The sequence below is a fragment of the Lepus europaeus genome, chromosome X, assembly GCF_033115175.1.
Source record: "Lepus europaeus isolate LE1 chromosome X, mLepTim1.pri, whole genome shotgun sequence".
Taxonomy (NCBI): domain Eukaryota; kingdom Metazoa; phylum Chordata; class Mammalia; order Lagomorpha; family Leporidae; genus Lepus; species Lepus europaeus.
In genome coordinates, this window is record NC_084850.1 from 5287945 (window position 1) to 6441377 (window position 1153433).

The following is a 1153433-nucleotide window of genomic DNA, read 5'->3' on the forward strand; positions in this document are numbered from 1 at the left end:
TATCTTGGATAGGTATCTATGAGTCCCTACTTCTGGTCTACTTCTTCTTTTACACCACCTATATTTTGCTCCTCTAGTTTCTGCATAGGCTTCCTGCACTCAGAAAATGGGTAGTCCTTGTTTTCCTCATGACAGAGAGGGAGGGAAAGCTCATAATGAATGTCTCCAAGTCAAGCAGAACGTTCTTTGATTGATATTTACCAGGATTTATGAAACAATTCCAGTGTCATTTTGAATCCATGGTCTTCATCCCTTTCCTGGGACTTACCACAGGGTTCTTATGCAAGGGAGCTGTGAATGGGAGAAGTTCTGCTTTCTGCCATATGCAAGTCATGCAACCTACTGAATGCTTTCAATTATTCATCTTGTTTGTTAGGGCATACATCGGGGCCTAATGTCTCCAAAAGTGCTGGATTATATTTATGATGCTTCTTGGTAACAATAAAATCATATCTCGATGACATTGTTTCAGCTTCCTTTTCATGCTGATGTGACAAGTTTTACACTTGTATGCCATTTCTGTAGTTTCTTGGCTCTCATTCTTTCTTCTTGGATTACTTTTCACACCACTGAAGTATATCCTTTAGTAATGGTGACAAATCACTCAGTATTGTTTGAGAAACATGTTTTTATGTTACGTTTAACTCTGAATATTATACCAAGTATTTTTAAAAGACTATTTGAGAAGCACACAAAGAGAAATGAGAGAGAGAGAGAGAGAGAGAGAGAGAGAGAGAGAGAGAGAGAGATATCCCATTCATTAGTTTACTTCCCAAATGCCATCAAGGACCAGGACTGGGCCAGACCAAATCCAGGAGTTGGAAACTCAATCCAGGTATCCCATGTGAGTGGCAGGAATCTAATTAGTTGAACCATCACTGCTGTTGCCCAAGATTTGCATTGGCAGGAAACTGAAGTCAGGAGGCAAATCTGGGAATCAAACGTATGTGCTCTTGTATGGGATACTAGTGCCTTAACCACTAGGCCAAGCACTCACCACCCCCCAAATTATCTGAGAGTAGAATTCTTGGTATTTTAAATGAGTTTTCTTACTGTCAAGAAACTATATTTTAAATTTTTAAATGTTTTCTTTATTTTTTTCTGGTTTAGCTTGGAATAATGGAATAAAATTCTAAGTTGCTGGCTGTTTTCCTTCAGTATTTGCTAGAAGTCTAATTTTACTTCCTTTTAAGTAATTTGCCAGTGGTAATACACCTGTATAATTAATGGCACATTACAATCTCAACCCGCTGTCCTTGTGTAGTCACCTGCTCTTGCATGTGGGCTAGGCCTAGTTTCTTTCTTTCAATGAATAGAATATGGCAAATATGAAGTTACTGGAAACCTTGGATGCCTTCTGTTCTTCTCCCTCTTAGTTGCTCTGATGAAGTCAGACACCCCATTGTGAGTTTCCCCATGGAGCATTGTCCATAGAAAGGAACTGAGGGAGACATTTAGCCAACAGTTAAAGAACTAAAGTCCTCAGTCCATCTTGAGTATAAAAGCAGAACCTCTCCCAATTGAGCCTTCAAATGTCACTGGTGTCCCAGTTGATGCCTTGATTATAGTCTTCTAAGTGACACTAAAGCTCAGTCAGCCAGTTAAGCTGCACTCAAACTCCTGATCCATCACAACTTTAAGATTATAGATGTTTGTTATTTTAAGACACTAAGCTTTAGGGCAATTTGTTATACAGCAGTGGATAAGCAATAACACTTTCTTTACAGCAGTGCTTAATATTTTCTTTGATTCATTCATATCAGAACATGAGGTTTATTACAATGTGTTTAGGAGTGGATGATGAGGATTTTGTTTTATTATCCTACTTGGAATTTTAAACACATGTTAAAATACTTTTAGCATAGAATATTTCACAGCTAAAATGACAAAATTCCTTAATATCATTAAATATTCAGTCATTGTACAAATTTATTTTCAAATAGTCATAATTTGTTTCACTTAATTTATTCATGAGGATCCCCAAATATTATCAACTTATGCTAATATTTCCAATTAAAAATTGTATACTTTACAGTTAAATTATTTTTGTTTCCATTTTTCTCTTGTGTAGAGAAAAACCCGATTGCACAATACCACTTTTTTTTGTTAGTAATGATTACTAAAAATTGTTTGAGACTATTTTGCAGTTTTCTTTTGATTATTCATTTTATTTTGTTTTTGTGAGATTTTGACTTTGGTTTGGTTTAGTCATTTTTTTTTTTTTTTTTTGGTGCTGGTGATGGTGGTGATTAGTACTTTTATTTTTACCCTGGATTTTATCATACTAGGGGCTGGTAATTGAAATAATTCTTTGTTTTGTGGCTCTGCCACTAACTCAGTACACAGATTCACTTTGTTTCTGCTTCAGGAGAATGTATTTTGTTTTCATTTTCATTTAGTTTTGCTTTATAATTACATGAAACATAAGTCTACCAAAGAATCCCAAGATAAAAATATCAGAAAGATACTGCTTTTAGCTCTATTCTTGCAAATTGTGTCCTCCGTTTTCTTGTGAGCTGTCATTTTAACAAAATGTTATGGATGTCTAAGCATATTCATTTTTTGGGGGGGCAAAGGTATAGCAAAGATTCAGATATGTGTGTGATCATGTGTACATTTATATATATACATATGTGTGCATTCATATCCTCCCCATTTTGAGATAAATGAGAACACACCACATTTTTTCTACCTTTGCTTTTTTTTCAATTGTGAATGTATTCTAGGGATTTTATATGGTTTTTGTCCATTTTAAGTTTTTATACACATGAAAGTACACAAATCCTAAGGGATATAGTTTGAAGAATTTCCACAAAGTGAATTCATCAGTACAAGCACCATCTAGATCGAAATATGCATTGGCAGTATCCAGAAGTCCTCTTGCAATAGCCTCATCACTTCCTGTACCACCTTCTCAAGGGTAATCATGATTCTGTTACTGCCTTATAGTAATCTGTCTTTTAAATTTCATATATGCACACAGGATCATATGTTTACTGCTGATTTGGGAATGGATGCTTCTTTTCAACCCTGTTTGTGAAATATGTCCACATTATTACTTGTATAAGGAGACCAGTTTTCCTTATTGCTATGTAGTGTTCTATTCCATCATTATAACATAATCGATTCATCTGTACCATTGATAGACATTTGAGATTTTTTTCATTGGGGGCTTTCAAAAATAGTGCTGCGATGTGGTGCATGTCTTTTGGTGTACTATATGTATTTTTCTGTTGACTTAATCTATGAGTGTAAGTGTTGGATCATGAGGTATGCATACACTCAGCATTAGTAGATATTGACATTTTTACAGTATAGTTGTATTAATTTATATGCTTTCCACTAGTGTTTGCGAGTACCGGTTGTTGTATCTCCCCACCAACACATGATATTCTTGTCAATCTTTTCTCTAAACTAGCTTGGAAGGTATGTGGTGTTATCTTACTATGGTTTTAATTTGCATTTCCCTGATGATTAATGAGGTTGGGCACCTTTCATATGACTGCTGGCCATCTGGGTAACTTCTCTCACCAAATGTCTACTTAAGTGTTTTTCTCATTCTTCTGAAAATGTCTTTTTCTTTTTGGATTCCAGGGATTCTTTAAATATTCTGAATGCAAGTTCTTTAGCACATTTATTGCAATTATATTTTCTACTTTGTTTCTCGCTTTTTGCAATTGTAATGTATTCCAGGTTTCAATCTTTCTTTTTATAGTTAATGATTTTTTCCCTTCTCTTTAGGACATCTTTGACTACCCCAAGAGTATGAGGACATTCTTTTATGTTATCTAAAGTTTTATTTTCTATAGGTTTTATGATTTTTCTGTAATATTTAAAACAATAATCTGTATGAAATTGATAATCATGCTTTTGCATCCTTAGTTAGATCTGGAAAATTCTCAGCCACTAACTCTTCAAACATTTCTACTGTTTCTTCTTTATAACTCTTAAGACTTGTATGTTAACATCTCTAAAGCCATTTTTATGCTTATTAGCTGTTTGTCTTAACTTTTTGCATATATGTTTAAAATGTACCTTAGTCTCTTTAAATGGATTGTAACATCTTTTAATCTTTGAGCTAATATTTAGATGAATTCTTCAGTATTACCCTTCAATTTACTTATTTGCTGATTTGTTTTTGTCTATCACATTTATTGGTTGTTATTTCAAACTTTGTGTGTGTTATGGTATTTATAGTTTCTAATTGCTTCACTTATTCATATTTTTTTCATAATTCGTGATTCATTGTATGGGTTACTCCTTACTTCATCTCTTCTAGAATTATAAATATACTTATTTGAAGGTCCCTGTCTAGTGATTTTGCATTTACCTTCATGCCACATCTCACACTCCCAAGTCCAGCATCGAATCCTCCTCCCCTCAATTATACTGTGAATACCAAAAATCCAACCATAGAAACTTCAGCAGCTTGGCCCAAGACCTAGAGGTGCAGTTTTGTATGCTTTCTGCCATGTAGCTAGATGTACAGGGCGGCTTTTGGTAAGCTGTAACCTTCAGTGCAGCCAAACACAGCTGGTTTCAACTTCCTTTCACAGTGAGGGAGCCCTATGCTACCCCTTCATTTCAAGCAACAAGCCATATCCCTTTCCCCCTACTGTGTAGTGTCTTTCCACATCCCGTTAACCCTCAGACACTTCTAAACACTTTTGATTATTCTTAAAACCAATGCCCTGCAGAAACTCTTGGGCATTTCACCTTGTATATGTTGCTTCATTTTCTGTGTCATTTTAAGTCCAGAGATACTATTCTGTTTATGAACATGGCTATATATATTATTTTTAGTGTTGTTTTCTAACATTTCTCTAACATGTTTTCTCTAAAATTTGTCTAACATTGTTTCATCTAACGGTGATATGTGTTGGCAGAATGAGAAGGGGAGAAACAAAGAAAATGGGTGATATGGCAGGACACAGGTAAAATTATGACTCGCCAATGCTATCTTGATTAGAAGCCTCCAGCTTTTTTTCATTGCAAGACTATTCTTGAATTATCACTTTTTGTGTAACACTTCTTGTGTAATAACTTCTTGGAAAACAGCATTATCTATTTTCTATTGTAATCTGCTATATCTTGAACAGCTTTGCATATTATTCTACATGAGTGTACTTCCATCTATACTGATGATGATGTTTTTCATGCTGGCTCTCTCTGTCTTGCTCATATAACTCCATTTGTTAGCTGCACAGTGTTTCTTGTGGTCTCTGATAGATGGATAATAACAGAAGAAGAGTTAAGACTTACTGGAAACTCCTAAGATTGGAATAAAGCCACGACATTTCCTATTGGGTTGAGGTCCTGTATTAAAACAGCTAAAAATGAACTGTAGTTTCTGCTGTTTTCTGTGGCCTGATTGCTGTGTCTAAAAATCCCAGAGTTAATACTTGGGGTCCTCTGACAGCTACTTTCTGACTATAAGTTTATAGTTCTTGAAGATTCCCAATTTAATTTAGAAATTTTAATAATTGTCATTGTCTTTTTTTGTTCCATTACAAGGCTTCATCCTGAAAATCTGGAAACTGCTCAGCATGGATACTGTCAAGCACTAAAAATGTCAATATGTAATAGAATTAGTTTCCTACCTTGAGGAGAATAGAGAAATGAAAGAACAAGTTGGGCTTAGAATAGAGAAAAGAGGGAGCAAGTCCTAGATCGCTTGCCTACAATAGCAATATTACATGAATACTTAGCAAACAGTTTCAACCATTAGATAACAATTTAAAAAAAACATTTATCAGAAGGTCCAATGCCTTCTATAAATTTTAAGAATCATGTATTTGGAAACACCTCTTAAATATCTAACATGGTATAGTTTATTTAACCAGTAAACTTAAGCACAACCATATAAAATGTTTTTAGTTTCTTTCTACCAACAAGTATAAAACATATGATGCAGAGATTCAGGTCATACGAATTAAAATGTATCTTTGATTGATTTTAGCAGCTTAAATTTATGGACAATCTTATCTATAAGCCATTTAAAATAAAACTCTTAATAAAATTCCCCATGTGGACATACAATATGTACACACATATAACATAGCATAGTAGACCAATATAGCAATTTTAATAATAGCTTTTAAAATCTTTAACTCTTTTTGTAGATTGCCAATTGATTTGAATTGCTTTTTCTTTTTAGTATCCTCAGTTAACCATACTTTCTCTCAGTTGGTACTGTTAATACATTATTGGCTTCATCTGTTTACAGAGCCATCCCAAAGTACTGAATACAATAGAAGTGGCTGGAAAAAGTCCATAGGAACCTATAGGAGGACAGCTAAACACAGAACCAACAACGCTTTAGTTTTATGAGCAGCACATCATATATAACTGTGGATGACAAAAGACTTTAAGTGGCCATGTTTAAAATTATAAACTCATCAACCAAGAAGAGGCACTTGCTTACTTCACAGTATTTTTGAAAGCACCTGTAGGATTTTACAAGTATTTAACCCTTTAGGCCTCTGGGGCTTTCCCATCAAGATAAATATCATTTCTAGTAACACAAGATCATTAGACTTTTTAATTCTCAAACCTTTGCATTAATAGCATTTTCCATTATAGAAACTTATAATTTAGTACCACGTCACAAATAGCCTGATTAGTTGGTGTCTCTATAAGATGAGAGACATAGGTCCTTTGATTTTTTCAGTTGGGCCCAAACTGGAAAAACCAAAGTCCAAGATTTACTGGAAATTTTAGAGTCCAGATTGTTAGAAACTTTGATTTTTTGAATGCCTGTCAAGAATGCCAAGAAGGCTCAAAATCCAAAATATCTGGTTGAAATAAGATTCCTTAAAATCATGACATAACATAGACCAAATTTGATCATTGTTACAAGGTGATTATTCAAATCTTTGAAAATAAGCACATATTTAAATAACACATAGCTCTTAATAAAAATTCAGCTGTTTTTGAACAATTAGAATTTAACACACATCAACAGAACATAATAGATTACTTTAACACATTGCTTTAACAGAGCATCAAAGTTTAATTCTATGTCAAAGAGAAATTGTGCTTCCTGTGATCTTTTGCTGTGAGGTTTCCTTCCTTTACCTTCTTTCATATTGATGGCCATGTTTCTGTGTTTCTATATGTAACACATCTTTAAGCATCTTTTGCAGGGCAGGACGAGTGGTGACAAATTCTTTCAATTTCTGTTTGCTATGAAAAGTCTTAATTTCACCTTCATTCACAAATGAGAGCTTTGCAGGATATAGTATTCTGGGCTGGCAGTTTTTCTCTCTTAGTACCTGGGCTATGTCTCGCCATTCCCTTCTAGCTTGTAGGGTTTCTGCTGAGAAGTCTGCTGTGAGTCTAATTGGGGATCCTCTGAGAGTAATCTGACGTTTCTCTCTTGCACCTTTTAGAATCTTTTCTTTCTGTTTCACTGTGGTGAGTTTGATTACAATGTGTCGTGGTGAGGATCTCTTTTGGTCATGTTTATTAGGGGTTCTATAAGCTTCCTGTACTAAGATGCCTCTTTCCTTCTCCAAACCTGGGACATTTTCTGCTAGTATCTCACTGAAAATGCCTTCTAATCCTTTCTCCCTCTCCATGCCTTCAGGAACTCCTAGAACTCGAATGTTAGGTTTTTTAATAGTATCCTGCAGATTCCCGACAATATTTTTTAGATTTCTAATTTCCTCTTATTTTCTATTATAATGGAATCTGTAGGATGCACAATTTAATCTTTAGACCTTATAAAAGAGATAGCTAACATTTTTCTGTAATAGCATATCCAAAATAAGAACTTAAATAATAATCTCATAGCTAGATTTACTTCGCCACAAGCGAAGTAAACAGTAAGTAGAAAAAACCTCCCTTTCAGACAAAAGGGATAGAAAGTTTTAAAGTGAGAATATAATTTTCCTCATGGGCATTGTCTACCTTAGAAAAACTACTGTAGAACATACCTGTGACTATAGACTTGTAGTTCATGCCACCGAAGATTAGAGATGGGACATGGGCACTCCCTTGACTTGCATCCTCTGGTCTGCTTTAACACAAACCAGGAGGAAAAGAAAGCTAGGCATCAGAAGCAATGGGTGGCAGGCCTATTAATGGCTGATCTGTAGAGTGATCTGCCCTCAAGGAGACCCAACAGGCCAGTCCACTGCAGTGGCTTTCAATGTGGTAAGCCTGGGCTTCAGCAGAAGTCAACTTGTGAAGAGCCCTGGCAGCTCTGCCAAGAGTTGGATCATGGGAAATGGACGTGCCCTGGAGTCGAAGGATGCCCAGGTCAGAGTCACAGATCTTATTGGCTCTAAGCTGAAAAGCCCTTCACTCAGCCCAACTTCCAAAGTGACCACTGCAGCTGAGGGGACAGCCAAGTAGGGTCAGCAACATTGCAGGCAGAACTGTAAATTTCTTGTTAGAGATGCCACCTGCCTTTACCTGGGCAGCTCTCCTCCCAGGCCAGCCAAGTAATGAAAGTCAACAGAGTGCCTTCCCCTAGGAGGTTCACACCTCCCTTAGGATATACCCCATGTGAAGAGATAGATAGGTCTGGGCCTCTTAACTTATAAGGCCTAAAGCCCACCAGATTATTACCAGGCCCCTTCTGTCAGGTTCTATTTTCCTCTAAATCAGAAAACTTAATTGTAGCTTAGACAGCGCCTTTCTTAGCTCCTCTAATAATGACTCTGTCCTTTTTCTAGACCCTGTCTAGTGCACTTGGGCCTCATTCCTTCGTAAGCATAACCTCTACTCTACCACCAATGGCTCTACTCCCAACCTGTGTTACTGATGGTCCTCTTCCCCACTTAATGCTGTATAATTGTTCAAACCTGGTAAATGCCACTCTTAGGATCATTGGTTACCATCCTCACTCTGTCTTTTATGACCTTGTCTAAATATGATCAGAGTCGGCAAACTTGGAAGGCTTCCATAGCCTTGGCAACTCATGACGACAGCCTAGGGTGGTTACTGGCGCCATAAACTAGAGTGTCAATTTGTTGGGTCAACAACAGGAGTCACTGTGCACTTGCTCCTCATGTGGGATCTCTGTCCTTAATGTGCTGTACATTTTGATTTAATGCTATAACTAGTTCTCAAACAGTATGTTTCACTTTGTGTTTCTATGTGGGTGCAAACTGTTGAAATCTTTATACTAAATTGATCTTCTGTATATAAAGAGAATTGAAAATGAATCTTGATGTGAATGGAAGTGGAGAGGGAGCGGGAGAGGGGAGGGTTGTGGGTGGGATGGAATTATGGGAGGGGGAAGCCATAGTAATCCATAAGCTGTGCACTGGAAATTTATATTCATTAAATAAAAGTTAAAAAAAAACAAAAAAAGTCAATATGTTTCAAATAAGTACCGTTACATCACATAAAAATCTGTTCCTCACGAAAATCTCCCATTAAATCAATATCATCCATTATTAGTGCTCTATATACTGTATTTCATAGAACAATGAAGACTCTGAAGAGCTAAGAAATCATGTAGTCAATCAAAGCTCTGCCTAATAAATTCAGGGAACACAAATCAAGCACAATACCTCTCTTTATACTTTTTTAGTCTCAGAGTTAACCACTACTGTCTTAAACTCTCTATTTCGAAGATGGCTCCTGAACTTTGGTGGAGGAGTTGTTTGTGGAGAGCTCAGACTCAGCACTCAGAGCCTCAGAGGGAAGAATCATTTTCACGGAGCACAGCTAGAAAGACGGGCTCACACCTCTTGCTAATCCTTCTTTCCTGTGCTGTGACCTCCAGGCATTTGAATCTTCACCTGCTGCAGTATCATTGAATCAAAAGCTGTGTCAGCCTTAAGGAGGTTGCTGACAACTGAATGCTTGCAGACACAATTGGAGAGCTTGAACACTGTCTCATGCTCACTTTTTAATGTAAGCCCTGTGTAAACTCGGGCTGTGCATTCTGGGCAAAATTGTTCCCTAAAAGTAGGCCTCACAAATGCTAGTAGTTTAACAGAATCAGAGTTTGTTTCTTACTCAGAGGGCAACTGTTATGGAACATTTTGGTATCCTTTCCACCTCATGGTAATGCAAGTTCCCTAGTTCCTTCAATCTTGTGGGTGTGTCACAACTTAGGACCTCAGGGAATTTTGCCAGCAGCTGACAGGAGTGGAAATACAACGTAGAAAAGTTGTATCTGCTTTTCAGCTGCTGTAGCCTGGAGTGCACACACATTACTTCTACTAGTTTTCCTTTGGTGAACATTAGTCTCATACTCTACCTACATGCAGGCAGAGTTTGGAAATATAGTCTGTGGCTGCATTTTTGACCTCAGAGTCAAACATGTGTGTCTTCTGTCACAGTCTCTGTTCTTCTGAGAGCTCCCTACCATGAAATAAATGTCCTCTAACGTCTTATAAGAACTTATCTGATTCCTGTAGCTTGCCAGGACCAGTATTGCCATTCAGGCTTGGGGTTCAAAACCTAGACTGGGCATTTTGTAGGTTCTAAGCACAAGAAATGCCTTCCTCAAACCTCACTAAGTATTTTTCTAGTGCTGGGGACTAACCATATTGTTGGTACCATCAGAACTCAATGCCCTGAGTCTAGACAAGGACACTCATGGGGCCCTGTCCCCTCTCTGGGTACTTTCTTGTTATTTCCCAATGGTACCCTCACTCCTGATTGTGAGGTTAACCAGATGTCATGATGAGCTCCCATACTCATACCTACAATTTGCTCTGGTGTATTGTGTGGTCTTTCTTTAGTAGCATTGTGTGAGACTGCACTGCCACCAGCACTGAAGTTTAACTTGCATGTTTGGATTATGTCCACCTGTGGGATGACTGCAGAAAACCTCCATTGCTGGAGGTATACCTCCAGTGGTAGTGTCAAGAGTGTTTTGTCTGGTATGTCCGCCTGGCACTAGTACCCAGGCCACCACTCTGTCTATGAGTTCTGTACCACTTGTCAAGTAACCATAGAGAAATGACTATTCTTCCATGCTTTGAGGGCTGCTTTTTTGCTTATTTTTGTTTTTGTTTTTTGCTTGCTTGTTTTTTAGTGGTAAGCATACTAGCAAAGTTTAATGAAGATAAATAATGAAAAGTATACCTGACAGACAAGGCGAGCATCTCAGTAAAAAACTGAGAGGCAAGTTTGCAGTAAGACTGAAGATTTTATGGATGTTTTGTGTGGGCCTCCTTTATTCTCCCATACACCCTATCTGGAATGGTGAAGTTCTTTCTAGGTGTGGAATACCTCGCAGAACTCATAGTAGTCCCCTTAGTGAAGAGAAGATGAATTTCTCCTGACTCTAGCAAAAGGGATAAGACTCCTCCACCAGGTTTTTGAACAATGGCAAAATTTTGATAAATAAATGCTGGTTTGTTTCCAAGCCTTGCTTCCTTGTTCCATCAGACAGAAATTACCATTTTTTTCTTCAGCCCGTCACACACACATAGACTCATATCTACTTAGCTACCTTAATGTTCCCCCTTGAAGAGAAGTAATCCATAATCTTAGGAGGTCAACATGGATGAAGGTCCATCTTCTGTGTTTTCTTCAGAGCTCACATATGGGCATAGAACTGGTCATGTGTATTCTTCTCTTGCTATCTGTTTTATTATGTTCAGAGGTAGCCTGGGAAAAGGTTGTTTTGCATGGTCCAGAGGTCATATCATCCAAAGAGATAAGCTAGAAGATCTGTTTCATGAGCATCTGGAGCGGATAGCTTATACTCTGTTAGAGACAAAATGTACGACAGCATTAAAGACATGTGGTCCAAATAAAAGTAGCAACAGTATATAAGGATCTGTAGGTACAAGGAAAGACAATAGCCAGGATTTCCATGACTAGATGTCAGACTTTTTCAGCCTGGTCCTAGAGTTGCTTGGTCTTAGTCAAGAACAGATCATTATGGTTTTGTACCTATCCAGTTTAATTGACCTCTCTCCCCCCAAAAAATATTTTTAAACCATGATCCAGATGAACCTTTGGGCAGCAGTTGGCATATCTAACTGCCTGCCTGTTTTGAAGGACTGGATTTAGCAATTTTAATGCATGGGCCCCCCAATTATGTCTATTGTTAACTGGGCAAAAGCTGTGTATTGTTCTTTCCCAAAGTAGGGGGCCCTGCCTTGACTTGTTCTTGAGAGTCTGATACCTAGCCTGCTACAGGAGCTTAGCTATTTCCCTTACCTAGAGATCCGTAACCTGTTAGTTGGACCTGTATTAAGGTTGTAGGAACAGGAATCTACTCCATTGATTGTATTCTCTCTGTTGGCTAGTCTCTGCTCCCCAGAGTTGAGAATGAGCCAAGATAGTTTATTTCCTGATAGATCGGTTGTGCTTTTGCCTGAATATCCAGAAGCCACACTCTGCTTGGAAGTTAAGAGTGATAGTCAAATGCCCACAATTGGAATCTCAGATGGGAAATAGACTAGCAAACCATCTTCATTTTAAATCATCTCTCCACCTTCCCTCAGGATATTGATCTTTTAGGTCCTCCATAAAGGACCTTTCTAAATAAGAAGGAACTGTCTATAAAATTTTGTATGGCAGTTCTGTCTAGGTTAGCTGTCCAACTCCAGTCAATGGATTTTGAAACTCAAAAAGGGACTGGCTTTCTGGGTCTAGAGATATGCAGAAAAAAGTGTCCTTAAGGACTGCATGGAAAAGAAATTGTCAATTTGGGGTGTTTGGGTCAGGAGGTTATAAGGATTGGGAACTACTGGATGGAGCAGAACCACTGTCTCATTAATAAGCCTCGGGTCTTGAACAATTCTCCATTTATCTGACCCCTTTTAGATACCAATAATGGGTGAATTGTAGGGGTTGACACATACTTTAAGTAATTTCTTTTTTTAGGAGGCCCTTAATGTTAGGTTCCAACCCTCTTTTTATGTCTGGATAGAAAGGATATTACTTTTGATGGGGAAAATGGGCAGGACCATAAAGTCAGACTTTTATGGGAGTTGCTGTCTTTGTCCATCCCACAGTTGTCTTATCCATCCATACCTGAGAGTCTACCATTAGCTCAAGGAGGGCAAAATAGCCTGTGACTCCTGGTAGTAATGGGAGCTATACATGGATCTGGGAATGGATTTTGTGGCCTGATAGGGGAGTGGGTGTTTTTAAGATTAACGTAAAAGAGTGAAGTGGAGGTCTCTAAGAACAAGTGACACGTTGAGAGAAATATCTTTCTATGGGCTGTCCAGAAACTCCATGCATGGAACCTTATTATGAGATCTTGGTCCAGGGAGAAAGGGAATGGTAGAAAAATGGGCTCCTGTACCGACCAGGAAGTTTACCAGCAGACTCCATACTGTAAGTGTCATCAGACCTCCTTGGGTTGTACTGTAGAGTATGTCCCAGGGACCATCACTGGTTGGTCCTTGGCCCCAGTCTTCTAGGGGCCTGGGACAAATTATTTTTCTCAGTGGTCCCCTTTACATATGGTACAGCGTCCATAGGTGAGTGTCTCCTCTGGGGAAATTCCCTTTTGAAGTATCCTGTTTTCTGACAATCAAAACAGATTGGCGCCGGCACACCGGGTTCTAGTCCAGGTCGGGGCACCGATCCTGTCCCGGTTTCCCCTCTTCCAGGCCAGCTCTCTGCTGTGGCCAGGGAGTGCAGTGGAGGATGGCCCAAGTGCTTGGGCCCTGCACCCCATGGGAGACCAGGAGAAGCACCTGGCTCCTGCCATCAGATCAGTGCGGTGCGCCGGCCGCAGCGCGCCTACCGCGGCGGCCATTGGAGGGTGAACCAACAGCAAAAGGAAGACCTTTCTCTCTGTCTCTCTCTCTCACTGTCCACTCTGCCTGTCAAAAATAAAATTAAAAAAAAAACAGATTGGCTTTTCTCCTTCCACTATTTAGCCTATCACAGAGGTGCCTGGCAAAACTGCTATCATTTCATAATGTCTCCTCTCTCTTTTCTTATCTATCACCAGGTCTCAGTTATAATAAATCTTTGTGGCTTCAGATACCAGATCATGCAGTGTTGTGTTAGCCTCTGTCACCATATTTTGGAGCTTAAGGCATATGTCTGGAACAGATTGAGGAGCTTGTCCTTGAGAAGCACCTCCCTCTGAAGGCTTATGACATTGTTGTCTCCATTCTACCATGGGACTTTTTTGATAAATATCCTCTTTTGCTTTGCATCATAAAATTAAGTAGTAGTCATTCTGTACATGACAGAGACCAATCTTCATGCTCCACTGATATGCACATTGCTCATGCTCCTGTGGGTGACAGTATGTGGAGTGCAAGGTTGCCATCAAAATGTAAAGATACCCCATTCTAAGAATGCAAGGAGTTCAAGAAAGAACATTGTTCAAATGTGTATAATTCTACATTTATGCTATAAAGCTCCAAACATTACATTGCACCTAACAACGAAATGAATTATTCACATTTTTCTGGATACTCTGGGGAAAGTGCACATTTATGACCATCATCAAAAAAGTGCAGTGACAAAATCTGAGAGAGTCCATTGGAAATCAGTGTCCACAGGCAGCCTGATGGGTAGTAGCATCATCATGACTGATGATGTAACCAGCATGAAGTTAATGGCATCAGGGATCTGCAGAAGCAAGCAGATCTATATACCAATACAAGCTGGTGCTGAAAAATCATGGTGCTGTGAGTAGCAACAGCAATCCTTCCTTTTCTTCTCATGGGTGATATCAAATCAGCCATACTTAGTAGATATCTATATTTAATGCATACAAGCTTCATGCATATTTCATAAATACAACTTTAGGAACATAGTGATTCTTTCCACCATACCCCCCTCCCACCCACTCTCCCACCCTTCTTCTTTCTCCCTCTCCTATTCCAATTTTTTTACTAAAACCTGCTTTCAATTAATTTTATACGCAAAAGATTAACTCTATACTAAGTAAAGAGTTCAACAAAGAGTATGAAAAAAAAAAAAACTGTTCCTCAACAGCTTTTTGATTTCTCTTTTGACCCACTGTTCATTTTAGAGCATGTTGTTCAGTCTCCATGTGTTTAGATTCCTAAATTGTTGATTCCCAGCTTCCTTCCATTGTAGTCAGAGAAGATGTATGGTATGATTTTAATTTTTTTGAATTTGCTGAGACTTGCTTTATGGCCTAGTATGTGGTCAATCCTAGAGAAAGTTCCATGCACTGGTGAGAATAATGTGTATTCTACAAATGTAGGATGAAAAGTTCTAGATATCCATTAGGTCCATTTGGTCTATAGTGTAGATTAACTGTTGTTGTTTCTTTGTTGATTTTTTTCTCTAGTTGAGTTGTCTGTTGCTGAAAGTGGGGTATTGAAGTCCCCCATTACTATTGTATGGGGTCTATGTCTCCCTTTAGATCCATTAATATTTCTTTTTAATAACCAGGTGCTCCATAATTAGGTGTGTATACATTTATTTTAGTCACAACTTCCTGATGAATTGATCCCTTAATAATTGCATAGCACCCTTCTTTGTCTCTTTTAACAGTTTTCATGTTAAAGTCTATTTTGTTTCATATTAGGATGGCTACATCAGTTCTCTTTTGGTTTCTGTTAGCATGGAATATCTTTTTACATCCTTTCACTTTCAGTCTGTATCCATCTTTGTTGGGGAGATGTGTTTCTTGCAGGAAAAATATAGTTGGATTTTGTTTTTTAATCCATTCAGCTGGTCTCTATCTTTTAACTGGAGAGTTGAGGCCATTTACATTTAAGGTAACCATTGATAAGTAGTGACATGGACTTGCCATTTTTCCATAAATATTCCTATCTTTTACTTTGGATTTCCTTTGCACTTTTAAACTTGGAGATTTTTTCCTTCACCTTCTTTCATAGTGATGACCATGCTTCCATGTGTAGCACATCTTTAAATATCTTTTGTCAGGCTAGATGAGTGGTGACTAATTCAATTTCTGTTTGTTATGGAATGTTTTTATTTCACCATCATTCATAGATGAAAGCATTGCATGGTACAGCGTTCTGGTTGACATTCCCTTAGAACATGGAATATATTTCGTCATTCTCTTCCAGTCAATAAGGTTTCTGATGAGAAGCCAACTGTGGGTCTAATTGGAGATCCTCTGAAAGTAATCCGGAGTTTCTCTAATGCACATTTTAGAATGTCCTGGTGAAGATTATTTGTGGTCAAGTCTATTAGGATTTCTATGTGCTTCCTGTACTCAGACGTCCCTTTCTTTCTCCAGATTAGAGATGTTTTCTGTAATTATTTCACTAAAATGCCTTCTAATCCATTCTCTTTTCCCATGCCTTCAGGAAATCCTCAGACCATTTGATAGCATTGCATAAATCTCCAACACTGTTTTTTAGTTTTCTAATATCTTCTTTTTTTGTTCTGACAATAAAATTTCCAGAGATTTGTCTTCTTTTTTTTTTTTTTTTTTTTTGACAGGCAGAGTGGAGAGTGAGAGAGAGAGACAGAGAGAAAGGTCTTCCTTTTCCGTTGGTTCACCTCACAATGGCCGCTGCGACCGGCGCTATGTGGTTGGCGCACCGTGCTCATCCGAAGCCAGGATCTGGGTGCTTCTCCTGGTCTCCCATGCAGGTGCAGGGCCCAAGGACTTGGGCCATCCTCCACTGCACTCCCGAGCCACAGCAGAGAGCTGGACAGGAAGAGGAGTGACCAGGACTGAATCTGGCGCCCCGACTGGGACTAGAACCCAGTGTGCCGGTGCCGCAGGCGGAGGATTAGCCTATTGAGCAGTGGCACCAGCCGAGATTTGTCTTTTAATTTGGATTATCCTTTCTTCTGCCTCACTGAGTCTGTCGTTAAGGTGTTTCACTACACTTTCATTTGATCTGTTGAATTATACATTTTCAATATTTCATTTTGAGTTCTCTTTAAAATCTCAATTTCATTGGAGAAATTTTCATTTATGTTCATGTATGGATTTTTTTCAATTCATGTATTTGCTTCCGATTACTTCTAAGTAATCCTATGATCAATTTTTTGAATTCCATTTCTGGCATTTCTTCAATCTCTTCATTCTCAGATTCTAGTATTGAAGCATTGCTGTGTTTCTTTGGAGGAGTCATGTTGTCTTCATTACACTTGTTTCTTGAATTTCTGCATTTATTTATGGACTCTGTGGAGATTCTTGTTAGTTTTTGTTTTTTCCCCTATGATGGCTTTTATCTTTGGACTATACCTCTGTGACTTAGTGGATTGACTGCTCTTTCAGTGACTACTCTGAGCGTGTGCTGGGTGAGGCCAGGGAGCTCTGTTCAGTGCTCCAGGTGATGGGAGTGTCCAAGGTGATACCCAACTTGGGAGAGTTAAATCTTTTTTTTTTTTTTTATCAGAGGGGTAGCTTAATCTGCTCTGTTGGTGTAGTCTCACACTCACCTCCTCTCTTCAAAGGAAACCAATGCCTGTTCACTAGCCCCAGTGGGTGCAATACTCGTTCGTGCTGCCACAAAAATCACACAAAGGATCCATGCAGTCCTCGGTGTGAGCATGGATCCTGTAGCAATGACCCTCACCAGGGATTCAGGGAGCCCTGAGTGTGTGGAGCCACCCACAGCAACTGTCCAATGACCCAACCACACCCTGTGCCCTCATGTGCAGCCAGAGTGTTTTCACAGTTTCAGCATACAGGGATCCCAGAGTTGCAAATACACAGCTCCTGAACATTCTCCCAGCCAGACTCAGCTGTCTCCTCTCTGCTGATTGCTGGGCATACAGACACGAGCTGGCACAGCTGTGAAGAATGTCCAAAATGGCACACACTACCGCTTGGCTAGTTACAGGATGCTAGAGCTGGTTGGTCAGTGAGAGAGAAACGTGTACCCTTTTTTCCCCATTAGGTTGTAAGGTATACCATCCCCCACAGGGCTCAAAGCTGGACTCACGCCAGTCTCTTCCTGAAGCTTTATCTCCACTGGTTTGGGATGCTGCAGTCTGGTTTCTTCTTGTTCTCCAAAGCTGGTGCTGAGGCTCTTGGCTGCTGGGGTCCTGTGTTGTGTGCATCCACACCCTCTGTGTATATCCACAGTGTCCCCCTAATTTGCATGGAGTTTCCTTTCCTGTTTTCTCCCTAACTCTTCTCTGAGATTTCACTCTATCCACATTTTTAAAACTATCTTCCCCTAGACTACAGCAGTAAGCTCCCTCCATATTCAAACATCTTGATTTTTCCGAAGACATGGTTTCTTCTCCTGGTCATGAAGATATGGATTCCAAACCCTATGAGGAAACTTTGTGTGCAGTAACAACATAAAAATCAAACACCTAAATACCTCTTCTTCTCCCTGCTGTATCAGATCTTCATTGGCAAACCACTTTACCTCATACAGACCCATGAATTTTGTAATATATGTTATCATTACATCGTTCAAACTTTTTTTTTAAAGATTTGTTTCAAAGGCAGAACAACAGAGAGAAAAGAAGAGAAGAGAGAGAGAGAGAGAGAGCGAGCATGAGTGCTAGTGCTCCATTACTAGTTCATTCCCCAAATAACAGCCAGGTCTGGGCCAGACCAAAGCCAGGAGGCAGGAACTGTATCCTGGCCTCCAACATGGGTGATAGGGGCCCAAATACTTTAACCATCATCCTCTGCCTTCCTGGGGACATTAGCAGGACACTAGATCAAGTGAAGCAGCAAGGACTTGAATAAGTCAGCAGTCTGATATACGATGATGACATCACAAGTGGCGGATTAACTCAGTGTGTCACAAAACTGGGCTGGATTAAATTGTTTCTATAGGCAGAATCCCATAAAATATTTGCCTGTATAGCCTAGAGGCAGCTCTAACCATCCCAGGAGCCCCTTCCTAGCATTATTCTACACTATAGAATGAGGAGAATAAATTACTTTTGTGTTCTCATTTAAGGTCAATTCTCCCATGGCAGCAGTGTCAGGGCCTGAATAAGGTAAGGGTAGCATTCACATAGCAGGGAGGCCTGGCATAGGTAGTCCAGGATGAGGCAGGTGAGAATGTACATAAAGAAGATCATTTTGTGCTATGGAAGCCAGACCCCAAGCAAGTAAGGAGAATGTTTATAAACAGGGGTGACCTGATGTAAGAACATGCACTTTTTCTGGGGTGTGCTACAACTTTCTTGTAGATTATAAAAGGTCCATGAAAATCATGTGGTCTGGCCCTTCCAAGGCAACTGCAGGAGGGACTTGAAATTCAATAGAACTATGGCAGGCTAACTTCTTAGTTGAAAATTTTGTGTAGTCCGTGAGTGGTGTTATAAATATCCAAATGGTGGGCTGGCACTGTGGCATAGTGGGTAAAACCACCGCCTGCAGTGCCAGCATCCCATATGGGCACCAGTTCGAGACCCAGCTGCTCCACTTCTGATCGAGCTCTCTGCTATGGCCTGGGAAAGCAGTAGAAGATGGCCTAAATCATGGGAGGCCTGGAAGAAGCTCCTGGCTCCTGGCTTCAGATCGGCGCAGGTCCAGCCATTGTGGCCAACTGGGGAATGAACCAGTGGATGGAAAACCACTCTCTCTCTCTCTCTGCCTCTCCTTCTCTCTGTATAACTCTGACTTTCAAATAAATAAATAAAATAATTAATAAATAAATAAATATCCAAATGGATCTTAGCAGAAAAAATATTTGCCATCCCTATCGTTCTCAACATCCGTCCCTCCATCAATCCAGTTGAGCTCCTGCTATTAGCCACATACTGGGTTAGGCCACAGTGGGTGCAACACAAAGGTCTTATTCTACAGCAATTGCTACTTTCATGCATATAAAGCTCACTTCCCTGTTGCCTGCCATCCTTCTTACACAAAGTTCCTGCATCTTCTCTAATCTCAGCGATCTTCCTTTCAAATGTGGCAATTGTTTTTATTTTTTATTTTTTTTAATATTTTATTTAAAGAACATAAATTTCCAAAGTACAGCTTATGGATTATAATGGCTTCCCCCCCTATAACTTCCCTCCCACCCGCAACCCACCCAATCCCCACTCGCTCTCCCCTTCCATTCACATCAAGATTCATTTTCAATTCTCTTTATATACAGAAAATCAGTTTAGTATATATAAAGTAAAAGATTTCAACAGTTTTCCCTCACATAGCAACACAAAGTGAAAAATACTGTTGGAGTATTAGTTATAGCATTAAATAACAGAGTACAGCACATTAAAGACAGAGATACTACATGATATTTTTTTAAAAAATTGATAAATTTTCTATGCAATTGCCAATTTAACCCCAAGTATATATCGATTCAGTATATACTAAGTAATGATTTCATCAGTTTGCACCCACACAGAAACACAAAGTGTAAAAATACTGATTCAGTACTACTATATCATTACTTCACATTGGACAACCCATTAAGGACAGATCCCACATGGGACGTAAGTACACAGAGACTCTTGATGTTGATTTAACAATTTAACACTCTTGTTTATGGTGTCAGATATCTCCCTAGGTTCTAGTCCTGAGTTGCTGAGGCTATGGAAGCCTTTAGGATTCGCCGACTTTGATCTTATTCCGACAGGGTCATAGTCAAAGTGGAAGTTCTCTCCTCCCTTCAGAGAAAGGTACCTCCTTCTTTGATGGCCCGTTCTTTCCACTGGGATCACACTCGCTGAGATCTTTCATTTAGGTCTTCCTTTTTTTCCAGAGTGTCTTGGCTTTCCATGCCTAAAACACTCTTATAGGCTCTTCAGCCAGATCCGGATGCCTTAAGGGCTGATTCTGAGGCCAGAGTGCTGTTTAGGACATATGCCATTCTATGAGTCTGTTGTGTCTCCCGCTTCCCGTATTGGATCATTCTCTCCCTTTTTGATTTTATCAGTTAGTATTAGCAGACACTAGTCTTGTTTGTATGATCCCTTTGACTCTTAGATCTATCAGTGTGATCAACTGTAAACTGAAATTGATCACATGGACTACTGAGATGGCATTGGTACATGCCACCTTGATGGGATTGTATTGGAATCCCCTGGCACGTTTCTAACTCCACCATTTGGGGCAAGTCTGATTGAGCATGTCCCCAATTGTACATCTCCTCCCTCTCTTTTTCTCATTCTTATATTTAACGGGAATCACTTTTCAGTTAAAATTTAAACACCTAAGAATGATTGTGTGTTAATTACAGAGTTCAACTACTTGAACTAAACAAAGAAATACTAAAATGCGTAAAGTATTACATTGTAAAACAACAGTCAGGACAAGAGCTGATCAAGTTACAGTTTCTCATAGTGTCCATTTCACTTCCACAGTTTTCCCCTTTGGTGCTCAGTTAGTTGTCACCGATCAGGGAAAACAAATGATATTTTTATCTTTGGGACTGGCTTAATTCACTCAGCATGATGTTTTCCAGATTCCTCCATCTTGTTGCAAATGACCGGGTTTCATTGTTTCTTACTGCTGTATAGTATTCTATAGAGTACATGTCCCATAATTTCTTTATCCAGTCTACTGTTGATGGGCATTTGGCTTGGTTCCAGGTCTTAGCTATTGTGAATTGAGCTGCAATAAACATTAATGTGCAGATGGCTTTTTTATTTGCCAACTTAATTTCCTTTGGGTAAATTCCAAGGAGTGGGATGGCTGGGTTGAATGGTAGGGTTATATTCAGGTTTCTGAGGAATCTCCAGACTGACTTCCATACTGACTTACCACCAACAGCGCGTTAGTGTCCCTCTTTCCCCACATCCTCTCCAGCATCTATTGTTGGTAGATGTCTGAATGTGAGCCATTCTAACTGGGATTTTGATTGGCATTTCCCTGATTGCAAGTGATCTTCAACATTTTTTCATGTGCCTGTTGGCCATTTTGATTTCCTCTTTGGAAAGATGTCTGTTGAGGTCTTTGGCCCATCTCTTAAGTGGGTTGTTCCTTTGGATGCTGTGGAGTTTCTTGATTTCTTTGTAGATTCTGGTTATCAACCCTTTATCTGTTGCGTAGTTTGCAAATATTTTTTTCCCATTCTGTTGGTTTCCTATTCACTTTCCTGACTGTTTCTTTATAAGTACAGAAACTTCTCAATTTGATGCAATCCCAAATGTTAATTTTGGTTTTGACTGCCTGTGCTTCTGGGGTCTTTTCCAAGAAGTCTTTACCTGTGCCTATATCTTGCAGGGTTTCTCCAATGCTCTCTAATAATTTGATGGTGTCGGGTCATAGATTTAAGTCTTTAATCCATATTGAGTGAATTTTTGTGTAAGGTGAAAGGTAGAGATCTTGCTTCATGATTCTGCATGTGGAAATCCAGTTTTTCCAGGACCATTTATTGAATAGACAGTCGTTACTCCAGCGATTGGTTTTGGATCCTTGATCAAATATGAGTTGGCTGTAGATGTTTGGATTGATTTCTTGTGTTTCTATTCTGTGCCAGTGGTCTGTCCATCTGTTTCTGTACCAGTACCATGCTGTTTTGATAACTACTGCCCTGTAGTATGTCCTGAAATCTGGTATTGTGATGCCTCCGGCTTTGATTTTGTTGTACAAGATTGCTTTAGCTTTTCGAGGTCTTCTGTATCTCCATATGAATTTCAGCATCATTTTTTCCAGATCTGAGAATGCCTTTGGTATTTTGATTGGTATTGCATTTAATCTGTAAATTGCTTTTGGGATAATGGACATTTTTTGATGATGTTGATTCTTCCAATCCATTAGCATGGAAGATTTTTCAAGTTTTTGGTATCCCCTTCTATTTCTTTCTTTAAGGTTTTGTAATTTTCATCGTACAGATCTTTAATGTCCTTGGTTAAGTTTATTCCAAGGTATTTGATTGTTTTTGTAGCTATTGTGAATGGGATTGAATTTAGAAGTTCTTCCTCAGCCGTGGCATTTCCTGTGTATACAAAGGCTGTTGATTTTTGTGCATTGATTTTATATCCTGCTACTATGCCAAACTCTTCTATGAGTTCCAATAGTCTCTTAGTAGAGTTCTTTGGGTCCCCTAAATAAAGAATCATATCATCTGCAAAGAGGGATAGTTTGAGTTCTTCTTTCCCAATGTGTATCCCTTTAATTTCTTTTTCTTGCCTAATAGCTCTGGCTAAGACTTCCAGAACTATATTGAATAGCAGTGGTGAGAGTGGGCATCCCTGTCTGGTACCAGATCTCAGCGGAAATGCTTCTAACTTTTCCCCATTCAATAGGATACTGGCCGTGGGTTTTTCATCAATTGCTTTGATTGTATTGAGGAATGTTCCTTCCATACCCAGTTTGCTTAGAGTTTTCATCATGAAAGGGTGTTGTATTTTATCAAATGCTTTCTCTGTGTCTATTGAGAGAATCATATGGTTTTTCTTCTGCAGTCTGTTAATGTGGTGTATCCCGTTTGTTTTGCGAAGATTGAACTATCCCAGGGATAAATCCCACTTGGTCTGAGTGGATGATCTTTCTAATGTGATGTTGCATTCTATTGGCCAGAATTTTATTGAGGATTTTTGCATCTATGTTCACTAGGGATATTGGTGTGTAATTCTCTTACAATGTTGCATCTTTTTCTGCCTTAGGAATTAAGGTGATGCTGGCTTCATAGAGTGAATTTGGGAGGATTCCCTCTTTTTCGATTGTTCTGAATAGTTTGAGAAGAATTGTAGTTAGTTCTTCTCTAAATGTCTGGTAGAACTCAGCAGTGAATCCATCTGGCCCTGGGCTTTACTTTGTTGGGAGGGCCTTTATTACTGTTTCAATTTCTGTCTCAGTTATGGGTCTGTTTAAGTTTTCTATGTCTTCCTGGTTCAATTTAGGGAGGTTGTATGTGTCCAGGAATCTGTCCATTTCTGATGGATTTCCCTGTTTGTTGGCGTACAAGTCCTTGTAGTAATTTCTCATGATTCTTTTTATTTCTGTGGTGTCTGTTGTTGTGATTCCTTTTTCATCTCTGATTTTATTGATTTGGGTCTTTTCTCTTCTTTTTTTAGTTAATTGGGCCAATGTGGTGTCAATTTTGTTTATTTTTTCAAAAAAGCAGCTCCTCGTTTGGCTGATTTTTTGTAATTTTTTTTTTGATTCAATGCTGTTGATTTCTTCTTTGATTTTCTCCTACTGGGTTTGGGTTTGGTTTACTGCAGATTTTCTAGATCATTGAGATGCCTTGAAAGCTCATCTATTTGGTGCCTTTCCAATTTCTTGATGTAGGCACCCAGTGCTATAAGCTTTCCTCTTAACACTGCTTTTGTTGTATCCCAGAGGTTTTGGTATGTTGTGCTTTTATCCTCATTTACTTCCAGAAAATTTTTGATTTCTCTTTTAATTTCATCTATGACCCATTGTTCGTTCAGGAGCATGTTGTTCAATCTCCATGTGTTTGCACGTGCTCTAGGGATTCCCGAGTTGCTAATTTCCAATTTCATTCCTTTGTGGTCTGAGAAGCTGCATGGTATGATTCTAATTCTTTTGAATTTGCTGAGACTTGCTTTATGGCCTAGTATGTGGTCAATCCTAGAGAAGGTTCCATGTACTGCTGAGAAGAATGTAAAGTCCTTAGATGCAGGATGAAATGTTCTGTAGATATCTGTTAGATCCATTTGGGCTATAGTGTCATTTAAATCTACTGTCTCCTTGTTGATCTTCTGTCCTGCTGATCTGTCTATCTCTGAGAGTGGAGTATTGAAGTCCCCCAGTACTATTGTATTGGTGTCTAAGTCTCCCTTTAAGTCCCTTAACAAGTCTTTTAAATAAGCTGGTGCCCTGTAATTAGGTGCATATACATTGATAATCTTTATATCTTCCTGTTGAGTGGATCCCTTAATCATTATATAGTGCCCCTCTTTGTCTCTCCTAACAGTTTTTGTGGTAAAGTTTATGTTGTCTGATATTAAGATGGCTACGCCCACTCTTTTTTCATTTCTGTTGGCATGGTATATCTTTTTCCAGCCTTTCACTTTCAGTCTGTGTGCACCTTTGTTAGAAAGATGAGTTTCTTGTAAGCAACAAATAGATGGGTTTTGTTCCTTAACTCCATCAGCCAATCAGTGTCTTAACTGGATTGTTCAGTCCTTTAACATTTAATGTGACTATGGATAAGTAGTAACTTTGCCCTACCGTTTTTGGGTTTACTATGATCTTTTGCTCTGAGTTTTCCTTCCTTTACCTTCTTTCATATTGGTGACCGTGTTTCTGTGTTTCTGTATGTAACACATCTTTAAGCATCTTTTGCGGGGCTGAACGAGTGGCGACGAATTCTTTCAATTTTTGCTTGCTGTGAAAGGTCTTTATTTCACCTTCATTCACAAATGAGAGCTTTGCAGGATATAATATTCTGGGCTGGCAGTTTTTCTCTGTTAGTACCTTGGCTATATCTCGCCATTCCCTTCTAGCTTGTAGGGTTTCTGCTGAGAAGTCTGCTGTGAGTCTAATTGGAGATCCTCTGAGAGTAATCTGGCGTTTCTTTCTTGCACATTTTAAGATCTTTTATTTATGTTTCACTGTGGTGAGTTTGATTATGACGTGTCATGGTGAGGATCTCTTTTGGTCATGTTTATTAGGGGTTCTATGAGCTTCCTGCACTAGGATGTCTCTGTCCTTCTCCAAACCTGGGAAATTTTCTGCTAGTATCTCACTAAAAAGGCCTTCTAATCCTTTCTCCCTCTCCATGCTTTCAGGAACTCCTAGAAACCGAATGTTAGGTTTTCTAATAATATCCTGTAGATTCCCAACAATATTTTTTAGATTTCTGATTTCTTCTTCTTTTCTTTGGTTTGCCTGTTTCCTTTCCTGTTCTCTGTCTTCTAAGTCCGATATTCTCTCTTCTGCTTCGCCCATTCTGTTTTTACTGTTCTAAATGTGTTTTTCATTTGATCTATTGAGTTCTTCATTTCATTATGGTTTCTCATCACTATCACAGTTTCTTTTTCTACTAGTTGTTTCATTTCATTTTGATTCCTCCTTAATATTTCATTTTCATGACAGAGATTTTCTATATTGTCCATTAAGGATTTCTGTAGTTCAAGAATTTGTTTTTGAGAACTTCTTAATGATCTTAGCAATTTCTTGAGATCCACTTCTTGCATTTCTTCTATCTCATCATCTTCATAATCTTGAATTGGGGTGTCTTTTCCATTTGGGGCATCATAGTGTCTTCCTTGCTCTTGTTACCTCGGTTTCTACGTTTGTTTGTCATCTTGGAGGTGTTCTTTGTTTCTTTCGCTGTGGTGTTTTTTCTCATTATACTATGCCTCTAGATTATGTGGACTGTCTGTTTTTGATGTATCCTTAGAGGTTTTTGATGGTTGTGGCCAGAGAGCTCTGTTTTGTTCTTCAGGGTTAAGGGTGTGCCCAAGGTGGCTCACCCAGATTGTTCTCTGACTTGCTCTCTTGCTCTCTCTCTCTCTTTTTTTAGACCCAGTTGGGAAGAAATTCCACACATCTCACCGGGTTGCCTAGGTTACGGAGTTTGTTTTACATATATAAAATGGTGCGTGCTCTTTGTCTTGCTCGGCTTTGTAAGGTGAGTGGAGAAGGAGGCTATTGACCCTGCCGGTTCCCCCTATTTATTCACTTTTTTTTTCTCTCCACCATTCAGCCTGCTGCACTTTCCCCAGTGGGATCTCAGACCACGTTCTGACCTTTCCTGCCAATGTCTCAGGTTACCTCTCCTTCCAGCACTGGGGTTCAGATTCTGTGGCTGGGCTTCTGTGGCTGGGCTCCCTCGGTTCCCCGCTCTCGCGGTGCCACGAGGCATGGCAATGGGCGACCTTGCTCTCCCCGTAGATCTTCTCGTGGCATTTGTTTTTAAATGTGCCACTCATGTCTAAGAGGAGCTCAGAGGAGCTTTTTGCTGTGCCATTGTAGTTCACTCCAACCTGTCCTCAGCATAACTTTCTTCTCTAAGGGGCCTCCTGGTGCATACTCACCCAATTTAGAGGGAGTGGCATGAAAATGAGTAGAAAAATGACTTTTGAAATGTGATTCATGAACTCTTGGGCATGCCAATACCCTTTGGAAGAATGGTTAGGGTTAAAAAAATTTGTGTTATTTGTTTTTTTTTTCTTCTGAGTTGATCTCTGAACTGATGATGCAGAAACCATTGTGGGCAAAACTGCTAGCACCTGAGCACAAATCAAGCCAGTGCCACTGTATAGTAGTCTTCATATTCTTTACTGCTACACACTTGCAATTTTAAAAAAGCCAGCTTCACTTACAAATGCCTTTGATGAAGTAGAAAAACAATTATTAATTTTGTTAAAGCTCAAACCTTCAGTAAATGTCCTTTTAATATTCTGTGTAATGAGAGTGGGAGTTATATATAAAGCATTTGTTATAAAATGTAGCATGATGTTTGACTCAAAGAAAGCCGCTTGTATGATTGAGCTGTGAGCTGACTGGCTGATCTTTTCTTTTACACAAAAATCCATTTTGATTTGCAAGAATAAAAGACAAACTATGGTGCTTATTTAGTAGACATTTTCTTTAAAATGAACAAAGTGAGCCTGCCTCTTCAAGGTAAACAACTGACAGTAATTTGTTTCCAGTGATTAAATTTGAGCTCTCAAGCTAAAATTTGAATTTTGGAAAACTTGGCTTTACCACTGTAATCCTGATAGCTATACAGTACTTATAGACTTTTGCGATCAGATCAGTGTATATGTTAGCAATAGGGCTTTGGAGTATTGATTAGTGAAAGGTATCATAATCTAGAGAACTGGTACAACTCAGGGCACCAATGTTTTCCAAATGACCAATGCATGGTGTTACAAAATCATGGCTGTTGAAGAGTCATTCAAGCTGCAAGAAAGACCAAATGTGTTACTATAGCAGAGTACAAAAATCTCATTGATGTGTCTTCAGATCTTTACTGTCACAAACTTTCAAAAACTTCTCTTGCTTATACGCTAAAATTATATCAAAGAAAAATATCCACAACTGTGACAAGTCTATTACAATACTTTTCACTTTTCCAAATGCATGTCTATTACATTTTCCTTGTATTACAATATTTTCAATGCAGTATGTATGACAATGCAGCTAGATTCCATTAATAGAAATGTAGTTTTGCAAAACTACAAAACAATGCAATTTTCCTCATTAATTGTTTTTGCTTAAAAATGTATACTTATTAAAAATATGAAACTTATGTCACTTAACACTGGATTTATTTTCTCTTTTTTAAAAAAAGTTTTATCTATTTAATCTGAAAGGCAGAGCCAGAGAGAGAGAGAAAGAGAGAGAGAGAGATCCTCCATCTACTGGTTCACATCCAAAATGGCTACAATGAGCAGAGCTGGGCCAGACTGAAGCTAGGATCTGAGAACTGCATCCAATCTCCCACATGGGTGACAGGGCCCCAAGTACCTGGGTCATGCTTCATTGCTTTCTCAGGTGCATTAACAGGAAGCTGGACTGGAAATGGATCAGCTGGGACTTCAACTAGCACCATATGGGATGTTGACAGTGCAGATGAATTAACCCACTGTGCCACAATGCTGGCCCCATGTCCAGCAATTGTTAAATTCATGAGGTCATGAATGAATGAGACACTGAATAGCTTCAGAGAATACGGTGACTGGGAAACCAGGTAGAGCAGTTCAATTCAGTGTGAAGCCAAACCTAGATGGATATCAATGATGACATGGTTCCAGAAGATCCAGTTTAGTTTCTTCAAATGTGCTGCCTTTGGTCATGCATCTGCTGTCAGGTTTTGTGCCCATGGCTTTTCTCAGGCTGATACAATTGACCAACCTAAGGCATGGACATCCTGGGGAGGATTGCTACAGGAAGAAAACTCACATGATATTTGTTGCTTGGCACTGTAGTAACAACCTCATTCAATGGGAAATGTGCATCATCCTGGCTGCTGCCACCATAGCAAGCAGGTTGGGGAAGGTAATAGGAAACCAGCAGAGTCTGCATGGACAGATGGCAGAGAGTAAAACCCACTCAGCTACAGGGAGGGCTGCACATGGTGCACAGTCTGACCTATTTCATCATTTCTGGCTGGCTTCAATTTCCATGAGTCATGCTCATTCTCCAATGGTCATTATAGCATGTACAAAGGCAATCTGCTTAGACACGCCACAGAATCTGATTACTCCTTCCATGCAGGTACAGATAGACCACTACAATACAAATGTCTTTTAGTGGCTCAGTCAGACCAGAAGCTTGAAATCCCTGACAATGGGAATTTTCTAATGAGAGGGTCACAGATGTCCCACTGGACTTTAACATATTAATTTGTAGCCATAAAGGCTTTGGTGCATTTGGAATTTGGGCTACAGTTTGATGGGCAGGACTAGAAACATGCCTGACACCCTTAGGAACTTGATCAATTGAGAAATATGCCCCCAGCTCTCTGTACAAGAAAGCACTGCCAGATCAGTCTCATTCCTGCACATTTTTCCAAGTGACTGTTTCCAAATTAGCATAAGTGTGTGCTTTTTAATATCCTCCCCACTATGAACTTCCTGCTTTATAATCTTAACGTCTTCCATATGACGGAGAACTTCATTTCGCAATCCCTCACTTTGGACTAACTGGGTCCTAACAAGCTCCCAAAAATCTTCACAGGGGATCAACTTTCTGTCTTGCCCTTCTATGGTCTCCAAATTTCTCTCTCCTGGCATGAACCAGGCTTTTATTAGCTATTGTCTACTTTGCCTGAGGAAAGGCCCTGATTGTTTTCACATGCCACTTTGTAGTAACCCATGAATCAGAGGAAAAGGCCAGAGCTAGTTTTGGCTGGGCCTTCATTCTCAGAATTCATAGAAGGCAGGGGGCAGAGCAACTCTGAGCTTTTCATACTTCAAACAGGGCTTCCTCTGAGGTCAATTTGGAGGACCATGAGGCCAGAGGCCATAACATATTTTGTGTTCAAATGGAACATGACAACCTATTGGATTGGGTGGCCTTCTAGGGAGGCTCAGCTTTCAGCTTGGAAAATTATGGGAGTGGTTTTGCTTTGGGAAGGCATGGGTTCACTAAGCAAAGGGAAAGGTAGAGCAGTTCAAGTTGCCAGTTACTTTCAGAGCTCCAAGCAAGGCCTTATGTTAACTGAGAAGGACATGAAGATCCCAAAAACCAACCTTTGTTACACAAAGAAAGGGAAAAATAGCCTGTCACTTAAAGAAAGCAGTGTAGGAAAATGAAGCTACAAGTTATTTGGGGGTAAAACGGAAAGTAACTGGGTATTGCAGGATTAAAGAGGTGTATGGGTATGTGTTAGAGGGGTAGACAAGCAACGGACAAAGTACAGTGAGAAATTCAGCTGGAGTGAGGAGTTTCTTGAGGTAGGAATGTATTCTCTAGATAGCATTTTCTGAACAATGCTTCTTGGAACAATGTTTCTAGAACATTTTATTCTAAGATGTCTGTGCCAATGTGCCTTGACTTCTTCTATCACAATTGGAGGACTGTATACTCCTGTGTGAAGTCTCCCTTTTGCTTTTTCATTTGATCCCTTCCTCAGCTCTTGCCTTACTTTAGCAGCACTTATCACCTGATGTTTTATATGAGTTTACTTTGCATTTTGCCTGTCTTCCTCAGTGGACCTTAAGCTCAATAAAAGCAAGAATTTTTTTTTTTTGCTTGCAATGGTGTATTATCAACACCTACACAATTCATAGCACAACCAAAGCACTGCATGAATGGTAGTAGTAGTTCAATAAAAACCTTTATCAAATATATTTGGGAACCTGAGTATTTGTGAAAATTGAAGAGGGTTTATTTTTTTCCAGGAGACTTCTTTAAAAAATTATTTATGTATTTGCCCCACAACCTCACCAGCATCCGTTGTTGGTAGATTTCTTTTTTTTTTATTAAACCTTTATTTAATGAATATAAATTTCCAAAGTATAGCTTATGGGTTACAATGGCTTCCCCCCTCCCATAACTTCCCTCCCGCCCGCAACCCTCCCCTTTCCTGCTCCCTTTCCCCTTCCATTCATGTAAAGATTCATTTTCAATTCTCTTTGTATACAGAAGACCAGTTTAGTATATATTAGGTAAAGATTTCAACATTTTGCCCATATAGCAACATAAAGTGAAAAAACTACCATTGGATTACTAATTATAGCATTAAATAGCAATGTACAGCACATTAAAGACAGAGATGCTACATAATTTTTTTTTCAAATTAATTAATTTTCTATGCCATTTCCATTTTAACCCAGGTTGTTTTTTTTTTTTTCATTTCCAATTCTCTTTATATACAGAAGATCACTTCAGTATATAATTAGTAAAGACCTCATCAGTTTGTGCCCACACAGAAACGCAAAGTATAAAAATACTGTTTCAGTACTAGTTATAGCATCACTTGGCTTTAGACGACACATTAGGGACAGATCCCACATGGGGTGTAAGTACACAGTGACTCCTGTTGCTGATTTAACAATTTGACACTCCTGTTCATGGCGTCAGTAATCTCCCTAGGCTCTAGTCATGAGTTGCCAGGGCTATGGAAGCCTTTAGAGTTCGCTGACTTTGATCTTATTCCGATAGGGTCATAGTCAAAGTGGAAGTTCTCTCCTCCCTTCGGAGAAGGGTACCTCCTTCTTTGATGGCCCCGTTCTTTCCACTGGGATCTCACTCACAGAGATCATTCATTTAGGTCTTTTTTTTTTCCATGATATCTTGGCTTTCCATGCCTGCTATACTCTCATGGGCTCTTCAGCCAGGTCTGAATGCCTTGAGGGCTGATTCTGAGGCCAGAGTGTTGTTTAGGACATCTGCCATCCTATGAGTCTGCTGTGTATCCCACTTCCCATGTTGGATCTTTCTCTCCATTTTTGATTCTATCAGTTAGTATTAGCAGATACTTGTCTTGTTTGTGTGATCTCTTTGACTCTTAGACCTATCAGAGCTATCAATTGTGAGCTGAAATTGATCACTTGGACTAGTGCGATGGCATTGGTACATGTCATCTTGATGGGATTGTGTTGGAATCCCCTGGCACATTTCTAAGTCCACCATTTGCGGCCAGTCCGATTGAGCATGTTCCAAATTGTTCATCTCCTCCCTCTCTTTTTCCACTCTTAAATTTAACAGGGATCACTTTTCAGTTAAAATTTAAACACCTAAGAATAATTGTGTGTTAATTACTGAGTTCAACCATTAGTACTAGAACAACAACAACAACAACAACAACAAATACTAAAATGGATAAAGTATTACATTGTACATCTAAAGTCAGGACAGGAGCGGATCAGTTCATTGTTGCTTATAGTGTCCATTTCACTTAACAGGTTTCCCCTTTGGCGCTCAGTTGTCACCGATCAGGGAAAACAAATGATATTTTTCTCTTTGGGACTGGCTTAATTCACTCAGCATGATGTTTTCCAGATTGCTCCATCTTGTTGCAAATGACTGGGTTTCGTTGTTTCTTACTGCTGTATAGTATTCTATGGAGTACATGTCCCATAATTTCTTTATCCAGTCTACTGTTGATGGGCATTTGGGTTGGTTCCAGGTCTTAGCTATTGTGAATTGAGCTGCAATAAACATTAATGTGCAGATGGCTTTTTTATTTGCCAAATTAATTTCCTTTGGGTAAATTCCAAGGAGTGGGATGGCTGGGTTGTATGGTAGGGTTATGTTCAGGTTTCTGAGGAATCTCCAGACAGACTTCCATAGTGGCTTAACCAGTTTGCATTCCCACCAACAGTGGGTTAGTGTCCCTTTTTCCCCACATCCTCTCCAGCATCTGTTGTTGGTAGATTTCTGAATGTGAGCCATTCTCACCGGGGTGAGATGGAACCTCATTGTGGTTTTGATTTGCATTTCTCTGATTGCTAGTGATCTTGAACATTTTTTCATGTGTCTGTTGGCCATTTGGATTTCCTCTTTCGAAAAATGTCTATTGAGGTCCTTGGCCCATCTCTTCAGTGGGTTGTTTGTTTTGTTGTTGTGGATTTTCTTGATTTCTTTGTAGATTCTGGTTATCAATCCTTTATCTGTAGTATAGTTTGCGAATATTTTTTCCCATTCTGTTGGTTGCCTCTTCACTTTCCTGACTGTTTCTTTATAAGTACAGAAACTTCTCAATTTGATGCAATCCCAAATGTTAATTTTGGTTTTGACTGCCTGTGCTGTTGGAGTATTTTCCAGGAAGTCTTTGCCTGTGCCTATATCTTGCAGGGTTTCTCCAATGCTCTCTAATAATTTGATGGTTTCGGGTCGTAGATTTAAGTCTTTAATCCATGTTGAGTGAATTTTTGTGTAAGGTGATAGGTATGGGTCTTGCTTCAAGCTTCTGCATGTGGAAATCCAATTTTCCCAAGGTAGATTTCTGTATGTGAGCCATTCTCACCGGGGTGAGTTGAAACCTCATTGTGGTTTTGATTGGCATTTCCCTGATTGCTAGTGATCTTGAACATTTTTTCATGTGCCTGTTGGCCATTTGGATTTCCTCTTTTGAAAAATGTCTATTGAGGTCCTTGGCCCATCTCTTAAGTGGGTTGTTTGTTTTGTTGTTGTGGAGTTTCTTGATCTCTTTGTAGATTCTGGTTATTCATCCTTTATCTGTTGCATAGTTTGCAAATATCTTTTCCCATTCTGTTGGTTGCCTCTTCACTTTCCTGACTGTTTCTTTTGCAGTACAGAAACTTCTCAATTTGATGCAATCCCAATAGTTAATTTTGGCTTTGACTGCCTGTGCCTCCAGGGTCTTTTCCAACAACAGATGCTGGCGAGTGGGAACGCTAACTGGTTAAGTCAGTCTGGAGATTCCTCAGAAACCTGAATATAACCCTACCATACAACCCAGCCATCCCACTCCTTGGAATTTAACCAAAGGAAATTAAATTGGCAAACAAAAAAGCCGTCTGCACCTTAATGTTTATTGCAGCTCAATTCACAATAGCTAAGACCTGGAATCAACCTAAATGCCCATCAACAGCAGACTGGATAAAGAAATTATGGGACATGTACTCCATAGAATACTATACAGCAGTCAAAAACAATGAAATCTGGTCATTTGCAACAAAATGGAGGAATCTGGAAAACATCATGCTGAGTGAAATAAGCCAGTCCCAAAGGGACAAATATCCTATGATCTCCCTGATTGGTGACAACTAACCGAGCACCAAAAAGGCAACCTGTTAAAGTGAAATGGACACTATGAGAAACAGTGACTTGATCAGCCCTTGCCCTTACTGTTGATGAACAATTTAATACTTTATCCCTTTTAGTATTTGTTTTTGGTTGTTCTACTTAATATATTGGTTGAATTCTGTAATTAATACACAGTTATTCTTAAGTGTTGAAACTTAACTGAAAAGTGATCCCTGTTAAATATAAGAGTAGGAATAAAAGAGGGAAGAGATGAACAATTTGGGACATGCTCAATCGGATTTGCCCCAAATGGTAGAGTTAGGGACATACCAGGGTATTCCAATTCAGTCCCATCAAGGTGGCATGTACCAATGCCATCTCACTAGTCCAAGTGATCAATTTCTGTTCGCTATTGATCACACTGATAGGACTGTGTCAAAGGGATCACATGAACAAGACTAGTATCTGAAAATACTAATTGATAGAATTTAAAAAATGGAGATAATGATCCAACATGGGAAGCAGGTTACACAGCAGACTCATAGAATGGCGGATGTCCTAAACAGCACTCTGGCCTCAAAATCAGTCCTTAAGGCATTTGGATCCAGTTGAAAATCCCATGAGAGTATTTCAGGCATGGAAATCCAAGACACTCTGGCAAAAAAAAAAAAATAAATGACCTAAATGAAAGATCTCTGTGAGTGAGATCCCAATGGAAAGAACAGGTCATCAAAGAAGGAGGTACCTTTCTCTGAAGGGAGGAGAGAACTTCCACTTTGACTATGACCATTGTCTAAATACGTTCGAAGTTGGCGAACTCAAAAGGGTTCCATAGCCTTGGCAACCCATGACAAGAGCCTAGGGTGATTACTGACACCATAAACAAGAGTGTCAAATTGTTAAATCAACAACAGGAGTCACTGTGCACTTACTCCTCATGTAGGATCCCTGTCCTTAATATGCTGTACATTGTGTTTTAATGCTATAACTAGTACTCCAACAGTATTTTTCACTTTGTGTTTCTGTGTGGGTGCAAACTGTTGAAATCTTTACTTAATATATGCTAAATTGATCTTCTGTATATAAAGATAATTGAAAATGAATGTTGATGTGAATGGAAGGGGAGAGGGAGCGGGGGAGAGGACAGTTGCGGGTGGGAGGGAAGTTATGGGGGGGGCATTGTAATCCATAAGCTGTACGTTGGAAATTTATATTCATTAAATAAAAGTTTAAAAAATATTAAAAAATATTTATTTATTTTGAAAATCAGAATTATGCAGTGATGGAGAGACATAGAGAGAAATCTTCTATCTGCTCTTTCACTTCCAAGATGGCTGCAATGGGCATCATTGCTACAGGCCAAAGCCAGGAGAGGAGCAAGCAGCTTCTTCTGGTTCTCCCACAAGGTTGGCAGGGGCCCACATACTTGGGCCATCCTCCACTGCTTTCCCAGATCATTAGCCGGTAGCTTGATTGGAAGTGGAATAGCTGGGCCTCAAACCGGTGCCCACATGGGATACTGGCATCACAGGCAACGGCTTAACCTGCTAAACACTTGCCCCTCCAGGAGACTTCTAACAGTCTTCCCTGTGATAACTGGGAGTGAGGGGAGAGAAGATGGTGCCTTGTCTTAGCATGGAGGCAGAGGACTTGGAGGGAAGCATATAGATGGCTTTTGGATCTGATCTGGAAGCAGAGCTGACGGGACAGGACTGCCTGATGGATGATACAAATGATTATGGAAAGGAGAAATGCAAGGATAATTCTGTGAATCTGTGTGTATGTATGTGTGTGGGGGGGTAGGTGTGTGAGTCAACATGAGCCTCTGACTTGATTATTGGCCCAATTCACTAAAGCTCTCAAGAAGTGAGTGATTGGTTGGAAGAGAAGGGAGAGGACAGCTTCAGAGTAAAAGTAGGAACCAGGTCATTCAGTCCCTTTCATGTTGCGTGAAAGGCTTCTGGATGTTTTCTCAGAAGTGATGAAAAATGTATTCTAAGGATTTCAAATAGAAGAATCACACAATCAGATTTGCATGATAAAATGATGACCCTGGGATGTGGCATGGAGGGGTTAAACAGATACCTTGTGATGCTGGTATCACATATCAGATCTCTGGTTGCAGTACTGGCTCTGGGTTGTGTTCCAGAATCCTGCTGATTTGCCTGGAAAGGTAGCAGCAGATGCCCAAGTACTTGAGCCCCCACCACCAATGTGAGAGACCTGGATGGATTTACACACTCGTGGCTTTAGCCTGGCCCATTCCTGACTGTTGTAGCCATTTGAGAGTGAACAAGCAGATAGGAGATTCTCTCTCTCTCTCTCTCTTTCTCTCTCCCCTCTTGCTCCCTTTCTCCCTCTCTCCCTCTCTCCTTCTCTGCTACTCTCCTCCTCCTCCTCCTTCTTCTTCTCTGACACTCTGATAAAGAAATAAATATTTTAAAAATATCCCTGAGGAGTAAAGAAAAAAATGCCCTTGGCCGCTATGTAGGCAGAGTATTGGAGGGAGCGAGGCAGAGAGAATGTGTAAGAGTCTTACTACATTGTCAGGAGAGGGCACCATGAATCTTAAAGTTTCGCCAGGCAGGTGCCAATCAGTACACCTGAACCAGCTACAGGTCTGATCCACTCAGTTCCCACGTGGCCCCTCATTTTTCCCACTCCCTCTTGCATAGGGACCTGCTTAAAATGGACTCTTCACACATTTGTATGTAGTGAATGAATGTGCCCACATACACATAGACCCTGAGCCTACTAACAGGTCCTGGTGCTGAGCCTCAAAAACACTGTCATGGACGTCCTGGCATCACATTGATTTCTACTCTACAATTAGCAATGGTAGAGCAAAGGACCTGCATGTTCAGCTGGACTCACCATTTAATATTGGTTCAAATTTCCTTTGCTGCCTCTTTAGTCAAATTCTAATTTCACTTTTATGTAGATCTGCAAATCCTAACCTATGCACTATGCAAAGCCCAGACCATGGGAAGAGCATATGCTTCACATGGCAGTGGCTGGCATGGGTCTGGCTTATTAGAACATGTCGGTCTTGGATCCATGATATCTAGCAGTTCAGGGGAGAATGATTCAGTGTTAATGCCCAAGGTGTAGGGATGAGACTGGCTAGACATGCACATGTCCTAAAGCCACAGATACGGTTGGGCAAGCTAGCAAGTATCTTCTCCAACCCCTGCCATCTGTAAAGAGAGAAGATGGAGTATGGAAGGGGAGGGGAAGATGAGATACACAAGTCAATGGACTCTGGCAGTGAATAATTTGAAGGTGGCAGCACAGGTTGAAAAATATTGAGATGATCTGCCCTGAGTGTCTGCAGACCTACTTTTAGGCAGAACTCTGCTTTTAACTCCTTGGACCTCACTTTCCCCATCTGAGCAACGAGAGGGCTAAGGATGCAGTTTAAATAAGCTCAAAGTATTTAAACTGCAACATCATTCAAATGTATCTGAAAGTCCCAAAGTTCATTCCAAGTTGTCCCCCATCTCTACTATGGACAACAATGAGATTTTAAGGGCTTGAATTTCAAACCAGCTCCTGCATGGCCCTGTGTTGTACAAAGAGCTTCTGAGATTACATCAGACCCTGGCCTCTGGACTTCAATACAGTGAAAAAAACCAGCCCTACCTGCTCCAAAAGTTTACACCTGAGCAAAAATAAAATTTTTATCCAAACAGCAAGCCTGCTAAACTGCAAGTTTAATAAGCCATTAAACGGCACTGTCTGAAACCTGCAATCAAAGCAAAAACACTGTAAAATAAATCAAGAGAGATAAGAAAAGATTGCACATTGTTAAAACTTTATGCTATTTCTGACTTCCCAAAATGTTACCATTAACCTGGGAGTTAATCAGACTTTTTCATTTACTCGTTGTTGGAAGCCATAATGAGCACTTTAACAGGGTAAATAAAAAGATCTAAAGAAGCAATAAACGTGAATGTCACAAGTGGCAATCATCTACCTTGTGAGGCTCACGCAGTACAAAGCATCGCACAGCTGGAAACAAATGATTCCACAGAACACTGTAAATAACCTCCAAGCCCACTCCTAATTAAAGTGAAGCCCCACTTTCTCATGGGCATTGAATATATGAACCAATTAAGGAAATATAATTTCTTTCCTGGAACTATGTGTTTCTCTCTCTCTCTCTCTCTCTCTCTCTCTCCCCTCCTTTTCCCCTCCTTCATCCTCTAAAGAATTTCCACCAAAGACCTGGCCCCCAATGTTCCCAAGCCACAGTAATAAGACATCCCTGCTTTAAGCAAATTTTGCACCTGTAACCTGCAGAAATATAGCCGTAGCATTTGAAAAATTACCTCCATGCTGCATAGTGCCATGAAAATTTATCTTTGAGATGATTTTATTGCATGGTTACCCTAGGCAATTAAATCAATAAATCTTAACTGTCAGGAAGGTTGGCCCAGTGCCAGAAATAAATGAAATGCGCAAAATCAGTAAATAAAAGGTTCTTGACAACTCATTCCAGAAATTATTTAGCAGTTGGGGTTGTGGGGGTTTTGTGTTTCACTCCCCAGTCTTTATTGACATCCTTTCTGAGAAATGGTTATGCTAACAAACACAATGGCTCTACTACAAAGAAGTCAGAGTTGGCCAAGCCATAAATTACAGTCCCTGGAAATCAGGAAAGAAATATAGCCACATGACCAGAGGTGATTACCGGTACCAGTTTGGGTTGCAGACAGGTCTAGGGAGCAGGTCCCTGAGACCCTGGGGACAGACCCTGGCCATGCCTCCTCCTCTTGTCTCATACATCTTCATTTCCCTGGCTTTTGCCCTGATGCTTCCTTAAGGGATCCAACTTGATTTGCCTTGTCATCCTATACCACATGTCATCTGCTCATGGCCTAAGGCCTATTCTTATGGGTATGGTTGGTCTGCCCTTCTGCATTTACAGAAATGATACTAATGCCATATATAAGTGTATAGGAGTGGAGTAGAGATCCCTATGTTGATAGGATCCCTATGTTGATATTTGCTGCATATTTCTCCTGTGCTATAGACTTTAGATTGGCACAATACTGGGGAGCATCTTATTTACCCCAATTTTCCAAATGACAAAATTGAGACTCAGAAAGGTTAAGTGATGTGTTTGAAATGACTGGCAAGTGGTAGAGTAGAGATTGAAGCCAAGGCTAGCCTCTTTGTGGCTCCACCATACAACATCTATGCTGTCTTTTAGTATGTTTCCCATCAACTCCAGGAGTAGAAAATTCAAGCCAGTGTTAGGGTATGTTTCTTCTTGTTTTAATACCTAGGCTATTTCTCTTATGAATTCTTCCTTCCTTTGATGGTCAGTACCTTCCAGTGATGGTCCTTTGGAGCTGTCCCTACAGAGCTGATGATGATAATGGTATTGATGCATGAACCATAAGGACCACAAGCATGTTTGAGGGCTGTTTGAGTGTCTACCACAAGGCTCATGGCAAGACCTATCAAAGTGGCAGTGCTCCTTAGGCCTAAGCTGATCTTCATTCTCTTCCTAGTTTATTTGAGGTTTGTTCAGTTTCCAGATTTCAGCTCAGTTAACACCTCCTCTAGGAAGCTTTCCTTGACTTGTCATACCTCCAGTTATAGGCTCTTATAGCACCAGGTCATTTTTTATTCCAGTATTCACCTTAGTTGCAATTTCACATTTATTTGTGTGATTTTTTTTACTGACTAACTCTCTCTTCCACTGGAGTACAAGTTACATGAGGGCACAGGACATCTGGTTTTGCTCTCCCATTACCTCGTATTGTGCACATAATGATTATTTACAGTAGAGGCATACCAATAGACTAGGGCTGCTGTAATGAAACAACATAGACTGGGTGAAATAACAGACTGGGTATCTTAAAACAATAGAAATATTTTGTGGCAAAGTAATAGAGATTGGAAGTCCAAGGCCTAAGATTCACCAGAGTTGGTTCTTTCTGAGCGCTGTAACAGAAGGATGTGTTCCAGGCCTTTCTTCTTAACTTATAGATGTCATCTTCATGTTCACTTGGCATTTCTTCTATATGTGAGTCCATCTCCAAGTGTCTCCTTCTTGTGAGGACGCCACTCATATTGGATTAAGAACCACCTAATCACCCCCATTTTAACTTGATAATTTCTGTAAAGATCCTATATCCAAATAAGGTCACATTCTGAGGTATTGAGGATTAGGGCTCCAACATATAAATTTTAGGGTTAGGAGTGGGATATAACTCAAGGCATATGACCCAGTCACAGAAATTCCTTATACTTCTCCATGGGAAACATTTAGAATAGTTTTCTAGCTCCAGGCTAAAGAGCATGGCTGGTTTATCCTCTGCTGCTCCCACAATCATACATATTCAAAACTGGTCACTCTCTTCTGGCAGAATTATGGCTTCATAGGGTCTGTTACAGTTGTTGAGGAAGTCTTATCAAATCCAAAACTACAGAACATCCATTGGCCAGTACGTCAAGTGAGAGGCATGGCAGTAGCCATGGATATGAGGCTCCAGACTTCAGTGTCTCTGGATCAAGGCCCATTTTCTTTGGCCTTTCACCTATTCAATCCTGTCTCCTGCAGTGGAGACTGTCCTTCCCCACAGCAGCTCCCACAGCAGGCCCAGAGAGTTTGAAGCTAGACTGAGCCTGAGATTGCACTTGGGAGGTCTCTCTGAGGATCTGAGCTTCTGGAGAGAAAAGGATGTGTGTGGAACAGATATTCCTCAGGACCAATAGAGTGGGGGTAATACAAGGAAACAGCTTGGAAGAGCATTTACAGCCCAAGAGGAAGGAGTACACATGGATAGAGACTAGAGAGGGAGGAATAAGTTTCCTTGGAAACTCTGATGCTTTCTGGAGAGCAAAGCTAAGATCTTCTGGGTGGGGGCATCCTGAGAAACAGAGACAGAAATGAATTTTATCCAGGCATGATTTTGCAGTATGAAACCCCAAGTCATGTTGAAGAAGCTGAAGGCTGTAGTCAGAGGAAATGAGACATTGCTTTGCACCCTGCCCATCAGGTCTCTTAGGGATTGGGGAGATGCTGGAAGCCTAGACCATGGCCATTCTTGGGGTTAAGAGAAGTGAATGGTGGCAAGATTTTCCTCTTGCTTTGTCATCAGTTCTCTTTGAATTTCAGCTAGTGCAGATTTTTTTTAATAATTCTTGCTGGCAAGTTCCCAGGGCAGATAATTCCCTATCCACACATCATGAGCACCAAGGGGGTTATTTTCAATTTAATGGTTTGAAGCAAAATACTAGCATTGTTTTTTGAACTGGGGGCTAATACATGGCAAAGTGCAAACTTTTTAATGACAGCCACAAGATTCAAAATAACAATAATTTGCAATTCTACAGCTCTTTCCATCTGACTAATGAGCCTAGTACAATTAATTCATTAATTTATTATGCTCCCTTAAGCACCACAGAAGTGATGTTTGCATGATATTTTTAAAAACTAGTACTCCAACAGTATTTTTTCGCTTTGTGTTGCTATGTGGGGGCAAACTGTTGAAATCTTTACTTAATATATACTAAACTGATCTTCTGTATATAAAGAGAATTGAAAATGAATCTTGATGTGAATGGAAGGGGAGAGGGAGCGGGGAAGGGGAGGGTTGCGGGTGGGAGGGAAGTTATGGTGGGGGGGAAGCCATTGTAATCCATAAGTTGTACTTTGGAAATTTATATTCATTAAATAAAAGTTAAAAAAAAAAGAAGTGATGCTTGAATAATTTTTCACTTAGAGAAACTAAGCCAAGGAGAAAAGGATTATGTTGGTGGCAGGGATATAGTTAAAGAAGCTCTAGGCCCTTGCTGCTAGGATCACAGGGCAGGGGAAGATTCTTCTGTGTAGGATGGGAAGTCTTCTTATGCTTAGAAGGCACAGAGTAAGCAGAAATGGAAAGTAGCTCGAAAGACTCCTGTCCCCAGTGTACACATTCTACATAAGCACCTCCACCCCCCACAGAGTATGGGCAGGACTCGTGAATGAAACAAATGCCACTGGTATCATTAGGATTTAAGTAATTAAGGCACCTAATTATAATGAAGAGGTCATCAAATGGAGATTATGTTAAGTGGGCCTAACCTCATCAGGTGAGTACTTTGAAAGCAAGACTCTATCTCCCACTGGCTTTGAGGAAGCAGGATAACCTGAATCCTAAGGCTGCAAGGTAATGAATTCTGCATCAACCAGAGGATGTGTGGAAGAGGATGAGGCCACAGCTCTGGCTAGCACCTTGATTGCAAGCTTGTTAAGATCCTGAGCATAGGACCCTCCTCAAGGGCACCAACACCTGACTCATGGCAACAATGAGTTCATAAGTGGATGCATCATTACTCTGGAAGAGAAAACTAATATAAGACATTACCTATACTTTTTTAAAAGATTAATTTTTATTCATTTGAAAGACAGGGTTACAGAGATGAGACAGACATAGAGAGAAAGGTCTTACATCCACTGGTTCATTCCCTAAATGGCTGTAATAGCCAGAACTGAGCCCACTCAATGGCAGGAGCCAGGAGATTCATCTGGGTCTCTCACACGGGCGTAGGGGTCCAAGGACTTGAGACATCCTCTGCTGCTTTCCAAGGTGCATTATCAGGGATCTGGATCAGAAGTGGAGTGACCAGGACTCAAACCAGTGCCCATATGGGATGCTGACACTGCAGGCCAGGGCTTTAATCTGCTGCACCACAGAGCTGGCCACATGCATTACCTATGCTTTTATATTTTGTTTTCTGAGATGATTAAGACTCTGGATTCTACTGAAATTAAAATGTAAAGTCCCAAATGGAGGAAATATTTTCTCCAGTTTATTGCCACCAGATATGCCCCAAATTGTGGTTTCTCTCTTGAAGAGCCATTCCTTCACTCAAAGACTAGTTAGGATTGGTGGGATCTGAGTGCAAGTCTCATTTCTTCTACATATGCTTTTGGAAAGACCTGCCAGTCAGAGCAGATACATAAAATAACTCGGGATGGGCTCTTAGCAGTGGAGAGGGATACTTTGCCTCTGCTGAATATTGCTCAGTCTTCCCATAGCTTTGGTTATAAAACTCCCACTTGGCCAGACTCAAAAGGGCATCATGCTCTGCTCCATGCCCAGGCCCTCCTCAGAATCTTTACAATACTGCAACTCTACCCAATGATTTGTCCTCACCAAGGATTTGGAGCTTTCGGCTCTCTCAATGCTCCATGCCTTTGTACCCCTGCTTGCCCCACTTCATCGAGTGTCCTTCTTCTCTTTAAAATTGTTGTAACTGCTGCAAACACCACCTCTTTCAAGAAGTCTTCCCTGACCCCAAGCTTTCAGTCACTTAGTACTCTGAGCTCCTTGTTCAGCCTTCTATTATCATTTAGCTCAAGGAATAACAGCTGTTTAGATCTTGGCTTGGTGCCATTCCAGACACCTTTTAGTCACACACAAATTCACACTGAGTGGTGATGGCTTTTGAGCAAGGCCTTGAGTGGAAAGTGGGGACCAGAGGGCATAGTGGCCATGAAGGACAGAGGGGAGCATGAGCAAATGATGGAGGCAGTAGAGGACATTAGGAGTGAATAGTCTCCTGAGGCAGAAATGCAGGATATGTGTCCTAGAAGGAGATGATTCTGGGAGAATTTACTGGTTTGAAACTCATGAGTTTAGCCAATATATGACAAGGACCTGATAGAAAATTGCAAATTAAAGAGTGACAATGACCAGCGCTATGTTTGCAAAAGATTAGCACTGTCTCAACAACAGGGAATGGATTGGATTCTAGTGAGGCTAGAGGAAGGAGGTAATAGTTGAAAGACTGTTTAGGTTGTCCACAAAATGATGAGCACTTCAACTGAAGTAGGGGCCAGGATGATGAACTGAAAGGTCCAAGTTCGAGAGCCACCTTCAGATGTCAATTCATAGTGGGTTTAAACTGGAAAGGACCTTAGAACACATCCAAACCATGGTGATAGATTCAAAGAAGGATGTACTTTTCTCTGAAGTGAGGAGAGAACTTCCACTTTGCTTATGGCCGTGTCCAAATGCTGATGGAGTCTGTGTTTACAAAAGGCTTCCATTGCCTTGGCAGCTCACGGCAAGAGCCTCGGGTAATCACTGACCTCATAAATAAGAGTGCTAATTTTTTTTAAAAGATTTTATTTATTTATTTGTAAGGCAGAGTTACAGAGAGGCAGAGGCAGAGAGAAAGAGAGGTCTTCCATCCGCTGGTTCAGTCTCCAGATGGCCACAACCGTCAGAGGTGCGCTGGTCATAAGCCAGGAGCCAGGAGCCTCGAGCCTCCTCTGGGTTTCCCACACGGGTCCAGGGGCCCAAGGACTTGGGCCATCCTCTACTGTGTTCCCAAGCCATAACAGAGAGCTGGATTGGAAGTGGAACAGCTGGGACTTGAACCAGCACCCATATGGGATGCTTGCACCGCAGGTGGCAGCTTTACACGCTATGCCACAGCGCCGGTCCCTACGAGTGTTTATTGTTAAATTAGCAACAAAAGTCACTGTGCACTTACTCCCCATGTAGGACCTCTGTCCGTAATGAATTGTACTATGAGAATTAACTTCAGTTCTCAAACAGTACTTTGTAATTTGTGTGTGTGTGCAAACTGTTGAACTCTTTACTTAGTATAGAGTTGATCTTCTGTATATTAAGTTAAATTAAAAATGAATCTTAATGAAGAATGGGAGGGGAGAGGGAGTAGGAGGTATAATGGGAGTTGGGGTGGGAGGGTGGCTATAGGGGGAAGAACTGCTATATCCCTAAAGTTGCACTTATGAAATTTGCACTCATTAAATGAAAGCTTTTAAAAAAAGTTTTCTGAGTTATAAAATATGCAAACAGCATCTTTCTGGACCATCAGTTTGGAGATTTTGGGGATGAAAAAAGTGATTTTTATATCAGAAGTATGGAAGTCTTATGGAGTATAATGCAAATGCAAACTACACAAAAGCTTTAGGATGAAACAGATTTAAATTGTTTGCTTTGAGAGGGTACTTTGGGTGATTCTTTAGATTGTGGGGGAGGATGGGCAGAGGAGAGGTACATTTTGGTTCAGCTCCGTCCTTAGTGAGAACAGTCAGTCTCGGCCCCATATCAGACCATCTGTCAAGGATTGTATGTCATGCCCTGATCCTTGTTCTCACCGGGCATCAAGAAAATCTGCTGTCATTCTCATAGTACCAATGGGACACTGAGGTCCAGAAATGGAACAATATCAGGAAGTACATGTGGAGTCAGATACAAGCCTAGGGCTCTTGTTTACCCTCAATTAGCGATTATACTCTACGTAGGCAGTGGTATGTCTTGATTCATAATGAGGTACAATTTACAGTTGACAGTTGTGTTAGTAAAGGCTATAATTATTTTGCCGATGATTTTTTAACTCTAGAGCTATGTTAAGGATATTCAGGGATCCAAGGAGTAAGTATCATGTGGGGTTTGGATATGGGCTCCCAAGTCTAAAAGTGTATGGGCCTAGAAATTCTGTACCAAAGCCAGATATGGTTTGGGGTGGAGGTGTGGGATGCAGCCTCATTTTCAGGAACTTTGGCCATATTCTTTGAAAAATTTGCTTTAAAGAATTTTGTTATTTATTTGAAAGGCAGAGCTATAGAAAGAAAGGAAGGGAGAGACAGGGATGAAGAGAGAGGAAGAGAGAGAGAGAGAGAGAGAGAGAGAGAGAATCTTTCATTTTCAGATTCACTCCCCAAATGGCCACAACAATCTGGGCGGGGCCTGGCCAAAGCCAGAAGCCTGGAACTCCATCCTGGTCTCTTATGCTGCTTTCTCAGTCATATTAGCATGGAGCTGTCTCAGAAGTGGATCAGCCAAAACTCTAACTGATGCTCACATGGGATGCCTGTATTGCAAGTAGAAGCTTAATCTGCTACACCACAGCCCTACCACAGTGTTAGTAGATGTTGGACACAGTTTCATGAGGTATTCAAAGAAGGCAGGCTGTAAATGGTTAAAATGCTGCCTATTGGAACTATATTTAGGACAGGTGTGAAAATAAACACCATAGGCAGGGGCCAACATGCATAAGCTATGTGTGCCCTGCCTCTAAAACACCAAGAGACATTCAGGAAGCCTCATCCCCTCTACTCCACTTACTCTGCTGTTTTCAGTCCCGAGAATATTCCAGCCCAATAAAGATGTAGGAAAGGCTTTTCAAACAAACCCGTGTGGGAGATGCTTCCTTCCTGCTCTTATGATCATCTCTGTGTTCTCAGAATGGTGTATTCTTGGAAAATCTCATATTGCCACCATCCCCCACCTCTCAAACCCACCCACATACAAGAAAATCCTTCCAGATAGGTGGGTCCCTCCTGGTGAGATTTCCCTTCACAACTCTGGTCTCTGGATCTTATTTGGGACATGGGAATGTGTGTGTTCAGTTGAGTTGTGATTTCAGCTACCTCAGAATTCTTAGAGTGACAAACGCACAAAAGGTAACTCCTTCTGTGGCGAAGAACACCAAGAGCTTGGATTCCTGTGGGAGGTTTTCTCTAAACTGCTGGTAGCATCATTGGCTCCTGTTCCCATAGGAAGGTGGGGGTGGGCAGGAACAAGCAACTGGGCTGTTTCTCTAATAAACTTGTAGCAATGATTTTTCATACTGGTTTCACCTAAGAATCAACAACGTATCTGGTGTCACGGATCTCACACATGCTTATGAAGTCAGAACCTCTGGGGGTGGAATTTGCACTTGTATTTTTAAATGTCCCCACCCCCACCAGGTATTTCCTCAAGACAGAGCATTATAGACCTAGAAAGATCTGAATTAATGTCATTTCTTGCCCCTCACTGATCTCCTGAACATACACTAGGTTTTGAGACTATCAATCACAATAGATGCCAAGTTAATAACTTGCACAGTTGCAAATGACCCTGACCACATATGCCAGTTTCAAATGACTATACCAAAGATGTGTTGGCAAAATGTTCTTTGCTAAATTACATGGGTCGCTCTTATACTACAGCTAAAGTTTTGAATATTTTCATTGATTTTCTCAAAAAAGATGAGTGAGGCAAACCATCCCACCTAAGCCCATAATACTTTCTAGAGAAGATCATGAAGCTGAATATGTTCTCCCTCCAAGACACAAGACTCGGTGGACTACTAGCTCTCAGTCATGGCCTGCCCACTTGTGGCATATTCTCTGCTAAAAATACAACACTGAAGTTGCCCTAACTACTCTTATACCCTCAGAGGATTAAGACTGTTGGCCTTGATAATGACCTTGTGTCGGAGGGAATTATTTGAGGCAACAAAATTCTCGGAGTTACGAAGAGGGAATGTAGGATGAGAAATTCCAGTCTATATGATATCTTACCTCTGGTGGCAGGGGCCAGGGGCGGGCTGGGGGTGGTGGTGTTGACAGCAACTCTGTTTTGCAGAGGAAGAAAGTAGGGCACAGAAAGGCTACATGTCATGCTTATGTGAGGCAGTATGCACAGACCCTAAAAATCCTGCCTCCAAGCCCAGGGCACCGCCCCTGCTACAATGTTCCTGTTCCTTCTCTCAGCAACTACAGTTAGGATCCTAAACTTTGCAAGCTTTCTGTGCTGTGTATTAGGAATCCAGATAACTAAACACTGCAATTTTCTCTCAAATTGGCTTTGAATGATGGTCAGTGGTCTCTCTTATAAAATGAATTGGGTTGTGTGAGTTATTTTCTTTATGGCCCTCAGCTATATAGCTGTTGAGTTAAGTGGAGGCAGTGGTTTTCTACTATAACATGAAAGAATTGGGAACAAGGTACTTATGCCTGGGAAAGTCTGTAAGCAGAATAATCTACATGTCTAAAATGATAATTTTCATAAAAATTTTATTTTGCATTTTTAAATAATTCAATGCATTGGCAGTATAGTTAATGCCTCCATGAGAGAAACCAAAGCACCAGCTCAGTCAATATCATTTTTACAGAGACATCTTGTTGGAAAACAATAAAAACCACATTAAAATGTTTGTACACAGAGTTACTGTACTGAGAACAAACCACCAACAAAATGCTTGTGCCCCACACATTTGAAATGCAAAGCCACAAAGGCAGATACAGTTTTTGACATATAAAGCACGGTTTTTAGCAACCAGATGACATTTCATTAATTGATGTTAGGACAGTTACCTGGTCTATACAGAACATCGGAACTTACTGAAATTCTGACGAGACGAGCATGCTTGTTAAGAACAGTGACAGTTGGTGGATCTGCAATGAATGTGAATATTGGAAAGCTGCACCCAACAAAAAGTGGTTCTAAAGACTAATTGGGTTGTTAGACCAATGGGGTACTTTCTGAATAGTCATCACATTTTAATGGCCAGCTAGGGCACCATCAGTGTGGGAGAGGGTCTTTCCCTTGGAGAATGACCAGGAGATTTCCTTCTTTAGGAGCCAGGCAAGGCTATTCCTGCTGATTCTCTTCCTTAACTCACTTGGAGGGTGCCCAGACCAGCCATCAGCCCCAAGTATTTGTACAACATCTCAGAGGAGGTCCACTCCAATCCAGAGGGCTGAATACAGCTCAGGTTGCTCCAGTTCACGTGGCCTACATCTCCCCTCCCATACATATTGACCTGAAATTTTCTCTTGGAAACTCAGTGGTATTTGGACAGAAACTTTTCTCTGACCAAAGCCAGTGGAATTTCTTTGATTGAAAACTATATTATGATGAAAGCTTCCAAGAGAAAAGAAGTTTCCGCCTCAAATTTTGCCTGCATGCAGTAATATAGCCGTGGCGTCTTGGAAGTAGAAACCAATGTTTTACAGGAAGGGAAAGCTATCTAGATGTCAAACACACACACACACACACACACAAGTGATATGTTCTATTTGTGTAGTTATGGCTTGCCACAGTGGTCCAGTGATGTGGTATTGGCAAGCACCCCCCAATACACATACATACATACACACACATACACACACACACAGAGCATATGATGATAATGAAATTCCCATTGTATCCAATAGATATTTTCTATGATACTTAAATATATAAAGTTTCTGTTTATGTTATGCATGAAAATGTCTGTTTCCAAGGACAGAGAAAAGTTATAGAATCACCTCTTCATCTACAACGTGATGAGATAATCTTTCTGGGTATTACATACAGGCTAATTTGAATGTTAGGAAATACTTCAGATGACCATACAAGAAATGAATGTGCCTCTTAGATACAAAGCAAACACATGTACTACAGACTAAGCAGAAGACACCCCTGGCAACTATCAGGGAGTATTTTACAAGTCTCAGTCAAATTACAGGAGATATAGGTGGAGTCATTTGTTAAGCTGCATTAGGTCTCAGAGGATATTATGAAAATGTTCTGCAAAAACCACCGCTGTCCTTCAGACCATTTGTCAGGGTAGGGTGCGGAAAGGCCCCATGAACGTTAAGTGTTCTTTCAAAACTCATCAATGTTCACCTAAATTTCATTCCTGGTCTATAAACTGATCTAATGCAGATTTACCAAAGACTCCCAAGTTCACAGTATTTTAATGAATAAGGGATGAAGTGAGGAAAGGGAGGAAGACAGGTAAAAAAAGAGAGCGCAAGAGAGAGAAGCAATCAAAATATTTCTTCAAAAACAACAGACCCTCTCCAAACAAAAACAAATAAATGAAATACAAAAGAATAGAAAAGGAAAAAGGATAAAAGAAAAAAAAGAATCTAAAAAGTCTTGAATGAAGTGCTCTACGGTATTTCTTGAATACAGATGTGTTGTTCACATTTATAATGGTTAAAGCAGCATCTGAAGATGTTTGCTTTGCCAGACTTCCAACTAAAGTTCATTGAAAAATCCTGGAATGAACATTGTCTCATCTGCCTGCACACACTCCACTTGTGCCAAAATCATGTAACAAAGATCAAAATGCTGTTCCACAAAGTTATACAATTGGACAAATGAGTTCCACAGACTAATATTTGTACTGCCACATAATGATGTAGTTACTATAGTATTATGATTTCATAACATAGTATGCCTTTGTAGGTGGTATGTTTTAATTCAGGACACATATTTTTATTAATCTGTTATGTCTGAAAAGCATGAATAAGTACAACTTCAGAAGCTCACATTTAATTGAACTATTCATTTGTTTAGAGAGAAAGGACACTAACAGGAAAGCAAAAGCTGAAGCAAGAGCAAGAATGCAAGAGAGAGAGGGAGAAGTAACAACAACCACAGCTACAGGCACAACTACCACCACCACAACAGAAAGGAAACTAGGCTTTTCTTTGAAGGATCTAAACAAGTGTGCAAGGGGGGAATTTTAGGCATCTTCTGATACCAAAGATCATTTCTGAACATGGTATGTCCACAAGATTCATTTTTGACATATTCATTTTATTGAAGACAACACCACATCAACCAATCTTTAATAGCACTATTCTGATGAAAATAGAAATACAACAGTGATTTGTACAAAGGAATAAATGTGAGGGATTTCATAGCAGATACTTCTCTTTATAAAATATCCAGAGAGTAGCATCAAACAGGAGGGGAACTATTTGACAAATTCTCTGGAGACAGAATCAACTTCATTTGTAATATCTGTGGTGAATATGCTTGATTGGTGAGTATGGTTTTGCAATAAGGGATGCATGGGATGATGCTAAACACATTTCTAGCTCTTTCCGGCCATGAAAACCTGCCCATTGCCTAGGGATACTCAAGAGTCCTGGTGTAGGTGTAATGCCAATAAAACAGACCCAATGTCACCATTCTCCAGTTAGGACAAATGTTTCACGAATTGCAGAGGGCATGAAATTCCAAACTCAGCTATTGAGCTGGCCACAGAAAGAACTGCAGATACAAAAGATAAGAAGTCCAGAAAGAAGGAGCAGGCAGGGATGTCTTCAAGGACTAACATACAAACAGGGACACAGGCCTGGTCAGGACACAGACATGTTTAAAGAGAAACAGGATTTTATGAAAACTTCTTCAACCTTTGCACGTACAAACCTCTCATTAACTGCAGAAGATGCAGAGGACCAGGGGAATGGATTCTTGGAAATTTTTCTATTCTATTCTCAGGATGATTTATGACGAGGCGCTCTAATAAGCAAAGGTATGTGTGGTTGTGTGTGTATGTGCTTAGCATCATTCTCTTAGAAAAAATATACTGCACTCTAAGCCTTCTTGTTAGTGACCTTAGTTTTCTCCATTCTGGTTGGAAAAGATAATTATTTTGGTTTGGACAATCCTTTCTGAATATCAGTGAAGTAATTGATACAGGAAACATTCTGGTTTAAATTCAGAGCTAAGACAGTAAGCAGATTGGTTTAATTAAAAACAAATGTTAAGAAAAGACTTAGATTCCTAGTAATATAATATTGCTAGAATAGAGTAGAATAGAATAGAATAGAATAGAATAGGATAGGATAGAATCGAATCGAATCTCCCGAATAGCAATGTGGAGATGTGGGAACTACTGTGTTTCCATGTTATGAGGAAACATCTAAATAAATTGTAGATTGTAGTACTCTCCACAGAGGCTCTGAAACTACTTTAGCGAAGTTGGATTTAAAAGTTTGGAATCCTACTTGGGAATCAAAATACTGATAATAGTAATAATAATGGTAAAACACTCACTTATCCTTTAAAACCAATCATGAGCGTTTTCTAAGTGCTTATTTCACATTTAGTTAACCTATGAGATGTAGAGATGAGGAAATCATCGCCACTGCCTCATCTGTCCTTTCAGCTCAAAAGGACTTCATCTTTTTAGCTTTCTGCTGCTGAAAACCTGGGCCTCCAGAGTGGCTGGTATGTCTCAGGGCCTCATTATGAATCACCCATTCATAAAATACAGATTGATGTTTTAAAACAAAGTAGCAGTTTTAGTCATTGCAATGTGTGTATGTGTTTGTGGGTGTGTGTCTTTGTGTGTGTGGTGGGGTGTACATAGGCATGTCCCCAGGGACAGATGTGGGAAACCTGAACCCTCTTTGCCTGGCTGCATCCAGTAGTGTGGTGGAGCTGGCTCATTCAGGCTCACAGGAGATGATTATGTGAAACTTTTCCCAAATCTGTGTGTCACAGTTTGTGGCTTGAAGCCCATCATGGTGGCAGTATGTACATGGAGGAAATTGGCCATTACAACAAATCAAGTGTTTTGTCTTTTCAAAGAGCTGACTGATAAACATTTTACCAGGACACCACTGGCTGCACATCAGACTGACTGAAGGAGATGTTAGCTCTTAGGCTGGACTACATGGCAGCAACCCAGCATCTCGGAGGTTTCAGAAATCTGGTTTCCTGCCCACAAGCTCCTTCTGCCCTGGTTTCACAAGCACTGCAGAACCACAGAAGGACATGAACACCTGGGATGCATTTGGTGACTCATCGTCCCGACTCTGGACTCTACTATCAGAGACCCTTTTGGTGTTTTGTGGGCATACAAGTGATGCAGGAATAAACCAAATAGGGGAAGCAGCTGAAATTCTCTCTGGATATATAAGCTGGCTTCCTGCTGCAGAGACTGGAGAATAGTGAGTCCTGGGGGAAACAAGCTATCCCCAGCTGAAAGCGTCTGCTGGGCGTTTGTCAGGAAGTCCCCCAGCTGCTCTGCATGCAGTTGCTCACCAGCAACTGCTGCTGGGCAGGTGGGCTTGGGCTTGTCGCTGCAACGTCCTGTCGGGGGCCTTGTAGCAGTTTTCCTTTGCTGTCCCCTTCCCTCCTCAGAGCTGGATACAAATCAAAGAGCCAACAAAATGGAGGTCACTGGCAAAAGAGTTTGAAATTTTGAATGATTTTTATTAAACACCATTAGTCTATACTGCACAGTTAATGAAACAGCAAAGCTCCAAACTCTTAGAAGAATGATGATCGATCATGGATCTGAAGAGCAGTTCAGAGTCCCCTAATCCAATGTGAATGCTATGAATGATTCTTTAACATCTCATGTCAGAAGCAGAAAGGGAAAGAACTGCAGGCTGGCCTCCCAGGGGCTTCCCTACCCTCCACCCCCAACCCCTACCCACACCCCCTCTCCACCTTCCTCACTATGTAATCTTCTAGTAAACAGATTACAGAGAAAAATTTGATACTCTTGGTAAAGAGGGCATCTAGATTTGTGGGGAGGAGAATGGAAAGGGAGTGAATACTTTTTCTTTCACCAAAAGTATCAGACGGTAGGATTAATGTCTGAGATCAGCCTATGTGATTAATCTCCTGCCAGGGTAAATGCTGATTATCAATACACAGATGCCATTTCTGTTGTTGGAGTTTGCTAACACCAAAGAGAAAATGAATCATAGTTTAATTATAAGAATAAGGCTGTGAGTGGAAATGAGAAACAACAACAACAACTACGATAACAACGACAACAAAGAATTTAGTCTGCCAGTCGCATAACAGAACACTAACAACTGGCTCAATATTTTTCCCCACAGAATTGAATTTGGGGGCACTGAATCAACCCATTCATTTGATATTGTGTAGCTATATCATCTTGCCACACATTTTTCTCAATGGGGATAGTGATGCTTTTCTAAGCAAACAATTCATTGCTTTACTGAGTAGTCCTACCCAGTGATCCAGTTTGGCTTTCCCACCTGCCAACTCATGCAGGTGAATTTTATCATGTGTGTTGAGAAGTTTATGAGGGTTTTACCCTCACAGCTCAGTCAATTCTGCCTTCAGAATGCTTTGTGACTCCAAAGTCCAACTTCAATCTCTGGGATACAAATTGGAATAACACAAAACTTTGAAATTGATAGCTTAGGGAAAGACATGGTAGAAAAATATCTTTCCATTGCAGACCAAATCCAATGTCTTTCTTGATGGTTCATCCAAATGAAAACCCATGCATTTGGAAACTCAAAAAAAACATGTTTTAGTCAATGGTATCTAATTTAGAAGCTTGGTCATTGACTAAACATTCAGATCTTTTTATTTCAATACACAGGTAAAAGGGGTCTCAGTTCCAACTCTTTTAAAAGTAGCAACAGCTAATCTGCTTTTCCAATTATGTCATCCAAATATAAAATGACTGGCATTTTCCCAATGAGATTATTAAGTAATTAACAGTCTACAGGCTGGCTAACAACATGCTTATAGCTAAATTCTACCCCAAGAACCACACTAGTAAACTCTTTTCAAATCAATCCTACCTACCAAACTCAGACTGTAATATGACAAAACCACTAAAAAATCCAAAGCTAATTAAAAATACAAGCCAAGCCAACGTTCTAATACAAACTTGTCAAATTCTCTGTGGTTGGAGCTTGGGTGACAAATGAAGGCATAGTGGTGGCCTTATCTGGGTCACCCTGCAGAGCTGAGAGTGGGCCATGTATCTGCTGAGATGCAGCTGCTCCTTACTCTGCTTGTTACTTTACCTCAATGTGATTATTTAGATGTGTCTCACCAAGTCTTTGTCTAGGTCTAGAGGCAGTTTCTCTCACTGCCATCCACAAGTCTTGTAACCATCCCACAAACTGGTATGCTGAAAAGATTAACTTGACAACATATTTCAATCCCTTAATCCCTCAAATAGCTGCACACAAACAACACACATTGCCATTTACACTATGATGAATAGAGTGCCCAGAAAACAGCAACAATCCTTAATTATGACACCAAAAGACCTCTCATCTCTAGGGATAGGAAAGTAATTTATCTTCCATGTTTAATTGGCTTCTAAGCTGCTCTAAAAGTGGATCTACTAGATAATCAGGTGGTGATCCAGAGCTCAACTGTCAGATTGATAACTGTGCTGATGACTTGGCACATACTTCACACTCAGCTACCAGAGATGACATAGAATCCCCTTACAACCCTGTTGTATGTATGTAGATATAACAAGTCACTGAAACTAGAGCTGGAAGTCTTTCACACATGAGGCAATATGTTTATTTTCTTGGGAACTGCCCCCTAACAGTCTAATATCTAGTTTCTGGAGACTGAATTTAAGAAGAATCTACTTCTAAATCCACGATGGTTTAGGATTGTGGTATAGGTTGAACTTACAAGTCAAGCAAGTAGGCTTCATTATGCAGTAGTAGCCAGGCACTCTACCTGGTAGGCTATGGAAAACCAATAATTTGAGTTAATGCAAAGTCATCAGGTTAATTTTTATATGTGATACCCATCTTGGGTGTTCAGTGTCTTTCATATTACCATTCTCCTCACTGAAGAGGCTCAGAAAAGATTCTTTCAAGTTTCGTGTGTGTGTGCATGTGTGTGCATATATATGTGAGTGTTGTTGTTGAGACGGTAAACATAAGGCTCAACCACAATGGGAGCGTAAAAAGTGCTGGGTTCAGCTGCTTGGATGCTCCCATCAGTCATATTAAAAACATGCTTCATCATTAGAGTATAACTTCCACAACCTTATTATACAACAAAGGGCCTTAAAATCAAAGAGGACCAGAGCAGAGCTCAAGTCTGGCTGTTTGTAACTTGGGATATACCTAACCTTGACAATGAGAGTGCAAAATATTGATCTACTGCTTCTTTCACAGACTGCATGGCTTTCTTTAAAAATAATACAAGTATGTATCTTTCATGTGCATATCTATTATTTACTTGGTCCTAATTCAGTGAACAGATTTCGATAGCTCAATAGAATAAAGGTTACATGGAATTATATATCACCAGGTAATTACAAGTAACTAATACATGGATAGTGTTTACTAAAAGTGGGGATTCTTCTGGTGAGTTGGAACACCAAAAAGGATATTTACATTGTGGTGTTTAGGGACAGAAAATGAATGAATAGGATCATAAGGAATAGGGAAATGTCTCCAAATTAGATGAATTCTTCCCATTAGTTAGGGCTTGTTCAGAGAACTGCAGTGTGAAGCACTACCACAATACTCATTTTTCTTTATAAAAATGTGGCTACTACTTAGAGAGTTTGGGGTTTTCTTTGGAATTTTCATGTAAATGATTCATGTTAATGTCAACTTTAGTGAAATTAGTGACTTAATTTTAATCACAATCTAATGTGCCCCCCCAATAAAAAGAAAAGGAAAGGAAATAAAGATAAAAGAAAATAGAAAATAGATAAAAGAAATACTGAAGAATGGATAATGTAGATAATAATTGGAGAAGTCTAGATTTCAAAGCCAGTAGGAAGCAAACTGTATATTATTACTTCTAGGTAATGATAACTTGACTTTTGTTTCCATAGATTTGAGCAAAATGCAAATTAAAAATCCTGCCAGTTAAGGAGGCAGAGGTGTGAATTTCTTGTGAGACATTTTTCAGAACTAACTTATCTCCCAATTCTAAGACTGGAGTGCAGCAATTTGGTTACCAAACTGCTCTTCAAAAGAGCTTTGCACAAAGAGAATCCCAGGTGATCATTTATGCTTCAATTCATGGAGTTCAAAAATATTTATGCCAGCTGACACCTTAAAGCTGGCAAAATAAATGTTGCCTCTCCTTATCATCATTAATATTTTGAAAAATAGGGAATCAGGTAAGGGATAACAAAAAAGTCCTATGCTCAAACATGGCATAGCATCGTTTTACAAGTGGGATTGCTATGCTCATTTATTTTCTCATTACTGTTGATTTTGCGGTGTTGCTACAACATCTAAGCCATGGGTTTGACAATGAAAATTCTCATGTGAAGATTGAGTCTGTGGGAATCACCAGAGTTTATCAGTGGATTCTGAAATATGTTCTTTTCTGGACCTAACAGCTGAAAATATTTGCAGGTCCCTATGTGTAAGTTCTCATCCATATTTCATTTCTCAGGAACCTATCATCATCACAAATACCTCCCATTATTTGTTTTTGATAGTGTGGACTTAACACAATCTTGAAGGGATGGTCATTCTATAAAGCACAAAATAAATGGTGGGATCTGGGAAATGCATATCAAACACTGAAAAATGACTAAGTAAAAAAACATATACTGCTATCAAGTTGTAGTGTCCACTTAAAATGATTTCAGTTTTTTTACAGATATCAAAAGAAGCATAAAAACAAACAGAACCAAAGAGAATTTTCCCAAATGAGTGGAGTTCCACCAGTGATCATTGCTGTGCTGGCAGAGGTAGAGTAATGGGTGGTGATGCTAGAGATGGGAGGGCACCAACTACAACAAATGAGCATCGATGCGCAGCCAACACAGTCCCTGGCGAACGTAGCGGACAAGATTGGTCATGCTGCTGTGCTGCGTCAGAGGCCCCATCAACGTGTCCAGGTCGCCAAAGAATTCTGAAAATCAAAGCAGTTCTTTGTCAGGACTTTAAATGCTATCATGGAAATATGTGCCAGACTAAAAAAATGGCCTTCACATAACACCACAACAATTAATCATTTCTTCATTCATTCATTCATTCATTTAGCAATAATTTACAGAGTAACCACTAGGACACCAGAACATCATATGGACATGAAGTACTGCTATTTTAATCTTTAGTGAACTCCAAAAACTCTGTATCACAAATGATGTTTGTAAGTGTTATTATGATTAATAAAACACAATTCACTTAAATCTGTATCTGAATTCATACTAAATTTTTAAAAAACAGTACATATTTTCTCAGACATCAGATTTCTAAGAGCAAAAAAAACTTTCCATGAAAGTTTGTTATACACACCTATACACATGCACACACACGAAGGTACTTCAAAAAGTTCTGTGGATAGTGCAGGTGTTGTAGTGCAGTGGGTTAAGTCACAGCTTAGGACACTCATATCCCATATCAAAGTGCTGGTTCACATCCTGGCTACTCTATCTCTGATCTATCTTCTTGCTGATGCACACCCTGGGAAACAGCAGGTGATGGCTCAAGTAGTTTGATCCCTGCCACCCATGTGGAAAATCTGAACTGAGTTCTGGGCTCCTAGCTTCAGCATGACCTAGCACTGGCTACTGAAGTCATTTGGAGAGTAAACCAGGAGATGAAAGATATCTCTCTCTCTCTCTCTCTCTCTTCCTCCTCCCCTCCCTTCTCCCTCCCCTTCTCTCTCTCTCTCCAATATTCTGCTTTTCAAATAAATTAATATATAAATGAATATTTTTAAAAATTTGCGAATAAATGGAATTTAAAAGTAAGTTTACTTTGGTACAACAAATTTTCAAAATCCAGGCACACTTTTTTCATAATATTCATTTTCCACAAACTTTTTCAAGACTCCTTGTGTGTATATGTGTATGTGTATGTGTGTGTGAGTGTATCTGTATATACACACATCTATTACTATGTATTATATATAAACATATATTTGCTTATATTTTTATATGGAAATTCATATATAATATGTAATATTATATATGTTTAAAACATACACATAAAATACATGTAAAAGTGTATGTCCTATAAGGGGACTGCAAAAAGTTTATAGGAGATTCATATTATCTCTTTTTTAAGACTTATTTATTTATTTGAAAGGCAGAGTTACAGGTAGTCAGAGGAAGAGAGAGAGAGAGAGAGAGAGAGACCTTCCATCCACTGGTTCACTCCCCAACTGACCACAACAGTTGGAGCTGCGCTGACCCGAAGGCAGGAGCTGGGAGCTTTTTCCATGTCTCTCACTTGGGTTCAGGCCCCAAGGACTTGGGCTATCTTCTACTGCTATCCCAGGGCATAGCAGAGAGCTGGATTGAAAGTGGAGCAGCTGGGACTCGAACCAGCACCCATATGGGATGCCAGTACTGCAAGTAGTGGCATTACCTGCTAAGCCAGAGAGATGGCCCCTCATATTATCCTTTAATTCCATTTCCATGAAGTGTTTGAAGTTCCTTTGTTTACAATAAAATTGTTGTGAGAAATGTGTATTCATAAAAGTGTCCTTATCCAAAACATTTCAAGAAGCTCAAAATTCTCTCTTTTGTTTTTGTCTAAATGAATTGTGGTTACTTATTTTTCTTGGCATTTTATAGACAAAGCTGGAGAATATGGACAGCAATTATAGTCATCAGCATCCAGAGCCACATGACAGCTAGGATGCATCTGATTAGTAAGTTTTCTTACCAAATACTTTAGAATGTAAAGCGAGCTGTGGATTTATGTCACATCAGGACATGGTTGGTAAGAAGGTGTGGCTGATTCCCATTAAGTTGCTGTAAGAAAGGGACATCCCTGAGACTACTCTACTAACTCATGCAGCAAGAGGTTTAGAGTATCTGTCTTGGGTGGAGAAGCATGTGAGAAAAACAATATGATATCTAAAAACTAGCCAGATGTCCTCTTTGCACATTTGAACTGATTTTCTAGCACTTGGTTCTGAGAGGGTTCTATGGTGTCCTCTTTGTTAGCTTCTGATAGAGCAGGCAGCCTCAGTGGTGAGTAAATCACACCTGTGCTGGCTGGAGTGAGGAACTGGTGGGGTGGGGGAGCTGGTGAAGACTGTCCTAAACTGGTGGGGATGTTCTCCTGCCTTCTTGGAAAGCAATTTTTGTGCTTGATTGCTCAGCAGATGGTATTTCACTAAACAGTGCATTTACTCTTCATGTTATGTATAACATGTTGGTTGCTTCTTCAGGCATCAACTTCATTTGATTACATGATAGATATTGTTTTAACTTGTACTATGAAATAACAATAATTTTTTCTGATAAGGGAGCAAGTTATCTTTGGCATCTAAAATTCTTAAGGAAAATGTTAAAGTACCCAGTCATTGTGGAATGAATGTGAAAAGCTTATATGAACCAGGACGTCCCCTGAGTGTTTTATAAAGATCTCTCTATGGCATTCTTAACTAGACACCCAGGTCATTATTTTAATAACTGTTTCAAGTGAGCAGTGTAAATAGTTTGGCAGGTAGGCAACAGGACTTCTAGACTAAAGGTCAGAGGGCACCATGAACTCCATTGACCCATTTCAACACCAGAATTGTCTTCAATAAGCCACCTGCATCTGCATGGGTTGGAAGGTATGGGCCGGAGTGGAGAACTTCCACTGAGACGGCCAACCTTAGTTGTCTATATTGCATCATTGGATGGAAAACTGTGAAAGCATAGCTGTCTCCAGTGAGATGCAGAGCTCCAACTAAATGGAAACCCTCACTTCCTCCATTTCCATACTGACAAGCCAGATGAGAGAAGAATCCCCAAATCTTAGCAAATCAAATATTACAAGTGCATTAAACTCAAGCTTTGAGTTAATGAATCCAAACTACGTCCTCACCATAGTGCACTGAAGGACCCAATGCACAGCATTATCAGGACACATTTTCTCTCTGCAATTGGGGTGAGGGAGCTGTTCTGACTCAATATTAGAGAATTTAGCAATTCTTTGACATGCTGAGCTAATGACAAGATTAGCATCATTTCACTCTAACATCAGCATATTTCACCATGTCACTCCTGGAAAGTTCTGTAGCTAATTTAGAAGGAATTACTTTGACAGGGGTACATTTGTAGAGAAAATCCATAAATATTGAACTGCCCTCCAGATACCAAAACAAAAGAAGAGAAAAGGTGGAGGCAGACAAGCTTGGCAAATTTAAGATGCCCATATCTTTGCTTGCATTCTAGAACCCTTGGATGGTTCTGGTTTTGGGAGCCAGTCATCTCTGTATTTCCAGAAATCTGGAAAAGTAGAAAATTTATGAATTTCCCATTGCTCAGACAACTGAGTTCAGGATCTCACTGAAAGTCTTTGGGGATCCATTGTTAATCTTCCTTGCTATATGGGCAGTGTAGTCTATTGGTTATGAATTCAGACTCTGGAATCAGACACTTCTAGCTATAATAGCTGCCTCTAATAAGCATTAAGAGCTGTGATATCATGGGTGAGTTTGTTAATCTCACTGAGTCTCAGCTTCCTTTTCTATAAAATAGGGATAAATGAAGCAACAAATGATCAAAGTAAATAGTATAGTGTCTGGCATACAGAACTGCACAAAGAAATGTAACCAATACATGCACAAATTTCCAGGAGTCTGCCTAAGTTTGTGCTTGGGCTGAGATTTGAAGTCTCAAATTATGTAATGCGTTTTGATGTCCAAAGAATCTTTGTGTATATAGATATATAATAATATGGATTAAAGAAAGAAAACTAGGTGCTTTACACATATGATTAAATTCAGCCTGTGGCCCCAATCTAATTTCTGAAATGCCATATAACTGTTCAGACCTGGCATCACCTATGCCCATCTCATGTACCTTAGATTGTGAAGAATGCTAATGCCTCCCTGTTACTGGACATAGGTTTCTACTATTCAAGACTGCTGGTTATATCATTGTAGTCTGATTCTGAATGGCCCAAATCTGTCCCCACCAGTGACTGCTTGGCTCGAGTCAACCAAGCCAAGTGAATGGCCAGGGCAAAAGTGTAGCTAATTTTTTCCCCCATCTTCATTAGGATGGTGACACTTTGTTGCACACCTAAATGACACTTTGTTGTGCACCCCTTTCAAAGTAATTCCTTCTAAATTAGCTACAGAACTTTCCAGGAGTGACATGGTGAAATGTGTTGATGTTAGAGTGAAATAATGCTAATGTTTGTAATGGCAGTTTAAATAATGTTCATGGATGGCAGTTTGAGTCACCAAAGATGACTGACTCACTCTCTGGTGAAGTGGAGTTCTCTTTGCATTTGTTTTGTAGCAAACATCATGCATCACCATGTACAGGAATGACGCTGATTCTTCAATCTGTCAGTGTGTGAAAGATGCCAGCTTAGCTTTGGCCTTTGCTTCCAAATGCAAGCCACAATATCATGTATCAACTAGAGCTGATAATTTTGATGAAGGTAGCAGCCCTTAGCTCTACTTTACCTCTCAAAAAAAAAATTAACAGAAGCCAGCAGGGTCTTAATTTGCAAATCATTATTTTTGCTTTTGCCTCTGTTTCTCTGTATTGATCTTTATGGCTGTGTAAAATTCTAAAATAGATATTTGCCAACATCTCACAGTTCAGACTTGTTTAAGTTTTAAAAGAGAACACAATCTTTTGGCGAAAGTAGGTCACTGTGTCAGCTCTGATATAACTCCCTCTTCCCTCACCTAAGCCCTGGAAGTAAGAAATGCAGGAAGATATAAAGCCACCAAAATTCAAGTCCTTCAAAGCACAATTGACTCCATCAGTATGTGAGCAATGGGTATAGCAGATGATCATACCTTTGTTCTCTCTTGTCAGTTTGTCAGCCATGTCCCAGTGTTCATAGCCCCGTAATACATTGCTAGTGATGTTGACATGACTGGCAGCCATGTGATGAATACGCTGGGGGATAGTGACAGGGCCGTTGTTACAATTTCCCATGGCATTGATAGGAGAGACATTGTTGAGAGACACTGGGGAAGGAGTGTTCCTGGGAAATGGAAAGAGAGGCCTTGTTATAGGCTGACAGGGAAGAATAACAGTGAGCCTCCAATTGACCCTCATCACTCTGGGATCTCCTCAGTATATCATTTGCCAGTGTGAAGTTTAGCATGGTGCACACAGATGATGCCCTCAGTGGAGTGCAGCCTTCCAGCATCTCTTCTTAGATAACATTCCATAGTTGTTTCCAACATAATACACAAGGTCTTCAAAAATTCTTGGAAGTATGTATAATGAAAAATCTATGCATCTATTTCAAAACAATTTTTGTACCAAAATAAACTTATCATTTAATTTAATTTTCCATATTTTTGAGGTATGCTGATAGATTTTTCCAGAGGCACCAGCATAGAGAGAACTTATCACCACAGTATACCTGCGCCCATAGGGCTACAGTGCCAGGCTGTAGAAGCAGCCCCTTCTCCTTTTCTAGCACAAGGCACCCAATACTTACTGACTTTGACAACCACTGAGGGCCCTGTGCACACTGCTGCTTTTGTTTGAAAATGCAAAAGAGTTGAGTGAATCTTTCTCTGGAATGACTCTACCCACAAATGTAGCTCTTACTTTGAATATATATGACAAGTTTTGCAATGTTTCAGAGAAAGAAATAGCTCAGAGCTATGATGATTTCTCTACCTGCTGCCAGAAAAGCTACTGGCAGTTAGAAAACACTTGATGTGCAATATCAGTCCATCATCAAAATGTTTTGTGGAAACCACAATGACAGTTTGCTCCAAATACAGTTACCACAATAAACCAAGTGCAATTGTAAAAACCCCCCAGGGAGCAGTATTAGGAAAGCTGAAAAAGTGGGATTCTGAATATCTCTTTAGGATTCTTTAAGGCATGTTGCAGGGATGGGCTGTTAATTGCTGACTGTTCACCTGCATGCTGGTTTATAAAAAGAAATCTTCAGAGTTCCTACATTGGGCTGTACCAGTGTTGGGACACAGATTATCATTGCAATCTTTAACATCAGCATCAAGAAATGACCTGCTGTCTGAAATCACTTTTTATTATCTCTCTGTGGCATTGTACAATGTGGTCCAGCTCCTTTAAAGTCTCCAAAATGATAACTCTACATCAGGAGTTGGTAAATCTGACCCACCTACTGTTTTGTATGGCCTGTGAGCCACAAATGATTTGAAAAGATCAACAGTTGAATCAATTTCATGAGAGAAGACATTCATTTTTATGATGACTTAATATTTCTTATTTTTTTTCGGTAAACTAAGTAAAAGTTTATTTCATACTTTCCATTTACAGTAAGAGGAATCAAAGTGAAAGGAAGCATAAAGTTTTAAAAGAAAAAATGCTTTAATGGGACCATTACATACACATTTACATATACAGATAATAAACATTTTTTTTTTGACAGGCAGAGTGGACAGTGAGAGAGAGAGACAGAGAGAAAGGTCTTCCTTTTGCCGTTGGTTCACCCTCCAATGGCCGCCGCGGCTGGCACGCTGGGGCCGGAGCACCGCGCTGATCCGATGGCAGGAGCCAGGTGCTTATCCTGGTCTCCCATGGGGTGCAGGGCCCAAGCACTTGGGCCATCTTCCACTGCACTCCCTGGCCACAGCAGAGGGCTGGCCTGGAAGAGGGGCAACCGGGACAGAATCTGGTGCCCCGACCGGGACTAGAACCTGGTGTGTCGGCGCCGCAAGGCGGAGGATTAGCCTAGTGAGCCGTGGCGCCGGCCTCAGATAATAAACATTTTAAAGATTGATTGTGATGGTATTGTTAAACAGAGAAAAGATAATGGGAGACTGAAAAAACCAAAGGTTTCTGAGGATATGTGAGGAAACACTCTCCAAGGACATGTATTTAAACAAAGGGATTGGACAAAAACACAGGCAGGTGTAGATAGTTTTGTATGGGTGAAAGGGGAAATTGAAGATCTTGTCATATTTTCTCTGATAATCAGAAGAGATAATGCTCTTCAGTAGGTGGTTGGAGACTTTGCTGGGCTAGAGATCTGAAATATGTGAGGAAGATCTGACATTTTAAATGTAGTAGTGGGAAATGTTTTGACGAGAAACCCAGAATAAGATTTACTCTGAATGTTTATGACTGGCACGGAATACTAATACCATAAATGCAATTGTACGAGATACTTAAAGACCCTAGGAATCTGGAAAGACAATGAACAGGAATTCTCACTGAGGTTCATGAAAGACTATAGCTAACTGCTAGCATTTGATTGTGAGGATCCAGGTGTTGGAAGCTTTGTCTCTGATGCTAGAAGTTCAAGACCAAGTGATTACATCATTTTGGAGTGAAGGCCTCGTGCTGATGCCATCCTATAGGGTGCTTACAAGAGGGAGACATTAAATGGTGAGACAGGAATCCAGGAATCTTTTCTAACAACTCTTCAAAGAACAAACAAGAGTCCCATGAGGGACTGGTTTCCCCCCTATGGTAGTACCTCTGTGATCTGAAGCCCCCTCTCCTCTCAGGCCCTAGCTCTTTAAGATATTATCATTGCAATATTTCTTATTTTTTTAAAAAAATAATTATAAAAAGGGAACAAATTTCATGTATTTGCGATATACAGTTGTTTTTTGTTTTTTTTTTTTTTTGACAGGCAGAGTTAGACAGTGGGAGAGAGAGACAGAGAGAAAGGTCTTCCTTACATTGGTTCACCCCCCAAATGGCCAGTACAGCTGGCGTGCTGCACCAATATGAAGCCAGGAGTCAGGTACTTCCTCCTGGTCTCCCATGCGGTTACAGGGCCCAAGCACTTGGGCCATCCTCCACTGCCTTCCCGGGTCACAGCAGAGAGCTGGACTGGAAGAGAAGCAATCAGGACAGAACCGGTGCCCCAACCGAGATTAGAACCCGGGGTGCTAGCACCGCAGGCAGAGGATCAGCCTAGTGAGCTGCAGTGCCAGCCTTCAGATATACAGTTTTAAGAACATAACCCTTCCTCTCTCCCTTACTTCCACCCTCCCTCCTTTTCTTATTTTTCCTTTAATTTTTTTAAATGGCATTCTTTCAATTGTCTTTATAATCACAAGCTTAGTAAATGAGTGAATTTGACATTTTGAAATCTGATTATTGTTTATAGCCTTTATCTATACTATTGAGAAATAGTGTTTTTTCTACTTACTACTTGTTGAATTCTTTATTTAGTTGAGATTTAAGCTTGGGAACATTCACTTTGAACCTCAGTGAGGTAAAATGTTATTTAAAAGATAATCCCAGGGCCGGCGCGGTGGCTCACTTGGTTAATCCTCCGCCTACGGCGCCAGCATCCCATATGGGTGCCAGGTTCTAGTCCTGGTTGCTCCTCTTCCAGTCCAGCTCTCTGCTGTGGCCCAGAAAGGCAGTGGAGGATGGCCCAAGTGCTTGGGTCCCTGCACCCACATGGGAGACCAGGAGGAAGCACCTGGCTCCTGGCTTCGGATCAGTGTAGCTCCGGCAGTAGCGGCCATTTGGGGGGTGAACCAACGGAAGGAAGACATTTCTCTCTGTCTCTCTCACTGTCTAACTCTATCTGTCAAATAAAAAAAAAAGATAATTCCATTCTTATTACTAGATTTATATTTTAAAAGTTACACTAGTTACTATATCTCAATTTCATTAGTAAAAATGTAGAAATTGTTTTCCTCTCTTCTATTCTCCTATTCTCCTTAGTTTTGCTCTTGACCTGTAAAGTCCAGAATATGTAGTACATAGCCCTTTATATAAAATGTTTGCTCTGATGAAATCTTTACTTAGTATATATTGAATCGATATTCTGTATATAAAGATAATTGAAAATGAAAAAAAAAACCTGGTGTTAAATTGGAAATTGCATAGAAAATTAATCAATTTTTTAAAAATATCATGTAGGATCTCTGTCTTTAATGTGCTATACACTGTTATTTAATGCTATAACTAGTACTCCAACAGTATTTTTTTCACTTTGTGTTGCTATGTGGGGGCAAACTGTTGAAATCTTTACTTAATATATACTAAACTGATCTTCTGTATATAAAGAGAATTGAAAATGAATCTTGATGTGAATGGAAGGGGAGAGGGAGCGGGAAAGGGGAGGGTTGCGGGTGGGAGGGAAGTTATGGTGGGGGGAAGCCATTGTAATCCATAAGCTGTACTTTGGAAATTTATATTCATTAAATAAAAGTTAAAAATGAATAAAAAATAAAAAAGAAAATGTTTGCTGACATCTGCTCTATAGTAAGGAGATTTTTCTCTTCCTTCAAATTGCTTCTCCACACTTTCTCCCCTAGTCCCATAGATGCTAGATCCTAAAGGTCTGTTCTCAACCTTCTGTTGTGTCCCTATATACTTTTCCATGGAACTCTCATGGGCAATTGACTTCCCAATCACTAGCCAGCTTAGCTGGGTTTGAAGTCAGAGAGTGTTGCTCCAGAGAGGTGCCACTGAGAGGCCCTTTGCTGTGACTGTCATCCTTATTTACTTGGAAACCTGGCCATAGTATTTCTTGCAGATAGGATGCCCTTGCTGGCCATACAGGAAGGCACAAACTCTCTCTCTCCTGATCTTCCACAGCACTTGGTTCACACCTGTCACCTTCTTCTACTAACCTCTGTGCTTCTGGAGTACAGGGTCCACATATAATTCAGCTCTGTGTCCCCCGCCCCTCCTACAGGGCCTGATATGGAAGAGATGTGCCCAAAGGGCTTCCTGAATGAATGGGATTTAACCACTGGATGGCTGTTTAGAGCTGCCTCATTCAAAAGCTCTATGGCTTACCAAAGGGAGTGTGCTTTGTTCAGACAGAAGCTGCTTAAAAATCGTTTCAGGAAGCTTTTAATGTGACTTCACAAGCTTAGGATGTATTCGAGTTTTTTGGTTCTGAATTTTTTTAAATGTGTTTCTCCCAGTGATCCTTTAATACCTGCTTACCTGACCTTGCCCTTGCTTCACTCTGTGCTCAGATAAAACAGCTTTCTCTGGCCTTTCAATAGTTATTTTTATTTCTGAACTTCCAGAGAGAAGTGCTCTTTCCCTTTTGTTCATCAATCTAAGAGTAAGACTTAATTCAACCATCTAAACACTGCTTCCTTTCAATACAGTAATTGAGTTAATGTGCGGGTTTTTTTTTTAAATGGATCTGTTCCCTCACTCTGAATGTTTTATGATCTCAAAGTAGAGTTCATTGTCCCGCTGCTTTTGGAGTATGCTTTATAGATATTTATAAGTGGCAGTGGAAACTATTTTACTCTTAAAGTATTTTGATCAGTGACACAAGAATTTGAAATGATGAGAAATTGTAAAAGCAGCTTGGAGTGATAAAGCAAGCTCCTTGTGAAAACATACAAGGGATTTTTAAAAAGTTCATGGGAAATGTATATTATGAAAAACTATGCATGAATTTAAAAAAAGTTCTGCACTACAATAAACTCATCTTTTAATTATATTTTTCCATGAACTATATTTTTTTTAATTTGTAGGTCTTCGTTTTATCTTTTGCCAGACAGAGTTAAACAGTGTGAGAGAGATAGAGAGAGAGAGTTATAGACAGTGAGAGAGAGACAGAGAGAAAGGTCTTCCTTCTGTTGGTTCACTCCCCTAATGGCCACCATGGCCGGTGCTGTGCCGATCCGAAGCCAGGAGCCGGGTACTTCCTCCGGGTCTCCCATGCGGGTGCAGGGACCCAAGCACTTGGGCCATCCTCCTCTGCCCTCCCGGGCCACAGCAGAGAGCTGAACTGGAAGAGGAGCAATTGGGACTAGTACCTGGCACCACAACCAGGACTAGAACTCAGGGTGCCGGCACCGTAGGTGGAGGATTAGCCAAGTGAGCCAAGGTGCCGGCCTCCATGAACTTTTAAAAGTATTCTTGCTTGGCCGGCGCCGTGGCTTAACAGGCTAATCCTCTGCCTTGCGGCGCCGACACACCAGGTTCTAGTCCTGGTTGGGGCGCCAGATTCTGTCCTGGTTGCCCCTCTTCTAGGCCAGCTCTCTGCTGTGGCCAGGGAGTGCAGTGGAGGATGGCCAAGTCCTTGGGCCCTGCACCTGCATGGTAGACCAGGATAAGCACCTGGCTCCTGGCTTCGGATCAGCGAGATGCGCCTGCCGTAGCGGCCATTGGAGGGTGAACCAGCGGCAAAAAAGAAGACCTTTTTCTCTGTCTCTCGCTCTCACTATCCACTCTGCCTGTCAAAAAAAATAATAAAATTTAAAAAAAAGTACTCTTGCTTGTCCACAGTTACCTAGATTCTCTTCCCACTACTGGTGGGAGGTGGGTACATGGTGGTGAGGAAGGTTTTGGAATCAGAGGAGACAGTGATGCTCAGACAAGTTAGCAAAACCCCGTTGCTAACTTGGTCACTTTGTGGATAATATAAAATCGGGATTCAAAATCAATCCCTCTAAGAAGCTTCTCTTCAGTGCACCACAGAGGGTCTTGGGGGAAAGTCCCTTCATTTTAGAGATGAAAAAACCATGAGAAAAGAACAGGCTCACTTGACTTAGCCTCTGAGGTAAGGGCAGCTTTAGGACCAGGTCAGTGGTTTCTGGACTCTCCTGGTACTGCTGCTTGGACTGAGCTCCTCCAGGGGAGATGCAATTCTAAATGAGGCCACAGTCATTGGGGAGTTTATGCAGCCTCGCATCGGCATTACAGTAAATGCTTTTGTACTTTAGACGATGGTCCTTTAGTATTAAATATAGAAATCCTCACGAAGGCTGGGATAATTGGCTGTCTTCACATTTTCAGCCCTACAATGCCTCTGGTTTTATTAAACAGCATTTATTATATATCAATGAATATTTCATTGGTCTTTCATTAGTGAGTGAATCATTGACAAATCACTATAGCAAAGTTCATTTTACCATGCCTCCCTGAAATGGCATGTTGTTTTGCCATCTTGTTAGACTACATTTTGGCTGGCGCCGCGGCTCAATAGGTTAATCCTCCGCCGGCACAAGGGGTTCTAGTCCCAGTTGGGGCACCGGATTCTATCCCAGTTGCCCCTCTTCCAGGCCAGCTCTCTGCTGTGGCCAAGGCAGTGGAGGATGGCCCATGTGCTTGGGCCCTGCACCACATGGGAGACCAGGAGAAGCACCTGGCTTCTGCTTTCGGATCAGCGTGGTGCACCAGCCACAGCGTGCCGGCCACGGTGGCCAATGGAGGGTAAACCAATGGCAAAGGAAGACCTTTCTCTCTGTCTCTCATTGTCCTCTCTGCCTGTCAAAAAATAGACTATATTTTATGGTTATAATTTGGCTTAAAGAAAAAATAGAATTTGGAATAAGATTGTTTTAAACTTTTCTTTCTGTTAGCTGAAGCCTTGATAAAATTTTGTGTGTGCACAAAAATGACTGTGGCCCTTAATCCTGTATTGTCAATGCAAAACATTTGGGGTCTATTCAATCACTCACTTTCATGAAAAAGCAATTTTCATAAAATACTTACTTTCCATTGCCTACCCATGGAGATGGTATCTGAGCGACTTTTGAAGCATTTTGCTAAAAGAGAGAGAGAGAGGGAAATAAGGACATCTATTTTGTGTTTTATTAATTCAGAAACAGATGGAAGTGTGATTTAGAGTACATTAATATTGATTGCAGCATTTCGGGATGCAGAGCTAGGATGTATGTGCACGTCAGCACACCACAACGCAAACTCGATGAAAATAGCTGGGTAGGATAATTAGTGGGCTCCAATCAGGACCATGAAAGTCACTTGATGAAAAATCTTATATACTAAAAGGCCCAGTGAAATCAGACACGGTTCTCCAAGAAGTGGTTTAATTATCCTCATCTGAAATTTATTCTGCAAAACAAGCTCTTCAGAGTACAAGTAAGGTTTTCACCTTTAACTCCAGTTGCAAACATTTTCCCTGGGATGTAGGGTGGGCTGCAAACATTTTCCCTGGGATGTAGGGTGGGATGTACAGTGGAATGTAGGGTGATATCTCAGGAATGTACCAGAATCAAGCAGTGTCTTTGTTGCTATGGTTGGTTGTTTGCAAGAACCACTAATATGCTATCTTTACCTGATCTTTCCTATCATAGCTGAGGTTTTCTCTGGTCAGCAATGCAACTGGTCCAGGGGTTCATTGCATTCGGAAATAGAACTGTAAACATTTTGTTTCGTGTCTCCAATGGAACTGGCTGGCTGAAAAATGGGCCCCCTGTATTGTTGTGGCCATTTACTTGTGGATCAGTAGGAAACCTGACATAAGTATCACTCCAACAGGACAGGAATTGGGTCATATATGGCCTGGCCAGGCTGGAGCTTGAGCAGCACAGATGGTCAGGACACCTGTGGCACACAGTCTGTCTTTGCTCTTGGTAGTCATGGCCCTGGTGATGTTTTTCCCTTGTTTCTTGGAATCTAGCCCAGCCCCTTTTGCAAAGGGGGTATTAGAGAGATAGCATTTCCATGAGTCCAATAAGAAAGCAAGGCTTCTCTGAAGCTTGGAAACTCACAATTAAGGTGCATTCTGCATATTCCAATTTTTAACCTTGAAGAAGCTCAACACACTCCTGGATGAATGAGTTACTGAATATCTATTTGGTTATTTTGCAATACTCTGAAAGATACAGAGGACAGGCAAAGGAGGACAAATGCTAGAGCAGTGGGTCTCAAAGTGTGATCACAAGACCAGCAGCATTAGCATCATGCAGGCACTCATTAAAAAGGCACATTTTGCAAATATGTCCCAGATTTACAGAATCAGATGTTGTTTGGATGCAGCCCAACATTCTGTGTTCTCACAAACCCTCCAGGGGACTCTGATTTCCAATGAAGTTCAAGAACTGCCTTCCAGAGCACAGATTAAGAGGGTAGATATGAATGGATGGGGAACTGTTGTAATGTGGCCTCCTTTCACCTACATGAGCACTAGCTTTATGGCATTATGACCATATCACAGAATAGCTAGGGATACTGGTCTTTTTCCCAATTGAGTCACAATGTCCCCATACACTGGATGTTTGATGTAAGGTTGTGATCTGATTTATTTCAAAAAATAGCTTTGACAATTTAGCCAAAAGTTCTCAAGTACTTAGCCAAAAAAATCATCCTTTATTTTAGAGACCAGCCCAACTAAAGGAGATTCCTGCATCCCCAAGGAGGACAGCAGCAGTATTGTGGAGTATGGTAGTCAGCTCCTTAGATGATGGCTTCATTTGTGTTTGTTTGTTTTGGTAGCCAGGGCAATGGGTTATCTTAAATTGCACTCCAACAGTTTCCATGACCACAAGGCTTCAGAGGGTGTGGATGTCCACCCAGAGCCACGGTGACCACAATGACTTGTCTGGCTACTGGGAGAATCCTGGGATGACCTCTCATTTAACAAGAGATTGGCCATACCTATAGCCACAATCTGTACCCACCTTAGAGGGTGGAGCACACAACAACATCCCTCTGACTGCAACTAGGAGGTCACCAGGGGCCATTTGGTCAGTCAGAAAAAGATAGTTAGGCTTTGTACTAATGTATCTTCTCTCCTTGGAATCAAACCAGGTGTTAAATTCCCTGCTTATCCCCAGAGGATGTATGAGAGGTTCTGGCCTGCTGGGATGAGAAAGGTTAAGCCTTTGGCCTCAACAACCTTGTTTTTGTCATTTGACATCTAATAACATTCCTTTCATGTCCCATTAGTGCTTTTATCACCTTGTACCTATAAACTACAGAAAATAAGGATTACCTTAAAGTATTCCATCAGTGATCTAGAGTACTTCATAGCATGGTCCTTCTTCAGTTTAAACATCCTCAAGTAGAGAAGTGATAAGCATCGGTAGCTATGGTGACAAATGAAATGATTATATTAAAGCCAGTGTTTAACCTATAAAATGTAAAAAAAATGCTCATTCATATTTTATAGTTACTCTTTTATGGTTAAATTGAGGAATAGAAGTAAATAAGGAAAACTTTAATACAGGAAGGGGGAAACATTAAAACCACATATTGGTAAGTGTATAAATTAGGAGAGTAAATGTTGAGTCAGTAACTAAAGAAATCCACAAGTTGTCTTTTAATAGTTTAATGGAAAACAAAAATAATGATCTGAGGTAAGCAGCTTAAGTTGATATGGAGTCTTCAAATCCTTCTGGGACATTTCAGTGGTATCCTTGTGGCCTCTATGTGACTCACCATAATACTGCAAGTTTTTTGTCCCCATCTGAAGCCAAGGGGCTTGCAAAGTTCTTCAGCCTCATTGCATACCTTTGAAGAGAAAGAAAAAGCTCAAGTGCAGTCTGGATGACTCTTCTAAGAAAACTACCCAGTCATTGATATTCTGATGGACTAACTAGTTGAGCCTAGATTTGCTCTAGAGATGGAGTAGTGCTTTCCTGAAAACATCTACAAAATGATGATCAAACAGAATAACAGGACTTGTGTGGCATTCAGAACTGAGCTCCAGACATCAGCTCAACCCTGAGCCCATGTCCTAGGACAATGCTATGGAATTATTGTGAGTTTGTATCTATGTAGAAATGCTGGCAAAACACTGTTTATAGCAATACTCTACTTCAACAACATTATTGGTTTTTCCATGAGAGGTGGGCAAAAATGTCAGTCTCAGCTCAGTTTTTGATAGATGAGGTAAATAATACACAGCTGTGTCTGACATGAGCCTGGGGATACCTCAATCACACAGTTAAAACATCTTTTCTAATGTCTCAGGTTTTGAATATATTCCTATAGACAGTGGCTTGGCTTTTTTTTTTTTTTTCATTAAAAGGAGGTCCATTTCACAGCATTTTAAGGCCTCTATGCTCTTAATTTATGATGCTTGTATATTTTGTCTTCCTATTCTCTTTACTTGTTACTGTTCCACACCAGTGATAAAAGGTTGAGCAGTTTCCACCTTTTTTTTTCTTCTAGCCAAGCACATTCCATTCTGGGCATTTAGACTCTTGAAAAATCAATTCATTGCATAAAATCATTGTCTGAGCTTTAGTGCAATTTCACAGGTACTTGTAGGAGAATAAGTAATGGAATCCAGTGTGGTGGAAGGACGTTTAAAGTGTGTGCACAGGCAGCTCAGATGAGTTCTCATTTACGAGAAGGCGATAGAGACTCTGCAGGACACGGTGCTTCCACACTTGATGCTTCATTTCAGCAGCCTCCTCAGAACACCAGGGTGCTCAAGGTCACTCCCCCAAGACTCTGAGCCTCCTAATCATTCCACCCTTCTGGTTACTGCTTCAGTTCTTTTGAACGCTTGATATGGGTTCCATTGTTCTTACAGTATTAACCAAAATGATTTTTATTTTATAATAAATCTAACTTTGACAGTTGGATAACTGAAATGTCAAGTCTTTGTGATGCCCCACTTGTTTTCACAAATACATTTCTATTGCAGATTCCCAGGGCACAGAGCAACTATAATAACTTGAATGAGGAAAATGGGGCTCTCTCTCTCTCTCTCTCTCTCTGTAGCCAGCATACTGTCAGGGAGTAATAAAAAACTCGTCAACATAATATTGCACTACTAAAACTATGTTCATATTACAGTCACCCTCTAATTGTATCCACATTTGAAGAGACTTGGTAGTGGAGTTTCCATTGCTTAAATGGACCAGAAAGTCTAGTTGCTTTAATTCACTTTATTCCCGACTGAAATTTCTCTCATTAAAATAATTATACACATATGCATGCAAATGAAAATAAAAAATACAGAGAAGACACACAAATAAGTGCATATAAAACTGGTGAAATCTGAATTATGTCATAGATTATATCAATGTCAATGTCCTGGTTGCAATATTGTACTATAGTCATGCAAGATGTTACTATGGGGAAAACTAGATGAAGGGCACATAGGAACTCTGTTGTAGTTCTCAAACTGCATGTGAATGTGAAATAATCTCAAAATAAATTTTAAAATATTGATTTAATGTCCATAATTTTTCCATTGACTTCCATAAGGTACCACTGAAATATATTTCTGTGACCTATTGAAAAATAAGTGATGGAGCTGGCGCCGTGGTATACTGGGTTAATCCTCTACCTGCGGCACCGGCATCCCATTTGGGCTCCAGTTCTAGACTCAGCTGCTCCACTTCTGATCCAGATCTCTGCTATGGGCTGGAAAAGCAGTAGAATATGGTCCAAGTCCTTGCGCTCCTGCACGCACATGGGAGGCCAGGAAGAGGCACCTGGATCCTAGCTTCGGATCGGCACAGCTCCCACCATTGCAGCCATTTGGGGAGTGAACCAACGAAGGGAAGAAGGGAAGACCTTTCTCTCTGTCTCTCTCTCTCTCACTGTCTGTAACTCTACCTCTCAAATAAATACATAAAATCTTTTTAAAAAAAACAAAAATAAGTGATGCTTACAAGAAAATAACATTTTTGGAGATAAATAACTAAGGGAAAATGTCTTCTAATGGAAACAAATATTATTTAATATCTCAGTATGCATTTTTACCATAAAATTTATTTTGCTTTTTATGTGTTTAAGAAAGAATGTGTTTCCCTAAAGGAAAAAATAACAAAATATATATAGAGAGAGAAAATACTCATAATCTAACTCTTCTATTACAGCTATGATCTCTTTCCCTTCCAGTTTCATCCAGATGCATATAGAAGCTTTTCATGGTCATACTTGTAGTGTGAATGTAATTTTGCAGCTATATTTTACTTGAACATAATATTATAAGCATTTTGTGCAACTGTACAATCTCTACCTTTGCTTCATTTCAATGGTTATAAAGTATTCTGTTGAGTGCACTATGATGTAATTAATTACTCTCCCATTACTGATTATTAGGTTTGTAATTGTGTGCTATTATACATAATGCAAAACAACACCATATGGATAACCTGTTTTCTTATAATTATTTTATTCAATAGAGGAAATTCAAATCTCCAGAATTTGAAATACTGGATTTAAATGTATAAATGTTCACTTCTGGAACCTTTTCTACACAATGCCAAGTTTCTCTCAATTCACAATGACCAATTCCACTCTTCTCAGTAGCTTACAAGAAGTTTAATTTGCAGGGATTTTTTCTTCCATTTTTCTTTTGTTAACTCCAGGCATTAATAATGTAACATTTTCTTGTTAATTTAAAAATACCATTTAAAAAACTTGCATTTTTGAATGAATATAGAACATGAATTTTCTCCATGTTTGATCACTAATATTTTCCTTCAATTTTGAATACTGGTAATTTTTGCCAGAATGCTCATCTTGCACATCTTTGAAAATCACTGGTAGCCTTGACTGAACACTAAGGCATCAAATTTCACTTGAAAGCTACTGAATGGTGATGATGCATAAAGTAAGTCAAAGTGAAATACTATACATTCTTCTCTGATACCTATGCCTTGGAGCAGCACTAAGAGAAAGATGCTTTGACTGATTGGGCAGGCAGAGCTGGGATTTGCTCAGAATCTCCTTGCTTTTGTCACTCTGACAAAACTTCTGATTCTATGTGAGCAGAAGCTTTGTTTTCTTTTAATAATTCCTTATTTTGATCTCTTGAAATTTTTCACTGGGAAAATCTATATACTAAATGTGTCCAATGTTTATCTGAAAGTTTAAGGACCAATGCCCTCAGATTTATAACAGTTTACTTTTTTATTATTATTATTTTTTTAGTGGGAGGCAAAATAGCAAGGTTTATTAGGGAAGGGACATCTGTAAGGCGGATGGGCACCTCTCCAGACAGAGCCTGAGTGGGGGGCAAGTAGTGAGGTTACATGTTTGAGTGGAGAGATTACACCTGACCAGGCCAGGCCGGCTGCTCAGCAGAAAGACAGAGGGCTGAGCAGGCAGTCCCTTTGAGGCTGGGGGTTTTTAAGGAGATGGGTCTTGCTTCCCCACCTCTGCTCCTCTTGGAACAAAGGGGTTTTTGTATGTAAATAGAAAAACTTCTCTCTTGAAGGTCTGCAACAAAGGACTTTATGGATGCAAATGTTATCAGACAGGAGGAAGGGGGCAGGGTGTTTGAGATGTAGATACTGGGCTGCACCTGGGAAATTGTGGAAGCTTGTCAGGCAGAAGGGGTGGGCAGGTTATCAGGTAGAAGGGGATAGGGCAGGATGAGAGGGCCAGGCTGCCCCTGAAACATTATCGGGATGACTTTGAGATGCAGATGCATATGCTGGACATAGATGTCTTCTCTTTAGGCCTGTTACACACACATAAGCTCACAACTGTCTTCCTAACAGTTTAAGTATATACAAGCAATATTGGAAAAATCAGTCTTGGAATTATTGATTAATTGAGCTTGAGAAGCCTGAGACATAAGGGCCTATCAAGTAAAGAACTGCTCACTCAATCAAAAGGGATTATTTAGTTCATTCAGCAAAGGATGCTGCTTATTCACTATTAAAGGACGGCTTGAATTATTTTACAAATATCTGCAAGTCACTAGAAAACACTAGAATGCACATTTCTTCTCTTTCCAATTCTTCCTCTTCTTGTAGGATTTTTAAAAGCTATTTGTTTATTTATTTGAGAGGCAGAGCTAGAGAGTTGAAGGTGGGGAGAGACAGTGAGCTCTCATCTGCTCGTTTATTGACCAAATGCCTAACTGAAACCAGGAGCTTGGAACTCATTCCAGATCTCCCACATGGGTATCAGGGACCCAAAAATTTGAGTTACCACCTGCTGCCTCCCAGGATATGTATCAGGAGGAAACTGGAATGAGGAGTTGAAACTCAAACTGAGGCATTCCAATATGGGATGCAGGTAACAACCTGCAGCTTAAGCACTAGGTTATATAATTGCCTTTACAATTTTTTTAATAACCCACTAACTCCACTCCACTATGACTAACAGGCCACAAAATTTCATTTAAAATTCAGGTGAAACCAACAATGTAGGCACTTATTACATTTTCTCCTATTCTCATGCTCTTCCTCTCTAGCATCACCACACCCCACCACCTTGACTGTTTCCCTTATTCCAGAATCATGGAAAGTCTACTCTATACCTGTGACCTTAAATAGTGACTTTAATTTGGAACAGTATCATTTCCCTTTTTAATAACCAAGATAGAAATTCTTAGAAAATGTGTTTTTTAATAGAAATCTTGAGAGAACAACTTTTTTTGAATTATGAAATTGCATTTTTAAAAAGGCAATCCAATGCCAAATGGTAAAATTATATTTTATTTTTACCTACCACATTTCCATTTTAATTTTATGAATATTGCAAATTATAATGCTCTCATTATAACCTCTGAAGGGAATCATTTATAAAAGCAGTGCCCATCAATTATAAATTTCCCATGGCATTAATGAAATGGCAAGAACTAATTATGATGATTTCTAAGAAGAAGATGCCTTGGACAAATCATTAACATGTGGAAATTATACTTTTTTAAAATATAGCAGCTTCTAATTCTGGCTGAAATGAGTTTAGGAAGATGACATCAGAAAGACCATTCACCTGAGGAGCTCCACAGTCTCGGAGTACATGGTGTATGGGGACTTTGCCTCCAGAGGGTCACGTTCCATGGCATTACCACATTCGGTGAAGGAGAGGGCGGCATCGGCATAATTCACAGCTTTGCCAAATTTCTCGAACTGAAATAGGAAGATGACTTGTCAACATGCTACTCTCCCTTTTCCCCTTCATATAGAGGAGTGGTTTTCACATGAGGATAATTTTGTATGCTTCTCTGAAGGAACATCTGGCAGTCTGGCACATGTTTGGTTGTCACCATTGGCAGAAGGACATCTAGTGTGTGTGTGTTGGGGGGGGGGGAGGCAGAGATGCTACTAAACATCCTGCAATGCATAGGACAGTTCCCACAGTGAAGAATTACTGACCCAATATCTCAACAGTGCCTTGCCTCAGAAACTCCAATATGCAGATAGGACAATGTATGAATTGGTATTAACAGTGACCAGTTAGTTAAGAATAGAAAAATGCAGCCAAATTCTCATACAGTTCACGGTATTACTATCATCATCTTTTTTAGTGGGCCAAAACCCAAATCAATGCCTCAACCAGGTTCCATTTCACTAAATTTACTAAACTGACTAGTCACACAGGCAGTGCTTGCAACTAAGCTCTTTAAAAAAATGATTTATTTATCTACATGAGAGGTACAGATACAGAGAGAGAGAGAGAGAGAGAGAGAGAGGTTTTTCATCCACTGGTTCACTCCACAAATGCCCCAACAGCTAGAGCTGGGCTGATCTGAAGCCAGGAGCCAGGAGATTCCTCTGGGTCTCCCATGTGGGTGCAGGGGCCCAAGGACTTGGGCCATACTCCACTGCCTTCCCAGGCCCTTAGTAGAGAGCTGGATCAGAAGCAGAGCAGCCAGGACTCGAACCTGCACTCACATGAGATGCTGGTACATCAGGTGGAGGCTCAACCTACTACATTACAGTACCAGCCCAGTTCTGCTTTCTATAAGCCTCACAAACAAGGAACACATAGAGCATTTTATTTAGAATTCTTTGTGAGCACATCAACTCATCCCCAGGAGAAGAGTAACAAATTGATGCTATTGTCATGAAAAATGTGAAGCTGTAATATGACTGTTGACAATAATCAAATCACTTTCATTGTAAATGATGATCTGAAATAGTGTATCAAAAACCCCAAAAATATAGCACTACTAAATATTTTAGTTGAGTAAAATTTTATTGCAAAAGGTTTTAGTCCTGATAATGGTCACGATTAAAGTGACTTAGACATACTGATTTCTTTTTTATGTGTAATGAATATTATATATGACACTTTTATAGTGAGTATTTTATAGCAGGATTTAACATTTTCAATTTTTGATAGCTGGATGTAAGACTTTCAGTAATATGGTGTTTTATCCAAAAGAACAAATATAATATAGACTTAGCTATTTTAATTTTCTTGTATACCTTCTATCAAAATATTTTCCATGCAACTCTGAATGTTTCAACTCTCAAAGTGAAAGAGTAGCTGTGTCTAGCAAAGGATTAAGTACAACTATGAAATTACTAGTTATATGTCCTACAAAATCTCTTATTGTAAATGACTCTCTTTACAATAAATGTTTTGCAGCTTTTATGCATTGAAGGAGTTCCGTGGTTTACTTTCTGTAAGCTATTGTGGAGAAACATTAGTTTCAACAAAATTCAAAGTGATTTGATAAGAACCTGAATGTATGAATGAAAACTACCTTCTTTCACGCTTGCCTTACAAGATGATTTCCTTAGGTCATTGGACTCTGAATGACTTTTCCATTGGGAAATTATTTACATCCTAGTTTTTGAATGTGACTTTTCATTCCCAACTCCAGAGCTGGAATGACCATTATCTATCACATAGCCCCAATCTCTCCTTGAAAAGGAGGAGACATTGAAGTCCAGAGAAAAAATTACATGGCTACAGTGCTCACCTGCCTTGTTTTCCTCATTTATTAAATGAGGGGCTTGGGGGGCCGGTGCTGTGGCATAGCAGGTAAAGCCACCACCTGCATTGCTGGCATCCCATATGGGTGCCGATTTGAGTCCTAGCTACTCCACTTCTGATCCAGCTCCCTGCTAATGTGCCTGGGAAAGCTGCAGAGGATAGCCAAGTCCTTGGGCCCCTGCACCCACAAGAGAGACTCAGAAGAAGCTTCAGGTTCCTGGCTTTGGATCAGCCAAGCTCTGGCTGTTGCGGCCATCTGGGGAGTGAATCAGCTGATGGAAGGCCTTTCTCTCTCTCTCCCCTCCTGCCTCTGCCTCTGCCTCTGGCTGTGCCTCTCTTTAACTCTGCTTTTCAAATAAATAAATAAATCTTTAAAATTAATGAGGGGCTTGGACCACCAGGGTGCTTTTAGGGCCAGTATAGACATATGTTCAACAAAAATATCATTAATCTGTTTCTCAACATTTTTTTTGCACTATCATCACCCAAAAGGAGCTTTTTAGATTTTTTTTTCATTCATTCCAGTGAAATTTTAATATAAAAATACAGTGAGTGTCTATTTATATTTTGGAGGGTCACAAACTACTGTAATATCTAAGACTTTTCTATCTCACCCCTAGACCTGATTTTTTTCCCCATTGGGGCAGTATCTCTGCAGATAAGCATAAATCCTCTAAATAAATTAGACCCAAAGTGATTAAGGACCACATATAAATACAACCCTGGAAAGTAGACTGATGTTAATCCTTACTCATAGATCTGTATCTCAGCCGGCGCTGTGGCTCAGTAGGCTAATCCTCTGCCTTGCAGCGCCGGCACACCAGGTTCTAGTCCCGGTCAGGGCACCAATCCTGTCCCGGTTGCCCCTCTTCCAGGCCAGCTCTCTGCTGTGGCCAGGGAGTGCAGTGGAGGATGGCCCAAGTGCTTGGGCCCTGCACCCCATGGGAGACCAGGAGAAGCACCTGGCTCCTGCCATCGGAACAGCACGGTGCGCCGGCTGCAGCACGCCTACCGCGGCGGCCATTGGAGGGTGAACCAACGGCAAAAAGGAAGACCTTTCTCTCTGTCTCCCTCTACTGTCCACTCTGCCTGTCCAAAAAAAAAAAAAAAGATATGTATCTCTATGACTCTGAATTATCTCAGAGTTTCAAACATTTCACCCACATGGCCTCATATGTGTATCCTGGCCTGCACTGGTTCATGTAACCAGCTTGTCAAAGGGACATGTATATGCTCCTTGACCTGATTTTGACAGAGTACAATCAGAGCATTTCTGCAGTGCTGTAGAGTTGAGGACATTTAGAGGAAACCTTTTATCTTTGAGCCAGCAACATTGCCCCCAATGCCTTCCAAATATCTCACTACCATGCAGTAGTCACAGGCTCAGTCTGCCTGGCATCTCTAAGGGAAATGGCAGTCATCCTGCCTTGTCAATTTTGTGTGCAGGAAGATTTTGTGTACAAATTATTTCCAAGAAGCAATTCATACCAGAGAAAGGTTAGTTGTGGACAGAATCTGAGAGATTTGGCCCATGAGGGGGATGACAAAAAGCAGAGAAGTGGCAGGTACAAGAGCCATGGGTAATTGATGTTGGCTACACACTGGTCATGTTGAAGACTATCATGATATTCCACGGCAGTGTTCTCAGCGTCAAACACCTTGGTTTAATTAAGTCCTGGCTGTACAGAATACAATGATGAGAGATGCTATTTTTTTTTTCACACAGTGGGGTTGAACTGATGGTTCCAATTGTTATGAGATTTAGTCAAATCTGAGGAACCTGACTTTAGTGAATTATCTTGGAACCGTGCTCTCAAATGGCAGCATATGGAAATCACCTGGGGAGCATTCATACGCTTGCCTGGGTTCCAGTCCCAGAAATACTGATTTCAATAGTTTTGGGTATAGCCTGGGAATCAAGGTAATTTTAAGACTCTCCAAGTGACTGTAACATGTGTTTGAGATCCACTGTTAGGAGAATAAATCAAGTTAAATAACTCAACATGCTGGGCTGGTCACTGGCCTAGGTGGCTAATAACCTTCGAGGCACTTGGCAAAGTGTCATGGCGAATCCAGATGGTACCACTTCCTCTGCTTAGGGTCCCAGCCTTGCTATGGATCTCACCCTGGGAACATGTAATCAAATGCAGCAAAGAGATGAGATTTTTCTACAGATCCCAGTTTCCTAGAGCCAAATTTTGGGTCACTTAACCAGCTTTCAACCACCCTACTATTTCCCAGACTAGTTCTGATTTACCAGAGCTAATGGAAACTCCCATCATCTCAAGAGAAGTTTCAAAAGCATTTCAGATTCACTTTAAGGATAACGACAGTAGTATATGCTGTTGGACATTTGAAGTGGGTGCAAGAGGAAGAAGAGTGGGAAAACAATTAATGACAGGGTAGCCTATCTCAAAGAACTTTGGGAATTATGGGGCCAAGGAGTTAACCAGTTCCAATCTCCCAGTGTCAGAGCCTTAATCCATTGCAAGGTAAGTTTGCATTGTGCTACCAAAACTTTGATTTGTTTGTAAAATGTCTTATCTATTTTCTTTCAAAGCATAATACCTCAATGGGAGCAAAGCTGTGAGAGGAAGGAAACCTACCAGTGCATCAGCTTTGTGCTTCAGCTTCTTAGCCTCTTGCATATAATAATCAGCATTGTGAACCCTAAACAAACAAAACAAGCTCTCAGAAACCACTGGGTCATGTTCTCGTTAGAAGATTGAATAGTCAAAAAAAATTCTTTTCCTGTAAGTTCATTCGTCTACAATGTCTTGGAAAAGGTAGACTAAGCTATCATTCACATCATAACCAACCTTGACATAGTACCACAAATGAAAGCCGAAGTATATAATGGCCCATTAGGATAAATAGCCACATCCTTCAAACCCCATCTTTACAGTTGCCCAAGTAGATCAAACAAAACTAGCTCTAAATAAGCCCTTGAAAACAGTAACAAAGTTCCATTATTAAAATAAGGCAAAGACATTTCTTGCTGAGCACAGAGATGTGTGAGTGAGGGGAGCAAGGGATATACTTTCACGGAGATAGGAATGGATGCTAAGGTCTTACTGGGGGTGACATATTCATGACACCAGAAAAGCCATAATACCTCTACCCCCCACCCCCCTTCACCACTTCCACATTATGTCAGCGATAATCTGGGGACAACATACGAGTCATCAAAAGTGAGCTTGGGTCTCCGGACGTTAGTGCTGCTGCTGGACAGAAGGGGCAGTGCCGCCCAGGATGTCATCTCCAGGTGACTGCTATCCATGAGGCCAGTAGTGATGGTAGAGGTGATGGTGGAAATGGTAGTGGTAGTGGTTGTGGTGGTGGCTGTGGCAGTGGTGGTAGCTGTGACAGTGGCAGTGACAATGGAAGTAGCAGTGACAGTGGCAGTAGCAATAGCAGTGTTGGTGACAGTGATGGTGGCAGAGGCTGCCTTTTTTGGAGTGTCTCCCTCCTGGGAAAAAGGAGGACAGATTAACTTCCATTAGGTCCAGCTTTTCAGAATATCTTTTTGTAAATGCTTTGAGTATCAAGCATACGAGGAAACAAAATAAGAAAAAGAAAGCAATGCACACAGCTTGCTATATTTTACAAATGCCATGAAACACTAGCATTTATTCCATGATGATACCGTGCTAATCAGATGCTATCATTACAGAGATACATCATCCTATTAAGACAACCATGTTGAGGTCTAAATCCAGTGGGATATATGAGAGAGAAGGGAAAGGCAAAATATAGAGAGAGGAGGAGAGAGGGAGACATAGGGAGAAGGCAGGAAGGAGGGAAGGAAAGAGGGAAAGAGGGAAGAGGAATAAGATGGGGAGAGGAGAAAAGGGGATTAAATAGAGTACTTGATGCAAATGTGGATATTTTTTGAAAAGGGAAAAAGTCACCCAAATTTCTGTAGGATAAATAAAGTCTTCAGATCACTCTACAAAATACCAGATATAGTTCACAAAATACCAGGACATCAGCCATCATACTGCAAAAATGAGTGCCCTGGCTGACCTGAGGCTGAAGCAGCCCCTTTGTTCATGTGAGGCCCTTGACCAGTTTCTAGATAAGTAAATGTCAAGTTGAGTATGTCTTCTCATCTTGAAGTCTTGAGATGGTGAAACCTCGTTTTAACCAGGTCAACAAGCAAAGGAAAGACTTAGACTTAGCTGAGCTTCAACTTGATCTGTTACTGCTACAGGCAGAATAGGATCCAAATGAAGAAAGTAGGTGGTAAGATTTGTAATTATGTGACAGTGTGTCACAAAATCATCTGCAGTGCCCCTCTAGGAGACTATGCTCTCCCCACCTGGCAAACATAAGCAATTCCAACAATTTTACCTCTGACCATACTTCCCATTGATGCCTCTTCCTCTTTATGCCATTCTGAGTTCATTCCTCAGCTCTATTCTCTCTTAATCACATTTGTCAGTCTTGTAAGTGTTAGCAAAGATTCAGCAACAAGCCAATAACTCCAAAATGAAGACTTCAGTCTTCTTCTCCAAAGCTCTATATCTGTAATGACCCTTTCTGGACACTTCAACTTTCTCTCAAATAAATTGATAAGTGATCTAGTCCCCTATTTCTATGAATGGCAGAAGGTCTTCCCTGTCATTAAGGCTGGATTTATCCATGTCAATGAGGAGTTTCCAGTTGAGTTTGGCACATTTCCCTAGGGAATTGTGGTAGCATGTGGAATTGGAGCATTAGAACTGTCAGGATGGGAACTGTCCAGCTTGCTTTCCATATGATCTGCTCTGCTTTTAAAATATTTTAAAATATTTTAAATATTTTAAAAATATTGAAGTTCTAGAAATGATTTCATTTTGAAAAATGATAATGCTCCTAAAACTGTTTTTGAAAGCCACCACTATATCTTATATTTAAAGTCTTCCTCCTCATTACTCTTATCAGATTAGTTGCAAACCCCCATTCTTTGTATCTCTCCAACATATATAAAATTTGTCTCTCCCTCCTTTGAAGCTTCAAAGTACAGACCATCATGGTTTCACACTGACAGTAGCACATATTCTCCTGGCCAGACTACCAGTCTCCCCCAAGCTAGCTTCTCTATCCACCCTCAATCCACTGTCTGCCAGCTGAAGCTTCCTAAACAAAGTTTGAACATTTCAGTGCCCTGCATTCAAATGCAAACTCAAGACTGAGCTTCTGTGGTAGTTTTAAAGGTCTTCCCTGATCTGGTTTCATCTTTCTTCCTAATCCCTTCTTGTTCTTTTCCATGTACCTCAGTTTCAATGAGACTGCACACATCATTGTATTTTTTTACTTTCCTGATTCATGAAGTGTCTTAGATTTCAAGACTTGGATTTCAAGAAATTTCATTTCTGTCTTTCTTAAGCTTGTCATAATTTACTCTGTTTATTATTTTGACTTGATTTTTTTAATTTTTAAATTGTGGTAAGATATACATATCATAACATTTTCCATCTCAACCATTATCAAGTATACAGTTCAGAAGTGTTAAATGCATTCACATTGTTGTGCAACTAATCTCGAATTGTTTTCCTCTTGCAAAACCAAAACTTTGTATCCATTAAAAGAAATTACTCATTTCATGCTCACCACAGTCTTTGGCAACTAACATTATACTTCCTGTCTTTATGAGTATGGCTATTCTAAGGATCTCATGGAATTGGGACCCTGCAGTTTTGTCCTTCAGCAGCTGATTTATTTCTCTTCGCATGCTGTCATCAAAGTTTATCCATTTTGCAGCATATGACAGAATTTCCTTTCTTTTCAAAGTTATTCTATTGTATGGATGAGTCACAGTTTGTTTATCTACTTTCACTCACTTTTATACTCTAATCATCTACTAAGGTTAAACTCAATAAATACTGGCCCCACCAGGAAAATTGCCTTATTTCTAGGGCCAGGGACACTTCATCCTCTTTGGATTTCACATAGGCCTGTCTCTCTCCCTTCTCTAAGATATCAATCACTAATTTATATTCTAGTCCTTACAGCGCAAGTCTCACTGTTCACCTTAGGTTGAGAGCTTTGTGAGCACTGTAGCCATCTCTGATTTATGACATAGCCCTTCCACCTCACAGCCTAGTGCTCTCAACTTGCACTGAATGCATATGTGCACATATGCATGCATGTAAAGTTAAAAGCCTAATGCAATCTGATCTTCGCCACTTGATTGTCAAACTTCCATTTCTCAAATAATTTTTACCACCTATATTTCACTGAGATAAATGTGCTTAGAGGCAACACATCTACAAATTGTTATGTTTTGGATATGCAGAAAATATTTTAAAGATCACTATGGATTTTATTCAGCACAATCATATAAAGGAGGCAGAGCTCTTAAGACAGCCCCATGCCTCCATTGCCAGAGCCTGACTGGCCCAGACCAAGCAGAGGGATAAGTCACAACAATAGTACTTGACTCTGTGGCCATGATAAGTGACAAGAGACCTGAAACACCATGTCCAAAACCACACAGCACTGGTGTCAGCTGTGGCACATCTGATTGGAAATGGTTGAATTCAGTCATGATTATGTCAATTATGTAAACATGTCATCTGTCCACATTCATTCACCTATTGAGTCAGTAGCACTTTGTGCCTAAATGGAAAAGAGAAGACTCTGAGAACACAAAATTGAAAACACTCGTGGGGCTAGAAGAAGGCTTATAGACAACCCAGTCAAATCCAATCATTTTATGAACTAAGATATGTTTAATGACTTACTCAGGGTAACAGAGCAAATTCATTGCAACGATAGCACCGTATCAGCTAAGAGTCAAGTCGCTTAATACTTAGACTCAGACAAAAAGTATCAAAAATGTAATGTTCAGGAGTGAAATGGATATTTTGAGATTTGATAATTGTTTACAGCCCTTGTCTCTACTGTTGAGGAAAAGTGTTTGTTTCTTCTTACTATTTGTTGAACTTTTTACTTAGTGTATGGTTAATCTTATGAGTATAAAGTAAACTGAAAGTAGATCGTTGTAAAAATCAAGTGAAGAAATAAGAGAAGAAGGAGGGGAAAGGGTGGGGGCATGGGTGGGAGAGGAGTATGGTGGGAAGTACCACTATGTTTCTAAATCTGTATATATGGAATACATGACATTTGTTTACCTTAAATAAAATAAAATATAAAAACGAAATGATCTGTTATCCTCATATGTTATGATATATACATGCAATAAAATATTATATAATATGTAAAACAAGCAAAAAAGTATACCTGAAATTCTCTCAGATTTCAAACTATTAACAGAGAGAAGGCATGGCCTTAGAGGCACTCCTTGCTCATTCCTATCAAATGGATTCCTAGCAATTTCCTTAAGAAGTTCTAGGAGTAGATGTAAACATATTTCCACATTTCCCTAGTAGTTCTTATGTTGCATGGAAATGGATTTGCAGATTCTTATAATCATTATTATTGTCATTATAACATCTAATTATTTATGACAATATATTAGGTAGTACCCATAGAGAATTAATTGGATATGTTGCATGTGCTCTAAAACCTTGCAACTAAAAACAGTATCAGTTGGACTTTATAATATAATTACACTCAATATGAAAAATAGATTGGAGAGTATAATTACCTTGTAGAATAGAGGGTTTAACCTTCAGCATTACAGAGTCAGCATATTTAAAGTTGTATGGCAGTATCATGTGTGCACACATATGAATTTCACATAGAAAATGGAAACTTAATATTAGTACAATTGCTTCATATCAATGATGAGACTTACCAAGATATATATATGTCATCTCATATGATGGAGTACTATAAATTGGGGTGCTTGAAGCTTAGAGGCCTCATGGCCTTTAATGTAGTATAAAAGTGTATTTTGGAGACCCAACAAGTTGGCATCAGACATTTAAAAACATGTTGACTTTCACTCATTTGCTTTGTATTTATTTTGCTCTTAAAGGAAACTAAAAACATATGGATGCTGCATCAGCATGCACATGTATTTACATGGAAAGGTAGATACATTTATTATTAACATGCATCAGCAACACGTTGTTGGTGGTTTCCACAGTTTATGTACCTATACTGAACCTCTGTGTGGGGATATGAGAGTGACACATCTTCTCAATTATTCATGCTGAAAGTTTATCCAGCAGCAGGAAAAGTTCAAAGGGCTGGATAATTCTTTAGTTGGGCTTAGAACCATTATGGTGTGATTTCAGCAACAGATTCACCTTTTAAATTCCATCCTATTTAGTCACTGTAAGAACAATTTACATTTGCAAAGCTGATATTTGGAAAGATTCTACTGGGAGCTCCAGTTCTGTGACCCTGGGAAATTGCATTCTATCCATTTTTTTTTTAATTCACTAATTGGTGTCTACTATGTGCCAGGTGTTGTGGTTATTTTTAAGGAAGTGTCCTCCCTATCCCCAAGACACAAAGATATTGGACCAAAGGCTGTTCATGGACCCTACATGTATAATAAGTTTAGGAAAGCAAGATGGAAAATTGATCTGGAACAAAAAAAATATCTTGAGTTGAAATAACAAATTTGAATAATGGAGATTTTGTTTATTTGTATAAACACACATAAGCTACCCTATATATTTTTTTCTGCATCTTCTTTCCTTTCTCCTGCATCATCCCCATCTGGTCAAGTCAAATTAGATGAGTTGGGTTAATTTGTTTCTTTTTTTTTTTTTTGACAGGCAAAGTTAGACAAAGAGAGAGAGAGAGAGAAAGGTCTTTCTTCCATTGGCTCACCCACTAAATGGCCTCTTCGGCCCGTGTGTTGTGCTGATCTGAAGCCAGGAGCCAGGTGCTTCCTCCTGGTCTCCCATGTGGGTGCAGGGCCCAACCACTTGGGCCATCCTCCATTGCCCTCGCAGGCCACAGCAGAGAGCTGGACTGGAAGAGGAGCAACCACCAGGACAGAACCAGAGCCCCAACCGGGACTAGAACCCGGGGTGTTGCCGCCGCAGGCAGAGGATTAGCCTACTGAGCCACGGTGCTGGCCAATTTGTTTCTATCTGCCAGTTATAATATTTCTTTCAAAATGCTTACATTTACAGATATTCCTTTGAAGGTAGCACAGAATTTGCCATCACTTCTCTTAGGTTTAGTACAGGTGATCTGCCCACTCATGGAGATGTTTTTATCTTGATTGAAGAGACCGTTATTGCCACTGATGTTTCTGCGACGTGGAGGGTCTTCTGGCAGTGGGGAAAGTGGGGGAGGGAATAGCTTTTCTTCCTTTCTTCGATTTGCTCTCCTGGATGAATTATTTCTGTGCAAACAGAAAGTGTAGGATGTCATAAAATCTCCTCTGCCTTTATTCTTATTTTCCTCATGAGTTTGGTACTTTCTTTTTTTTTTAACTTTTATTTAATGAATATAAATTTCCAAAGTACAGCTTATGGATTACAATGGCTTCCCCCACCCCATAACTTCCATCCCACCTGCAACCCTCTCCTTTCCTGCTCCCTCTCCCCTTCCATTCACATCAAGATTCATTTTCAATTCTCTTTATATACAGAAGATCAACTTAGTATACATTAAGTAAAGATTTCAACAGTTTGCCCCCACATAGTTTCATGAGTTTGGTACGTTCAACTAAAGTAATATTTTAATTGATGATCCTCTACCTATGATGAAGATTTTATATATATATATATATATATATATATATATATATATATGTGTGTGTGTGTGTGTGTGTGTGTGTGTGTGTATGGCATAGATATAGATATCTCTATATAGAAATATAGAGATGCATACATATGTGTCCAAGAATAAACATAGGTCTTTGAAGCAGAAGAGTATGATGAATGTAAATATGCAATGGAGTATGTTACAAGGTGATAGTTGCAACATTTCAAGACAATTGTTAATTAGATTTTTATGGAAAATACAATTCAGACTTTAATCCCACCATTTTCAGGATAGTTCCTACCAATTTTGCCCTAGGATTTAATGTCACAATCATGAAATAAATAGTAGAATAAGCGATCAATGGAAGAGTATTTTCTTAAGAAATACTATGCTTATACATAGAAATTAATAACACATTAATACTATTGAAACACTACAAATTGTATGAAAAAATATTCTATCCAATGCAAAGGTATTACGATCCCCTGACCTTAAATTACTATATTGAGGTATGAACATACTCCACTTTATAAAAATCCACTTTAGAAATTCTTTGGTTATAGTGACATGAGGCATCTGCAATTTCAAAATATTTCCATGCTTTCAAACTGATTTATCTACCCATTAAATGGGTACCATCAAATAGACTGAGAGTTCAAATAAAACAGAAAAACTAACATCTTACACTAGCTGCTTAACATAGTAATTGGGTCATGGATTTTCATTTTAGTTACTGTCTTAGACTAATCAATGAAGATTACTTGAATTTTAATCTTTTCTTAGACAACTAATATTGCACTGTGCAGCCATTTGCTTTTCATGATTATTGACTACAATTTTCAATAGCAAATTAAGTCAACAAGAATTTATGTTCTCTTCTTGGTCAATTTCAGTCAGTGTCTGGAAATATCGATTTACAATATCTCAAAGCCACAATTCAAAGATGAACAAGTATTCAAGTGGTTTGGTTTCCTGAAATAGAAGAAGTCAATGCAGTCTCCTTGTTACACTTCCACTATGTTGCACAGATTTGACAAATGTAATATGTGTCTTCTTCTCTGATTTTTGTCTCATAAATGTGGCCCTATATTAATTTCTGTCATGCAGTGAAATTTTAAAAATATATTAACTGCTTCTGGCATTACATTAATAGGTTAAAATTAATTATAAAATACTTACCAAGGGATTTTTAGAATTGCTTTGACATGTAAAACTATTTTAAGGTTGTTGGGATACCTGATTAAAATAATTCTTGTCCATGAGGAAGTTCCATCAACAACAGACCACATTAACTGTAATAATTACAAAAGCACTGGATCTTTGGAAATTTATATACATAGATACCAAGTACTGCTGTGAAATCTAACAGAGGCAAATGTTTCATTAGTTGTAACCACTCCCTGAATACTTGAGCTGGTTAAGAAGGTAGTAGGGACTGGAAAGAGAAGAGCTGTTTCAGGGAAAGAGTTTATTTGTCATTGCTTACTATAGTCATATAAATCCTCCCCATTTGCCACTAAATTGACTAGTGAGGACTCAGTGCAGTGTGTGCCTTGAGTATCAGTGACCTGGTCTCCTTTTCATCTGTCTCTTAGAAACCTAGAACCATGGGGCATTTAATGAATTCCTTGGCAAAGGATACCCAGGGTATATTTTCTGGAGACCACTTTGTCATTGTTATGGCTTCCAAATTACAAAAATAGCCTTCTTTCTTTGGGTTCCTTTTTCAATAGGCCAGAAGAGGACATCAAAGAAGAGAAGTACATCATCACCATAACGCATTGCAGCAGCAGAGCATCTGATGGCTCAAGTGCAAAAGTGAGATGGAGATTGCTCAGCAGGGTCCTTTGGTTGGATTATGAGAAACATTAGCTATCAGACTCTGATGTGGTATCTTTGCTAATTTTAGGATATTCATTTATAAAAGTGAATCTTGTCTCATAAACATTTCTAAGGATTTGGTTTAAAAGGTCAACAAGGTACAAAGGAGTAAAGAAGCTTAAGGAGAGGGTTCTGAGGAGAAGACACCCAAGATGTCAGTGCTTAGATTGTCCCAGAGACTTGAATTTGTTTGATGAGCATAATAATCTGCTTTTGGCCCTTCTGGAATGATAAATGCTACTATAGTAAGACTACTTTCCTATCTACTAGAAAGGCAGAGAGTTGGTAAGTACTGTGTGTTATAAATGCCATTTTAAGAGAACAAATTCAAATTATTAGACATGCACTTAATCCTTTGTTATCTGTCTTCTATAAGATGGAGAAAGTGGATCACCTTTTCACTTAGGGATACTAGTAGTGGAGACTGATGATCTCTGTGCCTCTTCTTTATGCATTTTGGTGTTGTGCATGGGTCAAAGCCTGGGAACCTAGGATGTGTTGCCACCACAGCTATGGTACTTCAGCCTTCCTCCTGTCCAAGACCGTGGAATGCCTGTGTTTGACCACTGGGGCAGCACACTTCCTCACTTGTCTGGAAGGAATGTAAGCTGATCCCCTTCACCTCAGTGGACCCTGATACAAAGAGGGGATCACCTTGCTTCATTGAATGGGTGTCCAGTTCTGAGAACTCCAAGTATGTGAAGGGATGTTTCAGAACAGTTGTACCAGGGAATACAGTTACTGATCCTCAGGAACAAGAGCATCCCAGGACCCACCATCTCCTCTTTATATAGAGTACAATTAATCATGATTGGTCTTTTTCTACCATTAAATTGAAAACGAGAAGGATCTAGACCAATGCAAGCTGATAACTTATTTCCGACATCTGATGTGTGGCAGATTGATGCCATATCACTGATGTTAAACAGTAATCTGTGAAATCAATTGTTAGCAGCAGTTAGCCAGATTGCCTCTTTGCTCTGGGCTCCTAATAGGCTCCCAAACTGGGCTTTGATGGAAGCAATCTCTAATGTTGAATGAATTTATGACAATAATTACCCAGACAGAATGGTTCAAGTAGCTGACATGATTGTTAGTTAAATGATATTTATAACACAGAAAGAACTAATTCACAGTACTCTGTAGAATCAGAGGGCAGAACTTCTCCAGGGAAGGCTGATGCTGTCTGAATGAGGAGGGAAGAAGGAGGCCTTTTGTCTAACTCTGGAACTTTCCACACAGTGAGAGAAGGGAAATGAGGGGCTAGCTGGTTGGAATGAACATATCCTGCCCTACCTAGCAATCCTGGGGAGGACAATTCCTAGACAGCTTTTATCACTGGCCTCTGGAGTTCAAAATGTAGCTATAGGTCCTCCAGCTTCATATTAATGTGCAGTAATGTCATTCAAGAAGCAGCAGCTGCATCATCATCCTGTCAACATCAAGTGGCTGCTTTTCTAGGGTAATTGTTTAAACACCATCAGGACTCAATGCTGGCCAGAAGCAGGCGATCTGGTTAAAGTGATAGGTGTCCCTTAATGCTTCCTCTTCAATTTGTCTATTCCGCGCCTTCACTTAGGGCTAAAAGTTTAGTTTTGGCTGATTTCAGTGATTGATCTGAGAGTGAAGAAAATTTGTTAACTAATTCATAGATTCACTCCAAATCTGGCAGCATATATTCCAATCTTTATCCTACGCTTGTTGGACCAGCGACCTGGGACAGCTGTCATAATTGACTAACTTCTGCTTTTTACCTAACATTCCTCTGAGACAGGATCTCCTTAAATGGGTTTAATTTGGATTTCTTAAAAGTCTGAACATTCACACAAAGACATCATACATGGACAGTTCAAACTCACTCTCTAATGTTGTGAGGCTTGTGGGGTGGGGCTGGTGAGATGCAAGGGGGGAGCAAGCAGATAGTTGTGGCCTCCTCCATGCGTTGCTTCTTCTCAGGGATTTTGTCTGAAACTTCTGTTGGCTTTAGTAGGAAAAAAAATGCACACGGCTTAAAATACATGACACTTTCAGACAAGCACATTTCACATATTTAAAACAAGCAAGACAGTTTGCTTATACTTTAACTTCTAGAATAGGTAATGGAGTTAAATGTGCACCTTCAATAAGACAGAAAGCAATCAGCCTTGCCTAGCTTAGTGCTACTAAGAATTTGTCATTTGAGAACACTGAACTGTGATGTGAGCCTCTGATTAAAGATTGGGTGACATAGGAATCTCGAAACAAAAATAAATCAAATCTATGCTTTTTAGGCACTTCTCCCACCAACACCACCCCTACTGATGAGTAGTTTAGAACATAAAATTGTAACCCCAACTTGGCATAAACCCTGTGCAAGCAGCATGGGAATTGTGGTTGATATATAAAAGCTGCTTATGCAATCAATAACACAAAAGGAAATGAACCATGGCATGTCTTTGGAACTTGGCATGTGCTGGTTCTGAAGGTATATTTTCCACCCCTGGTTGTACTGTTGTCATCACTAAGAGTGAAAAAATCAGTGGTATGGGTAGGGCCCCACATTTCTTGGTCCCTATTTGGACTGTAACTCAGAGATAATGACCTCTTCTTGTTAATCACTGGAGTAAGGCTAAATGAAGATGTAAACCATTCTTGCAGTATCCTATTTTGTAACACAGCCTGGCCATGGGTAGAGCTGCTCCTTAGTGAGGAATCTGAGCCATTTCTGGCCAAACTTAAGTATTTCTGGAAAGGGACAGAAGAAAAGGGGAGATGACTAGAAGCCTCTTCTCTATCCACTATCGTAGTCATTAGAAATATGGCTATCTGAATATTATCATGAGACAATGTACTCTAAAAAATACCTTCAGATCCAGAAATATATCACAGTGAGGTTATTGGCCACAAATTCATCTCTCTAGACATATTTGAAATGGAAATGGCTGGGGATTTCATTGTGTTGCAGTCAGTTAAGCCGCCACCCAAAATCCTGACATCCCATATGAGCACCAGTTTGAGTTCCAGCTGTTCCACTTCTGGTCCAGCTCCTTGTTTATGTTCCTGAGAAAGCAGCAGAAGATGGCCCAAGTGCTTGGACCCCTGCCATCCACATGGGAGACTCAGATGCAGTTCTAGGCTCCTGGCTTCTGCCTGACCCAGCCTTGGCCATTATGGCCATTTAGGGAGTGAACCTACAATTGGAAGATCTCTCTCCCTCTCTTTCTCCCTCTCTCTCCCCCTCTCTCTGTCACTTTCCATTTCAAATAAATAAATGTATCTTTTAAAAATGTAAAGAGTAATTCTGGATCCACTCCTGTGATGATACTTTGTAGTTCTGCAATTCAGCCTGTACCTGCTACAGGTGAAATGTTCACAAGTCAAGCTTGCCACATGGGCCAGTAATCCTAGCATGCCGGGAAGAACATGAATCCGGAGTCTGGTAAAATCAAGGATAGAAAAAGATAACTGGATGGTGGGGGTGCTAACATTTATCCAGAGAAATTAACGAGATCCTGAGAAAGCTTTTGGAAATTGAGGGCACATAAGCACCCTGCTGATCCAGGGGCAGCAATTTAAGGAAAAATGACCTGAGTCTGAAAACAAGAGGAGCTTAAGGAGCTGATGCCATGGACTGGCTGCCTGGGAACAGAGACTCTTTACTTATTCTTCTTTATGGCACATCATAAATCCCTCAAGTGCCACAGTGGACTTTCTTGTCACTAGATGCCAAACTTTGATAATTTCTAGCACTTCCTCCCTAGTCATGTATCATACTGCACTTCTCATGGAAAGCATTATTGTTTTCACCAAACTGTGCAACCCACTGCCATTGGCTTCATTGAAAACAAGACTGAAGACCAATTTGGACAACAGATAGCCACTGCTAATGATCACGTGGCAGACCACATTGGACAGCTTACCTTGTGCTTACGCTTGCCCTTAGGGGGCAGTTTTTCCACAGCTGAAGGAATAGTCTGACGCTTAGGTTTTGAAGCAGTCTCCTTGTATTCTGCCTTGGATTGTGCTGTTTGGAGTGAGTTGTGGCCAGGTACCCTAGAGAGCAAGTCCAAATCAATTTTCACCCAAAGGTTTTTCAGATTCTCCTGATCTTGTAGAGGGGACAGCAGCTCAGTTTGCGTGACAGGAATTGGTGAAAAAGTTGGCTCTTCATTATTGATTGTTAAGTTGTTGTTGCTGCTGCTGATTAAGGTGCTCAGGGCCAGGTTGGCACCACAGGGTTCCTTGGATTTAGCAGTATTACCTCCAGGAACAATGCAAGGAGGCAGGACTTTGATCTGCAGGGTCTCTTCCTGATCTGTGTTGGAGTCAGACGTAGATGAATCTGTTTCAATGAATTCCCGGGACTTTGGGATGATCTTTCCAGGCCCTCTATACTTTTTCTTCTCAGCAGTCAAAGGGATGTTAGGCCTTGGTTCTTTCCTAGGAACTGGTTTGTGGGCAGCGGCTTTGTTACGGCCTCTTGGTGGATCAGGAAGCTCCATGCTCTCTTTTTCTTTGGGAGTACTGCTAGTAATGTTTGGTTTGGGCCAGGTAAACTCCTCAATACTGGTGTTCTTCTCCATCTTTCTGGGTTGCTTTTTCCCAGTTGTCCTTTGAGAAGCTGTTTCAATTGGTACCGACAGCTTATGTTTCACAGCCTTTGCTTCTGGAGTTCTCTGGGTAGGCCGTGAACGGGCCTTCTCCCTGATGAGACTTAGGAGAGGCCGTTCCTTAGGTTCAGCCAGAAGCTGGCTGGGGTTTGGCTTCACTTTGAGCTGTACTTCCATTGGTTGGATGATAGGAGGAGGCAGAGAAATGGTCTCCATAGGTGTTTCATTTTGACCACAAATAAACGACTTGTTCTGTGATGTTACCTTGTTGAGCCATTTATCCAACTGCCACTTGTTGGTTGAAGGTGGGTCAGGCTGCAGATTGAGAAATAGCAGGAAGAATGCAGTTCACATTTGGGGAACGCACTTCACATTCAGGGGGACTCTCAGCACAGCGACATAATAAAACATTTGGACATTAAGTGACCAGTTACCCATACCCCCGCAACATACATACTCATACACACATGTGCACACATACTATACCCACAATAATCAGATTACCTAAGCTATCCAGAACCAAACCAGCTGCACTCTACATATTTAAACTAATTTTCACACTTCCTCTGAAAACATTCTCCACTCTGATTAGGAAGGAAAGAATTATTCACAGGGAGTTGTTCCAGAAGGTGTGTAGGCATCTCTGGGAGGGAAACCTATTCACAAAACCTTTTGTTGGGAATCATCATTCACTCTATCACCAGGAGGAAGAGGCGATGGTCTCTGATCCTTAAAAGAAATATGAAGGCACCTTAAATGTAATTGAAAAGGAAAGGCTTTCCATCCACCAGGTCTTGCAGTACTTTGTATATGATGCTGAAATTCATGGCAAATAGAACAAGTCATGTATTGTTACAGAAGGATGAAAATATTTCACTTACACAAAATCTACTGCACTTACCTCGGTGTATGAGCAATGACCAATTTATGGGGACATGGATGCAGACATTAATGTCTACTGGTAAGCCATAGAAATGATATGTACAATTTAGTTTCTTGATTCACAGCTCTGAATTCTGCCAGTTGATGACAGAATTCAAAACATTTGAGTAGCTGCAATGCCAACCTGCACAGGACAATGGCAGGTAAGAATTAAGAAAACTGTATTGGCTGCCTCTATCAGTGGCATAGCTCTGTGGTTAAAAGCACAAGCTTTGGCAACACACTGACTTGGGTTTCAGTCTTGGCTCTATCACTCTCTTATCTGTGCAAGCTTGGGAAAGTTTTTCTTAGCTTTCAAAACCTTATTCTCTCATCCATAAAAGGGATTTCATAATAGAAAGGGTTGTTATGAGGATGGAATGAGAAAATTCAGATCACCATCTTAGCACAGTGTCTGATACAAGGTCCATGTTCAGTAAATATTTTTTGTTGTTAACAGTAGTAATATTACTACTGCCTTGTTCTATTATTATTTTCTGATTACTGAACACCAAGTGTTTGAAGAGCCATGGGGTGCTGGGATTCAGTTGCTGTATCAGGTATAGTCTCAACAGAACTGGGAAGCTATCCTGAACTCAGAGAAAGGAAAAGCCAATTTTTCTTCTTATTGTTATATTAATAAAACAATATTATTATTTTCTTATTTTACAGGGCTGAGTTAAATGTTTTATTACATTATTATCATTTAAAACATGTGACTTCTCGATCATTATAGGGAAAGCATTCATTATTCTAATGGAGAGTAAGGTTGGTGTCCCAAGAAGTAGATTGGATTGGCTTCATTGGTGCTCTCAAAAGAGAAGTTGCTAGCCCAGTCATTACTATTCTCATTTTACACATGAGGAAGTTTGCAATTCAGAGTAGCTAAGTGAGTCACACTGCAAATCAGTCACACAGCAAGAAAAGTACATATTTTGGGATTCTGTAAATATATGCTTTAGAGAAAAACAATTCTATCAAGCACCTGGATACTTTTCTGCTGAAGTAGTTATTGTACTAAAGTAATTTATATGCTGAAAGTGTGTGTGTTGTGTGCATGGATATGTATGTATGCATGTCAGGATGCTGTCTGGGGAAAAGTCAGATGGTGATTTGGCCCTGACAACTTCACTCACCTCTGGAGTAGCCACACGAGGTGCCTCATTGGATTCACTGTCAGTGGTGCTGCTTTCGCTGTCTGAGTCTGACTCAGAGCTGCTCTCTGACTCGCTGGAGCTGCCAGACCCTCCGCTGGGTTGTGCTACAGGTAGAGGCTGGGATGTGGCCAAGGGTGGGCTGAAAGAAAAATGACACCACTTATTGCCTCATATTTCAGTTCCTCGTAAAAGGCCTATGATCTGTGTGCTACAGGCAGAGTGACATGGACTATTTCCATTTTACAGATGTGAAAAGTGAGGCTCAAGAGGTACAGTGACTGGCTCAAGGTCCAATGTTTGATTAGAACTAGATCTGCGTATATCTAAGTTATTTGGGTTCCCAACAAACTGTCTCCCTTCCCAGCAAAGTCATGCCAAGGTTTCATGCTTTCCAGATGCAGTAGAAACTTAGATAATGGTCTCATTTCTTTTATAGTAAGATAGTGTTTCATTTTCTGTTACCGTCTAATAGGTTTGTTGAGAGGCTCTGATCTTAGCTAAACACAAACTATAGTCCTATTACAAAGAAAGATGAGTTCAATCTTCCTTTTAGTTGGAGGAAATTGAGACCCACAGAGAAGGAAGGGCTTGCCTCTACCTCCCAGCTGGTTGGACAACCATGACTAACTCTTCTCACATTGTCCTCCCAGCTCCCTCCGTGGGCAGTGGCTGTGCCAAACATATTCATTGATGAGCGCCCAGCACTCAGCACCAACCTGACTGAAGTTAGCCCTCGATTGCTGTCTGTTGGGTGCATGAATAAGAGAATGAGAGAATACTCTTCTTTGTTTGCTCCACCACAATTTTAGTAAACTTTTTGTAAAAATTTTACCAAGAAGTATGATCCTAGGGGACAAATCATCTCTAATGATTGATTTTAAATTTGTAAAGCTGACCAAGCAAAGCATTTGCAAAGTGACACCATTTACTACTCTGCTTTTATTGAGAATCGATATTCCTTTCCTACCAATCGTTTGCTCTCTGTGCCCTGTCACAAATCAACCTCAGATGTCTCTTAGCATACTGGGGTATGCCATTGCTTTGCTTTTGCTGGTCTGATTGTCTTTTTGACTGAGGTTTTTTTTTTTTTTTTTTTTTTTTTTTCTCTCAGAAATTTGGCTCCTAATTTGCGGGAGGGTTCTACTTGCCCTCTGGTTCTTCCACCTAAGCCCCTTTGGAGATAAGCTGAGCTCAAGTTAATGGGTGGGCTGAGGGCCAGTGCAACTTTCCTGTGTGTGGGATCTAGTCCACTAATCTGCCTAGCTGTCTTCTGGCCCTCCTTTCCTCTCACACAGGGCAGCAACTCATCTGGCTTTCCTGCCTCCCATTCCCAAATCTGAGGCAGCAGCTCAGTCAAGAGAGACAAATCCTGGCTTTGGATATCATTTGGTTCTGTTGTTCCACCTTCAGACCTCAAAGGGTCCAAAAGGATTCTTGTGCCTAAGATTATGCAAGCATAGCCCTTTATTCTTTGCCTAAAGCCAAGCAAGGTTATATCTCCACTGCATATCCTTACTAGAGTCTCTTCCCAACATTACAGCCCTCACCTATTGGGCTGGAGTCATAGTCAGCTGCTGCTTGGGGGAAAAAAAGGATCCCTTTGAAGCCATCATGGGCTCCTCATCAGTCACTACACAGCCCCAGCATTGAGACCTTTGCATTACTTGTGCCTTCCATCACTAAAGACTGGCCTTTTAATCTCCCCGGTAGGAATTTTCTTTCATAGAATAAAATGAAACTCATTTAAAAATGCTGTCTCCTAAGTAAATACTATCTGCAAGTACACTGCTCTGCTAAATATGCCAAGAGATTAAGGAAGCACAAGAAATTGGGGACTATATCCCCTGGAGACCTGTGTGTGCTGCCCCAACCGTGGGGGTGCTCCTATTTCCCAGCATTCCCCTGCAGCTCTCACTTTAATGTAAGTAATGACTTCGTATTTATGCAAAGTCCCTCTTAAATCTAATCAATTCTTACCTTTGGTTACTAAATAAAGATTGAGAAAATATATCCAAGTGAGACTAATCCAGAGATTACGCTAACTTGGTCTCAATTACCCCCAGGTGAAATTTTGAATATAACAGTGCATCTACAATACAGAGAATATTGGGTGGTAGATGGAGGGATAAAATCTAATTTGTATCCACATATGATTTTCAAGTGGAAAGGCTCTTCTTAGTAGTCTTTCACATTTATGCATTAATTTCTGGCTCCTCATAAAAAGCTGTTCATCCTGCTGTTACCAAATCAAAATAGACTCTTTGGAATATGATTGGATAAAATTCCCATTTAAAGAGTTATTTTTGAGCAACTTCTATAAGAAAAAAACAATCCCAGGAATTGTTCCCTCAAAACCAAATGCTCTGAAGTGTTACATGTAAAACAAGAGGCTGGATTTACACAAATCAACTTATTCTTCAGCTAAATCAAAATAAAAGCTTTATGGCTTTAGTAAAAAATGTGCGTGTGCATGTGTGTGTGTGTGTGTGTTCATGTTCATATACCAGTGTCCTTATCCAAATTCCTTCTAAGGACAGATGCATTTTGCTATTTGGACTTTTTTATTTTAAATAGTAGTAAGGTGAATATACTATATATATATAAAACACCCAGTTGAGACCTTAGGGAGCCCTCTTTAGCAAAACTTATTAAAATGGCTTGAGTAATGTTCAGAATAAAAGGAATAAATAAATACTTGAAATAAATATCCGCATTTCACTTTAGGTCATGTTTTGTCAACAAATGAGTTTGTCTCAGTAAAATAACAACTCTCAGAACTTTTTGAGTTTCAAAATTCCAATTAAGAGGTTATGGACATGATAGAGGCCATATATGAAAATGATTATAATCTTATAACTAAGTAGACATATTGAAATTATTTCTCCTAAGAATTCTTATAGTTACATCTTTTGTTGTGTTCTTAGAGAGGACCCAATGGCTAGTCAGCATTGACAATGACCACTTAGGGGAAATGAGTATAAGAATTGGCCACTCTTCACAATCAAGCTGTGTGGGCATCAAAAAGGAAAAGTTCCAGAATGGGTAATGATTTTGTAGAGGGAAATATACATGGGAAGATTTGACAAACAAGTTCATAGGGTACTGACCTTGGCAGCACATTTAAAAGACCCAGAACTTGCCAAAGGCATGTAGCATGAGATGTTTGATGGAGTAATCCTGTATTAAAATATTTTTCTTTTTTTGACAGGCAGAGTTAGTGAGAGAAAGAAAGACAGAGAGAAAGGTCTTCCTTTTTCCATTGGTTCACTCCCCCAATGGCGGATCCAAAGCCAGGAGCCAGGTGCTTCTCCTGGTCTCCCACACGGGTGCAGGGCCCAAGCACTTGGGCCATTCTCCACTGCCTTCCCGGGTCACAGCAGAGAGCTGGCCTGGAAGAGGAGCAATCAGGGACAGAATCCGACACCCCAACCGGTACTAGAACCAGGGATGCCAGCGCCGCAGGTGGAGGATTAGCCTAGTGAGTCACAGTGCCAGCCGAAATTTTGAGTTTAGTTTAGACTTGTATGAATTTCATCAGCATTATTGTGAGTTTTATAAGGCTCCAATGTAAGTCTACCCAATAATATGGAATGGTTTCATAATTCAGTTCATCATTAAGTTGTAAAAGGATAGGCCTGGGGCAATGGAATCAACATCAAGTAAAAAGTGGGAATATAGGAAGGACTATAAGCAATAATCAAGTGTAAAGATGTCCATGTCACTCATATAATATAATTTTAAAATAATCACAGATCATTAAAACTATAGCAGTATAGCAGTCTTAGTCACTGGTTTGACCAAGATGACCCTATCAGAATAAGATCAAAGTCGGCGAACCCTAAAGGCTTCCATAGCCTTGGCAACTCATGACTAGAGCCTAGGGAGATTACTGACGCTATAAACAAGAGTTTCAATTGTTAAATCAACAACAGGAGTCACTGTGTACTTACTTCTCATCTGGGATCTGTCCTTAATGTGTTGTCCAATGTGAAGTGATGCTATAACTAGTACTAAAACAGTATTTTTACACTTTGTGCTTCTGTGTGGGTGCAAACTGATGAAATCTTTATTTAGTATATACTGAATCGATCTTCTGTATATAAAGATAATTGAAAATGAACAAAAAAAACCCTGGTGTTAACTTGGAAATTATATAGAAAATTAATTTTTAAAATATATGTAGGAGCCGGCGCCGTGGCTCAACAGGCTAATCCTCCGCCTTGCGGCGCCGGCACACCGGGTTCTAGTCCCGGTCGGGGCACCGATCCTGTCCCGGTTGCCCCTCTTCCAGGCCAGCTCTCTGCTGTGGCCAGGGAGTGCAGTGGAGGATGGCCCAAGTGTTTGGGCTCTGCACCCCATGGGAGACCAGGATAAGCACCTGGCTCCTGCCATCGGAACAGTGCGGTGCACCGGCCGCAGCGCGCTACCGCGGCGGCCATTGGAGGGTGAATCAACGGCAAAAGGAAGACCTTTCTCTCTGTCTCTCTCTCTCTCTCACTGTCCACTCTGCCTGTCAAAAAAAAAAAATATCATGTAGGATCTCTGTCTTTAATGTGCTGTACACTGTTATTTAATGCTATAACTAGTACTCCAACAGTATTTTTTTCACTTTGTGTTGCTATGTGGGGGCAAACTGTTGAAATCTTTACTTAATATATACTAAACTGATCTTCTGTATATAAAGAGAATTGAAAATGAATCTTGATAGGAAGGGAGCACACTATTAGTCCGGGGGTTGAGTCAGGTTAATAAAAGTGGAGATACCATAGGGTCAAGGAAGAGTAGGGGAAGAAACAGCAGAGGAAACTCTTCTGGAACTAGTGATTCACAGTGGACCTGCCTGGAGAGCGTGGGAGCCTAAGTTCGGGACACCAGCGGCGGACTCAACGCACCAGCGCTGGAACGCGAGGTGAGCCGAACCTCAATAGCCCGAGACACCAGCGGGCAAGCAGAAAGAGGAGACTAGAGGGAACGAGGCTTGAAACTCTGTGGGGAAAAGTTCACCAGGCTAACTAGAAGAGAGAGAGGAAAAAAAAAAAGTGACCGATACGGACACGAGTTTCTCTCCCTCCACTCACCCCTCAAAGGCGACCAAGACAAAGAGCAGGCGCCATTTTGGACATACGTCATAAGCAGGGCGACCTCAGGTCTGCACTGGCCCTGAGCCTAGCAGAAAAACCTGACTCTGGGGAGAGGGGTGAAATAACAGGAGATTAGCATCTAAGTTGACAACCCAGTGGGAGACTGCAGGAGAATTGGAGCTCACACTGAGGGCAGCAGAGATTCCCTGTGTGGTCCTTGGGAAAGAGCTTCCAATCTCTGGCTCCTGTGGGTATATCATTTGCCTGCTAACTACCTCCAATTACTTCAGCTGTGCGGAATTACTTCCCTTTTGAATCAAAAAAAGAAAGAAAGAGATTTACCACACCTAACCTGGGAGTGTCATCTTTGACACACCCTCAGCCCTGAGGAACCAAACAGAGCTCTCAGTCCACACTCATCTCAAGCCTCTAAGGCTCCACTGAAAGCAGACAGTCCACTTAATATAGAGCCATAGTGTAACAAGAAAAAACACCACAGTGAAGAAACCAAATATCTCCAACATGCCAAACAACAAACGCAAAACCCGAGGTAACAAGAACAAGGAAGACACTATGATGCCCCCAAATGAAAAAGACACCCCAATTCAAGATTATGAAGATGATGAGATAGAGGAAATGCAAGAAGCGGATCTCAAAAAATTGATAAGAACATTAAGAAGTTCTCAAAAACAAATTCTTGAACTACAGAAATCCTTAATTTACAAGATAGAAAATCTCTCTCGTGAAAATGAAATATTAAGGAGGAATCAAAATGAAATGACACAACTAGTAGAACAAGAAACGGTGATAGTGACGAGAAATCATAATGAAATGAAGAATTCAATAGATCAAATGACAAACACATTAGAGAGCTTTAAAAACAGAATGGGCGAAGCACAAGAGAGAATATCAGACTTAGAAGACAGAGAACAGGAAAGGAAACAGTCAAACCAAAGAAAAGAAGAAGAAATTAGAAATCTAAAAAATATTGTCGGGAATCTACAGGATACTATTAAAAACCCAACATTCGGGTTCTAGGAGTTCCTGAAGGCATGGAGAGGGAGAAAGGATTAGAAGGCATTTTCAGTGAGATACTAGCAGAAAATTTCCCAGGTTTGGAGAAGGACAGAGGCATCTTAGTACAGGAAGCTTATAGAACCCCTAATAAACATGACCCAAAGAGATTCTCACCACGACATGATGTAATCAAACTCACCACAGTGAAACATAAAGAAAAGATCCTAAAATGTGCAAGAGAGAAACGCCAGATTACTCTCAGAGGATCTCCAATTAGACTCACAGCAGACTTCTCATCAGAAACCCTACAAGCTAGAAGGGAATGGCGAGACATTGCCCAGGTACTAAGAGAGAAAAACTGCCAGCCCAGAATATTATATCCTGCAAAGTTCTCATTTGTGAATGGAGGTGAAATTAAGACTTTTCATAGCAAACAGAAACTGAAAGAATTTGTTGCCACTCACCCTGCCCTGCAAAATATGCTTAAAGATGTGCTACACACAGAAACACAGAAACATGGTCACCAATATGAAAGAAGGTAAAGGAAGGAAACCACACAGCAAAAGTTCACAGGAAGCTCAATTTCTCTTTGACATAGATTTAAACTCTGATGCTCTGTTAAAGCAATGTGTTAAAGTAATCTATTATGGGTTATTTAAATATGTGCTTATTTTCAAAGATCTGAATAATCACCTTGTAACAATGATCAGATTTGTTCTATGTTATGTCATGATTTTAAGGAATCTTATTTCAACCAGATATTCTGGATTTTGAGCTTTCTTGGCATTCTTGACAGGCATTCAAAAAATCAAAGTTTCTAACAATCTGGACTCTAAAATTTCCAGTAAATCCTGGACTTTGGTTTTTCCAGCTTGGGCCCAACTGAAAAAATCGAAGGACCTATGTCTCTCATCTTATAGAGACACCAACTAATCAGGCTATTTGGATTATATTAGAAGTACTGTCAAGATGTGATGTGGTACCAAACTTTAAGTTTCTATAATGGAAAATGCTATTAATACAAATGTTTGAGAATTAAAAAGTCTAATGATCTTGTGTTACTAGACATGATAGTTATCTTAATGAGAAAGCCCCAGAGGCCTAAAGGGTTAAATACTTGTAAAATCCTACAGGTGCTTTCAAAAATACTGTGAAGTAAGCAAGTGCCTCTTGTTGGTTGATGAGTTTATAATTTTAAACATAGCGACTTAAAGTCTTTTGTCATCCACAGTTATATATGATGTGCTGCTCATAAAACTAAAGCGTTGTTGGTTCTGTGTTTAGCTGTCCTCCTATAGGTTCCTATGGACTTTTTCCAGCCACTTCTATTGTATTCAGTACTTTGGGATGGCTCTGTAAACAGATGAAGCCAATAATGTATTAACAGTACCAACTGAGAGAAAGTATGGTTAACTGAGGATACTAAAAAGAAAAAGCAATTCAAATCAATTGGCAATCTACAAAAAGAGTTAAAGATTTTAAAAGCTATTATTAAAATTGCTATATTGGTCTATTATGCTATGTTATATGTGTGTACATATTGTATGTCCACATGGGGAAATTTTATTAAGAGTTTTATTTTAAATGGCTTATAGATAAGATTGTCCATAAATTTAAGCTGCTAAAATCAATCAAAGATACATTTTAATTTGTGGGACCTGAATCTGTGTATCATATGTTTTAAACTTGTTGGTAGAAAGAAACTAAAAACATTTTATATGGTTGTGCTTAAGTTTACTGGTTAAACAAACTACACCATGTTAGATATTTAAGAGGTGTTTTCAAATACATGATTCTTAAAATTTAGAGAAGGCATTGGACCTTCTGGTAAATGTTTTCTTAAGTTGTTATCTAGTGGTTGAAACTGTTTGCTAAGTATTCATGTGATATTGCTCTTGTCAGCAAGCGATCTAGGACTTGCTCCCTCATTTCTCTATTCTAAGCCCAACTTGTTCTTTCATTTCTCTATTCTCTTCAAGGTAGGAAACTAATTCTATTATGAAGGAATCTGTAGGACGCACAATTTAATCTTTAGACCTTATAAAAGAGATGGCTAACATTTTTCTGTAATAGCATAGCCAAAATAAGAACTTAAATAATAATCTCATAGCTAGATTCACTTTGCCATCAGCGAAGTAAACAGTAAGTAGAAAAAACCTCCCTTTCAGACCAAAGGGAAAGAAAGTTTTAAAGTGAGAATATAATTTTCCTCATGGGCATTGTCTACCTTAGAAAAACGACTACAGAACATGCCTGTGACTATAGACTTGTAGTTCAGGCCACCGAAGATTAGAGATGGGACACGGGCACTCCCTTGACTTGCATCCTCTGGTCTGCTTTAACACAAACCAGGAGGAAAAGAAAGCTCGGCATCAGAAGCAATGGGTGGCAGGCCTATTAATGGCTGATCTGTACAGTGATCTGCCCTCAAGGAGACCCAGCAGGCCAGTCCACTGCAGTGGCTTTCAATGTGGTAAGCCTGGGCTTCAGCAGAAGTCAGCTTATGAAGAGCCCTGGCAGCTCTGCCAAGAGTTGGATCACTGCAAATGGACCTGCCCTGGAGTCGAAGGATGCCCAGGTCAGAGCCACAGATCTTATTGGCTCTAAGCTGAAAAGCCCTTCACTCAGCCCAACTTCCAAAGTGACCACTGCAGCTGAGGGGATAGTCAAGTAGGGTCAGCAACATTGCAGGCAGAACTGTAAATTTCTTGTTAGAGATGCCCCTTGCCTTTACCTGGGCAGCTCTCCTCCCAGGCCAGCCAAGTAATGAAAGTCAACAGAGTGCCTTCCCCTAGGAGGTTCACACCTCCCTTAGGATATACCCCATGTGAAGAGATAGATAGGTCTGGGCCTCTTAACTTACAAGGCCTAAAGCCCACCAGATTATTATCAAGCCCCTTCTGTGAGGTTCTATTTGCCTCTCAATCAGAAAACTTAATTGTAGCTTAGCACCTTTCTTAGCTCCTCTAATAATGACTCTGTCCTTTGTTCTAGACCCTGTCTAGTGTACTTGGGCCTCATTCCTTCGTAATTATAACCTCTACCACCAATGGCTCTACTCCCAACCTGTGTGTACTGATGGTCCTCTTCCCCACTTAATGCTGTATAATTGTTCAAACCTGGTAAATGCCACTCTTAGGATCATTGGTTACTATCCTCACTCTGTCTTTTATGACCTTGTCTAAATATGATCAGAGTCGGCAAACTTGGAAGGCTTCCATAGCCTTGGCAACTCATGACAACAGCCTAGGGTGGTTACTGGCACCATAAACTAGAGTGTCAATTTGTTGGGTCAACAACAGGAGCCACTGTGCACTTGCTCCTCATGTGGGATCTCTGTCCTTAATGTGCTGTACATTGTGACTTAATGCTACAACTAGTACTCCAACAGTATGTTTCACTTTGTGTTTCTATGTGGGTGCAAACTGTTGAAATCTTTATACTAAATTGATATTCTGTATATAAAGAGAATTGACAATGAATCTTGATGTGAATGGAAGTGGAGAGGGAGCGGGAGAGGGGAGGGTTGCGGGTGGGAGGGAAGTTATGGGAGAGGGAAGCCATTGTAATCTATAAGCTGTACACTGGAAATTTATATTCATTAAATAAAATTTAAAAAAAAGAATTTACACATTAAAAAAATAAATTAGTTAAGAGGAAAAAAAAAAGAAAATGAATCTTGATGTGAATGGAAGGGGAGAGGGAGCGGGAAAGGGGAGGGTTGCGGGTGGAAGGGAAGTTATGGGGGGGGGAGCCACTGTAATCCATAAGCTGTACTTTGGAAATTTATATTCATTAAATAAAAGTTAAAAAAAAGATAGAAAATGAAGTTTGACAAAACTAGTAGCAATACTGATATACACAGCCATTAGTGTATTCTTTTGTTTTTTTTTTTCTTTTTAATTTTAGCTCCCACATATAAGTGAGAACATGTGGTATTTGACTTTGTGTGTCTAGCTTATTCCATTCAATATGATGCCCTCTGGTTGTATTCATTTTGATGCAAATGGTAGAATCTTCTTTTTTCATATGTGAATAATATCCCATTGTGTATATAAAATATATACACACATATACATTACATTTTCTTTATCTATTCATTAGATGATGGACACTTTGCTTGATTCCATATTTTGATGATTGAGAAAAGTGCTTCTATAAACACCATGGTGCATGTATCTCTTTGATAAAATGTGGCCATGTCTTTTGGGTATATACCCAATAGTGGGATTGTTGGATCATGTGGCAAGTATATTTCTAGGTTTTTTTTTTTTTTTTTTGACAGGCATAGTGGACAGTGAGAGAGAGACAGAGAGAAAGGTCTTCCTTTTGCCGTTGGTTCACCCTCCAATGGCCGCCGCGGTAGCGCGCTGTGCACCGCGCTGATCCGATGGCAGGAGCCAGGTGCTTCTCCTGGTCTCCCATGGGGTGCAGGGCCCAAGGACTTGGGCCATCCTCCACTGCACTCCCTGGCCACAGCAGAGAGCTGGCCTGGAAGAGGGGCAACCAGGACAGGATCGGTGCCCCGACCGGGACTAGAACCTGATGTGCTGGCGCCGCAAGGCGGAGGATTAGCCTAGTGAGCCGTGGCGCCGGCCTATTTCTAGGTTTTTAAAAAATCTACATACTGTGCCCCACAATGGCTGCACTAATTTACATTCCTACCAACAGTGTATAAAAGTTCCCCTTTCTCCATATCCTAGCCAGCATTTGTTACTTTCTGCTTTTTGGATAATAGACATTCTGACAGGGGTGAGGTGTTATCTCATTGTGTTTTTAATTTGCATTTTCCTTATGGCTAGTGCAGTATTAAACCTTTGACTATAATGTAAATTTAAAATATGTTATTTGAAAAATTAAAAAAAGAAAAAAAGAAAAAAGAGGGAGGGAATTATTTGAACTGTATCCACAAAATACATTGAATTTATTCTCTTTGTATTAATATCCCATTAACATGAGAATTGATGAGGATTGTGTTATAATTATCACATATTTATCGTGACCCTAAGGATCAAATGTATCAATAAATTCATTAAAAATAAATAGAAACAACTATCATTAAAAATATTTAAAAAAAAAACCAGGAATCAACAACCACAGCTGATTTTCTGTATCTTCCTCCCTCATTTTGCTCTCTGAATTCCAAGTTCCAGACATAGAGAAAAAATGTATCTGGTTCATCCCACTAGACTACTAGAGGCAGATCCTCTGAATCTTGAATTTATTCCAACAGGGGGGTGGGATGAATCCATTTTTGTCTGTGTCAGTTCTTTTGAAATATACCCCACCTCTTCTACCTCCCAACAATGCCTTTATTCTATTTGTTCAATAAAAAACATACTGAGAAATAGAAAGCAATAAAAAGTGTTTACAGAAGCATATTATAGTGTAAAACAGACAAAAGCTGTGTTGCTGTGGTGGAAATAATGTGTGTAGGAACAGTGAAGGGCCAGTGGTTTCAGTAGCTTTCCTGCCTCCGTGATATGGGTCCTGAAAATAAAATACTGCAAATCCCAATATTACCACAAGAAACTTCAAATCAAGTCTAGTCTGTCCACATACTCTTCTGCCAGTGATGAGCAGATATTTCATCATTTTCTAGTCATGATGGGGGCCACAGTCTGATACAGAAATTTTATAAGGCGATATATAAATTAAGATAAATTTCTGATAAAGATAAATTTTGGCTAACATACATACAATGGGTATTTATCTTGTTTTCTATCCTGGTGTTTAAGATGTAATCTGCTTTATTTATTTGCAAATAACAATGAGATCGACATCTATCCACTCATATGCAGGTTCTTGGACAAGTTAATGCACATGACAGTGTTCAAAGGCCTGGATAACTAAAGTGATCTCCGGTTAGCGCAATAATGACTCACCCAAAGATGCCCACATCCTCATCCCTAGAACCTGTGAGTGTTTTACCTTACATAGGAAATAAGATTTTGATTATATGAATATTGTGATCTTGAGCAGATTATCCTGGATTACCCAGGTGGGACCGAGATAATCACAGGGGTCCTTAAAAGTGAAATAAGAAGGCACAACTGGAGGTCAGAGTGATGCAATTCGAGAAGGACTTGCCCTTCTGGCGTTGAAGATGGAGGAAGGAGGGCAAAAGGCAAAGCATGTAGCTTTTTGTGTGGCTTGCCACTCTCCTAACCCAGGGTCAGTGTCAGCAGTATCTAGTATATGTTGACAAGTGGTCAGTGCTGGCTAAAGGCCAGGATGTCTTGAGAGTATTGAAATTTACACATGAGAGAATAAACTGACATTTCATTTCTCTGGAAAGTCTTCTAGAAGTTGGGGCTGGCCCTCAATTTACAACCAGGAAGAAAATGGAGCATTTTGCTCTGTAATCACAAAGAACTGAAATCTGCCAATAGGTCCAAGGAGCAGGAAACTGCCTCTTCCTTAGTGCTTTCAGAATGCAGCTTTGCTGACACCTTGCCATGTTAGCCTTGTGGGACCGAAATCTGACTTCTGACCTCCAGAACTCAATAATAACAAACTTGTGTTGTTTTAAACCACTAAGTTTGAGGTAATTTGTTATGTCAGAAACCACACTAAATTTGAGGTAATTCGCTATGGCAGCAATAGAAAGCTAATACAAGATCCAAAAAATTAAAATTCTGAGCACAACACATTATCTCTTGTTTATAAAATTTAGTTTCTATTCAGAGAAGTCCAAAAATATAAGTCCACTCTGGGATGGGAAACTTGTTTGCCAACTCATGTGTTGGGAAATAGAGCTTGCAGTCAGATAGAAGCCACTAGATTATGTCACAATGAGATCACAGAAGCTGCAAACTGGCTTCCAGGATACTTTCATGACAGATGAAAATGATTGACTCTTCACATTTTTCAATCACCAGCTGTTAGTGCCAATTTCTTCTAACTTACCTGATACTTCCTTTCTGAGGTGATAATAATGAGTGATTTTAGCAATGGTTTTTCATAATTACATTTGACTTACAATCAGTCAGGGCTTGGTTGTACTTTTTGTGGACTGATCAGACCCAGGTCCTTGGCTACTTTTCCCTTCTACTCCCTGTCTCCCATTTTCAGTCCATTTCACACATAGAAATAGCTACCTTTCCCCTACTTGTCTTAAAGAGACAGTTTTAGCTCAATATCAGAAGCATGAGATTGGAAGTCAGATGTTATGATCTGCTTTTGACTGTCACTTCGGATACTTTATCATTGTGTAGTGTTATGTTAGGCATTTAACAGAGAGATCTCAATGTCCTTATCTTTAAAATGGGCATGATACATCTCAAATGTTTTTAAGAGGACTGGATGAGGTAATTTAGGTGAAAGAACTCAAACCTTACTGTGTATAGGAATCACCTGGAGATCTTATTAAAGTATAGATTCTAATTCTGTAGTCCTGAGAAAGGATCTGAAGTCTGCATTTCTAATACAAGCCCATGTGATACAGATGCTCCTGGTGGATGAAACTGAGATTAACAAGGCTAAATTCTACACTTGGCTATGTAGATGCAAGCTGTTGGAAGCAAAAAGAAGTTGGTGAGGTATGACTTTGAAGTTAAGGGTTAAAACACAAATTTGAGTCAACTGTAGATTTAAGTTTTCCGTAATTATTCTGTCTTTCTTTGTCAAACAGAGAAAGCTGATTCCTTGTGTCATTTTTAATCTGACCTGATCAAGTTTAAGCTTTCTTTAAACAATTGTACCTGAATAGTTCTTATCATATTCCATCTGATACTTGGGCTTCAGTTTACAACTTCTGAGGCCATGTGCCTGTAACAGTGGTTCAACAAACACATTTTTTTCCTTGAAATGAAATGTGTCCTGTGGATAGCTAATGAGGTTCAAAGTGGCTTGCCACTCTCTTAGCTCAGGGTCAGGGCAGTAGCAGATGTATCCAGTACATGTTGACATGGCACTGGTCAATGTTGGCTAATGAACCATTGTGTCTTGAGCACACCCAGATTTGTGCAGGGGAGAATCAACTGATAGTTTAATTTCTCTGGAAATAATTAACATCCTGCATTGACTTTTCTGCCATCAGAAAGAGCTGTTCCAATCAAAGAGCCAAACATGTGAGAAAAAAAATCATACAGCAAAGTATCTATGTACCTTTTTCCTTTGAATTTCATTTTTATAAATGGGAGCCAGGGAGAGAAGGAAGGCAAGCAAGTATTATGTGAATTCTGATCCCATGAGCCCTGGCCTCTGCCAAAACACAGAACGAATTTGATTGGCAGCTTACATTCATAAGGTACCCAGAGAGGGCCAACTGCCAGGAAGCTATAAGAAGGTCAAAGTCTTCCAATAAAGAATTACATATGTCACAAATCCTAGGTGGAGCTGGCTATGTATTTCAACTGGGTTCCTTAAACTTAACTAATTATTTTTTTAATTTTAATAACTTTTTATTTTGGATTAATTGTAGATTTACAGAAAACTTGCAAAGAGTCACAAGAGTTCCCACGTAGCCCTCTCCCAGATTCTCATTTATCTACTGAACATTTGTTAGTGCACTGGTGCTCGTGCTCCTTGATACATTATTTTTTTAAAACTTTTATTTAGTAAATATAAATTTCCAAAGTACAGCTTATGGATTACAATGGCTCTTCCCCCCCCATAACTACCCTCCGAACCGCAACCCTCCCATCTCCCGCTCCCTCTCCCCTTCCATTCACATCAAGATTCATTTTCAATTATATTTACATACAGAAGATCGATTTGGTATATATTAAGTAAAGATTTCATCAGTTTGCACCCACACAGAACATAAAGTGTAAAATACTGTTTCAGTACTAGTTATAGTATTAATTCACATTGGACAACACATTAAGGACAGATCCCACATGAGAAGTAAGTACATAGTGACTCCTGTTGTTGACTTAATAAATTGATACTCTTGTTTATGGCATCAGTAATCTCCCTAGGCTCTAGTCATGAGTTGCCAAGGCTATGGAAGCCTTTCGAGTTTGCCAACTTCGATCTTATTTAGACAAGGTCATACCGGGAAGAGACAGTTTAATGAAAGTGGAGATACTGCAGGTTCAAGGAAGAGTTGGGGAAGAAACAGCATAGGAAACTCTTCTGGAACTAGTGAGCAAGACAAAACTAATTCTATGCTGGGATTTCCCCACTGTCTTTCAAGAACTGGTCTGGAGATGGTATCCACTTATCAGGAGAGGGCAGCCAGTCATCAGGCTGGATGTCCTAAGAAAGTACAAAGCACACTGTGGCAGGTTCAGGTATTCCTGGAGATATGCTCAGAGCAAGCCTCTGCCTTCCCCCCTGCTTGTTTCCTGTTGCCCAACATGCTTAGACCTGCTAGTCCATTTGGCAAGTGGGTGTACCTCTTCCAATTTCTCCCTAGACAACACCTATTCTGTAATATTTCTCAGTGCCAATCTCAATCTCATTATCAGTATTGCCTACTCTCCTTCATGTCCAATCTGTTGTCTGGTGTATTGGAGTCACCTGATCTAGAAGGTAAATCTCTAAGGCCAGAGGATTTATCAACCATATATGCTGTAAAGCCCTTGATACATTTAAGACACCTTAGAGTAAAGACATAAAGAAATCTTCTCCATAGATTTTAGAGAGAATTCTCCCCAGACATATCCTCTACCGGTAGGTAGACACTTAACATCCCTGTTGCCCTGTGCCCCTATGGTCTCAACAGGATATCAACATCATTGAATCAAAAAGACCAGAATACTTTCTTAGGACAGAACACTTGATACTTTTCAAGCAATTTCACCTCCATGACCTTGCCATTTGTGGCAAAGAATTTGATTGCCACAAGAACATGGGGAAATAGAAGGAGCAGCTATCGATCTTCTTTACTGACAAAGCTGCAGGGTCTCTTAGCTACTCTGACAGTTGCCTAAGTACCGAGTCTAGTCTGAGGAAATGAAATGATTAGGAATTCACTATGAAATCTCTCCTTTTAATCATATCAAAAGGAAAAGGAATTCAGATAAGTTGTAAAAATTTGGTGTTGAAAATACTGAAGGACATCAGCACTTTATGCTAGTAAAACTTGGAGCTGTTGGCTCATTCAAAGTCATAAATACAATATCTAAATTAAACAGTTTCCTTAACTGCATGCGTCTTACTTCATAATTGTGTCTGATATATAGTGTATGTATTCAAGTTAAAAATCTAAGTAAACTGCAAGAGATGAAACTTGCAAGCTTGCTGTGTCAAATCCTAACAAGAAACAATAAAACAACACATTGCCAGTAGAGATAGATGCTTCACAAGAAGCCCTACTTGGAGGACACCCAGACCAGAAGGCACTTTTCTAATCAGAAGAAGTCTCCAACTGTACTCCTCCATGAAACTTCTTAAAGAAGTGGTCAGAACTTGCTAATTTCACATCCTCACCACTAGAAGCTTCTTTAGATCTAGTATTCAGGCTTTGGAAATCTTTGGTCCACTAAAACTGCTTCTTTTTTTTTTTTAACAGGCAGAGTGGACAGTGAGAGAGACACAGAGAAAGGTCTTCCTTTTGCCGTTGGTTCACCCTCCAATGGCCGCTGCGGCTGGCGTGCTGCGGCCTGCGCACCGCGCTGATCCGGAGGCTGGAGCTAGGTGCTTCTCCTGGTCTCCCATGGGGTGCAGGGCCCAAGCACATGGGCCATCCTCCACTGCACTCCCGGGCCATAGCAGAGAGCTGGCCTGGAAGAGGGGCAACCGGGACAGAATCCGGTGCCCCGACCAGGATTAGAACCTGGTGTGCCGGCACCGCTAGGTGGAGGATTAGTCTATTGAGCCATGGCGCCGGCCCTAAAACTGATTCTTAATTGCCACCAGCAACCCTTCTTCCTGACCACTGTCCATTGCAAATAGAATATTCCTTCCTTACTCTCCTAAAAGATTAAAATATTTAACTGATTTCTACTGGGCTTGTGGCAGCATGTTGTGTCATGAGATCTCTTGGTTGTAGAATTCATAATGTCCTCCTGGCAGATGGATGTACTCTTCTCTATTAGATTTTCTGTGATCTAGCTCCATTACTGCTCTGCCTTAGCTTCAGTCTTATTTCCCACTATTCTCAGCATGCTGGCTACTTTTGTCTCCTATGTTCACACATTATCTCCATACCTTGCTTCTCCTATTGGCTCTGTTTAAATTGATGCTTTTTCTCTCTCTTCCACTTGACTAAAGATCTTTCAAGCTCTAATTCAAATAACAATAGGTCTTCTCCAGTGATTTTCATTCATACATTTCTCCCTGTTTTGATATATTTTCATTAACTAAACCACAGTTTATCATTTAATTATTTTCAAGTTAATTTATTTCATTGCACTAACCTGCATGCTAAATTATAACTTCCTTAATGGCAGCTACTATACTATAAAGGCATTTTGTGCATCCAATGGAGACTGGTGTGATAACTTGTATGTAATTTTCTTATAACGAAAAAAAGTTCTAATTGCCTTATATTGCCTAGAAATGCAACACAGATAAATTCTCAACGGAAATCAATACTTAGGCCAGACTACTGAATGCCAAAGCATGCTGATGTCTAAGTTCATTTGATGAAAATAATTAGGCAAATAGGTTGACTGATAATGAATTTGTAAACTTTCAACCGACTGTATGGATGCTGGCCTGTCACAATAGCAAACCCTTTTTTTTAGCTTCATTTCCGCTCACAAATGCAACCTATTTGAATGGATATTTTCAATGTAATTGATATTTAGAGCAATGGCTGTTGATGAGACAAAGAATGTATACACATGCATGAATATCAGAAATAAATTGCATGACTCATACAGAAAATGAGTGCTACACTCCAACAGACCTTCATATTTTTAATTAAAATGATGATTCCATTATTTCGATTTGTGTGACACAAGCAATTTTCGTCATATCATTTTGATACATTAACTAGCCCAGTCTGCTTTGTGCCTGATATTAACTCCCTCTCTAGTTGATGATTTTTCCAGTGGCATAATTAATGTCCTCATGGAGGAAAAAATATTCAATAAATTTGGGATTAAATATGATGTTGAAGGACTTTCACAGAAGACAGAACTAAATCTCATAGCCCACATGCATTGCTAATTATGATACACTCATATTAAGAACAAGAAGGTGTTCCCTTCCCGTGATAAATGGGCCTGAAAATCCTCCCCAGCGTTTACTATAAATCACAAAATCCATTAATAAATAGGCAGAGAAATGACAGTTTCTACTAGAATTCACTCCCCATCCTTTGCCTAAGACTATCAATGTCATATTTAAAGCCGATGTCTTAAATCTTCAACAAAAAAGCCCTTTAAGTCAAAAACCCTGGCTATTTTAAACAGAATTTCCTACATCTATTATTTTGAATGACAGGAAAGGAAATACTTACTCTTTAGTCCCTTAACATTATCTTCCTGAAAATCCTACCTTCCAGCTAACAGTCTCCCTTTTCATCAATGCTAAATTGAAGGAGGTTAGTACAGGTGGGAGAAGGGGGACCATGTTTTGTTCTTATACCCAACTTGCCTTTGCATCAGGAGTAAAAGTCTATTCATAGCCACCAGTAATAAGATAGCTAAGTACGAGCAGCCTTATTCAAGACTGACTCCTGTATGGGAACGGCAGGGTGTAAAAGTGAATCTAGATCAGTAACAACAGGAACGGCAATCTCGTGTAACAAATGAACACAGAGTCATTAAAGGCTGAGCTAGAAAGAAATGCAAACAAATTCTGGTGTTTCACCAGCAACTGGTAGGACCTGTGATAATGAAAAACAGCTAGTCGTAATAATTTCAGGGTGGTTGAATTTGTTATTAACAGGAATTTTTATGCAGAGGAATTTGGGAAATTTAGTAGTTCCAAAGAAGGCAGAATTTATAATAAAAAGGATTAAGAAACTGGCAATTAAAAATACCTTCTGGGGTTAAGTAAATTACATTTGGAGTTGTCTCCATCAGAAAAACATGGGGATCTATATTCTGAGGGTTAGGTCACATATTCTTTTACGAGATTAACAGTAAATCATAATGCTACAGAGTCCCCATCAGCTAAGCCCAAAGAAATGCACATTTTAGAGATTATAGAGTAGACAAGGCCTTCAAAACTTGGGGTTGTGGTTAAAATGTCCCAAAGGAGAAAAATATGCCATTTTCAAACCATGCAAGACATGGTTTAGTGAGATATGAGTATGTTTCTAGCCTGATGGTATCAATATCTCAAGTCTCAAGGCTGTTTCTATGAACCTGACACTACTCTAGATTCCTAATGATAAAATCTGGCCACATTATTCTGCCAGTTAGAAACTTAGGCAAGAAACTGGTAGAGAAATATTTTCCAGAAAGGTTAAATGTCAAAAACGTTCCTTTTGACTATAATTATACTTCAATATGTATTTCAGACAACTATGCCTAATTTCCAGATGTTTGAATGAGAGACAATGTGAGTGCATGCATATATGTACCTGTGCCTATTAATGTATGTGAATGTGTGTGAAAGTGTGTGTGTGTGTGCATGCATGTATGCGTATCTGTATTTGGCTAAAATTCAAGATAGCTAATACCAAGAGAAATAAAATAATTTTAGCATTAAGATGTCTATGCAAGAATAAACATATTTGGAGGAGCATCATCATTCAAATGAGGTACATAATATTAGTTTTAAAATAATGTTGCTATTAGTAGACTAAAGACAAAAATGTTGACTTCTGTAGCACATTACATGGCCATTATTCATTTAATAAAGATGATATTGTTGTCAGCCAGTGCTTACATTAACCTTTACTTCTGTTCTAGCCATGTCTTAATTGCACACACATATTTACTTTTATATGTGTGACAGTCATATGTTACCATTTTGCTTGCATACGCAAAATTTAGTATTTAAATAAAAATATGTGAGGCCAAAAAGTCTCAAAGAACTGAAATGACGGCAATTTTTTTTCTGTATCTGTTGGACATGACTCATCAAATATCCAAGGGAAATTTCCACTCTTTCAGTCAGCCATGGAACTCAGGAAAACTGGTAGACTTCCAGTGGTTTGGAAGAACAATGAGAAATTCTCAAGGTAGGTGTCATGTTTTTGTAGATCTAACCTACTCTTCTGGTAGTACAGACTATCTAGTATACATCTAAGATAGATGATCTATTTGATATTGTCAATTAACCTTTTTATCTTGTCAAGAAAAATTTAAAAAACACAGAATTCTTTTCATTTCTTCCTTCTTCTTCCTCCTGTACCTATTCCTCCTCTTTTCCCTTCTTCTCTTCCACCTCTTTCTAGGATCTTCCTTGCAAAAGGCTCATTCCTCAATACAATACTGTCCACTGGCTCTTTATTTATTAATTATATTATAAAATGACTCAGGAAACTCTGTTTTTAGAGATGTGTCCAGTATATGTTCTCTCTGGATTATTTCAATCACTCTAAATGTAGAAGACTTCTTTCTCCAAATCCCTTCTAAATATCTTGTATGAGCATATTGGAATAATGCTATGAAAAAGAACATTACATGTCAAATACTTAAAAGTTTTTAGTATCTGTATTTGAAATATTTCACTGACAACTCCATTCTAGAATAAATAGGGAGAAAGACCTATCTATCTTTTCACATGGGGTATATCCTAAGGGAGGTGTGAACCTCCTAGGGGAAGGCACTCTGTTGACTTTCATTACTTGGCTGGCCTGGGAGGAGAGCTGGCCAGGTAAAGGCAGCTGGCTTCTCTAACAAGAAGTTTACAGTTCTGCCTGCAATGTTGCTGACCCTACTTGGCCATCCCCTCAGCTGCAGTGGTCACTTTGAAAGTTGGGCTGAGTGAAGGGCTTTTCAGCTTAGAGCCAATAAGATCTGTGGGTCTGACCTGGGCATCCTTCGACTCCAGGGCAGGTCCATTTCCAGTGATCTAACTCTTGGCAGAGCTGCCAGGGCTCTTCACAAGCTGACTTCTGCTGAAGCCCAGGCTTACCACATTGAAAGCCACTGCAGTGGACTGGCCTGTTGGGTCTCCTTGAGGGCAGATCACTGTACAGATCAGCCATTAATAGGCCTGCCACCCATTGCTTCTGATGCCGAGCTTTCTTTTCCTCCTGGTTTGTGTTAAAGCAGACCAGAGGATGCAAGTCAAGGGAGTGCCCAAGTCCCATCTCTAATCTTCAGTGGCCTGAACTACAAGTCTACAGTCACAGGCATGTTCTGTAGTAGTTTTTCTAAGGTAGACAATGCCCATGAGGAAAATTATATTCTCACTTTAAAACTTTCTTTCCCTTTGGTCTGAAAAGGAGGTTTTTTCTACTTACTGTTTACTTCGCTGATGGCGAAGTGAATCTAGCTATGAGATTATTATTTACGTTCTTATTTTGGCTATGCTATTACAGAAAAATGTTAGCCATCTCTTTTATAAGGTCTAAAGATTAAATTGTGCGTCCTACAGATTCCTTCACAATAGAATTAGTTTCCTATCTTGAAGAGAATAGAGAAATGAAAGAACATGTTGGGCTTAGAATAGAGAAATGAGGGAGCAAGTCCTAGATCGCTTGCTGACAATAGCAATATTACATGAATACTTAGCAAACAGTTTCAACCATTAGATAAGAACTTAAGAAAACATTTACCAGAAGGTCCAATGCCTTCTAGAAATATAAAGTTAAGAGGTCTGGGCCTCTTAACTTACAAGGCCTAAAGCCCACCAGATTATTATCAAGCCCCTTCTGTCAGGTTCTATTTGCCTCTCAATCAGAAAACTTAATTGTAGCTTAGACAGCACCTTTCTTAGCTCCTCTAATAATGACTCTGTCCTTTGTTCTAGGCCCTGTCTAGCGCACTTGGGCCTCATTCCTTTGTAATCATAACCTCTACTCTACCACCAATGGCTCTACTCCCAACCTGTGTGTACTGATGGTCCTCTTCCCCACTTAATGCTATATAATTGTTCAAACCTGGTAAATGCTACTCTTAGGATCATTGGTTACTATCCTCACTCTGTCTTTTATGACCTTGTCTAAATATGATCAGAGTCGGCAAACTTGGAAGGCATCCATAGCCTTGGCAACTCATGATGACAGCCCAGGGTGGTTACTGGCGCCATAAACTAGAGTGTCAATTTGTTGGGTCAACAACAGGAGCCACTGTGCACTTGCTCCTCATGTGGGATCTCTGTCCTTAATGTGCTGTACATTTTGATTTAATGCTATAACTAGTACTCAAACAGTATGTTTCACTTTGTGTTTCTATGTGGGTGCAAACTGTTGCAATCTTTATACTAAATTGATCTTCTGTATATAAAGAGAATTGAAAATGAATCTTGATGTGAATGGAAGGGGAGAGGGAGCAGGAGAGGGGAGTGTTGCAGGTGGGAGTGAAGTTATGGGAGGGGGAAGCCATTGTAATCCATAAGCTGTACACTGGAAATTTATATTCATTAAATAAAAGTTAAAAAAATTAGGGAGAAAGAAGTTAACCTATATATAACTTTCATGTTATCAACATTACTATAGAAGGGCAAGAAAGGGCAAGACAGATACTGAAACATAAAGAGATTTTAATCAATGCTTTCGTTGCTGTGCTCTCTTTAGAGATTGCATCTTTGGGAGCCCAATCTGTGTTAAATGTGTTTTCAAACTGTGCATGAATCTGCAAGAGAAATCCAAAGCAACTTTTGCTCTGTGATTTTACTTTCCTTTAATATAATCATTTATACACTAAGGTTAATTCATTTATTGGTCTAATGGCTTTTATGAGTTGTGATTCAACATAGGTTCTTTTCCAGTATCATGTTTTATAAAGATATGGGGAATGTAATATGAGTCTGATACAATTATGATTATGTGCCATGCATGACAATACTGTAAATATAAAGAGAGTCTGAAAAGCTGCTTAGTAAAATGATCTTAATATACCAGGCAGTGTGAAAATGTAAGAGGCATCTATAATGACAACGAAGATTAGCCATTTGCTCTCTAACCTTATTTACAGAAGCAATCAGAGGTATTCAGGTCGAGTTAATGACCCTGTCTCCAATTAATTCAATTGTCTACAAACAACACTGGTGCAGTGGCTGTCTCAAAGTCTGCCACACAGTCTCAGAGGGAATACATAAGACTCCATTAAAAGTGACAATAATAATGCATTTATTACTGAAACACTATTGTATTATAAATAAATTCCTCATGTTAAATTATGCTCCACGCTTTAACAGAAATTCAATTACTGAAATAATAAAAAGACAGTGTATTTGCCAAGTGCTTGGACTATAATTTGGCTGCTTAGTTACCAGCGGTTGGCAGTTTTGCAATTTTTTTCTTCATAGACTATTTCTTTTGAATAAATGCCAGACTTTTTCGTACAAATTTTATGAACAAGTTGCAAAATGAAATTTTGAGCTTTTGAATCCAATTATGAAAGACATAACTAAATCTATTATTGAAAAAAAATTCTAGTAAGCCCTTTCTGCCGTTGTTCAGAACTGTCTGGTAATTGAGGTAAGCACAGGTGCTGCTCATTATGGACCATTGTGCACCATCTGAATTCTGGGAACTGTGAATTCAGATGGTTTAAACTCTGTTTGTGTGAATAACAAACAGGCCTGATTCTGCACTTGTTTGTACAAGCTTGTACACAGCTCATTTGGGACTTCAAAGACACCTGCTTACCCTTTTGAAGCCAAAACAGTATCATTTATGTTCTGGCTATCCTTTCGATGACAATTTTGCAAAAGCAACATATTTTGTGCTCTCTCTTCATTCCACCATCTCATCCTCCGTGCAGTTATTCCAACATACCCTTGTCTTTGATTATAGAAAAATTAGTTGGGTAAAACTATTGCAATTATCCAATGACAGGAGAAGACTAGAAGCTGTAGGATGTTTCCCATGGAAAGATGTCTTTGACAAACCAATGGTTTAAGTTTCAATGGGATTATTTTTTTTTCCTACATTTACGACCAAGAGATTTTCTTTCTTTTTCCTTTCCATCTTTGGGGTTCTTGCATTTTTCTTTCTAATGCCAAGTCTTATGATCTTTAGAGAGGTCATTTGGAAGAAAAGAACCTAATATCACAAAAACTTTGTTCTAGCTTTCAGAAGATAAAGAAAAAACTATTTTTTTTAATTTTATTTAATGAATATAAATTTCCAGTGTACAGCTTATGGATTACAATGGCTTCCTAACTTGGATCTTTTTTCCTCTTCCACCAGCAACCATCCATTGAGCTAGCTTGCTGGAGGAGGCTGGAACCTGCACTGTATTCCTGAGCTTTTGAGTAATGGCATACAATAACCTGAACATTCCAGATCTGCAGTGGCTTCTCAGTGCTCCTATTAATTATTCAATGATGTTGTATTTTCTCTTGTTTTGCTGAATTTTTACCCTCTTTAAGGTAATATCTACATATGTTAAAGCAGTGAAATTTTAGTTCATGTCACAGAACAAAAAGGGGGGGGGGGCGGCGCTGTGGCGTAGTCTGTAAAACCACCGCCTGCAGTGCTGGCATCCCATGTGGTCACTGGTTCGAGACTCGGCTGCTCCACTTCCGATCCAGCTCTCTGCTGTGGCCTGGGAAAGCAGTGGAAGATGGCTCAAGTCCTTGGGCCCCTGTACCCGTGTAGGAGACCCGGAACAAACTCCTGGCTCCTGGCTTTGGATTGGTGCAACTCCGACTGTTGCAGCCATTTGGATCATCAGTGGATAGAAGACCTCTCTCTCTCTCTCTCTCTCTCTCTCTCTCCCCCTCTGCTTCTCTCTCTGTATAACTCTGACTTTCAAATAAATTAAATAAATCTTAAAAACAAAACCTAGGTATTCCTACCTGCAATTCCAACTCTGTGTCCCCCCAACTGCAGCCCTACTCCCATAGTAATCAACCATAAAAGGTGCATTCTAAAATCTTACATTTGTGAATCTTTATGGCAGTGGTTTACTTTCATATGAATGAAGGAAAATAGTTGAAGATAAATATCATAATAAATAAAAGCAACAGAAGAAATTATGAATGCAATTTTATAGGCGTGAAAGTTCTGCTAGGAGACATCTCAAGTCACCCACAGTGTTACAGAACCTGGAATAGAATTCTTCCAATTTAGCAAAGACTTGTACTTCAAAGTTATAGGAATGTCTCGTTGTGAAGCAAAGTGGTCAAGCCATGTCCATCTGAAAAGGCATAATTGAATATTAACTGGTACACTGCTAACTTGATGCTTGGTTACACCTATTTACTTTGTCCATCAGGCAAAGTTATGGTCTTGACAATGCCTAATAAAGACAAAGTGGAGATCATCCAAAGTAAGTTACTGGATATCAGACCTTAAATATATCTAATGTTGTTTGACAGTGCTACACAGAAGCCATATTGAAATCTTACCTTTCCCTGTGATATTATCACAGAAAGTACAAGGTAAAGCTCTGCAGGAATATAAATAATTTGGAAACCCTTATAGACAATATTCTGCTGTGTGTCTCATTTGCATTTTAAAAAAGCTGGCCTACAGACCTATGTACTTTTAAGATTTATTTGAAAGATACATGAAGAAGACTTCCAGCCAAAAAAGTACATATTTAATGGAATTAGATCTCTAGGCAAGAAAATGTCAAAAAAAGGAAGAAATATTAAAGTGAATGCGAAGTGCTCCTTTCTACAGTTTTCCTGCTTTGATAAATATCTTCTGGGATGCCATTTACTAGAAAATCATGATTTAACAAAACGAGAAGAGAAAGAGAGTATAAAATATACTCTCTATTGCTGAAGTTGATATTTTCACATTTCTCTCTGAATTCTGCTTCTGTTACCCAGGATCTTGATATTTGACTTAATATCTGCTTTTTAAATACTGTTATTGAAAACATGGTAATTATTGTGAATTACTCAAATTTTAGGCAGGGCAGAGGTAGGATCTCTGCTTACTCGAAGTCCTCATATCTCTTCTGGTCTCTAGGAGGATGTGATTTCACATGAGACCAAACATTACAAAGTTAGGGTGACTGCCCAGAGCTATGTAAGGTCTTAGAATGTAGTGATATGGACCTAAAGTGTCCAGGAGAACAAAAAGCACAGATAGCATTACACATGAAAATATAGGAGGATTAAAAAAAACTTGAAATTTGGGTTTGGAATTGTATAAGGCATATACAGTTTTTTCCATGATATGCATTTTCTATGAACTTTTAGGGGATCCCTCAGGTGTGTGGATTTCAAAAACTTTTTCACCACAATGAATTTATTTTTTCACTCCATTTTCAGTAAACTTTTTTTTTATCTGTTTAAATTTATTTTCATTTTATATCAAAGGCAGAGAGAGAGAGAGGCAGACAGACAAAATTCTTCCATTTGCTGGTTTCTTTCCCAAATGCACTCATCAGCCAGCAGTGGACCAGGCCATAGCCAGGAATCCAGAACTCAATATAGATCTCTCATGTTGGTGATAAGGACATAAGTACTTGAGCCATCATCTGCTGCCTCTTAGGGTGTGCATTAGCACTAAACTGAATCACAAGCAGAGGGGCTAAGACTCGAAACAGGCACTCTGATATGGGATGTGTGGTGTTCCAAGCAGCAACTTAACAGCTGTGCTAAATGCCTACCCCTCCATTAACTTGAAGTTCAATTGTATATCACTTTATATATATATATATATATATATATACATATAATTTCAAATAACAAAAATGTTAAGCTTGTTGCCATCCTACCAATAATCCACAGCTTAAAAAGTCTTACATAAATCTAATTTTAAATTAGTTTATGTTCTCCCTTTTCAGTTTGATGCATGAGAGAAATACCTAATAAGTTATTAGGATATCAGTCATATAAATCATCTTCCATATAAATCATCTTTCATCCAACATGGGTCTTTTACCACTATTGTGATTCACATTACATGTAGTAATGGTAATACTATTAAGACTTAATTTTGCTGAGTTCTTAATATAGGCCATTACTTTGTTCAATCTTTCAAAGCCAGTAAGTGGCTAGAAAGAAACAATTATGCTTTTTGGTTGTGTTTGTTTGTTTTGCCCAAACATACTCTGAAAAGTTCTAATTCATCCAAATGACTGTCCATCCATATGTGTATTTTCTGACAGATCTATTGAAGAACAAGTGTTAAAACCCTTAAACATATGCTTTCAAAAATTATTTGTAGCCTTTTCTATGCCTTTCAATGACAAATTTACGATGTACCAATTATGGTAATGATGATGACAATGGGTCATACTGTGTGCCAGTACAGTTCTGACCATTTTTCTTAAAATAGGTCTGAGATGCACATACTGTTTTTAATGCACTTTGCAGTTGAAAAAACAGGTTAAAAAGTTTATGCAGCTTGGTTGAATATTTTAATGAACATTGTTTTGTTTTGTTAGTTGTAAGCATGCTAGCCAAGTTTAATGAAGAGAGTACACCTGACAGACCAGGTGGGCATCTCGGCAAAGAACGAAGAGTGCCCAGTCTGCAATCAGACTGTGTATGGGTCCCCTCCTTCCCTGGAATATAGATGGGTAGAGAGCTCCTCAGTGTGGAATTCCTGAAATTTCTCCCAGAACTTCATAATGGACCTAATAGCCCCTTTCTGGTAACAAAAACTATGGTCTTTTACTACTATGCTATACTGACTGACTAGGAATTAATTCTGATATGCAATTTAAATAAAACATACATCATCATCATTTTGATTTCTGGTTCTATAAATACTCAGTTTTAAGAAGCAAATGGCTTCCTAACAGTACTTTCATAGCTACATAGAAGAATCATAGTATCAACAAATCATATGGAAATAGAGGACCTTGGGGATTTATTAACCCATCTCCCTAAATTGTCAGAAGATGAACTGAGGCCAGTCAAATGAATGCACACACAACTAAAGAGCACATGAGTGAGTTCATCAACCTCTTAACCCCCATATTGATGAGATCAGTTGCTTTGGTGGTAAACAGGAGCTGATGATTACAGACAATCTGGAGAGGGAAAATACTTTGTTTAAAACAACCAGCCATTTTACTTTGAAAGCTGTTTACTGACCACCCACAAACAAAATATTTGAGCTTCAGTGGCCTGAAAATATAAGTCAACTTGCAGTAGGTGTTTGTGTATGTGCGTATATGCTTCACACATAGGGTCAGATTCCATGGGTTTGGGAGGGTGAATTCACATCTAGATTTCTTAACAAGTTCCATAGGAATTCTGTTGAAAGTTTCAGAGACACAGGCTTTGGTTATGGAACTTCATCCTAGGCTTATGAGAACACATCAGAGAAATGGCCAGGAGGGAAGAGAAGGGGGAAGCATAGACCAGTATGAGAAGAAATGTGCTCATGTATTTTGGACATATCTCCCTCAATATTGGTAATGGAAACATAAGAAGCAACTAACATTCTCCCAGCCAATTTGTTGGGGAAAATGATTTAAATATTTCTATGTTCTTTCACTGTTATCAAGCTGCCTGTTAATAATAATTCTGATAAATTGTTCATTTAATAGCAAATAACTTCTTTCTTAATGCTTGAGCTAGTTTTTTTTTTTTTTTACTATTCTTGATTTCTCTATTTTTTTTTTTTTGCATTTCCCCATTCAATCAACCTGGCAGCAATTCTTCTCTGTTCTCCACTCAAAACATATTCCCAATCCATCCACTCTTCACCACTCTCCCAAGCACTCCTCTGTTACAAGTCATCATCCTTTTCAGTTGGATTATAGTGGTAGCCTCTTACTCTTCCTTCTGCATGCAACCCCACCTGCTCCTATAGTTTTTTTTATAGGTATCCTATGGCTATATTATAAATCATATAATTTCTCTTGTCTGCTCAAAATTCTCCAATTATCTCCAACTCAGTCAAAGCCAAAATCTTTCAAAAAGCCAACTAACTCTTGCACAATCTGACTCCCAGTGAATGCTCTGAGCTCCTCTCCCACATTCTCAACCTTCCTTATCACTCTGTGGCAGCTAAACCATCTTCTTTATTATTCCTAGGGTATACAATGTATATTCTTGCCTCAGTATCTTTTCATGTGCTGTTCCTCTTGCTGGAATGTTCTCCCTCTAAGTCTCAGTAGGGTTCATTCTCTCTCTTCCTTTAAGTCTTTTACTCAAATATCAGCTCTTAGACTTCCCTTGAATACTTCATTTAAAATGATAACTCCAGCCCATTCCTGTCTAGCATTCTCCCCCTATTTATCTTAGTCTATAATCATGATCAGCTTCCAATATATTTTATTATCATGTATTTATATTTCTTATTATCTGTTTCCATCCAAGAGTATACAAACTTCACTAGGGCAGACTTTTCTACTGCATAGCTTCTTGCTGTATCTATAGCTCCTAGAACAGTGCCTGATACTTAGTAGGTATTTGATAAATATTTGACATATGCACTAATAAATGTGAATAAATGTAAAATTATGGTAAGGTTGGTGGATTCAAAATAAACTACTAATAACAAATAATAAGAATAAGAGCACCCATATATTGAGCAACTACTCTGTGGTAGGGGCTAAGTACTTGATGCAGGTTACCTCAGTCTATATAGTAATTCTCTGAAGAAAGGAGAATAGTACTAGAACCCAATTGAACATAACTGAGGAGACAGTATAAGTGTGTGTATATGTGAGTTTGATGCTAGAGGATGGGCAAGAAAGGCTCCTAAGCTAGGTCAACATTCCCTGAAACTGAGGTTCAGGTAGAATAAATAGGTCTGCCTAAGAATGCAGAGCTAACAGTGAGAAGAACCAATCAGTCATATCCAGGTCTGTCTACCTCTTTTGTATGCAGAAAGGAACAACAAAAAGACTGGTAGGTGCTCAAATGACTCAATCTTTCCAAACCTAAAGAGGAATTGGGTCCTCTCAGCAGGCTTGAAGTTCAATGTGAAACCACAAGAAATTAAAAGTAGATCTCACTTCCAATCTGAAAAATATTTGGGAGATAAAGTTGCCACAACCATAACCAATCTTATACAAGTGGTACCTTCAGTTACATGATTCATTCTCAGGAACAGATCCAACACATAAAATTCCACATAGAAATTTTTAGAACTAGAACTGGAGAGTAACTCACTCATTCATCCCTCTACTTGAAAAAAAGAATACAGTGAGGCTCAGAAAGAAGGAACTTGACAACAGTGACATGCCAAGTTGAAGGCAGTTTTGGTAGGAGAGTACTAGTATCTTGCCTTCCAATGGAGTCTACTACATACATGTTTCCATACTGAAGATGACAAGATGACACTGGCCTAAGACACGTTTCCTGGTGCTAGCATTAGTAGCAATAGCAGCAAAGGCTATAGAAATAAAGACTCCATGGCACAGATTAGCAAATTAACAGTACAAATAAGTGGGCTTAAGGCTGAACCAACAGTGATCACCATGCCTTTCTTTTTGGAGTGGATCCTTCCCACTAGAGTATTCTGAGCTGATCCTCCAACACTCAGTCAAACAAAAGGCAGAAATTCCAATGTTTTTCATAAAGAGAAACCAACTGCTTTCTGAGGCTAATGCAATACCTGGAACAGGACAAAACCAATCATGAGGGAAGATAAGATAGTTACTTGCCTTTGTCTTTCTGAATCACATTAATAAATTTTCTTAACAACATAAGTCTTACAGATGATAAAAATAGTGAAAAGAACACAAATTAGAAGATGCTAGGTGGTGTGATTTGTGATTATGCAATAGGTAAGGTTATAAATTAATTAAAGAAGTACTATCTATAACTGCACTACTCTGATAAATGGGTTATAATGGCTATTATAACCATCACATTTTTTCCTTTTATTCTAAGAAGCAGAGATAGTATTTAAAATATCAATACACTGCAATGGGCAGATACTGTGAAACAACTCAGTGTTCAGAATGCAAATCACAAACATGTCTTGCATTTGAATTCTTAAATGCTCATCTTTGGATAACCACTTGCAAAATGTATACAGTCTTTGATGAAATGAGTGAGACCCATTACACCGAGGCATTTGCATCTTTCAAAAATATCACTTGTCCCAAGACTCTCTATATAAAGTTAGCTGGCAGCAACTGCCAAAATAGCACTGTTGTGGCCATGAAACCAGCAGCCCTGTGTTATTTAACCCTCCATCAGCTGCAGGTTAATAATGAGCAAGATGACAGACATGTTTCCAGGTCTGGTAGCCAGAGGCCTCAAAAGATCCTTGCATTATTTGTGAGGTACATACAGGGTTTGGGACAAATGCAATTCAAATTAGCAGGTTAGAATTCCAATGGTAAATGGGGAAACAGGACAAAGCATTTGGAGACATAGTGGGTTATAGGTGAGTCACTGGTGCTAATTGGCCCTGGCCATTTGATATGAACACTAGTTTTCAAGCTGGGGAAGGAATATTGGGACAGAGTATGCCACCGGTTCTCAGTAGTCCGTGCTCTGGGACACATAAGTCTCTTGAGAGCCCATGAGAAAAGCCATTTCTGCATAGAAATAGCAAGTGCTGTATATAACTCCAGTCCCTACCAAAACCACCAATTTGGTCCTTTTCCCCCTTAAATAAGAGGAGCTAATGTGGTTCGGGGTGAAAAGTCTTCCAGATACATAGCACATTCTCTAGTGCCACATAAGATACTTCCTATTGTTTACTGCAGGTTAAAGTGTGTGGAGAGCTGATGTTTTATCTACCTCTACAGCTAATTTACGGTGATAATGCATACTTGCATGTTAGTTTACAGCTTCTTATAGTTTACAAATTATTTGAACCAAGAACATTCTCTCTGTTCCTGGAAGGAACCTTTTGAGGAAGTAGTTGCAGAGAGTATAAACCCACTTTACTAATAACCATTTGTCCATGAAGAAACTGATGCCCCTGGAGGGAACTCGACTAGCTCAAAATCAGAGAACTTGAATACAGCAGTGTCAGAAAGACTCCTGTATGACACCTGGCTTTTCACGTCACAGTTCTACATGAAGTTATGATGCAACACGACCCTTCACCCCCAGGCAAAGTGTGCTACTTTGTGTCATTTAGCCTTCTATGTTGTGGATATCCACCCACTCTTATGCACTGGGGCTTAACTCATTTTGTAGGGTCTTTCAGAAGCTGGTTGTGAAGCCTGGGGACTTTCAAAACTATTCTGGACTACATATGAATCTAGGTTTCTTTTTCATCTTTGGTTTTGTAGGTCAGGAAGGGGATAACACACACTGGGCCCAAGGTTCTTGGCCAGTCTCCCTTTATGCTAAGAGTAGTGAGACATCATCAGAAAGTATCATTCAGGTATGGATTCCTGGGGTGAGCAGGGCTTCTGCAAAACACAGAGATATTTCTATCCGGAATCAGAAAGGCTACTTAGATGACAAGAACACCCAGTGCAATCTATTTTGTCATTTGAAGAAAGTACTTCAGTGAATCACAATATGGTGTAAAAATACTTGGATCCTTGTATCAGCTACACTAATACCTAAAGATAATTGCGAGATGTCAGGTTTTCTAATGATATTACAAGAGGTAGTATTACTGTTCATTTGTTTGCAGAAATCAGATTGAGTACAACTGTGATGGAATTTCACTACGTATATCTTTATTAATGTAATGTTGCTCTTTAAAGGAAAATGTTAATTGCAGAAACCAGAAACTAATTTTAATTGCTCAGAAGGAGACAAAGGCCTGGGCATATTGGCTGTTCATTAGTTTGTAATCAAAAGTGAATCATAAAGATTCATGCTAAAAGATTGGCAATTGTAATATAATTGATTTCCTGACTCTTTGGCAAGATTAATTTAAAACTAGAGCAAGAAGTGCAGAATTATAGGTAGGAAGGAGATCTGTCAATTCTTTTCCCCAGTTTGGAAGAACATAAAGATTATATCTCAATTTGGTAATGCCAACGGGAGCCCAAATAGATAAATGTGTGTGATGTGTGCCTCAGATCATAACTGACTCATCAACTGACTCATCCCAAGTAGGGGAACCAAGCAAACACAGGTTTGATTCATAACTACTATTAACATCTTGGGGCCTCAGTTTCCTTCTCACTAAAAAGACAGTAAGTGCTTGCACAGAGGCTGAACTGATTTGAGATGATGTATATAGAATTTACAGTTCCTAGAAGCTTCCAGTATAGACAGAAATTATTACTGTGATTGCTTTCAAAAGGCTGTTTCCACATGCCATTTTGGAGTCTGCATCAGCTCCAAAATCCAGAGTCACTGTGTTATCTACTGAACTTCACAAATATTCATTCATCATTTGCTAAAGGATTTTGAAAGATCTAAATGTAACATACAGGGATAACTCCCAAACTTGTTAGTGACAAATGGTTTTGGGTGGCACCTTTCCATTCTGTGGTTAAATAAATCCAAGAAGCACTAAGTGCTTTAAGTTAGTAAAGACTTTATTGGTTTCAAATAATTGGTGTTTGTTTGGCTGCTATGATGATAGTTACCACATTGTCTCTATATAATGTAAGCTGGCAGAAGTTTCTACCTTTTACAAGTTTTAAATCCCAATAGAATTAACAAAAAAGCTATAACCACAAATTGGTTTGCAATTTTCCTCTTTCTTCCCAGCAAGTCTTGTACAGTTATATTATGAACTCTGCTTTGCACAAACAGCTTGTGACTTTTATGGCCCTTTTGTGATCTATGTCATAAGATATTCCATTGCAGCTTCTTTTTCAGTTGTTTTCATTGTGAAATGCCCTGGTGGAGAGAACTGGGGACCACTTCACACTCTTACGGTATTGATTTGCTAAAGCTGATGATAGGTTTATATTTAAGATAAAGAATTCTAAATGAAAAAGAGTGGGAAGCTTATGAAAAACAGAACCAAAGCTTCCATTGTGGAGATCTTGGATGCATGTTTAAGAATACAAGAAGAAGCCCTAATCACCATTGCTTTCATATTAGAAATGCAGCACATGGAAATACCATCTGAAAAATTACAGTTGGATCTACTGAGTAATTCTTTCCTCAATAATGCTAATTCAGACATAGTGCAATTCAGTAGTGAGTATATGAACACATAATAACATCATTTGTTGGGTCTCCAAAAGTAGAGACTTTTGCAGTGCTTTTGTCATAAACATTTTTCCTCACCCTTCATGAGAGAAGTCAACATCTGGTTATAATGAGGATTATTGGACATCTCTTTGTGGACTGAATTGTAACTTAGTGCTTGAAATAATGACCAAGTCCAAGAGGTTGTTTGGAAACCTCTTATTTCTAGTTCAGCCCCTACTTATCTTTGCTTTTGTTCTATAATCTACAATCTTATCAGAACCAAGCTGAATTTGAATCTAGTGAGTAGAGTATTTGAATGTAAGACAGAGAAGGAAATGAAAGAGAGGACAGGGAGGAAATATAAAAGAGATAAGGAGCAGGAACAGAACAAAAAAGGAAATAGATGATAAAATTAAAGAATGAAATGGAGTGAAGGAAGTAGAATGGAAAGAATGATCTGTGGTTAAAAATTTGGGGGGGGGTGTTTAAACAGAAAAATTATGAAGCAGATTGGTTTCACTGTTGTAAGGTTTCTGCTGAGACATATTCCTTCTTAAACCTTGTCTCAGCCACATTGTCTCTATCTCTAAATAGAATTTGCTAACCATAGAACTAGTAGTCATTAATAAATATTCGTGTTCAAGGTCCCAATTTGTCTTCTTTCCAGAGCTGATTAGTTTATGGATAAACTGAAAAGTAAAAGTCTCAGGCATACTATTAAGAAAAATCCTAACAACACTCAAAGTGGAACCAAAAAGTAAACCAATGATTAGAATTCACCACCACCAACAACAAAAAAACCTCAAATACAATCAATAAAAAATGAGGTCTTACGTCTTAAGGTGAAATGACCTTAAAATATTTGGTAATAAACAGAGCTATTCAATCGGACTTGCCCCAAACGGTAGAGTTAGAAACATGCCAGGGGATTCCAATTCAATCCCATCAAGGTGGCATGTACCAATGCCATCTCACTAGTCAAAGTGATCAGTTTCAGTTCATAATTGATCATAATGATAGGATTAAGAGTCAAAGGGATCACACAAACAAGACTAGTGTCTGCTAATACTAACTGATAGAATTAAAAAGGAGAGAAGGATCCAACATGGGAAGTGGGATACACAGCAGACTCATAGAATGGCAGATGTCCTAAACAGCACTCTGGCCTCAGAATCAACCCTGAAGGCATTCGGATCTGGCTGAAGAGCCCATGAGAATATTTCAGGCATGGAAAGCCAAGACACTCTGGCAAAAATAAAGACCTAAATGAAAGATCTCTGTGAGTGAGATCCCAGTGGAAAGAACGGGACATCAAAGAAGGAGGTACCTTTCTCTGAAGGGAGGAGAGAACTTCCACTTTGACTATGGCCTTGTCTAAATAAGATTGGAGTTGGTGAACTCAAAAGGCTTCCATAGTGTTGGCAACTCATGACAAGAGCCTAGGGTGATTACTGACGCCATAAACAAGAGTTTCAATTGTTAAGTCAAAAACAGGAGTCACTGTGCACTTACTCCTCATGTAGGATCTCTGCCCTTAATGTGTTGTACAATGTGAATTAATGCTATAACTAGTAGTTAAACAGTACTTTACACTTTGTGTTTCTGTGTGGGTGCAAACTGTTGAAATCTTTACTTAATATATACTAAATTGACCTTCTGTATATAAAGATAATTGAAAATGAATCTTGATGTGAATGGAATGGGAGAGGGAGTGGGAGATGAGAGGGTTATGGGTGGGAGGGAAGTTATGGGGGGGGGAATCCACTGTAATCCAAAAGCTGTACTTTGGAAATTTATATTTATTAAATAAAAGTTAAAAAAAAAACAGAACTATGAGGAAGGCATCAACTGAATACATCATATAGTTCTTAATTTGAGTGTTGAGGGAACATTCATAGGCTATACTTTCCATGTGACTTTGAGGCTTTCACTCTAAGAGGTAATCGAAAGAGATCCACCAATAAATAAAAATCAATGATCTTGAATTGAAGTGGTGTGCAAGGTTCAATCACTAGGAAAATGGTGAAGAGGTCCCCGCAATTTGGCAATACTCTGATGTGGGAAGGAGTGGATTGTTGTGAACACTAGCAAGATGGACTTTACTGCATATCCTCTATAATTATGAGCAATAAATTCCACTCTGTAGTCTCCATAAGCTACCTCTTCGTTTAGAAACCATGACGGCTGGTGCCACAGCTCACTTGGCTAATCCTCCGCTTTCGGCGCTGGTACCCCCGGGTTCTAGTCCTGGTTGAGGCGCTGGATTCTGTCCCTGGTTGCTCCTCTTCCAGTCCAGCTCTCTGCTGTGGCCCAGGAAGGCAGTGGAGGATGGCCCAAGTGCTTGGGCCCTGCACCTGCATGGGAGACCAGGAGGAAGCACCTGGCTCCTGGCTTTGGATTGGCGCAGCGCACCGGTCGTAGTGGCCATTTTGGGGGTGAACCAACGGAAGGAAGACCTTTCTCTCTCTCTCTCTCTCTCTCTCTCACTGTCTAACTCTGCCTGTCAAAAAAAGAAAAGAAAAAAAAAACATGGCATTCATGGCTGCTTTAATCTCAGCTGTGAAATGAAATGATTTCTCATAGATCCTCAACAAGAGTGACAACTTTCTTGCTTGCATTAGATTGATAACATGATTTGGGTGAGGGAGGGTTCTTTCTCCTAAATTGTACCATCAGTTGGCCACTGTCACTGCTAGGGAGTTCACACAACCAGTGTGAGGTGGAGTACAAGAATTTCCATTCACCGTTTTTAACTCAGAAGACACAAAGTAAATAGAACTGTCAGGCTTTTATGTGGTACGGTTGCTTTTGGCAAAAGACTCCAACAACTACTTTGTTATTTTCTTTTATGACTGAAATGGAACGAGTATGGCCTTGATGCTTCTCCACCCCTGAACTTCCTGTCTACATAATGAACAGGATATGTGAAGCAGTAGAACTGTAGGATCAGGCAAGGAAAATGCCAGGAATATCAGATCATTTGAAATATGCCTGGGTTTTCTGGTGTTGCTCTATGGACCTGCATCCAGCAGATTCAGTAGAAGTTTATTCAGCATTTACCACATGCTAGAGATTTTTCATATATAGAATCTCATTTAATTCTCTTTTGTCAACCTCACATCTATTATAGGATGTATTATCCCATTTTAGAAATAAGGAAACCAAGGTCATGAAAAGCATTTTAAAAAAAGAAGGAAGAAGAAGAAGAAGGACAAGAAGATGGAGAAGGAGAAGAAGAAGAAGAAGAAGAAGAAGAAGAAGAAGAAGAAGAAGAAGAAGAAGAAGAAGAAGAAGGAGGAGGAGGAGGTGGTGGTGCTGGTGGTGCTGGTGGTGCTGGTGGTGCTGGTGGTAGTTGTTTAAGGACACAAAGCTAACCAGATTTCAAATCCAGGTCTTCATATATTAGATATGGAGCTCTTACCATTGACCTCAGATGGCAGGCTATTCAGTACAGGGATGAACATGACTGCAAATGCTCATATAGCTATACCACTACAAGTACCTCACATATATCAATTGATTTAATTTCTATCACAAGCCCATGAAGTATGTTCTATCACTATCCCCAATCACAGATGATGAAGGGAAGGAAAAACGAGAAGAAGCAATTTGCTTAAAGCTACCCACTGAGGACATGTCAGAGCTGAGAACTGAACTGAGACATTGGAGACTGTGCTCATCACTACTCTAGCCTCTGCCTCACTGTAGAAATGCTGTCCTAAATTCTGAGGCAATTTTTAATAGTTCTTATATTCATTTAATTTAAGCATATATTAATTTATTGCTGTGTGTGAGAGACTCTTTATAAACTGGTTAGACATTCAAATTATTTTTTCAATCTGTAAAATTTATTCTAAAATGAAAAGACAACATCATGTCCTTATGATTATTTCTTTGAGATCTCAGTGCGGAGGACAACTGTATATTCTCAAATTTCTCCCTATAGCTGTTCATTGAGAGGAAGCTAGACATTAGTAGATAATAGATTAGGATGCATAGATTAGGCAAGATTTTTTTTTTGGTTTCCAGAGTTTATTAAAATCAAAGAATAGAAAAACTTTACATAAAATATGTCGATTTTAGCTTCCACATTGTTGTCCACACACACAAAAAATCGAAACATGATATCTGTTTGTTAAACCTGTAGCGCGACCACAGTGGCAGCCAGGCCAATTCATCTGGTTCACCATGACGGACACGAACATGGAACCGGTGTCTATGAACGGAGCTTTAAAATGTGCACCCCAGGGGACACTCGCCGCTGTCCCCACAGTGGTTTCCTTAATGTGGGTTACACTCAATATTGCTAACGTGTAGATTAGTACAGGTTAGGCAAGATTTTAATCACTTGGAGCCATAGAGTTGATGCACCTTCCAGCCCCCCACACACTTCTTTTGATTCAGGAAGAGATGGAAGCAAACTGGACAGCTTCTCTGAAAAGAAAATCATTATAATAATTCAACTCAATATCATGTAGATCTACTTTTCTTCACTGTATAATAGAATGTTAGATTTGATATGTGTACAAGTGTCTTATGCATTTATTTATTGAGGAGATGTGGCTTGGTGGTTTGATGATAGTCAGACTACAAAGTGCCTTCTGGAAAATCTGAGATAGATGAAGAGCACAGAAACTAGAATTCCACAGAAGTGGTGTAAGCCCATGTTACCCAAAGGTTGTTGGAATCAGCAGGATTTGTGGAAAGTGTTGGACTGACTCTAACATTTTAAGAATGATTCTGTTATCACACTTGGTTTGGCATTTATCTGAAAGTAGGAGCATCTGTGTATCTGAACCCACCTCCTTGCCTGCATAAACTCTAATGCTCCTGTGGGTGGATGTTGGCATTCTCATTTTGGCATCCCCTAAAGTGTCTAGCTGAGTAGACACGTAAAATATTCCCATTCAAATGCATCAACTCATGCAGAATGCTTTCCTTGGAAGAGATACTAATTGGCTAAGTTATATCCAATTTCATAATCCCGTAAAATCAAGCATTGTTCATCTAGATGGAAGTCGTGGGGTGCAGATAAGAACCTTGAAGCTAAACAAATTTGCCTTCAGTGACAGAAAACCAATGTTTGTTAAAAGTGTATACAAACACAAACATGCACATAATAGATTTTCAACAAGTTTCACGATCTCACTAGTTTTTTTTCATTAGCTGTTAGGTTTAATCACTATGTGTGAGCATTAATTATGTTCCTGAAGCAAATCAAAATGCACACAAAGAATTTTATAATTCGAGTTCCTGTATTCACCCTGTTATTCTAAGAGTTGTTGAGGCTCCTCCAAGATATACAAACCTGAGACTCAATTCACTTTTTATAGAAAGAAATGTAAAATCTAGTGATCATTTCTAATGTCGTTATCTATGTCAACAGGACTGAAGTTTTAAATATAATTAGGCCTCATTTATCTTTAGGAATTGCCAGAATCTATGCTGTGGCTCCAATTGGACATATTCTACATTTACACAAAAGTTAAAGAGAGCCAGACAAACCCGTATGGCTTCCCTTTTCTGTAACAAATACACTCAAACAGTTCTCCTAAGGTCTAATACTCACCAGCCTCATAAACATATGCAATCAAAAAAGCTTTTTGTTGGATTTAGAAAGTGATTTGGGATCCCGTGGGAAGAAGTATTTGGTACACTGTGGATTCCCTCACAGAGAATAAAACCCTTACAGGCAAAGAATATATACATCCCACAAAGTAAATAGTCATGTGTTTTCTTAGGAGTTGAAATATTTTTCAATTCCCTATGCTGTATCGGTGGGACCTCGTTCTACTCTGCGAATACACACTGTGATTTTTAACATATGTCCATATTTTATCGATCACACATGCTTTATTTTTTACTTAATAGTGAGTTAGATATTGTTTGGTAGTTTTCTGTTTCTGACTCCACAACAGTAGTAGAGTTTAGTAATCATTCACTTAGACCAACATATAATACTGATCTTAGAGGCACTACTGAGGAACAGCTTTATTAGGGAATCCAGCTTTTAACAAGGGCTTTCCCATTTCAAGGCCAAACCTGCTTGTGCCACACATATGAAGTACAAAGGTAAACCATCTTAATCCTCAAACTACAGTCTTATAAAAAAATCTAAATGTATTAAAATATAATTCACCCTATTACATATGGGCCATCATGGTATAGATTCCACCCATTTCAGATTCGTTATTTGGTTTATTACTGTAAAAAAATGACTATGTACTTTATAAGAGGCACCTGTATAACAAAGAACATGGCATGGGCCAAAGAACATTAATGCCCAAAGATTGCCAGCCAGTAGCATGCTCCAGCTTCAGAATCTGTCAGTGAAATTTGGCAGAATCATGTGCTTCCAATAATAAACATGTTCCTGCGCCAATGGCTATTGAATCTCCTCCACAAGTCAATGAGCTGTTTTGAGTTTGAAGCAAGAGAACACACTTTGGCAAAGAGGAAACATTGCTATGAATAAAGAATGCCATCTCCCCTTTGCTTAGGGAAATGAGAGAGATGGAAGGGGCTTTTCATAGGTGACTGACTTTTAGTGTCAAGAAGAAGGTTGGAAAAAGGGATGGAAAGTGAGAAACAGAATCAGGTGTTGGCATTTTGCTAGAAACACACTAACAACTGGGAAGAGATGAGGAATGGGTGAGTACCCATTAATAGATAGTAACAACTTAATCTAAAATCCTTTAGCAAAGTCATTCCATTATCTAATAAGATGGGTATGGAAAAAAGGTCTTTAGATGAACTAATTTCTAATTTTTCTTATTTTAACAGAAAATATAAGACAGCAGGAGGATAGATTCACTGAATTCCAAAAAATCAAAACCACACTCCATGGGGACCAAATGGTGCTGCATTTGAATTATTCTTTAGCCACAAATTAGCACCTCTTAAGAGCTTCACGTTTTTGAGCCATTGATTTTTGATAAATCCTGATTGGCAAATGTGAGAACAGATGTAGGTATGCCAGATGGTTTTTCCAGACTTACTCAGGTCTAACTGCCAGACTTTGGGCCAACTAAAACTGAGGGAATTAAAGAAATAATTTATTCTCTTTTTACTGACTCTGGGGACAGTGGTCTCTGTGCCCACTAGTTCAGGCACTGTGTGCAACAGCATGTATTCGGAAGAGTTTCACTTATTCATCTTCTAGGCCAAAAGAAATATGCCATGGGCAGAGGGACCAGAAAGTAGTTTTAAAAAATTAAAATATGCTGGGAAATAGGGAAAAAACCAATTATCAGTTATCCAAGATTTTATGAGAAATGCTTGAATCCTTTGAGTCAACAGTGTTTACAGTTGCAGCAATGAAAATTCTAATTTTGTGCTCTAATGAACACAAAACGATCCATACTCAACCTTGGCAAAACTTATAATGACTGTGTAATTGAAGTGACTTTGCCATATTAAAATATTTCATAAAATTATAGGAAACTGCCAAGATGTAAGAACACGGATGAGAAAATTTTAGGCATATGATATAATAGCCACACTGCCTCTTTGTTTTGCAAGTAGGATGAACAGCTTACAGAATCAAAGCACAGTGTACATACTTAACATCAGCTTACTAAAAACCAATCCACACGATGTTAAATGCTTTTGAGTAGGCTCCACATAATACGGCCATTTTATTTTAAGCATCAGAATGTATCATGTTATAAACCACTTCTGTTTCAGTATCTTTCAACATACATAGAATACTATCCAATTCCCCCTTGCTATAAATTTGCAATGTAGAAAAAGAAAGACCGTTTTCCCCTCTAGGACATTCCCCAATTAGAGTCAACTACTTGTTCTCACCCATGTTAAAATATGAAGGAAACTTGAGAGCATGCTAAGTGAAAGAAGCCAGACACCAAGGTCACATATTGTATAATTTCACTTATATGAAATATGCAGGATAGGCAAATTCAAAGAGATAGAAAGATTAATAGCCAGGGCTTGTGGGAGGTAGAAATGGGAAGTGGTCTTTAGGAGTGGTGGAAATGTTCTGAAACTGTTGTGATAGTTGTAAAAGTAAGTAAATATAATATAAGCCAATTAATTGTACATTTTAATTTTTTTTGAGATTTACAACGATGTATTAGAATGAAAGACCTCCAGCCAGAGCGGCATGGAGAGGGGCTTCCAAGAGAGGAAGAAACCCAAATAACCTCATAGCACTGGGGTTTTGAAGTACAATTTTGAAGGCCAAAAAAATTTATGAATTTCATGGTATGTGAATATATGCCAATAAAGCTGTTTAGAAATTATGTAACCCTGCCAGCACCGCAGCTCAACAGGCTAATCCTCCACCTAGCGGCGCCGGCACACCAGGTTCTAGTCCCGGTCGGGGTGCCGGATTCTGTCCCGGTTGCCCCTCTTCCAGGCCAGCTCTCTGCTGTGGCCAGGGAGTGCAGTGGAGGATGGCCCAAGTGCTTGGGCCCTGCACCCCATGGGAGACCAGGAGAAGCACCTGGCTCCTGCCTTCGGATCAGCGCGGTGCGCCAGCCACAGCGTGCCGGCCACGGCGGCCATTGGAGGGTGAACCAACGGCAAAGGAAGACCTTTCTCTCTGTCTCTCTCACTGTCCACTCTGCCTGTCAAAAAAAAAAAAAAAAAAGAAATTATGTAACCCTTTCAAGAAGTCTACTTTATATGTTTACAGTGGAAAAAGCTGTAACAGAGAATTAGACATTATAGGAGATGCTGACCTACACAATATGGGCATTTGTATTCATCTAATTCATTTAGTCATAACTCTCAAGTTTTATAGTTCATATTTCCTGCTTGCAGTGAGTCTGTGGCTTGAAGACTGCTCAGGACCACTGTCCAATTTGGTTGTTCCTGTGGTAGACTGGTGAACCTTCCAGAAATGTGCCCCAGTTGCTACAAATACCAACAACATGTTAGCAAAAGATTTTTTTTTTTTAAATTTCTAACTCAGCAAGGTAGGCTCACAAAAGAATTGCTTTGCTTAACCCATTGATGAATTAAATTTACTAATGCAACCCAGCTCTACTCATCCCGGTGTGTATCAAAGTAGATTCTGGTATTCCATAGAAATAAAGCTGCTGGGGTCAAACAGGCATGAGAAACACTGAAGTAAACTATATTCTCCTTGTAAGAGATGCACAGTGTACACTAGAACATTAAGGTCTCAAATTTCACTTAGAAGAAAACTTTTTTTTTATTTATTTGACAGGCAGAGTTAGATAGTGAGAGAGAGAGAGAGAGAGACAGAGAGAGAGAGAGAGACAGAGACAGAGATAAAGGTCTTCCTTTTTCTGTTGGTTCACCCCCAAATGGCTGCTACGGCCGGCGCGCTGCGCCGATCCAAAGCCAGGAGCCAGGTGCTTCCTCCTGGTCTCCCATGCAGGTGCAGGGCCCAAGCACTTGAGCCATCCTCCACTACCTTCCCGGGCCACAGCAGAGAGCTGGCCTGGAAGAGGGGCAACCGGGACAGAATCTGGCGCCCCAACCGGGACTAGAACCCGGTGTGCCACCGCCACAGGCAGAGGATTAGCCTAGTGAGCTGTGGCACCGGCCAGAAGAAAACTTTTTAAAATATTTATTTTATTCATTCATTCATTCCTTTGAGAGGCAAGGAGATAATAGACAGAGATAGAGATAGTCCCACCCCAGCATCATAACTGCTACATCAAATGCCTGCCCCAAGAAAACTTTTAACCCACCATACCACATAGTTATTTGAAAACTCTCCACCAAAACATATTTGCATGCCCACACACATGTGTTTTGTCTCCTGCACAATATATATTAACATCCTTCAAAACAGTACTTAATGGAAGATACCTTGGGAAATGCTGACTTAGCCCATAAAATGGGCTGATGGAATAGAAACAAGACATTATATCTTTTACTACCTGAGTACCTTATTTTATAAAATTTTAATCTTTTAAAAAATTAACATGAATGCACAACATCAAAACCCCAGGATACTATTCCATAACCTTTTACACATATTGGTCCACATAGGGAAGGATTGCAATAGTATGCCAGGATAAACTAAGAAGTCAAGAGGCTTTAGTGCTCCTAGGCCTGTCATACCAAGAGTTACTGAATTTCTGTGGTCTGTACCATTAAAAAACTTTGGGGAAGTTCTTTTCTAAATAACCTATCACAAAACATCCCAAATCAACTGTCTTCACATAGATTTTTTTAAAGAGCATTTGTCTAGGTAAATCTTGTATAGACAAAAGAGACACTGCCACAAGGTTTTTCCCATCACTGTGTGATTGACTATCGTTTTTGTTGCGGTAGTAGAAAATGCATAGTAAAAAAAAAGTGATTCTACACTGAACTACCAAACCCAGGAGCAGGACTGGAAACAAGTGAGAATGAGACTGAGCATGATTGCATATAAGTATCTACAAATTTTGAGTAACCAGCATTTCTGAACAAATGACACAATGAGAACTATTTGCAGTGATAGTCTTGTATGGTCTTTCTAAATCATCAGAGATTAGGTTATGTAGTACACTGTTTCCTGTTAAGGGTATTCATTGTCTTCTAATTCCTTGAAAAACATTCTCTCTACATGTGGTAGGTCTGTTAAAATTATTTTGATTAAATAGAGAACCTCTTTTCCTAGACCAGTCAAATATCAAAGTCAGAACTATAATTTTCTTTTTCAAATATAAAAATTAAATTTTTATTATATGTTTGCTATATTATTCTCACTTTGGTGAAAAACATAAAATATACGATTTTTGTAGCAGTAAAAATTATTTCAAGGATAAGACTTCAGAAGGCTTCACATTATGTTTTCACTTGAAAGACAAATCCAATTTGACATGAAATTTCATTATAAAGAAACTGTTACATGTGATGACACTGGTTATTGAAAATTGAAATGAAGTGAAAGGAAGCTAACACCAAAGTGTATGAGATTCTTCTTTCTTTGAATAACACAAAGAACTCAATATATCTAATCATCTCTGTTATGCCCATTGGGAACTGAGTTACAGTGCTATTCCACAAGGTTGATTGTTGATTGCTTGAAACCCAAGTATTAAGCCATGTGCCACTTAAATAATAATTAAAAAGCTTTGTGTGTCTGTCAGGTCCTGAGAATTGTTTTATTTTTGCTTTCTTGGTTAAAGAAAATAATAGTAATAATCTGGGCAGAAAATTCATAAAAGAAGGGGACCAGCCAGTTAGCATAGGCCAACACTTTAGTGTTTACATAAATGTCTGAATTATTACAAATCTAGAAGAATGCACAAGGCACATCATTTCTAAACAAAGTTTTTTTTTCGACAGGCAGAGTGGATAGTTGGTTCACCCTCCAATGGCCCCTGTGGCCGGCGCATCTCACTGATCCGAAGCCAGGAGCCAGGTGCTTCTCCTGGTCTCCCATGCGGGTGCAGGGCCCAAGGACTTGGGCCATCCTCCACTGCCTTCCCGGGCCATAGCAGAGAGCTGTCCTGGAAGAGGGGCAACCGGGATAGAATCCGGTGCCCCAACCGGGACTAGAACCCGGTGTGCCGGCAGCGCCGCAAGGTGGAGGATTAGCCTGTTAAGCCACGGCGCTGGCCTAAGCAGAGATTTTTAACAGCAACACAGCAAGGTTAACTTTTGAATCTTCTCCTTGTAGGTTTTACCAAGAAGTTAAAGGGCTAGATGTATTATAGGGGCACTTCAAATGGTTCATGGAAAAATGAAATTCAAAGAAATTAATTTCGGTGCAAAAATTTAGAAATCATGCACATTTTTCATAATATGCATTTTCTGTGAAATTTTTAAGACCTCTTATATGCATGAATTTCAGAAATTTTGTGCATTAAAATAAATTTAACCTTTAATGCTATTTTTCCATGAAATTTTTGAAGTATCTTTAAATGTAGTTCGATGAGCTTTGCTGTTTCCTGCTCTTATTCTGGTGTTTTTTCCAACTCTCCCATCATTGTGAATCAACTCAGCTTTTGAGTAACTGTCCTCCAGCCTGCAGAGTTAATGTCATCTGAAAGTTACCAGAGGTCTCTGTTTCCTCTTCCCCTCCCTCCCTCCTAAATGGCTTAATGTATTCCATTTATAATATTTAGTTTACACTTGGTGGAATTTGGGAGCTGGAATACACTTCTGAATTTGGGTCTCCTCATCTCATGGTTAGCTGTGCTGCACTGTACTGCCAAGATAACCTCGGATTCTTTTTATAATTAAAAAAGCCAATAAGCAGGAAATGATTGATGGATGAGTCCTAGCAACCAATGCAGAATGAGGGCTTCACTACTCCATACTGCCATCTTCTTTTCGTCATCCTATTCTCCATAATTCTGCCCTGCCCATCAGCATCTCTGAGTGTCTCAGTCCATTATTTAAAATAGCATTACATTAAGTATTTGAAGTAAAAACCACATAGTCCTACCAATACTAATAAAACATAGAATGTGCATGTAAACAGCTACAAATTTATTACAGACTTGTTAGTCAATAAGTCTCCAAAACAATTCTCTAATATGCCTAGTAATTCTACCCCATCTGAAGAGTTGCTAATGAATGTGTAGCCTGAATGGACAGAAAGGTTGGAAATTCAAATTGTGCCATCATGAATAATGTGCCACTTCCACCAGAAGCCAGCTTGTCTGATGCAAGGTTTCATCCAGAGTATGTGCCTTATCTAGATGTGATTTTTCAATAAAATCAGTCTCAGTTATTGTAAGCATAGGCGAAATCTCCAAGTGAGGAGATCACACAACTCACTTCTAGAAAATGCTGTATGAAGCAAAACTAACCTTGTAGCACTGCTATTTCCTGATACATTGCCTTACTTTTTAGTTTCTTTTGTACTTATCAATATGAAGTGAGAGGTTTTTTTTTTTTTTTTTTTTACTGTATCACTGACATGTAACTAAGGATTTTAATCATACATTTATTAGTCAGGCGCTGCGGCTCACTAGGCTAATCCTCCGCCTGCGGTGCCAGCACACCAGGTTCTACTCCCGGTTGGGGTGCCGGATTCTGTCCCTGATTGCTCCTCTTCCAGTCCAGCTCTCTGCTGTGGCCCGCAAGGGCAGTGGAGGATGGCCCAAGTGCTTGGGCCCTGCACCTGCATGGGAGACCAGGAGAAGCACCTGCCTCCTGGCTTTGGATCGGCACAACGCACCGGCCATAGCAACCACTTAGGGGAGTAACCCAATGGAAAAAGGAAGACCTTTCTCTCTGTCTCTCTCTCTCTCACTAACTCTGCCTGTCAAAAAAATATATACATTTATTAAAAGAGCATGAATTGAAAGAAAGCTTTTTTTGTTTTGCCTCTCTGCAGTTATTCTGGGTACTCTTCTGGATAGAAACATCTGCAACTGTTCTGTGTCAAGCCTTGTTGCTGAAGGACAACTCCCTTAGAGCTCTCCACTTTGTAGGCATCTAAGTTATGTAGCTATTGGCCAATGGGCAAAGCTACCAAATGCTTCTTCATCCTGTGGTAGTGAAGTGTAGCAGGAAGGAGAAATGGGAGATCAGATGCATCTCAGATTCCACTCACAGAAGAGGGCAAATGTGAATGTGTTGGCGCTGGTTGCCATGTGTCTAATCCTGCTTATCCCTGAGCATTAAGATGGTCTTTCAAAACTGGGAAACAGTATGTGTTATCAGCTGTTAAGTTAATGACCTTTTTTTCAGGTTGGTAAAATTATTATATTTTCTTTTTAAAATGTTATTTAAGTTATACAAGTTTTATGTATTTATCATATATACAGATTTAGGAACATAGTGACATTTGTGGCAAAGATTTACCTTATGTCATTATTATCAACACCTAATGACTTCAAACACAGCTGCCCATGTATAATTGCCACCCATAGGAAGGTTGACCTCTTTATCCTTGTACCTATTCTTCAAAATCAACAGTGGAAATATAAGGGTATTTCCAAAATGTTCATGAAAAATGGAATTAAAAGATAAATTTATTTTGGTGTAAAAACATTTTAATCCCATGCATAGTTTCTTCATAACATGTGTTTCCCTTGAACTTTTTGAGGTTCTCTGGTTACCTGAGGAGGAAGGTGGGAATAGATCTGAATAATTACCTGTGGGATAACATTGAAGTTCTAGAAAGACTATAAGACTAACTGAATAACTTTATAAAAATGTCTCATAGTAAAACCAATATGGAGCATAGTCTGTTTAAGAAAAGCCTGATTCTTTTCCAGGAAAAGTCAGTAATTCACATAATGAGGAATAATTAGTTCAGCAATTGGCTGTCCAAAGGGAGTACAATTTAAGACTAAAATCATACTGAAGTCGGATGGTTGAACTTCAAATCATAGATACCTACACTCACTCATGCAAGCTATTGAGATCCTGCTACCAAAGAGCTATCATTAGAGATGCTAGGCTTCCAGAAGTGACTAAAACAAAGTTTTCACTCATATGGCCTCTACATTCTTGTGGGAGGTGACACTTCAAACTGTAGACAGATAGGTAGATACATTATGATGATTATTGCTGAAGAGGAAAAAGTAAAGTAAGGAGAAGGGTAGTGGAGTGTCTATGTTGAAGAGGTTGCTTAAAGCCCTTATAAAACTTATCTTCAGGTCAAACACTATCCAAAAGAGAACAATCACTCTTATTTTGAATCATTGTCCACATTACTCACCTTAACTGACCACTTTTGTCAATCTCCAAGGCTCTGGGTCATTGTCTTAAGACTAGTTTACAAAAGTTGAAACCACATTCCAAGGTGTCCCACCCATCACTAAAGAACAGCAGAAGAATCTCACATCTGTTTTGACTGTACTCTCCACAGGGCTGTCTCAGCAGGCTTTGCACTTACCATAGTGCCACTGCAAGAAGGGAACAGCTGCACTCTGCTCTGTCCCTACAGGACAGCCTACATGTGGGCATTAATTTAAGAACACACAGCATTTTCTGGTGATATCACATATGTAAACAAATATTTATGTTGTGCTTATAAATAGTAGGCTCCTTATTTTATTTAAACATTATCCTCTACATTCTTATTTCAATCATGTCAAATTCCTATTGGGAATCCTTGCATCATGGTTTGAGTGAAGTTAAACTGTTACTCATTTAGTGTTGGAAGTTAGTGAGAGAGAGATGACTAAATTTGTATTTCTATGTGAAGATGTCATTACTAGCAGATTCCCAGCAATGCATGCAGCAGTGTTTTATAATGCAAAAATGAATGAGTATGAATGAGCTATTTGGATGCCTGGGGTTTTCCCTGCCAGGCTTCTTTGGAGAAATACAATTGTGTATTTCATAAGGCTGCTCAAACAAAAGTAAAAATCAACAAGACTTTTCTGAAATGTTTACCTACATATGTGAAACACACTTGTGAGAATATGGTGCTGAGAGGAGATGGAAGGCAATCAAAACATTGATAGGAGGATGAGAGCTGAGAAAAAGATGTGAGAACTTCTCTACGGCTGTCTCAGCCTGCTTCATCATCAGCAAAAATTCTGCCTTGGATTTCATTACTATGGTGGATGAGTATAAAAATACATTGTGCATATAGAATCTGTATTATAATGACATGTAAATCTATCTGTACATTCTAAATTCTACAAATGGAATGCTTTCCTGCAGAAAAATGATTTACTTTTAAAAATGTAGGCTCTCTAGAAAACTGACATTGGTTTAGGCAAAAACCTAAGAACGAAGAAACTATGTGGTTCCTATTTCAGTCCCTGGTCAAAATGGGCCATGTCTACAATTCGCAGTCCCACTCTGCCAAACTGAGAGTCCCCCAAATAAAAATTTATTTCCTCTGGCTCTTGACTTTGGATACATTATGAAATCAACAGTAGGGTGATTTACTATTTGGAACCCAGTGTGTAGTTACAATTGGAGCATGTATCATTTTGCTAGATATATTCATAGCCCTACTGTGCTTACATATTACGCTGATAAAAAGTACATTCAGAAAGAAATGTTAGTTTTTTGACATAAATTCCAAACAATGAAGCTAAAATAATAGTGTTATATGTCATACCTAAAATACTGTATCAGAGTGTAGCCTAGACATCTGAATAATGTGAAAAGCACTGAGTGAAAAAAAAATGTAAGAAAAAATCAAGGATCTAAGAAACCACAGGGGAACAGCTGGATGCTTAGAAGAACTCTACATAAGCTAAGATTTACATAAAAAGGTTCACAGAGAAGGATTAGCCAGATATAATCAGAAAGGATTTGATATGTCTATTTCTTTGCAAACAGTTTTAAAAGACTACCTCATGATCCTTACCCAACTCTAACCTATAACTTTCTAGAATAAAACAATCATTTCCAGCATTTTCTTAGTTTTGCTCACTTTGTACTCTCGCCTCTAAATGCTAAATTGGGGGTACAAATCTTTGGCAGTGTGATGCTTTAGGTAACCTGGTACATCCAACTACTCTTTCCTTTCTTTTCTAGAATACAGCTCACAAAATTGGTATTCTCTAATACTGTGAAACATGTTCCCTCTCCTAAGCTACCTCCAAGTATGAGACATTGTTGCTTTTGTCTCTTTGGGCTTTTGAAAGTGTTTTTTCAGTGCTCTTCAATGGGCTCAGCCCTGCTGTTCACTGGGAAACTTCTGCTGAGATAGGGAAGACCTGCTCCAAACAGTTGATTAGTGCTTCATATGTGCCCCCACATGATGTGGTACATGTTCAATCACAGAACCTGTCTATGCTGCAGCAGAATGACTCGTTTGTTTCCCTATTAAAGTGTGAGGACTTTGCAGGCAAAGATCTCACTTTACTCAGCTCTCTATCACCTGAGCCTGTCATGTTATAGGTACACAATTAATGTTAGTTAAAAGAACAAATGTATACATTGTTCCTGAACCTCTAGTAGATTAGCTACATGCTTCTGAGGTTTTCACAGTTTTCTGAAAGTCACTAAACGCTAATGTTAAAGTAAGAATATTGGTGTCATTCCTATGTACTAAAAACTGAGCTTCTTTATGTGAACAAATGAAACAGAATTGTCCATTTTTGTCTAAGCAGCAAACATTAAGAAGTACAGAGTTAGCAATAACACTGGGATCAGGTTGCATTTTATAAATGTTGTTGCTTAGAAAATGTGGCTTAATTTCCTTTGAAAACGTTTGTACATTTGCCAGTTTACTTCAGACTCCTCAGATTCAACAATAAATGAATGCTTCTGTTTCATTCTCATGATTATTAGGCATTCATTTACCACTGAAAGAGATAACACTCTCATCAAACTCTTGCAAAGATGAGTTATGATAGCTAGGCAACTAATGTGATCAAACGTTTGAAGAAACCCTTTCTTACAGATAAAAAGTTAATATAATTGAAGTTGGCATAATTGCTAGTTTCTGCAAATTTGATGATCCATTAACTTTTGATACACTTGGTGCTGTGCTTTGAGACAATAAACCATTACATAAAGTTGGATAATATGTCTTTAAATAGAAACAACAAGTTTGAAAATGAGAGTATGTGTCCCTTAGAAGCAATGAGTGCAAAGTAGAGTTTCTGGAAATAGAGGGGTCTAGGCAGTCTGCTCTTTGAGTCCCAGTTGTCTCATCTGAGGTCACGTGGATGATACAATCCCAAATGACAATGAAAAGGCGGGTATCTGGAAATTTGTGCAACTTTCATTAGCTGTGAGGATGATTTTTGCCAATTCAGGCATCCAAGTGTAGCTATCTGAATAATATAAAGAGCTCAAATCATGTTATGAAGCTGTTTAGAAAGAGATATTATGGCTATATTTGCATTCACTACCCTTAAAATGGCTAGAGCTGATAAGGGATTGACTAGAGGCCTGGCAAGATGGTAAGGAGCACATTGGTGTGGGTGCCTTGTTGTCATGAAATGAGTGGACCAGGCATTTCATCTGCTGCTCTGATGAGGCTCACGAGTCTGTTGGACTTTACCTATGCCACTCAGATGTATCCATGTTCAAATTTTCCTGTCATTGAGGACTGAGCCTCTGACATTCTCAATTCATAAAAATCATTAGAGATGCAGGAGATATTATATGATAATATCTTGGAGGATTTTTTGCTTTCTATGGTTACCTCTTTTTTAAAGATTTATTTATTTACTTATTTTTATTTAATTTATTTATTTGAAAGTCAGAGTTACACAGAGAGAAGAGAGGCAGAGGCAGAGGCAGAGAGAGAGAGAGAGAGAGAGAGAGAGGTATTCCATCTGCTGGTTCACTCCCCAATTGGCTGCTATAGCCAGAGCTGTGCCGATCCGAAGCCAGGAGCCAGGAGCTTCTTCGGGGTCTCCCACATGGGTGGGACTTGGGCCATCTTCTATTGTTTTCTCAGGCCATAGCAGATAGCTGGATAGGAAGTGGAGCAGCCGAGTCTTGAACCAGCGCCCATATGTGATGCTGGCACTTAAGGCCAGGACGTCAACCCACTGCACCACAGTGCTAGTCCCTATGGTTACCTTTTAAAATAATGTGTTTATTTCAAATACCTTGTTAAAGACTGAATGTGACTTATTGGAGCACTAGGTTTCTAAAACTACCTACAGAGTCAAAGACTCCATGCGGTCATTTTATTTCATATGGAGTTGAGCATCTAATTTTGCATTTGATGACACATTTACTCTGCTGGTTAAAGATGCTCTTTGGTTAAATACATTTGGGAAACCTTGGGTAAGACAAAACTAAATTGAATTCTTTCCACAGACTTTCTTTTAGCCTGAACAAATATGTGAATGTGCACAATGATGCTCCAGGCAAAGGATGTGAGGGTGTATGCCAAGCCTCCTCAGTGCTGAAGCCTTCTCTAAAGCACATAATCCCGCAAGACTAATGTTTGGCAAAACACAGCTCGGAATCAACTGCATTCTCGTTCTAAATCAATGTGGTGACTGCTGACATTCTTCATATGCTGTACATGTGTCGAAGAGGATCACAAGAGATAGAGACTCCTACCACAAAGTTACATTTGGTCAGAAGGGACCATTTCAAAGGCTTTGGCCAACATCCATGGAGATATACTTTTATTCTACCAAACATATCTCTTTAAAACTCTAATGATACAACTTCTTGTCCTTCATTCACAGATGTACCAGACAGAAATGAAGGAGAAAGCCATTATTTGTGATTGTGTGCACATGTGTGTAAGAAAAAACACAGATGTACTATATGTGCAACGCTTATAATATATATGCATGTATGAATCTATAACAAGTGATTGAAATATTTTTCCAAAATAAGCATAGTATTAAAATAGGCTTTAAAGCTTTGGCTATTTTTAAGATGTGGAAAGATCATTTCAGCAATATGGCTGAGACCTGTCACAAGGAAGGGGTATGTCCGATTTCATACTGCCACATAATATTAGACTCAAGACTAGAACTCAGGTCTATCAAGTCTTTAATGGTTAATAATTAGTAGACTAATTGATTATTCACATTCAGCAACAAGAGCTCTTCAATGCTATTTAACGCCAGCAAGTGAATCTCTTGCATTTGGATAAGCCTTGAGTGCTCTAAGCCACCATTTCTTCTCTGCCATAGTTCCAACATGACATTTTACATCTTGCATAACATTAGGCAGCCTGGGTTCCTCACATTCCCCTACTATCCCTCAGTATCAGTATCTCAAACCAAAGGTCCTATAGTGCTGATGCAAAGTCTCTTCTTATTGTCCCTCTTGACCTCTGAATCTCTGATAGTGTTAACTAGAAGCACTTTTTCTCCATAGAGCTTCCTAGTAACCTATCTGTTACCTACTTAACAAATATCTTTCTATCTTGTATTTAGTTTTTATAAATCAGTTTTTTTTTCTCCTACTGGACTCTGAACTCCTTGAATTTAAGGTCTATGTCAAATTTGTTTTTAATTACCTCAGCATCTATCACAGTTCCCTGAATGTTGTATATCCTAAACAAATATCCTTTGGAGGAATATATGAATAATGTCCAAACATCAGGGTTAGGAAAATCTTCGTGGCTGTTTTTCATTTTAAGTAATGAAACCATCATAGCTGTAAGATAGATCAGTTCCTAAATAAACCTGTAATTTCCTAAGCAGAGTGGATTCTGGTCTTGATTTGTGAAAGACAACCTCCATGTTGTTTATTGTTAAATGGCATAAACAGGGAAGAATTTTATGCTTAATTTTTTTTTTCTTTATCATAGTCTCTTCCCTTCTCTCTCTCTCTCTCTGTGTTCACTCTCCCTGCTGCTGTTTCTTGTAACTTTCATTCCCTCTCTTTGCTAACAGACTTCAACCTTGGTTAGATTCAACTCAACTTATTAGTGCATGGCTTTTAGCCAAAAACAATTCATATTTTCAGAAGTGTACTATCACATATGTCTTAATAACAGAAATGTGTTTTTAAAAATGTATGTGATAAATCACATATGGTAAAAGAAATCTGTACATATCTCAGGCCTTGCTGTCACAATGAAATCTTGGAGGTGACTTCTGTGGAGTATTTAACACATGAGTTGAATGTCTCTCTGACACATTAAAGAGCCACAGTTTTAACATACTTATAAGGCTTTGATACTGAAAGGCTTGCAACATATTGAGAAATATACCAGACACCTCTTGTCCTGATAATAGACCATAAGAAAATTCAGTTTGGAGTCTTATCTTCAGAAGTAATACTTAATGTTTCAAGGTAAATTCATTAGTGTATTGAGGAGAATTATGTGTTACATTCATGAGGCAAATATTTGGTATCTCCTTTATATATAGTGTAATTAATGTGTACCATAGTTTTCCTATGATGATGAATGAAGCTTACAACCATGAATGTATTAAAAATAAACTGAAAAAGTAGTTGAGAAATGAGGGCTAGAAGTGAACTTTTTAAAATGGAAAATATTCAAATTAAATGAATATCATAAATTGTTTATCATCACCCTAACTGAGAGCACAGATAGCCTTAGTTAGATGTGTAAACAACAGAGCTTTAAGAAATGCAAATGTTCTTTGCAACATGCTAATCTGTATACAACCTGGCAAGTTTAGAATGTGCTCTAGATATGAGTGCACTGAGTTCTGTGGCATCACTGCCCTGTTCATGGATCTCATAGCCATATACTTTTCAAATGTAATGAATGAAGAATGAATCTATTTGCTGTGAATTTAATTAGGTGGTACCACAGCTCCAGAAGGTCCTGAACATGTGTTAAAGGCTCAGTAATTATCTACTTATTGTATCTAAGACCAAAAGGAAAAAGTGTTAATAGTTTAATCTTCAGTTTCATGAAAAAGCTTGGTATCTTTTTTTACTTGATCAATAAGTGCAGGGGTCAACAAGCTTGTTCCATGAAGAGTCAGATGCTAAATGAGTATGTTTGGCTTTGTGTGTTATACCCAGTCTCTGTTGCAACTATTCTACTCTGCCACTGAATGGACAAAAGCAGCCACTGACAATATGAAAATATTCCAACGCACTTTAGTATAGGTACTGAAATGTAAATTTCATATAGTTTCCATATGCCATTAAATCATCTTCTTTTGACTTGTTTCCACTATTTGTCAAACTCCACACCAAAGTACTATATAAAAGTGCTATGGATGATCTTCACCAATCAGTATTCATTCTTCAGTTGCCACAAGACCTTGATTTTCCAAAAAACTGTACACACTCCCATTTTTATTTGCTCAAAAGCAATCAAATGTTAATTATAACATACAAGATCAAACAAAGAACTAGTCAGAGGTAAAGAAGCTGAAATAAATGAGAGCAATGTCAGGATATTTTTACACATGGTATGAGTCCAGAACAATAGGACTGGATGAGCTGGGCAGTTACAATAACAGGGGTCCTCCTAACCAAACAGTGGATCCAAATTGAGCTTTTAGGCCAAGTTAATGAAAGGGGTGTTTTTTTTTTAGATTTGTCCAGGTTGTTTATCTGTTCATTCATTAAGAAAACATGGATTAAACATTTACTATGTTTGGGGTCTCAGTAAACTGTGCAACTGAAATTTTCTAACAGACACCAGATATAGCCATTATTAATCATTTTAAAAAACAAACAAACACAAAACCCCCGACTCTGTTCTTCTGTCAACAATGTGCTCTGGAGTTACCATCCCTAAGCTGAGGTCTTGGAGAAGAGTTCATCTTAAAGTGTCTACATAGCTGTGGCTGGCCAAGTGAGTTTGGTATCATAAGCCCCAATGCAACAGGATACCCAAACTCATACTGAGAAACCATCTTATTTTAATTAGTAGACAACTGTAAACATGTTCCAGTCATCATGACTTAGGTTTATTACTAGATAAATTTTCTAATATATTTAAAAGTAAAACAATTCCTTAATCTTTTAACTCCTTCAGTTTTCCTTTGTAACACTCTATAAAGTTCTAGAGGCTAGAGTCTGCACTGTGCATTAACAAGAACCCATGAAAATGTCTGTGGGGGCAAATTCTCAGAGCAAAGAAAAAACTGGCCCCATCTCCAGGTCATTTGAATACCATTTAACACAGCCCCACACACTGCCAACTGGTTGTCCTTTGCACACAAAGATGGAGCTCTGGATTCACTTCTGATGATGGGCTTGGGGATGTTTGCTCCATCAAAAGCCTGGATTTATACTTCTCCAGCCCTTGCCCCATCCCCTGTGACCTAGGACACACATCTCTACACAGGCAGACTAGAGGAAGAAATGCAGGAAAACTGTAGGAAAATCACTAATGGTCCACCCAGGGACTAAAGTTCTGGCCCTGTCCTCATTAGCAGTATCTTCTAATTTGTGAGCCTTGTCAGCCACAGGCTTGCAGTAGAGGAGCCTTTAGGGCATTCAGACAAAAAAGAAATCAGGCTGCAGAAAAGATTTCAATCCCAAATGAACAATGACAGGACAGCTACAACAAAATACATCTCCAGATTAGAGATGCCACTCTGGAGGCTACCAGAGCCTGATAGGGAATATGCTGTGGCCTAAGAGAAACAAAATTTAAAAACAATGTGTACAGCACATTTTAGAAAAATGTATGAAAACTTGGATTTAATGGTATGCTAACACTACCCTGGGGCCCTGGAAAAGTTAATTCTTTTACAAAACATAAGTGACCTTCTTATCATTGGCATTAGGTGATTTGTTATCTCAAAAACTATTAAAAGTCAATGCACTCCTCATTTCTGTATCTGATATGAACAATAATGGAAGTTGGTGGACATAAGTCAACAGGTAATTTCAAGAGATGTGTTATTTCAAGAACTATAGTAACTCAGATAGAGCAAGTCCTCCCTTGGCCACATGACTCACAGGACCAGTATGTATCATAACACTACAAAAAAAGTCACAACCCAAATGACAAGACAGCTATCCTTCTTAATTTGAAACTCTCTCTTCTGGAAGAGGCAAGATGTCTAAGAACTACTATATTTAAAAGAGTGCTGTGTAGGTTGTTTATAATTTGAGTGTCTTGTAAAATGCCTTGGAAATAGCTCTCTGTTAGCTAGGAAACTTTTAGTTAAATATATTTTTATGAGCTTTTCATTAACAGAGCAATGAGGCCTTGATGCCAAGGTGCCAAACCTTCCCACGTGGCTAAAAATCACTTGGCACACTTTCAGCCATTTACATCTCTGTCATAGGTCCAAGGTTTGCAATTAAAATGTAATATTTTTAGCATGTGCAAAACCCAAAGGTTTGAAATACTATTCACTAAATACAGTTATAATAGTATTTGGCAGCTATTCATAGACAGCACATATTAATTTATGTAAACTGGGTACAACTTGGGGCATTTCCTCACTAGGGACACGGAAAAATATAACCTGGTCCCTGCTCATTGAACGGTTTTGTTATTGTTGTTGCTTGTTTTGTTTTTGTCTATAAATTATCATAAACACAGATTAACTCAAAATCCAAGTTCTCTTTTATGACCTTATTTTTTCACATGCATAAAGTCCATTAAAATTAGCATTTCCTACTAATAAAAATAATAACTTACTTCACGGGATTATTCTTAGGTTTTGCCTTTTCAACAGCCTGTAAACACAAGGAGAAAATGCAATTAGACAACATTAGGAAGCATAATCTTTCAACTAGTTACCAAAACAGTAAGTAAAATAAAATGCTCTTCAGAGACATAAGGAGCTAACTGAAGCAGGCTGCAGCAGATAAGCAGACTGGAGACTCAAAAAGCAATTTTTGCCGGCGCCACGGCTCAATAGGCTAATCCTCCGCATTGTGGTGCAGGCACACGGGGTTCTAATCCCAGTCGGGGCACCGGATTCTGTCCCAGTTGCCCCTCTTCCAGGCCAGCTCTCTGCTGTGGCCCGGGAGTGCAGTGGAGGATGGCCCAAGTGCTTGGGCCCTGCACCCCATAGGAGACCAGGAGAAGCACCTGGCTCCTGGCTTCGGATCAGCGAGGTGCACCGGCTGCAGCAGCCATTGGAGGGTGAACCAACGACAAAGGAAGACCTTTCTCTCTGTGTCTCTCTCTGACTGTCCACTCTGCCTTGTCAAAAAAAAAAAAAAAAAAAAAAAAAAAAAGCAAATTTTCCTCTCCTTGGGAAAGTGTTTACCTGTCTAAATGCAGCCTTCAAATACAGGTGGATATTGACTGAGCTGCTTGGAAAGTTCACCAGAGGCCATAGAAGTGGCTTTTAAGAGCAGAACTAGGTCCTCTTCTCCAACTTTGATTTAATTTTACCCCATGTAGACCCGATAACGTTATAGCGAGAAAGTAGAGAGGTAGGTCTGGGGGGAATGCTTGCAGCAACATCCTGGATTTTGAGGTCTGTAATAAGGAACTGTTCATGCTGGCATTACTACTGACACCTGGTCATGCTTGTGCTGTGAAAGAAAAGCTGAAGTGTCCATTTCCAAAATCATTTTTATCAGCAGAAACCACGAAGGTGCAAGAAACGACCCAATGCTGAGACCAATTTCCTCCCACGGAACCTTTAAGAAAATACCCAACAAATCATCAAAATGAGGAAATCTCTGGGTCTCTCGGCCTGTATCACCTTAGACATGGAGCCTGGTTCCAGTTTATTGCTGAACCCATTGATCTGTGTACAGTCCATTTATCATTCATGAAAAGAGCTAGTGATCTTCACAGTATATTAGAAGAAACAACTCAGATCATCTGTCAACAGCCCTCTTATTTCTGTTTCCCTCTCCACAGGGATTTCATCTCCTTCGATTCTTCTGGAATTAAAATGTTGCTAAGCAACACAGCTGGGGGTGCTGATGGCAGAATGGCTATAGTCTATCAAACTGTTTAAGCACCTGGAGGGTTTTAGTGATGATTTTTTTCATATTTCTGTAGCATAATTATGTAATCAGAACCAAACTTGTACTCTCCTAGACTGTTTGAGTCTATAGGAATAACATTATTGTGAATAAAATTGAAGCAGCCCTTTGACAACTTTGGGGTTGACCAGACCCTTTTGAAAAGTATCCGTTAGGGGCTCTTTATATTTGTGAATTCTGGAGGTGGGTAATGGCTAAAGAGAAGAAAACATTGTCATAAATTGCAATGTCCTTTTAACAGAGAGAATATACTGTCAAGCACTGAACTTTATATTCTGGGTGACAAGCAGTATTCAGAATACTGAACCTCTCTGTGCATATCAACTCAATTGACTAAAAGCAATAAAATAAGCAAAACTTCCCAAGTTTAGATATTAGTGTTGGAAACTCAAGTCCTCCTCATTTATTAACTCTTAGGTTCTGCTGCAAGATATATCCATTAATAGTTAGGCACTTTCTTTGGCTTGATAGGCAAAAATCATTTTCTCACCATCTGCCTGAGGTTGAATTTTGGCAAGTGCTAGGATAGGAAGAAAGCTAGGAAATGAGGCAATGGGTGAAAATTAGAAAACAAATGTGTGGCTGGCTCAATTCACTTCTCACAGATATCTAGGATATGAAATCCTGTCCGTGGGTAGCCCATGTAGAGGATGTTAGCACCACTCATTATGCAGATTCTGCCAGGTCAGATGAACAAAGGAAGAGGAAATAACTGGCAAAATCACTAGAAGCACTTAGTCTGCACACACACACACACACACACCAATCCCTGCAGTTTATCTCTATAGCCTTTATCCCTCAAACCTGGCTAGTTTGGTAAATGGTATGGTAGTGAAATGAAGATATGTCAATGTGGAATTCACATGCATCCACTTTTTTCAATCACTTAAAATCCAAACAAGTCTGTCCTAGAAGACCTGAGTTACCATAAAGTAATGGGTGCTGTGTTCAAGTGGTTTCCTTTTAAAGTATGTTGGAAGTGATAGGATGAGTATGCCACTGGTGAAAGATGGGGAGCTGTGACATTGCTTAACCTAGCTTTAATTCAGGGATGTGCCTTTTGAAAATGTCCTCTCTACTCCATGCTTTGGAACTGTCAGTTAGACCTAGTCCTTTCTTTCTCTGACCAGGAAAATATAATCATGTTTGAGACCAGTTGCTTTGAAAAAAGTTCTTTTTATAAAGCCATCATAGGAAAATAACTCCTTCAAATTAATTTTTCTGGGTTGCTTGGCTATTGATTGAAAATATTTATGCTGAAACGGCCTCTTTTCTTTGGAAATTTTTTTAATTTTTTTTTTTTATTTTTGGACAGGCAGAGTGGATAATGAGAGAGAGAGACAGAGAGAAAGGTCTTCCTTTTTGCCATTGGTTCACCCTCCAATGGCTGCTGCGGCCGGCGCATCTCACTGATCCGAAGCCAGGAGCCAGGTGCTTCTCCTGGTCTCCCATGCGGGTGCAGGGCCCAAGGATTTGGGCCATCCTCCACTGCCTTCCCAGGCCATAGCAGAGAGCTGTCCTGGAAGAGGGACAACCGGGATAGAATCCGGAGCCCCAACCAGGACTAGAACCCGGTGTGCCAGCGCCGCAAGGTGGAGGATTAGCCTGTTAAGCCACAGCGCCGGCCTTCTTTAGAAATTAACTTATGATCATTCCAACATCCTCACAGCACTAGTCAGATATATGTATGTCATCTTCCTGTGTGCTCATCACCTTGAATTTCTAAACCAAATGGTGGCAGGGAGCGGCTGCCAGGTGAGGCTCAGCTCACAGATTGTGTTTTTAATTTTCACTGTAATTTGACTTTGTTTTAGGAATGCTATAAGAAATTATTACATGAAGAGGCTCTGAAGAAAAGCTTTTAAGTGAATTATTTGTGTGCCAATGATATACACCTTTAAGGAATAAGGGTTATTCTACAAAATTTACAAGGAGAAAATTCCTCTTTTGAAGTGATGAGATATGAGAAGACAATCTCAGGTTCCAGAAACATGTGCTGTAATGTAAGACATGCCGCAAAGTGGGCTAATTAAAAGGAAAGGAAATGACATAGTGCAATTCACCAAGCATTACTGCAGTCACATGTTGGGATTACAGCTATATTTGAATTTAAAAATATGCATTAAAGTATTTAAACTGATTGTAAAATGGAGCCTAGAGGGGCTGGCACTATGGCATAGTAGGTAAAACTACCAATGCTTGCATCCCATATTGGTGACAGTTCCAGTACTGGCTGCTCCACTTCTGATCCAGCTCTCTGCTATGGCCTGGGAAAGCAGTAGAAGATGGCTCAAGTCCTTGGGCTCCTGCACCTGCATGAGAGACCTGGAAGAAGTGCCAGGCTTCTGACTTCAGATCAGCCCAGCTCCAGTCATTGTGAATCTGGGGCATGAACCAGTGGATGGAAGAAGACCTCTCTCTCTTTTTTAAAAAACAGATTATAAATTAAAGAAAAATAATGTAACTGTCTAGCTTCCATGTTTTTTTAAAAAGATTTATTTATCTCTCTGTGTATCAGAGTTACACAGAGAGAGAAGTAGAGGCAGAGAGAGAGAGAGGGAGAGAGGTCTTCCATCCACTGGTTCATTAAGATTCATTATTAAGATTCTTCATTAAGATTCATTTTTAATTATCTTTATATATGGAAGATCAACTCAATATAAATTTTTAAAATCAAATAGAGGGGCCGGCATTGTGGTGTAGCAGGTAAAGCTGCTGGCTGCAATGCCAGCATCCTATATGGGCACTGGTTCGAGCCCCAGATGCTTCACTTGCAATCCAGCTCTCTGCTATGGCCCGAGAAAGCAGTGGAGGATGGCCCAAGTCCTTGTTCCCTGCACCCACGTGGAAGCCCCAGAAGAGGCTCCTGGCTCCTGGCTTCGGATCGGCACAGCTCCTGCCATTGCGGCCGATTGGGGAGTGAATCAGCAGATTGAAGACCCCTCTCTCTCTCTCTCTGTCTCTCTCTCTCTCTCTTTCTGCCTCTGCATTTTCCTCTCTGTAACACTGCCTTTCAAATAAATAAATAAATCTTTTTTTAAAAAAATGACCTGGTTGTAGTATCAAACCTACGTAGTTATTCCAACAAGGGTTATTCCATACCAGTAGTTGTGGAGTGAACAGAATACTTCTGTCTTCCAAAGTCCTACCTGTGGAAGACTTCAGTATGTTTAGATACTATTGACATGCCTATAGCGCAGCAGGTGGTAGAACCTTGGGGGTTTATGGTAGAAAGGATAGGGCACCTGAGGTGAAAGTGGTCCATTTGCATACAATCAACTCACCCCTCCTCCTTTCTCTCAGCCTGGGATGATACATTCCTGTTTTCAGGTTCTCCCTCCTTTAGCAGCTCTCCTTCCACACCTCACTCCATCATGGAGGCTCTTTACTTTTTCGCTGATATTTCCAAAAGGGTGGGGAAGCCATGAGAATCCTATTGCAGGTAAGCCACCCATGTGTGTGGCATCTTGAGAGTTTATATGTCAAGTAGAAGGCATTTCTCTGATTCCAAGTAGTGTTTATAAGCTGATTCCTCTCTCATTACCAGCATTGTACTGTTTGAGGTATCCATCTAAGCAGTAAATTCATTTCCTCAGGAGGGATGATGTGGCTAAGATAGCCTCAGAGTTGATCTTTCATTAATCTGTTTTCCTAAAATTAAGAACTTTTGCTTTTATGGGGTGAAACTTTGTGCTGCACTGAAGGTAAAGTGACTCAGAGATCATACTGGATTACAAGATCCATATAATGTAGAGCTAGTGCCAGAAAATGTAGAAAGGAAGAAGGATGCAAATAAAGTAGCTGGCATGCAGCAGGTTAAGTCATTCCTTATGATGCTGGTATCCCATATGGGAATGCTGGTTTGAGTTCTGTCTGTTCCACTTCAAATCCAGCTTAATGGTAACGCATCCAGGGAGGCAGCAGAAGATCGCCCAAGTACTGGGGCAATTGCCGCCCATGTGGGACACTTGGATGGAGTTTCAGGCTCTTGACTTTGACCTGGCATCTGGACCTGGCTATTATGGCTATTTGAGGAGTGAACCAGAGACATAGATCTCTCTTTCCCTCTCTATCTGTCTGATACTCTGCCTTTTAATTAGCTAACTAAATAACCAAATAAATAAATAAGGCATTTAAAAATAACTTGTTGTCTATTGAGACCCATCCAGGGTAGCATACATGACATCATATGTATTTATTTTAAGATGTAATTTCATTCACTTCTTCTATAATATATATTTATGTATTTGAGAGAGGAAGGGAGGGAGGAAGGAAGAGAGAGATAGAGAGAGGGACATTCCCCAAATACCTAGAATGGCTGGGCCTGGGCCAGGCCAAAGCCAGAAGCCAGCAACTTGGTCCACATATCCCACATGAGTGGCGGGGACCAGTTACTTGACCCATCACCCCTGTCTTTCAGGGTCTGCATTAGTAGTAAGCTGAAGTCAGGAGCCAGAGACTTGAGTCAAACCCAGGTACTGTAATATAGGAGACAAACATCTTAAGCAGCCTCTTAACCACTAGGCTAAATGACATACTTCTTTAGAGTAAAAATGTCACATATAAGGCACTTAGAAATTTTCATGAATTATATATGTTATCTTCTATGATGATTGATAGCTTCAATAAATTTTTGAGGGGCCAGCACTGTGGCATAGTAGGCTAAGCCTCCACTTGCAGCGCCAGCATCTCACACGGGTGCTTGTTCATGTTCCGACTGCTCCTTTTCCGATCCAGCTCTCTGCTATGGCCTGGGAAAGCAGTGGAAGATGGCCCAACTGCTTGGACCCCTGCACCCACGTGGGAGACCCAGAAGAATCTCCTGGCTCCTGGCTTCAGATGGGCCAGCTCCAGCCATTGTGGCCACTTGGGGAGTGATCCAGCAGATGGAAGGCCTTTCTCTCTGTCTCTCCCTCTGTCTGTCTATAGCTCTACTTCTCAAATAAATAAATAAAAATATTTAAAATTTTTTGATAAGGTAAACCCGTCTCGGTACTATTAATTGCTATTCTAATCCAATGAACACATATATTTATAGAAAATTTAGAGAAACATTTTGGGTTTTAAAGAAGTATGCTATGAACATTTATATCTAGATTTATGACATTACTCCCATCCTGAAAAATACAGAGGACAAACTCAATGTGATATGTTTCCTCTATGCTGAGAATGTCTAAGTGAGCATTCAGATGCCCTAGAGATATTGTAGCTATGGTCTCATTTTACAAGGCTATGCATTCAGGTCCTGCTTTTTTTCTGTAATCAGTAATGCTGTAAGTCAAGGCTAAAAAGTGATTTTATTAATATTATTCTATATGGATTTTACATTTCCCATTTATATGTTTTCCCTGGCATTCTACTACCAGATACACCCAAGTTGGGTGTTTACATTTCTTAATACAAAGGGGAAAGTCAATCATTCAGATAAATTAGAGGAAAACAAGACAGAATAAAAACCAATTCATCAAGAACAATTCATCACTTTGGCCTTTTTTTTTTTTTTTTAGCTTTTCACATGATTATTCTGAGACACAGCTACACTCTACCCTAGTGGCATGTATTGGTAAATTGCATTGATTGCTTAAGTTCAGAAGAGAAACTCCTTTATTAACAAATGAACTCATCATTAGGGTATTTGGATGGTATAAAATCAATACCGATGGAATTGGTAAAATCAATTAAATAGACATATACTGAGAGTACTTGCCCAAATATAAAAATGATTGTTTAATTACATCATTTAAATAGATTTCACTTGAATGAGTAAAACAATAAGAGGCATTGTATCATATAATAGCCTGAGTTCACATAGTCAGAATGGCAGATTAAGAAGAGAAAATGTCACTCAACACGTTGCAACACCTGGATGTTTTGAATTTCTCACACACAACCAAGGACAGCAATCTTTAAGAAAATGTCATCTGTACGTTTTAATCCTCTGGATAGGTCCCTGGAATGGTATGTAGAGATATCCTGTGTTCAATCCTTGATCCTCTAGGAAACAAAAACCTATTGCCAGTCTTTACAGCACTAGTATTTTCCCAGTTTTGTTTAATTCATTTTTATATGCATCAATGAAATATGCTTGTGCTAGACATAACAGGGCAGGGATAGACTTTTGATAAGCAGTGATTAGGAAAAATTTCCTCGAGGTTGAGAGAACTGTATCTTGCACTCAATAGTCACTTAATAAATATAGACTACTTAATGATCCAAGGATGATTGGGCAGTCTGAGAGGCCTGCACACTGTGCTGTGGGTCTGAAAGAATGCTGGGGGACTTTAAGCTGCAAATTGAAGAAAAGAGAGGACACCAGTGGAAGAGATGAGCTCCATGCCTGTGTGTCTCTGGATCTATTAGGCACCTAACACAAAGTTCTTGTTCGTGTACCAAAGAGGAGGGTGTCTGGAACAGCATTCCTAAAATGAATTTCTCATCCCACTTGCTGACAGAAGGGCTGTAGCTATCTGCTTTCCTCACTTTTGCTGTAGCTACTACATATCTCTGTCCTTATTACCTCTCACTCGGACTATAATCTTCCCCTCCTCACTACTCCACTGGTCTCTCTAGTCTTGCTCTATTTTATGCTGTACATCAGAATGAATTCCCCAAGGATCCACTTTGGTCATGTTTCTCTCTTTCTCAGAATCCTTCATGACTTCCTCTTGTTCATTGAATTACATTTCAATTCACCCATCCTGCTATTCAAGACTCTGCCATGGCCAGTTAAATATGCACTGCATAGCAGGCCCTACTTGTCCCTACAGGTGTGTTTCACTAATATAGCAATCAGTCAAGAACTTTTTGAGTGTCTGGGCCAAAGATCAAGTGATAACAGGATTCAGAAGTACATGGATTTTATCTTGTTTCCTATACACTGGCTATTTTGCTGGAACATAAACCCTTTAGGGACCAGTGTTTGGCATAGTAGGTAAAGCTGCCACCCCTGATGCCAGCATCCAATATGGGTATCAGCTCGAGTCTCAGCTGCTTGACTTCTAATTCAACTCCCTGTTAATGGCTTGGGAAGAGCAGGGGAAGATGACCCAAGTGCATGGACTCCTGCCACCCACAGAGGAGATCCAGATGAAGCTCCTGGCTCTTGGCTTCAGCCTGGTCCAGCCCCGGCCATTGCGGCCATCTAAAGAGTGAACTGGAAGGTGGAAGATCTCTGTTTTCTCTCTGTCTCTCCCTCTCTCTGTAACTCTGCCTTTCAAATAAATAAATAAATCTTAGAAACATAGAAAGCCCTTTAGCAAGATATATTTTTCAGCTGCAGATTTCCTTTATAGCTAAACTTTTGGTTCATAGTAACTTAATGAAAAATGGACTGTCTTTCATGAAGAAGCATGTTCATCCATAAAACTCATGTGTCAACACCAATCATTCTCTAAGTGAAGTAAATATGAAGATACTAGGCAGGGCATCCCAGTATTGGCTTGAGGTGTTTATATTCCACATTAGAAGGGCCAATGTAAGTGGCACTCTGTCACTCTGTTCCCCTGGGGGTTGTGGATTTGAAAATTCAATTTTCTTTCCCCAACCAATCTGAGCCCTCTTGCCCCTCATGCTGGGGGAGGGGGACACACATCACAAAATGACACGTGTCATTTGGTGTGAGACAATCAATATGTAAACGAGGCTTTCCCTCTACCATATGTAGCCAGAAAAAAAAATGAGAATAATATTCTTAGTACACAGTAGATACTCAATGATGTAAAACCTATGTGGGAACAAATAGTGGCACTATGCCTTAATTATTAGCATAAAAATGTGTTCAGGTTTTCTGTTCCTTTAGAGCATGTCATATTTTGGATGATGAGCTATATCCATATTTATTCATATACTAAATGCTAACTGATTTCTTTGTACCTCAGTTTCTATATTAGCAGAATTAGAAAGCTGTAGTTAAAGACTCTAGAGTTCTTTTTAGGTCTGTGGCATTCTATATTTTAATACACACATAAGAACACTTTGTATGTACACATGTATGTACACATATATGATTGAGGGCTAAATATGAAATATGAGTCCATATCCTTAACAGTAAATAAGCTCTGACAAGCTTATGAATTTTTAGTAAAGTGTTCCAAAGACTCCTATGATATATTTACTATGTGAAATATGGATTAATTGATCCCATACATTTTGGAAAATTTTACTCCTTTTTTATGCCCATCCACTTCTATTTTGAATGGTTAATCTTGTATAGATAGCTAATCTCAAATTTGGGGAGCTCTTCTGCGCACTCACAATGCTTATTTATTTACTTTTTTTGCTTTTGAGGAATAAGGTACATTCCATTTTCAGAACCAAGCCTTTGGCATTTGCAGCCTGCCTATTGGCTTTTCTAGCAGAGGATACATATTTGGGGGCAGAGTAAAGCATGCTTGAGCTCTAAACCAAAGTCCTCATAAATGTTTCAAAGCCAGCATATAAATTTCAAAATCTTACATTTTCAGTTTGGCAAAATGTTTTATTACACAGCTGTAACTGGACATGTCCATACTGCTCTAGGTAAATTCTAGAACCCTGATTAAACTCAACACATGGAAACTTCCAATAAACTTAGGCACATGTGGTATATTTCCTGAGGCTTGCTTACTAATGACTCCAAGATGCAATCTCCAGCCTTCAACCATGAATGGGACCAAATAAGGATGGTGAAGGTACCTGAGACAAAGGAAGTTCTTGGAACAAATGGATTGGGTTAACAGTAGAGAGAGGGCCATGATTGTCTAGCAACATCTTTCAGTCCAGTGGCAGTGACAAGGGCAACATGATGATGCTTCTTACTTCTAGTACTTCAAAGCAAATTTGTATTTAGAGGTCCTTAGCTTTCTGGAGGTGGCTGTTATTTTCACTGCATATATATATATATATATATATATATATAGTATGTGCTCTTTGTGAATGAAAGGCCTGTAGTCATTCTTTTCTTATATTAAAGCTGTCCTCTGCAAAATGACTGATAAGAACCATTTATATTTCTGTTTCAATCTTAGGGAAAGTAGGACATCCTTGGCAGTGTCAGATTTAAGTTCGCTGCAAGGAAAGTGCTAAGTTTAGGTAAAAATACCATTAAATTTGCAACTGAAATATCCATGAACAGATAATTCATAAAGCACAGTGGGTATTAGCCAGTATTTGGTCATTATTGATCATGGGACAAGCAGAACATGTAAAACCATTGCCTTTCTATGCACCTCTGTATGCTCAAGGCATTCTATTCTATGGATATTACATGTCAAAATATTTAGTAAGAAAAGTAGAAAACCTAATTACAATGAAAAAATTCAAGACTCAGGTTTCCAGACAGTCATAGACTTGCCTCAAGCATATTAAAAATCACATCATACAAGCCCTAAGCAGTTTCTTATTAATCTAGTCTCTGTGCTAATACAGCCAAATGGGAAAAACAATCTTGGGAATATGAAGGCCAATGTTATTCTATTAACCTTATATGTTATCCTATTTACTTTCTTGTTTTTAATGAACAAATTAAAATGTCCTCTCATCCTCTAATTGCTGGAGACTTTGAGTATGACAACGTGTGCATTTTATTCAGCTACATTTGGTAGCCTAAACTTTATCATTTTGCTGAGGTGAGGATTTCAATGAAAGGCAATGGCAGATAAACTGTTTACATTAAAAGACTCTATCAAAGTTATTTTGCACCACCTGGTTTTATCCTAATCCATCTGCTGTTTCTCTAGCTCTGACAGGCTGACCTCTCTTGCTGTGTGCTGTCTATTGATGTCATTACCAGAAGAGGCCTTCCCCAGTCTTTCTGTTGATAACAAAGTAAATGGAAATGTGGAGAAACCTTGGGGAAGTAACAACTTGTTCAGCATGATGAGGGAGCACTGTAGCAGCAAAATAGGAATGATTACAGCAGGGAAGACTATCTGTTGTCACAACTAATGTATTCACTACAGCACACCAACTTTAAAAGACCCAGCTGATAGGAGGAGTAACTTTCATTGCATACTTTTCATTAGCAAAGTTTAAGCATTAAACTGGTCCTTTGATTTAATCAGCTTGCTATGTTCTAAAAATCCAACACAGATCACGGGTATAAGGAATACATCCTAAAGCTGCCTGATGTTCAGGTTTTCAACTGCTATATAATTAGTTTCATTTAAGATTACCAAATAGCAACCTAGCCAGTAAGCTTGTGCAACAACAACAAAAGCAAACACACCAGCAAAAAACAACTAAACAAAAAAGGAACAAATATATAACCAAACTCAAGAATCTAGAATAAAAGCATGCTTTCTTTTGTGTGATTAATTGGAGATCTTTAGACAAGAAAATAAAATTATGATGTGGGGTGAAATGGCTACGAAGACAATTTTGTTTTTCCTTGGAGTGTAGCTCTTCTGTAAGATATAGGAGAAACAGCCACATTTCTTCAGGAACATGTTTCCAATTAAGTACATATTTCAAAGAGCACCAGGGAAATTTTCAGGTAACTACATACAATAGGGTGCACTGGAGCCACTTACAATAATGTACCCGGACACATGCACATTAGAATTTATTTGTGCTCAAAGAAAAATTTCACTAGTTCAGCTCTGCTTACAGAACATCAGCATACCACTTCAAGCTTTATCTCCAGTGCCCTACCAGAGCCTGGTTACTAACCAAACAGTTCCAGTTAGATTAAACATTTTCTAAACTTCTAACTGCGTTGCATGAAATCATCTAAGATTTTTGTCCAATTCACACTAATAACAGGATGGTGTTCATATTAAAACATGCTAAAGGCAATTTCTAACAATATCTATTTTATGGTCATTCTATTTTTAAATACTGCTGATTCTAATTCCAGTCTGAGATGATCGGGTCATGAGAGAGCCATGCAAAGATCTAACCAGTCTTCTGAATCCAAGCATCTCAAACAATCCTGCCACTAGAGGATAACAAACTGTGCTTAGAGCTGTGTAAATTAAACATCACAGCAGCATTGGATGAAACATTAAGTGGACATTTACCTGGTTCTATGAGTATGTGCTGGAGGGAACTCAGCAGTTTGGCCACTACACATTCTAGAAGCCTTTGGAATAGGTCAAATTGTGGCTTGTTTAAACTTTAAAGACAGTGACTTTAATAAACGTGTCAATAAAATTTATTTGTTAAAAAAACATTTGAGACTGATTAGGCTGTTTATATTGAAAAAGAAGCACAAGGTCTATATCTTTAGATCTTTTATTGAACTGCAAGCACAGCATCAATAACTGCTTCTCAGCTGTAAATGAAAATTGATTCCAGGTTGAACTCCTCATTTTCAGGGGTTCCTTTAATCCCAAGAAACATAAGAAGAAAAATTTGACAAAAAGGAAAACAAAAGCTACAATGCCATGAGGTTGGAGAATGCAGGGAACACAACACATCCTGCCTTCCAAGAAGCCTGTCCTCCTGGATCAGGACACTCCCTAGCCATACCCCACTGGGCTCATCACAGCATCACTGCTTGCCCTGGATGACTGGCTTGAAAATGGCAATTCAATAGGTGTTACATGGGCAAGGTCATGTAGGATATTACATCAGATGACAACAGTTACATCTGAGAAATAAAAATGCAGTCAGCTGGGCAATGGACATCATGCAGTCCCTAGGTCCCAACCATGTCATTGATATCTAATTTTTTTCTAAAAGAACATACTGCAACATGTATACTTATGTAGACATTAACTATAAAGCACTGCATCCAATTATAACAATTGTGGGATATTGCAATGTTCAATGTCAATGTAAAATGGTTATTTATGTCCTGTTCAAGGATAATTCATGACAGACTACCAACATGAATACAGCATCACCACAGAACGTTTGAAGTGTTTCTTTAGGGCAGAGTAGGAGCTCAGAAAGAGGAGGTAGGAACTGTAATCAAACGGTATGATTCAACTCTCCACACACATTGATTCTTTGAGGAAAAACCTTTCACATAATTTCCTGGAGGAGTTGGAGTAGCATTCACTACCTGGGCTTTCTTACTGAAACTTCTAGTTTAAAAGTTGTCAGAGAGGTTTAGAGAGGAGCTGAGGTTATTTGTGTCTGATGGATGCCTTTGGGGGCTACTTAGGACAATCAACCCAGTTCTTAGCAGATCCCTATAGATACCTCAGCCAAAACTGAGGCAAATGTATTTCCCTACAGATCCTAAAGAGAGGGCTTTAGTTAGTTTTTAAAACAATCACAAGGGGGAGCGGGAAAGGGGAGGGTTGTGGGTGGGAGGGAAGTTTTGGGAGGGGGAAGCCATTGTAACCCATAAGCTGTACTTTGGAAATTTAGATTCATTAAATAAAAGTTTAATAAGAAAAAAACAATCACAAGGAAGAATAATCACTTATTCGTGTAGTATTTGTGGTTTTCAAAGCATTTTTTCATACATTGTCTTCATTCAATCTTTACAATATTCCTAGGAGTTAGACAAGACTGTTTTATCTTAGTTTATTGGTGAAAGATATGAAACAGAGTGATGATAAAGGTGATTTTCATGAAGCAATGCAGTTAGTATGCAAGAGCTGGTATTGAATCCCAGGCTTCTCTATTCCACAAACCAATGCTGCTGAAAACTACACTTAAAATTCCTCCTGGCAAGACACACACAGTAAATAAGTGTTAGTATAAGAGGGAACTTTTCATTTAAGTTTGTCACATGTATATAATACAACTGCTCTTTAATAACCCAATTTTAGAAGAAAAGGTAAAGTAGGTCTATCAAGCATCTTTAAGAATATGAGACTTTTTATGCTATTGCTATTATTAGTAATGATGATGATTATGCTCATAGAAAGTAGTAAGTACTTACTACGTGCTTAGCATAGCAAGCATAGTGTCAAGTGACCTTTTTTTTTTACATTGATTCACCTAATCGTTGAACTCACACTATGACCCAATGAAGTAGGTGCTATTAGTACCTCCACTTTATAACCAATCTTTGGCCCAACATCATCCAATTTGAAACTAGAACAGTTAGGATTCAAACCCATGTCTGTCTGACAACAGAGCTATACTTTACTCACTTTTAGACACTGTCCCAATTTTTCCCAAAATACCTCACAACATATCATGAGTGTGCCTAGTTCTTAAATTGCCCCAACCAAGAAAGCAAAAATGTACTCGGATGTGAAAAGAAAAACTTTTAACAAATGTTTTCAGAGTACAATTACTTTTTGAAATCACATGCATATGTTATTGTGTATCATATCTCTGACTTCAAAGGGTCATTAGACGGTGCAATTTTCTTTTAAAAATACTTTTCTGTGACCCTAAGTCTCCATGGATGACAATTTGGCATCTTAAATTTGTGTATTATAATGTCCCATTCTGGCTGCTTACTCCATTTTCCCATCTGAGGAAAAGATTTTTAGTATTTAATCACATCCTAGTTGTTCTACTGGTGTTTATGCACAGGGCCTGTCAGCAAGTTCTGCATGGCTTATGCTTCTGTGGAAAGGCGCAATGGTGGGGCAAGAAAGGGAAGGTTGTTTTGAATATAAAATACATGGTACCAAAATGACAAGTTAGAGAATGACATGTCTAAATCCTGTGTTTAATTTTGATACTTGCATTTGAAATGCATTCTCTTGAGATTCTTTATGCTCCAAGCCACAACATAAGATCTTAGAAACTTTTTAAAAATTTTTGGGGGAATTTGAGTTTTTTCACAGTCAGGGTGCGATGATTACAGATGAGATGATTTGAAGATGCCTCCAGAAAGCAAATGGCTTTTATACTGGACAATTGTGTACATGATTGCAGTCACTGGTTTCAGAGAAAGTTTCTAACTACAATGTTGGCTCAAATAAATCATATGGTCCAGATCTTGGGCACATTTTTATTGGCTATTGCATTTGTTTGTTTTACCCCAAATATTTTGTCAAAAATAGAAATATCCAGCAATTCTATTGCTCAGGCAAGAGGCCCAAACCTACCTCTGTGGTTTTGTATGAAGTCTGAAAGATATGGGGCATCTAACTTGTACTTTGCACAGAGCAAGAATGACTCTAAAAATTGAAGTTTCAATAGTCCTCCTCCTGTTGCTGCAGGTACAATTGTTTCAATTATAGGGGAATAATATTATGTTATCAAAAAGAAAGTGATTTAGGTAGTTCATCAATAAGCTAAACATAGAATTACCATATGACCCAGCAAATTCAATTCTAGGTACGCACCCAAAGAATTGAAAACATATGTTCATGTAAAAACATTAACACAAATGTTTTGGCAGCATTAGTTGCAATAGTCAAAATATGGGAACAACTGTAATGTTCATGTAATTATGAAAGATTAAACAAAATGCATTTGACCATATGATGGGGGTATTATTCAGTTATGAAACAAAACAAAGTACTGACACATCTACAACAGGGAAGAACCTAGACAACATTGTGGTAAATGAAAGAAGCCAGACACACGGATCATATGTTATAGGATTCTGTTTTATGATGTAGGAAAATCCATAGAGAAAGAAGGCAAGTTAGTAGTTGTCAGGGCCTGGAGGAGGGTCAATGGAGAGGAACCCCTTAATGGATATGGGGTTTCCTTTTGTGATGATGCAAATGTTATGGAACTGGTGATGGATGCACAGCCTTCTGAATGTACTAAATGTCATTGAACTATCCCTTTTAAAATGATGAATTTTATGTTATATGAATTTCACAATAAAAGTAAATTATTTTAACCTACATATAAGAGTAGTTCAAAATTTTCAGGGAAAAGGAATTAAAAGATAAATTTATATTGCTGCAAGCATGTTTTGAAATCTATGTATATTTTTCATAAAATTCATTTCCATGAACTTTTTGCAAACCCTTTTTATCTCTAAAATAGAATTTTAGGCTTCATGAAGCCAGAACTCACCAAACATTGTGGTCATCACTACTATACAAGCATTCTAATTTGATCTATAGCCTTATGAGTCTTTTAACTAGTTCTTAAACCGTAGAATTGGGGACATGCTCAATTGGACTTGCCCCAAATGATGGAGTTAGAAAAGTGCCAGGGGACTCCAATACTATCCCATCAAGGTGGCATGTACCAATGCCATCTCACCAGTCCAGGTGATCAATGTCAGTTCACAACTGATCACACTGATAGATCTAAGAGTCAAAGGGATCACAAAAACAAGATTAACGTCTGCTAATACTAACTGATAAAACCAAAAAAAGGGAGAGAAGGATCCAACGTGGGAAGGGGGAGACACAGCAGACTCATAGAATGATGGATGTCCTAAACAGCACTCTGGCCTCAGAATCAGCCCTTAAGGCATTTGGATCTGGCTGAAGAGCCTACGAGAGTATTTTAGGCATGGAAAACCAACACGCTCTGGGAAAAAAAAAAAAAAAGATGAAGAAGAAAAAGAAGACCTAAATGAAGGATCTCAGCAAGTGTGATCCCAGTGGAAAGAACGGGGCCATCAAAGTAGGAGGTACCTTTCTCTGAAGGGAGGAGAGAACTTCCACTTTGACTATGGCCCTGTCAGAATAGGATCTAAGTCGGCGAACCCTAAAGGCTTCCATAGCCTCGGCAACTCATGGCTAGAGCCTAGGGAGATTACTGACGCCATAAACAAGAGTGTTAAATTGTTAAATCAACATCAGGAGTCACTGTGTACTTACGTCCCATGTGGGATCTGTCCTTAATAGGTTGTCCAAGGTGAAGTAATGATATAGCTAGTAATGAAACAGTATTTTTACACTTTGTGTTTCTGTGTGGGTGCAAACTGATGAAATCTTTACTTAGTATATACTGAATCAATCTTCTGTATATAAAGATAATTGAAAATGAAAAAAAAAAAAAAACAACCCTAGGTGTTAAATTGGAAATTACATAGAAAAGTAATCAATCTTTTTTAAAAAATATCATGCAGGATCTCTGTCATTAATGTGATGTACACTGTTATTTAATGCTATAACTAGTACTCCAACAGTATTTTTTCACTTTGTGTTGCTACATGAGGGAAAACTGTTGAAATCTTTATTTATACTAAACTGATTTTCTGTATATAAAGATAATTGAAAATGAATCTTGATGGGAATGGAAGGGGAGAGCGAGTGGGAAAGGGGAGGGTTGCGGGTGGGGGGAAGTTGTGGTGGGGGAAGCCTTTGTAATTCATAAGCTGTACTTTGGAATTTTATATTCATTAAATAAAAAAAAGGAGGGTTGTTTTACAAGAGGTTATAACCTTGTACACACTTCTTGCATCCTGATTTCAGACAGGGGAAATGAGTTGTTACTTGACCTTAACCTTTGACCCACCAGTTCAATCAGTCAATCTCTATCAAATTTTAAGTGAGAACCTTAGGCTTGTTGAGGAAGGCATGATTGGTCATGTAAAAATTTCAATGCACCAATCCTAATGAACTGAGGGTATCAGTACTTACAGAAAATCAGTACATATATCCTAAAAATATAGGTGATTCAGGCAAACAGACCCGATGCCATTTTAGGTCAATACAGATAATAATTCCATAAGTTAAAAAACAGGTTGCCTGTATGTAACCATGTAAATATTAAGTCAATGTACAAAATCTACTTCTACTTATTGTTCAATTGTGCATTAAATATTTTATTAAAAACTAAAATTATATCTGTCAAAATAAAAGTTCATAACTCAAGTAGGAAGGGAGTTTCTTGCACTCAATAAATGTATAGTTACATTTATTGAGTGTATAGCAAACAATTGCAAAACTGACTCCAGCACCATATAGCCTTCACTCACTCTGTGTTCTTGATAACGCACCAAAGTTGCAAAGATGTAATTCTTTACATATGATCAAAATGCATTTGAGACAGTTCTCTCTCACTGGGAAAATGCACATACATCATTGACACCACCAAATAACTGTTTTTCTCATGAGTCATAAATGCCACTTGGCTTTTTTGAATCAAGAAGTACAGTCTCATAGAAATGCTGAAAACACACATCCCTGCCATCTCATGTAATGGGAAAGTACTGGAAATACTTAAAATGCAGAATGGAAAAATACAAGGGCAGTAGCAAGGTTTTGCCAAATGCCTTTTGCCTAAAGGTTCATGTAAGTTGCAAGATGCAGTGTTTTGTTTCTTAGCGGCATTCTGCAGTGCTGCATCTGGGAATGGTGAATGGAGCAGTCACACTTATCCCTAAATTAATGAATATGGTCTATAAGTCTCACATTAGAGTCACCAACGAAAAGTACTTATAAGTAGCTCAAGAGAGGGGAAGAAATTCTCCATTGCATCCTGATGACCAGTATCTGTATGGACAGGAGACAGAAGTGGGGGTGTGTATGAAAACACTTTTAAAGGACTCATCCTCTCTCCTTACTGTAGCTCAAATGAAAGCATGAGCTGATTTGACTTATCCCAGAACACTATGCCTATCTTAGCTTCCTTCCCTTTCTCCAAAGCCCAGGTATGAAGGAGAGAAGTAGAGTGATGTAAGATTTTTGTTTGTCAAAACCACTGCAGGGGCCAGTGCTGTGGCTTAGTACATAAAGCTGTTGCCTATGATGCCAGCATCCCATATAGGCACTGGTTCATGTCTTGGCTGCTCCATTTCTGATCCAGCTTCCTACTTATGTTCTGAGAAGGCAGGAGAAGATGGTCCAAGTTCCTGGGCCCTTGCTACCTATGTGGAAGACTGAGATGAAGCTCCTGGCTTCTGGCTATGGCCTGGTTCAGCCCTGGCAGATGCAGCCATTTGGAGAATGAACCAGCAGATGGAAGGCCTCTCTCTCTCTCTCTCTCTCTCTCTCTCTCTCTCTCTCTGTGTGTGTGTGTGTGTGTGTGTATAACTCTGACTTTCAAATAAATAAATGAATTTTAAAAAACACCTTCCTTATAGTGACCCAAAAAGCCTAGTGCAGAATGGCCCAGACACTTCCCCTTTTTCCTCCTTCACTCTGTTCTGACACCCTTCCTTTAAAAAAAATATTCATTTGTTTTACTACCTCCCCTTGGGCCCCAAATCACAGCTTATCCTCTTCCTACCTGGTACAGCTCAGTAGCAGTGCACTGAGTGGCCAAGGTCTTCACAGGCTCAAGGTCATCTTCATCACTACTCAGCTTCAGGTCATCCTCAAGCATCCTGCAACGATGTCAGAATAGAATTCACATTACAAAGTATATTTCCTAAATCATCCTCAGATACATCTTGCAAGAAGAATAAAATGTTGGAGCTACAATTCTGTCAAAGGTGCAGTGGGAACCAAAATTCTTTTAGCCAATTAGATTTTTGGGCTCTTATATTTATGTCATATTCTGTACACATATTCCCTCTCTATCTTCCCCCAAATAAATGGAAAAAAAGTCTATTTCAGCATCTCCACAGACTGAAGCCTATATATTTTGACTACTAAAAGTGCAATCAATGTACTGTGTGGGTGACATGGGATCTCTACAAGACAAAGTGCTCTGTTCTCCCTGGAAAGAATAGGGGTATGATAAAAGACCCTAAGTCCTAGAGTCTGTTGGTAAAGTCTGTTGGGACTCTCTGGATAACAAAAGTAAATGACCCAGTGAACTTCCAGTGCCCTCTGAGGCTGGGCAGTTCAGTGGCACAAAAAAGCAGTGTGAGAAATGGCTCGTAATTAACATTTTGATATATGGCCCATGTCTTCCTGTAAAATTTGTTCTAAGAGATAGAATCCCATAATGTGGATAAGAAATCTTTCTCTTCCTAAGGCAGGGTACCTAAAAAATATGAGTTCTCTGGATTTTGGTGATGAACTAACATTTTCAAAATTGTTTATGGAGCACAGAGTCTTTTGTTTCTATAGGGGTATTAATTTCAGTGTCATCCATTTCCCCAACTTCAAATTTGGGTTACAGCAGAAAGGGTGGCTTGATACCTTAGAATTCCAGTAGTTCAGGCTTCAAAGATCATTAATGTCCATATTTTCATTTATTAAATACAAACTTTAGACCTCACTGCTAGGCTCCAGTTGGGGGCAGTATCAAACTCCCTGGACGAATCACCAATTCTCAAGCATTTTCTTCTCTTTCTTGCTTCTAGGCTCAGTACCAAACACAGCTTCAGGACTAGAATTCCCTTTCCCAATTCCAGAAATCCTATTTTTTCTCTACAGCTCCACTAAAGCTTTCTAGGGAGAATTCCCATTTCAGAAAATACACCTTTCTCCTCTTGTCCTTAAGCTCTGGCTAGATCACAACACTCTTTTTCACTGAATCTCTCCCCAACCATTCACAAATTCCTTTATGGCAATGAGTGCAAATTATTCACCACCATGCTCTTCAGAGCATCTTCCCAGAAATGAGAGAGTCCACCAGCATCATTTTGCATACAAGGAAGGAAATATTCAGAGAGGTGAAATGTTTTGCTCAGCATCACACAGCTGGTTTGCACAATAGACAGTCCTAAATTTCCCATCTCTACATTCCCACCTATGTGCTTCTTCCTGAATGGAAAAGGCAGATTCTCATTTGACAAATAGGGGGGAACATTATTTTGAAAGTTGTATTAAAATGTTACAAAGAGATATAGGTTATAGAACGTATCGAATAACTCTCCAGAGAAAGCACATCTCCCTCACTTTCACACTTAGCCACATAGGGCCAGAATGTTTTCACTGAGGTCTGAAAATGGAAACTGATAAAAAGGATGATTGGTGGGAAGGGCAACTGTTACACTTCATTTCAGATAAACTAAATTTGAAGGATTTATGACTGTCCTTCAAAAGACTAATGGATGTGTTGAAGATCTTAGAGAAGGAGGAAAAATGCATCTTGGTATTTATTTTGCAGTTACGGGCTTATGACTCTGAACAAATAATTCTTACAACACATTGTGGGAAGAATGTATCACTTTCATAAGCTCTATGCAGAACTCAAGTACTTAAAAACTATCTATGCTTGTCATTATAAAGGGTTCATTTTTCACGTGTATGTATCTCACTAATGGAGGGAATATGTACGCATTATTTTATTTTCTATTTAAGTGTTCAGCCAGTAAGTGATAAATTATATGCACATTTTGAAATTTCATTTTTTGTGTCGTAGAAAGTGCTAAGTATCTGGCCAGCAACATGGAATTTGGTCTTCATGGTGATCCTGTGAAGGAGGTGCTGTTATTATCCTTTATTTCCAGATAGGAATTCTGAGACTTAGAGAGGTTATGGAACTTGCTCGTGACCAACTAGGAATCATAGAGGCAAATATGGAACCCAGATCATCTTCAGCCAGAATTTGAGAGTACATAATATTTTCTTATAGGGTATAACTTATAAAGGATGGTGTATCAAAATCAACAGCAATAGCAAAAAAAAAAAAAAAAAACAACAACAACAAAAAAAAAACAAAACAACAACAAAAAAAAAAACCACCAGAAACCATATTAACACAGAGTCAAGATATGTGGATTCAACTATAGGATAACCATAAACTCTGATATCTTGGACAAGTCATTTACAACTGTGGGCCTCATATTTGTCCCTCATTTGTTCAGTGGGAACCTGGTGGTGAGCATCATAACAGCTATTACACATGACAGTGTTTTATGACAGCACAATATTAATGCAGGATGTCATCCATTTAGAAATGTATAATCTTGGGGCCAGTGCTGTGGCATAGCCAGTAAAGCCGCCATCTGCAGTATCAGCATACCATTTGGGCACCAGTTCGAGTCCTGGCTGCTCCAGTTCTGATCCAGTTCTCTGCTATGGCCTGGGAAAGCAGTGGAACATGGCCCAAGTCTTTGCGACCTTGAACCCACATGGGAGACCTAGAAGAGGCTCCTGGCTTCAGATTGACGCAGCTCCCGCCATTACGGCCATCTGAGGAGTGAACCAGCAGATAGAAGACCTCTCTCTCTCTCTCTGCCTCTTCTCTCTCTCTCTCTCTCTCTCTCTCTCTGCCTTTGCCTCTCTGTAACTCTTCCTTTCGAATAAATAAATAAATCTTAAAAAAGAAATATAAATCTCCTTTGGAAATAAAGAACATCACTAATACTATCAACAAGTAGTCATAAATGGACATCTTTGATCTTCTCATTTTTATTTGCTGAGCAATCCAAAGGTAAGACAAAATGACTCAGAAAATGTCCATGGCAGACTCAAGGCTAGAGCCAGAAAGAGGCTCTTTTTTTAAACTTTTATTTAATGAATACAAATTTCCAAAGTACAGCTTATGCATTACAATGGCTTCCCCCCTCCCATAACTTCCCTTCCACCCGCAACCCTCCCCTTTCCCGCTCCCTCTCCCCTTCCATTCACATCAAGATTAATTTTCAATTCTCTTTATATACAGATGATCAATTTAATATATATTAAGTAAAGATTTCAACAGTTTGCACCCACATAGAAACACAAAGTGAAAAATACTGTTGGAGTACTAGTTATAGCATTAAATCACAATGTATAGCACATTAAGGGCAGAGATCCTACATGAGGAGTAAGTGCACAGTGACTCCTGTTCTTGACTTAACAAATTGACACTCTTGTTTATGGCATCAGTAATAACCCTAGGCTCTTGTCATGAGTTGCCAAGGCTTTGGAAGCCATTTGAGTTCACTGACTCTGATCATATTTAGACAAGGTTGTAGTCAAAGTGGAAGTTCTCTCCTCCCTTCAGAGAAATGTACCTCCTTCTTTGATGACCTGTTCTTTCCACTGGGATCTCACTCATGGAGATCTTTCATTTAGGTCATTTTTTTTTTTTTTTGCCAGAGTGTCTTGGCTTTCCATGAGAAAGAGACTCTTGATAATCAGATTACTCTCCTTCAGGTAGAACTTGCACATCCAGAGCCACAGCATGGGATCTCAAACTCAGCATTTAATTTACTCTCCAATGAAGTCTATATGATTTTAACATGAAAATGAAATGCCCTCCAATGTAGTCTATATAGTGATTGCTATTATCATGTCCATATAACAAGTTTGGTATGGATTTGATTACTAATAAAGGATAATATGATGCATACATTCAAGTCCAGGTAAGAACAAGTCAAGGAAGTAACTAGGAAGGCAAAAACTACCTAGTTATCTCTGGAAGTGTTAAGCCTCCATTTCATTCCATTCCTTCTCTGACCTATTAAGCTTTATTATTGAATATACATGTAATTGTTTGCGTTTTCTTCCTTGGCTAATACTGAACATTACTCTAGGGAAAGCACATACAGCAATAGAATTATGAAATTAGAATTATGAAATATTTTGGATTTAATTATTATAGCAGTATTATTCAGAATCATTGTAGTTAAGGTTGTCTCAGCAGAAAATGGTAATCTCTTTTCATGAGGTTATAATTCTGTAGGCAAATTCATACACAATGGATAGCACAAATTGTGAAAAAAGCATGCTCATGTAAATGTATGCTTGTGTGTATAATCTTTCCAAAGCAACAGTTAGGATCTTAACAGTTCTGAGAGTTAAAAATCAACAACCAAGAATGATCCTGTTATCTGGATCCTTATACCTGTGGTGCTACTTATAGAATAAGGTAAAGTAGCCAAGGATATGGCCATACCCCCAGGGAATTGTGTTCAATTTGGGCAACTTGTCTCTCAGGAAGAAGTTCCCACATACACCTAGCTCTAACCTTTGTATGTAATACTTAGCTTAATATACTATTAGTTGACCTAGAATCTTTGCTCATCAGGACCTTGAGTTGTTCTCAGGGCTTGCAAGCCTACCCAGTACCTTTATTTGGACTAAAATTCATTCTTTTTCTGAACAGACAGCACCACTCGGTATTCACTGGTTTCCAGATTACAGGTGTCTACAGCAGTAGCTGCAGTGTTGGTGGTGGATACTCAGATAAACCCTGACTCATGATTGCAAGTACCTATAAGTGCTATCTGCTTCACTGTGTCGCTGTCACTAGTCACCTAATAGAGATGTTTACAACATTTTCAACATATCTCCACACAGCCTTTGTTTAAGGGGTAGTTGGGAATACCATACAATTGTTAACAGTAGCTAAGACATAGAATCAACCAAGATGCCAACTTGATGGCTACTGATGACTGGATAAAGAAATTATATATATATAAATGATGGAAAACTACTAAGTCAAAAAAAGAATGAAATCATTTCTTTTGCAACAAAATGGATGCAAACTGGGGAACATTATATTTAGTGAAATAAGCCAATCCCAAGGAGACAAATATCATGTTATCTCTGACTTGCAGTAACTAATATACATGGTACAAAAAATGTAACGAATATGAGTAAAATTGACATTTTCAGATTTGATTTTTATTTATAGCACTTGTCTATGAGCCTAAGGAACAGTGGTTTTTCTTGTTACTATTTGTTGAATTCTTTACTTAGTGGAGGATTAAGCTGGTGATTACAAAGTAAATTGAAAGTATGTCATTGCAAATAATGGAAGAAAAATGAGAAAAGAAGAAGGAGGATGGGTGAGAGAGAGGAATGAAGGGAAGGTGGAGGAAGTATCATTATGTTCTTAAAACTTTATAAATGAAGTATGTGAAATGTGTTCCCTTTATATAAAAAAATCTGCACATAAGGGTTGTTATGTACTTTTCCTATACCGCCTACCTGTTCTCTATAATAAACGCTTTGGGATTGGACTTCCAATGCTGCTGGAGATGGAGTTGGTACTGTTGTGTCTGTTGCATAGGAGAGGGAGGAGGCTGTTTTGATTGAGTTTTAGGCTCTCAACAAAAATAAAGAACCATATCTTCTGGACCACCTACATTGAGGTCTTCTAATTACCAGTCTAAATTATCAGTATCTTTCTGAGTACCCAGAACTGATGGAAATCAGATTACTTTTCTGATGGCTCCAAGTGAATAACACAACTGACTTTGGGGATAGCAATACAGTCCAGCGAATCTGGCTGATTCCTGCGGATTTCTCATCAAGCAGAGTCTTTCTGTGGATCCTATTCTAGAACAGTAATTTAGCTCACTCGACTCCTTAAAGGGCACTTTCTCTTCATAAAATCATAAAGTTGGGTGGAAGGAATGAAACATGATTGATTTCGAGTAACTTAGGGATTTGCATATTTGCCTATCCAGAATTTTTTAGTTTTTTTTTTTTTTTTAAGATTTCATTTATTTATTTGAGAGGTAGCGTGACAGACATAGCAAGGAAGAGACACAGAGAAAGGTCTTCCATCCACTGGTTCACTCCCCACATGGCCTCAATGAACAGGAGCTGGGCCGTTCCAAATCCAGGAACCAGGGGCTTCTTCTGGGTCTCCCATGTGGGTGCAGGGGCACAAACACTTGGACCATCTTCTATTGCTTTCTCAAGCCATAGTAGAGTGCTGGATCGGAAGAGGAGCAGCCAGGACATGAATGGAGCTCATATGTGTTGCCAGCGCCTTAGGCAGAGGTTTAGTCTTCTATGCCACAGCACCAGCCCGAATGTTGCATAGTTTCTGCAGTATTGAATCATTATTGGTAGTAAGGCAGGTGATAAGGATGAGGTGGTGACATATTCCAGAGCATTCATTCTGTTTCCTTGAGGTAAATGTCCTTGGGCTTTTATTTTTACCCTGGGGAGAGCTGCATTTAATTTCCCCAAGGTTTTAACTTAAAATTTTTTGATTTAATGACTACCTCATGGGGTATCATGGAAAACCCCAGCTGGAGGGCCATGACAGAGACAACCCATTTGAATATCTGTACCATATTATATAGGAATAATTTCCAAGATCTGTCAGCTCAGAACCCCTAGCACAAGGTCCCCTATTGGGCTTACAGCCTGGGTAGAAACTTGATCATACACTCTACTCTGGGCATGCAGATCAGGAAAAGACTATCTTCTATAGCTGATGGTACCCTAGGGGATTCAGAAAATAGACATCTCCTATGATTACTTTGTTTTCAAGTGTGCAGACCAAGAGTTTTCACAGGGACTATATAGTCTAGGAATTGGCAAACGGCAACCCTCAACTGAAAGCAGCTCTCCCCCTGTTTCCATACTGCCTAGGAATTAAGAATGGTTTTTACACTTTTAAGTGGTTAAAAAATTCAAAAGAAAATTATTTCATGATTCATTAAAATAATGTGGAACTCAGAGTTCATTACCCATAAATAAAAGTTTATTGGAATATAGCCACACCTATTCATTATGTATCAGCTCTGATTGCTTTTGTGTTACAATGACCAGACTGAGTAGCTGCAAGAGATCAAAGCTTAAAATATTTATTATTTGGGCCTTTAGAGAAAAAAAAATGCCAACCTCTTCTTTAAGCCATTGATTTACCAGCTCTTAAACATAAGCATCCATTCCCATGCCAAATGAAATCTTATAAGGAACCCAAATAAAAAATAGATGAAAGCAACAATGCTTTGGAGAGCCCCAGGGACTGGAGGAACATAATGTGAAAACAATTCATCTAGTAAAGTCTCCTCATGTTATGGAGATAATTGTGGCTTTTTGGATATTCCATAAGATTCAGTTAGTGAACTTGGGCTTAAATTACTTAACCTCTCTGAATCTCAGTTTACTCTGTTGTGTAATGGGAATAAAAACAATACCTATTTCAGAGATTCAGAAAATGCTGAATACTCTGCTGGGCCAGATCTCTAAGTTCACTAAAAGCAATATTAGGAAAAAGAATATAATTATTCTTTTTCAAGGTGTATATGTTGCAGTATGAATTTACATCTATATTGAATATCTAAGCCAAAGCTAATAGTATGAACCCTAAAATATATGACTAAATTGACTTGTATCAAGTCACCAGCTCTTCATCTTTGGATTTCTTAAAAGTGACCACATAAATTCTATGCAATTCTAATGCTCGACTCTTTGATCATTATTTTGAACTCGATTTCATTATCTTGGTATATCTTGATGTCATTTTCTCCCAATGTGGGAACTCAAGTTATTATGGAAGTGAAAAATTACATAATAGAATTCAGATGGCTTTCAAGAATATGTTACACACAGAAAATACTATGTTATAATTTTTCAAGTGTGTGTGTGTGTGTGTGTGTGAAAACATCTAAGAGTGAATTTCCTCAGAGAAGACCATAATCCAGTGGACCAACTTGGACTTTAAAACAAATGCTGGGATAATTCCAAAGGAGAAAATATAATCTCCTGTCTTAAAAGTTTCCTAAGCACAAATCATGATGACTGACATACCATTCTTCAGTAAGATTGTACAAGTCATCTTGAAAGAATTTCCTGATTCATATTAGGCAATATGGAAAGTCATCCAAGTGCAATAATAAGGATTTATTACAGACCACTTACTAGGACTGATATTTACTGGTGGGATTTCTGGAAATGAAGGATATACATTGACTAGAAGGAGGAGGCTACAAGGAAACTAGTTAAACCATCATTGTTACAGTAGTCCAGGTAACAAGGGATGGTGTCCTGTGTTAGGGTATGGTATGCACAGTGAAGATGGGGAATAGAAGAGACCAGATTCTAGAGACATTTCAAAATTAGAATCAATTGAATTTAGACGTTGATAATCTTGACATCCAAAGTCATTGTAGCCACTTCAAGCATACTGAATTTCTATCAGAGATTCTGCCAACCACTAAAGCAGTCCTTCACACTAGGCTGCCTCTTTATTTTCATAGCTGTGCTAAAAGGCAAAGGAGTGTTTACAGTACTCAACATCTCTCTTTGGAAATAAACCCATTTAATTCCATTCTTGATGAAGAAAGACAGGTTTCTGGCCAAGAAGCCTTCATTTTGGGGCTGTCCCTCTTAGTCTTCCTTCAACTTCCTAGAGCAACCATAGCTGATTAGAAAGAAGAAATCCTTATGGTTATGTCTAAAGTACCTCACAGTCACAGAGAGCACTTAATTACTCATATCTCCAGATGACCTCCTAATTGTTAAAGGATTAAGTATAGAACTCCTTTATATAGCTGGTCCGTTAATCTCCAGGAAACTCTTCAGAACAATTGAAATATTAAGTTGGTGTTAAGTGCACTGCAAGTCCTGTCTGCTGGAAGCTACCGTGCTTTTCATTAAACTCAAGTGGGGCAAGCACCCATTATTAGCTACACTCACATGAGAGGTACTGAAAATTCCCAGCCATTGATAGCAAAGCCTTTTTTTAGTTTGCAGTGACTCAAATTATTACTCAGACCCAGAGAAAGGTTTTTGAAAAGGTTTTATCTGAATTGGCATAGCAGATATGATTTCTTTTACACTGATGCATAAAAAATTCACATTTTATTTCAGGTTGTTTAAGTAAAATATTCAAACCTGACAATTTTTGCCTAAAATGTCTATAGCAATGTTGCTCAGTTGTTTATAATTTGTATGCTCAGCTCTTTCTGTTGCATCAAAATGACTCTTGACACTTTAGGGTAGAAAAAGATAGTTTGCTTCATAATCTATATCGATACTATCTCAAATGTATAAAATCTAGAGCTGGCACATGTTGCCCAGGATCCCTCAGAACATTCCAGCAGGTGAGCATGGCATGACCTGTCACCTACACACATACAAAACAGTAAAAGTCAAGGCCAAAGCCTGGCTGATTTGACTGGTAAAGATAAATAGATATACTTTTAGATTTAGACATTTTAATACATATGTAAAGTAAAGGAGGAAGAATTGCCAAAGGTATCAGATCATTCCCAATCCTTATCTCACACACTAAGAAGGAAGACAGCAAAACCAAAGGGGCTAGATGTCTGAGGTCAGTTGTAGGATTCTCTGTAGTTGAAGAGCTCATTGTAGATTTCAGCTTTGTAGTTTTATAGGCTGCAGGGATGATGAAGAAAGACAGGTTTCTGTGGGAGGTGGGACAGGACTTCATCAGAACCTGGAAGGTGATAGGAAACAATTTCATAACAGCTTCCCAAAAGACACAGGGAAGTAATTGGGAAATTGCACTGAAAAACAATTCAGAATCTTCCTGTCCTTTTGTGCCCAGAGAGGATCACTAGGTATTCCAGCAAGACTCAGGTTAGCTGTGGTTCAAGCCTCTGTTTATGTGATCTTTTTGGATACTTGCATGGTCTCTGTGGTGCCAAAGTAGAGTTTATCTCTTATAGCATCAGGCATTCTAGTCAATTGCTAACTATACATTACAGGACCTGGCTTCCAGGTCCAGATCCCTGAAGAATATTCATTTACTAATATTTCATGTCAAATGTTCTACCCATAGTTAAGTTCTTTTTTTAACAAATATTTTTTTTGACAGGCAGATTGGACAGTGAGAGAGAGAGACAGACAGATAGACAGACAGAGACAAAGGTCTTCCTTTACCATTGGTTCACCCTCCAATGGCCACTGCAGCCGGCGCACCACACTGATCCAAAGCCAGGAGCCAGGTGTTTCTCCTGGTCTCCCATGCAGGTGCAGGGCCCAAGGACTTGGGCCATCCTCCACTGCACTCCCAGGCCACAGCAGAGAGCTGGACTGGAAGAGGGGCAACCGGGACAGAATCCGGTGCCCCGACCGGGACTAGAACCCAGTGTGCCAGCGCTGCAGGCAGAGGATTAGCCTATTGAACCGCGGCGCTGGCCCCATAGTTAAGTTCTAACAAAGACTTGTTTCTCCTCTACAGGTGATATTTGTGAGCTAAGTTAGTCATAGCTCATCATGAAACACTATGTTTGAGTTCAAGGGCACACATCCACAAGAACTAGCTAATGTCCAGAGTATTTGGAGACAAGCATCTTTTCTCTTTGCAAAGCTATCTGACTTGCATGTGGCTACTGAGCATGGTGAAAGGCTCAGTGTAGGGTGTGAACCTGCTCTGCAGCCAAATAAGCTCAGTTCGAAACCCTCACTAGTGGTGTCATCTTGAATTAAATACTTTGAACTTCTGAGCGCCTTCATAAAATGAGGATCATAATAAGCACCATCTTATAAAGTTGCTGTAACTATTACATGAGATATCCTACTTCAATCCCCTAGCAAACAGGATCATCCAACATTTATTGTCTATTAGCTTAGAATAGTTAAGTCTAAGTTATCCTGAATACATCAGATGTTTTCTTTGGAAACAAGGAAAATTGGAGAAATATGTTCTCATGTAAAAGCAAAAACTGAAGGAAGAAAAAGTACTGTAGGTTTACCACAAAAAGCTTTTACATGCCAGCATCAGAAGCAGATTATTTTCTTTGGTACAAAGCGAATCTATATTAATATTATTTTTGATGTGTTATTTATGTATTTTCACCTATTTGTAAGGGAGAGAAAGTCTTCAATCCACTAGTTCATTCATCAAATACCTGCAACAGCCAGGGCTGGAAGAGACCAAACACAGGAGAATGGAACTCCATCCAGATCTCCCATGTGGAGTGGCAGGAGCCCAGACACTTTAAGCCATCATCTGCTGCCTCCCAGAATGTATTAGCAGGAGGCTGCATTGCAAGTGGAGTAACCAGGAATGTAACTGGCACTCCAATATGGGACGCAGGTGTCCCAAGTAGCTGCTTAACTGCTGCATCACAAATCCCACCCCTATATTGATATTACTATATTAACTTTCAAATCTGGAAAATTTTTTGTTGTTGTTGTTTTTTTGTTTTTTAACTTTTATTTAATGAATATAAATTTCCAGTGTACAGCTTATGGATTACAATGGCTTCCCCCTCCCATAAATTCCCTCCCACCCGCAACCCTCCCCTCTCCCGCTCCCTCTCCCCTTCCATTTGCATCAAGATTCATTTTCAATTCTCTTTATATACAGAAGATCAATTTAGTATAAAGATTTCAACAGTTTGAGTACTAGTTATAGCTTTAAATCACAATGTACAGCACATTAAGGACAGAGATCCCACATGAGGAGCAAGTGTACAGTGGCTCCTGTTGTTGACCCAACAAATTGACACTCTAGTTTATGGCGCCAGTAACCATCCTAGGCTTTCGTCATGAATTGCCAAGGCTATGGAAGCCTTCCAAGTTTACCGACTCTGATCATATTTAGACAAGGTCATAAAAGACAGAGTGAGGATAGTAACCAATGATCCTAAGAGTGGCATTTACCAGGTTTGAACAATTATACAGCATTAAGTGGGGAAGAGGACCATCAGTGCACACAGGTTGGGAGTAGAGCCATTGGTGGTAGATGTGAGGGCGATCTGGCTGCGACATCTGTCACCCCATTGATCGCCAGGGTTGATTCGGCTGATCTGGCTGGCTAGGCGGGTGTCCCCTTCCTCCCTCACCGCTCCATGTGTGTCCCTCCCGAAGCTAGAGGAGGACCGGTCTTCGGTCAAGGGTATACGAGTAGCTGCGCTCCCCTGCTAGAACCTCCAAACAAGCTCTCAAATCTGGAAAATTTAAATCTATATAAAATGCAGCTAAACTATGTATCATAAAGTATTAATCTACCAGATTATAGGAGTGAAAAAAAGTTTGATAAAATGAAAAGTCTATTCATAAATCACATTATCAACAAATAAAATAATGATAATCATATGATCACCTCAATTGATACAAAAAACATAGTTGGTAAAATGACATATCCATTCCTAATTGAAATTCATTAAAAACTAGGTAGAGGGGCCTGCACTGTGGCGTGGTGAGTAAAGCCACCGCCTGCGGTACCAGCATCCCATATGGGCACCAGTTCGAGTCCTGGCTGCTCCACTTCTGATCCAGCTCTCTGCTATTGCCTGGGAAAGCAGTAGAAGATGGCCCAAGTCCTTGGGCCCCTGCGCCCATGTGAAAGACCTGGAAGAAGCTCCTGCCTCCTGGCTTCAGATCAGCATATATCTGGCCATTGCAACCAATTGGAGAGTAAACCAGCAGATGGAAGACTTCTCTCTCTGCCTCTCTTTCTTTCTCTTTGTAACTCTGATTTTCAAAAATAAATCTTTAAAAAAAACTAGATAGATACATCCTGGGGCCAGTGCTGTGGTGCAGTGGGTTAAAGCCCTGACTGAAGCGCCAGCATCCCATATGGGCGCCAGTTCTAGTCCTAGCTGCTCCACTTCTAATCCAGCTCTCTGCTGTGGCCTGGGAAAGCAGTAGAAGATGGCCCAAGTCCTTGGGCCCCTGCACCCATGTGAGAGACCAGAGGAGGCTCCTGGCTTCAAATGGGTGCAGTTCTGGCCATTGTGGCCATCTGGGGAGTGAACCAGCAGATGGAAGGCCTCTCTCTCTCTCTCTGTATCTACCTCTCTCTGTAACTCTGTTTTTCAAATAAGTTATAAAATAAATCTTTAAAAAAAGATATGTCCTTTCTAGATAAAGAATATGTAACAGTAAATAGTCAAACTAAGATATGTTTTAGTAAGTATAGAAGGTTAGATCAATTTTTTGAAGATGAATTTAAAAACAAAAATGGAATCACAGATGACTATGTTTCAAGTGTTTTAAAAAAATCCGTATTAATGCTGATTTGTTGGGTAGACAGAAGGAATACAAACAGACTAATATCATCCAATGATACCATTTGTTCTGACAATTACTCCAATTTATACAGTTTTGAGGAATCACATATGGCTTCCACAAGGAATACTTGTCATGTAGGTAAAGATTAAATTAGTAAAATGAAAAGTCTCGATTTTCATTTATTAATCTTTTAAAAACATCACCATTTTATTGCCATTCATGATAGCCAGCAAGCTTTATAAATGTGGAGATGTTTGGTAACTTGATTGAAAATGTGATTCTATTGTTTTAGCAAAATGAGAATTGTTTTAGAAGGGGCTCCACAATGTCTGGGCATATATTTTCCGTAATGTAACAGTATGATGCATGCATTTCTCCTGAAACTTCAACATTTATGTTGATGCACTTGGCTGCAAAGCCAAACCTGCACTGGCTCTAAAACAGAGGAATTTTTCTGAACATTTTGAGTAATGGGACTGAAACAATTTAACTGCTTCTTCTGTGCATGTTAAATGAGTTGCATGATATATTTAGCTTTTGCAGAAAACTTGTTTACATTATAAATTGTAGAACATGGCACAATCACACTGATGTAGAAAGACAGCCATGTTGAGTCATTTTGGTCATCTCTATACAAATTTCAACTTAGTGCACATGAATTCTCTATAGCTCACAATATCCCAGCTCCATCCATAGTTGCATTTGATGTAGATTTAAGGATCCTGGTATCTCTTCCTTTGATTGCAATTGCTTTTCTTGCAGTTCCTCTGTAAAGCTGAAATCATTAATTTAAGGGAGTAGGGAGTAGTACAATTGTCTGTATCACATAGTTAACAGTCCAATGCTAGCCTCTTTTCTGAGAGCTCTTGAAACAACTCTTAGGCAGAACTGAAGATTACAGAACTTGAAATTCATTAATCACCACTAGAACTAACATCCTCCTGTTAGACTTAAATTGAAATGTTTTTCAGGAACTTCAAGCCTTGGTCCAACATAGTTAGACTGATTCTACCCCTAGACAGAAACAGATGGGAGCTCACATTTTACCATTCCAAAAGCATGTTGGCCCCTCCTACCATCTTATCAAAGGAAGACCATGTACACTGTGGAGGGCTACACATGAACTGATCATGCACTGCTTGTCTCAAACTTTGGACTATAAGATTCAATGCCTTTACTGCTTCAGGGATTCCAAAAGTTGAATGATAGCTGCACAGTTCCGGTTGTTGTAGCCAATTGGGGAGTGAACCCATTGGATGGAAGACTTCTCTCTCTTTCTCTCTGTCTCTCCTCTCTCTGTGTAACTTTGGCTTTCAAATAAATAAATAAATCTTTAAAAAATAAATAAATAAGAGTGTTAGTTTTTAAAGGAACAACAGGAGTCACTCTGCACTTACTCCCCATTAGGACCTCTGTACTTAATGAGTTGTACTATAAGAATTAACTGCAAATCTTGTTCTCAAACTGTACTCTATATGTTGTATGTGTGTGGGGGGTGCAAACTGTTGAAATTTGTGCTTAACATGGAGTTATTCCTCTGTATATCAAATCAAACTAAAAATGAACCATAATGAAGAAGGGGATGGGAGAGGGAGTAGGAGGTGGGATGGGAGTTGGGCAGGTGGGTATGGGGAAAGAACCACTATATTCCTAAAGTTGTACCTATGAAAAAATGTATTCATTAAATAAAAACTTTAACAAAAATCACTGAGGTGGGTATTTGGGATAGTAGTTAAGCTACCACTTGGGACACCCATATCTCATATCCACGTGCTTGGGTTCCAGGTCTGGTTCCATTCTCGATCTCAGATTCCTGCTATTGTGCATATGTGAGGCTGCAGGTGATCACTCAAGTAGTTGTCATCCATGCGGGAGAGCTGGATGGAATTCTGAACTTGTGGCTTTGTCCTGGTTCAGCTTAGCTGCTGTGGGCATTTAGAGAATGAACCAGTGGATGGGAGCTCTCTTTTTCACTGTATCTCAGCCTCTCAAATGAAAAAAGAATCACTGAAGAAGACATCATCAGATCTATGGTTGAAGAAAGCAGTTTAAGCAACAACAGACATCAGAGGAGATTTTACAAATGGTAGGTTAACATTTTATGAAATTGAAGATCTAGTCTTTCATGATTCACTTTCAGGTATGAAGATGACAATTATAAATTCTTTCCCTAGCACTAGGCTATTTCTATACTGTTATTCATAGATTTGTATTCTTGATAAATAGGTAACTAACTATCTAGGAAGAGAAACACAGAGAGATATAATTTTAGATATATAGGGAATGAAAGTTCCTGATACTGGCCAATAGTGATCATATATCTTATAACTATAAAATCTAATCATAATAAAAATGACATTATCCCAAATAAAGTCGCTCCAGTCATTCTGGGAAGAACAACGTGTTAGTAAAATTAAAGTACTCTGCACATTTCATGTCACACCCATTAAATGTATATTATGACTTGAGGGTTTACACCTTGCCTCTGTCACACACTGAAGCTAAGGCAGCCAATACTAGCTAATGATAACTAAGGTTTATTGAGGTAAGCTTAATGGTGTCAGACTTTCTTTTTTAAAAAATATTTATTTATTTATTTGAGAGGAAGAGTTACAGAACAAGGAAACAGAGAGACAGAGAGAGGTCTTCCATATGCTGGATCACTCCCCAAATGGCTGCAATGGCCAGAGCTGTGCCAATCTGAAGCCAGGAACCAAGAGCTTCTTCCAGGTCTCCCACGTGGGTGCAGGGGCCCAAAGACTTGGGCCATCTTGTACTGCTTTCTCAGGCCATAACAGAAAGCTGGATTGGAAATGGAGCAGCCAAGTCTCAAACTGGCGCCCATATGGGATGCAGGCACTGCAGGCAGAGGCTTTACCTGCTACGCCACAGCGCTGGCCTGTGGTGTCAGGCTTTCATTTCTTCAATAATTCTGATGAGTTACCTCATTGACTTTTCCCAAGAAATATTGGAGGTTATACTTGTTTTTTTCTGTTTTCAAGCAAGGAAACAGGGACATGTACTCTATAGAATACTACACAGCAGTCGAAAACAATGAAACCCTGTCATTTGCAACAAGATGGAGGAATCTGAAAAATATAATGCTGAGTGAATTAAGCCAGTCCCAAAGAGACAAATATCATTTGTTTTCCCTGATCGGCGACAACTAACTGAGCACCAAAGGGAAAACCTGTTGAAGTGAAATGGACACTATAAGAAACAATGACCTGATCAGCTCTTGTCCTGACTGTTGATGTACAATGTAATACTTTATCCTTTTTAGTATTTTTTTTGTTGTTGTTCTAGTACTAGTGGTTGAACTCTGTAATTAACACACAATTATTCTTAGGTGTTTAAATTTTAACTGAAAAGTGATCCCTGTTAAATATAAGAGTGGGAAAAAGAGAGGGGGGAGATGTACAATTTTGGACATGCTCAATCGGACTTGCCCCAAATGGTGGAGTTAGAAACGTACCAATGCCATCTCACTAGTCCAAGTGATCAATCTCAGTTCACAATTGATCACTCTGATAGGTCTAAGAGTCAAAGGGATCACACAAACAAGACAAGTGTCTGCTAATATTAACTGATAGAATCATAAAGGGAAAAAAACGATCCAACATAGGAAGTGGGATACACAGCAGACTCATAGAATGGCAGATGTCCTTAATAGCACTCTGGCCTCAGAATCAGCCCTTAAGGCATTCGGATCTGGTTGAAGAGCCTATGAGAGTATTGTAGGCATGGAAAGCCAAGACACTCTGGAAAAAAAAAAGACCTAAATGAAAGATCTCTGCATGTTAGATCCCAGTGGAAAGAAAGGGGCCATCAAAGAAGGAGGTACTTTTCTCTGAAGGGAGGAGAGAACTTCCACTTTGACTATGACCCTATTGGAATAAGATCAAAGTCGGTGAACCCTAAAGGCTTCCATAGCCTTGGCAACTCATGACTAGAGCCTAGGGAGATCACTGACGCCATAAACAAGAGTGTCAAATTGTTAAATCAACAACAGGAGTCACTGTGTACTTATGTCTCATGTGGGATCTGTCCTTAATGTGTTGTCCAATGTGAAGTGATGCTATAACTAGTACTAAAACAGTATTTTTACACTTTGTGTTTCTGTGTGGGTGCAAACTGATGAAATCTTTATTTAGCATATACTGAATTGATCTTCTGTATATAAAGATAATTGAAAATGAAAAAAAAACCCCGGTGTTGAAGTGGAAATTGCATAGAAAATTAATCAATTTTTAAAAAATATCATGTAGGATCTCTGTCTTTAATGTGTTGTACACTGTTATTTAATGTTATAACTAGTACTCCAACAGTATTTTTTCACTTTGTGTTGCTATGTGGGGGCAAACTGTTGAAATTTTTACTTAATATATACTAAACTGATCTTCTGTATATAAAGAGAATTGAAAATGAATCTTGATGTGAATGGAAGGGGAGAGGTAGCAGGAAAGGGGAGGGTTGTAGGTGGGAGGGAAGTTATGGGGGGGGAGCCATTGTAATTCATAAGCTGTACTTTGAAAATTTATATTCATTAAATAAAAGTTAAAAAAAAAGCTAAGACAATTCATGGAATGGGGAAAAACTATTTGTAGCTCATATATTACAGAATGGATACAGGCTTGAATAGACATTTTTCCATACAAGAACTTCTTAAAGGCTGAATGCATGTTTCCTCAATTCATGTATTTAATTTCTAACCCCCATATGACATTATTTGAAGATGCTGCCTTTGGGAAGTAATTATGAGGGTGCAGCCCTCATGATGGGATTAGTGCCTTTGTTTAAAAAAATCCATTTATTTGAAAGGCAGAGTGACAGACTGAGCAAGTGTGAGAGAGAGAGAGAGAGAGAGAGAGAGAGAGAGAGAATATCTTTCACCCATTGGCTCACCCCCCAAATGCCCACAACAGCAAAGCTGGGCCAAGCTGAAACCAGGAGCAAGGAGCTCCATCCAGGATCTCCTATATGGCTGGTAGAGGCCCAAGCACTTAGACAATTTTATTCTGCCTTTGCAGGCACATTAGAAGAAATTCTGTATCAGAAGAGCTGCAGCCAGGAATTGAACTGGCATGCTGTTATGAGATGCCAGCGTCAAAAGCAGAGGCTTAAACCAACTGTATCACTACTTTCCCAGTATCCTTAACCAAACTTTGCTTCTGACCATCTTGTCTTGCTATGGCAGTTCATTCTCTGGCTTTGTGGTTGGACATTATGCAGAGAACCCACTGGAGGCCAAGAGACAGATCAGGCTGTTGACCCACATTTTTTCTCTTCACTAAATCACAGTTTTCTTTGCAGGAAAGGTGTAGAATTGTGAAACTGTCAAAATGAGGCAGATTAAATGGGCTGAAGTGTAGGCTCCTATTAACAATAGCAGCTATCTGTGTCAGATTCAAGCTCTTCAGACAGTTAAAAGGCAATTTGGTCCTGATAGGTAGGCAATTAAAAATAACAGCAGGCAAGAAGAATGAGAGAGGAACACCCCTATTACTTCATGGTCTGAAAACCAAAGGGGAAATTGAGTATTCCACACTTGGCCCCTAGCCTGCAGTTAGTGTGGCCTTTATAGTTTCATGTAAAGCAGGCCCAGAGAAATTTCATCCTCCCTAGAAGCAACCCTGGATGTTTTCCTTGGTCTAGTCCGCGACTAGAAAATGGGGATAGGGGAGATGGCAGCAAGGCTTGTGTGAAGTTCAATGTAGCTGAAGAGTTCTTAATGCTGATAATGATTGGTATCAGAGTGTTACTGGTGGTGGGAGTGTGTGTAGGGTGGATGCCCTTTCCAAGGAAAAGAGCACTGTGGTTATTTTGTAGTGTCATATCTGAGATTGTGAAGGTTAGACAACAGACAACTAGAAGAGGATTGAAGGAAAATTATCTTTCAGTTCAAGCAAACTCCAATTTAAATTGGATTTGTGATCTAACCTTTGCATTATTTTAGGAGCTTCACTCCAGTGCTGGTCCCTGATACAGGAGCCTGACTACCTAATCCCATGCGTCATGGTCTTCAAAATCAATGAGCTGGTGGAACACCAGGCCTGCTGTGGACTCAGCCAAACAGCAAACTCCTGCAGCCTGGGCAGCTTCACATCAGACCAGCAAGAGCTAACACCTTTTCCCTCTCTTGAAATACATATTGAGACCCATTTTCCTGATGCTTAATAAATCCCTGTATAGAAAGATGAGTAGAGTACCAAATCTGCATCCTCATCCCAGATTCTCCTTTAACTGCTAAAATGTGAGCCTCCCTACATCAGAGCTGATGGCTAATTGGAGCAAATCATCCCAATGGTCAGCCCACATTAGACAGGTGCCTGCCTGTAGGGTTAACTGGGGGTGAGGCAGGTGATTTGGATGGTGGAGAGGAGGCCACTGCACAGATATACTTCTTTCTGTACTAGCCTCAGGTTGGGAAACTGGGAAGTAAGGGAGGGCAAAGGAGTCTTTATAGACAGGATCTTGGCTTGGTCCCCACTCCATCCAGACAGCTGTCCCTTTAATGTAATATTTTGTCTCTCCTGGAAAAGACAAAGCCATTTTCCCTTGGTGGGGGTTCTGCTGGCTATATCAATTGCAGTTTTAATGTAGAAAAAAAAAAGGAAAGAGAAAGGGATTGTGTGGGGAAAATAGCTTTTTTTCTTGTGACTTTTCACCATAGATGTGAGTAGGAATGCATCTGAGACCTTCTTCCAATCTCTGTCATGCAGGGCAGTAAGCATGAGTGATTAGGGACATAGGCTTTGGCATCAGGCAGATGCAGGTTGCCATCCTCGCTCCCTCTCCCCATCTTGGCCAGCTGTGAGACATTTTTTAACAACAGTCTTATTGAGATGCAGATGTCATAAAATTCACTGTTAGAGAGCACAATTCAATGCTTTTTATTATAGTCTAAGAGTTGTGCAACCATTCCCACTAATTCCAGAACAATGTGATCACTCCAAAAGAATCCCTGTCACATTAACAGTTACTCCCCATTCCATCTCTCTATCCCAACAAATCTCTATCTCTCTATATTTGCTTATTGTAACCATTTCACATCAATGGATTAATACAAAATGTGGTCTTTAGTGAGTGGCTTTTTCCAATGAGTATGATGTTTTTGAGGTTCATTCATGCTACAGCATGTGTCAGTACCTCATTTCTGTTTATAACTGAATAATATTTTACTACATGGATAGATCACATCATGTTTAATCATTCATCAATTCATTGATGTTCGTGTTGTTTTCCACCATCTATTCCCTGATGACTAATGATATGCAGCATCTTTTGATCTGCTTATCGGTTGTTTATCTTTCTCTCAATCAATTTGGTCTGCTATAGCAAGAATATTATACTCTGGATGACTTAAACAATGAACACTTATTTCTCACAGTTCTAGCAGCTGAAAAGTCTAAAACCAGAGCACAATACCATTGGATTCTGGTAAGTGCCTTCTTATTGGTTTCCCCATATGATAGTTACAGGGCAACAGGAAGCAAGCTGTTGCTTCTCTCTTATTAGAAGGGCACTAGAGGGTCAGTGTTCTGGCAAAGAGTGGTTAAGCTGCCATCAAAGGGTAAGCTGATGATTGTGATATAGGCACCCCTTACTGGAGTGCAAGTTCGAATCCCACCAGCTCGGTTTTCAGTCCTGCTTCCAGCTAATTCTCCAGGGAAGGCAGTGGATGATTGCTCAAGTACGTGGACCTGTACCACCCATGTGAGAGACCAGGATGGAATCCCTAGCTGCTGGCATTGTCATGGCCCAGATCTGGCTGTTGCAGTGATTTAGGGAGTGAAACAGCAGATGGAAGATCTTTTTCTCTCTCTTGTTTGGTGTGTTCATGCACTTGCTTAAATTTTTTATTAATATAAAGAGATCAGATTTTATTTATCCCATAGGCACAGTTCCATGAAGACAACCACAGTTCCCTCACTCCCCTGCTCTCGTCCACTCCCCTCCCTCTTTCCCTTCTCTTCGTCGGTTTTTTAAAGCCATAATTTTAATCCACTCTAATAATCACAGGCTTAATTTGACAGTAACCATAATATTCAACAGGTAAAAAGTTGGAAGACCACTGTTCCATAGGAGTATAAACAAGGGCTAAAAATTACAATCATATCCCAAAATGACCATTTCATTCTTATACTTTTTTGGTATTCTGTATTAACTATGATATATCAGAGAAAACATATGATTTTTTTAAGACTGGCTTATTTCACTAAGCATCATGGTTTTCAGTTGCATCCATTTTGTTGTAGAAGGCAGGACTTCATTATTTTTTATGGCTGAATAGTATTCCATAGCATTTTCTTTATCCAGTCATCAGTTGATGGACATGTGAGTTGATTCCATAGCTTAGCTATTGTGAATTGAGCTGAAATAAACATGAGGGTACAGATAATGCTTTCATTATACGGATTTCATTTCATTTGAGTAAATTCCCAGAGGGATTGCTATGTCACATGGTAGATCTATTTTCAGATTTCTGAGGAATCTCCATACTGTCTTCCATAATGGTTACACTAGTTTACATTCCCACCAACAGTGTTTTAGGGTACCTTTTTCTCAGTCTTCTCCAGCATTTACTGTTTTTTTTTTTTTAAATTTTTGGATCATGGCCATTCTAACTGAAGTGAGGTGAAAAACCACTGTGGATTTTACTTGCATTTTCTTTTTTTAAAGATTTATTTATTTATTTGAAAGGCAGAGTTACAGAGAGGCAGAGAGAGAGAGAGAGCAAGAGCGAGAGAGAAAGAGAGAGAGAGAGAGAGAATGTTCCATCCACTGGGTCACTCCCCAAATGACTGCAATGGCCAAAGCTGCACCCATCCGAAGCCAGGAACCAGGAGCTTCTTCCAAAGTTTCCCACATAAGTGCAGGGGCTCAAGGACTTGGCCATGTTCTACTGCTTTCCCAGGCCATAGCAGAGACCTCGACCAGAAGTGGAGGAGCTGGGACCTGAACCAGCATCCATATGAGATGCTGGCACTGTAGGCAGCAGCCCTACCCATTATGCCACAGCACTGGCCCTGAGATCAACTTTCTAAAGTAGAAAATACTGAAACATGGATCATCTGAAACACTTGAGTCTTAATAGCACAGTCAAAGCTAAAACTCAACCTAATCCCATCATACTCATCCTATTTGAGAGATTGCTTATTTAATTAAAAAAAAACCCTTTTAGTCACATTTGTTTGAGAGGCAGAAAGAGGCAGAGAGAGAAATAAATGGATATATATATATATATATACCCACATATATTTGAGAGAATGAGAGCACTTAGTTCTCATCTATGAATTCACTTTCCAAATATCCACCATGGCTGGAAGTCAGGTGCTCAGAACTCATTCATGTCCCATATGGGTGAAAAGATTGCAGTTACTTCAACCATTACCACTGCCTTCCTGAGTCTGCATTATCAGGAAGCTGGAGTCAGGAGATGGAGTCAGGTATAAAACCCCGGTACTCAAATGTGGGTTGCAGATGTCTTAACCAATAGGCTAAATGCCTACCTTGAGATTTCATATTTTATGAAATACGATGAATTATTAGTTTGCCCTGATAAACCTCATTTATTTTATTTTTATTCTAAGCAACTAAAAAGTTGAATTTTTCTCCCAGTTAATTCTGACAATATCACCTGAGGGAAACTCATAATAAACTTGTGGTATTTTAGAATTTAAACACTCCTTGCCATAATTTTTGTATCTGAGTGAGCTTAAAGTGTCACCCTTTTCACACATTCTCAACAGAAGATCTTAGCAAGAGATCTCAAGAGATCTTAACAAGTAGGTAAGTCACACAGCAAGAGGGATCAAATAGCTGAGAGAACAAAAAAAGGAAAAAGTTCAAAATGCAGGGTTATCACTGATGCTGGAGACATGACCAGTAATTGGGTTTTCTCCTAAGGAGTTGGGAGAGAAAAAAAAAAAAAAAGGATGCAGATCCTGTTCTGGCTTCGACTTCTCTAACTGCTCCATGTAAGCCATCTTCCTGTTTATTTCTCTTCTGCCCAGCGGGCCTTCCTCTTAATATACTTGCTTTTCCACTCTCTCTGGGTGGTATCATCCACTACTCTGATACATACAGCTACATCTTCATCCTAGAACTGTTTACTGAGCTTCAGGACCCTAAATCCAGTTTCACCACAATTTCTCACAAATGCCTCAAGCCAAAGAAAGCCAAAACTGAATGCACCATCTCTCACATGCTCCTCTAACTGGTGTGTTTTATTTACATATGTATACAAGTATTCATTCACTCATTCATTTATGCTTTGTTTTTATCTATCAATCCATCCATCTACTTATTCATTTTGGTAGAAATACATATAACATAAAATATAAGTAACAAAATTTACCAGTGGGGCTGTTTAACACTAAAGAAAATATTCTTTATTCCATCTATGTATATATACTGTTGCTAACTGCTATTCAAAGATGTGCCATTCAAAGATGTGTTTTATCCTGCTCAATAAATATCTTGCTCTTCTGAAAGTTGCTGAGGTACCTAAGAGTCTTGCTTGAATAGAGAGCAACTTGCTTTCATCATCTTTAGGCCTCTCACCAGGCTGGAACATCAATACTCTAGCTGTTGTGAGTCATTCTCTAGAGAGCCTTTCTCCAGAGATATTCCCTTGCTCTTGGATAGAAAGCCTGCACCTACCGACTGGAATATGACTAGCCATTAACCAAAGACAGATTCCCTTTCCTCAGAGTAGGGCAATTCCTTGGTGCAGTTATACTCCTGGACTTCCCACTGGATCAGGCTAAACCCGGACTCTAGATGAGACCACCATCCTGCTCAACCTATCCAACTCTCTTCAATTTCTTCAAGGCTTCTTTTTCTTTAGAGTATATTTGCTGTATTAGTCTCTGTCTTCTGAGGAACTCAGAATCCAACCTCACCCCCACACAGAATTTCTTACACCTGTAGGCCTCGACGACACTTTGGGTATATTTAATTTTGGCAATCTAATGACTTTGCCTTCCTGGAAAGAAATAAAAGGGCTTAATCCAGATTTAAGACCATTTCTTGCTCTTCAGAAATGTATACCATAATGCTACAGCATAAGAGAATCTTTCATCTTACTAAAAATGACTTTAATCCATTTTAGTTCCTTATTAGCACTTAATTGAATAAATGCAAAAGTAACTACTTTTGCATAATTCCCTAGCTTGTACTTATGGAGGAACATTTGCAGAAACCTATGACACATTTCTACATAGCTTTGCTTAACACTTAACTAGACTATACCCACAGGCTTCTCCATCATATATATATATATATATGTATATGTATATGTATATATGTATATGTATATATGTATATGTATATATGTATATGTATATATATATATGTATATGTATATATGTATATATATATATATATATATATATACACTGTTTGGCACCACTCATTTTAGAGATAACTTGTAATCATAAGACATCTTTCAGGAAATATGAGGCCAGTAGTATTTCCCCATTTCACAGATGAAGGTGATTACAAAGAGAGCATTGAAAGTTGTGTCGCACAGAAGATTGCAGGGTTTCTGCCAGTGCAAAACATTGCACTAGGGTTAACATCTAGAATGTGCTGAGATTGTTTTTCTCACCCGTAATACAGCTTCGTTTTTATCCTTCTTCTTCTGCTTCTTTAAGCAAGGACAAACAAACCAACATAAAAGTGCCTGTCAATCTACCGTATTGTTTCCTACTAATTACATTTTATTTAATTAAAAATAAAAGGCAATGTATATCCTAGGCAAAGAATCTTACTAAATTGACAGCTTAGAAATTTGAGGACTCTCTTTGTTTGGGGGCATAAATAATCCTTGAAGGCCAAGAGCATAAGTTTACCTACATTGCTCTCCCCTTGTCCTGGAAAGAACAGCTCCAGGAGTCAGCAGGGGCAGTGCCATAGAAATAACCTTGTCAATCCTTCCCTGTCAACAAGGGTGCTAATTAGTGCCAATTAAAAACCTCAGTTTTTTTTTTTTTTGTCTGTGGAACATCTGTCCTTAGGCATTGAACTCAAACCCCCAACTCATTTTATCAAGGCCAAAAATATAAGGCAATTATTCAATTTGGTACCTGCTCATTGAGCTTGATTTTAAATTTGCAAGAAGTTCTCATTCTTACTTTTCCTAGTCAGGGTCAGCTACACTATCTCTGCATACTCTAATTGCATTCATATTTACTTTATTTTGACAAAGATACTCTTTTGTGAGATCTACATGTAGTAGCTGTGAAAAGAAGTAGCAAAGATAAAATCAGAGAGACTCGGGCTTCTTGCTTATCCCATATGCTGCACTTTGCCTCATTTTTTTAACGTAATGTTTTGTTACCCAGATAAATGGTCTTTGTTTTGTCTTTTTAAAAAAATCCTTGTGGGGGAAAGGCCAGTATGAAATGGCTTCTCTTTAATTGAACCTCTTCTGTGTACATAGTGTGTCCATAAAAGCCTCTGCATCATTAGCGTTTGGTGATGCAAATGAAGGTGGCCCTGCTGTTTCTTTCTCCCTTTATAAAATGCCCTTTCAGTCAATGTTTGGTACAGGACAAGACCCTTGTGGCTTGAAGCTTGTTTTATTCTGTGTGGCCAGGAGAGAGGACTTTCATTCATTCCAGGGCAGCTTTATAAGGACATGTTATCATATACAGTACCTAGACTATTCTTTCTACTGGAAAGTACATGGTACATTTTCTGAATTCATCACAGATGAGGAAAGCCATTTTATCTGGCAAAGATTCCTTCAATTTGGGTATTTCTCTGGATTCCATTATGAAGCCTTTGTCCTTTCACTTCAAAGTAAACAAACACACTCATTGATCTTTAGAGGGCTATCGAATTTTACTGTAAAACACATTATTGCCATATCATTTTTTTCAGTTTGCTAATAAAGTTATTTCACATTATTCAATTTGTGACCTGCTTTGTGCTGTGAAATGTCATGAGTCTTCTCAGAGTGAGTTAGTCTCAAAAGAAGTAGAGAAATAAATTTATTTAAAATATGATGGAATTCAGGCTGCTAACACATTATAAATTGCTCTCTTTTAAATTCTGAACCAGGCACACTTAAAATACAAGGGCATATTTCATTAGCATTTATTCAATTTTTCAGTCGACTTTTACCAACATTTCACTCATCATCAGATGAGAAGAGAGAGCTTGTCAGGAAAAATTACAGTTAATGGTAGTTAATGGTGGCTAAATTCAATGGACTTGTTTCTGTTTTGTTTTCTTATTGCTGAAAATAATGAAAGTATTACATGAACAATCCTTATGTTGCTTGCAAAAACATGTTCAATTCCAATGGTAGGTAATATAAGGCTTTATCTCCTTTATAAAACAATCTATATAAACCAATTTTTATGTTTTACTTGATTCTAGCCATTAGCTAGGGCTACAAAGTCATTCTAAAATACATCTAATGGCAGAAATTTGCTGTACTATGCCAAATTTATCTGCATAAATCTATACCTGTTTCTAGAATACTGGAGTGAATATGTTCATGAAAAAGAAATTCATTCATACTGTTATATTTGCGGAATTTTGGGTAAAGTCAAGCCATTTGGCTTCACTTAAAACAGCAATGATCATCTCCTCACAGGAACAATCCATCATCTATGTTAACCATACCATCAATAAGACTGCAAATTCCCAATTAATAAAATAGAAGTTATAAAAGCATAGAAGTCTTTCCATAGATTGACTGACCTGAAATCATTGAGTTGGGACCTCAATCAGATAGAACTGGATATCCTTTTCAAAAACCACATCAATTACCCATTTGAAGCAAGTTCTGTAAGAACACTGGGCCTGAATCTCCAGGCCTGATGAAACTGGATGCAGATATTTAATCTAAAGGCTACTGGAAAGCTTATTGCCCCAGAAAGCCCTGCGCTAGGGATATTCTAATCTGCTAAGACAATGCACTAAAAGTGCCTTTCTGCACGCCCACCAGGTACCTTTTCAGGGTCCATGTGGTGCTCTGCACCTCCCCCAACAAGCAGCCTGGCTTCAAACCCCTGCCCTCTCTTGGGCAGGCTCTACCCCCTCTCTCTTAATACCCCTCTCTGTCCCCCTTAAAATAAAGTCTTCACTACTTTAAGTAGTTGCCTCCTTTCCTTCTTTGAACCCTTAAGGCTACTAGTCCATGCTGACTTCTCTCCTTTACTGTCATTTCTGACTAAGTGCCTCTTCCCTGAGTACCCTCCTTAGAGTGACTCGGAAAGGTTTGGGAGACACCTCTCCAGAACTCCCCAGATGAGTCAAGAATTGCCTTGACCTCTTACCTCCTCACTCCTTGCTCATGTTCTCTCTTCTCTCTAGAAGCTAACAGCCAGAGACCTTCTGCCAGATTTCTCCTCTAAATGCAACATCTGACCTAATTTTCAGCCTGTCACACTGGTAAGAGGACGGCCCCTGACTCCCCAAAATGTGCTGGGGCAAACCGACCATTTTCCCCTGCCTCTGGGAGGTCTGTGGTAGACTTTGGCCCCATTCCCATTTCTGTTTTATTCTGGGAACAAGAGGAGGCCTCCAAGAGGTCTAAAGTGGGAGGAACTTGTCCCACTTTCAAGCAGGGATGCCTGTCTTGAAAAGTCAGGATCACTCTTACTCTTCTCTGGGAGAAGAGTCCCATTGTGTGAGGGCTCCTTAGGGAATGCTCTAACTGCATGACCCTCCAATCTCTGGACTCATTCTACCTGATCCATGGGTTCTGAAATTTCTCAGATTGTGCCTGACTCTACCGACTCCTGTCCCACCTATCTATATTCAAAAACGTGTGCATGCTGGGTCTAAGAGGGGAGATAAGGCCAAAATGGTTAATTTCCTTCTACATTAAAACTTGGTCAGAATTTGTCACTTTTGTCCTCCAAATTCTCCATGATCTTGACGGCTTTATAAAGATAAATGACAAATGTTCTAAGGTTACCTATATCTAAGCATATTTCTCCATAACCACCCTTCATTCTACCACCTATCAGATTCTCCTCCTTAGGAATCTCTCTCTCTATCCAGAGGGATGGCTATCTGCTCTGATGGATGCCCTCCCCATTAAACCTTGTCTCTTGCACTGCTACTCTGCATCACATCTAAATTCTCTCTTGTGAAAATACAAAACTTCTGTTCCTGCCATCTCCAGTAATATATTTGGCAGAGCTAGCCAAGAAAAAACACAAGAACACTGGTAAGTTCTGAGCAACTTCACTCCGAAGAATGCTCTATGCCTAGCCTTCTTCTTTCTTTCCCTCTGTCTTATCTAGTGGCAGTGAAAATATCTTTGCCAATATTTCATGGAAATAAAGCCTTGCCCACTCTCTTTTAACCTGTCCATGTTGGCATTTCCCTGCTCTGTTCTCTCTTTCAGACGAAGTCTCTTTGCCATACTCATGTAGGAGGAATATGATACAAAGTGACTGACATGGTTGATCCTATCTGAAAGGATTAATAGCTGTTTTATGTGTTGATCTGCCATCAAGGAGACCCAACTAGGCCAGTTCATCCCCAAAATAACACCTGGTTTTGATGCAAAAAGCTAGGGCATCAAAAATACAGCTGCCATGACAGAGGCTGGCTTCCAAGAAAGCCCAATCCACTCTGCCAAAAACCTGACCACTGGAAGCGAGACTACTCTCAGCATTGCAGGACCCCTGGATCAGAATAACAAGCCTATTGGCCCTTCACTGAAGAAGTTCTTCACTCAACCTGACAACCTTATTTAGCAGATTGCCCAAGGTCCTTGTTGGCATTATAAGTAGGACCACAAATTTCTGTACCCTCCTATTACTAGCTAGGTTTACACTAGCTAATGTGTACAAAAGTGGCTGAAGGAATAATGGGAATTCTGTGCGGCTATATGATCAAGAGTCTTGCTCTTGCTCATAATCTTGTCAAGGTGGGTTCTAGCACTCTCCCTGGGAGCATCCCAAGAAAATCTCCCAACCCTGAACCAAAGGAGTTATTAGAACCAACAATTATAACTCATGTCCAACAATCTGATTGGATGAGTCCCAAATTTCTCCCTGGAGCAGTTTAGCAAGTTTCCCCACCCTATGTGAAGGGGGCTACTGAGTCCACAGTAAAGTCCTGGGAGAAATTTGAGGGATTCCTTGTCTAGGAAGCCATCCATCCAGCAATATTCCAGACAGGGAAAGGAAAGAGAAATGAAGGGCCTGTATACCCCAATAGAAATATCGCTAAAAGACCTTCCTCCATTAAAACCTGAATTCAAAGCCACTCCCATCTAGTAGGAGTGGACCTTTAAATGGGCCACTTTAACTACCATAGCTACTAAACTGTCAGTCTTTCCAGCCTTCATTCATTTCTACAGGTTAAAACTTACCCTGTCACAGGAAGATAAGTGGGGCAAGGCTCTGAAGAGGTGGTAATCACACACCCTGATACCCACATCTCTTTGCTTCACTGCTATTCTGGAAGACTCTGAAGAGAGGATTGCTCACAAAACTGTGAGACTCCTCATCCTCCATTTCTGATCTTGGACACTTCCATGATCTTGTCCTAACCACTCTCAAAGCTACCACACCCATATCCAATCCAAACAAAATATTTCAATTTCCTGTGGGATTATCTCCTTGAGGGTGATTTTATCAAGTGAGTGCCTTTATCCCTAGTCCTACTCTTCTACTTTTCTGAGCCCTAACACCCAAAGATGATTTTAATGCTGCTTCTACTGACCACTGACCTGCCTCCCTCCTCTCCATGCCCCATGCAGCATTTTTTGCTGCACATCCCTGAGAACATACACTCAATTTCACATTTTCACTTTTAAATAACACAAAGACCAATCTCACAAAGGATTGCTGGTTATGTCTCTCTCTGTCCTTCTCTGCTTACACCACAGTCCTTGCCCCACAGCCTGCTAAAGTTAACACCACAGCAAAAGAGCAGAATTTTCAAATGTAGCAAAAACTCTTTTCAAAAATTATCTTACAGCCCAACCAGACCAGGCCATCAGGCTTTTGAAGGACTATATGTGCAGTAATGATCAAGACTACTGGCCCTTCAAACCAGCAGGCTCACTGGATTAATTACTGTCTCTCCCACCCATCCCAGGCTAAGGGCAAATTCACATAACCTGTCTTGTTCTCAAAGTACTCCACCCTCCTTGTGCCTGACTCCGTGCCTAACTCAAGTTCTGTATAGGCCATCCTTCTATAAGTTATCAGGAGCAACCCAAATTAACCACAACAATTCATTAAAACCTTTTACAGGTGCCACAATCAACATTTGGGAGAACAAACCAAAGGAAGAAAGCTGCTGTTACGTAAGTAAATCCACTCTTTGCTGCTTACAAGTTGGCAGAGCGTCTAGAATTCAACAATAAATGTCTGACTCTGGAGACAACTGCTTCCAAAGCCCTCCTGGTTATCTTGGCATGTGTCCCTTCTCACCTCTCATAACAATTCTTCCCTCTTGTTTATCTAAGACCATATACCCTTCAGCTATTGAAATGGTTCATTCATTCAATGGTCCAGGACATCACTCAAACCCTTGTATAATATCCTTCTAGAAGGTACTCAATTCCAGCCAGTGATCCAGTAATGCCAGCACTGAGAAAATGTGAAACCACTCTGGTAACTATGCCCCCTCTCAGCAGGACGTAGCCGTGGAAACTGTCAGCATCCCCATTCCCTGTTTCTCCTTCCCCCAGGGCTCTTGTCTATGAAACATCATTTTATTTTTCTTTCTTTCTACATATGTATTAAAATGCTGGATTTGTGAGAACACTGAGCCTGAACCCCCAGGCCTGATGAAACTGGGCACCGATAGATAATCTAAAGACTACTGGAATATTTTTAAAGACTTATTTATGTATTTGAAAGGCAGAGATACATAAAGAAGGAGAGGCATAGATCTTCCATCTGCTGGTCCATTCTGCAAATGGTCACAATGGCTGGGGTTGCACCAGTCCAAAACAAGGAGCTCCTTTTGGGTCTCCCACATGGATGCAGGGACCTAAGGACTTGGGCCATCTTCCACTTCTTTTCCAGGCGCATTAGCAGGAAGCTGGATTGGAAGTGGAACAACCGGGACTTGAACTGGTGCCCATATGGGATGCTGACACTGCAAGTGGAGGCTTAACCTTCTATGCCACAGAACCAGCCCCCTACTGGAATATTTATTGCTCCAGAAAGCCCCTTTCCTCAGGACATTCCAAATTGCTAAGACTATTCATTGTAAGAGCCTTTCTGCAAGCACCCCATCCACCTTGTCAGGGTCCATGTGGTGCTCTGCGTCCCCCACAATGAACAGCTTAAGAAGAGACTGTCTGCTGGTTAAGCTGAATGAAGCCTAGTTTCAAATCCCCTGCCCTCTGTCCAGGCCAGCTTAACCTCACTTTCTCTTTATCCCTTTCTTTATTTTGTCCTCCCTAAATAAAGTTCTCTAACTAGCCACCTCCTCTCCTTCTTTGAACCCTAAAATCCTAAAACCTAACAAGTTCACTCTGGGCTTTCAAGGTAAGCCAACTGGCAGAGTCAAATTAAACAATTATTTTGCTTGTTTCGCTTTGAGTTAAATATCCCTCATTGACCGTGCATTTACCAAGTGATACAGTCTTGTTCACAGGACACACAGTGCAGCATCACCACATCTTTGAGCCTTTGATTCTGGTCAATTTATCTTTCTTTTGGCTTTCATCAGAACTCGATTGCAATGAAAAATGAAAGGAAAATAAGGACTTTCCACCCTGAGGACAGATTCCCCAAGGGTTGGTTTGCTAGCAGAAATTTATCTTAGGGCAAACAAGAATCTACTGAATGCAAAAAAAATCAAACTTCTACTCTGTGTGTAGATGGTAATACATATCCTTCTCTCACATTGATATCAAGATTTCTAGCATCATTCACATCCATCGCACTTTCTCCATGTGGCAAAGAAAAATCCAACAGCAAGAGAAACTTCAACTCACAGTGAGAAGCATCCATACAATATGACGACTTCTACTTTAAAAACTAAGTTTGGTATCTATATTTATACTTTCTCAAACAATAATCATGAATCTGGACTTGGAACACTCATTGGAAGTTTATTGGTGTTCATTTAAATAGTCTTGAAACAGTAACCATTGCTACTGCCTGGCTAATGTTTCAATTTGAGACTCACAAATTCCAGTCAATAGGCAATCAATCAACCAGAGTTTGCAAACACTAAGTACAATTGGATGGCTACTTTCTAGTCCAGGTAACTAAGATAAAAGAAAAAATATTCCTATTATTTACTTTGGATTTCTTTTGTACTTCTACTGGGGGATTTTCTGCCTTCTCATTCTTTCATAGTGATGCTGTAATTCAGGAGAATGTATCTCCCCCTGTTGAATTCATACATAGATCACTTCAATATAAAATAAACAATGCTATGCATATTATGGATTTGGGGAAGCTGCTTCAAGGTTAGAAAGGCAGTGGGGGGTGGGTAACTGGTCCAGCTGTTAAGAAGCCAGTTAAGATTCCCACATCTTATATGTGGGAAATACCAGGCTGGATTCCCAACTCTGGTTGGGAATTCTAGCTTCACACCAATGCAGACTTTGGGAGCTAGCAGATGATGAATGAAGTAGTTGAGTAACTGCCACTCACCTGAATGTGGGAAACCTGAATTGAGTTTCAGTTCCTGGTTCCAACCTGAACCCATTCCCACAACCATCCATTGTGGGCATTTAGGGGGTAAACCAGTGAGTAAGTGTGCACCCTCATATCTTTCTTTTTCACCCACTCTTTCTGATCTCCCATATATCTCTACCTCTACAGTAAATTAAAAATATATACATAAAAAAGAAGCACATTGGAACATGAGATAGCCCTGTAGACTGTGCTTTATTAAACATTTAGAAACTGTGGAACTTCACTATTTTTTTTTCTGAGTTCATTTTTGCTATTCAAAGGGAATCATTGCCACTTTTTGAATTACAGACCACAGGAATACATTTTTTCTTGTTAAAACACACTCCTGGAGGCAGCAAGTGATGATTCTAGTGGTTGGGTCCCTGTTACCACATGGGCGATCCAGATTGAGTTTTTTGATTCTGGCTATGGTCTGGTCTAACCTTAGCTGTGGCAGACCTGTGTATCTCTTCCTGTTTTTCAAGTTTAAAAAGGAAGAAAAAATGGAAAATGGAAAAAAAAGATATATTTACTTTAATAGGAAATTTACAAGTGTGTTTATTTCCATTAAAATACCATTTTACATTTTAAAAAAAGACAAATGAGATTAAATCAAGCTAAGCAGCTTCTGCACAGCAAAGGAAACAATTCACAAACCTAAGAGGCAACCACAGAATGGGAAAAACATTTATAAACTATGCATCTGATAAAAGATTAATATACAGAAAATATAAGGACCTCAAGAAACTCAACAACAACCCATTAAACAATCCAGTTAAGAAATGGGCAAAGGATATAAGTAGGAATTTTTCAAAGGATGAAATTAAAATAGCCAACAGACACATGAAAAAATTCTCTGGATAACTAGTCATTTGGAAAATGCAAATCAATACCACAATGAGCTATCACATCACTCTAGTTAGAATGGCTATAATCCAAAAATCAAAAATCAATCAATCCTGGAGAGGACGTGGGGGGGAAAGTTACTGTAATCCTCTGTTGGTGGGAATGTAAAGTAGTATAGCCGTTGTGGAAACAGTATGGAGATTCCTCAGAAAACTAAAAATAGATCTACCATATGACCTAGCTATCCCACTCCTGGGAATATATCCAAAGGAAATGAAATCAGCATATGAAAGAAATACCTGTACTACCATGTTTACATCAACTCTATTCACAATAGCTAAGCTATGAAATCAATCCACAAGTCCATCAACTGATGATTAGATAAAGAAAATGTGGTATATATACACAATGAAATATTACTCAGCCATAAAAAAGATTGAAATCCTGACATTTGGTACAAAATATATGAAATTGGAGATCATTATGCTAAGTGAAATAAGCCAGACCAAGAAAGACAAATATCACATGTTTTCTCTTATTTGTGGTACATATATAGAGTATACAAATTGGGTGGATATCATGTCATTTAGCATTAAGTTATAAATATTACTTCACTGAATCATACTAAAAAAATGGAGAGGGAGGTTAGTGAGGATTCTTAGGGTACTTGCAATGCATTTATTCTTTAATTTAGGTGTTGGTTATACGTGTGCTCAGGAGAAAAATCCTCATTTAATCTGTGCATTGTTGTGCAATTCTTAGTATGTATACTGTATTTCAATAAAATGTTTTTAAAAAGAATCACTTTATGTATAGATAGTGAATTTAGCTAGATTAGGTTTGTGACTGTCAGCCACCATTCCTCAGGAACTTCCAACCTTGACAGTATGGTGTTATAAACCTTCCTATCAAATTTTCAATATTTTGCAGTTTCATGTTTTGTTATTTTTTGTGGATCATTCTTCTATCCCCAAGTTTGCTAATTTAACCCTACCAGTATACTGAGAAAACTGTTTGAAAAAATAGCTCTTACATGAAAATAAGTGGTGATGATGAATAATGAAAGTGTCAATATTTGTATTTCCCATATTATAAGGTAATTGTTATGGTAAAGTCCAAATACTATCATTGAACCATCTCTCTACAAATTTCAGGAATGCTAATATGGAGTATATACCAGGAATAAATATAAAGAAAAATATGTAATAGGTGGAAAAAGAAAGAGCCAACTTATCAGAACTCATCTCTGATCCCCATTAATGTTTTGGATACTTTCATATCCAATCAACTAATTATCTATCATCAATCTTAGGATAATGAAAATTATAAATTGCTTGCATGTTATATTAATTATTATAAAATATGTTCAATACTAATGTTTAAGTCAATAAAGTAATTTAAAATGATAATAAATGGAGTACTGTGTCCACAGAAACATTTTTATTTTACGTGTGTAGTTCAGAAAACCAGAATCCCAGTTCCTCCAGCTTAACTACTTAGTAAATGCTTCTCACAAAAGGAGATTGGTTATCAAGAAAGTGCTTTAATAAAGGACATATTATTGGCCTCCTTAATAATATGATTTGGCTGTTTAAGAGGGGCTATATCAGCTCCGGGTTACTGGTGCTGATGGAGTCAAGCAACATAACAAACCCGGGCAAAACGGGGTATCGTTTCTCTGAATTTTATATGATGCATCATGCTCTCCCAACATTTCCTTAAAAAATTATCTTAATTGTGTTTTTTCTCAGTCTAATATTTAGTGAGTTTGCACTCCAAAAGCACATTCCCACAGAGCAGAGGTGGGGAGGGAAGCTTGGATCTGGGCTGGGTAGTTGCAGCAAGCCAGCTGGGGAAGACACAGTTTGAAGTGGACAATCCATATGCTTAGATTTGAGAGTTGACTTCATTACTGCATTTTCAATAATACCAGCATTCCGTATGGTCTCAAAAGTCACCAGGATAATAGGACTATTATCTCTCTCAGCAATATCTAATAAAAAGCTCTTAAGCACATCCAGTCCCTGGTTTTATAAAACATGGCAGCAAATTATCTCCCAAGAATGTTCAGTGAGTATGCAGGCTTTCTTCCTCTATTCAGCTAGCTTTTCATGCCACAGTGCAGGAAGATGATCAGAGCCAGCCACCCAGGAGACAATTTACAGTTGCAGGTGGCCTGGGAAAAAAAAAAAAAAAACAGGCTCCACACAAAAGAAATCTTCTGGGTGAAAAAGTTGGTGGATTTCAGAACACCTTCAATGTTATCAATACAAAAATAAAGCCTCCTGAGTTTTGAATGTTAATTATCTGTGATTTCACTAGACTGCCTCAAAAATGGACATTTAATTTCAAACTCAATTTCTCACTGGGTGGGGCAACTGCATAAAAGGTGGAATGAAGGTGGCAAGATAAAAAATAATGAGCATCTACATGCCAGGTGGATATTAAAGTTGAGTTTACATATGCACGCAGAACTCTGAAATGATGTAGTTATCTAGATTTGCACGGCACAAATGAGTCCACAGGATGATGGTAAGTATTCTGGGGAAAAAATTCTGTGACCAGAGCCAGTTTGGAAAACACTTCACATTCTACATCCCTTTGGTAGAAACATAGTAAACATTAGCATATTAAAGGCTCACAGAATTCCTGCAGTGAAAGGACTTGTTAGTTTTTTTAACCCAGTCTTTCCCAAAATAAAATTCCTTTTTTAATTTTTAATCTTTTTTTTGCTGAATACCAACTAATGTTTCATGGTAACTATTTCATGTAATCATTTAGGAAAGGTAGATCTAGATATTTCATATTTCAAATAATTTTGCCTATGTCTCCACATAATTGATAGGAAAGCAAGATTATATTCTTCCCCCCTGATTTTATTTGTCTTAAATCTTCACATCATTTTTATGGCATAAATAAGACCACACAGCCTAAAGCTTTCAAGCAAAGTTGTTTGGTAATAACAAGGAAATTTTTAAAAAGCTCAGTAAAAATCAGATTTTCTATTGAGGTGAGCTAATATACTCAAATTCCCTACATAATCACCCAGTGACACATACATAAAACACTACCACTGACCTGTCTGGTGACCCCAAATGAACACAGAAAGGGACCTTTCCTTTTTTAAATTAAGAAGCTCAATTTGTTCTCCAAAATTATCTGAGACAATTACATTTTAAGAAGTCTGAAATTAGTGTTCTATAAATAAAAGAATCAGGATTAACCCTGCGTAATCGATTCAGAAATACCTTTTTAAAACATTTAGAGCTAAATTTCATATGAACATTCAAAAAATGTGTTTAGCCAAGTTACTAGGTGAGGGCCTCAATGCTTGGTTTTATTTTAAGAGCTTATTATTTTCATGCAGAAAGGGACAAGTTTCCAAAACAAAGCTTCTTATTAGAGTGGAGAATCCACATAATATCTCCCTATTACTATGAATATTCCTGTGTTGTTTGACCCTTCCTCCATAAAAGATTAAACAAATTTGTTTTAAAAAATAAAGTTATTATACATGTTACTTAAAATATTATGGTGAGAGCAGGAAAGTGTGTCTTCTGCATTTGAAATGTGTTTGTAAGTTCTTAGGAACACAGAACTCAAATAATGCTGATTGGCATAGCTCTTGACCCTTTTTACTGGCATTTTGAACTGTCCAAAATGACGATTCCAGGTAAGCTTTCCATGTGGGTTGCTCAGTGTTCCTTAGAAAATTCATGTTCTAATAGATACTATACCACTCTTCTAGTTATTGATCTGTCCATTGCATGCTGAAGGTGTTATTATGCATATCAAAGACTATATTTCATTTCTTTTTTATTACATTCCATTACAAATCTTAGTCATGAAAACATAATTTTCTCACTAAATTATTGTTTGATTTTAAGCTCATAGAATTTGTCCATGAAGCAAGCAAACTTAAGGGGAAAGAAGGGACTGGAGGATTAAGTTCCCACGAGAACAAAAAAGCTGTGTTTGATAGACTGCTGCAGAAATACAGCATTTCGCTAATTATGAATGAGCATGATGGAACTACCTCTGAGGCAGCCTGTGGCATCTCCATATCCACTTGTGTTAACAAAATCTGCTGGACTATGAATAATTAATATTAATGATGAACAAATACTTAAACCATAGACTCTAATTTTTTACAAAATAATTTTGCTTTTTTAATCCTATAAAAGCAAGCATCACTTTCCACAATGGATTTGTTTCTGGCAAGTGCATGTAAATTGATGTTTTGAAAATCAAACAACATTGTAAATGCATGAGAGGAGCTTATTATTTAGGGGAACCTGTGGTGAATCATTGTCAGAGTGAAGGATTCTTTTAAGGGTGAAAAATTATCTTTTTATGTGTTTGGAAATAAATGCTAAAATTTTTGTGACAGGTCTGCTTCGAGTGGGAAAACATCTATATATATTTTTTCTTTTTCTCTCCCACATAAAATTGTGCATTATAATCACTCAGTGATGACTGTCATGCAGCCAAACTATATCGTAATAAGGTGGGCACGTGAATGTGCGTGTTCTCAGTTTTTTCATTATGAGAGACTGTCATGATTCATCCTTGCCTAGAAACTAGTGAAACTCTATTTATAAGAATCATTGCTTTGAAACCTTTCCATAGGTGCACCACTTAGATTATTGGAATTAAACTAAGAAGAGTTTTATATCATCATTCAAATTTGGTAAATTATTTAATGTCTTTAAAAAAGAAATGTTTTGAAATGCTCCGACATGCATAATGAACTGTCTTACCTATCATCTATTTCTTTTCATTATATATTATTAAATTTTCTTTACAACCTAGAATTAAAAGACAACAAAGACGCAAGTAAGTGTTTTATTACAGATACAAAATGTTATCAAAAACAATAGATGAATTCATGTACTGGAACTCTTCCTTTTTTTAAAAAAAATAATTTCTGAACAGGGTTTCTAGGAGTTTAACACAAAACCTTAGGCAAAAATTCATCTTTTGAGAGAGCTGCTATTCCACAGATTTAGTCTCTTACACAGGATAGCAATGTTGTTCAGAGAAAGGTCACTTCTAGACCACAGGAATTTGTTTACTTATTTGACATACTTATTTAACCTAGCATCTTAGACTCTTATAATAAAGGTACCAGAACCAAATATAATGGGTATGAAATGCTGAACTATATGATGTGTAGAAAAAAAATTGAGTGCCTTTTGATTCTATTTTATAAAATTAATTTATATCACATTCAGAATCAAATTGCAGAAGACATTTCTTTAATCAGGATTGTCACCGTCTAAAACTATTTTAGAACCTCAATATACAACTTAGCTAAATTCCTTATGGTGTACTTTTTTCTAGCAAGGGAAGAAAGAATTAGTCTATTGGGCCTAAATGAAATATTCTTTAAAAGAACAAATATTTTTAAACAGGGCATATCTACTTTATAGCAATAGTCTCTTAATTCCGTGCTTAAGAGTAAGGGAAACAGTACCTCAGTGTATTATTTTTCATAGTTCACTCAGCAACCTGTTTACTAAGTCACTGTTACAAGTATATACTTATTTATTTTGATATACAGTGTATTCTACAATAGTGTGTCTTCTGAGATTCCATTCTTATTTAAAAAACCTATTTAAATGTTATTTTACCTTCCCTCCCAGCAAAAGCAAGCTTATTTCTCAAGGGATTCATAGTCAAGGCTGATCATAATTAAAGGCAGAATCAGAAGTGTCTCTTTAGATCAGAGAAACAGAAGCAGATATGTAGCATTAAGAATGATCTGCCCAGGCAGGGCAATTGACTCTTTATTTCCCAAAATGGCAGAGGCTAATTTTGTGAAATTTTATTCACACGTTTTCTTACTCAGATGACTTCCTTTATACATGCAAAAAATTGAGAATTCAGAAAATGATTCCTACTTTGATTAGAAAACAGATAACATGATTTTTAAGATATTTCAAGAGTAGTCACAGATAGATATATAAACAGATATGAATCAGATCATGAACAATTATTACTCAGGAAATTATTCTAGCGGTGATTTTACAAAAGTTCAGGAGCCACCTTGGGAATCAGAAGTAGAGAATGTTTTGGTCAAGTTTTAAACTTTCCATTGCTTCCTCACTCTTGTCTTCCCTCTGTTCCCTCTGAGGAGGCTTTGCCAATTCCAAAAACAATTGATTCGAACTGAAATCTGAAACTGGAGATTGAACTGGAAGGCAGAAAGACCAAGGTTAAGGGCTCTCTTACTGGAGTCAACCAAATATGGGTTAAAATAATTGATCCTCATTATTGGCTGTGAGAATTTAGCTTCGATTCAGGAAGCTAAATTCATTATGTGTAAAATGTGGGTTAAGTACCTACACCTCACTGTTTTGTGAATAGTCAACTAAGTAATGGATATAAAACAGAATAGTGCCTGGCACATAGTAAGTCTCAGTTTTTCTTTAAGATAATAATAAAAGTACAATTGTAACTATGATAAGATGTTGTGATGAGCACCAAGAGAAGAATGTTTCTAGTACCAAAAATACATGAGTTTAAGATGATAGAACCATTCTTCATTTTCATTCTTGAGGATCAGAGTAGGTGAGTTGACAGAGGAAATGTTCAACACAGTTTAGATTTGCTTCTTTTTGGGAGGTCTGGCTCCAGCAGAGGTCCTCTGGAATGAGTCAGGGAGTGGAGTGAAAGGCTACTCAGGTGGTTAAAGACTGAATGTAGTAGAAATGGCATTCATTCAGAACACAGTACTAATCATGAATACAATTAATAACAAGTTAGTGCTCATTGAGAATTTCTTATGTACCAGGCACTGTGATAAGCAGTTCATATCTTTTAATCCTATGATTAGGCCAGCGCCATGGCTCAACAGGCTAATCCTCCGCCTAGCGGCGCCGGCACTCCGGGTTCTGGTCCTGGTCGGGGTGCTGGATTCTGTCCTGGTTGCCCCTCTTCCAGGCCAGCTCTCTGCTATGGCCCGGGAGTGCAGTGGAGGATGGCCCAGGTCCTTGGGCCCTGCACCCCATGGGAGACCAGGATAAGTACCTGGCTTCTGGCTTCGGATCAGCGCGGTGCGCCAGCCACAGCACACGGGCCTCAGTGACCATTGGAGGGTGAACCAACGGCAAAGGAAGACCTTTCTCTCTCTCTCTCTCTCTCTCTCTCTCTCTATCCACTCTGCCTGTCAAAAATAAAATTAAAAAAAATCCTATTATTCAGTCACTGTTACTATCCCCATTTTACAAATGAGGAAATTGAGTGACAGAAGAGGAGTTTAAGTAACATACCCAACATCACATGGCTAAAATAGATAGAGCTGATATTTGAACCCACGCATCTTGATTCCAATGCCTGATACTTCAATGACTAATAGATAGCTTGTATTGCTTTCTAGTACACCCTTCATCTCACCCCCAACCCCCAATACATACATGCCTGGAATTTTATGATACTACCTTTTCATTATGGATTAAGGAATATAATAAGGCAACATAGCAAAATATTAATATTATTTCAGAATAACTAAGACATTTGAGGTCATTCTTTCACTGCTGGCAATACATTCAAATGTTTTCTGTTTATCTACTGTGTTGCAGGTCTTATACCAGTTGCCCAGAAAGTAAGTGAATGGATAGTACCCCTTGTACTTAGAGATTCACAGATTTGTGAGCCTATTATGTTAGGAGAGCCAAAAGTGCTGCTATTTAAGGTTCTTCAGTCTTCCTATGTAGAAGAGTGTAGTGGAGTTGGTTAGTTTGTTGTATGTTCCTTAATATTTCTTGGGTTTGGAGGAATTCAGTCAAGATTTCACAGTCTCTCTGGCTCCCAGATGGAGAGTTAGGTGAGAGACAACTCTCCTTCCAGTCTTCAGACAGAACAACACTTCTAGGTACTTTACAAACACTAGGAGCTGAGAGTTCCCTTGATTTCAGTCCCTCTGTCTCGACTACTTGATATCACTTAACTGGCTTAATATTTGCTAACTGTTGTGAACAAAAGAATATGCCAACTCTCTCAGAGTGAAATGATCATGTATGGTCTGGAATTGTTCCTTTCAGAGAGTTAAAGAATTGTTTTCTATGTGTAGCATTAGAAATAAAATCCTGTTATGAGCATGCCAAAAAAGAAAAGAAAAAAGTCTGTCTATACTCCTCTCCTCCAAACAAATCCTGTTATGGAAATACAGATAAACCCACAACCAATTATAAAACCAGACCTTCTGTGATGTGTTTGCCTTGAGCAAGAAATGCTCAAAGGAATCCCCCAAATTACAAATACCTCAATCCATCATCTTCCTGAAAGGTGATACAGTCTATATTGCTCATTGCATTCCCCTGGCTGTAGGAACATCAATATAATTTCAGCTGTTTATGCCACTAGACAAATCAATGAATGCTAGGCCCTCTTGATCTGGAAGTCTGTCATGCTGCTGCATTCCTCAACAAACTAGAGGCCTGGGCATACTAATCTGTGATTTAAAAGTGACTGCTATAACTAGTACTAAAACAGTATTTTTACACTTTGTTTTTCTGTGTGGGTGCAAACTGATGAAATCTTTACTTAGTATATACTGAATCGATCTTCTGCATATAAAGATAATTGAAAATGAAAAACAAAACTTGGTGATAAATTGGAAATTGCATAGAAAATTAATCATTTTTTTAAAAAATAGCATGTAGGATCTCTGTCCTTAATGTGCTGTACATTGTGATTTAATGCTATAACTAGTACTCCAACAGTATTTTTTCACTTTGTGTTGCTATGTGGGGGCAAACTGTTGAAATCTTTACTTAATATATACTAAATCGATCTTCTGTATATAAAGAGAATTGACAATGAATCTTGATGTGAATGGAAGGGGAGAGGGAGCAGGAAAGGGGAGGGTTGTGGGTGGGAGGGAAGTCATGGTGGGGGGGAAGCCATTGTAATCCATAAGCTGTACTTTGGAAATTTATATTCATTAAATAAAAGTTTAAAAAAAGTGACTGCCATTTAGACCCTAGACTGCTAGGGTTTTCCTGGGATGGACCCCCAGCATTATCTTCTCTGAGTATGGCTTGCTGCCACCACAAATACTGAATAACACAGCCCTTACTGAATAGCAAAAAATGAGCTGAAGTTGATTTCAATTTCATGCAGAAAACAGCTTTGCTTCCAATTACAACCATTTTTATGTTAAAAAATCTATCAAGATATAATCTTTTTGTCTTCCCTCCCCAAGGCACACACACTCTTTCTAGCAGACAGAAAGGCAGATTATTTCAATTAAGAGGCTGTCGCTAATAATTGTAAGCAACCTTGCTTCCAAGTTCATGGCAGCAGTGCACTTTTAAATTTCTTACTGACTCTGTCAGGATCTAATTTTCAAGGTACGGTTACCATAGTAGCAACCTGGAATTTTAATCCAGTAGTAAAGGGCAAGGCAGGTCACCAGTTTCAGGTCCTCTTTAATCTCAGAACCAAAAAAGCACTGCAAAAAAGCCTGAAGAAAAAAGGGTAAGACTAACCCTAATTCCATTCTTAAAAAAAGTATGTAGTTTTTCTAAAGCTTTCTAATTCTTCTACAAGTACTCAAACTATCACTAAATTGAGTAATGATTCCTTGGGTATAAATGCACTCTTTTCAACATGGTGTACAGCCTTCCTATACAGAATGTAGGGCATATGTTAGGTGCCTAGACGTGGTGGTTATAATCACCTGAGAAACATGCTAAAGACATTTAACAGGAGAGGAATTGGCTACACAGTCAGTGATATTTAAATCCATTGCTCTCTGATATCATTGGTAATTGATTCAAACCACATTGACACAACACTTTCGAGAAATAATGATGAATATTAGCCAAAAGAGCTCTGAACTAGGAATCAAGAAACTTAGGGCTGAGCCTTTGCAATGCCACTAGCTTGGTAACCTTGGGGACTTCGTTTAAGCCGTCCAAGTAGAACTGTCCTTAACATGGAGAGGAAACCAATGTAAATGGTGGACTGTAAAGCCCATCCATGAGCTCATCTGATGAAAATGAAATTCATTAAGGAGTCTGAATAATGTATCTGTGTTGATCTATATCATATCTATATATCTATCTATATTATAGAAAGAAAAAAAGGACCAGAAAAGCAAAACACCATGTGAATTCATCAAGTCACATGACAGGGAAGCAGGAGAGCAGGGGCTCAAGTCACCCAGAAAAAAAGGTAACACAGCTACCATCTCTTTGACAATGATAGCCATCTCCCCTACTTTGTGGCTCTCAGGATTGAGTAAAGACCAAAAGTAGAGATGGCACCGCGGCTCAATAGGCTAATCCTCCGCCTAGCGGCGCCGGCACACCGAGTTCTGGTCCCGGTTGGGGCGCCGGATTCTGTCCTGGTTGCCCCTCTTCCAGGCCAGCTCTCTGCTATGGCCCGGGAAGGCAGTGGAGGATGGCCCAGGTCCTTGGGCCCTGCACCCACATGGGAGACCAGGAGAGGCACGTGGCTCCTGGCTTCAGATCAGCGTGCGTCGGCTGCAGCGCACCGGCCGTGGCGGCCATTGGAGGGTGAACCAACGGCAAAAGGAAGACCTTTGTCTCTCTCTCTCACTGTCCACTCTGTCTGTCAAAAATAAAATAAAAGAAAAGACCAAAAGTAACACATATAACAATATCTGTGGAAAATACATGATGTCATGGAACCAGAACATTTTATTATCAGTGTGATTTTTTTCTGCACTTAACAATTGATAATATCAACTTAACAGTTGATAATAGTCAATTGAAACTTATACGGATGAGGTAGATATGATATAAAAAAAAAAAACTCTTGAGTTTTGTAATCCAAGAATCTTAGAGTGAAATTTCAGCTCCCTCAATAACTAGATATGTGATGTTAAGTGAGTCAAACTGCTCTGAGGTGAAATTTCCTTCTCCATAAATTTGACTTTCTTTTTTTTTTTTTTTTTAGTGGGAGGTAAAATAGCAAGGTTTATTAAGAAGGAACATCTGTAAGGACGGATGGGCACCTCTCCAGACAGGACCTGAGAGAGAGTGCCCAGTCCCTCAGACTGGGGGAGGGGGGGGCTGCATGGGTGAGTGGAGAGTACACCTGGCCAGGCCAGGCCAGGCCAGGCGGGCAACTCAGCAAAGATGCAGAGAGCTGAGCGCGCAGTCCAGTTGAGGCTGGGGGTTTTTAAGGAGATGGGTCTTGCTTCCCCACCTCAGCTCCTCTTGGAACAAAGGGCTTTTTGGATGTAAATAGAAAAACTTCTCTTGAAGGTCTGAAACAAAGGACTTTATGGATGCAAATGTTATCAGACCTGAGGAAGCGAGCAGGGTGTTTGAGATGCAGATGCTGGGCTGCACCTGGGAGATTGTGGAAGATTTATCAGGCAGGAAGCAGGAGGGGTGAGGGCCTCCACCTGGCAGGTTATCAGGTAGAAGGGGGCAGGGCAGGCAGGATGCGAAATCTGGGCTTCCCCTGAAACATTGTTAGGATGACTTTGAGATGCAGATGCATATAGATGTCTTCTGTTTAGGCCTGTCACACACACATAAGCTCATAACTGACTTCCTGATCTACCTCCCAGAGACATTATGAGAAAAGAAGGTGATTAAATAAGTGAACCAGTGAGAGAGCCAAATGCAGAGTGCCAGGAAGGCTTTACTTCCAAAACGTTAGCACCTGCATTGGCCATGTGGTCAGAGGTGTTTGTTTGGTACCCTCTCTGAGCACTTGACAAGAAAATGCTCACAGTCATGATGACAATGCTGCTGCTGCTGACATCCACCTCAGCATTTCTGTGAGGATGAAAGAGCTGATGTTTGTAAAATGTTTGCCACAGAACCTGGCATACAGTAGGTGCCTACAAGTGCTACTTATAATTACCTGAGCACATTGCTCACATACGAGGGGGTCTTCAAAAAGTTCATGGAAAATCCATATTATGATAAATCTGCATGTATTTCAAAACAATTTTTGTACCAAAGCAAACATTTTTAACCATATCTTCCCACAGACTTTTTACAATTTACTCATTTTAAAGAGAGAGAGAGAGAGACAGACAGATTGAGATTGCCCCCTCTCCTCATTTACTCTTCAAATACCCAAAACAGCCAGGACTGGGCTGAGCTGAATCCAGGAGCTAAGATCATAACCCAGATATTTCACAAGGATGGCAGTGACCCAAGCATTTGAGCCATTAACTGCTACCTTCCAGAGTACACATTAGCAGGAAGCTGGACTTGGGAATAGAGCTTGGTCTTGGACCCAGGTATTCCTATATAGGATGTAAGCAGCCGAAGCAGCATCATAACTGCTCCACCAAACATCCACCCTCATTTTTCCACAAACATTTTTAGGTGCCCTTACATTTTTTTTCCTTTTCTGTACTATATGAAACATGAAAATTATTGTGGAGAAACACAGGATGACCCTTTAAATTTTTAGACTGCCTATATAATTTCTAGATATTATGAGTGTTAGGTACATTTAAGAACATTTTTCTCATGAAAATCGAGGAATAGTCTATGGAGTTATATACAATATTGAGATTTTAAAACAATATTGGATTTTAAAACAAGTGAGCATCTTACACATAAAGTAACTTGAGAAACCTAGCGATTGAACTGGCAAAGTTGTAGTTTGGTAAAACATTAACTTCTACTTTTCCCTGGATGCTTTTCCCTCTCCCTCATCACTCTCTTAGGTGAACAGGAACCTTATAAAAAGATAATGTATCAAGGGATTTTGCTGGAAGTTCCTGAGTGCCAAGATCCCAGAGGGTAAAAAACAAAAGAAATTTTGTTCATTTGGTTTTCAGAAGGCCTACTCCAACCCCACCCTTCTCCATCCTATCCTCTCTGCCTCAAGCTTGGCAGCATATTTGGAGATGTCAATCAAATAGCTTTGAGATTTTTTTTTTGTCCTCATTGTTACAGCGGGTAGATGAACTACAAAGAAATGCATTTGTCTGATTTTTCAATCAATTTTACAGTTGTAATTGTGCATGCATCTGCAGTACTCTACCAACACTGCTCCCTCTCATCAATGAAATGGAAGGGCTTTTAGCAGCTCTGAGAAGGTGTCAAGAGCATACCATTTAAACATAACATTCCCAGTAAAGTAATTGTGCTAAAGGATCTGGCTATTTGTGAGATGCTTGATAGGATGGAAAAAAAAAAAAAAAAAAAACAGAACGAATAGCTTAGAAGTGAAGTAGGATGGATGTTTCTTCTCATCTATTCCAGTCTCAGTTGATTTTTTTGTTGTTTGTTTCTTTTTTTAATTATTATTATTTTTTTTGACAGGCAGAGTGGATAGTGAGAGAGACAGAGAGAAAGGTCTTCCTTTTTGCCGTTGGTTCACCCTCCAATGGCCGCTGCGGCCGGCGCATTGTGCTGATCCGAAGCCAGGAGCCAGGTGCTTCTCCTGGTCTCCCATGCGGGTGCAGGGCCCAAACACTTGGGCCATCCTCCACTGCCTTCCAGGGCCATAGCAGAGAGCTGGCCTGGAAGAGGGGCAACCTGGACAGAATCTGGTGCCCCGACCGGGACTAGAACCTGGTGTGCCAGCGCCGCAAGGCGGAGGATTAGCCTGTTAAGCCACGGCGTCTGCCTGTTTGTTTCTTTTTAATTTCTAGGAATGATCCATGGGACTGTCTACACTGCTGCTATATTTTCTTCACCTGGACCTGGAAGACTCCTCAGGGCTCTGATTGATGAGTTTTGGTCCTGCAGCCATCTGTGGAATCAGGGGACAAGGCAGCATATTTTAATTGGAAGGCAGAACTCTGCCTTCTAGTGACAGATCCACCACTCCCTAGGTAGTGAATTTGGGGCAAATATCATCCTTTCCTTATGCCTGGTTTATTTTCACCTGGCTATCTGGCAGGATTTTTGTGATGTTTACATAAAGCTAACATATTGTGTGTAAGTCCTTTACAATTATCAGTCAATATGTACACGAAAAGTATCCCTGGGGCTGGTTCAAGTCCCAGCTGCTTGACTTCTGATCCAGTTCCATGTGAATTGCCTGGGAATTGCAGCAGAAAATGATTTAAGTGTTTGGGCTCCTGCTACCCACATAGGAGACCTAGATGAAGCTCCTGACTACTGGCTTCAGCCTGGCCCTGAGCTGGTCATTATGGCCATCTGAGGAATGAACGAGTGAATGGTAGATCTCTCTCTCTCCCCTCTCCCTGGCTGTCCCTCTTTGTAATTCTTGCAAAATAAATAAATAAAAACTTTAGAAAAGCATCATTTATCATAGCATTTTACAATTTAATAACTGAAAAAAGAGTGGGCATATGTGTATGTGAATTCTATTACATCAACTATCTTTAGAAGAACCTACTTTTCTGTGATACAGACTGTGTCTCTCTCTGTGTGTCTGTATTAGCACACAATTCCACAACTGAAATTATTTGCATATTAACTTTAGTGCCTTTCCCCAGCACTATTTGCTTCACTTTTAGTTACTGTTGGAAACAATGAGAACTCAGAAATAAGCCATTGTGGTTGATAGCAGATGGGGATGTTTTACAAAATTGTTACACCATGAGGACAAAAGGACACTTTCCAATTGTCAAATAAATTGGTAATCATTAAGAGTGATGGATGAATCTCTCATAAAAACAGAACTATCATCTTTTTCCTAATTTTCACTTTAATATGTCAGAAAGGAGATTTCTGGTGGGAAATATTGTTCCCATAATGTGCCTCCATAATCAATTTTATATTAATTTTTTGGTGATGGTGCATGTCCTTAGTAGGCATGGATCCTTCAGCTTGCTCAAGGGAGTATATTTTGGTCCTGGTGACACAATCCTGCTGCAGGTCCTGCGCTGAGGTTGGACCTGCCTACAAAGTATCCATATCAGGATGTGCAGTGTATGTAACACCAAACTCAATGATGATATTCAGATCTAACACCTTATCTGATTTAAACCAAAATGGCATATACCATTTTGGCCTGCACTGTATTAGACAACTTTGTCTTAAATCCTATGCAAGATCATACCTGACTTCAAATCAGGAGAGTCATTTCTAAAGTGCCCATGGGATGACTTTTATGTAAGTTAAGAACATGCCTTCTGGAGACAGTCCTGTTCTGGTTCTACCATTTGCTACTGTGACACTTCGAGGCACTTAATGTGTCTGAGCTTTGCTTTCTGCTTCTGTAGACAATGATGATAATGAACTGCATGTGTTTGTTATAAAAAGTAGTTGGAAAGTGGCTAGCACACAGAAGGCACTCAATAAGTATACATACATTGAGTTATTGGTGTTGCCTAATCTTCACTAGAGCTCCTTGAGAGAAGGTAGTGCAGTGTTTTACAACTGAGTTACCTCAATATTAGGCCCAGAACCTCAAATGCAAAAGATATTAAAAGTATATTTGTTGGAAGGAGTGAAAGCATGTATGAATGAATGAGATATAGATGACAATAAAGTAGAATGGATACTTGACTTATTCCTGAAAGAGAGAATGGGAGAAAGACACTTGCTTCTAATAACAGAAGTGTCTCAAAAATCTGCCTGGAACATACCAATCCTACTGCCATACACTTGGGCCCATGAACAGTACCACATAAATAAAACCTGATCACTCAACTAGGCTATCTAAGCAAAAACATATAAATGTTTAGTTTGCGTAATGAAAGCAGAAATCCACAGTTCCTTTTGAAGGAGTCCCAGCTTTCAGTTTTGGCACCCATGAAGCCTAGGCAGCATCAGTGCTTCTTGATGTGTACATTCCAAATGCCAATATTGCTTGTTGTTACATTAGCCAATATATAGTCCTCAAAGTAAAATCCTTTTGATGTCTGATAACTCTTAAGGACCTCATACTGATTTATTTCAAACTGTGAATTACCTTAAATTCACAGCTTGCTTGATTAGACTGCCAAATTTTGTTTCTTTGCTCTCAGGTGGCTGTCCCTGATGTGGTAGAGAACTTCCAAAAATATATTAAGTCCTTAGGAAAAGTTGGCAAGCTCTGAGACATGGTGCATACAAGACAGTTTAAAACCAGGAATTGGCATACTGCTCAGTTTAAAAATCAGAATGACGGCAACTAGTAAAAGTCACAAAGATTATCAGTTGATCAGATTTGGCTTTTGTAACTCTGCAAATGATTAGCAGTATTTCTAAATTCCAAATACCAAATCATGTATTTTGATTAAGAATTAATCTGATTAACAAAATAGCAGTCATTTTCCCTGCTGCATTACACAGTCACTTTGTTCTAGAAATTGCATCTATGCAACAGACCAAACATCTACTTAGGGAAGAATATACGAAATTGCTAGATAGTGGGTTATTGCTCTGCAATAATCCACAGCAGTTCTGGAATATGAAATCAAATTCTCAAGTAAAACATTTTCAATGAAAAAAGTTTTATTAGAAGGATGGTCAGGCTTGCAATGAATGTGAGGCAGTTTAAGTTAAAAAACTGAAATTCATCTAAGAAATAATGTGATTCATGTATTGGCTATAACAATCTGGAAAACATTCTCATAATCTTCCTATTCTCTATGGTAATGAAATCTTCATAACATTTAGAGAAAAGCTTAGAAATAATGATATTTTAGTTAAATAAAGCAATTTTGACCCAGTTTTATATCATGCAAAACAGAGGAATATAAATAACTTGTTGTGGGACTCCTTTCCCCCAACTTCAACTCTACAAATCTACTTAAATGTTGTGTCTGGGTACAAAAGGCTAAATTTGGTGCACCAAATCCCTGAACCCATTAGATTTCAATGAGAAGAGAGAGAGCTTTCAATGCACAGGGCACTCAGCCTGCATCCCAATGTTCCCACCAACAAACATTTTCAGTCATTGTTGGCTAGTCTTCCTACTGAATTGTGCACATTGTATTCTAGCTAGATTGTATTCTAGCTTCATTCACTAATCTTAAGATGAGAATGATTTGAAGTACCTCCAGGATAGCTGACAAACTTACTAGAGCAGCATACATACAAATGTCTGGCACAGGGCCTGACACATGAGCTCAACAGCACCATGATCTTTGTCTAAGACTTCTGACATTTCTGTGATAGTATTTCTTTTTCTCATTCCCAGTGCCACATTCAAGCATTTGTGTGCATATCAACTACCCACAAGTAACCATGGAGCTGGTCATAACCAGTTTGTCTCCATAAGGCCTTTTATCAACTATATGGATCCATGGCTGGATGTTTTCAGACATATAGCTAATATTGTAAGTGGAGGATCTAATTTTATGGTAAGGAAGAAGCATGATAGCTATATTTGCCCTTATGTTGAGATTTTATGGAAATTATGAATGCCTTCTACATAGCATAGCTTAAAATACAGGAGCTGCTTGGTTAAAAGTGAGTCTTTGGATGGTTTCCAATTGGATAGAATCCAAATGCTAACAATCAAGTTTTACATAAGAATCTGATATTTGGAACTGTTATCTTCTCAATGATATTCACCAAACTAACTGAAGTCAAGGGCTAACTGGATGGATACACTAAAGTTCATGGAACTTGTATGAAAATTCACCTCAGGGCAATTGAATATATTGTATCCCATCCTATTAAAGTTGATAAAGACCTCATAGGTCATGCATTTTTATAAGGCCAATTTACTGACAAGCAATTGACAATTCGATGAAATAATCCACCTCAACAAATAAATTCTAGGCTGTTTGGTTTAGTTTCTGTTTTCTCTCCTATTATTCCTCAATGGCTTCATTAAGAAACATACAGTGACACAATGTATGGTGTGTCCAGTCAGACCCTGAATCTGGAAACTGAAATAAATTCATATTTTAGAGATAGGATATACATATTACTATACAAACATACAATTGTACAGCCCTGAAAATGCAGTTTGACCTTCTTAAGCCCATGCCTCATCAACTTTATTGGCACAGAAACTTTTCTGAAGGAGGCTACAAACTCTACTGGATTCATAAGAAATGAACAAAGTCTGTTCCAAGACTATACCCTAGTTCAGACTCACTGAGGCTGGAGAGTGGAGGGGAACCAATTATTGAGGATTAAAGTTAAATGGACTTTTATATTGTTGGGTTTAATTGACAGAATATAACTACTTCCAAAAAATGTTGCTGGTTAATTTGGATATGAAAATGTAGAAGAATGAAATTAGATCACTTCCTCTCACCATACACAGAAACCTAAACATAAGACCTGAAACTATGAAATTACTAGAAGAAGACATAGAAGAAACATTTTAAGACATTGGTGTGTGTAATGCTTTTTCAGATAATACCCTCAAAACGCAGGCAACAAAATTAAAACTAGACAAATGGGACTATTTCAAATTTATAAACTTCTTAATAGCAAATGAAACAATTAATAAACAGATATCCAACAGAATGAGAGAAAAATAAACTTACCTGATAAAGGAATAATATCCATAACATATTAAGGACTCAAAAATCTCAACAACAACAACAAAATACCCAACGAATCCAGTTAAGAAATGGGCAAAGTCTCCTGAATAGCCAGTTCTCAAAAGAAGAAATAGAATGGGCAATAAATGTATGAAAAATGCCTAATATCATGAGTCATAAGATAAATGCAAATCAAAACCACAATGAGATATTACCATACCCTTGTTAGAATGACTATTTTCAGACAGAAAGAAAGTAATAAATACTGATATATATTAAGAAATGGGAACTCTTACACACTACTGGTGGTAACATAAATTAGTAAAGACAGTATGGAAACAATATGAAGATTTCTCAAAAAGCAAAAGTATAACTGCCACATTACCCAGCAATCACACCTCTGTAAACTACTGGGTACATACTTAGCAACACAGAATCATTGTTATTAAAGAGATGTCTGCTGCTACACCATGCTTATTGCAACACTGCTCACAATAGCCAAAATATGGAATAAACCAAGATGTGTATCATGAAATTAATGAATACAGAAAATGTGGTGTACATATATAATAGAATATTATCCATTCATAAAAATAATGAAATCCCATAATTTGCAACAAAATGAACGGAACTGGAGAACAAACATTAAGTGAAATAAGGCAGGCACAGAAAGACAAATATTGCACGCTCTGCCTCATATGTGTAAGCTAAACAAAATGAAATGCCCAATCTGAATACAGAAAGGTGATTTCTAGAAGCATTGAGGGGTAGGCAGGATAAAGCAAGTTTAAATAATGGGTAACAAATAAAATTAAATTGAAGGAGTAAGTTCCTAGTGTTACACAACATAGTAGAGAGATTATAGTTCATAATAACCTAGCACATACTGAATGAACAAATAGAACAAGAAGTTCCAAGCCTCCAATCATAAAGTAATGTCAAAGAAAAGGAAATGTTAATTATCCTGATTCGATCAGTATACATTGTATACATGTATTGAAATGTCACATTGTAGCTCATGAATATGTACAACTATTTTCCATGAAAAAATTTAAAGGAAAATCATTGCCTATAAAAATAGTTACTCAGAGAAAATGTGCACTTATTGGTGTTACATGGTGTTACATGGGTCAGTTTATGCTATGCTATAATAATATTTTCCCATTATATTTCTAAGAAGTAACTTGTACTTTAAATGGAATTTGGAGCTTTTTGGTCTGTCATGTACCCATTTGACAATCTATTAAAGTTTATTGTTTTTTTTTCATTTAATGTGCATCACCAATGATATACAAAGAATATTATCTAAAATACCATTATTAAGATATAAAAATAGCTATCATCCCCTATTAATTCATTAAATAACCAATCAAAAAGAAGAAGAATGAAAACTATAATTGTTGTGATTTCTATTGGTGATAAAATTACTTGTCTATAATGCTATTATAATTTGTTGCTTACATTCATAAATAAATTATAGATTTTTAAAAAAACATAAAATAACTGCTTACATTTGAATTCAGACAAGTGTTTGTGTGTCATCATAGGTGTATACACATATGAGGGGGCTTCAAAAAGTTTGTGACAATTGAATTAAAAGATCGATTTATTTTGATGCATAAAATATTGAAATCCATGCATTATTATACTCATTAATGTGTTTAATTTCCTTTAATTCATTTTCTTATAATTTCGTGTAATTTAATTTCCTATAATTTAAAATAAAAATAAATTCCTCCATGATCTAATCTTAAATCTTCCAAGTACAAGGTCATTTCTCCCCTCACTCCCCACCCCCCGAAAAATCACCTATTATTGAGCAGAGGCTCAAACCCAGGTCTCCAAATTCCCCATTGCAATGTCCCTGATTCATGGTAATTTAGGGTTCCAACTGGAGCAGGTAGGCTGTGACCCTATGGATGGACATCTCATATAAAGCACTGTATTTCAATGGGCTACAGTGAGGAGAAAATATCCAGTCCTCTATAATGCCAGTCATATCACTGGAGTCAAGCACGGCAAATAACAACTGTCAAGAACAATGACAGAAACTGGCAAATGGCAAATCTGTATTCAGGCACACTGGGACCAATGTCTTCACACCAGGTGTCCATCTGCAAAGTCCTTACAAATAATCCATACTCAGATGGCAGATCTGTGTTTTGTCAATCAGATGAATCAAGCTAAGATGAAGAAAATTAATAAAGTGTCCCAGGAATTAAAGAATTCTATTTCATAAGATTCTTTCTCCACTACCCTAAGTGGCCGAAGCATACCCAGCACATTTGCTTGTCTTGGGTGGGCATCCTAGTGGCCATGTGACTCACTAAAGGGCTGCTTTGCACAATGCTCCAGGCACCGGTCTGTCTATCCTCAGTCTATGCTCAAAATCACTGTAAGCATTTCAATGTCAAATGGAAAGTCCTAGAAGTTGCTTTAAAAACACACTGCAGCAAAATATGGGAAAATAATAGTAATGGCTAAGCTAATAATAATTTGGAGATTAAAAATGAAAATAACTATTTTACATCTCTGAGCAGACCTTCATGAAACTCATACTCATACTTCTTCCAGCTGATACCTAATTTACAGTATTTGGACTTTAAATCAAGCACACCAAAAAGAGATCAGTTCATTAAAAAAAACTGGACTGCCTTCTAATTCTGTTGGAATTTTTTGTAGAGAATTTGAGTCTGACTGTGCTATATACTGCAGTGCTACGAAATGCTGTTCTATGGAAATGTAACATCTAACTATAAACCACAATTGACAAGTTTATTTCTATTAGTTCAAACTACTGAAATACTGCATTCAATAGTATATGTGTTAAGTAGCATATTTCATAGTGGGAGCTTAATACTCTTGCTTTAGGAGTATGAGCATTTACAACAGGAGATATACTTCTTTTAATGAGTTTTTAATGGGAGTGAGGTGAAGTAGGAGTGGAGACAAGGAGGATGAGATCTGTTGTTTTACTAGGATAACCAGAAAAGAGTAATTCAAAATCTGATGAGTGGAAAAGCTGAAATGAAAATACCAAAGATGGCTTTGATTTATGTGTTTCCATAAACCACAGGGTCCTTAAATTTGGGTTATTGTTTTATTGTCCATTCATTGTATTTTCTCTCTTTTTAAAATGTAAGATCTTTTAAACTGTACCCTTAGAAGGAAGTCCATAGGAATGTATGCAGGACTATACATCTTTACAGTTACAAACTTTATACATTTCATAATTACAACTTTAGGAACATGGTGATTCTTCCCACTGTGCCCACCCTCCCATATCCTTCCTCCTTCCTCTGTTATTCTCACTCTTATTTTTTACTGAGATCTATTTTCAATTAACTTGATACACACATGACTAACTCAATGTTAAGTAAAAAGTTCAACAAACAGTATAAAAAAAGGCCATTCCTCAACAGTAAAGACAAGGACTGTTCAGAATATTTGCTTCTCAAAGTGTCAACTTCATTTCTATAGATTTATTTTGGGTGCTCTATTAGTTATCACAGGTCAGGGAAAACATATGTTATTTGTCCCTTTGGGACTGGCTTATCTAAGTATGATGTTTTCCAGTTTCATCTATTTGGTTGCAAGTGACCATTTTTTTCACCACTGTGTAGTATTCTATGGTGTACTTATCCCATAATTTCTTTATCTAGTCTTCAGTTGATGGGCATTTGGGTTGATTATGTGTCTTAGGTATTGTGAATTAAGCTGCAATAAACATGGGGGTACAAACAACTCTTTCATATACTGATTTCAGTTCCCTTGGGTAAATTCCCAGGAGTTGGATGGCTGGGTCACACAGTAGGTCTCTATTCAGATTTCTGAGGTATCTCCATACTGTCTTCCACAGTGACTTTACCAGTTTACATTCCCACCAACAGTGGTTAGGGTACCTTTTTCCGATATCTTTGCTAGCATTCGTTATTTGTTGATTTCTATATGAAAGCCATTCTAACTGGGGTGAGGTGAAATCTCATTGTGGTTTTCATTTGCATTTCCCTGATGGCTAATGATCCTGAGCATTTATTTCATGTGTCTGTTGGCCATTCAGATTTCCTCTTTTGATAAATGTCTCTTTAAGTCCTTTGTCTATTTCTTCACGGGATTGTTGTTTTGTTGTTGTTGAATTTTTTGATCTCTCTATATATTCTGGTTATTAATCCTTTATCAGTTGAATAGTTTACAAATAATTTCTCCCATTCTGTTGGTTACCTCTTCACTTTGCCATGGGATCCCAAGTCCCCTTTAACTGGATGGTAAAAATAGCATTTAAGTGTTAAAGTGATCATATGGATAGGATTAAGTGTTAAAAGTGATCAACATAAGGCCAGCGCCGTGGCTCAATAGGCTAATCCTCCACATTGCGGCGCCAGCACACCGGGTTCTAGTCCCGGTCGGGGCGCCGGATTCTGTCCCAGTTGCCCCTCTTCCAGGCCAGCTCTCTGCTGTGGCCCGGGAAGGCAGTGGAGGATGGCCCAAGTGCTTGGGCCCTGCACCCCATGGGAGACCAGGATAAGCACATGGCTCCTGGCTTCGGATCAGCGCGGTGCGCTGGCCGCAACGCACCAGCCGTGGTGGCCATTGGAGGGTGAACCAACGGCAAAGGAAGACCTTTCTCTCTGTCTCTCTCTCTCACTGTCCACTCTGCCTGTCAAAAATAAAAAAAAAAGTGATCAATATAAATAGGATTAAGTGTTTGGTAATAATAATAGATAGAATTAAATAGGAGTGAATCTTCCAACAGGGGAAGCAGTCCATACAGCTGGCCCATAGAATGACAACTATTTTAAGTAACACTCTAACCTCAGAATCAGCCCTTAAGGCATTCTGGTCTGGCTGAAAAGCCCATGAGAGCATTTCAGGCATGGAAAGCCAAGGCACTATGGCAAAAAGTGTCCTACATGAAGGACCTCTGTGGGTGAGACCTCAGTGGAAGGAAGTGGTCATCAAAGAAGGGAGGAGAGAGCTTCCACTTTGCTTATAGCCTTGTCTGACTACTGAAGGTGTTGGTATATTCAAAAGGCTTTCGTAATTTGGGTAACTCATGTCAAGAGCCTCAGGTGATCACTGACATCATAAATAAGAGTATTGACTGTTAAATTAACAATTGTCACTGTACACTAACTTCCCATGCAGGACCTCTGTCCTCAAAAAGTTGTATTAGGAGAGTTAATAGTAAAAGTTATTCTCAAAGATTTACTTCATTTTAGTCTATTAAGTACAGGATATTCTTATGTCTCATAAGTTATAGTTATGTCTAAGTGCTCACAAGAGATGTATCATTCTTGAGTTCTTCTTAAAGTTAGTTAGGTTTCTCAAAAAAAAAAAGAATGCTTTAAAAAATAAGTGAAATTAACTTCAAGCCCTTGTCTTGACTGCTGAGGAACAGGTTTTTTTTTCATACAATTTGTTGAACATAGTTAATCTACTGTGTATAAAGTTAACTCAAAATATATATTAGTAAAATATAAGACTGGGAATAGGAGGGGAAGAAGAAGGGTGGGAGTGTGGTGGGAGGGCGGGTAGGGTGGTATGAATCCTTATGTTCCTAAAGTTGTATTTATGAAATGTATGACGTTTGTATTGCTTAAATAAAAGGTTTCTTTGGGGAAAATGTAAGATCTTTGGTTGTTGAAATTGAACTTTTAATTAAAAGGCACAGAGCAAGCCAAAGGGAAAAAAAAGAGGGCTTATAGCAGGGTCAAGGCTTTTTGATTTTGCAACTAAATTACCAAGAAAATGGAAGTGCCATTGACTTTCTCAGAACCTCAGTCGGTTTTGTAGTCATTCCAAGTTGTTTTATGCAATTTTATTTGTGATCCTCCAAAAGTGAGCAACTCACTTCAATTATGCCATTTTGTTACTTGTATGTCATAAATTATTTCTTTTTTTTTTTTGACAGGCAGAGTGGACAGTGAGAGAGAGAGACAGAGAGGAAGGTCTTCCTTTTTGCTGTTGGTTCACCCTCCAATGGCCGCTGTGGCCGGCGCATCTCGCTGATCTGAAGCCAGGAGCCAGGTGCTTATCCTGGTCTCCCATGCGGGTGCAGGGCCCAAGCACTTGGGCCATCCTCCACTGCCTTCCAGGGCCATAGCAGAGAGCTGGCCTGGAAGAGGGGCAACTGGGACAGAATCCGGCGCCCCAACCGGGACTAGAACCCGGTGTGCTGGTGCCGCAAGGCGGAGGATTAGCCTTTTAAGCCATGGCGCCGGCCCATAAATTATTTCATTTTGAAAAATTTGAAGTATGCAACTATTACACAGAAAAGTTGACTTCCATTTCCTATTATTAAGAATGAAAGAACTTCAGAGAGAGATATTCCCTTGATACACACTTGGACAAACTTGATATTATAAAATCTACAATAGTTAATCTCAGTAAATTTGCTTCTCCAAGTTCCTCTTTCCGTTAACATTAATATAAAATGAAGACAGTGCCGAATGAATTACAGGGCCTTAACTTCTGAACTTCAACCTATTATCATGTAATCTCTTATTCTATCTCTTCCTTGCTTCCCTCATTTTTCCTTAATACACAGATGCCAGATGACCTTTAAACAGAGTGCTCTTAGGCTGACTGGCCACAGCAAACCACTCAACATTTCATGCCCAATTATGGCTGCTTAGTTGTATCCCTTGTCCATCGTAGGGGTAGCTTAATATTGTGTACAATGATATACATAGCTGAAGTTAAACTATGCGCAAATGAACTAGTCAAAATGTAAGGAAGCAACTTATCGAGAGGCATTTTATTTACTGAAGTCATAGTTGTTTTCATATCCTGGATATTGACTCACCCTATCTACACCATTGGAGAACCTAATGGTGATCTATTTGTTTTATTGTTACATACTTGCCATGGATGCTATGGTCTGAATATTTGTGCCCTCCATTAATATATTGAAACCCTCACCTCCAAGGTGATGGTATTAAGGTGTGGAACCTTTGAGAGATAATGGGATTAGTGCCCTTATAAAAAGCCCCAGAGAGATCCCTCACTTTTTGCACCATGTGAGGACACAAAAAAATGATACCATCTATGAAGGAGAAAGCAAGCCCCCACCAGACACACAATCTATCTTATTCTTGTACTTTCCAGTCTCCAGAATTGTGAGAAATAAACTTCTGTTGTTTATAAGCTATAAAGTTGATGAAATTTATTCTAACCGACCAAATGGGTTATGACCATGGGACACCTGATTCTCCTTTCCTTATCAAACTACATATTACTATGAGTCAAGGTTCATACTTTCCAGGAGCTAGATAGAGAACAGCATTGAGACACTATTTCCTTGTCCCTAAAATATTCATGACTTGAATAATACTGACTTTGTAGAAGCTCTGCTGGTTGGGTCACTCCACTCTGAAAAGAAAGGACACAGATAATTACTGTTCATGTTTTCACTGTCAAATCTCTATTCTTAATTAAATTGTTCTCAAGTATACAGCCTTCTAGTTATACAGTTTTACAGCTTCCTGCCACAAATAACAGATAAAAAAAATATCCAATTGGATGTGCCACAATGTAACTATTTCTTACTCTTTTTCTTGCATGTTTTAATATTATAAAATAGAAAAGAAAGAAATATAAGGGAGATGGGGACATGGATGTTTAAACTAAGCAGTGTTAAGCAGTGTTTTTCAAAAACACTTACTTTGTAAGGTGAATCCTTGGGTCAGATGTTGAGATTCCTATTAGGAAGAATACAGAATATACAAACATTAATTAAATGATACCAGTAGAACAAAATGTGTATCTTTTATTGCTAGAGATACAGCTTGACTATTGTTTCCAAATAGGAAACCACTGGTTAAAAGTTACATTAATTAGACTTCTTTCTGTAGCTCTATTTGAAGGGAATATTTGCCAGCCAAGCCTGCTGTAGACAATGATCATAATTGTCATTTTATCAGAATTATAAATGGGGCATGTGGAAATTTGGGAAACATGGGAACAAACGTCCCATATGTGTGAAATTCAAGTGTATCATTTCTTACTTAGCTAGGCAGGGATACCTGTAAAGATGTAAAAGGGACTTGGTCTGAATGAAGAAATGATCATGGTTTTTGCAGAAGAAAAAGTAATGGATTCACTCAGTATTTTCCTTTCATAGAAAACAACCCCAATTTTCTACCTGAACACATATGCAATAAATGTACCTCATTTTGTACAAAAGTAGTATTTTCAAACTCATTACAGAGAAAGCTATTTGGCATAGTCATTAAGATGCCTCTTTTTTAACTTTTATTAAATAAATATAAATTTCCAAAGTACAGCTTTTGGATTACACTGGCTCTTTCCCTCCCCCATAACCTCCCTCCCCCCTGCAACCTTCCCATCTCCCACTCCCTCTCCCATTCCAATCACACCAAGATTCATTTTCAATTATCTTTATATATCCTATACCAGAGTGCCCATATTCATGTCCCAGCTCTGCTATGGATTCCACCTTCTCTCTCTCTCTCTCTTTGACAGGCAGAGTTAGACAGTGAGAGAGAGAGACAGAGAGAATGGTCTTCCTTCCGTTGGTTCACCCCCCAAATGGCCGCTACAGCTGGTGTACTGTGCCGATCTGAAGCCAGAAGCCAGGTGCTTACTCCTGGTCTCCCATGTGGGTGCAGGGGCCCAAGCACTTAGGCCATCCTCCACTGCCTTCCCGAGCCACAGCAGAGAGCTGGACTGGAAGAGGAGCAACCCAGACAGAATCAGGCGTCCTGACTGGGACTAGATCCTGCGGTGCTGGCACCGCAGGCGGAGGATTAGCCTCGTGAGTCACGGCACTGGCTCACTCTTTTTTTTTTTTAAGATTTATTTTATTTATTTGAAAGAGTTACAGAGAGAGGTAGAGACAGAAAGAGAGGTCTTCCCTCTGCTGGTTCACTCCCCAGATGGCCGCAACGGCTGGTGCTGTGCCAATCCGAACCCAGGAGCCATTAGCTTCCTTCAGGTCTCCCATGTGGGTGCAGGGGCCGAAGGACCTGAGCCATCTTCTACTGCTTTTCCAAGCCACGGCAGAGAGCTGGATCAGAAGTGGAGCAGCTGGGACTAGAACCGGCACCCATATGGGATGCCAGTGCTTCAGGCCATGGCTTTAACCCACTGTGCCACAGCGCAGGCTCCTCCACTTCTGATTCTAGCTTTCTATTAATTCACACCCTGGGAGGCAGCAGATAACATCTCAAGTAGTTGGGTCCCTTTCACCTACGTGGGAGAACTGGACTGAGTTTCTGGTTCCTGGTTTCTGGATTTGGTATGGTCCAGCTCTGGCTGTTGTTGGAATTTGAGAAATGAACTAGCAGATGTTGGACACCCCCCCCCAGCTCTGGATGAATTGTTGGAAATCATGTGGGATTGTGGGAAGATGGCGGAATAGGGAGGAAGCACACCAATGGTCCGGGGAGGAAAGGTTCAAGGAGGGGTGAGAATTTGTAGTTTCAGGAAAAGGGAAACTCTTCTGAAACTGGGGAGACTGGGTGGATCTGTGAGGAGGATGTGGACACCTGAAGTGCAGGACACCAGCAGGAGTGTGTATGCACCAGCCAGAGACCTGCAAGATTCAATCAAATGGTGTAATGTTTGGATAATAGGAGTCCCCGAGGGGGTGGAAAGAGAGAATGGATTGGAAGGTGTTTTCAATGAAATAATATCAGAAAACTTCAAACAAAGGCTGCTGGATAATAACAGGCAAATTCAGCAGGTAGCCAGGACTCTGAACAGGATAGACCTGAAGAGAAATTCACCATGACACATTGTGGCAACACTCAGCTCAGTGACACACAAAGAACAAATCCTAAAATGTGCCAGAGAGAAATGACCAATCACATTCAGGGGTAAGTTAATCAGACTCACCCCAGACTTCTCATCGCAAACACTATAGGCAAGGAGACAATGGCATGATATATTTCAAGTTTAAAAAGACAAATAATGCCAACCTAGAATACTATACCCTGCAAAGCTATCATTTATGAATGAAGGGGGAATAAAGATCTTCCAAGACAAACAGAAACTGAGAGAATTTGTATCCACGTGTCCAACCCTACAACACTTGCTCAAAGACGTGCTGTACACAGAAATACAAAAACAAGAACTTCACTACAAAAAAAGCAAATGTAGAGTAAGCTACAAATAAAGTTCAAAATACATAAACAGCTCATTTCAGGAAACATGACTGGGAAAAGTCAGTACTTAACAATAATCACCCTGAATGCGAATGGTCTTAATTCTACTACCAAGAGACACAGACTAGCTGATTGGATCAATAAAGAGAATCCATCTATATGCTGCCTTCAGGAGACACACCTTATCAGCAAAGATGCACGCAGACTGAAAGTGAAAGGATGGAAAAAAGATACTCCAAGCTAACAGAAATCAAAAAAGAGCTGGTGTGGCCATCCTAATATCAGACAAAATAGACTTTAACATAAAAACCATTAAAAGAGACAGAGAAGGGCACTATATAATGATTAAAGGATCTATCCAACAGGAAGACATTACTATTATAAATGTATACGCACCTAATTACAGGGCATCTGGCTACTTGAAAGAATTGCTAAAGGATTTAAAGGGAGCTATAGATTCAAATACAATAGTAACAGGGGACTTCAACACCCCACTCTCACCAATGGACAGATCAACCAGACAGAAATCCAACAAGGAAACAACAGAGCTAATTGATGCTATTGACCAAATAGACCTAATAGATATCTTCAGAACTTTCTACCCCACAGCCACAGAGTTCATGTATTTCTCCCCAGTACATGGAACGTTCTCTAGGATTGACCATATGCTAGGCCATAAAGGGAGCCTCAACAAATTCAAAAAAATTGAAACTATACCATGCAGCTTCTCAGACCATAGCACAGTGAAACTCAAAATCAACAACCCAAGGATCTCTACACCATATGCAAACGTGTGGAGAATGGACAACATGACCCTGAATGAACAGTGGGTCATCGAAGAAATTAAAAGAGAAATCAAAAGATTTCTAGAAACAAATGAAAATGATAATACAACCTATCAAAACCTATGGGACACAGCAAAAGCAGTGCTAAGAGAAAAGCTTATAGCAATTGGTGCCTACATCAAGAAGCTGGAAAGGAACCAAACAAATGAACTCTCCATGCACCTCAAGGATTTAGAAAAAAAGCAGCAAGTCAAGCCCAAACCCAGCAGGAGGAAAGAAATACTAAAGATTAGAGAAGAAAGAAATAGAATTGAAACAAAAAAAAAATACAAAAGATCAACAAAACCAGGAGTTGGTTCTTTGAAACAATAAACAAATCGACACACCATTGGCCCAACTAACCAAAAAAGGAGAGAGAAGACCCAAATCTGTAAAATCAAAGATAGTAATGGAAATGTAACAATAGATGCAACAGAAATAAAAAAGAATCATCAGAAACCACTACAAAGAGATGTATGCTAACAAATTGGGGAACCTGGAAGAAATGGATAGATTCCTGGACACATGCAACCTTCCTAAACTGAGCTGTGAAGATATAGAAAATCTAAAAAGACCCATAACCACGAAAGAAATTGAATCGGTAATAAACGTACTACTGAAAAAGAAGAGCCCAGGACCAGATGGCTTCACCACTGAACTTTACCAGACATTTAAAGAACAACTAACCCCAGTTCTTCTCAAATTATTCAAAACAATTGAAAGGGAGGGAATCCTCCCAAATTATTTCTATGAAGCCAATATCACCTTAATTCCTAAGCCCAGAAAAGACACAACAGAGAGAGAAAACTACAGACCTATCTCTCTGATGAAGATAGATACAAATATACTCAATAAAATTCTGAAAAACCGAATCCAACTGCATATCAGAAAGATCATTCACCCAGACCAAGTGGGATTTATCCCTGGTATGCAGGGATGGCTCAATATTCGAAAGCCAATCAATGTAATACAAAAATTAACAAATTGAGAAACAAAAATCATGTGATTATCTCAATAGATGCAGAGAAAGCATTTGACAAAATACAACACCCTTTCATGATGAAAACCCTAAGCAAATTGGGGTAAGAAGGAACATTCCTCAACACAATTAAGGCAATTTATGATAAACCAATGGCCAGCATCATATTGAATGGGGAAAAGTTGGAGGCATTTCCATTGAAAACTGGCACCAGACAGGGATGCCCACTCTCACCATTGCTATTCAATATAGTCCTAGAAATGTTAGCCAGGGCCATCAGGCAAGAAAAAGAAATTAAAGGGATACAAATGGGAAAGGAGGAAGTTAAACTATCCCTATTTGCAGATGACATGATACTATATATAGGGGACCCAATAAATTCCTATAAGAGACTATTGGAACTCATAGAAGAGTTTGGTAAAGTAGCAGGATACAAAGTCAATGCTCAGAAATCAATAGCCTTTGTATACACAGATATTGCCATGGCCGAGGAAGAACTTCTAAGATCAATCCCATTCACAATAGGCACAAAAACAATAAAGTACCTTGGAATAAATTTAACCAAGGATGTCAAAGACCTCTATGATGAAAATTACAAAACACTAAAGAAAGAAATAGAATATGACACAAAAAAATGGAAAAACTTGCCATGCTCATGGATTGGAAGAATCAATATCATCAAAAATGTCCATCCTCCCAAAAGCAATTTACAAGTTTAATGCAATACCAATCAAAATACCAAAGTCATTCTTCAAAGACCTAGAAAAAATGATGCTGAAATTCATATGGAGAAACAGGAGACTGAGAATAGCTAAAGCAATCCTTTATAATAAAAACAAAGCTGGAGGCATCACAATTCCAGACTTCAAGACATACTACAGGGCAATTATAATCAAAACAGCATAGTACTGGTACAAAAACAGATGGATAGACCAATGGAACAGGAGAGAAACACCAGAGATCAATCCAAACATCTATAACCAACTCATATTTGACAAAGGACCTAAAACCAACCCCTGGAACAAGGACAGCCTCTTCAACAAATGGTGCCGGGAAAACTGGATGTCCACATGTTGAAGTATGAAGTAAGTCCCCTATCTTACACCTTATACAAAAATCCACTCAACATGGATCAAAGAACTAGAGATGCACCACAACACCATGAAACTAATTGAGAGCATAGGGGAAACCCTCCAAGATATTGGAATAGGCAAAGAATTCCTGGAGAAGACCCCAGAGACACGGGTAATCAAAGATAAAATAAACAAATGGGATTACCTCAAATTGAAAAGTTCCTTTACAGCAAAGGGAACAGTCAGGAAAGTGAAGAGGCAACCAACAGAATGGGAGACATTATTTGCAAACTACACAACAGATAAAGGATTAACAACTAGAATCTATAAAATGATCAAGAAACACCACAGAATCAAAACAACCCAATAAAATGGGCCAAGGACCTTAACAGACATTTTTCAAAAGAGGAAATCCAAATGGCCAAAAAACACATGAAAAAATGCTCAGGATGCCTAGCCATCAGGGAAATGCAGATCAAAACCACAATGAGGTTTCACCTCACTCCGGTTAGATTGGCTTACATACAGAAATCAACCAACAACAGATGCTGGTGAGGATGTGGGGAAAAAGGGACATTAATCCACTGTTGGTGGGAATGCAAACTGGTAAATCCACTATGGAAGACAGTTTGGAGATTCCTCAGAAACTTGAATGTAGCACTATCACAGGACCCAGCCATCCCACTCCTTGGAATTTACCCAAATGGAATTAAAGGGGAGAAAATAGAGCCATTTGCACCTCAATATTTGTTGCAGCTCAATTCACAATAGCTAAGACATGGAAGCAACCTAAATGTCCATCAACGGATGACTGGATAAAGAAACTATGGGATATGTACTCTGTGGAACACTATACAGCAGTAAAAAACAATGATATCCGGGCATTTACAACAAAATGGAGGAAGCTGGAAAATATCATGCTGAGTGAAATAAGCCAGTCCAAAAGGGACAAATATCATATGTTCTCCCTGATCGATGGCAACTAAACGAGCATCTAAAATGATACCCGTGGAAGTAAAATGGACACTATGAGAGACAATGACATGATCAGCACTTGTCTAGACTGTTGAGGAACAACTTACTATTTTATTCCTTTTAGTATTTTGTTGTTGTTGTTGCTCTGTTTGTTCTACTTAATACCACTGGTTGAACTCTGTAATCAATACACAATCATTCTTAGGCATTTAAAATTAACAGAAAAGTGATCTCTGTTAAACATAGGAGTGGGAATAAGAGAGGGAGGAGATATATAGGTCGGCACAGGCTCACTCGGACTTACCTCCAATGGTGGAACTAGAAATGTGCCAGGGGATTTCAACTCAATCTTATCAAGGAGGCATGTACCAATGCCAGCGCACTTGGTAAAGTGATAAGTATAAGTATACAACCGATCAAAAAGATAGGGTAAGTGTTGAAGAGATTTTACAAATAAGACCAGTGTAAGCAAATAATGAAGGATACCCTATACCTTGTGCGGTTGTGTGAGGGCAGACTGTTGAAATCCTTGCTTAGTATATACTAAGTTGATCTTCTGTATATGAAGGTAATTGAAAATGAAACTCGATGAAGGGCAGGATGGGAGAGGGAGTGGGAGAGGGGAGGGCCGATGGAGGGAGGGAGGCTGGGGAGTTAAAAGCCACAACAATACAAAAGTTGCACTTTGTAAATTCACATTTATTAAATAATAAAAACTATATATATATATATATATATATATATATATAAAATGTAGAATCACAAAACTTAGGTAAATTCCTATGTCATCACTGATCCATAAATATACATTTTGTTCTTATCCAAGCAGTGGAAATGCTGCAAAATAAAAATGAATTCAGGTGTCTTTATTAATTGCAAAAGAAAAAAAAGGAAATCATGTGAAATATGTTAGTTGGGTTAATTCTTTAAAGGGATTTAAATTTGATTTTAGGGGCTGGCACTGTGGTGCAGTGGTTTAAAGCCCAGCCCTGAAGCGCTGGCATCCCATATGGGTGCTGGTTCAAGACCCAGCTGCTCCACTTCTGATCCAGCTCTCCACTATGGCCTGGGAAAGCAGTAGAAGATGGTCCAAGTCCTTGAGTCCCTGAACCCATGTGGGAGACCCAGAATAAGCTCCTGGCTTCGTATTGGCGCAGTTCCGGCCGTTGCAGCCAATTGGGGAGTGAACCATCAGATGGAAGACTCTCTCTCTCTGCCTCTCCTCTCTGTGTAACTCTGACTTTCAAATAAATAAATCTTTAAAAATTATTTTTTAAATTTTTTTGACAGGTAGAGTTATAGAGAGAGATAGAGAGAAAGGGCTTCCTTCCGTTGGTTCACTCCCCAGATGGCTGCTATGGCCGGCGCTGCACCGATCTGAAGCCAGGAGCCTGGTGCTCCTTCCTGGTCTCCCATGTGGGTGTAAGGCCCAAGCACTTGGCCCATCCTCCACTGCCCTCCAGGGCCACAGCAGAGAGCTGGACTGGAAGAGGAGCAACCGGGACTAGAACCCGGAGCCCATATGGGATGGCAGCGCCGCAGGCGGAGGATTAACCAAGTGAGCCACGGCTCTGGCCCCTAAAAATGTAAATTTGATCTGAAAGTCAAACTTCATACAATTCATTTCACTGGTTTGAGAACTCCAAATGTGCAGATATCAGGCTTGCTAGCAGTGGGGCCCATCTTTGTGGATCCTGACATAATTCAAAGGCAAAACACTACATTGATGTTCAGGGCACACAAAATACAATGCAGATGGAAGAGAGATGTAGTATGGACTGCAAAGCAAGCATTCCAAAACCAAAGACACAATCAATCCAACGAAATAAAAGAATTTGTTATAACAATCACTGTTGCCAGTAATCAATTCATTAAACCTAATCTTGCCACCTTACATAACAAAAACAAGATCACAATATAATTTATCTAAAAAAAAGCAAGAACTGTAACTCTGTATTTGAATGAAAAATGAACTTTCTGATCTATTTAGCATGATTCTATTGGCCAACAGATTTGTCTTCTGGCAAGATCACCACACAAGAAAACTATATAAACTCAACAAGAAGCAAGAAAGTCCTCTGAGCTAGAGAGCTGTCACAAAGCCCATCCAGTTTGCTGCTCAAAGCCTTCTGTTCTCTTGCTGATAGAGAGATGCTTTTTGACAAGACTCTAAAGAGCTTAACCATTTGATTTGCACCCTTTAGCAAATCACAGATGGCAAGGAAGGGGAAATACTTCTGGTGGCACAATCATTTGTAACATTAAGTTATGAAAACCCATATTGCAAGATTCATGGAAAAATGACACAACAAAGTCAGTAGTTTAAAAAACACAAGAGTCTATGTCCATTTCATAGAGAGGCAAGAATTTCTGTCTTTATATTCCCCAAAGGCATAATTACAGCATAGTATAATAATATAATTCAGTTTGTGGGTATTTCAATAAGTTCATATTAAACAGAATTCAAAGATATGTTTATTTTGGTGTCAATTTTTTTATATCCATGCATATGAGTGGTCTTCAAACAGGTCATGGGTAATGGGTATTATGAAAAGAAAATGCAAATTTCAAATTTTTGCACCAAAATAAATTTATTTTTAATTGAAAATTTCCACAAATATTTGAATTATCTTTGCACAATACAGATTCTTTTTTTTTAGACAGGCAGAGTGGACAGTGAGAGAGAGAGAGACAGAGAGAAAGGTCTTCCTTTGCCGTTGGTTCACCCTCCAATGGCCACCGCGGCTGGCGTGCTGCAGCCAGTGCACCGCGCTGATCCGATGGCAGGAGCCAGGTGCTTCTCCTGGTCTCCCATGGGGTGCAGGGCCCAAGTACTTGGGCCATCCTCCTCTGCACTCCCGGGCCACAGCAGAGAGCTGGCCTGGAAGAGGGGCAACTGGGACAGAATCCGGAACCCCGACCAGGACTAGAACCCTGTGTGCCGGCGCCACAAGGCGGAGGATTAGCCTGTTGAGCTACGGCACCAGCCTAATACAGATTCTTACAATAATATATAAATAATCAAGACAGACTAAAACATGTTCAGTGTAATCTTTAAAAGAAGGAAAACATTAATTATATTTCACAATCAATTCTATTACATACTGCTTATGGAGAGATAACATTCAATTATCCAAGAATTTCAATTATACAAAACATTACATTTATCCAAGTGCCAATTAAATGAGTTGTGAACCTTTTGTATCAATTAAGTATATAACAATATTCCTATCTGGTTTTGTAAGGAATTTCATTACAAAGGTTTGGGGCGTGTTTAGGCTTATATACCCTTAGGAAATCAAATGATAAGTTCCAAAGTCAATCACATAAAATATCTGAGTAGAAAGAGAGACATATAGTCCTTCCATTAGTTCTGAAAACCTGAATTTTTAATCTTCAACCAAGTATTTTATACTTTAGACCTAAATAAGCAGTTGTTTCAGGATATGAGGACAGTGGCAGGTGAAGCAAACTGCAGGATTTTGTTACTCATTAAATTTAAATTTATGTAACCGATTTGATGTATTCTTGATACAATTATTAATTTTAAACTAGATAAGACATTTTTCAATTCAGAAACCCAAACAAATGAAACATCTTTGTATGCTACCAAATTCACTTAATATACATACCCAACTCCAAATGGAAATAGCCTGGTAGGGGAAATAATTTGCATCATTCATGCAGTAATTGTTAATGAACATTGTGCAAAATTTTAAAAGTACCTGATTTTGATCATGTACATTTTTCATGGACATGTCATATATGTAATTTTTACAACAAGATAGAATGATGCAAAATTGCTAGCACAAACTTGCATGAGACTATTTTAAGGTAAGAGCCTTGATGATAATCTCATAATCAGAAACTCTATGTGATCTATATTCTAGAGTAGGCATTGGCTAACTTTTTCTGCAAAGGGCCAGATAGTAAATAATTGAGGCTTTGGGAGACATACCATCTCTGTCATAGTGACTTTATTCTCCTCTGTTAAAGAAATCATGGACAGTACATAATTGAATGCATGTAAAACTGAAATATGAATTCTAGATTCACATTCATTTATAATAATATTATTTTTCTTTTGAATTTTTGTTTTTATATTTTAATGACATGTAACAATACATATTTATGAAGTACAGTGTAATAATTCAAGTCATGTATATAATGTGTAATGATCAAATCCAGATAATTAGCATTTCTATCTCTAACATTTATCATGTCTTTGTGATGGGAACCATCAAACTTCTCTCTTCCAGTTCTTTTTTTAAATGCTCATTTATTTTACTTATTTTAACGATAGAAAGACATAAAGACACAGAGGCAGAACGAGACAGGCGTCTCCTGACTGCTGGTTTACTCTCCAGATGGTCACAACAGCAAGGATTAGGCCAAGCCTAAGTCAGGAACTCAATCTGGGTCTCCCACATAGGCAGCAGGGGCCCAAATACTTGTGCTGTCTAGCTGCTGCCTCACAGAGTACCCATCAGCAGGAAGCTGTAATTGGGAATGTAGCCAGGAATCCAATCCAGGCACTCTGAAATGGAATATGGACATCCCAAGGATTGTCTTAATTAATATGCCAAATGACTACTCCTAGTTATTTATAAAACATATAATAACTTTTTTTCTGTAAATTATAGTCCCCTACCATGGTGTAGAAGACTGGAACTTACTCTTCTTTTTCTATTTTGGTCCATTATCATCTGATCTTCCTCAGTCCCCCCTTCCCCTTAATCTCTCAAGCCTTTAGTGGATACTATCCTACTCTTCATTTGTATGAAAACAATTTTTTTTTTTAGTTTCCTCATTTGAGAACATGTTTATTTGTCTTTCTTTCTTTCCTTTTTTTTAAAGATTTTATTTATGTATTTATTTATTTGAGAGGTAGAGTTACAGACAGTGAGAGGGAGAGACAGAGAGAAAGGTCTTCCTTCTGTTGGTTCACTTCCCAAATGGCCACAACGGCTGGAGCTGTACTGATCCGAAGCCAGGAACCAGGTGCTTCTTCCTGGTCTCCAATGTGGGTGCAGGGGCCCAAGCACTTGGGCTGTCTTCTACTGCTTTCCCAGGCCATAGCAAAGAGCTGGATTGGAAGAGGGGCAGCCGGGACTAGAACTGGCGCCCATATGGGATGCCGGCACCACAGGCGGAGGATTAACCCACTGCGACACAGCACCAACCCCTATTTGTCTTTATTTCACTTAACGTCTTAAAGTTCCACCCATATTACAAAAAATGACAGGGTGTCTTTTTATGGCTGAATAATATTCCAGAGTGTGTGTGTGTGCAATATTTCTTTGCTTGTTGCAGCACTTTAGAAAATTTTAAGCACTGAAAAAAAAAGTAAGAATATATGGGCCATAATTTGAGAACTTCTGTTCTAGAGGATATTTTTCATCTGGGGTGTTTTTGTCTTTGTTTTTGTTTTTAAATATTTATTTTTTATTTATTTGAAAGGCAGAGTTACAGAGTGGCAGAGGCAGAGAGAGAGAAAGGTCTTCCATCCACTGGTTCACTCCCCAAATGGCCGCAATGGCTGCAGCTGATCTGATCTGAAGCCAGGAGCCAGGAGCCTCCTCTGGGTCTCTCCATGTGGGTGCAGGGGCTCAAGGACCTAGGCCACCCTTCGCTCCCCTCCCAGGTGCACTAGCTAGGAGCTGAAACAGAAATGGAGCAGCCTCAATGCAAACTAATGACCATATGGGATGCAGGTGCTGCAGGCCTGGTTTAACCCGCTGTGCCATAGCAGCGGTCCCTGTGGTATCTTTATTAAACTTCCCTTAAGGACAGTGTTACTCAATAAATTCTGCTGACTATGTACTTCCTTCCTTGTAAGAGTTTCCATTCTCTATGAGAAAACATGGCATTTTTCAATTTGGGGTTGGTAAGTGAATTTGAGCTGAGAATTTTTCAACTGTATTTTCTTTTATGTATACATTTTACAGAATCATAGAACATTTGATGTGAAAATTCCATTGAGATTATATAGTCCTCAGACATTCACACCAACAGACACATACCACCCCGGTCCAGATGAGGAAACTGAGGCTCAGTGGAAATGGAGCAGGACCACACAGCCAGCAAGTTGCAGAGCTAAGATGAAAAGGAGCCTAGATTGCAATTCTTCAACCAGCACTGTTCCCCTGCTTACCACATTGCTCTAGATGTAGGAAACTGATACTTTCAGAGAGGCAGGTGTCACCTAGGTCTGGTGCAAGCACTCAAAGAGGCAATTAACCCAGTTATCTATACTTCCTGAAGACAGCTATGTTTTGGAAGATGAAATTTGAACTGGGGCAGAAGCCCCAGGCTTCTGGCATCATAACACCTGAACCTAAATACTGGTTCCTTCACTTATTAACTGGGCAATTCTGAACACATTACTTACCTATCATGTACCTCAGTTTCTTCCTCTGTAAACTATGCATAATAAAATTACCAATCTTTTGGGGCTATAGTGAGGACTGGATTATTTGCTGTATGTTAAATGCTTAGAATCAGGTGAAGCATATCATAGTATTATATGAGGATATGTGAAAAAGTTCATGGAAAACTCATATTCCTTTTTAACTAAATTTTTCCATGAACCTTTGGAAGCCTTCTGCTATGTGTTGCTGATGTCTTTATTGTTATTTAAAATGTACTTTTCTTTCAAACCAACAATTTGGCAGGGATCAAGGGTGGGTGTATACCCATACTGGCTTCGCCGCCGTTTTATCCAATTGATTTCTACCTTTATCTTGCGACTGGCAGCACAGTAATTTGCAGAAAATGCAAATTGTGTCCTATTCCAGGCTGTGTATGTACTATAAGAGCCCATTTAAACAACCAGTTCTATTTTACACACTTGTAATTGTGAAAATTGTGACTTGTGCAACTTATCTACCAAATGGGAGAATCCAGCTGAAATAAATACAATTGCCATGGAAGTGTTGGATTGTTGGATTTAAAGCCTGGGAAAAAATGATGGGTTGCCCCCTTTGCTGGAGATGCTGGTGATAAGGATATCAAGCACAGGGCAGCCAAAAGAAAGTGAGCATACAGGAAGCAAAGATACACCCACAGACTGGGACAGTGAGAGTCATTACTCACTTAGCTCTCATTTCAAAGGTGACAGGGGATCATGAAATATAGTTTACAAGTAGTATTATTGTCAAAATCATGACTTTGAAACCTAAATAATCTAGTTGGGTGTTTCTCCTTTTACAAAACTCCAAACACCTTGGGGGTAGCATTCAAAGCCATTAATGGTGATGTGCTTACTCGCTCAGAATTCATCTCTCTCCATTGCCCACCAGAAAAGCTGTGATCCAGACACTTGGGATCTCATACCAGTATAGAACACACCATGATCCCTCATCTCTCCATGACTTTGCTCATGCTGGTCTTCTGTATGGGATGGTCTTCTCTTGAACCTTTTTCCACCTGTCAGAATCCTAATCATCGTCTAAATGTTGCTACCTCCATGGTGAGCACATGCTCAACTCCCTGGGGGAGTGTTAGATACTTTTCTGAGCTTTGTATTGTCTATGAAAATACCATCTACATTGCTTGGTAGTTTATCTGATAACATGTAGAGGACTTTTCTTCATCCCTTCATCCCCGTGGTAAATGGTTTCTTAATTAATGGTAGAAAGGAAAGGAAGATGGGAAGGAAGGCATTTTCTGTCTTTTAACATGTGGTATTAGAATATCATGTCTACTTAGGCATTTAGAAAAGCTGGTGGTGATAAATTCTTATTTGGAACAAGTGAAGAAAACATTATAAATTTGTGATAATAGAACTGTAGAGGAGAAAGTTCTGTTGTGATAAGGCAGCTTATAAAGATCTGTCCACTTGTGAGCAAGGACTAGAAGGTAATATATAGAAAGTAAAATTTATCCATTAGAAGGAAAAGCGTGGATTTTTTAAATTAGAAAAATCATGGACACTATTGTTGCGTTTGCTCTTTGGTCTTAAGGGGTGAGCCACCACTCTGGTTCATCAACTCTGGGGGCTATTATTTGGACAATGGTAATGCTCAGGTAGTAAGATATGCATGTAAATATTTTGTATAGATTGTCTTAAAGAATCTTTTTTAATAAAAATTATATCTATATTACTATCCTGAGGGGCAAGATGGAATCTAGATTTTATAGTACTAGGAGACCAATGCCATTTTTATCACTATGGATCCAATCAGATTGGTCTAATTAAAATAAGGTAAAAGAAAATGGATGAAGGAAGAGAACTGACCTGTCCTGGGATGGAAAATGCATGTTGCTCAGAGTTTCCAGGAGTGTGCATGGCAGTAAGAGGAGTGGGCCAGGAATGGGTCATCTCCTGATGAAGAAAAACAAAGCAACTTTATTTCTGAGCACTTAAAAAAGCCCTTATTAGCATTAAACATAGTAGACTGTTCATAAAATTTATTTAATGTATCTTTTTAATATTGAGGACAGGACGTTAAGGTAATTCAGTATAACCCCCTACCCCACGTTGGTGCTTGAAGTCCATCTGCAATGCAAAAGCTCATTTGACATCTGTTTGCATATTGCCAGTGACAGGGAGCTCACTACTGTTTGAAGCAACCTGTCTCATACTGAGACAGCTGGCTCAGACTCTTCTTCCCAGGTGGAAATTAAACATCTGTCAGGAGCTTCTACCTATGGATCACACTTCACAAAAGCACAGAATGCATCTCCTCCTTCTTTCACATGACAAGCCCCAACCACTTGAAGATAGCAATCCTATCTGCTGCTGTTGTCTTTTCTCCAGGCTGAGACATTCTCAGCTTGTTCATTCATTTAGTGCGACTCTTCCACTTTTTTTCTAATGCTCCAGTTCTGCCTTCCGTCACTATTTTTGGAGCTCCCAGGAGGGACTCCTGATTGCCTGGGGCTTCTCTAACTTATGGGATTCTGCTCCAGGTATGATCTGCCTGTTCTAGGGAGTACAGCACTGTCATCACCTCCATTCTGGTTACACAGATACTCATCTTCTCTTGATGCACCCTAACAGTTAGTGACAGGATTTTGTGCATGCTGTTGATTTTTCCATGCAAAGATGAGACAGCTGAAGAAATCTCTGTCTCATTCATAGAGCAGGTTATTATGAGATTGGTAGCTTGATTCCATCCAGTCACACACATAGTGTATTTGTGAGTTCAAATTTTCAAATAGGAAAAGCCCCTAAGGCTCCCACCCTCTGTTATCAGCAGGGTAACCTTCTCAGCTCTTTCAAACACTCTGTTTGAATAGAGGTGCTATTCAAATCTTGCTCTAGTCTTAGGGCATGTGGCCAACATGTTTTACCCTAAGAGCAAAGATAATTAAATCACATGCTCAAAATACCAGCAACAGAAAAATGATAAATTTTGTGAAGCAGGAGGGAGTCAGCATGTGCTGGATTCATCAAACATTTTCTTATATAAACATTAAACATAAAAATCAATGTAATGATGGAAATAAAGGAGGAGTTTAGGGAGGGGAGGAGGGGATCAAAGTTTATGAGAATGCTTTTTAATGCATAAGCTATATAATACTATTTTACAATCTTTATGGGTAACATAATTAGTCATTTCAAAGGTAATATTAATAAGAACTCTCAGGTAGCACTAAAATATGTGTTTTTTTTTTCCTTTTTAATTACCCAGTTCAAAGAGTCTTTGATGTCTGAAGAGTTCTAATGCAAGGAGATACTTCACAGATTCACTCACAGTGGCACTGGGGAAGCAGAATTTGTAAGTATTATACAGAGAAGCACTGCCACAGATTGAAATTTACCCAGAACTATTTAAAAGGGAGGTGGCAAGTACATTAAAAATGCACACAGAATTTAGAGGGGATATTTAACCTGCTTAAAAGATAGACTATTTCCAAGTGTTTTTGAGTTGAACATTTGTATTCAGTTGATAATATTCATAACAACTACTAATGCAGCCATCAAAACTAGTCCCAAATTAACTCTACCTGACAGCAATTTAAAGTGTAATTCTAATTAGCTTGTGTCTTTAAACTAGTTAATGAAGTCTTTTAAAATGTATAGGGTTTTTCTGACTAAGGTTACTCTCCAAAATTAGATCATATAAAATATATATTATACCTGTGAACTACACTGAATCTGCACCCTTTGTATTAAGGTAACATTAACATGAAAAAATAAAGTATCTAAAAACTCAAAAAAATTAAAAATGAATAAAATATATAACTAGGGAAGAGGAGGTGTTGGTAAAAAGGCACAACGTTTCAGTTTGGAAGAATAACTTCTGCAGATCTATTGTATAACATGTACTATATAATTGAAACTTGCTAAGTGCTAGATTACAAATATTCTCACCATAACAAAATGGTAAGTATGTGAGGAGATGGGTATTTGAACTAACTTGATCTAATCATTTTATAACAAACTTTTATCAAAAAATTGTGCCCATAAATACTGGTTCTATTTGTGAAATAAAAGGAAATTATTTTTGAAATTAAATAAAGTACAGTTCGTATTCAGTCAGAGCCCACAAAGAAGGAATAAGCTCCAGTCTGTAAAAGGAGTATGGTCTCTTTTCTGTAACCAGGTGTTATGCCTCTAGGTTTATTAAAAGGTATTTCGGATACTGGAAAGAATGAAATCACTTCTAAAAGGTATACTTTCTCCCTACATTTTCTATACAAGGGGACTATAGAAAGTTCATGGAAAATGGAATTTAAAGGTAAGTATATCTGGTGCAAAATTTTTGAAATCTATGCAAAGATTTTCCATAAAACACAATTTTGTGAACTTTTTGGAGACCCCTTATATGCATGGATTTAAAATTTATTTGTCACTAAATAAATTTATCTTTTATTACAATTTTCCATGGACTTTTAAAATTATCTTCATATTTACTTTGTGACAGAATCTGATTATCTTGAATTACCAACGTAGTGCACTGTCCTACTGGCCAATCCACATGGAATTGCACATATTTTTGCATATTCAATTACAATTGATTCTCTGTATTAGAAAATGTGAGATTTCATGAAATAGCATGCTGAGTCCATGTTACCACTGATGCATTTGATTACAGTGGGGAGGATGCTGTTGAAAGGAATATAATTTCCTGAAAGGGTATCTTCAGCAAGGAAATTTGAAGCAAGCTCTTTCACTTCTCAAAATGAGTTAGACTTGTAAAGTGTGGCAAGCTCACGGTAGATTTTCCATTGTTATCCTTTTCATTAACACTTGAAGGATTTTAATCTATTTCTGTGTTCTTGCTCTTTTCAAGATAAGAACCCCTATCATTCCTTATCCAACTGAACTTATATTCATCCTTCACCAAGTCATCGGGTAGGGATAAGCACCTACTCCAAAAGCGTTGCCAAGTCTTTTACAACAGACTCAAAGGATGAACACCTGAACTCAACACCAAGCATTACTTCTCTTTTAACAAAAATACACACACACACACACACACGTGCGTGCACGCATGTCTATGACATTGGTCTGAACCTCCACAAATGAGCTCCCCTCTCTCTCTCCTTTGATCTGCCGGAGAGAGACAGCGCACAGATTCCTACCCTCCCTGGAAAATTGAGGTATTAGTGGTTCTGAGAGGTGAGGTCACTTATAGACAGTCTCACATTCAGTTGTAAGTGAATGTTGGTCACTGGTTTCAAAGCACACTGTTTCCAAATGGGTCTCCCATTTTTAAAGTTAATGAGGAAAGAATGAACCAACACTGTTTTACTTTTTAGTCTTTAACAAAGAATAGGTTTCATAATTGATAGTATTCTAAGTAATTTCTAACAATGAGCAGATGTTTTCTTAATGTGATGTGAAGGCTCCAAAGTCAAACGCAGAAAAATCACAAAAGGTTATGTATTCCAGCACATTATCCATACGATGGCTCACAGGCTAGGACCCTAACAAATGGAAAATAACTTTCAGGTAGCTCAGCTTTGCCCAATAGAAACACAGAAGCTGGGTACCTCACAGGCTGTGGGTGGAAGACTATCTGGTGTTCCACACTCTGCTAATCTCAAATGTATCCTATACTCATCCAATGCAGAGCTTTTGGAATGGCTGTTATCTCAAGTAACTGAAGTATGTTGCAACAAGTCTTGTTTTCTTCAAGCTTGAATCTCCTGCGCCTATTACATAGTAAGTAATTGGTTGTTTTTTTTTGTGCACCACAAAGAAAAGAGACAGTGATTGTTAGCATCATACCCATTTGACAGCTAGGGAATTGGAGATGCCAAGAGGTGAAGTTACTTGTTTAATGCTACATAACAAGTGGCAGGGTCTGTGTTCTACTAGTCTTTATTTAGTTGCCACAATCTGCCAGTCATTGGGATATAGAAATGACAAAGACAAGCTCCTTCCCCAGGACAGATCACTTTGCTTTACATGCTAATCACCTTGAAAGAGAAATGTGTAAACATACAGGGAACATGGTAGCAGGAATAAGTCACTGTGCAAGGCATCTGAGCAAGGTTTAATAGTGGAGGTGAAGCAAACAGTAGGTGTATGTATATGTATGGTGCATGTATGTATTCCTTTCAGAGGCCTATATTACACCTGATATACACTGGCTGTTCAAACAATATGCACCTAGTTTTAGCAGAATATTAGGTATTTACCTTAATATTTGAGCTAAAGAAATGGTTTGAGCTAAAGAGATGATTATAGCAAATTTTCAAATGACTATTAATAAATACAAATAATGGTGATTTTCACACATATTTTATTATTGTTATTATTATTATAATTAGAAGCAGCTCCAAAAGATCCCTTGCCTAAGAATGATATAAGAAGAACTTAAGTCTGAGCGCCACAAAAAGTTATCTGAGTGACCCTGGCCAAGTTGCTTGCCCTCTCTGAGCCTCCATTTGCCTATCTGGAACATGTGGGCTTTGGCATGCATGGCCACTATGTGTTCTCCCAGCTACACATGCTGTCAGTCTCTGATTCTGCTTGTTTTTCCTACCACACAAGCTTGCTACAAGAGGAAGTAAGCTAATACATGTACAAGGGCTTTGGCAACCAAATAGTGCTGTGCACATTCAGCTTGCTTATTCCCACAACCAGAGCTACAGCATTGCCACTATGAGCCTGCATGCCTCCACTTAGCAAATGGGTAACTTAGGCATTCCTCACAGCTCAAGATGATAGGAGTTCCATAAACCTTCCCCTCTTTCCTATATTAAAATGCAAAGAATCGAATAAATGCAACTTTTAAAATATTTACAAACACCTGTGATTAAGAACATGTGAAATGCTAAATGGTTTTCAAATAAAAAAGTATGACTGAATAGGAGAAATCTACAAAATCAGGCTGGAGTTTATTTTTACAGGGACTTAGAATTAAATGCATAGCAAGTCATGGGAACTGAACTTGGTCTCTGACTTCCTCAGGGGCAGTCTTAATTTTCCCCCAGGGAGTATACTCCCAAAAAAGTAGTACAACAGGACTGCAAATATATACACTGTATAGCCTTAAAGGCTACCACAGCCTAAAGCCACAAAAATATCAGCATCTTCCATTCTCCAAAAACTAACTTAAACCTGAAATCATTGAAACACACATGTCTGATTTTAGTGAGGGAGATCTTCTCATCAGATAGTCAAATTTGCTTCTTTAGCTAAAGGACTCCCTTTATTAACATCCCTAAAGGACATGTGTGGGGGTGTTAATAAATGACATCGAACCTTTATACCCATGTGCCCTAAGAGCCCTCTGAGGATCCAGAAAAGGGGATAGGGCAGTTAAGCCGTGGGGCTATCAGGGAATAAGGAACAGGGACTTGGAGTGCCCAGAAGGGGTTATGCAGTGACTTGGCCCTCAGAAGGGAAGCAGCCAAATTGTTTCCTAGCCTTCAATCTGCCATCAATTGCTAACTGGCCTGTGGGAAGCTCTGCTCCTCCCTGATAGGAGAGAAAAGCAAGGCAGGTGTATTAGCACTGTTATCTGCAGCTGCAGTGGGGTTGTTCATAGGAAATGGATGACAGAAAAAGGATCAGGGTTAGGATGAGCTCATAGAGGGAGGGGGCCAAACCATAATTGGGGAAAGGTGCTGGCTGTAGTAGTCACAGGCTGCTCTCCCAGTGTGGTGTCCAGGAGTGCACCTGCTGCTGAAATGTGAATGTAAACCTGCCTGCTTCATTTTGTAGGCTTTCTTCAGACAGACATGGGAGGACAGGTGCCCAGGATTGAGTCCTTTACTAGAACCAGAAAACTTGTTTGTTCCATATGAAATTCCCCTTACAGGGAAGTAGTACATGTGGAATGAGGTATAGATCTCTTTCCTCTCTGGGCCTTCACAGGATGTGACATGTAGCATCTACATGGGACTTGGGACCCTTTTTAACCCTGGCCAGACCACAGTCTAGAACACTGACACCACCTGGGAAATGGGGTCCTCCTTGGGAAAGTGCCCTGGACATAGTATATTTTGGCTTCTACAAAGCATATGTCAAACTTCATATATAACTCTTGGAACTAAGAATGGAGATGTGAAAAGTGTTTTATCACTCACTAAGTTGAAATAAGCTTACATAAATTGCTGAGTAGCCAAAGTCAACCTAGAAGGCAGTCTCTAGAGGCATACCAAAACCTTTGTAGTTACCTATCCTTCTCTATTTGCCATCTTTAATAACAACAAAAACAACACTCTACTTTTAACAGTGCTATTTGGTTTAAAAAATTTAGTCAACAACTTAAAAGAGCAACAGCATGTCCACTTACTGAAACTGTAGGTGACACTAAGCTACAAGTAATCAACATTCAGAAAGATCATGCCACACTGGCCTGAATCCAATAAGGAGAATTTTAAGAGTAGTAAACTAAATCTGCAATTATGTTCCACAAACCAAGTGTAAAACTGCATGATGAGAGAGACCATCTGGCTTATTACAATTCATGCGATAAAAACCCAAGGATTTTATTTGACTATCCCCAAGTAAATCTGAGGTGTGTTGGCAGCTAAAAGAACCTAAACACATTCAGGCAGCATTAAGTATGAGGCCTGGACTGTAGAAGGCAATGGTGCTACTGGACACTGTATGGAAAAGACCTTGCTGGAAATAGAGGGAACTAACCTAGATGACTTGTCTCAGCACAGCCATGAGTATAGTGCAATGTCTTCAATGGACCATTACTATAAGAGTAGGGCATCACATATATACATGTACTTCAAAACAATCAGTAAAGTTTAGTCTATGAAAAAGGGTGACTGAAGGGAGGTCTACGAAGTGTTTTCAATATATGAAACAATCTCACATAAAAGAGAATTGAGATCTGCCTTGTATACAAAGAGATTAGGATAAGCTCTGTGGGTAAATGTTATCAGGGGACCATTTTAGCTCAAATGAAATAAGAATTTCCAAGACATGTAAGCTTTCCAACCACTGGGTTTACTGTCTTAGAAGGTAGTGAACAACACATCTCTGAAGTCAACATGGTCCCTGCCTAGGATAGTGGCAAAGGGATGCCTGGAAAGGCAAAGGTTCGGGGTTGTGGACCAATTGTACTGACTTACCTAGCTAGATAATCATATTCTTTACTGCTCCAAATTCAAAGATGTATATAAGAAGATGCAAAATTGAATCTGGAATGGCTTTTTTAATATGATGTAGAAATATTGCTGAGAAAAGTAGCCCAGAGAATTCATCATTCTCCCAGGAATGGGGTTGGGGGAAGGTGCTGGGGGGACCTTACTGTCTTATGGTGATACAGATAACAATCTAATTTGTCCCACTGTTCACTCAGCAACTTGAAAGTTCAACAACAGTGGAACTGCAGCTTATCTTGGACTTGATCACTAACCATTGTTGCTAAGCTTCTCTAGTGGTGGAAATCCTGTTCCATTTAAGTGAATGAATATTCTTCTGTTTGGGACACTCTTAAGAAAGTCTCCTGAGATCGTATCTCTGATTTTTATGCAAGTGAGTGTAGGGAGGAAGTGTAAAATCATCTGTTATATTAAACATAACTTTCCAGTGATAGCTGAACAATAAAGCAACACAAAATGCAATCTATCAGACCAAAAAAGAAAAGGGATGATTCTTTTGAATGTCAACAGTAATTTATGATTTCACTGACATGGTATAATATTCTGGAATTTTTTTTTCAAATCCATAATTGATGACTTTATTCAAACTCTTTAGTGCTGGCAGTTTTTTAAGAGAATCCAGAAGTTTTCTCTACTGGCCCCATGATATACATGCAAAAAGTCCAGCTCACACTAGTGCCTTCATTCTATAGCAGCACCCAAGCCATGGTTCTACTAAAAAAGAGAATCAAATGCTAATTTACAAATGGGAGACATAATAATCAGTACCCTGACACTTCATTGTGTGTTCATTCAGACAACCAATCAAGTAAGCCATCTTCTTGGCATTTACAGATACAATCAATTCCATTTCACTTACTGAATATAATGGATTTGTTTCTGACCATATGCAGGGCCTATTCATACAACTTCATTTGGCCCTGTTATTCCTAAGACATTGTACATGTGGGAACTGCAAAGAAATATCTCCAAAGACTACTATAGGGAAATAAAACACTATAGTGATATATTGGATAAAATTCTGCTGGATTTGTTGAGTTTTGCACAAGGTTTGAGCAGCAGCAGCCTAAGGCCATAGACTATGTTAAAGGTTTGACTTTCCCAACAGATGACTGCCTTGTAAATTTCAGTATTTCTTAGGATATGGGTCTAAATCAGGTTTAAACAGTCAGAACAGAAAACTAGCTGCCCTACTAGGAAATATTAGATTGAACAACATTGAATCATTGACTTCCTTTGTAAACGCAAAATTAGCACAATTTCAATAGTTAAAAAGGCAAGGGCCACCAGAAATTCTTTTGCAAAAACAAGGCAAGGCACAAAGGAAACCTAGTTAGAGGGCTTCTGGTCAGTGGTCCATTTCAGGCTTCTGAAGCTTCTGAGGTTTCTTGATGGCCAGTTCTTGCATTTCTATTTTTTAAACTTGTCAATTCCTCCATTATTAAATCAATTTTGACACCAGAGCACCATTAGTTGATCTGTATATAAAGATATATATAAATATAAAGATATATATATGTATATAAAGATATATATAAATATAAATTGAAAATGAATTGTGGCCGGTGCCGTGGCTCAACAGGCTAATCCTCCACCTAGTGGCGCCGGCACACCGGGTTCTAGTCCCAGTCGGGGCGCCGGATTCTATCCTGGTTGCCCTTCTTCCAGGACAGCTCTCTGCTATGGCCCGGGAGTGCAGTGGAGGATGGTCCAAGTGCTTGGGCCCTGCATGCCATGGGAGACCAGGATAAATACCTGGCTCCTGCCTTCAGATCAGCGCGGTGTGCCGGCCGCAGCACGCCAGCCACGGTGGCCATTGGAGGGTGAACCAATGGCAAAGGAAGACCTTTCTCTCTGTCTCTCTCTCTCTCTCTCACTATCCACTCTGCCTGTCAAAAAATAAAATAAAATAAAAAAAAAGAAAATGAATTTGATGAAGAACGGGATGGGACAGGGAATGGGAGATGGGATGGTTGTGGGTGGGAGGGAGGTTATAGGCGGGGGGGAAGCTGCTATAATCCAAAAGTTGTACTTTGGAAATTTATATTTATTAAATAAAAGTTTAAAAAAAAGAAAAAAAGAGAAAAAAAGGAAAAAAAGTTATTTTTAACTTTACTGTTGAGTTCCTAGATCTCTGTTTTAAATTATTTTGCCATCAACTACATCCAATGACCATCACTTAAAATATACTGACATGAGATGATTCCCTAGGCTCTCATAATATTACAATCATGTTTTTTTTTTTCAGAGTCACTTTACTGGATGAAATGACATGCTATGTCCTCATAGCATTAGGCATTTCTTTATGGCTACCTTCTAGTTTGCTCTTTTAGTTCTAGGTCAGGCAAACCAATTTGATGAAACTAACACCTCTCAATTGACTTTTCCCCAGCACTATCTTTAATGATTCATGATTAATTTCATTTTTCATTAAAAAAAATCTATTGAGTGTCTACTCTCAGCCAGGAGGCTAAACTAAGCCCAAACTCAGGATATGGCTGTTCTCTAAGTAGCTATAGTACTCATTATTGGAATGAGCAGATGCTAATGACAATTATTATTGATCATTCAAAGTAAAACTCAGATAAACCTGCCAGACTTTTATTTTGTTTTATATTTTACAGAGTAGCATGCAATTTGTTATCATGTTCCAGAAATTACCAAAAGGATTTGTTGATCTACCATTGCTGGAGAGATACACAGTGTAGAGTTGGCAACACAGCCATCCTTTAGAAAGCCAGCTTACCATATAAAGAAAGGCACTAGAGAAAGAAAACTGTAGTCAAAGAAGGATACATTTCATGTAATCACAAGTCTAAGACTTTTCAAAGAATTACACAAGGCGTTAGTATTCCATTTAAAAGGGCCGCTATAGCTTTTCAAACCCGATAACTTTCTTGTGGTTTACACTTATCACATTAAGAAAAATGGTAATGAGGAGTTCATGACAATTTCTTTTAGAAGGAACAAAAGCTCAATTGCTGGGGAAAAAAAGAAGTAATATCTATTTTCATGGAAAGAGGCCTCCAGTGAACAAGTTGGCTACAGCTTTACTCTCTCATTATTTCTGAGCTCAGTAAAAATAAGGCACCAGGCCACTAATGCAGCCAAAACTCTATCCAATAAGATTTGCATGGAATTGTCTTTCCTCTGAAACGGCTATTTCAATCTTAGGATCACAGAATCACAGTGCCAGGGGGATGAAAGAGAACTGTTTGTCCCATTCACATGAAATTAACTAACAAATCTATCACAATATGTCAATCTAACTACTGAATACTCCTCCTCCCTCCAGACACTCCCCAATAAGAACAAAATAAACCAACAGAAGCATCAACTTCTTTGTAGTAATCTGAATTTAACAACATCAAAAACAAGTCTAAGCCCCAGTGAAATGGATTTAGAAAGCCCTGAATATTCCAACCCCCGAGTAGGTGAGTATTCCTGAATGCCTGTCCAGTCACCCCTCTACCCACATTCTTTTTTCTCTGAAATTATGTCAAATAATGGGAAATAAATAGCATCTGTACTCCAAATTAAGGGTGGCAAAGAAGTAGCAAAAGTGAAAGCCCTATCTTTTTTTCTAAACCAATGTTTGACTGATAGAGAAAGAGAACATTGTACACTCATCATGAACATTCTAGGGGCCAGTGGTGTGGATGTAAAACCTGGCACCACAGTCATGCTGAAAAGCTTCAATTTTGTGTTAAAATCAGGAAAGAGATCCTTCTCTGTTTTGTTGAAAACAGCAATTTGCCACATAGTAAATGCTAGGAGTAGCTACTAGTATGTTTTTGGAAATTACATCACAAAGATACTTATACTAAATATCTGTTAAACATAAATCCAATTGGATTCTCACATTTTACTATGTAGCTATTTTTTTTAATACAGTGATAACAATCATGCATGGAACCTATTGTCAAATTGCCTTTCACTAATAGTTTCCAGTGACATCATTGATGGCACTCACATCTGTACACTAGGGAAAAGGTAGGGGTGCATTCCAGCTGAACCCCATAAAGCTTCCCTAATAACTATGTGAGAATCCATTGCCCATGGATGTCTGTAAATCCTCTTTAAACCTCTATCTGTTTTCAGCCCATACCATCTCTTGAGGTAACCAGATCGATACTTTTACTCTCAGCTATAAATTTAGCAAAACACCTAATAGAAGATTCAAAGGGAACAATGTCAAACCTTTTGCTGGGAAGGTTCTAGTGGGCAAATGTAACACTGGGTTAGAGGTAAATAAATAGCACACAGAGGACTCTTGTCTCACATATTAACTGGCCTCTCTCATTCCTGTGAAGCAGGCCTGTTGTTTGTAACCTATTTGTAACTCTTGTCCCAAAGCACATTGTCAACCAGTGGTTTAATACTGGGTTATAGTCATGTCTTTTTTCACAGCATGTTACCACTTCACCTCTACGTTTGTTTTGAAGATGTAAAGAAATATGTACAAAATTCGTGTACTTTCAGTGTATAATACGCCTTCTTTTTAAAGTTTATTGATTTTCATCTACTTAAAAGGTAGAATTATCAATCTATATCTATCTATCTATCTGGAGAGAGAGAGAGAGAGAGAGAGAGAATCTTTCATTCACTGTCTCACTGTTCAAATGCCTGCAAAGGCTAGAACAGCTAGGATTGGGCCAGGCAGAAAACAAGATCTAGGTCTCCCACATGAGAGGCAGTGGCCCAAGCATTCAAGCTGTTATCCAGTTCCTCCCAGTATGCATAAGCAGGAAGCTGGGCCAGAAGCAAAGTAGCTGGGATGCAAACTGGCACTCCGATATGAAATATGGGCTTAAGCCGCTGCACTACAATGCCTGTCCCAACATGATGTTTTTATATAGTTTTCCCAGGAATTTGAATTCTCCCCATAGCATGGATTCCTTAAATTGAAATTATGGATTTTCAGTGTCCCTCTACAAATGGAGTAGGTAAGCTAAATAAATGCAGTGGCATACTGTATTTATGAATCAAAAGATGGAATAGGACAAAGATATTTGTTTTTACCCAAATTAATATATAATTGTAATATGGTACTAACCAATGTTCAAGCAAGATTCTTTGTAAATAAAAACAATAAAATTCTAGAATTCATATGGAAAGTAAAATGACTTAGAAAAAACAAACCATTTCAGAAAAATAAAAAAGCTGGAGGTTTCGCATTACACTATCTTAGGACTCACTATAAAGTTACAGATATCAAGATATGGTGCTGGTGAAAAGTCATGGATATAGACCAATGAAATAGATTAGAGAGCTCAGAAATAGACCCATGTGAACACAGTTAATCAACATTCTACAAAAATGCAAAAGCAATTCAATAGGGAAATGCAAAAACAATTCAATGGAGGAAGATAAAACTTACTCTTTCCATTAATGGTGGTGAAATACAATGAATAAAATATATCTCAATACACACCTTACATCAGAAGCCAAAATTAATCCAAAATAGATCAAAGATCTAAACAAAACAGTCAGAATTAAACATGATGGATTTTATGACCTTAGATTAGACTGCAAGTTCTTAGAATTGATACTAAAATCATATTCCATAAAAGAAAAACAGACAAACCAGATTTCATCAAAAGTAGAAAATGAGAAAGACATCATGAAGGGTATGAAAAGACAGATCATAGCCTGTTGGAAAATGTTTGTAAATCATATATTTGCGAAAAGGTTTATATGCAGAATATAATAAAAACTCTCAAGTTAAACAATAAATAAAGTAACAAACCAATATAAATTGTGAACAAATGTTCTAAACAGATATTTCATAAAAAAAGATCTATAAATGGGTTATAAGCAGATGGCAAAATGCTCAACATTATTAGTCACTTAGGAAATCCAATTTAAGATCACAATGATATATCACTACACACCCATTAAAAAGTTTAAACTGAAAAATTAACAATAAGATCAAGTGTTGGCAAGGACTCTTTAAAAAAATTGCAGTATATCCATACAACAGGAAGTTACTCAGGAATAGAATGGGATTCTTTTCTAAATTTTATGTATTTAACTGGGAGAGAGAGAGAGAGAGAGAGAGAGAGAGAGAAGGGGAGAGAGAGAATGAATATGAATGAATGAATGAATGAATGAATCATCTCTCTGCTGATTCTATCCCCAAATCCCAAATGCCCACCACAGCCAGGGCTGAGACAGGCTGAAACCAGGAGCCAGGAACTCCATTTGGGTGTCCCACATGGCTGGCAGGAGTCTGAGCACTTGGGTCCTCATCAGTTGCCTTCCCAGGTGCATTAGCAGGAAGCTGTGTTGGAAGCAGAGTAGCCAGGACTCAAACCTTCACTTCAGTATGGGATGCAGGGGCCAGTGCTGTGGCGTATCTAGTAAAACCGCTGCCTGCAATGCCAGCATCCCACATGGGTGCTGGTTTGAGTCCTGGCTGCTCCACTTCCGATCCAGCTCTCCACTATGGCCTGGGAAAGCAGTAGAAGATGACCCAAGTCCTTGAGTCCCCACGTGGGAGACCTGGAAGAAGCTCCTGGTTCCTGGCTTTGAAGTGGTGCAGCTCCAGCCATTGCAGCCAACTGGGGAGTGAACCAGCAGATGGAAGACCTCTCTCTCTCTCTCTGCCTCTCCTACTCTCTGTGTGTAACTCTGACTTTCAAATAAATAAACGAATCTTTTAAAAAAAAGTATGCAAGTGTTGAAATATCACATGATACTCCATAAATATGTATAATTTGTATGTGTCACAATACTTTTTTCTTTTTTAAAAATTTTAAGATATATAAATTTCATATATTCCCTATGTATATTGATTCAAAAACATAGTGATACTTCCCACCTTAACCTCCATCCCACCCACATTCCCACCCTTCTTCCTCCTCCCTCACCTATTCCCATTCTTAATTTTTACAAAGATATATTTTCAATTATAATATATTTAAAAAAAACTTTAAGCAAGAACAGAAAATTATAGAGGAATCTTCTAGTGTGTATAAACACAAATATACATACTTATTTTTTAAGTTAGTGAATAAGATGCTCTGATACATTAAATGAAAAATGCATTATAATAAATTGAGTGTATTCTTGGACTAGTAGTTTGAGTTACCATTAGATAATAATCAATGTATTTTAACACATTAACTGAATAAAGGAAAATGTATAATAATCTCAATAAAATACTTTTCCTAAAAAACTCAAATAGGTAAATTTTACTGATTATGATTTTTTTAAAATGTGCTGGCTGGAAATCTATACTATATATCCAGAGTGGTCTGAGTGCAACAGAGCATAGGAGAGCGATGGTCATCTTAGTTCTAGATGTTCTAGATAAGGAATTAGCAAAGCTTTTGCCACAGACCAAAAATGACCCACTGCCTGTTTTTGTAAGTTGAGTTTTATTGGAACACAGTTACAACCATTCTTTTACATATTGTCTATGAATGCTTTCAGGGTATAACATTTTTCAATAGTTGAGACAGAGGCAATATGCCCTAAAATGCCAAACATACCTATTTTCTTTTTCTTTTTTTATTTGACAGGTAGTTATAGACAGAGAGAGAGAGACAGACAGAGAGAAAGTTCTTCCTTCCTTTGGTTCACTCCCCAAATGGCCGCTATGGCCGGTGCTGTGCCTATCCGAAGCCAGGAGCCAGGAGCTTCTTCCTGGTCTTCCGTGCAGGTGCAGGGGCCCAAGTACTTGGGCCATCCTTCACTGCCCTCCCAGGCTACAGCAGAAAGCTGGGCAGGAAGAGGAGCAACCGGGACTAGAACCCAGCACCCATATCGGATGCCTGTGCCGCAGGCAGAGGATTAACCAAGTGAGCCATGGCGCCGGCCCCAAACATACCTATTTTCTATCTGTACCTTGATAGGAAAAATTTGCCACTCCTGTTCCAGGTACTTTTTTGCTACTAATAGATTTTTGGTCAGTATATACGTTACTGCTAAATTTTTTCTTGTCTACATTAAACATTGTGGACTCAAGTATATTATCACACAGTTAATATGCCTATGGAATTTCATTTTATTAGATTTGGTCTATCTAGTAAACTGTTATCCTGGTTTTGTAGAATTATTAGCAACTTCTCACAACTTCTTTGTTATCTACTTGGTCAGGGGCTGAACCCTACAGTAGTCATTTAAAATCTACTCCTTCATCTCTGTATTTAATTTTGTAAGGTAGGGTGTTTAATAGTTAGAATCCCATGGACTCTGGAGCTGTGCTGCCTGGGTTTAAGATATTGTTTCTGCCACTGGTCAGCTATTGAACTTGAAAAGTCATGTAAGTTTAAAGTATTTCTATTTCATTTTCTGTAACAGGGGTATGATGACAGTAATTACTTTCTGTCACTGATGTGGTGATTATATGAGTTACTACACAAAATTCTTAGAACAGTGTTAAATGCAAAAAACTGCTGCATAAGTGTTTGGTATCATTATTGGTGCGAACTTTGAATCCATGCCTACCTGGGGTTCAATTCTGTGTCAATCACTTCAGTGATTATATGAGTATGTGATTTGGGGAAATTTATTCAATGTCTTTGAGGCTTCCAGGCTGTCATTGACCCATTAGTCAGTGTCCTCCGAATAATGAGTTTAGAAGTGCTGGAGAAAGTTACACAATCTACAGATTGGAACATGCCTTAATATAATGTCTACAATATCAACTAGAGTATTTACATTGTCTCATAATCTTAGTATGTTTCCTTAACCCTCCCTCTCTCTTTCAATGATTCATTTAAACCTCCTCCAATCTCCTCAAACCTATTAATTTTTACAATTGCCTCCTGCACTGCAGACTCATCTCAAGCCTTGGACTAAGAATGAAAAAAAATTTAAATTCTCCCATATTTATTTCTAGTATTGTTTGTTTTTGTTTTTAATCTTTAAGGCATCTGGAAATAATATTATATAGCATGAAGTAAGGATCCAAGATTAACATAGGGAGAACAGAAATGTCATCCTAAGAATGGTGTGCCTTTCCTGTTGTTAAATATACTTTGGTGTCCCTCATAATGATGTAGCTTATTCATATATATTTAACGCATTTCTTTTCAAATTATTTCATAGGGTATAAATTGAATCTTTTTGTCCACTATATCTGGATAGTTGGCTGCTTCATATATGAAGCATATATGCTATATACTACACATGGCAACTTTGCTGAATTGTAATCATGCATAACTGTGTTTTTATGCATAACAGTATTATGCATAATTGTATTATGTATAACAGTGTTTGGTTAATTCTCTTCAAGCTTCCAAAAAATACTATAAATCTATACTTTCTACAGGTAACAACCCCTCCACATTTTAACATCTCTATCATTTTAATATATCCTCTTTCTTTATTTTGTTTAATTGTCTTGGCTAACCTCCAGAGCCATATTAAGTAATAGTGGTACCAAGAAATTTAGTGTTTTCTTTGACTATAATTAGAAAACTTCTAGAGTTTTTCCATGTAATTTGATAGTAGCTCTTGGGGCTGAGATGGATATCACTATAATGATCTTTCTGTCTTTCTCTATTTTATCAAGAATGGGGTAGAGTTTTGTCAATTGTCTTTTAGCATCTAGAAAGATGATCATGTACTTTTCCTTTTTTATTTAATTCATAAAAGGATTTATACTAATGGAGTTCTTAGTATTGAACCAGCTTTGAAATCCTGGAATAAAATCACTTGGTGATGGTACTTACCCCTTAAAATTCTTTCTGATTGTGTTTGTTGGCATTTCATTAAGGAACTTTACATCAATATTCATAAGTGATAATCTGTAATTTTCTTTCCTTGTGTACTATTTTTGTCATATTTTGATATCAATATTATATGCTAGACTGGCATTTCTAAAAATACTTCGCATTTTTGTTCTATGTTCTATAACAGTTAAGTTGTATTGTCGCTTATTAATTTGGTTGAATTTCCCCATGAAATCCCATCTGGGATTGATGCTTTTGTTAAAGGATAGGTTGAGTCTTCATTTCATGATGGAAATGTTTGTTTAGATTTTCTGGAATCTGTTTCATTCAATTATATTTCATGAGAAAGATCATCTACTTCATCGAGCTACTTATATTTACTTGTACAATAACTCATGATTACTCTCTTGCAACTACAATCCTCTTATTTTCTGTGTACCTTAGGTTGTTTATCTTTATTAGCCTGTTTTATGTATTTATGCTTCCTTCTCTTTCCTCAGTGAAGTGACAAATAACCTATTTGTTCTTGTTATTATTTTAAGAAAAATACACCTTGAATACATAAATTGCAATGATTTTATGTTAATAATTCATCAGTTTTACCTCTTGATTTATCTACTTTTCAATACCATTTTTGAGCTCTTTTATCACTGATAAAATTAGGTAATATTCCTCATGTTTTAACAAATTCATAAATTCATACCAATATGTTAGTCACAGCAATATTTTGGGGGGATACATTTTTTCACATACTGTGTATATGTATACATAGATATTTTGGTGATTCCTTTCTTAATTATTACTAAATTTTTAGCAAAAAGAGTTATTTTAGGACCAGTTATGACTGTGTCTGAATTCATGTCTAGCAGGAATTCTCTTCAGAATGCAAGGATGGTGACTTTGTGGAGTTGACTTTTACTTCCGTCTTACCAATAGAAACCTATCTTGCAGGCTATTTGAAAAGCAGCATTACATTCTTCTAATTTGCCTCACCAACAAAGTGCTTTCAATAAATATGTATTATTTATGCAATTTATAATTTAATCTTGCTTTTCTTCTTCTCCAGATATGTCCCAACCTTGGTCCACAAAAGCTCTCATTTCTAACCTTTGCACCCATTCCTATTATTCCAATATTGCTTTTGATTTGCATGATGTTCCAAGTTTCCTGAAAAATCAGTGTTTCTTAAGCTATGCCCCACATCCTTGACATTGGAAATCACCTCTTTGCTTCTTCCCTGTTTGACCTTCACAAAATCAGGTGTGGCCTAGGTTTATGGATGCCTTAAGATGAATCAATTGCAGAGATCAAATTTATTTGTTTCATTCTTCTTAACACTTCTAGTGATCTACAAGAAGAGAGGCAAAGCTTTTATTCTTTCAATTCAAAACTGGAAGATGCTTACCAAATGGATTTTTAAATCTGAGAGATTGCTTTCTCAATGCATTATCCAGAGATGGTAGTTTTCCTTTTATACAGATGCAAGTGGATTTGTTAACTTCCTGGTATTATCACTTCTCCACCCCCATCGCAATCGCATTAGCACCCACAGGACAAAAAGGCTGGTTCTCAAACCACAGTTGGAAACTATTACTTATTTCAGATAAGCTTACAATGCTTTTTGACAAAGCAATCCATTGTTTCATTACTCTCTCTGTCCACCCACGATACAGGAAGCAGGTGTAAATTCTACACAAGGCTTAAATTCTCACATGTTTTCATTTAATTCAATAGAAAATAATAAATCACCATATTTAAAAGAAGAATCAGGATTACAGAAAACGGACTTTTTTTAATAGCACACCTATGATATATAGGGATTCATATCTACTCAGCTATTTTAAAGGGGCTACTCTTGTTCACTCCCTGGACAGCTAAATGCCGGGTTGCTAAGGTACTGGTATTTGACATCATCTTCTCCCTGACATTTCCCCAAATTTGACAGGTTCCCATGATTCACTAGGCCACTCAACTCGTTACTCACATTACTCACTTTCCCAGTGACGTCTGTAAAATCATTTAAAATTCACCTCATTTACTAGCTGCAAAACCCAGATTCCACATGAAAATATTTAAACTGCTTGACAGGCTCTAAGTGCATTTGGAAGCACACTGGATTGCTTACCTACATTGTTCACATAATAGTTGTCATAATTAGATTTAGCATCTTCTGTGTTGATTACTGGGAGGCAAATAATGAGTAATATCTCTTATGGGCTAATTTGGTTCTATGAATAGCTCACCTCACATATGCATGCTATGTATTAAGTTCATTAGTGCTCTGAATTAGCTACAGAAAAGGTAATACTCCCTATAATTTACCCAGTCAAGGGCATTTTCACCTGCTGAAAATTTACATATTTCCCAGTGTCATTAGGTAAGAGCTAGTCGTCAGACTAACAGAGGGTAAAATCATTAGTTAGTTAATTTGTTTGACTCCATCAATGTTAACATTAACTGTAGTCTAAATTATACTTAGAAACTGTTAACTTCCTTAGATGGAACACTATATTATTATCTCAAGAAATGATACTTTTAAAAGAATAGGATAGATGTTTTTGAAAGATTCCAGAAGAATGACTATTGAAGGCAGCTATATAGAAGATCATTGGCATGATTCCACTTTAAACCTTATTTATTCATTAATTTGACAGGACATAAAATCAATTGCTTAATTATTGGTTAAATTTATAAAAGAAAGTCTACTGAAAGGTGTGTAATTATGCTGCATAGTTGTGATAGTGTAATCAAATTTCATTTCAGACATATTATCTGAACAGTTTTGCTCCCTGATCCTTTTTTCCTCACTCATAAAATGGAATTTTTCATTTGTTTTCTTGTTAAAAGCTTTTTTTTTTTTTTAAAAAAAAGTACTGAATGTGGTTGTCCTGTAATTATTTAGGAAGTTGTTTCCATGCAAAAACTGTAAACTGAAATATAAACCTAATAGGTAGAATTGCCTAATAATTTAGAAAGCTGTAAACACAGATTATACTGCAATCAAAAAGAGGAGTTCAGCCGGCGCCGTGGCTCAACAGGCTAATCCTCCGCCTTGCGGCGCCGGCACACCGGGTTCTAGTCCCGGTCAGGGCACCGATCCTGTCCCGGTAGCCCCTCTTCCAGGCCAGCTCTCTGCTGTGGCCAGGGAGTGCAGTAGAGGATGGCCCAAGTGCTTGGGCTCTGCACCCCATGGGAGACCAGGATAAGCACCTGGCTCCTGCCATCGGAACAGCGCGGTGCGCCGGCCGCAGCGCGCCTACCGCGGCGGCCATTGGAGGGTGAACCAACGGCAAAAGGAAGACCTTTCTCTCTGTCTCTCTCTCACTGTCCACTCTGCCTGTCAAAAAAAAAAAAAAAAAAAGAGGAGTTCATGAAGGTGTTTGCCAACCTGATGCACATGGCAGGGATAAATATGGAAGAAGATATAGTTTATAAAATCAAGTATCCTAAATCCTATCTAGCAAATTCAGCATCCCTCATGAAGAGTGAATTCTCCTTACAGATGTTTGCCTATGAAATTATCAACTATGGAAGGTACCTTGCAAGGAAACACAATCTGTTCAGCATCAAATCTAAGAGAAGTACTCTATCTGCATTTTTTACTTTATATAGGATTTAATTGATAGTTTGTTGACATTTCAAATAAATTCTTACTAGGAACAAATAAACCATGCCACTGCAAAACAAATAATCATTGAACATTCATCCTTAGCTTATAGCATTTAGAGCATGCTATTCTTGCTGGCTTAACTCTTACAAAAATGATGACCCTAGGACCCATAAAACCCCAAGGAGCTCAGAAAGGAAGCTGCTGTTGGTGCCTGTATTATTATATAGGAGCAGCCTAGGAATCCCTCATATGATAGATGTATTATAACTGCCAAATGCCATCACTAGGGCCAGAGTTGTTATTATTTTTCATTTCTGTTTGCACTCGAGAGGAGCTTGACTCCAAAGAGTAAATAGCATGCTGATGGAAGCAAGTACACAAGCTGGGCTTTCGTGCACAGATTACTGCCTTTAAGTTTCAAATTTGTAAAATCTATAATAAGCAATAATATGCATGACAAGTAGGTAAGACATCTGAATTTACACAGCTCATTTTGTGGGAGGTCAGGCTGGTGGGAAGGTGTTGTAGCCTGGTAAATTCTGGTTTGAGAAACTACTTTATTTTAACATAATTGTATTTGCACAAATTGAGGAAACAACAAAAACTGAAATGAATTATTGGCTTATGTCAGCATAATGTTGATGATAAAATAGAACTGAGTGTGTTAAACAAAGGTAGACTCAGGTAAGCCAACAGGACCACAAGAAATGGCTAGCAAGATGGTTTTCACAGGCCTGAGGACTGTGACCTGGGGAAAATTACTTCACCTCTCTAGCTTTCACTCCAGTTCTGTAAAATATGAGTAATTAAAATTCAAAGACAAAATGTGCTTAAGGGTTGTGCCTGGCATACAGTAGGCAGTACTGTATTATTATTTCTTTTATTAGTAGTAGTAAGTTTGCTATTGTTCATTTTTACCAAACAAAATGAGATTTGAAAATATTAAAAGATAGCAAGAAGGCAGCTCTAGTATCTGCTCAGATTATGTTGGTTTGCTGGTATTGTTAAAGTAGCTAGAAATAAGTCAGCTGCAGTCTGAAGCAAACATTTTCAAATGAGATTCACACATTAAGATTGTCATAGGATGGTTGATACTTGGGTGTAGAGCAAAAAATCACTAGATTTAGAAAACAAAAACCAGGTTCTCTTCTACTCCTGCCACATACTAACCCCACCTTTGGTTGCAGGTCATTTGACCTCTTAGCAACTTGATTTCTTGAAATAATAAGGAACTACCTTATTTCTTACAATCAAAATAAGATATAATGAATTTCAAGTACTTTGAAAAGCAGACACCTGCTATAGGGAAATAAGATTTAATTAGCTTGCTATAATGTGACTGCACCTGCAAGGGCATGAGGGCAAGAAGGAAAGTGTTAGAAAACCAGACAATGTAGGCTCCAGTACTTTACCAAAACCAGGAGTGCAAAGAAAGAGAAGTGTAGGTGTTGATCTGAAGGAGAATGAGTCTATTGTCAGAGAAATGATGAGTGGGAATTTTAAAGAAGTCCAACTGGGTTGAATTTGAACAGCATTTTGAGAAAGGAGTCCAAAGTAAAATGCATGAGACAAATTTATTTCCATTGCCTGGGGTACTCAGGGACTAAGTGTGGTAAGGGACTGGTTGTGTTATACTTGGTTAAAAAGAGAAGTCAGTTCCAGTGTGAGATGAAGTGTGTCTTCCTGTTGAGCCAGGAAAGGGAGATGAGGGAGGTGGGAAAGTTGGGAGAGTAAACAGTGTAAGATTCCCATGTTACACAGACAAACAATGTGTACAGTATAGATTCTTTGACTGAATGTGAGCAGTGAGATGGAGGTGGGGATAATTAGCCCACATTTTTTGATGGAGAGACTGACAAGCCACACAACTAAGAAGCAAAGGGCCTCTCATGAACAACTGGAAGCCAGTTTGTCTTGCTCCTGGGCTAATGTTCCTTCCTTGGATTCCGCAAGGAGAGATGATCTTGCCCTTAATGCTGTTTAGTTGGAAAAGCAAGGAGGGGAATAAACTATAGGTAGAAAGAAACAGAAAATATTATTTTCCCTAAGTGGGAGGCAGATGGAGAGCAGAGCAACAAACAGACTTACTGTGGAACTATCCACAGGCCTCCAAGGCCTTCAAACCAACAGTAACATGAATGGGTGATTTTTAAAAAGGCCAGCAAGCAAACTCTGTTGTGACATGCAATGTGGTCTATAAAAATTAGTCATAAAATTTGGAACATAAACTTCAGAAAGCTTATTTTTATTCCAAGCATGAGAATGAAACATTTCATTCTTCAATAAAGCAAAGCTCACTCATTAACGGTGCTATTGGGAAAAAAATGAGAATTCTACACGAGTTTTAGCCCTTCAAGAAAATGGGGGAAAATGATCTTTCCCTAGATTCTCTTTCAAGAACAACAGAAGGACTTCTGTTACTTTCTCAAAGGGTGCTAGCTTTTATGAGATTATTAAGGCAATCTCCTTCACCTCTTTCTACATTTAACTGAAATTCTGTTGTTTCTCTAAGTGGCACCTCCAGAAGCTCGGAGTCAACTACCTCTGACAGGTGTTCACTTCACTCCCTTAATTCAGTCACTATGCAAACAACCTAGACACCAGGCTCAGACTGCTCTCCAGTAGATAATTCTAGTTGTGACACATTACATGTTGATTTTGAGACAGTTCTAGCATAGCTTTTGGAGTTAAGACCACTGACTTCATGTATGCTTGTTACCCAGAGGAGAAACAGAAGATAAACAAGGATACTGTCTAGACTGGAGTTTTGCATGTCTTTCAACGTTATCTTCCATCAAAACAGCATGGTATTGGAACAGAAACAGATGGATAGACCAAATGGAACAGAATAGAAACACCAGAAATCAACCCAAACCTCTACAGCCAATTTATATTTGATCAAGGATCTAAAACCAATTCCTGGAGCAAGCACAGTCTATTCAACAAATGGTGCTGGGAAAACTGGATTTCCACATGCAGAAGCATGAAACAAGACCCCTAACTTACACCTTACACAAAAATCCACTCCACATGGATTAAAGATCTAAACCTATGACCTGACACTATCAAATTATTAGAGAACATCAGAGAAACCCTGCATGATATAGGCACAGGCAAAGATTTCTTGGAAAGACCCCAGAGGCACAGGCAGTTAAAGCCAGAATCAACAGTTGGGATTACATCAAATTGAGAAGATTCTGTACTGCAAAAGAAGCAGTCAGGAAAGTGAAGAGGCAACTGAATGGGAAAATATTTGCAAATTATGCAACTGATAAAGGACTAATAACCATAATCTACAAAGAGATCAAGAAACTCCACAACAACAAAACAAACAACCCACTTAAGAGATGGGGCAAGGACATCAATAGACATTTTTCAAAAGAGGAAATTCGAATGGCCAACAGACACATGAAAAACTGTCCAGGATCACTAGCCATCAGGGAAATGCCAATTAAAACCACAATGAGGTTTCACCTCACCCCAGTTAGAATGGCTTACATACAGAAATCTACCAACAACAGATGCTGGCGAGGATGTGGGGGGAAAAGGGACACTAATCCACTGTTGGTGAGAATGCAAACTGGTAAAGCCACTCTGGAAGTCAGTTTGGAGATTCCTCAGAAACCTGAATATAGCCCTACCACATAACACAGCCATCCCACTCCTTGAAATTTACTCAAAGGAAATTAAATTGGCAAATATAAGAGCTGTGTGCACCTCAATGTTTATTGCACCTCAATTCACAATAGCTAAGACATTGGTCAACCTAAATGCCTATCAACAGAAGACTGGGTAAAGACATTATGGGATATGTACTCTATAGAATACTATACAGCAGTAAAAAACAATGAAATCCGGTCATTTTCAACAAAATGGAAGAATCTAGTAAACATCATGCTGAGTGAAATAAGCCAGTCCCAAAGGGACAAATATCATATGTTCTCCCTGATCAGTGACAACTAACCAAGCACCTAAAAGGAAACCTGTAGAAGTGAAACGAACATTATGAGAAAAAATGACTTGATTAGCCCTTGTCCTGACTGTCAAGGAAGAACTTACTACTTTATTCCTTTTAGTATTTTTTTGTTCTAATTAATACCGTTAGTTGAACTCTTTAATTAACATACAATTATTCTTAGGTGTAAATTTAACTGAAAAGTGATCCTTGTTAAATATAAAAGTGGAAATAAGAGAGGGAGGAGATGTACAGTTCAGTATATTCTCACTCGGACTTACCCCTAATGGTAGAGCTAAAAACATACCAGGGGATTCCAAATCAATCCCATCAAGGTGGCATGTACCAATGCCATCTCACTAGTCAACGTGATCAGTTTAAGTTCATAATTGATCATAATGATAGTATTAAGTGTCAAAGGGATCATATAAACAAGACTAGTGTCTGCTAATAATAACTGATAGAATTAAAGAGGAGGGAACAATCCAACATGGGAAGCAGGATACACAGCAGACTCATAGAATGGCAGATGCCCTAAACAGCACTCTGGCCTCAGAATCAGCCCTTAAGGCATTCAGATCTGGCTAAAAAGCCCATGAGAGTTTCTCAGGCATGGAAAGTCAGGACACTGTGGCAAAAAAAAAAAAATGACCTAAATGAAAGATCTCTGTGAGTGAGATCCCAGTGGAAAGAACGGGCCATCAAAGTGCCTTTCTCTGAAGGGAGGAGAGAACTTCCACTTTGATTATGGCCTTGTCTAAATAAGGTCAGAGTTCATGAACTCAAGAGGCTTCCATAGCCTTGGCAGCTCATTACAAGAGCCTCGGGTGATTACTGACATCATAAATATGTGTGTCAATTGTTAAATCAACAATGGGAGTCACTGTGCACTTACTCCCCATGTATGATCTCTGTCTTTAATGTGTTGTACTATGCGAATTAACAGTAAAACCAATATTCAAGCAGCACTTTATACTTTGTTTATCTGTGTGGGTGCAAAGTGTTGAAATTTTAACTTAGTATATATTAAGCTGATCTTCTGTATATAAAGATAGTTGAAAATGAATCTTGATGAAGAATGGGATGGGAGAGGGAGTGGGAGATGGGATGGTTGTGGGTGGGAGGGAGGTTATGGGGGGGGAAAAGCTACTATAATCCAAAAGTTGTACTTTTGAAATTTATATTTATTAAATGAAAGTTTAAAAAAAAAGAAATGCAGCCAAGAAATGAGAAAGGATTGAATCTGTTTTCCTAGTGTCCACCCAGTGGGAAGGAACAATCAGCTGAGTGGATAACACTTTTGAATTTCACCACAGCCCCCCACCTCCAGTTGAGCCCAGAGGTCTTAGGGGCAGATGACTGAAGGGTTGCTGGGCTTTAATAATACAAAAGTTGCCAACACATGTGAAATCCATACAGTCTCATCTCTGACCAGAATGATGTGACTCATCTTTTAATAGTTGATAGTAATGTCCTTGGGTGAAAATAGATACACAAATATTCACACAAGGTGAAATTGGTGGCAGGCCATCTTGAGAGTAAACAAGCTTCTGCTCTTTACTACTCCTTAGGCTGCATTTTCACAGGACTTGCTTTGAACACTGGGTTGCTGCAAAGGCACTTACTGGAGTGGGGGCCCAGGAAGGAGTTGGGGTGACTAGTCAGTGAGGAAAGCACACAAAAAATTTTAATTGGCACTCAAATTGTTTTCTTTTCCAGATTAAAAAAATTGCATGTTTTTCACATTGCTACCCACACCTATATGAGAGGAAGGGTAACTATTATTGTCCTCTTTAGAGATGGAAGGGAGATTCAGAAAGATACAGCCATCTATCCAAAGTCACAGAAGTGACAAATGGTGATACTAGACAGGGATTCATTCCTATGATTCCGGTTCTTGAGATACCATATTGGCCTATGATGCCAATACCTAGGGTAGTAGGTAGATACATATTTTTTTTGTTTTGCTTTGATTTTTCCTTTGGATTTGTTACTTCAGTGGAGGTGATAGGCAGTTTTTCAATTTTGTTCTGCCTCCAGGCCATTCCCATGTATCAATTCACTCCCATAAGTAACATTTCCCACAATATGCCACCATTTCCAAACATCTCTCCCTCTCCCCACCCCATATCTCATCCCCCTATTATAAGCCACGATCTCCATAATTATGGTACATCAACAGTGTATTGGGAGATAGCAATGAGGTTAAAACCCCAGAAAGCAGAAAGCAGAAATGTGAAGATTTAGGGTATGGTTCTTGAACAGAGAAAGTTCCTTAAAGAAGGTGATGGGCCCTCATCCAAAATTCCAAAGGAACTTAGAAGGGTTGGTGTTATGACATAGTGGGTAAAGCTGCTGCCTGTGGTGCGGTGTCAGTTTGAGTCCAGGCTGCTCCACTTCTGATCCAGCTCTCTGCTATGGCCTGAGAAAGCAGTAGGAGATGGTGCAAGTCCTTGGGACCCCGTACCCACATGGGAGAACAGAAAGAAACTTCAGGCTCCTGGCTTCAGATTGGCCCATCTCTGGCTGTTGCAGCCATTTGGGCAGTGAGCTAATGGATGGAAGACCTTTCTCTCTCTCTCTCTGCCTCTGCCTCTGTAACTCCACCTTTCAAATAAATAAATAAATCTTTAAAAAATCAATAAAGGAACATAGGGAAGGATGTAGGAATAGGACGAAGGCTTCTTTTTTTTTCATTTATTCTTGATATGATGATGGACAAGAGGACAGGCAAGAGATGAGACAGGTAGTATAAGAAAAAAAAAGTCTCAAAGTTGAATACAAGGATTTCCCATAATGATACTCCTCGAAACAGGAGGTATCTTACTATAAACAGATTAAGCAGATAGATTACTTCTTTATTAGAAGGCACAGAAATGAAGGTTTTAAACTCACCCGCAAGATTTCTTCAACACAGCTTGGATCACTGGGAATGCTTACCTAAAACAAAATAAACAGAAAAAAATTAAAAACAATCTAGTTATTTTCAGAGATGCTTATTCTATAAAGCATTACACTGTGTGACAAATTTTAAAGAAGGAAAAAATGTAGCCATCAACACTTTTCTCTATTAAATGAAAAGCAGTAACTATCTGAATGGCCAATTTGGTTTTACCTTAATGAAGCAGTAAGAATGTGGAGCAGGGAGCAGAAAGAAAATGACTCCTTATTCTTTCATTTATTAGTTGTAGGACACTCAGTTATACTCCCTCCCCATGGGCTTTTTTTTTTTTTTTTGGCTCATCTATCCAAAAAGGGAGCTTGACCTTGTAATTTTTAAGGATGTTTCAACCTTCTGACATGGTTTAGCAAATTATTCAGTAAAAAACATGAAACCAATGTAAAACACTTCTATGATTCAACTGAGTTCTCTTTGAACTTGGGAGTCCAACCAGATGCCTACAAATCTTATTCTAAACATTAAGGCTGAAATCCTGTGTAAATTGCATGCCTGATTTGGCACTTAGGAAGAGTCTCAGAAACACCCCGTGAATCTCATGAGCCATCTTTTGCAATTTGACACTTTCCTAGCCAATCAAAATTCAAGTCGATATCAGAAATGTACTGAGGGTTTAATCCATGTCAGGCACATGGCCCTTTCCTCCAAGGGCTCCAGAGCCAGTGAGGGCAAAAAGCTAAATGTCAGTGTGAGACACCTGCTGCAAAACAGTGCATGATGAAGGACTTGAGAGTGGGGCAACCAACTGGAGAAATGTCTGTGATTTGAACATTGCCTGTGCAGGTTATGAGCATACCCTAAATGTCCCTAAGTCTTCCCCTCACACCTGCATTCTCTCCAGGATTGCAATCTGATCACTTCCATAATTCTCCTGTTTTGGTAAGAAGAAAGATGGGTCCCTTTCACTCACTGCTTTAGGAGACAAAAGGGAACACTGCTACAGCATCTCTGTGTCTCAGGTCTTGTAATCTATTTCTGATAGATTGCAGAATGAACACAACTATATATGGGGAAACGGTGAATAGATTATGGCACCTGATTTCTTCAGCTTCAAAAGGTACATGTTAAAAAATGCAGCAAATTGGCCAGCGCTGCGGCTCACTAGGCTAATCCTCTGCCTGGGGCACTGGCACCCCGGGTTCTAGTCCCAGTTGGGGCACCAGGTACTAGTCCCAGTTGCTCCTCTTCCAGTCCAGCTCTCTGCTGTGGCCCGGGAGTGCAGTGGAGGATGGCCCAGTTCCTTGGGCCCTTCACCCGCATGGGAGACCAGGAGGAAGTACCTGACTCCTGGCTTCGGATTGGCACAGTGTACCGGCTGCAACGCGCTGGCCATAGCGGCCACTTGGGGGGGTGAACCAACGGAAAAAGGAAGACCTTTCTCTCTGTCTCTCTCTCTCTCTCTCACTGTCTAACTCTGCCTGTCCAAAAAAAAAATAAAATAAAAAATGCAACAAATCTTCAATTCACAGGAAACGACTTTACACACATTATTTTCAACTAGTATTTAATGAATACCTTCTATATGTAAGAGTCTCTCCTCGAGGGAGCATTAAATTGCAAGTATGGGAGGCAGGTTGAGACAGAGTCATGGATAATGAGGAGTGATCCATCCTGGGTTACTTAGTATGCTTCCAGTTTACACTTGGTATCCAGGCACATTTATTTATAGAATCCCCTTTCATACTCAAATATTTCTCAGTTTCAATGACATGCTATACAATTACCCTTCCCATAAAAATAATACTATAAAATATTGGGTAGAAGAAGCAGTAGAAGAAAAGGCCCAAAAAGCTAGTTAGGCCTACATTTTAAAGAACCTGATAGGGAACCATGAGTGATTTGGGCTACCACATTTCATTCATTCATTTAACAACAGATCCAAGAACTGTTCTAACAAGCTGGTGCTAGGCAGATATACAATGGAAAACAAAAGGAGACATAGTTTCCTCCCTCATGGAATTGTAGGCTAAATGGGAAGGCATATATATAAAACACAAATCACATAGCTAATACATAGCTATAACTGTGTTAAGTGCTACAAAGGACATCATCCCATGGAAACTAGTTCTGCAAAATAAGAGATTCTGTATCCAGCTAAGTGCAATCCAGATCTTGCTCGCAGTGATCCATGATGCAAATCAAAGGCTGTGTGACACCCATCTCATTATTTTAATGCAGCACAGTACCAACATTCTTGACCCTTAAATCCTTGGGTTTTTAGTTGCAGTTTATTTTTTTTTCAATTAACAAACATCACTATTCCATAGAAGGACTATTTTGTACACCATATACTAGAAGACACTCCTCTAATATATTACAGTATTATAGAACTCAACTGGTAATTATTAACAGCAACTAAAATGTCATTCTATTGTTCAATGTTGCAGCAACTGTATTTTTCAAGACAGTTTTTGAACTTCTAACAAATATCTTTCCTAAACACAAAGGTCAAAAAGATAGTAACAAAGGCTTAAATCTTCAATATGACAGCTGCATTGCATGAATGTGGGCTGCTCAGGGTTAAAAAATGTATGGCCCAGTCTCTTGAAAATGTCTTTTTCTCTTTTTTCCATACAAACCCATCAAATATTAATTTTTAAATTAAAGATGGAAAAATAACAGTGACATGCAGACATTGTAAAAGCACTTGCCTATGATTCAAAACAATTGTGTGTGAGTCCTGGCCCTACAACTTGAGAACAGAACTTAGTAACTTTACCCATGAGTTCCAGTTTTGCCAACTGTAAAATAAGATAAAATAAAATAAAATGCCTCTTTGGTTCGGCTCTCACAGGATTTCTGTAACCATCACACATTGTCACTCTCTTACCCCTTGTCCTCTTGTTTTCATTACTTCTATTATTAAAAGTCTGGTCTTCTTGTCTTTTCAAGCTGAGCTCTGACTCACTCTTGCCAACTGCAAATATCATCTCTACACCTGGAACTATAATTGTCCATTTCCATATGGGAGGAAATGCTGTCAAAACAGAAGAATCGTGTTCCCTGGGGCTATGTAGAAAATCTAATAATGACTATCAGAGTTGGTAGCACTGAGGAGAACTCTACAGATAAGAGCAGTCAGATCAATATGCATCCACATCCAGTGTTCTGATAGTTTTTTTTTTTTTAAATACTGGAATCCAACATTCACATTCAGTCAGTAGTTCGGCAAAAGCATCTATTTCAGCTCCACAGCTGTTTTCTCCGTGAGACAACTACTTAGGAACAGAGAATGCTTTTTCTGCTTCCTGAAAGTGTTTCTTAATGGATCAGCAATCATTTCCTCTGTGCCTAGAACAGTGTTGGACATGGAGAAGTTGGTAAGACAAATAACTTCCAGACCTGGTCCCTTTCTTTCAGAGTTAAATGTCTAGATGGGACAGGAAAACAAACAATTAAAGACCCAATGGGACATACATTGTAAGGTAGTCCTGACAAGGGTAATAGGATCCTAATCATTCTCCCAGTCCGCCTATTCATCAGTTCTCCCATTTATTTCTTTAGACAACAAATCCTGATTGAACTCACACTGTGCTCAGGATGGTGCCAAGGAAGAGGATTTAAACACTGAACACAGCGTAATTTCTGCCTTCAGGGCTCCATGCAAATGGGGCAGGAGGAAGTCACTTACTGGAAAAACAGACAATACCAAACAGGAGATCTGATTTAGGTGGCAGGAAAATGATACCTACCAGCTTCACGGACAGAGCCATGTCCCGTAGAAGCTCCCAGTCAGCAAGGGCCCCACTGTAGTCTTCATTCCATATGAAAGTGAGAGGCCAAGGGTTTGACATGGCTGACAAGTGGCTGGACCACCTGAGGCCACTTCAGTCTCTGAGCCCCTTGCTGCATGGTGCTAAGAGTTACTGTGCACTGGAAGCAAGCTGTACTATGGCTGAGGTTTGGCCTCAAAGTTTGACCTCTTACGATCTCCTTCCCTCTCAGGCACACATACCCACACCTCTTGCAATCATTCTGTAGGAGCCACTCACACAGGTGTGAATGAAAGAAACTGAGGCCCTAGGATTAGGACTGTTGCCTGTCAAGTTGCCAAGCTGCCACTTAATTCTCCAGCCACTTTCTCCTCCCTATAAATCCACGTTTGAGTATTCAGATAGTCCACAAAGCACAAGTTAGACACTCAGAGGCACAGTTTCCTTTCACATTTCCCCTCTCCCTTCCTACTCTTGGAGTAGAAAGCAAGCTGCGTAAAGCATAGGGGAGGCTGTGCTCTCAATTATGGCCCTAGACTGGGCACAGAGGTGGTCCTATGAGGGCTAGAGAAGGGAGGCACACATTGGGCAGGTGGTGAGTTGACAGAGCCCTCATAAGTGTACTCTCTCTGCATCTGATGGTGCAGTTTGCCACCCCATGAAACTACCAGAAAGACCATATTCAGATCATCTGAAATGATTAACACACATCTTAAAAAATCAGGGTACCTTTAAATCATCAAATATTCAGTTAACTGCAGCAACAATAAATGACTTTCATAGGATGCTATCATCATTCTGAAATTAGCTTAGAGCATACTTCTTGGCAATTAGGGCAACACAAGATATCAAAAATATCCTAATTGTGGCATTGAGACATAAGCATTAATGTAAAACATAGAGATTAATATAAACATTAAAAAAAATCATTGCATGGTTAACTCAGAGGAGCTCAATGAATTCCTATGGGTACATTGCTACTAAGGTATTGTGAGAGAAAGGACGTCATTTTTAAATCTAAACTTATCCTGAGGTAATCTCACAAAACCTGGCCATCAAAGCCTGGTATCCTAGGTGTATTCCATCTTGACACAGAATTCTCAAAGTAAAACTTAAAGATTGCAAGTTTAATGGCAAATCAAATAACTGGGCCTAGTTAAGCAATATCAACTAACACGTATGGTAACTTCCAAGCTAATTCCATTTGTATTTCCATTAACAAATTGCCACAGTCATCCACATGATTGATTTATAGGACACAGAGCTTCCTTGATATGCATTACTGATAAAATGAAAACAGCCTGTGATATTGTACTAACAAACATTTTCAGACTTTTTTACATTTTTAATCTCTATCATTGGCCATTTATAAAAATATAGGACCGCCATAATTCTGAAGATCTTATCTGCATGTCTTTTGAGATGTCTTTATCTCCTACCCAGAATCTGGAAAACCAAAAATATAGCTCACATCTATGTGTCCCTTACTTCTTGTCTTACCTTTGCCCATCCCTATTCAAGTTTGTATTTATGAGTCTATGATTAAATTGGGAACAATTAATATTATATAAGCTGTAGACAGAATTCCTCAGGTAATACAACTTCAATCAAAACAAAAAAAAATCACAACAGTTATATGGTACAGCCAACCAGCGCATCTTCCAATTTCATTTTAATGCAGCAAAGGGCCTGGGTATCCAAAGTGTTGATATCTATTTTAAAATATTGCGTATGGCCAATTTTTAAGGAAGTCATATGGTTAAAAAATGCCATGTAAAACAACCTAACATGTGCCATGTTAATATATACCATTTTAAGCCAAATATGGAAAATGACCCTTTGTAGAGAATTATACATGGAATTAAAACTGAAAAACCAAGAGGCAGCAACTAACTTTTGCATATTTGAGAAACATGAGATAAATTATTGTATTTTCTGGGGGCTCCAATGGGTAGTAGAAAGGATATGGCTTTCAAAGCTCAATAGAAATGAATTTAAATCTCAGCTCTGAAACTTCATTTTTGTTGTGACATTTTGGCTAGCCACTTGAACTTCTCTGGGTCACTATTTCCTTATCAACGTAAGAGGAATTTTAAAAATGTACTTGTAGGATTTTTTGTGAAGTCGAATTGAAGTGAGGTATATAAGAGTACCTTAGCTGAGAAGTGGGTGCATGTTAACTCTCCACTAGCATTTTCTATTCTAAGTTCCATCAAAGACCCTTAGAAAGGCATCAGGGCTCTAAATTATTGAACCACTGAGGAGATAGTTTGGTTGCCTTGTTAAACTGGCCCCCCATGACATCTTATGAATGTGGCTAATTATTATATCTGAGGTAGGAGGTCAGTGTATAGAGTCTCAGGCTGTTGCTCCATCTGCTGGTTCTCACTGGAGGTGACAAAGGAGGCTAGAGATGAGACTTGATGGAGTATGACAATAGAGGGGGTGAGGGTGGGAGGGGTTGGGGAAGGGTGGGCAATGTGCTTCATTATGAGGATATCTCTTCACTGATTGCATTAGGTATGGGCAATGGCAGAATGCATGTGCAGAAAGACCCATCATCAGCTGAGAGGATCTAATGGCAGATGGAATTTCAAGTGAAGAGTATTTAATTCAGTGGGCTCTGAATAGCCATTAGCTCACTGTTCATTTATTTGGTCTAATAACTAGTTTCAATAGAAGAGTAAGCTATAAATAGAAAGTGTGTGTGTGCGTGTGAGAGAGAGAGAGAGAGAGAGAGAGAGAGAGAGAGAGATTTTTAAGTACACATCTAGAAATATTACCACAGTAAACCAGAAACCTTTCTGGAAGTCCCTGGAGGCTTGAGCCACATTCTTGTAAGGATGCTTTGCTTTTGGTCCCTGGGGCTGGTCAGGGAGGTCATTCTGGTTGCTGCTGCAGCCACTTCTCATACTCATGCTCCATCCATGAAATCTCTTTTGGCCAGATACTCCAAGCCCAGATCCTCTACTCTTGTCTCCCTCTGTTTCACACTGCATTTCTTTCCATCTATCTCCCTTCAAAACTGCCAGATAGTTCTATTGTACTTTCCCCCAGCAACCCCATGGTCCTTATTCCTATTCCTGAAGAAAAGTATTTCCCATCTTTCCTTTCACCATACCCCTTTCCATTAACAACTTCCCATTCTAGCTGATGACCTGACCACATGATTCATAGAGAAAAACAGCTTCAATCAGACAAGTACCACCTCATCTTTTCATCTTTAATTTATCCAACCCCATCTTTAATGCATCTAGGCACTCTACCTTCCCTTCTACTCTAGAGGAAGAAGTATCAGTGCTCCTCTTTAAGGCCATATTCTCCAATTGTGTCCTCATTCTCTTTCTCCTCTCAAGGACTTTGCTTTTACAATCATCTACTTTCTCTTCTACAATATTCTTTCCTTCTCCACTGAGTTATACCCATCAGTGTATAAATATGCCTTAACATCATCCCTATGAAAACAAAACAAAAGCCTTGACCTCCACATCCCCATGTTCTATTATACCATTTCTCTCCTCCCTTTCACAAGAGCTGCTTTTTTCTCTCTCTCCTTGACGCCAAATTAGATCTACATACCCACCATCCTGCTGAAATAGCCAATAACGTAGTTCTTGCCAAAACCAATGGCTGATTCTGAATCCTCATCTTAATTAATTGCCACTTTGTCTGTAAAGTACTTTCTTTTCTAGCTTTCTGTAACCCTATGCTTGCCAGATTTTCTTCCTGCCCCAGTAGCTACTCTGGAATATTCATGTTTGGCTTTGTAATACATGGCATGTGATAGACAGTATACTGTGCTGTATGGCCAACTAGCAAAAGGTACTGTAAGTAGTCTCCCAATTCACTTTAATTTTTAGGATGACTAAAGTGTAAAATCTGTTTTATAGAGGAGGTATATAAATACATGTATACTACATGTCATCTACAACTAATCACATAAGTTTTGGCTTCATGTTGGTATGTAAAATAGTTTTTTTTTTCATTTCCTATGCATTTAAAAACTTCTGTTAGGATAACAGGAAAAGTATGTAGAATTTAACAATTAGCATCAAAAATCTGCAGTGAAAACAATCTATGTGTAGTAGATAGAAAGATACAAACACTTGCTCATTGGGAAAAAAAAAAGCAAGAGATCAAGTTTTTCCCATAGTTTCTGAAGACATTGCCTAAAGCATATCGTGGGGTCTAAAATTAAGGGCTATGACACCACTTACAGAATAAGCTTTTAAATATGTATCTTTGGCTATTTTTTTTGAAAATCTTAGAAAAGAAAGGTCATTCTTTGACATTCAAAATTCATCACCCTAAAGAAATCACTAGTCTTCCTCTAAGGACATAGCTAATGATTTAAATGACTTTTAAAATAAGAAACTCAGATTTCGATTTTATTTTCTTTTAGCTAAATTCCCCTTAAAGTAATGTAAGTGGGATAGACTATATAAATTTTACACACCCGTGCCCTCAATAACAATGTGACAACAGAATACACTTGATAGAAAGTGGCTCCACTGGTGCCTTATTGACTCTCTAAACCCTGTATTTAAGATTGTCCTAATTGCCAGTGGATGAGACTGCAATTCCACACACAGAGTTACAATCACTCTTCTTTGATTGCGATGATCCTAAAGAAGAAGCTCTGTGCATGGGAAATAAATCTTCACCAGCTCCCCTATTATTTAGAACTCTAATTAAAACATTTTTTAATCTATTAATGCAAAATGACACTACTAACTATATTCAGGGAAGTTCACATTTCTTTCTGTGCTTCTGAAATCTCTTAGATCTATGCTCACTTACATGTGGTTTAACTGTTCACTAAAATGAAATGATAGCTAGGAATAACTCATGTCCATTAGATTTATAAATCTCATTAATTAATTCTACATCTCCAGTGCTGTAGAGACCAAACTCAAATTTAAGATCTAATTAAAGAGAAGTAAAAAATGTTAAGAAACAACACTGAAATTGAAACACAGAAATAACTGTTTAGCCTCAAATTAATGAAGCACAATGCTAAGCAAGCATGTCCATTAATCCCTAATGAGGATTTTAAACACATTAAAACTTCCTAATACAAAATGTTTGCCTTACTTTTATCCAGTAACAAATAAGCCAATAATTTTCTGGCTCTAAAAGACACTATTAACTGTCATGGCATGTTTTATTTGACAAACCCTCCATTCAAATACTGTAAAACCAATTAATTTGCCTGCTGTGAAATGTGTTTCTTGATAGCTTATTTGTGATTTTTTTTGCTACTCAAAGAAATGTAAATAGGAGGTCGATGTAGGTGCCTGATTTTGTTTAAAAAATATACCACAGTAGCTATAGGTTGTCAACTTTGTTCGCATTTCAGATGAACTGAAATGCAACCTCCATTTTCAGGTCATCAATCTCAGATTGGTCTCCCAATAAGCAAACTGTGTCAGAGTAATAGTTTGATTACCATGAAGATGGCTTCATATTATATTTGAGAAGGCAGGTTTGGCAAAATAACCATTCTGTTCAATTATAAAAAAAAAATGATTCAAGCCTGGCTCTTAGGCTTCTTGCTTTATAAAGCAATTGGAGTTGTTACTTATCTCTGGCTATATCCCAGCTTCCACTAGAGTGCAACTTGTATGTGTGTCTAGGAAATTGGTCTCTAAAATTAGTTTATTCCTGATGCTTTTATTTGAAAACAACACACTTTGTTTCACTTCTCTGTTGTCAGAAAAATCAATAGAACCAACACAAGAAGTTCCTGTTTTGTAAATTTCCTCTGGGCCTTACTTAATATCTTTAATTAGCTTGAAAGAGATGACCCCAAGAGCCTGACTACCTAGCATTTATGGGACACTTTGAAACTCTTGGCTCATGGAAAGGCATGGCACTTTTTCAGAAAATCTCTCGGCAAAAAACATACCTTGAGACAGTGTATGCCATAAAGCGAAGGTCACTCTCTAGGGTGTCTCAAGTCCATTGCATTATGCACTGAAGACCAAAGGAGGAGTGATGCATGGTGCATCATTGTTTGTAGAGCCTAGTGTTTTACCAATTAACTTGGACAGAATATTCATGGTACCAATGACCTTAGTTTGTCTCACAACCACATAGAAACCATGTATTAATTATTTCTGAGCTGTGGAATTATGTGGGATAGACACCCAGCAGACATGTTGTTCTAGGTGCAAGCAAAATACATAACTGATACAAATAAAATAAAACTCTTGACAAATGAGAACAAATTATCCCTACAAATCCAGTAAAGCATCCAAGAGCAAAACCTACAGATATTTGTCTAAGGAGTGTCCAAATTGAGCTATTAATCTTATCCTACAGGTTAATTTGATTTAGATGATGTGCACATAGGGTCTGTTTCATGTAAGCCACATATTGCTTACATAATCCTTTGTTCTTTATCTCTAAACCCCTTACCTATTCTCATAAATGTCCTTGTTTTCTATTTTCAGTTTACTTAATGATCATAAGGTTGACCATACACTAAGTAAAGATTTAAATAAATTATATGAAGAAAAAATAACCACCGTTCCTCAGCAGAAGAGACAAAAGCTATACACGATCATTGAATGTCAAAAAGTCTATTTCACTCCAATACATGACAATTTAGATACTCTATAAAGTTATTCAGAATTAGGGAAAACATATGATGTTTGTCTTTTGGGGACTGTTGTATTGCACTAAGTATAATGGTTTCCAGGTGCATATATTTTGTTACAAATGACAAGTTTTCATTTTTTTACAACTGAGTAATACTCCATAGTGTATATATACCAGAATTTCTTTATACAGTCAACAGCTGATGGACATCTGGATTGATTTCATATCTTAGCTATTGTTAATTGAGCTGCAATGAACATGGCAGTACAGAGAACTCTTTCAGATGCTGATTTATTTTTGTTTGGGTAAATTACCAGGTATGGGATGAATGGAACACATGGTAGATCTATATTCAAAATTCTGAGGTATCTCCATACTGTCTTCCACAGTGACTGTATCAGTTTACATTCTTACCAACAGTGGATTAGGGTGCATTTCCTTACCACATCATCACCAGCATTTGTTGTTTGTTGATTTCTGTATGAAAGCCATTCTAACTGGAGTGAAGTGAAGCCTCATGGTGGTTTTGATTTGCATTTCCCAGATGGCTAGTGATCCGGAGCATTTTTTCAGGTGTTAGCTGGCCAATTGAATTTCCTGTCTTGAAAAAGGGCTGAAGCTTTGCCCATTTATTCACTGGGTTGCTTGTTTTATTGTTGATGAAGTTCTTTCTCTCTTTATAGATTCTGGATATTACTGCTTTATCTGTAGTGTAGTTTGCAAATATTTTCGCCCATTCTCACAGTGGCCTCTGCACTTTGCTGAGTTTCCTTTGCAGTGCAGAAGCTTCTTTTTATTTTTCATTATTTTTTTGACAGGCAGAGTGGACAGTGAGAGAGAGAGAGACAGAGAGAAAGGTCTTCCTTTTTCCGTTGGTTCACCCCCAAATGGCTGTTGTGGCCAGCACGCTGTGGCCGGCACATGGTGCTGATCCGAGGCCAGGAGCCAGGTACCTCTCCTGGTCTCTCATGTGGGTGTATGGCACAAGGACTTGGGCCATCTCCTACTGCACTCCCGGGCCACAGCAGAGAGCTGGACTGGAAGGGGAGCAACCGGGACAGAACCAGCGCCCCGACTGGGACTAGAACCTGGGGTGCTGGTGCCACAGGTGGAGGATTAGCCTAGTGAGTCATGTCGCTGGCCAGTAGAAGCTTCTTAACTTAATATAATCCCATTTTTCAATTTTGATTTTGATTGCCTGTGCTACTGGGGTCTTTCACAAGAAATCTTTGCCTCTGCCAATATCTTACAGAGTTTCCACAATATTCTCTAGTAATTTGACTGTATTGGGTCATAGGTTTAGGTCTTTGATTCATCTTGAGTGGATTTCTATCTAAGGTGTATTGTAGGGGTCTAGTTTCAAAATTCTTTACGTGGAGATCCAGTACCATTTGTTGAAGAGATTGTCCTTGCTCCAGGATTGGTTTTAGCTCATTGATCAGAAATAAGTTGGTTGCAGATGTGTGGATTGATTTCTGGAGTTTCTACTCTGTTCCATTGGTCAACACATCTGCTTTTGTGCCAGTACCAGGCTGTTTTGATTATAAATGCCCTGTAGTATGTCTTGAAGTCTGTTATTGTGCTGCTTCATCTTCACTTTTGTTGTATAACATTGCTCTAGCTATTTGGGGTCTCTTGTGTTTCCATATGAATTTTAGCATAATTTTTTTCTAGATCTGAGGGAATGTCAATGGTATTTTGATTAAGATCACATTGAATCTCTAAATTGCTTTCAGTAGTATGGGCATTTTGATTATATTGATTATTCCAATCCATGAACACAGAACATTTTATTTTTTATGTCTTCTTCTAATTCTTCATTGTTTTATAATTTTATCATAGAGGTATTTGACATCCTCGGTTAAATTTATTCCAAAGTACTTAATTTTTTGATATATTGTAAATGAGATTTATCTTAAAAATTCTTCCTAAGCCATGGCATTGTCTATATATACAAAGGCTATTGATTTTTGTGTGTTACTTTATATCTTACCACTTTACCAAATTCTTTTTTTTTTTTTTGGACAGGCAGAGTTAGACAGTGAGAGAGAGAAAGACAGAGAGACAGAGAGAAAAGTCTTCCTTCCATTGGTTCACCCCCTTAATGGCCACTATGGCAGGTGCGCTACAGTGATCCGAAGCCAGGAGCCAGGTGCTTCCTCCTGGTCTCCCATCCAGGTGTAGGGGCCCAAGCACCTGGGCCATCCTCTACTGCCTTATTGGGCCACAGCTGAGAGCTGGACTGGAAAAGGAGCAGCTAGGACTAGAACCCGGTGCCCATATGGGATGCTGGCACCGCGGGCAGAGGATTAACCAAGTGAGCCATCATGTCGTGCCACCAAATTCTTTTGTGAATTCTAGTGGAGTCTTTTGGACTATATATAGAATCATGTCTATTGTAAATAGGGATAGTTTGACTTCCTCATTTCCAATTTGTATCCTCTTGGTTTATTTTTCTTACCTAATGGCTCAGGCTAATATTTCCAGGTCTATATTGAATAGCAATGGTGAGAGTAGGCATCCTTGTCTGGTTTCAGATATTAGAGGAATGCTTCCAGATTTTCCCCTCCAATAGGATGCTGGATGTGGGTTTGTCATTGATTGCCTTGATTGTGTTGAGGAATGTTCCTTGTATACCCAATTGGCTTAAGATTCTCGTCAAGAAAAGATGTTGTATTTTATCAAATGCTTTCTCTGCATCTATTTACACAATCATATGGTTTTTGTTCTTTAGTTTATTAATGTGATGAATCACATTTATTGATTTGTGATTATTGAAGCATTCCTGCATATTAGTGATAAATCCCACTTCGTCCAGGTGAGCAATCTTTCTGATTTGTTGTTGGATTCAATTAGTTAATATTTTATTGAGGGTTTCTGCATCTATGTTTATCAGGGAAATTTGTCTGTAATTCTCTTTCATTATCATATATTTTTCGGATTTAGGAATTAAGGTGATGCAGTCTCCATAAAAAGGAATTTGGGAGGATTCACTCCCTTTCAATTGTTTTGAATAGCTTCTGAAGAATTGAAATTAGTTATTTAAATTTCTCATAGAATTCAGCAGTGAAGCTATCAGGTCACTGGCTTTTATGATTCAATCTCTGTCTTAGTATTTGGTCTGTTTAGCTGTTCTCTGTCTTCATGACATGATTTTGGTAGATTGTGTCTAGGAATCTTTCCATTTCTTCTAGGTTTCCCAATTTGTTGGCATACAGTTCTTTGTAGTAACTCGATGGTTCTTTTTATTTCTGTGGTATTTGTTATATTTCCTTTTTCATCACTGATTTTATTGATTTGGGTCTTCTCCCTGTTTTTTTTTTTTTTTATTTTGGTTACTTGGGGCAATGGTGTATCAATTGTATTTATTTTTTCAAAAAAAAAAAAGCTCTTCATTTCACCAATTTTTTTCCAATGTTTGTCAATTTACTTATAACATAGCTGTTAGATATTGATTCAGTTTTGTTCCCCTTCCCCACTGTCATATTTAATATATATTTACCATCGTGTTTTTTTGGTTTCAATATTATTTCTTCTCTAATTTTAATTTTTTCTTTCCTCCTACTAATTTTGGGTTTGGTTTGTTGCTGTTTTTCTAGGTCCTTGAGATGCATTGATAACTTATTTATTTGGTGCCTCTCCAATTTTTTTTTATGTAGGCATCAATTGCTATAAATTTCCCTCTTAACACTGCTTTTGTTGTATCCCATAAATTTTGATATGATATGTTGTTGTCTTCATTTGTTTCTAGAAATTTTAAAATTTCTTTTTACATTTCTTCTATGACCCTCTATTCATTCAGGCACATGTTGTTCAGTCTCCATGTGTTTGCATATCATCTAGAGATTCCTGAGTTGCTGATTTCCAGCCTTATTCCATTGTGGTCATAGAAGAGGTATAGCATGATTTCGTTTTTTTTTTTTTTTTTTTTTTTTTATTTTACTGAGACTTGCTTTATTGCCTCGTGTATGGTCCATCCTAGAGAAAGTTCCATGCACTGATAAGAATGTGCAATCTGCAACTGTGGGGTGAAAAGTTCTATAGATATCAGTTAGGTCCATTTGGTCCATAGGGTCAATTAGTTCTGTTGTTTCTTTGTTGATTTTCTGTCTAGCTGATCTGTCCATTGATGAAAGTGGGGTTTTGATATCCCCCGTTATAAATGTTCATCTTAAAATTAATCAGTAGCTTGATTTTCAGTAGCCTCAATTCAGAGACAGTGCTATCCCTGTCTCTGAAGATGTTTGTAACCACTAATTCTAAAGAAAGTATTCACCAACTTAAGAGAAATTCATCTCTACTTACCTACAGTTTTCTATTTTGGGCCAAACCAATTTATGTTCACTGTGTAATGATAAATGAAAATATGCTATTATAGAATTCTAAATTCTGACTAGAATTTGATCAGTTTGGAACACTTACCAAGACTCACTAGAAATCATTGGTCTTTGTGTCTCCTGGGCCTAGGTCACAAATATTCCATCCTGCACACATCTTATATTTACCATAAAATAATCAAACTTATTCCTTACTAGAATCAATGAGTTGGAGGTACTTCAAAACTTGGGATTTAAAATATCTCTCCATGTTAAGAAAATAATCTAAATGAAACATACAACTAAGAGGCAACTGACAGAATGAGAGAAAATATTTGCAAGTATACAACTGATAAAGGATTAATATTCAGGATATGTAAGGAGCCCAAGAAATTCAACAACAACAACAACAAAGCAATCCAGTTAAGACATGGGTTTAGGATATGACCAGGCATTTTTCAAAGGTAGAAATACAAATGTCCAAGAGACACATGAAAAGATGTTCAGAATCAGTAGCCATCAGGTAAATTTAAATAAAAACCACAATGAGGTTTCTCTACACCCGAATTAGAATGGCTATCACCCAAAAACCAAAAAATAACAAATACTAATGAAGATGTGGGGACAAAGGTACCCTACTACACTGTTGATGAGTATGTAAACTAGCACAACTATATGGAAGACAGTATATAGATTCCTCAGAAATCTGAAAATAGATCTACCATATGATCTGGGCATACTACTGTTGAGATTTTACCCAAAGGAAATGAAATCAGCATATAAAAGTATTATCTGTACTCCCATGTTTACTGAAGCTCAACTCACAGTAGCTAAGATATGGAATCAACCCAAATGTCTATGAACTTATGGCTAGATATAGAAATTGTGATATATACATATGATAGAAATAACTCAGCCATAAAAATTAATGAAATCCTGCTTTTGCAACAAAATGGATGTAATAGGAGACCACTATGCTTACTGAAATAAGCCAGTCCTCAAAAGAAAAAAAAATATGTTCCCCTAATTTGCTATAACTAATACACAGAGTACAAAAAATTAGTGTATATGAGTGAAATTGACATTTTGTGATTGGATTATTTTTGTACCCGTTGTCTATACCCCTGAGTAACATTGGCTTTTCTACTTACTATTTGTGAATTGTTTATTCAGTGGAGTGTTAAGCCTGTGATAAATAAAGTAAAGTATATCATTATAAAAATTAAATGAAAAATAAGAAAGGGTGGGTAGGGGCAAGGGAGGGTGTGAACTAGGGTGTGAACTAGGAAGAGAGAAGTATCATGTTCTTAAAACTATATATGAAATACATGACATTTGTTCACTTTATATAAATAAAAAAATTAAAAAGAAAATAATCTCAAATGAAAAATGTACATTTCATTCACACAATGCACTGAGCTACACATTATGGGAAATTCAGTAAATGATAAACAATACATAGATGTCCACAAAATGGTATAGCTAGAATATTTTTTCCCTTAAAACCCATGTTGAAATTTAGTTATCACTATAGCAGTTTTAAGAATTGGGAAATTTCAGAGGTGACTAGTTCACGTGGGCTCTGCACTCATGAATGGATTAACAGCATTATTTCAGGAGTGGATTTGTTATCATAGGCAAGAGCGCCCCCTCCCCCATCTGTGCAAGTACTCTCTCATTCTCACTTACCCTTCTACCTCCACCATAGGATGACACAGCAAAATGACTCTTACCGGGCACTAGAACATTGATATTGGATTCTCAGCCTCCAAAACTGACATTTCTGTTCATTATAAATTACCTAGTCTCAGTGGCATAAAATGGACTATGATAGGGGGCGTATAATATTTCTAGATGAGTTTACAATACCTATATACCTAAAATGATTAATGACAATGCAAGGTAGCACATATGTTTTGATCCCTGAATCCAGCACATATATATAAGAAGGATGTTTCTTTGAATGGGTGCCAGAATTAGTTTGCATGAAATTTTTTAAAAGCCAAATATGAGATTTCCAGAATATCTATCTGTGGGGAGAAAAGTGTTTAGTTGAAATTAGGACTACCTTTAAAATCCAAAACTGTAGTGATCATACTTTAAAACGCAAGATGTTGGCTCTAATAATAACTGCAATAGAAAACAACAGGAGGCTGGTGCTGTGGCATAGAGGGTAAAGCCACTACGTGCAGTCCCAGCATCCCATACGGGTGCTGGTTTGAGTCCTGGCTGCTCCACTTCCGATTTAGCTCTCTGCTATGGCCTGGGAAAGCAATGGAAGATGGCCCAAGTGCTTGGGCTCCTGCACCCACATGGGAGACTCAGAAGCAGCTCCTGGCTCCTGGCTTTGGATCAGTGCAGCTCCGGCCATTACGGCCACCTGGGGAATGAACCAGTGGATGAAAGACTCTCTCTCTCTCTGCATCTGGCACTTTGTAACTCTGTCTTTCAAATACATAAATAAATCTTTTTTCATTTATTAAACTTTTATTTAATGAATATAAATTTCCAAAGTACAGCTTATGAATTACAATGGCTTCCCCCCTCCCATAACTTCCCTCCCACCCACAACCCTCCCCTTTACCGCTCCCTCTCCCATTCACATCAAGATTCATTTTCAATTCTCTTTATATACAGAAGATCAGTTTAGTATATATTAGGTAAAGATTTCAACAGTTTGCCCCCATATAGCAACACATAGTGAAAAAAAAATACTGTTGGAGTACTAGTTATAGCATTAAATAAGAGTGTACAGCACATTAAAGACAGAGATCCTACATAATATTTTTTAAAAAAATTAAAAAAAAACAGAATATAAAACTGTCATAAATCTGGGGCAGTAAGGAAATAAGTGAGAGTTAACCTTAAGTAAGCAAATAATAATAATAATAATAATAATATAGGTAATGAGTACGATATGTCAAAAAGATGAAATGTTATTTGCTGAAATCAACTCAGTTTTTCTAGTCAAATGTGACTAAGAATAGAAAATGTGATAGGTTAATCTGAGGATGCTGGAAATCAGTGTATATTACAGTTTAGTACATCATAAGGTCTTAGTTAACTTTCTTGAGCTGACCATCTGAAGAAAGTCTGTTGGATCACCAACCAACTAAGACTTTGGTTAAAGTAGAAGTTTCTCCAGATGTAAAACAAAGGGGTTGGCCAATAATCAAGTCTCTACTGTGACTCCTGTCTGTTCAAAGAGTCCATCAACCTGTGGTCCAAAGTTTCAATTCATGTTAGCTGATTTCTAATTCATTGAAATCTCCAATCTAAAATTAAAATCTACACACGTTTCAGACACATAGCCTGCATGATCTGCAGAAGTAAAACTATAAAGCCATTCCAGTAAATATTTTCATAATGGAAAAAGGCAATGTGCTTGAGACTTCAGTGGAAGCATTAAAATGTGGAGAGTTCAATGTTTAATATCAGGGATACCAGAGTGATAATTGGATGTCATTTTCAAAAATAACATGTCAGCTGGAAAGCCAAAGTGCCACAATCTTGTTAGAGTGTCTCACTGAGTTGGGGGTTATTGCTAAATGATAGCGCAAGTCCAAGCTACACTCAGGTAATTTAATCAATTTAAAGCCACAACACGTAGAAATGGTTCTATAGGAGAAGATTATCTAGAATAATCTCAATTTTCCCCAAATTTTCCATTTTAATCAAGACTTGGGAATACACTGAGACCTATCAGATATCAATTGTGCTTGCAACATTTTCAACTGTCACACCAGAGAGATCATTATCTTATGCAAATCTACTGAAAGCCTTAAAGGTGCAATGCCAGAGCATGAATCTATTTCACTAGATGGACATTGAAAATATAATTCAAGATTCAACTTACATTCACATTTTCTACTGCAATACTATTGACAGTCCAGGACAGACCTTCAAACCCTGGTTTCCAATGGAGATGACTACTAACGGTTTCTAAATATTGGCAGCAAGAATTCTTTCTTGTCAAAAAAATCATCAAATGTTGGATTTCATTAATTTACTTTCAATGACTGCTGCTCACTCTTAGGAAGCTGTTCATTAACTAAAGGATGTTGACCTGCTGTTAGATCCCATTAGAAACAGACATGAAAATACACTGATACTTTAGGAGGTTGGGAAATTTCTTCCAGTGGCCCTCACAGACTCCACAACTTCCACTTATTCTCACTGAAGCCATGAGCACAAAAAAGATGTGTGGTGAAGACATATAGCTAGAATCTATAAAAGCTACCACCTCAAAAGAAATGAACTCACCAATACATACTATACTATAAATTGTTATTTGAAGATCTTTGAATTATTTTAAGGTCTTTCTTCCAGCAAATAATTACCATATAGAAGATGGACTTTTTAAGACTAATAATATTTTAAAAAAAGATTGATTATTTTTCTATGTAATTTCCAATTTAACACCAAGGGTTTTTTTTTTTTCATTTTCAATTATCTTTATATACAGAAGATCGCTTCAGTATATACTAAGTAAAGATTTCATCAGTTTGCACCCACACAGAAACACAAAGTGTAAAAATACTGTTTCAGTACTAGCTATATCATTACTTCACCTTGGACAACCTATTAAGGACAGATCCCACATGGGACGTAAGTACACAGTGACTCCTGATGTTGATTTAACAATTTAACACTCTTGTTTATGGCGTCAGTAATCTCCCTAGGCTCTAGCCATGAGTTGCCGAGGCTATGGAAGCCTTTAGGGTTCGCCGACTTTGATCCTATTCCAACAGGGCCATAGTCAAAGTGGAAGTTATCTCCTCCCTTCAGAGAAAGGTACCTCCTTCTTTGATGGCCCCATTCTTTCCACTGGGATCACACTCGCTGAGATCCTTCATTTAGGTCTTCTTCTTCTTCTTCATCTTTTTTTTTTTTCTTATCAATTTTAGTTCACAACTGATCACACTGATAGATCTAAGAGTCAAAGGGATCACACAAACAAGATTAATGTCTGCTAATACTAACTGATAAAAAAAAGGGAGAGAAGGATCCAACATGGGAAGGGGGAGACACAGCAGACTCATAGAATGACGGATGTCCTAAATAGCACTCTGGCCTCAGAATCAGCCCTTAAGGCATTTGGATCTGACAGAAGAGCCTATGAGAGTATTTTAGGCATGGAAAGCCAAGACACTCTGGGAAAAAAAAAGATGATGATGAATAAGAAGACCTAAGTGAAGGATCTCATAGAAAAATAATCAATCATTTTTTAAAAAATGTCTTGCAGGATCTCTGTCATTAATGTGATGTACACTGTTATTTAATGCTATAACTAGTACTCCAACAATATGTTTCACTTTGTGTTGCTATGTGAGGGCAAACTGTTGAGATCTTTATATATATTAAATTGATCTTCTGTATATAAAGATAATTGAAAATGAATCTTGATGGGAATGGAAGGGGAGAGCGAGTGGGAAAGGGGAGGGTTGCGGGTGGGGGGAAGTTGTGGTGGGGGAAGCCTTTGTAATCCATAAGCTGTACTTTGGAAATTTATATTCATTAAATAAAAAAGACTAATAATATAACAATTTAAATGGTGCAATTAATAATATTTAGCCTGTGCATATTTGGGTACACAAAGTGTTCTGAGATGACAACATATTGTAAAAAAAAAAATTATTACAATCATGCTAATCTTGAACTTAACTTAGCTTTGCACTTAGGTATACTATAAAATATTTCAATAATTTCTAAGTGTTTTGCCTCTGTTTATAATCTGTTCTCCAAACGAAAGCATAATACCTTATCAATATGCTACAAAGTTTTGTTTTCTAAAGTTTACATTTATTTATTTATTTGAATGGCAGATTTACAGAGAGAGAGAGAGAGAGAGAGAGAGAGAGAGAATTTTTCAACTTTTGGTTCACTCCCCAAATAGCTGCACCAGCCTGTAAGTGCCAGACTGAAGCCAAGATCCAGGGACTCCATCCTGATGTTTCACATGGGTGCTAGGAGCCCAAGCCCTTGGACCATCCTCCATTGCCTTCTTCAGCACATCATCAGAAACCTGGATTGGGAGTGCAGCAGCCAGGACTTGAACTGGCATTCTGATATGGGATACCAGTGTTAAAAGCAGTGGTTTAACCTGTTGCATCACAATGACAGCCCCAGGATGCCATAAAGTTTTAGAGCAGTATATCCCATCTACTGTATAATAAGTTTTTTATTGGTATTTTCAATATTCTGTTTTCCTTCTCTATAAATGGTAATGTAACCCCACAAGAGATTTCCTAAATGCTTTATGTGATTGTATATTCTCCTTAATTCAAGATTCTAAGAACTGCATCCTGGTAGCCTTTGAAAACAAAAGGCAGTGAGAATATTTATATGAGTACAATACTAAGAATATATCCCACTGTTACTGCTACTGAGACCACTGAAAATACAGATAATTCCTTGGAAGTTATGAAGTTTTACTCAGTAACAAAGTCCTTTCATAACCTCTCCATTCCTCACCTCTACCCTGTGATGATGAGTTGCTCCCAACAAACTTATGAAGTAGGAAAATAAAATAGAATGTGTTTCATTTTTAAGATGAAAAAAAAAAACCTGAGGCTTCAAGGGTTACAAGACTTGTCTGAGGTTTTATGACTAGTCATTGGTGAATACTAGCCCATGGGTTTTAAGCTAGTGTATCCTCCACTATTTCATGCTGCTGGTCTTTAAATATATATTCATCCACGATGTATTCCTGCTGGAATCATAGCAATTCAGGAGTCAAATTGATTAACTACAATGAAGTCCCACTCCCCCACAAGGTGTAAGGTTACTTGTCTCTGTTATCAGGTAAATAATGTTACCACAAATTCCAAACTGACCATCAATATAAAAGCACAAAACTGATGGTATAAAAAGGGGCCTACAAAATGGCACAATGAAAACTGGAGAATGGAATAGCATCTTGAGGGAACACCACCTGACTCTATACCTAGAAGAGTACCTGCTATTATCACTTATAGATCAATTCTTTCCTCCAATGTTGCTAAGCATTGATGACTCAGGTTCAGCATTGAGTTCAGCACCTTGTTACTCTAGTCTTTGACTCCTCCAGCTTTTGTTTCTTGACCATTGACATACAGTTGAATGATATTCCTCTAGGTTCACTGGAAGTTCAAATTGTGCCATGAAAACTGTCCTTCCACAAGAGAAGACAATATTGCTTTAGTAGTCATGAATTTGTGGTGAAATGAGGTTACTGGTGTCCTGTCAAGGCTAGAATGAAGGAAGGCACTTGCTAATTCAACATGACATACACTGCCTCTTTCACTGCGCTTTTCAAGGAATGAGGAAATAGTCCAATTGAGCTGGCAAGATAACACTTCCATCTTTAGAAATTCTGGTCACTTACAATAAGGCAGGCACTCTGAAAACAGACTGCCGCCAGCACCCGGCCATTAAAGGTACAGTAGTGGCCTTTGGGCCAAAGTCATAAGCTCTGACTAAGAATCACTAAATCTTCTGGAAGACAGGGAGGGGAAGGATCAGGTCAGAAATGAAATAACTCTCTTATAATAAGCATGCCATCCTTTAAATGAAGAGTGAATGCTGCTGGTTCATTCTCTTTGGAATGCTTTTAGTTGTTTGGTAATGAATGGACACATTCATCTTCTAGATAGGCTCTCAGCATAGAAGGGCCTCTGAGGGATGTATATAATATAATATAATATAATATAATATAATATACATACACATCTCCTAACCTTCTGCCTTTTGGCCCATTTTAAAGATGAAGACAAATTCAGTGCAAAGAGATGAAATTATTTGCCCAAGCTCACACAGTTATATGAATGGTAGGCCTGAAACTAATGTCAGACTATCTGAAAGGCCAAATTATTGTCATCTTATTACACAACCACTGTTTATACGACTCTCATGACAGGTGACTCAACACTTCACACTCTCATTTTTATTTCAATTTCATTTCATTTTCAGTTAAATTCATTTTTATTTAATTAATGAACTCAGTGCACTCTAATGAGCTTCTTTATTTATTTATTTATTTTATTTGACAGGTAGAGTTATAGACAGTGAGATAGAGACAGAGAGAAAGGTCTTCCTTCCATTGGTTCACTCCCTTAATGGCCGCTATGGCCGGCGCTTCGCCGATCCAAAGCCAGGAGCCAGGTGCTTCCTCTCGGTCTCCCATGCGGGCGCAGGGACCCAAGCACTTGGGCCATCCTCCGCTGCCCTCCTGGGCCACAGCAGAGAGCTGGACTGGAAGAGAAACAGCTGGGACTAGCACCCGGTGCCCCAGCTGGGGCTAGAACCCCGGTGTGCTGGCACCGCAGGCAGAGGATTATCCAAGTGAACCACAGCCCCAGCCTCTAATGAGCTTCTAATAGACTTATTAAGTCTAACTACACAATTTCTTCTGTAATCTGTTAGGAGTCAGGAAGGGGAGAGGAGCTATAGTATTTCAAGCTCACGTACATGACCATTGTATAAGACTGGGTCCCAATTTCAGTATACAATGGTAGCATTAATATGCATATATATTACTATTAATATATATTAACATAGTGACTACTATTAATATAATAACCCTATTGAAAATATGAATTGTTTATTATTTTCAATGTACAAAATCCCTTTGTTGTTTCAGTATAATGTAATGAAATGAAAATTAAAATACAAGATACAGTTCAATCGGCCTAATTTGCCCATTTTTCTAATGTGCATAAGGATACATATGCATATATATGTTTGTGAATATATAGATATGTATGAATATTATATATATATATATATATATATATATATATATATATATACAGCCCTGTAGGATAAGCAAGATATCATGATTACATTATTGCATTCAAAACCACTATGGGACTAATAAAATCACTTCCAATTGATCTATACATGTAGTACAATGTTAAGCCCAATGGACTATTTCATAAAATCTCAAGAATAACTGAGTAAAATAGTCAACAAAAGATCTGGTGCCATTTTTCCTTGTATATAATGAGTTAAATAAAACTAAAAGTGAGATTATGCTAAAGCTATTGAATAATGACAAGTAAATCAGAATTGAAAAATTAAAAAATTAATTGGCATGCTTGGATTTCTTCCTTTGAAATTTCAGTGTTTCTCCCTGAAAACGTGAAATGTGTGTGTGTGTGTGTGTCTGTGTATTGGCCCACAGTAGATAACCTAATGGTAAAATGGTTCTTCCTTATGGAGATTTCCAAGTTTAGTTTTTCAAAGGACCCAGTCCTCTCTGCTGGTTGGTTGGTTTTGTTTCACTCTGGTGAAAGAAAACCTGTTCTTTCAAGTAGTTTCATCCTTCAAAGCTTGCTAAGTGTATATACCTTGTGGTCTAGTCCTGTTGAAATGGTCCTTGAACCTTGAATGTGACCAAGCTAACCTTTTAGCAGCCAGTTTCACAATCTGGGCAGTTCAACTTATCAAAAGACTGCTATTTACAACTCTGCTTTTAGATCTGTAGGTTGGTCAATGAAAATACCTCATAATATACCCATGTAACTCTGAGATTACCATGTACCAACAATACAGAGGAACTTTTAAAAATATAGGTTTACCATGGGTGGAGAGGGGACCCAAGGGAAGGAGCCTTGCATCTAAAGTAATACCATTGTTCTCCCCCTTTTTAAGATGTCTCTCACGTTCTTCACCTCTGAAATGAAGAGGCTAAAGAGAAGTTATCCTAGGTTTTCCAGAGGCATCAAGAAGCTGAGACTGTGACTGGTCATCAGTTGAATTGATTATAATTGAGGAAGATTAAGTCAAATTATAATACTCTACAGTTTATAATTCCTTCTGGGAGGATGTGTTACCATTTTGAACAGAACACTTAGCAAGGGTTGAGTGGTCAGATAATCTTCATTTTGTCCAGGTAAATTTTGAAAACCTCAAAATATATCATTTTGTCCATCTGTATGTATTGTGGGGTCCATTCTTCACCAGATTTCTTTTATTCTAGCTGTATGTTATTGGTGAATTACCTTTGCTCTCTGTGCCAAAGCCTCCTCATGATGAAATGAAGGGATCTGATTCTCTCCATGGTGTATTGGTATATTTTGACTGTAACATTATCTGAGTTTGTAAGATTCTTAAGGTCCCAGGAATTCTCTGGTGAAATAATCATCTTCGGCAATAACTAGAATTTCTGTCCAAATTCAGAGAAGACAGATTTTGTGGAATGTGCATATGATCAAGTAGGAACAAAACCAATTGGGCCTAACACCCTTTTAATACATCATGTCCCCACTACTTTTCTGGGGTCTAGATAAGGATTGCAGGACTAGATTCTTAATTGGGTGTGATAAGGCATGAGCAAATTTTTTTAAAATTGACAGACTGCATTTCTGTAGAGGCAACATGTTCTTAAGATACTTTAAAGAAATTTGAAATCAAATAACAATCATTTCAAAAGAAAACTGAAAAATATAATGCTGAGTGAATTAAGCCAGTCCCAAAGAGACAAATATCATTTGTTTTCCCTGATCGGCGACAACTGAGCACCAAAGGGGAAACCTGTGGAAGTGAAATGGAAACTATAAGAAACTATGACCTGATCAGCTCTTGTCCTGGCTCTAGATGTACAATGTAATACTTTATCCTTTTTAGTATTTGTTGTTGTTGTTGTTGTTCTAGTACTAGTGGTTGAACTCTGTAATTAACACACAACTATTCCTAGGTGTTTAAATTTTAACTGAAAAGTGATCCCTGTTAAATATAAGAGTGGGAAAAAGAGAGGGAGGAGATGTACAATTTGGGACATGCACAATCTGACTTGCCGCAAATGATGGAGTTAGAAATGTACCAGGGGATTCCAATACAATCCCATCAAGGTGGCATGTACCAATGCCATCTCACTAGTCCAAGTGATTAATTTCAGTTCACAACCGATGGCTCTGATAAGAATCAAAGGGATCACACAAACAAGACAAGTGTCTGCTAATACTAACTGATAGAATCAAAAAGGGAGAGAAAGATCCAACATGGGAAATGGGATACACAGCAGACTCATAGAATGGCAGGCGTCCTAAACAACACTGTGGCCTCAGAATCTGCCCTTAATGCATTCGGATCTGGCTCAAGAGCCCATGAGAGTATTGAAGGCATGGAAAGCCAAGACATCATGGAAAAGAAAAAAAAAAGAAGACCTAAATGAAAGATCTCTGTGAGATCCCAGTGGAAAGAACGGGGCCATCAAAGAAGGAAGTACCTTTCTCTGAAGGGAGGAGAGAACTTCCACTTTGACTATGACCCTATTGGAATAAGATGAAAGTCAGCGAACTCTAAAGGCTTCCATAGCCCTGGCAACTCATGACTAGAGCCTAGGGAGATTACTGACACCATGAACAGGAGTGTCAAATTGTTAAGCCAGCAACAGGAGTCACCGTGTACTTACATCCCATGTGGGATCTGTCCTTAATGTGTTATCTAATGTGCAGTGATGCTATAACTAGTACTGAAACAGTATTTTTACACTTTGTGTTTCTGTGTGGGTACAAACTGATGTGATCTTTACTAATTATAAACTGAATCGATCTTCTGTATATAAAGATAATTGGAAATGAAAAAAAAAAACAAAAAAAACCCTGGTGTTAAATTGGAAATGGCATAGAAAATTAATTTTTTTTAAAAAAATATTATGTAGGATCTCTGTCTTTAATGTGCTGTACACTGTTATTTAATGCTATAACTAGTACTCCAACAGTATTTTTTTTCACTATGTGTTGCTATATGGGGGAAAACTGTTGAAATCTTTACCTAATATATACTAAACTGATCTTCTGTATATAAAGAGAATTGAAAATGAATCATGATGTGATTGGAAGGGGAGAGGGAGCGGGAAAGGGGAGGGTTGTGGGTGGGAGGGAAGTTTTGGGAGGGGGAAGCCATTGTAACCCATAAGCAGTACTTTGGAAATTTATATTCATTAAATAGAAGTTTAATTTAAAAAAATAAATTAATTAAAAAAAAAACTGAAAATAGTATTCTTCAGGTGTTCTGGTGGGAAATATACTATCGGTGCTACTAAATTCATAAAGAAATTATTGCCTTCTAGGAGTGTCATTTCTGTAAAACATATTCTAGTGGACGTCCCTAACTTAGTTTAGCCTGTTTTGTAAATATGCAATAAGTTTTAAACATGAGCACAATAATCTACCTTCGCATGTCATAAAAGCAAGGCCTGAAACTAATCCTCAGAAATTGTTTTAATGCATTAAAAAAAGAGTAAACATAATTGCTAAAACCTAAAACCTGCAGCTGATGTAAATCAGTTTTTGAAAACTCAACGAAGTAATAGGCAAGCTGTTTTCTCTGAGAGGTTCTCCTTGTACTACCATCACAGCATTAGTCCTCAGACTGCAGGGACTGTTGTGAGTTACTGAGAGCATTGCAGCAGCTGAAACAAAGAGGGCCTCATTACCATGCGAAGCACAACAACCTTCAGATGTGACTGCATGACAAACTGGTCCTGGAAGAATTTCAAAATATGACCACCCAAGCATAAAGGAGAGGGCGGTGAGAACAGCAGCATTCCAGTGGAAGGTAAGTTGACTCTGCAGCAAGAATGTTGGTTTAGGCCCCACATATAAACAGCAGCGGCCCCTCTCACCTGCAATCATGCCACTTTTATACTAATAGGGACCCACACAGACACTGTTTTTGATACATGGCTCTGTGGAAGTGCAGTAAACAGAAAACTTAATGGAAGTATGGTGTTCATCCTTCATTCTTATTGCATTAGGTTGTTTTGTATGCATTTTTACTCACAATTCTATACAGCTTTGGATTGTGAAATCAATTGCAGCCTGTGGATAATTTTGAAGAAGAATAAACAGTCCCTAAAATGCTCTCTCCCACCCAAATGACTTGTCCATGATATCTAACCCAATTAAGATATGCTGCCAAATGCACTGAAACTGTACTTTGTGGGGAGATAAACATCACCTTTTAGATAACACAAATGATAATTAAGTCATTAACTTAGAAGCCTCACATTAGAACCTGGAAGCTGAAAATTAACACAGTCCCCTTAACTCAAATAGGAACCTTTTTCTTCCACTAAATGTGCTATTAGGTTTATCACAGTTCTGGAAGGACAAGATAACTGAGAAAGAGAGTTTTCAAATTCCTGTGCTCAGATCAATACAACTGTACAGCACTAGAGTCTCTTTACTGATGACAATCTCTTTCATTGTAGTGATTAGAGATTCAACATCTTTTAATCACCTTCAATATGACAACTACACATATCTATATCTCTGTGATTTACAGCAATTGACACATTGTATAAGATCAGTGATTATATGTGGTTGGCCTTTTGGTGTTAATGATTTTCTGATCTATTTCAACCAAATAGCAAAGAATGTACATTAAGTTATTGTGGTAATGGGAGGCAAGCATGCATAAGGAAATCTTAATTTGATTTTGACACTCCTATGTGAATGAATTAAAAGTATAATGACAAACACTGTCAGTCTGAACTTCGAATTTTGCTAGTCTGTGAAAAAGTGCCTGTATTCTGCTTTCTAAATCCAACACATTGTGGTCTGTGATATATTGCTGTCACTGGGATATGTTTTTCTCACAAAATTGCAACCGTTTCTAAAATTACATAGACATATTTCAGTTTGGAGAGATAAACTGGCATTGCCTATCCAAAAATTAAACCCCACACCTCAAAGCGGCAACTTGGACTCCTGAACCCTTACCCCATATAGACACACACATACACATAGCTATGATGTTGATTGGTATTCAAAAATTGGTGGAGAAATTTGTCTTACTGTTCATATCATCCTGAATCAGTGAATTCATTTTTTCCCATTACACATGAACTAGGAATAAAACCATGAAATGAAGTGATAAAAAGGCCAACTTCTGGCAAAAAGTTGTGACTAGACATGTAGATTTCAATCATCCCTCCATACATATATTTATGCATTCAGCAAATTGTTTTGAATACTAATTAGAAAGGTATGAACAATATTCAATGGAAAGGGGATGGAGTTAAAGGCTGAGGGAGGAGGGAGAAGTTCAACAGCACTATGGGGTCAATCTCTCATATTTATAAGAGTAAAAAAAAGCAATAGAAATAACAACAGTGAGGACAATGATGATGATAATGGCACAGATTATAGCCACATTAATAAATATTTAATATGGACTAGGCACTGTGTTAAATGTTCCACAAGGATTATTGCAGTTAATTCTCATAGCAATCTTGTCACATGAGTTCTAGAATTATCCTTGTGTTTCACTGGGCACCTTGCAAGTCTGCTGTCTTGAGTATGAGAGAAGTCAATTTGGGCCTCTATGCAACAGTGAGGCAGAGTGGACTGCTTCTGCCAGACCAATGCTAATTCAAGTGGGTTCCCTTACCTCTAAGCTCAGTGCTCCCTCAAAAGGTTTTCCTATATCACTCACACACTGATTTGTACTTAGCATGGCCCATTTTCCTTTAGGCACTGGACTTACAAGCCAGTGCTAATTAATTTTTTTTACAGCTGACCTACTTTTCTTATAGCACAGAGGGTATAGGGCATGTTCCTTATAGCCAAACTTAGAGGGCACAAAGTCAAAACAATAAATACATGTTGTTGGCTAGAAGAGTGCAAGGTGCAATGTGTACATGCAGCCTTAGGAGTGCCACATACTGGCCATAGCAGTAACTATATGTTTACACAAGTGTATGCCTGTCTACCCTGCTCCACCCACTAATTCTTCCACTCCTCCTTCCCTCCTTTTCTCCCTCCAAAATACACTCACTCCAGATCATCAAATGTATACATCAAATGTATACTTGTGAACTATGTTATGATACTAACAGATTATAATGACAGTTATAAAAACCTATAGTTATGATGACCATGTCTTTACAAACAAACAAACAAAAAAAAACCCAGAATTTAAAAATTACAAACTTTTTGGGCATATGTGTGTGGCTTGAGTATAATTGTACTGTAACTTTTTTTGCCAACTTCATTCAGTTTTCATATACTTCAAATGGAAGTTCTCTCATATGATACATTGCATTCATTCAAATGCCTTCTATGAATCAGTCACTTTTTAGGTGGTGAAACATTGAGGTTTCTGGAAGGGCTTTGCAACCTGAGCTCCATTAATCAGTTTCAAGGGTTCTGAAACCGTATGCAAAATTTTGCAAATGCACTATGACAAAAAGTCCCATCATTTTGATCAAAGTATCAAACTACTCTGGGATGTATAGAAAGTTAAAAAATTATGGATTATTGGGACAACTGGGCAGAGTAGTTGAAATTAAGTTGGTCCTGAAATGCTGATGGAATTTCTACAGTACATCTTCCACAACACGGGGATGCAAGTGGACCCTACCCTCATCCCCAACAGGAGACTTCAGCAGTTTTCTGACTTGTTTTCCATCCAGGAAGGCTGTTTCCAGAGGCTTGCACCAATCCACAAGATAAGGAAAAGGTGAGGCACAAATGTGACAACAGTTCCTATTTCACTACCATAAACATAAGCTAGTGGGATGTCCCAGAAATCCCCTAAATTTCACTTCTCAGGCTGGATCTTACCCTGTAAGTCTCATGAATATCCTGTACTGAGTGTAGATAAATGAGATTCCTGGAACCTTATGGGTGACAGGGAAAGCTGGTAATAAAATCCTCGACTAAAAGCTGATCTTTGCAGTCAAAGCAACTATCAGCAAAAAAGATGAGTAGACCTAACACCACAAATTAGTTTCTGTGTAACTATGTGTGTATATGTGTGTGTGCATGTGTCCAAGAGCCGCATCCCATGCCTCTCTGCCTGGGAGAAAGGGGGAGGGCATAAGAGAAGCAAAAGCAAAAACAGCTGAATTCTGTCAAAGACCTGATTGTTTTCCAAATGTACAGGCAGCTCTCAAGTGAAAGCCTTGCCAGATGGACCCCCCACTGATGGCCTGTGGCTTTGTGTGTGTCACCCACTTATGTCTGTCTCTGAGAAGGGAGGCCTGTGCATGGAGAATGTCGGCTGTTGGGGATCCCTTTCTGTATGTGTAATTAGTCACAGTGCACCTGTACCTAACTGCATTAACAATTAACACAATTACACACACAATTGTGGAATTGCCCCCACTATTTGAATAATTAGTGAGCTAACAACATGATTTGCAGGTGCAATTGAGCAATTATGTACAGTTCTAAAGTGGAATATGCATATTTAGAGGCTTGGATGCATATTTAGAGGCCCATTACTAAATTTTATTCCACATGGTCAAATTAATTTTATTATTAGAAGGAACAGGACTCAGCAAGAACCACCTAATTCTAAAACACTGAAGCATTAGGCGCTGGGGAAAGGTTCATCTCATCAAGTTATTCAGCTCCAGGATTCAGCCAATGCAGATATCCTTGTCAGAATGCTGCTGGCCTGTACATGTGGACTCTCGTCTGGCCAACCTAAGACTGGAATATTTTCCCAATTTGATATTTCCTCTCTTCTAAATGTGGCCTAGTTCTTCCTTAACTAAGCCCCTCTCTCAAGTCTTGAGTTCACTTCAGCAACCCAAGTGCTAAAGGCAGTGGCTGTTACTAGGTGTTACCCACAACCTGGCCCCAATGTGCGAGGCAAAGCCAACTGCGAAAGCACTGTTGGATATTGACAGCAATGGCTGGTGCATCTTCCAAGTTCTCTGACATGTTTCCTCCATCTCCTGTCCTATTGTCACGCCCTGGCTAAGGTAGTTTCTCCCATGCCACTGAAAAGCTCATTCACTGACGGCTGAAGTTTCAGGTGTGCACAATGGCAAAACCAATTTTCTATGGGTCATTGGCTCCCATGACTATAGAAAACTCAAAAGGAAAGCCAGCTCAATGTTCTGGAAACACAAGGAGACAGATAGGGCTGCTGATAATACATTGTGGTGCCCACTAAGTTCAAAAGGCTTGCAGCATACAATGTCTGGTTTACCTATGATATCAATGGCCCCTTTGACAGAATCACAGAATAGACACTTGTTGTGGCCCAGCAGGTTAAGCTGTCATTTGGGATGCCTGTGTCCCATATGCCACTGTGAGTCCTGTCTTCTCCACTTCTGATCCAGCTCTTTGCTAGTGTCTGAGAAGCCACAGATGATGACTCAAATACTTGAGTGCCTGCCACCCACATAGGAGACTTGGATGGTATTCCTGGCTTCTCACATTTTGGCTTAGCCCTGGCCTGGCTCCTAGTTGAGGCCATTAGGAGAGTGAACAAGAGAACAGAAGATACTCTCTTCTTCTTCCTCTCCATTTCCGTCCCCTTCCCCCTTCCCCCTCCTTAGTCTTTGCCATTCTTTTTTAAAGATTTATTTGTTTGAAAGTCAGAGTTACACAGAGAGAGGAAGAGAGAGAAGTCCTCCATCCGCTGGTTCACTCTCCAATTGGCTGCAATGGCCAGAGTTGTGTTGATCCAAAGCCAGGAGCCAGGAGCTTCCTCTGGGTCTTCCCATGCAGGTGTAGGGCCCAAGGACTTGGGCCATCTTCTACTGCTTTCCCAGGCCATAGCAGAGAGCTGAATCGGAAGTGGAGCAGCCAGGACTAGAACCAGTGCCCATATGGGATGCCAGCACTGCAGGCAGCAGCTTTACCAGATACACCACAGCACCAGCCCCCTCCTGTAGTGGAATGAGAAGGCCATGCCAAGGTGGCCACTGGCAAGCGAGCATCAGTTAGTCAGGAATGGCTTTGAAACCCACCTGGCAACAGAGCCTGCCTGGCAACAGGCTGTGATTGGATGGCTTTGGAAACTGCCTGGCAACAGGCTGTGATTGGATGGCTTTGGAAACTGCCTGGCGACAGGCTGTGATTGGATTGCTTTGGAAACTGCCTGGCAACAGGCTGTGATTGGTTGGGGCATAGACCGCCCCTTGACCAGATTGGCTGGTCTTGGCTATATAAGCTGTTGTACCAACTGTAATAAATGAGTCTGCGGGCTGCTTGCCTCAAGCCTGCTTTCACCCGACTCCCGGGGTCTGTGTGGTGACTCTGCGCCTCTTGCCCCCACCACGCTACTCCTCTCAGAAACGAACCCACTGCAACATTGTTGAGAAATCAACCGATACACCCTCCCTCAATTTTTTAAAAGCTATCTGAAAGAAAACTAAGGAAAAAGCCACCTATGGGTCTAATTAGAATCACTGTAGATCCTTCCGATCTACAATCCTACAATCTGTGGAGACAGGTCAATATTGGGATGGTTATTACATTACTGAAAGAACTCAGCGGTATGGTGTCACAATGCCAATTTAGTCATCTCTGGGAAGTATGTCAAGAACATGAACATCACAACTGGTAGAGTTAAGAGAAACCAGAGACAAGACCAGATAATAAGTACAGTGCAGCAGGGTTACGTGCAGCCTAAGCCTGCTCTTCACGTTCAGGTTTTTTTTTAAAAAATATTCATTTATTTATTTGAAAGTAACAGTTACAGGGAGAAAGAGAGAGACACAGAGAGAAATCTTCCATCTGCTGCTTCACTCACCAAATGGCCGCACCAGTTGCAGTTAGGCCAGGCCAAAGCCAGATTCTTCTGGGTTTTCCACGTGTGTGCAAGGGCACAAGCACTTGGGACATGCCCTGCTGCTTCCCCAGGTGCATTAGCAGGGAGTTGGATTGGAAGCACAGCAGCCAGAACTTGAACCAGTGCCAGTATGTGATGCCACCGTCACAGGTGGCGCTTTACTCACTATGCCACAGCACCAGCCAGATTCACTTGTAACCACCAAATATAATGAGGGGACTGAATGAGGTTTTATTTGTGGGTGTATGTTTTCTCAATGTCAGCTGGTCTTTCATTATACTAATAATGAAAAAATGTCAATAGCTTCATATTTTCATCATCTAACCAATACAATATAAATAGAAATACATAAGAGTTAAAGATGGGAAGCAACCTTTTGAAAATGTTTTTCAATATTATTTGCTCCCTAACATAGAAAATCAAAAATGAAGGCTGGACAAGGATCATTGTTTGTAAAGATTGATTCACTTTCAGTTGTCAATCCTATTTTCCTGATTTGTACTTTGGCTAATTTTTGCAGATTGCAATAATGAAGAGAGCTTGAAGATAAACTCTGTGTTTCTTTCTAGCAGGATTTCAGGATAACTTTAATTTTGGACTGTTGCATTTTTCAGCCATTTCAGTGCCATTTTTTTTCTACTGTTCAGCTGCATGAAAAATTACCTAACCTGTTGAGATATATTTCTTGACCTACGTATAGCTACATTAAATGGTGTAATTTAATGTAATCTAACTAAATTAGCACCAATTAGGCTAAATTAAAGGGCATGTCAATAATAAATTTTATGTTAAACATATTACTGATAATAAGCTCACTAAAATACAAAATGAAATAAGATATTTTTTTAGTTAAGATAATATTTGAAAGTCTTTAAAAGTGAAATGTACAGGCCGGCGCCGTGGCTTAACAGGCTAATCCTCCGCCTTGCGGCGCCGGCACACCGGGTTCTAGTCCCGGTTGGGGCGCCGGATTCTATCCCGGTTGCCCCTCTTCCAGGCCAGCTCTCTGCTATGGCCCGGGAAGGCAGTGGAGGATGGCCCAAGTCCTTGGGCCCTGCACCCGCTTGGGAGACCAGGAGAAGTACCTGGCTCCTGGCTTCGGATCAGCAAGACGCGCTGGCCGCAGCAGCCATTGGAGGGTGAACCATCGACAAAAAAAGGAAGACCTTCCTCTCTGTCTCTCTCTCTCACTATCCACTCTGCCTGTCAAAAAAAAAAAAAGTTAAATGTACAAAGCAAAACCTTCACTTGTAGAGAAATGGGAAGATAAAATCCTTTTCCACTCGTTACAGATTTCATTTGCTTTTTAAGTTTGTTACTATGATTTCTTAACACTATTTCTAAAGCATCTCCTCTCTGTCAGACTCAATTCCCTAAGTTCTGAAATACAGAGGTAACATCGAGTCATCTCCAAATTTATTCTAGAGCAGAAATAAGGGCTAATTTAATACAATGACAGAAAGAATGTAGGATTTGTTATCAAGATACCTAGATTCAAGTCAGTGTCAGTTCTGTCACATAGGTGTTGTATAATCTATGTTGTAGACCTCAAAATAAGTGGACTCTAAAATAGTATTCTAGGTCAAATTCCTGAAATCTGAACATTAACTTTTATGGCGAAAGTGAATAATATTTTACAGGTGACAAAGATGTGAATAAGTTTAAGATTTTGGGAAGAGGGCCTTAGCTTGCATTATCTGAGTGGGCCCTGGATATAAAAACAAGACAGAGGCAGAGGGGTCTGGGGACACAGACAGAAAAGTGAAAGACATAGATACACAGAAGAGACGTGGATGTGAAAATGGAAGCAGAAACTGGAGTGATCCTGCTTTACACTGTGGGTTGCCAGAAGCCAACCAAAAGCTGTAAGAGGCAAGGGTGGATTCTCCCCAAATGCCTCCAGAGGGCTCTGCAGCCATCTTAATTTCTGCCTTCTGGACTCCCAAACTATAAGAGAATACATTTCTGTCATTAGAAACCACCAAATTTATGGTAGTTTGTTATAGCAGCTATAGAAATTAACATAACTTTGGACCTCACTTTATTCATATGGAAAATGGGACAATGCCCTCCTCACAGATTCAATGTTGAAAATGCTTTCAAATGAGTAATAACAAAAGCAATCACTCAAATGTTTAACATGTGTTATTAGGAAGATAAAATGCACAGCAGCATAGGGAACATTACTATTCTAGTTTGTAGGTTTTTAAGATTTTATAAGCTAATTTCAGATACCAGAACATAACATGAATAATATATAGAATTTATATATACAACTTGCAAGAAATTATGAACTAAAAGAAATGGACAAGACTTGTTAGGCCACCTACTCATTTTTTTTTGACAGGCAGAGTCATACAGTGAGAGAGAGAGAGACAGAGAGAAAGGTCTTCCTTTATCCGTTGGTTCACCCCCCAAGTAGCTGCCACGGCCGGCGCGATCCAAAGCCAGGAGCTAGGCACTTCCTCCTGGTCTCCCATGCAGGCGCAGGGCCCAAGGACCTGTGCCATCCTCCACTGCACTCCTGGGCCACAGCAGAGAGCTGGACTGGAAGAGGAGCAACTGGGACAGGATCCGGCGCCCAGACTGGGACCGGGGTGCTGGCACCGCAGGTGGAGGATTAGCCTAGTGAGCCGTGGTGCCGGCCTACCTACTCAATTTTTGTAACAAATATACCCTGATATCAAACATATCTAAATGAACAAAGAGGGCCACACTAGGCTGTAGTATGACAGAGCTTTTCCCTAAAGGTATATACAGTTGCCTCAATAATCATTCAAAATAAGGATGGGTTGATTATGCATAGTTACAATGAGTCAAAAAAAAGAACTATGCAATCAGTAAAATTTTCTCTCCAAGTTCCAGTCCACCTCACTCTTTGTGACCACTGAAAATTTCCCCCAAAGTTCATTACATGATGAAATATTCACTGCTTCTTTAATTTCTTTCTGTCATTGAGCTGAAGAACAATGAACAGTTACAGGGCAATTACTCTGCTGAGAGCTGCCTGTCCTGTTAGTTATGAACTACAGTTCTGAAATACCTAGAATATTTCAAGATGGAAGAATGGGGAGGCACTCACTGCTCTAGGCTAGAGGAAGATGATTTAAAAAAAAAAAAGAGGAGAGGGTTCAATCTCAGGGAAGAGTTAGGGAATGGAAATTCCACAGAAGGGAGAGGAATGCTATAGATCTATGTGAAGAGTGTGGAAGCACAGCGTGAACACATACACAGCATGAGCCCAGCAGCCAAGAGCCTCAGCACTAGCTTTGGAGAAGGAGGTGAGAACAGAATGCAGAAACCCAACCCACCTGCGATATAGCTGTGGGGAAAGCCTGGCATGAGTCTGGCCTGAAGCCCTGGGCCAACCTCGAGGAAAAAAAGAGGAATGTTTTTCTCTTCCTTTCCCCCCAATAATAGCACCCTGCAACTGACTGTGGGTGGGCACCATTTTGAACACATGTAACAGCTGTGCCAGCTTGTGTCTGCACATGCAGCAAAAAGCCAAGAAGAGACACCTGAGCCTGGCTGGGAGAATTAACAGGGGGCCCTGCGACCACACAGGACTGTGAGATGCCCCCAGCTTCCCAGCATGTCACAGACTATGAGACTCAAACTGCTTTGGTGGAAAACCCACAGGCAGCTGGCTCTGCAAGCGTCTACAACTCTCTGTGAATGGGATGGACTGGTGGGGTGGAGTGGATCCTCTGTGCCCCGAGACTCTGACTCTCGGAGCCTTGTGTGCTGGAACTGTGGAAACACTGTGGCTACATGGGAGGGCACAGGCTGAGGCCAAGTTTCTTGGCAGTTATTGTTGGCAGCTCCACATGCTATGGGCTTCCTAATTGCCTGAGCTGGGTCATTGCAACAGGATATGTGCTCACATTGAAAAATGCACATATTATTTCTGCTGTTCTTGTGGCTGTGTGGATGAATATTGCACCTACTGTGGGCTAGCACCCAGATATTGACCACTTTGGAAGACAGCAGGTGAGGTTGTGACTATACCAACAGAGTTCATCAAACCCTCCCCTCTGATAGAGAAAAAAAGAGAGGAGATCTACTACATCCAACTTTAGTGTCACCCTGGAATCCCCCCAACCCTGGAGTACTGGACAGAACTCCCCAGCCATGACCAGCACAAACCTCTGGATATTCACTGAATAAGCAGATATTCCACTAAGCCACAGATGCATAGTCCAGAGATAAAAGACAACAGAGGAAAAAAAAACCCAACAAGTATCTCCACAAATACCTAAAAGTCAATGCAGAACTTCAAGAAACAAGAATAAGGAAGACAGCATGACTCTCCCAATGGAACACAATAATACTTCAATATTAGAATGTGAAGATAGGGGCCGGTGCTGTGGCACAGTGGGTTAAAGCCCTGGCCAGAGGTGTCGGCATCTCATATTGCTGCCAGTTCTAGTTCTGGCTGCTCCTCTTCTGATCCAGCTCTCTGCTGTGGCCTAGAATAGCGATGGAGGATGGCCCAGGTCCTTGGGCCCTTGTACCCATGTGGGGGACCCAGAGGAAGCTCCTGGCTGCTGGCTTTGCATCAGCACAGCTCTGGCAGTTGCGGCCATCTGGGGAGTGGACCAGTGGATGGAAGACCTCTCTCTCGGTCTCTACCTCACTCTGTAACTGTGTCTTTCAAATAAATAAAGCAAATCTTAAAAAAAGAATGTGAAGATAAAGAGATTGATGAAGTGCTAGAAACAGAATTCAAGGGTTAATCATATGATTACTCAGAAGCAAATCCATGAATTAAAGAAATTCATATATGAAATGAATTAAAAATTTTCCCATGAAATAGAGATTTTGAAGATAAAACAAAATGAAATATTAGAAATGAAGAATTTAATAGATCAAATAAAAATGCAGCGTAAAGCTTTAACAACAGACTTGTTGAGGCAGAAGAAAGAACATCTGAGCTAGAAAAGAAATCTCTGGAAATTTTATAGTCAGACAAAAAAGATGAAAAATTTGAAAAAATAAAAACTCCTTTGCAGATTTATGGGATACTATCAAACGACCCAACAGACAGGTCATGGGAGTTCCTGGAGTCATGGAAAGAGAATTGATTAGAAGGCCTATTTTGTGAAATAATTACAGAAAGCTCCCCCAATTTGGAGAAAGAAAGGGATGTCCAAGTACAGGAAGCACATAGAACTCCTAATAAACGTGACCAGAAAAGTTCTTAACCATGACACATTGTAGTCAAACTTTCCCATTACACCCTAAAATGTGCACAAGAGAAAAACCAGATTACTTTCTGAGAATCTCCAATTTGACTCATAGCTGACTTCTAATCAAAAACCATATGGGCTAGGACAGAGTGAAAAGACATAGTTCAAGTCTTAAGAGAAAAAAAAAAACTGTCAACCCAGAATACTATTCTCTGCAAAGGTCTTATTTATGAGTGAAGGTTAAATAAAGACATTCCATAACAAACAGAAATTTAAAGAATTTCTCACCACTCATCGAGGCTTACAAAAGATGCTTAATGATGTGCTACACACAGAAACATTAGAAACATAGTCAACATTATGAAAGAATGTGAAGGCAAAAAAAAAAATCTCCAAGTAAAAATACAAAAGAAATCCAAAGGAAATCATAGGAATATTTATGGGAAAATGGCGGGACCAAGTAATTTCTTATCAATACTCACCTTGAATGTAAATGACCTCAACTCTCCAGTGAAAATACATAGACTGGCTGAATGGATTAAAAGATAATTTTTCTATTTGCTGCCTACAAGAAACACATCTCACCAACAAAAATACATAGACAGAAAGTGAAAGAATGGAAAAATATATTCCACGCTAATGAAAACCAAAAAAGAACAGGTGAAGCCATCATAATATCAGACAAAATAGACTTTAACACAAAAACTATTAAATGAGAGAAAGAAGGGCACTATGCATGATTAAAGGATCAATTCACCAGGAAGATGTGACTATAATAAATGTATATGCACCCAATTACAGGCCACCTGGCTATTTACAATAAACATTAATGGATCTAAAGGGAGACAAAGACTCCCTTACAATACTAATGGTGGAATTCAACACCACACTTTGCTTTCTTTTTTTTTTTGACAGAGTGGATAGTGAGAGAGAGAGAGACAGAGAGAAAGGTCTTCCTTTTTGCCATTGGTTCATCCTCCAATGGCCGCTGCAGCCGGTGCATCTCACTGATCCGAAGCCAGGAGCCAGGTGTTTCTCCTGGTCTCCCATGCAGGTGCATGGCCCAAGCACTTGGGCCATCCTCCACTGCACTCCCGGGCCATAGCAGAGAGCTGGCCTGGAAGAGGGGCAACCGGGATAGAATCCGGCGCCCCAACCGGGACTAGAACCTGGTGTGCCAGCGCCAGAAGGCAGAGGATTAGCCTGTTAAGCCATGGCACCGGCCCAACACCACACTTTTAGCAATGGACAGATCAACCAGACAGAAAATCAACAAAGAAGCAACAGAGTTAATCAACATTATAGGCCAATTGGAATTAACAGATATCTACAGAACTTTTCATCCTGTAGTTGCAGAATATACATTCTTCTCCTTAGTCCCTGGAAATTTCTCTAGGATAGACCACATACTATGCTATGATGCAAGTCTCAGCTAATTCATAAAAAATAAAATCACACCAAGTATCTTCTCTGACCACAAAGGAATGAAACTGGAAACAACAACTCAAGAATTTCTAGAACATATGCAAACAAATATAGACTGAATAACTTGCTCCTGAATCAACAATAGATCACAGAAGAAATAAAAAGAGTAATAAAAAATTTCTGGAAATGAATAAAGATGAAAATACATCAAACCAAACAAATAAATGAGCTATCAATGCATCTCAAGGACCTAGAAAGACAATAACAAACCACACCCACAATTGGTAGGAGGAAAGAAGAATTACAGAAGAAATAAACAAAATTCAAACAAAAGCACAATAAAAATATCCTTGAAATAAAGAGCTGATTTTTTGTTAAAAAAAAAAACTGATATACCATTGACCCAAGTAACCAAATAAACATGCAAAAATAAGAGGGAGAAGAGCCAAATCAATAAACTCAGGGATGAAAAAAGAATGTAACAATAGATTCCACAGAAATAAAAAGAATCACCAGAAATTATTACAAAGAGTTGTATTCCAACAAACGGCAGAACCCAGAAGGAATGGGTAGGTTCCAGGAAACATACAACCTATCAAAATTGAACCATGAAGACATAGAAAATCTAAACAAATCAATAACCCAGATGGAGATTGAATTAGTAATAAAGAACCTCCAAACAAAGAAAAGCCCAGGACCTGATGGCTTCACTGCTAATTTCTGCCAGACATTTAAAGAACTAACTCCAGTTCTTCTCAAGCTATTCAAAAACAATTGCAAGGGAGGGAATCCTCCAAAACTCTTTCTATGAAGCCAGCATCACCTTAATTCCTAAACCAGAAAAAGATACATCAGAGAAAGTGTTTTACTGATGGATTACCCTGATGAACATAGATGCAAAAATCATCAACGAAATACTAGCCAACCAAATCCAACAACACATCACAAAGGTCATTCACCCAGATAAGTGGGACTTATCCTTAGTATGCAGGTTTGGTTCAACATTCACAAATCAATAAATGTTACATTAACAACCCAAAAAATAAAAACCATATAATTATCTCAATAGATGCAGAAATAAAGCATTTGATAAAATACAACATCCTTTCATGATGAAAACCATAAGCAAATTGGGTATAGAAGGAATTTCCCTCAACACAATAAAGGCAATTTATGACAAATCCATGGGCAGTATCTTATTTAATGGGGAAAAGTTGGAAGCATCCCTACTAAGATCTGGAACCAGAAAAGTATTTCCACTCTCACCATTGCTATTCAATGAAAGTTTTAGCCAGAGCCATTAGGCCATAACAAGAAATCAAACAGATACAAGTTGAAAAGGAGAAAGGAGGAAGTCAAACTATCCCTATTGGCAGATGGCATGAATTAGTATATAAGGGATCCAAAACACCACTCTAATAGACTACTGGAATTCATAAAATAGGTTTGTAAAGCTGTAGGATATAAAATTAACACACAAAACTCAATATCTTTTGTATACAAAGACAATGCCATGGCAATGAAAGAAATTCTAAGATCAATCACATTCACAATAGCTACAAAAAATAAAATACCTCGGAATAAATTTAACCAAGGATGCCAAAGATCTTTATGATGAGAATTACAAAACACTAAAGAAAGAAATAGAAGAGGACACAAAAAAATGAAACAATTGTCCATGTTCATGGATTGGATCAATTAATATCACCAAATTGTCCACACTACTGAAAGACAATTTACAGATTTAATTGAATTCCAATCAAAACATGAAGGATATTCTTCTCAGATGTAGGAAAAATGATTCTTACATTCATATGTAAACGTATGAGACCCTGAATAGCTGAATAGCCCTGAATAGCTGAATGACTCTGAATAACAAGGTCCTATACAACAAGCAAGCAAACAAACAAACAAAAAAACAAAGTTGGAGGTATCACAATTCCAGATTTCAAGACATTCTACAGGGCAGTTATAATCCAAATAGCCTGGTACAGGCACAAAAACAGACTTGCAGACCAATGGAACAGAACAGAAACTCCAGAAATCAAGCCACGCATCTAATACCAACTATTTTTGACAAAGGAGCTAAAATCGATCCCTGGAGCAAGACATTCTCTTTAACAAATAGTGCTTGGAAAACTGAATCTCCTCATGTAAAAGTATGAAACAAGACCACTACATTACACTTTACACAAAAATCCACTCAAAACGGATCAAAGACCTATATCTATGACTAAATACCATCAAATTACTAGAGAAAATTGGGGAAGCTCTATAAGACCTTGGCATAGGCAAAAAGTGCGTTGAAAAGACCCCAGAAGCACAGACAATCAAAGCCAAAATTGACAAATCGCATTACATGAGGCTGAGAAGCTTCTGCACTGGAAAAGAAACACTTAGCAAAGTGAAGAGGCAACCAACAGAATGGGAGATATGATTTTCAAACTATGCAACTGATAAAGAATTAATTTCCAGAATGTATAAAGAGCTTAAGAAATTTATCCAACAATACAAAAAATCCAGTTAAGAAATGGGCAAAGGGCTTAAACAGGCATTTTTCAAAAGAAGAAATTTAAATGCCCACAGAGTCATGCAAAAATTTTCAGGATCCATAGCCATCAGGGATATGCAACTCAAAACCACCATGGGGCTACACCTCACCACAATTATAATAGCTTTCTCACAGAAATCAACAAATAACAAATGCTGGAAAGGATGTGGGGAAAAAGGTACATTAATCCACTGTTGTTGGGAAGGTAAACTGGCACAGCCACTGTGGAAAACAGTATGGAGATACCTTAGAAATCTTAATATAGATTTACCATATGACCCAACCATCCTACTCCTGGGAATTTACCCAAAGGAAATGAAATCAGCAAATGAAAGAGTGATCTATACCCCCCATGTTTATTATAGCTCAATTCACAATAGGTAAGATCTGGAATCAACCCAGATTCCTGTCAACTGAAGGATGAATAAAGAAATTATGGGATATGTACATCATGGAATACTACACAGAGGTAAACATAAAATGAAATCCTGTCGTTTGCAACAAAATGGATGCAACTGGAAACCATTACACTCAGTGAAATAAGCCAGTCCCAAAAAGACAAAAGCCGTGTATTCTCCCTGATCTGTGGTAACTGTGTATCTAAGTAGGTAATCTATAGAAATGAAGTTGACACTTTGAGGTGCAGCTATTTTGAACAGCCTTTGTCTTGACTGTTGAGTAACAGTTTTTTTTTCATACTATTTTTGAACTCTACTTAGTGTATGGTTAACTTTGTAGGTATAAATTAATGGGAAACAGATTTTTGTAAAAAATAAGAATGGGAATAGGAGAGGGAGGAGGAAGAAATGTGGGAGTGTAGGCGGGAGGGAGGGTAGAGTAAGAACACACACTATGTTCCCAAATTTGTATATATGAAATAAATGAAGATTGCATATTTTAAATAAAGAGTTCCTAGTTTTTAAAAAAATGAACTGCAGTGCATACCTAGTGGTCAGAGCCCACCCCCCCCCCCAAATTTTCTCCACATAAAATCAATGTGTTAACAATGATTGGAGTAAGTAAGCTGTTGGGGGGATTCTAGAAGAATTGAACAGGTTAATATTAGACTTTTTCCTTAAAAACAAAACAAAACAAAACAAAAAACTAGTGACCAAAGTGAGCACTGCAGTACAGTGGGTTAAACTGCCGCCTGCAGCACTGGCATCCCATTTGGGTGCCAGTTTGAATCCTTGCTGCTGTAATTCTGGTCAAGCTCCCTGCTAATGCACCTAGGAAAGCAATGGAGGATGGGCCAAGCCTGTGGACCTGAAAGCAGATTCTGGCTTCTGGCTTTGGCCTGACCTTGAACTTTTTGGTCATTTAGACAGTGAACCACCAGATGGAAGATTGATCTATCTATCTATCTATCCATCCTCTGTCTCTAATGCTTTCAAATAAATAAATAAATAATAAAAAAGCAGTGACCATCAATATTGCAATAGCTTTAACCAAGTTATTTACATCTTGGAAGCATGGAAAAGCTGATGAATAATGGAGAATTGATTGTAGGATATGAAGTCAGCAAAATGGGAAGAAAGGGAGAAAATGGGAGGAAGAGATAGGACTGTTAATAGTGCTTCTCCTTAAGCACAAGTACACTGTATATGTCAATACTGTGTTAGACACAGAACTTTCCAGCATCTCTAGTTTTCTTCTGTGTTATTCTGGGCTCATATGAGGAGGTTATGCATCTACCTCTTCCAAAAAAGTAATTATCAGAACCTAACTAAGTGGAATTATAGATGATGATTTTATGTGAAGTTCCTGGTATGTCTCTTCCCTCTTCTACATAATTCTTCTGGCTTTTTAATTATTACTTGATTTGTCTTTATTATAAAGCATTTAAACATTTTGGCTAGCTTAATTGCTTTTTGGGAAATGTTGTGACATAATCCAACAACAGTAAATTAAGAAGTGACAGGGATATAAGCAGGTATCTCGACTAGCTATTTCTGACAAGATTGTGCTGCTAACTGTATTTTAGTTACTCAAGAAGAGTCCTATTTCTTCATTCAGAGGTAATTCTAGGAAATGGGTGTACTCTTTCAAATGTTCAAGAATATGTATGTGAAGTAACTAATTTGGTGATTATATATCTCACAGATTCTAATGCTTTGCAAAATGAATGACTTCTAGCTTTGATTTCCTATGAGGGTCAAGTTTCATGTGCATTCAGAGGCCTTTTATTCCCAGTTTTCTATTTATTTCTAATGCTGAGTGACTCTGAATAGCAAACATAGCTCCCAAACATCCAGTACAAATATGGGAATTACCTTATATCCTATTTTCTATCGTAAAATCTCACTGCTCCAAGGGCTCCGGAAATGAGAGATGATTTCATGTAACATTTGACAATGTCTTTTTTAGAGATTTATTTATTTGAAAGCCAATTTACACAGAGGCAGAGGCATAGAGAGAGAGGGAGAGAGAGTGAGGTCTTCCACCCGCTGGTTCGCTCCCCAGATGACTGCAATGGGTGGAGCTACACTGATCCAAAGCCAGGAGCCAGGAGCTTCTTCTAGGTCTCCCACGTGGGAGCAGGGGCCCAAGGACTTGGGCTATCTTCAACTGCTTTCCCAGGCCATAGCAGAGAGCTGGATAGGAAATGGAGCAGCAGGGAATCAAACTGGCGCCCATATGGAATGCCGGCACCACAGGTTGGGCAGCTTTACTCACTATGCCATAGCATTGGCCCCTCTCCCCTCTATATCATCTTTTTTATTTAAAAGATTTCTTTTATTTATTTGAAAGGCAGAGTTACAGAGAGAGGTAGAGACAGAGAGAGGTCTTTCATCTGCTGGTTCACTCCCCAAATGGCCACAACAGCCAGAGCTGAACTGATCCAAAGCCAGGAGCCAGGAGCCTCCTCTGGGTCTCCCATGCAGGTGCAGGGGCCCAAGGACCTGGGCTATCTTCCACTGCTTTCCTAGGCCACAGCAGAGAGCTAGATCAGAAGACAAGTAGCCAGGATTAGAACTGGTGCCCATATGGGATGCCAGTGCCTCAGCCAAGCGCTTTAACTCGCTGCACCACAGTGCGGGCCCCATTCTGCATAGAATCTTATCATTTGTATTTGCCATTATGATTCATTTTCCTCCCCATTTTTGCATATTTCCAAGATGAATCTCAATTACTACTCACTTGACTATCCTCTTCACAAGTGCTTGTGAAATTTCACTGTCACTCAAATTTGGTTGTAAGAGTCTAAGTAAGAAGGGTTGGAAACCCAGGAATGGAGGGTAGTTTTCTTCTCATGAAGATTTGAAAAAAAATGTAACCACAATGGTCCCTTTTACTTGCATAGCTCACTGCATTAATTACTACTTTAGAAAATACATAATTTTCTTTTATATCATAAAAAATACACAGTTTTTTTGTAAAACTCAGAAAATTTTGTAATGAAAAAGAAGAATGTATAGGTCACTCAACTAGAAATAACCATATTTAATATTTTGATATATGGTCTTTTAATATTACTTTATACACATGTGTATTTTTCAACAAAAAAGAATCATTCACACATATCCAATTACTTCCTTATCAATGACAGATGAAAGATTAGTCACCATTATACTTTATCATCCCATGTTTTATTTGTTAAAATTCCATGGGGTATAATTTTATGACAATGTAAAATAATGATAAGGCATCTGTTTTCTCAATTCCCATTCTAGATTTAGTATCTTTTATTTCTTCATTGCCACCAACTATTTAGAAACTCCTAAAAATAAAATCATCATACACTTTTCCTTATACAGTAAAAGGATTATATCCCAAATAAATTTTGTAATAGTTTTTAATTGAAAATTTCAAGAAATCATTTATTATATCTAAAATCATATGGGGTTTGGTGAAAAAAACCTCTAATGAAAGCTATTTATCTATAATAATCACATGGTGTTTTATACAACCAATACTAAACTCATCAAAAACATCATTTTACTATTCTTTCCTCTTGGATTCTAAATTTCAAACATCCAAGCTGCTTTTAAATGCCTGTATAATCTTTTCTTCATGGCTGCACACTGTGATGCATAAAGGATGAGAAATCAAAGTTGTCAGCCATCTGAGAATTTCATATATCAAACATTGCCTTCTAAATAGATTTCTATTTCATTTCAAAAACAAAATATGAATGATTTGGTCTAAGAAGTCAGTTGGTTCATTAACCTATAACTTAATCAAAACAAGTGTCAATTACATTGCCATGTTAGATATGTGTTGAGATAATTACCCTGAAAAGAAGATGTACAAATGCCCATAAAGGAAGTGAAATGTGACCTGCTAAATCACACTGTAACCTATTAGGGGTCAAAAAACACATTTGTTGGGCCAGCAGTCTCCTGGTTATATCCAGTCTTGCATGAATTCTGCAGGTGTCTTTTGCAAGTAAACTTTTGATCTGTCCTTTCATTTCAAATTGAGGTCTTGTCTTTCTACCTTTCACTTCTCCTGGCTATCTAGAATGCATATATACCTACCACAGAACTAATTTCCTACTTAAAATTATGTCCTCTAAAAACCATTCACAAAACTGGACATAACATGCCAGGATCGGGGTGAATTAAATCAGCAGACTCATGTGTGTTCACTTTCCTGTAAGCCCTCCTCTTGTTAATGCTCTGTAACATTGATGTCCGTGATCGAATGTAACATCTGTTACAGTGACAGAGCAAATGAGTCCACAATTGGAGTGACTGAGGATCATCTGGTGTAAGATAAGAGAAATATTTACTACTATCTTTACTTGGATTATTGCCAGTCAAAACACAAAGAAGGTGGCAAGATTATAAATTGGCCCTATTCCAAAAATTCAGTGGGTTGGACTGAAGCTCATTACTACAGTTTCAATATATAAATCAGGGGCCTTTTTCTTGCAATTACATATGGAAAAGAGAAGATAGTAATTTGGAGGAAATGCAAGTCTTGATTCTGCTTGTGACAAATCAGCAGACCTTTATAATTGGACATATTGCACTAGACAGTTGCTATTTTTATGTCTCAGATGACACAAAGAAGAAAGTTAGTCCTAGGTACATTTTAATCCTATTAGGTGTGGACATGAAACAATTGAGATGTTTGGAGAATCACAAGAGGGTCTCACTGGACTCAGAAAATGGTTCACTCATGACTAAGGTTTATGATGTTGAAAATATAAATGGCAGTATCACAATGGAAAAAGACATCATTCACACATGCAGCCTAGGCATAGTGGCCTACCTCTTTTTTTTTTTTTTTGACAGGCAGAGTGGACAGTGAGAGAGAGAGACAGAGAGAAAGGTCTTCCTTTTGCCGTTGGTTCACCCTCCAATGGCCACCGCGGCTGGCGCACTGCGGCCAGCGCACCGCGCTGATCCGATGGCAGGAGCCAGGTGCTTATCCTGGTCTTCCATGGGGTGCAGGGCCCAGGCACTTGGGCCATCCTCCACTGCACTCCCTGGCCACATCAGAGAGCTGGCCTGGAAGAGGGGCAACCGGGACAGAATCCGGCTCCCCGACCAGGACTAGAACCTGGTGTGCCGGTGCCGCTAGGCGGAGGATTAGCCTATTGAGCCGTGGCGCCGGCCTGGCCTACCTCTTTCAGCTAAGAAATATCTATGACTCCAGATTTCCAGAAGCCAGCAAAGGGCCTACCTTTCCAGAAAGCCCTTCTAAAGGCCATAGTTTCTGTATTGCAATGTTAATTCTGTGATGTGAAATATGTTTAAATTGTATCAAATTGCAAATAATTTCAGTGAGCACCTGAAAATTCAACATAAACTGATCAAAGAGACTGTGTTAACATGCGTTTTACAATCTTCATGAAAAAGTAAGAGGCTTTCTCCACTCAGGCTCTTCAAATGTTATATTCAAGATTCTATAAGGCCTGGAGCCGGTGACAGAGTGCAGTAGGTTAATCTTCCGCCTGCAGAGCCGGCATCCCATATGGGTGCCGGTTCTAGTCCCGGCTCCTCCTCTTCCAATCCAGCTCTCTGCTGTGGCCCAGGGAAGGCATAGGAGGATGGCCCAAGTGCTTGGGCCCCTGCACCCGCATGGGAGACCGGGCAGAAGCACCTGGCTACTGGCTTTGGATCAGTGCATCTCTTGCCACTGTGAACATTTGGGGAGTGAATTAGTGAGTGGAAGACCAATATCTCTCTTTCCTCTCTCCTTTCTCTCTCTCTCTCTAATAAATGAAAATAAATTTAAAAACAACGTATCATTTACCTACATTATAAGCCATGCTGTGAAAATAAGCTGTTTTATTTCATGAAGAATAAACAACTATCAAGATGGCTAAAATTTGTGAGCCTTTTTAGTTTTTAGCAAATTAATTTGTTCAGCATTCAGTTTTAAATATATTATAAATTACCAGCTTTGGAATGTTTTTCTCTCTATGCTGAATTTTAGGTGGCAGGAGGACTTGTGAACAAAATTCCAGAGAAAACCTTCTGTCAGAAGTCAATCAGTTGACACGGCTAAATCTCTCAATTGGAAACTTTCTTCAGAGTTCATCATCGAGGTGTTTTGTTAAATTCTTAAAGACAGAAATCTTCCTTTAATGGTCATAAGAACACCAATTGTTACATCACAGTCACACTCTTCCATGATGCCATTTCTTAAATAAAGTACTCTTATTTAACAAATCATTAATGTTTAGCTTTTACAACTGTATTTTAGTCAACTACAGTCATTTAACCTACATTATTTAATCATTTTAGTAATATTTGTCAGAGCTAATATTAAATTATCATTTTGTTTGGGCATTGAAAATCCTCTATCACTTCAAATTGCTTTTCATTAATAAAATATAAAGTACATGAAACTTTTCTGTAATGGATGCTGAAAACAATGCAATACAGTCATCTAAGAAGTTATATTCAGATGCCATTTTAAGTGTCATATTACTGTGGCCTGTAAAATCAAATATGAAGACAGGATTAGGAGTTTCATAATCTTTTTCCTTTGCTTCTGCTTTTAGCACCAATTCAACCAACCAAATAAAACCGCAATGGAAACCAAAATGTGGAAGCTAAAGACAGATGTTTTAACCAGATTGAAGGGAGAATCCATGCTTTAGTTTTTTTTTTTTTTTTTTTACATTTCTGAGGTCTGCAATATTTTGCAAGAACATGAAGCCAAGAGGAAAGCTGACAGTGTTCAACAACATAGAATTTGAGAAACCTCAATGGTATCACCCTAAACCATCCTTGACAGTTCAGAATCTTCTTTGCTTTTAGAGACATTCTTAGGATGAAAATCTACACTCTTACTTAGTAATCATTTGCAGTGATTTAAAATGGCCCTAGACAATAAGGGATCCAATGCTACCCTCAGCAGAAATCCTATATGTTATAGAAGTGAAGTATACTTTATGTAGAGAAAAACTCCTTACCCAAAGTCAAGAAATAGGGAACTCTGGAATAAATTTCTATTGGTGGTACCACCTTTCTTGCTAGGAACCCATACATTTGCAACAAAGACAGAATTAGTAGTTTCACAATGTGTAATAATATTCATAACTATAGGAAAGACTGAATTTAATGGAAAATAATGAAATTAGTCCCAAGAGCCTCTGGAAAATTGAACAGCTAGACTCACAGTTGCTACTGAGGAGACTATAAATTCCACCTTGGAAGAAGGAAGAGAAGAGAAAGAAACTAAGAACAGAGTAAATGGGAGATAAATCAAGAAGAGTAAATAATATGGAGTGGTAAAGCACTTAGCACCAAGAAATGACTCCTAGGTCCATTAGAAGCCCAAAAATGTTGGTCAATACCTTACCCTGCTTCTCTCAATTGTCAGGATAGTTGGAAATGTCACCCAGTCTAAGAGACTGAATCTAGTAAGGGATACAGGAACAAATATTTCACAGGATTTTCCAAGGGGAAGCAAATGTTCTCTTGATTACATTGATTCACAAATAAAGAATTTAAACTTCAGGTGAAATAAAGGGATTGGATCACATGGTCTTTGGAGATCTGTATTTCTGAACTATCACAAACTCTGTGCATGCCAAGTGAACAACAAAATCCTGTATTTTTATAAGATGTGTGTGTATTTAAGTATACTAGCAAAAAGAAACTTTGCACAAGAAATTGAATGGAGATTTTAAAAAAAATCAAATTCTCAGAAAAAAATACAACAAAACAAAGTCTAAAAAGTTAATAAAAGAAATTAACATCATTTGTATAATTCACACCATTAAAATTGTATTCCTAAACTTGTTTCCTGTTCTGATCTTGAACAAACAGGCTAATATATTTGCATGTCCGTAGTTTAATTATTTAAACAACTTATTTTATGTCAAAACCCAGAATTCATCAAAACTGTCATCTTTTAATGCTAATTCTAATTAGAACAAGCATTGCATTTTGTATGCTTGCCAATTATGCATAAGAAAAGTCAGCATAAGTGTCCTCTCTTATCATAATTATCTGTTTATAATTTCAATTTTGGCTATGACTTTGCACTCAATGATGTAAATGTAACTGTTCCTGTCAGATGAAGATTAATTTGATTTAAACCCTCTGTGTTCTAATTATATATTCTATTTTTGCTCACTATGCAAGTTTCTTTCTAAACCACATCTGTATTTTATCACAACAATGGAGAATTTCTTTGGTATTTAAAAGGCAGCCATAAGATTTCTTTTTGGCACTATTATGACAATTTTCATTAAGCCTGTGCCAAAGGATTTAATATTTCAGCTGAATAATCTACAGATTAATGTAATTATTATTTGAATATTGAAGCATGAGCTTTTCTGAAATGAAGGCTCCAAAAGTTATTGCTCTAATTATTCCCTCAGCTCCTAAGAAAACATTATCATTGTTAGTTTATTCCATGAGCATATCCCTCTATTGGGTGACACCTTACATGCTATGCTTCCAACTGGCACCACTATAAGAGTGGAATTCAAAATAATAATTAATAAGTTGATAATTGAAGATGTCTTTTCTGAAGGTCCAGATTCAAAGAGTTTTTGTATTCATGCTCTATTCCTCTTACTAATTTCCTATCTTGACATTATATAACAATAACCAGGTGAAAAGTAGTGGATAATAACAAATTAACCTTGTAGTAATCTCTTCTTTTTAATTCAAAGCAAAATGTGCTTGTGATATGGCATCATGAAATAAATTCCGGTTCCAAGACTCAGTATTAAAATCCAATCTCAGGTTTAACACTTAACACATTTTACACACATCTTAGAGAGTTTAGATTGTGGCCGTTCGTTCCCTAGGAAATTCCAAGAGATAAAATATGAAACAGAATTCAATTAGGCAAACATTTCTAAATGCCTAACACAATGCCAAACACTGGAAAAGTTTTTACCAGAAGAATGATACAAATATAGATGGCTTGAAGTTTAAATAATGCAAGTTGTCATTTTTATTCAGGAAACAGGGGAGATTCAAGTCATAGGTTCCTACTCTAAAATCTTCACACCTGACTTTCCAGGATGCACATTTTCCTACATAAACCAGTCTCCTGGTTTCTTCATTAAGTTGAAATTACATGTTCCTCTTTCTCCATATATTTTTGCTCATTAGTGTATTTCTTGAGCTATTTTCATGTTATTCCTTTCCTTTCTGTGAAATGGTTTTTGTGTTGTTTTTTTTTTTTTTTTTTTTTTTAAACTTGGGAGCACCGGCCGGCGCCGCGGCTCACTAGGCTAATCCTCCGCCTTGCGGTGCCGGCACACTGGGTTCTAGTCCCGGTCGGGGCACCGATCCTGTCCCGGTTGCCCCTCTTCCAGGCCAGCTCTCTGATGTGGCCAGGGAGTGCAGTGGAGGATGGCCCAAGTGCTTGGGCCCTGCACCCCATGGGAGACCAGGAGAAGCAACTGGCTCCTGCCATCGGATCAGTGCGGGGCGCTGGCCGCAGCGGCCATTGGAGGGTGAACCAACGGCAAAAGGAAAACCTTTCTCTCTGTCTCTCTCTCACTGTCCACTCTGCCTGTCAAAAAAAAAAAAAAAAAAACAACAACCAAAAATAAAACTTGGGAGCACCGAGTTGTAAAGATGTATGTTTTTACCTGACAGTTGTACCACAGGTAGGCTGTCAAGTTGAGAAGAGTGAATCGATAGCTTGTATTTGTTTTTAAATTTAAATTAATCCTTGATAAAAGTGTTTTTTTTTTTTTAGGAGTTACTCCTTGACCACTAGTTTAATACCATCTCCACTTTGGGTGATCTGTTTCACCAGCATGCCTGTACTCTCCATGACTAACTGTGTAAGTGCTTATAATGGAATAAATTGCTTTTCTACATTAAAAAAAAACAAATATAGATGGCATTAACCAATAAAATACTTTGAGAATCTCAATGCTAAAATTATTTTAAATCGATACTTGTTGTTTTAAGAATGGCTATTTTATATTTATTTTAAAATATAAGGTAATTTGGGGCTGGCGATGTGATCCAGTTGGTTAATCCTACACCTGTGGTGCCAGCATCCCTTATGGGCACTGGTTCTAACCTTGGCTGCTCCTCTTCCGATCTAGCTCTCTGCTATGGTGTGAGAAAGCAGTAGAAGATGACCCAAGTGCCTAGGCCCTTGGACTGGCATGGGAGACCTGAAGAAGCTCCTAACTCCTGGCTTCAGATTGGTGCAGCTCTGGCCATAGGGGCAATTTGGGGAGTGAACAAGCAGAGGGAAGACCTTTTTCTCTGACTCTTTCTCTCACTGTAACTCTACCTCTCAAATAAATAAATAAAATGTCTAGAAAAAGTTAATATGCAGTAGAAACTAAGCTAGACACTTGGGCAAATACCACAGAAATGGCATGCAGTTTGCTCACATTCTATGAGGATAGTGACAGAGTCTTCTGTGTTAGTTGTTTGCGTTACTAGCACCTAGCATTGTACTTGGCATAGAATCAGGACTTCATAAATGTTTGTGGAATAAATAAATCAGTGAGTTTTCTTTCCAAAAAAACCCAATCTTGTCCAGTTGATACAATATCAGGACTTGACCTGAACAGGAAAGAGAGATGGTCTCGACTATGAATGCTTTCAACTGGGCACATAATGGAGCAGGCTTTGATTGTTAAGTATTTTTATTTTGAAGGACAGTTGAGTGGTATATTATTATTATCATCTATCTTTTCCATAATTATTTGTTTTTATATGAATTATCCCCATATATGAGGGCGTTTCAAAAATTTCATGGAAAAGAGAAAAGATGAGATTTTTTAAAAAAAGATTTATTTTATTTACTTGAAAGACAGAGTTAGAGAGGTAGAGAAAGAGAGAGGTCTTCCATCCGTGGGTTCACTCCCCAGACGACTGCTGTGGCTGGAGCTGCGCCGATCCGAAGCCAGGAGCCAGGAGCCAGGAGCTTCTTCTGGGTCTCTCATGTGGGTGCAGGGGCCCAAGAACTTGGGCTATCTTCTACTGCTATCCCAGGCCATAGCAGAGAGCTGGATCGGAAGAGGAGCAGCTGGGACTTGAACCAGCGCACATGTGGGATGCCGCCACTTCAGGCCAGTGTTTTAACCCGCTGCATCACGGTGCTGGCCCCAAGATAAGATTATTTTAAGGATGGGCATTTGGTGCAGCAGTTGAGATGATACTTGGAATACTCCCATCTTATATCAGAGTCTCTGAATTTGAGTCCAAGCTTTGCTCCTGACTCCAGACTCCTGCTAATGCCCACGCTGGAAGGCAGCAGGAATAGTTCAAGTACTCCGGTCCATGCCATCATGTGGAAAACCTGGATCAAGTTCTAGGATTTTGGCTTTGGCATTACCCAGGCCCATCTGTTGTAGGAATTTGAGAAGTTTACCAGTACATGGAAGATCAACATTCTCTCTCTCTCTCTCTCTCTCTCTCTATATATATATATATATATATATATGTGTGTACCTTTCAAATAAATGAGAAAAATATAAATTTATTTTGGCGCAAAATTTTGAAATCCATGAATTTGAATGGTCTTTAAAAAGTTCATGAAAAATGCATATTATGAAAAAATTATGCATATATTTAAAAATATTTGTGTACTAAAATAAACTTATACCTCTACTTTCTTTTTTATTTATATAAGGCAAACAAATTCAATGTATTTCATATATACAGATTTAGGAGAATAGAGAGACTTCTCACCCCATTGTCCCTTCTACACATGCTCCCACCCTCCCTCCTTTCTTAATCTTCCTTTTAAATTTTACAATGACGTACTTTCAGTTTATTTTATAATCATAAGATTAACCCTCCACTAAGCAGAGTTCATCAAATAGAAGAAAAAAAAAAACATGGTTTTTCAACAGTAGAGACAAGAGCTATAAAAATTAATCAACTCTAAAAATGTCAAATTAACTTATATATATTACATTATTTTGTACTCTATTTGAACTCATTTTCTATAAACGTTTTGAAGCACCCCTGTATGCATGAAGGACCAGGCTGTAAGTACAATGACTTTTGCTTCTAACTATTCTTCCTAGAGACATTAAATGATAGCTCAGAACAATAGCTTGAAACAATAAAACAGTACCAGCTCTAAAAGTTTTAAATATCTAAGTATTTCAACTGTGATCAGGGATATAACTATGTATATTTTTATTCAGGCAACATAATCTCACTCACTCTTACTTGTGAGGACAAATCCATGAATTAGCATGAAATATAAAGTTAACTTTATATGCAAGGAAATTGAGGTCACAACACATAGGAATAGTATTCTTAAATGTAAGACTAGGCTTTCTTCACATTTTTTTTTTTTTTATTTTTTTTTTCTTTTTTTTTTAATTTTTTTTTTTTTTTTGACAGGCAGAGTGGACAGTGAGAGAGAGAGAGACAGAGAGAAAGGTCTTCCTTTGCCGTTGGTTCACCCTCCAATGGCCGCCGCGGTAGCGCGCTGCGGCCGGCGCACCGCGCTGTTCCGATGGCAGGAGCCAGGTGCTTATCCTGGTCTCCCATGGGGTGCAGAGCCCAAGCACTTGGGCCATCCTCCACTGCACTCCCTGGCCACAGCAGAGAGCTGGCCTGGAAGAGGGGCAACCGGGACAGGACCGGTGCCCCGACCGGGACTAGAACCCGGTGTGCCGGCGCCGCAAGGCGGAGGATTAGCCTGTTGAGCCACGGCGCCGGCTTCTTCACATATTTTTTAAGGTTATATAGACAGATGAGGTAACATGGAAAGAGTCCAATGCACAAGACTTGCTCTTTGATCTTCTATTGGCCAATAGAGGTGATTACATCCCATAATTGTAGACTTGGCACTGAATCTCAGGTTAATGCAAGAATATTTAAAAATCCTAAATATTTATCTTATGAAAAATCACTTGATATTTTAATAAAAGCTTTATATTTTATTTGGTATACAGGACCAACTATCTAACAATGTCTCCCTTACAGTACTCTGGAAATGCTATAATTGTTCAAGTGGATGAAGGATATAAATTCAAGGCATGAACTTCTATATTTCAGAATATCATATTCTCTTACACATGGAAAAATTTCAACTTTATGTGATTTTCCTTCTTCTCAATAACACCAGCTACTTCCATTGTCTCATAATCCATCGAGTCAGTCCATTTGTAAACATGCAATTGGCACTACAAGTCTAAAAATGCCATTTTCCCTGCAGAAATATGACAATGCCTGAAGGCCATCTTTCTTCCTGAGGAGTTACTGTGAGATATACCATTGACAGCTAGCAGAAATTTTTTGTGAATTTTTCAGAAAAGAAGGAAGAAAAGGGATATCTCTTCTCCATCTCTCTGGCTTTTTTAGCAGCTCCGTTCACTGCTTCTTCAAAGACACCAAGAGGCATACCACTGTTTCCATTCAAAATCCTGGTGTGGATCAGTTTACAGTTGGTTATTAAGCCTGGCATATTGGATCTTAGCTTGGGAGTGGATTGTTTCCTACTTTATGAAAAATCCAACTATAGTACACTGAAACAAAGGAAATAACAAATGACTTACTTTAACTGTTTTGTTTTTAACTTTGAATCACTATTATTATGAAAAGGGTGAAAATGGCTTTTGGGTAGATAGGTTTGTTAGAAAAATAAATAAGCTCTTTCAGGTGAATTTTCTACTTTCTACTGGTGGCTCAAAGCAAAAGAGTCAAGGAAATCTGTTTAACAGATATTAGGAGCATGGAAACTGCCATTATTCAATTACTTCACAGTTTAAGTTGATGAAAGTGCTGGATTCACTTGCTGGACAATGATTTCTCATCTGAGGCTGAATGTGGTTTATATTTCTTAGACACAGTTCAGGCATTCTCATCATCACAGTACATAGGTGAAGTGAAGTGTGACATGGGATCAATGTCCCTGAAGCATTTTTAATCCATAAATGATGGATATAGAGGCATTTTCATTAACAAAACAATCCCTAGTATAACAAATTATTCTTCCATCCTCAAAATATAATTAAAGATGTCTCAACCCCCTATTTTGCCTACTGTGATTTGGAATCAGCATTGTCTCTGCACAGTGCATTATGTGGTGACAAACATGTCAGTTAAGAGAATATGCCAGAAAATGTCACTTTCAGAAACACTTTTCTTCTTGGAATACACATGCCCTTATGCATAGTTCAAAAGAAATCAAATATTGCTCAGAACTCGTAAAGTCATTTAAATAATGAAGTGCAGTACAAAAATATTGTTAAATCTTCAGAAGTAGAATGCATTGTACATTCATATTTTCAAGGATCATGTGACTCAAAGGAAGGAATTTTAACAAAAATTTAGTTTTCTGTAAGGATTCTCCAAATTCCAAACCCTATGTCTGACATCTCCATGTGACAGAAAGCAAAATAGAATGAACAACTGTCTTTGCTTGCTAGGATGGCCATTTTAGTAAGAATATGGGACTGTGACTCTTTCTACCTTAGAACATACTCAATTTCTGTGGTAGTGGGGGCTAAAATGTTTTTGCCTGAGCCTGTTGGTTCACTCCCAAATGTTTGCAATAGTCATGGCTGGGCCAGGTCAAAGTCATCTTCTGCTGCATTCGTAGGCACATTAGCAGGATGTTGGATCTGAAGCAGTGTATCCAGTTCTGGAATCAGCACTCCAATATGAAATTCTAGTGTCCAAGGTGGTGGCTTAATCTTTTGTGCCATAATGCCTGCCCTTGACTGTGCTCAATTCATACAAATGGTCAACAGTTAGGGTAACCTTTCAGTTTACCAAAAACAAACGAGTCTTCTTCTTTACAATTACTTTTTTATATATATTTTTATATATTTTCCTTCTTTCAATTGATTTTTTTCTTTTTTTTTTTTTTTGACAAGCAGAGTGGACAGTGAGAGAGAGAGACAGAGAGAAAGGTCTTCCTTTTGCCATTGGTTCACCCTCCAATGGCCGCTGCAGCCGGCGTGCTGTGGCCAGCACATCACGCTGATCCGAAGCCAGGAGCCAGTTGCTTCTCCTGGTCTCCCATGCGGGTGCAGGGCCCAAGGACTTGGGCCATCCTCCACTGCACTCCCAGGCCATAGCAGAGAGCTGGCCTGGAAGAGGAGCAACTGGGACAGAATCCAGTACCCCAACCGGGACTAGAACCTGGTGTGCCAGCGCCGCAAGACAGAGGATTAGCCTATTGAGCCATGGCGCCGGCCTCTTTCAATTGATTTTTAAGAATTATTAAAAGGAAACTATTAATATTTAGATTCTCAAGGTCACAGCAAATGCATGATAATTACAATACAGTTCTCATCAATTCTAATGTTAATGTGATATTAATACAAGAGAACAGATTCAATATAGTCCATAGATAAAATTCTAAGAATATAATGCTACTTCCTGTTGTGTGTCAAAAACACATTGTATACATCTCATCTTTCTTAAGATAGACTTTTTTTTTTAGTACTAACAATTCTTATTTTAAACCTATTGAGAACCAACTACCATGGTAGAAGCATGGCATGGTAATGTCTATTATTTTCTAATATGTATGTGTGGTACACTAAAATTAATACACACTCATACATGAACATGCACATGTACAACTGCACACACATAATTCCAAAAGTTCATGGAGGGGCCAGTGATGTGGTGCAACAGGTTAAGCAGCCGTCTGTAGCATTTGTATTCCATATGGGTGCCAGTTCAAGTTCCAGGTGCTCCATTTCCAATCCAGCTGCCTGTTAATGTGCTAAGGAACGCAGCTGAAAATGGCTCAGGTACTTAGGTCCCTGTACTCACATGGGAGACCCAGATGAAGCTCCTTGCTTTGGCCTCACCCAGCCTTGGCCATTGCAGCCATTTGGGGAGTGAAACAGCTTATGGAAGATTTCTCTCTGTTTCTCCCTCTCTCTCTGTAATGCTCAATTTCAAATAAATAAAAAAAAAACCAAACAAATAAATATTTCAATAAAAACAGCTTATGGAAGTAGAATTAAAGGATGTCTATTTTGGTGCAAAAATTCTTTGAAATCCATGCGTGGTTTTTCCATACTAAACATTTTCTGTGACATTTTTATTGCCCCTATGGATTTCAAATTTTTGCACCAAAATACACCTTTTGATGCAAGTTTTCACAAACTTTTTGAAGTACCCTTGTGTGTGTGTGTGTGAATATTTTTTTCTTTTTCCTCTAGAATGGGAATTGGCAAACTTTTCCTACAAAGGACCAGATAGATAACATATATTTTTATGGCCATACAATCTCTGTTACAATTACTCAACTCTGCCTTTATAAGCACAAAAGCAACCATAAACAAGATGTAAATGAATGGGCATGGATTTGTGCAATAAAACATACTTAGATAAGCAGGCATCTGGGATTGGTAGGTGTTTGGCACAGCACTTAAGACCCCAATTGGGATCACTCATCCCATATTGGAGTGCCTGGCTTGAGTCCTATTTCATCTGCTTCCAATCTAGCTTCCTGCTAATGTATACCCTGGAAGGGAGGAGATGGTGATTCTAGTATTTGGGTCCCCGCCACCCATATGGAACACCTGGGTTAGGTTCAGTTCTCCTGGTTTTGGTCCAGCCCAGCCTTAGCTGTTCTGGGCATTTGAGTAGTAAACAAATGGATCAGGGGTCAACAATTCAAATGTGGTGACTTGAGAAATCAAGAGTTAACCAATTATCATTCACTCACTAGAAATGTGGTGCCTCAGCTTCATACATGGTAGCTGCTATCTGAAATATAACCTCTAATCATGCACAGTGTGTTTAAGCTGCCACATGAGCCCTCAAAATATTGTCTGTACTATCTAAATCTAATCATCCAAAGAGCTCCAAAAAGTGAGGAAACTTCCATGTCTCATGAAAGCAAAACATGTCTCATTTATTTTATTTTTAAAACCTAAACAATACTTTTGATCATTATGTCTGGGTAGGCTTCTACACTATTCAGACATGATGAATGAAGACTTGAATCTACAATATTGAGATACTGGAGGGAAATAAGTCAATTTTGAATTGTCTTTTTAAAATATCAAATGAATAAGTTGATTATTTGTAGTTTACAAAAAACACTATTAAATGAAGTGTCCCTAGCTAAAAACCATAAAGTTCAAAATTCTTACACTTCACCAGCAAAGAGGAAAGCACAGTTAACTCTCTCATATGAGTTGTCAATTCAAGGTAAACAGCAAAACAAGGAAAGCAGTTCCCTATATTAATTCGCTAACTGTTCTTACCTTGTCATTTTCAGCTAACTTTATTCTTTCACCAAAACAACTATATTTAAATGTTGGCACATTCACAATACAGCCAACTTTTAGTACTAAGCATTTAACTCAGTTTATTTCATGGAATTCTAACTAACCCTCCATGGGAGGCACTATTATTAGCTCCATTTCACAAATAATGAAAATGAGACTCAGAGCAATTAAGTATCTTCCCTAAAACTAGAACGATGCCAATCCTGGTTGTGATAGTCTAAAGCAAGGTTGAAGAACCATTGTTCTGTCTAGGGCCATTGGGATATTTATAACATCACTCATAGGCCATACACAACTATCAACTTAAAAATTAATCTGCTAGAGGTTTAATGAATTTTAAGTCCCACCAGCAGTTGCCTCTGCAGGGCCAAACCAAATGTTTTTGCAGGCTCTATAGGGCCTTATAGAGCCCATGGGGCAATCCTGGAAGAAAGCATATGCATATATATTTTCCTATCTTATACTGCCCATTCTGTTGTGATAGTTTATTAGGGTAAGCCTAGTCATCAAACCTGTGATGATCACTAATTGTAAACATGTAAACTAGTCAATGTTTCAACCACAGCTGTTCTGCTTTACTGATTTTTCTTGAAGGAACAGCAGGTTCAGATGACCAACAGCCTGTTTGTTTCAGGGAAGGTATTGGGTGTTCAAAACAAAATTCATGAAATATACCATATGATGGCTTGATAGAGAAGCAGATATACTGATTATCTATCTATCTATCTATCTATCTATCTATATCTACCTATATGTATGTATGTATATACATATATATATATATAGAGAGAGAGAGAGACCGACTAGATATTTAAATTAATTTTAATAATGCTTGAGTATTCTGGGTTTTATTATTAGAAAATTTTATATACTCATCTGAGAATGAGATGCTGTCATTGTATGGCTGTGATCTCATTTCAGAGTATCACGACACATGCAGTGACTTCCTCTTTGTTTTTCTCTTTAAATTTGGTATATACAGGCAAAAATCTAACATGCAATTACAACTTACTGCAGAGGTTGTCACCCCTCATTGGTTTGTGATTTACTGTAACCTGAACAGGGACATCTCTGATATTTCATTAAGGAGCAAATACAACATGATACAGAACTAGAAGGTCAGATCCAAGGCTCTGATTAAGATAGATTAGAAAAAATGGAAACTTTTTTTTCTGTAATTGAATATCATAATTAAGCACAAAGGACTGTACTGTCTCAGTGTCACAATGATTTGAAAATAAAAGTTAAAAAACAATTTCAGTCACTATCAAGCTAGGACTAAATGCATAATATGGAAAGAATTGATAGGACACGGGAATTTCTGGTGTGAGTGCATGTAAAATGATATCCTGATGCCATGGTAGGAAGCAATCCAGATGTTTTAAATATCTATCTATTAATTTAACACCTAAACTCACTATGACAATTTAAAAAATTTAATCACCACTAAAATTGACATTAAAAACTCCATATATGGGAGTATGAAACCCATCATCATGCTCATGACCTCATGCAAATTATTCAAAATCCCTTAAAGATTCTGTGAGGAAGAGCCCTATTTTATTTTAATTTTTTTATTTTATTTTTTTGACAGGCAGAGTGGACAGTGAGAGAGAGAGAGGGAGAAAGGTCTTTATCGTTGGTTCACCCTTCAATGGCCGCTGCAGCCAGCGCGCTGCGGCCAGCACATCGCGCTGATCCGAAGCCAGGAGCCAGGTACTTCTCCTGGTCTCCCATGCAGGTGCAGGGCCCAAGGACTTGGGCCATCCTCCACTGCACTCCCGGGCTACAGCAGAGAGCTGGCCTGGAAGAGGGGCAACCAGGATAGAATCCAGTGTCCCAACCAGGACTAGAACCCTGTGTGCCGGCGCCGCAAGGCAGAGGATTAGCCTATTGAGCCACAGCGCCAGCAGAGCCCTATTTTATTTAATTTCATTGTAATTCTTTGTATATTTTCTTAGCCACCCTAATAGATTGTGAGCTTCTGGAGGGCAGGAGTCATATGTATTTTTCCTCCCTTATTCATTAAAAGTACAAATGAATTGAGTGATCTCTCAACAGGAAAAAAGAAAAGCCCTGTAAATCACACAAGTTACCACATTTCAGCCCTTAACAGATCCCCTTTCAACAATGGTTAATTGTTCCTTCAGTGATGTAAAAAATCAATATCCAAACACTGAATGGGTTCTGTAACAGAATTTTATCCTGCTGGTATACTAAATGGCAAAAGGGGAGTGATACTACTGGAAGAATTGAAAAGTAGTTCATTTCATTAGTTGGGGTTAAGAGGGAACAAACGTTTGGTTTCATAGAAATAGAACATAAACAGATAGTGGATCTTCAAAGAAATAAAACTTTGTCCACCTTTTCATTCTTTTTTCCACCATCACAATCATTTGCTACTTGAAATTTCAAAGATATGCCCAATTCTGATTTTTTAGGGAGTTGATTGATTTTAGAGAGAGGTACAAAACTGAGAAAAGAAGGACCAAGAGGAATCTAGCCATCACACTCATATTAGGAGATTCCCTGTGATGCCTCAGATGCTCAGATGTCCAGATGCTGCGATAGCTATTTCTGAAGAATGGGTACACATAAGAATCTATTTCTAAGATGAAGGACATCCTTCTGCTGATAGGCTTTGGTATAGGGAAATTTATGGATATGAGAAAGCCCTCATCAGCTTGTGTTTCTCAGAAAAATATTTTTAAGACATGTGGAAAATCAGATCAATCCTCAAACATTTCCTAAAATTTGAAGAAGCTATAAATAATTACTGGTAATTACATGTTGAATTAATGGTTATCAGAGCTAGCTTATTAGATTACTAGGGTTAAAATGTTTATCAGAGCTAGCTTATTAGATTACTAGGGTTAAAAAGTGTTATATGCCATAGTTGCTTCTGTGTGTTGCATAATAGATATGGCATATAGTGTCTATTGCATAATCAGTGTTTATTACTATACATTAGCATTCCTTTAATCGCCTTTTTTTTTTGACAGGAGCGTTAGACAGTGAGAGAGAGAGACAGAGAGAAAAGTCTTCCTTTTTCTGTTGGTTCACACCCCTCCCCCTCCAAGTGGCCGCTATGGCTGGCGCACTGCGCCGATCCGAAGCCAGGAGCCAGGTGCTTCCTCCTGGTCTCCCATGTGGGTGCAGGGCCCAAGCACCTGGGCCATCCTCCACTGCCTTCCCGGGCCACAGCAGAGAGCTGTACTGAAAGAGGAGCAACCGGGGACAGAATCCAGCGCCTCAACCGGGACTAGAACCTGGGGTGCCCGCGCCACAGGCAGAGGATTATCCCAGTGAGCCACGGCGCCGGCCCCTTTAATAGACTTTAAGAACCCAATTTTAGTAGGTTCAATGATTTTGAGGGCTTATATTTGTGCCTTCTGCTTTCCTGGTCTACTCTTGATCATAGCCATGTTTTATTGGATGGAAAGATCTTGATCAGAAACAAGATACTTACATTGTTTATTCATGTGCAAAAGAAAAGTTTCATTAAATATAGGAAAGTCCTGGGATTTCCATTGTATACAGCTTAGCTGTATGCTTATAGTAATATCATGAGGCAATGATTTATCCAGCAGTTGGAGAGATGTTTGGAAAGCTAAGCAACAGATTAGGTAGCAGTGAATTCCAAGGGAATGTGGAGCTATGCTGAAAGAACTCAAACTCTGTGTCCTATTTTCTGTGATTGATCTATGAAAACATTTTCAGTTCAGGATACATGATGGAATTTTAGCATCAACTTATCCCAATCATAATCAGCAATGACAAGCTGCTCATCTCCCCCTTGATAAAAAGGGTGATTTATATAAGAGCTATAGGAGACAGAAGCAGAGACAGTACTATGGTTTCTCAAAAGCTAGAGTGTTGATATTTTTTCATCCAAAGAAATAAGAATAGTTATTACATGAAAAAATGTGTCAGAAGAAGTTTAAGGAAATAAATGAAGATATGGCAAATCATGTAATAACAAATGAATATGAAATGGAATCACTGGTTCCTGTTACTGGGAGGTTACTCTATAAGTCCATTTAGGCTATTGCCGCAAATAGTTCCTCCATAGATATATAATTCCACTAAAATTTATTTCACAGTGTATACTTTTCTCAGCAAAACCCAAAAGTAAAAAAAAAAAAAAAAAGCTGCAGAACTATCATAGCAGTTACAATTCACGGATTCGTTTCAAGAATTTAAACTAGTATTATCAATACCCCGAGGCAGCTATTTTTGTAAAACAAGAAATAAAGAATATCTTTCACGGCTTCCAGGAAAAAAAAACAGTTTATGCATACTATAAAAATGTGGAGTTGAGTGATTCTGGTAGTTTCTTTCATTTAATCCTATTTCCTCCCCCACAGAAAATAGCAATATCATCATAGCATCCCTAAGGTCTTAGAGCTTAAAAAAGGAGTCTTAGAAATGGCTGCTCAATTTCTCCCTACTTTGGCCTACAGACTCATGCACAGGGGATGCCATGTCCCTGGAAAGGAGGAGGATAAGCTGCAACGTGACTCAGAGGACAGAGTGGATTTTACTGTTAATAAAATGTATAGTCTTAAGAAATGTAGTAGGTATTTAAAATTCTTCTGGTCACTGAAGAAATCATTGAGAAGTTCCTGGCAGAATGCCAAAAACTACAGTTAAGAAGACAATTAAAACAGTAGAATGTGAAACCTATAATTAGAAAAATGTCTGTGCAAGTAACACACTATTTTTTTTCCATGCAGTTAAAAGCAAAACATGAATTTCTGCCAAGTTCATTAGGTCTTCGCCAGATAATACTACTTCATTGAGGAGTTGGTTTCAGCTGCCACAAACATTAAATTAAAAAACAGCAAATGCCCCCAAACGGGATATGTTTTTACATCACTACTTAAGAGTTTCACGTAACATAATTAAATCAGGGATGTTCTGTGGCTTGTTCAATACTAATGTAACCATGATATTCTCTTACATGAAATACATGTTTTTCTCTAAATAGGAATGCCTTTCAGGAAAACAAAACAAAACAAAACAAAAAACCAAAAAACCAAAAAAAAACAACTAGGTGTACAAACTCCCTAGTTGGGATTATTAAGGAGCTGTTTGAGTCTGCTGTGTTTGTACTGAACTGTATACTTTTCCTTCCCTTCCTCTCATGCATCCTTCAATAAACATCGAGAGAACTCATCCCAGATTCAAGACATCCTGCTGGCTACTGAACTTACAGAGGTGGGTGGAAGGCCTAGCAGTGGATGGAAGACAAAGACTAACAATGTCCATATGATAATCTACTTGCTATATCGTCAGAGGTAGAGATGGCTAACTAGCAGAGTAAAGGATGATAACATTCCTGGTAGTGGGACTAGCACATGTGTTGTGATCTGAGTGTTTGTGTTCTCCAGCATCCTCCCTCCCCACAGCCCAGAAATTCATATGTTGGAATTCTCACTCTACTCCCAGTGGGACATGGGACCTTTGAGAGGTAAGTCGTGAGGGCAATATGTTTTAATGAAACAAGATTCATACCCTTAAAATACAGGCACCAGAAAGCTGTCTTGCCTTATAAGCAAAGCGAAGATGAAGGAAGAAGGTATCATCTCTAAACCAGGAATCTGGACTTCATGAAACACTGAATCTGCTGGCACCTTGATCTTGGATTCTGCAGCCCCCAGATCTGTGAGTAACAACTTTTTGTCATTTAGAAAAGCCATTCATTCTATTATATTTTGTTACAACAGCTTGTACAGACTAAGACAACATGCATGAACACAGAGAAACAAAACATGTCAGGAAAAACAGCCAAATAAACTAGGCATAATACAAGAGGTCTATGTAAGAAATGGTTATGGGCGCCAATACCATCATTTTTAAGCACCTGCTATTTGGCCACACAAGATAAAACGGGCTCTATAATACCAAACTCCCCATGTCCTGTGGTACACACCCAATGACATTCAGGACAGATTTCCCAGGAGCACAAACCCTATCTCTCAGAATCTGGTCAGCACATTTTTAATGCTCTACTGTGGTTTGTCCTGTAGGAAAGCCAGTCTGGCTATGTAAATTCCTTGTCATGGTCAATAGGACATACAAAAATTGTACATAACTGTTTTACAAATCTGGAAAACCCTGAATACTCTGGAAGTACTATACATTCTTCATTCTTGAAGCAGCTTCCTCATTTGGAAGACAGAACTGTGGCATAGAGGGAATGATGTAGTTCCAATGTACATCAGAATGAAGCTATGGCCGGCGCCACGGCTCACTGGGCTAATCCCCCCTGCGGAGCCGGCACCCCAGTTTCTAGTCCCAGTCGGGGCGCCGGATTCTGTCCCGGTTGTTCCTCTTCCAGTACAGCTCTCTGCTGTGGCCCGGGAGTGCAGTGCAGGATGGCCCAGGTGCTTGGGCCCTGCGCCTGCATGGGAGACCAGGAGGGGGCACCCGGCTCCTGGCTTTGGATCAGCACAGTGCGCCGGCCATAGCGGCGATTTGGGGTGTGGACCAATGGAAGGAAGACCTTTCTCTCTGTCTCTCTCTCTCACTGTCTAACTCTGCCTGTCAAAAAAAATGAAGCTAATAAAGTAGCTGCATAATCAATAATGTTTTTGTTTTTTGTTTTCCCAACCACAGCAGTCAGCACCCCCCATTGTGAACTGGCTATAAATGTGGACAAACCAAGTCAATAATCTTACCAAAAATATTGGTGAGACTAGCAGTTATCTAGAGAAAAGGGTCTTTCCTTGAAATATTAAACAACATTGTTAACAGAATTATTATGTCTGTGTTGTAAACATGGTATATTTATATGGCTTCAATAAGAGACAGCAAATGCTGGAGCATTTACAAATAAATAGAAATTGTTAGGCTCAGCTTACAGAATGAAAATAAATTACTGTAAATGCTTGCCATAAAACTATAGGTCAATCATAAATCTTTTTATTGGGACAGATTGATATACATTTATCTATAGCTTCAAGTTGCTCATGGTATATCAAGGACACAGATATGGCCATTAAGAACAACCGTGTGGGGCAGCTTGAAACAGACCTAACAGAGCTTGCACTCAGAAAATCTGCTATCATTTGCTGGGTACTTATTATGTTACAGGCACTATACTGAGTCTTCTATCTATGCTATGACATTTTAAATTTTTGAAAATTATTCTTTATCTGAGAAGCAAAGGGGGAAAGATAGAGAGCTCTCATCTACCAGTTCACATCTCAAATGTCCATATTTGGGAAGGAGCTGAATCCAGGAGCCATGACCACAAACTAGGTCTTCCTCACGGGTAGCAGCAATCAAACTACTTGAACCATCACCACTACTTCTCAGGGTCTTCATTGGCAGGAATCTAGATTCTGGAATTGGAACCAGGAGTGGAACCTAGGCACTCCAATGTGAGATTCAGGCTTCTTAACAGCTAGGCTTAAATGCCCAATTCTTCACTATCTCATTTTGAAATTGTTGCGACAACCCTATTACTAGGAACTATCATTAATCCCAACTTACAAATGAAAAAACAGAGGCATAGAAATGTTTTTTGGCTTTCCCAAGTGTAATCAGAAAATACTTTGGAGAATACAGATTTACATTTAAATCTGGTGCACACTAAAGACAGCTAGAAACATGAGAGTAGATCCTGGAAGAGATTGCACATGGAGAAATGCCTGGTTAAGAGTTAAACTTTTGGAATGAAACATTTGATGATTAAGAGGGCTCAAGATTATAATACTGAAATGATCCTCCATGCCAGGCAATAGAAAGAAAAATCAGAAAATGCCAGGCCATAACACTTGATGAAAAACAATAGAATGATATGTCATGTAAAGGGTCTTCAAAAGAAGGATGGGGAGCCATGTCAAATGCTGTTTCTCCAAAAACAGAGGCAAGAAAGATAAGGTCTAAGACAGGAACAGTGCTTAGAAGCCCCTTCATTGCTTTGTGCTTATTTAACATTTCTGATGTTTCTTTTTTTGAAAAAAAGATTTATTATATTTATTTGAAAGGGAGAGTAAGAGAGAGAGAGAGAGAGACAGAGAGACGGACAGAGACAGAGACAGGGAGAGACAGAGACAGAGACAGAGATAGAGAGGTCTTACATACGCTGGTTCACTCCCCAGGAGTGAGCCGGGGGCTCCTTCCAGGTTTCCCATGTGTGTGCAGAGGCCCAAGGATTTGGGCCATCCTCTACTTCTTTCCCAGGCATTTTAGCAGGGAAGTGGAGCAGCCGGGACATGAGCACAGCAGCATAACCCATTATAACACAACACCGGCTCCAAGGTTCAGTTTCTTTATTTGTAAGGAGGGCTTAATGGTAGATAACTACCTTGTAGTCACTGTGAATATTCAAAGGACAGAGGTATGCTGCATTATGGTACAGCATGTAGGATCTTGGGGTTAGTCCAAGTGGGGTTGCGGTGCCCTTTTGGTCACGCCTAGCCATGTGGTCTTGGGCCATTCCTCAGGTGCTAGCAGTCACCAGAAACTGTTGTTCCTATCAATATAAAGTAACTAGTCTAGTACAAATTAGGCACTTCATATGTAGCAGATTAAGTATTGTAATTAATGACATTTGGAATTTGTCAATTAAACTAAGTCTACTCTAAAAAAACAATAAGAAAATAGGCAACAGACACAGATGATCTAAGAAGACAATATAGTTTTCGCTAGTGTGAATAATTTTCCATCAATAAAGTGACTGTATTATATGCAATTTTAAACGTGTAAACCCATTGCAGACACAATTCTCTTTAGGGTAACAAGGAAACTAATATGCATTTGTAATTTCTGCTATGTACTGGAGTTTTACTTTTAAAATTCTATTATCCACAGATTTCATAGTTCCTACAAAAATTGGAGATACTTTTCCTGAGTTTAAAGGATATTATTCTTGGCAATAAATAATCCTGAAATTAATGAGCTATCTACTAAAGATTTACCATTAAAATGTATATGAGAAACCCAGTCTACACAAATTCCATTCCCACAATCTGTAAATGCTATCCTGGGAGTTAACTCAGCACTTACACAGTTCCATTAACTCTTGCAAACTACCTTCGTCTCAGTCAGCTGTGAAAGATGGATCTGTTCCATCCCCTCGCCCCTATGGCCTGAAGAAGCACTAGCACTTTTCTAGGAATGCCTTGTGTCATTCCCAAGTAGTGGCTCAAGTGCTCTCATTTGCTAGGTGGGGTGCTCTCTAAGTTCCCCAATGCAGATAGACCCTCTTCTCTGAAAAGCAAAGCCCTCACCCTCTGTAAAGAATGGCTAAGGGCCCACTGTTAATATGACACTAACTGCTTTTATTAGAAAATGAGGAAATGCTAATGAAATTGCTTTTATGGGTTGACATTCATGGATGGCAGAAAGGGACATTAGAGAATGAATCTAGTATTTGCTCTTTGGGAGTATTTAAGCTCACAGCCAAAGCTCAGTGGCAAAATGCACACGTGGGCACACATGCTCATGCACTCATGCCCGCACACAATCGATAAAGGTCACTGAGCACTTGTTAACCTTGAAGGGGAAAGAAAAACCTCAGTATTTTTCCCCAACAACACTCCAAGCCTCTTGTAAATCATATTCATATTCAAACACTTAAGCATTAATTTACATACTTAATTTCTGACAGGCTGACAACCACAGCCCTTCTACCCTCTCAGTGTAAAGTGAGAAGTCAATTGTTATTCAGTGTATCCGTTACAGTGGTAGTGCCGCTAACTGTATTTTATATAATGTGCTATCTGCAGAAAGGCAGATAAGAATTTGATTTAACATCCAATTAAAAGCCGTCATTGAAAAATTACTTCAAATAAGCCTTTTATTTTCTTTAATCAGTCTTCAATTCAAGCCTTCCTTGAACCTACTGAACCAAGCATCAGGACTCATGAATTTTGATTAAAAAATTTGAGGCCATTTCTAACTTAAGCAGATTTTTTTGTTGCACTGTTTGATAGAAATTTAATAAATCTATGAATCCTAGCCAGCATCATTTATCATCTTTTTTTCCGCAAGACTGGCCTATTATACCTAGGCAGTAAATTATGAGGGAACCAGCAAACCAAAACTTTTCAGCGCGTTACTGAAGAAGAGATATAATCACTTGCATTGAACCATATAATTATAGTAGAATATGAAGCTCTGAAACATTAAGTCCTGTTTTGAATATGTAATGTCCATGCTTTGGGAGTCTAAAAGATTTCTAGCTGATATAATATAGCTCAGTTTATTGTCATATTAAAGTATTTGTTGTTAATGAAAATAAAACCAAGAAAAAATAAAGAATAAATAAACAATAAAAGAGTCCCAGGCAAAATTGTTTGGGAAGTGACTCTGGGCTTTGAAAGGCAAATGGAGAACCCAACACTATGAACAGTACATTATAGTTAAATGTCTTGTGATAAAACTTCTAATTGTGTTACTTTCATTTACTTTTTAAAGTTAAAAATTTTGCATATATGGCTAAGGTTGTGCTTGCAGTCTTTAGAAAGTTTTAGTGGCTATATTGTACATAATTTCTAAAATATTTATTTATTCATTTCATCTACTCAGAGAGAGGAAGAGAGGAGGAGAGAAGGAGAGGAGAGGAGAGGAGAGGAGAGGAAAGGAGAAGAGAGGAGAGGAGTGAGAGAAAGCAAGAGAGAGCAAGAGAGAGGGAGAGCGAGAGCAAGAGCAAGAGAGAGAGAGAGACAATGACTCTCTCCCAGATGCCTGCAACAGCCATGGCAGGGCAGGGCCAGACCAAAATCAGGAGCCTGAAATTCCATCTGAGTCTCCCATGCCAGTGGCAGGGACCCAGGCAGTTTTGTCATTATACGTTGCCTCCCAGGGTATGCATGAGCAGGAAGCTGAATGGGAAGCAGAACATCTGGGACTAAAACTGGCACTCTAATATGGGATATGCATACCCTAAGTGATAGTTAACCTGCTGTATCACAACAACTTCTACATTCTTTTGTCTATCTAAAAATTAGTGATCAAATTAGTGATCAAGCCCTCTCCTAGGACCTATGTTGGACCTTAGGATACAACACTGAATAAGACCAGCATAGTACAGAAGACAGTCAATATAAATAAAGCAATACAAATAATGTGTAAGCAGTGTTCTGTAAGGGCACATGCAGTTAGGTGTCAAGGGAATCTTCCTTGCAAAATTGCCATTTTAAAAAAAACTGCCATTTTAATATAGGAATTGAAGCATGAGCTAATAGTTGGTGAAGAGAAGTCTATGTTTTATTAACAACAGTAACTTTTACTGATTTCTGTATCAGGAAACTTCATGTATCAAAGGGTCGTGGCAAAAGTGAATTAAAGGGGCCGGCACTGTGGCACCTTTTCCAATCCAGTTCTCTGCTTATGCCCTGGGAAAGCAGTGGAAGATGGCCCAAGTGCTTGTTCCCCTGCTTCCATGTGGAAGACCCAGAAGAAGCTCCTAGCTTCTGACTTCAGATGGGCCCAGCTCCAGCCATTACAACCATTTGGGGAATGAACCAGCAGGTGGAAGATATTTCTCTGTCTCTCTCTTTCTTTGTCTGTAACTCTACCTCTTGAATAAATAGATAAAATCTTTTAAAAAAAGTGGACTTGAAAATTATTTATTTTTCTTAGCGATATATTCAAATATCTAATGCTTCTCTTGTGTGTAGGAACCCCACCTCCAGTCCAGTTACCTCTCTACCTCTATGTCAGTTACCACAGAGGCTGGATTTCTTTCTTGCTAAAGGGATACCCAGTCATTTGCAACAAGATGGAGCAATCTGGAAAACATCATGCTGAGTGAATTAAGCCAGTCCCAAAGAGAAAAATATCATTTGTTTTCCCTGATCGGTGACAACTGAGCGCCAAAGGGGAAACCTGTTAAGTGAAATGGACACTATAAGCAACAATGAACTGATCAGCTCCTGTCCTGACTTTAGATGTACAATGTAATACTTTATCCTTTTTAGTATTTGTTGTTGTTGTTCTAGTACTATTGGTTGAACTCAGTAATTAACACACAATTATTCTTAGGTGTTTAAATTTTAACTGAAAAGTGATCCCTGTTAAATCTAAGAGTGGAAAAAGAGAGGGAGGAGATGAACAATTTGGAACATGCTCAATCGGACTGGCCGCAAATGGTCGAGTTAGAAATGTGCCAGGGGATTCCAACACAATCCCATCAAGATGGCATGTACCAATGCCATCGCACTAGTCCAAGTGATCAATTTCAGCTCACAATTGATAGCTCTGATAGGTCTAAGAGTCAAAGAGATCACACAAACAAGACAAGTATCTGCTAATACTAACTGATAGAATCAAAAAGGGAGAGAAAGATCCAACATGGGAAGTGGGATACACAGCAGACTCATAGAATGGCAGATGTCCTAAACAACACTCTGGCCTCAGAATCAGCCCTCAAGGCATTCGCATCTGGCGGAAGAGCCCATGAGAGTATAGCAGGTATGGAAAGCCAAGATATCATGGAAAAAAAAAGACCTAAATGAATGATCTCTGTGAGTGAGATCCCAGTGGAAAGAACGGGGCCATCAAAGAAGGAGGTACCCTTCTCTGAAGGGAGGAGAGAACTTCCACTTTGACTATGACCCTATCGGAATAAGATCAAAGTCAGCGAACTCTAAAGGCTTCCATAGCCCTGGCAACTCATGACTAGAGCCTAGGGAGATTACTGACGCCATGAACAGGAGTGTCAAATTGTTAAATCAGCAACAGGAGTCACTGTGTACTTACACCCCATGTGGGATCTGTCCCTAATGTGTCGTCTAAAGCCAAGTGATGCTGTAACTAGTACTGAAACAGTATTTTTATACTTTGCGTTTCTGTGTGGGCACAAACTGATGAGGTCTTTACTAATTATATACTGAAGTGATCTGTATATAAAGAGAATTGGAAATGAAAAAAAAAAACAACCTGGTGTTAAAATGGAAATGGCATAGAAAATTAATTAATTTGAAAAAAAAATTATGTAGGATCTCTGTCTTTAATGTGCTGTACATTGCTATTTAATGCTATAATTAGTAATCCAATGGTAGTTTTTTCACTTTATGTTGCTATATGTGCAAAATGTTTAAATCGTTACCTAATATATACTAAACTGATCTTCTGTATACAAAGAGAATTGAAAATGAATCTTTACATGAATGGAAGGGGAAAGGGGAGGGTTGCGGGCGGGAGGGAAGTTATGGGAGGGGGGAAGCCATTGTAACCCATAAGCTGTACTTTGGAAATTTATATTCATTAAATAAAAGTTTAATAAAAACAAACAAACAAAAAAAAGGGATCAGACCATTTCACATCTGTATGCTATAGTACAACACCGAGGAATACCAAGGAAAATCTACCAATGAATTGGCCCTCACTCTCCAAGAAGGGAAGCCACTCTGAAAATCCTTGCCTGATGGCAGTTAGTCCCTCCTTCCTTGAATTCCCATAGCATCTGCTCATCCCTCTGTCTTCTCTGTCTTCTAAGACAGGATGTACCAATTAAAGTAGAATAAATGGATGGGTGAATTAATAAAATGCTGTTACTATGCTCTTAACATCTTACTATGCCAACTTCTATGTGTATGGTATTGCTTTTCTACAAGAGAGGATACTAGCCCAAATCTTTAGACAGGGCTTGAAAATGCTCTAAGAGATAAATGACATTGATCCCTTTGGCAAAACCAGTATTATGATATAATATAGGTAAGGGAAAGGATTCTGGCTGCCATTTCAAAATATGTTCTCTTATTTGTAGTCTTTGAAAATACTGTAGGTATAAAAGAAGGTAAATGATGATATGAAATATTCATATTTGAATTACTTGAGACAGAAAAGAAGGGCATAAGACTGGATGGGTTCACTGCTGAATTCTACCAGACATTTAAAGAAGAATTAATTCCAATTCTTCTCAAGCTATTCAAAACAATTGAAAAGGATGGAATCCTCCAAAATTCTTTCTATGAAGCCAGCATTATTTTAATTCCTAAACCTGAAAAAGACACAACTGAGAACTACAGACTAATTTCACTGATGAACATAGATGCAAAAATCCTCAAACTACTAGCTAATTGAATCCAACAACACATCAGAAAGATCATCCACCTAGACCAAGTGGGATTTATCCCTAGTATGCAGGGTAGGTTCAATAATCACAAATCAATCAATGTGATACATCACATCAACAACCTGAGGAATAAAAACCATATGATTTTCTCAATAAATGCAGAGAAAGCATTTGATAAAATACAGCAACTGTTCATGATGAAAACCCTAAGAAAATTGGGTATAGAAGGAACATTCCTCAACACACACATGGCAACTTATGACAAATCCACGGCCAGAGTCATATTGAATGTGGAGTTGTTGGGAGCATTCCAACTGAGATCCAGGACCAGACAAGGATGCCCACTATCACCATTGCTATTCAATATAGTCCTGGAAGTTTTAGCCAGAGCTATTAGGCAAGAAAAAGAAATCAAAGGGATATAATTGGGAAGAAATTTGTAGATGACATGATTCTATATACATGATATCCAAAAGACTCTATTGAGAGACTATTGGAACTCATAGAAGAGTTTGGTAAAGTAGCAGGATATAAAATCAATACACAAAAATCAACAGTCTTTGTATACACAGATAATGCCACAGCTAAGAAAGAACTTCTAAACTTAGTCTCTTTCATAATAGCTACAAAAACATCAAATGCCTTGGAATAAATTTAACCAAAGTTGTCAAAGTTCTCTACAATGAAAATTACAAAACATTAAAGAAAGAAATAGAAGAAGATGCAAAAAAATGGAAAAATCTTCCATGTTCATGGACTGGAGAATCAATATAATCATAATGTCCGTACTTTTGAAAGCAATTTACAGTTTCAACGTGATACCAATGAAACTACAAAGGACATTCTTCTCAGATATAGAAAAAGTGATGCTGAAATTCATATGGAAACACAGGAGACCCTGAATAGCTAAAACAATTTTATACAACAAACACAAAGCCACAGGCATCACAATACCAAAATTTAAGACATACTACAGGGCAGTTATAATCAAAATAACATGGTATTGGTACAGAAACAGATGGACAGACCAATCAAAAAGAATAGAAATGCCAGCCGGTGCCGTGGCTCAACAGGCTAATCCTCCGCCTTGCGGCGCCGGCACACCGGGTTCTAGTCCCGGTCGGGGCATCGGATTCTGTCCCAGTTGCCCCTCTTCCAGGCTAGCTCTCTGCTGTGGCCCGGGAATGCAGTGGAAGATGATCCAAGTGCTTGGGCCCTGCACCCCATGGCAGACCAGGATAAGCACCTGGCTCCTGCCTTTGGATCAGCGCGGTGCGTGGGCTGCAGCGTGCCAGCTGTGGTGGCCATTGAAGGGTGAACCAATGGCAAAGGAAGACCTTTCTCTCTGTCTCTCTCTCTCACTGTCCACTTTGCCTGTCAAAAATAAAAAAATAAGAATAGAAATGCTAGAAATGAATCCAAGGATCTACAACCAACTTAAATTTAATCAAGGAGGTAAAACCAATTCCTGTAAAAAAAGATAGTCTCTTAAACAATGGTGCTGGGAGAACTGGATTTCCACATGCAGAAGTATGATGCAAGACCCCTACCCTTACACCTTACACAAAATCCAAAGAAAATGGATCAGAGACCTAAATCTATGACCTGATACCATCAAATTATTAGAATTATTAGAGAGCATTGGGGAAAAGACCCCAGAGGCACAAGCAATCAAAGCCAAAATTAACACATGGGATTACATCAAATTGAGATGCTTCTGTACTACAAAAGAAATGCTCAGGAAAGTGAAGAGGCAACCGACAGAATGGGAGAAATTATTTGCAAAAAACACAACAAATAAAGGATTAATAAACAGAATCTACAAAGAGATCAAGAAACTCCACAATAACAAAACAAACAACCCAGTTAAGGGCCAAAGACTTAAACAGATATTTTTCAAAAGAGGAAATCAAAAAGGCCAACAGACATGTGAAAAAATGTTCAGGATCACTAGCTGTCAGGGAAATGCAAATGAAAACCACAATGAGGTTCACCTCACCTCAATTAGAATGGCCTCATACAGAAATCAACAAACAACAAATGCTGGTGTAAATGTAGAGAAAAAGGTAACCTAATGCACTTTTGGTAGAAATGTAAACTGGTAAAGCCATTATGGAAAGACAGTATGGAGATACATCAGAAATCTAAATATAGACCTACCATATGATCCAGCCATCCAACTACTAGGAATTTACTCAAGGGAAATGGAATCAGCATATGAAAGAGTTATCTTCACCCCCCTGTTTATTGTAGTTCAATTCACAATAGCTAAGACATGGAATCAACATGAATGCCCTACAGCTAAAACTGGATAATGAAACTATGGGATAAGTGCACTATGGAATACTACACAGAGGTAAAAAAATTGAAATTTGGTTATTTGTAACAAAATGGATGAATCTGGAAAACATCATACTTAGTGAAATAAGTTAGTCCCAAATGAACAAATACCATATGTTCTCCCTGAGCAGTGATAACTAATGGAGCACCTAAACGGTATAGAAGTGAAATTGACACTTTGAGAAGCTATGATTTCAACAGCCTTTGTCTTGACAGGTGAGGAACAGATATTTTTTAAATATATAATATTTGTTGAACTCTTTATATAATATAGAGTTAAACATATGTGTACAATGTCAATTTAAAATAGACCACAGTAAAAAATAAGAGTGTGAATATGAGAGGGAGGAGGAAGAAGGTTGGCTCTATGGGTGGGAGGGCAGGTATGGTGGGAAGAATCACCATGTTCCTAACATTGTAATTATGAAGGGTATGAAGCTCATAATCGTAAATCTTTTTTTTTGACAAGCAGAGTTATACTGTGTGAGAGAGAAACAGAGAGAAAGGTCTTCCTTCCATTGGTGCACCCCCCAAATGGCTGCTATGGCTGGCGCACTGCACCGATCTCAAGCAAGGAGCCAGGTGCCTCCTCCTGGTCTCCCATGCAGGCACAAGGCCCAAGCACCTGGGCCATTCTCCACTGCCTTCCTGTGCCACAGCAGAAAGCTCAACTGGAAGAGGAGCAACCAGGACAGAACTGGCGCCCCAGCTGGGTGGAGGATTAGTCTAGTGAGTCATGGCACCAGCCTATAATTGTAAATCTTTATAGTTCTGCATACATTCCTATGGACTTACTTCTAAGTGTAGTTTAAAAACTTGCCATGGGACATCAAATCCCATTAGGCTGTGTGACAAAAAATAACATCTTAAGTGTTAAAGTTATATGCATAGGACTGAGTGTCTGGCAATAATAATAAATAGCATTAAAAAGGAGTGAATGCCTCAACATGGGAAGAAACCCACATAACAGACTCATAGAATGACAATCACTTTAAATAGCATTCTGATTTCAGAATCATCCCTTAAGGCATTCTGATCTAGCTGAAAAGACCACGAGAGCATTTCACGTGTGAAAAGCCAAGACACTAAAGCAAAAAATGTCCTACATGAAGGACCACTGGGGGTGAGACCCAATGGAAAGAAGTGGTCATCGAAGATGAGGTACTTTTCTCTGAAGGGAGGAAAGAACTTCCACTTTACGTGTGGCCTTGTGTAAATACTGGCAGAGTTTGTGGATTCAAAGTGCTTCCATTGCTGAGGCAGCTCATGTCAAGAGCTTTGGCTGATCACTAACATCATACATTAAGTGTGTTAACTGTTAAATTAACAAGAGTCACTGCACTAACTTCCTATGCAGGACCTCTGTCCTCAAAGAGTTCTATTATAATTATGTCTAAGTGCTTGCAAAACATGTATCATTCTTGGGTGCTTCTTTAAAGTTAAGTAAGCTTCTAAAAAAGTGAAATTAAATTCAAGATGCAATGACTTTGAATAGCCCTTGTCTCAACTGTTGAGGAACAGGTTTTTTTGTTTTTTGTTTTTTTTGTTTTTTTTTTTTTTTTTTTTTTTTTTTAGATTTTTTGTGCAGATTGTTGAACATTTTACTTAGTATAGACTCGGTGTTCTGTGTATAAAGTTGATTGAAAATGGATCTTAGTGGAGAATGGGACTGGAGATGGGAATGGGAGGTGAAAGAGGGGTGGGATAGTGTGTGGGAGGGTTGTTATAGTGGGAAGAATCACTATATTCCTAAAATTGTACTTACGAAATGCATGAAGTTTGTGTTCCTTAAATTAAAAGTTTCTTTAGGGGAAAAAACAATACATAGAAGAGATATGCTTAAGCCTCAGCCCCACTACTTATTAACAATGAATGCACACTGTTAGCTAACTTTACTGAGAAGAAGGATTCAAATAATCACTAGACTTCTCCCTCACAGGGCTATTGCAAGGACTGAATGAGACAAGGTAGAATACAGCAACCTGAAATGTAAAAAGCTAATCTCTGATTATTAGCACCATTACTTACACTTTTCTTTGGACATACAACATGTAAAAAAAATCTGAGATTGGATTTCTTGAACTTTTCTATAGAGAAATCCTAGCATAGTGAACAAATAATAACATGCACATATTTAAACATTTACTTCCATATGTTTCATATAAACCATTTATTTATGCTCCTATATTCTTTTTTCAAGACCTTTCATGCCAGCTTGAAATATCCCATAATCAACTAGTGATCCATTTGTGATAGAAGCCCTTGAAGACTTGATTTTAACTAAAAACAAAACAAAACAAAACCTAGTATACCCTAATCATTCCCCCAGACCTTTTTTTATAGACTTCATGAGAGCCCTCACCTTTAATTTTCATGCACTTTCTCAGTCAAGATTTTTTGTTGTTGGGTGAGTAAACATGATTAAGAAAATAAAGGATTCAGGGTCCTCCAGTAAAGTGCAGGGAGCAAAAACAAGAAAATAGGATAGTCCCGATAGTCCTGAAATACACTCATCTTGCAGTTTGAAGATTCATTATGGAATGTTTGTTTTTATTGCATAGTAAGATATAATGAAGGAAATATTAATAAATACTACATAAAATTATTTGTATGTGTGTTCCTGGATTTCCTTTGCTATAGTTAAATATTTGTAACCATTGATATTTTTAGTATTCATTAAAGAAAGTTAAAATGTTGATCTCTAAATACTTTCATCTATTGTCACGAAGAACACCAAATGATTTCTATTATTCAAAATAGAATAACAGTTTCATAACAAATATTGTTACTCTTTGAAAAATACCTCATTCATGCAACAGTTGACTGAATTAGAGCATTATAATACCATTTGTTTACCTGAAGTCCATAAGGCAAAAGTATCACAAAAGCTTTATGGAAAAACTCAATGGTAATCTGGAAAGAAAATATTAGTTTTAGCATCAGATTTAGAAAGAGAAATTGAATCTGCATGATTGGGTAAGAGGAGATGGCTAGAAATATAGCTATAAATGAATGAACAGTGCATTTCTGCCAAGAAACATAAAAGAGTAGGAAATCACAACAAGAAATGAAAAGTAAGATTAGAAGAATAAATAAGTACTGGATAAATGAAGAAAATATATCCTAGAACACAATCCAAATAAAATTACTGAAGCCAAAAGAAGAAATCTGGAAATCATGTGCAAACCTCTTGAAGGATGGCAGAAAGATGGAATAATGGGAGTTCATGAAGGAAATAGGAAATGTAGGAGTAGCAAAACAAACCACTGGCATCTAGCAACTTCTCATCCTATTCCTATGGGAAAATAATACTCAACTCACATTTTTTACAGCAAATACAGTTTTGATCTCCCTCCTGCAAACAGATGCAAGTTCTCCAATTGCATTATGTTATAATTTTTTTTCATTTATTAAACTTTTATTTAATGAATATAAATTTCCAAAGTACTGCTTATGGGTTACAATGGCTTCCCCCCTCCCATAACTTCCCTCCCACCTGCAACCCTCCCCTTTCCTGCTACCTCTCCCCTTCCATTCACATCAAGATTCATTTTCAATTCTCTTTATATACAGAAGATCAGTTTAGTATATATTAGGTAATGATTTCAACAGTTTGCCCCCATATAGCAACAGAAAGTGAAAAAAATACTGCTGGAGTACTAGTTATAGCATTAAATAAGAGTGTACAGCACATTAAAGACAGAGATCCTACATAATATTTTTTTAAAAATTAATTAATTTTCTATGCCATTTCCAATTTAACACCAGGTTTTTTTTTCATTTCCAATTATCTTTATATACAGAAGATCAATTCAGTATATAATTAGTAAAGACCTCATCAGTTTGTACCCACGCAGAAACACAAAGTATAAAAATACTGTTTCAGTACTAGTTATAGCATCACTGCACATTACACAACACATTAAGGACAGATCCCACATGGGATGTAAGTACACAGTGACTCCTGTTGCTGACTTAACAATTTGACACTCTTGTTTATGGCGTCAGTATTCTCCCTAGGCTCTAGTCATGAGTTGCCAGGGCTATGGAAGCCTTTAGAGTTCGCTGACTTTGATTTTATTCCGATAGGGTCATAGTCAAAGTGGAAGTTCTCTCCTCCTTTCAGAGAAAGGTACCTCCTTCTTTGATGGCCCCGTTCTTTCCACTGGGATCTCATTCACAGAGATCTTTCATTTAGGTCTTCTTCTTTTTTTTTCTTTTTCATGGTATCTTGCCTTTCCATGCCTACAATACTCTCATGGGCTTATAATTTAAAGAGTTAAAACATAATTAAGCCACTTTTATTGATATAAAGAAATTCAGTGGATTCTGACTCTAATGCAATAATTACTCCATTGTAACATGCTATAGCCCAAAGTAAATGGGAAATAAATGCTTAGATAACTTTTAGAAATTTATATTAAAACAATTCCTTTTTAAATTCAAAACATATAATTTCTAACACCTCCTGCAAACTTATGTAAAATAGAATAATTGAACCACAAGTTATACTTTCTCCCTTACCATTTTAACAACATAAGTAAGCTGAAATTTTGGGAGGACTTGCCAATCAAACATAATTTTCCTCCAGAAACCACTAACGAATTTGTTGCAGAAAGCTGTCTGGTAAACATTTCCCAATATTAATTTGTGTTTTGATCTGTACAATGTTGTTAATAGAATTCTTGACTTTGATAGTGGAAAAGCATGGAGGTTTTTTTTTTTTTGACAAGATGGCAGAATATGGAGGGAGTGCAAAGATAGTCTGGGAAAAGATATTTTAATAAAAGTGGAAATACTGTAGTTTCAGGGAAGGGTTAGGGAAAAAACTGCAGAGGAAACTCTTCCAGAACTAGTGGGACACAGTGGACCTACGTGGAGGGCATGGGCATCCATGGCTCAGGACCCCAGCTTCCGAGTCTATGCACCAGCACTGGAAAGGGAAGTGAGGTGAAATTGAAGTAGCCCGAGACACTGGGGTAAAAGTGGCAGGAAGAGCCTAGAGGAAATGAGGCTTGAAGCCTCGTGGGGGAAAGTTCACCAGGCTAACTAGAGGAGAGAAAAAATAAATAAATAAATAAAAGGGACCAGTTTAGACATGATTCTCTCTCTCCACTCACCTTACAAAGGCGAGCAAGACAAAGAGCATGCACCATTTTGGACATACGTAACAGCTGTGCTAGCTCAGGGCTGTGCCTGCTCTCAGCCAAGCAGAAAAACCTGACTCTGGTGGGGAGCAATAACAGGAGGTTAAGAACTAGTGAATGTGTGGAGCTTATGAACTGGGACTGTGGAAAAAAATGGAGGGTGTGTGGGAGATCTCAACGAGTGCCTGAGACGTACTCTTGGTGGGAGACGCTACAAACTCAGTAGCATTAACAACCCGTTGGGAGATTGTGGGGGAATCTGAGCTTACACTGAGGACCGCACAGATCCTTTGTGTGGTCCTTGGGACAGAGCAGACAAATATTATACCCACAGGGGCTAGCACTCAGGCACTGATTGCCTGCAAGGAGAATAGCTCAGCTGTGTGGAATTACTTCCCATCTGAATAAAAGAGAGAGAGAGAGAGAGAAAGAAGATTTACCACGCCAAACCTGGGTGTGTCACCTTGGGCACACCCTTAACCCTGCATAACTCAACAGAGCTCTCTGTCCACACCCACCACAAGCCTCTAAAGAATCACCAAAAGCAGACAATCCAGTTAATCTAGAGTCATAGTATAACGAGAAAAGCCACCACAGTGAGGAAAATAAAAAGAAGAAACCAAAGAATATCTCCACAATGCCAAGCAACAAACACAGAAACCGAGGAAACAAGAACAAGGAAGACATTATGATGCCCCCAAACGAACATGACACTCCAATACAAGATTATGAAGATGATGAGATAGAAGAAATGCAAGATATGGATTTCAAAAATTGATGTTAAGAACATTTAGAAGTTCTCAAAAACAAATTCATGAACTGCAGAAATCCTTACTGGACAGTATAGAAAATCTCTCTCGTGAAAATCAAATCTTAAGGAGGAATCAAAATGAAATGAGGAATCTAGTAGAACATGAAATTCTGATATTGAAGAGAAATGAAAATGAAATGAAGAATTCAATAGATCAAATGACAAATGCATTTGAAAGCCTTAACAACAGAATCAATGATATAGAAGAGAGAATATCAGACTTAGAAGACAGAACACAGGAAAGTATACAGTCACACCAAAGAAGAGGAAATTAGAAATCTAAAAATTATTGTTGGGAATCTACAGGATGCTATTAAAAAACCCAATATTCGGGTTCTAGGAGTTCCTGAAGGCATGGAGAGGGAGAAAGGATTAGAAGGCCTTGTTAGTGAGATACTAGCAGAAAATTTCCCAGGATTGGAGAAGGACAGAGACATCCAAGTACAGGAAGCTCCTAGAACCCCCAATAAACATGACCAAAAGAGATCATCACCATGAAACATTGTAATCAAACTCATCAGTGAAACATAAAGAAAAGATTCTAAAATGTGCAAGAGAAAAACGTCAGATTACTATCAGAGGATGTCCAATCAGACTCACAGCAGACTTCTCATCAGAAATCCTATAGGATAGGAGGGAATGGTGAGGTATAGTACAAGTACTAAGAGAGAAAAACTGCCAGCCCGGAATATTATATCCTGCAAAGCTCTCATTTGTGAATGAAGGTGAAATAAAGACCTTTCACAGCAAACAGAAAGTGAAAGAATTTGGCGCCACTTGTCCAGCCCTGCAAAAGATGCTTAAAGATGTGTTACATACAGAAACATAGAAACATGCACCAATATGAAAGAAGGTAAAGGAAGGAAACCTCACAGCAAAAGATCACAGGAAGCTCAAAGCATATATTAGAAATATCTTTCGGAAAATGGCAGGGCAAAGTCACTACTTATCAATACTCACATTGAACGTTAACGGCCTCAAATCTCCACTTAAAAGTCATGGACTGGCTGAATGGATTAAGGAACAAAACCCATCTATTTGCTGCTTAGAAGAAACACATCTTTCCAACAAAGATGCCTACAGACTGAAAGTGAAAGGTTGGAAAAAGATATTCCATGCCAAAAGAAATCAAAATAGAGCTGGCATAGCCATCTTAATATCAGAGAAAATAAACTTTAACACAAAATCTGTTAAGAGAGATAAAGAGGAACACTAGATAATGATTAAGGGATCAATTCAACAGGAAGATGTAACTCTTATAAACATAGAGTGGGAATAAGAGAGGGAGGAGATGTACAATATGGGACATGCTCAAGCTGACTTGCCCCAAATGGTGGAGTTAGAAATGTGCCAGGGGATTCCAATTCAATCCCACGTACCAATGCCACCTCACTAGTGAAAATGATCAGTTTCAATTCACAATTGATCATATTGATATGATTAAGAGTCAAAGGGATCACATAAACAAGACTAGTGTCTGCTAATACTAAGAATTAAAGAGGGAGAGAAGGATCCAATATGGGAAGCGGGATACACAGCAGACTCATAGAATGGCAGATGTCCTAAACAGTACTCTGGCCTCAGAATCAGACCTTAAGGCATTCAGATCTGGCTAAAAAGACCATGAGAGTATTTCAGGCATGGAAAGCCAAGACACTCTGGCAACAAAGGACCTAAATGAAAGATCTCTGCGAATGAGATTCCAGTAGAAAAAATGGGCCATCAAAGAAGGAGGTACCTTTCTCTGAAGGGAGGAGAGAACTTCCACTTTGACTATGACCTTGTCTAACTAAGATTGGAGTCAGTGAACTCAAAAGGCTTCCATAGCCTTGGCAACTCATGAAAAGAGCCTTGGGTGATTACTGATGCCATAAACAAGAGTGTCCATTGTTAAGTCAACAACAGGAGTCACTGTGCACTTACTCCCCATGTACGATCTCTGTCCTTAATGTGTTGTACACTGTAAATTAACACTATAACTAGTACTCAAACAGTACTTTACACTTTGTGTTTCTGTGTGTGCAAACTGTTGAAAGCTTTACTTAATATATGCTAAATTGATCTTCTGTATATAAAGAGAATTGAAAATGAATCTTGATGTGAATGGAATGGGAGAGGGAGTGGGAGAGGGGAGGGTTGCGGGTGGGAGGGAAGTTATGGAGGGGAATAGCTACTGTAATCCAAAAGCTGTACTTTGGAAATTTATATTTGCTAAATAAAAGTTAAAATAAAAAATAAGAAACGCATGGAGTTTGAACCTTGACTTTAAGTCATACACACTAATAGAAATTTACTTGCACTGCTCATATATTTTTTTACAATGAAATATCCCTTAGTGAATTCCATTCATTCCTTTAAAAAGAAGTAGAAAGGCGGAGGTACTAAAAAAATTTGAATATTCTCATATACAGCAAATCCTTTGACCTTTTCAAAAAGTATTAACTATACAGTAGAACAACTCTTCACCCAAGTGTTACACCTCTAACATAGTTTTATAGAGTCCTAATAAAATAAAAAATAAAAAATAGGAATAGTGTTTGTTTCTTCATACTGTTTGTTGAACTCTTTATTTAATATACTGTTAATATTATGGGTTTAAAGCAAACTGAAATTAGATCCTTTTAAAAATTAAGAGTGGAATAGGAGAGTAAAAAGGAAGAAAGGTGAGAGCATAGGGTGAGGGGAAGGAGAGTGGGTGGGAAGTATCACTATGTTCCTACATGTTTATATATGAAATACATGAAATTTGTATACCTTAAATAAAATTTAAAAAATAGCTCCCATACTGTATTTAAATTCAAATAAGCTAAATGTACAATTGAAAAAGACAATAATAAGAAAAGAGTGGGTATAGGATATATGCATAAACTTATGCAAACCTTCAAATAAAATTGTCCATCAGATAATCTGAAATAATACATGTGTACCCATTTTTCTGTGAATAATTATTTTACTGGGTTTTTTCAAAATCAAAGATAGTATGCCGCTTTTGCCTTAATGCATAAGATCTACTCTATGTAATTCCCATGCAAACCACTTGTACATATCTGTCAAGCTTCTACAAAACTCAAGAGACTATTCTTGTCTGAGTTATTGCCTAATGAGTTTGAGTGACCTAATTTATAGTTATAAGCATATAGTGACCTTTTCTTCAGGGTCACGTTCTTGTGCTATCACTTGCTTTATGTGTGATTTTGGAAAAAAACACGTCTCCTTCTCTGGGTCTAAATTTACTCATCTGTCAAACATGCTAGATAATTTTGCAAGGTTCTTTCAGTTTCTCACACCTGTTTCTCTGTACATATTTAAACCAGCAGAAGTCACACAAAAATACAAATGCCGGAAGCTTAGGTGAAACCAAATTTACAATGGATTATTTGGTAGGCTTTGGGTTTCACTGCCCCTATTTATTTTGTGGTAATTGTGGAGAAGGGTCCCTCTTATTGTTGAAATTGAGCTATACATTGTTACATTTATGAATTCCTAAAATGCTTTTAGTGAATATCTTCAAAATTAGGGCAGTTGTCAGCCTAAATATATCAAAGGAACAGCCAGTCTTCAGGTAGTTTTCATTTATGGTATCACCTAAATTCAACATAAGAATATAGAGTAGGAGTCAGCATGGTGTAGTGAAAAAAAAGCACAGGATTGTGGAATCCACATGGCCTGGGAATAGAATCCTAGCTCCATGCTTTACCTCATGGCTTTGGGAAGTGGCTGATCCCTGTGTATCTCAGTAGGGGTAAAATACTAGCTCCTAATTCATTGAAAGTGTTGGGAGGTCAAAAATGAGATTTGTATAAAGGTCAAACAGAGTGTCAAACACATAGTGCATGCCTAGGAATTTCATTCTTTTCCTCCTCCACTTTTACATTAGTACCCCTGAAATCACCTCTGAAAAACTGGGGACAAATGCCTGAATTGAAATCATACAAGCTCAAGTCCAAGCCAAAGAAGTGATTTGATAACAGAATCCCTAGACAACTGTAGGCTGAGAAAGTACAGAACCAATGATTCACCATCCTCCCTGTGTGAGTTTAAAGTGGCTTGGATGGTTCTCACAGGTTGCCCTGAGGGCTGTAGCACATGTCCTGTCCTAGGCTTCTGGTCTCCAACACTATATTTATATAAAGTGCTACCATACAAGGATATTTAATAGTCTTTCCGAGAATGGCACTATTGTTGGAACTATGGCCACTGCATGGAAATAGCTAGGTAGAGTAGTTTCTAGTCTTCTATCAGATTAGAGATCATATACTACATAACTGGCCATTTATGTCTCCCCAAACAAATTAGCATTCGGTGTTAGGACCACTGACAAATTAAGACATTGTTCTATGTTTGGTGAGATGACCTGAAAGCCACAATTTTCAGGCATTAACTATATTCACCGGTGTGTCTTATATCTACTGATATGTGAACCTAACAGTGGTTAAAAAAGAGGGGATTAAATAATAGTTTTTCAAAATGTGGCTTTTGCTTTGATAAAATATGTGATTTTGCTTATTAATGGTGTTTTTTTTATAAAAGTTGTTTTACAGTTTCTTTCATGTCAGGGATCATAGATAAACCCACTGAGCACCAGTTCCAGAGCGCTAGCACAGTTCTTGAGACAGAAAAGCATTCAATCTAAAATTTATCAAGAAAAAGAATGAATGAATGAGTAAATGAATGCACAAAAGAAAGAAACATATATTAGTCTTAAAGAGACAATCTTTTTGGGCAGAAGAAATGTATAGTATTTAGTATCCAAGATGACAGTGCTGGAGACAATAGTCTTGCATCACAAATATCTTTTAAAATAAATGAGTGACAGTTTCATACAGGCACTCACACACACATGGTTATAAAATACATATATAATTATATACATATTTTATATATATATAAAATACGTATATACATACATACATATATATATATGTAGCATTTTATATATATATAAAATGTCCACAATAGATAATGTAAAACAGACAGGCAATATGTTGTATGGGTACTCAAGTTGAACTAGCTTTTGATTATTTTCAACAGTTCATTAATAGGGGAAAAATGAGCTCTACCTCTATACAAAATCTTGCCAGTAAAATAATAATTATTATAATTGTTTTAGGTGACCACAGTCACTGATGGAAAGTTAATTGCATTCCCCAATCAGAGTCAGTGATAACCTCTTCAACAAAGATCAAATCATTTCAAAGCTGGTGCTATTTAAATACAAGGAAAATGAAGCCACAAACATCATTCAGTGTTGTTTTAAGATGAGAGTTGGCTGCTGGGTTATTGAATGCTTTCTGTCTCTAGTGACAGGTAATTAACCTGGACAATCATGGATCCTTTTCTCATAATACATTCCTCTTTCCAAACAGAAACTCCCAAATAAGTAACTCTTTGTAGTTTTCAAAGAGTACAGGAAACATCACCTTTGGCTCTCCAACCAATGCTGAGAGGCTTTTGGAGCAGATACTGGATATTTCTATTCTGTATAAGAAAAGACAGAAGCTAAGAATGCTCTAGTGACTTATCCCCAAATCACAGTAATTAAAAAAAAGTACAAATTTTCCAGATCTTTTGAATCTGCATTCAATGCTTTTTGAACCCTTCCTTTCCAACATCAAATGGTTTTCTACCATGTTCAAAAGTAAGTGTTTTGTTCCAAATGCTTCCTTTCTTCTGTTATCTGTTATTTCTGAGGAAAGGTAGAGGTTTAATGCAAGGAAAATACTATTTCTCAGATGCTTGAGAGTGGAGTATAAAAAGTAAATCTGCAGTCAGATAGTAAGTTAGGGTCAGTCCTAATGAAAGTAATCCATTTAGATGGACTCAAATTTTGCTACCATAGGTTAGGTGCTTTAGGAATGATCCTTTCCCATTACCATCTGGGAAAGGATGCATGCAACCTGACTTGACACTGGTAAGGCTTGAGGTGTGCACAGGCTGTGCTATTCTTCTCTGTAAGTTAGTCTAATGTACCTTCTGAACCATAGAAGTAAATTCTTTGGGCTTTTTTAAAGATGAGGTAGCATCATGGAGATATAGGCTACTCAAGGAACTGAAAACAACACCATGAAGTGGTTTTACTGAAATGACTTATCAGAAAGAGCTCAATTTACAATAGCTAAGACCTGGAATCAACCCAAATGCCCATCAACAGTAGACTCGATAAAGAAATTATGGGACATGTACTCTACAGAATACTATACAGCTGTAAAAAACAATGAAATCTGGTCATTTGCAACAAAATGGAGGAATCTGGAAAACACCATGCTGAGTGAATTAAGCCGGTCCCAAAGGGACAAATATCCTATGTTCTCCCTGATCGGTGACAACTAACCAAGCACCAAAAAGGAAACCTGTTGAAGTGAAATGGACACTATGAGAAACAGTGACTTGATCAGCCCTTGTCCTGACTGCTGATGCACAATTTAATACTTTATCCCTTTTAGTGTTTTTCTTTGTTCTACTTAATACTATTGGTTAAACTCTGTAATTAACACACAATTATTCTTAGGTGTTTAAATTTAACTGAAAAGTGATCCCTGTTAAATATAAGAGTGTGAATAAGAGAGGGAAGAGATATACAATTTGTGACATGCTCAATCGGACTTGCCCCAAATGGTGGAGTTAGAAATGTGCCAGGGGATTCCGATTCAATCCCATCAAGGTGGCATGTACCAATGCCATCTCACTAGTCCAAGTGATCAATTTCAGTTCATAATTGATCATACTGATAGGATTATGAGTCAAAGGGATCACACAAACAAGACTAGTCTCTGCTAATAGTAACTGATAGAATCAAAAAGGGAGAGAATGATCCAACATGGGAAGCGGGATACACAGCAGACTCATAGAATGGCAGATGTCCTAAACAGTACTCTGGCCTCAGAATCAGCCCTCAAGGCATTCGGATTTGGCTCAAGAGCCCATGAGAGTATTTTAGGCATGGAAAGCCAAGACACTCTGGCAAAACAAACAAACAAACAAACAAAAAAAAACCAAAAAAACAAAAAAGAACAAAAAAAAAAAACACTAAATGAAGATCTCTGCAAATGAGATCCCAGTGGAAAGAATGGGGCCATCAAAGAAGGAGGTACCTTTCTCTGAAGGGAGTAGAGAACTTCCACTTTGACTATGACCTTGTCTAGCTAAGATTGGAGTCGGTGAACTCAAAAGGCTTCCATAGCCTTGGCAACTCATGACAAGAGCCTAGGGAGATTACTGACACCATAAACAAGAGTGTCAAAGTGTTAAATCAACAAAAGGAGTCACTGTGTACTTACTCCTCATGTGGGATCTCTGTCCTTAATGTGTTGTTCAATGTGAATTAATGCTATAACTAGTACTCAAACAGTATTTTACACTTTATGTTCTGTGTGGGTGCAAACTGATGAAATCTTTACTTAATATATACTAAATTGACCATCTATGTATAAAGATAATTGAAAATGAATCTTGATGTGAATGGAGTGGGAGAGAGAGCAGGAGATGGGAGGATTGTGGGTGGGAGGGAAGTTATGGGGTGGAAAAGCCATTGTAATCCATAAACTGTACTTTGGAAATTTATATTTGCTAAATAAAAGTTAAAAAAAAAAAAAGAAAGAGCTAATCTGAGACAAAGGCCTCTTGAGTCTTTCCTATGGGTACTCATCTTGGCTACTAAACTCCTCATCCTGGAATAAAGTCTTTCAATCTTTGAGCTGTTGGTGGCTCAAAATAAACCTTTTCTCTTCTGCAGTTCAGTTTCCTGAGGCCAAATTACCCTCAAGAAGCCACATTTCATACCAATGGGCAGTTCAGTTCTCATTTGAGTGAACTTCCTGGTGAACTGGTTTTAAGTCCTGGGAATGGTTTCACTTGTTTGTTTGCTGGTAGTAGAACTGACATGCGCCATTGGCTTTGGGTAATTTGTTTTGCTTTTTAAGTACTGCTATTATTAGCCAACTATCCCGATAGGCTTTAATAAGCATAATTATGCCCAGGACAACACATCACAACACATGTACACCTCATGAACGTGCACTTCTGAATTCTTTGGTAAGGGGGAGGAGGAGGAGCGAACCCCTTCCTAAAGGAAATCATTTAAATCATCCCCTATGGGGCCGGTGCTGTGGTGTGGTGGATTAATGCCCTGGCCTGAAGCACCGGCATCCCATTTGGGCGCTTGTTTGAGTCCCAGCTGCTCCACTTATGATCCAGCTTTCTGCTATGGCCTGGAAAAATAGTGGAAAATGGCCTGAGTCCTTGGACCCTTGCCCCCACGTGGGAGACCCTGAGGAAGCTCCTGGCTCCTGACTTCGGATCTATGCAGCTCCGGCCGCTGTAGCCAATTGGAGAGTGAAGCAGCAGATGGAAGAACTCCCTCTCTCTCTCTCTCTCTCTCTCTCTCTCTCTCTCTCTCTTTCTCTCTCTCTGTCTCTCTGCCTCTCCTTTCTCTGTGTATCTCTATCAAATACATAAATAAAACTTTAAATAAATAAATAAATAAATAAATTGTCCCCTAATGAGCCAACTTATGTCTTTAACACTCTACAACAGCATTAAAATCAGTCAGCGAAGGCATTTATTTCTTAAAGTTTCCATCACCATTTAGAAAAATATCAAAGCCTCTTTCTGTCACAGGGCCATTGGGCCATAGGTAAAAGGCTTTGCCAAACTCTGAGACATCCGTGGAGTTCAACTGTCACCCACAGGCTGTTATGCAAACTCATCATGTAAAAAGTCTAAGGTGTTTGGAGCAGCCGTGGACATGGTAGAAGGCAGCCTAAAATCTGCTGCAAAAACCTCAGAAAGGTTCTTAAGACGACTTTGGATATTACATTTGTTTTATAAAATGACCTGCTATGAGTAAACTGAAAATGGATCACATAGGATTTGCAAGTGAAAGGAAAGCCATGCGGATTATTGCTTAACTAAGTGGTGCCACCCCTTTATTACATTACATGTTTCCTTGTATTTAAAATATTAGTATTGGTTATGTTGATTTTCTAGAATATCTTGAAGCACACCAGGAGTGTTAGAAATTTTCTTAATAATTATTTCATACCAAGTATAGCAAGCACTCACAGAAATGCTTACAGCATTCCTATGAGGCAATTACCATTGGTGGCAAAATTATTATCCCTATTTTACAGTGGGTGAAAATACTAAGAGAAACTAAGCAAATTTGTCCAAAGTATATAATGGCTTTGATGTAGGCAAAGCAAAGAGGAGAGTTAGACAATTATCCGTCCAAGTCATGCCAATAAAAACAAGTGATTAAGAGTAAAGTGCCTTCTCCTCAACCCTCTGTATTAGCCAGATCACTCTGTGCACTGATTAAATTCACTGGATAATTGTTTCAATGCCCCATTCAAGCCCTAATCGTTCCTCATTTAGCTATGCAGTAGCTCCTAACCAGTCTGTTTCTGTCTCTAGTCTCATGGTCTTCCAGTTCATTCTCCAACATAATAATTCCCAACATAATAATATGCTTTTCATCAGCTTATACTGAACAGATGGGAAATCCTTCACCTATCTAGAAAAGAAAATAACCTCGGTAGTATGTCATTTAGACTTTTCATCACCTACCCATCAAGACTGATATCCTTTGCCATTTCCCCCTCTTACATATAACACGCTCTTTCACACCTGGATATCTTTGTTATTTTTCCTTCAATAAATTGGAAATATCCTTTGTCAATATTCCAATAATCAATATCATTCACATTATTTAAGGCCTAGCTCAAATGGTACCACTTTCATAAAATTTTTCTTTGTCCCTTGAGTCAGAATCCATGCCAGGCTCTGCACTAACCCAAGTTATCCCTTAAAGCTCTATTTTACGCATACATAATTCTGTCTTGTTTACATTTCTGTTCTTGCCCTTCTTCTGAACCACTCCATGAGGCTATAAATTCCTTGCAGGCCAAGACAATGTTTAATTCATCTTAGTGTTCCATACACATCTCAGTGGTTAGTGTGGCGGCTAGAAACACACAATGACTATGTATATAGACATACAACAATATAGTGGTATCTCCAGGAATGACATACAAAATGAAGTACACACAAACTGTCCCAAGTCATTACAGCCTGTATCCTTCTAAAAGCTTAACGTTGTTCAATGAATAAAATATGCATTTATTTTATATGTCAGCTCCTATGGGAACAACAACCCTGCAAGTTACATGGAGATTTTATAATAATTTCCCATTCCCAAATAACTGATTCACTCAACTGGTGGACTTGTATTTTCCATTTATCAGATTTCTAAACCTGTGTGGAACTAGGCTTGGAGATACTTTGGAATAAGGTGCTTATAAATTACTGTCAAAAGGCATTTCACAGTTGGATCTGCATTTGTAAGCACACTATTAAAATATGCTTTAACCTGACCAGCACATTTTCAAACAGCTGGCATATTCATCTGAAAAAATAATTATTTTTCAATAAAAGTTCCTTTTTATTACTCAGGAAAAGTTCTCCAGTGACTTTTAAGGATTTGCCAAGTAACATTTCAAAATGAAAATAGAGAATCCCTGCTGGCCAATGGCCAAGTAGAATGAAAGATAAACATACTAATTTGTGCCAAGTCCTAGACATGCTGCACTGAGGCAGATTGGGGAAGTGCCCGCCTGGATTTAATGTTACATAAACCCTCGCAGCATCCTCTCCAGCTCTGCAGAAAACTGTTCACTTGGGGCATATGGATTGCAGCAGTTTTATCCCCTCTCTTCTTGTCCACAGGAAATGAAAATGGGCTCAGTAGATGGCAGAGATTCCTTTAACAAGAAACTGGTCCCAGAGAAGGCTAAAGCCCCTAAGACAAAGGAAAATGGCCAGTAAATCTGCTAATGCTGTGGGAGCAGCTCTGTTTGGAATGAGACCCTCCTATCCCTTCTATCCTTTGCTAGTTAAGTGATTTACAGGAAAAAAAAAAACAGTGAATTTCTCTGCATAGTGTTTGGGAAGTCCTTTGAGGTCTGTGTGTTGCAATTTCTTCCTCATTCCAACAGCTTTTTCTAAAGCACTCATTGACAGAAATATCAACAGTATCAATTACCAAGACCATACAAAATATAACTTTTTTATCCTCTGTTGATCCTTGAATGAAAACTGTGAGGAACATCTCCAGCGGAAACATCAGCCTCCAGGCACTCTGAGGCTATAAGAAGGCTTGTTAATTGCCAGCTAGGTTTTCACTAATGTCATTCTTTTCCATGCTGAAGCAAGGTGAGAGGCTAAAGGTTCAAAAGCTAGCCTTTTGGTAAATGTGAGAAAAGTACAATTGGGAGTCATAGTCATATCTGTGTTTAAATCCGCATTTTTCTAGTTGTTCGCTCAGACTGATTTTTAGAGTATCACAAGGTCTATTTATTTTTTATCCTGTAAAATGTGAACAAGAAGGCCAACATCAGAGGACAGTTATGAGAATCAATGGGTCAGTGTTTTAGAAACTCTAAAGTGCTGTATACTTATTGAATTGATTTTTGCTCTCTCCATTTATCTTAACTTCCAGAATGTAAAAGCTAATCTCCCACTTAAGAGACTGCAATTTAGCATTTATAATAATTTGAAATAGAAATGACCGATTATTCAAAGTGATACAGTAAAAATGCAATGTGTACAACTGGTAAGCAAAGACTCACCTGGAACCTCTGACCTGCTTTCCAGATGCTTAGAGGGTCATTTTTATAGGGTCATTTGCATATGGATATATCTTTATTGTTAATGGATCTTGAATTTTGCTAACTATTTATATTTGAATTTGAGGGAAATATAGTGCATTTCCTATAAGATGGATTTTAATAAAATAAGGAAAAATGTTTCCTCATAGAATTTGCAAATTATTAGCTGTTACGTAATTTCAAATAGCTAATTCCAAGGAAAAAGAAGCAGATCTTCAGTTTATTATGTTTATGTAGCCAATGACAATGTACCATTATTTAGGTTAAATAAATACATAGATAAATTAACAGATGGTTCTCACTATAAAACATTACTCCTTTTAGTTCTTGTCTGTCACATTGTTTTTACATACAAGGCCACAATACAGGTTCTGTTAATCTACACTACCTAGGGTGCTCTAACAACTGTAAACGCTGCGTTTCCAGGGGTTCCTTGTGTGGCCTCAGGGATTGTACTTATTGTGTGTGCCCTGGCTAACATTATGTCACCTTAGCTCTGGAAGGTTCTCAGGTCAGCTGCTAACACATTGCCAGAGTTGTGCTATTCCTAAATCAATGTCCCAGGTCAAGTTGAAAAGATTCACACTGAAATTTAAGAAGGAATCCACATGGATTTCTAAGACCTTTATGATTGATAGGATAAATCCAGGACCACTAAAATACATTATTGGGATCAATATTATAAATTATCTCACCCTACAAAATAGGGATATGTTGATAGTGCTTTTTCTATACAAATGCCTTGGTCAAGGACAAGAGAATGGCCTGTGTGGAAAAGAGTTAATACAGCAGATATGATAGATTTTTTTTCTTTAGAAGGTATGTTTACAAGGTTGACTCTTGGCTGGAGAGTAATCACTTGACTAGTAAACAGTCCCCTACAGTAATATGAACATTTCCTTAAATGATAAAGCTTCTTTGCCTACAGGGACGCACCTGAATATCAACTTTCCTTCTTGAAAAATTTAAATTTGAGTAGTTGCTAGAAAGAGTGGACCTAGATGACCAGACCCTACTAAAATCCTTGCTTGCTAAGCCTCAAATGGCATTGTCTGGACAGAAATATTCTGCAAATGTTATTGCATTTTTGCTGCTGTGTGTAGAGCATTCAGTGCAGTCCTGTTATGGTAGAGAGTAAGGATTGGAAACCTATATGTGGTTTCTCCACATCCTGCTTAATGTATTTTGTCCTTTACAAATTTGGCTGTAAATCCCTGCTACATCTCTGTAATAAGTCTTAGCCTTCAATTTGACTATATGTTAACTCCTATGAGTCCTTCTAGCCAGCCAATGAATGCCAAATGGTCTTAGGACATACCCCCACAAACAATCTTCGTGTTTAACTTGTTTATAGATGTTCAGACAGTATATTTTTATATAAATTTCTTATTCCAAGAAATAGAAAGTAATTTTGAATTGCTACTAGTTCTTCAACATAATCTAAAAGATACCCTTGGCCATTTTTGAAAGCCAGGAATGCACACTAAAGTGGTCCAAATATTCTGTCCACAAAGGTTTCAAGCAGTCTGACTAAAATAATTCTGAGTCACAAGTTTTCATAGCCAATTGCCTTTTAGTGAAAAAGTCAATTAGAGATTATAGATGTCTAAGCTAATCCCATTAAATATCACAAAGAATTATATAATTGTGGTAAATGATGATTTGTGTTAAGTAAGAAAAATGTGGAAAAGAAGAAAATAGGAAAAGGAATAAATGAACTGAATGAACTTAAAGATGAACATTACATCAAAAATAAAAATGTTCTAAACACAGCACAGATTCTTGGTGACTTATGTTTTCTTACAAACCCAAGTTCCAGCTCTGCTTGTCCACAAAATTGTGTGAAGCATTTGTTAAAATTTAGTATTTTTGAGGTTTTCCTAGAGGTCATTTTTTTTGTTGGTGTTTTTTTTTTTTTTTTTGCTCTATATTCTGTTTGTGGTGAGGGGATGATCTATTGGCCTACTCAATCTTCTAGACACACCGCCAAATCCTAAGAGGATGCTAGCACTCACTATACCTCTATGGTAACAATATAGGCTGAAGGACAACATCTGGATGGAAAATTACCTGGTATGGGACAGAAGACCAACCCACTTGGGGTGACACTGCTCCTGGGATCCCTGGGGTAGAGATTTGGGGTTGGCTTCTCCATTCCTCACCCTGTCTCTGAGGAGTCTCCAGGTACTGAGGAAATTATTGGTGGATATGGCTAGAGTGGCTTCCTTCAGATACTTTGAAAGAGTCCAATGGCACCCTAAGGCTTAGGAATCGGAATAGACTAATGGCTTCACCTAAACCAAGCTACTGGATACAAGCTGACCCTTTCTCTTCACCTGTTTCATGTTTATACTAGTGCCTAACCTTTCTCTAGAGCCAGAACTGAACATTTAGCAGTGATCTACAGAAAACAAACCTCAGCTAAAAAAAACAAAAATAATTATAGGTTAGGCATTTGATGTAGCAGTTGAGGCATCACTTGGGATGCCCACATCTGATATGAAAGTGCCCTGGATCAAGTCTCTGCTCTAATCTCAATTCTTGCCCCCTGTTAGCATGCACCCTTTAGAAGCAGGAGGAGATGGTTTAAGTAGCTGGGTCCTTGCCACCCATGTAGGAGACTGGATTGAATTCCTGACTCTTGGCTTCAGCCTGGCCCAGCCATAGCTGGATTTTTCTCTCTCCCTCTCTCTTTCTCTCCCCCCCTTCTCCTCTCTCCTTCTCCCTCTCAAATAAAAACAGAATGATGTGTTAATTACTACCACTGCTGTTGCCACTCTTACCTCCCACTGCTATTCTACTACTAATCAACCTAATGTTAGTATATTTACTGTTTATTCCAACATTTATTTGACACCTTATTCTTGAAATACATGGCATAGAAACTAATAGTCTTCTATTTTTGGCTGCATCATTCTTACAGTGTGGGTAATCATGTTTAAAATCTAGGCAGCAGCATTTTTAAGTAACTCTGCTCCCTTGGATAAGCCTTTCAATCTCTGTGAATTAGTCCCTTCATTTGTAAAGTGGAGTACAAATATCTCTCAAGTAAACTTGTTGGACAGATTAAGGACAGTATAGCTAAAGTACTTGGCTTAATATCTTATCCATTAAAAACTCTCAATGAATGAGTGTGGTTAAGATACTATTGTGGCTGATGCTAGTATTTTCTACATTGTTTATACTGTTATTATTATAATGAGCATGCAATTTACACCAAGGTATCACTCTTGGATACCTGCAAAGTGTATATGTATCCTCCTCTCTCAGATGTGAGTAAAATAGTGGGTCTTTAAGTGTTAGACACTAAACATGTAACATGGGCTCATTTGCTACTATAACATAAACATGAGAAGAGCTTAGTTCTGAAGTCTGCCATAGAAGAGAAGCCCAGTGATCCATCCATCTAGTAAAAGTACCATTTTTAAACAACACATTAGATAGATGATGCTTGTGTGTATGAAATCCCATGAAACTCATGAGAATTGGGGATATTTTCATTTGCCTTTGTCCATATTTCAGAATGATCTACAGTTAGCCTTTTGTTTGCTAGAAATGAGGTGGGAAGATGTGGTCAAACTTGATAGTGATTTTCTCCACCTTCTAAGGCATATGCTTGGAAATTAGCATGGCTGTATAATTAACATGAGTAACACTGCCTCCTTCCCATGCTCAATGCCTCCAACAGTATACCAAAAGAAAAAAAAGATTTTTCACACCTGAATACAATTTTGGTTACAGCACAATAAAGGACAGGTGACAGGCCCAGCTGGAAGGCCTCTTTTTCATTTTCCTGTGGCCACAAATCAGACATCTTGGGCTCACAGCAGGACAGGCTCCACTGGCAGTAATTGGCACCATCTGTAGCTGTCAGAGCACTGGCTGGCATTCCAGCATTTCATCTTCCCAGTCAAGGCATTCATCACTAGTCCAAAACTCAGCCAGCTGACACTGAAAGATTAACTTGCATTGATTTGCTTGGCTAAACTCGCCTGAGCTTCAGTTGGTACTGAGCATTTCTATTTAGTAGTCATCCCAATCACAAGATGTTTACAAGGTGATTTTCCACTAAAGTTTTCTTTTTTCATTCCCCATCTTCTGCTTAATGAACTCTCAATGATTAGACTATAGGAAATCATGAATTAAGAGAGAGAATAGTGATTGCTTCATATGATCCCTGCCAGATCCATGCTAAATTCTGGGCCTGTGAGATGTATAATTAGGAAGTTTGTACCATTATCATTCAGTTGCATTAGAATCCTCCTAGCCAGAGTGTCTGTAGGTAGTGATGCTTCTACAAGCCTTTTTTTTGCCAGAAGTCATAATAATGTCAATCATCCCAGGGGTAACTCTAGGCCATGAAGTTGGCCTGCCTGCTGTTTTTATATTCTCCAGCCCATGAAAATTTTTTGAATTTCTGCCTTGGGCTAGGCCCAACACTTAGCAAAAGGGCTACAGAGAGGTATGAGCCACAAGCCCTCTCAAACACATACTGTGTGGTGGAGTAGAAAACAAAGTTAATCATTGATTATAGTATTCTGTGCTATATTATAAGGTAGAGGATTGATCACAGCTCTATAATTCATAAAGCATGAGAAGAATGAGCAGCTTCCTCACATCAGAAAATAGGTCAGGGAAGGCTTCCTGGAGGAGATGATACATGAGTGGTGAAGGGTGAGAAGGATCCAAGAAGCCAGTGACAGGAAAGAAGGACAGAGAGCATTTTTCCAAAGGAAAAGTTGTTAATAAAAGGCTTAAAAGGCACTGAGGTGTGATGTGATACAGGGTGGTTGAGGTGCTGTAAGTGGTAATTCAGTGTGATGATACTTAAGGATGCCTATGGGAAGGATGCCTGGTAGGGAAGAGAGACACACATTAGGCTTTTGTACTAAACTAAGGAGTTTAAATTTTATCACATGAATGTCCAACAATCATTGAAGGGATTACCGGAAGGGGGTTAGCATGTTCATATTTGCAGCAGTATTGGGATAGCTAGGGGAAATGTTTGGAAGCAGAGAAATAAGTTAGAAATAAGTTGTTGCTGTATTTCAAGCAGCAAGAGCAGAGGAAGAAGGCAATCTTGACAGTCCCTAGTTCTGCTCTTTCTAAACCTCAGATCACATGATACTCTTCACTTACCAGATCTCGTTCTTCTGCTCTGCCCACCAGTCATTCCAGATCATTGCTGTCCCTTACTAGATTCTTCCTGATACCAGTTGAATTAGACAACCTCACCCAAGATATACCAAGATACGCTGAGGTTGTAACCCACAGTACTGTGGATATGATGCTACATGGCAATGTCACCATTACAGATTTAATTATAAGGTTAAGATGCAGTCTTGCTGTATGTGTGAGTGTGTTGGGGGGGCTCTTTATCTGGTAAGACTGGTGTCCTAATAACAAGATGGAATTATGGACAGAAGTGAGATCATGGAGAAATAGATTGAAGTATTGTGCAAGCCCAGGAACACCAGGGGCTATCAAAGAATGGAAGAAGTGGGGAAAGATCTTCCTGTAGGGACTTCATAGGGATGATGGCATGGTCATCACTGGGTTTTGGTTTCCCAACCTCCAAAACTGTGAAACAAAACATTTTAGTATTTAAGCTACCTGCTTTGTAGTACTTTGTCACACAACTGGGAAGCTATTTGTGAATTAAACAACCAAACAAAAGCATGCCTCCTTCCTGACACTTTCTGTTTCTTCAAGCCAGAGATTATCCGTCCTTAAAAATCAAAAAATAATCATCACTCCATAATCACCCACTTCTCTGCATTTCTAATCCTAGGTGGATGGTGGCATTCTATTGATGGGCTAATAATATCCTCCTCATGGGGTAATAATAATAACTGCTCCCCTTGGTCAAGTGTTTGTATGTGCTCAACACTTGATACATATTATTTTGTGTTATTCTCAAAAGTGATCCTAAATGCATTTCTTTCACGTGAAACACATAATGACACCAGGAAACAGGTAGGGTCTATTATAGCCTAGGAAACTGAGAAACAGAGAAAGACTCTCCAAAATGTGACATAGCGAATGAGTAGTACAACCAGTTTGTCTCATTCCAAAGCATACACTCTTCACTACTATGTTCAAGATTCCTTGTGTCCACAGCTATTTTTTTTTTTTAGCTTTTTCCAATTTGGTTCAGTTTTATACTACTTTATGTGCATAAAAATTCCCTTTACATTTTGGAACATATACTTTGGACTGTGAAATAGAAACTCAGAAAAAAATCAAGCTCCATCAAGTGAGTTGAATCCTCCATACATAAGTTTTAAGCCTGTAATGTCAAAAGACAGTTTAGGCAGACATGCTATTATAAACTCTGGTAGATTGAAACTAGTCAGCCTCTTGAGGCAAGGAAAGTATCCCAAGGTGTAGAGAGGAGGTGAAAAATGTAAATGTAGATACAGATATATAGATCTGAAGAATATTCAGAAACTGCATGGAAAATGCATGGATTTTGAATTTCTGCAAAAAATAAATTTATCTTTTAATTACATTTTCTATAAACTTTCTGAAGTACCTCCGCACATTATATATATATATATATATATATATATATATATATATATATATATATAACTATATACAGAGAGAGTATGTATATATTATACATAGAGAGATTACATAGTTATAGATATCTGCTTTTTTCTGTCTGAGCATACTTGAAAACATATTATTTTAAAATAATTATCCTAGATTCTTTTCAAAAAACATCATACAACAGCCAGGACTTGCTTTGGAAAGCAAAGCAAGTGATAAATTGCAAGTCTCACTTAAATTACCACCGTCTCACTTGACAATGTAAATAAAATGTTGTGTGAATGAAGATGTAGGAGTCAGAATAGCATGAAAAATATGTTTATATAGCTATTATCAAAATAATACTAACAAAGATGCTTCTACCATCTTTTTAGGAGTAATTGATGGGAACATCAATGTTTAATTTGTACATAAGATAAAAAACACTGAAGAATAATACTTGTGTTGCCCCTTTATACCACTGTTACCATTGTTACTCACAAGAAACTTTTATGGTGCATCAACCATCTATACTTGTAAGCCCAAGGGCAGGGGCCAAGAAAGAATTAACAAAATGTGTAGTCAAAGGATAAGATATATGCAGGTTTATGGAATAAATGCTTGATGAAATAAATGAAAAGAAAGTGAGGGAGGGTGGAAGAGGGAAAGCAAGAATGATGGATGAAAGAAGGGAGGGAGGGAGGGAGAGAAGGGAAAGGAAAGAAAAGCATATGTGCATGGTCTCTTTAAATATTCCCAGGAAATTAGAGCTACATTTCAATAAGTTGTCCTAAATAAATAAATATTCTTCAAAGTATAACGCTGTAGTCACTTGAGCTAGGATTGCTGTGGGTGAGGTATACTGTGTCCACTGGGAAATCAAGACAAAGATAGGGGAGATGAAAATGGGAGCTGAAGAAAGACATTAGAGAAAGGATGAAGAGAACACTGAGGAGTCAAGGAAGTAGAATGAAAGGAACAGAATAGGAAGGGAGTGCAAATGGAAATGATGTTGTAAATGATTTAACTGGACAAAATGAGTAGTTATTTATAGCATTTTACACAACCATTGCCAGACAGCCCTCATGCTGGCTGGTTTGTACATATTTCTTACCTCTCAATGAGCATTTACTATGTACCAGGATGTCTGCTCTCCCATATGGCATGTTTTATTGTAATTGTTGCTATTTAGAAAACAACAAATCTAGTTGAGAATAAAGAAGCTAAATATCACTTCAACTTTGCCCTTTGTTGTTGATTTGCTCCATCTATCATCAATGCTGAAACATGCAAGTACATAAAGAGCCCATAATAGGCTGACATTATTGCTCAATGGGTTTAAGAGCTGCCTTCAATGCTGGCATCCCATATGGGCACTGGTTTAGTCCTGGCTCCTCCACTTCTGATCCAGCTCCCTGCTAATGCTCCTTTTTTATTTATTTGACAGAGTTAGATAGTGAGAGGGAGAGACAGAGAGAAAGATCTTCCTTCCGTTGGTTCACTCCCCTAAATGGCAGCCATGGCTGGAGCTACACCAATCTGAAGCCAGGAGCCAGGTGCTTCCTCCTGGTCTCCCATGCAGGTGCAGAAGCCCAAGCACCTGGGCCATCCTCCACTGCCCTCCCAGGCCACGGCAGAGAGCTGGACTGGAAGAGGAGCAACCGGGACTAGAACCCGGCGCCCATATGGGATGCCGGTGCTGCAGGCAGAGGATTAACCAAGTGAGCCATGGTGCCGGCCCCAACTGCTAATGCTCCTTGAAAAGCAATGAAAGATGACCTAAGTGCTTGGGCCTCAGCACTCATGTGGGTGACCCACATGGATTTCCAGGCTCCTGGCTTTGGCTTGGCCCATCCCCAGCCATTGTGGCCATTTGAGAAGTGAACCAGTGGATAGAAGAATGCTCTATCTCTCCATCCCTCTGTCACTTTGCCTTTCAAATAAATTATACAAATCTTTTTAAAAAGAAAAAAAAAGAGCCCATAAATGGGTTGTGTTGTTTTGGGTTTTGTTTGTTTTGATCCTTGTAACCACTCACTATATTTGGCACATGAGAAAACGGATGTGATCCTGCAGGGAAGTCTCAGAATGTCATTTAACTTGTTTTTGTCCACTTTCTGATATGAAGGTCTCTGATCTAATCAATCAAGCTTTGACTTTTGTTAGTTCCATAAGGGACAGCCAGTTAAGTACTCTCAACCATCTTCAGGCCTTTCACTGATGCTTGTCTCAGTTTCCTTCCTTCGTGAGGAGGTGATCCATGAAGATTTTAACTTATAAGAACCTGAGTTTAAGAAATGATGTTTCAGATACCCCTTTTAACAAAGATTTATTTATTTATTTATTTGAAAGGCAGAGTGACAGAGAGATAGGGAGAGACATACACTCACACACACACACACATACACACACAGAGAGAGAGAGAGAGAGAGAGAGAGAAAAGAAAGAGAGAGAGAGAGAGAGAGAGAGAGAGAGAGAGAGAGAGAGAATCTTTCAATCTTTCATCTGCTGGTACCCTCCCCAATTAGTTGTCACAGCCAGGTCTGGGGCAGGCCAAAGCCAGGGACCAGGAACTCTAACCTGGTCTCCCACATGGGTGGGTGGTAGGGTCCCAAGTAATTAATCCATCTTCCTCTGCCTTCACAGGCTCATTAGCATGAAACTAGATCAGAAACCAGGACTTGAACTGGTGCTCCACTACAGTTTAACTTGCTGAACACAACACTGGATCCTCAGAAATCCTTAAATCAAAGTAAATACTTCACCCTGACCAATGACTTATTATTTTAAGTGTAAAAGTGGAGAAAAGTCACCTGTCATGGTACTGGTTGTTTGTAGATCTTCTTCAGCCTTATAGTACCTACCTTCCTTTTGAGAAATGACTGGATGGTTAAAGTTACTTCCTGCACCAACAATGTGAAACATTTCTTTCATCTGAGACAGATCAATGTATCACTGCAACTTTCCTGTGGATCATCACAATTGCAACCAACCTTAACAACCCAGTCTAACTAACTTAACTGTCCCCAGAACGCCATGAATGTAGCATATTCTTCATTCCAGGTGCTAATAAAGTGAATTAAGACAACATCACAACCCAATCTTGGATTGTTAGCTTTCTCCATCCACTGTTAGGCACCCGGGTACTCAAAATGGTCATGATCAATCCCAGCCATTTTCAAGAACTATGTGATGACAGCAATTAAATTGCAGTTGGATAATTTATCCATTCTTTCAACTAAGTCTATGCTCTTACTGTGTGTACAACATTCTGTTCAGTGCCAGGGATACAGAGCTGAATAAAATAGGTTTCTCTTTTCCCAAAAAACTCAGTTTCCACATGTGTACTTTCACAAAATAGAAATATGTTTTCAAATATGTAAATACACATGGATTCTATATAGAGAAAAGATGGAAGATTTTAAGTTTTCCAAATAACAGCTTTTCCATTTGATTACTAATAGTAATAATTTCCATTTATGTACTCCAATTGTACTTTTCAGCACATTTTCACATCTTTGATTCATTTTGAACCTGGTGAGACAGCAAGGGAAGGTATTATAATTTATGGCTTGAAGATGAAGAACCTGTAGCTCTGAGGTTAAGTGCCTTACCCAAGGTTACACAAATAATAAATACAAGAGTCAAGCCTCAAACCCATGCTTCCATTCCTAGTTCTATTGCTCTTACTAATTCCCATTATTGCTTCACTTAATTTGGTATGTATTTTTGTATGGGAAATAATGACCCTGTTATCCACTTTATGGAGTTGGAAGAGAACTGAGAATGCAACAGTTGATGATTAGCCATGATTGTGTTTTCTTCAGAACCATCAAAGAACACAGGGACATACTCTCCCTCTAAACAACTTTCATTTTTTTCTTTTATGTGTCTGTCTTATTTAATTTATTCTGACTTAGAGACTCATTGAAATAATATCCCTTTTAAATGGCTGAGAAACACTAACCTTTCTTCACTGATGCTAAAAAAGTTAAGCACACCTCCTTTTTCATAATACAAGATATTACTCAAAAATACATTATCACATAATATGTTAAAAGAACTAAGCAGATGTATCATTTAAAGGAAGTCCATGTTCAAGTGAATGGATAAAATATGATCAAATTTTTGGTCTTGAAGACTGTCAGGAATGATTTTTCTGACCCCTTTCCCTTCTCTTTCACCTCACTACTAAAAGGGGGTTAGAATTTTTGCCCATGGTCTCTAAACACCAGGTGAACAAGGAAGGCAAATACTGCCACCTGTTCCTTCACCTATCCTTCACTCACCCCAGAAAAACTGCCTCCTTCCTGTCCTTTGGACATAACAGGCAAATCTCCTCACAATCCTCTGAATGCTGTTCCATCTACTGGGAATGACCATCTCAATGACAACCTTCTTCATAATCACATCCTGACTCTGTACTCTAGATTCCCTTTGCATGCTCTATTTTTAAAAATTGAGGTAACATCATAAATAATACCACCATTTTCAAAGGTATAACTCAGGGACACTGAGTACATACGCAATATTGTGTGACCACTGCCATCATCTACTTTCAGAACTTTCTCATCAAACACAAAGATCCAGATCCATGAGGCAGTCACTCTCCATCCCTTTACCTGCCCCATGAAAACTGTTAATATCTCTATGGACTTCCCTATTCTTTGTTTTTTAATATCAGTAAAATTATATAATACTTGACTTTTTATTTCCGTTCTCTTTTACCTAGCCTACATTTGTCATTGTCCAACCATGTTGTAACATAGATCAGTATGTCACTACTCTTCATGACTGAATAACATTCCATTGTATGGATAAATTATGTTTTGGTTATCTATTCATCCATTGGTGGACATTTGAAAAGTTTCCACTTTGGGGCTACTATTTAAAATGCTATCACAAATATAGCTGCACAAGTTTCTGAGTGAATGCACATTTTCAGTTCTCTTGAATGTATGCCTAGGGTGTGGTTGTAAGGTAATATGATATCTTTATGTTTAACTTTTGTAGAACTGCCAGACAATTATACTTTGTTTTTATCCTAGCACTTAATATAATATGCTCCAGATATAATATTATATTTTTTCTTATTATGCCTATCATTTATCTGTCTTCCATCTCTACAGTATAGCCCCCATAAGGGCAAGCATTTGGTTTTTGTTCTTTGATAGACACTCAATGTCTCAAACAGGGTCTGGTATACAGGAGTGTCCAACAAATATTCCCAAGTGAAAGAAGGAAGAGAGACATTCTAAGAGACATTAGTAGGGAGGTCAGGGGAGGTCATTAATAAGTGACTGTTCTTCTATAAGTGTATGTATAGGAGGGGTATTGAAGAGACAGGCTCTCTAAATTTAGAAATCCTTTCTGGCATGTAATTACAATGTCATAAAGAATTATAGCAGATTTGTACCACATGCAGTGATTTCATGGAGAAACTGGCCTATCTACCACCCTATATATCAGGGAAAAATATATGTAGGATCAAGATCAGCAAATCTAGAGATCACCCCCAACCACAATGTCAATCATGTCATTAGGAATAAGAAGTTAAAGAAGTAAGGAAGCTCATCTTATGCTGGTTGGGACCCTTTTATAGAAAAAAAAAGTCTAAAATTGCATTGTGAGCTCAGAAATTCCCCTTTTGACATTACTCTGGGGGCACTAGGAGTGGTGTAAAAATATATTTATTGCAGCACTGTTTCCAATTCCAAAAAACTGAAAACAACTTCAGTATCCATCAATATGGGGATGACCCAATAAACTGCATCATAACAGTATGTTATTCTGTGCACTTGTTCAAAGGAGAAGTAGAGCTAGCAGATTACTATAACAAATACTTAAGTGAGAAAAAAAACAACTTATTAGTGCTAAATTAGTGTTAAATATACATAAAATAATTTATGCAAAATGCACCTATAAAATAATATAACATAGTGGTATTACAGACACATACACACAATACAGAGAGCTAGAGATAAAAATGAGGAGTAGAGGGAAGGTAGGAGAGGTGAAGGTATGGAGGAGAAAGAGATAAAGACATGAATGATGTGTGGAAGGGTCAAATTACTAGAAGCTTTTACCCACAAAAGCAGAGGTGTCAAAGATTTTAGAAAGAAGTAAAAGGGCACCCAGGGCTTATGTGTTGTGTTTATTTAAGAATGCTTTACTGTTAATTGTGTAATTAAAATACATTTGAATGTATGGGATCATAATTTCTTGGTAGGAGATCAGAAAAGATGATTGCATTGAATCCTTTGGATCCCAAGAAAATCAGATTGAAAAGTAGTAGTATTTGAACTTTACTTCATGCTTGCTGAGATTGCTCAGCATCTCATCCTAGGTATCTGCTATTGGTCCTAGCTGCTAGGGGTCTAGGATTTAGAAATTCTTCTATTAGAAAAAAATTTGGATCTATCATGGATATATTTTGTTGAGATTTTTGCAATCAGCAGGATTCATAATGAGTAACAAAAAATAAACAACACAGCAGAGATCACTTTTTTTTTTTTTTTTGCTTATCTTACTTTGTTGTATCTCTTTTCCCTTCTTCTTGAGCCGGTTACCACAGCTATAAAATGGGAATGGTGAGACTTTCTCTCAAAGGCTCTGCTGGCAATGAGGTTAGTGACATGAGAGTGCTTTAAAAGGTAACAAAGTGTTTCATGCTGTAATCAAAGGGTGCACACCGCAAAGGACTTTCACAGTTCAGGCAACACTTTAAAATACATGTGAAATGTCTAAGATGAAAGCCATCCACAGCCAACTTCAGTTGTAAGACCTGGGAAGTATAGGGGGCTCTACCTATTAGATGAAACCTTATAGTCACATATTGCATCTTGGTTCCTAGGGAGCTGATTAAACAATTTCATGCCTAGGTCAATAGGACCAGTGAATTCATCCATCTGTATTCCAAAGACTAAATGCATAATGCTACCCACCAAAATTAAAATCCTACCGATTTCCTTTGGATATATGGGATATGTGCATTGATCCTTCTCTGTGGTATACCCCCACAGTTAGAATGGACCAAATCTGACAGTATCAGAAAAGAGATGTGCTTAGAAGTAGCCCGGGTATGTATGTGTGTGCATGTGTATGTCTGTGTATGTGTGTGTGTGTGTGTATGAGAGAGAGAGAGAGAGATAGAGAGAGAGCGAGAGCGAGCGAGCAGGAGTGGGTATGAGTTGTACATACACATGGTGATCTTGGGATTTTGTGCTAAATAATCTACTGAACTTGTTCCCCATTGTTTGTATGAGGAACTAGAAAATAAATGTAGCAACACTGAAGGTGATAGAAGAACATTCTAATGGAAAAGTATCTTTATAAATTACCTGATAAGAAGCCAAAATCATAACAAGGCCTTTCCTATCTCAGAAATTCCATTTATATCATTCTCCTAGCCACAGTGCCCTTCATCACCTTTCCATGGCTCAAGGTCCTGGGATGCCTCCTTCAAAATGCTACCACCACACTAAAGATATTTATAGTTTGCTCTGGCACATGTCATTCATGTTTTCCTGTGCATTCTCATCAAACTGTCCCCTTTAACTTTTTCTCCCTGATTTGTGTCTCTGCTTCCATCCTCCTTTCTCATCCTCCACAGGGGTGATCACTCACTTGAGTCAGATTCCAACACTTAGTGGGTATTCAGTAAATGTTTGTTTTGCACACAGTTTTTCAACAAATATGTAGTAAGCGCCTATGGTGAATCAGGCAGTAGATAGTTAATTCTATATATCAGTTTGGCTAGGAACACAGGGCTGAACAAGACAGATGAGTATCCAGTTCTCTTAGGGTGACATTTTAGGATGAAAAGAAACTATGGACTGATCACTGGTTCTCAATAACCTTATAGTTCAGCAATGTTGTTTACTAGTCCATTTTGAAGATGCTGCATGACACAGGCACTCCATGGTCATGAAATCTGACAGAACTGAACTAGCATTATATTTAAATTAAATTCAAATGTGCTAAGGCAATAAAAGTAAACATGATCATCACATCCCAGTTCAGCTTTGAGTTTAGAGTTTTCAACTTAAAAAATAATCATTATAAGCTAAAATCCACAAAGTAGAAAAGCAAATATTAATCTGAGATAGAAGACAAAGTCTAAGGGAACATAATTTAAACAATTATGAAGTAATTAATTATACATAAACACATTACTTGTATCCTTGATCATATTTTAAAAGTATTCCATGTATTTTATTTTCATAATACCATGGCAATTAATCAGTAGTTTTCATATTTCCTCAATCCAGATGCAACACATCAACAGTTGCAGTTAAAAGCACCATAGAAATGGAACACTGTCTCAGAAGGTTTTGTGCAATGTCACATGATTGCAGGACTTAAGATACATTGGTGAGAAACTTTTATATCAATGCAGCAAGTATACCAGGGATGTCTTGACCCACTCGAAATTGTTTTAGCTATGCTATTACCTGGGTCACTATAGATGACAGCATATATCAATTACATTGTAGTCATAAAAAAACATACTTCCTTCACCTAGTCATCCAGCAATTCATGTCCTTACATTTCCATGCCACTTTTATCATAGAATATCTTAAAAAGAATAAGATAAATGCATTTGCCTCAATAAGGCACCTATAAGACATGCTACTAGGAAGAATACTCCTTAACACTTTTATTTCTGAGGAGGTTAGTTTTTAAATCCTCTTCCTGCATTCTTCTCAACCTTTAATATTTGAGAACTGACTACCTAGCATTGATTTTCGGACTCAGGGTCAATAACTGGGCAGTCTTTTCAAGTTTTCACCTGCTAATGGATAGAAGGGATGGCTGAGATGTCTCCCATTAGGCTGACTGCAAGTAGTTTGGGAATATAAGTATTTTCAAAAATTTTGTGTACTGGATGGAATAGTAAGCACTGGAAATTCTACACTAGATATATTTTCTTTAAAAACTGCTGTTAATTTTTATGATTAGGGCATACTATGTAACTTTCACTGTGAGGCCAGCCTCACCACCACCCCACCACAACCACCCCTGCTCTGCCTGTCTTACTTAAGTGCTAGCCCTAGAAAACAGGAGTTGTATAAAATCCTATTATCAGAGTTTACATGATCATATCAGAGGAAAGGACTACATGAGATGCATTTCAGTATCTACCAAAATGCCATGCAATGATGCCTTCCTAGCTGATGCTGCTAAAAACTCTCCAGTGGCTATCCATACTGCTTAGAGTAAAATCCAGAGCCTTTACAAATGGCCTGAAAGATATTCCATGTGCTCTTCTCTATCAACTGCAAATCCAGTCTTCACTTCTCTGTCTCATCTTCTGCCATTCTCTTCTTTGAACTCACTGGCCTGGTTAGTATTTCTCAGACATGCTTCGAACTTGCTGATTCCCCCAACTGAAAAGCTGTTCCCACACAGATTCCCCTGGCTTGTTTCCTTACCTCCTTCAAGTCTTTGCTCAAATGCATTTTAGTAGGGCCTCTCCTAACCACTCTTTTAGGAATTGAGCCCTGGAACTATAACCCACCCCCTCTCTGTTTTATTCTTTTCCATAGCTTTATCGTCGCTCTAAATATTCTATATTTTACATATTTATTTGCTTTTCTGTCACCCAAATATACCACTCTGTAGATATAAGGTTAAAGAGGACAGAGTCTTAGCTTACTGCATTCAATATTATATCCTTAATGTCTAGAAAAGTAACTTGCTCTAGAAAAGTAACTTGCACATAGTAGGTACGAACAAGAAACATTGTTAAATGAATGGAAGAATGAATATAAATGCAGCTCCTTTTTTTCAAATGTGACATTTCATTATATATTGAATTTCTGAGTAAACTTATTAGAAACTATACCTAGCAGCTAAATTTTTATTTTGAATTAAGGTGAGAACTGTCCATTAGATCCTGTTCATTGCAAATCTCTTAGGGAATGAGTTCAAACCAAAGAGCCTACCTAGACAGAGGAACATATATTATGTGATTTTTAAGAGATTTATTTATTTATTTATTTATTTTCATTTATTAAACTTTTATTTAATGAATATAAATTTCCAAAGTACAGCTTATGGGTTACAATGGCTTCCCCCTCCCAAAACTTCCCTCCCACCCACAACCCTACCCTTTCCCGCTCCCTCTCCCCTTCCATTCACATCAAGATTCATTTTCAATTCTCTTTATATACAGAAGATCAGTTTAGTATATATTAGGTAAAGATTTCAACAGTTTGCCCCATATAGCAACACAAAGTGAAAAAAAATACTGTTGGAGTACTAGTGATAGCATTAAATAACAGTGTATAGCACATTAAAGACAGAGATCCTACATACTATTTTTTAAAAAATTAATTTTCTATGCCATTTCCAATTTAACACCAGGTTTTTTTTTTTCATTTCCAATTATCTTTATATACAGAAGATCAATTCAGTATATAATTAGTAAAGACCTCATCAGTTTGTACCCACACAGAAACACAAAGTATAATAATACTGTTTCAGTACTAGTTATAGCATCACTGCACATTAGACAACACATTAAGGACAGATCCCACATGGGGTGTAAGTACACAGTGACTCCTGTTGCTGACTTAACAATTTGACACTCCTGTTTATGGCGTCAGTAATCTCCCTAGGCTCTAGTCATGAGTTGCCAGGGCTATGGAAGCCTTTAGAGTTTGCTGACTTTGATCTTATTCCAATAGGGTCATAGTCAAAGTGTAAGTTCTCTCCTCCCTTCAGAGAAAGGTACCTCCTTCTTTGATGGCCCCATTCTTTCCATTGGGATCTCACTCACAGAGATCTTTCATTTAGGCCTTTTTTTTTCCCATGGTATCTTGGCTTTCCATGCCTACAATACTCTCATGGGCTCTTCAGCCAGATCCTAATGCCTTAAGGGCTGATTCTGAGGCCAGAGTGTTGTTTAGGACATCTGCCATTCTATGAGTCTGCTGTGTATTTATTTTAAATTCAGAGTTACACAGAGAAAAAAAAGGAGAGGGAGGGAGGGAGGGAAAAAGAGAGAGAGAGAGAGAGGTTTTCTATCCACTGATCACTCCCTAATTGGCCACAATGGCTGGAGCTGTTCTGATCCAAAGCCAGGAGCCAGGAGCTTCTTCCAGGTCTCCCACATGGGTGCAGGGTCCAAGAACTTGGGTCATCTTCTACTGCTTTCCCAGGCGACAGCAGAGAGCTGAATCGAAAGTGGAGCAGCCGGGACTCGAATTGGCGCCCATATGGGATGCCGGCACTACAGGTAGTGATTTTACCTGCTCCGCCACAGCGTCGGCCCTGTACTATGTAATTTTTAAAGATTTTCATTTAACTTGTTCCTAATAAAAATGACCTCCTCCATCACTGTTTTGAAGGGAGTGAAGCCAGGTTCTTAAAAATATTGAATTCTACCTAAAAATGCTTCAAATGCAATATAATGTTACGTTTCAGAAATCAGCTTTAAAATTCACTTAATCTTTAAATATAATTCTATGACTTTGGCATATAGCAACATTCCCGTGCCACAGAGATTCCTGTATTTTTTTAAAGATTTATTTATTTATTTATTTGAAAGTCAGAGTTACACAGAGAGAGGAGAGGCAGAGAGAGAGAGAGAGAGGTGTTCCATCCACTGGTTTACTCCCCAATTGGCTGCAACAGCCGGAGCTGCACCGATCTGAAGCCAGGAGTCAGGAGCTTCTTCCAAGTTTCCCATGTGGGTGTAGGGGCCCAAGGACTTGGGCCATCTTCTACTGCTTTCCCAGGCCTTAGCAGAGAGCTGGATTGGAAGTGGAGTAGCTGGGACTAGAACTGGCACCCGAATGGGATGCTGGTCCTGCAGGCCAGGGCGTTAACCCGCTGCACCACAGCGCTGGCTCCAGAGATTCCTGGTTTTAATGAAAAACATTCCAAACTTCCAAATCCCATCATGACCTCTTGTATGGGTGAGTCAAACAAAGACTAGAAGAAAAAAATCCTGGGAAATTAACCAGAGTTCCTTCTTCCAGGTGAGGATGGAGTCAGGTATGCTTGACTGCTTGATGTTACCATTTTAGTCACCTGCTTATTGTATGTGGACTACAGTAAGGGGATGCTTCTCACCAATGCCCAGACTATAGCTCAGTGCTGACCTGAACAATTATAACCACCAAAATCCAAAGGCATAAATGAGATGGGGAGCAAGTGAAAGAAGACAGGCACATTCCAAGATCAAATGGTAGAGGGCCTTTGAACTAGTACCACACAAAGTAGTCAGAGAACAACATAAAACATATGTCTTTATCAGGGGGGTATGTGTTAAATGATTCAAAATAGCCCAGTTCACACTATCCTTTAAAGTGTAGTAGCTTCTCAGTATAATTGATGAATTGCTTCCATTTAAAGTTATTAATTGGATAATGGCTATAACTCAGTAAAAGGTATATATTGGATAAAAAGGAAACCCGAGCAATATTGTCTTGATTAGCATAAAATATTCCAGGTTCCCCACTATACTTTCCAAGGGGAATGGGGAAATGCCTCCATTTTAACCAAATTTTTATAATTCTATAGCAGCCGTGGTTATGCATGAATTTCAGAATACATTCACTTGGAAATTCATTATATGAAACATTTATCCCATGAATAAATTAGAGATTCTGAAATACAGTTCAATAAAACTTTTGCTGCTAGAAGAATTTTTATGGGTGAAATAATGTGAAAATTAGTAACATCAAACATTGTCCCCTTAACCCAGACGAGTTCCACACACAATTATTTTAATATAGTTTTTTTTTTCAAATAATGCTACAGAGAAGACATGTAACAATTCTTATCAGAATTTGGAAATACATGCTGAATCATTGGGTGAGGAAAATGGCAGTTTATCCATTTTACAATATGATGCTTCTCCCAGAGCTGATTTAGATTGAAGATTTGTGCTTTCTTAGAATTTGTTTCCTATGATATATTCAAGCAAGGGTAAAGTTATTCTACCCAGAAAAATCTTCTTCATCCCTTGGTTACACAGTTGTTCTTTACTGTGATGTGTGTATTTAGCAAATTAAACATTTCAGCAATAATATTTCTCTATATTCGGCACATTTAAATACATGGTAACGCTAGTAATTTCATCAGATGTTTTTCATTACAGATAAATGGAGGTTTCTAAATAATTAAACAACATATAAATATGGCAATCAGTATGAAGAGTATTAAAGGGAGCACACTCATTATTTTCAACATACTTAATTAATTTAAGCCACATAGCCCATTGACCTGAAGCCAGTGCCTCATCCCATGTATGCACCTATTAAGATTTCACAGGTGAAAAATTGTGAAATTTACCTCCAAGAGATACGACATATACCTAGAGCAGATAAAATGATTGCTTAACACAGAAAAGTAAAAAAAATAAAACTGTGAATTATCTATATGGGGATAATACATTATTCCATTACTATTATCCAAGAGTAAAGATTTATTTTATTTCCCAAAATTATCTACAAGTGTACTTCAAAAAGTTGATGGGGAAATGAAATGCAAAGAGAAGTTTATTTTGTTGCAGAATTTTTTGAGATTCATGTATAGTTTTTCCATAATACACATTTCCATGAATTTCTTGAAGACCTCTCATATTACAGAATTTCTACTTGGAAATAAAAATATTTTGGAAATAGACAGTGTTGATAGTTTGAAAACATTGCAAATATACATAAATCCATTGAATTGTACACTTAAAAATGGCTAAAACTGATAAACCTGATATATATGCATTTTACAAGAAAAATTAATGCTATTTAATTTATAAAATCATAATAATCTGAATTTTGCCATTTGTCTAAGTAGGAAGATGGAGAAGAAGGCTAGAGATACTATAAATGTTGCTTTCAAATCAATACTGGTTATATGATGGATAGAAACTGCTATGTAGAGAGGCAGAGAGGAAGGATACAGAATATCTTCAGTTTTGAAAGAGATCCATTTTATCACTGTGTATGTTTTAATAGCCTTATTTGTCTTCTGTTTTGTTGTATCATTTTTAATACAAATCAGAGAGCCAATGAGAATAATTTGATCAAGCTCATCACCAGTTGAATGCCTAATTTCTAACTGGAATCTTTCTATTAGAAATTATGACTGACCTTGACCAATCTGACTTTATTTAATAGCATCTACGTTTCCAAATCTGTTGAGTAACAGATTCTTCTAGATTAAATAGTTCATAACTATATCAGGACTCATAAATCACCATAAACAGTGAATTTTAGATTAAGTATAGATCATAGAGAATAGAAAACCATTCTTACATCAAATTTTCTCAGTTTATATTAGGCTTATCACTGACTCATAGTCATTCAATATCTTAGAAATGCTCTTTAGAGAGAATTTGTCTTATAACCCTGCCTTCAAGTATTTTAAGTATTATAACTCCCATGTTACAAACAGACAATTGAAACAAGATAGTTAATGAGACTTTCCTGAGTCGAGGGGATCTGTAAAATTGTGGCGCAGTTATCCCAATCCAATTCTCCTGGCCAGCAGTATATTTTCCTTTCTTCTATGACACACTGCTTGTGTTTGTGTATATGTTTGTGTGCAGGGGAGAATATTTCAGTTAGTTCTAATAGCAAAATTACTGTACAAAGCCATTTTCCTCATATATACTATCTCCTTTCATATTTATTGGGTGATTATAATGTGCCACACACTATTCAAGGGATTTAACACAGTTACATAATTTATCCTCATATCATAACTCTATGAGATGGGTAAAAGTATAATTCTGCAGATATAATGCATAATAATTATATTTTTCCCTTGGTGGGTGCTCACATTAAAAAGAAACTAATTTATGCATTCAATAAATAGAACTTTTACTGAGTGCTAGCCACTGTTCTAGTTGCCAAAGAAATATAGAACCATGTTTTAAAAATAGCCATTCTAATCTTCTTTTCCATTCAAATAAAAATTGGTTAGGGAGGCAGATAAATGAGTTCAGTGCATTTGGCCAAGGCAGTCAACTCAATCCAAAACAGGAACTTTGTAACTGTAAAGCTGTATAGTTCTGCATAGATTCCTATGGAATTACTTCTAAGGGTACAGTTTAAAAACTTGTCTTGGGGGCCGGTGCCGCAGCTCACTTGGCTAATCCTCCGCCTGCGACACTGGAACCCCAGGTTCTAGTCCCGGTCAGGGCGCTGGACTCTGTACTGGTTGCTCCTCTTCCAGTCCAGCTCTCTGCTGTGGCCTGGGAGTGCAGTGGAGAATGGCCCAGGTCCTTGGGCTCTTCACCTGCATGGGAGACCAGGAGGAAGCACCTGGCTCCTGGCTTTTGAACGGTGCAGCACACCAGCTGCAACGCGCCGGCCATAGTGGCCACTTGGGGGATGAACCAACAGAAAAAGGAAGACCTTTCTCTCTGTCTCTCTCTCTCTCTCACACTGTCTAACTCTGCCTGTCAAAAAATAAATTAAAAAAATTAAAAAAAAATAACTTGTCATGGGACCCCAAGTCCCATTAAGCTGGGAGGTAAAAAATGCCATCTTAAATGTTAAAGTGATCAAACTAAGTGTTAAAGTGAAAATAAAGATATGAGTAAGTATTAAAATGATCATATAAATAGGATCAAGTGTCTGCTAATAATAATATAATGAAAAAGGAGAGAATGTGCCAACATGGGAAGCAGACTCATAGAATGTCAATCCCTTTAAGTAACACTTTGACCTCAGAATCAGCCCTAAATGTTTCCTGGACTGGCTGAAAAACCTGTGAGAACATTTCAGGCATGGAAAGTCAAGACACTGTGGAAAAAATTATCTGCATGAAGGATCTCTGTGAGTGAGACCCCAGTGGAAAGAAATGGTCATCAAAGAAGGATGTACTTTTCTCTAAAGGGAGGAGAGAACTTCCACTTTGCTTGTGGTCTTGTCTAAATACTGATGGAGTTTGTGGACTCAAAAGGCCTCCATAGCCTAGGCAGCTCACACGAAAAGCCTCAGTTGGTCACTGATGTCATACAAAAGAGAGTTAATTGTTAAATTAACAACAGGAGTCACTGTGCACTAATGCCCCTTGCAGGACCTTTGTCCTCTATGAGTTGTATATGAGTTAACTGTAAAACTAGTTCTCAGTTTTCTGTGTGTTAGTGTGTGCAACCCTTTACTTAGTTGAACCCTTTACTTAGTATAGAGTTGGTCTTATGTGTACAAAGTTAATTGAAAATGAATCTTAATGGAGAATGGGACTGGGAAGGGGAGAGCAAGGAGGAGGAGGGATGAGAGCATGGGTGGAAGGGCGGGTATGGTGGAAAGAATAACTATATTCATAAATTGTACTTATGAAATTTGTATTCTTTAAAAAATAAATTTAAAAAATTATATTAGTCTGGGGCCAGCGCTGTGGCACAGCAGGTTAAAGCCCTGGCCTGAGGCGTCGGCATCCCTTATGGGCGCTGGTTCTAGTCCTGGCTGATCCGCTTCCAATCCAGCTCACTGCTATAGCCTGGAATAGCAGCAGAAGATGGCCCAAGTCCTTGGGCCTCTGCCCCCATGTGAAAGACGTAGAAGAAGCTCCTGACTCCTAGCTTCGGATCGGCGCAGCTCTGGCCATTTTGGCCATCTGGGGAGTGAACCAGCAGATGGTAGACCTCTCTCTCTGTGTCCTCCTCTCTCTGTAACTCTGTCTTTTAAATAAATAAAATAAATCTTAAAAATTATATTAGTCTAAAAATTTAACCAAACAAGTTGATGCAAAAAATTTTGTTCTGAAGTAGTCCAGTTTCCATCAGAATGCCATATTTTCAGTTTTCTCATCCAGACAAAAGTATATATATTATGAATATTTTCATTTAGATTAGAAAAAAAGCAGAATCAACCCATAACAGATATTTTAGTTGCTTGCATGCTTCCAACTGATTTCAGCTGATCAAAGAAGATGAGAAGAAAGCTATTAGTTGCAAAATTCAATTTCATAAAGACTACAATGGCGTATGTGAGTAATTATCTCTAATGAAGTGATATGAGCAGCTTAACTCTTCAATTAAACATCTTTTATTCCATCACATGAATTTACAAGATATTTTAAATATCTCTATGTGGTGGTAATGGTTCATGGTTCAGATTCCAATCTGTGTAAATTTACAAATTTGCTCATCTATAATATTCAAAAGATATTCTTAAAAATCTAAAGACCAGAGCATGTTGTCACAATGACTGGGGAAGGCATTATAAAAAGAAAAACTGCAATACAGGAGAGGTACAAATGATAATCCCATAATTGTGGATACAATTTTATATGTGTTAAAACATTTAGGGAACTACAGAATAATTTTCAACATGAAGGTTGAACCTTTATATTTTATGTGTTTGTTTATTTTATACTTCTAATAATTTGAAATCCTGCTTCCCTGACATTACCACCATTACAACTTGAGTGACTATTATTTCTGGATTTGTTTTTATCTTAGTTCCCCTTTAGAGTAAATGAAAGGCATTGCAAAGCAATAGTTGTGATACTGAATCAAGAGACACTAATACAAAACATGATACCACAGATGGCAAGTCCAACTGAATAGATATATTTTAATATAAAGATAAATACCAGGGGGCAGCATTGTGGCATAATAGGTAATGCTGTCACTTGACATGCTGGCATCCTGTATGAGTGCCAGTTCATGTCAAAGCCACTCTACTTCCAATCCAACTCTCTGCTAATGACCTTGTAAATTAGTGGAAGAAGCCTGGGCCCCAGCCAACCAGATGAAGCTCCTGAATCCTGGTTTGAGCCTGGTTCAGTCCTGGATGTTCTGGCCATTTGGGGAGTGAACCAACGGATGGAAGACATTTCTCTCTGTCTCTTTGTCTTTCTCTCCCTCCTTTTCTCTAACTCTGACTTTCAAATAAATAAAAACACCTTTTTTAAAGAAAGAAAAATACCAGAAAATACAATAAATGCTGGAAAGAATGTAGACAAAAGGGAACCATTGCACACTGTTGATGGGAATGGAAATTAGGACAGTCATTGTGGTAAACAGTATGGAGTTTCCTCAAAAAATGAGAAATAGAACTACCATATGATCCAGCAATTCCACTACTGGACATATATCCAAGAGGAATGAAATCAGTCTGTCAAAGAGACATGTGCACTCCCATGTTCATTACAGCACTATCACAATAGCCAAGAAATAGGAACAACCTAGGTGTCCACCCACTGAGGAATGCATAAAGATAATGTGACACATATCCACAATGGAATATGACTAAGCCACAAAAAATGGTGTTGACATCAATAAAATTAGGATGATAATAACATATACTACAATAAATCACAAAAGTTATATGAAATGATATATACAAAAAATCTACTATACTTTTTGAAATATAAGAGATACTCAATAAATGTAAACCACCTTCTTTACAAAAAAGAAAAAAAGAAAAAGAAAAGTCTATTATTTTCAATCATGTGATGGTATATTATTTTCTCTATAAATCAATAAATATGCTTAATTATGACATATAGCTTACAAAATCAAAATGCCAACGAGATCCTATTCTAGAGAGCTAAAACAGATGAATATGTTAATGATTAAAATACACAGGTTGTAACATTTACAATGAAAAGATAAAATTTAATATCTCTGTACAAATACATCAAGTAGAGTCGTTTAAACTCCTCAAAGTTAGGCATTTAAGGAAATGTCAGTTGTCACTTTATAATTATCCCTAGAAATAGATGGTCTTTCTATATATTCATCCTCTCTTCTAATTGTCTAGCTTCTTCCAATTTGAAAATCAGAGCTATTATTAGAAAAAAGGTAAGACAGATCACAATTTTGTGAATTAAATTAAAACCAGTCAATCCAGCAAACGGCTACATAGCTGTTATTACAGGTACAAGTGACTCTGGCAGGCTCTTTGGACATGGACCAAAATAAAAGATAATCTCCACACCCAAAGAGATGATAGACTACTGAGAATAGTTTGGCCCTAACATCACACAGGATGAAAGAATGTTATCCACTGTAAAAGGAGACTCATCTGTTTATGTATGAATCAGATGACACATTTGTAGTTACTATTTAAATTGGCTGATGATTTTTCCCCATTATACTCAAAAGTAAGTTGCACTCATGGACTATAGAAGATCCTGGCAAACGATCAGTAACGTGAAGCAGTAACATAAGAAGTCATATTATTTTCAAATGAGCTTTCCCATTTGATGCTTTCTAGGCCTTAAAGAAAAAACAGAGTCCTGGGGCTGGCTATTTCAGAAGCATACCCCATAAACCTAACCTGAACAATCTTGGTCTGGAGAATGAAATGCATAGGTATTTAAATGTATCTGGGACAACTCTGTGAAAACATAGGAATTATAGTAGTGGGAACTCTTGTCTTCTTGTGTGTATCATGAATATTTTATGACATGTGGGTCTTTTCAAAGATTTAAATAGCTGGGCTTTCTAGGACAGGAAGCTTTTATGTTAAGAGTAAATACAGGTGGATTCAACAATGGGATAACCCTTGACAGAAAGTACAAACAGTTCCTTCTGGCCTACAGTTATATTTTTCCTTAGGCACTAGAAGGACAGTGCTCAAAAGACAGACATCCTAAGAAAAATTATAGCTAGAATGACCACCTAAGACACTCATCTCTGAAATTGTAGCTTCAATGCAAGGCTTTGAGAAACAGGATTTCAGTTAATTGAAGGATACAGACACATCTCATACTGAAGTGAAGAAAGTAACATTAGAAGCTAAAATAAATCAGTTAAGAGGTTTCAGAAGTCCAGTTGTTTGATAGAGGATCAAAACATATATCTAAAACTGATGTCCATATATATTGAATGAGATAAGGAGGGTCCCTTCCAAGTGTATGGAACCTGAGAACTGTAGGGTGGGAATGTCCTTTTAATTGTGGACATCTGGTTGATGAGGATCCTCATCTGTCACTGAACTCCCCCACCACCAAGTGGCTTTCTAGCCACTCTTTTCACACTTTCTATGATGAAAAATTCATACTTCCTCTTCCCCAAGATGAGGCATATATTATTGCTGTTCTTCTGTCACAACCACTGTGTCTACTAAACCAACCAAACCTGGCCTAATTTGAGTGAGATTCCATCCATTAGAATCACACAAATAGAACAGGCTTAGTTCTTCGTCCTTCCATTTAACAGACTGTCAGATATATGATGAAAGTTCGTGTGTTCCCCTAAGTTTTCCGACTTGGCCTACATGAGAAAGTTGGATTTATCCTATCACTTTTTTTCTAACTCATTTTACTTTATGGTATCATTAATTGTGACACTCAGCCCACTGAGAAAACTCCCCTGGCACAAAGTACAGAATCAACTGCAATGATCATTGCCCTTTTGCAAGATAATACAATACCTTTGGTATCTAAGAGTTGGTTTACTATTTCCATCACCATATGAGGTCATGCCTCTGCCCCTTGACATTATGTATTTATACTTGGATCCCATTTGGTTATGGTTGACTTGATTTACAAGCATTTATAAAGCAGCTACTGTGTAAATGGTACTATGTTAGACCAGGATACTTTAATGAATATGACAAAGCATCTACTCAGAAAATATACATCTAAAAGAAAGATACAGGTGTCATAATAAAAAATAAATTATGATATGTGCTGATTCAGATTTTAAAATATCCAAGATGAAAGCACTAACAATTCTGAGGTGTGAGAAAAATAAAGAGGGAGAGAACTGTATATCTCCTCCCTCTCTTATTCACACTCTTATTTTTTTTTAATTTTTGACAGGCAGAGTGGATAGTGAGAGAGAGAGAGACAGAGAGAAAGGTCTTCCTTTTGCCATTGGTTCACCCTCCAATGGCCTCCGCGGCTGGTGCGCTGCGGCCGGCGCATCGCGCTAATCCGATGGCAAGAGCCAGGTGCTTCTCCTGGTCTCCCATGGGGTGCAGGGCCCAAGGACTTGGGCCATCCTCCACTGCACTCCCTGGCCACAGCAGAGAGCTGGCCTGGAAGAGGGGCAACCGGGACAGAATCCGGTGCCCCGACCGGGACTAGAACTCGGTGTGCCAGCGCCGCTAGGCAGAGGATTAGCCTATTGAGCCGTGGCGCCGGCCTTCACACTCTTATTTTTAATAGGGATCAATTTTCAGTTGGGTTTAAACACCTAAGAATAATTATGTGTTAATTAAAGAGTTCAACCAGTGGTATTAAGTAGAAAAAGAAAATACTAAAAAGAATAAAATAGTAAGCTGTTCCTCAACAGTCAGGAGAAGGGCTGATCAAGTCTTTGTACAGTTCGGCACACAAACCCTCAGGCTTACGCCTAAGGGTAAAGCTAAAAACTTGCCATGGGAATCCAAATCCCATTAAGTTGGCACATATCAATGCCACCTTACTAGTTACAGTTCATAACTGATCATAAAGATAGAATTAAGTGTCAAAGGGATTACATAAATAAGACCAGTGTCTGCTAATAATAATTGATAGAATTAAAAAGAAAACAATCCAACATGGGAAGCAGGATACACAGCAGACTCATAGAATGGTAAATGTCCTAAACAGCACTCTGGCCTCAGAATCAGCCCTTAAGGCATTTGGATCCAGCTAAAAAGCCCATGAGTGTTTCTCAGGCATGGAAAGCCAAGACACTGTGGCAATAAATGACCTAAATGAAAGATCTCTGTGAGTGAGATCTCAGTGGCAAGAAGGGACCATCAAAGAAGCAGGTACCTTTTTCTGAAGGGAGGAGAGGACTTCCACTTTGATTATGGCCCTGTCTAAATGAGGTCGGAGTTTGTGAACTCAAGAGGCTTCCATAGCCTTGGCAGCTCATGACAAGAGCCTCGGGTGATTACTGACATCATAAGTAAGAGTCAATTGTTAAATCAACAACAGGAGTCACTGTGCACTTGCTCCACATGTAGGACCTCTGTCCTTAATGTGTGGTACTATAAGAATTAACGGCAAAACAAATATTCAAACAGTACGTTATACTTTGTGTGTCTGTGTGGGGGCAAACTGTTGAAATCTTTACTCAGTATAGATTTGATCTTCTGTATATAAAGATAATTTAAAATGAATCTTAATGAAGAATGGGATGGGAGAGGGAGTAGGAGATGGGATGGTTTGTGGGTGGGAGTGTGGTTATGAGGGCAAGAGCTGCTATAATCCAAAAGTTGTGCTTTTGAAATTTATATTTATTAAATAAAATTTTCTATTAATAAAAAAGAAGGAGAGAGAGTGAGAGAGAGAGAGAGAAAGTAAGCAAGACCAGAAGGAGGGATTTTTGCGGATGGCCTTAAAGGGTGAAAATAATTTTGACAGGAAGATTGCTCCACACAACACAAGACTGTGTCTGAAAGCATTTGGTGCATACATGGACATTACAGGTTAGAGCAGAGGGCTCATGGGGTGGCTGTAGCTATGATTTAATAGGGGATGGTTTTGTGACTAAAGGTTATGGAGTTTGGACTTTATTCTATAGGAAACACTACAGCACCAAAGCTTTTTAGCAGAAAAATATATGATGTACAGTATTGGTTTTGGAAAATCAATTAATTTATATGAAAATAGATTTAGATAGATAAAAAATTGGAGATTGCTAGCAGGACCACCAGCTTGATAGGCTTCCACAGTCATTCAGAGAAGAAAAGGAGAGCCCAAGCTGAAGAATGGAGAGGATACCATGGGAAATTATTAGATGGTCCATTAATGGCTGTTGGGGTAGGGTTTTGATCCTGAATGCCCAGGAGAAACAAATTATGTTATGAGACAAGGTGGGTTTACATCTTTCTGACTTATTTAATGTTCCATTAATAGCTATAAATGAAACACTTAAGAATATAAAGTGATTTTTGTAGTATGTCTAAAGCATCCAAGTAAAAACATAAAATGTAATTGAAAATGGAGTGCTGATAGGCAATATGATTTAGGAATCATCAGTATAGGTAGAAAGGAGAGGGTGGAGAAAAAAGTCAGAATTCCATAACATGTGCTACCAAATCAGACATTGTCAAGAAGGGGATTCCTCTTCAACACCTATGAAACAAAGGCTAAACTTCAAAATCCATGAACCACCTAGATTAAATATATTGTTTTAATTTCCAAGTTTAATGTGCCTTGTGGGCCGCATACAAATCATGAGAATAATTTTCTCTGGGATATGCACACAGCTGAAAAACGGAGAACTATCATTTGAAAGTAATCACTTGGCATGACACATGTTTTCTGCTTATGAATGGGAGGAGGAGTGAGAAAATATTTCAAGTTACAATAGCAAATATCCTGGTTTAGGCTTTGTATTATTTTGTCTTCATGGCCTTGTGATATTAAAAGACCACTGTACATAATTCAATCCTGGACTAAGAGATCACAGTAGATAGTAGAGTGAAAAACATCACATTTTTCAAGAAAATAGAAAATGCTGACAGTAGGTCAGAGAGATCTAACTGTTTTGACACTATACCTTCATTAAGTACATTTGTATGTTATTTTGGCTATTCTAGTCCCTCAAATTCTGTCTCCTCCTGACAGATTTTACTATAAGATGAAACAACCAAATCAAATATTGTATATAAATACTGGCTTTATTGGCTCACCTTTCTTCTTGAGCATAACAAGCAAAGAGTTCTTGTGACTGGTTGCTTTTCCAAGTAAGTCTAGAAGGACTTGTTTACCTGAGATCAAATTTCAGGCAAACAGTTCACTGTAGCTCTACAAACAAGTTAGATTATGACATTACACCGTGGCTTCACAACAATCTAAAGCCTTGATGTAGACGGTCTTGGATCTTGGTCTGTACTTCCCACATAATTGGACAAGAAGCAGCTTTTCTTTAAAATGCCCTAGGAAGAGGCATGACTAATCATGTGTGTTTGGACTACAATGTTAAGTAGTTCTTCTGTTCAGGTTTCACTTAAGTGTGAAAGTGACTCATAGGAAATCCCTGCTAGGGAATGTCAAATCAGCCTGGTTTTCAAATATCAAGAAGGCTCTTCATGTGACACACCTTTCACAGTGATAAATATTCATTTCCTTGGCAAAAGGAACTACATGTGCCCAATTGAAGCACTGAAAGGACAGATAGAGCATTAAGAAAAGAAGGGATAAACAAAATTTGAGTTCAGTGGAATTTACCAGAACAAACATCAAGTGCAAAAAATGACCCTGGGAATGTTACTTCTTCTCTTTCACCCCTCAGCATTGGTTATTTTAACACCATTTCTACATTTGTATCACATCATGCTCAGTTACCAAAAATGGACACGCTTCTAATGGTGCTGTTGTTACTTAATATTTTTGACTAGGACCAAGTAAAATTTCCTATTCCCAAGCCATATGATTCAAGAAAATTTAGTTATGCGGTTTGGGTTTTTAAAAATGAGCTATAGTTATGAGTGAGCCCATTAACCAATTCTAAATTCAAGTGGAAATGAAATAAAATTATAGAACATGTATAAAAGAACATGCGACATCAACATAGATACTAAGTGAATTCATTATACTAAGTACTTTTCCAGTAATAGCAAATGAATTCATAATGATGACACAGTTAAGATAAAATGAAACCTAAAAATATAAATGTCAAAATATCTATATATGGTTCACACTTGTAATTTACCTTTTCATTGCACAGCAAATACAGTGTCAAACAGCTTCCATGTTGAGGATTTTAGTCTAACACTTTTCACTTGTGAATTAGATTTGAGGTTTATAAATAGAGTTTTATGTAAATCAGAGACATGATAAATTTCATGGGTTGGTCATGGCAGAGATGACAAATTTCACAGTAAATCACAAACTAATATACAGACACATAACTACAAATAAAATCAATTTAATTGCTAAGCAAATTACACTTCAGGGTTAAAAATGTATGCATGAGTACACCACAAAGTACTCCCATTTAGATGCACTGAAAACTACATTCTAAAGCAACAAGTCTAGAAAAGTTCTTTTTCGGGAAAATATTACTCTTCTGTATAGTTTTCAAATAATATCAACATTTTTTCACTGTGCTTGAAAATCCAAAATCACAAGAAATGGTTGCAAATAATCAACATGTTATGTTTAAAATGCAGTTTCCTTGGATTAGCTTTCACCATTTTGGAGTTTATATGAACTCCCTTGAAGTTTTTCCATTTATCATGGCAATATATTATGGAACAATGAATATATTTTCTTTTTCTAAGAAGGAATGGATATCAGAATAGATCGAGGATCCTGTGTGATTTGTTAAAGTCTCAGGGGAAAAGGGGTATATTAAATGTTAACACTTGTGAATGATCAGCCAGGCCCTGAGAGACAGGTTAGACATTTTCCACATTTAAGTTCATACTCATCAAAACACTTACCAGCACATCACTTAGAACACAATTTTGTCTTCCCATTCAAACATAATTTTTTCTAAGCTGAGGAGGTCTATTTCAATATTATGGATATAATGTAATTGCTCATGCCAGCATTATAGATTTTTACACAGCTGAGTGGAATTCACCAAGGCAATTTACCATAATGGTGGGGGGTAGATGTACACATGCACTCAAAATGCACACAGACACACATTCCCTTTCTATCATCATCCCTACAAAACAAAGGTTCTCACATATTGCAAAGTTCCCTAAATGACAAACATAAATTTTATTAGGGAACTTCTAATTAATTGTGAGCATTATTATCTCTAAGAGCTAGAAAGATTTCCAACTACAGAAAACGTTTTGACAGGACATTTGCTTGCCAATGAAATCTTCAGGAGAACAGCAAGAGAGTAAATACAGATAATATAATTTTGCTGGTTGTTTGCGCAGCAGTAAATTACAGTCTTGAAAAATATTTGATTCTACAAATGTTATTTCTAAACAACAAATTTCAAAAAATGTTTTCTGCTATTATATTCTGAAACATCCCTTACTAGCTTTCTCTTCTAGGAAGCATCAGTAAAAGGCTGAGGACAGAATAGCTTACTGGGACAAAGACCTAAGGGGAGTTTGTGGAGGTTGGCTGCGCTTAAGTGTTAAGACAGAGGCTCTTACAGGAACATGGGTTGGCACTTCAGAGCAGCAACCCCCCAATACTTCTACAGCACTCCCTTCTTTGGATCAATATATAGCTAAAACACTCCCTTGGGTAATTCCACCACTTCAGGTGCTTGGCGCATTTAATTAAGCTAACTAGAATGAGAGCCTATACTAGGAGTCAGCCTTTTTGCCTGGCCCTATAGCAAGGAAGGCTGATTTGAACAGAGCATCAGCAAGCAGAGATCTGGCAATTTTTCAGTTCATCTGTTCAATGAAACTGGCCAACGTATATTATAGTTTGTCTGAATTATCAAATTTGGCTGTCTATGTTGATGAAATGACCCAGATAATTGTCAAATCTCCATTTTACCAGGCTCCACAATCTAAATACATCACAGATCTTTTGAGGATCAAATCACTTACCCTGACAGTTTCCCCATTTGTTAAATACAATGAACAGGACCTGACATCACAACCCATTTAGAAAGCAATATGTAACCTTCAGATGAAAGGCATAAATTATTTTGTGGCTCTGTTTTAACAAAAAATATAATAAAAAGCACTATAAATGTAGCTTAATATTAAAATCTTGAGATCATACCTGATATACTTTTTTTTTTATTTTGGCCTTCATTAAAGTTATTATTAGGTTTTAAGTCCACTTGCTATGTTGCATTCCAAGGGAAAACATATGGTAAGTGAAAATTCAAAATTATGGCTTTAACTGAGCTACATTTCTAGAAACTGAGTTTCCTCCTTGGAAGACCTAAACACAGACCAAATGTGACAGTTCATCATTAAATACCAAGAGTCATGACTTCTCATATCATTGGAACCTTCTTGTATGATAGCACTTGGTCTCTAGATATGTGTATCCAAAGTCCTTGAAGTATCGGCACCACCCAGATCATATGATAGATTCCTTTTTCAAGTTCCACCCCTACATTTTCCTTTACTGCTCCACACAATATTAGTTATTATTATAGCTGCTTACTGTAAGTCAAAGGATATAAATGTATCTGAAATCTGACTCACAGGGGTGTAATAAAATAGTTCAGATTGAGTGTGCGTGAGTATACATGCACATATACATATCCACATATATATGTGTGCATACACACTGCACATACATAAACACACTAACATATTCTAAACCTCTCTGGAGAGATAAAACTGTATTTTACCATGAGAAAAGCTTGAATAGATTCTCATCGATAAAACCTTGTCTTCCCACATCTGTCTTGTAGCTAGCTACTTCAAAAAAAGTCCAGTCAGCAAACTCCTGAAATGCTCACTGAATTCTGGTATAGCTACTCCAACAGAAACAGTAGTATTATATCAATTTGAATAGGAACATATCATAAGTCCAGACCCAAATAGATTGATGACACATTCCAAAATAACCTGGAGAAGATTGTCTCACTTTGTTCAATTGCTATAATTTGAGCTCCTTTATCGCAAAAAAAAAAAACCACCAAGATTTCATAAAATATCAATCTGTTTACCTTTGTATTTAACATAGCATAAAATATAGAGAGGAGATCCATTACTTCAGCTGCATATTTCATTTTATTTATGTCATAAGGAGGGGACACATCTGTAAACATTTTCAAAGTTTAAAGCACAATGCAGAGGGACTAGCTACATTATTATATATTCAGGGCATGCAGTTTAACATTTGTTTATGCAAACCATATAATTAGAAACTCTGTCTGATTTTTGCTTATGCTAAGTATTCCGTGTATAAATACTATTTCATAGTAGATAAATAAGGTTTTTATTTAGGTCTTATCTCCTTCTATTACATATTCATTGATTTTTAAACTGCCTTAAACAGCTCTGTATCTGGGAAATATTATGAATTCAGATTTGGCACCTTGGTATTAAATTTGCATAGCAGGTCACGCGTCGCTTGACATACATGCAAAATTGCACTGCGGCTATTTTATTACAAGCCAGGAAAGATATTCAGAAACTGCAAAGAGCATCAAAAATAAATTAAAATGGATCAAAGACCCAATAGGAAGCTGTGATTTTTTATTGTTTTGTGATGCCTAAAGCCATTTAGATGTTCTAGTCAATAAACAAAAGTTAGACTAACAATTTTTAGTCTTCTCAGTTTTATATTCTAATTACTAAAGGTTAACACAATTTTTCTTTATCACACCAAGACTGACTTCAGCAGTTAAGAGTTCAATATTAAAATCTATGTAATATGACACCTGCAATGACATGTGTACTCCAGATATACATGTGCTCATTTGTTGTCATAATAAAATTATGCTTTGTTATAATACATTCAGCATTTGCACTTCTGAGGGAATTTGACATTTATTAGAAGTTTATCATCACCCCATTATAAATTACCTGTCTGGTATTTTATGTTGAAATACATTAACAAAACATTTTTGTAGGCTAAAGTTATGACAGGCATTACAAATTAGCTGTAGTCACATCATTTCTAGATAGATTAAAATAGCCTTCAGTATACAAAAGGCTTAGAATTCTGGGCTGGACTCTGTTGCATCACATTCCACTAAGTGTTGCATCACACTTCCACACTTCCACTAAGCTACTTGCGGCCCCAATGACCTAAACTCCTTAGGTATTAAGATAATTCGGTAGGCGCTATGGCTCACTTGGTTAATCCTCTGCCTGTGGCGCCGGCACCCCGGGTTCTAGTCCCAGTTGGGGCACCAGATTCTGTCCCAGTTGCTCCTCTTCCAGGCCAGCTCTCTGCTGTGGCCCGGGAGTGCAGTGGAGGATGGCCCAAGTGCTTGGGCCCTGCACCCGCATGGGAGACCAGGAGGAAGCACCTGGCTCCTGGCTTTGGATCAGCGCAGTGCACCGGCCATAGTGGCCTTTTGGGGGGTGAACCAACGGAAAAGGAAAACCTTTCTCTCTGTCTCTCTCTCTGTCTAACTCTGCCTGCCAAAAAGAAGAAGAAGAAGAAGAAGAAGATATTTCATCAAATTGCTAAAATTCAGAATTGTAAGTTTAACTAAATTGGCTCATTTTTATAATGGGAACTAGGAATAAGATACATTTCCTCTCATTTTGGAGAAGGGAAAAGATTAAAAATGAGAAGAGAAGAGGACATTGTGAGCAAGGGGAAATGGCACAAATGATGGCCTACAGAAACAAACAGGCCTGAGGAATTGGGGGAATCTAGGAATGGCCTGATCTGCCTACCATATAAGATACAGTAGCAGGAGATAAAGGCAGGAACTATAATGCCCAACTTTGATAACTGACCTAAGATAGTAACTCTCAGCCTAGGATGATGATACTCTCTGGTTAGAAGAGAATTTCTTTCAATTGGACTTTACTAATACTCCCAATAGTCCATTGAATCAAAAAATTTTGTTTAAATTGGATATCACAGCATTTAGTACACTAAATTTTTTTAATTTAATTTATTGTAGTTTAAGGCCACTCATACATATTTCAAACCAAGGCCGAGGACTTTGAATTTAGATCATAACATAGTTCTCACATAAACTGCACTTATAATGCATCCTCTAGGACTGACTATTTGAAATTATTGCAGGTAGACTAAGAAATTCAAGACACTTAAGAAGAAGAAGCTAGAGTATTAGTTTCCCAAAATTTTCCTTGATATTTAATAGTTGTGTCATAAATACCTATCGTGATTGCACTTTTTAATATACTGAAATTTACTGACTTTCCAGTATCCTGGGTTGAGGTAGAATGCATTTGGCATGTAAAATAGATGTGGACTTGGGTGCGTCAGATGTTAGAAGTGGTAGGGAAAATAATATTCTCACTGATGACGTCCATACTCTAGGCCCCCAAACATTTGCATACCTTAAATAATAAAATAGGATTGCAGATGTCATTAGTTAGTAACTTGAGACGAGATTGTCCCAGATTATCTATGCCTAATACAAGAATCTTCAAAAGTGAAACAGGAAAGCAGGAGAGTCAGTGTCACAGAGGGAATGTGACAACAGAAGCAATGGTAGAATAGGATACGTGGCAATGAAAGCAGAAGTCAGAAAGAGAAAGATATTAAGCTACTGCCTTTGAAAATGGAGGGAAGAATGAAGCCAAGAAATGCAGGTGGCCTCTAGAAACAGCAAAAGGCAAGAAACAAATTCTCCCTTAGAGTTCTCCAAAAGGACCCCAGATCTATTGGCTCAATGATTTTAACCTTACAATCTGTTCTCAGATCTCTGACCTCCAGAACTATAGCAGAAAAAAGTATGGTGTTTTAAGCCATTTTGTTAGTGGTAATTTCAGCAGCAATAAGAAATGAATAGAATTTCCCCAACACATCCAACTTCATTTCATAGGAGAATTTTGTCTTTTTTTAACAATCATTCTTCTTTTGTTGTTGCAATACTTCTTTTGTTGTTGCAATACAATTACAATTACAATAATAAGTACAATTAATAAGGTTCGGAACTAACTCCTGCTAACCATGTGATTCATTTGAGAGGAGCAGAATTGGTACTTATACCCAAAAGGTACATTGGGAACATTGGTGTGTATGTCATGGGCCGTAGCTAGTAGATTTCCCATAGGACTTAGAAAGTGTTTGCAAATCTGACAAGTTCTCATTTGGGTAGAGATGAGTTAAGGGAGTTTCTATTGTACTTGGTAGTGTTAGAGCAAAAGTGCTCCTCATTGTATGTTCTTAAAGACACAATAAACAATAAATGACAGACATGTTATAATTTTGATGAATTTTGTCCCTCAAGGATTTCTGTGTCAGAGGCTTGTTCCCAAATGTGGCATTGTGACAGGTTGTGGAACCTTTAAAATGTAGGCCTAGGGTGAGATTGTTAGGTCATTGGGAATGCTACAATCTGAAGGGATTAAAGTAGTTCACATGGGACATGAGTTGGTTCTCATTACATTGAGTTGTTACAAGGGTGAGCTCAATGACTGAGTTGCTCTCTGGCTTCCTGTGATGCAATGTGATCTCTTCTTCACATGTGTTCTCACCATTAAACCATCTGTCCTTAGGGCTTCACCAGAGACCAGACATATGTAGTCATTCAATCTTGGGTTTTCAGGCCCCAAATCTGCAAGAAAAATCAACCTATTTTCTTTATAAAATTAGCTGGCCTCAGACACTTAATTCTAATAATGGAAAACTGACTAATACAGCATTAGAATTGTAAAATTAATGTTTAAAAATTTTAAATATCTGAAAGGTAAACAGAGAGAAACAAAGAGAAAGAGACAAGAAGAGATGAGGGGGAGGGAGGGAGAGAGATAGGTAAGGACAGAGAGAGAGAGCATGCTCTATCTACTGGTTTACTCCATCAAATGCCTGCAACAGCCAGGGCTGAGGCGGGTTGAAGCCAGGAGCTACATACTGAAATCCACTTGAGCCATCACCTATTGCCTCTCAGAGTCTGCTTCAGCAGGAAGCTGGAATGGATAATGGAGGTGGGACTCAAACTCAGGCAGTATGATATGGAATGCAGGGATTCCCAACAATCCATAGCTTAACATTTGGCCCAAATACCTGCTGCAATACAGTGAATTTTTAAAACTTTATGTAGGAATAGGCATTTGGTTTGAAGCAGCGGTCAGGAGGCAAGTTGAGATGTCTACATCTCATATTTGAGTGTCTGGGTTCAAGTCTCACCTCTACTTTCCATTCCAGCTTCCTGATAATGCAGACTCTGGGAAGCAGCAGCTCAAGTATTTGATTCCCTACCACCCATATGGTAGACCCAGATTGATTTCCAGGATTCTGGTTACAGCCCAGCCCAGCCCTGACTGTTGTAGGCATTTGGACAGTGAACCGGAAAATAGATCTCTTTTCTCTCTACCCCCCTACTCCCTCTGTGTTTCTGCCATTCAAATAAAATGAAAATTAATAAAAAAGTCTAGAAAAGAAAAACAAATCCTTAATACTATACTTAAATTTGTTAATTTCCCTTCAGATAATTTAAATGCCTGATGATGTCACCAAAGAAGAAAGAGAAATTTTGTTGAATTTTCTAACCCGGTTAAAGATAACTTTTAGAATCATGCTCCTTTTGAAATTACCCTTAGTTATGTATATGAAGACAAATGGAGATACAGGCTAGAAGTTTATCCAGATACATTCATAATTCCTAGGATTTGGGAGTGAAATGAAAATCAGCACCATTCATCATTCCAAAATAATGTGGATGTTCCCTAGAGTTTGTTCTCATGGGATGTGAATGATCATTTGTAATTGTAATTCTAAGCCAAAAATGAGATACCTGATGATCATTTGGCATTATAACAGTAAGCCAAAAGTGGGTACCTGATAAAGAAAGCATTTGTTCTTAAAAATAGAGATTATTTTTCTATCTTGTCAAATGAATCTTTTTCTAAACATCATCAAGGATATTTAGGAGCTTACTAAATGATCAAATAATGCTATTTTATTAGACTTAGCTCTTGTTATACTTAAATTAACATACTATAGTTTTAGTTAGTATATAACAGCTGAGGGTTTTTCCCTGGCATCTAAGAGAGATCACCCAAGATTAGAATTTGTAACCAGAATCACTTTTCTGTAGAATACACATTTTAAAAAGGAAAAAATTAGTTCAAAGCATTATTACAGACCATCCTGTGAAATTCTCACATTCTTAGCAGTTTGAAAAATGTTTAATTTATGTTTATGTATTCTTATTCAAAATGTTAGTTAACAGCCTGTAGGGACCCAGTAATAGGACCTCTTTTTCTTTTTTATGTTTATTAGCTACATTAATGACTGTTTCTGTAATTTCACTGCAAAGACTTTCGTTAATGAACACCAATTAATTCTGAAATGATTTTAAACAAAGGGTGATGAGAATAACCAATCAACCATGACAGTGTAAAGAGCAAGCAAGCTGTTGTGGCCTAAATTTCCTGCGTTGATTATTTGCTGTTAGATGGTATTGTTGTTCATCAAGCCTGCTTTCAGATTCTGTATACATGTGTTAGACTAGATTGTCATTATCTCAGACATACTTGGGGCCCTGTCCCTAATGACACAGAGTGTATCATGACCAGGTGTCAGCACAACCCAACTGCATAATATCTTTACCTGTCACCAGATGGGGTCTAACCACACAAATATTATTTTGTATTTAGTGGATATTCAAAAGATTATCAAATTGAAATGAAGATGGATATAACTGAGTAGACAACTTGGATGATATTTATGAATTTGTTTTAACATACTCTATTTATGGTTCAAAAACATATATTCTGCTTTCATATTTAAAAAGAGAACATAAATTCTCAAACCCCCTTACTACAAATAGGTAATCAAGCAATTTTCATAAATCTATTCATTATAATTGACAATAGCAGTATGGATGCTAAATGCTTATGTGCATTTACCTCTCTGGATTTAAAGCATCAAAACATTTAAACAAACCACAGGTGATTTAGGCTGAACAAAGCCAATGTTTTCTTTTAAGGTTGAAAATAAATATTTTGCTCATGGGTTCTGTGGAACTACATGTTCCCTGCTCAATTACCTACCTGAAAATGCTGATAAACACTTGACTATATGTAATGGTCCCTTAAAGTTTAAAAACAGTAGTGCCCAACTGTTGAAATCTTTACCTAATATATACTAAACTGATCTTCTGTATATAAAGAGAATTGAAAATGAATCTTGATGTGAATGGAAGGGGAGAGGGAGCGGGGAAGGGGAGGGTTGCGGGTGGGAGGGAAGTTATGGGAGGGGGGAAGCCATTGTAATCCATAAGCTGTACTTTGGAAAATTATATTCATTAAATAAAAGTTTAATAAATGAAAAAAAAAAAAACAATAGTGCCCAAAGCATGCATTGTGAGTTAAGGGTCATCTCCAGTCAACAGAACCTTCTTCATAAGGCATCATCAATAGGTCATTCCTAGTCAATTCCATAGCATTCTGTTTGAGGACATTTTATTTTTAAGCAGGATTCTGCTTTTTACTTTCCTTCCAAAGGAATAGCAAGAGAAAAAGGAGTTGACTCAATGTAAATTTATAACAGATAATAACTTATTGCAAGGTGACTCCAGAAACACTCATTTGTTTCAAATGATGATTTCTTTCTAATCAATCCAACAGCTGCCTTTCCTTGGACAGAGAAGACACAGCAGATTTTGGTTCTCACATATGTATAAAATGGGGGATTATGTCAATAAATAGGAAACAATGGCCTTTATTCAGGTTGCTTGGTCTAGGAGGACAGAAACAAACAAAGTTCAGTCAGTTGAAGAAGTTATAAGGAAAAGATTCATCTTTCAAGCTACCCTGGAAAGAAATGGTGGAAAAACTAAAATTAGGCATGGAGAATCATAAGCTAAAGATCTATAAAAATGTATATCCATCAATGTAAAGACTTGTTTCCATCAGATGTAAAGTATGCATATTTGTGTAGATGCACATGCCCATTTTGTATTCCTAGGAAACCAGATCCTTGCCCCCTTTTAGACAACATTCATTCAGCTGTTATGAGAGATGGGTACTAGATGTACTCAACTTAATAAACTTTCTCAGAATTGTCTGTAGCCTATGACACTCCATGATCCAAAGTTGAATCCACTCCCTGGAGGCAGCCTATATCCAATTACTGGTTGATGCAGTGGTTTAAAAGCCTGGCACCTGCACTCTCTTCAGTATAATGCTGAAGATTATTTCATTTTCTTTGCTCCTTCACGAGTATTCATCCTAGATGCACACCCCGATAAGTTCCCCCCCCACAAAAATCTCCATCTCATATTTGACTGTCTCATCAAATTGACCTGTGGTGACATCAGTGATAACATCCTTTGTCTTTGCACACAGATAAGATATGACCTAAAAAGTAAATAGAACATGCAATTTTATCTTAAGTTTTATATAATTATGTATATAGCACTAAATAAATGCCTTTATTTTCCCAGAATTTAATAGCACATGATTCTTAAAAAAACTGTACAAAATTCACCAAACCCAAGATTGCTCATTTAAGTACAGTTTATCTTCTTAACAAGAGTCTCTTACTTTCTGAATAAAAACACACATAGAAGAGCAAGACATAGAAATAAAAACAACACATAGAAAAGCAGGACAAGTTTTCCAAAATATGCACAGCACATGAGTCTTGTTTAAATCAGTAATGCTTATACTAGGCTATAATTACTTATTACCTTGTTACAATAATAATTGGGGTATTTGTAAGGATTTTGTTTTACTTGGACTTATGAGGAAAATAATTTATCCCTTAGTAAAGGCAAAAATACTATGATTTAGCCTTCTCTGAAACTTTCTAATGCTGAGTTGTAGACCAAGATTCCAAGGGTGACGATATGATGATGCTATTGAGCATTTCATTCAACTTCAAGAGCCTGATAAGTTCAGGCCAGCATGTGAGGATAGTTTTATCTTTTAAGAAGCTCTCATGAACTCAATTCTATATCTGATACAATTTCAGTTCTTCTGAGGAATGTTTCTATCACATATAAAAATCAAGGAAGAAGAACATTTTGTAAATGAAAAATAATACACAGTGTTAGACTGCTAATTCCAAAACTAGTTATCTTTAAGTAAAATAAATGCTTTTTACACAATTTTATTCACTAATAATTACCAGTGCCTACAGCTTGCATTGAAGCCCACTCCAGTTTACTGGTAATGGCTGCTTGAAGTGTTGTGTTGAGGTGGATTCTAAGGCCTCATTCAGCATCAGTGGGAATGAGTACTGCAATCAAATTATAATGTTGGCCGTTTCTGTTAGTCAATTCCAACTTGCAGAATATAAGTCAAACCTACTGAGCATGTCACAAAATGTTGTCTCATTGGATGTGACTTTTCCCAATACAGTTGATGCTCCAGCTCTACCAAACTAAATTTATTTCACTTACTACCATGCTCTTTCACAGTACCTAGCCTTTGTATATAATGTGTATTAAGTCTAAATTTTTTCCACTTTGGCTTCCTGGATAATTCTTACTCATACTTCATGATTTAGCTACTCATTCACATTTCTAGAAGGCTTCTGAGGTTCTCTTGGGAAAATTGGTTCTTAGTGGCTCCCTGCTCATATCTCTTTCATTACACTTATAATAATGTGTCTCTCCTCTAGACTACATGTTTCTTGAGACCAGAGATGGCACTTTTTACAGTATAAGATACACAGATATAAAATAACAATTCATTGAATAACCAAATGAAAATCAGTAAAATTTATTTACATATTAAAAGGCTGTACTTTCAGGCATTTCATTTAAACTACTACTATGCTAAATCCAGACTATATTTCCAGTGCTGGTTGACTAATCAAAGAACAGTCCCATGAGAAATAATTATCCATGGGAATAAAAGTACAAAAAGAACCACAATCACATTCTATGTTGATTTCACCTTTCAGGGACATTATCCAGGATTGTCTCTTTAAATATAGTATCTATCCAGCTCTCAAAACCTTCTACATGAGGGAATGTTCAATGTGTTTCAAATTATATTTGTATAATTTGGTATAGTCTGATTTAACAAATTTAAACAAATTGTCTAAATGTAAACAAGTTTAGCCCATTTAACAATCTGATTTAAAAGACTTTGGATCCTGTTTTTGTCATTTTATGAATTAAAGATTTATTGGACCCAGGTATTTCCTATTGCTGTGTGTCTATATGCTCAACAGCAAAGTTTCAAAAGTATTCTGAATCTAACTTTTCAGAGCATTAACCAATGTGAGGGTTTATCACATACAAGGTACTATTTAAGAACCCTAGGCTAAATCAACTAATTTAATCCTCACAAGCTTTTGGGGTAGGATCTATTATCCTTATATTGTACATAAAAAAAAGAGACCTAGGGTTATTCATATGTTAATGACCTAATCCCCAGTACCTCAGAACTTGCCCGTATATGAATATAAGTTCTTTAAAGAGATAATTAAGATTAAATGAGGTCATTGGGGCAGTCTTGATCTAATGTGACTGGTGTCTTCATAAGAAGAGAAAATTAAGGCAAAGACAAATACTGGGTGGATAGGGGGGTAGACCATCCTGAAGAAAAGGGCCAACTGCAAACCCAGATAAGAGTCCCTGTTGTTTATGCCACCCAGTCTATGGTACACTGTTCTGGCAGTACAGTAAACTAACACAGGCAGAAATTACCTTGCTGAATATCATAAAGCTAGCTAGTATGGGGTTCAATTCAGTCAGTGTGGCTCTTGAATACATGCACTTAACCACAAAATTCTATTGCCTCTCAACTATGGTCAGTTATAGTCCCCCTAAGTGTAAAGTGGTCAGCAGAGGTCCAATCACTCTGATATGATGAAGAAAGAATATTAGATTGAGGGTCACATGATCCTGGTGCCAACCAAGTCACTAGCCCAACACAATTCACAGAGTAAATCACTTCTACAGACCTCACTTTCACCAAATGACTAAATTAGAGTTTGAAAAGGGTGGGGAGCCTTTTTCTGCCAAAAGTCATTTGGATATTTATAACATAATTTACGGGCCATAAAAAATTATCAAATAAAAATTTGCCTGCTATAGATTTATTGAATTTCAAGTTTTAATTGTAGTTGCCTTGGAAAGACCAAAGCAAATGATATTGCAGGTCTTATATGGCCTATGGGCAAGATATTCCCTATTTCTGAGTCAGTCCTTATTGTTCCTTATTGTTGTTTTATTCTCTGTGTTCTATGATTCTATCGTTCACACCACCAGAGAAATTGTTACAAGTGATTAGTTTCACAACAACAAAAAAGTTATTAGTTGAATAATAAGAAAAAAAAAAAGCTTTTTGCTGGGTTTCTAAGTTATCCTTGACTTACCATCAAATGATCATATATTTGAACAGTTTGAGGTATCCTCTTTCTTGATTATTTGGTCACAACAGCTAAATTTATCAGGATCCCTCTGGCTGACAATCCCTCATTTCAAATCACAATGTGGGAAAACAGCCCCTTTCTTCTGGAAGATCTATGATCCTAGATATTCCCTTTCCCCTGCCCTATGTAGTTTGGATTTGCTGATATTAGGGACCCATTAATTCAAACAGGTCTTCCATTAGATGAGCTGCCAGGCCTAGCCACAAAATCTTATGTCTGCTGGAAATATTTTCATTTCATATTTTTACTGCATTGGGTTCTGGGATTTTGTAAACATAAAATGGACTGTAAACACTGTCATTTAATCAAATACACTAGAAAAGAATAGGCTATATAATTGTTCAAACCTGGTAAATGCCACTCTTAGGATCATTGGTTACTATCCTCACTCTGTCTTTTATGTCCTTGTCTAAATATGATCAGAGTCGGCAAACTTGGAAGGCTTCCATAGCCTTGGTAACTCATGATGACAGCCTAGGGTGGTTCCTGGCGCCATAAACTAGAGTGTCAATTTGTTGGGTCAACAACAGGAGCCACTGTGTACTTGCTCCTCATGTGGGATCTCTGTCCTTAATGTGCTGTACATTGTGACTTAATGCTATAACTAGTACTCAAACAGTATGTTTCACTTTGTGTTTCTATGTGGGTGCAAACTGTTGAAATCTTTATACTAAACTGATCTTCTGTATATAAAGAGAATTGAAAATGAATCTTGATGCAAATGGAAGGGGAGAGGGAGCGGGAGAGGGGAGGGTTGCGGGTGGGAGGGAAGTTATGGGAGGGGGAAGCCATAGTAATCCATAAGCTGTGCACTGGAAATTTATATTCATTAAATAAAAGTTAAAAATAAAAATAAAAAATAAAAAAAGAATAGGCTATAGATAATTTATATGTTTCTGAATAAACAAATAATTGAAGAATTCCATTCATCTGTAAGGTGGCAGATGTATCAAAGCCAGCCAGACAGTGTGAGTGCTGAAGCTTGCCTTACAGTAGCACGTTAACTCAGAGAAGTTAAGGTTTTTCAAATATGCTTATAAAACATGAATAGCTAGATTTTATCACATAAACATGATACTCTGACAACAGTGATGTATTGAATACTTAAAATAGCTTTTTGTACTGTGAGCAAAAGAATATCCATCAGATTCTGGCAGTAGAGTTGGCACTAACAAAGGTCACCTGTTTAACTCTGGTCTCCTGATGCTTATTGGCATTGCTGCTATAGCCAACAGGACACCTGAATCAATTTACTGGAAAAAGGAGAAACTCATTGGCCAGCAGTTGGCTTGGGGAGCACCCGAACTTGAAACCTGGGGCCTCCTTCACACTCCATGAGAACACTATGAGAATTCCACCCTGAACATTTCTATCCATTTGTTGTAATATAGGCCTCAAGCAAGAAAATCATCTATTAGGGCCGGCACTGTGACGCAGTGGGTTAACACCCTGGCCTGAAGCATTGGCATCCCATACGGGCACTGGTTCCAGACCCGGCTGTTCCACTTCCCATCCAGCTCTCTGCTATGGCCTGGGAAAGCAATAAGAAAATGGCCCAAGTCCTTGGAGTCCTGCACCTGCGAAGAGACCTGGAGGAAGCTCCTGACTCCTGGCTTCAGATCAGCGCAGCTCCGGCCATGTTAATAAAATTTTAAACAATATTGATCCTACTCTTTTTAAAAGTAGCCTTCATAGTTTCCTCTCTATGATGCTTTTGCATTTTTCCATGATCTTTAGGTCTAGATTTCATATAAAACTATCTTAAAATGTTTGCACAGGTTCTTACACAGGGCAGCTTTGATATGGGAGAAAAGAATATACACCAGGCACAAGTTCATTTAAATGATGAAAAGATAACAGAAAATAAGTTGCTGTTGAACAACATTACCTCATAAAAAAAAAGCTCTAAACAGTTTCCCACATTTCAAAAGCCAACAAAGGGCAATGATCCAAGAAAAGCAGTCTTCTGGGGGGTAACAAGCCAACCAAAAACCTCAGATCACAAGGGAGGAGTTCATGTGTAAACTTTGACCAGGAATGGGCAAAACATTTGGGGCTGGTGTTTTTTCAAGAAAAAGATTGAATCGGATGAAGGACAGCCAGGTTTGGAAAGCTTACAAACTTACAAACAGAAATTGCAGTTGAAACTTAACAAATAGAGAGGGATGAATAAAAAGACAAATCCCCCAACTGTTACCAAGAATGCTAAATTAACTGAAGCAAAATGAGCATAACAGTAATGCAGCACCAATCCAGACCACCTCATCCACAAGAAGGAATAGAAGCAAAGGAGATCAACTCTGGAAGTTGGGCAACTCTGGAAGAAACTCATCTATATACAAAGCTAGAGATGAAAACACAATAGTTTAATCTAGAATGTCGCTTCATTCAGCTGCTGAGTACTATGAGTACAGATGTTCATGTTCACAACCATAATTGAGAACACACATGTAATTCTGACTGTACATATAAAATTTGAGCAGTTATACTGAAGATGTATGAAGTCTTAGTCTTACACGCATAAGGCACTTTGGGTTTACTTGCACATCCATAACCTCAGTAGATTTTTACATCTTTTTAAATAATGTAAAGCAAGGGTTACTTCTCACTCAGAGATAATTGAGAAATATTCACCTCAGAAGGCAGATGCAATTTACTAAAAGTATGTGTGACCAATACTATAAGATCCAAGACTACAAATCAGATCAACTAGATGATGGCAAAAGTTATTTGCAGATTGCTCCATTCAGTTCACTTCAGTGGTATAGCAAAACATATATCCACTCTCATTCCTGACCCTCCAGAAATATTCGTCCTTCTAATAATAACAGTGTCAGCAAGAATAATAATATCTTCCATTTCCTGAGCACCACAATTCTCCAATTTATTCTACCAAAGACATTAAGTTCAAGAATTAATATTCTAATCATATCATCAATTTTTTAGAATTTTCCAGGACAAGAGAAAAAACTACCCAAATAATACAAGTTAGGATAATTTTTAAAAAGCTTGTGATTAAAAAGATACATAATTCTAACTGTTGGTAAACCAAATCACAAGTATTTTGCTTTGGAAGAGATTGCTTTTTCATATTAGTGAAAAAGCATTATGTTCTGATCTCTTTTGTATATTTTAATTTTACCATATCCTTAGGCTCGCTTGAAGTGCCTACCATTCATTCATCCATCCGTCCATTTACTTGTCCACCCATTCCTATCATATATGATATACCTACTCATGTAGGTACTCATGTATCATGTCAGTTAAAACCTTCTTGCTGTTCTCTAGTTTCTCCATTCTGCACCTTTCTCTGAAACAGGGTGGTATGGCAGTCTTTTCTTTCCTGTGCAACCTTTGAAATTCATGCTCACGTGACAGTTGGCTATGGTTCATGGTGGCAGGGGGCCTTTGGCACTTTCAGTCAAAGAACTGTATATGTCAGAAACAAGTGTACCCAACACAGTGTGTGTGTGTGTGCGTGCGCTAGAAGTACTTTCAAATAGTTATTCATGTTATTTTGAAGAAAATAACTGCATAGCAATGAAAAAATGAAAGGAAGGGCTTTATTATATGTCACAAGTATTTATTTTATAAATGTTCTTAAAATTAGAATTAGATTTTTTTAGCTCTGCAGTCAAAGCATTCATAGCATGCACAGCCAACCTAAGTAACTTGTATGATGACCAGCTGAGTAACTTTTGATTTTTAAACCAACCATTCAAAGCTATCAGCTTTCTATTTCTTTATTAAGTATCAAGTTTGTTCAGCTTGTTAAGTTTATACAATAATGATGGTGTTAGCTCCTGCTTTTCTTCTGTTATTATTCTGTGTGTGTGTGTGCGCGCGCGCTCTTACCAAAGCTTGAGACATCCATCAGAAAAAACAAGCCATGGTTGCAGTGTACCTGAGGAATATGCAAACACAAAGCTCTCTGGCAGAGAGGGTGAAACAAATTAGTAAAGCCCTATTTTAACATTCTATTGTTCATTCATTCATTCATTCGTTCTCTCTCTCATAAACACACACACACACACACCTTTTAGTACACTATAATCAACAACATCTTAATTGAACATTTAAGCACATTTTCTTTTTCCTTGTTTTTTCCTCCTCAAGGGATAGCTTTCCCTTCCAGCTCTAATAATTTCCCATGGGATTGTAGTTCTAGCTTGTCCCCTTGCTCAAAAATGCTTCCTCAAAAGTTAAGCTAATTTTCTTACTTGATTATCCTAGAAATTTAGTGCAGGATTATATCTTTCAGTTAATTTTCCCCAAGTACTCATAATGTTTTCTATATTGGAGGTAATTTTAAAACACAAATAATCCACTGATTGTAAGAAAATGATGGAGGAATGACTTGGTAATGACCTGCCTGTGCCTACAGCTCCTCTGCTCTCAATGAAATTTACACACACACACACACACACTATAAAAAGGAGAATATGTTTGATGCCTGGCAATAGTATCACATGTTATTTCGAGATCATTCTATGCCAAAATACTCAAAAATATCTGAATACAGATGAGAAAACTGAGACCCTGAGGGTTTGAGAAACTTGCCCAAATCAAATAACTAGAGGAAGCAGATTTGCAATCTGAAAATGGCTATACCTCTTTCCAAAGTCAAGTATTTCCCCACTACACCAAAAGTCTCATCTGTCGGTACAAGGACTCCTTAGAAGGTCTACAGATTGGGTCTGGCACTGTAGTGTAGCAGGTAAAGCTGCTGCTTGCAGTGCCAGCATCCCGTATGGGCGCCAGTTCGAGTCCCAGCAGCTCCACTTCTGATCCAGCTCTCTACTATAGCCTGAGAAAGCAGTAGAAGATGGTACAAGTGCTTGGGCTCCTGAACCCACATGGGAGACCTGGAAGAATCTCCTGTCTCCTGTCTTCGGATTGGTGCAGCTCTGGCCATTGTGGCCAATTTGGGAGTGAACCATCGGCTGGAAGACCCCCTTTTCTGTTTCTCTCCACCTCTTTCTGTAACTCTGCCTTTAAAATAAATAAATAAATAAATCTTAAAAAAAATCAATGCTGCTAAGCATTAAAAAAGAAGGTCTACAGATTGTCTTCAGGAAGCCTAAGCGATTGCATGAAACATTGTTTGGATACTTCCATTTGCACCTGATTCTATGGAAAGGAGTTAGAAGTTTTATCAGCTTTTCAAAAAAGGTGTAAGGCCTCTAAGTACTGCAAATTACCATGATTTCATGCCAGTGAAGGGTTTTAGTGCAGATGGCAAAATTTCGCTAGAGCCATTCTAGATCTGTCTGCACCTCTCTCTTCTCTGAGCTCCTATGGCATCCTGCCCTCTCCTACAACCCTGATATCTTGCCTTGCTTGTTTATTATATATTGTACATATCTTAGCTCCTCTGCTAGACATGAGATTATTGATGGCATGGCATAATCGTCTCCAACTTTATAGGTTTATGACAAAGGTCAAAGTTTATTGATTGAGGAAATGGTTGATACTTAGCACAACCTTGCTTACTCCTACTCTTGTTCTTTGGTCTTCTAATTCCCCTCACCAAGAAGGCATACCTCTTCAAATTCAATTCTTGTCTCAAGCCAATCTCAGGGCCTTCATATTCAAGAAAAGCACACACAACATCCTCATATTTTCACTTTATCACAGACTTGATACACATTATTTTTTGTGACTATTGTTGAATTGCTTCACATATGATAGGACCCTTCAGTTTTCTGGGGGATTTATTCACTTAGTCAGCACATATTTAATGAGCACCTACCTGTGCCAGGTAGCATGGCTGGAATTGGCAAAAATCCAGTCATCTCTTATAACTATTTTGGATCTTGTATAAAGGTTAAAATTACATCATGGTGGCGAGCACTGTGACGCAGTGGGCTAAGTAGCCATCTGCAGCATCAGCATCCCATATGGGCGCTGGTTTGAGTCCCTGCTGCTCCACTTCCGATCCAGCTCCCTGGAATGTGTCTAGAAAGCAGCAGAGATTGGCCCAAGTCCTTGGGACTCTGCATACATGTGAGAGACCCGGGAAGAAACTTTTGGCTCCTGGCTTCAGCCTGGCACAGCTCTGGCTGTTGTAGCCATCTGAGGAGTGAGCCAGCAGATAGCAGATCTCTCTCTCTCTCTCTCTCTCTCTCTCTCTCTCTCAAATAAATAAATAAATCTTTTTTTAACTTTTATTTAATGAATATAAATTTCCAGTATACAGCTTATGGATTACAATGAATAAATCTTAAAGAAAAAAGACTACATAATGAACACAAATGTGTTAAATACATAAGAAATGATTAACTATGAACTTTACCTTGAAATTGCTTTTATTTTCTGTAATAGCTCAGGAAAGATTACTTTTGTTCCTTTCATTTTTAGAAATATTGATTTTCTTAAGGACTAGGAAGCTTTTTCAGAATTAGATGGCTTATTAAGCTTACAAAGTAGTTTATATTGAATAATATGTAATCACTGTCAGATTTACATTTGAACTGACTTTCACATTAGTTGCACTAAGAATTTACAAATACGCTAAAAGAATTGCTTCCTTCTCTGCTGAAAAGAGGTATCAAACTTATACTCTGGTGACATGCAACCTTGGGATTTTATTTATCCAGGAAGGGAGTAGGCCAGGGATTATGACAGAAATTTATTTTCAGGAGAATCAAAATTTAAAAAAAAAATGTGGGGACTGGTGCTATCACATGGTGGGCTAATCCTCCACTTGCTGCACCAGCATCCCATATGTGTGATGGTTCTAGTCCCGGCTGCTCCTCTTCCAATCCAGCTCTCTGCTATGGCCTGGGAAAGCAGTAGAAAATGGTCCAAGTCATTGGGCCCCTGCACCTATGTGGGAGACCCAAAAGAAGCTCCTGGCTTCAGATCTGCCCAGTTCTGGCTGTTGTGGCCATTTGGGGAGTGAGCCAGTGGATGGAAGACCTTTCTCTCTTTCTCTACTTCTATCTGTACCCCTAGCTCTCAAATAAATAAATCTTCTTAAAAATGTGTTTTGGGCTGTTCTAATTAAAATGCATTTAGACTGGCAATTTGATGGGTGGTAGAGCTTCCATTTGGCATCACTAATGCTTCAGAAGTCAAGATTGTTAGTCAACCAACTGAAAAACTTAGCTCTTTCATCTGGCAAGTAATTATGTCAGTGGTCTTCCATTTATCAAGAGTTTTTTTCAAGCACCATATAAATAGTATAAATATGAAATGGGAAATTTAAAAAATCAAGTTTTCCTAAACCATGTTTTCAAGACATTTTTATCCCATTTAAATTTTAAAGATAAATATATCACCTACTGCCTAAAACGTTAACATTGATTATTGGAGTAACAAATATTGTTAAATAGGGGTGCAAAGTCAAAAATGCAAAATGGTTTAATTAAAACAGGAAGGATAACAGTATTATTTCTAGCTCTAAGCACCACATCCTTTTGATTTGTGAAGATGCCATGTTTAAAATCTATTTGTAAAACCGTTTTGCCTATATCACTTGACTTTACAATCAGATTGTCATTAAAGACAGCTGTAATCTTTTCTCAGCAGTGACAAGAAAAAGTTTAAGATTATATTACTATACACATCACTTCTCAGCCTTTTGGCTGAGAATGTTATTTTACTATACAGCTTTTGACGTATATTGTCAAGTGATTTGGAAAATACATTTATGTCTACCTATGTAAGTCATATAATGAATTATTTTGCAATTAAAGCCCCAACTAAATCTGATATTTCTTTATTAATTTATTTTTAACTCAATATGTCTTTTGATGATTCAGAGAATTGTTATATTATGCACAGACAATTTTAACATGGAATTGAACTATTTCATAGTTGAACTAGGACCGGTGCAAAACATACCATACCTTTTGATTTGCTGTGGGGTAAGGGGGAGTGATGTCATTCACTTATTCAATCTTACCCAATTCTAAACTCAGGAAGATTCAATAACCCACTGCAGCTAAAATTCTCTCTGTTCCTCACTAGCCCAGAAGGTGAAACAAATATATTTCTATGACAGAGAGTTCTTTTCCTTCCTAAGTCAAAATTACAGAAGTTTGATGTTGCTTTTTTCATAAGGTTAATATATCTTCTGAAATATACCAAATAAGGAACTTTCATCTATTCATTTGAGTTGTGGGAAATAGCCAGGTTCCATGATGCACATCATTATTTTTGATGCAACTGTTCTCATATGAAGGTTCACCTGAAACTTTCCTGAGTGATTAATGTGCAACCTAATATGTTTCTATTAAGCCAAATGGACTTACTGGCTTTACAGAGTCCCTTCAGCATCAAGATTCTCTAATTCCATAAATTGCACCACTACCATCAGCACAGTTTGGCTGCCAATCCCAGCACCTAGTCAAAAAAAGACGTATCTTTCTCAAAATATTGCATTTTCAAATTACATGCATTAATAGGATATAAGCTATTTTTTAAGATGCTCCTTATTTTTTTTTCTTTCAATGTCCAGAGTTATAAGTAGAGAAGCCAAGGCTTAGTTCTATAATTAACTGTGGTGAGGCCTTAGGGAAGACTGCCTCTTACCAGGTTTCTATGTTTTCCATTGCAAAAAGTGAGGCTCTCAGCTCCCAATATCTCCGCACTTACAGTATTATGCCATTTCAAAATAAGAAAGTATATTTACGTTACAGGGACAATTTTAAACTGTTAAGAACAGAGGAGTAGATAAGTAAAATAAAAAATACAGTATGTTTAATGTCCTTATATTTGAAAAACACAATTGCAATCCTGCAACTACAGATTGCAAAAATGTTAGACTTTGAATTCCATTCCTTTCTCATACATCAACTACCAGAAATTCATTGATTTCAACTGAAGGCAATGAGCATATCCACAAATAAAGGCAGTTTTTGAGGTAACAATCTATAAAGATGGTCAGTCAGAATAGCCTTACATCAAATCCACCTAAATCAAAGTATGCGATTTATCCATCAATGTTACATTATTGGGGTGGGGGGCACCAGATTTGGACAGTATAAATCCATCCAATTCTATTTTGTAAGTATGCTTAGAGTATAGACAGCTTCAGTCTAAAGGAGAAAAAGTCAGGGGAGGATCATAACAAAACCCACAGTTATAACTATGGCATAAGTCCAAATGGAAATGTGTTCATTTGACTTCAAAACCTTATAAAATACATATCATTTAATACTTAGTATACTGCATTACTAACAGGAAATTGTCACTTCTAATCCTGTGATTTCTAAGAAAGTATTAAGCTTATTTTCCCATGTTCTCTTAAAGTACTATAAAATGCTTCTGAGGTAAGATATTAATTTTTAAATGGTGGACCAAACTGGCATTTATAGGAAAAAAATTCTTCATTGAAGCATAGGAAAGTAATCATGATTTTTTTACACACAGCTTTACATAATAAATTCTGTGCAATAGTAATAAATTTTTATGGCATTCAAAGCCTATACTATCATGACAGCATGGGAATCAAAGAGATGAAAGGAGAAACTTACCTGTTTTGTAAAGATCTGAGTATGAAAGAAAGTAATCTTGGGTAATGATGTCACCATCCACTGCCTGCCCAAGTCACCTCAGTATCATTTTAGTTTCTTCTCCGTTGTCTTTAGTCACTGAATTTCACCAATTCAACATTTAAAACTATCTCAAAACTGACCCTAGTTCATGAGTGTTTGTCACAGTGGCTTAAGTCATCACTTAGGACATCCACATCCCACATCGGAGTTCATAGTTCAAGTTCTGGCTATACATCTTTCAATCCATTTCCTGCTAATGCATATGTGGGGAGGCAACAGGAGATGGCACAAGTGCTTGGGTCCCTGACACCCACATAAGAGATCCAGATGGAGTTCTGTTCTGGTTTCAACTTGGCCCAACCTTGACAGTTGTAGACATTTAAGGAATGAACAAGAGAATACAGGCTCTCTCTGGGTGTCTCTCTACCTTTCCAAGAAAATTATAATAAATAAATAAATAAATGCCCTAGTTCAAGTTTCTAGCATTTTTGCATGGGATATTCCAACAGCCAATTCAACAATCTTTCTGCCTCAAATCTAACCAGCCCTATCATGCTTGGTACTTCCCTTCTCCTACTACCCTAAAAATTCCTCTGCCAACATGACTTTTCTAAAACATCATCTTCCACGCCTATACCATACACATTTTAATGGTTTAAAAGGCTCTCCATCAAAAGGAACCAACACCAAGTCTCTGATCATTCTGTCCAATTTCTTCTCCTAACTTACCAAATAATGGAGATTTCTTCATGTCTCATGAATCCCGAGAGTTATTAGGTTCACTTACAAGCTTATATGGGTTACTTTTCAGGAAGAGCTCCTAACCCCCTTGTTCAACCAAAAAAACCCAAAAACTTTGAAATCATACTTATAGTCACAGGGGCAGGGAACATCCATCCCATGGGCCACCCACAAAACCAGGCTAATTTTTAAATTGATAATTTTATAAATCCAGTGAATGACATTAAATATATCCAAATGGCCCTTGGAAGAAAATGGGTTCCCCACCCTGCAAGAGCTAGCACTCCAGGTACTACTCTCTTGAAAATGCTTTTGTAAACATCAGAAACACTTTGAGGCATTCTTCTGTTCTTCCATAACATCAAAAACTCTTCTATTAAATTTAACAGTGATTTTATATCCATATCGTCTGACTTAAGCCATTTTGGTAAGGTGATATGTCATCTCACTTTTTCGGCTCCTATCATAGTACTTGGCACACAACAGGAACTAATGGATTAAATAACTAATTCAATGAATTGACAAAAGAAGATATGGGGGTCTTATAGCTATTATCTTCAATTAATCTTTCCAACAATGTATACAATAGCATTTTCAGATTTAAAGCATCACAATTGGGGTCGGCATTGTGAAATAGTTGGTAAAGATGCCATCTGCAATGCCAGTATCCCATATGGGAACCAGTCCATGCCCTGGCTGTTCCACTTCAGATCCAGCTCCATGCTAAGGGCCTGGGAACAACAGTGGAAGATGGCCACAGTGTTAAGTTCTCTGCCACATACATGGGACACTTGGATGAAGCTCCTGGATCCTGGCTTAAGCCTGGCCCATCCCTGGCCATTGTTTCCATCTGGGGAGTGAACTAGCAGATGAGAGATTTATCAATCTCTCTCTCCCTTCCTCCTTTCTCTCTCCCCTCTTTTCCCTCTCTCTCTGTAACTCTGACTTTCATATAAATTCTATATATAAAGATAATTAAAAATTAATATTAATGAAGAACGAGATGGAAGAGGGAGTAGGGGATGGGATGGTATGTGGGTGGGAGGGTGGTTATGGGGGAAAAACTGCAATAATCCAAAAGTCATATTTGCAAAATTAATATTTATCAGATAAAAGTTTTCTAAAAAAATAAAATAAATCACAATTCATACTTTCAGACTCACTGTGAACAACTGAAAATTTTATACTATTTCATTTATGTTTATCCTTGAGACAAATCTTGCCCTCCAGTATTTAATAGGATCCTTCTTGTCAACATTTATTATAAGTGGATTGGGGGTCAGAATGAAGGCTCTGGTGTAAGAGAAGTTGTTACCCATTGATCTTGACTATGAAGGAAAGTAAGATCTTCCCATCTTCCCAAGATCTGAAGCCCACACATTTGTTCAAGTCAATATAATGGAGTTGTAGAGAAACAGTTTGGGTAAATCCTATTCTGAATGAGCACCCAGGTATGCACCTCCAAAAGGTGACTTAGGAAAGCATTTCTGGATGTCTCACTGGAAACCAGTTTCTCTAGTAAGTTCACATCAAGTTCTGAATGAAAAGCTTATCCTGAAAAGCAGAGGAATATAAAAACAAGTTTCTTTAGAGCCAGTGACCTCTTCTTAAGCAATCCCAGAAATCATCATTCAAATTTTATTCAATATGGATAGTCACCTCTGAAACTCTACTACCTGGAAATTCCTTCTTCTAGCATCAACCATTTTGTTGAAATGGCAACATAATTGTAAAATTTTTCTGTGATAACTACTTTAAGTAGTAAATGGTCATGATACCCTCATATCATAGGAAACATGATACTTGAAGCACCAACAACTTCCAAATATATATGAAGCCCATTTCATCTGGCTATGACATAGTCTTTTTTTCCCTCACAAATCCATACATCTGTCAAAGCCTGAGCTCAGCTTCACATCATCTTTAAAATGTTAACTTAATAGATCCTTTCTTCTACCACTTCTTCACTTTGTCACCTTGGAACATAGATATTGCCCAAGAAACTGGAAAAAAAACTTCAGGAAGTACAAAAAAAGGCATGATTCTCTAGACTTCCTTTCAGAAGTCAATGCCTTACTCAAAATCCCCAATAAGACACATAAACACCTGATGCACGCATGTATGCACATATGTGCACAAACACCCCTACATATTATTCATATTGCCACAGACCATCAATCCTTTCACTCCATTTAACCCAAAGTCTCAGGTACACAAAAAGATGTTCTATTCCTAGAATCTTAGAAAGCCCTACTTGCACACATTTAAGTATATTATATGGTGGTAATCCATAAGGGATTTTCAAATCCTAATTTTGTTTTCCCCAAGCCCTTTTCCTCCATAGATAAAATTACAGGATTGGCTTCCTGCTAGTGGTTATCTCTGGGGTCAGCTCCCTGCATCCTGTGATTCTGATCCAAGCCTGGGCATGCTAATGGCTTCTTGCCCTGGGAGTTGACACATTTCAATCTTAAGAAAGCAAAAGATGGGGGGTCCTCCAAGATGGTGGGATAGGGAGGGAGTGCACTGATAGTCCGGGAAAAGATAGTTTAATAAAAGTGTAGATACTGTAGTTTCAGGGAATAGTTAGGGAAAAAACTGCAGAGGAAACTCTTCCGGAACTAGCGGGACACGGTGGACCTATGCAGAGGGCACAGGTGCCCATGGCTCGGAACCTCAGCTGCTGAGTCTATGCACCAGCGCTGGAAAGGGAGGTGAGGCGAAACCTCAGTAGCCTTACCTACTTCATTTATTCTCATAGCAGTTTTCTAAAGTAGACACTCTATGGCATTATTTTGCTGGGGTGCAGTGAAACTCATTTATTACCTATGAATAAAAGTTAGGGATCCTGCCAGCTCTTTGCAATCTAATTTTGCTCTCATGATCCTAAAGAGTTTTATTTAATGTAAATATTTGGAGGGACTCAAATGTTTTAGAAAATCTTATTCCTGCTATAGCGATCATTTTCATGCCCACTTTTTACTGAACTGTCATTACACCCAAAGTTTATCTTTAAAGTGGTTGTTACACCACAGAAACCCAGATTTTAGCAGTGTTTTGTGATCATTCTGCTAAAGTCATCCCACCAAAGAGACAAAAAAGATAGAAACTTTATGAAACAAGGAAGGTCCGCTAACAAGTTTTATCATGTGTTACTCATTTAGGGATATTCCAAAAGCACAACTTCTCACCATATTTGTAAATGAAAAACACATGAGTATAACCTGTAACACCACAAGAAAAATTGCTCTCTTGGTGTGTTCAGCCCCAGACTTTTGAAATATGAAACCAGCAAGGGAATTTTAACTTAAGCTAGATTCAGTTCATTATGTTCTTGCCCTTTATGTTCCAATAGAGAAGCTACTTTTAGAAATTATTGCACATATGTAGTAGCACATATAACTTCTTAAAATGGCACTGAAAACATGGGTTCTGGTCTCAGCATGGCCATTTGCTGGCTGCATGACTATAAGACAAGGGACCATTAGTCTTCTGAAACTAAGTTTCTGCATGTATGAAAAGGTAATGATAATAATCCCAGACCCTGTTAGAACAGGATCAAAGAAGATAATCTATGTGAAGAAATTTGTAAACTATAAACTACAGATGTAACAGAATTTTGTTATTGTCACCTATATTAATAAACTCTATTTGGTAATGACAGCATAGTTTTAGCATATTTTTTTGACAGGCAGAGTGGACAATGAGAGAGAGACAGAGAGAAAGGCCTTCTTTGTCCGTTGGTTCACCCACAATGGCCGCTGCGGCCAGCGCACTGCGGCCGACGCACCATGCTGATCCGAAGCCAGGAGCCAGGTGCTTCTCCTGGTCTCCCATGGGGGTGCAGGGCCCAAGGACTTGGGCCATCCTCCACTGCACTCCTGGGCCACAGCAGAGAGCTGGACTGGAAACGGAGCAACCGGGACAAAATCTGGAGCCCGGACTGGGACTAGAACCCTGTGTGCTGGAGCCCCAGGCAGAAGATTAGCCTATTGAGCTGCAGCGCTGGCCGTTTTAGCATATTTTAAAAATGATGCCTAATCAAAGATTGTTTGCACTCATTCCAATTAAAAAATACAACACAGATTTACAATACACATAAAGAATTTTATAACTAATCTCTAGAGCCTTTGCATTTACTATTTGAGTTGCATCAATATGGCTATTTTTCTTGTTCCTTAATGTAGAATGAAAGTAGTCTCTTTTATGACTGACTCAGAAAATATCGAATTAATCGATATATCTAGTGATAACAGGATAATTTGGAACACACATAACAAAAGCTTATCAGTTCACTGTATACTGAACCTGTCAAAATATTTCTCTGGAAGTAATGTGTAAATAGAGGTCCCCTATCTTTCATTATTTTAGTGAGTGGTGACAAGATTAGGAGCCCATTTGCTGAGTCCACAGCTGGTACTTTCTGGTGAAATGCAGCATATTGTATTTTTTTTAAAAAAAAGAGTGAAAAATAATAATACTCCAGACAAAATTTGTAGCCATGCTCTAAAATGATCCTATTCTACTTCCCCATAATTATTTAACCTTAACAATACCCAAACTGTTCTGAAGGGTGGTAGCCAGAGGTATGCAGACAGAGCTCAGATGGCTCCACACTATTCATTTTTTTAAGATTTATTTATTTATTTGAAAGGTGGAGTTACAGAGAAGCAAAGGCAGAGAGAGAGGGGGGGGGGGAGAAGGAGGTCTTCCATTTGCTGGTTTACTCCCCAGATGGCCACAATGGCCAGAGCTAGGCCAATCCAAAGCCAGGAGCTAGGAGCTTCTTCTGGGTCTCCCACACATCTTCTACTGCTTTCCCAGGTCAAGAGAGCTGGATCAGAAGTGGAGCCGCCGAGACTCAAATTGACGCCCATTTGGAATGCTGGTACTGCAGACGGTGGCTTTACCTGCTATGACAGCGCCAGCCCCTTCAAACTGTTCCAATGTGAATACTCTTGGGAGGGGCTGGGGTAGAGGCAGGGAATGACTCTTACAAACAAGGTGAGTCTTTTCTTAGTCATAAAGGAGAGCATACCCTCAGAAATTTAGCTCTGGAAGAAACCTCATCATAGCTCCTCAAGCAACAAGAGGCGCAGAAAAGAAAATATTATTCTCTCAAGTTCACAAACTAGCGTAGGCTAGAAGTGGAATTCACATCTAAGGATATCTCAGAACTATGCTTTTCAATCATCTAAACTATGCTTTGTAATATTATACATTCTTCCTCACACAAAGATTTACTTTTATCTGTCTCATGAAGAATCATTAAATGATGTTTCATCATTAATAATGATAACTTAAGTTTACATAAAATAAGAATTGAGGTTTATTTTTATACAGCAATTATTTGCCTTCTTTACACCCCAAAAATGTTCAAAGTGACAGTGTATTTAAAAGCAAAGAACACCAAGACAGATGCCCTGAGATGCTCTGATACATTTGAAAAATGGAATGTTGAAATTGCTGACATTATTCCAGGATTCTGATGATTAGAATCACTTGTGTACAGTTTTAGAAAAGAAAAAAAATGTGAGAAAAAATAGGACTGGAGGAATAGGAAGGAAAATCCCAGGCAATTATATTTCTTTAACAAGCCAATATTGAGATCTTTCACTGAGTTTAACAAGGGCACATGAGAAAATGGAGACTGAAGGGACTGAGTGAAGGACAGAGACTCCTACGAAAAGTGCATGATATTGAACAGCCATTTCAGCATTACTTTAAAAATGTAATTTTGGGGGGAAAGTTTGCTGAGGAAGAGCTAATGTGTACAAGGGAAGAAATGAGATGTATTTTTGTTGTAAGTGAGTAGAGAATAAATTTTGTATAAAGGTTGGAGGGGGTTAAAATGACTGTCATGAGAAAGTTCTTAGGGTGTCGATAAACTTGAGGAAAGTGAAGTTGAGTTCAGCATCACACTCTGGCTGCCATATTGCCTATGTACTCACAATCAGTGACAGCCTGACTTTCAAGCTCTATTTCACTTTGGTACTATAAAGTTTCAGGTGCAAACAGGCCTACCCTCAGATTGTACCTCATATTTTTCTGATGTATGTCATTCTCTTCATCCACAAAATATGCATATATATGAACTGTCTTCCATATTCATCTTCAAATAGTATAATTCTACCCAGGATTCAAGATGAATTTCAAAATCTATGTCACATTCACTCTCTGTGAAACACTCCTTGATATACCTTCTGTTTCAGTATCTGGTAGATTAGTGCTACTAATTATGAGTATGAGCTCAGCTTATCCTCTTCAGGACACATTTCCTAATCACAAAAATACAGCACAGCCATCTTAACTGAATTTTCTCTTAGCATCTCTGACTTCACCATCAAAAAGACTGCAAGGCCTTGTGTTGCATTTGTGGTCACTTCATTCAGTCTAGGGAGACATTAATGTTAGGGAGAAATGAAGAGCTATGGTAAGAAAAATGAATTTGAACACCAATGAAACTAAAGAGTTAGAAAAGTTAGTCAAAGGTATAAACAAAAAAGCAACCACCAGGGGTCAGATTCATGGGATGGCAGGTACAAAGTATTGCAGACTCTACACAGTCACAAAAAATGTTAAGGTCAAGAGTCTTTTCTGGCACCCTGAAAGTGCAAGTACTTTTAGAGGTGTCTCCATTCATTCTAGATTGGGTTGAAATGAGACCAGTTATAGTCTGAGACTGAAGATTATTTTATATCCATAAGAATGGACAAAAGAACTATATGATGTACATTAAATGAAAAATGAATTACGCACAGCAGCTGGTTGGCATTGTATTCTATAAAGAAGCTGCCTCTATCACATTTTGTAGCTACACAGACATCAAGAACACCAGTAATAAGATCCCATTATTCTCTATGGTTCTCACACAAGGTACTTCTGCTTATTATGTACCTCATAATCAATAAAGCTAATTATACTCACAATGTTCACTGCATAGAGTATAAAACAAAGCAGGTGCAGCCACAAATCTGAATGATAACTTTTCAGCTGGTTGACAAATCTAACCTCTAAAATAAGCTAGACCAATCCCATGTCAGTTCCATTAAACTTTCCTAAGACGCTTCTATTTTTGCAGCAATTGGAGACTCAGATAGCCTAAGATCACAGTCAAGAGTAACATGTAAAGCAAATGAACTTTTATGGTGATGACACCCTCCATATTGGGATTGGGATGGAGACACTTGATACATCACACTGATCATTTCATTTGCATGCACTTATTTATTTGTCAAAGAATACTAATAACAAATTATACCAAAATGTGAAGCTATCTACACCAGCAGATTTTTCTCCTAAGGAAAAAATAAACAAAAACCTCTCTAATAAAATCATGTATAAAGCCACATTTATTAACAAATTCATTTCCTAATAAAACACCATCTGGAAGCAACCCTCAGTTTCTACTTGACATAAATAGTCCTGTTACTGTATTCAGATGCAGTTTCCAGAAAAATTCTTCTAAACCCAATTGCAGCACACATCAGCTATTTTTTTTTGGGTTGCCTGGAATTTTAATAAATTCTGTAGCATGGTGTTTTAAACAAATGATTTCTTTAGATTACATACCTCAACTGAGAAAGCTGATCATTTGCAATAAAGTTGTTTAGACTTCTAATATCTTTATTAATACAGAAATTCTAAGCATGGGAATGTTCCAAGGGTAAGAAATAAAAATTTCCCCAATACTAATACAAGTATAGACACAAAAATATGGACACATAAATACACACACATTTCAATGATAGTTTATGATTTCACAATACACAAAAATAATCTTATATGCTTTTTTGTACATCTTAGAATGTGTCTGTTTTTTAGTCATTTAGCAATTCCTGTTCTACTCTGTTCCAAATGCATTTCATTAACAAAACAAGTCAGCCTCCTGTCACTAGAGTCAGGGAAAAAGTTGAGAATGCTCTAAGAAAATCTTTTATTATTTTATGGATAAACATTCTCCATAGTAAGTCAAGGGAAGGCTACAACCCATCAAAGATGGCTATAATGAACAGAGACAAGGAACCCACTTCCTGAAAACCTTCGTGCCAAGAACTGAAGCTGAATTCTAATGCTAAGTGCTTTTTGAAAAGTGCATAATGGTTTAATAGGGTGAATATTCAGACTTCTTCAGAGTTTTTGCTACATAAATTTCATTAGTTCAAAGCTTCATAATGCTCTACTTTGTCTATATTTATGCCCACTTTTTAATCTACACACTTTTATGTTCTCTGTTGGGCTGTCTAACCTTTCACTTTCTTTCCTCTGGTCTTTGGTATTCACATTACCCTTAAACTCTATATATTTTTCTGACTTCATGAACATAAACTTCTCCCTACCCCTCTTTTGAATCCTTCCTTGAGACTTATATGTTCAAACGGGTATTTTCTTTACTGATCTTCTATCATAACTTTATTGCAACTGACCCATTTTTTGTACAAAAATCTTTCAAAGTCTATCTGTACCAGCACCAAACACTGTATGCATATGGGCTGCTCCTTGGATAATTACCTCTAGCACTGATGACACCTCAGACTCTTTTTGAAAATGTAACACTCATTGGTGTGCCAAAGCACAAGTAAAAGTTTGAAGTCACTTTTGAATCTGGGTCAGTCATTTTGTGAATGTATAAGAGAAGGGATTATCACAAATTAGATCTTGTTGGGTATGAGAACCATCAATCCAAACTGCTTATTGGGCAATGCTATTTCAAGACAAGTCCTATATGTTGACACCCCAATGTAAGGAGGGAATAACAACAGACACCAGGGCAAGAAAATGGTAAGAATGACACTTTGGAGCCAGTGCTGTGAGGCAACGGGCTAAAGCCCAGCCTGCAGCACCAGCATCCCATGGGCGCCAGTTCAAGTCCTGGCTGCTCTTCTTCCTATCCAGCTCTCTGCTATGGCCTGGGAAAGCAGTAGAAGATGGCCTAACTCCTTGAGTCCCTGCACCCACATGGGAGACACAGAAGAAGCTCCTGGCTCCTGGCTTCGGATCAGCTCATCTCTGACCATTGCAGTCATTTAGGGAGTGAACCAGTGGGATGGAAGACCTCTCTTTCTCTGGCTCTACCTCTCTCTGTAACTCTATCAAATAAATAAAATAATTCTTTAAAAAATGACACCTCAAACTCCCACTATAATCTTCCTCTTTCAAAGTGATATCTTTTTGGGTTTTTCAGTATTAAACCGCCACATTAAGTCTGCTGGTAGAAATAAGGATTAGGATTTATGATTATGCAGAAGCAGAGCTGAGTAAGACATGAGCAGACAGAGTGCAATTAAATAAATATGACTGAAAATGAATTTTCTAGCAATTGTTTATCTTTGTTTACATTAACATTATAGCATACAAAATGTAATCAAGTAAAAATTTTTGAAATTCATTTATTCAATATTTATTAAATATCTATTATGTGCAAGGCATTTTCTCAGCACTTGGGGTGCAAAGAATGAGACATTCCTTGCCCTCAAAGAGCTTAAAGTCTAATATAGGAGACAAACACAAACACACACAAATATAATACCATGAACTGACAACCAAAGTGTATAAAAGAAGACACTAAAGGAGTCCAGAACAAGTGGTTTGTAATAAAGCTAGAGGAATCACAGACGTTTTCATAGAGAAAATGACTACCAAGCAGACATTTTAGGAGAAATAATACTTCACCAAGAAGACAAGGGAGGGTAGGGAAAGACATTCTAACTGTGGTGACAGCAGGCCAAAAAACATGATATGACAGGGAACCACGGGTAGTTTTATAGGGATGGGATTGCATATTTATATGGAGAAGTGATGAAATATGAGGCCAGAAAGAGAGAATGAAGCCAGAGAGTAAAGAGCTTTGAATATGGGACTAAGAAAGTTGGACTTTCTCCTGGAAGTGATAAGAAGGCATTGAAGAATAAAACGCAGGGAGAGACATGGTCAGAAATATCCATTGGACCAGCCTGTATGAAGGATGGTTTGGAAGAGATGTGAGCTAGAGTTGGGGGAGACCAATTAGGAGGAGCTATCACAGCAGTCCAAGTACAAGATACTTACAGGTGGTTCAAAGGCAGTGAAGGTGGAGAATAGGCAACAGAATGGAAAGATACTTAGGAGGAAGCTTCACAAGACTTGATGAATGACGATACAAAAAGCCAAATTGCCTCAGAAATGAAAAAATATTAAAATCATATGTCTAGAATTTATAAGTAACATCCCCAGATATATCCCTTCCTTTGTATTCCCATTGTGATCTGAAACCACCACATCTGCTGAGGATAAGTAAAGGAAGAAGAGCAAGAGGGATTAGATAGTCAGAATTCTCTAATTTGAACACCACTAACTTGGATTCTGCAAAAATTCATCCAGAAAGCCTGTCACCCCTATTAAGTAAGAATTTCAACCTACTTTTTTTCTCCTGTGTCTTTTCAAGCATTTAGTCACCAATAACAGGAATCCAATTTAAAGGAAGTAGCTTCTTCCCATCAATGCTTGAGGTGCAGCAGGCAGCCGCATACATGGTGGTGTCAGAGAGGCAGCCCCATGTACATCCCCTCACAGGGGAACAAGGCCTGGAATCCAATCATTAGCAATTAACTCCTTTGGGAGTGTTTGGTCCCTCTAGATTTCTCTTATACAAGGCAGTGATTCCTGAGATGGGTAGGACATTTAGTCACTCTAAACCCAGTGGGACTTTGGTTGGTAACAATGCCATTTGTTTTAATAGAAGGGATGAAGGTAGTATGAGAGGGCTATGTAGTTATCTCTAGAAGGACATGATGCAGAAGGGAGCACTGAGGGATACAAGAGATAACTTTAAGCTTTTGCCAAGGAATAGCCTTGCAAGCACAGAGAAAACTAAGATTTTGAAAGAATCCCTTCCACTTCATGTTCCAGAGAATTGTACTTGTATGTTCTCATACCTTAAGGAACTTCTGTGATTTATGTTTATGTTATTTGGTTGTTGAAGGTCTATGGTGATTTAAAATCTACTCATGAACCTCATACTATTTATGACAAATTAAAATTTTGAATTTTACTAGTTTGTGCATATTGCTAAAGGTGCATTTTCTGAAACTATTTTATAACTCCAACTTTTCATTCAGGCTAACCTTGTCATTAGTCATTCCAAATTATAGAAATTTAACTGTATTTGCAGAGTGTTAACTAGTCATGTCACAAGTGACAGATCAAGAACAAGATTATGACCTTGAAGAATCATATAAGACTTAATAAGGCAATTAAGAGCTTGTTGTGAATATTTTATAATAGAGGTTAGAAAATTGAAATAAAAATGAAACAAAGCTTGAAAAATTACTTACTTCATTTGTTTGGAGGATCGTGAACTTTGACAGTTTAGTCTTTGAATTGGCTGCATTGGGTTTTCCATCCAAGAGTGATCCAAATGACAGATTCCCAAACCCGTTCTCAAATTCAATAGAAGGTTTCAGTGTAGGAGAGATGTCTGGTGCCTGATCTTGGCCATCCATGGGTCTTACATATGCAGTTGGTTTTTGCTGCCCCATGCTTGTTTTACAGTAAATCCCTGGTGGGAAGCTTTGAACTGAAAGGCCACTGCTGGGAGCTAACAAAGAAGAGGCAACTAAGGGAGACCCAGGTGCTTGCACTGTAAATTCAGATTCTTCTGCTGAGTTGGATTGAAAGATTTCTTTGAAAGCATCCTCTCCACTGAACATGGGAGTAATGTCTTCCTTTGTAGATGGATTTGATTCTTCAGTGGCTCCAACTTGGGGAGCTTCAGCTGGGTAGACAAAGAAATCTTCGAGTCTGGCTTGAGTCTGGTCCTGTGTCAAAGTCTGCATCTTGTTGGGCTGACTACCGGCCTGGCTTGCTGGTATGGTGCTAGGATTATGACTATCTCGTGGCCACTCAGGTTTTGACTTTCTGTTGCTGTGTATCAGGGTTGAATTCAGGATCACAACAGAAGGTGGAGGCACTGATGCCGAGGAATGGGTATTATCCTGGTGAGATGGTATCATTCGGTTCTTTTGTTCTGGAAAAAAGCTTGGCTCATTTTTGTTGATGGGAGTCTGGGGCACAGAATTCTTTGGGATACCCACTAGATGATTCTGATTAGAATGGTTAGTTAGCAAATCCTTCATTTCATCATAGTTTCCAAGCGTGTTCTGGACTCGGTTGGCAAGTGCATCACCTTTGTTTGTCTAAAATAACAAAAAGATGGGGGTGGGAGGAGAAAGAATGAATAGGTTTGTGTTTCCTAATGTTTATGTTTAAAACAGATGCCCTAAGTATACTAGCATATAGGGTTCTGTAAAATTGTCACGCTGCCATAAAATTTCATACTTTTCATGTTCTCTGTGAGGAAAAAAAAATCAATAACACTACTTAAAGAGCATCTTGTAAAGAGCAAGTGTGATTAACGTTGGGATACTCATTGGCCTGTCTTAAACTTATTGAAAAAAGTTTTAAATTATGTTATTTATTAATTAGATTTGAAAGATTACATATTTTAGGTCAGATGAGCTGAACTGTTACATTCTACCTCATGAAAGAAAAACAACTTCACTTTATTGATAATTGGAATTATAACTGAATGTTATATATGTTCTTGATACATAAGCCTTTGCACTACATTATACCAAGAAAAAGGCTTAGCCAATTGGATAAGGAAGTCAGCTAAATTGTGTTATCATGACAATATTAAGTTTAGAAAGGGCATGGGATTAAACAACACCTAATTGAGCTAACTTATGACTAAAGTGAAGCTAATTCCTTTTAATCAAAGAAATGTATAAATTACTGGTGTCTGCCTAGATATTCTGGGGGTGACTATTTACATATTGATGATTCATACTCATTTACTTTGAAAGAATGCAATTGTTCTTCAACAGTGACTCAAGCCCTCCTGTGTCTTTTCAGTGATTTAGAAAGAAATTATTCAAGAATTCGAAGTATTGATTAAGTAAATCAAAGTAATCTTTTCAAAATGATGTTAGTCTAATGGGTAGGAGTTGCAGAAGCAACCAAATCATTCTACGGACAATCATCATGCCATCTACAGCACCCCTATAAGGATATATTAATCCTATTAAGATGGTTATGATTATTTTTTAAAATAATTAAGCTCCTGCATAAAATTTGCAACATACAAAGCAGAAGGGTAAAGGACTTCTTTGTGCATGGGATTCATCATCTTGGCTTAAGACGTTGCAATAAACGATGGCTACTAATATCCAAGGGCCATCTGACAACTGGGCCGCCAGGTAGGGAAGATACCACCTAATGTGGCCTTTAGGTCCCAGGAATAACAAACATGCTCTCCATGAACAGGAGGAGGTGAACACCTCCCCATTGGTAAACTGTCCACTGAAGATAAATGTCTAACATCTAAAGTTTCTTACATGGCCTATACACAGGCCATGTATATACAGTAGTATATATACCCCCAGTATATACAGGGAGTACACTGGCCCAAGTCTGGTATCTCAGTCTAAACCTAACTTGTATAGCTGCTAACTATTCTTTGTATGTAAAGATGGGAGAATATGCAGATAGATGGAGGGTAAAGTACTGGAAATAAATGAAATCACCCAGGAAAAGAAAATGTAGAATGGAGAAGATCAGGTTGGGGAAGGAAACCCTGGGCAGCATCAAACATTAAAAGACTGAGAGAAGAAAAGGTGACAACAAAGGGCATCGAGAAAGAACAATCAAAGAGAGAGAAGCCAATGGATATCTTGACTTCATTACTAGCACAGTCTCCATATACTGTATATGCGTTCAATTCATATATGTATTAAATCAAGGAAATGAGGAAAGTCATAAAGATATGAATTTCAAAGATCAAGTAAAGTATGCTAAATATATTCTAAGGGAACACTGGAAAATGGAGATCTATAGAAATTAAATACATGTGAATTTTAGTATTCTTATCCTCAAGAACATCTTATATTGTATTATATGCAACCTTGGTACTAAAGTAGTGATTAAGCAAGTAACATTCTATATAATCCTCAGCTAAATAAACACTGTATTTTCAGAAATACATTTGAAAGACATATTTAAAAGATAAAGGTGGGTAGGAACCACTTTTATTCCCTAGGAGTCCCTAGGTTTTTCATTTTTAATTGCAAAATTATGTTTCAGAAAAGGTAAGAATGTACTCTGCATATAGTGGTCGCTTACAACCGGACTGCACAATGAACCACTTGGGCAGCAGTCGAAATTGGTATCTCAATTCAATCCCTAAATTTAAAACAAAGAATCTTTAGCGTATTGAGGGTCCAGCCAAAATTCCAGTCAAGCACAGGTTTCTTCTTGCCCCTCAAACAGATAATCTCTTGGGTCAAATGAATGAATGCTGATATCTGGCTATATTAAAGGATCTGACCCTACAAGGGAAAATGACACCATTTCATTTCCCATATGAAATGATTTAGTCTTACTACCTGACTTTCATGGAAACAGAGCTTCACACAATCAGAACCACCTTGCCCTTAGGTGTCACAAAGATACAATTCCAGCTTCTGAGAGGCCGTTCTATTCTCATGCTACACCAATAACATCAGAACTCAAGAATCACATTTTTGAGAGTAAGCAAGCTAGTCACATCCTTTTTCTTCTTTCAGTAAATATGAAAAACATGTTTATTCTGTCCTTAGTGGAGAAAACATTATCTAGTTTTAATGTCTCCTCATTTATGTGTAATGTTATAATGATCTGGGTTTTTGATGTGTGCTTAATCTTTCTTCCATGACTAGGTTATACAACATGCTTGAAATTTCTGAGGTAACTAATATACTACCTAAAATGTAATGTATTGGAGTGAAATGGACATTTTGAAATTCAATGTTTATTTACAGACCTTGTCTCCACTGTTGAGGAACAGTGTTTTTTTTTTTTTTCCTTCATACTATGTGTTGAACTCTTTACTTAATGTAGGGTTAACCTTATGAGTATAAAATAAACTGAAAATATATTGGAGTGAAATAGACATGTTGAGAATAAATGATTGTTTATAGCCCTTGTCTCTTCCACCGAGGAACAGTGTAATGTTTTGTTTTGTATTCTTTCTCTGCATGCTACTTGTTGAACTCCTCTACTCAGAGTAGGGGTAACTATACAATAATTAAGTATAAAAACATATCATTGTAAAAATTAAGAATGGAAATCCAAGAGGGAGGGGGAAGAAGGGTTGGAGCATGGGCAGTAGGTGTGGAGGATAGAAGGGGAAGTTTCATTAAGTTCCTAAATCTGTATATAGGAAATATATGAGACTTGCATAACTTAAATAAAATTTAAAATGAATAAACAAATAAAAAGACATGTACTTCAAGACTGAGATTTTAAAAAAAAATACCCAAAAGAAATCAGCATATGAGTTATCTGTATTCCCATATTTATAGCAGCTCAATTCACAATAGCTAAGATATGGAATCAACCCAGATGTCCATCAACTGATGACTGGATAAGAAAATTATGGTACATACACACTGTGGAGTACCACTCAGCTGTAAAAATAAAAAAAAAAATGAAATCCTGTTTTTGCAACAAAATGGATGAAATTGGAAAACATTATACTTAGTAAAATAATCCAGTCCCAAAAAGACAGATCATATGTTTTCCCTGGTATGGGGTAACTAATGGAGTACCTAAAATGTAGTGTACTCGAGTGAAATAGACATTCTGAGATTTGATTATTGTTTACAGCTCTAGTGTCTACTGTTGAGGAACAGTGTTTTTTTTTCCTCATACTATTTGTTGAACTCTCTAGTTGGTGTAGGGTTTAAACTGAAAATAGATCTTTGTAAAAATTAATAGTGGGAATAGGAGTGGGAGGAGGAATAAGTGTTGAAGCATGGGAGGGAGAAAAGGAGGGTAGGGTGGGAACTATCACTATTTTACTAAATCTGTATATATGCAATACACTTTAAATAAAATTAAAGAAAATTAGGAGAATTGCTAAACTGATCAGTGTCATAATGTGTATACACACACACACACTATACAAATAAAATTAGGAGGAAATTGAAATTTCTCTGAACAAGTCCAGAAAAATTAAACTCCTTCTACATAATGTAAAAACTACAACTATGATTTGTCTCACTGAATAAAACTATGAGCTCTTAAAAGTCCAAGGCCGCCGGCCCTGTGGCTCAACAGGCTAATCCTCCACCTAGCGGCGCTGGCACACCGGATTCTAGTCCTGGTTGGGGCACCGGATTCTGTCCCAGTTGCCCCTCTTCCAGGCCAGCTCTCTGCTGTGGCCAGGGAGTGCAGTGGAGGATGGCCCAGGTGCTTGGGCCCTGCACCCCATGGGAGACCAGGATAAGTACCTGGCTCCTGCCTTCGGATTAGCGCGGTGCGCCGGCCGCAGCGCGCCGGCTGCGGCGGGCATTGGAGGGTGAACCAACGGCAAAGGAAGACCTTTCTCTCTGTCTCTCTCTCTCACTGTCCACTCTGCCTGTCAAAAAACACAAAAGTCCAAGGCCACTTTGTATTCGTCTTTAAATCCCCAAGACTTAGTACCATGTCTGGTGCATATTAAGTATGAAAAACTTATTGTCAAATGGAATAGAATAAAATTATAGTTCATAACCTCCCTATATCAAAATAAAGAATTTGCAAGGGCTTAGAGTAGAAAGCACAGAAATGGAAAGGTAAAGTCAGGCTAATTTGGTTACTATGTTTGGACATTAAATTGAACTTTGAGCTTCCTCATAGCTAAGGCAAAAAGAAAAAGCTCATAGGTTCTAGAATGCCCTTTGCCTGAGGGAAGAAAACATGCACTAATTGATTAGTTGAGACTAATTATTGCCTGATAATAAAATGTAAAAAGAAATTCCTCTAATTGGTTCATTTATAAGAATCTTTGAGCAATAAAAAACAAGTTTTTGTTATCAATTTTCCAGAAGATGAATACATATCTTTATGTGTTTTTTTCTCTATTGTGATAAAGAACAGTACTAACTAAGGAAAGTTAAATCTGCCTGTGGCATTAGATATCTAGGTTAATATAAATAAACTCTGCCTCCCCATAATTAGGTAACTGTCAATGAGCTTTTAAGTTTTGGAAGAAATCTGTTACACAGAAAACCAGTGGGGCTTGAAATGTGTACCTCTCTGTGCACTAATGACACAGGAAGGGTGGAGCTGTAATAACTTGGAGGTATGGAGGGCTGTCACCTCCCTTAGACTAACTTCCTCAAGGAGTAATTGTCTCAAAAGCAGTTGTGACAGGAACTGCATAGCAGACAATTCAAGGATGAATTCATATGTGATACTTTTCTGAGTTGCTGATTGAAGAAAGAGCCATATGCTTTGCATAACCGACATGCTATGGTTACCAGTCAGAATTACCATGCTCATTCTTAAGACAAATACTGGAAAATTCAAAACACTCATGAGGCAGAATGAGCCACAGAACACAAACAGACACACGGCCTCAAGAAGCCTATCATACAACAGTCACCAACTAATCTAACAGTCTGTCCATGTCACCAAAGTAAACTCTTTGCCTTCTAACGATTAGAGATGGGTAACTGAAAACCAGATTTTAAATTTCTCAAGATGTGGTTATGAGATCCACTGTATAGAAAACCCAATGGGTCCTGAAATACATTTATACACAAGTACACAATGTATTCTCATTATACACCATAGCAACTTCTGATTCACACTGAATGTTCTTTTTTGCTCTCCAGAGACTTAGCAATCCTATTAAGGAGCAAGGTAATCTTGGCAGTCTGGATTGGACATTATAAACATAGAAAAAAATGAAATTTGGCCATTTCAATCAATTACAGGCTCTTTTCAATTTGGCCATTTTTTTTTTACTTCCTGTTCTAGATAATTGGTTGATTCCTTAAAGGTAAGCTCTGTAGCCATTATTTTCTAAGTAATCGCAATATCTCTATCATCAAGAAAATGAGTTTTCCAAGTATTTTCAGGCATAAATTTCATGTCTGGTTTGTGGCTCATGACTAACAGAGCTCCTTCATTTAAGCTTTTTGCCTCTCATTACTTTAGGAAATGCAAACTTCCCTCAGTTTGCTTTAATGCTATCTGCAAATAGGAGCATAATTTCATCACAATACTAACATGAAGAAGGTCACTGTACCAAAATATTTCTTTTTAATAGAAGTATTAAAAAGATAGAAATTTTGGAATTCATTACTTATTTGATTTTATTGTGACTAAAGAATAAAATTTAGTGATTCTTTTTTCTAATTCTAATATTTTACAGTTATCACTATAAACAGTAAGTTGTTTCTTTGCCCTAATTATAATGACAATGATAGTTTGAGCTTTTACAGTATTTTTACAGAATTTTACAGATTTCAAAGTAAAGTTTCCTAGGTTCTTTGATTTGATCCCTATAACAACCATGTGAGCCAACAGTCACACTCTGGCCTCTATCTGGCCTTTTCCTGTCCCAACATAAATAACCTTAAGTAGCCTTTAAAACCTCTTTGTGCCTCAGTTTCCTCATTTTGATTGAGTTGTGAAGAGGTAGAAAATGTTGCTCTTATTATTATTAATTATTATGATTCACTTCAGAAGTGAGAAAACTACAGGCTAGAGAAATGAAGTTTCTTCCCCACAGTCACGCAGCAGGTAAGCTTATTAAGCCTTCTGACTTCCTATCAGAGTATAAACAACTTCCTTTTACAAAATCACATTGAAGTGGGTTGAAAAGTCTGTACTCACCATGTACAAGAATGTGAAGCTGCAGAAAAGCATTTCACTTCTCTGAACTACAATTCTTCATGAGAAACATTGGAAAAATGCAATATTCATATGGCTTTTGTTCAGCAGTTTGTTAACGTGGTGTATCATATTGATTCATTTGTGAATGTTGAACCATTCCTGCATATCAGGGATAAATCCCACTTGGTCTGGATGGATGACCTTTCTGATGTGTTGTTGCATTCTATTGGCTAGAATTTTTTTGAGGATTTTTGTGTCTATTTTCATCAAGGAAATCGGTCTGTAATTTTCTTTCAATGCTGCATCTTTTTCAGGCTTAGGGATTAAGGTGATGCTGGCTTCATAGGAAGAATTTGGGAGGATTCCCTCTCTTTCAATTGTTTTGAATAATGAGAAGAATTGGAGTTATTTCTTTAAATGTCTGGAATGACAAGAGCCTCGCATGATCACTGTCATCATAAATAAGAGTGTCAATTGTTAAATCAACAATAGAGTCACTGTGCACTTGCTCCACATGTAGGACCTCTGTCCTTTTTGAGTTGTACTATGAGAATTAAAGATAAAATTTGTCTTCAAACAGTACTTTATACTTTGTGTGTCTGTATGAGTGCAAACTGTTGAAATCTTTACTTAGTATAGAGTTGATCTTCTGTATAAAGATAATTAAAATGAGTTTTAATGAAGGATGGGATGGGAGAGGGAGTAGAAGGTGGGGTGGGAGTGGGGGAGGGAGGGCAGGTATGGGGGGAAGAGCTGCTATATTCCAAAAGCTGTACCTGTGAAATTTATATTTACTAAATAAAAGCTTTCTAAAAAATGCAATATTCTACTTGTCACAAGGATGAAAGAACTACATACAAAAAGCTCTGGCACAGTGCCTTCCACAGAGTTGGCACGTGGTACATGCCAACTCCTCACCAATCTTTCTACACTAACAAAAATGTATCAAATGGCTTTATATTTCTCACGCACGTTTGAAGACTTCCTTCTCAAAAGGATAATACGAACTCAGATATGAAAGATGTAAGCTACACAAGTAGCCCTAAACAGAAAGTCCCTCTCAGTAACCAAATCTGGGGGTTGCCAACATTCTTTCCATTCCATAGGTGGTCCAGGGAAAGCAAAGAAAGGAAAGAAATCATCCAGAAAGATAAGAGATCACCATTTCTTCTTTCTATTAAGAAAAGGCAATAGACTAGGTACCAGCATTCACTTGGCTAGATCATTAACTACTGACACTACAAGCCAAATGATTAGGCCATGTTCAAGCCTTTGAGATAACAAAAAGCTTCCTGAAAGTCCTAATTAACCACATGAGGAATTTTTACTTTTAAGTTGATTAAGTATTCCCATTACAACCCTAGTGGAAGGTTGTGGTGTCTCCTTGTTTTCTAAAAATGCACTGTGAGCCAGATCTAGGACTCCCACTGCCACTAGCATGCTCAGGTACTCCAAGTATCACCGGCTGAGTCTTTGTCTAAGGTACTTTTTAAGTGTACATTAGTGTTCATATCATAATATAGGAGAAGAAAAGATACATAATCCTCAGTGATCTCACAGGGAATCCTGAACATGAACAGCACAAGATGACAACTGATCATCAACACAAGGGTGAAAGAAAAAGAATTACTAGGTCACCAACTGTTAGTATTGCTCCTTTTTTCACAGTTTAGACCAAAGAACAAAGATTATTCCCCATAAAGAAGTACAAAAGCAACAAGCTACTTATACAACATGCCTGGCCTTGAACTAGGCTAAATGTTTCCGTCTGTGTCTCTACTTAATGTACCCTTGTGGTATCAAGACAAATGACTTATGAAAACTTCTGACAATGTTAAGAACAGGCTTTTCATCTTCAAAGCCACTCAAAAATATACTCCTAGTATCTACAAATAAATACATGTCTATATGATGGGCAAGAATACATTTACCTTAAAGATAACAGACCATTAATTCAACATGATTTGCAATATGAAGGAGGAATAAATCAAGAGTTCTTCATCTCATAACAGTGTTGATAATGGGTGTGGACACTGAATTTAAAGAATAAAGTCTCCGAGAAAAGTTCATTTTTTCTTCCATCCAAAGAATTAAAACTCATTTATGGCTGGCGCTGTGGCTCAATAGGCTAATCTTCCACCTTGCTGCGCCAGCACACTGGGTTCTAATCCTGGTCGGGGCTCCAGATTCTGTCCCAGTTGCCCCTCTTCCAGGCCAGCTCTCTGCTGTGGCCAGGGAGTGCAGTGGAGGATGGCCCAAGTGCTTGGGCCCTGCACCCCATGGGAGACCAGGAGAAGCACCTGGCTCCTGCCATCGGATCAGCGCGGTGCACTGGCCGCAGCGCGCCGGCCGAGGTGGCCATTGGAGGGTGAACCAACGGCAAAAGGAAGACCTTTCTGTCTCTCTCTCTCTCACTGTCCACTCTGCCTGTAAAAAAAAAATAAAAAATAAATAAAAAATTAAAAATTAAAAAAACTCATTTGTCCCTCTTTCACCTTGAGAAGGAACAGTATGCCTATCACCCTTTGACCTTCCACTACTCCCAGTCTTGCTCTATCCCCAATCTTGCTTAAACTTGCCTGCTTTTTTCTCATTCTAATGTTCCATTCCCTTCTTTTTCCCTGGCTCAGGATTTTTTACGTACTCCTCATCTTGTAATTTATAATGGTCTCCTGCTCTACTCAGCATCAACTCTGTCCTATGCATCTTCCACTTACCCTTCTCCATTGATGTTGATTCCTTCCTATCAATCTCCAAAAATGCTCACATTTCTCTCACTTAGAAAAGAAGCTTCCCTCAATATAGTTGCTCCCTTTACTTTCTAACTTTCCTCTCTCCTTTCCTCCCTGCAAAACTTCTTTGCAAAATCACATCAACTGCTTCTCTTTACTTAACCACTTCCTGATTACTCTCCAATCCCTGGTAGGTTGTCTCCCTACAATAACCACCACATCAACAAATAAAAAGACTTTTCACTAAGGTCACCAGCTACCCTTACCTGAGAAACCCACCAGCCAATTTATAGTTCTTGCCTTTGCTGGTCTTTCATGCAACTATCATGTCATTCCTCCAAAAAAACCTTTGGTTTTTAGTAAATATTTCTTTCCTACTACTTTCCTTACCTCTCTGATAATTCCTTTTTAGTCTATTTTCTTATACCTTGCTCATAGCATCAGTTTTATTCCTCAAATATTGCTACTACCCAGAATTCTCTGTCTCTCTCTTACTCCATAATATCACTCAGTGACTCATTCTCACAGCTTTCACTGTCACCTATACAAAGGTAAAAGTTAAATAAAAATCTGCTACTCCCATGAGCTCCCAACACATATATCCAGTGCCTACTGGATATCTCCCCTTTGATATTACATTGATATTTTCAAACCCAACATGTTCAAAACTGAATTATTTTTTTCTCTACAAGCAACAACCATGTTATCCTCTTGAATAACTTAATAATGATACTACCATACTCTCAAGTCAAAAACTTTAAAATCATTCATTCCTACTCCATACTTTCCCATATTCAATTAGACACCCAATCCTATCATTTCAGTTTCTTCATTCTACCTTAAACCTTTGCCACTATAAGGTCCCCTTAGCAATTAAAATAGATTTGTAACCTTCCTCTATTTTCCCATGCCCCGTCCAACATTATCTTTCTAAACTGCACATCTGTCCTGGCTATGCCATGAATTAAAAATTTGTAATGCCTTCTCTTCAAGTACAGAACAGAATTCAAACTCTTTGGAGTGAGGTACAAACTCTTTATTGATCCTTTCTCTGTCTGTTTCTGTAATAGCCTCATTATGCAGCCATATCATCATTTGTTCATGATGACTTCTGCCACTGGACCAGGAATTCCTTGAGTGCAGAGATTATGCATTATTTCTCTTTGTACACCAGTCTAAGAGACTAGTATGCAGTAATCCTTCAATAATTGTGTGTTAAAGGAATCAAATATCTAACAACACACATTCAAATGTATAATATAAATTAAAATTGGCCAATACAAGAAAAATACATTTTTATGGATTGTACTATTATTGACAGTTCAAAAATCAATAGTTTTACATGACCTAAGTCTATTCCAGGCATACCAAAGTTGGAAGTGATCTGAGTGTCTCAATCAAGAACTGTTTCCTTGTTTTGAACAAGGGAACAAACTGATTGTCTCACTAGTCACCAATTTAGTCAACTTACCCTTTACCCCAAAGTAGCATTGGGCCCTGTACTGTCCTCATTCAAGAACTTCTCTTTTCCAAAAGTCACTGTAGGTTAAATAGTGTTCTCATAAAATGTCAGTTAATGAAAATTTTCTCTGTTTTATTTATTATATTATTTTTGTTTCACTACAGAAAATTACAATGCTACTAAATTTCAATGAAAACTAATCAACTGCCAGCAGTTGAATAAGATTCTTTCATTATAATCTCTTTCCAGTCACTCCAAATATCCACCTCAGATAAAAAGTTCAGGGACAGTCATTGTGAAATCAATACTTGTAGACATAGCAGTATAATGGTTATTGGAGCTACACACTAGCCAGAATACATGACAGTTAGCATAGCTATGCTATCAAACTCTGGTTGAAGCAATTTCTTAACCTATGATTATTTACCACCAGGAAAAATTATTGGCTTTTTCATTTATTCTTCTTTTTAAACTTTTACTTAATAAATATAAATTTCCAAAGTATAGCTTTTGGATTACAGTGGCTTTTGCCCCCCCATAACTTCCCTCCTACCCGCAACCCTCCCCTCTCCCACACCCTCTCCCATTCCATTCACATCAAGATTCATTTTCAATTATCTTTATATACAGAATATCAATTTAGTATATATTAAGTAAAGATTTCAACAGTTTGCACCCACACAGAAACACAAAGTGTAAAGTACTGTTTGAGTACTAGTTATAGCATTACTTCACATTGTACAGCATATTAAAGACAGAGATCCTACATGGGGAATAAGTGCACAGTGACTCCTGTTGTTGATTTAACAATGGACACTCTTGTTTATGGCATCAGTAATCACCCTAAGCTCTTGTCATGAGTTGTCAAGGCTATGGAAGCCTTTTGAGTTCACCAACTCTGATCTTATTTAGACAAGGTCATAGTCAAAGTGGAAGTTCTCTACTCCCTTCAGAGAAAGGTACCTCCTTCTTTGATGGCCCATTCTTTCCTTTATTCTTGAAGAGTGGTTTTCAAAGAGTACTCAAATCACTGAACAGCTGCTAACAAACTAACATGGGAATTGAGAGAAATGGTATTGTGATGGGTGGCAATGATTGGAAGGAGAAATAGGCAACGTGCATTGACATTCTGATGAAGACTTCAGGAGTTGTCTCTATGATAATCAAAGCCCTGGAATGCATGGGGGTGGGGCATTCCTTGCTGTAGAAAGTGTTAGGAAAACCCTACTCTTGTCCTCAAAGAAGTTGGATTTTGTCTCTGAAGACTTCTTCAGAAACTTGTAATTACCCAAATAGAGTATATGTATTTATTTTAGTTGTAAAATATATTCTTCTGCAAGTGATTTGGGAATGTTAAAGGCAAATTAAATGTTGATTCATGAGTAACAGACAACCATTTTCCAGAAAGATAAATTACATACATATTCAGCTACCTTGTAGGGCTCCCCAAAAAGATCAAAGCCTGAAGAAAAGAGATCATCTTCTTGCTGGACTTCTTGATTCCTTCGCTCCCATTCCTTTTTTTTAAGTGCACTACGGTCTTGTTCATAGTGACTGATATGAGAAGAAAATGACAAAAGGAAAGAAAAGGTTAGTCATACAAGAAAAAATAATTAAAAAGAGGGGAAAAGAAATTAGAAACTCTAGCCATGACCATGAGAATATGGCAGAATTCTTTTCTCTTGTCCTTGTTTGATTTTTAGAAGCAATCACATGCTTCCCACTGTGCCGAAAGGTACTGAATTAAAATTACATTGTGGTGCCAACTGCCGAGGGCTCAGAATCTACAGATGTCACAAAGTCCCAGGGGAAAAGTATTATCAAACCATGGAGGTACAGATAAACTAGAATTCTGCTCTGAGCCCATAGCCAGGATAAGTCTGTTTTAATAAAGGTACACAAAAATCTAAGGACATTTTTGGAAACATAGACACACAACTATAAATCGCTTAAATACCCACACTCCTTTTTGTGTGGTTGTTGTTGTATTGGTCTTCCCATAATTTGCTTCAAAGATAACTGGAAGATTTTTGGGGAAATTCTTCATAAAAAAGGGGTCTAGTTTAAACAACCATTAAATAACAATGAAAAAAATAGATATTAAAAGTCTTGAATGATCTTAATGCACAAATGTTAATAAAAATTTGTTTATTCTATGACTCTTATATTTTAGGCTTTTCCATTTGGATATAAAAAGCTTTGAGACAACATTTAAGATATCCGGCTGATTCCAAGAATTGAAGGAAAATGAATTAAAAGATAAGCTTATTTTGGTGTATTTTTTAAAAAAATCCATGTACACAAATGCTCTTCAAAGAGTTCATAGAAAATCCATAATATGCAAAAATGGCATGGATGCATGGATTTCAAAATTTTTAGCATTCAAGTGAACTAATCTTTAAATCCATTTTCCAGGAACTATTTCAATATCCTTCATATATTCTGGGCACTTGGGTGTTACAGAATGAAACACTTCCCTATTAAGAAAACAACTATTTTCTTCATCATGTAGTTCTGCTAATTAAATCAGTTTTTAAGTCTTATGGTACAGGCTGAGCATACCTAATCTAAAAATCCAAAACCTTAAAGTTTTTGTGCATTGACATGATGTCACAGTTGGAAAATTTCACTCTAGACCTCAAAATGCAAGCACACCAGAAACATTGCACAAATTATGGTCAGACTATGAATCTAAGGTATATATGAAACATAAATGGATTTCATGTTTAAACCTGGGTCCCATCCCAAAGCTATCTTATGATATATATGCAAATATTCCCAAACCCAAAATAATCCAAAATCTGAAACACTTTTGGTTTCAGGGATTTCAGATACATAATACTCAATCTGTATTGAATTTTATTTTGTTCATTTTGTTCACTGGCTTTGTTTTTTTAAGATTTTATTTTATTTATTTTAAAAGCAGAGATTCAAAGAGAGAGAGGAAGACAGACAGATCTTCCATCAGCTGTTTCACTCCTCAAATGACCACAATGGCCAGGGTTGGACCAGGCTGAAGCCAGGAGCCAGGAGCCAAGAGCTTCTTCCTGGTATCCCATGTGGGTGCAGGGACCCAAATACTCAGGCCATCCTCCACTGCCTTCCCAGTTCATTAGCAGAAAGCATTATTGGAGGTAGAGCAGCCTGGACACAAATCAGTGCCCATATGGAATGCTGGCACTGAAGATGGCAGCTTAATACACTGCACTAGAGCACCAGCCCTTATTTACTTTTTTTTTTCTCCTGCTTTTGATGTTACCCTTATCCAAGATGTTTTACCCTTATCCAAGCTGGGTAAATTTAAATTATATGAATTATAAATTATATGAATGTACATATATCAATTGCACATAAATTTCCTAGCAGGTGCTGTATAGATATTGGTTTCCTTCTTCCTGTTAATATTACTATGTTAAGACTTAGACAATTGACATGCAAATTAACATAATAGTAAGAGAAATTACAAGAGATATACTGATATAAATGTATTCAAAACCTAATGCCGGGGGACAGGTGCTGTGGCGCAGTGGGTTAAGCCTCCACCTGTGGTGCCAGCACCCCACGTGGGCACCAGTAGGCTGCTCCTCTTCAGATCCAGTTCTCTGCTTCAGCTCTTTGATATAGCCTGGGAAAGCAGTAGAAGATGTCCCAGGCGCTCGGGCCCCTGCACCAGCCTTAGGGACCTGGAGGAGGCTCCTGGCTCTTGGCTTCAGATAGGCACAGCTCCGGCTATTGTAGCCATTTGGGAAGTGAACCAGCAGATGGAAGATTTCTCTCTGTCTCTCCCTCTCACTGTCTGTAATTCTACTTCTCAAATGAATAAATAAAATCTTACAAAAAAACAAAACAAAAAACCTAATGCGGGGCTGGCGCTGTAACATAGCAGGTAAGGCTGCCGTCTGAAGTGCTGGCATCCCATATGGGTGCCAGTTCGAGTCTTGGCTGTTCCACTTCTGATCCAGCTCTCTGCTGTGACCTGGGAAAGCAGTAGAAGATGCCCCAAGTCCTTCGGCCCTGGCACGCATGTGAGAGACCTGGAGGAGGCTGTTGGCTCCTGCCTTTGGATCGGCCCAGGCATTGTGGCTGTCTAGGGAGTGAACCAGTGGATGGAGGACCTCTCTCTCTCTCTCACTCTCTGCTTCTGTCTCTCTGTAACTCTGTCTTTCAAATAAATAAATAAATAAATCTTTATAAGAAAAACCATAATGCTTAATGCCTATAATTGGTAAGTTAGATTGCTCATGAGTAGCATAACTAATTTATAACGTAGAAGCCTAGAGCAAGAACTATCTATGCAGCGTAAATAGATGTAACGTGTGGTGCCACTGCACTTAATTTACCTTTTGCCACAGGAATTCTTTTTTTTTTTTAATTTTTGACAGGCAGAGTGGACAGTAGAGGGAGACAGAGAGAAAGGTCTTCCTTTTTGCCGTTGGTTCACCCTCCAATGGCCGCCGCGGTAGGCGCTCTGCGGCTGGTGCACCGCGCTGTTCCAATGGCAGGAGCCAGGTGCTTATCCTGGTCTCCCATGGGGTGCAGGGCCCAAGCACTTGGGCCATTCTCCACTGCACTCCTTGGCCACAGCAGAGAGCTGGCCTGGAAGAGGGGCAACCGGGACAGGATCGGTGCCCCAACCGGGACTAGAACCTGGTGTGCCGGCGCCGCAAGGCGGAGGATTAGCCTACTGAGCCACGGCGCCGGCAGGAATTCTTGAATTGTCAAATTCCAAGTGTCTTCTGATAGCCATATCATTTGGATAAATAACACTCATTGCTCTATATTTAAATAGTGGCAACATTTATAGAATGCTTAAATTCACATTACACTTTCATAATGCAGACAATACCAGATACATAAGAGCTCACTGGGCCACTCATTCGTTTGGCATATGGTACCACTGGCTGGGAAAAGCAAAGAAAACCTGCAAACCCCTACTCCAAATCCATGCCACATATCTGCAGAATGCCTGGTCAAGAAGATACCAAGTCCAGGTATTAAAAGCCACCTTTATCTTGTCTAGTCTCAGAAACCCTCTAAACATACCATGTTTTCTCATGCTATCGTTTCCCTTCTGTTCACAAGCTGAGATGAGAACCCCAAACAGTTGTGATGTGTCCAAGTGTCTATGTTGGAGTCTGATGTGGAATGAATCTGGCACTTTTTCAGGGCATCTTCAGTCCATTAAGTGTGGAGAATGAGACTGTACCTCTACGCCACATATACTGGATGTGTGTAATACAAACCCATCAATTTGCCAAAATGCAAGAAAGACAGAATGTCAGGACAGGGGTGGGAAAACAAGTTAGAATGATATTTAGTGGGAGTGGAAGGTTTGTTGCAAAGGGGAAGGACACTTAATTTCTTTGCCTTCCATAGCAAATGATTCTCCACAAGCAAACAAGAAGCAAAAGAAGTAATGCAAGCAAGATGTCAGTTTTCCAGCTATCCGTTCATTTCATGCACCAGACAGCTCACAATGACAGGCCCATAGATCACATTTAATTCTCCAATGAAGAGAACTGAAGTGTTTTGGTCTCTTGGCTTTGCAAACTACTTTCCTTCTCCTCTGAGGGAAAGATATAATTAAAACCCTAAAGGAAAAAAAAAAGGAGGAGAAGAGAAACGTGCTTCAACTTGCATGACAACCCTTCAAGCGGCCAGCAGTAAGGGCATTTTCGGGGCGTTAGACTTGGCTTTGATTTGTTAGGAGGCTCTTGGCTGCATTTTGCATCAGTTCATTAGCTACCAAACTCCAGATGCAAATTTGAATAGCAGATTGAGTGTGCTCACGGGTGTTATCTGTTGCAAGCAAAACTGCCTGCTGCATTTTTTAACACATATAACAAAGAACAGTTAATTCTCATATCGATGGTGAGAATGAATTTAATCTCCATAGAGTTTCACTGTTCCTGGAAAGCAACCAAATATCTCCAACATTTTCCTTTCTCACTCAGCATGGCATTGTATTGAAAGCTTCACATGGCGAGGTCTAATGAAGAATGAACTACATGGTGATAAAGCTTTCAGTGTATAACGTCACTGATTTCTGACTGAAACCGACATTACTAATTTGAAGCACCAGCTAATTAAAACCACAGCTATGTATTTAGCCTCTTGTTACACCTACTGCAGTTTATAATTATGAGGACCTCTTTATCTACTCAATTAAAGTTCTTACAATTCACCTAGGCTGTGTTTGAGACAGCGAGCCATGCAGAGGCTGCAGGAAAGTATATGTCTCTCCCTTGATGATTTGATGTGTCTTTATACTCTGGAGTTTGTTTTACAAAGGAAAAGGGGCTCCATAGCCCCTAAAGAATGTTCAAGCCAGAAACCTGAATGAATCATTATGTTACTGGTCTAAATAACTGCAGCTTATTCACAATGATGAGCACAGGATGGATTGGTTGTATCAGAACGAAAACCCATCTTTATATGGAGAAGTTGAGCAAAAATGTTTGACTCGAAGGTTCATCATTCTTAGTAAGTTGGGAGTATTTTTTCCTCCTGGATATAATAAAATCTGTCACATAAGGATGACATAAAAACCACTGACCACTCAAAACTAATGTATTCATAATAAACCAAATAGCTTTGATTTCTCTCTGTCTATCCTATATTTTTGGAATTTCTTTTTTGCCAACGTCCACATTAACTGATAGGAACAACACAGAAAGAAGAATAAATTCCATTTAACTACTTGGTTAACAATCACTCTGATGCAAGACATGATAGACAGAAGCTTCTTTCTTTCATGAAGTTTTCACATTAGCTATGATTTCACACACCCATGTGGTTTCTTGGCCCCCAGCAGCAGAGAAACTTCTCTCATTTACCTAGAAGCAAACTAAGGTGCTCCTAAAATGAGGGATGCTCTCCGAAGTCCTCATCAAATGAGCATCAAAGGAAGATCTGAACCTGCTTCATCCATCTTTAAGTTCAAATAGTTCTCCTTTTCCTTTTTTTCTCAGATACTCTCCTATCCCTGACCTTAAACTTGTTCTTGTATGTAGGTAACTCTCACGCTGCACATTAGAAGCCTCAGGTATATCTGTGTGACAATAAAATCCACGGTACAGGTAGATTCACTGAGATCCAGAAAGTTCAATTATGCCATCTTCATTAGCTCACAGTGGTAGCCCACTCAGGCTGACAACACAGGCTAGTCTTCTGAAATAGAGGCTTTTAAAAGAGAAGTGACTGTCACAATTACATATGTACGGTGCCCTCATTTTACAGATGAGGAAATTGAACTTTTTAGGTAATGGGCCTCACAGCAGGTTTGTGGCAGAACTAGGAGTCAGGAACCCAGGTTTTCCTGTTCCTAAACTAACACTCTCCCCAATACCCATGGTTTCTTTTTTCTGCCCCTGGTGTTCCCATCACTCCAAAATAAATATAAATTTTGTTTGCACTCTGTTATTCAACTTTCCTTAGCATTGAATTTTATTAGAAATTGCCAGTAGCAAAAAACATTAGGAATTTAATTTGGATTCAAGTAAAGAAAAAACATCAGTTTCCTTTTATCAAATTGTAAATACACTAAAGTGATTACAAAAATTAACAACATCTATGAGGAAGTGGCTGGGTTGGGGAACAGTAAAAAGCAGTTTAAGTCCATTGAGCCTATATATTTCATGAAGCCTAATGATCATTGATTACCTAATTAAAACTACTTGGGGAAGCATTTAAAAACACCTATATTTAAAAATGACAAATTTGTTTAAAAATATGTCTAACTAATATAAGATTTATTGTTGTAACAATGTGCTTGAAAGTAAATAATTCAGCTTTACCATGTTCTAGTCCAACTGCATTAAATGACTTTATTTTGCCTATAAGAGCATAAAATACACATTTAATTCACCCAAGGGAGAAACATAAGCTGTAACTTACTCCTTGTGGTCCTATTGGGATGGGAGAGGGAGTGGGAAATGGAAGGGTTGTGGGTGGGAGGGAGGTTATGGTGGGGAAAAGCCGCTATAATCCAAAAGTTGTACTTTGGAAATTTATATTTATTCAATGAAAGTTAAAAAAAGAATTTCTCCCTTCTATAAAATATGTGCATATTTATCCTTAGCCCATGTTCCAGAGTTCCAAATGCTACTTTCTCAACATTTACCTCTGCATTTCATTTGATACCAATCTAATCTGCACATATCTTCTATTTCTTAAAAGAGAGAATCTCAGCTATCCAATACATTAAAAAACATCACCAATTTCTGTATTTATTTTCTCTAATAGACATGAGTATCTAAGTGTAAAGGGCTAAATTCAAAATGGCCCAAAGCAAGTGCTAAAAACAAGGCATAATTATATTACACATGTAGAGAACAAATATGAGACCCTTGGATGTGGAGGTATGGGATGAAATATAATCTGGCCTTGCAGAGGAGTTTTCCAAGTGAGTATATTCCCCTAAGCCATAATTAGACAGCATAACTCATCAAGAACTCCGGGTATAAACAGGCTCTTCAGCAAATGGACTTTCCTTTTGAAGGCAAATACTTGCCTTCAAAAACAAAATTATCATGATAAACATGAAAAGGACAAATAACACAAAAGGTATTTACTATAGCTATCTAACTCATGTAGCCTTTCCAATTTCTTTAGGCCTTAGAGAACTAGGCTGGTGCTAATTCTTGTGGTTCTTTTAAGTGTGTGCTTTTATAAATGATATAGATGCCAATACTTAACAGAAGTTCTGGTCAAAACAGGCTTAATATTGTAGTGTAGGGGAATGTTGGAGCTGCAACATTCTTTCTTGTTCTGAAAATCAAGGATTGAGCTCATCCAGAAACCCTGTCTAACCATTGTCCAGTGAAGTGGACAGATCCTCCAAGTGCTCCTATCCTGCCTTCTTTCTGTCTCACCTGCCTTCTCTTTTCTAGTCCTATCATTTTTAGTTATAGAAGATTTACTGAGAAATAATTTCCATGGCACATAATTTCACCCATTTACAGTGCACAATTATTTTAGTATATGCATGGAATTTTGCAGCTATTGCTGTGATATCATTTTAGAATTTCATTGGTGTTGTACCATTTGGCAGTACCCTTGCCCTGCAAGCCTCCCATCCAACCTAGTTGTAGGCAATTACTAATCTACTTTCTCTCTAAATAAATTTGCCTATTCCGGATACTTCACATACATGGAATCATAAAACATGTGGTCTTTTGCAACTGGCTTTCTTCATTAGGTATGATCTTTTCATGACACAGACACATTATAACAGAGTCAAGTTCTTCATTTTGTTTTATGGCTATTGCTGGTCCTGTGTTATACCATGTTCATTAAGAGTGCTTTATTTTGTGCATTTGTAATGATTTAACTATGATTCTCTATGCTACCCATTAGACTACCCACTCCTTGAGGTCAAAGCCATTTACTACACAAGGATACAAAGATACTTTCTACACATAAGTAAGTAACAACAAATGGAGATGTCATGAGGAAAATGTACATTCTTTTTTTTAAAAGAATGTGACTAAATTTTTGAACATCTTACCAAACTCCAGAAATGCTGTTATAGTTTAAATACTTCAAATACTCAAGCTACAAAGATAATTTAACACAACTTGCAATGCTAAAAACCTAATGACATCAAAGAAACAGGTTGCCATGCAGAAAAGCTTAAAGAATGCCACAGTGTGTCCAGAAAGATGATAGCCAGATTCAGAAGATCTGGATGGGCTCTATCTTGTTCACTTACAATTTGCTTAATGATTAATAAATATCTTTGTAAGCCTCAGTTTCCTCATTTGTAAAATGGGAATGATTTTTATCTTTTCTCTCTATGCTGGTAGTGTAAAAGTAAAATATTGTGAATTAGAAAGGCTTCTGTAAACTACTACTGGCTGCTCACCGTTAATGGATAAGATCAGTGGCACTCTGATCACACTTTACTTCATCACACAGAGATTTACTACACATTAGCACATTTAAAACTTATAAACAACTGGAAAGCTGGTGAGAGTTAAATATAAAAAACTGATGCTCAGATGATTTTTCCAGCTCACACAGCTTATGAGAGCTACATCCAGGTCACCACTCTGCTAATTACCAATCCAGTGCTTTTTTAAAAAGTCTGAGCTATGCTCTAAGACCTGCATATGACAAAAGTATTTATACATAGTTTTCAACAGTTCTCTGTATGCTATAAAAATTATGGCAAAATTTCATGATTGTTGAAGTGTAAATTCTCTTTTATAACCTAGAAGTTTAAGTTATTTTTGATTAGATAAATTCTTGAAAGTTTTTCTCTATTCACTCAAATATGGTCATAGATAGAACATCATCAAATGGGTCAGTAAATAAATTTAAATAAAAAATTAGTATTGGCTTGAGATTTAAAATAATAACTTTTCAATTTAAATATTCTAAATGAGCTGCTATTGTGACATAGCCAGTTAAGCCATTGTCTCTGACGGTGGCATGCATATTGGTGCCAGTTCAAGTCCTGGATGCTCCATATCCAATCCAGCCTCCTGCTAATGCATCTGGGAAAGCAGCAGAAGATGACTCAAGAGCTTGGGCCTCTGTGCCCATGTGGAAGACCCCGTTGAAGTTCCTGGCTCCTGGCTTCAGCCTGGTCAGCCCTAGCCGTGGCTGCCATTTGGAGAATGAACCAGAAGATGGAAGAGCTCTCTCTCTTTCTCTCTGTCTCTTTCTAACAAATAAATCTTTAAAACGTTTCTAAATATTTCTTCCATATCTAACTCTCCAGTTTGGCTGTCCATAGAAATCAATCAGGAAAGATTATATGAAACCCCAGACCGAATTCACATGTCAGACCAATTGTATCTAAGCCTTCCAGAATGCATCCTATATACAACTTCTGATCTTTTCACATGGTATGATAAATTATGTTATTCAGATTATTTTTATCTCATACATTTGGTCATGCCTAAATCTGATGGACTTAACTTGAAAATATCATTTAACTCTTCATTTCATGAGAGTAAACAAAAAACCAGGCACCTTTAAGGAAGTTATATATTCTACTATATTGAATCTACATTATTGATATATCTTTTGAAAAAGCTTTGAAGGTGAAAGTGCTTAATACAATACACTTGTCATGTAGAAGAACAGGAACAATAATACTAATAGCTATAATCAGTTGATTCCTTCCTCTATAACAGGCACTATTATGTGAGTATTTTTTATTTAACATTCACAAACACTCTGAAGAGGTACTGTCATCCTTGCTTTACACCTGAAGAAACTAAGAGACACAGGAAGAAACTATGAGACACAGGAAGGTTAATATGTCCAACATCATACAATTAACAAGTAGTGCAAATAAACAACCACTGAAATCAGAATCTGAAAGCCATCTCTGAGACAAAAAAGACACTAGTGTTCCTTGCAGAAGAGATAGGCACTCACAGAGAGACACATTTACATATTTTCAGCTTTTCTCAAACAGTAGATATGGTACAATTGACCCAGGTGTATATCTAAGAACCTGAAATCCTATATGATATATTGGTTATATAGGACTCTTAGAGCATAGGACAGATTCTTCTGCACGGGTAGGTACTCAAATGGATACTGTTTATCAAGAATATTTTAAGAATACACTAAAACTGCATGCTTTACAAGATTCTATTTTAATGTAAATGTCACTTATATATATATAAAATGACCATGACTCTGTCAGCCCAAAAATTCCCATCTGCCTGCAACAATACTTAACATATCAGCAACTCTCTGGAAGCCTGTTAAAATATACTCTAAAAGGAGTCTCTCCAGTGAAATTAAATTATTTTGTTCTCACATAATATAATCAATGGCTGAGCGATATGGCCCAATATCCCTGACTGTTTAGGTGAGCTATCTGTCTCTTCAATAAATATCACTTCCTTCCTCTCTTAGGCAACTCAGAATGTGTCAGGTATCCCTTTTAACTATGTGACTCTTTGACTTCATCTCCTTCAGCCTCATGTCAAGCATTCCCCATCCTCTTCCTTATGTACATATCGTACTACAAGAAGATTCCTTTGTACAATAGATAACTAAAGAGCCTTGAGTTTCTGTTCTGCTCTTGTAACATTTTCTTAGCTTATCTGATTTCTATTTTTATAAATAATCATTTTAAAATAACTTCAGTTTTGAGTGTGGATGTTGTGAAGTAGCAGGTTAAATGGCTGCTAGGGATGCCCACATTCCATATGGAAGTCTTTGAGTACCAGCTACTCCACTGGCAATCCAGATTCCTGCTGACATGACTGGGAAGGCAGTCGATGATGGTTCATGTATCTGGTCTCTGCCACCCACTTGGGAGACTCAGATGGAGTTCCTGGCTCCTAGCTTAGGCCTCTACCAGCCCAGGCTATTGTGCGCATTAGGGGAATGAATCAACAGATGGAAAAGAGCTCTCTTGCTCTCTCTCTCTTTCCCCACCCCCCCTTTCAAATAAATATTCTAAAAATAACTTTATTTCTGACCCATTCATTAAAAATTAGACTTTACTATCACTCCTTATGCATCATTGACTCAGTGACAGTTATAAGCATTTTATACTTATGGTGACCAAACCAAGAAGGTTCCAAACAAGTGAATGCCTCAGGAATTTACAAAAGTAATTGCTGAACATTAGTGGGACCCTTGACTGGATACAACAAACCAAGAAAATGTATAAGCAGATAACGAATACAGTAATTCATTTTATATATTTATAACTTCTAAATGGGATCCAAAATTTTAACTATATAAAAAATGATAGAAGACATTCTCAGTCTCACTCTTGTGAACATCTACCATATTCTCTATTGCAAAACAGAAATAATAATTTTAAAATTATTTTCTTGTTGTTTTATATTTCTTTCAACATTTCTTTATGAACTTTTAGTGTCAACTTGAATTTATCCCATTTATAAGTCTCTAAGCTAATCAGAGTTGACACTAAGACTAAGCTGTTAAGACTTTCTAGATGTAAATCTTTTTCTTTTTTAAGATTTATTTATTTATTTAAGATGCAGCATTACAGACAGAGAGAGGGAAAAACAGAGAGATTTTTTATCCACTGGTTCACTCCAAATGGCTGCAATGGTCAGAGCTGGGCCGATCCAAAGCCAGGAGCCAGGATCTTCTTCTGGGTCTCCCTCGCAGGTACAGAGGCCCAAACACTTGGGTCATCTTCAGTTGCTTTCCCTGGCTATTAGTAGGAAGCTGGTTGGAAATGGAATGGCCAGGACTCGAACCAGTGCCCTTATGGGATGCCAGAGTGGCAGGCAGAGGTTTAACCTTCTATGCCACAGTGCCAGCCCCGTAGATGTATCTTGATTTATTTCAAGGAAATGAAAATATGCTTTCCAGAGTAATAAATGGTTGCACAGATCCATTTGAGAGTAGGCAGAGAGGATGCAGTTATGAGCTTTGATTACTTGTGACAGCTCTAAAGTACTTTGTGCTTTATTTGAATTCTGACTTCAGATACTATTCAGTTTGTGGAATATATTATACAACTGAAAGGTCAGCCTCCTCCTGTGCCTCCTTCTCCTTCTCCTTGTCTTCTAGTAGACTGTGACCTGCCTTTTTATGGCTTTCCCCAGTCATTCTGCCCTGGCATGGCAGACATGGCATCCTGTTCAGTGCTCTAGAGCTTGGCTTGGCCCTCTACCCTTGATGAGCCCTTGTCTCATCCCAGTGTTTATTGTCTTCATCCCATGTGCCATGTCCTGAAATCCATAACAGTCACTTCTGTAACCAACCTACACAAAATACCTCTATCCTTCGAAGTAGGCAAAAGGTGCCTGAAGTATTTCATCTATATACTCATTAAATGTCAGACATTTTTTCCAAGTCAAAATTGTAATATAACCTGGTTTCTCATAAATAACATCTAAAGGGTGTGTTTTTTTTTCAGTTAGCTATAAGCAAGGCAATTTCATTAAATACTTAATTTAAAACAATATTTGCTCAGAAACAGTATTCTTAATTACTTTTTAAAGTAAGGAAATTAATGCCCTTAAGGAGCAGTTCATAATTGACAATTTAAGCTGACTTTGTTTTCATGTTTCACCAAACCCTTTGATCCACATGCACTCTCTCATGTTTATACAGGTAAATTCTAACCCCTGAATGCTTAACCTTTTGGGCCTTGCCACTTTCCATGGGGTACCCCCACAGAACTGTGGGCTGAGCATGATATCTTGACAGCAGCGAACAATCCTGGGCACACCCTGCTTCTCCTGCTGTCTGCAAGCTACCATAACTCCAAGCTTGTTTTCACACATGGACCTATAGGTGTCACTCTCTCGTGGGTTACACTTTTCTCTCTTAACCCTGATAAAGTATCTGACACAGAGATGCAGAAGCCTCTTGTTCTGAGTTGAATTGTGTTCCTTCAAAACCCTTATGCTGAAGTCCTGACTCCCAACAACTCAGAACATGACCTTATTTGGAAAAACAGGTCTTTGAAAATGTAATTAGGAGGAGGTCATACATGTGAATGGTGAGCCCCTAAACCTATACAATGGGCATCCTTATAAAATAGGGATATGTGAAAACAGAGACATACATGGAAAATGCCATGTGAAGGTGAAGGCAGAGATCAGGCTGATGATTCTATGGCTCAAGAACTGTCAAAAAGTGACAACACACTATGAGAAATTGGGGTGGAATGGATTCTTCTGTATGAAGGAACCAACCCTGCCAGTAGCTTGATTTCAGAATTTCAACCTCCAGAACTGTGAGGCTATAAAGGTCTGTTATTTGAAGCTCCCCAATATCAGCCACCTTCAAAAATGAATACATCCTCAGACCACATTTTTGAGCCAGTTCAAAAGGAACACTTCAGGCCTAGACTTTAGGACTTATTATTTCTAGTCCACACTGCATGCTATCCATTCCTCTCCATCTACTCTAGCACAACTCTCCTTTGACTCTCCAACTCATTCTTCGTTCTTCCTTTCCTGTTTCAAGCAAATTTCTAGGTGTTAAATGAAACTGTCTGCCGAGAGGAAAAACACATTTCTCCTTCTCATTTATCTGGAAAAGTGCCATCCTCAGTATTCAGCTCTTAATAAATAATTTTTGAATAAGAGAATGAACAAATGACAGGCAAACATATTTTTTCTGCCCAAGATCACAGAAAATGTTGACAAAGAGATTCATTAATGTATTAATTATTCTATTTAATCAAGAAACATTTACTGTGTGTCTACATCATACTAGGCACCATGTTTGATTCTCAGAAAAGATAGGACATGATACAAGCTTTGGAGAAATTCACATTCCAGAAGGGGAGCTAAAACCATTCCAAAATGCTTAACATGCAGAAAAAAATGTGAATAAACTTCCATGATTACACTCTTAGGGTGGCTTAGGGTGGGGAGCAAAATCAAACAGTTGGATTCCAGTTGGGCCTTCAGCAATGAAGAGTTCATATTCTGCATCTCAGCTAACTCAAGTACACATGAACCAAGTAACACTAGAGGTGATCCCATGGGACAAATGAGGAAGAGTGAAGAAGAAATTATAGAATCAGCCAAGCTCAGTCTGGCAGATTATCCATGGAATGTTGTATAAAATTACCTACAACACTGGCAGAAAAACATTTAAGATTTCCTGCTTTAGGTAGGAGGGGAGGTTGGAAAATGAGGATTTGGTGTTTGCAAGTACTTGTATTCAAAGGTGAAGCCCTAATTTCACTTGGGATAGGAGAGATCTTTGCCAAGAGAAATGGACAACTAAGATAGGCATGCAAATAGTGAGCTCATAAAGAATAGATGAGATTTTCAAGGGAAGCTTTTATTGTTTCTTGTATTATAGCACATTGTCTCTCAATATGATTAGTTATCAGTCTCAGTTATCCAAAACTGGTATGAAATAAAGCGTTTACGCAGTTATGCTTCATTGATGTCAGCTAGGGGAGCATGAAAATGTCCATGAAGGTGGGTAATTGATGTGTAAATCAGAGCTCAATCACTATGTAATAGAAATGGTCCCACTGAAAATATGCTTGTTGCACACAATCACACAGAAGCCAGAGGGAGGGAGAGAGAAAGGGAGAGGATAGAAGGCTTATTTATTAAAAATAATAATAACTGGCAATTTGAGCAATCTTCTCTTCAGCAGAAGGCTGCTGTCAGAAACACTTGTGAGCAAGTTATGACCAATATATTCCAATAGTTTCCTTCTGTTCTAACACACTGTTTCTGTACCTTTAAATGCCTGGAAATCCTGTTGTCATGTTTAAGAAGCGAATTAAAACAACACATTCATCTTTTGAAACATGACACATGTAAATGCTATAAGTTATAGTAATTTGGCCAACAATGCATATTCTAGATATGCTTGCTATTTTTATTAAAATCTGTCACCTTGCATTTGCTCTATGAAGAGCAGTGACTAAAAAGGTGATACTTTACAATTTAGTATTTTAATATTTCACATTTTAAACCAAAATAACTTATTATGATCACTGATCAAATAGCAGCTCCTATTTCCACCATAATTATAATCATTTTCATTAGTACTATTTCAGATAATGTGATAGTGTTTGGTGGGAGATTTTTCTTACCCACTACAGTCCTCACTGAATAAAGAGAAATTTATGTGCACCAAATACTGCCACAGTACCTGTCAGACGCTCACCAGCGAGGGTCCAACGCAGTCACGACAGGGTCACTGTTCATCAGTTCTCAAGGAACTTTCACCCTTTCTCGGTTCTCAAGGAACTTTCACCCTTTCTCAGTTCTCAAGGAACTTTACATTTGTGGGGGCAAAAGGAAAGTGGGGAGAGGAGAAAAGAAGAGGAGGGGCCGCGGCGGTGACCGCCAGCAGCGGGGGCCCTGCCGGCCCACCCAGATCCCAATGTCCCTTTATGCTGATATCGTCCAATCAGATGAAAGGGCGCGTATAGCCTCAGGTCGAAAGTTCATCTGTTTCACCTGGCTCCTCCTAGTTGTTTATGCAGAGTCCATTCTGTTTCATCTGTTTCACCTGGCTGTTTTCCTAGGCCTTGCTGCAAACTATGTAGATGAGGAGATTCTCACAGGTGGCCAGCCTGCAGTTCCCCACAGTACCTATAATAGCCAACATTCCTGCCAATTCATATGAAAAAGAGAAGCCTGGCTTTTTGTCCCTATTTCTAGACTCAATCTGAGAGCCAGGTTTATCCTACACATCTGGTGTGGATCTAATGCATTTATCTTCAATTCTTGAGTCTTGGCACCACACAGAGACACACCCTTACACACAAGACCAGCATGTTAAATATGTGGCAGTCCAGGAGAAACGGTGCTAGTAGAAATGTGCTCTGCTGGGGAGATGAGAGGCCTCTACTTATCCTAGGTCACCAGCTCAGTCTTTCGTTCAAAATTATGCATGCCCTGATAGCTTGTCTCTTAGCTAGCAGTGGACAGGTAAGCAGGGCAGGGCATAGGGTAGACAATTGAGGCTTGATTGAGTAGGAGCTTAAGCCTCATCTGTAATGATCTAGTTTTCAGAAGAAGAGTGATTCATCCATGCAGGAACTTCAAAAAACTCATGGGAAATAAACTTAAAGGATACATTAATTATGGTGTAAAAAATTGAAATCCATGAATACAAGGGGTCTTCAAAAAGTTCATGTAAAATATATATTATTAAAATACTATGTATGCATTTTAAAAAGTTTTGTCCAAAGGTAACCTTTTAAGTTGGATTTTTCCACAAAATTTTTGAAGTACCCTTTTATTACCAATATCACTTCAACATAAATGAATGAATCTGGGGAAAATTTGATTTAAAATTTTTGCTTCTCTTTCAAAAAGTAACAAATTCTTAATCTTCATGGTGCTTCACCTTACTAATCACATAACTACACAAATATGATCAAATGTGAGACTTGTAACAAACCTGAGAAACACGTCCAACATGCACCATAACCACTTTTCACAGATGAAGACACTGAGACCCAGGAAGGGCTAACTGCTCACTACTCAACTGTCACACAGGTAATGTCTAATGTCTAACTGCTTAGTGCTCTGTGTTGCTGAGAATGTGAGTGTAAGTTGTCTGGGTCCAGGTTCAGTTTTCTTTTCTCCTATGCCACCCCATGTTCTCCCTGTAAAACGCTTTCAAATTCTCTTCATCCAGAACATGGGAAAAGTTCCTAAGTGTTAGACTAAAGGGAAAGTTTGAGGAAAATAACTTTCTGTGGGTCATCATTAACTCACTAGCTATTACTTCATAAATATGCCTTTTTATAACTTTTATTTAATAAATATAAATTTCCAAAGTATAGCTTTTGGATTACAGTGGCTTTTTCCCCCCATAACTTCCCTCCCACCTGCAACCCTCCCATCTCCCACTCCCTCTCCCATTCCATTCACATCAAGATTCACTTTCAATCATCTTTATATACAGAAGATCAATTTAGTATATATTAAGTACAGATTTCATCAGTTTGCACCCACACAGACACACAAAGTGTAAAGTACTGTTTCAGTACTAGTTATTTAATTCACATTGTACAACATTAATTCACATTGTACAACACATTAAAGACAGAGATCTTACATGGACAGTAAGTGCACAGTGACTCCTGTTGTTGATTTAACAATGGACACTCTTATTTATGGCGTCAGTAATCACCCTAGGCTCTTGTCATGAGTTGCCAAGGCTATGGAAGCCTTTTGAGTTCACCAACTCCGATCTGATTTAGACAAGGTCATAGTCAAAGTAGAAGTTCTCTCCTCCTTCTTTTCACAGAAAGGTACCTCCTTCTTTGATGGCCCCGTTCTTTCCACTGGGATCTCACTCGCAGAGATCCTTTCATTTAGGTTGTGTGTGTGTGTGTGTGTTTTGCCAGAGTGTCTTGGCTTTCCATGCCTAAAATACTCTCATGGACTCTTCAGCCAGATCCGAATGCCTTAAGGGCTGATTCTGAGGCCAGAGTGCTGTGTAGGACATCTGCCATTCTGTGAGTCTGTTTTGTATCCCGCTTCCCATGTTGGATCGTTCTCTCCTTTTTGATTCTATCAGTTAGTATTTGCAGACACTAGTCTTGTTTATGTAATCCCTTTGACTTTTAATCCTATCATTATGATCAATTGCAAACTGAAACTGATCACTTTGACTAGTGAGATGGCATTGGTACATGCCACCTTGATGGGATTGAATTGGAATCCCCTGGCATGTTTCTAACTCTACCATTTGGGGCAAGTCTGATTGAGCATGTCCCAAATTGTACATCTCCTATGCCTTTTCAACAAACAATGAAACAGAAGGACACATACAAGAAGATCAACCTTTGGAAGGAGGAAGTCATATGAGGGAAAGACCTGAGAGTGATTCTGCAACTTGAAGCTTGTGTGATCCTTGGAAAGTCCTTGGACTACTCTGAGACTCAGTCAATAGATTCAACCACATGCTCACATTCTTATCCAAAGGAGCACAAAATAAAGTAGGAAGAAGAGATTTAATCATCACAGAATAATCTAAATCTACATTGATACAGTAGACACTAACCAACCTGAGCACTTGAAGTGAATAGTCTGAATTGAGCTGTATTCTAAGAGTAAAATAGCCATTGGATTTCAAAAACATGGTATATAAAAATTAAAATATTAGATATGGCACTAATGATTTTATACAGAATGTACGTTAAAATTACATTGTGCATATATTGTCTTAAATAAAAGATATTAAATCTCCTGGTTCTTTGGGTACTTTTTTATGTGGCTAATAGGAAATTTAAACTTAGATAATGTGGTTTTTGCTTGTATCTCACGTTAAATTTCTGTTGAGCAGAGTTACCCTAAAGAGAGAGAGAGGAGAGAGAAAGAGAGAGAGAGAGAGAGAGAGAGAGAGAGATTTCTAGGTCTACTTATTAAGGCACTTAGAGTTTAAACCAGACTGGTTTGAGTGCTCTGCCTCAGGAAAAAAAAAAAAAAAACAACTTTGTGCTTTTAGAGTCATTGGAGCAGTCTAACCTGTGTGGTTCTGTTTTATTATCTCCCCTTCTGTATTCTCATTTGTCCCCTCAATTCTAATTCCACATATACTTTGGGCACATATGCCAGTGTTTATTTTCATGACTGCTGTATTATCTAATTGGTGCATTTTTGATCAATAATATGTGAAATGTTGAGCTCTGTTTGTATAATACGTTTAATATGTTTCTACCCAATACACCATATGGAGTCACTGCACTGTATATTACGGACATATTAATGCTATGACCCAGTTGAATATCACTGGTGCATAGCAAACTAGCAAAACAAATTACGCTAAGGAGTTACTGAACATCCTTGTCCCTATATTTGTAATCAGTATTACAAACGCTATGCTGGTGTGTGGGAGCTAGTACATGCTCTTCTCTGAACTATCCAAAGATTTTAAGCACCATTCCAGGCTTAATATAAATTTCCTGTTAAGAGATGAAGGCATTTTTCAGGCACAGTAGCTGAAGAAAATAAATAAATGAGTGAGACAATTTACCAAGGACTATGTCTTTAAATCAAAACTCCATGTAAATTGAAAGCATTTTGCCTGTTTTTCTTTTCCTAGGTGCTTGTAGTAGCTGGGAAGAATTCTGAGTCATATAAGGCACCAGCAGTTTTTTTTTTTCCCCTACCTGTTTCACAGACATTTCACACATTACTTTAAGAACTCCTCAGTTTGCTGATATTTTCTTGGAAAATTGCCAGCCAATCTGTAGCAAAATGAAACTGTTGCCTTTCAATATAAAACAATCATTGATTAACACATACTGCTTAAGCCAAATGAATCAGGAGTCTGCAAGGATGAAGCATTTTTTTCATAGCAACACACTATTTACACGCTCTGATAGATGTATTCATTTGCTGATGGGCACCTGAACATACAAGAGTAAAGGAGAACATTCTGTAGTGCTTCCCATTCTTGCTCCTCAGCACACAGTGTGCTCAGCAACAACAATGTAGTCAAATGAACAATTTACTGTGATTAGTTTGGTTTCATTTGTTAATTACAGATTCAAAAAGAAGTGAATGCTGAAGCTTTTCAAGTATCAGATACTCATTGATCCATAGCCCTCTACATGCTCAAGTAATACTGGAAGTCTAATATAATTTATTGTGACTTAGAGCACTGATTGACTAGAGGAATTATACTCCAATAAATGATGGCACTGTCATTGAATCTGCCTATAATTGCTTCCATTCATTTTAATGTATGATCCAATGCAGACTGAAAAGGAAGGAGATACTTACTTCAAGCTTCAGCTCTTTCAAATTCCACAGTGTACCCCTAAGTTAATGGATGTTAATCACTATGCTGATGGATATGCCCTGTTGCACTAGATGGATCTTGAGAGTTATATACATATGTACACTCATCTATATTGTATGCATATAGATTTCACAAAGATCTATAATCAGTACCCACCTGGTGGGCTTGCTGGCCTTCATTGAAGCAGAAGGGATGACTCTGCGAATGCAGGGCCAGGAAATAGAATCCTTAGGAATGATGGGTCCTCTACTTCTCTGTCCTCATCACTCTGTGCAAATGGAATCCTCAGCCTATTATTTGTTCCCTCTGGAATGGTCCTACACTGGGCACAGTGACACATAGAAAAATCTTACCCCATCGGTTTGTTCCTACTATGCCCCTGAATCTGTGATATTTTCTCTGTTGTGCCCTTGAGGAAGCCTTGCCTGACACTTTCTTTTCCATCCTGGCTAAATTCAGACCGTCTCCTCTGCAGTCTCCAGAACTCTGCAGCCCCTGCTCACATCATTTAATCCACTTTGATGGAACTGCACTTGCCATTCTTCCAAATTCATGATGAGTTCCTTGAGTAGCTACTACTATCAGTTTCCTAGGGCTACTGTGACAAATTCCCACTAACATAATGGCTTCAAATAACAACAAAATATTCTCTTTCAATTTGGGAGGTCAAAAGTCTGAAATGGCTTTCACTGAATTAAAATCAAGATGTTGGTTAAACTCCACTCATTCTAAATGCTCTAGGGCAGGGGTGGGAACATCTAGCACGTGGGCCATATAAGGCCTGCAAAGTCTGTACCTGCCAAGGCAACCACAGGAAAAACTTAAAATTCAATAAATCTCTACCAGACTAATTTTTTTTTTACGTTTTAAGCTTTTATTTAGTAAGAAAGATGCATAGGAGAGTAAGAGCTTTATTTAAGAAAAAGAGGTAATTAGGGGTTCATACCGAGCACCAGGAACCAGCCACGTGGAAGAGCATCTAGGCCAGGATGCCCAGAGCACATGGCCCGAAGGCCATGCGCCCTGGAGGCGTGGGGCTACAGCAAGCCCCTTCCTAGCAAGACGCCAGGGAAAAAGAGCAGGCTGGGCACACTGTGCCCCAGGCAGACTAAATTGATAATTTTGAATGGCCAGCAAATTATGTTACAAATATCCAAATGGCCTTTGGAAAAAAAAAAGTTCCTCCACTCTGCAGGGGATAATTTGTTTTCCTGCCTTTTTCAACTTATAGAGGCCACCTTCACTCTTTGGATCATGTCCCTTTCCTCCAGCTTCACAGCTAGCTATGTAGCATATATCTGTCTTCTTACTCCTGCTTCCATCATCACATCTCCTACTCAGGCTGACTCTTTTGGATAGCTTTTATTAGGACTCTTTGTGATTGTGCTGGGCCTACACATATCATCAAAGATAATCCCCTCACTTCAAGATCCTTAACTTATGCAGAGTTCCATATTTCAGTGTATTTGTGGAGTGTTTTTTTTTTTTTACAGGCAGAGTAGACAGTGAGAGAGAGAGAGACAGAGAGAAAGGTCTTCCTTTTTGCCATTGGTTCATCCTCCAATGGCCGCCAGGGCTGGCGCACCGCACGGATTAGCCACTTTGCCATCAGCGAAGTAAGCAGTAAGTAGAAAAAACCTCCCTTTAAGACCAAAGGGAAAGAAAGTTTTTAAGTGAGAATATAATTTTCCTCATGGGCATTGTCTACCTTAGAAAAACTACTACAGAACATACCTGTGACTATAGACTTGTAGTTCAGGCCACCAAAGATTAGAGATGGGACATGGGCACTCCCTTGACTTGCATCCTCTGGTCTACTTTAACACAAACTAGGAGGAAAAGAAAGCTAGGCATCAGAAGCAATGGGTGGCAGGCCTATTAATGGCTGATCTGTAGAGTGATCTGCCCTCAAGGAGACCCAACAGGCCAGTCCACTGCAGTGGCTTTCAATGCGGTAAGCCTGGGCTTCAGCAGAAGTCAGCTTGTGAAGAGCCCTGGCAGCTCTGCCAAGAGTTGGATCACTGGAAATGGACCTGCCCTGGAGTCGAAGGATGCCCAGGTCAGAGCCACAGATCTTATTGGCTCTAAGCTGAAAAGCCCTTCACTCAGCCCAACTTCCAAAGTGACCACTGCAGCTGAGGGGACGGTCAAGTAGGGTCAGCAACATTGCAGGCAGAACTGTAAATTTCTTGTTAGAGATGCCCCCTGCCTTTACCTGGCCAGCTCTCCTCCCAGGCCAGCCAAGTAATGAAAGTCAACAGGGTGCCTTCCCCTAGGAGATTCACACCTCCCTTAGGATATACCCCATGTGAAGAGATAGATAGGTCTGGGCCTCTTAACTTACAAGGCCTAAAGCCCACCAGATTATTATCAAGCCCCTTCTGTCAGGTTCTATTTGCCTCTAAATCAGAAAATTGTAGCTTAGACAGCACCTTTCTTAGCTCCTCTAATAATGACTCTGTCCTTTTTTCTAGACCCTGTCTAGCACACTTGGGCCTCATTCCTTTGTAATCATAACCTCTACTCTACCACCAATGGCTCTACTCCCAACCTGTGTGTACTGATGGTCCTCTTCCCCACTTAATGCTGTATAATTGTTCAAACCTGGTAAATGCCACTCTTAGGATCATTGGTTACTATCCTCACTCTGTCTTTTATGACCTTGTCTAAATATGATCAGAGTCAGCAAACTTGGAAGGCTTCTATAGCCTTGGCAACTCATGACGACAGCCTAGGGTGGTTACTGGCACCATAAACTAGAGTGTCAATTTGTTGTGTCAACAACAGGAGCCACTGTGCACTTGCTCCTCATGTGGGATCTCTGTCCTTAATGTGCTGTACATTGTGATTTAATGCTATAACTAGTACTCCAACAGTATGTTTCACTTTGTGTTTCTATGTGGGTGCAAACTGTTGAAATCTTTATACTAAATTGATCTTCTGTATATAAAGAGAATTGAAAATGAATCTTGATGCAAATGGAAGGGGAGAGGGAGCGGGAGAGGGGAGGGTTGCGGGTGGGAGGGAAGTTATGGGAGGGGGAAGCCATTGTAATCCATAATCTGTACACTGGAAATTTATATTCATTAAATAAAAGTTTAAAAAAAAAGAAAAAAAAGTCCTTAACTTAATAATGCCTGCAATCTCCCTTCTTCCCTGTAAAGTGTGTAATGTATTCAAAGGTTTGGGGCATTAGCATATGAACTTATTTTGGAAGGGGATTTTTTTTTTCTTAACAGAGGTATAATAGTTTATTCACCTCTCAGTTATTAAAACCATTATAAGACAGGCAGTAGCGCTTCAAAATTCTCACCAGGTAAATGAATGTATCACAATGATTTATCAAATCTTCCAAGAAGCACCTCTCACATACACAGCGGCCAATGGGTGAGGCAGCAAAGACCATAAAAGCCTGTGTTATGTACATGTACTCTGCAATTTAAGGTCTTTGAGGGCCGGGGTAATATTTCTCATGCAGCTATCTGAGCCTGACTTTTCTCAATAGTAAGTCTCTTTGAGGATTTCTGTGACCCTCCAATAACATAACTATGTGACTTTATATGTATTTATATTTATCCTTGCTATTACTAAGAGAAGAGACACTACCTATTTGAGAGAGGGAGAGAAGAAATAAAAGGTCTCATATATATTGAGATGTCAGGTATTATTACTCAGTAAACTAAATAAAAACAACCATCCAAAAGTGACCCGGAAAATCTGTTTTCTACTCATTTACAAGTAGCTTAAGAGACTGACATAGGCCGGCACCGCAACTCACTAGGCTAATCCTCCACCTGCGGCGCCGGCACCCAGGGTTCTAGTCCCGGTCGGGGTGCCGGATTCTGTCCCGGTTGCCCCTCTTCCAGGCCAGCTCTCTGCTGTGGCCCGGGAGTGCAGTGGAGGATGGCCCAGCTCCTTGGGCCCTGCATCTGCATGGGAGACCAGGAGGAAGCGCCTGGCTCCTGGCTTCGGATTGGCGCCGTGCGCCGGCCGTAACGGCCACTTTGGGGGGTGAACCAACCGAAAAATGAAGACCTTTCTCTCTGTCTCTCTCTCATTGTCTAACTCCATCCAAAAAAAAAAAAAACATTTGGATTGTCTCAAATAAATAGATGCTCAACTACTCAAGATAAGTGGGGCCATACTTGTTCTCTTAGGTTTTCATTGATCACAACAGTCAAAGCCAGATTCATCACGTTTATATATTTTAGTAGTATGAAATCTATGGTTACCCATTTATAAAACCATACTTATTATCCCATCCATTTTATTAATAAGATAGTTCCATGACATTTCAGCAGTGGAGATAATGCTACATCTTTCAAAAGAAGTAATATTTTCCTTAAACATATCATACACCTGCAAAACATTTTGTTGTAGTTCAAAACCAGGAACATTAAAACAGGAGAAAATTGACAATGAAAACAATCTTCTATTAAAGGGTCTTTAAAGGGCTATTAACACTAAAACTTTCATTTCCATTTTGAGGAAAATCAAATACAAGGAGAGGAATTGGGCAGGCCAGTGTTCATTCACCTAGTCAGTGTCCTCTCCTGAACCAAAGCTCAAGTCTCTAGATTATTAATTTAGTGCTCTTTTCTCTGTATCACCATTTGGGTTTCCTGATCAGTATTCACCATTCTCAGTTCACTGATTCCTGAGAGAAAAGGGATATCAAAGAAATGAAAAGAATATTATTCTACTCCTGTGGCTTCTTTTTTTCTTTCTTTCTTTCTTTTTTTTTTTTTTTGGACAGGCAGAGTGAACAGTGAAAGAGAGAGACAGAGAGAAAGGTCTTCCTTTTGCCATTGGTTCACCCTCTAATGGCTGCTGCAGCCGGCACATAGCGCTGATCCAAAGCCAGGAGCCAGGTGCTTCTCCTGGTCTTCCATGCGGGTGCCATCCTTGGCACTTGGGCCATCCTCCACTGCCTTCCCGGGCCATAGCAGAGAGCTGTCCTGGAAGAGGGGCAACCGGGATAGAATCCGGCGCCCCAACCGGGACTAGAACCCGGTGTGCCAGTGCCACAAGGCAGAGGATTAGCCTGTTAAGCCACGGCTCCAGCCCTTACTCCTGTGGTTTCTAAATAGAAGGTTGAACAGATAGAATGAGTTTGGGAAGTTTCATTTAAATGTTCATTAATCACTAAAATCTAAACAGGACATAGTTTCTGCAAGCATGGATTCTACATGAAAATACTGTCATCTATCAGACTATGTGAGATTAGTTTAGGGAAGAAGTAACCACGAAGACCTTCAAAGAATGCCCATGGTTTGACACAAGGCAGAGAACATTATTAAATGAAGAAGGATGTGGAGACTAAATGGCCAAGTGATTGACAGTATGCTTTCTTTGTAACTGGTTGTCTCAATGTTATCTTGTGGGCACAACATGAGGCTATAAAGCCAATGATATGGCTGAATGCTAAGGTGCAGTGAATGCTAATGGGGCATGCATTTATGTGTGTGCAAATGCGCATCCATAACTTAGGGATGAGTTAGATTTTTATTAGAGTTTCACAGAGCAGAAGAAGCCACTGAGGTCACATAGTTAAACTTTCCAGCTTTCTCTCAAGATGTAAAATTATTATTATTTTTTTGACTAATGAATGGTATGATCACTTTCAGGGCACTCATGAACTCACATGTTGGTCCAGTGATCCATTTGCACATGATTAGACTATGAGAAAGAAGTCTGTTAACTTCCTTATTTTCTAGACCTAAGTATAACTGGGTATTTCAGTTTCTTTCAAAAACCTTCAAAGTCAGGGTTGTAGGAGTGCTTTGGAAAAAATAGAAGCAGATACATGTTGTATTTCAAAATCTTTTGCTTGTGCCATCCTAGTCTCAGCATTAGATAACCCCCAATTCTCCAGGTATAATGACTCCCATATTATAATTCCAAGTCAAAGTGTATCCTATTTTGAATTCTATACTCCCAATCTGTTTCTCAGTATAAATATTATACTATGCAATGTGTAAATATTAAAATCTAACTTTAACAAGTTGAGTCACAGTCATTGGAATTCTGCCAACTTTTTCATTATTTCCAAAGAAAGACCAATTTAGGAAACACAACCACCTCCAATTCAGTTCAAATTTGGCTTACTGTCAAAGAAAATTTAATGAAATTCTGCTTAAGCATTAAACATGGAAGTATTTATTTGATTATTAAGTCAGCACACCAGTTACATAGAAATTGGTTTTGGGTCTTTCACTACTGGACTCACAGGCTAGTAAAACACAAAATGATGACTCTATTGCAAGAGAGTACCCCTTTCTATAGTGGTAAGCCTCTGAAAATACATTCAGACACAACCTCAATCATCTATACCCTACCTGGTTCCTGATCTTTTGAGGTCAAAGCATTAGAACGGCACCCTGGCAACCTTGCACATATCCACATAGGCAGAAGCGTGAACCATACTTGATCCGAGCTTGATGGAATGCCTTGAGAACTCTCAAAACATGAATAGATGCCAGGCCTCTGAGGAACTGCTCAGAGTCTATCTCTCAAATATGTCCCTGTGTCCTCTGGATGCCTGTCATTGACACAGTTTTTCATTAACTCCTGGATATTGAACTCCTCAACAATGGGGTATCTCACAATAGTCTTCTATTCTTTTTTGTTTCCCTATTGTCCTTTTTGGTGTGTGGGACAAGGACCATGGGGAGCTGACCCCTTTGTCTAATTTTCCTTTGCACTGTATATAACCATTGAAGTGTCTGAATCTGAAAATATTTTTTCAATCCCAATCAGTCAGGCTTTGGCCTTGCCCTTGTCTTCTATGTGTGTACTTCACAGCTATATCCTGGTTGAGCATACTCAGAAAACCTTAAATTCAAAATGCTTAAAAAATTGGATTTTGGAACATCTCAGATTTCAGATTTTCTTTTTTTTCTCTTGAATTCGGCTATGTGAAATACATCAAATTTGTTCATTTTATATAAATTAAAATTTAAAAATCTGAATTTTTGAGATGTTCCAAAATCCAATTTTTTTAGCATTTTTGATTTTTGGTTTTCAGATTAAGGTTGCTCAATCAATAAAATCTATGCATACATTCCAAAATTTGAAAAACTTCAACATCTGAAACATTTCTGGTCCTAATCATGACACATAAGAGACACTTAATCTATAAGTCTCTGTTCTTCTTTGAAAACTTTCTTAAAGATACCCTATACAAAATTGGGAGGGTTTTTTTTTTCCCTCTTTGCTTAGTGGATTTAATGAGAAACAGTTTATCAATATAGTCTCACTCCATTCTTAGACTCAGAAGTAATTTATTTCCTTTAGGTTATAACTTCGCTGGTGGTGAGGTTTTAGGTAAACACAATCTCCTGGAAACTTAAATCCTAACACAAACAGAAGAAAATATCCCAGTGTTCATGGGCACCCAAAGAAAACTAGCATAGCAGAGACTTAAGGGTCAAATTTGGAAGTTGAAAGGATACTTCTTCATTTGAGGTAGAAAGTGAGAGATGAAATGAAGATCCAGATACTTAGATACAGTAAGACGCATTATGACAGGTGGAGAGGTAAAAGGATAATAAAATTCATGCCAAATGGCCAAATGGCCTTTATCCTCTTAGAGAAACAGAAGATGAGTTCATTTGTTTGGCTCATGGAAGTGAGGAGGACCTAAGATCACAGAGAAAGGAAAGTGCTGCACTGACAGCTATGACAGCTATGAAGAAGAGGTCAGGCTGAACCAGAGATTAACTGAAAAATGATGAGAGAAAGCCTAAAAGGTTAGCAAGGATGGAACTATTCCAGACTCTACTGGAAGCTTTTCTTGTTTTTCTGCCCAGAAATTTGAGAAAAAAATATAAAAAGTAGACAGGCAGGCACAGGAATGATCTACCCCGCCAGCAGACAAAAGTGCCCAAGAGAAATATTCTAAACATTTTACATTTCAGCAACTTTGGCAGGGGGCAAGGGTGTCTAGGGTATGGTGTTGAAGCCAGTTGTTCCACACTAGTGCAACACCATTTGAACCTGCAGTCAGTTGTCATCAATGTTTCCCATTCGCAAGGACAAGGAAAGTCTTTGGGAAAAACAAAGAAAAATGTTTTCTCAAATGTCCTATAATATTTTAAAGGCAAGTGTTATATTTATTTGATCCCCAATCATTGCTCCATCATTTACCCCCCCCAAAAAAAATCAAACCCAAATCACTCTGATGTGGACCTCTGCCTGTGTTGAAGCCCAATGAGGGATACCAATAGTTCCTGTGGGATGGCTACCTCTTAGGCCTTCTTATGTGAAAACTCCATCCTCATCAAGGAGCTTCACACATCAGCACAAAGGTACCTACAGAAAATAAGTACCTGACCAAGGAGACCCTCATAAGACTACTCACAGGGAGCATTTCTGTGGGGTCCAGTGCTCTCCAAGGAATTAGGCAAAAAGGAATGTATCAGCTTCAGGGAAAACAGAATAGACTCACAATACTGTTCTGTGGACATTAGTTGAGAAACCTAGAGGTGTTTTACCTTAAAAAAGGCAATATTCAGGGCACATATAGGCTTTGTTTTTCATCTCTAAAAGTCAGCCTTGGGGAAGATGCAGTAGACTTCTCAGAAGGCACATAAAGAAGACCCAGAGAGGGAGAGCTTGGTTCTACTAAAGGGAACCAAACAGCTTAGTCCTCATAGGCTCAGGGGATGTTGATTCAAATACCTGGCTAAGGAGTAGGACTTGACACTGATAATCTTTGGAAGGCCTCTGACTTCTAAAATTCTTATTTTCAAACTCACTGAGGGTATGATACATACACTCTGGGAGGGTACAGTTGCTTGGCCTCAAGCACAGCTTTACCTCTGCAAAAGATCCTGGTAATGGATCATCATTCTTGAAGAAGAGCTGATTCCACAGCATTGTGTAGGCTTTACTCATCAAACTCTGTATCAATGTGCCTTTTGTCTTAAAAAATACACAACAGGAATTTAATTAAATTATAAATTTGCATATTACCGACTGGAAATTAGTAAACAATTTGTTTTAAGCAGCTAATAGGAACAGATTAATGATGCAATTAATCAAATATTTGACTTTCTTTATTCATAAAAGTAAGCTAACAATTTGTCACTTGAAAATATTTAAGACCTTATCTCAAACTTACAGGCATATGCATTGCTGTTCTATTCACAATATTAGAAGCACATAATATTTACAATTAAAAAATTCTCAGATGTTATAGATGAAAAAACAGACATAGTGAGAACATCACCTTCTTATTATTCCTCAAATACTCTTCCCCTCCAAACTTTTGTCATATTCTTATAATTAACCTGAGACCGAATAATATTCTTCATTAGGTTTCTATTTCCTTTGGATAATTAAGGACATGTTTCAATAAATGCATATTTTATTTCAATATATCTAACAGGACCATGATGGTCATCAAAAATTACACTTACATATGCTGCAAATGCTCATTCCTATGGGCAATGTCCACCAACATGTTAGTCAAACTGTTATCTCAGCATACCACAAAATTCCTGCTAGAGACCAGCAGAGTTCACCCCAAGGCAGAATGTAGCTTTCCAGTATGGTGTAGTTATTATATCAATCCAGAGAATTTGTAAAATTCTTGAAGAAACCACCACCATATCTTCACAGCAATTAGCATATAATTACCTATAAGCACTGAAACTCTACTCCTAAAGATGTGTCTCATAGCTGCCTCCCCCTGCTCCAATGTGTTTTACCACTTTGGCTCTTAGGAGGTCATGCATTCACAACCCTACGAAGCTTTTTATAATGCCAAGTCAAGATGCCAATATGTTTTTCAAACGGCCAGAGACAGCAGGTAGATTTTGGCTATAACTAAATGATCCTAATCTAACCACAGGTAGGCATTCTTGACCCAGTTATTCATGTATGCTCATCTGCAGGATTTGAAATTGTTGATCAGTTCTACATTTTTTCAGTGTTACAAGTACCATGTAGAACAGTGATCTCCAAAAGATATGTCTACCTGGAACTTGTGTCTGTGACCTTATTTGGAAACAGGACCTTTTCAGTATAGACATTATCTTAAGATAAAATCATCCTGGATTTAGTGAGGCCCCTAAATTCCATGACTGGAACCCTTATGAGATAAAGGCAGAGAGACGGGAGACCCAGAGAAGGCCATATGAAGATGGAGACAAAGATTAGAATGTTTTAGCTATAAGACAAGAAACACCTGGGGATTCTAGAAGCTGGACAACCAAGGAAAGATCCTCCCCTAGAGTTTTCAGAGGGAGCATTGCCTAGACAACACCTGATTTCAGACTTCTGGCCTCCAGAAATTTGAGAGACATATCTGTTGTTTAAGACATCACGTTTGTGGCAAGTTGTTATGGACTTCCTGGAAAACTGACACACCTCCTTCATCTCTGAAATCCTATCATCTATCCCCTGTGTTTCTGTATCAGTTACATAACCACACCATTTACTCACACCAGAACATACTACATTGGCACATAGTAGATGCTCACTCAATATTGTTCAACAAATGTGGGAGGAAACGAGGGTGAGAAGAAGAAACTTGAACCTGCACCATTAGGGTGAAGTGGCTTGAATGTGTGCTAGAAAACAGGCCTAGCTGGCTTAACATGGCTCACTACTACTCTGGGCCCAAATAACTGACAAAGAGTATATGGTTACAGAGATGATACTCTCACATGATACAAATTGACATCAGTGTTTCTTTAGTTCAGAATTTCTGAGATTACGAATTAAATAGACAATAGGGAAGGGAGTCCATCAAATTGAGAGGCCTGTCTCAGCTCTACTAATTTTTCCAAAAGGATATTTCTTTAGAAATTAAAAAGAGAAACTCACATTTTTAAATCCATTTACTTTTTTCTTGGACTAATGTTATAAAATAAAATGAACAGAGCTCATTAATATAACTTGTGTGCCTCTGTTTTTTTCTTCAGGTTATAACAGCAATAATTACCTCTCAATGGGCTTTCCCCAGGAATTAAATGACTGATGAGGGTTAATGGCCCTTTGGTTTTGCTATGGGTCATCAGCTCTCCTGAGTCTGTCATTAATCCCCATGATATGCCCTGCTTAAACAGGTCATCGATGATAATAGTCTTTGGTGCTTAAATTGAACTAATGCATTTTACCTTCTCCTAAGAAAGTCAAAATGGCTAAAGGATCCTCTATCTTTAGGAACAAATATTTTTCTCTGATAGAGGAGAAAAAGTGTGACTGTTTTTACAACATGTTAATAATAAAACTAGAGATCCTTGGCTCTAGCCCCTGCTGCCATTGCTGGAAGCCAGGTGACCACATGGCCCAACCACCAGTGTCAGCCCCATCCCCATCCTAATAGTTTTGAAATCTATAGGCTAAGGATATTTCCAGAAATGTGAGGTCTCAGCACCCCTGTGCATCCTACTTGAGAGAGGGGTTATTGCCAAAAGAGGTGGCGGGCAGAGAAAGAGGGAGACAGTGCAGCAAATGAGAGACAGGAGGAGCAAAGAGAGATGCCGGGGGGGGGGAGGGGGAGGCAGTGTGCACAGGCATACAGAATGCCTGTGCAGTGGGAGAGGCCAGATTCAAGAAGGTAAAACTGATATAAAACAACTCCCAAAACTGGTTGGAAGAGTTGCTAGAAAAGCTTCAAAACTGAGTCCTAGAGCACCCTGGGCATAAAGCCAATGACAAACACCAGGCGGTAGGACAAATGAGGATGTTAGTAAAATGGCACAGTCCTATCTATGGTGTGATCTACACCCCGGACACCATCCTAGGCTCTAGCCTCTGCTGCCATTGCTGGAAGCCAGGTGGCCACATGTCCAGGTGTCAGCTCCACCCCCACCCTAATGGGATTTGCTGCTCCTACTTCCCTGCCTACCCCCCAGCAAAGTTTTAAAAGGTCCTGTTCCTTGATCGGCCCTTGCCCTGACTGTTGATGAACAACTTAATACTTTATCCCTTTTAGTATTTTTTTGTTCTACTTAATACTATTGGCTGAACTCTGTAATTAATGAACAATTTTTCTTAAGTATTGAAACTTAACTGAAAAGTGATCCCTGTTAAAGATAAGAGTGGGAATAAGAGAGGGAAGAGATGCACAATTTGGGACATGCTCAAGATGACTTGCACAAATGGTAGAGTTAGAAACGTGCCAGGGGATTCCAATACAATCCCATCAAGGTGGCATGTACCAATGCCATCTCACTAGTCCAAGTGATCAGTTTCAGTTTGCAATTGATCATAATGATAGGATTAAAAGTCAAAGGGATCACATAAACAAGACTAGTGTCTGCTAATACTAACTGATAGAATCAAAAAGGGAGAGAACGATCCAACATGGGAAGTGGGATGCACAGCAGACTCATAGAATGGCAGATGTCCTAAACAACACTCTGGCCTCAGAATCAGCCCTTAAGGCATTCGGATCTGGCGGAAGAGCCCATGAGAGTATTGTAGGCATGGAAAGCCAAGATACCATGGAAAAGAAAAAAAAAAAAGAAGACCTAAATGAAAGATCTCTGTGAGTGAGATCCCAGTGGAAAGAGCAGGTCATCAAAGAAGGAGGTACCTTTCTCTGAAGGGAGGAGAGAACTTCCACTTTGACTATGACCTTGTCTAAATAAGATCGAAGTCGGCGAACTCAAAAGGCCACCATAGCCTTGGCAACTCATGACAAGAGCCTAGAGTGATTACTGATGCCATAAATAAGAGTGTCCATTGTTAAGTCAACAACAGGTGTCACTGTGCAACTACTCCCCATGTAGGATCTCTGTCCTTAATGTGCTATAAATCGTGATTTAATGCTATAACTAGTACTCAAACAATATTTTTCACTTTGAGTTTTTGAGTGGGTGCAAACTGATGAAATCTGTACTTAATATATGCTAAATTGATCTTCTGTATATAAAGATAATTGAAAATGAATCTTGATGTGAATGGAATGGGAGAGGGAGTGGGAGAGGGGAGGGTTGCGGGTGGGAGGGAAGTTATGGGGGGGAAGCCATTGTAATACATAAGCTGTACATTGGAAATTTATATTCATTAAATAAAAGTTAAAAAAAAGTCCTGTTCCTGAACATGTGGCTCTCTTTCTCTACCTTTCCAGATCTCTCCCTCTCTCTGTCTCTCTCTCTCAATCGCGATCTCTCTGTCCCTTGATCTTTCTCGCTCTCTCTCGATCTCTCTCTTATACTCTCCTTCTCCCTCTTTTTCCCTCTTGGCCCCTTCCCTTTGGTCTGTCGGTTTCCCCCAATAAACCCTTTCCCTTAAAAATAATTTAAAAAATAATAAGACTAGAGAAATGAAAGAAAGTCAACTGGTATCCTGAGTCTGTGATGTCCATCCAGTCCAAAAGAGGGAGGGACAGACAATACTTGATCACTAAATGAAGTATCTTCTGACTGTTGGGAGGCCAGATGTGACTGATAATGAGACAGATTGAGGTATATGTTCTTCCAACTATAAAGGGTGACCACTCTCCTGTACTTTGAAGCTTCTTTTTGCTTCATTGACCTTTTTTAAGGGAAGGTAGGGGTCAAAAGTCAGTATACTAGGCACACTTGTCACTGACTAGATAACAATTCCACAAGTCACATTAGTCTCAGGACAGGCCAGCATGTTAAACCAGCAGTGGAGAACTCAATCTTGAACCTCTTGAAGGTTGTGTACAGTCTAGAAGTCAGAATGCAAAGCAAATGTCTGGACCTGGGTACTGAGCATAGCACCTCAATTTGAGTCTCCCTCCTCTGGAGTAACTCATCCAAGTGGACAAACAAAACATTCAGGGAAAAAAAAATTATTAGGAGGAAGTCAGCAATGAGTGGCAGGCTCCTCCTAAACAAAGAATGGCATAGAAACCTGCAGAAATGGATACACCACAAGAGACACTTCATCTGATTAGTATGCAGAGGGTGAGAACAATGGAGAAAATGAAGCTCATAATCAGAGATTCAAAGGGTTAGCAGTGGTTTTCTCAGGTTCACATGAATTTTTCTGTAAGCTGAGTGCACTAAATTCAGACATCCTCAAGCAGTTGTTATAACTCTTTTCTTAGGGACACAAATTGTTCTGAATACAATTTTAAGATGCAGATAATTTCCAAGTATAAAAAGGACAGTTACCATATGAGGGAGGAACTGGATATGACAGAGGTTTTGATTTCCATCTGGATATTTGGTGTCCTATAGTCTGACTTTGGGCAGTAATCATCTTCTTTTATATTGGAAGTAATTGTGAATGCTATTTTGGCATTATAAATAGTATTGATAGGCAAGCAAATAGAAATGTAAAGAGAAATGATACTAATTATGATTATTTTTAACAATGTAATCTTATTTTCCTTCTAACATTGTTCAATAAAAATTATATGTATACACAATGAGAAAATATGTAAATCAGCCAAATATTGCTTGCAATGCTGGCATTCCATGAGAGGACTGGTTTGGATCTGGCTACTTTGCTTCTGATCCAGCTCCCTGCTAATGTACTTGGGAAGGCAGCAGAACATGCATTAAGTCCTTGGGCTGCTGTATCCTTGTAGGAGACCAGGATGGAATTCCTGGCTCCTGGCTTTGTAGCAATTTGGGGATGAACCAGTGAATGGAAGAGATTTTCTCCTTCCTTCCTCCTTCCCCCTTTTCTGTTACTATGTCATGTAAACCAATCAATCATTTTTTAAATCAGCACATTAAATATTATTTGCACAGGCAATATAAGAGAGGTGTTTATGCAGGCACATAAAATAAAACAGTGCAATGATGTGGCTGCAGTAATAGGTGGGAGCAGCTTCAATGCTGATACACCCCCAGAAACCCTGTTTTTAAAAAGTCATTTGGAATCAAATTCATTTTTACCTGGATCACCAGAATTTTGTGTGTACAAAATGAAAAGGAAGATGGTAAAGGAGAGAAGTTCAAAATAAAGAATGGCTGGTGGCAAGTTTACAGGTGGTGATTGTGAAGGGACTTTGGAATGGAAAACTTTTGCTAACGCAGAAAAATTTAACTATTAGAAGACATATTACCAACACTTCAAAATTGTCTGCTAAATTGGAAATTTTAAAGACTTGGCCATTTTTTTTTTCAGTGAACATGTCCGTTTTATTAACGATCAAGCACACCTTGTAAAGGGCAGGCAGAAGGGGTATAGCTAATTCAGAGCAATACTAATTCTATAGGATGAATTTGATACTGGTGCCACTATGCTTCTCCAATCAGCTTGAAGGTTATGTAGCCTAGTAGCTTCCCAGGTGGGTCTGGGCCACACCCAGGAGCAGTTTACCTGTTTGGCCTTCAACAGAAGGTGGGGGTGTGGGGGAATGTGCCTGGGATCCTGCTGCCTACCAGCAGTCAGGCTAACCTGCATGGGCTAGGCAGGAAGTCTCACAGGATCACCCTATTAAATTAAAGGACAACAGTCCTTTAATTGTCTCTTTTTGGAAGATCCTGTTTCATGGTTGTAATCTCTTACTATAATCTTTTCTTCTGCTCTTGGCATTATCTCTTCTCTGAGGTTTTTTTTTAATTAAACTTTTATTTAATGAATATAAATTTCCAAAGTACAGTTTATGGGTTACAATGGCTTCCCACTCCCAAAACTTCCCTCCCACCCACAACCCTCCCCTTTCCCACTCCCTCTCCCCTTCCAATCACATCATGATTCATTTTCAATTCTCTTTATATACAGAAGATCAGTTTAGTATATATTAGGTAACGATTTCAACAGTTTGCCCCCATATAGTAACACAAAGTGAAAAAAAATACTGTTGGAGTACTAGTTATAGCATTAAATAAGAGTGTACAGTACATTAAAGACAGAGATCTTACATAATATATTTTTTTAAAAAAATAATTAATTTTCTATGCCATTTCCAATTTAACACCAGGTTTTTCCTTTTTTCATTTCCAATTATCTTTATACTTGGCCATTTAAAAAGCCTGTGCTGTTACTTATCATTAGCTTGCAGTATCTAGAGGTACTGATTCAGAAACATCTTACAAATTAAATGTATGGCATTTGTCAAACTGCCCCTAGAAAATCACTATGTGAATATAAACCTGCCAACTTATTGCAGTCCTTCTACCGATCCTGCAGACTTTAAAGGTACATGTATTGGTGGAATTATGAATCACATGTTTAAAAAAAAGGGGGTTCCAAAGGAGCTGGGATAGGAAGTAGCTCATACAGGTGACTGTGGATCTGCTTTTGCCCTTTGGGTTTGATGCAGTTTGAAAAACTGCAGCATCGTTTATCATAATAAGTTAATAGCCATCTAGAGTTTGGCCTCTCTTGCCCCTCTGCTAGCCTGAGGCAAAGTCTTAGGATGACTTTACCTCCCTGAGAGGGAACATCTTACATCTGGCTACACTGACCCAAGGATGACAGCAAAACATGGTCAATGCAGTGGGTCCATGTGTCTTGGAGCAAGAATTCTGCTCAGGCCTTGCCATGATGAATGGCAGGGCCAGGGACACTCCCTCTATTGACCTGAGGCCACTGCCTTATACCACAGCACTGTCTCCATGAGACATTGGAAGAGGAAATAAGGGGAAATCAATGCACACAACCTTCTCTGGGTCTTCCAGTGGCTGAGAGAAGGGGCAAGTTGTACCTGGAGTTGGGGTGACAAGTCTCCCTTAGTCTATTTCTGTGTCCACACTCCATAACTTGGAGGACCTCATTCCCAACCTCTGCTAACCTGAGCCTTTCCTGTCATACTGAGGCACTGGCTCAAAGAATCCCCAGATGTGGAATGGGAGAGCCAGGCCCAGCTAAAGAAGTGAGCCTTGGGGTTGTGCAGGGCTGAGAGCAAAGACAGGACTGAATTCTTTGGGGCCTTCTATGTGGGGTTGGGGCTTCCTGGGTCTCCCTCACTGTCTCCATTTGGCTCCTATCACAGTCTGGTCCCTTCCCTCTTTTATCTCAATGGGACAAAATGGTATACTCTCTCTCACTCCCAAAGATGAAGTCCAGATAAATCACATTTGGCTACTGTGCCCAAGGCTTATAAGGGTTGACTACATGGGCTAAAGGGGAATCTCTGGTGGCCATTCTTCCCCCAGCCCTAGGGCCCTCACCTCGTTGCCTGGATCTAGTCCTTTATATACCGATATCTGCTTCTCACTCACTACGGGTCTGAGTCCAAAAATCTGGACAGTAGTAGTGGGGATAGTGGAGGGGAAAGAGGCTGACAACCCTACTTATATTTTGGGGAAACTTCCATCTTTCCACAGGGTTCTCACCTATGTTCCCTGCAAAACCTGTACCCCCGACCTCTGCCAACTTGTGTCTGGTCCCCACAGGTTTAAGGCATGAACTCCCAGGAGTCTCTGACATCATCACAGGGGTAAAAGAAGAGGAGTGGTGAAGCTCCCAGTGCTGCCTATGCTTTTCCAAGGATGTGAGCAGAGGATGGGCTCAATCTCATGGGGTTTCATCTGTTCTGGGGTGGGGGTCCCCTCAATCCTTATCCACCAGGGTCTGCTTCTTAGATCTCCCATATTGACAAAATGGCCCACCACACATGCCACCTTCTTGCAATTTCTGGGCACCTGTCAAGGAATAATGTGTGTAGAGAATTACTGTGGTCCTAGAGAAGTTGCTGGGTCAGGCACTGTAGCACCCATGACCACAGTGCACTGTCAGGGAAGAAGGGCATCTTCTATGGAGTCTCTTCAGCAGCCAGGCATAGGCTTTGAAAATCTTGTGTTCTCAAAGATTTATTTTATGTGGAAAAGGCTCAGCTGCAGCAGCATATTGGGTATGTGGTGCTGATTTGATGTTATCTAACTTTTCATACTACAGTGCAGAGGTTTTCACATCTTATAGCTCATTCATAGTAACAAATATATTTTGCAACTCTTCCAAGTGTATGTGTATATTAGATAAATAGTGGATAACTAGATTTACATATTTCCACACACACATATTATATATATATATATATATATATATATAATATGTATGCACACATACACACACACACACATATAAAACTCTCTATGATCCTTAAATGATTTGAAGTGGATTAAAAGCATTCTAGGGGCCGGCACTGTGGCATAGCGGGTAAAGCTGCTGCCTGCAGTGCTGGCATCCCATATGGGTGCCGGTTCAAGTCCTGGCTGCTCCACTTCTGATCCAGCTCTCTGCTATGGCCTGGGAAATCAGTGGAAGATGGCTCAAGTCCTTTGGCCCCTGCACCCATGTGGGAGGCCCAGAAGAAGCTCCTGGCTCCTGGTTTTGGATCGGTGCAGCTCTGGCGGCCAACTGGGGAGTGAACCAAAGGATGGAAGATCTCTCTCTCTGCCTCTCCTTCTTTCTGTGTAACTCTTATTTTCAAATAAATAAATAAATCTTTAAAAAAATAAAAACACATTCTAGACCAAACGAAAAACAGATACCTTTATTCAAATGTTTTAGTGGGACACATATATGAACTACATAGTACAAATGATAATATATTCATAAAATATTAGAACTGAATAAACCCTCAATTACTTAGTTCTTCCTTCACTCAGTTTCTGCAAACATTATTGTGTCATGCCAGGCATAAACTAGGCAGTGGAATGAGATACGCAAAGATGTCATTTCAGTTTTTTAAGGCAGGCCGATTCACGCAGATATTAAAAAAAAATGTATCTCAATCTCTATGCTTCTAAAAGGGTTAGAAAAACCACAGTGCTTGCAATTCTTTCAATATTAAAGACCACTCATGGCTTTCTCTATGTAAGACAATTAAAACTATTGATAATTCGAGTTAAAAGAACACTTCATCTGGCCCCTTCATTTTACACATGAGAAAACTAAGGGTCAGTAAAGAGGAGTGAATTATCAAGAAAGTGTGGGTTTTCTGAGACCTACTATACTTTATGTTATACGATGTGACATTTATAACTTTTAGGGATAATTTAGGAACATTCTGCTACTATTTTTAAAATTTCTGGTCACATTCTGTTGGAATCAATGGTGACACACTGCACCTGAATTATTTCCACTAAGCCTTGCTAGGATGCCACCTCACCATCCCCTTGAAGAGCTTACAATGTAGTTGCAGTGAAAGATTAGTGACAATAGAGCTGAATAACTGTGCAAGTATGTCTGCCAAATCATGTGCTGAGTGTAAAGGCAATGTAAATAAGAATGGGACATGGCTGTGAAGGAACAGGCTGTGATAGGAACAGGCAAACACAGCCTATGCTGCAAATAAGGCATGGAGCAGCCTGAGATTATATCACAGCAAAACATTGATAATGCATTTCCTACTACACCAAAGGGTCCTGAAGTAGATGACAGACAGCCTTGACTGACAAGATCCCAAATCTTGATGGTAGAAACTCAGCCTGTCAGCTGCCAGCACTGAACACTGCTCCTGCATAGCATAGCATTGTGAATTATATGTGCCAACTTGGCCAAGCTCCTGGGTCAAATACCAATCTAGATGTTCCTGGGGAAGTATTTTGTAGATGTGATTAATGTTTGCCATCAGTGGACTATAAGTAAAGGAGATTACCCTCCATAATATGGGTAGGCCTCATTCAACACATTAAAGTCTTATGAGCAAAGACTGTGGTTTCCTAGAAAAGAAATTTTGCTTCCAGACTGCAATGTAAAAATTCTAAGTTTACAGCCTTCAGCTCCAACAATGAAACATCAACACTACCTGAATTTCCAGACTCCCAACCTGCCCTACAGATTTCAACTTTACCAGGCCCCACAACTACATGAGCCAATCCTTTAAAATGAAAGATATTTTCTCCCTGTCCTTCTCTCCTCACCCTTTCCCCTTCTCATTCTCAGAACTTAGCAGAGAACCTGACATGTACTAGGTGCTCAGTAAACAAAATAAATTAACAATTGTATCCTCTTAAAACTCTTTATTTGAGTAAAGCTAAACACTGGTAATGGACTACTTTATAGAGAGCCAGATCACATCTGCTCTTATTAGCTGAGCTGTATTTACTACAAGGAAATTCTATTGCTCCTAAACTTGTATATGCCACTTGTAGCTGTTGTCATGATTACATAATTAAAACAATTATTAGACAAACTGATTAAATATGAGTGAAAAACAGTTAGTGTTTCTATAAAAACTAAGTTGCATATTTGGAGAAACTTGATTAAAATACATCAGTGAAAAACTATTGAGATCATATCTCAAGTGTCTTTAAGCTCTGGTAAAGAAATGTAAACTGGAAATGGATTATGGGTGTGATTTATTCAATTAAATAACATGGAATTCTGATCAGTCATCCAATACTCCAATAAAGACCACCAAAAATTAATTAGTGAATGTATTTTATAAATGTTAAAATAACATGTTTTAGGGGCCAGCATTGTGGCTCAGGAAGTTCAGCTGCCATCTTCATTGCTGGCATCCTACATGGTCACTAGTTCAGGTCCTGGCTGTTCCACTTCCAATCCAGCTCCCTGTTTATGCATCTGAGAGGGCAGTGGAGGATCTTGGACCCCTGTACTTGGGCCCCTGTACCCATGTGGGAGACCTGGATGAAACTCTTGGTTCCTGACTTCAGTCCAGCCCAGCCCTGACTGTTTGCAGCCATTTGGGGAGTTAACCAGTGAATGAAATCTCTCTCTCTCTCTCTCTCTCTCTCTCTGCATTTCAAATAAATATATCTTAAGAAATAAATGTTTTGTATATCATAATTTTAAAATAATTCTTAGTTTTAATTGAATTATTGCTTTAGAAAAACAACTTGTCCCAAATCTATCCAGTAAGAGTGCTTCTGCTCTATTCACAGGTTGCATGAATCAGAAACACATAAACATTGGCATGAATTTAGGTCCTTAGCCCCTGCCATCGCCTCTGCTGTAGTTGCCAGAGCAGGACAGTTCACTGTAATCACCTATCCTGAATTCATATACTTCTTTGGTTCACAAGCTTTTACTGACAAGGATGGCTCTCTCTTGAGAGTACTTTCTATAATTAAAGTGCTTTTTGAGAATGTCATTACTTGTGCAAGGACTCTATTTCAATACTTATTGATATTGCCAACAAAGGGCAGATGAGGAGAGAGAAGAGTTGAGAAATGCCAATCTATCCTTTATGGCACAAATTGGCAGATCGGATAAAAGGTTTTCATGAAATAGATGGTAAATACAGGTGGTTACAAATTAGAGGCTAAAAGGCACTGCTTTTACTTTGGAGACAACAGAGTCCTGAATCCTCCTAATGAATAATAAAAAAAAAGAACCTCAATAGAGAAATAGTAGTTAAGACATGGCAAAGACATGTAAACTGACTTGCTGAAAACCACAAAGCATGTTAATAATCATTTTTAGAAATATTTATTTATTTAAAAGAGTTACAGAGAGAGGGGAGATGAGAGAGAGAGAGAGAGAGAGAGAGAGAGATCTTCCATTTGCTAGGCCACTCCCCAAATGGCTGCAATGGCCAGGGCTGGGCCATGTTGATGCTGGGAGCCAGGAACTTCATCTGGGTTTCTTAATATGGGTGCAGGGGCACAACCACTTGGGCCATCCTCCACTGCCCTCCCAGGCGTATTAGCAGGGAGTCAGATTGGAAGTGGAACAGCTGGGACCTGAACCAGGCCCAATATGGGAATCTGCAGATGGTAGCTTAACCTGCTAAGCCACAGAGCTGACCCCTAGAATTTTAAAGAGACCAACCATAATACAGTTCTTCTGATCCAGACATCTTTTACAGAATAAGGCCAGTCCATGTTACAACCCAAAACTCATCATCACTAGAGGAGAGGGTATACCTTTTATTGAACCCAGGGCACAATGAGTACTTCACAAACTGACCAGGGGAACCAAAATTCAGTAACTAATAATTTCAATTTCTCCTAAGTGAATGTATTAACACAGAGTTTTCGAGGACCCTGAGCTTATATTTTTTCAGGGGTCCTAAGGAATATCCTATGAATAAGAATGATATAAAATAAAATAGTTCTTGGGAAAAAGACAGTTTTTTATTACAAACCCAGCTCCCCTTCCACCTAACTCATTCCCTCAATATTTACTAACCACAATCCACAAAATATAGATTTCTTAAGGAAATCACTTACTAGTCTACTGAGTAAGAATGAGAGACAATGCTTACTTTATACAAGTATTGCCCCAAGGCATTATTTCTCAAGTAAGAAAAAAAAAACTGATATCTTTGACTTCAGTGCTGGTGACAGCTCTGTCCAGCCTGAATTCTAAGGTTTGACAGTGTTAACTATATTTACACACTCATTTTAGTGGCATTCTAAAGACTTAGTCCTTTCAAGTTAAGCACAAAAATGCTTGCATTGCGGTGGTAATTACTGTCACTCTCCCAAATGATATATTTCTAATTATACTGAGGAAAATGCTTTGTCAGGACAATAATCCCAATTATAAACTTCTTGGCAAAATTGCTAAAGCAAACAAAAATGCGCTCATAGATAATAAAGAATTCATAAAATCACATGTGAAAGTGTAAAATAATGGCCACCAATGCTGTCCCTTGTGAAAGTCCTCTATAGAGGCAAGATAAAGAAAAATGGATGCTATACATGTTATGATATGTATATTATCCTTTTGTTCTCTATGTAATGTGTGTAACTGGGAACTTGCATACTTGGAATATGATGAATCTTCAACATATAGTTGTTTACCGAAGGTACATATAGAATACGCTGCTCTATCAATACAGAGAAATCTTAGATTAAGGCAGAAATTCTTCTTTCACTCATCTTTTATCATCTGGACATGTTATCACTTTTACATAATTTGCAACACATATAAAAGATAAACTCCACCTATTTCTGTTTGTTAAGAACTCTGCTATAGAATATGTTCACAAAGCACACTGGAGTAACCTCAGAAAATAAGGTAAAATGGGTGCTGGGAGAGAAAGTTGGGAGATTTAATTTTTATAAATGCAACCCCAGGATCAGCTATATATTTGGTCAGAAGGTCTTGTCCTATTTTTGCTTCAACAATAAGACTACACTGCCACACTCCCACACTCGGCACCCATGCTTCTCAGCTCTATTTTGCTGACATTAGCACCTGAGCCCCTTGTGAGAAAGTCTGTAGCCCCAGGATAAGAAAGGTCAGGCAGGACTCACACAGGACAAATTATAGGGTCTTTATGAAAGCCATAAGGGATTGTATGCACGGCTATTTGTGGAATCCTCCAAAACTCCTAGGTTGAGGGATTTTGACAAGGAATAACAGGTCATACAGAAAGAAAATACAATATAGGAAGCTAAGGAAGAAATGGCAAGAAAAGAATGTTCATTTCAATTTTCCCAGAGTCCTTGGGTGTTCCTGTTTAACATCCTTTGACCTCTGAACAGGGTCATAACTTATGGATACTACTTTCATACTGATGGTTATCAGACAGTGGGACTAGGGTCAGAAGAAAGACACATAGTGCAACAATCCAATTCAGTTCAAAAAGTCTTGCTCAGTAGGCATCCATTTTACCTAGAGATTTCTCCCAGTGAAGGACTTGCTTATTTCTCTGACTAGCAGAATAGAGTTCCTGGTGAATTTGTATTCTTCATAAGAAAATTATAACCACACCTAAATAAACTCTCCAGCCCAGCATGAGGCCCTCTTGTAAAAATCCACCTTGTACCAATGTTGGCTGATGTTATCATACAGGTAAATAGTTGTAAAGGAATGAAACCCTAAAATTTTTAAAAATAGACTCATTCCATTTCAAAGGCTATAAGCCTCAATTGTTTCCTAGGTGAGAAAGTAAGTTTTATTTAACGACTCAATCAGATACTTAGAATTTTTATAAGAGTCATTCATAGGAAGAACAGAAAAAACTAAGGTTATAATAACGTTTACCTTTTCTAATAATATATAGAGATAGATATATAAATAGGTAGCTATGTTTTGAAGGTGTCTCCAAAAGTTCCTGTGTTGAAAACTTAATCCCCCATGCAATATTGTTGAGACATAGGACCTTTAAGAGGTGATTATGCTATGAAGTGTGTGCCATCATGAATGTTATTAATGTTGTTATCAGGGGAGCAGGTTCATTGCCTTAAAAGTAGGTTTGTTATGAAAGCCTTTTTGATCCCCCTTGTTCTGTCTTGCACATGCTCTCTCTCTGCTTTTTCCCACTGAGTGACACAGCAAGAAAGTCCTTGCCAGAATCAGGCCCCCTCAACCTTGGAATTTCCAGACTCTACAATTTTAAGAAATAAATCTTTGTCCTTCATAAAATGCCCAGCCTTATGTATCATGCTGTAATTGCACAAAATATACTAAGACATACACATACACATACACATACTTAAACCCACATACACACATCAATACAAATACATATATAAACACACACACACACAGAAACAGTGAGAGTGGTTCATTGAGTATAACATATATTCTCACCAGATGTCACTTCTGTATAACAATTTACCATGTGCTCTCCTGTTGTAGGATGACTTTCAATTGAAAACAGTGGATTGAGGGAGGCAGGAAGGGGGGGGTATTATGTCTATAATATGAGTTTTTAAAATGGCAACTTTTTTGAAGAAGTATACATGAGAAACATTTCATAGGAAGTAGATTTAAGGTGACTGTGTATTGCATAGACATTTAAAAAAATGGAAGGCTCTTTAAAAATATTGCTCTTTGGTTATTATATCCTCTACTAACTTACCCATAAGATGCCAAGCCCATCATATCGCACACAAAGTGATACCAAAAGGCACACTCACACAATAATATTGACAATTTTCATACATAGTAGAAATTTGAGTTGCAAAGGGGTCTTGGTGATTATTGGGTACCAATACCTGGTGTCTATTGGGTGCCTACTCTTCCCTGGGGTCCTTTCATTTTTAATCATTAAAAAACCAAGAAATCAAGAGCAGATAAGTAAATTCCCATGATCATACAGCTAATAAATTAAATGATAGAAGTAGATTATAGCCCAGATCTCCTGACTTGGCCCAAAGTGGTTTGTCTATGAATTACTATGACCAGAGGAAAACACATACTTGAATTCCAGTAAGACCTCAGAATATGTGGAGACTGTAGTTCACAATAACCCAGTATGAATAAATAGAAAAAAAATGCTCCAAGCCTCCAATAAAAAAGTAATGTTAAAGAAGGGGAAATGTTAAGGGGAGAGGGAGCGGGAAAGGGGAGGGTTGTGGGTGGGAGGGAAGTTTTGGGAGGGGGAAGCCATTGTAACCCATAAGCTGTACTTTGGAAATTTATATTCATTAAATAAAAGTTTAATTAAAAAAAAGAAGGGGAAATGTTGATTACCCTGTTTGGATCAGAACACATTGTATACATGTATTGAAAAATCACACTGTAGCCCATAACTATGTACAACTATCATTAATAAAACATCAAAAAATAAAAAAAGAAGAATGCAATGATCCCATCCTCTTATTGATAGTGAAGAGGCAGGGTAAACAGAGGCAGATGAGGTATAGAAAAGCAGAGTGAACATGTCCTTTTCTGCTTGAGCACATGAGTTAACCAATAACACAAAGTAGACTCATAGACTGGTTTTGTAAGACATCTGGACAAAAAGTTAAATTTTAGTAAAAGCTCCATATATTTAAGAATTGCCAGCTCATGTCAAGAGCCTCTTGTGATCACTGATGTCATAAATAAGAGTGTCCATTGTTAAATCAACAACAGGAGTCACTGTACAGTTGCTTCCCATGATGGACATCTGTCTTTAATGAATTGTACTATGAGAATTAATTGCAAAACTTATTCTCAAGCAATACTTTATATGTTGTGTGTGTGTGTGTGTGTGGGTGCAAACTGTTGAAATCTTAGTATAGAGTTGGTCTTCTGTATATAAAGTCAATTAAAAACGAATCTTAATGGAAAATGGAATGGGAGAGGGAGTGGGAGGTGGGATGGGAGTTGGGATAGGAGGGTGGGAATAGGGGGAAGAAACACTATATCCCTAAAAGCTGTACATATAAAATTTGTATTCATTAAATAAAACCTTCAAGAAAAAACTAATGTATTTGGAGCAGAATATGGGCCGCATGTAAAGTATAGAAAATGATTTTTTCAAATATATGAGGTCGCCCCCCCCCTCCTTCTTCTTAAAATAAAAGAATATATTTTCATCTAAATATTGGATTGTGCATGGATGGAGCCTTAATGTAGATAAATGGAAAATAAAATCAGAAATTTCTATGATTAGGGGCATTATTGCCTTTGGGTTAAGGAGGGTGTACAAGGGCAGTATGTTCAGTATGCATGAGTATTTTGAGACATTTGTTGTGATAGATATTTTTAAATTCTTTCTAGTCACACATAGAATGCAAAAATTAACACAAGAATGTCTTAATTGGGGCTATTTTATATACAAAAGAATAATGCACTAAATGGGTTGGAATGAATGCCATATTTATCATTTAAGGGAAGAAAGACATGATGATTCACAGGCGGCAAAGCCAAGAGCATTAGGTCTTCTCATGAGCAGAATAAATATATCTCCTTTCATAATATTCTGCCTCCTAAGGCCCCTTAAAGGCTCAAATAAAAAAAGAGAAAGGAACAACGGAAGTGATTCAAGTTAATGTCACATACAGTAATTTTTAGTTTAGGGATTATGATGCACAGTCAAAATAATTATTTAACAACTTTGTCTAAATTTTAAACACCGCAAATAACACTGTGAATGAAAAGTCCCATTTTAACTTGTCCCAACTCATCACACAACTCATATGTGCAAGGAAGCCAATGGCAAAGAAACTCAAATTGGTGCATTAGCTAAAGAGAGCTGCCCCTTGGCTTCTTAGTGCATTGTTGTATTTCAGAATTCTGTCTGCTGCATATTTACTCTCTAAACTTGGCTTGCTTAAGCTAAAATCAGCTGGAATTCCTACAGCATGAAACGACAGGAAGAAGAATCAAGCACAAATAGTGCCAGGTGACAAAGGACATATAAAGTTCTAGAATTCAAGAATTGGTGGCAACATTTTAGGAGCTGAGCATAAAAACTACAACAGCCTACAGAAACAGGCTTTCATTTGGGGAATAAAGAAAGAAAGTGAGTGACAGAAAATGGTATATAGGAATTACAGGATCATTTTCATCTCCCTTGCATAGGATTATTCATTCACAAAAACTGATTAGCCCTTTATGTTTGCCTGGAAACAGAGGTTAAGATGAACTTTGATTTTAAAAAAAAAGAAGAAAAAAAGAAAAGAAAAATGTGCAAAGAAGTAGCCTGCTACAATTATGATGGATCTGCTGATTCTGAAAGGTGTTTCCAACTGCCACTGGCTGGGATGAGGCAAAAGTGCATCTCATCTGTGTTCACCTTGCCAACAAGGGATTACTGCCATGAGTGGATGAAATATGTAATGCTGTATCTCATTTCTTTATTATAGCCACTAGCATTAGATTCATAGATGACATTAACAGACAGTGCTCTCATTCAAAAGGCCAATTCAGCTTTCCATCTACTTCTAAAAGAATGTGAGGAATTTCAGAAAGGCATAGCAGGCTAGAAAAAAAAAACATAGCTTATAGATACATTCCACTATGTGTGACACTGTTTTCTTAAAAAGGTGGGTGTAAATTATACTAGAATCAGTCAATTCCCACTCTCATTGACTGTAGTTTTAAAAGCTATTTGTTTTCATTTCCAATTGATCATCAATTAATAGTTTATCCTGAAAATTCAGCTAAATCTCCAAATGTCCCACAGAGTCTCCAATAAGTCATTAATGAGCTGCCACCTTTTACATGTTATTTAAAGGATTGTGCTCAGATTTTCTCATGCCAATTTTTTCTTAAACTGGATATATGGTCATTATCAACCTAATGAATTGATGGTGAAACAATTCATCTAATACACAATGAATTCATAGAAATATACAAACGAATGAAAAATAATTCACTCTAATTCAGGGGTAAGTACAAATGGAGGTACAATGTATACCATGGGGTGGAAAGTATTTGGAAAAGTTTCTCAGAAAATATAAAAACTTTAGATTTCAACAAATAGTTTAAATATATAAAGTAGGGAAAGACATTTCAGAAAGAGGGAACACTTGAATGACAACAGGAGATGAAACCACAGGGTTTACAACAGTGTGTGGTGGAAGACCAATCTAGGGGGCAAATTGTGCTGGGACTTAACGCAAACACTTGGTTTTCAATCAAATGAAGAAGCATGAAAGGCCACACCACTACTGAACTCCTGCAGGCATATAGCAAAGCTGGAGAACATCTCAAAACATTTGCATTCCAACTATGCCCCGATTATTTATGTTGTAACTGGCTTAGGGTGAAAGATCTCCTTTTCCTAGTCACAGGAGGTCAAACCTTATGCAGTAATGTAATATTCACTTTAATGTACTTTAGCATGTCTTTCCTGGAAAGGTGTGTGTACCCATTTAATGTTCTTTGAATTCATCCCCTCACATTAGGTTCATCCCAGAACCTAATGAGGTATCCATTTCATAAGATCATTCCCACTAAGGCCTCCCTATGGATGCCTTCAAGATTTTGCACCTGCAATTGGCTAATTGACAGCACAATAGGCCCCTTGAGCCTTCCAAATTAACGATTTAATAATAAGTGGGAGCTGTAATGATAACTGAAAGGCTGAATTCACACTCCTAATTCCTTTGATCTAATATATTAGAAGATGTAAAATGGAGGCAGGGAATAACGAAGCCTAAAAATGATTGTTATAGTCATCATTGAGCCTTTTGGAAACAGCCTTTCCTATTTAAAAACTGAAGTGAAAGACCTTCTTGAAACCTCTATTGTGATAACTATTTTAGTCTCAGAAGGCAGCTTTTCTGCAAATACAGTGATTATTTTGTAACTTCTCTGAAGGATTGACCACCTCCCTTTTCCCTTTCCCTTCCTTTCAAGAGTCAATTGAAAAAAAGAATTCCAAGAATGACTTCATGAAGGCCACATTTTTTAAGATCTCAAAACAACTTGGGAATTTTCACCAATTAATTCATAAATATTTGCACATTGGTTATCTTCTCTTCCGAATCAGAAAATTCCATTTACAAAATGTTCTGCCCCATCCAGGACTGCTTGTGTCTCTTCAAGATACTGGGTTGCTACAAAAACAAAAACCAATTCAAGATTCTAGATTTTAAATAAGCCAAAAACCCAAGACTGGTTCATTGACCATATATCCTTTTTTTACTTTTAAAGCCTCTACAGTTTTTTCACATATATGCAGCATCTGTTTTTAAAAGCATTCTATTGGTTCATATGGCTGCATATACTTTTCAGTTTGGCAACATTTATAGCAGTATCTGGCAGAAACACCCTCTCAGGTAGGCAGGTTATATTCAATGCATTTGTTAAAATAGTTTATTTCTTCATACAGGAGGTCATTCTTGGAGGAAATTACAAAGATTATGCCTTACAAATAGAGCGCAGAAGAAGAGAGGGCTTTGTTTGTAGGGGTGGCAGATAACATGAGGATACTCCAAAAAATTTATAGAAAAGTAGAATTAAAAGATAAGTGCAGGCCGGCGCCACGGCTCACTAGGCTAATCCTCCGCCTTGAGGCGCCGGCACACCGGGTTCTAGTCCCGGTCAGGGCGCCGGATTCTGTCCCGGTTGCCTCTCTTCCAGGCCAGCTCTCTGCTGTGGCCAGGGAGTGCAGTGGAGGATGGCCCAAGTGCTTGGGCCCTGCACCCCATGGGAGACCAGGATAGGCACCTGGCTCCTGCCATCGGATCAGCGCAGTGCGCCGGCCACAGCGGCCATTGGAGGGTGAACCAACGGCAAAGGAAGACCTTTGTCTCTCTCTCTCACTGTCCACTCTGCCTGTCAAAAAAAAAAAGGATAAGTGCAGAAAAAATTGAAATTAATATATAGTTATTTTATAATTTTCTTAGCTTTGTTTTTTTTAAAATTTTATTATTATAAAGAGAACAGATTTGATGTATTTCACAGGTACAGTTCAAAGAAAACAATCATAGATCCCTTCTTTTCCCTCTCCATCTCTCATTCCCCCTCCTTCCTTCCCTTCTCTTCTCTTTCTTTAATTTGCAAAAAGACATAATTTTAATTTACTCTATTATCACAGGCTTAATTCATCACTAACCATAAAATTCAGCAAGTAAAAAGTAGGCAGGCCATAGTTTCACAGGAGTATAAACAAGGGCTAAAAATAACAATCATATCACAAGACGTCCAGTTATTTACACTATACATTTTTTCATGAAGTTTTTCAAGACTCCTTATATTCTTGGATAATAAAATAAAATTGTTTTGTACCAAGATCAACTTATGTTTAAAGTCCATTTTCCATGAACTATTTGAAATACCGTCATATTCAGCAGGGGAAAGAAATGTGAATACTTAAGAATTCTTTGAAAATAGGATACATGGACCAAAGCTTAAGAAAATTCCCTACTGTTAGAACTCTACATGGTGCCCAAATTATCAAGGACATATGTGAGCTTTTGTATGGTTTCACAGTCATAAAAATGAGCCAGTACATAATTTTCTATGACAGACAGAGGGAGTTTCCACAAGCAAGCTAAGAAATTAAATGTCAATATATTTAAACTGCATAAAATGTGTGATTAATAGCACAGGAAAATAAATCCCAGAACAAAAGGCCTGCAAAGCTAATCCCTATTCACACATATTGTTATTGAGAAATATGTATTTAAGGCTTACTGGGTGCTAAACACTGAGCAGGCCAATATTAAAGGCAGGCCTCCTAATTTCAAGATAATTACTTAGATAAATATGGCCTATTGACATGTAAAGATAGTTAATCAAATTAGACAACTTTAACAACTGTCAAATGAGTGGTATAGATTCTTACTATCAGATGGCTCAGAGAAGGGAACAATCTTCAAGTTCTGGATTGGGCAAGCAAGCCTTCATAGAGGAGTTGAAACTGAAGCCAAGCAATGGGACAGGCATTGTAGCGTAGCTGGTAAAGTTGCCACCTGCAAAACTGGCATCCCATATGGGCACTAGTTTGTGTCATGGTTGCTCCACTTTCCAATCCAGCTCCCTGCTAATGCCCTGGGAGAAGCAGTGGAAGATGGCCCAAGTCCCTGGGCCCCTGCCACCAATGCAGGAGATCCAGTTGAAATTTTTGGCTCCTGGCTTTGGCCTGGCTCAGCCATGGCAGTTGCAGCCATCTGGGGAGTGAACCAGTAGATGGAAGACTTTATCTCTGTATCTTCCTCTCTCTGTGTAACTCTGACTTTCAAAATAAATAACATAATCTTAAAAAAAAAAAAGAAGAAACTGAAGCGAGGCAAGACGGGTAGTGAGATTATGTCAGGCTCAGTGACAGGAGCGCACCCAGGCCACTCAGGGAACAGTGAGTGCCCAAGCCTGTCTAAAGAAAGAGTAAATTTAGGAAAGCAAAAAATGATGATTTGGGGAAAGTACTTTCTGTGAGAGTAGATGGGTGGGTGAGGGGTTAAGATTGAGGGGGAGGGGCCTCATGGAAAGTATGGGATGCAAGTTCAGTTTTATCAAATGGTTTGGGAAAGAAGTGATTTGTACCAGGAAATGTTGTGAAATGATCTGGGAATAGGCTCTAAAATAGGTTAAAGGAGAAGTTACTAAAAGCATGCAGTAACTACAGTTGCATTTGGTAAATGGGTAACAGTAGTGGGAGATACCAAATAAAGAATACATTTTAGGGAATAAAATGAGTTTCTGATGTCTCATATTTCAACTAACATATCACTGGCAACCAGTTTGTATTCATATAGAAACTGTCCTACAGGTGTTTAATGAACTTTGGGGAAAATATTTTACTAAACCTAAAGAACATTAGTGCTAATGTCAAAATGGAAAGTCATTTTAGCCTATACTTTATAAATGAAGAAACTGAGTCACAAGGGGGTAAATCACACATATGATATTCCCCCAGATATCCACTAATGGCCAAAACCTATGACTATGTTACCTTACAAGGCAAAATGGACTTTGTAGATGTCATTAAGTAATGGATCTTGATATAAGGAGACTATACTGGATTATCTGGGTGGTGACACAGGGTTCTTATCAGAGGGTGCATATGTCACAGTGATGTGGAACCAATAGTCAAGAAGGTAGTAAGGCAAGGGAAAGAGATTTTCCCTTAAATCCTCCAAAGAGAATTCAGCCAAGTCATTCCTGACTTCTGACTTCCAGAACTGTAAGAAAATAAATGTGTGTTGTGCTAGGCTACTAAATGTCTGATGTGTGGCTAGAGCAGACATAGGACACTAATCCATATATATATATACACACACATATATATATATATATATATATATATATATATACAGAGACCTTTCTCATCTTCACAAATTTATTATTCTAGACCATACTATCTGTATTTAATATTTAATTTTGACAAATTCAGACAAGACAGCAAGATATTGAAAGCAATCCAGAAGCAGTAGGCAACAAGCCAGCTCTTCCCAAGAGAGCACTTTCCAAAATTCAAATACCTTCTGGGAAGTGCCACCTTCCAAAATCACAATGCTCGAGGAGCATTCGTTGCTGTCTATTTTAATAAATCAGAGGGGCCAGTAATGTGGCTCAGTGGGTTAAAGTCATGGCCTGCAGCAGTGGCATCCCATATGACTGCTGGTTCAAGTCCCGGCTTCTCCATTACTGATCCAGCTCCCTGATAATATGCCTGGGCAAGCAGTGAAGGATGGCCCAAGGACCTGGGCCCCTGCACCCATGTGGAAGACTCAGATGAAGCTCCTAACACCTGGCTTCTGCCTGCCTCAGTCCTGGCTGTTGCAGCCATTTGGAGAGTGAACCAGTGGATGGAAGATTGATCTCTCTCTCTGTCTCTCTGTCTCTCTCTTGTCTCTCTCTCTCTCTCTCTCTCTCTCTCTCTCTCTCTCTCTGTAACTCTGGCATTTTAAATAACTAAATCTTTTAAAAATTTTTTTAATAAATCAGAAAACTACATCAGACGAATTCACCATGGAAAATATCCCACTGTCTAACACAACTACTCATCCAGGGCTTCCCATACTTGCCAGAATACTGGACCACAAATGCCCAAGCCCCAGGCTACAAATTCACACAAGTAAAAATCTATCCCAGCCTTTCTGTCTGACCAAAAGTCATATTGTAGCATTCATACACAGGCCTGTCCCCTACTGGTAACACTAGGTAGACAGACAAACATTGAGATGCATTATAAGAATTAGAAAACATTATTTTAATGTTACTCTTTTCAATGTTTGCTAGTATAATTCATTCCAAGAATTGTTTCTTCCCTTATCTATATTTCCCATTTAAAAGCTTGTGGAATTATTTTTAAAGGGAATTTATTGCTTCTGTGGAAAAATAAAATATATGAAAAACATATTTTATTCTAACTCTTAACTAAAACACAGCAGAATTTAGAATGGCTGACACAACCAATGGAGTCCAGTATTACTGTGTGAAGATAACCTGATACCATTTTCTAAATGCCAAGTTGTAGCAGTGGCCTGGTCATCAATGCCCCTGCTCTCCAGGCACATTTACCACTTGAAGTGCAGGTGGAATGGCACCAGCTCATTTGCATGAATAGATCTCCAGCTGACTCCATAAGTCACTGATCTAACAGGCTAAAAGAGAAGTAGCTACACAACTTTTACCTGTAATGTTATGGCTTACTCAAAATGAAAGTGGAAACACAGAAAAGGGAAGTACAAGTTCCTCTGCTCTCACCAAATGTTAATTATTTACAAGAATTTTTGTTTTATGTTTTGTTTATGTTTTGTTTTCTTGCTCAAAAAGGAAATATATAAAAAGATCAATATAGGGGCTGGCGCAGTGGTGCAGTGGGTTAAAGCCGCAGCCTGCAGTGCTGGCATCCAAAATGTGTGCCGGTTTGAGTCCCATGCTCCACTTCTGATCCAGCTCTCTTCCACGGCCTGGGAAAGCAGTAGAAGATGGCCCAAGTCCTTGGGTCCCCGAACCTGTGTGGGACACCCAAAAGAAGCTTCTGGCTCCTCGCTTTGGATCAGCACAGCTCCGGCTGTTGTGGCCATTTGGGGAGTAAACCAGCGGATGGAAGACCTTTCTCTCTCTCTCTCTCTCTCTCTCTCTCTCTCTCTCTCTCTCTGCCTCTGCCTCTCGATAACTCTGCCTTTCAAATAAATAAGTAAATCTTAAAATAAAGACCAATATAATTTAAAATGGAATATGGACAGGGCAGACAGCATGATGACTGGGTGGAAGAAATCCTGAAGTTGGAGACAGGAATCCTGGATTCTATTACTGGACTGACTTACACTGCCAAACAGGTGTTTTTAGCACCTGTGACTCAATACCAAGTCATTTATAATTACTGTTATCAATAGTAGAAATAGGAACTACACTGAAAATAATACCAGAGTACTTCAAAAATTTGTGGAAAATTGAATTAAAGTGTAAATTTTGGTGCAAACAAAATTTGCAGTCCATGCATACTAATGCACCCACACTAATTATCAGGTGTTTGTGCCCTCCCTTACCCTACCTCCTTGTGAAATCTCTAATTCTTAAAACAGTCCTATTGGGGCCAGCACTGTGGTGCAGCGGGTTAACACCCTGGCCTGAAGTGCCGGCATCCCATATGGGTGCTGGTTCTAGTCCCAGCTGCTGCTCTTCCAATCTAGCTCTCTGCTATGGCCTGGGAAACCAGTAGAAGATGGCCCAAGTCCTTGGGACCCTGCATTCACGTGGGAGACCCGGAAAAAGCTCCTGGCTTCGGATCTGGGGAGTGAACCATCAGATGGAAGACTTCTCTGTCTCTCTCTCTTTCTCTGCCTCTCCTCTCTCTGTGTAACTCTGACTTTCAAGTAAATAAATAAATCTTTAAAAAAAGAAACAGTCCTATGAGTTCGATGCTATTCTCATCCCACCTTTACAGAAGAGAGCAGTGAAGCTCACTGAGGTTCAAATTACTAAGTAGTGCAGCCTGGCAGGTGTTTAGGAAAAAAAAAAAAGCATTCACATATTCTGCTTTACACTCACTTTAAGTACTACTTGGATGTGGGAGAGGTAAAGAACAGACCACTGATATCATAAAAAGTCTCATCTCCAGGGCTAGAGATTGCCTTTTCACAAAAGCAAGGATCAGATATGGTGACAATCATCATTCTTGAAGTTCCCAGGGTGGGTTAGTTGAGCAACACCATGACAAGCCGAATATCTCTGGGGCCATATTTGATGTCTGTGTCTCAGGGTACAGGCTTTGAAAAGGATTGTGTTATTACTCTCCTGGTTATAATGCATGTACTGAGTTGGCAAGGGTACTCTGAGAAGGGTACTGAGGAGGGGAGTTAGCAAGGGAATTTTTTTGGCAGTTCTACTTCCACGAAGAATTAAAACACATAGAAAAAGAAGGAACGCTGCCATAAAACTCCAAAATTAGACTTGACTTTGGATCAAAAACTAAGAAAATAGTGAGAACCCCTTAGAATCCAGCCAGTCACTACATACACAAATTCAGATGGAACACAGATCAAACAGTATTCCAGAAACATATCCATGTGCATTTGGAGCTTAATATAACCCAATGAGCATAGAAGGCAGGTGTTAATGCTATTCCCTAAACCACATTTCCATGGCATTTCAAATATTTATAGCTTGTTATAAATTACACAAAGGCCAAATATCAAAGAATGAAAATCACCTATATTAAATTAATCAGAGATTTTAGAAAATTATACATTGCACATGGCTGAATATAATCCATTTAATGTTTCAATGTCATGGAACATTTGCTTTATAAATAAAATATGAAAGTGATTAAGCTCCCACAGACCCTCAGGAATATGGCAAATCTATATGAGAACCCCCTAAGCCCTGGATTTGTATCACTGGATTTTGGTTAGAGGAGTAAAATAAAAAAAATATGCAACTGAAATACATCTCACTAATTGCTGATGCTCCAGAGGAAAGTCAATGTCAACAAGGGAAAAGTGAAATCCAATATTCCAGCTTCTAATACTCTGATTTCCTACAGCAGAGTTCAAATGCTATCCTCAGCTCTGCAAGCTCAGTTGCCACTATCCTGCAATGGAAGCTTAAGTGCAGGTTGAAGTCAGTATTTGACACAAAGACTTTCTACACGTACTAAACATCCTTATTGTTACATGCACTTTATACACATATGCCATTAGAAATTAGGATTGAATTTCTGTACAAGATTGTAAAATGCACACTTTGGAGATCTCTGCAGTACAATTAAAAATATTCCAACAACACTTCAACCAGAAAACAAAGTACTTTGGCCTTCTCCAAAACCAGTCAAACACACAAATGTCAACAGGTTGCCAGAATTTCCCCCAGATTTGGAAGGTGCAAGTCTGTATCTGTGTTTCTTGGGTTTCATGACATACTTCCCATTCTTTTATGGAGCTACAGTGTAGTTGTGTGTGTGTGCATGTGCACACCAATTAAAATTAAAATAAAATATTCCTTTGAGGACCTTTGGATAACTTCATAACATTGGAAGAATTCATTGACACCTGGGGGCATGTGTATTCTGGAATAAATCTTATCATATTCTAATCAAATAACTGACAATGGCTTTGTTGTCAACATTTCTAATCAAATATCAGAAAGATAAGTCTGTGCCAACAAACTACATTAATTTCATGGGTCATATTCTATCCTGAACTTCAGTAAAGGAAACAAGGCTAAGATTATAGCTATATGTTTACTTGTAGTGTCCATAATACAGTTGCCCCTTTACAGAGTAAATCAAATATTTCCTTTTAGCAGGACTTCTGAAAATGATAAGACATTGCCAACTTCTCACAATATTCATCTTATTATTCCTATTGATAAACTGAACATTGCAAATAGGGAACATTTTCAACAAAAACACTTTTCTAGTAATGATGAAATAGTAAGGGCTTACGTATTACCATTATATAATTTATCTTAGAAGAGAGAAACCAGACATTTTTAGAAATATCTTAACACAAAGCTTGTTCCCTTATAATTTTATACAAAACCAAGTTTCCGTGTCACAAACTAATTGATATGATTTTCACATGGTAAAATAAACAGTTTATAGTAGGCCATGTATCTGTGACATAAAGGGAATTCCTAATGATTTTGTATAGAGTGGTTACATGCTGCTTGGATGTTGCCCTCTGGTCTAGACAGGTCAAATGTTCAAATGATTTTGTATCCCTTTTCTTGAGACAACCTAGGATAATACAAAGAACACAAGTTTTCGAATATTGAAGATTGGAATGAAAGGTCTACTTACTAGAAATTTACAGAGCAAATAGGAATGGTTTACCGCTGTGATACTGAGTTTCCTCATTTTGAAATACTAATTCCCAAATAGGATTCCAGTGTTCTTATATCTTGATGTCCATGATCCTAAACATGGTCTAAAATTTGCATAGCATTGTATCTACCAAAAATATCAGTATACTGGTAATTCCATGTGTGTCTCCTGTGCTGTAACAATGGTAATTTGATGTTCATAATAATGATCCAGAGACACTACAAAATCCTGAAGATCCTCTTGAATGTCAAAGATTCAGTTACATCCAATCTGGCTTTAGCATTAAAGTAATTGTAAATTGGTAATCTCTGTATGGCACAGAAACTTTTTAAAAATTTAAAGGTAGCTTTTATTTTTTAAATGATAAAGATTGGTTTGTTTTTATTACCATTATTTTGTAAATGTATTTTCTCATTATTATTAAATTTTAGATGGGTAAAATAGAATGTTTCAAAGCTATCTGAATGTATTAGTATAGAACATACAAAAGGCTTTTAGAGTGCTGAGTCTTTTTAAAAATTTCTTATTAATATAAAGAGAACAGATTGTATACATTCCATAGGTACAGTTCCAAGAAGATAACCACACTTCCCTCACTCCCCTGCTCACTCCCAATACCCTTCCCACCTTTCCCTCTCTTCATCAGTTATTGCAAGGACATAATTTTAATCCATTCTATATTCATAGGTTTAATTCACCACTAATCATATTATTCAATAAGTAGAAAGCAGGTGTATCACAGTTCCACAGAGCCATAGAAACTTGAAAACCTTGTATAGCGCCTCCAGATGCTATGGTATCCACAAGGCTTGGGAGCACAATGAAAAATATGCAGGCTATTAAAAACCAGGCTGCCTTTAGAAAGCTTTATGAATCTACCTACAAGGTTGGTGGGACATTTTAAAATTATTTAAAACGATGTTAGATTTTATAGAAAAGTTTCAAGTATAGTACAATGAAATCATATAAAGTTCTTTGTCCACCTGTCCATAACGCTAGCAACCTACATAACTTCAATATAATTATATTTAAAAAAACAGGCAATTCATATTATTAAAATACAGTTAATCAAATTACAGTGCCTATTCAAGTTTTAGTTGTGTCATACTGGTTTCTTCCAATATGACAATTCTTCATGCTGACTTTGACATGTTAGAGGAATCCTAGCCTATTATTTTATAAAGTATACTTCAATTTTGGTTTGTCAGATGTTTTATCATGATTTTAGGGTGATTATTCAATTAATTAAATACCATAGAAGTGATATTAGAGTCATCATACTTGTCCCAGTGCATTGTGTCAGGAAGTGCATGATGCCACTCTTACTACTTGTGACATGAATCTTAAATTCTAATTGTTCAAAATAGCTGAATTTTTATTAAGAGCTATGGGTTATTTAAATATGTGCTTTTTTCAAAAATTTGAATAATCACCTTGTAACAATGATCAAATTTGGTCTATGTTATGTCATGATTTTAAGGAATCTTATTTCAACCAGATATTTTGGATTTTGAGCCTTCTTGGCATTCTTGACAGGCATTCCAAAAATCAAAGTTTCAAACAATCTGGTCTCTAAAATTTCCAGTAAATCCTGGACTTTGGTTTTTCCAGTTTGGGCCCAACTGAAAAAATCGAAGGACCTATGTCTCTCATCTTATAGAGACACCAACTAATCAGTCTATTTGGAGTATATTAGAAGGACTGTCAAGATGTGATGTGGTACCAGACTTTAAGTTTCTATAATGGAAAATGCTATTAATACAAATGTGTGAGAATTAAAAATTCTAATGCTCTTGTGTTACTAGACATGATAGTTATCTTAATGAGAAAGCCCCAGAGGCCTAAAGGGTTAAATACTTGTAAAATCCTACAGGTGCTTTCAAAAATACTGTGAAGTAAGCAAGTGCCTCTTGTTGGTTGATGAGTTTATAATTTTAAACATGGCGACTTAAAGTCTTTTGTCATCCACAGTTATATATGATCTGCTGCTCATAAAACAAAAGCCTTGTTGGTTCTGTGTTTAGCTGTCCTCCTATAGGTTCCTATGGACTTTTTCCAGCCACTTTTATTGTATTCAGTACTTTGGGATGGCTCTGTAAACAGATGAAGCCAATAATGTATTAACAGTACCAACTGAGAGAAAGTATGGTTAACTGAGGTTACTAAAAAGAAAAAGCAATTCAAATCAATTGGCAATCTACAAAAAGAGTTAAAGATTTTAAAAGCTATTATTAAAATTGCTATATTGGTCTATTATGCTATATTATATGTGTGTACATATTGTATGTCCACATGGGGAAATTTTATTAAGAGTTTTATTTTAAATGGCTTATAGATAAGATTGTCCATAAATTTAAGCTGCTAAAATCAATCAAAGATACATTTTAATTTGTGGGACCTGAATCTGTGTATCATATGTTTTAGACTTGTTGGTAGAAAGAAACTAAAAACATTTTAGATGGTTGTGCTTAAGTTTACTGGCTAAACAAACTACACCATGTTAGATATTTAAGAGGTGTTTTCAAACACACGATTCTTAAAATTTAGAGAAGGCATTGGACCTTCTGGTAAATGTTTTCTTAAGTTGTTATCTAATGGTTGAAACTGTTTGCTAAGTATTCATGTGATATTGCTCTTGTCAGCAAGCGAACTAGGACTTGCTCCCTCATTTCTCTATTCTAAGCCCAACTTGTTCTTTCATTTCTCTATTCTCTTCAAGGTAGGAAACTAATTCTATTATGAAGGAATCTGTAGGATGCACAATTTAATCTTTAGACCTTATAAAAGAGATGGCTAACATTTTTCTGCAATAGCATAGCCAAAATAAGAACTTAAATAATAATCTCATAGCTAGATTCACTTCGCCATCAGCGAAGTATACAGTAAGTAGAAAAAACCTCCCTTTAAGACCAAAGGGAAAGAAAGTTTTTAAGTGAGAATATAATTTTCCTCATGGGCATTGTCTACCTTAGAAAAACTACTACAGAACATGCCTGTGACTATAGACTTGTAGTTCAGGCCACCAAAGATTAGAGATGGGAAACGGGCACTCCCTTGACTTGCATCCTCTGGTCTGCTTGAACACAAACCAGGAGGAAAAGAAAGCTCGGCATCAGAAGCAATGGGTGGCAGGCCTATTAATGGCTGATCTGTACAGTGATCTGCCCTCAAGGAGACCCAACAGGCCAGTCCACTGCAGTGGCTTGCAATGTGGTAAGCCTGGGCTTCAGCAGAAGTCAGCTTGTGAAGAGCCCTGGCAGCTCTGCCAAGAGTTGGATCACTGGAAATGGACCTGCCCTGGAGTCGAAGGATGCCCAGGTCAGAGCCACAGATCTTATTGGCTCTAAGCTGAAAAGCCCTTCACTCAGCCCAACTTCCAAAGTGACCACTGCAGCTGAGGGGATGGTCAAGTAGGGTCAGCAACATTGCAGGCAGAACTGTAAATTTCTTGTTAGAGATGCCACCTGCCTTTACCTGGCCAGCTCTCCTCCCAGGCCAGCCAAGTAATGAAAGTCAACAGAGTGCCTTCCCCTAGGAGGTTCACACCTCCCTTAGGATATACCCCATGTGAAGAGATAGATAGGTCTGGGCCCCTGAACTTAAAAGGCCTAAAGCCCACCAGATTATTATCAAGCCCCTTCTATCAGGTTCTATTTGCCTCTCAATCAGAAAAATTACTTGTAGCTTAGACAGCACCTTTCTTAGCTCCTCTAATAATGACTCTGTCCTTTGTTCTAGGCCCTGTCTAGTGCACTTGGGCCTCATTCCTTTGTAATCATAACCTCTACTCTACCACCAATGGCTCTACTCCCAACCTGTGTGTACTGATGGTCCTCTTCCCCACTTAATGCTGAATAATTGTTCAAACCTGGTAAATGCCACTCTTAGGATCATTGGTTACTATCCTCACTCTGTCTTTTATGACCTTGTCTAAATATGATCAGAGTCGGCAAACTTGGAAGGCTTCCATAGCCTTGGCAACTCATGACGACAGCCTAGGGTGGTTACTGGCACCATAAACTAGAGTGTCAATTTGTTGTGTCAACAACAGGAGCCACTGTGCACTTGCTCCTCATGTGGGATCTCTGTCCTTAATGTGCTGTACATTGTGATTTAATGCTATAACTAGTACTCCAACAGTATGTTTCACTTTGTGTTTCTATGTGGGTGCAAACTGTTGAAATCTTTATACTAAATTGATCTTCTGTATATAAAGAGAATTGAAAATGAATCTTGATGTGAATGGAAGGGGAGAGGGAGCGGGAGAGGGGAGGGTTGCGGGTGGGAGGGAAGTTATGGGAGGGGGAAGCCATTGTAATCCATAAGCTGTACACTGGAAATTTATATTCATTAAATAAAAGTTAAAAAAAATATTGCTAAGGAAGTTCCTGTTAGGTACTTGAAGCTACTCTCTTTTTTTCATTAATCTAAATTTTGGAGATTTTTTTTTTTTTTGCCAGGCAAAGTTAGTGAGAGAGAGAGACAGAGAGAGTTATAGACAGTGAGAGAGAGACAAAGAGAAAGGTCTTCCTTCTGTTGGTTCACTCCCCTAATGGCCGCTAAAGCTGGCGCTGCGCCGATCCGAAGTCAGGAGCCGGGTACTTCCTCCCGGTCTAATTTGGGAGATATGTTGAAACTATACTAACATTTTTTTTTTCTCCTCAAACACTTATCCACAGATTTTAGTATCTGTTGGTAGATTTTTTTTCCTGTGATAGTTATATTCTTGTCTTTCCTTAATGATGTCTTTGTACTGCATTCACTCATTGATTCATTACAGTATTAACTTATAGGCATCTATTTTAATTATATGGGTTATAACCCATTATTATCACTATTTTGTTGTTTAAATTGCACAAGATCCAACCATTGGATGTTCTTTAATGTTGGCTCTTGTGTTCTTTTGACATGTCTTGTTCATTCATTTTTAAATACTTTGATATTTTCTAGCACTGCAAGATGTTCTAGGCTTACTTTACAGTTTTCTAGGCCCAGCTCACTTCAAGTGTTTCTGATTTCATTTATTGGAGTGTGCTATTTAAGAACTAAGATCTGGGTGTAAGATATGCTATTGATATGAGGAAGTCATTTTTCTAGGCTTTCTCAGCAAAATGAGCTTGGAAGTGATAAATATAGAGAGGAGTTCTTATTGTGAGCTTTAACTATAATCTCACATGAAAAGTTTTATTCTAGTCTTTCCCCTTTGCTTATTTGTTACTTGTTTTCCCAATAATTAAAAACACTCATTAGCTATATTCACATATATTCATGTTATCCATATAACACATATTTACATGTTTGGTCAACCCTAATATATGCATAGAGTTCTTAACTGTAAAAACCATCTGCTTTCTTGTGAGGTGACTCATTCATAACTTTCTCTTTCTTTTCATGGATGTTGATATGTTTAAGATCACTTGATTTCTAAACCAAGTGAACTCAGTTTTGATCACCTGTATTTTTCTAGGACATTATCAATTTTATCTAGGTTTTCAACTTTGCATAGATGTCCAAAAAGTCAATTCTTAGAATTTTTAAGTTTTTCTCCAATGGATATCTCCATTTTGTCATTCCTTATTTTGTATAGTTTTCCTTTCTCCTAGTTTTTCCTCTTAACTTAGCTATCATCCTCTTTATTTGCATAATTTGCTTTTAAATAATACTTTTATTTATTATATCTGCAATGCTTTTTTTTTGTTCTCTACTTCATTATTTTCCATTTTTATCTTCATCATTTCCTTGCTTGGGTTTCCTTTAGGTATACTTTTTTACCCTTAGATTTTTTGAACTTGGTATTTTCCCATTTATTTCTATTCCTTCATTTTTAATTATTGATTTGAGGGGGCATTAAATGAAAGGGAGGGAGGGAGGAAGAGAGAGAGAAAAAAAGAATGAGAGAGAACAAAGAGAGAAGGGGGAAGAATTTTCCGATCTACTGGTTTACTTCCTAAATGTTTATCAATAGTCAGAGCTGGGCCAGGCTGAAATTGGGAGCCAGGAGCTCAATCAATTTCTCCCACATGGGTGGCAAGATCCCAGTTGTTTGAGCTATCACCACTGCCTCCAAGGGGCTGAATTAGCAGGATGATTGGAAACAGGAATCACAGCTGGGTACCAAATCCAGGTACTCTGAAATGGGATGCAAACATTCTAACTGATGTCGTAAGCACAAAACTAAACACCAACCTCCATTCTTTAATTGTTAAAAATGATTAGTACAATAAACTTTCCTTTGGATCCTATGGATTCAAATACATTGTAGTAGTTTTATTTCCATACTTTTTAAATATATAATTTTGATTTCTGTTCTTCAGGAATTTTTAAATAGTAGCTTTTAAAATTTTTAGATGAAGGCAATCAATTTTCACAGTTTTGAAATGCTGCTTTGTATGCTTGCATCCCATATTGGGGTTTCTGTGTTCAAGTCCTGTCTCTGCTTCCAATTACAGCTTTCTGCTAATTTGCACCCTTGGAGGCAGCAAGTGATGGCCCAAACATTTGGTTCCTTGCTACCCACATGGGAGACCCACTTGGGAGACCCAGACTGAGTTCCAGTCTCCTGGTCAGGTTCAGCCCCAGTCTCAGGAGCTGCAGGTATTTCCATAATGAACCAGTATATGGGAGCTCTCTTTGTGTCTGTGTGTCTCTTTCTCTCCTTGTGTTTTAAATAAATAAAAATAAATCAGAAATACTTTTAAATGATTTGTTTGTTTTCATAGTTACAGAGAGAGACAGAGAGGTGTCTTCCATCCAGTGATTCACTCCCCAAGTGGCCACAACTGCCAGGGTTGCTCCAGGCCAAAGCCAGGTGCCTGGGACTCCATTCAGGTCTCCCATATGTGTGCAGGGGCACAAGTACTTGGGTGATTCCTCCACTGCTTTCCCAGGAACAATAGCAGAGAGATAGATCAGAAGTGGAACAGCCAGGACACGAACCAGTGCTCACATAGGATACCTGCATCACAGGTGGCGGCTTAGCCCATTGTACCAAATTGTTGGTGCCAATAAAAAAAATTAAATAAAACTTCTAGAAGAAAGTGATTTTTTAGTTCTTATTTTTTTAGTAATTTCTAATTTTATTGAACTGAAGTTACATGGTATTTTTTTTACTATTTTTCCTTTATGCAAACCATTCATGTTTTCTTTGTTACTTATATGTAATCAATTTTTGTGAATGTACCATTGCACAAGTGAAACTTTAAGCAAATCAGTTAAGGAAACCCTTCTTCCAAGATATGAAGTACAAGAAAACCATAAGACAATATAGTAAAGATAATTAAATATACTCAAAAGAAATATTTTCAAAAAGATTTTTAGATATGAAAAATTATCTTGAAATCAAAAGGCAAAAACCAAAATCATAAATCTTCAAAAAAAACTGTAAGAAATGAAGAGTTGATTAAACTCAAGAAATAAATAGAAAAGACAAGAACCATCTGAAAAAATAAATAATATATCACAAGGTACACAAAGGAAAACAGATTCAAGTAAAACTTTTATAAGAGACATTGAATAACAAGGTAGGAAAATAATAAGAGTACGACAGACAAAAAGGCAAAATGATAAGGTAACTGAAATGGAAGGAAGGAAAAGAAGAAATATTTATCAAATTAATGGAACCTACAAAAAAAGCTGTATGTTGGAACAGAGCTAACATTTAAAATTATAGTAGATGAAAACTTCTTGACATAGTAAATGATCTGAATTGATGCAATGAAAAGCTCCCTGAACATCTGGAAAAATTATCCAGAATGGTCAGCTCAAACAACTATGATAACAGAAATTCTAGATTTGAAAGATTACAGTAAAACTCTCACAGCCTCCAGAAATATAATCAAATAACTTACAAAAGCAAGTGAACAAGATTGCATTAGAGATTTCCAGAGCAAGGCAATAATGAAGAAGTATGCTAAACAAGCCAACCAACAAAAAGATAAATGAAAGAAAGTGGCTAGATTTGATATCTAGCCAGTCTGTTGTTCAAATATCAAGGCTATAGAAAAATACAGTTTTTAGAAACAAGAACTTTGGTAATTTGGCACCTACCAGCATTTTTTGCTTTTCTGTTCCCTTTGTTCATTGCAAAGCCTTTATCAGGGCAGGGATGGGGCAGAAGTATGAGATCATACTGGGATTTGGTGTTTTCCCTTTTTACTCAGTTATTTCATATTTAACAATTCTCTGTCTTCAAGTTATGCTGAGAATGTTTGGTTTTGTGCAGAATTTATTTTTCCTACATTGTTATTTCCTATAGTTTTCAGAGGGAAATAAGTTAGTTAGCCATGCTGCTGACATTGTCCTTGGCTGACTTGAATTCTTAACTTTTTAATGTGTCAAATAACAAATGTCATACTTGGGGAGAGGAGGAAGGGAGTCTCATGATGTTAAACATTTTGCATGCATTAGTTCTTTCAGATTCAATAAAAAAAACCTATGAAGTAGCTACACTATTATTCGCCATTTATAAATGAGGAAAGTGAGGCTTTGAGAAGTGAGGTGAGTTGTCCAAAGTTCAAAATAAATTTTTTTGTTCAGGTCTTAACTCTTATTCTCATTGCTTCTTCTTTCTTCTTCATCCTTTTCTCATTATATGGCCCTAATAGTCACTCTCAAGTCTTCTTTGATTCATTTGATCCACTCAAACCCATGAGCAAGTTTTCACTGTCTATCCCTATAATTTATTCTGTCTCTCTCCCTCTATGTTTCTATGACTCAAATCTAAGCCAGAAGCAATCCAGCTTGTCTCCTTGCTTCCACTGTTACGTTCTCCAATGAAGTTTTCACAGGGAACCTAGGACAAACTTGCATTAATGAAATTTGAAATAAATCACATCTTGTCACTGCCTGCCTTGAATTCTCCAATTTAAGGAGTCTTCCCACTACACTCAGAATAAAATCTAACTTCCTCTCTGTTCTGTTATCCCTTATAATATCTGTCCTTACCTACTTCTTTCTTTCTGTCTGGGATTCGGTCAGTACTAGCTTCTTTATTTTGATACTAGCCTCCTCTTTCTTTCCTTAAGCTTTCAAGGAATGCTTTCCTCTGTTAAAATATTCCCTTTTCTTTTTTATTTTACAGATAGAGTTAGACAGTGAGAGAGAGAGCGAGAGAGAGACAGAGAGAAAGGTATTCCTTCCATTGGTTCACTTCCCAAATGGCCGCCACGGACGGTGCTGCGCCGATCTGAAGCCAGGAGCCAGGTGCTTCTTCCTGGTCTCCCATGCGGGTACAGAAGCCCAAGGACTTGGGCCATCCTCCACTGCCCTCCCGGGCCACAGCAGAGAGCTGGACTGGAAGAGGAGCAACCGGGACTAGAACCTGGTGCCGCAGGTGGAGGATTAGCCAAGTGAGCCACGGCTCCAGCCCCAAAATATTCCCTTTTCTGTAAAACCTTTCTCTGAGCACCTTTGCAAAGGAAATGTTCCCACTCCATCCTTCCATCCCATTCCTCCCTACCACAGTAGCTGATGCTATTGAATTCTTGACAGTCTCACTTTTTATTTCATCTAATACCTATAGCAAGTAGCACATAGTAGCCCCTATATAGAAATTTGTTGAATGGAGAATGAATAATCATTACATTGAAATTTTTTTCTGTCTCAATAATGGAAACACAGAGTCTAACAAAGTATTTTTATGCTGCCCAAAGAAAGAGACATCTAGAATTTGTCACTGGGATGCTGAAATATGAAAATTTATAAGGCATTTTAATGGTTTATGGAAATTAGATTCTTGAAAATTCACAAGTTAGAATTTCAAGCACCAAAGTTTTTGCCTTAAGAATTTCCTACTTCTTGTTGGAGGGGGAAAAAAGGGGTTGCCTGTAATGCATGCACATATAATTTATGCTGAATGCCAAGTGAGAGTCACAGAAGTTAAATGCCAAGGGAATTTAAAGATCTGGGGAACACTGAAGGGAGATGAACTTAAAATTGATCTTGAGCGACAGGAAAAGGTTAGAAAGCTTTTTTTATCGGATTCTTGTTCCTTAAAGGTATATTTGGTGTAAACCCATTGAAGATTTACATATATGTCTCATTCTACTAAAGTGTAGATTCACCTCTCACTGTGAGATATTTTAGGAAACTGCAGAAAGTCTTTGCCTGCGCTAGGGTACATTTTCAAAATGTGAAGTAGATAACTTGCTAAACAGTACCCCTAGTGGTCTCAAAGAGTCCTTTCAGGTTGTTAAGCTGCCTAATTGCCTAAGCAAAAAGCAATTTCACAATTCTGATAATATGATTCATTAGCAATAGATGTGTTAGATTTATCATTACCATTATTACATGAATAGCAACGGCTTCTCTCAAAACAAAACAAAAAAAAGTTAAAAGTTAAAATATCTCCAATGATTTCTTTTAATGGTGCAGTCACAATCTGTTTGCTGAAACATCACCTTAGTAATTGACTTCTAGTGTCTTGGCAAAGAATTTAGAGGGGGCAAACATCTAGAAATGGAAAGAGGTGATTTGCCAGGAACAGTAGTTGAGGAACACATAAGACTGGTTCCAACACAAAGTTAGAAAAGGTGAATTGTCAACAAATGCTTCCTACACCTGATATCTTTTGTATGGAGAGCTGCACATTTAATAAAGAAGCAGCTGCCACTACTGAACGATTAATCAATACTGGTAAGCTGACATCCTGAGAACTGCTGAACTGAAGCTTTTCTTTCCCTTTGCATTTTACAAATAAAGCACTCACTATTTGACTAAAGCCTGTCAACTTGACCAGAAAATATCAGAGTCCTATTTAAATGACATTTACAAAAGATGAGATTTTCTTCTGGCCACAGCTCCTTATCGCTAATAATAACATCAGATTAGTGGATTTAAGCCGTTGGACAAGCATTGCCTTTTCTGATCCCTTCTTAAAGCAGCCCTTTCCATCTGTCTAGCCAAGCTGTCCCCCGACTTGTTTGGGCCAATGAGCAATTCCTTGATGACACTTCACTGATCCCATGTGGGCTACTCATCTAAAGACCTATTGTGTTATTCAGTTTTACACAAGACTATCAAGTCTGATTAACCTGGAAAGATCTAAACACCTGCACTATTTACAGGTGCAAAGATTTCTCTAGACAATCTCCAGTAAATACGGAAAATTCATAAGAATTAAAACCAAAAATTAATTAATCTCAGCTGATAGAACTTTTAAGATGTCCTTCATTCATGAAGTAAGTTTCACCTGATCAGATACAGTGAAGTGTCACATTTTATTAAAGACTCAAATTACAACCATTGATTGATTTAGGACAAGGGGAATAACTCATGGCCAAACACACATATGCACTTAAGTGACTATAGGGGAAGATGCTTTTATTATTTTACAAGAAGTATACAAATTTGAAGACTGAACATGATTTAAAATCGAAATACCAGGTCTCCCAAGAACAATTCTAAGTATTTCTAAAGCTCTATCTTAAATAACTATATTTAATTTCCTTTTTCAGTATGTGACACTTCAACAACTCTTTCACAATTTGCACCTATGCTACTTAAGTTGATAACTGACATTTCTTCTTCCTAATACATAATGTAAGCTTGAGAACTGCTGTGAAGCTGAGATAAGCTTGGAGACCAGAAGAGTCAGTATGAAGCCAGTTTCAAGACCATACTGATCGCCTATATCTTGCGCCTATTTTGTTTTTCAATAAAGTCTTGCTTGTTCTTAATGCTAGCCAAAACCAGTTTTTAAATGATAGATAACCTCATGCCAAGCAGAGCCTCATGAAGCTGAATGGCTTAACTTGATCAAGCTATACTGCTGGAATGGAATGTTTATCAAGGTTGAAGTGAGACTCTTCTTTTAAAAATAACACTTGGAGGAAAATCCTTGGGTGTGGTGTCCAGTTGTTTTACCTACATATTTTTCCATGTATCACACTGTTAAAGTTTCCTTAAAAATACAATATAAGAAATTGAAGGATGCATTTATGGAAAGGATGCATTCAGTCATTAAGGTATGAATGCCATAAAGTCAGTAATGTATCCTGAGTATGATACAATTTTTCTTCATTTCCCAAGGTCACAAAAAGTATACTCTTACATTTCCTTCAGAATGTCCATGGGTTCTGAACTAAACAATCTTATTTTGAAATAAACCTGGAAAAAAAAATGGATGACCATCTTTAAGAATCAACAGCTACTGAACTAGTATGTTATTGTCCTAGGGTTAAAAGACAAAAAAAAAAAAAAGTAAACCACTTTTGAGAAGATCGTAATTATTTTAGTCAAAATGGAGGACACATGAAATAAAATAAATTTTATCATTTTAGGCATAACTCTTATAAGTATAGTAACATTAATTAAAAAACAGTTCAGTTGGTAAAAATCATTGCAGTGTATGAGGTATCCTTTTGTAGTTAATAAGAATTAAATTCTAGACGTTAAATGTAAATATCTCACCTCACTCCATGGTGGCAGAAAGTAAGTTTGTGAATCACTAGATTTTTATCTCCAGTCTTTGTTGTTTAGAATTTGCTGGTGAGAGTGGCAGGTTTTTTGTTTGTTCACTTTGCTTTTATTCTATGTGACCCCCTGCTCTAACCCTATTATTGCTCCTAAATGAAGAAATAACTTGGTTTGGTGGTTGGCATGGATTCAGATTTCCTGCAGAATATAGTGTGCAGGTAAGGGCAGGAGAACTCTAATGCTGTGGGAAAGTGACACCTTTGGTAACCCCGGCACAAGAAGGATATTGGTGATTTTGTTTTGTTTTTGTTTGTGTAGGGTTGCTTTTGTTCATTTATTTTACTGGAGAAAAACCATGTTCTTGGTACAGCCAGAACTGTCACCCCTGCCTAAATGGTTACATGTTCTCATCATATCATAGCTATATGGGAAATAGAGTGGCGGTTTCAGAGCTGGTAGTGATCTTGGGAGATCATGGCAGAACCTACAGCATGTATTTTTTTTTCTTTTTCTTAGATTTTGAAAATGATCTACCCTACTATATTTTTATTATTTCATTCAAAAATATATAGTATGTTAAAGGTAAGGATTTTATAAACAACAGTAATTATCAGTAGCATGAGCATTTGAAGACTATATTTCACACATCTGAACCATCAGATGTATGTATTCTTAAAAGTGTAAACAACCCTTTTAAAATCCCCTCCAACACCAATAGACATCAGGAAACAGCATGATTGACTATTTAACCTTCTAAAGCATGCATTAATGTTGTCACTATTAAAAGATGAAGTCTTTATACTGTTGTGAGGTATTCCCTATGATCAAAGTCATTTTTTCTTCAATTTATTTCTGGGTAAAATGGAAAGAGTTTCCGATTAGCATTAAGATGCTGGCGGGATACATGGTTATCCAAAGGTAATCACAGCCCTGTGGGAGCAGAGGTACTCAACTGTACCTTTTGCTTTGTGACTCCTCAGGGGGGTGATTATCTCATGATAATCGTATACCCCCACCCCATTGTGCCTTATTGCTTAATTAGCTACTACATGAAATGTAGTTCTGTTTGCATCAACTTTATGTCTACTATAATTGCCCCGAGTTGCAGTTCCAAGATGAAAAAAGTGGATCAAATAACTACATATATTTTGTTTGATTAATCATGAAAAAATCATTAAGGGATTAAAGTGAAACCATTTTACTCCTGCTGATCATGTTCAGCAATTTGAAATTATTTTATGATCCCGATCAATGTAATTAATGAGAATGGCTGTTAATTAGTTACACTAGCAGGTGGGCCATGAAAAATGTATTCACTTAATACCATAGAACAACATGTGATTAAGGACTCCTCTGCTGACTTTACCTGGAACACATTGAAGAAATCCCTATCTAGCCCACCAGCTCTTTGAGATCATTGCATTTCCTTCCTTGCCTACCTCTGTTTCCCCACTCCCTTGTTGGACCATTCCTAGGGCAACACACAAAAGCAAAATTTCAAATGCCATGGCACATTTCTCAGCTTAAAAGCTTTCTTTTTGTTACAATACACGTTAAGCAGAGGTTCCTGGTAAATTGCACTAAGGTACAATATATTTCAAATTAACTAAATGTATCTTCACCATGAAAATAGGGCAATTCAGTTCACCCTCATCTACCACCTCTAATGTTACAGCCCTTTCTCCAGAGAGTTCAGTTATAGTAATCCATTGGCAGCAAATGCCAGGCAAGAAGTTTACCTGGTATTCTGAGTAGTTCATTGGTGGTGCAGAGAGTATATTGGAGAGTTTTTATTGTCACCAAGATATACCACAGTCCCTGAGGAGTCAGTCAATACATCTGAGGGGACTTCATAAACTTCACAGGAAATAGTATTAAAAGATAAACATGGTGCAAAAATTTTGAAATCTATGCCTAGCTCTTTTTTCATAATATGAATTCTCCATGAACTTTTTGATGACTCCCATGCAGTCATTTTCACAATTTTTACCATTCAACAATATAAAGGGAAGTGAAAACAGTAACAGATATTTCCAATATTCTCCTGGTTATTTATTTAGCCACATCAATTAAATAAATGGCTATAAATATCTGTTAATATGATGTTCCTGTGTGCTGAACATGTGGATTTCATGAAACCCTGTTAACTGCTATTTAGGATCTGCCCCAGTGTTCATCATATTGCTACTTAGCCTAATAGAGCTGAGATGCTAGAGTGAGGCTAATGCAAAATTTAGGCAAAATCTTGATTCTGATACACAATGGAGTTTGGAGTACACTCATAGGCTACATCTCAAGTGCCCATTGTATGTGGGTTAGCTCCACTGGATTTGCAAGTAATTAAGGGGAAAGACCTAGCTAAATGAAGGAGTCTTTATGTGCAGTTTTCTTGGCCTCTTAGGTAGTAACCCCAGTGCACAAGTGGTCATGAAGTGAGGAGGCAGACTTGTTCACTGATATGAATTGCAGTCCATTTTGTTGGTGTTAGGTTGTTTTTTCTTCGAAATTAAAATTTGATAAAAACTTTGCTTTTCTACTGATGTAATTAATTCTGTCTTTATCTTGTAACTAAAATCTGCTTATAAAGAGTCACTATTACTGCTTTGTTCATTTCATATTCTACCTCAAGGTAGTTTTCATGTCTATCCATGAAGAACTCATAAGTCAACTAGCTCTAAAACTTTGCGAAGACAAGCAGCAGTCTCCACCATTTTTTTTTCAGCTTACAACATTTGTGTAGCTGATTCTTTGGGTATTTGCCCCTATTTCTCCAAATATCATGCTTTGATTACTATTTCTTGATTGTTCAGCTTTAGGTATTATTGGCTGATTCTCCCACTAAGGAAACATTTACCCTCTTGCTTTCCCCTTCCTTCCCCACATATTGGAATAATCTTCTACTCTCCCCAAGATATCTATATCAAAAGTTTAGTAAGATCAATACTATTTTCACATTATTTTTATTATATGTGATATTCAGAGCTAACCCAGGTACTAAACTATGATTTTCCTTTCCCACACAAAGCTTTGGAGTCAATCATAATAATTGGCTTTTGATATCATTTGCCTTTTCTATGCACTTATCGCTAATCCATTCTCAACCTCTGTGTCTGGGATTCTCTTCTCCATTGCCCTGCAGATTCCTTTAGCCTCTCTCATGTTTCCTATATATTATCCTTTTCCTCGGCCTATTGTTTCACTTTGGCAAACAAATACATCTTCTTGTAGCTTACTGAGAAAGGGCTGCTTGTAGGTGATTTTCTTTTTTTTTTTTGAGAATTTGTCTGAAAATGTCTTCATATACTCCCACTTGACTGATATTTACTTAGGTAGAAGTCATACAGAATTTTTTCTAATTCCAGTGTTTTTCTAAAGTCCAAAGCCATTCTATCCCTTTGTATGATATCTATTATCTCTCTTCCTCTATCATTCCTCCCTTTTTCCTTCCCTCCCTCTCTCTGGAAACTTGTACATTATCTGTATATCTCCTTTCCTTTCTGAAATGTCATAATGAGTCCTCAGTGTCAGAGTTCTGAGAGAAGCAAACTGGTGGTCCCTGCCTTTAGCTGGCAGTGAATGCAAGTGAACACTAAATGTTCCTGGTTCTAAGAACATACCCAAGGACAGCCCTTTGTTTCATACTCTAAATTTTCAGTAGGAGCCAGGAAATGGAGCTGGTTAAGAGTGAGAGAGGGGAATTAGGGGTATAACATTTTATATGGCTTTTAACTAGTCATCTGTATTTTATTCCCACTCCAAGGTATATCTGGTAACACCAATTTCTGGACTTTTTGAAAGTTCTATGATGCAAACTAAATGGATTCTCAGTTATCTCACTCCTGGCTTAGGATCTGGATTTCCAGATCTGCTAAATCAGTTACTACTTATCCAAATGCTTGCCATCTCCCAAACTTTCATTATTTCCTCTTCCATTTTCCCAGGTCTTTTTGGGGTTTATATCTTTTTAAAAATCCATTTATTGTACTGTTGGTGTGTCTTTGGGAGAGAGTGAAATTAGATGTGCATAATCAATTACTATTGAAAAAAATTCAAAACAGCTAATTCACACATGACAACTACATCTCCCTTTCTCTTTTTAAAAGCATCCATTATGTGCCCGTTGTTAAACAGTTAGCTGTGTAAACTGAGAATCTAATCTGAAATTTAGCAGACATAAACATAAGGTAAAGAGGTCCTGAGGAGGGTGTCCCAGATGTATTTCTGAATTGATTCCAGACCTGAGTAAATCCTGACTGGCTCAAACCAAGCAGTTCTAAAGTGCTGTCTTGTAATTCTAGCCAAGGCAAAGAGTACAAGAACATTCAGCCAATGCCCCACTCACTTCAGCATGCATGTCTGCAGCTCCTCAGCTGAGGCTGACATTTCATAAACTGAAATTTCCAGTCCATTCTTCTTACTATTACCACTGCTAATAAACAATTTCCATATGTATATCCTCATACAGTTTATAGATTATATAAACATATATTAGCTCACTTCATTCATATCTCTGTGAAGAAATTGTTGTCGTAGGGATCACCCTTATTTTCAAGAATAACAATTAAGACCCTGGACTCTGGAATCAACATTTTCTGGGTAAGAGTCTTGACTTTAAGATGATAATTTATGTAACTTAGATAAGCTATCCCAACTCTCTGAGCTGCAGTTTCTGTACCTGTAAACTGGAAATAACCATAGTACTCAATCCTTTAAAGATCTTGTGAAAACTAAAGAAGGGTGTATAAACTGCATTCAGGACAATGGCTGGTACACAGGAAAGCACTAGAAAAATAGCTGTCTTTACTACAATACCCATTTTACAGATAAATATCTTGAGATTCAGACAGGTTAAATGATTTATCCAAGTTCAAAGCACCAATAAGGAATAGAGACAAGACAAAGCTCAAACTCCCATTTTGATTCAGAACAGTGATTTTCATCTCTGATGTGTAAATACTTGAATCACCTGGGGGGCTTTGAAAACATAACCCAAAGAGTCTGACTTAACTGCTTAGGTATGAATTCTAGACATAAGTATGCTATACAAGCTTCCTAAATGAGTCTAATGCTAAGTCAGAGTTGCAATCCTATGTTCTTCACCAAACCTCCTCTTTACCTTCCATTTAGCCTTAAACTGTGCATTGTATCTCCCATCCATGTTCTAGACTATCAATAGTGAAAAATGCAATCATGATAAAAAATAGTTATGACAAGTGTGATAAAATGTTGGGTTTAATTAATAGAATTAATAGCTTTTCAGAAATGACTAGAAATGAGCATGTGAAATTTCAGCTACAATATTGGGAAATTTTCCTGGTTACACGAGGCCACTCTGTGTGGTCAGCTTGCATTCCCCTGTGGGGTCAGAAGAGTGAACTAGTTAAAACACTGCAGGACAACCTAAGGTTTCTGATCTGTACTTAAAACAGGCTTTTCATTTTCTAAGCAAAATGTGATACAGAAGGAGGCTGGACAAGGGGACAAAGAAAGAAGACACATGGCTACTTTTGGGTGAAAGAAAACTCTAGAGGAGGAAAAGAAATAGGCTGCTTCGATGTCGAACTCTTAAAGGCAGATTGCCCTACCTAAGCTGAGTTCGGAGCACAAGGACTTTGTGAGACCAAGGTTCCAGAGCTGACTCCCAGTGAGGCACTTAATGTAGCTCTATTGAGTAGACCACATGCCACAATGTCTCACCCTATGCAGCTAGCTCACAGGAGTAAGCCAGGACTCTTAGAAAGCCTATCACTTACAGACTACTCCACCAGTGTAGCATCATTCCCCAAACACAGAAACTCACAGATCACTTTTTTTTAAAAAGATTTATTTATTTATTTGAAAGTCAGAGTTACACAGAGAGAGGAGAGGCAGAGAGAGAGAGAGGTCTTCCATCCAATGTTTCACTCCCCAATTGGCCACAACAGTCAGAGCTGCGCCAATTCGAAGCCAGGAGCCAAGAGCTTTCTCTGGGTCTCCCACATGGGTTCAGGGGCCCAAGGACTTGGGTCATCTTCCATAGCTTTCCCAGGCCATAGCAGAGAGCTGGATCGGAAGTTAGGCAGTCGGGTCTCAAATTGGTGCCCATATGGGACGCTGGCGCTTCAGGCCAGGGCGTTAACCCACTGCACCACAGCGCCGGCTCCCACAAATCACTTTTATCTTTAGCAGCAAATGAATGGTATCTTCACATATTCAGATAAATTTGATTAAGGTACCCCTAGAGTTTGATATGCTCCATTTTCATTTAAACAAGTATATTTGGGAAAAATACACTCCTTATTAACAGACAGGCTGTGGGCCTAACAAGATTTCTGCTCATGGTCCTGAGAATAATGAGCTTGTCTAGGACATGAAACCAAAATGAAAGGCCAAAAGAATCTTAAGAGGAGAATGAGAAAATGTCTGAAGTGGACAAAGCCAATCCTTCTAGGACCTCCTTTCAAAATAGACCAAAGTCAGTTTGCATGGCTCACACAGAGCTCCTATGGACCAAACCTGAGTGATTCTTACCTGGAAGTCTCAACAAAATCTTCTGTTCACAGAATTATATGCTCTTGCTAGCATCTATTGGCCTCTTCAGATAAAAGACAATTGGCTGTTGTCAGACTCCTGAGCACATTTTCATAATCAGCCAGATCATGGGCGCACAGCAGCTGCTCGATTGATGGTGTTAGACACAGAATAAAGAGAAATGCCAGGAGTGCCCTCAGATCTGACATAACGAGGCAAACATCAGTCATTTGGCTAAAAAGCTCATAAAGGCTCCATCAGCTGTGACACAGGAGTCTGTATCAGGCAAAGCTAATGAGAAAATGTGGCAGTGCGAGCATTTTCCTCAGACAGGAACAAATTCAGAGTGAGCTGCATTTTTATGAAAAAAAGAAATCCTGTTGAAAATGATACATATTCTTGTCCTATTGAGAAATGATATATCTACATTTTGAAACCATTGTCTAAGAGGACAGATGTTTTTGAAAAGTGTGTTCCACTTCATTTGTCAAATACTCATGAGCACATAAAATTAGTGCATGAAAGTGGTCCCCTCCATGGAAGGCTACATTATACAAAATGTAATCTTGGCCCTCTCAGAAAAGAAATTTCTTGACTAATGATGCAATAAATCTAGTCTAAGACTTGAAAGAATTGATCATGACTGGAAGCCATTAAATAAGGGATTTAGATAATAATATACAAATCACAAAAATAATCAGCATGTGTATGGTATATTTTTGGTATTGAAAGCACTTGGACTGTATTTCATTTGATCCATCTGATCTTTAGTGGCAAAAGCAGGGCAGACATAATTATTAGCTCCATTCCAGAGAGAAAGTAAAAGAGATACCAAGGTTCTCATAGGTTAACTAACTTAAAGAACCAGAAATAAGCAGTAGTGGAGCTGGGTCTGTAACCCAAGTCTCACACTTCCAGAGATCTCTAGATGAATCCAGGGGTATTTACTTATAGACAACCCTCCATGCACAGGTAACACTGCCCAAACACTGCCCAATAAATTTGACATCATCTAAATATGATGACCTATGTTTCCCACCTACTCAAAGTGGTTCATGCCTGTAGTTGCAATATTATCTGTGTATAGCATTGCTATGATAGCAGCATAGTAAGAGCAATAAGCTAAAAGAAAAGAGAATTATACCAAACACTTTTAGATGAAGAATGTTAATGTTTCAATAAATATGGAAGTTAATAATTTATACTGATATGACTGAAATACACAGGTTGCCACAAGAACACTTTGAAGAGAAACAAAAACAAATATCACATGTATCAAGTAATACTGGAGATGGGGGCTAAATAATAAACTATAACACCCCATTCCCATTTAGTTATTATATATGAGTATTTTCCAAAAGGAAAAATCAGACGGGTGGCCATATGTATTCTGGAGTTGTACTCCAGTCATAGTACACACAGGGTACTTTCCTCTCCCTACACTTATCCCCCCATGAAAATGTAATTTAAAAGTATCCATTTGAGCAGATCTTGGAAGTACTCTGAAAATTAGTGGCTGTGGGCTCATTTTTACCATGCTCTCAGGATTTTCTGGTTCTTCTAAAAGAGTATATGCTAAGTTTGTGGAGCCATTGGACAGATACAGAGGGCATTCTCATACCATAAAAAGCCCTGGGTCTTGAAATTAGGCAATGTTGTTGCTTGCCCCTACTTCTTTATACAGAATCTGAAGAGGAGAGGATACATCTCATGGAGAAGCACTATGTCTCTGGGACTCCAGAGACTAAAAGGAAATAGTGATGGAGGGAGAGAGCAAGGCCTAAAATCCATGAATCTGCAAAAAGGTCTTAGTGGAGCACTATCAGCAAGGCCTAGGTAGGTGCCTACTCAATGGGAAAGGAAAGATGTTAAATAAAGCACAGAGGCTGAAGAACAGTATACATTTGCACAATATGAAAATAGAAAGAGACAAAAGAAAAGGACTAATTGCATACTGATGGATTTTCTTCTTTTGTTTTTGCTAATAGTCAATGGCTATGTTTGCTCCTCAGACAGCCTGCATATCCAAGAACAACTGTGTGTTCACACTGCCAGTTCTTTCTTTGGAAAGTAGTATATTTTAATGTCTTTCCAACTGCATGTTTGATGGTAATGATTAGCAGATGCCCTTACTAAGGCGGAGGGCAATTATACCCATGTTCTGGAATAGGTTCTTAATATGGAGAGCTGCTGTTTGACTGGCCTTGGTGCCTAATCCATGGAACAACAGAGCTTTAGTTTTGCTGAAATATAATACTGCTGTGGTGTTTCACTGTTTTACCTATTTCCATTTCTAGGTGGGTTTCCTTCATATGGTGGCCTTTTTAGGTTACAACAATGTAAATAAAGTACTATTGTACAGAAACTTTTTTTAAATTTTCCCAACATCTGTTGTACAGCTTACACTATTTATGTTGGTATTTTTTCATAGTATACTTTTTGTATTGTATTTGGATTACTTATAGAAGATTGCTATTTAGTATAATATATTAGACAAGTATAAGATTGCCTAGTTTGTAAGGAGCTGGTGAAATTTTCCTAAGAAAGAAATGAAAACCCTAGAGCCTCTTGGGTGACATACTAAATGGGAAACAATTACAGGGCTTCTGCAAAGCTACCTGTTAGTGGTTGCTGGATTACACAGTGACACTGAGAACCCTGATGCAGTAGAGTCTAAAAGGAATGCAGTTAAAACCATATTTCAAAACTCATACCATGCCAGCATGCAAATAAATAAATTCTCCTTTGCAAATGTCAACACCCAGGTGATTTCCAGGCAGGCACTGCAGTATTTTCCTGAAACTGTAAAACAAGCACAGTCACCCTCCTCTGAATCTTATCTCCCTAGCTTTCTGTATTGTCCCTGGAAATGCAGGATTCATATGAGAACACTACAGAAGCCTTTTGGGGATGGATATTAATGAAGAGATGGTCTCATGCCAGAGCTTACTCTATCAAAGTGTGAAGGGTACAGCCTGTTCAGAGTAGCTTTCTAATTTTTCATAATTAACCCTGTCAGGATTAACATCCATAGCACCAGTGGCAGCAAATCTAAAAAGTCACATTAGCACAGTTAAATGTCTCTAGTTGCATCTCTGCCCCCTCCCTTGCCATGTTGAAAGAGGCAAGTTCTTACTCTGTCAAGCTGATTGTCTTGTCACCTCACTGAGAGACCTGCTGGGTTAGGTATGACCAGGGCACTTTTCTAACTCTCCTGCAGAGACTGCCAACCTAGTTCAGTTCTTAACTGGCCATGTATCATATGGATCTATGGCATGAGTTCAGTTTCTTTTACTCAATGAGACACAGTGGCTCATGTGATCTCCATGGTAAGTATGGAGAACTGAAATCCAGGCATGTCATAACATTCTTCCTAGTTCTAATACTGACTGATCACAGAAGGACATGCCTAGGACCCTGTGATTCACTTTAATATAGCCTCCTACAAGCTGTCTTGGACAATCCAGAGCAGATAATCAGAAAAATAAAGAAGACAGTGGCACGCAGGTAAAAACAAGCATGACTTTGCACTGGTAAGCTAGTATAAATTGTATAATATTCTTATATTTCTTCCTTTACTTCACAACTTTTCACAGTGGAGGAAAGTGCACTCCTCAGTTGATACCCAGATTTGACTTTTTTTTTTTTTTAATGTGATCAGGAAGTGATTGTTTTGGAGAAAAATTCATGTAATTTCTACATGTTGAATCACTGAACAATCACTGTACAACTCTACCAGCTCAATATGATCTTTATGAATCCAGGATTCATAGTTCAGTCCCTTCTAGGACCTATATAAATAGCTTCCCTCTGGTTTGTCAGAAGGGATAACAAGGTAGAGACATGCTGAAGTGACAGCCGTGAAACCTGCACTGTATGCTGCCCAACTATGGCTTCTGCCAGTTCCGTGAGTGAGCCCCTTAAAGCCACAGCACTCCTGACACATCATGTTTTTGAAGAGTGACTTTAGCTGACTCACATAATTGTATTAGAAATGCCTACGTTTTACACATGTGAACAAATACTGCTGTTTCTGGATTAACTGAGGTTCCATTCATTTGTAAAGCTGTGCTATGCATATGCTCATGTGAGTGCCTGTGTTGCATAAGATCTCATGCTGGAGATAGTAGTGGGGCAAGCTATTTTCCCTCTCTTAAAAATATACCAACAGTATCAAAAGGGCCTTTCTCAGAACTATTGAAGCCACCATAGCTAAAAGCACACTGCTGCTTCCTGAAGAGGAGCTCTGGAGGTTGCCATTTGGGGGAAGCAGACACCCATGCAACATCAACAGAGTCAACAAACCTGCATGGGATTATACCTACTATGTGTGAAGTACACATGGGTATCTAGGAAATCTGTGAACACACAGAGAATGCACTAAAACAAAATAAAACAGGAAGCAGATCTGTAAGCCTGCTAGAAAAACATATATATATATATATATATATATATATATATACATATATATATATATATCTTAAGTCCATAGATCTACTTTTTCAATAGTCATGCCTAACTCTGGATTCTATCTATCTCAAGTGCAAAGGCATTTACTGCAAGGCAGACTATGCCATGGAGTTCAGCCACATTTCACCACACATCCGTTTTCCCTTGGCAAAGATATGAAGGTAACTTCAGAGTGATGTTTCCTTTTCAAGGCTCAACTCCAATGTCCACTATAGGCCCTTTTTAAGATACAGTATTCTAATGCTTAAGAAGTCATGCTTTCTGGTAGTTATTAGCCCCTACAAGCCATGTTTTTGTAATCACTATTCTTTTTCAATTATACAATTTATTTCATATTTCATGCTGGATATTACTAAATTCTGAAGCTAGTCACAGGCACTTTGCTTAATGAAATATTCATATGCTAAAATGCATGCTTTTTCATCTTCAGTAAGAAGTCTAAAAGTAATTTACCATTGGACATTCAATTTTGAAGTGGCTGGCCCTTTTTCTTGCTTTGGGAACACCGTTAGAAACAAGGTAAAACTAATGGCTCTTCCTGTACATATCCTCTAAAATATGCGAAATGCTGGCTGTATAATGTTACAAATGCTTTTTCTAATGCAGAAATGAATTTCTGCTCTATACTGTCTTATGCAGTGACTCCCTAGCAGAGTAATACACGAGCTCTAGTCTAGGAAGAATCATTAATAATACACCAGATATTCTGCACTATGTGGTCCCCAGTGCAGAGAATAGGGTCTGACACAAATACGGTGTCCAGTACAAAAATGCTTGCTGTAGGAAAGTTAGAATCCAGGGAAGAAGAACAAGGAGAGAGAGGAAGAAAGGCAGTGGAAGGATGGAAGAAAAGATGTATTAGGTGTATGACCTTGGGAAAGTGAATGGTCCTCTCTAAGCCTCAACCACACTAGGTCAAAAAGAGTGACCTAAGGAGTTTCTAAACTTGCTGTGTGCTCCTTCAGGCTTTGATTCTACAATTTAAATTGTTCACTTATATAAACGACAATACAGATAATAAAAACACTTTGTTCACCAGTGATATATGTAAACGTATTCAGAGAAATGCCCTCCATTAGTCCAATATCTCCAAACATTGAAGATTTCTTTGTTTCAAATATTTAAACTGCAGTAGAAAGAGGAACTGGGTATATATTTGCTTAATTTACAGACTGACAGAGCTCAGATTACTAAATGTTTCTATAGGTTTACTAAAACACTTATCACTACTCTAATTCAACAATTTGAGTACTATCATCTCCTAACAATGTATACTTATCAAAGAAAAGAAAGGTAATATCACCTAAAATGAACACAGGTGGAATATTAATCTCTTCATGCTCAAAAAGCCCAAGAAGTATTTCTATCATGGTGTGGCTGAGATTTATTGTCTGCTAATTTAAATGCTGCTACCACTAATTGTCCATTTTTGCCTTTAGTGTCTCCTGAATGTGAGGTAACAGAGTTTTCCAAGTGTCCATGAAACTGTATAATTAAAGCCTAGTAAGTGCTGTGTATTTTCTGAACCACTATTTATATTATAACATGCAAGACTGTACAACTTTACACTCACTATTAGTGAATTTTCAAAGAGCAAAATTATAAATCCTTTAAAATAAAAGCATACTGTTCCATGCTGCAAAAACCTTCTATGATCATATGAGTACACTTCATTTGATTGTATAACCATCAAAACTAAGTTGTTGTGCACATTGTTCCAATGAGACACTTCCTGCATTATACACCATTATACATACTAAAAGGGAGGTGCCTAGGAGTGGGGAACTCTCATTATTCATTCATTTGCTTGAACTTTATTTCTCTAGCTCTCTTCCTTCCCTATTTTCATTCTCTTCCTCCTTTAGTAATTCTTTCCCTGTCTCTTAATGTAATATAAGAAGTTGGATGAGTGATTACTTAAGCAAGTTTATATAAATAATATTTTTCCCATCTGCACCTATTTAAAAAAAATAGGTAAATCTCCATTACGTACAGAACAAAAGTCAAACTCCTTTATTTCACACTCAGGATGCTCCAATTAGAAATTACGTGACCTGGGCCAGCTCTGTGGCATAGTGGGCTAAACTTATGCCTGTGGCATCCCATATGGGTGCCTGTTCATGTCCAAGCTGCTTCTCTTCTGATACAGCTCATTGCTATTGCCTGGGGAGGCAGCAGAAGATGGCCCAAGTGCTTGGGCTCCTGCACCTATATAAGAGACCTGGAAGAAGCTCCTAGCTCCTGGCTTCCAATTGACTCATCTCTGGCAGTTATAGCCATTTGGAGAGGAAACCATTGGATGGAAGACCTCTCACTATCTCTTCCTCTCTCTGTCCATAACTCTACCTCTAAAATAAATAGATAAAATTTGGGGCCAGTGCTGTGGTGCAGTGGGTTAAAGCCCCAATCTGCAGCACCAGCATCCCATATGGGCACCAGTTTTGAGTCCCAGCTGCTCCATTTCTGATCCAGCTCTCTGCTATAACCTGGGAAAGCAGTAGAAGATGGCTCAAGTCCTCGGGCCCCTGCACCCACATGGGAGACCTGGAACAAGCTCCTGGCTCCTGGCTTTGGATTGGCGCATCTCCAGCCATTGCGACCATCTGGGGAGTGAATCAGCAGCTGGAAGACCTCTCTCTCCTCTCTGTCTCTGCCTCTCTGTGATGCTGACTTTCAAATAAATAAATGAATGAATCTTTAAAATAAATAAATAAATAGATATAGAAATAAAATTTTAAGAAAAAAAGAAGTTATGTGACCTTAGGCACATTAATTGCCATCTCTGTATCTCAATTTACGTTCATCTATAAAATAGGGCTAATAGTAACCCTCCCCCCTCTCTCTCCCTCTGCCTCTCATAGGGTTAGAGAGGAGAGTACATGGATTGCTACATGTAAACCACATAAAAGAGTGTACAGCATATGGTAAGTCCCATATAAATATGATTTATAATACTGTTTCCTCTATGATGTCATCCCAACAGATTCCAGGCTTTACACACCCACTGCTCCTATCTTGAACATTTCAATCCAATCAGGCTACTTTATTCATTCCTTTTAAGTCCTACTTTTGTAATTTTTCATAATAAATAGAAATTATGTATGAGAGAATATTATGTGCCATACACTATGCCAAATATTTCAAGGCTTATCTTGTTTAAGTATCATAAGATCTCTATGTGGCAGGTAACATTATTTTCCTATTTTACAGATGAAGACAACAGAGCCTTGGAGGGATATGTTGTTCTATCTCCTGAAAAAAAAAAAAAAACTGGTTCCTCTCTCCTATCCACATGCACTACAGAACCATCTCAAATCCTAATTCATCTTGAGCCATCCCCCAGCCAAGCCAGTTCTCAAAGCTCTTCACCTCTGAACCCTCAGAGCAGTACCTACTTCCTTGGGAGTTGGGATAATTCATTAGTTGAGTAATTATAGAATATCCTGGACTAGTGCTTGTATTTTCTTGAACTCTGAAAGATTTTATTTTATTTTTTCACATGTTTGACTTGTTTCTCCAATTATATCTGATGCTCTTTAAGTTTAGGGGATGAATCTCGTGTTTCTTTTATGTCCTAAATAGTACTTGGCACAAAGTAGGTAGTCAGTAAAAAAGCAATTGTTTGATTTAACCCCAGAGACAAATAACTAGGTCAAGCTGACCTTGGCTCTTCACTTGAACAGCTGGTAAGCAGACACAATAAAATTCAGTTTTTCAGCCCCTTCCTTGATTATTCAATTATTACATCATCCATTTTTCTAGTTTTCTCTCATGAATACTAATATTTCCTTTAGCTTCTCTGCCATTATTTTCTAAAATTTCCTGGCATTTGAAAATACATTTTAAAATAAAAATAGTCGCTTTTCTTGTGAAAATCATCTAAGATTCCTTTACTAGAGATCTGTTTAATTAAAATAAGCATTAAAATGAGTAAGATCTCTATGAACTCATGTGAAGTAAGACCCAGAGTATATTTATAAATGAAAAAAAGTTCTGACATTTGAAAGCATGCAAATATTTCACTGGGACTTTTAAAAAAAAGACAATAAGTAAGCAAAGGTGAAGTATGAAAGTTTTTAAGAGAATTAAACCAGAAATAAATCAGATGCAATATATTTCAGATGAATAACATAATTAATTGATGATGGGATGGGTATGGGGACTGAGAAATAACTCAGGTGATTTTTATACACAGTGTTTAAATTATATACCCTTTGACTAAAGACAGAAAGAACTCTAAAAATGCTAACCAATTGGCTTCTTTCCATAGTGTCACAAGTTAGAATTTTTGAAACTGCCTTCTGTGTATCCTAGAATTGAGCAAAGAAATTAATATATAGTTAAAATTGGGATCCAGATTTCTTTGTGTCAGAAAAGGAAACCATAAATAAGTATAGAAAGGGAAAATGATAGAATGAACCTTGCGGTGTTGAATAAGAATTAGAGGTAAAAGTATAAATTCACAGTATTTTTCCATTGAAGTTTATATGAAAGATATAGCACTATATAATATGTGTACATATATATATATATATCCAAACATGTACACACACATATTTTCTAGCTCCATCTGATAAGAGGTCTTAGAATCAATGGCATTCCACTAGCAATAAGCACATATCACACCCAGAGTTTGGTTTTTAAATGTCATACTTCACTGAAAGCATTCCTTGAAAAATAGCTCACTAGGGCTGAAACAGGAAAAGTACAAGATGAACTGAGAGTACATTTTATGATTAAAGTAAGGAAAACTTAAAGAATGATGGAGGCATGTTAAAAGGACACAGGAACCACCTTAATGAGGCATTTATTGGTCATACTGTGAACAAGTTGGGAATCAAAATACATAAGGACAGTAAAGGATTGTAACCCACATAAAAGCCTAACCTGAAGGAAAAAAAAAGGAAGGAGGGAAGGGAGATGAGAAGGATAGAGAGAGGAGGGTGGGAGGAATAAATGGAGAAGGAGAGGGAAAGAGAAGAAGAGGAAGAAGGGAGGGAGGTAAAGAGGGAGAGAGGAAGAGGAAACTATCTTCAATATAGAAAACTTCCATAAACATCTAAGAAATGAAGGGATTAAATAGTTTGCAGAAAATTTTCTAGGGATAGTGAAACTACTTTGTATGATACTATAATGGTAGGTACATGTCGTTATATTTTTGTCCAAACCCAAAGAATGTACAACTCCAAGCAAGAACTCTAATGGACTATACTGTGGACTTTGGGTGATAATGAGATGTTGATGTAATTGTAGCAAGTTGATGTAACTGTAACTGTAACATCAACTGTAACAAGTATACCCCTCTAGTGGGGGATGTGGATAATAGAGGAGGCTATGTATGTGTAGGTATATGTATGTATATTTCTATTCACTGTGTTCAATTTTATTAAGAAACAAAAAAGACTCCTAAAATAAGTCTATTAAATTACCATTTACCATGTACCATTATGAGTGATTTAATACAATCATCATCAATGAATGCTAAAGCTAGTGAGTAAAATTTCTTTTTGTAACAGTTTTAATGGGATATAATTCTCATACCACATAAGTCACTATTCAAAATGCATAATTATTAGGTCTTAGTATATTCACAAGATTATACAATCATCAACGTTAATTCCATATTAACTACTATATAGCAGAGAAAGCATATGCTATTGGTATTTTAGTAGTTAATATAGAATGGAAAAGTGTACAGGAATGAAACACACATCTTGAGATTTGATTGTTGTTTTTAGCCCTTGTCCATACTCCCGTGGAACTGTGGTCTTTTTATTTTTTACTTGTTGAATATTATGGTTAGTGATGCATTAAGCCTGTGATTATAGAGTGGACTGAAACTATGTTTTTGCAAAAATTGAAGGAAAAAAATAAAGGAAGGAAGGCAAGGGATTAAATTAAAGGAGGAGGGAAGGAATTAAGATTATCTTCTTAGCATTATACCTATGAAATAAATGAGATATGCTGTTTATATTAATAAACATTTAAAGAGAAAAAAATTCCAAAACATTTTGATTACCCCAAATGAAAATTATATGCATTAAGCTTCCACCTCTCCAGCCCTTAGCAATCACTAATCTACTTTCTGTTACTGTGGCTTTGCCTATTATGGGCACTTTGCTTAAATGGTATTATATAGTATATAGTCTCAGTGCCTGGCTTCTTTTACTTAGCATTATGTGTTCAGAATTCATCAAAATTGTAATATGTATCACTATTTTAACCCCTTTTGTGGTTAAATGGTATTATTGGTTGCATCACATATCCTCTGTCCATTCATCAGTTGACAGACATTTGGATATTTTTCACTTTAAGTTAGTACTGCTATGAACATTCGTGTAAAAAATTCTGATGTAAACAGATGTTTTGAACTCTATTGGGTATAAACACAAGGGTGGCATTGCTGGTTCATATAGGACCTCCATGTTTAACTTTTTAAGGAACTGCTAAATTGTCTTCCACAGCATCTGCAACATTTTACTTTCCCATCAGCAATGTATGAGAATCATGAGGTTTCCACTTTTTCATAAACACTGGTGATTGTGTGTCTTTTTTAACATAGCTATGCTGGTGGATGTAACATGGTACATCACTGCATTGTGTTGACAATGGGAGAGGTTATGCATTTGTAGATACATGGAAAGTTTTGGCTTGCATTTCCCTGATGACTAATGATGTTAAATGTCTTTTCATGTTCTTATTGGTCATCTGCATATCCTCTTTGTAGAAATGTCTATTCATATGCTCTGCTTATTTATTAATTGGTTTGTGGGTAAAACTTTGATATGGAGCAAGATAATTTACTTAATCTCAAAGTACCTCCCTATAACATACTTACTAGTTACAAAGGGGAAAACAGTAACTTCACAGGGGAGACATCTGGCAAGCAACACTATAACCAAGTGATCAAAGTCAACATCACCAAGACTAGTGCAATTCAAGGATAAGCACCTCCTAATATTGATAGGGATTCAGAGCACCTCAGAAAAGAAAGAGAAACACAGGAAAGAAAACACACATGATGTAGTTCTTCAGGAGCCCTGAGTGAGGTAGAAACTGGAGAAGGGTGAAACATATAATGCAATATTTAGATGTTGTTTAGTCTGCTGACCAGACCTTAATGAGCACTCAACACTTCTGTGCAAAACAGGCTACACCAATGTAGGTTCCCTGATTGGTTTATGTAGCATGCTTTAATAGCATACATTTCCAGTTCTCTTAGTGGTTGTTACACATGTCTTTGGTTTTTATCATAATCTGATTAGTTGTTATCCCTGCCTTCTTATTTGCTGTTATTTTGGTCCTCCCCTGATTGGTTAAATCTAGATCCAGTTTTGAGAAAGGAGCCAGAGAGAGCTACTTTATGTATAGAAGAGCCAGCCCTGGAAAGGTTTTTTGGCCATACCTCCCTTGGAGTCCCCCTCCAGGAAGTTTCTCAATTTCAATAAATAGCACTTTGCTCACTGTCCTTCTATGAGACAAGATCCAAGATTGCCTTCATCAACGCACAACAATATGATCCACTGAGAACTCAAAGTCAGTTTTGTGATATTGCTGCTAATAGTACATAATCTGAATTTAATCGCAAGAAAATACCAAATTCAAAATGAAGGACATTGCAAAATCCCTGACCTGATCATTAAACATATTAAGGTCATAAACTAACAAAGACAGACTGAAGAACTGCTCCAGATTAAAGGAGACTAAAGACACATAATGACCAAATTTACCACATAATCCTGAATTTTCCTTTGTTTTAAGGAATATTCATTAAATAAAAGTTTTTAAAAAAGGAATATTATTGGGACAATCAGCAAAATGTCAATAAGACCTTTAGATTAGGTTCTTACAATTAGATAAGTAACAACATAAGCTTCTTGATAGTGATCAATATATTGTGCTTGTATAAGAGAATGTCTTTGCTTTTAGGAAACATAGATTGAATTATTTAAGTGGAAAGGAATACCAAACAATTCAAAAAATGGCATGTGTATGTGCATGTGTGAGTGCAGCTGTATATGTGTATGTGTGTATATACACACACAGAGACACACGCGTTCATTTTTTTTTTATGAAAGATGGTGAGGAAGGGAGAACGGGAGGGAGGGGAAAGCAATGTAGCTAAGTGTTAACAGTGGGGGGATCTGGTGACAAGTACATGAGGATTCTTTGCATGATTCTTGCAACTTTTCCACATGTCAAAATAAGAAAACTAAAAGAAAAAAAAAACAAACTTTAACTCTGCAAAGTTGGTCTTTCTTGTTATTTAAGAATTATAGCTCTTTAGGGGCTAGCATTGTGCACTATGGGTTGGGCTGCCACTTATTTACACAATCATCCCATATGACAGTGCTGGTTTCAGTCCAGGCTGCTCTGCTTCCAATCCAGCTTCCTACTGATGCACGTGAGAAGCAGTAGATGATGGTAAAAGTATTGGGCCCCTGTACCCATGTGGGAGATACAGATGGAGTTCTTGGCTCCTGGCTTCAGCCTGACACAGCCCTAGGTATTGTGGCCATTTGGGGGTGAACCAGCGGATGGAAGATCTCTCTCTCTCTATATATATATATATATGTCTCGCTATCCTTCTGCCTTTCAAATAAGTAAATAAATCTTTTTTTAAAAAATTATAGTTCTTTAATTTCAACCTGCTGATTTATATTTTTACTTGTTATGAATTTGTTCCTTCAACAAAGTGACTAACTTCAAATCGTTTTCTTTTAAAATCTTAGTTTTTTTTTTGGTCTTTTCTATAACTCCATCTGAATTACACCAATATTTAAAAGAACAGGAATATAACTTTCAGTTTATTTTACCTATGTTTAATGTAAAGAATTATCCAATGACCTGGATTTTCATTTGGGCATTCTTTTGCAAATAGTAAGTAGGCTTATTCCAAAAAAAGCCCCTAGGATCATACTAAAAAACTCAGTTCAGTTTGACAACCACAGGATTCATTGACTCATACCAGTAACAACCATCTGACAAATAGGAGGCACTGGGCACAAAGCTCCTGGATATGAATGCGCAAGCGTATTCAGGCAAAGATAGTACTTCTTGGAGACAGAGCTGAAATGCTAGCTCCATAAAAGCACTTTGGTTATCTGTAGCAAAGCATATTCAACTCCCTTTCTAGTCTCTGAACTCAGCAGAGGAGGTCACAGTAACCAAGCCTTCTGCTGGAAAATTTTAAAATGCATGTTATTTCTAATATATAGGATAGTGATGCAAGACCCACCAGAAATTAGTTTAACATGACTACAAAGGAGATGTTGTCCTGATTCTCCTTTTCCTTCCCAGTACACTTAAGAATTACAGGTTGCTTTTACCTGGCCAGCTCTCCTCCCAGACCAGCCAAGTAATGAAAGTCAACAGAGTGCCTTCCCCTAGGAGGTTCACACCTCCCTTAGGATATAGCCCATGTGAAGAGATAGATAGGTCTGGGCCTCTTAACTTACAAGGCCTAAAGCCCACCAGATTATTATCAAGCCCCTTCTATCAGGTTCTATTTGCCTCTCAATCAGAAAACTTAATTGTAGCTTAGACAGCACCTTTCTTAGCACATCTAATAATGACTCTGTCCTTTGTTCTAGACCCTGTCTAGCGCACTTGGGCCTCATTCCTTTGTAATCATAACCTCTACTCTACCACCAATGGCTCTACTCCCAACCTGTGTGTACTGATGGTCCTCTTCCCCACTTAATGCTGTATAATTGTTCAAACCTGGTAAATGCCACTCTTAGGATCATTGGTTACTATCCTCACTCTGTCTTTTATGACCTTGTCTAAATATGATCAGAGTCGGCAAACTTGGAAGGCTTCCATAGCCTTGGCAACTCATGACGAGAGCCTAGGATGGTTACTGGTGCCATAAACTAGAGTGTCAATTTGTTGGGTCTACAACAGGAGCCACTGTGCACTTGCTCCTCATGTGGGATCTCTGTCCTTAATGTACTGTACATTTTGATTTAATGCTATAACTAGTACTCCAACAGTATGTTTCACTTTGTGTTTCTATGTGGGTGCAAACTGTTGAAATCTTTATACTAAATTGATCTTCTGTATATAAAGAGAATTGAAAATGAATCTTGATGTGAATGGAAGGGGAGAGGGAGTGGGAGAGGGGAGGGTTGTGGGTGGGAGGGAAGTTATGGGAGGGGGAAGCAATTGTAATCCATAAGCTGTACACTGGAAATTTATATTCATTAAATAAAAGTTAAAAAAAAAGAAAAAAAAAGAATTACAGGTTGGACTCTTCCAGTCCTTCATTCCATTCACAGTACCCTACAATAATTTATGCTGAGTAAATAATCATAATTTATCATGTCCATTCAGATACCTTGCAAATTGAAGGCAATAATGTCTAGCTGGTATTGTCATGACACACTATCCAGGCATACTCACAAAACATCAAAACATCAAACTATTTTAACTTGGTTTCCACATGCTGCATGTAGCAATTGCTTTATAATTTTATTTAGTCCAGTTTTCATGTATGTCTTTAAGCAGCAAAAGAAACTTGTTGTACTATTATATCTAATAAAGCAAACATTAAATGGCATTTATACTGGGAACATAAATGACTAATGGTGTCATTTAAATATATTACAATAGGCAACTCTCTTTACTATGGCAAATGACAACAATCACTTTGTTTTTCAAAACGTGTAGGCATGATATACATGCTGCTGATAAAAGCTTGTTATTCACTGAAGTAAATTGTGTTTGGCCTTGCACTGAACTCAGAGAAAATTGTGCATGCGCATCTCAGGTAAAATTTAGCTTTGTAGAGATGTGTGTTACTTCAGTGTTATTTAAATACAAAATATATTGGAGAGAATCTGGTAAAAACAGAGACTATATTCAGCCATTTTAGCCATCAATTACAGACATACTTGCATTTTCAGTTCAGCAGCATATGGACACTAACCATGGTGCTTAATTGACACAACAAATATGCTTTTATTTCAAATAAGTATGTTGTTTTGTCTGCTGTTGGATCACTGTAAGGTTGCTTGTATTTGTGATCACAGACATACTTTCTCTAAGTTTACAAGAGCCCTGTTGTGTGATGCCTCAAAACAGCTTAGCTACTGTGCTAACAAGCCATGCTTAAAGTATAGCTGACCCTGGCCTAGGAAAAATATCTGCAACTAGTGTAATGGAGAGGTGCAGCCTCTGGGAATAGTCATCATTTCTTTTAGAACCCCTGGGTTCCCTCTCAAGGGAAGACCTTTTCATTTGTAACTAATTACAGAAACAGTGAGGAATTTTGCTGGGGGGTAGTTTTCTAAAACATTTGCCTAAGAGGCCATATTCTAACATTTATGTTCCTGGTTGTTTCTGTCTATACTTTTTTGTCCCTAAACAGATATGAATCATAAAATGAGAGACTTGAAAACAATTTAATTTGTTAACTTAACGTTTTACAGCCCATACTCAAATATCTGCTAAGCACAGTGCTAACTCAGTGACAAATTTATCTTTCAGTGTTTTTTTATGGGTTGGATCTTTTTCTCCCAAAAGAACACATCTATAGATATCAAAAATAATCCAAGGTAAGAGAATGAAGTATCTCAATAGTCTTTAGAGTTAAACATGGAACCAACAATGCCAGAGTTATTTACTTGGAACCTACTATGTGTAGGACACTGCCGCGGCTCAATAGGCTAATCCTCCGCCTAGCAGCGCCGGCACACCGGGTTCTAGTCCCGGTCCGGGCACCGGATTCTGTCCCGGTTGCCCCTCTTCCAGGCCAGCTCTCTGCTGTGGCCAGGGAGTGCAGTGGAGGATGGCCCAAGTCTTTGGGCCCTGCACCCCATGGGAGACCAGGAGAAGCACCTGGCTCCTGCCATCGGATCAGCGCGGTGCGCCGACCGCAGTGCGCTGGCTGCGGCGGCCATTGGAGGGTGAACCAACGGCAAAGGAAGACCTTTCTCTGTCTCTCTCTCTCTCTCTCACTATCCACTCTGCCTGTCAAAAATTAAAAAAAAAGAAAAGAAAAATAAATAACACAGGGCTCGTGTCCTCAAAAACTTATATAAACGTTTCAGAGCAGCAAGAGAAAAGAGAAAAGCAAGTTGTTTGAACAAGTCTGCTATTGCTATGTGCAATTCATGGGGACATTTGGTTCAGCCTAGGAAGAATGGCTACCATGAAAACGGAAGAGCTGACCCATAAATGAAATCCTTAAAGGAAGAACCTTGAAAAACTGATGGAAGAGAAGGAAGATGCCTGGAAGCTATAAAATAATGACAGCTTGGGTTCTATTTCGGGAGCGGCAAGATGGCGGAATAGGAAGGGAGCACATTGGTAATTCGGCAAGACACAGGTTAATAAAAGTGGAGATACTGCAGGGTCAAGGAAGAGTAGGGGAAGAAACAGCAGTGGAAACTCTTCTGGAACTAGTGATTCACAGTGGACCTGCGTGGAGAGCGTGGGAGCCCAAGTTCGGGACACCAGTGGCAGACTCAAAGCACCAGCGCTGGAACGCGAGGTGAGCCGAACCTCAATAGACCGAGACACCAGCGGGCAAGTGGAAAGAGGAGACTAGAGGGAACGAGGCTTGAAACTCCATGGGGAAAAGTTCACCAGGCTAACTAGAAGAGAGAGAGGAAAAAAAAAAGTGACCGATACACGAGTTTCTCTCTCTCTGCTCACCCCTCAAAGGCGAGCAAGACAAAGAGCAGGTGCCATTTTGACATACGTCATAAGCAGGGCGACCTCAGGTCTGCACCGGCCCTGAGCCGAGCAGAAACACCTGACTCTGGGGGGAGGGGTGAAATAACAGGAGATTAGCATCTAACTTGGCAACCCAGTGGGAGATTGCAGGAGAATTGGAGCCCACACTGAGGGCAGCAGAGATTCCCTGTGTGGTCCTTGGGAAAGAGCTTCCGATCTCTGGCTCCTGTGGGTATATCATTTGCCTGCTAACTACCTCCAATTATGTTCAGCTGTGTGGAATTACTTCCCTTTTGAATCAAAAAAAGAAAGAGAGATTTACCACACCTAACCTGGGAGTGTCATCTTGACACACCCTCAACCCTGAGGGACCAAACACAGCTCTCAGTCCACACTCATCTCAAGCCTCTAGGGCTCCACCGAAAGCAGACAGTCCACTTAATATAGAGCCATAGTGTAACAAGAAAAAACACCACAGTGAAGAAACCAAATATCTCCAACATGCCATACAACAAACGCAAAAACCGAGGTAACAAGAACAAGGAAGACACTATGACGCCCCCAAATGAAAAAGACACCCCAATGCAAGATTATGAAGATGATGACATAGAAGAAATGCAAGAAGCAGATCTCAAAAAAATTGATAAGAACATTAAGAAGTTCTCAAAAACAAATTCTTGAACTACAGAAATCCTTAATGGACAAGATAGAAAATCTCTCTCGTGAAAATGAAATATTAAGGAGGAATCAAAATGAAATGAAACAACTAGTAGAACAAGAAACTGTGATAGTGACGAGAAATCATAATGAAATGAAGAATTCAATAGATCAAATGACAAACACATTAGAGAGCCTTAAAAGCAGAATGGGTGAAGCACAAGAGAGAATATCAGACTTAGAAGACAGAGAACAGGAAAGGAAACAGGCAAACCAAAGAAAAGAAGAAGAAATTAGAAATCTAAAAAATATTGTCGGGAATCTACAGGATACTATTAAAAAACCTAACATTCGGGTTCTAAGAGTTCCTGAAGGCATGGAGAGGGAGAAAGGATTAGAAGGCATTTTCAGTGAGATACTAGCAGAAAATTTCCCAGGTTTGGAGAAGGACAGAGGCATCTTAGTACAGGAAGCTTATAGAACCCCTAATAAACATGACCAAAAGGGATCCTCACCACGACACGTTGTAATCAAACTCACCACAGTGAAACATAAAGAAAAGATTCTAAAATGTGCAAGAGAGAAACGTCAGATTACTCTTAGAGGATCTCCAATTAGACTCACAGCAGACTTCTCATCAGAAACCCTACAAGCTAGAAGGGAATGGCGAGACATAGCCCAGGTACTAAGAGAGAAAAACTGCCAGCCCAGAATACTATATCCTGCAAAGCTCTCATTTGTGAATGAAGGTGAAATTAAGACTTTTCATAGCAAACAGAAACTGAAAGAATTTGTTGCCACTCATCCTGCCCTGCAAAAGATGCTTAAAGATATATTACACACAGAAACACAGAAACATGGTGATCAATATGAAAGAAGGTAAAGGAAGGAAACCTCACAGCAAATGTGTTGTTGGTTCTGTGTTTAGCTGTCCTCCTATAGGTTCTTATGGACTTTTTCCAGCCACTTCTATTGTATTCAGTACTTTGGGATGGCTCTGTAAACAGATGAAGCCAATAATGTATTAACAGTACCAACTGAGAGAAAGTATGGTTAACTGAGGTTACTAAAAACAAAAAGCAATTCAAATCAATTGGCAATCTACAAAAAGAGTTAAAGATTTTAAAAGCTATTATTAAAATTGCTATATTGGTCTACTATGCTATGTTATATGTGTGTACATATTGTATGTCCACATGGGGAAATTTTATTAAAAGTTTTATTTTGAATGGCTTATAGATAAGATTGTCCATAGATTTAAGCTGCTAAAATCAATCAAAGATACATTTTAATTTGTGGGCCCTGAATCTGTGTATCATATGTTTTAAACATGTTGGTAGAAAGAAACTAAAAACATTTTATATGGTTGTGCTTAAGTTTACTGGCTAAACAAACTACACCATGTTAGATATTTAAGAGGTGTTTTCAAATACATGATTCTTAAAATTTATAGAAGGCATTGGACCTTCTGGTAAAGGTTTTCTTAAGTTCTTATCTAAGGGTTGAAACGGTTTGCTAAGTATTCATGTAATATTGCTATTGTCAGCAAGCGATCTAGGACTTGCTCCCTCATTTCTCTATTCTAAGCCCAACTTGTTCTTTCATTTCTCTATTCTCTTCAAGGTAGGAAACTAATTCTATTATGAAGGAATCTGTAGGACGCACAATTTAATCTTTAGACCTTATAAAAGAGATGGCTAACATTTTTCTGCAATAGCATAGCCAAAATAAGAACTTAACTTATAATCTCATAGCTAGATTCTCTTTGCCATCAGCGAAGTATACAGTAAGTAGAAAAAAAAACCTGCGTTTCAGACCAAAGGGAAAGAAAGTTTTAAAGTGAGAATATAATTTTCCTCATGGGCATTGTCTACCTTAGAAAAACTACTACAGAACATGCCTGTGACTATAGACTTGTAGTTCAGGCCACCGAAGATTAGAGATGGGACTTGAGCACTCCCTTGACTTGCATCCTCTGGTCTGCTTTAACAAAAACCAGGAGGAAAAGAAAGCTCAGAATCAGAAGCAATGGGTGGCAGGCCTACTAATGGCTGATCTGTACAGTGATCTGCCCTCAAGGAGACCCAACAGGCCAGTCCACTGCAGTGGCTTGCAATGTGGTAAGCCTGGGCTTCAGCAGAAGTCAGCTTGTGAAGAGCCCTGGCAGCACTGCCAAGAGTTGGATCACTGGAAATGGACCTGCCCTGGAGTCGAAGGATGCCCAGGTCAGAGCCACAGATCTTTTTGGCTCTAAGCTGAAAAGCCCTTCACTCAGCCCAACTTCCAAAGTGACCACTGCAGCTGAGGGGATGGTCAAGTAGGGTCAGCAACATTGCAGGCGGAACTGTAAATTTCTTGTTAGAGATGCCATCTGCCTTCACCTGGCCAGCTCTCCTCCCAGGCCAGCCAAGTAATGAAAGTCAACAGAGTGCCTTCCCCTAGGAGGTTCACACCTCCCTTAGGATATAGCCCATGTGAAGAGATAGATAGGTCTGGGCCTCTTAACTTACAAGGCCTAAAGCCCACCAGATTATTATGAAGCCCCTTCTATCAGGTTCTGTTTGCCTCTCAATCAGAAAACTCAATTGTAGCTTAGGCAGCACCTTTCTTAGCTCCTCTAATAATGACTCTGTCCTTTGTTCTAGACCCTGTCTAGCGCACTTGGGCCTCATTCCTTTGTAATCATAACCTCTACTCTACCACCAATGGCTCTACTCCCAACCTGTGTGTACTGATGGTCCTCTTCCCCACTTAATGCTGTATAATTGTTCAAACCTGGTAAATGCCACTCTTAGGATCATTGGTTACTATCCTCACCCTGTCTTTTATGACCTTGTCTAAATATGAGCAGAGTCGGCAAACTTGGAAGGCTTCCATAGCCTTGGCAACTCATGACGAGAGCCTAGGGTGGTTACTGGCGCCATAAACTAGAGTGTCCATTTGTTGTGTCAACAACAGGAGTCACTGTGCACTTGCTCCTCATGTGGGATCTCTGTCCTTAATGTAATGTACATTGTGATTTGATGCTATAACCAGTAATCCAACAGTATGTTTCACTTTGTGTTTCTATGTGGGTGCAAATTGTTGAAATCTTTATACTAAATTGATCTTCTGTATATAAAGAGAATTGAAAATGAATCTTGATGTGAATGGAAGGGGAGAGGGAGTGGGAAAGGGGAGGGTTGCGGGTGGGAGGGAAGTTATGGGAGGGGGAAGCCATTGTAATCCATAAGCTGTACACTGGAAATTTATATTCATTAAATAAATGTTAAAAAAAATAATGACAGCTTGGCCCTCAAGAGACTATCAAAGGGAACGTCAAAGATTCAGTTGAGGGGGCCAGCATTGTGGCATAGTAGGCAAATCCCATATGGGTGCTGGTTCAAGCTCCAGCTGCCCCATTTCTGATCCAGCTCTCTGCTATGACCCAGGGAAGCAGTGAAAGATGTCCCAAGTCCTTTTGCCCCTGCACCCACATGGGATACCCAGAAGAAGCTCCTGGCTCCAGGCTTTGGATTGGCCCAGCTCTGGATGTTGTAGCCATTTGGGGATTGAACCAGTGAATGGAAGATTCTCTCTCTCTCTCTCTCTCTCTCTCTCTCTCTGTGCCTGTAGGTAATTCTGCCTTTCAAATAAATAAATAAATCTTATATAAAAAGTAATCAGCTGAAAGGATAAAGCACAGGCATATGAGAGTAAGTCAGCCAGCCTTGGTAAGTAGGTAACCTTCATAAACATAGGATACTCAATTTCCCAAACCTAAAAGCGCTAACAAAATGATATCAGAATGGACACCTCCAATTTACAAGTATTAGGAATTTTCTGACTGAATCGGTTTATTGCAAAAAAAAATAAAGGTTAAGTGATGAGATAAGTGTGACACATGACCAAATAAAGGCAGTAAGATAAGTGTTGACTGAGGGCCTGGAGAAAGAATTTGGGGCTTTGACTGAAACATCAGTCTAGCATTTTCCAGGTAATTCCAAAAAGAATCACAAAGGAGCTACAACTTATCAACAGATGGATGGAATTTGGGCCAGTGATGCAGTTGGAATCTTAATGAAAACAAAAGCACAGCCTTAGAGGTGAAAAGTAGGAGGAAGATGATGTGAATGAGACACAGTAGCCTGGTTCTAAAGGCATTCTGAGGAAAAATGGATGAACTGCTGAGCATGTTCACCATAGAGAAAGCATCAGTGTAAGAGAAGAGAATCTAGGATTCTCAGCAAGACTACCACTATTCAGGAACACGTGACCAGGGGTAGTATATAACAAAATAGCTAAAAATGTGTGGGCTTTCATGAAATGGCACAATTTTGTGAGAAAGTCAATATTTTAAATAGCAGGCAGAAAACTATAAATCAAAACAAAAAATAAGTCTTTGCTGTCTCATACTTTTAACTCTTCCATTATTTTGTTAATGGTATTAATAATAACTCCCTTCATCAGTCTGATAAAGTTGAGGCATGGGAGTCTTGACCTAGCTGTTGTTTGTGGAATAAACCTGAGTAAATCATAGCATAACATGGTTTATGAAACCTTAGAGTTTGCACTCTATAAATAACTTCCAGTTTTTCTTATTCTTTACACGTACACTATAACTGAAGACTAGATGATAGCTTTTTGCTATTGCCTGGTTGACTTCTTAAACACACACATACACACACACACACGCATGTGTGCACTTCCAAGGTAATGACAATATTGATTCTGTAAAGAGACTTCTTGAGTCAAGTAAAATTGACATACAACTGGTGTAACACAGCAGGTCTAAAAACTTCTTGGTGACACTAGGTTTTTCATAAGTTTCAACTGTCTAACACACTTGAATATCCTACCTAATAATATCATCAGAGGTTTGAGGCAGCATTACAAAGGATGTGATACCTTAGATATACTCCAGACAGTGAGTGCTCTATGCTATTTTATTATAAATTAATTTCTGTATTTTCTCTTTAGTAGATTAGTAATAATCTGTGACTGAATAGCACTAGATAAAGTATGAAAACAGAAGCCTGCACATGAAAACATCTCAATTAAACAAAGAATTCAGATATAGAGCAAAGGGAACCAACTAAGCAATTCAAATATAAGCATATAGAATAATTATATCATGAAGCATGGGTTAGTTTCACAAACACACAGACCCATATTCATTTCAATAAACTGGAAAAATTGAGGACTAGCTTTTGTCTTTGGAGAATATTCACTTCCTTTGGTTAAATGTAATATTCAAAATGTGCCTAATTCTTACAATCCAAATATGTGACACTGCTTGGGTTTCCATGACTACTGCTCTGAAAACCATATTAATTATTCAACAGGTCCATGCCATTCTCCCTGTATGCCCTAAGGAATTCTGGGAAAAGCAACATGCCATTATAAAGGGAATAGCTGTTAAACGGAGTGCATGGCCAAATTTAAATAAGAAAGTTATTCTTTTGAAGTACTGACATCATTTTGATAGCATTATGCAATATTATTTAAGCTGCATAGAACAAAATAAGTGAGAGAATGAGTTCTGCCCCACATTTAATATCTTTATACTCTAATAAAATCATACAATTGTAGCCTATGTTCATTCCTCTGATAGGATCTTATTTTAAACCAAGTTGGTTGTCTTGAATAGAACATTACTCATTCTATGAATCTTTAACCCCAAAAGCTTCCATTCAGAAATTGCAGAACTTGTACTAAATCAGATAATCAAGTTATTAAGAAATATTGTAACTGGGCATCTGGGTGTCATATACTCCAATACCTGAAAATCACACTAACTAGGATGTATGCAGTATAGGATATTGCCTTTATCATAAATAATTTTCTAAAACTAGAAATAGGGAGGTCTATCTGTGTTCAAGCAACACACAGTGCTACTGATTTCCTATCATAGCTAAACTTGCAGTGTCAATCCCATGAAAGGGCAAGGATGGGCATTATCAGGTAAATTACTAAAGACATGGAAGATGAAAGCTAGAAGTGGCATGCTACATGCTACTGAGCTCCTTCAGGGGTGAGAGATCTTTATACAGAAAATGTGCATTTATTATATACATAAAATATTATATTAGGAAGTATGTATAACTATGTAGCATATTTACCATATAATTTGTTATTTGCATTTATATAAGATTTGCATTTATTAGCAAAAGAGACTGACTTTCAAAAAGATAGCTATTACAATAGGGTAGAAGTCAAAGTTTTGAAGTTTAAGTTCTGAGGTCTCTACATTTGGGGCATTTAGCTATTGCATTAATTTTAAATTCTTATTATTATACTCATAAATTGAGGTAAAATGAAGGATGAATTTTCCAAAAACAGAAGATGTAAGATACTTTGGGTGATTTGAATACACTGAGATCTATACTGCATAATCTTGCAATCACATCTCAAAATAATGTGATTAAAAATTATACCCTGTGGAAATGTAATCACCTGCCACAAATGATGAAGAAACAAAATCAAATGATATGTAACAATTATCTAAAACCTAATGAATACTCTATTTGCTAATTAGAAGGAAAACATATCATGTGTTATAATTATTATTCAATATTTAGTAATATAATTTCTCTATAGTTAACTTAGAAGCCTTTTCATGAATCAAATCCTGTTGGAAAGAAGTGAAAACAGTGATAAATGCTAACCCCACAAATAGACAACCTTTATTATTAATTATTCTTTCCATTAACCAATTACCACCCAAATTGTCAGAAAGCTAATTACAGAAGGAAAGCCAACTTGCAAAATCTATTTAGTGAGACTTTAATTCAGTTCAACCGCTATCTTGAACTTGCCAGGCATTGGCAAACTACGTATTGCTGTGTGGGACAAAAGAAGTATGGCTTTCATTTACTGAGGGATTCTCATGTTCCAGAAAAGGTGCTCAGTGACCAGTCATACACATACACACACCCTACTCCACCAGCACAGTCTATATTCAAGAATCTGCACAATCTCCCAATGGAGGCAAGTAAGGACACTGTCTGTACAGATTCTCGAACTCTGTTTCATCATCCCCAAAGTGGAAACAAGAATGTATACTTACCTTTTTCCTGAGGACTAAATGACAAGTAAAAACCATGGTCCCATACTCAAGAATGGTGATTGCTATTAAATGTTATCAGATGGGTAAACTCTAAGACTAATGATAAGACTGTACCAAATCATCCAGTCATTTTCATGATGTACAGGAGCAGAAGGAAAGCACCACATATTCAGCCCTTCATATCCTTTCTAGAGATGTAACATCCTCAGTCACAGCCCCTTCCCTGAACAATTTGACCCAAACAAGAACAGATAAACTGCTGTGCTACAGGCTGAATCCTTGCATTCCTATTAGTAAGTAAGATTTCCAGGCTACTGAGTAGGACGAAAGCAACCAGATCCAGAGCTGTGGCTATGGCTCAGTTTGTTGAGCTCCTGCCTACAAGAGGCCATGAGTCATAAGTTGGCTTTGTCAACACCAACATTTATACAGCTATTCAATCAGGTCCTTTCACAAAGTCCCATCTTTCTCCTTTGCCATCATGAAAGAATGGCAGGAGGTAATCTATCTATCTATCTATCTATACACACATATACATATATATATGTATATATATATATATGTATATATTGTCTTATAATGAAGCCGTCTTATTGGAAACACAAAATTTCATAGATTACCTCTGCCATCATGAAAGAATGGCAGGAGGTAATATATATATATATATGTATATACACACACATATACACATATATATATACATATATATATATATAGTAGTGGAATTGCTAGGAAATATAATTATTTTTATTTAGCTATTTGAGTCACCAACAAATTGCTTTCAACAGTGGCTACATCATTTTACATTCTGACAGAAAAGGAATTCCAATTTATCTTCATCCTCACCAACACATTTTATTTTGTGTTTTTTTGAGCATAGTCATACTAGTGAATATGAAATGGTATCATATATAGGGTTCTGATTTGCATTTCCATGGTGATTATCATGTACAGCATCCTTTTATTTGAATTTGCATATGCTCTTTGAAGAAATGACTATGCATATGTTTAACTCATTTTTTAAAGTTTTTATTTAATGAATGCATTTTTCAGAGGCAGAACTTTAACTTGTTTTTAATTGTTATTTATGATTATTGAGTTGTAACAGTTCTTTATTGTGGATTCTAGTACTTTATCAGATATATCATTTGATAACATGTGAAATATATTTTTAATTTCTTGACAACGTCCTTTGGAACTCCATATTAATATTTAATCAAAATGATTAGTAATAACAGGGTCAGTATTGTGGTATAGCAGTTAAGCCAGCACTTAGTACACCTGCATCTCATATTGGTGTGCCTGTTCAGTCCCTGCTCCTCTGTTTCTGGTCCAGTTCCCTAGTAAGACACACCCTTGTAGGCAGTGGATGATGATCCAAGTACTTGGGACCTTGCCACCCCTATGGGAGACCTGGATGGAGTTCCAAGCTCCCAGCTTCTGCCTGGCTCAGCCTTGGCTGCTGTAGCGACTTGGAGAATGAACCAGCAGAGGGAAGATTGAGTCTTTGATTCTCTCACATTCTCTGTCTCTTTCTCTCTCTTTCTCTCTCCCACACACACACACACACACACACTTTGCATTTCAAATAAATAAAAAGAAATCAATTAAAAATCTTTAAAATAATTCCTAATGCTTTGAGCTGAATAATCTCTTTTTTCATAATGTGTAGAACATGCTGGCTATACATAGATAAACCTACAGGTATTTGTCCTCCTACCACTGGCCCTCCTGACAATGTGCTGATACTTAGTTAGCTTAGACCATGATTATAAAATAATTTATCAGATGTCCACTTGTCTTTAAGACAATTAACCTCTTCAAACTTCATGGAAAGCTTTAAGTAACATTAAAATAACAACACTATATTGCAAATACCTGCTTTTGAGCCAGTGAACTCAGAGCCTTTTGTTTCATGAAAGGCATTATTTGGCTAGAAAGATTTGGGTTAGCAGGTTTTCCCATAGGGGTATGGTTTAGTCACAAGACTTAGAATTCCTCTAGTTAATCAATACTATCTTTTACTAAACACTCCAAGACAGTTTGATACCTATTTTTCAACTTAAAATTTGTCCAAAAGTTAAAATTTTCTTGATGTCTTCAGATCCAGTTACATTTACCAACCTGAACTAACTATCAAGGGTAGAGGGCATGGTAACAAAGTCAGGTTGAATTAGAAGAAAATTGAAGTTCTGGAATATCTGGAAAGCCATGCTTCAGTTAATCAGGTATGCAATCACAGGCAGGAAGGCATAAGATTTTAGCATTAACCTATTAAGTCCAAAATTATCAATTATGCAAGAATGTCATCATATTTACTTCAGTTACTATAAGCGGTATATTTATTGCTCAAATCTCTCTTTCTCTCTCTGCCTCTCTCTCACACACACATACACAAACATACATGTATATAAAATGATGTGATATAATGGCCAGATCCATAGAAGCATGACTTCAAGTCAAGTGGCCTAATCATATAGCCTGAGCAACAATTAAACAAGCCACAATCTCCAACAAGCAGCCTCAAAGAATACAGTTGTTTTTATTGAACTAAGGCTTATTTTGGATCATAAATGTGAGAGGTACAGCTACAAATAACAAAGCTTGGCAGGAAAGCTTGTGAAAGATTCAATCACTTCCCTTCCCACCCTAAAGAAGGGTATGTTTTGAATCTTAACTCTTTGTACCTCAGAATGTGACCTAACTTGGAAATAAGGTAATTGCACAGGTGATCAAGCTAAGATAAATTTATTAGAATGGGACCTACTTCAATGATTGCTGCCCTTATAAGAAGGGGACATTTGGACAGAGAGACAGGCAGACACACAGAGTAAATGCCATGTAAGGACACAGTAAAAGGACAGTGATGCAAAGGTGGAGGATTGGAGTGATGGATCAATATGCAACAGAGTATCTGAGGTCACCAGAAGGTAGGAGAGAGTCACAGAACACATCTTTCCTAGCACCTTCAGAGAAAGCACAGCCCTAACAACATCAGGATTTTTTAATTTACAAGTTCTAGAACTTGGAGACAATACATTTCTGTTGTTTTAAGATGTATAATTTTGTGATACTTTGTTTCTACAGCCCTGGAAAATGAATCCATAATTCCAGATACTATACAAAGGGACAATTTTCTGTGTCTCAGATGGAAGGGTTGTCATGTCCTACAGGGACCTTCACAATCACATCTGCATGAGCAAATCATCAATGTTATAAGAAGCACCATCCCTGAAATGAAAAAAAAAATACAGTATATATTCTATATTTCTTCCCCATAGGTGCACACTTTTACTTTACTAAATGTATAGAGACACCAAGTCTATATCTACCTGTATGTGTGATGTGTAAAAAACAAACTTTTGTTTGTTTAGATCAAATTGTCGAGTTTGTGAGCTAAATATGCCCATAAATCACAACTGTATCATTGCCATGATTCATTCTTTTTTTATTTACTTGACAGAGTTAGGCAGTGAGAGAGAGACAAAGGTCTTCCTTCCATTGGTTCACCCCCTCAAATGGCCGCTACGGCCAGCGCGCTGCCTGGATCTGAAGCCAGGAGCCAGGTGCCTCCTCCTGGTCTCACATGCGGGTGCAGGAGCCCAAGCACTTGAACCATCCTCCACTGCCTTGGCCACAGCAGAGAGCTGGACTGGAAGAGGGGCAGCCGGGACTAGAACCCAGCGCCCATATGGGATACCGGCACTGCAGGCGGAGGATTAACCAAGTGAGCCACGGCGCTGGCCCCCTCATGATTTATTCCTTATAAATAATGAAGCCATCTTATTGGAAACACACAATTTCATACTAAGCATATTAAAATCTATTACTATGTAGATGTTATACAGCTAGTGAAGTTCAAAGTAGGTTTGATGATGATGACATTGACAGTTTGAAGATTATAGATCAAGAAAAATACATACTCTGTACTTGAGTTTGGTAGGTAGTAGCAATAGTCTGCATCCTGATCCAGTTAAAATTAAGTCAAATACTAATAAAATCAAATGACATGGGTTGTCTGCATGAGATATTGACTATGAATATATATTAATGCAGCCACTGAAATGGATAGAAGAATTCTTTTTCATATACAACCTATGATTGATATCACACATGATTTTGTGGCAGAAAAAAATCACTGAAAAGTATTTCATTTTTTATCTCATATTTTCATGGGTTCATCCAACAAATATTTATTGAGCTCCTATTATGTGCCAGGCCCTATGCTAGGCAGCCAAGATTCATCCATGCTTAGAAAGAGCTTCTGAATGCTAATGTCAGTTCAGAAGGTGGAAAGCTAAGTAAAATTCCATAAAATGTGGGATATTTCTCATTCAATGTATGTAGATCTTTTAGGGAAACCTGTTTACTTTTCCGACAAAGTATATTTTATCAAAAATTTAGTCTTCATTTAAAAGCAGAAGGATGACAGCTGAAGGCTTGGTAAATGAGATGCTAATTACTAACATGGTTTGTTCTTACAGAAAGGAGAGAGGTACATGACTCATGTTGTGTACCTCTTATGCATGGTGTTTTCTAGAGTTTTCTTATCTTATGAGAGACATGCTCTTATTCTTCCTTACTCTTTTTTACCTCATCCTCCTCTACATCAACATTGGCATTATTTTTCCTACTACTATTTTATAGAAAAAATTAAAATCAGAGCAGACAACTGAATTACCTGAGGTCAACAGTCAGTAAGAGGCCACTGCACAATGCTGTTTCCAAAGGATAGAGTTTACCAGCTTTTAATACACAAAGGAAACCACACAGCATTAACACTTGCCCAACCTCCTGTTAATGACTCACTATAATAGTTATCACCTGTAGACAAGGAAATATGTTCCTTTTATTTCACCATTTACTCCCCCTATGTCCTCTGTTTTCCTGTGATATATTTCAGGTCTGAGGAAGTTTATATTTCAAAATGATTCATTCTGCTCTGCCAACTGCACGGCAAGACTACAATAAATGCTCTCTCGTTTATCAACAGTATGTATTTGTGAGAAGAAAAAAATACTATCTAAATTTGCATCATGTTTGGGACTCCTACCAACTAATACACTGACATGCCAATATACTGGATCGTTTGCATATGACCTAAATGTCAAGGAAAGGGAAAACTCGTTTGTCAGTTACTAGATATTTTTCTCACCTTTTGGGAGATGTCAAAATGAAACAAAAGATGCCTGCTTCATCCTGTCATTACATTTGACCTAAACTTAATTTAAAAGACTGGCAAAATCATTTTAAAGCTGTAGTATTGATTAGGCCTCAGAAAAGTATTTGCCTTTGAATTTGATTATTATAAATCTTTCCAAACATACACTTGTCAAGACTGTAACATCCCTAAAAGTTAAACTGAAAAAGGATAAATTTAGTTCTAATTCCATTTAAAAAAAGGATTTCCTGGGAGTAGATATATTTGAAAGGTAACAAACTGTCATACCATCCAATGGAAAAACTGCTTGCTTTGGATAATTATCAGTGATGTTGTATGGCAACAACTGGGACATACATTGCTCAATGGTAAGGAACACATTTAAAGGCTTGTTGATATCTGATATGAGAGCTTTCCTTATGTTTATCTTTTTCTTCCCCTTTTGATAGGAGATTCCTGTTAAGAGACCTGTCCCTGTGATGCTGAGCAACAGTGGACTATAGCCCTACTCAGCCCATGAGGAATCAGGGGGTTTTCTCCAAGATATTTCCCATTACTAATAAGATCAAAGGAACATAGACAGAGGCACTCCCTCCACTTGTGGGTCTTTTACTTCAGCCCTCCAATATGCAAAGGGACTGCTGAACTTGGCCTTCCTAACATGCACACTTGAAAGAACACCTCACTCCTCCTGATTGCTCTGGTTTCTATAGAAACAAGAAAGAATCTGTTCTTTTGCTAAAATTTTCCCCTAAAGCTTTTTCCAGTGCTGTATAAAACATTTATTTTTTGCTATCACAGTCCTCCATTTATAGTGTCATTTAACCTATCAAAGAACAATGGGCTGAGTAAAGATGAGCCTGAGCTTCCTTTTAAGAAACCAAATCCTGTGTGTATGAAGCATATTCATCTCTTCTGGGTCATTTTAGGACTCCAGATTCAAGTATTTTAATGTAAATCCTTGAAACAATGGAATATTAGGAAGTTAAAAGTGGTCAAAAAGGTGTTTACTCAACCACAAGCTGAGTTTTTGACTTTGGAATACTTCAGCAGCTACAGTATTTAAATGAACTCTGTCACATCTAAGTCACCATAAATTATCCTTGAAAACTCCAGAGCTCCTGACCACAGGAACGCAAGTCATGGCCTTGATGCCTGTGTGGCTTTGGTTTAAGATAACGGTTGGCTTTCCCTGCTTTATTATTGTGTGCCCTTCTCCAGGGACCACATTTGCTCAGGAGTTTCTAAGCCTAGTAAATATTGTATCTGTCCTCATGTAATCACCAAGCAAACAGATTTGCCCTCTGTCACATAAAACCCCCAGAGCTGTTAGGTCATGAAAGAGCTATTGAACCAGGGTTGTACTTAAAAATTAAGAATGGGAATCTCTGCAGCTTAAATCAAGACTAAATGTGCTGCATGACTGCATGTGTCTAGTTCTCTATCAGATTCTATTCACTTATTCCTCCATCAATAAATATTTATTGATGGACTACTATTTGCCAGTCACAGGTTTAAGTACTGCAGAGAAGCTGGAGTCCTGAACAAGATACAATCCTTGTCCACCTGCAGTTCATACCAACTCTACACTAATCTAAGGGGCATCAGAGACACCTTGTTGATTGGCTGCCACTTTCCTTACATAAGGCTATGAAGTAGGATTTCCCTGAAGATGAAATTACCTTGAAAGTTGTGAATGTCGGCCAGCGCCACGGCTCACTTGGCTAATCCTCTGCCTGTGGTGCTGGCACACCAGGTTCTAGTCCCAGTCGGAGTGCAGGATTCTGTCCCGGTTGCCCCTCTTCCAGTCCAGCTTTCTACTGTGGCCCGGGAAGGTAGTGGAGGATGGTCCAAGTGCTTGTGCCCTGCATCCGCATGGGAGACCAGGAGGAAGCACCTGGCTCCTGGATTCAGATTGGTGCAGCGCACCGGCCATAGCAGCCATTAGGGGGGTGAACCAACGGAAGGAAGACCTTTCTCTCTCTCTCTCTCTCTCTCTCTCTCTCTCTCTCTCTCTCACTGTCTAACTCTGCTTGTCAAAAAAATAAAAAAAAAAAAAGAAAGTTGTGAATGTCTTGCAAAATCATGGAACTGTAAGAGATCTTGAGAGATGATTGGCTAAACTTTCCAGAATGAATAGTTTTCTCCATTTGGAGATTCTTAAAGATGAGAGTCTCACAGGCATCCTTGGTGGCCCATTTGGTATTTTAACACATTGTAAGTTCTGAAGTTCTTTCCTAATTACTGAGATATCTAAAGGACTAAGCCATAAAGTAATTCTTCCTAAAGGTGGCCTTCAGCTGGGGAACAGAAGGGAGATGAAACTGTCACTAAAATGCTGCATTTTATTGTTTATAATCAAACAAAACCACTGTCTAAAGACTATCTACTCCCACTCAGGAATGCCAAAGCATGATATGATAAAATAAATAGGTCCTTGATATTCATAAACATCAAGTTTTCATATTCAAACAACCATTTCCATAATTTCATTCTTTTTTTCCTTCTACTTTGAATCAGGGCTTTTGGGAAGAAATTGACATCTAGTTAAACAACAGATACTTATAATCATATAGTGATAAAGGAGCATGAACTTGAAAGTCAGGCATACTTGTGTGTGAATCTTGACTGTAATATCTGTTTATCCATAAATTGATGAAAAATTAATAATATTTCTGAAACTTGGTTTTCTTATCTGAAACAAGTGGATAATGATAACTCATGGAGTTGCTACAAGTATTAAATACGATCATGCATGCAAACTGTTTGGCATAGTGCTTTGCAGGAAGTAAGCAAGCATTCAGGAAATGAAAGTTACTGAGGATGTGTGTGCAAACATCTGACAAGTGCATTTCACTTATGAATATTTCTAAGGGTATATCCACATCATTGATATATACATACATACATATCTACTTTCAAATATGTAAAACGACCTTTTCAACCTTTTTAAATTCAGCCTTAAGTTCTGAACACAACACACAACTGTTATGCAACAAATAGTTGTTGGAAGGAAGGGGCATTAGGATTAAAGATACCTGTAAGAGTTTAAAAATATAGAGGTTTGGGGCCAGTGCTATGGTGTAGCAGGTATAGCTACCGCCTGCCATTTGGGCACTGGTTTGAATCCCGGCTGCTCCACTTCTGATCCAGCTCTCTGCTATGGCTTCGGAAAGCAGAAGATGGCCCAGGTCCTTGAGCCCCTACATCCACGTGGGAGAACTGGAAAAAGCTCCAGGTTCCTGGCTTCGGATCGGCCTAGCTCCGGCCCTTTTGCTGCCATTTGAGGAGTAAACCAGCAGATGGAAGATTGATCTCTCTCTCTCTCTCTCTCTCTCTCTCTCTGTGTGTGTGTGTGTGTATGTGTAACTCTGCCTTTTAAATCAATAAATAAATCTTTAAAAAAACAGAGAGGTTCTGTGTTAACATGCTATCTTCAAAGGCATGTTAACTGGATTAATAAGGGTTTTTAATTGTACTTTTCCAATGATTTTGCACCCAATTCTGCGGTTGATTGTGGACAATTTCAATAAAAAAATAATTATAATAAAATAAAGCTCTTAGGGTCATAAACCTATGAGCAAGCACATGGAATATACGTTATATTTGTACTCAAAGTTTTTTAAACATTTTAGGATGAATTAAAAAAAAAACTAATAAACATGAGACTTATTTTGTCATTATTAACTTAAAATGGGAGAAGCTAAAGATAGCAGGACCCAGATGCTAAAATTAATATATTCAAATGACTATATATTTAAAATTATTATGGCTAATAACCTTAAAATTTTTCTAGCTTTGTTTCCTAGGAGTAAGAACCAAATCATTTCTAATAAAACTATTCATAAATCTGTGCTACTGATGCTTTTGGGAAATATTGAATATTCTCCCCAAGTGCTTGAATGAATTCAGTTTTTTACAACCCAAGAAAATAAAATACAGAGAAGACAGAGTTTGTTCTTTATCATAAATATATTTAAAAACTAGAGATGAATTACATAATAGTTCTCCAAACAAAGAGATATATTCAATTACTTAACTTTATGATTTGGACAATCTTAGGCTGTAATAAGGAAAATACTGCCAGTTACATGGGTTGAGATCACCAGTCTTGTCGTTTGTCATTAGCATAATTTTTTCCTATAATGCCCTTGATACCACTGATAACAAGTATCATGCTCTTTCCTCATAATTTCAATTCCATATAATGTATCAGAGCTTATATTTGTTTTGACCTACTATAAGGAACAGAGTAGAGAATAGCCAACTTTTCACATATCCTTCCTTCTGATAGAGGAAGGAGATGAGAAAAGGTATGATGACAGTATCATAATTTTATGTAGGCATTTAATAAATAAACATTAAGAATGTGTATGTGGAATGTAGTTTGTAGGGACTATGGAGGATAGATACATTGTATTTATAGAAGACAGTTATAAAATTAACATAATATAAAGCAGAGAAAACATGAAGAATAAATCCAGCCTGAGGAAGTCCAAGAAGACTGCTTAAAGGTTGCATCCTAGTTGAGCACTGAAAAATAATCAGATTACCAGAAGTAAAAACAAGAAAAAAGTGGGGGAGGTTAAGGGGAGAGAAGTCTTCCTGGCCACTGAGAGAACAAAAGTAAAGGTACGGAAGAGGACAAAGAGTAAGTAACTATAAATGGAAAAATTTGCAGGAAATGACACAGCAGTACGTGGGTGGGGTGAGAAAGGGCAGGTGAGACTCTGTCAAGATACCTCTTAAATGGCATGCTGAGTAATGTTGATACTTTTTCCTGTAATCAGGATGGAAGCATCAAATTCTCCGGAGGAAAATAGCTTTCCTTTCAGACAGTTCATTGCCTCTACTGCATCAAATGAACAAAGCAGCCCCTCTAGAACTACACAGGCATTTTGAACTTTCTTTTTGTAACAATGTCTTTATTAGTTACTGAATATTGCCTAATGACAGTATGTATGTCATTCTTGAGTGTTCTAGACATGAAGGAAATATATATTTAAAATATATCTGGGATTGAATACAAATGATCACCCAGAGATGAAATTTAATACTAAACACTATGATACTGCCAGCCAAGTTACACAAGTACCAGTATAGAATTATTGAATCCTTCCATAGTGAGGGAAAAATGATCTACAGTGTGTTTACTACTTTGTTCTATCACATTTTTCCTTTTTGGTACATTGAAGCTTTTCTTCCAATCTGCATAGAAGTCCTTATTTTACTTCCCTTTTCATATTCCTTCACTGATAAGCATTGGAAATTAAAGGTAGGCAAGTTCTGGAGCGTGGCAGTTGTCTTTCTTTCATTTTTTCCATTCTACAAGCATTAACAAAATACCTGACATGTTTCAGACACTAACATTGACCCTAGAAGCACCAAGAAAGTACGACACAGCCTCAACCATTCTCAAGTAGCATACAACCTCAGGGACACAACCCAGGATGAAATTCAGTCCCTAGATTTAGAAATCCTACAAATCAGTGTATGAAATACACAGTAAATGGTTACCACTTGAGTGCTGCAGACACACACACACACACACACATTGCTATTATCTAACTCAAAACATCTTTGATGAAGATAATCCTTGTTTTGGAAAACCCATGTCAGTGTACTCTCTGGTTATATAAATATAAAGCATAATAAATGGTACCAAAAGTTGAGAAGGCATACTTGACTCATCCCTTTCAGTCATTTCTCCCACCTGCAGCAGGCAAGATTGCACACCCTGGCAAACACATGATCCATTAGTGACATCTTCAGCCTCAACTTCCATTCCCCTTTCTCCATTTGAAGCTCCCATCTTGGCCTGTGTCAATGCAAAAACAGTGTCATAGCCAGCCTCCCCTTCCTTTTTGTCTCTCTACAGTTTGTTCTCTTGACAGCAGCAATGTGCCCTTTTAAAATATGTATCAGATTATGCTCCCCCTACCCAACCCTAGCTTATACTTCTCCAAAGGCTTTCCATGGCAAGTAGAATAAAATTCAAATTGCTGGGACCAATACTAAGGCAGAGCATACTAAGCCTCCACCTGTGGGGCTGGAATCCCATATGGGTGCTGGTTCATGTCCCAGCTGCCCCTTTTCTGATCCAGCTCTCTGCTATGGCCTGGGAAAGCAGTAGAACATGGCTCAAGTTCTTGGACTCCTGCAACTCTGTAGAAGACCCAGAAGAAGCTCCTGGCTCCTGGATTCAGATCAGCTCAGCTCCAGCCATTGTGGCCATTTGGAGAGAGAACCAGAGGATGGAAGATCTCTTTATCTGTCTCTTTGTCTATAACTCCACCTCTCAAATAAATAATTAAATCTTTAGAAAAATATTTAAAAATTCAAATTGCTTATCTGGATCTTTGATGTACTCACAGATCTGGTCCTTGCCTACTTCCCTGACCTCATCCTCTGAAACATTACCCTCCTTAACAAGGTTCCTCTTGTTCCTTGAACAAGCCAGGCATGTCTCTGCCTCAGGACCTTCTATAATTGCAGCCCTATCTCCTTGACATGCTTCCCTAAAGTCTTCACTCATATCATTCAGGTCTTGACTCAAACAGGGTTGTCTCAGGCCACCCATTCTATGTTAGCCTCTTCTGCTTCTGTTTGTGCATTACAGCATCCTTTTCTTATGTTCTTCAAACCGCTCATTGCAATCTGAAAGTGGACTGTATATTTCTCTGCTGATTTTTTTCATGACTGCCCACCATGATTGGAATATAAACTCCATGAAAACATGGACCAAGTTCCCCACTGAGCTTTCAGCACCTAGCTCAGGGACTAGCATTTGGTAGGCCCTTTTGGTGGAGGTGGGGAAGGAAAAAGGGAAGCAGAAGAAAAAAGAGAAGGAAAACAAGGAGGAAGGGTGCCATCTATTATTCTTGGGAATAAGGATAAAATAACCTTAAACCTGAAAGTGATTGCTTCCATATTTGTTTGCTTTTGAATGTTTGAGTTGACCTACCTTCGTTGTCAGACATCTTGGGGAAAGGAAAAGAAGCATGGTTAGTCAGATTGTTTTCTTGATTTGTTAAGTAAGGGGCGGGACTGTAGGCCATGGTAGCATGTTATCACTGGAGATGAGTGAGGTTTGGGGTCATTTTTAGAGTTTCTTGCAAGAGAAACAAGGCCAAGGGGAGACACAAGAGGTGCTATTTTTATGAAAAACTTGCCAAAACTCTGAGCAGTAGTACATATGATTCTGAGTCTTTATTATTTCAAGAGTTGTATTTTGTGTCACTTGCTTATTTCTCAGCATTCAACCAGATCAATACACAGCTTCCAGGAAAGCAAAAGCTGGGTCTACATGACACCAAAACAAACTGACAATTGATTAAATGTTATAAAAAAATAAACAAGTCAGACTAGTCACTAGATATTAGGTAGACAGAATCAAGATAGCCTTTGCTTGCACTACTCTGCTTTCTTAAATTGCTGAAACAAGTAAGAATGGGGGACTGGTGAGGAATTCACTACTTGAATTAATATGTCCCATAAATAAGTTCAATAATTTCTCAGTGTCTACAGCTAGGATCACAACTCACAGATCCTGAGTTCTAATCATAAGTGCTCCACATGCAAGAAAATATTTCAGTTAACACTTTTGATTCTCTGATTTGAAGCAATCATCAATAGTGTATAACTGGCACCATTCTGAGTCACTGCCATAGAAACAAATAAGACAATGTGGCTCTCAAATAAAAGTGAAAAGCCCCCAACAACTTCCCCCAGCACATACATAATAATCTGATCACATAGAACCCTTAGCTTAGATTTCTAAGGGTTTTAGTATACTCCATGTGGACTTTCTAGGACCAGGGCAGTAGGGGAGTCACCCCCTAGAGATTCTGGGTCAGTGGGGTGAAGGCATCACAGACATCTTGAAGAGTGCCCTGCAGCCCAGCTAACCCCTGGTTTGGAGGCAAAGCTGGAAAGTGTAGTGCTCACAGAAACATCAATTGAAAGCCAACATCATCTCTATTATAAGACTTTGCTAAATTTGAGTTGAATCATGTTTGAGTTTTTAATAGGCAACAAAAGGAAATCAGTGCTTTGATGTGTTCATTTAGTGGACTTTACCAGTTCCCATTTAGCAAACAAGGTTGTACACATGATGTTTAGAATCTAAAATACTCTAGAACCAGTTTGCATCATGTGATTTCAATTTCCTTTAATAAAGAGCAAAATTGATCCAAGGTTATATTTAGGAATAATTGTTGAAAAGTCAACCTACCAACAAAGTACTAAAAATATCAAAGGTTATTTTCATTTATTCATTTAATTCATTAATTTACTTATTTGTTGTGTTTAAAAATCAGCAAATACTTTTTGAGGACATAATGAATGTGTGGCATTAGGGGTGTAAAGAGCAAAAGACATGGTTGTTATTCTCAAGGAAGTGACAGTCTTCTAAAGAGGCGTATAGCCAAATAAATAATTACAGTCTACAATATCATCTGTAAGAAGAGCTGGCAAAAGTGCTGTGGAAGCCTAGATGTAAGATACATTCTGGCTGAAAGGTGGTGGAGAGTCAGGGAGAAATCAGGGGAAAACCTAGAGTTGGCCTTAGAGTTGGACTTTAAAGGAGAGCAGAAAGTGCCACAAAAAATAAAAACAAAAAAATTTAGTTACCAAAATACATGGAAATTTAATGCAATATTTTAAAAAATCAAAATCATTTTTTTTAGTTTTCTCTTTTGCCCCATGCTCCAAGATGGTTCAGAATGGCACTATTAAAGATCTCATCTTTGTTAAAAAATTAGATTATTTGTTCATTGTGTATTTTCTTGTATTGAATTTTTTTATATATATTATGTTAAAATTATTCATCTGGATTACTGGGTTTTTGGTTTCTGAAATGCTGTGGCCCTAGTCATAGCTCTTCTGTAAGCCAAGCAATCTGAGGGGTGAGGAAGTAGAAAATGAGTCCATTTTCCCATGCAATCAACTAAAACAGACCAAATCCAACTGCCAAATTAGTTTCTCCCACAGGGTTGAACCTGTCTCCCTGAAATGAAAACCTCAGTGGCCACTCATGTTTCCTTTTCACTATTTAGCACACTGAAGGCAGCAAGAGCTAAAAATGGAAGATACAGCATTGGAGAGTCATCTCTCTTGCCTCAAAGCCACTGTCTAGAATCCCTGGCATATGTGAATGGACTTTCTCTAAGTGAAAGTACTATTTCTGAAAATGGCTATACCTAGTTGTCAGAAAGTTGAATGGCATCCACTGCAATTTTTCTCCCTCTTACTAAATTAATGTATTTGGGACTGATAAATCAGCTCCCTTTATCAGAATAAAGGCAAAGGGTTGGTGCCAGTCTCTCCAAGGGAAGGGTGGGGAGTTGGGCAGATGGAGTCACTTGCGGGAATCCTTGGCTATAATTTTTACAGTGTTATTACCAAAAAGCAGTTCTGTTTTGTACATCCTTTTCCATTTCTTTTTTATATGTTTGAAGACAAACAGGAAACCATATGTGCTCTCTATTATTCCTTCTCAATACTCTTCTTGTTGAAAAGGGAAAGATAGGTATTGGGGCCCCAGCTTGGTGACAGAGAAAGTGTATATAGGTCTGTAAATGATACAATCGACTGTGTGTGGAACAGCATGCAAGCCTCTGGCTTCTGGCTTCAATAGAGTAGAATATTAAGCAGAAAAACACTTTGAGCTCAGATCCTCAATGATGTTAGCCTGGATTTATGGCATCATTTGTTCCTGATAAGAGTCACTTGCCTGCATGACTCTACCAGGAAAAAGCAAATTATAATCTAGCATGGCAAAATAGAATGGGAGAAGAAAATTTTAAAAAAAAGTGAAGACTTGAAAATAAAAACACTGCTTCTACCTTGATTTCTTTGTTGTTGTTCACTTAAACAACGTACTCTGTACAAAATGGCTAGAAAGTCCCACTAACAGAATAGTTAGAATGCTGGTAAACAGTAAGCTGTGGCTCTATCCATAAAGAACATATTTATCAAATGCAGTGAAGCATCACGTGTGGTGGAATCACCCCAGTTCTAATCCCTGCTCAGCCTTTGTACCTTGAACGAATTACTTAACCTCTCTGTAAATGCAAATGGCACAATATTGGTTTCATGGTAAGTGCTCAGTAAAGTCCTAGCCATTAGTTAACACGAATAATTTTGAGAATGTTTATATCCATTTGTATAAAGATAATTTATCATCAATGTGTGAGAGTCATAAAAATTTTTGTGTCATTACAGTTCACTACATAGAATTTTTAAGAAACTTCTCTTTATTTATATGGAGTTTAGCTATAAAATGATGGGGGTCTTAATATATCAGATGCCCAGACATATGACATTCAAATGAATGTTGATTCCTTCAAAGCATCAAAAAAAAAAAAAAGATACTATGTATAGCTTTCAAGGAGCCCCACATTGCTCAATCAAGTTTGGAACGCCTCTGAGGGAATTACCTTCAGCAAGTTATGATCCATGCATGAAAATGAGGCTCATTATTTTAGATACACAGTTCTTTTTTTAAAGTAAAATGTTAATTCAACCTTATCAGCCTCCCTACTGGCCAAATCTGGGTTCAAAGTATCTTTGGTTGTCTTTATAAAAAATCACCGTTGCCATCCAGAAACAAAAATTTGAGTCCCATAATCAATGACATTCAAAAAGAACTTGCCACAGATTCCAAAGGCCATTCACAAAGATGAAATCATAAATGGTTTCCAGCCTGGTTCAGCAACACTGTCAAACAGAGCCAAACTCAGATTGGATGGGTAAATTTTGTACATGACAGTTAAAAATGTCAGCCACTTTTTACTTCACAGTCAAGATTATAAAGGCTTTCAAAGGGAATTACAATTCATTTAGAGTAAGTCAATTTTCTAACTAAATGTCAAGAGTATTTCCATTTTTTCAAAATTTTTGTCTCCCTACTTTGAAAGTGTATACAGAAACAGAATCTTAAATACAATAATCTATTGAAATCATATCTTTTAAAAGTTACCCAAAAGGTAGAAAGGCCATTCAATTTTGATCTAGTCCTATGTGGAACCCAAATATTTTCTGGAGGAAACAAAATATGCTGTGTCCCACACAGGGTTAATAATGAAAATGCTGATACAACATTGAGTATGGTGGCGCCCAGAACCAGGGCTATAATTAATCTAAATGTTCTGTAATTACACTAAATGTTACTTCTGTAGAATAGTTCCAAATCATGTGGCTTTTTATGCTTAGATAACATTCAGTTTATTTCCAATCATGGATGTAGGCATGATTTGCTAAAGGAACATTAGGTCTGGAAGCAATATCTTAATCAAATCAGAATTTCTTCTGTAAAACAAATCTTTGGCTTTTGATGAATTAGTGGCATCAAATGCCTTAGGATAGAGATGTGAAACTGAGCTAAAATCCTCACTGCTGGCTCTATCCCACTGCCCTCTAGCTTCCAGTGATTCACAAGTACATCCATGTAGCCTCTTACCCGCACACCTACACTTTCTGTGGTCAGAAACCACCAGAGCTACATCCAAATTACAACCTTAAAACTTCACATTTCAGATCACTTGTAGGAAAATTCAACTCATGTGGTTTATTCATTTCTTCAGAAGAGAAGTCTGGTTCCTTTTGCATGGAACTCATTTAAACAAAGCCTAAGAGCAAGCATTCATCCATTATAGGGTTTTTGATATATGCATGATCTGATGCATGAAAGCTGAATGAATATTCCAGGGCTGAAAATACAGACGCTTACATATGTAGAAAGATTTCTTCCAGGGATTGAAATTTTGTAGGGGATGACTAAAATGGGCTAGAAAACCTACAATAATAGGCTGTCATCTTTTTAGATTCTTGGTTCTTCCATGATCTTCTCCTCAGTGCTGTGAGATTAATCAGTAACTGTAAAAAAAAAGGAAATGCCAATATTCCTGAGATATGTAATAACAAATCCAAGTCTGGTGCTCAAATCAGGATCACACTAGGGCAATACTAAGATGTATCTTGTAAATACAGATCAGGTGAGGGTTAATTGTTCATCTTCATCATGAACAGCAGTGATCATGTCCTCAGAGGTAGATAATGAAAAGACAGAGAAAGAAACAAATAATAAAACACACACTCCAACAGAAATCATAATCCTTTCCTTGCCCTTTGACTACCCTTCATAGCCACAAAGAAATTAGATATCACCAAAACTTTTGTCAATGTACTCTGCTTTTAATTGATTTGTGTTCAGTCCCCCAAAATGCAGGCTACTGTGTAGTTCACACAACAGGTAGGTGTCAAGGCCTGGGAGAACAGAGAAAATAAATCCTGGGACCTGGAGTATCATGAAACGTGGGAGAGATCTTAAAGGCCATGGAGCTGGAACTCATTATTCTGCAGGTTGAGCAACAGACCCACAGGAGCTGAGTGACTTATCCAAGGCTACAAAGCAAATCAATGGCAGAGACAGAATTATAACCCAGGTACCCCAACTTCTAGGCCAGAGCTCCTATTGAGTGGAAAAATATCACCCTTCTGTAAGTGGTGATTTATTGGAGAGCCCTCGATGAGTCAAGCTGATTCTGCTAACGCTCACAGGCAACAATATATTCATCCATTCTTCCAGCCACTCAACATCTATTTAAACTCCATTCAGTGTCAGGCCTGGTGGAACACACTGTGCATGAAATGAATTAAGAAGAACCAAAATGTTGGCAATGATGTGAAATCACTTTATAGGGGTAGGGCGAGAGATGCAGATGTGACATGCTCCTTGAGCTTAAAAAGTATGAAATCTCTTTATAATAAGTGCGAATTAAACCAAAGTTTCTCCCATTACCTCTATAATAGAATAGCACATTGTGGTTTTATTTATATATTTAGATAATCCCAAATATTGGTAAACATCTTTAAGATTTTCAAAATATTTTCAACAGAATGAGGCTGTTGAAAACCCCATCTCTTCCAGTTTTATCTCCTTCCATTAAACTCTAATCTCCCCTCACAGCAGGCACAGACAAAATTGATTTAAATATCTCACGCTCACCCAAACACACCATGGCCTTTGTCATGTCTGCCTCCCCTCACAATAATAGCAACTACTCTTAATTAAACTCCTCAAGCAGATGTCAAGCTTTGGGAGGGTACATACCATGTCTAACTCATTTGCCTCTGTATCCACAGAAACTAGCCCCAAACCTGGCACACATGACAGATGTGTTAAAAGGATTGTTGGATGAATGAATGAATGAATGATTCAGTCTTTATAACAAAGTTTGATATTGGACTTGTTTGCTTCTTTTTTGACAGTTCTGACGAATATGTGTCATTATCCCTGTTTTAAAGATGATGGAAAAGAGGAATAGAGAGGTGAATCAATTGGCTTAAGGTGACATGGCCTATAAATGATACAGCTACCCATCAGTCTGACTGTTAATCCATGATGTGTCCATTATTAGCACTTTAGATTTCTGCTGGTCTCTTCTTTGTCTTTTCAACTTGTAACCATGCTTCATACCAGGAGTTTCTCCTAACCTGGGGGCTATGTCACAGTTCTCAGAAATGGTGTTCAGAAATTTCTTCTTCTACTTGGTTGTCAGCTGCTCCAGGGCTAGAACAACATCATTTTCTTTTCTTTTCTTTCTTTCTTTTTTTTTTTTTTTTGACAGGCAGAGTGGACAGTGAGAGAGAGAGAGACAGAGAGAAAGGTCTTCCTTTTTGCCGTTGGTTCACCCTCCAATGGCCACCGCGGTAGGCGTGCTGCGGCCAGCGCACCGCGCTGATCCGATGGCAGGAGCCAGGTGCTTCTCCTGATCTCCCATGGGGTGCAGGGCCCAAGCATTTGGGCCATCCTCCACTGCATTCCCTGGCCACAGCAGAGAGCTGGCCTGGAAGAGAGGCAACCGGGACAGGATCGGTGCCCCGACCAGGACTAGAACCCAGTGTGCCGGCGCCGCAAGGCGGAGGATTAGCCTATTGAGCCGCGGCACCGGCCAACATCATTTTCTTTCTCTGGGGAACACTAATATTTGTGGAAGGAAGTTATGGAGTGGGAAGGGGGAGTAAATGAATAAGCCAAAAAGAATGGATTGAGGGCACAGAGTGAGATTCAGCTATAGTTCCAGTCCTCAGACCAAATTCCAGGAGAAAGCTGTTTTCTGTCCACAGTGATCTAGAATTCAGTATCACCAAGAAGTGGTAACCTGGGGAGAGCATTCTGTTTAAGCAATCCATACTCATTTACAGCTTGAGCACTTTCTTTATGTTCTTTTCTGAGAAAGCCACAGTATATTTCATGTGTATTTTACAACAATTTGCATCCACATTTAAATGTGCTGTAAGTATAAAATATACACCGTTTCAAAGACTTATTACAAAGAAAACACAAATTTTATTATTATTTATATATTAATTATATGTTGAAATGATAATGGAAAATACATGGGGTTCAAATTATAGTATTAAAATTAATTTCATTGAATTCTTTTGACTTTTACAAAAGCTTCTAGAACATTTTAGATTACAGAATAAGCTTGCATTGTATCTTTTTTAGACAAAGTTGCTATATATCTTGTTTTCTTTCATGGTTACCTATGTGTATACAATTGCAAAATCTCATTTAACTGAACACCTAAGTCTATGCATTTTACTCTGTTAGCTATAGCTTAAGAAAGCTACCCCCCACACACACACTCACCAAAGAGAGAATATCACAGACATCTTCTCTTTTTATACCCTCAAATAATGTGCTCTGACATAGAAGGGAGAAGAGCCTTGAGCACTTTTGAAATCCCCGCTAGATGTCAAGTATAGTGTAATTCCCTGTCTCACCAATGGATCAAACTATTGGGAGTAAAACCTCTCATTTCCTACTGTTTTGCTTTACTTTCCACAAAGCTACAAACACACAGAATGGAGCTGGGACCCTCTCTGACTCAGAAGCAGTTGTCATTATAGTAGCAATAAGTAAAGGATGTCCCCAATTTCCATATCTAGAGGGAAAAAAGCTTTGAATGAAACATGTAAGAGAAAAATCAAAAACCATAAAGCCTTCCATTCTCCCAGATTTGACTTTTTTAGTTATACAAAGGCATCTGTGCTGTGAAACCAAGACATGCTTTGTAACATTAAACCGGGCTCTCTACTCAAAAAACCAAACAGTAAAGTGATCAGACCAACAAGCATAGTGGGTGGTTCAGGAACACTGCTCAGAACACACTGAGAACCAAAGGCAATTAGAAGCCATGCTTCTTCTCTGCTTGTCTGGCAAAGGAAACCCTGGTAAATACACCCGCATGTCTGACTCCAAGAGAAGGGATACTGGTCAGGAGCCTCCTCAAGCAGATAGAGTCCCAGGTCTTCAATGCAAGTTGCTCCCAGGCAGGTACTTGGGCTCCAGCAACCATGTGGCTCACAAAGGCCCCACATAATAGAGGGTCCAAGAGTCAGTTGAGGACCTGCATCCAGTTGGAGTTGACATGCAATAGGAAAGGCCATAAATCTAGAGTCTTCACACCACAATTCAAACCCAACATTCCTCACCATTCTCTGTGAGTCAAAGAACATGTGGTTATGTCAAGGGTCTCCGAGAATACTCTCAGGTACGATGACGGGCTCACTAGTAGAAATTATATAACTCACAGAAATTATTATAATCATGGTAATGATTTATTATAGTGAAAGAATACAGAAACAAGAAAAGGAAAAAGGTACATACAGCATGGGTCCACAAGAGACTAGTCACAAGTTTCCAGTTGACTTCTTCCAGGGGAGTAGTACAGGCAATAGAATTACTCCCAGCAATAACGTTTCACAACATGTATAAAATATTGGCAGGTAGGGAAGCTTTCCTGAATCTTGGTGCCCAAGATTTTGTTGGGGGTTAGTCAGTAGGAATGTGGCACCTACAAAGATGACCTTAGTTTTTCACTCTCCAGTTCCTTCAGAGGTCGAAGTGATACAGATGGCCCAAGGACCCTACAATAATCCACATTTTTAGCATAAACTATCCAGTGTGTCCCAAGGACCCAGGTATAGAAAGAAATTCTTACCAGGAAAAATATTCTAAAATCCTAGAGGTTACCTTCCCAGAAGTCAGTCAAGAGCCGGTTCTTTATTTGAAATACACAAAGTGTCCTTATGCTCCTAACTATATAAATGAAATACATGAAATTTCTTCCCTTTATAGAAATAAAAAGTAAAAATAATAATAATAAAAAGGTACATAAGGTGTGAACACTCCAAGTATGCTGGATTAACTGTTTACTGTACAGGGGCTCTCTACTTGAAGGGGGACTTTGTAGTCCCTGTCCAGAAAAAAGCTTATTATGATGCCAAGCAGTTTAGACAAAAATAACCTTAACTTTTTCTCAATTTTTTATTTTCTTTTTTGCACTTCTGAAGTCCCTGTAAGAGAATTTAGAGTAGAGGAGAAGGACCACAAGTTCATTGTTAACTTGGTAAGAAATTCACTGCTTAGTAACAAACATGCATTAAGTGCTAACTGTGTACCTGAACATATAAGAAATCTCAATGTTTGCATTGCTTATGTCCTTATTCCTCTAAAAGGGAGGGAGTTGGTGACTTATAAAAAAATTAATCATTTGATAATTCCAAAACTTCCATTAGACCATTATCCCAAGCTTTCATTTTACTAAGATTGGGGAAAGAACAGAACAGTGAGGCAGACTCATGTTATTGGTCACCTTCTTTTCAGTTGCTTGAGCCTTAGTTTTATTGCTATATGGGCTTTATGTCTTGACATTCACTTTTAAAATAAATATTTGTTCAGTTTCTAATATGTTTCCATGAGGGGGTACTTTTCCTCCCAGGATGCATCTATCAATGTCTAAAGTCATTTGGGGCTATCATAGTGCTGCAGAAATGGGTGTTCTTCAAACCTAGTGGGTAAAGGTGAGGGGTGTGCTAGATGAAGCTCAGGACCACCCATTACAATAAACAGTGGCCCAGCTCCACCTCAGTAGTACCAAGGTTGAGAAAACCTGATTTACATCTACATGTTCTTTACAGAAAACTTTAAAAACATAGAGAATAAAAAATAAATAAAAACAACCCATAATCTCTTCATTGATTGATAGCCATGACCACAGTACCTTTTGGTGTATTTCTTGCATTTTTTCCTCATCTATGTATATATGACTTTTTATTTGACAAAATGAGGGTCACACTAAATGAATGTTTTTTAACTTATTACGTGAGCATTATGAGAGATCTTCAAAATTTTCATGGAAAATACACATTATGAAAAATGCATAATTTCAAAAATTTTTACAAAACATTTATTTTTAAATATTTTCTCACTAACTTATTCAAGTACCCCCCCCCATGAAGGTAACACTAGGTTACTGGGTGCAAGAAGACAAATTATCATCTAATATACAGATATTTTGTATCTAATATATCTAATATACTTAAAACTTTGGACTTTTCCATTTCAGGCTTGCTTTATAACTTATCCAGCATAAACAAATCTATGGAAATCAACTCCTTTCCTCCACAAGGAGACAGGCATATAGGTAATTATTTCCTAAAAATGTATATTACAAAGGTCATATTTCCTAAAATAACTTCTTTTAATAAAATTCACACAATATTTCCTGGGTTAATTTTTCCATTTGTTCTCAATCCTTAACATTTTACCAACCTTGACATACTTCACTTGACTAAATATGAATTCTGTCAACTCTCATTCTAAAAGAAAATCCCATCTTAGAGATAAGAAGTAATCCATTGGTGGCTAAACAATAGAAAATCAATATTTTCTAGCTAAAGGGCAATCTTTGAGCAACAAAATTATATGTGGGAAAATATTTCTCCTGTCCTTGGAAGAATCTATTTGAAAATACATAATAAACAATTAAGTATATTGTTTTCAACAACCAAGAGTGAAAACCTGCAGCCTCCTTTTCTGATATTGTCTATTCACAACTGTGAGTTCTAGAAATAGCAACTGAAGGAAGGAAGAGCACAGAGTGGTCAAACAAGATTTTACAAAATATCTCACCACAAATCTAACCAAACCCCTATTGTCTTATGGTTTTCTTTATCCACCAGTGAAGTCTGTGATTGTCATCATCCAGGTTTAGATACAAAATGCTCACTAATCCCTTTGTAAATCTCACTTTGGCATATCTAGGCCTGGGCTGGACAACAGAGAGAGGATTATGATGCCCTTGGGGATTGGAGAGCCATGGACTCTTAAAGGCTTGGAAAGATGAGCCTATGACAAAAGGTAAACAAGGCTGTGATTATTCAGCCAGGAGAAGAGCGGACTAAAGGAAGATTTAATAACTTCCTTCTAGTATAGAGGGGTAGTAACTCATTGAGGAAACTCACACTCTGAAAACTGACTGAATCTGTAGCACAAGAACATCAGCTTAGCTATATCAGAAACTTTTCTAGTGTCTTGTCTATTCATTCATCCATGTATCCTCCACAAATATGTGGTCAAAACTTAGCTGGTGGTTAATGAAAATGAATTTTCAATAAATTCTACAAGTATCTGTTGAACCTTTGCTATTTCCAGGTAAGGAAGGAGATACGTAAAGAGCTGACACAACACCACCTTTGGGGTTATAAAAATCATTTTTCAGGACACCATTGGAAGCAAACTGCATTTCCATTTGTCTAGAATGGCTAATTGCTATATTATGAGAAAAAATTTAGAGTGCCTCAAAAAGTCCTTCTTTATGAGTCCTCTTTTTTAATTAAAACAAAAATCATAAAAAAGTATTTTATATCACTGCAGTTATTTTTCATGACAGAACATATTTCAAGCCTTGAGGAAATGAGAAAAGATGTATGTAGCCAGTATATATCATAGTACACAGATGTGAAAAGATTAAACCTTTATCCTTCTAATTTCATGAACCAACTGGTCAGAATCCATTCTAACTACTAAAAGTATTCCTACCTTATGACAATGTCTATACTGGAAGACTAGAACAGATGTTTTCAAGTAAATGGGAAACAGCTGCTTTATTTTACTGCATTCTTATATGTGGATAGGCATTGCAGTTATAGAAAGCTCTAGTATGCAAATAAGGAGGGCTCAGTGCATAGCAAAACACTGGGAAACAGTGGTAGATTATCAAACATTTTAGCCAACATCTACACCACAAAATGTCTGTTGATGAAAGCCACTGGGTGTAGAGCACTGTTTGACAGCTGCAGGTGGTGAGAACAGAAGTTGACCTCTCTCCTACCACCAAGGAATGTGTATACCCACAGACTGGCTGAAAGTGTGACATGAATACAGCATAAAGCTTGCTGAAACTATTTTGGGCAACCACAACTGATTTGCAGTTGGGAGTTGGTTGAGTCAAACTGGCCACACAATACTGCAATGTCCTGCTTAGCACATGGCCTCTGTTGAGTCATGAGTAGACATCTGGTGCTGAAAAAGCTTTGCAGTGAGAGCAATATAAATCAATAGATGTAGGAGTAAGAGGAGACATAATGTGATCTTGATACACATGGAGGCAGACAGATGACACAAGGGGAAAGGGAACACCTTCAGTTAAAATGGGATTCTCCAAAGAAGCGCTTTTTCCATGTTAATCTGATTAAATTTAGACACTTGGTAAGTTGACACTTTTCTCTTTGGAGTTTCTGAATTATAAATGGGATTGAAGTAGACCTAGATTAGGAAAACTAAATGTGTTGTGCCATTTCTTATCTTACCCACATACTTATTGAAAGCATTTTGGAAGTTCTGCTTCTAAAAAACTATTCATAGGCCTTACCATAAATTGAGAATAAAATCATTCCCTTCCATGGAGAAATTTTGAGAGTGAAATTAGATAACGTATATAAGATGCCTAGTGTATTAATAGGTGATGTGTATGGGGTTGTGCTGTGGCATGACAGGTGGGGCTGCCTCCTGCACTGCTGGCATCCCATGTGGGCACCGGTTCATGTCCCAGCTGCTCCACTTCTGATCTGGCTCTCTGCTGTGGCATAGGAGAGCAGTGGAGGATGGCCCGGGTCCTTGGGCCCCTGCACCCATGTGGGGGATCTGGAAGGGCTCCTGGCTCCTGGCTTTGGATCAGCTCAGCTCTGGCTATTTCAGCCAATGAGGAGTGGGCTAGCAGATGGAGGACACCTCTCTCTCTCTCTCTCTCTCTCTCTCTCTCTCTCCTTCTCTCTCTGTGTAACTCTGACTTTCAAGTGGATAGATAAATCCTAAGGAAAAAAATAGACAATGTATCTACAGTAGGAGCTCTGGCCCCTTCCTCATTTCTGGACCACTTTACCATCACAGTATTCAGTCATGGCATTTCGCAAAGTATTATCATCAGACCACCTGCATCGAAATCACCCCAAACACTTATTCATACTGATTTATACAGTATTTATACTGATTTATACAGACTTACAGAATTTGAAATTCGACCAAGGGAGATCCTTAGGCCAATTAGGGTGCAAGAATCAATGATTAGGGGCTGGCGCCATGGCTCACTTGGTTAATCCTCCGCCTGCAGCACTGGGCATCCCATATGGGTGCCGGGATCTAGTTCCGGTTGCTCCTCTTCCAGTCCAGTTCTCTGCTGTGGCCCGGGAGTGCAGTGGAGGATGGCCCAGGTGCTTGGGCCCCTGCACCTGCATGGGAGACTAGGAGAAGCACCTGGCTCCTGGCTTCAGATCAGCATAGTTCTGGCCATGGCAGCCATTTGGGGGGTGAACCAATTGAAGGAAGATCTTTCTCTCTGTCTCTCTCACTGTCTAACTCTATCTGTCAAATAATTAAAAAAAAAAAAGAATCAATGAATTAGAATAGTTCCCACGTCCCAAGCAAACATAGATTCTATATTCCAAAGTTTTTGATCTTACTATATATTTCTGGCATATAAGAGCATTTACAAACAACTATATTTGAATGAAAATATCCACTGAGGGCCAGCGCCGTGGCTTAACAGGCTAATCCTCCGCCTTGCGGCGCCGGCACACCGGGTTCTAGTCCCGGTTGGGGCGCCGGATTCTATCCTGGTTGCCCCTCTTCCAGGCCAGCTCTCTGCTATGACCCGGGAAGGCAGTGGAGGATGGCCCAGGTCCTTGGGCCCTGCACCCACGTGGGAGACCAGGAGAAGCACCTGGCTCCTGGCTTCGGATCAGTGCGATGCGCTGGCCGCAGCGGCCATTGGAGGGTGGACCAGCGGCAAAGAGGAAGACCTTTCTCTCTGTCTCGCTCTCTCACTATCCACTCTGCCTGTCAAAAAAAAAGAGAAAATATCCACTGAGGAGAAATTGCTTATTCTAGCAGTTAAGACATCTGCATTCCATGTCAAGAGTGCCTACGTTTGCTGTCCAGCTCTAGTTCTTCTTCTTTTTTTTTTTTTTTACTTTAAAAGCATTTTGTTATTTGCTATACAAATATACATTTCAACTCCAGCTCTAGTTCTTGATTCCTGGTTTCTGGTAGTGCAATCACTAGAAAGTAGCAGTGATGACTCAACTAATTGTATTCCCATTACCAACATGGCAGAACTGGATTGAGTTCCCAGCTCCTGGCTTCAGCCTGTCCTTGATCATTGGAAGCAGTTGTGAAGCGAAACAGCAGACAGGACTCTCTCTCTCTCTCGATAGATAGATAGATATAGATATAGATATAGATATAGATAGGTAGATATAGATAGATACACACATAAATGTGTATGTATATAGATGACTGAGATATAGATAGAAAGATAGGGGGCCGACCGGCACTGTGGCATAACGGGTAATGCCAACACCTGCAGTGCCGGCATCCCATATGGGCACTGGTTCTAGTCCCGGCTGCTCCACTTCTGATCCAGCTCTCTGCTATGGCTTTGGAAAGCAGCAGAAGATGGCCCAAGTCCTTGGGCCCCTGCACTTGCATTGAAGACCCAGAAGAAGCGCCTGGCTTCTGACTTTGGATTGGCGCAGCTCTCGCTGTTGCAGCCAGTTGGGGAGTGAACCAGCGGATAGAAGATCTGTGTTTCTCTTTCTCTCTCTCTCTCTCCCCCCCCATCTCGCCTCTCCTTCTCTCTTAGTAACTCTGACTTTCAAATAAATAAATCTTTAAAAAAAGATATAGGTATATACACAGATACACATACATACATGTATGTGTGTCTGACTCTCAAATAAATATTATTTTTAAGATAATGATAGGGCTAAGAGTCAAAGGGATCACATAAACAAGACTAGTGTCTGCAAATACTAACCAATAGAATAAAAAAGGGAGAGAATGATCCAACATGGGAAGCAAGATACACAACAGACTCATAGAATGGCAGATGTCCTAAACAACACGCTGGCCTCAGAATCAGCCCTTAAGGCATGCGGATCCAGCTGAAAAGCCCATGAGAGTATTTTAGGCATGGAAAGCCAAGAAACTCTGGTAAAAAAAAATCACCTAAATGAAAGATCTCTGCGAGTGAGATCCCAGTGGAAAGAACAGGTCATCAAAGAAGGAGGTACCTTTCTCTGAAGGGAGGAGAGAACTTCCACTATGACTACAACCTTGTCTAAATATGATCAGAGTCGGTGAACTCAAAAGGCTTCCATAGCCTTGGCAACTCATGACAAGAGCCTAGGGTGATTACTGACGCCATAAACAAGAGTGTCAATTTGTTAAGTCAACAATAAGAGTCACTGTGCACTTACTCCCCATGTAGGATCTCTGTCCTTAATGTGCTGTACACTGTTATATAATGCTATAACTAGTACTCAAACAGTATTTTTCACTTTGTTTTTCTATGTGGGTGCAAACTGTTGAAATCTTTACTTAATATATACTAAACTGATCTTCTGTATATAAAGAGAATTGGAAATGAATCTTGATGTGAATGGAAGGGGAGAAGGAGCGGGAAAGGGGAGGGTTGCGGGTGGGAGAGAAGTTATGGGGGGGGGGAGCCATTGTAATCCTTAAGCTGTACTTTGGAAATTTATATTCATTAAATAAAAGTTAAAAAAATAAAAGAAAAGAAAAAGAAAAAAAAGATTTATTTGTTTATGTGAAAGGCAGAGTTACAGAGAGGCAGAGGCAGAGAGAGAAAGAGTTCTTTCATTTGCTGGTTCACTCTCCAGATGGTCGCAATGGCTTGAGCTGTGCTGTTCTTAAAGCCAGGAGCCAGGAGCATCTTCTGGATCTCCCACATGGGTGCAAGGGCCCAAAGGTTTGAACCGTCTTCTACTGCTTTCCCAGGCACATTAGCAGAGAGCTGGATCAGAAGTGGAACAGCTGGGACTCGAATCAGTGCCCATAGGGGATGCTGGCACTGCAGAGGGCAGCTTTACCCACTATGCCATAACACCACCCCAAGGATATTCCAAATGCAAGTGCTTACAGGTACAGTTAGTTACTAAAATCATGGCCTATTTTTATCTAACTAGCCACCTAACTAGACTCCCTGGACACAATGTCACATTTTCCTAGAAATTCTTTCATTTGTTTTGCCATTTTTCCTGTATCTTCTACTTAGACTGTTCTCTCTTGTATCTTCAAGTACAATATCAATCTCAAGGCCATTCTTTCTTTTTGCAGTTTATTTATTTTATTTGAATGGCAGAAAGAGGAAGAGACACAGAGAAAGAGGTCTTCCATCTGCTGGTTCACTCCCCAAAAGTCCACAACTGGAGCTGGGCCAGTCGGATGCCAGGAGTCAAGAATTTCTCCCACATGAGTCTCCCACATGAGTGCAGGGGCCAAGCACTTGGAACATTTTCCATTGTGTCCTTGGGCATATTAGTTGAGATCTAGATCAGAAATGGAGCAACCAGGACTCAAACCGGCACCCATATGGAATGCCAGCATCACAGGTGGCAGCTTAACCCACTATGCCACAAAGCCATCCCCTCAAGGCTATTCTTGATTCCTCACCACATGAAGGGAGCAGTCTTTTTAAATAGAAAACTTTTATTTAATAAATATAAATTTCAAAAGTACAACTTTTGTATTATAGCTGTTCTTCCCCTCATAACCACCCTCCCACCCACAAACCATCCCATCTCCTACTGCCTCTCTCATCCCATTCTTCATTAAGATTCATTTTTAATTATCTTTATATACAGAAAATCAACTCTATACTGAGTAAAGATTTCAACAGTTGTTCCAAGATGGCAAAATAGGGAGGGAGCTTACTGATCTAGTCCAGGAGAAGATAGTAAAAAATAGTGGAGATAGTGTAGTCTCAGGGAAGAGTTAGGGAAATTAGAGGGAGCAGTCTTTACTTTGAATTCCTATCATGATCTCTTTGTATTTCTCATAAATCTTAATTATATTGTATGGTATTTATGGCTTGTATTATTTCCCTGAGAAGACTATAAATTCTTTGGGGGTAAGATCAATGTACTGGTCACACGTTTATTTCTCACAGTCCATTACACTTAGTAGCTGCATAATAAATAACACAAAACAACAATTGATACCTAACAAATGCTAAAGTGATATTATTTTGCATATGACCACAGTAAACACTAAGCAGGGTCATATATCAAAATACCAGTCACACAAAGACACTAAATATCCCTGGCCTGCAGAGAAGTCAAAATTGAGCCTCAAGACCTTAAGACTTGGTTTATTATTGAATATATTATTAGAACTATAATAAGGCACCCATCTAAAGAATTCTCTCTCCCAGAGACAAAAAAGAAAATGATTAACATTTCTGATACCATTGAGCTGGAAATATTAATGTAGTATGAGAGAAACAACAACATGGAAGTTACATGATGGAGTCATATCCACTGGCTCTCAAATTCAGTTCTTGCATTATGTTCTCCATGTGCATTTCTCTGCCAATAATGAGGAAAGATGCATAAAACCCACACTTAAAAAGCTGGAGATGCCATTGTGGAGTGTTGGCTTCTATCATTAAAAAGCAGAATAGAAAGATTTCTATTCTTTGTTTGTCATTACCATAGTTTGTGATATGTATGCATACGTATACCCATTTGTTGGGTCTCCTTTATATGAAAGAGCACATCATTAGGTCAGTTTATGTTCTTAGCACATCAGATAAAATGGTCACTTTCCAGAAGGGAAAGTGTCAATATTCCCCCTTTGTGGGGGGCAGGGGGAGGAAGATGCCAGCTCACATAACAGTTCTGCTTCTACTTTAAATAGAAACTATATTGCTATGGCATGGCAGGATAAGCCACCATTTGCAATGCTGGTAACCCATTGCAAAACCAGCTGTTCCACTTCTGATACAATTTGCTATTAATGTGCCTGAGAAAGAAACAGATGATAGCCCAAGTTCTTGGTTCCCTGTCACACACCTGGGAGAGTCAGATGGAGTTGCTGGCTTCTGGCTTTGGTCCAGCTCAGCCTTGGCTGATGCAGCCATTTGGAAAGTGAACCAATAAATGGAAGTGAACCAGTAAATGGAAGGGGGAGAGAGAGAGAGAGAGAGAGAGAGAGAGAGAGAGAGAGAGAGAGAGGCTGACTATGTAGTCAATGTAAAGTTGAAATGTTAGGGGAGAAAAGGCTTTATCAAAATTTACAGATTTATCTTCAAATCAAAGATTGCTCCATCTGACATTATTTATAACTACTTATGGTAGCTGATAATATTGAGTCACATTTCATGTACAGCAATAATTAGCAGTGCTATTACTGGTACCTTTCTTTTGTGTCTCTAACAACATCTCTATCAACATAATTTACTAGATGGGAAAATTGAAGAGCTTTTAGAAATAAATCTATCTCGTTGCATCCTGCTATAGTGTAACAAAATTACATTCTCTTAAAAAACATTAATACCCACAAGTAAAAATTGCTTATTTTAATCAAAATACTAATTACACAGTATATCCCTGTCCCTGTAACTGATGAGTTCCATCATTTTTGTTTGTTATGAAAACAGGGCACAGTGCCCAAGTGTATTTATTGGTAACTGTGTTTCAGCATGTCATAGGTAGAGACTGTGCCAAGTACTTAGCCTCAAGAAAGCAAGGCAATATCCCTAGCCTCAAGTAATAGCTTAGACGACCAAAAACTATGGCATCCACTTGAACTTCTCCCTGTGTCCACAAACCAGGATAATCCAAGTTCATTGATAGATTCCAGTACAATTTAAATTGGTTAAGAAGTGTTTGAAGGTTATACTTGTACTTGCCATTGTAAGCAGCTAGAGTGGTTGGTCCATGGAATACTCTTCCTATTATAGAAAGAAACAAAAATGAAAAGTAACGTATGCTTCATGAAATCTAATTTTACTAAGCTATTTCAGAAATGGTTTATTCTGATTAAATTCTCATTATGAATGAAGGGTTCATGAAAGGGTTCCTGAAAATTTTCTCTTCTATTTCTTATTTCTAAAATTCCTTTAGAAATGTGCTCAAGGGCCAGTGCTGTGGCATAGTAGGCTAAGCCTTCACCTGCAGTGCCAGCATCCCATATGGGCACTGGTTCGAGTTCCGGCTGCTCCACTTCCAATCCAGCTTGTTGACTAAGGCCTGGGAAAGCAGCAGAAGATGGATCAAGTGCTTGGGCCCCTGCTCCATGTGGGAGACCAGGAAGAAGCTCTTGGCTTTTGGCTTTGAATTGGCCTGGTTCTGGCCATTGTGACCATCTGGAGGGTGAACCAGCAGATGGAAGATCCGTCTCTATGTCTCTTCCGCTCTCTGTCTGTAGCTCTACTTCTCAAATAAGGAAATAAATCTTTTAAAAAATGTGCTCAAATGGCCAACAGACACATGAAAAATGGAATACTATTCAGCTGTAAAAAATGAATGGAATCCTGTCTTTTTCAACAAAATGGATGCAACTGAAAATCATTATACTTAGTGAAATAAGCCAGTCCCCAAAAGACATATATCAAGTTTTTCAGATCTGTGGAAACTAATATAGAGTACAAAAATGCATATCAGCAAAATTGACATTTTGAGATTTCCTATTGTTTAAAGCCTTTTTCTCTACTGTTAAGGAACAGTGTTTTTTTCTTCTTATTGTTTGTTGAGTTATTTACTTAGTAGAGTATTAAGCTTATGAATATAAAATAAATTGAAAGTATTTCATTGAAAAAAATTCAAAGGAGGGAGGGTGGGATCATGGGCAGGAAGCAGGATAAGGTAGGAATTATCACTATTCTCCCAAATATGTATATATGAAATACATGGAATTTTTTCACCTTATACAAATAAAATAATATAAAAAGGAAATGTGCCATATCCCTTCAAATTTCCTGTTTTGGACACTGTTTAGTCCAGTAGATACAAATGTGTAGAATAGAATTCATCTGTCCTTAGTCAATGATATATATGGGAGTTTTAATCCAATTTAATCTAATAACTGCATTTAGTTACTTAGTTATTATACTTAGAATTGTGATTAATATTGGATATTCACATTAGGAGGAAGGAAAAACTGATGGCAATTGTTTTTTACTCTTGAATTTATATAAAAATAAATAATAGAGAAAAATGCTTATTTATACTTTTGATTAGTTTCTAATTAATTCAATTATTGCTAATCTGGAAGAATTGATTAGGAATTAATGACTTAATAATGTATTGGAATCTCAAGATAACCTTGTCCTCAGAATCCAGGCAGAGAGGCTCTACATCTATACATTGTGCCTCTGGGGTCTATCCACACAGCTCCCCATAAAAGTCTCCTATCATTATGTACCTATTTCTTGCTATGATGCTGAATCTTGTCCCCACCAAACAGCACATAGTCTGTCACATAGTAGTCACATAATACATTCATTCATCCACTCATTTACTCAACCAGTCATTTGGTTTATTCACCAGTGGGTGATGGTCCAATTCTTAGGACAGTGATTCTCAAAGTGGGGTCCCTAAAATACCACACTGGCAATACCTCAGAGGTTTTCAGAAATTCTCACTCTTATATCTCACCCTAGACCTAGCCAATTAGATATTCTGGTGGTGGAATCCAGTAGTCTGTGGTTTAACAAGCCCTTCAGGTGATTCTGGTTCGGAGCAAAAGTTTGAAAACCAGTGGCTAGGAGTAACCATCGAACTGATAATCTAAGGTTTGTGGTTTTTTTTTTTTTTTTTTTTTTAATTTTTGACAGGCAGAGTGGACAGTGAGAGAGAGAGACAGAGAGAAAGGTCTTCCTTTGCCGTTGGTTCACCCTCCAATGGCCGCCGCAGCCGGCGCACCGCGCTGATCCGAAGCCAGGAGCCAGGTACTTCTCCTGGTCTCCCATGCGGGTGCAGGGCCCAAGGACTTGGGCCATCCTCCACTGCACTCCCTGGCCATAGCAGAGAGCTGGCCTGGAAGAGGGGCAACCGGGACAGAATCCAGCGCCCCGACCGGGACTAGAACCCGGTGTGCTGGCGCCGCTAGGCGGAGGATTAGCCTGTTGAGCCACGGCGCTGGCTGATAATCTAAGTTTTCACACTTAGGGAAGATGTGTTTATGCACCAGTTAAGTTTCCTCTTGGAATGCCAGCATCCCTTATCAGAATTCCTGGTTCAAATCCCGGCTACTCTACTTCCAATCCAGCTTCCTGTTAACGTGCACCCTAGAATGCAGCACATGATAGTTCAAGTACTTGGATCTCTTGCCACCCATGTGGCATAACTGGAGGGGTTCTGAGCTCTTGGCCTGGCTGTGGCAGCCAATTGTGGAGTGAATCAGAGAATGGAAGATCTCTCATTGGCTGTGAAACCTCTCTTTCAAATAAAATGAAAATAAACAACCAATTTTAAAAATGTATACACTTTTGAAGCAGGAAAAAGCCATTACTAGCTATTAAATCTGGAAACATGCAAAAGCAGGATTTTCCTAGGCAAACTGCCATGTATGATCACAGCTGGTCTTTGCTGCCTTATTATGGGGTAACCACTTTTAAAAGATGCACCCATCTTATTTAAAATTCCACTTTACCATGGGACATGTTAGTGAAGGCCTGTATTTCTGACAAAATGGCTTTTAAACACAGTTGGCTGACATCCAAAAGTTCCTCCTGTACCCAACTTTAAAGTACAATCAAAACTTTATTCGTGAAAAGATAAGCAAAGATAACATCAGGGTGAGACAGAGTACCAAGATTTTTCTCTCAGTGCTTCACAAAGTGGCAACATATAATGGAGAAAGAACTGAACTGTGAGTTCCAAAAGAGATCTTTCTGTCCACAGCTTATGTCACTTAGCACAATGTTATCCAGGCTCATCTACGTTACTTCAACTGAAAAGTTTTCATTCTTGTTATGGCTAAACCATGTTCCATTGTGGCTCTACACATTTTCTTTATCCATTTACCCACTGATGGCTACCAAGTTGTCTCCATATCTTGAGTATTGTGAATAATCAAATATTGCATGTGCTCTCTCAAATGCGGAAGATTAAAAAGTTGATCTTATAGAAGTAGAGAGTAGAATAGTGGTAACTAACGGCTGGGAAGGGGAGAGAGGAGGTAGACATGGGAAAGCTTTATTAATGGACAAAAATTATATTAGGAAGAATAAGTTCTAGTGCTGTATAAAATGATACAGAGAATATAGCTAATGAAAATTTATTGTATATTCTAAGATAGTTAGAAGAGAAGATGTTAAATATTTTCACCCCAAACAAATGATAAATGGTTGAGGTGATGTATATGTTCATTTGTACATCTGTATCAAAATATTAATTGTATCCCCAAGTATGTACAATTATTGTCAATTAAAATATAACTTTTTAAAAATAGAGATCTGTGTTTGAATCCTGGAACTGCCCCAAAGTCACAGCAAGATCTTGCTCAAGACATTCCTGTCTCTAACTTGTTTCCCAATCTTAAATAGAGGAGTTACAAAACCCTGGGCTAAAGCAGGAACAACTTGAGTGACAAAATAAATGACAACATTGTTTGATTATAACCCATATAATAAAATAAATATCCATAAGTTCCTACTGAAAAATAAACAATTGAACAAATAAATACAGGGGAAGAAGATAGCTCTTTTTTTACAGAATAATTCTAAATATAGATGGAGTGAGAAAAATAGAAAATCACCACTAGAATGTCACAGCAATAATTTATTCAGGCAACATCAAATGGATGTTAAAATTAGTGGTTGAACCTTTACTGAACAGTGAGATATCCATATAGCCTCACAGTATCTCTTCATATTTTGCTTGTGATTATGGTGATTGTAACGTAGTGTCACAAATTCTGCCCGTAACTGGACTGGCTGTCCAGGAGGACTGAGTTCAGTGGACTTTCTCATTTAAGCCTTTTTGTAAGCACTCCTGCTTAAAATTTCATGCATTTGATAGGATGGCAGTTGAGAAAGCCTCAATAAAAGAAAAAAAAAACCAGCTTGTTAATACAGAGTTGCCCCACACAATGAGAGTGAAAATATTAAGCGCATTGGTAATAAACATGAACGAAAATCTGTCCATTACAATACTGTTCTATAGCAGTCGCAATCCTGGAGAAAAATTGACATAAAGATGTACACAATCACATATGTGTGCATACCCAGATAACTGCTATGAGGATTCTCAGTCCGAATGGAAGATATGCGAGAGAGGAAAAGAGAGGGAAAGGCAGAAGGAGAGGCAGAGAGAGAGAGAATCTAACATAAGCCAACTTGTTTTCTTAGGTCAGCAAATCACTTCACAACTCAGACAATTTTACAAAACAGGTCGGTGTTGTGACACAGCAAATTATACCACCACCTATGAAGATGGCGTCCCATATGAGTGCCAGTTCAAGTTCCGGCTGAGCCACTACCAATACAGCTCCCTGCTAATGTACCTGGGAAAGCAATGGAAGATGGCCCAAGTATTTTGGCCCCTGCACCCATGTGGGAGACCTGGAAGAACCTTCTGACTCCTGGCTTCAGCCTGGCCCACTCCCAGCCTTTGTGGCCATTTGGGGAGTGAACCAATGGATGAAAGATCTCTTGCTAACTCTCTCTCTTGCTCTCAATCTTGTTCTCTCTCTGTTACACTGGCTTTCAAATAAATAAAATAAAAAATCTTTAAAAAGAAAGAAAAAGAATTAGTCATTGGGAACCGGAATTATTTTGCAGCAGGATAAACCAACACCTGCTGGCATCCCATATCAGAGAGTCAATTTTGTCCTTCTCTATCTGTAGCTCTGCCTTTCAAATACATAAATACTTTTGAAACAAAGGAAAAAGGAAACAGTCATGAGTATGTACAGGAAGAAAGTCACATAGGTAATAAAAATGGTGAATCCAAAAATTATTTGAACTTGGTTAGGATTAGTTTGTATTTAAGCTGGGTAAGTATTTTGTTTTGGGAAAATGTAACCATATAATGAATTTGGGCAAACCATGAAATGAAAACACAATGACTGATGGAGGTGGGTAGCCCTGGGAGGTTCCTTACCTTGCTGTCTAGCTCAGTTCCACACTCAGTGAACATTTATTCCAAGTTCAAAAAATGACCACCACACTATGGCAAAACACCACTTAAACTGAATTGAATTTTTCAATATTTTCTGTCTTTCTAGCTTCCTCTCAGGGGAGGTAATTAGCTATTATGGATTCAAAGATTTCTGCCTTCACAGAACATGGAAGGACAAAAATAAATAACCGATATGGATGGCAGCAGCAAAGGACTTATTAACCTATTTTTGCACTGTTAATAAAAAGTCAGAAGTAAGACCAATAAATGAGCATTCAATAAAAACAAACTTTTACAGGGCAACATTATTTTTCACAATTCCACCAAATATCAATTCTTGTATGTTTATCAGGAGATGCTGAAAGCCATCATAAGAAACATCACCCTCATGGGCTGGCATTGTGGTACAGTAGGTTAAGTCCCTACTTGGAATACCAGTATCCCATATCAGAGCTCCATTTTGAGTCCCAGCTGTTCTGCTTCAATCTAGTCCATGCTAGTGCATCTGGGAAAACAGTGGTATAGGGCCCAGGTTCTTGGGCCCCTGCCACTCACCTGGGAAATCCAGATGGAGTTCTTGGATCTTGGCTTCATCTTCGACCAGTTCCAAGATTGTGGCCATTTGGTAAGTTAGTCAACAGATGGAAAATCTGTCTTGAGATCTCTCTCTCTCTCTCTCGCTCTCGCTCTCACTCTCTCTCTCTTTCTCTGTCTCTCCCCTCCATCCCTTCCTCCCTCCCTCTACCCCTTCTGCCTATAAAATAAATAATTGAACCTTTTTAAAGTCTGCCTGTAACAAGCCAAGACACTGTGGTAAAAAAAAAAAAATGACGTAAATGAAAGATCTCTGCGAGTGAGATCCCAGCGGAAAGAACAGGCCATCAAAGAAGGCAGTACCTTTCTCTGAAGGGAGGAGAGAACTTCCACTTTGACTGTGGCCTTGTGTAAACAAGATCGGAGTTGGTGAACTCAAGAGGCTTCCATATCCTTGGCAGCTCATGACAAAAGTCTCGGGTGATTACTGATGTCATATAAATAAGAGTGTCAATTGGTAATCAACAACGGGAGTCACTGTGCACCTGCTCCCCATGTAGGATCTCTGTCCTTAATGTGTTGTACTATGAGAATTAACAGTAAAACTAGTCTCCAAACAGCACTCTATACTTTGTGTGTCTTTGTGGGTGCAGTCTGTTGAAATCTTTACTTAGTATATACTAAGTTAATCTGTATATAAATATAATTGAAAATGAGGCGTGATGATGAATGGGCTGGGAGAGGGAGTGGGAGATGGGAGGGTTGTGGGTGGGAGGGAGGTTATGGGGGGGAAAAGCCACTATAATCCAAAGGTTGTACTTTGGAAATTTATATTTATTAAATAAAATTTAAAAATGCCAAAAAACAAAGTCTGCCTGTAAAATAAGTAATTAAACCTTTTTAAAAACTATCATCCTAATCATTAGTGTTATGAAATAATAATATGAAATCACTCATTGAGATATCCCATGAAAAAGTAAGCAACTGCACTTCCTCCAGATCTCCCCTTGCTGCTCCTCCCTATAGCATGCTGTGATGGGAAGGCATGCAGGGATGGGTTCAGATCCCTGAGGCCTTGGGAAGTTACTTTGTGCCTTTCAGCCTTTAAGTCCTTGTCTGTTTTATGAGGAAGACAATGCTTACCCACAGGGTAGCTGTGAGAGCTGAACAAGCAGACTGATAAACTTGTCAAGTATATTCAAGTCACTGGCACAGGGTAGGGGCTCAACCCTTCCCCTTCTTTTGTAAAAGTAAAGCAAAAGGATATAACATGTATTCATTCAATATAAGATTCATATTTCAAGGAACATCAAGCCTTGTCTGTAGTGTGCACTCAATAGCAAGACTTTTCAGTCTTGATCACACAGATGAAACCTCTGGGGATCTTCCGCAAATGCTGAATTACATTCAGTAGCTCTGAGTTGGCACTTGAGATTGGTCATTTCTGAAAAGTATAACATGTGAGGCCCATGCTACTGGTCCATGGACTTCACTTTAAATATCAATGGCTATAATCTATAAGACCTACATACCAATCCTAGCTCTGCCTTCAATGGTAAATTCACTACCTTATGTAGAATTGGCAAGACAGCCTGATTTCAGAAAAAAAGATTTCATTACAGGTGTCCCCCCTGGTAATCTGCCATGTGATTTGGATGATGAAGCTCTATTTCCACATGTGGACTCACTTGTAAAGATGGTAAGAATAGCCAAAAGATGACAGATTGTTGAATGAACTTCTAGCCAATGTCCCTTTCCTTTTGTCCATCCTTTGAACAAATGCATACTAAATTACTCCTTTGTTCTAGGCTCTGGCCCACCTAGAGAAATTCATAAAAATATGATGAGAAATATTGTTTCAATTCCCATCCCACTTCCTTCCATCCTCTGGTGACCTTTCCCTGACAGCCATTGAGCCCGTATTTATGTGCCTGAGTGTGTGGATGCCCAGCAGCCAGCCTCACCTGGTTGGAGGCAGAGCAGATCTGCTTACTCCTCTTTCAGAGATCTAAAGAATAGTGCTAACCTAGTGTAGAAAATCACTATTTCTATTTTCATCTACGTGGGTAAAAATGAAATGTATGACAACAATTACATGTGCACCATACCTGCACACATGGGTTTGAAGATGCATGCAATTTGGGATATGCTATGATTAGTGAGAGGATCTACTGTTTCTAAGATGCAAATTTCATTAGTATGTTAAGGATGGAGTATGGCTTTGACCTCTCTATGTCTTTTAGAGAGAAACTGTCTTAACTACCCGTTGGGACACGTTTGCTTTCTAAGGGCTTTAGGAACAAGGATCATATCTTTAAGAAGACTCTACTTTGCAAAGACGTAGATGTTTAAGTCAAACATTTTTAATCAACTAAAATCACTTATAAGGCATTCCTCTTGGTGCTACAAACAACATACATGACTTAAATTGAAAGCATTTGTCTCTCCTGAACATCAGTGCACATGTAGAAGAATATGCCAAGCCATAGCACAGTGTTTAACAAAATAGGCAAAACGTTGATTAGCCATAATTAAACAGATATTTTAATTAATTTATTTATTAAGGCTCCATTTTGTCCACCTGAAAGAGACACAGAAAGAGGTGGAGAGAGAGAGAGAGAGAGAGAGAGCCAGCCTTCCATCCGCTGGCTTACTCCCCAAATGGCCGCAATGGCCAGAGCTGAGCCAATCCGAAACCAGGATCCAGGAGCCTCCTCAGGTCTCCCATGTGGGCCCAAAGATGTGTTCCATCCTCTGCTGCCATCCCAGGCACACCAGCAGGGATCTGGACCAGAAGCAGAGCAGCTGGGACCAAAACTATCACCGACACAGGATGCTGGCATCACAGGCCAGGGCTTTAACCTGCTATGCCACAGCACCAGGTCCCAAAAACAGGTATTTTAAAATTGTTGGCATATACCTAGTACAGAATTCAACACATCGTTCATTTTCAAGAGATTTGTACCATTTAATGGTTAGTTTCACTTTTCCAGCAAAGTAAATACATGGAAAAAGTATAATTCAAAATACAAAGATTAAATGAGAATTTAAGTGTGAAACCCATTTCTGCCCATCTAGGAGCTGGCTGATCTTCATTCCTTGGATGATTTAGCCTGACTAACCCTCAGCTTGCTCACCTATTAACCTACTGAAAAACGAACTTTGTGAACTCTATAAATGAAAGCTCTTCATGTGGGTCCATAGATGAGAAAGACATGTGCTGTAATACGGTTAATTTAAAATTAAGCTGATGTGGTACAGCAATGAACACAAACACTGCCACAATGTTAATATGATATGCTGTACTGATTAAAATTTCAACTCTGCCATCCACACCCATCTCCTAGGAAAGTTAATGAATTAATGAATCTTTAAAGGACAGTCAGGGAGGCCTTAAAAAGAAGATGCCTATTTTAGTAAGGCGAGAAAGTGGTGGATTACAATTTAACGGCTTCAGAATAATGGTAATTTCCCTATTTTCTTCACTTGCCTTAGTTCAACTAATGGCTTCATTAATGGCCACACGCCCCAGAAAATAATGGAGGCCCTTGTCACATCGATCATAATCACGTCACAATAAAACCAGTTAAATACAATCCAGCTCACTCTCTCATGCCAGTCAGCACAACGAATCAGAATTAGGCAAACAATCCATAGGAAGGCTTGCATGTTAAATTCCTTTTAACAATAAGGAAGCAACAGGCTATTGGTAATGAAATGTTAACTCTATTGTACATCCCATGTCGAATAGATAACTATAGCAACAATCAAAAAGCAGTGAGGATGAGTTGCTCTTTATTACAAGTTGAACCACAATGTCTTTTTATTTCCTTCATTCTAGTTTGATTTAAGTAGCATATTTTCTCACAATTAGCACAATCATGTCAAATCTGCAATGTCATATCATAATATAAAATGTCACTTCATAAAATTAGGCTGCTTGAATGACTGAGTTGGTTCAAAAGTATCTGCTATAACAGAAAGATCTTAAATTTTAGACAGTTTTTCCCCTGTCTTGGCTACGGAGAGGGAAACTAGCACTAAGACGGTAGTTTTGCTGTTGTCAAGGATGTCAATGATTCTAATTGCTTTGTGACTTTACAGTGGATAGAACAGGATTCTGGAAATTTCTGAAGATTTCATTGCATGCATTTTGGGTATTCTCTTTATGCACGAGCTATCCCTGAAAATTAGGATGTTTTAGGAGTGACATCCCTTCTTTTTGGATCCCTAGGGAACCACTAAATGTCCTGAAGCAATAACTAACTGGATGAGACCCTAGTGGCCAGAGATCAACTGGGAGAGCAGCTACCGAAAATGCTCTATTTGCTCCCAGGAAGGAGTGTCTGCTCTGGGGAAAGCTGTGTCAATGTGAGTGATACTAAAGAACATCTCTGTTGTGGGGAGTATGAACTTGACATCTGAGACTATGTTCACTTTCCTTTCCTATATTCTGGCCCTATCTTATATTGCAATTCAATGGGACTCCATTTTTAAATTCAGAGAAACCAGAAAAAAAGGTCAATCTTTAGTTGGTCAGAAACAGTCTTTGTTCCTTCTGATATTGTTATCTTTCCCCCCTATGGCATGAAGCTTATTTTAGATAACAATTTGTTCCCTTAACTTTAAGAAGGAAAAAGGTTTTGTGCATTTTCAGGACTTCCCTAATCCCTCCTTCTGGCAATGCTAATGTGAGCCAGTTGTACCTGTATATGCGAAGGTTTCAGGTACAGCTCTCATTTTAGTTCTCATCTTGAAATGCTGATTATATTTAATACTTCTCTTTATTAGCAAATGTCATACAAAAACCTCTTTGCCATATTATTGAGTGACCCTACATTACCAAAAGTACACATTTTTAGCAGATGCCTTATAGTTATTTCTAATTAAAACAACCTGGTATTTAGAGCTAACAGAAAAGAAATGTCTTATACTTAGCAACTTTGATCATGTCCTTTCAAACCATGGGTACAGATATATTGTAACACCAAAACTTCCCAAGTGATATGTAGCATTTTCCCTTAGTGGGAAGTGAATGGTGTTCCCTTATGAAATTGTGAAGGTGAGGATGAAATCTGTGAATCTGAAGGTACCACAGTCCAAATTCTAGTGTGGCCTAGGTTATGTATATTTCAATTTTTGAGAATCATGGGTAGAGAGAGGAGAAAGTGGAGAGGAAAAGAGAGAGGAGAAGGGAGGGGAGGGCAGAGGAGGGGAGAAGTGAGGAGAGGTGAGAAGAGAGGAAAGTGGTACAATTTTTGTGGAACTATACTGCTTCCAGTTCTTATAGTTTTTCATCAAAATATCAAGAATTGAAAACCTAATCTATGGCAGCATTATGATTGATCTGTGTAACATGTATTACTCTCCCAATTTTGCAGATGAGGAAGCTGAGAGTCAGTTTTGTAAGGGAAAGAATCCCACACAGTGGACTGCTGACCACAACCCAAGCCTCTCTTTAGTTATGCAATGGTGAGCAGGTTAGTGAACTTTGCTATGAATCTAGGAAAATGGCTAGAATAAATCTGACCTCAAGTATGGTTAAGAGAGTTTAAAAAAACAGATATGTAAGCACAAGGCACAAAATAGCTTAATAAAGTATGTTGTCTTCCTATAACTCTCATAGAACATACTAAATTTAAAGATTGCCCAAAGTTTAAGTGATAACTCTATAATCTATCATATCCTTGCTAGAAGATTAAAAAATATTGGTAGAAAGAAACTAAAAACATTTTATATGGTTGTGCTTAAGTTTACTGGTTAAACAAACTACACCATCTTAGATATTTAAGAGGTGTTTTCAAATACATGATTCTTAAAATTTATAGAAGGCATTGGACCTTCTGGTAAATGTTTTCTTAAGTTCTTATCTAAGGGTTGAAACGGTTTGCTAAGTATTCATGTAATATTGCTATTGTCAGCAAGCGATCTAGGACTTGCTCCCTCATTTCTCTATTCTAAGCCCAACTTGTTCTTTCATTTCTCTATTCTCTTCAAGGTAGGGAACTAATTCTATTATGAAGGAATCTGTAGGACGCACAATTTAATCTTTAGACCTTATAAGAGATGGCTAACATTTTTCTGTAATAGCATAGCCAAAATAAGAGCTTAAATAATAATCTCATAGCTAGATTCACATCGCCATCAGCGAATTATACAGTAAGTAGAAAAAAAAAAAAACCTCCCTTTCAGACCAAAGGGAAAGAAAGTTTTAAAGTGAGAATATAATTTTCCTCATGGGCATTGTCTACCTTAGAAAAACTACTACAGAACATGCCTGTGACTATAGACTTGTAGTTCAGGCCACCGAAGATTAGAGATCGGACATGGGCACTCCCTTGACTTGCATCCTCTGGTCTGCTTTAACACAAACCAGGAGGAAAAGAAAGCGCAGAATCAGAAGCAATGGGTGGCAGGCCTATTAATGGCTGATCTGTACAGTGATCTGCCCTCAAGGAGACCCAACAGGCCAGTCCACTGCAGTGGCTTTCAATGTGGTAAGTCTGGGCTTCAGCAGAAGTCAGCTTGTGAAGAGCCCTGGCAGCTCTGCCAAGAGTTGGGTCACTGGAAATGGACCTGCCCTGGAGTCGAAGGATGCCCAGGTCAGAGCCACAGATCTTATTGGCTCCAAGTTGAAAAGCCCTTCACTCAGCCCAACTTCCAAAGTGACCACTGCAGCTGAGGGTATGGTCAAGTAGGGTCAGCAACATTGCAGGCAGAACTGTAAATTTCTTGTTAGAGATGCCACCTGCCTTTACCTGGCCAGCTCTCCTCCCAGGCCAGCCAAGTAATGAAAGTCAACAGAGTGCCTTCCCCTAGGAGATTCACACCTCCCTTAGGATATACCCCATGTGAAGAGATAGATAGGTCTGGGCCTCTTAACTTACAAGGCCTAAAGCCCACCAGATTATTATCAAGCCCCTTCTATCAGGTTCTATTTGCCTCTCAATCAGAAAACTTAATTGTAGCTTAGACAGCACCTTTCTTAGCTCCTCTAATAATGACTCTGTCCTTTGTTCTAGACCCTGTCTAGTGCACTTGGGCCTCATTCCTTTGTAATCATAACCTCTACTGTACCACCAATGGCTCTACTCCCAACCTGTGTGTACTGATGGTCCTCTTCCCCACTTAATGCTGTATAATTTTTCAAACCTGGTAAATGCCACTCTTAGGATCATTGGTTACTATCCTCACCCTGTCTTTTATGACCTTGTCTAAATATGATCAGAGTCAGGGAACTTGGAAGGCTTCCATAGCCTTGGCAACTCATGACGACAGCCTAGGGTGGTTACTGGTGCCATAAACTAGAGTGTCAATTTGTTGGGTCAACAACAGGAGCCACTGTGCGCTTGCTCCTGATGTGGGATCTCTGTCCTTAATGTACTGTACATTTTGATTTAATGCTATAACTAGTACTCAAACAGTATGTTTCACTTTGTGTTTCTATGTGGGTGCAAACTGTTGAAATCTTTACTTAATGTATACTAAATTGATCTTCTGTATATAAAGAGAATTGAAAATGAATCTTGATGTGAATGGAAGGGGAGAGGGAGCGGGAGAGGGGAGGGTTGCGGGTGGGAGGGAAATTATGGGAAGGGGAAGCCATTGCAATCCATAAGCTGTATACTGGAAATTTATATTCATTAAATAAAAGTTAAAAAAAAAAGAAAAAAAAATTCTAGTTAGCAGAACCTGTCTGCTTATCTGTGTGTAGATACAAATATTCTTCTCTGAAAAAAAGATAAGTCTAAGAAGGAGCAGCAATGAACATAGTTGGCAACAGGATACACACTTTAAAAATTAAATTAATATCTTCGGAATGAATACTCTCTGAGTAGCTATTAAAAGGAGAGTATAAAGAAGAGGTCAAAGGGTTTTAAAATCAGCCATGCCTGGGTTCCTATCTGGAATCCACCATTTTCTTGGCTATGTGACTTGAGTAATCACTCTGGGCCTTAGTTTTCTCATTTGTAAAATAAGGATTTTCTTTACTTACTAATGTTATTATAAGGACTAAGTGATATAAAACATGCAAAGTACTTAGCACAAAACCTTGTTCATAGTAAGATTTTAAAAAAACATAGCTATTTGGGATCAAAGGTTTATTTTCTTTTTAAATGCCATTCATGATAAATCAAATTCTGCAGGTGAGTAAATCAATATGCCTTGCTTATACTGTTAGGTTGAATAAGCCAGTATTTCTCCAGATCATCTGAGTCACATTCTGCATTGTCACACAATCATCAAATGGTTTTTGTGCACATTTATGTTTGAGAAGCACATATCTAGTAAGGGGAACTTCAACCTTACTACTCCAAGTGTGGCCCAGGGACTTCACCTGGAAGCTTGTTGGAAAGGCAACTTCTCAGGTACCACCCCGCTGAGGTCCAGAAATCTATGTTTTCAGGTGTCCAGTGACCTGGTGCTCATTTGTATGAGAATTGCATCAGGAACAATGCCTTGCACATGACACACATATAATATATGTCCTGCTGGTTTAATTTCTTGATAAATAGTTACTTGATTAGAAATGGTAAATTCCCTTGGAGTTTGTCAAACATCTGTTGGTATTTCTGTAGTATAAGAGATTTTGCTATGAGGTAGAAGATTGGTCTAATGGCATTGGCGACTAATTTTGGAGATGGGGAAAGATGGCCCACATCTGAGTCTATGTCTTAACTTCCATCATTATAAACCACTGACATCCTGCAGATTCTGTGTGACATCATAAGAACACAGCTACCAGAACTGGCCTCACAGAAAATGTCTCATTTTCAGCCGGCGCCGCGGTTCAATAGGCTAATCCTCCGCCTTGCGACGCCAGCACACCGGATTCTAGTACCGGTCGGGGCACCGGATTCTATCCCGGTTGCCCCTCTTCCAGGCCAGCTCTCTGCTATGGCCAGGGAGTGCAGTGGAGGATGGCCCAAGTGCTTGGGCCCTGCACCCCATGGGAGACCAGGATAAACACCTGGCTCCTGCCATCGGATCAGCGCAGTGCGCCGGCTGCAGCGCACCAGCCCCGGCAGCCATTGGAGGGTGAACCAACGGCAAAAAGGAAGACCTTTCTCTCTGTCTCTCTCTCTCACTGTCCACTCTGCCTGTCAAAAACTAAAAAAAAAAAAAAAAGTCTCATTTCTTACTATTAGATAGGAGAACTGTTTAATCTTGATGCTACTGATAAGGCTCATTTCTGATTCTCCCTAAGCTGCTGTCTTTTTACCCTCTGCTATCAGTACTCCATTTCAAGAGGACAGAACAAAGAGGCACCCTGATTATCTTGGCCTCCCAAAATGAAGCTGAACTGTGAGCTAAGCAGCAGGGAAGAAAAGTAAGACATGTTGCCAGGGAATGAACAGTGAGTGAATAGACTTCAGTGAAAAGTCCTGGAAATAAACAAAATCCTCTGCTGCACATTATTTTCCCTAGAGCATAATGGCAGGATCCAGGACACTCCAATTATACAAGACAGAAAGGATACCCTGAAAAAAAAAATCAAAGTTTAGAAATAAGTTGTTTCTCCTTTCCTTTCCATTCCCACAGCTGCCATCAAAGAGCAGGCTCTCTCATCAGTTTATGTCTGGATTATGTAAATAACCTTGGCTAATCTCATCTCTGAACTTAATGTAATCTAGCATTTTACACGAAGTAGTTGCTCAGTAAATACATATGTCTATTTCTCAAGTACATGTCACCTAAGCAACAGCTTTTAGTAAATTTCCCTGACATCTGTTCCCGTTTCCATTGAACTTGCTCTCAAGATACTAAGAAAGTGATTTTCAGTTCTGTGATTGACTTTAGAAAAACTTAGACATTTCATAATTCATAATATTCTGGGACTGAAGTGAGATTGACATACTATTATCAATTTGAAACTTAAAAAATGGGCAAAAAATTCTAGGGTTAAAAAGGCAAAGGTTATATAGCTGGAAAAACTGGTGTCCAGAGAGATGCTAACCTTAAAATATTTATTCTATGGAATTTCCAAAGTCACACAGCTCAAACCTAGACCTGAATACAGCTTTCTCACTCTAGGTCCATGGCTATTTTGATTTCTCCATTTCATGCAGAGCCACTACCTATGGTACTGTGTGAAGATGCTACTTTACACAAAAATATTTAGTTTAAGTACTTTCAAATGAGTTGTTATGGTCAAAATGGACAGAAATATACTAAAATATTTCTATTAAATAGAATTTCCTGGGGCAGGCATTTGACCTAGTGGTTAAGATGCTTATGTTTCACCTCTGAGTACCTGGGCTTGATTACAGGCACTGGCTCCTGATTCCAGCATCCCCTTAGTATAGACCATGGGAGGCAGAAGGTCAAGATGGCTCAAGTAGTTGGGTTCCTGCCCCCAATGTGGGTGACCTGGATTGTGTTTCCAGTTCCTGGCCCCCATCTCTGGTGCCTGTTTTTCTCCTTTCTCTCTCTCTCTCTCTCTCTCTCTCTCTCACTCTCACTACCCCCCCAACACACACACAAGCACACATTAATAATAATAATAATTAAGTAAAAAGGAGTTTCCCTTTAGTTTATATATGACTCCCCTAAGAAAACTTGATTTGTTGTCTCCATCTCAGTCTTTCTAAATAATCTCAAAAGCTAGTTAGTCTGCAGCCCTTCTTGAGGACAGTCCCTGAGGAGGGCCCTCCAAAGCAACTGGAAGATGGCTTTAAATAATTTAGCACTATACATATAACATTTTGCTACTTAAATGGCATCAAACACAGAGTTCTTGGAATGTAAAAAGGCACCTAGGCATGCAAGTGAACTATCAGTCCAAACTTGCCATTTCTGAGCAAGGTTTTTAATTTAATAATTTTTTCTATAATTAAAATGCAAATATTCTAGGACCTTAACAATAAGTTTTTTACACCAGACTGCATAACAGCCCTCAAAGGCTTGGAAAATTTCATGGCTCATTGAGATTTCATGGCTCATTGAGATGGCCAAAGATCTTTTTTTTAAAAAAAAAAAAAACCTCATCAACAGGAGTCACCGTGCACTTACTCCTCATGTAGGATCTCTGTCCTTAATGTGTTGTTCAATGTGAATTAATGCTATAACTAGTACTCAAACAGTATTTTACACTTTATGTTCTGTGTGGGTGCAAACTGTTGAAAGCTTTACTTAATATATACTAAACTGATCTTCTGTATACAAAGATAATTGAAAATGAATCTTGATGTGAATGGAAGGAGAGAGGGAGCGCGAGTTGGGAGGGTTGCGGGCAGCAGGGAAGTTATGGGGGGGAGTTCATTGTAATCCATAAGCTGTACTTTGGAAATTGATATTTGCTAAATAAAAGTTAAAAAAAAACTTATCTATCTGCTTAACCTGTTTTAAATATAAGTATAGATATCACAATGGGTATCTATGATTCACAGAGACTAGAATTCCCAAAGTTTGAAGCTAAGTAAATAATGAAGGCACTTCAACATCTCCTCTATGCGTGGTGAAACAAATTTTAAAGAATGTAGGGTAGTAAAATTACAAACTAAAGTTTGATATTAGTTAATATTTTCTATGAGAATATTTATTCTCTTTATAAAGTTTCAATATAAGTAGTTGAAAATTCAATTCCTATAGTTTGGCAGAAAATGAACATTATATATTTCCATTAGTTATTTCATGAGGAAATGATGAGAGAAGCAATAATGAATTTCTATATCTATTAGCCTAATTGTATGTTGAGACCTCTGATACACTGCCAAGTCTTTAAAAAAATTCATTAATTTCAGAGTCAGAGTTATAGAAGAGAGAAGAGAGAAGAGAGAAGAGAGAGAGAGAGAGAGAGAGAGAGAGAGAGAGAAAGAGAGTGTGAGAGAGAGGGATCCGCCATCCACTGGTTCACACCCCAAGCAGCCGCAAAGGCCAGGGCTAGGACAGCCAGAAGCCAGAAGCCAGGAACTTCCTCTGGGTCTCTCACATGGGTGCAAGGGCCCAAGAACTTGGGCCATCCTCTGCTGCTTTCACAAACACATTATCAGGGAGTTGGATCAGAAACGTAGCAGCATGTACTTGAAACGATGCCATATGAAATGCCAGTGACACAGGCAGTGGCTTAACCCACTGGACTACAATGCCAGCCCCACAGCCCATTCAATTGTGCAAACATTGAGGGATTGACGGTACATCAACGATGTGGAAAACATTGTGCTAGGTGTTGACATATTGGCCAGTGCATCTCACCTTGCAGCTACAGTTAGGCTTGCCAATATTGTGTGGAGAACAGCCAGATGCAAGAAGACTGCCTTCCAATGAAAGGCAAGTGGTTTTGAGTCTGATGAATATGACTAAATGGGGATGATTTAATGTCTTAATGGGTAATACAGTGTTCAAAGAAAAAAATGCAAAAGTGGGAAAGGGGGAGATTATATTAAGGTAGAAAGACAGCTTGCACCAGGGCCTAGCAACTATTCAACACTCTGGCTACATATCAGCATCACTTAGGGAAGCTTTCATAGAATACCAATGCCAGGTCACATCACCAAAAACTCTGGTGCTACTGGCCACAGTGAAGCAGGGCAGATGAAAACATGAGAATTATGGGGCTGCAGAGCAAGGGAGTAAATGTCACAGTCAGCTGGGGGCTACAGCCATGTGGACAGTTGGTAGGCCCTCCATTGCCTATAAACTGCACATTTGAGAAGAAGAAAGCAATATTAACCAAAATAAATGAAAAGAATATCCTTATTGCAATGGTCCACTCAGGGGCCCAAATATCTCCTTGAATAAAGACCCAAGGGGTAGGTACATTCACAAGGAACATGGTTCCTGATAGTCTTTCCACCCTCCCCAAACAGAAAGATCTGAGGGTGTAGGGGGTAGGTCAAAGTAGGACACCCAGATTTAGCCATCTGGAGGGCTTTGCAAAGCTAGTCTCAAGAGATTAGACTTAATTTTTAATAATCATAATAATCAAATCATAATAACAACCACAATGATGATGATTGTAGCAGCTATCATTAAGTATTATGGGTCAATTTCTTGTATAGATTACCTCACAATTAAGTGACCTATGAATCAGGTACTATGCAAATGAGTAAGGGGAAGAGTTAGCATACAAATCCATGTCTCTCTCATTATAAAGACTTTTTTAAATCATTTCCTTACACAACAGTTCAGCATGCCATTTGTCGAGTTATTCTACTGTATTGAGCAACCAGGAAATAAGACTGGATATGCAATTTAGAACAAACAGCATTGACAAATCTAGGATAGTGAAGACAATTGAGTAACATTTTGAGAATCAAAACTTCTGGTATGTAAATAATGAATACAAAAAGAAAGAAAGTTTTGTGAGTTACTTCTAGTATTTCACAAGAACAGTATTTTATTTTGTCATTAATCTAATGTATCCCTATAGTAACGGCTAACCCTTATTCACTGCCTTTTATGTTCTAGATATTAATTTGTTTAATCTTTACAAGAACCTTAGGAGGTGAAAATTGTTATTTTCACCATTTTACAATTGTGGAAACAGAACTGAGTGACAAGTAAACAGTTGCATAGTTCCAAATAGGTAGTGCTGAGATTCTAATGCAGGCTTTCTGGCACCATAGTTTCAATTGAATTCTATTTGAACCCTTTTTCTCTAAATGACCTAGTGAGCTCTTGTGAATTAAATTTTCAAAGTACAATCCTTGCCTTTAAATCTCATTTTTTTCTCAATGGGCTTGTTAGGGCAATGGAAAATCTAGCAAAGGTAACAATGAGGATTACAATTAAGTGTGATTTTTAAAAGAAAACTAAAGGACTTGGTGAGCTATATTTCAAACCATTAAAGTTTAAATGAATAAGTCCTTTGGGATACTTACTAATCATTATTAAGATATTAGCTAACAAATAGAGTTAATTATTAGCTTTTCAAATTTTTCAGAATGTTGATATATTTTAAGCCAAGCAAATTAAAATTGGTTTGAGTTTATGGAAAGTAATTTATGAAGGCAGAAAATCAATCAATCTTTAATTTGCCTTAGAAAAGTCCTTATTAGAAAAATAGCAAAAATATGAACCTGGTGGGAATTCCATAACATATTCTCTTCAATTTGGTTAAACTTTCAGGAAAATTACTTCCCATGAATCTACATCTTCCAAATTCATTGCTGTTACAGAAGGAAAATCAATGAAATGAAATGAATTCCTAAAGGCTGACACAATTTACTCATCACTTCAATGTCATGATTCAATATTAAAGCCATTGTTGTAATAGCAAATCATAATTTGTATACCTCTTAACAATAATTTTTGCTGAAGGAAATATTTATTTTCCTTTCATAATTATTGTGTCAATGTATTTAGTATTTGCATATACAAAATCCAATCTGAATCTCAGAAACAGAAAGATGGTTGAGGGAGAGCATCTGTTGTGCCACAGCTGATTAAGCTGCTAGTTGGGACACTCACATCCATATCAGAGTGCAGACTAGATTCCCAGCTGCTCCATTTCCAATCTAGCTTCCTGCTGATGCAAGTTGGAAGCAGTGAATGATAGTTCAATTACTTGAGTTCGTGCCACGCATGTGTGAGGCCAGAATGGAGTTCTTGACTCCTGGCTTCAGCCTGGCCCAGCCCTGGAGAAGTGAACCAATGGATGGAAGATTTCTCTCTCTCTCTCTCTCTCTCTCTCTCTCTCTCTCTCTCTCTCTCTCTCTGTGTGTGTGTATGTGTGTGTGTGTGTGTCCATGTGCCTGTGTGACTCTGCCTATCAAATAAATAAATCTTTAAAAAAAGTAAGATCATAGGTCTTGAGTTCTGTTCAGTGGAGTTTGAGCATGACTGCATATTCCTCATTCCCAGGGAAATAGGCTAAGATAAACTTTTCCAGAGTTTATCTTCTGTGAAACACCACTGAAAATTAGCCAAACTTCTCCCCAGATGCCGACACTTCATAATTTACCTAATATTTGATAGAGTAGGAAGAGCACTGTTAAACAGACATACACAGTCATAATATCTCGTTATAATATTTGTGTTATATCTAAGTGATTTGGGTAAAACCACTATATACCATGGCAAAAGTGCACACAACTGATCTGACCAAAACAGAGATACATTTCTCATCCATACACCTAGGACACACTTAAAATTACAATTCCCAACCAGCATTCTGATTAAAAGACTGCATATGAAGCTCTGATATCTTGCTAAATCCTACTTCTTCCAGTCATTCTTTAACTACATCTCTCCTAGAGATTTCCAATTCTCTTATTTGCTTGTTTTAGTTTTTGTAAAATAACTTTCATAAAGAATGATTATTTTCCTAGATAGTAACTTTATTTTTTTCTGAGTTAACCGCTATAAGGCCATTCCTTGAGCATTCTTCTTGTGCCTATGTGTTTTGGTTGTGGTGCTATGGTTAAATAAATCTTACTGAAATACACAATAGTGTCATCTACAACCAATTACCATCAGCAATTGCTTTGTAAACACTCAACAATAAAACAATTTATTTTAGTGAACAGAATCTGTGTCAGCCCAACATTAAGTTAAAAAATAGCATGGAATCCACCTCAACCACAGTAGTACTTAATTGCTACTCAATTTGCATAATTTATACAAATTAATGTAGACTCAATAATTAGCATTTTCATATGGTTTATTGGAATCTAAAAGGCATAACAGTATGGTCTGTTAGCAATCTGAACATGTTTAAACAATATGTTTTGTGAGTCACTGGCATCTTAAGTTAGATTTACACAAAATGTGAATCATAAAAACATGGAAAGTCAATGTGTATATTCTGCCTGTGCTGAGTTACTAATTCTAGATTTCAATGATGTAATTTTGATGATGATGATAAACATTAAAAACTAGCATTAAAGAGTATTAACAACACTTGCCCTAAATAAGATGGATAGACACTAGTTCAATACTTTGTTTTGTAAAAGAACAATCCATGATCGCTTGTAAATCCTCATTCTTCTCACATGTGTTCACAACTATTATACAATAAATAAATAAATAGAAAAATTGAAAAAATCTAGCTGAATTGTGTTGCATTTAAAGCAGCCAAATACCTGACCCCTGGTAATAAAAATACAAATATTTACAACTTTCTGTATAGATTGACAGATGCTGCATAGCTGTATTTCCAAATATAAAAACGATGTTTAGAAAAGCACTAACTCCTTAACTATCCCCCACATTTGTATTTTGCTTAATATTCTCCAGGGCCTTCATCTACACTGCCGCCCCACCCCACCCCAGCCTGGGATTTCACAGCAACCCAATTAACAGATAAGGAGACTGTGGATCAGAGACATCCCATGTTTCTCCCTCAACTTCAGGCACTACTAATAGAAATACTCAGGCACAAAGGAATGAATATTTACCTTTCTCTTGCCACAGTGGAACTCATGGTAACTTTCCTGAAGAAGAAATCTCATTTTCCAGAAATCTACATATTCCCTTACTATATCTCCCATGTAGCAATGATAATTCACATTTTCTAACCTGCCCTTTAACCTGTTCCTCAAAATAATTAGAGTTCTGAAACATGTGATTTTAGTTCATCTGGATCATTAAGTTTAATTGTAATCTGTTGTGAAGTTCAAGCCCCTCAGCATATACAGAGCTTTAAGAAAAGGGATGCAGAGAGAATTATGGTTTCTGGGTATGTATCCACCTCATTATCCAAAGTGCATCTGCACGTTATGTTCAGACTTTTACTATAATTTTCTATTTTAATAGTTACCTAATATCATTAATAAAGTCTATTTTAACAGACAGAACCTCTATTTTTGTAGATATTCTACTATTAAAACAATTTATTGACCACTTTTCCTATGTGTGTGTGCCAATATAAAAAGAAAAAGACAAGGAAACATGTATGTTTTCTTTCCATTTTTCTTTATCATCAATTCCCACAGAACTCAGATGAGTGCCTGGCAGAGGCACTCAAATATTTGCTAAATGTAAATCATTGGATAGACAAGAATAAGAGATATGAAGCTTTAAATTCTCTAACAAGAATGGTCAGGTTAGCACACCTTCAGCCATTACTTGTTGTAGACTGATTTATTTTATACAAACTTACAATATACTTACTTACAAATTATGGCACTATTTTTTCTCCCTGAATTCCAACCTTCCAATTTTAAATTTTGAGTCTGAAATGTATCATTGCTAGTCATCAGCACCTGCTGGTAATATGGTGAATTGCAGCTTAACTATACCAGAATTTGGAAACAGAAGAAAAAGAGGTGCTAATTTACAACTCTTGCCTCCAGACTAAGGAGCTCTCAAGTGTAGGACTTTCTCACATGAAAAGATGAAGGCATGGGAGAGAAATGAATATACTGGAATTATGAACAGCTTCTAAAATAAACCATAGCAACATTTTCCAGGACAATCTAACTTGGAAAATATTTTTGCTGGACAAAATGAGAGTTTCCTGGGTATTTTCATGGGGTCAAAATAATTTTAAGTGATAATGGTAGGAACCGGCACTGTGGCGTAGCGGTAAAACCACCACCTGCAGTGCCAGCATCCCATATGGGAGCTGACTGGAGACCTGGATGCCCCACTTCCGATCCAGCTCTATAAATTAGGCATAGGAAAGGTGCCCAACAGATCCTCTCAGAGGTTGGTTTATGGCAACCCGCTGCCTTGGTCATCATCAGTGAAGCATAGGTTGCAGGGAGTGGAGAGGGTCATAAGCCAAGAATTGCATGCACTTCTCCAACCACCAAAGCCAGTCCTGGACTAGCATATATTTTCTCACTAATTGAGGAGGCAGACATAATGTCCCAGATGCCACACTGGCATGTGCTTTCAGTAATAGCCTTGCAGCACATAAGACATAAACTTCTTTTTGGAGATTTAGGTGTAACTCTTAAAGACCAGTGCGATTTCTGATGTAGAGTTTAAGATAAACTTTTTATTAATTTGTATCACTATAATTTTATGTTGAGTATTAACTTTATAAGCAGAAAAGGAAAACTAATGAAGTTCCTAAAAGAAGGTCTTTAAAAGAATTTGTCAGTATTTGATAATTTTTTTACTTTGATAATTTAATAGATATTTGTATGGATGTGTGCAAACAACTAGAGAAAACTCCTTTAAAAAGAGGGGCCACTTGTATTCCACATGCTGAAGTTGATGCTAATTCCATATTCAGCTGTTCATTTTTGAATGAAAGTAACATTTATTCATGTGGCTGTTTGAATACAATGGTCTAAGAAAGTTGAGGACAGATAGTTTCTTTCAGAAATACATATTATTTTAAATAATTATAGGGCTTACAAAAATAATGAATTCAAGTGAATCCAAAATGTGATTAGAAAGGGACTTCTCTCTCTAGTTTCTGAAGGTTTCTTAATCCAGATGAGTCTCAATAACATAATACCTATCACCAATTTCCACTCTGCCTTTCTATACTATACAACCAGGAGTTTTTCTGAGTAAGGTTTAAGACTGGACACTAAGAATACCAGGGGATTTGTATGACAGATCTATGCACTTCACATCTTAAGGCATGCGCATAGAGTATCCAAAGTACTATGTGATGACTTATTTTACAAAAGAGTTGACCTCAGGTTCCCTTTAAAGAGTAGGTCTATCACAATAAGTTAAAATAGTACACAATTTACTACTGTGATAAAATTTTCCCAAAGTAGACAAAACATATTAAGGGTGAATATGAAATTAACAAATAGCTCAAGGTTTCATTATCCCCCTTTTATTTATTTTTAAAAGATTTTATTTATTTAAGAGGTAGAGTTACAGACAGTGATAGGAAGAGACAGAGAGAAAGGTCTTCCTTCTGTTGGTTCACTCCCCAAATGGCCGCAACAGCCAGAGCTGCACTGATCCAAAGCCAGGAGCAAGGTGCTTCTTCTTGGTCTCCCACGTGGGTGCAGGGGCCCAAGCACTTGAACCATCTTCTACTGCTTTCCCAGGCTACAGCAGATAGCTGGATTGGAAGAGGAGCAGCCGGGACAAGAATCGGTGCCCATGTGGGGGTACTGGCACCACAGGTGGAGGATTAACCTGTGCCACAGCTCCGGCACTTCATTATCTCCCTTTTATAAAAAGATTTATTTATTTGACAGGTACAGTTACAGACAGAGAAAGAGGGAAGACAGAAAGAAAGGCAGAGTGAGGAAGGAAGGAGGGATATTTCTCATATCACTCTTACAACAAGTTTATTTTAAAAGAAAAATTCAAGCCAAAATTAACAACTGGGATTGCATCAAATTGAGAAGTTTCTGTACTGCACAAAAAAACAGTCAGGAAAGTGAAGAGGCAACCGACAGAATGGGAAAAAATATTTACAAACTATGCAACCAATAAAGGTATAAAAACCAGAATCTACAAAGAGATCAAGAAACTCCACAACAACAAAACAAACAACCCACTTAAGAGATGGCCCAAGGACCTCAGTAGACATTTTTCAAAAGAGGAAATACATGCCTGTGACTATAGACTTGTAGTTCAGGCCACCGAAGATTAGAGATGGGACACGGGCACTCCCTTGACTTGCATCCTCTGGTCTGCTTTAACACAAACCAGGAGGAAAAGAAAGCGCAGAATCAGAAGCAATGGGTGGCAGGCCTATTAATGGCTGATCTGTACAGTGATCTGCCCTCAAGGAGACCCAACAGGCCAGTCCACTGCAGTGGCTTGCAATGTGGTAAGCCTGGGCTTCAGCAGAAGTCAACTTGTGAAGAGCCCTGGCAGCACTGCCAAGAGTTGGATCACTGGAAATGGACCTGCCCTGGAGTCGAAGGATGCCCAGGTCAGAGCCACAGATCTTATTGGCTCTAAGCTGAAAAGCCCTTCACTCAGCCCAACTTCCAAAGTGACCACTGCAGCTGAGGGTATGGCCAAGTAGGGTCAGCAACATTGCAGGCAGAACTGTAAATTTCTTGTTAGAGATGCCACCTGCCTTTACCTGGCCAGCTCTCCTCCCAGGCCAGCCAAGTAATGAAAGTCAACAGAGTGCCTTCCCCTAGGAGGTTCACACCTCCCTTAGGATATAGCCCATGTGAAGAGATAGATAGGTCTGGGCCTCTTAACTTACAAGGCCTAAAGCCCACCAGATTATTATCAAGCCCCTTCTATCAGGTTCTATTTGCCTCTCAATCAGAAAAATTACTTGTAGCTTAGAGAGCACCTTTCTTAGCTCCTCTAATAATGACTCTGTCCTTTGTTCTAGGCCCTGTCTAGTGCACTTGGGCCTCATTCCTTTGTAATCATAACCTCTACTCTACCACCAATGGCTCTACTCCCAACCTGTGTGTACTGATGGTCCTCTTCCCCACTTAATGCTGTATAATTGTTCAAACCTGGTAAATGCCACTCTTAGGATCATTGGTTACTATCCTCACTCTGTCTTTTATGACCTTGTCTAAATATGATCAGAGTCGGCAAACTTGGAAGGCTTCCATAGCCTTGGCAACTCATGATGACAGCCTAGGATGGTTACTGGCGCCATAAACTAGAGTGTCAATTTGTTGGGTCAACAACAGGAGCCACTGTGCACTTGCTCCTCATGTGGGATCTGTGTCCTTAATGTGCTGTACATTGTGATTTAATGCTATAACTAGTACTCAAACAGTATGTTTCACTTTGTGTTGCTATGTGGGTGCAAACTGTTGAAATCTTTATACTAAATTGATCTTCTGTATATAAAGAGAATTGAAAATGAATCTTGATGCAAATGGAAGGGGAGAGGGAGCAGGAGAGGGGAGGGTTGCGGGTGGGAGGGAAGTTATGGGAGGGGGAAGCCATTGTAATCCATAAGCTGTACACTGGAAATTTATATTCATTAAATAAAAGTTAAAAAAAAAAGAGGAAATACAAATGATCAACGGACATATGAAAAAACGCTCAGAATCACTGGCAATCAGGGAAATGCAAATCAAAACCACAATGAGGTTTCACCTCACCCCGGTTAGAATGGCTCACATACAGAAATCTACCAACAACAGATGCTGGAGAGGATGTGGGGAAAAAGGGACACTAACCCACTGTTGGTGGGAATGCAAACTGGTAAAGCCACTATGGAAGTCAGTTTGAAGATTCCTCAGAAACCTGAATATAACCCTACCATACAACCCAGCCATCCCACTCCTTGGAATTTACCCAAAAGAAATTAATTTGGCAAACAAAAAAGCTGTATGCATCTCAATGATTATTGCAGCTCAATTCACAATAGCTAAGACCTGGAATCAATCTAAATGCCCATCAACAGTAGACCAGATAAAGACATTATGGGACATGTACTCTAGAGAATACTATATAGCAGTAAAAAAAGAAAGAAAGAAAGAAAGAAAGAAAGAAAGAAAGAAAGAAAGAAAGAAAGAAAGAAAGAAAGAAAGAAAGAAATCTGGTCATTTGTAACAAAATGGAGGAATCTGGAAAACATCATGCTGAGTTAAATAAGCCAGTCCCAGAGGGACAAATATCATATGTTCTCCCTGATCGGTGACAACTAACCGAGCACCAAAAAGGAAACCTGTTGAAGTGAAATGGACACTATGAGAAACAGTGACTTGATCAGCCCTTGTCCTGACTGTTGATGAACAACTTAGTACTTTATCCCTTTTAGTAATTTTTGTTCTACTTAATACTATTGGTTGAATTCTTTAATTAACACACAATTATCCTTAAGTGTTTAAATTTAACTGAAAAGTGATCCCTGTTAAATATAAGAGTGGAAAAAGAGAGGGAGGAGATGTACAATTTGGGACATGCTCAATCGGACTTGCCCCAAATGGTAGAGTTAGAAATGTGCCAGGGGATTCCAATTCAATCCCATCAAGGTGGCATGTACCAATGCCATCTCACTAGTCCAAGTGATCAATTTCTGTTCACAATTGGTCATAATGATAGTACTAAGAGTTAAAGGGATCACATTAACAAGACTGTATCTGCTAATACTAACTGATAGAATTAAAAAGGAGAGAATGATCCAACATGGGAAGCGGGATACACAACAGACTTATAGAACGGCAGATGTCCTAAACAGCACTCTGGCCTCAGAATCAGCCCTTAAGGCATTTGGATCCGACTAAAAAGCCCATGAGAGTATTTTAGGCATGGAAAGCCAAGACACTCTGGCAAGAGAAAAAAAAAGAGACCTAAATGAAAGATCTCTGTGCGTGAGATCCCAGTAGAAAAAACGGGGCCATCAAAGAAGGAGGTGCCTTTCTCTGAAGGGAGGAGAGAACTTCCACTTTGACTATGACCTTGTCTAAATAAGATCGGAGTTGGCAAACTCAAGAGCCTTCCATAGCCTTGGCAACTCATCACAAGAGCTTAGGGTGATTACTGATGCCATAAACAAGAGTGTCAATTTGTTCAGTCAACGACAGGAGTCACTGTGCGCTTACTCCCCATGTAGGATCTCTGTCCTTAATGTGCTATACATTGTGATTTAATGCTATAACTAGTACTCAAACAGTATTTTTCACTTTGTGTTTCTGTGTGAGTGCAAACTGTTGAAATCTTTACTTAATATATACTAAATTGATCTTCTGTATATAAAGAGAATTGGAAATGGATCTTGATATGAATGGAAAGGGAGAGGGAGTGGGAGATGGGAGGGTTGTGGGTGGGAGGGAAGTTATGGCGGGGGGAGCCACAATTATCCAAAGCTGTATTTTGGAAATTTATATTTATTAAATAAAAGCTAAAAAAAAAGAAAAGAAAAATTCCGATCATAGAAAGGTCACAAGACTATTATAAATAAAACCCCATATATCCTTTACCTTAGACATGATGCTTCTTCCCTGAATCAATTTTTCACAGTGATAGGGGTAACGTACATCTGGAAAGTATATTGTGGATAATGAGAGCTGGGTTTCTGAATGTTTAAAGAGAAGAAGCTGCCACTAACAAAAAGGAGAATACTAGAATGTGGTGTTTGATTGGAATTGGTAATGCCAGGATAATTTCTGGATATTTTAAAATATATATCAATGGACAGATATAGAAGTATGTGCCTATGTGTATGTGTGTCTCTGTTTCCCAGCTCTATCTGCTGAGGTGGTGTAAAAACAATGATACTATACCATTAAAAAGTACACCTAGTCCTCACATCTTGTTCTCTAAATATGGTTTAGAATCAGAGCTTCTAAGAGATGTGATTCCAGCGCTGAAGCAGGGAATGTACAAGATGAACTTGGCATATCTTTTTGTGCCAGAAATTAATGATATGCTCAGAAATCAGAGACATAGAAGCCAGCTTGAAGGGACTCCCACTGGTCATGTCTGGGATAAATTGTTCATCAAAGATGACGAGGTTGCAATGTTTTACTATTGTTTTGTAAGATGTTACTATTGTGGAAAACTAGACAAGGGTACAAAGAATATATGAGTATATTGCCATTTTTATTTTTAAATACTGAGATGAATGACTCATACATATTTGCAAAAAAATAATATACACATGAAAGTACTTCATAAAGATTGTGAAAAATTATATTTTTGTGGGAAAGTATTTTGAAATTGATGCTCAATGAGAGAGGTGCCTTTCTCTGAAGGGAGGAAGGAACCTCCACTGTGATATGGCCTTGACTAAACAAGTTCAGAGCTGGTGAACTCAAGGGGCTTCCATAGCCTAGACAGCTCATAGCAAGAGTCTTGGGTGATTGCTGACGTCATAAATAAGAGTGCCAATTGTTAAATCAACAACGGGAGTCACTGGGCACATGCTCCCTACGTAGGATCTCTGTCCTTAATGTGTTTTACTATGAAACTTAAAAACAACACTACTAGTCGAACAATACCCTATACCTTGTGTGGTTGTGTGAGTGCAGCCTGTTGAAATCCTTGCTTAGTATATACTAAGTTGATCTTCAGTATATGAAGGTAATTGAAAATGAAACTCGATGAAGGGCGGGATGGGAAAGGGAGTGGGAGTGGGGAGGGCCACGGGAGGGAGGGAGGTTGGGGGGGAAGCCACAACAATACAAAAGTTGCACTTTGTAAATTCACATTTATTAAATAAAAAATTAAAAAATAAGAAATTGATGCTTCTCTCATAAGACATTTTCCATGAACTTCTTGAAGTCTCCCTGTATGATAACTGATTAAATAAAAATTCACTGATTTTAAAAGTAAATTTAAATTGGAAAGCTTTACTTTACATTGGAATGACAACATTTTGATTCATATTCCCTGTTCCATTTCTGCCAACACCTTCTTCCTCACTGAAGATGATTTTATCAAGCAAAGCTATTACTGTGATTGCTCTTGGAAATAAGTGTTTTCACTGAATACCAGAATGTGTCTCTGTGCATTGTGATCAGTGTGCCTTGCTAGTTCAGAATAGTGGAAGTTCTGAACTTTAAAATGAGGGTCTGATGCCCTGTGGAAGTCCAGAGCATATGGAGAACTTAGGACTTACATATTTCTTGGATGTCATCTTAAACCAATAACATTGGATCCTCATCATGGTATGTTATATTTTTATATATGAAATACAAGTGTTAATGATTCCTTAATTAATCCACAAACTAAATGAATTATTTAAGATGTTTCTCTCATCTTTCTGTGAATTTCAGAATCCAATTGCTTTTCTAATATTTTAATTCTTTGCAATTATGGCTTACATATGATCCCTTTTAATGATGCTATAATATTCCTTATGTGTTAACTTGCTACATTTAATATCCCTCTTCTTATAGCTTTATATATAGGTAAAAAGTGGTAACATCTCTAGGCAAAAGTCTAATGTGTTTTTATTAAGTCTCTTATTCTGAGTATTTAAATCAAAGCTATTTATAGGGGCAACTCCTCCCTCGTAGCCCCCCTCCTGACTGTTGTGATAGGAAGTTTCTCACATCCATAAAGCTTGAATTGCTAACTGTCCCTGTCCATGTGGAAATTATTCGTCAACATGAAACAAGAACCACTGTCACCTTCATTGTCTTATAACACTATTGTGCCTGGGAAATCAGTAGAAGATGGCCCATGTGCTTGGGCCCCTGCCACCCATGTAGGAGACTCAAATGAAATTCCTGGAGCCTGGCTTTAGCCTGGCCTAGCCCTGGTCATTAGGACCACTTCTGAAATGAACCAGCAGATGGAAGGTCTCCCTCTGTTTTTCCTCTTTATGTAATTCTGACTTTCAAATAAATCGATCTTCAAAAGAGAGAGAGTGAGACAGACAGACAGACACACACACACACACACAGATCTTCCATGTGCTAGTCCACTCCCCAGATGGCCACAAAGGCCAGTGCTGGTTCATGCTAAAGCCCAGAGCTCAGTAATTCATTTAGGTCTCCCACCTGGGTGCCAGGGACCCACTCATTTGGGCTATCCCCACTACCTTCCCAGATATTGGCAGGGAGCTCGATCAGAAGCAGAGCAGCTGGGACTCAAATCATCAGTCTGATGTGAGATGCTGGTGTCTCAGGTGACCACTTAGCTTATTGAAAAACCTGGTAAATGCCACTCTTAGGATCATTGGTTACTAGCCACCTGCAATGCCCATATCACACATCAGTGCCAGTTCATGTCATGGCTGCTCTACTTCTGATCCAGCTCTCTGCTTAATGGCCTTGGAAAGCAGAGGGAGATGATTCAAGTACTTGGGCCCCTGCCACCCACATCAGAGATCTGTATGAAGCTCCTAGCTCTTGGCTTCAGCCTGGCTATTGAGGCCACTGGGAAGTGAACCAGAAAATGGAAGATCTCTCTCTCTCTCTCTCTCTCTCTCTCTCTCTCTCTCTCTCTCTCTCTTTCTCTCTCTCTCTTTCTCTTTCTCTCTGTATCTCTTTCAAATAAATAAATAAATCTTAAAAAATTGAGCTCATTCACTAGGCTGAGATTATCACTCACATACCTATAGAGTAGTAATTTAATGGTAAGTGTTACAACTTTGTTCTTAAGCTTTAACATCAGCCAGACCTTTTTGATTAAAGTCAATATTAGCTATATAATATTGACATTGGCTGGAATTTCGACTCTAAATATTATGTCAAAGCTTTCAATGTCATGCGCTTCGTTATAGAAAGGAAAAAAAAAGGAAAGTTATCACACATTCAGCAAACCAATAGCTCCAATCTCCCCCTCTTTCTCAAATACATACAACTTATGCAAATATAAATATGCACGCACACAGAAACAAATGAAATTTTGTACTCCTTTGCTTTATACAGCTAGCAGCGTCAATATAGCAATATAGAAAATATTACCAGAACTATTTTTCCTAACAGTATTCTGAAATCTCTTTTTCATTTTTAACAAGCTACAATTACAACTGCAATTGAAGCTTTTCTTATGGCAAATTTACATTCCAAAAGTACTATAAAATTCAGCTGACCTAATTTCTCAAACTTTTCCTGTAGAAAAGCACTTAAAAGGGAGAGGTGCCCACCATAGTTGTCAACAACTCAGACAGAATACTTTATAAATCGTGACTCCAAGGGGTGATGTGGCAGTTACAGCTCCAGGAGGGAGGCAAGCTCAGTTTTCCAGGACACACAGGCTGCCTGCTGCTTGCTCTTTGGAAGACAGGGCATGGGCAGCCCAGACATGAAATGTCTCTGAGTCTATGTATGAAAAAAGGCCTTAGTATGGAAAAGTGCTCTTTATACTAGTCAAAAATTCACCAGCTTAGACTTTCTTAGTCATAAGTTCACCAGCTCAGATTTCATGTTACATTCCTTTTAAGACAGAAATACACTGGAAAAGTCTATGTGACTAAATGTTAATGAAATCAAGTCTGTAGAGATGCATTTTTTAGCTCTTTTGTGGTTTGTTTATGAAAACATTTGAAAATTATGGAGGGGGTTGTGCTAGGAAAAGAATTCAACTCTATAGCCAAATTGACCAGATTGACACTTTAAAAATAATTTCTTTGGGGAATTACATATGGCACAATTGGAAGAACAAATTTTAATACCATGTTCTGGGACCAGTGCTATGGTTCAGTAGGTTAAAACCTTGGCCTGAAGCACTGGCATTCCCTTTTGGGCACCGGATCTAGTATGTTGCAGCCAATTGGGGAGCGAACCAGTGGATGGAAGACCTCCCTCTCTCTCTCTCTGTCTCTACCTCTCTCTCTCTAACTCTGTCTTTCATATAAATAAAAATAAATCTTTAAAAAAAATAAGTTCCTAGGGAAGTACTTATTTGAAAAGCAATGAAGAGATGAGAAATAAATTCAATCATTAAGCCTACAAAAATAGAATACTTTCTGAAAGTATAAAGTCATACAAATACTTCTGGAACAGTACTTAGAATGGATAAATCAAGAATGGAAGGGCGAAAAAATATATTACATTCTCTAGAACTCCTCTCAGATTAAAAGACAAGGTTGTCATCCACAGGGGGTATACAGATGATTCTCAACACCCCCTAAACATACACACACAGATTTCAACAGGAGTTGTGCATGAACACTGAAGTATTAACAGTAAGTTTACATGACCAGAAGTAGGGACTCTTCTGTGATATCCCATGCTTTGAAGTACATTCATACTGTAAGACAACTAAGAGCCACTTCAAATATAAAGGTGGTATCAGTTGCTTTATAAGTCAAAGGGCAGACATCTTTGTCATTGATAACTGCTATGGTTGGTATATGATTTAAGTGTGTACTCCCAAAGGTTCATGTGTTGGAAACTTGGTCTCTAATGTAGCAGTATTTTGGGGTGAAACCTTTGGGAGGTGGGGCCTGGTGGGTGCTCCTTAGGTTTTGGAAGGTGCTGCCCTCCCAAGGGAATACTGGTCTCCTGGAATGAATTATCCTGAGAGCAAGTTGTTATAAAAGCTTGAGTCTGATGCCTGAATCTCATTCTGGATTCCTGTTTGGGAATAGTCACTCACTCACTCACATACTCTTACCATTGTTATCTGCCTATGAGGTGATGGGGGGGGGGGACTACTACCAAAGCCTGTGCCTTGCCACTTAGACATTCAGAATTCAATAGTGTGAATTACTTAAACTTCTTTTCTTTATTAAGCTAGCCTGCCTCAGGCACTCCATTACAGTGATACACAACAAACTAATACAACCATCCATCTCATCTCTGTCTATATGATTATTCTAAAAAATATGTCAGGGGCCAGTACTGTGAGTTAAAGCCCTGGCCTGCAATGCCGGCATCCCATATGGGCACTGGTTCAGTCTCGACTGTTCCACTTTCGATCCAGCTCTCTGTTAATGCACCTGGTAAAGCAGTGGAGGAAGACCCAAGTTCTGGGGCCCCTGTACCCACGTGGGAGACTCAGAACTAGCTTCTGGCTCTTGGCTTCAGATCGGCTCTGCTCCAGCCTTTGTGGCCATATGGGGAGAGAACCAGCGGATGGAAAACCTCTCTTTCTCTCCCTGTCTCTACTTCTCTCTGTAACTCTGTCTTTCAAATAAATAAAACTAAATCTTAAAAAAAGTTATTTCTCTCCCAATCTAGAGGAACTGGAGCCAAGGATTTTCTCAAGCAGTTACAGGAATGAAATATCTGCTATGACCAATGTGAAAGGAAAAAGAATCAGTCATAATTCACTTTTAATCTTGCATAATTTTAAAAATGCAAAGGAATAAAAATTAAAAAATATTTGGAAATTATTTTATAAGTAGGCATTCCAAAAATTTTTACATGAAATCAAACAGCATGCTTTGTTGTTGATCCTAATTTCAAAACACTTCTTGTAAATAGTTGCTAACATCTCTGTGCTGTATGAGAGTTATTTTCACTTGAATTACATGGTATGTAATTGAAGTCAGAGTTCTAAATTACTTGGCCATCTGCCCTGAAGCTGTCACAAATCATACATGGAGAACACATGTATAATCAAAATACACTGACAAACTTTGTAGAGTTTACATGTTTCTGTGATAATTAAATATCTGTCCCACACGCTTCATATATTCTTTAATAATATGTTCGATGCATTGGTTTAATTATATGAATGGGGTTATGTATATGTGTATGTTTTATAATGTCACTATTACAAATCCAAAGGAAATCATGCAATTGATTTGACATTTTCACTTTGAATTGAAAATAAATAATATTAATCATGTACAGAATCCAGAAATAGTGGCTTTGACTAGCTCATTTGGTTATTAATGCTTAAAATGGATGTTAACATTAACATTTAACATAAACTCTCATCTCTCTCTCTCTCTCTCTCTCTCTATATATATATATATATATATATATACACACATACATATACACACACATACACACATCACTCCTGCACTTCACAAAGACACTACAAGGAGAAAGTGTTTCAGTCACTATAGTTGAAGTACAATTTCAAGACATATTCTCAATGCTATTATCAACACAACATTTGACCTTATGAAAGTTGAATGCTATCCATGCCATAGTTTCTCCTTTGGTTACTATGTATGTGTGTGATCACATAATACTGAATCTTTATACTAAGGTATTGGAATAGCTTATAGATGAACATGTATCAGAAGTGCAACTTGCAATAAATGAGACTACAAATATGCTGATATTGACAAGATAAGACTATAATAATAAAACAGAATATGTTTGTGTTTCCTTAAAGGGTGACACCACTCATGCCTATTTTGAGTACATCCTAATATACATTAATAATAAATTATAAGTAATTATACAGTTATACAATTGTACCAGCAATTATACACTGAAAATCTTGCAAAGATCTGATGTTCATTTAAAATGTAACTCCTACTCACCATATCCCTAGAACAAATAGTAAAATAGTGAATGCAGAACTGAAAAGGTCCCTGCAGCATGTTCCCCAAGCAGGAAGGAACTGAAGTCTTCCCACAAAGTCTTTTTTTTCCCATTGCTTTTTAGATATAACATATGTCTGTTTCATAAACAAACGCATGCATGCCCAGAAAGCATACTCTCACCTCTTAATACAAAATGCTCAAGAAAATACACTTAATATGAAACCATTGCTGTCACCAGACAGATTAAAGACAAGAGTTGATCATTCTGCCGTCATGCAAATACATGTAGACATCCTCTCAGCTGCCTTTGTAACAACCCACATGGTTAAATATAGCATGTCGCACACCTGCAATCCTTGGAGAAGTAATGAAGACTTTAGGTCCAGTCAGGGCAAACCATGTTTCCTCTTGTCATCAGGACAGGTGGCCAGCAAATAACAGTCACAGTTTGACTATTTTGCATCAGAACTTTTTTGGGCACATTTATTAAAAGAGCAATGGGGGAGGTTGAGACTGCCCAAAAAGAAGCTGGAACCCACTGAGGCCTGGTGAAGCCAGCTAACATAATTGCTTTATGGCCATCAGCATGGATGTTCTGGCTCACTGGCAATACAGTGACAAATGCGTGCACTCTGAAAGTAATCTGAAGTTCTCTGCCCCTATTTATTACCCTGACCTGTGAATGGCATAGAATCTGCAGAAAGCTAATGCAACTGGGGAGAATGGAAGAGTCTGTGAAGGGTAGGTGCAAATTCTACTTCTTGAATGTGAAGGCTTTTCAATCTCAGAACAAAAGGGTCTCAGATGCAAGTCATCTGACTTCTGTCTTCCTTTGTTACATTCTATCCACATACTCACACATTATAAAAAAAAGAGTTTGTGATCACATCCAATCTAATCTGAAATATTCAGGTACAATTCCACATGACCAAATTGAGAAGCTAGGTGGTCATTTACTCCCTGGCTTTCACATCAGGACAAGTCCAATAGTTGTTATTATATTGACATATAGAAATCCCTGGAGATATAGATATATAAATTATGTACTGTAATTTGGTTCTAATATCTTCTTAAGCTTTATGAGGGAGAATGCAACTATATCTTTTTTGAACTGTACCTATGAAATACCTGAAATCTCTTCTCTTTATATTAATAAAATTTTTAAAAATTAAAAAAATATTTATTTTAAAGGCAGAGAGAGAGAGAGGGAGAGAGCTGCAAAGAAAATCCTCCAACATCCAGGTCTGGGATACCCCACATGAGTTCAGGGAACCAAGGACATGGGCTATCCTCCACTGTGCCACATCACTGGCCCTAGGAACTATATTTTCATGCCCCAAACAATCGTGGAAGAGCACACTTCATTTTTAATTACCAAAGACTGACCAATATATTTTTATAATAACTTTTTAGTATAAGCAAGGCAAAACTGTTTTTTAATATTTTTTTATTTCTTCGAAAGGCAGAGTTACAGAGAGGAGTGGGGAGTGGGAGAGGCAGAGGCAGAGGGAGGGAGGGAGGGAGAGAGAGAGAGAGAGAGAGATCTTCCATCTGCTGGTTCACTCCCCAAATGGCTAAAACTGCATTAGCTGTGCCGATCCAAAGCCAGGAGCTTCTGCTGGGTCTCCCATGAGGGTGCAAAGAACCTTGGGGCATCTTCTACTGATTTCCCAGGCCATAAAAGAGAGATGGATCAAAAGTGGAGCAGCTGGGACTCAAACCGGCAACCATGTGGGATGCTGGCACTAAAGGTGGCAGCTTTACCTACTATGTCACAGTGCTGGCCCTGCAAAACTACTTTATTTGTATTTTATTCAGGTTGAAGAACTATTCTGAATTATACCCAAAATCTTAAATTCAAAAAATTCAATTAATTACTAGAAGCTGTGTTGGGTTTGTAACACTGTCACAGAGTACAGGCATGGTGACAATGACATGAACTGAGGCTCCTCTTGGATAGTACCTGGTATTCCACTGACATACTCATATGGCTGCATCCCTGAAGGCCTGCTTCCCTCAAGCCAGCCCTCTATGAGGAGGCTTAGGATAGCTTCTATTCAAAATGACAAGTTCATTTTCAGTGCATAGTAGGCCATGCACTGATAAAAGGCTGTCATGGCTCTAGCAATGTCTGCTGTCCTTATACTCCACTAAACTGTTTGATTTTCACACAAATAGTTTTTCTCAGGGGCACTGTTTGGGTCATTTTAGAAGGGGGATTGTTAAAGGGCTTTGTAATTGTAACCTTAAAGAAATTACTTCAGGAAAAAGGCCAGATCTACCAGTCATAGTCAAAGAGATTGGTCAAAACTGTAGTGACTACTATATATCACAATGCTTATTAAATAGAAAACGTAACTGTGGGTGAAGTGATTAACATTTTTCACAAAGCTTTATTGTCTAAAGTAAAAGGCATGCTGAGCTATGGAAGTCATACTCACTTTAAGACATTTTCTTTCAGATAACAAGTTAGGACAAAGATCTTTATTCTACAAAGAGTTCAATGAAAATTCTGGTTAACAGGAGTCAATTCCATGTTCAATTTAAATGTATCTGGAAAACCATTCTGTTGCATGTAAAATAGACAGCTGGTCCAGTGTTAAGCAGAACCAGGAAAGTATCATGACCTGCAGAGCACTGCTAGGCCAGCACAGAAACACGAGGGCCTAGTGCCCACCACCTGGGGCCCCCTGGCACACTCTGCCTAAGCAATTAAGAACTGAACTCAACCCTGTTGAGCATTTCAGTTTGTTTATCCTCAGCTGAATTAGACATTCTGATTGGAAGTGGAGATAGGGGCCATGTGGAAGGTTTATAAAAGCTTATTTTTAAAAAAGCACAAAATCTTCTAGGACACCAAATGAGTCTTACAAAACAACATTTTGATGAGTTAAGTGTAAATGAATCAGAAACATATGGATTACACTTCCCTCAAAATACACAGGGTTCTAAAAATTAAAGAGGAAAAAAGGCTTGGGGCAACATATATTTGGAGTTTCACAAAATCCAAAAGTATCTGAAAAGAGTTCTAGACAAGCAGCAGGCACAGAATGCACCTGAGTGTATCTATCTTGGACATTAAGGCATTTCACAGGTTTTTAAAATGTTGGATGATGTCTCCTCTTTGAAGCATCTCAGAAGAAAGCTGGCTTCAAATAATATTTTCCCTTTAAGTTCACAAGTGATCAGGGCAGCTGGCATTGATTATTTTATTCTGAAAAGGGATTTTTAAAATAAAATAATTCCATAATTTGTTTAGAGCAAATAGCCTTCAACCAGATAAAAATGCTAACAGAATAGAAAAAGTTATTTGTATAAATTGGGAGAACAGAAAGTAGAATGGAATAGCAGAACTATCTATCTTAAAGAGTTGAAGTTTCATCTAAAGCCTAGTATTAAAAACTAGCTTATACATGTATATGTGTATAAGTCTGTGCATATACAGACATGTATATAAATATAAATACATAATTATGTATATATACACACATGACATATACACACAGGAAGACATTATTAATGTATTTCCTTGGACCTCTGAATGGTCCACTCTAATGTCATTACATGATGTCACACACATAGTATATGTCATAATGCATAGGGATATGGAATAATTTACATTCTTATTTGAGCATTTAAGCTCTCTTTTTTTTAACTTTTATTTAATGAATATAAATTTCCAAAGTACAGCTTATGAATTACAGTGGCTTTCTCCCCTCCCCCATAACTTCCCTCCCACCCGCAATCCTCCCCTTTCCCGCTCCCTCTCCCCTTCCATTCACATCAAGATTCATTTTCAATTCTCTTTATATACAGAAGATCAGTTTAGTATATATTAAGTAAAGATTTCAACAGTTTGCACCCACATAGAAACACAAAGTGAAAAATACTGTTTGAGTACTAGTTATAGCATTAAATCACAATGTACAGCACATTAAGGACAGAGATCCTACATGGGGAGTAAGTGCACAGTGACTCCTGTCGTTGACTGAACAAATTGACACTCTTGTTTATGGCATCAGTAATCACCCTAGGCTCTTGTCATGAGTTGCCAAGGCTCTGGAAGCCTTTTGAGTTCACCGACTCTGATCTTATTTAGACAAGGCCATAGTCAAAGTGGAAGTTCTCTCCTCCCTTCAGAGAAAGGTACCTCCTTCTTTGATGGCCCTGTTTTTTCTACTGGGATATCATGCACAGAGATCTTTCATTTAGGTGATTTATTTATTTATTTATTTATTTTGCCAAAGTGTCTTGGCTTTCCATGCCTGAAATACTCTCATGGGCTTTTTAGTCGGATCCAAATGCCTTAAGGGCTGATTCTGAGGCCAGACTTAAGCTCTCTTTTTCTTTCATTTTTAGTTTCTTCCAGTTTGTATTCTTTTCATTTTACATTAGTGGAAAATATTCACTGCACACCAAACTGAACTAGAAATGGCTGCATGTTGTTTCACTAGCTATATGTTAATAGATTATAATAATTATTTCTAGATTTTATGAACAAAGGATAAGATGCTTAGGTTTTATTCTGAATATGCACAGAAACTGAGTAGATAAGAGGATATAAACATACATTCTCCATATTTAGAATGCTAGCATCTCACTTCTATCCTGGAAAATAGTTATGTAATATTAATAGTAATGTGCCTACACCATCAGGAATGCACAAATGGGGAGTTTGGGGAGATCAGCTCCCAGCTTCACTGGTTTATTTACATAAGATGCCATGAAAATGCCAATAGGAAGCAATAGTAGTTAATAGGTTCCATGCTTTGAGCTCATAAGTGAGGCTATAAGTAAAAGATACATACGATTCTTCATCTTTTAATTTAAAAAAGCCCTTAAATTTGGGGGTTGTCATGCTATTTTCATTGTTTGTTGTATTTTATGTTGTAATAATCTTCCACCAATTCTTCTTCTACTCCTCTCAAATTAGATTAAATATTCTAAGTAATTTTCTTCTAAAATATAAAATGAACTTAATGTCATTTGATCTGAGCATTATTTTCTGACAGTTTGAAGCTTAAGATTCACAACCTATAGCCTATACTGCAGCTTTTCTCCCAAGGGATTTAAAATTCAGAAGGTGAAACAGCATCAAAGGTCAACTGGTTCAATATTTATCTAATGCTAGAATCCCCTCTACAACATTCCTGATGAGGGTCATCCAGTATTTGCTGAAATACAAGACATACATACTCTTCTAGCTTAAAGTCTATTAGGCAATATCTACCTTTCCCCAACAAAACTCTTTGCTTAGGGGAGATAACAGAGGGCGCAGGTTTATAAACTTCTTATCAACAGTATTTGACACATGGTCATGTACAAGTTATCTTGCAGAAGAAAGACACCATCCAATGAAGCATTGGTAATACAACACACTACTGCCCAATTAAATATGATAAATTTACCAAGATGTAGGCTGTTATCTTTCACTCACACTATAGTCAAGGTGGATCTCTGGAAGAAAACATTTGGCTCTGTTTGTTCTTATTAGCAAAATCCATACTCCAGCACCAATAGCAGCCCAAAAATGGAATCTAAATTCCCCTTAATAGTCTATTTATCCACTTCAAGATGAGTCTCCAGTCTCAACTCTGAGGTAAATATTTATAAGTAGCATTTCATGGCAAAAAAAAAATAACTTAGGATCCCCCATTAATAGCTGTGATATTTGACAAATTTATTTTCTGATTTAGTGACTTTTTTCTGAAAGAACTAATACCACATAGTTCAATTCAAAGGTTTATAATAACTAATCAACAGTGAAGCATGGGAAATTATTTGTAGAGTAAAGAAATAGTAACGAAATACAGGTTACAGCAAACAATGGGGCATAATGTAATAGGCACTAGGTTTTGACTTAATAGCCTTCTCTGCAAAAAGTGAAAAAAAAATGAATAGTAGACACTGGCAATACTATTCAAGGCAGCATTGGGTCACCCTCTTCCCAGTAGCCACAAAAGAAAGCAAGATGCCCTGTGCCATGCATATCCATATATGACTGATGACTTCAACTCTTTCAGAATAATGTCCTCAAAGATTGTTTGCTGTGGCTTCAAACAATTCTCTGTCTCATGCTGATCTCATTCAAATAATTTCCCAGCATGCATCAACTAGAGAAGTGGTTCTGAAGAACAGGCTGTGTACAATAGGCCCAGAGTTAACTGTTTTTGTCATTTAAATGTACCATACAACCTGCAACCAGATATAACCTTGGATATCATATAGAATCAGTGAATATATGTTTAATTTTCATCCTATTGGGACTGGCACTGTGGTGTAGTAGGAAAAGCTACCACCTATGGCACCGGCATCCCATATGAGTGGCAGTTCCAGTCCCGGCTGCTCCACTTCTGATCCAGCTCCCTGGTAATCCACATGGGAAGGCAGCAGAGGATGCCCCAAGTACTTAGACACCTGCACTCATGTGGGAGACCCAGAAGAAGCTCCTGACTCCTGGCTTTGGATCAGTACAGCTCTGACCACCACAGCCATTGGGGAGTGAAACAGTAGATGGAACATTTCTCTCTTTCTCTTGCTCTCGATCTCTTTCTCCCTCCCTTCCTCCCACCCTCCTTCCCTCTAGTTCTGCCTTTCAAATAAATAAATAAATCTTTAAAAATGTCATCATATTTTAAATATTGAATGATCTGACTCCAAGGGCCATTTATGTGGTATCTCCAGTGTCTAGTCCATGGTAGACACTCAAAATATATTTGATGAATGAAGTAACTAATGAATGCCATTGCTTTCTTCAAGAGATACTCCACTTAGGATTCCATCTATCATAAAACCAGATGTTTGGCAGCAAAATACACTTTAAGGAGGGTGTGGATTCTCAAAGATATAGTGTCTAGAGTAGAATGGTTCTCAGACCCGGTTTCCACCTTCAAGGATGAAGCAATGTCATAGCCAGAAGTATAGTGACTTTTCATAACATCCAAGTAGTCATTTGTTCAGAAATGTCCAGTGTGGATCAGCATCGCAAGACATGTCTCTGAGATGCTATCTCACAGTGTAGTATTATAGTACCAAGTTCAAATCCCAGATCCATTACTTCCTACCTATGTAATCTTGAGAAAGCAACTCAGTATCTCTCGGTCTCAATTTCCCTATTGTCAAAAAAATAGCAATAATCAATTTTTCTACTACCTCACCAGCTTACTGGAAAGTTTAAAATACTTTGAGAAGGAGAAGTGCTCAGAGGAGTATCTAAGGTTCCACTGTTGCTCAAGTCTGGGGGCCACTGTTCCCTGATAAGTCTATGCCAATATGGTGACAGGGAAGGACTTGTACAATTTCCCAGGAGGCACTACAGTTCTATATTAGTTTTTTTTTTTATTTCTTCAAGAAAAGTTCCTTGACTCCTTTGGGGTTCCTATATCATGGCAATTAAAGGAAAGTATATCTGGAGGGAGGTTCCTTGGGAAAAAGTTAGGAAGGATCTACTTCTCAGCTCATGTGCTCCTCAACAAGTTTCTGTAGTAAGTAGAGAGACCTTGCCTTTGCTTTTATAAACTAATAGAAGATTGAGAGGTGAAGCCATTCCCCACCTGCATATCTAGAGAGGACCACTTTGAGTCTTTCCAGGATTCAAAGTTTTTGCTAAGAAATGAGAACACAGTGAACACCCTCTCCCCAACCTCCAGTCCAGGGTGGCCCTCAGACCTGGGAAGTCAGATGAACTGGAATCCTGAGACCATTCCACATGGCCTCCATGGAAGAACAAAAGCTAAGGGCTGGAAGCTCTAAGGAGGCCTCTTTTTCTAGAAACAATAGTATTTGTTTCAGAACTACTCAAATAGGAAGAAATTAGCTGCCTTGAGAGATCATTTTATTCTCCTTCCTATTTGGGGACTGGCGGAAGTGGGGTGACTACGGGTGAGGACACTGAGGATGCAGTTGGCACAATTGTAAGATTCAGCACTGTTGTTGAGACACAGATTGGGAGCAACTGTTGCAGACAACTAATGGGAGCCTCTCTTGTTTACCATCACACACTGCATGAGAAATGAGTCATAGTTATATTCATCATTTTGCATGCAAGCTACTGAAATCAGTTTGGATTGATTCATGAAAACTGATATTTCTTTATATTTCATAGTTTTTATGATACATTTTAGCCTTTAAGTGAGAGATTATTACTATAAAAAAAGAATGTAGCCCATGGAGAACCTTAATTCTCCTGTTAGTATATAATGGGGAAAGGGAGAGGATATAAATTATTACTACAGAAGCTAAAAAGGCTTGGTTATCCACTCTTTATGGAAATTTAGTCATACTATTAAACAATGAAAATATAAACAAGTATGGCTTAATTTGCCTAAGCAAAACAGCTAGAAATTCCAGTGTTACTCAATTTACTTAAAAAATAAGGCATACTAATTCAACAATTTAAATACAAGATACTTCTTTGGATATTTTAAATTTATGTGTCATAAATCTACATTAACTACAACAGTCTTGGGCCTGAAATTTGAAATACAGTGACACAGCTTTCAAGATAGTAATGCTTCTCCCTTCTGAATATGCTATTTTTCCCATTGAGGAAACAGAGTGATTTATTTGCTACTCTTTCAAATATACTTATGAAAAGTAAACAATACTTATTTTCTTTAAAAGAATGCTTCATTTTGTGTAATCTTCTGTCATTCACTGTGAGCTACCTCATTCAATGCAACCTTTTAAATAATTCCATCACAAAATGCACAAATAGTCTTTGGAAAAATTAGTTAAGTGGATCCAAGAAAACAGTATTTTTTTTTCTCTTTCAAAACACTGTTGTAGGTACCTTAGATCACTGATAAAAGATAGAAAAATCATAATATTTATTAGAGATAATAATATGATTAAAGGGAATACAATGAAAAGGACAATGATTCTCCTGTTATGACTATCTTTTCTAAAATACTGCTAGACCAACCTGAGGAAGCAAGCAAAACAGTAACTACTGAGCATTTGATACACATAAATGTCAGGAATTCAAAAAGATAGTGAGAAAGCAGTGTAGGTGATAGAGAAGGGAGGGTTGAATATTTGAAAGTAACAGCAGTTTTGTCCCCAATGGCTATTGATGGTGACTTAGCTCTTGCTCACAGGGGAGGCAGAAGCATGTTAAAGATCAACATTATACAGACCAATTCAACTTGGAAATTTCCCCACCTCCAACTCCCACCACCAAAATGCATCATCATTGCTGTGAATCTTTCTTTTAAGATTAAAGCACATCAGAACTATGCTCAGGGAAATCCAGGTGCTACAATGTACATATTTGAGCAAACATGATTCACAAATACATATTTAAGAATCTACCACCTCTCCTGCCCCAGATATCCCACCACAGAAGGCCCAAATTTATAACGAAGACTGTGGTAAATTTCAAACATTTATAACATATGGAAAATAAAAGGAAAGATGAGATGTGAGAAAACACCTGGAAAAACCGTTCCAGTTTTAGTGTTCTCCTCCTCCCCTTCTTCCTACCACCTTCTCCCTCCCCCTCCCCTTCCTTCTTTTTTGTCTCTCTGTATTCAATTTTTCATTACTGGTATTTATACTTCTGTGGTTTTTTGGTTGGTGCTATTGTTAAATGAATGCATGCCTATCAGATAATATAGTCACATTAACCCCAAGCATCTCCACCATTTCTTTAAGTTGTGTGGGCACAGTCATTCAGTATGTCTTCCCTTTACAAATTACTATGGGAAATACCAAAAGATTAATAATAACTAAAATTCAATGATGATTTATACATAGAACTCCTTCCTAACTTCTGCCACTGTAGTCGGGTGGGGCAGCTTAACTAAAACATCTTTGAGAAGTGCCATGAGCCATGAAGTTTCTGACTTGCATATCATTTATGATACCCTTGGGGAACAGGCCCTGCCTAAGAAAACCAAGGCCCAACACCCCATAAGGTTCTCATTACAAACAGGAATGTGCCAGGCCAGATGTACTGGGGGTTGTCAAGCTTTGCAAACTCTTCCCCCCCTCAAGAAATCTCATAAATTTTGGAGAATATATTGCTTTGCCTTGAATTTTTATGATTATGTTTAAGTTAAGGAAATTTACCCCATACTACATCATTTACCTTAGAGTTTAAGAGTTATGTGATGTCTATGAAGTTCTATGAACTTTGTCCTAATCATGTTTTTTACATCTTAAAAATATAAAGCCACATATTTCTACCTAGCCATGTATTTAAACCTCCTTCCTGCTTCTTATTTTGGCATACAAATGTAAGCAAAACAGACTTCAAAGTTTTTCATTTGGGCAAACTCACCTTTCTATCTTCCATTAAAGTAATGAACCTAATGAAAGATGGAAATAACAGTAACCAGTGTAAAATCCAAATCTTGGTACTGAAATCATATTTGGGGTGACACTGTAAGGCTCAGGGAAATGTACACCACTGGAACAGCTATTGTGTTGATGGCATAAAGAAAAGACTTACTCTACCCCAGAACCAAGGGTAAAAGGCATGATTGAAGATGGTGGATTGGAATGCGCTTAGGCAACATTTGGTAGTTCCCTATATTTTAACTTGTTTTAAAGAATTTGAGTGATTTTAATGTGATCTTACTAAATTTGTTTGACAACAGTATACACTCCATATTTAAACATATAAACAAATCTCAAACATTAAAATTTTCAGCTAATCATATATCAAGAGTGGTAACGTCTTTAAAGCTTTTCCTCTGCCTCATTGTGGATGTGGTGGTTCTGATTGTTATACCCAAACCAGAGAGTCTTCCATGTCCACTGTAGAAAGCCGATGGCAAGGAAAGGGATGTGTGGTCTGGTGCCATCCAGTGAAATCAAAATAGGAAACCCAAAAATCTCACTCTATCTGTGCACATTTAGCACAGGACTAAACTACAAAGACAGATGTAACCCTTCATTAAATCAAACTATTAGAGACAGATATCACAACTTTATCCAACATGTCATTTATACTAGGTGACTAAAGAATTATTTGTATGATGTCAAAATTGAGCTTTAAGAAATCTTGAAATAAATCAAATGCCCTACTTTATGGAATTTGGGCCAATCTCAATAGGATTCTACTATGCATAGTTGTTGGTAAAAATCATTGACCAGTATCCTTATAAATTAATCAACTGAGGTAATGCTGGTTCAGCTGTCACCACTTGCTACTAATCAACATCTAGAATTCACTTTAACTTTTCAAGACTTTTGAAACAGGTTTATCAAACTTCTATTTTTTGTTCAACATATATGAATCACTGGAATTGTTTGCTATAGCCTGTATGGAAGAAGTCTGTCACGGGTGTCATTTTTCAATGGCATTAGAATGCATTGACATTCCATTGCAATTTTGTGGATAAATGCTAATCTGAATCCAACAAGAATGGTCTTCATCATTTTTGATGGGGGAAGTTTTACTACTTTCAGTCAGAATACATTTGCACAACTCAAATTTAAACAACTACAAAATTTCAAAACTAAAGGGCTAAAATGTCTAATTGTCATAAAAGATATATAGTTAACATTTAATCATGGTTTTAAAAAGGTCCATCATGGCTACTGAGCTGCTGCATTTTTCCTGAATCTTTAATTTGTTTCATTTCTAATTGATACTTTATTTATTTATTATTATTTTACTTGGAAGGCAGAGTTACAGGGGCGGGGAGAGACAGAGATAGAGAGGCAGAAAGAGAGAGAGAGAGAGAGAGAGAAATATCTTCCATCCATTGTTTTACTCTCCAGTTGGCCATAACAGACTGAACTGGGCCAGGCCAAAGCCAGGAGCCAGGAACTTCACTCAGGACTCCCACATGGGTAGCATCTTCCACTGCTTTGCCAGGATATTAGCAGAGAGCTGGATCAGAAGTGGAGCATCCAGGACTTGAACTGGCACCCATATGGGATGCTGACAGGAGGTGACTTAACCCGCTATGCCACAAAGCTTATCCTTAACAGCCAATTTATTAAAAACTCATTGATATCTACTGTGTGTTCTTCTAGTAGGTACCTTAATGTCTGATTAATTGAGCTATCTCACTGTTTAATCTCCACTAAAATATACTAGGTTTCTTTATCACATTGTATCTTTCTCTTTTTTATACCTGCATCTTGTCACCCTTATTTTTCCACTATGAAAGAACAAAATATGGATTTTTTTCAAGATTACTTTTATTACCTTGAAGTTTTTCATCAAATTCTATTATCAGCTCATTTTCTACTGTGTGAAGGCAGGTTATGGCAGAAAAAAATGTGCTTTCAACTCCATAAAACTGAGTTTGAATCAAAGCTTGGTAATTTACTAATTGTGAGACTTCAGGAAAGTTATAGGTGCACCTTTCTGACCCTCAGCTTTCTGGTCTGGAAAACAAGGGTGAAACTTCCCATCTGTCAGGGAGTCTGTTCAATATATTTCTAAAATATATGACATAACATTTTATAAATACTATTTCTCTCACCTCGACTATCAAACCATAGTACACAGTTCTTAAAAATTAACACATATGGAAACTTTCTTACACATACTTCAGATGAAATTTTCATGTGAATCCTCTAGAGACATAAATTGAAAATATGTTCAGTCTTAAAGTATATGTTAGGAAAACCTAAAATCCTACATTAGCCTCCAAAGTAGGAATCACACACACACACACACACGCACACACTTACACACACACGCAGAGAGAGAGAGAGAGAGAGAGAGAGAGAGAGAGAGAGAGAGAGAGAAAGCTTATGAATCTTAAGAAACAATTGTGTGGAAGCATACACAAAAATACTCATTAAATTTTGAAGGTATGCCCTCCCCAGTCACTTTGTACTAGAAGAAAGCCTCAATTCAGTGATGGCAACAAGTTAAGGCACCTTTTCTTCTTCTTCTTCTTCTTCTTCTTCTTCTTATTATTATTATTACTATTTTGTTTTAAGGAGCTGGATTGGAAAAGGAACAGTTGTAACTCCAATTGACACACAGAAATGGGATGCTGGCATTACCAGTGGTAGCCCAACCCAGTGTACAACAATGTCAACTAAAAGACAGTTTTTCAAAATGTCTGATCACCCTCAAATGACTATTGTAAATATTAAATGCAAGTATATCTTGTGACAAGATAATGCTATACATAACAAGTTGAAATCACAAATCTGGTAAGTTTAGGGCTGCTTGAGATTTTTTTCTCAACAGTGAATTCCTAGCAGGATTCCTGGCAAGTTGGATGTACACAAAAGGCACTTAATTTATAAATTGTAATAAGCATGTTATTTCAAGAAAACACAAATTGAAGGCAAGGCAGCATACCTACTTATACCTACCTGTCTGACCACGAGATTTTAGCTCTTCTCTTAGACCTCATTCTTATACCTCTGTGCTATTTCTTCACAAAATCTGATTACATGATACTTTAATCAGGTTATTGTATATCAAACCATTTATTTATTCAACAAAAAGTAATGATGATTGCTGTCTGCTAGATACTGCTTTATGCATGGCAGAAGCAACAGTGAATCAAACCAACAAAGATCTCTACCCTCAGTGATCTCATGTTCTTGTCAAGTTTGAATTAAGTCCAAGTTCATGAACCAATGTACCTTCCTCCCAAGTACAGAATCTGCTGCCTACCCCAAACGCAACAAAATTGTGTGTCTCTTCTTGGAGTCAATATCTGTTCTGTTATGATTTGCATTTTGTTAAGAACTTAAACCCAATGCTGATTCATAAATATAGTCAGCCCTTCATGTCTATGGGCTCTGCATCTGCACATTTCACCAACTGTGAATAAAAAATATTCGGAAAAAATTGCATCTGTACTGAACATGTAAAGATGGCCCTTTTTTGTCACTTATTACCTCAATTCTACAGTATAACAACTATTTAAGGGCATTTCCACTGTATCAAGTATTGTAAGTCATCAAGAGATTATTTAAATATACAGAAAGATGTACATTGATTATATGCAAATACTACATTCTCTACATAAAGAACTTGAGCATCCATGGATTTTGGTATCAGTGGGAGTCCTGTAACCAATTTCCCATAGATAACAAGGGATGACTGTATTAAAGATAAACAGCAAAGGCTTCATCAGCCCAGTCCACTGCAGAGATTTAAAGCAAGCATGGCTGACCATTGTAAAAGCATCTATTCCAGTGCATCATTATAGGTTTGCAGAGCAGCTATAGGTTCACATGGCCTGCACATTAATTCCAGCACTGCAACATATTATTTGTGTGATCTTAGGTAAGAATCTGAATCTGTCCCAGTTTCCTGCTCTGTAACATAGAAAAAACAGATGATACAAATAAAAGCCTGTTGCATAGGAAATATTACTCCTATTATAATTTTTACTTTTATTATTACTATTACGATTATCATCATGTCTCCTCAACTAGACTTAACATTTTGAAGATCTAGCACAGTGTGTGAATGAATTAAAGAAATGAATAATGCTGCACTGTGAACTGGCAACATTAAGTTATGACTCTGTGTCAGGCACTAGGAATACAAAAATAAAAGACACTATCATCCCACACCAAAATACAGATGCATGGAGGAGTTGGAGAAGTGAGAAACATGATCCAGTCCAGGTAGAAGTATACTATGGGCAGTGAAGAAGCACAGAGGAAGGATGTCACCAGACAAGGCAGAAATCTATGAATCTAGCTGGGGGAGGTGGAGGCAGGATTGCTGCTAGCCAGAAGCTTCCCAGAGATTAGACAAAATTTAAAGTTTGAGATAGCCAGACAATAGACTATTTGTTGATCAAGCAACTAATCATAAATACAGATATCAATACCAATCAGATGGTACCAAGACACCAATACCAACTCACTTTTTTGAAAAAAAGAATGCAGACCATAAAAGAGTTTTTGTTTGTTTGTTTGTTTTGGAAATGGAGAATGAACAAAAGAACTGATGTATTTGGGTATATCTCAAGAGCCACGATATATGCTTCTTTGGAAAACAGCTGTTTTGCCAGCAATTGTGTCGGTTTGTTTCAACTGTTTCAGGAAAACATTTTTTATTTGCTATCTATTTGAAGAATGTTTGCATAAATGTTTCATAGTAAAGACAGTCAAAATAATTATTGATAGTTTTATGCTTATTCCTCAGCAAGTGATGGTTAAGTGTTAATGAGTGTACTCCATCCACACAGCACAACAGGACTCTGGCAATTGTGTGATGCATGTGAGCTACTGTGAAACAAGCTAACTCAGGATCTAAAGTCAATTTTCTCATGTGGAGTGCTGGATGTTCCTTGTTCTCTAAACAATCCTAATTTCTGCCTTTCCAAGTCACCGTGGACTGCACTAACAATACTAAAAGTTTCACAGATCTTGTTGAAGATTGCTTCACTTACTCTAGCTCATGTTCTCTCTTCTTTATTTACAACCCACGTTACATGATTTCCCAAAATCTAATTATATATTCTAATGCCAAGTATGTGAGACTAGAGGTCATATTTAGATTTTGTTCACCGCCTCCTAAATGTGACTCACTAGCAAAGTGTTGGACAGAAAGTAGAAACCATGTAAAAACAATTCTTGACAGGTGACAAACATTGAATTAGGACAGAAGAGCTCCTGAACCAGCTTCACTTAGATGTCCTTGAGCAAGTCATTTCCCCATCCTGGATCTTTGTCTCTTCATTGCACAATGAAGATGTTGGACCAAATGATCCTAAAGGGCCCTCCAGCCTCAAAACAGTAGGTTCTAGGAATTAATTAATCTCTACACACCAGAGCCAAGTATTTTTCCAGCAAATAAATAATAGCTAATTGATGAGACCTCTTCATGGCACTTCATCAGAAACATCCATCACGCTGAATCTAATTTAGTTACTGTGACTGTGCCGACCTGGCAGGAAAACAATCAGTCCCTTTGGAAAATTAATTTGGTAAAGAAATTAGTTGACTGACATCCTGGAGAGGGAAGTAAACCTTACGTGATTGCATTTTACACTGTTCAAAAGATAGTTAGGTCATCGTGTACATGTTGCCACAGTCTAAAGGTTAAACTGACCTCACAACATGTTTCTTCTGAGGGGTTACTGTGACCAAATTATACTAGAAGCCTAAAGACCAAGAATACATGACTCCTAGAGAAATTTTCCAATGACTATTAAATCCAAGATTGTCATTTCAGAGTCACTACTAGACAAGTAGTGTCTTATTTTTTATTTCTATACAGAGGGAACCATGTTATTTCTAGGAAACACATTGCCTACAAAACACAAAATTCTGACTCCAGGAATCTGGTTTAATAAAGATCTTTTTGTTTTCTTTTTGTTCCAGCAAAAGGAACATTGACAAAATAAACAGATTAATTACTTTGAGTTTGTAATGAAAACAAATCCCGTTTCCTTAGTTTATTCCCCAATGTATGGTTTTCATACCTTCATATACCAGCACATGCCTACTGAAGAACAAAATCAAAGATTACTTTAAATCACCAGCTGATTATATTTTTCAAATGAAGCAAAATGCACAGGTATATTTAAAAATAGCATTCCATAAACTAAGCTATCCATAATCAAAATCAAATTCTAGTTGTAATGCTATTGTCAGCTTTGCTTAAATCACGCCATTTTATTTAAGCTCTCAGATAATTTTTCTCAGCTCAGTAAGTAGGTAGATGTTAGCAGCTAAAGTCATTGAAAAGATTTACTTTAAAATAAATTCAACAACTCAGAGCATCACCCTATCCATACTGTAAAGTGTGCCTTGCTTTGAAAATGCATATAAAATTTCATTAAAGTGCAACATAGAAGTTTTACACTAGAGGAACCTAGCGCTGGACCTTTGTTTAACAGTCATGATAATTTATGGTGTGGATCTGCTACACTTAAGTAGAAAAACAGCCTTCTCATGATGAAATACAAGTCATAAAGGCTGAAACTCAAGGAAAGCTGGAGGAATCCCAACCCTCTGATCACTCATTTCTTCTTCAGATTTTTGTCATACATTCCTCTTTAACGTTCTCTGCATGGATTGAGACACAATACCAGCCTGTTAACTTTTGTACCCCTGTGCCTTAAAAGATATGTTCGTGTTGTTTTCTTTGGTGCTAATGATATCTTAGAATTCATAGAAATTCTATTTTTTAAATCACACTAATAACACGGGCTTTATTTTTGCCTTTTCCTATTAATCTTCTGTAGCCATTGTTGTTACTTGTTATTTTCTGCAAAAGAGATCAGACTGACTAACAGATTTGAGAAGAATGCCGATTAAAAAACTATTACAGAGGCAGTGAGTTGGTATTATCACCAGGATTTACTGTGCAACTATGTTTGAAAGATACATGCAATTGCATGGAACACTCTTTGAGCTGAGCATAGCTCTAACATCAATCAACAGATGCTTTTTGAATATCTATGATGGGAATGCACTGGGCTAGGTGCTGCCGGAGGGTGATCCACCATTCTCTGTTAGCAATTTGGATATTTAAACATGAATGACTTAGCACAACAGTGGCTATTCAGTGAAAAGAGCAATGAACATGTATCTCAAGACCATACATTTACTGTGTATATTTATGCAAATTTCGCAACCTCTCTGAACTTCAGTTTTCTCATCTACAAAATGCAGCTGATAATGTCAGTCCTCACAAACTCTCAAAGTTATTGTAAGGATCAAAGCAAATAATAGATGTGGCAAATAACATAGCTTTGGTAAGAAATATTAACTTCCCAACTCCAGCTTGATGGCTTTAAATCAACCAAACTAATCTACCATAGTAGCCTTTATGTTCAGGTATCAGATCTTCAATGAATACTGAATCCTCAATATTTGAGCATTCAAACTTAAATGGACAGTTGCCAGGAACTTCAACTTTGCATCCTTTATATCTAATTTTCATTCACACATTCTCATTAAGAGGGCTTCTATATAAAAGAAGTGCTAAGGGACTGAATTAATTCAGAAATTGTCATTTTTAAACTAAATGACAAAAGGTAGGCCTATTACATGGTAATTCCATATATTTTTACATAGTATAATATACACAATCCAATTCATTTGTTTCAGTGAGCTAATACTCAGATATACATGATAAAAACTAATGATGTTTTGTGGAAAGGCACCTGAGATGGAAATTGTAGATTTCTGACTAATCTCTACTATTAACAAGCTTTATGAATTTAGGGGAGTCATGGAGCTCCTTTAGGATTGAGTTGCTCATCTGAAAAATGGGAATAATATCTGAACATTCTAATTTACAATGATCAAATGAAATGACATATGGAAAAATGTTCCACATGTTGGAAAGGATCAAACAAATGCCAGCTGTTGATTTTACAGACTCTGGAGTCAGCTCCATTTAAGCTGAATCCTGGATTGCATCACTGAATACTGCATGATTTCATTATTTCAGTGGTAAACTGGAGATCATAATATAACTAGTCTCAAAGTCTTCGAGGGAAAGAAATTGAGTATTTAAAGCATTTAGTCTTGAGTTCGAGGCATAGAATGAATATTCAAGTTGCAGTAGTAATGATGATGATGATTTCTATCACAGGTGAAAAATACACACACACACATAAATACACACCTCAAAAAGGATCCTATTATAAACTTGAGCTCTTTAATCAGCAATGTATTTCTGTCCATTTACCAGTAAACAAGATTTTAAAATTATTTATTTGAGAGGCAGAGAGAAAGAGAGCATTCCTATCTGCTGGTGTGTTCACTCCCAAATACCTGCAACAGCTGGGGCTGGGGCTGTGCCAGGCCAAGGCCAGAAGTCATGAACTAAATATGGGTCTCCTACATGGATGGCAGAGACCCAGCTACTTGAGCTATTACTGTTGCTTCCCAGGATCTGCATTAGCAGGAACCTGGAGTCAGGACCTGGAACCAGGCATTGAATACAAGTAATCCAATATGGGATGTAGGCATGTAAACTGGTATCTTGACCTTTAGACTAAATGCCTACCCAGCAAACAAGATTTTATAATCTCTCTTTATCCCACAATAATCAGTAAAATAAAGTCAAAATTACAAGTGAAGAATGTAGTCACTGTAGCAATGTTTTGTCTACATGATTGGGTAATCAGTATGTGGTGTTTCCTTCTTTGAGGTATGACCTAAAGTTATAAGCTCTCAGGGGTACAGCTTCTAGATTGTTCCAGAGATGGGCCATTTTATCGGCCTTCTACAATTCTGAAATCATGCTAAATATTCACAAATTCTGCATGTAAGATGTACTATTAGCTAAGAATAATGCACATGAAATACAGGTTCACCACATTAAAGCCATTTCTATTCCACAATAATTAGCATGTTTAAATACAATATAATTTTTATCTATCTAGAAAATGCTTAAATGTTTGGAATTTTGTCTATGTTTATAATGACAGATTCATTTTTGTGGCAGTAATTTTCAATCTTGATTTGTATATTTTAAAGTTGCTAAATGCCTGACTGAATCATTAGCAAAACAATTCATGTATCATTAAACTGATTTCGAACATAAGACAATTTTCTTCCTTGCCCAATAGATATGCCTTTTAAGATTTACTGAGGTAGCTTTTCTTCTTTGGGGGATTCTGGAGGAGATCTCATCACTAGCCAGTTTCACCATCTTAAATCTGTCCTCTCCATACATTCCCATAAGAAACTCAAATCAAAATGGTTTACTGAATGAATGCTCAAACATTGTGCTATCAAACAAAACAAACAGTTTTCTTTCTACCAGACCACAGAGAGAAAGGGGAGAAGATAAATGAATGGAAACAGAGAAGGAGAAATCTTCAGAGACTCTAGGCTTTAGTCAAAAAAGAATGCCCCCCCTCCATGCAGTCCTAGTACCTCCAGATTGCCAAATGAACATTGTGTTTTCTCTGTCTCCCACACCTTCCCATCCATAAACAGTCCTGCTCAGCTCTTCCGGAGGACTGCAGCTAACGAGGACTCTCGGAAGAACTGTGTGCGCAAAGCAGGCGGAGGCAGTCAGGATGCTGCAGTGTATGGGCCATGCTAGGTTGGAGCCTGAACAGTTCACTTTTGTGAAGCAGGGAACCCCCTCCCAGAAAACCTGGGAAAGTGTGGGCTGCTGGGGCAGGCCCTGGGGGCTGCCGTTGGCACATGGCCCCTTTTCAGCCTTGACAGCCCCACACAGACCTTTGAACTTTCTATTTATATAACGGTTTAGTGAGTTTAAATCTCTTCCTGTATAACTGCCCATTTGCAAGCTGGCCTCTAATTATGCTACTTGTGAGACATCACATTAAAACTACAAACAATTGATGCCATCCTTCACAGTGAAAAGGCAGCCACTGTCACAGTCACTTTATTATAATTGTCAATTGGCTTTTCCACATTTTCATTTTGCCATAATGTGATTTTCTTTCCGTTTTTTACTTTTAAGGATGTGTTCTTTGCTATATTTACTTCTTTCCTTTTCCTTCCTTCCTTCCTTTTCCTTCCTTCTTTCTTCTTTCCTTCCTTTCTTCCTTCCTTCCTTCCTTCCTTCCTTCCTTCCTTCCTTCCTTCCTTCCTAATAAAAGGATAATCATCCTGATAAAGAAACTTGGTCTGTCATAAAGCAATTCCTAATCAATACTAGGGGTGAGGTGCATACAGGACCGAAAGGGCATACACTTTGTAGGTCTTAAGATATTTTCCCCTCTTCAATGAAAATTAATGACTTGGCCATTGTTGATAAACATGTCCAAGTCTAGAAACATGATCGCCAGACACCTCAAGAATTCTTTACCTTATCACAGAATGTGTCTATGGAATGATGACATTTGATTTTTTTATTTTATTTCTTTGCATTTTTCTGTTTAAGAAAGTGATGTCTTTGATGCACACAAACATCTGTGCCTTCCTTTTCTTTCACAGAATGGTTTGTATTAAATTCAAACTCAGGTGAACATTGCTCATTCATCCAGGAATCTTGAAGAACTTGAGCTTTGGCCCTTTAGTAGAGTCCAGAGCATGACCCATTAAGATATTCTTGCAGTTTGGGAAATCGAGTGATACGTTCTGTTTGGCATGTGAGCACTCCCAGACATTCCATATACGTACACGCTGCAGCGTCATTCATACCCCCATCCTTCCCATTTGCACTCATCCTAACAAATGTGTGTTTATAAATGGGCATGCACTTTTGTTTACTATAGTCAAGTGCTTGCAAACAACACATATGCCTGTGTATATAAAGTCTTTCTTCATTATGTCTAGAAAAAATGAGTTTGTTTTTAAGCTGTCCAGATCCATTTATTGTCAGACATCGAGGGTTGTAGTAGAGACAGCTCAGAGCTTACTGTTCCACAAGTGAATGTTAAGAACAGGTTCAATGAACTTGATTCTTAACTTTGCTGGTGCCTCTTCCCTCCTTGATCCTTGAGAGAGTAGATGTCATCACTATGCACCTACTTATTCCCAAGGAGGAGAAATAAACATATAATGAACATGTAACTGGTATGCTCAGCATGTCCAAAGAGTTTGGATTCATATAAGACAATGTCATGTTTTTTAGTTTACACATTGTTGTCACACTTATGTCTCTTTTCTTCTGTGGAAGTGTACAAAACACAGAAGCACAGCCACATTACAAGGATTTATAAACACAGATGAATAAGGAAGCTTGCTCTTTAGAATCAAACAGTAGAAGGGGAAATTTGCCTGGATCATGTGCACAGAGAAAAAAGCAGGCTTATTTATGCAGACATGTTATACTAATATATCAGTATTTCATATAATATCCTCGCAGTGTTCAAATCTGCATGTTTCTTAACTAATGTGGCATAGTGAGGGATCTGTGGGGGAAAATGTTTTGTATTCTCTTTAAGAAAAGAGAATCTTCTAAAGGGGAGAGAGAACATAACAGTTTGAAAAAGTGAAATCCAATATAAAAGCTCATCTCTTTTAAACATGCAAGTGCATGTGCATAAGGTTAAAATGGAATTGATATAATAAAATAAAGATTTTAAAAATCTAATATCTAGTACATATTTAATATTTGAACTACACCAATGGAATCAATCATAACAATGTTAAATTAATGATATTACAAACACCATATATTAGGTAAATTGTATGCAAATAGCAATGCTGTTTTTATCAGTTTTCTGCAAAATAAATTAGTAAAGCAGAGTGAAGGCTATGTGAAGAAGTATAATATTTGTTTGAGCAGTAATTTTATTGTAACTTTTACTTTTAAAAAACAGCATAATTATTTTTTTAAAAAAATGTAATATGTTTTCCGGCAAGATGGATAAAATCCTGTATGGCATTTTTAAAAATCTCTTTCAGGTTAGTACAGATACAGTATAACTTGTGCTTCAAGGATTTACCCATAACTGCTATAAAATAAAATGCATTTAAGTTCTGATTATCTTGGATTTGCAACTAAAGGAGTCATTATTGGCATAATAAAGCTATTGGCAAAGAGTATGACCCTTTTTAAAGAAGGAAATTGCCTAAAATATCACATCAATAAGAAAAACCCACATAAAACTACACAGCATTCATAGCCAACAGCTGTTAGTAGTTGAACGTTGCAAGACTTCGTACTATTGCTTGGTGCTATAGATTATTCTAACTATAATTTAAAAGGCAATGACCAAGAGCATAATTATCAATTGCTGCGGCTGCATTCTCCTGACACTCCGCCACCCGCCCCCCCTCTCCCTCCCCCCCCCCCCCCGGCCCAATTCCTTAGGTTGTTGTGGGAAACTGACTTGTTAAGATGTTATGACAAACAATGATAATGTTTGTAGTGGAAGGTGAAGTTTTTAAAAAGTTAACAGATACATGTATCAGTATTAATCAAAACGCCCACACATCACAGAGTAACAACTTCGTGCCACCTTCACATCATTTTTCCAAATCTGTCATGGCCAAGTTTCGGGTATTTTTTGAAGGGCAAGACTAAATCGTTGAATCTGACGTGGATGCTCATTACACAAATCTACGGCTGCCTTCCAGAGGGGCTGAATGGGTCCAACCGGTAATTAAACGTTCACTGACATCGGAGCACCCGACTTCGGGGACCAACTTCAAAAACCCTGTCTTGAGAGGAAAGCAAAGAAGCTGGTCAAAGCTCGGGGTCCGCACAGCGATGGCCCCCAAAGCTGCCACTCATTGCTGGGGTGTGGAGAACTTGGGTTGATCCTGGGGAAGGGAAGGTGTGCGCGCCACGCCACTTGGGGATAGAGGTAGCTGCGGCGGGGGCGGCAGGCGCGGAGGAAACAGAGGGCGGCCAGTGGCCCCTTGCCCAGCTGCCTTTTCTCGCAGCCGGCCGCGGGCAATGGGCACCTGGAAAGTTGAGGCATTTTTAGCGGGCGGCATCCGGGGTGCACGGAGGCCAACCCAGTGAGTCTCCGGGTGGAAGTCGTGCTTCTCAGTCTCTAGGCGGGCGGCACCGAATCCGATGTGGGCCAAATGCAACTCTGTGGACTTGGACTGCAAAACGAGGCTTTCTGCCCCGAATCTGTCCCTCTTCCCGCGCTGCCCCTCACGCCTGCCCCAGACCACTGAGTCACAGCGCCTGGAGCTAGAGGTGGCGAAGAGCAAGTGGGAGGGCGTCCGGGGCGCCCCCACGACAGCCCCAGCTCCTCTTAACAAAGGCGAAAACCCGAACCCTGCCAGGGGACCCGCTCATCAAAGGAGAAGACAAAAATCAACACCTACCACTGCTGCTCCAAGTCCCAGTCCCTGAAAAAGTCGAATAGATCCATAGCCGGCGGGCGGCGGTGGCGGGAGGGCGTCCGTCCCTGCTCGCTGCGGGTCTGCGCAGCTCGCGGCGCGGCTCGCTGGCTGCTCTCGGCAACCTGGCTCTCTGGCCCTCCCGCCTGGCTAAAAGTGCCCAAGCCGCATAGGCGGCGGCGGCAGGCGCTGGAGATGCCTGCTCTTGCTCTCCTAAGCAGTGGTGGCACAGGGTGGGCAAGCCCCTGGCCGCCCGCTCCGGGCTGCTGGGTCCGCGGCTGCCCGCGCGCCCAGCGCCCGGAAGGTGCAGAAGCTGCCGCGGTGGGCTCCTGCCGGCGGGGCCGCCCGCCTGGCGGGCTGCGGGCTGCCGGCACCAGCGGCGAAGACGAGGGAAGCGGCAGCGGCGCGGCAGCCAGGGATGGCAGCGGCAGCGGCAGCGGCGGCGGCGGCGGCTGCACAGGCGGCGGCGGCCGCGGCAGCATCACACACTTACACACTCACAGGGGGCGGAGCCTGGACAGCCCGAAGCCGCGACATGGAGCAGGCACGTTATCATCCCCGGATCTGGCAGAGGCTGGGCCCGCCCGCCGGTGCCCCTGGGACACCCTCCCTCTCAGCTCCCCCCCCCCCCCCCCCGCCTGCGCGCCACGCACTGTCAAAATCAGCTGTTGGGAGCTACTGCAAGACCAGGGACCTGGAGTGGGATCTAGGACACAGGGGTAGTTCCAGTGATGTAGGATGGGGACTGGAGAGGCCCAGACACTGGTTTAGGGAGTGGAACCTTGATGTCTGAACCCCCACCCACCCCACCACATCCTTGAAAATTACTATTAGGAACCAGAAAAGAGGGTACATATTGCCGCACGAATGGAGCCAACTCTCACTGTAACGCAATGCGCAGTCCATGCCCAGGACACTGCTTAGTTCCCGGTGCTACTGAGCAAACTTTGAAGGCCAGAGCACTCCTGGTGTCCACACTGAAAGGCAGGCTGGTGCGCGTGGTGCACCCAGGCCTGCCTGGCACACTGCAAAACTCTGCCAGGCTTCAAGGGCGGTGAGCACCTAGTAGTTCAGCAAATTGTGGGCTCTGGATTTGCTAATCTGCAAAGGTAGGCCCAAATGACTGCCCTTGTGTAGTCCTTGGCTTCGGGCTTTGGACACTGGGAAACTGGTTTCCATTACCATGTTTCTCACATAGCTACCTGTATGTCGGGCAAAAGCCTTCTGTGCTTTCTTTCTCTAGGAAGTGGAAACCCTCTGAGTGTGTGCTGACTATCCCATACACCACCAACTGCCTGTCTCCCTTCTGGCCTGAGAATCTGTCTTCATGTGGAGAGCTTAACCCAGCCTATCCCTTGCTTCAGCCTCCACTTCTGGCCCAGGAAGGTATGGATGTCCTTAGCCAAAGTCCTAGAGGTAGAAGCTCCCTGGCCACCATTCAAAGAATGGGCTGCCTGGTAGGGCAAAACCCATCTCTAACATTTCAGGATCCTGAACTCTCTGGAGTCCCAGGTCTCTGATTTGCTTTTGTGTTCCTATACAGATGGAGCAGTATTGTTACATTGTTGAAGTCCCAACACTAGAACCCTCTAAGAAAGAGCAGTAACTATTGACAGAATAGAGTGCCAGGGCTCTGTATTACTCCTGGCAAGTCACTTCTTTGGGCCTGAGTTCCTCCATCATAAAAGGAGAGACAACCAGCAGCCATCTGGCTCAAGCTACTCTGACATTTTGCTATCTGAATACTCTTCTTTAATATTATCTCATATTCTCAAAATCATCCAAATAGATTGTCTTTAATTTTTGTCCCCAGAAGAAACTGAAGCCCCTAAAGTGGGTAATTTACTCAAGATTGGGTATTTCCCTAAGAGGGGAATCCAGATTGGAACCCAGGAATTGGAAAGCCAGTTCACAGCTGGACCCAGTATTAGGTGCTTCAGCTCCAGCCTGGAATGATTTCAGGATCTGAGCTAGAAAGGACCCAAGGTTTGATCTTTTCCACAAAATTTTTATTGTAGGGGAAACAAAGCACATCATTAACACACACAAAAAAACAAGGCTTTAAGAGCCTAGGGCTCTAGCATCCAAGGGGGTCTTTGCTCAGATGCTTATTTTGCAGCAGACCAAGTCCTCAGCAGATGCAAATTCATTGCCAGAAAGCTAACCAGTGGGCAGCCAAGAGAAGACTGCATTTCAAATTGGCTTCTTAGTTTGGCTAGTTATGAACTCCTTTGGTCAATGATTCTATGGCAAAGATTTACTGGCAAAAACACTGCCAGGGATTTCCAAATTATCTCTGTACCTTGATTATTCATGAACTTCTAGTCTTGGGCCCTAAACTCTGAGCCCTTAAGGCAACAGGGACTGCCTCGCTTAGATCCATCGCTCCCAACCTCTATGTCCTCAGTAAATGATCCACGAATTGGATTGGATTGCTAATAATGATTGTTGCTAGGGTTAGTGTTCGATCTGCTTGGAAATCCTTAGAGGAAACCAGAACCTCTACAACGAACATTTAAATGGTGATTATGGTCACTTTATGTCTGGTTTACTTTTCTCGTGAGATTATATTGATTGGGAAAAGGCAGAAAACTAATATGCCAGATAAACAAATTTTCCACAGAAATGAAGCTGCTCCTTTAAGAATTCTAGACCCCCATCACCCCACTGGTACAGTTTCTTCCTAATCAGCAGGAGGACCGAGCAGGAGCAGAAGGAGCCAGCAAGAGGCAGCACTCTGAACAGAAGTGCCTGCGGGAAGGAGAAAAGAGACGAGTGGTGCTGGCTGCTGCTTCAAAAGAGGGGCAGGGGCTTTCCCTTCCTGAGATCAAAACCAAGCAGGAAGGCTGGTCTGGGTGGAAGGAGCTCCCTCTTCCAACAGGAATGAGGCAACACTGAAGGGGCCAGGCTGTCACTGAGACCAGTCAGTGCAGTCCAGCACACTCTTCACTGTCTGAGCATCAGCTAGTGAGCAGGGGAGCAGCTTTATCATCTATGATCCCAGGTGTGCTTTCTCCCTTCCTCCTCCTCCTCCAACCCGTCCCTGGCTCTGATGGTACTGGAAGCCTTTAGAACTAGGCTCTCTAGTGAACTCTCAGATATGTGAACAGACATGCTACATCCAAGCCACTAAAAGCTGGAAGGAGGGAAAGGAAAGCAGATTGCAAGGAGGGCAGTAGCAAGAGGAAGCAAACAGGCTATCTAGAGTCTGAGTCCACTGCTGCTGTCATGTTGGCAGCTCACCTATTTTCTTTCTGGCAGGAGGGTGGAGGTGAGAAAGTCAAGTTTCTTCCCTCTTATTCTACTGCCTGGGGCATTTTAGCAAAGGTGGGAGGCTCCTGTGGGCCAGCTGATATCCTGGCTTTGGCTGGGAAAGCCCCTTTGTGATCAGTAGGCCTGCCTAAGGCCTTTGACAATTTTCAGTTCAATCTAATATTTTGGAATCTACAGACACAACTTACCCCTCTGTCAGCTTCTCCCATTCTGACAGCTACCTGTCCTGCACCTTTTCAATCTTGCCCATTCACAAGACCTCACTGAAAGGAGCCTCCTGTGAGGATTTTTGGTCCATCTTTTCAGACAGGACAGGTTCAAAACTGAGATTCTATGACCCAATCCATGGAGACGAAACCAGGAATCCTTTTTAAGAGGCTTATTTTTATAGAAATGCTGATTCTCAGATTTTCTAAACTGAGACTTTTTACTTGAATTACTTTTAAAGGAGTTTAATTTTGTAGTCTCCAGGTACTAATCTTCATTTCAAAGAACTTGAATTCCTCCATTGGTACAGTGGCACTAAAGGCACTGTCAGATAGATTCTGGCAGATAGTATCTAAAATTTGAGATTATTTTAAGGACATTTCATTGTGCACATCAGTTCCAAGACATGAATAAATTAACAGTGTATGATACATATGTCATTCTATCACACCTCAGATTCACCTAAAATATTAAGCATTTGTTTCTGACCTGGTATGTAATCAGACTGACTCACTCCCTAGCAGGGAATTACAATTAAGGTTGCAGTCCATCTGGGAAGTCTGCTGGACATAATTCCATGGACTCATCTGGGAATACCAGTTTCCATTACTGTGGCTCCTCCTTTGGCAAGGCAACCTGGTGCTGCCATGACTTTGGAAAAGACCAGCATGACTCTGAACATGGTGAAGTTTCTACATGTGAGCCATGATATCTAGAGCAATCCTCATCAAAAGAGCACTTCCATAGTTTGTAACATTCAAATATCTCCTCTTACTTGTTCTAGGTCAGTCCGCACCAGAAACTGTGAGCCTCATGAGAGTAGACTATGAATCTGGGTAATCAACGCCTAGTGCATTATCTGATACAAAGTGGGCCTCTCTGGGGTCTATTGAAGCAGTCTTTTGTGTAGGTGCACAGAGTTACCCTTAGGTTTTCTGGTTATTGTTGACAGTGATCCCATTTCAAAGCACTTCCAAAAATCTCTGGCTCTGGGTTCCTACTGGGTCCTAAATATCAAACAAAATATAGCCCCATGCCAATTAGCTGCTTAATTAGGTTTATGGTACTTGAAATGTGGAACAATCCTGATTTTATATGGTATACTGCTATAATTCCTTATACATGGCAGTATTTAGCATAACAATAAAACAGACAACCTCGATTGAAACTTGATTATATACCAAGCATTGTATATATTGTGCTAAGCATTGTACATGCATTATTTCATTTATTCTTCACCATGTTGCTCTGAGATAGTACTAGTATCATACCTATTTTCTTGAGGAAACCACAACTCACACATGCTGGGTAGTTACATCAAGTTACAGAGCTTGTAAGTGCCATAGCCAGGATTTGTCCACAAGTTTGTTTGTTGCCAATGCCTATGTTCTAATCTGTGATGCCACATCCACATTGCTCCAACTCTGCATTCGTGAGAGGACTTCATCTCACTGTGGTAGTCTTAGCAGATAAGCAAGGAACAGACCATTATCTGCACTTGACCACTGAGGAAAATGAGTTCAAGTACTTTTTCCAAGGTTACAAGATAGCACAGCTGAATAGCTGAAGCCTATCTAAGCATTTAGGCACCTAGGTACAATCATTGGTTTGTTCTACTATTTTTTTTTTTTGGATAATTCCAAGTACACCCTGGTGAACTATAACACCCTGGGAGTTTGTGACTGCAGCAGAATTGGTTAACTGGTAGATTAAAAAAAATTCTCATGGTGCAATTTCCCTGATCTCAACTGTGGCTGAATTTGGGGGAAGGCAGTTGGCTGAGGCATGCCCTTGCATTAAAGAAAGTCAGTCTGATAGGCAACAGGAAGCAAGAATATGGTGGAGCAATTCTTGCTTCATCATTTAAGGAGACTTAGATGGGTCTTTATCCTGCAGGTTAGAAATTTAGGGTTAAAAAAACTTTTTAGTTGACTATTGGGGAGCACATGGTGATGGGCTATACAGCATTCATGGGGAATTCTCTTCTGTGTAAGACTGTGCTGATACTCTACTGCAAATCCATATTTACATCTCCTAACTTCTTTCTAGAAACTAAGGGGCTCCAGCTCTGACAGTCTACGGCTCCTTGACTTGAAGTCCCTTTATACAATGGCCATTGAAAAATGCAGATTCATAGTTATGAGGAGTTGAATAGTCGCCTTGGTTGCCCAGATCAATCATCTCCATTCCTAAGACACCGATTGCGAAATCTACTTCCTGGAGCTCAAAGGGCTGTCCCTGGGCTACTTTCATCAATGCATTCAGCAGTGTGGCTGCCCAATGTCTCATCCTGGAACTCCTCTGCAAGGCTGAAGGCTTGGATTCCAGATGGAAGTCAAGCATTTTTCCAGTGGCTAAAGAAAAAGCTCAATGCATATGAAAATGCTTTGTAAATGATCAAGAGCTCCAGATAAAAATGTCTTCTGTCCTAGTTCCTAGAGCTAGTATCTCAGAAGCTTCTCTTTCAGGAGAAATAAGAGCTGCTAAATGTACTAGCTGAGTTTTTACCATTTTGCCATTTTGAGTTTTTTTTTTCTTTGTAAATGGCAGAAAATGGCATGGATTCCAGTGCCTGTTGATAAGTGGCAAGTAATATCCATTTTTATTAAGAGGTATAGACTCCTTGCTACTTGATGATCACATTTTGGTGGAGATCCAGACCATTGATTTCCATACTGAAATATTTAAAGGGTTTTAAGTCAGTGTATTTGTTTAAAATAGTTAACATCATAGGAAAACTTTATTTTTCTTTTTTTTATTAAACTTTTATTTAATGAATATAAATTTCCAAAGTACAGCTCATGGGTTACAATGGCTTCCCCCTCCCAAAACTTCCCTCCCACCCACAACCCTCCCCTCTCCCGCTCCCTCTCCCCTTCCAATCACATCATGATTCATTTTCAATTCTCTTTATATACAGAAGATCAGTTTAGTATATTTTAGGTAACGATTTCAACAGTTTGCCCCCATATAGCCACACAAAGTGAAAAAAATACTGTTGGAGTACTAGTTATAGCATTAAATAAGAGTGTACAGCACATTAAAGACTGAGATCCTACATAATATTTTTTTAAAAATTAATTAATTTTCTATGCCATTTCCAATTTAACAGCAGGCTTTTTTTTTCATTTCCAATTATCTTTATATACAGAAGATCACTTCAGTATATAATTAGTAAAGATCTCATCAGTTTGTACCCACGCAGAAACACAAAGTGTAAAAATACTGTTTCAGTACTAGTTATAGCATCACTGCACATTAGACAACACATTAAGGACAGATCCCACATGGGATGTAAGTACACAGTGACTCCTGTTGTAACTTAACAATTTGACACTCTTGTTTATGGCGTCAGTAATCTCCCTAGCCTCTAGTCATGAGTTGCCAAGGCTATGGAAGGCTCTTGAGTTCGCCGACTTTGATCTATTTCAGACAGGGTCACAGTCAAAGTGGAAGTTCTCTCCTCCCTTCAGATAAAGGTACCTCATTCTTTGATGGCCCCGTTCTTTCCACTGGGATCTCACTTGCTGAGATCTTTCATTTAGGTCTTCTTCTTTTTTTCTTTTCCATGGTATCTTGGCTTTCCATGCCTACAATGCTCTCATGGGCTCTTCAGCCAGATCCGAATGCCTTAAGGGCTGATTCTGAGGCCAGAGTGTTGTTTAGGACATCTGCCATTCTATGAGTCTGCTGTGTATCCCACTTCCCATGCTGGACCTTTCTCTCCCTTTTTGATTCTATCAGTTAGTATTAGCAGACACTTGTCTTGTTTGTGTGATCCCTTTGATTCTTAGACCTATCCAAGCCATCGAATGTGAACTGAAATTGATTACTTGGACTAGTGAGATGGCATTGGTACATGCCACCTTGATGTGATTGTATTGGAATCCCCTGGCACATTACTAACTCCATCATTTGGGGCAAGACTGATTGTGCATGTCCCAAACTGTGGATCTCCTCCCTCTCTTTTTCCCACTCTTATATTTAACAGGGATCACTTTTCAGTTAAAATTTAAACACCTAAGAATAATTGTGTGTTAATTACAGAGTTCAACCACTAGTACTAGAACAACAACAACAACAACAAATACTAAAAAGGATAAAGTATTACATTGTACATCTAGAGTCAGGACAAAAGCTGATCAGGTCATTGCAAAACTTTGCTGTTTTCTGGGTTTTGTTTTTTTACCTTTTTTCTTTGTTGTTTAGGACATCTGCCATTCTGAGTCTGTGTATCCTGCTTCCCATGTTGGATCGTTTTTTCCCTTTATGATTCTATCAGTTAGTATTAGCCAACACTTGTCTTGTTTGTGTGATCCCTTTGATTCTTAGACCTATCCAAGCCATCAAATGTGAACTGAAATTGATTACTTGGACTAGTGAGATGGCATTGGTACATGCCACCTTGATGTGATTGTATTGGAATCCCCTGGCACATTTCTAACTCCACCATTTGGGGCAAGTCCGATTGAGCATGTCCCAAATTGTACATCTCCCCCCTCTCTTTTTCCCACTCTTATATTTAACAGGGATCACTTTTCAGTTAAAATTTAAACACCTAAGAATAATTGTGTGTTAATTACAGAGTTCAACCACTAGTACTAGAACAACAACAACAACAACAAATACTAAAAAGGATAAAGTATTACATTGTACATCTAGAGTCAGGACAAAAGCTGATCAGGTCATTGCAAAACTTTGCTGTTTTCGGGGTTTTGTTTTTTTACCTTTTTTCTTTCTTTTTTTTTTTAATGGAGTGTGCTAGATGTCTCTATAATTTTGTTCAAATGACTGCAGAACCTGGAAAAGCTGTTGCTCCTATTGATACATAACATACTGCTATTACTGGTCTTTTTATATATATATATATATATATATATATATATATATATATACATATATATAATTGAATTTTTGGAAACTTTAGCTGTGCTGTCAACTTTGAGAAAAGTATCCCAGTTTACCGTGTTGAGTTGGCATTGTACAGAAATTAACAGCCATATTGGTCTAGAAACGTTAAACTTAATTTTTTTTCCATTTGTACAGGGGTAACACACTGTATTAAATATGTAAGGTCTTATCTACGTGGGTTTGATTACAGAACTAATAAAGTATTCTCTAAATAATGAAAAAAAACTTTATTTTTCTAATAAGTTGTTGGCAATCAATTTCTTGGTGATAACTTTAATAGAAACAAAATGACTGTCTAAAGTAAACTTTAAAATGCTTCTACCTTTCTATTTTTAGAAAGTAGAATGCATTAATAACCTCAAGGTCTGAATTATTCTTAAAATCTTTGATGTTGGGATTCAGGGATGGTCATCAGATGTACAATTAGGCCATGTTGTTCCATGGGCAGTAGGAGAGCAGAGACCTCATCCACAGGAACTTTTGGGTTATCACTTAACTTCCTCAGAATAGCTGCGCCAAACAATCCATACTGCCCTGTCATTCGGTGGTTTTTCCAGCCTCCTTTCACAGCAATTGAAGCAGATCAGGATGACTCAGAGTCAGCATGATTGTAGCAGTAACATGGCTGTGGAAGCTTCCACCACTTCCCCAAAGGCCCTGCTTATAGTTTTGTTCCCTAAACATGGAACCACCTCAATAGATCCAAGGTTTCTGGATCCACTGCCAGTGGTAACAAGGTCTACTGTATACAGGCAAGTCAGTGCCTGCCCATTTGCACTGGATAGTGATAACCTACTTTGCCTTGCTATGAATGATCGAATTTAAGGGTATACTCCAGTGCAAACTTTCTTCACACCCTTCTGAAAACTTTTTGCACCAAATAAACTTACCTTTTAATTACATTTTCCATGAGCTTTTTGAAGTCCCTTCATAGATCATTAACTTTTTTTGAGATGGAATTCAGTTTTATTTTGTCCTCTCTGAAATTTCCATTTACAACATGGCCTTGTCTATCAAAGAGGAGGAGAAAGCAAAAGCCCTGACTTATAGTATAAAACTTAAGTACTCATGTACTTGATAGAGGCCACAGGATATTTGTTTCTCCAGTTCTTTGGCTCCGAGAGATTACATTTTCATTATCAGTGTAGTGAGGAACCACTGGAAACTACTGGAAATGTCTTCTGGATTAGTCAGTGTATCATTTCATAAAGTGCTTCTGGAGTTAAAAATCTGTCACAGCTGTCAAAATCTCCAGACTTTTGCAGCAAACAAGAAAAGAATCCTAATGTGTGATTCACTAGTCCTCCCAAGCTGGGTCTATTTATTGGCACTGCTTTAACTTCCAAGGTACAGCCTTCGCCCCAGGATAAGCCTCCTGGCACTCTTTAGGTAGTGGTTTGTAATTTGGATCCTCATCTGGTGCTTCAAAAATAGCTTTTAAAATAGATGGTGCTTTCAGAATTCGTATTCCACCAAGATGATTGGGAAACACATCTTTCAAGAAAAAATATATGCATCCAACCACAATACCAAAGAGGTCCAAATGATTCAGTTCCCCAACAACAGGGAAAATTCCATGAGCACTGAGAGCAGAAAGGGGGCCTGGAAGTTGAGAGGGCCAAAAAAGTTCCTGTGGACATATGGGTTCCTTTGGCTCCACATGTAGATCAGCATTATCGTGAAGGCCTGGGGCAGGAAAATTAAACTCACAAGCAGACCAAAAAGAGTCATTTTAGAACCCACAGAAAAGGAACATAAATATAAAGTCTGCTGTATGATCTGCTACCAGACAGGGATGCCCACTCTCACCACTGCTATTCAATATAGTTCTGGAAGTTTTAGCCAGAGCTATTAGGCAAGAAAAAGAAATAAAAGGGTTCAGCTTCCATAGCCCTGGCAACTCATGACTAGAGCCTAGGGAGATTACTGACGCCATGAACAGGAGTGTCAAATTGTTAAGTCAGCAACAGGAGTCACTGTGTACTTACATCCCATGTGGGATCTGTCCTTAATGTGTTGTCTAATGTGCAGTGATGTTATAACTAGTACTGAAACAGTATTTTTACACTTTGTGTTTCTGCGTGGGTACAAACTGATGAGATCTTTACTAATTATATACTGAATCGATCTCCTGTATATAAAGATAATTGGAAATGAAAAAAAAAAACCTGCTGTTAAATTGGAAATGGCAAAGAAAATTATTTTTTTTTAAAAATATTATGTAGGATCTCAGTCTTTAATGTGCTGTACACTCTTATTTAATGCTATAACTAGTACTCCAACAGTATTTTTTTTTCACTTTGTGTGGCTATATGGGGGCAAACTGTTGAAATCGTTACCTAAAATATACTAAACTGATCTTCTGTATATAAAGAGAATTGAAAATGAATCATGATGTGATTAGAAGGGGAGAGGGAGCGGGAGAGGGGAGGGTTGTGGGTGGGAGGGAAGTTTTGGGAGGGGGAAGCCATTGTAACCCATAAGCTGTACTTTGGAAATTTATATTCATTAAATAAAAGTTTAATTAAAAAAGGAAATTAAAGGGATACGAATTGGAAAGGAAGAACTCAAACTATCCCTCTTTGCAGATGATATGATTCTTTATTTAGGGGACCCAAAGAACTCTACTAAGAGACTATTGGAACTCATAGAAGAGCTTGGCAAAGTAGCAGGATATAAAATCAATGCACAAAAATCAATAGCCTTTGTATACACAGGCAATGCCACAGCTAAGGAAGAACTTCTAGGATCAATCCCATTCACAATAGCTACAAAAGCAATCAAATACCTTGGAATAAACTTAACCAAGGACGTTAAAGATCTCTACGATGAAAATTACAAAACCTTAAAGAAAGAAATAGAAGAGGATACCAAAAGATGGAAAAATCGTCCAGGCTCATGGATTGGAAGAATCAATATCATCAAAATGTCTATTCTCCCAAAAGCAATTTATACATTCAATGCAATACCAATCAAGATACCGAAGAAGTTATTCTCAGATCTGGAAAAAATGATGCTGAAATTCATATGGAGACACAGAAGACCTCAAAGAGCCAAAGCAATCTTGTACAACAAAAACAAAGCCAGAGGCATCACAATACCAGATTTCAGGACATACTACAGGGCAGTAGTTATCAAAACAGCATGGTACTGGTACAGAAACAGATGGACAGACCAAGGGAAGAGAATAGAAACACCAGAAATCAATCCAAACATCTATAGCCAACTTATATTTGATCAAAGATCCAAAACCAATCCCTGGAATAACGATAGTCTATTCAATAAATGGTGCTGGGAAAATTGGATTTCCACATGCAGAATCATGAAGCAAGACCCCTACCTTCCACCTTACACAAAAATTCACTCAACATGGATTAAAGACCTAAATATATGACCCAACACCATCAAATTATTAGAGAGCATTGGAGAAACCCTGCAAGATATAGGCACCTGCAAAGACTTCTTGGAAAAGACCCCAGAAGCACAGGTAGTCAAAACCAAAATTAACATTTGGGATTGCATCAAATTGAGAAGTTTCTGTACTTCAAAAGAAACAGTCAGGAAAGTGAAGAGGCAACCAACAGAATGGGAAAGAATATTTGCAAACTATACTACAGATAAAGGGTTGATAACCAGAATCTACACAGAAATCAAGAAACTCCACAACATCAAAACAAACAACCCACTTAAGAGATGGGCCAAGGACCTCAGTAGACGATTTTCAAAAGAGGAAATCCAAATGGCCAACAGACACATGAAAAAATGTTCAAGATCACTAGCAATCAGAGAAATGCAAATCAAAACCACAATGAGGTTTCACCTCACCCCGGTGAGAATGGCTCACATTCAGAAATCTACCAACAACAGATGTTGGAGAGGATGTGGGGAAAAAGGGACACTAACCCACTGTTGGTGGGAATGCAAACTGGTTAAGCCACTATGGAAGTCAGTCTGGAGATTTCTCAGAAACCTGAATATAACCCTACCATACAACCCAGCCATCTCACTCCTTGGAATTTACTCAAAGGAAATTAATTTGGCAAACAAAAAAGCCTTCCGCACCTTAATGTTTATTGCAGCTCAAGTCACAATAGCTAAGACCTGGAACCAACCCAAATGCCCATCAACAGTAGACTGGATAAAGAAATTATGGGACATGTACTCCATAGAATACTATACAGCAGTAAAAACAATGAAACCCAGTCATTTGCAACAAGATGGAGGAATCTGGAAAACATCATGCTGAGTGAATTAAGCCAGTCCCAAAGAGACAAATATCATTTGTTTGCCCTGATCCATGACAACTAACTGAGCACCAAAGGGGAAACCTGTTGAAGTGAAATGGACACTATAACAAACAATGACCTGAACAGCTCTTGTCCTGACTCTAGATGTACAATGTAATACTTTAATCTTTTTAGTATTTTTGTTGTTGTTGTTGTTGTTGTTCTAGTACTATTGGTTGAACTCTGTAATTAACACACAATTATTCGTAGGTGTTTAAATTTTAACTGAAAAGTGATCCCTGTTAAATATAAGAGTGGGAAAAAGAGAGGGAGGAGATGTACAATTTGGGACATGCTCAATCAGACTTGCCCAAAATGGTGGAGTTAGAAATGTGCCAGGGATTCCAATACAATCCCATCAAGGTGGCATGTACCAATGCCATCTCACTAGTCCAAGTGATCAATTTCAGTTCACATTCGATGGCTTGGATAGGTCTAAGAGTCAAAGGGATCACACAAACAAGACAAGTGTCTGCTAATACTAACTGATAGAACCAAAAAGGGAGAGAAAGATCCAACATGGGAAGTGGGATACACAGCAGACTCATAGAATGGCAGATGTCCTAAACAACACTCTGGCCTCAGAATCAGCCCTTAAGGCATTCGGATCTGGCTGAAGAGCCCATGAGAGCATTGTAGGCATGGAAAGCCAAGATACCATGGAAAAGAAGAGAAAGAAGAAGACCTAAATGAAAGATCTCAGCAAGTGAGATCCCAGTGGAAAGAACGGGGCCATCAAAGAATGAGGTACCTTTATCTGAAGGGAGGAGAGAACTTCCACTTTGACTATGACCCTGTCTGAAATAGATCAAAGTCGGCGAACTCAAGAGCCTTCCATAGCCTTGGCAACTCATGACTAGAAGCTAGGGAGATTACTGACGCCATAAACAAGAGTGTCAAATTGTTAAGTTACAACAGGAGTCACTGTGTGCTTACATGTCATATGGGATCTGTCCTTAATGTGTTGTCTAATGTGCAGTGATGCTATAACTAGTACTGAAACAGTATTTTTACACTTTGTGTTTCTGCGTGGGTACAAACTGATGAGATCTTTACTAATTATATACTGAAGTGATCTTCTGTATATAAAGATAATTGGAAATGAAAAAAAACCTGCTGTTAAATTGGAAATTGCATAGAAAATTAATGAATTTTTAAAAAATATCATGTAGGATCTCTGTCTTTAATGTGCTGTACACTCTTATTTAATGCTATAACTAGTACTCCAACAGTATTTTTCACTTTGTATTGCTATGGTGGGGCAAACTGTTGAAATCTTTACCTAATATATACTAAACTGATCTTCTGTATATAAAGAGAATTGAAAATGAATCTTGATGTGAATGGAAGGGGAGAGGGAGCGGGAAAGGGGAGGGTTGCGGGTGGGAGGGAAGTTATGGGGGGGGGGAAGCCATTGTAATCCATAAGCTGTACTTTGGAATTTATGTTCATTAAATAAAAGTTTATATATATATATATATATATATATATATAAGAAAAATAATACACAGGTATTGTGATATGTAAACAAGTACTTTGTTAGACAATGGGTAATATGTAAAATTGTTCAAAGTGTTTTCTTAGAGTCCCCAGATGCCAAAGGGTATTCATAATGACAAAAACACAGAAAGCATTTCCTGATATTTTGAACCATGTAAACATGTCCTGTATAAATGTTGACATATCAACATGTCAATATCAATATCAATATCAATATAGAGTTCATTGACATAATTTTTTTGAAATATCTGAAAGATAACATTTTTAATTAAAAACATTGTTATTATAAAATGTTAGAGTGCAAAGGAACTTTGAGGATTATGGATCAGTTATGACATTTTACAGCTGAGGAAAAAGATCAGAAAAGAAATATGAGAAGAATAAAAGCTTTATAAGGAACAGAGTCAAAATTCCAACCCATGTTTCCTGCAAGCCACTTAATACTTACTATTCTCCGGAAAATGCTCCAACACTTGGCATCCTTTGGAAGACTAACACAGCTCCTAAGGCCCACAAAAGTTAACAAGACAGAATTCCAAGTGAAATAAGCAAAAATGGAGAGATGGCATAGGTGAGTCAATGGCCACATGAAGAAACATTCTGCTATTCTAGCTATGTTTACAAAAAGTTTGTTATAACCTGTAAAGATATTTTATTATTAAGGAAAATACATGTTATACAATCACGTAAACAGTATGAGCCTGAACTCACAAAACAGATGCATAGAAAGAAGACTGGAAGGAAGCAAATGCACTAAAAAGTAAATATAGTCTTCAGTGGGAGGTGAAGGAGTGAGATTTTCTTTTTCTGTATATTCCAAATTTAAAAAAAAAACTATATTATCTTCTCAATGAAAAAAATAAATTGCTCTCATTTTTTATTTAAAAAAGATTAATTATTCAATCAGATTGGATGACAGTGTACACAGAACTTCCCAAAGGTCAATCCCCGGGTCTCAAGAATGTACTTTATGGGGCCGGTACTGTGGCTTAGCAGGTTAAATAGCCACCTACAATGCAGGTATCCCATTTGGACACCAGTTTCAGTCCCAGCTGCCCCACTTCTGATCCCACTCCCTGCTAATGTGCCTGGGAAAACAGCAGAATATGGCCCAAGTGCTTTGTCCCCTGCACCCATGTGAAAAACTGGGAAGAAGTTCCTGGCTCCTGGCTTCAGCCTGGACCAGCCCTGGCTGTAACAGCCACTTGGAGAGTGAATCAGTGGATGGAAGACTCTCTGCCTCGCCCTCTCCTTCTCTATAACTCAGCCATTCAAATAAATAAATATTTTAGAAAAAGAATATGCTTTCTTTTTTCTAAGAAATATAAATCAGAAGAAATTTCTCTGTGAGAATATTCCTGGGAAGCAGGGAAAAGGACAATCCATTTCAGAGACAACTTCATCCTAAGAAAGTGAAAGGGGTGGAAAAGTCAGAGACAATGTCCTTCGTATACCTGATTCAAACTCTGTAGTACACCAGATATTCATAATAACATGGAAAGTGCAGCAGGGATTCCTACAAGAACCACTGCAGCAAATCAAGTGAGCAAACAGAACTGATAAAAGCACAGGAAGCTGAGTTTGTGTATTCACCTCAGAGAAGGCTTATGGCTGCACATCACCCAGGTTATCATCATATTTCCATGGAGGATGGATTCAGTTTGCTTTTTAACTTATGCTATTATGCTGAGTCTTCATTTTCTTTTTCCTATCAGAATAATAGCTCCAGGAAGCAGTTATATTTGTCTGTCTTCTTTTTGGAAATAATCTTAGATATACAGAACAGTAGCAAAAATATACCAAGAATTGCCATATGCCCTTATATACAGCATTGTGCAATGTAACCATCTTATATAATCATGAAAAGATGATCAAAACCAGGAAATTAAAACAGTTACAACACTCCTGACTAAAAAAAAGAAATTACCCAAATGGCAGAACTTCTCCCTTTAACGTCATGTTTTTCTGTACAACAATCCAATCCAGTATTGCTCATTACATTTACTTGTCCTCTCCTCTTAGTCTCCTCCAGTCTGTGAGGGTTCCTCATCTTTCCTTGACTCTGAAAATGTTGATCAGTGATTTTTGGGATGCCTTTCAATTTGGATTCCTCTAATGTTTTTGCATGATTAGATTGAGGCTATGCATTTTTAGCATGAATATAACAGAAATAATATTGCATTCTTAGTGCATGATATCATGAGGTTCCTCATGCTAATGGGTTATCATAGGTGATGCCAACCTTGATCACTCAGTTAAATTTTCTGTTGGTTTTCTCCACTATAAGGTAATTGATTTGTTCTTTATAATTAATAAATATCTTAGGGAACATAGCTTAAGAATAATGTGTTTCTTCTCGATTTTTTGCTTACTAACTTTTAAAAAGATTTATTTATTTATTTTGAAAGAGTTTCAGAGAGAGAGGGAGAGACAGAGAGAGAGAGAGATCTTCTATCTCCTGATTCATTCTCCAGATGACCACAATTCCCAGCACTGGGTCAGGCTGAAGTCATGAGCCAGGAATCAGGAGCCAGGAGCCAGGAACTTCATCTGGGTCTCCCATGTGGGTTCAGGGGCACAAACACTGGGGTCATCATCTGCTTACTTTCCCAGGTGTGTTAGTAGGGAGTTGGATCAGAAGTAGAGCAGCTGGGACAAAAGACGGCAGCCATATGGGGTGACAGTGCTATAGGTGGTGGCTTTACCTGCTATGCCATAGTGCTGGACCCTTGCTCACTAATTTTAAGATAGTGGATCATGCTTGCAAAAATTTATGTGAGATGCATACATATATATTACATATACAAGGGTCTTGGAAAAATATGTTGAATGGAATTGAAAGATGCTCATTTTGTTGCAAAAAAATTAGAAATACATGCATAGTTTTTTGTAATATGGATTTTTCATGAGCTTTCTGAAGACTTCTGTAGGGGATGGGAGAGGGGTGGAAGAGAAAGTAAGGGAGGGAGAGAGAGAGAGAGAGACAGACTCTGAGACTATGAGGCAGTAACTTGTGATTATGGAAGCTGACAAGTTCCAAAATCTGCAGAGTGATCCGATAAGTTAGATATCCAGGGAAGCCAATGGTACAGTTCCAATAAGAATCCTGGAGGACTTAAGACCTAGGAAGAGCTAATGCCATAGTTCAAGGCAGGTAAATGCAAATGCCTCAGTTCAAAGGCTTTTCCAGTAGGAAGGAGTTCCTGTTTCTCAACCTTTTTGTTTGATAAGGCCCACTCACCTGAGGGAGTACAATTTGCTTTACTCAGTCTACCTATTTAAATGTCAAGCTCCAGGCCAGCATTGAGGTATAGCGGGTAAAGTTGGTGTTGGTTCATGTCCCGGCTGGTCTACTTCTAATCCAGCTCCCTGCTAAAGGCCTGGGAAAAGCAGTAGAAGATGGCCCAAGTGTTTGGGCCCCTGTACCCATGTAGGCGATCCAGAAGAAGCTCCTGGTTCTGCCTTCAGTATGGCCCAGCCCTGACTGCAGCAGCCATCTGGGAAGTGAACCAATAGAAGGAAAACCTGTATCTAAATCTCTCAATCTCTCTCTCTCTCTCTTTCTCTCTCACACACATTCTGCCTTTCAAATAAATAATGTTTAAAAAATCTAGGTGTTGGGGGTGGCACTGTGGCATAGTGAATAAAGCTGCTGTCTGCAGTGCGGGCATCCCATATGGGCGTTCATTCAAGTCCCAGCTGCTCCACTTCTGATCCAGCTCTCTGCTATGGCCTGGGAAAGCAGTATAAGATGGCCCAAGTCCTTGGACCCCTGCACTCACATGGGAGACCCAGAAAAAGCTCCTGGCTCCTGGCTTCAAATCAGCCTAGCTCTGGCCATTGAGGCCAATTGTGAAACAGCGGATGAAAGATATCTCTCTTTCTCTCTCCATGTAACTCTGACTTTCGTATAAATAAATAAATCCTCAAAAATATATAAGTGTTGTGGCAAAAAAAAATTGACCTAAATGAAAGATCTCTGCAAGTGAGATCCCAGTGGAAAGAGTGGGCCATCACAGAAGGAGGTACCTTTCTCTGAAGGGAGGAGAGAACTTCCACTTTGACTATGACCTTGTCCAAATAAGATCGGAGTTGGCGAACTCAAGAGCCTTCCATAGCCTTGGCAGCTCATGACAAGAGCCTCGGGTGATTACTGACGTCATAAACAAGAGTGTCAATTGTTAAATCAAGAACAGGAGTCACTGTGCACTTACTTCCCATGTAGGATCTCCATCCTTAATGTGTGGTACTATGTGAATTAATGGTATAACTAGTACTCAAATAGTACTTTATACATTGTGTTCCTGTGTGGGTGCAAACGGTTGAAATCTTTACTTAATATATACTAAACTGATCTTCTGTATATAAAGATAATTGAAAGTGAATCTTGATGTGAATGGAATGGGAGAGGGTGTGGGAGATGGGATGGTTGCAGGTGGGAGGGAGGTTATGGGGGGAAAAGCTGCTATAATCCAAAAGTTGTACTTTGGAAATTTATATTTATGAAATAAAAGTTAAAAAATATATATGTGTCAAGTTCACCCCCAAAACATCATTACAGAAACACCTGGAATAATATTGAACCAAATTTTAATACTTGAGTACCTTGTAGCCCAGTCAAGTTGACACATAAAAATAACCATCATGACAGGTGATGGAACTGAGGCTTTGAGAACTAAATTAACTTGTTCAGTATCACACTTCTGGTAGGAAGTATGGGAGAGTCAACATTCAAGCCAAGATCTCTTTATCTGCAATGTTACACTCCTTCCCTTGACCTCCATCGCCTACAGAGTGAAAGATTCAGAGAAGGTGAAAGGTTGCTAAAGTCATAAATTATGCATGGTTAACCCAGGATCCCAGGCATATTGACAGTTAATTTTATACCACAGTGCTTTGGGAAATTTTAGCATTATCTATTCTTTTTTTGGAAAATTAAAAATCTATTTGTTTGTTTGTTTTTTTAGGTAACATAGCTAGTCCCATCTGTACGATCTCCCACAGTATGTTTTCCAATGGAGAGCCAAGAATCAGTAATTGGTGAACCGTTAGATGAGGAGAGATTTAACAATCAAATGAGTTCACTATCCACTGATAACCAAACATGACTTGGACTTTGTATTGCTTCACAGGACCTAAAAAGGTTCTATGACTATGTTTACTATTATCTCCTCTTCATCCAGGTTCAAAATTCTAATCAGTGGATTTTATAAAGACCTTAAGACAATTTATACAGTGTGAGGAGGCTTCACATTTTGGAGCTGTTAATAATGGAGGTTTGAGTTGTTTCAAAGGAATCCCCAATCACCTCTTATACATTTAGGCAGTGTTGCTCTCACCTATTCACTAATCCTTTGCAAAGAAATAAAGCTTGACCAGCAAATTTCCTATCATTTTATTGACTGAATATGGAATATTTACCCAATTATTTAGAAAGACCTAAATAAATTCAAATAGTTCAGTCTTTTTTAAGACATGAAAAATCCTCCAACAAAACATGTTAAACATAGAAAAACTTCGAAAATATAAAAGAGAACATTTCTAGAAATGTAATAATCTTACAACACTTATTGGTTCTAATCTTATTCTTACATTTAGTAGCTGTGCTACCTTGAGCAAAATACTGTACCTTTCAGATTCCACTTTTAGTCCACATACAAAATATCTTCAGGTATTGTGGTGTTGGAATGGAAAAAATAACTACTAAGTTTATAATAGTTCCTGGTTCATAGTGAGTAGTTGAGTTGAATTTTCTCTGCCTATTCCATGCTTGCTCTCACCATCCTGCTTTAGGGATTTTTTTTTTATTATATAATATTGCAAATGTTAGTTTATTTTTAAACAGACTTTATTTTTTACATTTAAATGCTTGCTCATGTTTTACTTATTTAAAAGGTAGGGAAACAGAGATACAAAGATCTTTCATCTGCTCATTCAGTCACCAAATGCCCCCAACATCCAGAGCTAGGCCAGTTTAAAGCAAGGAGACAGGAATTCCATCCATGTCTCCTACGTGGGTGGCAGAGACCCAAGTACTTGAGCCATCATTTTCTACCTCCGAGGCACATAGCAGGAAGCTGTATTAGAAACAGAGGTGGGGGCCGGCACCACGGCTCACTAGGCTAATCCTCCGCCTTGCGGCGCCGGCACCCCGGGTTCTAGTCCCGATCAGGGCGCCGGATTCTGTCCCAGTTGCCCCTCTTCCAGGCCAGCTCTCTGCTGTGGCCAGGGAGTGCAGTGGAGGATGGCCCAAGTACTTGGGCCCTGCACCCGCATGGGAGACCAGGAGAAGCACCTGGCTCCTGCCATCGGATAAGCGTGGTGCGCCGGCCGCAGCGCGCCAGCCGCGGCGGCCATTGGAGGGTGAACCAACTGCAAAGGAAGACCTTTCTCTCTGTCTCTCTCTCTCACTGTTCACTCTGCCTGTTTAAAAAAAAAAAAGAAACAGAGGTGGAGACAGGACTTGATAGGAGGCATTCAGATATGGAATTTGTGTGTCCTAGGAGGAGACTTAACTCATTGTGCCACAATTCCAACTCCATGACTTTATTTTTAGTTTCACAGCAGAGTTGAGCAGAGGGTACAGAGATTTCTCAAATACCCTCTACCCAACCGTGCCCCAGACATACAAAGCCTTCCCAATTATCAACATTCCTTACCTGAAGGGTACATTCACTGCAAATGAACCTGCACTAGCAAATCATTATCACCTGAGATCTACAGTCTATAAAAGGTTTCACTATTGGTATCACACATTGTAAGTATCTGGACCAATGTATACTGAAATGTATTCACCATGACAGTATCCTATTGAATGTGCTTACTGTAGGAAAAACCCTCTTTGTTCCACCTACTCAGACCTTTCTCCCCCAAACTCCTGGTAAGCACTGATATTTTTACTGTCTCCAAAGTTCTGTCTTTCTCAACACGTCATGTGGATGGAATCATACCATATATAGCCTTTTCATATTGGCTTCTTTCACTTAGAAATTTGAATGTAAGTTTCATACATGTCTTCCCATGACTTGATAGCTCATTTCTTTCTAGTGCTGAATAATATTCCAACACCTGTATGTACCATTGCATATATATTCATTTACTATTCACATACTATTCATTTACTTAGTGAAGGAATTCTTGTTTGTTTCCAAGCTTTGCCAATTATTAATGTAGCTGTTATAACATCTATGTTCAGGATTATGTGAATTAAAGGTTTTTAAAGATGCATTTTTTGAAAGAGAGTACAAGAGCGAGAGCAAGAGAGAGAGAAAGAATCTTCTACCTACTGATTCACTCCCCAAATGACTCAAACAGCCTGTGTTGGGTCAGGCTGAAGCAAGGATCCTAGAACTCCATCCAGGTCAGGGAACCAAGAATTTGTTTCCTTATCTCCTGCATTATCAGGAAGCTGAAATGCAAAAGTTAAGAGTAGCCAGTGGTCAAACCAGGCATTCTGATATGGGATATGGGAGTTCCAAGCAGTAGCGTGGCCTCTTGTACCATAATGCTTACTTCATGGATGTTAGTTTTTACCTCCTTTAGATGAATATCAAGGAGCACAATTGCTGGATCTTATGGTAAGAATATTTTTCTTTATGTAAGAACTCACTAAACTATCCTCCAAATTGGCTGTACATTTGCATTCCCATCAGCAATGAATGAGAGCTCCTATTGCTTCACATCCTCATCAGCATTTGATGTTGTAGTGTTCTGGATTTTTGCCTTTCTGACAGGTGTGTAGTGGTACTTCACTGTTTTAATTTGTATTTCCATGAAGGCATATGGTGTGGAGCACATATGTTCATTTGCCATCTGTATATCTTCTTTAGTGAGGTGCCTGTGAAGATCATTGGCCCAGTTTTTAGTCAGGTTTTTTGTTTTCTTACTATGATGTTTTAGAAATTCTTTGTATATTTTGGATAACAGCCCTTTATTGAATGAGTCTTCCTGATCAGTGGCTTGTCTTTTCATTCTTTTGATGGTGTATGTCACAAGGCAGAAGTTTTAAATTTTAATGATGTGCAGGTTATCAATTTTTTTCTTTCAAATTTGTGACTTTGATGTTGTATCTAAAACAACATCACCAAACTCAAGGCCATATAAATTTCTTCTCATCTGTGATGTTTTAATAGTGATTTTCTATTGCTCTCTTTCCTTCTGGATCTCCTAATTGGTATTCTAGTGTAAGGATGAGCTGTCCTATCCCACTTCCCTATTTTTCAAATTATTTATATCAATAGGAACTCATGGATACTTATTTTATTTTATAGCTTGTAATCCAATAATATCATTATTATTCTGTTTTTCAAATTGTTCTGTCTTAGGTTGAGTTCTCTCCTTTTACAACTCAGTTTTCTTTTGACATGCACCCATCTTTTTGAACATTTCCTTACCTTTAGTATCACAAGATGTTCAGGGTCATTTTGTGTTTAATTGTTCCTGTTCTGGAATAATCCACTTCTTAAAGAGTGCCTGTTTCTTTTTATGGAAGCAGTTTACTTAGAAGCGAAGATCTGGACAGTAGGAGCTTCATTCCTATGGGGGTATCCTTATACCTAAGTCCCCTTAGAAGGCAGAACTAGGAAACGTGTTTATGTATGTATTCATGCATTGTCTGTTCTGGACTCTTCCCAACTTTTGTATTGACTTCTTAGTCATTAGCCCCTCAATTTTTATGAGGTATTTATAGTATGAGAATACACACCTTTTGTCTATGATGTATGTTGCAAATATTTTTCTGCCAGTATATGATTTGATTTTATTTATAGTGTTCTTTTCCATTTTTGTTGCATATAGTCATATTCATCAATCCTTTATTTATATTTACTTTGGATTTTGAGTCACAGAAACTTTTTCCTTATCTCAAGTTTAAATATAAGTTCACCCAGTATTCTTCCAGTACTCATAAGGTTTCATTTTTGACAGTTGAGTCCCAAGCCATTTGGAATCTATTCATATATTTTACAGGAAAGAATAATATAACCTTTTTTTCCAAATGGCTTCCCAGTTCTTACAGGACTGTTTATGAAAAACAAATCCATATTCATTCCATCTTTTCCATTACTACTCTCTGGGATAGGTATTTGGCCTAGACGATAAGATGCTGGTTAAGCCACCTGTGTCTCATATTGGAGTATCCAAATTCTGGTTCTGTTCCTGACTCCAGCTTCTTACTAATGCATACCTGGGAGGCAGTGGTGGTGACTAAACTAACTGAATTTCTGACACCCATGTCAGAGGCCTGGATTGAGTTCTCAGCTCCCAGCTTTTCCCTCTGCCCAATTTGTATATCTTGCAGGCATTTTAGGAGTAACCAGCAGATTGGGAGTTCTCTCATTCTGTCTCAAATTTTTTTTTAAAAAAATCTTTTCTTCAGTGTTTTGTCATTTTGATGAATGGACTTTTAATTTTGCCAAATAATTTTTCAGCAGCTATGGAGATAATATGTGAATTGTTCCCATAAATTTATAAAATGTTTTAATGGATAGACTATTATTTAATCAACTTTATATGCCTGGAATAAATCTCACATCATCATGGTATATTGCTTCATAATATAGTATGAGTTAGCTTTTCAATTTATACTAATATTTCAATGTTTTCATATTATATTCATAGGTGATACTGTTCTCTAGTTTCTCAATACTTATTTAGATATTCATGTTATACTTGCTTTATAAAAGGAATAAGGAAGTTTTGTTCCCTTTTCAATGCTCAGGAATCACTTATAGCACATTGGGACAATATGTTAGTTGAAGGTTTGGTAGAATTCCTCTGTAAAACCATCTGGACCTGGCATCTTTGCAAGTGAGGTAAATTCTTTAATTTTTTTTTCTATTCTTTTTTTGGAAATTGGTCTTTCTTCAAAATTAAAGGGGTTTATTTTTAGCAAACTTAATTTTCATAAGAAATCATCAATTTCATCTAAGTTTTCAAATGTATTTATGTAGAGATCTAAAAAGTAGAATCTTTTTTTTAAATAGCCTTAACTGACTGACACATTATCATTGTACATGTTACGAGGTATAGTGTGATAATTTGATACATTTATATAATGCGTAATGATAAAATCAGGGTAAATCAGAATTTCCGTCTCTTTAAACAAGTATCATTTCTGTTAGAGCCTATGAACCCCTCTCTTTTATTGTCTTAGGTTTTACATACATTCTTTCCCTTTGGTAAGTTCTTCTGTAATTTTAATGTACCCCTTTTTTTATTTAGTTACTGTTTCCACTGTTTTGGTAATTTTCAAGGAAAAACAGTAATTTTGATTTTATTGTTTTGATCCACTCTTTTTCTTTACTCTATCATTAATTTTTGTTTTTGTTTGTATTGTTTTGTTCTTTAAAGATTCATTTTATCTATTTGAAAGGCAGAGTTGGAGAGATATGGAGAGATCAAGAGAGAGAGAGAGAGATCTTCCATTTGCTGGCTCACTGTCCAAAGGGTCATAATGGCTGGAGCTGGGACAGGCCAAAGCCAGGAGCCCGAAGCCTCATCCAGGTCTTCTACATGGGGTGCAGGGCCCAAAGATCTGGGCCATTTTCCACTGCATTCCCAGGCACACTAGCAGGGAGCTGGACCAGAAGAAGTGCAGCTGAGACTCCAACTGGTGCCCATATGGGATGCTAGCACCACCAGTGGTGGCCAAAGCTATTATGCCACAATACTATACCCTCATTAATTTTTAATAAAAAACTTTCATTTAATAAACATACATTTCAAAAGTACAACTTTTGGATTATAGCGGTTCTTCCCCCCATAACCACCTGCAAACCATCCCATCTCCTACTCCCTTTTCCATGTCATTCTTCATTAAGATTCATTTTTAATTAGCTTTATATACAGAAGATCAACTCTATACTGAATAAAAATTTCAACAGTTTGCACCCATACAGACACACAAAGTGTAAAGTACTGTTTGAAGATTGGTTTTACCGTTAATTATTTTTTTTTTGTTTGTTTGTTTGTTTTTCATTTTTTTAAACTTTTATTTAATGAATATAAATTTCCAGATTAGTGCACAATTTAATCTTTAGACCTTATAAGAGATGGCTAACATTTTTCTGTAATAGCATAGCCAAAATAAGAACTTAACTAATAATCTCATAGCTAGATTCACATCGCCATCAGCGAAGTATACAGTAAGTAGAAAAAAAACCTACCTTTCAGACCAAAGGGAAAGAAAGTTTTAAAGTGAGAATATAATTTTCCTCATGGGCATTGTCTACCTTAGAAAAACTACTACAGAACATGCCTGTGACTATAGACTTGTAGTTCAGGCCACCAAAGATTAGAGATGGGACACGGGCACTCCCTTGACTTGCATCGTCTGGTCTGCTTTAACACAAACCAGGAGGAAAAGAAAGCTAGGCATCAGAAGCAATGGGTGGCAGGCCTATTAATGGCTGATCTGTACAGTGATCTGCCCTCAAGGAGACCCAACAGGCCAGTCCACTGCAGTGGCTTTCAATGTGGTAAGCCTGGGCTTCAGCAGAAGTCAGCTTGTGAAGAGCCCTGGCAGCTCTGCCAAGAGTTGGATCACTGGAAATGGACCTGCCCTGGAATCGAAGGATGCCCAGGTCAGAGCCACAGATCTTATTGGCTCCAAGCTGAAAAGCCCTTCACTCAGCCCAACTTCCAAAGTGACCACTGCAGTTGAGGGGACAGCCAAGTAGGGTCAGCAACATTGCAGGCAGAACTGTAAATTTCTTGTTAGAGATGCCCCCTGCCTTTACCTGGCCAGCTCTCCTCCCAGGCCAGCCAAGTAATGAAAGTCAACAGAGTGCCTTCCCCTAGGAGGTTCACACCTCCCTTAGGATATACCCCATGTGAAGAGATAGATAGGTCTGGGCCTCTTAACTTACAAGGCCTAAAGCCCAACAGATTATTATCAAGCCCCTTCTATCAGGTTCTATTTGCCTCTCAATCAGAAAAATTACTTGTAGCTTAGACAGCACCTTTCTTAGCTCCTCTAATAATGACTCTATCCTTTGTTCTAGGCCCTGTCTAGTGCACTTGGGCCTCATTCCTTTGTAATCATAACCTCTACTCAACCACCAATGGCTCTACTCCCAACCTGTGTGTACTGATGGTCCTCTTCCCCACTTAATGCTGTATAATTGTTCAGACCTGGTTAATGCCACTCTTAGGATCATTGGTTACTATCCTCACCCTGTCTTTTATGACCTTGTCTAAATATGATCAGAGTCGGGGAACTTGGAAGGCTTCCATAGCCTTGGCAACTCATGACGACAGCCTAGGGTGGTTACTGGCGCCATAAACGAGAGTGTCAATTTGTTGGGTCAACAACAGGAGCCACTGTGCGCTTGCTCCTGATGTGGAGCATAATAAAGTAAGTTTATTATTCTTTTGGTTTTGTCCTTGCCTTTTCAATGCCCCTTATTAAATTTTTAATTCAACTTCTTCTTTCTTCCTTTGGATCTTTGTAATTTATTCTTTCTTTATGAGATAATTTTATTTTTTCCATTTATTTGAAGAATCCATTTAGCTCTCTTGTCATTTCTCCCTGTTTATAGTTCATTTCTAATGTTAGTTTTTCATACTCATAAGAGCTTGTTTGAATGTATTTAATTCAGCTTGGTGTGTTGAGTTTCTCCTTTTTTAACACTTATGGTTTTTGGTAGGGTGAGGGTTTTTCCTCCATCTATAGGTATGATATTTTGTTTTCTAATTTTCTTCTATAGGTCTAAACTTGATTTTTGTGTTCATGTTTATTATTATATTGGGACATTTATAACAACTCCTAATTTAATGCTACCTTTTGATATCAGCATAGCAATGTCCAAGTACTTTAGGATGGTTGGGATTTGTGCTTACATTTTATGGTTCTCTTTTTCTTGCAGAGTTGTAAACCCTCCCCCCTTTCCTTTATATTCTTGTTGCCTACCCAAATGGTTCCTTTCTCTTCCTTCTTGCCCTTTTTCTACTCTCAAAAGCTGTGTGTTTTGAAGGCTGTTCCTATAAAGACTACCCCTTGTAAGTTATGAATAATTTGAAGTTGTCTTCTTTACACCATGCTCTGATCTGCCTAGAATCTTTTAATATTTTCACACAAAGTAGACTTAATCTTTCTGGTAGTAGTTTTAAAATAAACTTAGCATCTTTTGCTATCTTCCCTGCTTTGTCTTCACTGAAGTGTTTCATGGTCTGCCTTTGCTAACCACAGAGCCTAAGAAAAGGGCAGGCATGGGCCCCAACCGTGAAAGATCATACCCTAGGAATTGGTGAATTATTTCTTTTCACTCACAACTATTTTGAAGTTTGAGCATTCTCTGTTTTCAAGTTATGCTAAGCATGGTTCTCATGAAGATGCCCCCTTTTCATTTTTTTGTCATTTACATAGACTATATTAGGAGACAGCTTTACTGCAAGCTTTGTTGTCAGATTCCTGATGGTCTGTTTATGTTCATTTTTAAGATGAGATTTGAGGATGCTTTACCTTCCAAAATGAAAAACTGTACTATGTTTTATGGAAAGTAACAGACAAAAGAAACACTGCCCTAATTTAATATAAAATATAAGGATTTAAATTTGAAATGAGAAGATAGAACATCCACAGTGGACAATTCAAATTTTGTTTTCCTAGGTTTTTAAATTTTTTTTTAATTTTAATTAGTTTTAACAGATCCAAAGTGCTTTGTAGATACAATTCTAAGAACATAATATTTCCTCCCTCCCTCCCTCCCTTTCTCTCTCCTACCCTCTTTCCATCTACCTTTCTTTCCTTTTTATTTTTTGAAATAATGTATTTAGATTTACATTACAGCAAAAAGGCTTAATATTTTGTTGAATGAGACGTTTAACAAGTAAAATGCGAAGAGACCCTAGCTCAGTGGGAATATAGAAAACAGCTACAATCATTGAATGAAAAATGATCATTTCACCCATATACAGTAAAATTTAAAGTAATCACAGATCATTAAAATTATAGATCATTAATCAACAACCAGCCTGGATGTACCCAATCTTGTCTGATCTCAGAATCTAAGTAATGTTGGAACTGGTTAGTACTTGGACGGGAGATAATTCAAATTTTAGATACAAAAATGATATCTAGTAGAAAATAATTTACTATCATACTTCTCTTTCTTATATACATTATTAAATTTTTTTGGCAATCCATGGTAAATAAGTCATGGATATTCATTAAAAAAGCTATGTTCCCCACCTTTTAAAAATTTTCATGCAAGTTTGTGTACTGGGAATACTCTGGGCAAAAAGTAATATCTGATGAATACTGTTTGGAACCACAAAGATATTTACTATTACTTAAAAGAAATATGAAGTAAGGGAGTCTCATAGTTGGGCACACAGTTTAACAATGTACTCAGAAATTTAGATCTTTCCATCTCTGTACACTGTTATGTTCTGTGTGTGGGGAGGGTAATGGGGAACTGATGTCTTACCATCTCATTATCTCAAAAAAGATGCTATGGCTAAAGACATTATACCTGTATTTTAGCAGGAAACATGAAAAAGAGCAGATACATGTGCTCTTTTTTCAGGAAAGCATTTCCCCAAGTCTCTAATAGATTTTGGCAAACTTCCCTACAAGTTTCTAGTTTTTTGTCACCTATAGGGAGCAATAGAAAAAAGAGTTAGAAATGACTAATGTTACATTTGCTAACCAATAATGCCTGCTAATGTTTCCAAAATAATTCTACTAGTGGTTTTAGCAAAGCTATCTCCAGTCCAAGGCCTCCAAAACAATAGCAATTGTCAATGACACTTTAAAACTATTTACTATGGAATTTCGAAGATTTTCTAATTTTGACAATTTTGTAGTACTTATGCCTCATTTGTCTCATGGGAAGGGTACAAAGCCACATCCGCGTGCAATGGTGTTAGGAAATGTAGTGTGAAGTATTGAATGGAAATGTGGGGAACTTGTATGCAAGGCACAGCTTACATAACAGGAATATTCAGCTGTTTGCTCAATGCTTACAGACAGTGACATTTTATCTGACCTGAGTGATTAAAAGACTTAGAATGTCACTGTGACACTGACAGTGAAAAAAGTAAGTACAGAAAATGGTGTGGTTCCTTATTCAATGTCACCAATAGATAATACCCAGAGAACATTCTGCACATTCTAGCATTCTAGAGATTGAATTGCAAAAGCTATTAATGGCTTATAGCCTTTCAAGAAAAGGGAATTTAGATTAGGAAACAGAAGTACATCCAAATAAAATTTAGAGAAGGAGACCCAAGATGGCTGAATAGTGAGAAGACACACTGACATTAGTTACAGAAGACAGCAGAAAAACAAAGAAAGGATCACATTTCCAGGAGACTCTACTGGAAGAAATTTCAGGGGAGAAGTCACAGAACAGAGACTCACTGGGATGGCGAGAAAAGAGGACAGATATGTTGTTACAGCTGATTGAGTGGCATAGCCAGCTGCCGGCTGGGTGTTGCCATCTTCTCCAGTCAAGGTAGGACGAAGCTGCAGTCCTCACCACTGGCAGCTTTAGTTGAGGAAAAATTCCACAGCCCATCACTGACTTCAACTCCAGCCTGGAGAGCTGACTGTGGTCTGAGTGATTGCTTGGCCAGAAGAAGGGAAACCACATTGTTTCCTTCCCCTTTCCCACTCCCACAGAGCACAGGACTCAGTTGGTTTTATAGAGTCACACAGATAATCTCTGTTCCAGTACTACTAAAAGTGACCAGAACCAGAGTCAGGGCAACTTGTGGGACATAGGACAGAATCATGCATCTCACAACTTTTGGAGTTTTGGGCATAAGCACTGGAGTTATGCTCACTTACTCTACATGTTCCAGGGTGGCTTCACCCAGATTCTTGGGATTAACAGCAGAAACAGCCCATAAAAAACTCCAGACCCAAGCAGAGGAAGTTCCCTCCAGACCTCCTAGCTCACAGTGCCAGAAGCACCAGGCAGAAACCTGAGCAACAGCTTTGTATACCTTGTAAGAAGCTGGGGAACTTTCATCTGTGCCTTGAAGAACCAAGACTGTTTGATGTTGGTATTATAATCTTTGGAATAATTTACACTCACTCACCATACCTGGAATGCTCTATCTGCATTGCTCTACTTTAGACAGGCGGCCACCCCTATCCCTGACACTGTGCCTAGCAATACCAGGACTGGAACAATCAGTATTAATTTCCTTAAGCCCACTGGAATGTAGCCAGTGGGATCTAGGGAAGAACTCATCTTCATTTCTTATCTCTGCATTAATACCTACCAACACTCAATCTCCTAAAAACCTTATAGTCACCGTGTAGGACCACAGCAAGATTCAGTTCACATCCCCCAGTGCTGGGGATTTTGGAGTTAATAAGCTCCATCAGCAATCGCACGCTCCTATCAGGAACTGAGGAAGGGCATATGCATATCACATAGTCCTAGAGCCACAGATATTTGGTGCCGCAAGTCCCAGCATCACTCAGACTTGCAGTGGGACAAGGGGACAGCCGTTTTGTGTCCATCAGTACCAAAAACAAGGCCATGGTTATCATAAACACTAACATAACTGAAACCAAACTCTCTAGGAACTGAGATATACGCCCTATGAGGCCCACATTCACTTCAAAATCATATACTTCCACCCCTACAAACTGCAGCAGACTAGACCAAGGTGCCATTTATAGGAATAGCTGACACTAATGAAGCAAAAGAAATAACTCAGAGGTTACACTTCTAAGGTTACCTAGAACCAAAGCCAAAGCAACAATGCATATGATACCATGCATTCCATCTAAACCATAAATTATTTTCCAACAAGACCTACTCCATAAATAGTAAGGGACTACTACACCACATGTATAGATATCAACATAGAGATACAGAAAACATGAAGAAGTGAGGTAGTAGATGACACTTCCAAAAGAACACAATAGTTATCCAGAATTAGACCTGATATGAAGGAAATCTATTAAATGGCAGAAATAGAATTATAAGGAATTTCAAAGTGATGCATGAAAACACAGAAAGACAACTTAAATAACTGAGGAAGGCAGTGGGCAAAATGAATGAAAAATTCATTAAGAATATAGAAACCATTAAGAAGAACCAAATAGAAATGTGGAAGATGAAAATTTCAATCAATGAAATTAAAATAAAAATACAATTGAGATCTTCAACAGCAGAATAGATCAATTGAAGGAAAGGATTTATGATATGGAGGAAAAAAACGTTTTAAATAACTCAATTAGATAATAATTTATATGTGAAATGTGGAATACCATTTAAATGATAAAGGCTATATATGACAAACCAATTGCCAATATCATATGGAATAGGAAAAGGATGAAAGCATTTCCTCCAAATCTGGAACAAGAGGAGGATGTCCACTTTCACCACTCTTATTACTCTTATTCAATGTAGTACTAGAAACATTAGCAAGAGCAATTAGGGAGGAGAAAGAAAGAAGTGGCATCAGAATTGGAAAGGAGACTGTCAAATTACCCAGGCTTGCAGATGACATAATGTCATACATGGAAAAATCTAAATACTCCACCAAAAAGTTGTTAGAACTGATAAAGCAATTAACTAAATGTGAAGGTTACAAAACAGACATACACAAAACAGTATTGTTTTTATACACTAATGATGAACTCACCAAAAGAGAAATCAAACAAGAAATCCCACTCACAATACGACAAAAAAACAAATATTTAGGAATAAATTTCATCAAAGAAGTCAAAGATCTTTCCAATGAAAATTACAAGACATAGTTGAAAGAAATCATCAAGAAAGCATGTACACACATACACACACATACACATAAATGTATTCCTTGTTTATGGATTGGAAGAATTAATATAATTAAAATATCTATCCTACCTAAAGCAATCTATAATTCAATGCAATTCCTGTCAAAATACCAATGATATTATTTACAGAAATAGAAAAAATCCTAAAATTCATATAGAACACAAAAGACACATAATAGCCAAACAATCCTGAGCATAAAAAGAAAAAAATCAAGCAGGAAGCATCACAATTTCTGATTTCAAAGCATTCTACAAATCTATAGTAATTAAAACATCATGGTACTGGCTAAAAACCAACACAGAGATCAATGGAACAGAACAGAGAGCCCAGAAATTAATCCATGTGATGCCAACTGATATTTGACAAAAATTCCCAGACCATACATTGAAGAAAGGATAATTTCTTCTATAAATGGTGGTACAAGAATCAAATTTGATTCATACCTTTCCTTTTGTATATTTTGATACAAAAAAATCAACTCAAAATGGATCAAAGATGTAAGCTTAAGACCTGAGACTATGAAGTTGTTGGAAGAAAATATAGGAGAAGCACTTCAAGACATTGGTTGTAGGTAATGACTTGTTGGGTAACACCGTGAAAACACAGGCAACAAAAGCAAAACCAGACAAATGGCATCACATTGAAGTCAGAAGATTCTACACGCAAATGAAACAATCAATAAAGTCAAGAGACATCCAATACAAAGTAAAAATATTTTCAAGTTACTATCTGACAAAAGATTAGTATCCAGAATATATCAGCAACTCAAAAAATTTAACAACAAGCCATTCCAGTTAAGAAATGGGCAGTAGACCTCAATAGACACTTTTCAAAAGAAATAGTGCCGCTATGTTCATAAAATGGTATAAAGGAACTATAAAAAACTTCTATAACTTTATATATATATATATATATAAAGTTTATATATAAAAAAAATTTATATATGGGCCCGTGCTGTGGCATGGTAGTTTAAGCCTCTGCCTGAGGCACTGGCATACCATATAGATGCCAGTTGGTGTACTGGCTGCTCCTCTTCCAATTCAGCTCTGCTATTGCCTGGGAAAGCACTGCTCCCAGTTCTTTGGTCCCTACACCTGTGTGGAAGACTGGAAGAAGCTCCTGGCTCCTAGCTTCAGATTGGTCCAGCTCTGGCCCTTGTGGCCATTCGGGGAGTGAACCAGCAGATGGATGAACTTACTCTCTGTCTCTGCCTCTTTCTGTCTATAACTCTACCTCTCAAATAAGTAAATCATTTAAAAAAGAAATACAAATGGTAAACAAATATGTGAAGAAATGTTCAACATCACTAGCCATCAGAGAAATGCAAATTAAAACCACAATGAGATGTCACGTCACCCCTGTCAGAATGGATATTATCCATATGTCAGAGAGTAACAAATGCTTGTGAGGATGTAAAAAAGCAGACACTTACACTGTTGGCAGGAATGTAAATTCCGTGCAGCTATTATTAAAAACAGTATGGAGATTTCTTAAAAAACTAGAAATAGATTTTCCATAGGATTCAACAAATCCACTTCTGGGAATATACCCAAAAAACATGAACACATCGCATCAAAGAGGTACCTGCACAATCATATTTATAGAAGCAGTGTTCACATTATTCAAAATAAGGAATCAACCAAGGTGTCCATCATTAAATGAGTAGATAACTGTGTGTACTATTCACCTATAAAATACTATTTACCTATAAAAAAGAAAGAAATTCTACCATTTGCATCAAAATGGATGCAACTGCAGGACATCATGTTGAATGAAATAAGTTGGACACAGAAAGACAAATACCATAAGTTCTCCCTTACATGTGGGAGTTAAAATTAAAAAAATAAAATAAAAAAGCAATAAGAGAAATGGATGTGTGCATGAGTTCTGCTCTAAATACAGTTTTGTCAATCTTTGTTTTATATCTTTGTCAAACCAATAATCAAGAATATTAATATTGATATACTATTATAGTTTTAATCTGTGATTATTTGCAATTTACTGTATTTGATTGAAAGGATATTTTCTAATCCAATTATTATCTATATTCCTTGCCTACATTCCCACTGAAATATGGTCTTTTTTTTTTTTTTTTGACAGGCAGAGTGGATAGTGAGAGAGACAGAGAGAAAGGTCTTCCTTTTGCCATTGGTTCACCCTCCAATGGCCGCTGCGGCCGGCGCATCTCGCTGATCCAAAGCCAGGAGCCAGGTGCTTCTCCTGGTCTCCCATGCGGGTGCAGGGCCCAAGCACTTGGGCCATCCTCCACTGACTTCCCCGGCCATAGCAGAGAGCTGGCCTGGAAGAGGGGCCAGCGGGATAGAATCCAGCGCCCCAACTGGGACTAGAACCCGGGGTGCCGGCACCGCAAGGCGGAGGATTAGCCTGTTAAGCCATGGCGCCGGCCGAAATATGGTCTTTTTAATTTTTACTTTATGGGCTCTTTATTTAGAGGAGCATTAAGCCTTTGAGTATAATGTAAATTAGAAATATATTATCTCGGTGCTGCTACTGTGGCATAGCAGGTAAAGCCACTGTCTGCAGGGCCGGCATCCCTTATGGGCGCCAGTTCGAGTCCCGGCTGCTCCACTTCTGATCCAGCTCTCTGCTATGGCCTGGGAAAGCAGTAGAAGATGGCCCAAGTCCTTGGGCCCCTACACCTATGTGGGAGACTTGGAAGAAGCTCCTGGCTCCTGGCTTCTGATTGGCACAGCTCCAGCAGTTGCGGCCATTTGGGGAGTGAACCAGCAGATGGAAGATCTCTCTTTCTCTCTCTCTTTCTCTCTGCCTCTCCTTCTCTCTCTGTGTAACTCTGACTTTCAAATACATAAATAAAAAGCTTTAAACAAAAAAGAAATGTATTATCTCAAAAAAATTAAAAAAGGAAGAAATGAGGAGTGGGTAGAAGGGAGGATGGGAAGTATCATTATATTCTAAAAAAAATTAAGAAAGAATCTGCTGCTGCTCATTTTGTATTAATACCACAATAACATGTACCTTGATAGCATTTTATTGTAGTAATTATCATGCATTTGCTTTGACTCTGAGAATCTAATGTATCAATAAATTCCTTAAAAATAAAAATAAATAAAATCTAAAAAAATCTTACAAAAGTTAGAATCTTAAAGAAATCAAATCACTCTTCATAAAACCAAACTAAAAATTTGGGTACAGAAACTGATTAGGGCAGAACCATTATCATATTAACACTCATTAATCCTCCCACTATTCATTTTAATATGATCCATCTCCTTATTTATCTGCTTTGACTTCAGTGTAAACTATGCCAGCTGGCATCCTAGTGGAATATAAACATTATATAGTTATTAAACAACAACAAATCATATATTACACATAACATAAACTACCAACAGTTAATTCATTTTCTTAGGAGAATAGCAACACTATTTCTCAATCATAAGAAACCAGTACAAGTCTCTGTCAATTTATGCTTTTGCAAAACTCGTTCATTTGATTGTCATAACAAAAGAGAATACATATTATTGTTCTTTCTTTGCAATGAGAAATATGGAGTCAGGGAAGGAAAGTGACTTGTCCAAAGCACACTGGCTTCTTAGTAAAAGCAGGAGGAATTGGCCTCAGGTTTTCTGGGTTCATATTCATTGGCTTTTCTACTTTTCCACCTTCTCAGGCTGTTTCCTGGATCACCTCTTGGTTCAGGTTTCTGAAATGATGCACTTCTGACTAGTTTATACCCTTGTTGTGCTAAATAAACTTGAAGTCTTAAATCTTTAGTACACCTGGGACCACTATTTCAAAGGAATTAACCCAACATCAAATGTCTTGGCTGACTGTTTCTGTCAGTAACAAAGACATTTTGTCATTCACAAGCTGGCTCCAATTCCTTTTCAGTCAGACATAAAGTAGACAGTTCACTTGTCACAAGATCAAAAGAAATAGTTCATTTACCAATAGCACAATCATAACATCATTCACTGATAAAGAGAAAGATCAATAGATAATGAAAAAAAAAAAAAACTGAACACCCAAATCCAGTAATGCACCCTCAGATAAAGTTAGAGGAATAAAAACAGGATATACTGTTAGACTTTCTTCTTAATAATACCCAGTCTATTGTACTTTACTGAGAATTTATTTAATGAAATACTAAAAAAAAACCTAGAGTCAAAAATTAACAATGAACTTAATCAAACTTTTCAAACAACGTCAGTTACCAAGATTCTGTAGAATGAACATGATCTTGCTGCATTTTAGATGTATACATTTTTACAAAACATTATGCTCAATCTCCCTGAAAAATTATTTTAAAATTTAAGTTACTTGAAAACTGAATAGTATTTTGTTATCAGTATTTTCTCAAAAAGACTGATTGATTTCTCTATTGAAAAAATGTCTTAGAAGCTGGTGCCACGGCTCAATAGGCTATCCTCCGCCTAGCGGCGCTGGCACACCTGGTTCTAGTTCTGGTCGGGGCACCGGATTCTGTCCCGGTTGCCCCTCTTCCAGGCCAGCTCTCTGCTATGGCCCAGGAGTGCAGTGGAGGAGGCCCAAGTGCTTGGGCCCTGTACCCCAAGGGAGACCAGGAGAAGCACCTGGCTCCTGCCTTTGGATCAGCGCGGTGTGCCGGCTGCAGCGCGCCAGCCGCGGCAGCCACTGGAGGGTGAACCAACAGCAAAGGAAGATCTTTCTCTCTCTCTCTCTCTCTCTCTCTCTCTCTCTCACTGTCCACTCTGCCTGTTAAAAAAATGCCTTAGAAAATGTATTTGAAAGTTTTACAGATTCATAAAGGCGGTTTGCTAGGTTCACCATGGTATAAGCATAGTTTACTTGGATCACTATGACCAGTTATTCAGAAGGGCACAAATACATTCACCCATGCTTGGAAGCTTTCTTGATGTGCCCTATAAAATACAATTCGTCATGAATTTCACCAAATTCTCTAAACCCAATATCCATTTTTTATTTGAAAAACAGAACAATGAGTAGCATAGAGAAAAAAAGAAAATAAAGGTCAACTTTTCTATCCTGTAGTCTTTTATCTTCACATTTATTTCCACTGTTCTAGCAAGATTGGCCTCCTATTTTCACTGTTTCAGCATCAGCTGGGTAATCTCTGTAACAGCACCATATGGAAGATTTACATGCTTCTTGGCTTATGTCTGCCCATACGTGCATGATTCAACACCAAACAGAAATTGCAGCCAATTTGATAATCCATAAAGGAGAGAGGCATTCTAGTAGAGATAACTCAAAAAAAAAAAAAAAAAGAACCCACAGTCCATAGTCATTTGTATTTGTCTTTGGAAATGCAATATATTTTATCTTAGAGCATTTTGTCTTTTAATTTAGCCTAATTTCCTAATTTTGTTTTACATTATTAACATTAGTCAGTATTCCTGGCTAATTAGAATGTAAATAATTTCAGTCAATGAAGGGAGTTGGTCTAGGAAAAGGCTAAATGGGGTTGTGAGAAGCTTATCGAGGCATTAAAAATTAATGCACAAAGAGGATATGGTAATCCAGGTAATCAGTAGTTTATTCCAGTATACCACTTTACTCAGAGGGCTGGAGTTATGTCTGCTTAATCTTGTGCCTTCATACCTGTGGCAAGAATCTTGCCATCAACAGATAACATAAAATTATATTTCTCTGTGGATCCCAAGTCTCCTCGCATTATTTGGCTGATGACCATTTATTCCTAAAAATGACAGACCCTAAGAAGCTAAGTGAATCCAAAAACATCAAGAAAACTATAATATTAGCAGCAAAAGCAGTTAAATGAGATACTGCTTAAAGGTAAGTCAGTAAAGATTTAAATAAGCTGAGCTAGAATTCCAAACATAGAAGGGAAAGATCCAATATTCTTTGCATAAGTAGGCAAGATTTTATAAATAAAAATCGTCATGTATTATGTGTGCTTCTACAAAATGTATAAATTCTATGGCTAAGCTACATGTGTAAACCATGTTGAGAAAAAGGGAACTGTGGCTCAAATAAATACTCACTTCCAAGCGCTTTTCAACTGCAAACAACTGAAACCCAGTTCAGTCCTACCTTCCAATGCTTGCAATGTACTACCTGAAGTTTATTTTAGCACAGTCTCTAATGACTAGGCATGGAATTAGGGTTTCCTTGTTTCTGGATCAGACTATTATTAGTTTGAAATTTCTTCCATTCAATTCTGGATATATTCTCTTATTATGGTTATTTTAATTATACATATTTATGAAGTATAGTATGATAATGTGATACAAGTACACAGTGTACAATGATCAAATTAGTTTAGCTAGCATTTTTACTTCCTTATTTTTACTATTTTTACTGATACTTCCTACATTTTTAAGGGCACAGTGTGATACTTAAATAAATGTATATAATGTACACTGATCAAATCAGAGTAATTAACATTTACCTCTTCTTCTCATTACTTTATTTCTGGAGATTTCAAGCTCTTGTCTTCTAATCTTCATAAAATACAAGGAGTTTTCATAAACTCCATGGAAATGTGCATTATGAAAAATATGTATACATTTAAAAATTATTGGCACCAAAATTTCTCCTGTTTTAATTAAGAATTTTTAAATTTTTATGTATTTTATTTATTTGAAAGACAGAGGTTTACCATTCACTGGTTTACTTCCCAATTGCCCACAACAGCCAGCACTCAGCCAGGCCAAAGCTAGGAACTTGGACTTCCATCTCATTCTCCCATTGGTTGGCAGGAACCCAACTACTTATGCCATAATCTTCTGCCTTCCAGGATGTACATTAGCAGAAAGATTTAATCAGGAGCAGAGTTGAGACAAACCCAGCCATTTTGATATAGATAGGGACATCCTGAGGGATATCTTAAATATTACTGTATCTACCTCCTAAACTTATCTTTTAATTCCATTTTTATTAACTTTTTGAAGTACCCTGGTATGAGAGAAAATATGCAATATTTGTCTTCCTGAGTCTTACTTGAATTAACATGATGTATCTCTGGTAATTAATTTTTTGTGCCTCAATGCGGAAAATTATCAGAAGATAGATTCAAGGAGGACAAGAAGGAGTATTTGTCCTAGTGGCTAAGACACCTGCATCCCACATCAGAGTACTTGAGTTCAATTCTCAGCTCTAGCTTCTGACTTCAGATTCCTGTTAGTGAAGACACTGGGAGAGATCAGTAATGGCTCAAGTAACTGGGCTCTTGCCACCTATGTGAGAGACTCATATTGTATACTCAGCTCCTGATGCTGGCCCCAAGCATACCCCTGGCCATTGTGGGCATTTGGAGGGTAAACCAGCATGTCAGATATCTCCCTCTCCTTCTCCCTCTCCCACTTCCCTCTCTAATAAACAAATAAATTTTAAAAAGTAAGGAACAACAAAAAGCAAGAAAGAGGAATGGCAAAATAGTCTATAAATATATAAATCAATTGTAGGAACTGTCTATCTGAATCAGGAGGTTGCATAGGTCTTAGCTGCCAAAAAAATTCCAGGTTTAAGTGTCTAAGGTGTCTTTGTTCCAATGGCACTCTAATCTTTGGATTAAGTCTTCTTCTAGAAATAGTACTCAAGATGTTCTTAGAAATTTATTGTCACTGAGGGCTTGATATCTGACATCTTTATTTCATACTATAAAAATAACAGCATGTCAAAACTGCTCCAGTGAGTGTTATCTAGCTCCTTTCCTGGCAATGAAATGACCCTGCCTTTTTTTTCTTGGAAACTCATCAGGTGTGTATTGAAGACTAGCAGTCCATTCTGGTCTATGGATGGACCTACTCAAGTCCTGAGCAGAAAAGAAAGCTCAGCATAAGGTAAATAGCGCACTTCATACAATTTGGTTTAGACCAGCTTAGTCCTGCTTTCTTGATGTCTAGACTCACACAGTCTCCTTAAGCTCTTGAGAAGCAGATTTCCAAAGTGGGAAGATCAGGTATGGCCTTTTAACACATAGACTTGGCTGGAATTCTAGTTCTGTCAGTTGCTACTCTTGTGACTTTAGATAAGTTACTTAAACTTCCTTGTTTATAAAGTGAAGATATGTATAGTATGGTTGTGACTATTAAAAACACCAAAAATATGTTTCAGGTGTGAATCTCAGACCTTAACCACAAGTATGTAAAATATGTGACTTATTTTTTTCTATAACTAATCTTAATTCCTTTTTTAGAGTCCCTATTTTGCTAGGTGGCAGACAATTCATCTCAGTCAGGTCAAGGGCTATCTCTATACTTATTGCTAGTGTTCCATGGCCAAATGTATCTCGTCATCAGCAGGAACCATGCTCTCATGCCGGCATCCTGTTTTAGTCTGTTTTGTGTTGCTGTAACAGAATACTGGAGACTCAGTAATTTATTAAAGGAAAACCAGAAATTTATTGTCTGAGAGCTCTGGAAACTGGGAAGTCCAAGATCAAGGCACTGGCATCTGGTTTGGTGAGGGATACACACTCTTGCTTATGGACACCTTCACCACTCCTACCTAGCAACAACGAATACAAGGTATTTATATAGTAGGTGCTATTATTGCATGCCAGTCATTGTTCAAGATACTTTTGGAACATACGTCTGACAGTAACCCAGTGAAGTAAGTATTACTGTTTATCACTATGTTGCAGATGGAGAAATAGAGACACTGAGAAGTTAAGGGACTTGGTTGTAGGTCATATAGCTAGTGTGTGATGGAGTTGGGATTTGCATTCCTGGTTACAGTCATGATCTGATGATACTATAAGGCTTCTCAGAGAGTGTTTACCCAGGGAATGGGACTGATTCAGGCTGGTTTCATATCAAGGCTTCCCAGACATCAGAATTTGAAACTCAGAAATCACAATTTGGCTCCCATTTCCTTCTCATCTCTGTGGTAGTGTCCTTTTCATGTGGCAACAAAGAAGATAGGATAGGAATGCAGTATATAATATGTGTGCCTTTGGGAGAGGAGATATTGCAGATAATAATTCACAATCAATATTCTGCCACACTTTTCATGTACAGATATAGAATAAAATCATTAAATGAGAGTTCTCATCTCCCTCTTCAAGTGCTCTTTCATAGAATTTATGCTGAGAATGAAGTGTTATTCCATACAAAACTATCTCAATTCTACACAGAACCTTTTAACATTAATATTTAAATGGTAAGATTTTTAATGATTTGATTCTATCTTCCTTATGTGTTTATCCTTCAATTAAAGAAATCATTGACTCCATTCCTCCAATGCCTCCCCTTGACATTTTTATCAGAATAATAGGAGATCCTGGGGAAAGGAGAGCAAGTTACAGCAAAGTTGGTCTTTCTTAGTCCAGCCAGTTGAGTAGATCACCAAAGACACAAGCATGAAGTCCCACACATACTAGGCCCTCAATAATAGTCATTGACTGATAGACACCAAAAAGGATGTGACATCAAATGAGGAAGCTATCCTTGCCATATGCTTGATTGGATGGTCACACATGGCTGAGAATATTTCTTCTCTCTGTAGGTGTGCTCTATTGACACAGTGTGGCATTTGTGATCTCTGAAGGCCCAAGGTCCATGTCTTCCTCTTCAAAAAGTTGTGCGTAATGTTCTCTTCTCAGAATAGCCTCAGAAGGGCAGTTGGCTTATAGCAATGTTTTTTGGTGGAAGTAGTTTTGTGCGCATATTACTCATAACAACTGAGTGGTTGATAGGTGGCAACCTCGTATTTACAACTCTCTAGTTTCATTAGTTAGATTGCCATAGAAAATTGATTACTGTGATCTCAGCTCTGAGTGAATTAATATGATGAAATATTGGCATCATGGAGAGTCCAGCCTTTCTTCTCACTGATTTGGAGAAGTGATGACTTTTAGGGAGCTTCAAAGAAGAACAGAATGCTATAACTGCTAGAAATGCAGACACATACCTCTGCCAACTCCCCATTACAAATCTCTGTCTTCAAATGGAAATTAAATGCAGTGCCAAAATGTGTCATCTGGTGTTACGTTTTTATAATGTGGACAAATGTCGACAAAATCTATGTGGAGGCTCAAAACTCTACTATTTATGAATTAAAATTAAATTAAAGTTTTGCCATGGGTAGAGCCTTAATTTCTAAGGCTGGATTCCCCATTCCTTTATCAAAACAGCAGACTTCCTTCCTGAAATCATCAGTTAAAAAGTAGAAAGGGGAAAACTGCCTCCCCTAAGAGGTGACTGTGAATAACAGACCCTGTGCTAAGTGTTTGTTTGTTTATTTATTTATCTATCTATCCTTAAATCTCAATGGGCACCATATAGTAGAGCTGATAAAGATGAATGGCTTTATTTTAGGACTGCTTACACTGGAGGTAGTTGTTGTTACATTTTAACCTACCTAATAAACCCATTCATGATTTAAGCAGGCACAACAACTTGTATTTTGTCTGCAAAAAGTGTTTGTGGCTCATCATGTTAGCCTAGATATGTGTCTATTCCTACTGATGCACATAACTTCCCCCTCACGACCTTTTGACTTGTAGCCAGGAGGCAAAGAAAACTGAAGTCTGCCTATATTCAGGAGCTCTCAATTGTACTGTTATGACTACACTGGAAAATATGCCAATAATAATTATGCACTCCAAATCCCTGCAAATTTGCTATCTGATACTCATGATTTACATTCACATTTTAATATGAAATTGTACCCCATATGCACATGTGTACAGTAATTTCAATTAAGGGAATTTAGCATAAAAAGGCACACTATTTAGTTTACTTCACTGTTGATGTCTGTCCCTCCAATAAATTATCTATATAGGTAACACTGACTCTCCAGAGGAAGAATTTGGTTTGTCGGGCAAAATAGCCACTCTTGGAAAGTTGTTTAGAGAGAGAAAACAGGCTTACTGTAACAAGAGATGAAAACCACTTGGCAAAGATATGTCCACTATTTTGTCCCAAGAAGTTAGTCTTGCCATGTACCATATCAAGTAAAAATGATCAATCTTTAGGGAATATTTGTCACAGAGAAACACTGCAAGCTCAGAAGTATCATACATTTCATCATCAGTAATAAATCAAATATGATTACAAATCTTAATTTCATCTGTTCTGGACTCCTCTGTTCATAATGGCCAATTCCAACATTTTTTCAAGCTACCTAGTCTACATACCTTTCTTAGTCAACAGTTTCATATCCTACTTTAATGATAGACACTTCCTTATTTTTCATCTTATTCACATCAGAATTCCTACCTTTACCCATTTGCTGTGGTTTGGATGTGAATTTGGTGTCCCACAGAGGACCATGTGTTAGAACCATTTACAGCCTCCTAGGGCTCACAGGAGTGAGAGAGTGTTCAGAGGAGGTGGAATTTTTAAAAGGTGGGCCTATTGAGAATTCCTTAAATTACTGGAGGGCATTAGATAGTTCTCATGTGATCCCCTGAGTTCTCAAGAGAGAGTTGCTACAAAAGGAGCAAGTCTGATTCTACACAGCTCTCCCTGATCCTGGGTTGAGATATAATCATTTACTTGCTCCCACGTGCATTCCTGCCATTTTTAACTAACAATTAATTTTATTTATTTGAAAGGCAGAGAGACAGAGAAACAGAAAGACAAACAGATAGAGATTTCCCATATATTGGTTCACTCCCCAAATGCTCACAGTAGCTAGAGGTGGGATTGGCCAAAGCCAGGAGAAGGAAGCTCAATCTAGGCCTTCCATGTGGTGACAGGAAGCCAACTATTTGAGCCATCAACTGCCGTCTCTCAGTGCACAATATCAGGAAAGTGGAATCAGAAGTGGAGCTGCAACTCAAATCCAGGCCCCTTGATATGGGAGGAAGCATCTAAGCAGCATTTTTACCACTATGTCAAATGCCTGCCCCACTCCCACAATTTCTATCTGTCATCATGAGTTGACAGACCCAAAAGCTGGCCCTTGTCACAGAGTCTTCACCATGCCAATTGGACTCTCAGTCTCCAAAACTCTGAGGTAAATATATCTCGGTTATATGTAAGTAGCTCTGCTCTGTCTGGTATTTAATTGTCCTGATGAAAAGATGACTGTTATGTCATCTTTTCTACTTTCTTTTTATAATCTTTTTTTTCTCCCCAATTCTACTCCCTCATTGTCTACTTACTTCTCTCAGTAGGGTTTATGTTCTTACCATATTATTCAATTTTCTATTTTATACATCAATTATGACTTTGCCTAATGCACTATGCTCTTCCTGATTGACCAGTGATCTAGGATAATATGGGAATTTCCTTCTAGAAACTCGCTAACATCTGTAAATGAATGCCAAATTGTGTTTGTAGGTGCATCTGTGCATTTATTTGGATAAAAGGATCCATAATTGTCATTGGATTTCTAAGGAATACATAACCCTGAAGGAAATATTAACAATCGTTGCTCTAGACTTTCTCCTTTGGCAATTTTTTTATCCTCCCAGCCTGAAATTACTATCTTCCAAATCTCAATCTTCCACCTGATTTTCCCAATAATCTTTAGTCCTTTATGTCTAGATAACTCTTATGCTTCCATTTAGTATACAGTACTATTAAGTATTAATAAATGTCCCTTATGGAAGCAAAAACCAACCACTCACTTTACCAGCCCTTCCTTGCTAGGTGCTAATATGACACAAAATTTTAAACATGCTGCCTTCAAGCAAGTCCAGTGCTGAAGGTACATGGCTTAGTAACAATTTGGAACTTTGTGAGTTTTTGTTGTTGATTCTTCAGTGTGCATCCCCATATTGCCAAGCCTATACATAGCTGATCTTTAGCCTCCTACTCTGATCAGCAAAGGCCCTCCAGTATCTGTCCGTAACCTCATGCTTTTAGCATTTTAATTCACTAATTCTCTCTATAGAGATTCCATTCCAGCTAGACTGATCTATTCATTGTTGCAAGGATAGATCATATGTGTTCCTTCTCTGCACATATTTTCATATTTTTCCTACCTAAGAATCTCTGCCTTCTTCAATATATTTGACTGAGTTTTTACTATTTCACATCCTAGTTCCAGTACTACTTCCAAAAAAATTCTCTAACCAGTCTAGTGTTCCTTGATCTCATTGTCTTACAAAATTATATATCCCTTATTGTCTATGTCAGACTGTTTACTGTGATCATATCTCAGTCTTTGAATCTTAGTATAGTGCTCTGGGAACTTGCTACTTAAAATGTGATCCATGGAACAACAGAATGAGCATCTTTCAGGAACTGGTTATAAATGCAGAATCTCTTAACTCAACCTAGATACAACAAAAAAGAATCTGCATTTTAACAAGCTCTTTAAGTGATTCTTTTTAAAAGTATTTATTTATTCAAAAGGCATAATGAGAGAGAGAGAGAAAGAGAGAGAGAGAGAGAGACTTCTATTCACTGGTTCTGGTTCATTCCCCAAATGGCCACAATGGCTGGGGCTGGGCCAGGCTAAAGCCAGGATTCAGGAGCATTCCAGGTCTCCCACTTGGATGCAGGGGCCCAAGCACTTGGGCCATCTTCTGTTGTTTTCCTAGGTACGTTAGTAGGCAACTGGATTGGAAATGGAGCAGCCAGGACTAAAACTCACTATGCCACAGCATCAGCCTCATTAAGTGATTCTTACAAACAGTAGGGCTTTGGAAGCAGTGCTCTATGTTGTACATTTATAGTTGGTAAAATATCTTAGTGTGGGGGCTGGTGCTGTGGTATAGCAGATTAAGCCACCATCTGCAGTGCTGCCATCCCATTTGGGCACTGGTTCGAGTCCTGGTTGCTGTACTTCAGATCCTGCTCCCTGTTAATGCACCTGGGAAAGCAGTGGAGGATGGTCCAAGTGCTCAGGCGCCTGTACCCATGTGGGAGACCCAGAAGAAGCTCCTGGCTCCTGGCTTCGCATTGGCCCAGCTCAGGCTGTTGCAGCCATTTGGGGAGTGAACCAGCAGATGGACTATCTCTCTGTCTCTCCCTTACAGGTACAGGCCATGATTATAACTTGTTTTTCTGCTTTCTGATGATGTCTTCTCTATCCATATTGCTTCGCATAATTTCATACATTTTGTGAAGACTTTCCTACATTCTGCCACAGAGAGTTAAGATTTATCTTCTTTGAGTTACTATGGTATTTCTATTACTCATTTTCCACACCTATCTCATATTAAAGGATACTTTGGATACAGGTCTATTAACTACTTTGCTAGATTTTAAGTTCTTTGAAGATAGGTATGGAATTTTGTTAATCTATACATCCTTGACAATTTTAGATAGAGTTCCTGATACATAGTTGATAATATAATGGCTGTTGAATGAGTGAATAAATAGATAATTTCATAATAAATTCTATTTGTATTGTGGAGTTTACTTGAAAAAATTGTGATTATATAATTGACCATAGGTCATGCTGTTCATAATTGCAATGCTTTCCTTTTTTAAGCCAAATATTAATTATCTAAGCTAGTCATGCTGTTTCTTAATGACTTTTGAACCTGTACTTCCATGTATACAAGATTGCATGAATTTTTAACAATCTCCAAGTAGTTCATAATTAAACATCAAGTAATTCAACTCACTGATTCAATCAATGTCTCTGTTTATAGCTTTATTTCAGCCCCATAGAGATAACCAAGAACAACAACAAAAATCTCAACAAACCATAGCAAAAAATGTGATAATCAAAAAGTGTAAGACAGCAACTCACCACCAATTCTATGTGTGGATGACTAGTAACAAAACGGTAAAATATCAGTAATCACTCAAGTTGATAAATAAACCAACTCATGTATTTAACGCATTCTAGATGTATCAGATGTTTTTAATTTCAAAGTTTATGACTCATGTTTCTTGATCTCTGTGGACCTAATCCCAGAAACTAAAATTAGGGGTGGGGTGCTGCAAATCCAATCTTTCAGTAGTGTAAGTAAAACAGAGACTTTGTAAATTAAAACACCTTCTTTTAGAGACTTAGCAATTTCAAAGTGGTTTCTCTCATTATAAGTTATCAAAATCATCCAAATAAGAGAGATCAGTTGGTAAGTAGTTTCTGCTTCTATCAACAACCACATTGCAGATTCTTTTTGGGATCAAAATGTCATTACCTTATATTAGAAAGTGAATCTATTTATCAAAGTATTTTCAAAGTATTGTGTTTACCATCTGTTACCATTTTGGAAGGTGATTTATCTAAAAGATTGACTTTTGAGAAAATTAGAATACCTGGTTACCCAAACATGAAAGCATACTATATTATATTCCACATGTACACTTATTTTTTTAACTTTTATTTAATGAATATAAATTTCCAAAGTACAGCTTATGTATTTCAATGGCTACACCCCCCATAACTTCCCTCCAACCCGTGACCCTCCCCTTTCTCGCTCCCTTTCCCCTTCCATTCACATCAAGATTCATTTTCAATTCTCTTTATATACAGAAGATCAGTTTAGTATATATTAAGTAAAGATTTCAACAGTTTGCCCCACCATAGCAACACAAAGTGAAAAAATACTGTTGGAGTACTAGTTATAGCATTAAATAACAATGTACAGCACATTAAAGACAGAGATGCTATATGATATTTTTTAAAAATTTATTTTCTATGCAATTTCCAATTTAACACCAGGTTGTTTTTTTAATTTCCAATTATCTTTATATACAAAAGATCGACTCAGTATATACTAAGTAAAGATTTCATCATTTTGCACCCACACAGAAACACAAAGTGTAAAAATACTGTTTTAGTACTAGTTATAGCATCACTTCACATTGGACAACATATTAAGGACAGATCCCACATGAGATGTAAGTACACAGTGACTACTATTGTTGACTTAACAATTTGACACTCTTGTTTATGGCGTCAGTAATCTCCCTAGGCTCTAGTCATGAGTTGCCGAGGCTATGGAAGCCTTTAGGGTTCACCGACTTTGATCTTATTCCAATAGGGTCATAATCAAAGTGGAAGTTCTCTCTCCCTTCAGAGAAAGGTACCTCCTTCTTTGATGGCCCTGTTCTTTCCACTGGGATCTCACTTGCTGATATCTTTCATTTAGGTCTTCTTCTTTTTTTTTTTCCAGGGTGTCTTGGCTTTCCATACCTACAATACTCTCATGGGCTCTTGAGCCAGATCCCAATGCCTTAAGGGCTGATTCTGAGGCCAGAGTGCTATTTAGGACATCTGCCATTCTATGAGTCTGCTGTGTATCCTGCTTCCCATGTTGGATCTTTCTCTCCCTTTTTGATTCTATCAGTTAGTATTAGCAGACACTAATCTTGTTTGTGTGATCCCTTTGACTCTTAGACCTATCAGAGCCATCAATTGTGAACTGAAATTGATCACTTGGACTAGTGAGATGGCATTGGTACATGCAACCTTGATGGGATTGTATTGGAATCCCCTGGCACATTTCTAACTCCACCATTTGGGGCAAGTCTGATTGAGCATGTCCCAAATTGTACATCTCCTCCCTCTCTTTTCCCCACTCTTATATTTAACAAGGATCACTTTTCAGTTAAAATTTAAACACCTAAGAATAATTGTGTATTAATTACAGAGTTCAACCACTTGTACTAGAACAACAACAACAACAAAAATACTCAAAGGGATAAAGTATTACATTGGACATCAATAGTCAGGACAAGAGCTGATCAGGTCAATGTTTCTTATAGTGTCCATTTCACTTCAACAGGTTTCCCCTTTGGTGCTCTGTTAGTTGTCATGGATCAGGGCAAACAAATGATATTTGTCTCTTTGGGACTGGCTTAATTCACTCAGCATGATGTTTTCCAGATTCCTCCATCTTGTTGCCAATGACTGGGTTTCATTTTTTTTTTTACTGCTGTATAGTATTCTATGGAGTACATGTTCCATAATTTCTTTATCCAGTCTACTGTTGATGGGCATTTGGGTTGGTTCCAGGTCTTAGCTATTGTGACTTGAGCTGCAATAAACATTAAGGTGCAGAAGGCTTTTTTGTTTGCCAAATTAATTTCCTTTGAGTAAATTCCAAGGAGTGAGATGGCTGGGTTGTATGGTATGGTTGTATTCAGGTTTCTGAGGAATCTCTAGACTGACTTCCATAGTGGCTTAACCAGTTTGCATTCCCACCAACAGTGGGTTAGTGTCCCTTTTTCCCCACATCCTCTCCAGCATCTATTGTTGGTAGATTTCTGAATGTGAGCCATTCTCACCGGGGTGAGGTAAAACCTCATTGTGGTTTTGACTTGCATTTCTCTGATTGCTAGTGATCTTGAACATTTCTTCATGTGCCTGTTGGCCATGAAAAAAGAGCGGGCATAGCCATCTTAATATCGGACAACATAAACTTTACCACAAAAACTGTTAGGAGAGACAAAGAGGGGCACTATTTAATGATTATGGGATCCATTCAACAGGAAGATATAACGATTATCAATGTATATGCACCTAATTACAGGGCACCAGCTTATTTAAAAGACTTGTTAAGGGACTCACAGGGAGACTTAGACACCAATACAATAGTACTGGGGGACTTCAATACTCCACTCTCAGAGATAGATCAACAGGATAGAAGATCAACAAGGAGACAGTAGATTTAAATGACACTATTGCCCAAATGGATCTAACAGATATCTACAGAACTTTTCATCCTACACCTAAAGACTTTACATTCTTCTCAGCAGTACATGGAACCTTCTCTAGGATTGACCACATACTAGGCCATAAACAAGTCTCAGCAAATTCAAAAGAATTAGAATCATACCATGCAGCTTCTCAGACCACAAAGGAATGAAATTGGAAATTAGCAACTCGGGAATCCCTAGAGCATATGCAAACACATGGAGATTGAACAACATGCTCCTGAATGAACAATGGGTCATAGAAGAAATTAAAAGAGAAATCAAAAATTTTCTGGAAGTAAATGAGGATAAAAGCACAACATACCAAAACCTATGGGATACAGAAAAAGCAGTGTTAAGAGGAAAGTTTCTATCAATAGGTGCCTACATCAAGAAATTGGAAAGGCACCAAATAGATGAGCTTTCAGTTCAACCCAAGGATCTAGAAAATCGGCAGCAAACCAAACCCAAATCTAGTAGGAGAAGAGAAATAATTAAAATCAGAGAAGAAATCAACAGGATTGAATCCAAAAAAAATTACAAAAAATCAGCCAAACGAGGAGCTGGTTTTTTGAAAAAATGAACAAAATTGACAACCCATTGGCTCAACTAACTAAAAAGAGAAGAGAAAAGACCCACATGTACACTTCTAGACTTTATATTGCTAATATACTAAAATTATCCTAATTAGGCTAGTAAAGATGAAAGCCATTGTGGCAGAAACTATCTTTTGCCATGAGATCTGGGCTTCATAAGGTATGGGGACGCAATTGAGTGTAGTGAGTAAAAACAAAGCGTTTGAAATTAGGCTTATATTAATGTAAATTCCAAATTGTTTTCTTAATGTTTATGCGACCCTCAATTCTTCATCCTATGAAGTGGGGATACTAGTAATTCCTGCAGGGTCAAGTGTCATTGTTAATCAAAGTACCTAGTACTTCCCAAGGCTTCTAAGTGTGAACTTTCATAATTGCTACAGTAGATGTTTATAAGACTACACCTCTTACTCTTCCATTTCAGTGCTCACTGCCTCACCAGAAGTCTGCCTCCTCTGTGGGTTCTTCCCCTGTCTGTATCCTTGGAGGTTCATTTGTTCATCATCTGTCTCTTTCTCTTGGTGACTCCCCTTCTCTCACACTTCAGTGTTTACACTGATTGAACCAACAGCTGGTCTTGGTCTTGCCCCTTTAATTATTCTTCCTGGCCTGAACCCTTCCCTGCTCATACTAATCTTGCTGGTAAGTGATTTTCAGTGTAGCCCTAATCTCCCTCCACACTCCACTAAAAACACCTAAACACATTATCTCAGCAAAGCCCCAGATTCCAGGGAGATAAAGGGACATGCATGGACCTCAGAAGTACAGAGGGTCTAGTGGAAAACTTCACAGAGTATTTTCTGCAAAATGTTATCCTGTACATTCCTATGCAGGAAAACATATATTTCTCTAGTCCAATAATTTTGGAAAAGTTTGCATACTGTTTTCTTCCTGGAGAGTTACAATGCACCTTAGTATTCAGAGACTTGAACAAAGCAAGATACCTCAAAGTCTAATTCTGTTAGCTCGAAGACATTTTGAGAAATACCAGTGTAGCTCATGTTCCAGGTCCATTGTAGTAATTTAGCAACTATTATCACAGATATTGCTAATCACTTTGGCAAAGGAAAAAGAGAGGTCTTTAAGGTGTGTCACTGATAATTAAGTGCTCAGCTCAGAAGTGGTACATGTCACAATCACTAATCACTCATCAGTGGGTTCTAGTCATCTGGCTCCATACAATCATAAGGAAACCTGGAAATGTGATCTTAGTGTTTGTCTGGGGCAAGGGAAGGGGAGCCAAAACAAACATTTGGTGAACAGTATCAGTGGATGTCATACTGAGTCTCAATATTCATATCTGTAAAATAGGGAGAAAATTTTTAAAAATCTTTTTAAGGTGAAAAATACTCTACACAGGTAATGGAGCATTACCAAGAGAACTCATAGGGTTTCTACTTTGTGATGTCAGAATCATGACAGGACCCACAGACAGACTTCCTGGAAGTGTCAATATAAATAAATTTGCTACACAAAAGTAAGCTTCCATCCAATGTGTCCAAAAGATCACATATTGGAAATGAGTATATTTGAGTTAATAGTGATTTACCATAATTTTTTCATGCAATTAAATCACAAAAGAAATCCTGCTTTTATTCAGAAATAAGATCTTCATATACAATATTTCCTCAGATAGACTCTAGATGTTATTTACATTTACGAAAAAGTATGTATTAGTTCTCATCTATCATTCTATTTTCTCCACATAGAAATTATACAAAATCCTTTCAAGAGGGAATATGTTTGCACTCTCTAATTCTTTATATTTTAAAACAGATTTGAATAGTCTGGATTCAGGAAATGCTATGTCCCAATTTCATTTGTCATCATTCATTCCTCCCCTAACATGATCTGAAATTGCCTGAAAATGGCATGTGCTTGCATTGCAATCCCCATTAAAAATACTGATAATGCTAATTATAAATGTATCAGAAGCAAGCAGACTAGAGCTTCTCTAGAAATTTTCAAAGTCCTGATTATAAACATGTTTTTTTTTTATTAATATGTCCACATTTACTGGCTTATTTGTTTAATGATGCCTTAAATGTTCTGATTGTAAAAGGTACTCTTGATGTTCTGGGGCCAATAAGGGGCTATTGAATGTCTGTAAGTACAAAATCTTACCCTGTGTAGAGTCTCATTAACAACATATCACAGGGCTCCAAACAACTGCAAGGATGGTGGGGGAATATCTATGTGGGGGGAGAAGCCAAAGTAGAAATGAGAATAAAGTAGTGCCAATAGTGGTATAAAACCCCCTCACCTCCAAATGTGAAAAGTGACAAAGGACTAGTATAAGTGAGACTTTTATTCAAATGAGAATTCGTAGAGTAATTTTTAGATTGTTGTTTTGGTTAAAATACCAAAGCCAACAGTAGTATAAATTGACTAGTAGAAAGGTTAAGGATACCATGGAGTTCAAAGGCCACAAATTTAGTTCCCACAAATGGTAAAATGCTTTCATTTCCCAATACAAAGCTCAATAATATATATATATTATATATAGAAATATATATATATATATATAGAAAAATCACATACCACATACTCCAAAGTAAAAACAAAATCACAAAATCTGCCATTCCATCAAAAATTATCATGCATGTGAAGAAGGGGAAAATATTAACTATAATGAGGAGAAAAGTAAATCTATTGAAGCTGATCCAGAGTTAACACAGATAGAATTAGTAGATGAGGACATCACAGCTGTATTCCATATGTTCAAGAAGCTAGAGATTAAAAATGGAAGATGCAAAAAATACCAAAATGGAACTTCTGAAGATAAAAATCATCATGTCTGAAATGAAATGTTCCCTGCATTAGGATTAAAGCAAATCAGACACTGCATGAGAAAATATTAACAAAATCATTAGATGTAGAAATAGAAAACGTCTTAAATTAAACACAGAGAAGGAATCAAAAATAAATAAAATAAACACAGCATAATGAAGCTGTACAACAACTTCAGACTCCTTAATATATGTGTAGTCATAGTCCTTGAAGGAAGAGAAGAAGGAGGCACAAAAAGATTTAATAGATTAATAGCGAAGTAATTTCCGATTTTGATGCAAAGTACATTCTAGGTGAGAATTAATTGTGGTTTAAATTGGAGTAGTAGCAATGGAAGTGGTTAGAATTGTTCATATTCTGGATATAATTTGAAGGTAAAGTCCATTGGATTTCCTGATGGTTTGGATTTGATATGTGAAAGGATTCAAGGATCACTTGAAGAAATGTGAAGGCTGATGGTAAATTATTTTCACTTGAAAGAAAAACAGTCAGAATAGGAGCCATCAGCTCAGATATGAAGCAACAGTTTCTCAACTTTCTGATTTATATATCTGCTGCTGTGTTAGTCTTTCCTAAATGCCATTTGTATCCAGAGCAACAATAAATAGTTAAGATTAAAATGACTCATGCAGTTCTTCTGAGGATATGCCAACCTTAAACTTCCGAAATGGTTCTTGAATGGGAATCTCTCAGACTTCATCTATTCATATTCCCAGCCCACTTTCAGACAGCATGGATTCTCATCAAAGATACAGTTATTTAAGCATCCAACTGTTGTGGTTTGCCCTTTCATAATTATAACTCCTTCCTCAGAAACAGAGAGAGCAACAGAATGCTGTGTAAATTTCAGCTGCCAGCAGCTTACCAGAATGGCAGTGTCCTGGGCTTCTTTGCTTCTCTAGATTGGCTGGGCAGAATTATTTCTCATCATCATTTAAAATCCTGGAACAATCTATGCTTCCAGATCTTGTCTGAATGTGCCCAGGAATAGAGACATGACAGGGGAAATTGATTTTTTTATATATGAACTGACTTCATAAATAGGATTCAGGTACAATAAAGGGTAGAAAAATTAGGCATCATGATATTTCATCAACAATATATTGATAAGTAGACAATATAGATGCCATATCTTTTACCATTTAAAGAAAGCCAAGAATAGCAACAATGATAATTTTCTGCTAATTAAATTAAAACCAACTTTTAACAGAAAAAGGCATGATTTTTCCATTTGAAAACCTCCCTACTATGTTCATTTCATGGTCGTGCTTCAGGATGTCTCCCTGGAACGTCAGTATTAACCCAGAAGAAACGTAACATCCCAGAGAGCCTCCTAGGGTACTGCATTCTACTCTATAGCAAGTTGAAGTTGGTAAGGTGCTATTATTACTTAATCACACAAAGATGAATATAACGTGCTTTTTTAATGTAATAAGTTTCCTGAATATTCATACATGTGATCAGGAATGGGATGTGGTAGGTAGGTGCAGTAAAAGAGGTTAGAAAGAGAAAATAGAAAAGATAGGTCAGAATCCTCACCTTAGAACATGTTATAGTTTGGATAATAGTTCAGATATCCCCCCCAAGGCCCACGTGTTATAGTTTTGGTCCCCTATTCTTAGGTTAATGTTAATAGACTAAGGGTACAGACTTGATCTATTTGTGTTGTTTGGGTAGTATGTCCAGGGGAAAGTCACTAGGTCACTGGAGGCTTGCCCATGGGAGGTAGTTCTTGCAAGATGGCTGGTTGTTTAAACTGAGTTTGGCCTAGTTTCACTCTCTGTGAACAATTGTCCACAATGTAATTGCTGCTCTGCACATGCTCCATCATTTCCAGCCTCCTTAAGACACCAGACTGACATCTAGTTATGGGTGACTCTTGAACTGTGAACCTCCAAACTGTTAACCAAAATATGCCTATTCCTTTTCAAGAGGCTCCTCCTAGGTATTTTAGTTAAAGTAATAAAAAGCTAATTAATACATTGATTCATATATTAATGGAGAAAACAGACCCACAGACATATAATAAGATAAACTGACTTCTGCCTGGAGTTCTTCATAGCACATAGATCATGATATAGTCATGATCTTCCATTGTTGGTTAAGCTCACTGAGTGTTTTCTCAGAAATCAACCTTCATATTTTGATTTCTCAGGTTGGGAGTAATAGGCAACAGAGGACTATTTATATACCTGGACATTCCCATTGCCTGACCTTGTCAGAATTGCCCAAATATACTCTGAGGAGGTAAGTAGGCCATTTTAGCCAAGAAAGTGATAGTTATAAAACAGACATGGATCCACTGCTTTAAGTGAAGGAAAGCATGTGCATTTCAACCAAAACCAAAATACAAACCGAAGTGAAACTGTTCTTGGGTCTTAAAACAATTTTGCAACCATCCTCAGAATGTGTTTCATTTTATGCTGTTTGCATGCTTCATGGCTTCTTAGTTCTACTAAAAGCAGAAGTGCCAAAATATTTTAATGATGTTTCTTCTTTTGGCACTGAAAGGCCAGGTGTTAACAGTCAACAACATTGCAGGAAGAGGATGCAGGAATTTGTAAGAGATTTAAGTCTTACCTTTGAAAAGCAGCCACAGGATAAGTTTGTAGCCTTCAGTTTGCCTTCTCTACAGTGTGCTTTGGATTTTTGGGGAAGACCCATTCAGGATCTAGAAGCACCCTGTTGACAAGGACAAAATAATTTTAAATGCAACAAAATCCAAATGGAGAGATATGTTTTTGTCTCTAACAGAGCAAGGAATAGCAAATTCTTGGTACCTCACTGATTCACAAAATCAAGGAGCTTGCCTTTAAGGGTAGGGCACTGTGAGTATTACTTATCTAACCACATGCTGTGTTCACTGATTGAATCACCACATGTTCATCTGATATTAATTTGAGAATTGAGTGTTAAGTCAGGAAGTACAAGTGCTTGGGGTTCTGTAGAAAAATAGGAATTCTCCTTCAATTATTAATGACATTGTAGTTAATAATAAACTACATTTTCCCACTCCTCAATTTAAGCAGAGAATATAAGAAAGGATATAAAGAAGTCATTGGCAAGTTTATCCCAGAGTAGGGAAATTCAGTTTTTAGCTTATATTCATCATAGTGGCCAATAAGACCAGAAGAGAGGGGTGGGACTTCCATGAGAAATGACTTTGAGACATTCAAGGACCCACATATATCACACTCTGGTTGGAACATATCAGGGTGCTTTCCTTCGGCTGCAGCTGAGATGGAAGATAAACACCAGAACCAGACTACAAGGACCTCCTTTGCCCACATATGTTTGGACTTTTCCCAAGAGTGCAGATGGAACACCTGACAGGTTTTAAGTTGGAGAGTTTCATGGTTTTATGCGTGTGTGTGTGTGTGCATGTGTGTTGTTTTTGTTTTTGGCTGTGCTATGGGAGATGGCTTGAAGGTGGCATGGATGGAGTTAGGAAGGCCATGTTGTGATAAAGGTAGGTGAACAATGATGGAAGCCTGAACCAGGGCAGTCAGAATAGAGATATGTTCATTCATCTAACATATTATTGCTTGTTAATCACATGTTGAGCACTAGTATTGATCTTGAGCAATATTAGCGGACAAAAGAGAAAATGTCACACACTAAATTCTGGTGGGGGAAGAGAGAAGCAGATGATTATGTGTTTTCATATACCATACCTCGGGTTTCAGTTTAGGTTTGCAATACAATCTTTCCCACTGTGATGTTGGCAATTTGAATGTAAGAGACATATCTTAATAATATTGACAGTCCTTGATACTTATCTAGAATGCTTGCATGAGCCTAGCATCTGCTCAATCAGTGAAATTGCAGATTGTGCTATTATGAGAATTAACAAAAATACCTGCATAATAGGGCAGAAATAAATGTATGCTTAAAAGGCACTATGAAAACTCAAATCATGTCTTGGATTGTTTCTCCATTATAATCTTATGTAGATCAATAATTTATATATTAAAAGATCAATTTTAAATCTCTACAAGTCTTTCTGCTGTAAGAGCTCACAGCAGCATGCTCTCATCCTCTCTTATTACTTGTCACTATTACAATTTTACATTCATCTGAGTAGTGTTCTTTTCCTCTCAAATACTTTGAGCTCCTTGAGAACAATAATATGTGTTTTTGTTCAACACTGTGTTTCCAGTAGCTAGAACAGATCTGGTACATAGTAGACACTAAATAAATATTTACAATACGAGTGAATAAATGAACAGATGGATGAAATGTTGTGGGAAATACCAATCAATTCCAACTGGAGAAGACTCACAAAAACTTCCATGGCATTTGAGGTGGGCCTTAAAGGGGAGATGGTTATTCCAAAGTGAACGGTGGTATGAAAGGGAGGAGAGGTACAGATCATTTTTAGCAGAAATACAAACACAAGCAAAAGCTCCCAAGGGCAAGATCACACCCCAGATTCAGGGAACAGTAAGTGGCTTGCTGTGGCTCACACACAAGATTTGTGAGTATGCTAGTGGTAGGCAATGAAACTGGAGAAGTGGACACCAAGCACTGGTGAGGGGGACATGAAAGCAACAGCAGCAACTTCCATTTCTGGTTAGTTAATTGGGGGGCTCTTCAAATGTATCATGCCTCACCCTCACAGTACTCTATAGCAGGGCCAGCATCATAAAGTATAGCCCCAAGTCCAGCATCATCAGTATCACCTGAGAATCTGTTAGAAATGCACACTTTTTTTTTTGGACAGGCAGAATTAGACAGTGAGAGAGAGAGCAAGAGTGAGAGCGAGAGAGAGAGAGAGAGAGAGAGAAAGGTCTTCCTTTTTCTGTTGGTTCACCCCCCAAGTGGCCGCTACAGCTGGCATTTTGCAGCCGGCACGCTGCGCCGATCCGAAGCCAGGAGCCAGGTACTTCCTCCTTTTCTCCCATATGGGTGCAGGACCCAAGGACCTGGGCCATCCTCTACTGCACTCCTGGGTCAAAGCAGAGAGCTGGACTGGAAGAGGAGCAACTGGGACAGAATCCGGCGCCCCAGCTGGGACTAGAACCTGAGGTGCCGGCACCGCCAGCGGAGGATTAGCCTAGTGAGCGGCGGCGCCAGCCCAGAAATACACATTCTTAAGTCCATCCTAGGCCTGAAGAATTGGCAGCTCTTGAGGTGGGCCTCATTAATCTATGTTTTATCAAGCTCTCTAAGGGTATTCTAATGCAAGTTAAAAATGAATATTCATATTTCACAGGTATAGATACTAAACTCAAAGTGGTGTAGTAACTTTCTTAAGGCCATATAGCTAGCCAATCGTCGGGTTATTTGCCTAACTTCAATCTCCTGACCTTCTTCCTACATCATGCTGCCTTGCTTCTGTATAGAGTATTTTTCTGAAGACATCTCATTTGCATTTTACAAGTATCATTCTGGCAGCATAAAGAGTATATTGATAGAGACCCTCAGACAAAGAAACAAGCTAGGTGCCTACTGGTATAGACCAGGAAAAAGTTTATAATAGCCAAATGATTGCCATTATCTGAGAAAACTGAAGCACAGCATGTTTTGTTGTTGTTGTTGTTGTTGTTGCTTCCTTTATTATTAAATTGTTGAAGGACAGTATTTCCTGAGATAAATCAGAAATAGTCATTCTGTATTAGATGCTATATATCTACAGAATTGAAACTTACAAAAACTCTGATTGGGTGGGAACAAATTGGTATTCCTGACAAGAAGAAAAATATCCCTGATTTCAAGCAATACATATGTGGATGTACCCTGCATCTAATTTTAGGATCTGGGGGACATGAAGTCTATCTGGCAAACTCATGTATTCTCCTCAACCAACCTCTAAATGTTGGTGCTCCCCAGTCTGGAACCTGTTTTGCTCATCTTCTCTGTCCTCACTTGGCTATTTGGTACAGTAAGTTTTATTAGTTTTTAAATCATGGTCCATTATAATTTTCCAGCACAAGGCCCTTCTCTTGTTTTATTTATGTCTTTATTTCCTTTTGCCACCATCTTCCAATTGCATTTCCCTTTGGCCTCATGGATAACCCATCTAATGTAGTCAATGTGAATAATTTTGTTTGCATATGTACTTGTAAAACACACAGAATCATTTTGTATGACTATTTTCTAACTTTATTGAAGTATAATTGGCAAGCAAAATTATATAATTTGCACTGTAAAAGATGATATTGAATTGATATATACATATATATGAAATGATTACAACAATCAAGCTGAGTAATATACCTATCATTTCCCTAGTTACCTGTATGCATATATTTTAACTCACTTCTTTTCATCTCTGCTCTGTCCCACTCTTCTCCAAGAATATACCATGCCATTGCATGCACTAAGTGAATTCATTTCTCAATACACACTTGTTTCATGTATTCATTTATCTATTTATTTCATATATGCCCCATTGGATTGTTACTTCCACAACGGCAATGACCATGTCTATCTTGGTTAGCATTGTGTCCCCAAAACCCAGCAGAGGGCTTGGTATTCATTAAATATTTGCTAAATAAATTATTTTTTGAAACCTGAGCAGTCAAACATCACAAAGGTGACAGAGGGTTCCCTGACCATTTGCTGTAGAATGTGAGCATACAGACCACATGCAGAAATTACTCAATTGAAATTCCTAACATGTATTCCATTATGAAACTCAATAAAGATGGAAATTATTCCTGAATAATTTTAGTTCCACAATGCATAATATAGTATCTAGTACATAAAATATGTACAATAAATAGCACTGAAATTGATACACATATGCAATGTTTTCAAGAAATATTGTAGAAAATTGCTTTTGTTTGGGTACATGGCTTTGAACATACAGAGAGCTTTTTTCATTGGTGAGATTTCTACCTACATCACTAAAATATTATGGCATATCTCCAATTATGAAAGTTTCTGGAAGAAACTGGGTTCTGGAATTAAGGAAGAACAGTCAAAGAAATAGGCAATATTGGTGGCTATATAAACATTGGGGCTGGTTGACAATTGAGCTCTCTCCTTGTTAGGAAGATCTGCTTTGAAGCTCAGCAAGAGCTGATTCCTCAGACTACTGAGACATGTTCAGAATAAGGGTGAAGTCTTCTTTATGTGTGTGAAGAATGATGAGTAGAGATACTGAGGGTTGAGATGGATTTCACCTCAGTGGCCACAGAACTACTAGATATAGCCCTCAAATATTGCTGTGCTTCAGAATCACTTTTGGTAGATACATTAAGATGCAGATTCCCAGGTCCTGTCACAGATATTATTTTTAAGGTTCAGGAGTGGGCCTAGGAATCTGTATTTATCAAGTACTCTAGAGGATTGGATCCACTTTTGGGAACATGTACATTAGAGAGACTGACCCAAACAAGAGACTGGGACAAAGTGAAGATATTAGTATTACATAGGACTGATTAATTATAGGTTCATTATACTGGTTCATCATGTACTGGTTCATTCATAGGACTCTGTTCATTAACAATGAACAGAGACCAGGCCTCAGACAAGTAGAACAGTACATAGAATGGCCCAAAGAAAAAGGAGTTTTTCTAAAGCTAAGAACCCTAGACTCTTCCATATCCTGTTGCAAATGGAGTGACTGCAATGTCAGTGAGGTCAGACAACTTGGGTACTTATATCTTTGAGGCTCTCCTCTTTTAAGTCTGGTCAGAAAATTGTCCTTCCAAAATTAATTTATTCATTAATTTAAAAATATCTGATGTTGATTCGCACAAAATAGATACCCTACAAATGTTCTGAATTATTGAGTTTAGGGCTTTATCAAAGAAATAAAAGGTCACGATATAACTCTTCTCCTTGAAAGGATGGCAATGTACTCAGAAAAGTCTTCTGTGTGTAAATGAAAACTTACGAGTATTTTCAAGATGTAGACAATATATCTTGGCAATGAGAAGCAAAGTAACATCTGAAGTTTCAAGCAGCCAGAGATCAAGCCATCAGATGGGAACAAAGGTGGGAAAGATTTAGAAAATATAAATATTTACCTGGGTGTAGACAGAAGCAAAGGAAACTTTAGAGTCCCATTCAAAATAATATGCTTGTTTATTGCATATATACTATTAAAGATGTAATGGGATATACTTAGAAAAGAAGGAAGAAAATTAAGATCAAAAGCCAAACATTTGCCAAGGACGAAGCTTCATTTCCATTTATATTGCAGGCTGGACACAGGTTTGGGTTGAGGTATACAGCAAAACTTTGTTAAGTCTCTCTCTCTCTCTCTCTCTCTCTCTCTCTCTCTCTCTCTCTCACACACACACACACACAACACACACACGAACATTATTTTTAAACCATCTCAATTCCACTTCTGAGGTTCTATGCTACTGCAATGGTAGACTATCCAAATTTAATCATCCTTGGAGATTCTATCACCTGTGATTACACAAAAAAAATCTCAGAAACTTGGATTACAACAAAGTATTGAGGAAGACTTCAAGTCATGAAAGTGATACTTCCTTGGACAAATATTTTCCCAGAGCTCCTGGGTCTCTTCAGGCCTACGGGTCTGTTACTTGGAGCCCTGATTCTTTAGTTAGACAGCTCTTCTACATGCTCTTTTCAGCCAATTCCTGTAAATTCTTCCATCTTCCCAGCCCTTTCAGCAAGGCAGACAAAGACATAAGTCTAATTTCCAGCCTGCATAAATCCCCAAGGCAAGAAATGGCTAAGCCAGACAGGCTGCTTAAAATTTGGGTGGCAGGGCCGGCGCTGTGGCACAGTGGGTTAAAGACCTGGACACTATAGGCAACAATGAACTGATCAGCTCCTGTCCTGACTTTAGATGTACAATGTAATACTTTATCCTTTTTAGTATTTGTTGTTGTTGTTGTTGTTCTAGTACTATTGGTTGAACTCAGTAATTAACACACAATTATTCTTAGGGGTTTAAATTTTAACTGAAAAGTGATCCCTGTTAAATCTAAGAGTGGAAAAAGAGAGGGAGGGGATGAACAATTTGGAACATGCTCAATCGGACTGGCCGCAAATGGTGGAGTTAGAAATGTGCCAGGGGATTCCAACACAATCCCATCAAGATGGTATGTACCAATGCCATCGCACTAGCTCAAGTGATCAATTTCAGCTCACAATTGATAGCTCTGATAGGTCTAAGAGTCAAAGAGATCACACAAACAAGACAAGTATCTGCTAATACTAACTGATAGAATCAAAAAGGGAGAGAAAGATCCAACATGGGAAGTGGGATACACAGCAGACTCATAGAATGGCAGATGTCCTAAACAACACTCTGGCCTCAGAATCAGCCCTCAAGGCATTCGGATCTGGCGGAAGAGCCCATGAGAGTATAGCAGGTATGGAAAGCCAAGATATCATGGAAAAAAAAAAGACCTAAATGAATGATCTCTGTGAGTGAGATCCCAGTGGAAAGAACGGGGCCATCAAAGAATGAGGTACCTTTATCTGAAGGGAGGAGAGAACTTCCACTTTGACTATGACCCTATCGGAATAAGATCAAAGTCAGCGAACTCTAAAGGCTTCCATAGCCCTGGCAACTCATGACTAGAGCCTAGGGAGATTACTGACGCCATGAACAGGAGTGTCAAATTGTTAAATCAGCAACAGGAGTCACTGTGTACTTACACCCCATGTGGGATCTGTCCCTAATGTGTCGTCTAAAGCCAAGTGATGCTATAACTAGTACTGAAACAGTATTTTTACACTTTGTGTTTCTGTGTGGGCACAAACTGATGAGGTCTTTACTAATTATATATTGAAGTGATCTTCTGTATATAAAGAGAATTGGAAATGAAAAAAAAAAACAACCTGGTGTTAAAATGGAAATGGCATAGAAAATTAATTAATTTGAAAAAAAATTATGTAGGTTCTCTGTCTTTAATGTGCTGTACATTGCTATTTAATGCTATAATTAGTAATCCAATGGTAGTTTTTTTCAATTTATGTTGCTATATGGGCAAAATGTTGAAATCTTTACCTAATATATACTAAACTGATCTCCTGTATACAAAGAGAATTGAAAATGAATCTTTACATGAATGGAAGGGGAAAGGGAGCGGGAAAGGGGAGGGTTGCGGGCGGGAGGGAAGTTATGGGAGGGGGGAAGCCATTGTAACCCATAAGCTGTACTTTGGAAATTTATATTCATTAAATAAAAGTTTAATAAAAAAAAAAAAAGACCTGGCCTGAAGCGCCGGCATCCCATATGGGCGCAGGTTCCAGTCCCGGCTGCTCCACTTCCCATCCAGCTCTCTGTATCGCCTGGGAAAGCAGTAGATGATGGCCCAAGTCCTTCGGCCCCTGCACCCATGTGGGAGACCTGGAAGAAGCTTCTGGCTCCTGACTTTGGAAGGGTGCAGCTCTGGCTCCCATCTGGGGATTGAACCAGCAGATGGAAGACCTCCCTCTCCGTCTCTACATCTTTCTGTAGCTCTGTCTTTCAAATAAATAATATAAGTCTTTAAAAAAAAGTGCGTGGCATGAGGAAATGTGGAGAATGAAGCAAATGTATGCAGATATATATGTATGTATACAAATATATTCCTATTTTGTATATTTCATAACTGGAAAATGAAATTCCTGGTCTTACAGTTCAACTGGGCCCTCCAAATATTGGACAGAAGCCATTTAAAGGCTTTAGGAGGCAAATTGCATTTATAAAATAGAAGGTTGACCACATTCATTTACTCCTATTTCATATTTATATGGTGACTTTTATACTTAATATTCAAATGTGCTTCATTATGTTTTATGACTTTAATTTAAATACTGAAATAATATTTGAATTAAGGCACTTGGGAGTGACTTACAGTGTTTTCAACAGTTCCTGTTCTTCAGATTGAAGGTGATATAGATCTATACAGAGAACTTTAACTGCAGGGTTTTGTCTTGCTTAGACTCAGCCTAAACCTTTCATTAAAATGATCTTTTGCTAATAATACAAAGGTGGCCATAGCAGTAGCAGTCACTACTTTGTTGTATTCTGATTGGGGTGAGACTGAACCTCCCCAACTCTACCAAGTGTAGTAGTAATGTCTACCATTTTACTCCCTCCATTCAAGGAATAGCCTGCTTTCTCACTTTCAAGGCCAGCAGGCTTCCATCAGGAGTCCATGAATGCTGAATAGACATTCAAGTTCCTTCTCTGAGCTGACATCAAGCCTGTTACTTAGCTTTGTAGAATGAAAAGTCTTTTCTGTAAAGTGAGATGTTCGGATTTGTTCCAGAGACCTCCAAGGGCAGTCAGTGTTTGGGCTATCCATGGCCTTCTATCTCATCTCCAAAACATTCAGCCCCTGTTTGCATATTTTCCATGGATTTTTTTTTTTTGACAAATGGGTTCAGTCACTAAAAGAGAGTTTGAAAACCAATGCCACATACATTTCTCTCTATCCTGAAATTACTTGTCCTTGGAAACAACTGTGATCTTAGTATTCCAATTCTTCAGGAACTGTGATTTAGCTTTATTGTGGAATGAACTCTATCTCCTACAACTTCATATGTTGGAGCCTCAACTGCCAATGTGACTGTGTTTGGAAGCAGGGTCATTAAAGAGTAATAAAGAGTAATAAATAAATTTGGATCCTAATGTAACAGGCCTAGTGTTCTTATAAGGAGAGATTAGGGCACAGATAAAGAAAGCCATGTGCAGACACAGCAACTAGGTGGCCATTTACAAGCCAAGGGAAGAGGATCCAGGAAAACCAGCATTGCCAATATCTTCATGGCAAACCTCTAGCCCCCAAAACTGAGAAACCAATTTCTGTTCTATTCTAGCCTGTAGTATTTTGATGTGACAGCTTGAGCAAACTAACACAAGTCTCAATGACTCAACATTTAACTTTTATTGATCACCTACTATGTGCCTAGCACTGTCCTGAGTCCTGGAATCACAATGGTTAAAAAGCCAGACAAAAACTCTTTTCTTGAAGTCACCTAATCAGTGGAAAACTCAGGTGCCAGATTTTCTAGTCTTTGGACTAGAAACTTAAATTCTTCATGTCTCAGTGTTCCTTATCTATAAAATGGATATATTAATAGTGCAATTTTGGAGTTGTGAGTATTAGAAAATATTTTATGCAAGTCACTAAAATAGTATCTGGCCAGGAGCAAGTGTTAGCTCTTGTTATTTTTTGCACTGTAGTCTAAACAGACAATAGTGAAATGCATTATCTAATTCAAGATAATAATAAGCATTATTAAGAAGAATAAAGCAGGTAGAGGGATGACAATCAAGAAAGCAAGAGAGATTTCCTGGAGGGCTTATTAAGATTAGTCCTGGGGCCAGTGTTGCAGTATAGCCAGCTATGCCACGGCCTGTAGTGCTAGCTTCTCATATGGGTGCCAGTTCAAGTCCCAGTTCCTCCCCTTCCAATCCCACTCACTGCTAATGCACCTGGGAAATCAGCGGAAGATGACCCAAGTCTTTGGGCCCCTGAACCATGTGAATAACCCAGAACAAGCTCCTGGCTTCAGTCTCGCCCAGCCCTGGTCATTGGGGCGCTCTCTCTCTCTCTCTCTCTCTCTCTCTCTCTCTCCTTCTCTTGCTCTGTAACTCTACTTTCAAATAAATAAATATTTCAAAACATTAATCCTAAATATTTGTTAGTCTTGAATAAACTGATTTAAGCTGAACAAAATGGGGGAACAAGTCATGCAATGCAGGGAGAATATCAAGAGCAAACGCCCTGGGGTTAGAAGATGTTTGGCATGTTATAGAAATCACAGAACGGGCCGGCGCCGTGGCTCAACAGGCTAATCCTCCGCCTTGCGGCGCCGGCACACCGGGTTCTAGTCCCGGTCGGGGCACCGATCCTGTCCCGGTTGCCCCTCTTCCAGGCCAGCTCTCTGCTGTGGCCAGGGAGTGCAGTGGAGGATGGCCCAAGTGTTTGGGCTCTGCACCCCATGGGAGACCAGGAGAAGCACCTGGCTCCTGCCATCGGAACAGCGCGGTGCGCCGGCCGCAGCGCGCTACCGCGGCGGCCATTAGAGGGTGAACCAACGGCAAAGGAAGACCTTTCTCTCTGTCTCTCTCTCTCTCTCACTGTCCACTCTGCCTGTCAAAAAAAAAAAAAGAAATCACAGAACGACCAATATGAGTGTTCTAGACTAATATGAATGGTATAGAGAGTGGATACGGAGTGGTAGACCAATATGAGTGGTACAGAGAGTGGCTAAAATTAGGCCAAGTGGACAAGGAGGGACCAGGAAATTGAGAGGGCTTGATTACATTTTGAACTCCTTTTAACTTCCTATATTAAGGCAATCACTTCAAACCCATATTAAATATACAAATTGCTAGGATATTTTCTCTGTAAATTCTGATTCAGTAGTCTAAATATCTACTACATAGAAGGCAGCATTTTAGGCACAAAAGTGAAGCACACACAATTCTTTCTCAATGGGGTTTGACATTCTAACAGGGGAAGTCATAAAATAAACATCTTTAAAAGTTATATAGTACATTAGATATTGCTACATGCTAAAAGAAATAAAAAGCCCATCTGATATGTGGGAATGGCCGAGCTGGAATACATTCATATACAATGATCAAGTCTGGGTTGGAAATAGAAATTTGAGAGTTATAAGTGTGCAGATGGTATTTAAAGTTATGAGACTGGATGTGACCACCGAGAGAATGAGCATGGGTAGATAGGAATCCAAGGAATGACTCTGGCCAATGCCAGGGGTTAGATTGGGGAGGTCAGGAAGAGCATCAAGTGAAGCAGGAGGGAAACTAAGAATTTGTGGTGTCCTGTTTAGTGAATAAAGCTTCCCAGGAGACGGGAATGGCAAACTATGTCAATATGCTCTTTCCAGATGAAGTAAAATAAGAATTTTACCATTACATTTAGCACAAGGGCCAACATTGTGGCATAGCAGATAAAGATGCCATCTGCAATGCCGGTATCCCACATGAGTGCCAGTTTGTGTACCACCTGTTCTACTTACAATCCAGCTCCCTGCTAATGGTCTGGGAAAAACAGCAGAGGATGGCCCAAGTACTTTGGACCCTGCATGCATAAGGGAGACCCAGATGAGACTCTTCACACCTGGCTCTAGTCTGGCCCAGCCCTGTCCACTGCAGCCATATGGGGAGTAAACCAGTGGGTGGAAGATATCTATCTCTCTGTCTATCTGTCTCTCTCTCTCCCTCTCTTTCTCTCCCCTACTCCCTCTTTGTCTCTGTAACTCTGAGTTTCAAAATAAAGACAAATATTTAAATTAAAAAATTAGCGCAAACAGTATATCAGGTTAAACAAATTGAAGGAAGACAGGTAGATAGATATAGGAGCAGAAGTGTAGGGAAATTCCATTTTGATTATTTTAATTTTTCAGCATAAAATGAAGATAGACAGAGGTATAAACGTGGGGAGTATGGAAAGATGAAATTGAGACTGGGTGAAAAGAAGGACCCAGCCGGCGCCGCGGCTCACTAGGCTAATCCTCCGCCTTGCGGCGCCGGCACATGGGGTTCTAGTCCCGGTTGGGGCGCCGGACTCTATCCCGGTTGCCCCTCTTCCAGGCCAGCTCTCTGCTGTGGCCAGGGAGTGCAGTGGAGGATGGCCCAAGTGCTTGGGCCCTGCACCCCATGGGAGACCAGGAGAAGCACCTGGCTCCTGCCATCGGATCAGCACAGCGCACCTACCGCGGCGGCCATTGGAGGGTGAACCAACGGTAAAAGGAAGACCTTTCTCTCTTCTCTGTCTCTCTCTCACTGTCCACTCTGCCTGTCAAAAAAAAAAAGAAAGAAAAGAAGGACCCAACAATTACTATAGGACTTCTGATCTGCTTGAAGTTCATGGTTGTAAATTTAAAGTGACAACAGATAGAATAGTTTTCTCCCAGTCATGTATGGCTGCACAAGAACAGCGATAAGGGGAGAGAGAGAGAGAGAGAGAGAGAGAGAGAGAGAGAATTAATTGAGGTTGTGGTTTTGTTTAGCAAAGTAAGATAGGAGCAAGATAGTTGAGAATATACATAGAAAGCAATGATTGTGCTTGTCCATGAAATTGAGGAGGGAAAAGGGGGTACATGGTGGATGAGAGGCAGTGAAAAGTTTGTAAGACCAATTGTAAGGTTTGCTACAGTTGAAGAGATGTTTTGGAGATCAGGCATTAGGACAAAAATAGGAAGTGGCCGAAAGATAATCAGATACATGAAACAGGCTGTTGGGGTTGTAGTTACTGGTAATGACAAGAGCTAGGAATGTCTGGCTGAGGGGTGGAGAACAAGGCCACTGGAGGGGAGGAAAAAATCAAGGAACTAAAAGGCCAGGGTGTTAAAATTATCATCTATATCAGAATTGAAATCACTACTAATAAATACAGAAGTAGAATTGAGAGAGAGTGAGAGTGATCCAGGAGCTAAAATCATCAAAAAAGAAACAAAAAGAAACTAGGGGAAGGATGACAAAAACTTGGCATAGGTGATGGTATTGTCTTCTGGCATGATGTTGAAAACTTTAAGCAAAACTCTGGGTGAATCTGCTCCTCATGAAAGGTTGTAAAACACTGTCTACACCATGGGATATTATTCTGAGTGTGATGGGAAGAAATTAGAGAAGGTTGAGAATAAGATTGATAGTAAGCCCATGCTGGGTAATCTTATTTATCCCAGCAATTGAATTTTTGCCAATAATTCCTAGTCTTCCACATCAACCTTTACCACCAGCAGCCTGGTTCTTCCTCATCATATACAACCAAACTCCCTGTCTTTTACTGTAATGAATTTCCTGGTTTTGTTTGTCCTTTTCAATTCAGATGTGAATGAAATAAATCCAATCTCTAACTTTTTCCAAGAAACCCACCTTCTCCCCTACCCAGGCAACTTACCTGAATTTATATTACTGATTTCGGGGAGCCTGTGATTCAGATTTATATTTGTACTGTCTAGGTATTATGTTAGATTATTATATTGTCTAGGTCAAGCAAAAGCAGAAAAGGAGACCAGGTAATTTCGGTATTGTTATCAATAGAAAAGTTTTCCCTGTTAAGTGGAGGGCCCTTAAATTTTGTATCAGATCAAATCACTGCTCTGTAGGGACCACTTATCATGAAAGAAATAAATACGAATATGGCAAACATTTCACTTTCCTTGGCTGATAATTGTATAAGTCATTAATTTGGTCTTGAGTTCATTCATAAAATGATTAACTACCTTCAGTGAATAGCCACTATTCTAGGAGTTAGAAATGTAACAAGGAAGAACTCTGATGCCACAAGAATCAGTGTCTAGTGAGACAGACTGAAAATAAACAAGTAAACACACATATATTATGATCTCAGTAAGTGACAAGTGCCTGAGAGACAATAAAACCAAAATCTAGAGACTCACTCTGTGATAAGCATTATTCTAAGTATCTTTATATAGTTAGCCTATAAAATTCTTATAAAAATCTTATAAATTCAGTACTGCTATTATCATATTTTACAGACAAGGGAAACAAGACTCAGGGAGATTAAAGAAGTTATGGAGTTGGAGTAGTTACTTAATTTTTTGTGTTTCTATTCCTTCCCCCATAAGATAGAAATAATAACAAGAATATTAACCATGGCATAAGATTGCTTTTACAATTAAGGGAATTCAAATACAGAAAGCACTAAGAATAATCTCCAGCATATAGTAAGTGGATATATTGTTCTCATTTATACATGATAAAACCATGGCTTGGAAAGGTTAAGTATGTTACCCTAGTTAATACATCAAGTAAGTGAAACATGGCAGCTGCTCAAAGAGTATCTAGATACTGAAAGGCAGGACTGGGGTTCCTATGTGGCTTTTGCTCCCTCCAAAGCCATGTCCTATGAACACTGCATCTCTGTGCACAGGCAAGCAGGAGTTAAACATGGGCTAAAAATACATTTTATTTCAGCTCTATTCTCCACGCCTAGGGATACTCAGCAAAGCGTATTGCAGAATTAGGACATGTGCAGTGTTCAACTGTGGCATCAAATCACAAGGAGACAATGAGAAAAGGTAAGGGCATTCAGTAACAAGAGAAAAAAGTTAGAAATAAGCAATATGTCTTTTTTATCATCATCAGATTACATATAATATCTTGTATCTATATTAATTACCATTTATTCAGATTTTATGTTTTAAAGAGGAAAATAGTAATATATATATATATATATATATATATATATAAGCAATGCATGATGAACTTAAACTAGACATAAAGGACGTATTAGCAGTCTCAGATTCAGGAATAAACACTATAGAGATTGTCCAGTTCTAATTTTCACAGTTCAATAAAATTAATAATTCCATTAGAAAATACCTGGACACATATCAGTTGAAACTCTAAGGCACCCTTGAGGTAAGCTCTCAAATGTTGGCTGCTACCATGCATGGGCTTCTTGATGTTAGCAAATATAACACAATATTGGTACATGAATGACAAAGCTCTCTGGTGCTTCTGTCTCCCATAACACAAAAGACAGAAAGAGAGACTGTCATGCTTAAGTTCTAGCTTGTTGTATCTAACAGTTCACAGCCCAAGTATTTAGGAGTGAGGGAAATGCTTTCTTATTCTAAGATTTGTACCAAGCATATTCTATCCTGAAAATGACATTCATTTATTTCACAAGCATCCAAGAATCTGTGAGCCCATAGGAATCTGGAAATAGTCTTACTTTTTAAATGCATTTCCTCTAAGGGAAATAGGTGTCCTTATTTTATAGGGCTCTGAGAATAAGGGCAGTCTTTCCCTTTAAATAAGAGAGACTTCTTCCCTGTTCCTTAACTAAAGCAAATGTTCTATAATCCTCCTCTAAACACACTGAGTTTGAAATATTTAATAAATCTCCTGCAAACACTATCTCCTAGAAAAAGTACAGGACAAGAAGTGAAAAAGACAAACCACAAGTCCCCAGTGGAAACCAGCAAGTCACCTGCCTTTGCACCCCCAAGTTCCTGGAAAGATACATGCAAACACATAAAAGACCCAGACTCCATGTGGATTCCTCTCACTTTCCCACAAATGTGTGGATTGGTCAAAGGCCTTTATGTTGAAAATGCACTATTCGCTCCTGCATAGAATCACAATACAGGCTTCATCAGCTTTCTTCTTCCCTGGGAAGTCTTGCTGGCTGCTGCCCAACAATTCTTCCATGTCCCTACCAATCAAACTTAACAATATTTAATCCTTCTTCTCCATACCTCTGTTACAGCATTTTTGGCCTGGGATTCAATTGTATGCCATCTGTGTTCCCCTCCCACAAATAGTCTGTGAACTTTGGGACAGGGACAAAAATAACTCATCTCCTGTTCCTTAGAACCTAAAATGGGGCCAAAGGCTGGGTAGATAAAGGGGTGGCAGAAGAAAAGGGAAGAGAAAGAGGCAGATGGAGAAAGATGATATGAGGGGAAATCATATGGGATTTACTGCTACAATCAGACAGATGAATGAAAGTCTCAATATGCTACTTCCTGTTCTAGGTGTTCTGTGCCATCCTCTGCTATGACACTGGGAGGCTTGAATCAGAAAAGCTTCAGGAAGCTTCCACCATTCAAGTAAGAAAAATGGATGGTCTTATATATTTCTGCCCAAAGTGGAAATGTTTTGGCAAGGAAGTGTATTATTTGGTTGCCTCATTCTTTCCTCCTCCAGGAAACTCATTCCTCTTGGGATAAGGAGGCCCCCTTTGAAGACCACTGGAGCTCCACAGATGCAGAGAAGATGGGTAGCTCTTCTACATCATTCTGTGTCTCTCTTTTCTCTAATTTCATTTTAAAACTTTTTTGAAAACCTGTCATAGATTGAGAATATACATTTTTCTCTTACATTCAAAAACATCAGCATCATTTCAGGCAATTTGTCTCCAAATTGTAAGCAGTAATTAGCATGGCACCCTTTCTAAAATTTGAATTGCATCATTTTATAGTGGCTTCATTTCCTTTTCAAGACCAATCTCAGAATTTTCAAGGCTTTGTGACAGTGAGTGATAGTGTGAGAAGCAGCTCTTATAAAGTGCTAAGAAAGACATCTGCTGTAAGGCCCCTCCCATTTGTGAGTTAGGAGGGCTTACCCCCAAACTTCCAATATATTTAGTCTTCTGTGTTGCCTGGACTAGAACTGCCTTAGCGATGATGTCTCAGCATGGAGTCGTCCATATTCTCATGATACAAAAAGACCATCCAGTCTCTTGGTTATTAATTTAGTAAAAGTGGTTGTGAAAGTTTGTCATGGGCCCTGCAGGTCTAGATCTAAGGAGGGCAATTTGGTTGGACGCCACATTTGATATCTTGATTCTCTTTTTCTACCTAAAATGATTTTATTAAATACATGTCCTGGGCTGCCTCTTTATAGTAATTCCATTGGTTGTTTAATAGAATGTGAATTAAAATTTAAAAGGCATTTAGAAACTTCTACTGTTCCCAAAGTACCAGATCTAAGTTCCACTAGGGCAAGGACTATCCATACCACCCATCATTACCTCACCCTGGAGGTGTCTGGTGCATTTATTCAACTGTGTAGTAGATGACACGACATAAACAAATGATTAATTTGAGCAGCAAAGAGCTCAAGTAGTTGAGACCTGGAAGAGTCCTTAGCAAAAAGTTATTACAGTAGTATTTTATAAACTTGTCAGACCATTAGAATCACCTGGTCAATAATTCCCCACTCCTGACTTTCTGGTCACCACATATCCAAGGAGGGAACTGGAATCCAAAATTTAAGTAAGTTTTTGTGTAAGGTGAAAGGTATGGGTCTTGCTTCAAGCTTCTGCACATGGAAATCCAGTTTTCCCAGCACCATTTATTGAATAGACTGTCCTTATTCCAGGGATTAGTTTTGGATCTTTGATCAAATATAAGTTGGCTGTAGATGTTTGGATTGATTTCTGGTGTTTCTATTCTGTTCCATTGGTCTATCCATCTGTTTCTGTACCAGTACCATGCTGTTTTGATAATAACTGCCCTGTAGTATGCCCTGAAATCTGGGATTGTGATGCCTCCGGCTTTGTTTTTGTTGTACAAGATAGCTTTGGCTATTCGAGGTCTTTTGTGTCTCCAAATGAATTTCAGTATCATTTTTTCCAGATCTGAGAAGAATGTCTTCTGTATCTTGATTGGTATTGCATTGAATGTATAAATTGCTTTTGGGAGAATAGACATTTTGATGATATTGATTCTTCCAATCCATGAGCATGGAAGATTTCTCCATTTTTTGGTATCCTCTTCTATTTCTTTCTTTAAGGTTTTGTAGTTTTCATCATAGAGTTCTTTAACGTCCTTGGTTAAGTTTATTCCAAGGTATTTGATTGTTTTTGTGGCTATTGTGAATGGGATTGATTTTAGAAGTTCTTCCTCAGCCGTGGCATTGCCTGTGTATACAAAGGCTGTCGATTTTTGTGGATTGATTTTATATCCTGCTACTTTGCCAAACTCTTTGATGAGTTCCAATAGTCTCTTAGTAGAGTTCTTTGGGTCCCCTAAATAAAGAATCATATCATCTGCAAAGAGGGATAGTTTGACTTCTTCCTTCCCGATTTGTATCCCTTTAATTTCTTTTTCTTGCCTAATAGCTCTAGCTAAAACTTCCAGAACTATATTGAATAGCAGTGGTGAGAGTGGGCATCCCTGTCTGGTACCAGATCTCAGCGGAAATGCTTCCAACTTTTCCCCATTCAATAGGATGTTGGCCGTGGGTTTTTCATATATTGCTTTGATTGTATTGAGGAATGTTCCTTCCATACCCAGTTTGCTTAGAGTTTTCATCATGAAAGGGTGTCGTATTTTATCAAATGCTTTCTCTGCGTCTATTGAGAGAATCATATGGTTTTTCTTCTGCAGCCTGTTAATGTGGTGTATTACATTGATTGTTTTGCGGATGTTGAACCATCCTTGCATACCAGGGATAAATCCCACTTGGTCTGGGTGGATGATCTTTCTGATGTGTTGTTGCATTCTATTGGCCGGATTAAAGACTTAAATCTACGGCCTGAAACCATCAAATTATTAGAGAGCATTGGAGAAACCCTGCAAGATATAGGTACAGGCAAAGACTTTTTGGAAAAGACCCCAGGAGCACAGGCAGTCAAAACCAAAATTAACATTTGGGATTGCATCAAATTGAGAAGTTTCTGTACTTCGAAAGAAACAGTCAGGAAAGTGAAGAGGCAACCGACAGAATGGGAAAAAATATTTGCAAACTATACGACAGATAAAGGGTTGATAACCAGAATCTACAAAGAAATCAAGAAAATCCACAACAGCAGAAGAAACAACCCACTGAAGAGATGGGCCAAGGACCTCAATAGACACTTTTCAAAAGAAGAAATCCAAATGGCCAACAGACACATGAAAAAATGTTCAAGATCACTAGCAATCAGAGAAATGCAAATCAAAACCACAATGAGGTTTCACCTCACCCCGGTGAGAATGGCTCACATCCAGAAATCTACCAACAATAGATGCTGGAGAGGATGTGGGGAAAAAGGGACACTAACCCACTGTTGGTGGGAATGCAAACTGGTTAAGCCACTATGGAAGTCAGTCTGGAGATTCCTCAGAAACCTGAACATAACCCTACCATACAACCCAGCCATCCCACTCCTTGGAATTTACCCAAAGGAAATTAATTTGGCTAATAAAAAAGCCATCTGCACATTAATGTTTATTGCAGCTCAATTCACAATAGCTAAGACCTGGAACCAACCCAAATGCCCATCAACAGTAGACTGGATAAAGAAATTATGGGACATGTACTCCATAGAATACTATACAGCAGTAAGGAACAATGAAACCCAGTCATTTGAAACAAGATGGAGGGATCTGGAAAACATCATGCTGAGTGAATTAAGCCAGTCCCAAAGAGACAAATATCATTTGTTTTCCCTGATCGGCGACAACTAACTGAGCACCAAAGGGGAAACCTGCTGAAATGAAATGGACACTATAAGAAACATTGACCTGATCAGTTTAGGTCCTGACTCTAGATATACAATGTAATACTTTATCCTTATACTTTGCGTTTCTGTGTGGGCACAAACTGATGAGCTCTTTGCTAATGATATACTGAAGTGATCTTCTGTATATAAAGAGAATTGGAAATGAAAAAAAAATAATAACAACCTGGTGTTGAAGGGGAAATGGCATAGAAAGTTAATTAATCTGAGAAAAAATCATGTGGGTTCTCTCTCTTTAATGTGCTGTACATTGCTATTTGACGCTATAATTAGTAATCCAATGGTAATTTTTTCACTTTGTATTGCTATATGGGCAAAATGTTGAAAACTTTACCTAATACATACTAAGCTGATCTTCTGTAAAAAAAAAAAAAAAAAAAAAAAATTTAAGTAAGTTACTGAGGCAGTTATTTTTAGTTATTTTTAATTTAAAGTATATTACTCAATAATTTTTAGTATATTCTCAAGGCTGTGTAATACTCACCAGTAATCAATATAAGAACATGTTTTTTTTTTTTTTTGGACAGGCAGAGTGGACAGTAGAGGGAGACAGAGAGAGAAAGGTCTTCCTTTTTTGCCGTTGGTTCACCCTCCAATGGCCACCGCAGTAGGCGCGCTGCAGCCGGCGCACCGCGCTGTTCCGATGGCAGGAGCCAGGTGTTTATCCTGGTCTCCCATGGGGTGCAGGGCCCAAGAATTTGGGCCATCCTCCACTGCACTCCCTGGCCACAGCAGAGAGCTGGCCTGGAAGAGGGGCAACCGGGACAGGATCGGTGCCCCGACCGGGACTAGAACCCCATGTGTCAGCGCCGCAAGGTGGAGGATTAGCCTGTTAAGCCACGGCACCAGCAAGAACATGTTTATCACCCAGAAGAAAACCCTATACACATCAAGTGGTCTCTTTTAATTATCAGCTCCTGACAACCACTGATGCCCATTCTGGACATTTTTTATAAATGGAATCATATTATATGTGACCTTTTGTTTCTGGCTTCTTTCATTTAGCAATATGTATTAAGGTTCTACCATGTTGTATCATGGATAAGTACTTCACTTTTATGGATGATGTTTTGTTATATGGAGAGATCAAATTTTGCATATCCATTCATATCTTCATGGACATTTGGGTTGCATCCATTTTTGGAACATTATAATTGATTATTGCTGCTATGGTAATTTGTTTTGTGGACATCTGTTTTCAATCCTCTTGCATTGGGTAGTGATAGCAAACAGTAATCAGAGTCCTGGAGTGGGGAAATAGAGAATTTGGGGAAAAGACACATCCAAGCTGACAAGGAGTCAGTGGCAAGGCTGGGCCAGAACTCTGTACATTCCCTACAATGGCCACCCCAGTCAGAAGTCTGGGTGAACTTTTTTTTAAAAAAATATTTAAGTTATACTAGTTTCATGCATTTCATATGTATAGATTTAGGAACATAGTGACATTTCCCCCCTACCCTCCCTCTGACCCACACTTCAACCCATCCTCTTCCTCCCTCTCACATTTCCACTAATTATTAAAAGATGTACTTTCAGTTTACTTAATGACCATATAGTTAACCCCACACTAAGTAGAAGTTTTCAACAAATAGTATGAAGTATGAAGAAAAAAAGAAAAGAAAAAATAATGCTGTTCCTTAATGGAAGAGAGAAGGCAGTAAACAATCATAAAATCTTAAAATGTCTATTTCACTCCAATACATTACATTTCAGGTACTCTATTAGTTACCAAAGATCAAGTACAACATATGATTCCTGTATTTTGGGGACTGTCTTATTTTACTTAATATAATAGCTTCTAGTTGCAACCATTTTGTTGCAAAATACAGGATTTCCTTTTTTTTTTGTTTTTTTACAGTTGAGTAGTAATCCATAGTGTATATAAACCATAGTTTCATAATGCAATCAACAGGGCTGGCACCGCAGCTCACTAGGCTAATCCTCCACCTGCGGCACCGGCACACTGGGTTCTAGTCCCGGTTGGGGCGCCGGATTCTGTCCCGGTTGCCCCTCTTCCAGTCTAGCTCTCTGCTATGGCCCGGGAAGGCAGTGGAGGATGGCCCAACTTGGGCCCTGCACCCACATGGGAGACCAGGATAAGAACCTGGCTCTCGGCTTCGGAACAGCGTGGTGTGCTGGCTGCAGCGTGCCGGCTGCAGCGGCCATTGGAGGGTGAACCAATGGAAAAAGGAAGGCCTTTCTCTCTGTCTCTCTCTCTCACTGTCCACTCTGCCTGTAAAAAAAAAAAAATAATAATCCAATCAACAGCTGATGGATACCTGGGTTGATTCCATCTCTTAGCTATTGTAAATTGTGCTACAGTAAACAAGGGGGTACAGATAACTCTTTTTTTTTTTTTTTTGACAGGCAGAGTGGATAGTGAGAGAGAGAGACAGAGAAGAGAGAAAGGTCTTCCTTTTTGCCGTTGGTTCACCCTCCAATGGCCGCTGTGGACGGTGCATCTCGCTGATCCGAAGCCAGGAGCCAGGTGCTTCTCCTGGTCTCCCTTGCGGGTGCAAGGCCCAAGCACTTGGGCCATCCTCCACTGCCTTCCCGGGCCATAGCAGAGAGCTGTCCTGGAAGAGGGGCAACCGGGATAGAGTCTGGCGTCCCAACCGGGACTAGAACCTGGTGTGCTGGCGCCGCAAGGCAGAGGATTAGCCTGTTAAGCCACAGCGCCGGCCACAGATAACTCTTTCATGTGATGATTTATTTTGGTTTGGATAAATTCCCAGGCGTGTGATTGCTGTATCATATGGTAGGTCTATATTCAGATTTCTGAGGTCTCTCCATACTGTCTTCCACAGTGGCTGCACCAGTTTACATTCCCACAAACAGTGGATCAGGGTACCTTTTCCCCCACATCCTCAGCAGCATTTGCCATTTGTTGATTTCTGTATGAAAACCATTCTAAGTGGAGTGAGGTGAAACCTCATTGTGGTTTTGATTTGCATTTCCCTGATGGCGAGGGATCCTGAGCATTTTAGTGTCTATGGCCATTTGAATTTCCTCTCTTGAAAAAATGCTTGTTAAAGTCCTTTGCCTGTTTCTTACTGGGTTATTTATTTTGTTGTTGTTGAATGTCTTGAGCTCTTTATAGATTCTGGATGTTAACCCTTTATCAGTTGCATAGGTTGCAAATTTTCTCCCATTCTGTCAGTTGTCTCTTCATATTTCTGAGTGTTTCTTTCGCAGCACAGAAGCTTCTCAGCTCGATATAATCCTATTTGTCAATTTTTGGTTTTGATTGCCTGTACTTCTAGGGTCTTTTCTAAGAAGTCTTTGCCTATGCCAATGTCTTGCGGAGTTTCCCCAATGTTTTCTAATAATTTGATGGTATTGGGCCATAGATTTAGGTCTTCGATCTATTTTGAGTGGATTTTTGTGTGAGGTGTTAGGTGTTTCTGGCCAGAGTTTTGGAGGAATATATAAGGTGAGCTGCAATTTATGAACAGTCCCATAATCGGTGAGGTTCTATCAATAAGTGGTTGAATAACTGCTTCTACCAAACAGTAACAACTCATTGGAATAAAATATATAGCTTTGTGGGGGATCCACATTCATTAAGCATGGGTTGAACTGTGGATAATATAACCATTGACTCATCTATCTAGAAGAGGTTAAAGTCACTTTCATTTTCTGTCATACCTCAAAGTTGCATCGAGCACTCCTTTTTTCTTGGAAACACTCTCCACTCCACCGACTTCAATTGTTGCTGAACTTGAACATTTGAAAGAGAAACAGTCTGTGAAAATGCATCAATTTTTGGAGCAGCATGACTTGCAGGGGCAAATGTCCATTAGGGACTTATTTTCTAAGCACCAAATACTGATTGAAGGCATAGTTAACTATGTATGAAATTTTAGCTCCCTCAATTAATTGGGGGCACTAAATTATGGCTGCTACAAAGAGCAGAAAAGACTTTATGAAAATTGAACCCGTTAAAGGGAATTCTCCCAGGTTAGAAGCAATAAACTATAGCAGCCTGCAATGATGATGACCTTTAGCAAGAACAGCTAACTTTCCTGTCAGTGGAAAAGGTATCAGAAGGCCAAGTTTGATGCTATGCAAAAAGAGTTAGAAAAAGGCTAGTCAAGTTAGAACAACCATCAGTCCTAAAATAAAATTAGGCTTCATTTGGTCTCTTAATCAGCACTTAGAATAATAACTGTTTTCCCTCTTTTATTCTTTTTTGAAAGATATCTTGCTAGGATGGTCAGAATTTTTGTATTCATGTTTAAATCCTTAGCCCCAAAGTGAGATAGTATTATGAAGTGGAGCCTTTTACGCGCTAATTAAGTCATGAAGGTGAAGCCCCCAACAGTGAGATGAAAACCCTTAGAGAAGAAGTCCCAGGGATCTAACTAGTCCTCACACCATGTGAGACCTAGAAGATGCTATTTAAGAATCGGGAAACCAGTCCTCACTGTATACTAAATCTGTTGGCAGGGGCTAATGTTGTGACATAATGAGTTAAGCCACTACTTGGGACACCTAGATCCCATACTGGAGTATCTGAGGTCAAGTCCTTCCTCTGCTCCCAATCCAGCTTCCTGATAATGCACACTGCTGGAGGCAGTAGATGACACTCAAGTATCTGGGTCCCTGCCACACACATGGGATACCTGGATTCAGCATGGTCTATGTCTGGCTGTTGTGGACACACAGGAATAATATAGGGAAATATCCAGAAGTTAGATTGATTGGATCTATTTCCCTATTTTAAATAAATAAAAATAAACTTTATAAAATCTGCTGGCAACTTGGTCTTGGACTTTGCAGTTTCTAGAACTGCAAATTTCTATTGTGTATAAGCTCCCCATTTTGTTATTTCATTGTAGCAGCCTGAATGGGCTAAGACACTAATAATAAGCATATGTTCTGTATTAATCAGTAACTTCTTCTGAAAGCAATAATTTGTAGTTTAAATAAGCAATTATTATAAATAAGGTACACAAGTGCTTTGAATGCATTGATGATGAGGTTTAATAATGAAATAAACCCTGTCCTTGAAAGCTTACAAAATGAGCATAAATTAAATTCTAGAAATTTCTCAAGTAACAATAATTGAGGCAATGGTAATGGTAAAAATTAATCAGAAATTACAAAGAAATATATTAAAACAAAAGAATGGGATCAGGGTCAGAAAGATATCATAGCACATAGTGGTCTTATGCTGGCTTCAGAGTAGCAATGGTAACATAAGAATACAGTAGTAGTCCTATCTGTAGGGGCTGCATTACAAGTATGCCTGAAACATTCAATAGTACCAAATACTATGAAGACTATGTTTTTTTTATCCTATACATACATACCTATGCTAAGGTTTATTTTCTAAATTAGGCAAGTAAGAGATTAACAAAAGTATCCAATAATAAAATGGAACAATTATTAATGTAATAAAATAAGTATTATTAAGAAAAATAAGGGTTACCTGAACACACTGAACACAAGGACTGTGATGCCATGAAAGTCAGTTTGAAAGCCTAGATGGCTACTAAGCAACTACTAGGCAGGTAGCATGTACAGTGTGGTTGCTCCTGACAAAGGGATGATTCCCATTCCAGGGGAGACAGTGCAAAGAGTCATGGGATTTCATCAGGCTACTCAGAATGGTTTGCAATTTAGAACTTAGGAATTTTTTATTTCTGGAACTTTCCATTTAATATTTTCATATAGCAGTGGAATAAGGGTAAATGAAATTGCACAAAGTGAAACCACTGATAAATGGGAACGATTGTGTAACAAAATGGTATTCAGACATTACCTTTTTAGTATGAATAAAAATGAGAGGAGGAGGAAGAGAAGGAAATAGTAATACAGTAGAATTGACAGAAAGAAGGAATGAAAAAACATGAATAGGAATAAAGGGACCACAGGAGGGAGGTCATGGTAGTGCAGGCATTCTTTTTAATCCCAGAATCCTCTGCTATGAGGAATTAACTTAGCTAGTTCCTGGTTTTAAACTTCTTCAAAATCAAGTTAGTTTTTGGATCCACTTGGAGGTTCCATCCTAGACAGGATATACAACCTTTATTTTACAATGATATTGACTCAAATATTATTGCCAATTCCTGGTCTTCTGTTTAGACACCATAATTTTATTCTTGGGGTAAAGATTCTGGATGTTTGAATTGGTGATCTCCATTGTTGAGTTCATCTGGGCTGACCAGTGTGCTTCCTCCTGCCCTGAACAGAGTAGGATCCGATGACCAGTATCCAGCCTGCATGTTCTCTGTTTCCCTATGAGGATGCATACTTAGGCCTCCGGAACTTGCCTGTTTCCCTCTGGCCACTGAGAAAGTTGCTACTTCTCTAAGTTTCTGTCTGGGTTCAAGTTTGGCCTCTACATTTGGCTTTCTCACTTGGGTTGATTGTAACTGTCAGGACAAATCCTAAACAAATTCACCTTCAAGCCACAGTCCTTTACTGTCTGGTACTTAACACATAATGAACTTGATCAGCTTCCTTTCTGCTCACCTTGTGCCCTGCCACTTGAGTTTCCTAAATTATTTAACATATATGTAAGTATATGAATATTTAATCATGCTTCTGGAAGGTTAAGGCAGATTATTAGAAGATTTTTACTTGACTAAATATTCATTATGCTCTTGATATGTACCAGGCATTAGGATACAGGGATGCAATATGATGCATATTAAATAATGATTCAAATCATTGGCTAGGTAACCTTAACAACACCTCATGATTGTCCCATTAGCATCTTGGCCTAGGCAGTAATTTACACAGGAAAGTACTAGATCCTTATACTTTGGACCCTCTTCACCCCACTGAGATTACAGCCCATTGAGGTTACAGGTAAGCACCTTACCCTGGGAAGTTACCATACTCCAAAAAGGCAAGGTAAAGGAAATCCTCCCATTTCAAAGCTTCTGCCATGTATTTATGTAACTAAACAGTAGCTATTAAGAGGAAAACAGCTCAGCAATGGCTCTTCTTTCTGAGACACCGACAGCTCCACTCCCAGTCTTGAAAGCAGTGAAAGAAACTAAGAGGAAACTGACACTGCTTGGAATAATACTGCCATCCATGGTCTTTCTTTTTTGTCATTTTTTAAATTAAGTTTTTAATTAGTTTTTAACAGATTTAATGTGATTTGTAGATATAATTTTAAGAACGTAGTGATATTCCCTTCCTCCATCTCTCCCCCGCCTTTATTTCCCTTTTTTTAGTTCTTCAGATAATATTTTAAATTCACATTACAGAAAAAAAGGCTTAAGAATTAACTGAATAAGTAGTTTAACAAACAAAAAGCAAAAAGACTCTAGTGGGAATGTAGACAATAGCTACACAAACAATAATTGAATGGAAAACAATAAATTGAATGTAACTGTAAATGATAATTGAATGGAAAAGTGACCATTTTCTTATATATAGTAAATTTTAAAGTAGTATTTCTCTTCCTTGATAATATTGAGACTACCATATTTGGAGTGTTCTTATTTGTGATCTGAGGTTGTGCCTCTGTAGATGTGGAGGCTTGTGTCTCTTCAGATGACAAGCAGAGTCTAATAAGTGAGCCCTTTACTCTAGCAGAAAGACAAGGAAGGCAATGGAATTAGAGTATCAAAACCTTGCTGGAAATCCAGCTGAAGCCCCAGGGAGAAGGAATGCATTCTTTTTTTTTTTTTTTTTGACAGGCAGAGTGGACAGTGAGAGAGAGACAGAGAGAAAGGTCTTCTTTTGCCGTTGGTTCACCCTCCAATGGCCGCCGTGCTAGCGCGCTGCGGCCGGCGCACTGCGCTGATCCGATGGCAGGAGCCAGGTACTTCTCCTGGTCTCCCATGGGGTGCAGGGCCCAAGTACTTGGGCCATCCTCCACTGCACTCCCTGGCCACAGCAGAGAGCTGGCCTGGAAGAGGGGCAACCGGGACAGGATCGGTGCCCCGACCGGGACTAGAACCCGGTGTGCCGGCGCCGCAAGGCGGAGGATTAGCCTAGTGAGCCACGGCGCCGGCCAAGGAATGCATTCTTCTGGGGGCTTGTCCAGTTCCTCTGAGTAGGATTATACCCTCCCTAAAGCTAGGAGAGAACTTGAGAGAGAAAATTTGAATTTGGAAGTGATCTCTATGAAGATGCAGGCTGTGCCAGGTTTGAGCCCCAGGATAAGACATTATTAAGCACAGGAGTAAATGCATTAAGTGGATTTCCTGTGAGAGTACACATGTGTGCATTTGTATATATGTGTCCCTTAGCCAATAGAAATGGTCCTATGAGAATTGCAGGCTGTAGAATGAGGTAGAAGTGGGAGAACGAAAAAGGTATCAGCAAGACCCCTCGGGAATACTATATACTCTGATGTGTCCCTTCTGAAATATGTCCCATTGCAACAGATCCTTGGATTACAGGGCTGGTTGTCTGTGTTTCTGAGCAGAGTGATGTCTCTGTAGAATCCTATGTTTAGCAGTGTGGTGCATGCACTGCTTTCTCTAGTGGCCTGTGCTCACACTGTTTTACATAGTTAAGTGTGTGAAAGACATATTACAGTGATGTCTGTGTGAAACACTGTTTAGCAACACATATTTCTTTAGAGAAGGATGTTCAGACCATAACAAAGCAAGGTGCATGAATGACTCACTATGGTAATATTTGTGTCACATTGTGTAGTACAGTATGTTTTTTTTTACATTTGCTACTTTGTCAAGTGATGAGAATTGAAACTTTGTTAGCAGAGTATAGTGTGTATGTGTGTGTGTATGCATGCACACACGTGTTACTGAGTAGACATCTCTGTGAAACACTGTGCTTAATTATATATGTTGCTGGAACACTATTTAACTGCCAGAGAAAGATGCCCAGGAAAGGAGGAGCTCTAACTTCAGGGTTACATGAAATTACAATCTTGACTAGGAAGATTAAAAGATGTAAAATGGACAACAGTATATCTACCAGGGAGTCCTGCCTAAGTATAGTGAAGCCTGCGAGAGAAGATCTCCCTGGGGATAGGAAATCAAAATTGGACCTAGAAGAATGAATAATAAAAACATCCATTTTCTTGCCACTTGATCACTGCAAGGAAGAACTTGCTATGATCAAACCTGTTTAATCCTCACTAAAGTCAGTTATCATAACTGTACAAATCGAGACACTGAAACACACAGTAAATTTAGGCAGTTCTTCAAGACTGCACCTACAGAGCCTACCCTTGTCACCACTGTAATATAATGCCTATTGAAATCAACTGGCAAAGAAGTGGAGAAAGCGTATTTTGGGAACAACAAATTCCAGTAGAGAGATTTATGGTGTGTTCAAAGACCTGGAAAAAAAAAAAGTCTGGTGTGACAGGAACCCAGTGTACCAAGGAAGAACCAGAAGAGATAGGAGATAAAACTTCAGAGAACCACAGTGGTTCAATAACTCAAAGCCCTGTGAGACGTGGGAAAGAATTTGGCTTTATCATCAAGCAATCAGAAGTCCTTGAATAGTTTAGTAGTGAAAAGGCACAATCTGTGAGAACTTAGGAGATTCAAGGAATAGTTCTGCCTTTGAAATAAATTGTTAAGTTTGTTATTGGAGCTTGAGGATGAATAAGACAAAGAAACAATTAAGTGTATGTTTTCATGTGAACAGTCTTGTGCTTAGTGATATAATCTGATGAATTAGGGATCAGGAAGAAGATAAAGATTATGGAGGGAATGGGAAGTTTTTGAGCTTGACTCTAAGTATTCTTCTTTTGGCATGCACATGGCATAGCTAGCCCCTTTGATTTATATCACTATATGTCAGTGACCTCCACTTTATGAACATCTGTTGCTTGAAATTCCACTTGTCTTAAAAAAACCTGATTCCTGTTCCCCTCCACATTTAAGTATTTTTATCCTCATCTTCCCCATCAAAGTTAAAGGTAACACTACTTCTCTGGGTACCCTAGTTGAAAATCTAGGGGTATGGCTAGATTCTTTCCTCTCTCTTACTGGAAGCTTTATCTTCAAAATGAAGTCACAAGAGTACCACTTCTTTTCTCTACCTCTCTATGATGATCATAACTCCAGTCACATTCTTCTCTCATTTGGCCAACTGTCACAGCTTAGTTGTACTTCACGCTTCCATTGCTATCTTACTAGGGATTGTTTTCAACAGAACAACAAAAATGATCAGTCTTTCAAAACTATAGGTCAAATCTTGCTATGGTTTGAACAGGATCTAGCTCCCTAAACCTATGTAGATGCTCATCTTGCTGGATGTCTGACTAATTGGGCCCCCTGATGTTGTGCTGTGAACTTCCAAGCTATAAGCCAAAATAAACCTTCTGCCTCTCTAAGTGGCTCCTCTCAGATATTTTGGTTAAAGAAATGAAAAGTTGGTGAATATACCTACTCAGTACTCTTTAAAGACTTCATTTTTGGTAATTACCTTCCTAGTGTACAACTCCCCTGTCACTATCTAGGTAACAGACCTCCAGCCACACTGATACAGTCAGAGATCTGACACCATCCCAAGCTGGACTACCAGCATTCCTTTACAGCCTTTGGAACACAGAACAGATGAAGAGGACTTTTTTCCTACAAGCTGAAAACAGGGTTTGGAAACCAAGAGGATGACAGTGATCATATTCTGTCACATGACTAGAAGCAAACAAAAAAAATCAGGTATAAGTAAATGGAAATTCTGAAATAGAATATATGTAGAGAAGAATATGGGCACTAGATAGAGTCTTTCTTAAGTTCTACTACCTTTGTTGCTAGTTCATTCCTTGAAGATATTCCAGATAAGACAATGTAACAGTCTTGAAAATAAATTATTTTAAATACATAAATCTTTTGAGTAAGATTATATTACTTGCAATCAAGATCCCAACTTAAATAGTCTTGGAGATCAAAAGAGAGATCTGAGCTAAATGTGCCATTTGGTGGGTTATTGACATGTAGACAGTTTGGTACAATTTGACAGAATACACAATACTCAGATTTTTTTCTCCTTCCTGGGCACATAATATGACTTCCCAGTGTCCCTTACAAGTAGTTTAGGTAATGTGTCCAGTTTTGGTTGTGGAAGCGACATATGCCACTGTAAAGTTGGCAACCAATAAAGGGGAAGGAGAGTTTTCCACATTTCATACTCCCTAATTTAGTGGACATGAGAGGTAAGCCATGAGATGGTAACATAATACAGTGCCATCCTAAGTCCTTGGATTGGCCATTAGTGAAAATAAACCATTGTTGTGTGCTCAGTCTCTGAGATTTCAGGAAAAATTTATGATCATAGCATAACACCTCATGCTGACTAACATAGATAGTAACTTCAGTCATGAGAGGTTCTAATGAGAACACTAATAGCTAAAGTTCAGGTAGAAAAGGATTAAACATCAAAGACTGTACAAGATCTACCAAATAATTGGGAATAAAACCAAGATTTTAGGTGAGGAGATCCTAAAATCAATTACATTGATGGGTTAATGTATGAGGGTATGCATAAAAGCCATGAAAATCTGATGAAATGTTAAATAACAGGAGGACATAATAGGGTCTGTTGGATTCTGTAAAATTCCTGTCCTTACCTTAAAAAGATTGAAATGATTTGAAAAATGAATGGGGAGGAACTGAGTATAACTTATATGGCCTATTTGTTATGTTGCAGCAAATAAGTGAGGCAATAGTTGAAGGAGCATGTGAGACCAACAAGAGCTTTTTATCAAAGATTGAAGACACTTAAGAATATTTAATGCTGATAGAAAGACACAAGTAGTGATAGATAATAGCATTAGCTAACACATTCTTGGCACTGGCTAAGTGCTTTTTATGAATAATCTCACTGAAGGCTCACAATAGCCTTATACAATGGTGCTTTCATTGTCCCCATTTCATAGTTAAGGGCATGGTAGTGTTGAGAGGTTAAGAGGCTTGTCTAGGGTCCCACACCTGCTGACAGAGACAGTGTGCACACTCAGGAAGTCTCTTACTTTTACCGTTTCTTCTCTCAAAATGAAATCTTAAAAAAGAGAGGTATGAATATGACTCCATGTTTTCCAAAGGCACAGAGGTGCTGTCCAGGGTACTGGTTGTTGATGCAGCACAGCTCGCCATTTAATCAGCAGATAAGAAGGAGAGTATGGGGCAGAGACACTCAAACCCAAGGACTGGATGGTAAACTGTTGAGGCTGTTTTCTGAAGCATCTGTTTTCTCTATCAAGTGAAGGGATAGATCATATGCTGAGAGCAAAATGGTGAAGTGAGGCAAGATGCTTGAAAGAGTGTAGATGTGAAAGAGTAGATACAGCAAATGAAGGGGTAAGCTATGTTAAGGATGCACTTGAGGCCACTATCCGGGAACATAAAGAAGAACTAATTTGACAGGTTGTATAAATTTCTACAGCAGTGAGCAGTTTTGATAGAATGATGGCGGCTAACTTTTTTCAAATTATTTTTTAGTTAAGGTATACAAGTTCCAAATATTTCCTGTATATAGATTTAGGAACACAGTGATATTTCCCACCCTACCTTCACTCCTGCCCATATTCCCACCATTCTTACTTCCTCTCCTAATTCCACTCTTAATTTTTATAAAGATGTGTTTTCAGTTAAATTTATGCTCGTAAAATTAATCCTATACTAAGTAACAAGTTCAACAAATAGTATGAAGATAAAAAACCCCTTCCCTTGGAGACAGGGGTTACAATAATCACAGAATTTCAAAATATCAATTTCACTCATCTACATTACATTTTAGGTACTCTATTTGTTACCACAGATCAGGGAAAACATGACATTTGTCTTTTTGTGACTGGATTATTTCACGAAGAATTACGGTTTCCAGTTGCATGCAATTTGTTGCAAAATACAGAATTTAATTTTTAATTTAATGTTTTTTACCACTGAGTAATGACAGCTAACTTAATTGAATACTTGGCATGGGTGAGGCGTTGTGCTAAGGCACTTTACACAGGCTACCTCACAAAATGAGCTCAGTAACTATGAGCACTCAAGTGTTGGCCTGAACGAGTCTGCTAACTCACTTCAGCAGGAGGTAGGCTTTTATTTTTCTTTCTCTCTCACAAACCTATTTCATCAGTAAACAAGTTTTGTTCATTATTTCCTCTCACATTATTGAGCTTGTATCTTTTCTTCTTTATTCCTAATGAGACCCTTCTGGACAGACCTTTCTTACCTCAAGCCTGAATGACAGCAAATGAACTCCTTGGTTGATCATTCCCTCTCCAGTCTAGGCCTGCTTCAATGTATTAGTCATATGGCTATAAGAATGACCTACTTCAAGGAGCATTTTGATTTTATTCCTCCCAGACTGAAAAACCTATAACAATTTCACACTTAAAGAATCAATTTCCGGGGCCAGCACTGTGGCACAGTAGGTTAATCATCTGCCTGCAGTGCTGGCTTCTCATATGGGCGCCAGGTTCTAGTCCTGGATGCCCTCTTCCAGTCCAGCTCTCTGCTGTGGCCCGGGAGGGCAGTGGAGGATGGCCCAAGTGCTTGGGCACCTGCACCCTCATGGGACACCAGGAAAAAGCACCTGGCTCCTGGCTTCAGATCGGCGCAGTGCTGGCCATAGTGGCCATTTTGGGAGTGAACCAACGGAAGGAAGACCTTTCACTCTGCCTCTATCTCACTGGCTATAACTCTGTCAAATGAAAAAAAGAATCAATTTCCAAATTTTCAGTTGAATATCAAGACCCTTTATCTACTGGCTTTACTATGTCACTCATTCATACTATTTTTATACAGGTTTTTAAAACCAAAGATCATTCATGATTCTGAATCTTATGAACTACATAGTTTTATTTTATGTTATGCACTCCATATATACTTGTATATAGAAGACAGTCACCAGTCAAATAATTAAGTCTATATCTCTCTACCAAGATTTAAACTAATATATTTCAGGATGTTTAGGCATGTACAACAGAAAACATCCAAATCTAACTTCATCTTCTCCCTAAAATCACTATCTTAGCCACAACATGCAATAATTACAATCAACTGATGTGCAAATTGAATTTCAAACTTCAATGAATGTGAGGATGCTTTAAAGAGTTTACTGAAAAGTGGAAATAAAACAAATTTACTCTGGTGTAAAATCATTTTGAAATGTATGAACATGGGGAATTTGGAAAATGATAATATTATAAAAATTTTTGATGTGTAAAAGACCTATGATAATATTTCATACATTTTGATATTGAAGTTTTTATTTACGTAATACACTATTATTCTTAGGTGCTTAAATTTAACTGAAAAGTGAACCCTGTTAAATATAAGAGTGGGAATAAGAGAGGGAGGGGATGTACAGTTCAGCACATGCTCAATCGGAATTGCCCCAAATGGTAGAGTTAGAAACGTGCCAGGGGATTCCAATTCGATCCCATCAAGGTGGCATGTACCAATGCCATCTCACCAGTCAAAGTGATCAGTTTCAGTTAACAATTGATCATAATGACAGGATTAAGAGTCAAAGGGATCACATAAACAAGACTAGTGTCTGCTAATACTAACTGATAGAATTAAAATGGAGAGCATGATCCAACCTGGGAAGCGGGATACACAGCAGACTCATAGAATGTCAGAGGTCCTACACAGCACTCTGGTCTCAGAATCAGCGCTTAATGCATTTGGATCCGACTAAAAAGCCCATGAGAGTATTTTAAGCATGGAGAGCCAAGACACTCTGGCAAAAAAAAAAAATAACACCTAAATGAAAGATCTCTGTAAGGGATACCCCAGTGGAAAGAACGGGGCATCAATGAAGAAGGTACCTTTCTCTGAAGGGAGGAGAGAACTTCCACTTTGACTATGACCTTGTCTAAATAAGATTAGAGTCGGCAAAATCAAAAGGCTTCCATAGCCTTGGCAACTCATGACTTGAGCCTAGGGTGATTACTGACGCCATAAACAAGAGTGTCAATTTGTTAAGCCAACAACAGGAGTCATTGTGCACTTACTCTTCATGTAGGGCCTCTGTCCTTAATGTGTTGTCCAATGTGAATTAATGCTATAACTAGTACTCAAACAGTATTTTACACTTTGTGTTTCTGTGTGGGTGCAAATTGTTGAAATCTTTACTTAATATATACTAGACTGATTTTCTGTATATAAAGAGAATTAAAAATGAATCTTGATGTTAATGGAATGAGAGAGGGAGCAGGAGATGGGAGGGTTGCTGGTGGGAGGGAAGTTATGGAGGGGAAAAACCATTGTAATCCATAAGCTGTATTTTGGAAATTTATATTTGTTAAATTAAAGTTAATAGAAAAGAAAACTCAAGAAGGGAAAACAAACAAAAAAAAGGAAATGATAATATTATATAAAATTTTTGATATGTAAAAACCTATGATAATATTTCATATTTTGGATATTAAAGTTTTTATTTATTTAAGTGAACAAATTTCATGTATTTCATATATACTATCTTAAGAGCATGATACTTTTCACTCTACACTCCCTCCCACATATGCTCACACCCTTCCTCTTCATTGCTTTCTTTTTCTTTTTTAATTTTTTTAAGATTTATTTATATATTCGAAAGTCAGAGTTACACAGAGAAGGAGAGGGAGAGATAGAGAGGTCTTCCATCTGCTGGTTCACTCCCTAGGTGACTGTAACTGCCGGAGCTGTGCTAATCTGAAGCCAGGAGCCAGGAACTTCCCCTGGGTCTCTCATGTGGGTGCAGGGGCCCAAAAACTTGGGTGATTCTCTACTACTTTCCCAGGCCATAGCAGAGAGCTAGATCAGAAGTGGAGCAGCCAGGACTTGAACCGGTGCCCTTTGGGATGCCGACACTGTAGGCGACAGCTTTACCTGCTATGCCACAGTGCCGGCCCCACTTTTTTTGGTTTTTACAATGACATACTTTCAGTTTATTTTATAATCATAACTATAACATTTCATTTGGTAAAGAATTCAACAAATAGTATGAAGAATACCACCATTCCTCAACAGTAGATATAAGGTCTGCAAACAATAACCAAATCTCAAAATGTCAATTTTGCTCATATACATTCCATTTTTTACTCTACTAGTTACCACAGATGAAAGAAAACATATGATATTTATAAACATATCCTTGTCTTGTAATTCTACTTCTCCATAAAATTTTTAAAGTACTTTCATTTTTATATATGTATACATCCTTGCAAACATTTCCATAAGGATCCCTAGTATCCTGTCCTAGTCAATTGCTCATTTCCAGCAGCATTTAGGGGGTAGAGATAACCACTCTTCTGACTTGAATCACATTTTATTAGTTTTGTTTGCGCACATAAATGGTATTGTACATTAGGTACTCTTTTGTCTGTAACAAACATTATGTGATTTCAAAAGTTCATGTAAAAATGAAAATAAAAGATATGTCTACCTTAGTGCCAAAATTTGAAATATTTCCATAGGCTTTTTTTAAAAAACCTTTATTAAATGAATATAAATTTCAAAAGTACAACTTTTGGATTATAGCGGCTCCCCCCCCCCAATAACCTCCCTCCCCCGCGCAACTCATAGGCTTTTTATTATTTTTTTCATTCTGAAATATTTTTAAAATTTTATTTAAGTTGTACATGTTCCATGTATTTCATATATATAGATTTAGGAAGAGTGACAGTTCCCTGCTACCCTACATTCCACCCATGCTCTAACCCTTCCTCTATCTCCATTTAACATTCTAAAGGGAGGCATAGACTCCAAAACAATAGTAATGGGGGACCTCAACACCCCACTTTCATCAATGGATAGATCAACTAGGAAGAAAATCAACAAAGAAACAGTGGTAATCGACACTATGTCCCAAATGGAACCAGCTGATGTCTATAGACATTTTTACCCACAGTTGCAGAATACACATTCTTCGCATCAGTGTGTGCAACATTCTCTAGGATGGACCATATGCTAGACCATAAAGCAAGTCTCAGCAAATTCAAAAAAGTCAAAATCATACCATGCATCTTCTCTGAGCACAATGGAATGAAGTTGGGAATCAACAACTCAAGCATCTCTAGAACATATGCAAACACATGGAGGCTGAACAACATATACCTGAATGAACAGTGGGTCATAAAAGAAATAACAAGAGAATCACAAAGTTTCTGGAAACAAATGAACATGACAATACATCATATCAAAATTTATAGGATAAGGCAAAAGCAGTGTTGATAGGGAATTTTATAACATTCGGTGCCTACATGAAGAAATAAGAAAGGTGAGCCAAGATGGCGGATAGTGAGGACATGCGCCGATAGTCTGGAAAATAAAGTTTCATAAAAGTGGAATTACTGTAGCCTCAGGAAAAGACTCAAGAAAAAAACTGCAGAGGAAACGCTTCCGGATCTAGTGGATGTTACACAGAGGACCTACAGGGAGCCCACCGCGTGGAAACCCAACCGCGGGAGCCGAGCCGCAGAATCTCGCCAGCGCGGGAACGAACGGGAGGTAAGACAAAAGCCTGAGAAACGAGAGACATTGGGGGGGAAAGGCGGAGGCCCCTCCCTCCACTTGAGCAAAACAAAGAGCAGGCACCATTTTACATATGTAAAGCGGCAATGAGTACACAAACACAGTAACTTTGGGTCTATGGTGAAACTTGAGAACACATTGAGGGCTGCATAAACTCTTTGTGTGGTCCCAGGGGTAGATCAAACGAATACTCACAGAGGCCAGATTTCAACTACCCTCAATGCCACTCAGCCATTCGGAATTACTTCCCAACTGAGCCAAAAAAGAGAGAGAGAGAGATCCAGCAAGGAGCAAGGTGAGTCACTTTTTGCACAGCCTTAAACCTGAAGAATCAAGCAGAGCTCTCTGGCCACAACCATCACAGCCTCTAAGGATCCATCAAAGCAGACAGCCCACTTAGAGGCATAGTATAACAAGAAAAAATCACCACAGCAAAAATAAAAAAAAAAAACATAAATTATCTCCAACATGCCAAACAACAAACGTAGAAGCCGAGGTAACAAGAGCAAGGAAGACACTATGATGCCCCCAAATGAACAAGACACCCCAATCCAAGATTATGAAGATGAAGAGATAGAGGAAATGCAAGAAGCAGATCTCAAAAAATTGATAAGAACATTAAGAAGTTCTCAGAAACAAATTCTTGAACTACAGAAATCCTTAATGGACAAGATAGAAAATCTCTCTCGTGAAAATGAAATATTAAGGAGGAATCAATATGAAATGAAACAACTAGTAGAACATGAAACTGTGATAGTGACAAGAAACCATAATGAAATGAAGAACTCAATAGATCAAATGACAAACACATTAGAGAGCCTTAAAAACAGAATGGGCGAAGCAGAAGAGAGAATATCGGAATTAGAAGACAGAGAACAGGAAAGGAAACAGTCAAATCAAAGAAAAGAAGAAGAAATCAGAAATCTAAAAAATACTGTCAGGAATCTACAGGATACTATTAAAAAACAAACATTCGGGTTCTAGGAGTTCCTGAAGGCATGGAGAGGGAGAAAGGATTAGAAGGCCTTTTTAGCGAGATACTAGCAGAAAATTTCCCAGGTTTGGAGAAGGACAGAGACATCCTAGTACAGGAAGCTCATAGAACCCCTAATAAACATGACCAAAAGATATCCTCTCCACGACACGTCGTAATCAAACTCACCACAGTGAAACATAAAGGAAAGATCCTAAAATGTGCAAGAGAGAAATGCCAGATTACTCTCAGAGGATCTCCAATTAGACTCACAGCTGACTTCTCTTCAGAAACCCTACAAGCTAGGAGAGAATGGCGAGATATAGCCCAGGTACTAAGAGAGAAAAACTGCCAGCCCAGAATATTATATCCTGCAAAGCTCTCATTTGTGAATGAAGGTGAAAGAAAGACCTTTCACAACAAACAGAAACTGAAAGAATTTGTCGCCACTCGTCCAGCCCTGCAAAAGATGCTTAAAGATGTGTTACATACAGAAACACAGAAACACGGTAACCAATATGAAAGAAGGTAAAGGAAGGAAACCTCACAGCAAAAGATCACAGGAATCTCAGACCATATATTAGAAAATATCTTTGGCAAATGGCAGGGCAAAGTTACTGCTTCTCAATAGTCACAGTGAATGTTAATGGCTTGAACTGTCCAGTTAAAAGACACCGATTGACTGATTGGGTTAAGGAACAAAACCCATCTTTTTGCTGCTTACAAGAAACTCATCTTTCCAACAATGATCCATACAGGCTGAAAGTGAAAGGCTGGAAAAAGATATACCATGCCAACAGAAATGAAAAAAAGCGGGCGTAGCCAACTTAATATCGGACAACATAAACTTTACCACAAAAACTGTTAGGAGAGACAAAGAGGGGCACTATTTAATGATTAAGGGATCCATTCAACAGGAAGATATAACGATTATCAATGTATATGCACCTAATTACAGGGCACCAGCTTATTTAAAAGACTTGTTAAGGGACTCACAGGGAGACTTAGACACCAATACAATAGAACTGGGGGACTTCAATACTCCACTCTCAGAGATAGACAGATCAACAGGACAGAAGATCAACAAGGAGACAGTAGATTTAAATGACACTACAGCCCAAATGGATCTAACAGATATCTACAGAACTTTTCATCCTACACCTAAAGACTTTACATTCTTCTCAGCAGTACATGGAACCTTCTCTAGGATTGACCACATACTAGGCCATAAAGCAAGTCTCAGCAAATTCAAAAGAATTAGAATCATACCATGCAGCTTCTCAGACCACAAAGGAATGAAATTGGAAATTAGCAACTCGGGAATCCCTAGAGCATATGCAAACACATGGAGATTGAACAACATGCTCCTGAATGAACAATGGGTCATAGAAGAAATTAAAAGAGAAATCAAAAATTTTCTGGAAGTAAATGAGGATAAAAGCACAACATACCAAAACCTATGGGATACAGAAAAAGCAGTGTTAAGAGGAAAGTTTCTATCAATAGGTGCCTACATCAAGAAATTGGAAAGGCACCAAATAGATGAGCTTTCAGTTCAACCCAAGGATCTAGAAAATCGGCAGCAAACCAAACCCAAACCCAGTAGGAGAAGAGAAATAATTAAAATCAAAGAAGAAATCAACAGGATTGAATCAACAAAAACATTACAAAAAATCAGCCAAACGAGGAGCTGGTTTTTTGAAAAAATGAACAAAATTGACAACCCATTGGCCCAACTAACTAAAAAAAGAAGAGAAAAGACCCAAATCAATAGGATAAGAGATGAAAGTGGAAACGTAACAACAGACACCACAGAAATAAAAAGATCATCAGAAATTACTACGAGGACTTGTATGCCAACAAACAGGGAAATCTATCATAAGTGGACAGATTCCTGGACACATACAACCTACATAAATTGAGCCAGGAAGACATAGAAAACCTAAACAGACCAATAACTGACACAGAAATTGAAACAGTAATAAAGGCCCTCCCAACAAAGAAAAGCCCAGGACGAGATGGATTCTCTGCTGAGTTCTACCAGACATTTAGAGAAGAACTAACTCCAATGCTTCTCAAACTATTCAGAGCAATCAAAAAAGAGGGAATCCTCCCAAATTCTTTCTATGGAGCCACCATCACCTTAATTCCTAAGCCAGAAAGAGATGCAACATTGAAAGAGAATTACAGACCAATATCCCTGATGAACATAGATGCAAAAATACTCAATAAAATAAATTCTGGCCAATAGAATGCAACAACACATCAGAAAGATCATCCACCCAGACCAAGTGGGATTTATCCCTGGTATGCAGGGATGATTCAACGTTCACAAAACTATCAACATAATATACTACATTAACAGACTGCAGAAGAAAAACCATATGATTCTCTCAATAGACGCAGAGAAAGCATTTGATAAAATACAACACCCTTTCATGATGAAAACTCTAAGCAAACTGGGTATGGAAGGAACATTCCTCAACACAATCAAAGCAATATATGCAAAACCCACGGCCAACATCCTATTGAATGGGGAAAAGTTGGAAGCATTTCCGCTGAGATCTGGTACCAGACAGGGATGCCCACTGTCACCACTGCTATTCAATATAGTTCTGGAACTTTTGGCCAGAGCTATTAGGCAAGAAAAAGAAATTAAAGGGATACAAATCGGGAAGGACGAACTCAAACTATCCCTCTTTGCAGATGATATGATTCTTTTTTTTTTTTGGCTTTATTTTTTTCTTTTTTTTAATTAAACTTTTACTTAATGAATATAAACTTCCAAAGAACAGCTTATGGGTTACAATGGCTTCCCCCCTCCCATAACTTCCCTTCCACCCACAACCCTCCCCTTTCCCGCTCCCTCTCCCCTTCCAATCACATCATGATTCATTTTCTATTCTCTTTATATACAGAAGGTCAGTTTAGTATATGTTAGGTAACGATTTCAACAGTTTGCCCCCATATAGCAACACAAAGTTAAAAAAAATACTGTTGCAGTACTAGTTATAGCATTAAATAACAGTGTACAGCACATTAAAGACAGAGATCCTACATAATATTTTTTAAAAATAATTTCTTTTCTATGCCATTTCAAATTTAACACCAGGTTTTTTTTTTCATTTCCAATTATCTTTATATACAGAAGTTCGATTCAGTATATAATTAGTAAAGATCTCATCAGTTTGTACCCACGCAGAAACACAAAGTGTAAAAATACTGTTCCAGTACTAGTTATAGCATCACTGCACATTAGACAACACATTAAGGACAGATCCCACATGGGGTGTAAGTACACAGTGACTCCTGCTGCTGACTTAACAATTTGACACTGCTGTTCATGGCGTCAGTGATCTCCCTAGACTCTAGTCATGAGTTGCCAGGGCTATGGAAGCCTTTAGAGTTCGCTTTCATCTTATTCCGATAGGGTCATAATCAAAGTGGAAGTTCTCTCCTCTCTTCAGAGAAAGGTACCTCCTTCTTTGATGGCCCTGTTCTTTCCACTGGGATCTCACTCACAGAGATCTTTCATTTAGGTCTTCTTCTTTTTTTCTTTTCCATGGTGTCTTGGCTTTCCATGCCTACAATACTCTCATGGGCTCTTCAGCCAGATCCGAATGCCTTAAGGGCTGATTCTGAGGCCAGAGTGTTGTTTAGGACATCTGCCATTCTATGAGTCTGCTGTGTATCCCACTTCCCATGTTGGATCTTTCTCTCCCTTTTTGATTCTATCAGTTAGTATTAGCAGACACTTGTCTTGTTTGTGTGATCCCTTTGATTCTTAGACCTATCAGAGCCATCGATTGTGAGCTGAAATTGATCACTTGGACTAGTGAGATGGCATTGGTACATTCCACTTTGAAGGGATTGTATTGGAATCCCCTGGTACATTTCTAACTCCATCATATGGGGCAAGTCCGATTGAGCATGTCCCAAATTGTACATCTCCTCCCTCTCTTTTTCCATTCTTAAATTTAACAGGGATCACCTTTCAGTTAAAATTTAAACTCCTAAGAATAATGGTGTGTTAATTACAGAGTTCAACCACTAGTACTAGAACAGCAACAACAAAAACAACAACAACTACCAAAAAGGATAAAGTATTACATTGTACATCTAGAGTCAGGACAAGAGCTGATCAGGTCATTGTTTCTTATAGTGTCCATTTTACTTCAACAGGTTTCCCCTTTGGTGCTCAGTTGTCGCCAATCAGGGAAAACAAATGATATTTGTCTCTTTGGGACTGGCTTAATTCACTCAGCATGATGTTTTCCAGATTCCTCCATCTTGTTGCAAATGACTGGGTTTCGTTGTTTCTCACTGCTGTATAGTATTCTATGGAGTACATGTCCCATAATTCCTCTATCCAGTCTAATGTTGATGGGCATTTGGGTTGGTTCCAGGTCTTAGCTATTGTGAATTGAGCTGCAATAAACATAATGTGCAGATGGCTTTTTTATTAGCCAAATTAATTTCCTTTGGGTAAATTCCAAGGAGTGGGATGGCTGGGTTGTATGGCAGGGAAATGTTCAGGATTCTGAGGAATTTCCAGACTGACTTCCATAGTTGCTTAACCAGTTTGCATTCCCACCAACAGTGGGTTAGTATCCCTTTTTCCCCACATCCTCTCCAGCATCTATTGTTGGTAGCATCTATTGTTTTTGTAGCTATTGTGAATGGGATTGATCTTAGAAGTTCTTCCTCAGCCATGTCATTGCCTGTGTATACAAAGGCTGTTGATTTTTATGCAATGCCACAGCTGAGGAAGAACTTCTAAGATCAATCCCATTCACAATAGCTACAAAAACAATCAAATACCTTGGAATAAACTTAACCAAGGACGTTAAAGATCTCTACGATGCAAACTACAAATCCTTACAGAAAGAAATAGAAGAGGATACGAAAAGATGGAGAAATCTTCCATGCTCATGGATTAGAAGAATCAATATCATCAAAATGTCTATTCTCCCAAAAGCAATTTATACATTCAATGCAATACCAATCAAGATACCAAAGACATTCTTCTCAGATCTGGAAAAAATGATGCTGAAATTCATATGGAGACACAGAAGAACTCGAATAGCCAAAGCAATCTTGTACAACAAAAACAAACCCAGAAGCATCAAAATACCAGATTTCAGGACATACTACAGGGCAGTTGTTATCAAAACAGCATGGTACTGGTACAGAAACAGATGGATAGACCAATGGAACAGAATAGAAACACCAGAAATCAATCCAAACACCTACAGCCAACTTATATTTGATCAAAGATCCAAAACTAATCCCTGGAATAAGGACAGTCTATTCAATAAATGTTGCTGGGAAAATTGGATTTCCACGTGCAAAAGCTTGAAGCAAGACCCATACCTATCACCATACACAAAAATTCACTCAACATGGATTAAAGACTTAAATACGACCCGAAAACATCAAATTATTAGAGAGCATTGGAGAAACCCTGCAAGATATATGCATAGGCAAAGACTTCTTGGAAAAGACTCCAGGAGCACAGGCAGTCAAAACTGAAATTAACATTTGGGATTGCATCAAATTGAGAAGTTTCTGTACTTCAAAAGAAACAGTCAGCAAAGTGAAGAGGCAACCAACAGAATGGGAAAGAATATTTGCAAACTATACTACAGATAAAGGGTTGATAACCAGAATCTACAAAGAAATCAAGAAAATCCACAACAAGAAAACAAACAACCCACTTAAGAGATGGGCCAAGGACCTCAATAGACATTTTTCAAAAGAGGAAATCCAAATGGCCAACAGACACATGAAAAAATGTTCAAGATCACTAGCAATCAGAGAAATGCAAATCAAAACCACAATGAGGTTACACCTCACCCCGGTTAGAATGGCTCACATTCAGAAATCTACCAACAATAGATGCTGGAGAGGGTGTGGGGAAAAAGGGACACTAACCCACTGTTGGTGGGAATGCAAACTGGTTAAGCCACTATGGAAGTCAGTCTGGAGATTCCTCAGAAACCTGAACATAACCCTACCATACAACTCAGCCTTCCCACTCCTTAGAATTTACTCAAAGGAAATTAATTTGGCAAATAAAAAAGCCATCTGCACATTAATGTTTATTGCAGCTCAATTCACAATAGCTAAGACCTGGAACCAACCAAAATGCCCATCAACAGTAGACTGGATAAAGAAATTATGGGACATATACTCCATAGAATACTATACAGCAGTAAGGAACAACAAAACCCGCTCATTTGCAACAAGATGGAGGAATCTGGAAAACATCATGCTGAGTGAATTAAGCCAGTCCCAAAGAGACAAATATCATTTGTTTTCCCTGATCGGCGACAACTGAGCACCAAAGGAGAAACCTGTTGAAGTGAAAGGGACACTATAAGAAACAATGACCTGATCAGCTCTTGTCCTGACTCTAGATGTACAATGTAATACTTTATCCTTTTTGGTAGTTGTTGTTGTTTTTGTTGTTGCTGTTCTAGTACTAGTGGTTGAACTCTGTAATTAACACACCATTATTCTTAGGAGTTTAAATTTTAACTGAAAGGTGATCCCTGTTAAATTTAAGAATGGAAAAAGAGAGGGAGGAGATGTACAATTTGGGACATGCTCAATCGGACTTGCCCCATATGATGGAGTTAGAAATGTACCAGGGGATTCCAATACAATCCCTTCAAAGTGGAATGTACCAATGCCATCTCACTAGTCCAAGTGATCAATTTCAGCTCACAATCGATGGCTCTGATAGGTCTAAGAATCAAAGGGATCACACAAACAAGACAAGTGTCTGCTAATACTAACTGATAGAATCAAAAAGGGAGAGAAAGATCCAACATGGGAAGTGGGATACACAGCAGACTCATAGAATGGCAGATGTCCTAAACAACACTCTGGCCTCAGAATCAGCCCTTAAGGCATTCGGATCTGGCTGAAGAGCCCATGAGAGTATTGTAGGCATGGAAAGCCAAGACACCATGGAAAAGAAAAAAAGAAGAAGACCTAAATGAAAGATCTCTGTGAGTGAGATCCCAGTGGAAAGAACAGGGCCATCAAAGAAGGAGGTACCTTTCTCTGAAGGGAGGAGAGAACTTCCACTTTGACTATGACCCTATCGGAATAAGATGAAAGTCAGCGAACTCTAAAGGCTTCCATAACCTTGGCAACTCATGACTAGAGTCTAGGGAGATCACTGACGCCATGAACAGCAGTGTCAAATTGTTAAGTCAGCAGCAGGAGTCACTGTGTACTTACACCCCATGTGGGATCTGTCCCTAATGTGTCGTCTAAAGCGAAGTGATGCTATAACTAGTACTGGAACAGTATTTTTACACTTTGTGTTTCTGTATGGGTACAAACTGATGAGGTCTTTACTAATTATATACTGAATCAATCTTCTGTATATAAAGATAATTGGAAATGAAAAAAAAAAAAAGTAAAAGGAAAAAAAATAACCTGGTGTTAAATTTGAAATGGCATAGAAAAGAAATTATTTTTAAAAAATATTATGTAGGATATCTGTATTTAATGTGCTGCATACTCTTATTTAATTCTATAACTAATACTCCAACTGTATTTTTTTCACTTTGTGTAGCTATATGGGGGAAAACTGTTGAAATCTTTACCTAACATATACTAAACTGATCGTCTGTATATAAAGAGAATTGAAAATGAATCTTGATGTGAATGTAAGTGGAGAGGGAGCGGGAAACGGGAGGGTTGTGGGTGGAAGGGAAGTTATGGGAGGGGGAAGCCATTGTAACTCATAAGCTGTTCTTTGGAAATTTATATTCATTAAATAAAAGTTTAATAAATGAAAAAAGAAAGAAATAAGAAAGGTACCAAATAAATGACTTATCAATGCATCAAAAAAAAAGAGAAACAACAAACCAAACCCAAAATTAGTAGGAGGAAATAAATAATTAAAATTAGAGAAGAAATGAACAAAATTGAAACCAAAATACAATACAAAAGATCAGTCAATTGAAGAGTTGTTTTTGTGAAAAAATAAACAAAATTGATACACCATTGGCTCAACTATCCAAAAAAGAGGGAGAAGACCCAAATCAATTAAATTAGAGATGAAAATGGGAATGTAACTGCAGATATCCATAGAAATAAAAACAATCATCAGGAAATACTACAAAGAGCAGTATGCCAACAAATTGGGAAACCTAGAGGAAATGGATAGATTCCTAGACATGTATAATCTACCAAAAATGAGTCATGAAGACATAGAAAAAGTAAACAGATCAATAACCAAGATGGATATTGAATCAGTAATAAAGATACCCCAACAAACAAAAGCCCAGGACTGGATGGCTTCACTGGTGAATTCTACAAGATTTTTAAAGAACTAATTGCAATTCTTAAGCTATTCAAAATACTTCAAAGGGAAGGGATCCTCCAAAACTCATTCAATGAAGCTTGCATCACATTAATTCCTAAGCCAGAAAATGATACAACATAGAAAGTGAACTATAGACAATTAACTTGATGAACATATCTGTAAAAAATACTCAACAAAATATTAGCTAATCAAATCCAACTACAATCAGAAAGATCAACGACCTGGATCAAGTGGCATATATCCCTGATATATGGGGTGGTTCAACATTTGCAAATTAATTAATATGAAGTATCACATTAAAAACTGAAGAACAAAAACCATATGGTAATCTCAATAGATGCAGAGAAAGCATTTGATAAAAATAACATCATTTCATGATGAAAACCATCATGGCAATTTATGACATACCCATGGCCAACATCATATTGAATGTGGAAAAGCTGAAAGCATATCCTCTAAGATTCAGGACCAGACAAAGATGCCCACTGTCATCACTGCTACTTAATATAGACCTGGAAGTTTTAGCCAGAGACATTAGGCAAGAAAAAAACTAAGGGGTTACAAATTGGAAAGGAGGAAATCAAACTGTCCCTATTTGCAGATGACAGGACCCTATATATAGGGGATCCAAAAGACTCCACTAAGAGACTATTGGGGAGCCAGTGCTGTGGCATAGCAGGTAAAGCTGCTGCCTGTAGTACTGGCATCCCATATGGAAGCCGGTTTGAGTCCCAGCTGCTTCACTTCTGATCCAGCTCTCTGCTATGGCTTGGGAAAGCAGTAGAAGAAGGCCCAAGTCCTTGGGCCCCTGCACCCATGTAGGAGACCCGGAAGAAGCTCCTGGCTCTTGACTTCAGATCGGTGCAGCTCCGGCCATTGTGGCCAATTGGGGAGTGTACCAGAAGTTGTAAGACCTCTCTCTCTGCCTCTCCTTCTCTCTCTGTATAACTCTGAATTTCAAAAATAGATAAATAAATCTTGTTTACAAAAGTAACTATTGGAATTCATAAAAGAGTTTGTTAAAGTGGAAGGATAAATACTTAACACTGAAAAGCCAATAGCCTTCATGTAAAGAGCGATGTCATGGCTGAGAAACAACTTATATATCAGTCCCATTCACAATACTTGCACAAAGATTAAATACCTCAGAATAAATTTAACCAAGGATGTAAAAGACAAAAACTGCAAAAAAAAAAAATAAACGAAAACATTAAAAATGAAAAATCTTCCATGTACATGGATTGGAGGAATCAATATCATCAAAATGTCCATACTACCAAAAGCAATTTAGAGATTCAATGTAACCCAATCAAATACCCCAATCAACATACATTTTTCTCGGATCTAGAAAAAATGATGCTAAAATTCATATGGAAATACAGGAGACCCTGAATAGCTAAAAACAATTTATAAAACAGCAAAGCTAGAGGCAACCCAATAAATGATTTCAATATGTACTACAGGACAGTTATCAGAACAACCCGGTATTGGCACAAAAACAGACTTCTAGTACAATGGAATAGAACAGAAACTCTATAAATCAATCTATGCATCTACAACAATCTTATCCTTGAAAATAGAGCTAAAATCAATCGCTAGAAGAATGACAGTGTCTTATTTTTTAATTTTTATTTAATAAATACACATTTTCAAAGTACAGTTTATGGATTACAATGGTTTTTCCCCCCCATAACTTCCCTCCCACCCACAAACCTCCCATCTCCCTCTCCCTCTCCCATTCCATTAACATCAAGATTCATTTTTAATTCTCTTTATATACAGAAAATCAGTTTAGTATATATTAAGTAAAGATTTCAACAATTTGCACCCACACAGAAACATAAAGTGTAAAATACTGTTTGAGTACTAGTTATAGCATTAATTCACATTGAACAACACATTAAGGACAGAGACCCTACATGAGGAGTAAGTACACAGTGACTCCTGTTGTTGGCTTAACAAATTGACACTCTTGTTTATGGCGTCAGTAATCACCCTAGGCTCAAGTCATGAGTTGCCAAGGCTATGGAAGCCTTTTGATTTTGCCAACTCTGATCTTATTTAGACAAGGTCATAGTCAAAGTGGAAGTTCTCTCCTCCCTTCAGAGAAAGGTACCTCCTTCTTTGATAGCCTGTTCTTTCCACTGGGGTATCCCTCACAGAGAGCTTTCATTTAGGTCATTTTTTTTTTGCCAGAGTGTCTTGGCTCTCCATGCTTAAAATACTCTCATGGGCTTTTTAGTCGGATCCAAATGCATTAAGGGCTGATTCTGAGGCCAGAGTGCTGTGTAGGACCTCTGCCATTCTATGAGTCTGCTGTGTATCCCGCTTCCCAGGTTGGATCATGCTCTCCATTTTAATTCTATCAGTTAGTATTAGCAGACACTAGTCTTGTTTATGTGATCCCTTTGACTCTTAATCCTGTCATTATGATCAATTGTTAACTGAAACTGATCACTTTGACTGGTGAGATGGCATTGGTACATGCCACCTTGATGGGATCGAATTGGAATCCCCTGGCACGTTTCTAACTCTACCATTTGGGGCAAGTTCGACTGAGCATGTGCTGAACTGTACATCCCCTCCCTCTCTTATTCCCACTCTTATATTTAACAGGGGTCACTTTTAAGTTAAATTTAAACACCTAAGAATAACTGTATGTTAACTAAAGAGTTTAACCAATAGTATTAAGTAAAACAAAAAAAATACTAAAAGGAAAAAAAGTAGTAAGCTGTTCATCAACAGTCAGGACTAGTGCTGATCAGGTCATTGTTTCTCATAGTGTCCATTTCACTTCAACAGGTTTCTTTTTTGGTGCTCGGTTATTTGTCACTGATCAGGGAGAACATAAAATAGTTGCCCCTTTGGGACTGGCTTATTTCATGCAGCATTATGGTTTCCAGGCTCCTCCATTTTGTTGCAAATGACCGGATTTCATTGTTTTTTCATTGCTGTATAGTATTCTACAGAGTACATGTCCCATAATTTGTTTATCCAGTCTAGTGTTGATGGCCATTTAAGTTGATTCCAGGTCTTAGCTATTGTGAATTGAGCTGCAAAATCATTAAGGTGTAGACAGCTTTTTTGTTTGCCAATTTAATTTCCTTTGGGTAAATTCCAAGGGGTGGGATGGCTGTGTTGCATGATAGGGTTATATCCAGGTTTCTTTAACAATGCTGATGTGGAAACTGGATCTCCACATCCAGAAGTATGATTCCAGACCCATGCATTTCACCTTACACCATAATCCATTAAATTGTATCAATGGCTTAAATCTATGACCTGATTACCCTCAAATTACTAGATCATTCAGGAACCTCTACAAGACATTGGCATAGGCACAGGCTTCTTGGAGTAGACCCCAGAAGCACAGGCATTCAAAGCCCAAATTGACAAATGGGATTACATCAAGCTGAGAAGCTTCTGCACTACAAAAGAAACACTCAACAAAGATTCAACCAGCAGAATGGGAGAAATATTTGCAAACTATGCTGCCTATAAAGGGTTAACATCCACAATTTATAAAGAGCTCAAGAAATTCAACAAAAAAACATACAAACATGTTAAGAGATGGGCAAATGACTTGAACAGGTATTTTTCAAAAGGGGAAATTCAAATGGCCACCATACACTTGAGAAAATGGACAGGATCACTTGCCATCAGGGAAATGCAAATCAAAACCACATTGTGGTTCTACTTCACTCCAGTTAGAATGGCTCATATACAGAAATCAACAAACAATGAATCCTCGCAAGGATGTTGGTATAAAGAGATCATGGTCCCCTGTTGATAGGAATGTAAACTGGTGCAGGCACTGTGGAAGACAGTATGGAGATACTTCAGAAATCTGAATATAGAGTTACATATGATCCAGCCATTTTACTTCTGGGAATTTACCCAAACCAAAAGAAATAATCATATGAAATATTTATCTGTACCTACATGTTCATTGTAGCATAATTCACAAAGCTAAGATATGGAATCATCACAGATATCCATTAGGTGTTGATTGGATAAAAAATATGATATATTATTCATGATGCAGTACTACTCAACTATAAAAAAATGAAATTCTGTCTTTTACAACAAGATAGATGCAACTGAAAACCATTATACTTAGAGAAATAAGCCAGTCCAAGGAAGACAGAGCATATAATTTCTCTGATTCTAGGTAACTAATAGAGTATCTGAAATGCAATGTATTGGAGTGAAATAGACATTTAGAGATGTGAATTTTTTTATTTATTTGACAGGTGGAGTTAGAGAGAGAGAGAGAGAGAGAAAGGTCTTCTTTCCGTTGGCTCACCCCCCAAATGGCTGCTACAGCTGGCGTTGTGCCCATCTGAAGCCAGAAGCCAGGTGGTTCCTCCTGGTCTCCCATGCTGGTGCAGAACCCAAACACTTGGGCCATCCTCCACTGCTCTCCCAGGCCATAGCAGAGAACTGGACTGGAAGAGGAGCAACTGGGACTAGAACCCGGTGCCCATATGGGATGCCGGTGCTGCAGGCAGAGGGTTAACCATGTGGCCACAGTGCTGGCCCCTCGATGATTGTTTACAGCCCTTCTTTATTCTATTGAGGAACAGTGGGGTGTTTTTTTTAAAGATTTATTTATTTATTTGAAAGTCAGTTATACAGAGAGAGAAAGAGAGGCAGAGAGAAGTCTTCCATCTGCTGATTCACTCTCGAATTGACCGCAATGGCAGGGGCTATGCCGATCCGAAGTCGGAAGCCAAGAGTGTCTTCCAGGTCTCCTACACAGGTACAGGGGCCCTAGGAGTTGGGTTATTTTCTACCGCTTTCCCAGGCCATAGAAAAGAGCTGCAACTGAAGTGGATTAGCAGGGACTTTATATCCCATATGGGATGCTGGCACTGCAGGAGGCAGCTGTAGTTGCTGTGCCACAGCACTGGCCCCAAGTGGAGTATTTTGTTGGTTGGTTTGTTCTCTTTTTTTTTCACTTTTATTTAATAAATATAAATTTCCAAAGTAGAACTTTGGGATTATTGCAGTTTTTTATCCTCCTAACCTCCCTCCCACAAGCAACAATCTCATATCCCACTTCCTCTCCAATCACTTTCAGATGAAGATTCATTTTCAATTATCTTTATATACAGAAGATCAATTTAGTGTATAATAAGTTAAGATATCAATGCTTTGCACCCACACAGAAACACAAATTATAAAGTACTGTTTGAGTACTAGTTATACCATTAATTCACACAATACAACATATTAAGGACAAAGATCATACATGGAGAGTAAGTGCACAGTGACCCCTGTTGTTGATTTTACAATTGACACTCTTATTTATGGCAGCAGTAATCACCTGCGGATCTTGTCATGAGTTGCCAAGGCTTTGGAAGCCTTTTGATTTCACCAACTCCAACCTTATTTAGACAAGGCCATAATGAAAGTGGAAGTTCTCTCCTCCCTTCAGAGAAAGGTACCTCCTTCTTTGATGGCCCTGTTCTTTCCACTGGGATCTCACTCACAGAGATCTTTCATTTAGGTCATTTTTTTCTTTTGCCAGAGTGTCTTGGCTCTCCATGCTTGAAATATTCTCATGGGCATTTTAGCCAGATCCAAATGCCTTAAAGGCTGATTCTGAGGCCAGAGTGCGGTTTAGGGCATTTGTCATTCTGCTGTGTATCCTGCTTCCCAGGTTGGATCGTTATCTCCATTTAAATTCTGTCAGTTTGACTCTGATAGGTCTAAGAGTCAAAGGGATCACACAAACAAGACTAGTGTCTGCTAATACTAACTGATAGAATCAAAAAGGGAGAGAACCATCCAACATGTGAAGCAGGATACACAGCAGACTCATAGAATGGCAGATGGCCTAAATAGCACTCTGGCCTCAGAATCAGCCCTTAAGGCATTCGGATCTGGCTGAAGAGCCCATGAGAGTATTGTAGGCATGGAAAGCCAAGACACCATGTAAAAAAAAAGAAGACCTAAATGAAAGATCTCTGCGAGTGAGATCCCAGTGGAAAGAACGGGGCCATCAAAGAAGGAGGTACCTTTCTCTGAAGGGAGGAGAGAACTTCCACTTTGACTATGACCCTGTCAGAATAAGATCAAAGATGGCAAACTCTAAAGGCTTCCATAGCCTTGGCAACTCATGGCTAGAGCCTAGAGCAAGAGTGTCAAATTGTTAAGTCAACAACAGGAGTCACTGTGTACTTACATCTCATGTGGGATCTGTCCTTAATATGTTGTCCAATGTGAAGTGATGCTATAACTAGTACTAAAACAGTATTTTTATACTTTGTGTTTCTGTGTGGGTGCAAACTGATGAAATCTTTACTTAGTATATACTCAATTGATCTTCTGTATATAAAGATAATTGAAAATGAAAAAAAAACTGGTGTTAAATTGGAAATGGCATAGAAAATTAATTTTTAAAAAGTATCATGTAGGATCTCTGTCTTTAATGTGCTGTACACTGTTATTTAATGTTATAACAAATTCTCCAACAGCATTTTTTCACTTTGTGTTGCTATGTGGGGACAAACTGTTGAAATCTTTACTTTATATATACTAAACTGATCTTCTGTATATAAAGAGAATTGAAAATGAATCTTGATGCGAATGGAAGGGGAGAGGGAGTGGGAAAGGGGAGGGTTGCGGATGGGAGGGAAGTTATGGGGGTGTAGCCATAAGCTGTACTTTGGAAATTTATATTCATTAAATAAAAGTTAAAAAAAATTCTATCAGTTTGTATTAACAGACACTAGTCTTGTTTATGTGATCCCTTTGACTCTTAATCCTATCATTATGATAAATTGTGAACAGAAACTGATCATTTTGACTAGTGGGATAGCATTGGCACATGCCACCTTTAATGGGATTGAATTGGAATCCCCTGGCACGTTTCTAACTCTACCATTTGGGGCAAGTCTGATTGAGCATGTCCATTTCACTCCAACAGGTTTCCCTTTTGGTGTTCGGTTAGTTGTCACTGCTATATAGTAGTCTATAGAGTACATATCCCATAATTTCTTTATCCAGTCTACTCTTGATGGCCATTTAGGTTGATCCCATGTCTTAGCTCTTGTGAATTGAGCTGCAATTAACTTTGAGATGGGGACTGCTGTTTTGTTTGCCAATTTAATTTCCTTTGTGTAAATTCCAAATTTATATTCAGATTTCTGAGGAATCTCCAAATTTACTTCCATAGTGGCTTAACCAGTTTGCATTCCCACCAATAGTGGGTTAGTGTCCCTGTTTCCCCCATTCTCGCCAGCATCTTTTGTTGGTAGATTTTTGTATGTGAGCCATTCTCACCGGGGTGAGGTGAAACCTCATTGTGGTTTTGATTGGCATTTCCCTGATGGCTAGTGATCCTGAACATTTTTTCATGTGTCTGTTGGCCATTTGGATTTCCTCTTTTGAAAACTGTCTATTGAGGTCCTTGGCCCATCTCTTAAGTGGGTTGTTTGTTTTGTTGTTGTGGAGTTTCTTGATCTCTTTGTAGATTCTGGTTATTAACCCTTTATCAGTTGCATAGTTTGCAAATATTTTTTTCCCATTCTGTCAGTTACCTCTTCACTTTGCTGACTGTTTCTTTTGAAGTACAGAAACTTCTCAATTTGATGCAATCCCAAATGTTAATTTTGGCTTTGACTGCCTGCGCCTCCAGGGGCTATTACAGGAAGTCTTTGCCGGTGCCAATATCTTGCAGGGTTTCTCCAATGCTCTCTAATAATTTGAGGGTGTTGGGTCATAGATTTAGATGTTTATTCCATGTTGAGTGGATTTTTGTGTAAGGTGTAAGGTCTTGCTTCATGCTTCTGTAGGTGGAAATCCAGTTTACCCAGCGGTTTGTTCTCTTTTTATTCTTCATACTATTTGTTGAACTTTTTTACTAAGTGTAGGGCTAACTATACAATCATTAAGTAAACTGAAAATAGAGTGGGAATGTGAGAGGTAGTAGAGGAATGGATGGAGCATAGGTTGGAGGGAGCATGGTGGGGGAGTGTCACTATGTTCCTAAACCTGTATATATAAAATACAGGAAACTTCTGTAACTTAAATAAAATTAAAAAAACTTCATTATCTCTCACCTGAAGAACAGTGCCTGTTTCCTAATGTATCTCCTTACGATGATCCCTCTCCAATCCATTTTTCCATAATGATGCCATAATGATATGAAATGGAAAACTCCTCACTTCATTTCCTAGCCAATTATCTGTCAATGCTTACCTACTTCTTTGGGATTATGTATAAATTCTTTAACATAACTTTAAGATATTAAACGTCCTTAATTTTGTGGTTTCTTCCTGTCTCTCTTGCTTCATCTATCTACTTAATTTCCCAGCTCTTTAATCAGCCATACTTATTTTCTTAGTTCCTATATTGTGCTGTGTACCTTCTTGCTTTCGGTCCTTGGTGCATACTGTTCTTTTCTCCTATTTTTCCCTCCAACATTCTATCAAAATTGGGCTAATATGTACCTATACCTGATAGCTTACAATAGAATTCACTTCCTCTGTACACCTTTTTGAGTCACTGTGAGTGGGCTAGATAAACCTAAAGTGATATCTGAGTCCAAGAATTGCCATAACGCTGAACATAAACTCTCACCATACTATATTTTAAATGTTGGTTTATTATTCTGTATCTTTTTTTATTTTTTATTTTTTATTTGACAGGCAGAGTGGACAGTGAGAGAGAGAGAGACAGAGAGAAAGGTCTTCATTTGCCGTTGGTTCACCCTCCAATGGCCGCCGCGGCCGGCGCACCGCGCTGATCCGATGGCAGGAGCCAGGTGCCTATCCTGGTCTCCCATGGGGTGCAGGGCCCAAGCACTTGGGCCATCCTCCACTGCACTCCCTGGCCACAGCAGAGAGCTGGCTTGGAAGAGGGGCAGCCGCTACAGAACCGGCGCCCCGACCGGGACTAGAACCTGGTGTGCTGGCGCTGCAAGGTATTCTGTATCTTACACAAGACAAGGCAAGGACTATGTCTTATTCTATAACCTCAGCTTTGATCAGTGTTTGGTACATAGTAGTGCCCAATAAATAAATAATAAGTGAATGAGTTAAAGACTTCACTCTTGTGAAATTTTGTCCAATTCACAGGGATGCCATGCCTTGTTAATCCTCTAATAGGAATTGCCTATTGTCAGCACACCCAGACTAGCCTCCAGTCATTGTATCCACAGAATCTAATACCCTTATATTAGAAAAGAAACCAATGTGGCCTTAAACTTCAGGACTCCAGGGAGCCACTAAAGGCTCTTTGGTAGAAAGCTGTCATTAATGTCAGAAAATGTCATTAATTGTCAGAAATTAAGGAAGACATTGGCCAGAGATGGAGAATAGGCTGTGGGAGAACATTTATGGAAGTGCTGAGGATATTAGATAACTCCAGAAAGGAGCCTTCTCCATGAATAAAGAGAGTAGGGCAAGTACACATGATGTTCTCTTCAGGGAAATGTCAGAACATAGTGACAGATGGGAAGTGAGGAACAAAGCATACTGAAGAGCCAAAAGTTACTCTCCAAAGAAAATGTGTCATTTCTTTTTCCCAGGAGGAGGTCTAGCTTCTTTAACTGTTAGATAGACCATAATGCAGTATTATGTATGGAGTCATGGCAGTGGAGCCTTTGGGTTTACACATACAGTCCCCAGAGCATCCTGGCGTTTGTTGAAAGGATGAAATCAGTGGATCTTTGGCCCTGAGTGGAGTCAAGAAATGTCTGCAGTGGCAGTGACTCAGCATAGCAGTTACAAAATATCAAGAGAGATTTTCACTGAAGTAGGCCCTTTCCTAAGGAAGATACATGGTTAGTAGTAAATAATGAAATGGAAGACTCATTGCCAGCTTCACTCACGGTTAACACTACACTTACTTCATTCTTTATCCATCTAATAAAAACTATTCATTGAACATCTACTATGAAATGGACACTGTTTCTGGTTTTCTAGCTATTATAGTAGATAAGATAACAATGTTGTAAAACATTTACACAGATAAAAGGAATCAAACAGATAAAATATAACTAGGGAAAAAGTGCTTAGAGGTAAGGGAATGAATAAACGGAATAAGGATGATTTTAGCTATACGTAGCGGACACTCAAACTCAGCGTGATTTAGAGAATAAGGTAACTGAAGGGCAGAGGCAAGCGAGGTTCCAGAGTTGGTCCATCATTGGCTCAACATCATCAGGAAGGACCCTACTATCTTCATCTCTGTTCTATCATCTTACTATCAGTTTCATCATTCCTCTGAGAGCAAAGTACTATAGCAATTCTAGGTATCACATGAAGATAACAACAAAATCCAGAGAAATAATAGAGATGTTCTTTTCATGGACTCACAAAAACAGATTAAGCATTATTGTTATGCTAGTGAGGCTTAAGAAAGCTTCAGGATACTATATATACAAAGACTCCTTCCAAAGTCCTGGAAAGGGCCTATAAATGTGTTTACATGGTCAAAGGGTTTTTGTAAAATTTGAGAATGTATTTTAATCACTTCCATTCAAAAATATCTTTTGTCATACTTCCCCTTATGTCAGTTGGCATTATGAATTTCAGGAAAATGAAGATGTACAGATTTCATATCACAATATTATGTATTTTACCATCATCAGTACCGGAAATATGTGGTATTGAAGAAAAACCAAGATTTGAAACATTCAGAATCAGAAGGTAGCCTATGGGAAATTCTTCCAAATATCAGACATTTAAAATAATAAGTGGGAAATTTCAGTTTTCATTCACATTCATCAAAATATTTGGGGTGGACATTTGCTGCTTGATATGCCCACATTTCATATCAGAGTGCCTAGGTTTGAGCCCCAGCTCTGCTTCTGATTCCAGCTTCTTAATAATGTGCACACTGGAAGGAAACTGGTTTTAGATCAAGTAGTTGGGTCTTTACTATCCATTGTGGGAGACTCAGGTTGAGTTACAGGCTCCTGGCTTTGGTTTGCCTCAGCCTTGGCTGTTGAGGGCATTTGGGGAGTGTGCCAGTAGATAAAAGATATTCTCATTAATATTCTGTCTCTCCGTCTCCCTCCCTCCCCTCTCTCCCTCTCCCACTCCCCTTTGAAATAAAATAATTGATTATAGAAAACAATTAAAAAGTAGGTCTCTCCTGCAAGCTTAATAATTATAAACAGCCAATAATAAGCATTTGGTTATTCGATATTCTACTCAATAAATGGGACTGAACCACATAAGTATATTTGAAAAGGAAACTTAAATTTCTTTCCAGTTTTCCATAAATTGATAGATATGGCAAAAGTAACATAAAACTGAATTTGTCACTAAATAGGAATCCTTTTCACAAAGTAGCTTATGAGTGTTGTCAATTAAGTGACTAATCTCTGTATGAGATATTTTGAAAAGTCTATCTTTCATCACATATGAAAGGAACTTGGTAGAAGTTTTCTCCAAATTTGACAACTTAAAAAATCTATCTGGTTTCACCTTGTGATCCTTCAAGTAGTGTTTCTTAATTGTCAAAGAAATAAAATTGTAATCAACCATGTTAGAGGAAAGACATCTTTCTGTAGAAAATATTATAAAATACTGTCATTAGAAGAGGTTATCACAGAGTAGCAGCTAAAATATCTAGGGAAAATAATGGTCTGTAAGGCAGTTGATGAAATCAATGTGCTGTACACTTCTGATATCAGATTTTTTAAAGCTATAACTTTGGATTTATTCTATCAATTTAAATATAAAATTGATAAGCAAATTTATTTAAAATTTTAAATTATTTTTCTTAAAGAACACCACCCCCAAAGCATAAAAGCTTCAGTTCCAATTTGATCTATTCCTACCCAAAAGAGTGGCAAGATTTCTCCAAAATTCTGCAGCAGACTTCCCCTCATGTCATGTTATATCCATATTTTACTCATGCCTCTATTGATTCAGCTAAATGTGCCAGGAGAAAAACTTACAACCTTGCAAACATTCTCATTTTTAATTAGTGGCCTTCACCTATGATTTACCTTGAAATCATATTTTCTTAAGTCCATTATTTCATTTATACTTCTGGGAAACTCTTTTATACCTTCTTTGATAACTAATTTCATGTTTCAACATGGCTGGGCTAAGGGATACCTAGAGAGCTGTTAAAACATTACTTTTGGGTGCATCTATATGGACATTTTTGGAAGAGGTTAGTATCTGAATGCATGGATTAAATTAAAAAAAAGTCCATAATCATTGAATGATGTCACTGGGCATCACCCAGTCTGTTAAGGGCTTGCATAGAACAAAAAAAGCAGAGGAAGGGTGATTTCACCTCTCCTTTCTTAAGCTGAAGAACCTCTTCTGTCCTTAGAAAATGGAGCCCTGGTTCACATATTTTGTGACTCTATGATTTACACCAGCAACCTGACTCTCAGGCCTTTTGGCTCATATTGAATTTTACCACTGGTTTTCCAGTTCTCTATCAGGTCTTGGTACTTCTAGGACTCCATAATTTTGTGGGCTAATTACCATAATTCCCCACATTGCACACATGAGGCACCCCCAAAAAGTTCATGGAAAATGCATATTATGAAAAAAAAAAACTATGGCTGACTTAAAATGTTTGTGCTAAAATAAGTCCATGCTACTTTTTGTAACACGTCTGAATAGGATCTGGCTTGAGGGCACTAGCAAGGATAAGATACCAGCTTGAAAATAACCCCTTTTCAAATTAAAGTAACATGAATTCTGCTAAAACTGAAGCAAGAAAAAAACATTTAATTTATGGTGAAGCTTGGGAAGAAGAATGGTGAACCACTGACAGTTTATGAAAAGCTTATGAGGAAAATGCTCCAAAGGATAATTTCTATGAAGAAGGGATACGGTGATGTTGAAGATGAATCCCCCAGTGGAAGATGATGTACATCACTTTGTAAGTAAAAGTTAATCTTGCTCATGCCATAATTAATGAGAACTAATAATTAACAGTAGAAACAATAGCCAATGCCATATAAATCTCAAATGATACAGGTAACACAACTATGATCACAAAATTAAAGTTGAGAAAACTTTCAGATCAATTGGTGAAAAAGTGTTGTGCCTAGATTAGTTGTAGACAATATCAGAGTTTTCATGGCAATTTTAAGCAAGTGTCATCAAGATGCTGAAGAAATTTTTCAAAGAATTGTTAACAGGGGATAAAAACATGGCTTCACCAGTATGGTCCTTATAACAAAGCACAATCAAAGCAATAGCTACCAAGAGGTAGAAGTGGTTCAGTGCCAAAGCAGACCAGTCATGAGTAAAGGATTTGGCAAGTTATTTAGATGCTCAAAGCATTTTTCTTGTTGACATTTTGGAGATCTGGAGAATAACATCTGTATATTAGGAGAGTGTTTTGAAAAAGTTTTTTTTTTTTTTTTTTTTTTTTTTTTTTTTAGTGGGAGGTAAAATAGCAAGGTTTATTAAGAAGGAACATCTGTAAGGACGGATGGGCACCTCTCCAGACAGGGCCTGAGAGAGAGTGCCCAGTCCCTCAGACTGGGGGAGAGCGGGGCTGCATGGGTGAGTGGAGAGTACACCCGGCCAGGCCAGGCGGGCGGCTCAGCAAAGATGCAGAGAGCTGAGCGCGCAGTCTAGTTGAGGCTGGGGGTTTTAAGGAGATGGGTCTTGCTTAAATGCCAAAGAAAGCATCACCAAGGAGTCCTTCTCTACCATAACAATGTTCCCGCTCATTCCTCTCAACAAATGAGGAATTCTATGAGTGTTTTGATGGGAAATCACTAAGTGTATATCTTAAAATCCTTAAGTCCTGATTTAGATCCTTCTGGCTTCCTTGTTTTCTGATCTTAAAAAAATTTAAGAGGCTCATATTTTATATATGTTAAAAAGATTTGAGATACTTACATTCTCAGGAATCTCATTTATTTAAGAATGGACTCAATGGATGGTATCATTGTTTATAAAAGTGTCTTGGACTTGATAAAATTTATCTTGAGAATAAAGTTTATATATTTTATTTTTATTTTTTTTAAATTTTCTACCAAATTTTTAAAGATTCATTTATTTATTTGAAAGTCAGAGTTACACACACACACACACACACAGGGAGAGAGGGGGGGGGTTTCCATCCACTGGTTCACTACCCAATTGGCTGCAATGGCCGGAGCTGTGCTGATCTGAAGCCAGGAGCCAGGAGCTCCTTCCAGGTCTCTGACACAGGGATCCATGCCATCTACTGCTACATGACCCAAGGACTCATGCCATCTACTGCTTTCCCAGGCCATAGCAGAGAGCTAGATTGGAATTGGAGCAGCTGGTACTTGAACTGGTGCCCATATAGGATGCTGGCACTGCAGACGGTGGCTTTACCCGCTACGCCACAGTGCTGGTCCCTCTACCGACTTTTTGAAGTTCCCTTATATACATAGCTTATTGATTCTGTTTCTCTGGCAAACCCTGACTAACATACTTTCCTTTCTTTCTTCCTACCTCCAACATTTCCTTTTCACCTTATTCTTAGCTGATGATTTTGCTTCCTATTTTAATGAGAAAACAGAAGAGAAGTACCATAGGTTCATTTTTATTTGTATTTCCACCAAGATACTCCTCTTCCCTCCTATCACTGTCACCACAGTTATCACCTCTTGCTTATATTATTTTATCACCTCTCATTTAACCAAGGGCTACTTTCTAAGAAATCTCTTTGATTTGCATCACCAAGTTCTTCTTCTGCTATGGAGCATTTTCATGAACACACACACACACACACACACACACACACACATATATATATATATATATATATATATATATGCTGTTATTTCTCTCATTTCAAAAAAAGTAAGAAAAAATAACCTTTTTTCATGACTCCGATTTCCCTTCCAGATGCTACTCAATTTCCTCCATTCCCCTTATAGTAAGACTTCTGAGAGATTAGCCAATGTTCATTGTCATCAATTTCTCTTCTCTAGTTATTTTTTTCATCCATTCCAATCAGGCTCACATGGTGTACAATCCAAATGTTCATGACTTCCATGTGATTAAATCCAATGCTCATTTCACTATTTTCATTTTTCTTGAAACAGCTGAGTACTCTATCTTCCTTGAAATACTTTCTCCATTTGACTTTCATAAAACCATATTTTTAGAGTTTTCCTCATACGTTTTTGACCATTTCCTTCCCTGTCTCCTTTTCCAACTCTCCTCATCTCTTGTACATCTGAGTTTAGGGCTAGTTTCTGAGTCCTATTCTCCTTATACAATTGGTATCAAAGTCATACTATTCATACCCAAGATTTGCAAAATCATTTACAAAGGTCTTCAAAAAGTTCACATAAAATATGTATGAAAAAACTGTGCATGAATTTTTCTACCAAAATAAACTTATCTTTTAGTTTCATTTTCCATAAACTTTTTTTTAAACTTTTATTTAATGAATATAAATTTCCAGTGTACAGCTTATGGATTACAATGGCTTCCCCCTCCCATAACTTCCCTCCCACCCGCAACCCTCCCCTCTCCCGCTCCCTCTCCCCTTCCATTTGCATCAAGATTCATTTTCAATTCTCTTTATATACAGAAGATCAATTTAGTATAAAGATTTCAACAGTTTGCACCCACATAGAAACACAAAGTGAAACATACTGTTTGAGTACTAGTTATAGCATTAAATCACAATGTACAGCACATTAAGGACAGAGATCCCACATGAGGAGCAAGTGCACAGTGGCTCCTGTTGTTGACCCAACAAATTGACACTCTAGTTTATGGCGCCAGTAACCATCCTAGGCTGTCGTCATGAGTTGCCAAGGCTATGGAAGCCTTCCAAGTTTGCCAACTCTGATCATATTTCCATAAACTTTTTGAAATCCCTTCACATATGCTTATTGCAATCAAATTTATATTTACAATCTATAGCTCTTTTTTGAACCTCTAAAACCAACTGTCTATTTGATATCCCTGTATGTATATCTAACAGGGATTTCAAAGTTAATTGTCTCAAATTGAACTCCTGGTCATCGTACCCTACTTCCCTTCAAAATCCAGCTTATCCTGCCATCTGCCTAATCCAATGAACAACAACTGCTTTCTTTTAGTGTCTCAGGAAAAATAATCTTTGTATCACCCATGATTTCTATCTTTTTTATTTGTAACTCACATTCAGTTTACCAAAAAATTCTAACAATTGTGCCTTCAAAATATGTTCAGAAATCTACAACTTCTCACCATGTCACTGTCATCACAGTCATCATCTCTTGCTTAGATTATAGCAATAATCTAGATAGTCATCATATTTTTAACAATAATTTATTTATTTGAAAGTCAGAGTTACAGGGGGGAAGGGAGAGAGACTGATTGATTGATTGATTGATTTCATCTACTGGTTCACTCCTCAGATGGCTACAATGGCTAGGTCTGGGCCAAACCTAAACCAGGAGCCAGAAGCCTCATCTAGGTCTCCCAGTCTCCCAGCTGGGTAACAGGGATGGGCCAAGGAACTTGGATCATCTTCCACTGCATGTCCCAGGCTGTTAGCAGGGAGCTATATTGGAAATGGAGCAGCCAGAATGTGAACCAGCACCCAGACACTCTTACTATATTTGCTCAAACTCTTTGTCTATTTCTCACTTATTAGCGCAAACATTTGTCTATTTACCCTTATAAAGGTAAATATTTTTGTTTTCTTCATTGTCATTCCCTCAGGACACAGAATAATGTCCAGTATGTAAAAGTTGCTATGGTTTGGATGTGTTCCTTCTAAAATTCAGGTGTAAACAATGTGATAGTAATTAAGAGGTGGGGCCTTAAAGAGGTGATTAGGCTATTAGGCATCCTTCCTCATGAATAAGATTAGATATCTTTATAAAAAGGCTGGAGAAGGGAAGTTCACCCCTTTTGCCCTTCTGCAATGTGAGCATACAGCATTCAAGGCATCGTCTTGGAAGCAGAGCATAGATCCTCACCATACAATCAAAAGTGTAGGTGCCTTGAACATGAACTTATCATTCTCCAGAACTGTGATAAATAATTTTTTATTGTTTTAAAATTACTTAGTCTCAGGTACTTTCTTACAGAAGAACGAATGGGCTAAGACATAAGGTGTGTAGAACCTATTTGTTGGGGTTGGCGCTGTGGCACATTGCATTAACGCCTGGCCTGAAGCACCGGCATCCCATATAGGTGCCGGTTCAAGACCTGGCTGTTCCACTTCTGATCCAGCTCTCCGCTATGGTCTGGGAAAGCAGTAAAAGATGGCCCAAGTCCTTGGCCCCCTGAACCCACATGGGAGACCCGGAAGAAGCTCCTGGCTCCTGGCTTCAGATCAGTGCAGCTATGGCCATTGTGGCCAATTGGGGAGTGAACCAGTGGAGGGAAGACCTCTCTCTCTCTCTCTCTCTCTCTCTCTCTCTCTCTGCCTCTCTGATTCTCCTCTCTCTGTGTAACTCTTTCAAATAAATAAATAAAGCTTTAAAAAAAAGAACCTATTAGTTGAAAGAATGAATGAATTGTCCAGAGTTGTGTCTCATACCCATTCCTTGAGTAACCATTAGCAAGTGAAGTACAATTAGCTGTACAGCAAGTATGATGTTCCTAGAGCTATGGAATCATCAGTTTCCTTTAATATACCGTGCTGGGGCTGGCGCTGTGGCACAATGGGTAAAGCTGCCACCTGTGGTGTCAGCAACCCATATGAGCACTGTTTCAAGTCTGATCCATCTCTCTGGTAATGCACCTGGGAAAGCAGCAGTAAATGACCCAAGTACTCAGGACCCTGTACTTATGTGGGAGACCTGGAAGAAGCTCCTGGCTCCTGGCTTTGGGTCATTCTAGCTCCAGCCACTGAGGCCATTTGGGGAGTGAACCAGCAGATAGAAGACACCCCCCCATCCCTCTTTCTCTCTGCCTCTCCCTCTCTCTGTCTATAACTGTGCCTATCAAATGAGTCTTTAAAAAAAGACACAGTGTTGAATTGGGTGAGGAAAAACACATGAAAGAAAGGAGTGCCCTGTAGGGAAAAAAGGACCAATTCATACTATGTATGCAATCAGCAGCATCCACCACATAGGATGAGGTGCTATGGCACTAGTAAGAACATTTTAAAGTGGTAAGGTACAGAACTCTCTGAGTAGGTGACATTTTATCTGAGATTTGGAAGATTAGGGTAATAACAAGATCTAGGGAAAAATATTTCCAAGCAGAGGGAACCACCAATTCAAACGTCTTAAAGCAGGTAAGAGGTATTTGTGTGTGCGTGTGTGTGTGCGTATGTGTGTGTGTTTGTTGGGGGGGGTGGGTTCATGTGTTTCTATTTCTTCTTTTCTAAGAAGGCAGTTTGGCTGGAGAGAAGAAAGAAAAGGGAAGACTGGAATGGGATGAATTAGCAAAGGGAGGCTGGGCTATCCACAAGCTTTGGACACCAAGGTCAGCCATGTGAAGAGACAATAAGAAACCACTGACAGGATATAAGCAGGGAAGAGACATGATTCAGCTTTTTGCTTTAAAACACTGAATTTATCTGTAGGGTTGAAAATATGTTGTAGGAGTGCCAGATAAGGATTGGGGAGACCCTGGTTGGAAATCATGGCATACTCACCTCCAAAGACCCTTGTAATACACTCTAACTCGATTCCCTGCCTCCATAATCTCTCACTTTGATTCCCTTTATAATTCTGTCAGAAAAATATTTCTTTCTTTTTTTATCAAACTAATTCTCTTTTTTTATTTTTTAGAAAACTTTTATTTAATCAATATAATTTTCAAAGTAGAACTTTTGGATTATAGCGTTTTTCCCCCCATAATCACCCTCCCACCCACAAACCATCCCATCTCCTATTCCCTCTCTCATCCCATTTTTCATTAATATTCGTTTTTAATTATCTTTATATAGAGAAGATCAATTTAGTATATGCTAAGTAAAGATTTTAACATATTGCACCTACACAGACACACAAAGTATAGAGTACTGTTTGAAGACTAGTTTTACCATTAGTTCTCATAGTACAATACATTAAGGACAGAGATCCTACATGGGGAGTAAGTGCACAGTGATTCCTGTTGTTGACTTAACAATTGACACTCTTATTTATGATGTCAGTAATCACCCGAGGCGCTTGTCATGAGTTGCCTAGGCTATGGAAGCCTCTTTTGAGTTTGACAACTCCGATCTTACTTAGACAAGGCCATAATGAAAGTGGAAGTTCTCTCCTCCCTGCAGAGAAAGGTACCTCCTTCTTTGATGGTCCATTCTTTCCACTGGGATCTCTCTCACAGAGATCTTTCATTTAGGTCATTTTTGCCACAGTATCTTCACTTTCCATGCCTGAGAAATTCTCATGGGCTTTTTAGCCAGATCGGAATGCCTTAAGGGCTGATTCTGAGGCCAGAGTGCAGTTTAGGGCATTTGTCATTCTATGAGTCTGCTGTGTATCCTGCTTCCCAGGTTGGATCGTTCTCTCTTTTTTAATTCTATCAATTATTATTAGCAGACACTGGTCTTATTTATGTGATCCCTTTGACACCTAATCCTATCTTTATTACCAATTATAAAGTTAAACTGATCACTTTAACTAGTAGGACGGCATTGGTACCTCCCAACTTAATAGGATTTGGAATCCCATGGCAAGTTTTTAGCTTTACCCATAGGGGCAAGTCTGATTGAGCATGTGCCAAACCATACATCTCCTCCCTCTCTTATTCCCACTCTTATATTTAACAGGGATCAATTTTCAGTTGAATTTAAACACCTGAGAATAATTGTGTGTTAATTAAAGAGTTCAACCAATGGTATTAAGTAGAAAAATAAAATACTAAAAAGAATAAAATAGTAAGCTGTTCCTTGACAGTCAGGACAAGGGCTAATCAAGTCATTTTTTTCTCATAGTGTCAGTTTCACTTCTACAGGTTTCCTTTTAGGTGCTCAGTTAGTTGTCACAAATACACTTTACACAAAAATCCACTCAACATGCATTAAAGATCTAAATCTACGACCCAACAGCATCAAATTATTAGAGAACATTGGAGAAACCCTGCAAGATATAGGCATAGGCAAAAACTTCTTGGAAAAGACCCCAGAGGCACAGGCAGTCAAAGCCAAAATTAACAATTGGGATTACATCAAATTGAGAAATTTCTGTACTGCAAAAGAAACAGTCAGGGAAGTAAGGAGGCAACCGACAGAATTATGCAACCAATAAAGGATTAATAACCATAATCTACAAAGAGATCAAGAAACTCCACAACAACAAAACAAACCACCCACTTAGGAGATGGGCCAAGGACCTCAATAGACATTTCTCAAAAGAGGAAAATCCAAATGGCCAACATACACATGAAAAAATGTTCAGGATCACTAGCCATTAGAGAAATACAAATCAAAATCACCATAAGGTTTCAGCTCACCCTGGTTAGAATGGTTTACATACAAAAATCAACTAACAATAGATGCTGGCGAGGATGTAGGGGAAAAGGCACATTTGGTGGGAATGCAAACTGGTAAGGCCACTATGGAAGACAGTTTGGAGATTCCTCAGAAATCTGAATATAGCCCTACCACTCGACCCAGCCATTCTACTCCTCGGAATTTACCCAAGGGAAATTAAATTGGCAAATAAAAGAGCTGTCTATACCTCAATGCTTATTGCAGCTCAATTCACAATAGCTAAGACCTAGAATCAACCTAAATGCCCATCAACAGAAGATTGGATAAAGAAATTATGGAATATGTACTCTATAGAATATACTACACAATGGTAAAAAAATGAAATCCAGTCATTTGCAACAAAATGGAGGAATCTGGAAAACGTCATGCTGAGTGAAATAAGCCTGTCCCAAAGAGACAAATTACATTTCTCATCCCTTCTCTCCACTGTCAGAATCCAATCCAACTTCTCTTCCTTTTGTCAAGCTATATACACTTAGAGAAAGAAAAAGGAAATTTTCTCTAATTTGCAGGAGAGTATGGACTGGTGGTGGATCTGTTCTCTACCTTTTATTGGCTGACTCTAGCTCACTCTTCAATCAGCTAAAGTTGTTTCCCAGAAATAGGAACTCTATATTGTAAATTATGTGATTGGTGTCTCTTAGGATAGTGCAACATTGTGATCCAGTCTGAAATCCGTGGCTGTGCTAGGTACACTCCTTCTGTCTACCTACAGGCCTGAATCAACAGAATTATGTGAGTATGAGAGGTCTTCCTATTTGTTTTCCCCTATCCACTAGAAATGCAGTAGCGCCTACAAAGTTTTCTTTCATCCACTTTCTTCTGCTTTTCCCATTTGAATTACATCACACCAGTGCCTATACAGAGCCTGGGAGAAACCAGGTTATCAGTATTTTTAACTGATTTTATTTATTTTTAACTGATACTGAAATAATAAATGTATTTATAACACGCCATGTGATGTTTTGATGGATTTTTACATTGTTTATATGTTACATTACATTGCAATGCTTAAAGAAATAGATTTCCTTAGAAATTCATTTTTTATAAATTCAAAATTCTCTTCTCCAATTTAAAAATTATATAGTGCACTGTTATTTAGAAACCCTACTATGCAATAAACACCAGAACTTCTTTCTCCTTACCTTACCTTAATATCTGCTAACCAAGCTTTCCTCATTTCTCACTTCCACATATTCAACTTAACTTCTGATCACCACCATGTTACTCTCTTAATTTCCATGAGATCAATTTTAAGATGCCACATATGAGTGAGATTCTATGTCTTTCTGTGCCAGGAAGGCCAGAATTTTTAAAATTGAATAACTAGGCTAGATTTCCTGGTGAGTAAGGACCATTTTTGACTTCTCAATGTGTCTACCACAATAAAGGAACTTGTACAGAGAAACTGTACAATATATGCAGCAAGGCGATGGTTCAAGTACTTGGATCCATGCCACCCACATGAGAGACCCAGATAGAGTTGTAAGTTCCTGGATTTGACCTAGTCCAGCCCTGCCTGTTATGGGAAGGTGAATCAGGAGAAGGAAAGTCTCATACTGCCTCTTTCTTTCTGTCTGCCTTACAAGTAAATAAGAGAAAAATAATTTTTAAAATTGATCATTACATTGGATACCACTATTTATTTAGAGGCTTTCTATAAATTCTGTTTCACTGAATTTAATGGGGTTTTGTGTTACAAAGCACTCAGCAAAACCATCACCCAAGCTGAACTTATACCCCTGCTCAAAAGGAAGCAAATGCCTTTCTCCAGTTACAAAATTTCTCTAGCCATCTTCCATAAACAACTGCTCTTGACAATCCCAGTCAAACATGGATCCAACTCTAGCTCTTGTGATACTCAGATCCACTTTATGAGAGACTCAAATATGTATCTGAGGATTTAAAAAAAAATCCAACCTTAATGACTTCTGTTCCCCTTGGGAGTAGAGAGGTTTTGGTATCCCTCAAAGAGAAGAGATTAGCTATGAAAGAAATCATGCCCAAACACAAGAAAATGCCTGAAAAATTACCAACACACCAGTTATTTGTGGTATAGATTCTTTTTTTACTTTTATTTAGTAAATATAATTTTCCAAAGTACAGTTTATGGATTACAATGGCTTTCCCCCCCATAACTTCCCTCCCACCCACAAACCTCCCATCTCCTGCTCCCTCTCCCATTCCATTCGCATCAAGATTCATTTTCAATTATCTTTATATACAGAAGATCGATTTAGTATATATTAAGTAAAGATTTCACCAGTTTGCACCCACACAGAACATAAAGTGTAAAATACTGTTGGAGTACTAGTTATAGCATTAATTCACATTGGACAACATATTAAGGACAGATCCCACATGAGTTGTAAGTACACAGTGACTCCTGTTGTTGACTTAACAAATTGACACTCTTGTTTATGGCGTCAGAAATCTCCCTAGGCTCTAGTCATGAGTTTCCAAGGCTATGGAAGCCTCTTGAGTTCGCTTACTTCGATCTTATTTAGACGAGGTCATAGTCAAAGTGGAAGTTCTCTCCTCTCTTTAGAGAAAGGTACCTACTTCTTTGATGACCCATTCTTTCTACTGGGACCTCACTTGCAGAGACCTTTCATTTAGGTGATTTTTTTCCAGGGTGTCTTGGCTTTCCATGCCTACAATACTCTCATGGGCCCTTCAGCCAGATTCGAGTGCCTTAAGGGCTGATTCTGAGGCCAGAGTGCTATTTAGGACATCTGCCATTCTATGAGTCTGCTGTGTATCCCACTTCCCAGGTTGGATCGTTCTCTCCCTTTTTTTAATCTATCAGTTAGTATTAGCAGACACTAGTCTTGTTTATGTGATCCCTTTGACTCTTAGACCTATCATTATGATAAACTGTGAACTGAAATTGATCACTTGGACTAGTGAGATGGCATTGGTACATGCAACCTTGATGGGATTGTATTGGAATCCCCTGGCACATTTCTAACTCCACCATTTGAGGCAAGTCTAGTTGAGCATGTCCCAAATTGTACATCTCCTCCCTCTCTTATTCCCACTCTTAGATTTAACAGGGATCACTTTTCAGTTAAATTTCAACACCTAAGAATAAATGTGTGTTGATTACAGAGTTCAACCAATAGTATTAACTAGAACCAAATAAATACTAAAAGGGATAAAGTAATAAATTGTACACCAACAGTCAGGACAAGGGCTGATCAAGTCACTGTTTCCCATAGTGTCCCTTTCACTTCAATAGGTTGTGGTATAGATTCTACACTTTATCTTAGCCCAAAAGCCGAGAAGCGATGTATGGTATCGATTCTAATCAGCAAACAACATAGCACTGATTAAGATATTTTTGTGTGTTTTTCTTGGTATCTGGATATTTCTTTTGATTCTGGGTATGATAACATGTCATAGTCTTTAGTGCAACTTATCAAATTACACTTCAGAAAAAGAAAGTCATGGTTTTTTTTTTTTTATTGAATTGTGTTTCCAAAAACATATGTTGAATCTCTAATCTGGTACTTCATGAATCTTGCCTTATTTGGAAACAGAGTTATTATAGATATAATGTTTCTGATGAAGTAATACTGGAGTAGGGTGAGTCCTAATCAAATATGAGTAGTGTCCTTATGAAAATAAGAGAATTTGGATATAAACACAGAAATATACAGTGAGAAAGTCATTTTCAATTGACAATGGAAGCTGAGATCAGACTGATGCAACTATAAACTGAAGAATTCCAAGGACTTCTGAGAATTACCAGAAGCCGGAAGAGGCAAGGAAGGTTCTCCAACAGAGACGTCAGAGGATATGTGGCCCTATTGACCCCTTGATTTTGGACTTTTGCCTGGCAGAACTATGAGAAAATAAATTTCTGCTGTTTTAAGTCACCAACTTTGTGGTACCTTTTTACTCCAGCTGCAGGAAACTAATAGTTTCTCATGTTATTATTTATTTATTTTTATTTTACTTGAAAGGGAGAAAGAGAAAGAGAGAGAAAGAGAGAGAGAGAGAGAGTCTATTAGTTCATTTCCAAACATCTACAACAGAATAGGGCCAAGCTGAAGCCAGGACCCAGAACTCCATCTAGATATCTCATGTGGGCAAAAGGGACCCAAGTACTCATGATATCACCTGCTGCCTCCCAAAATGTACAGTTAACGGGAAGCTGGATTGAGCCAGGAGTCAAGCCACACACTCCAATATGGGACATAGTTGTCCCATACTGTGCCAAATGCCTTCCTCTCATGTCATTTTAAAGGACTGAAAAGTAAACAAAGAATTACTAAGTGGTAGGACAGTTTGCTTTGGAAGAATATTGAGTTGGACAGTCAGATGATCTGAGTTTAATTTGACTGTTGTTAATAAGTCATCTTGATCTGGGGAAAGACTCAGTTTCCTCACCTACAAGACAGAAATGTGATGTAGTCAGTTTACCTTACAAGACTATTACCTGCTGTGAGGATAACACAAAATAATGTATGAAAGCCACTGGAAATCTGCAAAATCAATCCTAATTTGAGATATCATTACTGCCATTAGAACTAGTCATTTATTTGATTTAAATAAAGCCCGAAATAATATCAGTTAATTTGTTTTGTAAAAATTAGCATTATAAAAATTTTGTATTTGGGAATATAGATCTAGTATGAAAGAGAGAAGCCCACTGTTCTGATTAAGATGAAGAAGATGAAGGAAAAAATATTTAATTGCCCCAGGTGTGTGTGCACAGCTGCTTACTAAAATAGTTTTTGTTATTGTTTTTTGTTAACAATCCAGGAAGTGAAAAATTTAAGCCTATCCATTTTTAAAAATGTCTTAAATAATTCTTTTACCACCCCCCACCTTGGCATTCTTAGGTAACAGTAGATTGATGAAAAAGAGTTTCTTCTTCCACAAACTGGTTTAGTTTTTTTTTTAATTTTTTAGGTGACATCCTCACAAAGATCTTTGATTTTTTTAGTGAGTTTTACTTGCTTTTAGTATTAATCAAAAACTTATCAAAAATCCAAAAAGCATAAGGTTTCAAGTCTTAGAATATACCCAAAAAAAGAAAAGTGAATCATCATTGGCTAACGGTTACCTTAGATACTCCCAAAATGGAAAGCTGAATCATTTTCTAAAATAGTGTAAAAGGAAGAGATCTATCTCATTTCCATCCTCAAGATCACCGCCTTCAACTATCTCACTTATCACACACATTCATACCAATGAGGGGAGAGTCTTTATAAGTTGGGACTAAAAATACATAGAAACTGCTCTATATTTATTAAATAAAATTGAAAATAAATAAATAAACAAACAAATAAATAAAAATAAATCTTAAAAAAAAAGAAACTGCTCTAGAACCTTTCCCCTGGATACTGGGAGCACTCATATGTTTGAGGACAAATAAGTTTAAGTAATTTTCTAAATATTGTTTGCTGGGTATACTGCTGGGTATACTGACAACCAGAACCATGACATAAGACTGTTTTCCCCTACTCAAGGCTAGATCAGTCTTCCTGCCCTGGTCACCTTCCATAAAACAGTGATAATGTCAACAGTGACTAGGATGATGATAATGATAAAAATGATGATAAAATAATAGCTAGACACCTAACCTGGGAGTGTCATCCTTGACACACCCTCAACCATGAGGAACCAAACACAGCTCTCAGTCCACACTCATCTCAAGCCTCTAAGGCTCCACTGAAAGCAGACAGTCCACTTAATATAGAGCCATAGTGTAACAAGAAAAAACACCACAGTGAAGAAACCAAATATCTCCAACATGCCAAACAACAAACGCAAAAACCAAGCTAACAAGAACAAGGAAGACACTATGACGCCCCCAAATGAAAAAGACACCCCAATTCAAGATTATGAAGATGATGAGATCGAAGAAATGCAAGAAGCGGATCTCAAAAAATTGATAAGAACATTAAGAAGTTCTCAAAAACAAATTCTTGAACTACAGAAATCCTTAATGGACAAGATAGAAAATCTCTCTCGTGAAAGTGAAATATTAAGGAGGAATCAAAATGAAATGAAACAACTAGTGGAACAAGAAACTGTGATAGTGACGAGAAATGATAATGAAATGAAGAGTTCAATAGATCAAATGACAAACATATTAGAGAGCCTTAAAAACAGAATGGGCGAAGCAGAAGAGAGAATATCAGACTTAGAAGACAGAGAACAGGGAAGGAAACAGGCAAACCAAAGAAAAGAAGAAGAAATTAGAAATCTAAAAAATATTGTCAGGAATCTACAGGATACTATTAAAAAAACCAAAATTCGGGTTCTAGGAGTTCCTGAAGGCATGGAGAGGGAGAAAGGATTAGAAGGCATTTTCAGTGAGATACTAGCAGAAAATTTCCCAGGTTTGGAGAAGGACAGAGGCATCTTAGTACAGGAAGCTTATAGAACCCCTAATAAACATGACCAAAAGAGATCCTCACCACGACATGTTGCAATCAAACTCAACACAGAGAAACATAAAGAAAAGATCCTAAAAGGTGCAAGAGAGAAACATCAGAGGATCAGAGGATCTCCAATTAGACTCACAGCAGACTTCTCATCAGAAACCCTACAAGCTAGAAGGGAATGGCGAGACATAGCCCAGGTACTAAGAGAGAAAAACTGCCAGCCCAGAATACTATATCCTGCAAAGCTCTCATTTGTGAATGAAGGTGAAATTAAGACTTTTCATAGCAAACAGAAACTGAAAGAATTTGTTGCCACTCATCCTGCCCTGCAAAAGATGCTTAAAGATGTGTTACACACAGAAACACAGAAACATGGTCACCAATATGAAAGAAGGTAAAGGAAGGAAACCTCACAGCAAAAGATCACAGGAAGCTCAATTTCTCTTTGACATAGAATTAAACTCTGATGCTCTTTTAAAGCAATGTGTTAAAGTAATCTATTATGTTCTCTTGATGTCTGTTAAATTCTAATTGTTCAAAAACAGCTGAATTTTTATTAAGAGCTATGGGTTATTTAAATATGTGCTTTTTCAAAGATTTGAATAATCACCTTGTAACAATGATCAAATTTGGTCTATGTTATGTCATGATTTTAAGGAATCTTATTTCAACCAGATATTTTGGATTTTGAGCCTTCTTGGCATTCTTGACAGGCATTCAAAAAATCAAAGTTTCAAACAATCTGGTCTCTAAAATTTCCAGGAAATCCTGGACTTTGGTTTTTCCAGTTTGGGCCCAACTGAAAAAATCGAAGGACCTATGTCTCTCATCTTATAGAGACACCAACTAATCAGTCTATTTGAGTATATTAGAAGTACTGTCAAGATGTGATGTGGTACCAGACTTTAAGTTTCTATAATGGAAAATGCTATTAATACAAATGTTTGAGAATTAAAAAGTCTAATGATCTTGTGTTACTAGACATGATAGTTATCTTAATGAGAAAGCCCCAGAGGCCTAAAGGGTTAAATACTTGTAAAATCCTACAGGTGCTTTCAAAAATACTGTGAAGTAAGCAAGTGCCTCTTGTTGGTTGATGAGTTTATAATTTTAAACATGGCGACTTAAAGTCTTTTGGCATCCACAGTTATATATAATGTGCTGCTCATAAAACTAAAGCGTTGTTGGTTCTGTGTTTAGCTGTCCTCCTATAGGTTCCTATGGACTTTTTCCAGCCACTTTTATTGTATTCAGTACTTTGGGATGGCTCTGTAAACAGATGAAGCCAATAATGTATTAACAGTACCAACTGAGAGAAAGTATGGTGAACTGAGGTTACTAAAAAGAAAAAGCAATTCAAATCAATTGGCAAATCTACAAAAAGAGTTAAAGATTTTAAAAGCTATTATTAAAATTGCTATATTGGTCTATTATGCTATATTATATGTGTGTACATATTGTATGTCCACATGGGGAAATTTTATTAAGAGTTTTATTTTAAATGGCTTATAGATAAGATTGTCCATAAATTTAAGCTGCTAAAATCAATCAAAGATACATTTTAATTTGTGGGACCTGAATCTGTGTATCATATGTTTTAGACTTGTTGGTAGAAAGAAACTAAAAACATTTTAGATGGTTGTGCTTAAGTTTACTGGCTAAACAAACTACACCATGTTAGATATTTAAGAGGTGTTTTCAAACACATGATTCTTAAAATTTATAGAAGGCATTGGACCTTCTGGTAAATGTTTTCTTAAGTTGTTATCTAATGGTTGAAACGGTTTGCTAAGTATTCATGTGATATTGCTATTGTCAGCAAGCGATCTAGGACTTGCTCCCTCATTTCTCTATTCTAAGCCCAACTTGTTCTTTCATTTCTCTATTCTCTTCAAGGTAGGAAACTAATTCTATTATGAAGGAATCTGTAGGATGCACAATTTAATCTTTAGACCTTATAAAAGAGATGGCTAACATTTTTCTGCAATAGCATAGCCAAAATAAGAACTCAAATAATAATCTCATAGCTAGATTCACTTCGCCATCAGCGAAGTATACAGTAAGTAGAAAAAACCTCCCTTTCAGACCAAAGGGAAAGAAAGTTTTAAAGTGAGAATATAATTTTTCTCATGGGCATTGTCTACCTTAGAAAAACTACTACAGAACATGCCTGTGACTATAGACTTGTAGTTCAGGCCACGGAAGATTAGAGATGGGAAACGGGCACTCCCTTGACTTGCATCCTCTGGTCTGCTTTAACACAAACCAGGAGGAAAAGAAAGCTCGGCATCAGAAGCAAAGGGTGGCAGGCCTATTAATGGCTGATCTGTACAGTGATCTGCCCTCAAGGAGACCCAACAGGCCAGTCCACTGCAGTGGCTTTCAATGTGGTAAGCCTGGGCTTCAGCAGAAGTCAGCTTGTGAAGAGCCCTGGCAGCTCTGCCAAGAGTTGGATCACTGGAAATGGACCTGCCCTGGAGTCGAAGGATGCCCAGGTCAGAGCCACAGATCTTATTGGCTCTAAGCTGAAAAGCCCTTCACTCAGCCCAACTTCCAAAGTGACCACTGCAGCTGAGGGGATGGTCAAGTAGGGTCAGCAACATTGCAGGCAGAACTGTAAATTTCTTGTTAGAGATGCCCCCTGCCTTTACCTGGCCAGCTCTCCTCCCAGGCCAGCCAAGTAATGAAAGTCAACAGAGTGCCTTCCCCTAGGAGGTTCACACCTCCCTTAGGATATACCCCATGTGAAGAGACAGATAGGTCTGGGCCTCTTAACTTACAAGGCCTAAAGCCCACCAGATTATTATCAAGCCCCTTCTATCAGGTTCTATTTGCCTCTCAATCAGAAAACTTAATTGTAGCTTAGACAGCACCTTTCTTAGCTCCTCTAATAATGACTCTGTCCTTTGTTCTAGGCCCTGTCTAGTGCACTTGGGCCTCATTCCTTTGTAATCATAACCTCTACTCTACCACCAATGGCTCTACTCCCAACATGTGTGTACTGATGGTCCTCTTCCCCACTTAATGCTGTATAATTGTTCAAACCTGGTAAATGCCACTCTTAGGATCATTGGTTACTATCCTCACTCTGTCTTTTATGACCTTGTCTAAATATGATCAGAGTCGGCAAACTTGGAAGGCTTCCATAGCCTTGGCAACTCATGATGACAGCCTAGGATGGTTACTGGCGCCATAAACTAGAGTGTCAATTTGTTGGGTCAACAACAGGAGCCACTGTGCACTTGCTCCTCATGTGGGATCTCTGTCCTTAATGTGCTGTACATTGTGATTTAATGCTATAACTAGTACTCAAACAGTATGTTTCACTTTGTGTTTCTATGTGGGTGCAAACTGTTGAAATCTTTATACTAAATTGATCTTCTGTATATAAAGAGAATTGAAAATGAATCTTGATGCAAATGGAAGGGGAGAGGGAGCGGGAGAGGGGAGGGTTGCGGGTGGGAGGGAAGTTATGGGGGGGGGAAGCCATTGTAATCCATAAGCTGTACACTGGAAATTTATATTCATTAAATAAAAGTTAAAAAAATAAAAAAATACCATATCATTCATAATGTATATACAGTAGTTGACAATCTCCACAATAGTTTTGTTCTGCAGCCTTTTATCTAAAAAATTTAGTATTTTCTAAATGGAAGTTATGTTAAAGTGATAATAATGATTTAAAAATTGATGAAAGCAAAATCATGCATCAAAACAGTAACAATATATTTTCCACCTCTTAGTCTACCTTTATTGTATAGCCGTATTTAACTGAAAAAAAAATAATAGCTAACAATTATTGAGGACCTATGTGATAGTTAATTTTATGTGTCAACTTGAATGGGCCATGGGTGCCTAGATTATACCTTGTTTCTGGGATTTTATGAGCGGGTTGATGGGTAATATTAGCATTTGCATAGAGGGACATGATAAAGAAGATAGCTGAATATTATCCAACCCCTTAAAGCCTTAAGTAAAACAAAAGGCAAAGAAAGGAGGGTACCACTGCCCAGCTCCTTCTCCACCACCAGTGCTGAGCTGGGATATCTCTGGGCCTCAGACTGGTACTTCTACCATAGTCTACCCTGGTTCTCAGATCTTTAGACTCAGACTGAATTATACCATTAGCATCCCTGGGTCCCTCCAGCTTGCAGATGGTACAGTCTGGGACTTCTCAGCCTTTGTAACCCTGTGATACAATCCCTCATAATATATCTCCTTTTATAAGCTGCTTGCTTCTGTTTCTCTAGAGAATTCAGACTAAACACAGTCTGTTATGTTTCAGAAACTGCACTAGACATTTCATGTGAACTTTGCATTGACTTTAGTTCAACTAAAGAAATTTAACATTCACAACACCTCTTGGAGCTCAGTAACACAGTATGACTTCCTTAGCATCAAATAATACAGAATACTAGCCCAAGTCTTTATAACAAAAGCCTCATGCAACTGAAAATACATCATCTCCATTTGAAAAATGAATCTTGATGTGAATGGAATGGGAGAGGGAGCAGGAGATGGGAAAGTTGCGAGTGGGAGGGAAGTTATGGGAGGGGGGGGCGGAGAAGCCACTGTAATCCAAAAGCTGTACTTTGGAAATTTATACTAATAAAATAAAAGTTAAAAAAATTAAAAATACAAAACAAACAAAACAAAACAAAACAAAAAACAAAAATACTAAGTATCAACTGTGTGCCTGGCCCTGGGCTATATATCCTTTGTACACATTGTCTTTAGCTATCATCACAATTGCCCTATGAAGGGTTTGTTATCCACAAGGGGTCATATACTGTTCCTGAAGTCTCACAGACAGCAAATGGGATATGAATCCAGTTATGTTTTGTTCTGCAGTCTATCTTAAGCATTTACTGAGTGAGAGAAACAATGACAACCCTGCAAGATAAGTACAATAATGAAGCCATAGGAATGTTGCAGTGTGGGAACAAAGGATGACATGAAGAAGCTTCCAAGAGCACTCAAAGGATGCTTCAGAGGAAAGCTGAAGAGCTAAGATCTGAAGGGCAGGTGGAATTGGAGTAATGATGGAAAGCATTCTAATCATAGGGTATGACATATGTCAAGGCATTAGTGTTCACACTACTTTATAGAAATATTAATAAGTGGTCTGGATAGAAGGTTGGATCCATTTGATTGATCACAAGAGACCCTGTTTGAAAAGCCAGGTGACAAGGAGGCTGAGATACTTTGTGATGGGTCATTAAATGTCTCCAAAGGCATGGGATTAATCTAATTTAAGGGTTTAAAGCAAACATGACATTTGAACTTTTAGAAGTTCACTGTGGCAACAGTGCATTGGGGGTGAGGTTAGATTTTAGGGAGACAGAAGACTGGTCATGCAGGTGAGAATGGATGGTGGTTTTATGAAGAAGAGAAGAGAACATTTCATTAAATGGTAAATGAATATTGTGAAAAAATAGTGTATGAATTTAAAAAATTTTCATATCATAATAAACTTTTCTTTTAATTCCATTTCCACAAACTTTTAGAAGTTCATTCACATAGAAAAATGTGTAACTACAAAATTAATATGCCAAAATCAGTAGTTTTTCCATATCTAAATAATAACCACTTAGATCATATAATAGAAGAAAAAATCCCATCATATTAGCAATATAAAAGATAAAATCCCAGAGGATAACATTTAATAAATCTATGTAATTATAATTTTTAATAATCCTTTGGAAAAATCTATAGAACTCTATAAGGGGGATAAAAGAAGACTTGAATTAATGAAAAACACACCTTGCTTTTAGATAGAAAAACTCAATAAGGTAATGATATCAATCATTCATGTATTAATCTATAAATTTAATGAAATCCCAATTAAAATCCCACTGGGAAATTTTTTTGGGGGGATCTTGTGTCTATGAAGTTTTCTGAAAGAAAAAAGTGTGTAAGACAATATAGTACAGTACTTAAAAGCATATGCTTTTGAGTTACAGAGACCATATTTCAGTCCTATAACTCTCCTCAAACATGCCTACCACTAGTTTTGTGAACCTGTGTTTCTTCAACTCTGATCCTCAATTTTCTCATCTGTAAAGTGAAGCTGATAGTGCACATGTACTAGACTATTTTCAAGAATTAATGAGGTAATATAAAGAAAGCACAGTGACTTATACATATTAAATATCAGTTATTATGACAAAGTGAATGCATTAGATTGCACCACATGAAATTGAATTGCCATTTTTGTAGTTTAAAAAAGCCAGTCAAATATTGGCAATTTCATGTGATTCTATTGAATATACATTAACATATGACAATAATGTAATATTCCTCTTATGTAAATAGTTCTGTGTTCCAGTACCAACATAAATTGGAAAGCTTAATGTTCTAGTTTCTGGAAGATAAACCCAAGGCAACATACAAGTAATTCACTGCAATAATTCAGTTGATGGAAAAATGACTGAAACTAACTCAGAATTTCCAGCTTTAGCCCTACTGAAAATGCAGCAGGCATGTAAGCAAATGTGCAATAAAAATAATCTTGATTCATTTAAAAAATAGTTCTATAATATTGAATAAAGGATATCCTAATAACACAAATAAGCAGTATACATTTGAAGTGGTCCACAAAGATATAAAAGTGGTTCTATCTTACTAACAATAAAAATATATAAATTGAAATAATCATGAGGTATTATTTTGTACTTACATAGACAATAATTTTTTGGACAAAATATTAAGTATTTACAAGGTTATGTGGTTACAGGCACACACATAGCCTGTTGGAATCTTAGTGTAGTAGTTTAAAGATATGAATTTCAAGGCCCAAAGTGCCTGGATTCCAAACCCAACCCTGCTATAAAACTGTGAATTTGGGAAGATAATATACCTCAGTTTGTCTTAGTTTGTTCATGTTAAAAGAAGGGTTGATTACACTTTCTGTTTCATAGATATCATTGTGAATTTTTTTGCATACACATTTAGTTTTATTGTAACAAAGCAACTGGTACACTGTTAATATTTAAACACAAAAGAAAATTTTAAAATAATAGATACAGAGTTACAATAGAGAATGTCAATTCCAAATAAGATCCCACAGGTTCTGCTAATTCTCGTATGGAGTGGCAAGTTTCAAATCATCATTAGGAGAGAATTTTATTTTTAAAGTATCATCTTAAACCTCAAGGATGTCTGTAAAACATCACAATTAAACATGCAAAGGGAAAAGCAATATGTTTTCAAAATGCCCACTTAAATGAGTTAATCTTAGAACAGGGTATGCTTCATAGTAAGTACCAGACATATTATTTTTATTTTAATCATGATTATTATGTTTTAAACATTTTCATTAATGTACTTTCATATTGTTTGAGAGAGAGAGAGAGAGAGAACAAGAGAATGAAAGAGTGAAGGAGTAAGAGAGAGCAAGAGATCTTCCATCTGCTGATTCACTCCACAATGTACAATAGCAGGGCCTGGGCTGGGCCAAAGCCATCATTACTGCTGTTGGTGGAAATGAGCCACTAAATAGTTTCCAAATCCTAGATATGTCTTTCTTGATTAACTCTATAACCAAATGATCAAATTCTCCCTCTTCAGTGTGAAAACACTGACAAAATTATATTCATGACTTTATCATGGCATTCAGCGGCTCAGTATCTTATCATCATTTCATAACCTCACAATTATAAGCAATTCACTTTGTATTGCCCAATTCCCTGAATCTATCTTTCCATATCAATACCTATGTTTTCTTTGATTAAATGAGACATATCATATCCATATCCTGCCCCCAAACCTGCACTGCCTCCTTAGTGCTTGTAGGGGTGGGGAACCTCTTTTTCTGCTAAGGGGCACTGGGATCTTTATAACATTACTCACAAGCCATACAAAATTATAAATTTAAAAATTAGCTTGCTGTAGATTTATTGAATTTCAAATCTCCCTTACAGTTGCCTTGTCACGACCAGATGAAATGATTTCATGGACCTTGCCTGACCTGCGGGCCAGCTATTTGCCATTTCAGGAAGCATGAAATTCAAGGCACTCTATCTCAATATGCATATTTGTAGCTCTGTGACTTTCTGCAAGTGGGCTGTCACTCTTGGATGCTACTCTATTCTCAATCTCTTTTTCTAATGTTTAGTTATTTTTTAGAAAGGGAGTGAAGGGGGGAAGGCGAGAGGCGAGAGGCGAGAGAGAGAGAGAGAGAGAGAGAGAGAGAATGAATGAGAATACAAATGAATTTTCCCTCCACTAGTACACTACCCAAATGCCAACAACAGCCAGGGCTGGCACACAGTGAAGCTAGGAGCAAGAAACTAGATCCAGATATCCTAGGTGCATGGCAGGAACCCAATTACTTGAGCCATTTCTTGTTGCCGCCTAGAATAGGCATTAGCATGAAGCTGGTTTGAAAGCAGGGTAGCCATAACTAATACAGGCACTCTTGATATGGGATGTGATCATCCCAAGTGGTGGCTTAACCTGCTGCAACAGAATGCTGACCTGTTTTGTAAGTCATGGCTCAGTGTCACTTTTTCTATGAAGTCTTTCTTGATCACTTGATCATCAGTTACATTCAGTACTGCCCTCCTCTGCCAAGTCAGAATTAGTTGATTCTATGTCCTGGGCTTTTATGGCCTGTACATTATTTCTATTTTTATGTACAACATGTCTTCAAAAAATTCTTGAAAATGTATATTGTTAAAAATATGTATGAACTTCAAGACTGTATCAAAATAAACTTTTCATTCCATTTTCCCAGAAAGTTTTAAAACTAACTTTGTATTATTCCATCCCCTGTGGATTTGCAATTAAGCTTTGTTTGTCTTCCCTATTTGGATGCAATTTACTTATGAATAGGAACTATCTCTGCCTTTATCCATCTTTCCTGTCACCAACACTTAACATAGAGCTTGCCTTCTAGATCAGTGTATGCTTATTGACACAAACTGAACAAGGCCACCTGAAGCCATAGATCCCATCAAGTGATAACAAGGAGTGATTACTTTGAAGAAGGTAGGATATCCCTACAGAAACTCAAAGATCCATCTGAATATTTCTCTAGTTAAATTACATCCCCCCAGACTTCTGTCACAAAGTGTGGTTGATTGTCTACATATCTGTCATAATTTCTATCTCAGACTTTCGTATGGAAAGCAGAGGTTATAAGAAATTGAGAAGTAGCTCCTGGCTGGCCTCATGGATAGAATTCTATTTTAGACTTTATTGAGTCCTGAATAAGGTTAGGTTCTAAATATAGGAAAGTGTTTATAAATATTAAGTTTTATACAGGCAATTATTTACTTTCTCTGTTGTCCCTATTTAAGAAGTTTATTATCCTCAAGTAATATAGTGTACTTTGCTTTACCATGAAATCATCATATAAAGGTAATGGTCAGCTATTTAGAAAAAGGCAATCTGGTGACAAGCTTTTAACCTAATTGTTGAAATGCTTGTGTCCCACATTGGATTGTCAGGGTTCAATTCCCAGCTCTAACTCTTGACGCCACCTTCGTGCTAATGCATACTCTGGGAGAAAGTGGTGATGGCTCAAGTAATTCGGTTCCTAACACCTACAAGGAAAACCTATGTGGTGTGCCCGGCTCCTGGCTTTAATCTGCCCCAATCCTAGAATTTTAGGCATTTGGGGAGTGAACCAGTGGATGGGAGTTCTCTATATGATAGATATGGATGCAGCCTAGTGAAAAGAAGATGGAATTCAGTATGAAAAAGATATCATACTGATTCCTATATCTAACATTTCTAGCTCTGTGACCTTGTACTGTTAACTTAAGCTTTTGAATTCTGCTCCTTCCCTCATGTATTAAGTGGAAAAAGATAAATACTAAACTTTTGGGTGTATAATGATGGGCAATTGGGATAAGGTTCATAGGAGAGCTTTACAAATCCCTCTGTAAACCTTGGCTTTCTTAATTTTGAAGTTGGAAGGTGTTTAGAGATCATTTAATGCATCTTCCTTTTACAAATGAAAAGATTTGGCTTGGAAAAGGGAAGTGGCCTTACAGTTAGAGGTCCTGGAGCTGGGTCAGAAAATCAGTTCTCCTGTCCCCCATGCTCTGGCCATTATATGATGCTTCCTCCCAGACAAGGGAAGCAAAGTAACTGATTGCCTCACAAAACTTGGGACCAAACGAATTAGATGCTTTGGGGTGTTGACACAGTGACTCATCCCGGAGCTAGACATAATTTTGTTAGTATATACTCTTCTTTCCTAAGATCACTACTCTAGACCTCCCTGAAAACATATTCATTTTACTGAGTCACTCTTGCCTTGCAGCTCAGTGAGTCAGAATCTTATCTCTCCACATCAGAAGTTCAATTTGTTGTCAGGAATAAGATGAAATGAAAAAGAGGCACAGATGCACAGAGAGGCCATCACTTACCTATCCTTAGGGCATAAAGCAATTTGAATAGACGAGCACTAAAGAGGGACACAATCATTAATTTTACTGCAGTATCATTGCCTGCTGTGGAAATAAATTGGCAAAACAAACACAGAGAGTATCATTTATGGTTTGCAGTGTCCAAGTGCTGGTATTTGTAAAGTGCAGTAAAGAGAGTATGGGCATCTGACAGGAAGATAGATAACCTAAATGCTAATATCCATCCTATTAGCAATCTGATTTTAGATATCATCCTTAATCCCAAAAAACCTTGTGGTCTTATCTATGGTCACCCATTCAGTCAGCCTCCCGGGACTGAGTAAAGTTCAAATGCAACAAAGGCATGATGTAAGGCTTCAAGGAGATCAGGAATCTAAAGCTTCCACTCAGAGCCAGACACAGTCAGTTTAGCTCAATAAATAAACTGTTTTATTGTTGTTACCATAATTATCATTGTTTAGCACTTTTTCATTATATGACTACTTCGTCATAGTGACTAGCAATACAGCTTTGAAGAAAATCTACCAGAGGTTATTAATAAGTAGGACTAAAACAGACAGACAAGGCAAATTTCAGAATCCACAGGACAAGGCATCAAAGAATGTGGGCTCTAGGTCATTTGAGGTTGCATCAGTAGACAGAATGCACTCACTCAAGCCAAGCTTCAGTCTGCTCATTTTCTTTCTATTTATTTATTTATTTATTTGAGAGCCAGAGTTACAGACAGTAAGAGGAAAAGAAAAGTCTTCCTTCCATTGGTTCACTCCCCAATGGCCACAACGGCTGGAGCTGCACCAATCTGAAGCCAGGAGCCAGGAGACTCTTCCTGGTCTCCCATGTGGGTGCAGGCGCCCAAGGACTTGGGCCATCTTCTACTGCTTTCCCAGGTCACAGCAGAGAGCTGGATTGGAAGAGCGGCAACAGGACTAGAACCGGTGCCCATATGGGATGCCGGTGCCACAGGCGGAGGATTAACCCACTGTGCCATGGCGCCAGCCCCAAGTCTGCTCATTTTCAAACAGAGACCACAAGCTCTACTGCATATGGCTATTGTAAGGGCTAAATGAGATATAGTATAGAGTGTGCCAAATGTCTTGCTCTGAGAAACTGTTGGGTAACTTGCTAAAGTGAGGACATACATCAAAGACTGTAAAGTGACATAAATATGCAAGAAATTATTATAATAAGGATAAAATTCTGTGTAGAACACCAATATCTAGCTAATTGCATAAATATTATGGAAAAATCCATTTATACTGTCCAAATGCAAAACATGCTATTTACAGCAGTTACCACTACAGCTGTACTGATGATGAGGTGGGGAGTATTTGAAGGTTTCTTTTAAACACAGCTGCTTTATGTATTATTGTCAATTTTCTCTGCTCTTTTCAGTTTGATCCTTTGAACTCTATTCTTCATGCTTCTAAAATGGTCAGAACGGCAAACATTTGATTAAGGTAACTCATAAATGTGGAAGTGAGCAGTCTAAAGTGAGTATGAATCCACATGATCTCCTTTCTCCCAACCCTCATGGTTTCAATTGATAATTGCATTGAAATCATGAATATATGAAAGATAATTTGACATCAGAATTTATTTGGGGGATATATTTTTTTAAAAAGTTATTACTGTGAGGAATTCATGGAATAAGTTTTCTGATAATAATTTTGGAGACAAAAAGATCTAGAAAACTAAGTATACTAATAAATGCAGCACAAACACAATGTACACATACATATGTGTTCCCTTCAAAAATTTCATGGATAACAGAATTCAAAGGTAAGTTTATTTTGAGGCAGCAAAACTTTAAAAATTCATGCATATAACGGATATTAAAAATTTGATAGAAAATGTATATTATGAAAACAACTACATCTATTTTAATACTTTATGCTGAGATACACATATTTTGTAATCCCATTTCCCGTGAACTTTTTTGTTTTTTTTTTGTTTTTTTTAAGTCTTGATATTCATTTTCTAAAAATTTTCAAATACTTATTTATTTATTTATTTATTTTGAAAGGCAGAGTGGACAGTGAGAGAGAGAGAGAGAGAAAGGTCTTCCTTTTTCCGTTGGTTCAACCCCCAGTGGCCGCTCGGTGGCGCGCTGCGGCCTACGCACCGTGCTCATCCAAATCCAGGAGCCAGGTGCTTCTCCTGGTCTCCCACGTGGAAGCAGGGCCCAAGGGCTTGGGCCATCCTCCACTGCACTCCCGGGCCACAGCAGAGAGCTGGACTGGAAGAGGAGCAATCAGGACAGAATCCGGCGCCCTGACCGGGACTAGAACCTGGGGTACCGGTGCTGCAGGTGGAGGATTATCCTATTGAGCCGCGGCGCCAGCCAAATTTTGAAATACTTTTTAAAATTAAAATTTAGCATTAATTATACATATATGCACTGTATACTGATAAAATCAGGGTCTTAACATTTCCCTCTGAGTCATTATTTTTTAACTTTTATTTAATAAATATAAATTTCCAAAGTATAACGTTTGGATTATAGCGGCTTGTGCCCCACATAACCTCCCTCCCACCCACAACCATCCCATCTCCCACTCTCTCTCCCATCCCATTCACATCAAGATTTATTTTCAATTAGATTTATATACAGAAGATCAACTTAGTTTATACTAAGTAAAGATTTCAACAGTTTGCACCCACAAAGAAACAAAAAGTATAAAGTACTGTTTGAGTACTAGTTATACCATTAATTCACATCATACAGTACATTAAGGACAGAGATCCTACATGGGGAGTAAGTGCACAGTGATTGATGTTGTTGATTTAACAATTGACACTCTTATTTATGGCATCAGTAATCACACGAGACTCTTGTCATGAGCTGCCAAGGCTACGGAAACCTCTTGAGTTTGCCAACTCCAACCTTATTTAGACAAGGTCATAGTCAAAGTGGAAGTTCCCTCCTCCCTTCAGAGAAAGGTACCTTCTTCTTAGATGGCCCATTCTTTCCGTTGGGATCTCACTTGCAGAGATCTTTCCTTTAGGTCATTTTTTTTTTGCCATAATGTCTTGGCTTTCCATGCCTGAAATACTCTCATGGGCATTTTAGCCAGATCCAAATGCCTTAAGGGCTAATTCTGAGGCCAGAGTGCTGTTTAGGACACCTGCCATTCTATGAGTCTGCTGTGTATCCCGCTTCCCAGGTTGGATCATTCTCTCCTTTTTAATTCTATCACTTAGTATTTGCAGACACTAGTCTTGTATATGTGATCCCTTTGACACTTAATATTATCATTATGATAAATTATGAAATGAAACTGATCACTTTGACTAGTGAGATGGCATTGGTACATGCAACCTTGATGGGATTGAATTGGAATACCTTGGCCCATTTCAAACTCTACCATTAGGGATAAGTCCGATGAACATGTGCCAAACTGTACATCCCCTCCCTCTCTTATTCCCACTCTTATATTTAACAGGGATCACTTTTCAGTTAAATTTAAACACCTAAGAATGAAGTAACCTCAAACATACAGTTAAAGTTGAATGAATTGAAGATCCTTCTGGTAGCTCTTTGAGGTTCAGTATTATCCTAACTTTTGAAATTAAAGGAATTTTTAATTAAATGCACCAAGATCATATTAGTCTGAATTTTATTGAAACTAGAAACTCCCTCTACAGTCTCTCAAGCATATCTCCCTTTTACCTATAGTACCTTCTACTCACAAAGCAGCCTGTCCCAGCTCTATTTTCAGAAATCATTCTCTTATGTAGAGCAACCAGAAGTGCTCCACAATCTCTAAAGAGAGACTTCAGAATTGCAAACTAGATGGAAGAATGGCTTAGAATAATTGTCTTGAAGTTGTGTGAGTACTCGTATTTCCCAAAGAAGCACACAGTTTTGACCTAGAGTATAATTTTACTTAAAACGGGCTGGGAGTAGGAGAAATTTTTGGAGATTAAGGAGAACTAAAAGTCCTGTCTACACCATCCACTGGTGCCTTAATTTCTCCAGGAACCTTTCATCCTAGCAGTGGGGCCCTTGACAGGATGCCTACATATGTGAAAATTCATAGAGTATGTCAATAAAATGTCAAATGCTAGTTGTTGGTTATTTTTTTTGGTACATTAAAACTAGATTACACAAATAAATCATTTCCTAAATCAATAAAATTTCAGTAACTCAATTGTGCTGAGGACATTGCAATGGGAGGATTAGTTCCTGAAAAATATATACTGTTGGAGCTAGCGCTGTGGCATAGTGGATAAAGTCACTGCGTATAGAGCCGGCATCACATATGGGTGCACTGGTTCAAGTCCCGGCTGCTCCTCTTTGGATCCATCTCTCTGCTATGGCCTGAGAAAGCAGAAGACATGGCCCAAGTGCTTGGGCCCCTGCACCCAAGTGGGAGATCTGGAAGAAGCTCTTGGCTCCTGGCTTTGGATCCACCCAGCTGTGGCCATTATGATCATTTGGGGAGTGAACCAGTGAATGGAAGACCTCTCTCTGTGTCTCTACCTCTCTCTGTCTGTAACTTTAACTATCAAATAAGTAATTAAATATATCTTTAAAAAGCCAAAAATTAGGGCCGGCACTGTGGCAAAATGGTAAAGCTGTCACCTGCAATGCCAGCATCCCATATGGGTGCTGGTTTGAGTCCCTGATGCTCCATTTCCAATCCAGCTCTAAACTATGGCCTGAGGACACAGTAGAAGATAGCCCAAGTATTTTGGCCCCTGCTGCCATGTGGGAAACCTGGAAGAATCTCCTAGCTCCTGGCTCCTGGTTTTGGATTGACACAATTCTGGCTGTTATGGCCATCTGGGAAGTGAACCAGAAAATGGAAGATTCTCTCTCTCTCTCTCTCTCTCTCTCTCTCTCTGCCTTTGCCACTCTGTAACTGTGCCTTTCAAATAAACATGTAAATCTTAAAAAAAGAGATATACTTTCAATCAAAATTTATTAAGAAGAACTGATGAGATCTTTACTAATTATATACTGAATTGATCTTCTGTATATAAAGATAATTGGAAATGAAAAAAAAAAACCTGGTGTTAAATTGGAAACGGCATAGAAAATTAATTAATTTTTAAAAAATACTATGTAGGATCTCTGCCTTTAATGTGCTGTACATTCTTATTTGATGCTATAACTAGTACTCCAACAGTATTTTTTTTTCACTTTGTGTTGCTATATGGGGGCAAACTGTTGAAGTCGTTACCTAGTGTGTGCTGGACTGATCTTTTGTATATGAAGAGAATTGAGGGTGAATCATGGTGTGGTTGGAGGGGGAGGGGGAGCGGGGGGGGTTGTGGGTGGGAGGGAAGTTTTGGGAGGGGGAGGCCATTGTAACCCATAAGCTGTACTTTGGAGGTTTATATTCATTAAATAAAAGTTTAATAAAAAAATTTATTAAGAAATAATATTACCAATAATGCTCTAAAAGTATTGTAATGACCTCTGTTACTCTGTTTAAGCATAAAAAAATAATCAACCCTGTTACCTATCTAGAGATTTGGATCTTTTCCAATTACATTGCTTAATTAACTCTCCAAGGTATTGAACGTTAGATGCTTTAGACACTGTACTTTAAGATTATTAGAGTTGGAGAGCTCACTGGATTTAGTTATTTTTATTGTTATGATTATATATACTATTCAGACAAATGGAATTCAAAATTTAAATTCATGTGTTTGTACTAGTAGAGAGTCATAGAATAAAAATTATGATCTCCATATAGACAATTGAAATAAATACAAATGAAATACTCTTGATATTAGTTTTTGTTCTCTCATTACCAATTTTAGGAAAGGAAGTTAATCAATTTTTGGTAATCACATGGGGCTATTTCAGGAGGCCAGATTTAATCATCCTTCTATGTATTGCCCTTGCTTCCATCTTATAGAACAATGCAAATTAATGGATAAAAAACAAGAAAATATGCAAATAGATTGAAAACTTCCTCACCCATCCTCTATCTGCCTCGGCATCCCTTATTTCTGCCGTTCTTATGAAGGGCAGGCATAGTCCTGTTTTCTATTTAAAATGTATCATTTTACCTTTGCTCTGCCTCTGATCATCTCCTTTGAAGGGATCTCACTCCATCAGGCAGCAGTATCTCTCCTATATCCTCAAACCCTCTCTTTCCATTGATTCCTTCTCAGTAAATAGAAAGGTTCCCTCCCTCACAGTGTGAATACTTCCTACTCCATCTTTCTACTTCTGGAAGCAGAAGCCTGGAACTCAATTCAGATCCCCCACATTGGAGGTAGTGGCTCAATTACCCAGGCCGTCTTTCACTATCTTTTCCAGGTGCACCAACAGGGAGATGGATCAGAAGTCAATCAGCCAGGACTCTATCTGGCACACTGCTATGGGATGTCAGTATGGCAAGTGGCAGCATACCCCACTGCACCAAAATGTCCACCCATCTCCCTGAGTATTGAACTGCATCATTTTCAGCATTTCATATCTCTTTCAGATACATCTCACTCTTAGTAACATCAATCTGATATCTGGGGGAGTAAACCAGCATATTGGAGACCTCCCCCATCTGTCTGTCTTTCAAAAAAAATAAAAATTAAGAAAAATTACATTCTTATATTTCTCAATTTATTTAAAATGAACTAAAAAATGCACAGGTGAAAGTTTGAGAAATCCTGGCCTACTCTGTCTATTCTTCTTCATGCCCCTTTTACTCCTAATCTGGCTCTTTGGATCTTGGCCTCTTGATGTTTTTCCCTCTGACAAACCTCTCATCATGGTTCCCAATACATGAAGCCCTATGGTCCCATTTTAGCCCTTTTCTTACTTGTAGATTCAGACTTGATATCACCCATTCTATCATCCTTGTTAAACTATTTTTTCTTGGAATCTAAGTCTGCTCATTCTTTTGGGTCTGCTACACAACCACACATTTTCATTGTCTATATGTTCCCCAGACCTGTTCTGTATTCATCCGTTATTAGTAGTGTTTCCCAGATTGTCCTAGGTACTCTTTTCTTCTCATATATAGTTCATTGACATTAACTCCCATAGCTACCACCTCCACCTAAAATCTGATGCCTAACAAGTCGAAATTTCAATTACGGAGTTCTTTCCTCAGTCTCAAACTTGCATATTTTAATCTATAAAGAGAACACTTCTATTGACGTATCTCAGAAGTACCTCAAACAGCATGAGCAATATTAAATATCCTTCTCCCTCAACTGTCAAATCCAGTAAATTTTATTTCTTTTGCGTATTACAGAGCTATTAGGTCCCTATGTATCAGTGCTCTTAGTCCAGGATATCTCTTTTATGTGTATTTATCTCTACTTGGTCCTGGTGGCTCTCAATTTCTCATTCCCGATCTTCGCCCCTTTATTGAATTCCTAGTAAGAAAACCCTTTATTGATTTCTTGTTATTGTTAAGATAAACTTTAAAACTCTTCTATGTGATATGAAAGACCTCTCATACTATTTATTATTTCATATCAAATGATCATCAATATATACACCATCATATCTCCTGCGGCTCCAGTACACATATTTAAGGGGTTTCAAAAATTTTTTGCAGCATCACATTTCATCTTCATCTCATCTCTTTTTCCCTAATGTTATGTTTCCTCTCCTCTCCTCTTCCCTATATGTCACATCTCCTCTGCCTCAAAATTTACATCATATCTGACCGTCATGTCATGTCACACCTGCTCTGCTCCACACATGACATCTTATCTCCTCTGCCCTGCATGCCACATCACATCTTGTCTCCCCAGCCCTGTATGGCACATTCCATATTGTCTCTTCCATCCTGTAGATCATATCACATCTTGTCTCCTGTGAACCTCAAATCATATAACATGTCACCTCGATCTTCAGCCCCTACTGCTCCATCCTTAACATCATTGCTTGTGTCCTTTGCTATCCATGTCACATCATGACACCTCTGCCCTGTATGTCATATCCACCATGTACTGAACACCACATCTCATCTTCTCTGCCCTATATGGCAATCCTGACTTTATCATCAGCCCGCATACTACAACTCTACTCCTCTGCCCTAACTCCAGGGCGCCTTATGTCACTTCACTTCTCCTTGGCTCCATACATCAGGTCATATCTCTACTCCTCTACCCCACGTTATTTCTCATCTACCCCCAAACATCATCTCACTTCCTCCACCCCATATGTCATGTCACCTCTCCTCTGCCCTGAATGTCTCATCTCATCTTCTCTGCCAGACATTTCACATCACATCATGTCTCATCTCAACTACTCAGCCACTATTCCTACACCCTGAACATTACATCTTGCCTCCTTGGCCATGCAAGTCACTTCATATCTCAACTCTGTCCTGACCTCACCCCATACATATCATCACATCTCCTCCACCATTTACCATACATCACATCTCACCTCATCAGCCTTATATGACATATCCTGTCTTATCTCCACTACCCCACATGTCACATTGTGTCACTTCTGCCCTGAACATCATGTCACATCTCGCGTCCTCATTGCTGTATGTCACATTTTGTTTCTTCTACCACACATGTCACGCCTTGACTCCTGCACCCCAAGAGTTACACCTTATCTCTCTAACCCACATTCCATGTCTCTACTCCTTGTCCCCAACTGTTATGTTCCATCTCCTCTGACCCACATGTCATGTTTTGTCTCCTCTTACCAAACTGCCATGTCTTATCTTCTCTATAGCACATGCTTCATCTTGTCCCCTCTGCCCTGAAGGTCATGTCACATCTTGATTCCTTGGCCCTGTATGCTATGCCACGTCTTATGGTTCCCTACTCTTCCATCCCAAATGTCACATTTTGTCTACACCACACAAACCCCATCAAGTCTTGATTCTTCTGCCCCAGCTGTGATGTCTTGCCTCCTCTGCCTCACATGTCTCGTCTCAACTCCTCTACCCCTCATATCACTTCTAGACTCCTCTGCTCCAACTCTTATGTCTTGTCTCTTTTTCCCTGGATATCATGCCATATATCTCTTCCTTGTCCTTGCATTTCACATCACATCTCCACCGTCCATACACTTTTATCCCCAAAATCCTGCTTCTATTCAGATAAGCACACCACATTATATCTCAACTCCTCTGCCCCAAAAGTTGTGTCATGTCCTTTCAGTCCACATATCATGTCTTTATTCCTCTATGCTGTGGCATGCCTTGAACATTATGTCATATCTCAGTTCATTGGTCCTGTATGCCATGCCATGTCTTCTTGCTCCCTACACATCTGACCCAATTATCAAGTCTCATCTGCTTGGCCATGCATGTCAAAGCAAACTCCTACTCTTCAACACCAATTGTCACATCTTGTTGGCTCTATTCTGAACATCACATCTGGCCTCTCCTGCCCTCCGCCTCCACATATCATGCCTCTTCTGACCAAACACCACATCTCATCTCCTCTATACCACCTGTCATGTGACATCTCATTTCCTATGCCTCACATGTTACATTAGGTCCCTCTGCCCTGTTTCACATCCTGTCTTTTTTTCTCTTCCCCACATGCCATGTTATGACTCCTCTTCCCTACATGTCACATAACATCTCATCTTCTCAACCCGGTATGACACATCCTGTCTTGTCTCCTATGCTTGGCATGTCACATCTCATTTCCTCTGACCCACATGTCATGTTATGTCTCTTCTGCCCTGTATGTCACATCCTGTTTTGTCTCCTCTGTCCTTACTTCTCTGACCCATACATCATGTCTCCTTCACCTCTCACGTCACATCTTGCCTCCTTGGCCACACATGTCACATCACATCTTGACTCCTCTGCCCCAACTGTTACATCTTGTCTCATCTTCCCTGAACATCACATCATATCTTGAATCCTTTGCCTCAACTGTCACATGTTGTCTCTTCTATTCCATGTGTCATGTCTCATCTGCTTTGCACTAAATATCACTTCACACCTCAACACCACTGCTCAGATTCCTCCACTGCATACTTCATATGATGTCTCTTCTGCCCTGCATATCACATCTCGTCTCAGCCCATACATCCTGTCATATCTCATCTCTTCTACCCTATATGTCACTTTCTGTTTTGCCACCTCTGTCCTACATATCATGTCTCATATCCCCTGTCCAGCCTGTCACATCTTGTATCCTCTCATAGAAGTCTTAATGGCTTCATAATTCCATGGTCACTTCTCAGTCCTTGTCTTATTTTTTAATTGATGTAAAATTCACATTAACATAAATTAACATTTTAATTGCAAAATTCAGTGGCATTTAGTACATTTCATATGTCATGCAACCATCACCTCTAGTTTTAAAATATTACTATCACCCCAAAAGGCAACTCAATACATGGTAAGCAGTCTTTCCCCACATGTACTCTCCCCACAACTCCTGGCAACCATTCATTTCCTTTCTGTCTTTATGGATTGGCTTATTATGGACATTTCATGTAAATGAAATCAATTTGTAGTCTTTGGTAACTGGTTTCCTTCACTTACCATAAATTTTCAAGGTTTATCCATGTTTTAACATGTACCAATACTTCATTTCTTTTGAATGCTCAATAATATTCCATTGTACGGATTTGTCACCTTTGGTAGGCATTTAGGTTGCTTCCACCTTTTGGCCAGTCCTTGTCTGTTTTGACCTCCAAGAGGCATGAGACTCTACTGACCTTCATCATAAATCCTTTCTTCCCTTGATTAAAATGAACCACTCTCCCAACTTCTTATTGCTAACTTTATACTCCTTCTCATGGGTGCTTTCAATTTAGGGGTTCCCAAGATACCACCCTTAGTCTTTTTTTCTCATTTCATTCCCTCTTTTTAGTTGCAAGAGCATAACTTCTCCCTGGAATGAAAGTGTCCATTTCTAGTACAGATCAAGGTGTACTATTGCAAAAATGTGGGAAAAAGGGAAACAAAAGTATTTGGGGCTCAATATGCAGACTATGTTTGTATAGTTGTAGAAAATTTTATGCTAACTTTCAGTCCCATACCATCTAGGAAAAGCCACATCATGGGAAAGAAGGAAGGATCAAAAGCAAGTGCTTCTGAAAACACTCCCCTATCTACTGTCCCATATTTTACTTTTCAAACCATAAATAACACAGTATCAATTCAGTGGTGAAAGGAGTCAAAGAATATGTGTCATTCGGACAGAATAATTGGTTGACTCACTTTTTCATTTCTTAATCTATTACTTTTTTGTCTGACACAGCATCAGTGCAAAGTTTTAGTGCAGGGAAAGGTTCCATTTCAGTAATTCATGCTTTTGTTATTTTTCTCTTGCCTCCTCCTCCAACTGACACACCTTTGGCTTAAATAAATATACAATTGGCAAATATTGACTCAAAGGACTATGCAATTTACCTCTTAATGCAGAGTAATATCTCATTGCATTTCTCTTGGGCACTATTCTGGTACACTTCTGTCTTTTGCTTTTAGTTAAACTCTATTTTTAATTTCTGTTTTTTTTTTTAATTTTTTGACAGGTAGAGTTATAGACAGTGAGAGATACAGAGAGAAAGGTATTTCTTCCATTGCTTCACTCCCCAAATGGCCACTATGGCTGGTGCTGCACCAATCCAAAGCCAGGAACCAGGTGCTTCTTCCTGGTGTCCCATGCGGTGCAGGGCCCAAGCATTTGGTCCATCCTCCACTGCCTTCCTGGGCCACAAGAAGAGAGCTGGATTGGAAGAGGAGCAACCAGGACCAGAACCTGGCGCCCATATGGGATGCTGGCGCTGCAGGTGGAGGATTAACCAAGTGAGCCATGGTGCCCGCCCTAATTTTGTTTTTTAACAAGTAACAAAGATCAATCATTAATGTTTCACAGAGTAAAACTAGATAGTGTCATACCAACAGTATCTCTTTAAGTCTTTTCCAGGACCAAAAAGGACAAGAATCATTAGGAAGATATTGTATCTCAAGAAAACCATTTATATTGCTAACAAAAGTAACTAGATATCATTCATTCAACCTTAAGTTAGTATCTATTGTCTATCATGTTTTGCCTTAGCCTTCTTGGGTAATATATTGGATAACTTTTCTATCTCTCCCCTTTATATGGTGAGCTGCTTAAAGCAAATACTATGTCTTGTTGATTACCATGTCTACTATTCCAGGATAAAACTAAGTGTTCATTTATTCACTCAACAATCGACTAGTTTCTGAGTACCTACCATGTACCTGATATTGTTCAATGTACTGGGTATTAAACAAAGAATAAAACAGGCAATTATTGCTGACTTTTCTAGTGTTTACATTCTCAATGTGTGAGAGTAGGAAAGATAGACAAAACCCAGGAAATTAAAATACACAACAAGTTAAGTCATGACAAATGCTATGGATAAAAGTGAGAGTAACACTGAGAATGTGCTATTTGAGTAAAGAGAAGAAGAAGAGCAGGAGAAAGCCATGTGGACATCTGTGGAAAAATTAATACAGGAAGAAGGAACAACAAGTACAGGAGACATCAGAAGTTATTGTAGGGACTTTTCTTTTACTCTTAAGGAGGTGGGAAACTAGTAAATATTCTGAAGAGAATAAAAGGGTATGACATTTTCTAATAGAATTTTCTCTGGATGCTATGAAGAAAATAGACCACAGGTTTCAAGGAGAAAGGCAAACATATCATTTAGGAGGATACAGTAGAGATCATTCAGGTAAGAAATAATGGTGACTTGGATCAAGATAGGATTAGTGTAATTTGGGAGAAATGGTTATGTTTTGGACAACTTTGGAAGGTAAAGCTGAAAGTATTTGCTAAAAGACAAGATGTGGGATAAGAACAAAAAAAAAGGACTGAGACATGGCTTGAGAATTTTTGACTGGAAAAATGAGAGGATAGGAATGCCATTGACTGAGATGGAAAAATCTCTAGAACAAGTTTATTTGTGCAGTAAAGGAACAGGAAGTCAGTTTGAGTTATATGAAGTTTAAGATGCCAAATAGGGAAGTAGGGAAGTTTAGGAGGCAGCTGGTTGTATGAGTCTTTTTTGAAGATTTATTTATTTATTTGAGAGGTATAGTTACAGACAGAGAGAGGGAGAGGGAGAGGGAGAGGGAGAGGGAGAGGGAGAGGGAGAGGTGGGTAGGGGAGAGGGGGAGGGGAGAGAAGGGGGAAGGGGGATACAGGGATGTGGGTAGGGGGAGAGGGAGAGAAGGGGAGGGGGGAGAGGAAGAGAAGGGGAGAGGGGAGGGAGAGGGAGGGAGGGAGGGATGGAGGAAGGAAGGAAGGAAGGAAGGAAGGAAGGAAGGAAGGAAGGAAAGAAGGAAGGAAGGAAGGAAAGAAGGAAGGAAGGAAAGCCTTCCATTCTGCTGGTTCACCACCCAAATGGCCAAAACTGCTATAACTGGGTCAATCCAAAGCCAGGAGATTCTGCTGGGTCTCACTTGTGGGTGCAGGGGCCCAAACATTTGGGTCATCTTCTGCTGCTTTCCCAGGCCATAAGCAGAGCACTAGATAGGAAGTGGAGCAACCGGGACGCAAATTGGTGTTCATATGGGATGCTAGCACCACAGGTGTAGGCTTAACCTACTATGTCTGGTTGTATGAGTGTTGAGGTCAGGAGAGAGAGAGGCCTGGGCTGGAGATCAACATTTTGGAGCAATTGGCATATAGATAGTGCTTAAAGCTGTGAATTTTTCATTGGCAGCATGGGATAAATGTTGATGGATTAAAGATTAAGAGTGAGAAGAAATAGGAGAACTCACAAAGGAGATTGAGAAAGAATAGCTAGAGAAAGAAGAGGATAATCAGGCTAGTATGCCTTCTAAGACAGGTTTCAAAGAGAAGAGAGTGTTCAGTCCACTCAATTCGTTCTGACATGTCAAACCATTACAGTAAGTAGGAGTTAGTCACTGAGTTTAAGGAAGTAGAGATCATAATAACAATGGTCATTCTTGGGGACAGAAATATTTGTTATGAGGAGCAGGTTCCAGAGAAATTAAGAGGAAAGGAAGTGACCATTAATGAGAAAAAATAGGGGCAATAGCAAGGTTGTAGCTAGTTATGTGGGGTAGAGAGGGCTTTACTTTTATTGGATGAAATTATCTTATGTGTGCATATCTGTAAAAATGGTCCAGTAGAGGAAAAATAATTGATGATGTAGAAGATAGAGGGAGAATGATTAGTACAAGGTCATTGACTAGTGGTCAGAGAGAGGTGTGTAGTACATGAGTGAATAAATACCAATGGCAATTTCCAAAGTTGTTAGGTGTTTGCATCTCTAACATAGAACTGATAGAACTCTCTAAAATCTTAACTCCACAAAGATAGGGGTATTTGTGGGGTTTGTTCCTTCACTGTATTCCAAGTATCTAAAGCACAGTCTGGTGCATATCATATGGAAATAACAAATATTTATTGAATAGTGTCAAGTTTGCTTCTAGTTACTTGATAGTGAATGGCTTCAATCCTTCACAATGGACAGAAGAGTCCTATCGAGCTGTTTTTCTTTTAAAAAATCATTCATTTAAACTGTCATATAAGATTACATATTTTATCACATATAATATACTTGGAAATATATATACTTTGTAGAAAGGCTAAATAAATTGAATTAACATATACATTACTTCATTTTTGTGGTAAGAACAATAAATTCTACTTTCTTGTTTTCAAGAATATAACGCACCACTACAAACTATAGTTACCATGCTGTATAGCAGATCTCTTGAACTTACTCCTCCTGTATATCTGAAATTTTGTGTTTTTGACCAGTATCTCTCCAATATCTCCCACCTCTACATACCATCATGCCATGGGGTTTTTACAATTAAGTGTAATGGGTTCTCACATTAGTATTCTGATCTTCAGAAACATATGCCTTAACAATATGTATATTGTTGCCCATAGATAATCTAAAAGTGACAGGCAAATGGCTATTTAGGAGACAGAGGAAGTGCCACCAATGCTGTCACAAATGTATCTTAAATCCATGCTCAAAAACTTCTTTACATTTATTGGGGAAAAGCTGGTCTGGGAGGCCACAGTCATTTTTCAGTTGAAAGGTAGTTACAGAGAGAGAGAAATGGAGAGACAGATGTCTTTCATCTGCTGGTACACTCCCCAAATGGCCAGAATAGCCAGGGCTGGTCCAGTCCAAAGCCAGGAGCCAGGAGCCCCCCTCAGAATCTCCCAAGTGTGTGCAGGGGTCCAAGGACTCGGGTCGTCTCCTGCTGCTTTCCCAGGTGCATTATCAGGGAAATGGATCAGAAATGGAGCAGCCAGGACTTGAACTAGTGCCCTTAGGGGATGCTGGTGCTGCAGGTAGCAGTTTTACCTGCTACGCACCACAGTCATTGCTGAGCAACTGTTATGAAAGGGTTATGCATGCATCCCTTACAATCAAAGTTGCAACTTAAACGTGTTGGGAAAAGGTGGATGTTTTATTCTGAGTAAAGTGGAAAAATCACTTCCTTCTAATTAAAGACAACTAGTGAAAGCTTTCCATTCTTAGCACAAGGAAGTGTTATAATAGCTTTTCCCTTTAATTAGTTCTAAAAGACAGTGAATGAAATAGGAGAGAATTTTCAGCATCACAGACTGTTCCAAGAAGGCCCCAACAATAACCCCCCTAGAGGAGGTAGTTTCAAAACATGAAAGAGGTATTCCAAATAAAATGTTTCTTTAACTCAATACATTTTTGCAGTGATAATCTTACATCTATATGTGTTGTTCCAGGTGCAGTGATGCATAAATTAATAAATGTACGTTACTACCCTAAGGTAGTAGGGTCCAGGAAACAGGTAATTAGAGCAGTTAAGGGGTGATAAGGTGCTGATAAGGAGTATAAAGGAAGCACACCTAAATCAGCTTAGTGACATATTTCAAGAAAGAGTCATTTATTTTTGTTATGTAAAATTTTAAATATACCCCAAAGTAATGAGAATTCTCTATTAACCCCCTGTGAACCTGTATGTCAGCTTCAACAATTATCAATAACTTGCTAATGCTGTTTCATGTATTCCCTCATGCCATTTTCCCTGGCATATTTCAAAGCAAATTACAGAAATTATGTAATTTCTCCTTCATGTAATTTATTACATATCTTTAAGGATTTTTACATAGTCATACTTAAAATAATGAACAATAAAGACTTCTTAAGTAAGGTTATGAATGATTGTACACCTAGAGAACTTGTAGGAGGGAGACAAGAGAAGATAATGAGCAGGAAAGGCTGTATTTATAGCCAAGTGAAGGGAACTAGAAGGCCTTCAGAGAGCCAAAAGAGAGCCTGACTCTTGTCGAAGTCAGTAATTCAATCACAGCTGAGAAAAGGTAGAGGGTGATTGGCTCTAGGCCAAGCCCCTCTCATCCTGTCTTGTTTTCAGATTTACTACAATGGCACCACGACAGGAACATCTAATTAACTGAAACAAGAGGAGAAGGCTTTGAAATGTTAGAGTAACTGACTTTAATCTTATTCCGATAGGGTCATAGTCAAAGTGGAAGTTCTCTCCTCCCTTCAGAGAAAGGTACCTCCTTCTTTGATGGCCCCGTTCTTTCCACTGGGATCTCACTCACAGAGATCTTTCATTTAGGTCTTTTTTTTTTCCATGATATCTTGGCTTTCCATGCCTAATATACTCTCATGGGCTCTTCAGCCAGATCCGAATGCCTTGAGGGTTGATTCTGAGGCCAGAGTGTTGCCTAGGACATCTGCCATTCTACGAGTCTGCTGTGTATCCCGCTTCCCATGTTGGATCCTTCTCTCCCTTCTTGATTCTATCAGTTAGTATTAGCAGACACTTGTCTTGTTTGTGTGATCCCTTTGACTCTTAGACCTATCAGAGCCATCAATTGTGAGCTGAAATTGATCATAGCCATGGCAACTCATGACTAGAGCCTAGGGAGATTACTGACGCCATGAACAGGAGTGTCAAATTGTTAAGTCAGCAACAGGAGTCACTGTGTACTTACACCCCATGTGGAATCTGTCCTTAATGTGTTGTCTAATGTGAAGTGATGCTATAACTAGTACTGAAACAGTATTTTTATACTTTGTGTTTCTGTGTGGGTACAAACTGATGAGGTCTTCACTAAAGTATTTTTATACTTTGTGTTTCTGTGTGGGTACAAACTGATGAAGTCTTCACTAATTATATACTGAATTGATCTTCTGTACATAAAGAGAATTGGAAATGAAAAAAACAACCTGGTGTTAAATTGGAAATGGCATAGAAAAGTAATTAATTTTTTTAAAAAAACTATTATGTAGTATCTCTGTCTTTAATGTGCTGTACATTCTTATTTAATGCTATAATTAGTACTCCAATGGTAGTTTTTTCACTTTGTGTTGCTATATGGGCAAACTGTTGAAATCTTTACCTAATATGTACTAAACTGATCTTCTGTATATAAAGAGAATTGAAAATGAATCTTTATGTGAATGGAAGGGGAAAGGGAGCGGGAGGGGGGAGGGTTGTGGGTAGGAGGGAAGTTATGGGAGGGGGGAAGCCATTGTAAAAAAAATAAAAAAATAAAAGGTTCTAAAAGACTAGAGAGTGGCAAGATGGCGGAATAGGCAGGGAGCACACTATTAGTCCGGGAGAGAGACAGGTTAATATAAGTGGAGATACTGCAGGGTTAAGGAAGAGTAGGGGATGAAACAGCATAGGAAACTCTTGCGGAACTAGTGATTCACAGTGTACCTGCGTGGAGAGCGTGGGAGCCCAAGTTTGGGACACCAGCGGCAGACTCAACACACCAGCGCTGGAACGCGAGGTGAGCCGAACCACAAAAGCCCGAGACACCAGCGGGCAAGCGGAAAGAGGAGGCTAGAGGGAACGAGGCTTGAAACTCCATGGGGAAAAATTCACCAGGCTAACTAGAAGAGAGAAAGGAAAAAAATAAAAAAAGTGACCGATACGGACACAAGTTTCTCTCTCTCCGCTCACCTCTCAAAGGCGAGCAAGACAGAGCAGGCGCCATTTTGGACATACGTCATAAGCAGGGTGACCTCAGGTCTGCACCAGCCCTGAGCCTAGGAGAAAAACCTTACTCTGGGGGGAGGGGAGAAATAACAGGAGATTAGCATCTAACTTGGCAACCCAGTGGGGGATTGCAGGAGAATTGGAGCCCACACTGAGGGCAGCAGAGATTCCCTGTGTGGTCTGTGGGAAAGAGCTTCTGATCTCTGGCTCCTGTGGGTATATCATTTGCCTACTAATTACCTCCAATTACGTTCAGCTGTGCGGAATTACTTCCCTTTTGAATCAAAAAAAGAGAGAGAGATTTACCACACCTAACCTGGGAGTGTCATCTTTGACACACCCTCAACCCTGAGGAACCAAACACAGCTCTCAGTCCACACTCATCTCAAGCCTCTAAGGCTCCACTGAAAGCAGACAGTCCACTTAATATAGAGCCATAGTGTAACAAGAAAAAACACCACAGTGAAGAAACCAAATATCTCCAACATGCCAAACAACAAACGCAAAACCGAGGTAACAAGAACAAGGAAGACACTATGACACCCCCAAATGAAAAAGACACCCCAATTCAAGATTATGAAGATGAGGAGATTGAAGCAATGCAAGAAGCAGATCTCAAAAAATTGATAAGAACATTAAGAAGTTCTCAAAAACAAATTCTTGAACTACAGAAATCTTTAATGGACAAGATAGAAAATCTCTCTCGTGAAAATGAAATATTAAGGAGGAATCAAAATGAAATGAAACAACTACTGGAACAAGAAACTGTGATAGTGACGAGAAATCATAATGAAATGAAGAATTCAATAGATCAAATGACAAACACATTAGAGAGCCTTAAAAACAGAATGGGCGAAGCAGAAGAGAGAATATCAGACTTAGAAGACAGAGAACAGGAAAGGAAACAATCAAATCAAAGAAAAGAAGAAGAAATCAGAAGTCTAAAAAATACTGTCAGGAATCTACAGGATACTCTTAAAAAACCCAACATTCGGGTTCTAGGAGTACCTGAAGGCATGGAGAGAGAGAAAGGATTAGAAGGCCTTTTTAGTGAGATACTAGCAGAAAATTTCCCAGGTTTGGAGAAAGACAGAGACATCCTAATACAGGAAGCTCATAGAACCCCTAATAAACATGACCAAAAGAGATCCTCACCACGACACGTCGTAATCAAACTCACCACAGTGAAACACAAAGAAAAGATCCTAAAATGTGCAAGAGAGAAACGGCAGATTACTCTCAGAGGATCTCCAATTAGACTCACAGCTGACTTCTCTTCAGAAACCCTACAAGCTAGGAGAGAATGGCGAGACATAGCCCAGGTGCTAAGAGAGAAAAACTGCCAGCCCAGAATATTATATCCTGCAAAGCTCTCATTTATGAATGAAGGTGAAATAAAGACCTTTCACAGCAAACAGAAATTAAAAGAATTTGTCGCCACTCGTCCAGCCCTGCAAAAGATGCTTAAAGATGTGTTACATACAGAAACACAGAAACACGGTAACCAATAGGAAAGAAGGTAAAGGAAGGAAACCTCACAGCAAAAGATCACAGGAATCTCAAACCATATATTAGAAAGTATCTTTGGCTAATGGCAGGGCAAAGTTACTCCTTCTCAATAGTCACACTGAATGTTAATGGCTTGAACTGTCCAGTTAAAAGACACCGATTGGCTGATTGGGTTAAGGAACAAAACCCATCCTTTTGCTGCTTACAAGAAACCCATCTATCCAACAATGATCCATACAGGCTGAGAGTGAAAGGCTTGAAAAAAATATACCATGCCAACAGAAATGAAAAGAGAGTGGGCGTAGCCATCTTAATATCGGACAACATAAACTTTACCACAAAAACTGTTAGGAGAGACAAAGAGGGGCACTATATAATGATTAAGGGATCCATTCAACAGAAAGATATAACGATTATCAATGTATATGCACCTAATTACAGGGCACCAGCTTATTTAAAAGACTTGTTAAGGGACTTAAAGGGAGACTTAGACCCCAACACAATAGTACTGGGGGACTTCAATACTCCACTCTCAGAGATAGACAGATCAACAGGACAGAAGATCAACAAGGAGACAGTAGATTTAAATGACACTATAGCCCAAATGGATCTAACAGATATCTACAGAACATTTCATCCTACATCTAAGGACTTTACATTCTTCTCAGCAGTACATGGAACCTTCTCTAGGATTGACCACATACTAGGCCATAAAGCAAGTCTCAGCAAATTCAAAAGAATTAGAATCATACCATGCAGCTTCTCAGACCACAAAGCAATGAAATTGGAAATTAGCAACTCAGGAATCCCTAGAGCACGTGCAAACACATAGAGAATGAACAACATGCTCCTGAATGAACAATGGGTCATAGAAGAAATTAAAAGAGAAATCAAAAATTTTCTGGAAGTAAATGAGGATAACAGCACAACATACCAAAACCTATGGGATACAACAAAAGCAGTGTTAAGAGGAAAGTTTCTATCAATAGGTGCCTACATCAAGAAATTGGAAAGGCACCAAATAGATGAGCTTTCAAGTCATCTCAAGGATCGAGAAAATGTGCAGCAAACCAAACCCAAACCCAGTAGGAGAAGAGAAATAATTAAAATCTGAGAAGAATTCAACAGTATTGAATCCAAAAAACATTACAAAAAATCAGCCAAACAAGGAGCTGGTTTTTTGAAAAAATAAACAAAATTGACACCCCATTGGCCCAACTAACTAAAAAAAGAAGAGAAAAGACCCAAATCAATAGGATCAGAGATGAAATGGGAAACGTAACAACAGACGCCGCAGAAATAAAAAGAATCATCAGAAATTACTACAAGGACTTGTATGCCAGCAAACAGGGAAATCTATCAGAAATGGACAGATTCTTGGACACATACAACCTCCCTAAATTGAGCCAGGAAGACATAGAAAACCTAAACAGACCAATAACTGACACAGAAATTGAAACAGTAATAAAGGCCCTCCCAACAAAGAAAAGCCCAGGGCCAGATGGATTCACTGCTGAGTTCTACCAGACATTTAGAGAAGAACTAACTCCAATGCTTCTCAAACTATTCAGAGCAATCGAAAACGAGGGAATCCTCCCAAATTCTTTCTATGAAGCCACCATCACCTTAATTCCTAAGCCAGAAAGAGATGCAACATTGAAAGAGAATTACAGACCAATATCCCTGATGAACATAGATGCAAAAATACTCAATAAAATTCTGGCCAATAGAATGCAACAACACATCAGAAAGATCATCCACCCAGACCAAGTGGGATTCATCCCTGGTATGCAGGGATGGTTCAACATTCGCAAAACAATCAACGTAATACACTACATTAACAGACTGCAGAAGAAAAACCATATGATTCTCTCAATAGACGCAGAGAAAGCATTTGATAAAATACAACACCCTTTCATGATGAAAACTCTAAGCAAACTGGGTATGGAAGGAACATTCCTCAACACAATCAAAGCAATATATGAAAAACCCACGGCCAACATCCTATTGAATGGGGAAAAGTTGGAAGCATTTCCACTGAAATCTGGTACCAGACAGGGATGCCCTCTCTCACCACTGCTATTCAATATAGTTCTGGAAGTTTTGGCCAGAGCTATTAGGCAAGAAAAAGAAATTAAAGGGATACAAATCGGGAAGGATGAACTCAAACTATCCCTCTTTGCAGATGATATGATTCTTTATTTAGGGGACCCAAAGAACTCTACTAAGAAACTGCTGGAACTCATCGAAGAGTTTGGCAAAGTAGCAGGATAGAAAATCAATGCACAAAAATCAACAGCTTTTGTATACACAGGCAATGGCATGGCGGAGGAAGAACTTCTAAGATCAATCCCATTCACAATAGCTACAAAAACAATCAAATACCTTGGAATAAACTTAACCAAAGACGTTAAAGATCTCTACGAAGAAAACTACAAAACCTTACAGAAAGAAATAGAAGAGGATACCAAAAAATGGAGAAATCTTCCATGCTCATGGATTGGAAGAATCAATATCATCAAAATGTCTATTCTCCCAAAAGCAATTTATACATTCAATGCAATACCCATCAAGATACCGAAGACCTTCTTCTCAGATCTGGAAAAAATGATGCTGAAATTCATATGGAGACACAGAAGACCTCGAATAGCCAAAGCAATCCTGTACAACAAAAACAAAGCTGGAGGCATCACAATACCTGATTTCAGGACATACTACAGGGCAGTTGTTATCAAAGCAGCATGGTAATGGTACAGAAACAGATGGATAGACCAATGGAACAGAATAGAAACACCAGAAATCAATCCAAACATCTACAGCCAACTTATATTTGACCAAAGATCCAAATCTAATGCCTGGAATAAGGACAGCCTATTCAATAAATGGTGCTGGGAAAATTGGATTTCCACATTCAGAAGCTTGAAGCAAGACCTATACCTATCAGCATACACAAAAATTCACTCAACATGGATTAAAGACTTAAATCTACGACCCGAAACCATCAAATTATTAGAGAGCATTGGAGAAACCCTGCAAGATACAGGCACAGGCAAAGACTTCCTGGAAAAGACCCCAGAAGCACAGGAACTAAAAACCAAAATTAACATTTGGGATTGCATCAAATTGAGAAGTTTCTGTACTGCAAAAGAAACAGTCAGGAAAGTGAAGAGGCAACCAACAGAATGGGAAAATAATATTCACAAACTATACTACAGATAAAGGATTGATAACCAGAATCTACAAAGAAATCAAGAAAATCCACAACAACAAAACAAACAACCCACTTAAGAGATGGGCCAAGGACCTCAATAGACATTTTACGAAAGAGGAAATCCAAATGGCCAACAGACACATGAAAAAATGTTCAAGATCACTAGCAATCAGAGAAATGCAAATCAAAACCACAATGAGGTTTCACCTTACCCCGGTGAGAATGGCTCACATTCAGAAATCTACCAACAACAGATGCTGGAGAGGATGTGGGGAAAAAGGGAAACTAACACACTGTTGGTGGGAATGCAAACTGGTTAAGCCACTATGGAAGTCTGTCTGGAGATTCCTCAGAAACCTGAACATAACCCTACCATACAACCCAGCCATCCCACTCCTTGGAATTTACCCAAAGGAAATTAATTTGGCAAATAAAAAAGCCATCTGCACATTAATGTTTATTGCAGCTCAATTCACAATAGCTAATACCTGGAACCAACCCAAATGCCCATCAACAGTAGACTGGATAAAGAAATTATGGGACATGTACTCCATAGAATACTATACAGCAGTAAGAAACAACGAAACCCAGTCATTTGCAACAAGATGGAGCAATCTGGAAAACATCATGCTGAGTGAATTAAGCCAGTCCCAAAGAGAAAAATATCATTTGTTTTCCCTGATCGGTGACAAATGAGCACCAAAGGGGAAACCTGTTAAGTGAAATGGACACTATAAGCAACAATGAACTGATCAGCTCCTGTCCTGACTTTAGATGTACAATGTAATTCTTTATCCTTTTTAGTATTTGTTGTTGTTGTTGTTCTAGTACTATTGGTTGAACTCTGTAATTAACACACAATTATTCTTAGGTGTTTAAATTTTAACTGAAAAGTGATCCCTGTTAAATCTATGAGTGTAAAAAGAGAGGGAGGAGATGAACAATTTGGAACACGTTCAATCGGACTGGCCGCAAATGGTGGAGTTAGAAATGTGCCAGGGGATTCCAACACAATCCCATCAAGATGGCATGTACCAATGCCATCACACTAGTCCAAGTGATCAATTTCAGCTCACAATTGATGGCTCTGATAGGTCTAAGAATCAAAGGGATCACACAAACAAGACAAGTATCTGCTAATACTAACTGATATAATCAAAAAGGGAGAGAAAGATCCAGCATGGGAAGTGGGATACACAGCAGACTCATAGAATGGCAGATGTCCTAAACAACACTCTGGCCTCAGAATGCCCTCAAGGCATTTGGATCTGGCGGAAGAGCCCATGAGAGTATAGCAGGCATGGAAAGCCAAGATATCATGGAAAAAAAAAAAGACCTAAATGAAAGATCTCTGTGAGTGAGATCCCAGTGGAAAGAACGGGGCCATCAAAGAAGGAGTTACCTTTCTCTGAAGGGAGGAGAGAACTTCCACTTTGACTATGACCCTATCGGAATAAGATCAAAGTCAGCGAGCTCTAAAGGCTTCCATAGCCCTGGCAACTCATGACTAGAGCCTAGGGAGATTACTGACGCCATGAACAGGAGTGTCAAATTGTTAAATCAGCAACAGGAGTCACTGTGTACTTACACCCCATGTGGGATCTGTCCCTAATGTGTCGTCTAAAGCGAAGTGATGCTATAACTAGTACTGAAACAGTATTTTTATACTTTGCGTTTCTGTGTGGGCACAAACTGATGAGGTCTTTACTAATTATATACTGAAGTGATCTTCTGTATATAAAGAGAATTGGAAATGAAAAAAAAAAAACAACAACCTGGTGTTAAAATGGAAATGGCATAGAAAATTAATTAATTTGAAAAAAAATTATGCAGGTTCTCTGTCTTTAATGTGCTGTACATTGCTATTTAATGCTATAATTAGTACTCCAATGGTAGTTTTTTTCACTTTATGTTGCTATATGGGCAAAATGTTGAAATCTTTACCTAATATATACTAAACTGATCTTCTGTATACAAAGAGAATTGAAAATGAATCTTTACATGAATGGAAGGGGAAAGGGAGCGGGAAAGGGGAGGGTTGCGGGCGGGAGGGAAGTTATGGGAGGGGGGAAGCCATTGTAACCCATAAGCTATACTTTGGAAATTTATATTCATTAAATAAAAGTTTTATTAAAAAAATAAATAAAAAGTTCTATAAAAAAAATAGAAATGTTAGAGTAACTCACCTACATTCCTGCACCTAAACAAATGGAAGAGCTCAGCTGTGAAGTCAAGTCCACCTGATTACCTGGATGCTTAAACACTGTACCATTCTACCTGCAAAGATGTTAGTGATCATCTCCAATCTCAATTGTTCATACCTTCAATCTTGTCCTATACAATTGTCAACATTACTAATGAATGCCCAATTGATTTGCTGCTTAAAGTGTTAACGTGGATTTTTTTTTGGGGGGGGGGATGTTGGCTGGGTTTAAAGCAGAAAATAGTCATAGTAAGTCATTCCCTTATAATATATGAAACTTTCATAGTTCTAGTAACATGAATTTGACTGAGTCATCTACTGTTGCCAAGTCATAGCATACTCTAATTGCAAGAAAAATATATAGAAGGGAAAAGAAGTCTCATGAGTGCTGAACTGGCAAAGCAGTGGTGAGCACTACAGATGTGAGAACCCCCTTATTTCCCTGCCTGAGAACTTCCAGTATTTGCCGATGCAGATATCCTGTGGTAAGAAAAGGCTAATTATTATGTTTTTATGGGAACTGAATTTTGTATTTAATTAACAGATTAAGTTATTCCCTGTTGCCAACAGGCTGTACTCTCAATGAAACCAAATATTATGACAATTGCCAAGTTTATTAGATAGTTTATTGTATGAATGTTAAAAGTCTATTTTAATGAGATTTCTTCCCCAACCGTATTAGTTTCTCCTTCAAGCCAGGGATTTAGATATCACAATTTCCCTGCCATTTCACTTGGCAGATCTCTAATTCTCATGGTATGTAGTTAGTTTCAGGTTTATCCTTTAGAAAGTGATACCCTAAAGACTGTCAGTCTACAACTGCTGGTTCTGTTTGGGTAACTCCCCGCCCTCCCTCCTGTCAATTATTGCAGTAAAAGAATAAAAAACAGAGAAGGCACATCATAGTGAATCCACTTCATCCCTCATCATGCCAACAACAGGAGGTGGGAGTTGAGGATGTTGGCACTGACCCCAGACAGATTGGAGATCTTGTTCTAATCATACGACTGACAGGCTACAACAGTTTGACACCCAAATCATGTCCTTGGTCTGGTATATACGTTTTTGCCAAATTGCATAATATCTCCATGCCTCAACTTTCTCAGTGGCAGAATAGGGGTGCTAATAATAGCATCTGCTCTACAGAGTTATGAAAAGAGACTGAATGCTTGGCAAATAGATATTGCATTTTGATAATTTCCAATGTTCCAAAGCAGAGGGGATGGGATAATTTGTGATTGCTGAAAATCTAAAAGGCTACAAAATTCTGTTGTGCAAATTAGGAAGCAAATCAGAGTTCTAGTTGTTCTTTATGTATATGTGCATGAGAGAAAACTGCAAGTTGCTTATAGTAGTGGTCTCATGAAGGTTGTGAGGACCAGCTTGTGGAGATGCCTTCCATGATTGTGTCTGAATGGCTCCTGAGGCTGAAAGCTCCTATAGCTCCCTGATCAAACAACATCTTAAACTTAGGTCATCTTTGTTTCTGCGAAGGGACTCTTACAGTGTCTTTAGCTCTGGGAACTCCCTGGAGTTGTACCATTAGGTTAGGGAGAATACTGACTGCAAATACATGTCAGAAGCTTCAAGAACAGGTCCCTGAATGCCAGAAGGAAAACAGAAAACAGGGTGAATGCTAGATCTTTAAAAAACTTTTTGATTGATGTGTGTGTACACTTATGAATCACAGTATGATGTTTTGACTCACGTACACAATGAGCAATGATCAACTTAGGTAATGAAAAACTCAGGGAAATTAACATATCCACTACCCAAAACTTTCATTTTTTTATGGTGAGTACATTTTAAGTACTCTAAGTATCCTCAGGTATTTGAGGGTACTTCAAAAAATGGTAGAAAATGAAATTAACAGATATGTCTATTTTGTTTCAAAAACAGTTGTGCAACCCATGCACAGGTTTTTTTCATAATATGCACTTTCCAAGAACATTTTCAATAGCCCCCGTATGATACATTCTCATTAACTATATTTACTCTGTGTGTCACACAATGCTAGAATCTATTCTTATTCAACTGACTGCAGCATTTTAGCATGCCTCTTAATAGCCCAGGAGTATTGATAGCCAACTGAATATATTTTAAATTTTGATGTAAAGTAAGAAGTCTGTTATGTTTAAAAAACAAAGGTCAGTAGCCTTGTTACATCTAAATGCCACCTGAACATTAAGCAGATCCTGAAGGCAATTCACCTATTCCTAATTTAGGGTGAGGGAAAAGGGGAAGAGGACTCAAGGAAAGAAAGAGAAGAAGAAAAATGATTAGGAAGGTATACAGCAGAGGAGAGGAGGAAATAGAAATGTATACTGCAGAAGTGTGGAAAAAGAGCCTGCACACAGATCCAGGAAACCACACTGACACACAACTACATAGTGTGTTGGGAAGAACTTCATCTTTAGAACAAGAAAGCTCTTTAGATGTCATTTAGTCGAACTTTTTTCCTGTTAGAGATGGGAAAACTGAGGCCTGCCCACTAAGTCACATAGGGAGCTGGTGTAAGAGTTTGGTCAGGAATTTTGACGACATGCCTCCCTATCTGGGTTCTAAATTGCCCCTTCTTAAGTACACAGTTTGGTTGGAAATGATAACTATTTCCTTCCTAGAATCCCAGTGTGAGACTACAGGTTACTTCATGTCACTTCCCACACTAGAGGTCAAGCCATCACTGCATGTTGGGCTTTGTAAATAAAGAATGGTTTCCTGGGTATGGTGGTGGGATGCAGTTCTTGGCAAGGCTAAGAAGGTAGACAAGGGTTCTGGTGAAGCCCTAGAAATGATGTTCAAGGAGCCCTACTGGCCTGAGATAAACAAAGAAACCCTGAATCATCTGCAACTTTATCAGAGTGCATTAAAAAATGAAGGTTGTGATTTCTTTGGAGAAGATATTAATTCTTTGTAGTTTTATTGAAGGGCAACTTCCTTTTTGCTAGAACACATGCAGGTGCCATGGACTGATGACTTGACCCACAAATACTCAGTAACCTTGAGAGAGATTAAGTTCCTTTCAGCGAAGTGAAGAGGCAACCAACAGATTGGGAAAAATTACTTGCAAACCATGTAAGTGATAAAGGATTAATATCCAGAATATATAAAAAGTTCAAGAAACTCAACAATAACAACATAAACAACCCAACTAAGAAATGGACAAAGGATTTGAACAAGCATTTTTCAAGAGAGAAAATTCAAATGGCCAACAAACACTTGCAAAAATGCTCAGGATCACTAGCCATCAGGGAAATGCAAATCAAGACCACAATGAGGTAATCACCTCACCACAGAAAGAATGGCTTGCATACAGAAATCAACAAACAACAAATTCTGGCAAGGATGTAGGGAAAAAGGGACTCTAATCCACTGTTGGTAGGAATGTAAGCTGATTAGTCTCTGTGGAAGACAGTATGGAGATACCTCAGAAATCTGAATTAGACCTACCATATGACCCAGCCATCCCACTCCAGGGAATTTACCCAAGGGACATTAAATCAGCACATGAAAGAATTATCTGCACCACCATGTTTATTGCAGCTCAATTCACAATAGCTAAGATATGGAATCAACCCAAATGTCCATCAACTGAAGACTAAAGAAATTATGGGATATGTATACCACGGAATACTATACAGTGGTAAAAAATGAAATCATGTCATTTGCAACAAAATGGATACAGCTGGAAAACACTATACTAAGTGAAATAAGCCAGTCCCAAAAGGACAAATACCATATGTTCTCCCTTATCTGTGGTAACTAATGGAGTACCGAAAGGTAATCTATAGAAGTGAAATTGACATTTTGAGATGCAGTGACTTTGAATGGCCTTTGTCTCAACTACTGAGGAAAAGTTTTTTTTCATACTATTAGTTGAACTTCTTAGTATAGAGTTAATCTTATGTGTATAAAGTTAATTGACAATAGATCTTACTTAAAAATGAGACTAGGAAAGGGAGGAGGAAGAAGGGTGGGAGAGTGGGTGGGAGAGTGGGTGGGAGGGTGGGTAGAGTGGAAAGAATCACTATGTTCCTAAAGTTGTATTTATGAAATGCATGAAGTTTGTATTCCTTAAATAAAGAGTTTCTGGGGAAAAACATTTTTTTTACTTATATAATATATTACATAGCTCAAACCTCCAACCAAAACCAGTATTTAGGCTTTAATAACAATAATTTATCTTTCTTAAAAAGTTAATATTTTAATAAGTTTAATCCTGGAAAGAGTCCCTTGAAATGCAGATGAAAGGAAGCCAGTGATTTTTTAAACTGTTCAATATAATTTCACAATATAGACAAAGGCACATGCATACTGCTTCTGACTATAAATTTTCACACCTTCATTGCATCCATAAATATATTTCTCTAGTGAAATTACTGACCACCCATCTTGTTTCTGAGTTCCCATCTGATGTTAATGAATAACCCAGACCATTACAAAACAATCTCCTTCATCTGGTCCAGACCTTAGCCTTAACAGCTTTGGCTCATCTTTATGAATTTCAGTACTATCTTGCAGTAAAAACAAGATCGCTATCAACTTGTTTGATGTCTCTTGTAAGCTGCAATAGGACATTATTAATTCTCTCTCGAGACCTTTCCCCTCTCACCAAAGGATATAAACAGTTATTCCAAACCATTTGCTGTGCTTTGACATTATTTTCAGAATAATTACCCTAACCCATACACAAGAGCAAAGGAGCACACAACAGATAAGTCTACCAGGGTTTAATTCAAAGATCAGTGAAAATATCCACCACTTGTCAAAAATAATATTTAGAAAAAAAGAACTCCCAGAAAATATTTTTATGCTGATTTTCACAAGATTATACAGGGCACTGGGGCAGACCCCATGCTGATTGTTTACAGCCCTTGTCTCTTCTGTTGAGGAACAATGTTATTTTCTTCATACTATTTGTTGAACTCTTTTACTTAGAGTAGGGTTAACCTTGTGATCATTAAGTAAATTGAAAGTAGATCTCTGTAAAAATTAATAGTGGGAACAGGAGAGGGAGAAGGAAGAAGAGTTGGAGGGTAGGCGGGAGGGAGGGTTAGGCAGGAAGTATCAATTTGTTCCTAAATCTGCATATATGAAATATATGACACTTGTATAACAAATAAAATTTTTAGAAAGTTAAAAAAGGAAAACTACAAAAGACATCTAGTAATATATTAATTTAAAAAGTAATGCTTCAAAGTGGCTATTTTTCTTTCAAGGAAAACATTAAAAAAGATCCTCAAAGATAATAAAGTTGTGGAAGAAGTTAGAAAGCAAATGTTGGAATTCACTAAACAGCATATTGTAAAAAATTCTAAAGAAATGAATGGCAATAGCCCCTTGAATTTCACATTTAGTTCATACTGAGGAGTGAGTCAGCAACCAGGGGAGCTGAAATTTGAGCCTAAGCAATCACCTTTTGGAGCCTGTGCTCTTAACCAGGGGTGGTGTGAGAAATGGGGTTCAGATGAATCTCAAGAATGCGATGTGTGGTTATTTAGAAGATACCTTCCATTTTCTCTTCCTGATCCCAAGAGGATGTTGGACAGCAGAAGTGGTGTGAGTAGAGCTTGTGAGAGTTAGAAAAGAATATTCTTGTTCTTTGTTTTGCCCTTTGTTAATTTCTAATTCAAGTTTCTTTTTTTAAGATTCATTTATTTATTTGAAAGTCAGAGTTACACAGAGAGGATAGAAAGAAAGAGAGAGAGAGAGGTATTCTATCTGATGGTTCACTCCCTAATTGTCCCCAATGGCCGGAGCTGCGCCCATCTGAAGCCAGGTGCCAGGAGCTTCGTCTGGGTCTCACACGCGAGTGCAGGAGCCCAAGGACTTGAGCCATCCCAGGCCATAGCAGAGAGCTGGATCAGAAGTGGAGCAGCTGGGTCTTGACCAGTGCCCATGTGAGATGTCGGCACTTCAGGCCAGTGCGTCAACCCACTGCGCCACACTGCCAGCCCCTAATTCAAGTTTCTTAACTCTGTCCTATTGATATAGTATAGTATCACTGAAGGAATTTCTTCCTTTAATGAAGAGATTTTTGAAAATATAGTGTTTTTATAGTACATTGTTGTAGATTGAGTTGGGTATCCTAAAAAAAGGTTTGTTGAAGCCCTAATTGCTATGAATGCCTTATTTGCTAATAGGGTCGTGCAGATGGAATTAAGTTAAAATGATGTCAAAGTTCATTAGGTTATATTACAGATTGGAATGATGCATCCACAAGCAAAGGATACTAAGCATTATCCACAACCACGAGAATCGGAAAGAGGCAAGGCAGAGTAAGACCCCTTATTGCTTTCAAAGAGAGAGCACAATCCTACCAACACCTTGATTTCAGACTTCTATCTTCTGTACTTGTGTGACAATCAATTCCTATTGTTTTATGCCACAAGTTTGTGGCAATTTGTTATGGAAGCCCAATGCTTCTAACAAAAACATTATTATTTCGGTTTGCCTTATGGAACACAGTTACTCCTCCACTGAGATTCTTGGGGTATGTGTGTGTGTGTAGAGGGTCAGATGTCTTTTCTAAGAATGTAGCACTAATACTAATCCACTCTGGATGGTTACCCACAAATAGATAACCATACCATTTTTCATGAACATTAGGGTGATACTTTAATTATGTTATATTGTTCATAAAAAGGTATCTGTAGTTAGTCACTGTGCAGACTGCTTGAAACTAAAATATTTTCCATGTGCTAAATGAATTCAACTTGTCCTGCCTGATTCATCACTTTCATATTTTTCTGATTCTTTAGTTCTTTAGTTTCTGAATTCCTCTCTCTGATGATTTTAGAATAACATAACCGTTCATGTAAGGTAGATCTCTATATGGGGTCAATTGCAAAATTAACCTTTAACCCTCAGAAACAGGTATTTGATGACAAGCAGTACCAAATACCTAATTATTTCCTTTAAAAGCCTATTTCTTCATTAGCAGCTACTCATTCTTTTTTTTTTTTTTTTGACAGGCAGAGTGGACAGTGAAAGAGAGAGAGAAAGAGATCTTCCTTTGCCGTTGGTTCACCCTCCAATGGCCGCCGTGGCCAGCGCGCTGTGGCTGATGCACCGCGCTGATCCGAAGGCAGGAGCCAGGTGCTTATCCTGATCTCCCATGGGGTGCAGGGCCCAAGCACTTGGGCCATCCTCCACTGCACTCCCTGGCCACAGCAGAGAGCTGGCCTGGAAAAGGGGCAACCGGGACAGAATCCAGTGCCCCGACCGGGACTAGAACCCGGTGTGCCAGCGCCGCAAGGCAGAGGATTAGCCTAGTGAGCCACGGCGTCGGCCGGCAGCTAGTCATTCTTATTGCTATTCCAGTAGATTTGCATTTTGTATTGCTTTTGATAACAGTATGTGCTTATCTCTTTCGTGCATTACAACTGAAAATTAAAAAGCAAGATTTAGTGTATCACTTTGCATCTAAGACTCCAGAATTGTGTAGTAACAATTTTGTCATTTGAAAAGTGTTTAAACACACATACACACACACACACACACACAATCCCCTTATCATTTATATTACAGTTGAGAAGCTGGTAGGTCAATTCAATATAACTTGTGGTAGGAAACCAAAGCGCTTGACTAATCTGGTCCAGAGGCTAGATCAGTAGCTCTACTATAGATGAGGACATTGGCAGTACTCTGGCTATGAGATGTATGTTCATAGGCAAAGTGGATGTGCTATGTGATTCTTAACTGATAGCCTTCATCATGCATCTATGGAATTAACGCTTCAAAATGCTGTAATCAAGGAGGTTCTTCAAGGTCACACCTTATCCAACAGATCTTCATATTTACTGGGAGGTTCCTTTTAATCTCTACCCCATTAGTCATTCTTCAAGGTTAGGTAGCTAACAGAATGCATACATCCAGAAGTCTCCCATAACATAAGAACATGTTCCCAGAGAGAGGAAGGAAGATTCGGGTGCATGTCTTTTCTGATTCAAATGTTAGGATGAATGTGCTTTGCTTGTCAGATATTTGACATCTTGGAATCCAGAGAGGTTTTTGTGTGTGAAGGATGAGGCATGGGGGGGGGTGTTAGAAAATAGGCCCCAGCAGGTCCTAGATAATGGTACTGAGGCTGAATATGAAGGGATGCTAAATAACGAATTGCAGCTCTCTGCTGGAATTGCTTACTTATGCATCAGCGTTCTCAGTTTCTGTCCTTTCCATATATAGCACATGCTTATCCTCTAGACTTGTGTGGTGAGCCTTGAGCCTGATATTATACCTACAGATAAACATAATGATCAATAGCTTGTACTTTTGCATCGAGGCAGACTTGTATCTGAAATCCCATCTAGACTCTACTGGCTATGTGATCTAGGTTAAGTCATTTGACCTTACTGTATATTACGTTTTTCATTTACAGAATGTGGATGATGCAACTTCCATAATAAAGTTATTATGAGGATGAAATGACCTAAAGTTTAATATACTGTCTTGCACATAATAATCAATAAATAATATTTTGCTATTATTAATGAATACAATCTAGGCAAATTAGCATGTTTCTGATGATCAGTCACTTGAACAGCAGATCAAATGGTTGATTAATTGTCTCAGTTCAGCCCCCTGAGAATTCTAAGATAAACTTACATTATTTGTGGCCCAGTTATATCACTTTACAAATTTAATAAGGCAATTCATGGGTCTAATTCACTTTTAAGAAATGTAACCATTAGAAATTAATCAGTAAATTGTGGGAAACAGAATGGGCAATGAATTTTCACAAGATTCAGCAAATACATTTTGCCAATTATGCTTAGGGAGGTGTAGATTCCAGTTGTTTGGGCCTCCTCCCTTTTAGCTTTTCCTTTCAGGCACAAAAAGATTGTGAACATTTTTTCTTATTAAGGTAAATGACCTTTAGGGAGAAACATGATGAGGCTCCATGAGAAGCCATACTAGAATGTCAAAATGTTTGATATTCAAAGCCAAACATGTCAATAGTAAGGAACAAAACTAAATATATTCAAATCCAGAAGGCAAGCAGACTAGGGAAAGGTCTAGAGAAGTTAGGGCAGTGGGCATCAAGTATTTGAAGGTTTCCCAAGTGGAAGACAGATTGGGCCAGTTTTGATTTATGACAATAGGACTAGTAGGTAGAATGGCTAGAGAGCCAGATTTGTTAGGACTGTTCCAAGATGCAGTGTATACGCTATAGATGAAGATGTCTGAGAAAAGGCTTAATGACCAATTCTTAGGGAGATTCAGGGGGAAAAAACCCTCCCTTGGAAAATATGACTGGCTAATAGCCAAGTGTCCTTCTACTTCTGAAATAATATTATTGGGTGACTAACAAGCTAGAAAATCCATATTTATTATTTCATTATTTCAGGAGGTTTCCATTAGGTTATATGTCACCTTATAGGTAATTCTATGCCAAAAATGATGAAATAATAAAAGAAATACATTGAAACTATTTTATGTCCATTAAAACATATTCATTCGGTACAGATTACTTTTTAAAATAAGAAAACAGTTTATCTCTAGTACTGGGATTATATCAAGAGTATATACTATTTTCAGATATGTGCAGTTGGAGGAACAAAATATGCCCTAATAAAATTACAGCTCATAACTTTCAACATTAAAAATGTTGATTTAATTTTATAATCCATCCTTATGAAGATGCTAAAGATTTGTAAGCCTTTGCCTAATGAGAATCTTTGGTATAACAGCCATAGTACTATAAGGAGAGGGGGCAATGTACCTCAAAAAACATTTGAAAATCCATTTAATTATATCGGGCCCCATGACAAGCATTTACTAATGCACAATTCAAAAACTAGAGGTGTGATTTGGAATAACACATCATCGGTGAGCAGCAGAAACAACGCTAAGTAAGTTGGGCTGCTCTTCTCTAATAAACAGGACTATTACAGTTTAATTGAAGTTTTGGTTTTCTCAAGGAATAAACCTACCTGCAGTAAGATTTCAGCTGAATCAAATTCCCTAGTTCCTAATACTGAGTCCTTATAACTTTTGCAGTGTTAGTATATATGCTGTGCATGTTTCTGTGGAGAACCAGTATAGACAACAGAAACTCTGCTAATCATCCAAACAAAGAGGATGTATCCAACAGCATCCTAAGTTTCCCACACAATGCTGTTTGCACCTTAGGTGTTATAAACTGAATGCTAATTAAGCTTTAACACTTGTAATTAGTTGGTTTATTCATGCTGCTATAATGCATTTTTCTTTTTCTGACTTGGTTTCACAGTTTTTACTTTCCAGATCACTGCCTGAGCTTTGGTGGCATCAGTGATAACTCCCCAGAGCTTCCATCATTCTTCAATGCTTATATATTGAATGGACAAACTTGTCAAGATTCTGCACTTGTCTTTCTTGGTCATTTATAGTCTGTTGTCAACACAACTGCCAGAGGGATTCTCTTAAAATCAAAACAAGATCATGCTATCTCTTCATATTCCTTCTGTAGTTCACCATCTCATTCAGTATAAAAGCAAAACTCATGTGTAAGAGCTGACCAGCAAAATGCTATGCAGCCTTGTCCCTTCTTTCTCTAACTTCTCTCTTACGAATTTCCTCCTCATTCACTTTACCAAGTCCACTTGCCTCCTTATTCTCCCCGTTCCCAGAATGTTCCTACTATAGAGGTTTTGCAGTTTTAAAGCTTTTAAGGTACTGGGAATTCTCTTCCTCCAGATATTAGCATGACTACCTTCCTCGTGTCTTTCAGAACAGTTCTCAAATGCCATCTTGCCTTTCCTACTTGTAATTATAACACCTGCCTCCATTACCCTGCTCTTTTTTCATACTTAGATATAAAACTGACAGAAATTGCATAGAATCTGCAATATAAAATCTATAAAATGAAACTGAAAGAAACCAAAGACCTAAATAAATTGGAAGACATGATGTTCAGTGACTGGGAGATTTACATAGTAAATATGTCAATGCTCCCCAAATTGATATATAAATTTAACACAATTAGCAGAAACATATTAGCAAGATAGTTGTAATATAGGCAATTTGATTTTAAAATATGTATGGAAATTTTTAGAATAGTCAAAACCTTTTGAAAAAGCATGAAGTTAGAAAAATTATTCCACCTGATTTTGAGACTTAGTTTACTTTAACATTGACCAAGGGATAATTTAAAAAATCAATAGAGCAGAAAAGGCAACACAGAAATAGATCCACACAATTATAACCAATTGACTTTTAACAAAGTTAAAAAAATTAAATGAAGGAAGGATAGTCTGTTCGAAAAATGGTACTGCAGCAATTATATATCATAAGGCTAAGAAAATGAACTTAACCCACTGCATCACAATGCTTGTCCCCAAATTCTTTTTTTTTCCTCTGTCAAGAAAATGAAAAGATAAACCACACATTGGGAAAAAGTATTTGTCAACTACATATCCAGCAACAGACTTGTGTCCAATGCTGAATAGGGAAAAGATATGCTGACTTTGACCACAGGAGAATAACAGAAGAAAAGCAGAGCAACTGAATTCACAGGGGACAGCTGGAGAAAAGTTTGCTGTGTAAACTCTACAGAAAGAAGAGTGATGCCATGGAGCAGCAGGGATGGCACAAACATACAACAATGAGTGGGATACTGTTGGCGATTCCATCTTCTTAGAGCAAGGTAAGAGGAACCTGTAGCAGCCTGATACTAGTGATACTGGCTAAGGGAGACCTTGTAAACCCCACTGACTTTGAATCCAGCCTGAAGTACTAGTAGGGGGCAGGGTGCCCACCTAACCCTATGAAGGGAGAGCATATTGCTTTCCTCCCCATCCCCCATCAAGGTACCTCACAACTAGCAGGGAGGAAGTGCCATCTTAACAAAATGAGTAGAGGCTGTTTGGCCTGTACCTGAATGGGGAATTTTATCAGAAGGATAAATTCATGGTTTCCACTGAATTTGAGCCTGGCCTGGAGGGTTGGCAGGGGTCACTGAGGCCTATGAAACACTCCCCTCCCCTTACTCTATCAAGGTAACTGGACTTAAGATGCCAAGGTGGAGCACTGACAAACTTCTGTTGGGCAGGCAGGTGGCTCTGGGAATGCTGCAGCTTTCACCAAGAATGCGGGAGATTTACAGGGATGAGAGTGAATCTTCTGTTCCCTATGATTGTGAGAGCCCTGCATACTATGACTGTGGGAATTCTGTGATTATGCAAAAGAGTGTGGAATGTAGCTGTGTCTTTGGGCAATCATTGTGTCTTGGCTTCAGAGGCTCAGAGTTCCCTGAGTACCTATAGTGAGTCATGGAATAGGATTCCGTGCTCACACCAAGGAGAGCACAGATCCTTTGTGTGATTCATGCGCTTAAGGGGTGAGGTTCATAGCTACTGTGAGCCCACCCTGGGTAGCTGACTCATCTTGGCAGTGAGAGGGTGAGGTTGTGATCACCTTAGCCAACATGATCATACTCTCCTCTGCTGACAATAGAGTGCATCTACTTAGCCCAACCATGGTATCATCCTGGACTCTTGCCTCACTCTCGAGCACCAACCAGAGTTTCCTTGATACACCCAGCACATGCCTCTCTATATCTGCTAAAGGAGCAGACACTGCACAAAGGTACAGAGGCATATTTCAAAAATAAATGTCTTCAAAGGATAAAACCAATAAGTGTTTCCAAAAATCCCTAAAAAAGCATAGAAGTACAAGAAATATGAACAAGGCAGATAATATGATTGTTCAAAAGGAACAAAACAACACTGAAATATTAGAAGGTGAAGGCAAAGAAACTGAAGAAATGACTAAAAAGAAATTCAAAAGAATGATCATGGGGCCAGCACTGTGGCACAGCGGGTTAATGCCCTGGCCTGAAGTGCCGGCATCCCATATGGGTGCTGATTCTAGTCCCGGCTGCTCCACTTCTGATCTAGCTCTCTGCTATGGCCTGAGAAAGCAGTAGAAGATGGCCCAAGTCCGTGAGCCCCTGCGCCTGCATGGGAGACCTGGAAGACGCTCCTGGCTTCAGATCAGCACAGCTCCAGCCGTTGCAGCCAATTGGGGAGTGAACCATCCGATGGAAGACCTCTCTCTCCCTCTCTCTCTCCCTTTCCTCTCTCTGTGTAACTCTGACTTTCAAATAAATAAATAAGTAAGTCTTTAAAAAAGAAGGAAAAAAAAGAATGATCATAAGATTACTGGAAAATACAGAGAATCAAATACATAAGTTAAAGAAATCCATACATGATATGGGTGAGAAATTTTGCTGAGAGATAAAGATATTGAAGAGAGATCAAATTGAAATATTAGAAATAAAGAATTCAATATGTCAAATAAAAATATAGTGGAAAGTAAATAACAGACTTATTGAAGAGAAGAAATAATATTCAAGCTAGAAGACAAATTCTTGGAAATATTTGTCAGACCAAAAAAAGAAGAAAAAATTACAAAAACTGAAAACAGTGTTTCAGATTTATTGGATACTATCATATAACCAAACATACGTGTCTTAGGAGTTCCTGAAGGACAGAATGGAATAGAAGAACCTATTCAGTGAAATAATAGAAAATTTCCCTAATTTGGAGAAAGACCGGGACATCCAAATATAGGAAGCACATGGAATTCCTAATAGACATGATCAGAAAAGACCTGTACAATGACATATTATAATCAAACTTCCAGCAGTACAATACAAAGAATAGATTCTAAAATATGCACAAGATAAATGCCAGATTACCTTTAAAGGATCTCCTATTAGACTGACAGCTGATTTATCTTCAAAAATAATACAGGCTATGAGAGAATGGACAGATCCTAAAAGGAAAAAAAAAAACAACCTGTCAACTCAGAATACAGTATTCTGTAAAGCTTTCACTTATAAATGAAGGTGAAATAAAGGCTTTAAAAAAATGGAAATTGAAAGAATAAGTCACCATTCATCCAGCAATGCAAATGCTACTTAAGGATGAGCTACACTCAAAAAGAGAGTCATCATCATAGAAGAATGTGAAGGCAAAAAAACTAATGAAAGTACAAAGGATATCCAAAACAAACAATGCAAATATTTATGGGAAAAATGGTAGGTTCAAATTATTTATTGGCAATAATGATCTTGAATGTAAATGGCCTGAATTCTACAATTCAAAGATACAGACTGGCTAAATGGATTAAAACCAAGGCACATCTATTTGCTGTCTACATGAAGCACATCTTATCAACAAAGGTATATACAAACTGAAAGTGAAAGGATGGAAAAAGATATTCCATGATAAGAGAAAAGAAAAAAAAAAAGAGCAGTAGTCATCCTAATTCCAAAAAGCATAGACTTTCACACAAAAACTGTTAAAAGAAAAGGGTACTATGTAATGTTTAAGGGCTCAATTTAGCAGACCCCAACACAATAATAATGGGGGAATTCAGCACCCCACATTCATCAATGGACAGACCAACCAGACAGACAATCAATCAAGGAATAACAGATCTAATTTACCTCACGGCCAAAAAATGGACCTAACTAGTATCTACAGAACATTTCATTACAGAGGTACAGAATACTCATTCTTTTCTTTTAAGAAAGCTTTTATTTAATGAACACAAATTTCATAGGTACAGCTTTAGGAATACAGTGAATCTTCCCCCCACACCCGCCCTCCCATCCCACTACCATACCACTTTCTATTCCCTCTCCCATCCCATTATTCATTAAGATTCTTTCTTTTTTAACTTTTATTTTTTTATTTATTTTTTACAGGCAGAGTGGATAGTGAGAGAGAGAGAGAGAGAGAGAGAGAGAGAGAGAGAAAGGTCTTCCTTTTTGCCATTGGTTCACCCTCCAATGGCCGCCACGGCCAGCGCGCTGCGACCGGCGCACCGCGTCTTTTTTAACTTTTATTTAATGAATATAAGTTTCCAAAGTACAGCTTATGAATTACAGTGGCATTCCGCCCCCCCATAAATTCCCTCCCACCCGCAACCCTCCCATCTCCCGCTCCCTCTCCCATTCCATTCACATCAAGATTCATTTTTCAATTATCTTTACATACAGAAGATAGATATAGTATATATTAAGTAAAGATTTCAACAGTTTGCATCCATACAGAAACACAAAGTGTAAAGTACTCTCTGAGTACTAGTTATAGCATTAATTCACATTGTACAACACATTAAGGACAGAGATCCTACATGGGGAGTAAATGCACAGTGACTCCTGTTGTTGACTTAACAAAGTGACATTCTAGTTATGGGGTCAGTAATCACCCTAGGCTCCTGTCATGAGTTACCAAGGCTATGGAAGACTTTGGAGTTTGCCGACTCTGATCATATTTAGACAAGGCCATAGTCAAAGTGGAAGTTCTTTCCTCCCTTCAGAGAAAGGTACCTCCTTCTTTGATGGCCCTTTCTTTCCACTGGGATCTCACTCACAGAGATCTTTCTTTCTTTCCTCCTTCCTTCCTTCCTTCCTTCCTTCCTTCCTTCCTTCCTTCCTTCCTTCCTTTCTTTCTTTCTTGCTAGAGTGTCTTGACTTTCCATGCCTAAAATACTCTCATGGGCTCTTCAGACAGATCCGAATGCCTTAAGGGCTGATTCTGAGGCCAGAGTGCTGTGTAGCTCTTCTTCCATTCTATGAGTCTGCTGTGTATCCTGCATCCCAGGTTGGATTGTTCACTCCTTTTTAATTCTATCAGTTAGTATTAGCAGACACTAGTCTTGTTTATGTGATCCCTTTTACTCTTAAACCTATCTTTATGATCAATTGTGAACTGAAACTGATCACTCTAACTAGTGAGATGGCATTGGTACATGCTATCTTGATGGTATTGAATTGGAATCCCCTGGCACATTTCTAATTCTACCATTTGGGGCACGTCAGATTGAGCATGTCCCAAATTGTACATCTCATTTTAAATTGGTTTATATAGAGAAGACCAACTCTATACTAAGTAAAGATTTCAACAATTCACACCCACACCAACACACAACAGTATAAAATACTGTATAAAACAAGTATTACAATTAATTTTCATAGTAAAACACATTAAGGACAGAGGTCTTACATGGGGAGCAAGTGCATAGTGACTCCTGTTGTAGATTTAACAATTGACACTCTTATTTATGATGTCAGTGATCACCTGAGGCTCTTGAAAGAAGTTGCCAAGGCTATGGAAACACAAGAATGGAGGAGAGAACTTCCACTTTGCTTATGGCCTTGTCAAAATACTGTCAGAGTATGTAGATTCTAAATGCTTCCATAGCCTAGGCAGCTCTTGTCAAGTGCCTTGGGTGATCACTGACATCATACATAAGTGTGTTAAATTAACAACAGGAGTCACTGTGCACTAACTTCCCATGCAGGACCTCTGTCCTCAAAGAATTGTATTATAACTATGTCTAAGTGCTTGCAAAAGATGTATCATTCTTGGATGCTTCTTTAAAATTAATCAAGTTTCTAAAAAGAGAAGTGAAATTAATTTCAAGAGGCAATGACTTTGAACAGCTCTTGTCATGACTGTTGAAGAACAGTTTTTAATGCAAATTGTTGAACTCTTTTCTTCTGTCTATAAAGTTAAACAAAAATGGATCTTAGTGGAGAATGGGACTGGAAATGGAAGAGGGAGGAGGAAGAGGGGTGGGAGTGTGGGTGGGAAGGCGTATATCATGGGAAGAAACATTATATTCCTAAAGTTGTACTTATAATATGATGTTTGTACGCCTAAATAAAAAAAATTTCTTGGGAAAAGAACTTCAGATAAGCTAAAAAGAAAGATGTTAAGAACTTAAGAAAATCAAGAAAATAAGCAAACACGTAGAGGCTAAATATCATGCTGCTGAATGAATAGGGCATCATAATATAACTCAAAAGGAAAATAAAAAAATCCTAGAAATGAATGAAGATGACAACACAAAATATCCAAACTTACAGGATACAGCAAAAGCAGGATTTGAAGGATAGTTTGTAGCAATTAATGCCTACATCAAGAAATTGGAAAGGCCTCAAATAAATTATCTAAAAATGCATCTCAAGGATCTAGAAAAACAGGAACAAACAAAAACACCAAATTTGTAGGAAATAAAACAAACTAGAATAGAGATAAACAAAATTGAAATTAAAAAAGATACAAAATATAAGTGAAATGGAGATCTATTTTTAATAAAATAAACAAAATTGATATACCATTGTCTCAACTATAAAAAATGGGGAGAATATCAAAGTTATTAAAATCAGAGATGAAAATGAGTTGTTAAAAAAGATACCACAAAAAATCAAACACTTTTGAATAATCTTAACCAAGGATGTCAAAGATGTCTACAATGAGAAATACAAAACTTTAAAGAAATAGACAATACAAAAAAATGGAAAAATCTTTCATGTTCATAGATTGGAAAAACCATCATCATCAAAATGTCCATTCTTCCAAAAGCAATTAACAGATTCAATGTGATACCAATCAAAATACCAAAAACATTCTTCTCAGATCTGGAAAAAATGATGCTGAAATTCATATGGAGACACAGGAGACCCTGAATAGCTAAAGCAATCTTGTACAACAAAAACAAAGCTGGAGGCATCACAATACCAGATTTCAGGACATACTACAGGGCAGTTATAATGAAAACAGCATGGTACTGGAACAGAAACAGATGGATAGACCAATGGAACAGAATAGAAACACCAGAAATCAATCCAAAAATCTACAGCCAACTTATATTTGATGAAGGATCTAAAACCAATTCCTGGAGCAAGGACAGTCTATTCAATAAATGGTGCTGGGAAAACTGGATTTCCATGTGCAGAAGCATGAAGCAAGACCCCTACCTTTCACCTTACACAAAAATCCACTTAAAATGGATTAAAGATATAAATGTACGACCCGACACCATCAAATTATTAGAGAACACTGGAGAAACCCTGCAAGATACTGGCACTGGCAAAAACATCTAGTAAAAGACACCAGAGGCAGGCCGGTGCCGTGGCTCAACAGGCTAATAATCCTCCGCCTTGCAGCACCAGCACACCAGGTTCTAGTCCTGGTCGGGGCACCGGATTCTGTCCCGGTTGCCCCTCTTCCAGGCCAGCTCTCTGCTGTGGCCAGGGAGAGCAGATGGAGGATGGCCCAAGTCCTTGGGCCCTGCACCCCATGGGAGACCAGGAGAAGCACCTGGCTTCTGCCATCGGATCAGCACGGCCACAGCGGCCATTGGAGTGTGAACCAACGGCAAAAGGAAGACCTTCCTCTCTGTCTCTCTCTCTCACTGTCCACTCTGCCTGTCAAAAAAAAAAAGACACCAGAGGCACAGGCAGCCAAAGCCAAAATTAACAACTGGGATTACAGTAAATTGCAAAATTTCTGTACTGCAAAAGAAAAAGGAAAGTGAGGAGGAAACTTGCAGAATGGGAAAAAATATTTGCAAGTTATGCAACCAATAAAGGATTAATAACCATAATCTACAAAGAGATCAAGAAACTCCACAACAACAAAACATACAATCCATTTAAGAGTTGAGCCAAGGACCTAAACAGATTTTTTTCAAAAGAGGAAATCCAATGGTCAACAGACACATGAAAAAATGTTCAGGAACACTAGCCATTAGTGTAGTGCAAATCAAAACCACAATGAAGTTTCAACTTTCCCCAGTTAGAATGGCTTTCCTACAGAAATCAATGAACAATAGATGTTGCTGAGGATATGGGGAAAAAGGCACACTAATCCACTGTTGGTGGGAATGCGAACTGGTAAAGACACTATGGAAGACAGTTTGGAGATAACACTCAGAGATCTGAATATACCTAAGAAATCAGAATAACCACACGACCCAGCCATACCACTCCTCAGAATTTACCCAAGGGAAACTTAATTTGCAAATAAAAGAGCTGTCTTCACTTCAATGTTTATCACAGCTCAATGCACAATAGCTAAGACATGGAATCAACCTAAATGCCCATCAACTGAAGACTGGATAAAGAAATTATGGGATATATACTCTATAGAATATACTACACAATGGTAAAATAAATTATGGGATATGTACTCTATAGAATAACATACAGCAGTAAAAAATGAAAATCCAGCCATTTGCAACAAAATGGAGGAATCTGAGTGAAATAAGCCAGTCCCAAAGGGACAAATATCATATGTTCTCCCTGATCAGTGACAACTAACCAAGCACCTAAAAGGAAACCTGTAGAAGTGAAACTGACACTATGAGAAAAAAATGAATTGATCAACCCTTGTCCTGACTGTGGAGGAACAGTTTACTATTTTATTCTTTTTAGTATTTTACTTTTCTACTTAATACCATTGGTTGAACTCTTAACACAGAATTATTCTCAGGTGTTTAAATCCATTTGGAAATTGATCCCTGTTAAAAATAAGAGTGGGAATAAGAGAGGGAGGAGATCACAGTTTGGCACAAGTTCCCTCAGACTTACCCCTGTGGGTAAAACTAAAAACTGGCCATAGGGCCCCAAATCCTATTAAGCTGGGAGGTACTAATGTCATCTTAGTAGCTAAAGTGATCAGTTTAAGCACAGAACTGATAATAAAGATGGGATTAAATGTCAAAGGGATCACATAAATAAGAACACGTGTCTACTAATAATAATAGATAGAATTAAAAGGAAGAGAATGATCCAACATGGGAAGCTGGACACACAGCAGACTCATAGATTGATAAACACACTAAACAGCATTCTGGCCTCAGAATCAGCCCTTAAGGCATTCCGATCTGGCTAAAAAGCCCATGAGAGCATTTCAAGTATGGAAATCCGAGAAATTGGCAAAAAATGACCTACATTAAAGATCTCTGTGAGATTCCGGTGGAAAGAAGGGGCCACCAAACAAGCAGGTACCTTTTTCTGAAGGGAGGAGAGAACTTCCAATCTGATATGGCCTTGTGTAACTAAGATCGGAGTTGGCGAACTCAAGAGACTTCCATAGCCTTGCCAGCTCATGACAAGAGCCTCAGGTGATCACTGACGTCATAAATAAGAGTGTCAATTGTTAAATCAACAATAGGAGTCACTCTGCACTTACTCCCAACATAGGACCTCTGTCCTTAATGTGTTGTAATATGAGAATTAATGGTATAATTAGTACTCAAAGAGTACTTTATACTTTGTGTATGTGTGTGGGTGCAAACTGTTGAAATCTGTACTTAGTATAGAGTTGATCTTCTGTATATAAAGATAATTAAAAATGAATATTAATGAAGCATGGGATTGGAGAGGGAGTAGGATTGTGGGATGATTTGGGGGTTTGAGGGTTGGTATGGGGGGAAGAACAGCTATAATCCAAAAGTTTTGCTTATGAAATTTGTATTTATTAAATAAAAATTTTCTACACAAACAAAAAGTAAAAAAGATACTACAGAAATAAAAAGTATAATCAAAAATTACTACCAATAGCTATATACAATTAAATTAGAAAATCTATAAAAAATAGATTTCTGGGTACATACAATCTACAAAAATTGAATCATGAAGACATAGAAAACTTAAGTAAACCAACAACCAATTCAGAAATTGAATCAATAATAAAGATCCTCCCAAAAAAGAAAAGCCCAGTATCCAGTGGTATCAATGCTGAATTTTACCAAAATTTTAAAGAAGAACTAATTCCAATTCTTCTCAAAATAGTCAAACAACTAAATGGGGGAATCTTCTCAAACTTCTTCTATGAGGCCAGCATCAACTTAATTCCAAAATCAGAAAAAGATACAACAGAGAACTATAGAACAATATCCCCGATGAACATAGATTCAAAAATCCTCAGCATAATAGTAGATAATCTAATCCAACAACACATCAGAAAGATTATTCAACCAAACCAAGTGGGATTCATCCTTGGTTTGCAGAAATCGGTCAGCATATGCACATCAATAAATGTGATTCATCACATTAACAAATTGAAGAATAAAAACCTGTATGATTATCTCAATACATGCAGAGAAAGTGGTTAATAAAATACAACACAGCTTTCATGATAAAAAAATTAAGCAAATTGGGTGTATAAAGAACATTCCTCAACACAATCAAGGTAATAAACAACAAACAGTCCACATTGTATTTAATAGGGAAACGTTGGAAGCATTTCCCCTAATAGCTGGAACCAGGCAAGAATGGCAATTCTCACCATTACTATTCAATATAGTTCTGGAATATTTAGCCAGAGATGAGCCATTAACCAAGAAATGGAAATCAAAGAGATAAAAATAGAAAAGGTGGGAATCAATCTGTAAACTTGTAAACTTGTTTAGAGATGATGTGAACCTATACTTGGGGAACAAAAATATTCTACTAAGAGATTACTGGGGGGCAGACCTGTGACAAAGCATCTTAAGCCACTACCTATAGCAACAGCATCCCATATGTTTTCCAGTTCAGATCCAAGCTGCTCTATTTCCTATCCAGCATCCTACTAATGTGCCTGGGAAAGCAGCAGAAGATAGCCAAAATGCCACGCAGGAGAACCAGGAGGAGCTCTGGGCTCTGGGCTTCAACCTGGCCCAGTCCTAACTGTTGTAACCATTTGGGGAGTGAACCAGACTATGGAAATCTCTCCATATGTATATCTCTCCCTTTCTGCCTCTCTCTGTTTCTGTAAGTCTGTTTTTCAAAGTAATAAATCAATTTTAAAAAAGAAGAAAGATTATTGGAACTCATAAGACAGTTTTGTAAAGTTATATGATTTAAATTAACACACAAAAACAATAGTCTTCGTATACACAAACAATGCCATGGTGGAGAAAGAACTTGTAAGATCAGTACCATTTACCAGAGTTACAAAAAATTTAAATGCCTTGGGATAAATATAACCAAGGAAATGAAATATCTCTACAAGAAAAATTACAAAACCCCATGAAAAGACATAGAATACACAAAAAATGGAAAAATTTTCCATGTTCATGGATTGGAAGAATTAATATCATCAAAATGTCCATACTACCCAAACCGATTTACAGATTCAGTACAATCCCAATTAAAATACCAAAGATGTTCTCAGATCTGAAAAAGTGACCCTAAAATTCAAATAGAATCACAAGAAACCCTAAATAGCTAAAGCAATCCTAAGCAATAAAATAAAGCTGGAGGCATCACAATATCGATCTTAAGAAATATTACTGGGCAGTTATAATCAGAAAAGCTTGATCATGGCACAAAACTAGATATGATGACCAATGCAACAGACTAGAGACCCTAAAACTAATGCACATATCTATAACCAACTAATCTTTGAAAATAAACTAAAATCACTCACAGAAGAAAGGGTAGTTTCTTCAACAACAGTGTTGGGACAATTGGATTTCTGCATACTGAAGTATGAAACAATACCCATAACTTACACCCTATACAAAAAATCAACTCAAAGTTGATCAGTGATCTAAATCTAAGAACTAAAACCATCAAATTACTAGAAAAAAAAACAGAGGAATCAGCATAAGATATTGGACTAGGCAAAGAAAGACATCTTAGATAACACCCCAGAAACACAGCAATAAAGGCAAAAATAGACAAATGGGATTACATCAAAGTAAGAAACTTCTACACAGCAAAGGAAACACTCAACAAAGTGGCTACTGACTTAATGGGAGAAAATATTTAAAAATATACACCTGATGAAGTATTAATATCTAGATATGTAAAGAGCTCCAGAAACTCAACCACAACAAAACAATAAATCCAGTTCAGAAATGGGCTAAGGATATGAACAGGCATTTTTCAAAGGATGAACTGCAAATGACAAATAGACACATGAAAAGATGCCCAGGATCACCAGTCAACAGGAAAATGCAAATGAAAATCACAGCAAGGTTTCACTTTACCCCGATCAGAATGGATATGATTCAAAAATCAAAGAATAAAACATGTTGGCAAGGATGTAAAAAAAGCATCATCTTAACAAAAAGCATCCTAATAGGTTGTTGGTGGGAATTGAAATTAGTATAACAACCATTATGGAAGACAGTATGGAGAGTCCTCTGTTATCTGAAAATAGATCTATCATATGACCTAGCCATCCCATTCCTGGGAATTTACCCAAAGAAATTAAATCAGACTATTCCCATGTTTATAAGCAGGTGAACTCACAATAGCTAAGATGTAGAATCAATCAAGTTGTCCACAAACTGATACCTAAACAAAGAAATTGTGCTATATATACATGATGAAACACTACTTACCTGTAAAAATTGTCATTCTGTTTTTTGCAACAAAATGGATGTAACTGGAGACCACTATGCTGAGTAAAATAAGCTAATTCCAAAATGATAACTATATGTTTTTCTGATTTCTGTAACTAATATGCAGAGTATAAAATATGTAATGTATGTGAGTGAAATGTATATCCTGAGATTTGATTATCCTTTAAAGTACCTAACTGTACTCTTGAGGAACAATGGTTTTTCTACTTACAACTTGTGGAATTTGTTACTTAGTGGAGGGTTTGGCTTATGTTTATAAAGAAAATTGAAGTGTCATTGTAAAAATAAAAATAAGAAAAGGAGAAGGAGGGAGGGTGGGAGTGAAGAAGGGTAGGGTAGGAAGTATCATTACTCTCCACAAACTTTATATATGGGCGTATAAGATGGTGAAGTAGGGAGGGAGCTTGCTGCTCTAGTCTAGAAGAAGACAGTTTTTTAAAAAGTGGAAAGAGTGCAATCTCAGGGAAGAGTTAGGGAGAAAATAGCAGAGGGAACTATGCAAATTGGAAGGACAAAATGAACCTATGTGGAAGGTAAAGAAATGCACATCTCAGGACCCCAGCAGCCAAGAGCCTACACACCAATGTTGGAGAGTGAAGTGAGAACAGGCTGCAATAGTCCAAGCCACTTGTGAAAAAGCAGCAAGAAGAGCCTAGAGGGAATCTGCCTTGGAGCCCCATGGGGGATAGCGTACCTGCCAAATTAGAGGATAAAAAACAAAGTAGGTGGCATGTTTTCTCTCTCCCTGATCACCCTTCAGCAGCATCCTGTAGCAAGCTGAAAGAAAGCAGGCATCATTTTGTACATATGTAATAGCTGTGCCCAGCAACCAGCCAAGTGGAGACTCCTGAGTCTGGCAGGGAGAATAGAAAGGGCCTGGGTGCTTGAAAATATGGGAGGATTGACAAAACTATAGGAGAGCGGCAAGATGGCGGAATAGGCAGGGAGCACACTATTGGTCCCGGAGAGAGACAGGTTAATATAAGTGGAGATACTGCAGGGTCAAGGAAGAGTAGGGGATGAAACAGCATAGGAAACTCTTCCGGAACTAGTGATTCAAAGTGTACCTGCGTGGAGAGCGTGGGAGCCCAAGTTCGGGACACCAGCGGCAGACTCAACACACCAGCGCTGGAACGTGAGGTGAGCCGAACCACAATAGCCCGAGACACCAGTGGGCAAGCGGAAAGAGGAGGCTAGAGGGAACGAGGCTTGAAACTCTGTGGGGAAAATTCACCAGGCTAACTAGAAGAGAGAGAGGAAAAAAACAAAAAAAGTGACCGAAACAGACACACGTTTCTCTCTCTCCGCTCACCTCTCAAAGGCGAGCAAGACAGAGCAGGCGCCATTTTGGACATACGTCATAAGCAGGGCGACCTCAGGTCTGCACCGGCCCTGAGCCTAGCAGAAAAACCTGACTCTGGGGGGAGGGCTGAAATAACAGGAGATTAGCATCTAACTTGGCAACCCAGTGGGAGATTGCAGGAGAATTGGAGCCCACACTGAGGGCAGCAGAGATTCCCTGTGTGGTCCTTGGGAAAGAGCTTCCGATCTCTGGCTCCTGTGGGTATATCATTTGCCTGCTAACTACCTCCAATTACGTTCAGCTGTGCGGAATTACTTCCCTTTTGAATCAAAAAAAGAGAGAGAGAGATTTACCACACCTAACCTGGGAGTGTCATCTTTGACACACCCTCAACCCTGAGGAACCAAACACAGCTCTCAGTCCACACTCATCTCAAGCCTCTAAGGCTCCACTGAAAGCAGACAGTCCACTTAATATAGAGCCATAGTGTAACAAGAAAAAACACCACAGTGAAGAAACCAAATATCTCCAACATGCCAAATAACAAATGCAAAAACCAAGCTAACAAGAACAAGGAAGACACTATGACGCCCCCAAATGAAAAAGACACCCCAATTCAAGATTATGAAGATGAGGAGATTGAAGCAATGCAAGAAGCAGATCTCAAAAAATTGATAAGAACATTAAGAAGTTCTCAAAAACAAATTCTTGAACTACAGAAATCTTTAATGGACAAGATAGAAAATCTCTCTCATGAAAATGAAATATTAAGGAGGAATCAAAATGAAATGAAACAACTACTGGAACAAGAAACTGTGATAGTGACGAGAAATCATAATGAAATGAAGAATTCAATAGATCAAATGACAAACACATTAGAGAGCCTTAAAAACAGAATGGGCGAAGCAGAAGAGAGAATATCAGACTTAGAAGACAGAGAACAGGAAAGGAAACAATCAAATCAAAGAAAAGAAGAAGAAATCAGAAGTCTAAAAAATGATGTCAGGAATCTACAGGATACTCTTAAAAAACTCAACATTCGGGTTCTAGGAGTACCTGAAGGCATGGAGAGAGAGAAATGATTAGAAGGCCTTTTTGTGAGATACTAGCAGAAAATTTCCCAGGTTTGGAGAAAGACAGAGACATCCTAATACAGGAAGCTCATAGAACCCCTAATAAACATGACCAAAAGAGATCCTCACCACGACACGTCGTAATCAAACTCACCACAGTGAAACACAAAGAAAAGATCCTAAAATGTGCAAGAGAGAAACGGCAGATTACTCTCAGAGGATCTCCAATTAGACTCACAGCTGACTTCTCTTCAGAAACCCTACAAGCTAGGAGAAAATGGCGAGACATAGCCCAGGTGCTAAGAGAGAAAAACTGCCAGCCCAGAATATTATATCCTGCAAAGCTCTCATTTATGAATGAAGGTGAAATAAAGACCTTTCACAGCAAACAAAAATTGAAAGAATTTGTCGCCACTCGTCCAGCCCTGCAAAAGATGCTTAAAGATGTGTTACATGCAGAAACACAGAAACACGGTAACCAATAGGAAAGAAGGTAAAGGAAGGAAACCTCACACCAAAAGATCACAGGAATCTCAAACCATATATTAGAAAGTATCTTTGGCTAATAGCAGGGCAAAGTTACTCCTTCTCAATAGTCACATTGAATGTTAATGGCTTGAACTGTCCAGTTAAAAGACACCGATTGGCTGATTGGTTAAGGAACAAAACCCATCCTTTTGCTGCTTACAAGAAACCCATCTATCCAACAATGATCCATACAGGCTGAGAGTGAAAGGCTGGAAAAAGATATACCATGCCAACAGAAATGAAAAGAGAGCGGGCGTAGCCATCTTAATATCGGACAACATAAACTTTACCACAAAAACTGTTAGGAGAGACAAAGAGGTGCACTATATAATGATTAAGGGATCCATTCAACAGAAAGATATAACGATTATCAATGTATATGCACCTAATTACAGGGCACCAGCTTATTTAAAAGACTTGTTAAGGGACTTAAAGGGAGACTTAGACCCCAACACAATAGTACTGGGGGACTTCAATACTCCACTCTCAGAGATAGACAGATCAACAGGACAGAAGATCAACAAGGAGACAGTAGATTTAAATGACACTATAGCCCAAATGGATCTAACAGATATCTACAGAACATTTCATCCTACATCTAAGGACTTTACATTCTTCTCAGCAGTACATGGAACCTTCTCTAGGATTGACCACATACTAGGCCATAAAGCAAGTCTCAGCAAATTCAAAAGAATTAGAATCATACCATGCAGCTTCTCAGACCACAAAGCAATGAAATTGGAAATTAGCAACTCAGGAATCCCTAGAGCACGTGCAAACACATGGAGATTGAACAACATGCTCCTGAATGAACAATGGGTCATAGAAGAAATTAAAAGAGAAATCAAAAATTTTCTGGAAGTAAATGAGGATAACAGCACAACATACCAAAACCTATGGGATACAACAAAAGCAGTGTTAAGAGGAAAGTTTATATCAATAGGTGCCTACATCAAGAAATTGGAAAGGCACCAAATAGATGAGCTTTCAAGTCCTCTCAAGGATCGAGAAAATGTGCAGCAAACCAAACCCAAACCCAGTAGGAGAAGAGAAATAATTAAAATCTGAGAAGAATTCAACAGTATTGAATCCAAAAAACATTACAAAAAATCAGCCAAACAAGGAGCTGGTTTTTTGAAAAAATAAACAAAATTGACACCCCATTGGCCCAACTAACTAAAAAAAGAAGAGAAAAGACCCAAATCAATAGGATCAGAGATGAAATGGGAAACGTAACAACAGACGCCGCAGAAATAAAAAGAATCATCAGAAATTACTACAAGGACTTGTATGCCAGCAAACAGGGAAATCTATCAGAAATGGACAGATTCTTGGACACATACAACCTCCCTAAATTGAGCCAGGAAGACATAGAAAACCTAAACAGACCAATAACTGACACAGAAATTGAAACAGTAATAAAGGCCCTCCCAACAAAGAAAAGCCCAGGGCCAGATGGATTCACTGCTGAGTTCTACCAGACATTTAGAGAAGAACTAACTCCAATGCTTCTCAAACTATTCAGAGCAATCGAAAACGAGGGAATCCTCCCAAATTCTTTCTATGAAGCCATCATCACCTTAATTCCTAAGCCAGAAAGAGATGCAACATTGAAAGAGAATTACAGACCAATATCCCTGATGAACATAGATGCAAAAATACTCAATAAAATTCTGGCCAATAGAATGCAACAACACATCAGAAAGATCATCCACCCAGACCAAGTGGGATTCATCCCCAGTATGCAGGGATGGTTCAACATTCGCAAAACAATCAACGTAATACACACTGCAGAAGAAAAACCATATGATTCTCTCAATAGATGCAGAGAAAGCATAAGCATTTGATAAAATACAACACCCTTTCATGATGAAAACTCTAAGCAAACTGGGTATGGAAGGAACATTCCTTAATACAATCAAAGCAATATATGAAAAACCCACGGCCAACATCCTATTGAATGGGGAAAAGTTGGAAGCATTTCCACTGAAATCTGGTACCAGACAGGGATGCCCTCTCTCACCACTGCTATTCAATATAGTTCTGGAAGTTTTGGCCAGAGATATTAGGCAAGAAAAAGAAATTAAAGGGATACAAATCGGGAAGGATGAACTCAAACTATCCCTCTTTGCAGATGATATGATTCTTTATTTAGGGGACCCAAAGAACTCTGCTAAGAGACTATTGGAACTCATCGAAGAGTTTGGCAAAGTAGCAGGATAGAAAATCAATGCACAAAAATCAACAGCCTTTGTATACACAGGCAATGCCACGGCTGAGGAAGAACTTCTAAAATCAATCCCATTCACAATAGCTACAAAAACAATCAAATACCTTGGAATAAACTTAACCAAGGACGTTAAAGATCTCTACGATGAAAACTACAAAACCTTACAGAAAGAAATAGAAGAGGATACCAAAAAATGGAGAAATCTTCCATGCTCATGGATTGGAAGAATCAATATCATCAAAATGTCTATTCTCCCAAAAGCAATTTATACATTCAATGCAATACCCATCAAGATCCCAAAGACCTTCTTCTCAGATCTGGAAAAAATGATGCTGAAATTCATATGGAGACACAGAAGACCTCGAATAGCCAAAGCAATCCTGTACAACAAAAACAAAGCCGGAGGCATCACAATACCTGATTTCAGGACATACTACAGGGCAGTTGTTATCAAAACAGCATGGTACTGGTACAGAAACAGATGGATAGACCAATGGAACAGAATAGAAACACCAGAAATCAATCCAAACATCTACAGCCAACTTATATTTGACCAAAGATCCAAATCTAATGCCTGGAATAAGGACAGTCTATTCAATAAATGGTGCTGGGAAAATTGGATTTCCACGTGCAGAAGCTTGAAGCAAGACCCATACCTATCACCATACACAAAAATTCACTCAACATGGATTAAAGAATTAAATCTACGACCCGAAACCATCAAATTATTAGAGAGCATTGGAGAAACCCTGCAAGATACAGGCACAGGCAAAGACTTCCTGGAAAATACTCCAGCAGCACCGGCAGTCAAAACCAAAATTAACATTTGGGATTGCATCAAATTGAGAAGTTTCTGTACTGCAAAAGAAACAGTCAGGAAAGTGAAGAGGCAACCAACAGAATGGGAAAAAATATTCGCAAACTATACTACAGATAAAGGATTGATAACCAGAATCTACAAAGAAATCAAGAAAATCCACAACAACAAAACAAACAACCCACTTAAGAGATGGGCCAAGGACCTCAATAGACATTTTTCGAAAGAGGAAATCCAAATGGCCAACAGACACATGAAAAAATGTTCAAGATCACTAGCAATCAGAGAAATGCAAATCAAAACCACAATGAGGTTTCACCTCACCCCGGTGAGAATGGCTCACATTCAGAAATCTACCAACAACAGATGCTGGAGAGGATGTGGGGAAAAAGGGACACTAACCCACTGTTGGTGGGAATGCAAACTGGTTAAGCCACTATGGAAGTCTGTCTGGAGATTCCTCAGAAACCTGAACATAACCCTACCATACAACCCAGCCATCCCACTCCTTGGAATTTACCCAAAGGAAATTAATTTGGCAAATAAAAAAGCCATCTGCACATTAATGTTTATTGCAGCTCAATTCACAATAGCTAAGACCTGGAACCAACCCAAATGCCCATCAACAGTAGACTGGATAAAGAAATTATGGGACATGTACTCCATAGAATACTATACAGCAGTAAGAAACAACGAAACCCAGTCATTTGCAACAAGATGGAGCAATCTGGAAAACATCATGCTGAGTGAATTAAGCCAGTCCCAAAGAGAAAAACATCATTTGTTTTCCCTGATCGGTGACAACTGAGCGCCAAAGGGGAAACCTGTTAAGTGAAATGGACACTATAAGCAACAATGAACTGATCAGCTCCTGTCCTGACTTTAGATGTACAATGTAACACTTTATCCTTTAGTATTTGTTGTTGTTGTTGTTCTAGTACTATTGGTTGAACTCAGTAATTAACACACAATTATTCTTAGGTGTTTAAATTTTAACTGAAAAGTGATCCCTGTTAAATCTAAGAGTGGAAACAGAGAGGGAGGAGATGAACAATTTGGAACACGCTCAATCGGACTGGCCGCAAATGGTGGAGTTAGAAATGTGCCAGGGGATTCCAATACAATCCCATCAAGATGGCATGTACCAATGCCATCTCACTAGTCCAAGTGATCAATTTCAGCTCACAATTGATAGCTCTGATAGGTCTAAGAGTCAAAGAGATCACACAAACAAGACAAGTATCTGCTAATACTAACTGATAGAATCAAAAAGGGAGAGAAAGATCCAACATGGGAAGCGGGATACACAGTAGACTCATAGGATGGCAGATGTCCTAAACAACACTCTGGCCTCAGAATCAGCTCTTAAGGCATTCGGATCTGGCAGAAGAGCCCATGAGAGTATAGCAGGCATGGAAAGCCAAGATATCATGGAAAAAAAATACCTAAATGAATGATCTCTGTGAGTGAGATCCCAGTGGAAAGAACGGGGCCATCAAAGAAGGAGGTACCTTTCTCCGAAGGGAGGAGAGAACTTCCACTTTGACTATGACCCTATAGGAATAAGATCAAAGTCAGCGAACTCTAAAGGCTTCCATAGCCCTGGCAACTCATGACTAGAGCCTAGGGAGATTACTGACGCCATGAACAGGAGTGTCAAATTGTTAAATCAGCAACGGGAGTCACTGTGTACTTACACCCCATGTGGGATCTGTCCCTAATGTGTCGTCTAAAGCCAAGTGATGCTATAACTAGTACTGAAACAGTATTTTTATACTTTGCGTTTCTGTGTGGGCACAAACTGATGAGTTCTTTACTAATTATATACTGAAGTGATCTTCTGTATATAAAGAGAATTGGAAATGAAAAAAAAAAAACAACCTGGTGTTAAAATGGAAATGGCATAGAAAATTAATTAATTTGAAAAAAAATTATGTAGGATCTCTGTCTTTAATGTGCTGTACATTGCTATTTAATGCTATAATTAGTAATCCAATAGTAGTTTTTTCACTTTATGTTGCTATATGGGCAAAATGTTGAAATCTTTACCTAATATATACTAAACTGATCTTCTGTATACAAAGAGAATTGAAAATGAATCTTTACATGAATGGAAGGGGAAAGTTTAAGTTTTTATCAATTTGATTGCTTTTTGTATAAACATCTAAATTCATTCTTTTGCATATGAATGTCCAGTATCCCAAACATCATTTATTTTTTTTAAATCTGAATATTGAGTTTGCTGTATTTGAGGGAATATCACTTTAAAATTTAGCAGTTTATAGTTTCTTTTTCATTAATTAAACTTTTATTTAATGAATATAAATTTCCAAAGTACAGCTTATGGGTTACAATGGCTTCCCCCCTCCCATAACTTCCCTCCCGCCCGCAACCCTCCCCTTTCCCGCTCCCTCTCCCCTTCCATTCACATCAAGATTCATTTTCAATTCTCTTTATATACAGAAGATCAGTTAAGTATATATTAGGTAAAGATTCCAACAGTTTGCCCCATATAGCAACACAAAGTGAAAAAACTACCGTTAGAGTACTAGTTATAGCATTAAATAAGAGTGTACAGCACATTAAAGACAGAGATCCTACATAATATTTTTTTAAAATTAATTAATTTTCTATGCCATTTCCAATTTAACACCAGGTTGTTTTTTTTTCATTTCCAATTATCTTTATATACAGAAGATCAATTCAGTATATAATTAGTAAAGACCTCATCAGTTTGTACCCACACAGAAACACAAAGTATAAAAATACTGTTAAAAAGCCATCTGCACATTAATGTTTATTGCAGCTCAATTCACAATAGCTAAGACCTGGAACCAACCCAAATGCCCATCAACAGTAGACTGGATAAAGAGATTATGGGACATGTACTCCATAGAATACTATACAGCAGTAAGAAACAACGAAACCCAGTCATTTGCAACAAGATGGAGGAATCTGGAAAACATCATGCTGAGTGAATTAAGCCAGTCCCAAAGAGACAAATATCATTTGTTTTCCCTGATCGGTGACAACTGAGCACCAAAGGGGAAACTTGTTAAGTGAAACAGACACTATAAGAAACAATGACCTGATCAGCTCTTGTCCTGACTCTAGATGTACAATGTAATACTTTATCCTTTTTAGTATTTGTTGTTGTTGTTGTTGTTCTAGTACTAGTGGTTGAACTCTGTAATTAACACACAATTATTCTTAGGTGTTTAAATTTTAACTGAAAAGTGATCCCTGTTAAATTTCAGAGTGGAAAAAGAGAGGGAGGAGATGTACAATTTGGGACATGCTCAATCGGACTTGCCGCAAATGGTGGAGTTAGAAATGTGCCAGGGGATTCCAATACAATCCCATCAAGGCGACATTTACCAATGCCATCTCACTAGTCCAAGTGATCAATTTCAGCTCACAATCGATGGCTCTGATAGGTCTAAGAGTCAAAGGGATCACACAAACAAGACAAGTGTCTGCTAATACTAACTGATAGAATCAAAAAGGGAGAGAAGGATCCAACATGGGAAGCGGGATACACAGCAGACTCATAGAATGGCAGATGTCCTAAACAACACTCTGGCCTCAGAATCAGCTCTTAAGGCATTCGGATCTGGCTGAAGAGCCCATGAGAGTATTGTAGGCATGGAAAGCCAAGATACCATGGAAAAGAAAAAGACCTAAATGAAAGATCTCAGCGAGTGAGATCCCAAGGGAAAGAACGGGGCCATCAAAGAAGGAGGTACCTTTCTCCGAAGGGAAGAGAGAACTTCCACTTTGACTATGACCCTATCGGAATAAGATCAAAGTCAGTGAACTCTAAAGGCTTCCAAAGCCCTGACAACTCATGACTAGAGCCTAGGGAGATTACTGATGCCATGAACAGGAGTGTCAAATTGTTAAGTCAGCAACAGGAGTCACTGTGTACTTACACCCCATGTGGGATCTATACTGTTGCGGGTGGGAGGGAAGTTATGGGAGGGGGAAGCCATTGTAATCCATAAGCTGTACACTGGAAATTTATATTCATTAAATAAAAGTTAAAAAAAATGTGTTGTCTAATATGAAGTGATGCTATAACTAGTACTCAAACATCATTTATTAAAGAGATCAACCTTTCCCATTTTGTGTTCTTGGCAGAAGATCAATTGATCACAAACATGTGGATTTATTTCTGGGCTCTCTATTCTGTTCCTTTGGTCTATACATGTGTGTTTATGATAGTATCATATTTTTTGATTACTATAGTTTTTTTTTTCATTTATTAAACTTTTATTTAATGAATATAAATTTCCAAAGTACAGTTTATGGATTACAATGGCTTCCCCCCACCCATTAGTTCCCTCCCACCCGCAACCTTCCCCTTTCCCGCTCCCTATCCCCTTCCACTCACATCAAGATTCATTTTCAATTCTCTTTATATACAGAAGATCAGTTTAGTATATATTAAGCAAAGATTTCAACAGTTTGCACCCACATAGCAACACAAAGTGAAAAATACTGTTGGACTACTAGTTATAGCATTAAATAACAGTGTACAGCACATTAAAGACAGAGATCCTACATAATATTTTTTAAAAAAAATTAATTAATTTTCTATGCAATTTCCAATTTAACACCAGGTTTTTTTTTTCATTTCCAATTATCTTTATATACAGAAGATCGATTCTGTATATAATTAGTAAAGATTTCATCAGTTTGCACCTACACAGAAACACAAAGTGTAAAAATACTGTTTCAGTACTAGTTATAGCATCACTTCACATTAGACAACACATTAAGGACAGATCCCACATGAGATGTAAGTACACAGTGACTCCCGTTGCTGACTTAACAATTTGACACTCCTGTTCATGGAGTCAGTAAACTCCCTAGGCTCTAGTCATGAGTTGCCAAGGCTATGGAAGCCTTTAGAGTTCGCTGACTTTGATCTTATTCCGATAGGGTCATAGTCAAAGTGGAAGTTCTCTCTTCCCTTCAGAGAAAGGTACCTCCTTCTTTGATGGCCCCGTTCTTTCCACTGGGATCTCACTCGCAGAGATCTTTCATTTAGGTCTTCTTTTTTTTTTTTTTTTTTTTTTTTGTCTTTTCCATGGTATCTTGGCTTTCCATGCCTACAATACTCTCATGGGCTCTTCAGCCAGATCTGAATGTCATTGATTTTTTTACTATTAATGTTTTCAAATCTCACAATTGACTGCAGGTAACTGAAACTGTGGACTTGGATAGACTACTGTACAGTCATATCCTAGGAATCTGTGGTTTAGGAATTCAACATATAAATTTAGGATGGGGATATAAACCTCAGACCATGACAGCAAACACCAAAACCAAGGATTTCTGTAACTCACTATAATACCAAACGAGTTTGTCTTTGTGTTACCTAGGTTTTGGCAACAAGTAACTTTACCTTCCATCAGTATATTGTACCATCTGCCTCCTAAGGCAAATTTTATGTTATGAGAAAACTGGAAAGCATGAGTATGAAAGTTTGAATTCCAGATATTAAATATTTAAATATTAATTTGTTCTTTAAATGCTTACCAAAATTACCAGTGTGTTAATTACAAGCCTTGTAATTATATTTAATATTCACTGATGAAATCAAAAGGGTAGGATTCTACCCCCAGTTCTTTGGTGCTGAAAGTAGACTCATTTTGTTCCCTATGTCATTATTTCCCTTTTCCTCTAATTAGTTCAGTGGACCATACAAGATTGTAAACATTAAATTCTATGACATGTTTAATTGACAGAATATGGAAAAAATGTTTGAACCAGTAGCTATAAATGACATCACATGCTCTGGAGGAAAGATGTTTCAGTGGGAAATAATGCAGTAATAATAAAACATACCAATCACATTGGAAACGGGAAGGCATTTGGCTGAGAGAAAAATATATTCTGTCACAGCATGGAATTTTTGATGGAGAAATTGATTTTAAGTGGGCCTAACATAGTGGGTAGTGTGTCAGCACTAACAGTTGGCACTTATATATTTTTATCTAACATTATTCATTGCTTCAAAATAAACATTTCATATTTTTCCTGTATCCTAGAAAATAAGTAGTATAAATTTCTCAAGCTCCCTTAGGAAATAGTGGCTAATACTTACTGAGCACATCTCTTCCATGTACTTCCTGAATTAGTATATTTCACCTGCAACACAATCCTAGGAGGTGGCTACCATTATTTTATTTCCCCAACTTTATTGATGAGCAATCTAAGGATAGTAAGCTTGGGTAATTTTCTCCTGACCACACAACTTGGAAGTAGGGGAACTGGGGCTTGAACTGCCTGCTGACTCCAAATCTCCTGGTTTTTTTTTTTTAGGTTTTTCTTCTTTTTTTTTAACTTTTATTTAGCAAATATAAATTTCCAAAGTACAGCTTATGGAATACAATGGCTTCCCCGCCCCCATAACTTCCTTCCTGCCCACAACTCTCCCAACTCCCGCTCCCTCTCCCATTCCATTCACACCAAGATTCATTTTCAATTATCTTTATATACAGAAGATTAGTTTAGTATATATTAAGTAAAGATTTCAACAGTTTGCACCCACACAGAACATAAAGTGCAACCACTACATTTAACCTCTTTTTGACCTCATGTTTTCTCATATGTACAATGCATAGGATAAAGCTGAACATCTTGACAAGGTTGAGGAAATACTGTACCTGGAAACATAAAAATGCAAATCCCTGTACAAATAGGGCAGATGTCTAGAAGCTAATTAGGGAAAAGCTAACTCTCACTACTTGTCACCCAGAGGTTTTGTTGTTTGAGTTTTTCCTAGATCGATAAAGCTAGAACATACTTTATTGTTTAGTGACTTCACTGGCCAATGTACAGATATTCATTAAAAATTACTACCTAGTGGTTGGGTCTAGCAATTATCAGTAAAGAAAAGCTTTTTTTTTTTAAAGATATTTATTTTCATGCAAAATTATTTTGCCTCCACAGTTTTTTTTTCTTTTCTTTTTTTCTTTTCTTTTCTTTTTTTTTTCTTTTGACAGGCAGAGTGGATAGTGAGAGAGAGACAGAGAGAAAGGTCTTCCTTTGCCGTTGGTTCACCCTCCAATGGCTGCTGCGGCCAGCGCATCATGCTGATCCGAAGCCAGGAGCCAGGTGCTTCTCCTGGTCTCCCATACGGGTGCAGGGCCCAGGGACTTGGGCCATCCTCCACTGCCTTCCCGGGCCATAGAAGAGAGCTGGCCTGGAAAAGGGGCAACCGGGATAGAATCTGGCGCCCCAACCAGGACTAGAACCCAGTGTGCCGGTGCCGCAAGGCGGAGGATTAGCCTGTTAAGCCATGGCGCCGGCCCCAAGAAAAGCTTTAAATGGTTTCCTTACCACTGTTTTCTTGAAACATTGAAGAATAGGTTTGAACTGTTTTCTAGGTGATCCTAAGTAATAATTACTGTAACAAAGAGTAAGGAGCAAGATATTATTTATAACCTCTTTGCTAAACTGTTTCATGGGAGCATACAGGTACAGGAAACATTTTTCTTTATTACTTTAGAATGATGCATACCAACTAATTGGCTTTGAACTGAGGATTTGCAAAAGTATTCACGAAGAAAACTCTTGCCTCCGGTTCAATTGCCAATATCAGGGTGTAACTAATAGGACCAGCATTGTGGCAAAGTGGGTAAAGTTGCTGCCTGTGATGCCGGCATCCCAGAAGGGAGCCAATTTGTGTTCCAGCTGTTCAAGTTCTAATCCAGTTCCCTGCTAATGTGCCTGGGAAAAGGAGTAGAGGATGGCCTAAGTGTTTGACCCCCTGCACCCATGTAAAAGACCTGGATGAAACTCCTAGCTCCTGGCTTAAGCTTGTTTCAGCCCTGGCCATTGCAGCCATCTGGGGAGTGTGCCAGCGAATATAAATTCTCTGGCTCTCTCCCTCTCTCTGTAACTCTGACTTTCAACTAAATAATTTTTTTTTGACAGGTAGAGTGGACAGTGAGAGAGAGAGAGACAGAGAGAAAGGTCTTCCTTTTGCCGTTGGTTCACCCTCTAATGGCCGCCGCGGCTGGTGTGCTGCGGCCAGCACACCGCGCTGATCCAAAGCCAGGAGCCAGGTGCTTCTCCTGGTCTCCCATGCGGGTGCAGGGCCCAAGTACTTGCACAATCCTCCACTGCACTCCTGTGCCACAGCAGAGAGCTGGACAGGAAGAGGAGCAACCGGGACAGAATCTGGCACCCCGACCGGGACTAGAACCCGGTGTGCTGGCGCCGCAGGAGGAGGATTAGCCTATTGAGCCGCGGCATCAGCCCTCAACTAAATAAATCTTTAAAAATGAAAACAGTAACTATAATACTGCAACATCAGCAAATTGAATCTAAAATTTCAAATTATGAACATGGGGCAACACATTGGGCAAAAGAGTGAGGCATCCTAGGTTTTCATGCCTTGTACAGCTGAGGCCCTCATCTGGCCAACTCTCTGGTCTGTTTCTCTACTGGAAACGTGAAGAGTTGTATCAAGTATTCTCCATGGTCTATTCCAGATTGAGTGCACTGTCCTCCTGGAAGCCTCTTTCTAAGGCCATAAACTTCTTGTCAGGAGGGAATATATTGTCTGTACTTTTAAAATGTTCGTTTTCATTTTATTGGAAAGATAGAAAGACAGAGATAGATGTTACATCTGCTGGTTCACTCCCTAAATGATCACATCAACCTAGGCTTGGCCAGATTGAAGCCAGGAGCTGGGAACTCTATTCTGGTCTCCCACAAGGGTGTCAGGGACCCAAATACTTGAGCCATCATATGCTGCCTCCAATGATCCACATTAGCAGGGAATTTGGATTGGAAGTGTCCAGGATGTGGGTGCCCCAAGCAGTGAATTAAGCTGCTGTTCCCAGTGTCTGCCGCATTGTCAGTTTCATGGTATCACAAACATAAGCTTTGAAAAGCTAGAGATCTCTCCGACTCAATGTAAACAACCCCTATCACTGAGAGAGACAGTAAATAGCATCAACAGTTTTTTCAGGTGTCAGCACAGACCACTCAAGTTGAACTTAACTGACTCTTCTTCCAATTCCCTATATCATCTGATTTATACTTTCTGATTTGCTGTCTTCCCATTATTCTTTTGCACAGTGTGTAAGCTGCTTTGGATTCTGTTTGTTACCATCGAAATCACCTTTCATATGGGTTTGCAAGTGCCACTGACTCACCTGCTGCTGTGGAAAGGTTGAGGGTCATCTGCTCCTTCTTAAGACACCAGGGCTCCAAGCAGATGCTCCTTGGTCTAAGAAAAAATAGGCACAGATGATTTGCATGGTAATTCAATTTTTTCAAGGTGCAAGTCATCCATCTTTCTTTGTCCTTCCTGAAAATATATATTGCGGTAAGGTTTATAGAAGAGTCATTAACATTTTTCTTTGCAAATTGGGAATACAAGGTACTAAGGTATTACATAACTTGTCCAAATTCCCGTAGAAAGTTGGTGGCACTACTAAGGTCAAGGCCTGAAGACTTTAGCTCTGTTCCCTTTTCCTCCAATTCCAAGGTATTTAATTGTAAGACCAGAGCTATTTGTTGCTTCAAACTACAAGGGCGTGGTAGCTTAGTTCAGCAAGTTATGGGGAAACCTTGCCCACGAGCTCTCTTTTCTAATAATTTTCTATTGGAATACAGTCATGTCATTCATTTCTGTACTGTTTTTGGTTGCTTTTGCACCATGACAGCACAGTAGAGTCTTTGTGAAATACACCATGTAGTCCTTTACATTGAAGATATTTATTATTTTGTCCCTTTACAAAAAAAAAATGTTGGTTGTTTCTGGATTAGATGGTAAATGTTTGAACTCAGAATTCTCGTATGCTTAAATTAGCAGTCAAGCCCTGCCACTTTGAAATTGTATCATCTTGGAAATTTGCTTAACCTTCCTGATCCTCAGCTTCCCCATATACAAACAAATGTATAATAATTGTGCCTGCTACTTAGGTTGTGGTTTATCCCTTCAGAAAATCAAATGAGCTAACAGTCACTTAGAATAGTATCTGGTATATAGTAAGGTTTTATTCAATGGCAATAATGGTCATTTATGTGGAAAATCAGTTCTCCTTTTGTAGTTGTATGCTTTCTACCAGTGATTTCTACAGTTAAGTGAGTTACATTCAGCTGGACAGAGATTTCAAGTGCAAAAACCTAAAAGACAGGGCCTGCCTACCCCTCCTTGTCGTTCCTATCTGCAGTTATGCTTGCTACAACCAAACCCACTTCCGGTTCAGCTTCTGAGCTTGATTATCAGTACCCAGGCCTCTCTTCTATTAGTTAAGGACATTTGACTGCTGCTTCTGCTTGGACACTGTTGCTATGCTTGGGATTTCTACCCCCAGCGGATCTGAGCATTCAAATAAAATGCAGCCTATGACAATAAGTAGCATAGAAGGTGAGAGTGATTCATTTTAGTGTAAGAATGAGATTCAGGCCATTTATTTTTATTATACATGTGTGTTCCTTTTTTCAGGTTTCAGGGATTTTGAGTAATCTTCATAGCACAGGTTGACTAATTACCTGTTTCAGAGCTTTTATGTAACAAAAATGTCATTCCAGTGATGCAGCCCAGTGACTCCAGGTGATGAGTGGTGAGCAAGCGTGATTGCTACTCTTGTTGATGTAGGTGCTCAAAGGTTAGGGTTTACTTGAAACTTCCTAAACTCCTCTGATATCCCATTATGACATTATAAATAATTACATGATTTAAACCAACCAACAAACATACTCTTCTTTTCACCAAGGCCACTTTCGTTTATATTTCCTCAGACTACACATTTTGAAATATTTTGCCATCAACTGCATTTATTTACTTGAACAACTCTTATCAACTACACTTAAGAGGGAATCATTAACTAAACTTTCCCTTTAAAGAATAATTGAAAGGATAAGGGAACTCAAAATCAGTTCTTTGTCAGCATGAGATGGCCGTAAGTTCCTCATCTGTAAAATGGAGGTGATGCTAGTCATTACTTCAGGTGTTATGAAGGTTAAATGAAGCAGAAAAATGTCTGGCACACAGCAAGCTCCCCTTCCAAGTTAAAAACAATGGTTGTGAAGATTAGGCTAAATTACTAGTACAAAACCATGGTGGACTTGACAAAATCTCAGCCAAATGTCAAAGTAGTTGTGGTTTTAGTTGCCTGCACAGTCTTAAGGGAGTATATGGAAGTTTTTGGCCAGGCTAGGAGGATTACTGTTTATTTTTCTTTGAGAACACCTTGTATACCTCTATAAGGAGTCCTCAAAATGTTCATTGAAAATGTGTATTTTGAGAAAAAATTACACCTATTTCAAAAAATTTTGCACCAAAATAAGCCTATTGTTTAATTCTGTTCTCCATGAGCTTTTTGAAGTGCCGTCAAATGTCTCTCCTACAGACTCCTATGTGGTCCTGTAGCGAATGATTTAGATCCTTCTCAAACTGATCTTCCAGGCTGCACAATTTAAATAAATTAGTATTTTGTTCTTTGTGACACAGAAGGTAACTGCCTTTAATTTGTTCTAAAGTGCCTCTGTTCTGTTTCAAGATGTGTCCAACGTGTGCTGGAAAGGCAACTGTCCTTCATTTTAGCATCCCAGGACTTAATGAATAAAACCAAGTTAACTTATTTATAACTTTCAAGGTGGGAGGTGGTTTGAAGGGTAATTAGAGACAAAAGCTTTGAGTCATCCATATCTGGCTTCTCCCTCTGGATCTGCCACATGCTAATTCTGTAAGATCACGCAAGCCCCTTTCACTCACTGAGTCTCAGTTTCCCCACCTACAAAGTATAGGTAATGACAGCACCTACCTCATATGCTGTATGTGCAGAAGAAATGAGAGAGTGGATATACAATAGCTAGAGCAACCCATAAAGGGGCACACAAAGAAAGGAAATGGAGGCAGAAGGAAGAAAAAGGCTGAAGGAAGAGAAGAGAGGCAGAGAAGGGAGAGGGAAGTGGGAGAGTATGGTGGAATGAGAAGGCCATGCCAAGGTGGCCGCTGACAAGCGAGTGTCAGTTACTCAGGAACAGCTTTGAATCCCACCTGGCAATGGAGCCTGCCTGGCAACAGGCTGTGATTGGATGGCTTTGGAAACTGCCTGGCAACAGGCTGTGATTGGTTGGGGCTTAGACCGCCCCTTGACCAGATTGGCTGGTCTTGGCTATAGAAGATGTTGTACCAACTGAAATAAACGAGTCTGCGGGCTGCTTGCCTCAAGCCCGCTTTCACCCGACTCCCGGGGTCTGTGTGGTGACTCTGTGCCACTTGCTCCCACCACGCTCCTCCTCTCAGAAATGAATCCACTACAACATTGTTGAGAAATCAACTGCAGCAGGAGAGGTATCAGTAATCATCTTTGTTTTCTTCCTCCTCATCTGCATACCATGACCATTTCCTCTCTAAGTCTTTGCCTTCCAAAGCTGACAAGTCCAGATCTGTACAATGTGTCTGGTCAAGACACAAAACAAAAGATAGCATCTTGCTTTATCAGAGTCCTATTTCATCTGGTAACAGACAGGTAGGTGAGCAAGCTAACTACAACTTAATGTTGACCTTGTGCATCATCATATTCACACAGCTATTGGGGTTGTCATGATACTGTAGCCTTCTTAGAAGTGCTAGAGGGTAACAGCCATCAATTCTATCATCAGGATTCTGCCATACAAGCCTTTCCAATGTCTCTGCAAACTTGTTTCAGGCGAGTCCCAGTCTAGCCTTGTGCTAAATATACATGATGCTCAAATTACTCTGGAGAGGCAAAAATCAGGTAGAAAACACACAACCCATAAGGCCTTAGGGAGTGTCCCATTTTCTCCTTGGGGGTTGTTCTAAGAACCAGAGGAATATGGCACCAGGGCCAAGTAATTCCCAGAAGTCCTATCCTCTCCAGACCCAAGTGGCTCCCTTCCTATTGCAGGCTCTGCATCCCATCAGCAATATTAGTTTGCTCAGACTGCCATAAGAAAGTATGACTGGCTGGGTATCTTCCACAACAGAAACCTATTGCCTCACAGTTCTGGATACTGGAAGTATGATAACAAGTTATTGGCAGGGTTGGTTTCTTACAAGGTTGTATTCTTGGCTTGTAAATGGCTATATTCTTCCTATTGCCTCACATAGTCTTTCTTCTGTTCTTCTGGGTGTCCTATTCTCCTTGTTTTATCAGGATATCACCTACATTAGGAAAGGATCACCTTAATGACCTTATTCCCAGATATCTATGGGTTCTACATCTTTCAATTCAATTAACTGGATTTAAAACATTTTAAGGGGCTGGTGCTGTGGTGTAGTGGGTTAAGCACCTGCCTGCCATACAAGCATCGCAAATGGATGCCGGTTCGAGTTCCAGCTGCTCCAATTCTGATCCAGCTCCCTGCTAATGTGCCCGGGAAAGCAGTGGAAAATGGCGTAAGAGCTTGAGCCCCTGCACCAACATGAGAGACCCAAGAGAAGCTCCTGGCTTCTGGCTTTGATCAGCCCAGCTCTGGCAATTTCAGCCATTTGGGGAGTGAACCAGCAGATGGAAGACCACTCTCTCTGTCTCTCCCTCTCTATGTAACTGTGCCTCTCAAGTAAATAAATAAATATATAAACAAAAAGATAATGATTTTCTGTCATTATTCCATAAATAATAGATTACAACAATTTCCATAGCATTTACATTGCATTAGGTATTATACGTTGTCCAGAGATTATTTAAAACAGGAAGATGTGCATAGGTTCTATGCAACTATCATACAATTTTGTATGAGACTTGATTATTTGCAGATTTTGCACCAATGGGGGTCCTGGAACCAATCCCCCATGGTTATTGAGGGACAATTGTACATTCTGAGATACCAGGAGTTAGGACTTAGATACATGGATTTCGGGGGACTCAATTCAGACCATAACAATATGCATTTCTACACATGAGGAGCCCAGGCTCCCAGCACCCAGCCTCTAACCTAAGTAATGAATCTCCAAAAGTACTGCCTTCCTTTACAATAACTAGAAATAATAGTTTATCTTTTTCTTCCTCACCATGTGAAATGGTGACCTTGTTGTTCTCTCTTTTTTTTTTTCTTATAGCTTCTGCTATCAGCCTCCCCCACTCTTCCCAGCTGCAAAAAAATATACAGCCAAATGACTCTGAGGTCATCCAGCTGTGACCTCCTTCTGACCTTTTCCCTCTGAAGAACAGGCTCATTCTGCCTTGCTATAATGGAAAAATGCATGAATATCAGGGATAGCTATTATCAAGGGATATTTCAGCTTTTCTAGGACAGCCCAGATTTTTAAAAAATTCTTATTTCCTTGTTGGACCACGTTGCTGATTATGCTTTCCAGTTTGGGATTTGGGAAATGTGGTCACTGCAGATAGAAGCCATACCTCTTAAGAGGCAAATGCATAATTATGTATAATAATGTACCTACAAAGATGCATAATGAATGATAATTAAGATATTTACATTATGCACATGTGCTTGCAGCCCCAGAAAGCCAAATCAAAATGCCAATTGTCCCTTGAAATGAGATTCATGACAAACCTTCATAGAATTCTATTGCAAATATTTTCCTTCAGTTCTGTGGAGTAGAGAGAGAGACTAGAATCAGAGTGCTAACTGTATCATATATCCCAAATTTCCTTTTTCTTTTCTTTCTTTCTTTTTTTTTTACCCTCCATGGGGTCCTCTGTCCAGCAGAGGGGCTTGCATGGCGGCCTCAAATTTTATAAGCAGTCCCAGTTTTGGATTTGTAAAATACAATCCTCATAACTTCAATAGCCATTCAACAATGACATTTGATTGATTCACTTTAAAAATAATCCACTTTTTAAAAGAATCTACTGGGTATACCATATGAATATCCTGGCCATTTTTCCCTTGTCAACTGTTTTCCTCTTTCCCCTCTCCCTTTTAGCCAACTCCAAAGAACAAAACCTCAGGCTACCTTTGTCTACTTGAATATTAGTAATGTATAAGAGTCTCTCACCATCACCTTCCTATTTTCTGTAAGATTCAATGTGTTTAATAATCTCTTACCCTAGTTTGGCTCTAATAAACTTATTCTTATCTCCTCGGGTGGTTAAAGAGAAATGTATAAATTTGACTTTACAAGGGCAGAGGATATAATTAAATAGATACAATGAGTAGAATAGGAATAAATAACTATTTTTTCTTCCAAGATTTTATCAGAGAAAAATAAACTCTATAGGAAAGTTGAAAGAATCCTACCATGAATAGTATTCAAATGTTTATGTACTATGAAACCAGTAAGTTCCCTTTGGTTTTCTCTGCTACACCTTGATCAGGTGAGCTTGGCTAGAAAGGCCTTTTGTTCTTAGTTCTTTTGACAATATATAGCTAAGTGGGGCATTCCTAATTGTATTTACTTGTTAAGCAAGTGAATGTAGTATATTTCATATATATATATACATATATACATATATATATATATATATATATATATATATATACTATATTTCCACAGGTCTTTGCTACTTCAAGTATCCATCTCTTCCTGGGCCCTGCCATATATCTCCCAATTATCTGCCCCCATACTAACTCATTCACTCACATATCCCTCCTCACCTTCAATCTCTAATGCTAATCTCTTGGGAATGTGAATATCAAGACTACAGAGAATATTTAGTTTGTAACTATCAAAGGCTATTTAATGAAGCTATAAGAATGTTTTTGTTAAACATCACAGAGAAAATCAAGCAATCTTGGGAAATCTTGTTAGATATAGAGATATCTCTCCTCCCTTTTATTTGACTTGTGATTTCTATCAAGCTTGAATAAGTGGTAACACAGTGTCGATTCTTCCTATGATGACTACAAGGCAGATTACTAAAATTATAAAATACAAGTTGCAGAATGTAGTAGGGTGAGACTAAACTCCATATCAATTGGTGCCCACTCAAATGAGTGAAAACACTAGAGGAAATAGAGGCTACTTCCCAAAACATTCATTTAAAAGGGTTTATTCATTTTAGGCAAGTCCTAGCTATGAATCTGAATTGGAAAATATGTGTGTATTAATTATAACATTTATAATAAGGAAGATAATCATACCTTGCAAATTCTAGATTCTAATTCAAATACTTCAAGAAAGTTTATAAGCATCAATTACTTCTTTCAACTCACCTGTGAGATAGATGAGTTCAGAATATCCGTATGTATTAACTAGTTCTCTAAAAATTCTATTTCCTTTTGTTTAAAAATGTAAATTTGGCTAAAAAGTATCTGGGGTGTATATGATAATACTTTGCACATACATGACACCTTTATTCTAAGAACTCTGCATCCTTAAGAATCATCTCCATAAAATCATTTGGGGTAGATAAGAGGCACTATTGCTCTGAGCTTCAAGATGGGAAAGCGGAAAAGCAAAGCTTGAGTTACACATATACAGCAATTTAGTTAAAGGCAAAACCCACTTTCTCATTCCAGAGAACATGTTGAGCAGTAACCAATTTCTTGCCAGGAACTTAGCTTAAGAACCACATTTTCTGTTACCAAAATTCTGAGACTGAAGATCACCTACTACTTTCATGATTCTGGCTAAATTTAGCTGGGAAAAATCTAATTTTCTAATTCTAAAAACAATATATTAAAGAATTTCTATTCAACTACTATTTATTAAGTTCCTACTATGTGTTCTAGGAACTGTAGGAACTATCATGACAGATTATATATGGTTTCTTGTTCTCAAAGACATTCTCAAATAACCCCTAAAAGAAGAGAATCATGTTGATAGAAATATTTAATGCCATTAGGGGGAGGTGGCATGACCCAGCTTCTCTAAGTCTTCACTAAGTTAAAAAAATCAGCTGAACATGACTCTTCTTTAGGCCCTGGATTTTATGAACAGGATTACAAGATTCCTTCTAAGGCCCTAGACAAGTCATAATCTCCTTGTCTCAGTTGAGACAAGGGTAGCAACACTCTTCCAGGGTATTTTGTGGAAATGGATTTGTGATCACCAAACTATTTGAAGATTTTGTTATAAAATTATCCTATTGCATAACATTGGTCAGAAAATCTTCAAGACCTAAATCTTTATGGAATGTGTTATCTTTTATAATGTATTGAGTAATTTTGGGGGGTATCAGTTAAATGTGTATTTGACCCTCACCCAATTCTTAACAGAATAGATTTCTTAAGATCCAAGATCAAACATAAAATGTTTCCATCCTTTATCTATACACTAAATTTAAAAATATTTCTTGAATTGAGTCAGAACCATAAAACTGAATGACATATTAAAGATCAGTTATAACTCCCCTTATTTTTGAAATGAGGACATGAAGACTCAGAGAGGAACTGGGATATGTAAAGGGTCAAGTAATATTTCAATAACAGGGCTGGTACTAAAATCCAGGCTTCTTACTACTCTCCAAGTCCCTTGCTTCTTCCACCACACAATTTAACCATGATTCTTAAGGAAAATAAAATGGTCATAGAAGGCATAAATTGTTCACATTTTGCACACACATATACATGCTATAAATGTGTCCCTCCCTTTCTTTCATTTTCAACTCCATCCCTTCACTATCAGAAGCATGGCCTCATTTTTTTTTATAAGAGAACTGAACGCAAGCAATGAGCATGTCTTCAAGCTGGCCTCCATACAACACATCTGCAGAAATGTACTCTCACCTTTCACATTCGCACCTCTTCATGTGTAGTGATAACAATTCCTCTGGATTCATCCTAGAGGATCTTGTTTTTTCTCAACCTGCAAAAACTTTCAAATTTCACTCATCTGATTTTGAAAACCTCCTTAGTTATAATCCTCTTTTTCACCTTGAACCTTGAATATTCAACTACCTACTGTTTAACTTTTAAGGGATTCACAAACTCCACAAGTCTAACTCATCCAGGACTTAATTTATCATCTTTATCATCAAATTTGCTTGGTTCCTAGTCTTTCTACAACAGCAAGTGGCATCATCTGTCTGCAATTCCATTGTAAAAATTAAAAGAAAAATAAGAAAGGAAGAGGAAGGGAGGATGGGAGTGAGTGAGAGAGAGAGGGTAGAGGAAGGATAGGGTGAGAAGGATCATTATGTCCTTAAAATTGTATATATGAAATTTGTTCCCTTTATATAAATTTTTAAAAATAAAAATACATGATTTAAAGAATAAATTTTGATTCATCCTTGAGTCATTTACTCTCTCTCATGCCCCTCATCCCACTACTCAACTTTAATAAGATTATGAGATTGTGCCCTTGTACTTTCCAGGTGGCATATAGTTTCCTGCACAAAAAGGTGATCTTCAGATTTCCAGTTGGGAGCTTGCTAGAAATACACAGTCACAGATCAAATGTCAGACTTTTTTAAAGATTTATTTATTTATTTGAAAGTCAGAGTTACACAGAGAGAGGAGAAGGAGAGAGAGAGGTCTTCCGTCCGATGTTCACTCCCCAACTGGATGCAATGGCTGGCGCTGTGCCAATTCAAAGCCAGGAGCCAGGAGTTTCTTCCAGGTCTCCCATGCAGGTGCAGGGTCCCAAGGACTTGGGCCATCTTCTACTGCTTTCCCAGGCCATAGAAGAGAGCTGGATCAGAAGAGGAGCAGCCAGGACTAGAACCGGTGTCCATATGGGATGCTGGCGCTTCAGGCCAGGATGTTAACCTGCTGAGGCACAGCGCCAGCCCCCCATGTCAGACTCAATGAATCATAGTCTGTATTTCAGCAGAAAATTTTGTTATATACACAATGAGGTTTTGGAAGTCCTGTTTCAAAATGTTTGTGAAGTACACAATTACCTCCATCTTCATTTAGCCTTATTCAGTATGCTTTACTTCATTCTTTAGCCACACTAGCTTTTGATCAGGTCCTCTGATTCCCTGTGTCCCATTCCCTCACAGGCCTGTGTTCATTCATGCTGTTCCATCCCTCTGGAATACAATTCTCTTCCTTTACCAAGATGAATCCTATTCATTTTTCTTACCTCAATTCAACTATCATGGGCTCATTAATCTACTAGCCAGAAGTATATAAACTTCTCTTAATAGGCTACATAGGAAACATTTTCATGTTTGCAGATTGCATGTTCTCTGTTGCAAATATTTGACTCTGCCATTAAGTTCAGAAGCAGCCTTAGAAGATACAAATGGGTGATTCTAATAAAACTTTTATTATTTGCAAGGACTTTAGGCCACAGTTTTCAGATATCTGTTCTATTCTGGGACAATCTGGTATATGATCTCATTATATCACTGTATATTTTTCTTTCAGAGTACTGATCAAAGTTTGCAGTTACATACCCATTAGACTGACTCTTGGGTCATCAATATTGAAAGTAACTCACATGAGATCACCCAGAAGATGGACCTACATAGAACAAGAGAGATGGATCCAGCCCTTTGGCATAGTGGGTAAAGCCTCTGCCTGTAGTGCCACCCACCATCCCATGTGTGCACTGGTTTGAGTCTTAGCTGCTCTACTTCCGATCCAGCTCTCTGCTATGGCAGAGAAAGCAGTAGAAGATAGCTCGAGTCCTTGGGCTACTGTACCAGCATGGAAGACCCAGAAGAAGCTCCTGGCTTCGAATCAGCACAGCTCTGGCCTTTGCGGCCGATTGGGGAGTGAACCATCAGATGGAAGACCCCCTCCACCACTTCTCTGTAACTCTGCCTTTCAAATAAATAAATAAGTCTTTACCAAAAAAAAAAAAAAAGGAAAAAGAGAGCTAAGGAATAAGTCAGGGGTTAGGATGAAGAGAAGCTATCAATGAAGATCAAGAAGTTAATGGTCAATGAGATAAAAGTAAAAACAAGAGTATGGTGTACTGAAAGCCAAGGGAAAGACATACTTGGAGAAAAATGAAGGGACCAACTCTGCCAAATGTTAACTGCTTGATGATAACCAAGCAGTAACTATTGGATTTGATGTCAAAGGAGTCATTGGTAGTCTTTTCTAAGGTAGTTTTGTAGGAGGAAGAGCTGATTGCAGGAGGTTTAGTGGAAAATGGGAGGATTGGAAACAGAAAAAAGAATGGACAACTCTCTGGGTTAGTGTATTTTGCTGCAAAAAGGGGCAGAGTCCCCGGACAGTAGCTAGGGGAAGATGTGGGATCAAGGGAAGTTTTATAAAAATGAGATAATATAATACGCTTCCATGTTGATGAGAAGCATCTAGTAGTATCAAAAACTGATGAGGAAGGAAGGTAAGGAAAAAAGGGCAGAAGAAAGAATAGGTGAGAAGCATTGGAAGGGCTGGCTTGGGTAAAAGCATACCCATCTAATCCAATGTGATGCTTAATTTTTCATGTCAACTTGGTTGGACCACCTTACTCAGATACTTGGTGAAACAGTATCCTGGGTGTTTCTGAGAGAGTGTTATTCGATGAAATTACCATTTAAATTGATGGACTTTGAGTAAATCAGACTACCTTCTGTAATATGGGTTGGAGTAATGTAATCAGTGGAAGGCCTTGACAAAAAGACTGACCTCTTCCAAGGGAAAGATAATTCTGCTTCTGTGCTGCCTTGGTACTAGAGCTGTAGCCTGAACTCTTTTTCAGGTCACCAGCCTACTGATTTGCACTTCAGATTTTGCATTTGTCAGTCCCCAAGGTTGTGTGAATCAACTTCTTAAAATATATCTATCTATCTTAGTAAAAAATAAGAATGGGAATAGGATAAAGAGGAGGAAGAAGGGTGGGAGTGTGGGCGGAAAGGCAGGTATGGTAGAAATAATCACTATATTCCTAAAGTTATATTTATGAAATGCATGAAGTAGTATACCTTAAATAACAAGTTTCTGGGAAAAGATCAAATAAATAAATCCATCATCTATCAGGTGTGTATACACACACACACAGAGAGAGAGAGAGAGAGAGAGAGAGAGAGGCCCCTGTTGGTCCCGTTTTTCTTGGAGAACTATAACTAATACACTGAATAAAATGAGAGAGAAGACTAGATACGTGGTTCAGGTATAGGTGGTTTGGAAGATATGATCATGAGAGTTTACAAAAGTTATTTTTTATTGCTTCAGTAATCTCATCATTTGACAATGAGAATGAGGAAAGGGGTGTTGGGTGACTGGAGAGAGATTATGGAAAACTGTCTCTGAAGAGAGAGGAAGTAGGTGAAAAGGGGGAATATAGATGGATCGGAGTTTGAACATCTTATATGCACATGGTTGTGTCAGCCTAGCTATTCACTAGTATGCATTTAGATCTAATCATACCTTCTGGACTAAAAGGTTTTCTGTTGAGCTACCCATGTCTGATGTATCCCCAATGCTTAGTTCCATGCTTATCCTAGTGGGTGCTGAGTAAATAAATTTTTAACAAATGAAAAATTATTGGATGCAAGTGAGACCCTTGGCAGAGGGATAATGATAAGTGTTGGTAGCCCCTAAAACCAAGCTTCTGATATATCTAGTTCTGTTTCCATTCTGGGAAATAAAAATGACTACTTCAGCTTCTTCTCTTGACTAGTCATCTGTATCTGAGATCCAGGCAGTGGAATCCTTCATCCAAGCCAGTGGTTTTCAAAATGTGGTCCCCCGGCAGCAACAATATCACTTGGGAATTTACTAGACATACTAATTCATGAGCCCAACAGTATGCACACTGAATGAAAAGTGCTGTGGGTGGGGCCAAATAATCTGTGTTTGCACAAGCTTCCAAGGGAATTCTGATTCATACTCAAGTTGAGGAAGCACTGGCCAAAAGTAAGTGTGACTTACCTGGTTTGGCTTTACAGGTTTAAGTCAATCTCTGTTAATCAGAAAGTCCTTGAAAGCTGGAGTATTGGCATATTCATCTAAAACAAGGAAAGGCTTTAGTCTCCCTGAATGATGGATCAAGCGCCTCTCAAGGAGATCATTGGTCAGTTTTATCTAAGACTCTCTTCAACATTTTCATTTCCTAGAAATGTTTGATTGGCCTGAAGGACTTGCACTAATTATAGCCATTTATCGAAACCACTTAATATTTTGGCCAAATTACCACACAAATCATTAGACATATCTTATTTTAACTTTGTAGCAAGTGTTATTTGATTATAATACTAATTTTTTTCTGTATGTTCTATCTTCCCAGTTTATCGTTCATGTAACAGGTCCATCTGATTCCAACTTAGAAGAGATATAAGAAAATATTGACCTCATTAGTCTGAACACATAAAGACAGCAATTACTGACTCCCTGTCCTTGTATAGGAATAGGTTTTAAATAAACTCAGTGCACCAAAAATCATACTTATAAAAACCAATGATGGTATTCACATTACAGAAAAGATATTTCAATTTACAAGAACTTGTTCTACAATAGTGATCATATTATGTTAATGCAAAACTTAATTAATTATGTATGCAAGTATGTGTAATTTAAGCACTAGTTTTCAGAAGCATACTTATAACATTAACGGGGGGTATACATATAATATTCTCAGGCTGTTGCTGGGCATAAATTGAGAAGTTCAACAGCACTATTTGGATTCCCAATTATTCTGAGGCAGTTCTGTTACAGATATAGTCTGTTCATGGAGTTTTCTCACTGATGACAAGGGCAGCTTCTTTTATGAAAGCTAGAAAACCTGGCAAGGTATGAATTATAATATAGTAACTCATGTCTTCTGGTTGATTCTTGGGAGTGCTGAAGCCTAAGTGCCATCCACACAACTATGTGAGACGGAAGAAACATGATTCTGCGCTCAAAGTATTAATTTAAAGAAATATTTGTATTGTTAATGAAGACAGCAGCTATATAAATCTTATGGATTAAATTATCATGTAATGAAGCCATGGCTCAGAATTCTGATTAACCCACCAGGTCAGTCAATTTCTTCTGCCCACTTTATAATGACAAATAGTCCATGAAGTATTCCATCTGGAAATGGACTTCCTCACAGTGTCTTTCAGAATCAAAGGGGAAATCCCTTGTTTTGCAATTGAACTTGATCCTCAATTATGTGATCAGCCTAAGCTCTGCTGTCCATGTTTCTCTGCCCAATAAGCTTTTCTTCCTGCACGCCGGTTCAGGACTCAAGTGCTAAGCAGACCCAAAACTTAATGTAAGAGGCCTCTTCTTGGGAGTCTTATTGGATGCTTTTTGTCGAAGGTGAAGCAATGATATAGCTAGTACTGAAACAGTATTCTTACACTTTGTGGTTATGTGTGGGTGCAAGAGAATCATTTTATTAAAGCAATTTATATAACTTAGAGTTGGCTGGTTTCCTAGGTTCTGCTTGGGATCTCCCTCTGTTCCCATTCTCTCCAGGTACACTCACTCACTACAAAGGGTTTAACTGTTCCCTGTATCAGTGGCTAATCATTCTAATCATTCTCAGTCCTCATTGCCAAAATCATTAAAATTACAAAAGTTCTATCCAGAAACATGCACATATGCATATACTCATGTCTCTGTAATATACCCTCTGACCTTACAGGCCCTCATATGTGTCACCTGGTCCATCCATGGGCACACCAATAAGAACCTCCAGCTTAGAGGAGCCACATATCCCTCTACAAAATGTATTCATGCATTTTGCATTTTAACTTTCAGCTTAAGTCTATGTCAGTAATTCATAGAAACTGTATTAGTCCATTTCGTATTACTTTAAATACCTAGGGTAGGATAACTTTATGAAGCAAAGAGGTTCAGTCAGCTCACAGTTATAGAGGTTCAAGAGCATGGTACCAGCATCAGCTTGGTTCTGATGAGGATCTTATGACAGATGACAATGGTGGGAGTTCATCAAGACAGTAAGCCAGAGAGGCTGAGCTTCCACAATCCCTTTTGATGTCACACTTTCAATTGACCTAAGGAACTCCCTCTAGACATGAATTTTAAAGCTCCACATCACTTCTTAACATCACTGCACTGAGGACCAAGCCCCCAACACATGAGTCCTTGCGGGATACAACCAATCCATATCCATGCCAAAGGAAAAAAACAAAGCTTGAATTTTCAAAGAGCTATATAATCTAATGTCAGATCTTTCAAACTTCTAAACTGATTATGGAAATCCTGATCAATCCCCTCCAGTGATGAAAATGCAGGTGACTCACACATACCTCTGCAAAGCCAAATTTTGTTTCCTCAGACCTTGGCACAGTACTGTAGGGCACTGCTAGTAAGCAGGAAGGTCTTGGGTTACCATGCTCAACTGGGGACTAAAATAACTTGCTTCCTTATCCTACAAAACCCCAAGTCTTTTATTTTGATACTATTTATAAGATAACAAGATCTATAAAGCCTAGTCAAGAAAAAGATATATTGCTTGTAATGCATTCTAATTTTGAAAGTGGGTCCATCTCACATCACTAACTAAACTAAATATTACTGACCTGCCTTAACCTTGTTTGTAAATGTGATGCATTTGTACTCTTGACAATAAATATTCACAAACTAAGTTAAATTTCTTCTAGAAATCCAGCACTTTCAAGTGTAAAGTGGAATGTTACAATTGAAACAGCAGCTTTGGAGGTGTGTGGAAAGTATCTAAGTCAGTGCTCTATCACTTCATAGCTAAATTAAATTATTTAAGCTGAGTCTCAGTATCCCTGATCAGTAAAATGGGGTTAGTAATGGCCTTTTTGCAAGATTATTTTGAGGACATAAATGAAATGGAGACTCACAAAAGGACTTTGTAAATTTGAAGTGCTATAAAATTGTAGTTAATTTTTTCTATTTAGGCACATAAATACTTTTTAAAAATACACATAACTTCAGTATTTTGATTGGTATTGCATTGAATCTATAAATTGCTTCTGGGAGAATGGATATTTTGATGATATTGATTCTTCCAATCAATGAGCATGGAAGATTTTTCCAACTTTTGGTATCTTCTATTTCTTTCTCTAAGGTTTTGTAGTTTTCATCATAGAGGACTTTAATGTCTTTGGTTAAGTTTATTCCAAGGTATTTGATGTTTTTGTAGCTATTGTGAATGGGATTGATCTTGGAAGTTCTTTCTCAGCTGTGGCATTGCCTGTATATAAAAAGGCTGTTGATTTTGTGCATTGATTTTATATCCTGCTACTTTGCCAAACTCTTCTATGAGTTCCAACAGTCTCTTAGCAGAGTTCTTTGGGTCCCAAATAAAGAATCATATCATCTGCAAAGAGGGATAGTTTGAGTTCTTCCTTCCCAATTTGTATCACTTTAATTTCTTTTTCTTGCCTGATAGCTCTGGCTAAAACTTCCAGAACTATATTGAATAGCAGTGGTGAGAATGGGCATCCCTGTCTGGTACCAGATCTCAACAGAAATGCTTCCAATTTTTCACCATTCAATAGGATGTTGACCGTGGGTTTTTCATAAATTGCTTTGATTATATTGAGGAATGTTCCTTCTATACCCAGTTTGCTTAGAGTTTTCATCATGAAAGGGTGTTGTATTATATCAAATGCTTTCTCTTCTCAGATCTGGAAAAAATGATGCTGAAATTCATATGGAGACACAGGAGACCTCGAATAGCTAAAGCAATCTTATACACAAAAACAAAGCCGGAGGCATCACAATACCAGATTTCAGGACATACTACAGGGCAGTTGTTATCAAAACAGCATGGTACTGGTACAGAAACAGATGGATAGACCAAGGGAACAGAATAGAAACACCAGAAATCAATCCAAACATCTACAGCCAACTTATATTTGATCAAAGATCCAAAACAGATCCCTGGAGTAAGGACAGTCTATTCAATAAATGGTGCTAGGAAAATTAGATTTCCATGTGCAGAATCATGAGGCAAGACCACTACCTTTCACCTTACACAAAAATTCACTCAACATGGATTAAAGACTTAAATCCATGACCTGACACCATCAAATTATTTGAGAGCATTGGAGAAACCCTGCAAGATATACGTACTGGCAAAGACTTCCTAGAAAAGACCCTGGAGGCGCAGGCAGTCAAATCCAAAATTAACTATTGGAATTGCACCAAATTGAGAAGTTTCTGTACTGCAAATGAAACAGGAAACTGAAGAGGAAACTGACAGAATGGGAAAAAATATTTGCAAACTATGCTACACATAAAGGGTTGATAAACAGAATATACAAAGATATCAAGAAACTCCACAACATCAAAACAAACAACCCACTTAAGATATGGGCCAAGGACATCAATAGATAAGTTTTCAAAAGAGGAAATCCAAATGGCCAACAGACACATGAAAAAATGTTCAAGATCACTAGCCATCAGGGAAATGCAATCAAAACCACAATGAGGTTTCACCTCACCCCGGTTAGAATGGCTCACATTCAGAAATTTACCGACAATAGATGCTGGAGAGGATGTGGGGAAAAAGGGACACTAACCCACTGTTGGTGGGTGCAAACGGGTAAAGCCACTATGGAAGTCAGTCTGGAGATTCCTCAGAAACCTGAACATAACCCTACCATACAACTCAGCCATCCCACTCCTTGGAATTTACCAAAGGAAATTAAATTGGCAAACAAAAAGCTGTCTGCACATTAATGTTTATTGCAGTTCAATTCACAATAGCTAAGACCTGGAACCAACCCAAATGCCCATCAAGAGTCGACTCGATAAAGAAATTATGGGACATGTACTCTATAGAATACTATACAGCAGTAAAAAGCAATGAAACCCGGTCATTTGCAACAAGATGGAGGAATCTGGAAAACATCATGCTGAGTGAATTAGGCCAGTCCAAAGAGACACATATCATATGTTCTCCCTGATGGACAACAACTAACTGAGCACCAAAGGGGAAACCTGTTGAAGTGAAATGGACATTATGAGAAACAATGACTTGATCAGCCCTTGTCCTGACTGTTGATGTACAATGTAATATTTTATCCATTTTAGTATTTTCTTTTGTTCTAGTACTATTGGTTGAACTCTGTAATTAACATACAATTATTCAATTATTCTTAGGTGTTGAAATTTAACTGAAAAGTGATCCCTGTTAAATCTAAGAGTGGAATAAGAGAGGGAGGAGATGTACAATTTGGGACATGCTCAATAAGACTTGCCCCAAATGTGGGGTTAGAAATGTGACAGGGGATACCGATACAATCCTATCAAGGTGGCATGTACCAATGCCATCTCACTAGTCCAAGTGATCAATTTCAGTTCACAATCGATCACACTGATAGGTCTAAGAGTCAAAGTGATCACACAAAAAAGACTCGTGTCTGCTAATACTAACTGATAGAATAAAAAAAAAAAAGGTGAGAGAACGATCCAACATAGGAAGTGGGATACACAGCAGACTCATAGAATGGTAGATGTCCTAAACAGCACTCTGCCTCAGAATCAGCTCTTAAGGCATTCGGATATGGCTGAAGAGCCCATGAGAGTATTTTAGGCATGGAAAGCCAAGACACTCTGGCAAAAAAACAAACAAACAAAACAAAACAAAAAACCTAAATGAAAATCTCTGCGAGTGAGATCCCAGTGGAAAGAATGGGGCCATCAAAGAAGGAGGTACCTTTCTCTGAAGGGAGGAGAGAACTTCCACTTTGACTATGACCCTGTCTGAATAAGATCGAAGTCGGAGAACTTAAAAGGCTTCCATAGCTTTGGCAACTCATGACTAGAGCCTAGGGAGATTACTGACACCATAAACAAGAGTGTCATATTGTTAAGTCAACAACAGGAGTCACTGTGTACTTACTCCTCATGTAGGATCCCTGTCCTTAATGTGTTGTTCAATGTGAATTAATGCTATAACTAGTACTGAAACAGTATTTTACACTTTATGTTCTGTGTGGGTGCAAACTGATGAAATCTTTACTTAATATATACTGAATTGATCTTCTGTATAGAAAGATAATTGAAAATGAATCTTGATGTTAATGAAATGGGAGAGGGAGCGGGAGATGGGAGGGTTGTGAGTGGGAGGGAAATTATGGGGGGGAGCCATTGTAATCCATAAACTGTACTTTGGAAATTTATATTTACTAAATAAAAAGAATACACATGACAAATATGGGAAAAGAGACTAATGATGTTGAACATCACTCAACAAGTATTAGTGGGAACTCAAAGAATTCTGTTCTTTTTTCAGTATTGGTATTAACCTTTAAGGATAAAAACACAGTGTTTCCTAGACTTTACGGAAACTAAGTAAATTCCACTGTTGCCACTCTGATGTTCCCTTTTCAGTCAATATGGTTTCAACTAAGGGGGAAAGTCACTGGCTAAGAGGTGGGACCTTCGTTTCTAATCTGAATTCGAGCAGAACTATGCCATTTCATGTCTTCAACATCTGTAATAATGTGCCACTCAATGACTTTTCTCATCTGTCAATTGAGCTAATACCATGTGCTCAAGTTATTCAGCATGATTAAATTGACTTTAATAATCAGACTTCCATGAGAGCAACAGGCAGAGGGGCAAACAGAAAATAAGGTAAACTTTTCCAAATTGGTAGAGAGAAAGCAAGCAGGAAGCACCATCCAAGGAAAGATTTGACATATAGATCCACTTCAAAAGCTGAACAGCGATCGTGTGCAGGATACCCTGATTACTAATCCAATAGGCAAGAACCCTAGGGACATATTTGTTGTAATTAAATTCCCAGAAAGTAAAGGAGATTGATAGAAGCTTCAGATCAGCAGAAAAAAATGAACTTCTTTTGTATGGTGCACTAGGAGAAAAGACAGCAGGAATATGCTGGGAAGGATTCTATGAAATAGGTTCAGGTAACATCTTTTCTTTAAGAATCTAACCATAGACTTAGGAGAGGTTTGAACATGAAGACGATAAGACTGTGACATATAAAGAAAGAAGTCTGAGATTTAAGATCTGGACTCTTTAAAGAAGGAAGGAAAGTTTGGTTCAATTCACTTGAAGGAAATCCTTGCCTTGATAACTTAAGGTCCTAGGCCTTAGGTTACATGTGATGCAAAGTTTTGGCCACTTGATAAATACTTGTTGCATAGCCACTAGATACCAGAGTGTGTGGCCTAGAATGTACTAAACATTGTATACTATAAACATATTTAATCCTCTACTATTCCTGTGACTGGGCAATCTTATTTCTCCCATTTTAGACAGATGAGCAAAGTGTAAAATACAAGATCTACATCTCTATCAAAATGACTGATACTCAGCACTGTGTGCTTCTCCAACACCAGATTGCCCCCATTCCATTCATTGGAATAGGGATTTCAGATGGAGATGAGAACATTTAACCAGGGTCCTTTAACCATCACTGATATTCTGAGTCAGATAATCTTTTATTGTGGGGGGTTGTCCTAGGTAATGTGAGATGTTTAGCAGCTTCCATGTACTCTAACTGCTAGATATCAGTAGCACCAACCTCCTGTCAGCAATATGCTCTTTAGAAAGAGGGCAGGCAAAATTGCCCCCAATGAGGAACCACTTTGTTCCAGCAATAAGGAATGCCGTGTATTATATACACATCTGAGGATGGAACACATGCTTTTCAGTCCCTCCCTTCTTTCTCTCTATGCCCCAGCTCAAGCCTCAAATATTCTACGTTAAATGAGAGTAGCAAATGTTCCTGTAGAACTTCTTCCTCCTATTGACCACTGCAAAGTGCCTATAAGCCCCATCTTCTTATTCATAATGCATGTCCTCCTTTGTATTCAGCATTGTTTCTTAATACTAAAAAAATCACATCCTGTTTCTTTGTTCTCAGAGTCCCACAGGCTATGCATGGAGTTTCCTGGGTTCTTATACTATTTGAATATCTGTTCTGAGAAGTGCTTTCCTCCACTGGTGTAATTTTAAGTAGTCCTTCCAGGTTTCCTTTGACCACTCTTGTTTTCCCTTCCTCCTGTGTAGCCTCCCTTTAGTGGCTACTCTTCTGCACTTGTCTTTGTCTCTTCTTTCTTGAGCTGGCTTTATCTACCTTGGATATGCTCTGTTTCTTGTCTTGTTCTCCATTGGTTTCTTGGAGGATTACATCCCCTACCTGCTCTACCTCCACTGCTATCTGATACAGTTTGAATATTGTTATTGTATATTTAATTTCTGTTGTATCATATTAAGAGGAAATTTAAGCTGAATGTGATAATTAGAGGTGGGTCTTTTGGGAAGTGGTTAGGATGGGATAAAGTCATCAGGATGGGACCCACATAATTGAATCCAGGTGGCTTTATAAGAAGAGGGAGAGAGACTAGGAAAGATACATATGTGCACTCCCTGTCTCTCAGGAATCTTCTAGCGAGAAGGCCAGTACTTGATCGAGCCCTGAGCCTTGGGCCAGAACTGTGAGCCAAAATAAGCCTGTACTTCATGATTTACTCAGTATGTGGTATAGTGTTATTTGCAGCAGAACATTGAGTAAGACATCTATCCTGATCTCTTTCTTAGTGAAATATTACAAGTTATTTCTCCTGGAGGAAGAAATACTCAGCTTCCATTCCCTATCCCAACGTTCTTTCCCTGGACTCTCTTGTTCCTGCCAAGCTTCTATCTTTGCTTGTATGCTTTATTTATTATCTACTGCAAGCTGAGGTCCAGCTTCTTCTTTATTTTTGGTCTTTTTTCATTTTAATTAATTTTAGTAGATTCAATATGATTTGTAGATACAAGTCTAAGAACGTAATGATATTCCCTCCTTAACTCCCTCCTTTCTTCTACCTTTTTTTTAGTTTTGAGATAACATTTTAAAATTACATACCAGTAAAAAGACTTAATGCTCCTCACCTCACTGTCACATCAAAAAGAAACTCCACATACATCAGCATTCAATCCCCCCTCCCAAAATCTTCTGGCAATCACTGCTCTATTTTCTGTCTCCATGGATTCGCCTATTCTGGGCATATCATATACATGGAATCACACAACGGGTGGTTTTTGGTGTTTGGCTTCTTTCTCTTCACATAACCTTTTTAAGGATTATCCATTTTACAGTATGTACAAGAATTTAATTCCTATGTATGCCTTATGATATTAAAATGAACAAAGAGGCCACATTTCACTTATTCATTCACAACTTAATGGACATTTGAGTTGTTTCCACTTTTAAAATGTTTTGGATAATGTCTTATGAACATTCATGCACAGATTGTTGTGTGGATGTGTTTTCAATAATGTTGGGTATAGTCTTATGAGTTGCATTGATGTGCCATAATTTGATGTTTGGAGGAACTATGCGACTGTATTATGGTAGAGAATATCTTTTAGAGGGTTCCTATGACAATATGAATTAAGGATAAAAGATATGTCAGTTTGGTGTTTTCAAAAATATTTCATCCCCCCCCCCACATACACACATAGATGCTAGAGTGTAAAAGATCAATGCTGGGGCCAAATCTGATCATGTGACCCCTAAAATGAATATTAAAGGGAGAATAATCAAAAGTTGCTTTGAGGGGTGATGATGAGAGACAATGCCAACTGTTTCAAGATGACAGTGTTGGAAGTAGGAAGAAAATGTCAAATGCCCTTGGGCCCCTGCACCCCCATTGGAGACTCGGAGGAAGATCCATGCTCCTGGCTTCGGATTGGCACATTTCTGGCCATGGCAGCCATCTGGGGAGTGAATCAATGGATGGAATGCCTCTCTTCCTCTCTCTGCCTCTGCCTCTCTGTAACTCTGCCTTTCAAATAAATAAATAAAATATTAAAAACATCGCTTAGAAGAATGCTGAAATAAAGGCTAGTTACTGATGCTCTCAAGGAATAAAAGCTACAACAAAGAAGCAGATTGAGAGAATTGCTAGGAAAAAATGCTAGAAGAATAGGTGCTGTGTAATCAAAAGGAAAAGAAATTGACTTCTCTGATTATGTTCTAGTAATACCAAAAAATTTCTCAAAAGACAAAACATTATTAAAAGACAGAAAAATTAAATTATGGCAATGAAGACAATCAAGGAAAGTGATGCTTTTCTGTCTCCTAAAATGTCAGGGAGTTCTGAGACCTGCTAAAAAAAGTGAAATTGCCAAGGTCACAAGAGGTGTGCTTTCAAGAGATAGTCTCACATCTGAACTCTAGGAAACTGTATTATGGGAGAATCAGCCTTCTAAGGAGAACAGCAGCCTTGCATGGTAAAGGAGGGAGATTTTTTTGTTTACTCAGACAAGCTATAAAGTCTATCTTTATGACCTTTGTCAAGGTGCCGAACTCCCTAAGTCTCAGTATGTTAATCTGTAAAGTGAGAATAGCGATAATATTTAACTCTTAGGGTTATTGCCTGATTAGATGATGCAACATCTGTAAAGAGTTTAACATCTGGCAGGCATTCAATATGAATGTACAATAGCTCTTGGTATTATTACGGGGTATAACTACAATACTTGTAAGAGAGATGAGGGATATTAGAAACCGAATACCATCAGCATTATTGAATATAGAGTTACGAGCAAATATACACAGGACAGGCAAGACTTGCAGTGGACCTTTTTTTTAACTTTTATTTAATGTATATAAATTTCCAGATAACTGATGGTCTTGAACTTAGGATATTGACCCAAAAATGTCCATAGAATGAGGTTGAATGGATATTAATTATGAGTAAATAAAGAAAAATGATTTGATTCCCAACAAATCTTGACTTTCTGTTCATGTCATGATATGGTGGGCTATTTAATAGGTACACTGTGATTCCACATGGATACTTGACAACGTGTTATGGACCCCACTCTTCTACTCCTCTTCAGCCACACCAGCCTATTCCCTGTTCCTCAAACATTGCAAGCCTCACACACTTCATGGCTTATTCACCGCTGTTCTCTCCACTTGGTACTTTCTTACACATGACATCTGCATGACTTGTGCTCTCATTTCCTTCAGGCCTCTCAAATGTCACCTTCTCAGTGATGCTTTCCCTGACTACCTGGTTTAAAGTTACCCCAGCACTACTTGTTTATGTTTATGTTATTTCTTTTGCTGCACCATTTGCCATCTGCCTAATATTCTGTTTAGTGTCAGCTTCACCAGGGAAGGATTTTCATCTCCATGGTTCATGGTTGAAAATTTGGTTCCCAGAACAGCATCTGAAGCATGGTAGGCTTGATAATATTTCTTAAAATAATGATTTTATATACTATCAATACAATCACATGCTCATGATCAATAGTTACAAATGTTAGAATAAAAGGGATGGGGAACAGAAATGAATGTGAATCAAGGAGTGAGGCAAAGCTTCCCACAGAGACCCTTCTTCCATGTGTTGCTTATAGACTGAGTGATAAGGCCTACTAATTAGTGAAGATAAAAAGCAATACTTGATTATGGTTTAAACGGAAGACCAAACCATGATGCCTGGTCCAAGTTTGAGATCCCTTCTATTTTTCTTTATTCTCAAAGAAGTAGATCTGTATTCCAAAACAGTAAGTATGATAAGGATGCAGTGGTGAGGTCAGCTTCCCAGCCCTCCTAGGCATCTCTCAAAGGCATATGCTGAGTTTCGTGGTATTCACAGCTCACAGATGATGTCCACCAGGCCAGAGATGTTTTGAACATTGTTTTTCACACAGTGTTTGCTGTTATTAATGCCTTTGGTGTTATGGAATGAATGTATATTTCCTCTCCCTCAAACTTCATGTGTTGAATCCCTAACCCTCAATGCAAGAGTATTTAGAGATAAGCCCTTTGAGAAATAATAATTACGGTTGGATGAGGTACTAAGGATGGGGCTCTCATGACAAGATCAGTGTCCTTATAAGAAGATACAGCTTAAGTCTCTTTCTTCACATATGGTTTCATAGGGAAGGCCATACAAACACACAGGATTATAAAAAACAGGAAGAGAACCCTCATAAGAACCCAACCATGCTGGCATCTTGATCTCCAACTTTTAGCTTCCAGAACCCTGAGAAATGAATTAATTTATCCTGTTTATGCCATCAACTCTGTGGTATTTTGTTACAAAAGCCCAAGTTGACCAGTTCGGCACGTGTTCAATTGGACTACCCCTAATGGTAGAGTTAGAAATGTGCCAGGGGATTCCAATTCAATCCCATCAAGGTGGCATGTACCAATGTCATCTCACTAGTCAAAGTGATCAGTTTCAGTTAACAATTGATCATAAAGATAGGTTTAAGAGTCAAAGGGATCACATAAAAAAGACTAGTGTCTGCTAATACTAACTGATAGATTTGAAAAGGAGAGAACGATCCAACATGGGAAGTGGGATACACAGCAGACTCATAGAATGGCAGATGTCCTAAATAGCACTCTGGCCTCAGAATCAGCCCTTAAGGCATTCGGATATGGCTGAAGAGTCCATGTTAGTATTTTAGGTGTGGAAAGCCAAGACACTGTGGCAAAAACAAATGACCTAAATGAAAGATCTCTGCAAGTGTGATCCCAGCAGAAAGAATGGGCCATCAAAGAAGGAGGTACCTTTCTCTGAAGGGAGGAGAGAACTCCACTTTGACTCTGACCTTGTCTAAATAAGATCGGAGCTGGCGAACTCAGGAGGCTTCCATACATAGCCTTGGCAACTCATGACAAGAGCCTAGGGTGATTACAGACGTCATAAACAAGAGTGTCAATTTGTTAAGTCAACAACAGGAGTCACTGTGCACTTACTCCCCATGTAGGAGCTCTGTCCTTAATGTGTTGTTAATGTGAATTAATGCTATAACTAGTACTCAAAAAGTACTTTACACTTTGTGTTTCTGTGTGGGTGCAAACTGTTGCAATCTTTACTTTGTATATACTAAATTCATCTTCTGTATATAAAGATAATAGAAAATGAATCTTGATGTGAATGGGATGGGAGAGGGAGCGGGAGATGGGATGGTTGCAGGTGAGAGGCAGGTTATGGGGGGGGGAAGCTGCTCTAATCCAAAAGTTGTACTTTGGAAATTAATATTTACTAAATAAAAGTTAAAAAATAAAAAAAATAAAGTTTTACTTTAAAAGTTTAAAAAAAACACCCAAGTTGACTAAGACATTTAGTATTTAGCACCTAGAAATAAGCTACACTATATATAGTATTCATGAAGCCAATCATCTGGGCTCAATGTCTGTGTTTTTTAAAATTTGAAACTCCTCTTTTTCTAAATTTGATGGGGCAGTCTCCACTTTTCTGCACCTCCACCGAGGGGCTTAGAGTTTAACATTTTGGTTCACATTGGAGCTTTTTGGTGAAGCCTAGTATGGTCAATCACACCAGTCACAGCTGATATAGCTGATGTATTATATTACATGGCAAGAGGAGTAGATGGAAAGTAGCATGTATTAAAATATATGAAGAGTAAGCTTAAGAAGCAAGAGTCAAAATTGGTGAAATGAGACATAAAGTAATAAACATGAGGACTCAAATGAAAAAGTATCAGTGTTCAAGATACAAAGGTAGAAGGGGTTATCAGGATGCTTTACAATCATTTTAAGAAAATAATGCTAAAAGAAATAGTTCTTCATGAAAAAAGGAATCAGAAGTGGATAGGATCATTTGGAGGATTTGGGAGATTGTCATTGGGAAATTGTGGAACTAATCAAGAACGTCCTATGCAGATCAGACCAACATGGATGATAACTATTTATCCATGTATATATATCCAGAACAATAAAGGAAAAGTCACATTTCCAAGGGACTTATTGAGGGAAAATTTCAACAAAAAAGTGGCAGGAACAGCAAATAGTGCAGAGACTCTTAAAATCAGCAGAGAGAAAGGAACAAAGCATTCTGCAGTCCCTGTAGTTGCACCAGCTTCTACATTGGCTCCCCAGCTTGGGGAATGACATCTTGTTGGGATAATGAAAGCAGAAAGCACCCTGGCTCCATGCCACCACCACAGACTGGAAGCCCTAACTACATGAGAATTCCACAGTGCTCATTGACTTTAAATCCAGACTAAAGAGTTGACTATTGCCCTGGCTCCTATTTTGCTTCAGAATAGGAGCCCGCACTGCCTCCCTATGCTCCCAAAGCCCCAGGCTCTGAGCTGCTGTGATACTGCCACTTGTAAACGCAAGAGACAGAAAGCAGTTCTGTTGCTATCAGAGCTGGAGACATGGTACTTTTCAGTGCAGTGAGAAGGCCCCTTGCACCATTCAGCTGTGGGAATTCTGGGCACAAGACCTGGAGATACATTTTCTTGCTCTATGCAACCCAGGAAAGTTCCCTCACAGGTTCTTGGGGCTTAGCTCCAGCAATAGCCCATAAAAAAACCCAAGAGGACCAGACAGGAGGAAGGCCACTCTGCATCTCTTAGCACAGAGTTGGATTCCCAGTGCAAAAGTACATTGCAGACCTGAAACTGTAACTGTTGGTGCTATGATTCCTGGAGAAACTTGCATTTATAAACTATACCCAGAGATCCCTATTCTCATCCCTCTGCTTCAGGCTGGGAAACTGGCAGTCCACAATCTCCAACACAACATTACCCTATGAGACCTGGGTAATGACTCTACTGCATCCTGAAGTTCCAGAACTGTGACTTAATATTTGATTCCTCAGAGTCACCAGACTATATCCTGTAGGACCTCGGGAAGGGCCTACATGCATTACAACATTCCAGACCCCACTTAACAGGGACAAATCCCCAGTATATCTTGTACTCAGCCTGTCAAACTGGAGCAATGTTCCTTTCACATCCTCAGTGCTGTGACTAGGGACTTTTGTGCTATCAGCCCTAGCACCAGTCACAATTTCCCAGCAGGACATGGGGAATGCCCCATCCAAGACATACAATAAAAGAGCCACTACTATTGATTCTACAAGCTATAGTATCACTCAGGCTTTCCTAGCACAATAAGAGGACAGTTTCTTCTGTGTCCCACAGCACTAAGAATGAGGTCACAGTTGCCATAAACCCTAGGGTGATTAATACCAAACTCTTTGGGAACTGAAGATACCTACCCTGTCAAGCCTACATCCACATAATACTCATAATTCTGCCTCCACAAACTTATGCAGACTAGAAAACCATGGCACTCATAGACCCTGTAGACATTAAGCTAAAAAAATCACTCTCTATTTATACTTTTGGGCCCACCTAGAATCAAACCTCAAGCAACAATCCAAGTGATATTTTACATTCCATCTAAACAACAGTGTCTTCCAATGAAATCTATTACATAAAGAAGAAACTGCATGACAGATACACAAATGTCAATTTAGGGGACAGAGGGAATACAAGGAACAAAAGAAAATATTAGCTCCCCAGAAATAGATCCTAATCTGAATGAAGTAAAATGTCTAAAAAATATTCAAAATAATAATATTAAGGAAACTCAATGAGATGTAAGAAAATACAGATAGAAATGAGGAAAACAATAGATGATATGAATGAAAATTTCAATAAAGAAATAGAATCAAAGAGAAATTTGAGGGCTGAAAACCTCAAACAATAAAGAAAAGAATATGATTGAGCTTCAATAACAGAATTGAGCAAGTGGAGAAATGAATTTCTTATTTGGAGGACATGACTTTTAACAAACCACTCAGGCAAAAATAAAGAAAAGAATTAAAAGGAACGAAAAAGGCCTACATGACATATGGATTTCCATTAAGCAAACAAATATTCATACGGCAAGCATATGTGAAGAAGAAGAAAAGGAAGAACACATTGAGAACCTAATGAATGAAATAATAGTTGAAAACTTTGAAAGTCTTGAAACATGTTAACGATGTTCAGATACAGGAAGTTCAAAGGACCCCAAGGAGATGAAAAAATTATATATGTGAAGGATCTCTGTGAGAGAGACCTCAGTAGAAAGAAGGGGCCATCCAAGAAGGAGGTACTTTTCTCCGAAGAGAGGAGAGAACTTCCAATTTGCTTAAGTCCTTGTCTAAATACTGACAGAATCTGTGGTTACAAAAGGCTTCCATAGCCTTGGCAGCTCATGGAAAGAGCCTCATATAATCACTGACATCATAAATAAGAGTACCAATTGTTAAATCAACAACAGGAGTCACTGTGCACTTGCTTCCCATATAGGACTTCTGTCCTTTATGAGTTGTACTATTAGAATTAATGGTAAAACTAGTCTTCAAACAGTACTTTATACTTTGTGTGTCTGTGTGGGTGCAAATTGTGGAAACCTTTACTTAGTAGAGTTGGTCATCTGTATATAAAGTTAATTAAAAATGAATCTTAATAATAATGGGATGGGAAAGGGAGCAGGAGGTAGGATAGGAGTGGGGTTTCAGGGCAGGTATAGGGGGAAGGACTGCTATATTCCTAAAGCTGTACCTACAAAATTTATATTAATTAAATAAGAGTCCTAAAAAAGGACCCAAATGAGATTCAACCAAAAAAGACTTTTAAAAGGTATATAATCATCAAACTGTCAAAAGTTAAGGACAAGGAGTGACTCCCGAAGATGGTAAAAAAAAAAAAAAAGTCAAGTTATATATAAAGGAAAACCCATTATACTAACCAGTAGTCTTTACAGAAGAAACCCTACAGGCCAGAAGAGAATGGATTATATATTCAAGGACTTGAAAGGAAAAGACTTTCATCCAAGAATACCAAATCCAGCAAAGTTATCCTCTGAAAGTGAAAGATAAAGTATTTCCTCAATAAGCAAAAACAGAGAATTTATCATGAGATCAGCCTTATAAGGATTCCTGAATGAAGTCCTATATTAAAAGTAGCCATCATGAACAGACATGACCAGGCAAAATTCACTATCAGAGCAGGTACAATCAGTAACAAATCAACAAAGTGACAGGAGTTAGTGCTCATTTCTCAATATTATGAATATGAATGGATTAAATTCCCAAGTCAAAAGATAGATTGGCCAAATGGATTTAAAAAAAAATTATGTGTTGCCTACAAGAAACTCATCTCATAGGTAAAGACACACATAAAGTTAAAGTGAGAAGTTGGAAAATATATGACATACAATGGAAACAAAAAATGAGCTGGAGTACCTATACTCAAGCCAGAGAAAATAGCTTTAAATCAAAAAACAAAGAAGGAAATGATATGTTGATTAGATGATCATTTCAGCAAAAATATATAATAATCATAAATATATATGGACACAACATAAGACCACCATGATATATAAAGCATATATTATTGGACCTACAGGGAAAGACAAATTTTAATAATAGTAGGGGACTTCAACACCCCATTCTCATCAACGGACAGATAAGACACAAAATCAACAAAGATACATCAGAGTTTAACCATACCATAGAACTAATGGATCCAATGGACATTTACAGAACATTTTACCTAAATGTTACAGAATACCCACTCTTCTCATCAGCTTATGGAATACTTTTTAGGGTAGACCATATATTAAGCCACAGAATATAAATCAATAAGTTTAGAAAAACAGAAATTTTATCATGTGTCTTCTCAGATCACAAAGGTAAAAAACTAGAAATCAACAACACGAAGAATAGAAAATTTACATATTGATAGAATTGAACAACATTCTCCTTTTGACTAATGAGTCACTGAAAATTTGAAAAACAAAAAAATTCATGAAACAAAAGGAAAGTACAACATACCAAAATCTGTGTGGTACAGCCAAAGCAATATTAAGAGGGAAGTAGGGAGAGAGCAGCAAGATGGTGGAATAGGCAGGGAGCATACTATTAGTCCAGGAGAGAGACAGGTTAATATAAGTGGAGATACTGCAGGGTCAAGGAAGAGTAGGGGATGAAAAAGCAGAGGAAACTCTTCCAGAACTAGTGATTCACAGTGTACCTGCGTGAAGAGCGTGGGAGCCCAAGTTCGGGACACCAGCGGCAGACTCAACACACCAGCGCTGGAACGTGAGGTGAGCCGAACCTCAATAGCCCGAGACACCAGCGGGCAAGCAGAAAGAGGAGACTAGAGGGAACGAGGCTTGAAACTCCGTGGGGAAAAGTTCACCAGGCTAACTAGAAGAGAGAGAGGAAAAAAAAAAGTGACTGATACGGACACAAGTTTCTCTCTCTCCGCTCACCTCTCAAAGGTGAGCAAGACAGAGCAGGCGCCATTTTGGACATACGTCATAAGCAGGGCGACCTCAGGTCTGCACTGGCCCTGAGCCTAGCAGAAACACCTGACTCTGCGGGGAGGGGTGAAATAACAGGAGATTAGCATCTAACTTGGCAACCCAGTGGGAGACTGCAGGAGAATTGGAGCCCACACTGAGGGCAGCAGAGATTCCCTGTGTGATCCTTGGGAAAGAGCTTCTGATCTCTGGCTCCTGTGGGTATATCATTTGCCTGCTAACTACCTCCAATTACGTTCAGCTGTGCGGAATTACTTCCCTTTTGAATCAAAAAAAGAAACAGAGATTTACCACACCTAACCTGGGAGTGTCATCTTTGACACACCCTCAACCCTGAGGAACCAAACACAGCTCTCAGTCCACACTCATCTCAAGCCTCTAAGGCTCCACTGAAAGCAGACAGTCCACTTAATATAGAGCCATAGTGTAACAAGAAAAAACACCACAGTGAAGAAACCAAATATCTCCAACATGCCAAACAACAAACGCAAAACCAAGCTAACAAGAACAAGGAAGACACTATGACACCCCCAAATGAAAAAGACACCCCAATTCAAGATTATAAAGATGATGAGATCAAAGAAATGCAAGAAGCGGATCTCAAAAAATTGATAAAAACATTAAGAAGTTCTCAAAAACAAATTCTTGAACTACAGAAATCCTTCATGGACAAGATAGAAAATCTCTCTCGTGAAAATGAAATATTAAGGAGGAATCAAAATGAAATGAAACAACTAGTGGAACAAGAAACTGTGATAGTGACGAGAAATGATAATGAAATGAAGAATTCAATAGATCAAATGACAAACACATTAGAGAGCCTTCAAAACAGAATGGGCGAAGCAGAAGAGAGAATATCAGACTTAGAAGACAGAGAACAGGAAAGGAAACAGGCAAACCAAAGAAAAGAAGAAGAAATTAGAAATCTAAAAAATATTGTTGGGAATCTACAGGATACTATTAAAAAACCCAACATTCGGGTTCTAGGAGTTCCTGAAGGCATGGAGAGGGAGAAAGGATTAGAAGGCATTTTCAGTGAGATACTAGCAGAAAATTTCCCAGGTTTGGAGAAAGACAGAGGCATCTTAGTACAGGAAGCTTATAGAACCCCTAATAAACATGACCAAAAGGGATCCTCACCACGACATGTTGTAATCAAACTCACCACAGTGAAACATAAAGAAAAGATCCTAAAATGTGCAAGAGGAAAACATCAGATTACTCTTAGAGGATCTCCAATTAGACTCACAGCAGACTTCTCATCAGAAACCCTACAAGCTTGAAGGGAATGATGAGACATAGCCCAGGTACTAAGAGAGAAAAACTGCCAGCCCAGAATATTATATCCTGCAAAGCTCTCATTTGTGAATGAAAGTGAAATTAAGACTTTTCATAGCAAACGGAAACTGAAAGAATTTGTTGCCACTCATCCTGCCCTGCAAAAGATGCTTAAAGATGTGTTACACACAGAAACACAGAAACATGGTCACCAATATGAAAGAAGGTAAAGGAAGGAAACTTCACAGCAAAAGATCACAGGAAGCTCAATTTCTCTTTGAAATAGAATTAAACTCTGATGCTCTGTTAAAGCAATGTGTTAAAGTAATCTATTATGTTCTCTTGATGTCTGTTAAATTCTAATTGTTCAAAAACTGCTGAATTTTTATTAAGAGATATGGGTTATTTAAATACGTGCTTATTTTCAAAGATTTGAATAATCACCTTGTAACAATGATCAAATTTGGTCTAAGTTATGTCATGATTTTAAGGAATCTTATTTCAACCAGATATTTTGGATTTTGAGCCTTCTTGGCATTCTTGACAGGCATTCAAATATCAAAGTTTCAAACAATCTGGACTCTAAAATTTGCAGTAAATCTTGGACTTTGGTTGTTCCAGTTTGGGCCCAACTGAAAAAATTGAAGGACCTATGTCTCTCATCTTATAGAGACACCAACCAATCAGGCTATTTGGATTATATTAGAAGTACTGTCAAGATGTGATGTGGTACCAGACTTTAAGTTTCTATAATGGAAAATGCTATTAATACAAATGTTTGAGAATTAAAAAGTCTAATGATCTTCTGTTACTAGACATGATAGTTATCTTAATGAGAAAGCCCCAGAGGCCTAAAGGGTTAAATACTTGTAAAATCCTACAGGTGCTTTCAAAAATACTGTGAAGTAAGCAAATGCCTCTTGTTGGTTGATGAGTTATAATTTTAAACATGGCGACTTAAAGTCTTTTGTCATCCATAGTTATATATGATGTGCTGCTCATAAAACTAAAGCGTTGTTGGTTCTGTGTTTAGCTGTCCTCCTATAGGTTCCTATGGACTTTTTCCAGCCACTTCTATTGTATTCAGTACTTTGGGATGGCTCTGTAAACAGATGAAGCCAATAATGTATTAAGAGTACCAACTGAGAGAAAGTATGGTTAACTGAGGTTACTAAAAACAAAAAGCAATTCAAATCAATTGGCAATTTACAAAAAGAGTTAGATTTTAAAAGCTATTATTAAAATTGCTATATTGGTCTACTATGCTATGTTATATGTGTGTATATATTGTATGTCCACATGGGGAAATTTTATTAAGAGTTTTATTTTAAATGGCTTATAAATAAGATTGTCCATAAATTTAAGCTGCTAAAATCAATCAAAGATACATTTTAATTTGTGTGACCTGAATCTGTGTATCATATATTTTAGTCTTGTTGGTAGAAAGAAACTAAAAACATTTTAGATGGTTGTGCTTAAGTTTACTGGTTAAACAAACTACACCATGTTAGATATTTAAGAGGTGTTTTCAAATACATGATTCTTAAAATTTATAGAAGGCATTGGACCTTCTGGTAAATGTTTTCTTAAGTTGTTATCTAATGGTTGAAACGGTTTGCTAAGTATTCATGTGATATTGCTATTGTCAGCAAGCGATCTAGGACTTGCTCCCTCATTTCTCTATTCTAAGCCCAACTTGTTCTTTCATTTCTCTATTCTCTTCAAGGTAGGAAACTAATTCTATTATGAAGGAATCTGTAGGACGCACAATTTAATCTTTAGACCTTATAAAAGAGATGGCTAACATTTTTCTGTAATAGCATAGCCAAAATAATAACTTAAATAATAATCTCATAGCTAGATTCACTTCGCCATCATCGAAGTATACAGTAAGTAGAAAAAACCTCCCTTTCAGACCAAAGGGAAAGAAAGTTTTCAAGTGAGAATATAATTTTCCTCATGGTCATTGTCTACCTTAGAAAAACTAGTACAGAACATGCCTGTGACTATAGACTTGTAGTTCAGGCCACCGAAGATTAGAGATGGGACATGGGTACTCCCTTGACTTGCATCCTCTGGTCTGCTTTAACACAAACCAGGAGGAAAAGAAAGCTAGGCATCAGAAGCAATGGGTGACAGGCCTATTAATGCCTGAACTGTACAGTGATCTGCCCTCAAGGAGAACCAACAGGCCAGTCTACTGCAGTGGCTTTCAATGTGGTAAGCCTGGGCTTCAGCAGAAGTCAGCTTGTGAAGAGCCCTGGCAGCTCTGCCAAGAGTTGGATCACTGGAAATGGACCTGCCCTGGAGTCGAAGGATGCCCAGGTCAGAGCCACAGATCTTATTGGCTCTAAGCTGAAAAGCCCTTCACTCAGCCCAACTTCCAAAGTGACCACTGCAGCTGAGGGGATGGTCAAGTAGGGTCAGCAACATTGCAGGCAGAACTGTAAATTTTTTGTTAGTGATGCTCCCTGCCTTTACCTGGCCAGCTCTCCTCCCAGGCCAGCCAAGTAATGAAAGTCAACAGAGTGCCTTCCCCTAGGAGGTTCACACCTCCCTTAGGATATACCCCATGTGAAGAGATAGATAGGTCTGGGCCTCTGAATTTACAAGGCCTAAAGCCCACCAGATTATTATCAAGCCCCTTCTATCAGGTTCTATTTGCCTCTCAATCAGAAAACTTAATTGTAGCTTAGACAGCACCTTTCTTAGCTCCTCTAATAATGACTCTGTCGTTTGTTCTAGGCCCTGTCTAGTGCACTTGGGCCTCATTCCTTTGTAATCATAACCTCTACTCTACCACCAATGGCTCTACTCCCAACATGTGTGTACTGATGGTCCTCTTCCCCACTTAATGCTGTATAATTGTTCAAAGCTGGTAAATGCCACTCTTAGGATCATTGGTTACTATCCTCACTCTGTCTTTTATGACCTTGTCTAAATATGATCAGAGTCGGCAAACTTGGAAGGCTTCCATAGCCTTGGCAACTCATGACGACAGCCTAGGGTGGTTACTGGCGCCATAAACTAGAGTGTCAATTTGTTGGGTCAACAACAGGAACCACTGTGCACTTGCTCCTCATGTGGGATCTCTGTCCTTAATGTGCTGTACATTGTGATTTAATGCTATAACTAGTACTCAAAGAGTATGTTTCACTTTGTGTTTCTATGTGGGTGCAAACTGTTGAAATCTTTATACTAAACTGATCTTCTGTATATAAAGAGAATTGAAAATGAATCTTGATGCAAATGGAAGGGGAGAGGGAGCGGGAGAGGGGAGGGTTGCGGGTGGGAGGGAAGTTATGGGAGGGGGAAGCCATTGTAATCCATAAGCTGTACACTGGAAATTTATATTCATTAAATAAAAGTAAAAAAAAAAAGAAACAGAATATTATAGCAAATGAAAAAAAAAGAAAATGAAAAAAAACCTGGTGTTAAATTGGAAATTGCATACAAAATTAATTAATTTTAAAAAAATATTATGTAGAATCTCTGTCTTTAATGTGCTGTACACTCTTATTTAATGCTATATCTAGTACTGCAACAGTATTTTTCACTTTGTTTTGCTATATGGGGGCAAACTGTTGAAATCTTTACTTAATATATACTAAACTGATCTTCTGTATATAAAAAAAATTGAAAATGAATCTTGATGTGAATGGAAGGGGAGAGGGAGCGGGAAAGGGGAGGGTTGTGGGTGGGAGGGAAGTTATGGGGGGGAAGCCATTGTAATCCATAAGCTGTACTTTGGAAATTTATATTCATTAAATAAAATTTAAAACAAGAAAGTTAGAGACCAATAGCCTTGATTAACACATATGCAAAAAATTCTCAACAAAATATTAGCAAACTTAATCCAACAGCACATCATAAAATTCATACACCAGGATCAAGTGGGATTTATCCCAGAGATGCAAGGGTGGTTCAACATTTGCAAATCAATAAATGTCAACACGATGAGGAATAAAAACTGCATGGTCATCTCAACAGATGCAGAGAATTTATAAGATTCAATATCCCTTCATGATTAAAATACCTCAGTAAGGTATAGCAGGAACATACCTCAAGATGATAAAGGCTGTGTATGACAATCCAACAGCCAATATTATACTGAATGAGGGCAACCTGAAAGTATTTACCCACAGATACTGAACAAGACAAATATGTACACTTTCACCACTCTTTTTCAATATAGTATTAAAAGTGTTGCCAAGAGCAATTAGGAAGAAGAAAGAAGTAAAGGGGATACAAACTGAAAAGAAAAGAGAAGCAAACATATCCATTTTTACAGATGACATGATTTTGTACATAGAAAGACCTAAATACTCCACCAAAAAGCTGTTATCTCTATTAAACCATTTCAGTAAATTTACAGGATACAAAAATCAATATACAAAAATTAGCATTTTTATAAACCAATAATGATAGTGCTGAAAGTCAAGACATAGATCTCATTCATACTGGATACCAAAAATTTAAATGGCTAGGGATAAATTTAATGCTCATGAATGCCAAGGAAAAAACTGGAAGCTGGAAAATCAATCCAGATTTCCCACATTGGTGGCAGGAACCCAAGTACTTAAGCCATTACTTTTACCTCCCAGGGTATGCATTAGTGGCAAGCTTCAGTCAGGAGCCAGAATCTAGTGTAAAACCCAGATACTGCAATGTGGAATGTGTACACCTTAATCAATAGGCTAAATAACCACTCTGAGGGTCTGAGTGTATATTTAAGTGGAGTATATATTGATGGCTTAAGTATTGAAGAGTAGGAGAGTTCTTCAAAAAGTTGATTAAAAAGTCATATTGTGCCCAAAATGGTGGATTTAGAAACGTGCCAGGGGATTCCAATACAATCCTATCAAGGTGGCATGTACCAATGCCATCACACTAGTCCAAGTGATCATCTTCAGTTCACAATTGATCACACTGATAGGTCTAAGAGTCAAAGAGATCACACAAGAAAGACTAGTGTCTGCTAATACTAACTGATAGAATCAAAAAGGGAGAGAATGATCCAACATGGGAAGTGAGATCCACAGCAGACTCGTAGAATGCCAGATATTCTCAACAGCACTCTGGCCTCAGAATCAGCCTTTCAGGCACTCAGATCAGGCTGAAGAGCCCATGAGAGTATTTTAGGCATGGAAAGCCAAGACACTCTGGCAAAAAAAAAAAAAAACACTAAATGAAAGATCTCTGCGAGTGAGATCCCAGTGGAAAGAACAGGGCCATCAAAGAAGGAGGTACCTTTCTCTGAAGGGAGGAGAGAACTTCCACTTTGACTATGACCCTGTTGGAATAAGATCGAATTTGGTGAACTCAAAAGGCTTCCATAGCCTTGGCAACTCATGACTACAGCCTAGGGAGATTACTGACACCATAAACAAGAGTGTCAAATTGTTAAGTCAACAACAGGAGTCACTGTGTTCTTACTCTTCATGTGGGATCTGTCCTTAATGTGTTGTCCAATGTGAAGTAACACTATAACTAGTACTGAAACAGTATTTTACACTTTGTGTTTCTGTGTGGGTGCAAACTGATGAAATCTTTACTTAATCTATACTGAATCGATCTTCTGTATAAAAAGATAATTGAAAATGAATCTTAATGTGAATGGAATGGGAGAGGGAGCGGGAGCGGGAGATGGGAGGGTTGCGAGTGGGAGGGAAATTATGGAGGGGGGCATTGTAATCCATAAACTGTACTTTGGAAATTTATATTTACTAAATAAAAAAGTCATATTGTGAAGAAACTATGTATGGTTTTCAATGTGAGGTTTTTTGGTACCACAGTAAACTTATCTTTTATTTCAAGTTTTCCACAAGCAATGTAAAGTACTCTTATACTATCCTATGTACTGTATTTGAAGGTCAGAAATACCACTTGCTTCATCACCTAAAAGCCATATTGACAGTGCTGTTGAAATTGATTGATGTATAGATATTGACAAAATCATGGTAAACTAGCAATAACAGAGTATTTCTATATTGAATAAACTCTTAATCACATGTATCAAAATTCAATTGCCCTGCTTATAATTTAAGTTCATCTCTTACCATTACTAATCCACCTGAGCAAGGTTTATCTCTGCCTCTTCCTAAAATTCCTGATATGGCCTTTTGTAAGTCCTACTATATGCTATACACTGTTCAAAACTTGGGGTGTAGTTTTAGAATCAGAAAAAGTGTTTCATATCTTCAGAGATCAAAGTCTAGCAGGGGATTGAGTTAGGACATAAACAAGTAAACAACCCAACAAGATCTTTTCAAGTGGTAATAGGTATTATAAGATAGTAGAACTAAGTGATGAGAGGGGCATGGATCAGTAGTGGGAGAGTAGGGAAACTTTAGATATATGGGCAAAAAGGACTCAGTTCCTCAGATTTATTTCATATGCAGAAACCAGTTCCAAATTAAACTGTTAGACAGAATGTACAAAGTGCAGAGAAAATTGTTCATCAGCAATTAAAAATAATGAAGATCATTTTTGAAAACACTGTGTTCAACAACAGCAGCATAATGTTGGAAAAGAACATTGATACAGAAATCTAACCCAGTTCTATTCTTAAGTGATTACTACTACGGGCGGTAGACAATCAACACATGATGTCCCCTCTTAAGCCTAAATGGCAATGACAAGATTAGGATTGGGAAAATCTATGTTCCAACAAAATCCAGGGGAAGAGACCAACTCACAAAGAATGCAGTATTTCTTTCTTTTTTTAAGATTTATTTATTTGAAAGGCAGAGTAAGAGAGAGACAGAGAGAGATCTTCCATCTGCTGATTCATTCCCCCAAATGGCCACAACAACCGGGGTTGTTCCAGACAAAAGCCTGGAGCCAGGAGTTTTCTCCAGGTCTCCCATATGGATGGCAGGAGCCCAAACAATTGAGCCATCCTCTGCTGCTCTCTCAGACCATTAGCAGGGAGCCAGATAGGAAGTGGAACAGCTGGGACTCAAACTGGAACCCACATGGGATGCTGGCATTACAGGCAGTGGCTTAAGCTGCTATACTATAATGCAAGCCCCAGACTGCAGATTTCTGTACCATCATTCCAGATTCCTACTTGTCATCTAGTGATACAGAAATTTCACACTACTAATTCTTTCTTTCCAACTTTCTGTGGTTTGTTGGCTCTTTCCCACCAAGATTCACATGGATTTTAATTCCTCTCATTTCAATAAACTGTGTACTACCTCACATAACTTTTACAGGAATTTCAGTATGAGAATAAAGAGATAAATATGTAAGAATAATGAAGTTCAGTAAAAATATTATAGTCTTGAATTTGAGTGTGAGAATATAATGTTCCTAATTCTCCAGACTCAAGAAAGGAAAGTACTTTCTGTTCCTTAGTCATAGTTCAAGCAGTGAACAGGAACCACCAATAACGGCTTTAAACTACTGGTGTTAATCCACGAGTCAGAGGTATCAAAAGCATTATCTTCCCAAGTAAGTCTCCAAACTACCCTGTATAAAGGAGATCTTGATATAATGTTGAATTTGCACACAGAAAATAGATGTAAATAACTAATTATCACAAAGCTCTCTGCACTCAAAGAGTTTGAAAAACAAAGTCATATGTAAATGTCACATGATTTGAAGTATTGGACAGCATCCTTTATTTTAAAGACAACGTGTGCCACAATTTATTTGTATTTTCTATTTTTCTATTGTACTGTAGTCCATCCATTGATTTCCTATTCATTTTTTGCTGCCCTACTTTTTAAGATTTGTACGAATAGTTGTTTTATTGAACCTAATCACACATAATTTTTCTACCTTCTGCATCAGTTTGGGAAGTGGAAAGATATACTGAACAAAGGGAATTACATTTCAAATAAGAGGTGGAAGGAGGGAGATGGGGGGAGAGAATGACTGGAGAGAGAGAGAGAGAGATGGACCAGATTACTTAGTGACTATTACTCACAATAGAATTATGCTTATGGGTAATAATGTAGGGTATTGGAGTTCAAAGAAGAAACATGAAAAAGATGGAATTTTACAGTGCCTTGAAATAAAGCATGTGTATTAGAGATAAAGAATCAGTCACTGCTGAAAGAGTCAATTGTTCTTTAATTTCTTCAAGGACACTTTTGACAAATCCCAAGGTATATGGTATTGAAATGGTTACAATATTAAAAAGGAACAAAATATTATAATATAGTGTGAGACTAAATATCAAATTATGATAATTTTACTCAAATAGAGTATCTATTAGTAACTATAAATTTCTTGCTAACCTTCACACATGCAATGGTCTCTTAAAATTTAAATTTTCATTTCTTTTTTTTTAAAAGCAAATAATTCCCATATTGGTAGGAATATAGCCCTCTTGTAAAGAACATAATCTAGAGTAATATGTGTATACATTCTCTATGTGAGTCCTTAACCTTAATTTACTAATACACAAAGTCATTAAAAACATGACTGATTGACTTAAACAATTAAGAAAATCCAGGAGGGCCGGCGCCGCGGCTCAATAGGCTAATCCTCTGCCTTGTGGCGCCAGCACACCCGGTTCTAGTCCCAGTCAGGGCACTGGATTCTGTCCCGGTTGCCCCTCTTCCAGTCCAGCTCTTTGCTGTGGCCCGGGAGGGCAGTGGAAGATGGCCCAAGTGCTTGGGCCCTGCACCCACACGGGAGACCAGGAGAAGCACCTGGCTCCCGGCTTCGGATTAGTGTGGTGTGCCAGTCGCAGCACACCGGCGGCAGCGGCCATTGGAGGGTGAATCAACGGTAAAGGAAGACCTTTCTCCCTGCTTCTCTCTCTCTCACTGTCCACTCTGCCTGTAAAAAATTTAAAAAAAAAAAAGAAAATCCAGGAGGGAACAATTTTGCTTGATATAGAATAGATAGAAAATTCAATAAGGCATTTCCATTTCCAGGTCAATGATATGTTTAGAAGTGACCTTATAACATTTGTGATAATACATAAACTATGACTAAATTAATTCTGAATAGTTAAATCTTTATTTATAGCTTTTGTCAGCTCCACATTTCTTAAGTTAATTTTTAATCACCCGCAGTACAAACTGCCAACCTGTGTGATTTCTGCATGGAAAACTATTGTTCCCTAGTGAAATGGGAAAGGGAAAATGTCATGCAATTGAATCAGTGCACCCTGATGATGACTTCCTCCTCAGAGAAAACAAAACCTTTACCTTTCATAGCCACAAATCAGTCACCCATTGGTTGCTAAAGCTATCAGATACTATTTCAAAACCAAAGAAAATGCTGTAAAGTGGGCCAAAACTCTGACTTCCCAATCTCTGTATCCCCAAGGCCCAGTACAGGGCCTGGAATGGAAGAAGTACTGTGTGAATGGTGTTGAATGATGTCTCATCTGTGTGATGACTATCTCTGCATCAGGGACTACATGTTACAGAGGTACATTCTGCCAAATTATCAGAGTATTATCATAAGCCAAGTGCCTTTCCTTCAAGAGCAAAACCATAGTAAGTTCTCAGAACTACCACTCAAGGATATTGTCCAACACTTTGGTTATTTTTGCCTGTCAAAAGGAAGCACAGAGCATCCCATGTCAGAATCACCTGATCCTATCACTTAATTAGATTACAAGATAGATGGTCACCAAGATGAAAACTGTATGGTAACATAATGGACCCACAGTTCACTTTATCTTCATGTATGTCAAAGAAACTATTAGCTTGCCTATGACTATACCCATTCTGGAAAGCTACCAAGAAAGATTCACATAAAAACATAGCTCATTTGTGGTACTTTTGTCAATGGAGATGTGCTGCTGAGTATATATAATGTGATCTGATTGATTCAGTTTTCACTGTGATTTTAATGTATGTCTTAGCTGAAAGGAATACTATAATAGGAATATAGCTTTAAAATCCCATATGTTAAATTATGCAATCTAAAGATAATGGTATTGAACTGTTCTAAGACTCTTCATCATTATAATAATAGCAATATGATTTTAAAAGGCAATGAAAGAAGGTACATAAATTTTGTTAGCCTATTTATTCAAGATGTTCAAAGAACAACAACCACTAGGAAAACATTGATTTTGGCTTTATATAAATATGTAATCATCTTGGTAGAGATATTTACAGTAAAACAATACACAGGATTTTAGCTTTGAAGTCTCAAAGTGATGCCCAAGGTTACATAATATCTGTTCCTGTCCTTTGATGGATGGCATTCTAGCGTAGGTCAAAGGCATCCTAATTCAGGACCCTCCCCTGCTGTTTTCAGTAGAGACTCATCAGCAAAGTCTTTTATTTATATATCCTTCCTTGAAACTCTACTTCAAAACGATGCACATAAGCTTACTGCTCTTGAGGGAAAACACTTAACCCTATTCTTAATCCTTACTCTAACCTGAAATCAATTTGGTATACAAAGACATAAACTACAACAAACTTTAAAAATAGCAAATAGAATAAAATATTAAACATGATTTGTCAGACATTAGTCAAGAAGGTAACCTAAAAGTTTAGTCTAAGAAAATTATCAAAAACAGTGGAAATAATGAACGGTAGTAGTGTTACCTTCTCTTTAATGTTCTTTCCTTTGGCTCAGCATAGTAAAATAGTGTTAATTCTCTTTTACAATGGTCTTAAATGCCAGACTTGATATAATGTTGGAGTTAAGAAAATGGATTCTGGATCAGACTATCTGGGTTCAAATGCCAGCTCTAAATTTAATCAGCTATGTGGTCATGGTCAGTGAACTCCCCAGTTAAGGGAAAGGAAACATACACTTCAAAGAGCTGCATGATAACTACATAACGTAATATGTACAAAATACTTCGAGTAATGTCAGATATGTAGTAAATGCTGCATATACTTTGCTATAATCATTACTAAGGGTATTTATTCCCTCTCTCACAAGATTTTTTTAAAAGATTTATTTATTTATTCGAAAGGCAGAGTTACAGAGAGAGAGGGAGAGACATACACAGAGAAAGAGATTTTTCATTAGCTGTTTCACTGCCCACCCACTTCCTAAAGGTAGGAGATTCTTCCATGTCTCCTATATAGGTACAGGGGCTCAAGCATTTGTATCATCTTCTGTTGCTTTCCCAGGTGCATTAAGAGGGAACTGGATTAGCAGTGGATCAACAGGGACTTGAAGGGACACCCATATGGGATGCCAGCATTGCAGGACACTGCTTTTTTTTTTAACTTTTATTTAATGAATATAAATTTCCAGTGTACAGCTTATGGATTACAATGGCTTCCCCCTCCCATAACTTCCCTCCCACCCGCAACCCTCCCCTCTCCCGCTCCCTCTCCCCTTCCATTTGCATCAAGATTCATTTTCAATTCTCTTTATATACAGAAGATCAATTTAGTATAAAGATTTCAACAGTTTGCACCCACATAGAAACACAAAGTGAAACATACTCTTTGAGTACTAGTTATAGCATTAAATCAAAATGTACAGCACATTAAGGACAGAGATCCCACATGAGGAGCAAGTGCACAGTGGTTCCTGTTGTTGACCCAACAAATTGACACTCTAGTTTATGGCGCCAGTAACCATCCTAGGCTGTCGTCATGAGTTGCCAAGGCTATGGAAGCCTTCCAAGTTTGCCGACTCTGATCATATTTAGACAAGGTCATAAAAGACAGAGTGAGGATCGTAACCAATGATCCTAAGAGTGGCATTTACCAGGTTTGAACAATTATACAGCATTAAGTGGGGAAGAGGACCATCAGTACACACAGGTTGGGAATAGAGCCATTGGTGGTAGAGTAGAGGTTATGATTACAAAGGAATGAGGCCCAAGTGTGCTAGACAGGGTCTAGAACAAAGGACAGAGTCATTATTAGAGGAGCTAAGAAAGGTGCTGTCTAAGCTACAAGTAAGTTTTCTGATTGAGAGGCAAATAGAACCTGATAGAAGGGGCTTGATAATAATCTGGTGGGCTTTAGGCCTTTTAAGTTAAGAGGCCCAGACCTATCTATCTCTTCACATGGGGTATATCCTAAGGGAGGTGTGAACCTCCTAGGGGAAGGCACTCTGTTGACTTTCATTACTTGGCTGGCCTGGGAGGAGAGCTGGCCAGGTAAAGGCAGGTGGCATCTCTAACAAGAAATTTACAGTTCTGCCTGCAATGTTGCTGACCCTACTTGACCATCCCCTCAGCTGCAGTGGTCACTTTGGAAGTTGGGCTGAGTGAAGGGCTTTTCAGCTTAGAGCCAATAAGATCTGTGGTTCTGACCTGGGCATCCTTCGACTCCAGGGCAGGTCCATTTCCAGTGATCCAACTCTTGGCAGAGCTGCCGGGGCTCTTCACAAGCTGACTTCTGCTGAAGCCCAGGCTTACCACATTGAAAGCCACTGCAGTGGACTGGCCTGTTGGGTCTCCTTGAGGGCAGATCACTGTACAGATCAGCCATTAATAGGCCTGCCACCCATTGCTTCTGATGCCGAGCTTTCTTTTCCTCCTGGTTTGTGTTAAAGCAGACCAGAGGATGCAAGTCAAGGGAGTGCCCATGTCCCATCTCTAATCTTCGGTGGCCTGAACTACAAGTCTATAGTCACAGGCATGTTCTGTACTAGTTTTTCTAAGGTAGACAATGACCATGAGGAAAATCATATTCTCACTTTAAAACTTTCTTTCTCTTTGGTCTGAAAGGGAGGTTTTTCTACTTACTGCTTACTTCGCTGATGGCAAAGTGAATCTAGCTATGAGATTATTATTTAAGTTATTATTTTGGCTATGCTATTACAGAAAAATGTTAGCCATCTCTTTTATAAGGTCTAAAGATTAAATTGTGCGTCCTACAGATTCCTTTATAATAGAATTAGTTTCCTGCCTTGAAGAGAATAGAGAAATGAAAGAACAAGTTGGGCTTAGAATAGAGAAATGAGGGAGCAAGTCCTAGATCGCTTGCTGACAAGAGCAATATCACATGAATACTTAGCAAACCGTTTCAACCATTAGATAACAACTTAAGAAAACATTTCCAAGAAGGTCCAATGCCTTCTATAAATTTTAAGAATCATGTATTTGAAAACACCTCTTAAATATCTAACATGGTGTAGTTTGTTTAACCAGTAAACTTAAGCACAACCATCTAAAATGTTTTTAGTTTCTTTCTACCAACAAGTCTAAAACATATGATACACAGATTCAGGTCCCACAAATTAAAATATATCTTTGATTGATTTTAGCAGCTTAAATTTATGGACAATCTTATCTATAAACGATTTAAAATAAAACTCTTAATAAAATTTCCCCATGTGGACATACAATATGTACACACATATAACATAGCATAGTAGACCAATATAGCAATTTTAATAATAGCTTTTAAAATCTTTAACTCTTTTTGTAGATTGCCAATTGATTGGAATTGCTTTTTGTTTTTAGTAACCTCAGTTAACCATACTTTCTCTCAGTTGGTACTCTTAATACATTATTGGCTTCATCTGTTTACAGAGCCATCCCAAAGTACTGAATACAATAGAAGTGGCTGGAAAAAGTCCATAGGAACCTATAGGAGGACAGCTAAACACAGAACCAACAATGCTTTAGTTTTATGAGCAGCACATCATATATAACTGTGGATGACAAAAGACTTTAATTCGCCATGTTTAAAATTATAACTCATCAACCAACAAGAGGCACTTGCTTACTTCACAGTATTTTTGAAAGCACCTGTAGGATTTTACAAGTATTTCACCCTTTAGGCCTCTGGGGCTTTCTCATTAAGATAACTATCATGTCTAGTAACACAAGATCATTAGACTTTTTAATTCTCAAACATTTGTATTAATAGCATTTTCCATTATAGAAACTTAAAGCTTGGTACCACATCACATCTTGACAGTACTTCTAATATAATCCAAATAGCCTGATTGGTTGATGTCTCTATAAGATGAGAGACATAGGTCCTTCGATTTTTTCAGTTGGGCCCAAACTGGAACAACCAAAGTCCAAGATTTACTGCAAATTTTAGAGTCCAGATTGTTTGAAACTTTGATTTTTGGAATGCCTGTCAAGAATGCCAAGAAGGCTCAAAATCCAAAGTATCTGGTTGAAATAAGATTCCTTAAAATCATGACATAACTTAGCCCAAATCTGATCATTGTTACAAGGTGATTATTCAAATCTTTGAAAATAAGCACATATTTAAATAACCCATAGCTCTTAATAAAAATTCAGCAGTTTTTGAACAATTAGAATTTAACAGACATCAAGAGAACATAATAGATTACTTTAACACATTGCTTTAACAGAGCATCAGAGTTTAATTCTATGTCAAAGAGAAATTGAGCTTCCTGTGATCTTTTGCTGTGAGGTTTCCTTCCTTTACCTTCTTTCATATTGGTGACCATGTTTCTGTGTTTCTGTGTGTAACACATCTTTAAGCATCTTTTGCAGGGCAGGATGAGTGGCAACAAATTCTTTCAGTTTCCGTTTGCTATGAAAAGTCTTAATTTCACTTTCATTCACAAATGAGAGCTTTGCAGGATATAATATTCTGGGCTGGCAGTTTTTCTCTCTTAGTACCTGGGCTATGTCTCATCATTCCCTTCAAGCTTGTAGGGTTTCTGATGAGAAGTCTGCTGTGAGTCTAATTGGAGATCCTCTAAGAGTAATCTGATGTTTTCCTCTTGCACATTTTAGGATCTTTTCTTTATGTTTCACTGTGGTGAGTTTGATTACAACATGTCGTGGTGAGGATCCCTTTTGGTCATGTTTATTAGGGGTTCTATAAGCTTCCTGTACTAAGATGCCTCTGTCTTTCTCCAAACCTGGGAAATTTTCTGCTAGTATCTCACTGAAAATGCCTTCTAATCCTTTCTCCCTCTCCATGCCTTCAGGAACTCCTAGAACCCGAATGTTGGGTTTTTTAATAGTATCCTGTAGATTCCCAACAATATTTTTTAGATTTCTAATTTCTTCTTCTTTTCTTTGGTTTGCCTGTTTCCTTTCCTGTTCTCTGTCTTCTAAGTCTGATATTCTCTCTTCTGCTTCGCCCATTCTGTTTTGAAGGCTCTCTAATGTGTTTGTCATTTGATCTATTGAATTCTTCATTTCATTATCATTTCTCGTCACTATCACAGTTTCTTGTTCCACTAGTTGTTTCATTTCATTTTGATTCCTCCTTAATATTTCATTTTCACGAGAGAGATTTTCTATCTTGTCCATTAAGGATTTCTGTAGTTCAAGAATTTGTTTTTGAGAACTTCTTAATGTTCTTATCAATTTTTTGAGATCTGCTTCTTGCATTTCCTCTATCTCATCATCTTCATAATCTTGAATTGGGGTGTCTTTTTCATTTGGGGGCGTCATAGTGTCTTCCTTATTCTTGTTACCTCGATTTTTGCATTTGTTGTTTGGCATGTTGGAGATATTTGGTTTCTTCACTGTGGTGTTTTTTCTTGTTACACTATGGCTCTATATTAAGTGGACTGTCTGCTTTCAGTGGAGCCTTAGAGGCTTGAGATGAGTGTGGACTGAGAGCTGTGTTTGGTTCCTCAGGGTTGAGGGTGTGTCAAAGATGACACTCCCAGGTTAGGTGTGGTAAATCTCTCTTTCTTTCTTTTTTTCATTCAAAAGAGAAGTAATTCTGTACAGCTGAACGTAATTGGAGGTAGTTAGCAGGCAAATGATATACCCACAGGAGCCAGAGATCAGAAGCTCTTTCCCAAGGATCACACAGGGAATCTGTGCTGCCCTCAGTGTGGGCTCCAATTCTCCTGCAGTCTCCCACCGGGTTGCCAAGTTAGATGCTAATCTCCTGTTATTTCACCCCTCCCCGCAGAGTCAGGTTTTTCTGCTAGGCTCAGGGCCAGTGCAGACCTGAGGTCTCCCTGCTTATGACGTTTGTCCAAAATGGCGCCTGCTGTTTTCTTGCTTGCCTTTGAGGGGTGAGTGGAGAGAGAGAAGCTTGTGTCCGTATCGGTCACTTTTTTCTCTCTCTCTTCTAGTTAGCCTGGTGAACTTTTCCCCACGGAGTTTCAAGCCTCGTTCCCTCTAGTCTCCTCTTTCTGCTTGCCCGCTGGTGTCTCGGGCTATTGAGGTTCGGCTCACCTCGCGTTCCAGTGCTGGTGCATTGAGTCTGCCGCTGGTGTCCCGAACTTGGGCTTGCACTCTCTCCACGCAGGTCCACTGTGAATCACTAGTGAATCACTCCAGAAGAGTTTCCTCTGCTGTTTCTTCCCCTACTCTTCCTTGACCCTGCAGTATCTCCACTGTTATTAACCTGTCTCTCCCCCGGACTAATAGTGTGCTCCCTTCCTATTCAGCCATCTTGCCGCTCTCCCGCAGGTCACTGCTAAATCTGCTATGCCACAATGCTGGCCCCTCTCAAAAGAATTTATCTTTAACTAATGATTACCTTTCTACTCATGGGTTCACCCATTTCTTCACACACTTCCTAAACATTTTGACATTCATTGTACCTTAATAACTGTGCAATAAGCTAGAGTTTCGGCCGGTGCCACGGCTCAATAGGCTAATCCTCCGCCTTGCGGCGCTGACACCCCAGGTTCTAGTCCCGGACGGGGCACTGGATTCTGTCCCAGTTGCCCCTCTTCCAGTCCAGCTCTCTGCTGTGGCCAAGGAGTGCAGTGGAGGGTGGCCCAAGTCCTTGGGCCCTGCACCCACATGGGAGACCAGAAGAAGCACCTGGCTCCTGGTTTCGGATCAGCATGGTGCGCTGGTTGCAGCGCGCCAGCCACAGCGGCCATTGGAGTGTGAAGCAATGGTAAAGGAAGACCTTCCTCCCTGTCTCTCTCTCTCTCACTGTCCACTCTGCCTGTCAAAAAATAACTAATTAATTAATAAAAAAGAAGCTAGAGTTTCAAAAGTGAAGAATGAGGTTACTGTCTTTGAGAGGCAAACCCTAACACCATCCCTATTCATTACCCTGACCTGGCTCACTCCTCACTCAGGTATACAAATCCATAAGCTACAAGGTACTGTTTTTTTTTTTTGGACAGGTAGAGTTAGACAGTGAGAGAGAGAGGGAGAGAGAGAGAAAGGTCTTCCTTCTGTTGGTTCATGCCCCAAATGGCCACTATGGCCGGTGCGCTGCGCTGATCTGAAGCCAGGAGCCAGGTGCTTCCTCCTGGTATCCCACACAAGTGCAGGGCCCAAGCACTTGGGCCATCCTCCACTGCCTTCCCGGGCCACAGCAGAGAGCTGGACTGGAAGAGGAGCAACCGGGACAGAACCAGCACCCCACCGGGACTAGAACCCGGATTGCAGGTGCCGCAGGTGGAGGATTAGCCTAGTGAGCCGTGGCGCCGGATACAAGGTATTGTTAATGTACTGTAGTTGCTAAGATCTCAGTATGCATCTCATAAAATGGTGGCCTTAACTCCTCATCTCTGACATTCATTGGCTTTCTGTGTATCTCTACCTCTTTGCATTCAATTCAGATCCATCCAACAAAATATCTTAAGCCACTAATGTGTAACACACAATGTTTTAAGCACTGAAGGTGTTTGAGTGAGAAAAATAGACAAAAATTCCTCTCTCTTATGCTTCAGTGAGAATAGGGTTTGGTAGGATAGAATACAGATTATATATCAACACATTAATTCTACATGTTACCAGGTTATAAGTGCTAAGGGAAACACACAGCCCAGTAAGGAGCTAGAGGATTTGGGTGACACTATAAATATGGTGATGAGGTTGGATCTCACTGAGATGCTAATATATGAACAAAGACTTGAAGCAGTTGTGGGAGGTTGTCCTGATGATATCTGAATGAAGAGTCTCAGTGGTTCAGGAAGAGCAACCAGCTAAAGCCAAGGCCCTGAGGCAGCAACAAGGTGTGCAATATCATTTGACTAGTGAAAGTAATCAAGGGAGAGCAACAGGATGTCTAAGAGACAATAGCGTGGCTGGATTATGCAGGGCCTCAGAGGCTACCATGGAGTGAGTTGGTGTTTTATTTTCCATTGGCTAATACATTCTGTTTGGAAGAGAGAGAGAGAGAGAGAGAGAGAGAGAGAGAGAGAGGTACAAAAAAATCTCCTATCCTCTGGTTCATTACCCAAATGCCCACAAAAATCAGGGCAGTGGCAGGCTGAAGTCAGGAGCCCAGAACTCTATTCAGGTCTCCCATGTGGACAGCAGGAACCTGCATACTTGCGGGACCATCTTTCTCTTGGGTTGCACATTAGCATGAAGGTATATTGGAAGTGGCGCCAGGACTCAATCCCAGGCACTGTTACATGGGATGTCAGCATCCCAAGCGGTGACTTAACCACTGTGCCACATGCCTACCCACAGGAGGGTTTTGGCCAGAGGATTCTGCTCTGATTCACATCTTATCAGGGTCACTCTAAAAAAAAGAAGGTATGAAAGAGGAGTGCACAGAAGCAGTAACACCAGATATGAGGCTACTTCAGCAATGCAGATGAGACCTGATGGTGGCTTACAGGAGGCTCATAGAAGTGGAAGATCAGGTAATGGTCAGGCTGAGGAATGTATTTTAAAGGTACAGCTATACTTACTGGGATAATGGTTGGTCTAGGAGTAGGGTGTGAGATGTGTCAAAGGCGATGCTAATTTTTAGCTTGAGCAACCAGAAGAATGGACTGTTGGGAAGGGGTGTGGAAGCTCAGGATTTCGAGTTGGAGCCTGTTAAATTTGAAAAGGCACTTAGCAATCCCAGTGGAGATATTAGGGAGTCAGTAGGATAGATAAGCCATGAAGGACTAGGTGTGAACAGACTATCTTGGACCATTTCTCCCACAAGCATCACAAAGGAGAAAAGCTGCACTCCTTCTTTAAATCCATAGACAGCTGTAGCAAAGAGGTGGGGCTACAATGGAAAAGCACTAAGTTTATAGTGAGGAAACTAGGTCTAAAGGACTTAACTCTTGCTTCCAAGAGCAAGTCCTTTCAATTTTATGGATCTCAGTTTATTTACCTTTCAAAATGGGCATAATAACACCTACCTGTGTATCTCACACACTGGTTGAAGACTTGAATGAGTGTGTGGATGGTAAAATGTTTTTTTTAAACTTTTATTTAATGAATATAAATTTCCAAAGTACAGCTTATGGATTACAATGGCTCCCCCCCCCATAACTTCCCTCCCACCCACAACCCTCCCCTTTCCCGCTACCTCTCCCCTTCCATTCACATCAAGATTCATTTTCAATTCTCTTTATATACAGAAGATCAGTTTAGTATATATTAAGATTTCAACAGTTTGCCCCCACATAGCAACACAAAGTGGAAAAATACTGTTGGAGTACTGGTTATAGCATTAAATAAGAGTGTACAGCACATTAAAGACAGAGATCCTACATGATATTTTTTTAAAAATTGATTAATTTTGTATACAATTTCCAATTTAACACCAGGTTTTTTTTTTCATTTTCAATTCTCTTTATATACAGAAGATCAGTTTAGTATATATTAAGATTTCATCAGTTTGTACCCACACAGAAACACAAAGTGTAAAAATACTGTTTTAGTACTAGTTATAGCATCACTTCACATTGGACAACACATTAAGGACAGATCCCACATGAGACATAAGTACACAGTGACTCCTGTTGTTGATTTAACAATTTGACACTCTTGTTTATGGCGTCAGTAATCTCCCTAGGCTCTAGTTATGAGTTGCCAAGGCTATGGAAGCCTTTAGGGTTCACCGACTTTTATCTTATTCAGACAGGGTCATAGTCAAAGTGGAAGTTCTCTCCTCCCTTCAGAGAAAAGTACCTCCTTCTTAAAATGTTTTATGAACTGGAAAGTACTGCTTGGAAGTACTAAATAGTATATTACCTAACATTCCTGGGCTCCAGAGTAATCACCCATCTTTGCTTTGAGGGGTTCTGTCCTTTGGTAACTTGAGGTAGCATCCTTTCCCCCACAGGCTGTTTGCTCTATGTCTCTGCAAGGTCTTAGGGGACCTGTGCTCTATGCAAAGAACTTGTAGTGTAGCAAGGATTCCTGTGGAATTCTTCAAGGAAAAGTTGGTTGATGAGCTCCCTGTTCTTACCTACCACTTCCTCTTTTTGCATTATCTGGATACGGCACTCACCACAAGACAGGGTGGGCAACTCACTCAACACTAAAACAGAGAACTTGCACTGGATGAAATGAGGGACACTGCAACAAGGAAGGAAGGAAGTACCATTTCCCTCATTTACAAAACAAGAACCCTGTGCCTCAGACCACTGGAGTGACTTGCTTGTGGTCATGAGACAGTTAAGTGGCAAAGCCTTAGGGTTTTCTTGCCATTTTGTAGATAAAATTTATGCAATCTTAGCCCACAGAGAACACCTTATGCCCTTTAATTTGGACAACAGCTGGCCATGTGTCTCTGAGAATTCACCAGAAAAAATGTGTAAATCTGCAGGATGCTCATTTACTGACAATAAATAGTAAGGATTTTCAGTCTTGTGGGGGGTGGGACAAACATTTAGTCCATGCACCATAGTTTCATCTCCTTTTTAGGATATTGTCAGAGTGAGGAGAGAAGATTGGGGTAGGGGTGTGGGGCAACATGGCTACCTAGCCCACAGAATTAAGCTTCAGAGATGGGTCGTTGACTACCTTTCAACCAGCAACCAACCAAAATAACTGCCTTCAGGGCTGAGATGTCATACCGAGATTTGAGATGAAAGCATAAGCCAGGAAGTAGCTTCTGAAGCAATAGAAAGTCTCTAAAGACAGCTTGCAGTCCTTCCTGTGTATGTATATATGTATGTGCATGTGTATGTGCAAAGTGTACAAGCATGTTCAGGAGAACTGGGAGTGGTTACAAGAATAATGTCATGAAGTTAAATGGCTCTATTAGATTTGTTCTACCTGAAAGTAAAAGATTTTTCCTTTGTATAAGTTACCCTAGCTTTTCCAACTTGATGTCATCTTAAAAAATTAAAGTAGAGGTCGGCGCCATGGCTCAACAGGGTAATCCTCTGCCTAGCAGCACCGGCACATCAGGTTCTAGTCCCGGTCAGGGCGCCAGATTCTATCCCAGTTGCCCCTCTTCCAGGCTAGCTCTCTGCTATGGCCCAGGAGTGCAGTGGAAGATGGCCCCCATGGGAGACCAGGATAAGCACCTGGCTCCCGCCTTCGGATCAGCGTGGTGCACCGGCCACAGCGGCCATTGGAGGGTGAACCAACGGCAAAAGGAAGACCTTTCTCTGTCTCTCTCTCTCTCACTGTCCACTCTGCCTGTCAAAAATAAAAAAACAAAAATAAAAAAAAAGTAGAAAGTCTTTCCTTTTGTTTACTAGGCTGAATTTCCAAGATACAATGAGTACACTGTGAAGTACTTAAAAAGATGCAGCAAATTCCATGAGAAAACGATCCACTTCAGACAGTATTCTAACAGGAGGCTTAAAAGCAACATAAACCTTGGTTACTATTTCTTTTCTTTAACATGAGGCACCCTAAACAGCCAAGCATGTGAGATGGCCTCTGGCGTAGACTCATCAACAGAGGCCAAAGGGGGCATTGACAGGTGACTTCTTACACAAGTGGCTGACGAAATGATGTGAATTAGAGGCAAAGAAGCACACAGACAAGTTTGTCTCAAACAGCTTGGAAAACTTGACCAGTCATCTAGGAATAGACTTGTTTTCTCCTTTATCATGGAAGATACCTGATGAAACTGGATCCAATTTCCCAGCCTAGGATCTTGCACTGCTGCTTTGAAGCATTCCAACTTAATAGCTGGTTATAAAGCCATGGAACAGCAGGATATTTTTTTTCACATATTAATATAGGCTAATAAGGCATTGAGGCATAGCAGGTTAATCCACCAATTGTGATACAGGCATCCCACATCAGAGTGCTGGTTTGAGTTCTGACTACTTCACTTCCAATATAGCTTTCTTCTAATGAAATTGGTAAGGTAGTAGAAGGTGTCCCAAGTACTTGGATCCCTGAGATCTCTGTGGGAGACCAGGGTACACTGCCTGGCTCCTGACTTAAGCCTGGGTCACTTCCAACCACTGTGGCCATTTTGAGAGTAAACCAGCAGGTGGAAGATCGAGCATTCTCTCTCTCTCTCTCTCTGTCTCTGTCTCTCTCTCTCTCTCTCTCTCATATATATATATGTATATGTGTATACATATATACACGTGTATATATACATACACGTGTATGTATGTATGTGTATATATATATATATATATATAATTTCCCCCTGTTACTCTTTCAAATAACTAAATCTTTAAAATATAGGCTAAAAATAAATTAGGTGACAGCAGCTTAATACTTCTTTAATTGTGACAACTTGATTTTGGAAGGAAGTATAGCATTGTGAAGTTAGGGACATAAGCTTGAAATACAATTCTTGTTTTAATTTTCTGTGTGGCCATGAACAAATGGCTTAACCTCTCTCAGGCTCAGTTTTCTTATTTTAAAATGTCAATATCCTACTTGATAGGGTGAGGATTTGATGAGATCATACAGCATGGAGTCATTATCTCAGTGCCTGGAACAGAGTGGATCTTCACTTAGTGATAACCATTGGATAGAGTTCAAACCAGTAAATCTGTCAGAGGCTAAATATTTACTTATGTTGCAAAAAATTATAAAGCAAATAGTTCCAACCTCCTAACTGATATTCCTATTCAGTTTCTATCTAACTCTAACCCATATTCCCTGATTATTATCAATTCAGAAACCAGCATGATCTGGTAAAACTTCCTCTTCTCCAAATGCTTCTGTGTCTCAGCTCATTAACGCAAAACCCAAGTTCTTTTTGGAGAAGGAAAAGTCTGGAAATTAAGTTGGGGTCCATACCAAGCAGAGAGCAGGCTGAGAGCCACGTGGAGCAAGCATTTGGTTATGAGCAGCCAAATGTAGCTTAGCATGAGCAGTGAAGCAAAGGCATAGAGAGCACGGGCAGCCCAAAGTCCACCCACCCTGAAGGCATGGGGCAACAAGTGAATCCAGAGCAGCAAGGGAGAATAACGGCCAAGCCCACCGTGCTTCAAGCCTTTTATCCACTTCTAAAGGGACGTGGTTAATTAGTCTGATTGGCAGGTGGGCATACAGGTGTGGTCAGGTAGGGGGATGAGATCACACAGGGGCGTGGTGAGGGCATGGTCTTTCAGCTCACAGATCTAATCAGTTTTATCCTATCTGCCTGCCTATATCATTTCCCCCTCAGAGAGATTCCAGCCCTTAATCCTAAGAGCTGTTGAAGGGCATAGAATCATCATATCTCTATAGCTACTTCCTGCTTATGAGGTGGGGTAGTGCAGGCCCTGCCTGTCCTGGGTCTGAAAGTCTCTATATCTCATCTAACAAATTTACTTTATGAGCTGGAGCAGTCTTGGTCACCGCCAATGGCTGTGTCCCATGCATGGTCAGTTATTCCCAGAAGCTGAGTTCTGAAACATATTTTTGTTAATTAGCTTAAGCAAAACTAGAACAAATTTAATTGTAAGTGGTGTGCCCCTTAAGATGGAAAGAGCATATCTCACCATCTGCCAGATAGTGTGTGGTTATAGACTACCCCATGTAGATTATAAACCTGTTTGCTTTGAGCATAGAATGAAGAACTCATTAGGAATTTTATTGTCAATAACAGTTTCCAGAAAGAATCAAAAGAAGAGGAGGCAGGTACACCATGTCTGCCTTAAGGTATAGCAGTTTTGATGTGACAAAAGTAAAGACTTTACTTATCTTTTTGCTTAAGATCTCTGATTGGCTTACAGGAAAAATCAGGTGTGTCTTTTGAGTTCACCTGTGAAGACTTAAGAGCTAGAAGTTTAATAGTAATTTCACTGAGGTAGCTGTGCTCAGTAGCACCTGGTAAAGTCCATTACATTTAAGCTGCAAATGATCTGAAGACGATCTTCCTATGAATGGCTTGCTCACAATATCTAATGTTTGGAGCTTCTATTAAAAGCTCTTTCATTCCTCAGAATACCTTTTGTAGCTCCACTGTCCAGTACAGTGTGTCTGTGTCAAGGGCTTTCTAAAGCCTCATACAAATGCTTGGGGTCCAAATCCTGGAATCCATATTCCATAGAATCCTACCATCAGCAATTCTCAATGTTGCAGCTTCTGTTAAAATCTGCTTAATTCTTTGGAACAACTTTTGTAGCTACCCTTTTCAGCACAATGTCTGTATCAGAGCCTTTTAAAGCTCCATACAAAAGCTTGGAATCCAAATTCCACAGAATATTGCTGCTCCCAGAAATATCCTTAGCTGCCTTTTTAATATAGAATAGTTTCCTTTCTCTTGACTTAGAGAACACACTTTCTGGAGTTAGAACATACCCCAGGCAATCTACCTCTCATTTAAAACTGAGCTTTGTTTGGGAAGTTCTATATCCTCACTATCCCAGATTTTGAATTTAGTGGATGCAGAAGAAATTATCCCTTAGGCAAAGGTTTAGCACAAAATAAGATGCATTGAAACAACTGCCTCATTATTAGTCCTAAGGCCTTTAACCATTCTGTAATCTGTATTTGACCTTATGTTAAAACATACGAGGTAGGAATATCAGAAAGAGACATGTATTCAAGAGTTCATGTTTGAGATACTTAATAAACTTTTAAGAAATCCCATCAAGGTTGCATGTACCAATGCCATCTCACTAGTCCAAGTGATCAATTTCAGTTCACAATCGATGGCTCTGATAGGTCTAAGAGTCAAAGGGATCACACAAACAAGACAAGTGTCTGCTAATACTAACTGATAGAACCAAAAAGGGAGAGAACGATCCAACATGGGAAGCGGGATACACAGCAGACTCATAGAATGGCAGATGTCCTAAACAACACTCTGGCCTCAGAATCAGCCCTTAAGGCATTCGGATCTGGCTGAAGAGCCCATGAGAGTATTATAGGCATGGAAAGTCAAGACACCATGGAAAAGAAGAAAAAGAAGAAGACCTAAATGAAAGATTTCTGTGAGTGAGATCCCAGTGGAAAGAATGGGGCCATCAAAGAAGGAGGTACCTTTCTCTGAAGGGAAGAGAGAACTTCCACTTTGACTATGACCCTGTCTGAATAAGATCAAAGTCGGCGAACTCTAAAGGCTTCCATAGCCCTGGCAACTCATGACTAGAGCCTAGGGAGATTACTGACGCCATGAACAGGAGTGTCAAAGTGTTAAGTCAGCAACAGGAGTCACTGTGTACTTACATCTCATGTGGGATCTGTCCTTAATGTGTTGTCCAATGTGAAGTGATGCTATAACTAGTACTGAAACAGTATTTTTACACTTTGTGTTTCTGTGTGGGTGCAAACTGATGAAATCTTTACTAATTATATACAGAATCGATCTTCTGTATATAAAGATAATTGGAAATGAAAAAAAACCCTGGTGTTAAATTGGAAATGGCATAGAAAATTAATTAATTTTTTAAAAAATATTATGTAGGATCTCTGTCTTTAATGTGCTGTACACTGTTATTTAATGCTATAACTAGTACTCCAACAGTATTTTTTCACTTGGTGTTGCTATGTGGGGGCAAACTGTTGAAATCTTTACTTAATATATACTAAACTGATCTTCTGTATATAAAGAGAATTGAAAATGAATCTTGATGTGAATGGAAGGGTAGAGGGAGTGGGGAAGGGGAGGGTTGTGGGTGGGAGGGAAGTTGTGAGAGGGGGGAAGCCATTGTAATCCATAAGCTGTACTTTGGGAATTTATATTCATTAAATAAAAGTTTAATAAATGAAAAAAAAAAAAGAAACACCTGAGAATACAGGTAATGGAGTTTGACACTTAGACATAACCTGAACTCACATTGTTACCAAAACAAAGTAAATCTGGCAACAAGGTTTATTATTAAGGGTAATACTGTAGCTCTTTTGGACACAGGTCCTCAAAAACCCAAGTTCTTAAGAGACCCTTTAGAATCTTTTCTAGCCAGTCCTATCTCCATTACTTTTCAAAATTCACCTTAATACCTATTTCCCTCTTCCCTCTGACTTCCACATCTACTGCCGGCTGTTCTCCAAATAATCTAGGCAGACATCTGCCCCAGGGCCTTTGCAATTTCTTTGCTTCTGCTTGGAATACTCTTGCCCCAAATACATATATATATTATGCTCTATTGTTTCTGTGAGAGCTCTGCTTACCTACCCTCATCACAACACAGACAAGAACACTTTCCACCGCCACTCCCAGCCCTCCTTATTCTCATGCCTGGACTTACTTGTCTTCATTGAAATGTATCATGAACCTGCCCTCCAGTGTTCTTGCTTATTTTTTCCCTTGCTTCTCACTCCAACAGGATTCAAACTCCTTGAGGATAGGTAATTCTTCTTGTTTTTTTTTTGTTTGTTTTGTTTTTTGTTCTATTTTAAGTGCCCTGAATAGTGCCTGGTTCAGTATATGTAATAGAGACATAATATACAATTGTTGAGTGAATGGTTAGAAAAGGAACCAAAGAAATCACTTATATTATTTCTCAGATAAATAAAAATGTAATAACTAACAATGAGAAATTGGTGTCTGAGAAATGAATCTGATAAGCACTAAAATCAATTAACTGACAAAGCAGGGAGAACATGGTGAATGTTTATTGTTGATTCAAATTACATATCCGAAAATGATGACAACTTACAGGACAAACTAAACTGAATTCTGTGAGTCCCATTTTGGTGTGTGGAAACCTGACACTCAATACCCTGAACTTGATGAAGAGATATTTGGAAGATTTGGCCAAGAGTCTGCACTTGGGGCTGGCACTGTGGCATAGTGGGTAAAACCGCCGCCTGCAATGCCAGCATCCCACATGGGCGCCGGTTCGAGTCCCGGCTGCTCCACTTCCAATCCAGCTCTCTGCTATGTCTTGGGAAAGCAATGGAAGATGACCCAAGTGCTTGGGCCCCTGCATCCTTGTGGGAGACCCATAAGAAGCTCCTGGCTCCTGGCTTTGGGTCAACGCAACTCTGGCTGTTGCGGCCATTTGGGGAGTGAACTAGCAGATGGAAAACCTCTCTCTCTCTCTCTCTCTCTCTCTCTCTCTCTCTCTCTGTGTGTGTGTGTGTGTGTGTGTGTAAAACTCTGACTTTCAAATAAATAAATCTTTAAAAAAAGAGTCTGCACTGTGTGAAGACCTAGGACTTTGAAAGACAAGCTATACAGCCTTGCTCCTCAAAACACAGCCCAAAGCCCAGGAGCTTCAGCATTATCTGGTAGCTCCTTAGAAGAGCAGATCCTAAGGCCCTTTCAATATGTGTATCATAATAACACCCAAATAATAGACAAAGAAATTGTTTATTGAAACAAAGATAATAGTGGCTAACATTTATTATATATGTGTCAGGCAATGTTCTAAGCACTTTATGAGTATTAACTTACTTAAACCTAACCATAAAGCTATGAGGGCTGTGATATTATTATTCCCCTTATAGGAATGAGGAAAGAGAGGCTCAGATAGAATCAATGACTTATGTGAGGCCACTCAGCCAGGAAAGGGTAGGGCCAGGATTGATTTCACTAAGGTAAGTGAGAAGTTGAGCCAGTGATCTATTCATACAAAGTTTCCAGCCACCTTAAAGGTCTTTTTGCTTTTGTTCAGATCAATGACACAATCTTTTCCATGTGTTGTTCTTCCCTTCTCTTGCCTATAGCTCCTCATCCCTCTTTCTGCCCCAGAACAAACCACTAATTCATGGGATTAAGATTCTCCACTAGGGGCCAGCATTGTGGTGCAATGGGTTAAGCTGCCAGCAATGCTGGCATTACATAATGGGTACCTGTTGGAGTTTGGCTGCTCCATTTCTGATCCCTTTACCTGCTAATGTTCCTCAGAAAGCAGCAGTAGATGGTCTAAGTTCTTATGCCCTTTGACTCATGTGGGGCACCTAGAAGATGCTCCTGGCTCCTGGCTTCAGCCCAGTCCAGCCCTGGCCTTTTCAGCCATTTGGAGAATGAATCAGAGGATGAGAGATCTATCTTTCCTTCACTCTCTGTAACTCTGCTTTACAAATAAATAAATAAATAAGTAGAAAAAAAAGAATGATTCTCCACTAGGCTGGCCTCCTCTGCACACCTCTGGCCCCTGCTCCCTTATCATCAGGGCACCTCACTTTCAACATATTTCCTTCCCTGCTATTCTACTGGATGGTTCCTTAACTTCAAGGTCATGGACCTGTCAAAGGCCATTACAACCTACCATCTTGTTAAGCTTTTATTTCCTTAACAGAATATGAAATTTTGGGCTCCTCCAAGATCAAGGTGAATGAGAAAGTCAACATCAGCATAAGTCTGCCAGTGTTGTTGGCATGATCATAATATATCATTTGACATGGTATGGTGTATTTGGTGTGGTGTGTGTGTGTGTGTGTGTGTGTGTGTGAGAGAGAGAGAGAGAGAGAGAGAGAATGGGAATGAGTATGTATGTATGCAAATGTGAATGTGTGTGCATGAGTATATGAGTTTTAGATGAACAGGTGTGCATTACTATATGTGCAAATGCTGTATAAAATAGATAAATTATGTAGTACCTATTCAATTTACAGAAAAAGTCCTCAATTGGAAAAATCACTTGGTGTAATAAATCCTTGATTATCAAGTTGAGGTCACTGAAAATATTATTCAATTTACACATAGTATTTCATAAATGAGACTACCATAGATCTTGAAGTTCATAGGATATGCACATATATGAGCACATAGAAACTGTCTCTGTCATCCCCTATCACAAACACCTTAAGAAGGCAACCCTTTCCTTGCCTAAGTAGGATAGTTTTTATAAAGCAAGATCAGCAAGCTTTTTTAGTAGGGCCAGATAGGAAATGTGTTTACTTTTGGAGGCCAGATGGTCTTTGTGGAAACTATTCATCTTTGCAGTTGTGGCATGAAAGCAGCCACAAATACTATGTAAATATTTATAAAAATAGGAAGTGGGTGTATTTGGTTGCTGGGCCATAACTTGCTGACCCTTTTTATAAATATCAAAGGGTATATATTCAATGGAATAGTATATTCATCTATATGCATTAAAAAGAGTGAGATGTTTGTATGGAGATGGAAAATTATCCAAGAGAACTGAGAACAGAAGAAAAGGCAAGTGAAAAACTCTTTCTTATAATGGGAATGAACTATTTTTGTACTTATGCAGAGAACCAGGTTTGTAAGAAATAGACACTAAACACTTAATAGAGCTAGTAGCTATCGTCAGTGATGTGGGATTGTTGGACACACTCTGTACTGGATGATTCTTCGTTCTGATGCTTTCCTAAAAAAGCAAGTACTTGTGTATAATAAAAAAATTATAGCTACTTAAAATAGTATGTGTGCATTTCAAAAGCTATATAGATTTCTGTACATGTTATCACCATTGTTACTGCATATTTTGAAAAAAAAACCTAGTGTTTTGTGGATGGAAGCCATTTCATTTGTACTTGATGCTAAGCTTTGTGAGGACAAGGACTGCATGTTTCTTCCTTGTATCCCCAGAACAAATACACAGATATGTAAATATATAAATACATACAAAGTAGAGAATATGTGGTCCTGAAATGTATACACAGTGTAGACTCACTTATTGCTGCATAAAGTATCTCAGATTAGTGTTGAAAAGTGGAGTTTATTTTCAAGAACAACAAAAAGGTCCTGGTTTCATATAAAAAGGCCATGTAATAAGCCCCACATCCCTGGTGTTTATTAGAAATGTCAGATTGTGTTACAGAGGTGTTTGCTGTTGGCCAACTTACATTTGTGTCATATCTTATTTAAAAACAACCTTTCAGAAAGTCAGAATTTATATATATATATATATATATATATATATATATATATATATATGATATAGATCTAGACTGTTTAGGGTACAAATATAGAAGAGATGAAAAATATGTTTATTTCTAAACCAAGATTCATCTGCGCCTGTTCATTTTCACCAACCCACCTGGGATGATAGACTTTCTCTCAGACCCCTAGTTGACTCATTTTGAAAACTGACACATGATTTGAAGTCCTGTGGTGTCAGGGAGAACTTTCCATTTCCACATTCTGTAACCTCTCCCCAGGTGAGGGACGTATTTAGAGCAGCAATACCATGTCCCAAGCAGGTTTCCATAGGGGCCACCCTGGTTGATTTTCCTGGTATAAGATACTTTAAATTAAGTAGAAAGAACATTGAGCTGAGAGTCAAGACACCTAGATTTTAGTTCTGTGTGTTCTTAGGATGTGTGATCTTAGAAAAATTGTCTTGATTCCCTGTGCCTCAGTTTTCTCATTATGAAATGAGGGTAACAATAGCCCTTTCTGCTTAAAGTTGTTATGTGGACTGAACGTGCTTCCTGGTAGACAGCAACTTCTCAATGTATGTTCACCTATGTTCTCATATGCTTGCTTTTTCTGAAGATTCCTCTGTTTACAAAATACTTTAGTGGGCATTATCTCACTCATTTTCACAATCCACTAGGAGGTGAGGGTAGCAGTACTGTCACCACCCCCTTTTACAAAGAAGGATGTCAAGAGTGGCTCACTGATTCAGCCACGTAGTAAACACACAAATCCAGACCCTAAAATATGGGCTTTTTCCCCCATACCCTCTCTGATGCTGGAATTCAATTCATAGATATTTCCTGAGTTCTTGTCCTTCACTTTAGGTAAGGAATCAAACCCATCCCTGGCCCTGGAGAAGATCACAGTTAAGTTGGAGAAAGGGGATACTGTAGTGCTGCATATTTAACTAGTTATCACACACCAAGATAAAGAATATGACAAGACAAGCTCAATATCTCCCATGGGGGACCCAAAAGGGAATCAGCTTTGGCATGTCCCAACTGGAAAAACTTGCCCAGAAAGGCCAGTCTTTAATATCATGAAATGAAAATGTATACAAATTTTAAAATCTTATCAGAAAAATGTTAGAAGACAATGTAGTTTCTAGAAGATATCCTTTCTGCTTTATATGTGGTCTGCCCTCTGTTCTCATCACCCTCATCTCCAAATGAAAGAAAGTTATATTGGTGGGTTTATATCACATGCCCTACATATGCTAGAATGTCTCAGGGTAAAAGGATGAGTCAGTAACAAGAGATAAAGAAGCCCAAGGAGTTTTCAAAAAACAGACAGGCTATTTTATGGTGGAAAGAAAGGACCCTGGAGTTAGGAGGCCTCAATTTCAATTTGGGCTCTGCCCACCAGCTCACCATGGTATATGAATCTTTTCCCTCCTCTGGTTCTCAGTGGATCTATCAAATGAAGCCTCTAATTGATTGTTATTAAAGGGCTTTTTCAGCAGTAATGTTATAGGGTATGATAATATTCAAAAATATCTCAAATATAAACTATTTAATGATAGGTCTTTTATCTAAAAATATTATTGCTGAATTGCATGTTGAGGATATTCTGGGGAATACGAAGGAGTTAAAACAGAAATCATTAAGCCATACACCCTTTTCCCAGATTCCCTTTACAGGGCTCCTCACTCTTTAGCTTATACTCTGTACTTCAGATTAAAGTAAGGATCTTGGCTTGATTTGTACCAGAACAATGTCACACCCAATAAACAGTTTTTTCATACCAAATGACCATGTAAAAACTCCCTCACAGCTAAGTGTACATTTATGTAAACATTCACATATAGCTATCAATCTCTCTCTTTTCTTTTCCTCTTTCCTTCCCATTCTGTGCCCACACATATGATCTGATCTGTTTAGTTAAATATCTGACATTCTTAAACAACATATGTTATGATTAATAAAATGATAATGAACCAAATCTGTGACTTCATTGCTCAAAGGATTGGATTATCAATTTTTTCTATCTCTTTCCAAGGTCTATGATTTACTGTCCTTTGTAAATGCTTGCAGAGAATAACTCAGATTCACACGTTGATATATGTCATCTCTTGCAAGTAGAAAATCTCACTCCAGGGTTTTTCACAGCCACTAGACATGATCCTTCCGACACAGTAGTTCTCATGTCATCCCCCCTCTCCTGGGTCTATGGCCCAGTGAGGGTTGCAAGAGAGTGGCTATGTGAAGAACAATCCATGCACGTCATTTGTGTCCCCTTCCCTCTCATTAGCCTCTAGTGGTTTCTCCAACCTGGTCCCAGTAGCTGGTTCCAATAATGCTGTAACCTTTCGCCATATTCTTTGAACCTGAAAATGGAGTCTTATGACTCCCTATCAGAAGTACTCTTTCTTTTTCTGGTTCCCTCTCCCTATTCATCATCATTTTTCTTTTTTTTTAAACTTTTTCATTTCTCTATGACTTTGGAAATCTTAACTTTTCCAAGACTGTCCTATATCCAATATGTCCTTGTGTGTTCAATCACTGTCATCATCAGCAACACTGCCATTACCTCACATTTAACTTATTATGACAAGCATTGTACTAAGCCTTAACTATCACTTCCATTACCCTACATATTCCTCAATAAATCCTTGTAAGGAGAGGTCCTATTTGCAACCCTGTTCTATAGATGAAGCAGCCAAAGCGGTTTACATAACTAGTCCAAGGTCACACAGGTAATAAGTGACAGAACCAGTATTCAGAACCACATCCGTCTAGACACTAGAGCCCACATACTTAACCACTATGCTCTAAGGCTTGAATTACTGTCAGACCGCATTACATAAAAATTATAGGGCCCCATATCCTAGTTTAAATTTATCAGTGGGCTTCATGGGCATTTTCAGTCACACCAGAGTAGCTTTCCAATTGAAATCTCAAATACTGAGGAATAATCTTAATTAGAACCATGTGAGACGTACAAAAAGAGGACTATAAAACTGTACTGAGAAATACATAAAAGAGAGTTGAATAAGTAGGGAGAAAGATCATGTTTCAGAATTGAAAGACTGAACTCATTAAAGAGAAATCAATTCTCTTTTAAATTATTTATAATTTTAGCTGTATTCTAACAAAAATACTACAAGACTCCTTTTGGGAACTTGACAAAGTAACCCTAAGATTTACTTGGACAAAAAAATAAAAAGAAAATTGTATAGAGAAGTTTGACAAAGAAGGGTAACATGGTGGAATTACCCCATCAGACATTAACATTTGTATTAATAACCACTGCATTTGAAATAAATGTAATAAATCTACAATTATTAAAGCACCAGTATACTGGAATAAATATAGGCACACAAATCAATGAAATCATATATATCACCCATGCTGATTCTACTGTGTAAGTGAAATTAATATATGACATAGGGGATATCTCAAATCAAGGAAACAGAACATAATTATTAACAAATGTTATTGGGGCAAGTAGTAAATTATCTAGGGAAAAATAAATCATTATAATACACCATGAAGTAAATTAAAGATGGAGAATTAAAAGATATATTTATAAATCAAAATGACAACACTGGAAAAAATAAGTATTTATCAAATTTCTAATGGAATAGGGATTTATAAATTTAAAACATTAATTAATTTGAATGCACACAGATTAAAAAATGCCTATAAAGCACCAAATCATTCAACTATGTCATATTCAAACTTCAAAAGGAATTTTCATGGTGATAAAAGTATTAATGGCAAGTAAAACAAAAGATTACTACATGTAATACATAAACCACTCGTAAATCTGTAAGAAAAATGCTAATATTCAACTTGACTAGTACTTTCAGCACATATTAATTGAAAACAGACTATGTTTCAAGAAATGTACTAGGCACTAGGGAAGGTGAAATTTATAAGAAATAACTTGCTTCTTGAAGTACTTGAAATCTAGAGAGAGATAAACTTGGAACAAAAGCAGCACAATCATGTGGTATAGTCAGTATGATGGGAATGTGAATGGAGTGTAAATGAAACAGAGGTAAGGAAATGGCCAATTTTACTAAGATTTGTAGACTCAACATTCATGGAAGAAGTGATTCTTGACATAGTCTTTATTTATGAGAAGATATTCTGCAGCCTAACAAGAGATAGAATGTAAGGGTATTCCAGGAAAAGACAGCGATATAAGTAGACATAAAAAGGACTTGTGTGTGTATGATGTTGGATGGCAGTGAGACTTTTAGCTAGAGTCATCGAAGCTATACCTAATATCATGGCAGGCATTACTCTATCTTCTAGGCAATGAGATGAAAAAATACAAGAAAGCAGTTTTGTCTTGTTTGTGTGATCCCTTTGATTCTTAGACCTATCCGAGCCATCGAATGTGAACTGAAATTGATCACTTGGACTAGTGAGATGGCATTGGTACATGCCACCTTGATGGGATTGTATTGGAATCCCCTGGCACTTTTCTAACTCCATCATTTGGGGCAAGTGTCTGCTAATACTAACTGATAGAATCAAAAAGGGAGAGAAAGATCCAACATGGGAAGCGGGATACACATCAGACTCATAGAATGGCAGATGTCCTAAACAACACTCTGGCCTCAGAATCAGCCCTTAAGGCATTCGGATCTGGCGGAAGAGCCCATGAGAGTATTGTAGGCATGGAAAGCCAAGATACCATGGGAAAAAAAAAGACCTAAATGAAAGATTTCTGTGAGTGAGATCCCAGTGGAAAGAACGGGGCCATCAAAGAAGGAGGTACCTTTCTCTGAAGGGAGGAGAGAACTTCCACTTTGACTATGACCCTATCGGAATAAGATCAAAGTCAGCGAACTCTAAAGGCTTCCATAGCCCTGGCAACTCATGACTAGAGCCTAGGGAGATTACTGACGCCATGAACAGGAGTGTCAAATTGTTAAGTCAGCAACAGAAGTCACTGTGTACTTACATCCCATGTCGGATCTGACCTTAATGTGTTGTCTAATGTGTAGTGATGCTATAACTAGTACTGAAACAGTATTTTTACACTTTGTGTTTTTGCGTGTGTACAAACTGTTGAGATCTTTACTAATTATATACAGAATCGATCTTCTGTATATAAAGATAATTGGAAATGAAAAAAAAACTGGTGTTAAATTGGAAATGGCATAGAAAATTAATTAATTTTTTAAAAAAAATATTATGTAGGATCTCTGTCTTTAATGTGCTGTACACTCTTATTTAATGCTGTAACTAGTACTCCAACAGTATTTTTTTTCACTTTGTGTTGCTATATGGGGGCAAACTGTTGAAATCGTTACCTAATATATACTAAACTGATCTTCTGTATATAAAGGGAATTGAAAATGAATCATGATGTGATTGGAAGGGGAGAGGGAGCGGGAAAGGGGAGGGTTGTGGGTGGGAGGGAAGTTTTGGGAGGGGGAAGCCATTGTAACCCATAGGCTGTACTTTGGAAATTTATGTTCATTAAATAAAAGTTTAATTAAAAAAAGCAGTTTTGTGAAAAATGTTCATTTTAGAAAAAAAATTAACTTCAGAAGAAAGGACACACTGGAGGGCAGCAAGACTGAACATCAAACATCCAATAAACGAGACTGTTTATAGCAATCTAGGCTAGAAAAGATAAAATCCTGATTTATGACACTAAAACTGGGGTAAGAGAAGGGTATGATTAAATAGATGTTTAGAACAATCCCTAAAAGAGGAAATCCAAGTGATTCATATGGAAAATATGTAATGTAAAGTACCAGTAACCAAAGAAAAAAAGCTAAAATTTTAAAAGAATAATTTTCAAGCTATCACATAAATAAAAAAATCAAACATGACAATATAAAATACTGACATTGTTGAAGTTAAATATACTCTTATAGCTTCTTTTAATAATCAACTGTCAAATAATATGAAAATGGTTTACTATGATATATCCATTGGCTGGGATATTGTACAAATGTTACAAACATAGTTCTGAAAACTGGTAATGACATGGATAAATTCTTATAATACACACACACTTATCTGCATTCATACATCCAGTCAATACTTTTTGATCACATAATATGCACCAGACATAAAGGGTAGAGCTGGTTATAAAGAAGTAAAAAAGATAAAATGTTTGCCATTCTCATGAAATTTAGTCTGTAGTGGATGGCACAGATTAAGAATAACAAACAATTTATTGAGGCTAAATAACAAAAATGGTGAGGAGTTAAACAAAAGAAGAGATCAAAATGTCATCATTAACATAAGTAAAAGGTCAGGCAGGGTGAAAGTAACAAGTTACCTCAGGTAAGATCCCTCTGATGTGACATTTTAACAGATTTACAGGTAAAACGAACTTAGCCACTTGAAGAGCAGGAGAAATGGTTGTCAAGCAAAGGAAAAGGTAAGTGCAATGGCACTGAGGAGGAAAAATACCTGGTGGATTTGATTAAGTGAAAGAACAGTTGAACTGGGAAGTTGTAAAATTGATAAGAATGATAGAAATGGTGACAAACCGGAGATGAGCAGAGTCTTGATTAGCCAAGATCTTGTAGGTCATGCCAAGGAATTGGTGTGATTCTAAGTTCAAGGGTAGCTATTTCCATTTTCACCTTTAAAATAGGGAATATATCCACATAGATCAAAAGCCCAAAATATAAAAAGGATTTACTGTGACAAGTCTTGCTCCCACCTCTGTACTTAACTATCCTTACCCATCCACAAATGATATTTTTAATACTTTTTATGAATGCTTTCAGAATTTTGATACATATATACACATATATGCTGTATTACTTATATTTATTTTTAATATTTCATTTTTACTCTTTTTAAAAAATCTCTATATTTTGTACCATGATCTCATTTGAGGAAGAATAGGAATGAATGGTGATATATTGTGAGAAGTAAAGAAAAGGGAGGCTTCAAAGGGTGACTGCTCCATTTTTGGATTGATTCCCTGGTATAGCATGGTATTATTTGCTGAAACAGGTTACATTGGAGGAGGCAAGTGTTGAAAGGGGAAGTAATGAGTTCTGTGCATATCTGTTGAATTTGAGCTTCTTGTGAAACATTCAAGTGAAGATAAAAAGTACGTGGTCGGCTCCGTGGTGCAGTGGGTTAATCCTCTGCCTGCGGCGTTGGCATCCCATATGGGCGCCGGTTCTAGTCCTGGTTGCTCCTCTTCCAATCCAGCTCTCTGCTATGTCCTGGGAAAGCAGTGGAAGATGGTACAAGTCCTTGGGTCCCTGCACCCACGTGAGAGACCTGGAAGAAGCTCCTGGCTCCTGGCTCCTGGCTCCTGGCTTAGGATTGCAACTGGCTGTTGTGGCCATTTGGGGAGTGAACCAACGGAAGGAAGACCTTTCTCTCTGTCTCTCCCTCTCACTGTCTGTAACTCTACCACTCAAATAAATAAATAAAAAATCTTTTAAAAAAAGATAATAAGCATGTAGTTCAGCTTATGAACTGTGGAACTTTTTTTTGTTTTAATTTAAGGATTTTTATTTTTTTAAACTTTTATTCAATAAATATAAATTTCCAAACTACTGCTCTTGGATTATAGTGGCTACCCCCCATAACTTCCCTCCCACCTGCAACCCTCCCATCTCCCGCTCATTTTCCCATTCCATTCACATCAAGATTAATTTTCAATTAACTTTATATACAGAAGATCTACTTAGTATATATTAAGATCTCAACAGTTTGCACCCACACAGAAACACAAAGTATAAAGTAATGTTTGAGTACTAGTTATACCATTAATTCACATTGTACAACACATTAAGTACAGGGATCCTACATGGGGAGTAAGTGCACAGTGACTCCTGTTGTTGATTTAACAAATTGACATTCTAGTTATGGGGTCAGTAATCACCCTAAGCTCCTGTCATGAGCTGCCAAGGCTATGGAAGCCTTTTGAGTTCACCAACTCTGATCTTATTTAGACAAGGTCATAGTCAAAGTGGAAGTTCTCTCCTCCCTTCAGAGAAAAGCACCTCCTTCTTTGGTGGCCCATTCTTTCCACTGGGATCTCACTTGCAGAGATCTTTCATTTAGGTGTTTTTTTTTTTTTTACCACAGTGTCTTGGCTTTCCATGCCTAAAATACTCTCATGGGCTCTTCAGCTAGATCCGATGCCTTAAGGACTGATACTGAGGCCAGAGTGCTGTTTAGGACATCTGCTATTCTGTGAGTCTGCTGTGTATCCTGCTTCCCATGTTGGATCGTTCTCTCCTTTTTAAATCTATCAGTTAGTATTAGCAGACACTAGTCTTGTTTATGTGATCCCTTTGACTCTTAAACCTATCTTTAAGATGAATTGTGAACTGAAACTGATCACTTGGACTAGTGAGATGGCATTGGTACATGCCACCTTGATGGGATTGAATTGGAATCCCCTGCCACGTTTCTAACTCTACCATTTGGGGCAAGTCAGATTGAGCATGTCCCAAACTGTACATCTCCTCCCTTTCTTATTCCCACTCTTATATTTAACAGGGATCACTTTTCAGTTAAATTTAAATACTTAAGGATAATTGTGTGTTAATTAAAGAGTTCAACCAATAGTATTAAGTAGAACAAAAAAAATACTAAAAGGGATAAAGTATTAAGTTGTTCATCAATAGTCAGGACAAGGGCTGATCAAGTCACTGTTTCTCATATTGTCCATTTCACTTCAACAGGTTTCCTTTTGGTACTCAGTTAGTTGTCACTGATCAGGGAGAACATATGATATTCGTCCCTTTGGGACTGGCTTAATTCACTCAGCATGATGATTTCCAGATTCCTCCATTTTGTTGCAAATGACCGGATTTCATTGTTTTTTTACTGCTGTATTTTATTCTATAGAGTACATGTCCATAATTTCTTTATCCAGTCTACTGTTGATGGCCATTTGGGTTGATTCCAGGTCTTAGCTATTGTGAATTGAGCTGCAATAAACATTAAGGTGCAGATGGATTTTTTCATTTGCCAATTTAATTTCCTTTGGGTAAATTCCAAGGAGTGGGATGGCTGGGTTGTATGGTAGGGTTATGTTCAAGTTTCTGAGGAATCTCCAAGCTGACTTCCATAGTGGCTTTACCTGTTTGCACCCACCAACAGTGGGTTGGTGTCCCTTTTTCTCCACATCCTCGCCAGCATCTGTTGGTAGATTTCTGTATGTGAGCCATTCTAACTGGGATGAGGTGAAACCTCATTGTGGTTTTGATTAGCATTTCCCTGATTGCTAGTGATCCTGAACATTTTTTCATGTGTTTGTTGTCCATTTAGATTTCCTCTTTTGAAAAAGGATCTTACATATGAGGTTAATGCTAGAGAGAAATGTGGGAGGCATGTGCACCAAAATAATACTTATAGTCGTGATAATTAGGAAAACCATCACAGTACACCAGAGGAGAAGAGAGGGTTGGCATCAGCTTTGAATTCTAGCATTCAGCACTCAGATAAGCTCATGTGAAAAACAGACACTGAGAACAAATAGGAAATGAATTCAGAGAAAACTAGGAGAGCATGGTGATGGAGAAGGAGGAAATGGTGAAATGTGTGGGCTGATACTATTAGGTTAAAACAGAATGAAGAATGGTAAATAAAAAGGTTAGTAAATTGTAAACTCCTTTAATTATGTCTACACGCACATGCACACACACGTATACATAAATTTCAACATTTTATGTACTTAGTTTTTTAGCTTCATTTTTCCACAAATGTTTTAAAAGCATGCTTGTGTGTGTGTATAAACACACACACACACACATATATATATATATATATATATATGTATAATTATGCATAGGAAACTAACTATGCATGGAAGATAACTGAAAAGGAAATACATTAAAACAGTATCAATAATCAACTTTCAGAAGTAAGATTATCTCATTTTTCTGTAGTTTCCCAGTTTTCTATAATAAAATTTTATTTATTTTATAATGGAAAAACTACATTAAATACAAGAGATTCTTAGCTGTAACATAGCTCCAACTTTGGGAATGGAAATACAATATGACTAAGGAGTTCATAGAAGATCATGCACATTGCTTCTGTTTGGAAAATGGAATTTATACCTTGTTGGAGTATTCTCCAAAGGTAGACGCTGTATGGATGGAGTATGTGGGCAGGACAGGAGATTTCTACTGTAGGCTAAGAAACCTGATCCTTCTACAAGTCACACTTGCTGATCTTAAGGCTTCTATATCATTTTATGCTCTACCTTAACCAAGATTCTCACACACCCATGGCTCTTACCTTAAAATTGAAGCATCCTAGAACAGTTTCTATTAAATAAAGCAAGATATACTTAGAGCCTACTGGTGGGTCTCAGTAACTTGTTGATACATCTCAGGATGTCTTTCTAAAGGCTATTGATCTGATCCACTTTCAAATTTCTTTTTTTTTTTTCATTTTCAATTCTATTTATATACAGAAGATCAATTTAGTATAAATACTTCAACAGTTTGCACCCACATAGAAACACAAAGTGAAACATACTGTTTGAGTACTAGTTATAGCATTAAATCAAAATGTACAGTACATTAAGGACAGAGATCCCACATCAGGAGCAAGCGCACAGTGGCTCCTGTTGTTGACCCAACAAATTGACACTCTAGTTTATGGCGCCAGTAACCACCCTAGGCTGTCGTCATGAGTTGCCAAGGCTATGGAAGCCTTCCAAGTTTACCGACTCTGATCATATTTAGACAAGGTCATAAAAGACAGGTTGAGGATAGTAACCAATGATCCTAAGAGTGGCCTTAACCAGGTCTGAACAATTATACAGCATTAAGTGGGGAAGAGGACCATCAGTACACACAGGTTGGGAGTAGAGCCATTGGTGGTAGAGTAGAGGTTATGATTACAAAGGAATGAGGCCCAAGTGGACTAGACAGGGTCTAGAACAAAGGACAGAGTCATTATTTTCTTGCTAGTTTCACACACAACATAGTGGTCACTGCCTTGACCATTCGAAGATAATATTTTCCTGAGCACTTACGGAAGTTACATCAGTAGAAAACTCTCCAGATGGCTAATAATGATGCCTTTGGATAGCAACCTTCAAGATGGAGCATTTCTATTCAAGCTCCTGCATTGATTTCCAAGAGTAGGCCTGCCAAACTTGATCAGTGCCTACTCTATTTGGCAAGACAAAGGGTCCTACAAACCTTCATCCAAATCTCAGCCATTGCCAACATCCAAAGCAAGAATTGTCCTTAAGTGAGGATGGTGGCTTCACTCCAACTGCTCTCCTCCTGCCTCACCTTTTCACAAGAACTGTTCCACAAATTATCCCATGTTCATGTTTGTAGTAGATGGAATAACAGCCTCCCCACTGAAGATGCCCATGATACAATTCCTGAAACCTGAACATATATTACTTTATATGATACTTTTTTATCATGGATTTTTGGCATAAATTTGTATGAAAATATTTCATTAAAATGTTATTTACATTGATTACTGAGTTTTGAGAGCTTCTTAAATTTTGTACCCTAGGCAAATACCTCACTTACCTTACACTATTCCCAAAGTTGCATAGAGTAATAGTACTAACCACACTGTTACTTAATTACCATTCATAAATATGTCTGCTCCCCAGACTGCGATCCTCTTAAGAATAAAGAACACAATGGATTCACCTATGTGTCTTTTGCATCAGCAGAGGGTCTGGCATAGAGGAGGTGCTGAGTATGTTTTATAACAATTCATTTTTATAACATATCATGTTTTATAACAATTCATGAAAAACACCAAGAAGTATTCATTGAATTTTCATGAGAACTAGAATATGTACATAAGGTATTTTGGTAAAAAGGATATATATATATATATGCATATATAAATGCATGTATTATATAGATATGTACACACCTACATGTATATAAATACACATACACATTGTAGCATTGTCCCTTGTTATCCACAAGGAATTGATTCCAGGATTTCCAGATTCCAAAATCTGTAGATGCTCAAGTCCCTCGTATAAAATGGCATAATATTTTCATAGAATCTATGCATGTCTTCCTGTATGTTTTACATAATTTCTAGGTTGCTTATAATACCCAATATTATCTAAATGTTATGCAAATATTTGCTATACTGTGCAAGAAAAATCTTAATTATAATTCTTGTATAGTTCCAATTTTTCTCAAATATTTTCAGTCCAACTTTCATCAAATCCACAGATGCAGAAATCATGACTCACAGGGCCAACTATATGCGTGTGATGGTTTTATCATCAGTTAATCCACAGAGGAGCATATCAACCAGCTGATGCTGGTCATGGAGCAGTAGTTGTCCATAGAGATTTCTTAGAGTACTATGATCCTGCAGATGGTGTTCAGGTTAGTATGCCCTGAAATACCTGACACATCCTAACAAACTTGAGCAAATCATAATTTTCCACGAATACCCCTTTCTTATTTTAATTAAACTTTTATTTAATGAATATAAATTTCCAAAGTACAGCTTATGGGTTACAATGGCTTCCCCCTCCCAAAACTTCCCTCCCACCCACAACCCTCCCCTTTCCCGCTCCCTCTCCCCTTCCAATCACATCATGATTCAATTTCAATTCCCTTTATATACAGAAGATCAGTTTAGTATATATTAGGTAACGATTTCAACAGTTTGCCCCCATATAGCAACACAAAGTGAAAAAAAATACTGTTGGAGTACTAGTTATAGCATTAAATAAGAGTGTACAGCACATTAAAGACAGAGATCCTACATAATATTTTTTTAAAAATTAATTAATTTTCAATGCCATTTCCAATTTAACACCAGGGCTTTTTTTTTCATTTCCAATTATCTTTATATACAGAAGATCGATTCTGTATATAATTAGTAAAGATCTCAACAGTTTGTAGACACGCAAAAACACAAAGTGTAGAAATACTGTTTCAGTACTAGTTATAGCATCACTGCACATTAGACAACGCATTAAGGTCAGATCCGACATGGGATGTAAGTACACAGTGACTTCTGTTGCTGACTTAACAATTTGACACTCCTGTTCATGGCGTCAGTAATCTCCCTAGGCTCTAGTCATGAGTTGCCAGGGCTATGGAAGCCTTTAGAGTTCGCTGACTTTGATCTTATTCCGATAGGGTCATAGTCAAAGTGGAAGTTCTCTCCTCCCTTCAGAGAAAGGTACCTCCTTCTTTGATGGCCCTGTTCTTTCCACTGGGATCTCACTCACAGAGATCTTTCATTTAGGTCTTCTTTTTTTCTTTTCCATGGTATCTTGGCTTTCCATGCCTACAATACTCTCATGGGCTCTTCAGCCAGATCCGAATGCCTTAAGGGCTGATTCTGAGGCCAGAGTGTTGTTTAGGTCATCTGCCATTCTATGAGTCTGATGTGTATCCCACTTCCCATGTTGGATCTTTCTCTCCCTTTTTGATTCTATCAGTTAGTATTAGCAGACACTTGTCTTGTTTGTGTGATCCCTTTGATTCTTAGTCCTATCCAAGCCATCGAATGTGAACTGAAATTGATCACTTGCACTAGTGAGATGGCATTGGTACATGCCACCTTGATGGGATTGTATTGGAATCCCCTGGCACATTTCTAACTCCATCCTTTGGGGCAAGTCTGATTGTGCATGTCCCAAATTGTACATCTCCTCCCTCTCTTTTTCCACTCTGTAATTTAACAGGGATCACTTTTCACTTAAAATTTAAACACCTAAGAATAATTGTATGTTAATTACAGAGTTCAACCACTAGTACTAGAACAACAACAACAACAACAACAACAACAAATACTAAAAAGGATAAAGTATTACATTGTACATCTAGAGCCAGGACAAGAGCTGATCATGTCATAGTTTCTTATAGTGTCCATTTCACTTCAACAGGTTTCCCCTTTGGTGCTCAGTTGTCGCCGATCAGGGAAAACAAATGACATTTGTCTCTTTGTTACTGGCTTAATTCATTCAGCATGATGTTTTCCAGATTCCTCCATCTTGTTGCGAATGACTGGGTTTCATTGTTCCTTACTGCTGTATAGTATTCTATGGAGTACATGTCCCATAATTTCTTTATCCAGTCTACTGTTGATGGGCATTTGGGTTGGTTCCAGGTCTTAGCTATTGTGACTTGAGCTGCAATAAACATTAATGTGCAGATGGCTTCTTTGTTTGCCAAATTAATTTCCTTTGGGTAAATTCCAAGGAGTGGGATGGCTGGGTTGTATGGTATTGTTATGTTCAGGTTTCTGAGGAATCTCCAGACTGACTTCCATAGTGGCTTAACCAGTTTGCATTCCCACCAACAGTGGGTTAGTGTCCCTTTTTCCCCACATCCTCTCCAGCATCTATTGTTGGTAGATTTCTGGATGTGAGCCATACTCACCGGGGTGAGGTGAAACCTCATTGTGATTTTGATTTGCATTTCTCTGATTGCTAGTGATCTTGAACATTTTTTCATGTGTCTGTTGGCCATTTGGATTTCCTCTTTCGAAAAATGTCTATTGAGGCCCTTGGCTCATCTCTTAAGTGGGTTGTTTGTTCTGTTGTTGTGGATTTTCTTCATTTCTTTGTAGATTCTGGTTATCAACCCTTTATCTGTAGTATAGTTTGCAAATATTTTTCCCATTCTGTCGGTTGCCTCTTCACTTTCCTGACTGTTTCTTTTGAAGTACAGAAACTTCTCAATTTGATGCAATCCCAAATGTTAATTTCGGTTTTGACTGCCTGTGCTCCTGGGGTCTTTTCCAAGAAGTCTTTGCCTGTGCCTATATCTTGCAGGGTTTCTCCAATGCTCTCTAATAATTTGATGGTTTCGGGTCGTAGATTTAAGTCTTTAATCCATGTTGAGTGAATTTTTGTGTAAGGTGATAGGTATGGGTCTTGCTTCAAGCTTCTGCATGTGGAAATCCAATTTTCCCAGCACCATTTATTGAATAGGCTGTCCTTATTCCAGGGATTAGTTTTGGATCTTTGATCAAATATAAGTTGGCTGTAGATGTTTGGGTTGATCTATGGGGTTTCTATTCTGTTCCATTGGTCTATCCATCTGTTTCTGTACCAGTACCATGCTGTTTTGAAAACAACTGCCCTGTAGTATGCTGAGACTTGCTTTATGGCCTAGTATGTGGTCAATCCTAGAGAAGGTTCCATGTACTGCTGAGAAGAATGTAAAGTCCTTAGATGTAGGATGAAATGTTCTGTAGATATCTGTTAGATCCATTTTGGCTATAGTGTCATTTAAATCTACTGTCTCCTTGTTGATCTTCTGTCCTGTTGATCTGTCTATCTCTGAGAGTGGAGTATTGAAGTCCCCCAGTACTATTGTATTGGGGTCTAAGTCTCCCTTTAAGTCCTTTAACAAGTCTTTTAAATAAGCTGGTGCCCTGTAATTAGGTGCATATACATTGATAATCGTTATATCTTCCTGTTGAATGGATCCCTTAATCATTATTAGTGCCCCTCTTTGTCTCTCCTGACAGTTTTTGTGGTAAAGTTTATGCTGTCCAATATTAAGATGGCTACGCCCGCTCTTTTTTCGTTTCTGTTGGCATGGTATATCTTTTTCCAGCCTTTCACTTTCAGTCTGTATGCATCATTGTTGGAAAGATGAGTTTCTTGTAAGCAGCAAAAAGATGGGTTTTGTTCCTTAACCCAATCAGCCAATCGGTGTCTTTTAACTGGACAGTTCAAGCCATTAACATTCAATGTGACTATTGAGAAGGAGTAACTGTGCCCTGCCATTTGCCAAAGATATTTTCTAATATATGGTTTGAGATTCCTGTGATCTTTTGCTGTGGGGTTTCCTTCCTTTACCTTCTTTCACAGAAACACAGACTGTGTTTCTGTGTTTCTGTATGTAACACATCTTTAAGCATCTTTTGCAGGGCTGGACGAGTGGCAACAAATTCTTTCAATTTCTGTTTGCTGTGAAAGGTCTTTATTTCACCTTCATTCATAAATGAGAGCTTTGCAGGATATAATATTCTGGGCTGGCAGTTTTTATTAGTACCTGGGCTATATCTCGCCATTCTCTCCTAGCTTGTAGGGTTTCTGAAGAGAAGTCTGCTGTGAGTCTAATTGGAGATCCTCTGAGAGTAATCTGGCGTTTCTCTCTTGCACATTTTAGGATCTTTTCTTTGTGTTTCACTGTGGTGAGTTTGATTACGACGTGTCGTGGTGAGGATCTCTTTTGATCATGTTTATTAGGGGTTCTATGAGCTTCCTGTACTCCAAACCTGGGATATTTTCTGCTAGTATCTCACTAAAAAGCCCTTCTAATCCTTTCTCCCTCTCCATGCCTTCAGGAACTCCTAGAACCCAAATGTTGGGTTTTAATAGTATCCTGTAGATTCCTGACAGTATTTTTTAGATTTCTGATTTCTTCTTCTTTTCTTTGATTTGACTGTTTCCTTTCCTGTTCTCTGTCTTCTAATTCCGATATTCTCTCTTCTGCTTCACCCATTCTGTTTTTAAGGTTGTCTAATGTGTTTGTCATTTGATCTATTGAGTTCTTCATTTCATTGTGGTTTTTTGTCACTATCACAGTTTCCTGTTCTACTAGTTGTTTCATTTCATTTTGGTTCCTCCTTAATATTTCATTTTCATGAGAGAGATTTTCTATCTTGTCAATTAAGGATTTCTGTAGTTCAAGAATTTGTTTTTGAGAACTTCTTAATGTTCTTATCAATTTTTTGAGATCTGCTTCTTGCATTTCCTCTATCTCTTCATCTTCATAATCTTGCATTGGGGTATCTTTCTCATTTGGGGGCAACATAGTGTCTTCCTTGCTCTTGTTTCCTCGGCTTCTATGTTTGTTGTTTGGCATGTTGGAGATAATTTATGTGTTTTTTTTTTTTTTTGCTGTGGTGTTTTTCTCGTTATACTATGCCTCTAAGTGGACTGTCTGCTTTGTTGGATCCTTAGGGGCTGTGATGGGTGTGTCCAGAGAGCTATGCTTGATTCTTCATGTTTAAGGCTGTGCAAAGTGTGACTCTCCCAGATTGTTCACTCCCTTGCTCCTTGCTGGATCGCTCTCTCTCTCTCTCTTTTTTTCTTTTTGACTCAGTTGGGAGTGGAATTGAGGGTAGTTGAAATCTGGCCTCTGTGAGTATTCGTTTGATCTACCCCTGGGACCACACAAAGAGTTTATGCAGCCCTCAATGTGTTCTCCAGTTTCGCCAAAGTTACTGAGTTTGGCTGCGCTTTACATATGTAAAATGGCGGTGCTCTTTGTTTTGCTTGATGAGTAAAGGTAGAGGCCTCTGTTTCCCCTCCCCCCCCCCCAATGTCTCGGGTTTCTGAGGTCTTTGTCTTACCTCCCGTTGGTTCCGCGCTGGGGAGATTCCGTGGCTCGTCTCCCGCGGCTCAGCTCGTCTCCTGCGGTTGGGTTTCCACGCGGTGGGCTCCCTGTAGGTCCTCTGTGTCACATCCACTAGATCCGGAAGCGTTTCCTCTGCAGTTTTTTTCTTGAGTCTTTTCCTGACGCGTGGAAAATCTCGGGAGCAAGTCCCCTTTCTTCAGGACACACGGAGAGCACCAATACCCCTTTCTATAAGTGCAGATAAAGCTGCCTCAAGAGAGGGTGGAACTACCTAGACTTTGGGGGTGGGCGAGGAAATCCCTTGGCGCATATTTATATATAGTCATATGTAGAGAGAAGGGCACAGAAAACAAGCAAGGGAGAGATTCAGGCATATAGGCAACTGTGGATCTGAAGAATGAAGCTAGAATCAGTCTTTGATATGTTAAATTCATCCAAAGGCAAGCTAGGGGTCCAGGCTGCCTGCCAATGCATCAGATGTCCAATCCAGCAGGAGAATACAGAAAGAGCTTACATTTGAACAAGCTAGAATAGTGTATAAGTCAAGCTAGACACAAAATTAATGAATAATGACTATACAAAAGGTATAAAAAGGACTTCAAATATTTGATGAAGTTAAGGATTTTGAGATGGGGGATTACACTAGACTATCCCAGTGACCCATAAATGCAATAACATGTGGCCATTTTTAAGATTTACTTTATTCATTTTAAAGAGAGTGTTAGAGTTACAAAGAGAAGCAGAGAGAGAGAGAGAGAGAGAGAGAGAGAGAGGTCTTCCATCCGCTGGTTCACTCCCCAGATGGCCGCAACAGCCCGAGCTGCAACAATCCAAAGCCAGGAGCCAGGAGCTTCCTCCAGGTCTCCCATGTGGGTGCAGAGGCCCATCGACTTGAGCCATCCTCTACTGCTTTCCCAGGCCATAGCAGAGAGCTGGATCGGAAGAGGAGCACCCGGGACTAGAACTGGTGCCTATATGGGATGCCGGACTTGAGCCTTCTTCTAGTGCTTTCCCAGGCCATAGTGGAGAGCAGGATCAGAAGTGGAGCATTCAGGACTTGAACAAGTGCCCATATGGGATGCCAGCACTGTAGGTAGCAGCTTTACCCACTATATCACAACACCAGCCCCCCACATGGAGCCTTATAAAAGAGAGGCAGAAGATTTTTCCCCAGAAACTGTTTATTTAAGGAATACAAAAGTCATGAATTTCTTAAATACAACTTTATGAATATAATGGGAAGCCACCATACCTACCCTCCAACCCACACATCCACCCCTTTTCTTCCTGCCTCTCCTACCCCCATTCCTATCTTTTACTAAGATCTATTTTCTTTTTTTTAAGATTTATTTATTTATTTATTTGAAAGTCAGAATTACACAGAGAGAGGAGAGGCACAGAGAGAGAGAGAGGTCTTCCATCCGCCTGTTCACTGCCCAAATGTCCGCAATGACCGGAGCTGCGCAGATCTGAAGCCAGGAGCCAGGAGCTTCTTCTGGGTCTCCCACATGGGTGCAGGGGCCCAAGGACCTGGGCCATACTCCACTGCCTTCCCAGGCCACAGCAGAGAGCCGGATCAGAAGTAGAGCAGCCGGGACCCGAACAGGTGCCCACACGGGATGCCGGCACCACAGGCAGTAGCCTCACCCACCAAGTCACAGCTCCTGCATCTGGAATAAATCACTTTTTTTTTTTACTGGCAGAAAAAAAATTTATTTCCAACAATATTTGGCTATCTCTCCTCTGTTGGTCAAGCTTTCAAATGCAATTTATTCTTTTTTTTATTTAATAAATGTAAATTTACAAAGTGCAACTTTTGTATTATTGTGGCTTCCCCCAACCTCCCTCCCTCCCTCAGCCCTCCCCTCTCCCACCCCCTCTCCCATCCCCCCTTCATCGAGTTTCATTTTCAATTATCTTTATATACAGAAGATCAACTTAGTCTATAGTAAGCAAAGATTTCAATAGACTGCACTCACACAACCACACAAGGTATAGGGCATTGTTCGATTAGTAGTGTTATCTTTAACTTTCACAGTAAAACACGTTAAGGATAGAGATCCTACATGGGGAGCATGTGCCCAGTGACTCCCGTTGTTGATTTAACAATTGACACTCTTATTTATGACGTCAGCAAACACCGGAGGCTCTTGACATGAGCTGTCTAGACTATGGAAACCCCTTGAGTTCATCAACTCTGAACTTGTTTAGTCAAGGCCATATCACAGTGGAGGTTCCTTCCACCCTTCAGAGAAAGGCGCCTCCCTCCTTGATGGCCTGTTCCTTCCGCTGGGGTCTTATTCACCAAGTTCTTTTATTTAGGTTGTTTTTGCCACCATGGCATGGCTTTCCATGCCTGTGAGACTCTCATGGGCCTTTTAGCCATATCAAAAAACCAGCTTTTTGATTTGCTAATCTTTTGTATTTTTTGTTTCAATTTTGTTTATTTCTTCTGTAATTTTAATTATTTCTGTTCTCCTATTAGTTTTGGGTTTGGCTTGCTGTTGTTTTTCTAGGTCCTTGAGATTCATTGATAGATCACATATTTATTGCCTTTCCAATTATTTGATGTAGACACCAATTGCTCTAAGCTTTCCTCTTAACACTGGTTTTGCTGTATCCCATAAGTTTTTGATATTGTAGTCTTCATTCATTTCCAGAATTTTTTGATTTCTCTTTTGATTTCTTCAATGACTCACTGTTATTCAGGAGCATGATGTTCAGAATCTGCATGTTTGCATATGTTTTAGAGATTCCTGAGTGGTTGATTTCCAGCTTCATTCCATTGTGGTCAGATAATATGTATGGTATGATTTAAATTTTTGTTGAATTTGCTGAGACTTGCTTTATCGCCTAGCATGTGGTCAATCCTAGAGACAGCTCAATGAACTGGTGAGAAGTATGTGTAATCTGAGACTTAAGGATGAAAAGTTCTATAGATATCTGTTAGGTCCATTTGGTCTATAGTGTTTATTAACTCTGTTGTTCCTTGCTGATTTTCTGTCTGGTTAATGTGTCCGTTGCTGAAAGTGGAGTATTGAAGTCCCCCATTATTATTGTATTGGAATCTATATCTCCCTTTAAATCCCTTAACATTTATTTTAAATAGTCAGGTTCCCAGTAATTAGGTGCATATACATTTATAATATTCACATCTTCCTGTTCACTTGATCCATTAATCATTCAATAGTGCCCTTCTTTGTCTCTTTAACAGTTTTTATGTTAATGACTTGTCTGATATTAGAATAGCTACACCAACTCTTTTTGGTTTCTGTTAGCATGGAATATCTTTTCCATGCTTTCACTTTCAGTCTGCATGTATCTTTGTTGGTGATATATGTTTCTTGTAGGCAGTAAATGTATGGGTTTTGTTTTTTAATCCATTCAGCCAGTCAGTATCTTTTAACTGGAGAGTTGTTGCCATTTACATTCAAAGTGACTATTGATAAGTAAAAAAATTTGTCCTGCCATTTTTTCATAAATATTCTTATTGTCTAGTTTACATTTCCTGTATACTTTTATTGTGATAGTTTTTGCCTTTACCATCTTTTGTGATGATGACCATATTTCTGTGTGTAGTACATCCTTAAGTATCTTTTGTAAGGTTGTACGAATGGAGAAAAATTATTTTAATTTTTGTGTGTTATGGAAGGTCTTTGCTTCTCCCTTGCTCATCAATGAGAGCTCTTTGTAGGGTACAATATTCTGAGTTAACAGTTTATGTTCTCTTGAGACTTGGAATATATCTTGCCATTCTCTCATAGCCTGTAGGGTTTCTGATAAAAAGTCAGCTTTGAGGTTAATTGGAAATCATTTGAAATTAGTCTGGAAATGACAGGGGTGCCCGCTCTCAACACTGCTATTCAATATAGGACTGGAAGATTTAGCCAAAGCCATTAGGCAAGAAAAAGAAATTAAAGGGATACAAATTGGGAAGGAAGAAGTCAAAGTATCCCTCTCTGCAGATAATGTGATTCTTTATTTAGGGGATCCAAAGAACTCTACTAAGAGACTATTGGAACTCATAGAAGAGTTTGGCAAAGCAGCAGGATATAAAATCAATACACAAAAATCAACAGCCTTTGTATACACAGGCCATGAAATGGCTGAGAAAGAACTTCTAAGTTCAATCCCATTCACAATAGCTACAAAAACAATCAAATACCTTGGAATAAACTTAACCAAGGACATTAAATATCTCTAAGATGAGAATTACAAAATCGTAAAGAAATAGAAGAGGATACCAACAGATAGAAAAATCTTCCATGTCATGGATTGGAAGAATCAATATCATCAAAATGCCCACTCTCCTAAAAGCAATTTATATGTTCAATGAGATATCAATCAAAATACCAATGACATTTTTCTCAGATCTGGAAGAAATAATGCTGAAATTCATATGGAGGCACAGGAGACCTCGAATAGCCAAAGCAATCTTGTACAACAAAAACAAACCCAGAGGCATCACAATACCAGATTTCAGGACATACTACAGGGCAGTTGTTATCAAAACAGCATGGTACTGGTAGAAAAACAGATGGATAGACCAATGGAACAGAATAGAAACACCAGAAATCAATCCAAACATCTACAGCCAACTTATATTTGATGAAGGATCTAAAACCAATTCCTGGAGCAAGGACAGTCTATTCAATAAATGGTGCTGGGAAAATTGGATTTCCACATGCAGAAGCATGAAGTAAGACCCCTACCTTACACCTTACACAAAAATTCACTCAATATGGATTAAAGATCCAAATCTACAACCTGACACCATCAAATTATTAGAGAAAATTGGAGAAACCCTGCAATATATAGGCACAGGCAAAGACTTCTTGGAAAAGACCCTGGAGGCACAGGCAGTCAGCCAAAATTAACAATTGGGATTGAATCAAATTGAGAAGTTTCTGTACTGCAAAAGAAATAGTCAGGAGAGTGAAGAGGCAACCGACAGAATGGGAAAAAATATTTGTAAACTATGCAACTGATAAAGGATTAATAACCAGAATCTACAAAGAGATAAAGAAACTCCACAACAACAAAACATAACCCACTTAAGAAATGGGCCAAGGACCTTAGTAGACATTTTTCAAAAGATGAAATCCAAATGGCCAACAGGCACATGAAAAACTGTTCAGGCAAATAGAAAATGATCTAAATGAAAAATCTCTGTGAGTGAGATCCCAGCGGAAAGAACGGGCCATCAAAGAAGGAGGTACCTTTCTCTGAAGGGAGGAGAGAACTTCTACTTTGACTATGGCATTGTCTAAATAAGATTGGAGTTAGTGAACTCACGAGGCTTCCATTGCCTTGGCAATTCATGACAAGAGCCTCGGGTGATTACTGGTGCCATAAATAAGAGTGTCAATTGTTAAATCAACAACAGGAGTCACTGTGCACTTACTCCCCATGTAGGATCTCTGTCCTTAATGTGTTGTACTATGTGAATTAATGATATAACTAGTACTCAAACAGCACTTTATACTTTGTGTATGTGTGTGGGTGCAAACTGTTGAAATCTTTACTTAGTATCTACTAAATTGATCTTCTGTATATAAAGATAATTAAAAATGAATCTTGATGAGAATGGGATTGGAGAGGGAGTGGGAGATGTGATGGTTGCAGGTGGCAGTGAGCTAAGGTGGGAGCAAAATCCGCTATAATCCAAAAGTTGTACTTTGGAAATTTATATTACTTAAATAAAAGTTTAAAAAAGTGGTAAGTAAAAAAAAACAAATGAATTTTGTCTTTATGATTTCTAAATATATTCATTACAAGTTTGAAAGTTACTAACAGTTTAAAGCAAATTTAGTGGGAGTTAGATCAGATTCCCAAGATTGGTTTTGTGACACCTCAGAGTGCTTCCAAGAACCATAAGAAACAGAACGTGATTTTATTCCTCTGCCATGAAAATAATTTATATTCATATAAATCTGAAATATAATGAATGTATGTCATTCACTACTTTTAATGGGGCTTGAATGGAAGAGTATTAAAATGAATGATACAACATCTCTACTACAGTGGAGTTAGGACTCCATGGTTCATATTCTGGATTAGATTGACATGAGTAAATGAGTGTCCTGTCCACCCACACCTACTGTCCATTTGTGCTATTTCTTGTGGGGATTCTCATACTTCCACACATTTATTTAATCCTGTAGATGCTTCACTAAATTATATAAATTCCTGAATATTATCTTTATGCTTTACATTGAACCCTACCCTTAACTGTAGACTAAAAATAAACTGCCATGGAGTGATAATGTATAGATTTGTTATATACTTCACCTCAAAAAAGGAAAGGAAAATTGGACTTTCTCATTTCTCTACATAGTAATTGGAGACTGCTTGTACCTTCTGAAAATAATGATGTCTGTCTGGATGTTTGTTCCTGTTTGTCCTTCAAGGAAGAAAAAAAAAACTCCACAGAGAAGCAGAAATTCTGGTTACAATCAGTATTTTTCACTGAAAGTAACACTTTCTAAGGGGACTCATCCTAGGCAGGATAAAAGAAGCAGCAACATTCAACTCTCTTTTGTGGATTTTCAAGTCCTGATGAGACCAATTTCTATTATTCCTATGCACAGATGTTTCCAGGTAGGGAAATATCATAGTGAATGAAATAGTGGTAAATTTGCCTGGTTTGAATAAAATTTCACTCTAACTCCTTATTTTTTAGTCCTTAAATATTCTGAAACTCGATGGGATTGTATTGGAATCCCCCGGCACGTTTCTAACTCCACCATTTGGGGCAAGTCTGATTGAGCATGTCCCAAATTGTACATCTCCTCCCTCTGTTATTCCCACTCTTATATTTAACAGGGATCAATTTTCAGTTAAATTTAAACACCTAAGAATAATTGTATGTTAATTACAGAGTTCAACCAATAGTACTAGAACAAAAAATAATAATAAAAGGGATAAAGCATTACATTGTACATCAACAGTCAGGACAAGGGCTGATCAAGTCACTGTTTCTCATAGTGTCCATTTACAATCCCATCAAGGTTGCATGTACCAATGCCATCTCACTAGTCCAAGTGATCAATTTCAGTTCACAATTGATCACACTGATAGGTCTAAGAGACAAAGGGATCACACAAACAAGACTAGTGTCTGCTAATATTAACTGATAGAATCAAAAAGGGAGAGAAAGATCCAACATGGGAAGCAGAATGCACAGCAGACTCATAGAATGGCAGATGTCCTAAATAGCACTCTGGCCTCAGAATCAGCCCTTAAGGCATTCGGATCTGGCTGAAGAGCCCATGAGAGTATTGTAGGCATGGAAAGCCAAGACACCCTGGAAAAAAAAGACCTAAATGAAAGATCTCAGGGAGTGAGATCCCAGTGGAAAGAACAGGGCCATCAAAGAAGGAGGTACCTTTCTCTGAAGGGAGGAGAGAACTTCCACTTTGACTATGACCCTGTCAGAATAAGATCAAAGTCAGTGAACTCAAAAGGCTTCCATAGCCTTGGCAACTCATGACTACAGCCTAGGGAGATTTACTGACACCATGAACAGGAGTGTCAAATTGTTAAGTCAACAACAGAAGTCACTGTGTACTTACTCTTCATGTGGGATCTGTCCTTAATGTGTTGTCCAATGTGAAGTAACGCTATAACTGGTACTGAAACAGTATCTTATAGTTTGAGTTTCTGTGTGGGTGTAAACTGATGAAATCTTTACTTAATATATACTGAATTGATCTTCTGTATAAAAAGATAATTGAAAATGAATCTTAATGTGAATGGAATGGGAGAGGGAGCGGGAGATGGGAGGGGTGCTAGTGGGAGGGAAGTTATAGGGGGGAAAGACATTGTAATCCATAAATGGTACTTTGGAAATTTATATTTACTAAATAAAAGTGACAAAAAAAGTAGATGCCAGAAAAAAAATTCTGAAAAATATTTTGAAACTCATTTTAACTTATTCCTAAGGCTGTGAATTCTAGATCTCAGAATCCTAGGAAAGACTGGATAGGAATCAAAAGCATTACATCAGTTGGGTTTGGAATCATATTTGCTCTTCCTGCCCTCTCTTGATTTCATATACATGTTCAGTTGGTTCATAATGCTTCCAATTTTACAGGGAGCAGTTCTGATAACTCATCTTTATAGTTTTCAAGAACAAGCCTTAAATCTGCACACTATGATAACCAAATCCATCCACAGCATCTAAGTTAAATGGTAATATATCTGAAGTGTTAATCACTAAAATAAATCATCTGTAAGCCCGTTAAGTTTTAGATTGAATGAGCCTGAGGTGGGAACAGGCTTCTAAGTGATACCTCCTGTCAGAAAGGGAACCAGGCCAGTGCATTAGTGAGCTGTGAATGCCAGGCCCCTGATGAGATGGTGAGCTTTGAAGACACAGTGTCACTGTATGAATGGCTTTAAAAGTACATGTTTGTAGAGTACGAAAATGTTTCAGTCACCTGATTATGGCAAAACTAAGTCATTATATAGCCCTAATAGTGGAAGGAAACAACGAGGCAAGCAAACGTCCATTCAGGACCTGGAAGATAGCAGAAAGCAAATACTAATGTCAGGTGCTGGGAAATGGCTCTCATGAGATGGCACCATTATCCTTCACTCTTTCACCATGAAGAGTATTTCACCCATTGTTTAGATCCTCTGACTGTTTTTTTCAAGACTATTCCCCCAATTAAATATGTATCCCATTTATCATTCTGCCCATTAAAGAAGCTTCTTCTGATTCTATATGAGGATGGCCAACCAAACATCAAGAGTCTGACAGATAGATGTAGATACAAAAATATAAAAAGTTGCAGTGTATCCTCAGGAGGCAGGGTGGAAGAATAGAAGAAAATAGTGTGATTCTATTTTTTCCTTCCCAAGACAGAATTTTTATATACTGTATGTTCTGTAACCTCAACCTTCAACAAGGACAAACTATCTTTGGAGTAAAATAGCATTCTGGGTGTTTTGCTAGCCCCAGGTTTAGTAACACAATTGTAGCAGTCAGTAGAAAGAAAAATCAATCTCCTGAAATTTGAACACACACACACACATATGCACACACACAGTCATCCTCTCCAATGGAGCCCTATCCATTATATGAGCTCTAACACTTCAGTCTAAATTAAATCCAATTAGAGGTAATCATAGTGGATCATATTAAACTAATTCTTAGACAGGAATGATTATAATTTTAAATGACTCCATAAAGCACTGATGAAAAAAAATCATTTATTTCAATTAAGTAGGCCAATAACCAATACCTAAAGGTCAGTGAAAAACTGTCAGGGAGGCTACTTCCTTTGCCTGAAACCCAGCTGAGCCATAAGAACCCAGGGTTCTGAAGTGAGATCCACCTGTGATAGGACTGAGCACAAAGCATCATGTTAGACTGAGTGATCATGGAGCTTAGTAATGACAGGAGTGATTATCTCTCAAGATGGATGTAATACTACATTTCAAAACTTAGGTGCATAACTACTTTTCTATTATTACATCTCCTGTTTGTACTTGATGTATTCTAGTCAGTGGTCCTATAATTTCCCAAGCAACATTAGCTTCTGTAAGAAGCTCTCCTAATGACCATGCCTAACCTCTTCCTTTTCTGCATGGAATTTAGAGCTACCAAGCACTAAACAAAAGTTGTTTTCCTTTTTACTCTTAAACTCTCAACTTAATGGGGGGAAGAATTAATACAACTTTCTGTTTTGTGTTAATTATTTCTGAAATGTCTAACAAGGTGACAGTTTGAGATGCCTAAAGAGCTGAGGCATCTTATATCATCCAGTAAATGGCTATTAGCATCTTGACTCTAGCCCAACTGAGATCTGGGCTCTGACTAACTGCTACTTCTGCCTTGTTTGTTGTATGACCTCAGCCAAATAATTTCACTATTCTGAACCCTTAGTCTTACCATCTGTGAAATTGGTGTGTTTTCTAATTGCTGTTCTTCAGCTCCTGTAAGGTACTTTTTGCGAGGGGGAGTGCAGATAGGTCTAGCTCCTTTTCCCATTTTTACCAAAAAAGCTCTGCTTTCGTGTGTGTGTGTGTGTGTATTCAAAAAGTCCATTGAAAATTTATATTATCTTTTAATTCCATTTCCCACAAACTTTTGAAACACCTTTATAAAGGGATTTCACATGTCATTTCATTTTAAAAAGAATTACATTGCTAGATTTTTAAACCACTTAAATTTAAGGCATAACAAGTTAAGATTCAATGATTCTATTTCTATTCCAATAAAAGAATTAAGCAAGGTAAGTCTCTTGGAAAAAAACATCAACTTGAAATTAGGATTGTACTCTCATGCCTGCTATACTCTCATGAGAGTATAGCAGGCATGGAAAGCCAAGATATCATGGAAAAAAAAAAGACCTAAATGAATGATCTCTGTGAGTGAGATCCCAGTGGAAAGAACGGGGCCATCAAAGAAGGAGGTACCCTTCTCCGAAGGGAGGAGAGAACTTCCACTTTGACTATGACCCTATCGGAATAAGATCAAAGTCAGCGAACTCTAAAGGCTTCCATAGCCCTGGCAACTCATGACTAGAGCCTAGGGAGATTACTGACGCCATGAACAGGAGTGTCAAATTGTTAAATCAGCAACAGGAGTCACTGTGTACTTACACCCCATGTGGGATCTGTCCCTAATGTGTCGTCTAAAGCCAAGTGATGCTATAACTAGTACTGAAACAGTATTTTTATACTTTGCGTTTCTGTGTGGGCACAAACTGATGAGGTCTTTACTAATTATATACTGAAGTGATCTTCTGTATATAAAGAGAATTGGAAATGAAAAAAAAAACAACAACCTGGTGTTAAAATGGAAATGGCATAGAAAATTAATTAATTTGAAAAAAAATTATGTAGGATCTCTGTCTTTAATGTGCTGTACATTGCTATTTAATGCTATAATTAGTAATCCAATGGTAGTTTTTTCACTTTATGTTGCTATATGGGCAAAATGTTGAAATCTTTACCTAATATATACTAAACTGATCTTCTGTATACAAAGAGAATTGAAAATGAATCTTTACATGAATGGAAGGGGAAGGGAGTGGGAAAGGGGAGGGTTGCAGGCGGGAGGGAAGTTATGGGAGGGGGGAACCCATTGTAACCCATAAGCTATACTTTGGAAATTTATATTCATTAAATAAAAGTTTAATTTAAAAAAAGAAATTAGGATTGGCTTTTCATATTCTACTATGTACACTTAATATTTGAATAATGTCAGTCTGCTTTTTTTCTCCACTAGGTCTCTTCCTTTGACTTGAGTTCACAACAAAGATATTTTTCACTGAAGAAGCTGAAGCAACTGATAAACTTCCTAAGCAACATTTTAATCCTTCATCAATCGGCCTATTACTTTTACCTCTTATAACACCTTTTCCTTAAAAATCTCTTTTCTCTGTCCAGTTTAGGAGTCAGAAAAAGTATATGCTTGAAATAACAAAAACAATTGATTGGATGGTGTTATCCAAACTAGTGATGAAAAAGAGCTTGAAGGGGGAAGTTTCTATTTGACCAAGAAATTCCAGACAAATCATATAAGTGCTTGGAGATCCTCCATCTAATCTGATAGAAAACTTAAGTACGTTTACCTTAAAATATAGTCTGCTTCAATAATATCTTGCATTCTAAATGAAGTAAGGATATTCACAAAGGCACTGGATTTTATTCATTTCACTGAATTCATTTTCAAATATTCAGAGATGTACCTGTACCTACTATCTCTATATATTATCCCTTTAAATTATCTAACATATAATACCTCTTGTACAAAAAGGGTTGAATAAAGGGTTTCCTCTTCAGTGTAACTGTTAAATCAGCAGCTCATCCAATAATCTGATGCAGAATGTAACAAGTTCCTGATAGAGTTGTGTTCCCTTTGAGAACAAGTATTTTTTCATCACCCTCTTAGTCACCTAATTTGACTGAAATCTGAGATCTTAATGCATCAGTCTTGTTAATTCTCTTGCCAGTAGTAGGAAATTGAAGCAATAAACCCCAACTTGTTTGTAGTGGTGTTAACATTATTAAGTACTCAGCTAGCTGACAAGAGCCCCATTTTTCCATTAAACTTCAGTAGCAGCTTCATGCATATTTAGCTCTTTGGCACTTTTCTTATTTTCTCCTTGATGACTTGTTTGAAAATTTGACCTCCAATTCACTACACTCCACTTTTTGCAAAATCTAAGTTTTGACACATTGGCTTAGCAAATTACTATTGTCTTTTTATTACTGTTTTTTAAACACTACTCAACTGCTTGTTATCTGTGAGGACATACCTAAAATTTTCTTCTCAGTATGCTAGTTAATAGAAATTGACCTTGAAATTGCAGTACTGAATTTCAAAAATGGTATTTCAATGGTTAGGTATCTTAAAAATCTGTATTATTGTTGAAATCTTTACTTAATATATACTAAACTGATCTTCTGTATATAAAGAGAATTGAAAATGAATATTGATGTGAATGGGAGGGGAGAGGGAGCAGAAGAGGGGAGGGTTGCGGGTGGGAGGGAAGTTATGAGAGGGGGAAGCCATTGTAATCTATAAGCTGTACACTGGAAATTTATATTCATTAAATAAAAGTTAAAAAATTTTAAAAATCTGTATTATTTATCATTATTGTTAACAGTTGCCCTGGGAGTCATTCGTACTTCATTTGATTGATTAATTTGCTCCAATTTGGATTTGAATGTATCCCCTAGAATTCATGTGTTAGAAACTTAATCCCCATTTTAACAGTGTCAGGAAATGGAGCCTAATGTGAGGTATTTCTGTCATGAGGCCTCTGTCATCATGAATGGATTATTTTAACTGTAAAAAGGGCTCCCAGGAATGAATTAGCTCTCTTGTGTTCTTGCCTTTATGCCATCTGCCATGTGATGACACAGCAAGAAGCTCCTCACCAGATGCTCATGCCTTGATCTTGGACTTCCAAGTCTCCAGAGCTATAAGCCAAAAAATTGGGTTTGTTATAAGTCACCCAGTCTCAAGTATTGTTATAACAACACAAAATGGAATGAGACAATCTACATTCAAAAGCCTCTGTCTTGAAAGACATAATAGCTTTTCTGCCCAGTGCCATGCACAGAAAATGTTATGGCCTTGTTATCAGGCCACTACTATAAATGGATTGAATGTAACCACTATATTATATAACAAGTAGATAAAATAAGTTTCCTACAATCTCCACACCTAATCTGTTGTAGATTATTTTAAAACTTCCAAATTAGTGTCTTTGCATTTTTGAGTCCATATTAATAATCTTTCTTTTCAACATTATTTCCTGCTGTTGTCATACAAGAATCCTGTGTACAAGCTCTGTTCATCGATCATCAATAAGATCTTAAACCCCTTGAGATCATATATCTTTTAGATACTCAGAATTTAGCATGAAATCATCCTTATAATAGAAATTTAGCTGGTTGATATTGTTGATACAAACTAATTTTACATTCTAGTTCATAATTCTGAATGAGATGTCTGTACTATATTCTCCACTCACTCCTTGGATCCATCACTCTCCTTGTAATTATACTGCATTGTAATAATCTGTAGGCTCCACGAGAGTATTATTAACTGATAGATAACAAAGCCTTTTCTCCATTTTATGTTTTTGTTTACTCAAAAACTACTATAGCACCTGATACATAAGGTATCCTCAATAAATTAATGAATAAGTAAAGGAATGAATGGATACCAAAATAACTTTCACATGATGAAATTCATACTCTCTAGGGGCCAGAACCATGGCTCACTTGGTTAATCCTCCACCTGCGATGCCAGCATCCCATATGGGTGCTGGGTTCTAGTCCCAGCATCTCCTCTTCCAGTCCAGCTCTTTGCTGTGGCCCAGAAGGGCAGTGGAGGATGGCCCAAGTGCTTGGGCACCTGCACCAGCATGGGAGACCAGGAGGAAGCACCTGGCTTCAGACTGGCGTAGTTCCAGCCGTGGCGGCCATTTAGGGGGTGAACCAATGGAAGGAAGACCTTTCTCTCTGTCTCTCTCTCTCTCACTGTCTAACTCTGTCAAAAAAAAAAGAAATTCATGCTCTCTAGAAGTATGCAAGTAATCAAGTTATTAAAAGCATTCATTTATATGAAAATCAGAATGGCTTCTTAAGACATTTGATTGTTATTAAAAATTATTTGACAAATTAAAGGTAAGTTTAGGAAGAGGTACAGCATGATGGTGAGGGTAGGACTCTCCACGTATCATGCTTTCTCAGAAACATAAATTTGATAAAACTATCCACAAACAAAAATAGCTTCACAGGAGCTAAGGAAACCAGGTGAAATATCACAGTAACTGGCATTAGCACATTAATGAAAAAAACACACATTGAAAAAAGTAGGAAGGATAGTTTTATATTACCTATACCCCCTACATTAATCTCAGGCACCATAGCATGGATATTTACCATCTCTTTTGGACCACAACTGTTTATGCTCAACAGTAAAACTCAGTATTGGAGAAAACCAAGTTCTCTATATTTCACGTAGGCCCCTGGATTGAGCCTCTAGGCTTGCCTGAGTGCCAGGCCCCATCCTCAAACAAAAAAAAAATGTTCTCCAGCACACACCGCTGCATGACTGACATCAACAGACCTCAGGTGCATTCCAGATCTGCTCTAGCTGCATCTGCCTGGGGTTTCTGGTGTGCCCCAGTGTTACCTACCACGAGACTTTCCCAAAGTCAGTCCACAAAGATAGAAATAAGTACCTATTTTATCTAATGTAGATGTTGACACACAACTGCAAGGATCAAGAAAAATCAGGGAAATAGGACACATATAAAGTAAAGAAATAGAAGCCCCTAACTAACCCTAAAGGAAAGGAGATGTATGAATTATTTAACAATGTAGTCAAAATTAGCAAACTTCTAGAAAATACGGAAAAACAATGCAACACAAAAAGTAAAACAATAAGTTATTAGAACCAAAAAATGTAACAGAAACTGAAATAAAAATCTTCAAGCTGAACAATACAATGAAAGAAATGAAAAAAAAATATGATAGAGAGCACCAAAAGCAGAATGGATTAAGCAGAAGTCATAGAATAAAAGTCATAGAATAAGTCATAGAATAAAAACAGAATGAAAAGTAGTAGAGAAAGCTTATGAGATTTATGGGGCAGCATTAAAGGAGCAAATTTTCAAGTCATAGAAATTAAACCAGGAAAGAGAATGCGCTAGAAAGCTTATTTAAAAAAATATTACTAGCAGAAATCTTTTAAAACTTTAAGGAAGACATGCATATCCAAGTACAGGATGGTCAAATTTTCCAGTATGATTCTATCCAAATAAGACTACACCAATAAATAAACAAGTTGTCAAAAATCAAAGACAAAGAGAGCATCCACACACTTATTACAAGACTTCTCAGCAGAAAACTCACAGATCAGAAGAGAGTGGGATGCCACCTTGAAAGTGCATAAGGAATAAAACTGCCAACCAAAAACAATGTCCACAGTAAAGCTGTCCTCCATTAATGAAGGAAACACAAAGACTTTCCCAAAAAAAGCTGAGGGAGCTTATTACCAGCTGTCTTATAAGAAATGCTAAGGTACGCTTTCCAAGTGAAAAGATAATGACAAATAACATGAAAATATTGAAACTGTAAATAAAGATCCGAAAAGTACATAGGCAAATTCACAATACTCAAATATTGTAATGATGGTGTGCAAATCTCTTATCTTTAGTATGAAAATTAAAGACAATACTATTAAAATATTAAGACAATAATTTGCTAAAGGATATGCAATATAAAAAGGTATAAAGTAAGACATCGAAACTTATTTTTTTCTTCCTCTTTTTTTAAGTACTAATTAATAAATGAGGATAAAAGCACAACATACCAAAACCTATGGGATACAACAAAAGCAGTGTTAAGAGGAAAGTTTATATCAATAGGTGCCTATATCAAGAAATTGGAAAGGCACCAAATAGATGAGCTTTCAAGTCATCTCAAGGATCTAGAAAATCTGCAGCAAACCAAACCCAAACCCAGTAGAAGAAGAGAAATAATTAAAATCAAAGAAGAAATCAACAGGATTGAATCCAAAAAACATTACAAAAAATCAGCCAAACAAGGAGCTGGTTTTTTGAAAAAATAAACAAAATTGACACCCCATTGGACCAACTAAACAAAAAAAGAAAAGACCCAAATCAATAGGATCAGAGATGAAAATGGAAACGTAACAACAGACACCACAGAAATAAAAAGAATCATCAGAAATTACTACAAGGACTTGTATGCCAGCAAACAGGGAAATCTATCAGAAATGGACAGATTCTTGGACATATACAACCTCCCTAAATTGAGCCAGGAAGACATAGAAAACCTAAACAGACCCATAACTGACACAGAAATTGAAACAGTAATAAAGGCCCTCCCAACAAAGAAAAGCCCAGGACCAGATGGATTCACTGCTGAGTTCTACCAGACATTTAGAGAAGAACTAACTCCAATTCTTCTCAAACTATTCAAAACAATCGAAAAAGAGGGAATCCTCCCAAATTCTTTCTATGAAGCCAGCATCACCTTAATTCCTAAGCCGGAAAAAGATGCAGCATTGAAAGAGAATTACAGACCAATATCCCTGATGAACATAGATGCAAAAATACTCAATAAAATTCTGGCCAATAGAATGCAACAACACATCAGAAAGATCATCCACCCAGACCAAGTGGGTTTTTTCCCTGGTATGCAGGGATGGTTCAACGTTTGCAAAACAATCAACGTAATATACTACATTAACATACTGCAGAAGAAAAAACATATGATTCTCTCAATAGATGCAGAGAAAGCATTTGATAAAATACAACACCCTTTCATGATGAAAACTCTAAGCAAACTGGGTATGGAAGGAACATTCCTCAATACAATCAAAGCAATATATGAAAAACCCACGGCCAACATCCTATTGCATGGGAAAAGTTGGAAGCATTTCCGCTGAGATCTGGTACCAGACATGGATGCCCACTCTCACCACTGCCATTCAATATAGTTCTGGAAGTTTTAGCCAGAGCTATTAGGCAAGACAAAGAAATCAAAGGGATACAAATTGGGAAGGAAGAACTCAAACTATCCCTCTTTGCAGATGATATGATTCTGTATTTAGGGGACCCAAAGAACACTACTAAGAGACTACTGGAACTCATAGAAGAGTTTCGCAAAGTAGCAGGATATAAAATCAATGCACAAAAATCAACAGCTTTTGTATACACAGGCAATGCCACGGCTGAAAAGGACTTCTAAGATCAATCCCACTCACAATTGCTACAAAAACAATCAAATAGCTTGGAATAAACTTAACCAAGGACGTTAAAGATCTCTACGATGAAAACTACTACAAAACCTTAAAGAAAAAATAGAAGCGGATACCAAAAGATGGAGAAATCTTCCATGCTCATGGACTGGAAGAATCAATATCATCAAAATGTCTATTTTCCCAAAAGCAATTTATACATTCAAAGCAATACCAATCAAGATTCCGAAGACCTTCTTCTCAGATCTGGAAAAAATGATGCTGAAATTCATATGGAGACACAGAAGAACTCGAATAGCCAAAGCAATCTTGTACAACAAAAACAAACCCAGAAGCATCAAAATACCAGATTTCAGGACATACTACAGGGCAGTTGTTATCAAAACAGCATGGTACTGGTACAGAAACAGATGGATAGAACAATGGAACAGAATAGAAACCCCAGAGATCAACCCAAACATCTACAGCCAACTTATATTTGATCAAAGATCCAAAACTAATCCCTGGAATAAGGACAGCCTATTCAATAAATGGTGCTGGGAAAATTGGATTTCCACATGCAGAATCTTGAAGCAAGACCCATACCTTTCACCTTACACAAAAATTCACTCAACATGGATTAAAGACTTAAATCTATGACCCGAAACCATCAAATTATTAGAGAGCATTGGAGAAACCCTGCAAGATATAGGTACAGGCAAAGACTTCTTGGAAAAGACCTCAGGAGCACAGGCAGTCAAAACCAAATTTAATATTTGGGATTGCATCAAATTGAGAAGTTTCTGTACTTCAAAAGAAACAGTCAGGAAAGTGAATAGGCAACCGACAGAATGGGAAAGAATATTTGCAAACTATACTACCCATAAAGGGCTGATAACCAGAATCTACAAAGAAATCAAGAAACTCCACAACAACAAAACAAACAACCCAATTAAGAGGTGGGCCAAGGACCTCAATAGACATTTTACGAAAGAGGAAATCCAAATGGCCAACAGACACATGAAAAAATGTTCAAGATCACTAGCAATCAGAGAAATGCAAATCAAAACCACAATGAGGTTTCACCTCACCCTGGTGAGAATGGCTCACAGTCAGAAATCAACCAACAGTAGATGCTGCAGAGGATGTGGGGAAAAAGGGACACTAACCCACTGTTGGTGGGAATGCAAACTGGTTAAGCCACTATGGATGTCAGTTTGGAGATTCCTCAGAAACCTGAACATAACCCTACCATACAACCCAGCCATCCCACTCCTTGGAATTTACCCAAAGGAAATTATTTGGCAAATAAAAAAAGCCATCTGCACATTAATGTTTATTGCAGCTCAATTCACAATAGCTAAGACCTGAAATCAACCCAAATGCCCATCAACAGTAGACTGGATAAAGAAATTATGGGACATGTACTCCATAGAATACTATACAGCAGTAAGAAACAATGAAACCCAGTCATTTGCAACAAGATGGAGGAATCTGGAAAACATCATGCTGAGTGAATTAAGCGAGTCCCAAAGAGACAAATATCATTTGTTTTCCCTGATTGGAGACGACTGAGCACCAAAGGGGAAACCTGTTGAAGTGAAATGGACGCTATAAGAAACAATGACCTGATCAGCTCTTGTCCTGACTCTAGATATACAATGTAATAATTTATCCTTTTTTTTTTGACAGGCAGAGTGGACAGTGAGAGAGAGAGACAGAGAGAAAGGTCTTCCTTTTGCCGTTGGTTCACCCTCCAATGGCCGCCGCGGTAGCGCGCTGCGGCCGGCGCACCGCGCTGTTCCGATGGCAGGAGCCAGGTGCTTCTCCTGGTCTCCCATGGGGTGCAGGACCCAAGGACTTGGGCCATCCTCCACTGCACTCCCTAGCCACAGCAGAGAGCTGGCCTGGAAGAGGGGCAACCGGGACAGGATCGGTGCCCCACCCGGGACTAGAACCCGGTGTGCCGGCGCCGCAAGGCGGCGGATTAGCCTGTTGAGCCACGGCGCCGGCCATAATTTATCCTTTTTAGTATTTGTTGTTGTTGTTGTTGTTGTTGTTCTAGTACTAGTGGTTGAACTCTGTAATTAACACACCATTATTCTTAGGTATTTAAATTTTAACAGAAAAGTGATCCCTGTTAAATTTAAGAGTGGAAAAAGAGGGAGGAGATGTACAATTTGGGACATGCTCAATCGGACTTGCCCCAAATGATGGAGTTAGAAATGTGCCAGGGGATTCCAATACAATCCCATCAAGGTGGCATGTACCAATGCCATCTCACTAGTCCAAGTGATCAATTTCAGTTCACATTCGATGGCTCTGATAGGTCTAAGAGTCAAAGGGATCACACAAACAAGACAAGTGTCTGCTAATACTAACTGATAGAATCAAAAATGGATAGAAGGATCCAACATGGGAAATGGGATACACAGCAGACTCATAGAATGGCAGACGTGCTAAACAACACTCTGGTCTCAGAATCAGCCCTTAACACATTCGGATCTGGCTCAAGAGCCCAAGAGAGTATTGTAGGCATGGAAAGCCAAGATACCATGGAAAAGAAAAAAAAAAAAAGAAGAAGACCTAAATGAAAGATCTATGCGAGTGAGATCCCAGTGGAAAGAACGGGGCCATCAAAGAAGGAGGTACCTTTCTCTGAAGGGAGGAGAGAACTTCCACTTTGACTATGACCCTATCGGAATAAGATCAAAGTTGGCGAACTCTAAAGGCTTCCATAACCCTGGCAACTCATGACTAGAGCCTAGGGAGATTACTGACGCCATGAACAGGAGTGTCAAAGTGTTAAGTCAGCAACAGGAGTCACTGTGTACTTACATCCCATGTGGGATCTGTCCTTAATGTGTTGTCTAATGTGCAGTGATGCTATAACTAGTACTGAAACAGTATTTTTACACATTGTGTAGGTGCAAACTGATGGGATCTTTACTAATTATATACTGAATCGATCTTCTGTATATAAAGATAATTGGAAATGAAAAAAAAAGAAAACCCTGGTGTTAAATTGGAAATGGCATAGAAAATTAATTAATTTTTTAAAAAAATACCGTGTAGGATCTCTGTCCTTAATGTGCTGTGCATTGTGATTTAATGCTATAACTAGTAGTCCAACAGTATTTTTCACTTTGTGTTGCTATGTGGGGGCAAACTGTTGAAATCTTTACTTAATATATACTAAACTGATCCTCTGTATATAAAGAGAATTGAAAATGAATCTTGATGTGAATGGAAGGGGAGAGGAAGCAGGAAAGGGGAGGGTTGTGGGTGGGAGGGAAGTTTTGGGAGGGGGAAGCCATTGTAACCCATAAGCTGTACTTTGGAAATTTATATTCATTAAATAAAAGTTTAATAAAAAAAGTTAAAAAAAATAAAGAATAATGTAAATTCTTCTCAAGCTGTTTCAAAAACCTAAAAAGGAAGGTATAGTTTCACACTCATTTTATGAGGCCAGTATCACCTGATATTAAAGACAAAGACACTACAAAATGAAGAAATTGCACACTATTTTCTTTTTTTTTTCATTTACTAAACTTTTATTTAATGAATATATATTTCCAAAGTACAGCTTATAGATTACAATGGCTTCCCCCGCCCCATAACTTCCCTCCCTCCCGCAACCCTCCCCTTTCCTGCTTCCTCTCCCCTTCCATTCACATCAAGATTCATTTTCAATTCTCTTTATATACAGAAGATCAATTTAGCATATAGTAAGTAAAGATCTCATCAGTTTGCCCCATATAGCAACACAAAGTGAAAAATACTGTTGGACTACTAGTTATAGCATTAAATAACAGTGTACAGCACATTAAAGACATAGATCCTACATAATATTTTTTTAAAAAATTAATTAATTTTCTATGCCATTTCCAATTTAACACCAGGGTTTGTTTTTTTTCATTTCCAATTATCTTTACATACAGAAGATCGATTCAGTATATAATTAGTAAAGATCTCATCAGTTTGTACCCATGCAGAAACACAAAGTGTAAAAATACTGTTTCAGTACTAGTTATAGCATCACTGCACATTATACAACACATTAAGGACAGATCCCACATGGGATGTAAGTACACAGTGACTTCTGTTGCTGACTTAACAATTTGACACTCTTGTTTATGGCGTCAGTAATCTCCCTAGGCTCTAGTCATGAGTTGCCAAGGCTATGGAAGCCTTTAGAGTTCGCCAACTTTGATCTTATTCCGATAGGGTCATAATCAAAGTGGAAGTTCTCACCTCCCTTCAGAGAAAGGTACCTCCTTCTTTGATGGCCCCGTTCTTTCCACTGGGATCTCACTCGCATAGATCTTTCATTTAGGTCTTCTTCTTTTTTTTTCTATTTTCCTTGTTGAAAATCTTCAACACATTATTAACAAATTGAATTCACTAGCACTTTAAAATATTATTCACCAAGATCACGTGATTCATCTCAGATGCAAGGATGGTTCAAAATATACAAAATAATAAATGTAACACAACACCAACATAAGGCAAAATCTATATAATAATTTCAATGTATGTAGAAAAATATTTGACAAAATTTAATATAAGGTCATGCTTAAAGCTCTCAAAAATTATAGATGGAATACACCTGAACACAATAAATGCTACACATGATAAAACAATGGTTAATATCATACTGAATTGGAAAAGTTGAAAGTTCTTCTTCTAAGATATGAAACAAGACAAGTATGCCCAGGTTCTCCATTTCTATTCAACATAGTACTGGATGGAATAACCAGAGCAATTAAGGAAGAGAAAGTTACATTTAACTTGGCGATGAAGAAGATAAAATGTTTCCTATTTGCAGAAGGTATGATTATATATATATATATATATATATATATATATATATATATATAATCCTAAAGATGTCAACCAAAAAAAAAATCTCTAAGAATCAGTAGGTTTAATACAGTTATACTGTATTAATCAACATAGAAATCACTACTATTTCTATATGCTAGCAGTGAATAATCTAATAAAGAAACCAAGAAACAACCTAATTTATAACAGCTATAAAAGTAATATACTTGGGAATAAGTTTAACCAAAGAAATTGAAACACTATATACTGAAAAGTATAAAACTCTAAGGAAGAGAAATTGAAAAAGATACAAATCGATATACTGTTTGTGATTATATTGTTTTTTCCTTATAAATTTTGTTTTAACGGGTCTCAAAATTCTGTGACAATTTTCAGTCAATTTGTTTCTATTAAAAATTACTAGTTTTTCAACCATTATGGAAGACAATATGGAGATTCCTCAGAAATCGGAAAATAGATCTACCACATGACTCGGCCAGCCCACTCCCGAAAATGTATCCAAATGAAATGAAAACAGCATATACAAGAGTTACCTGTACCCTCATATTTTTTGCAGCTCAATTCACAATGGCTAAAATATGGATTCAATCCAGATGTCCATCAACTGATGACTAGATAAAGAAAATGTGGGGTACGTACCTTATGGAATACTACTCAGCTATAAAAAAGAATGAAATCTTATCTTTTGCAACAAAATAGATGCAACTGGAAACCATTATGCTTAGTGAAATAAGCCAGTCCTCAAAAGAATAATATCATATGTTTTCCCATATCTGTGGAAACTAATGGAGTACAAAAAATGTAATATATATGAGCAAAATTGACATGCTGATATTTGATTATTGTTACAGCCCTTATCTATACTCTTGAGAAACACTTGTGTTTGCTACTTACCACCTGTTGAATTCTTTATTTGGTGGAGAGGTAAGCTTGTAATTGTAAAATGAACTTTTTTTTTAAAGCACTGGATTTTAAAGCTAATATCTTTTTTTTTTTTTTTTTGGACAGGCAGAGTGGACAGTGAGAGGGAGAGAGACAGAGAGAAAGGTCTTCCTTTTGCCATTGGTTCACCCTCCAATGGCCACCGCAGCTGGCGCGCTGCAGCCAGTGCATCGTGCCGATCCAATGGCAGGAGCCAGGTGCTTCTCCTGGTCTCCCGTGGGGTGCAGGGCCCAAGCACTTGGGCCATCCTCCACTGAACTCCCTGGCCACAGCAGAGAGCTGGCCTGGAAGAGGGGCAACTGGGACAGAATCCGGCGCCCCGACCGGGACTAGAACCCCATGTGCTGGCGCCGCAAGGCGGAGGATTAGTCTAGTGAGCCGCGGCGCCGGCCTAAAGCTAATATCTTAAAAACTGCCTTCCCCAAACTAGTGGTCTACAAAACATTCTCCTTTCCTTGTGAAGGTGTTTACCATACATTGTTATCATTAGCCAGTCTTTTACTATTAAACTCAAATGGTCAATCGAGACAATTGGTTCTGAAGTCATTCCCCCACAACTGATTCGGATTGGGCTAGCAAGGGATCAAGGACAATATTCACTTGGCCTTCTCATCTTTCTGGGCAATTTCAGTGACCTTGACAACTCTAGTAGCTTTCTTGTCTTTTATGTTGAAAATACTGACAGTAACTGCCTTATGTTGCAAACAGTGAAATGATCCAGAAGAGGAGACTCATCAAAGCTCTGAACACACATGGGTTTTCCAAGAACCATATCAACAAAGACAGCAATACCAGATTTCAAGAAAATCAGAGCGTTTTCCAGCATCTTACCAGAAGCAATGCCCAAATTTTACATAAGCTCAGCAAACTTATAAGCAGTATACCCATCAGTTACAGCCAGCACTGAGTTGGTTTGGAATACTCAAGACAATCACCTGAGTAGTAAAGCTAGATGATCATGTTTGCTGTCATCAAAAAATGTTGCAATGATAAACATCTTTGACAGATACATTCATTTCTTTAAAGATTTACTTTATTTATTTATTTGAGAGGTAGAATTACAGACAGAGAGAGGGAGAAACAGAGAGAAAGGTCTTCCATAAGTTGGTTCACTCCCTAATTGGCCACAAGGGCCAGAGCTGAGCCGATCTGAAACTAGCAGCCAGGATCTTCCTGTGGGTCTCCCACATGGGTGCAGGGGTCCAAGTGCCAGGGCCATCTTGCACTGCTTTCCCAGCCCACAGCAGAGTGCTGCATCAGAAGAGGAGCACCTGAGACTAGAACTGGCATGTCAGGATTAACCTATAGCGTCACAGTGCCAGCCCCCATATCTAGTCTTAATAGTGACTTTTGATGAACAGAAATTAGTCATTTTGATGTAGTCAGATTTATCAGTCATCTCCTTTATGATTAGATATACCATCTGCTGGTTTACTCCGAAAATGATGGCAACAGCTGAAGCTGAGCTGACCCGAAGACAAGAGCCAGGAGCCAGGAGCTACTTCCAGGTCTCCCACACAGTGCAGGGGTCCAAGCACTTCTATTACATTCCCAGGCCATAACAGTGAGCTGGATTGAAAGAGGAGCAGCCAGGACTAAAAGTGGCACCTATATTGGGCTGCCTCTGCCACAGGTGGAGGATTAACATACTGCACCACAGTGTCAGCCTTGACAGACATATTCTTGACACCGAAGCCCACATTGCCTCCAGAAGAGCTTCACTCAAAGATTCATACTTCATTTCAATATACTTAACTTCAAGCTTACCACCATGTCAGATTTGAGAATACCAGTCTCCACTCCACCCACAATAGTGCCAATATCTCCAATTTTGTAGAGATTCTCCAGTGGCAAACACAAGGGCTGTGAGTTGGATGAATTGGTGGTAGGAAACAATCCAGAGCTTCCAGCCTTGTGATCCACTGTCATTTCCATATCTGTGGGTCTTTCTAGCCTTTAAAAGAAGGCATATTAGAGCTTGACTCCAACACATTGTCACCATTCTATGGAGAAATTCACACAAATGTCACAATATCAGTGTTGTAGTCAAACAATGTAGATGCTGAGTTCTTTGGTCAATTCCTCATATTTCTTCTGGCTATCTGGTAGCTTAATGGAATCCACATTGTTAACACCTATAATGAGTTTTTTCACACCCAATATGTGAGCAGAAGAGCATGCTCATGGGTCCATCCATTGTTGGATATACTAGCTTCAAATTCGCTGGTACCCACAACAATAATCAAGACAGCACAGTCAGCCTGAGATATGCCTAGAAACATGTTTTAGACAAAGTCTCTGTGTCCTGGGGCATTAATGATAGTTACCTAGTATTTACTGGTCTCAAATTTCTACAGTGTGACAACTATGGGAGTATCACACTCAAGTCAGCTTTCAGTTTATCCAAGACCCAGGCACACTTAAATGTATCCTTCGTTATCTCAGCAGCCTCCTCCTCAAATTTTTCATTGGTTCTTTTGTCAATCCCATCACATTGGTAGGTTGATGGCCAGTAGGAGTTGACTTACCCAAAACTATGTGAACAATGATGGCAATGTTTATATGAGTCTTTTCCCATTCTGACTTTGATTTAACAGTTTTCATAACACCCTTATTCTGACAGCAAATGCACAGCAAAAAGCTAAAATAATTGATATTGTTAAAATGTCCACATTACCCAAAATGATCTTCAGAGTCAGCAAAATCCCTATTAAAATACCAGAAACATTCTTCATAGGAACAGCAAAGCAATCCTAAGTCATGTGAAATCTCAAAAGACTCTCAATATCTGAACCAAACTTGAGCAAAAAAGCAAAGCTGGTAGCATCACCCTATCTTATTTCAAAATATACTATAAATATACAGTAATCAAAATAACATGATACTGTCATGAGAATGGAAACATAGACCAATGGAATAGGATACAGAACCTGGAAATAATTTCATACATATATAGCCAACCAACTTTTAACAAAGGTGCCAAGAAAATATGATGGGGAAAAAGACAGTCATTTCAAAAATTATAGTAGGAAAATTGCACATCCATATGATGAATGAAGGCAGACTTTATCTTACATCATATATAAGAATAACTCAAAGTTAATTAAAGACTTTAATGTAAGGCCTGAAACCAAAATAACTAGAAGAAAACATAGGAGAATTGTACCATGGCAATTGATCTGAGTAATGGCTTTTTGGATAAGATCTCAAAAAGCAAAATTAAGGACCAATGCTTTTTTTAACTTTTATTTAATAAATTTCCAAAGTACGACTTCAGAATTATAGTGACTTTTCCTCCCATAACCTTCCTCCCACCCACAACCATACCATCTCCCACTCACTCTCCCATCCCATTCTTCATCATGATTCATTTTCAATTATCTTTATATACTGAAGATCAACTTAGTATATACTAAGTAAAGATTGCAACAGACTGTACCCACACAGAAACACAAAGTATAAAGTACTGTTTGAGTACTAGTTATAGCATTAATTCACATAGTACAACACATTAAGGACAGAGATCCTACATGGGGAGTAAGTGCACAGTGACTCCTGTTGTTGATTTAACAATTGACACTCTTATTTATGACATCAGTAATCACCTGAGGCTCTTGTCATGAGTTGCCAAGGCTATGGAAGCCTCCTGAGTTCTCCAGCTCCGATCTTATTTAGACAAGGCCATAGTCAAAGTGGAAGTTCTCTCCTCCCTTCAGAGAAAGGTACCTCCTTCTTTGAAGGCCCATTCTTTCCACTGGGATCTCACTCACAGAGATCTTTCATTTAGGTCATTTTTTTCTTGCCAGAGTGTCTTGGTTCTCCAAGCCTAAAATACTCTGATGGGCTCTTCAGCCAGATCTGAATGCCTTAAGGGTTGATTCTGCATAATAGGTTACACTCTGCCTGTGGCACCATATGGTCACGAGTTCAGACCTGGATCCTCCACTTTGGAAACAGCTCTCTGCTAATGGCCAGGGAAAGTAGCTGAAGGAGGCCTCTGCACTCACATAGGAGACCCAGAAGAAGCTCCTGGTTCCTGGTTTCTGACTGGCCGAGCTCTGGCCACTGTGGTCATTTGGGGAGTGAACCGGCAGGTGGAAGATTTCTCTCTCTGTTTCTCCCTGTCTCTCTAACTCTGCCTCTCAAATAAATAAATCATTTTTTAAAAAGCAAAAGTAGACAAATAGGATTATATGAAACTAAAAATCTTTTGAATAGCAAAGGAAAAAAATTCATAGAGTGAATATACAACCTATAGAATGCAAGGAAATATTTGCAAAGTATAGCTCTGGCATGGGGTTAATATGCATAATATATAAGAAATTCAAACAACTCAACAGCAAAAAACAACCTGATGAGAGAACAACATGAATAAACATTTCTCGAAGGAATACATGGAAATGGCCAATAGGTATATGAAAAAAAGTCAACATCATTAATCATCAGTGAAATGCAAAATAAAACTTCAAAGAGACATCTCCTCCAAACCTGACAGAATGGCTATTATCAAAAACACAAAAGATAACAAGTTTGAGTGAGCATGTTGAGAAAAAGGAATACTTATACACTGTATAAATGTAAATTAGTGTTGCCATTATGGAAAACAGTATGGTAGTTTCTCAAAAAATTAAAAATAGAAACCACATGATCCACCATTTCAACTCCTGGATACATATCAATAAGAAATGAATTCAGTAAGGCAAAGACATATCTGCATTTCACATTTACTGTACCTTTAATCACAACAGCCATTGAGTCAACATATGTGTCAAATGATGATTGTATAAAGAAAATGTGGTATATATATGTATTAGCAATGGAATACTATTCAGCCATAGAAAGGAAATCCTGTCACATTTGTGACAACATGAATGGGCTCAGAGGCCTTTATCATAATATAAACCAGACGCTGCAAGAAGAATACTACACAATCTTATTCATACATGGCTTCTAAAAAAGTTGATCTCATAGAAGTGGAGAGTAGAATGGTGATTATCAGCAACTGGTGTTTGGGGGCAGGGAAGTTGGCAATGTTTTTTATAGGGTAGAAAAATTTAAGTTAGACTGGAGGAATAAGTTGAAGAAATCTATTATATGACATGGTAACTATAGTTAATAATATATTGTATTCTTGATTTATGCTAATAGAGTAGGCATAAAGTGTTCTTATCACAAAAATGATAACTATGTGAGGTAAGTATATGTTAATTAGCTAAATTTAGTCATTCCACAATGTGCATATACTTCAAAATATTATTATGTACATAGTGAACAATAGAATTTTATATGTCAATAAAAAATAAGCTTGCATTTTTCTTGAAAATACGCATTGTTTTACATGACTTTCACATTTATGTTCACATCTGTCCCTGCAGACATGTAGACATACACATTTATGTAGGAAGTTCATATTAATTGTCCAACCAGTTGCTGTTCCAAATAGTAGTTCTTTAGAAAAGAACATGGAAGCTATTCTTTTAAAAGAAAGTAATAAGTACACAAACCCTAAATCCCAAAGGGAGTCCCAGTGTTGGAGATGGATGCTATTACCAGCCACTATATATCATTCAAATACAGCTTTTAAGAAGGAAACCATAACCCATAGGGATCATGTGGAGGAATTTGCAATTCATCATCTGCATTTTGGGGTCTGGAACTCCAGTCTGTCTAACCTCATTAAATGTTCCCTCCATCACAACCATGCAGTTAGAAACATGTTTAGAGTGTTATTTTTGAATGAATAGTTGAAGCACATACTTCTTGGTTATTATGTAACTGTATTTTCTAACTATTTAGCAATTTCTAAGAGTTACTGTACAAAAATTTTATTCCTTTCCCAGGGCCTAAAATATTATCTTAAGAATTTCATAAAATGAGTAAAATAGTACCTATGCACCTAAGTACTTTCCTAGGCAGCAACACTTAGATCCATCAATTTCTCCCAATAAGCCAAACTATCCTGTTATATCATTTCTCCCACCTATGAAATTCTCCGTAGAACAAGTGGCATGTTTTGATATTTTAAAGATTTTATATACTTATTAGAAAGGTAGAGAGACCACACTACCCTCCATTGGTTCATTCCCCAAGTGCCTGCAACAGCAAAGGCTGGGCCAGGCCAAAGCCATAACCTGAGAACTCCATTCAAGTCTCCCATGTTAGGGGCAGGACTCCAAGTACTTGAGTCATTATCTGCTGCCTTCCCAGGAACTTTAGCAGGAATCTGGAATCAGAATTGGAGCTGGTACTTGAACCCAGGCACCCCACTAATGGCCTGTGTTTCCCAAGTGGCATCTTAACCACTGCACCAAATGTCTATCCCCATGGTCTGCTTTCATACCGAGCTCTTATAGAATATTACCTTTGTGACCAGAAAAGCAATGAGGTTTTTTTCATTTTGAAAAAGTAAGGGAGGGAACCACTGCACCAAATGTCTATCCCCATGGTCTGCTTTCATACCGAGCTCTTATAGAATATTACCTTTGTGACCAGAAAAGCAATGAGGTTTTTTTCATTTTGAAAAAGTAAGGGAGGGATGCTGGAAACAGAGAATAGGGAGGTTGGTGCCAACCCCACACAGACCAGGTTAGATAGGAAAAAATGGGTCCATGGAGCTGCAGCTGGAAGTGGGAGGGAGAGCTTGGTGAATTGCATTTGAAGTTCCACATAGGAAATAAGAGAAGGTATAGGGAACAAACAGAGAGGCTGAGCACCCCCTGCCCATCTACATCTCCCCTCATTCCCAAACTGGACCTGCAGCCAGCTGGAGAAGCCATATTGTTTGCTTACATTTTCTTTTTTAACTTTTATTTTTTATGCATCTTTTTAACTTTTATTTAATAAATACAAATTTCCAAACTACAGCTTTAGGATTACAGTGGCTTTTTCGCTCCTTAACTCCCCTCCCACCTGTAACCCTCACATTTCCCGCTCCCTCTCCCATTCCATTCTTCATCACGATTCATTTTCAATTATCTTTATATACAGAAGATCAATTCAGTATATATTAAGTAAAGATTTTAACAGTTTGCAGCCATACAGAAACACAAAGTGTTTGAGTACTGAGTACTATTTATAGCATTAATTCACATTGTACAACACATTAAAGACAGAGATCCTACATAGGGAGTAAGTGCACAATAACTCCTGTTGTTGATTTAACAATTGACACAATTGTTTATGGCGTCAGTAATCACCAGAGGCTCTTCTTGCCAAGGCTATGGAAGTCTTGAGTCCACCAACTCTGATCTTATTTAGACAAGGCCATAGTCAAAGTGGAAGTTCTCTCCTCCCTTCAGAGAAAGGTACCTCCTTCTTTGATGGCCCGTTCTTTCCGCTGGGATCTCATTCACAGAGATCTTTCATTTGGTTTTTTTTTTCAAGAATGTCTTGGCTTTCCATGCCTAAAATACTCTCATGAGCTATTCAGCCAGATCCGAATGCCTTAAGGGCTGACTCTGAGGCCAGAGTGCTGTTTACGGCATCTGCCATTCTGAGTCTGTTGTGTATCCCGCTTCCCATGTTGGATAGTTCTCTCCTTTTTAAATCTATCAGTTAGTATTAGCAGACACTAGTCTTGTTTATGTGATCCCTTTGACTCTTAATCCTTTCATTATGATCAATTGTGAACTGAAACTGATCACTTCGACTACTAAGATGGCATTGGTACATGCCACCTTGATGGGATTGAATTGGAATCCCCTGGCACGTTTCTAATTGTACCATTTCGGGCAGGTCCAATTGAGTATGTTCCAAATTGTACATCTCTTCCTTCTCTTATCCCCACTCTTATATTTAACAGGGATCACTTTTCAGTTAACTTTAAACACTTAAGAATAATTGTGTAGTAATTACAGAGTTCAACCTATAGTATTAAGTAGAACAAAAAAAATACTAAAAGGGATAAAGTATTAAGTTCTTCAGTGACAGTCAGTACAAGGACTGATCAAGTCATTGTTTCTCATAGTGTCCATTTCATTTCAACAGGTTTCCTTCTTGGTGCTCAGTTAGTTGTCACCGATAGGGGAAAACAAATGATATTTGTCTCTTTGGGACTGGCTTAATTCACTCAGCATGATGTTTTCCAGATTCCTCCATCTTGTTGCAAATGACTGGGTTTCATTGTTTCTTACTGCTGTATAGTATTCTATGGAGTACATGTCCCATAATTTCTTTATCCCGTCTACTGTTGATGGGCATTTGGGTTGGTTCCAGGTCTTAGCTATTGTGACTTGAGCTGCAATAAACACTAAGGTGCAGACAGCTTTTTATTTGCCAATTTAATTTCTTTTGACTAAATTCCAAGGAGTGGGGTGGCTGGGTTGTATGGTAGGGTTATATTCTGGTTTCTGAGGAATCTCCAAGCTGACTTCCATAGTGGCTTTACCAGTTTGCTTTCCCACCAACAGTAGGTTAGTGACCCCCTTTTCCCACATCCTCTCCAGCAACTGTTGTTGGTAGATTTCTGAATGTGAGCCATTCTCACCGGGGTGAGGTGAAACCTCATTGTGGTTTTGATTTGCGTTTCCCTGATGGCTAGTGATCCTGAACAGTTTTTCATGTGCTTGTTGGCCATTTGGATTTCATCTTTTGAAAAATGTCTACTGAGGTCCTTGGCCCATCTCATAAGTGTGTTGCATGTTTTGTTGTTGTGGAGTTTCTTTATCTCTTTGTGGATTTTGTTTATTAATCCTTTATCTGTTGCATAGTTTGCAAATACTTTTCCCATTCTGTTGGTTGCCTCTTCACTCTCCTGACTATTTCTTTTGCAGTACAGAAACTCCTTAGTTTGGTGTAATCCCAAATGTTAATTTTGGCTTTGACTGCCTGTGCCTCTGGTGTCTTTTCAAAGAAGTCTTTGCCTGTGCCTATATCTTGCAGGGTTTCTCCAATTTTCTCTAATAATGTGATGGTGTCGGGTCGTAGATTTAAGTCTTTAATCTATATTGAGTGGATTTTTGTGTAAAGTGTAAGGTAAGGGTCTTGCTTCATGCTCCTGCATGTGGAAATCCAGTTTTCCCAGCACCATTTGTAGAATAGACTGTCCTTGCTCCAGGAATTGGTTTTAGATCCTTGATCAAATATAAGTTGGCTGTAGATGTTTGGATTGATTTCTGGTGTTTCTATTCTGTTCCATTGGTCTATCCATCTGTTTCTGTACCAGTACCATGCTGTTTTGATTACAACTGCTCTGTAGTATGTCCTGAAATCTGGTATTGTGAAGCCTCTGGGTTTGTTTTTGTTGTACAAGATTTCTTTAGCTATTCGAGGTCTCCTGTGCCTCCATATGAATTTTAGCATCATTTTTCCTAGATCTGAGAAGAATGCCTTTGGTATTTTGATTGGTATTGCATTGAATCTACAAATTGCTTTTGGGGGAGTGGACATTTTGATGATATTGATTCTTCCAATCGATGAGCATGGAAGATTTCTCCATCTTTTGGTATCCTCTTCTATTTCTTTAAGATTTTGTAATTCTCATCTTAGAGATCTTTAATGTCCTTGGTTATGTTTATTCCAAGGTATTTGATTGTTTTTGTAGCTATAGTGAATGGGACTGATCTTAGAGGTTCTTCCTCAGCCGTGGCATTGCCTATGTATACAACGGCTGTTGATTTTTGTGCATTGCTTTTTTTTTAACTTTTATTTAATGAATATAAATTTCCAGTGTACAGCTTATGGATTACAATGGCTTCCCCCTCCCATAACTTCCCTCCCACCCGCAACCCTCCCCTCTCCCGCTCCCTCTCCCCTTCCATTTGCATCAAGATTCATTTTCAATTCTCTTTATATACAGAATATCAATTTAGTATAAAGATTTCAACAGTTTGCACCCACATAGAAACACAAACTGAAACATACTGTTGCAGTACTAGTTATAGCATTAAATCACAATGTACAGCACATTAAGGACAGAGATCCCACATGAGGAGCAAGTGCACAGTGGCTCCTGTTGTTGACCCAACAAATTGACACTCTAGTTTATGGCGCCAGTAACCACCCTAGGCTGTCGTCATGAGTTGCCAAGGCTATGGAAGCCTTCCAAGTTTGCCGACTCTGATCATATTTAGACAAGGTCATAAAAGACAGAGTGAGGAGAGTAACCAATGATCCTAAGAGTGGCATTTACCAGCTTTGAACAATTATACAGCATTAAGTGGGGAAGAGGACCATCAGTACACACAGGTTGGGAGTAGAGCCATTGGTGGTAGAGTAGAGGTTATGATTACAAAGGAATGAGGCCCAAGTGCACTAGACAGGGCCTAGAACAAAGGACAGAGTCATTATTAGAGGAGCTAAGAAAGGTGCTGTCTAAGCTACAATTAAGTTTTCTGATTGAGAGGCAAATAGAACCTGATAGAAGGGGCTTGATAATAATCTGTTGGGCTTTAGGCCTTGTAAATTTAGAGGCCCAGACCTATCTATCTCTTCACATGGGGTATATCCTAAGGGAGGTGTGAACCTCCTAGGGGAAGGCACTCTGTTGACTTTCATTACTTGGCTGGCCTGGGAGGAGAGCTGGCCAGGTAAAGGCAGGGGGCATCTCTAACAAGAAATTTACAGTTCTGCCTGCAATGTTGCTGACCCTACTTGACCATACCCTCAGCTGCAGTGGTCACTTTGGAAGTTGGGCTGAGTGAAGGGCTTTTCAGCTTAGAGCCAATAAGATCTGTGGCTCTGACCTGGGCATCCTGCGACTCCAGGGCAGGTCCATTTCCAGTGATCCAACTCTTGGCAGAGCTGCCAGGGCTCTTCACAAGCTGACTTCTGCTGAAGCCCAGGCTTACCACATTGAAAGCCACTGCAGTGGACTGGCCTGTTGGGTCTCCTTGAGGGCAGATCACTGTACAGATCAGCCATTAATAGGCCTGCCACCCATTGCTTCTGATGCCTAGCTTTCTTTTCCTCCTGGTTTGTGTTAAAGCAGACCAGAGGATGCAAGTCAAGGGAGTGCCCAAGTCCCATCTCTAATCTTCGGTGGCCTGAACTACAAGTCTATAGTCACAGGCATGTTCTGTAGTAGTTTTTCTAAGGTAGACAATGCCCATGAGGAAAATTATATTCTCACTTAAAAACTTTCTTTCCCTTTGGTCTGAAAGGGAGGCTTTTTCTACTTACTGTATACTTCGCTGATGGCGAAGTGAATCTACTTATGAGATTATTATTTAAGTTCTTATTTTGGCTATGCTATTGCAGAAAAATGTTAGCCATCTCTTTTATAAGGTCTAAAGATTAAATTGTGCATCCTACAGATTCCTTCATAATAGAATTAGTTTCCTACCTTGAAGAGAATAGAGAAATGAAAGAACAAGTTGGGCTTAGAATAGAGAAATGAGGGAGCAAGTCCTAGATCGCTTGCTGACAATAGCAATATCACATGAATACTTAGCAAACCATTTCAACCATTAGATAACAACTTAAGAAAACATTTACCAGAAGGTCCAATGCCTTCTATAAATTTTAAGAATCATGTATTTGAAAACACCTCTTAAATATCTAACATGGTGTAGTTTGTTTAGCCAGTAAACTTAAGCACAACCATCTAAAATGTTTTTAGTTTCTTTCTACCAACAAGTCTAAAACATATGATACACAGATTCAGGTCCCACAAATGTGCATTGGTTTTATATCCTGCTACTTTGCCAAACTCTTATATGAATTCCAATAGTCTCTTAGCAGAGTTCTTTGGATTCCCTAAATAAAGAATCATATCATCTGCAAAGAGGGATGGTTTGACTTCTTCCTTCCCAATTTGTCCCCCTTTAATTTCTCAAAGTACAACTTTTGCATCATAACAACTTTTCTCCCCATAACTTCCATCCCACCCGCAACCATCTCATCTTCCACTCCCTCTTCAATCCCATTCTGCATCATGATTCATTTTCAATTATCTTTATATACAGAAGTTCATCTTAGGATATACTAAGTAAAGTTTTTAACAAACTGCACCCACAAAGACACAGAAAGTATAAACCACTGTTTGGGCAGTAGTTTTACCATTAATTATTATACATAAGCAGGGGTTTAGTGGCTTTGACTCACATGCACATACCCATCAACTGCAGGGACCACCTCACCACATCCCCCTAACCCAGGAACAAGGACCACAACATGTCAAATAATTTCTTCCCCACCATGCAAGCTGTACAACAAGAAGAAGTCTTTAATATCTAAAACTTGAGCTCATTCCATGCACCAATGAAATACAAGCTGGCCCCCATTAGATGGGGATCAGTGCACCAGAGCTTGTACCTGCCCCCATCATGATTGAGAAGTGAACTGGGCTCTAGGAGGCAGGGCTGCTTGCTTCCACTTGAAACACACAGACACACAGCAGCTCATATCAGAGGGAAACCTCAGCACAAGCACAAAGACACAAATTAAAGAGAAAAGTAAACAGACAAAAAAAGAAAAAATACACAAATGCTGAAAAACAAAGGTAAACCCTAAATAAGAATAAGACACTATGAGCACCCCAAAGGAACACTACAACTCTTCAATAATAGAAGGTAAAGATGAAGAGATCAAAGATATGCCAGAAATGGAATTCAGAAAATTAATCATCAGATTACTTAGAAGCAATCAGAAGCAAATTCCTCATCCAAATGAAAAGTGCTCCCAAGTAATTGAGATATTAAAGAGAAATCAGAATGAAATACTAGAAATGAAGAATTCAATAGGTCAATTTAAAAATGCAGTGGAAATCCTTAATAACAGAATAGGTGAGACAGAAGCAAGAATATCAGAAGTAGAAGACAAATTTCAGGAAATATTACAGTCAGACCAAATAAAAGAAGAAAAATTAAACAACTAAAAAACAAAGTTAGAGATCTATGAGATTTTATCAAACAAACCAGCATACAGATCCTAGGAATTCCAGAAGGCTTAGAAAGAGAGAACGGATTAGAAGGCCTTCTTAATGAAATAGTAACAGAAAACTTCTTGAATCTGGAGATGGAAAGAGACATCCAGGAGTAGCAAGTACACAGAACTCCCAATAGACACAACAAGAAAGATCTACACCATGACACATTGTAGTAAAACTCTCCACAGTAAAACACACAAAAAAAGATCTTCAGTGATGTGCATTAGAGAAACGCCAAATCATATTTAGAAGAAATCCAATTAGACTCAATGCAGATTTCTCATCAGAAACTACAGGCAAGAAGAGAAAGGTGAGATATATTCTGAGTCCTAAAAGAAAAAAATCTCTCAGCCCATAATACTGTACATTGCAAAGCTCTCATGTATGAATGAAGGAGAACTAAGGATCTTCCACAACAAACAGTAATTGAAAGAATTTGTAACTGCTCGCCCAGCCCTACAAAAGATGTTCAAGGATGTGCTACACACAGAAATACAGAAACAGGAACATCACTGCAAAAGAAGATGAATGAAGAAAAGGACCAAGCAAAAGTACAAAGGAAATCCAAAACACAAAAACAGGACTATTTATGGCAATATGGCAGAGCAAACTTGGAATTTAACAATAGGTACCCTGAATGTAAATTGTCTCAATTCTCCAGTTAAAAGACATAGACTGGCTGAATGGATTAAAAAAGAAAACCCATCTATTTGCTGCCTACAAGAAACACATCTTACCAACAAAGATTCATAAAGACTGAAAGTGAAAGGATGGAAAAGATATCCTATACTAAAATAAACCAATAAAGAGCTGATGTAGGCATGCTAATATAAGACAAAATCGACTTTAACACAGAAACTATTAAGAGAGACAAAGAAGGGCACTAATCAATGATTAAGAGATCAATTCAGCAGGAAGATGTGACTATTACAAATGTATATACACCTAATTACAGGGCACCTGGCTATTTATAAGACATGTTAATGATTTAAAGGGAGATATATACTCAATTACAACAGTAGTGGGGGACTTCAATACCCCACTTTCAGCAATGGACATTCAACCAGTCAGAAAATCAACAAGGAAACAATAGAGTTAGTCAACACCATAGACCAAGTAGACCCAGCAGATATTTACAGAGACTTCTAACCTATAGCCACATAATACACATTTTTCTCACCAGTGCATGGAACTTTCTCTAGGATTGACCATACACTAAGCCACAAAGCAAGTCTCAGCTAATTCAAAACACAAAAATTGATGTCATACCATGATCTTCTTGGACAACAATGCAATGAAGCTGAAAATCAGCAACTCAGGAATCTCCATAACATACATAAATACATGGAGACTGAACAACATACTCCATAATAAATGGTGATTCATAGAAGAAATCAAAAGAGAAACCAAAAAATTTCAGGAAAAAATGAGGATGGCAATACAACATACCAAAATTATAGGGTATAGCAAAAGCAGTGTTAAGAGGAAAGTTTATAGCCATTGGTGCCTACATCAAGAAATTGGAAAGGCAGCAAATAAATTAGCTATAAATGCACCTCAAGGTTCTAGAAAAACAACAGCAAACCAAACCCAAAACTAGTAGGATAAAAGAAATAATTAAAATTAGAGAAAAAAATCAACAAAATTGAAACTAAAAAGCAAAGGAAAATATCAGCAAAATGAAGAGCTGGTTTTTTGAAAACAAACAAACAAAATTGACTTACCATTGGGCAAACTAATCAAAAAAGGGAGAGATAAGAGCCAAATCAACAAAATTAGATATTAAAAAGGAAATGTAACAACAGGCACCACAGACATAAAATGAAACATCAGAAATTACTACAAAGAACTGTATACCAACAAATTGGGATACCTAGAAGAAATAGATAGATTCATAGACACATACAAACAACCTAATTTGAGCCATGAAGACATAGAAAACCTAAACAGACTGATAATCAAGATGGAAATTTAATCAATAATAATAAAGACCCTCCCAACAAAGTAAATCCCACACCAGAAGGCTTCACTGCTGAATTCTACCAGACATTTAAAGAAGAACTAATTCCACTCCTTGTCAAGTTATTCAAAACAATTGAAAGGGAGGGAATCCTCCCAAATTCTCTCTGTAAAGCCAGCATCACCTTAATTCCTAAACATGAAAAAGATAGAGAAAGAGACAGAATGCCAATTTCTCTGTAAATATCTGCTGGGTCTACTTGGTCTATGGTGTTGACTAACTCTGTTGAAATATTTACCTAATATATACTAAACTGATCTTCTGTATATAAAGAGAATTGAAAATGAATCTTGATGTGAATGGAAGGGGAGAGGGAGCGGGAAAGGGGAGGGTTGTGGGTCGGAGGGAAGTTATGGGAGGGGGGAAGCCATTGTAACCCATAAGCTGTACTTTGGAAATGTATATTCATTAAATAAAAGTTTAATAAATGAAAAAAAAAAGATGGCCCAGGTCCTTAGGACCCTGCAATTACATGGGCGACCCAGAGGAAGTTCCTGGCTCCTGACTTCGGATTGGCAAGCTCCAGTCTTTGCAGCCATCTGGGAGTGAACCAGTGCATGAAGCACCTCACTCTCTCTCTCTCTCTCTCTCTCTCTCTCTCTCCTTCTGCCTCTCCTTCTCTCTCTGTGCAGCTCTAAATTCCAATTAAATAAAACAATCTTTAAAAAAAAAACACAAAAAAACAATGCCATGTCTGAGAAAGAATTTCTAAGATTTATCCCATTCATGATAGCTACAAAAAAAATCAAATACCTTGGAATACATTTAACCAAGAATGTCAAAGATCTCTACAATGGGAATTACAACACACTAAAGAAATAGAAGGAGACATAAAAGAATGGAAAAAATGTCCATGTTTATGGATTGGAAGAATCATTATCAAAATATCCATTCTTCTGAGAGCAATTTACAAATTCAATGTGATACCAATCAAAATACCAGACATTCTTCTCATATCTAGAAAAAAATGATGTTGAAATTCATTTGGAAACATAGGACAACTCAAATGGATAAAACAATCTTATACAACAACAACAAAGCCAGAGGCATCACAATACCAGATTTCAGGACATACTACAGGGCAGTTGTAATCAAAACCACCTGGTACTGCTACAAAAACAGAGGGAAAGACAAATGGAACAAAATACAAATGTGAGAAATAAATTCAGTCATCTACAACAAACTTATATTCGACCAAGGAACTTAAACCAATCCCTGGAGCAAGGACAGTCTCTTTAATAAATGGTACTAGGAAAATGGGATTTCCACATGAGAACTATAAAGCAGGTTCCCAACCTTACACCTTACACAAAAATCCAATCAAATGAAATTAAAGACCTAAATGTATGACCTGATATGATCAAATTATTAGAGAGCATTTGGGAAACCCTATAAGACATTGGCAGAAGCAAAGAGTTCCTGGTAAAGACCCCAGAGGCACAAGCAATCAAAGTCAAAGTTAACAAATGAAGTACAGAAACTTCTCAATTTGATGCAATCCCAAATGTTAAATTTGGTTTTGACTGCCTGTGCTCCTGGGGTCTTTTCCAAGAAGTCTTTGCCTGTACATATATCTTGCAGGGTTTCTCCGATGCTCTCTAATAATTTGATGGTTTCGGGTCGTAGATTTAAGTCTTTAATCCATATTGAGTGAATTTTTGTGTAAGGTGAAAGGTATGGGTCTTGCTTCATGATTCTGCACGTGGAAATCCAATTTTCCCAGCACCATTTATTGAATAGACTGTCCTTATTCCAGGGATTAGTTTTGGATCTTTGATCAAATATAAGTTGGCTGTAGATGTTTGGATTGATTTATGATGTTTCTATTCTGTTCCATTGGTCTATCCATCTGTTTCTGTACCAGTACCATGCTGTTTTGATAACAACTGCGCTGTAGTATGCCCTGAAATCTGGTATTGTGATGCCTCTGGGTTTGTTTTTGTTGTACAAGATTGCTTTGGCTATTCGAGTTCTTCTGTGTCTCCATATGAATTTCAGCATCATTTTTTCCAGATCTGAGAAGAAGGTCTTTGGTATCTTGATTGGTATTGCATTGAATGTATAAATTGCTTTTGGGAGAATAGACATTTTGATGATATTGATTCTTCCAATCCATGAGCATGGAAGATTTCTCCATTTTTTGGTATCCTATTCTAATTCTTTCTTTAAGGTTTTGTAGTTTTCATCGTAGAGATCTTTAACATCCTTGGTTAAGTTTATTCCAAGGTATTGGAAAGTGAAGAGGCAATCGACAGAATGGGAAAAAATATTTGCAAACTATACTACAGATAAAGGGTTGATAACCAGAATCTACAAAGAAATCAAGAAACTCCACAACAGAACAAACAACCCAATTTAGAGGTGGGCCAAGGACCTCAAAAGACATTTTTCAAAAGAGGAAATCCAAATGGCCAACAGACACATGAAAAAATGTTCAAGATCACTAGCCATCAGAGAAATGCAAATCAAAACCACAATGAGGTTTCACCTCACCCCGGTGAGAATGGCTCACATTCAGAAATCTACCAACAACAGTTGCTGGAGAGGATGTGGGGAAAAAGGGACACTAACCCACTGTTGGTGGGAATGCAAACTGGTTAAGCCACTATGGAAGTCAGTCTGGAGATTCCTCAGAAACCTGAACATAACCCTACCATACAACCCAGCCATCCACTCCTTGGAATTTACCCAAAGGAAATTAATTTGGCTAATAAAAAAGCCATCTGCACCTTAGTGTTTATTGCAGCTCAATTCACAATAGCTAAGACATGGAACCAACCCAAATGCCCATCAACAGTAGACTGGATAAAGAAATTATGGGACATGTACTCCATAGAATACTATACAGCAGTAAGAAACAATGAAACCCAGTCATTTGCAACAAGATGGAGGAATCTGGAAAACATCATGCTGAGTGAATTCAGCCAGTCCCAAAGAGACAAATTTCATCTGTTTTCCCTGATCGGCGACAACTGAGCACCAAAGGGGAAACCTGTTGAAGTGAAATGGACACTATAAGAAACTATGACATGATCAGCTCTTGTCCTGGCTCTAGATGTACAATGTAATAATTTATCCTTTTTAGTATTTGTTGTTGTTGTTGTTGTTGTTGTTGTTGTTCTAGTACTAGTGGTTGACCTCTGTAATTAACACACAATTATTCTTTGATGTTTAAATTTTAACTGAAACATGATCCCTGTTAAATTTAAGAGTGGAAAAAGAGAGGGAAGAGATGTACAATTTGGGACATGCACAATCAGACTTTCCCCAAATGATGGAGTTAGAAATGTGCCAGGGGATTCCAATACAATCCCATCAAGTTGGCATGTACCAATGCCATCTCACTAGTCCAAGTGATCAATTTCAGTTCACATTCGATGGCTTGGATAGGACTAAGAATCAAAGGGATCACACAAACAAGACAAGTGTCTGCTAATACTAACTGATAGAATCAAAAAGGGAGAGAAAGATCCAACATGGGAAATAGGATCCACAGCAGACTCATAGAATGGCAGGCGTCCTAAACAACACTCTGGTCTCAGACAGCCCTTAAGGCAGTCGGATCTGGCGGAAGAGCCCATGAGAGTATAGTAGGCATGGAATCCAAGATACCATGGAAAAGAAAAAAAAAAAAAGAAGAAGACCTAAATGAACGATCTCTGTGAGTGAGATCCCAGTGGAAAGAACGGGGCCATCAAAGAAGGAGGTACCTTTCTCTGAAGGGAGGAGAGAACTTCCACTTTGACTATGACCCTATCGGAATAAGATCAAAGTTGGCGAACTCTAAAGGCTTCCATAGCCCTGGCAACTCATGACTAGAGCCTAGGGAGATTACTGACGCCATGAACAGGAGTGTCAAATTGTTAAGTCAGCAACAGGAGTCACTGTGAACTTACATCCCATGTGGGATCTGTCCTTAATGTGTTGTCTAATGTGCAGTGATGCTATAACTAGTACTGAAACAGTATTTTTACACTTTGTGTTTCTGCATGGGTACAAACTGATGTGATCTTTACTAATTATATACTGAATCGATCTTCTGTATATCAAGATAATTGGAAATGAAAAAAAAAATCCTGGTGTTAAATTGGAAATGGCATAGAAAATTAATTAATTTTTTTAAAAAATATTATGTAGGATCTCTGTCTTTAATGTACTGTACACTCTTATTTAATGCTATAACTAGTACTCCAACAGTATTTTTTTTTTCTTTTCACTATGTGTTGCTATACGGCGGCAAACTGTTGAAATCGTTACCTAATATATACTAAACTGATCTTCTGTATATAAAGAGAATTGAAAATGAATCATGATGTGATTGGAAGGGGAGAGGGAGCGGTAAAGGAGAGGGTTGTGGGTGGGAGGGAAGTTTTGGGAGGGGGAAGCCATTGTAACCCATAAGCTGTACTTTGGAAATTTATATTCATTAAATAAAAGTTTAATTAAAAAAAAACAAAGTTTTTTTCTTTTCCATGGTATCTTGGCTTTCCATGCCTACAATACTCTCATGGGCTCTTCCGCCAGATCCGACTGACTTAAGGGCTGATTCTAAGGCCAGAGTGTTGTTTAGGACATCTGCCATTCTATCAGTCTGCTGTGTATCCCATTTCCCATGTTGGATCTTTCTCTCCCTTTTTGGTTCTCTCTTATCCCCACTCTTATATTTAACAGGGATCACTTTTCAGTTAACTTTAAACACTTAAGAATAATTGTGTAGTAATTACAGAGTTCAACCTATAGTATTAAGTAGAACAAAAAAATACTAAAAGGGATAAAATATTAAGTTCTTCAGTGACAGTCAGTACAAGGACTGATCAAGTCATTGTTTCTCATAGTGTCCATTTCATTTCAACAGGTTTCCTTCTTGGTGCTCAGTTAGTTGTCACCAATGAGGGAGAACATATGATATGTGTCCCTTTCAGACTGGCTTATTTCACTCAGCATGATGTGTTCCAGATTCCTCCATCTTGTTGCAAATGACTGGGTTTCATTGTTTCTTACTGCTGTATAGTATTCTATAGAGTACATGTCCCATAATTTCTTTATCCAGTCTACTGTTGATGGGCATTTGGGTTGGTTCCAGGTCTTAGCTATTGTGACTTGAGCTGCAATAAACACTAAGGTGCAGACAGCTTTTTATTTGCCAATTTAATTTCTTTTGACTAAATTCCAAGGAGTGGGGTGGCTGGGTTGTATGGTAGGGTTATATTCTGGTTTCTGAGGAATCTCCAAGCTGACTTCCATAGTGGCTTTACCAGTTTGCTTTCCCACCAACAGTAGGTTAGTGACCCCCTTTTCCCACATCCTCTCCAGCAACTGTTGTTGGTAGATTTCTGAATGTGAGCCATTCTCACCGGGGTGAGGTGAAACCTCATTGTGGTTTTGATTTGCGTTTCCCTGATGGCTAGTGATCCTGAACAGTTTTTCATGTGCTTGTTGGCCATTTGGATTTCATCTTTTGAAAAATGTCTACTGAGGTCCTTGGCCCATCTCATAAGTGTGTTGCATGTTTTGTTGTTGTGGAGTTTCTTTATCTCTTTGTGGATTTTGTTTATTAATCCTTTATCTGTTGCATAGTTTGCAAATACTTTTCCCATTCTGTTGGTTGCCTCTTCACTCTCCTGACTATTTCTTTTGCAGTACAGAAACTCCTTAGTTTGGTGTAATCCCAAATGTTAATTTTGGCTTTGACTGCCTGTGCCTCTGGTGTCTTTTCAAAGAAGTCTTTGCCTGTGCCTATATCTTGCAGGGTTTCTCCAATTTTCTCTAATAATGTGATGGTGTTGGGTCGTAGATTTAAGTCTTTAATCATATTGAGTGGATTTTTGTGTAAAGTGTAAGGTAAGGGTCTTGCTTCATGCTTCTGCATGTGGAAATCCAGTTTTCCCAGCACCATTTGTTGAATAGACTGTCCTTGCTCCAGGAATTGGTTTTAGATCCTTGATCAAATATGAGTTGGCTGTAGATGTTTGGATTGATTTCTGGTGTTTCTATTCTGTTCCATTGGTCTATCCATCTGTTTCTGTACCAGTACCATGCTGTTTTGATTACAACTGCTCTGTAGTATGTCCTGAAATCTGGTATTGTGAAGCCTCTGGGTTTGTTTTTGTTGTACAAGATTTCTTTAGCTATTCGAGGTCTCCTGTGCCTCCATATGAATTTCTTGTGTGTGTGTGTGTGTGTGTATTCATGTGAATAGTCAGGGAACTTTCACCTATTTTATTTAGGTTTTCATTTTTTTTTCAAATTCCAACCAGAAGCTAAATACAATTGGAATCTGGTAAGCATTAGTTTTACTCCAAAGGAGCAGGAACATTTAGATTTACTCCAATAAAATTATGCAACCCTTAAGCAAAGCCTTTCTTCATTTAAATGAAAACAAAACAAAACAAACTATACAGTAGTCTTTCCTTATGTCCATTGCACAAATGGGTTCTGCTTTTAGAACTTCGACACTCAATAGTTTTTTTTTTTTTTTTACAATTTAAGATCCCAACTTTTATAACTTTTTCTACTCCAAAAACCCTCATTTTTCTTTAGAATGGTGTAGAAACCAGTATTTCTGCACAACCACTGGAATTTTCTTTGTAATTAAATCTCTTATCTTTAAAACCAAAAGCAAAGTCCTCTACCTATCATGGTTTTCTGCAGTTATGAAAGTATTTCTCAGTTTTATAGCTGCTTTAGCTACTTCAGACTCCAGATCTGCTTATGTGTACAACGGCATCCACACTCAGCAGAATACTTTATAATAGCAACTTAGGGAAAGAGATCTGGGAAAAAAATACATGAGTACCAGGAAACAAATATGGCCTAGTAAGATATGAAGCAAGGCTGCCTACAATGAGATGCTTTTTTCACTTAAGATTTCTTTCCCATGGTTGGTTGGTTTTTGTTTTTTTTTAACCACTTCTGGTCATCAGAATGAATCTGACAGTGCTCTGGAACAAAGGTGACTATAGCAAAGCTATCAAGTTTTTTCAAACATTATTTGTACCTGTTACATGGGTTCTCGCCCTCTAAATACTGATGACAGATGTCAGAGGCAAAAACCCGGACAAATGGGAAGACCATCAAAAGTGAGTATCACCTTGTGCTTTCAGACACAGTTAAGCATTTCAGTGTACAATAGTCCTTTCATTTCACATTTTAGTAATATGCTGATGCAGTGCAGCAAATATGCAAAGCATCTTCTTTCACACAGTCCGTGCAGAAGACATCTAATTTGTTTAAGTTCTGAGATACAAATGATTAAAAAAAAATCCAGAATGAAGTTTCAAAATGCATAGTGTTCTGTGCATGAGTCCATTTTCCTTAAACGCTGAAAGAATAAAGTGGTGAGAAAACAAGAAAAAAAATGCTGCTTCATTCTCTGATCTTCTCCATTTTGCTGGTCCGTCTATTCTGGCATGTAAGGACGGAGGTGACCCTCTATGGTGCCCACTGCCCAGTGGGTAAGCTGTTCCTGTGGCAGGTAGAGTCAAATACTGCATAACTTGAAGATTGTAGCTTTGTTTTTTGTACTCCATATGAATTTCAGCATCATTTTTTCTATATCTGAGAAGAATGTCTTTGGTATTTTGATTGGTATCACATTGAATATATAAATTGCTTTTGGGATAATGGACTTTTTGATGATATTGATTCTTCCAATCCATGAGCATAGAAGATTTTTCCATTTTTGTATCCTCTTCTATTTCTTTCTTTAAGGTTTTGTAATTCTCATCGTAGAGATCTTTGACGTCCCTGGTTAAGGTTATTCCAAGGTATTTGATTGTTTTTTGGCTATCATGAAGGGGATTGATCATAGCAGTTCTTTCTCAGCCGTGTCATTGCTTGTATATACAAAGGCTGTTGATTTTTGTGCATTGATTTTATATCCTGCTACTTTGCCAAACTCTTCTATGAGTTCCAATAGTCTCTTAGGAGAGTTCTTTGGATCCCCTAAAGAAAGAATCATATCATCTGCAAAGAGGCATAGTTTGACTTCTTCCTTCCCAATTTGTATCCCTTTAATTTCTTTTTCTTGCCTGATGGCTCGGGATAAAACTTCCAGAACCATATTGAATAGCAGTGTTGAGAGTGCTTTGCAGGATATAATATTCTGTGCTGGCAGTTTTTCTTTCTGAGTACCTGGGCTATGTCTCGCCATTCCCTGTCTGGTACAAGATCTCAGTGGAATTGCTTCCAACTTTTCCATATGGGTAGGATTAAATGTTAAAGGGATCATATAAATTAGATCAAGTGTCTGGTAATAACAATGGAATTAAAAAGGAAAGAATGTTCCAACATGGTTAGCAGTCCACAGAGCAGACTCATAGAATGACAAATGCTTTAAACAGCACTCTGACCTCAGAATCAGCCCTTAAGGCATTCTGTTATGGCTGAAAAACCCATGAGAGCATTTCAGACATGGAAAGCCAAGTCACTGTGGCAAAAAAAAAAGAATGTTCTACATGAAGGATCTCTGTGAATGAGACCCCAGGGGAAAGAAGGGGCCATCAGAGAAGATGTACTATTCTCTGAAGGGAGGGGAGAACTTCCATCTTGCTTATGGCCTGTCTAAATACTTATGGAGTTTGTGAACTCAAAAGGCTTCCATAGCCTTGGCAATTTATGTCAAGGGCCTTGGGCGATCACTGACATCATACATAAGAGCATTAATTGTTAAATTAACAACAGGAGTCACTGTGCACTTATTCCCCATGCAGGACCTCTGTTCTTAATGAGTTGTACTATGAGAATTCACTATAAAACTTGCTCTCAGTTTTTTTTCTATATTTTGTGTGTGTGTGTGAGTGTGGGTGCAAATTGTTGAAATGAAATCTTTGGTATAGAGTTGGTCTTCTGTGCATAAAGTTAATTAAAAACAAATCTTAATGGATAAGAGGATGGGAGATGGAGGAGGAATTGCAATGGGAATGGGGGGAGGGCAGGTATGAGGGAAAGAACCACTATATTCATAAATTTATACTTATGAAATTTATACTCATTAAATAAAAGGTTTCTTTGAAAAAAAGTAAAACCAAATGATCAAAATCTAATAATATAGTGTTTTAATTGGGCAGAACTATTTGTAGAACTATACAAGTTGCTAAATGGAGAGGAAAAGAAAACACCAAGAACAGGAAGAGGATAAATTAGTTTTACCTATGAATTTTAATACAAAGATAAGAATCAACACAAAGTACTATAACTTACAAGAATACCATAGGTACAGAATTTGCGAGTCCTATTCAAGTGATTCCTAATACAAGAAATGCATGTTGGTGCTTTTAAAAAATATTCTAGCAAAATTCCCAGAATTCAGTATTCATACTCTGTTTAACTGAATGCATCTGTCTTCCAGGAAAATGGAGAGATGAGTGAGGTCACCAGAAAAGGTCTTCCAAATCACCTTTAATGCAGGTATGAAACAATCAGAAAAAAATGAGCCTGCTCTATAGCCCAAGTAAAAATAAAGGAGCAAGAATATCCTACAATCATTTAGGATTCATAAAATCTCCCAAGCTAGGATGAATTTATGAGAAGGGATAAATGGACTTGACACTACAGAAAGCTGAATTTTTGAAACACAGACATAGATTGTTAAGCATTCATAAAATACTCCATAGATATCAGAGAAAAAAAATTATTGTGGGAGAGAGGTCACATAGTCTACCTATTAGTAACAGGTGTTTGTGAAAAACTAAATGGAGCTAATGGATCAAAAACAGCAAGCAGAGTAATAATAGAAGAAAACTTTCTAGTTTTCAAATTTAGAAAAATGATTTGATTGGATGTTGGAGAGGTTTGCCATATTGCATATTATAGACAAAATTAGCAAAAATCAGTATCTCTAGATATGTCCTGTGTAGGTTATTAAAAGGACTCGTGTTGGTACCCAAACATCAAACAAGAATTCAAATTAAAATTTTTTATGACTTGTTCTTTTTAACAAAAAACATCAAAAGAAAAAAGAGCAATGGGTTTTGAGGGAGAAATGTGACACTTGAAGGATTGGGACCCAGCAAAGTTGCCTTTCGTATATGAAGGCAACAGAAGGGTAGCCTGAGATTTGCAAGGGATCAGATAATTTTCCTTAAAGAGGTGACCTACATTACTAAACATAAAAATGAGCAGATAGTGTAAGAGATGTGGCCAGAAGGAGAGTTTTTAATCTCTCTTCATGAAAATGAAAAAACAAATTCTTTTGAAGTGTTTTCAGTGGTGGAGGACAGAGACCAATGATGATAACCCAGACAAAGGCAGGCAATGGGACAGAAGCAAGGCTAATTAGGTGGTCATTTCTTTTGTCTCAATTTCATTTTGTAAGAATTCATTCAGATACATGTGTAATCAATCAGATAGGTAATCAGTTTAATATAATGTATTTGGCAAGAAACAAAATATTAAACAGTGTGATTTCTTTTGAAGACCATAACTGTATGAAGAACCTCTAGAGGATAGGCATTGTTCTCTGCTCTGTCTCCAAGACCTCTTAGAGTGGCTTGTACAAAACAGGAATTTAGTAAATATTTATTGAATGAATGAATGAATGAAGAAAGGAGCACCCAAAATGGCTTCATCAATTTTGACTTCACTGGAATGATCATATGAATATTTTTTCTAAGGAGATCAGTCTGAAGGATAATTTTGTTTAGAAAGAGAAAAATTTGGGTACACTTGTTTAAAACAGGAAGAGGAAGCATAGTAAAACATATCTTCCATTTTGTAGCCACAATATGCCATTCATATTTTCACCAATAATATGCAAAATGTCAAATATTGGCCACAGTAGGAAGAAAGTGATGAAATTAATTTGTTGCCTTTAATTAATTTCCTGTGTTTGTGAACATATTCTATTCCAAAAGCCAACCGCTGTTTAATTATGTTCCCTTACCAAAGAAAAAATGGGATGAACCTGGATTTATTGTGAATGTCTGATTATTAAACTATCTAGGAGAGAAATGCAGCAGCTACCCATGATTAAATGATTGTTTCAGGACAGGCTCTCACTTGCACAAGATAGAAATTTATTACATTGCTAGTTATTCTTTATTTTTCTTTAGCCAAGATTAAAATTATTCTAAAACTTTTTAAATATTCAAATTTCCATGGCATATGTAATAAAAACCAAATTTCATCCTATGAAATGTGTTCTATAAGGATTTATTAAGAACTCTCATAGATCCTAGGTGTTCAAAAATTAAGACCTGTCCCCACTAGGGAGCACACATTGTAGTGAGCTATATCAAAAATGGGAGGGCTCTGCTGGACCAGACAAATCATTCCATCCAGTATGGTATTGGGGATTTCCTCTAGTAATTTCTTAATATATATTTCATTTTATTGAAAACATATACTAAGTAAAGACTGATTTCAACTGTGGGTTGCATAACAAAGTTAAAAATAAAACACCTAGGCAGCAATGACAAAGAATATGTAATTGATTCTAAATTATGAAAGCCTACCAAAGAGAGTCTTGATCCCCAATGGCTCAGCTCTGCTATCAAAGACCAGCATCTGCCATATACAAATGAGAAAATGGGGGGCTCCTTTTGCCTGTAGGCAACTTGAGTCTCCTGAGAGCTATGAGTACCGCATGTTTTCCACACAGTGGCTATTGTCCTACAGGGAGAGTCCATATAGGTATGAAACACTAAACTCCAAAGTTAATGCTCTCTCCCAGTTTTGTATCTTCTCTTAGCCTTGCCCAGCAGCACACATTTTATAAAGAATCTCTGAGTCTGCACTGTCCTCTTAAAATACCAATTCTGAGCTTTATTATAATTCTCTTCTCCCACTAATATATAGGTTGGGGTTTTTTGATGGGGTGTTTCCCAATTCAAAAGAGCAATATGTCACTGTTCTTTTCTTGAAAAAGGTAAGAATCAAGATTCAAAGATCCAAGAAACATCTAATCCAGAGGCCTTGACCTTGCCCCTGTTGTAAGGTCAAAATATTTGAGGTCTTTTTGAGGCTCTGCCTGTGAACATGAAAACTAAAGACAACAAGGAAAAACACAATAGAAGATTGTCTTGGGAGCACTGAAAATGAATACTAGGATGAAATATTCCTCATGGATAATTAGCATAATCAAATGTGGTATGGATATGCGACTGCAGAAAAAAGAGCAAAAATGAAGGAAAAAGGCAAGCACACATTTGTATCATATAGTTGTGGGAGAGGAATTGCTATTGGCACTGAAAAAGTTAAAGAGTTTCTAGAAAATTAACGGAGTGAAAACTGAATTAGTTAATGAAGTAAGCACCACAAAATTAATGAAGCAGAGAGTGGTAGAGCTCATTTTGAAAAAGTAACCCTGTACATGCAAATTTGCAGCCTGGTCTCTGAATGATTTGAGAACCTGGCTACTAAGACAGAATTAGATAATGTCAAAGATACTTCCTTTCAAATAATATCAATAAGCAACACATCTTCAAATCTCTAAGCCATGACTTTATTTTCATCCTGCTGGAAAGGTCGGGCATAAGATTGAATCAGACCAAGAGATCAAATAATAATAAATGGGGGATCATGTGAAGAAAATACTGATTGAAACAGCGACAGTGTCACTTTAAGGGGCCTGCCTCACATGGCTCTCATCACCCATGAGCCACTAAGCACATGTCCTTTCCATACCAGAGATTATGGAAAGAAACTAAAAATGGGGCTTGAGTAACAGCTCTACATTGTTTGGACTGCCCCACTTGACTTGCTCTCCCCATATTCATTTCAAGTGCATCCCCATTTCCTAGCTCTCTACTCTGGCTCCTAGTAAGTGCTCCTGGCTGTCCCTCTTAGCTTCATAGGCTCCCTTGTAAGGTTTACTGATTTCTGCCCTACCCAAGGAAGTCCACAAGCTTCTACCTCCCTATGAGGAAGCAGACGTACACAAGCCCTTTAATTAGACCTGCCATTCATTGAGGGTTTTATAACATAGTAACATGTATTATATATGCTATGCCATTTGACTCATGATCTTTCTCATAACAACTCCATGGACTAGATTTTTCCCGTTTCATTTCGTAAATGACACAATAGAGGCCCAGTGAGCTGAGCTAACTTCCCCAGATTGATAGGGCTAGTAAGTGGAATTGCCAGGATCTAAACGTAGGTAAATCATATGCAAGAACCCTATGTGGGTAGAAAAGTTGCAAGGGTAGCATAGAGTTCTTATATATCCCCCCACCCCCAACATTGGGTTTCCCAGCTAGGCTAGCATGATACATTTGTCGCAGTTAGTGAATCAATATTAACAGTGTCATTAATTAAAGTCAGATTTCTTTAATTTTCCCTAAAGTCCTTTTTCCCATCCAAGATACTATATCACATGTAATGGTCATGTCACTTGAGTCTCTTAACTGTGACAGTCTTTCTGGCTTTCTCCTGCCCCTACCAATGTTTTAGTCGCCTTCACAGTTTTGAGGCATATTGCTCAGGTATTTTGTGGGATGTCTGTCAATAGAGATTTGTCTGATTTTTTTCTCATGGGTAAACTGGGAGTATGGTCTATTGGGAAGAAGTATACAAAGTTAAAATGCCATTCTCATCACCTCAAGAGAACTCACTATGAATATGATTTCTCAGTTTTAACATTGACGTTGATCACCTGACTGAGGTAGTTTATATGAAGTATCTCCTATGTAAAGCTACTATTTTATTCCTCCTTTCAACACTGTACTCTTTATAGAAGGAAGTCACTATACACAGCCCATATTTAAAGAGTGGGGTATTGCGCACTATCTCCTTGAGATCAGAGTATCTAGATCACTCTTCTGCATCAGAGATTTGCCTTTTCTTTTCATTTTATTTATTAAACCATTTATACATTACATTTATAACGTAATCCAATTCTACTTCATTTTGCTGTTCACACATTGATCTGCTCTTTTTTTAATTATTTTTTATTTTTATTTTTTGACAGGCAGAGTGGACAGTGAGAGAGAGGTAGAGAGAAAGGTCTTCCTTTGCCGTTGGTTCACCCTCCAATGGCCGCCACAGCCGGTGCACTGCGCTGATCCGAAGCCAGGAGCCAGGTGCTTCTCCTGGTCTCCCATGGGGTGCAGGGCCCAAGCACTTGGGCCATCCTCCACTGCACTCCCGGGCCACAGCAGAGAGCTGGCCTGGAAGAGGGGCAACCTGGACAGAATCCGGTGCCCCGACCGGGACTAGAACCCGGTGTGCCGGCGCCACAAGGTGGAGGATTAGCCTATTGAGCCGCAGCGCCGGCGATCTGCTTTAATAGTTGCGAGCTCTTTTAGTTGGATGTACCTCTTTGATATATACATATCAATTTTTTGGTGTTTCTTCACTTTCTAGTACTCTAAGATACCCTGAATTCATCTTACATATTTCTTGCCCCAGTTCTAGATCCAGTCATTTCTTTAAGGATCCCTGGCTCTCTTTTATCATAACATAGTATTGGAAACTGAGAAGTGAGCACTAGGTATGATCATTGCTACTAGGGTGTCACAGCTTCTAGGCCCTCTCAGTCAACAGAACAAGGAGATAAATATGTGTACTAACCTGTTTATATGTATAGGCATCACTCTGTATCTGCATTAAGCTAAACCTGAGTTCGTACCAGTGCTTCCAACCATCTGCCATGAATTGATTTCATTTTCATACTCCAGGATACATATAGCAGCATTTGATTTGTTAATCCATACCTTTGTGGGAAACAATTTTATTAAGGAGGTTTCAGAGCATATGTGCAATTCCTTTGTCTTTAAAGACTGCATTCATTTTCAAAGTTACTTAGGTCAGCACAATTTCCTTCAGAGAGGTTGTTTTGTATATTTGTTAGTCTATTCAGTTAGTCTATTCTGGCACAATTTCCATTCCAATCTGAGCTTCTCACCCTCTACAATAATTTTTAAATTTTGTATACATTAAACTTTACTCTCCCTGCTATAAAGGTCTGTGGATGTTGACAAATACATGCTATCAAATATTTCATTACAGTATCATACACAATAGTTTCACCACCTGTGCTTCACTTATTCAACCCTTTTTACTCCCAAACCCCTGGAAACTACCAAGCATGTTCCAGAATATCATAAAAAACAAACCATGCCTTTTCAGATTAGTACCTTTTACTTAGCAATATGTATTTAAGATTCACCCAGGTTGTTGTGTGTATCAATAATCCATTCCTTTTAATTGTTGAGTGGTATACCATTGCATGGATGGACCATATCTGTTTACCCATTCACCCCCTGAGGGACAGATTGCTTGCTTCCAGATTTTAGTAATTATGAATGAAATTACTTTATCTATTCCCAAGTTTTTCTGCGGACATAAGTTTTCCATTCATTCGCATTAATTCTTAGGAGTGTGATTGGTGTCAAAGTACCTTCCAAAATGGCCATGCCATTTTTCATTACTACCAGCAGTTTATGAGCATTCCTGTTGCTTTGCACCTTCTCCAGGATTTGGTATTTTCAGTGTTTGGTATTTTACCTATTATTATAGGCATGGAGTAGTATCTCGTAGGATTTTTTTTGTTTGCATATCGCCAATAATAAGTGATTTTAACATATTTCTATATGCTTATTTGCCATCTGTGTGTTGCCTCCTGGTTGGGGAACTAATTTCTCTGGTCCATGGACTTGTTGCTCAGTATCCCTGCACGTTTATCTTCTTTGATAATGAGTGTTCATTTGTATACTCTCTCTTATAAGAATTTATTTTTCTTACAGTTGAGTTTATGTCTTGGTCCAAAGTCATTATCAAATATGTGACTGGCAAATATTTCTTCCTAGTCATGGCTTCCCTTTTCATTCTGTTAACAGTGAATTTTGCAGAATGACCTTTAAAACAATTAAAAAGCCTTGGTTTAGCCTGAGTTTTCTATATTTCTTCCTTTCAACTGTCTGCCACCTTTGATATCCAGAGTGTTCCATCTTTCACCCACTCAGATGGTGCCACTGACAACAATGGAAAATACGTTTTGTCAAAGGCTTTCACTGCTTGGCAGCATTCCTATCTTCTTGAAGCATATCTAGAGAACATAATACACTGGGCTGAATACTTTTCCTTAAATGTGCTGGGAAAATTTCTGTCTCTGGACATTTGTACTTACTGTTATCTCTGGCCAGGATGTTTTATCACAGATATCCTCTTGGCTCACTCCCTTCCTGTAAATCTTTTCTCAAATTATAACTTCTTTATGAGGCCTACTTTAATTTTTTTAAAAAATATGTATTTATTTAAAATTCAGAGTTACACAGAGAAGGAAGGAGAGGCAGAGAGAGAGAGAGAGGTCTTCCATTCGTTGATTCACTCCCTAAATGGTCGCAAAGCCAGAACTGGGCTGATCCAAGCCAGGATCCAGGAGTTTCCTCCAGGTCTCCCAAGTGAGTGCAGGGGCTCAAGGTCTTGGGCCATCCTCTACTGCTTTCCCAGGCCATAGCAGAGAGCTGAATCAGAAGAGGAGCATCCGGGACTTGAATCGACGCCCATATAGGATGCCAGAACTGCAGGCGATGGCTTTACCCACTATACCACAGTGCTGGTCCCAAGGCCTACCTTCCAGAACTCTCCAGCCCACTGTCCAGGGTTCAGTTGAGAACCATTTCAGAGTATATTCAGCACTTCTGGTGTACCCAGGAGTGATAGACAACTCAGGGCCTGTAGGCAAACTGTTGGCCTAAGTTCTTAATATGGCCTATTCTTATCTTAAGAAGAAATATAAGAAAGTTGATTCCTAGTGTGTCATTTATCGACTATTTCCAGGTAGCAACTGTAGTTACTAAACTACAAAAGCAGTGCCAGTTTTCTCACTAATGTTGCTCAATAAAGTAGGTAAGCTAATTTGTAATCATTTGAATTTTTGCCATGTGACTCTACACAGCAATTTAATTTCAAATGGGTAAACATGAGTCCAATGAATATCTTTATTTTCCAAAATTCTTCCCCATGCACAAAAGTTTGCTCACTATTGGAGGAAGGCATGTGCTTTGCTACTCCAGGATACAGCTGATCAGGGTCAGTGATCACGGTTGGAAGTGTAATTGGTTCTCCCATGCACATGACAAGGAAAGCAAATTAAAAAACCCAGGCTCAAGTCATAGCCCCCTGCCTCTACCACCAAGAATTTTCCCAGGCCCACCCACTCACTCACTTAGCTCTCAACCCATGGCCTCTGACCCTTATCTCCCCAGATCCCAACTTCCTTGTCTTCACAGTAGCATCTCAACCTTTCTCTTTCTCTGATGACCTGTTTGTTCCCTTCTTTGGTGTACTGACCTCAGCCACCCCTTCTTGATTTCCCTAGCCAGACACATGCCCCCGTCTCCTCCCCTACCCTTGCCTCTCCACCCCCACAGGACCCCCTGCTATTTGCATCCCTGCAGAGGCTCCTATAGCTGCAGCCAGGTTTTTTCCTCCTTGTCAGGACACAGGCACATTATAACGGAGGATTTCTTATTCATAGCAATAAGGCCTTTGGCTTAGGGGTAACCACAGGATTGTGGCTAAGAGGAAATGATTAGGAGATATTCCCTGGCAAATAGATCTGAACAGTATGCTTTAGAAAGGATTTAAATGTCTGTCTTTCTGACCCTTAGAATCCTTATAGCTACCCAGAAGTTTCCAGTTTAGTGCACACTTTCTCTTTCATGAGGTACATTTATTTTTTCTACTGAAGACTGGTAGAATTCTAACTATGGTAATCCCTAAAATTAACAGCAAAAATGCAAGAGATGATTGCAAATCTGTTGACCGGGAAGCTAAAACTCAACCCACTCTCAGAGTAAATGATGTCATTTCTCAGTTTGTTCATATTGACAATGAGATTTTCAAACAGTTAGGGTCTCAGGAGTCTTAATTGCTTTGACAATATCAGCTGAAAGGTGATAAAGGATAAAAAAGGATAATAATTAAGGTTATATGAAATTTGCAGTTATAAGTTCAAACAAGGCCGCTTGAGCTTGATGCTATCCTCTGCTTTCATTCCATCAAAAATGAATACAACCTCGCAACTGATAACTTGACTTTTTGTAAGGCTTACCACAGGTACCAGCCACCACCACCAAAGGAATTAAGTAAAAAACAAAAAAGCAGACTCTGAGAGACACATTGAAATTCAAATAAATGAGACAAATACATTTATAGAAATATAAATGGCAATTCAAAGCCAACAAGAATAATCCTGTTTGCTGAGCAGCAAACACCTGAGTGCTGGAAATCAGGATTTCTGGAGTTTTCTCACAGTTGAGCATTAGTGGCAAAAGGAAATACGAAATCAGTTTCCTTTACTGAAAAACTGTACAGGCAGAAAACAATCCAGTTATCATAATTTTAGAGGCATCTTCTTCAAATTGTCCTTGAGGAAATCCAGTTTATGGGAAAGTATTAGAAAGTATCTAAGCATCTTGTCAATGCATATGACAACCACAGAGATGTCACTGTTGCCACTGTGCTGGGTTACCAGTCAGGACAACAGTGACCACTGCCTCACCTGCACTTTGAGATACGAGGTGAAGGATTAGTTTAGCTGAAAAAGCTGACACAAGATTCACAATTTAGAAAGTCTCATAGCAGGTGACTCAGCAACCAGGTATAAACATCCAACACAATGATTTGGTGAAACACAAACTAAGGTGACATAAAGAATACCCATGGGAGAAGTATCCTAGGATTTTGAATGTTTATCCAAAAATAACAGCATTTTGTCCTTAAGTTGCTCTCTGAAGGACACTCACTCATAGAGAGAATCAGCTGTTCACTTTATCAACGTTGGAAAAATAAAAGACTCTATTGATACACCTCATCCTAAAACTTGTGGTTTATGGACACTAAATACACTTAAATCAGCTCCTCTAGCAAAGGACCAGAGTATCATTGTGAATGAATGAACAAATAATTCCCTAATGTAAATTCTAATTATTTCACCTAATTTAGGTTTTACAGTGTTTAGAAATAAAAATGGGATGATGGACCAATAAGCCAAAATAAATGCTGGAGGTGCTGGTGTACTGAAGAATCAACCACTGAAAATTCACCAAATTAGTAGCACATGGGTTGGCAAAGCATGAGACAGAGAGAAATAGCAAAGAATTGTCAATTCCCATCTTTTATGGATGGGAGTACTTGGGAAGAGGATGAGCAAAATTTATAATGGTGTTTCATAATGTGCAAGTCATTCCCTCTCTATTATTTCACCTAGTTGACACAAAAATACATTCATATTATTCACATTGATTCATTCTTTACAGAAAACATTACAGAACATGTACTATGTGTCAGGCAGTTTTCTGGATGCCGGAAAACTGTGGACTAAGACAAATGAAGTCTTGTTCTCAAACAGCTTATGGTGTGGGGTAAAAGTCATAATAAACACAAACAACCCAAATTTAAAAATATGTACAGGGCAGGCATTTAGTGAAGGTGTTAAGATATCCCTTGGATTGCCCATGTCCCACATCAGAGTATCTGGGCTTGAGTCTCAGCTCCCCTTCTGATTCCAATTTTATGATAATGCATACCCTGGGATACAGAAGTCAAGTACTTGGGTCTCTGTCACACATGTGGAGACATGGACTGAATGCTGGGCTCCTGGGTTCAGCTTGGCACAACCCTGGCTGTTGTGGGCATTTGTGGAGTGAACCTGTGTATGGGGGATCTATTTCTGCTGTCTATGACTGTCTCTCTGCCTTTCAAATAAATAAAATTTTAAATACGTATAAATAAAGTAAGCAATACCCCCAGTGTGTCAGATGGTAGACAATCTTTTCAACAGAGTGCACAGAAATGAAGGTTACATATGAATTAAGGTCTGAAGGATTAGAAGAAACTAGCCATACAAGATTGGAGGTAGGGAAACAGGGATAAGAGTGTTCCAGGCAAAAGGAACAGCCAGGCAAAAGCCTTGATGCTGCGAAGTGTTCCCTGTGTTCTTCTAACTGAAAGAATGTTGCCAGAGTAGCTGGAATTTAGGGAGCTATATGGAAGAGAACACTAGATGAAGCCAAATAAGTCATCGACTGATTGGTAAGGTGCTTACAACCAAAGGAATGGAGTGTGGAAAATGTGTTTTATTCAAAGTGCAATGGCAAGTCAGGGGGCATATTGGGTCAAAAACTAATCTGCATTTATTTATTTATTTTAAAGATTAATTTATTTGAAAGGCAGAATGACAGACAAAGAGAAAAAGACTGAGATCTTCTGTCTGATGGTTCAGTAACCAAATTGATGCAACAAACAGCATTAGGTCAGGCTAAAGTTAGCAGCCAGGAATTCCATCCAGCCAGGAGCCAGTGTCCAACATGAACTCAAGTACTTGAGTTCAAGAGCTAAGACTTACTGTTTCCCAGTGATATTAGCTGGGAGCTGAATCAGAAGTGGAGCAGCGCAGGCACTCCAATAAGGGAGGCAGGTGTCCAAGTAAGGGGTTAACCTGTCCCTAATTTGCAGTTTTAGAAGGTTACTCTAGGAAATAGATTGAAAGAGAACTGGGGTGAGCATAGGGATTAGAGTTAAATTGAGAGTGTTGGTGAGAGACAACCAGGGACTGGATAGTACCTAGCTGGAGGAGATGAGGAAAATAAGCTAAACTGGGGCTATGGTTTGAAAGTAGAATTTTCAGAACTAGCTGATGTTTTAGATGTGGGTGGAGGGAAAAGAGAGGAGTCAAGGACAACTCATGGGTTTGATGATTGAATAACTTATTGGACACTGTTGTCATTCTCTGAGATGGAAAGCACTGAAAGACCAAGATTAGGGTGCAATGTGGGTATCTAATGATCTCAGAATGTGTTACATTATTGTTTTACAGATAAGAAAACTCAAACTCAGAACCATGAAGGCAGGATTCTAACTGTGGTATTCTTAGGTCCCTGTTTGTAGAATATCCAGGATTAAAAAGCAAACATTCCTGCAGAGGCCTTACTTTAACCAGTAACTCCTGCAATGGAAAAAAATCCCTTACTAATGTCACTTTCTGTGAAATTCTTCCTGTCTTTTCTTCTCATTGCTCCTCTGGTCATTACCCTTGGACTGACACCAGACACATCAAGGCCTGGCATCAGGATGTTCTAAACATTACTTGGTAAACACTATAATTTTAGAGATCATTTCTATAATTTGTGTCTAAAGATTACTAGGTGACTTATTTCCAGGGCATATTATTACATTGGAAAAAGTCAACTTTCATTCAGTAGTTACCAATCTAGAAATAAGGTTTCAAAAGCATCCCCACTATGCCCAGGTGAGAACCATTCACTAATCTAGTAGGGAATCAAAGTGAGCTCATCACTGGCATATTTTTATCCATTTTGGTCATGATGGAGTTCTAGACACTATCCAAATGCTTTTGTTTGCTTGACAGTGATCATAATGATTGCTTCTTGGAATAAGTGCACTATTGACTAGGTTTGGGAATCCTGTCACATAGATATTTCCTCTGGAATGAGAGTTTTATTCTGGGAATTGGAGTTTTAAGGCCTGCACATGGAATTACAAAGAGAAACAATAGTGCACAAATGTTTCTTCGGGGTAAGAAAACACTGTCACTGGGTTACCTTTCAAAATAAAGGACAAAGGAATTTTCTTGAATTGTCCTTGGAAGCAAGCAGATAACCCTGGAAGCAGCTCAACACAGATGGAAGAGAAGGTATTTTGTGTTGGGCTTTTCTCTAATCAAACACGCCTGTCTGCCCCAGCTGAGGCTTTCTGGGCCTCTCTAAGGGGCAGCCCCAAGGAGTTCAGGTCAGAAGGTTAGAAAACGATGTGGAGAGAGGTCCTGGGGTCAGCTTTGGAAAAAAACAAAACACAAAGAGGAAAAGGTTGTTGCCCACTACAGAAGGGACTGACATTTGGAAACACATCTGCTCCTGGGGAGTTCGGGGAAAACGGGGTTCAAAGATCGCCCATTGCCTGTGAGCTCTGACAGCCACAGACCACAAGTGAGAAGCAGCAATTACCTAAAGTCGCTCTATTCTGGTGCCATGGTCCCTAGCTTTTTGTCTGAAGCTGACCCTTTCTGGCATGAAATAAATGTATCAGATGCCCTTTTTCTAAAATTCCATTTGTATGTTTCCCTTTCCCCTTCTGTTCCTCAGCATCTGTGTTCACAATTACTGTCATCTTTGATGTTCTGCACTTCCACCACAACCACCATAGTAAGACCCCCATCATCTCTCACCAGGACTCTCATTAATAGTACCCTGTGATTTCTGTACCCATTATTGTCCCCCCATAAATCTATCTCTCAGAGTAACCTTCTGAAAATGACCTGTTATTCTATCCATGTCTAGTACAACTACTCCCTAGAACCACATTTCAAATGGAATATTCAATAATAGATCTTTCTCATTTCCTTGCCCCAGTGTCATCTCCAAAATCTTTCCCACAAACAATAATTCAGATTTTTAATTGTTCTCTGTGCAGTATCCATGCCCACCCAATGCCTCTTACCATTATCACAGCACACTTCACCAAATCCACCTCCCTTAGTTATCCTGCTCTACAGAGCACAATAGAGGGAGGAGGGAAAGAAAGAGATTTGGAACATGATCTTCCCCAGAAGGAAACTCTTGATACTTGGTTCAGGTCTCCCTCCCAGGTTATTGTGAGCATGCCAAATGTCTTCTAGAATCCCATGTTCCCACAACCAGATTTCATGAATGTTGATAAAGGAAGTAGAATATTTACTTGATTTTTTGGAAACAAAGAAAGAGGACAGATAAAGACTGTGGAGAGAGGGAAGAGAAATGCCATAGTAGTTAAGTGCCATACTAGAAGTTCAAAACAAGTTCCCTATTGGGATTTTAGAGAGTACTTCAGGGAGGTGATGATATTTGCAAAAGATCTTGAAGCACAGATAGGATTTATCATGCAGATATATCCATGCTAAGTTTCTTTAATTTTTAAAAGATTTATTTATTTATTTATTTTTATTTGAAAGGCAGAGAGAGAGAGAGAGAGAGAGAGAGAATCTTTCACCTGCTAGTTCACTCTCCAAATGACCACAATGACCAGGACTAGGCCAGGCCAAAGCTAGGAGCCTGGAACTCCATCTGGGTCTCACATGTAGGTAGCAGAGACCCAAATACTTGGTCCATCTTTTGCCATTTTCCCAGGTGCATTAGCAGGAAGGTGGATTGGAAGTGGAGCAGCTAGGACTCAAATCAGCACCCATATGGGTTACAGGCAACAGTTTAACCCCAATGCCAGCCCCAACATGCTAATTATCTAAAGAATAAGCTATGTAACTATGATCATAGAAGTTTCTCACTATTTTTAAATTTAGTTTAACCATACAAAACACTTAAAATTGTGGTATTTATCCACCTGAATACCTATAAAAGATATAAGATACATCTCCTTTGGGGGAAATTGATTCAGAAAGTGACTAGTGAAACACTCAATAGTTCCCACTTAAACATGTATTTTGTCTCCCTATGTATTTTATTTTTATTACATGGCCAAGAGACCACTTATAATAGTAGGAATTTGTACAAAAGCTGGCATCAAAAGACAGAGCCAACACTGTATTCAGAATTGTGAAATCCACATTGCCTCTTGTACCAGGTCCCTCCATTATGCTTCCTGAGCCAGAGCTCCAGTTCAGGTTCATTAACTCCCATGGCACTGAAGCAGTGAATTTCTAACTAGCTTCCTGATTCTGGCACAACTACATGTACCTGCCAAGTAATCTTCCAAGAGCACATCTCTCAAAATGTTATGCTTCTGCTCAAAAATCTCACATGGCTCCTTATCTCCCATTGACTTTTATACAACCTCCTTGCTGTGCCTTTTAAAACCTACCTGCTTAGGCTCTGACTGCCCTACATAGATATTGTATATCAGATAGATACACTACTGCTGTTCCCCAAGTATGCTCAATGATTTCTTCCTATCACAGATTTCTACATTGCCCCCTCCATCAAGCATACCATACCCATCAATCTCCACCTGATAAATTCTATCTATCCTTCAAGGATTTTCTCAAATGCCATCACCTCTCTAAAGCATCCCCCTCAACCCCAACAGAGAACTTGCTGTGACTTTTTCTTATGGTACTTTCATTATGAAGGCATTTTTCTAACTCTTTCCATGCTCAACACAGTAGTGGACTTAGAAATTTTTAACAGTTGCTGATTACCATAATGTAAATAATTGCATGGTCATTTCCAAGCTATCAATGTGATATTCTGTAACTGTATGTTTGCATTATTTATTGTTAATAATAGTTATGTTTAATAATAAGCTCTCAAAATTCCTAGAAATTGTAATGATCTGCCCATCTGAGCTGGTTTACCCCAGTTCCAGCATACCAATGTCCCACTATCCACATGAACACATAAGATCATTAAAGAAAGATATTGTGTCTTTTATCATCCTTGTCCAGTCAGCTCATTACTTTGCATAAGGTAGGTTCTAGATAAAGTGTTAGAATACAAAGAACCTTACTCCAATTGGACACCTGAATTCATACCCTGAAATGATGTTCTAAATGGAGCTGTCCATAAGGATGTAGAATGCTGAGGTCCTGTTATTGACAGAATGGAGGAAAGGGGCAGTATTGCTGGGAAGAGATCAAGGATGAATTCAGTGCCAAAGCAACAAACTTCATATTGGTCTTGTAGGACCATTCCTATTGCCACTTTTTGTTCCATTTATTGGAATGTAACCAGGCTGAGTAAAGGATTTGGCAATGAAGAGCTCCATTTTCTCTAAAATTCTACCACTTAAACTATAGCAATCTTCAACAACAATAAATGCAATGAATACAGCATCCTGTGGTTTAATATTTGGACGAATAAAAACATGTCACTACATTTAATCCACCAAAAGACCGAAGTAGGAATTATATCTTCTATTATACATATAAGGAAACTGAGACTGAGAGAAGTTCATAGACTCAGCAAATATCACACAGTTAAAATGTGAGACAGCTATGGTGTGAATTATGGTCTATCAGGGTCAGAACTGTATTGAAGAGGGTTAAGTTGCTGTCTGTAGTGCTGGCATCCCATATGGGCTGCTCTACTTCTGATCCAGCTCCCTGCAAATGTGATTGAGAAGGCAGGGGAGGATGGCCCAAAGGCTTGCTTCTGCAAGGAAAATTCCATGTTCTGTTTCAAGTGTCAGTTGCAGCTGTAGAGGTGGGAAAGAGATAAAGGTTGGCACTGTGGCACTCCATTGCTCACATAGAGTCCCTACTCTGCCCCAAATAAAAACTATTCTGCCTCCAACATTCACTCCTCTCCCCTCCTCAGTATAATAACACCACCAAATGAAGATAAATTGCCTTTCTTTGGAAAGGCTTACACATATGAACTGGAAGAACCAATTGTTGAAGTTACAGTGACTTTAAAAGAGAGCAATCATTTTCAAATCATGTTTAGGTCTCCTCCTATAAGGACAGGCAAAACATTCTCCTTTAGGTTCAAAGTGTTTGAGTCCTTAACTGAGTTCTGATAGGATTCAAATATCACACTTCAGCTTTGATGTTTTTTAGTTTAATGGAACAATTTTGTCACTTTCATCTAAATTTAATGTGAGGTGTGTTAGAAAGTGTAAATACATCTTGTAAAAAGCACAATAGGGAGGATTAAAAGCTACTGGGAATGTCTAAAGCCTAGAGACAGTATAGACTAGCTTGGAAGTGGGCTTGGAGTTCTTATTTATAATGTTGCCAAGATAATCCAGAGTCCCAGAGTTAGTTTTGTGCCTCAAATGAATCGAAGGAAAGAGATATGTGGTAATAGGCAAAAGGATTATGGGCATGCTAAGCATTTCTATACAGGAAAGTTGGCAAAGGCAGGAAGGGGAAACTGAACCAGAGGCCAAACTGAGGTAGAAGATGAAGAGGAAACAAGGATGTGAGAAAATGGGATGGATTGGTGATTGTGGCCAGCAAATGAAATACTGAAGTTTAGGATATCAAGAGAGAAATCAATGAAGATGAGGAACCTCTAGATTGCAGAGCTCATGGGAATATAAACAGAGAGCAGTAGGACCAGGGTGACAGATAGGAGGCTTTCCACATGAAACTGAAAACACCCAGGATACTAGCAGGCCATAGAATGCAAAGGGACACCATGAGTGAGGAGCTGCAAGGGTGTGACTAGGGTAAGTGACTTCAATCAGTAGGTAGTCCAGCACTGAGATAAGGCCATTTTACCAAAGGAGGAAAGGAAAGGCAGAGGGTTGTGGGTACTGAGAGTGCCTCCCCAAGACATGTCCATGTTTTAATCTCTAGAATTATTGAATGTGACTTTATTTGGGGAAAAAAGTTTTGATTAAGTATTTTGAGGAAATCATCCTGGATTATCTAGATGGGTCCTAAATGCTGCCACAAATGTCCTTGTAAGAGAGGCAGAACATGACACAGCGACACCCTGAAGAGAAGGAGGCCATGCACTTTCAAAGGCAGAGATTGGAGGGATATGACCACACAAGCCAAGAGACACCAGAAGCTGGGAGAGGCAAGGAAGTATCTTCCCCTACAGCCTCCAGAGGAAGCGTGACCCTATCTGCACCTTGATTTTGACCCAGTGAAACTGATTTCAAAAACATAGGCTCCAGAATTGTAGGAGATTTCTGCCATTTGAAGTCACTAAATTAAAATCTCCTGTCCTGCTGGATTTTCACTAATGGAGGAAACAATCTAGTCACTAACCAAAGAATAGCCCTGACACTTTTCAAGTTATGAGGCTGCAAAGGACTTGGAAGGAACATGGAATAAGGACTTTCTGGAAAAAGATAGAGGGTAAGCCTATCTCCATCTAAGGAACCAGGGAAGAAGCTTTTGGAAAAGGCCAAACTGAAAGTTGAAATATCTCTTCAAGATGAGAAAAACATTATAGGATGAGGGAAGTACAGGTCTGAAGGTGAGACTTGAAAAATGGCAGAGTGCATTGAAAGATGAAGAATTTTAGAGTATCTGAAGTAGGAGAAAGTATGGAGGGATAATGATAGAAATGAGGCTGTTTGAGGATGCAAGCAAAGTATCCCTCTGTCCAAAGAGTGCTCTGGGTGTAAGTTATCTCATCTGCTGAACTTGATGTAAGGATATCAACCACAAATAGTTCTTTACAAAGAAGAATTGGGCAAATATGACATGAAAATGCCTACTTTGGTACTGGGGACAGAAAAAACACTAAATACATATTATCTGAATCTAAAGTCACTGATAACCTCTCTTGAAACCTCACCTAAGAGAAAACAATAACCTTAAATCCTCAACTCTCTTCTTCACAAGGGTTTGGTGAAGCTCATATTCACACCTGTGAGCACTGAAAGGCATGAATACATGATATGAATTGTCATTTTTCCATGATATCTGACAAGGCCATATGAATTATACAAAGTAAGCTGCACACATCTGAATTTCAATAGTTCTATCCCTTGTCTCATTCAGAGGCATATCATTTCCTAAAGACTGTACTATATATGAATCAATTACATTAAACGCATTGATTTCTTTAAACCATGATTGCATCATCACTGTAATTATTGGATTAAGAGATGATTCAATCTGATGATAGAAAAATATAGTTCAGGGGCCAGCACCATGGTAGAGTAAGTTTATCCTCCGCCTGGGGCACTGGCATCCCATATGGGTGCCAGTTCTAGTCCCGGCTGCTCCTCTTCCAATCCAGCTCTCTGCTATGGCCTGGGAAAGCAGTAGAAGATGGCCCAAGTCCTTGGGCCCCTGCACCCACCTGGGAGACCAGGAAGAAGGTCCTGGCTTCCGGCTTTGGATCCGCGCAGCTCTGGCCATTGTGGCCATTTGGGGAGTGAACCAATGGAAGGAAGACCTCTCTCTCTGTGTCTCCTTCTCACAGTCTGTAACTCTACCTCTCAAATAACTAAATAAAATCTTTTTTAAAAAAGAAAAATATAGGTCTACTTTAAACTTGGTAGTTTTTTGGTTAGCATCCTTAAATTTAAATTTTGCTATAGGCATTTTTAACATAACACGTATTGTATATTTTTTACATTTTAATAAACAAATTTTCTTGTCCACATAGCACTTGGTAATTCAGAGAAATGTATCTTGGCGGCTCCCAACTGCTGCTTTGTTAAGCTGGCTCATGAGAAGCATTTTTTTTTCTTGAGTTAAGTGAAAACTACAAATTCTCTGGGAGCAAGAATAAAATGATTGTCTTTGAGAAAAATAAATTCATTTGTTTCCCTTCCCTTTGTCAGAATCATATCACATGAAGTGGAAGGAGCATCAGAGATATTTATTTATAATAAAGTGATCATAGGAGGAAAGCAAATAAGTAATCTTAGTGAACATTGTCATTTGTCGTTAGCTTTATACCATACCAGTGAGATATCTTTCTAAACTTCAGAGAAGGAGGAAAGACTCACTCTAAGTATAAGCTTTGCTGCCAAAAAGATCTGATTTTGAATCCTGGTTTTATTACTTATAGGCTCTATGGCAGAAATGATGTTGCATGACTTCCAAGACCATATAGCTTTTGCCTATCCACTAGGGCATTCACATTTGCAGGCCCAGGCTGCCAGGCTAGGAGTCTTGTGAATCACCCCCATGTAGCCACAAGATGCAGAAATAAAAGCATCTGAGAAACTCCAGATCAGCTCGTGTACCAGCTGAGTATCACTGAGTGACATTAGTTGGTTCCACAAAGAGAAAAAGAAACACCTGAATTCTTGGCCCACAGAATATCTGTGCTTAAAAAATAAGTTGTTATTTTAAACCATTAGGTTTTGGGATGATTTGTTATATAGTAACATAATAGAAACAAGATGTAAGTCACACAAACGTAATCTCACTGGGACCGGCAAGCCCATGGAAACACCCTAAGCTACAAGTCAACAGGATAAGAAAAATAACAGGAACATCAGCAACAATGAATTGATAGGACTTACTCTGTGTTGGACACTGTTGGCAGTGACTGATGTATATGAACTCATTTAATGCTCACAACAGCCCCATGTGATAGGGGATGTTGTTATCCCCACTTCACAGATGAGGAGGCTAAGTCACAGATAAGTTAAGTGCCTGGCCCATCCTTCTAGTGAGTACATGTATAAATGCATGCAATCTGGTGCCAGAATCCTTGCCTTCCTTTAGTCACCACACTAACTTTTATCTGAATTTCTGGCAAATAAGCAACAGAAACTTTGATGTTTTGTTTGGGCCTCCTAAAAACATTGGTTTCCTGAGAGGAAGTCCTTATAAAGGCAGCTGTAGAGCTGCCTTCCTGATCCTGTTCACACCCACCAAATCCATCTGAAATGGTGCATCCAGAGAGTTTGGAAATGGGCTGTTCTGCCCCTGGGTCAGTCTGACTCCCAGTCATACGCATCTTTTTCCAAATGTCAGTCTCCAAGCTTAGAAGGTGATCACTCCACTTCTTTCTAAAGACTCTCACCCCCTTCTGGGACGTAGTGACAAGAGATACATCACAGAGCTCATTAGTAATGTTATTTGGGACTAGACTTTGTCATTACTGTCCTAGGTGCTGGAGAAGAGGCTCATAATAATAGCAGCTACAACGTGAGTACCGCTCACTGGGCAAGTCTTATGCTCAGCACTGCACATATAGCACTTTCTTTAATTCTCATTATAGCAGTGACCCATGATGTAGCTAACATACTTTATATCACCATTCTATGGAAAAGGAAACTGAGGATTACAGAGATTAACGAAGTTGCCTAAAATCTGCCATTCACTAATGGGTAGCCATAATTTGAACTCATAATAGTGTGATTTTTAAAAGATTTATTTATTTACTTGAAAGTCAGAGCTACACACAGAGAGAAGGAGAGGCAGAGAGAGAGGTCTTCCATCTGCTGGATCACACCAAGATGGTCACAATGGCCGGAGCTGTGCCAATCTGAAGCCAGGAATGAGGAGCTTTTCCTGGATCTCCCACATGGGTTCAGAGACCCAAGGACTTGGGCCATCTTCTACTGATTTTTGAGGCCATAGCAGAGAGCGGATCAGAAGTGGAGCAGCCAGGACAGGAACCGGCACCCATGTGGGATGCCGGCACTTCAGGCAAGCGGCTTTATCCGCTATGCCACAGCGCCGGCCCCAGTGGTATGATTCTAAAGCCAGTCTACTGGATTGGATCAATGTGACTAAACACATTGCACACTACCTTCCTGGCTTGATGCTCATTTCATCACTTCCACTCTTAATGGATTTTATTGGAGACAATAAAAAGACTGCCTCTTGCACCCTAGGTCTATACAACAGAAATGAAAGGCATGTTTACACAAAACTTATACAGGGATACCTATGGAAGCATTATTGTTAATAGTCACAAACTGGGGTTCAGCGCTGTGGCACAGCATGTTAAAGCCCTGGCCTGAAGCACTGGCATTCCATATGGGTGCCAGTTCTAGTCCCGGCTGCTCCACTTCTGATCCAGCTCTCTGTTATGGCCTGGAAAAACAGTAGAAGATAACCCAAGTCGTTGGGCCCCTGCACCCATGTAGGAGACCCAGAAGAAACTCCTGGCTCCTGGCTTCAGATCAACGCAACTCTGGCTGTTGTGGCCATCTGGGGAGCAAACCAGCGGATGAAAGACCTCTCCCTCTGTCTCTACCTCTCTCTGTAACTCTGTCTCTCAAATAAATAAAATAAATCTTTAAAAAAAGTCACAAACTGTAATTAACCCCAGTGTCCTTCAAAGGATAGATGGATAAACAAATTGAAGATCCATCCATACAATGGGATATCATAGAGCCGTGAAAAACAATGAAGTATAGATCCTTGCTACAATGTGGTTGAACCTAGAAAATATTACAGTAGTGGCCAGTATTGTGGCATCACAGGTTAAGCCACCGCCTGCAATGCCAGAATCCTATATAAGTGCCAGTTAAAGTCCCAGTTGCTCCATCCACTTTCAATCCAGCTCCCTGCTAATGCACCCGAGAAAGCAACAGAGGATGACCGAAGTGCTTGGGTCCCTGCCACCCAGATGGGAGACCTGAATGGAGTTTCAGATTCCTAGATTCAGGCTGCCCCAGTCCAGCCTTCGAAGCCATTTGGGGAGTGGACAAGTGGATGAAAGAACTCTCACTTTCTCTAATTCTGCCTTTCAAGTAAATAAATATTTTTTAAAAAATTACACTAAGTGAAAGAAGTCAGGCATAAGAAGCTCACACATCATATGATTCCATTTATATGAAGTATACAGAAGAGGCAAATCCATACAGTCAGAAAATTAGTTAGTGACTTCCTATAACTGAGGGAAGGAAGAGATAGCAAGTGGCTGCTAATGGGTATGAGGTTTCTTTTTGGGATGGTTTTTGCACATTTCTGTAGATGTACTAAAACCCATTTAGCACATAGTTTAAATGGCTATTCTTATGGTATGTGAACTATATTTTAATAAATCTGTTTTTAAAATGTTGTTTTACCATATGATGTCATTGTTTGGCATAAATGAATTAAGTGCCCAGAACCATGTCTGTTACATAGTCAGAACTAAATACATGTTAGCTATTTTTATGTTTTAAAAAGTTGTACAGAATGTACCAGAACAGACTAGGGATGTTGGTTCTTGTTTGGGCACTACAAGGAATCACATTCAATTTTCACTTGGATTTTATGGTATTTTCTTGAAACTTGTTAACTGTCTTCTATCCTCTCATTTGAAATAAAAAGTGAGAAGTGTCAACTTGCATGGGAGAAATAAGAGAAAAGCAAAATAAAAATAAAACCACTACTCTGATGGGAAATACCAACAGTAGTGGGAAACTATTTCATCCTATTTGGGTTTGGGGGATTGATTAATCATCCAGGAGATACCACTCTCTGGGTCTTTCCAGTACTGCTTCTCCTCTGAACCTGCTGTCACCCTCAAGAACTTTAGCTACTTCTTCAAACACACACTTACCTTGAAAACTGCAAACCTAACACGTACAGGATAGCAGTAACTTGTCCTCATGCCTGGTACAACATGAAGCACTAAGAATCTCCAAGAACGAGCTATTAATTGGTTTAAGGCTAACTGTAGCCTTTAGACAAAGGACAGCTCTGGGTTGCTTCTCTTTGCACACTGTGGAGCTTCTACTCCAACAAGAGCTTCAAAAAAGGAAGAGAAATATAAAAGCACTTCAATGTACAGGGGAGTGAATATATGTTTCCCACCTTTCCCAAATGTCTCATTCCACTTTGATTAAGGAAATTAGGTTGTGTTGCTTGCAGATGTTCTTGGGTTAGGTTTCCTTGTCCCTAGCATTGTATCCTAGTAGGAGCTTCCTTCAAATAACACCAACATATCACAAATGGCAGGGTTCTGGCAATTTCTCTTCCTCAGATTTTACAGAAGGAGGCTTGGAAAAGGGGTATGTTTCAAAAGCACATTGGTGAGTTAGTCCCTTATGTAGTGAGCTTACCAGTCTAGCTCACAAATGTATAATTAATCTACAAGCAAGTTAAATATGAATACTTTCAACAGCAGGACCATGATTCATCACCTGAAATACTTGGACCATAGTGTTTCAGATGTCAAAATTGTTTAGATTTCAGGATGTAATCCAATGAATATAGCTGTATATGATGTAACACCCCTGTTGGAATCAGCAGCAGCTCCCTGGAATAATTACTTTTCTGAGGTAAAGCATATGAATATCCAGATTAAGTTGGATTTTATGGTATTTTCTTGAAACTTGTTAACTGTCTTTTATCCTCTCATTTGAAATAAAAAGTGAGAAGTGCCAACTTGCATGGGAGAAATAAGAGAAAAGCAAAGTAATACAGCCAGGTTAGGTCAAGTGGTCAAGTTCTGACATGAAAGAAGTTTTCTGGAAACGCAAAAAAAAAAAAAAACACCTTGTAATTTTGTATTTGTTAAATATTTTGCAGAATGCTATAGATTAAGCCTAGACACCTGCACTGAACCCAAAAGTCCAAACCAATATAGAGTCTAATCATAGTAACTGAATTTGGCTGGTTGCAGAAGATCCTGTAAACAACAAGTTAAGCTGTAACCAACTGTCTTGTTGGAGTCAATTAAGTTGCTTTCTATGTCTCACTTCCAGTTTTTTACAAAGGCTGTCAGATCATGTTGCTGGTGGAGGTCTCAGAATCTGCTGTAGCTCCAGGAGCTGCTTGATTTACAGATTGTTTTAATTAGTTCTGCTGAAAGAAATTCTGGTAACTTTAACTGACCAAAGCAATTTTCCATTTAAAAGATTTCACAATTGCAGACAAGGAATTACAAACATATACATTCATGTAAATTTACCAGTTTTATAGTCTTGGGCAACTTCTCATTGTCCTCATCTGCAAAATCATGTCAACAAATGGTCACCTCTGAGTCAGCATTGTGGTGTAGTGGGTAAAGCCACTGCCTGAAATGCCAGCATCCCATATAGGCATGGGTTCCAGTCCTGGACGTTCCACTTCCAATACAGATCCCTGCTAATGTGCCTGGGAAAGCAGTGGAAGATGGCCCAAGTCCTTGGGCCCCTGCACACAGCCAGGAGACCCAGAAGAAGTTCCTCGCTTCTATCTGGCCCAGTTATGCCCACTGTGGCTACTTGGGGAATGAACCAGCAGATGAATGATCTCTCCTTCCCTCCTCCCTTCCCCCTTTCCATTTCCCTCAATCTGCCTTTCAAATACATAAATCTTTTTAAAACGGTTACCTCATTCAAAGGGACAATGCATGCACAGTTTGGAGCAGTGCCTGACACACATGGTAAGATATCAAAAAATGTTACTTCGGCCTGGTCATTGTGACTCTGTATGTTAAGCCCTGCTTGAGATGCCCACATCCTTTATAAAGTGCCTAGGTTCAAGTCCCGCCTCTGTTTCTGATCCAGTTGCCTGCTAATGTCCAACGTGGGATGCAATGTTGGGGACCTGGATTCAGTTCCTGGCTCCTGGCTTCAGCTTGCCCCAGTCCCAGTTGTTGTGGGCATTTAGGGAGTGAGCTAGTGGATGAAAGATTCTCTCTCTTTCTCTTTCAAACAATTAAAAATAAATCAATATTTAAAAATTAAATGTTATTTTTGTGGCTACTGCTGCTGAGGTCATTATTAAGCATCAATTCTACCCTCCATGACATTAGGAACTGGAAGCAACTGAGTGGTGCCAGAGAATCCTAGATACAAAAAATTTGTTAATTCTCCATATATGTAAAAAAGGCATATATTTAGCTTTACCACTTTCCAAGTGTTCTGAATCAGCAAAAGAGCAGCTGCTCTTTTGGGGAGGGGCAGTTGCTCATTTAGCATTAGCCACTAATCATTTATATGCATGAGATGCCTGGTTGTCTGAAGTTTATCAATCATATTGTCAGTATATCAACAATTGCTAACTATTTGTTGAGCTTCCAAATGTGCTCAGCACAACACTAGGGCTGCAGTCCTATATGAAAAGTGTTATTACTATGACTTAGAGTTATTTGCCCAAGATTGTGGAGAAGCTAAGAAATGACAGATCTGGCCTGCGCCGTGGCTCACTAGGCTAATCCTCCGCCTGCGGCGCCGGCACCCCAGGTTCTAGTCCCGGTTGGGGCGCCAGATTCTGTCCTGGTTGCTCCTCTTCCAGGCCAGCTCTCTGCTGTGGCCCAGGAATGCAGTGGAGGATGGCCCAAGTCTTTGGGCCCTGCACCCGCATGGGAGACCAGGAGAAGCTCCTGGCTCCTGGCTTCGGATCAGCGCTGTGTGCCGGCCACAGCGGCCATTGGGAGGTGAACCGATGGCAAAAGGAAGACCTTTCTCTCTGTCTCTCTCTCACTGTCCACTCTGCCTGTCAAAAAAAAAAAAAAAAAGAAAGAAAGAAAGAAATGACAGATCCAAGATTCACCCTAGTTTTCTCTGACATTCCAAGCCTGTCCTCTTTCCACTACACAGCCTCTGCTTAGAAGAATGAAATTTGATCATTTGGTTGATAAATAAATGAGGGTTAATCTAACGGGGATAAATAGAATCACCCAAAGATATCTATCTATCTCTCTCTCTCTCTCTCTCTCTCTATCTCTATCTCTATCTCTGCACAAATACACAAGCGTGCATGCAGAGAGATGATATCTTGCCTTACTTGAGAATAACTGATCATTAAAGCTAAGAAAATAAAACTATGTGAGGCACATGGAAGAACAAATGACCTGTACGAATTTTTCTGGTTTTAAGAACTATTAAACATAACAGTGTATGTATGGTCTTTGGGGGGGGGGTAGTGAGGCTGATTATTCTTATGAAATTTCATTATGGTTTAATTATTTTTTTCATGAGATAAGCCCAGAAGGCCTTTGTTTCAAATATTATTTCTAATTATTCATGGCTTATGAATGCAATCACAAATAAGGGTAAGAAGGAAGGTTTATTATTTAATCAACTGCATAAAAATGATGTACTATTCAAATTTAAAAGGAAAGCAAGTCATATTATAATTAAAGTCCTTATAATGAGGTCTTATTGGTTATATCTATTCTCCAGCTGCTGAAACTTTGGAGGATTAAAGTACTGAAGTCACAACCTGGTTAGGGTGGTCCTTGGAGTCTAGTCAAGGATCTCTGAGAGGCCAGTCCCTCAGAAGAGAACTTAAGGTCAGATCTCCAAGTTTCTATTCTTTGCAGGGAGCCCTTCTGAAAGCCAACTAGTGGTTGATCACTGGGCCTCTGAATTCACACTTTAAATGATGGGAAGCTCACATTCCACGAGGGAGGTTGAGCTCATTCTTCTGTTGGATAGCCCAGTGAGTCAGAAAGCATCAACCAACATGCTGAAATCATATTTATCTGTTGCTTTTATCCATTGGCCTAGCTTTATCCTCTATAGTAATCATATGAAATCTATTATTCTATGCCATTTTGTGAGCAAAGGGGCTTCAAAGACAAAGACACACACACACATACACACACATGCCTACCTATTCATCTGGGACAAATAACTTATTTTCCATCTGCCTCTTAAGTGCTATGATTTCTAGACTTCTTGCTACTCCTCTACGAAGGGACTTTAATAAGCTCATGGAAAATTGCATTAATAGATATTTACTTTGGTACAAAAATTGAAATACATACATAGTTTTTTTTTCATAATACACACTTTCCCATGAACTTTTTTTTAACTTTTATTTAATAAATATAAATTTCCAAAGTACAACTTTTGGATTATAGCAACTTTTCCCCCTCAATCTCCCTCCCACCTGCAACCATCCCATCTCCCACTCCCTCTCCCATCCCATTCACATCAAGATTCATTTTCAATTCTCTTTATATACAGAAGATCAATTTAGTATATACTAAGTAAAGATTTCAACAGACTGCACCCACACAGATACACAAAGTATAAAGTACTGTTTGAACATGAACATTTTGAGGACCTCTTGTTTCCACCTACTTCTTGGTGTTCTCTTTAACGCAGTACTTCTCACATTGGGCTAAATAATAAAATTCATAGTGCCAAGGCTAACTCCATACCAATTGAATCAGAATCTCAGGGGTTGGGCCCCAGGCATCAGTATTTTAAGTGTTTTCAGGGGATTCAAATGTATAGCCAACTTTGAGATCTGGGGTTCTAGTCCCTCATTACTCAAACAGTGGTCTATAAACCAGTGGCAAAGCTGAGCTGGGAGCTTCCTTAGACACATAGGGCCTAAGACCCATCCCAGTCTTACAGAATGACAATTTGCATTTTATAGGATACGCTGAGATTCCCACGCATATTTACAATGCAAAATGCCAGGAGAAGGCAGGGGTGTGGAACCTTTGCTCTGCTAAGGGCCATTTGTATATTCATAACATCATCCTTTGGCCATACAAAATTATCAACTTAAAAACTAGCCTGATATAGATTTATTGAATTTCAATGCCAGCCTGCTGTTGCCTTGGCAAAACCAGAGCAAATGATTTCATGGCCTTATATGTTCCACAAGCCAGATACTCCCCACCCTTGTTCTAAGGCATGTTCTGTCAGTCCTGGTTAGATGTATTATTTTCTTAGATCTTATGCTCAGTTATTCTCAAAAAAAGCAAGACTTTATCTGACACAAGGTTTATCACAAAATGTTGAGACTTACCCCGACCCACTCCTGAGCCATGTTGGAGTTACTAAATCTTTTCAGTCCTCTAGCTGGATCCTGCTCATCCAACTTGCCCATATTTAGCCAGCTTAATCTAGTCCACTGTTTCCTAAATGGAAGCCCACTGTCATATTCTCAGTGTTCTGCCATTCCAAAATAATATTTTAAACTGGAGATTTTACTAAATCATGACATTGAAACATTAATATCAGTATATGAATTTCAGAAACCATCTGGATGACCACCTATAATTAGGCACTGCCTGGTGATTTCAGTGCCCATGTTGACTTTTGTGTTTATAGCCACACTGGAGCCAATTAGAAATATTCTAAGTGTCTCAGGCTAATCAGAAAATAACAGAGTTCAGTCTAGGATGTGGAGCCAGGATTTAAATCCAGATCTGTGACTCTGTTTCCTGCCCCTACCCCCTTTTGGCAGGTTGGACTCTTAACACAGTGCCTTGCAAGACACTTGGATGCCACCAGCCAACTTCCTAGTTTCTCCACATGCTCCCCCAGGATCAATCCTCATCACCAGAATGGTGCCTGATTCAACCATTGTCTTTGCTCCATCCAAGACACTTTCAACATGTTCATAAAGTCATGAGAAAGTACTATGTTGACTTCAACCTTGTTTTTGCTTTGCTTGCTAGGGAGACATGATAAACTTAAAATTCCTCACCATGAAATACTCTCTCTTGAAGAAGCCATTTTTCATTAGAAATAAATGAATTATGTAAGATAATGTTTCTCAAACTGGGACCAAATGACAAATTTTAGAGGATCCTGGGGTTTTAAAATATTTAGTTTATATTTTCCTTTTTATTATAAAGGAATCACTTTCATATAGTAGCCAACTCTTAACTAAGTACTGCAACATACTTTCAGAACTCACAGTTGCAGAACAGGTTTTTAGCACATTGGTTAATATGCCACTTGGGATGCCTGCATTCCATGTCAGAGTACCATGTCTGAATCCCAGCTACTCTTCTTCTGATCCAGTTCCCTGCTAATGCACCTAGGAAGGTAGCAAAAGACCCACGTATCTGAGACTCTGCCACCCATGGGGGAGAATTGGATGGAGTTCTTGGCTCCTGAGTGGGCCTGGCCCAGACCTAGCTTTTGCAACCATATGAGAAGTGAACCAGTAGATGGAAGATAGCTCTTTCCCTCTCCCCATCCCTATCTGTCACTCTACCTTTCAAATAAGCAAATACTTTAAAAAGGAGCCCACACTTGCATTTTTATACAAGAGCTTTGGTACCAAGTGAAAGCCAAGCTTCATCATAGAAGACAAAGAGGAAATAGAGTAATTCAGAGAAGGGCACAAGGGTGATTAAACTAAGATGACATGTGGCCTTCACACTCTAAGCACACAAAGTTCCTAAGAACCTGCAATACAGCAGTCAAATCAACCCCTATGGGAAACAGATATAACTACCAAGGTGTACAACTAAGGGTAATTTAATGTTTAACAATGAATTTCTCTTTGAATGGTATTTTTATATTTTAATGTATTTATGAACACTAAATTTACTCTCTTCTCAAACAAATCAATAATTACCTAAAATCTAGTCCCCCCAAAATGAAAAATAATAATAAATAAACTGGACCCAAATAATCTGTTATTCTTGAAAGGAAGAGAAGAGGAAGTGAAGGAAGAAACTGGAATATACAATATATCTTTGCTATTACTAAACTCAACAATAAACATTGAATTTTTTTGCAAGAATCCTCAACCACATTACTGTTAAGATTATCAGCTGTTGATGTAGCTTCTTTCTTAAAATATCTACAAAGGCATCTGATAAAGGAGGACATAAAGAAATGATAAGCATTTGAGGATATAGGTAAGTTTACCCTGATTTGAATATTTCACAATGTACACATATATCACAACATCACATGGTAGATGCTCCATAAATACGTGCAATTTCCATGTATCAGTTAAAAATTGAGAAGAAAAAAAAAAGGACAGAACTCAAAACACAGATCACTGGGACTGATGACAAACCTATTGCCGAAATCTTAGGGGTAATTCTTCCAGCTACAACTGCAAAGTAATTGACCCTGCACTGGACACTGCATCCAACACCTTAATTTGTGCTACACAACTACTTCTAGAACTTATCTGACTGATATTTCCCCATTGAGTCAGCTCTTTATGGTTTTCCTAATGAGAAAACTGGGTCTCTACTCCATACTCCATGGGGCAACTTTGTTATATGGTCAAAACATCCCTCAGCCGATTTATATAGCTCTTCTTTATTTAGTTAGAGAATATAACTCCCAATAAAGACTTGGTTAGAAGATGTATGAATGTGCAATGGTGGGTCAGGTATGTTGCATCACTGGAGGACTAGATTTCACCAACATATGGCTCCAGGTTTTTTAAACTGTAGGCTAAGTCCTGTTAATGAGATGTGAAATTCATTGGGTTGTCATTGTCTCCAAAAAAAGAAAAAAAAACACAGAGATAAAAAGAAGATTGAATATGTCTAACATAGTAAAATTGAGTACTGTTATACAAAACTTACATATGAATTATGTGTGCATTCAAGATCACAATGTAAAATGCATTTTGTGTGAACCCTGCTTTTGTTATCTAACACATTATCACTTTATGCATTTTGATTTTATATAAAAATTTGGTGAAATTTTTATAAAGATTTTATTTTTTTGAGAGGTAGAGTTACAGACAGAGAAAGGGAGAGAGAGAAACGTCTTCCAACTGCTGGTTCACTCTCCAAATCACCGCTATGGCTGGAGCTGGGCCAATCTGAAGCCAGGAGCAGGAACTTCTTCCAGGTCTTCTACATGGCTTCAGAGGCCCAAGCACTTAGGCCATCTTCTACTGCTTTCCCAGGCCATAGCAGAGAAATTGATTGGAAGAGGAGCAGCTGGGACCAGAACTGGTGCCCAAATGGGATGCTGGTACAGGTGGAGGCTTAGCCCACTATGCCATACACCAGCCCCAGTGAGGTTTTATGTATCCTATATTGCAAGTATGTGGCATGATGATTATTAGGACACACTCTGGATGCAGGCCACAATCACACTAGCCTTGTCACCCAGGACACTTTATCTTGCCTCTTGTTTCCATAATATTATCGGTAAGCTGATAATTATAATAATGCTTACACATAAGGCTGTGTTGTGAATTAAATGAATGAACATTAGTTAAGCAATTGGAATTGTGATTTTATTGCATTAAGTGCTGCTTGAGTGTTAGCTATTATTAATATAATCATGATTATTTACCAAAGTCAAAGGAATTGCATATGGTGGTACTACCAAGTACAGAACTCCATGGAGACTTCCATACATTAAACACACTGGATATAATAGTTCTACCAGACAGGAATTTTCTTAACTGTTATTGTATGCAGTTTTATTTCTCCATTTTCAAGATCCCATAAGATACCCTGGCATCCCATTCATCTCACAGTAAACTTAAAGGTTTCAAGGTTTACACAATGACAGGATGACATTATATGTCTCTCCCCCTGCCCCAATTCCTGCAATTGCTCTTCACTAGGCACAATCATCTGCAGTTATGCTGGTCTCCTTGCCATTTTTCAAACACTAACCCTTGCACTTCAAGATCTCCAAAGTTGCTGTTCCCTTTATCTCGAATGCTTTACCCTGACAGGATTATGCCTTTCTCTTTCCTTTCTTTCAAGTCTCAACTCACAGTCACCTTATTAGAGAGGTCAGGCCTGATTATTCTGTGCTAAATAATATCCTCCACCCTAACTCAGGCCCCACCAGCCAAGTACCTTCTAGCTCCAGCATAGCATCATTGATCAGGCTGTATTTATTATTTTTTGGTTGGTGTCTCTCTTTCTGACTAGAATGTCAGCTCCAAAACTCATGGATTTTTGACCATCCACTGTTGGGTCCTCAGTTCTGACTAGAGTGACTGTCACAGAGCAGCAGAGAGTTGGCAAATATTTGCTGAATGAATACATATCAAATACTGTTAAGAATTTTAAAAAATAGATGTATTGCATCTATAGCACTCTCCTGATCAAAGCAGCTAGTCATAGATTTTCAGACTTCTTCTCAAGTAGATGTTTAAGGTATGAAAATGACGAGCCAAGATGGTGGATAGTGAGGGCGTGCACCAATAGTCCAGGAAAAGATGGTTTCATAAAAGTGGAGTTACTGTAGCCTCAGGAAAAGACTCAAGAAAAAAACTGCAGAGGAAACACTTCCGGATCTAGTGGATGTGACACAGAGGACCTACGGGGAGCCCACTGTGTGGAAGCCCAGCCGCGGGAGCCGAGCCGCAGAATCTCACCAGCGTGGAAAGGGGAGGTAAGACAAAAACCTCAGAAACCCGAGACATTGGCAGGGAAAGGCAGAACGAGGCCTGAGGCCCCATTGGGGAAAGTTCACCAGGCTCATTGGAGGAGAGAAAAAATAAACGAATAAATAAGGGGAACCAGCACGGACACTAGCCTCTCTCTCCACTCACCTTACAAAGCCAAGCAAGACAAAGAGCAGGTGCCATTTTATATATGTAAAGTGGCAACCACAAGTAGCCAAGCAGAAAAAGTTGACTCTGGTCTTGAGAAATAACAGGAAGTTAGAATCTAGTGAAAGCAGGTGGAGCTAATGATCTGAGACTGTGAAAATCCGAGGGGGGGGGCGAGAAAACGCACCAAGTACACAAAATCAGTAACCTTGGGACTGTGGAGAAATTTGAGAACACATTGAGGGCTGCATAAACTCTTTGTGTGGTCCCAGGGATAGATCAAACGAATACCCACAGAGGCCAGATTACAACTACCCTCAATTCTACTCAGCTATGCGGAATTACTTCCCAACTGAGTCAAAAAGAAAAAGAAAAACAAAAGAGAGAGAGCGAGCAAGGGAGAGAACAATCTGGGTGAGTCACCTTTGCCACACCCTTAAACCTGAAGAATCAAAAAGAGCTCTCTGGCCACACCCATCACAGCCTCTAAGGATCTATCAAAGCAGACAGCACACTAAATCTAGAGGCATAGTATAACGAGAAAAAAACACCACAGCAAAAAAAAAAAAACATAAATTATCTCCAATATGCGAAAACAACAAACGCAGAAACCGAGGTAACAAGAGCAAGGAAGTCACTATGATGCCCCCAAATGAAAAAGACACCCCAATTCAAGATTATGAAGATGAAGAGGTAGAGGAAATGCAAGAAGCAGATCTCAAAAAGTTGATAAGAACATTAAGAAGTTCTCAAAAACAAATTCTTGAACTACAGAAATCCATAATGGATACGATAGAAAATATCTCGCGTGAAAATGAAATATTAAGGAGGAATCAATATGAAATGAAACAACTAGTAGAACATGAAACTGTGATACCGACGAGAAACAATAATGAAATGAAGAACTCAATAGATCAAATGACAAACACATTAGAGAGCCTTAAAAACAGAATGGGTGAAGCAGAAGAGAGAATATCAGACATAGAAGACAGAGAACAGGAAAGGAAACAGTCAAACCAAAGAAAAGAAGAGAAAATCAGAAATCTAAAAAATATTGTTGGGAATCTACAGGATACTATTAAAAAAACAGGCGGCCATTGGAGGGTGAACCAACGGCAAAAGGAAGACCTTTCTCTCTGTCTCTCTCTCTCACTATCCACTCTGCCTGTCAAAAAAAAAAAAAAACAACATTTGGGTTCTAGGAGTTCCTGAAGGCATGGAGAGGGAGAAAGGATTAGAAGGCCTTTTTAGTGAGATACTAGCAGAAAATTTCGCAGGTTTGGAGAAGGACAGAGACATCCTAGTACAGGAAGCTCATAGAACCCCTAATAAACATGACCAAAAGAGATCCTCACCACGACACGTGGTAATTAAACTCACCACAGTGAAACATAAAGAAAAGATCCTAAAATGTGCAAGAGAGAAACGTCAGATTACTCTCAGAGGATCTCCAATTAGACTCACAGCTGTCTTCTCATCAGAAACCCTACAAGCTAGGAGGGAATGGCGAGATATAGCCCAGGTACTAAGAGAGAAAAACTGTCAGCCCAGAATATTATATCCTGCAAAGCTCTCATTTGTGAATGAGGGTGAAATAAAGACCTTTCACAGCAAACAGAAATTGAAAGAATTTGTTGCCACTCGTCCAGCCCTGCAAAAGATGCTTAAAGATGTGTTACACACAGAAACACAGAAACACAGTCATTAATATGAAAGAAGGTAAAGGAAGGAAACCTCACAGCAAAAGATCACAGGAAGCTCAAAGCATATATTAGAAAAATATCTTTGGCAAATGGCAGGGCACAGTTACTCCTTCTAAATAGTTACATTGAACATTAATGGCCTGAACTGTCCAGTTAAAAGACACTGATTGGCTGATTGGGTTAAGGAACAAAACCCATCTTTTTGCTGCTTACAAGAAACACATCTTTCCAACAATGATGCATACAGACTGAAAGTGAAAGGCTGGAAAAAGATATACCATGCCAACAGAAATGAAAAAAGAGCGATTGTACCCATCTTAATATCGGACAACATAAACTTTACCATAAAAACTGTTAGGAGAGACAAAGAGGGGAACTATATAGTGATTAAGGGATCCATTCAACAGGAAGATATAATTATTCTCAATGCATATGCACCTAATTACAGCGAACCAGTTTATTTAAAAGACTTGTTAAGGGACTTAAAGGGAGACTTAGACCCCAATACAGTAGTACTGGGGGACTTCAATACTCCACTCTCAGAGATAGACAGATCAACAGGACAGAGGATCAACAAGGAGACAGTAGATTTAAATGACACTATAGCCCAAATGGATCTAACAGATATCTATAGAACATTTCATCCTACATCTAAAGACTTTACATTCTTCTCAGCAGTACATGGAACCTTCTCCAGGATTGACCACATACTAGGCCATAAAGCAAGTCTCAGCAAATTCAAAAGAATTAGAATCATATCATGCAGCTTCTCAGACCACAAAGGAATGAAATTGGAAATTAGCAACTCGGGAATCCTTAGAGCATATGCAAACACATGGAGATTGAACAACATGCTCCTGAATGAACAATGGGTCATAGAAGAAATTAAAAGAGAAATCAAAAATCTTCTGGAAGTAAATGAGGATAACAGCACAACATACCAAAACTTATGGGATACAGAAAAAAAACACAGATGTATTGCATCTATAGCACTCTCCTAATCAAAGTAGCTCGTCATAGATTTTCAGACTTCTCTTCAAGTAGATGTTTAAGGAATGAAGTTTACATTAGCATGACTTGCTCTCAGGACACATAGAATTTTATATATAATGAAACAGCTGTCATTTTGCACAGCATATGAAGCCCTATTAAACACTACTCTGCTGCATTTGTAGATTGTTCTGTGTTTTTGCTGTCACTAGAAATCAGCTCTCTCCAAATGGCCTTGAACCATCATTGATAGGCATCTCAGTTCTGCTTCAGCAGGTTCTCACTGGCACCACAGATGAAATAAATGTAGGGATTTATAATACTTTGACCAGAAGGTGAATCAAGGACATATCTTCATCCTGCTTCTATTCAATCTTCACCTTAATAACATATTTAATCTTGAAATCAGATTATAGGGCATTTCATTATTCCTATACAAATTCTAAATTGCTGTTGTTTGCAAATATAAAGCTTTAAGTTTTTGGCTGCTTTCATCATTCATTTCATTTATTATCTGTTCCTATTGACACTTCTTACATATTTGTGTTTTTCTCTTATTTTAGGTCATTTAACAGAATTCAGTTGTTCCCAGGACCTGGTCTGTCTTGCCAAGTTAGCAGTATATAACTCTACAATTTGTTACTTGGTGACAGGGTCCTAGGAAAACTTCAAATGAAGAGTATTGATTACCATTGTTCACATTTTAATACAAAATGAATAAACTGCAGAATAAGTAGTTTGACATGGTAAGACAGTGAAGGCCACAGTCACTAAAGCTATAGGAGGCAGAGTGAATTTCTTCTGTGCTAAAGGGGGCCACTTAATTGATCTTCTTCAAAACTTTTCCATACTGTCATGCAGTGACCCAAATTTCATCTGAGCAAAGGAATAGGGCTGCAGTAATAAATAGAGTACAAACCTTAAACATCTCAAAAAAGTTCCCTATAAGCACACTTACATACCACCACCTTTCTAGTACATTGGAAACACTAATTCAGTCATTTTATACTGTAATTGGAATCTGTACTCATGGGACCATGATAAACTATCTAAAGAAACTGTCATCTTCCTGCTGAGTAATAGGTATCAAATTTATGTTGGGTTTAGCCTCATAAGAAGAAGAATAAATTTTATAGGTAATTTGTTTTGTGCCAATTATATTCTGTTTCCTTTTATTTATAGTCAAAGTAGGCACTAGCCTATTGGTTTAATCATTTTACTTAATCTGAACAATGGACAAACAATGACCTCAGCACTAAGGATATAAGGGGAATATGACATGAACTCTATCCTTAAAAAATACAACACATTTGGTGTAGGAAGAGGTAGACACTTAAGCAATTTTAACCACTTAAACAATTTAAACTGCTGTATAATATGATCAATGTTAGAACAATGGTTGAACAATGTCCTTTGGAGATTCCAAAAGAGGATGATCTAAGAGAAGTAACACTGGACAGAGAAAGAGCAAAAAGGCACTCAAGTAAGGAAGAACTGAGAATAAACTCAGAGGTATGTGAGCCCATAGAATATAGTGCAAAAAAGAAATGGTGAGGGTTATAGCACAAGAATTGGTCAGCACCAAGTCTCCAAGGACCACCAGTGATTTGGAAAGGAGTTTGGACATTACCACAGAGGTCATGGGAAACCATTGTGAAAATTTCATGAGATTATGTCATCAGGTAGCACTCTACACTCGTTTGAGTGAGGCAGACTGTTAAGAGAAGTTTACAAGACACGCAGATCCTCAACCCTGAGCACATATTAGATAGCAGGAGTTTTGCCCGCTGGTGTCTCAGGCTATGGAGGTTCGGCTCACCTCGCGTTCCAGCGCTGGTGTGTTGAGTCTGCCGCTGGTGTCCCAAACTTGGGCTCCCATGCTCTCCACGCAGCTCCACTGTGAATCACTAGTTCTAGAAGAGTTTCCTCTGCTGTTTCTTCCCCTACTCTTCCTTGACCCTGCAGTATCTCCACTTATATTAACTTGTGTTTTGACGAACTATCACTGTGCTCCCTTCCTATTCCGCCATCTTGCCAGCGGGCAAGCGGAAAGAGGAGACTAGAAGGAACGAGGCTTGAAACTCCGTGGGGAAAAGTTCACCAGGCTAACTAGAAGAGAGAGAGGAAAAAAAAAAAGTGACCGATACGGACACGAGTTTCTCTCTCTCCGCTCACCTCTCAAAGGCGAGCAAGACAAAGAGCAGGCGCCATTTTGGACATGCGTCATAAGCAGGGCGACCTCAGGTCTGCACCGGCCCTGAGCCTAGCAGAAAAACCTGACTCTGGGGGGAGGGGTGAAATAACAGGAGATTAGGATCTAACTTGGCAACCCAGTGGGAGGCTGCAGGAGAATTGGAGCCCACACTGACGGCAGCAGAGATTCCCTGTGTGGTCCTTGGGAAAGAGCTTCCAATCTGTGGCTCCTGTGGGTATATCATTCGCCTGCTAACTACCTCTAATTACGTTCAGCTGTGCGGAATTACTTCCCTTTTGAATAAAAAAAAAAAGAGAGATTTACCACGCCTAACCTGGGAGTGTCATCTTTGACACACCCTCAGCCCTGAGGAACCAAACACAGCTCTCAGTCCACACTCATCTCAAGCCTCTAAGGCTCCACCGAAAGCAGACAGTCCACTTAATATAGAGCCATAGTGTAACAAGAAAAAACACCACAGTGAAGAAACCAAATATCTCCAACATGCCAAACAACAAATGCAAAAATAGAGGTAACAAGAACAAGGAAGACACTATGACGCCCCCAAATGAAAAAGACACTCCAATTCAAGATTATGAAGATGATGAGATAGAGGAAATGCAAGAAGCAGATCTCAAAAAATTGATAAGAACATTAAGAAGTTCTCAAAAACAAATTCTTGAACTACAGAAATCCTTCATGGACAAGATAGAAAATCTCTCTCGTGAAAATGAAATATTAAGGAGGAATCAATATGAAATGAAACAACTAGTAGAACATGAAACTGTGATAGCGACGAGAAACAATAATGAAATGAAGAATTCAATAGATCAAATGACAAACACATTAGAGAGCCTTAAAAACAGAATGGGCGAAGCAGAAGAGAGAATATCGGACTTAGAAGACAGAGAACAGGAAAGGAAACAGGCAAACCAAAGAAAAGAAGAGGAAATTAGAAATCTTAAAAATATTGTCGGGAATCTACAGGATACTATTAAAAAACCCAACATTCGGGTTCTAGGAGTTCCTGAAGGCATGGAGAGGGAGAAAGGATTAGAAGGCATTTTCAGTGACATACTACCAGAAAATTTCCCAGGTTTGGAGAAGGACAGAGGCATCTTAGTACAGGAAGCTTATAGAACCCCTAATAAACATGACCAAAAGATATACTCACCACGATATGTTGTAATCAAACTCACCACAGTGAAACACAAAGAAAAGATCCTAAAATGTGCAAGAGAGAAACGTCAGATTACTCTTAGAGGATCTCCAATTAGACTCACAGCAGACTTCTCATCAGAAACCCTATAAGCGGGGAGGGAATGGCGAGACATAGCCCAGGTACTAAGAGAGAAAAACTGCCAGCCCAGAATATTATATCCTGCAAAGCTCTCATTTGTGAATGAAGGTGAAATTAAGACTTTTCATAGCAAACAGAAACTGAAAGAATTTGTTGCCACTCATCCTGCCCTGCAAAAGATGCTTAAAGATGTGTTACACACAGAAACATGGAAACATGGTCACCAATATGAAAGAAGGTAAAGGAAGGAAACCTCACAGCAAAAGATCACAGGAAGCTCAATTTCTCTTTGACATAGAATTAAACTCTGATGCTCTGTTAAAGCAATGTGTTAAAGTAATCTATTATGTTCTCTTGATGTCTGTTAAATTCGAATTGTTCAAAAACAGCTGAATTTTTATTAAGAGCTATGGGTTACATAAATACGTGCTTATTTTCAAAGATTTGAATAATCACCTTGTAACAAGATCAAATTTGGTCTATGTTATGTCATGATTTTAAGAAATCTTATTTCAACCAAATATTTTGGATTTTGAGCCTTCTTGGCATTCTTGAGAGGCATTCAAATATCAAAGTTTCAAACAATCTGGACTCTAAAATTTCCAGTAAATCCTGGACTTTGGTTTTTCCAGTTTGGGCCCAACTGAAAAAATCGAAGGACCTATGTCTCTCATCTTATAGAGACACCAACTAATCAGGCTATTTGGATTATATTAGAAGTACTGTCAAGATGTGATGTGGTACCAAACTTTAGTTTCTATAATGGAAAATGCTATTAATACAAATGTTTGAGAATTAAAAAGTCTAATGATCTTGTGTTACTAGACATGAGCGTTATCTTAATGAGAAAGCCCCAGAGGCCTAAAGGGTTAAATACTTGTAAAATCCTACAGGTGCTTTCAAAAATACTGTGAAGTAAGCAAGTGCCTCTTGTTGGTTGATGAGTTTATAATTTTAAACATGGCGACTTAAAGTCTTTTGTCATCCACAGTTATATATGATGTGCTGCTCATAAAACTAAAGCGTTGTTGGTTCTGTGTTTAGCTGTCCTCCTATAGGTTCCTATGGACTTTTTCCAGCCACTTTTATTGTATTCAGTACTTTGGGACAGCTCTGTAAACAGATGAAGCCAACAATGTATTAACAGTACCAACTGAAAGAAAGTATGGTTAACTGAGGTTACTAAAAAAGCAATTCAAATCAATTGGCAATCTACAAAGAGAGTTAAAGATTTTAAAAGCTATTATTAAAATTGCTATATTGGTCTATTATGCCATGTTACATGTGTGTACATATTGTATGTCCACATGGGGAAATTTTATTAAGAGTTTTATTTTAAATGGCTTATAGATAAGATTGTCCATAAATTTAAGCTGCTAAAATCAATCAAAGATACATTTTAATTTGTGGGACCTGAATCTGTGTATCATATGTTTTAAACTTGTTGGTAGAAAGAAACTAAAACATTTTATATGGTTGTGCTTAAGTTTACTGGTTAAACAAACTACACCATGTTAGATATTTCAAATACATGATTCTTAAAATTTATAGAAGGCATTGGACCTTCTGGTAAATGTTTTCTTAAGTTGTTATCTAATGGTTGAAACTGTTTGCTAAGTATTCATGTGATATTTCTATTGTCAGCAAGCGATCTAGGACTTGCTCCCTTATTTCTCTATTCTAAGCCCAACTTGTTCTTTCATTTCTCTATTCTCTTCAAGGTATGAAACTAATTCTATTATGAAGGAATCTGTAGGACGCACAATTTAAACTTTAGACCTTATAAAAGAGATGGCTGACATTTTTCTGTAATAGCATAGCCAAAATAAGAACTTAAATAATAATCCCATAGCTAGATTCACTTCGCCATCAGCAAAGTATACAGTAAGTAGAAAAAACCTCCCTTTCAGACCAAAGGGAAAGAAAGTTTTCAAGTGAGAATATAATTTTCCTCATGGGCATTGTCTACCTTAGAAAAACTACTACAGAACATGCCTGTGACTATAGACTTGTAGTTCAGGCCACCGAAGATTAGAGATGGGACTTGGGCACTCCCTTGACTTGCATCCTCTGGTCTGCTTTAACACAAACCAGGAGGAAAAGAAAGCTAGGCATCAGAAGCAATGGGTGGCAGGCCTATTAATGGCTGATCTGTACAGTGATCTGCCCTCAAGGAGACCCAACAGGCCAGTCCACTGCAGTGGCTTTCAATGTGGTAAGCCTGGGCTTCAGCAGAAGTCAACTTGTGAAGAGCCCTGGCAGCTCTGCCAAGAGTTGGATCACTGGAAATGGACCTGCCCTGGAGTCGAAGGATGCCCAGGTCAGAGCCACAGATCTTATTGGCTCTAAGCTGAAAAGCCCTTCACTCAGCCCAACTTCCAAAGTGACCACTGCAGCTGAGGGGATGGTCAAGTAGGGTCAGCAACATTGCAGGCAGAACTGTAAATTTCTTGTTAGAGATGTCCCCTGCCTTTCCCTGGCCAGCTCTACTCCTAGGCCAGCCAAGTAATGAAAGTCAACAGAGTGCCTTCCCCTAGGAGGTTCACACCTCCCTTAGGATGTACCCCATGTGAAGAGATAGATAGGTCTGGGCCTCTTAACTTACAAGGCCTAAAGCCCACCAGATTATTATCAAGCCCCTTCTATCAGGTTCTATTTGCCTCTCAATCAGAAAACTTAATTGTAGCTTAGCACCTTTCTTAGCTCCTCTAATAATGACTCTGTCCTTTGTTCTAGACCCTGTCTAGCGTACTTGGGCCTCATTCCTTTGTAATCATAACCTCTACTCTACCACCAATGGCTCTACTCCCAACCTGTGTGTACTGATGGTCCTCTTCCCCACTTAATGCTGTATAATTGTTCAAACCTGGTAAATGCCACTCTTAGGATTATTGGTTACTATCCTCACCCTGTCTTTTATGACCTTGTCTAAATATGATCAGAGTCGGCAAACTTGGAAGGCTTCCATAGCCTTGGCAACTCATGACGACAGCCTAGGGTGGTTACTGGCGCCATAAACTAGAATGTCAATTTGTTGGGTCAACAACAGGAGCCACTGTGCAGTTGCTCCTCATGTGGGATCTCTGTCCTTAATGTGCTGTACATTTTGATTTGATGCTATAACTAGTACTCAAACAGTATTTTTTTCACTTTGTGTGTCTATGTTGGTGCAAACTGTTGAAACCTTTATACTAAATTGATCTTCTGTATATAAAGAGAATTGAAAAATGAATCTTGATGCAAATGGAAGGGGAGAGGGAGCGGGAGAGGGGAGGGTTGCGGGTGGGAGGGAAGTTATGGGAGGGGGAAGCCACTGTAATCCATAAGCTGTACACTGGAAATTTATATTCATTAAATAAAAGTTAAAAAGAAAAAAAAAGAAAAAAAAAGATAGCAGGAGTTTTTTCATGAATATGTCTATGTGATGAACCATCCTAGGACGCTTGAAACCAGTACTACAAGTGACTTCGGAGATCTGGATGTTTTCAACAAGCACACAGATAATTTTAATGAACAGCCAGCATTGAGATATCCTGGTACTTCAGCAGCAAGGGATGAGAGGTGTCTATGTTAAAGCAATGAGGTTGATAATAGACAAGAGAGAAGAAACGAAGGAGTAGCAGACTAAAGAGACACTTAAAAATTCCAAAGGATGAGAGGAGAAAAGAAGATGAATTAGTTATCTGGTTGGATGATGGTGACTTGCATTGAGGAGGACAACGATATTTGTGTGGAGGGCAAGCATGAATCCAGGCTCAGACACATGGAATGTGAGATCCCCATAGGACATGTAAAAGGAGTCCATTGGGCAACTAGATGTATAACAGATATGTTAAGTGGAGGCAGAGGATCTATGCAAATCAATCATTGATCGATTTTATCAATTTGATGAGCTGGTTCTTTTGGAGGTAAATTTCTTCTAGATTCAGAATCAGATTGAACAGTCATTGACTGAGTATTTATTTTTGCCCAGAACTGTTAGCATTCCATATATCATTTCCCATGTGGTGGTGCAATAACAAAAAGGAATCATTGGGAAAAAATTATCTCTTAAAAACAAGTTTACAGTGCAGTACTTAATTTTGGCTGCTTACTGAAATTGCCTACAGGACTTTAAAAATCCAATGCCCAGCAAAACACCAGACCAACTGTGTCAGAATCCCAAGTAGTGGGATCTCAGGAACAGTATTTTCTAAAGCTCCCCCAGGAGATTCAAATGTACATTCAAGGTGGAGGACCACCACTATATAGAATTCTATTTCAAAACCTATTCACTTTCATAATTAACAGCAGATTCCTCCAGAATTTCCTAGCCTGGGAAAACTATACCGGTGGACCAAGTCCAGGGTTGGTCACAAAGTCATGCACTTCTGAAAATAACCTAAAACTTTGGGGACTAATTATAACCAATTATGGCATTTTTGTGGCACGTTTCCAAGTGATTATTTGCATTGCATTCTTCAAATACCAAAGTACAGGCTATTGTAGACTCTAGTTAAAACAGTGGATGATGTTGAATCTTTTTATAAAATAATATTAAAATGTTGCCAAGTCTTACACTCTGAATCTCACTGTATCTTAGTTCTCTTTTGATCTTTATAATTTATTTTAAAAATCACATTGTATCTATCCTTTGCTCTATAAGTCTAGCAATGGCCTTTGGCCAAAAGTAATAAAATTCTGACCTGAAGATATATAATAAGGAATTCTCTGCTGTTCTCTCCCCAGAAACCTAATAAAAACCATAACACTGTGAGCAAAAGTCTTTATATTCTTTTTATGATGCCAAATAAGTGGTGTTTCCCCAGGATGGTGACAGTGGATTTTAAAACCAAGAAAAACAAGCAATGACAAGTTTTTCTCTCTGCACATATTGCCTTAAAACAAGACTGTGCCTATGTCCTAAGTCTTATTAGGACATAGTTATTCCAGAGATGCTCTTTATAAGCCTTTCCCAACCTACTTACCATATTCATAGCCATTAAGCCAATAACGTTGAGTCCTAAGGACATTTAATATATGTTACCGTTAATACTAGCTCAGCCATCTTATAAGAGGTTAGAGGAAAATGGCCCTTTGAGATAACCAGATATAATCACTCTCTTTGCACATATGTCCAAAGTAGGTCCAAGAAAGGACAAGAAATTGCCCAAAGGTTCACACCCCAGCCTTCTGCTGCTTTATCCCTCTTATTTCAATATGATTCTAGGTGAATCTAAGACACCTAGAAAGATGATGAGGAAATAATCCTTAGAACCTGACTTCTCTTCCATTCTAGTGATGATGATAAATGTACTGCTGAAGATAAAGTGAAGGATCCTGGGGTAAGTCCCCAGGCTTCTAGCTCTAATTCTAGTGTTCCTCTCTTTAAAGCCATTGGACAGAAAGTCCTCAATATTTGAAGTAACATACTTCTCAAGTGGTCCAAAGCAGTCAGGTCTACTCTGTTGTTCCTATTGACTGATAGGCTGAAGAGGGAAAAGAGCTGAGGACTCTGCCATATATTAATTGTATATTCTCTCTCTCAGAGCTTCAGCTTCCCTCTCTTTAAAATGGGAAGAATAATGACAGCTTCCACATAGAACTGGAAGATAACATTGGAGCAGTGGTTACCTACTGATAATGAATTCTACCTTGGGACATTTAGCAGTGTCTAGAGACATATTTGTGATGACTGGGGCTGGGGATGCTACTGGCATCTAATGGGTAGAGGCCAGAGGTGTTGTTCAACACACTATAAGAGCCCTTTACAACAGAGTTTTCCAGTCCCAAACTTTAGCAGTGCTGAGATTGTAAAATGTTTCAGAGAGATGTGTGCAAGGCTTCAAACTCTTTGTGTTCAGAAGGCTTGCTTACAGAGACCAAACTCTTGGTTTGCTCTACAGGAATTCTTGATCTCCATAGGTGAATGTTCAAGTGGCTTTCCCAAACAAGGACTAATCAAATGTGCATCCTAAATAACTATTTTGCTCCAAACCGAACCCCATTTATGTGCAAAGAAATATTTATACTAGTTTGTAATCAGATAGTTTCCTTACTTTGTCACCCAATTTCTCAGTACAAACATGGCTTTTACTCTAGAATCAGGCACAAGCCTCTGAAAACCTGGCTTAAAAAGAATTTACACCTACAAATTCATGGGAAAGGGGGCCCAAGAAATCGTTTTCTAGTTAAAACATGCTTGAAGGAGGACAGGATCCACAGAGTTTCTCCATGCAATGTCTTTCCCCTACCTTCTCAGACTAAATGCTGCAGTTGAAGTTAGAAAGTTTTCTTCAATTTGTCTTGAGCCATGAGAATAAATTTGTATTAATGTCTCTGAGTTATGTCAGTATGTGTGTTTGTGTGTGCACGCGCATGCATCCATGCACATGTGTGCATGCCAAAACAACAGGCCTTGACAATTCTGGGGCAAAGCCTATTGTTTAGAACTGGCAAGCAGTGCTCATCTTCAGGTTCCACAACAGTAGGGAATTTTCCAGGTATGTGGGAGGCAGGCTGCTTGGAGCCATTATAATGCTTGTTCCCAGCATGATTTCCTTCATTAAATAATCTTTTAATGCAACATTAATAGCAATTACAAGATTATAGTTCAAAATATTTGATAATAGCCCACTATGGAGCTGAAACATTATCTTTTTTTTCCTTACAGAAGTAAGTGCAAAGCAGGCCACCTTGCACAGTGCAACCACTACAGTCCCTAGATACAGAGGAAAGCAAACTGTTTGTTATCCCTCTCAAAAATATGGATTGATTAAGCAATAAAATTTCTACTCATATATGGATGGGAAAGTACACAAACAACCATACCTGTTTCAAGAAAACATATACTGCCACAGCTCACTTGGCTAATCCTCCGCCTGCAGCGCCAGCACCCCGAGTTCTAGTCCAAGTTGGGGCACCAGATTCTGTCCCGGTTGATCCTCTTCCAGTCCAGCTCTCTGCTGTGGCCCGGGAAGGCAGTGGACAATGGCCCAAGTGTTTGGATTCCTGCACCCGCATGGGAGACCGGGAGAAGCACCTGGCTCCTGGCTTCGGATCAGCTCAGCGTGCCGGCCATAGCGGCCATTTGGGGGGTGAACCAACGGAAAAGGAAGAGCTTTCTCTCTGTCTCTCTTTCACTGTCTAACTGCCTGTCAAGAAAGAAAGAAAGAAAGAAAGAAAGAAAGAAAGAAAGAAAGAAAGAAAGAAAGAAAGAAAGAAAGAAAGGAAGGAAGGAAGGAAGGAAGGAAACATATACTCACCTATGGACATGTGTACCATATGCACATAATTAATTCTTTTTCTTTTCCTTACCTCCATGACATGAACCTTTCATTGAAAAATACACAAATACATAGTAGCTTTACATTTATTAAACTATTCCATACCACTACACTGTCTCAATACTGATAATTTTCTTCTTCAAGGTGCTATTCTGTTTTTAAATAGCATAGCTCAGGACATAACTATTGTTATTCTTTCTTAGTGATGTGTGCATATGTGAGAAAATTCAAATGATTAGCTGACTGATTTTGCTGAAAATGAACTGGAAGGGGGAAGAAACTCATGACACTATCAGTGATTTGGTTTCTCCTCTCCCTTGCTCTAAAGGCGTTGTTGTATTAAGGCCCTGGGCAGCCCCAGTGGCTTGTCAAATCCATGGAGGTGCCAGCTGCTTATGCAACCACTGCCAAGACCTCACCCACCAAGATGAATTCCCTCTACTCCATCTTTATATCCTTTTGTTTCCTTCTTACTGTCCTATTGCATAGACATTTTAATAGCCTTGAACTCAAAGGCATCCTGGATGAGCACTTCAAGAGTCTAGAGACGAGTATTTCTTCGGGCACCAAATAGATTGAAATTCAGGGGGCCCTGCCCACATGGAACAAGGGGTTAGGGAATCACAGAATCTGGCATCCAGCAAGGGTGCCACTCTGCTATAAAGTGATGAGGAGCTGCCATTCAGGAAAGATTGCCTCTGGAAGATCTGAGTAGGAAAGCCAAACACTGTGCCAACCTTAATTTTGCCAGAATCTAACGAACTCCATCAGTGCCTACCTTTATGGAGAGATCCAAGTACAGTCAGGGAACCCCAAATGCATAGTCTCCTGGACTTGGCACTTCATGTATGCCTGCTTCCCTGTCAAAGGGCAAAGATTCATTTCACACTGTCAACATAAGACACGTGACAACTGAAGGACTGCTGAACCCTGACACTGGTTACTACTTCCTGGATGCAATGTCACAAACAAATCTGAACTCCATCCAAGTATAATTAATCAACTGGGCCATTTTAATGCTCCATACCTATCTTAACCTTTCTTACAAATGAAGATACAATTTCCAAATGAGAGTTCATTATACTGAATAGTCTAACCCCTCCCCCCACCAAAGACATACACAAAAGCCATAGATACTGGGCTTTATTCATTTTATTAAACTGTAGTCAAAGAAACAGGATCTTTACTGGACGCTTTAATCTGTTAAATCTTCTTTAATGTTCAAAAGTTTGTCCATTTAACATCAGGATACAGTAAAGAAGTGTTATAGATACGAACACTCTGGATCCAATAATGATTGCAAAGCCCAGTAACTCTAAACATAGATTTCAAGATAACCATGGTACTATGGGTGAAGTCTGTGTCCATATATCACTAATCTATTCCAACTAGACTTATATGTACAAAAAATACCTTATTTCTCTATAGTTTATCAAAACTCCCCCATGAGCCTGACTGTCCCCTATACTCCTGGATGTCAAAAAACTTTTCTGCAGTTGAGTGAACTCAGTCCAATCCAGTCTCGTTCAATTTTAATTTTCTTTTTAAAATTCAGTCTGTGTGTCCAAATGCTATCATAGATTTCTTCTTCCTCTCCTTCTATTCTTGAATATGATATATAGGTATAAAGGGGCCAAGTCTTATGTAATTTTATATGTATTTGTTTTTATGCTGCTTAATAAGCTATTACCTTCGTGGCTTCAACAAGATGCATTTATTTCCTTAGTTTTTAGGTCAGCTGTGCACAGCTTAACTGGGTATTTTGTTCAGGGTCTCACAGGGCTGCAATGAAGGGCATGGGTAAAGATTGGATTCTCATCAGAAAGCTCATTTTAAGAAGGATCCACTTCCAAGATCATGCAGTTGTTAACATCATTCGTTTCTCTGTGGCAGGTTCATGACAGGTTCTTCGTAACAGAGAAAAAAAGAGACTAGAGACTGTCTGCTAGGAAGATGGTACCTTATTTGGTATAACATTTCACAGGATTGACAGCTCTTCATGTTTGACATATAACATGTGCTTATTCAGTCCATGGGGATCATCAAGCATTGCGTTCTACAATATGTCCAACTGCATCACTTTGCTAGTGCTACACTATTGCTCCTGAAGCATACTGGATGAGGCCCTGTGCAGATTTTCTGAAAGAGTGCTGATGCTTCCCCAAAGAATTACAAGACTAGGGAAAACAAAGACCCCAGCATTTGAACTCTTCCTTCTACTGCCCTCTCCTCTTTTCTTTTCTCTACCCATGAGGGCCAAAAGGAATAGGATTTCTACCTATTCTTTAATTTCCTGAGTTCTGTTTTAAGAATATCATAAGCTTCCATGGTCTTATCATCCATGCCCTATTTTTTCATGCTAAATAAGAGTTAAAAAGGTTTAGGAAATCATTTGATCCATTAACAGAGTTGGCTTTTAAGAAAACAGTCTTTGGGGCTGGCCCTGTGGCATGGTCCTAGATGCTCTGCTTCTGATCCAGCTCCCTGCTATTGTGCCTGGGAAGGCAATGGAAAATGGCCTAAGTACTTGGGCCCCTGGATCCAGGTGGGAGGCCTGGAAAAAACTCCTGGCTCCAGATCACTCCCAACTCTGGCTATTGTGGCCATATGAGGAGAGAACCAGAAGACAGAAGATTTCCTCTCTATCTCTCTCTCTTTCTCTCTCTTTCTCTCTCTGTTTCTCTCTTTTCCTTTCAAATAATTAAAGTAAATCTTCAAAATAATCAATTTTAAGACTTAAAGTTGATCAACAATCCAACAATCTGTTTTGGGGCAGGTTTTTCCCCTTTCCTTCCTTAGAGCAATAAGCTTCTTGACTCACTCTTGGAAGTATAGATTTGGATGAGAAATTATTTAAGGGAGAAATATAAATGTATTTATGAAATATAGATATATATATATATATATATACATGCATATCTAGGAGGTAAAGTAGATAAATATGGTTGGCAGAGTATTCCTTCACATACAAATTAGAAATGAAATAGTAAAATCCCATTTTATTGAAATAATCTAGTACAGAGCCCACCATGGGTGCCCTATATTGATTCTGTAAGTTCTGATGGTGGATTGGTGATATATGGACCAGTCATAAACCTGTCACTTCCAATCCATGAGTAGCCTCATCTGGTTATCCAAGGAAGCAAGAAAGACATCATCACAATCTAATTATTATATGGCATAAAAAAGTTTGCAAAGCACTACTGTAAAATGCTGTTGTTACAGAGCCCCAAAATAGCAGAATATTAAACTTGGTAAAATTAACTTTTTAATCATTTGTTTTGCTAAAATGGGCTTGAATTATATGTAAACTTATGCTGCATTCGATTGGCAATTATTGGGAGTAATCTGCACTTTGCTGTTTACACTACAGCTTGGATTTCCTTATTGATAATTAGTGGCACTAAAAATGAATGGAATGTAAGATAACATTACCCAAGACACTGGCCTCATTACTAGTGTGTTCTTACCAAGCACACTAATTTGCCTCAATAAACAGACCTGTGGATCCAGATAGTCTACAGTAGGCCAAGAAAGTTTGCTGTTGGTGTGGGGGTGGGGGTGGGGGTGGGGGTGAGGTATCATGTTCCCTTGCACTGTTGGTGTCTTGTTGCTTTCCAAGGGAACCACTTCACCATTTTACCTTTCCCTCCCCTCCCCCTCTCCATATGTTTTCTTTTCTCTGTCTCTGTGACTATATCTAACATTTCTGTGGTATGCCAAATCACAGTAGAAGCCAAGCAGGCCATGGGGAAGCAGTATTCTTAGTTCAGCAGCAGCAATAAACACTTCCAGAGTGCTACGATGACAACTCTCATGTGTAACTGATCTTAGTTGGGACTAGTCTGACAGTATGTGGTCCACATTGCAAACACTCCCAAATCTACATGTTTAATCTGGATCTTGAAAATTTAGGTTATATTTAGGGAGAAATTCAATTATTGAGTCCATGTGCACAACCATATATGAAAAATAAAAACATTGGAAACCACTCCCAACAAAACGCACATGTGGACACAGACACAGACAGACACACACACACACACACACACATACACATGCACTAGGATTTGGGGAAGAAACATGAAGTGGCTGTGCTTGCTTTAAAGAAGATCATATTAAAAAGGATAGAAAAAAGCTGGATACTGGGGAGCCCTACATAACTCTATAAGATGACGCAATACTTACATGTGTAGCCTCATCTCCATTACCATCATGTCATGGCACCTAGTGTGTCTGGGAAGTTCTTCATAATCTCACAGTCCCTAAATATAATGAAAAACAATATAGGGCTTTGATGAAAAGGAAAGAATCCAAATCAAAGAAATCCAGCTGCCCATATCCTATGGAGCTCATAATAATAGTCTTTCCTACAGGAAACAGTAGTCGGAAATTCAAAATAAGAGGAGATAATTCATTTGGTATATACATACCACCGAGGATGAGGAATTCTTTCCGCATGAAAACACAGCAAGTGGCACCTCGTTAAACAGGACCTAGACTTAATCTAACTTGGAATAGATAAAAAAGAAAGGATTCATATGAATCTCTTCAGCCTAGAGGCTTAATCTCAGAGCTTCTGAGTATAATGAATGAATTAAGTAGGGCAAGTGTTTAACAAAGAAGAAATCACTTACTTTGTTGAAACTGAAATATTAGAGTAACATGTCCATTGTTCATGGATAGAATCAGACCATGCCTTTTTGAGAGACAGAGAATACAGAAAAGTCATGGATGGAAGCTGACTCTAAAAAGATAATGTAATTTCCAAATTTTAAAAGTACAGATTCTTATCTTGTTATTTTGTTTGATGCCCCACTTATCTCCTCTCTCAAAAGATGTGGTTTTTAAAAACACAGCCATTGAAAATTAGTTTTGTAGCATGAACATGGTAAAAATCACCACAATGTTCCACAAGTTAATTAGAGATACTTGGTGATACCAGGCAATGAAAGCTGGGAGTGATTCTAACACTGAGATAAAGAGCCATGATATTGAGAAAACAGTTAAGAGAGTCATCTTAAAAAGTAAAAATAAAAACAGCAACCCAGTGAAGGTTATTTTGATGACCACATGAGGTCAATCATCTCAATAGGAGAAAAGATCAGTCAATTTATACATCAAATTGTAGCTGTTTGTACACGAAATAACTAGTTAACTTCTTTTTTGCTATGCCAAACTGTCATATTTGTAATAAAAATATTTAATATTCAAAGCTTATATTTCTTATTTATTTATCTTTTTGGTATTGGTAATTGGATTCATGATATATTTTTGTTTACTACATGGATGAGTAGACAGAGAAATGAGTAAATGAATGTATGAAAAATACAACTTCCACAAGTTATCTCCAAGTAGTTTTCTTGTTGAAGTAAGTCCATACTGTTTCATTTTGTCATATATTTTCCCACTAAAGTACCTCCGGTTGTAGAAGAGGTAGGCTCTATTTTCCTATGACTCTACTGGCAGCAAGCTTGAACTGGCTTAACTGTCAGACACAAGTTTTGCTTTTGTGTACTTAAAAAATTTTTTTGAAAACCTCATATGTGATAGGCACTGCTTCCATACCAAGCTGACTCAGTAAATAATATCGATGCAATCCTGCCTTCTTTGAGTTAATATTTTAGAGGCAAGAGAGATGACAAAGTATCACAAAATTCAACATAAAATAACAACTGTGATAAGAGCTATATAAAAGAATATATTGAGGGCGGATGCAGTGGCATCGCGGGTAAAGCCATTGCCTGCAGTGTTGGCATCCAATATGGGTGCCAGTTCAAGTTCCAGCTGCTCCACTTCTGATCCAGCTCTCTGCTATGGCCTGGGAAAGCAGCAGAAGATGGCCCAAGTCTTTGGGCCCCTACATCCATGTGGGAGACCCGAAAGAAGCTCCTGGCTTCTATTGGTGCAGCTCTGGTTGTTGCAGCCATCTGGGGAGTGAACCAGCAGATGGAAGACTTCTCTCTCTCCTGTCTCTGCCTCTGCCTCTTTGTAACTCTGACTTTCAAATAAAATAAACAAATCTTTAAATAATTAAAAAATAAAAGAAGAATATAGTTCTGCAAGAGCCCCAACAGGATTTGAGCTAATCATGGAAATAAGTAAATAACTTTGAGCTGATAGCTCTAGGTTCAGTAATTGACTAAAGTAGGTAGGGAGACAGCATTCTGAGGAAAAGTAACCTGGCTTGTACAAAGGCCTTTTAGAAAATAAGAAAAAATGATATAACTGGATCAAAGTGAAAAAGGGGGAGTGACACAAATTGACAAATGAAAAGCAGATTTTGGAAGGATATTGAGCACTCACAGGATTTATGGAATAGCTTCCAAATAGATATGATTTAGGAAGCTCCAAAGGGATGGAGAACAGAAAACCAAGAAAGAATCTTGTAGTGGGAATGACCAAGACTGGGTGTTACCACTCGGATGAATCAACTTTAACCAATTTCTTTTGATCACTCTGCTCAAGTTCTAGAGCATTCTATTGGTTTTGTTTTCAAGATGTGCTTATCCCTTGCCTAAAGAATGACAGACAATCTGACTGATTGTCCCACTGAACTATATCCAATGGCAAAGAAGCTTTCCTAAAAGAAAAACTGGGATGGGATAAGGAAGGAGAAATGCATACAGGGCAGCACAAAACCAATAATGTCTACTACAGGATGGTGGGAATCAAACCACAAAGAGTCTTGTGTATCCAAATATCATAGGTTTTCCCTAATCTAGGGTAACTAATAAAGTACTGAAAATATAGTGGGGGCCGGCGCTGTGGCTCACTTGGTTAATCCTCTGCCTGTGGTGCCAGCATCCCATATGGGTGCCACGTTCTAGTCCTGGTTGCTCCTTTTCCAGTCCATCTCTCCACTGTGGCCTGGGAGGGCAGTGGAGGATGGCCCAAGTGCTTGGGCCCTGCACCCGCATGGGAGACCAGGAGGAAGCGCCTGGCTCCTGGCTTTGGATCCGTGCAGCGCCAGCCATAGCGGCCATTTGGGCGGTGAACCAACGGAAGGAAGACCTTTCTCTCTGTCTCTCTCTCTCACTGTCTGTAACTCTACCTGTCAAATAAATATAAAAAAAAAGAAAATATAGTGTATAGGAGTAAAATTAACATTTTGAGATTTGATGATTATTTATAGTCCTTGTCTGTATAGTTGAGGGACAGTGTTTTATTTGTTTGCTTCTGTTTGTGGAACATTTTACTTAGTGTAGAGTTAATTTTATGAGTATAAAGTAAACTGAAAGTATATCATTGTAAAAATTAAGATGGAGGTCTGGTGCAGCCACTGCCTGCAGTGCTGGCATCCCATATGAGAGATGGTGCAAGTCCCAGCTGTTCCACGTCCAAACCAGCTCCCTGATAATACTCCTGGAGAAAGCAGTAGAAGATGGCCCAAAGCCTTGGGTCCCTGCACCCATCTGGGAGACCAAGAAGAAGCTCCTGACTCCTGGCTTAGGCCTGGCCCAGCCCAGGCCATTGTGGCCATTTCCCTCTCTCTTTATCTTTCTCTCTATCTCTACCATCCAAATACAAATAAATATTTTTAAAAATTAAGAGAGGGAATAAGAGGAAGGAGGAGGAAGGGTGGGAGTGTTGGTGGGAGGGGAGGGTATAGTAGGAAGTATCATTGTGTTCCTAAATCTGTATATGTTAAATTTGTTTACTTTAACTTTTTTAAATAAATAAATAATTCATAAAAAGAGTTCTGTGTATCATACATTTGTTTATTTTGAAAGACAGTGTGTGTTTATATGTGTGTGTGTGTGTGTGTGTGTGTGTGGGAGAGAGAGAGAGAGAGAGAGAGAGAGAGAGAGAGAGAGAGAGAGAGAGAAACACCAGTCAGGTCTGGGCCAGACAAAAGCCAGGAACCAGGAATTTCACCCTAGTATCCCACATGAGTGGGAGGGGCCTAAGCACTTGGGCCATATTCTTCTGTATTCTCAGGTACATTAGTGGGAATCTGGATCAGAGTAGAGGCTCAAACAGAGGCTCTAAAATGGTATGGCAGTGTTGTAAGTTGCAGCTTAATCAACTGCACCACAATGCTTCCCCTTGTGTGTCATATTTAAGGATGTTGGCTTTTATCCAAAGGGCAATAGAGAATCTGTAGAGACTATTAAGTGGAAGGAGAAGTGATATGCTCAGGTTTACATTTCCAAATGATCTTTGGGATGCTTTGTCAATGATGTATTACAACAGGCCAATGGTGCAGGTTGGGAGGAAGCTAGGCTAAAGAGAACAAGGGTATGCACTATAGTGCTAGCAGTGGGGCTGAGAAGTGATTGGATTCAGAGCATGTTGGAGGCAGAGTCTACAAGACTTGAGGAAAATTTTGAAATGATGGTTGAGGACACGAGTTTTCATGTTTGGCACAGATTATTAATCAGCAAAATATCGTTTTTTTGTTAATGGGAAAATGTACACTAGCGTGGGAATAGAGCCTCATGAGCTAGAACTTCCATGACTTAATTATAATAATTTATCCACTTGCAGGGAACAAACCCTAAATTGCTTCCTAAGGGAAAGTCTGGCTTTGCCTGTAGATACTCTACAAGGAGATAAAATATTTAGAACCTCAGAGGCAAATAGTTTCACACAAAAAATCAAACTCTTAGGTCTAGAAAGCATGCAGATCTGCTCTGAACTAGCAATATAAAACTCAAGGCCTCTGTTAAGGGGACAATCTCTAACAATCTGCTCTTTTCCATTAGAAGCCAAGCTGTGAGAAGTAATAAATAGAGAATAGACATTTGAATACTTGTAGATAGCACTGAAGTACTTACTATGTGCCAGGCATGATTTAAGGCTCTAATTTATTATTTCATCCAATCCTCACAAAATTATAAACAGGCACTTTATTTTTCCCTTGCTGTAGATGAGAATGCAGGTGACCAGAGGCATAGAGAATAAATGAGAAAAGTAGTATTTCTACCATTCTTGAAGGAGCATAGATGACAGGCGTTTTCCCTCATCTCATGCAGCACAAACCTCACATGGTAGATGTGAGCAGTATTATCTTACATTTATTTATACATAAGGAAAGAGAGCGTTTCAGAGGGAAATTAATTTGCCTGAACTTATCCAGCTAGTATGGTGCTCTCATATGATTTAAAATCAGATCTGACTCCATTGCTTGTCCCACACTGCTTCTCAGAACCCTTGAGTGTCTTGATCATGGCCACTGTCTGTCATCCACTGACAAGTCACTAGGAGCCAGTTCCATGCCAGTCACTGTGATGATCAGTTTTGTGTCCCAGCTTGGCTAAGTTACAGTCCCTAGTGATTGAACTGATCATTAATCCAAGTGTTGGTGTGAAGGTGTTTTATTGATGTTATTAAAGTCCATAATCAATTACCTTTCAGTAAGGGAGTATGGATAATTGAGTGGGTTTGATTCCATCAGGTGAAAGACCTTAAGAGCAGACCTAAGGCTTCTCTGAGAAAGACAGAATTCAACTACTTATGGGCCACAGCTTCAGCCTATGCCCACAAGTTCCAGCTTGCCCTTGCTAAGAGCTTGCCCAAGTTATTCAGACTTGACTTGTGAACTCCCACGATTGCATAAGTGAATTCTTTGCAATGAATCTCTTAATCTAGATCTCCTATTGTTTCTACTCTCTTGTTAAACTCTAAAACAAGCATGTAACATGTATCATTTCATTCACCCTCTCTAGCAACATTAATGATAGTAATCATCATTCCCTCCATTTTCAGGTGACAAAACTAGAGCAGAGGAGTTAAGCAATTTTCTCAAAATTGCACAACTCATAAATTTAAACACAGGATTCAAAACAGCTCCCAAGTTCCTAAACTCTTAATTTTTAGCACAATATCATAACATATACATATCATAATGCAGTATATTAATAGAATATACACTTTATGTGTTTCCCTGAATGCATTCACAGTTACAGCAGATAACATGCAATGAAAATTTGAATTTAAATGGTATTTTGATAAATCATACTGAATCATTGTGAGAATGACTGACCCAACAAAAATGGGTCGGGGTGGCGGTGCTGTGGTTCAGTGAGTTAAAGCCGCAGCCTGCAGCACCAGCATCCCATATGGGTGCCGGTTTGAGTCCCAGTTGCTCCACTTCTGATGCAGCTCCCTGCTACTGTGCCTGGGAAAGCAGTGGAGGATGGCCCAAGTCATTGGGCCCCTGCACTCACTTGGGAGACCCAGATAAAACTCCTGGCTCCTGGCTTCAGATTGGCTCAGCTCCGGCCATCATGGCCACTTGGGGAGTGAACCAACAGGTGAAAGACCTCTCTCTGTCTCCCTCTCTTTGTCTGTAACTGTCCCTCTCAAGTAAATAAATAATATTTAAAAATAGGCTAGGATGAGAAAAAATGATAGTGATAACAATGATGATTCACATAATGATCTATAATGCAGAAAACAAACAATAAAATCTACAAGTAGAAAATAAAGGATCATAACACATCTTCCCTAGCTAGACTACTATTTTGAATGCCATTAGTTTTTCAGTTTTGTTTTCATTACACACACACATACACACACACACGAGGTCTTCAAACAGTTCATGGAAATATGCATTTATTTCAAAGTATTTTGCACTATATAAACTTACTTTAATTCTAATTTTCCACAAACTTTTTGAAGTATCCTTGTATATACATATGTGTATTGTTTCAGTTTTATATTTGTCTAAGACTATAAGCATGAGAAGTTCGTACCTACATTTATCTTTTGCATAGGATGATAATAATAAAAGAAATTAGGATAACACAGAAGTTTTGTACTGATTTTTTTTTCTTTTAAAAGAAAGTCCAAAGTCATTTTGGAGTTTGCAAAAAAAAAAAAAGGTGGGGGGAATTAACTGGTGGAACTGACAGTGTCTCCGTTTTCAAATAAGCTGCCAGGGATCTCAGAAACACCACTGAAATTCAACTATAGCAATTTTGTTGATCTTTTTTGTCTATGTACAAGCATTGCTTAACTTTTAAAATCTTTGATTTACATTTTCCCCACATCTGATTCATGTATATATAAATGGTATAAACTCTCTTTAATCTTTTAATCAATGAAGTATGAAATAATTGTTTTATAAATGATGACTAATCAAATGATCATTGAAACACTGCCAGTATGTATTCTGAGATGGTTTAATAGAGAAAAGACATTGAATTTGATCATGGGAAAATACCAGAAAAACAGGAGGATCTCTGTTCCTAGGAGATAGTGGAAAAGATTTTTTCGGTGAAAATTTACAGTAAGAAGAGATACTTCATGAAGCAGCAATGATTGTACAGACATGCAGCAGCTTTCAGGACACCACCAGAGACTCTTGTAGCCACTGGCTCCTATGGCCCATGGCTCCCACAGTCTGCAGCTGGCAGGAGACCATCTTCCCAGAGTGAGGTCAGAGGACTCTAAAGAAGCCTAATGCTTCATTAGGGACCTTGTCTGGGGAAGAGACTTGTGGTCCCCACTGACTTTGATTCCAGGCAGATGAGTTGGAGGGGGTTTGGGGGTGGGGGGCAGTATGCCCTCTTAACCCTGTTAAAGAAGGGCACATCAGAGATACCTTTTCAGAGGGTTCCAAGATGACTCATAGATAGTCCTGGAAAAGAGTTGAATAAAAGTGGAGATACTATAGTCTCAGGGAAGAGATAGGGAAAAAAAACTGCAGAGGAAACTCCTCTGGAATTAGTGGGACACGGTGGATCTACATAGAGGGCATGAGTGCCCACAGCTTGGGACACCAGCTGCCAAGTATACACACCAGCACTGGAAAGGGAGGTGAGGCGAGACCGCAGTAGCCCGAAACACTGGCGGAAAAGTGGCAGGAAGAGCCTAGAGGGAACGAGGCTTGAAGCCCCATGGGGGAAAGTACACCAGCCTAACTAGAGGAGAGAAAAACAAAATAAAAGGGACCAGTATGGACTTAATTGTCTCTCTCCACACACCTTACAAAGGTGAGCAAGACAATAGAACAGGTGCCATTTTGGACATACATAACAGCTGTGCCAGCTCAGGGCTATGCCTGCCCTCAGCCAAGAAGAAAACCTGACTCTGGTGGGGAGAAATAACGGGAGATTAAGACATAGTGAATGTGTTAGCTTACAAACCAGGACTGTGAAAAGAAAACAAAACTGAGAGTGTGTGGGAGAACTCATGGTGTGGCTGAGATGTGAGTAGTCTCAGTGGAAGATGCCAGAAATTCAGGTGGCTTTAGCTAACCAGTGAGAGACATTGCAGGGAAATCTGAGCTTACACTGAGGACTGCACAGATCCTTTGTATGTCCCTTTGGACAGAGCAGACAACTATTATACCCACTGGGGCTAAGGCTCAGGCACTGATTGCCATCGAGGAGAAGATCTCAGCTGAGTAGAATTACTTCCCTTCAGAATAAAAAGAGATAGAGAGAGAGAAAGATAGATAGAGAGAGAGAGAGAGAGAGAGAGAGAGAGAGAGAGAGAGAGAATATTTACTATCCCAAACCTGGGTGTGTCATCTTTGGCACACCCTTAACCTTGAAGAACTGAACAGAGCTCTCTGGCCACACCCACCACAAGGCTCTAGAGATTCACCAAAGCAGACAGTCCACTTAATCTAGAGTCATAGTATAACGAGAAAAGCCACCACAGTGAGAAAAAAAAAGAAGAAACCAAAGAATATCTCCACAATGTCAAACAACAAATGCAGAAACCGAGGAAACAAGAACAAGGTTGACATCATGACGTTCCCAAATGAACATGACACTCCAATACAAGATTATGAAGATGATGAGATAGAAGAAATGCAAGATACAGATTTCAAAAAATTTATGATAAGAACATTTAGAAGGTATCAAAAACAAATGCATAAACTACAGAAATCCATACAGGACAGGACAGAAAATCTCTCATGAAAATGAAATGTTAGGAGGAATCAAAATGAAATAAGGAGTTTAGTAGAACATGAAATTGAGATATTGAAGAGAAACCAAAATGAAATGAAGAATTCAATAGAACAAATGGAAAACACATTTGAGAGCCTTAAAAACAGAATCAGTGAGATAGAAGAGAGAATATCGTGCTACTTTGCCAAACTCTTCTATTCGTTCCAATAGTCGCTTAGTATAGTTCTTTGAATCCCCTAAATAAAAAAAAATATCACTTGCAAAGAGGGGTAGTTTGACTTCTTCCTTCCCAATTCATATCCCTTTAATTTCTTTCTCTTGCCTAATGGCTCTGGCTAAAACTTCCAGTACTATATTGAATAGCAGTGTTGAGAGTGGGCATCCCTGTCTGGTACCAGATCTCAGTGGAAATGCTTCCAACTTTTCCCCATTCAATAGGATGCTGGCCGTGGGTTTTTCATAAATTGCTTTGATTATATTGAGGAATGTTCTTTCTATACCCAATTTGTTTAGAGTTTTCATCATGAAAGGGTGTTGCATTTTACCAAATGCTTTCTCTGCATCTATTGAGAGAAAAAAGTATTGCCCGAGTACACGAGATACATAGAACTCCTTATAGACATGATTAGAAAAGATCTGGACCACAACACATTGTAGTCAAACTTTTTTATTTTTTGACAGGCAGAGTGGACAGTGAGAGAGAAAGAGAGAGAGGTCTTCCTTTTTGCCGTTGGTTCACCCTCCAATGGCCGCTGCGGCTGGCGCATTGCGCTGATCCAAAGCCAGAAGCCAGGTGCTTCTCCTGGTCTCCCATGCAGGTGCAGGGCCCAAGGATTTGGGCCATCCTCCACTGCCTTCCCGGGCCATAGCATAGAGCTGGCCTGGAAGAGGGGCAACCGGGATAGAATCCAGCACCCCAACCGGGACTAGAACCCGGTGTGCCAGCACCTCAAGGTGGAGGATTAGCCTGTTAAGCCACGGTGCCGGCCTATTAGCCAAACTTTCAACAGTAAAACAATTCTAAAAGGTGCATGAGAGAACCACCAAATTACTTTCAGATGATCTCCAATTAGACTCACAGCTGACTTATCATCATCAGAAACTCTACAGGTTGGGTAGAACAGAGAAATATAGTCCAAATCTTAAAAGAAAAAAAAAACTTTCAGCCTATAACACCATACCCTGCAAAGCTCTCACTTATGAATGAAGGTGAAATAAAGAATTTTTCACCACACACCAGCCTTACAAAAGATGCTTAAGGACCTGCTACACATAGAAACATGGTCATCACTATGAAAGAATGTGAAGGCAGAAAATCTCCCGGTAACAGAGAAGTATAAAGCAAAACCTTACACCTTCCACAAAAGTGCACTCAGGCATTTTTCAGAAGAGGAAATACAAATGGCAACAAACACATAAAAAATGCTCAGGATCACTAGCCATTAGAGAAATGCAAATCAAAACCAGAATGAAGTTTTACATCACCCTGCTTAGAAAGGTTATCATCTAAAAACCAACAAACAATAAATGCTGGTGAGCACATGGGGAAAAAAGTACACTAATCCACTGTTGGAGGGAATGTAAACTGCTACAGCCACTGTGGAAGACAGTATGGAGATAGCTAGAAATCTAAATATAGTCCTACCATATGATTCAGCCATCCCATTCTTATAAAAATTAAAGGAAGGGATGTGAAAGGAAAGAGAAGGGAGGGTGCAAGCATAGATGAGAGGGAGGATAGGGTGGGAAGTATCACTTTGCTCCTAAATCTGTATATATGAAACACATGAAATTTGTTCAGGTTTAAAAAATTAAATACAAAAGAAAAGTACTTGTATGAGTAAAAAAAGAAAGAAATTTGAAAATACTATTTGTTGAATTCTGTACTAACTAGAGGATTAAGCCTATTATTATAAAATAAATTTAAAGTATGTCACTGTAAAAATTAAATAAAAGAATTTAAAAAAGGGACACTAATCCATTGTTGGTGGGAATGCAAACTGGTAAAGCCACTATGGAAGTCAGTCTGGAGATTCCTCAGAAACCTGAATATAACCCTACCAAACAACCCAGCCATCCCACTCCTTGGAATTTACCAAAAGGAAATTAAATTGGCAAACAAAAAAGTGGTCTGCACCTTAATGTTTTTTGCACCTAAATTCACAATAGCTAAGACCCAAATGCCCATCAACAGTAGACTGGCTAAAGAAATTATGGAACATGTACTCTAGAGAATAATATACAGCAGTCAAAAACAATGAAATCTGGTCATTTACAACAAAATGGAGGAATCTGGAAAACATCATGCTGAGTGAAATAAGCCGGTCCCAAAGGGACAAATATCATATGTTCTCCCTGGTCAGTGACAACTAACTGAGCACCAAAAAGAAAACCTGGTGAAGTGAAATGGACAATATGAGAAACGGTGACTTGATCAGCCCTTGCCCTGACTGTTGATGAACAACTTAATACTTTATCCCTGTTAGTATTTTTATTCTATTTAATATTATTGGTTGAACTCTGAAATTAATACACAATTATCCTTAAGTGTTGAAATTTAATGGAAAAGTGATCTCTGTTAAATATAAGACTGGGAATAAGAGAGGGAAGAGATGTACATTTAGGGACATGCTCAATCAGACTTGCCGCAAATGGTACAGTTAGAAACGTGCCGGGGGGTTCTAATTCAATCCCATCAACGTGGCATGTACCAATACCATCTCACTAGTCCAAGTGATCAATTTCTGTTCACAATTGATCATAATGATAGGACTAAGAGTCAAAGGGATCACATAAACAAGACTAGTGTCTGCTAATACTAACTGATATAATTAAGAAGCAGAAAAGATTCCAACATGGAAAGCGGGATACACAGCAGACTCATAGAATGGCAGATGTTCTAAGCAGCATTCTGGCCTCAGAATCAGCCCTTAAGGCATTCAGATCTGCCTGAAAAGCCCAGGAGAGTTCACAGGCATGGAAAGCCAAGACACTGTGGAAAGAATGGGTCGTCAAAGAAGGAGGTACCTTTCTCCTAAGGGAGGAGAAAACTTCCACTTTGACTATGACCTTGTCTAAATATGATCAGAGTTGGCAAACTCAAAAGGCCTCCATAGCCTTGGCAACTCATGACAAGAGCCTAGGGTGATTACAGACGTCATAAACAAGAGTGTCAATTTGTTAAGTCAACAACAGGAGTCATTGTGCATTTAGTCCTCATGTAGGATCTCTGTCCTTAATGTGCTGTACATTGTGATTTAATGCTATAACTAGTACTCAAACAATATTTTACACTTTGTGTTTCTGTGTTTGTGCAAACTGTTGAAATCTTTACTTAATATATGCTAAATTGATCTTCTGCATATAAAGATAATTCAAAATGAATCTTGATGTGAATGGAAGGGGAGAGGAAGCAGGAGAGTGGAGGGTTGCGGGTGGGAGGGAAGTTATGGTGGGGGAAAGCCATTGTAATCCATAAGTTGTACTTTGGAAATTTATATTCATTAAATAAAAGTTAAAAAAAAGAATAAGAATGGAAGGAGGAGAGAAGGTGGGAACATGGGTGGGATGGAGCATAGGGTGGGAACTATCAGTATGCTCTTAAATCTGTATATATAAAATACATGAAATGTGTTCACCTTATGTATCATATGTTTTCTCTTATATGCAAGTTATTACAGAATTATATATATATATGATATATATTAATGAAATAGACATCTTGTGATTTCATTGTTATTTTTAACTCATTTATATTCCTGTAGAAGTGTAGTCTTACTATTTTTTACTTTTTGTATGTTATGGTTAGTGGTGCATTAAGCCTGTGATTATAGAGTGGACCGAAACTATATTTTTGCAAAAAAAAAGTAAAGAAGGAAGGGGGGATTAAGGGAGGAAGGAGGTGGGAGAGAAATATGGATTTCTTAGATTGTACCTAGAAAATATAAGAAATATGTTCTATTTATATTAATAAAATTTTAAAACCCATCAATGAAAGCAGAAAACAGATTATGTGCACAGATTTTACTATCAAATATGGAACAATAAAACATGTAACAGATAATCTTGATTCACTGACTTTTAATGCACAAATTCAGGGCAGTCCCTTCTATTGATTTGATTAATAGTTCTAAGCAACATTTCTCCTGACCAATATTTCTCTTCTATAGCTTTAGAAGTCAGAATTTTCCAGAGCAAAGGTGCTCACAACTCCGAAAAGAAGAGAAATAAATTCTCTTTAACTGAACTCTTTATTATGCTGCAGGCCCCAGGTGACTGGGGCTTTGCACATGCAGCAAAATGTTCTGCATCCAGACTATCCAATCTGAGATTGTCTTCTCATTAAGCCTAACTACTCTGTTGAGTTTACAGATTCTTCTTTAAAAAAAATATTTATTTATTTATTAGAAAGGCAGAGTTACAGAGAGGGAGAGGCAGAGAGAGAGAGAAATATTCCATCCTCTAGTTCAGTACCCAAATGGCCACAACAGCCAGAGCTGGGCCAATCTGAAGCCAGGAGGCATGAACTTCCTCTGGGTCTCCCACATAGGTGCAGGGGAATCAAAGACTTGGACCATCTTCTGTTGCTTTCCCAGGTACATTAGCAGATAGTTGGATGGGAAGTGGAACAGCTGGGACTTGAACCAGCAACCATATGGGTTGCTGGCACTGCAGGTGGAAGCTTTTACCTGCTGCACCATCATTCCAGTCCCTACCAATTCTTCTTCAACAGAGGTGTTCCTATACCCTGATACCTCTGTGAACCACTTCCTGTGTTCTCATTCAATTTTGATTCAGTGAAACCTTTGTTTGTTGCAAGAAGAGACAGGAAGCAATTTGATGAGCTACAAACCTGAGGGAGCCAGGAAAACATTGATCTATTCTGCTGTATAAAGGTCCTCAAAGAGTTGATACAAATGCATAACATGAAAAACCTACACCGATTTCAATCTTTCACACTAAAATAGACTTATTTTTAATTCTATTTTTTTCATAAACTTTCATAAAATATACCCTTGTACATTTTATTTCAGGTAATTCAAGGCAACAAATATTTACCACATGCTTACTGTGTGCCAAGTACTTTTCTAGGAACTGTAGACTTTCTTGAGCTTTAATGTGCTTTCAAATCATCTTCAGATTCTTCAGCTGCTATGATATTTTTTGAAACAGCAGTTGAGATCTGCTTGGAATGTTTGCATCCAACATGAGAGTACCTGGGTTTGAGTACTGGCTTTACTCCCAATTCCAGCTTCCTGCTAATAGTCACCCTTGGAGGTGTATATGCATGTCTGTGGTATGTGGGTCCCTGCTACCCACATGTGAGACCTGGATTGAATTCCTAGTTCCTGGCTTCAGCCTGACCAGACCTAGCTGTTTCAGACGTTTAGGGAGTGAACCAGCAGATGGGAGTTCTCTCTGCCTCTCAAATCAAAAATGAAACCATTTAAAAGCACATTCTAATTAAATATATCTGCAATGGTACCAGCATTACACATCTGAGTCCCTGGGTTTGATACCTCTCTCCAGCTCCTGACTCCAGCTTTCTGTCAATGTGGATACTGGTGGCAGTAGATGATGGCTCAATTGATTGGGATGTATCCATGTGGGAGATTTGAGTTTCCATGCTCCCGGATTTAACCTAGCCCGGCACCAGTAGTTACAGCATAAAGGAAGTGAACCAATGGATGGGAGTCTCTCTCTCTTCCTCTCGCCCTCCCCCTCACTCCCTCCCTCACAAATAAATAAATAAAAGTTTTTAAAATATTCAAACCATTACTAAAATCCATTCAGGAGTAAGACCTGAGATTTTACACCACTACTGAGCACCCAGTTAATGTCAGGGCTGCTGGACCATGAACCACAGTTTGAATAACAAGGCTATAGGATACATAAGATAAATACAGTGCATTATTTTCCTGTAAGACATTTGGAATTTAGTTGGACAAATTGGGAATGTTGTTAAGCATGTGGAGATAAAGTATAACATGCAACAGTAGATCATGTTGAGTAACCTATGATTTTACCAAAATTTATGGGATCAGTTCTGGGATCAGGAAACTGTGCTACTGAGAATGTATTGGGAGTTGGGAAGTGAGGAAAAAGAATTATCAAGAGAGGTAAGTGAGAAACCTTGAAGGATATATAGAATTTCAGCAGGCGAACCTATGAGGATAAGAGTATCAGGCAGGATAACATGAACAAATATGTGAAGGTATAACACAAGGTGAATGTGAAGAAGAGCCAGCACTCCTGTCTGGTTGGTGAGGAGGGGAAATAATAAGAAATATAACAGGCACCCAGGGATAAATTGTGAAGGACTTTGAATGGCATGACAAATGGTTGAGCTTCATACTGATAGATATTTGGGGACCCTTAAAGATTTTACAGCAGAGGAATGATATGAAACCTATTGGAGAGGAAAATTTTGCAATGGCTATAGAATTACAGCTGTGGTCTCTTGACCAGAAACATCATGTTCACCTGAGAGCTTGTTAGAAATTCAGGCTATCTATGAGAGTATTTTAGGCATGGAAAGCCAAGACACTCTGGCAAAAAAAAAAAAAGACAAAGAAGACCTAAATGAAAGATCTCAGCGAGTGAGATCCCAGTGGAAAGAACGGGGCCATCAAAGAAGGAGGTACCTTTCTCTGAAGGGAGGAGAGAACTTCCACTTTGACTATGACCCTGTTGGAATAAGATCGAAGTTGGTGAACTCAAAAGACTTCCATAGCCTTGGCAACTCATGACTACAGCCTAGGGAGATTACTGACGCCATGAACAGGAATGTCAAATTGTTAAGTCAGCAACAGGAGTCACTGTGTACTTACGTACCATGTGAGATCTGTCCTTAATGGGTTGTCCAATGTGGAGTAATGATATAGCTAGTACTGAAACAGTATTTTTACACTTTGTGTTTCTGTGTGGGTGCAAACTGATGAAATCTTTACTTAGTATATACTGAATCCATCTCCTGTATATAAAGATAATTGAAAATGAAAAAAAAAACACCTTGGCGTTAAATTGGAAATTACATAGAAAATTAATCATTTTTTAAATATCATGTAGGATCTCTGTCATTAATGTGCTGTACATTGTGATTTAATGCTATAACTAGCACTCATTAAATATTCATTAAATAAAAGCTTTTAAAAAAAAGAAATTCAGGCTACCCTTAAGGCATTCAGATCTAGCTGAAGAGCCCATGAGAGTATTATAAGCCTGGAAAGCCAAGACACCGTGGCAAAAAAAAAAACAAAAAACAAAAAACAAAAAAACAAAACCTATATGAAAGATCTCTGCAAGTGAGATCCCAGTGGAAAGAACAGGTTATCAGGGCCAGCGCCGCAGCTCACTAGGCTAATCCTCCGCCTGCGGTGCCGGCACCCTGGGTTCTAGTCCCGGTTGGGGTGCTGGATTCTGTCCCAGTTGCTCCTCTTCCAGTCCAGCTCTCTGCTGTGGCCCGGGACTGCAGTAGAGGATGGCCCAAGTCCTTGGGCCCTGCACCCACATGGGAGACCAGGAAAAAGCACCTGGTTCCTGGCAGCCATTTGGGAGTGAACCAACGGAAGGAAGACGTTTCTCTCTGTCTCTCACTCTCTCTCACTGTCTAACTCTGCCTGTCAAAAAAAAAAAAAAAAAAGAACAGGTCATCAAAGAAGGAGGTACCTTTCTCTAAAGGGAGGAGAAAACTTCCACTTTGACTATGACCTTGTCTAAATATGATCAGAGTCGGCGAACTCAAAAGGCCTCCATAGCCTTGGCAACTCATGACAAGAGCCTAGGGTGATTACAGACGTCATAAACAAGAGTGTCAATTTGCTAAGTCAACAACAGGAGTCATTGTGCATTTAGTCCTCATGTAGGATCTCTGTCCTTAATGTGCTGTACATTGTGATTTAATGCTATAACTAGTACTCAAACAATATTTTACACTTTGTGTTTCTGTGTTTGTGCAAACTGATGAAATCTTTACTTAATATATGCTAAATTGATCTTCTGTATATAATGAATCTTGATGTGAATGGAAGGGGAGAGGGAGCGAGAGAGTGGAGGGTTGCGGGTGGGAGGGAAGTTATGGGGGGGAAGCCACTGTAATCCATAAGCTGTACTTCAGAAATTTATATTCATTAAATAAAAGTTAAAAAAAAAGAAATTCAAGCTATATCTGGGAAAGCAAATGAGGATGACCCAAGTACTTGGACCCATGGCAGCCATGCTGGAGACCAGATGGGGTTTAGGACTCCTGGCTTCAGCCTAGCCCAGCCTGGGGCACTCTGGTTACTTGGAGTGTGAACCAGCAGCTGATGGAGGATCAATTTCCCTGTCCCTCTCCTGCTCCCTCTCTTCCTTCCAAATAAATAAATATTTTCATTAAAAAATTTACAGGCCTTCTGCAAACTTACCAAATTAGGAAATAGTGGGGCAGGGCCAGCGGGGAGGAATGACCAGTAGTCAGTTTGAGTAATAGGCCCTCCAGAGGATTCTGAGGTACTCCTAAACGTGAGAACCATTAGATTGGAGCAATAGATCACAATTCTGGCTGCATATTAGACTCACCTGGGGAGCTCTAAAAGAAAAGCCTGGGACACAAAGCCCCTTACCATATCCATTAAATCAGAAATTTTGGAGGTGAGGAGACCTGTGCATTAACATTTTGTCAAATACCTCAGGTCATTCTAGTGGAAAATCAAGACTGAGCACTACTGAATTGATGCATCCGCTATGGTGAAGTTGGAACTGGGAGTAGATACTAGACAGTGTTAACATGTTTAATCGAGGGATGATAAGGTTCTTACTAGGGCTGTGTCCTTGGAGAGAAAAAAAAATAGATGCGAAATATGTTCCAGAGGAAAGGCTATTTTATTGGATTGGGTAACTGCCTGCATATAAAGTGAGAGCAGAACCCAAGATTTTCAAAGCTTCGGAGAAAGGAGAGATTAGTGGCAAAGAATGCTGCCTGCTTCAGAGACATTTAAAAGGATAAATGGAAAAAAAGAATGAGATTTAATCATTTGAAAATCATTAGTAATCCTCAGGATGGTATTTTACAATAAGATGAAGCTGATTCAATGCTAAGGTGGTACTATAAGCATAGATGGCAGACTGCTCTTGACATGAGTTTGTCATGCCTTTAAGGGGGTGTTTTTGAACCCCTACTAGTTCACATCCCTTAATTAAATCCAATATTACTCTACAACCCCATTTGTTAAATTGTTTACCTCAAGCTTCATGACAGTGAGGATCTTGTTTCCCCTTTTCTTACTGCGGTATCACAACCTGAGCAGATTATCTGATACATGGTGGGTATTCATTGACTGTTTGCCTCCTAATATATATCTCTCATTTATCTTAAGGCAGGAAATGAGCAGTGGTGGAAATAGTCTAGAACTCAGAGTCAGGCCTGTGTTCTACTTCTTTCAGGGAACTTAACTACCTTTTTTATAGCATCTAAAAACCCTCACCATTTCTGGTGCATACAAAATTTTTTATAATATTTAGTTGATTAATTATAGAAATGGTAAAAAATAACAGTAGTGTGAGAGGTAATAGGGCAGTGGGTAATTATTCTTGGGAGGGAGGGGACTCAAGGATGTTTGGATGTAGAAGAGAAGAAATTTGGAAGTTGAAATAGACTAGTAGGAGAAATATAAAAACAAGCTTTGGAGGAGTTAGGCAGAGTTAAATCAAGATGACGAGAAGAGATATAGACTTACAATCAAAAAGGCACTATAGTTTGATTTGGAAATTAAGAGAAGGGTAGACTTAACATTTTAGTAAAATTGTGAACATTCTAAGTGGCTGTTCTACTTCAAAACTCCTAAATGCAGGATGACTTGTAAAAATATATATTTTAAAATACATTGCTAAGCTCACAAATAACTAAGGGAAATCCAAGGATTGGAGGAGGGCAGGAGGTGCATCAGGGGCAAACTGAAAACTGAGTGGAAAAGTAACCAAACAAAAAGTAATGAGAGGGGTGGGCATTTAGTGTACTAGTTAAGACAATGCTTGAGACACCTACACACATATCAGAGTGCCTGAACTGGAGTCCTGCCTCTGCTCCAAATTCCTGATTCCTGCTAATATGCACCCATAGTAGCAGCAAACGATTGCTCAAGTGGTCAAGACCTTGCCAAAACTGGATTGAGTTTCAGACTCCTGACTTTGGCCTACTGCAGCACTGGCTGTTGAAGACATTTGAGAAGTGAACCAACAGATGGGAGATATTCTCCCTCTCCCTCTCTCTCTCTGTCTCCCTCCCCCCTCCCTCCCTCTCTCTCTCTCTCTCTCTCTGTCTCCCTCCCTCCCTCCCTCCCTGCTTCCATCCCTCTCTCTCCCTCTCACCCTCCCTCCCTCCCTTCACTCTGCATGTTGAATATATACTTTTTAAAATTAAATAAAAGTAAGGAGTGCACAGACTGTAATTATTCATGCCAGTAATCTAGAGTTTTTGAAGCTGGAAATGAAATCCTAATCCTGGAGTTTAGGCTAATGGAGAAGCTGCATCTGAGATGCCTATGTAAATGTGGCCCTCTTGAAGATGCTACATTATTAGTAAAAGATAGGCCAGTCACTGATCAGAGCAACCCCAAAAGGAAACTTTTCCTTACCACAGGAGCAGATGGACAGAAATTAGTAATAACAGTACAAATCTATATCCACCTTCAAACTAAAATTTGTTCCAGTTACCTGCTTTAGAGGGGCTGGGGATTTGAATCTATTTAATCCACATGGTTTAGAAACACCAGGCCTATAAGTTATTCCCATAGAATCTCACCCTTATTGCCCAGCAAAAACAGAAAAATCATCTATGAATAAAGCATCCTCAACCCAGAGGCTCAAAGACTAAGTTTAGTCAAACAGAAGTACATAGTAATTATCACTAAAAGCCTAAACAACCATGAATAAGTTAGAAAAAATAAGAAAGAACAGTTTTAGATATTTATGGACTTTAGATTTTACTGAGAATAGACTTTCATATGGATCTTCAAAGAAACGAAATGTAGAGTAAAAATTGGAAGAAAACAAGAGACTATCAACAATTAATAGAAATATTTGAGAATTAAAACAAAAACAGATCTTAATATAAATTTAACTACTAGTATTAAATCATAATCGATAGCTGAAGAATGATGAATTAAAGAAATAACCTGAAGAAATTACTCAGATTGGGACACAGAGAAATTTAAAATATGAAATATAGTGTGATTGTTTGGAATAAATCTAGCTGGACTTTCAGAGGAAAAAACTGGAGAGAATGCAAGAGAGGAAATATATCAAGAAATAGTGGCTGAAGAACTAGCTAAATATGCTTTACAGATTCTAGAATTATAATTCCTAAGTAGGAAGAAAATAAGATCAATATAAACCTAAAGACATCATAAAACAAATGGAAAACCTTAAAACAAGCCTGAGAAATGCCAACACTAGATGCCAACAGAGAATGGGAAAAAAAATTCAATGAGCTGAAAGAAATGTTATATCTAGAAAAAATATATTTAAGAATGGAGGGGGAAAAGTTACTTTAAAATAAATAAAAATAGAACTTGTCACTAATAGATCTTTAGTAAAAGAAATTCTAAAAGACATACTTCAACAGAAAAATATCATTAATAACATTAAATGTAAATAAACAAAATGTTCCAGTTAAAAGACAAAGATCATTAATCAGAATTTTTAAAAATCCAACTATGTGCTAGTTACAAGAGACATACTGAAACATAAAGTAACAAAAAGTTGAAAGTAACAGAAGGGTTAAAAGTATATCATGCTAATGCTACTTCAGAGAATACTGAAATCGCTCATCAATAGCAGATAAAATCAAATTTAAGGCAAAAATACATAAAGTGCATCAACTCAAGCTAGCCAATAGAAAAATAGGCAAAAACATTAACAGGAATTTCACAGAATAATAAACAAGAATGAATGCCTACCCTCATTTGTTAAAAAGGAAGCGCAAATAAATCCAATAAAAATACAGTTTTAAACCACCAAAGTGGCAAAAAGTTTAAAGTTTGACAAGATTTGGCAAGGTTTTGAAGCAAGAATTTTTAGTGCTTGTTGTAGTATTAATTGATGTAGTGTAAGATGAAATTGACATCTTACATCTTATGATTTGATTGTTATTTTTAGCCCTTGACTATACACCTGTGGAAGAATGGTCTTTCTACTTTTTACTTGTTGAACATTATGGCTAGTGGTGAACTAACTCTGTGATTATAAATAAATTGAAATTATGTTATTGCAAAAATTAAAGGTAAAAAAGAAAGGAAGGAGAGGGATTGAGGTAGAGAAGGAAGAGAAGAAGGGAAGTATGGTTATCTTCATAGAAGTATATCTAAGAAATACATGAAATCTCTTCTCTTCATATTAATAATTATGTTGGAGATAAATATACACTAAATGTCATAAATTTATCTCCACTATATGTCTAAATAAGCTCTTGTTTATAGATGTGAAGAGATATATTTAAGAATATTCATTAGCAGCAAAAATGTGAGAAATAATACAAATGACCATCAAAAAGAATGAATAAATAATGTTAAATTCATTAGATGAAACAATTTCTATAGGCATAGATAACTAACTACATGGATCAACATGGATGAATTGCACAAATATAGAGTTAATTAATAAAAGCAACTTGCAGAAGTAAAAACGGGCAAAATGACAAAATTCCTAGAGTGCTCAAAACCATTGAGATTATATTAAGTATTAACATGTAGACAAAATTATAAAAGAAATGAATGAAAAAGATAAAAAGAAAATTCAGACTAGTGTTTTCCCTTGTGGAGATGGAGGAGGCATAATGAGGATGGAGTCAGTACACAGGAAATCTCAATAATATGTGTAATATTTGTTTCTTAAGCTTCAGGGTGAATAGTATCTGTTTCTTAAGCTTCAGGGTGGATGTATGTGTGCTCATCACAATTTTCCTTGTACTCTCTATAAAAATTATACTTGTATTCTATAGAGTACATATCCCATAATTTCTTTATCCAGTCTACTGTTGATGGGCATTTAGATTGATTCCAGGTCTTAGCTATTCTGAATTGAGCTGCAATAAACATTAAGGTGCAGACAGCTTTTTTATTTGCCAATTTAATTTCCTTTCGGTAAATTCCAAGGAGTGGGATGGCTGGGTTATATGGTAGGGTTATATTCAGGTTTCTGAGGAATCTCCAGACTGACTTCCATAGTGGCTTTTACCAGTTTGCATTCCCACCAACAGTGGGTTAGTGTCCATTTCACCCACATCCTCACCAGCATCTGTTGTTGGTAGATTTCTGTATGTGAGGCATTCTAACTGGGGTGAGGTATACAGAAGTAAAAGACAATGAAATCTGGTCTTTTACAACAAAATGGAGGAATCTGGAAAACATCATGCTGAGTGAAATAAGCCGGTCCCAAAGGGACAAATATCATACTTCTCCCTGATCAGTGACAACTAACCGAGCACCAAAAAGAAAACCTGGTGAAGTGAAATGGACAATATGAGAAACGGTGACTTGATCAGCCCTTGCCCTGACTGTTGATGAACAACTTAATACTTTATCCCTGTTAGTATTTTTATTCTATTTAATACTATTGGTTGAGCTCTGTAATTAATACACAATTATCCTTAAGGGTGAAATTTAATGGAAAACCTCTACTCTACCTCCAATGGCTCTACTCCCAACCTGTGTGTACCGATGGTCCTCTTCCCCACTTAATGCTGTATAATTGTTCAAACCTGGTTAATGCCACTCTTAGGATCATTGGTTACTATTCTCACTCTGTCTTTTATGACCTTGTCTAAATATGATCAGAGTCGGCAAACTTGGAAGGCTTCCATAGCCTTGGCAACTCATGACGACAGCCTAGGGTGGTTACTGGTGCCATAAACTAGAGTGTCAATTTGTTGGGTCAACAACAGGAGCCACTGTGCACTTGCTCCTCATGTGGGATCTCTGTCCTTAATGTGCTGTACATTTTGATTTGATGCTATAACTAGTACTCAAAAAGTATGTTTCACTTTGTGTGTCTATGTGGGTGCAAACTGTTGAAACCTTTATACTAAATTGATCTTCTGTATATAAAGAGAATTGAAAATGAATCTTGATGCAAATGGAAGGGGAGAGGGAGCGGGAGAGGGGAGGGTTGCGGGTGGGAGGGAAGTTATGGGAGGGGAAAGCCACTGTAATCCATAAGCTGTACACTGGAAATTTATATTCATTAAATAAAAGTTTAAAAAAAAAAGACTGGGAATAAGAGAGGGAGGAGATGTACAGTCTAGGACATGCTCAATCGGACTTGCCCCAAATGGTACAGTTAGAAATGTGCCGGGGGATTCTTATTCAATCCCATCAACGTGGCATGTACCAATGCCATCTCACTAGTCAAAGTAATCAGTTTCAGTTAACAATTGATCATAATGAAAGGATTAAGAGTCAAAGGGATCATATAAACAAGACTAGTGTCTGCTAATACTAACTGATAGAATTAAAAAGGAGAGAACGATCCAACATAGGAAGTGGGATACACGGCAGACTCATAGAATGGCAGATGTCCTAAATAGCACTCTGGCCTCAGAATCAGCCCTTAAGGCATTTGGATCTGGCTGAAGAGCCCATGAGAGTATTTTAGGCATGGAAAGTCAAGACACTCTGGCAAAAAAAAAAAAAAAAACTAAACTAAATGAAAGATCTCTGTGAGTGAGATCCCAGTGGAAAGAATGGACCATCAAAGAAGGAGGTACCTTTCTCTGAATGGAGGAGAGAACTTCCACTTTGACCATGACCTTGTCTAAATAAGATAGGAGTTGGCGAACTCAAGAGGCTTCCATAGCCTTGGCAACCCATGACAAGAGCCTAGGGTGATTACTGACATCATAAACAAGAGTGTCAATTGTTAAGTCAACAACAGGAGTTACTGTGCAATAACACCCCATGTAGGATCTCTTTCCTTAATGTGTTGTACACAGTAAATTAATGCTATAACTAGTACTCAAACAGTATTTTACACTTTGTGTTTCTGTGTGGGTGCAAACTGTTGAAATCTTTACTTAATTTGTACTAAGTTGATCTTCTGTATATAAAGATAATTGAAAATGAATCTTGATGTGAATGGAATGGGAAAATGAGCGGAAGATGGGAGGGTTGTGGGTGGGAGGGAAGTTATGGGGGGGGGGGGAAGCCACTGTAATCCAAAAGCTGTACTTTGGAAATTTATATTTATTAAATAAATGTTAAAAATTATATTTGTAAATGCACATGCTTATGTATTCATTTCTATATGCTAAATATCTCATAATACAAATAATAGAGAAGTTAATTATGCAGAGGGGGAAGATGATCAGCTGTGCATGTTGAGGGGTATTATGATGGGATTAGAAGCTAGGAAAGAATAATGGGCATTTAGGGAAGCCACTGTGGGTAGAATGATAGGAAATCAACACTAGATTCCCAAACTAATTCTGAGAAAGTACCCAGTGGACCCTCTAAGGCTCTGTGCTGACAAAATAAAATCATTCCTTTGTCACTCTGTCCTTTCCTTGGCTTTACATCCTAATAGTAGCCCTATAACTTTCATTTGTTGAGTGTTTACCATGTGCCAGTTACGTTTTACATGTATTATTGTACTTATCTTACAGATGAGAAAACTGTGAACCAGAGTTTCAGTAGTTTGCCCAAGATCACACAGCTGGTATTAGTAACTAATAGAACTCATAGGAGATGGCAGTAGAGCCAGCATTAAAACCAGCTCTCTGTGGCTTCAAAACTTGTGTTCTTACCATTGTACTCTCTTTTCCTCACATCCTTTTATCTATTTCCAAGTTGTAATTTCTACTGCTCTGTGAGATGTATCCTGCTTTGGTTTCTTCTGAACTTCCCCATGATTAGTATTAGTAGATTGTGAGTTCAGTACTATGAGAAAATATCATATTAAGATGGAAAAAGAGTGTCTAATTATGACTTCTGCTTATGATAGTGTTACCAAGGGAAATGGTGAAAGAGTAAAACTAAGCCATGTTAAACTGGCAGCCATAAAATGTCAGGTATTTATTCCAAAATCCTCTAGATTCTTTTTTTTATCTTTTATTTAATGAATATAAATTTCCAAAGTACAAGTTATGGATTACAATGGCTTCCCCCCCCCCATAACTTCCCTCCCACCCGCAACCCTCCCCTTTCCCACTCCCTCTCCCCTTCCATTCACATCAAGATTCATTTTCAATTCCCTTTATATACAGAAAATCAGTTTAGTATATATAAAGTAAAGATTTCAACAGTTTGCCCTCACATAGCAACACCAAGTGAAAAATACTGTTGGAGTACTAGTTATAGCATTAAATCACAATGTACAGCACACTAATGACAGAGATCCTACATGATATTTTTTTTAAAAAATTGATTAATTTTCTATGTAATTTCCTTTTTTTTTTTTGACAGGCAGAGTGGACAGTGAGAGATAGACAGAGAGAAAGGTCTTCCTTTTGCCATTGGTTCACCCTCCAATGGCCGCCGCGGTAGGCGTGCTGCCGCCAGCGCAGCGCGCTGATCCAATGGCAGGAGCCAGGTACTTATCCTGGTCTCCCATGGGGTGCAGGACCCAAGGACTTGGGCCATCCTCCACTGCACTCCTTGGCCACAGCAGAGACCTGGCCTGGAAGAGGGGCAACCGGGACAGGATCGGTGCCCCGACCGGGACTAGAACCCGGTGTGCCGGCGCCGCAAGGCGGAGGATTAGCCTAGTGAGCCGCGGCGCCGGCTTGTAATTTCCAATATAACACCAAGTGATTTTTTTTTTCATTTTCAATTATCTTTATATACAGGAGATGGATTCAGTATATACTAAGTAAAGATTTCATCAGTTTGCACCCACACAGAAACACAAAGTGTAAAAATACTGTTTCAGTACTAGCTATATCATTACTTCACATTGGACAACCCATTAAGGTCAGATCCCACATGGGACGTAAGTATACAGTGACTCTTGATGTTGATTCAACAATTTGACACTCCTGTTCATGGCGGCAGCAATCTCCCTAGGCTCTAGTCATGAGTTGCCGAGGCTAGGGAAGCCTTTAGGGTTCGCCGACCTTGATCTTATTCCGACAGGGTCATAGTCAAAGTGGAAGTTCTCTCCTCCCTTCAGAGAAAGGTACCTCCTAGATTCTTTAACATAACAAGCTATGTATCATTACATGAATTTACATATAATGTGGGTACATAAATATTTGGCAGAGATGAAAGTAGATAATGATCTGGGGTAACTAATAGAGCACCTAAAAGGTAATCTATAGGAGTGAAATTGACATTTTGAGATGCTATGATTTTGAACAGCTCTTGTCTTCACTGTTGAGGGACAATGTGTTTTTTTTTTCTTTTTTTCTTTTTCCTGGTACTAGTTGTTCAACTCTTTACTTACTTTATGGTTAATCTTATGAGTATAAAGTTAATTGAAAACAGATCTTTGTGGCCGGCGTCATGGCTCAATAGGCTAATCCTCCGCCTTGCGGCACCAGCACACCAGGTTCTAGTCCCGGTTGGGGCGCCGGATTCTGTCCTGGTTGCCCCTCTTCCAGGCCAGCTCTCTGCTGTGGCCAGGGAGTGCAGTGGAGGATGGCCCAAGTCCTTGGGCCCTGCACCCCATGGGAGACCAGGAGAAGCACCTGGCTCCTGCCTTCGGATCAGCGTGGTGCGCAGGCCGCAGCGCGCCAGCCGCGGCGGCCATTGGAGGGTGAACCAATTCCACAGGAAGACCTTTCTCTCTGTCTCTCTCTCTCACTGTCCACTCTGCCTGTCAAAAAAAAAAAAAGAAAGAAAATAGATCTTTTAAAAAATTAGAATGGAGGGGCCAGTCTGTGGCGTAACGGGTAAAGCTACCACCTGCAGTGCCAGTATCCCATGTGGGCACTGGTTCCAGTCCTGGTTGCTCCATTTCTGATCCAGCTCTCCACTAGGGCCTGGGAAAGCGGGGGAGGGTAGCTTAAGTTCTTGGGACCCTGCACCCATATGGCAGACCCAAAAGAAGCTCCTGGCTTAGGATTAGCACAGCTCCAGCCGTTGTGGCCATCTCTCTCTCTCTCTCTCTCTCTCTCTCTCTCTCTCCCTGTTCCTCTCCCTCTCCCTCTCCTCCCTCTCTGTAACTCTGCCTTTTAAATAAATAAATCTTTTAAAATATAAGAATGGCAATAAGAGAGGGAGGAGGAAGAAGGGTGAGAGTATGGGCCAGAGGGAGGGTAGATTGGGAAAAAATCACTATGTTTCTGAATCTGTATAAAGGAATACAGAAAATTTTGCATACCTTAAATATAATTTTAAAAATAAAAATAAATTAAAAAGCTTTAAAAAAAAGAAAGCAGATGATATAAACTTTTAAGTGTCACCCCATAATTTAAAAACCGTAGTACCATGATCTCTATACTGAAAGAACTATCTCAAACCTCAGTCCTGCCTCTGCTCCAAAATATCAAAAATTCATTTAAAATTCTTTTTCTCATCCTTTATAGTGTAGACAACTGGATTTACCTCAGGCTTCATGTGCGTAACCTGTGATGTAGTTTGAAACACACAAAGTCCTAATAACACTCTGCTGGATTAACACCACACTCTGCAAACCAGACCTCAAAGAGAACACTGGATAATGAATGACTTGTGATCTGTCTAAACTTTGGTTGAAATAATCCCTCAATAAAGAAATAACATACAGTACATGAGACACGTGTCTAACTAGGATCACAATCTTTCTTTCTGGTGGACAAATAATTAAAATAGTGTTGATAATCAGAGACAGAGTTCATTGGTTGTTTCCTAAATATTATCTTTAATAAAGAGCCTCATCAACTAATGTCATGTGTCTTTTAATTTTCACATAATTAAGAATAAAGTTTGAGACTGCAGAAGACAGAATTCATGGAATAACATAGAAAATACTGATTATTTTTCTGGCCAAGGACTAGTTTTTCTCCTGATTTTTAATATTCCCAGTTCAAAATTGGAATGGATAAGGAAATAGGAAAAAGCCTTAATTGACAATATAATGCCCACAAGCATCAACAGATGTGATCCCTTGTAATGAAGCATGTGGGTCTAATTTGGCATCACAAGCCACTTGGAGGATCTCCTTGCTGAGTTCTTGCAGACTATCCTTCTAAACCTATGTTTGGCTGGCACCTGTGCCCTGTTGAAACTGGCATACCACCCTATCGGTGGGCACAGTGCCACCCTAACAGATGGCCATGAAAGTCATCATGCCAGAGAACTACTATTGTTTCTAGCAAGTTCAACTTAACAGCAATTGGCTTCTGCTAAAGAACAACAAAATGGTTGTCTACCTTTCTGTGGAGGAGAAACTATGATCTGAAGTTGACATTTCTAAAATTGGCATTTCTGAGTCATTTCACATACTAAATGAAGGCCTACAAGGTAAGAAATTATATTCCAACGTGGTGTGATCATACTAAGTGCTAATGAAAAGAAAGAACAACATATTTCCCCATTGTAGAATAAGTCCAACATCCTGATTTTTTAGAGGTAATAAACAATTAAAATCCAAAATAGTTATAACTAATATTTTTAAATATTTAGAATGAACTTTCTCTGTGGTCACATACCTAGGCCTGTTCCCATTTTTAAGACACACGTGTTCCGTTAACAACACCTATGTAGTTCAGGAATGTGTACTTTTTTGAGGGAGAACATTCACTTTTAAAACTCATACATTTATGAAGGGAAGGCAGTGGAGGATAGCCCAAGTGCTTGGGCCCTGCACGTTCATGGGAGACCAGGAGGAAGCACCTGGCTCCTGGCTTCGGATCGGCGCAGCTCTGGCCGTAGCGACCATTTGGTGGGGTGAACCAACGGAAGGAAGACCCTTCTCTCTGTCTCTCTCTCTCACTGTCTAACTCTGCCTGTAAAAAATTTAAAAAAATTTTGAAAAACTCATACATTTATAAATAATGGTTGGAAATGTTATATAAGAAGTCCAACAGATTTTTTATGTCAAAAGTTATCATCATGCAGAGTCAAAATGCATCCTGAAAGGATTATATTTATAACTAATGACCCAAATGGGGGCAGAATACCATAAAGGTAAGAGGGGATATGGAAAGGTTAGTAGAAACTGAAAGAGTCAGTGATGAATCCAATCAACAGTAAAGATTATGTAGGCCAGGGGCTGACACTGTGGTGCTGTGAGTTAAAGCCCTGGCCTGAAGAGCCAGCATCCCATATGGGTGCCGGCTCTAGTCCCAGCTGCTCCTCTTCCAATCCAGCTCTCTGCTATGGCCTGGGAAAGCAGTAGAAGATGGCCCAAGTCCTTGGGCCCCTGCACCCACATGGGAGACCTGGAAGAAGCTCCTGGCTTCTGGTTTAGGATCAGCACAGCTCCTGCCATTGTGGGCCAATTGGGGAGTGAACCATCGATGGAAGATCTCTCTCTCTCTCTCTCTCTCTCCCTCTCCTCTCTCTATGTAAACCTCATTTTCAAATAAATAAATCTTTAAAAAAAGATTATGTAGGCCTATTTAAGTCTATATAAAAGAAAATAAAAGGGAGCTTATCTTTTATGAGCACCTACTATGTGTCAACCACAGTTGAATGAGCTTACAGGCAGTCCTCACCTCACTTAATTTGAATATGCATGAATTTCAGTTGCCACAATTTAAGTAACACCAATCCCCCAACTGCACAGTACAAATTTCACTTATCACAGTAGATTAACTGTGAGTAACTGCATAAGCCACAGACTTCAATGCTGGATCTTCAATCCACAAATGTACTATATAATGACAAACACAACTCATGATTCCTGATCAATTCCATCACTTCTTTCAAAGTCTGTAAGTTTATCACTGAGCAACTGTTATTAAGTTCTGGCACATGCAATAATATATGCAGTTATGTTGCCTTCTTATCTCTCAGTGATGACTCCATGGAACATTCTACAAAAATTGGATAATTGAAACAGGGAATTGACCCACAAAGACAAAGTGTAGCAAAGAAAGAATAAATGTGAGGACAGTACTGTGGCATAGCGGATAAAGCCGCCACCTGCAGTGCAGGCATCCCATACAGGTACAAGTTATGCTGCCATAACAAAACAAATTCTTAGCACCTCAGTGGCTGATGGCATTATGCAGGGGGTTCCCTAAGTTGGATGAACAGACAGTGGTGTATCAGATAATAAGTACGTCCTGTGCTTAGTGGGGGACTTCCTTGAGTCATTAGATCAAGGCCGTATGCCCACACGGTGTCTCCAGAGCATCACCTCTCTCCAGTGAGGGAAGATGACTTTGTTCCGAATTCTGGGATGATCAGTCCCTTATGTTAAATCACCGGGCGAACCGAAAGTAGAAGGAGGAGCCGAGAAGCAACATATGTTTCTCGGCGGTGTGTGCTAACCTGGGGTCACTTTGACTGAGGACAAGGACAAGGACAAGGAAAGGGGTGTAGGTGGGTTTCTGTGCTCACTCTCACAGAACTGAACTGCACACAAAACACAGAGGGGCCTAATTGCCAAAATCAAGAGGGGACCTCACCAAGTCCAACATGCTCTCAGTCACATTGGGCACCAGATGTTGCAGTGGATTCATTCTGAGAGGAGGGGTGTGGTGGGGGCAAGAGGTGTGGAGTCACCACACAGACACTGGGAGTTGGGTGAAAGAGGGCTAGAAGCAAGCAGCCTGCAGACTCGTTTGTTTCAGTTGGTACAGAAGCTTATAGAGCCAAGGTAGCCAATCCAGTCAAGGGGTGGTTTATACCCTAACCAATCACTTCCTGTTGCCAGGCAAGCCCCTTTGCCAGGTGCTTTCTGAAGCCATTCCTGAGTAACTGATGCTCGCTTGCCAGCACCATCTTGGCATGGCCTTCTCATTCCTCCACAGCTCCTGGCTTCAGATCAGCGCAGTTCTGGCCAATGCGGCCATCTGGGGAGTGAACCAGCAGATGGAAGACCTCTCTCTCTCTCTCTCCCTCTCTCTGTAACTTTGTCTTTCAAATAAATAAAATAAATGTTTAAAAAAATAATCTTGCTAGTGCAGATCCTGAGAGGCAGTGGTGATAGCTCAAGTAATTGGGTTCTTACCACCCATGCAGGAGATCTGGATTTTGTTTCTGGCTCCCAGATCTATCCCTGGGCCCAACCATGACTGTTGCCAGCATTTAGGGAATCAACTAGCAGATGTAAGCACTCTTTCCCACCCTCTATCTCAAATAAAAAAAAAACAAATTTTTAAAAACTAAAATTAAAAAAAATACCATATAGTTTTTTTTTCTGTTTCTTTTATTTACTTATTTAGTAAATATAAATTTCCAAAGTACAGTTTATGGATTACAATGGCTCCCCCCCCCATAACTTCCCTCCCACTCGCACCCCTCCCATCTCCCACTCCCTCTCCCATTCCATTCACATCAAGATTCATTTTCAATTATCTTTATATACAGAAGATTGATTTAGTATATATTAAGTAAAGATTTCATCAGTTTGCACCAACACAGAAACACAAAGTGTAAAATACTGTTTGAGTACTAGTTATAGCATTACTTCACATTGGACAACACATTAAGGACAGATCCCACTTCAGAAGTAAGTACACAGTGACTCCTGTTGTTGACTTAACAATTTGACACTCTTGTTTATGGCATCAGTAATCTCCCTAGGCTCTAGTCATGAGTTGCCAAGGCTATGGAAGCCTTTTGAATTCGCCAACTTCGATCTTATTCCAAGAGGGTCATAGTCAAAGTGGAAGTTCTCTCCTCCCTTCAGAGAAAGGTACCTCCTTCTTTGATGGCCCTGTTCTTTCCACTGGGATCTCACTCACAGAGATCTTTCATTTAGGTCTTCTTCTTCTTCTTCTTTTTTTTCCCAGAGTGCCTTGGTTTCCATGCCTAAAATACTCTCATGGGCTCTTCAGCCAGATCCAAATGCCTTAAGGGCTGATTCTGAGGCCAGAGTGTTATTTAGGACATCTGCCATTCTATGAGTCTGCTGTGTATCCCGCTTCCCATGATGGATCCTTCTCTCCCTTTTTGATTCTATCAGTTAGTATTAGCAGACACTAGTCTTGTTTATGTGATCCCTTTGACTCTTAGACCTATCAGTGTGATCAATTGTGAACTGAAATTTCCATATAGTTTTAAAAAATATCTAAAACAAAGGTTGAAGAAAGATAACAAACTGAAGAAGGTATTTTGGACCACATATAAGGGAAAAAAACATATCCCCATCTACAGTAAGATCCAACAAAACAAAATTTTTAAAAAAGGGGGGTAGAGAAAATGGTAGAAGACATTTTATAAAATAACAAAAGCAAATGACAGTAAGCATATAAGGGTAATGATAGAAACTGCAATGAGAAGTCAGTGCTCATTTATCAGATTCGACCATGGGCAACTCTAAAGAGATAATCAAAACACACACACAAGAAATAGCATTCATAAGAATATTTATTGTATCTCAATAGAAAACATGTTAAATAGTTACGCCTTGGACTATCATGCAGCCAATAAAATGCTGCTGATTTTATGTTACATGGAAATATGAATATGTCTGTAATCATTTTTAGTGTTTTTGATGATAGCTGATAACAGAATAAAATATACACCATGATACCATTTATACCATTTAAAATATGTATACAGTGGATTAAGATGGTGGAGTAGGGTGGGCACTTACTCCTCCAGTCTAGGAGAAGATAGTTTAAAAAAAGTGGAAAGAGTGCAGTCTCAGGGAAAAGTTAGGTAGAAAGCAGCAGGGAAAACTACGTAAATTGGAGTAACACAGTGGTCCTACATGGAGGGCGAGGACACACAAAACATAGGACTCCAGCAGCCAAGAGTCTATGCACCGACATCATTGAGTGAGGTGAAACCAGACTGCAACAGCCCAAGCCACTGGCAAGAAAACTACAGGAAGAGCCTAGAGGAAATCTGGCTTGGAGCCCTATGGGGGATAGTGTACCCACCAAACCAGAGGAGAAAAAATATAGGGGGCCACGTTTTTTCTCTCTCTGATTAGCCTGCAAAGGTGTCCTGTCACAAGCTGACAGAGAGCAGGCATCAATTTGGACATACATAACAGCTGTGCCAGCTCATGTCTGCACCCAGCAACCAGCCAAGTGGAGACTCCTGAGTCTGGTTGGGAGAATATATAGGAGACTGGATGATTGTGACTGTGTGAGGCTTTTTGTGCTGGGACTGTGAAAACACTGAGGCTGCAGGGTGTGGCTGGGACATTGAGCAGTCACTGTGGCAGGCTCCATGCCATCATCACTCCCTGGTGACATGGTGAGGGACATTGCTGAGGAATCTGAGTTTACACTGAGGACTGCACAAATACTATGTTTGGTACTTGTGGCAGAGCAAATAATACACCCACTGGGGCTAGCACCTAGCACTTGTCTCTTTAAGGAGAAGAGCTTAGCTGAGTCTATGCCAACAGACAAGAAGAAACTTCCCATCTGATAAAAAAAGAGAGATTTACTATGCCCTAATCTGAGTATGTCACGTTAGACATGCCCTTCACACTGAAGTACTGAACAGAGCTCCCTGGCTAATCCAAGAATATCTGACTTAGAAGACAGAAGAAAGAATATCTGACTTAGAAGACAAAGCACAGGAAATTATACAGTCAAATCAAAAAAAGAAGAGCAAATTAGAAAACTAAAAAACACTGTTGGGAATCCAGAGGATACTATCAAATGACACAACATACAGATTCTATGAGTTCCTAAAGGCATGGTAAGAGAGAAAGGATTAGAAAGCCTTTTTAGTGAAATAATAACAGAAAATTTCCCCAATATGGAGCAAGAAAGGAACATCAAAGAACAGGAAGCATATAGAACTCCTAATAGACATGACCAGAAAAGGTCTTCACCATGATACACTGAAATCAAACACTCCAAAATAAAACATAAAGAAAAGATTCTACAATGTGCATGAGAGAAATGACAGATTACTTTTGGAGGATCTCCTGTAGTAGAATGAGAAGGCCATGCTAAGGTGGCCACTGGCAAGCGAGCGTCAGTTAGTCAGGAATGACTTTGAAACCCACCTGGCTTTGGAAACTGCCTGGCAACAGGCTGTGATTGGATGGATTTGAAACTGCCCGGCAACAGGTTGTGATTGGATGGCTTTGGAAACTGCCTGGCAACAGGCTGTGATTGGTTGGGGCGTAGACCACCCCTTGACCAGATTGGCTGGTCTTGTCTATATAAGCTGTTGTACCAACTGTAATAAACGAGTCTGCGGGCTGCTCGCCTCAAGCCTGCTTTCACCTGACTCCCGGGGTCTGTGTGTTGACTCCGCGCCTCTTGTCCCCACCACGCTGCTCCTCTCAGAAACGAACCCACTGCAACATTGTTGAGAAACCAACAGCAACAATCTCCAATTAGACTCACAGCAGAATTCTCATCAGAAATCCTATAGGCTAGGAGAGAATGGCAAGATATATTCCAAGTCTTAAGAAAAAAACTGTCAGTGTAGAATATTATACCCTGAAAAGTGTTCATTTATGAATGAAGGTGAAATAAAAACCTTCCATGACAAACAGAAACTGAAAGAATTTGTCACCACACATCCAGCCCTAAAGAAGATACTTAAGGATGTGCTGCACACAGAAACACAGAAACATAGTCATTCGTAAGGAAGAAAGAAAAGGAAAGAAATCTCCCAGGAAAAAGTGCAAAGGAAATCCAAAGTAAAAAAACAGGAATATTTATGGAAAAAGGGCAGGGCCAAGTCAAAACTTATTAATAGTCACCTTGAAAGTAAATGGCATTTACTCTACAGTTAAAAGATATAGACTAGCTGAATGGATTAAGAAACAAAACCCATCTATTTGCTCCCTACAAGAAACACACATCACCAAGAAAGATGCATGCATACTGAAAGTGAAAGGATGGAAAAATTTATTCCATGCTAACAGAAACCAAAATAGAGATGGTGTAGCCATCCTAATATCAAACAAAATAGAATTTAACACAAAAACTATTAAAAGAGACAAACAAGAGCGCTATGCAATGATTAAGGGATCAATTCAACAAGAAGATGTTACTATTATAAACATATTACAGGGCACCTGACTATTTAAAAGAAATGTTAAGGGATCTAAAGGGAGACATAGGCACAAATACAATAGTGGAATTTAATATTCCACTTTCAGCAATGGACAGATCAACCAGACAGAAAATCAGCAAGGAAACAACAGAGTTAATTGACATGATAGACCAAATGGTCCTAATAGATATCTACAGAGCTTTTCATCCTACAGTTGAAGAATACACATTTTTCTCACCTGTGCATGGAACCTTCCCTAGGGTTGACCACATGCTAAGTCATAAAGCAAGCCTCGGCAAATTCAAAAAAATCAAAATCATGCCATGCATCTTCTCAGACCACAATGCAATGAAGCTGGAAATCAGTAACCCAGGAATCTCTAGAACATATGAAAACATATGGAGACTGAACACATGCTCATGAATGAACAATGGGTCATTGAAGAAATCAAAAGAGAAATCAAAACATTTCTTGAAAGAAATAAAGCTGACAATATAACATATCACATTGGATCTCATTTATTCTGGCTCTATGGCTCCTGGCTGACTTTAGGTTCATGAATCAGGGACTCCCTGTTTTGAACTCCTTGAAATGGATATGCCACTTGACCAGTACAAAAGATTGAACCCTGACCATGGAGCTCAGTATGGAGGTGGGAAAGAAAGAGTTTAAACCTCTTTTAGGCCAAGGTTCTTCCTCCTGGGGCCGGCGCTGTGGCATAGCGGGTAAAGCGGCTGTCTGCAATGCTGACATCCCATATGGGTGCTGGTTTGAGTCCCGGCTGCTCCACTTGCCGTGCAGCTTTCTGCTGTGACCTGGGAAAACAGTGGAAGATGGCGTAAGTCCTTCAGCCCCTGAATCCAAGTGAGAAGACCGGGGGAAGCTCCTGGCTCCTGGCTCCTGGCTCCTGGCTCCTGGCTTTGGATTAGCGCAGCTCTGGCCGTTGCAGCCATATGGGGAGTGAAGCAGTGGATGGAAGACCTCGCTCTCTCTCACTCTCTCTCGCTGCCTCTCCTTCTCTCTCTGTGTAACTCCAACTTTCAAATAAATAAATAAAAATCTCTAACAAAAAATCAAATAATAATTTTTCTTCTTTGCTGCTTTAATTGACAACATTAGCCCAAGACAGAAAAACAGTTTTGCTATTACATCTGCTCAAATGTGAGTGTGTTATGAGGAACCATGATGACTATTCTATGTCCATGTGGACAATTGCAGATCAGGATTTTACTGACTCTTTTTTTAGATTGACTCTTGCTGTTATGCTGTTTATTAAAAATTAAAATGTGCTAATTTAAAATAACAAATCAGAGCAAAATTTGTGAGAGAAGATGCATCAAGGATGGGAAGAGTACAAATCATATGGAATGTTTACTCTATCAAGATCAAGGCTCAGTCATTATTTCTTATTAGATAAACAAATGACTTAGATACAAATATGACCCAGGAAAATAAGTACAGCCTCATTTTATCTGATAACTGAATCCTGTACACAATGCTACACTCAGACCCTGCAGTAACTGCTTATGCAAGACCACGGTGGGTTTGGCAAATGGACAAAGGAAGCATCAACTAAATTCAACGCTATAACTAGTACTGAAACAGTATTTTTACACTTTGTGTTTCTGTGTGGGTGCAAACTGATGAAATCTTTACTTAGTATATACTTAATCGATCTTCTGTATATAAAGATAATTGAAAATGAAAAAAAAAACCTTGGTGTTAAATTGGAGATTACATAGAAAATTAATCAATTTTTAAAAAATATCATGTAGGATCTCTGTCATTAATGTGCTGTACATTGTGATTTAATGCTATAACTAGTACTCCAACAGTATTTTTCATTTGGTGTTGCTATGTGGGGGCAAACTGTTGAAATCTTTACTTAATATATACTAAACTGATCCTCTGTATATAAAGAGAAAATGAAAATGAATCTTGATGTGAATGGAAGGGGAGAGAGCGCGGGAAAGGGGAGGGTTGCGGGTGGGAGGGAAGTTATGGGGGGAGCCATTGTAATACATAAGCTGTACTTTGGAAATTTATATTCATTAAATAAAAGTTTAAAAAAGACTGAAATACATAATTTAAAGCCTTCTTTGTCAAAATTAGTCTATTCATTCAAAAAATAAGCCCATTGAGAATAACAAAGTTTGTAAAAGCAATAATTTGGCAGGATCTTATCAGTTCTTTCCTCAAAGTAACTTAAGGCAAATGCTTCAGTATTCAGAAAACTCCTGTAATGGACAGAGAGTTTACCACAAAATAAGTAGCAGATCATCATCTCAGGGATGGTGAGTGGTTGAAGTAACTCTGGACTGTGTAGAAAGATGGTAGCACAAGTGAGAGCTAACCCTGTCCCATATCATCTCTTATAATCCCTGAGCCTTAAGAATGATTGAAGTAGCAATAGAAGAGGTTCTGTTGCTTTGATGAACATTTCAAATAAATATTTAGAAAAGAAATTTTTATGCTGCTGACATTGTGTAGGTTGAAAATGTTCCTTGTAACGAGTGTGGCTTTTCATACCTTTTCACCATGCTAAATTTTTTCTTTAATATATTTGTTATTAGTCAATTGAAATAAATTAGTTTAAATATTTGGAATAAAACAAGGAATTTCCAACAATAATACTAATATATATGGCAATTATGCAAATTTGAAATTTGCAATATAGAATATCCAGTCACATAGATCTATATAATTTGCTCAAGTCAATGGAGAACCATAAAGTGTGTACATATTTTCCCAAAGAAAACTTTTATTTAATAACTACAAATTTCATAAGTAGAACTTTAGAAATATAGTGATTCTACCCACCATACCCACCCTCTCACCCCAACTCCCACCCCACTTCATCCTCCCTCTCCCATTCCCAGTCCTATTCTCCATTAAGAAAAAAAAAAAAACTTTCTTGACAGTCAAGATAAGGGCTGTTCAAGAAGTCATTGCTTCTCAAAGTGTCAATTTCACTTCTACAGATTTCCTTTTAGGTGTTCTATTAGTTATCAAGATCATGTATAGCGTATGATATTTGTCCCTTTGGGAATGGCTTATTTCAATAAGTTGGTATTCTGGTCCCAAATTAATGACTGTGCTTATTTTGTGACCTTAAGTACATTTCTTAACTTCTCTGAGTCTCAATTTATTTGTCTAAAACAAGTGGCCAATTAATCTGCTATATTTTTTATTTATTTGAAAGGCTGATTTACAGAAAGAGGGAGAGAGGGAGGGAGAGAGGGAGAAAGACAGAGAAAGAGAGAGAGAGAGAGAGAGAGAGAGAGAGAGAGAGAGATCTTCCACCCACTGGTTCACTCCCCAAATGGTTGCAATAGCTGGGGCAGTGATGATAAAAATCCAGGAGCTAGGAGCTTCCTCCAGGACTCCTACAAAGGTGCAGGGGCGAAAGTACTTGGGACATCCTCTACTGCTTTCCCATACACATTAGCATGGAGCTAGATTACAAGTGGAGCAGCCCAGACTTGAACCGGCAGCCTTATGGGATGCTAACACAGCAGACAGAAGCTTCACCAGTTACATCTCAGCACCAACCCCTATCAGCTATATTTTTACTGCATGAATTATCATGAAGTCCTGATATAAGTGTAGGGTCTTCTTTATATTAAGATACAGATATGTTGTCACTCAAATTCCTCCTTTTTGAAATTCTACAAAAGAGGGATGATTGATGGAAATCAAATATATATATTTGCCTTCATTCCCAGGGTGAGAAGTGCAAGAAAAATCATCTTGGAACCTTTTTTTTTTTTTGACAGGCAGAGTGGACAGTGAGAGAGAGAGACAGAGAGAAAGGTCTTCCTTTGCCGTTGGTTCACCCTCCAATGGCCGCTGCGGCCGGCGCATCTCGCTGATCCGAAGCCAGGAGCCAGGTGCTTCTCCTGGTCTCCCATGCAGGTGCAGGGCCCAAGGACTTGGGCCATCCTCCACTGCCTTCTCGGGCAGAGAGCTGGCCTGGAAGAGGGGCAACCGGGACAGAATCCGGCACCCCAACCGGGACTAGAACCCGGTGTGCCGGCGCCACAAGGTGGAGGATTAGCCTGTTAAGTCACAGCACCGGCATCATCTTGGAACCTTTTAATGTTGCCAATTTTTCAAATCATCTCTAGTTGGCAATAGCAAGAGGGAAAGTGGATTCCAGTTTCACCTTTGTTTAGATTGGAGTTCCTAGAAATTTGTTGGGTATGAGAGGAGAGGTATCAATAGAGATACTGCATTTCCTAACAATGAGCAGGTAGAAACTTGGGGAGTTAATGGGAAAAATGAGAAATATAGGCATATCTTCACCCTGAATTTGTAGAGCAGCTCACATGAGTTATCAAAATAGTATACTCATTTGACAACTTCAAGAATTACAAGTGCCAGAATATAAATGTAATATCTGACAAGGACAATTACTGGAAGGAACAAAGCATGGACAATAGAAATGACATTTCATTCAGATGCTACAGCATGTGGCAAAGCATGGGAGCATGAGGAAGTGTTGGTGTAGCTTCAGTTTTGAGGGTTGCAGCTCAATGAGTGATGTGTGACAAAAGGGTAGTGAGGAGTGCTGGGAGATAGGATCATGGCTAGGAAGATAAGGGGCAGGTGTGAAAGACTTTGAATGCCAAACAAACATGTTTCTTCTGGACCTTTGAAAATTTGAAAGCAAGGAAATGATCTGTTAGGATTAATTGGCAGCACAGGTAAATTCTATATGGCATGACAGTTAAAATTAGAGCAAAAGGTACAGCTATTTAGTCTAGTGATTAAGAAGCTCACATCCCACATTAGAGTGCTTGGGTTTGATGCTCACTTAAGCCACCTGAATCCAGTTTCCTGCTAATGCAGATCCTGGGAGGCAGCAGTGATGGTTCAAATAATTTGGTCCTCACCACTTGGGAAACCTGGACTGAATACCTCGCTCCAGGTTTCAGCCTCAGCTCAATCACAGCCATTGTGGGCATTTGGAGAGTGAACCAAAAGAAGCAAGTGCTCCTTCGCTGTCTGTCTCTCTCTCAAAATAAATATTTTTAAATTATACCAAACATTCCTACAATTCAATGTGCATTTATTCAAAAAATTAAGCAACTTAAAATTGCAGAAGCCTACTATCTCAGATATATAATTTGTTACATTAGATATGCCTGCTAATGATTTACAATGATTCCAATGTTTTTCAAAAAATATGAAACTCAATCATTGTTAACAAATAATAAAACTTTCTCTTTTTTTTGACAGGCAGAGTGGACAGTGAGAGAGAGAGACAGAGAGAAAGGTCTTCCTGTGGAATTGGTTCACCCTCCAATGGCCGCAGCGGCCAGCACGCTGCTGCCGGCATACCGCGCTGATCCGAAGGCAGGAGCCAGGTGCTTCTCCTGGTCTCCCATGGGGTGCAGGGCCCAAGCACTTGGGCCATCCTACACTGCACTCCCAGGCCATAGCAGAGAGCTGGACTGGAAGAGGGGCAACCGGGACAGAATCCAGCGCCCCGACCGGGACTAGAACATGGTGTGCCGGCGCCGCAAGGTGGAGGATTAGCCTGTTAAGCCACGGTGCCAGCCAAAAGATAATAAAACTTTCTTTTAAAAAAAATGAGAAAGCAGGCAATATAAGGACAGAAGACAAGCAAGATTGCCTTTAAGTACATGTAAGAAAAATCAAATGTGTCTTTCTCTTCATTTAGTATAGACATGTTTATTTAATTTCATGCATATCTATTTTAACACACTAATGTGTTATTATATCATAACATTTTCAATTCAAAGTGAGACTCACTGGGAGTGTGGTTCAGTACTCTATAAAACAACTGCAGCTTCAACCCATGCAGGCAAATCCAAAACCATGCTCCTGGTTTCAATGTAACCAAAAGACTGCCAAAACTGCAAACTGCTAGGAAATAGAACAATCTGAGTTAAGACCTCAAAGCAAAGCAAAAAGAGGAGTGCCAGAAATGAAACCATATATTTCCTAAGAGCACTTGAGTTATAGGTATTAAAGGAACACGTGCCTGGAGTATGACTCACTTACAAGATATAGCAGAGAAATGGCCCTAACAGCCTCTTTAATAGGAAATGTTCATGTATGTAATTGGACTATCCTCCTACATGTAAACTCAATGCTATAACATTTTGACTACCACATATAACATTTTATTAGCATTCATCATCTTTTTAAAATAATTGCTTTCTCCCTATAAGGATCTGTTGTAAGACAATCAGGTTATGTAGCTGATTCTTATTCCACTGAAACCCAGAGTAACTGTCCTTTATATAATACACACATCATGGGGAGCTGGATTCTAAGTCAGTGGCTTTTTTATAAAATGAGTAGTGTTAACACTGTCATATTTAACACTGAGCTCAAAAAGCATCATGCATACTTATAAAAGTATTTTTCACAATATGTGAAGAAATTAAATCATCTGAATGTAAAACGACTACTATCTCAGGGAATTATCAACTACTACTGATATTGGGTAAACCATGGTTCTCCTACTTCTTTTCTAAAAATTAATTTTTAACTGGTAAATAAAATTATCGTGTACATGTACATATGTACAACATATTTCAAAACAGTGCACAGGTATTCTCCTCATTCTTTTCTAATCCGGGTTCCCAAAGAGGAATTTTTTAAAAATTACTCCCAGGTTTCTCCAATGATCTCTAATAATTTGATGGTGTCAGGTTGTAGATTTAAGTCTTTAATCCATGTTGAGTGAATTTTTGTGTAAGGTGTACGGTAGGGGTCTTGCTTCAAGCTTCTGCACGTGGAAATCCAATTTTCCCAGCACCATTTATTGAATAGACTGTCCTTATTCCAGGGATTAGTTTTGGATCTTTGATGAAATATAAGTTGGCTGTAGATGTTTGGATTGATTTCTGGTGTTTCTATTCTGTTCCCTTGGTCTATCCATCTGTTTCTGTACCAGTACCATGCTGTTTTGATAACAACTGCCCTGTAGTATGTCCTGAAATCTGGTATTGTGATGCCTCCAGCTTTGTTTTTGTTGTACAAGATTTCTTTAGCTATTCGAGGTCTGCTGTGTCTCCATATGAATTTCAGCATCATTTTTTCCAGATCTGAGAATAACTTCTTTGGTATCTTGATTGCTATTGCATTGAATGTATACATTGCTTTTGGGAGAATGGACATTTTGATGATATTGATCCTTCCAATCCATGAGCATGGAATATTTTTCCATTTTTTGGTATCCTCTTCTATTTATTTCTTTAGGGTTTTGTAATTTTCATCGTAGAGATCTTTAACGTCCTTGGTTAAGTTTATTCCAAGGTATTTGATTGTTTTTGTAGCTATTGTGAATGGGATTGAGCTTAGAAGTTCTTCCTCAGCCATGGCATTGCCTGTGTATACAAAGGCTGTTGATTTTTGTGCATTGATTTTATATCCTGCTACTTTGCCAAACTCTTCGATGAGTTCCAGTAGTCTCTTAGTAGAGTTCTTTGGGTCCCCTAAATAAAGAATCATATCATCTGCAAAGAGGGATAGTTTGAGTTCGTCCTTCCCCATTTGTATCCCTTTAATTTCTTTTTCTTGCCTAATAGCTCTGGCCAAAACTTCCAGAACTATATTGAATGGCAGTGGTAAGAGTGGGCATCCCTGTCTGGTGCCAGATCTCAGTGGAAATGCTTCCAAATTTTCCCCATTCGATATGATGTTGGCCATGGGTTTTTCATAAATTGCTTTGATTGTATTGAGGAATGTTTCTTCCATACCCAGTTTGCATAGAGTTTTCATCATGAAAGGGTGTTGTATTTTATCAAATGCTTTCTCTGCATCTATTGAAAGAATCATATGATTTTTCTTCTGCAGTCTGTTAATGTGGTGTATCACATGGATTGTTTTGCAAACATTGAACCATCCCTGCATACCAGGGAAAAAACCCACTTGGTCTGGGTGGATGATCTTTCTGATGTGTTGTTGGATTCTATTGGCCAGAATTTTATTGAGTATTTTTGCATCTATGTTCATCAGGGATATTGGTCTGTAATTCTCTTTCAATGCTGCATCTTTTTCCGGCTTAGGAATTAAGGTGATGCTGGCTTCATAGAAAGAATTTGGGAGGATTCCCTCTTTTTCGATTGTTCTGAATAGTTTGAGAAGAATTGGAGTTAGTTCTTCTTTAAATGTCTGGTAGAACTCAGCAGTGAATCCATCTGGTCCTGAGCTTTTCGTTGTTGGGAGGGCCTTTGTTACTGTTTCAATTTCTATCTCAGTTACGGGTCTGTTTAGGTCTTCTATGTCTTCCTGGTTCAATTTAGGTAGGTTGTATGTGTCCAGGAATCTATCCATTTCTGATAGATTTCCCTGTTTGCTGGCATACAAGTCCCTGTAGTAATTTCTGATGATTCTTTTTATTTCTGTGGTGTCTGTTGTTACGTTTCCCTTTTCATCTCTGATCCTATTGATTTGGGTCTTTTCTCTTCTTTTTTTAGTTAGTTGGGCCAATGGGGTGTCAATTTTATTTTTTCAAAAAACCAGCTCCTCGTTTGGCTGATTTTTTGTAATTTTTTTAATTCAATCCTGTTGATTTCTTTTTTTATTAAACTTTTATTTAATGAATATAAATTTCCAAAGTATAGCTTATGGGTTATAATGGCTTCCCCCCTCCCATAACTTCCCTCCCGCCCGCAACCCTCCCCTTTCCCGCTCCCTCTCCCCTTCCATTCATGTAAAGATTCATTTTCAATTCTCTTTATATACAGAAGATCAGTTTAGTATATATTAGGTAAAGATTTCAACATTTTGCCCACATAGCAACGTAAAGTGAATAAACTACCATTGGATTACTAATTATAGCATTAAATAGCAATGTACAGCACATTAAAGACAGAGATCCTACATAATTTTTTTTTCAAATTAATTAATTTTCTATGCCATTTCCATTTTAACACCAGGTTGTTTTTTTTTTTTTCATTTCCAATTCTCTTTATGTACAGAAGATCAATTCGGTATATAATTAGTAAAGACCTCAGCAGTTTGTGCCCACACAGAAACGCATAGTATAAAAATACTGTTTCAGTACTAGTTATAGCATCACTTGGCTTTAGACGACACATTAGGGACAGATCCCACATGGGGTGTAAGTACACAGTGACTCCTGTTGCTGATTTAACAATTTGACACTCCTGTTCATGGCGTCAGTAATCTCCCTAGGCTCTAGTCATGAGTTGCCAGGGCTATGGAAGCCTTTAGGGTTCGCTGGTGCTGGGAAAATTGGATTTCCACGTTCAATCCTGTTGATTTCTTCTTTGATTTTAATTATTTCTCTTCTCCTACTAGATTTGGGTCTGGTTTGCTGCAGATTTTCTAGATCCTTGAGATGAATTGAAAGCTCATCTATTTGGTGCCTTTCCAATTTCTTGATGTAGGCACCTATTGATATAAATTTTCCTCTTAACACTGCTTTGTTGTATCCCATAGGTTTTGGTATGTTGTGCTGTTATCCTCATTTACTTCCAGAAGATTTTTGATTTCTCTTTTAATTTCTTCTATGACCCATTGTTCATTCAGGAGCATGTTGTTCAATCTCCATGTGTTTGCATATGCTCTAGGGATTCCTGAGTTGCTAATTTCCAACTTCATTCCTTTATGGTCTGAGAAGCTGCATGGTATGATTCTAATTCTTTTGAATTTACTGAGACTTGCTTTATGGCCTAGTATGTGGACAATTCTAGAGAAGGTTCCATGTACTGCTGAGAAGAATGTAAATGCTTTTTGTGTAGGATGAAAAGTTCTATAGATATCTGTTAGATCCATTTGGGCTATAGTTTCGTTTAAATCTACTGTCTCCTTGTTGATCTTCTGTCCTGTTGATCTGTCTATTTCTGAGAGTGGAGTATTGAAGTCCCCCAGTACTATTGTATTGTGGTCTAAGTCTCCCTTTAAGTCCCTTAACAAATCTTTTAAATAAGCCGGTGCCCTGTAATTAGGTGCATATACATTGATAATCGTTATATCTTCCTGTTGAATGGATCCCTTAATCATTATATATTGCCCCTCTTTGTCTCTCTTAACAGATTTTGTGGTAAAGTTTATGTTGTCCGATATTAAGATGGCTATGCCCGCTCTTTTTTTCATTTCTGTTGGCATGGTATATCTTTTTCCAGCCTTTCACTATCAGTCTGTATGCATCTTTGATAGAAAGATGTGTTTCATATAAGCAGCAAATAGATGGATTTTGTCCTTAACCCAATCAGCCAATCGGTGTCTTTTAACTGGACAGTTCAGGCCATTAACGTTCAATGTGACCACTGATAAGTAGTAACTTTGCCCTGCCATTTGCCAAAGATATTTTCTAATATATGTTTTGAACTTCCTGTGATCTTTTGCTGTGAGGTTTCCTTCCTTTACCTTCTTTCATATTGATGACCGTGTTTCTGTGTTTCTGTGTGTAACACATCTTCAAGCATCTTTTGCAGGGCTGGACGAGTGGCGACAAATTCTTTCAATTTCTGATTGCTATGAAAGGTCTTTATTTCACCTTCTTTCACAAATAAGAGCTTTTCAGGTGTCCTAAACAGCACTCTGGCCTCAGAGTCAGCCCTTAAGGTATTCGGATCTGGCTGAAGAGCCCAGGAGAGTATTTTATGCATGGAAACCAAGGCACTCTGGAAAAAAAAAAAAAAGAAGACCTTAATGAAAGATCTCTGCGAGTGAGATCCCAGTGGAAAGAATAGGGCCATCAAAGAAGGAGGTACCTTTCTCTGAAGGGAGGGGAGAACTTCCACTTTGACTATGACCCTCTTGGAATAAGATCGAAGTTGGCAAACCCAAAAGGCTTCCATAGCCTTGGCAACTCATGACTAGAGCCTAGGGAGATTACTGACGCCATAAACAAGAGTGTCAAATTGTTAAGTCAACAACAGGAGTCACTGTGTACTTGCTTCTCAAGTGGGATCTGTCCTTAATGTGTTGTCCAATGTGAAGTAATGCTATAACTAGTACTGAAACAGTATTTTTTTTAACTTTTATTTAATGAATATAAATTTACAGTGTACAGCTTATGGATTACAATGGCTTCCCCCTCCCATAACTTCCCTCCCACCCGCAACCCTCCTCTTTCCCGCTCCCTCTCCCCTTCCATTTGCATCAAGATTCATTTTCAATTCTCTTTATATACAGAAGATCAATTTAGTATAAAGATTTCAACAGTTTGCACCCACATAGAAACACAAAGTGAAACATACTGTTTGAGTACTAGTTATAGCATTAAATCAAAATGTACAGCACATTAAGGACAGAGAAACAGTATTTTTACACTTTATATTTCTGTGTGGGTGCAAACTGTTCAAATCTTTACTTAATATATACTGAATCGATCTTCTTTATATGAAGATAATTGAAAATGAATCTTGATGTGAATGGAATGGGAGAGGGAGTGGGAGATGGGAGGGGTGCGAGTGAGAGGGAAGTTATGGGGGGTGGAAAGCCAATGTAATATTTAAACTGTACTTTGGAAATTTATATTTACTAAATAAAAAAATTCAAATAAATTACTCCCAGGTAACAACAACAAACATAATACAGAATGGATGAACAAGACTCTGGATAGGTTAAAGTGTATCTTCCCAAGGTGCATACCAAAAACAATGTTAAAGCATGAGCATCAACTCAAGTTTTCATACTATACTTCAAATTAACATGATGTTCTTTCATTAGGCTAGAAAAGAACAACATAAATAAAACAAGAATAGAATCTTTTTCCAAATAATAAGAAACATGACAGGGTAGGAAAGTACCAAATTAGCTACAAATTTTCCATCTCATTGTTTTCTGTAAAATAAAATTTTATAATGAACATGTTCCATACAAGCTGTGCCGGTAGGTCTTGCTTCCAAAACCACTCACAGAGCAGTAATAAAAACCAAGCGTGAACTCTAGGACATCTGCTATGGCATTGTTATCAAACGCAATCATTTTGGTCACAAATCTATACTCACTTTAACTTTTTGTTGAAATATTAGTTTGTCTGCAGCATCTCCAATCTGGCACACAAGGACTGACAGATGCTCCGGTTTTACCTCATCTTCAACTTACACGGCTTCTCATTATACTAGCTATCGCTCGGCAAACTATTCCTCTGTTCTGGAAGGCAGACAAAATGCCATCTGTCTCTGCATGGTTATCAAAACGAATACTGCAGTGTGAAGAAACTCAGCCCCAAAATGGGAGAGGAAGGAGTTGTACCCTATCTGAATCCTATCATAAATTATGTTTATAGATGTATACATACACATATTTATATATTTTAAATATATATGTGTGCATATTATATGCATTATATACATATATACATACATATTCCATGTGAGGGCTCATAATTCTTTTCCAGTGATTCCATAACATGAAAATATTCGATCAAAAAGTACATGTCACCTTTTCTAATTCTATTTGTAACCCATGCAGTTTGCATCATCTGACAATGATTACTAGCTAAAAGGCAAGAGTGATATGCTCCCCAAGCAAAAGATTCCAAGGTCATTCATTCTGCAACCAAAAACAGGTTGGAGCCTTACTGTAAAAATCAAACTAGATTCAGACAATGGAAAGAAGGAAAGGAGGAAAATCCTTTTGGAAATGGAAGTATAAATGTATTTCAACTAGAGCTTACACCAGTGCAAATCATGTGGTGGGTAAACAAGGAAGGGGGTGAGGGGGGTATATAGGCTGAATCCATAGAGAACTTCAAAATGGCTCTGACAGTTTTGTTAGTACTAACTCTAAGAGTGTGACTAGTGACATAGGTAATTATAAAGCAACATTTTCAGATGGTCCATTCCATGTCTGCAGCAAACTGTGGAATTTGAACTGTGTGTGTGACAGCATGTTTAACTTTGATTCCTATACATCCATAGATTTTAAGCACAGAAATGTAAAAGAACATTCAACCTGGAGAGGACTTTTATACTTCAAGAAATTCAAGGGGCTCTTTAGAGTCAGTATTTTCTTCAGCAGAGGCGCTAGAGATGAAAATCAATCGTATTGAGGATCTTGAGATTTGGAGACTCTGACTTAGTGACTATTCAGCCCTTTACTCCTGAACCACTTGACATTTCAAGTTGCCTGCTCAGAGCCAAGAGTACATTCTTGCTAGCAATTGATATGCACCGAAGTCCTCCTGGCATCCATATGAAGATGTTGTCATTTCTAAACTAAAACCTCATCTGAACCCCTATCCTTGGATATCTGTGCAAAAAAAATGAGGATTAGAAATCACAATGAATGATATTTTCTTCTTTTGAAGTCCATTGGTTTGAATTGGTTTACATAAACTTTGTTTAATTCTATACCTTATATTAAATAAGATTTTGAAAACCTTATATGAGCGCTATCAGTACAAAACCCACATAGGTCAGTTCACTTCATTCTGCCACATGTCACAACCACATGGCATCCCCTTGCCCATTGAACATCTGGTAAATGATGCTGCCAGTCACAAGAAGAGCCAAGGAGAAAATGTGATCACATCTGTGCCAATCCTTTCTCGTGGCTGAGGAAGAATAATCAAGAATCAGGAGGATCATCTTGATATGCGCAAGACAACCTATTTTCATTTTGCTTGCTTCTGCACATCCAACACTGAACTTCATTAATAAATGTTGTTTCAGTCAAAGTTGTCTGGATCTCTGCACTTACCTGGATAATCTGCTTCTATAAGCTTCTTTGACCAAGATGATAGAAACCATTTCAAGTAACCTTGCTCCATACAAAGGAGTATCTCAGAGAAAGAAGAGATTAAGATGATCTGCACATGAAAGAAAAGCACATTTCTTTTGACACATCCCCCAACAACAAAGACTAGCAATCAGCAGGGGGAATGCTCCATCTTAATACCAGTAGAGTATATGGCAGCTCTTCCATGTGACTAGAGGATTTATCGGATGGATAAATCCATGTTCCCCACTGACTTCGAGCCTGGCCTGGAGGATTGGCAGAGGACAGGGCACCCACTTAGGACTGTGAGATGTTCCCATCCATCCATCCATCCATCCTATCATAGTCACCAGGGCTCAAACTGCTAAGCCAAGCACTCACAGGCTGAGAATGCCTCAGGTTTCTCTGCGGACAGGGACAGGCACACAAAGCTCAGATCAGATGCCCTGCTCCCCATAGCTGTGGGAGTTGTGTGTGCTATAACTGAGGGAATTCTGTGATTGTATGACAGTGCTTTGGATATAGCTGGGTCTCTGGGCAATTACTGTTTATGGCATTAGAGACTCAGAGCTCCCTGATTGCCTGTGGTAGGTCATTGCAGAGGGTTCCATGCTCACATTGAGGACCGCACAGATCCTTTATGTGGTTAATATGCTTGTGTGAGTGGGGGTTTTAGCCACAGTGGGCTAACCCCAGGCATTGATCACCTTGGAAGAGATGACAAGAGGCTGTATTATGGCAGCAGACATGATCATAACGTCCCCCTGGTGACTATAGAGGAGATCTACCATGCCCAACTTGGGTGTTACCATAGACTTTCATCTATTACTTCAGCACTGACCAGACCTCGCTTGTCCCATGCAGCACATGCTGCTGGATAACCACTGAGGGAGTAGACACTCCACTAAGACACAGAGGCATAGTTCAAAGGTAAAACCCATCAGAGAAACCCAACAAGTGTTTCTCCAAATGCTTAAAGTAAACATAGAAATAGAAGAAACAGGAATAAGAAAGAAAATACGACTCCCCAAAAGGAAAACAACACCTCAATATTAGAATGTGAAGACAAAGAAATTGATGAAATGCCTAAAAAAGAATGATCAAAAGATTACTCAGAAACACAAAGAAAGAAATCCATGAGATAAAGAAATTCATATACAATCTAGGTGAAAAATTTTGCCAAGATGATGAGATATTGAAGGGAAATCAAACAAATATTAGAAATGAAGAACTCAATATGTCAAATAGAAAATACAATAGAAAGCCTCAAAACCAGACATGGTCATATAAAAGAAATTTAACAGCAACTCCCCATTTCTCTCTCCCTTAGCCAATGTTAAAGGCCATCACACTTTCCTTTTTTTAAGAATGTATTCATACATTATTTGAAAGGCAGATTAACAGGCTAATCCTCCGCCTTGCGGCGCCGGCACACCGAGTTCTAGTCCGGGTCGGGGCGCCGGATTCTGTCCCAGTTGCCCCTCTTCCAGGCCAGCTCTCTGCTATGGCCCGGGAAGGCAGTGGAGGATGGCCCAAGTCCTTGGGCCCTGCACCCGCATGGGAGACCAGGAGAAGCACCTGGCTCCTGGCTTCGGATCAGCGAGATGCGCCGGCCGCAGCGGCCATTGGAGGGTGAACCAACAGCAAAGGAAGACCTTTCTCTCTCTCTCTCTCACTATCCACTCTGCCTGTCCAAAAAAAAAAAAAAGAAAAGAAAAAGAAAGGCAGATTTACAGAGCCAGAGAGAGAGAGAGAGAAAGAGAGAGAGAGAGAGAGAAAAGAGTATTCCATCCACTGGTTCACTCCAAATGGCCACATCATCTGGAGCTGGGCTGATATAAAGCCAAGAGCCTGGAGCTTCTTCCAGGTGTCCCATGTGTGTGCAGGGTTCCAAGGACTTGGGCCATCTTCTACTGCTTTCCCAGGCCATAGCAGAAAGTTAGATTGGAAGAGGAGCAGCCGGGACTAGAGCCGGCACCTATATGGGATGCTGGCACTTCAGGCAACAGCTTTACCAGCTATGCCATAGTACTGGTGCCTGTCCATTCCATTTTCTGTTTCTATGAATTTGACACTAAGGACCTCATATAAACAAAATCATAATACATATTTTTATGATTGGCTTATTTTACTTGACATAATATCCTCAAGTCTGATCCATCTTGAATCACATTTCAGAATTTCTTCTTTTTAAGGCTAAATAATATTCCATTGTATGAATATAATACTTCTGTTCATTCATTCATTCATCAATGAACACTGAATTGGTTTTACCACTTGGTTACTATGAAAAATCTGCTATGAACATGAATGTGTCAATATCACTTCAATACCCTTCTTTCAGTTAGTTATTTTGGATATATACCAAGAAGTGAGATCAGTGGATCATACGGTAGTTCCATTTCTATATTTTGAAGAACCACCACACTGTTTTCCAAAGCAACTGCACTGACAAGGCTTAGGGTTATCAATACTTGTTGTTTTCTTAATTTTTTGTAATAATAGTCATCCTATCAAATATTATTTGCAGACACTGGTCTTATTTATGTAATACATTTGACACTTAATCCTATATTTTTGCTCAATTATGAACTTAAACTGATCACTAAATGGAGCTAATGATCCTACATGGGAAGCAGGATACACAGCAGACTCATAGAATGGCAAATGCCCTAAACAGCACTCCGGCCTCTGAATCAGCCCTTAAGGCATTCAGATCTGGCTAAAAAGCCCAATGAGAGTTTTGCAGGCATGGAAAGCCAAGACACTGTGGCAAAAGAAAATTACCTAAATGAACAATCTCTGTGAGTGAGATCCCAGCAGAAAGAAAGGAGGTACCTTTATCTGAAGGGAGGAGAGAACTTTCAATCTGATATGGCCTTGTGTAAATCAAGATTGGAGTTTGTGAACTCAAGAGGCTTCCATAGCCTTGGCAACTCATAACAAGAGCCTCGGGTGATTACTGACATCATAAACAAGAGTGTCAATTGTTAAATCAACAACGGGAGTTACTGTGCACTTACTCCCCATGTAGGACCTCTGTCCTTAATGTGTTGTACTATGTGAATTAATGGTAAAAACTACTACTCAAACAGTACTCTGTACTTTGTGTGTCTGTGTGGGTGCAGTCTGTTGAAATCTTTACTTAGTATATACTAACTAGATCTTCTGTATATAAAGATATTCGAAAATCAATCTTGATGAAGAATGGGATGGGAGAGGGAGTGGGAGATGGGATGGTTGCAGGTGGGAGGGAGGTTATGGGAGAAAAAGCTGCTATAATCCAAAAGTTGTACTTTTGAAATTTATATTTATTAAAGTTGAAAAAAATTAATAGTCATCCTAATGAGTGTGAGGTTTATCTCATCATAGTTTTGATTTGCATTTCTCTAATGGGATATACATTGTTAACATGCTTTCAGGTGATTACAAGGCAGAGTTACACTCTGAAAAAAACTCACTAGATCAACAGTAATTACTGCTTTCATTAAGAACCATGGACTAAAGGTGAACATTAGCTTTTCTGGTTTTACAGGAAAACCCAAAACTGTTCTTCCTATTATACCACCATTGCTTAAGAACTTTTATTTCCTACACATTATATAGCAAGGGAAACTGACATTTTGTAACTACTTCCACATTATGAAGCACCTGCCAGAATGCGAATGCAAGTTCAAATCTCCCATGAGAGGTGTTTGCAATTGTCCATTCATCCATGCTGTAGGCACTAGAATGCATGTAATGAATACTTTGAAGGACACAATTCTTATTCATAAAATGCTATTTATGCTACCAATAGTTCCTGAGAAGAATATTTTTCTGCTCACTTCTTTTTCTTTTAGCAACCACAATATTTCTAATTTCTTTTTTTTTTCTGAAAAAATGTCTTTTTTCTCTCTCCCTTATATTAAAAAGTAAAATGTTACCTTTATAGTCTTAAAAGTCTCCTTTCCTGATTTGGGGGGATAGATAGATGTGTTTCTAAAGTGGCACAGGGGCAGTAGCTCAGTGCCCAGAAGGTGAAAAGAAGTAAAGTCCACTGCAGACACTGTCCATTTGATGCCTGCGGGAATCTCCATGGCAAAGCAGCAGAGGTGGGGGAGCTGGAGGCACAGAAGTGCGGCTGTGGGAGAAGGACAGAGAGCATCAAGTCACTTCAGATCTCAGCTGCCAGAACATTTCACAACTTCAGCAACCCACCCATTGGCAAGCCTGAACACGCAGTCTTCTAGAGCTCCGTTCCCAAGAGGAAGGCAAACAACACTCTCCTTCTCCATCACCCAGCTTCTCTGACACACCCAGTTCAATGCACACACACTCACCAGCAAGCCGAGGTGCATGCATCAGGGTCGTATGTGTGTGCATGCATATGCGAGGCTGCTTTGGTCATGCAGGCAGGCACAGAGGCCTCTACACCCACACAGCAATCATGCACGTGTTCACACATGCACACCTGGTTATACGTGTGGACACACATGCATACACACACTGAAAAAAACACTTAAGTTTCCAGGGGGCATTTATAATGAGGTCCATAGTGTTTAGAACTTAAATTTCTTTTCTTTGTTTGTGACAGTGTTGTGTGTGTGTGTGTGTGTGTTTTCCAATGTTCTCTTCTGTTTTCTTTCTTTTTCCCCTGAAGTTAACATCTTAAAACATGTTGGATTTCTGAAACATGGGTTTGTTCATATCTTCTGGATTAAGCAGTCACCAACTTTTTTTTAAAAGATTTATTTATTTATTTGAAAGTCAGAGTTACACAGAGAGAGAATGAAGAGAGAAGAGAGAGTGAGAAAGAGAGAGGGAGAGATAGAGAGAGGGAGAGGGAGAGAGGTCTTCCATCTACTGGTTCAGCCCCAATTGGCTGCAATAGCCGGAGCTTCTTTGGGGTCTCCCACGTGGGTGCAGGGGCCCAAAGACTTGGGACATCTTCTACTGCTTTCCCAGACCACAGCAGAGAGCTGAATCGGAAGTGGAGCAGCCGGGTCTCGAACCAGTGCCCATATGGGATGGCAGCACTGCAGGGGCAGCATTACCTGCTACACCACAGCACTGACCCCTCAGAGCAGTCGCCTACTTTTGATTAGAAGTGCTTGTTCACACATATCTACACATTTGCATTGTGCTTCCATGGCCAGAACCACCCAGAGACAGAAGGCGAACTTGGTGAATTTTGTGTCTTTTGGGTCATGCACAACTAGTACTGGAAGAGATCAAGGGATAGCCTGGAAGAGGGGCTTCTGCAGGTACACCTCATTCTTCTCTAGCTGATCATCTTCCTGTGCCATGCAGTGCTCGCCTGTGGTGCAGTGAGGCTTCTTGGCAGCGTGCTCGACATCAGCCTCCTCAGTGAAAACTCCTTCACCTTGCAGATGAGCTTGCATACTTTGCAGAAGATCTCCACAGGTTAGCAGGGTGGCACAGTGCACAGCTTCTGCTATGGGTCCAGAATTATGGCCATCCTGAGTAGGATGCACTTGGAAGTCCTCCTTGAGAGCCTCCAGGAAGAGGTGGCATAGCTTACTGATGGTGCCCTCATCATTGGTCTTGGCCGTGAACAGCTTCTCCAGCCTGATTTAGGTAGGCAGCACCAGCTGCAGGGTAGGCTGGCTCTGGTCACTCAGTTTGATGATGCTTGCTTCCCGGGCATCAGAATGACTGCCAAGCTTATCAGCAGGTACTTATTGAGGGTCTGGATGAGATTCATCTTCTTGGCCTGGCTGTAGAATTCACAGATGTGCTAGCAGTGCTCCTGAACCAGCAGCAGTGAGTTCATCACTGAGTTCCAGAAGGGCAGGGACATGAGCTCCTCCAGCAACCTGAAGGCCTCCATGGCCAGGCCTCTGGAGCCTGCCTGGCCCTAGCACACATTGAGTTGCTCCATGACTTCATGCCCTAGTCCATTCCCAATTTTAATTCTGCATAATTTGTATATGCATTCAAATTTCATTATTGCAGTGTGTCAATCCAAGTCAAGATATAGCCTTTACCAAATGTATTCACAGACTTTCTCCCTTTTGGTGTAAATTTCAAACCAAAAAATATTGCACCAAACTGAAGTTACCTTTTAATTCCAGTTACCCTGATCTATTTTGAAGAACCCTTATAGTTTTTGAGCACCTATTATATGTCAATAAAGTAGTCATAGATTAGAAGACCAGCAATTTTATTCATCTACTTCCTATAAAAGGAATTTTGATCAAAATTATTTTCAAGATTGAAGTTAAAATCATAGTGGGACTATAAATAAATCTGAAAATAGATTAATTCATTGTTTCTTTAAATATTTACCTTGCCTCTGTTGTCTTCCAGGCACTGTGTTAGGTGCAGGAGACAGAATAGTGTTCTAATACTAAAAAATGATATTGAACACTTCTTTATCTCATAGAGGGACATCTATCTGCCAATCTAAGTGTTGTCAGATCAAATTTACTTAGCTTAACTTGAAAAATAATGTGTACTTTTCCTTCTTAATATTGGCCCACCTTGTCCCGGCGCTGTGGCTTAACAGGCTAATCCTCTGCCTCGCGGCGGCGGCACACCAGGTTCTAGTCCCGGTTGGGGCGCCGGATTCTGTCCCGGTTGCCCCTCTTCCAGGCCAGCTCTCTGCTATGGCCCGGGAAGGCAGTGGAGGATGGCCCAAGTCCTTGGGCCCTGCACCCGCATGGGAGACCAGGAAAAGCACCTGGCTCCTGGCTTCGGATCAGTGCAATGCGCCAGCTGCAGCGGCCATTGGAGGGTGAACCAACGGCAAAAAGGAAGACCTTTCTCTCCGTCTCTCTCTCTCTCTCACTATCCACTCTGCCTGTGTATATATATATATATATATATATATATATATATATATATATATAGGCCCACCTACACTTATCTCTGTTTTGTAGTGCTAGTACTCCCTTTGCCATTGATGGCGATACCTCTATGTTTAAGTATTAGCCTTTTATTAGAATTGTTTTAATTCCATAGGATTGAAACTTATTCCATTAAAAACAGCTCTTGATACATCAATACAGTCCAACATATCTGAGATAAAATAGTATAAAGAATTTATTTGACTTCAGGGACAGACACTTAAAAAATCAGTAAATGGAATATTACTCAGTCATTTAAAGAATGAAATCTTGACATTTTCAACAAAATGGTTGGGACTGGAAATCATTATGCTAAGTGAAATAGGGTGGACACAGAAAGACAAATTCCACATTCTCTCATATAAGGAAGTTAATACACACACACACACACACACACAGAGAGAGAGAGAGCATGAAAATATACAGATATATTATTTGGTATATAGATAACTATAAATATTTTCTTCAAGGGCTGGCATTGTGGCACAGTGGGTTCAGCCACCGCCTGTAATGCTGGCATCCTATGAGTGCCAGTTCAAGTCGATCTGCTCTACTTCCTTTGTAGCACTGTGTTAATGTACCTGGGGAAGCAGCAGGAGATGGCCCAAGTGTTTGGGCTCTTGACAATCATGTGAGAGACCCGGATGAAATCCAGGTTCCTGGGTTTGGCCTGACCCAGCACCAGTCATTGTGAGAATTTGGGCAGTGAACCAGCACATGGAAGATTAATCTCTCTCTCTCTCTCTCTCTCTGTCTGTCTCTCTATCTAACTCTGCCATTTAAATAAATCTTTCTAAAAATATATTGTCTTCACTTAATTATATCAGACGAGATCGGGCATGTTCAGGGTGGTATGGCCGTAGACTTCACTGAATTATATCATCACATAATAATATGTACTTCTTTCCTCACTTTATGATCTCTATTGTGAATCCCATTATATGATATTAATATCCTTGTTTTCAAGAAAAATAATATGGGGCTGGCACTTTGGCACAGTGGATTAAACCTCCTACAGTGCTGGCATCCCATATGGGTGCTAATTCAAGTCCTGGCTGTTCCACTTCCACCTCAGCTCCCTACTAATGCACCTGGGGAAGCAGGAGAGGATGGCCCAAGTTTTTGGGTCCCTGCACCCATGTGGGAGAACTAGGAGAAATTCCTGGCTCCTGGTTTTGGCCTGGTCCAGTCCTGGCCATTACAGCCAATTGGAGAGTGAACCTGCAGATGGAAGACTTCTCTCTCTGTCTCTGCCTCTCCCTCTCTGTAACTCTGCCTTTCAAATAAGTAAATATTTTAAAAGAAAAATAATATGTATATGCATGTATATAATATCAACATAAGAAGTGAATTTAATACTTAAAATATTAAGTTACTAAATCTATGTATATAATTTTTAAAAGGTAAAAAATTCAATTGTGAAGTCAACTAGACTGGCATGAAAACCAAAAGAAGATAATATGAAGAAAGCTTTTGAACAAAGATCATTTTGAATCTCACATATAGCCCCCTAATCTCCCTAAAAACTATAGTAGTTCTCAGTTTTAAATCAGTAATAAAAATCATATATTCAGAAATATTTGGCTGTTATGCAAATGGATATTTTCCTAGATCAGTGATCTTAAATTATATTATTTAGTTTTAAAATATCCTGTCAGAATAGAATGAAATATATGTTTCTCTTTGGAGAAGTATGAGGATGGTTCTCTGGGGTCAAAGTTCTCAGGGGTAGGGTATGGAAAAAGTTCAAGCTTTGGGTAACCGTGCTGTTGGTATTGTCAAAAACTACTCCATAAATCAGTAACTTACCCAACATTAAAAGGCAAGACATTTTCTGAAACAGGAAGAGCTTTTTTTCTTTCCAAAAAGACAATACTTCACCACCAGCTTTCATCAGTTCCCTTCCTGGAATCCTCGCTCTCCAAAAACCCAGTATGGTAGATAAGAATGAAGGTCTAGAATTTATTTTTCAGTAGCACTTTTAGTAATAAACACAGACTGTGTCAGTTACTGCCATTTCTCTTTAATTAATACTTAGCAGCAGAAGGTTTCAATGGTAAATCAGGGAGTATTTTCATTTTTCAGCAGAAATATAAAGATCAAGAAGCTAATAAATGTGCTCTACTTTCACATCACTTTACTGCTGAGGCTGGGAAAGTGCTTGAAGAACGATTCTGTATTTTCAGCTAAAGTCCTCTGACATAATCACATTCCTAATTGAGAAAAACATATCTACAGATAGGTTCTGGTAGCCTATGTATTCCTAGACTTGGAGAGAAGTTGAGGTAGATGAGTGGAAATAAAGGAGGACCCTGGACTCAGCATCTGCAGAAATACTTGGTAGACAGTGCAACCCTTAGTGATTTTTAAACAGGAGATGGATAGGTGGGCCTAATAATTTGTGAATGGAGTATGCCTGCCATATTCTTCTTGCCCCCACACCCAATGGATGCACTTATACAAGACTTACTCTTAAATAATCTCTTCCACAAAGTCTTACTTAATTGCTCAGTTTCTGAACAACTCAATTTTCTAAAATCTTTTTTTATCTGATTTGTTGTATGTATCCATTTTGAAACTTTGTATAGTGTCCAGTTAATACTTATCTTCTCTCTGTATATATTCTTTCCCAACTGGGTATCAAGCCTTTTAAATGAAAAGGCCCAAACAACATCTTTCAAAAGCGTATGCTATTCTCTGATGAAGCACCTCAAATGATAGGCACCTCAAATGACAGGGACTTCAGGGATTCAACTGCAGTTTGATTTGTTAACTGCTTGGCCACCACCACAGACACACACTTCCTCACAACAAAACAAAATCAGTCTCCCAGTAGCATCCACCCATAAACCTCCAAGTTCAAATAACTTCTAGAGTTACACAGAATGCTCAGCACAGCTTCTTTATCATGAGATACATCTTCATATATTTGAGCATGAGTCATGACTTCCCATCTGATATTCTCACTTCTCTAGCCACACACCTGCAACTCTTGACTGTTTCTCACATTGCCACGGTTTACACACCTCCCACATTCAGTTTTCTGGCTTTCCACAGAAGATCCTAAAATTTGTTAAGTGTTTCCATACATGGTACCCAGAACTAAGTTTAGCATTCTGATTTATTTGTTACTACATAAATACATTTTTCCATTCAAGCAATATTTACTTAAGTGGGCAACTCTTTGGCACCACAATATGCATAAAGGATACAATGATAGGGAGAGAGAGAGACATGGCTGCTGCCCAAAAGAAACTTATAAAATACAGGGAGATAAGTATTCAGCTATGGTTATACAAATAATTACACAATAGCAGCATTGTTTTTTGAATACAAATGCAGAGACCTAAAACAAGACACTCTTATTAACTCAGTTTCTGTGGATCAGGATTCTAGGCATACCTTACCTAGGCTTTCTGTTCAGAGTCTTTCATAGGGTTGCAACTGCAATCAGGGTGCTGAGCAGGGCTTCAGTCTCATATGAAAGCTTGATTGGGTAAGGATCGATTTGCAAAGGTTTCTCAGGTTATTGACTGAATTCTTTCCCTTGTAGCTGTCCACAGAAGTAGTCAAAAGTTGGTTCTTTAAATCCAGCAACATCGAGATTTGAGTGAGGTAAACTAGACTTTGAAATCAAGTAAATATATTCAAGTGTAGCCTGTCACCTTTGCCACATTCTATTGGTTGGAAGCAAGTCATAGTCCATACCCATATTCAAGAAGAGAAGATTACACAAAGGTGTGACAAGGACAGGGCATCATAAGGAATGCCTTTAAATTCTGCTTACCTTAGTAGCAAAGTGAGATAGCATTATAAATGAAAATCTCAGAACATTATGCAAGTAAACTTATCTATACCAATGCGTTGGGGAAGTGCAATAAATTTTGAGTATGTAGTTCATCTCTTCTTAACGAGATAATAGGCCCATAAAAGCAGATCACAATTTGGGGACTGCATCTTATAAATTCATTTATATTTTAAAGCAATCATCACAGAACTACTCATGGGTGCTTGATAAATAATCATTAATTTAACTAATATCAAATAATCTTCAAAATGACATCAAGATAAAGTCACTCAGCAGACCCTTCAGAGAGTGTTGGCACTCATGGATTTAACACTGGATTTTTTTTTTGACAGGCAGAGCTAGACAGTGAGAGAGAGAGAGAGACAGAGAGAAAGGTCTTCCTTCCCTTGGTTCACCCCCCCAAATGGCCACTACGGCCAGCATGCTGCGCCGATCCGAAGCCAGGAGCCAGGTGCTTCCTCCTGGTCTCCCATGCAGGTGCAGGGCCCAAGCACTTAGGCCATCCTCCACTGCCTTCCCGGGCCACAGCAGAGAGCTGGACTGGAAGAGGAGCAACCGGGACAGAATCCAGTGCCCCAACTGGGACTAGAACTCGGAGTGCCGGTGCCACAGGCAGAAGATTAGCTAAGTGAGCTGTGGGGCCGGCCTTAACACTGGATTTGACTGACCCAGTAACCTTCCAAAAATACAGTAAATAGCACAAGCTATAGATGGACGGATCTTTTTGCCTGACCCAGCATCTGCCTCTGGGGGGAGCTTTGCTGTGTTCCACTCTTCCACATGTGAAGCATAGTTGGCCTCTCTGACAAAGATTATCAGGGAGATATATTGTCCAACAAGGCCTAATGTAATCTTTAGAGTTAAGAAAGGAAAATCTGAGGACATGAAATTGAAATTGGGAAAATGGAGGAAAATTAGGGGCTTGCTGGGATATATGGTTGAAAAGAGCTTCAAAACACTGCAATGGGAAAGCAATAGGTGTGAATATCTGCAGCAGGGAAGATCCTTGGTACCCACCATGCCAAAATGAGGAGAGAAGAGACTTGAGAAGTCTGTTGGTACACAATGATTCAAGGTCAACTTTGGGGTAGCTATTTCTTTATTCCTCCACATCATCAGCAATGTACAAGAGTGTAAAGTAAATAAAGCACTGCCCAAAGCTCACTAGTTTTACCTTTGAGATAATATACAGCAAATTGAAGGTTGTGGAAACTAAAGAAGAGAATGAAAATCTTCCATGATATTAAATTGTTCACCAAGCAGCCTAACCCATGGAAACCAATTCTAACCCTCCTTTGTAGGGGCACTGAGACATGTCCCAAGTCAGTAAATATATTAGGAGGTGCCAAAGGACTAATGGAGTGAAAAGCCCATGGAGCATCATTAAAAATAACTGTATAAATTTTAACTGAAAAGTGATCCCTGTTAAATATAAAAGTGGAAAAAGAGACGGAGGAGATGTACAATTTGGGACATGCTCAATCGGATTTGCCCCAAATGGTGGAGTTAGAAATGTGCCAGGGGATTCCAATACAATCCCATCGAGGTGGCATGTACCAATGCCATCTCACTAGTCCAAGTGATCAATTTCAGTTCACAATTGATGGCTCTGATAGGCCTAAGAGTCAAAGGGATCACACAAACAAGACTAGTGTCTACTAATACCAACTGATAGAATCAAAAAGGAAGAGAAGGATCCAACATGGGAAGTGGGATACACAGCAGACTCATAGAATGGCAGATGCCCTAAACAACACTCTGGCCTCAGAATCAGCCTTTAAGGCATTCGGATCTGGCTGAAGAGCCCATGAGAGTATTGTAGGCATGGAAAGCCAAGACACCATGGAAAAGAAAAAAAAAAGAAGACCTAAATGAAAGATCTCTGAGAGTGAGATCCCAGTGGAAAGAACGGGGCCATCAAAGAAGGAGGTACCTTTCTCTGAAGGGAGGAGAGAACTTCCACTTTGACTATGACCCTATCAGAATAAGATCAAAGTCAGCGAACTCTAAAGGCTTCCATAGCCTTGGCAACTCATGACTAGAGCCTAGGGAGATTACTGACGCCATAAACAGAAGTGTCAAAGTGTTAAGTCAGCAACAGGAGTCACTGTGTACTTACATCCCATGTGGGATCTGTCCTTAATGTGTTGTCTAATGTGCAGTGATGCTATAACTAGTACTGAAACAGTATTTTTACACTTTGTGTTTCTGTGTGGGTACAAACTGATGAGATCTTTACTAATTATATACAGAATCGATCTTCTGTATATAAAGATTATTGGAAATGAAAAAAAACCTGGTGTTAAATTGGAAATGGCTAGAAAATTAATTTTTAAAAAATATTATGTAGGATCTCTGTCTTTAATGTGCTGTACACTGTTATTTAATGCTATAACTAGTACTCTAACAGTATTTTTTTCACTTTGTGTTGCTATATGGGGGCAAACTGTTGAAATCTTTACTTAATATATACTAAACTGATCTTCTGTATATAAAGAGAATTGAAAATGAATCTTGATGTGAATGGAACGGCAGAGGGAGCAGAAAAGGGAGGGTTGCAGGTGGGAGGGAAGTTATGGGGGGGAGGGGAAGCCATTGTAACCCATAAGCTGTACTTTGGAAATTTATATTCATTAAATAAAAGTTTAATAAATGAAAAAAATAACTGTATACAAAATGCATTCCATAGGAGTCAACACAGGCAGGACACTTCATTATCTGCCCTTCTGATGCTTATGAGAACTCAAACCCCCTGCATATTCTAATGTAGTATAATAAGAATCTTGTGAACCCAAGTTCACAGACGGATGCTTGTTTGGTATTTTTACAATTTACCACAACATTGAAAATACTGGAAGGGTTGGCATCTTTAGCTGAGCCCAGAGAAGTGGGGGAGGAAGGAGGGTAGTCTTTTAAGTCAGCAGGAGTAGCTCGAGCAACTCTGCTGATAGATGCCACAGCCCTCACATCTGAAGCTCTGTGAGTAGAATCTGGGATAGTGTTTTGTTAACTCAAACAAGTTAGGAGAGCAAAACAGTCATGTGACTTCCAGTACAATGCAAGTTCTTAGGAGTCTCCACTGAATAACTGTCCATGTTGTGGAATAGGCTATAAAATGTTATAGAATTTCCCATTCCTATTCAGCAATAATCTATCATGAAGAATTTAGGTAGAGGCCTTAAAAAGGAGAGGTTAAGTTTAGTGACCTCATGAAATTTCCTCTAGCTCTGGGATCATACAAAAATGAGTGTACGTTTAACAGAGACAATATCCCATCATGATTTCACTGACATTTTAAGATTTTGAAAAGCAAGCAATGCCCATATAGCAACACAAAGTGAAAAAAATACTGTTAGAGTACTAGTTATAGCATTAAATAACAGTGTACAGCACATTAAAGACAGAGATCCTACATAATATTTTTTAAATAGCAATGCCCATAGGTGAGAGACTTTAGTCTCAAAGAGAGAAAGAGACAGATATTGGCTAGCGGCCAAATTAAAAATCCAAGGACAATGGTATTCACTTAATGAGAGGTCACTCAATCCAATCTCCTAACCAGAGTTAGAGTGAGCAGAGCTGAGCACAGGGAGATCATAAAACATGTTAACACTAGAATAAATAATTAGAAAATTCCTAGGACTCTCTGGGGTCCAACTTCAAGGTTATGTCCAAGGAGAATCAGCATTCTCCATCTGCATTCTGCACATCCTCAAACACAGATAAGAGATAAGCAGAGAATGAAAAGCAACAGAATTTGAAGTTAGGACAGAAGAGAGTAGAAACAAGGCCTGCTACTGGCTGTAGATAAAAGCATTGCAATATGTTAAGACAAAAGGGCACAGGAGGGCTTTGTGATAGACTCACTGGGAAAATGAGAATCATTCAGTTTATAATTCAACATCCTTATTCTGATTATATCCACTCAGCCCAACACAAGAAAGTACGTTGGGATTAATTATAAGGTTGTTTTGTTAGACATAAAGTAGCAAATAAAAAAAAACTGAATGACTGGCTATGCTCAGGAGTAAGTGACCATCATTTTCATCTATTTGTTACATTAAAATGTAAATTAGCTTGTTTGTGTATAGCATTGAAAGAAAAGCTGACTGGTTTCCCTTAGAGGATTTCTCAGAATGGAACAAGTTTACATGAACCTTGCTGCTCAATCCACTTAGGACTGCCTACTTTGGCCAGTGTGCATTTTTTTTCTTTCTGAGGGTAAAGATTCACCAGTTAAGCATCTTCTAACCTTTTTTGGCTTTCACGGTTTTTACAGTACAGCTTGGTTATTCAACTGTTTCCCCTCAGAGCAGCAACGATGTTCTGAGTTTTGAAATATGACAGAGGTAGAATGACCTGCCCATAGTCACCACACAGCTGGTAAATGTCAAGGGTGCAATTAAAAGCATCTAAGTCTACATAGTGGACATTTCTGCCATCAAATACAATCTCCTGAAGTGGATAGAAGTTCATGAACACATGTGAAATTCTGGCAAACATGCACCAGTATGTACACACCAACATACACATATGCATTTCACATTGGGTTCCCTCAGAACAAAAACACAAGTTCACTAGTTAACTAGAAAGAAAAGTCATGAAGATAAGAAGGTCATTTTAAGATATTCAAGAGGAAAAATGTACGAATAATGTCATTCAAGAATGAGTGCTGCTTCAAAGAGCCAGTCACCTATAAATCATGGCTGACATAGCCAATGGAGCATCAGGAACACGTTGGTAAGGTCTTGCTCTTTTTCTCTGAATTTTAAAGTACTCTAGGACAGTGACTCCCCAAGTAGTAGCCACAGGTATCCTCCAGGGGACCAAAGTTAGTCAAAAATGTACATGACACAAAGGTAGAAAGCAATTGCCACATGTCATCCATTACGTCAAGAACCAAAATGGGAGGTGAAGTCCTGTATCTTAGAGGCCAGTGTTCTTCCATCAAACTAGACAAGGCTTTCTTATGTCAAAATTCAGGAACAATCAGGACAATAAGAACACAGTGACAGGAAAGGCCTTATGGGAAAATGCCTCATATAAAGAGAATCAGTAGGAACAGTATTTTCTTGAATATGGGAAAGATGAGCAGAAGGGGGGGTGGACCCCTGAGGAAAGAGGGCTGTGAGTGCCATTTCTGACATGATCTGCCTCTCTGGAGTCAAGGGCGGGAGAGTGAAGGGAAGAGACCATCTGCTCCACCCTCAAAACATCTGTTATAAAATAAGACTGATGGCATGTGTCATGTCAGGAGTATCTTGTGAAAGGAACTGCTGAGCCATACACGATCTGAGCTAATGGAGAAGTCCCCAAGGTTTGGAGGCCTAGATTCTAATCCCAGATCAACTACCAATTTACTGTGAAACACTGGGAAACTGTTTAATTCTATTTTGTCTCAAGTTCCCCATTGGCAATAAAATAAACACTCTTGGGGATACTCCAAAATCACATTCCTGTTATTCTTGATAGGTACAAAATATCTACATAGCTCTAAGATAATTCCTTCCTTTCTAGTTCAAAAAGGTCCCTTCATCTTAGTCCAAATAAGAGAAACTTAAATTCTTTCATTCTCTGTTACATTTCAGAGAAAAATGCAACAGATCAGAGTCCTATCAAAAGAGTTTTAAGGAAGGAAAAGAAATTCATAAACATAATTAGATCACACGTTTAGCCTTACACTGAGAGAAATTATATCCATTTTTTTATTGTTATGATTGCATATTGAATGTCCTTTAATGAAATACAGAGACAGAGTCCATGCTTAGGCTACCCAGTTAGTTCAGTCTTCCAGTTCTAGCTATAAATTCCCTTAGAAAAGTAAAGAATGGATCATTACTTTCTCCCAGATCCTTCATGCTGACAAGTTTTGTCCTACTGAGATTGGATGTAGTTTTAAATGGGCTCATAATAAATTCAAATGAACTGATTGGTATTTTATTTGATATTTTCATTTCCAGGCAACCCACTCTAGGGGAGGTGGCATTCCTATGAAAGAGAAATGGTTCATCATTATCATTTGTAGAACAAAGAAAGAAGTTAGAGGTACATTAATTTGTTTCAAGCTTTTCCTCTGGCCACAAATAACCTACTTGTCAGTATGAGACAAATGAATTTATTTAATCAGAATATCATTTTTCTATCAATGGTTACTTACTCATGTGCCAGAAGGGAAACACAAATTGAACCTATTGAGAAAGACTTGGCATTTTTTCTTTGTTTTGTTTTGTTTTGTTTTGTTTATAACTAGGCAACTGGGTCAAGTTTAGAAGGTCACAATGTCCAAGTACTACTCTTAAATTCATGCTTTTGAGTAGATTGTTGTTCTCTGCAGGCAATAAATTTTAAAATATAAGCATCCCTGAAAGGAACAACATATTAAACTAAGATCATTTAGTATTGGTTACTCTGTTGGGTGACTTTGTCACTCAGGTAAATGTTTGAAAGACCCTATTTTGAGAGCATTGGACTTAAAAGTCAGCCTGGGCATGGACTGAAAGGGATAAGATGTATTTTAAAAGAGGCCTGTGAAAAAGTCCCAGATGTTGCTTCATTTCTTTGCCATTTGCTTGATGTCAGCCTTGAGAGTCTTGGTATGGTGATGGTAATTTTGGGAGCTTTGACTGAAGAAGATAGGATGTCAAAGAGTTTTACTCCAAATCTTCTCCCATGTTTAATGCAGCATTAGTCACAACAGACAAAATATGGAATCAAAAATACTCAACATATCAATGGATAAAGAAAATATGAAAAATACATAATGGAATAGTATCTGGTCATTGAAAAAAATGAAATTCTGCTGTCATTTTGGGCAATATGGAGGAGCCTGGAAGATTTTATATTAAGTGAAATAAGCCAGACACAGAAAGATTTTTTTAAAAAAATCACATCTTCTTACTTAGATGTTAAATATAAAATAGTTTAATTAATAGAAACAGAGATTCATAGAAGCAGAGAGTGGACTGGCACTTAGGAATGGAGGGGAAGGGGAATTGTAAGGACACTGGTCAAAGGATACAAAATTTAAGTTACATATCAGGAATAAGTTCTGGATATTTATTGCACATCATAGTTACAAGTTCAAATTAAAGTATTTTATCTTGAGAATTGCTAAAAAAGTAGATCTGAAATGTTCTTACTAAAAAAAATGAGATGATGGTTATGTTAACTAGCTTGATTGTTGCAATCATTTCACAGTATATACCTGAATCTAAACATCACACTGTATATCATAATTCTGTAAAGTCTTCATTTGTCACTTACACATCAATAAAGCTGGAGGACGAAAAGATGCATATATTATAATTAAAAATAGGATTTTATAACCCTAATGTTCTTCTAGAGCAGTGCTATCCAGCAGAATTGCAATGTAGGTCACAGAAGTTATTTAACATTTTCTAGCAGTCACATTTTCAAAAAGTAAAAGGAAACAGGATAAATTAATTTCAATATTATATTTAATTCAATAAATCCAAAATAATACCATTTGGGGTGGGAGTGCAGGTGGGAGGGTGGATAGGGTGGGAAGAATCACTATGTTTCTAAAGTTATATTTATGAAATGAGTGAAGTTTATATACCCTAAATAAGAGGTTTCTGGGAAAAAAAACATATAATCTACATAAAATAAGGAGGCAATTAACATTTTTTCTCCATAATAAATCTGAAAACTAGTGTGTATTTTATATTTACAGCTCATCCATTGTGGATACAAATGTTCATCAGAAATAGTTGATTTTTATTTAGATCTCATAGCGTATACAAAGTAGCTAACAAAGGAGATTCACACACCAAGTTGTTCCAAACATACTTAAAAGTTTCCCAATAACTAAATCAAGTATTCATTTTAAATATAAATTAATCAAAATTCATTTTAATTCAAACTTTTCTTTATTACTTGAGTTACGTATTTCAGGTATTAAAGGTCCCCACACATGACTACTGCATTGAGCAGCACAGGTCTAGGATGTGAGCAATGGTGGGAGATGAAAGCCTAAGCGACTGAATCATAAGTTCCTGTTGAACACCCCAACTTCATTTTGCTTTTTTCATAGACTATATTTGTACATCTACCAGTTTCTGCAATATATCTTGTCTACTTGTCAAAATGCAGACCTGTAATAGGGTAATGTGGAATCCCACAACACTAGCCCTACTGCTTGTAAAAAGAAATCATAATATAAATTCCTTAAGGAGAGGATCCAGCACAGGTTCGAGCTGATCTACAGTGCACTGCCATTGCCTGGTACAAAATAAGCAATTTGGTTAATTCTTATTAAATGAAGGACTAACTGCTCTCCTGAGAGTTAACCAAAAAACTCCACTGTATATGCTTTACAATGTGATCATTGTACACACTTCATAATTCAGTTAACAGACCATGAGCTCATGAACACTGTCTTATTACAGATGCTCATAGCAAGCTTATTGTCAACACCTTGCCCCATGAAAAACATGTCTAGCAACTAATGTCAGAAATTTCAGAAGTTATGTTAGTTGTGTTTAAATGTAAGTACTGTCATCAGGAGTGAAATGCTATAGAAAGTCTCTCTAAGGGAATGAACAATATCTTAAGCAAGGCAGATAATAACACTTGAATAAAGAATGAGGATAAAGGAATGATATAGAATAGGAATGTGGAGGTATGAAAGCCAGTGTCTCCATCACCATTTGGCCTTCACCTAGCACTTACTGTAGATGAGAGAAATATTACTCAGCCATGAAAAAGAATGAAACCTTGACTTTTGCAAAAAAAAAAAAAGAATGCAACTGAGATCATTATGCTTAGTGAAATAAGCCAAATCCAAAATGATAAATGTCACATTTCCTCTGATTTGTGGCAGTTAATACAGTATAAAAAATGTAATGTATGTGAGTGAAATTGACATCTTCTGATTTGATTATTATTTATATCCCTTTTGGTTTTTTTTTTAAGATTTATTTATTTGAAAGTCAGTTATACAGAGAGAGAGAAGTAGAGGCAGAGAGAGAGAGAGAGGTCTTCCATCTGCTGGTTCGACCAGCCACAACGGCCGGAGCTGTAACGAACTGAAGCCAGGAGCCAGGAGCTTCTTCTGAGTTTCCTATATGGGCACAGGGGCCCAAGGCTTTGGGCCATCTTCCACTGCTTTCCCAGGCCGTAGCAAAGAGCTGGATTGGAAGAGGAGCAGCTGGAACTAGAACCAGTGCCCACATGGGATGCCGGCACTGCAGGCAGAGGATTACCTACTGCACCACGCAGACGGCCCCATATAGCCCTTTTCTATCCTGGTGAACAGTGGTCTTTTTACTATTTTACTTGCCGAACTATATTTACTGTAGCATTAAGCCTTTGACTATAAAGTAAATTAAAAATATGCTATCTCAAAAATTAAAAATGAAAAAAAGAAAAGAAAAGGAAGAAAGGGGGAGGGAGTGAGGAAGAGTGAAAAGGAAGTATCAATATATTTTTATAATTGCATCTGTTGAACTACATTCTGTTCTCTTTATATTGAAAATGTAGATACACAAAAGTTCACGGAAATGCATGTTATAAAAACAAATTTGCATGGATTTAAAAAATTTTTACATCAAAATAAAAAATAAACTCTTAATTCCATTTTCCACAAACTTTGTGAAGTACTCTCATGTAACTCTTCCTGTGTGCTCTATACAATACAGCACATTTCCAGTGTTGGGAGGATGGGAAGACATTTAGAGCAAAAAAGAGTCACACACTCTAGGATGCATAAAATTTTTAAATTTTGGAAAATAATAAGTGTTGATGAAAGATGAATGAAATATGACATTTACTTTTCCCAAATAAGACAGAATTTTAATATACAAAAAGCTGAACCAGTTTTTCCTTCCATTTTCTTGGACTTTCTTCCTTTTCATCTTTTTTTCTTAACTTGTAAAAGGCTAATCTGAATCTTTACAATTCATTGGTCACATTATGACTTGAGGGTGCTGTAATCAAGATTTGTTTTTACATTTCATTTCATGTAATCGAACCTACCAGTAGACGTCACATATTTTCAACAAGCTTCCATTCAAGCAATGCTTACCTATCAAGCCAAGAATCATGCCAAGCACCTCAAATTATCTAAATTAATATAGAAGTTGAAGAATTTAACATTAGCAATAGAAACAATATCCCAAATTGTACATCTCCTCCCTCTCTTTTTCCACTTTTATATTTAACAGGGATCACTTTTCAGTTAAAATTTAAACACCTAAGAATAATTGTGTGTTGATTACAGAGTTCAACCACTAGTACTAGAACAACAACAACAACAACAAAAGATACTAAAAAGGATAAAGTATTACATTGTACAATTTGGGACATGCTCAATCGGACTTGCCCCAAATGGTGGAGTTAGAAATCTGCCAGGGGATTCCAACACAATCCCATCAAGGTGGCATGTACCAATGCCATCTCACTAGTCCAAGTGATCAATTTCAGTTCACAATTGATGGCTCTGATAGGTCTAAGAGTCAAAGGGATCACACAAACAAGACAAGTGTCGGCTAATACTAGCTGATAGAATCAAAAAGGGAGAGAACGATCCAACATGGGAAGTGGGATACACAGCAGACTCATAGAATGGCTGATGTCCTAAACAACACTCTGGCCTCAGAATCAGCCCTTAAGGCATTTGGATCTGGCTGAAGAGCCCATGAGAGTATTGTAGGCATGGAAAGCCAAGACACCATGGAAAAGAAAAAAAAAAAAAGAAGACCTAAATGAAAGATCTCTGAGAGTGAGATCCCAGTGGAAAGAACGGGGCCATCAAAGAAGGAGGTACCTTTCTCTGAAGGGAGAAGAGAACTTCCACTTTGACTATGACCCTATCAGAATAAGATCAAAGTCAGCGAACTCTAAAGGCTTCCATAGCCCTGGCAACACTGCTATAACTAGTACCGAAACAGTATTTTTACACTTTGTGTTTCTGTGTGGGTACAAACTGATGAAATCTTTACTAATTATATACTGAATCGATCTTCTGTATATAAAGATAATTGGAAATGAAAAAAAAAAAACCTGGTGTTAAATTGGAAATGGCATAGAAAATTAATTTTTTAAAAAAATATTATGTAGGATCTCTGTCTTTGATGTGCTGTACACTGTTATTTAATGCTATAACTAGTACTCCAAGAGTATTTTTTTCACTTTGTGTTGCTATATGGGGGCAAACTGTTGAAATCGTTACCTAATATATACTAAACTGATCTTTTGTATATAAAGAGAATTGAAAATGAATCTTGATGTGAATGGAAGGGGAGAGGGAGCAGGAAAGGGGAGCGTTGAGGGTGGGAGGGAAGTTATGGGAGGGGGGAAGCCATTGTAACACATAAGCTGTACTTTGGAAATTTATATGCATTAAATAAAAGTTTAATAAATGAAAAAGAAAAGAAAAAAAGAAAATAGCAAGGCTGTTGAGGATAAAAAAAAGAAATAGAAACAATACTGCTTAAGATAGATTTTGCAAAGAAGAACGGTAATTTAGAGGCATCAAAGATTAAAGATCAAAAATGAATCTAATTTTGGAATTCTTTTCATCTTCACAAGTGCATTAATTTATTATTAAAATGAATACTTACTAAGCACCTACTATGTTGCCCTGCCTGTGGTAGCAGAATGATGCAATGAATTCTTCCTAAAGTTGATTTTGAGTGGACATTAAAAGTCATATAGTCACTGAAGCAGAAAAATAAATACTAGTCTGCAAAAGTGAATGATTAAATAGAAGAGTGTAAGTCAATAGGTGGGGGTGTGGACAGGCAAGACAATTCATACATTCTGTATGTATTTTTATGTTGTTCTTTCTATATAATATATTGAAGCCCTACTGTAACTCCATCTCTGAGGTAGAGCCATGAAACTGCTTGGTAATTGTGAGCCTGTGATTTACTAGTGTTTCTAGGTCTGCCACTGATTGAATACCACTGGACCTGGTCCAAGGTCTGTTATGCTAAATTCCATGCTATGTACGATATAGAGAGGGTAGCTTTATGTTTGGAGGTCCATATGTCACATTCGGGTTCCAAATTTCTACTTTCCTATTATTGTGTAATACAAGATCTTTCAGACAAGAAAAAAAAAATGAGTTGACTCAGGTTTCATCTACTGCAGCTGAGACCCAGCAGTTTGAGCTATATTCTAAGAGGATAAAACAAAAGAAGGATTTTTTAAAAGCCCCACACATACATATCACTGGAAACTTAAATACTGAGAAAAACCAGCAACCACAAATTCTCAGGGGAATTAGGCTAGGCTGCAAAGAGAGCAAAAATTTCATAAAAGAAAAAAGGGAACCGTATCCTCAATCTGAGAGCTTCTGCTCAATGACGGAAGCTTCTCATAAGTTTATCATTTATATGCTCAGCTGTGAAAGTGAGATAATAAAGTCAAATATATAGCAAAAATGATGGGTGATGGGCTAATTGACTGAACAAGAAGAAAGGTGAATTATAAAGGGTGCTGTCATATTCAGAACACCTCCTTGTTCTTTCTGGACTTCCTTCCCTTTAATTCTCACACAGGCAGATTGGGAGTGTCTCATATTTGTCAGTTTAGCTTATCAGTTCATCTCTGCTACACTTCTTCACTTCAGAGACACTCGTGTGTGCAATATTGTCCACTTCAAATTACAGATTTAAAATGTGGGAGCTTTGAAATGTCATCATAAAAGTACTATCTTTCTGACAAGTTTCAAGAGTATATCAAGGGTTTTCACATCCATAATCACATTGGATGTCTCATACAAGTAATTTAAACCTTTTTCTTCATACATTTGTCTGATATGTATATGTTCATACCAATACCATTTAGGTAAATGTACATATGCTGCATTTCATGGTACTGTCACTATCTATAAGTTTAATTTGGCAATAGCTTTAAAATATCAGTCCTTATGTGAAAAGCAAAGTTAAAATTAATATCAACATCTCCCAACTGAAAGTCCTATTTAAGTCTATAGTCATCACTGTTCATGCTGGACTTGTTATTCAGCAGCAACAATGGGCATAGTAGCTTAGTATATTGTCATAAAGTGTGGAGGAAGCCCCCTTAGGGAAAGAAAATGATAGGATTTATTTCTGGGAGACCCATATCTATGTGGGTCTGCTTTGTACTTTTTAAAAATTGAAATCCTCACCTCCATGTGCAGTGCACTTAGCTTGCTAACCTTTGGCTGTTACAGTAAGTCAGCCTAACAGCAACTATATAAACAGAAACGCTATTGTGATTGTTTTCTCAATGGTGCTCATCCAACATCGCAGTATTGCTATAGACTTGCCCCTTACAAACGTGCCCCTTCCTCATTCAGACAAGCAAGTAACTGAGGACTCACAGGAAAGAGCTCCTTTTGCAAGGGAAAAAAATGTGTGGGGGGGGGCGGGTCTCATGATATGATAAAGAAGGGGATAAAAGAAGAGGAATTTTATCAATAAACATACTATTTATCAGAAAACCTAAATACTGAAACAAAATCGAAGAAGGAAGCACATTTGTCAGTGGAGGTTTGGAGAGAGATTTATTCAAGCATTAAAGCTATCATATTACCTCTGTTTTTGTTTGAGATATTTGTATTTTAATACTTCTGCATTCCAGCTTTTCCTCTCACTGGATGTGAAACAAAGTTTCTACCCATGCTCATGATTATGCTGTCAGCAAAATGATCAATCATGCTATCACCAATTTCACATTGAGACTTCACGGCAGGGTGAAATCAGAGAACAAAATGGCTGTGGGGGAAGAATTTGTTTAAATACAACTAGTTTGGGGAACTTGCAAAATGGTAAAAAAAAAATGATGGAAAACATATGAAGTGTAAATGCATCTATCTTTAAGGCAGATCCATTTAAAGGTTTCCACAGCATGAAAGTCATTGTGTGATGCATCTGAGTGTTTAGACTGGTAAAATATTGTAATCAAGTTGCAACTAAATGCCAATATTTCAGTCCATCGACCGTGGGCACTTATTTGTATTTACTGCATGTATCTTAACTATACGAATACACTGAAGACTACTTAGGGAATGAAGCTTGATTTTATATTTACAACCAGAAAAATAGAAATGATTCAAGGAAACCAAAAACCATAAATCCCAGGTAAGGAGAAATATAGGGGATCAGAATGAAGCTTGGTAATATTTTTGAACAAATGATGTCAGCACCTATTCTGTATGTGTGGAGTTCCACACGCAACACAGCAGCTGAGAGAACAGGCTCTATGTTAGAAACACTGCAGGGATTTTAAAACAAGATATTCAAGGAGAAGGTGGGAAAGCTCTGGTTCTTATTCAGAATTGAACCTCTTTGATTTAACTTCAGCAAATAAGCAATGCATGCTTCTTTTAATATTGATATTATACTCAAATGCAAATTTTCAATGACTTCTTTCTACTGATAGAAATAATCTACTATCACAAGGGCAGATTATGCTTGGTTAAAATCAATCATTTTAACTCAGCCTTTGTAATACATTCATTTTACAAACAATCCTTTCTTCATTCAAGGCCCGCTATTAATTCTAATCTTACAGTGCTCTCTGCTGGTGATAAATGATGTCAAACCTCATTAGACATCGAAAGGCCTAATTAACTTTATCTTAGGCTCCCACTACCATTCAAACGCATTGCAGCACCTCCAAATTCACTACAGGGAGATCAGAAGCCAAGGGGCACCAAGACCCTTCCTCATAAGGAGGCAGAGCAACCTGGACACTACACTTAAGCTCTGATTCATTGTTTTCGGAGTACCCAACAGTAAAGTTCCCCAGCTCTGGAATAGGAACACTTAGACAAGTTGGATGCAATGAAGATCCAGTAAAACATATTGAGTGAGAAATCAAGAATTGGTTGGAATTCTGGCTTTGGGTCACAATAGCCTTGTGACTCTAAGTCATTTTACCTTTTTCAACTTTCATTTGCTCACCATTAAAATAGGGACAATAATCTGTATCCTGTCTATTTCACTCAGCTATTGTGACAAATGAGATCATAAGTAAGATAATACTTCATAAAAGTTATATTATCATTATCATTATTATTACAATAAAAGTAACACTATTTTCTTTAGATGAGTAACTCTTAAATCTTTTAAGTTTTTGTTCAGTGGGGTAGACTTTTTAAAACACATTCCTACATTGAAACTTTCTAGAACAGACTTTATTAACCAGAGTATTGTATGAATGAAATGCATATTTATTTGTTATTGAGTCAGTTAATGAGAAGCACAAAACTGTCTAAATATATATTAAGTTTTGAAAACTTGGATTAATGGTAATCATCAATACTGACATTTCCCTCAATACCCAATTTATTTCTTGGCTTCCTTTGGCATCTGAAAAATCATGACTCATAGAGAAATAATCATAAATGATAATTTTTTTATTTTTTGACAGGCAGAGTGGACAGTGAGAGAGAGACAGAGAGAAAGGTCTTCCTTTTGCCGTTGGTTCACCCTCCAATGGCCGCCGCGGTAGGCGTGCTGCGGCCGGCGCACCGCGCTGATCCGATGGCAGGAGCCAGGTGCTTCTCCTGGTCTCTATTGGGGTGCAGGGCCCAAGTACTTGGGCCATCCTCCACTGCACTCCCTGGCCACAGCAGAGAGCTGGCCTGGAAGAGGGGCAACCTGGACAGGATCGGTGCCCCGATGGGAATAGAACCCGGTGTGCCAGCGCCGCAAGGCGGAGGATTAGCCTAGTGAGCCGCGGCGCCGGCTCCATAAATGATAATTTTAATAACCTCAAAATCTCAGCATAATCTTCAACTAAAGCAATCTAGAAGCTTGAATGGTAAATGGTAATAATAATAATAGCTACAACTCATAAGTACTCTGTATATACCAGATGATTCTCTAAGGACTTCATGTATATTAACTATTTAATTCTGATAAGAACTAAATGAGGTAACTGTGTCTGAAGTTGCAGGGCATGAGCGCGGCCATGGCACGGCCAGGCCAGGCCGGGGGGTTCCGCATGCGCAGCTGCCCCCGGGTGCCCCTGCCTGAGCTGCACGGAACGGAGCCAAGTAAGATGGCGCCCAGAGGAAGTAAGATGGGCAGAATCCAAAGTTGTTTACCACTAAAACTAATTGGCTTCGCAACATCAGGAGAGGTAACAAAACTAGTAACAAGTATAGAGACATAGGGCTAGTCCTATAGAAATCCCCCCGTAAGGTGATTTTTTAAGTGATTAGTTGGTCCTTAGCCCTGCCCCAATGACTCTGCAGTTTTGTGCTATAAAAGGTACTGTTACGCACAAAGTAAATGAGTCCTTGCTACTAGACTTGGCTCCTTGCTGCGTCTGACTGTCTCCGGGATCGGGAGGCTGGGGAACCGGCAAGCGGCGCACTCACCTTTCCTCGGACCCAGTCCATCCTGTATGGGTGGATTAAGACCCTGCATGAAGTCACCATTTTTCCAGATAAGGAAACCAGGACAAAAGGAGATTAAGCAATTTACTTACATTCCCACTCCAAAGATAGTCCCAGACTGTGCTCTGTACCACTTTAGTACATCACCTTCCACAGAGGAGATGTCTCTTTGAAGTTTAATTGCCAACATTTGACCAGTAGAAATCCTCAACTGAAACAGGCTAAATTTGGAGTTAAATAGTGAGTAGAGTTTTTGACCATTGTAAACATTCACTATGTGGCAAAAATTTCTTTCTTAACATAATTGGTCTTCAATATCCATGGGTTTTACATCTCTGGGTTCAACCAAATGCAGATCAAAAATATTTGAAAGGAAAACTGTGCTTATCCTGTTATATACAGGGATTGTTTTCTTGGCATTATTCCCTAACAATACATTATGACAACTATTTGATTAGCATTTCCATTATATTAGGCATTACAAGTAATTTAGAGATGTTTTAAACTATATGATAGGATATATGTAAGTTATATGCAAGTACCACACCATCTTCCATCAAAGAGTACAGTATTGTTCACGTTGATATTTGCAGGAGGTCCTGGAAACACTCCCATATGGATACAAAGGGGTAACTGTAAATCTTGTTCTGACAATATCATTTTAAATATATGTGGCATATCTCCATGCCTATATGTCAAGTTGCCTTAGAAAATTTTAAAACAGGCCAATCTATCCCCTTTTCCATATTGACTCCAATTTTAGGCTTTTATTTCATTGCTAAAACTACAACCACAATCCAAATATCTTTAGAAGCATATGTTGCCTTATTAGGTTTCTTCTACTTATTAAAATTTACACATAAAATGTTCCAAACTTACCTCAGCACCAAACAGAATAGTACAAATTAGTATTCTATCACCATGATACATGCCACATCTGCTTCTTATTTTGCAGCTGCCCTTTGCATCTGCAGAATGTGTACCTGAGCCTTATCTGACATTCGATTATTGAGCCCAGCACACATGTGCTTGGAGTAATGACTTCATATGTACAATTCCATGTTCTGAAACATTTGTCAGCTTTCAATTTTTTTTTTTTACAGGCAGAGTGGATAGTGAAAGAGAGAGAGAGAGAGAGAGAGAGAGAGACAGAGAGAAAGGTCTTCCTTTTTTTTTTGCCGTTGGTTCACCCTCCAATGGCCACTGCGGCCTGCGCATCTCGCTGATCTGAAGCCAGGAGCCAGGTGCTTCTCCTGGTCTCCCATGGGGTGCAGGGCCCAAGCACTTTGGCCATCCTCCACTGCACTCCTGGGCCACAGCAGAGAGCTGGCCTGGAAGAGGGGCAACCGAGATAGAATCTGGCGCCCCAACCGGGACTAGAACCCGGTGTGCCGGCGCTGCAAGGTGGAGGATTAGCCTGTTAAGCCACGGCGCCGGCCCAGCTTTAAATTTTAATCCCTCTTTAGTTCCTCTTATTCAATTGCATGTAAAAAAAGTCTAAATATATTTAAAATAATAAAAATACAGAAAATATATATAAAATAATTTTTGTAAGTTGAGAGGAGCTAATACTGTATATTTCTCTTAAAAATGAAAATAGAAAAAATAAATAAATAAAATGAAAATGGGTGCAGGGTTCTAGTCCCAGTTGATCCTCTTCCAGTCAAGCTCTCTGCTGTGACCCGGGAGTGCAGTGTAGGATGGCCCAAGTGCTTGGGCCCTGCACCCACATGGGAGATCAGGAAGAAGCACCTGGCTCCTGGCTTCGGATTGGCGCAGCACTGGCCGTAGCAGCCATTTAGGGGGGTGAACCAATGGAAGGAAGAATTTTCTCTCTGTGTCTCTCTGTCTCTCTCACTGTCTATAACTCTACCTGTCAAAAATTTTTAAAAAATGAAAATAGAAGTCTGTTTTCATAATAAGGAAATGTTGAATGTTTTAAAAGATACATATGTTTACCCTGATAGGCCATTTCTTAGTGTATACATTTATAGATACATTGCATGGCACCACTGAAATATGTACATTTTTTAGTTGCCCATTAAAATTTTATGAGTATATATGTATATACATACACACATACATATAATACCAGGGTACTTTAAATTATTCATGGAAATGGAATTAAATGGTAAGACTATTTGACACAAAAATATTTTGAGATCCATGCATAATTTCTTTCAAACTACAAATTTCCATGGAACTTTTGAGTATCCCTCAAATGCAAGGATTGCAAATATTTGGGAGGACCAAAATAAACTACTCTTTTGATTTCACTTCCCTGAGTTTTTTGAAGTACTCTCACCTATATTGAGAGTTTTATTCCAAGGTCTGTACAAAAAAAAAATTCTGTGGAGCAGGCAATTGGCAAAGCAGTTAAGATGTTGCCTGAGATGCCCACGTCTCATATCAGAGTAACTAGATTTGAATTCCTGTGCTGTTTCCTATTCCAACTTCCAGCAAATAAATACCCTGGGAGTCAGCAGTGGTGGCTCAAGTATTGAGTTCCTGCCATCCACAGGAAAGACCCAGATGGAGTTCCAGGCTCCCAGTTTCAACCTAGTCCAGCCCTCTCTGTTGAGGGTATTTGGAGAGTGAACCCACACATAAAATATCAATTTCTGCCTCTATCTCTTTCCATTTCAAATAAATAAGGTATAAATTTAAAAAATTCTGCAAACAGCACAAGTCAGTGTGCTTGTGGGCTCTGAGTTGCCTTGCTTCCTTTACTGTCTGAGCCTCCCTTCCATGCCTAAGGAGACCCCAAAGAATAAGATCTCTCAGCTTTGGAAGATATTATCATCTGTCCCTCCTTTTGTGTATTTAGAAAACCTATTTTTGTCTAAATCTGATATTTTGGCAACTGTCAAAACAAGCTGTTAACCTGAGGAAAAGAGGAATATATTTTACCATGGACTACAGAATAAAAAGTACTTTGTTGGCTTAGCAATACTAGAAACTATTGTAATATTATGCTAATAAAATGCATTTGCTTTATTTTCATATATAAGAACCCAGAAAAGACAGAGAACTATGGGAGAGATGTATTATCTGATAATAAAATAATTCATCATACATGAGCCTTTCTTCATTTATCTTTCTATCTCCTATCCCCTGATGTGTAAGTTTATAAATACCAATTCAGAAACACCTTAAATTCTAAATTTTTAGTTCAAATGTTTATGACCTGTTCTATTTGATTAATTATAAATGAGTGACAGATTTGATTAAAATATATGCTTCATTTTGGCTATTTCTGAGAATGGTTCGTTGTGAATATTATAATAATCAAGGATTCTAATATACCTAAAAAGAGGCATTGATATTAAGCACCAAATCAGAGTCCAAAGTAGGTCTACTACTCACTATACCAGTGATTAGTTATTGTTTTTTAAAAATGGATTTATATGCAACTAGATAATATATTATTAAAACATTGAAATTAGTTAGTATTTTCATACATTTTGACATTTAGATAGTCTAAACCAAAATCATCTTTTTTTCGTCAAAGTGAAAGCCAAGACACTGTGGCAAAAAAAAATATTCTACATGAAGGATCTCTGTGAGTGAGACCTCAGCAGAAAGAAGTGACCATCAAGAAGGATGTACTTTTTTCTAAAGGGAGGAGAAAACTTCCACTTTGATTATGGCCTTGTCTAAACACTGATGGAGTTTGTGGATTCAAAAGGCTTCCATAGCCTAGGCAGTTCATGTCAAGAGCCTTGGGTGGTCACTGATGTCATACATAAGAGTGCTAATTGTTACATTAACAACAGGAGTCACTGAGTACTAACTCCCCATGCAGGACCTCTGTCCTCAATGAGTTGTATTTTGAGAGTTAACTGTAAAACTAGATCTCAGTTTTTTTGTGTGTGTGGGTGTGTGGGTGGGTGTGTGTGAAAATTGTTGAAAGCTTTACTTAGTATAGAGTTGGTCTTCTGTGCACAAAGTTAATTGAAAATGAATCTTAATGGAGAACGGGGCTGGCAAGGGGAGAGGGAGGAGGAGGAGGGGTGGGAGTGGGGTCGGGAAGGCGGGAATGGTGGGAAGAATAGCTATATTCCTATAGTTGTACTTATGATATTTGCATTCCTTAAAAATTAATTAGTTTAAAAAAGTATGAACTCTTGGATGTTAAATATAAGACAGAATCTGACAAAGGATTAATATCCAGAATATGTCAGTGAATCAAAAAACTGAATAATTGGGGCTGCTGTTGTGGTATAGAGGGTAAAGCCGCCACCTGCAGTGCCAGCATCCCAAGTCAGCACCGGTTCGAGTCCTGGCTGTTCCACCTCTGATCCAGCTCTCTGCTATGGCCTGGGAAAGCAGCAGAAGATGGCCCAAGTCCTTGAGCCCCTGCAGCCATGTGGGAGACCCGGAAGAAGCTTCTGTCTCCTGGAGTCAGATTGGCTCAGCTCAGCTCCAGCTGTTGCAGCAATTTGGGGAGTGAGCCACCACATAGAAGACCTTTCTCTGCCTCTGCCTCTCTGTAACTGCCTTTCAAATACAATAATAAATAAATCTTTTTTAAAAAAAAAACCTCAATAATAAAAAATCAACCAATCCAGTGAAGAAATGAGCAAAGGAATTCAATATATAGTTCCCTAAAGAAGAAATACAAAGAACCAACAAATGTATATTTAAAAAAAATGCTCAGCATCACTAACCTTTAGGAAAATGCAAATCAAAGCCACAATGAAATATCACCTCATCCTTGTCAGAATGGATATTATGCAAAACATAGAAAGTAACAAATGCTGGCAAAGATGTGGAGAAAGGGGACACTATAGGTGGGAAGGTAAATTAGTGTGAACACCATAGAAAATAGTATGAATATTTATTAGAAAAACAAGAACTAAACTTGGTATATTTGTCAAGCAATCCCATTACTGGCCATATACCGAAAAGTCATGAACACATATCAAATAGATACCTGCATCACCATGTTTATAGCAGCACTATTCACAATAGCCAAAATATGGAATCCACCATACTGTCTATCATCATATAAAAGGATACAGAAAATGTGATATATATAGATATATGTATACACATACATACAATGGAATATTATTCAGCTATAAAAAATGGTTGCAACTAGAGGATATCATGTTGAGAGAAATAAGCTGGACACAGAAAGACAAATACTACATATTCCCCTTATATGTGGGAGATAAAATTTAAAAAGGTAAAAATAATTTTAAAAAGAGAAATGCTTATGTGTATTAATATTGTTGCAGATATAGTTTTGTCAAACATGGTTTTATATCTTTGTCAAACCCATTGTAAGAAATGATACACTACTATAATTTTAATGATCTGTGATTATTTTTAGAATTTATGTATATGAATGAAATTGACATATTTTCATTTGATTATTGTTTATAGCCCTTGCCTGTATTCCTGCTGAACTAGGGTCAGTCATTTTACTTTTTACTTGTTGAACTCTTTATTTAGTGGAATATTAAACCTTTGACTATAACATAAATTAAAAATATGCTATTTGAAAAAAATGAATGAAATAAGGATATATGGAGAGAGAGAAGGAGGAAGAGAAGTAACACTATGTTCTTAGAATTGTATCTATGAACTGCATGGAATCTGTACTTTGTATTACTATCACATTAACATAAAAACAGAGGAGAATTGTGTTGTAGTAATTATCATGCATTTTCTGTAACCCTGAGAATCTGAAAAACTAATAAATTCCTTAAAAATGAAGAGAAAGAAAAGAAAAAATATTAACAGAATTTAATATTTTAAAAAGCAAATCCAGCCAAGGTGCATGTTTGGGACAACAATAAAGACACAGCTTGGGGCACCTACATCTTGTCCCATACTGGAGTGCAGGATTCAAGTCCCCACTCCTTTGCTTCTGATCCATCTTCCTGCTAGTGCACACCCAGGTGGCTGCTCGAGTACTTAGGCCCTTGCCACCCACATGTAACCCCTGGATTGAATTTTAGATTCCAGGATTTAGCCTTGCCCAGCCCTGGCTGTTTTAGGCATTTGGGCAGCAAACCAGGTGACAGAAACTGTCCAGCTGTTTTTCTGTCTCTCTGCATTTTAAATAAAATAAAAATTTTAAAAATACATCCAAGTTGGCAAGTATTCAGGAAAATAATAGTTCCAATGAAAAATTCAAAAGCAAAACATGATCTGTAGCATAAACTACTAGACCAATAATGGTAGAAGTGGGAAGACTATGATTTGGTGAGCACTTGAGGGGACAAGGGACACCATCAAGCACGCTAAATGTTCAGGTCAATGGAAGTAAGGCTAATTCCAGAATCTAGCAACCACAAGATTCTTTTGATTCCACTCTGATTAGAGGGGCTTAGAAAGTACACTGGATTCAGCCTTCAAATTCTCATACACAGCTACAAAAATATTTTTCCAAATGGTGATATCATGAGGATATTCTGAGATATACACATTCATAGATATCATGTGTGGTACATATGCACACACAAATTTAGGCACCTATGATTTAGAAACTTCCCAAATCATTTTGCTTTCCTTTCCACTGTTCAAAATGATTATAGATATTTGGAACACCTTTTCTCAGATAGATATACTCCCACTTGTATCCCCATCTATCTCAACAATTCTGTTGGCATTCTTGTAGTTGCTACCTTGTTCTCATAGGGCCCTCAAGTACCCTAAATATGGGCCTGTTCTTTTCATTAGCAACCAGGGAATGACACAATTAAGAATGCATGATTCAAACCTAATAGGACAATAAGAGGAGAAAGTAAGCATATATTTCCTTTGAGGTATTTGGCTCTTGGATTACTATATTGCCCTTGTTTGGAATAACCTGATCTTCTGCCAACAGCTTTAGTTATCAAATTTAAGGCAGGCACTTAAATGAGATTTTCATTTAACTTCTCAACCATACATCCACTTGGCCTACACTTAAGCTCAAAAAGCCAGCATCTAAAAAAAAATACTCTCCTTAAAATCCAAATGTATGTTAAGAAATTTCTTGGGGCAATGAGAAGACTAAATTGATACAGGGAGGCATGGTGACTTCCAATTTCAGCCATGCCAGTCACTTGGCATCAAAATAAGCACCAGCTGCGAGTGTTTGAATCTTGATAAATCAGAGGATACTGTAAAGTTGACAAGATGCTGCTGTGAAAATGTTTCTATCCCTTAATGTCTGCTCTGTCCCCTTATTTTCATAGTTTGCTCCCTATATAGGTGGATACCATATAAAGAAGTGAATGCAAAAATCCCATGAATCTTTTATTGTGTTTTGCAAGGCCTTTGAGATTACCTCACTAACTTTACCATTGGATATGGTCAACCTTTATCATCAGCCAGTTTGTTTTCTCTTAAACAGTTCTAGCCATAGTAACAACAGTTCATTGCAATCCATGTACCAGAAAAAAAAGGAGAGAAGTGAATGGATTTACAAACAGAAGTTTCTCCAGGACTTGATCTTTTTCTTAGAAAGTTTTTATTTAATAAATATAAACCTCATAGGTACAACTTTTGGAATATAGTGGTTCTTCCCCCATACCTGGCCTCCCACCCCCACTGACATCCCACATTCTGCTCCCTCTCCCATCCCATTCTTCATTAAAATTCGTTTTAAATATCTTTAAATACAGAAGACCAACTCTATACCAAGTAAAGATTTCTACAGTTTGCACCCCCACAGACACACAAAGTATAAAGTACTGTTTGAAGACTAGTTTTACTGTTAATTTGCATAGTACAATTCATTAAGAACAGAGGTTCTACATGGAGAGCAAGTGCACAGTGACTCCTGTTGTTGATTTAACAATTGGCATTCTTATATATGATGACAGTGATAACCTGAAGCTCTTTTCATGTGCTGCCAAGGCTATGGAAGCTTCTTGAGTCCACAAACTCTGACATTATTTAGACAGGGCCATAATCAAAGAGGAAGTTCTCTCCTCCCTTCAGAGAAAGGTACCTCCTGTGTGGTGGCCCCTTCTTTCCACCAGGATCTCACTCATAGAGATCTTTCATGTAGGTCATTTTTTGCCACAGTGTCATGGCTTTCCATGCCTAAAATATTATCATGGGCTTTTTAGCCAGATCCTAATGCCTTAAGGGCTGATTCTGAAGCCAGAGTGCTGTTTAGGGCATTTGCCATTCTATGAGTCTGCTGTGTGGCCTGTTTCCCATGTTGGATCATTTTCTCCTTTCAAATTCTGTCTGTTGTTATTAGCAGACACTTGGTTGTATTTATGTGATCCCTCTGACACTTATTCCTATCTTTATGATCAGTTATGCACTTAAAATGATCACTGTAACTAGTAAGATGGCATTGGTACCTGGCAAGTTAATCGGATTTGGAGACCCATGGCAAGTTTTTAGCTTTACCCTTAGGGGTAAGTCCAGGACTTGATCTTCTAAAGAAGTAGGTGAATTTTCTGTAGAATTCAACAGAAAAATGGCCAATTATGGGGTATGGTTGATTATGGACCTTTATGGGATTTACAAAATATAGTGCCAAGTCCAGGGCCAGCTTGCACTTGTTCATTATTTCTCATGAGAAAATAAAATACTTCTTTGAATTTTGCTTTTATTGCATTTTTGTGAAAGAAAATAGTATTTAAATATTTAGAGATCATCTCTCTCATTATTTATTCATATTCACATTAAATATCAAAACTCAAGTTGGCAAATTCTAACCTGCTAGATGAGGTGAGTCTTCACAATTTCCATCAGTTCAACTGAGTCAAAAGATGTTCAGGCATTGGGCTGTGTTTCCACAATCAAAATTCAATGAGGGCTGAACATACTGATGTAGTTTTCCTTACCTATGGTACTTACTTTTCTTCACACATAAGCAGAGAAAGGGTTTAAAACTACAGGCACAACTAAGTAATTATCACTGCAAAAAAATCTCACTCACTCAAATCGACCTTGTTATAAATCAGAACAAAATTTTATTTTTTATCTAAACAGGAACCTAATTTATTTTAAGTTCCAACTGCCTTAAGGTGATTTTACATGAATTTCATGTCGGAAATAAATGTTAGTAGAGACAATGATATTTTCTCAAGCAAAATCTTCATAGGAATTAAGTTTCTCATCCAGGACAGATTAATTGATTTACAGGCAGCATTATGTTGGTAATTCTAACAGGAAATATAAAGAGAGGAACTAACATTATGTCTTGTGCTCAATTTGCATTAGTTTAAAAAATCATTTCCAGAATTGTCTGTCAGCCAAAGCACAGTTTTTAAAATGTAAAACCAAGCCACAGATGCAAAGGTCAACCCAACATAAAGTTATGAACATAACTGGGGGGCCTTTATGTGTCAAGAACAGGAAATGATTTTGTGTTTCTCTGCAAGAATTTATAGTCAGCAGCTGAAGGCAGAAAAAGCAATAAATTATAACAATTATATTCAAAGTAACTTGCTGTTTCCACTGAGGGTCACAGAGCTTGATGATACAGTCATGCCACAAATAGTACAGCAAGTACTGTGCTATTCATTATGTACTACACATAAACACAGACATATATTTTAATTTTTCACAATTATCTCTTGTGGACAGCTCTGTTAATATCATTAATGAGGCAAAAAGGAAGGGTTGCATTAAAAAAATTCCCATTCCTTCCAATCTGTTATGTACTAGCAAAGGTGAGTTGGCCTACAAACAAGCCCACACTATGCAGCAGTATTAAAAAAATGGATTCCATTCCTAAGTCTGTGTATATGAAATACGTGAAATTTGTTTACCTTATATAAAAAGTTTTTAAAAAGAAAGAATGGACTCCACATGCCCTCTATATAATTTTTTTTTTTGCAGTGGGCAGCAAAATAGCAAGGTGTATTAGGGTAGGGACATCCGTAAGGACAGATGGGCACCTCTCCAGACAGAACCTGCGAGTGAGTGTGTAATTCACATTTAGGCTGGGGCTTTTAAGGGGATGGGTCTTGCCTTCCCGCATTTTCTCTTCCTCTCTCCCTCTTCTCCTTGGGAACAAAGAACTTGTTGGGTGTAAATACAAAAAAATCCTTTCTGAGTTTTTTCCCCTTAAGTTATCAGACAAGGGAAGCCTGGCTGGCATCACCCCGCCTTAGAGGAAGGATGTTATCAGGCGAGGTAGAAGGGGCAGGACCCCCTGGAAGGTCATCTGGATCTGGGCAGGACTTTGAAGTGTAGATGCTGGGCTTCTGGAGCTTCCACAGTGGGTGCTGGTCTTCAGGCCTTTCTCATACACACTTTGGCTCAATTTCTGACTTCCTACCTAACATATCGCCCCTCAAGAAAAAAAATCCATAATTCTTTTATGGGGATAAATGGGCGGAGTTCTGTCTTTTATAGCTACTTTGAAACTAATAAATAGGCGTAGCAATGGATATGGGTATTTCCCTCTTGCTATCTGCCCTATGGTGCTTGAGAGTGAACTCAGGAAGCTTTTTCTTGCTTGGTCCAGAGGGCGGGCCACCTTGTCTGATGAGGTAGGCTGGAAGTCCTGTCTTAGAAGCACCTGGAGCCAGATGGCTTGTCTTCTGTTAGAGACAGAGCAAACAAGGATGTTAAAGCACAATAGTCTGCAGAGAAGCAGAAAGAATGTGGACGCTCTGTCACCAAGGAGAGGCAATGACCAGGATTTCCATGACCAGATGTGATGTTAGGTCAGATATTTTAGCCTTGACTGACCTGGCCCTGGAGTTGTTTGGCCTTGTCCAAGAAAGTATAAATATGATTTTGTACCCCTTTAGTTTGAACCTAGTTTGGGGCACTTTCTTGGGCAGCAGGTAGAAGGTCTAGGGCCTGCCTTTTTAAGGACTGAATTAGTAATCCCTTTGTGAGAGCCCTAGTCATGGCAGCTTTTCAATGAATAAAGCTATGCTTTGTTTGTTTGTTTTTCTCAAAGGAGGGGGCTCTTCTTTGGCTCCCTGTTGAGAGCCTGGTTTAGGAACTGTGCTATTTCCCTATACCTAGGAATCTGTTACCTGTTAGGAAAAAGCTGGAACTGCCTGAAGTTTGCAGAAGTAGGAATTTGCTGCATGGCCCATATCCTCTCTGGGGCTGGTTTTCTCTCCTCAGGGGTGAGGATAAGGGTTAAATAATTAACATTCTAATGGACTGGCTATGCTTTTTTCCCTCTGGATATCTAGTAGCTAGTTTTGCTAGGAAGTTAAGCCAATGTATAAGACCAGAGTCTCAGGCTGGAAAAGGAAACAGACTAATAAATCATTAACATTTAACCATCTACATTTTGGATTATTGTACACTGCCCCCCTCAAGAGATAGGCCCATTAAGTCCTCAGTGAGGATCTGTCCAAATAGGCACAGGCCTATCTAACTTAGCTGTTACTGAAAGCCCTATATTTTAGGAACTGGCAGGGAGGGCTTTCTAAGCTTAATACTATTGGACAGATTTTAAGGCCTGGCTGGGTGTGTGAGGCCCAGACCTATCCATGGGGTGCTGGAAGAGAATTTCAAGAGATGAGAATCTCATTTATGGGAGGCACCCTGTTGACTTGCATTATGTGGCTGGACTAAGAGGAGAGCTGAATAGGAAGCTGGTACAAATAGGCAGCTTATGTTTCATGACCCTACGCCATCCCCTCAATAGCAGTGGCTAGAGTTGGAAGCTGGGCAGAGACTGGGCAGAGCCAAAGGCTTTTTAGCTGGGGGCCACAGGATCTGCAGTTCTGAACCAGGAGTCCTTCAACACCCAGGGCAGTTCTGTGTCCACTGGCCTTCCTCTTTGCAGAGCTGACAGAAGCCAGTTTCTGTCACGACAGCTGCTTGCCCAGTGCCCTGGCTCCTCATATTGGAAACAGGTGCCATTTGGGGTGCACTGGCCTTGTTGGGTCTCCTTGATGGCAGATCACCATGCAAAGCAGCCACTGATTGGCCTGTTGCCTATTCTTACATTTCTCCTGCTGCGAGCTTGCTCCTCATTCTCCTGGTCTCTAATAAATTGGACCATGGAGGCAGCCTCCATGATGTCAGTCAAGGGGGTATTCAACCCAACCCTGATTTTTGAAGATTTCTTTAATATCAAGGTGAGCTAGAAAGCTATGGTCATGGGCAAATTCGTACACTTAGTATTTCCCTGTAAGTTAAAACCATGCCCATGAGAAGTATGACCTTTAGGTAAGATCAAATGTGGTGACCTGTTTATATATTTGAGGTCATCAGAACAACTTTTTATCTTCCTCTCAATTTGGTTTAAAAGGGGATTTCTGCCCATGTACCATATACACAGAAAAATCAATCTAGCTATAACATTACATTATAGTTTAACTTCTGGAGGAGGGCTCCAAGATGGCGGCATAGGGGTGAGCTCACTGATAGTCCAGGAAAAGATAGTTTCATAAAAGTGGAGATACTGTAGTCTCAGGGAAGAGTTAGGGAAAAAACTGCAGAGGAAACTCTTCTGGAATTAGAGGGGCATGGTAATATAGGTGGAGGGCACAGACACCCAAGGCTTGGGACCCCAGCTGCCAAGCACTGGAAAGGGAGGTGAGGCGAAACTACAGTAGCCTGAGACACTGGCATAAAAGTGGCAGGAAGAGCCTAGAGAGAATGAGACTTGAAGCCCCATGGAGGAAAGTACACCAGCCTAATTAGAGGAGAGAAAAAAATAAAAGACATGGTACAGACACGATTATCTCTCTATACTCAATTTACAAAGGTGAGTGAGACAATAAAGCAGGTGCCATTTTGGGCATATGTAACAGCTGTGCCAGCTCAGGGCTGCACCTGTCCTAACCTAAATAAAAAAAATGTGACTCTGGTGGGGAGAAATAACAGGAGACTAAGACCTAGTGAATGTGTGAAGCTTATGAACTGGGACTGTGAAAAGAAAACAAAACTGAGAGTGTGTGGGAGAACTCATGGTGTGGCTGAGATGTGAGTATTCTCGGTGGGAGACCTCACAAATTTGGGCGGCTTTGGCTAACCGGTGAGAGACATTGCAGGGGAATCTGAGCTTACACTGAGGAATGCACAGATCCTTTGTGTGGCCTTTGGGACAGAGCAGACAAATATTATATAAATTGGGGCTAGCACTCAGGCACTGATTGCCATCGAGGAGAAGAACTCAGCTGAGCAGAATTACTTCCTTTCTGAATAAAAAAAAGAGAGAGAGAGAATATTTACCATGCAAACCTAGGTGTGTCACCTTTGGCACACCATTAACCCTGAAGAACTGAACAGAGCTCTCTGGTCACACCCACCACGAGCCTCTAGAGATTCACCAAAGCAGACAGTCCACTTAATCTAGAGTCATAGTATAACGAGAAAAGTCACCATAGTGAGAAAAAAAAGAAGAAACCAAAGAATATCTCTACAATGTCAAACAACAAATGCAGAAACCAAGGAAACAAGAACAAGGAATACATCATGACGTTCCCAAATGAACATGACACTCCAATACAAGATTATGAAGATGATGAGATAGAAGAAATGCAAGATACAGATTTCAAAAAATTTATGATAAGAACATTTAGAAGGTATCAAAAACAAATGCATACAGAAATCCATACAGGACAGGACAGAAAATCTCTATCATGAAATTGAAATCTTAAGGAGGAATCAAAATGAAATGAGGAATTTAGTAGAACATGAAATTGAGATATTGAAGAGAAACCAAAACGAAATGAAGAATTCAATAGAACAAATGGAAAACACATTTGAGAGCCTTAAAAACAGAATCAGTGTGATAGAAGAGAGAATATCGGACTCAAAAGACAGAGCACAGGGAAGTATACAGTCAAACCAAAGAAAAGAAGAGGAAATTAGAAATCTAAAAAGTATTGTTGAGAATCTACAGGATATATTAAAAAACCCAATATTCGGGTTCTAGGAATTCCTGAAGGCATTGAGAGAGAAAAAGGATTAGAAGGCCTTTTTAGTGAGATACTAGCAGAAAACTTCCTGGGTTTGGAGAAGGATATAGACATCCAAGTACAGGAAGCATTTAGAACCCCCAATAAACATGACCAAAAGAGATCCTCACCACGACACATTGTAATCAAACTCACCACAGTGAAACTTAAAGAAAAGATTCTAAAATGTGCAAGAGAGAAATGTCAGATTACTCTCAGAGGATCTCCAATTAGACTCACAGCAGACTTCTCATCAGAAACCCAACAGGCCAAAAGGGAATGGCAAGATATAGCCCAGGTACTAAGGGGAAAAAATGGCAGCCCAGAATATTATATCCTGCAAAGCTCTCATTTGTGAATAAAGGTGAAATAAAGACCTTTCATAGCAAACAGAAATTTAAAGAATTTGTTGTCACTCGTCCAGCCCTGCCAAAGAAACACAAAAACACGGCCATCAATACGAAAGAAGGTAAAGGAAGAAAATTTCCCAGTAAAAGACCACAGGAAGTTCAAAGTATATATTAGAAATATCTTTGGGAAAATGGCAAGGCAAAGTCACTACTTATCAATAGTCACATTGAATGTAAATGGCCTCAACTCTCCAATTAAAAGGCACAGACTGGCTGAATGGATTAAGGAACAAAACTCATCTATTTGCTGCCTACAAGAAACACATCTTTCCAACAAAGATGCATGCAGACTGAATGTGAAAGGTTGGAAAAAGATAGTCCATGTCAACAGAAACCAAAAAAGAGCTGGCATGGCCATCTTAATATTAGACAAAATAAACTTTAACACAAAATCTGTTGAGAGACAAAGAGGGGCACTATATAATGATTAAGGGATCAATTCAACAGGAAGATGTAACTATTATAAAAGTATGTGCACCTAATTACCGGGCACAGGTTTATTTAAAAGATATGTTAAGGAACTTAAAGGGAGACTTAGACTCCCATACAATAGTACTGGGGGTCTTCATTACTCCACTCTCAGAAATAGACAGATCAACAGGACAGAAGATCAACAAGGAAACAGCAGATTTAATTGACACTATAGACCAAGTGGATCTAACAGATATCTAAAGAATTTTTCATCCTATATCTAAAAAATACATATTCTTCTCAGCAGTACATGGAACCTACTCTAGGATTGACCACATAAAGCAAGTCTCAGCAAATTCAAAAGAATTGAAATCATACCATGCAGATTCTCAGACCACAGTGGATAAAGCTGCAAATTAGTAACTCAGGAATCCCTAGAGCATATGCAAACACATGGAGACTGAACAACATGCTCCTGAATGAACACTGGCTTATAGGAGAAGTCAAAAGAGAAATAAAAAACTTTCTGTAAGTATAGTTTAACCTCTCATTTTTTTTCTTTTGGCTGTGCTATTTGGTTCTCTACACTGTGGCCAGGCATTATGGCAGAAAAGGTCAGTCATCCCTTATATAAGGTCTGAGGATCAAACCTTACATCACAGTGGAGAGTCCTGCAGAAGTAGTAACTTCCCTTTTGGAAGAAAAAAGGGGAGAAATGAGGCAGTGAGTCAGGTCTCTGGTTGCTTAGCCTGACTTCCTAGGCTTTCAGATTTAACCAGCATTTAACCAGTGCTTACTGAGTAGCCTGACTTAGAGGAGAAGTGGCAGACATCTGTGCCATCCTTTGGCTTCTGGACATTTACTGTGTAGCCAGTGGGTTATGGGCCTAGGTTGCTGGATTTAACTAGTCTTACTGTGTAACCCATAAGTTTATATTAGAACTTACCACATAACTCAAAAGTGAGTTTTTGGATTTATGTAGTAAGTTTTTGGGCTTGTGGGTTTTCACTGTGTAACCTGAGGATACTAGAGCTTTCTTGGGCTCCTGGAACTCAAGTCTCTAGTATCTGTGGCATAACCATCTCCAATTGTTTCCAAGTCTCTTTTGGAATACTTTATCCCTTTTGGCTAGACCTCCATTTGAGCCACATTTGAACTAGCAATGCCTGGTTATTTAGTGTTAGCTGATGGAGACTTTGTCAGTCCCTCTATAAAGAATCTGGCTTCTGAGCCAGAAACTGGAGCAGCTATAAATAAACATGCTTATAACTGAAGTTTAGCATCATTTCACATCTTGGCAGCACTTTTAATCTAAACAGCCCAATTGGTTATTATCTCTGAAAGATGAGAGATATCTCTTCTGACATTTCCAGGGACCCCTCTGGAGATATAAAAAATCCAGAGGATTTAGAACTTTGATTTTCACGAAGTCTGTTAAAGGTGCCAAAAGAACTTAGAGTATCTGGTCAAGATAGAATTCCTTAACATTCTGAAATGATATCCATCCCCATTTAGTGCGATTTTAACACTTTTAGACCAGATTTAATCATAATGATGTTTAAAATAACTTAAACTTTTAAGACTCAATGCTTTTCACCAATTATAACAGAGACAGTACACAACAGATTACTTTAGCATAACACAAATTCTGTCTCTCTTCTTGTAGAATAAACCAGAAATAAAAAAAAACCTTGAACATAAGAATTAGCACATGAAATCACCATGTAACTTAGAGCAATTTAACAGAGTCCAAAAAGAGCTTACAGGATCTAACTCTATAAATGGCATAGTAACCAATTAAACAGACACCGTTAGAAGGAGACGTTACAGTTTTTACAAAAACAGATTTTAAGATTTATGATCGAGACCATTTCCAGATATTTACTAACATATTAATATACATTTTTCAAAAACCTTATTGTTGTAACAGAAGATCAGACTTCAATTTTAGGCCAGTGTAACTTTGGCATTAACATTCAACTTGTAGAAAACTCTGTAAACAATATTTTAAAATCATGAACTTTTCTTAAACTTTTTGTGACTTTCTCACACCTTCTGAAACTTACACCCATAATTACTTTTACATATTCTTGAATTGTCATGTATGGACAACCTATGAGAATACATGTTAACAAGTCTCCCTTACAGAATTTAAGACGTTAAAAGTACACATAATACATTTTCCCAAGTTTTACTTAGCAACGATGCCTAGATGACTTAAGACACTGAGATATTAATGAATATCACACCATTATCTGAAATATTTTTAAAATCAAAATTACATTCCCATGTTCTTAAGTAACTAATAAGGATAACACCTCCTGAACAGCAAACACAGACACTAGTGCATGTTTACAACTTTGAAAAGATCTTCATCTTGTAAAGAAACAAGTTTAAAGCATATCAAAGACACAGGTAAACCAAGTGAATCAAGCAAACCGAAGGGCATTTGGATTAACTGAATTTTGGACCAATCCGTATTGGCTTAATTTAGTTAACAGCATAAAGGCTTGCATATAGAATTTACTTTCATTTTAGATAAGACCACTCTAGCTGGAAAGCAATAACATGAATACAACATAGGTCTGACATAGTTTATTACCTTTTAGTGTACTTTACATAATGTGAATTGACTCAAACAGCTGTTACTTTAACAAATTTAGAGTCTCATCCTTATGAGAGTTCCAGGGATCTGACTGGAAGCCTCAAAGTTAGATGACTTGGTTTGGAACTTAAACTCTCAGAGAGTCAAACTGTTTAGCCAAAAGTTAGTACATTTAACCTGAGCATTTTAACCAAGGCTGTGGGCTAGATCTGATCAGAGTTAAGGTAATCACTCAAGCATTAAAAACAAATAATGTAACAACTTTGCATTGCAGTTCTCCCAATCAAGACTCAGTACTGGCAATAGAAGAACATGAAACCTTCAAGACACATGAAAACTCTCATCAGCTAAGTTAGCTACAGCAGCACAGAAAAGCTGATTATGTGGCTCTACTCCCAACCTGTGTGTACTGATGGTCCTCTTCCCCACTTAATGCTGTATAATTGTTCAAACCTGGTAAATGCCACTCTTAGGATCATTGGTTACTATCCTCACTCTGTCTTTTATGACCTTGTCTAAATAAGATCAGAGTCGGCAAACTTGGAAGGCTTCCATAGCCTTGGCAACTCATGACAACAGCCTAGGATGGTTACTGGCACCATAAACTAGAGTGTCAATTTGTTGGGTCAACAACAGGAGCCACTGTGCAGTTGCTCCTCATGTGGGATCTCTGTCCTTAATGTGCTGTACATTTTGATTTAATGCTATAACTAGTACTCAAAGAGTATGTTTCACTTTGTGTTTCTATGTGGGTGCAAACTGTTGAAATCTTTATACTAAATTGATCTTCTGTATATAAAGAGAATTGAAAATGAATCTTGATGCAAATGGAAGGGGAGAGGGAGCGGTAGAGGGGAGGGTTGCGGGTGGGAGGGAAGTTATGGGAGGGGGAATCCATTGTAATCCATAAGCTGTACACTGGAAATTTATATTCATTAAATAAAAGTTAAAAAAAAAGCTGATTATGAGCATATGAGCCCATTGCTTAGCACAGTGAAATACATCACAAAACAAAGAGGCAGAAAATCTGAGACTCCTGTAGAGCTGAAGGAAAAGTTTCCATCAACTGCAAAGAGAAAAACCCACCCATTGGATTGGAAATGGTTAATGGATTAAGGCTTCTCTCCAGCTTAGGTGAGGAAACTTGCAAAGCCTGCAGTAGCCAGAGGCATTTCCCCTCCCCCCTCCTAGTGAGGAGGGGTATTGAATTGGAAATGGAGAGGAAAAAGCAGCCCTAGAGAGTGCTCATCTCTTCCCAGAGATACCTGGCTGTGCCTGAGTGGGTGCAGCAGGCCTCGTTGACTGGAAGAGAGCACAGGGAAAGGCCTTGCTGCCCTGTTTACAGGGAAGACTGCACACACCTGGGACTAGCAGGACTGGCTGTGGGGTTGGGTAGGTGTGCTGTTTCACCAAGTGCTGGGAACCTCCTATTGCTCATGATTGCCAGATATCTCTAGTCGCCCGAGTTTATCTGGAGGGCCAATATTAGCCTTGACCAAAGCTAAGCCCCGCTTGCGTAGCAGTAGGCAGAGTGACCAGGCATCCCACCAAGAGAGAGGCAAGGTCCTTCAGTTCCAGTCTGGCCACCAGGAAGCCAGAGCCAGCTGGGGAAGGGAGGGGGGAAGGAGGGGGTTCCAGGCTCTCAGCCAATTGCCCTTCCTATTTCCTCTCCTGTTCCTTACAATCCCTCTGGAGTTTCAGCCATAGCTAAGCCGTGGCCGGGGAGGGGGGGCACTCTTCGTTCTCGGAGAGCTGTAGGGTGCCAGATGATCAACGGTATCAACGGTCATTCCCACAGATCCAGCCCCACTTGAGGGAAAGAATACTGACCTTCAATGTCTTCTTAAAATCCCTTCGTGGTTACTAGAAATGTTACCAGAAAAGCAAAAGGTCCTTGTCTTCGCACAAGAAAGATTTCAGGCATGAGACAGAGAGCAGTGGACAGCAAAATAGCAAGCTTTATTAGGGTAGGGACATCTGTAAAAACAGATGGGCACCTCTCCAGACAGAACTGAGAGAGTGTGCCTATTTTTGGCATCTCTCCTATTCACGGTAATACAAATCTTGTTTTGTTGATTTCCTACTATATTATGGGAAGTGCTTGAATTGCTTTTTAAATATCTAAAACCATCTTCACAAAAGCCTGTTCATACACTTGTTCTATATAGTAGATGCATGCACATATATGCATGTACAATACATGCATAGCAGGTGACACTACTTATGAGATGAAGACACAAATTTAAGATCTTATTTCTGAGCCTGGAATTTTATTCCCAACATCCTGTTGGTTTTATTAAACATAGAAGTAGTCCTTTGTCTGGGTCCTAGCTGATAACTTAGACCCACAGAATTTATAACTCAGTGTAAATATTTATTATACACATTCCTAGATTTCACCTTCCAAGATCAATGGAAAAAGGGTCACAAGATCATTTCTGCTATATTCCAATCACGTTAGGAACTCTTAGAAGGCAGGTGTTAGATCTTAGGAAAATATATTTTTCATCTTCTACCCAAGTTCTCAGGAAACTATGCTTTTCTTCTCCTATCCAAGTTCTTGTCTCAGGACATTTCTGTTCTCTCAAGAGCCCATAAAAACGTATGTTCGTTTTCTTCAGCTCTTCTTTTGTTCATTCCCAACAAAAGAAAAATTACTCATCAGGCTGCTAGTTTTGAGGCAGAAGTCACTGTACCAACAAGAGGTATTCTCTGATTCTCTCTCTGAGATCACCTGGTAACAAAACTATCTTTTTCACTTCTACGTAGTGAGTGGAGAAAGCAGAGCTTTCCCTGCTGTCAGGAAAAGCTGGAAACTAGCTGCTCCAGCTGCTCTACTCATGATGTATACTATTATGGTTAATTTTATTTTATTTGTCTAAGCCAAAATACTCAGATATATGGTCAAAGATTACTTTAATATGTTTCTTTCTTTTCTTTTCTTTTTTTTTTGACAGGCAGAGAGCACAGTGAGAGAGAGAGACAGAGAAAGGTCTTCCTTTACCCTTGGTTCACCCTCCAATGGCCACCGCGGCCGGCGCTCTGTGGCTGGCGCATTGTGCTGATCTGAAGCCAGGAGCCAGGTGCTTCTCCTGGTCTCCCATGTGGGTGCAGGGCCCAAGCACTTGGGCCATCCTCCACTGCCTTCCCCAGGCCACAGCAGAAAGCTGGACTGGAAGAGGAGCAACCAAGACAGAACCCGGAGCCCCATCCAGGACTAGAACCCAGTGTGCCGGCGCCGCAGGTGGAGGATTAGCCTATTGAGCCATGGCACCGGCCTACTTTAATATGTTTCTTTGAAGGTAATTTTAGATGTGAAAAAATTTAAGTCAACAGATTTTTTTAAAGATTTATTATTTACTTGAAAGGAAGAGTTACAGAGAGACAGAGGCAGAGAGAGGGAGAAAGAAAGGCCTTCCATCTGCTGGTTCACTCCCCAAATGAATGCAACGGCCAGGGCTGGGCCAATCCAAAACCAGGAGCCTGGAGCTTCTTCTGCGTCTCCTACATGGGTATGGGGCCCAGGCACATGGGCCATCTTCTGCTGCTTTCCCCGGTCATAGCAGAGAGCTGGATCAGAAAAGGAGTGACCAGGACTTGAACTGGTGCCCATATGGGATGCTGGCTCTGCAGGTGGATGCTTTACCCACAGTGCCAAAGTGCAGGCTCCTCAACAAACTTTAGTAAAGCAGATACTCTTCACAATGTGTGTAGGACTCTCCCAATCAGTTTAAAGCCTAATAGAGGGCCAGAATCATGGTATAATGGATAAAGCTACAATGCAGACATCCCATGTGGTCACCAGTTCCAGTCTTGACTGCTGTACTTCCAATACAGTTCCCTGCTAATGGCCTGGGAAAGCAGCAGAAGATGGCCCAAGTGCTTGAGCCGCTGTCACCAATGTGGGAGATCCAAATGAAGCTCATGGCTTTGGCCTGACCCAGTCTCAACTCTTGAGACCATCTAAGGAGTCAATCAGTGGATGAAAGATTTCTCTCTCTCTCTCTCTCTCTCCTTAACTCTAACTTTCAAATAAATAAATAAACTTTTTTTTAAAAAAAAAAAAGGCCTGATAGAACAAATTGACCTCCCTGAAAGAACAAAAGGAATTTTGTCAGCAGAACAGCTTTGTATTGAAACCATAATGGATTCTTTCCTGGCGTTCCCTGCAGATTTTCGGCTTGCCAATCCTCCCAATTCTTTCTTTTTTATAAATATCATTCTCTTCTCTTTTTTCACCTATTTTTTTCTCTTTTTAATATTTTATTTTTGCATAGTTTTAAATTTACAAACAAAAATTGAGGTAATATTAAGAGTTGACATTACCCTTCATCCCATTTCCCCATTAATGTCTCAGATCAGTATCTTTGTCACAATAAGCCATATTCAGCTTCCCCTATTTTATAATCCAATATCTTTTTATCCCTCCCACCCTACTAGATTCTAGAAATTAATATTCTGTGTTCATAAAGATTTTTTTTATTTTAGTTTCCACTTATGAGGAATCCTATCATATAAGATCTTTCTGTTTCTAGCTTATGTCACTCAATATAATGCTCTCCAGTTCTGCCCACTTTGCTGCAAATGACTGGATTTCATTCTTTTTATAGCTGAATAATATTTCATTGTCTCTCTCTCTATATATATATATATATATTATATATATTTTATACACAACATATCTTCTTATATACCATCCTGTTGGTTCTGTTTCTCTAAAGGACCCTGACCAATACAGATCGTGTAGTTTGTACTTAGCAAAATGGTGATTCTTTTCAGGTTGGTTCCAATTCTGGGGAATAAGAAATATGTGTATTCAATTAGGTGTCTTCAAAATTCCCAATCAGGTCATGAATAATTTTATGTATCACTGAGTGTTTGGTACATATTAAACCTCCAATAAATATTTTTGAGTGAATGGCTGTGTTATAAATGTGGCTGACTTATATTGTAATACGTCATGCCACATAAAAGTTTAATTTACCTATATTTCAAATAGGTGAGTTAAGAAGATTGAATTTTTGGGAAAACCTGGCTTTATGATTTCATGTCATATAAAGAGGATTTCAAAACTGACTGGAAGGGAGAGTCATTCAATCCTCTGTCTGATACATACGCAAGATACTAGTTTTCTGTGACTGTATAACAACCTCAAACTTGGTGGCACAAAACACCCATTTTCTAGCTCATCTCTATAGGTCAAAAGTTCAAGAAAGCTCATATAAGATCCCTGCTTAGGGTTATACAACGCCAAAATTAAGGTGTCCAGAATTTTTAATTGAAAGTAACTGGGCCTTATCTGGAGCCTCAGGGAAAGAATCTCCTTCTGAGCCCATTCATATTGGCAGAATTCAGTTCCACGTAGCTTTAGGTTTAAAGCTTCCATTTTGTTGTTGGCTGTTAATCATGGGACCATCAGCTATTAGAGGCCATTTGCAGGTCTTATTCATAAGTCCTTCCATATACAAATCAGCAGTAGCATATCAAATTCATTCTCATTCTTTAAATTTTTCTGAATTTCCCCTTGTGCTACAAGCTGGAGAATACATGCTGCTTTTAAAGTGTGTATATAGTAAGATTAGGCCAGCATCCGTAATTTTTTTATCTTAAAGTCAAATAATCAGTAACTTTAATTACATATGCAAAATTCCTTTCATTGTCATCTAGAACATAATCATGGAGGTAACACAAGCTTTGGTATGGGTCATGGGAGCCTCTTTGAATTTTGTCTACCACAAAAGCTCAGGCAGACGGTTCCAGAGAAATTATTCTGATACTTGTTAAAACAGTAAAAAAAAAAATAAAGTCTTTAAGACTGTTTCAACAGATGAGATATTATCATGACAGGAGATACTGAACTTAAATCCAAATGGTGATTTATAACCAATGACAAGAATGAGGGAATTAGAGGATGGAATTACTGAGAATAAATTTAATAACTGATTAGATACCAACTGTAGAGGATTCTTGCTAAACTTACTTAACATTATTTTTGATACTGTTAAGATGACATATATCAGAGATGTTGGGTTAATAGCCTGATCAGATATGAAGGGTGAAGCACGAGGACCTTGAATTGATATCAAAGTTGGGAGAATTCTTTACTAAAATTGGGCTCAGCAAGCCAAGGTTGAGACCTAGTCATGAAGAGGGTTTAGAGGAGGAACTTGACTAAAGTTTGGTTAAGGAGGGAGTCTTTGTCAAAATATGTAGATGTCTTACAATCAGGTAGGCACATCCAGGGCTTAAAATGTACATGAACTGATGATTACTAAACAGATTGCGTCTGAGCTCATCTATGCTCTAAGTCAGCATATGTCCATCTCCGGTATCATCATGTGATTGGAAGCATGCTGTAAGAGTGCAAGATTGTAGCCAAGCATACAACTATGGAGCTGTAAATCTTAGAATTTCTAGGAGCAAGACCAGCAATGCATTGGTACTAACAGTCTTCATCCAAAGGCATAATCTAGTTGTCCTTTATGCTGAAAAATATAATGTACTTATAACATGATATAGCATTCTAAAGATACATATCTAAAGTTGTGATTACAATATTCTTCTGCCCACTATCTATCCTCTGAGCATTACGTTATGTATATCTTTAAATGATTATCTTGATAAAAATATATTGTAATAAAACATAATCAAAATATGCAAAAAAGAAACATATACCCAAAACTAAAACCATCAGGATTGGAAAAGGCCATAGAGATGACCAAACCCCTTCATATTCTGATGAATATAGTTTGCTTAGCAGGAATCTAAACCCTTCCATGGGTGAAATGACAATTTTTCAAGCCTATTTGAGTTATTCTATAGCAATTAAGCTGTACAGTAGCTGTTATGTTACTTCAGATTAATATATTTAGGTATGTGGAAGATGGCACTTATGTGATGAAATTTCCACATTCTCAGTCATTGAGTTTTCTTTAAAAACATGAGCTTTGATGTTTCCATGATCTCACTTATGCTGTTACCTATGTCTGGAAAGGCTTACTTCACCATTAGGACTCATTTTTTAAAATGAAGTTGAAACATCAGATTCTTTCTTTATCTTGTCTGAATCTGTCCCTCATCATTTCCAGGCAGAAAACATGGTTTCCTCTATTTTAATATTTATCATATAATACTATTATGATATTGTAAATGCCTTTTCCTTAAGACCAGTGATTTCTTATTATTGGATTCTGTACTTTCTTCACATAGTGTGGTACAGACATTTAATGATTAAGAACTTGGTTTTGGAATTAAATTGATTTGTTTGGTTGGTTTATGGTTAGTGTGCAGGTAGTAGCTATATGGTTAGTAGCTTGGTTTATTGTTTCACTGGTAGATTTTCCTAGATGTAATTTATTAATTCTTTCATTTCTTCAAGGAGGTATAACTAAATAAAGCCATTCATTCTTTCTCCATGATTATAATAAAAAACATAATTGTAGTCTAAAGTAAGCTAAATCTGGATTTAAATCCTGACCTCACACCCTAATGTATTTTTTTAGAAAACTTTTATTTAATAAATGTAATTTCAAAAAGGCAACTTTTGGATTATAGCACCCCCCCCTCCAAACCTAATGTATTCTTAAGGATTTGCAGTCTCAGCTGAAAAACTGAAGGTCATAGACATAGCAAGATTGTCAACAAACTTTAGCACTTTGTTGGAGATTCAAATTCCTACTATAATTGGTATAGTCTGTTCAGGAACTGTCTCAGTAAGACAATCAATGTAAACACATGGCAGTTTTTAATCCATGAAAGTACTCCAAAATATGAGGGGTCATCATAAGATCGGAGTTGATGAACTCAAGAGGCTTCCATAGCCTTGGCAGTTCATGGTAAGAGCCTCGGGTGATTACTGACGTCATAAATAAGAGTGTCAATTGTTAAATCAACAACAGGAGTCACTCTTCATTTGTTCCCCATGTAAGACCTATGTCCTTAATGAGTTGTACTATGAGAATTAATAGTAAAACTAGTCTTCAAACAGTACTTTATACTTTGTGTATCTTTGTGGGTGTAAACTGTTGAAATATTTACTTAGTATAGAATTGATCTTCTGTATATAAAGATAATTGAAAATGAATCTTGATGAAGAATGGGATGGGAGAGGGGGTGGGAGATGGGATGGTTGTGGGTGGGAGGGTGGTTATGGGGGGAAAAAGCCGCTATAATCCAAAAGCTGTACTTTGGAAATTTATATTTATTAAATAAAATTTTTAAAAAATTTTAAAAGTTCAAAGAAATGAGTATTATGAAAAAACTATGCATGAATTTGAATTCCTTGTACCAAAATAAATTTCTTTTAACTCAGTACCCTCACAATGTTACATTTAGAAGTCCAGCACCATTCTCACCTCTAGGAAGTGGTTACCCTTGTACTTTTTAGCCATCAATGCATCTTTTTTACTCTACTATACCACAGTCAAAACTCAAACCATTTATTTTGTATTTTCATTTAGTTCCATGATGTAATAGTGACAAATACCCCCCTTGTCTACTGAAAGGGCAGTTGTTTAATGTAGTGGTTAAGACACCATTTGAATCAGAGTGCCTTGGTCAAGTCCTAGAACCATTCCCAATTCCAGTTTATGCACTGCAAACCCTGAGAGGCAGCAGTTAATAAGTGAAGCTCTTGGATCCCTCCCTCCCACATGGGAGATTTGGATTGAGTTCCAGGCTCAGTGTTGCCCACCCTTGGATGTTTGTAGGCATTTAGGAAGTGAACCAACAGGTAGGACTCCGTCGGTCTGTCTGTCTCTCTGCCTTTCAAATAAATAAAATTTAAAAGTAAATAAAACAAATGACTTTATATAAGTGCCTTTTACTACAAAGGATTCTATGTATACTGAGAACAACTTTAGAATACTTTCAACAATGGAGATTTCCTTGTCAACTTGCATTTAAAAAACAAATATTCAACCTTGCAATTATAGCAGGGTTCCCACACCACCACGTAAGTGTTTAACCTTAATACCTATCCTGTCAGAATGAATCTCTACTAACTTCACTTAACCCCCCTTGGTGATTCCTCATCTACCCCAAGTTTGAAGATATTTTAGGGTTGTTTCTCAGTACTTCTCAACTCTTAACAAAACTGTTACAACCAAATAACTGTCACATCCACAAAGCCTTGCCTATAAATGTTTGTGGAGAATGAGGGCAAGGATACTCTTTGTGTTCCTAGTTAAAACATAGAGAGCACTGTAAATAGAAAAACCTACACATTATTTGTTTTTCTCTCTCACTGTCAGGACCAGAGGAGACAGACATAAGCTTCCAGGTATTTCCAAGGGTAGTCTCCGCATTCACAACTCGAGAGACATTTTCCCTTAAAGAAAAAAGATTTCCTCCTAGATAAAATAGAGAAATAGAGCAGCAAACAATGACCTTAACTCAGTAATTTACACCAGTACTTCATAAAGTTTAGTGTGAGAATGAACCATCTGTTCATTTTCTTAAAATGCAGGTGCTAGTGGGGCCAGTATTGTAGTGCAGCAGGTTAAGTGCCCACCTGCAATGTTAGCATCACATATGAGAACCAGTTCAACTCCTGGCTGCTCCATTTCTGATCCAACTCCCTACTAATGTACCTGAGAAAGCAGCAAATGATGGTCCAAGTACTTGAACCCCTGCCACCCATGTGGGAAATTCGCTTGGAGTTCTGGGATTCAGGCTTTGGCCTAGATAAGCTCTGAGTATTGTAGCCATTTGGAAAGTGAACCAGCACACAGATGATTCTCATTCATTCTCTCTCTCTCCCTCCCTCCCTCCCTCCCTCCCTCCCTCCTTCTCTGTAACTCAGTCTTTCAAATACATAAATAAATCTTTAAAATAAATCAATAAAAATAATAAAATACAGATCCTTACTAAATTTGGGATTGGATCTGTAATTCTGCATTTCTAAAAAGCATCCAGGTGAGGCCAGTGTAGCTAGTCTTCTTGTGTTGAGGAGCAAGGAGTTTACCGTATCCCCAAAATACCCTACTCCTTCCTGAAAAGGACTTATTTCATTACCACATATGGAGTTGGCTTTGTCACCTTATTCATTCCTTTTCCTCCCCCTAGTTTCACTTGTGGCTATACATTTCAAGATTATTTATTTGTTGTGTACCATTAGATAGATAGATAGATAGATAGACCCTTTCTTATTAATATTGCCTGTGTTTTTCTTACATCAGTTTTATTATAGAGCAAGAAATGTTCTCTAATAAATGCCTGTAACCCAGATAAGATACTCAGTTGTTTTTCCCTTTGAGTCTGTAGAATCCCTTTTTTTTTTTTTTTGAAAGGCAGAGTGGACAGTGAGAGAGAGAGAGAAAGAGAGAGAGAAACGTCTTCCTTTTTGCCGTTGGTTCACCCTCCAATGGCCGCCGCGGTAGGCGCGCTGCGGCCGGCACACCGCACTGATCCGATGGCAGGAGCCAGGTGCTTCTCCTGGTCTCCCATGGGGTGCAGGGCCCAAGCACTTGGGCAATCCTCCACTGCACTCCCTGGCCACAGCAGAGAGCTGGCCTGGAAGAAGGGCAACCGGGACAGAATCGGTGCCCCGACCGGGACTAGAACCCGGTGTGCCGGCACCACAAGGCGGAGGATTAGCCTATTGAGCCACGGCACCGGCCCTGTAGAATCCCTTTTAGTCGCAAAATTATAGCTGCCCACACACAGCTAGAGAAACCCAAAACTCTGCCTAAAATAATGACATTCTTAGTCTCTTAATTAATCAAAGAATCAAAGCATCAAAGAAAGCAAAAGTATTCTTGTGTTGTCTCTAGGACCATATGATTACTAAAAGAGAAAGTTAAAATCCTTCTCATTCTAGCTAAGCCTCCCAACTAGTGCAATAGTGAACAGATTTTCCAAGAGATTTCCAAGTTCAAGGACTTTCTGTCTCCTTAATCCATCAAAAATGTCCCCTTAAATTCCAATATTTTTTCTACATGAAGATACTACCTCTCAAATCTAGATGCATCAGAAATTTCCAAGTCATGCACTCAGATGTTTATTTCAGGCTATAGATGATTGGGTGGATTTCTGGTGTTTCTATTCTGTTCCATTGGTCTATCCATCTGTTTCTGTACCAGTACCATGCTGTTTTGATAACAACTGCCCTGTAGTATGTCCTGAAATCAGGTATTGTGATGCTTCTGGGATTGTTTTTGTTGTACAGGATTGCTTTAGCTATTCCAGGTCTCCTGTGTCTCCATATGAATTTCAGCATCATTTTTCCAGATCTGAGAATGTCCTTGGTATCTTGATTGGTATTGCATTGAATATATAAATTGCTCTTGGGAGAATGGACATTTTGATGATATTGATTCTTCCAATCCATGAGCATGGAAGATTTCTCCATTTTTTGGTATCCTCTTCTTTTTCCTTCTCTAAGGTGTTGTAGTTTTCATTTTAGAGATCTTTAACGTTCTTGGTTAAGTTTATTCCAACGTATTTGATTGTTTTTGTAGCTATTGTGAATGGGATTGATCTTAGAAGTTCTTCCTCAGCCATGGCATTGACTGTGTATACAACGGCTGTTGATTTTTGTGCATTGATTTTATATCCTGCTACTTTGCCAAACTCTTCGATGAGTTCCAGTACTCTCTTAGTAGAGTTCTTTGGGTCCCCTAAATAAAGAATCATATCATCTGCAAAGAGGGATAGTTTGAGTTCTTCCTTCCCAATTTGTATCCCTTTAATTTCTTTTTCTTGCCTAATAGCTCTGGCTAGAACTTCCAGAACTATATTGAAGAGCAGTGGTGAGAGTGGGCATCCCTGTTCAATATTTTAAAATAGTTTGAAGAATATAAGAATATTGGAGTTGCTTTTTGGCTGTTTTGTAGAATTCAGTAGTAAACTATCAGGTCTCAGACTTTTCTTGATGGAAGACTTTTGATCACTGTTTCAATCTCATTGCTTGACACTAGTCTGCTTAGATTTTCAATATCTTCTTGAGTTCATCTTAATAGGTTGTATAAATCCAGGAATTTATCCATTCTTTGAGGTTTTTCAGTTTATTAGCATACAGTTTTTCATAGTAGTTTCTTATAATCCTTTGTATTTCAGTGGTATTGGTTGTAATGTCTCCTTTTTCATTTCTAATTTTATTTATTTGAGTTTTTTCTCCTTTTTTTCTTTGTAACTCTGGCTAAAGATTTATTTTATCTTCTCAAAAAATCCACTTTTGTTAATACTTTTAATTTTTTAGGTTCAATTTCATTTATTTCTACTCTAGTCCTTATCAGCCTCCTGCTGATTTTGAGTTTTGTTTGTTCTTGTTTTTCTGACTTCAAGATACATAATTAGATGTTTACTTTTAGACTTTTCTCTTTTTTAATGTAAAAAATTACTGTTATGAACTTCCCTCTCCAAACTGCTTTTGCAGTATCCCACAGGTTTTGATATGTTGTGTATTCATCTTCACTTATTTCAAGAAAAGTTTTGATTTCCTTTTTAATTTCTTCAATGGTTCATTGAATCTTTAGTAGCATGTGGTTTTATTTCCAATTAGTTATGAGTGTTCCATTGTTCTTCTTGTTGTTGACTTCTAGTTTTATTTATTTATGGTCTGAGAAGATATGGTATATCAGTCTTTTTAAATTTGCTGACACTCGATTTGTGCCTAATTTGTGGTCTATCCTGGAAAATGTTTCATGTGCTGATGAGAACAATGTTCATTCTCTAGCTGTGGGGTGAACTGTCCTGTAACTGTCTGTTAGGTCCATTTGCTTGACAGTGCTTCAACTCCAATGTATTTTTATTGATTTTCTTTCTGGATGACTTGTCTATTGATGAGAGTGGGGTGTTGAAGTCACCCACTATTATTTTATTGGAATCTATCTATCCCTTTAAGTCTAATAGTATTTTCTGGGTGATGTTGTGTTGGCTGCTTATATATTTATGATTTTCATGTCTTCTTGCTGAATTGAATATTTTATCAAAATATAAAGTCCTTCTTTATCTCTTTTTAGGGTTTTTGATTTAAAGTCCGTTTTATCTGATATCAGGATAGCTATACCTGCTTGCATTTGGTTTCCATTTCCCTAGTGTATATTTTTCCAAACCTTCACTTTCAGCCCGTGTGTATCTTTGGGAAGTGAGATTCTTGTAGACACCATATAGTGGGGTAAGTATGTGTTTATCTTTGTGAATTGAGATTCCTGTAGACACCATATAGTGGCGTCATAGTTTTTATCCATGCAACCAAGCTAAGTCTTTTAGTTGGTGAATTTAATCCATTTACATTCAAGTTCACTATTTATAGATAAGAACTCAGGCCTGTCATTTTGTTGATTGCATAATGATTCTACCTGCTCTGTTAGTGAATTTGGTGGTGACATGTGTTTCATGTTTACCTCTAATGCAGGACACCATTCAGAATTTCTTGTAAGGCTGGTCTGGTGGTGGTGAACTTTTTTCAAGTTTTGCTTATCTGGAAAATACTTTATTTCTCTGAGACTTTTAATAGATTCAATGGATATAATATTCTTGGTTTGATTTTTTTTTCTTTTAAGACATTGAATATATCATCCCACTCTCTTCTGGCCTGAAGGGTTTCCACTGAAAAGACTGATAAAAATCTAATTAGTTTTCCTTTATATCTAACTTAACAATTTTCTTTTACTGTCTTTAGGATTCTCTCCTTGTCTAACTTTTGACAATTTTATGACAATATACTTGGAGAAGATCTTTTTCGGTTGAGTCTGCTTGGAGCCCTTTGAGCTTCTTGTATCTGGATGTGCATGTCTCTTACACGACCTGGGAAATTTTCAACTCATATCATTTAGCAGGTTCTCAACACATTTTCCTTTTCTTCCCCTTCCAGAATGCCTATAATATGAACATATGAATATTTTGTCATTTAATTGTATCCCATATTTCACTGAGATTTATTCATTCTTTTTAATTCTTTTATTTTTCTTTTTGTCTAATTGGGTTATTTCAAAAGTTTTGTCCCCAAGGTCAGAAATTCTTTCCTCCACTTGGTCTAGTCTACTATTAAAGCTCTCAATCATATTTTTTATTTTACTGATTGAAGATTTCACCTCCAAAATTTTGATTTGGTTCTTATTAATGAGTTCTATAGCTTAATATTCTCTTTCATATCACTCATTGATTTCCTCACTTTTTAATCTATCTGTATTCTCTTGCATCACATTGAGTTTCCTTACAATCATTATTTTGACTTCTACATGAGTCATTTCAGAGATTTCTTTCATTTCAGGATCTAATTCTTGAGGAGTATTGGGTTTTTCTGGAAGTATCATGCTACCTTGCTTTTTTTATGTCTCCTGTGTCCCTATGCTGATGTCTGCCCATCTGGAATACTTTTACCTTCTTCTTTATGGAGTAGGTTTTATTTGAAAATAGTTTATGGTTTATCTGCAAGCCAGGGTATCACTTATTGCTTTGGTTTTGGCTCTAAGTGAACCAAAGAGTGTAGTCTCTGAGTGATTTCTTTTGTCTTAATCAATGTCAGCCATGTCTATAAGTGACACAGTCATCTAATCTGCTACAGTTTGTATGGATAGACGTGTGGCTTTGAGATGAAGAAGAGTTTCCTTGGGTGTGTATCTTTGGCCCACAGAAAGTTCTGTGTCAGTCTCCCTGGTGAATGTGATAGCCAGGGTCTTGTGCTTATTGTTGACAGAGACAAAGGTGGCTACACCCTTGTCCTACTGGCAAGCCTGAGTATCACCAGGGCTTGTGGCACCAATTGCTGTGGCTCCAGGATTACATGATATGGATGGACCCTTCCTCAGGGCCTACTAGGAGAGTCCAACTGATGTTGTGGCTTATAATACCAAAGCCCTAGTCTTAGGACAAGAGGATGTGAATTAAACCCTGTTCCAGTACTACATGGTGATTACAAGGTATACAGGAGATTTTAATTTGGAAGGTATGAGACCAGAGAGATAGAATGCAGGTGGATTCTTCCCTATGTCCTCCAGGTAGAATCTAGTGGCACTTAGAAATTTAGAAAAAAATTGCTGCAGTTCTGGTGTTGCAGGGCATAATAGGGTCATTACCCAGATTTTCCAGGGTGGGAACGGATTTTTATAATGGGCTGCTTCTAGTGTTAGCCCCCAGTAGCCTAGACTAATCCTCTTGGCTCACCCAAAAAAAATTTCACAGTTGCAGGAAATCCATCCGTTGCCCCACACTTTGCCCTGGCTCTGACTACAATGCTGGTAGAAACAGAATAGAGGCATGCAGTGTGGATTTTCCATGCCAAGTATGGCACTATGGGTGGGTGGGGGAGGGGAGGAAAGAAAAGCAACACAGCTTCCCCTGCACCAAGGCTGGCAGTGCTCAGGCCCAAGCCATCTCTCCCAGCTGAAGTAAAAGTCAGTGAGTGTGAAATTCCCTCTCAGCTCAAATAGCAAGAGGCAGAGTGCATGGTGATTTCTTTCTACCTTGAGGTGGTAAAATGGCAGTTCACAGTTGGCAGCCAGCTGTGCCACCAGGCTGGTTGCAACTGTATCTTCTCTCCTCTTAACCCACAAGGTCTTCATTGTTTTGTTTGATTTTCCCTGCTTCTTTGCCAAACTTTTCTATCAATCAGTCCCCCAGATTCAATGAGTAGCATAAGGCAGGTGATAAGATGCCCAGAGGGATCTCCAGGGTACATTAGTGAAACCCTGATCAATGTACCTGAGAGCAGGAGAAGGGAGAGCTTGTTCCTTGACCCTGCCTTCTTGGAAAGAACCACTTTGTCTGGATGCCTTGCCACTGACTCTGTGCATGGATCTCACTAGAGGCTCCAGTGGCCACAGGATGCAGGATGTGTATGTTTCTTTATACTTACTCCAGATTATTCTGGAAGGCAATATGGTTTATAAAGCAGCACTCTATGCCATATACTAATGGATCCTCAATTTTTGAAGAATGAAAATGAAATACATATCACTGAAACTACATTGAACAGAAATTCACTTGAAGTTGATGACTTCTGAGATTAAACAAAATGTTCCCTTATTGATAGTAGATTACCCTTTTCCTTATCCAATTTTGTGAGAAAAATATAGAAATAAGGAAAAAATTCCCCATACTTATCCTAGGAATACCACCCCCCAGAGTTGCTTGGTTTGGTTACAATGATTCCTTGTAGTTACATGTCTATATCTACCTGAATTTCCCACCAGTTTTCTTCTACGTCAAATTCTTCCCTCGCAACCCTGCTCTGTTACTACTCCCTCTTTTGGTTAATGAAGCGGGGAGAACCTAGCAGGATCATATAAGAAGAGGAGCATTGAATAAAAGTGGTACAATAATGATCTGGAAATAGCCATGGAAAGCCAACAGAGTGGCAGCCAGTCCTTGACACCCCTAAGAGGCTAGGAGAATGGGAAACAGGATGTGTTCCACTAGAGAGAGGTGCCCAAAATGGCTGTCCTCAGAAATCCAACATGCTTGAATCAAGGAAAGAAGAGAAGAGTTTAGAGAAAGTGTTGAGACTAACAATAAAATGGGAGTTCCCAAAGGCAAAGTGGAAGGGCTGAGAAGAGGGAAGGGAAGAGTGAATGTGGGCAGAACTACTCAATAGAAGAGCTTACAGAAGAGGTTTGGTTTCTAAAAGGGAATTGTGATTCCCAAAGAGCAAGATTGTGTATACCAACCCAGATTTTACACTACACATTCTGATGGTACCCAGTGGTACTTGAGTGCTACTCAAGAGAATAAAAAGCCCTAATTTGTAGTATTTTCTGAATTTGTGGTATAAACATTACCTTCATGTCTCAGCTCACTCACCATACCACTAGCACTAGCAAAACATTTCTGAAACTCACAAAACAATTTCAAATCTGGAATTGTAAGACAAGACAGAAGAATGTCATTTCCACTAATTAACAGATATATATATGTAGGATTGATTAATCATGTTCATCAGACAACAGCAAGTCCTGGCATTGGTTATGGATCATGATAACTGAACTCAGAAAGAATAAATATGAATATTTGTCACCTTATATCGTCTTGTCTTTCTCACATTTTATCTTCCCTCAAATAGAGAAAGATGGGAGCCTATGTAGTGTACTGCCTTGTTAATGTATCCTTTCTATTGTCATCCCTGGCCACTAACAGGTGGGGCAGAGATTCCACTCTCAGCTTTTAACTTCAAATAGATTTGAACTTGGTATTAAAGTTTCATCCACTATGAACTTTCTAGTGTTAAAATGGGAATATTACTAAACTATTATACTTGTTACATTTTTCGAGCTTCTAGTTCAGGGCTAGCAGGTGCCACAGATCAGGTGTGTTTCTAATGCTTGTGGCAATACCAGAATAGTGAGCAGAGGAAGAATAGGCACTAAGTGCAGGCAATCATGAAATGACAGGGAACCCAGGCTTCTAGAAGCAGAAAGGCAGGTGAAAGGCTGATGTATCAAGAGTTTGAGAAACAACTGCAGAAAGATTGCAGCTATACAAGAAGTCAAAAGCCTTCCTCATCTGGGGCCCTTTTTATAGTTCTTGTGCAAGATAGGAAACTCAAAGCACCCTGGGTCCTACCCCTAGAGGCAATACAAGGTGCGAAGAACACTACACCACCACTAAGGTCACAAATAATGTTTTCAAATCTGCTTCAGAGACCACAAAGAGGAATCAGTTGAGCTGGTGAACAGTGGTACTCCTTTGCCTCTCTTCAATCCACTTACTTTTCATCTTCTCACTAAACTGTGTCAAAACTTTTGCTCTGGGAAAGACTCTGTTTTGCTAACTATAGATCAAAACAAGTTAGCTATTTTAATACGAGAGTCCTTGAGCCCTTAACCCAGTCTCTACGAAAAGCAACATCTTACATAACTGTACTACAAAAACAAAACTAGGAAATTAATATTGGCACATCACTATTAACTAGACTTCACACCTTAAACTAAGTATTTAAAGGGCTCTCAAAATTCAACAGAAAAAAGAAAACAATACAACTAGATATTATACAAAAGGCATGGACAGGTATTTCTTCAATGGGAAATATGGATGGCAAACAAGCACATAAAGACATACATCTTACCTCTAAGGAAATCACATTTAAATTATGATGAGACATTACTATCTGCCTATCATAATGGCTAAAATAAAAATACATATAATTCTTCTCCACCTTTGCAGAGGATATAGAAACTGGCTCACTCATACATTGTTGGTATGGCCATTTCTTACAAAACTGTATATTCACTTACAATATGACCCAGTAATTTTATTCTTGGGAAATTAGCTCAGAAAAATGAAAACATAGGTCCAAATAAAAACCTGAACATGATTTCATAGATGCTTCTTTCACAGATTTTTTTTTTGGACAGGCAGAGTGGACAGTGAGAGAGAGAGAGAGAGAGAGAGAGAGAGAAAGGTCTTCCTTTGCTGTTGGTTCACCCTCCAATGGCCACTGCGGCCAGTGCACCACGCTGATCCGAAGGCAAGAGCCAGGTGCTTCTCCTGGTCTCCCATGGGGTGCAGGGCCCAAGCATTTGGGCCATCCTGCACTGCACTCCCGGGCCACAGCAGAGAGATGGCCTGGAAGAGGGGCAACTGGGACAAAATCTGGCGCCCCGACCAGGCCTAGAACCCGGTGTGCCGGCACCGCAGGCAGAGGATTAGCCTATTGAGCCACAGCACCGGCCTTCATTCACAGTCATTAACAACTGAATGTGACAAAACTGTCTCTGGTACAAATTATAGCACATACCTATAATGGACTACTACTCAGCAATAAAAAGCAATGAAATATTGATACATGTATCCAATCAAATGGACCTCAGGTACATCATTCTGAGTGAAAAAAGAAGCTATTTTCCAAAAGTTGCATACCATGTACTTGTATCTGTATAAAATCCGTTAAATGAGAAAATCATCAATAAGGGAACAGATTAGTGATTGCCAAGGGACAAGGACCAGGATGGGGAATGGGTGTGACTATGAAGGAGTAGCACAAGGGAGTTCCTTTGTGGCAATAGAACAGTTAATATACAAATTATAATAGTGATTAAATAAATTTATATATGAATAAATGGCCTAAACTTAGGCATGTGAATGTACACACATATAGTACATACAAAACTGGCAAAATATGAATAACATCCATAATCTAGCTAACAGCACTGTGCCAATGGCAATTTCTTGGATTTGACACTGTACTAGAAGATCTCACCATTGGAGACATTAGATTAAGGACCCACAGGACTCCAGCACTACTTGTCCAAATTTGTATGAGTCTATAATCATTTCAAAATAAAGACTTGGGGGAAAGGGCAGGCATTTGGACAAGTAGTTAAGATACTGGTGCTGTAATGGTGCTTTAAATATTAGAGCTTCACATGCAGATCTTCACATTGTCCACTTACAACTTATAAAAAATCAACTCAAAATGGATCAAGTAGCTAAATATACAACTTTATGCCATCAAATTACTAGAGGAAAACATCAGGGAAACTCTGCAAGATATTGGCATAAGCAACGATTCTTGAACAAGACCGCAGAAACACAGGCAATAAAAGCAAAAATAGAAAAAATGAAATTACATCATTAACTAGCTTCTGCACTGCAAAGGAAACCATAAAGTGAAGAGGCAACTGACAGAATGGGAGCAAATATGGGTAAACTATACAACTGATAAAGGATTAATATCCAGAACCCATAAAGAGCTCAAGAAACTCAATAACAAGAAAAGTAACAATCCAGTTAAGATAAAAAATGGGCAAAGGACATGAACAGGTATATTTCAAAAGATGAAATTCAAATAGCCAACAGACACATGAAAAAATTATCAGTATCACCAGCCATCAGGGAAATGCAAATAAAAAACACAATGGGGGAAAATGTTTCCTAATCCACTGTTGGCAAGAATGAAAATTAATACAGTCCTTATGGAAGACAGTATAGTGATTCCTCAAAAATCTGAAAATAGATCTACCAGATGACCCAGTGAGTCCACTTCTGGGAATTTACCCAAATGAAATAAAGTCAGCATATGAAACATTTATCTGTACCCCCATGTTAATTGCAGCTCAATTCACAATAACTATATATGATATATGGAATCAACCCAGATGCCTGTCCACTGATGACTAGATAAAGAAAATATGGTATATATACACTATGGGAAACTGCTCAGCTGTAAAAAAAAAAAAAAAAGAATGAAATCCTTTCTTTGACAACAAAGTGGATATCACTGGAAACCATTAGGCTTAGTGAAATCAGTGAAATGAGCCAGTCCCAAAAAGACAAATACCATATGTTTCCCTGATCTATGGTAACTAATACAAAAAATGTAATGTATTTGAACAAAATTGAAATTTTGAGATTTGACTATATTTGCAGCCCTTTGTACTGTTGAGGAGCAGTGGTTTTTTCTTACTTTCTGTTTAATTCTTTAGTTAGTGGATGGTAAATCTGATGATTATAAAACAAAGTATTTCATTGTAAAAATTAAAAGAAAGAATAAGAAATGAAGGAGGAGGGAGAGTGGGAGCGTGGGAGGGAAGGAAGAGCAGGGTGGGAAGTATTACTATGTTCCTAAATCTGTATATATGACATACATGAAATTTGTTCACCGTATATAAAGAAAAAAAAACTTAAGGAAAGAACAAATCACTTATAGTGAACACTGAAAAAATTAAGTCAGAAAACTAGAACTGTGAGAGAGAGAAAGAGAAAGAGAGCGAGTGCTATGTTGTATACCACAGTGCCAAGTTTTGATATCTGATTCTGCTCCTGATGCCAGCTTACTGCTAACGCAGACCCTAGGAAACTGCAGTAATAGCTCAAATAACTGGGTCCCTGCCAGCCAAATGGGAGAACTAGATTGAGTTCTCAGCTCTTAGTTTCAGTCCCAACCTCAGCTCCAGCCATTGTGGATATTTGGGGAGTAAATCAACAGATGAAAGATCTCTTTTTTCTCTCTCTACTCTGTCTCTCAAATAAATTAATTTTTTTAAAAAAGAAAAATACTGGCCAGAAGAGATAGCATAATATAACCACATTTGTATATTGCAGTAAAGGATAAATTATTTCAACAGTTAGGCTGCAGATCTCAAGACTATTACAATAATTCTTACTCTTTAATCCTGCAGGAATCTAGTTTTGCAAGTTAATCAGATATTTGTTTAAAATATGCGTGCAACATGTTCACAGCATACTACCAATGAGTTAGAAATGATGAAGTAAATGAAGCCTTATCCCTATGGTGGAAAAGACCTAAATGAAAGATCTCTGGGAGTGAGATCCCAGTGGAAAGAACAGGGCCATCAAAGAAGGAGGTACCTTTCTCTGAAGAGAGGAGAGAACTTCCACTTTGATTATGACCCTGTCTGAATAAGATCAAAGTCGGCGAACTCTAAAGGCTTCCATAGCCCTGGCAACTCATGACTAGAGCCTAGGGAGATTACTGACGCCATGAACAGGAATGTCAAAGTGTTAAGTCAGCAACAGGAGTCACTGTGAACTTACATCCCATGTGGGATCTGTCCCTAATGTGTTGTCTAATGTGCAGTGATGCTATAACTAGTACTGAAACAGTATTTTTACACTTTGTGTTTCTGCATGGGTACAAACTGATGAGATCTTTACTAATTATATACTGAATCGATCTTCTGTATATAAAGATAATTGGAAATGAAAAAAGGAAAAACCTGGTGTTAAATTGGAAATGGCATAGAAAATTAATTAATTTTTTTTAAAAAAATATATTATGTAAGATCTCTGTCTTTAATGTACTGTACACTGTTATTTAATGCTATAACTAGTACTCCAACAGTATTTTTTTTCACTTTGTGTTGCTATATGGGGGCAAACTGTTGAAATCGTTACCTAATATATACTAAACTGATCTTCTGTATATAAAGAGAATTGAAAATGAATCATGATGTGATTGGAAGGGGAGAGGGAGCGGGAAAGGGGAGGGTTGTGGGTGGGAGGGAAATTTTGGAAGGGGGAAGCCATTGTAACCCATAAGCTGTACTTTGGAAATTTATATTCATTAAATAAAAGTTTAATTAAAAAAAAAAGAAAACCATGATTTCGAAGAATATTTAGAATATGTGGAAGTCCCAGGTAATAATCTAGATATACAACTATATGTACACTACAATGTCAAAGTAAAAATTAAAATTCAAGAAACAGTACCATACAATTTACTATGTATTGGATTTTATGTAATTTTTATTTCTTTATACTTATCCAAGTTTCCAAATATTATACAATGAGTATGCATTAATTTGCAAGAAGAAAATGTGTGTGTGTATGTGTATTCTTACTTACTATTTCTCAGACTTTCATGTGCTCTTCTTAGAATGAAGATCCTGATTCAGAATATGAGGACCTGGGCCTGAGAGTCTATGATTCTACTAAGCTCCCTCTCACATTATACCCACGTTCCATGTCCACATTTGAATAGCAGGGGTTTAGCTTAACCACATCCCAAATCATTGCAAAATAGTTCTCTGGCAAATTTAAGAATTTCATTCTATTTTATGGCTGAATAATATTCTATCATGTATATATACCATTTTTTCTTTAGCCAGTCATCAGTTGATGGACATCTAGGTTGATTGCATGTCTTAGCTATTGTAAATTGAGCGGTTATAAATATGTAAATTCAGAAAACTATAAAAAATAAATGTAAACTTTACCATAACTTGTAAAACTGGCAGTATTTAAGAAAACAAAATATGCACCAAATAAAATGTTGTAACCATGCATTGGTGTCACATCAAAGTATTTCCAGATGAAAGTATATTTACATACTTTAAGTTAAAATGAAATATTAACAGTATACACGCAAAAAAACAGTACTGACAGGAAAATAAATGTTGTTTCATTTGGAATCATTTTTACTGAGATATGATATGCTGGAGAAAATTTATATCATTAACATCTCAGAGCAATCTTGTACCCATACCAGGTTTTGATAGATCTGCTCCCACAGAGAGCAGCAAATTCAAGAAAAATTCTCAGATTCTCCAAACTGACAAAGAAAGTATGATCTGTTTCAACTAACCAAAGACTTCAGTTCAATTACTTGTGCCAGGAAAGCATCTAGTGATTCAGGTAGCAGAACTATACTCTCATTCCAAAACAAATTCCAAGTGGATTAGAGGCAAAGGTAAGATATTACATAGATGGATATAATCTGCTGAATGAAAAAAAATTCTATGGGAAACTGCAGTAAAGGAATGATAACTAACATTGAGCATTCATGTGCCAGGAATTATGCTGTTTATGTGGTTATTGTTAGGGATCCACTCGCAAAGAAACGAAACTCATCATTTATTGGGGAAAGAAACTGTGCTGTAGCAAAGCTGGCAAGAGGAAATGGCCTAATCGCAAACCTTTACGGCCTAACCGCAAAACCGCAAAAACGTTATAACCGCTGCTGCCATGACTACGGGGCTCAAAGGGAGGGAACATAGGCGGGGCTAACCCTAACCAAGGGTATATAAGAAGACCCTCAAACGCTTGTAATTCAGAGCGCTACTCAGCCTCCCTCCCTAGTCCTTATAGCCTAGTGCCCAAGAGGAGAAGCTCCTGATCTGTATAGCCTAGTGCCCGCAGAAGCCAGCTGAGTGGCCTTTCCTCCTAGTGCCAGTGTAATAATAAAGAGCATTTAACATGATTCTTCTCAGTCTCTTCTGTGAACCCTCCATCAGCGTCCTGGCCAGTCGTTGGTGGCGGGAAAGCTGACAGTTATCTCACTTAAACTTCATCTCAAAGCAAATAAGTAGAAACAAAATTACCCTGCATGTTGCCAATGGGGACATTATTTCTAGTCCTCACAAGCAAAAATTTAGATGTCATATTCTACATTTTACTTGCAATGAAACTAAGATAAGATATCCAGGATCACCTAGCTAGCACTAGGCAGAGTCTAATTTCCAACTCAAAGCTACACTCCACCCAGCACTACCTTATGAGAGAAAAGACCATACAATGGCGGCGTGCAAATCTTACACTCCTGCATACCCCAAATTATAAACAATATTTTAAAAGACAATAATATAATAAACTAGGAAACTATTATTAGCAAACATGAAAAAAGTAATTATCTTTAATATATAAAGAGCTAATATAAATTGAGAAATAAAACACTATGATCCTAATAGAAAAATAAATCCATGGCAGGTACAATGTATATGTGTGTATGCACATGTGCAATATACATATATTAGACTAGCAGGAAATTGGCTAAAGCATTAGCAAATATCTCTTATTGGTTAAAATATTATATCACTTCTTCATGTCTTTATACTGTTTTGCTTTTTACATTGTCTGCAATGAATATACATTAATTTTATCATTCAGAAAAGATAAATGCTTGTCATCTTTGTTACAGGTAGCTTTGGGCTTATCGTAATTCCTAATCCTGAGCCCCATTGTCCTCTGGACATTCATATTATATTTGACAAGTTTCAGTTGTTCATTAATTAGTTCATTTATCTAGTTAATGCTTATAGAATATGTACTAGTGTATAGCCAGGCAATTGAAAAGTAAAATACTCTGACACTGGCGTTACACATACAGGAAGTAGGAGGTGGGATGTGAGTGGGGGTGGGAGGGCAGGAATAAAGGGAAGAAACACTATATTCCTAAAAGCTGTACATATGAAATTTGTATTCATTAAATAAAAACCTTCTAAACCTTCTAAAAAAGAATTAAACATGAAAAAGCTATATTAGGAGACAGAGCTGAAACAAATTGCATGGTTAGTAAATCATTTATGGTGTCTAAGATCTCCTGACCCATCACGGATAGTTAGTTATCTGTACCCTTCATAGTCCTATAATCTCTACATAGGTTATGTCCAATGCTCCAGTTGACTGAATAAATATTAATCTTTGGCAAGAGAATTAAACCTTACTGAGTAAAAGAATAAGATATTTAACAAAAATTGTTTATAATTAATTAACTAAAATTTTTGTTCAGAGTATTGTAAATTCACATGCAACTGCAATAAATTGTCAGAGAGATTACATATACCTTTTGCCCAGTTCCCTTCACTTTTTTTGTGCAAAATACAGTACAATATCAGAACTAGGACATCAGTATCACTATAATCCATCTTATTTGTATCACAGCAGTATTACTTGTACTCATCTGTGTGTGTATAAGTACACTTAATTCTTCATAATTTTATCATGTTGTAGGTTTACGTGACACCTACTATAGCCCTATTACCACAACAATCCCTTGTGATGTCCATTTATAAATATACCCACTTTCCTCCTCTACCCATCTTCCTACTCCCATTCCTAGCCTCTGGCAGCACCTCATACATTGTCTGGGATTTCTAAATGCACAAAAAACACAAAGAGACATTTCAGAGAAGAGAACATAGCAATGACAAACATATGAATGTATTTTCAACAGCATTAGCTACAAAGAAAATGAAGAGTAAAACCGCTTTGAGATATTACTACATATCTGTATATTTATCAGAATAGCTAAAATAGTGACAACACCAAATGCTGGCAAGGGTTCAGAGAAACTGGATCATGTAAAAATTAATGGTGGGAATGTAATATGATAACAGACACTCTGGAAAAAAAGATTGATTGCATCTTATAAAACTTAACATGTAGTCACCATATAGTCCAGCAATCACACCTTGGGTATTTATCCCAAAGAAATGAATATTTAAGTTAAGGCCGAAATTTGTACACAAATGTTCCTAGCAGCTTAATTTGTAATAGCCCAAACTAAAAATCCCACAGATCATTCAACAGATAATAGATACAAATAGTGTGGTACATCTATACCATAGAATACTACCTAGCCAATGCATACACCTTGTATGAAATTCCAGAGTATCATAATCAATAAAAAAGCCAATCCCAAAAGTTACCTATTCCATTTATAAAACATTTCTGAAATGTAGTACAATGTTATTACTTGTTTTTCAGTTTTATCTTTTAACAGGTCCCTTGACAAAATCAGATTCTTTAACAAATAATCTAAATGATTTTGACAATTTCTAGCAGTGCATTAATTCTAAGCACAAGAGGGGTGTCATATGCAGCTAAAAAATCCACCTTGCTGTGATCTGTACACAATAAAATTGTACAAGAGAATTTCAAGGGCAGAGAGATAATTATAACACTAATTATAATTATTTCCAATTTACAGATGAAGAAACTGAGGTCAAGGGAGGTTAAATGGTTTGCCTAAGATTACACATCAAAGTACTAATTCTTTTTTTTTAACTTTTATTTAATGAATATAAATTTCCAGTGTACAGCTTATGGATTACAATGGCTTCCCTCTCCCATAACTTCCCTCCCACCCACAACCCTCCCCTCTCCCGCTCCCTCTCCCTTTCCATTTGCATCAAGATTCATTTTCAATTCTCTTTATATACAGAAGATCAATTTAGTATAAAGATTTCAACAGTTTGCACACACATAGAAACACAAAGTGAAACATACTGTTTGAGTACTAGTTACAGCATTAAATGAAAATGTACAGCACATTAAGGACAGAGATCCTACATGAGGAGCAAGTGCACAGTGGCTCCTGTTGGTGACCCAACAAATTGACACTCTAGTTTATGGCGCCAGTAACCACCCTAGGCTGTTGTCATGAGTTGCCAAGGCTATGGAAGCCTTCCAAGTTTGCCAACTCTGATCATATTTAGACAAGGTGATAAAAGACAGAGTGAGGATAGTAACCAATGACCCTAAGAGTGGCATTTACCAGGTTTGAACAATTATACAGCATTAAGTGGGGAAGAGGACCATCAGTACACACAGGTTGGGAGTAGAGCCATTGGTGGTAGAGTAGAGGTTATGATTACAAAGGAAAGAGGCCCAAGTGCGCTACACAGGGTCTAGAACAAAGGACAGAGTCATTATTAGAGGAGCTAAGAAAGGTGCTGTCTAAGCTACAATTAAGTTTTCTGATTGAGAGGCAAACAGAACCTGACAGAAGGGGCTTGATAATAATCTGGTGGGCTTTAGGCCTTGTAAGTTAAGAGGCCCAGACCTATCTATCTCTTCACATGGGGTATATCCTAAGGGAGGTGTGAACCTCCTAGGGGAAGGCACTCTGTTGACTTTCATTACTTAGCTGGCCTGGGAGGAGAGCTGGCTAGGTAAAGGCCGGGGGCATCTCTAACAAGAAATTTACAGTTCTGCCTGCAATGTTGCTGACCCTACTTGACCATCCCCTCAGCTGCAGTGGTCACTTTGGAAGTTGGGCTGAGTGAAGGGCTTTTCAGCTTAGAGCCAATAAGATCTGTGGCTCTGACCTGGGCATCCTTCGACTCCACTAGGTGGCTGGTTCATTGCATTTTAGTAGCTTATATATGTAATCCTTAATCCTATTAAAACAGAGATGCATGTGTCTCAGTCACAACTGGTGAAAAGCATAGTTAAATGGACAGACATTATATAAAAGGGATTCCATTATTTACTTTAGTCTCTTGAAAGACTTGAAAGATGATGCCATCCAAAGGACTTGAACAGACATTTTTCAAGAGAAGAAATTGAAATGGCCAATAGACACATGAAAAAATGCTAAGGATCACTAGCCATAAGGGAAATGCAAATCAAAACCACAATGAGGTTTCACCTCACTCCAATTGGAATGGCTCTCATACAGAAATCAACCAAAAAATGTTGGCAAGGATGTGGGGAAAAAGATACCCTAATACACTGTTGGTGGGAATGTAAACTGGTACAACCACTGTGGAAGATAGTATGGAGATACCTCAGAAATCTGAATATAGACCTACCATATGACCCAGCCAACATACTCCTGGGAATTTATCTAAACCAAAAGAAATCAATATATGAAAGAGTTATCTGTACCCCATGTTCATTGCAGCATAATTCACAATAGTGAAGATATGGAATCAAACCAGATTTCCATCAACAATTAACTGGATAAAGAAATTATGGTTGTGGGAGGTTCCAAGATGGCAGAATAGGGAAGGGAGCTCACTGATAGTCTAGGAAAAGATAGTTTAATAAAAGTGGATATAGTTTAGTCTCAGGGAAGAGCTAGGAAAAAAGGGCAGAGCAAACTCTTTGGGAATTAGAGGGACACAGTAGAACTACATGGAGGACATGGGCACCCATGGCTCGGGACCCCAGCTGCTAAGTGTCTTATCCTCACCAGTGCTGGAAAGAAAGGTGAGATGAAACCACAGTAGCCTGAGACACTGGTGGAAAAGCGGCAGGAAGAGCCTAGAGGGAACAAGGCTTGAAGCCCCGTGGGGGAAAGTACACCAGCCTAAAAAGAGGAAAGAAAAAAAAAAAAAATAAAAGGGAAGGTACAGACATGATTCTCTCTCTCCACTCACCTTACAATGGTGTTTGAGACAATAGAGCAGGCGCCAGAGCAGGGTCAAATATCATCTGTGTTGGCCGGCGCCATGGCTTAACAGGCTAATCCTCAGCCTTGCGGTGCCGGCACACCGGGTTCTAGTCACGGTTGGGGCGCCGGATTCTATCGCGGTTGCCCCTCTTCCAGGCCAGCTCTCTGCTATGGCCCGGGAAGGCAGTGGGGGATGGCCCAAGTCCTTGGGCCCTGCACCTTCATGGGAGACCAGGAGGAGCACCTGGCTCCTGGCTTTGGATCAGCACGATGCGCCGGCCGCAGCGGCCATTGGAGGGTGAACCAACGGCAAAAAGGAAGACCTTTCTCTCTGTCTCTCTCTCACTATCCACTCTGCCTGTCAAAAAAAAAATACCATCTGTGCTCCCTGATCAGTGACAACTATCTGAGCATCTAAAAGGAAACCTTTTGAAGTGAAATGGACACTATGATAAACAGTGACTTGATCAGCCCTTGTCCTGACTGTCGAGGAGCAACTTACTATCTTATTCCTTTTAGTATTTTTTGTTCTAGTTAATACTATTGGTTGAACTCTTTAATTAACACACAATGATTCTTAGGTGTTTAAATTTAACTGAAAAGCGATCCCTGTTAAATATAAGAGTGGGAATCAGAGAGGGAGGAAATGTACAGTTCAGCATATCCTCACTCACACTTACCCCTAATGGTAATGGCCTCAGAATCAGCCCTTAAGGCATTCAGATCTGGCTTAAAAGCCCATGAGAGTTCACAGGCATGGAAAGCCAAGACACTGTGGCAAAAGAAGGTGACCTAAATGAAAGCTCTCTGTGAGTGAGATCCAAGTGGAAAGAACGGGCCATCAAAGAAGGAGGTACTTTTCTCTGAAGGGAGGAGAGAACTTCCACTTTGACTATGACCTTGTCTAAATAAGATCAGAGTTGGCAAGCTCAAAAGGCTTCCATAACCTTGGCAACTCATGACAAGAGCCTCGGGTGATTACTGACGCCATAAACAAGAGTGTCAATTGTTAAATCAACAACAGGAGTCACTGTGCACTTACTCCCCATGTAGGATCTCTGTCCTTCAGAGTTGTACTATGCAAATTAATGTTGTACTATGCATTGTACTATGTGAATTAATGGTAAAACTATTACTCAAACAGTATTCTATACTTTGTGTGTCTGTGTGGGTGCAGTCTGTTGAAATCTTTACTTAGTATATACTAAGTTGATCTTCTGTATATAAAGATAATTGAAAATGAATCTTGATGAAGAACGGGATGGGAGAGGGAATAGGAAGTAGGATGGTTGCAGGTGGGAGGGAGGTTAATGGGGGGAAAAGCCACTATAATCCAAAAGTTGTACCTTGGAAATTTATATTTATTAAATAAATGTTGACAAAAAAGAAATTATGGTATATATACACTATGGAGTACTATTCAATTGTAAAAAAAAATCCTGTTTTTTTGTAACAAGATTGATGCAACTGAAAACCATTATACTTAGTGAAATAAGCCAGTCCCCAAAAGATATATATTATATGTCTTCCTTGATCTGAGGTAACTAATATAATACCTAAAATGTAATGTATAGGAGTGAAATTTTAAGATTTGGTGATTGTTTACAGCCATTATCTCCTCAGTTAAGGAGTAGCATTTATTTTTCCTCATACTATTTGTTGAACTCTTTTATTTAGTGTAGGTTTAACTACACAATCAGTAAGTAAACTGAAAATAGATCTTTGTAAAAATTAAGAGTCAGAATGTGAGAGGGAGCAGGAAAAAGAGTTGGAACAGGGTTGGAGAGAGGGTGGATGGGGAAGTATCAATATGTTCCTGAATCTGTATATATAAAATACATGAACTTATATAACAAATAAAATTTTAAAAAAGCACAGCCAATTAACCAAGTTAAAAAAAGAAAGATGATGTCATCAAAGTTCTGAAGTTAGTGGTAAGGCATGGTTCTTGTTTCCTTTCCCTTTTTTCTCTCCACCTCACTTTTCTTGCTCATCACACTTTCCATATCATTCACTCACCAACCACCTTCTCCCTTACTGGGGAACTCTGCCTTCTACCTTTTTATTTTCCTGTTTTTCATTTTTCCTTCTTCTCAAGACTTTCATTAACGGTAGATAGACTTTATATCTTTAGCTTAAGAGGCTAAGTTTTCCCCTTCTTTACTCTTTAGTCCTGCCCTCTGTCTTAACTAGCAGAAATAAACTGTCCTCAGAGGACAGAGAAAATTGGGTTGGTTGGCATGTAAAGGGCCTTCTTTTGACCAGCTGCTGTAAGAGAAGAAATGTGAGGAGATTCATTCCCACGTATATATAAGGTTATTCCATCACATTTATTTGGAAGCTCCTTAAGAACAGGTATAAAGCATTTAAAAATATTTTATTTACACAAAAAAATTCATGTATTTCATTTATACCATTTTAGGAGCATAATGATACCTTATAGCCTTTGCCAATACTCCTGAGGAACAGTGGTTTTTCTACTTGGTACTTGTTGAATATTTATTTAGTGGAGTGTTAAGCTTGTGATTATAAATTGAAAGTATGCTGTTATAAAAATTAAAAGAAAAATAAGGTGGGAAGGTACAAAGTCTTACCTCTTGCTTTTAGGTGATTAACTCATAGTACTCACTTAGGAAATAACAGTTAAATACAAGGATAGATGGACTACTGAAGGAAGACCTCAACACATAAATAAACATATGACAGATTTATGATTCTTGTTCCCCTTCTCATTCCTTTGCCAAGCACTATACATTATATCTACTAAAAGCCAGAAATGTTTTAAAACCAGTTTCCCATGACATGAATCTAAAAATCCAAAAATCTATTTCAAATAGATAAAAGGTATTATTTTCAGTGCAGCCTGCATTGAGCCCATTTACAACTTGTCATCATTGGAGGTCCACTGGGGAAACAGACAATGATAACACTTTTTTTTCACTTCAACTATCTAGAAACTTCTGCATGCAAGTCACATGAAGGCAAAGAACATTGAGCCACAGTCATTTTATTTCTCAATACTTTCAGATTATTTCCATAACAAAAGATGCATGCTTTAAAACATCCAGAATGCTAGTTCACAGAAGACAAACTAGTGTGGCTATAGTTCAGTGAGTACAAAGTTAAATATAAATGAAGCAGGTTAGGTAATGAAGAGTAAGTGAGTTTATGAAGGTAAGAAGTCCATAGTCCAAGGATATAGAACCCTAAGTTAGAAGAACCATAATTCATTCAAAATACCTGCGCCATAAAAAATTTTATTTATTGCAGATGTAGCCCTGTATCTAGACCTTCATTGCCAAATATGGTAACTAGTAGGCACGGGAAACTATTCAAATGTAAATTAAAGTTACTATAAAAAATGGGTTTCTTATTTGCACTAACCATATTTCAAGTGTTTTTTACCATATGTGATTGGTGGCTACATAGGGGATAAAAGAACTCTTAGAGATTTTCCTTTATTGCTGAAAGTTCCATTAGGTGGTATTGGTCTTGGACCATACTAGGTACTTTGCATATATTGTCTTACTCAGTTTGAAAGGCAGCCCTATCATGTAGACACTACCATGAACCTCATTTTATAGACAAGAACATTGGAATTAAGAATGTGGAAAATGAGTACCACAGCCAGAATCTGAGAATGGTAGAAGTGAGTGTTCAGCAAAGGTTTATCCAATGCCAGGATCCATGCTTATCACCACTACTCCTGAACACGCATCAAGAAAAGGTCAGGAAACTAGACCAGAATCTGGACATGAAAAGTCAAAGGCAGGTGATGTGGAGGAGGGAAAATGTCAATAACTGCTCAGTGAAAAGCCTTTTTCTGGAGAGATTCCAAGATGGTGGAATAGAGAGGGAGCTTTCTGCTCTAACAGAAAATATTTTAAAAGGTGGAAAGATTGCAATCTCAGGGAAGAGTTAGGGAGAAAATGGCAGAGGAAACTCAACACAAATCAGAGGGACACAAGGGATCTACATGGAGGATGTGGGCCCATAGAACTCAGGACCTCAGCAGCCAAGAGACTCAACACCTGCATTGGAGAGTGAAGTAAGACCAGACTATAGCACACAAACCATTGGTTATAACGCTGCAAGAAGAGCCTGGCATGAGTCCAGCTTGGAGCTCTGTTGGGGACAGAGTACCTGCCAATCTAGAGGATAAAAAGGGAGGCACATTTCCCTCTCCCTAGTCACCCAGCACTGGCATCCTGTAACTAGCCAGGAGAGAACAGGTAATATTTTGGACATACTTAACAGCTGCTCCAGCTCATTTCAGCATGCTCAGCAAGCAGCATACAAGAGAAGGTGTCTGAGTCTGGCTGGGAGAATTGACAGGAGGCTGGGGGAACCTTGTGTACAGGGACTGTTAAAACACTGATTGCACAGAGGGTTTTGATTTGCATTTCCTTGATGGCTAGTGATCCTGAACATTTTTTCAGGTGTCTGCTGACTGTTTGGATTTCCTCTTTTGAAAAATATCTGTGGGGCCAGCACTGTGGTGCAGCAGGGTTCCGTCCTAGCATGAAGCACCAGCATCCAATATCAGCGCTGGTTTGAGTCTCGGCTGTTCCATTTCCGATCCAGCTCTCTGATATGGCCTGGGAAAGCAGTAGAATATGGCACAAGTACTCAGGAACTTGCACCCGCACGGGAGACCTGGAAGAAGCTCCTGGCTCCTGACTTCAGATCAGTGCAGCTGTGGCCATTGCAACCAATTGGGGAGTGAACCATTGGATGGAAGACCAACCTCTCTCGCTCTGCCTCTCCTCTCCCTGTGTAACTCTGGCTTTCAAATGAAAAAATAAATCTTTAAAAAAATCTGCTTAAGCCCTTGGCTCATCTCTTAACTGGGTTGTTTGCTTTGTTGTTGTGGAGTTTCTTGATCTCTTTATAGATTCTAGTTATTAATCCTTTATCAGTTGCATAGTTTGCAAATAATTTCTCCCATTCTGTCGGTTTCCTCTTCACTTTCCTGTTTCTTTTGCAGTACAGAAACTTCTCAATTTGATTAATCCGAGTTGTTAATTTTGGCTTGGGCTGCCTGGGGTCTTTTCCAAGAAGTCTTTGCCTGTGTCAATATCTTGCAGGGTTTATCCAATGTTCTCTAATAATTTGATGGTATCAGGTTGTAGATTTAGATCTTTAATCCATGTTGAGTGGATTTTTGTGTAAGGTGTAAGGTATGGATCTTGCTTCATGCTTCTGTATGTGGAAATCCAGTTTTCCCAGCACCAATGGTTGAAAAGATCTTCCTTGCTCTAGGAATTGGTTTTAGCTCCTTGATCAAATATAAGTTGGTTGTAGATGTTTGGATTGATTTCTGGTGTTTCTATTCTGTTCCATTGGTCTAGCCATCTGCTTTTGTACCAGTATCAGGTTGTTTTGATTATGACTGCCCTGTAGTATGCCTTGAAATATGGTATTTTGATGCTTCCAGCTTTGTTTTTGTTGTATAAGATTGCTTTAGCTATTTGAGGTCTTCTGAGTCTCCATATGAATTTCAGCATCATTTTTTTTAGATCTGAGAACAATGTCTTTGATATTTTAACTGGTATCACATTGAGTCTGTAAATTGCTTCAGGAATAATGGACACTTTGATGATATTGATTCTTCTAAACCATGAACATGGAAAATTTTTCCATTTTTTCATATCTTCTTCTATTTCTTTCTTTAATGTTTCATAATTCTCATCCTAAAGATCTTTGACATCTTTGGTTAATTTATGCCAAGGTATTGCATTTTTATAGCTCTTGTGAATAGGATTGATCATAGAAGTTCTTTCTCAGCCGTGGTATTATCTGTGTAAACAAGGGCCATTGATTTTTGTATATTGATTTTATATTTTGTGACTTCACCAAACTCTACTGAGTTTCAATAGTCTTTTAGTGGAGTTCTTTGGATCCTCTCTATAAAAAAAATCATGTCATCTGCAAATAGGGATAGTTTTACTTCCTCATTCCCAATTTGTATCCCTTTGATTTCATTTTCTTGCTTAATGATTCTGGCTTAAATTTGCAGCACTATATTGAATAGCAACTGTGAGATTGAGCATCCCAGTATGATACCAGATCACAGTGGGAATGTTTACAAACTTTTCCTATTCAATATGATGCTGGCGGTGGGTTTCTCAAAAATTTCCCGGATTATATTGAGGAATGTCCCTTCTATACCCAATTTGCTTAGAGTATCCATCATCAAAAGGTGTTATATTTTTATCAAATGTTTTCTCTACATCTATTGAGATAATCATATGTTTTTTTTTCCAGCAGGTTGTTAATGTGATGTATCACATTTATTGATTTCTGAATGTTGAACTATCCCTGCATAACAGGTATAAATCCCACGTGGTCTGGGTGGATGATCATTCTGATGTGTTGTTGGATTCAATTGGCCAGAATTTTGTTGAAAATTTTTGTATCTATATTCTAACCCTACCATTACAACCCAGCCATCCCACTCCTTGGAATTTACCCAAAGGAAATTAAATTGGCAAATAAAAAAGCCGTCTGCACATTAATGTTTATTGCAGCTCAATTCACAATAGCTAAGACCTGGAATCAACCTAAATGCCCATCAATAGTAGACTGGTTATAGAAATTATGGGATATGCACTCTATCGAATACTATACAGCAGTAAAAATCAATGAAATATGGTCATTTGCAACAAAATGGAGGAATCTGGAAAACATCATGCTGAGTGAAATAAGCCAGTCCCAAAGGGACAAATATCACATGTTCTCCCTGATTGGTGACAACTAACCGAGCACCAAAAAGGAAACCTTTTGAAGTGAAATAGACACTATGAGAAACAGTGATTTGATCAGCCCTTGTCCTGACTGTTGATGAACAACTTAATACTTTATAGCTTTTAGTATTGTTTGTCCTGCTTAATACTATTGGTTGAACTCTAATTAACACACAATTATTCTTAGGTGTTTAAATTTAACTGAAAAGGTATCTCTGTTAAATATAAGAGAAGGAATAAGAGAGGGAGGAGATGTACAATTTGGGACATGCTCAATCGGACTTGCCCCAAATGGTGGAGTTAGAAATGTGCCAGGGGATTCCAACACAATCCCATCAAGGTGGCATGTACCAATGCCATCTCACTAGTCCAAGTGATCAATTTCAGTTCACAATTGATGGCTCTGATAGGTCTAAGAGTCAAAGGGATCACACAAACAAGACAAGTGTCGGCTAATACTAGCTGATAGAATCAAAAAGGGAGAGAATGATCCAACATGGGAAGTGGGATACACAGCAGACTCATAGAATGGCAGATGTCCTAAACAGCATTCTGGCCTCAGAATTAGCCCTTAAGGCATTCGGATCTGGCTCAAAAGCCCATGAGAGTTCACAGGCATGGAAAGCCAAGACACTGTGGCAAAAGAAGGTGACCTAAATGAAAGATCTCTGAGAGTGAGATCCCAGAGGAAAGAACGGGGCCATCAAAGAAGGAGGTACCTTTCTCTGAAGGGAGGAGAGAACTTCCACTTTGACTATGACCTTGTCTAAATAAGATTGGAGTCGGAGAACTCAAAAGGCTTCCATAGCCTTGGCAACTCATGACAAGAGTCTCGGGTGATTACTGACACCATAAACAAGAGTGTCAATTTGTAAGTCAACAACAGGAGTCACTGTGCACTTAGTCCTCAAGTAGGATCTCTGTCCTTAATGTGTTGTACTATGCGAATAAATGCTATAACTAGTACTCAAACAGTATTTTACACTTTGTGTTTCTGTGTGGGTGCAAACTATTGAAATCTTTACTTAATGTATACTAAATTGATCTTCTGTATATAAAGAGAATTGAAAATGAATCTTGATGTGAATGGAATGGGAGAGGGAGTGGGAGATGGGAGGGTTGTGGGTGGGAGGGAAGTTATGGGGGAAAAAGCCATTGTAATCCATAAACAGTACTTTGGAAATTTATATTTATTAAATAAAAGTTTAAAAAAAGAATGAGAAAAAAAGTTGTGTCTATATTCATCAGGGAAATTGCTCTTTGCATTTTTTCAGGTTTAGGAATTAAGGTGATCTTGGCTTCATAGAAAGAATTTGAGAGGATTCCCTCTTTCAGTTGTTTTGAATAACTTGAAAATAACTGGAGTTAGTTCATTTATTTGGTGTTTTTCCAATTTCTTGATGTAGGCACCAATTGCTATAAACTTTCCTCTTAATATTGGTTTTGCTGTATCCCAAAAGTTTTAATGTGTTGTATTGTCATTTTCATTTGTTTCTAGAAATGTTTTTAATTTCTCTTTTTGATTTCTTCAATGACCCAGTGTTCATTCAGGAGCATTTTGTTCAGTCTCCATGTTTTTGCATATGTTCTAGAGATTCCTGAATTGCTCTTTTCCAGCTTCATTCCATTGTGGTCCAAGAAGCTGCATGCTATGATTTCGATATTTTTTAATTTGCTGAGACTTGCATTATGGCCTAGCATGTGATCTGTCCTAGAGAAAGTTGCATGTACTGGTGAGAAGAATGTGTATTCTTCAACTGTAGTATGAAAAGTTCTGTAGGTCCATTTTGTCTATAGTGTGATTATCTTAGCTGTTTCCTCACTCATTTTCTGTCTGGTTGATCTGTCCTTTGCTGAAAGTGAGGTATTGAAATCCCCCATTACTATTGTATTTGTTGTATGTCTCTCTTTAGATTCATTAACATTTATTTTAAATAGCCAGGTTCCCTGTAATTAGGTGCAGATACATTTATAATAGTTGCATATTTCTGTTGAATTGATCCCTTAATCATTACATAGTGCCCTTCTTTATCTATTTTAACTGTTTTTGTGTTAAAGCCCTTTTTGTCTGATATGAGGATGGCCACAGCAACTCTTTTTTGGTTTCTGTTGGCATGGAATATCTTTTTCCATCCTTTCACTTTCAGTCTGTGAGCATCTTTGTTGGTGAGATGTGTTTCTTTTAGGAAGCAAATAGATGGAATTTGTATTTTAATCCATTCATTCAGCCTCTCTCTTTTAACTGGGGATTGAGGCCATATACTTTGAAGGAGATACTAATAAGTAGACATTGCCCTGCCATTTTTCCAAAGATATTTCTAATATATGCTTTGAACTTCCTGTGATCTTTTACTGGGAGATTTTCTTCCTTTACTTTCTTTTGTAGTGATGACCATGTTTCTTTGTTTCTGTGTGCAATGCATCCTTTTTCTTCTTTTTCAAAGATTTATTCATTTATTTGAAAGTTAGAGTTACACAGAGAGAGAAGGAGAGGAGGAGGAGGAGGAGGAGAGAGAGAGAGAGAGAGAGAGAGAGAGAGAGAGAGAGAGAGATCTTCCATCCACTGGTTCACTCCTCAATGAGCAAAAAGCCAGAGCTGTGCCAATCTGAAGAAGCCAGGAGCCAGGAGCTTCTTCCAGGTCTCCCACATGAGCACAGGAGCTCAGGGACTTGGGCCATCTTCCCACTGTTTTCCAAGGCTAAATCAGAGAACTGGATCAGAATTGTAGCAGCCGGGACTTGCACTGGTGCCCATATGGGATGCCAGCCCAGCAGGCCATGGCTTTACCTGCTATGCCACAGCTCCGGCACCCATCCTTAAGCATCTTTTGTAGGGCTGAATGGGTGGTGACAAATTCTTTCAATTTATGTTTGTTATGGAAGGTCTTTATTTCACTTTTATTCTCAAATGAGAGCTGTGCAGGGTATAATATTCTGGGATGACATTCGTTTTCTCTTAAGACTTGGACTATATCTCACCATTTTCTCCTAGCCTGTAGGGTTTCTGATGAGAAGTTCACTGTGAGTCTAATTTGAGATCGTCTGAAAGTAATCTGGCATTTCTCTCATGCACATTTTAGAATCTTCTCTATGTTTTACTATGGTCAGTTTGATTACAATGTGTCATGGCAAGGATCCTTTCTGATCATGTCTATTGGGATGTCTGTGTGCTTCCTATACTTGGATGTCCATTTCTTTCTCCAAAGCAGGGAAGTTTTCTTTTATTATTTCACAAAAAGGGCCTTGTAATCCTTTTTCTCTCTCCATGCCTTCAGGAACTCCTAGAATCGGTATGTTGGATCTTTTTTATAGTATCCTGTAGATTCCCAACAGCGTTTTTGAGTTTTCCAATTTCCTCTTCTTATCTTTGGTTAAACTGTATATTTTCCTGTGCTTTGTCTTCTAAGTCCAATATTCTTTCTTCTGCTTCACTGATTCTGTTGTTAAGGCGCTCCACTGCATTTTTTATTTCTTCTATTGAATTCTTCATTTCATTTTGATTTCTCTTTAAGATCTCAATTTCATGTTCTATTGAATTCTTCATTTCATTTCCATTTCTCTTTAAAATCTCAATTTCATGGGAGAAATTTTCTTTCATGTCCTGCACAGATTTCAGTAGTTTGTGCATTTGCTTTTGCTTACTTCTATGTAATATCATGATCAATTCTTTGAATTCCATTTCTTGCATTTCTTCTATGTCATTGTCTTCACAATCTAGTATCTAAGTGCCATGTTCTTTTCAGGGCATCATGTTGCCTTCCTTATTCTTGTTTCTTGGATTGGTGTGTTTGTTGTTCAGCATTTGTGGAGATATCCATTGCTTTCTTTTCTTTTCTTTCTTTTTTTTTTCTGTGGTGGCTTTCATTGTTGTACTATGACTTTGTAGATAAGTGTAATGTCTACTTTCAGTGAATCTCTAGAGGCTTGTAGTGGGTGTGGCCAGAGAGCTCTGCTCAGTTCTCCAGGGTTAAAGGTATGCCTAAGGTGACACACGCAGGTTTGGTGTGGTAAATCTTTTTTAATCAGAAGGGATGTTTATTCTCAGCTGAGCTCCTCTCCTCAATGGAGACCAGTGCCTGAGCGCTAGCCCCAGTGGGTATAATATTCATCTGCTCTGTCCCAGGGACCAAACAAGGATCTGTGCAGTCCTCAGTGTATGTTCAGTTTCCCTAGCAATGTCTCTCACCAGGTAACCAGGAATCCGGAAGCTTGTGGAGTTTCCCAATGAAACTACTCAAAGTCCCAGCAACACCATGAGTCCTCCCACACACCCTCAGTCTTTTTCACAATCTTGGCACAGAAGCATCACTAAGTCACAGACTCCTAGCCCCACCAGAGTCAGGAGTCTCCATTCGGCTGGTTTCTGGGTGCAGACATGAGCTGGCACAGCTATTACATACGTCCAAAATGGTGCATGCTCTATCAGCTTGTTACAGGACACCATTCTAAAGTGATTGGAGAGAGAGAAACATGTCCATCCCATCCTTTATTTTTTTCTCCTCTAGTTTTGCTGGTATACTTTCCCCCATGGGGCTCCAAGCCAGGTTCCCTCTAGGCTCTTTCTGCAGCTTTTTTGCAAGTAGCTTGGGCTGCTGCAGTCTGGTCTCACCTCTCTTTCCAGTGCTGGTGCCTAGGCTCTCAGCTGCTGAAGTCCAGAGCTGTGAGTGTCCACGCCCTCCATGTAGGTCCACTGTGTCCCTTTAATTTCAGTAGAGTTTCCTCTGCTGTTTTCTCCCTAACTCTTCCCTGAGACTACACTCTCTTCACTTTTTTTAAAGTATGTTCTCCTGGGCTATAGCAGTAAGCTCCCTCTCTATTCCACCATCTTGGAACTGCCCCAGTAATAGCATCTTTCTTTAAATGTTATCTTCTCCTTGTCAGAGCCACAACTAACAAAATCAAACCTCAGCTATGCCAGACACTATCTATAGGCCCTTGGGCAAGTTAACTAATCTTTATAAAATCTGTAAAATGGGAGTATAATAGTTCCTACTTCACAGAGTTACTGTCAGGATTAAATGAAATAATACAGGTGAAGTGTCTGGCACTCATATATAACCACCATATGGTTCCAAACCAACATATTCCCACTCTGGCATATTATTCCCATGAAGAATCTCTGGAAATAACAGCTAGATTTTAACCACCGATTGAAAACTCCAGGTAATTGGAAACCAGGACTTGGAGGATACATATTTATAGTACCCTTCCTGTCTACTCACCACTTCATTCTCAAAAGTATATTTATCAAAAGCATAACAACCTATCCTAACAATTATTCCTTAAGAGTTATGTTGACAATTTGAATATATATTCTGTTTGATAAAGTAAACTTTTGATATAGATGCAGAAAAGCAATAGCATCCTTCAAACAATATCTTCAAGGAAAGAACATCTGGTGAGTCCCATAAACTGGGATCTACCCCACAAAATAGGCCTCACTACTCCAGTCTTATAATTTCCTGCTTACTCCCCCCAACTCTTAATGTACACTGTGATAACAGCCCCCTATCAGTGCCTGCAAAGACTTACAATTTATATTCTCTCTTATCACTTGGCCTGCCTCTCTCTCTCTCTCTCTCTCTCTCTCTCTCTCACACACACACACACACACACACACAGGCAAATAGCTGGCATGCTTGTATAATAGTCATTAAGAAAATACTCCTCTTGGGGTTGGTATTTTGTTGTGACACAGTGGTTTAAGCCACTGCTTGTGATGCCTGCATCCCATAAAGAGTGCCCATTTAAGCCCCACCTACCCCATGCAACTGATTCAGCCTCCTGCTAATTCACACTCTTAGAGGGAGCAGATAATGGCTCAAGTACTTGGGAAACCCAGAGTTCATGTTTCTTGGCCTTGGCCTGATCCAACCCCCAGCAAGCACTGGGGAGTGAAGCAGCAGATGGAACACCTTTCTCTCTCTCTCTCTCCCTGCCCCCCTCCCTCTCCCTCCCCCTCTCTTTCTTTCTCTCTCTCCTTCACCTCACCTTTCAAATAAATAAACTTCAAAATAAAATATTTCCTCAATGAATAAACAAATGTAGTAGTGATATTATGAACATACTCTAAGGGGGGATCAAGTTGTCTCTTTGTTGACCTTGAGTGGTCTACCCAGAAAACAATTGGAAAACCACTCTACTAGAAGATCACTGTATTAGAGTTCTCTACAAAAACAATTCCAAAAAGATATAAATGGACATACAGAAAAAAGTATAGAATAAAGGACATGCTCATGTGATCATGGAATCTGAGAAGTCCCATGGTCTGCCATAAGCAGGCTGGAGGCCCTGGAAAGGCAGTTTGGTGTTGTTCCAGTTCAAGCACAAAGACCTGAGAACCAGAAGAACAATGATTGAAGACCCAGTCTGGGCCCAAAGACTCAACAACTCGGAATTCCAATGTGTAAAGGGAGGATATGAATGTTCCACTTCAAACAGAAAGCAATTTGACCCTATTGTGATATTTTGTACTATTCAGGCCCTCCGTGCATTGGATAATGCACACTCCTATCAGTGAAGAAAATCTTTTCTTTCTCTACTAGAAGTACTAATCTCCTCCAGAAATATTATCACAGACACACCCAAAATAATGTTTTACCAGCTATCTGGGAATCCTTTAGCAAAATCAAGTCAGCACATAAAACCAAGCATCACAATCCCTGTGATCCTTCCCATATCCACCAGATTATGAACCTGTGATAAATTTTAATGAGTGGGGCACAGGATAAACAAAGCACTAAAACTGGATGTCAGCAAATAAATTAGTACATTCTGTGAGGTAGCTCAGATCATTTTAATCCATTTACATTTCTCTAGGAGAGAAAAAAAGGACAGAGCATATGACCATTCATGACGGGGCTTTAGGGATGATGTTGGCCCCTGGACCTACCCTCTTTTCATCCTAATCACTTACATTCCATTAAATGATTTACATTCTGTGAGGTTAGGGGATATTCAATGAAGTGTCCCTTGCTTGGTCCTTATATTATTTATACATGCACATGGTCATGATCATACCCATATTATTTGTTATCACATACCTAATTTGTGTTCCTTCAAAAATGAAAGGGAAAGACCTATGGATGTGCAAACTTCCAAGGGATCAGACATGACAACATGTGATCCTTACCAACCTAACCTCCAGCCCAGAGATAATTCCTTCTCTGAGCCTAAAATTAAACAATGGATGAAATTATGCTCCAAAGTTGCCTAGCTTTGGCCAGATTGGTTACTGAGGGAATGTAGCATGATGAGGAGTTTGCACAGTGAAAAAAACATGTTTTCATTTATTTTTCAGTACCCTGGACTGATTTAGTAACTGAAGATCAAAAACTAAAAATGGACTTACAAGTACTAACTACAGTTGGAGCTTTCACAACTGTCAATATTAGAAAGAACAAATCAGACAGTTAATGCAGGTCAGTGTCTTAAAGAGATACCTTTAAACCAAATATCTTCCCTCTGAGAATCCCTTGAGACTGGCACCGAAAAATGCTCATGCTTTTTAGAGCAATCTTCCTGGAATCTCTCAAAAGCATTTTATAAACTGTTTTAACTGTACTAGAAATCAGAAGAGTTATAAGTGGGATTTTGAGCGCAATGTGTGTGTGTATATATATGTGTGTGTGTGTATATATATATAAATGTATATATCTATATATAAATAAAAATGATCTCTCTATTATAAGGCCTCATTCATGAGTGTGATGTGTCTGCACTGCCATTTAGGGAATCAGGAACAGTCTATGTCTTTTAATTCTTAAATATAAAAGTTCTACAATAAAGCTTTCTCCATCTTTCTAGAACCTCTGGTGA

General features: G+C 38.5%; 1 protein-coding gene across 4 annotated transcripts; it reads right to left on the reverse strand.

Annotated features, from left to right (window-relative positions):
* Positions 1–52858: 52858 nt before the first annotated feature.
* On the reverse strand, positions 52859–640417 carry AFF2 (ALF transcription elongation factor 2). 4 transcript variants are annotated; one of them, XM_062183802.1, is made up of 21 exons: positions 640344–640417; positions 449359–449479; positions 436363–437223; positions 276474–276518; positions 249042–249128; positions 234488–234524; positions 234162–234195; positions 174725–174821; positions 155430–155467; positions 97527–97686; positions 94780–95784; positions 92740–92861; positions 88412–88634; positions 82558–82847; positions 81985–82048; positions 77426–77562; positions 72170–72241; positions 71724–71817; positions 69482–69534; positions 61888–62078; positions 52859–57033 (listed from the first exon to the last, which is right to left on the reverse strand). In XM_062183802.1, the coding sequence occupies exons 1-21, from the start codon at positions 640388–640390 to the stop codon at positions 56912–56914; spliced, it is 3900 nt and encodes a 1299-aa protein (XP_062039786.1). In that variant the 5' UTR covers positions 640391–640417; the 3' UTR covers positions 52859–56911. The 4 variants fall into 4 exon arrangements, with proteins under 4 accessions (XP_062039786.1, XP_062039787.1, XP_062039788.1 ...); XM_062183803.1 differs by lacking the exon at positions 276474–276518; XM_062183804.1 differs by lacking the exon at positions 249042–249128.
* Between the last annotated feature and the right edge of the window lie 513016 nt (positions 640418–1153433).

Bases quoted from the DNA above. Each gene is read 5' to 3' on its own strand.
- AFF2 (XM_062183802.1), bottom strand. From the start codon at position 640,390: ATGGATCTATTCGACTTTTTCAGGGACTGGGACTTGGAGCAGCAGTG. The intron at 449,480-640,343 runs GTAGGTGTTGAT...TTCTCATATCAG, and splicing joins TGGGACTTGGAGCAGCAGTG to TCACTATGAACAAGACCGTA. The intron at 72,242-77,425 runs GTGAATGGTCTT...TTCTCTTCAAAG, and splicing joins GAGACTGTGGAGCTCCTCAG to GTATGCAATGAGGCTGAAGA.